Source organism: Heterodontus francisci, chromosome 11 (genome assembly GCF_036365525.1).
Source record: "Heterodontus francisci isolate sHetFra1 chromosome 11, sHetFra1.hap1, whole genome shotgun sequence".
Taxonomy (NCBI): domain Eukaryota; kingdom Metazoa; phylum Chordata; class Chondrichthyes; order Heterodontiformes; family Heterodontidae; genus Heterodontus; species Heterodontus francisci.
Window position 1 is genome coordinate 57,045,691 of NC_090381.1, and position 1,153,433 is coordinate 58,199,123.

Here is a 1,153,433-nt window from a genome sequence, read left to right on the forward strand (position 1 = left end):
CCTCTGAGGCGTCCTCCCGCAGTACAGCTGTGATATTCTCCTTAACCAGTAATGCAACTCCCCCACCCCTTTTACATCCCCCTCTATCCCGCCTGAAGCTTCTAAATCCTGGAACATTTAGCTGCCAATCCTGTCCTTCCCGCAACCAAGTCTCTGTTAAAGCAACAACATGATAGTTCCAAGTACTAATCCAAGCTCTAAGTTCATCTGCCTTACCTGTTATACTTCTTGCATTGAAACAGATGCACTTCAGACCACCAGTCCCGCTGTTCTATGCAACATCTCCCTTCCTGCTCTTCCTCTTAGTCTTACTGGCCTTATTTACTAGTTCCCCTTCATTTATTTCACTTGCTGTCCTACTGCTCTGGTTCCCACCCCCCTGCCACACTAGTTTAAACCCTCCCGAGTGACGCTAGCAAACCTCGCAGTCAGGATATTTGTGTCCCTCCAGTTTAGATGCAACCTGTCCTTCTTGTACAGGTCCCATCTGTCCCTGAAGAGATCCCAATGGTCCAGATATCTGAAACCATCCCTTCTACAGCAGCTGTTCAGCCATGTGTTTAGCTGCACTATCTTTCTATTTCTAGCCTCACTGGCACGTGGCACAGGGAGTAATCCTGAGATTACAACCCTAGAGGTCCTGTTTTTTAACTTTCTACCTAACTCCCTAAACTCCCCCTGCAGGACCTCATCACTCTTCCTGCCTATGTCGTTGGTACCAATGTGTACCACAACCTCTGGCTGTTCACCCTCCCCCTTCAGAATGCCCCCTGTCCGTTCAGAGACATCCTTGACCCTGGCACCAGGGGAGGCAACATCCCATCCTGGAGTCTCTTTCACGTCCACAGAAGCGCCTATCTGTGCCCCTGACTATAGAGTCCCCTATAACTATTGCTCTTCTGCGCTTTGTCCCTCCCTGCTGAACAACAGTGCCAGTCGTGGTGCCACTGCTCTGGCTGCTGCTGTTTCCCTTGATAGGCCATCCCCCCCAACAGTATCCAAAACGGTATACTTGTTAGAGAGGGGAATAGCCACAGGGGATTCCTGCACTGACTGCCTGCCCCTTCTCGCAGTCACCCATCTATCTGCCTGCACCTTGGGTGTAACCACTTCTCTAAAACTCCTGTCTATGACACTTTCTGCCACTTGCATGCTCCTAAGTGCATCCAGTTGCCGCTCCAACCGATCCATGCGGTCTGTGAGGAGCTGCAACTGGGTACACTTCCTGCAGATGTAGTCGTCCGGAACGCTGGAAGCATCACGGACTTCCCACATCTCACAGGTGAAGCACTTCACCCCTCTAACTGTCATTTCTAGCACTAATTAGTTAATTAATATAAAATAAATAAATACTTATTAAATCCTTACTAAATTGTTATAATTAACAATATGGTCCCTAGTGCTAGATTTCTACTATAAATATTAAATGCTAACTAAATGCAGTAATCTCCTCTCTCTGGTTTTGTTACTCTACCTATTAATTAGTTAATTAAGGGTTTTAATCAATTTTTACCAATGTTTTATTTTCAAATTCAGTACAGATTCCCTACCAGCAAATCAGTTCACAGCTTTCCTGTGATGTCACTTTTCATTTTTTTTTTACCACAGGTAAGTTTTTTATACTTACCGGTTTGGAACTCTGCCCTCCAAGTCTTCTCCGTGAATGTAGGCCGCAAATCCCCGAGGTAAGTTTTTTATACTTACCGGTCTGGAACTCCGCCCTCCGAGTCTTCTCCGTGAATGTAGGCCGCGAATCCCCGAGGTAGGTTTTTTATACGTACCGTTCTGCAACTCCGCCCTCCGAGTCTTCTCCGTGAATGTAGGCTGCGAATCCCTGAGGTAAGTTTTTTATACTTACCGGTCTGGAACTCCGCCCTCCGAGTCTTCTCCGAGAATGTAGGCCGCGAATCCCCGAGGTAAGATTTTTATACTTACCGGTCTGGAACTCCGCCCTCCGAGTCTTCTCTGTGAATGGGCCTCATGCATGTGTCGGGAACTTGGTGTCCTGCAGACGTTGTGAGAATATGTGATGAGCCCAGATCGTACAAGGTAAAATACCCAATCGTGTGACTCTCAGATGGAACCAAAGATGTGCAGCAACTACATGTGACAGCCCTGTGGCACCGTGGACACACTCAAAGACAAAGTTTGAAGATGAACGTATAGAGGCTATGAGCACAGTGGAAGAACATGTGAACTAGAGCTCTGAGTCTCATCAAGACGAGCTCAGTTCTGGCAAGAAGTTCACGATGATAAGATTGGGATAAATAAGCAAACCTCCTCCACATTTCGGGAGTGTTAAATTTGCTTACATGTAAATAATGTTTTTGTTTAATCATGTATAGTTATTCCAAACTGCAACTGTTTATTGTACATATGCTTTTATCTTTGGTTAAGAGGGGGATGTTGTGGGCCAACCTTAAGAGCAGAATACCTTAAGGAACTGTAAGTGAAGATCACCAGAGTAAGGGACATTGTATCACAAATAACCAGGGTGGAGCCTGACAAAGCAAGACGTGTTTAGATGTAGCTTTTGCAGTAACTATATATATATTGTCATGCAGGCCCCCACCTGCCAAAAATGAGGCATATTAATTTCGCTACATGGACATCAAATTTCAAATTGTTGCTGGGAAGAAGAAAAGGCCTGATACAAGGGGTTGCCAAACCCCTGGCTGGAAAGTCACATTAACAGACAGGGTTGTAGACAAAAGAACCACTCCCTGCTCCAATTCAAAGCACAAACCGACGTGGCCAGATCAGTTTGTCACATGGCTAACTGGCTGTTGCAGAGTTTGAACTGAGAGTTTTAAATGGTAGAGATAGTGTTTGAACTGGCAGAAAGCAGAATGCTCCTGGACTGAAGAAGACCTCCTGTCTGGCTGTCTGCTCCCATTTCTTTCTCACAGAACTGAAACCCACTGAAGACACATGAACCCCAAGAGACAAAAGTCTCCTACAGTGAACAAGGTTTAAGATGAATACTGGGCCCCAACGAAAAGCAAAACCTACCTACAAAAGGACTCTACAGTGAGCTCGATGAATCGTAACAACAACTCTTCAGATACTGCCTCAAACCTTTCCACTTTAATTTTTCTTCTGCTCTTTTCTGTCTCTATTTGCATGTGTGTCTCATGTATGCATGCTAGCATTGGGTGTGGTGTGTATCTGTCGGCATTAACCGAATTAGAGTTTTAACTTTAAGTTTAATAAAATTTCATCTTTCTTCTTTTAAGAAAGCCTGTTTGTGCCTGTTTTTTTTCCTTATAATTTGAAAGCAGTGAACAAGGATTCACCAAGGGGGAGCTAAAAACACAGTGTGCTAAAAAAATAAAACCCTGTTATAGTAAGACCAGGTGAAGGCTGAAAGGGAACCCTAGACCTCTTTCTCACCTGGTCGTAACAATATGCTCCAGTTAAAGTATAATAAAACCCATGTTTACTTCAGATATTACTTGCCATCCTGTGAGTCTTCCAATAGTTCGAATACCAAAGGAACGAATAATATTACAGGCTCCATCTGAACCAAGCTGGGACCAAGGTCTTAGTGGGAAGATAAATAGGGTGATAACAAAGACTTAAAAATAGTTAAGATGGAGAGAGGGCTCAGGTGGAAAAGGTAGTATAAATAATAGTTCAAAACTAAACGAAAGGGAAGAGAGTAGAGTAACAACAAGAAATTATGCTTTTAGCACCACAAGTAAAACGAAAACTAAAAAATATAAAGTATTTAAACCAGGAGAGATGAATAAGAAATGTGTGAGTAAAACATTAGAGCAGAAGGTCAGTTTAGGGTGTGTAGCCCAAATCAGCATTCTTTATACAAACACATGGAGTATAAGGATCAAGTTGAGTGAATTGCAGGTGCAAATCCAACCTGGAGAGTAAGACATAGTAGTCATGGCTGCAAGAAGGTCAGGACTGGGAACTAAATATACCAGGTATACAGGAAAGATAAGGAAAATGGTAGAGGTGGGGGGAGAGCAGCCTTAGTAATTAAGAATGTAACCAATTCAATGGCAAGAGAGGGTATAATGAGAGGTAAGCAGGCAGTGGAGACTTTATGGGTAGAATAAAGTAATAAAAAGGTTTCAGACTGTGGTGCGAGTTGAATACAGGCCCCAGTACAGCTCTGATGTGATAGTTTGTATAAATACAAGGATTAGACATACATGTGGCAAAGCCAAAGTAGTTTTAATGGAGTATTTTACCTTTCATATAGATTGGGATAAGCAGACTAGCACACATCAGATAGTTGTGAATTTCTTGAGTGTGTCCGGGATAGTTTTCTGCAGCAATAAGTCCTAGAGTCAACAAGGGGACATGCATATTAAAGTTAGCAATGAGTAATGAGCCAGATTTAGTTAACAACCGAGCTATAAGTGAACGGTACAGGGACTTAAGGGACTTACATGGAGGGAGCTGGGAGCAGCGTCGGACCTGCGTGGAGACAATTACCAGAGTGAGCATAAAGCAAGACCCAGGCTCGGGGCCTTCACTTACCTGGAGGGAGTCGGGGTCAGTGGTGGACCTGCATAGAGACAACTACAGGAGAGAGTATAAAGCAAGACCCAGGCTCGGGCCCTTCACTTACCTGGAGGGGGTTGGGGCAGTGGCAGACCTGCGTGGAGATAACAACCTCTACACACCAGAGTTTGAAAAAGAAGAAAAAAATTCAAACCGTGATATCACAGGAAAGTGGTCAGTTGATTGGCTGATGAGTATTTGCTTAGGGACTTAGTCTAAATAACTGAGAGTTTAAAAATGTTAAAAATATTAAGTATTAATAACAAGCAACATGTGCAAAGCTGCTGAATCTTATCTTTTATTTTTAAATAAGATTTATTACTATTGGTGAGGCTATTACTACTTCTTCTTTCTTTCTTCTCTTCTTCTTCTTCTTTGGCCTCCTTGTCTCGAGGGACAATGGATAAGCACCTGGAGGTGGTCAGTGGTTTGTGAAGCAGCACCTGGAGTGGCTATAAAGGCCAATTCTAGAGTGACAGACTCTTCCACAGGTGCTGCAAAAAAATTGGTTCTCAGGGCTGTTACACAGTTGGCTCTGTCCTTGCGCTTCTGTCTTTTTTCCTGCCAACAGCTAAGTCTCTTCGACTATTCGTAACGTTTTAGTATTGGTAGGGTATATTAATAGTGGTAAGGCAGATTAGTATTGGTAAAGTTTAGTATTAGCAGTAGTAAGGTTATTATTACTATTGTTAAGGTTTATTACTATTGGAAGGCTTATTAGTATTGGTAGTAGCAGGGTTTATTAGTTGCAGTGTTTAGTTGTAGTACCAAGGTTGCTATCTAATAGATAAAGGAATGGCAAGGCTCCTCCACCCTCGGGTGTGCACATACTGTGTTATGTGGGAACTCCAGGACACATCTTGGGTCCTGAAGATCCATGTGTGCAGGAAGTGTCGTTAGTTGCAGCAGCTTGTATTCCGGGTTCCGGAACTTGAGTAGCAGCTGGCATCACTGCAGTACATCACGAGGATGAGAGCTTCGTGGATAGCAGGTTTATAGATTTGGTAACCTTGTAGCTTATGAGTATGCAGAGAGAGAGGGAATGGGTACCACCAGACAGTCAAGAAGAAACAACAAGGTAGTGCAGGAGACCGCTGAGTGCGTCTCCCTCTAAAACAGGTATTCACTTCTGAACACTGAGGAAAGTGATGGTTCAGCTGGGGAGTGCAGTCAGAACCAAGCCAATGGCACCACGGTGGCTGAGCTGCATGGGGGTCACAAGGAAGACTGGAAGAGTTATAGTGATATGAGATACGACAGTCAGGGGAACAGACAGGCATTTCTGTGGCAACAGACAGGCATTTCTGTAGCCACAGACGTGAATCCAGGATGGTGGGCTGAATTTTTATTTTCCTGGTGGCAAGCTTCAAAAATGTGCGTTGCGGAGCCGCCACAATATTTCGTGCAGTGGCTCATTGACATGGAGGGGGCGGACTGCCCGCCCCCAATGGTGTCATCAGGGACGGGCACTCAATCCCCGGCAATGGCATCTGGCGCCACTGCACAGGCGCCGGCGCCATTTTTAAAGGGCTTCAAGCCCTTCAGGGCCAGGTTTGTCAAAAATTTAAAATAAAATTTTATTCACACTTCCAATCCCCTCTCCCACCCCCCCAATGAATAATCAATTTATAATTTGTCCTGTCCCTCCAAAAAAGTAGATTTTCGATCACGACCTTTCCCCCCGAACCTTCTTTACTTTAATCATCAACCCCTTCCCACCATCCCCTCAATCAATTGCGTATGTTTTTGCCGCTCCTCCCCCGTCCAAACAATCCACTCCTCCCCCATCTGCACCAGTGTTACGCCGGAATATCGGCATGGGACAGCTGTTGGGACAAGGTAAGTGTTTATGCATTCATTATAATTTATTTAAATATTTAAATTAAGGCTCCTCCACCGGTCGGCAGGGGTCCGCCCTGAGGCCTTGCCAGCGCCGGTAAAATGGGGCAGGGCCTCCTGGCATCGAGGCTCATGGCGGGCCTCTCCCGCCACGATCCCCGATGTCAGGGGGCTGGTAAAATTCAGCCCGTGTGTTGCCTCCCTTGTGTCAGGGTCAAGGATGTCACTGAACGGCTGCAGAGCACTCTGAGGGGGAAGGGTGAACAGCCAGCAGTTGTTCCTTGTGGGACATTTTCCTAGTGTTGTTGGGAAGGGTTTAAACTAGTTTGGCAGTGGCATGGGGATCTGAGGGTAGACTCAGTTCAGACAAAATCAGAAATGAAAATGGAAGACAGAAAATTAGTGGATGAGTCTGGAAGGCAGAGGAAACAAAGGTTAGAAAATAAAATAAAAAGTTTGGCAGTGCTCAAGGGTATCTAATTCAATGCAAGGAGTATAGCTAATAAAGCAGACAAGTCAAGGGCACAGATAGACACATGGCAGTATGATATGATAGCTATTACAGAAACATAGCTTGAGGAGGAACAGGAATGGCAGCTCAATGTTCCTGGCTACAGGGTTTTCAGATGCGATAGAGAGGGGGATAAAAAAGTAGAGGCGTGTCAATTTTGGTCAAAGAAACAATTACAGCTGTGAGGAGGGATGATGTGTTAAAGGGATCATCAAATGAGGCCATATGGATTGAGCTAAAGAACAAGAAAGAGGCAATCAGACTGCTGAGAGTGTACTACAGACCCCCAAACAGTCAGATTGAGGTAGAAGAGCAAATATCTAGGCAAATCTCTGAAAGGTGCAAAAACAATAGGGCAGTAATAGTAGGGGATTTTAATTACCCCAATATTAACTGGGATAGTTTTAGTGTGAAAGGAATTGAAGGAGCAGAATTCTTGTGGTACATTCAGGAGAACCTTTTGGCCAGTATGTAGCAAGTACAACAAGAGAGGAAGCAGTTTTAGACTTAGTTTTAGGAAATAAAGCTAGGCAGGAGGAAGGAGTGGCAGTGGGAGAGCATTTTGGTGGTAGTGATCATAATTCAGTTAGTTTTAACATAATTATGAAAAAGGACAAGGATAAAACCAGAGTTCTGAATTGGGGCGAGGCCAATTTTTACTAAACTGAGGCGTGATTTGGTGAAAGTGGGCTGTAAACAGCTACTTGAAGGTAAATCAGTGTCAGAGCAGTGGGAGGCAGTCAAAAGGAGATTCAAGGGGTTCAGCGTAAACATATTCTCACAAAGAAAAAGGGTGGGACGGCCAAATCTAGAGCCCCTTGGGTGACAAGGAGCCTACAGGGTAAGATAAGGCAGAAAAGGAAAGCTTATGTCTGACACCGAGAACGCAATACTACAGAAAGCCAAGAGGAGTATAGAAAGCAGAGAGGTGAAATCAAAAAGGAAATTAGGAAATCAAAGAGAGGGCATGAAAGATTATTGGCAAGCAAAATCAAGGTGAACCCAAAGATGTTTTATCAATACATTGAGTGAGAGGATAACTAAGAAAACAGTAGGGCCCATAAAAGACCAAAAAGGTAACCTATGTGTAGGGCTGAAGATGTTGGTATGGTTTGGAATGAATACTTTGCGGCTGCCTTCATAAAAGAGGGGGACGATGCAGATATTGTAGTTAAGGAGGAGGAGTGTGAAGAATTGGATGTGATAACCACAGGGAGAGAGGAAGTATTAATGGGATTACCATCCTTGAAAGTGGATAAACCACCAGGACCAGATGAAATCTACCACAGGCTGTTAAAAGAAGTCAGGGAGAAACTAGCAGAAGGTCTGATCATCATTTTCCAATACTCATTAGATACAGGTGTGATGCCAGAGGACTGCTAACTTTGGACCTGTGTATAAAAAGTGAGTGGGGGTTAGACCAAATAATTACAGGTCAGTCAGCCTAACCTCAGTAATGGGCAAATTATTGGAATCAATTCTACGAGACAGGATAAACTGTCATTTAGAAAGGCATGGATTAATCAAGGATTGTCAGCATGAATTTGTTAAGGGAAGATTGGGTCTGACTAATTTGATTGAACTTTTTTGAGGAAGTAACAAGGAGGATTGATGAGGGTAGTGCAGTTGATGTGGTCTACCTGGATTTTAGCAAGGCTTTCGACAAGGTCCCACATGGCAGACTGTTTAAAAAAAAGTGCATGGGATCCAGGAGAATATAGCAAGCTGGATACAAAATTGGCTCAGTGGCAGGAAATAAAGGGTAATTGTTGATGGGTGTTTTTGCAACTATTTCCAGTGGTGTTCTGCAGGGCTGAGTACTAAGTCCCCTGATTTTTGTGATATATTAACAATTTGTATGTAAATGTAGGGGTCATAATCAAGAAGTTTGCAGCCAACATGAAAATTGGCCATGTGATTGATAGTGAGAAGGATAGCTGTAGACTGCAGGAAGATAGCAATGGACTGGTCAAGTGGACAGAAAAGTGGCAAATGGAATTCAACTTGGAGAAGTGTGAGGTGATGCATTTGGGGAGGTCAAGCACGGCAAAGGAATACACAATTAATGGGAGAATATTGAAAGGTGTAGAGGAAGTGCGGGACCTTGGAGTGAATGTCCACAGATCCCTGAAGGAAGCAGGACAGGTCAATAAGGTGTTTAAGAAGGCATATGGAATCCTTTCCTTTATTAGCCGAGGTTAGAATATAAGAGCGGGGAGTTTATGCTGGAAATATATAAATCATTGGTTAGGCCACAACTTGAGTACTGTGTGCAGTTCTGGTCACCTCATTACAGAAAGGATGCAATTGCACTGGAGAGGGTACAGAGGAAATTTATGAGGACGTTGCCAGGACTAGAAAAATACAGCTATAAGGAAATATTGCATAGGCTGGGGTTGTTCTTTTGGAACAAAGGAGGCTGAGGGGAGATTTGATTGAGATGTACAAAATTGTGAAGGGCCTGGATGGAGTGGATGGGAAGGGCCTATTTACCTTAGCAGAGAGGTCAGTGACTAGTGGGCATAGATTTAAAGCAATTGGTAGGAAGATTAGAGGGAGATGAAGAAATGTTTTTTCACCCACAGGGTGGTGGGGGTCTCGAACTCACTGTCTGTAAGTATAATAGAGGCAGAAAACCTCAACTCATTTAAAAGGGGCATTTAGGCTATGTCTCCTAGACTTCCCAACCTCCAGAGATAGTTTCTCTCCAACTACCCTATATGTTCCCCTTAATATCTTGAAAACTTTGATCAAATCATCCCCAACCTTCTAAATTCGAGGGAATACAAGAAGATCATGGTGGTATGACGGCGTGAAAACATGCAGGCTGCTATTTTTTCACCTGCCGCCACTCCCAGTGGCGGGGGAAAACAATCCAACCCAATGGGTGGTAGAAGTTTGGAATTGTCTTCTGCATATGACAATTGATGCTAGATCAACTATTAATTTTAAATCAGAGATTGATAGATTTTTGCGAACTAAAGGCATTAAAGGATGTGGGGCAAAGGCAGGTACATGGAGTTATGTCATAGATTAGACGTTATCACATTGAATGGCAGAACAGGCTCAAGGGGCAAAATGGCCTGTGCCTGATCCTATTTTCCTATGTTCCCAAGTTCCTCATTCACACTAGACCCTGGTTTCCCCATTATTTCCAGAATGTTTTCGTGTCTTCTACCAGGAAAATAGATACAAAAAGTGTTCATTTAATACCACTGGCATTTCCTTATTCCCCATTATAATTTCTCCTGGCTGTCAGGGACCCACATTTACTTTCACTAGTGTCTTCCTTTTTACATAGCTATAGAAGCTTTTACAATCTGTTTATATGGGTTTTAATAGATGTGGAGTTGGTGTTGGGCAAGTATTGAGGTCCTACAGTCAGATTTTCCAGAGCTAAGGAGGAGGTTAAAGAGTAGGACCTCAAAAGTAGTAATCTCTGGATTACTCCCAGTCTCACGCGCTAGCAAGAGTAGAAATAGGAAGATATGGAGGATCAATGCATGACTTGAAGCATGGTGCAGGAGGGAGGGCTTCAATTTCTTGGGGCATTGGAAACAGGTCTGCGACAGAAGGCACCTATTCTAAAGGGACAGGTTGTACCTCAACAGGACTGGGACCAATGTCCTCATGGGGAGATTCACTAATGTTGTTGGGAAGGGTTTAAAATAAGTTGGCAAGGGGATGGGCGCCAGCATATAGAAGTAGAAAAGAGGAATAAAGTGCATAATGTGAGAGTGATAGTACTAGAGAGGGGAGTAGTTCCATATTAGATGGGAATGGACAGAGAAGGACTATGAGAAATGCAAAGAGAGGATTACAATGCATGTGTGTGAATGAACAAAGTGTGGTGAATAAGGTTGGTAGCAGTATGGGAATATGATGTAGTTGCAATAACAGTTTAATGGCTTACAAATGGTGAGGACTGGGCACTTAATATACAAGAATATAAAGTGTTCAGAAAAAATTGAGATGGAGAAAAAGGAGGTGGGGTGGCAGTACTGATTATGGAAGACGTTGTAGTGTTGGAAAGGGAGGATGTCCTTGAAAGGCAAGGATAAAATCCATTTGGTTAGAGTTGAGAAGAAAAAAGGCTATGATCATGTTACTAGGGGTATTGGTATTCTATCTGCCTCCAAATAGTGAAAGAGAAAGATAGAGGAGTAAATCGGTAGGGAAATCACAGAGATGTGCAAGAAATATAGAGTGGTGATATCGAGGGACTTTAATTACCCAAACATTGATTGAGATAATTTTGGAGTAAAGGGGAAGGAGTGAGAGAAATTTCTGAAATGTGTTCAGGAGAACTTCCTTGATCAATATGTCCTCAGTCCAACTAGAAAAGAGACATTTCTGGAGCTGGTGCTGGGAAATGAGGTGGGCCAAGTACCAAGTGTCTGTCAGGGAGCACTTGGGTAAGAGCGATCATCATATCATAAGATTTAGGCTAGTAATGCAGAAAAGCAAGGAACAAAATAAGGTAGAGTGTCTAGATTGGAAGAGGGCTAATTTCAACGCAATGAGAAGGGATCTAGCCAGGATAAAATGGAACCAAATACTGACAGGAAGAGCTGTATTGGAACAATGGGTTATTTTTGAGGAAGAGATGCTTCAGGTACAGGTGATGTAGGGGAACCAAAAACAGGTTTCCTTGGATGACAAGGGAGATGGAGATTATGATGAAACAACAAAAGAGGGTGTATGATGCATGTCAGGTGAATTCTTCAAGTGAGAACCAGGCGATATACAATAAGTTGAGAGGGGAGGTGAAGAGGAAAATTAGACTGACAAAGAGAGAAATGAGAATAGAATGGCAGACAACAAAAAAGGGAACCCAAAAATTTTCTACTGGCATGTAAATAGTAAATGGTTGATAAGAGGTGGAGTGGGGCCTATTAGGGACAAAAAGGGTAATATATGTTTACAGGCACAGAGCAAGGCTAATATCCTTAATGAGTACTTTGTATCAGTGTTCGCTAATGAAGTGGAATTTGACAAAATATTAGTAGAAACGGTGAGAGTAAAAGTGGATCCTCACTTGGGTCTGCACGGCCGGAATTTTACACCGCCCCAGCGGGTCGGATGGTGGCGTGAGGGCGGCGTAAAATTGAGTGGCAGGCTCCAGGAGGCCTAACCGCCCCGATTTCGCCTCCGACCAAGTTTACAGAGGTCCGGCAGGGGGGCAGGGGGTGAGAACGGCCCATCAGCCCGAGGCCAATCAAGATCATTAAGTGGCCAAGCAGGTGTGCTGGGGACGTGAAAGGCCACCCAGCTATAGCTGCCGGCCTTTCCTCACCCCGGGGGGTGGGGGGGGGGCATGGTAATCGGGCACAGGGTGTCCGATTGAGGGCCACCCTCGCCTCCCAACCCAACCCCGGCATCCAAGATCCCCCCTCCCCCCAAACGACCACCCTAGCATCACTAGGGCATGACCGATTCCCCTGGTGAGGCAACCCAAACTTACCTTCAATACTGGTTCCTTGGTATCCTCCTTGGCCAGCTGCGCTGCAGTCCCAGCAGTGGCCACTGCTCCCGATGGTGCTGCTGAGACAAAGAGCTGCTGGCCCGCTGATTGGCCGGCAGCTCACTGAGGCGGGACCTCCTCCCTCAAGTGGGTGGAAGTCCCGCCTCGGGCCAATTAAAGTCTGGGGATCTGTAAAATATGGGACGGATCCCCAGGCTGGGCGGAAGCGGGTTTGGCACCGACATTTACGTCGGAGTCCGGCTCCCGTCCGCTCAATATAAAATACCAGCCCCCGTGTCTGAGTCCAAAAGCTTCTGCTTGCTGCTGTCGAGAAACACAAGCTTAAAACCACAGATGGGGAGGGGCTTGTCACATGACAGTTTCCCAGTGGTTCAAATATGGTAGCAGTGTTTCTCTGCTTGCTAAACAGATAGCTCCCTTAAACCTCCTGGGTTTTGGTTCTTGCTGGGATGCGCAGCCATTTCATTTCCACCTCACAGGCCTTGCAATGTAGGATACAGTGTTGCAAATTAGGTGGCCATCCTAAGCTGCCAGCAAAGTCATCCTTCATCTGTTCTCTCTTAAATTTCTTCAAAAAATATGAACTCAGATCTCGAGTCAGTGGATTGAAGAAAATTATCATTCAACAAAGCAAGTTGGTGTGACAATAAGGTAAAAATTTAAAGCGGGGAGGTACTAAAAAGGCTGACTATGCTTAGAGTAGATAAGTCCCCTGGTCCGGATGGCTTGTATCGCAGGTTGCTAAAGGAAGTTGAGGGTGGAGATAGTGGAAGGGCTTTCCATAACCTTCCAATCTTTCCTGGATACAGGGAAGGAGCCAAAGGATCGGAGAGTTGCAGATGTGACACCCATATTCAAGAAAGCGTGTAAGGACAGTCCTAGTAACTACAGGCCAGTTAGTTTAACGTCAGTGGTGGGTAAGGTTTCAAAAACAATAATCGGGAAAATATGAACAGGCACTTGGAGAGGTTTGAATGAATTAAGGATAGCCAGCATGGATTCGTAAAAGGCAGATCATGTTTGACTAATCAAATTAATTTTTTTGATGAAATAACAGAGAAGGATGATGAAGGGAATGTGGTGGATGTTGTTTACATGCATTTTAAGAAAGTGTTTGATGAGGTACCACGTAAAAGGCTGGTTAACAAAATTGAGGCTGATGGAACAGGATGGTCAATGTCTAATTGGATAAAAAATTGGCTTAAGGACAGAAAACAGTGTCATAGTAAATGGTCGCTTTTCAGACTGGAGAACGATAGACAGTGGTGTTCCCCAAGGGCCAGTTCTGGGACCACTGCTTTTTTTGATATATATTAATGACTTAGATCTTGGAATACGGAGTAGAATTTCAAAATTTGCCGATGGCACCAAACTTGGAGATGTGGAAAACAGTGAGGATGATATGAACTGCCGGCGACAGGACATAGATAGGCTAGCAGAATGGGCAGAGAGGTGGCGGATGGAATTTAATACTGACAAGTGTGAGGCGATGCATCTTGGCAGAAGAAATAGGGAGAGGCAAAATATACTTAATGCCACAGTTCTAAAGAGTGTTCTGGGACAGAGGGACTTGAGGGTGCATGTGTATCGATCTTTGAAGGTGGCAGGACATATTGAGAGAGTGGTTCGTAAAGCATATGTGATCTTGAGCTTCATAAATAGAGGCATTGAGTACAAAAGCAGGAAATATATGCTAAACCATTATAAAGCTCTGGTTAGACCCCAACTGGAGTATTGCGTCCAGTTCTGGTCACCACACTTTCAAGGGTCACACCTGGTCAAGGCTCCTTGAGAAGGTGCAGAGGGGATCTACCAGAATGGTTCCAGGGATGGGGGATTTTAGTTACAGGGTTAGGTTGGAAAAGATGGGGTTATGCTCCTTCGAGCAAAGGAGATTAAGGGGAGATTTAATAGAGGTGTACAAGATTATGACAGGCTTCGATAAGTTAGACAAGGAAAACCTGTTCCCATTAACTAATGGCACAAGGACTGGGGGACACAGAGTGAAGCTTTTGGGCAAGAGATGTAGGGAGAATATGAGGAAGAACGTTTTACGCAGCGAGTGCCAATGATCTGGAACTCGCTGCCGTAAAGGTGATGGAGGTGGAGATAATCAATGACTTCAGAAGGAAATGTGTTGTCCTGTTGAAGGAAATAAACGTACAGGGTCACGTGGATTGAACTGGGGAGTGGAATTGACTGGAAAGTTCCATGGAGAGCCAGCATGACCTTGATGGGCCAAATGGCTACCTTCTGTGCCATAAATGACTCTATGACTCTTTTAATAGGTGTGGAGGCGGTGTTGGAATGTTTTAAAATACATATCAGTGATAAACATTCTGCAATTCACTGACGCGACAGAAATCTAACGTGCAGGACGTTGCCCATCATGGCTGCAGCTTTCATAAAAAAGAGGTAGCTTATTGAAGTTTGTCCAAGATGAATTACTTAGTTTTACTCATATTTCTTTTGTTACTGTCAAACACACCTTTAAAACTGCACTTGAATTCTAATCTTCCTAATCCCTGCAGCTGGTTCAATTTTCTTTAGTCTGTTTTGAAAACTCCTTGGTAATAAGTGAGGCTGGTCAAATAATAAAACACCCAAAACTATTAGTGAGAAAGAGACTGCTTTACTTATTTGATTGTTCCTACTAAGTAAAAACTCATTGGGATGGTTATTTAAAACCCGCTTGGGGCAGGAGCGGGTGTGCACAATTTAAAAATTGTGCTCTTGGAGGTCGGCACTGGGTCCTACCGCCTCCAGAGCATGAAGCCATTTTTAAAGGGATGTTGGGAGGGAGCTTTGGGATTCATGGGCAATTCATGAAAACTGCAGAGGGCCATGAGGGCTACGGGAAAGGCAGATTAAAATAATGCACAGGCACCAAATAAAGTTCAGCTGCTTCAAAAGTACCACAGAGTAGCCATTTCAGATAGGAACAGGCTACTCAGATATTGGACAGAGCAACCTCCTGGACAACAGAGTAATATAGTGGGGAGTTGCAAGGGGAAGAAGGCGCTACCCAAGACATCAGATCTACTGTGTAAGAGTCAGCTACCTGCAAATAACAGAGCCCCAGTGCTGTAGGAAGCTATGCCTATCCAGGCAAATGGTCTTGGACTGTTGTGCTTTGATCCACAATGACCTGAGTTCTTGTGGCCCCCATGGAAGTCCCCTACCTGAAGCCATCAAGGTCACTGCCTATTGTGATATTGCTTTAACTGCTTGAGTATTGGTTAATGTACTGTTGAATATGTAAAATCTTAGTATACATCATCACAGGAATGATGTAAGCCAATACGTGATACAGCAGTTGGAGCAGTGTTGGTCAACAATCAGCACATGTATTTCACAGCTCTGTTGTAAGTCTGTTATTTTGTAATGGAGAACCCTTCATTCAATTTACCATTCAACCTCAGATTGTTTGGTACATTTGTGTTGGAAATCAATAACACAACACTGTCGACCTAAACTTCTATGCAACTGGGTTATTCCAGGGATCTGCTATGGACCTAGGTGGCGTGTCGCAGTTGGCAGCTCATCACGCCATCAGGCTGGACACGGATGCCATATTCAGGAGGGCGGTGGAATAATCTACTTCGACACAGATGGGGCTTTGCAGCTCAGGCCCAGGGGGTCATTGATTGCACCCATGTAGCCATAAAGGCACTGACACATCAGCCAATCAGAAAGAAGTACCACTCATTGAATTTCCAGCTGCTTTGTGACCACAGGAAGCATATCTTGCAGGTCTGTGCTCGGATCCTGGGTAGCCGTCATGATACCTTTATCCTGAGAGTTCCAGGTGCCGCACCTCTTCAGGCCCACATCCAGACTCTGTGGGTGGTTGCTGGGGCAGAAGGCATATCTCCTCAGGAAGTGGCTCTTGATGCTGTTCAAAATCTATACATGGATGGGGAGAGGTCCTACAACCACTGCCATCTTCTAACAGGGACCTGCATTGAATGGAACATTGCCCTCTTGAAGATGTGCTTCCATTGCCTTGACCCTCCAGTATGAGCCAGCCAGAGTCTCCAGCATTGTAGTCGTCTGCTGCACCATGCACAACATGACACTGGAAAGAGACCTGGGGATGGATGAGGATGAAAAGCTGGAATACCACTCCACCTTGGAGGAGGACTGGGATGAAGAAGAATGTTGCCAGGGCTTGAAGGTTTCAGCTATGAAGAAAGATTAGATAGGCTAGGGTTGTTTTCCTTAGAACAGAGGTGATTGAGGGGTGACTTAATTGAGGTATGCAAAATTATGAGGGGCCTAGATAGAGTAGACGGGAAGGACCTGTTTCCCTAACAGAGAGGTCAATTACCAGATTTAAAGTGATTGATAAAAAGATTAGAGGGGACATGAGAAAATCGTTTTCACCCAGAGGTTGGTGGGTGTCTAGAATTCACTGCCTGGGTTGGTGGTGGAGGCAGAAACCCTCAATTCATTTAATAGGTACCTGGACCTGCACTTGAAGTGCCGTAAACTGCAAGGCTATAGACCAGGTGCTGGAAGGTGGGATTAGATTGGGTGCCTAGTTTTTTCAGCCGGCGCCGACTCGATGGACTGAATGGCCTCTTTCTGTGCTGTAACTTTTCTGTGGTTCTATGGCTCTAGGAGGAAGTGAAGGAGGAAGGGATCGCTTCAGAGGTGGCCAGCGCTCAGACAGCGGATGATGCCTGACAACACTGTCCCAGACCTCAGGGTGAACTGCAGGCTGGCATGGCAGCAAAGCCCACACTGATTCAGCAGCTTCACCTGATCTCCCCCGACACCTTGCGGCAGATGACCCCACAACTCATTTTCCAACATACAGAATCGTTACACTGTTATGACCCTTAACTGCAAGGTTGCACTGGCAGCCATGAAGATGCAGATGGAGGGTTCCAATTGGGATGCAGCTGACATCCACTCTGAACACCATTCTGCCATCAGCGATGCTGAGCAGTCTTTGCTACAGAAAATTTCACTTCTGTGTGTATCAGTGCACTGCTCTGGCACCCACCCGGAGTGGTGCTGCATATGGCTCTCCAAGAAGTTGCTCAATATCTCAGTGGAGGAGCTCATACAATCAAATCCCGGGGTCATGACAGAGCACATGCGCTGCATGGGCTCCTCCATTGCCTGCCCATGGCTCCTCAAGGACTCAGGGAACCATGAGAATTGGCGCAGACACGATGGGCCAAGTGGTTCTTTCTGCTCCGTAAACTTTCAATGATTCTATAGAACTGATGCTAATAAAGAATGAACCAAATTGTAAATTAGAATATCAAATATCAACCCCTACCCAAGCTGTTCCAGTACAGCTACAGCACTGGCAACTACCCAGCAATGTGGAAAATTGCCCAGGTATGTCCTGTACACAAAAAGCAGGACAAATCCAACCCGGCCAATTACCGCCCCATCAGCCTACTTTCAATCATCAGTAAAGTAATGGAAGGTGTTGTTGACAGTACTATAAAGCAGCACTTGCTTACCAATAACCTGCTCAGTGACGCTCAGTTTGGGTTCCGCCTGGGCCACTCAGCTCCTGACCTCATTACAGCCTTGGTTCAAACATGGACAAAAGAGCTGAACTCAAGAGGTGAGGTAAGAGACTGAGAATGCTGTGTGCCCATGCCTTGTGATGTTGGACAATGATGACCCTTGACATCAAGGCAGCATTTAACTGAGTATGGCATCAAGGAGTCCTAGCAAAACTGGAGTCAATGGGAATCAGGGGGAAAACTTTCCACTGGTTGCAGTCATACCTAGTGCAAAGGAAGATGGTTGTGGTTGTTGGAGGTCAATCATCTGAGCTCCAGGACATCACTGCAGGAGTTCCTCAGTGTAGTGTCCTAGGGCCAACCATCTTCAGCTGCTTCATCAATGACCTTCCTTCAATCATAAGGTCAGAATTAAGTATGTTCACTGATGATTGCACAATGCTCAGCACCATTTGCGACTCCTCAGATACTGAAGCAGTCCATGTAGAAATGCAGCAAGACCTGGACAATATCCAGGCTTGGGCTGATAAGTGGCAAGTAACATTCGCGCCACACATGTACCAGCCAATGACCATCTCCAACATGAGATAATTTAACTATCTCTCCTTGACATCCAATGGCATTGCGATTGCTGAATCCACCACTATCAACACCCTGGGGTTTCCATTGACCAGAAACTGAACTGGAGTAGCCGTATAAATACCATGGCTACAAGAGCAGGTCAGAGGCTAGGAATCCTGCGGCGAGTAACTCACCTCCTGACTCCCCAAAGCCTGTCCACCATCTACAAGGCACAAGTCAGGAGTGTGATGGAATACTCTCCACTTGCCTGGATGGTTGCATCTCCAACAACACTCAAGCTTGTCACCATCCAGTCGTGTCTTAGCGTCGCCATTGGGGAAGGGAATTCTGCTATTTAGATTGTCCCACTCCACTTTGAGTGTTTGTTTTACTTTGATTGTTATCGCTGGAGGTTTGAAGTAGTAGCCAATTGACCATGCACAGCAAAGTAGATGAGGTAAAACAATAGAATACGTTAATGCTATAATGCCACGGATTGTAAGGATGGGAATACAATTTTCACTATGATAGATTCACACAAATGTTGTAATCAGAATTATGAGAGCGAAGTCTAGAAATCTGATGGTGTCTGGAATTACATTGCAAGACTAGTTTTTGTTTTGTTTACATCTAGCAATTAATTGAAATTCCTGTTTCAGTTAAGAGGTAAGTTAGGTTTCTTGCAGTTTTAAACAGGGGTAGACTAACACTGAGAATAGCTGAAGCTAGTTAATTAGGAAGCTAGCTTAAACTGGTTTCTGAACTGTAGCAGAGCCCAAGGAGAGCTGACACGGCATTGTTTTCAGAGCTTAAATTGACAGGACTCTCAGTGCTGCTTGTCTACACTGAGTGTGAAGAAGGGAGTTTAGTAAGTGAGTGAATTTTAAGGGTTAATCTCTCAAGACAAGTTTTTGTTTCGTTTACATCTAGCAATTAATTGAAACTCCTGTTTCAGTTGAGAGGTAAGTTAGGTTTCTTGCATTTTTAAACAGGGGCATACTAACACTCTGGGAATAACTGTAGCTAGTTAATTAGGTAGCTAGCTTAAACTGGTTTCTGAGCTGTAGCAGAGCTCTAGCAGAGCTGACACAGTATTGTTTTCAGAACATAAATTCAGGGGACTCACAGTGCTGCTTGCTGGCATTGAGTGCTGCGGGAGGCACAGAGTGTTCAGGGAGTTTGGTAATTGAGGGAGTTCGGTAAGGAACGGAACATAAATTAAATTTGAGTGCACAGAGTGTAAAGCGGGAGTGTGGTGCGTGAGGGAGGGGCTCCTTTCTTTCTTCCTTCTACCTTTTTCAGCCTCCAGTAGCTACCTCTCACCTCGGTACAGGGGAAGAAGTTGATTGGTGAGTAACTGGTAAGTTATTTTACTTCTCATTGTAATAAATAGTTTTTAAAGTTATGGTATGGCAGATCAGCTCGGCCAAGTGGAATGTACGTCCTACTGTATGTGGGAAGTCATGGACACACCACGTGTCAGAGACGAACACATCTGCAGGAAGTGTCACTGGCTGCAGAAGCTTGAGCTCTGGGTTTTGAAACTCGAGCGGTGGCTGGAGTCACTGTTGTGCATCTGCGAGGCAGAGGACTACGTGGATAGCACGTTTATGAAGGTGGTCACACCGCAGGTTAGGAGCTTTCAGGCAGAGAGGGAATGGGTGACTGCCAGGCAGTCTAAGAGAAACAGGCAGGTAGTGCAGGAGTCCCCTGAGTCTATCTTGCTTGCTATCAGTTTTCCATTTTGGATACTGGTAAGAGCGATGGTTCCTCAGGGGAGTGCAGCCAGAGCAAAGTCTCTGGTCCCATGGGTGGCTCAGCTGCACAGGAGGGCAGAAAGAAGAGTGGAAGAGCAATAGTGAGAGGGGATTCAATAGTCAGGGGATCAGACAGACTTTTCTGCAGCAGTAAATGCGACTCCAGGATGGTGTGTTGCCTCCCTGGTGCCAGGGTCAAGGATGTCACGGAGCGGCTGCAGGACATCCTTCTGGGGAGGGTGAACAGCCACAGGTCATGGGCCACATTTGAACCAATGACATAGGTAAGAAGAGGGATGAGGTCCTGAAAGCAGATTTTAGGGAGTTAGGAAGGAAATTAAGAAGCAGGACCTCTAAAGCAGTAATCTCAGGATTACTCCCAGTGCCATGTGTTGGTGAGCATAGGAATAGGAGGATTGATTGAACATGTAGCTGGAGAATTGATGTAGGAGGTAGGGCATCAGATTTCTGAGGCTTTGGGACCAGTTCTGGGGCAGGTGGGACCTGTAAAAGATGGACGGGCTACACCTCAACAGGACCGGAACTAATATCCTCACAGGGATATTTGCTAGGGCTGTTGGGGAGGGGTTAAACTAGCTTGCCAGGGGGATGGAAACCTGAGGGGTAGTTCAAATTAGAAATGTAGCAAGTGACATTAGCAGGCAGGCAAAATAAAGGCGAGCATCAACTAGGCTTAGAATGTAGAATGTCAAGAAGACAAGGTTAAGCGCATTCTACCTGAAGGCAAACAGCATTTGCAACAAGGTAGTTGATTTAAAGGCACAAATAGAGGTAAATGTGTATGATCTAATTGCCATAACGGAAACATGGCTACAAGGTGACCAAGACTGGGAACTGAATATTCAAGGATATTCGACATTTCGGAAGGACAGGCAAAAAAGGAAAGGAGGTGGTGTTGCACTGATAATAAGGGGTGGGATCAGTACATTAGTAAGGGAGGATCTCAGATTGGAAGATCAAAATGTGGAATCTGTTTGGGTGGGGCTAAGAAACAGCAAGGGGAAGCAAACATTGGTAGGAGTTTTTTATAGGCCACCAAACAGTAATGGTAGTGTGGGGCATGGTATTCATCAGGAGATTAGAGAAGCATATAGCATGGATAATACAGTAATCCTGGGTGAATTCAATCTGCATATAGATTGAGTGAACCTAATCAGCACTAATGCTGTGGAGGACGAGTTTCTGGAGTGTGTTCGGGATGGTTTTCTAGATCAGTATGTTGAGGAACTGACTAGAGATCAGGCTATTTTAGATCTAGTTTTATGTAATGAGAAAGGGCTGATTAATAATCTTGTTGTAAAAGAACCTTTAGGGATGAGTGACCATAATATGATAGATATTTACATTATGTTTGAAAGTGAGATAGTTCAATCTGAAGCCAGGGTGTTAAATTTGAACAAAGGAAATTATGAAGGTATGAGGGGCAAATTGGCTGAGGTGGATTGGAAAAATACATTAAAAGGTACAACAGTACATAGGCAATAGATAGTCTTTAGAGAAATATTACATTGTTTACAGCAACAATACATTCCTTCAAGGCACAAAAACCCCAAAAGTAAAGGCAGTCAACCGTGGATAACAAAGGAAGTTAAGGATTGTATAAAATCAAAAGAAAAGGCCTATAAAGTTGCCAGAAATAGTAGCAAACCTGAGGATTGGGAGGATTTTAGAATACAGCAAAGGAGAACCAAGAAATTGATAAAGAAAGGGAGAAAAGAATATGAATGTAAGCTAGCAAAAAATATAAAAACGGACTGTAAAAGCTTCTACAGGTTCGTAAAAAGGAAACGTTTGGCTAAGACAAATGTGGGTCCATTACAGGCAGATTCAGGAGAGTTTATAATAGGGAATAGAGAAATGGCAGACAAGCTAAATGATTACTTTGTGTCTATATTTACTGAGGAAGATACAAGAAATCTTCCAGAATTAGAGATCCAAGGGATTAGAGAGAATGAGGAATTGAAGGAAATTAGCATTACTAAGAAGGTTGTATTGGAGAAATTAATAGGGCTGAGGGTTGATAAGTTCCCAGGACCTAATATTCTACATCCCAGAGTGTTGAAAGAGGTAGCTATGGAGATAGTGAAAGCATTGGTGATCATCTTCCAAAATTCTATAAATTCTGGAGTGGTTCCTGCAGTTTGGAAGGTAGCAAATGTCACCCCACTATTTAAGAAGGGACGGAGAGAGAAAACAGGGATTTCCAGACCTGTTAGCCTTACATCAGTCATTTGGAAAATGCTAGAGTCTATTCTAAAGGATGCGATAAATGGGCACTTGGATAATAATGACCTGATTGGGCATAGTTAACATGGATTTATGATTGGGAAATCATGTTTGATGAACCTGTTTGTGGATGTTACTAACAGAATTGATAAAGGGGAGTCGGTGGATGAATTCTCAGAAGAATTTTGATAAAGTGCCCCACAGGAGATTGGTTAGTAAAATTAAAGCACATGGGATAGGAGGTAATATACTGATCAAGGATTGGTTAACAGACAGAAAACAGAGAGAAGGAATAAACGGGTCATTCTCACATTGGCAGGCTGTGGCTAGTGGGGTACCGCAGGGATCAATAGTTGGGCCCCAGCTGTTCACAATATATATTAATAATTTGGATGTGGGGACCAAATGTAATATTTCCAAGTTCGCTGATGACACAAAACCAGGTGGGAATGTGTGTTGTCAGGATGATGCAAAGCAGCTTCAAGGGGATTTGGACAAACTTAGTGAGTGGGCAAGAACATGGCAGATGGAATATAATGTGGACAAATGTGAGGTTATCCACTTTGGTAGGAGGAATAGATGTGCAGAGTATTTCTTAAATGGTAAGAGATTAGAAAGTGTAGATGGGTGTCCTTGTCAATAAGTCACTGAAAGCTAACATGCAGGTGCAGCGAGCAATTAGGAAGGCTAATTGTAGGTTCGCTTTTATCACAAGAGGATTTGAGTACAGGAGTAGTGAAGTCTTGCTTCAATTGTCTAGAACCTTGGTTAGACCGCACTTGGAGTACTGTGTACAGTTTTGGTCCCCTTACCTTAGGAAGGATATTATTGCCACAGAGGGAGTGCAACGAAGGTTCACCAGACTTGTTCCTGGGATGGCGGGACTGTCCTATGAAGAGAGATTGGGGAAACTGGGCCTGTATTCTCTCCAGTTTCAAAGAATGAGAGGTGATCTTATTGAAACTTACAAAATACTTAAAGGGGTAGACAGGGTAGATGCAGGTAAGATGTTTCCCCTGGTTGAGGAGTCTAGAACCAGGGGACACAGTTTCAAAATAAGGGGGAATCCACTGAGGACAGAGATGTAAAGAAATTTCTTTACTCAGAGTGTTGTGAATCTTTGGAATTTTCTACCCCAGAGGGCTGTGGAAGCTCAGTCATGTTTCAAGCAGAGATTGACAGATTTCGAAATACAAAGGGCATATGGGGATAATGTGGGAAAAAGGCATTGAAGTGAATGATCAGCCATGATCATATTGAATTGGAGTGCAGTCCTAATGGGCTGAATGGCCTACTTCTGTTCCTATTTTCCTGTGTTACTATCTGCCTGTAAAAGTTGGCTTACTGGATCATTTTAAGCATGCAGGTGTACAGTCAGCAAAGAGGATGATCCTCCTTGTGTGATGGAATATCGGTATTATAGGCTTAATTAGGTAGAATTTTGAAATAGTTAAAATATTATACCTTTATTAATTAAAAATTTGAATAAATGGTCAGGTTTTCAAGACTCACTGACATTCCCCTTTAAGAAGTTAGAGTTAAAAAATTTCAAGGTCCCCGTTATGAACCAGAAACAATTTGGGAAATCCATTTGTGTCTCTATTGTCAGGGGCTTGAAAGATAGACACACACATTGAAATATCCTGTGTGACATCAGTAAGTGGTAACAATACACTTAATTGGTTTGTGGGGTTGTTGATGCAGCCAGGTCAGCTCCGGAGGTTGCTTTGGGGTGCCATGGAAAGGGCAATTATAGATAATAAAACAATAAATGGAATGGACTTACAGGAACACGAGGTCAAGTAAACACAATTATAAACATTTTGACCAGATAAATGCTCACAACTTCAAGGGCAAGAGAATTCCAGTAAAACATTAAGTGGGGATGGTAGTTAAAGATATGGATTTTAAAAGTAGGATAAACACACACAGGAAGGTAAGATCTATATGCTAATGTCAGATGACACTTCAGTAACATTATAAACATGAGAGGTTTTGAAGCAGAAAATTAGAAGTGTTGAATCCTCAACAAAGCTTCTCAACTATGGGGAATTTAAGGTAAAAAAAGTTTACTTTAAATTTTGATGCATGCTCTGGATATTCTAAGATATTTTGCTGTAACATTAGCAAGGTTAAACCTTTGAATTCTATGTTAGAAATAAGATTATGTGTTACATCTTTTTGTAATATTTGATATTGTGATATACTTATCCTCTTAGAAGTGTATTGTATGTTAAATCCTTTAATAAATCTATAAAAGTTAATAAATCGTCTCATGTAGCATTCTGTATACAACTACAAAGAATACCCTCTCTGTGTCTCTTTAAGTGGAAAGATACATATTGAAGAGAGTTCCCAGACCCTTATAATATCTGGGATATTTATGACTTCACCATAATTATTAAAAATAGGCTATCTGAAGATGGTATTAGTCTCTGTTGGTTTTCTTTCTTTCAGGAAAAGCTAGTACGATTCTTTGGTCCCAAATAAGTGTCTATGAGAATTTGTCTGGTTTGAACTTGATTGAAGGAGATCGATAGGGATATACTCCTGATTTGGTTTAGTTCCTATAAGGGGTTAAAGTCATAAATCACTTCACTTGCTATTCCATGGCACCATTCCTATAAGTTAGCATTACAACAACCCTATAAGGAGGATGAGACAGGTTTCAGGCCATAACTGATATTATCACTGGTTATATCAGCCTAGTGGTAGCTGCAGACAGCACAGCTCCCTATGGCTCCACTGACTGCCCATGGTCATTGCCAAATCTATGCAACAGTGCCTGGAGAAGTAGTTGCTGGTGTCTTGGTGCATATAGCCAATAAAGCTATGCTGGCCCCTGATCATCTTGGCAGGCCTTTTACATGAAAGCATTACAGTTACTCATTCTCTTAGCTTCTTTAAGTTTTCTTGCTTTGGGAATAGGAGCCTTCACATGCACAGTCCTTTACTAAAGTGGAGTATTTGCAACTCTTGTCTGTAGATGTAGATGTGTGCACAGGATTGGGTGGACATATGGCACCTCTAGTGCAGCCTGACCTTTCATCCTTCTTTTGTCCACCTCATCTTCCTTCAAAAACATCAGATTATGGGTTTCCCATCATTGGCAGTAATGGTGCCAGTGGCAAAAAAAACCTAACACAACAGTTGTCAGAAAGTTTCAAGTGCCAACAGAGAAGAGGTAAAACAAAAAGAACAGGCAAGTAATGATTGGAATCTACTTTTCAGGATCATCTACATACTTTCTGTAATGTGTTCTTCATGTTGTCTGATGCAACATAAATAAGATGTGTGGAGTCCAGTTTGCTGAAGATCTCGAACAGGTTTATTTACAGCTAAACTATTATGTACAGTGCAGAGCAAACTATTTACAGAACCTTCATCTAGGTGTTACAGTTGCAGAGTGACTTCAGCTTGTGGTCACATGACTATTTCTGGAACTTAGCTCATTAGCATACTGCGATCTTAAAGGGACATTACACTTAAGGCAATCATACAACAACCCCTTTCTTTCCAAAGATAAGTCTCGTATGCTACAAGTAAAAACATAAAATTAGATAACCACAAAATTAGATATATGGGATAGAGATGATAAAATTTGCAGGCATAGAAGCTTAGGAGTTTATGTAACATTTCTGTGGTTTGACAACTCTTCCAGATCTGGTTATGGTATAACCATCTGGGGATGTGGATTTTACCCTTGGCTGTTTTTGGTTTGCAGGCATGTTGTTAATGTGTTGGTTGTTACCCTGTTGTTGCATCACACCTTCACCGTTGGAATGTGTTCTTTTGAGTCTGCTGGGTGCAATTGGAATATTGCACACTTCTCTTATTTGGCTTCGGTTCTTTCCCATCAGTGCCCGTTAGATGTTGTAATCTTGTGGGACCTAGGCTTACTGCATACTTTGGATACTTCTGCAGGTAACCATGTTCTCATTGTGGGGTATATGACCCTGACCTTTTGTCCTACATGTATCTGAGGTACTTCCGCCCCTGCATGTCGGTCATGTGCCATCTTCATTCTTGCTTGTTTTTTGAGCAGTGTCTCCTGCATCTCGGAGAATTTGGACAGATGATGGCATAGCAGAATCGTTCTCACTTGTCTGCCAAACATAATCTCTGCTGGTGACAGTAAGCCCATATCCATAGGTGTAGCTCTGAGGTGGAGCATGGCAATACAAAAATCTTGTTTCGTTGTCCTACACTTCAGGATAAGTGATTTGACTATGCGAACCATTCACTCGGCAAGACGATTAGATCTAAGGTAATGTGGTGAGAATGTCACATGGTTTACGCCCCATTTGGCGCACATATCCTTGAAAGGTTTGCCCATATGCTGTGGCACATTGTCAGAAATGATTTCTTCAGGTGCACCGAGCAGATTGAATATGGCATTCAATGTGTCTGCGATGACTACGCTTGAAGTGTCTTTTACCTGGTCGACAATTGGAAATTTGGAGAAATAATCAGTGACTAAGATAAAGGCGTCTCCATTAACGGAAAATAGTTCAGTGGTGATTTAGGACCAAGGGACTGATAGAGTTTCAGGAGGGAGTAAAGGTTCTTTACATTGTTGTGGCTGGTGACTCTGGCATGCCTTGCACAACCTCACTAACCTTTCGATGTCACCATTGATCCCGGGCCAATAAACAGTGTCTCGTGCCAGTCGTCCTGTTCGCTCTATGCCCATATGGCCTTGGTGAAGTTGTGACAAGATGTCCTCTTGGAGAGCTTTGGGAACAATCACTTGTTTTCCCTTCAAGGTGACACCTCTCGAGATACCAAGTTCATTTCTATAAGGCCAAAAGCATCCGAGGGTTTCTGGCACCTCTTTTATTGTATGAGGCCAACCTTCTATGATGACTCTCCACAGTGCCTTCAGTTGTAGGTTATTGGCAGTTTCTGATTGTAGTTGGTCACATTTGTGCTGACCAAAATGCAGTAAATAGATTTTGAGCACATTTTCTACCTCAACGTCCATGGTGTCTGCTTGCAGATCCAGTGGAACATCTTCATTCTTGCTCAGGTTTGGCAATCTGCTCAGCATATCCCAGGTGACAATTTTGGTACCCGGTTTGTGGCACGGGTGGAAGTTGTACCCCTGTACTTTCACTAAGAGTCATTGTACTCGAGGTAGTGCATTTGCGCAAGATCATCTCAAGGGGTTTGAGGTCCATTTGCACAGTGAATTGCTTACCGAACAGGTAGGTATGGAACCTTGTGATCTCAAATACCAGAGCAAGCATTTCACGCTCTATGTCTGAGTAATTGGATTGTGCTGAGGATAAACATTTGGAGCCAAATTCAATTAGTTTGCCATCCTGCAGGATACACACTCATAGCCCTTTCTGTGAGACGTCGCCTTCCAGGATTGTCTTCTTCCTTGTATTGTAGTACTGCAGGGTATAGGTTTCTGCTGACAATGCTTGTTTGAGGGACTAAAACATATGCTGATGGTCCTCCTGCCATACAAATTGTGCGTCTTTCTTTAAAAGCTCTCTCAGCGATGATGCTTTGTCAGAGAAATTTGGAATATATGGTGCCAAGAACTTGAAAAATCCTAGACTTCTCTGGAGATTTTCCTTGTCTTGTGGAGTAGACATATGCCCTACATCTTCAATTTTGCCTGGGTCAAGACGGATTCCACAACCTGAATAGATGGAGCCAAAGAAATTGATCTGGCATTTCTTGCTGTGGAAAACGAGCCCTTTGTGACAAGCTACTGCCATCAGTGAATGAAGCTTTCGATCATATTCTTCGTTGGTTTCTCCCATTATTGCAATATCATCAGCAATGCATAAACATCCAGGCACGTTTTCTATAATTCTGTGCATATGCTGCTGAAACAGATCTTGACTGACAAATAAACCAAAGGGCAGTCTCTGGAAGCAATATCTTCCAAATGGTGTCCTGAAGGTGGTCACTTACTGAGATTCCTTAGCTAGGTGCACCGACCAATATCCACGCTTAGCATCAACTTGGAGAAGAATTTGGCTCCTGTGAACTTGGGATTCAATTCCTCTAGTGCTGGAATCTTGTGGGGCATCTCTTCAGGGAGAGGTTTAGACACCTCGGATCTAGACATACCCTGATTGCTCCATCTTTGTTCAGTTCACACATAATTGAGCTGCATCAGTCTTTGTGATGATGCACAAGATGGATGACGCCATTGTGTTCCATGTCATCCAACTCGCGTTTAAGCTTTTCTTGTATGTACACACTGCACTTTCTGGGAGGGTCGATTGATGGAATTGCATCCTTTCTGAGGTGCAGTACGGCATCGCCTTTGAAATCGCCTATGGCGTCAATCCGGTCAGGGTCCATTTGTTGCAGGTCGTGGCTGACTTAATGTGGGTACCCTTGGTCTTTTCTTCTGTAATAGGTACCTTGTTGACTTTGTGGATAGTCACAATGTTAAGGTCCCTACACGTTGGTAGTCCTGCCACTGTTGGTCTGTTCATGTCTACCAGATAAAATATTTACAGTTTCCATGCTGACTTGCCATAGCTGCATTGCATTGTCAGTGTGCCACCACAAGGGATGGGTTACTCGATGTATGCAGATAACTTTGCTGTTGTCAGTTGTATCATTGATTTCCAACTCCGGTACATATCCTTCAGAATTTGGACTGGCAGGATATTTGCACTAGCTCCGGTGTCAATCTTAACCCTGAGTGGGTGTTTGCCAACCTTCTTTGGGCACATTATGTTAATGGTTGCAAAAGCTTTCAGTTGTTTGACTTCATCAACGCGTTGTGTCAGGTTCACAATGTGGAACGCCTGCTGGACTTCTGGCTGAGAATTGCTCCGTTCTAAGTCTTGTCTCAGGTCTGTTTCGCTGTGAACTTTGTGTATCAGCTTGTATTTATACAGGTCTCTGGCGCTGTCCTTGCTGCTGTTGCCCTGTTGCTGCACTTGTCTTCTGTTTACTTGTGTCCTACTGTGACTTCTGGCTACGTCTTCGGAACCAGACGTCTTGCAGAGGTGGGCCCAATGTCCTTTTGCACCACATGCCTTGCAAAGATCTTGAAAGGCAGGACAACTTAGCGGTGAGTGGGATAAACCACACTTACCACACAGCTTGCTTGCTTATTGTGACCTGGTTATCGTGCCAATATTGTTGGCTGCAGCTAACGCTCGCAGATGCTGTTATCCAGCTAGAATGACTTCATATTTCCTGCAATCTTCTAGCAGCACATCAATGTTGTGACATTTCTTTTTCCCCAAGACATCTTTCTGAAATGCTTCAATGGGTGTTGAGACAATCACCAGCTCCATTAGATGCTCTGACAGCTCAGTTTCTGAAAAATTGCATTGGTTGCCCTTGCTACAGCACCTACTGATGAACTGATCTATTGATTCATGTGGTTGTTGCCTGTAGGAAATCAATTGTAGGCAGTGAATTCTAAAATTCACTCAATCGGAGCTGATCTTCTAGCACTTTCCATACCTTTGTGAGATCTTTCCGGTCCTCTTCAGATAAGCCTGAGGTGTTGATTCTGTGTAACCCCTCTTTTCCAACTGCTATCATTATTTTTTGAGCTTGCTGCTCTGGTTCTATAATCACTTTGTTTGTGAAGCAAAACTACTTTCTTTGCTGAAAATTTTGGAACTTGGTTAGGCTATCAATGGCCTTCCAGTTCATTCTGGGAAATTTGGTATCCATCTTTCTGCTGTTATTTTGCTTTCTGCTGTTTATTTAATGTTGTTCTATTCACTCTGCACTGTTTGTCCTTTAAGAAATTCTCTGTTGTTTAGACTAGCTGTTTGGATGGAGAGGAGCACTTTAGCTTGTCTGTTTACACAGCTATTCAATAGGCAGTTCAATAGCTTTTTCCCCCTAGAGTTTATGTTCTTCATGATTGAGTGGTTTAATGATATTTTACTGTGGCTGTGTGAATGGAAACTCTTCTTCACACTTGAGTGGTTTAATGATTTTTTAAAAACTTTGCATGTATGAATGGATACTCTGCAGTGTTTGGAAGATTTCCATGCTTTTTGCTATTGGATGCCTCCTGTAATGGCATGGCCTCAATCAGCCTGAGACGGGAATCAGGTTTTCCCTTTTTTTTAAGGAGCCTTTTAAAAAAATCAATTTTTTAAGCACTTTGGAGCTTTTTTTTATACTGGTATCACTCGACCATCGGCACAATAACTCACCAGATCACAGGAATTATCTTGTAGCCTATTGTTCTGAGCTCTGTCTTCTATAGCTAGAGGTAAGTTCTATTTTCCTTTCCACTGTTTGGGACAGTATTTCTTTGAACTTTCTCTCTTTTGGTTGTAGAAAGGGTCATTTTCAAAGCTGTTTTACATGTGGTCTTCAAGCTTAGATCTTATGTTTTCACCACAGCTGCCACCATGTAATGCCTTCTTTATGTTGTCTGATGCAACATAAATAAAATGCATGGAGTCCAGTTTGCTGAAGATCTCTAACATGCGTATTAACAGCTAAACTATTATATACAGTACAGAGCAAACTATTTACAAAACCTTCATCTGGGTGTTACAGTTTAGAGTGACTCTGGCTTGTGGTCACATGACTACATCATAATACTTATCTCATTAGCATACTGAGATCTTAAAGGGACATGACTCTTAAGGCAATTATACAAGACTTTCAACTGTTCAGCAATCTTCGACAACAATATATGGATGTTCTGCAAGCAAACATAGGAAAATAATATGCAGGATGTCCCTGCTCACATTTTTTATATTTAAATGAAGCTTTCTTATTTCAGGCATGTGCTTCCTGCCCCAAGTTATGATACACTGTTAAAAAGGCACTTGATGTAGAGTGAGTGAAAATCCAATATTTTTATTCTCCACTCACTTTTTCTAAGCAGATTCACCCAATTTATGCTTTTGAACCCAATTAAAGATATAGATAGAGGCCATGTTATAGAATAGCAGGACAAATTTGCCGCATTTGACAAGTAATAACCTGAAAATATACTTTTACTACATTTTCAGGAAGAGGAAAAATGCCAGTAACTTTGTGCAGTCCAGAGACACTGAGATCTATATCTATTACTGTTGCACCATTTGGTTGGGCATAATTGTGACTGCTGTATCACCTTCTAGATTTTCCTTTAAGTGAGCAATATTCACAAAGCAGTGGATATCTGTAGAAATACAAAAGTGTCCATATATAGTCATGTAAGTAAGTTTCAAAATGACAGAGTTCCATTATTTTCTGTCTTCAGTGATTTTCCAGTCCTCCCAATATATCTAAATTTATTTTATGGAGGCAAGAGATCATTGGCTGAAATGATCAACCTATTGTAATTGCACCTACACAATTATTTTTTGGTCCACTTTTTGATGTCAATGGGGTACTTGAGTGAATGACTGATGGTGATACTGTAATCTCTATACTTGTGAACTATGTGAAGGAGAAACATGATGTCACAACTGTTCAATTTTACATGAGGTTTACAAGATTGGGCACAAGTGAAATCAGTTTTTTCTTGCTGTGTTAATGTTTGTGCAGCCTTTTTGAGATGGGGGAGGCCTCAGACAGTCTTAAACATCAATAGTCTTTGGGTACTCTCTATGGGCAGTATAGCACTTTTTACTGGCATAAACACTATCAAAGAGAACAAAATTAGGCCCTTTTTAAAATCACGTTTGACCTTCCTCCCCCAAGCCAGTTTATAGATTTGTTACAGAGTGTGCATAAATCACTAACATTGTTCAAAATCATTAATATTACTTCCTAATTTGTCATAATGTATTATAAGCTCTATATGGGACACTAGTTTTATTACACAAGAAAGAAAAAGTCATTAACCATAGGCAAATTAATCAATGTTACTAACTCAGCTCAATGCTACACTCAAGTGTGTGGGCCAGAGAATTAGTGTTACAGCACTGTAGTCTTATCTCCAGCCCACATTTCCTTTGATCATGACATTGGTGAATTTCCTCTTGAATGCATTGAATTAAGACTCCTGACATTGATATTGTGAGTTATAGTACTGCTGGCAAAAGGCATTCAAAGTATTAGAAAATGACAAATTCACAACTATTAGGGGGGGAGGGGATCAAGTTAGTGGTCCAATGGCTGTTGTGGTGAATTGGTACATTAATACATTCATGGAAAAAGTTGCTTGCTGTGTTCTGTACATATTAGAAAGCGCAACTTGAAATTAAAACTGACAAAACAAACTAAATCCTCTAGTAGAAACAATTATTGACGTATTCTGAGCTGTTAAATTTCTTGGTTGAACTGGCTTCCCACTTCCAGAGCCTTTATACTGGCTCATTAATCTGAGAGCAGGGAACAACACACAGTTCCTGATGAGATATATTTGAGTTAATACATTCACAACAACTTGCATTTATATAACACCTTTAGTGTAGTAAAACATCCCAAGGCACTTCATAGGAACAGTTCTGATGAAAAGTCATTGAGTTGAAACATTGGCTGGATTTTACACGCCCCCACCCCCCCCGCCCACGAGGTGGGACCGGAGGCAGGAGGGCACAGAGCATTGAGACAGGTGGTGTAGAAGGTGGTGGGGTGGAGGGCACGTCACCTCCCCGTCACCCAGCGATCTTCCTGGGCGTGGGATAGGCTGACGACGACCTTCCCATCCAGAGGTCAATTGAGATTCTTATGTGGCCTATTAGTTACCAATTAGGGGCTACTTCCCGTCACTGCTGGGATTTTGCCAGTGGCGGCTGGTGGGCGGGGGGGTGGGGATACCTCCGCCACACAGGGAGGATGCCTTGTAACGTGAGATACACTCCCTGTGGTCTTGGGGAGAGAGGCGGTGTCTGGTCCATGGACGACCCCCACCAGGAACCAATTCACCCCCTGTGCTGCCAACACTGCTGAGCTGCTGGCTCTCTGATTGGTCAGCAGCTCATGGAGGTGGGATCCCAGTCTTTAAAGGGATGGGGATCCCGCCACCTGAACCTTACATTTAAAAACAGTGGAGGACCGCTCCGGGGTGAACGCGAAAATGCAAAGGCGGGGATCCACCCCACCTTTACGGCCCGGCGTTGGGAACCCTGCCTCCAACACAAAATCCAGCCCATTAACTTTGTTCTTTCGCCACAGATGCTGCCAGACCCGTTGAGTATTTCCAGCACTTTCTGTTTTATTTCAGATTACCAGCATCTGCAGTATTTTGCTTTTCTATTCATAGAAAATAGGATGCCAGCGAGGAGTGCCTTGGAATTACATAGTCCTAACTCTGTTTTTAGTACAAGGAGGGAGAGTTGGAGTTTGTGGCTATTTGATGAATTTTTCAGTCAAATGTCTGATTTCTCATTCTAGTCAACCTAATTTAGACTGTTTCCTATTGATCAAGAACCTGTTGCTGGTTTCAGCTGAAGCAGGGATTGATTTGATTAATAGCTTGACCCTGCTTAACAGCTCATTATTAAAAGAATCAGATATAGCCAAGCACTTAGAACGTGACCTGACTAATTATTTTGAAATATATAATACTCAGGAGATTGCCATTTTAACCATATTGCTCTGAGAAAATGCTTTTAGATACTGTACTAACAAACATTGAATTTTGCTTGAACAAGCTTTTTCAATTTTCCAACTGTTCAAGAATACTATCACTTCTTGGGAGTGCCACCACATACAGTAGCTAATCGATCCAGTAAAATAATTTTTTTGTTGTTGTTCCCGAATTCTTTTTATTCTTTTAATTTCTTTCCCTCCACTTTCACTTGCTTTTGTCTCCCGGAGCATGCACCATCCAACTCTTAGGCGGAGAGTAAACCCTGTTCTCAATCTTTGGCTTTTGTCAACATAAAGCACAAAAGAGCATAGAAAATCAACTTATGATGATGCAAAGCATGTCTTTGTTTTTAATTTCAAGCTCCAACTGTGCCATGTCTTTGCTTTAAATTTAATTTTTGTATAAGAGTAGGAGATTAATTTTCCAAATACAACAATACGGTTGAAATGGCAACCTACTGAGTATTATTATTTCAAAATAATTAATCAGGTCACGTTCCAAGTGCTTAGCCATATCTGATTCTTTTAATAATGAGTTGTTAAGTAGGGCCAAGATATTAATCAAATCAATCCCTGCTTCATCTGAAACCAAAACAGGTTCTTGATCAATAGCAAAGAGTCTAACTTAGGTTGACTAGAATGAGAAATCAGACATTTGACTGAAAAATCCACCAAGTAGCCAAAAACTCCAACTCTTCCCTTATTGCACTCAGAACAACAGAGTCAGGACTTTATAATTCCAAGGCACTCCTGACTGGTGCCCCATTGTCTATTTTCTGTAGTCTTGACGTCATCCAACTTGCACCAAGTCCTGTTCACACATCACACCTGTGCTTGCTGACCTATAAGTAAACCTATAAGTAAACTGTCACAATACTTTCAACCTGTCATAATCATCCATTTCCCAAACCTCCCCGCCTCCCCACATTCGATCATTCCAAGAATGTAAGAGGATGGTTGCTTAAGGACAAGTGCTGCCCCTTGCCCACTTGGTTCATAGCACGTCTCACAAACCTGCCATGACTAAACATCTCAGGTGCAATTGCAGCCATGACTTCACCAGAAGCATCATTTAACACACAGTTGGGCTATTGAAACAAAGATTTGGATGCCTGGATAGTTCTGGGGGCTCCTCAAAATAGGCCCCACACAAAGTCAGTTGCATCAATGCTGCATGTTGCTCACATGGCAATATGGAGTGGATTACAGCTGGAGGAGACGGAGCAACATGAAGAGTCTTCCTCTGATCAGTAAGAATGGGGAAGAAGGGGAAGGGGAAATGGAAGAAGGACTAGCACGAGCCAATGCAGCTAGAGAGGCCAGGGATCAGTTGATAGAACAACACTTCTGGTGATTGGCTTATGTCCCTCTCCTGAAAAGCTACACAAAGATCATGTGTATTAACAGTCCTTATTACCCCTTTCATCATTCCGCGTTAAAGAACATTGAAACCATTCAACAAACTTCAAAATGAATGACATCCTGACAATGCAGGCTCAGAAGCTGCTATGAAAAGACACTGCAGACCAAAGTGACAAATATGATAAAAGTGATTAACTTATTGCCAAACACAGTAATTGCCTTAAATTTATCTCTTTCCCAAATGACAACTCAGTGCCTTTCTTAAATAAATGTGTGCTAACTCTCCTACCCCTACAAAGTGCCCTTGTAATGGCTTCATCAAAGCTGATGAAAGGTTTCTGTTGCTCATGTTTTGGACCCTTGAGATGCTCATGATTGCTGACGTCTGGACACTTGAGGGCCCAGCTACTGACAACGGCACTTTGACTGCTGCCTGGGCAGTCAAAGCTGAATTTTGTGGAGCCGACGGGAGTCCCGATATCGAGCTGAAAAGGTGAGAGGGACCCCACCATGGCCCTTTGGAGACCCCTGGCTCAATTTAACAATGCACGGGCAATTAACTGCCCAGCGCTGGGGTCCCCATCCCTTTAAGGATGGGAACCCTGCCTCCAAGAGCTGCCAGCCAACCACAGGGCCAGCAGTTCAGTAGTATTGACAGTGCCACCGGGAGTGGTGCATCCTCCTAGTACAACAAGACTCCCAGGACCAGGCCAATTGTTGGAGCCCTGGACCCCAGGTAAGTGTGGCGGGGTTGTTGTGTTAGTCCGGCCAGGAGGTGTGGGAGGTTTGTCACTGAGGGTGAGGGGGTGGTTGGTCAGCAGAGGGGTGGCCTTTTCCACCAGGGTCCCTCTGTGGGCCACAGATTACACCAGGAGGAGGACCCGCAGGGAGGTATCCTCCCCATGTGGTGGAGGCCCCCCCGCCCTCTGCCGCTGGTGTAATACTAGCAGTGGCAGAATGAGGCTCTTAACTGACTAATAATTGGCCCTCTGAGGGCCTCATTTGGCCTCTGGGCAAAAAGGCTGTTTCCGGCCATTCCACTCCTGACTTAATCACAGGGTGACGGGAAGGCAACGGGTACTCCCCCTGCCCCGCCTTCTGTCACTATTTTATGCCCCCTCTACCTCTCATCCTGTCTCCTGGGGGCCCATAAAATTTAGGCTTCTGACCCAGCTAGCTTTCTAGCATCATGGTGGATATTTGTTTGAAGGGATGGTGAATGTGCTGACATCCTGAGAGAGAGCAACATTTGTCACTCCCATTGTACCATTGACACTCCCATTGGGCTGCAGTTCATCAGTCCTATTGATCTGTGGGAGGGCAGACTGCAGGAGATAACTTTACACCTCAAACAATCCTATCTATTTTGTCCAGCAGTTTTTTCTAGGTGGAGCTCTGTAGCTGGATTGGTCTTTTTTCAAAAATCCAGGCGGTGAAAGATAGAACTGGAATCTAATCTTTAGACATTTTGTAAGCTTTTATTTACAGAGATACACATTACAAACACGCACCTACAAGCCCAACAACCACAGTTTCAGTCTGCTGCTATACACAAGAAAACAAATGAATCCCCAGTTAATACCCACCACCTGAATACAATTAAATACTCAATTACTATATAATTAACATGGATGAAAGCCATTTGAGCTTCCACCAAAGCTGCAAAGTCTGGTAATGTAGACCTCTGTGGTAAGGGCCCAGCTTCAGTATCCCTGTATGTGGCCGCAATCTCCATGGTAAACTGCATAGCGGTGATGCTGTGCAAGATGACTCCACACAAGCTGGAAGCAGACTCCTCCATACTTTCAGCCATGGTGCTGAAACTCTTTGGCAAGCCTCTACAACCTTGTATAACTATTTGTGTGAGAAAAGCATTTTCCTTTTCATCACGGTTCCCTATACTCTGCATCTTTGTCTGCTTCAGCAGAGGTGGAAGATGACCTTACCCTCTGTCTAGCCATCTCCTGGATCATACCTACCAGCCTTACATGTGCCTTTTCAAGTGCTGGATGTGTCACCACATGCAGACCCCTCCAATTCACCACTTTATCCACCTGAGCTGCAAATCTCTGTGCTAATGCTTGGAAGGGCTGCAGCCCATGATGGTTCCTTCTCAGAAAGATTGTCCTCCTCCAGAGTGTCTTCTTCTGGAGGCTCTTTCTGCTGAGAAGGACTTGGATGGAAGAGGAAAAAGACAAGAGTTAGCCTTGCACTGACAGGCTGCACAGCATCAGATGACAGGTATAAAAATGTCAGGTTGAATGAATGTGTTTTTTCTGGGGTACAGGAAGGTGTGCAAGTAATACTTAGAGACCCTGTTCAGATAAGCACCTAGCCATGAAATCTCCAATTCAGACAGTTCTTGAGGGAACCACTAACCTTCAGTGTTTGTTACTCCACCTCAGAGACAATTGTGATGCTGAATGTTCCCCTGTGGTATTACTCCTCTCCCTTGTGTCATGCACCATTTTGTTCAGAAGAAAGGGAGAGCGAGAGTTAATAAGTGACTATTGGAAATCAGCGTGCACATGTGCAGGGTTTCTGCTTGTTGTCCTTATAATGGAATCAGTAAAAGTGACTATGAATCTATTTAATTGTTGTAACAACTTAACTGGTTTACTAATGACATTTTAGGGCAGGAAACCTGCTGTCCTTTGTCATGTGTTCTTTGTGTGATGTTAAGCAACACAATGAGGTATGTGGATTCCAGTGCCTTGAAGATCTCTAACAGGTTTATTAACAGCTAAACTAGTATATACAATACAGAGCAAACTACATTCAGAACCTCTGTCTAGAGTGTTAGTTGCAGAGTGACTATGGCTTCCAGTCACATGACTACATCCTGGTACTTAGCTCATTAGCATACTGAGTTCTTAAAGGAATATCCCTTCAAACGATCATACAACATCCTTACCCAGTGAGGCCCATACGTAGCCACTAGGTCTCAGTTGATGATCTTCCTCCTTGTGCTGGGTGATGAGATTTCTCTGCAACATCTCCTGTTGCAGTAGCTGCTTAGTCTTGCTTGCTTTCTGCCACATCTTCTCTCATTTTTGGATGAGAAAACTGGAGGAGACATGTGTGTTGTTAATAAGCTCATCCATTCCCTCTTCAGCTTTTTTTTATTCTATCATGGGTTGTGGGCATTGCTGGTGAGGGCAGCATTTGTTGCCCATCCCTAATTGCCCTTGAGAAGGTGGTAGTGAGCTGCCATCTTGAAACACCACAGTCCATCTGGTGTAGATACACCCACAGTGCTGTTAGGAAGGCAGTTCCAGGTTTTTGATCCAGTGACAGTGAAGGAATAGCGATAAAGTTCTAAGATAGGATGGTGTGTGGCTTGGAGGGGAACTTGCAGCTGGTGGTGTTCCCATGCGTCTGCTGCCTTTGTCCTTCTAGGTGGTAGAGGTTGTGGGTTTGGAAGGTGCTGTCAAATGGCTAGAACCTTGAGGTATGAATTTGCAGATGTCATTGATGTCCTTGACTCTGATCCCATGCAGATATTCTCAGCTGGTATTATCAAGGTGAGGTGAGGATGACAGCTCTTGACATCAAGGCAGCATTTGACTGAGTATGGCACCAAGGAACCCTAGCAAAATTGAAGTCAATGGGAATCATAGGGAAAACTTTTCGCTGGTTGGAGTCATACCTAGTACAAGGGAAGATGTACTTGTTGGAGGTCAATCATCTCAGCCCAGGTCATTGCTGCAGGAGTTCAGCAAACATTTTATTCATGCTCCACATTTAAGTATAAATCATTGATCTATTTCACAAATGGAAGGGACCATGTGCTGATCTTTGTAAAATCCCACTGGAAACAGTCTTCCAGTGTTTTAGAAACCAGCAAAGGGTGACCAAAAAGTTGATAAAGAAAGAAAAAATAGAATGAGAGTAAACTAGCCAGGAGCATAAAAACAGCTTGTAAGAGCTTTTACAAGAATATGCAAGGAGAGTGGCTGAAATAAATGTTGTTCCCTTTGAGGACTGAAGAAATTATCATGGGGAATGAGGAAATGGCAGAGATGTTTAACAAATATTTTGTGTATGTCTTCACAGTAGACAACACCAATTACAAACCGGAAATAGAGGATAACCAAGGGTCTAATAAGAGTGAGGAACTTAAGATAATTAATATCAGCGGAGAAAAAGTATTGGAGAAACTTAAGGGGCTAAAAGGCAACAAATCCCCAGGACGACTGATGGTCTACATCGTGGGTTGTAAAAGAGGTAGCTGCAAAGATAATGGATGCAGGGGTTATAATTTTCCAAAATTCACTAGATTCTAGATGGTCCCAGCAGATTGGATGTTAGCAAATGTAACACCCTGTATTCAAAGAAGTGGGAAGAAAACAAGGAACTACAGGCCAGTTAGTCTGACATCAGTCATTGGGAAATTATGTTTGACAAATTTACTAAAGCTTTTTGAGGATGTAAGTACTACGGTAAATAAGGGAGGACCAGTAGATGTAGTGAATTTGGATTTCCAAAAGGCATTTCATAAGATGCCACACAAAAGGCTAATATGCAAGATAAGGGCATGTGAAGTTAACGGTAATATATTCACACAGATAGAGGATTGGTTAATGGACAGAAAACAGAGAGTAGGAATAAATGGGGCATTTTCACGTTGGCAGGCTGTAACTAGTGGAGTGCTGCCAGGATCAGTACTGGGGCCTCATCTATTTACAATCTATATGAATGACTTGGATGAAACGACTGCGTTTAAGTTTGCTGACGATATAAAGCTAAGTGGGAATGTAAGCTGTGAGGAGGACACAAAAAGGATGCAAAGCAATATAGACAGATTAAGCGAATGGGAAACAAAGTGGCAGGTATAATGTGGGGAAGTGTGAGGATGTCCACTTTGCTAGGAAGATCAGAAAGGCAGAATATTTTTTAAAAGGTGTGAAACTTGGGTGTACTTGTACAAGGTACACAGAAATTTAGCATGCAGTTATGGCAAGCAATTAGGAAGGCAAATGGCATGTTAGCCTTTATTACAAGGGGATTGTAGTACAAGAATAAGGAAGACTTGCTACAATTGTACAGGGCTTTGGTGAGAACACACCTGGAATATTGTGCACAGTTTTGGTCTCCATATTTAAGGAAGGATATTCTTGCATTGGAAGCAGTACAGTGAAGGTTAACTAGATTGGTTCCTGGGATGAGATGGTTGGCCTATGATGATAGGCTGAGTAAATTGGGTCTATACTCTCTGGAGTTTAGAAGAAGAAGTGATCTAATTGAAACATGGAAGTTTCTGAAGGGGCTTGACAGGGTAGACACTGGGAGGTTGTTTCTTATAGCTGGACAATCTAGAACATGGGGGAACAGTCTCAAGATAAGGGGTCGATCATCTAGGACTGAGCTGAGGAGAAACTCTTTCATTCAGAGGGCTGTGAATCTTTGGAATCATAAAAACATACGGCGACCATTACCTTTTGCTTCCTGCCACTGAGCCAATGTCGGATCCAACTTACCACTTGTGATTGGATCCCACGGCTCTTACTTTTCCGGCCAGTCTCCCATGTGGGACCTTGTCAAAAGCCTTGCTAAAATCCATGTAGAATACATCAAATGCACTACCCTCATTGATCTGGCTTGTTACCTCCTCAAAAACTTCAAGTTAGTCAGACATGACCTTCCCTCAACAAATCCATGCTGACTGAACTTGATTAATCTGTGCTTTTCTAAATGACGATTTATCCTGTCCCTCAGAATTTTTTCCAAGAATTTGCCCACCACCAAGGTTAGGCTGACTGGCCTGTATTTACTTGATCTATCCCTTCCTCCCTTTCTACACAAGGGTACAATATTAGCAGCCCTCTGGTCCTCCGGCACCACTGCTGTACCCACAGAGCATTGGAAAATGATGGTCAGAACCTCTGCTATTTCCTTCCTTGCTTCTCTTAGCAGCCTGGGATACATTTTATCCGGGCCTGGTGATTTTTCCATTTTTAAAGATACTAAACCCTTAATATTTCCTCTCTCTCTATTTATACCATCCAGTATTTCACACTCCTCCTCCTTAACTACATTGTTTGCATTGTCCCCCTTTTTTGTGAAGACAGACTCAAAGCATTCATTAAGAACCATGCTCATGTCTTCTGCCTCCACACACAAGATAACTTTTTGGTCTCTGAATGTCCTTTAGGGAATGCTGAAAGGTATGATTCTCTGAGTATGACTATATTAGGCTATTGCTTGACCGGTCTGTGGGACAGCTCTGCCAATTTTGGCACAGGTCCTCAGATGTTAGTGAGAAAATGGACACTTGGAAGAAGCTTTGAGAGCATCAAGGGCACAGATATACTCTGGGTGGGGAGCTTCAATGTCCAGCACCAAGACTGGCTCAGTAGTACCACTACTGACCAAGTGGGCCAGGTCTGGAAGGGCATATCTGCCAGACTGTGTCTGTGGTAGGTGATGAGAGAACAACACAAGGAAAAAGACTACTTGACCTCGAACTCATCAATCTACCTGTTGCAGATGAATCTATCCATGATATAATTGGTAGGAGTGACCACCTCACAGTCCTTGTGAAGGCAAAGTCCCAATTTTAGACTAAGTACTCCCTCCATTGTGTTGTATGCCTCTACTACCATGCTAAATAGGAAAGATTCAGTACAGAAACTCTAAACTGGGCATTCATGTGACACTGCAGGTCATGAGCAGTCGCACAACTGTATTCTACCACAATCTGTAACCTCATGGCCCGGCATATTCCTCACTCTACCATTACTATCAAACCAAGGTACCGACCCTGGTTCAATGAGGAATTTAGAACATGTCAGGAGCAGCACCAGGCATACCTAAAAAAGAGGTTCCAAGCTGGTGAAGCCACAGCATAGGACTGCATGTGAACTAAACAGCGGAAGCAGCATGCTGTAGACTGAGCTAAGCGATTCCATAACTAACAGATAACATCAAAACTCTGCAGTCCTGCCACATCGAGTCGTGAATAGTAGGAGGCAATTAAACAATCGGAGGGGGAGACTGCAAGAACTTGATGGCAGAGTCCAGCACATCAGTGCAAAATACAAGACTGAAGCATTTGTAGCCATCTGTCAGCTATGGCTCAGTTAGTAGCACTCTTCCTGCTGAGCAAGATGGTTTGGGTTCAGGTCCCCACTCTAGGATTTGAGAGCAACAATCCAGGCTGACACATTAGTGCGATACTGAGGAAATACTACACTGTTAGAAGTTCTGCCTTTTGGATGAGATGTTAAACTAAGGTCCCATCTGTCCTCCCAAGTGTATGTAAAAGATCCCATGGCACTATTCTGAAGAAGAGCAGGGGAGTTATTCCTGATGTTCTGGACATATTTTATCCCTCAATCAACATTACAGAATCATATCATCTGGTAATTATCACATTGCTATTTGTGGGAGTTTGCTGTGCGCAAATTAACTGCTGCATTTACTGAATTGCGACAATGTCTACCCTTCAAAAGTACTTCATTGGCTGTAAAGCGCTTTGGGACATTTGGTGGTCATGGAAGGCGCTATACACATACACATTCTTCATCTTCAGCCAGAGGTGCCGAGTGGATAATCTATCTTGGCATCCTTCTGAGGGCCCCAGCATACAGATGTCAGTCTTCAGCCAATTAGATTCACTTCACATGATATCAGAACAATGGCTGAGCACATTTATTATAACAAAGGCTATGGGCCCCGACAGCGTTGCAGCTGTAGTGCTGAAGACTTATGCTCCAGAACTAGTTGTGCCACTAGCCAAGCTGTTTTAGTACAGCTACAACACTGGCATCCACCCAGCTTAGTGGAAAATTGCCCGGGTATGTCCTGTCCACAAAAAAAACAAATCCAATCCAGCCAATTCCTGTCTCATCCCTCTTCACTAAATCATCAGCGAAGTGATGGAAGGTGTCATCAATAATGCCATCACGTGGCACTTGCTCACAATAGCCTTCTCACTGATGCTCAGTTTGCATTCTGCCAGGGCCACTTGGCTCCAGAATTCATTTCCAAACATGGACAAAAGTGTTGAATTCCACAGGTGAGGTGAGAGTGACTGCCCTTGACATCAAGGCAGCATTTGACCGAGTGTGGCATCAAGGAGCCCTGGCAAAAATTGAAGTCAATGGGAATTAAGGGGCAAACTCTCCACAGTTTGGAGTCATACCTAGCATAAAAGAAGATGGTTATAGTTGTTGGAGGCCAATCTTCTTAGCCCCAGGGTATAACTGCAGGAGTTCTTCAGGTCCTAGGCCCAACTATCTTCAGCTGCTTCATCAATGACCTTCCCTCCATCATAACTCCAGAAATGGGATGTTTGCTGATGTTTGCACAGTGTTCAATTCCACTCACAACTCCTCAGATATTGAAGCATTCTCTGCCCTCATGCAACAAGAGCTAGACAACATCCAGGCTTGGGCTGATCATTGGAAAGAAAAATTCATGTCACACAAGTGCCAATTAATGACCATCTGCAACAAGAGAGAGTCAAACCACCTTCCTTTGATATTCAATGGCATTAACATTGTCCAATCCACCAGCATTAACATTAACCAGAAACCTATTTGGACCAGCCATGCAAATACGGTGCCTACAAGCACAGGTCAGAGGTTGGGTATTCTTTTGCGAGTAACTCACCTCTTGATTCCCCAAAATCTTTCCAATATCTACAAAGCATAAGTCAGGAGTGTGATGGAATACTCTTCACTTGCTTGAATGAGTGCAGCTCCTACAACACTCAAGAAACTCACCACCATTCAGGACAAAACAGCCCGCTTGATCAGCATCCCATACACCACCTTAAACATTCACTCCTACTACTGGTGCACAGCGACAGCAATGTGTACCATCTACAAGATGCACTCCTCGGCCACACCTGTCAAACTCATGACCTCAACCTCATAGAAGGACAAGGGCAACAGGCGCATGGGAATACCACTACCTGATTTAGAAATGTATCATCGTTCTTTCATCGTCACTGGGTCAAAATCCTGGCTCTCCCTACCTAACAGCATGGGTGTTCTCCATTCTAGTGGCCTCAAATCTTTGTTCATGGTATTGTTGCCCATTTGACAAACATAAAAGAGAATTCAGACTAGTATGTATTAAAAGAAATTTCTATCCCGGGGTTCAGGTGATATCTATAAACACTTGTGACACCATCTGAATCCCTTTATAACTTTACAGAGTCTCAAATCATTTCAAGTTTTCCATAATTGCACAATGTACTTTTCCATATGTAATCTGACAACTTAGAGACAGTGACATCATGTATTGGACTTGAATGCATCCTATCACTATATAATCAATAAATCCATCTCTCAAATGAATAATTTAGTATTTTTTCCAACAGCAAACATACCCATTGAAATCACATTTTTTGTAATGATTGTATGTTATCCTGGCAACTGCAATACATAATAACCTATTCTCCCATATTAAAAGACTATTTGACAAGCAAAATAAACTCGCTGATGAAAACATGCTCTACAATACTGAAGTATATAAATGAAAGTGTACTTCTGCTCAGCATTAATAGTTTTATACTCATGATGGACGATTCTTTTTGAAACAGGTCCTTACCATTGTGGATCTATATATAGATTTGAATGAAGTGCCTACAGGATGGTATTAACCTATATTTAGGTTTGCACAGCCATTTTGCCCCTTTGTGCAATCAATAAAAATTCACTTCAGCATGGCATTCTAATAATGAAGTAGACATAAAACAGATGCAGCCGAATAAAGACTTTAACAGAATTCAGTATCTAATGTGGTAACGTGTTTAACATAACTGGAAAAGTTGGTGTGATTCTAAAGCATGTTTACCACTTTTTATCCACCACCTTTTTCTGTTCACATTTGCAACTGGAGAAAATTGCCAGAAAATTTTGTATGTGAAATAGAAAATGTGTACCAAAAATATCTGAGAAAACAATATATATTCCTTCCAATAGATTAAATAACCTTGGGTCTTTCAGACTATAGGGTTAGTCTTGGACTGCCAGCATTAAGCTATTGTGGCTTTCCTGTCAAATGAATACAGTGGAAACAGATTCAGGGCCAGAAGAGGAGCAAGCGCTAAGTTTAAAAGCAATTTTTTTTAACTTCCCTTGTGAGGCCTGCAGGAGCAGGAGTGTCCTGGGCATCCCCACTTCCCTCCCGTGAGAACCTCTTGAAATGTGGGGCAGAATATTCGTCCCAATATGGGGGCGGTAACTGAGGCAGGCGGGTGCATAATTTTGTGCCTCCTGCTAACATGCCAATTTACTGGCACCGTCCCACCCCCAAGTCACTGTCCTGGATCCCAGATTGGGGTTGGATTGGCTGCTCCCTGCCCACACATGGCGGGTAACTTGTTAAGGTGATTAAGAGGCCAAGCAAGGCTTAAGAAGCCTGCGGGCCCCCGATGGCTTCAGGAGCACAGCAGCGTCCTCAAAGCAGCCTTCAGGTGGCAGACTGCAGGGCTTATGCTCTGGGATACCTTTGAGGCTCCCCTCCACCTGCCTACCTGGCCACAGTTGCTGCTGCAGGCTGCCCTGTGGAGGGGTTTCGCTCCACAATGGTAGTCCAGCAGCTCTAGCTGAGAAGGCGCATCAAGATGGAGGCACTCTCTTTCTCCCTTACCTGCAACAGCAGGCTGCTACTCCTCCTACATACGAACATACAAATTAGGAGCAGGAGTAGGCCACTCGGCCCTTTGAGCCTGCTCCATCATTCAATAAGTTCATGGCTGGACTGATTACTCCACATTTCCACCTACCCTAGATAGCTTTTCACCCCCTTGCTTATCAAGAATCTATCTACCTCTGCCTTAAAAATATTCAAAGACTCTGCTTCTACCGCCTTTTGAGGAAGAGAATTCCGAAGACTCATGGCCTCTGAGAGAAAAAATTTCTCCTCATTTCTGTCTTAAATGGGCAACCCCTTATTTTTAAACAATGACCCCTAGTTCTAGATTCTCCCACAAGGGGAAACATCCTTTCCACATCCACCCTGTCATCGACTCTCCTGTTGGTCCTCCAGCTTTAAGAGCCTGTGTGCTGTCCTTAATTGGATGGTGGGCGTGCCCCCAGGCCATTAATTGGTCAATCCAGGCAAAATCGAAGTTGGATGACTGCTCTCAACACAGTGTGGGTCGGGACCCGCAATTGATCCCAAAGTTGGTTTCCTGACCCAAAATGGAAAATTCTGTCCATGATCTCTGTGACTTACGTTCTTGTCAGAGAACGTCCCTTTGGTGCTGGCTTGAAGCCTCTTGTTGCCCAAAACCCTGTTCCCACTTTGGCCTATTTTGGGCTGGCAGCTGACTGGTGGCGTGCAGCTTAAGGTTAGGGAGTTAAAATTGCCTGTGCCTCATGTTGCTGAGACTCGGGAGTTTGGCACTCATCTCACTTCCTCTACCATCTCCATCTGCTTGATTTTCATTTTAAACTAATTTTAATTAAACTATATTGAAAAATGTTGAAATGGTTATTTGATCTAAACAAAAGTGCACTTAAAACAGATTTTCAAAGTAAATCAGAAGTTAACGGTAGAGCTGGATTGGAAGTTTAAACAATGTGTCGTTGAAAGGATTGAGAACATAGGCATGCGTCAAGTAAATTCAATTGTTTGGGCATTGAGTACAGAAAAACAAATGGATACCCTCTCGGATGTGCCACTCTGGGTTAGAGAAGTATGTACTTAGCAGGGTTCCCTACTGGGTTTTGTATGTTTATTTTTACATTGGCGGTGTTTGCAAAGTTTCCGTTGATCGCTGAGCCAATTAAACCTCTGTGAACACCCAATTAATTCAGATTTTTGGAGGTAAACATACACTGCATTGATCCATTAGAGCCTTCTGGAGTGACAATTTGGAGACTTTACAAATTATTGGAGAGTTTGTGAACTATTTATAAAGTCTCCCAGAAGGGTATCAGGGAGTTGTTAGGGGAGAAGTTGGGTGGGAAGTGGATGAAGAGAGCCAGCAGCTGCTATTAGAACTTGGGCGAAAATCCTATTTCTCCCAAATTGTCCTGGGCAAAATCGAGATGAGATTATGATTCTATCCTTATTCCTGGGACCTAAAAATTATTCTAGAGAAATACATAAATACATTTTTATTCCTAAAAATCTTAGGAGGTCTACTATACGATCACATTGTTATAGAAACAGAGCTAACTTAACATTCAACACTTCCAATAAATACTATGGGGGACAAGGGACAGGATTTTGGGTTTTGGCTCAGGACCCCAACCTCGCGGTTGAATGGGGGTCATGAACCCACACTGTGTCGGGAGCGCTTACCCAGTAGTGATTTTCCCTGAATTGGCCAGTAAGTGGCTTGAGGGCATGCTCGCCGTCTGAGTGGGCTCGCGAAGCTGGAGAACAAATAAGAGGCACTCCAGCATGGGATTTCCTGCAGCCTGTTATTCTATGTAAGGGACAGAATGGATGCCTCGATCTTGCAGTGCCCTCTCAGCACTTTTAAAACTTTTGAATTAAAAAATGGCCACAGCTGCCAGGCCAATATTATGGATGGAAGACCCCATCCACAGGGTGTCCTGCGGCTGCAGCTCTGATCAGGTAAGTGGGGACGGCCTCAGAGCCTGCCTGGAGCGCTGATACTCTGGTCTGCCACTGGGAGGCTGCCACCTGGCAGCTGGCCTGTTCTCAACTTCGTGGCCCCCGATAATTGGGTGGCCCTTCCGTCCCCAATCCCACCTCTGGTAAAATGGCCCAGAGGCGAGATGATGCCAGCAAACTGGCATGCTGTCCAGCTGTGCAAAAGTACATGCCTGCCCACCTCCATTTTTGCTCCCATATCAGGGTGAAAATTCTGCCCAAGTTCTTCTCACAAAATGCTGAAGAGAGCTTCACTAACACTGAGCACAAGTAAGAGAATAAGTATTACATTGCTATAGCCCTATCTTTGAGCTCTGCTTGCATCCAGTGAGGTTCCACCTAAATAGAGGACCATCATGTATTTTTCCTTCTGAAGAAGGGTCACTGACCTGAAACATTAACTCTGCTTCTCTCTCCACAGATGCTGCCAGACCTGCTGAGTGTTTGCAGCATTTCTTGTTTTTATTTCAGATTTCCAGCATCCGCAGTATTTTGCTTTTAATGTATTTTTCCTTTGTAGTTTTGCTAAACATAAGTGCACAGAATCTCCTCCCCCTCCACCAGTTCTCAACAGTTGGTGATCAATGATGTAAGCTAGATGATTAGTAGTGGTGCAGAATGGATGAATCACAATTGGCTGAATGGTTTCATCATTCTTACTTGTGAGAATAAGGATATTCTTAATGAACACTACTGCTATTGCTGAAAAAGAGACGTGCTGTCATAGGAACATTGGAGCAGGAGTAGGCCATTCAGCCCGTCAAGCCTGTTCCACCATTCAATTAGATCATCTACCTCGACTTCACTTTCCTGCGCTATCCCCATATTCCTTGATGCCATTAGTATCCAGATATCTATCAAATTGCCCCTAGTATAGGTAGGTGGTAGGGAAATATAGGGACAGGTGGGGATGTGGTAGGAATATGGGATTAGTGTAGGATTAGTATAAATGGGTGGTTGATGGTCGGCACAGACTCGGTGGGCCGAAAGGCCTGTTTCGGTGCTGTATCTCTAAACTAAACTAAACTAAACTATCGATTTCTGTAGGATTGGAATCCCCTCCCACCATCCCCCCTTCCAAAACTGGACTTTAAAACTGGACTTTGTGGAGTAGGAGGAAGGAACCTCAATCCCCACATACAATAGTACTGTGAATGAGAGCCAAACCTCAACACAATGCACACAGAGGCAGGCTGTATTCCAATGGGTCAATTTCAAACATTCCAACATCACACAGAACCGATACTGTTAAAGGACTGGAATTTGGGACATTATCAAAACAGTGACACAGGATAACTGCCAGCACGCTAAGTAATTGGGGAGGCCATGGTTACAACTAACTGGTCCCAGACCACAGCATTCACTCCTGTCAAGACAGGAGAGAAACCTTTTTCGTGTATATCAGCTCTGGAGCCAGGGCTACCTCACCTTGGTGGAGTTCATTGTTCTCGGTCGTGGAAATAACATCAGCACTAAATGGATCTGTCTGGACCAGGCAGGTAACAGAGGAAAGAGATTAAAAGGTGCTAAGTGCTGACCATTCAGCAGGATGGCTTCAGGAGATGTGTTCATGATATTTCAATAAGGATTATCATAAAAAGGACAAGTTTGAACAGTTTGGCACTGCAGTTATGTGAAGAAGGACAGGGACTGGTCATCTCAGGTCCAGGCCTACAATCAACACTGGTAATGACTAGCCGTGTGGGTGATTGTAAGTTTTTCAGTCAAATCTTGAAGGGGTTTGTACTGTGGGGGCTGCAGTTGGAAGAAGGGTCAAAGTTGATCATCTTGACTCAGGACCTACAATCAACATTGGGACCGACCGGCCGTTTGGGTGATTGTATGTGTTTTCAGCCAAATCGTAATGATCCTGGTCTGAGAGATTAGGACAAAAGCGTAGTGTTTTTGACCATATTTGTGTTCAGCCAACTCATAGTGAAATTGGTCTGAGGGTTTGGGACAAAAGCGTAATGTTTTTGCCTGAAATTTGTAAGTTTGAGCCAAGTCGTAGTGACTTTGTTTTGGGTAACTGGAAACAGTGGTCAAATCGCTGAAGGGTTCAGTTGGGAATTGGGGCGTCAATTTTAAGTTACTGCAGGAGGCTTTGTACTGAGCGAGGACAGTTTTGTTTTATTTCTGTTTCAACTTGCCAGACAGGTGTCTGTATTAGGGATATTATTGGATTCAATAAAACAACAATTCATGGTTAAGCCAAACCCTATGTCATTTGCAATTTTGTTTTTGTAATTCCTAAAGTCCAAGAACTGTAGTAAGTGGTATGGGAATGGAACCTCTTACAAACATGCTCAATGATTGACCTTCCACAGCCCTCTGGGAAAGAGAATTCCAAGGATTCACCACCTGAGCGAAGAAATTCCTCCTCATTCCTGTATTAGATGGCCTACCTCTCATTCTGAGACTATGTCCCCTGGTTCTAGACTCACCAGCCAGGGGAAACATCCTATCTACATCCACCCTGTCCACGCCCTTTATAAATTTTCTACGTTTCAATGAGGTCACTTCTCATTCTTTGTAACTCTAGAGAATTCAGGCCCAGTTTCCTCAATCTCTCTTCATAAGACAATCCCGCCATCCCAGGGATTAGTCTGGTGAACCTCCTTTGCACTCCCTCTATGGCAAATATATGTTGCACTCATAGGACTGATGCAAGAATGTCAAATTTCAAAGGGAGCATCAATTTATATTGCATGAGGAAAGTTTGCTAATTGGTTGGCAAGTCGACTCTGATTGGTTGAGATGTTGCCATGGAGAATACACCAGGGAACTATTGTCCCCCATACTTTTGTTTAATTCAAAAAAAGCGCAACACCTGGACATGTTCTTTTTGCCTGTGGAGGATAGGTCCCTGTGTACGAATATATGTAGCTTCTAGCAAATTTAAATGTGTCACACTGCAAGCCCAGCTGATAATCTTAAATTGGTTGTTGTGTAATTCTTAGCACACTTGTGATTGTTCAGTAAGTGCTGTCCAATTGCGGAATCACATCTAACATTAGATATTGTGTTCTGAGTTTTGCAAGTACGGCCTGGGTGAGTACGGTCAGTACTCTGCCGATTCCGAACAGCCAAAGGGATGTGCCGGTAGTTAAGTGTGCTAAGAATTACGCTAACAACCAATTTAAGATTATCAGCATTGTGCCTTTTTTAAATTAAACAAAAGCATGGGAGACTATAGTTTTCTGGTGCATTTTCCATAGCAATCAATCAGCGCCCTTTTCTCATGCAGTATAAATTGTTGCTCCCTTTGAAATTTGGCATTCTTGCATTTGTCCTGATGAGTGCAAGATGAAAAGCTTCGAAAGCATGTCTCTTTTTTCAGCAATACTCAAGTTCTGTACTGCCAAGTGACCTTTGCTATTGTGCTTCTTTGTTTCATGAGGTTTGCCAAAGACAAAGGATTATGACAGCTGCCGTTTGACTTGAGAATATCCTTGTTCTACACTCTGTGTAATTTAATAGGGGATTTCTTTCACAATATCATTTGTGTTTTAGGAACCATGTGATGATAGAATATAAATTTCAAACCTAATTGATTAGTGCATGGCTTCATCAGAGATTCTATAACTGTTCTTGGTGCTTTAAAGAACTGCGAGGCTTGTGGAAGAGATAATACAGATTATGGATTAAGTAGCACCACGTGCTGAGTGACCCTAAAAAAGATACTAGTTATAGATTCTCTGGGGTATTATGCATAGCTTTAGTGTATGTGCAAGGCAGTATATGTTATCATATCTCTCTTTTTCTCTTTAGCTTTCAACACATCATTGTCATTGTCTGTGATAATTGTCTTAGCTACTATTGGCATGTATCTGTACATCTGACAAAGGCTGGAAGATAATAATTCATTGTCACCACAGACTGCAACCATTGATTTGACTGTTATGGTGCCAGTGCTACTGACAGTTCTTTTATTTTCCTCACTTGGTGTCACTTTACAGCTATAGCATCACCATTTTGACACAATGCCAAAAGATAAAGTTGCTACAGGTGTCTGATTAATGCATTTCGACCCAAATTAATTGTGTGTCTTTCTCTGCATTTATTTTAGCATGCAGTGAGAACAGCGTGTTTTAAGTTCATCATCAGAATGTTCCAGACAAGGCCTTCTTTCTTTCTTTTGGGCCTCCTTATCTCGAGAGACAATGGATACGCGCCTGGAGGTGGTCAGTGGTTTGTGAAGCAGCGCCTGGAGTGGCTATAAAGGCCAATTCTGGAGTGACAGGCTCTTCCACAGGTGCTGCAGAGAAATTTGTTTGTTGGGGCTGTTGCACAGTTGGCTCTCCCCTTGCGCCTCTGTCTTTTTTCCTGCCAACTACTAAGTCTCTTCGACTCGCCACAATTTAGCCCTGTCTTTATGGCTGCCCGCCAGCTCTGGCGAATGCTGGCAACTGACTCCCACGACTTGTGATCAATGTCACACGATTTCATGTCGCGTTTGCAGACGTCTTTATAACGGAGACATGGACGGCCGGTGGGTCTGATACCAGTGGCGAGCTCGCTGTACAATGTGTCTTTGGGGATCCTGCCATCTTCCATGCGGCTCACATGGCCAAGCCATCTCAAGTGCCGTTGACTCAGTAGTGTGTATAAGCTGGGGGTGTTGGCCGCTTCAAGGACTTCTGTGTTGGAGATATAGTCCTGCCACCTGATGCCAAGTATTCTCCGAAGGCAGCGAAGATGGAATGAATTGAGACGTTGCTCTTGGCTGGCATACGTTGTCCAGGCCTCGCTGCCGTAGAGCAAGGTACTGAGGACACAGGCCTGATACACTCGGACTTTTGTGTTCCGTGTCAGTGCGCCATTTTCCCACACTCTCTTGGCCAGTCTGGACATAGCAGTGGAAGCCTTACCCATGCGCTTGTTGATTTCTGCATCTAGAGACAGGTTACTGGTGATAGTTGATGCATTTCGATTTTGGAACCTGCCATTTCTTTATTAATTACCAATCTCCTTATGGGGTAAGTAGTTTTGTTTTTGCTTGCACAAGTGAAATGTATTCCCCCTTGTTTTGAGCTAAGGTTAAGATCATGTAAAAGAATTTTAAGAGCCCTATCAAGCCATTTTCAAATGTGTTTGGCTAAGATGTTATATTGGATACTAAAAAAAGTTGCAATCAATGTATTTAACAGAAGTTTTTCTCATGAAGCTTCCAAAAGAATACAAAAGAACTAGGGAAAAAAATTCCCATCATCATTTGTTGTATCAATCCACAGCCTAAATTGCTCTTCTTCCATTTGCTACTATTCCCATGGTAAGTATAAACTATGCTGTAGTCCAGCAGCCTCTGAAGGACCCCATCCAACTATAATGAATTGAATGGTAATCCTGTAACAACCAAAATACTCCTAAACACTGCAACTCTCTGATACTCTTACTCTCTGTTATTCACACAGTAATCACATTTAATAATATGGCATTATCATATCTTGCTTGGAAGATGATTGGTGCATGCAGAAACTCATATTCCAAGAGGAAAGTGAGAAAGCAGATCCAATGTCACAACCAATGTATATGAATGCTTGTGTAAATGTGATGCTGGATATTTCCTTGCAAGTACTCAAATCGCAATACATTATGATTCACGTGGTATTGCATGAATGAAGACATGCTAGGTTGATCAGTATATTAGCTGTTTTAGTGGTCTTAAAAATGGATAAATCCCCAGGCCGAGATGAGATGTATCCCAGCCTGTTATGTGAGGCAAGGGAGGAGATAGCAGGGGCTCTGACGCAAATTTTTAAATCCTCTCTGGCTACAGAAGAGGTACCAGAGGACTGGATGACAGCAAATGTGGTGCCATTATTCAAGAAGGCCGGCATGGATAAAACAGGTAATTACAGGCTGGTGAGTCTAACATCAGTGGTTGGGAAAATATTGGAAAGAATTCTGAGGGACAGGATCAATCTCCACCTGGAGAGGCTGGGATTAATCAGGGATAGTCAGCATGGCTTTGTCAGGAAAGATTGTGTCTAACTAACTTGATTGAATTTTTCGAGGTGATGACTACATGTGTAGGTGAGGGTAAAGCAGTTGATGTAGTCTACATGGATTTCAGTAAGGCTTTTGATAAGGTCCCACATGGGAGATTGGTTAAGAAGGCAAGAGCCCATGGGATCCAGGGAAATTTGGCAAACTGGATCCAAAATTGGCTTAGTGGCAGGAGGCAGAGGGTGAAGGTCAAGGGTTGTTTTTGCAAGTCGAAGCCTGTGACCGGTGGTGTATCACAGGGATAGGTGCTGGGACCCTTGCTGTTTGTATATTAATGATTTAGACGTGAATATAGGAGGTATGATAACTAAGTTCGCAGATGACATGAAAATTGGTGGTGTCATAAATAGTGAGGAGGAAAGCCTTAGATTACAGGACGATATAGATGGGCTGGTAAGATGGGCAGAGCAGTGGCAAATGGAATTTAATCCTGAAAAGTGTGAGGTGATGCATTTTGGGAGGACTAGCAAGGCAAGGGAATATACAATGGATGGTAGGACCCTAGGAAGTACAGAAGGTCAGAGGGATCTTGGTGTACTTGTCCATAAATCACTGAAGGCAGCAACATACTGAAGGTGGTTAGGAAGGCATATGGGACACTTGCCTTTATCAGCCGAGGCATTGAATATAAGAGCAGGGAGGCTATGATGGAGCTGTGTAAAATGCTAGTTAGGCCACAGCTGGAGTACTGTGTACAGTTCTGGGCACCACACTATAGGAAGGATGTGATTGCACTGGAGAGGGTGCAGAGGAAATTCACCAGGATGCTGCCTGGGCTGGAGCATTTGAGCTGTGAAGAGAGTCTGAAAAGGTTGTTTTCCTTAGAGCAGAGAAGGCTGAGGGGGGACGTGATTGAGGTATACAAAATTATGAGGGGCATTGATAGGTTAGATAGGAAGAAACTTTTTCCCTTAGCGGAGGTGTCAATAACCAGGGGGCGTAGATTTAAGGAAAGGGGCAGGAGGTTTAGAGGGGATTTGAGGAAAAATATTTTCACCCAGAGGGTGGTTGGAATCTGGAACACACTGCCTGAAGAGGTGGTGGAGGCAGGAACACTCGCAACATTTAAGAAATGCCATAGCATACAAGGCTACGGGCCAAGTGCTGGAAAATGGGATTACAATAGTTAGGTGCTTGATAGCCGGCACTGACACGATGGGCTGAAGGGCCTGTTTCTGTGCTGTATAACTCTATGGCTCTATGACTCTATATTCCAATGAGCCATGCTACCACCTGTGGCCTGTGATCCCTGGAAAATTTACCTTTCAAAAACTGTCTTCACAGTATCTGGATCAGAGAGCCAGGTGCAGAGCTCTGTTATCTGCTTCAAGAAAACCAGCAGCTGCCATGTAGCTTATGAATGGCACAGCCAACGCCGGTGCTACTGTGCAACATAGGACCAGCACAGTCAACTGCAGCTTAAACTTTGTTTCCACCACCTTGCAGTAATGTTGCTATGCTTACTTATTAGAACTCATCCATATTTTTGCTTGGTTTCAGAAGGCAGAAATAAGTATCTATAACATTATTTCGCAATTCAGCATTTTTTATTCTTTCATGGGATGTGGGTGTTGCTGTCAAGGCCAGCATTTGTCGCCCATCCCTAATTGCCCTGGACAACTGAGTGGCTTGCTAGGCCATTTCAGAGAGCAGTTAAGAGTCAACCACATTGCTGTGGGTCTGGAGTCACAAGCAGGCCAGACCAGGTAAGGACGGCAGATTTCCTTCCCTAAAGGATATCAGTGAACTAGATGGGTTTTTACAACAATTGACAATAGTTTCATGGCACCATTACTGAGACTAGCTATTCCATTGAATTAATTGATTGCATTTAAATTTCACCAGCAGCCATGGTGGGATTTGAACCCATGTCCCCCAGGGCATTAACCTGAGTCTCTGAATTACTAGTCCAGTGATATTACCACTACACCACCATCTCCCCCTTGGAGGGTTAATGTATGGCAGTTTTATGAACTGCAGTTTGCTATCAGTATATTTAGACAGGATGCATACGTAATGAATTTGTGTCCATGACATGATCTAAGAAATCTCAAGGCGCCTCAGAAATAAGTTACTTTTAAAGTTTAGTCATTGTTGTTATGTGGACAAATGATAGCTAATTATGTATAGCAAGGTGCCACAAACAGCAAATGAATGACCAGTTAATCTGTTTATTGATGTTGGTTGAGGGAGGAATGTTGGCCAGAGAACTCATCGTTCATCTTCAAATTATGCCATGGAATCAGTTTGGTTATTCATTTTAGTTTAATATTTCAAATTGAAGGTGACACCTCCAACATTGTGTCAGTCCTTCAGTACTGAACCGAAAGGAGTGTGATCTAGTTTCATCTATTTTTATCTGGAGGATTGGAATCCTAATGACTTCAGCATTGTTGGCAATGCAGGAGAAAAGATGATCAGGAGCAAATCGGAGAAGATTAATTTTTATGGCACAATGCAGAAGGCTCGCCCCTTATGCCAAAACAACAATAATATAAATCAAAACTGTTGGAACTTTTTTTGTCTCCTATAAAGTTATTAGATTCATCAACAATATTGCTGCCTGTCTTCAGTCTGAGTAAAGTATTAACCCTAAGAATTAGGCAACACATTGTGTGAAAGGCTCGACAGGTCAGGACCTTTTCTGAGTCACAGTCCTACTGAAGGAAAAATATACATTTTAATTGAACAGACGGTTGCCATTGGCTTGTAATCCTACTCAATTGTCAAAAGACATTGGTATAGGTTGAACTGTACTTCCCAATGTATGTAACATTGTTAAAATGAAGGTAACTATACCCAATAAATATTCTATATACTAATGCACCTATCCTTCAGTACCTAATTCTGAACCCAGATTCTATTTACATAACGTATTAGGAACGCATACAACTATTGCTGGTGAATTGGTCCATTCCTTTGCATTTGATCTTATGTATTGCAAGTCTCCAGCCTCAGTGCTTGACACTAATCCACTCTTACATTATACAGATATCATTTTCTAAATTTTCTAAAACATACAAAGTGCTGTTAATACTTAATGCTTCACAATATAGCTGTTAGAATCACACTCAAGGCAAAGCTGTTTTGCTTTCATTGTGTTTTATGCAAAAGACTAAAATTGCTGCCGCTTAAGGGTAGCAGGGAACTGCACATGGGTATTCAGATTTATAAACATTTCAATCATTTAACAGCACAATGCAAATTAATTGCCTGAATTATCCTCTTCTGTAAAGAGATCATGTTACCATTCTAGCATGAGTTCATACTTAAATGTTATTTTCTATTTCATTTTGAATTGCTTTGAAATAAAATGTGCTCTACAGTGCAGTATGTTAAGGATGCCAACAATATTATATTGTCATGCATATCGGAGGTGCAAAGATACAACATTCACGGACTAACCCTGAAAAGTTATGAAAAAACAGACTGTTAAGTCCAGATGAGAAAGGTGTTTAGGATTCCCTCTCAGTCTTCACCTGGTCTTACCGTAACAGGGTTTTATTTTAAACACACCGTGTTTTTATCTTCCCCTTGGTGAATCCTTATTCACTGCTTTCCAATTATAAGACCAAGAAACCAGCACAAACAGGTTTTCTTAAGTTTTTTTTTAGAATTAGAATATTACAGCGCAGTACAGGCCCTTCGGCCCTCGATGTTGCGCCGATCATCTGACCTACACTATTCCATTTACATCCATATGTCTATCCAATGACCACTTAAATGCCCTTAAAGTTGGCGAGTCTACTACTGTTGCAGGCAGGGCGTTCCACGCCCCTACTACTCTCTGCGTAAAGAAACTACCTCTGACATCTGTCCTATATCTTTCACCCCTCAACTTAAAGCTATGTCCCCTCGTGTTTGCCATCCTCATCCGAGGAAAAAGACTCTCACTATCCACCCTATCTAACCCTCTGATTATCTTGTATGTCTCTATTAAGTCACCTCTCCTCCTCCTTCTCTCTAACGAAAACAACCCCAAGTCCCTCAGCCTTTCCTCGTAAGACCTTCCTTCCATACCAGGCAACATCCTAGTAAATCTCCTCTGCACCCTTTCCAAAGCTTCGACATCCTTCCTATAATGCGGTGACCAGAACTGCACGCAATACTCCAGGTGCGGCCTCACCAGAGTTTTGTACAGCTGCATCATGACCCCGTGGCTCTGAAACTCGATCCCCCTACTAATAAAGGCTAACACACCATATGCCTTCTTAACAGCCCTATTAACCTGGGTAGCAACTTTCAGGGATTTATGTACCTGGATACCAAGATCTCTCTGCTCATCTACACTACCAAGAATCTTCCCATTAGCCCAGTACTCTGCATTGCTGTTACTCCTTCCAAAGTGAATCACCTCACACTTCTCCGCATTAAACTCCATTTGCCATCTCTCAGCCCAGCTCTGCAGCCTATCTATGTCCCTCTGTACCCTACAACACCCTTTGACACTATCCACAACTCCACCGACCTTCGTGTCATCCGCAAATTTACTAACCCACCCTTCTACACCCTCATCCAGGTCGTTTATAAAAATGACAAACAGCAGTGGCCCCAAAACAGAACCTTGCGGTACACCACTAGTAACTAAACTCCAGGATGAACATTTGCCATCAACCACCACCCTCTGTCTTCTTTCAGCTAGCCAATTTCTGATCCAAAGCTCTAAATCACCTTCAACCCCATACTTGCGTATTTTCTGCAATAGCCTACCGTGGGGAACCTTATCAAACGCCTTACTGAAATCCATATACACCACATCCACGGCTTTACCCTCATCCACCTGTTTGGTCACCTTCTCGAAAAACTCAATAAGGTTTGTGAGGCACGACCTACCTTTCACAAAACCGTGCTGACTATCGCAAATGAACTTATTCTTTTCAAGATGATTATAAATCCTGTCTCTTATAACCTTTTCCAACATTTTACCCACAACCGAAGTAAGGCTCACAGGTCTATAATTACCAGGGCTGTCTCTACTCCCCTTCTTGAACAAGGGGACAACATTTGCTATCCTCCAGTCCTCCGGCACTACTCCTGTCGACAATGACGACTTAAAGATCAACAACAACGGCTCTGCAATCTCCTCCCTGGCTTCCCAGAGAATCCTAGGATAAATCCCATCTGGCCCAGGGGACTTATCTATTTTCACTCTTTCCAAAATTGCTAACACCTCCTCCTTGTGAATCTCAATCCCATCTAGCCTAGTAGGCTGTATCTCAGTAATCTCCTCGGCAACATTTTCTTTCTCTACTGTAAATACTGACGAAAAATATTCATTTAACGCTTCCCCTATCTCCTCTGATTCCGCACACAACTTCCCACTACTATCCTTGATTGGCCCTGTTCTAACTCTTATCATTCGTTTATTCCTGATATACCTATAGAAAGCCTTAGGGTTTTCTTTGATCCTATCCGCCAATGACTTCTCGTGTCCTCTCCTTGCTCTTCTTAGCCCTCCCTTTAGATCCTTCCTGGCTAGCTTGTAACTCTCAAGCGCCCTAACTGAGCCTTCACGTCTCATCCTAACATAAGCCGCCCTCTTCCTCTTGACAAGCGCTTCAACTTCTTGAGTAAACCACGGCTCCCTTGCTCGACAACTTCCTCCCTGCCTGACAGGTACATACTTATCAAGGACACGCATTAGCTGCTCCTTGAATAAGCTCCACATTTCGTTTGTGCCCATCCCCTGCAGTTTCCTTCCCCATCCTACACATCCTAAATCTTGCCTAATCGCGTCATAATTTCCTTTCCCCCAGCTATAATTCTTGCCCTGCGGTATATACCTGTCCCTGCCCATCGCTAAGGTAAACCTAACCGAATTGTGATCACTATCGCCAAAGTGCTCACCTACATCTAAATCGAACACCTGGCCGGGTTCATTACCCAGTACCAAATCCAATGTGGCATCGCCCCTGGTTGGCCTGTCCACATACTGTGTCAGAAAACCCTCCTGCACACACTGGACAAAAACAGACCCATCTAAAGTTCTCGAACTATAGTATTTCCAGTCAATATTTGGAAAGTTAAAGTCCCCCATAACCACTACCCTGTTACTCTCGCTCCTGTCGAGAATCATCTTCGCTATCCTTTCCTCTACATCTCTGGAACTATTCGGAGGTCTATAGAAAACTCCCAACAGGGTGACCTCTCCTCTCCTGTTTCTAACCTCGGCCCATACTACCTCAGTAGACGAGTCCTCAAACGTCCTTTCTGCCGCTGTAATACTTTCCTTGATTAACAATGCCACACCCCCCCCTCTTTTACCCTCTTCTCTGTTCTTTCTGAAACATCTAAATCCCGGAACCTGCAACATCCATTCCTGCCCCTGCTCTACCCATGTCTCCGAAATGGCCACAACATCAGGATCCCAGGTACCAACCCATGCTGCAAGCTCACCCACCTTATTCCGGATGCTCCTGGCATTGAAGTAGACACACTTTAAACCAAGTTCTTGCTTGCCAGTGCCCTCTTGCGTCCCTGTAACCTTATCCCCTACCTCACTACTCTCAACAGCCTGTACACTGGCACTGCAATTTAGGTTCCCATTCCCCTGCTGATTTAGTTTAAACCCCCCCGAAGAGCACTAACAAATCTCCCCCCCAGGATATTGGTACCCCTCTGGTTCAGGTGAAGACCATCCTGTCTGTAGAGGTCCCACCTACCCCAGAAAGAGCCCCAATTATCCAGGAAACCAAAACCCTCCCTCCTACACCATCCCTGCAGCCACGTGTTCAACTCCTCTCTCTCCCTATTCCTCTCTTCGCTAGCACGTGGCACAGGCAACAACCCAGAGATAACAACTCTGGTTGTTCTCGCTCTAAGCTTCCACCCTAGCTCCCTGAATTTCTGCCTTAAATCCCCATCTCTCTTCCTACCTATGTCGTTGGTGCCTATGTGGACCACGACTTGGGGGTGCTCCCCCTCCCCCTTAAGGATCCCAAAAACACGATCGGAGACATCACGTACCCTGGCACCTGGGAGGCAACACACCAACCGTGAGTCTCTCTCGTTCCCACAGAACCTCCTATCTGTTCCCCTAACTATGGAGTCCCCAATGACTAATGCTCTGCTCCTCTTCCCTTTTCCCTTCTGAGCAACAGGGACAGACTCTGTGCCAGAGACCTGCACCCCATTGCTTACCCCTGGTAAGTCGTCCCCCCCAACAGTATCCAAAACGGTATACCTGTTGTTGAGGGAAACGGCCACAGGGGATCCCTGCACTGCCTGCTGGTTCCCTTTCCTTCCCCTGACGGTAACCCATCTACCTACTTCTTTTACCTGAGGTGTGACTGCCTCCCTATAACTCCTGTCAATAATCCCCTCCGCCTCCCGAATGATCCGAAGTTCATCCAGCTCCAGCTCCAGTTCCCTAAAGAAGAAAGGTTGAAATTTATTAAACTTAAATTTAAACTCGAATTTGGTTAATGCCTACGGATGCACGACGCGCCCACACTATCATGCATGCACGATACACACATGCAGATAGAGACAGAACAGAGCAGAAGAAATAAAGTGGAAAAGCTTGAGGCAATCTGTGAAGGGGGTTTTTGTTACGGATCTTCGAGCTCACTGTAGAGTCCTTGACTGTAGGTAGATTTTGCTTTTCGTTGGGGCCCAGTATTATTCTTAAACCTTGTTCGCTGGAGGAGACTTTTCTCTCTTGGGGTTCATATGTCTTCAGTGGATTTGGAGTTCCATGAGAAAGAGATGGGAGCAGACAGGAGAGGTTGTAGTGAGCCAGCCAGGAGAGGTCTTTTCAGTCCAGGAGCAAACAGATGCTCTGAGTTCAAACTGTTTGTACCATTCAGAAAAACTCAGATTGCCAAGCAGGCCAGTCATGTGACTAGCAATTCTGAACACGTCTGTTTGTGGCTTCTCTGGTCTTAGCTGACCCTGGAATGTCTCTTCTTACATACAATACCTGGTGCTCAAAGTCCATTGTGGTTTAAATTGGAGCAGGGAATAGCCCCTTTGTCCTTCCAAGCACTGGCTGTTGGTATGCAAAAATGTTTTTCCAGCCAAGGGCCTGGTGATTTTTTTTAATAAGTCCTTTCATCACTTCAGCAACAGTTTGAAATTTAATGTCCATATGGCAAAATTAATATGCCTCATTCTTGGCAGGTGGTGGTCTATCATGACACCTCCACACCCAGCAGAATGAAATGCAATTTGAGAAAAGCACATATCATTAAAAGGGTTGAGAGAAAATATAAGATACAGAAAAATAAAACATGCATTTCTCTCATTCATTCATAACGCCTAAAACTTATTACAGCCCGTCTTTTCTTAGTGGCGGTGCTGCTTTAATTGTCCTTTTTTGGCATCCCAATAAAGATGTTTTTTTGGGGGAAGTTTTTCTTTAGTTTGCCCATTTCCATGGCTGCCTAGGGTCTTTGAGATGGTGAGGTTTAATTAGCCCTGAGTTGGAATTTGTTTTTCAGGAGAGTCAGTAGTGGCCGGGTCTATCCTGAACTCTCTTTCAGTGCTTTGTTGAGTCATGCAAAGGCTTTTGACTTCAAGGGAAGGGTGGTTCTCTTTTTTCGGACTGTGGGGGAGGATTCTTTGCTAATCCCCCCTTTGTCCTCTGGGACACTCCTGCCTGCAGGTATTTGTGCAGACTCTACTGCACTGCCATGTGACACTGCTACAAGGTGAGGCATCACCCTCATGGTTTATCGGCCCCCTAGAGGTCTTTTTTTGTCTCTGCAGGTTCCTGTAATTGCCCTTAGCAACTCTGTTGGGGTGCTTCTAGTGTCTGCATTTACATATGAGGATGTGGGGTCTAACTTTTCAAATTTTTCTGGGTTGGCTGACTGGACAGTAGGGATGTTCATCTGGGATACCTCTTGGACTTCCTTTAACCTGCCCTTTTTGTCACTTTTTTCCTTTCTCTTTCTAATCTTTTGCGAGCCTTGTACCTGCCTGTCCCCTTTTGTTCTCAGTGGGGGTCCCTTACAGTTAACCAGCCCTCTGCTGGAAGGTTCTCCTAACACCGGTATAGTACTTAGGGATGCAGGTTTCACTGTAAGTTGGGGTTTCCCCTCAAGCTGGCACATGTGGCAATTCCTACAGTACTCCACCACATCTTTGTGGAGTTTTGGCCAGCCAAACTGCTGTCTTATGCAGGTTTTGGTCTTTCGTATACCAGCATGTACAGCCACTGTAGTCTCGTGGGCTCTTCTTACTATTTCTCTCCAGTACCTCTGCAGCATCTATAATGGGTGAACTACTGTCCACTCTTTGCTCTCATGTATGTGAGGAGAACTCCATTTCCTCATCAGTATCTCATTGTTTAAGTAGTAACAATTCGGGACGCCCTCTGCTTCACTTTCAGACTGGGCAGCTCGCTGAGCCTCAGCTAGGGAAAATTTATTGAATTCACTGCCAGGGTCTTCTAACTTCTGTCCTTGCCATAGCTCATCTGTTGCTAAAATTGTCATCCTGCCTTTGTTACCTCCAGGCTTGACTATTCATATGCTCTCCTGGCCAGACCCCATTTTCCACCCTCAGTAAATTTTATCTCATACAAAACTCTGCAGTCCATAACCTAACACGCACCAAGTCCCAATCAACTATCACCCCTGTGCTTGCTGGCTTAAATTGACTCCCAGTCTGGCAATGCCTCGATTTTAAAATTCTCAGTCTTGTTTTCAAATCCCTCCATGGCCTCGCCCCTCACTTTCCACCTTTAAGACACTGCTTAGAACCTATCCCGTGTACTTGTCCTAATATCTCTTTATGTGACTCATTGTCAAATTTTGTTTGGTAATGCTCCTGTGAAGCATCTTGGGATGTTTTACTAAGCTAAAGGTGATATATAAATCTAAGTTATTGTTTGAAAGGCAAAGAAATGTATATTGTAGAAATAATAACAAAAATATTACAATATAACTTTGCATGTTTTCTAAAATTCTCGGGAATGGGAAAATGGACTGTAATGAAAACAGAAAATGCTGGAAACACTCAGCAGATCTGGCAGCATCTGTGAAGAGAGAAATAGAGTTAACGTTTCAGGTCAATGACCTTTCATCAGAATTTTCATCAGGATTGTTATGATGTTTCCAGTACTATGTTTTCTTACGTCTCTAAAATGTCAGCATGGCTCAGTGGTCGCACTCTTGCCTCTTAAGTCATGGGCTCAAGTCCCACTTCAGGACCTGAGCATGTGTTCTAGGCCAACACTTCAGTACAGTCCTTCATCTTTCTGATGAGATGTTAAGCTGAGATCCTGCTTACTTCTTCAGGTGGATGTAAATGATCGGTTGACAAAATTTGAAGAGCCAAAGAGTTCTCCTGCTGTCCTGGCTGACATTTACCGATCAACCAATGACACAAACAAAGATAAACTGGTCTCATTGTTGATGTGGTGCCTTGCTGTGAGCAAATTAGCTTTGTGTTTGCTAAAATGACAACTCTTCAAAGCAATTCATTGACTATGAGTTATTCAGGACATTCTGCAGACATGTAAGGGTTAGATAAATGCTAGTCTTTTAATTGGATTTTCACTTTGGCTTACAGTGGATTGTTAGAATTTACTATACATCTCCTGAAGTTTGCCTGAACATCCTAATACTTAGTCTAGATAATCCACTAGAAAGATCTGTAATTTGTTTTCTTTCAACGTTGATGCAATCCTGCACAACAGGCTTTGGTTTCACCACCTATTTCTTAAAAAGCGTCAGCTGTTGATGCCTGTTTTTACCCATGTAGGGCTGAATTTTGTTCAGCTCCCGACGTCGGGCTCCCTGGTGGGGGGGCAGAAGATTGGAGAGGCAGTGGGCCGCCACGGAGCCCGATGCTGGGATTGCCGGGCCTGATCTTCCCGGCGGCAGTGAGGTTGCATGGTGGAACCCCGCCGCTCTTGACGGGACTCGACTTTAAATATTTAAATATTTGTGAGGGGTAGGTCTTGCCTCACAAGCCTGATTGAATTCTTTGAGCAGGTGACCAAGCAAGTGGATGAGGGTAAACCAGTGGATGTGGTGTACATGGATTTTAGTAAGGCATTTGATAAGGTCCCCCATGGTAGACTTATGGAGAAAGTCAGGAGGCATGGGATAGTGGGGAATGTGGCCAGTTGGATTAAGAATTGGCTAACTGATAGAAGGCAGAGAGTGGTCTTAGATGGTAAATACTCAGCCTGGAGCCCAGTTACCAGTGGCGTGCCGCAGGGATCAGTTCTGGGTCCTCTCCTGTTTGTGATTTTTATTAACGACTTGGATGAGGAAGTCGAAGGGTGGGTCAGTAAATTTGCAGATGATACAAAGGTTGGTGGAGTTGTGGATACCGAGGAGGGCTATTGTCGTCTGCAAAGGGACTTGGATAGGTTGCAGTGCTGGGCTGAAAAGTGGCAGATGGAGTTTAACCCTGAAAAGTGTGAGGTCGTCCATTTTGGAAGGACAAACATGAATGCAAAATACTGGGTTAACGGTAGGGTTCTTGGGCATGTGGAGGAGCAGAGAGACCTTGGGGTCTATGTGCATAGATCATTGAAAGTTGCAACTCAAGTGGATAGGGCTGTGAAGAAGGCATATGGGGTGTTAGCGTTCATTAGCAGAGGGATTGAATTTAAGAGCCGTGAGGTGATGATGCAGCTGTACAGGACCTTGGTAAGGCCTCATTTGGAGTACTGTGTGCAGTTCTGGTCGCCTCATTTTAGGAAGGATGTGGAAGCCTTGGAGAGGGTGCAGAGGAGATTTACCAGGATGTTGCCTGGAATGGAGAATAAGTCTTACGAGGAAAGGCTGAACATTCTAGGCCTCTTCTCATTAGAACGGAGAAGGATGAGGGGTGACATGATAGAGGTTTATAAGATGATCAGGGGAATAGATAGGGTAGACAGTCAGAAACTTTTTCCCCGGGTGGAGCAAAGCGTTACAAGGGGTCATAAATTTAAGGTGAAGGGTGGGAGATATAAGGGGGATGTCAGGGGAAGGTTCTTTACCCAGAGAGTGGTCGAGGCATGGAATGCCTTGCCCGGGGAAGTTGTTGAGTCGGAAACTTTAGGGACTTTCAAAAGGCTTTTGGATAGGTATATGGATAAAGGAGAATGATGGGGTATAGATTAAATTGTCCTTGACAGAGGACAAAGGATCGGCACAACATTGTGGGCCGAAGGGCCTGTTCTGTGCTGTATGTTCTATGTTCTATGTTCTATGTTAAGTAAAGGTCATGAGTACATTTAAATACAATTCCCTGCGATTTTACCTGCAGTTCGGGATCTTCCGTGTGATGGGCGACACTCACGTGCCTTCACATTCCCATCCAGGGAAAGCTGACGCCGCCGAGGTGGGGAAGGGGGAACTTAGTATTTTTAGTGTAGTGGGGGGAGGGGGCAATGGGGTCAACTCTATATTTGTAGTGTAGGGGGAGACCTGAATTTTTGTTTAAAGAAGTTAAAAAGGAACAGATAAATGGTGACTTTGCTAGCAGCTTAAGATGGCCACCTAATTTGCAATACTGTATCCGACATTCCAAGGGCTGTGACATGGTGACGAAATGTCTGCCCTAACCAAGCAAGAACCAAGACCTGGGAAATTTAAGGGAACTGCCTGTTCTCATTTTAGAGGCGTCAAGACTATTATTTGATCGATAGGACCCGGCTTGTGAGAAATAAAGTTGCTAGAAGCTTGAATCACTGGGTTTATGTCATGTGACAAGCCCCCTCATCAGCATGTTTTTAAGCTGGTATTTCTCTGCAGCAGGCTGGCAAGCATCTGGGCTCTGACAAGTGCAGACCCAAGTGGGGGTCCCTCTCTTCTCTCTTCCTCCATTTCAGTTTGCGAGCTTTGAACCCTGCCTACTGACTGTGACAACCTCTGCATACTCCAGCTGCATCCAGAGACCCCTTGAAGGAAATCATCTGCATCGCTGTCTCCAAGAGACCCACCAAATCAACCATTTATCTCTTCAAATCGGAAGTCGCAGGACCACCAAATTCAGCTAGAAGCCAGCCAAATTACCAAACTCCACAGACTGTCTGCCCCTTTTCCGATGGACTCTAACTCGACTAAACTACCCTTCCCCACTCTGTAACCTATTTGTGTATGTGTGAACCTCAAGCATGCGTGTATGAAAGTTGGAGTGTAGTTTATTATTTTACTTAGATCGGTTTAAGTACAATAAAGCTAACCTCTTTCTTTGTTAAACTCAAGAAAACCTATCCAGTTGGTTCTTTTTATGATCATAGCACGTAAATAATCAAACACTCACTGAATTGGCAAGTACATACACTTTAAAAATGAATTAATCCTGTTGCGGTCAAAAAAGGAGAGAGAAAAGATGGTAGCCGTTCAACCCCTCCACACATGCTCATAACAAGTTTTTGATGTCATTGGGAAATATGCATTATGCCTGCTTCAATTTTTTTTCATGTGATGAACATAAAGACTAGAATAAATGCAGATATTAAACATAATGACCCAAAAATTCCCTGGGTCGCAATCCTGCTGGTTGTCCTGTGATCCTGGCCATTGATGTCCTCCAGCATTTATGCCATCAGAATTTGTGAGATCAGTAAGAGGGCACCTCATTCACATGGGCAGGCAGGTGGAAGTGTCATTTTGTGCCATCTCTGGCACCCGTCCAACATATTGATCGTGGTCAAGACTTCTGTCCACTGAGCAAAGGGTCCAATTTACATATTTAAAAAAACCTTCTAGTCTTCTACTGTTTCCTCTGGAACTCACTAGTGGAACTCATACTTCTTCTTTCATTCTTTGTACCATCCATTTGAGCCCGGGCAAGTCCAGGTATTGAGAGATGCTGCCCGTGGATCTGTCTCCGGCAATTATTTGCCTTATAATGGGTAGATGAAGGATTTGCCATTTTTTAAAACTAGGTTCTGTTAGTATTACAACAGGAGGACTAATGGAATCTTTGAAGAATTTTGTGACTAAAGTTCTTCCTGAGCTGAGTGATGTTTATTTCATTTTTAGTAGAACTTCCTTGATATTTCTGACATATCTTGAATTAAAAGGACAACAGTAGATAGAAAGATTACTACTGATAATTCAGTCTGGTTTCTTCTGCATATAGCATAAGTAGGACTGAATATTTTTATGTGCTGAAGCGTGGTCTTGAACCCTCTGGTATTTCCAACTCAATGGCTTTGTACAGCGTTATGATCATTCAACAAGGCTCTCACAGTGATGATGTGTGAAAAATTAGTATGGCTTGTTTACAATTTTTTGAATGTAACATTATCAGCCAGAAATACTGCAGTAATCCTATAAATCTATACATCTCTACCACTTCAAAATTAATTCTAGTATCATTTAATCTTTACCCAAGAAGTTACTGTGGTGAATAAAAGCAAAATACTGCGGATGCTGGAAATCTGAAATAAAAACAAGAAATGCTGGAACCGCTCAGCAGGTCTGGCAGCATCTGTGAAAAGAGAGCAGAAAAGTCACAGGTTATAAGCAAGTGAGGTGGGGGTGGGGCAAGAGATAACAAAGGAGGTCCAGATTGGACCAGGCCACATAGTTGACCAAAAGGTCACGGAGCAAAGGGAAACAATATGTTAATGGTGTGTTGAAAGACAAAGCATAAGTACAGATTAGATGTTAATACACTGAATATTGAACAGCAGCAAGTGTAAACCTGAAAAAAAAAACAGTGGGTAAGCAAACTGAACAAACTAAGATGAAATGAAATAAGTGCAAAAAAAAATTGTAAAAAATGTAAAAAAGAATGTAAAAAAAAAGGAAGAAAAAATAACTAAAAACGAAAGTAAAATGGGGGGCTGTCATGCTCTGAAATTATTGAACTCAATGTTCAGTCCGGTAGGCTGTAGTGTGCCTAATCGGTAGATGAGATGCTGTTCCTCGAGCTTGCATTGATGTTCACTGGAACACTGCAGCAATCCCAGGACAGAGATGTGAGCATGAGAGCATGGGGAGTGTTGAAATGGCAAGCAACCGGAAGCTCAGGGTCCTGCTTGCGGACTGAACGGAGATGTTCCGCAAAGCGGTCACCCAATCTGCGCTTGGTCTCCCCAATGTAGAGGAGACCACACTGTGAGCAGCGAATACAGTATACTGCATTGAAAGAAGTACAAGTAAATCGCTGCTTCACCTGAAAGGAGTGTTTGGGGCCTGGGATAGTGAGGAGAGAGGAGGTAAATGGGCAGGTATTACACCTCCTGCGATTGCAGGGGAAGGTGCCATGGGACGGGGACGAGGTGGTGGGGGTAATGGAGGAGTGGACCAGGGTGTCACGGAGGGAACGATCCCTTCGGAATTCTGACAGGGGAAGGGAGGGGAAGATACGACTGGTAGTGGATTCATGCTGGAGGTGGCGGAAATGGCGGAGGATGATCCTTTGGATATGGAGGCTGATGGGGTGAAAAGTGAGGACAAGGGGAACAATGTCACGGTTCTGGGAGGGAGGGGAAGGGGTGAGGGTAGAGGTGCAGGGAATGGGCCGGACACGGTTGAGGGCCCTGTCAACCACAGTGGAGGGAAATCCTCGGTTGAGGAAAAAGGTCATATCAGAAGCACCGTCATGGAAGGTAGCATCATCAGAGCAGATGCGTCGGAGACGGAGAAACTGGGAGAATGGAATGGAGTCCTTTCAGGAGGTAGGGTGTGAAGAAGTGTAGTCGAGGTAGCAGTGGGAGTCGGTGGGCTTATAATGGATATTAGTAGACAACCTATCCCCAGAGATGGAGACAGAGAAGTCGAGGAAGGGAAGGGAAGTGTCAGAGATGGACCATGTAAAGGTGAGAGAAGGGTGGAAATTGGAAGCAAAGTTGATAAAGTTTTCCAGTTCGGGGCGGGAGCAGGAAATGGCACCGATACAGTCATCAATGTACCGGAAAAAGAGTTGGGGGAGGGGGCCTGAGTAGGACTGGAACAAAGAATGCTCGACATATCCCACAAAAAGACAGGCATAACTAGGACCCATGCGGGTACCCATAGCGACACCTCACTGTGGTGAATGCTGTTTGGATGTATTTCCAAAGTGAGCAGTGATAGGAAAGTCAGCAAAAAGTTGCATTTTGAATTGATTTTGTTTTTTGATTTTTGGATAACTTTTGCACTTATGATGTAGGTTGTAATTGAACAGTTGCCCTATCAACATCAACTTTGGTTCCTGCTGCCATTTGGTACACCAGTGTAGATAATTTAATTAAGGTCTTTGAAGAATGAAATAACATCTTTTATTACTGTCTTTGTAGAACTAGTAATATCAGCTATATGCTTTCGTTATTCCATATAGATCTCTTAAATGTTTTGTGCACTGTGCTCGAAGTATAAGCTTAAAAGATATCCAGTTAATTTTTGTGTGATTCATCTTTTGGATATTTTATAGTACTAATATTGAAATAACTTAGTTGCTGGATAACATGCTTATTTGTGGTGAAATTTGATATTGAAATGCTTTTTTTAAAGTTCTCAGCCCCACTGATCAAAGTTTTCCTAACATGGCATAATGAAGGCACATTATATTTTAATTCCTAAAGTACTCAGACCATTTTGGATTGTCTTTAATGTTTGGGACAGTTTGTATCTTGTTCTGAGAAACATAGCTTGTAGCTGCTCACGAATTCGTCCTTCTCCAAGTATTTCCGGAGCAATAAACAAGGTCTGATCCCACTTCATTACTGCCTGCCAACTGTCATTAATCTACATTTAAACCAGACTGCTGTTTGATTTTTCACAGTAATATCAATCTGGTTGATGACTCCTTGTCATAGCATTTTTGGGATTAGCACAGCCTCATGTATGTACACTATAATTCAGGTAAGTAGTTACAAATTGATTAAGTGGGGAACTAACTGATATTATGGGCTGAATTTTAATGCTCAGGAGCATGAAGGTTTGGGAGCTAGTGGGGAGAAACTGACAGAGTTTCGGGAAGCTGTCTCCAAAATGTTGACTTCTGCATTTTACTGCAGTGCGTTAGGTTGTGTGCTTGCCTCAGGAGAGGCAGGTTGTCAACTTCAATATGTTAATTGCTCAATTATAGCGATATTAACATGCTTTTGCAATTTAACTGTGGGTCCGTGGATTTGCCAGGTTTCCTGGAACTTGCAACTGAAAGCAAGTCAAGAACACAACGACAATTGAAAGGGCTGAAGCCATATGCCAATAAGTATTGAAATCTTACAGCTGCTTTTTTGCCTGTTTGTGTGAAAGGTTTTGTTCACAGTATTCGTGCTGAGAGGTTACTTTGACAATTTTGGAGGTCTGTATGTATGATGTCCACTTTGGATCTCTGATCTTTCAGATTATCGTGGGTGCCGCTTATGCTGTGTTACTTTGGACCTCAGATGAGGACCAAGACGACAGACCTGCAGCTGCGCAGGAAAGAGGGAATCAGCAGAGTGGTGAAGTTCGCAGGAGCTGATACCCACCACACAGGATGTACATGGACAGGGCAATCATCCTGGATATGTCAGATAACTAGTGTCTCAGGAGGCTCAGGTTCTTGTGCAGGTGGTGGCAGACATTTGTAGCCTGCTGGAACAAGACCTGCTGGTAACTGGACCTTGTGACCATGCTTTACCTGTGTCTGTCGAAGTCACCACTGCCCTCAACTTCTTTGCCGCTGGATCCTTCCAGGTTTCAGTTGGAGAAACTTTCAGGACCTCACAGCCCACAAATACAAAAGGCAGGTGACTGATAGTTTCTTTGCCAGGGCCGCCAATTATGACAACTTTGCCGATGATGCCTGTCAGGATGAGCAGGTGCTCAACATCCCACAGGTTTAGGGTGCCTTTGAGTGCATGCGTGTGACAATTACAGCACCCCAGATCACCCAGGAGTAGTCATCAACCACAAGGGATTTGTAAGACTCTAAAAAAGGGGGTCTCACTTCACTCTAAGGTGCTGACCCCGTACTGAGTATCAATCGCACGAAACAGACTTTAGATAAACCTTCCATTTTATGTAGAACACCTTTATTAACTCACTAAGCAATAGTATATACTTACAACACCAGTTGCTTGGTAGACCCGCGTATGGAAACTCGCTCCCGGGTGGTCAGGTCCACTGAGCGATGTCTTCTGCATGGCATCCTGTGACTGACCAAGTCACACTTCTTGGCTGCAGCAACAAAGTCCTTTCTGACCCTGGTCCCTCGACATATAAGGTAATATTTTGAATTGGGTCATCTGATTGGGTTTCAGTGACTAATCAATCCCACCATGGCTATGCAAGACCATCTGCATGTGGTCATATCCTGCTCTCAGCAGGGGGAGTTCTTATGTACATATCACCCATGGATGTGATATCTGCATCTTGATTAGGCAAGAAGGAAACCATTCACACATATTTCAAAAGGCCATTGTCCCTGAATGTGGTTGTAGAGAGGCTGTTTGATGTTCTAACAGCCCAGGCTACCACGTCAGTGGCATGTCCTGATTTGTCTGTCTTTGTGGGGGATCTAGCTCACTTACATTGCATTTTATTTTTTAAAAGTCCAATATGAACCCCAGCGATGATGTCTTCAGTCAGAAATCTTCTCCCTTCATCCCGATGTCCTTCACCTCCATGTCTTCACCACCCAGGTGAGCTCCACACTCTGGTCCACACCACAATAATATAAAAGCAAAATACTGTAGATGCTGGAAAGCTGAAATAAAAACAAGAAATGCTGGAAATACTCAGCAGGTCTGGCAGCATCTATGGAGAGCGAAGTAGAGTTAATGTTTCAGGTCAATGACCCTTCATCAGAACTGGTAAATGTTAGAAATGTAATGGGTTTTAAGCAAATAAAACAAGGGTGGGGCAAGAAATAACAAAGGGCAAGGTGTTGATAGGACAAAGGGTCACAGAGAATAACTGACCAGAAGGTCATGGAGCAAAGGCAAACGGTATGTTAATGGCGTGTTGAAAGACAAAGCGTTAGTGCAGAGAGGGTGTTATTTGACAGAAAAATGAGCAGCCCTGGCCCAAAGCACAAACATGAAAAAAGTGGGTGGGCACATGGTAAAAAAGTTAATGATGAAACAAACTGAAATAAAATAAACAAATAAAAATAATAAATAAGAAAAAAGAACTAAAAATTAAAAGGGGGGTGCCTGTCATGCTCTGAAATTATTGAATTCAATGTTCAGTCCAGCAGGCTGTAGCGTGCCTAATCGGTAAACAAGATGCAGTTCCTCAAGCTTGCGTTGATGTTCACTGGAACATTGCAGCAAGCTCAGGACAGATATGTGGGCATGAGAGCAGGGTGATGTGTTGAAATGGCAAGCAATCGGAAGCTCATTGTCATGCTTTCAGACTGTGCGGAGGTGTTGCATGATGCGGTCACCCAATCTGCATTGATGTCTCTGCTGTCCCTGTCTCCACCATCTGCTCTTGCTCCCCTGTGATGTGTGAGTCACCAGGTGAAAACCCAACTATCTGCCTCACTGGTCATACCAAAGTGTGAGTATCTGAGCTGGTGCATGAGTCCTGTGACGGTTCACCCTCAGAGGGAGTGACCTTCGCTGAGGAGCCCTCATTACCCTCGGCCTGCTGGACCACCTACTGCGAGACATGTGAGGACCCTGAGGGAGATGAAACACATGAATTAACACTGTCAAGATGGTAGCATTCTAAGTGATCATCATGCACATGATCATATTTCACTTGCTGCTGACATCAAGTAAACATAATTGTTGTATGCCATGTGGCTGTCTGATACTCAATTCTGTCACCAGATAGGTGGGAGGCCCTCATTTCCAGCTAAGCGCATTGAGACTTATCTGATGTACCATGCAGCTGTTAGTTGAGACATGGCTGGAGAAATACATCCGATTCTTTGCCTCTCCCTCATGTTCTGTGCGTTCGTCTCTTGCAAAGCGGGAAAGAATGAGTGACAGTAATGTCATGTGTTGAATGGTTGGAAGGAGAGCATTTGTTAGGGGTGACTATGAGGGAGAGACATTGCATAAGGATGCGGTTATATGTCAGTGGTGGATGGATAGATGGGGATGTGATGAAATGCACAGACAGAGAGCGATGGTAGGTAAGGCAAGTTGTTTTGAGGAGTGATGTACTGGAGTAGACTTGCGAAAGCAGAGTGAGGGGGTTAGGGTGATGCACACATCAGGATATAGGTGAATGTGCCACTGTACTCACCTTTCCTGCCCTGCTTATGTCATTAAACTGGTTTAGTCATTGCATCCAGGAGTGTGGCATCATGCTCCTGCTGTTGACTTCATTGGCAACTTCCAGCCACGCCTTCTTTATTTCAATGGCAGGCTTCTTCCTCCATCAGTAGGGAACAGTATCTTTTTGCTGGCCCAGCATCAAAACCAGGAAGGCATCCCTAAAACCAGGTGCAGCCTTTGAACACCAGGGCTCCATTTTGCCAATTCCTTTTGTTCTGCTCCCAACTCCAATATCCATCAATTTTCATGTTTGGAGTTAAATTTGACACATGTGGATTGTAATCATGTCTGCTCACACTAATTGGTTGTGAAGCTAGGAAATAATATGTTAATGCAGTTACTGGGTTAAAAAGCCGCTGTCTGATGTGCTCGTCTTCAGGGTTTCCAATGCCCTATCGGACCCTCACCAACAACTGCCCCCCCAAACCCCCTGCACTCAGCGCAGCAAAAATTAAAATCCAGCCCTATAATATTATGACCTAATCCTTTGTAATTAATTATTAATTCCCATCATTACATTTTTTCCAGCTGATCGTGGGGCTTTTATAGATGTGCTATTTTACAATTGCAATTATTTTTATAATACCAGGTTTTCACCAAATCACAGGCTAGAGGCAACTAATTAAAACTTAAGCAATGTCTGCCACTGTGATATGTTGTTTCAAGCAATTAAAGATTGGTAGCCTTTGAAATACTGAACATTAATATTCTGATAGAGGCTTGCACAGTTTTACTGTTTATTGGAGAGGAGATTATGAATGAGCTATAACATAGGATCCTGACAGAGAAACATTGCAACAATGCATCATGAGACAGCTGCATGTTGACCTGCAGAAAGCAGCCAAAGGTAGAATTGGCTTGGAAAATTAGTGGAACACTGAGCATACAAATAGGGACAGTATATTGTCTGTGAGACAACATGCCAACCACCAGCAAATGACCCACATGAAAAGACAAACAACTCTGAAATATAAACAAAAATGCTGGAACTATACTTCTGGTTCACCAGCAACTGGGGGAAAAAAGTCACATTTTGGGAGTAGACCCTTTATCAATACTTGAAGCTTGAAACTAAGCATTTCCTTTTTATATAACTTCACAGAACAAAGAAGGGAAGTGAGGACAGTAGGTAAAAGTCAAGAATGCCTATTGACATCACTGTCAGTCAATAAGTTGCACTGTGTCAGCCAATGGTGGGAGGCAGGGAAGACTTACAACAGAATTCACACAAAGTCTATATACTCGGCAGAATCTATTTGAATAGCGCATTACAGGAAAAGGTCTTCAGAATCTGTTTAAAAAGGGTCTCTACGAATGACAGCAAATAGAACTCTAGTTAGGAAACTGAGGCAGTCCCCGGAGAAAACCAGGGTGATTTTTCCAGCAAAATGCCGTGAGTGGAGGATAGTTACTTACAAATTATGTCCATAAAATCAATCTCAGTCATTTACAGTCGTGCAGTCTCCAGATGTGATTCAATTATCTCCAATCTGGCCGGAAATAGGGGTATCACTTTGTGCAGCCATAAAAGTCAAGATTCAGGTATGCTGTCTACTCGCACAGGAATGCAGTTAATGAGCTTAATAGCTTGTGAATAGGATTTTACTGCTTTCCAGCTTTTTAAAAAAAAACCCTGTCCACAGGCCATTAAACTCATTAATTGCTTCATTATGACTCTAGACTCTCAAAATAAAAACAGGAAAAGCTGGAAATACACAATAGTCCCATCAACAACTGAACAAGAACACAAAAAGGCAAAGTTTGCTGTGTGCAAACATTGGCTGCCATGCTTCCTGTATTACTACAGTGACAACACTACAAAACTGCTTTATTGACTGTAATGAGCTCTGGGATGTCCTGTGGTCACGAAAAGCACTATTTAAATGTAAGCCTTTCTTTTCTTTTATTCTGTTGCCTGTTCAGTGCAAATGGAAAACACAATGTCAAAGCAGTTGAAGTGAGAGATTTGTTCTTGTATGTGCTACTGTATTGATGCTTCAGCAAACGTTAATCTGATATTGCTTATGGATAAGCAGAAGAGAGCAGGCCAAGAGCAAAGAGAACAAGGAGGAGGAGGAGGCACAGATCTAACTATGTCTATCAGAACTGCCACAGGTGCCTGGAGCTCTCCAAAGAGCTGTTCAACAGAAGAATCAGGGCCAGATATTCATTACAGGGTTGGGAACCTGACGCCCGTAGATTTCCGGGTCCTGGCTTCGTGCTATATTAATTCAGTATTTGGCCTGGGAGTGACTCTGGCACCGAATTAGGGGCACTGGAAGCGTTCTGGAGGCAGGAACAGGTCGCTGAGGGCAGTTTTAAAAGGAATGTGGCAGCTATCACTGGGCTTGCCATTGCCTTTAGAGATGTAGCACTAGGGAGTTCAGAGGGCTGTGTGGGCATAGGCATGCATCCTAGGCAGCACCATGTTTCTCAGATACCTCTCTGGAGCACTCATTGATGCCGTGTACGAGAAGAAAGAGCTGTTTTTCCTGGCCTCAGGCAGGAGGAATTCCCCCAGCGAGAACAAAAGGGCGTGGTTGGAGGTGGCTACAGATGTCAGCAGCCAGGGAGTCATGAGGATGACCTGGATCCAGTACAGGAAAAAGTTCAATGACCTATTGCAGTCTGATAAGGTGAGTGGCCAGCGGTACCCAGTTCATTGGGCACCAACTCTCTAAGCACCAGAATGCACACGAGCTGACCTCACAGAATATCCATAGTTCTCCCTAGTCATAGTAAGTTAACAGTCACTACACTGAGATGCAGCCATCCCCACATATGGGGCGACATTCAGGTGTGGACGTCACTAAGGCAAACATCAGCCCATGTGTATGTCATGCTGGCAGAGATCAGGGAGGGCAGCCTTCTTACAAATCTTTCCTCTCTTACCCTGCAGGACAGAGTCCATAATACACAGGAAATGGTCAGAGTGGGTGATGGAGTGGCCCAGCTCCACACTCTGACAGCAGTGGAGGAGCTTGCTCGGGTGCTGTCGAGGCATTCAGTGCGGGATGGTGTGACAGGAGGCTAAGAGCATCAGGGTCATTAGCTTGCTATTTCTTCAGGTGAAAGGCATGGAAGAAATTTTTCCTAATGTGAATCACGGATCTTAGTCCCTGTCATCTGAGGGATTGGTTGTGATGGGGCACTTATTTAATAGGACCAGTTCTCATTACCATTCTTTGTGTCTCCCACAGGGCCAAAGCGGACCTGCCATATAAGTGCCGCCATGTACGGCTGGAGTGGAGTCCATAGAACCTGCAACGTCACATCCTATCTCAGCACCCTCCACCAGCGCAGAGACACTCACCTCAGTTGGGCCCCAGACTAACGTAGAAAGGGGAGCACTGGGTGAACCTCACAACACATGTGAGCAAGAGAAGGAGGGTGAGGCAAAGTCAGCTGTGGGAAGTCCCCCTCGGAGGATGGAGGACAGACACAGCAATGCTTCAATGGGTGAAGATGCTGGGCCTTGGGTGTCACAGATAAGGAGGGCCTTCCTCGAGAACTAGAGGGATTGGTTGTGCTGGGGCACTTATTTAGTAGGACCAGTTCTCATTACCATTCTTTGTAAGTTCCCATTTGTCGGAGTTCCCTGAGGCCTTCAGGAGCCGTGGGCAGGCAATAGAGGAGTCCATGCAGTGCTTGTTCTCCATCATGATCCAGGGATTCAATCATGTGAGCTCTTCCATTGAGAGATTAGGTAACCTCTTGGAATGCCAAATGTAGCACCTCTTGAGTGGGTGCAGGAGCAGAGCAATGATATGTGCCGAAGGAGTGAAAATTTCTGCAGATTGGACTTCCGATTGTCGCTGATGGCAGAAAGGTGCTAAGAGTAGATGCCAGCTGCATTCCATTTGGTGCCCGCTTGTAGCATCCATAGTCGCCAAGAAAGAGTTGAGATGGCCCTAGCGGCAGACTCCTCGGAGGTGCCAGCGTCATCCTTCAGCCTCTTGCTCCCTTCAACTCAGGAGCCATCTGCATGACAGAAGCAGCCTCTACCATGACATAGGCACAGCAGACTGTGGAGGAGCCTCCACACTCACCTCCAAAACAAGGACAGAAGTCAAAGGCATCACAGGCGGGGGTAGAGAGTAGGGAGCAGGCAGCCTCCACCTCATCCTCTGCCACAGGGGGAGTACTGCATAGAAGTGTTAGGGAGAGGAAGGCGCCATGGCATTAAATTCACTTAATGAGTCACCTGCGTGCTATTGTGCAAATCTGTCTTTTCATGTACCTCATAATATAACTTCTTTATTTCACCACAATTACAGGTTGGTAATGTTTCCTCTCAAATGGGGAACGTCACATTATGGGGCAGGTGGCAGGGACGTGGGGTCCTGAGAATGTTTTGTGCCATACCTTGTGCTGTTGAGCAATGGTGAATGGATGAACCCTCTATCTGCATGTTCATGGCTGCCAATGGGACCTCGCAGTTGATGGCCAAATAGCTCTCCATGCTGGAAGGTGAGTTGTGGGGTCATCAGCCGCAAGGGCTTGTGGGTGATCAGATGAAGTGCTGTTGAACCAGCATGGCCCTTGCTGCCATGCCAGCTTGCTGTTCACCCTGAGGTCTGGAACGGCGTTGACAGACATCCTTCATTTTCTGGGTGCCAGCCACCTCTGGAGCGATTCCGTCCTCCTCCTCTTCCTCCTCTACTTCCTCCTCCCAGGCCCCCTCTGCGATGGAGTAGTGCTCCAGCTCCTCCTCCTTATCCATCTCCAGGCCTCTTTCCAGTATCGTGTTGTGCACGATACAGCAGACGACTGCAATACGGGACACTCAGGCTGGCTCATACCGCACAGCATCACCCGACTGGTTAAGGCAATAGAAGCACATCTTCAAGAGGGCATTGGTCTGTTCAATGCAGGTCCATGTTAGAAGATGCTCTGGTTGTAGTGCCCCTGTGTCTGGGTTGCAAATGGGCTTCAGGAGCCACCTCTTTAGGGGCTGGCCCTTATCTCCCAGCAGCTAGCCATGGAGCCTGGATGTGGCTCTGAAGAGGTGCAGCACCTGGGACTCTCACAGGATGAAGGAATCATGACAGCTGCCTGGGAACTGGCTGCAGACCTGCAAGATTCACCTCCTGTGTTCATAGACAAGCTGGACATTCAAAGAGTGGAGCTCTTTCTGTTCAGGAATCTGACTGGTTGGTCTGTCAGTGCCTTGATGGTTATATGGGTGCAAGTAATGATGTCCTGGACCAGCAGGAATCCATCAATGGTGGCAAAGCCCAAAGCCCTCTGTGACTGCACTGTCTCATTTGTGTCAAAGTGGATGTAGTCCGCTGCCCTCTGGGATATGGCATCCACGATCTGCCTGATGGCATGATGATCAGTTGACTGCAAGATGCCACCTACGTCTGCAGCTGATTCCTGGAATGACCCGGTTGCACAGAACTTCAGGGTGACGGTGACCTTGACGGCTGCTGGTAAGGGACTGCCATGGGGGCTGTGAGGCTTCAGGTCATTGGGAATCAGAGCACAAATGTCCAAGACCATCTGCCTGGATAGGCGCACTTCCTGCAGTACTGGGTCTCTGTCATTTCCTGGTAGTTGACTTTTAGGCAGTGGACCCGATGCTTTCTTCCCCTTGCAGTAGGCACAGCACCCTCCCCATCCACCCCCCCCATGCCCGACCCTCAACTGTGACCCACTGGCCTCCTGTTGTCCAGGAGGTTGCACCTGTTAAAGTTCATCCTGGCTGCTCTGTCCAATGTCCGAGTAGCATGTTCCCATATGAACTCCCTCAGCTGGGCTTTGTGCATTCACCCGGCCTTCCCCTGCCAACCCAAGGTGCCCAAGTGACGCCCGGGGGCTCATTTCCCTCTCTGGATTCCTACCACTCACCACTGAGAAAAGCAAGTCTTACAACTGCAGCAATGGATATTCTGAGGCACTTTTGAAGTAGCTGTGCTTTATTCTGTGCCTCTGCACTTTGTTAAACAGCCTTTCCCATACCCCTCATGGCCCACTGCATTGCTCACTTCTTCAGAACCCTGTCATGTTCCACACAGAACATTTTCCTCGTTCCTAGCCTCTAAAAATTGAAAACAATCCGTTAATGAGCTTTTCCATGAGGTCAACAGGTACTTAATTGGAGGAGTGTGGGGTTGACATTCCCTTCCTCCCAGCAGGCCTTTGAAAATAGCTTTGCATTCCAGAGGTGGCCAGAGCCAGTGCCGACCTCTAGAGAACCTGATCTTCAAATCGCACTCACACCCTCTCCCACCCCCAGTCTTCTTCTTTGGCCTCCTTGTCTTGAGAGACAATGGGTAAGCGCCTGGAGGTGGTCAGTGTTTTATGGAGCAGCGCCTGGAGTGGCTATAAAGGCCAATATTAGAGTGACAGACTCTTCCACAAGTGCTGCAGAAAAATTTGTTTGTCGGGGCTGTTACACAGTTGGCTCTCTCCTTGCGCTTCTGTCTTTTTTCCTGCCAACTGCTAAGTCTCTTCGACTCACCACACTTTAGCCCCGCCAATATGACTGTCCGCCAGCTCTGGCAATTGCTGGCAACTGACTCCCACGACTTGTGATCAATGTCACAGGACTTCATGTCGCATTTGCAGATGACTTTAAAGTGGAGACATGGACGGCCAGTGGGTCTGATACCAGTGGCGAGCTCGCTGTACAGTGTGTCTTTGGGGATCCTGCCATCTTCCATGCGGCTCACATGGCCAAGCCATCTCAAACGCCGTTGACTCAGTAGTGTGTATAAGCTGGGGATGTTGGCCGCCTCGAGGACTTCTGTGTTGGAGATACGGTCCTGCCACTTGATGCCAAGGATTCTCTGGAGGCAGCGAAGATGGAATGAATTGAGACGTCGCTCTTGGCTGACATACGTTGTCCAGGCCTCGCTGCCATGGAGTAAGGCACTGAGGACACAGTCTTGATGCACGCGGACTTTTGTGTTCCGTGTCAGTGCGCCATTTTCCCACACTCTCTTGGCCAGTCTGGACATAGCAGTGGAAGCCTTTCCCATGCGCTTGTTGATTTCTGCATCGAGAGACAGGTTACTGGTGATAGTTGAGCCTAGGTAGGTGAATTCTTGAACCACTTCCAGAGCGTGGTCGCCGATATTGATGGATGGAGCATTTCTGACGTCCTGTCCCATGATGTTCATTTTCTTGAGGCTGATGGTTAGGCCAAATTCGTTGCAGGCAGCCGCAAACCTGTCGATGAGACTCTGCAGACACTCTTCAGTGTGAGATGTTAAAGCAGCATCGTCAGCAAAGAGGAGTTCCCTGATGAGGACTTTCCGTACTTTGGTCTTCGCTCTTCAACGGGCAAGGTTGAACAACCTGCCCCCTGATCTTGTGTGGAGGAAAATTCCTTCTTCTGAAGACTTGAATGCATGTGAGAGCAGCAGGGAGAAGAAAATCCCAAACAGTGTGGATGCGAGAACACAGCCCTGTTTCACGACTCTCAGGATAGGACAGGGGTCTGATGAGGTGCCGCTATGCTGAATTGTGCCTTTCATATTGTCATGGAATGAGGTGATGATACTTAATAGCTTTGGTGGACATCTGATCTTTTCTAGTAGTCTGAAGAGACCACGTCTGCTGACGAGGTCAAAGGCTTTGGTGAGATCAATGAAAGCAATGTAGAGGGGCATCTGCTGTTCGCGGCATTTCTCCTGTATCTGACGAAGGGAGAACAGCATGTCAATGGTCGATCTCTCTGCATGAAAGCCACACTGTGCCTCAGGGTAGACACGCTCGGCCAGCTTCTGGAGCCTGTTTAAAGCGACTCGAGCAAAGACTTTCCCCACTATGCTGAGCAGGGAGATTCCACGGTAGTTGTTGCAGTCACCGCGGTCACCTTTGTTTTTATAGAGGGTGATGATATTGGCATCGCGCATGTCCTGAGGTACTGCTCCCTCGTCCCAGCACTGGCAAAGCAGTTCATGGAGTGCTGAGAGTATAGCAGGCTTGGCACTCTTGATTATTTCAGGGGTAATGCCGTCCTTCCCAAGGGTTTTTCTGCTGGCTGGAGAATCAATGGCCTCGCTGAGTTCCGATTTTGTTGGCTGTGCGTCCAGCTCATCCATGACTGGTAGAGGCTGGGCTGCATTGAGGGCGGTCTCAGTGACAACATTCTCCCTGGAGTACAGTTCTAGGTAGTGCTGAACCCAGCGGTCCATTTGCTTGCGTTGGTCAGTGATTGTGTCCCCTGATTTAGATTTAAGGGGGGTGATCTTCTTGATGGTTGGCCCAAAAGCTCTCTTAATGCCATTATACATTCCTCTGATGTTTCCGGTGTCTGAGGCCAGCTGAATATGACTGCATAGGTGTTGCCAGTAGTCATTTGCGCAGCGCCTGGCTGTTCTTTGTGCAGTGCTTCTGGCTGCTTTAAGTGCTACGGATGTTAACTCGCTGGGGGCTTTCTTGTAGTTCAACAGTGCAAAGCGCTTAGCGGCAATGACAGGTTCCAGCTCTTCAAAGTGAGATTGAAACCAGTCTGCATTTCTCTTCACACGTTTGCCATAGGTGTTCAAAGCTGACTCATAGACCCAGTAGGATATAAATATCTAGCCCTCAGACTCAGCAAAGTATCAGTTACTGAACTATATCATCTGCTGCAGCCAAACCTGGAGACAAAGTCAAGTAACAGGACTCCTTTAATAGCAATGTACCAGTAAAAGTGAAAATTACTTTGAACTGTGCCTCTGGTTCTCTCCAGACACCAATAGGATATGAGCAAGTATATGAGTCCATTGTGACATTATGTTACTGTCTGTAAATACTCTATTGACACCAATTTTAGTATGGATTGTCAACAACAAGAGGATAGGCATACTCAATTTAATAACTGTAGTGATTTTCCTGGACTCCATCTGAACCACAGCTATCATGCTCATGCATGGAGAAACTAAGGACTATATAATGAACTTATGAAACAAACCCAGAATGGACACTTCTCCTAAAAAACAAGATGGAGTTGAGAGGTCAGGTGACCTTATCCTGTATTACCAATACACATGGAAACTATAAGAATACTGAGTCAATCTTCATGTCTGGGCCAGCCATGGAAAAGGCATTAAAATGTAAATGGACCATTCTGTGTTAATGGCTATTTGTCTTCAACAAATAGGGTTAACAATGGCATGGTAGTCATGGGGGGCTGAATTTTACTAGCTCTCTGACTTCGGGGGTCGTGGCAGGACAGTGCCCAGAATATTCTAGCGTGAGAGGCTGGCCCCATTTTACCAGATGCAGTGGGACCTTGGTGCAGCCCCCCCGCCGCTTGGCAGTGGCACCCCAATTTACATATGCTAAGCACTACTTACCTTGCCTGATTATGCATCCCACTGCTTGCCGCTCCTCAGTTCCTCATTTTTCGCTGAAAGGGCGGCTGTCACGTGCCGCCTGCTCACTAATGAGAGGAGCCAGCTGGACAGCAGAAGAGGCAGCAATTGGAGACACTGCGGGTAAGTCTCTGCATATTGGGGTCTTCACTCTGCATACTGGAAGGGAGGTGGGAGGGGGGATGTTATTACTGGGGGCACAGCTCTGCATACTGGAAGGGAGGTGGGAGGAAGGATGCTTTTACTGGGGGCACGTTGAGGGGGGATCCCAGATGTGTCACGCTGGCTTGCCTCCTCCATCTCAGGGCTCCTTGGAACTCCTCTGCTCTCCCGGGAAGGACCAGGGGTAGGAACAGTCTCCATGCCCCGGTCATCTCTCGCCTAGCCACTGCTGAATGGATGCCATGGCCGTGCCGAGGGCTTGCAGGCCAGCACGTATTAATTGATTCTGATTCCCCAAGGCTGCCGCCTGAATGGATGACATCAAGCGCTCATATGTCTGGGACATGGCATCTGTCATGGCCTGGATGGACTCCCCCACTGTCTGCTCAAGGCTGCGCATGGCCTGTGGCATCGCCGCCTGCTGTTTCCAGTGCTTATTCATCAGCACCAACATTCCCTGTGCTGCCGACATCAGAGGGTCATCATTAGCCTGGGGCTCAGCATGGGCCTGGACACCCACAACCCTCCAACTGTTCGTGTCCTCGGCTGTCTCAGCCTCAGTCAGCTGCTCAGGAGTGTGTACAGTGCTCTCACCAGCTTCTGACCCACACTCTAAGGCCAAACGGATACCCACCGAGATGGCTGTATCTGTGCTTGAGGAAGGTGCCTTAGTATCATGGGACGCTACGTTTTCGCAGGGTGAATGTTCCTCTGAGGGGTGGGAGGTCCTGCATGGCTGAGGTTGGCTCAGAGCGTCCAGCTGGAAGATACAATGGGAAGAGCACACTGTCAGTCCTGATGTAGCTCATTTCACAATTATGACATTACATCACAGAACTGCAATTCCACATTGATCAGTGTTTATATTTATCAGAAGTATGTTCATCATGGACCCCAATGTCTACTTCACCCAATGAGCAGGTCAACTCAGCTGCTGATATCTCCAGGGCCTCCTCCTCAGTGTCTGTCAGCCATCCTACCGGTACAGGCAGCCTCCCAGCATTGTGGGTCCTCTTTGCCCAGAGGAGCAAGGAGGCAGCTCTTACGATGGCATTTCATCAGCACAGAGATGTCACAATAGGGTTGGTGGGCACAAAGGTGGGGATGCTTGGTGCGCACTACTGAGTGAGCCACTCATGTAGGTGCCATTGTCTGAGCAGCAGACAAGGTTAAGTTCTATCATACATTTCTCCATTCATGTCGCACCTTTCCAACCTCCCTTTCATCGGCATGGCAGTGACACACATTTGCCGCTCTGTGTGAGCACACCCAGTTGCAGTGGAGCCCTGATGTAAAGTTGTTCTTACTTTTGCGTCTCGCAGCAGGTCATTCATCCTTTTGCAACATTGGACCCATTCTCGGCAGGTAGCCCCATGGCTACTGACCTCCTCTTCCACCTCCAGCCAGCCTGCCTTTGTCTGGCGGGAGGGCCTCTTCTTGCCATCGCTTGGGAAGAGGACCTCCTGCCTTGCATGCACAGCCTGGAAGAGAGTGAGCAGGGAGGCAGCACTAAACCGCGGCAGCCACCCTGGCTCCATGCAGGTATGTTTTTATTCCCACTGATGATTCTGAATCTGCAGCTGCTTGCTTCAATCTTCTCTGTGGTGCAGGCATAGCTGATGCGATGGCTGCCCTTTAATTAGGGCCCCAGCACATGACCATCAGCTGTGCTGATGTCCATCATGGCGCCGGATGTCCTGTCTCGTCCCAGGTAATATGGGGGGGGGGGGAGTGGCACATTGCCATTATGTTAATAAACCCTCATGCGTAATATAATGAGGGCTAAGTGGTGGCCAAACTGCACGTGCAGACTGCTGAGTTCAAAGCACGCTGCCACGATTTGCTGCGCGCTCATAACATTCAGGCCGATATCTCCAAATTCAAACTCAAATGAATGGGTGTGAAAAATTCCACTTTATCAAAATGAAATGAAGATGGGTGACACCCAGACCCCATTGTCTAACAATGGACGGCAGAGTGGCGCAGTGGTTAGCACCGCAGCCTCACAGCTCCAGCGACCTGGGTTTGATTCTATGTGGCGTTCGCAAGTTCTCCCTGTGAATGCGTGGGTTTTCGCTGGGTGCTCTGGTTTCCTCCCACAGCCAAAGACTTGCAGGTTGATAGGTAAATTGGTCATTGTAAATTGCCCCGAGTGTAGTTAGGGGAATTGAGAGAAGGTGGGGATGTGGTTGGAATATGGGATTAATGTAGGATTAGTATAAATGGGTGGTTGATGGTCAGCACAGACTGGGTGGGCTGAAGGGCCTGTTTCAGTGCTGTATCTCTAAAATGTAAAAAAAATATTGCCTCACTACCATATTATTTATGTGGACAATGGTAAAGGGGAACCATGGTTACATGACAGAAACCAACGGTCTGACAAGGGGCTTAATTAAAGTATATGCTGAGCAGGCAAGGCAGATAGCCAAAGAGAGAGAGATTTCATCTGCTGCAGCAGCAGAAGAAGGACACTGCCTAGAACACCATCTTTATACTAAAAGTAGGCAGTGACTGGAAGTGGCTTTGAACTCCCTATCTGAAAAATTGTATCAGGGTTTTCGACATTGAATTGTGACTGAGATTCAACAAAGGCAAGTCTGTAACAATGCATTTGCCCACATGAAACTTTTTAAGTATTGTCTTCAGTGAAGCAGGAGAAAGTGTTACGAGGATTTTTTGTATTAAAACTTAGGATTCTGTATTTTTAAAAACTGAAAAAGGATTTCAGTGGACATTGAGACACCTAAAAATAGTTGCACTTTATGGATATTTTGAAAGGACGTTCAACAAAAGCTGAAAAGGTAAACAAGGATTGGAATGCAGGTAATGTCAAGGAAACCAGCAGTGGGATGACCTCAGAGCTGCCCTCTGTTATGACAAGAGAGAATTTATGACTGGGCATTTGACCTGTTTCAGGAAGGTTTTGGCTTTCAGTTTGAAACTTTAAAAAGCCAGTGAGTTTGGACAAAAAGCAAGCATTTGAAATTTGATTTTGACCTGCCTGGAGATCTGAAGAGACCCAGAAAAAGTATTACCTCTCTGTAAAGGAATCCTGCATCTCGTGAGAAGAAACCCTGTATTTAAAATATAGCAGATTCTTATTGCCTCCTGTCTCTGAAGAATCCCTGGATCAAGTTGTACTGTTGCCTCCTGGGTTTAAGAAATCCAGAAGATTGGAAGAAACTGTTTATTGCTAATTGACCTAAGAGGATCCTTGTTGCTGCACACCTGATGGAAGACCTTATGTCAAGCCTTCTGCTGTTGAAGTTCGTTGAATGCCTACCCATCACATACTATTCATCAACCTCGCCTGGAAAGACTTCAAGTGGCATCCAACTATTTGACTTTGGGACACCTCACCAAACCAAAGAACTTCCTTACAGATCATGACAGACTATGTTTTTTTATTATTCCTTTCATTCTTATGAAACAGCTGAAAACAAAAATCCTGTTTTTTTCCTGGTTACTGGTTTTTGGATGTATGTGCGTGTGCATGAGGGCTAGGGAGCTTTAATATCTCAATTTGTATATAGATTTTCATCACTATTGGTTAAGTCTTGGTTTTATATGTCAGGCAAGCCCCCACTTACCAAGATTGAGGCACACATTATTTCGCCACATGAACATTAAAACTTAAAATTGCAAGTTTCTGACTGGAAGGACATTTGCATAGTACTAGCAGTGTTGGAACAAAAGGGACCCAGTCGTTGCTTCCCCAAAACACAGAAGAAGTGGTCAAACCAGTTTTAGTCACATGACTAGCTGGTTGGAGTTTTTTGAATTTGAACTCCCAACAAAGGATTTGGACAGACAAAGCCGTGTGTTCATGGAGTAAAGATCTCTCCTGGAACTGAAGCAAGAATTAAAGCCTCTCCTGTCTGCCTGTTCCATCTCTTTCCCATGGAACTAAATCTTGTGAAGTCTCCTATGTGAACAAGGTTAAAGAATACTGGGTCCCAACGAAGATGTAAAGGTAACAGGGTTGCAGTGGTGGGTGATTGTAACTTCCCCTATATTGACTGGGACTCACTTAGTTGCTAGGGGCTTAGATGGGGCAGAATTTGTAAGGAGCATCCAGGAGGGCTTCTTGAAACAATACGTAGATAGTCCAACTAGGGATGGGGCCGTACTGGACCTGGTATTGGGGAATGAGCCCAGCCAGGTGGTCGAAGTTTCAGTAGGGGAGCATTTCGGGAACAGTGACCATAATTCCATAAGTTTTAAGGTACTTGTGGATAAGGATAAGAGTAGTCCTCGGGTGAAGGTGCTAAATTGGGTGAAGGCTAATTATAACAATATTAGGCAGGAACTGAAGAATTTAGATTGGGGGCGGCTGTTTGAGGGTAAATCAACATCTGACATGTGGGAGTCTTTCAAACGTCAGTTGATTAGAATACAGGACCAGCATGTTCCTGTGAGGAAGAAGGATAAGTTTGGCAAGTTTTGGAAACCTTGGATAACGCGGGATATTGTGAGCCTCGTCAAAAAGAAAAAGGAAGCATTCGTAAGGGCTGGAAGGCTAGGAACAGACAAATCCCTTGAGGAATATAAAGACAGTAGGGAGGAACTTAAGCAAGGAGTCAGGAGGGCTAAAAGGGGTTATGAGAAGTCATTGGCAAACAGGATTAAGGAAAATCCCAAGGCTTTATATACGTATATAAAGAGCAAGAGGATAACCAGGGAAAGGGTTGGCCCACTCAAGGACAGAGAAGGGAATCTATGTGTTCTTTTTCTTTTGGGCCTCCTTATCTCGAGAGACAATGGATACGCGCCTGGAGGTGGTCAGTGGTTTGTGAAGCAGCGCCTGGAGTGGCTATAAAGGCCAATTCTGGAGTGACAGGCTCTTCCACAGGTGCTGCAGAGAAATTTGTTTGTTGGGGCTGTTGCACAGTTGGCTCTCCCCTTGCGCCTCTGTCTTTTTTCCTGCCAACTACTAAGTCTCTTCGACTCGCCACAATTTAGCCCTGTCTTTATGGCTGCCCGCCAGCTCTGGCGAATGCTGGCAACTGACTCCCACGACTTGTGATCAATGTCACACGATTTCATGTCGCGTTTGCAGACGTCTTTATAGCGGAGACATGGACGGCCGGTGGGTCTGATACCAGTGGCGAGCTCGCTGTACAATGTGTCTTTGGGGATCCTGCCATCTTCCATGCGGCTCACATGGCCAAGCCATCTCAAGTGCCTCTGACTCAGTAGTGTGTATAAGCTGGGGATGTGTGGAGCCAGAGGAAAGGGGCGAGGTACTAAATGAGTACTTTGCATCAGTATTCACCAAGGAGAAGGACTTGGCGGATGATGAGCCGAGGGAAGGGAGTGTAGATAGTCTCAGTCATCTCATTATCAAAAAGGAGGAGGTGTTGGGTGTCTTGCAAAGCATTAAGGTAGATAAGTCCCCAGGGCCTGATGGGATCTACCCCAGAATACTGAGGGAGGCAAGGGAAGAAATTGCTGGGGCCTTGACAGAAATCTTTGCATCCTCATTGGCTACAGGTGAGGTCCCAGAGGACTGGAGAATAGCCAGTGTTGTTCCTTTGTTTAAGAAGGGTGGCAAGGATAATCCAGGAAATTATAGGCCGGTGAGCCTTATGTCAGTGGTAGGGAAATTATTAGAGAGGATTCTTCGGGACAGGATTTACTCCCATTTGGAAACAAATGGACTTATTAGTGAGAGGCAGCATGGTTTTGTGAAGGGGAGGTCGTGTCTCACTACTTTGATTGAGTTTTTTGAGGAAGTGACAAAGATGATTGATGAAGGAAGGGCAGTGGATGTTATCTATATGGACTTCAGTAAAGCATTTGACAAGGTCCCTCATGGCAGACTGATACAAAAGGTGAAGTCACATGGGATCAGAGGGGAGCTGGCAAGATGGATACAGAACTGGCTCGGTCATAGAAGACAGAGGGTATCAATGGAAGGGTGCTTTTCTGAATGGAGGGATGTGACTGGTGGTGTTCCGCAGGGGTTAGTGCTGGGACCTTTGCTGTTTGTAGTATATATAAATGATTTGGAGGAAAATGTAGCTGGTCTGATTAGTAAGTTTGCGGATGACACAAAGGTTGGTGGAGTTGCGGACAGTGATGAGGATTGTCAGAGGATACAGCAGGATATAGATCGGTTGGAGACTTGGGCGGAGAAATGGCAGATGGAGTTTAGATTAGATTAGAGATACAGCACCGAAACAGGCCCTTCGGCCCACCGAGTCTGTGCCGACCATCAGCCACTCATTTATACTAATCCTACACTAATCCCATATTCCTACCAAACATCCCCACCTGTCCCTATATTTCCCTACCACCTACCTATACTAGTGACAATTTATAATGGCCAATTTACCTACCAACCTGCAAGTCTTTTGGCTTGTGGGAGGAAACCGGAGCACCCGGAGAAAACCCACGCAGACACAGGGAGAACTTGCAAACTCCACACAGGCAGTACCCAGAATTGAACCTGGGTCCCTGGAGCTGTGAGGCTGTAGTGCTAACTACTGCGCCACTGTGTTAATTCGGACAAATGTGAGGTAATGCATTTTGGAAGATCTAATGCAGGTGGGAAGCAAACAGTAAATGGCAGAACCTTTCGGAGTTTTGACAGGCAGAGAGATCTGGGCGTACAGGTCCACAGGTCACTGAAAGTGGCAACGCAGGTGGATAAGGTAGTCAAGAAGGCATATGGCATGCTTGCCTTCATCGGTCGGGGCATAGAGTATAAAAATAGGCAAGTCATGCTGCAGCTGTACAGAACTTTAGTTAGGCCACACATTAGAATATTGTGTGCAATTCTGGTCGCCACACTACCAGAAGGACGTGGAGGCTTTGGAGAGGGTACAGAAGAGGTTTACCAGGATGTTGCCTGGTCTGGAGGGCATTAGCTATGAGGAGAGGTTGGATAAACTCGGATTGTTTTCACTGGAACGACGGAGGTGGAGGGGGCGACATGATAGAGGTTTACAAAGTTATAAGCAGCATGGACAGAGTGGATAGTCAGAAGCTTTTTCCCAGGGTGGAAGAGTCAGTTACTCGGGGACATAGGTTTAAGGTGAGAGGGGCAAAGTTTCGAGGGGATGTGCAAGGCAAGTTCTTTACACAGAGGGTGGTGAGTGCCTGGAACTTGTTGCCAGGGGAGGTGGTGGAAGCAGGTACCATAGAGACGTTTAAGAAGCATCTTGACAAATACATGAATAGGATGGGAATAGAGGGATACGGACCCCGGAAGTGCAGAAGGTTTTAGTTTAGGCAGGCATCAAGATCGGTGCAGGCTTGGAGGGCCGAATGGCCTGTTCCTGTGCTGTACTGTTCTTTGTTCTTTGAACAGCAAGACTACCTACAAGCAAGTGAGCTTGAAGCACCATAAACAAGAAACTCTTCTGAAATTGCCTCAAACCTCTCTCTATTATATTTTCCTCTTCTCTTTTGTGTTCCAATCTGTATGTGTATATCGCATGTGCATGCTAGCGTGGACGTGTCGTATACCTGTAGGCGTGAACCGTATTAAAGTTTAAGTTTAAGTTTGACTAAAATTTCATCTTTCTTCTTTAAACCTCAGAAAGCCTGTGTGAATTGATTTCTTATAGTTTGAAAAGTGTGAACAAGGATTCACAAAAAGGGGAGCTCAGAACACAATGTCTTTAAACTCAAACCCTAAGACCAGGTAAATACAGCAAAAGACCCCTAGGCATATTTCTCACCTGGCCGTAACAATAATAAACAGTTCATTTTGTTGTCAGGGCCAAATAGAGTATCTAATTGGTTGTTTCGGTAAGTGGATACATTTATTGATATGCTGTGACCTATAGAGAAGTGAAACTGAATTAACAATGCACTCCTCCCGCTTTGGTCGTAACAAAAGGAAAAACAGGCCCGCACCATTCTTTAAAATCTTCAACCCCCCAGGAAAGAATGCAAGGTTTAGAGTGAATTATTTTAAAAACCATCAGTCCTAAATGCATGTTATCTTTTAATCCCTATCTTTTCTTGTGAGCGCGGGTGAAGTTGCGAGTATTTTTGAGTGTTGTTTAATAAACATTAATCTTTCTTTATAACTATGAGAAAGTCTGTTATTTGTTGTTTGCTGACCATTAAAACGCTCAGGGATTAAAACACATTTCTGATAAAAATGCTGTCTTCAGTCAGTTGAGAGGTGAAAAAGGGAAATCACCCTTATCATTCCCAACTGTTTGTAACACAGCACATTATGCACAGCCATAAATCTCAATAGAACAAATGGTGTTCCATGAATGTGCAGATGGTTTGCAACTACTGCTTCAAAACCTTGCATGTAGAATCATGCTTCCCTGAGAGCACTCACTGTGCCTACATCTAGAAATAAAGCAGAATGTTGCTTGGGGTGACATGTGGCAAGTAACATTCATGCCACACAAGCGCCAGGTAATGACAATCTCCAAGAGTTAATATAACCATTTCCCCTCGACATTCAAAGGCATTACCATAAAAAACCCCACTATCAACATCCTGAGGGTTACCAGAAATAGAACAGGAGCAGCCATATATATATCATGGCAACAAGAGCAGATTAGAGGCTGGGAATTCTGAAATAAGTAACCTACATCCTCACTCCCCAAAACCTGGCCACCATCTACAAGGCACAAGTCAGGGGTGTGATGGAATACCCTCCACTTATCTGAATGAGTGCAGCTCCAACAACATTCAGGAAGCTTGACACATCCAGGACAAAGCAGCCGACTTGATTGGCACCCCATCCATCACCTTAAATATTCACTCCCTCCACCACCGATGAACAGTGGCAGCAGTGTGTACCCTATACAAGATGCACTGCAGCAACTCACCAAGGATTCGTTGACAGCACTTTCCAAATCCATGACCACCTAGAAGGACAAGGGCAGCATATGCATGGGATCACCACCAGCTGCAAGTTCCCCTCCAAGCCACACACTGTCCTGACAGGGAACTATATCGACGTTCCGTCATTGTCACCTGATTAAAATCCTGGAACTACCTCCCTAACAGCACAGTAGATGTATCCACACCAAATGGACTGCAGAGGTTCAAGAAGACAGCTCACCACCGCCTTCTCAAGGGCAATTAGGGATGCCTCATTCCAGCCTTTGTCCAAACATGGACAAAAGAGCTGAACTCCAGAGGTGAGTTGAGAGTGACTGTCCTTGACATCAAGGCAGCATTTGATTGAGTATGGCATCAAGCAGCACTAGCAAAACAAAGTCAATGGAAATCAGGGAAAAAATCTGTGCTGGTTAGAGTCATACCTAGCACCAAGGAAGATGGTTGTGATTGATGGAGATCAATCAACTCAGTCCTGGGACATCACTGCAGGAGTTTCTCACTGTAGTGTCGTATGCTCAACCATCTTCAGCTGCTTCATCAATGACTTTCCCTCCAACATAAGATCAGAAGTGGGGCTGTTCACTGATGATTGCACAATGTTCAGCACCATTCGCGACTCCTCAGATAATGAAGCAGCCCGTGTTCAGATGCAGGAAGACTTGGGCAACATCCAGGCCTGGGCTGATAAGCGGCAAGTAACATTTTTGCCACACAAGTGTTAGGCAATGACCATCTCAAACAAAAGAGAATCTAACCATCACCCCTTGATGTTCAATGGCATTACCATCACTGAATCCCCCACTACCAACTTCCTGGGGGTTACTATTGACCAGAAACTGAACTGGACCAGCCACATAAATACTGTGGCTACAAGAGCAGGTCAGAGGCTGGGAATCCTGCGGCGAGTAACTCACCACCTGACTCCCCAATGCCTGTCCACCATCTACAAGGCAGAAGTCAGGAGTGTGATGGAATACATGCCACTTGCCTGGATTGGTGCAGCTCCAACAACACTGAATCACAGAATAATACAGTGCAGAAGAGGCCCTTTGGCCCATTGAGTCTGCACCGATGCATTAAAGACACCTGACCAGTCTACCTAATCCAATTTGCCAGCACTTGGCCCATCGCCTTGAATGTTATAACGTGCCAAGTGCTCATCCAGGTACTTTTTAAAGGATGTGAGGCAACCCGCCTCTACCACCCTCCCAGGCAGTGCATTCCAGACCGTCACCACCCTCTGGGTAAAAAAGTTCTTCCTCAAATCCCCCTTAAACCTCCTGTCCCTCACCTTAAACTTGTGTCCCCTTGTAACTGACCCTTCAACTAAGGGGTACAGCTGCTCCCTATCCACCCTGTCCATGCCCCTCATAATCTTGTACACCTCGATCAGGTCACCCCTCAGTCTTCTCTGCTCAAGCAAAAACAACGCATGCCTATCCAACCTCTTGTCATAGCTTAAATGTTCCATCACAGGCAACATCCTGGTGAATTGCCTTTGCACCCCCTCCAGTGCAATCCTATAATGTGGCAACCAAAATTGCACACAGCACTCCAGCTGTGGCCTCACCAAAGTTCTATACAACTCCAACATGACCTCCCTGCTTCTGTAATCTATGCCTCGATTCATAAAGGCAAGTGTCCCATATGCCTTTTTCACCACCCTATTCACCTGCCCTTCTGCCTTCAGAGATCTATGGACAAACACGCCAAGGTCCCTTTGTTCCTCGGAACTTCCAAGTGTCAGGCCATTCATTGAATACTTCCATGTCACATTACTCCTTCCAAAGTGTATCACCTAACACTTTTCAGGGTTAAATTCCATCTGCCACTTTTCTGCCCATTTGACCATCCCGTCTATATCTTCCTGTAACATCTCACACTGAAGAATGCCTGCAGAGTCTCATCGACAGGTTTGCGTCTGCCTGCAATGAATTTGGCCTAACCATCAGCCTCAAGAAAACGAACATCATGGGGCAGGATGTCAGAAATGCTCCATCCATCAATATTGGCGACCACGCTCTGGAAGTGGTTCAAGAGTTCACCTACCTAGGCTCAACTATCACCAGTAACCTGTCTCTAGATGCAGAAATCAACAAGCGCATGGGTAAGGCTTCCACTGCTATGTCCAGACTGGCCAAGAGAGTGTGGGAAAATGGCGCACTGACACGGAACACAAAAGTCCGAGTGTATCAGGCCTGTGTCCTCAGTACCTTGCTCTACGGCAGCGAGGCCTGGACAACGTATGCCAGCCAAGAGCGACGTCTCAATTCATTCCATCTTCGCTGCCTTCGGAGAATACTTGGCATCAGGTGGCAGGACTATATCTCCAACACAGAAGTCCTTGAAGCGGCCAACATCCCCAGCTTATACACACTACTGAGTCAGCGGCGCTTGAGATGGCTTGGCCATGTGAGCCGCATGGAAGATGGCAGGATCCCCAAAGACACATTGTACAGCGAGCTCGCCACTGGTATCAGACCCACCGGCCGTCCATGTCTCCGTTATAAAGACGTCTGCAAACGCGACATGAAATCGTGTGACATTGATCACAAGTCGTGGGAGTCAGTTGCCAGCATTCGCCAGAGCTGGCGGGCAGCCATAAAGACAGGGCTAAATTGTGGCGAGTCGAAGAGACTTAGTAGTTGGCAGGAAAAAAGACAGAGGCGCAAGGGGAGAGCCAACTGTGCAACAGCCCCAACAAACAAATTTCTCTGCAGCACCTGTGGAAGAGCCTGTCACTCCAGAATTGGCCTTTATAGCCACTCCAGGCGCTGCTTCACAAACCACTGACCACCTCCAGGCGCATATCCATTGTCTCTCGAGATAAGGAGGCCCAAAAGAAGAAAAGAACCCAAGACACTCAACCTCACTGTTAACCACTCGGCCAATCTTTGTGTCGTCCGCGAACTTACTGATCCTACCCCCCCACATAGTCATCTATGTTGTTTATATAAATGACAAACAATAGGGGACCCAGCACAGATCCCTGTGGTATGCCACTGGATACTGGCTTCCAGTCACTAAAACAGCTGTTTGTCATCACTCTGTCTCCTATGCTAAGCCAATTTTGAATCCACATTATCAAGTTACCCTGTATCCCATGTGCATTTGCTTTCTTGATAAGTCTCCCATTTGGGACCTTGTCAAAGGCTTTGCTGAAGTCCATGTAAACTACATAAACTGCTCTACCCTCATCTACACACCTGGTCACATGCTCAAAAAATTCAATCAAATTTGTTAGGCATGACCTCCCTCTGACAAAGCCATGCTGACTATTCCTAATCAAATTTTGCCTCTCCAAGTGGAGATAGATTCTTTCCTGCAGAATTTTCTCCAATAGTTTCCCTCCCACTGACGTGAGACTCACTGGTCTGTTGTTCCCTGGCTTATCTCTACAACCTTTCTTAAATAGTGGGACCATATTAGCTGTTCTCCAGTCCTCTGGCATCTCTCCCGTGGCCAGAGAGGAATTAAAAATTGGGTCAGAGCCCCTGCAATCTCCACCCTCGCCTCCCACAGCATCCTGGGACACAAATCGTCTGGACCTGGAGATTTGTCCACTTTTAAGCCTGCCAAAACCTCCAATACCTTGTCACTCCCTATGACAATTTGCTCAAGAACCTCACAGTCTCTCTCTCTGAGTTCCATATCTACATCCTCATTCTCTTGGGTGAAGACATATGTGAAGTATTTGTTCAACATCCTGTCAATGTCCTTTGGCTCCACCCACAGATTTCCCCCTTGGTCCCTAATGGTCCTACTCTTTCCCTGGTTATCCTCTTCCCATTGATATACTTATAGAATATCTTGGGATTTTCCCTACTTTTACCAGCCAGAGCTTTCCCATATTCTCTTTGCTCTCCTAATTGCTTTCTTAAGCTCCATCCTGCACTTTCTGTACTCCACTAATGCTTCTGTTGATTTGCTCTCCTTATATTTGCTAAAAGCCTCTCTTTTCCTTCTCATCGTACCCTGAATGTTTCGGGTCATCCACGGTTCTCTGGGCTTGCTGCTCCTACCTATTACCCTAGAGGGAACATGTTGGGCCTGTACCCTCCCCATTTCCTTTTTGAATGCCCCCCACTGCTCTTCTGTAGATTTCTCGACAAGTAACTCTTTCCAGTCTACCTTGACCAGATCCTGCCTTATTTTACTAAAATTCACTCTCCCCCAATCCAAAACCTTTTTTTGCAACTTGTCTATTTCCTTCTCCATAACAAGCTTAAATTGTACCATGTTGTGGTCGCTATCACTAAAATGCTTCCCCACCAACACATCAACCACCTGTCTGGCTTCATTCCCCAGAATTAGGTCCAGCACTGTACCCTCCCTTGTTGGATCCTCTACATATTGAGCTAAAAAGTTCTCCTGTATACATTTTAAGAACTCCACTCCATCTAAGCCCTTAACATGATGCCTATCCCAATTAATGTTTGGAATGTTGAAATCACCTAATATAATTACCCTATTATTATTTTTACACACCTCTGCGAATTGCGCACATATTTGCTCCTCAATTTCCTGCTGACTATCTAGGGGTCTATAATAAACACCTAGCAATGTGGCTGTCTCTTTTTTATACCTAAACTCTACCCATAAAGCTTCATTTGATGCCCCTCCAAGGTATCATCTCTCTTTACTGCAGTAACTGACTCCTTAACTAATATTGCAATGCCCCCTCCTCTTTTACCCCCTCCTCTGTCACACAGGAAGCTTGACGCCATCCAGTATAAAGCAGTCCGCTTGATTGGCACCCCTTCTACCATCTTTAGCATTCACTCCCTTCACCACCTACGCAAAGTGGCAGCAGTGTGTACCATCTGCAAGATGCACTGCAGCAACGCACCAAGGCTCCTTCAACAGCACCTTCCAAACCTGCGACCTCTTCCACCTAGAAGGACAAGGGCAGCAAATACATGAGAACACCACCACCTGCAAGTTCCTCTCCAAGCCATATACTGCCTTAAGAGTGATGTCTCTTTAAGATCTCAGTATGCTAATGAACTAAGTACCAGATGTAGTCATGTGACTACAAACCATTGTCACTCTGCAACTGTAACACCCAGACGAAGGCTCTGTAAATAGTTTTGCTCTGTACTGTAGATATTTGTTTAATTGTTAATAAACCAGTTAGAGATCTTCAACAAACCTGATTTCACGCATCTCATTTATGTTGCATCAGTCAACTTAAAGAACTCGTTACACACACCATCCTGACTTGGAACTATATCGCCGTTCCTTCACTGTCACTGGATCAAAATCCTGGAACTCCCTTCAGAACAGCATTGTGGGTGTACCTACACCCCAAGGATTGCAGCGGTTCAAGAAAGCGACTCACCGCCACCTTCTCAAGGGCAATTAGGGATGGGCAATAAATGTTATTGGTAATTATAAAAAATTAATGTTTCCGGTCTGATGACCTTTCATCAACCTGAAACATGAACTCTGTTTCTCAATCCACAGATGCTGCCAGACCTGCTGAGTATTTCCAGCACTTTCTGTTTTTGTTAGAAGCCTATATCATCAAGCATGACTATACGTACACCTCAGCAGGAATTAGCAGCAGATCAGCGAGCATAGACTAAGAGACAATATATGAGAATTCTTCCAGTAATGTTCACTAGATTGCTTCCTGGGAGGAGAGGGTTGCCCTATGATGAAATGCGGAGTAAATTGGGCCTATACTCTCCGGAGTAAATGATCTAATTGAAATATACAAGATTCTGAAGGGGCTTGACAGGGGAGACACTGAGAGGTTGTTTCCCCTGGATGGGGAATCTAGAACACGGGGACATAGTCTGAGGATAAAGGGTTGATCATTTGGGACTGAGATGAGGGGAAACTTCTTCACTCAAAGGATTGTGAATCTTTGGAATTGTCTACCCCAGAGAGTTGTGGATGCTCCATCATTGAGTATATTTAAGGCTGGGATAGACAGATCTTTGGTCTCTGAGGGAATCAAGAGATATGGGAAGCATGCGGGAAAATGGAGTTGAGGCAGACGATCAGCCATGATCATATTGCATAGCGGAGCAGTCGTGAGGGACTGAATAGTCTACTCCTGCTCCTATTTCTTATGCTCTTTTGAGCTGCAAATGGGCACTATTATTTCAGACATATTTATGATCGTTGAACTGCTATTTAATTACCTTTTCAGCTTTTGCTGTTTGGTGCCTATGTTTTTTTGTTTGAATTTTGGATGCCCAGCCAAAAAAATACATGCACTATATAACAATAACATTTCTCCAGAGTAACAGACTGCAAGATACGAGCCTGGAAATTACTGTGAATGTTATGTGTAATGCCTGCAGTATTATATTAATAGGCTAGTGAATGCTACTTAGCTTACTGCCTCTTTCCTGGATACTGTGAAACTATTGTGGACCATAATTTGGGTCTGTGCACTGGAGCACTGAACACATACATTATAGTTATTAACCTTAATATTGATAGCATAATAGTTTGTTAAAAATATATTGCTCCATATTCCAATACTAAGGCATTACTTGTGTGATGAATTACAAATCCACATATTGAACTGGTGATTCTGCAGAAGTTGTAGTCTGTAACCTGGAGCATTTGGTAAATGGTAAGCTGCTACATATTTCTCCTTTTTATTTACTATATGGGGATGGTGTTCAGTGCTCTATTAGCACTCCAAGTAGCAGAAGAGAATCTGCAGGATCAGGGAAGAGTTCAAATGGGACACTTAGTGGGCCCTGCCACTATGCAATACATTGGCTCTTAAATAACAGGCTCAGTCATGTGGGAATTACAGAAGAGATGTGCTTAAGTGGGTTGAGAATTCACAGAATAGCCATGATATACCGCTGTCATGCCCTACAGAAAGATGTTTGACAATATACCACATTATAATGGCTATAATGATCTTCAGTCTTCAGATGTCCACAGATGCATCAAAGAGGCCGCAGATGCATTATTCAACAGGGCCAATAACTTCATCATTTTTGCAACAGAGTAATGTGCAGAGGGAACATAATTCTACAGGTTTCCTGGCTTTCCCAGTATCAGAGTTGTTGGTTGCATGCATATTGTCACTTGGTCCAATGTCCTGTTTGAGCCAAAATGGATTTTATCCTCTCAATATTCAGCTGGTAGGCGACCACTAGGAAAGAATCTTGCAGCCTGTTTCCCTCATGATGCCGTAATTGTGAGGCAAGCATGTATATCACCTTTATTTCTAAGAGAAGAAGAGTGGAAGGATGATTTCTCTGAACATAAGAGTGCTCTTTATGCCCTTGCAACAACTATAGAGAGGTACAATAAATAACATCTACACCAGAATTATCATCTGACATAAATACAGGGATCTCAAAGCAGCACTTCAGATGTCTCGACTGATCAGATGGGGAAGGGGCTCACATCATAGAGTCATAGAGTCATTTATGGCACAGAAGGAGGCCATTTGGCCCATCGCGCCCATGGTGGCTCTCCACGGAGCTCCAGACTTTCTGGAATAAATGTCATCTGCTACATTCCCTATACATTGCCATAAAAAGAGACCTCCCTGCAGGTTGATGGCCAGAATAATAAGGGCATGGCAGATTAGGAGAGTAAAAATGGTGTAGGATTCACTATGAAATTAGGAATGCAGCAAAATAGTTCAGTGCAACAGATATCATTTTAGGATCAGAGCTATTTTTTGTAATTAAACTGTACCTACAAAGCAACTACAGCCAAACCACCTTCTCCTTCAGTTTTTCAAATACCATCCATTACCATATTATGCTGGGCCTTACTTTATTGTGACCAATGACAAATAAATACTGAACACAATGTTTAAATCAAGGCATTTATGTGATCCATTTTATGTTGTTTGAATGTTGGCAGCTTAATATGACTTTATGTTGCCCCTTGGGTATTGGTTTTCTGAAAACTTCAAAACTATGTCCGAATGTTGGATGCAAGGAGCCAACTAATTTGTCATTATTATCTTGCTGCTTTTAAAGGGTGTGTTTGAAAGCAGGCCACCAAGATCTGAATCCCCATACAAGTTAATAAGCACATCTAGCATGTTGTGCCCCAGCTAACCACTACCATTGTTATTGATTCCTCAATAGCCTTACTGCCTCACCCTGTGATTCCTTATTCTCATCAATATCTACATTTTCTTTCAGTTTGTGTAACTGTGCAGTTATCTGCTTCAAGTGGGGATGTTTATTTTTGGTACTATTTTGATCCACTGGCTTCTCCTTGATCTGTGAAGACAGAAATTAATACATTAGGGTATATAAATTCACTTATTTATTATCATCATGTGCACTATTATGTATATGTGCACATTCATTGTTTATGGTATGTTAGCATAAAATATGCAGATCATAGGCTCTCTAAGTTTTGTTTTATTCATTCATGGGATATGGGTGCCGCTGGCAAGGCCAGCATTTATTGCCCATTCCTAATTACCCTTGAGAACGTGGTGGTGAGCCGCCTTCTGGACTGCTGCAGTCCATGCGGGGTAGGTACACCCACTGTGCTGTTAGGAAGGGAGTTCCAGGATTTTGACCCAGCTTCAGCGAAGGAACGACAATATAGTTCCAAGCCAGGATGGTGTGTGGCTTGGAGGGGAACTTGCAGGTGGTGGTGTTCCCAAGCATTTGTTGCCTTTGTCCTTTTAGGTGATAGAGGTTGCAGGTTTGGATGGTGATGTCTAAGGAGCTTTGGTGCGTTGCTGCAGTGCATCTTGTACACATTGCTGCCACTGTGCAGCAGTGGAGGGAGTGAAAGTTTGTGGATGGGATGCCAATCAATTGGGCTGCTTTGTCCTGGATGGTGTCGAGTTTCTTAAGAGTTGTTGGAGCTGCACCCATCCAGGCAAGTGTAGAGTATTCCAACACACTCCTGACTTGTGCCTTGTAGATGGTGGACAGTAATATGTTACTTAGTCTTAATTCTGATGGCACATTCAGGGATGGAATTTATTGGCCCCGAGACAGGGTCGGAGGCAGGGTGCTCAGGAAATTGCAATGGGAGGCGGGAGCAGAGGGCCCATTGTCAAGCGATATTATCGGGGGTGGGTTAGGCCGATGATGGACTTTCTGCCCACAGGCCACTTGAGGCCTTTAAGTGGCCTATTAAAGGCACTTGAGGGCCTCTCCCCCTCCCCCCCGCCGCTGGGACTTAATCAGTGGCTGGGGTGCCTCCGCTTCATAGGGAGGCCGCCTAGTAATATGAGGCGCCTCCATGAGGCAATCTGTGGCCCATGGAGGACCCATTGGAAATAACTCCACCTCCCTGAACTCCCCTCCCTTCCCTTTGCACTTAATGCGCTCCTAACCCTCCTTGCCAAGGCCTTCTGGACTGGCCCCAGCCACCCGGTTGGCAGCTCTTGGAGGCGGGATCCCAGTCTTTAAAGGGATGGGGATCCTGGAGCCCGGCCTTTAAATGCTGGAACAATGCAAGATGAGCCAGGTGGGGGGGGCGGGGAGCTCAGAAAGGCTGAAGCGGGATTCCCCCTGCCATTTCAGCCTTGTGTTGGGAGCCCCGCCAGTGCCACAAAATCCAGCTCTCAATCTCAAGGGAGAAAGGGATAGACCCAGTAATTACAGGCCAGTCAGCCTAACCGTGGTGGTGGGAAAATAATTGGAAACAATTCTGAGGAACAGGATAAGTCTTCATTTAGAAAGACATGGATTAATCAAAGACAGTCAGCCCAGATTTGTTAAGGAAAGATCATATCTGACTAATGTGATGAATTCTTTGAGTAGGTAGCAAGGAGGGTTGATGAGGGGAGTGCATTTGATGTAGTCTATAAGGATTTCAGAAAGCTTTTGATAAGGTCCCACATGGCAGACTGGCTACGAAAGTGTAAGCTGTGGGATCCAAGATAAAGTGGCAGGTTGTATCCAAAATTTGCTCAGAAGCATAAACAAAGGGTAATGGTTGATGGATGTTTTTGTGACTGGAAGGCTGTTTACAGTGGGGTTCTGCTGGGTTCAGTACTAGATCCTTTTTGTGGTACATACATCAATGATTTGGACTTGAATGTACGAGGCATGATTAAGAAGTTTGCAAATGCCACAAAAATTGCCCGTGTGGTTGATAATGAAGAACAAAGCTGTAGACTGCAGGAAGACATCAATGGACGTCATGTGGGCGGAATAGTGGCAAATAGAGTTCAATCCATAGAAGTGTGAGGTAATAAATTTGGAAAAGGCTAACAAGGCAAAAGAGTACATAATAAGTGGTGGATACTGAGAAGTGTAGAGGAATAGAGGAACCTTGGAGTGCATATCCACAGATCCCTGAAGGGGGCTGGACAGGTGGATAAGGTGGTCAAGAAGGCATACGGGACACTTGCCTTTATTGACTGAGGCATTGAATATAAGAGTTGGGAGGTTATGCTGAAACTGTACAATATGCCAGTTAGGCTACAACTGGAGTACTGCATGCAGTTCTGGTTGCAGCACCATAGGAAATATATGATTGCACTATAGAGGTACAGAGGAGATTTACGAGGATATTGCCTGGACTGGAGAATTTTAGGTATGAGGAAGGATTGGATAGGCTAGGGTTGTTTTCTTTAAAACAGGGGAGGCTGAAGGGAAGCCTATTTGAAGTGTATAAAATTAAGAGGGGTCTAGATAGAGTGGATAGGCAGGCCCTATTCCCCTTGGCTGAGGGGTCCATAACCAGGGGGCATAGATTTAGGGTAAGAGGTTTAGAGAGGATTCGAGGGGAGATTTTTTCACCCAGAGGGCAATGGGGGTCTGGAACTCACTGTCTGAAAGGGTGATAGAGGCAGAAACCCTCATAGCATTTAAAAAGTACTTGGATATGCATTTGAAGTGTTGAACCCTACAAGGCTACGGACCAAAAGCTGGAACATGGGATTAACTTCTTGTTGGCTGGCATGTACACAATGGACTGAATGGCCTCCTTCTGTGCTGCAAATTTCTATAGGTACAATGCCTTTCTGACTATCCCTTCTGTGCAAGTCCTACGTTGTTTGCTCGTGTGGTCTCAGTACCTTCAGATCCAGAAAGTTTACCATATGTTTTACACTTTGTCCTTTTATTATGTGCAAATTTGGATTTTAAACATAAGAGTAAGAGAGGTTAAGAATGTGAACCTTAGGGCTCCCTTGTTTCCTTGATATGCGGAAGGAGAAGAGGCGATTAGGAGGACCACTGCACAGAGAGCAGGTTGATTAGGCACTGTAGGCAGCCTCTGGTCCCTACCTGCTGGTAGCCATGCCTCCCTGCCTGCAAACACAGGCATGGCTAGTTCACCGTGACTGCTCATCTATGACTGAGAAGGCAGCGCTTCCCTCATTAGTTGTACCAGCTGCTAGATAGCTGTGAGCACATCTAATGTGAATTGGATCCGAGCCACTATTAAATGCATACTGCCATCCTGGAACCTCTTTGGCAAAAAATTCACTGGCAGAAATGTAGCTCGCCTTCATACTACCATGGCTCCAATTAGGAAAGCATTCTGCTATTATTTCACATTGGCAGCCCCCCACCTTTGACCTAAATCATTCCGTACGTTCCATGTGGAACTAAAACATCTCCCTTTTTAAAAGAAAGGCAATCTTCCTACCATGACCACTATGCTTCCACTAGTAATCATAATTGAATACTCTTTCAATGTTAACTTCCTACTTCTGCATTGACAAGATGTTCTAAGGTGACTGCCTGCCTGATAATTTTCAGTAAGAGCCTTGTATAATTGGAGTATCACTTCCTTTCTTTGGTTGTGGTATGTTTCCCTTTAAGAAGAAAGTAGATCTTGTAGACGATCTGTGTGGCATGAAATGCAATGCAACCAAGGTATCAGAAAGAATTCTTTATTGGGAACAAGATGTACGTTGGCAATGAAATAGCAGTCATGTGAGTCTTTCCCTAATTTCCTATGCATTAGCTGTGAGGAAAGGAACACTTGCAGGAGTGTGAAGGATATTGCACAACCTCCTGCATGTTGCTGGTAAATTACAGATGATGTGCCATTCAGGGAGGACAAGGTGGTTGCAACTGAGAAACAGATTTATTTCAATGCATTGGTACAAGGCTCTTGTTAGACCAGCAAAGTTCTTCTCACCTTAAGTAGTCTTATGGGAATTGCTACAGGTGGTAATCACTACCAAAGCTACCTCCTTCCACTGGGACTGGACCATCTTTTTATGGTCATTTTCCCCTTCGAGGCAAAAAGCTGCTTGCTCCTTTTCCATATTACAGGCACTTATAACTCAGCGGAATTCTTTAAATTAGTGGGCTTAGTACTTTGAAGAACCACTTTTGGACAGTGCACTGAGTCAAGTTGGTAAAAGCACAATTTTTTTTATTCTTTCATGGGATGTGGGTGTTGCTGGCAAGGCCCATTTGTTGCCCATCCCTAATTTCCCTTGACAACTGAGTGGCTATCTAGGCCATTTGAAAGGGCAGTTCAAGTCAACCACATTGCTGTGGGTCTGGAGTCACATGTAGTTCAGACAAGGTAAGGATGGCAGATTTCCTTCCCTAAAGGATATTAGTGAACAAAATGGGTTTTTACAACATTCAATGATAGTTTCATGGCACCATTACTGAGACTAGCTTTCAATTCCAGATTTTTAAAAATTGATTAATGGAATTTAAATTCCACCAGCTGCCGTGATGGGATTTGAACCCATGTCCCCAGGGCATTAGCCCGGGCCTCTGGATTCCTAGCTCAGTAACATTACCACTATGCCACGATCTCCCCTCAATTGCTGCTTTGGCCTTTCAGCTCCAGTTCAATGCTATAGCAGCACCTCCCTTCTAGAAGTGGTATCACACACTCCCCATGAATGTTAAATGAAGCTGCATTCAGGAGAAAATATTTCTTGATAGTGTAAAATTGATGGCAGAAGCATATTTGCAGCAGTAAACTGACCAAGGGAGAAAATCTAGGCCTTAGATATTTTGAAACCTATAGGGATCAAGTGCTTTCCTAGCTGTTTGAGAAACATATAAAAGGGTCTCCATGTAGATGTAATGTAATTGGCTGATACTATTCAGTTGTCACAAACAACATTTTCTTTATCAACAAATATTCACTATAAGCCCACTGACTCCCACAGCTACCTTGACTACACTTCCTCACACCCTACTCCCTGTAAGCACTTGATTCCATTCTCCGAGTTTCTCTGTCTCCATCGCATTTGTTCTGATGATGCATCCTTTTACACCAGTGCTTCTAATATGTCTTCCTTTTCCCACAACTGAGGATTGCCCCCCCCCACCACCATGGTTGACAGAACACTCGACTGTGTCTGTCCTATTTCCTGCACTTCTGCTCTGGCCCCTTCCCCTCCCTCCCTGAGCAACAATAGTCCTCACCTTTCACCCCACCAGCCTCCATATTGAGTGGATCATCCTCCACTATTTCTGCCAACTCCAGCGTGATGCCACCACAAATACACTTTCCCCTTCCCTTTCAGCATTCAGAAGGGACTATTCCATCCACGACACCCTCGTCCACTCCTCAATCAATCCAACACCCATTCCCCTTCTCACGGCACTTTCCATGCAAGCGCAGGCAATGCACCGGCCCTTTTACTTCCTCTCCCCTCACCAAGGCCCAAACACTCCTTCCCTGTGAAACAAAAATTTATGTGTACTTCTTTCAATTTAGTATACTGTATTTGCTGCTCACAATGTGGTCTGCTCTACATTAAGGGCACCAAAAGCAGCTTGGGTGACAGTTTTACGGAATACCTCCATTCAGTTCACAAGCATGACCTGAGTTTCTATTGGCCAATCATTTTAATTCTCCACCTTGCTCTCACGCTGCCCTCTTTGTCCTTGGTTTACTGCAGTGTTCCAATGAAGCTCAATGCAAGCTCAAGGATCAGCACTGCATCCTTCAATTAGGCCCTTTACAGCCTTCGACACTGAGTTCACAATCTCTGCCCCCATTTTGTTTTGTTTTCTTCATAGGTTTCAGTCTTACTCGTGATTTTCTCTTGTTTTTGCTTTCAGACAGCAGCTATTCATCACTCTGCCATTCACACCTTCTCTAGACACAACTTTTGTTTCTTTACTTGTGCCATTACCACTCCCGTTCATCGTGCACCACCAACTCTTTTGTCATTTCCTGTATCCTGTCTTCCGCACTATCACAGAAACCTTCCCTTTTGTTCTTTTTTCACCCTCCACCTTTTCACCTGATTAAACCCATAACATTTCTAACTTTTGCCAGTCCTTATGAAAGATTATTGATCTGAAATGTTAACTCTGTTTCTTTCTACACAGATGCTGCCTGACCCACTGAGTATTTCCAGCATTTTCTGTTTTTATTTCTGATTTACAGCATCTGCAGTATTTTGCTTTTGAACAAAATCTTCTTTCTCACTATGTCCATTTAAGAATGCCACACATACTATTTGTTTTTTGTCAGGTGATCCAAGTTTCTCTCCATTGACATAAATGGTGCTTGATAGTGTGGCCATTGTTAGACAATGGGTTTGAATGTTGCTCATCGCTTATGCCACCTTGATAAAATGGTGTATTTTTCAGATTCATTATCCTGAGCTTGACCAGACATGACATTTGGTTCAGGGTTCCAGCAGTTACCAGGTGTATTCACAGTACAGGAGAGGTCACCTGACCTCTTACTCCATCTTTTGCATCAAAAGCTGTCCGTTTTGAGCTCAATTCATCAGTTCATTTTATTGTTCTCCTTGGGTGAACATGACACTCTCACATTCTATGCTCTGTAAACCTGAGGTCATCCAGAACTCTGCTGCCTGTGTCCTAACTCGCACCAAGTCCCGTTCACCCATCACCTCTGTGCTTGCTTCCGGTTAAGCAACACCTCAATTTTAAAATTCTCATTCTTGTTTTCAAACCCCTCCATGGCCTCACCCATCCCTATCTCTGGAACCTCCTCAAGCCCCACAACCCTCCTAAATATCTGCCCTCCTCCAATCTGGCCTCTTCAGCATCCTCAATTTTAATTGCTGTACCATTGGCAGCCATGTCTTTAGCTGCTGAGGTCCCAAGCTCTGGAATTCCCTCCCTAAACCTCTCTGTCTCTCTATAATCCCTTTCCTCCTTTAAGGTGCTCCTTAAAGCTTAACTCTTTGACCAAGCTTTTGATCATCTGCACGAATATGTCCTTATGTGGTTCGGTGTGAAATTTTGCTTGATAAAACTCCTGTGAAATGCCTTGGGTTATTTTATTACGTTAATGGTGTTATTTTCCTCACTCCACATCACTACTCAGGTCCAAGCCTCATCGTGAAAAGTGCTTCACTTTTGTTTCTATAAGGTGGATTGCTGAATGAACCTTAGCTTCCCTGGGAGCCACAGATTTTAATCTGTTTGAATCACTCTCCAAAGCAATTTTTATTTTATTGTTTATTATTTTATGAGGTTTTCTTTAGTTAGACTCTACCTTTTTGTGGTCCTTTCCATACTAAAGGTTAATCAGTAATTTAAAATGTGTGATGCTGCCTAGTGTCTCTGCTGCTCTTGTTCATCCATTCCCACCCAAAGGATCTTTCAAAGTAGCAGCTGGAAATCATACCTTTTCTGTTAAACTCTCTCATATGTAAACCATTTAATGAAGTTAGTATTGCAGAATATTACCTTTTAAATCACCACTAAGACAGTTACCGTGGAATGGGCAATCGAGGGATAAAGATTGGTCTTGCTGCTTCTTCATCCATCATACATGAATGTGCTCCTCTGGCTGCCATTTCATCAATGTGTTGGTCAATGCCACTTAATACCAACTTTCCAGGCATCATGAAGACCCAACCTGCCAAGAATGAGGCATATTAATTACGTCATTGGAACATTAATTTTAAACTGCGGCTGGAAGGAAGAGATGACTTGTTTAAAGAGATCAGCAGTGGCAGGAAAACATGTGCATATTAAGAGATAGTGCCTGGAGACAATAGAATGGCTCCCTATTTCAATGAACTCAAAAGGATTTTGATCCACCAGACATTGAATGTGTAAGAAAGCCAGCATTCCAGGATGTCTGCGAAGATGGAGAATCCACAAATGCAGGAGTTTGTTAAAATAGCAAGTCACATGACTACAACAAAAACAAGAAATGCTGGATTCACTCAGCAGGTCTGGCAGCATCTGTGGAAAGAGAAGCAGAGTTAACGTTTCGGGTCAGTGACCCTTCTTCGGAACTGACAAATATTAGAAAAGTCACAGATTATAAACAAGTGAGGTGGGGGTTGGGCAAGAGATAACAAAGGAGAAGGTGCAGATTGGACCAGGCCGCATAGCTGACCAAAAGGTCACGGAGCAAAGGCAAACAATATGTTAATGGTGTGTTGAAAGACAAAGCATTAGTACAGATTAGGTGTGAATATACTGAATATTGAACATCAGCAAGTGCAAACCTGAAGAAAAACAACCTGAAAAAAACAGTGGGTAAGCAAACTGAACAAACTAAGATGAAATGAAATAAATGCAAAAAAAGATTGTAAAAAATGTAAAAAGGAATGCAAAAAAAAAGGAAGAAAAAATAACTAAAAATGACTAAAAATGAAAGTAAAGTGGGGGGCTGTCATGCTCTGAAATTATTGAACTCAATGTTCAGTCCGCATGACTAACCTGCTGGCCCAGGTTTTTGTTTGAACTGCTCACAGCACAGTTTGGGTCAGATTGCAACTGAACTTGGAAGAGAGAGCCTCTTTCCTGGGTACCTCTCTCTCTCTCACACAAATCTCCGGATCCATTGAAGTCACTTAAACCACAAGAGAGAAAAGACTCCAACATCGAAACAAGTTTTAAAGCATGCACTGGGCCCCAACGAAACGGCAAGACCTATTGGCAATCAAAGACTCTACATCAAACTCAAAGGGCTGTAAATAAATCCCAGTTATTGCCTACAACTTTTCTCCTTTATTCTTTCTACTTTTCTGTCTCTATCAGCCTGTGTGTTTATCGTGTATGCATACTAGCGTGGTCACAACACGTATTCATGGTAGTTTTTACTGAATTTGAGTTTTAAAGTTAATAAACTTCTACCTTTCTTGTTTAAATCTAAGAAAACCTGTCCGGTTGATTTATTTGCCTTACAATTGGAGAGCAATGAACAAGGATTCACTGAGGGGGAGCTCAAACACAGTGTTTTTAAAATTAAATCCTGTTATGGTTAAACCAGGCAAAGTCTGAGAGGGAACCCCTAGACCCCTTTCTCACCTGGTCTTAACACAGGCAATAGTCATGCCTTCCTTTTAAGACAATACTCCGTGTCGAATGAGAAGGATGGTTTCTAGGAAAACTAAGGGTACTTTCTTTAGCTCTGGCTCATTAAATCATTTAGACAGCAACAACAACTTATATTTATGTAACTCTAACAAACTTGATTGAAATTTTCAAGCAGGTGACTCGGTGTGTAGATGAGGGTAAAGCAGTTGATGTAGTCTACATGGACTTCAGTAAGGCTTTTGATAAGGTCTTGCATGGCAGATCAGTTAAGAAGCTAAGAGCCCATGGGATCCAGGGCAATTTGGCAAATTGAATCCAAAATTGGCTTAGTGGCAAGAGGCAGAGGGTGATGGTCGAGGGTTGTTTTTGCGATTGGAAGCTTGTGAGTAGTGGTGTACCACAGGGATCGGTGCTGGGACCCTTGCTGTTTGTAGTGTACATTAATGACTTAGACGTGAATATAGGAGGTATGATCAGTAAGTTTGCAGATGACACGAAAATTGGTGGTGTCATAAATAGAAGGAGGAAAGCCTTAGATGGGCTGATGCATTTTGGGAGGCAAGGGAATATACAATGGATGATAGGGCCCTAGGAAGTACAGAGGGTCAGAGGGACCTTGGTGTACTTGTCCATAGATCACTGAAGGCAGCAGCACAGGTAGATAAGATGGTTAGGAAGGCATATGGGATACTTGCCTTAATCAGCCAAGGCATAGGATATAAGAGCAGGGAGGTTATGATGGCACTGTATAAAACACTAGTTAGGCCACAGCTGGAGTACTGTGTACAGTTCTGGTCACCACACTATAGGAAGGATGTGATTGCACTGGAGAGGGTGCAGAGGAGATTCACCAGGATGTTGCCTGGGCTGGAGCATTTCAGCTATGAAGTGAGACTGGATACGCTAGGGTCGTTTTCCTTAGAGCAGAGAAGGCTGAGGGGGGACCTGATTGAGGGATACAAAATTATGAGTGGCATGGATAGATTACAGCAAAGGGAGGGGCGAGGCCATGGAGGGTTTTGAAAACAAGGATGAGAATTTTAAAATCAAAACATTGCTTGACCAGGAACCAATGTAGATCTGCGAGCACAGGGGTGATAGGGGAACGGGACTTGGAGCGAGTTCAGACATGGGCAGAGTTTTGGATGACCTCATGTTTATAGAGGATAGAACATGGGAGACCAGGCAGGAGTGCCTTGGAGACAGCCAAAAATCATACCCAAGCCTAGATACAATTTGATTCATTCAGCGACAACATACACTTTTATCATGTCTTTAACAATGAAAATGTCTTAAGGTGCTTGACACAAAAATATATTAAGAAATGCATGCTGATCCATGGAGGAAGGTGATCAAAACCTCGGTCAAAAATGAATTTTGAGAAAAGTTTTAAAGAAGAATAGAGAAGTCGAGAATTCTAGACAGTCCAAAGTATCAACTGCTGTTACTGGTATTGGTGTGGCCAAAGAAGAGGAGCTGCACGTAGGACTAGAGTACATGAAGCAGTTGCAGAAGTAGGCAAGCATGAGGCCTTGGAGGAATTTGAAGATGAGAAAGAGAGTTTAAAATAGTATCTACTATAAGACAGGCAACTAGTATAGGTACATGAGCATGAGGTGACGGGTGGAAGTAACTTAGTATAGAACAGAATAATTCAGAATTTGTGAATGGCAAATGTTGGAAGGCTAACAAAGAGCACATTGCAGTGAATCAATCTGGAAATTACCAGGGTTTCAGCAGTCATCTCAGTTGAGGTAGGGTCACAGATAAACAATCTTGGGCAGGTGGAAATAAGCAGTCCTGGAACTGAAAGTGATGTAGATTTTGAAACTTAGCCAAAGGTCGAATACAGCTCTCAGGTTATAAAATAAGAACATCATCCACACTATAAGTAGCTTAAATATGTACAAACGAGTTAGGAGAAGCAGTCGACCATTTGGCCCTTCGAGCCTGCTCTGCCATTTGATAAGATCATGGCTGATCTGATTGTGGCCTCAACTCTGCTTTCCTGTCTACCTGCTATCACCTTTGACTCTCTTGTCAATCAAGAATCTATCTAGCTCAGCCTTAAAAATATTCAATGACTCTGCCTCCACTGCTCTCTGGTGAAGAGAATTCCACAGACTAACTACCCTCTGAGAGAAAAAAATTCTCTTCATCTCCAACTTAAATGGGAGACCCCTAATTTTTAATGTGTCCACTAGTTCTAGTCTCTCCCATAAGAGGAAAGATTCTTTCAGCATCCACCTTGTCAAATCCCCTCAGGATCTTTTATGTTTCAATATAATCATCTCTCATTCTTCTAAACTCCAATGGATACAGGCCAAACCTTTCCTCTTAAGATAAGTTTTCAGCATTGATTCAGATTTTGGACAAATCAGGGGTGTCTTACAAAACAGGATGCACCTTATAAATGTTTCTATTCTGAAAGCACAATACTAATATATTTCTAATGTTGTTCTTTCTCTCCTTATTCATTCACACATACATATATCTGAGTCCATCACCTTGGCAGACACATGATGCATGTTAATTTGCAGACACAATGCACTGTTCAATAGCTGAAGGATGTAGAAGTAAATGAAAAAAGATTAAAAGTTTCAGAGTGCCTGGAAGTCAGCATTCTAATGCAAGTCCTTCTTCTACTGTTATACATGAACTTCAAATGACTGTAAATGGACAGAACATCATAAGTGTGGCATGATGGAGCACTCAAAATCATGGCCCTAATTTTGTTGCCTGACCAACGTCGGGTATCATGGTGGGGGGTGGGGGGAGTGGTGTTGGGCGGGGGGAGCGGAGAATCGGAGCAGCAGTGGCCGCCACGGAACCCAATGCCGGGATTGCTGGGCCCGACCTTCCTGGTGGCGAGGAAGCTCTGTGGTGGCCCCTCTGCTGCTGTATGTTGGGACCCTAGTTTAAATATTTAAAATATCTATCTGTATACATTACCATGTCATCCGCTGTGATCTTCCAATCCGTTCCCGATCTTCAGAGCAATGTGTAGCACTCAGGCACCTTCGCTTTCTCGTCCAGGAGAAGCTGGTACCACTGAGGAGGGGAAGGGGTCACGTGCTGAATTCTGAGTATAATGGGGAAGGGGTCAACTCTGCATTCTGAGTATGAGTGACAGGGGGAAGAGCAAAATCTGAAATATGTGTAAGGATAAGGAGGAAGGGGTCAACTTGGCATTAATTTGAACTGTTTGCAGGGCTGGCAGCCTTTTAAATATGGCGCTAGAACCTGCTCCAGCATCAAGTGATTTCATGAATGGCACTGCCAATGCCATCCCTGCCACGTGATTGGTGGGGTGGGGGGGGGAGGGAGGGTGGCCGCCATCAATATTGTCAGTTGCCACCTCCGCATAATCATTGTGGCATGGCTCCCATGTGGGGTGGCCGCCATTTTCTGCACCCACCGCCTGGCGTGGTGGCGGTTTAACAAAATCCAGCCTGATGTGTGTGAGTGAGTAAGGACAGAAAAAGTTACAGAGAAAGGATGGCACCAGCCCTGAGCTTTGGGGAGGCATTCAACTTTACTCAGGTTTACCCTCTCCATTCTCAGGCCCCAGAATGGCCTGCTCAAATTAATCGAACATTCTAAAATTAGGGGGCCTTTTCCCATTTAGGTTTGCTCCCTTCCTTTGTGCAGTGCCTTGTCCTGCAAACAAAGTAGTTTTGAGACATGGAAAATTTGAAGAACACACAGATTGACAACCGAGTGTCCATCTTATGTCCCACTTGTATTTGTGTAAATGAAGGTGCATCATGCAGATATGTTGTGATGTGGGCTCGCTTTTCCACAGGGTCATCGAGACAGTATTTACAGTTTGAAATGGCAGTAATAAAATGTGATCTTCTGCAGTATGAGGATGCAAGGGAAGGCTTAGAAAGCTCTAATTTCTAAAGGCTCAAGATGCCACGTCGGTCATAGTTTAACAGACTGAGAAGAAACTCATTGTGGCGAGTATAATTTGTCCACTTACTGGATATAGTGAAATACTGATTAGCCTTTCTTCGGCAAGCTTCTTGAGACTATTAATATTTTTCTCATCTGTACTCACATTTTTTATCTATTTGACACAACATCTGTTACGGTTGTCACTCCTGCCAAACAAAGTGCATAATTCTTCTCTGAGATGAATAAACTAGTATCCCAACCAGAGCAATACTCCATGTTACATATTTCTTGCAGAAGCACCTCCAAATCGGCATTTGAGAATGGAGATGCTTCACATTGTTGGCCAGTGATTTCTAGCTTTCATCCCAGCAACAATGAAGCAGCCCCTTTAAAAGTTACAGCTGTGTGCTATTTTCCACATCCCACTGATCACAAGCTCCCACTGGCAGGCCTAAACCAGGCCAGAAACTCTCTGTGCATACATAATGAGACCAACCTCCAGAAATCCCATAAGGTTGCCCTAACATGATGATGACAAATGCTAAACAAGCTGTATTTCAGTCCCTAGCACAGAATCATTGGATATTATACACTATGTGCCCTTAGGAGCCTGACAGTGATAACCAGTAACCCTTCTCTGCAGGTGAAACCAGAATATTTAATATTCAATTTGTATAATACTGCTGGCCAACTGCCATGATTAGTGCAGTGTCTATCTTTTATCCAGTAGCTTTAGGCATATTTTAAGAAAGCAATTAAAAGATTGGGGACATTTCCTTACCCAGATCATACTGTAAGCAAATTATATAATGATATAATAATGATAAATTACATGAAATGCATTACTAAACAGTTATATCTCTGGATAGAGAATTGTGGCAGATATTAAAGAAAAAAACTGAAACAAATAATGAAAGTTTTATTGACACATTTTCTCTAATTTTATTGAAGTGCCTGACTGCTGACTCAATCTAATATTGGTGGTGGAATTTCAGAAAATGTAAAATGCTTGCTTTGAGAGCAGCAATTTAGAAAAAAAAACTCAGTCTCTAGGTGGCACTGATGTTCTATCATGCATTTTATGACATCCCAACACCTGCAGCTTTTATGATTGTTGTATAATTTTATGCTTCACATTACATGTTACAGAAATTGTGAGTAAATTAACTTTAATCAGTTTTAATTGTATTCAGACCATAATTGAATTGGTGCATTTTTGAACATGAAAGAAGGGCAACAGTGAATATGATGTAATACTGAAATGAATTGATTAAAAACTTATAGTTATTCTAAAAGAATTAAATGCAAACTATTATGAAAAAGATGCTTATTTTTTTACAACCTGTTTTTAAAGCACAGAGAGTTTGTTTTGTTTTCAGTTTTGTATAATTATATTATTCATTAGACTTGTGTCAAAATGCGCTAAAATAGATCTTATGTTTTGCTCAGCCTAATGTATTGATTCCTTCTCTGTTACATAACTTATTTACAAATCCCTATGTCTGTGTGTTCGCTAAAATCTGATAGTGGGAGCTTGGTTACTGTTTGTTGGAAAAATAAAGTCGCCAAATTTTATGTTTTTTCCTGCACTCAGACTCAGCAGAAATATTTTCATTTAGTACCGGTCTTTTTTTAAATTTATGTAAAGGCATTTAAATTGAAATATTCTGAAAGGATTTTACCTAAGGCAGACAGGAATTCACCACCGATGTAAAAGCCTAGCCCGGGGATCTATCCTGCATTTTATGGGTCCCCAGGCTTTAATTGTCCCGAGGTGGGACTTCCACCCACTTGAGGGAGGAGGTCCCGCCTCAGTGAGCTGCCAGAAAATCAGCGGGCCAGCAGCTCTTAGTCCCAGCAGTGCCACCTGGAGCGGTGGCCACTGCTGGGACTACAGCCCAGCAAATGCCATGGAGCCTAGAGATGAGGTAAGTTGGGCTTGCGGTCCTTCCCTGGTGAGGCTGGAGTGGCTGTTTCGGGGGAGGGGGTGTCTTGGCTCCTGGGGGTGGGTTGGGAGGTCCTCAATTGGGCACCCTGTGCCTGACTGCCATGGCACCTCCACCCCCCCCCCCCCCGCCCCCGGGGCATGGAAAGGCCAGCAGCTATCGCTGGGCAACCTTTCACGTCCTCAGCACACCCGCTTGCCACAGATAAAATACCTGTGGAAGCGGGCGCGGGCCCTTAAGTGGCTGTTAAGTGGCCACTTAAGGGCCTTGATTGGCCTCAGGCAGGCGGGCCGTTCCCCACCCGCCCGATGCCGTAAAGTCAACTGGAGGTGGGAGCAGGGAGGGTAGGCCTCCCGGAGCCCCCTGCTCAATTTTACGCCACCCCCACATCACCAACTGACCCGCAGGAGTGGCGTAAAATTCAGCCCAATGAGTCCGATCAGAGATGCAATGTGAATTTTCAACTTGATACATAAAGCAAAATTCTTTTTGTTTCTCCATACATGAAAATTACCAATACAAAAGGAAAGATTATCTTTTATTCACCTTAAATATATTCCACTTTAAAAATATCAACTGAGATTTCTTTTAATTTTCCAATTCCATTGCAGACTACATTAATTTCCTCTTACTGATCCCCATTCTTATTTTACTTTGACATGACTTACACTCGCTAGATAAAAAAGCACATTGACATATTAATTTATTAATAGTCTATATTAATAACATTCCCTCACGTTGATACCAAATCGATCCATGTATGTGGGTCATGCTTTTTATTTCATCTTTCTGTGAAATTGTTCACTTTATAAAAATGCGAGATGTTTTAATCTGAAAATGAAATGCTTCTATTTTTTAATGCATAGTTTCTATGTTGAATGATTCCGAGTGAGGTACAGCATGATTAAATGCAAGGTAAAGCTCACTCAATAAATCGATTGATGATGCATATTAAATCAAACCTCAGAAGCACAGTTCCTACTGTACAACAATTCCATTTCCATTTCAATTTCTTGTGGTAGTCATTTGTATGGCATCCCTGAGTGAACCTTCAGCAAGAGTCAAACATTTAATGATGTAGACTCATGCCCACAAAGAGGTAGGATGAGGATTTTGTACAATCTCTTCTGAATTGAGGTACAACTTCAGGCCTCTAATGTACAACAGAAAATACAAAATCGTAACTTAATGGTTTCCCACAAATTACTCTTGGCTTCACTGCTTGTGCATGTCTTGCTTAATCTACCTGTAAGTAATTAGATATTAACCCTTACACTGCTGATACTTCAAGGCAGGCCAGTTATGTAAGAAGACTTCTAACACTATATCCTTTTCTGTCTTTAACCTGGAGATATGATGAAAAGAACCTCAAAGCAGAGCTTCATAAACTTTATTGCTGCCTTGATGTCTCTTCCCTTGCTGATCAGTTCTGATGCTGAGGGAGTTCCAAGTAACAGTGACATGGCTGTACTTGGCATGGATGAGGCTGCTATCTTCCAGGGTAATATCTTGTTCATCCAGCATCCGTGTACAAGTAACAGTAGATTTGCCAAAACGTAGGCAGGACTATCCAGCCAAAGCAATGATGAATGTGGATGATTCAGTTGCAGGACCATCTCAGGGTCGAGTGCCGACTATAAGGCCACCTAAATCCCTACCCATTTCTCACTGAATCTCTGCAACCACTTTTCCTCCTTCCAAGGCTGATTTGCTTCGAAATCATAATTTAGAAGTTCTTTGGGATACCTGTGAGGATTGGAATTTTATGAACTTCTGCAATGTGACCACAGCCCTCAATTTTTGTGCAGTAGTTTAGGAATTAATAAGCATAACGAGGCTGCTGCCCAATTTATTTTTTTCATTTATTTAGAGATACAGCACTGAAACAGGCCCTTCGGCCCACTGAGTCTGTGCCGACCAACAACCACCCATTTATACTAATCCTGCAGTAATCCCATATTCCCTACTACCTACCTATACTAGGGGAAATTTACAATGGCCAATTTACCTATCAACCTGCAAGTCTTTGGCTGTGGGAGGAAACCGGAGCACCCGGCGAAAACCCACGCGGTCACAGGGAGAACTTGCAAACTCCGCACAGAATTGAACCTGGGTCCCTGGAGCTGTGAGGCTGCGGTGCTAACCACTGCGCCACTGTGCCGCCCCAATGTAGGAACTACTGTGCTCTGTTAGCTTAAAAGTGCTACAGGAATTTTCTGACAGCTGTACAGAGGGTTGGACTGGTACAAAATGAGGAGTTCCCAATTTGCTAGTCAGTAATGTTGAATTGCTGCCAGTATAAACATTTATGCTAACAGTAATTCAAGGCCAATGTAATCAGCAAAAAAAGTGAATACCACTTTAAGAATTAAATATTACTTTAGTATTTTGTAGCATAGTAGGCATTCTTTCTGTAGAGTTATGTAGAAAAATGATAGCCATATTTCACTGACAGTTTAATAACATAGCTTTAAAGTTTAAATTCTGGAAAAGGGAACACATCACAGCCTTAATTACAATTTGCTTCTATGCTGAGATGTTATATTTGATGTGGGGGTGGGGTACTGATGAGTTGGCACTGAGTGGGAGATCTACTTTTCTCCTGTCATTGCACTGAAAGACCTTTTCATCTTTTTTCATGACTGAAACTAAGCATAGATAGCAACTGATTTTTTATGTAAGGTAAGTTTTTATATTTGCCTTCCTTTCTTTGATTAGTATACCAGTTCTCTCAATGTCAGCAGACAGTATTCATTGGGCAGAATTTTCGTTCCGATTCCTGATCCCGCCTTCAGGCTGAAAAGTGGTTTAAGAACCGGGAAATGCTGGCGGCGGGATCCTGAGGCAGGATCTACCAAAGTGGATAACCTCACATTTATCCACATTATACTGCATCTGCCATGCATTTGCCCACTCACTCAACTTGTCCAAATCACCTTGAAGCCTCTCTGCACCCTCCTCATAACTTACCCTCCCAACCAGTTTTTTGTCAGTTTTGCATGTTAGTTGCTGTACACATAAAAACACATTTGCACACTCCTTCTTGGACTTTCAGGTAATCTTATCAGAAGATTGAAGCGGTATCTGTCTTGTGATCTTTGCTTATCTCCCCTTACATGGTCTCAATGCTTTGGGTAGTGGCCAGACTAACAACTACAGCTTCCTTAAACGTTCACAGAGTAGGATACAAACATTTCCAAGAGAAATCTTTCAATTTATTTGTCTCATATTCCACCAACATTGTGCTGCGCATTTCCCAAAAGTCCTTTATTACCTCTTGCATCATTTTCCCATATTACTGCACTATCTTTGGCTTACCCCAGTTTAGCAGTCCCCTAATTCATTTAACTTTCTTTGGTAACTGAACTACATATACCATAGGCTGGCTTTATCTACTATGCTGTATTGTCCCTTGTACAGGGGTTCAAGCACACTCAACCACACATAGTTTCATACCATCTCCTGGTTCCTGAACTCACATTCATGTGGCTTACTGGGAAAACTTTTGTTGGATTGTACCCAGGTGCTTTTCCCAATTCCTATTTGGCAGTGTGATTTTCCCATTTTTTATCTCTTATCCTCAGTTGCTTCCTCTCATTCAATTTCCCATATCCCATTAATTACCATGTTCTCTCATTCTTGAGCCCTGTAGGAACTTTACTGTCCAATGCAATATTCTCACCTGGTCTTTAAAACAGAAATCAAACATTTCCACTTGATTCCAGCAGTCCAGGTTTGTTTATCCTTTATTTTAGACAGCCTTTCGTTTCTCAAAAATAACCTATTGTACTGTACCTGACATGTTATCATTTCAAAATTACCCCAAATTCAATTGCTTTTGTCAATCTTCAATCTTATTTCTCTCCAAAAAAACATTATTTCTTGATACTCAGGAACCACCTAGACTGCTTTTCATTAGGTCCTTTTAATGAAATTTAATTATCCCTTTAAACTTCAGTAAACCCTCCCTTTCTCAAGTGCTTGAAATAGCAACACATATCAATTTATTGAATCGACACCAATCTCAGAAACAATTATTATTTATTTACTTAGCAATGCAAATACCCGGAGCCAAGCGATAGCCTCCTCATTTGCTGAATTTAAGGTGATTAGTCAGCCACTTAGTCTGTAGAGGGGACACTCTTCAGTAATGTGCAGCATTGTTTGTGTCTCTCCACAAATGCATAAGGGGTTTGTACTGAGGCCCCAGCAGTGGCGGTTGGCTGTGCAGGGGTGCTGGCTTGGGAGACAATGGATCAGCATTCATGTTGTGCCCCCCATCAGTACCCAGGCACTCCTGGGGAAGCAAATGATCCTACCAGCAGACTGAATGCCAAGAGAAAATTAAAGGACTCTGAAAAAGCCCCGTTGCAGAATCCCAGTCCCCCCAGAACCAACAGTTTCAGAAACAATGATACACAGGTTTTTATATTAAAAACAGAGTTCTTATAATTAATGTCACTCCTTCTTGAGCCCGGAAGATAAAGAATCACACAATCTAGTTTAAAGCCAAGTCTTTGAAAGGCAGCCTTTCGTGCAAATCATCACCATGCTGTGACATTGGGTGCTGAATTTTACTTGCCCCTCGATACCAGGGGCATGGTGGGGGGGCCCGTAAAATACTTGTGGGAGTGGTCCATCATGCCCCTTGACACTGAGAAGGCCTCACCGCATTTTACTGGCGGCAGCAAGGCCTCGGTGTGGCCCCTCCCCCCCGCCCCCCCCCCCACCGCCGCCAAGCAATTGGGCCTTCATTTACATATTTAAATTAATTAAAACAAAATGTAAATAATCTTACTTGGTCCCGGCGGCTGTCCCGCACCGATTTTATGGCCGCCATTCAGAACTCCGTTTGGAGTTCCAAGGCGAAACACTGGTGGGAGGAGACAAGAGTGAACTTATCAGGGAGGTGGGGTGGGTGGCTGGGGGGAAACAGGGAAAACACATTTTATTGGCTGTGGGGATGGTGGGAATGGATTGAAGAGCAAATGTGAGGAGGTTGGGGGGGAAGTTCAGGTTGGCAATAAAATACATTTTCTGATTATAGGGCAATAGAAAGACCATTGGTGGGGTTGGGAAGGGCTTCCCGCTTCTAATTATTTTTTATAAATAAATGAACAGTTATATACCTTTAAAATTTCAAATTGTTGCTAAGGGCTTGAAGCCCTTGAAAAATGGCGCCTGGCATCTGCACGGTGGCGCCAGATGCCGTTGCCGGGGACGCAGCGGTTGCCCCCTCTATGGCATCGAGAGCAGCCGCTCTGCCGCCTCCATTTAAACGAGCCCCCGCGCGGAGTATCGCAGGCGCTCAGCGGCGGTGCTTCAACGCGTGAGGGCAGCCGAGATCAAAGCGCACCGTTGTGATGTGCGGCTTGCTAATAAAATTCAGCCCTGGATGTCTGCAGATAAGATCTTGTCTCTTGCTTCTAGATCTCTTGCTGCAGTGTTCGTGTGGACCTGGAAATCATGGTCATCTGTTTAAAAGAAAAAACAAAGAATCCATTGTAGCTCAACTTAAGAGCCCAATTGTTTAATTTTTCAATTACATCTATCAGTTTAGAAACTTGAAATTTAAACTCCAATTGTTTCCAAACTCTTAGCTTTTTTTTTAAAAGAGATTTCCAGCCCAAGATTTTTAATAAAACTAAGGTGATTAACCAGAATCACCTTGAATGTCCCAAATTCCAATAATCACCATGAAACATTACAAATTATATGTGTGAATTTTATATCTGGAATTAAAATTTCCCACATACTTTATTATAACATGAAGGGCTGAGGTGGCGCGCTTTGTAGATGCAGACCGCCCATCACGGAGCCGCTGCGCTATTCAGCGCAGCGGCTCATTAGCATTGACGCGACGCGACGCCACCCCCACGGGTCTTTGGTGAATATGCATCCATTTGATATACACAATGATCAGTGTGAAAATTATGCTGTTTGACACAATGTTGTCATAATCGTTACATGCTCACCATAAAAACTGACCGTGTGCTCTTCTCATTGTATCTTGCAGGTCAACGTTCTGAGTCAGCAATGGCGGCCCAGGACACCTCCTGCACCTCTGAGGAAGAGACATCCTCAGAGGACGCAGCATCCCATGACACTCCCGCACCTTCCACCAGTGCTGATACAGTCACCTCGGTGGGAATCCGGTCGGGCTTACAGTGGTGTTCATAAGCTGGTGAGAGCACTGCACACGTGCCCAAGCAGCTGACAAAGGCTGAGATAGCCGAGGCCCCTCACAGTCAGAGGGTTGTGAGTGGACAGGCCCATGCTGAGCCCCAGGCTGCTGATGATCCTCTGTTGTCAACAGCACGGGGCATGTTGGAGCTGCAGCAGCAGTTGTGGCAACATCTGGTGGAGATGCCACAGGCCTTGCACAGCCTTCAGCAGACGATGGGGGAGTCCATCCAGGCCATGACAGCTGCCGGTTTCCAGGCATTTAAGCACATGGCATCATACATGGAGATGGCGGTGGCCCTCCTGGTGACCCACATTCCATTAATACGCACAGACCTGCAATTCTTCACTGAGGCCATCAGATCCACAAATCAGTAGCAAGGTGGGAGAGGCACCAGGGGCATGGAGACTGCCCCTGCCCCTGGTCCTTCCAGGGAGAGCAGAGCGGTTCAAACGAGCCCTGTGATGGAGGAGGCGAGCCTGCGCGCCATATCTGGGGTTGCCCCTCAAGGTTTATCCATTGTGGCCAGCAGCCTCTCTGTCCCTCCACCTCTGAGTCAAGCTCTGGCAGCCACCAATCTGAGGAGAGTTGTGCAGAAATGCAGAATTCCCCCAGTCAGCTGGGGCCCTCCAGGTCTTGTGAGCACAGAGGACGACCACCAGAGTCATCCACAGCCAAAGTGCAATCTGATCAGCAGCCTTCCTCCAGTCAGGCTGCTAGCGGAGAAGTGGCACCATGAAGGAGCATCTGCAAGCGTTTCCAAAAAACACCGTGACACATAGGTTTGCATGGTGACAACACTGTGGAAAGTTGAAACTCTAAATCTTCTTCACTAACATGTGTTGCTTTTACTGTGTGAATGAAGTGTGCCAGCATATACTGATTGCATCTCCTCCCATTACATCATTGGCCTTTCAAAACTGCCAATGTATGGAATAACATCATTGCCATGTCAGTACTACTCATGTGCGTCTCCACGGATGCAGTAACATGGACAATGTTTCAGTCTGTTGCTGCCAGTAATGGTGGACACAAAGATGTTGCAGACCCGCACTGCTGCACAACAGGTGAACAAGGGTGTTGTGTGGCATGCAGAGCACATGGTGGTTCCTATGGCGTGGAGAACCGTTGATCAGTAAGGTGTTGCCATTCATCCCTAGCTCGCTGCTCTCCCTGCATGCGGCGCCTGGATGCTCTATGTCTTCCCATGTGCCTTTCCTGCTGTAAGTCCTCAGTGTCCTCATCGTCCGAGAATGAGTCCTGTTCATGTCTCTCCTCATCCTCCAAGACCTCCCCACTATTGAATGCATAGTTGTGCACGGCACAGCAAACAGCAATGATATGAGCTACCCTTTCCAGTTCATACTGCAGGGCACCTCCCAATCGATCCAGACAGCGGAAGCGCATTTTCAGCATGCTGATTGCCTGCTCAATGGTGGCTCTTGGAGCTCCGTGGCTGACTTTGTATCGCTCTTCTGCAGCAGTGGTGGGTGTCTCACTGGTGTCAGGAGCCATGTATGTCTCCAAAAAGCCACCTCTCCATCTGAGCCAGTTCATTGAACAGCAGCGCCCGCTGGGACTGGCGCAGGATGAAGGCATCATAGCGGCTGTCTGGAAAGTGGGCACAGATTTGCATAAAGCATTTACAGTGATTACATACTAACTGCATGTTGACTAAGTGGAAGCTCTTACAGTTTACATATTCAGCTGGTCGCCGGGCAGGAGCCTTGATGGCCACATGGGTGCAATCTATGATCCCTCACACCTGTGGGAATCCCGTGATGGAGCCGAAACCGATGGCCCTCTGGGCCTAGCTCCCATGGTCCATCGTGAAGCGGACATAGTAGGCGGCCCTCCAGTACAGGGCATCAGTGACCTCTCTGATGCAGCGGTGCCCTGCTGACTGTGCGACCCTACAAAGGTCTCCAGTGGGCCCCTGAAATGATGCAGAGGCATAAAAGTTAAGAACCGCTGTCACTTTGAGGACCACAGACATAGAATGTCCCCCGAAGCTCCTGGGCTGCGTGTCATCGTTGAGGAGGGCACAGAGATGCGTCACCACCTCTCTCGCCATCTGCAATCACCTCTGACACTGGCGCTCACACATCTGCAGGTATGTCATGCAGGTGGTGAGCTCTCCTTGGGGGCTGCTGCTGCTCACCACCAGGGGCCTCTACATGGGTTGCACCAGCCTGCTGATTTTTCCTGCGGCATATATGGATTTTCACAAGAAGCGGATCAATGAATATAGGGTGATCCATCCCCATCTCCAAGTTGCAATTAAACTCCACTCCTTCACTTCTTAGAAGGTTCCTAACAGGGCAGGCATTGATGTTGACTGGTACATCAGATGCTTCATGCATCAACTATGTGGCACAGCATGACCACATTCAGATTGTAACAGCTGCATCGATTGGTTCACCAGCCAGATAACCTTTACATGCCTACCACTTCTGGCACCCAACCCACACACTGGAGTGCCATTGCTCCTTCACTCACAAAAACAAACAATGGCACAGAGCGGCCACCATATACGGAGGGAGGGCATGCAGTACGCCCCTTCATGCCTGCAGAGTTGTGCCCCCGTCTCCCTGGAATTACCTGCACTGTCTCCGAAAACACCTACTTCTACTGTCCTGCTGGCTTTTCGCATTCGTGAACGGGATGGCACGTGAGAGATGCCCGTTCACAGAAAAATGCAGAACTGTGGACTGAGAGGCAGTGGGATGCATAACGAGGCAAGGCAAGTAGAGATTTTAATATTTAAATTGGGGTGCCGCCACCGAGTGGTGGGGGGGCCGCTCCGAGGTCCCGCTGCCACCGGTAAAATGTGACGGGGCCTTCCCGGCGTCAGGCAGCAATGCAGGCCTCTCCCGGAAGTATTTTCTGGGCCCTTCTGCCACGAGCCCTGACGTCGGGGAACTGGTAAAATCCAGCCCGAAGCTTCACCAAAGTTCTAACTTGGCATCAAGGCAAACACCACTTTGAAGTATGGCTATTAGTTGGTTTCAACCCTATTTTATGACCCTAGGTCTCTTGCTAAGCATTCAATGGCCTGAAAATGTTAATTTTCATTACAGTCCAATGAGCTCATCTATCTGTAAAAAAAATCAGCCTGACAACTGCCTAAAGCAAAAAGCACTTCAACTTTTATCTGAATCATCAATGCCCCCCTGGGTTCAATAGCTTTACGTTAATCAAGAATATTACAGCTTCTTACAGCTTTGATGCTGATGTGTTTTTTCCAATTTTCATTTTGCTTCTAATCAATGCAACTAGATACAGCTAAATAAAATATTATAGCATTTTAAGATTAAAAATAACATTTATCAAGTTTATAGGCTGAACACTGGAAATTAATAAATGTTCCAGAGTGACTAGAGATCTGGGCTTGTTACATAAGAACATAAGAAATAGGAGCAGGAGTAGGCCATTCAGACTCTCAAGCCTACCCCACCATTCAATAAGATCATGGCTGATCTGTCCCAGGCCTCAACTCCTCTTTCGGGCCTGCTCCGCATAACCCTCGCTCCCCGAGATTTCAAAAAACTATCTAACTCCTCCTTAAATACATTTAGTGACCTAGATTCCAGAGATGCACCACCCTCTGAGAGAAGAAATTCCTTCACATCTCAGTTTTAAATGTGTGACCCCTCATTCTATAACTATGTCCCCTAGTTTGAGATTCTCCCACCAGTGGAAACATATTCTCAACATTTAACCTGTCAAATCCCTTTAGAATCTTATGTTTCAATAAGATCACTTCTCAGTCTTCTAAACTCCAATGAATAAAGGCCTAACCTGTTTAGCCATTCTTAATAAGACAACCCCTTCATCCCAGGAATCAGCCTAGTGAACCTTTTCTGAACTGCCTCCAATGCTTGTATATCCTTCCTAAAATACAGGGACCAAAACTGCACACAGTACTCTAGGTGTGGCCTCACCAGCACCCTGTACAGTTGTAACAAGACTTCCCTATTTTTAAACACTAACCCCCCAGCAATAAAGGCCAAAATTCCATTTGCCTTCCTAATTACTTGTTGCACCTGCATGCTAACCTTTTGTGCTTCATGTACATGAACACCAGATCCCTCTGTACTGCAGTATTTTGTAGTCTTTCTCCATCTAAATAATAATCTGCCTTTTTATTCTTCCTACCAAAGTGGATGACCTTACACTTTCCCACATTGAACTCTATCTGCCAGGTTTTTGCCCGTTCACTTAACTATCTATAATCCCTTTGCAGATTCTTTGGGTCCTCATCACAACATGCCTTCCCACCTATTTTTGTATCATCAGCAACTTTGGATACGCTACACTCTGTCCCTTCCTCCAAGTCATTAATATAGATAGTAAATAGTTGAGGCCCTAGGACCGATCCTTGTGGCACTCCACTAGTTATGGCTTTCCAACCTGAAAAAGACCCATTGATCCCGACTCTCTGCCCTCTGTGTGTTAGCCAATCCTCAATCCATTACCCCCAATACCCTGAGCTCTTATTTTGTGCAATAATCTTTTATGTGACACCTTATCGAATTCCTTCTGAAAATCCAAATACACTACATCTACCAGTTCCCCTTTATCCACTCTCCTTGATATATCATCAAAGAACTCTAACAAATTTGTCAAACATAATTTTCCTTTCATAAAACCATATTGACTCTGTTTGATTGCGTTATGTTTTTCTAAATGTCTTGCTATTTCTTCCTTGATAATAGACTCTAGCATTTTCCCAATGACAGATGTTAAGCTAACTGGTCTATAGTTTCCTGCTTTCTGTCCCCCTCCTTTCTTGAATAGGGGCGTCACAATAGCGGTTTTCCAATCCGCTGGTACCCTACCAGAATCCAGTGAGTTTTGGTATATTACGACCAATCTTCTACTAACTCTGCAGCCACTTCTTTTAAAATCCTTGGGTTCAGGCCATCAGGTCCTGGCGACTTGTCTGCCTTTAGTCCCATCAGCTTGTCAAGCACCTTTTCCCTCGTGATAGAGATTGTTACAAGTTCCTCCCTCCCATTTACATCTTGCTCGTCTATTATTGTTGGGATGTTTATAGTGTCCACCACTGTGAAGACCGATGCAAAATATTGATTTAAATTATCTGCCATTTCCCTGTTCCCTGTTATTAATTCCCCAGTCTCATCCTTTAAGGGTCCCACACTTACTTTAGCTACTCTCTTCCTTTTTATATACCCCTAGAGGCTCTTACTGTTTGTTTTTATATTTCTTGCCAATTTACTCTCATAATCAATTTTCTCCCTCTTAATTAGTTTTTTAGTTGTCCGCTGCTGGTTTCTAAAAAATTCCCAATCCTCTGGCCTACCACTAACTATCGCTGCATTGTACGCCTGTGTTTTTGATTTGATACTCTCCTTAACTTACTTTGTTATCCATGGGTGGTTCATCGTTCTTATCGAGTCCTTCCTTCTGACCGGAATGAATGTTTGCTGAGTGTTATGAAATATCTGCTTAAAGGTCTGCCACTGCTCATCTACTGACTTTCCCTTTAGTCTATTTTCCCAGCCCACTTTAGACAACTCTCTCTTCATATCTCTGTAATTGCCCTTGTTTAAGTTGAAGCCCTTGGTTAAGTTGAAGATATTGGTTTGAGACCCGAGTTGCTCAACCTCAAACTGAGTTTGAAATTCTACCATATTATGATCACTTCCCCCTAGAGGATCCTTAATTACAAGATCTCTTATTAATCCTACCTCATTACACATTACCAAATCTAAAATAGCCTGTTCCCAGGTAGGTTCTATAACGTATTGTTCTTAGAAACAATTCCTGATGCACTCTACAAATTCGTCTTCCATGTTACCCTTGCCAATTTGAGTTGTCCAGTCTATATGCAGATTAAAATGACCCATTATAATTGTAGTGCCCTTCTTACACACCTGCATTATTTCCTGATTAATACTTTGTCCTACAGAGAGGCAACTCCTCGGGGGCCTATAGACTACTCCCACCTGTGATTTCTTTCCCTTGCTATTCCTTATTTCCACCCAAAATGATTCTACATCATGATCTATTACACCTATATCATTACTCACAACTGCACTGATCCCTTCCTTTATTAACAAAGCTACCCCACCTCCTTTTCCTTTCTGCCTATTCTTCCGGAACGTCGAGTATCCTTCAACATTGAGTTTCCAGTCCTGGTCATCCTGCAACCACGTCTCTGTGATAGCTATCAAATCATATTCATTTATTTCTATTTGTGCCATCAGCTCATCTATCTTGTTGCAATTGCTATGTGCATTGATAACGGGCCTTAAACTTTGACTTTTTACCATTTTTACCTACTTTGGTTTCAATTTCTGCTGTACTCTTATGTTTGTATTCTCTGTCCCTTCCTGTCACACTCTGATTAATGTATGCCCCTTCACTACCCTGCACCTCTGTTCTCTCGTTACTTTTCAACTTTTTAAACTTCCCTTCAATTGAACCCTCCCCCCTTCACTATTTAGTTTAAAGCCTTATCTACAACCCTAGTTATACAATTTGCCAGGACACTGGTCCCAGCAAGGTTCAAGTGAAGCCCATCCCAACGGAACAGCTCTCTCTTTCCCCAGTACTGGTGCCAGTGTCCCATGAATCAGAACCCATTTCTCCCACACCAATCTTTGAGCCATGCATTTACCTCTCTAATTTAATTTACCCTATGCCAATTTGCATGTGGCTCAGGCAGAAATCTGGAGATTATTACCTTACAGCAGAGAAGATTAAGGGAAGATTCGATAGAAATGTTCAAAATCATGAAGGGTTTTGGTCGAAACTGTTTCCAGTGGCTGAAGGGCTAGAATACACAAATTTAATGTAAGTGGCAAAAGAACCAGAGGCGACATGAAAAAAAAACACACAGCGAGATGTTGTGATCTGTAATGCACTGCCTGTAAGGGTGGTTGAAGCAGGTTAAATAGTAACTTTCAAAAGGGAATTCAATAAATACTTGAAAGGAAAATTCACAGTAATATAGCGTCAGTCAACGCCACCCACCCCCACCCCCCCCCACCTACCAAGACTGAGGCACACATTATTTTGCCACATGAACATTAAAACTTAAAATTGCAAGCCCTGACTGGAAGGACATTTGTATAGTACTAGCAATGTTCGGAACAATGGGGACCCAGTCGTTGCTTCCCCAATACAAGAAGTGGTCAGACTAATTTTAGTCACATGACTAACTGGCTGTTGCAGGGAATTTGAACTTCCAACAAAGGATTTGAACAGAGACAAAACCATGTGATCATGGAGTGAAAATCTCTCTTGGAACTGAAGCAAGAATTACCTCCTCTCCTGTCTGCCTGCTCCATCTCCTTCCCATGGAACTGAATCTTATGAAAACAAGTGAAACTCAAAGAAAGGTTTCCTATGCGAACAAGATTTTTAGAAGACTACTGGGCCCCAATGAAAAGCAAGACTACTTACAAAAGGACTATAGTGAGCTCGAAGTACCGTAACAAGATATTGCCTCAAAACCCCTTTCTACTATATTTTCCTCTTCTCTTTTCTGTCCCGATCTGCATATGATATCGCGTGTGCATGCTAGCATGGGCACATCGTCTATCCATAGACGTCAACCATATTAGAGTTTAAGTTTTATGTTTTAACAAAATTTCATCTTTCTTCTTTAAACCTGAGAAAGCCTGTGTGAATTGGTTTCTTTGTCTTCTAATTGGAAAACTGTGAACAAGGATTCACAAAAAGTGGAGTTCAAAACACAGTGTGTTTAAAATTAAACCCTGTTACACTAAGACCAGGTAAAGACAGCAAAATACCCCTATACACATTTCGTACTAATAGGAAAAGAGCTGGGTCCTGGGACTAATTGGATGGGCATGATGGGTTGAATTCCTCCTGCTGTGCTGTATTATTCTATGATTCTATGAGTCCAGTCTTAATTATTTCTCTAGTTCTAATTTAAAATATTTGATCTTTGAATGTTTGGTTTGTAAAGATTATGTGAAAGTTGGAAAAATTAAGAATGTTCAAAGATAGAATTCTTGAAGTAAATTTAAACTAAATTGATTTCTTCACATAGATATATAGACAGAAAAAAGGAGATATTTAGAAGTCACAACACTAAATTAGGCCATTAGCCCCAATCAGTCCATATTGCTATTCACACTCCATATGAATAAATAATTCAAATCATATTTACTCACATCGCGATGATTCCTTTTGTCCACCTATCCAATCTAATCTTGCATGTTGATATAGCTTCTGCCTCAAACCTGAAAATGAGCTACTGCCTCTAATGTCCGATGAGCATGTGCCCCAATAATAAAATTCATTGAGACAGAGTAAGAGCAAAAGAAAACCTAAGTTTTTTCATTGTTCATGGGATGTGAGTGTCACTGGCAAGGTCAGCCTTCTTAAACTGCTGCAGTCCATCTGGTGTCGGTATACCACAGTGCTGTTAGGGAGGGAGTTCCAGGTTTTTGACTCAGCGAGGATGAAGGAACTGTGATATATTTCCAAGTCAGGATGGTTGGTGACTTTGAGGGGAACTTGCAGGTGCTGGTGTACCCATGCATCTGCTGGCCTTGTTCATCTGGGTGGTAGAGGTTGCACATTTGGAAGGTGCAGTTGAAGGAGCCTTGGCAAGTTACTGCAGTCAATTTTGTAGATGGTACACACTGCTGCCACTGTGTGCTGGTGGTGGAGGGAGTGAATGTTTAAGGTGGTGGATGGGGTGTCGATCAAGCAGGCTGCTTTGTCCTTGAGAGTGTCAAACTTCTTGAGTGTTGTTGGAGCTGCGCTCATTTAGGCAAGTGGACAGTATTCCATCACACTCCTGTCTTGTGACTTTAGGGAGGCTTTAAGCAGTCAAGTGTTAAGTTAATCGCTGCAGAATTCCCAGCCTCTGATTTGATTTTAGAGCCACAGTATTTATATGGCTAGTCCAGTTAAGTTTCTAGTCAATGGTAACCCCTAAGATATTGGTGTTGAAGGATTCAGTGATGCTAATACTGTTGAAAATCAAAGGGAGATAGTTGGATTCTCTCTTGTCATTGCCTGGCACATGTGTGGCACAATTGTCACTTACACTTATCAGCCCAAGCCTGAATGTTGTCCAGATTTTCCTGATACGGGCATGGAGTTCCTCATTATCTGAGGAGTCGTGAATGATACTGAACCCTGTGCAATCGTCAGCAAACATCCCCACTTCTCACCTTATGATGAAGGGCTTTTCCCCTTATTCTCATTGACTTCAATTTTGTTAGGGTTCCTTGATGCCACACTTGGTCAAATGCCATGTCAAGGTCAGATATTCTTAGTTACCTCTGGAATTCTGCTGTTTGGATCAAGGCTGTAATGAGTTTTGGAGCTGAGTGGCATTGGCGGAACTGAAACTGATCATCCGTGAGCAGGTTATTGCTGAGTGAGTGCTACATGAGAGCACTGTCAATGACACCTTCCATCAAGACTGATGATTGAAAGTAGACTGCTGGAGCAGTAATTGGCCAGATTAGATTTGTCCTGTTTTTTGTAGACAGGACATAGCTGGGCAATTTTCCATATTGCCAGGTAGATACCTGTGTTGTAGCTGTACTGGAACATCTTGGCTATGGGCGTGGCTAGTTCTGGAGCACAAATCTTTAGTATTACAACCAGGATGTTGTCAGGGTCCATAGCCTTTGCTATATCCAGTGCCTTCAGCCTTTGCTTGATATCATGTGGAGTGAATTAAATTGGCCGAAGACTGGCATCTGTGGTGCGCAGACCTCCGGAGGAGGCCGGGACGGATCATCCACTCGGCACTTCTGGCTGAAGATGGCTGCAAGTGCTTTCGCCCTTTCTTTTGCACTGATGTGCTAGGCTCCTTCATCATTGAGGATGGGGACGTTTGTGAAGCCGCCTCCTCCGGTTAGTTGTTTAATTGTCCACCACCATTTATGACCGGTTGTGACAGGAGAGCAGAGCTTTGATCTGATTCAGGAGGTTGTTGGCTTGCTTAGCTCTGTCTTTCGCATGCTGCTTCCACTATTTAATATGCATGCAGTCCTGTGTTCTAGCTTCACGAGGTTGGCCTCTCATTTTTATGTATGCCTGCTGCTGCTCCTGGCCTGCTCTCTTACACTCCACATTGAATGAGGGTTGGTTTCCTGGCTTAATAGTAATGGCAGAATGAGGGGATATGGTGAATATGACTATGTCAGGTTTTTGCGCAAATTGGCTGCCATATTTCATAAATTAAAATAATGACTACATTTCAAAAGTATCTCATTGGCTGTAAAGCACTTTGAAATGTCCAGTGGTCATCAGAAGTGCTTTATCAGGGCAAGCCAGCCTTCCTTCCTTCCTTCCTTCCTTCCTTCCTGCCTGCCTTCCTTCCTTCCTTGTCCGATGTGGGGAGGACTTTGCAGGTGACTGGGCAGGTTATCCTTATGTTGTTTCCAGTGCCAAAGTCGATACCAGGTGGTCTGTCAGGTATTATTCTTATTTGATTTATATAGTGGTAACTTAATGCAAAATCTCCTCTATCCTGAAAGGATTCTGTTGAAATGTAACTAAATCATGTGATAGAACACTCAGAAAAGGATTGCATGAATTCTGTGGTACATAAAATTTCATTTTCCCATTTCATGCTGCTAAGGAGAGCTCAGGGTTATTAATGTAGCATTCAAGGGTCACCATATCGCCATTTTTTATGTTATGTGCTGTTTCAGCTTTCACATTTCATATTACCCCATTTCTGATTTGGTTATAACTTAATGCAGAGCCACATCATTGTTCATCTTTTATCTTGTTATTTAGAAAAGGTATGCTACCAGATCATTCATAAATTTGAAATAATCATGACATTCCCACTGCAAAATGACATGTGCTCTATCATCTGAGGTCATTTTATTCTTTGCCCACCGAGCAAATTAAATTTGTTGCAGTGACATAAAAGTCAAAATTAATTTAAAATGAACATATTTGTTTTGGTATAAAATAACAATATCTTTTAAAACTGGAATTGGTTCACTGAAATGCACAAAGCATTTGTATGATTTTTAACACACTAAAAATGAATTGATGGAATTACCAACCTTGCAGGAAATGGACAGAAAATTGGGCAGGATGTATAATGAGTGGCCAATCTGATATCACTTGTTTTACATCCTTGTCGAAGCTGTAAGTTCCTCCCAATGAAATTCCATCATGATTGGATATTACACTGATATTCTAGCAACATTTGAAATGTTTGTTCTGGGATTTAATACATAGGCAGAATATTTAGGGGAAAAATTAGATTAGGCCAGTAATTGGTGCAGGGATCATTACGCACAATTAACCTACACCAGTTCATAACGATGCAGGCAGCAAGCAAACATCATGCTGCCTGCTAATTTAAATGACAGTGGCATGCAGCCCAGCACTAAGTGCACTGCTGAGTGGCTGCACACCTTAGCATGGGGCCCAAATTCACGCAAGGCTAGAACCAATTAAACTTAACCTGCACTACTTAAAGACAGACTGCACTTCTTAAAGGTGAGAACTGCCGGAACTGGCTCAAGAAGAGCTTCTGAGTGGAAAGAGGAGTGGAAATGGCACAACAGATCACAAAGTGTGCCCCTAGGTTCTCTGATGCACCACTGCATGTCTTTGTGCAGGAGGTGCACAGGAGGAGAGAGGATCTTTTCCTCCAGAGAGTCGGTAGGCCCTCCAGACAGACACTGTGAAGGCAGTTGGTGGTCAATGCTAGCAGTCTAGTTCTGAGGACCTGGATACAGACCACAAAAAGTGCAATGACCTCACATGAATAATCAAGGTCAATGATTGCATCTTCATATGTCATGCGCTTATAAATTAACCACTAGCTTCACACTGCTCCATTCATTGCCTCACTTCACAATCCCTGCGAAACCAAAATCCCATCTTCACAATGAGGATACCCTCCATCACATTGTGTGGCACTACCACTGTGCTAAATGGGATAGACTCAGAACAGATCTGGCAACTCAAAGCTGGGCATCCATGAAGCGCTGTGGACCATCAGCAGCAGCAGAACTGTATTTACCCACAATCTGCAACCTCATGACCCAGCATATCCCTCACTCTACCATTACCATCAAGCCAAGGGATCAACCCTGGTTCAATGAAGATTGCAGAGCAGCATGCCAGAGCAGCAGCAGGCATACCTAAAAATGAGGTTTCAAACTGGTGAAGCGACATCACAGGACTGCTTGCACGCCAAGCAGCAGAAGCAGCATGCTATAGACAGGTGATCCCACAACCAACGGATCAGATCTGTGCTCTGCAGTCCTGCCACATCCAGTTGTGAATGGTGGTGGACAATTAAACAGCAAACCAGAGGAGGAGGTGCCACAAATAACCCCATCCTCAATGATGGGGGAACCCAGCACATCAGTGCAAGAGACAAGGCTGAAGCATTTGTGACTTCTTCAGCCACAAGTGCTGAGTGGATGATCCATTTCAGCCTCCTCCTGAGGTTCCCAGCATCACAGATGCCAGTATTCAGCCAATTCAATTCACTTTCAAGTGATATAATGAAATGACTGAAGGCACTGGATATTGCAAAGGCTATGGGTGCTGACAAAATCCCAGCTGTTGACTGTAGTCTGTACTGAAGACTTGTGCTACAAAACTAGCCATGCCTCTAGTCAAGCTGTTCCAATACAGCTACAATATTGGCATCTACCTGACAATATGGAAGATTGCCCAGGTATGTCCTGTCCACAAAAAACAGGACAAATCCAATCCGACCAATTACTGCCCTATCAGTCTACTCTCAATCACCAGCAAAGTGATGGAAGGTGTCATTGACAGTGCTATCAAGCACCAGTTAAACAGCAACAACTTGCTCACTGATGGTCAGTTTGGGTTCCGCCAGGCCACTCAGCTCCTGACCTCATTCGAGCCTTGGTCCAAACATAGACAAAAGAACTGAACTCAAGAGGTGAGGTGAGAATGATTGCCTTTGATATCAAGACAGCATTTGACCGAGTGTGGCATCAAGGAGCCATAGCCAAATTGAAGTCAATGGGAATCAGGAGGAAAACTCTCCACTGATTGGAGTCATACCTAGCACAAACAGGGGTCGGCAATGTGTCCGTACATGGACACCAGTGTCCGTGGTAAAACATTTTGAAGTTCGTAATTTCAGGGATGAGAAATTTCCCATTGGCTTCTTCTTCTAGACCAGTCTGACTTTTAAAAAATCGCAGCTTGTCAGTTTTACAGTTGACAGGTGCTTAGAGCAGAGAGAGCACATCTGAACATTGGACAAGTTCGGGGTTTTCCGGCAGGTTCCAATTTTTTTTTTTGAAAGCCCGCTGAACATCACGAACTTGACCGAGGTTCAGAAGCGCTGAGTCTGCTGTAAGTACCTGATGGCTGCGATTTAAAAAAAAAACTGACCAACCACAAAGCAGCTGTGCTATGAGTTCCCGTGCTCTGCAACTGTCAGAGAGAGAGAGAGCAAGAAGGAAAGAGAGAGGCAGGGGGGTGGGGGGGGGGGGGTGGGGCAGAGAGAGATACGGGGGATAGAGAGAGAGGGAGAGAGGGGGAGAGAAAGAGGGGGCAGTGAGAGAATGAAAGAGTGGTGGGGAGAGAGAGGGGCAGAGAGAGGGGGGGAGGAGAGAGAGGGAGAGGGGGGCAGGGAGAGAGAGAGGAAGAGAGAGAGAATTGGGGGGAGAGAGAGAGGGGCAGAGAAAAAATGAAAGACTGAGGGGGGTGAGAGAGAGGGCAGACAGAGAGAGAAGGCAGAGAGGTGCAGAGAGAGGGGAGAGAGAGGGGAGAGAGACAGAGGGGAGAGAGACAGAGGGGAGAGAGAGGGGGAGAAAGGGGGAGAGAGGGAGATGGGAGAGAGGGGGGAGAGAGAGATGGGTAGAGAGAGAGGGGGAGAGAGATAGAGAGGGGTGAGAGAGAGGGTTGGGGGGGAGAGGGATGGGCAGAGGGAGGAAAGAGGAGGAGAGAGCGTGGGGAGAGAGATGGACAGTGAGGGGAGAGAAAAAGAGGAGGGAGAGAGGGGATGGAGAGAAGGGGAGGGGGGATAGAGAGAGGGGGGTTATAGGGGAGAGGGGGGAGAGAGAGAGGGGGGAGAGAAGGAGAGTGAGAGGTAAGAGAGAGGGGGAGGGAGAGAGAGGGAAATAGGGGGAGAGAGTGGGGAGAGAGATGGGAGAGAGGGAGAGAAAGAGAGAGAGAGATGGGAAAGAGAAAGAGGGGGAGGGAGAGCAGGGAGAGAGTGAGAGGGAGAGAGATGGGGAGAGGAATGGATACAAAGGGAGGAGAGAGAGGGGGGAGAGAGAGAGGGGTGAGAGATGGCCACAAAAAGGGTTAGGAATTTACACAGAGAGGGAGAGAGAGCAAGAAGGGAGAGAAATAGATCAAGATCACTCCTGACAGATGGACATTTATCCAAATTCTATGCAGGACAACATCAAGTGTGTGGGCAGACATTGATTACTTGTACAGGCGAAAACAATGCCAGGTATCTCACTAAATATAGAAACTTAGAAAAATAGAAGCAGGAGTGGGCCATTTGGCCCTTCAAGCCTGCTTTACCATTCATTATGATCATGGCTGATCATCCGACTCAGTAGCCTGTTCCCGCTTTCGCCCCATACCCTTTGATCCATTTAGACCCAAGAGCTATATATATGGAGAAATGCATTTTAAATTGGACTGTGTTTTGATGGCATCAGGATGGTTACACACTTGATATACAGATTAATTGCCCACATGTGCGTGGCTGAGTCAATAATTTTGTCAAATGTCCATGGTGCAACAGGTTGGTGTCTATCCCTGAGCACAAAGGAAGGTGGTTGTGGTTGATGGAGGTCAATCATCTCAGCCTCAGGGCATCGCTGCAGGAGATCCTCAGGGTAGTGTCCTCAGCCCAACCATCTTCAGCTGCTTCATCAATGAGCTTCCCTCCATCAGAAGGTCAGAAGTGGGGATATTCGCTGGTGGTTGTATGATGTTCAGTATCATTTGTAACTCCTCAGATACTGAACCAGACCGTGTCCATGTGCAGCAAGACCTGGACAACATTCAGGCTTGGGCTGCTAAGTGGCAAATAACATTCGTGCCATACAAGTGTCAAGCAAGACAATCTAAGCATTTCCACTTGACATTCAAAGACATTACCATCACTGAATCCCCCACTATCAACATCCTGGGGTTACCATTGACCAGAAACTGAACTGTAGCAGCCACATAAATAGAATGGTTACAAGAGTAGGTCAGAGGCTGAGAATTCTTCTGCAAGTAACCCACCTCCTGACTCCCCAAAGCCTGTCCACCATCTACAAGGCACATGTCAGGAGTGTACCTGGCTCCAGCAACACTCAAAAAGCTTGACACCATCCAGGACAAAGCAGTCCGCTTGATTGGCACCCCACCTACCACCTTAAACGTTCACTCCCTCCACCACTGACACACAGTGGCAGCAGTGTATACCATATACAAGAGGCACTGTAGCATCTCACCAAAACTCCTTTGACAGCACCTTCCAAAGCCAAGACCTCTTCCACCTAGAAGGACAAGAGCAGCAGTCGCTTGGGAACACCACCATCTGCAGTTTCCCCTCCAAGTCACACACCACCTTGGCTTGGAAATATATCGCCATTCCTTTGCTGCTGCTGGATCAAAATCTTGGAAATCCCTTTCTAACAGCACTGTGGGTGTACATACACCACAAGGACTGCAGCAGTTCAAGAAGGCAACTCACCACCACCTTCTCAAGGGCAATTGTGGATGGGTAACAAATGCTGGCCTTGCCAGCAACACCCACATCCCAGGAAACAAATAAAAAAAAATCACACATTCAGCATTGCTGTAAGCCTCACACCCATATCTTACAGCTTGCACACACTGTCAGTTATTCAACTGTGGCAGGCACATCACCCATGTTAATTGTGTATCAATTGTTTAATTATATGCAGGTGGAGGGTGTTAACTGGGGTTTCACTTGAGCACTTATAAGGAAACTCTTACTGAGACTGGTGGAGGGTTTTGAGTGAGGAGTTACGTGTTTTTAATCTTTTTAATCTGTACAATAAATGTGAAACGGAGTAAAGATAGGCTCCAGCATCATCCTTCCATAACAAGCTTTCTGGAATTTAACATGGTAGCAGAGGATGGTTGCCTAAAACTGAAAGTTGGAAACTAGGAATTTTTTTATATAGAAAACTAAAATCTCATTGGCTATTGTGGAAAATGGCAGAAAGCAAGTGTAAATTGTCATGGTATGAATGCCCTCCAATGTTCTCTTAGTCGGAACCATATGGCCAGTGGAAGAATGAAGTGGATATATGGACATGGGCTATGTCCTACCAAAGAGGAAACGAGGTATGACCTTGGCGTTGTCACTTCCTATCAAAAGTAAAATCAGACGTAAAGTGTTTTGTGAACTGGATGCTTGTCAGTTGGATATTGATGAAGGTTTGGATCTTCGGTTAGAATTCTTGAATTAACTTTACAAGAAAGATGACCGATTGAATGCCTATGGGGCACGGTCAAACTTTTATAGATTTTGGAAAACTGATGGTTATTCAACGGAGGAATATATCATGGACCTCAACAGGCTGTATAGAAGATTAAGGAAATTCAATTTGGAAATCCCAGGTTCAGTGCTAGCATTTAAATTGCTAGATTGTGTTAGGGTGTCACATATGGACAGGCTCTTTGTTCTTACTGGGGTTCAGTTCTTGGAAAAAGATTCCCTGTTAGATCAGATGTCTGCTGCCTTAAAGAAATTCTTAGGGAAACAATCATTTCCTGCAGCCCTGGTAGAACAAACAGGGCACTCTGTGGTGACACAAAGAATGGAGGACTGGATGTTTACTGGATTTCGTAATGGGCCAGATATTGGATGCAGGCATAAGTACAATGGAAGAGTTAATGGCAGGTGGAATGAGGATAAAAGGACCTTTAGCAGATCTGACTATTACAGTGGAAGACAGAAGCATAGGCGAATTGATTCCAGGAATGCCCAAGGAAAATTTAAATAGGTGCTTCAGATGTGACTCAAAGTATCATTTTGCAATGAACTGCCCAAAACGGAGGGGCAGAGTTCTCGAAATTACACATGACACAGCAAACTCTAAAGGAGAAAAGGAAGATACTGATGAATCTGAATGAATTATACTAGTCACAAGGAGTTTTAGTGCTGTGATGAATGTGTTAGTTGTGGATTCATTCAACTGTGTTGTATTCGATAGCACTTGCATGTCAACAGAATGTGGAACTGATTGGTTATAATGTTATCTGGATTCACTCACTAGTGAGATTGCGCAAGGTTAAGGAGTATAAAAGTATGACCAGCTTTAGGTTTGGTGATGACGACACATTGAAGTCACTGAAGAGAGTAGTAATTCCATGTAAAATAGCTGGAGTAAGCCACTATATCAGTACTGATGTAATATCTAGTGAGATACCTTTACTGTTGAGTAAACTTTCAATGAAAAAGGCACAAACGAAACTTGATATGGAGCATGATAAGGCAATTAATTTTGGAAAGTCAGTGAATTGACAGTTCACCCAGTCCGGGCATTATTGTAGCCCCTTAACAAAACCTGATGTTTCTAGTCAGAGTGTTAAAGAAGTATTAATGGCATCAGGTGTTAAGAATCAGAGATAAAAAGCAAATTGTCTTAAAGTTACACAGACAATTTGTTCACCCTTCTTGTCAAAGATTAAAAACCCTGCTAGAGGATGCAAGCGTGATTGATGAAGAGTATACAAGGATAACAGAAGAGATTAGTGAGAAGTGTGAAATCTGTAAAATGTATTGGAGGACACCATCACGTCCTATTGTAAGCCTTCCATTGGCAAATGACTTTAATGAGGTAGTTGCCATGGATTTAGAGGTATGGGACAAAGACAAGAATATTTTCATTCTACATTTCATAGACCTAGCAATTAGATTTAGTCTTTCTACAATAATAAATAGCAAGGACAAAAGGGTGATTATAGATAAAATCCTGGAGAAATGGATAGGGACTGAACTTGGGACACCGCTAAGTTTCTGAATGATAATGGAAGGGAATTTGCTGCTGATGAGTTCAGAGACATATGTGAAAACATGAACATTATGGTTTCAGCAATGGACTCTGTGAAAGGAACCATGCAGTAATTGATGAAATGCTGTGTAAAATCTCAGCTGACCAACCAAACTGCAAGTTGACAATTGTTCAAGCATGGGTGATTCATGCAAATAATTTGCTTTAGATGGTTGGGAGATATAGTCTCTATCAATTGGTCTATGGGCAGAACCCCAAATTACCTTCTGTACTGTGTGATACACCTCCTACTCTAGAAGGTACTACAATTAGTTCAATTTTTCTGCACATTTGAATGATTTTCATGCAGGGAGATGAGCTCTCATCAAGGCTGAGGTCGCTGAGAAAATTCAGAGAGCTCTGAGGCATTTAAGACCATCTGAGGCAGAATTTAATTCAGGAGATCTGTTGTTTTATAAAAGAGTGGGTCATAGAGAATGGAAGGTCCCTGTTAAGGCAATAGGTCAGGGTGGTAAGACAATAGTTATCAAGCATGGAAATCAAACTGATAAGGTTCATTCCTCGCAGTTGATCGTAGTTGATTACAAAATTTCAGAATCTGTGCAGCTGATAGAGGGAAACGAGGCACCTTGTATCTCAAATACTGATGTATTTTGTGATGAAGGTCCTGAAGAACAGAATGAGGTAGATCAAGGACAACATAATAATATAAAAGCAAAATACTGCGGATGCTGGAAATCTGAAACAAAAACAAGAAATGCTGGAATCACTCAGCAGGTCTGGCAGCATCTGTGGAAAGAGAAGCAGAGTTAACGTTTCGGGTCAGCGACCCTTCTTCGGAACTCTGAGGTAGATCAAGGGTTGGATTAATGTGAGCAATCAAGACACTCAAGAAAGAACTATCGCATCCCAAGGCAAATTGCCCGGCCAGGTACTTGGGTAACATATTTTTTAGAAGGGTCTAATAAATGGACGGATGCAACAATTGTGGGACATGAAAGAAAATCTACTGGCAAGTATAAATATTGGTTAAATGTTCAAGAAGATGGTCAAGAAGGTCAAGAAACAAGGTCCATGGGGTGAATGGGTTGAAGGAGTGGAGAGTAAGAAAGCACAATACAAGTTTTAATAGTGGGTCTGGAAGTGACTCTTGCGTAATGAAACGATCCCGTACTGGAGAAAGAGCCTCTGTTAGCGCGCGAGGGAGATCTTATAGTCCCGAAAGACACTACAGTGCTAACAGAGGCCATAACTTGAACAGATTCCACAATGAAATGAAGGCCAGAGAGCAGTCTCAGAAAAGAACTAGAAGCAGAGGTTCACATGGCTGTGAAGTATTCGTGGCTGCCAATAAACTTGAGGATAAACTAATAAGAGAAGCAAAACATAAGGAATTAAAGAGTTGGAGAGAGGTTGGCGTTTATTCTGAGGTACCAGATAAGGTACAGCCAGCCTTGTTACAAATGTGGATTTGTACTGAAAAGGTCCTTTCCAATGGGACTTATAAGGCTAAAGTGAAGCTAATTGCAAGGGGTTTTGAAGAGCGATTGGGTAATACTGATGTTACAGTGGATTCTCCCACAGCTGGAAAAATAATCTTGAAAATCTTTTTAGCTATTTTGGCCACATATTCATGAGAGTGTAGATTCACTAACCTAAAAGCCGCATTTCTGCAGGGTGATACATTTCAGAGGGAAGTATTTCTGAAACTACCCAAAGAGACAGCAGATGCAGAAGGAAAACTATGGAAACTGAATAAATGCATCTATGGTCTTAATGATGCTTCCAGGGTGTGGTATTTCTTGGTGAGATCTGTTTTGCTGAAAATTGGTTGTGTTCAACCAAAACATGATGCACGTTGATGATTTTTTATGGGGTGGTACTGTGGATTTTGAGAAATATGTTATTAATAAGATTAGGACAGAATTTCATATTGGGAGTCAGGCTTGTGGGGTTTTTAAATATATTGGTTTAGATATTAAGCTGACTAAGTCAGGAATAACTTTAAATCAACAATCCTATTTAGAGAGTGTTACTCACATCCCGGTTAATCATGTTAGGTCATCACAGAAAGATGATGATATATCTAAAGCAGACGGAGCAATTGCAAATCTTGAATGGACAATTAAACTGGTTGTGCACTCAGACTAGACCTGATGCTAAAATAAAAACAAGAAATGCTGGGAATACTCAGCAGGTCTGGCAGCATCTGTGGAGAGAGAAGCAGAGGTAACGTTTCAGGTCAGTGACCCTTCTTCAGGACTGGCAAATATTAGAAATGTAAAAGGTTGTACGCAAGTAAAGTGGGGGAGGGGCAAGAGATAACAAAAGAGAAGGTGTAGATAGGACATGGTCACAGAATAGCTGACCAGAAGGTCACGCAGCAAAGGCAAACAATATGTTAATGGTGTGTTGAAAGACAAAGCACTAGGACAGACAGGGTGTTAATGGACTGAAATTGAACAGCCACAAGTACAAACATGAAAAAAAAAGGTAAGCAAACTGAACAAACTAAGATGAAATACAATAAAATCAACACCAAAAATTATATATATAAAAAGAAAAAAGAAAAAAATAACTAAAAATAAAAGTAAAATGGGGGGCCCGTCATGCTCTGAAATGATTGAACTCAATGTTCAGTCTGGCAGGCTGTAGTGCGCCTAATCGGTAAATGAGATGCTATTCCTCGAGCTTGTGTTGATGTTCACTGGAACACTGCAGCAATCCCAGGACAGAGATGTAAGCATGAGAGCAGGGGGGAGTGTTGAAATGGCAAGAAACCAGAAGTTCGGGGTCCTGCTCGTGGACTGAGCAGAGGTGTTCCGCAAAGCGGTCACCCAGTCTGCGTTTGGCCTCCCCATTATAGAGCAGACCACATTGTGAGCAGCGAATACAGTATACTACATTGAAAGAAGTACAAGTACTTCTTCACCTGAAAAGAGTGTTTGGGCCTTGGATAGAGAGGAGAGAGGAGGTAAATGAGCAGGTATTACACCTCCTGCAATTGCAGGGGAAGGTGCCATGGGAAGGGGACGATGTGGTGGGGGTAATGGAGGAATAGACCAAGGTGTCACAGAGGGAATGATCCTTTCGGAATGCTGACAGGGGAAGGGAGGGGAAGATGCATTTGGTAGTGGCATCACGCTGGAGGTGGTGGAAATGGTGGAGGATGATCCTTTGGATATGAAGGCTGATGGGGTTGAAAGTGAGGACAAGGGGAACCCTGTCGCGGTTCTGGGAGGGAGGGGAAGGGGTAAGGGTAGAGGTGCGGGAAATGGGCCGGACACGGTTGAGGGCCCTGTCAACCATAGTGGGGGCGAATCCTCGGTTGAGGAGAAAGGAAGACATATCAGAAGTGCTGTCATGGAAGGTAGCATCATCAGAGCAGATGCGTCGGAGACAGAGAAACTGGGAGAATGGAATGGAGTCCTTACAGGAGGCAGGATGTGAAGAAGTATAGTTGAGGTAGCTGTGGGAGTCGGTGGATATTAGTAGACAGCCTATCCCCAGAGATGGAGATAGAGAAGTTGAGGAAGGGAAGGGAAGTGTCAGAGATGGACCATGTAAAGGTGAGAGAAGGTGGAAGTTAGAAGCAAAGTTGACATCGTCCCCTTCCCATGGCACCTTCCCCTGAAATTGCAGGAGGTGTAATACCTGCTCATTTACCTCCTCTCTCCTCACTATCCTTGGCTCCAAACACTCCTTTCAGGTGAAGCAGCGATTTACTTGGACTTCTTTCAGTGTAGTATACTGTATTCGCTGCTCACAATGTGGTCTCCTCTACAATGGGGAGACCGAATGCAGACCGGGTGACCGCTTTGCGGAACACCTCCGCTCAGTCCGCCAGCAGGACCCTGAGCTTCCGGTTGCTTACCATTTCAACACTCCCCCCTGCTCTCATGCTCACATCTCTGTCCTGGGATTGCTGCAGTGTTCCAGTGAACATCAACACAAGCTCAAGGAACAGCATCTCATTTACTGATTAGGCGCACTACAGCCTGCCGGACTGAACATTGAGTTCAATAATTTCAGAGCATGACGGGCCCCCCATTTTACTTTTATTTTTAGTTATTTTCTTTACTTTTTCCTTTTTTTATATGCAGTTTTTAGTGTTTGTTTTGTTTTTCTTTCATCTTAGTTTGTTCACCCACTGTTTTTTTTCATGTTTGCTTACCCACTGTTTTTTTTTCATGTTTGTACTTGCGGCTGTTCAATTTCAGTCCATTAACACCCTGTCTGTACTAGTGCTTTGTCTTTCAACACACCATTAACATATTGTTTGCCTTTGCTGCACGACCTTCTGGTCAGCTATTCTGTGACTTTGTCCTATCTACACCTTCTCTTTTGTTATCTCTTGCCCCACCCCCACTTTACTTGCTTATAATCTTTTACATTTCTAATATTTGCCAGTTCTAATGAAGGGTCACTGACCTGAAACTTTAACTGTGCTTCTCTCCACAGATGCTGCCAGACCTGCTGAGTATCATTTTTAATGATGCTTCATATGTTAACCTTTCTGATGGGTTTTTGACTGCAACTGGTTTCACAATATTTCTGACGGGTGAAAATGGGCAATGTTGTCCTTTAGCTTGGGAGGCTAAGAAAATAAAAAGGGTCGTTAAAAGCACTTTAGCTGTGGAAACACTGGCTGTTGTGGAGCCAGTGGATATGGGGTTCTATTTGTCAAATATTTTAGGTGAAATTCTGAACCAGGGACATACTGAAGACAGGATACCTATTGAATGTTATGTGGATAATCGTTCTTTGTGGGACAATGTACACACTACAAAAAGTGTAAGTGAGAAAAGACTACGTATTGACCTTTCTGGATTGAAACAAATGCTGGAGAGAAAGGAAATCTCAAAACTTAAATCGGTAGATGCAAGTCATCAGCTATCCGATTGTTTTACAAAAAGGAATTGTTTGTGGTATATATTAATGATTTGCACTTCAATGTGGGAGGCATGATTGGGAAATTTGCTGATGATACAAAAATTGGCCATGTAGTTAATCATAAAGAGGATAGCCATAGACTCCAGAATGATATCAATGGTTTGCTGGAGTGGGCGGAAAAGTGGCAAATGGAATTCAGTTCAATCCAGAGAAGTGTGAGGTAATGCATTTGGGGAGGGCAAATAAAGCGAGGGAATACACAATAAACAGGAGGATATTGAGAGCGGTAGAAGAAGTGAGAGACGTTGGAGTGCATGTCCACAGGTCCCTGAAGGTGGCAAGCCAGGTAGATAAAGTGGTGAAGAAGACATATGGAATGCTTTCCTTTATTGGCTGAGGTATAGAATACAAAAGCAGGGATGGAATACTGGAACAAGGGCGGCACAGTGGCGCAGTGGTTAGCACCGCAGCCTCACAGCTCCAGGGACCCGGGTTCGATTCCGGGTACTGCCTGTGTGGAGTTTGCAAGTTCTCCCTGTGTCTGCGTGGGTTTTCTACGGGTGCTCCGGTTTCCTCCCACAAGCCAAAAGACTTGCAGGTTGATAGGTAAATTGGCCATTATAAATTGTCACTAGTATAGGTAGGTGGTAGGGAAATATAGGGATAGGTGGGGATGTTTGTTGGGAATATGGGATTAGTGTAGGATTAGTATAAGATGGGTGGTTGATGTTCGGCGCAGACTCGGTGGGCCGAAGGGCCTGTTTCGGTGCTGTATCTCTAATCTAATCTAATCTAATCTAATCTAATCTAACTATATAAAACACTGGTTAGGCCACAGCTGAAGTATTGCATACAGTTCTGGTCACCATATTACAGAAAGGACACAATTGCTTTGGAGAGAGATTATAAAGGAGATTTACAAGAATGTTGCCTGGGCTTGAAAGTTGCAGCTATGAGGAAAGATTGGATAGGCTAGGGTTGTTTTCCTTAGCAGAGGAGGCTGAGGGGTGACTTAATTAAGGTGTACAAAATTATGAGGGGCCTTGCTAGAGTAGACAGGAAGGACCTGTTTCCCCTAGCGGAGAGGTCAATTACCAGGGAACACAGATTTAAGGTGATTGGTAGAAGGATTAGAGGGGACATGAGGAAATCCTTTTCATCGAGAGGGTGGTGGGTGTCTGGAATTCACTGCCAGGAATGGTGGTGGAGGCAGAATCTCTCAATTCTTTCAAAAGATATCTGGACATGCACCTGAAGTGCTGTAACCTGCACGGCTATGGACCAGATGCTGGAAGGTGGGATTAGATTGGGTGGCTAGTTTTCTCAGTCGGCACGTACACGATGGGCTGAATTCCCTCCTTTTGTACCGTAATTTTTTCTATGGTTTCTATGGTTCTAAATGCTCATACAAAGAAATTGTTAGGGGTGCTACAGGAGGGGCATCTTGCAATGTAATACTTTGTGCCTGATATGGAATTTATTTTGATTTATTTTGAAATGTTCTTTGAGCATGTTAATACTTTGTACATAATATGGAATTTATTTTGAAATGTTGTTTGAGCATGTTAACCTAAGTTTTATTATAAAACAAGGGAATCTGTTAATTGTATATCAATTGATTAAAAATATACAGGTGGAGGGTATTAATTGGGGTCTTACTTGAGCACTTATAAGGACACTCTTACTGAGACTGATGAAGGGTTTTGAGTGAGGAGCTACATGTTTGTAGTCCTTTTACTGTGTACAATAAATGTGAAACTGAGTAAAGATAGGCTCCAGCATCATCCTTCCACAACAAGCTTTCTGGAATTTAACAACCCAAACACATTTTACCACACTCACTGGCAAACATTCCTCTCTATTGCAGGATAAGGTGGTCCATAATTGAAGGCAGCAGCACCTGACTAGAGAGGGACAGGTACAGCTACGTGCCCTCACCCCTATCGAGGAGACGGTGCTGGCAATCATTGATGCGGCCACGACTGAGGCCATGGTCAACTCTGGGCTTGAAACCATAGAGGATGATGGTATGTTCCTACCTAATCCACCTTCTCACATCCCACCTCCCTCTCATCCCACAATCTTGTGTGATTTACAAGCTTCAGATGGTATAACCATGCACCTCTTGGTTTCGACTCCATTCCTCACCCCAACTCCACCCTACCCTTGTGCCTTAATTCTTTCAGATACCCAAGAACTGCCACCTGGTCAACAACTAGTGCAGAAGCCTAAAGTGCAAGACGATTAAGAGACTGATGAAGAAGAAACACCATCACTTGATCCTGCACTTGCAGCCGCCAGCTCAGATACTGGCTCTGTGCATACCTTAGAGGGTAGCATAGTGATGGAATCTACACATGATGAGCCACTGGGCATGAGTGGGCTACAGTCAGGTCAAGGATAAAGAATAACATGGGTGTCAGTTCAATGGACGGCAAGGTCAAACGAGATTCTCCGCAGAGGACTCAGATGGTGACTTTGATGGGGCGGCATACAGAGAACAGGCTGATGGGTATACATGTAGAAATGCTTGGTGCATTGACAGGCATGCCAGAAAGCATGCTGTCACTGCCAAGGAGCATGGGAGAGTTTGCACAGAGCTTGGACCCCATCCTTTACAGTGTGGAAGTGGTGGCCAACTTAACGAGAACACGTGCAGATCAGACTACGATGATGCATCTGATGGCTGATGTCTCAGCTTCCATTGCAGCAGAAGTAGATGCTGCCTAAGATCTGAATGTTGCAGTGGAAGCTCAGATTGAGGGCATGAAATCTCAGCTTGTCTCCTGTAGGCTCAGACTGCTGCCATCATGGTTGTGGATACGATAGCTCCAGGGACTTGCAGGGTCTCACAGTAGTCAGCAATCTGTGCATGAGCAGATTGCTCAGATTGCTGAGGTGCTGCTCTGGGGAGTGGCCAGTGCCCCTGCTGTTGCCTGTCAGCGAGCCAGCCCACACTAAAGTTTCCCTTGACGAAGTAGTGCAGTCCAAAGCCAGGCCTTCTTTCACGCAACAGCTGCTCAAAGGCATCCTGCAAAGCCATCTGCAGGAACCCAAACTGAAAGTTAGAAGCCTTCCACCAGACATGCTGCAGCCACTGGGCTTGTACTGCACAGGAGAGCTAGGCCAGGCAAAAGCACCCGCAAGACAGACACTAAGCGTATGCACAAAGATAATTAGTCGATTTTGTATGGAATAATAGATGGCTGTTTGATAAAGTTGGTTTGGAATATTTGCTTTGCTTATTTCAGCATTGTGGCTAAGTAGGCGCTGTGATGGTCAGTGACAGAGGGAAAATAAGGTGCGTGACTGTTGTAGAATGAGTCTTCAGGTTGTGTGCAGTGGAAGCGTAGTTGGGTGAGGCTATGACAAACATACTAGCCAGATTGTTCATACATTGGTTTCCTCCATTCTCACTCCTGTTCCGCTTTCTCATGCGCCTGAGCAGCTCGTGTTATGTCTTGTTGCAAGGGCTGTGCCCTCATGATGGTAAGGTTGTGCAGGACACACCAGACACCACAAATTGGGACACACACACGGGTGAGTACTGCAGGGCTTTTCCAGAGCAGTCCAGGCAGTGGAGCTATTGTTTAAGCACCTCAATGGTCTGCTCAGTGATATTTCATGTGACAGCATAGCTCTCATTATAGGAATGCTGACTGCATGTGGTTGGGTTCCACATTGGAGTTATGTGGCAGGTGTAAGCAGGTAACCCTTGTTGCCCAGCAGCCACCTTCTGGTTTGATGTGGTGACTCAGCTACTGAGGGAGCAGTGGACTGGCATAGAATAAACGATCATGATTGCTGCTGGGATAGTGGGCATTCACCAGCATGATATGTTGAGCATGGTCGAACACCAACTGAACGTTCGGGGAGTGGAAACGTTTGGAGTTGCGGTTCAATGAAGAGTGCAGGAGGGCATGTCAGGAGCAGCACTAGGCATATCTCAAAATGAGGTGTCAACCTGGCGAAGCTGCAACACAGGACTATTTGCATGCCTAACAGTGGAAGAATCATGCAATAGACGGAGCTAAGTGATCTCACAATCAATGGATCAGATCAAAGGTCTGCAGTCCCGCCACATCCAGTCATGAATGATGGTGGACAATTAAACAACTAACAGGAGGAGGAGGCTCCACAATATCCCCATCCTCAATGATGGGGGAGCTGAGCACATCAGTGCAAAAGACCAGGTTGAAGCATTTGCAACCATCTTCAGCCAGAAGTGCATGTGATGATCTATCTCGGCCTCCTCCTGAGATCCCCAGCATCACAGATGCCAGTCTTCCACTAGTCCAATACACTCCATGTGATATCAAGAAATGGATGAAGGCATGGGATACTACAAAGGCTATGGGCCCTGACAACATTCCAGCAATAGTACTGCAGTCTGGTGCTCCAGAACTGACCACGCCCCTAACCAAGCTGTTCCACTACAGCTGCAACACTGGCATCTACCCGACAATACGGAAAATTGGCCAGGTATGTCCTGTCTACAAAAAGCAGGACAAATCCAACCCAGCCAATTGCTGCCCTATTAGTTTTCTCTCGATCATCAGCAAAGTGATGGAAGTTGTTGTTGACAGTGCTCTCAAGAGGCATTCGCGACTCCTCAGATACTGAAGCAGTCCGTGTCCATTTTTTTTATTCGTTCATGGGATGTAGGAGTCGCCGTCTAGGCCAGCATTTATTGCCCATCCCTAATTGCCCTTGAAAAGGTGGTGGTGAACTGCCTTCTTTAACCTCTGCAGTCCATGTGGGGTAGATACACCCACAGTGCTGCTAGGAAGGGAGTTCCAGGATTTTGACCCAGTGACAGTGAAGGAACAGTGATATAGTTCCAAGTCAGGATGATGTATGGCTTGGTGGGGAACTTGCAGGTGGTGATGTTCCCATGCATCTGCTGCCCTTGTCCTTCTAAGTGGTAGAGATCGTGGGTTTGGAAGGTACTGTTGAAGGAGGCGTGTGAGAGACTGAGACTGTGCCCCCCGTGTTTTAGATTGCCCGACCAGCGGAAATAATCTCTCAGTGTCTACCTTATCCAGGCTGTTTAGAATTTTATATGTTTCAATGAGATCACCTTTCATTCTTCTAAACTCTAGAAAATACAGGCCCATTTCCACCTTTACTCCCCTCGGTAACATACAATGCATTCCATCCTGACCAGATTACTCTTCTAGTTTGAGGATTGCCAATCTTTTAAGTACCTCCTCTTTATCTATTTTTATCCTGTTGAATATTGCTAATACCTCCTCCTTTACTCCGATGTTTCAACATGCTCCTTTCTAGTGAAGACAGTTGCAAAGTACTCATTTAGTACCTCAGCCATGCCCTCTAGCTCCACAAGAAGATCTCTCTTTTGTCCCTAATCGGCCCCATCTTTCCTTTGACTATCCTTTTACTAATTATAGGTTTATAAAAGTCCTTTTTGTTTCCTTTTGTTGGCTGCTAATCTATTTTCATACACTCCCCCTGCCCCTCTTCCTCCTTTTTCTGAATCTCCTCTGTACTTTCTGAATTCATTTTGGATCAGTACTTACATTTGTCATAAATCTCATTTTTATGTTTCATTTTAATCTCTATTGCCAGGATTTTCTGGGTAGGCCCGAAGTCCTGCCGCTGGGACTGGAACCGGGTGCCGCTGCCACTTGCAAGTCGATCCACCGATGGTAAGCAATCTCGTGCTGGCTGGCGAATTAATTGCCAGCTGGCAAGGGGCCAATCATCCTGGATGGAAGTGGGCAGTAAGGCGGCTGCCGCAGTGTCAGGTGATGCCGTTGGAGGTGCTGGTGCCATACCTAAGGGACTGCCAGCACTCTCATAATATAGCTGCTGCTCTTTGGAGCCACTGAAGCATTTGGACGCACTCAGCTGTTTGGAACCACTTAACTCTGCAGCCCTGCTAATGAGAGAAGCTCTATTGCTGACAAAAGAGGCATACTGAAGGCCTGAGGCATGGCAGAAGGAAGATCCCCGGTGGCCCCAAGGTTAGGTTCAGTGATGACTCCCTGCAGATTCTCCTCTAAGGTACTCAGGAAAGGTAGGCAGTCCTCTTCCCCAGGGAAAGGAGGAGGAGAACTGCCTCATCTGACCAAGCAAGCCTGGATGGAGATGGCAGAGGAGGTCAGCAGCTGTGGGGTAATCCAGAGAATCTGGCTGCAATGCAGCAAGTAGGTGAATGACCTTATTTGTTCCGCCAAGGTGACTACTCCACACCTCACTTCTCTTCAAGTCTTACAAGTAGCAATGTGTGAGGCTGAGGTTGGTGGAGAGGGAAAGCCCACCTATTTGTTGGCAATGGGGTCTGGCTGTAGCAGATCCTGTAAGAGGAATGGCTGCAACGCAGTCAATGGGCACTCATCTGTCAGTGTTGACTGTTAGGGGGGAGAGGTGGTGTAGTGGCAATGGACTAGAATCCAGTAGCCCAGGTTTAAATCCTAGCTTTTAACATTAAAATTCAATTAATTAATAGAAATCTGGAATTGAAAGCTAGTCTCAGTAATGGTGTTCTGAAGTTCTGAAGCTATCATTGATTGTCATACAAACTCATCTGGTTCAATGATGCCCTTTAGGGAAGGAAATCTGCCATCCTAAAGACCCAGCAAAGTGGTGTTCTCTGAAATGGCCCAGCAAACTTCTCAGTTGTCAAGGACAATTCGGGGTGAGCAATAAATAGTTGCCTGCTAGTAAAGTCCACATCCCATGAAGAATAAAAAAAGGTTGCTTGAGAGTAGCAGGAGGCATTTGTATGCCCATCACAGACATGGGATCCTACAAAGGCTATGGGCCCTGACAACATTCCAGCAACCCTCTTAGGTGTTTATGCCTGTCTTTGCCAGGCAGCTGATATTGTTAATTTTTATTCCTGCAGGAAAAGAGAGCCCACAATGCCAAAGAAAGGCCAATGGTGGGGTACCCTTTCTTGACATCCTTACACCATTGGAAGAAGAGGCTCTGGAATTGGAAGGGCAGCATGGCAGCCACATTGTCACATACAGTGAGACAGGAGGGCACAAGGGAGCCTTTGTTGATCATGAGGGAGGGTGCTCCTGTGTCCTACACTGTACACATGTGGATCCACACACTAGTTGATTTTTATTTATTTAGAGATACAGCACTGAAACAGGCCCTTCAGCCCACCAAGTCTGTGCCAACCAACAACCACCCATTTATACTAATCCTACATTAATCCCATATTCCCTACCACATCCCCTCCATTCTCCTACCACTTACCTAGGGGCAATTTACAATGGTCAATTTACCTATCAACCTGCAAGTCTTTGGTTGTGGGAGGAAACCAGAGCACCCAGCAGAAATCCACATGGTCACAGGGAGAGCTTGCAAACTCCACACAGGAAGTACCCAGAACTGAACCTGGGTCACTGGAGCTGTGAGGCTGCGGTGCTAACCACTGCACCACTGTGTCGCATGTCTTTAGAAGTACAAAGCCCTTTGATCTATCTGTTCTCTCACACAAGTCAGCCACAAGAACAGAGAGCTGCCATGTCTGGGGGATAGTCGCCCACCTCTGAGGAGCAGGAGAGGACCTTAGAAGGTGCACCGTTTAGATTCAGGGTCACAATCTGGTGAGAGCACCATAAGCACACCTGAGCTGTTGATGGAGGGTGTGACAGCCAAAGCCACTGACACTCAGAGCAGTGTTCAAGTTGAGGCCAATGCTGAGCCTCAGACTGATGATATTTCTTTGGAGTCATCAGTAAGATGGCAGATGCTGGATGTACAGCGTGAGGTGCATGAAGATCTGGCAGAGATTCTAGAGGGTTTGCACACCCTGGCTCAGACTGTGGAGGAGTTCATCCAGGCCATGAGTGCTGCCTTTTTCTTCTCATCTGTGTGCATGGCCCCCTCCATTGAGAGACTGGCGACTCTCAGAGAGAACCACATCCAGCAGGCCAATCAGTGGATACCGGAGATGCACACAGACCTGCAAGCCATCGCCTTGTCCATGAGCTCTATGCAGTAGTGTCAAGGCAAGAAGGGGATGAGGTGCACGGGATCTCCAACAGGTCCTCGACTACTCAGGTCAGCAGGGAGATAAAAGTGTGCCTTGTGAGGGAGGAGAAGTGGCTGCCGTCTGCATCTGGGGGCTTCTCTCAGGACATTCATGTGTGGACAGCAGCTGCTCAGCCCCTCTGCCAGTGACACCAGCGCCTCAAGTAACTGCAGAATCAGAGGAGGCTCCTGCACCTGTTAAGAAGCCCCTCAGTGTGCCAGGGCCTTCCGGGCCTTAGTGACTAGGCGACAGCTGCCAAGGTCATCCCAAACCATGCGGCAGCAGGAGCAGCAGCCTGCTTCCACCTCAGCTGGTAGGACAGGGGCAGCCCCTCATAGGAGCATCAACAAGATTATTAAGAAAACCCACTAGATGCACTTGGGGTTCACGGTTGAATACATTGTTGAAAAGTTACTGCTTGTGTCTGTTTATGTTTGCAATAAAGGTGTGCTGCATTCTGTCAACATCTCTTTCCATTACCAGTGGTCATCTGGAACTTCAGGAGTACCCTGGCTCACCCCAAGGTCTGGTTGGGAGGGACCATAGTGCGTGTGGTCATCGCTTTGCCTATGCCAAAGATCATGGTGTCACTGGGTGCAGGGCGATGGGTTTATAAGTAAAGGAAATGGCAACATTGCAGGATGAAAGTGAATCTTTATTGGATTGGAAGGATGAGGTAGGAAGGACCATCTGAAATGTGTTTGTATAAGCACGTTCCGAGCCTTCCTAGCGCCTATCTCATTGTGCCTTTCCTGTGGTCCCTAGGGTCCTTCATGCTGCATCGGCTAGTCATCAGCTTCCTCCACAACCTTCTTGTCTGAGGAGGTCTCGCGCTCCACTATTTCCTCATTGTTCAATGCCTCCTCCTTCTGCAGCACCAGGTTGTGTAGAGCGCAGCAGACCACTACGATCCACGAGATCCCAGCTGAGGAGCGCCACTGGATTGATCCAGGCACCTGAATCACATCTTCAAGAGACAATGGCCTGCTCGATGGTCACTCAGGTTGCCCTGGGCAGGTGTTGTATCTCTCCTCTGCATTCGTCCTTGGGTTCCTCACAGGATTAAGTAGACATCTCTTTAGTGGGTAGCCCTTGTCGCCCATAATCCAACCTTGAAGTCGAGAAGGGGGTGTGAGAAACTGTGGCACCTGGGAGTGCCTAAGAATGTAGGCTGTCACACCAACATGCTTTGTTGAATAATAATTTTCTGTAACCCATTCACTGACTGGAGACTTGAATTTAAATTTTTTAAAGAAATGTAAGAAGGAACAGACAAAAGATGATTTTGCTAGCAGCTTAAGATGGCCATCTAATTTGCAACACTGCATCACACATTGCAAGGCCTGTGAGGTAGAGATGAAATGTCTGCTCATCCCAGAAAGAACCAAGGCCCAGGAAGTTTAAGGGAACTGCTTGTTCTTTTTAACAAGAAGAAAAACATTGCTAACTACCATGCTTGAATCACTGGGTGACTGTCATGTGATAAGCACCCCCCCCCCCCCACCCCCACATCTGTGGTTTTAATCTGGTGTTTCTTTGCAGCAGCAAGGAGAAGCAGCTGGACTCTGACACATGCAGACAATTGGGTGTCCCTTCTCTCTGTCTCCATTCCAGCTTGCAGGTGCGAACCCAGCCTGCTGCCAGACCACCTCTGCATATGCCAGCTACAATCAGAAATCCCTTTGGAGGAAATCATCTGCATCGCTGTCTCCAAGAGACCCATCAAATCAGTCACCTATCTCTTTAAAATAAAAGTCTCAGGTCCACCGAATTTGGCTAGTAGCAGCCAAGTCACCAAACTCCACAGACTGTACACCCCTTTTCTCTATGGACTCTAACTCAACCAATCTACCCTTCCCTACTCCATAACCTATTTGTTTCTGTGTGAACCTGGAGCATGTGTGTATGTTAGTTTGGTTTAAGTACAATAAAGTTAATGCCCTTCATTGTTAAACTCAAGAAAACCTGTCCGGTTGGTTCTTGTTATGATCATAGCAAATAAGTAATGAAACACCTACTGAATTGGCCAGTACATCCACTTTAAAAAAGGAATTAAACCTGTTGTGGTCTTACAAGGAGAGGGAAAAGAGGGAAGCCCTTCAACCCCTCCTCACCTGACCATAACAGAAATTAGGGGGCTCACGTCTGGCATCAAACGGAAAGACAAATGGGAAATTGGAAGCAGGAAACCAAATTGATTCCTTTGCAATAATTTAAAAACTTCAATAGAGGTTTTCTTGTGATTTTCAGTGCTAGAGTACTATTTTGTTCACATTCGAGGCCAATACCTTCCGAGATCAGAGTGAACTAACTTGGCACAGTTTAAAAGCCCTATCCGTTGAATAGTTAAGGAGTATAGCTAGGCATTTACAGATAAATCTCTGTCCGTAAGCTAGAAAACCTGAAATCCTAAAACCTGTGGCCAACCATTCTAAAAATTACACTGAAGAACCAGAGACAGGCTTAGAGTTGGAAACAGACAGAGTAACACTAGCTAAGATACAGCTCGAACAGTAGGAGACTAGAATTAGAATTCCAGAAGGAGAAGGGAGAGAGAGAATTCCAGGAAAGGCAGCAAGTAAAAGAATTCCAGGAATGGAAGGAAGAGAGGGAATTCAAGTTAAGGTAACTCGAACTGAATAGGGGATGGTCCAATGTATCCATTGAAGGCATCGTTAATGAAGGAACTACCCTTACCTCAAGACCGAGTGCTGAGCTCTTAAAGTTCTCCCAATTGATACCAAAGTTCAATGAGGGGGATGTGGAAGCATTTTTCATCTCATTTGAAAGGCTTGCAAAACAGTTGAAATGGCCAACCGAGTGCTGGACTCTGCTACTGCAAAGCAAATTAACAGGAAAAGCCCATTAGGTTTATTCCCTATTGTCTGATGAGAGTTCATCAGACTATGAGATTAAAATGTTATCCTGAGTGCATATGAGCAGGTACCAGAGTCATACTGCAAAAAATTCCAAACTCTGAAAGCAGCCAACACAAACTCACATTGAGTTCGAAAGGGTCAAGCAACTCACTTTTGACCTTTAGATATGGGCACTTAAGATAGAGTAAGATCCTCCTTGAGGAATTCAAAAACTCGCTTCTACTTTCCATAAAAAATCAAGTGGAAGAACAAAATTTTCAAGAGCCAGGCAGACAGCAATCCTGATGAATGATTATACACTTAACAGGCCAAAGGGCCAGTTTCTGTGCTGTATAACTCTATGACTCTATGACTTATTCACAAGCCCTTGCCCCAAGGGAAACCTAAAAAAATCACCTCCAAAAACCTGAAAAGGATAGAATGTGGGAGAGTGATAGAGGATGAACAACCCTAGTCATTAAGGGAGAGCTGGAAACACAGGGGGCCCTCTTCAGGCTGAAAAGGATGGTACTGAGAACAGGAGTGATGCCTGGAAGCCCGTATGTTTCCATTGTAAGAGGTCAGGTCACCTTCAAGCTGATTGTTGGAAGTTATGGGGAAAACCCATCAGATTATTCAGGGTACATGTCATACTAGGCCCCCACCTGTCAAGAATGAGGCACATTAATTTTGTCATGAACATTGATTTTAAACCATTGCTGGAGCAAGGAAATGACTTGTTAAACAAATCAGCTGTGGCTGGAAAAGACATTTGCATATTAACAGACAGTGCTTAGAAGGACAAAGGACCATTCCCTGATTCATTCAATCCACAATGGAACTTGATCATCAGGTACTGTGTATAAGAGGAGCATTCCAGAGACTGCTAAGGTGTTACAATCTGTTCACTGGTTAGACCTGCTGGTCACATGACTAACTGGCTATTCCAGGTTCTTTTGAATTAGCCAGAGAGTTTGAACTGGAAAAGACTTTTTGCTCCTGGACTGAGAAGATCTCTCCTGTCTACTCCCATCTCTTTCTCACAAGCCTCTGAATCCACTGAAGACACAGGAACCCCAAGAGAGCAAAGTCTCTTACAGTGACCAAGGTTTAAGCAGGGTACCAATGAAAAGCAAGAACTACCTGCAATCAAGGACTCTACAGTGAGCTCGAAGAGCTGTAACAAAAACTCTTCAGATATTGCCTCAAACTTTTCCACTTTATTTTTCTTCTGCTCTTTTCTGTCTCTATTTGCATGTGTGTATCACGTATGCATGCTAGCGTGGGCGTGTCGTGCATCCATAGACGTCAACCAAATTACAGTTTAAGTTTAATAAATTTCAACTTTTCTTCTTTAAACCTAAGAAAACCTGTTTGTGCTGGTTTCTTTGCCTTATAATTGAAAATGATTCACCAAGGGGGAGCTAAAAACGCGATGTGTTTAAAATTAAACCCTGTTACGGTAAGACCGGGTGAAGGCTGAGAGAGAACCCTAGACTCCTTTCTTACCGGGTCGTAACAGTGCACCTGACCAGTGCAGGCAAAGGTGCCCTGATGGAAAACACAGTAGACCAGGCTGTGGCTATAACTGCGGCAATAAGACCCAGTAAACATAGCACAGTGATTGCTGGAGAATTTCACAAAATCCCTGAGAGTTGACAGGATTTTGTGTCAAAAGGAAAAGTGACCGCATACCCCTCGAGTGAGGCAAGAAAGTTCATGGTCATACTTATGGATAAAGGGGCCAGCCATACCCTTCTGCTGGGAAAATGCATGACCTTTCCCCCAGTGGGTGCATTGAATGCTCAAGTATTGGTCAACAGTATTGGGGGGAGGTATATGCCCATAATGTTATATCGGGTGTAATTGGAGGGTGACCTTATTTCAGGACCGGTAACTGTGGGGATCGTTACTCATTTACCTGTGGACGGAGTCAACCTGCTTCTTGGTAATGACATGGCAGCAGCTTTTCCAGTGGTTTTAGAGAGACTGAATGAGGTCATGGAGATAGAGCAGTTACAGGAAAAGATGCCTGGTATTTTTCCTGACTGTGGTGACCCGGTCCATGGCCAAACAAGCTTCATCAGAGTAGGCTGAACTAGCACTACAGACGGATGACCCTCTGTATGGTTATCCAAAACCTTCTTTGGAAATTTAGAAGAACTAAAGCAAATGTTTAGCAGATCTTCCTTGGTCGAGGCTCAGCAAGCCAACCCAGGGTTAAAACAGTTGCACAGACTACCCAAACTGAAGCTGAAGCAGAAAGAGTTCTGGAGTGCTACTACTTAAAGAATAAGGTACTGATGAGGAACTGGAGACCTCCTCACAGACCTGCAGACGAAGAGTGGGCAGTGGTTCATCAGGTAGTGGTGCCGCCGAGGTACCATAGGGAAATATTGAGAATAGCCCATGAGATTCCAATGGCTGAACATGTTGGTATCAGACAAATCCAAGCCCGCATAAGATAGCATTTTTACTGACCACAACTGCACAAGGATGTGGTGGAGTTCAGTAAGACTTGCCACACATGCCAGGTTGTGGGAAGCCTCAACCTGCAATAAAACCTGCACCCATAATTCCCATACCGGCTTTTGGGGAACCCTTCAGCAGAGTGCTGGTGAATTGTGTGGGGCCCCTGCTGAAAACAAAATGGGGCTACCAGTATATTCTCACCATTATTGTTGTGGATACCCGATTTCCTGAAGCTATCCCTCTAAGAATTGTCTCTGCCAAGGTATTGGTGGAGGGGCTAACCCAATTCTTCGCCTGATATGGGCTGCCTGCTGAGATCCAGTCGGATCAGGGCACAAATCTTATGAGCAGTATTTTTCAAAAGGTCATGGGTAATCTGGGCATAATCCAGTTAAAGTCCTCAGCCAACCACCCACAGTCACAAGGGGCTTTGGAACGGTACCACCGGACCCTTAAGATAATGATCAGGTCATACTGCTATGAGTACCCCCATGACTGGGACAAAGGACTGTTTGCAACCAAGGACTCACCCAATGGCTTTAGTCCCTTTGAATTAGTTGATGGACACGAGGTGAACGGTCCTCTAAAATAATCAAGGAGAGGTTTTTAGGACACAGGGATGAACCTTCCATGTTAGACTACATCTCCATGTTCCAAGAATGGCTCACGAGAGCCTGTGTAGTGGCTCAGGAACACCTAAAAACTTCCCAGAAAGCTATGAAAAGGCAGGCAGATAAACATGACAAGGCTAGAACATTTCAGCCTGGAGACCCTGTGTTAGTACTATAACCGATACAGGGGGAACCATTGAAAGCCTGGTTCAGTCGCCCATACAGAGTAATAAAGAGAATTAGCCAGGTGAGTTATCTAATTGACACCCCAGATCGTAGGAAAAAGCAAAGGCTGTGTCACATCAATATGTTAAAATGATATCACAGCCGGGAAGGGGACAAACAAGCACAAGTCTGTCGGGCAGTCAGGAAAGAGGAGGGCTATGGAGACGGTAAGGATGAGTTAAAGGGAAGCCTGGAGGTTTCCCAAATTGAACTCTCTCCCATCTGGTTATCTAACACTGAAATGTTAGGGAATTAGATACTGTACTCCCCTATTTAAATGCAGAACAGAGAGGAGACCTAACAAGGCTGCTCACAGCATTTAAAGGGATCTGCATGGACAAATCAGGTGCACAACCCTAACCCTACACAATGTGGATATAGGAGGGACCCGTCCCATAAAGCAAAATCCCTATCGCCTAGGTCCCAAGAAACTGATCCAGGTTCAGGAGGAAATTCAGTATACGCTGGAGCACAAGCTGATTGAGCCCAGTCAGAGCACTTGGAGTTCCCCAGCTGTGCTTGTGCCCAAGCCCAGATGAAAAAACTATACCAGTACCTGGCTATGACAGACTGAGACTGATAAGTGAGTGTTTGAGGATGTGTGTGTGTGTGCAGTTTCTTTTTAATTTGTGACCTCATAATGAAATGCTACTGTCGTCACATTTTATTTCGCATGGTGTGGAGGGGTCACGCAAATGTGCTTTGTTGAATGATAGTTTTCTTTAATCTAATGACTGGAGACCTGAATTTATATTTTTTAAAGAAATTTAAAAAGGAACAGATATGACTATGCTAGCAGCTTAAGATGACCACCTAATTTGCAACACTGAATCATACCTGTGAAGTGGCGATGAAATGTCTGCTCATCCCAGAAAGAACCAAGACTCAGGAAGTTTAAGGGAACTGCCTATTCTTTTTAGCAAGAAGAAATATGTTGCTAAATACCATGCTTGAAACACTGGGTGACTGTCATGTGATATGGCCCCCCCCCCCATCTGTGGTTTTAATCTGGTGTTTCTCTGCAGCAGCAAGAAGAAGCATCTGGACTCTAACATGTGCAGACCCTAGTGAGGGTCCCTTCTATCTCTCTCTTTCTCTCTCTCTCTCCATTCCAGCTTGCAAGTTGCGACTCCTGCCTACTGACTGACCATCTCTGCATACTCTGGTTACAAACAGAAACCCCTTTGGAGGAAATCATCCGCATCACTGTCTCCAAGAGACCCATCAAATCAGTTAGCTATCTATTCAAACTAAAAGTCTCAGGACCACTGAATTCAGCGAGAAGTCAGCTAAATCACCAAGCTCCACAGACTGTATACCCCTTTTTTCTATGGACTCCATCTCAGCCAATCTACCCTTTCCCCTTCTGTAATCTATTTGTGTGTATGTGAACCTCTAGTGTGTATGTGTGTGAAAGCTGGACTGTAGTTTATTATTTTACTTAGTTTGGTTTAAGTACACTAAAGTTAACCTCTTTCTTTGTTAAACTCAAGAAAACCTGTCCGATTGGTTCTTGTTATGATCATAGCAAGTAAGTAATCAAACACCTACTGAATTGGCCAGTACATCCACTTTAAGAAATAATTAAACCTGTTGTGGTCAAACAAGGAGAGGGAAAGAGGGAAGCCCTTCGACCCCTCCTCACCTGACTGTAACAAGGCATTGTGGTTACTTCCAGAGTACCGAGCACATACCTGTGGGATCAGTTGGCGGTGATTGCAGACCAGTTGAACATTGATGAAGGCCACTGGCTGGCCTGTGGGAGTCTTCATTGCCTCATGTGTGCAGTCGATCACAGCCTGTACCTGGGCGAATCTAGCGATGGCCCCGAAACTGATGGCTCTCTCAGACTGACTGTCCAGATCAGTGTGGTAATGTATGTATTGGCTGGCCCTGCTGAAGAGGGCATCAGTCACCATCTTAATGCAGTGATATGTCGGAGACTGGGAGATCCGCACATATATCTCCAGTGGGTCCCGAGAAAGAACCAAAGGCGTAGAATTTTCGCATATCTGCGACCTTCACTGCCACTGGCATCGGTGGCTGCCAACACCATTGGGGCTCAGCTCGTCCGTCATCATGGCACACAGATCTGTGACAGCCTCTCTGGAGAGGTACAGTCTTCGGCAACACTGCTGCTCAGACATTTGAAGGTATCTCATTCTCTGTCTGTAGGTCCTCAGTGAAGGGTACCTTCATTTGCGCACAGGAGGGTGCTTACATTACCCTTTGCGCCCTTCCCCAGCTTCCCTGCCCCGAGGCTGCCTCTCCAATTGGCCATGTGGTTGCTGCTATCCAGCTGCCTGTGAGTGCAGCTCTCTCTCTCAGCTGCTCCTCCTCACTAGAGGTCCCACCTCCTGAGTGCATGATGCCCTTGGAAGGTCAGCACTCTCAGTCTCCAGAGCCACTCATGCAGGTGCTTCCTCCAACCATCCCACCCCACCCCCTCTTCCTCCCCTTTAAATCCACACAAGTGCCAGCAGCCAAATGGCACTCTGGCAGCAAACCCCCTGGCTGGCTCCTTCACCACCCACCCCCCCACCCCCCACAATGAGATACAATGCCCACGCTTCTCTAACCTTCGTGTCAAGGCACACTGCCTCACCCGTCGGCTGCTGAGTGAAGTCAGAACTGACCTGCTGCCTTGTTGTTGCCTTCATTTACCTGCTGGAGCTGAGATGCCTCATGGCCCCTGTGGACTCTCCGTAAAATTCAAACAAGCCCATAAAATAGCGTTCCATTGGCACTTTGACTCAATTACTTTTTTGTCGGGTCGGGGCACCCTTTGGTCCCACTATGCCTTCCACCCTTTGCAAAACTGGAATTGACATGATGACGTTGGCGTTCCATTCCCACACATTCCCACAAAGTATTATACCCACTCCACTCCCACCTCCAAGCCTGTCCTCAAAGGGCCCAGAAAATTCTGGCCTATATTTTAAGTCATCCAGGGAGCTCTAGCATTGGATATCCTTCCTTTCCCCATCTCCGTACCTGAGGGATCTCCTCCTTAAAGTTTTACCTTGTTCATTTACTGCTTTGCCTACCAATTTGTGACTCCAATCCACCTGGACCAGCTTCTTTTCTAACTCACTGAAATTAGTTTTCCTCCAGTCAAATACTTTTATGTTTGTTTTCGCCTTGTCCTTTTTCATAACTATTTTATTCCTATTTCTAAACCGGATGATGTTATGATATCTGTTCCCCAAATGCTCCTTGACTGAAACATGTTCTGCAAGTTCTCTTGTACACATTTCAAGAATTGTTCTCTCTCTTTGCTCCTTTACATTGTTACTATCCAAGTCTATATTAAGGTAATTGAAGTCCCCCATTACCACTATGCTGTAGTTTTTGCATTTTTCTGTAATTTGCTGCATATTTGTTCCTCTATTTCCTTCCCTCTACTTGATGGCCTATCATCAATAGCCAGTGGCATAATGGTCCCTCTATTGTTCTTTAATTCGAACTAAATAGGCTCTGGGGTAGAAATTCCTCTCAGACAGTGGTGCAAAGCAGGCGCTCCCGCTGTCACTGGTATTTTATTAGCAGCTGGTGGGAGCCTCGTCATGTTGGGAGAACACCCAGTAAACGCAGGCTGCCTACTTGTGGGCTGGGTTGGGGGGGGCGGGTTGGCGGGTGTGGTTGGGGGTGAACCTTCCTGCTCAGGCAATCTGTGGCCCGGTTTCAAAGGCTGCCCCTGTGCCAACACCCACCCCCACCCCAAACCACACCGGGGCCTGCCTGACTGGCCCACTCCCACTTACCTTCAGTCTGAGGCTCCATGGCTGCTCCTGGTCCTGGGTCTACTGCAGTACCAGCAATTGCCACCACTCCCAGTGGAGCTGCTGGGACTGTGAGCTGCTAGCCCTCTGATTGGCTGGGATTTCTTTGAGGCAGTATCCCGGTCCTTAAAAGGATGGAGACCCTGGGCCCAGACCATTAAACGTGGCTGGGGATCCCTCAGAACGACCAAGGCAGGGTTCCCCTCGCTTTTTTGGCCTGGCGTCGGGACCCCCACCACCTTCATAAAATCCAGCCCATGATTACCTGACGTCTCCTTGAGATAACACATGGCACAAGAATAGCAGGCAACTCGGGCTGGATTTTCCCTCCAGGGGTAGGAAACAGAGGTCGGGACTGTTTCTAGGTGCTGAATCCAGCCCGGCCTGAGGCGGTGGGGGAGGGCGGGGTAACAGTCACTCACTTGTAATTTACCCCAGGGTGGCCAATTAATGGCCTGAAGATAAGTTTTCCATTCAATTAAAATGGTGCGTGGGCTCTAGATGCTGGAGGACCAATCAGAGGCCTTCCAGCTTGAGAGGGGCAGAAGGCTGTAATGGAAGGTAAGTAAGAGAGAGGGCACTTCAAGATGGATACACACTCTCTCCAACTTCTTTAAATCTTGAATTAAAAATAGATGCAGCAGCCAGGCCACGACTGTGGGTGTGAACCCCTCTACAGGGCAGCCGTGACTGCTCCTGCACCCAGCAGGCAACGAGGGTCCCGAGGCCTGCCTGGAGTTCTGGCCCCCAGACCTGTCACCAGGTACTTAAACTGGCCCCTGCCACCTGTGGGAATGTGGAGGCAGACTGGAAAATTCCAGTCGCCTCCTTTAATTGACCTTTAGGCTCTTTTTAGCCTGCTTGGCTACTCACCGTGTACGGTAAATGGGCCGGAGGTGGATGGAGCCAGGGAAATGGCAGGCTGGCCGGCGGGACTATTTTTATCTCCCACCCCCTCTTATCCCAGCTCTGATTGGGCCCGTAAATCCAGTCCCTGGGGGAGATAGTGGTGTAGTGGTAACATCGCTGAACTAGTAATCCAGAGGCCCAGGCTAATGATCTGGGGACAGGGGTTAAAATGTCACAATGGCAGGTGGTGGAATTGAACTTCAATTAATTAATAAATCCAATTAATTAACAAAAAAATCTGGAATTGAAAGTTAGTCTCAATAATGGTGCCATGAAACTATCATCGCTTGTCATAAAAACCCATCTGGTTCAATATTGTCCTTTAGGGAAGGAAATCTGCCGTTCTTACTTGGTCTGGCCTACATGTGACTCCAGACCCACAGCAATATGGTTGACTCTGAAATGGCCTAGCAAGCCATACAGTTGCCAAGGGCAATCATGAAAGAATTTTAAAAAAACGCTGTTTCTCCATTCCATTGAGAGTGGACTTCCATTTATGTTATTTACATGTTTTATTGTAATTCCTTTTTTACCCCTATTTATTATTTCTTTATTTAATGTTTTGATATACCAGATTTTCATTTAATACAATTTCATTGCAGATGCTGAAAATCTGGAACAAAATCAGAAAGTGCCGGAAATACTCAGGAAGTCAGGCAGTGTCTGTGGAGAGAAAAACAGGGTTAACGTTTCAGCTGATGAAGGGTCACACAGACCTGAAACATTAACTCTGTTTTTCTCTCCACAGATGCTCCTGACCTGATGAGTATTCCAGAATTTTCTGTTTTTGTTTCAGTTAGTAATTCATTTCTATGATTATTACTTCATTATTTCTTTGTTTAATTACCGTTTTCTTAAGATAGTTATTTCTAAATCAATGATAGCTATATGATAAAACAGGATCTGGCCAGAGTGGACTGGGAGCAGCTACATGTAGGAAAGTCTACATCAGACCAGTAGGAGTCATTCAAAGAGGAAATAGTGAGGGCTCAGAGCCAACATGTTCCTGTTAAGGTGAAGGGTAGGACCATCAAGTTCAGGGAACCCTAGATGTCAAAGGATATAGAGGACTGGATCAGGAAAAAAAGAAGGCTTACGGCAGATTCAGAGTGCTGAAAACAGCGGAGGCACTAGAGGAGTATAGAAAGTGTAGGGGGGTACTAAAAAATGTAATGAGGAGAGCGAAAAGGGAACATGAAAAAACACTGGTGGGCAAGATAAAGGAAAATCCTAAGGCATTTTATAAGGATATTAAAGGCAAGAGGATAACCAGGGAAAGAGTGGGGCCCATTAGGGACTAAAATGACAATCTGTGTGTGGAGCCGGAGGACACAGGTGAGGTTTTAAATGGTTACTTTGCATATGTGTTCACTATGGAGAAGGACGATGTAGGTGTAGAGATCAGGGAGAGGGATTGTGATATACTTGAACATATCAGCATTGAAAGGGAGGAGGTATTAGCTGTTTTAGCAGGTATAAAAGTGGATAAATATCCCCAGGCCCAGATGAGATGTATCCCAGGCTATCATGTGAAGCAAGGAAGGAGATAGCAGGGGCTCTGACACATATTTTTAAATCCTCTCTGGCCACAGGAGAGGTACCAGAGGACTGGAGGACAGCGAATGTGGTGCCATTATTCAAGAAGGGTAGCAGGGATAAATCACGTAATTACAGGCCGGTGAGTCTGACATCAGTAGTTGGGAAAATATTGGAAAAAATTCTGAGGGACAGGATTAATCTCCACTTGGAGAGGCAGGGATTAATCAGGGATAGTCAGCATGGCTTTGACAGGGGGAGATCATGTCTAACTTGATTGAATTTTTCGAGGCGGTGACTAGATGTGTAGATGGGGGTAAAGCAGTTGATGTGGTCTACATGGACTTTAGTAAGGCTTTTGATAAGGTCCCGCATGTGAGATTGGTTAAGAAGCTAAGAGCCCATGGGATCCAGGGCAATTTGGCAAAGTAGATCCAAAATTGGCTTAGTGGCAGGAGACAGAGGGTGATGGTCGAGGATTGTTTTTGCGAGTGGAAGTCTGTGACCAGTGGTGCACCGCAGGGATCGGTGCTGGGACCCTTGCTATTTGTAGTGTACATTAATGATTTAGACGTGAATATAAGAGGTATGATAAGTAAGTTTGCAGATGACACGAAAATTGGTGATGTCATAAATAGCGAGGAGGAACGCCTTAGCTTACAGGATAATATAGATGGGCTGGTAAGATGGGCAGAGCAGTGGCAAATGGAATTTAATCCTGAGAAGTGTGAGGTGATGCATTTTGGGAGGACTAACAAGGCAAGGGAATATACAATGGATGGTAGGACCCTAGGAAGTACAGAAGGTCAGAGGGATCTTGGTGTACCTGTCAATAGATCACTGAAAAGCAGCAGCACAGGTAGACAAGGTGGTTAGGAAGGCATATGGGATACTTGCCTTTATTAGCCAAGGCATAGAATATAAAAGCAGGGAGGTTATGATGGAGCTGTATGAACCGCTAGTTAGGTCACAGCTGGAGTACTGTGTACAGTTTTGGGCACCACACTATCGGAAGGATGTGATTGCAGTGGAGAGAGTGCAGAGGAGATTCACCAGGATGTTGCCTGGGCTGGAGCATTTCAGCTATGAAGAGGGACTGAAAAGGCTAGGGTTGTTTTCCTTAGAACAGAGAAGGCTGAGGGGAGACATGATTGCGGTATACAAAATTATGAAGGGCATTGATAGGTTAGATAGGAAGAAACTTTTTACCTTAGTGGAGGGGCCAATAACCAGAGGGCACAGGTTTAAGGTAAGGGGCAGGAGGTTTAGAGGGGATTTGAGGAAAAATATTTTCACCTAGCGGGTGCTTGTAATCTGGAATGCACTGCCTGAAGAGTTGGTAGAGGCAGGAACCCTCACAACATTTAATAAGTATTTAGATGAGCACCTGAAACGCCATAGCATACAAGGCTACGGGCCAAGTGCTGGAAAATGGGATTCGAATAGTTAGGTGCTTGATGGCCAGCACGGACATGATGGGCCGAAGGGCCTGTTTCTGTGCTGTATAACTCTATGACTATGAATCTATGACTCTAACTAACTTCAGTTAATATTATAGAGTGTATACTAAATTGATTTACCTTGGTTTTCATGGGGTCCTCTGCTACATTGGTCTGAATTTTACGGATCCCTGACATCGGGGTTCATTTCGGGGGCGCTGGAAAATACTTCCAGGGAGGGCTGCCATGAACCGCGATGCTGGGAGGGCTCGGCCTGATGCTGCATTGCTTGGTGATGAGACCACCATTTGCATAATTAAATAAATGTAAATGAGAGCATTAATTAGACTTAGGTTCCCGTCGTCTGTCTCAGTGCAATATTCCTGCCGCTGGTTGGTACTCCCGGGGAAACGAGGTGGACCACTGGTGGGGATGGGGGAGGAGGTAGGTTTCTCAGTGCGGGGTTGTGGTGGGTGAATGGGGGAACAGGGTCAAAGTGACATAATTGGTGTAGGGGATGGTGGGAAGGGTTTTATGTTAAAGTTTATGCACTTTGGGGGAGGGAAAGGTCAGGTAGACAAGGTAAATGTTTTGGGGGGAGAGGGCAAGTAATTACTTTTATGCTTATTGGGGGGGTCTGAGAGGGACAAAATAAATGTATTTACTCACTGTTTCTTTAAATATTTAAATGTAACGGTAGGGCTCAAAACCCTTTAAAAATGGTGTCAGCACCTGGGCACCGGTAGCTGATGCCATTGCTGGGGAGGGCCAGCCTGACTCCTCCACATGATCAAGGGGGCTAGCCGCTCCGGCTCTTTAAATGAACTACCACTCTTAGGATCGCGGTGGTTCCATGCCGTGCGGCCCACACAGTTGGGCCACCATTGTTTTTATCCACCGCCGATTGTCTCTGATTGCACTTTTTCAAATTTTACCCAAGTTTTTTTTTCAGGTTACCTCATGCTCTGCTGCTGCTGGGCCATGTTGCTGTTTAAATACTCGACTCCGCTCCAATAGTGCCCTGTGCTCTCCTGCTACTCTCAGGAAGATGAGGAAGCACAAGGGGAGCGGGCAGGAAGATCTACAAACAATAAAATGAAGATCAAGTTAATGAAGAGGACATTATTGTGTCTGGGCTGAGAAACGTACTTTCGTAAAGGACATCTTCTGATGAGTACTTTTTTATGGAAGTCCTAAAAGTTGACATGAATTCCTGTTTGCACCTTTCCACTACATTGAACAGTGCACTCTAATGTATGCAAAATTCCCTCAGTTACTAAAGACTCAGCAATGCCACACTATCTCACAAGACTTTTATATATGAATAAAAACAGAAATGGGGTGTTAATTTTACCCTAACCCATTGGTTGTGGGGGGAACTGACAGATCGGATCGACCACTTGTTTTATAGCTCACCCGATTTTACTTTCCATCGACTGATGTGAAACATGTGTAACATGGGATGATCTGCTGGGGTGCATGGAAATTAGAGTGCAGCCTATAAAAAGATAATACTGCATGGATAGTACCAAGCACTGTTCCTTACTTACCTACTGCTCCCCAAGTCTAAAGTCTAGCTGCAATACTAAATTGCTCCTATAAATTGGATCTGTTACCTGATCAATGCATTCCCTTACTGCAGCCTGGATGATATTAAAGATTCCTAATAGTTGCCTGAATGAGCCTGTGCTATAAAAATTGAGTGCGATTGTCATCTCCAAAGGCATCATTGAAGACCGCCCTGATTTGTGGACTGTGGTGGAAGGGGACCGCCTAGTTGCTTTTCTTCTTTTTTGGTGCAGCCTTAAACTGTGTGCATCTATAATTTCCTCTTCCTCTTGCTCCAGTTCTGTGTCCATTATAAGGGAATACTCATAATCAACCCAGTGTCCAGGCTCCATGACAGAGAGGTGTGAAGCAAAAGATCGATGTGAGGGTATATTTTTCCACTTTCAGCACACAGGTGTATGAATAGTGCTGTTTTCTGGAGTCTTTTATGGAAATTCACATTCTCAATTAGAAGATTTTTTTTGCCCATTTTACTACAATTTATATTAATTTGCCTGTTAATTTGTCTATTAATTCAGTTGTGACTCAGTTGGTAGCTCTCTTGGCTGTGAGTTAGAATGTTGTGTGTTCAAGTCCCACCTCAGCACAAAAATTAAGACTGACAGTCCAGTGCATTACTGAAAGATTACTGCACCATTGGCAGTGCTGTCTTTCAAATGAGATATTAAATTGAAGCCCCAGCTGCCCTCTCAGTTAATGTAAAAGATCCCATTGCATTATTTTGAAGAAGAGCAGGGAAGTTATCCCCAGTATCCTGGCCAACATTTGTTCCTCAATCAAAGTTACAAAAACTGATTGTCTGGTCATCATCACATTGCTATTTCTAGGAACTTGCTGTGTGCAAAATGGATGCAGTGTTTCCTGCATTACAACAGTGGCTACACTTCAAAAGTACTTAATTGGCTGTAAAGTGGTTTGGGATGTCCTGAAGACAGGAAAGGTGCTATATAAATGCAACACATTCTTTCTTGGAGGCAGTAACAATAATGATACTTTTCCCAGTTAAGTGTCTGAAAAATGTGAAACTAACAGCAAAAGCAACATCTTGAGAGTGGAAAGAAAGGAAAGCAAGAATTTGCAATTATACAGCTCCTAGATTTTACAATGGAGATACTGGAGTGGAACTTGAACACACAACCTTCTGGCACAGAGGAGAGGGTGTTTTCATTGAATCAAGTTACGAACATACGAACATACGAATTAAGAGCAGGAGTAGGCCACTCGGCCCCTCGAACCTGCTCCGTCATTCAATAAGTTCATGGCTGAACTGATTACTCCACATTTCCACCTACCCCCAATAACCTTTCACCCCCTTGCATATCAAGAATCTATCTACCTCTGCCTTAAAAATATTCAAAGACTCTGCTTCCACTGCCTTTTGAGGAAGAGAATTCTAAAGACTCACGACCCTCTGAGAGAAAATATTTCTCCTCATCTCTGTCTTAAATGGGCGATCCCTTATTTTTAAACAGTGACCCCCTAGCTCTAGATTCTCCTACAAGGGGAAACATCCTTTCCACATCCACCCTGTCAAGATCCCTCAGGATCTTATATGTTTTAATCAAGTCACCTCTTACTCTTCTAAATTCCAGCAAATACAAGCCTAGCCTGTCCAATCTTTCCTTGTAAGACAGCCTGCCCATTCCAGGTATTACTCTAGTAAACCTTCTCTGTACTGCTTCCAATGCATTTACATCTTTTCTTAAATAAGGAGACAAGTACTGCACACAGTACTCCAGATGTGGTCTCACCAATGCCCTGTATAGCTGAAGCATAACCTCCCTACTTTTGTATTCAATTCCCTTCGTGATAAACGATAACATTCTATTAGCTTTCCTAATTATGTGCTGTACCTGCATACTAACCTTTTGCGATTCATGCACTAGGACACCCAGATCCCTCTGCATTTCAGAGCTCTGCAATCTTCCACCATTTAGATAATATGCTTCTTTTCTATTCTTCCTGCCAAAGTGGACAATTTCACACTTTCCCACATTATACTCCATTTGCCAGGTATTTGTCCACTCACTTAACCAATCTATATCCCTTTGTAGCCCCCTTATGCCCACTTTACAAGTTACTTTCCTACCTCTCTATGTGTTAGCAGCAAATCTAGCAACCATACCTTCGGTCCCTTCATCTAAGTCATTTATATAAATTGTAAAAAGTTGAGGCCCCATCACAGATCCCTGTGGCACACCACTCATTACATCTTGCCAACCAGAAAATGACCCATTTATGCCTACTCTCTGTTTCCCGTTAGCCAGCCAATCTTCGATCCATGCCAATATGTTACCCCCCTACACCATGAGCTTTTATTTTCTGCAATAACCTTTGATGTGGCACATTATCAAATGCTTTCTGGAAATCTAAGTACAATACATCCACTGGTTCCCCTTTATCCACAGCACATGTAACTCCCTCAAAGAACTCCCTTTCACAAAACCATGTTGACTCTGCCTGATTACCTTGAATTTTTCTAAATGCCCTGCTATAATGTCTTTAATAATAACTTCTAATATTTTTCCTATGACAGATGTTAAACTAACTTGCCTATAGTTTCCTGCTTTCTGTCTCCCTCCCTTTTTGAATAAAGGAGTTATTTTCCAATCTAACGGAACCTTCCCCGAATCGAGGGAATTTTGGAAAATTAAAACTAATGCATCAACTATCTCACTAGCCACTTCTTTTAACACCCTAGGATGAAGTCCATCAGGACCCAGGGACTTGTTAGCCCACAGATCCAACAATTTGTTCAGTACCATTTCCCTGGTGATTGTAGTTTTCTTGAGTTCCTCCCTCCCTTCCATTTTCTGACTTACAGCTAATACTGGAATGTTACTTGTATCCTCAAGTTGATACTTGAAGAGAAAATTAGGGCTGTGATGAACCAAAATAAGCTTAGAAGATCAGGCAGTTAAATGCTGTATGAGACTCCTTTATTTCAAAGTGGTAAGCTTTTTGGAAGAAGGGGTTGGCCACACACAATCCATAGTAGTGGCAGATTTCAGGTGATATAGGACTTGCATTAGCACAACTATTTTGTCGATCGGTGAACTTTGCTCACAGCTGCACTTATAAATGGTATGCATTGCTTCTTTGGGTGTTGGTGTGTAGTTTAACAATAAATGCCAAATTAATTCACTGGGTTAATGTTAATTGGCCAGATTTTTAAAATTCATTCATGGGATGTGGGTGTCACTGCCAAGGCTCACTTTTCTTGCCCATCCCTAACTGCCCTTGAGAAGGTGGTGGTGAACCACCTTCTTGAACTGCTTCAATCTATTTGTTAAAATTCCTCACAGTGCTGTTAGGTAGGGTGATCCAGATTTTTGACCCAGTGACTATGAAGGTACAGTGCTATATGTTCAAATCAGGATAGTGTGTGATTTGAAGGTGGACTTGCAGGTGGTGGTAGACCTAGATGTCTACTGCCCTTGTCCTTCCAGGCAGTAGAGGTTGTGAGATTGGGAGGTGCTGTTGAAGAAGCTTTGGTGAGTTGCTGAAATGCATCTAGTAGATGGTAAACACTGCAGCCACGTTGCACTGGTGGAGGGGATGAATGTTTAAAGTGGTGGATGGGGTGCCAATAACACTCCTCACTTGTGCCTTGTAGATGGTGGAAATGCTTTGGGGAAATCAGGAGGTGAGTTACTCACCACAGAATGCCCAATCTCTGACCTGATCTTGTAGCCACAGCATTGGTGTGACTGGTCCAGCTACGTTAAGACAATAACAAAGCAGGTGGTATGTATTGGGGATCCATTTATCGCATTCACTGGTCAGTACTGAATAGAGAAATGACAACTAGATGAATTTCTTCCCATTATTTCCTGAAGCACACCATCCTTCTTCTGCGAGATGAGACTTTCTCCCAGTTATCTTATCAAGTGTGGAAGAAGGGCATAGGGTATCTGGTCCTTTTAATTATTTCTCTTCCTCCTTGCAGGCAAACACCTGACTTCCATCAGGTACCTCCCCTCATTGGTTCAGCTGAGATCAGGAAACTCGCTATGTGGAGAAATACTGGTGCAAGCTTGTGTGCTGTTCCCTCATGCTGCATCATACTAATCTTCAAAACACTGCACTCTGCTGTTAGGTTTCAAAAGCAATGAATTGAAGATAAAGATGGCAAAATACATTTCAGTAGCACTCCTTTCATAGCCATTTCTCACTCCAAGATCTTTATTCAAACAGGTCGACAATGTTGGATGCACTCATTTGCATATTTACTGCAGGAACTCTCTATACGACTGGAACACAGAATCCAAGTACAATATTGCAATATTCCAGTTCAAATCAAATTATATACTGGATAGAAGTTTATTATTCACTCATCTTTTTATCATAGTGCCATCAGTGAGCAGTGCAGCATTCATTTATCAAATGTTACTAATCTCTGTTTCTACATTTCTTTAACACACCTTATCATGTGTGAATTGTACAGCAGGAGACTAAGTCATTTCTGCATTACACATTAGAGAAACAATACATCATACTTCCTGTGGAATCATATTGCTACCATCACCAAGTGTATCACTACAGCAAAAATTGTTGGTTTTATCAAAACTGCTTGAGGGTTTGTTTCATATGACAAACATGACATTTGTGTTCAAAATCATGAGGGGTCTGGACAGAGTAGAAAGGGAGAAACTGTCCCCGCTGGTGGAAGGATCGAGAACAAGAGGGCACAGATTTAAGGTAATTGGCAAAAGAAGCAATAGCGACATGAGGAAAACTTTTTCATGCAGCTAGTGGTTAGGATCTGACAGTGTGGTGGAGGCAGGTTCAATCGAGGCTTTCAAGAGTGAATTGGATTGTTATCTGAAAAGGAAGACTGTTCAGGGCTATGGGGAGAAGATGGGGGGAGTGGAACACGACGGGCTGAATGGCCTCTTTCTGTGCTGTAACAATTCTGTGATTCTGGTTCCATGCTCAGAAACAGGGCAGATAAGTGACATTTATTATTGTCTTTTGCTGTCAGAACTACAGTTTGGTAATTTATCTGTGATTTGAAGCTATTGCAAATGTAGATTGCCCTGTCCATTTGCAAGCCACATGAATCTAAAAGATAGCACAATTGCAATACCATAATTGGATGCTGATTTTGATAAATAGTACTTGGATAATAAGTAGAAGTTAATAGTTTAAGGAAAAGGTTGTATTGCCAATCATAATGGCAAACAGTTGTTTCCCCCATCTTTTTTATACATTATTACCTATTGTGATTCTCTATTTGTTTAGACCTACTTTGCGATTAGTAAGTCGGTCTCCTGACAGCAGATGACATGCTTAATCCTAGTGAGGGATACTCCACTGTTTGACTTGCTGAGAAAATAATTACTTTAGAGCTTTAGTAAGTCAAAAACATCCAGTTCAACATTTTACAATATTCATACAGCTTATTATACTTCTTAATAATTCAGATTTTGCAAATATCTAACACGAAAGCCTGGTCTCTCACCTAAAATTTGGCATTTTTGATCTCCTACAGTCATCTTGCATTTTTCAGTAATTGTGTAGAGTAGGATCTACAAGACAGTGATTGAGAAATTTCTCCACATGCAGTGTGGCCCCTATTCACATGGATGATTAAACACAAAGTAAGATGATTGCCAATGAACAGAATCTATCTGCTTGTTGAAGTGACTCAAAGTATGATGGTACATACTTCTGAAGAAGATAAAGCCATGCCATTATTTAGAAAGAAAGAACCTGTATCCATATAGAACCTTTCACACCCTAAAGGCATCCCAAAGGACTCAACAGTCACCTAAGCACTTTTGAAGGGTAGTTACTATTGTAATGTAGGCAACACAGGGGCCAATTTTCACACAGCAAGATCCCACAAACAGCAATGAGATAATATTTTTTAATGGTGCTTTTTGAGAGTTAGATATTGGATAAAACAACTGCCCTATTCTTTGAATTGTGGCATGGGATCTTCAATATTCATCTGAGAGGACAGTGAAGGCCTTGGTTTAACATCTCAACTGAAAAATGATTCCTTCATTACTAGACTGTATGGCCTCCTCGATTATGCACTGACATTTCTGGCATGAAACTCACAACCTTCTGAGTCAGAAGTGAGAGTGCTACAACTGAACCAAGGCTGACATCTTTAATGTTCTATTATAAGATCAGACACATGATAGTCCACTTCATACATGAACAAGAGAGGAAAAATATGTTTGCTAACAGTACATTAATCTAATGTGTTTTACCTGCAGCCAGGTGGCAGTCATGACCATTGCTTTGATGAAAAAGCTTTGGAAACAGCAAAATGTTATACCATTACCTCTACTAAACACCTGAAGGATATGCATTTCTCCCAAACCATATGTTATCTTGTTCAGCTGCAACAGATGTTGCTCCTTGCATCAGATACTTATAATTATTGATGGTTCATTTTCAAGTTTAGCAGCAGTAAATAGATACTTTTCATACCCTGCGGTGCATTAGGATAATTACAAAGACACAATACAAGTAACTACATCTAACATGCATGACGTGGAGCATATATCATGCTATAATACATTTATTGTTCACATATATAAATCTATAAGAATTCTGTTATTTATTCCAATATTATTCATTAACAGTTTAAAGTAGTTAACTCTCGATATTATACAAAGCTTGGCTTTTTGTTTTTATTACTTTATGCTTTTGTTACAACCAGGTGAGAAAGAGGTCTAGGGCTCCCTTTTCACCTTCACCTGGTCTTACTGTAACAGGATTTTATTTTTAAATACTCTGTGTTTTTAGCTCCCCATTGGTGGAATCCTTGTTCACTGCTTTCCAATTATAAGGTAAAGAAATGAGCACAAACAGGATTTCTTAGGTTTCAAGAAGAAAGGTGAAATTTTATTAAACTTAAACTTAAATTCTAATTCGGTCGATGCCTGCAATACACAATGCAACCACACGAGTATGCATATGCAATATGCATATGCAATTAGAGACAGAAAAGAGCAGAAGAAAAATAAAGTGGAAAAGTTTGAGGCAATAACTGAAGAGTTTTGTTACGGGTCTTCGAGCTCACTGTAGAGTCCTGGTTTGCAGGTGGATCTTGCTTTTCGTTGGGGCCCAGTATTCTTCTTAAACCTTGTTTACTGTAGGAGACTTTTCTCTCTTGGGGTTCATGTGTGTTCAGTGGGTTCAGTTCCTTGAAAAAGAGATGGAAGTAGACAGGCAGAGAGGAGGTCTTTTCAATCCAGGAGCAAAGAGCCTTCTGCCAGTTCAAACATTGCCTCTACAATTTAAAACTCCCTAAGTTGGCCAGCAGGGTGGTCACATGACTGTTATGTGTATTTTATGGGAGCAGGGGATAGCGCCTTTGTTCCAACAGTGTCTGCTAATATACAAAAATGTCTTTCCGGCCAGGGGCCTGGCAATTCCTTGTAACAGGCCTTCTCTTATTCCCAGCGACAATTTGAAATTTAATGTCCATGTGGCAAAATTAGTGTGCCTCATTCCTGGCAGGTGGGGGACTGCATGACACTTTATTTAAAAGTATATTTTATTTTCCACTCTAGAAAGTTGAAAACAAAATCTAGGTTGACACTTCAGTACCGAGGGAGTGCTGCTTGGTCCAAAGTACTGTCTTTTGAATAGATGTTAAGCCAAGGCCCTGTCTGCCCTCTCAAGTAAACATAAAATACCAATGGCACTATTTTATGGTGTTCTCTATGGCAGCTTGGACAATATTTATCCCTCAACCAGCATCACTATCTCGTTATTATCTCATTGCGGTTTGTGGGATCTTGCTGTGTGAGGAAATTGGCTGTTCCTTTTCCAACATTACAACAATGACTAAACTTCAAAAGCACTTCAGTGACTGCTGTAAAACACTGTAGAACATCCTGATGTCATGAAAGGCAATATATAAATGCAAATTCTTTCTTTCTTACAAGTGCGGACCTAGATATGTCATTCATCTGGGAGCAGTGCAGTTCCTGAACTGTTGTTGATGGAGGTACTGGAGGTCTATTTCACTGTCCTGGCTATAATCTCCTTGAGGTGAGCATGTTGTGCTGGACTTTTAACTATTTTTTCTCATGGGAGTTATGGTTGGCCGAGGTACTTGAGGAGAAGTAGATCTGTCAATCATTTTGGCAGCTGCAAGACAGTTCTCTGCCTGCCGGATTTAGCAGCTGCTGTAGTAACCCATCAGTTATTAATGTTGGTGCTCCAAAAGGGGGCTGTACTTCCTTCTGATCCTGCTTGTTCTCCTGAAGGTATTTTTGTCGTAATCTCTCTGACCAGATGGTACTTATCCTCAAATGAACCATGGTTGCCTGATAAGTGTTCCCACTTGATAAGCACATGATGGATGGGATGCTGTGAAACACAAAAGTAATATACATTAGTTATTTACATTAAGTTATAGGTACTGTTGTATATTTTTACATTCAAACTGTTAAGCCCAAAATTAACATGCTTTTGTGGCTTTCAATAGGTGCCATAATTTACCTGAAATCCTGCTTTATCTTTGGAACCTTATAGAGATCAGTAGTGGTGCTTAGAATACTGAATATTGAGTTCCCATGTTCAAATATCAGTTATGGTATCATAATTAAATTCTTCAGAAGCATGTTTAAGACCATATAAAATAGCCTGTATAAATTAATTGCTTTTTCAGTGTCCATTAGTATACTTGATTCTTCATCCACCAATGTTGATTTAATTTAGCTGATGTATCCAAAATATGCTTCCCACACCTGACATCTAATCGTGCAGAATTTCATATGCTGTATAAAAGAAAAAGGACCAATGACTAATTTTTAGTTATGGTTCCAATAAATGCATGTCTTTATTATATCAATCTGTGTAGATCACAGCTAGTATAAGATTTTGAAACTGCAAATATACCTAATATGGTGTTTCCTACATGCTATGCACATGCCACAAATAGATTACACCTCTTCAAACATTATTGGCTCAACAAATTGGATGTTAGATAGTTCAATGGTTGACAAGTCCACTAACAAGGTATCAAATACAAATCATAAGATCAGAAAACACAAATATGTAATATGCCAGAAGGCATTATTATCTGGACTCACGGGACACTTTGTCACACTTGATCATTGTTGCTTAATCACAAGTTGCAAAATTCATATGTGGTGGCCCATTATATGGCTGATGTTTGATCGATGTTGGGGTTATAATAGACAAGTGTGAAAGATGTGTCTGACATATCATCATGAATGAGTAAAAAGCTTGAAGAAGGATTTTTTAAAAATTCATTTGTGGGGGATGTGGATGCCGCTGGCTAGGCCAGCATTTATTGCCCATTCCAAATTGCCCTTGAGAAGGTGGTGGTGAGCTGACTTCTTGAATCGCTGCAGTCTTTGGGTGTAGGTACACCAACAGTGCTGTTCGGAAGGGAGTTCCAGGATCTTGACCCAGCAACAGTGAAGGAACGGTGATTTAATTCCAAGTCAGAATGGTGTGTGGGTTGGAGGAGAACATGCAGGTGGTGGTGTTCCCATGCATCTGCTGCCCTTGTCCTTCCAGGTGGTAAAGGTCACAGGTTTGGAAGGTGTCAAATGAGCCTTGGTGAGTTACTGCAGTGCACCTTGTAGATGGTACACACTGCTGCCACTGTGCATTGGTGGTGAAGGGAGTGAACGTTGGAGGTTGTGGATGGGGTGCTAACCAAGCGGGCTGATTTGTCCTGTATGGTGTCGAGCTTCTTGAGTGTTGTTGGAGCTGCACCTATCCAGGCAAATGGAGAGTCACAGTCCTGCCTTGCATCTTGTAGATGGTGGACAGGCATTGGGGAGACAGGAGGTGAATTACTCACTGCAGAGTTCCCAGCCTTGGACATGCTCTTGTAGCCACAGCATTTATGTAGTTGGTCCATTTCAATTTCTGGTCAATGGTGACACCCAGGATGTTGATAGTGGGGGATTCAGTGATAGTAATGCCATTGAATATCAAGGGGAGATGGTTAGATTCTCTGTTGTTTGAGGTGGTCATTGGCTCGCACTTGTGTGGTGTGAATGTTACTTGCCACTTATCAGCCCAAGCCTGGATGTTGTCAGGTCTTGCTGCATATGGATACGGGATGCTTCTGTATCTGAGGAGTCGTGAATGGTGCTGAACATTGTGCAATCATCAGCGAACATCCCACTTCTGACCTTATGATGGCGCAAAGATCTTTGATGAAGCAGCTGAAGATGGTTGGGCCTTGGACACTAACTACTCTGAGGAACTCCTGCGGTGATGTCCTGGAGCTGAGATGATTGACTTCCAACAACCACAACCATCTTCCTTTGTGCTAGGTATGACTCTAACCAGAGGAGAGTTTTCCCCCTGATTTCCATTGACTCCAGTTTTGCTAGTGTTCCTTGATGCCATACTCGGTCAAATGCTGCCTTGATGTCAAGGGCAGTCAATCTCACCTCACCTCTTGAGTTCAGCTGTTTAGTCCATGTTTGGACCAAGGCTGTAATGAGGTCAGGAGCTGAGTGGCCCTGGTGGAACCCAAACTGAGCTTCAGTGAGCAGGTTATTGCTGAGCAAGTGCCACTTGATATCACTGTTGACGACCCCTTCCATCACTTTGCTGATGATCGGGCGGTAGTTGGCTGGGTCAGAATTGTCCTGCTTTTTGTGCACAGGTCATACCTGGGAAATTTTCCACATTGCCGGGTAGATTCCAGTGTTGTAGCTGTACTGGAAATCTTGGCTAGTGGTGTGGCTAGTTCTGGAGCACAGGTCTTCAGTACTATTGCCAGAATGTTGTCAGGGCCCATAGCCTTTGCAGTATCCAGTGTCTTCAGCTGTTTCTTCATATCACGTAGAGTGAATTTAATTGGCTGAAGACTGGCATCTCTGATGCTGGGGACTTCAGGAGGAGATGGAGATGGATCAACAACTCAGCACTTTTGGCTGAAGATGGATGCCTTGTCATTTGCACTGATGTGCTAGGCTCCCCCATCGTTGAGGACTGCGATGTTTGTGGAGCCCCCTCCTCCTGTCAGTTGTTTAACTTCCCACCACCATTCACGACCGGATGTGGCAAGACTGCAGAGCTTTGATCTGATCCGTTGGTTGTGGGATCGCTTAGCCCTGTCTATTGCATGCTGCTTCTGCTGTTTGATATGCATGTTGTCCTGTGTTGTAGCTTCACCAGGTTGACACCTCATTTTGAGGTATGCCTGGTGCTGCTCCTGGCATGCCCTCCTGCACTCTTCATTGAACCAGGGTTGGTCCTCTGACTTGATGATAATGGTAGAATGGGGATATGCCGGGCCATAAGGTTACAGATTGTGGTTGAATACAATTCTGCTGCTGCTGATCCCACAGCACCTCATGGATGCCCAGTTTTGCATTGCTAGATCTGCTCAAAATCTATCCCATTTAGCACGGTACCACACAACATGATGGTGCGAACCTCAGTGTGAAGACAGGACTTTGTCTCCACAACAACTGTGCGGTGGTCATTCCTACTAATACTGTCATAGACAGATGCATCTGTGACAGGTAGAATGGTGAGGATGAGATCAGGTAGATATTTCTCTCTTGTTGGTCCCCTCACTACGTCGCAGACCCAGTCTAGCAGTTATGTCCTTTAGGACTCAGGCAGCTCAATCAGTCGTGGTGCTACCGAGCCATTCTTTGCGATGGACATTGAAGGCCCCCACCAAGCGTACATTTTCGCCTTTGCTACTCTCAGTGCTTCTTCCAATTAGTGTTCAACATGGAGAAACACTGATTCATCAGCCGAGAGGGGCATGGCGGTAGGTGGTAATCAGCAGGAGGTTTCTTTGCCCATATTTGACCTGATGCCATGAGACTTCATGGGGTCCGGTGTCAATGTTAAGGACTCCCAGGGCAAATCCCTCCTGACTATATGCCACTGTGCTGCCACCTCTCGTGGGTCAGTCCAGCTGGTGGGACAGGACGTACCCAGGGATGGTGTTGGTGGTGTCTGGGACATCGATTGCAAGGTATGATTCCGTGAGTATGACTATGTCAGGCTGTTGCTTGACTATTCTGTGGGACAGCTCTCCTAATTTTGGCACAAGCCCTCAGATGTTAGTAAGGAGGACTTTGCAGTGTCGACAGGACTGGGTTTGCTGTTGTCGATTCCGGTGCCTAGGTCGATGCCAGGTAGTTTGTCCGGTTTCATTGCTTTTCTTAAACTTTGTAACAGTTTGATACAACTGAGTAGCTTACTAGGCCATTTCAGAGGGCATTGAAGAGTCAACCACATTGCTGTGGATCTGGAGTCACATATGGGCCAGACCAGGTAAGGATTGCAGATTTCCTTCCCTAAAGGACATTTGAAATGCCCAAATTAGGCTGAAAGTACAGGAATTAAGCTTAACAAGCTGGCGCAAGTAGATTTTGCCTTTTGTGTACTCTATGATATATTAACTTCTGTCACAGGCATAAGAGGTTACCATTCTATTGCTTGCACTCCTGGCACATGTAATTATATATTGAGAAATTATGCACTGTGTCCATATAAAGTTAATGGATGGAAAATTATAGGCTATGAGAGTGTAATTTTCTAATATGCATTCTTGGTGTATGTCAGGAATGGTCACAGAGGAATTTTATCCCTAGTTGAGTGAACAAGGGCTATTATGATATCTTGCAGAATAAAATATGTACCAAAGTAAGGTGTCACGCAACCAGATCAACTACTAAACAAATACCACAATACACCATTAGCTATGTGTATTGCTTTTCTTCACTACAAATAACTGCGCCCAAACATTAAAATAAAAGTAAAATACTGCAGGTGCTGGAAATCTGAAATAAAAACAAGAAATGCTGGAAATACTCAGCAGGTCTGGCAGCATCTGTGGAGAGAGAAGCAGAGTTAACGTTTCAGGTCAGTTCTGATGAAGGGCCACTGACCTGAAACGTTAACTCTGCTTCTCTCTCCACAGATGCTGCCAGACCTGCTGAGCATTTGCAGCATTTTCTGTTTTTATTTCAGATTTCCAGCATCTGCAGTATTTTGTTTTTATAGTGACTATCCAAGATAACATGAAACAAATAACAAAATGTTTCAAGGAGACCTGCAGCCAATCTGCCAATGGCATCAGGGCCAACATTAGCATCAGCTTTTCTGCATCTGGCTTTTTCCAAGCTAGTACAGGGAGGTCCATAAAATCAACCATTTCATTGTCTTCATGTATCAAACAGGAGACCGATTAAGCATGTTAAAAAATGTCATCCCCTTTCCCACAGAACAGCAACAACGGATTGACAGAGCCATCATATTCATATTGTTCCATTTTCCAAAGTTTAGGGGATGATCTGTAACACCAATGAGGCCATCCTGGCCCCTAAGTACAATTCCATTGGCTCCATGCATGCAGCTGGTCAATGACCACGAATGCTGTATGATGCAGGTCAATACCCACGCCCCAGGCAGTAGCCCAAATACTTTAATTTTACATCAGTCATCTGTGCCAAGCTTATTTGAAGGCAAAGCCAAACTGGAAGAAGACCAAGGCTAGTTTCATGAGTCCTGGATAACAATTCACTCATGGCAGCCCCTTGCATGATCAGAGTAAAAATACAAGGAGGCAGATATAGCAACAAGAATCACGATGGAATGTACCATTGGCTATTCGAAGCAGTGCTTTAGATGGGTTGAATTTTGTGGCTGTGCGTAAAGTCCCGCCACCAGTGGCCAGTTAGGAGGCTACCATCGGAGCTGCCATCCAATCAAGGTCGGCAGCCCGCCTCGAAGAGCTGCCAACCAATCAGAGGGCCAGCAGCTCAGCAGCGTCAGCAGCGACACCATGAATGGTGGCCAGTGTTGAGGCTTCAATACAGGGAGAGAGTGCCTCAATAGTGGGGTGCCCTCGAAGAGGGGTCGGTGTGGTTGGGAGTAGCTGGGGTCAGGCAGACAGGCCCTGGTGATCGAGGTGGGGGTGGGGGGGTGCAGTTGGGTGGGGGGCTGCAGTTGGGTGGGGTGTCACGGAGCACCGGTGGTGCCGTTGCCATGAAGGTGGCCATTGCTGCGGGGGACCCCTGATGGACCGTGGAGTGCCCATAATAGAGGCGTCTCCCAAAGTGCGCAGGGAGGCCTCCAGGCTTCACTCAACAGTGCCAAGGTGGACATGATGCCTGCGGATGCAAGAAGTGGCTCAATTGGCCACCCAGCAGGCGGCCAAGCCACCAACTTTCCCCTCGCTATTCCATGTTGTGTGCGGCAGAAAGGCATTGAGATTCCCTCCTGATGCCTTGCCCTGTCATTTTGTCAGACCTCCCGCCTCCCAGCCCATTGCCAAATGGGCCAGGAAAACTGAGCTCGATGTCTCTACAGGTCACCGTTACTTATAGTACATTGCTGACAATGTCTCAAGATCATCCTTGTCTTCTGCTTGCTGCATTACTTCAGAATACAAAGTGACATTAGAACAACAACAACTAGTATTTATATAGCATCTTTAACGTAATAAAGCATGCCAAGGCACTTCACAGGAGTGTTGTAAAGCAAAATGTGACACCAAGTCACATAAGGAGACATTAGGGCAGATGATCTAAAGCTTGGTTAAAAAGGCAGGTATTAAGGTGCATCTTAAAGGTATTATGAAAGTGATTCTGTTTTGTGTTAAAACATTTTTTTAAGGAAGTCATAGTCAAACTGAAGAAAAGTTTGACCAGTAATTGTTTCAAGAGGGTCATCAAGAGCACACTAAAAGAATTAGTTTGGCAACAATGTTTACTGGTTGTCACATGACTCAAGTTAAAAATAGAACAGAAACCCTGGTAACTGGAGAAGATGTGTGCAGCGAAGTACAGTCACGCGTGCCTTTGAAAGAACAGCACCCCACCTCAGCCCAGCCTGTTCCATCTCTTTAAAAAGCTTGCAGAAGAAGGAGAGAATTCTGAAGGAAGGAGAGAAGACCACAACCCAGCTCAGCTTTCCAGCACCTCTCTAAATGAACCTGAGAAGTCCACTGTGTCAACTCATCTCATCTCCTGTCTTTGAGAAAAAGCCTGCTAAATTAAATTCTCTACACCACCTGAAAAGAACTGTTCTAAAAGATCCCAGTGACCCATCTACATGTACTTGAAGGCTAGACTGTATGCCAGTTTTGGAACACAACATATATCATCTGCTGTTTTCTTCAAGAATCTTTGGCCCAAGTGTTTTTTGTCTGTAACAGAGCTCTGAACAAAAAGCCCTTTTATTTTTCCAGTTAACTGGTGTATGCATGTGTGTGTAGGTATGTGTGTGTGAGTGTGAAGGGCTAAGGTAAAAAGGGAACTTTAAAATTTCAATCTATGTGTTTATGCTTGACTTCATTACTGGTTAAGGCTTGTTTTATAATAAACTAATAATTTTGTTGTTTATTAAAGAAACCTGGTTAGTGTGTTTTATCCTGGGGAAAATAGAGTAGATGATTGACTGTATTGGTAAGTGGGACAATTTAATTATATGTTGTGACCTGTGAACAAGTGGAATTAGAATAAACAGTGCACTCCTCCCACCTCATTTATAACAAAGGAGGAAAGAGAGGTAGAGATGTGAAGAGATTTAGGTAGATATTTTCAGAGTTTATGGCAATAGACACTGAAGGTGCAGCCACCAATGGTGGAGCAATTAAAATCAGGGATATTCAAATAGCCTGAATTAGAGGAGAGCTGATATCTCAAAGGGTTGTGGGGCTAGAGAAGATTACAGAGTTAGGGATACAGAGATAACCATGGGGAGAGGAGAAATTCAACCTGCAAGAAAGGCAAAAACAGCTTTCAGACAATGACCGGGATGATGTCATTACAGAAACACCGACACAGCCAAGAAGACTGCTGAACTTGGCACTCATCCAGCAGATATACAGCTAAGTACCTGGACTGCCTGTGAAGTAACTCTCCAATCCAATAAGGTCAATAATGGAACTTCCAGCACCGTCTGCACTTCTTCAGCTAACCTTATTCAATCAAGAAATAAACTCTTTGACAAAGTTCAAATACATTCATCCCAGTTTGTTCATTTCTTTGCGTTATGTATCACTGTTGTTAGTATACTTTTCAAAGGTGCTTCCCCTTAGTGCTGACATATTGCATAGAACTTCTTGCTTCCAACATGTGATTACTTTTAAAAGCTTTCCCAGTGGAAGAAATAATTATGCTGGCTAGTTTAAGTAGGAGGTGCTTTATGCTAGATCCCGACATGGTCTTGCAACAGTTTTAGAATATCTGTCATTACTGTAGTTGGCTGGTTCTTCCAGCTTTCTGCCATATCTACTGTCACTTGTGCAGGGGGAACAGACGAGCCAGAGGTGTCGATAAATAAAAACTTCAATTAGACCTTTTCTAGCCATGCTCATACTACTGGACACTCTCACAACATGATCACTGAATTAGGTGGACTCAGTGTGAGGATGGTACTGAGATTTTTGAAGCCTCGTGTCATGACATTCTCTGTGAATCTCCCAGTATGTTGAAAGGTCATACAACAAAGTTTTGTATACTGGATCCTAAGGCTGCTGCATTAGCAGTCTGAGCAATCATGTAATACTCTGACTGCTCTTCGGATCTGCACTGCTGCAGACTCTACTTCCGACTCCTCAGAATCTGCAATTGTCACAAGCTGCAACACCTTTCCTGCATGACTATACAGATGCAGTTTTTTATTTATTTTTATATGGTCATGGGATGTGGCCGTTGCTGACAAGGCCAGCATTTATTGCCCATCCCTAATTGCCCTTGGGAAGGTGGCCTTCTTGAACCACTGCTTTCCATGTGTTGTAGGTACACCCACAGTGCTGTTAGGAAGGGATTTCCAAGATTTTGCTCCAGTGACAGTGAAGGAACGATGATATAGTTCAAGTCAGGATGGTGTGGTGGCTTGGAGAGGAATTTGCAGGTGGTGGTGTTAGCATGCATCTACTGCCTTTGTCCTTCTAGGTGATAGAGGTTGCGGGTTTGGACGGTGCTGTCGAATGAGGCATGGTGAGTTGCTGCACTGCATCTTGCAGGTGGTAAAGTTAGAAAATGCTTCCATATTCTTAGGCAGATGGTGAAAGATATTTTGAACAGCAACTCAAGCAACTCTTGTTGGAAATCACACATAGCAATCTCCTTGTATAGGAGAACCAAATTACAAGGCACTATTACTAAGGAAGCAATTGAGCTGGCCCTTAACACAAGCAGGTTCCTGTTCTACCATTGCCACTACTACTTGTTCCTCCTCATATGATCACTATGACTCACCTAGCACTATTTCCTCAGACTTATTATCTAAATACTCCAGGATGTGATTGGCTACGTTTGTCCTTATGACCGATTGTGAGATGACGCAGGATGCTGGGACATGCTGACTTACTGAGAGCTAGTGGCAGCACTGGAAGCCAGTTCCACAAAAACAGATAAAGAATATATGAAAATGTGGGCTGCAAGAGATAACTTCAAATAGTTCTTGTGTCGTAACATGCCCCGGTCTAACGTGAGTATCCTTGCCTGGTGTCAATGGGATATAATGGCCTCAGAATGGAATCATCAGCCTTGCTACCCGATTAACATTGGTGATATGATTTTGCTCTGCCAATAGGCTGCCCAAAAGTCAAGATCTACCCCACTATGTGCAATGTGTGTGCTACTGTATGGTTGTGAGTGAATGTGGGAGTGAGTGAATGAAAAAGTGGAGAAGACATAAGAAGAGCAGCTTGGCATTTACCCTGAGCTTAGGAGGCGAATGGTTTCACTCTCTGCTAAGCTTCTATAGAACAAAGAACAAAGAACAAAGAACAGTACAGCACAGGAACAGGCCATTTGTCCCTCCAAGACTGCGCCGATCTTGATGCCTGCCTCAACTAACACCTTCTGCACTTCCGGGGCCCATATACCTCTATTCCTTTCCTATTCATGTATTTGTCAAGATGTCTCTTAAACGTCGCTATCGTATCTGCTTCCACCACCTCCCCTGGCAGCAAGTTCCAGGCACTCACCACCCTCTGTGTAAAAAACTTGCCTCCCACATCCCCTCTAAACTTTGCCCCTTGCACCTTAAACCTATGTCCCCCAGTAACTGACTCTTCCACCCTGGGAAAAAGCTTCTGACTATCCACTCTGTCCATGCCGCTCATAACTTTGTAAACCTCTATCATGTCACCCCTCCACCTCCGTCGTTCCAGTGAAAACAATCTGAGTTTTTCCAACCTCTCCTCATAGCTAATGCCCTCCAGACCAGGCAACATCCTGGTAAACCTCCTCTGTACCCTCTCCAAAGCCTCCACGTCCTTCTGGTAGTGTGGCGACCAGAATTGCATGCAATATTCTAAGTGTGGCCTAACTAAGGTTCTGTACAGCTGCAACATGACTTGCCAATTTTTATACTCTATGCCCCGACCGATGAAGGCAAGCATGCCGTATGCCTTCTTGACTACCTTATCCACCTACGTTGCCACTTTCAGTGACCTGTGGACCTGTATGCCCAGATCTCTCTGCCTGTCAATACTCCTAAGGGTTCTGCCATTTACTGTATACTTCCCACCTGCATTAGATCTTCCAAAATGCATTACTTCACATTTGTCCGAATTAAACTCCATCTGCCATTTCTCCGCCCAAGTCTCCAACCGATCTATATCCTGCTGTATCCTCTGACAATCCTCATCATTATCCGCAACTCCACCAACCTTTGTGTCGTCCGCAAACTTACTAATCAGACCAGCTACATTTTCCTCCAAATCATTAATATATACTACAAACAGCAAAGGTCCCAGCACTGATCCCTGCGGAACACCACTAGTCACATACCTCCATTCAGAAAAACACGCGTCCACTGATACCCTCTGTCTTCTGTGACCGAGCCAGTTCTGTATCCATCTTGCCAGCTCACCTCTGATCCCGTGTGACTTCACCTTTTGTACCAGTCTGCTATGCAGGACCTTGTCAAAGGCTTTACTAAAGTCCATATAGATAACATCCACTGCCCTTCCTTGATCAATCACCTTCGTCACTTCCTCAAAAAACTCAATCAAATTAGTAAGACACGACCTCCCCTTCACAAAACCATGCTGTCTCTCGCTAATAAGTTTGTTTGTTTCCAAATGGGAGTAAATCCTGTCGCGAATAATCCTCTCTCATAGTTTCCCTACCATTGACGTAAGGCTCACCGGCCTATAATTTCCTGTATTATCCTAGCCACCCTTCTTAAACAAAGGAACAACATTGGCTATTCTCCAGTCCTCTGGGACCTCACCTGTAGCCAATGAGGATGCAAAGAATTCTGTCAAGGCCCCAGCAATTTCCTCCCTTGCCTCCTCAGTATTCTAGGGTAGATCCCATCAGGCCCTGGGGACTTATCTACCTTAATGCTTTACAAGACACCCAACACTTCCTCCTTTTTGATAATGAGATGACTGAGACTATCTGCACTCCCTTCCCTAGGCTCATCATCCACCAAGTCCTTCTCTTTGGTGAATACTGATGCAAAGTACTCATTTAGCACCTCGCCCATTTCCTCTGGCTCCACACATAGATTCCCATCTCTGTCCTTGAGTGGGCCAGCCCTTTCCCTGGTTACCCTCTTGCTCTTTATATACGTATAAAAAGTCTTGGGATTTTCCTTAATCCTGTTTGCCAATGACTTTTCATGACCCCTTTTAGCCCTCCTGACTCCTTGCTTAAGTTCCTTCCTACTGTCTTTATATTCCTCAAGTGCTTCATCCGTTCCTAGCCTTCCAGCCCTTACAAATGCTTCCTTTTTCTTTTTGACTAGGCTCACAATATCCAGCGCTATCCAAGCTTCCCGAAACTTGCCAAACTTGTCTTTCTTCCTCACAGGAACATGTTGGTCCTGGATTCTAATCAGCTGACGTTTGAAAGACTCCCACATGTCAGATGTTGATTTACCCTCAAACAGCCGCCCCCAATCTAAATTCTTCAGTTCCTGCCTAATATTGTTATAATTAGCCTTCCCCCAATTTAGCACCTTCACCCGAGGACTACTCTTATCCTTATCCACAAGTACCTTAAAACTTATGGAATTATGGTCACTGCTCCTGAAATGCTCCCCCATTGAAACTTCGACCACCTGGCCGGGCTCATTCCCCAATACTAGGTCCAGTACGGCCCCTTCCTTAGTTGGACTATCTACATACTGTTTCAAGAAGCTCTCCTGGATGCTCCTTACAAATTCTGCCCCATCCAAGCCCCTAGCACTAAGTGAGTCCCAGTCAATATAGGGGAAGTTAAAATCACCCACCACCATAACCCTGTTACCTTTACATCTTTCCAAAATCTGTCTACATATCTGCTCCTCTACCTCCCGCTGGCTGTTGGGAGGCCTGTAGTAAACCCCCAACATCGTGACTGCACCCTTCCTATTCCTGAGCTCCACCCATATTGCCTCGCTGCATGACCCCTCTGAGGTGTCCTCCCGCAGTACAGCTGTGATATTCTCCTTAACCAGTAATGCAACTCCCCCACCCCTTTTACATCCCCCTCTATCCCGCCTGAAGCTTCTAAAGCCTGGAACATTTAGCTGCCAATCCTGTCCTTCCCTCAACCAAGTCTCTGTAATAGCAACAACATCATATTTCCAAGTACTAATCCAAGCTCTAAGTTCATCTGCCTTACCTGTTATACTTCTCGCATTGAAACAAATGCACTTCAGACCACCAGTCCCGCTGTGCTCAGCAACATCTCCCTGCCTGCTCTTCCTCTTAGTCCTACTGGCCTTATTTACTGTGTCCTCCTCATTTGCTTCACTAGCTGTCCTACTGCTCTGGTTCCCACTCCCCTGCCACACTAGTTTAAACCCTCCCGAGTGACACTAGCAAACCTTGCAGCCAGGATATTAGTGCCCCTATAGTTAATTAATTCCAATGTGGCCTATTCAAAGGCAGTCAAAGGTTTGTATTTCTGGGCTATCTGCCAGTTCAGGTCTGTTCCTTTCTGTAATGTTCCAGCTAATCCTGCACAGAGAAGTAAGCTTCAGATTTTGCAAGTTTCATGAACACATACAACGGGTAACTTTCCTAATGCATGTTCGAGGTGGGAACCTCACCTAATGGTAAAGCATATCTGAAATTTGGATCTATGCTGTGCCTGATTTTGTGAATATTGTTATAAATTTTGGGCATTGTTCAGGCACCTCATATGTTTCCTGAAACCTGGGAGTTAAATTGGAGGTTGCGAGGAGTACACCGAGAATGGGAGGCAATTATACTGCCCCTATTTTAACCCCTACTTACTGCACTCTTATTGTGAGTAGGGATTTAAAATCATGGCTGAGTTCATTTCTGTGCATGCTTTTGCTTTTCGGGTTTGGAATAATGGTGTTGGAACTGCAGATTTTTGTCTTATGCAGGAACTTACGAAATAGCATTCGTGCCACACAAGTGCCAGGCAATGACCATCTCCAACAAGAGAGCATCTAACCATCTCACTTTGACATTCAAAGGCATTACAATTGCTGAATATCCCACTATCAACATCCTAGGGGTTACCTTTGACCAGACACTGAACTGGACCAGCCATATCAATACAGTAGCTACAAGAACAGGTCAGAGGCTAGGAATCCTGTAGCGAATAACTCACCTCCTGACTCCCCAAAGCCTGTCTACTGTCTACAAGGCACAAGTCAGCAGTGTGATGGAATACTCTCCACTTGCCTGGATGGGTGCAGCTCCAACAACACTCAAGAAACTCGACATCATCCAGGACAAAGCAGCCCGCTTGATTGGCACCCCATCTACAAACATTCACTCCCTCCACCACCGACGCACAGTGGCAGCAGTGTGTACCATCCATAAGATGCATTGCAGCAATGCTCTACAACACTTTAATGTTTGAGTAAATTTGTGAGAAGTCAGCAAAATGATTTTCTTTTCTGATTGGATGGTCTAAGTTCAAAACATGAGCAATGCTCTTTTTTATTGTGTACAGGATCAATGGACTTCTGTGTTGTGCTCATTTCTGAACAAAACCTTTTGGTTGGCTTTACATTAACCAACTCAATAAATACTATGAAAACTTTCAAAATATTTTATGGATTAAGTAACTGTTTATCAGTGGTTAATAAAATAGCTACAGGATTTTGAGCTGCTTCTTGCTCTGAAGAAGGAGGAGGAGGATGTGGCTGCAGATAGGGAGAGGCAATACTACTTGAGATCGTCAAGCTAAATCTGGTGATAAACTGGCAATGTATGCTGGTCTGTGCTAGTTTGCAGCCAGGGTAATGAGTCCACAGAGAAGGCTGTTGGAGAACAGCAATCTGATGGTCCCAGGGCCCAAAAAGCCAACCTTTCCCACTTCTTTCGCAGAATGTGATAAAATACCAAGTTAAAAACCAACCAATACAATTGTGTATTGTATCAGTTTTAGTACAAGTGGCACCAGAATAAATTCTGTACTAAGCATTCATAAACGTTCAGTGTTGTTATGAAAGTGCATCTGATTTTTGTTAAAGATTTTTTTAAAGGAATTCATAGTCAAACTGAAGAAGAGTTTTAGTTTCAAGAGGGTCATCAAGAGGACACTGAAAGAACTGATTTGGCAACAACATTCACTGGTTGTCACATGACTCAAGTTAAAAATAGAACAGAAACTCTAGCAACTGGGTGACACAGTGGAGCAGTGGTTAGCAGCGCAGCCTCACAGCTCCAGCGACACGGGTTCAGTTCTGGATACTGCCTGTGTGGAGTTTGCAAGTTCTCCCTGTGACCATGTGGGTTTCTGCCGGGTGCTCCGGTTTCCTCCCACAGCCAAAGGCTTGCAGGTTGATAGGTAAATTAGCCATTGTAAATTGTCCCTAGTGTAGGTCGGTGGTAGGAGAATGGTGGGGATGTGGTAGGGAATATGGGATTAATGTAGGATTGGTATAAATGGGTGGCTATTGGTCCGCACAGACCCGAAAGACCTATTTCAGTGCTGTCTCTCTAAATAAATATGTGTAGAGAAGTGACAGTCACGCACCTTGACAGGACAAGCCTGGGAGGAGCAGCTAACTCGCAGGATTTTGGTTGTAGTGTCAGTGTTTACCTTTTGGAATGAAATAAAGTTAGCTCCTGCTGCTGAAGAAGTGTCACGGCGGAAGAGACCAATTTCTTGCTGAATGCCTCAAGAGTCAAGTCTGCAGAAGGAGAAGAGAATTCCCAAGGAAGGAGAGAAGACCACAACCCAGCTCAGCTTTCCAGCTCTCTAAAAGACCCTGAGAAGTCTACCGTCTCAACTCATCTTGTCTCCTGTCTTTGAAGAAAAGCCTGCTAAATCAATTCTCAACTTAAAAAGAACTGTTCTAAAAGATCCCAGTGACCCACCTACATGTACTCAGAGGCCAGACTGTATGTAGTTTTGGAACACAACATATCTCATCTGCTGTTTTCTTCAAGATTGAGCAAGTATTCAGCCCAAGTGTTTTTTGGTCTGTAACAGAGCTCTAAACAAAAATCCCTTTTAATTATCAAGTTAACCGATGTATGTGTATGCATGTGAATGTGAGGGGCTAAGGTAAAAATGGAACTTTAATATTTCAATCTGTGTATTTATGCTTTACTTCATTACTGGTTAAAGATTGTTTTATAATAAACTGATAATTTTATTGTTAATTAAAGAAACCTGGTTAGTGTGTTTTATTCTGGGAAAAATAGAACATATCAGTAAGTGGGAAAATTTAATTATATGTTGTGACCTGTGGAGAAGTGGAACTAGAATAAACAGTGCACTTCACGCCTTGGTCGTAACAGTGCAGAATTAAGTGGTCCAGATCTCTAACTGCCTGAGCTGTTGCTCCATTAGACAGATGAGAGAAATGTGTATATCTACAAATCTAGTATAGAAGAACAGTGTTGTAAAATGCTTAAATAACTTTAAAATAAGCACTATCAAATCTATACTCAGGGATACAGAAAATGACTTCAGATGAATATGTATTTGATGCCATCACACAACTCCAATCTACCAAACTTCTCTTTTGTTGTACAGTATTTAATCACTAGTAACTGGGACAAATGACTGGTGCAGCACAATATCCTGCAACAAAACCCATGCTTTACACATGTAATAATTCACTGCTGATCACGTGTAACACAATTCATTGCTTATTACATGTAACATAAAAGTTATTGCTTATCACGTACAACACAATTTACTGCTTATCACACATAACACAATTTAGTGCCTGAGCACTGTAAATTTGCAATAAAAGTCCCAGAGGAGAGGCCATGGAAACTCCAGTATCTGAGCAGAACTGACTATAACAAATAACTTGCTCTACTGATGAAGCATAATATTTAAATATAAAATATTGATACAAGCATAAAATGCTGCCAAATAATTCAGTTTAATTGCATAGTGTGCTAAATCTAAATAATCCACTACCAACACTTACGTAGATGAGTCTAGCCGCCAGCTCTTCTGTAAACATTTTCTATCTTTTTAAAAAACTGAACTGTGGAATGATGTCCGGTGTTACGGACAGGTGAGAAATGTTAGGGGTGGTTTCCCTTTCCACCTTTCAAATGACCAAAGACAGTGGCTGAATTTTACAGCCAGCCCATGGGGGTCATGGCAGGGGGATCGGGGGGTGGAAAATGTCTCCAGGAGAGGCCCTCTATGGGCCTCGACACCGGGAAGGCCCGGCCCATATTGCCGCTGGTGGCAAGGCCTCATTGTGGCCCCTCCCGCCGCTCGGCGATGGAAGGCCAATCTAAATATGTAAATTTATTAAAAATAAATGTATTAGATATTTACCCATGTGTGCTGTCCGTCCCGCTCCGATATTGTAGCCATCACTCCCGCTCCTTTGGAGATCCGATGCGGGACACTGGTGTGGAGGGGGGAGCAGGTAATTATTTCAGTGCAGGACAGGGGAGCAGGGTCAAACTAATATAATTGGTGGAGGGGATTGTGGGAAGGGTTAAAGATAAAAGTTTGTGAACTTTGGCGGGGTGGAGGGAGGTCAGGTAGACAAGGCAAGTATTTTGTGGGTGAGGGGGCATGGAATTAAGTGTTTTATTATTGGGGGGTGGCAGAAGGGCTAGAAACATTCATTTAAGTTTTTAAATAAGGTTTAATCTGATTTTTCTTAAATTATTAAATTGTCATGCAGGGCTCGAAGCCCTTTAAAATGGCGTTGGCGCCTGCACAATGGCACTTGACACCATTGCTGGGGATGGAACGCTTGCTCCCTCCACGTCATCAGCGGGGGTAGGGGGGGCAGTCCACCCCGGCCATTTAAATGAGCCACCACTTTTAATATCACGGTAGCTCCACGACGAGTGGTCCACACCATAGTTCATGGCCGGAGCCGAAAATTCAGCCCACTGTGTTTTTATCAGAATTCTGTTTTAAACCTTGAGCATTTTAATGGTCAATAAACAGAGAAATGACAGGTTTTCTCATGGGTTTAGAAGAAAGATAAATGTTTTTTTAAACAGTACCTGAAAATATTTGCAACCTCACCCACTCACACGCACACACACATGCGCACACACAAGAAAAGATAGAGATTAAAAAATAGCATGCATTTAGGTCTGATAGTTTGAAAGAGTTCATTGTGAAACCTTGTTTGATTCCTGGGGAGGAAGATTTAAAAACAGAGTAGGGCTATTTTTCCTTTTCCTGGTTCACTGATATCAAACTTTGGAAAGTTTCAGGTGGATGGATGCTTTGGTTGCAGACTTTTTTTGGTCAAATCTCAGTCACAGTTCGATGGCAAAGGACCTGTGCTATTTCTCAGATAGGGACTTTCAAAGATCACTGTTTGTCTCTGTCTCTAGGTAGTTTAAAGGTGGTATGCTGGCAGGGTCCTTCTTGCTGGGATGGGTCTCTTTCCCTTTCTTCTGGCTTCTGGATTTCTCTGCACGGAAAATTTATGTCATTAAAATTCCTTATCAGAGACTTGATTTCTGTCAGATGACCAAAGTTTCTCTCCCATTGTGTTTTCATAAATGGTGCTTGATGGTGTGGCCTTTGTTAGACAATGGATTTGCTCATCTCTATGTCATCTTGATAAAGTGGTGTTTTTTCACACCCATTATCCTGAGTTTGAGTCTGGAGTCTCCATGTCTGAAAAGTTATTGTTAGCCTAACTGGTTGAAGAGGGGTAGCCATTATCATTAAATGGTCCATTTACATTTCTAATACTTTCTTCAAAACGTGACCAGACATCATGATTGATTCAGGGTTCCAGCAGTTACCATGTGCATTCACAGTACAAGAGAGGTCACCTGACCTCTTACTCCATCTTGTTTTGCAGCGCAAGGTGTATGTTTTGAGTTCAATTCATCAATTCATTTTATAGTTCACAATTTCCCCTTGCATGAGTGTGATATTGCAATTCAGATTTGAAAATTAGCTACGTTTATCTAGAGTTTAAGGAATCCTGACCTTATCACAATCTGCATCCAATGTAATAATTTTAATCTGTCTAATTTGTTGATATTTTAATCAGGATCGACTGCAACCAATATACCGGGTATGTTGAGTTCAATTAGATTTTAAGACAGGATATAACGCACTAGTTACGCAGCAAAAACATAAAACCATGACAGGTTGTGAGTACCAATCCAGGTCAGGCAGGATGGCTGGCATGCAGAACAGCTCTTTCTTTTTTCTCCTTTCTTTCTTCTTTCTTTCTTCTCAGTACCTCACATCTTCATGACTCTCAAACCATCCAAGAGTGTTAGCTTGGATCTACCCTTAGGAGTATCTCTCCACTGCCTACTGCACTGAGGCCTCCCAAAGTCTCTCACTTTATACCCTTTATCAGGGGCTGACAGGTATGGTTTATTGACAAAGCCTTATTGTCCTATAAAGATTTACCTTATTTTGAAATACCCAATAAAATGTTGAGTGCTTTGTCTAAAGTATGGGGTGAAAACCGCCTTTAATTTTATCTACCCAGTTGCTCTCCCACTATTTCAGAGGCCTTATCTGACCTTGGACCACTTTTTGGGATATCTACAGTTGACATTACCTTAGAATAATCATTCCACTGATTCATTTCCAGAGAAACAAAATCTTAAGCTGTTTCCAGGAAAACAAAACTTACAGCACTAACCTATTCCTTTATCTATTTCAGGCTGACTACTAAATATACATTTATTTTGAGCATATTTCTAATTTCTAACGCCAAACATGACATTTCTTGTAAAGACGTTAGCGATTAATCAGCATTTAATCTTACTGATGGATGAAAGAACTCCTGTAATTATTATTACAAAACTACATATTTTTACTGGAAAAATGTTGCATTTCTTTATTTGCTATTTCCCATCCAAAAAAATTATTTTCATACCATAGGGATGAAATTGGACATTGGAAACACGCAATAACAAATTAATGAAAATGATTGAGAAAGATTGAGAAGAGGCATAAGGCAGGAACATATCATCATCCTCGATGCTCTCAGAGACGTCAAATATCATGAGCTCTGTCACAGATGGCCCCATGATGCAGATGACCATCTCCTGGGTAGGGATCAGCAGATGCAGATGTCCCTGTCCCCCACCGGTTCTGCTCTGCTCCTGGCAGTTATGGATGACCTGTCCTGCAGGATAGAAGGAATGATGTCAGCGCTTGTGTTGCACTGTGTTTGGGTGATGTGCCTGAATAGCTGGAGGCACATGGAAGCTGCTGGAGGTGGGTGTGAGGCTGGCATCATTAGAATCTGTGTGAGGCTGAGGTGGCGTATCTGGATGTCAGATTGGTGATGCAGTGGGTAGGGGATGTCATGTCAAGATGCATTTACTATCCCATGACAACCTGCATGAAGTCTTTGATCATCTTGCAGCACTGCTGCCAGGTGTTGGGGCTAGACTCCAGGCACTGATCTTTGGAGGGTTGTTCGTTGAGGGCCTATGGGTGCCTCTGTGGAAACATGACCTCTATCCTCCTGTCAACCTCCACCACTAAGGTCTCCAGTGTTGCATCCATGAGCCTAGGAGCCTTCCCTGGTTCTTCATTTGTGCAGCTCCTGCATGCAGCCAGTATCAATACAGGCAGCCAGCAGCAGCTCTCTTCCACTGAGTGCAGCTCCCCTTTAAGAAGGGCAGACTGTCTTTAAGAAGAGCAGGCTGGCTGCTCCACTTGCTATCAATGCACACTGCTCTGCCCCTGCTGAATGTGTAGGCTGTCAGCAGCATGGGCCCTGCTCAGACCAATGTCACAATCATTCAAATAAGGAGTTAGCACCGAGTTTGCATGCCGCCTACCTCAACGGGAACAGGCAAGGGCAGATTGCAAATTGTGATCCCCACACCTGAAAACAGGCTTTAATGAATTTTAGCCCTTGAAGGTAATAGAACTTCATTTATCATCAGAGAAGCAAATAAAATAAAATAAAATGTGCTGGAAATAGAAGACAGGTTAGTGAACATCTGAAAGAGCTTACAAGTTTAGTGGATCTTTCATCACCACAAATATTAACCAATTTTCTCTTGCAGATGTGGATTGATCTTGTGCCCATTTTCCGCATTTTATTTTAACAGAAGGCTGCTAATTATTATGTTTCATGCCACAAACAGGAAGAAACTAGACTCATGATTTCTGTGTGTGTAAGCTTTATTCAGATTGCTGCTGGATCTGTCCTAGTTTCACTTTTGGAACCACGCTCCTCAGGGTTGACTGACAACACAGTGAGCAGTCTTAGAGAACAGAATACTCAATCACGGGGAATTCAAACACAACATATTTTCCCTCTTGTAGACGAAGGATCTTTTTTTGAATTAAACCTTCATAAACATTGAACAGGTAGATATTGAGTCTTTTCTTAGAGTCCGTTTGTTCCTCTAATAAATAATCAAAAGGTCTTCTATAATGGCGCCGAGATTAAAAAAGATGTGGTTGTGATTGAGTGCAATCATCTTGATGAGGCAGATGATCAACAGCATGATCGCTAATCAGAAAAAGAAATATATCCTGGTAGTTACCATCGTCAAAATCTCCTGGTTTGCTCACAAACACGTGTTTCATGTTCCATTTGGTGTTGGCACTGAGCATCCACTTGATCTGCTTAGGTCATGATAGAGACGATGTGAGCTTGTGGTTGCGATTTGGACGGTTGATGTAAACCCAATCTCTGACTAAGAATAGTGGTTTCCTGTGTGTGTGTGTTCACCTTCCTTGCGTGTGTTTGCTTATCAGAGTATGCATTTTCTTTGCATTGTCACTTTGTGCTTTTTTCTGCTTTCGCTCTGACATTTGCATTGGATAATGGTTATGGCTGAAGAATGGTCTATGGCATGCGAATTTTGCGATCAATCATAAGATCAGCCAGTATCTTTCCAGTCAGAGAGCTTGGAGTGGATCTATATGTGTGAAGTATGATATAAATGGATTGTTCAAATGTTTTTCCCTCCAACATTCTGGCTCTCAAACCGTCCTTAATCACCCTGTTGACATGTTCAACACCACCATTCAATCGTGGGTTATGGTGTGATGCCAGATGGTGGTGAATTCCTTCGCTTGCTTGGAACTCTGTTAACTGAGTGCAAGCAAACTGCATTTCATTGTCCATAGTGATAGCTCCAGCAAACCTCACTTTGTAAGCAATTCATCTAGAATGTCAATGACTGAAGTGGTGGTGATGGAATTTGCTGTAGTGATTTGCAGCCACTTGCTATGTAGATCATGAACAACGAACAAAAATAAAACACTGATTGCTAGGGGTGGCATGTACTGCTCTGAAAATATCTACTTGGAGTTGTTGCCATGGTTTTGTTGGCTAGGGTCGCTTGCAGAGGTGTGGGACACAGTTTAGCAGATTTTTCACTGAGTGTACATGCTACACAGTTTCTGATAAACTCTTCTATGCAAAAATTTATTGCTGGCCACTGGATTGCTTCACAGGATCGTTGTTTCATATTAATGACACCTGGGTGTTCCTCATGGGCAAGATTCAATACTCGTTGCTGTAGCACTTTCAGGTTAACCACTCAATACGGTTGTCATTGAACAATGCGAGCTCATTGCGCACTCTGTAGTATGGGACCAGTTCGTTCTCTAATTTGCAAGTCAGTTTTTAGGTACTGGCTTACTTTCTGCAATATGCTGTCTACTGCCAACTCTGCCTTCAACTCCTCTTGCATCACAAGTATCGCAGTCATGTGCAAAATCACCATGACCACGTAGTCCTCGAAGTTCCATGTCGCTTCGCTATCCCTAACATTGTCTGTGATAGTAGTGCGGCTAAACACGTCAGCTACTCGGTTGCCTGAACCTGCAAGATATTTGACCTCAAAGTTGTACTGATGAAGGCGATCAGGCCATCTGTAGATGTGTAGATCCTGACATGGCTAACGATGTAGTCAGTGCTTGCTGATCGGTGCGGAGGGTGAACTTCCTACCATAGAGACACATGTGCCAATATTCACAAGCGTAAATATAGGCTCATGCTTCCTGCTCTCCAGTGGAGTATTTGCATTCGGTTTCTGACAAGGGGCATTTACTTCCTGAAATGTACTGTGAGAGTACAGCTCCTATCGCATTTCCTGAGGCCGTTGTTGCGACGTACCTTTCTGCATATGGGTTGAAATGTGCGAGGACTGACGGAGATGCTCTCTTTGCCTTTAATGCTGCGTGATTGTCCATTCCCATTGTGTATCTTTGTGCAGAGCTTTCGAAGAAGCTCCGCAATCTCTGTGTACTGGGGCACAAATTTGTGATAAAATTTGGTAGTGTTGAGGAATAATGCCAACTTTTTCACATTAGAAGGAGTCAGAAGCACATTGCAGCAGCTTTTTCGGGAGCAGAGAGTGCGAGCGAGTGAGCAGCTGGGAAGGTCAGTTTAAAGTAAACTTAATTTCTTTTTGTTTTCGGCGGAGACCAGGGGGCTGCTGGGTAAGTAAAACCCTATATATTTGGGCCGTTTCTGAATCCAAGACACTACACCTGTAGTGTCTCCCGCCCGCCCTCCTCCTCTAACCAAAAAAAAAGGACTCGCTGGTGTGCAGATAAGGTAAGGCTTTTTCTATTTCTCTTTTTTTTTATTGTGTGATTGGTTAAAAACTTTTCGTTCCTTTTTCATTTAACTAAGTTTAAGCTTAAGATTAAAAATGGCAGGAGATCTCAGACCCGTGACATGCTCCTCTTGCTCAATGTGGGAGCTCAGGGACATGGCTGATGTCCCTGACTCCTTCACGTGCAGGAAGTGTGTCCAGCTGCAGCTCTTGTTAGACCGCATGACGGCTCTGGAGCTGCGGATGGACTCACTTTGGAGCATCCGCGATGCTGAGGAGGTCGTGGATAGCACGTTTAGCGAATTGGTCACACCGCAAATTAGGATTGCTGAGGGAGAAAGGGAATGGGTGACCAAAAGGCAGAGAAAGAGCAGGAAGGCAGCGCAGGTGTCTCCTGCGGTCATCTCCCTCCACAACAGGTATACCGTTTTGGATACTGTTGAGGGAGATGGCTCACCAGGGGAAGGCAGCAGTAGCCAGGTTCATGGCACCGTGGCTGGCTCTGCTGTTCAGAAGGGCGGCAAAAAGAGTGGAAGGGCTATAGTCATAGGGGATTCGATAGTAAGGGGAGTAGATAGGAGGTTCTGTGGTCGAAAACGAGACTCCCGAATGGTATGTTGCCTCCCAGGTGCACGGGTCAGGGATGTCTCAGATCGGCTGCAGAACATTCTGAAGGGGGAGGGTGAACAGCCAGTTGTCGTTGTGCACATAGGCACCAATGATATAGGTAAAAAACGGGATGAGGTCCTACAAGCAGAATTTAGGGAGTTAGGAGCCAAGTTAAAAAGTAGGACCTCAGCGGTAGTAATCTCAGGATTGCTACCAGTGCCACGTGATAGTCAGAGTAGAAATGATAGAATAGTCAGGATGAATGCGTGGCTTGAGAGATGTTGCAGGAGGGAGGGGTTCAGATTTTTGGGACATTGGGACCGGTTCTGGGGGAGGTGGGACTATTACAAATTGGACGGTCTGCACCTGGGCCGGACTGGAACCAATGTCTTTGGGGGTGCTTTTGCTAACGCTATTGGGGAGGGTTTAAACTAATTTGGCAGGGGGATGGGAACCAAATGAGGTCAGTGGAGAGTAAGGAGGTAGTAACTAAAGCCTGTGAGGAACTAGATAATGAATTCAGCATGACTAAGGGAAAGAGTAGGCAGGGAGCAGATGATGAAAGCAAAGGGACTGGTGGTCTGTGGTGTATTTGTTTTAATGCAAGAAGTGTAGTAGGTAAGGCAGATGAACTTAGGGTTTGGATTAGTACCTGGGAGTATGATGTTATTGCTATTACTGAGACTTGGTTAAGGGAAGGGTATGATTGGCAACTAAATATCCCAGGATACCGATGCTTCAGGCGGGATAGAGAGGGAGGTAAAAGGGGTGGAGGAGTTGCATTACTGGTCAAAGAGGATATCACAGCTGTGCTGAAGGAAGGCACTATGGAGGACTCGAGCTGTGAGGCAATATGGGCAGAACTCAGAAATAGGAAGGGTGCGGTAACAATGTTGGGGCTGTACTACAGGCCTCACAACAGCGAGCATGAGATAGAGGTACAAATGTGTAAACAGATTATGGAAAGATGTAGGAGCAACAGGGTGGTGGTGATAGGAGATTTTAATTTTCCCAACATTGACTGGGATTCACTTAGTGTTAGAGGTCGAGATGGAGCAGAATTTGTAAGGAGCATCCAGGAGGGTTTTCTAGAGCAGTATGTAAATAGTCCAACTCGGGAAGCGGCCATACTGGACCTGGTGTTGGGGAATGAGCCGGGCCAGGTGGTTGACGTTTCAGTAGGGGACTACTTTGGGAATAGTGATCACAATTCCGTAAGTTTTAGAATACTCATGGACAAAGACGAGAGTGGTCCTAAAGGAAGAGTGCTAAATTGGGGGAAGGCCAACTATACCAAAATTCGGCAGGAGCTGGGGAATGTAAATTGGGAGCAGCTGTTTCAAGGTAAATCCACATTTGATATGTGGGAGGCTTTTAAAGAGAGGTTGATTAGCGTGCAGGAGAGACATGTTCCTGTGAAAATGAGGGGTAGAAATGGCAAGATGAGGGAACCATGGATGACAGGGGAAATTGTGAGACTAGCTAAGAGGAAAAAGGAAGCATACATAAGGTCTAGGCGGCTGAAGAAAGACAAAGCTTTGAAAGAATATCTGGATTGTAGGCGCAATCTGAAACGAGGAATTAAGAGGGCTAAAAGGGGTCATGAAATATCTTTAGCAAACAGGGTTAAGGAAAATCCCAAAGCCTTTTATTCATATATAAGGAGCAAGAGGGTAACTAGAGAAAGGATTGGCCCACTCAAGGACAAAGGAGGAAAGTTATGCGTGGAGTCAGAGAAAATGGGTGAGATTCTAAACGAGTACTTTGCATCGGTATTCACCGAGGAGAGGGACATGACGGATGTTGAGGTTAGGGACAGATGTTTGATTACTCTCGGTCAAGTCGGTGTAAGGAGGGAGGAAGTGTTGGGTATTTTAAAAGGCATTAAGGTGGACAAGTCCCCAGGTCCGGATGGGATCTATCCCAGGTTACTGAGGGAAGCGAGAGAGGAAACAGCTGGGGCCTTAACACATATCTTTGCAGCATCCTTAAACATGGGTGAGGTCCCGGAGGACTGGAGAATTGCTAATGTTGTCCCCTTGTTTAAGAAGGGTAGCAGGGATAATCCAGGTAATTATAGACCGGTGAGCCTGATGTCAGTGGTAGGGAAGCTGCTGGAGAAGATACTGAGGGATAGGATCTATTCCCATTTGGAAGAAAATGGGCTTATTAGTGATAGGCAACATGGTTTTGTGCAGGGAAGGTCATGTCTTACCAACTGAATAGAATTCTTTGAGGAAGTGACAAAGTTGATTGATGAGGGAAGGGCTGTAGATGTCGTATACATGGACTTCAGTAAGGCGTTTGATAAGGTTCCCCATGGTAGGCTGATGGAGAAAGTGAAGGCGCATGGGGTCCAAGGTGAACTAGCTAGGTGGATAAAGAACTGGCTGGGCAACAGGAGACAGAGAGTAGCAGTGGAAGGGAGTTTCTCAAAATGGAGATGTGTGACCAGTGGTGTTCCACAGGGATCCGTGCTGGGACCACTGTTGTTTGTGATATACATAAATGATTTGGAGGAAAGTATAGGTGGTCTGATTAGCAAGTTTGCAGATGACACTAAGATTGGTGGAGTAGCAGATAGTGAAGGGGACTGTCAGAGAATACAGCAGAATATAGATAGACTGGAGAGTTGGGCAGAGAAATGGCAGATGAAGTTCAATCAGGGCAAATGCGAGGTGATGCATTTTGGAAGATCCAATTCAAGAGTGAACTATACAGTAAATGGAAAAGTCCTGGGGAAAATTGATGTACAGAGAGATTTGGGTGTTCAGGTCCATTGTTCCCTGAAGGTGGCAACGCAGGTCAATAGAGTGGTCAAGAAGGCATACGGCATGCTTTCCTTCATCGGAAGGGGTATTGAGTACAAGAGTTGGCAGGTCATGTTACAGTTGTATAGGACTTTGGTTCGGCCACATTTGGAATACTGCGTGCAGTTCTGGTCGCCACATTACCAAAAGGATGTGGATGCTTTGGAGAGGGTGCAGAGGAGGTTCACCAGGATGTTGCCTGGTATGGAGGGTGCTAGCTATGAAGAGAGGTTGAGTAGATTAGGATTATTTTCATTAGAAAGACGGAGGTTGAGGGGGGACCTGATTGAGGTGTACAAAATCATGAGAGGTATAGACAGGGTGGATAGCAAGAAGCTTTTTCCCAGAGTGGGGGATTCAATTACAAGGGGACACGAGTTCAAAGTGAAAGGGGAAAAGTTTAGGGGGGATATGCGTGGAAAGTTCTTTACGCAGAGGGTGGTGGGTGCCTGGAACGCATTGCCAGCGGAGGTGGTGGACGTGGGCACGATAGCGTCTTTTAAGATGTATCTAGACAGATACATGAATGGGCAGGAAGTAAAGAGATACAGACCCTTAGAAAATAGGTGACAGGATTAGATAGAGGATTTGGATCGGCGCAGGCTTGGAGGGCCGAAGGGCTGTTCCTGTGCTGTAATTTTCTTTGTTCTTTGTTCTTTGAGTGGCTTTGATGTTGTCATATGTAGGCTTTACTCCAGCCACTGTCACTTTGTACCCAAGAAAGTCAATCTTGGATGCTGCAAATGTGCATTTGTCCTTGTTGAGTATCAAATTGCATTGTGCGAGTTGAGTGAGTGCAGCAGATAATCAATGATCGTGTTCTGCTTTGGCCCTTCCATGGACAACTACATCGTCGAGAAGTTTGAGTGTCCCCTCAATGTCTGGCAAGACTGAAGAGACAATCTTCTGCAATGTGCCAGGTGATGAACTTAGTCCATAGGGCATCTGCAGTACTGCATCATGCTGTCAAGTGTAACAAAGGCTGTAAGATGTTGGCTTCATTCCACTACTGGCATCTGAAGATAGCTGTGCTGCATGTTGAGCTTTGTGAAGACTGTGGAGTTATGAAATGATGCCGATAGTTCTTGGATAGTAGGGAGTGGGTACTTGTCCAGAATAATTGTTTGGTTGACCAACTTAAGGTCAACACATAGTCTAAGTTCTCCATTTTTGCTTCGCACAATGACTGGGTTCAATATCCATGGGGATGAGTTGATCCGCTCAATGATACTGTCTGCTTCCAGTCGTTTCCGCTCCCGTGACACTTCGGCATGGATTGCGAATGGCAACCATCTCAAATTTTGTGAAACAGGCGGAATTGACGTGTCAACGTGAGGAGCATGACTGTATCCCTTAATCTCCCCAAATCCACTAAATAAGGAAGGGTACTGTTGTGCATAGTCTGTATCATCAATCACATTAATATGTGCTCCAGTGGGGTCTGCAAGTTTGAAGCCATGCTTATTGATCAGGTCTACCCAAATAAGGCTCCTACCTTTGGCCACATCGAATGCGAACTTGTTTAGACTGACATTTTTGTAATGCACTAGAACTATGATCATTCCAAAGACTGGGATAATCGAGTCATCATAAGCTTGAAAAGTATCTGTCGCAAGAGAGAAAGTTGCGAAAAATAAGGATGATAGAAGTCTTCGCTCAATATGGATACTTTAACACCCACGTAAATGAGGGGCGATACTGAAATGCCTGTGATCATGACTGTGCAATCCTTGAAGTGACCCCTGTCCATGGGATGGGCACTTTACTGTCTGCCATAGTATACACATAGCATATTTTGCTCTCAGGAATAGGTTCCTCCATGTGTCGAACTGACAAAGTCTTCTTCTTCAATGACCTGCATACCTTTGCTAAGTGATTCATCTTTGAGCATGAATTGCACTATCTCCCTCATGCCTGACATGGTGATTAGAATTCATGGGTACCCCCACAATTTGGGTACAATTTTGAGGGTGCCTGACCGTGATAGGGCAAGTGTTGATGAGTCTGCTGAGGTCTCTGTCTGTAACCCTTGCACTTGAGCTGATAGGGCAAGCTGTGTCTGCGACCCTGAGCCTGAGGGTGTATTTTTGTGTAATATCTGTGAATATAACATGGAGGATTTGATTTGGATGGACAAGATCGTGGCCTTTTCCAAAGTCAAATCATGATCTTCCATGAGTAGGTATTCCCTAATTCATGGGATTGATGTTTTTTCAATTAGTTGGTTACGAATTAGTTCATTAGTTAATGTGCCAAATTTGCATGTAGAAGCCAACCGACACATCATTGCCACATATTGTTTTATGGGCTCACCATTTTCCTGGCATCTCTGATGGAATGTGTATCATTCGATCATCACACTTTTCTTCAGGCCAAAGTATTTCTCGAGAGCACATACCACCTTATCGAAAGTAGATATGCCATCCATTAGGGGAGGCAGTGGCGTAGTGGTATTGTCACTGAACTAATAACCCAGAGGGGACATGGGTTCGAATTCCACCACAGCAGAAGGTAGAATTTGAATTCAATTAATAAAAAATCTGGAAATAAAAAGCTAGTCTAATGATGGCAATGAAACCATTGTCGATTATTGTAAAAAGTCATCTGGTTCACTAATGTCCTTTCGGGAAAGAAGTCTGCTGTCATTACCTGGTCAGGCCTACATGTGACTCCAGACCCACAGCAATGTGGCTGACTCTTACATGCCTTCTGAAATGGCCTAACAAGCCACTCAGTTGTATCTAACCGCTACAAAGTCAATAAAAAAACGAATGAAACAGGATGGACCACCCGGCATCCACCGAGGCACTGGAAATGACTATAGCAAACCCTTCAAAAGTCCTCCTTATTATCATCTGGGGGCTTGTGCCAAAGTTGGGAGAGCTGTCCCACAGACTAGTCAAGCATCAGCCTGAAATAGTCATACTTACAATGTCCCAGACACTGCCATCACTATCCCCAGGTATGTCCTGTCCCACTGGCAGGACAGTGATATACAGTAGGGAGGGAGTTGCCCTGGGAGTCCTCAACATTGACTCTGGACCCCATGAAGTCTCATGGCATCAGGCCAAACATGGGCAAGGAAACCTCCTGCTGATTACCACTGACCACCCTCCCTCAGTTGATGAGTCAGTACTCCTCCATGTTGAACACCACTTGGAGGAAGCACTGAAGGTGGCAAGGGTGCAGAATGTACTCTGGGTGGCGAACTTCAATGTCCATCACCAAGAGTGGCTCGGTCGCACCACTGCCGGCTGAGTCCTAAAGGACATAGCTGCTAGACTGGGTTTGCGGCAAGTAGTGAGGGGAAAACATACTTGACCTCGTCCTCACCAATCTGCCTGCCGCAGATGCTTCTGTCCATGACAGAATTGGTAAGAGTGACCACCGCACAATTCCTGGGGAGACGAAGTCCCATCTTCACATTGAGGATACCGAACATCACGTTGTGTGGCACTATCACCGTGCTAAATGGGATAGATTTCGAACAGATCTAGCAATGCAAAACTAGGCATCCATGAGGCACTGTGGGCCATCAGCAGCAGCAGAATTGTACTCAACCACAATCTGTGACCTCATGGCCCAGCATGTCCCCCACTCTACCATCACCATCAAGCCAGGAGACCAACTCTGGTTCAATGAAGAGGGCATGCCAGGAGCAGCACCAGGCATACCTCAAAATGAGGTGTCAACCTGGTGAAGCTACAACAGAGGACTGCGTAAGCAGCATGCGATAGACAGAGCTAAGAAATCCCATAACCAACAGATCAGATCTAAGCTCTGCAGTCCTGCCATCCAGCCGTGAATGGTGGTGGACAATTAAACAACTAACTGGAGGAGGTGGGTCCACAAATATCACCATCCTCAATGATGGGGGAGCCCAGCATATCAGTGCGACAGATAAGGCAGAAATATTTCAAACAATCTTCAACCAGAAGTACCGAGTTGATGACCCATCTGGGCTTCCTCCTGATGTCCTCAGCATCACAGATGCCAGACTACAACCACTTAGATTCACTCTGCGTGATATCAAGAAACGACTGAAGGCACTGGTTACTGCAAAGGCTATGGGTTCTGGCAATAGTACTGAAGACCTGTGCTCTGGAACATGCTGCATCCCCAGCCAAACTGTTCCAGTACAGCTACAACACTGGCATCTACCCGGCACTGTGAAAAATTGCCCAGCTATATCCTGTACAAAAAAAGCAGGACAAGTCCAACCCGACCAATTACCACCCCATCGGTCTACTCTCAATCATCAGTAAAGTGATGGAAGGTGTCATCAACAGTGCCATCAAGCAGCACTTGCTTAGCAATAACCTGCTCAGTTTGGGTTCCATCAGGGCCACTCAGCTCCTGACCTCATTACAGCCTTGGTTCAAACATGGACAAAAGAGCTGAACTCAAGAAGTGACGTGAGAGTGACTGCCCTTGACATCAAGGCAGAATTTGACCGAGCATGGCATCAAGGAGCCCTAGCAAAACTGAAGTCAATGGGAATCAGGGGGAAAACTCTCCACTGGTTGGAGTCATACCTAACACAAAGGAAGATGGTTGTGATTGTTGGAGGTCAATCATCTGAGCTCCAGGACATCACTGCAGGAGTTCCTTAGGGTAGTATTCTTGGCCCAATCATCTTCAGCTGCTTCATCAATGACCTTCCTTCAATCATTAGGTCAGAAGTGGGGATGTTCGCTGATGATTGCACAATGTTCAGCACCATTCGTGACTCCTCAGATACTTCCTTAAAATGGAGGAGGGAGATCATGTGATACGGCTTGTCCAGGAAACCCCTATCCAACCTGCCTGGACTTGAAACTGTAACAGTTTTAGGGTACAACCTGTCTTCACCTTTTGGGCAGGTTTGGCCCAGCTGCCTGCGGCTGCAGACTTCTCCCTGAGGCCTCCCTACGAGAAGCAGAACTGCCTTCAAGCTGCATTGATGCCCCTCTAGGCCTTTTCAATAAGAAAATTAAAAAGAAGTCACACTTTGAAAAATCCAGCAAGAAAAGTCAACAAGAAGACAAGCTGCAAAAAGAGCAGGAAAGTCTGATTTCTACCAGTTTCCCCTCCGTCTAAAAGAAGATGACTTCAGCACTTTAGCTGCCACCATTAGTTTCTGAGAATGCCAGAAGAAGAAGAAATTGTCAGAGAAGAGAGGTATTCTCAGTGACTCCTTCCCCTACCCAGTAATTCCAGTCGGCGATCTCCATTTTGGACTTTTTGGATATTTTGAAAGGACTCTAGTTTTAACTGAAATCCATGTTAACTAGTCATTAAGATAACTTTCTATTTAGTATATGTCCTTGCCTTTTTATGTCTTTAACATTTCCCTGAATGTTTGTAAGCGTATGGTGAAGTTAAAACCCTTCCTGAGTTTAAGAGTGTGTAAATGAACCCTACTTCCTTGTTTTTAACATTAACGACCATGTTTTTGTTGTGGTCATTTATTATTAAGGTTCAAGGGAGGGAAAGAAAGTCAATCACGATGTTCAGCACCATTCGCGACTCCTCAGATACTGAAGCAGTTCGTGTTGAAATGCAGCAAGACCTGGACAATAGCCAAGCTTGGGCTGATAAGTGGCAAAGTATCATTTGTGCCACACAAGTGCCAGGCAATGACCATCTCCAACAAGAGGGAATGTAATCATCTCTCCTTGACATTCAATGACATTACCATCGCTGAATCCCTCACTATCAACATTGTAGGGGCTACCATTGACCAGAAACTGAACTGGAGTAGCCATATAAATACCGTGGCTACAAGAGCAGGTCAGAGGCTCAGAATCCTGTGGCAAGTAACTCATTTCCTGACTCCCCAAAGCCTGTCCACCATCCACAAGGTACAAGTCAGGAGTGTGATGGAATACTCTCCACTTGCCTGTTTGGATGCAGCTCCAACAACACTCAAAAAGCTCGACACCATCCAGGACAATGCAGGCCGCTTGATTGGCACCCCATCCACTAGCACTCACTTCCTCCACCACCGAAGCACAGTGGCAGCAGTGTGTATCATCTACAAGATGCACTGTAGCAACACACCAAGGCTCCTTAGACAGCACCTTCCAAACCCGCAACCTCTACCAACTAGAAGGACAAGGGCAGCAAATGCATGGGAACACCACTACCTGCAAGTTCCCCTCCAAGTCACACACCATTCTGACTTGGAACTATATCGCCGTTCCTTCACTGTTGCTGGGTCAAAATCCTGGAACTCCCCTCCTAACAGCATTGTGGGTGTACCTACCTCCCATGGACTGCAGCGGTTCAAGAAGGCAGCTCATCACCACCTTCTCAAGGTCAATTAGGGATGGGCAATAAATGCTGGCCTGGCCAGCGACGCCCACATGCCATGAATGAATTTTTAAAAAGCTGCTAAGTTATACGCTGGCCCTCTGCTCTGAGGTAATGCACAAGTATAGTTTTCTTGCGGGTCGCTGCTACATTCATACCATCCATATGCGTAATGAATAAGTAGGTTTCAAACCCAGAAATCAATCTGTCCCACGGAATGGGAGGATCTCTCAGAGATGATAGGAAAGGTGCTGGGGCTGGTAAATTTAAATTCCTCACCATACTCATCGCCAGATATTCTGTTTCATACCCCAAGCATAGACACATGATTTCTGTCTGTGTAGGCTTTATTCAGATGGCTGCCGGATTTGTCTCAGTTTCACTTTTGGAACCACACCTCCTCAGGGTTGAAAGACAACACAGTGAGCAGTCTTACAAACACAACACAGAGCAATCAATCACTGAGCAATCAAACACGAATGTGAAAACATAGTGGCTTTCTTTTCATTTATTTTCACTTTTAGGTGAAATTCTGCCAAAGTAATTTGACATTCTAGTCAGTTTGTTTACAGTTCATGCATATGAAACATAACAGAGCTTCACATATAGAGATAACTGCATTCTGTCATGCTAGGCCCCCACCTGCCGAGAATGAGGCACATTAATTTTGTCATGAACATTGATTTTAAACTGTTACTGGAGTTAAGAAAGGACCTGTTAAACAAATCAGCCATGGCTGGAAAATACATTCGCATATTAACAGACAGTGTTTGGAAGGATAAAGCAGGCATTTCCTAACACATTCAACCCACGATGGACGTTTGATCACCAGACATTGAAGGCAGGGGAGATCACACTCCAGGTTGGCTGCTAAGATGGCCAAATACAAAAACGGACATGGTCAAACCAGCTAGTCACATGACTAACCTGCTGGGCAACCTGAATTTTTTGAATTTATACAAACAGTTTGGTCAGAAGGCTGTTTGCTCCTGAACTGAGAAGATCTCTCTCCTGTCTGCTCCCATCTCTTTCTCACAAACCTCTGAATCCACACAGTGGTTAGCACCGCAGCCTCCTAGCTCCAGCGACCCGGGTTCAGTTCTGGGTACTGCCTGTATGGAGTTTGCAAGTTCTCCCCGTGACCGCATGGGTTTCTGCTGGGTGCTCCGGTTTTCTCCCACAGCCAAAGACTTGCAGGTTGATAGGTAAATTGGCCAATGTAAAGTGCTCCTAGTGTAGGTAGGTGGTAGGAGAATGTTGGGGATGTGGTAGGGAATATGGGGTTAATGTAGGAATAGTATAAATGGGTGGTTGTTGGTTGGCACAGACTTGCTGGGCCTAAGGGCCTGTTTCAGTGCTGTATCTCTAAATATAAATAAATAAACCCCAAGAGAGCAAAGGCTCCTACAGCTAACAACGTTTAAGAAGAATACTGGGCCCCAATGAAAAGCAAGATCTACCTACAATTAAGGACTCTACAGTGAGCTCAAAGAACCACAACAACTCTTCAGATATTGCCTCAAACCTTTCCACTTAATTTTTCTGTCTCTATTTGTATGTGTGTATCGCGTATGCATGCTAGCGTGGGGCATGGCGTGTATCCGTAGATGTTAACCAAATCAGAGTTTAAGTTTCAGTTTAATAAGTTTCAACGTATCTTCTTTAAACCTAAGAAAGCCTGTTTGTGCTGGTTTCTTTGTCTTATAATTGGAAAGTGGTGAACAAGGATTCACCAAGGAAGAGCTAAAAACATGGTGTGTTGAAAATTAAACCCTGTTACAGTAAGATCAGGTGAAGGCTGAAGGGGAGCCCTAGACCTCTTTCTCACCTGGTCATAACATTTCTCAAAACACTGTTCTTTCAGAGGGTTTTCGTTAAATGAACTTCTATTAATTAAATTATCATTGCATTTTATAGAATCATTTTAATTGAAAAAAGAAATCAATTCAACATTCATTGGTTCACTATTGCCTTAGTTTATCTAAATACTGGCCTTCTAAGGACATTTGATGGTTTCAAGAGTCGCAACTCACCATGTGGCCGTAGGTGCTTTGAACAGGATACATTCACAGAGCTCCCAAGACCTAGGTGGGGCTCAGTGTGTCCAACATCAATGGCCTGAAAGGAGTGGTACAGATGCCATTGTATCTTTGGAGAGTGGTAATAAGCCTGATGCCTTAAGGGCCCCTTCAATATTTGCACCTGAGGGAGGTTCAGACATGAACCTTTTATGGTATAAGGGTTTGAAAGGGTTAATGTCTGGGAAAGTAAACGTTTTTTCTGGCCTCACCTCTGGTCCGATGTGGCCAAATATTGCAAAACCTGCCATGCTTGCCAGGTTGCAGGAAAACCCCAGGCCACAGTTAAACCAGCTCCCCTCAAACCCAATGATATTAATGATTTGGATGTAAATGTAGGGGGCATGATCAAGAAGTTTGCAGATAACACAAAGATTGATCTTGTGGTAGATAGCGAGGAGGATAGCTGTAGGCCACAGGAAGATATTGATGGTCTGGTCAGATGGACAGAAAAGTGGCAAATGGAATTCAACCTGGAGAAGGTGAGGTGATGCATTTGGGGAGGTCAAACAAGGCAAAGGAATACATGATTAATGGGAAAATACTGAGAAGTGTAGTGGAAGTGAGGGACCTTGCAGTGAATGTGTATAGATCCCTGAAGGTAGCAGGACAGGTCGATAAGGTGTTTACGAAGGCATATGGAATCCTTTCCTTTATTAGCCAAGGTATAGAATATGAGAGAAGGGAGGTTATGCTGGAACTGTATAACTGATTGGTTAGCCCACAACTTGAGCACTGTGTGCAGTTCTGGTCACCTCCCTACAGAAAGGATGTAATTGCACTAGAGAGGGTACAGAGGAGATTTACGAGGATGTTTCCAGGACTGGAGAAATGCAGCTATGAGGAAAGATTGCATAGGCTGGGGTTGTTCTCCTTGGAATAGAGAAGGCTGAGGCGAGGTCTGATTGAAATGTACAAAATTTTGAGAGGCATGAATATAGTGGAGGTGAAGGGTCACTTAGCAGAGAGGTCAGTGACGAGGGGGCATAGATTTAAAGTGATTGGTAGAAAAATTAGAGGGGAGATGAGGAAACCTTTTTCACCCAGAGGGTGGTGGGGGTCTGGAACTCACTGCCTGAAAGGGTAGTTCAGGCAGAAACCCTCAACTCATTCAAAAGGAATCTGGATATGCACCTCAATTGCCATAATCTGCAGGGCTGCAGACCAAATGCTGGAAGATGGGATTAGAACAGGTGGATCGTTTTTCGGCTGTCACAGACATGATGGGCCAAGTGACCTCTTTCTGTGCCTTAAACCTTCTATGATTTCTATGATTTCTAAACCCATTCAGGCATTTGGCAAACCCTTTGACCGAATTTTGATGGACTGTGTGGGACCACAACCCAAAACCAAGCCCAGTCAACTGATGAGTGTTTGCCAGAAGGTGGAAATACCTGAGGGCAACCAGAAGGAGTCAGTTGAGGAGGAGTTGAACCCCCAGCTACCAGACTAGCAAACATAGCAGTCTTAAAAGACTTAACTACCCAGCTGACACACCTAATACAAAAGCAGCAGGAGGATGTGTCCACCCTACCAAAAAAATTCATAGTGATCTGTAAAGATCAGCCAGGGTGTACCACCTTAGCAGTCCATGATGTGGATGTGGGAGACACGCTACCAGTCAGGCGGGACCCCTGCTGGCTGAGCCCTGACAAACTAGCTCAGGTTAGACGTGAAATCCAGTACATGCTGGATAAGGATGTAGTTGAGCCTGGCCAAAGTAGTTGGAGCTCCCTTGTTGTTCTGGTCCCGAAGCCGGATAGACCCATACAGTCTGCTATTCCCCTGCAGCGCATGGGTCTACAGTCCAAGGTATGCATCTGACCAGTTATCAAACAAGCGCTCATACAGCAAATACAACATTAATGATCAGTCAGAAAGTGGAACCAATATCCATCGTCCATAATTTTCCGGAGACATGTGAAAACACTCCTACAAAGATAACACTATCAAGGCTTTCCCCAGGTGATCCTGACTTGCTATCCAGTGAAGCAATATCTGTAATTAGAGGTGTGCTTCAAGAGGACTCAGGGAACTCTTACAAAAAGAGAGTATCTGGAACAGGAGCACATTCACCAACAGTCTGCTCATCTTCTGTTCCTAACTGGGATGGAGATGGATCTGAATCTATCAATGAGCACATCTGGCTTGGCGAATCTGCTTGTACATGCGGCCACAAAAAGAGCACAGACCTACCTGAATTTTATCAGAATAGTGTCAAGCAATCAGAACAAAAATTGAAGACATTGAATTGCCTTGCAGAAATCATTCCACTGTATTAGACACTAATGTTCTGCAGCTTGGGGAATCCACACAGTGCTGTATTGATTACTAAACGTTTGCCCCACACTTCAGCCAACCTTTAGGTGTGAATGAGTGAATGAATACCTTTTTAATTCTTTTTTTCTTTTTAATGAAAAACATGTAAAAAAAAATGGAGTAGAATTCATTTTTTTCCCGAGGGATAAAGGTGTTGCGAATAGATGAAAACCCCCTTGTAAATTGTGTTTTGTGCATTTGGGTATGAATGTCAACCACCATTTTATACAGCAAGTTAAGTTTTAGCTGTGTTCCACTTGTTAAAATGGAGGAGGGAGATCATGTGATACAGCTTGTCCAGGAAACCCCTATCCAACCTGCCTGGACTTGAAACTGTAACAGTTTTAGGGTACAACCTGTCTTCATTCCACAGCTGCTTTTTGGGCAGATTTGGCCCAGCTGTCTGCGGCTGCAGACTTCTTCCTGAGACCTCCCTACGAGAAGCAGAACTGCCTTCAAGCTGCATTGATGGCCCTCTAGGCCTTTTCAATAAGAAAATTAAAAAGAAGTCACACTTTGAAAAATCCAGCAAGAAAAATCAACAAGAAGACAAGCTGCAAAAAGAGCAGGAAAGTCTGATTTCTACCAGTTTCCCCTCCGTCTAAAAGAAGATGACTTCAGCACTTTAGCTGCCTCCATTAGTTTCTGAGAATGCCAGAAGAAGAAGAAATTGTCAGAGAAGGGAGGTATTCTCAGCGACTCCTTCCTCTATCCAGCAATTCCAGTCGGCGATCTCCATTTTGGACTTTTTGGATATTTTGAAAGGACTCTAGTTTTAACTGAAATCCATGTTAGCTCGTAGTTAAGATAACTTTCTATTTAGTACATGTCCTTGCCTTTTTATGTCTTTAACATTTCCCTGAATGTTTGTAAGCGTGTGGTGAAGTTAAAACCCTTCCTGAGTTTAAGAGTGTGTAAATGAACCCTACTTCCTTGTTTTTAACATTAACAACCATGTTTCTGTTGTGGTCATTTATTATTAAGGTTCAAGGGAGGGAAAGAAAGTCAATCACAATGTTCAGCACCATTCGCGACTCCTCAGATACTGAAGCAGTTTGTGTAGAAATGCAGAAAGACCTGGACAATAGCCAGGCTTGGGTTGATAAATGGCAAGTAACATTCGTGTCACGCAAGTGCCAGGCAATGACCCTCTCCAACAAGACAGAATCTAACCATCACACCTTGACATTCATTGGCATTACCATCACCGAATCCCCCACGATCAACTTCGTAGGCGTTACCATTGACCAGAAACTGAACTACAGTAACCATATAAATACCGTGGCTACAAGAGCAGGTCAGAGGCTTGGAATCCTGTGGCGAGTAACTCATCTCCTGACTCCCCAAAGCCTGACCACCATCTACAAGGCACAAATCAGGAGTGTGATGTAATACTCTCCACTTGCCTGGAACGATGCATCTGGGGCGGCACAGTGGCGCAGTGGTTAGCATCGCAGCCTCACAGCTCCAGGGACCCGGGTTCGATTCCGGGTACTGCCTGTGTGGAGTTTGCAAGGTCTCCCTGTGTCTGCGTGGGTTTTCTCCGGGTGCTCCGGTTTCCTCCCACAAGCCAAAAGACTTGCAGGTTGATAGGTAAATTGGCCATTATAAATTGTCACTAGTATAGGTAGGTGGTAGGGAAATATAGGGACAGGTGGGGATGTTTGTTGGGAATATGGGATTAGTGTAGGATTAGTATAAAATGGCTGGTTGATGTTCGGCACAGACCCGGTGGGCCGAAGGGCCTGTTTCAGTGCTGTATCTCTAATCTAATCTAATCTCCAACAACACTCAAGAAGCTCGACACCATCCAGGCCAAAGCAGATCTCTTGATTGGCACCCCATCCACAAACATTCACTCCCTGCACCACTGACGCACAGTGGCAGCAGTGTGTAACATCTACAAGATGCACTGCAGCAATGCACCAAGGCTCCTAAGACAGCACCTTCCAAACCCTCAACCTCTACCAACTAGAAGGACAAGGGCAGCAAATGCATGGGAACACCACCACCTGCAAGTTCCCCTCCAAGTCACACACCATCTTGCATTGGAACTATATCGCCGTTCCTTCACTGTCGCTGGGTCAAAATCCTGGAACTCAGTTCCTAACAGCACTGTGGGTGTACCTACCTCACATGGACTGCAGCGGTTCAAGAAGGCAGCTCACCACCACTTTCTCAAGGGCAATTAGGGATGGGCAGTAAATGGTGGCCTAGCCACCGACGCCCACATCTGATGGATGAATTTTAAAAAATTATTGGCGGGGAGAGAGGGTGGGAGAGGAGTAAATTAAATGTTTTAAAATTTCTGCAACATCTCTCTTTAAATATTTAAGTTAAATGGAAGGGCTCAAAGGCCTTTAAAAATGGCATCAGGACATGCGCAAAAGCTGCTGACGCAATTGCTGGGGATGGACCGCCCACCCCCTCCATGTCATCAGGGTGGGCATTCAGCCCTAACCATTTAAATGAACCACCCGCGCTGAATATTGCGGTGGCTCCACGAAGTGTAGCCCGCATATGCGGATCGCCATAGTTTAAATCCGCTGCCAATTCTGATGAAAGCAATGTAAAATGTAGCAATGTATGTTCTAATGAATCAAGAATTTTCTTTTCTAAGTAGAAGCGCATGTATAGACCTTAATCTTATCAGGACATTGGAAACAGATGCATTGTTCAGAGTTACTGTTGACCATCCTGCACAACAGGATGTTAACTTCATTAATGAGATTGAGTCATATTCTCCGTTCACTGCATCACAATGGTTGGCAAGCTCAAAAAAGCTCCAAGAAATTTGTCATGCTCAGATGCAAGATGAGGATGCATACATATCCACCAGTATTGAACGCAAGGTTGACCACGGCAGTGTCCCAGTAGCACGGTAAGGAAAATCTTCGCTAAGTACAGAAAGCACTTTACTATTGTGGATAATTTGCCGGTACATGACAAGAGGCTGGTGACGCCGGTCTCACTCCGCATAGACATCTTGGAGAAAATACATCAGGGCCACATGGGTATCATGAAATGCAGAGCACGGGCTCAGTCATCCGTGTGGTGGTGAAGAATATCGAGAGATAGAAAATAAATGATTTCTAATTGCCAGGTATGCGCAGTGCACAGACAAGACCAGAGGATACCCCTTATATCGACCTAATTTCCAACAAGGCCATGGGAACATCTGGGGATGAATCTCTGCATGTTTAATGGGAACTCCTACCTGATTGTTATTGATTTTTTTTCCAGGTGGATCAAAGTCAAATGTTTGTACACAACAACTACTGAGACAGTCATTCGAGTTTTAACGGAGATCTTTGCAATATGTGGCATTCCTAACCACATTGTTTCTGATAATGGTCCACAATTTACAAACGACTACTTCATGCACTTTGCAGAAAACTGTGGATTTGTACATCTTACGAGATCCCCCTCAATCTAATGGCGAAGCTGAAAGAGGAGTCAGAACTATCAAAACACTGTTAAAGAGGAATGAAGATTTTCAAACAGCACTCCGAAACTACACATCTCCTCCATTGTAATGTGGATTAGCACCATCAGAATTGTTGATGGGAAAGAAGATCAAAACACAACTTCCCATCCTACCCAAAAGATTGCTTCCAGGGCTAGAAGTCCAGGATTATCAGAAAGTTCAAGACAGAGAAATGTCTTATCGAAAACAACAAGCTTACTAACTATAATAAAAGAAAAATACTGCGGATGCTGGAAATCTGAAATAAAAACTGAAATTGCTGGAAATACTCAGCAGGTCTGACAGCATCTGTGGAGAGAGAAGTAGAGTTAACGTTTCAGGTCTGTGTTCTGATGAAGGGTCACAGACTTGAAATGTTAACTCTGTTTCTCTGTCTACAGATGCTGCCAGACCTGCTGAGTACTTCCAGCACTTTCTGTTTTCATTTAAGCTTATAACTATAACAGGAGATATCATGCCAAGAATCTACCAAGTTGATGGAAGGAGAAAAGTTATGGGTATGAGACCAAGGCAAAGAAGGAGTAATCATCTAGAGAGATGATAATCAACAGAGATCTTATTTAGTACATACTTCAGAAGGTACTATAAGAAGAAACAGAAGAAGTCTTATTTCTATTCATCAAAGATGTCAATCAGCCACACATTTGGATGAACCAGATGTTGAACTTGAAATTCAGAAAGCACCGGATACAACAAACCTCAACGAAGGCCATCCAAGTAAAGAAACAAGAGTTCAGGGAAAGTCTACTGATCTTCCATGTTTGGCAACAACATGATCAGGGATAGTTGTGAAGATCCCTGACAGGTAGAATCTATAATGTCAGAGACTTGGGGAGAGATGGGATAGTATGTAAAAGTAAAAATGAATGTATAAATATATATATATGGACAATGACTTGGGGGGAGATGTAGTATAAGGGTTTGAAAGGGTTAATGTCTAGGACAGTGTGAGTAACACCTCCCACTATGATGATGCAAGCGATCACATGAGAGAGAAACTCAAAAGAGAAGAAGCAGCACGGCATCAGTGGAGTTAGCCATACTTAAGTAAAGCTGTATATAGTTCTTTAATATGTAATAAACTAGTTATTGTTAAAACTTACCAAAGACTCAGTAATCTCTCCTAGCTCGACTAATCAAACTTACAGCATCTTACACTGCTTGGCACTGCACATGAGAAGCTGTCCTCTGGAACAGAAGCTTCCGAGTTCGGAGTTACCTTAGGCCTTTAAGGATACCAGATAACCAATCCAATTACCCAACATTCAATCTAATTTCATTCAGGGAACACCTCATAGAAATAATAGATTAGGAAATCAAACAAGTAAATTAACTGACACAAGGGATTGATATGCATTCCGATTTTAACCTGGAGCAGGAATTGGGTGGGCAAATATGTAATGCAATAACAAAAACAGGCTTTGGCAGGGCTGTGCACAATGAAATTTATAGTGCTTGATAAATATAGGAGAGCAAAATGTGAATCTACTGAATCTTGGAACAAAATGAGCTTCTTCTGTTAAACGCTGTAATTTCAAATATTAATTTTATTTCTTGTCAAATACAGTGGAAATTCTGAGTGGAAGTATTTTAAGATTGGTTCTGATTAATTTTAATTATTTAACCATACAATATAGTTACCTTCTATTACTCTACAAGGGCATTTGATTATTTTGGGTGGTTTTATTAATAGCATTAATACCCTCTCCATGATAAATGGAAATTTGAGATTTGTAATCGCAAATTCTTTGTAATCGTGAATCCACATTCTCACTATTCTACTTTCGGCCAACCAACGTTAAAGATACATTTCCCAGCTGTATGGTAAGAGGAGATATTCCCTGGATACCAAGTGTAACACAATCATAAACACATTCTTTACCAACATGCTTACAATTTTGATACATTTTGTGCAACCCCTGTGAAGTCTCTGTTCTTCTAACTATGCTCTCATGGTTCTCTCCTCCATTTGCCATGCCATTAGTTGCTGTGCTTTGAACTGCATAGCTCCCAAGCTCTTGAATTCTTTCCCTTCACCTCTATGCCTCTCCACATCTCTCTCCTCTTTTAAGACCATCCTTAAAACCCACCTCTCTGTTCAAGCCTTTGGTCATTCCTCCTACATGTCTCCTTCTTTGGCTTGGCATCCATTTTGCGTTGTGTTTCTGTTACCAGCTCTATTTAAATGCAAGTTCTTGATGTTTCACAGAGGAACTCTGCCCCCTGGTGTCTTTTGTGTTCAAATATGGTGTACCCTTAATTAAACAGAAACATTTTACGTTTTTATGCACTGCCACATGAAAAGTTGAAGTTGCTATTGTGTATGCACATAAACAAGCTCATGGTATTGCAGTTGAATTTCACATTTACATTTTCATTATATGAGATAAGTAACTGCATTGCTGTTTTCACTATTAAAGTCATAGAGAGATACCGCACCGAAACAGGCCCTTCAGCCAAACGAGTCCACGCCGGCAATCAACCACTCATTTACACTAATCCTACATTAATCCCATTTTTTCCCTCTCACATCCCTACCTTCCCTCAATTCTCCTACCACCTACCTACACTAGGGGCAATTTTTGCAATGGACAACTGACCTATCAACCCGCAACTCTTTGGCACTTGGGAAGAAACTGGAGCACCCTGAAGAAACCCACGCAGTCACAGGGAGAACTTGCAAACTCCACACAGGCAGTACCCAGAACCAAACCCAGGTCGCTGGAGCTGTGAGGCTGCAGTGCTAGCCTCTGCGCCATTGTGCCACCCGACCACTCCAGTCAAAGCCCCCAATCAAAATACACGATTCTGATTGTGGTGGGAGAAACACACTGTTAATTCAATCCCGTCCCTCCACAGATCGCCTAACATATCATTTTAAACTTTCCAAATTAAAGAAAGACCCAGCCAAATTGTACCATCTATTAATTCCCGAATGAGGATAACCAAACCAGGTGTCTTTATATCAACAAATTAACTGTTTAATTAGAAATAACTAAATTCTTAAACACTACTAAGATATAAGCAACATTTAAAATAGAAAAAAATTAGAGTCCTTGCATATTATATTCCTGCCGAAGTGAAATCTTCCAATGTGGAATAGTCCAAGCTTACTTGAAGTCCTCAAAGCTATCCAATGGGGGAAAAAAAAAGTTTCTTCAACAGTAGGATAGTCAGTGGTCTAGTTCAGAAGTTGAAATGATTCTCTTCTTCCAGCGATGAACTCAACAGTTACAGTTCAGTAGTTTTAGGAATTTGGATATTTTCTTCTAAGAAATTAATCTGGCTTGACATCAGAATTCTGAGAGTATAATAAATAGGGTTTAAATAAACCGAGAGAGAGCTCCCATTTCCTTCAGTACATGCTGGTCCAGCTTTCTGTTTGTTTCTCTGAGTTAGAACAGTCAGTTTTCACCATAAGCCAGCTCAAAATTAAATTGTAACAAGGCATCTCTCGATCTCTGGTCCTGAGTGGCCGTATCCCGGGCAATGAGAATGCACTCTTTGAACCACAGTCTCCGAATGACTGTATCCTGGGGTGACAAGAATGCATTCTTTGACTCAGTTTTTAGAGCTTGCTGCCTTAAAGAAGTACTGCTCCCTTTCCAGCCTTAAAGGCACACCACATGCTTCCTGAAAAAAAAACTACAGGATCATAACACTATAGAGATGGCATATTTTGTTTTATATTTATAATATTCTCATATATTGTCCTAGTCATTGACATAATCAGCACTATAATTTCCCATTTCCTGGGGTAGAGCTGCCCAAAAACCATATCTTAAAATGCTGACATGTCATTTTCCAATTATTCTGCATTTGTGTCATTGCACCCAAATCATTTTCATCAATGTCATCTCCCATTTCCTGTGGCATGATTTCCCTGGAGTTATTACATGCCTGCAATTATTTAAATCAAAGGAAAAACAAACAATCTTTTCCAACACATTGCACACAGATGTGGGAATGCCTTTCCACTCAGCTCACAGGCCCCATATTTTCTTCTGTAGCCTGTCAAAACAGAGCAAATAGCAGACTTCAGAGATTGCTACTTCTTTCTGACTACAGTAGAAAACAAAATTGGAAAATTCATTGCTCCTAAGCACAATGCAAAGACATTCTTGTTGGAGTTTTCTGCCTTCACTTTGCTGCTTTAGCAGATGATGAGGGCAGGACCCTGACAATTTTTGCAGCTGTCCAATTTTCTGAAGTAACTGAATCCCGCAAATGCCTGGCCAATTTCCACAACCATATTTTAACAAAGGCAAAATCATGTTGTGATGTCATCCATCATGTTTCCCGTCACTGCAACTTCATTCCCACCTGCTATAATCAACCCCTGCATAAAACATTCGTCCTTTATTATGATGGCATAATGGTAAAGGAAGAAGTGATTTCAAAGTATTAAAAGATTAAATGTATCAGGTCCTTATCTTGAATTCATTTCACTTAATTTTATTTGCAATTCTCTGCCTCTTTAACATGTGCCAAGAGGTCTTCAGCTTCATGGCTTCCAATTTTTGGGATCATATCATTTGACACAGGTCTAATGGCATTCCCTTTGGGAACATCCCCGCACTTCTCTGTTTTGGAGGAAGAACAGGCAGAGGAATGAATGGAATGCAGGCTAGTTAGACTGCAAAGGAGGCATGTCACAGCCTCCTGGTGGTACTCATCCAGCAGAATTTCAAAACCCTGTTTCTCCTACCCTCCCCTCACCCTCGAAAAGCACATGAGAAAGCTCTTTGTCACAAGAGAAACCATGAGCTGACAATCTGTAGCACATGACTACAAATGCACTGCAGGGATTTTATTTTGCCACAGTCTCATTCCAGACTGCTTCAGGGGATATTTCTACCATTTTCTAGTCAACTGTTGCCAGATGCATGAAGCAGCTTACTAAAGCTGTGTTTCAATCGAGCAAGCCAGTTTGTCAATGTCTTCTCTATCAATGTCTGTCATCAAAGTGGCAAGGCTGTGCAATTTTATTAAGTTGCAAGATTTGTTGAGGCCTGAGAGGCCATAGATGACACCCATGTGGCCATATGTGCTCCTTTCATCAATATCCTTCAAACTCCAGCTCATCTGTGACCATGAACATTGCATTATGCATGTCATTATTCTCCTGGCAGCTGTCAGAAAGTCTTTCCATTAATGCTACCATTGCTCTTTCAAGCAAACAGGCAAGTGGCTGGCTGAGTCCTGAGGGATCAAAGCCACCCTCTGCAGCCTTAGTTAATGACACCCTTGCACTTCCTCAGGATAAAAGCAGTGTACTGCTACAACAAGGCCTGTTCTGACACCAGAGCTAGTAATAAGCGCATAATGATGTTGAATTCAGGCATCTGAATTGGTCTGTGGGAAATGGGGAAGTTGTGATACAGTCTGGTTCGAGTCTCAAGGACAGTTTGCTGCATGTTGTACAAGTTAAAATTTGCAAAGAGATATCCTGGTAGAGGGCACAGAGAAGGAAGCTTCCCAAAAAACTAGAGCTATTAGATTAGAGATACAGCACTGAAACAGGCCCTTCGGCCCACCGAGTCTGTGCCGAACATCAACCACCCATTTATACTAATCCTACACTAATCCCATATTCCTACCACATCCCCACCTGTCCCTATATTTCCCTACCACTTACCTATACTAGTGACAATTTATAATGGCCAATTTACCTATCAACCTGCAAGTCTTTTGGCTTGTGGGAGGAAACCGCAGCACCCGGAGGAAACCCACGCAGACACAGGGAGAGCTTGCAAACTCCGCACAGGCAGTACCCTGAATCGAACCCGGGTCCCTGGAGCTGTGAGGCTGCGGTGCTAACCACTGCGCCACTGTGCCGCCACTGCAGGCAATATAGCAGCAGCAGCAAGAAAGGGCAGTCAAGGAGAACCCAGTACTAAGCAGAAAAAGTATTTAGAACCAGATGATTCACAACACCACCTCTCAAGAACCACATTTTCCCAAATGGTAATAAACCAATAGGTAGCGGTATGGCAGCTACAAATCCATGCCAAATACATAATTAGGCCCTTCTTAGGAAATTTGTACGGTATAGCAGTAGTATCATGTGAGTGGGTGAAGGCCTATACCCATCAATAACTTGACAAATGGAATAAAATCCAGTCCTCATTTCATATTTAGAAGGCAATTTGCTTTACAACACATCGTTTATCAAACACTATTTGCTTCCATTAATATTGATACTGATCTTTTTAGAAGACCAACATCAATGGGGGCTAAATTGGACAGCCCCCGAAAATGGGCATGGAGTGTGCAATGCACAATCACCCTGCACCCATTCAATATGATACAGGCAGCATGCCAACTTCGGCCTGCCTGCTCATTACCATGATTGTAGCATGCAGTCAGCACTAAATATACTGTTGAGTGACTGCATGCCCCAGCAGGAGGCCCATAATCATGAGAAGCTAGCATGAGTTAAAGCTAGCTTACTCTGAGGTTCTCCATCGCTGCATTGTAGGCCTTAGTGGAAGAGGTGCAAAGGAACAGAGAAGTACAGCACCCATAGGGGGCCAGGAGAACCTCCAAACAAATGCTCAGAAGGCAGTGGGACAAGATAGCCATGGCGGTCAATACCAAGAATCTAGCCCCAAGGATCTGGATGTAGTGTGGCAAAAAGTTCAACGATCTCACAGGAATGGTCAAGGTCAGTGAATTCACCTTCAACTGCCCTATCCCAGCAATTGCACCACTAGCTCAGACATTACTCAATGCATCACACTGCTATCACTCACCTACCAACAATCACTATATATCAGAAGTCTTAACTAACATTCACAGCTCTACCTTACCCTTCTGTAGGCCTCACACACACATCCGATTGCTTGTACACACATTTCCAGCTATTCAGTCATGACAGACATGTCAGCCAAACAGATCTCACCACACAATGGCATACTTCACTCTCTCCTACTGGACAAGGTGGTGCACAACCAGAGGCAGCAGACCTAACTGGTGAGTCAGGAATGCCTGTATGTCCTTATCCCCAAGGAGGATACAGGGCACACCATCATTGGAGTTTCCACTGCTTAGGCCATAGTAGATGATGGTATCCTCACAGCTAATCTTCCTTCTCACATCCCACTCCCCTTCATCCCACAATCTCTTCTGACTTACAGATGGTGTAAGTATGGACCGCTTGCTTTCCACAGCCCTACTCTTGTACCTTTCTTCTTTCAGGTACCCAAGAATTGCCACCTGGCCAGGCAGTGGTGAAAGAGCAACACATCACCGATGATAAACATTGTCACTTATTTAGCACTCTCAGCCACCAGCTCAGATATTGACACTGCTCATAGTTTAGAGGATAGCATGGAGGAAGAATCTGCAAGTGATGAGACACCGAGCACGAGTGGCCTGCAGCCAAGGAAAGGATAGTGCAGGTGCCAGTTTGCTGGAGGACAAGATTGCACACAAGTTCTGCTGTGGAGAACTCAGATGGGCACTGCTATATGGTGGGGTACAGAAGAAGGCTGATGGGTATGCACACTGAAATGCTTGGTGCTTAGGGAAGCCTGCCAGAAAAGCTGCGTGCAATGTCAAGGAGCATAAAAGATTCCCGCACCAAGTTTGCACGGGGCTTTGAGCAGAACTTGGAGCCATTTTTCCAACAAGGAAGTGGTGGCCAACTCCATTAACACACCTGTAAGCCCAACCATGATGCAGCATCTGATGGCCAATGCCTCAGCTCCATTGCACCAGAAGCAGAAGCCACCCAACATCTGGAAGCTGAACGTTCTATCATGCAAGCTCATCTTGCTGCTATGCAAGCTCAGACTGCTGCTATCATGGCTGCAGATACCAGTATTCAAAGGGGTATCCTCCAACAGGTTACTAAGATTGCTGAGGCATTGCCCTGGGGGAGTGGCAGTGGCTTCATGGAGCACGAACCTGCTGTCCTTTCTCAAGATGACAGCATTTGTCCTCCAACAACTCTACTTCGCCAATGTCCTTGCTGTTGTCTATCACCCAGCCAGCCCAGACTGCTGCCACCCATGCCAAGATGATGCAGTCCAATGCTGGGCCTTCTAGGTTCATAGCTGCTTGAGGTCATCCTTCAAGACCATCTGCAGTCTCTCCCACTGAAAGTCAGCAGCCTTCCACCAGCCATGCTGCAGTCACTGAGGTAGTACTGTGTGGGAGCACAAGGACAATCAAAGGCACACAGAAGACAGTGACTAAGGGATTGCACACGGAAGAATAGTTGACATTTGCATGCAATTTACTAATGCTTTGATTTATAAATTTGGTTTGGAATGTTTATTTTGAGTGGGCTTTTATTTTTTCATTGTGGCCAAGCAGATGCTGTGATGATCAGTAACAGAGGAAATATAAGATGTTGAACTCTTAGTGAATGGGGGATTGGACTTCTGTTTATCAGTATCATGTTTGGATGAGTGGTTCATGGACAGCCCAGCCAGAAAAGTGATGTCTATGTTGCCTTCTCCTTTCCTTTTCCTCCCTGTTTTTCTCCTTCTGGCCCTGCTCCTCAGCTGCTCGCTGTTTAGCTGATGGTAAGGGCTGTGCCCTCATGATGGCAAGGCTGTGCAACATGCAGCAGACCACAATGAATCTTGACACCCGTTCTGTCAGTGTACTGAAGGGCTCCTCCAGAACAGTCCAGATGGTGGAAGTACTGTTTCAGCATGCCAATGGTCTGCACTATCATATTTTATGCAGCAGCATGGCTTTCATTGTATTCACGCTGTCCATATGTGCATGGGTTGCGCTCCAGAGTCATGTCATCAGCGGATAGCCCTTGTCACCCTCAGTTTTCACGTGGTGGCTCAAATCCAGATTGTACAGCAGACTGCTGGAAAATGAAGGCATCATGACTGCTGCCAGGATACTGGACATTGTCCTGCCTGATCATCTCTGTATCGCCACACACCAGCTAGAGGTTCAGGGAGCAAAATCTCTTTCAGTTGTGGTACATATGAGAGTTAACATGCGGCTCCCACAAAGTGAGGTATGGGCATTCACTAGCACGCTGCACCATAGGGAAGCCTGCCATCCTCGCAAAGCCGTACGCTCACTCCACCGACTGATCTCTGGCAAAAAAAGAATGAAAGGTAATGGACTCTCTTTGAATTTTTAAAAATTTATTCTTTCATGGGATGTGGGCACTGCTGGCCAGGCCAGCATTTATTGCCCATCTCTAAATGCCCTTGAAAAGGTGGTGGTGAGCTGCCTTCTTGAACCGCTGCAGTCCATGTGGTGTAGGTACACACACAATGTTGTTTGGAAGGGAGCTCCAGGATTTTGACCCAGCGACAGTAAAGGAATGGCGATATAGTTCCAAGTCAGAATGGTGTATGACTTGGAGGGGAAGTTGCCGGTGGTGGTGTTCCCATGCATCTGCTATCCTTGTCCTTCTGGGTGGTAGAAGTTGTGGGTTTGGAAGGTGCTGTCGAAGGAGTCTTGGCATGTTGCTGCAGTGTATCTTGTAGACAGTACCCACTGTTGCCACTGTGCGTCGCTGGTGGAGGGGGTGAATGTTGAAGGTGGTGGATGGGGTGACAATGAGGCTGGTTACTTTGTCCTAGATGGTGTCAAGCTTCTTGAGTGTTGTTGGAGCTGCACCCATCCAGGCAAGTGGAGAGTATTCCATCAGACTCCTGACATAAGCCTTGAAGATGGTGGACAGGATTTGGGGAGTCAGGAAGTGGGTAACTCTCCGCAGAATGCCCAGTCTCTGACCTGCTCTTGTAGCCACAGTACTTACATAGATGCTCCAGCTCAGTTTCTGGTCAATGATACCCCCAGGATGTTGATAGTGGGGGATTCAGTGATGGTAATGCCATTGAATGTCAAATATAGATGGTTGGATCCTCTCTTGTTGGAGATGGTCATTGTCTGGCACTTGCATGCCACGAATGTAACTTGCCACGTATCAGCCCAAACCTGAATGTTGCCCAGGTTTTGCTGCATATGGAGACAGACTGCTTCAGTATCTGAGGAGTCACAAATGGTGCTGAACATTGTGCAATCATTAGCGAACATCCCCACATCTGACCTTATGATGGAGGGAAGGCCATTGATGAAGCAGCTGAAGATGGTTGGGACTAGGACACTCTCCTGAGGAACTCCTGCAGTGATGTCCTGGGGATGAGCTGATTGACCTTCAACAAATACAACCATCTTCCTTTGTGCTAGGTATGACTCCTACCAGTGGAGAGCTTTCCCCCTGATTCCCATTGACTTCAGTTTTCCTAGGGCTCCTTGATGCCACACTCAGTCAAATGCTGCCTTGATGTCAAGGGCAGTCACTCTCTCCTCATCTCTTGAGTTCAGCACTTTTGTCCATGTTTGGACCAAGGCTGTAATGAGGTCAGGAGCTGTGTGGCCTGGCGGAACTCAGAGTGCCTGTGAGCAGGTTATTGCTGAGTTAGAGCTACTTGATAGCAGTGTTGACGACACCTTCCATCACTTTGCTGATGATCAAGTGTAGACTGATGGGGTGTTAATTGGCTGGGTTGGATTTGTCCTGCTTTTTGTGTCCAGGACATACTTGGGCAATTTTCCACATTGACGGGTAGATGACTGTGTTGTAGCTGTACTGGAACAGCTTGGCTAGGGGCACAGGACAGTTCTCGAGCACAAGTCTTCAGTATTATTGCCGGAATGTTGTCAGGGCCCATAGCCTTTGCAGTATCCAGTGCCTTCAGTCATTTCTGGATATCACGTGGAGTGAATCGGATTGGCTGAAGACTGCCATCCCCATGCTGGGGACCTCAGGAGGAGGCCGAGATGGATCATTCACTCAGCACTTTTGGCTGAAGATTGTTGTAAATGCCTCTGCCTTGTCTTTTGAACTGGTGTGCTGGGCTCCCCCATCATTGAGGATGGGGATGTTTGTGGAACCTCGCCCTCCTGTTAGTTGTTTAATTGTCCACCACCATTCACAACCGGATGTGGCAGGACTGCAGAGCTTAGATCTAATCCGTTGGTTCTGGGATCGCATAGCTCTGTCTATTGCATTATTCTTCCACTGTTTGGTATGATGTCCCTGATGCAACAGTGGATGGTATACTGTGAGATGTTGCAAATATCTCCAGATCTTGCCTGGAAGGAGCCAGATGCATAAAAGTTCATGGCTATGTCACTTCCACAGCCACTGGCAATGCTGCCCTCACCTTGCTCTGAGCTGCAGTTGTAGCTGCAGCAAGTGGCCAATTTCAGTGAGGACCTCCCTACTGAAGTGCAGAGGCACTGTTCAAACACACACTGTTGCTCTCTGAGGTTCAGGAAGAAGAATTTAACCTTGGGTGGATATGGTCTCCTGCTGAAAACCCTTCTCCCACCAGCCCCTCCCCCCACCCCACCTCCATCCCTCTTCTAGTAGTTTTCCCTTCTCTGCATGGCCTCTGTTCATTCTCCAAGTCAAATTGTACTCCAAAGGGCAGGCCTACTACTGAACCCATGTCGGGGAATAACTGCTTTGTCAGCAAAAAATCCTTCAACATCTGCCACACCACTCCCTGCAGACTTTAGTAACTTTAAAGAACTCTGGAAAGCACCAAACAGGGTTATACAATTGTAGCAATAAGCATCTAAGCTGTAAGTAACTGCTGATCCTTTTAAATAGTGCAGATGGGGGTTCTTCCTGCTGCTCAACCTGTCTTCAGCCGTGCATGATTTAGCGATGATGTTGAGCTCAAAAATGGCATTGCTGGTGTCAAATCATACTGATTGCTGCCATGATCTGCCGACACTGCATACTTCTGGTGGATGCTCACTGCGCATATGCCAACACCCTCACCAATATCGTGTCCATTGTAACTCACAGCATAAGAATGCATGTGCTGTGGACGTCATTTTGGGCCTCTAAGGGTACCCGTAGAGCCCGAAAGGCAGGGGTTACAGATCTGAATTTTGTGCCCTATAGCTTTTGTATAATTTATCTGGGCCAAATTCTGCTGCAGCAGGACATCTAACTGCATCTGCTGTTACTTAGACTTGTCTTTACATGTTTAGGTTTATAAACATTTTGCATGGCAAATTGTTCAAACTGCATGCTAACATCGGCGTGGCAAGAGAAACAGAGCATCTTGGACCTGAATGAACAGGGCAAGCAACTGTATATCTCCTTAATTAATCAGATTGAAGGATTGTGAAGCAAACAACACAAAGATTGAAAAGGAAGCATAAATTAGAGTGGGTGAATTCAATGTCAAATCAGGTACAGAAAGTGAAATAAAGAGAGGAAAAGAAAGATCGAATTGAGAGAGAGAAAAAAGGGATAAGTAAAATAAAGATAAACAAATTCAAAGGTTTCCATTTTTAAAATAACCAACAACAATTAAAACCTAAAAGAACTGACTCCATGCTGTAATAGTTAATTTTCAGTAACGGAGTGATTGATTAGTAGTAGTTAACACTTAGTAATACCTATTTCTCATCTACATGCTGCCCCTTAGCAAAATCATCTGAAAACACAGCACCAGTTTCCACATGTACACCGACGACACCCAGCTCTACCTCACCAACACCTCTCTTGACCTCTCCACTGCTGCTATAATTGCCAGATTGCTTGTTTGATATCAGGTACTAGATGAGCAGAAATTTCCTCCAATTAAATACTGGGAAAGCCAAAGCCATTGTCTTTGGTCCCCGCTACAAACTCCATTTCCTAGTCATCAGTTGCATCCCTCTCTCTGGCAACTGTCTGAGGCTGAACCAGTTTGCAAGCTACATGTTATATTTGACACAAGAAGAGCTTCCAACCACATATCTTTGCTGTCTCTAAGAATGCTAAAGCTCTGTAGTATCGTCCCAAGCTCAACTCTTCTGCTGCTGAAACACTCATCCATGCCTTTGCTACCTCCAGAATTGACATTTCCTACACATTCCTGGCTGGGCTCCCACGTTTTACCCTCTGTAAACTTGATGTCATCCAAAATTCTGCTGACAGTATCCTAACTTGCACCAAGTCCGTTTCACCCATCACCCTTACACTCACTGACCTACATTAGCTCATGTTGAGCAGTGCCTCAATTTCAAATTTCTCATTTTTGTTTTCAAATACCTCCATAGCCTCACCCCTCCCTATCTCTGAAATCTCCTCCAGCCTCATAACCCTCTGAGATATCTGCGCTCCTCTAACCCTTGTGAGCATCCATGACTTTAATTACTCCACCATTGGTGGCCACACCTTCAGCTGCCAAGGCCCCAAGCCCCTAAGCCTCTCCACCTCTCCAGCTCGCTTTCTCCTTTAAGACACTCCTTAAAGCCTACCCCCTTGACCAAGCCTTTGGTCATCTGCCCTATTATTTCCTTATCTGGCTCAGTGTCCAATTTTGCTTTATAAAGCTCCTGTGAAGTGGCTTGGGAAGTTTTATTGCATCGAAGGCATGATATAAATACAAGTTGTTGTTGTTATCATGTTATTATTTAGGGTACTTTGGATTGGACAAGATTTAACTTTCTGTTGTGAGTTTAGTTCATTCTACCATGCAAATACAGCAACTTCATGCTATTGAATGCATTTCAATGGTGAGGTCAGCAGTGAGATGCTGTTTTCATGCAGCTAACAGTGGAGTGATGCAGCTTGGGCAGCAAATTTTGGATTTTTAGTTCAACTACACATCTACCCCTCGCCTGAAATTGCTGTATCATTTGCAAATAACTAACAGCGAGCTTCATTAACTTCATCATTATTTTGAGAGTGAAATCAGGGCCAATATTAAGTTGTGTTTTGCTTACAAGTCCTTAAATTGCCTGACGGATATTTGAAGTGGTTTCTCAGAAGTTAAAAAAACAGGAAAAGATAATCTGCTTAAATAGCTCCTGCTAGAGCTAGAGTGAGGATTTGTCTTTTTACTAATGAAATTGAGGTACGAAACTTAAAAATGGCCTAAATACTTCCTCAAAATATAACAGGTTATTTTTCAAGATATCCCACCCTTTAATGAATCTAATTTATTTCATTACCAATTCCATTGCACTCATTACTGTCAGGCAATACACCACATTATGAAATATAATTAAAAGCTGTTATACGGTTTAAATTCCAAATTTACATCAGATGATATTGTTACGACCAGGTGAGAAAGGTATCTAGGGATCCCTCTCAGCCTTCACCTGGTCTTACTGCAAAAGGGTTTAATTTTAAATACACTGTGCTTTTAGCTCCCTCTTGGTGAATCCTTGTTCACTGCTTTCCAATTATAAGGCAAATAAACCAGCATAAACAGGTTTTCTTAGCTTTAAAGAAGAAAAGTTGAAATTTATTAAACTTAAACTCTAATTCGGTTGACATCTATGGATACATGACGCGCCTACGCTAGCATGCATACGCAATACACACATGCAAATAGAGACAGAAAAGAGCAGAAGAAAAATATAGTGGAAAGGTTTGAGGCAATATCTGAAGAGTTGTTGTGACGGTTCTTCAAGCTCACTGTAGAGTCCTTGATTGTAAGTAGATCTTGCTTTTTATTGGAGCCCAGTATTCTTCCTAAACCTGTTTGCTATAGGAGACTTTTCTTTCTTGGGATTCATGTGTCTGCAGTGGATTCAGAGGCTTCTGAGAAAGAGATGGGAGCAGACAGGAGAGAGATCTTCTCAGTCCAGAAGCAAACAGCTTTCTGCCCAAACTGTTTATGCAAATTCAAAAAACTCAGGTTGCCCAGAAGGTTAGTCATGTGACCAGCTGGTTTGACCATTTGGTGGTGTTGTAAATAGTGAGGAGGAAAGCCTCAGATTACAGGATGATATAGATGGGCTGGTGAGAAGGGCGGAGCAGTGGCAAATGGAATTTAATCCTGAGAAGTGTGAGGTGATGCATTTTGGGAGGACTAGCAAGGCAAGGGAATATACAATGGATGGTAGGATCCTCGGAAGTACAGAGGGTCAGAGGGACCTTGGTGTACTTGTCCATAGATCACTGAAAAGCAGCAGCACAGGTAGATAAGGTGGTTAGGAAGGCATACGGGATACTTGCCTTTATTAGCCGAGGCATAGAATATAAGGGCAGGGAGGTTATGATGGAGCTGTATAAAACGCTAGTTAGGCACAGCTGGAGTACTGTGTACCGTTCTGGTCACCACACTATAGGAAGGATGTGATTGCACTGGACAGGGTGCAGAAGAGATTCACCAGGATGTTGCCTGGGCTGGAGCATTTCAGTTATGAAGAGAGACTGGATAGGCTAGGGTTGTTATCGTTCGAGCAGAGTAGGCTCGGGGGGACCTGATTGAGGTATACAAAATTATGAGGGGCATTGATAGGATAGATAAGAAGAAACATTTTCCCTTAATGGAGGGCACAGAGGCAGCAATGTGTACCATCTATATAATGCACTGCAACAATGCACCAAGGCTCCTTAGACAGCATATTTCAAACCTGCGACCTCTACCACCTAGAAGGACAAGGGCAGCAGATGCATGGGAATATCAGCACCTGCAAGTTCCACTCCAAGCCACACATCATCCTGACTTGGAATTATATCACTGTTTCTTCGCTGTCGCTGGGACAAAATCCTGGAACTCCCTTCCTAACAGCACTTCGGGTATACCTACCCCACATGGACTGCAGCGGTTCAAGAAGGCAGCTCACCACCACCTTCTCAAGGGCAATTAGGGATGGGAAATAAATGCTGGCCTACGCATCCCACGAACAAATAAAAAAACATTTTTGGACTGCCTTCAGAAACAACTTTTCTCACCCATCCCCATACAGCCCTAAAAATAACATTTTTAACACAGTGAAGACACAAAAGGAATTAAGCGATTCACAAAGATGCCACAACACTTATCTGTATGCTTATCAAGGCCATATTAAAGCATAAAGGAAGTTTTTCCTGCACAGACTTTTCTGCCTTAGTGACTTCATGTTTCCTATAACTGTGAAAGATTTAGTCGTCCTTCTCCACCTCAGTACTTGTCTTCAGGCTCTTCCACTTTCTATTAGTACAAGTTTTCCACCACTCATTATGGCAGATTACCTCAATGCCTGCTTATACATGTGCAACATTGCTCCTGTACCTTAACTTTTTTTCCTTCCAGTCACTCTACAAGTATTTTTGTGGCCCATCATTGGGCCTTTACAGCATTCCTCCATGAACTCCCGCATCCTGTTTTTAGAGTTCCACTCTGCAGAGATTTTCTGCCATTTCCCTACCCTCATGCAACCTCCATCTCAACTCCTCTAATGTCAACCGGGCACAGATTTGTGTAAGAGATAAAAGATATAAATATAATAAACAAATGGAGATAAAAGTGAACACATTGAATATATGAAGTAGACAAAGTATGTGAGAGAAAAAATATCAGAGAAAGGAACATTTAGAAACAGTAAAGAAGTTCTGCCTGAATTAATGGAGTTTAGAAAATCAAACCGAAGGCCCATATTTTAATTTTTACCTTCTTAAAAAGAAAGTTTGAAATCGGATATGGAATACATGTTAACACAAAATCGTTCATTATTTGAGAGTGGACTGTAAAGATGAAATAATCCATTATGCAATTGTGAGAATGGAATAATTCATTATCTGAGAGTGGATTGTAAAAATGAAGCAATTTATTATTGGGTTAAGAGATTTATCATGGTACTGTGTCCTTTGCATCTCTATATTGACTGTGCATAATGAGTATTTTTGTCTGACTGCAGAATTTGGCATAAGAAGTGAAAATGATGGGTTCTGAGCAGATCCGAGCAATAACAAATCATTTCCTGCAACAAATCATTTGCCCTGTCCATTACCTAACTGTGGCTGACTTTGTGTGGGACACAGAGCAGGCAACTTAAGGAGAGACATATGTAAAGAAAAGGAGAGGAGCATAACAACAGTAAAAGACAAATGCAGACAAGGGAGAGGAAGAGTGAGAAAAGCACAGGTAAACAGATTCAAGATGGCAAGGAGTATAAATGTTAGCACCAAATAGAGACAATGAGGTAAACAAACGGGTACAAAAGGGTCACAGAAAGAATTCAAGAACAAGATACAAGTTGATAAAATTATAGTATTTTTTTCCAGAGTAAAAGCAGAGGAGATCTGCAAACTATGGCTACCCTACTGGTAAAATGGCAAGAAAGTCGGATTGCAAACCAAAAAAGAAACTAAATGATTTTGCCTTGTTCCCAAAATAAAACTCTGATGATGATTTTGAGCAAGAAAAATAAGGCAAACTGGACTTGTTGACAGTACAGTTCATTATTATCCTAGCAAAGTAGTGCTGTCTGCACCTATGCCTTGCAATATTTCCATGCGGCGAGTTCCTTCCCAAAGCAAGTAAATTAAGTGGCACTCTCAGGCACACAATGCCTGTTTCCAGAGAGACATGGGCTCCAAACTAAAGAACTGATGCCTGACAACTCAATGGCAGATGTGGAGGCACATGTACAATGTCAAGCCTGATCGTCTTCAACTTCTTTCTAACATATACAGAATATAGTAATATAGCAGCAGGAGTATACCATTTGGCCTCTAGAGCCAATACGATCATGGCTGATCTTCTTTCTCAACAGCACTCTGTTGCCTGCTCCCCCTATCTTTTGATTCCCTGAGAGGCCAAATGTCTCTCTATTTGCTCCTCAAATATTCTCAATGATGAAGCATCCACAACCCTCTGTGGCAGAGAATTCCAAAGATTCACAACACTTTAGGTAAAGAAATTTCTCCTCATCTCATTCCTAAATGATCGGCCTCTCATCCTGAGACTGGGGAAACAACCTCTCAGTGTTTACTCTGTCAACCCCTTTCAGAATCTTGTAGGTTTCAGTGAGATCAACTCGCATTCTTCCAAACCCCAGAGAGTATATGCCCAAACTACTCAGGCTCTCATCATAGAATCATAGAAAGTTTAGGGCACAGAAAGAGGCCACTGTACTGGCCAAAAAACGATCCACCTATTCTAATCCCACCTTCCAGCATTTGGTCCGTAGCCCTGCAGATTACGGCACTTAAGTGCATATTGAGATTGCTTTTGAATGAGTTGAGGGTTTCTGTCTCAACTACCCTTTCAGGCAGTGAGTTCCAGACCATCACCATCCTCTGGGTGAAAAAGTTTTTCCTCATCTCCCCTCTAATTTTTCTACCAATCACTTAAAATCTATGCTCCCTTGTCACTGACCTCTCTGCTCAGGTGAATAGAGCCTTCACCTCCACTCTATCCAGGCCCCTCAAAATTTGTAAATTTCAATCAAATCTCCCCTCAGCCTTCTCCGTTCCAAGGAGAATAACCCCGGCCCATCCAATCTTTTCTCATAGCTGCACTTTTCCAGTCCTGGCAACATCCTCGTAAATCTCCTCTGTACCCTCTCTGGTGTAATAACATCCTTTCTGTAAGGAGGTGACCTGATCTACACACAGTACTCAAGTCGTGGCCTAACCAATGAGTTATACATTTCCAGCATAACCTCCCTGCTCTTAACGGATTCCATATGTCTTCTTAACCACCTTATCGACCTGTCCTGCTACCTTCAGGGATCTGTGGACATTCATTCCAAGGTCCCTCACTTTCTTTACACTTCTCAGTATTTTCCCATTATTCGTGTATTCCTTTGCCTAGTTTGACTTCCCCAAATACATCACCTCACACTTCTCTAGGTTGAATTCCATTTGCCTCTTTTCCGCCCATCTGACCAGACCATCAATATCTTCCTGCAGCCGACAGCTATCTTCCTCGCTATCTACCACATGGCCAACCTTTGTGTCATCTGCAAACTTCTTGATCATGGCCCCTACATTTATGTCCAAATCATTAATATATACCACAAAAAGCAGGAGACCCAGTACTGAGCCCTGCGGAACGCCACTGGAAACCGAAGCCCTCCAGGTGCTAAAATACCCATCAACAATTACCCTTTGTTTCCTGCCACTGAGCCAATTTTGTATCCAACTTGCTGCATTTCCCTGGATCCCATGGGATTTTTATTTTAAACAGTCTGTCATGTGGGACCTTGTCAAAAACCTTGCTAAAATCCATGTAGACCACATCAACTGCACTATCTTCCTTGTTACTTCTTTAAAAAATTCAATCAATTCGGTCAAACAAGATCTCCCCTTAACAAATCCATGCTAACTATCCTTGATTAACCCGTGCCTTTCCAAGTGACAGTTTATCCTATCTCTCAGAATAGCTTCCAATAATTTGCCCACTACTGACGTTAGACTAACTGGCCTGCAATTATTTGGTCTATCCTTCGTTCCCTTTTTAAACAGAGGTACAACGTTAGCAGTTCTCCAATCTTCCGGCACCACACCTGTATCCATTGAGGACTGGAAAATGATGGTCAGACCTTCTGCTATTTCCTCTCTTGCTTCTTTTAACAGCCTAGGGTACATTTCATCTGGCCCTGGTGATTAATCAACTTTCAAGGATGATAATCCCATTAATACTACCTCTCTCCCTATATTTATCATATCCAATACTTCACACTCCTCCTCTTTAACTACAATATCTGCATCGTCCCCCACATTTGTGATGACAGACGCAAAGTATTCAGTAAGAACTATACCAATATCTTCTGCCCCTACACATAGGTTACCTTTTTGTTTTTTTATGGACCCTACTCTCTCCTTAGTTATTCTCTAAAACTAAGTCGAAAACTGTGCCCTCTTTTGTTGGACTTACTACATACTGGGTAAAAAAGTTCTCCTGAATGCACCTCAAGAATTCTGCTCCCTCAATTCCTTTCACACTAAAACTATCCCAGTTAATATCGGGGTAGTTAAAATCCCCTAATATTACTGCCCTATTGTTCTTGCACTTCTCAGAGATTTGCCTACATATCTGCTCTTCTATCTCCCTGACTGTTTGGGGGTCTACAGTACACTCCCAGCAGTGTGATTTCCCCTTTATTTTTCCTAAGCTCAATATATATGGCCTCATTTGATGAACCTTCCAACATATTTTGTGAAGGGGAGGTCGTGTCTCACTAATTTGATTGAGTTTTTTGAGGAAGTGACAAAGATGATTGATGAAGGAAGGGCAGTGGATGTTATCTATATGGACTTCAGTAAAGCCTTTGACAAGGTCCCTCATGGCAGACTGATACAAAACGTGAAGTCACATGGGATCAGAGGGGAGCTGGCAAGATGGATACAGAACTGGCTCGGTCATAGAAGACAGAGGGTAGCAGTGGAAGGGTGCTTTTCTGAATGAAGGGATGTGACTAGTGGTGTTCCGCAGGGATCAGTGCTGAGACCTTTGCTGTTTGTAGCATATATAAATGATCTGGAGGAAAATGTAGCTGGTCTGATTAGTAAGTTTGCGGATGACACAAAGGTTGGTGGAGTTGCGGACAGTGATGAGGATTGTCAGAGGATACAGCAGGATATAGATCGGTTGGAGACTTGGGCGGAGAAATGGCAGATGGAGTTTAATTCGGCCAAATGTGATGTAATGCATTTTGGAAGATCTAATGCAGGTGGGAAATATACAGTAAATGGCAGAACCCTTAGGAGTATTGACAGGCAGAGAGATCTGGGCGTACAGGTCCACAGGTCACTGAAAGTGTCAACGCAGGTGGATAAGGTCGTCAAAAAGGCATACGGCATGCTTGTCTTCACCGGTCGGGGCATAGAGTATAAAAATTGGCAAGTCATGCTGCAGCTGTACAGAACTTTAGTTAGGCCACACTTAGAATATTGCGTGCAATTCTGGTCGCCACACTACCAGAAGGACGTGGAGGCTTTGGAGAGGGTACAGAAGAGGTTTACCAGGATGTTGCCTGGTCTGGAGGGCATTAGCTATGAGGAGAGGTTGGAAAAACTCGGATTGTTTTCACTGGAACGACGGAGGTGGAGGGGCGACATGATAGAGGTTTACAAAGTTATAAGCAGCATGGACAGAGTGGATAGTCAGAAGCTTTTTTCCAGGGTGGAAGAGTCAGTTACTAGGGGACATAGGTTTAAGGTGAGAGGGGCAAAGTTTAGAGGGGATGTGCGAGGCAAGTTCTTTACACAGAGGATGGTGAGTGCCTGGAACTTGTTGCCGGGGGAGGTGGTGGAAGCAGGTACCATAGAGACGTTTAAGAGGCATCTTGACAAATACATGAATAGGATGGGAATAGAGGGATACGGACCCCGGAAGTGCAGAAGGTTTTAGTTTAGGCAGGCATCAAGATCGGTGCAGGCTTGGAGGGCCTAATGCCCTGTTCCTGTGCTGTACTGTTCTTTGTTCTGTTGTTCTTTATATCATCCCTCATCACAGCTGTACTAGTTTGTTGACCAAAATTGCCATTCCCCTGCTTTTCCTATCCCCCTCCCTACAGCGTTTGAAAACCCTGTAACCTGGAACGTTGTGCTGCCATTCCTGTCCCTCTTTAAGCCATATTTCTGTAATAGCTATGATGTCATACTGCCACGTGTCCATCTGTGCTCTCGGCTCATCTGCTTTATTTGCTACACTCCTTGCATTGAAATAGATACTCTTAAGTACTGCCAAACTCTTTTTTTTATTTTCTAACCTTTGCTTCCTCTGTCTTCTAGACTCATCCATTAATTTTCTGCCTTCCATTTTCATTTCTGATTTTGTCCCAACTGAGTCTACCCTCAGATCCCCATCCCCCTGCCAAACTAGTTTAAACCCTTCCCAACAGCGCGAGAAAAATGACCTCTGACCTCTGTCCCGGCTCTGTTCAGATGCAACCCGTCCAGCCTGTACAACTCCCATCTCCCCCAGAGCTGGTCCCAATGTTTCAGGAATCTAAAGCCCTTCCTCTTGCACCATCTTTCCAGCCACACATTCATCTGTTTTATCCTGCTATTTCTATACTCAATTGCGCGTGGCATTGGGAGTAATCCGAAAATTACTACTTTTGAGGTCCTGCTTGCTAATTTCTTACCTAGCTCCCTAAATTCTGACTGCAGGACCACATCCCTCTTTCTAACTATGTCGTTGGTTCTGATGTGGACCATGACTGCTGGCTGTTCACCCTCCCCCTTCAGGATGCTCTGCAGCTGCTCAGTCATATCCTTGACCCTGGCACCAGGGAGTCAACCCACCATCCTGGATTCACGTCTGTGGACACAGAAATGCCTGTCTGTTCCTCTGACTATTGAATGATCTATCATTATGGCTCTTCCAGTCTTCCTTGTACCTCTGTGTGCAGCTGAGCCACCCAAGGTGCCATGGACTTGGCTCTGGTTACACTCCGCATGTGAAGCATCACTTTCCTCAGTATTCAGGACTGAATACCTGTTGGAGAGTGACATGCACTTGGCGTCGCCTGCACTACCTGCCTGATTCTTTTTGACTCTCTGGTGGTCACCCATTCCCTCTCTTCCTGCATACTCTTAAGCTGTGGGGTGACCACATCTATAAATGTGCTTTCCACGTAGCTCTCATCCTCCTGAATGCACCGCAGTGTCGCCAGCTGCCACTCAAGTTCTAAAACCCAGAACTCAAGCTGCCGCAATTGACAACATTTACTGCACAAATGGTTCTCCAGGATACTACAACCAATACTACAACACCTTAGAATTATTGATAAAACCTTACTAGTACTGGTAAATACTACTAAAAATCAATACAGTTCACTAGTTAAAATAAACCTTACTCAAAAAAAAAATACTCACCAGCTACTCACTTGTTCCTTATTACTAATACATAATTTTTTACTCTTTATTCGTCTGCCAGTCGTTGAGACACTATAATCCAGTTATTTACACACACACCCTAACAGTAGTGTACTAACTTGGCTATGTATTGATACTTCCTAATAGCAGTTACTTACCAACCAATCACCTTGCAGCTTTCCTGCGATGTCACTGTTCACTTTGTTTTCAAATTCTGGTGTGCCTGGACTCCTCTCCACTGTTTTCCTGGAAGGTAAGTGCTGTAGGCCGCTATCCTCAGGCTGTACTTAACTGCTCCCCACTCCATGTTCCTCCCCCAGGTCTGCTCCTCTCCGCTGCTCTGCTCGAAGGTAAATGCTGTAGGCCGCGATCCTCGGTCTGTATTTAACTGTTCCACATTCCTCTGCAAGCCCGCTCCTCTCCACTGTTTTCCTGGAAGGTAAGTGCTGTAGGCCGCTATCCTCAGGCTGTACTTAACTGCTCCCCACTCCATGTTCCTCCCCCAGGTCTGCTCCTCTCCGCTGCTCTGCTCGAAGGTAAATGCTGTAGGCCGTGATCCTCGGTCTGTATTTAACTGTTCCACATTCCTCTGCAAGCCCGCTCCTCTGTACTGCTCTCCTGGAAGGTAAGTCACCATAAGGTAAGTCATCATAGGACAACCCTCTCATCCCAGGAATTAATGTAGTGAACCTTTGATATACTGCCTCCAATGCAAGTATATTCTTCCTTAAATATTGAGACTAAAACTGTGCACAGTACTCCAGGTGTGGTCTCACCAGAGCCCTGTACAATTGTAGCAAGACTTCTTTATTCTTGTACTCCAACCTCCTTGCAATAAAGACCAACATGCTTCCTAATTGCTTGCTGTAACTGTATAAATATACCCAAGACCCTCTGAACATCAACATTTACAACTTTAGTGACCTTTTAAAAAATATTCTGCTTTTCTATTCTTGCTACCAAAGTGAATAACTTCACACTTCCCCACATTGTAATCCACCTGCCACCTTGTCGCCCACTCACTTAACTTGTCTCTATCTCTTTGCGGACTCTTTGTGTCCTCCTCACAGCCTACATTCCTATGTAGTTTTGTATTGTCAACAAACTTTTGTTCTTTTGTTCTTTTCGTCTAGGTCATAAATATAGATTGTAAACAGCTAAGGCCACAGCACTGATCCTTGTGGGCACTCCATTGTTACAACCTACCAACTTGAAAATGCCCCATTTATTCCAACTCTTTGTTTCCTGTCCATTAACTCATCCTCTATCCAAGCTAATATATTACCCCAAACTTCAAGAGCCGTTTTCTTGTGTACCTTTTGCATGGCACCTTGTCAAAAGACTTTTGGAAATCTAGGTATACCACATCTACTGGTTCCCCTTTATCTACCGTACAAGTTACATCTGCAAAAATCTTGAATACATTTGTCATACATGATTTCCCTTTGGTAAAACCGTGTTGACTTTGCCTGATCACACTATGATTTTGAAGTGCATTGTTAAGACTTCCTTAATAATAGATTCCAGCATTTTCCCGACAGCTGATGTCAGACTAACTGACCTTTAGTTCCCTGCTTTCTCTCTCCCTCCTTTCTTGAATAGCAGTTTTACATTTGTTAGCTTTCAATCTGTTGGGACCGTTCTAGAATCAAAGGAATTTTGGAAAATCATAACCAGCACATCCACTATTTCTGCAGCTACCTCTTTTAGAAACCTACGATGTAGGTCTTCAGTTCCTGGGGATTTTGCAGTCATTCGTCCCTTAAATTTCCCCAATACTTTTTCTCTGCTGATATTAATTACCTTAAGTTCCTCACTCTTATTAGACCCTTGGTTACCCTCTATTTCTGGTATGTAATTTGTATCATCTACTGTGAAGACAGACACAAACTATTGTTCAATATCTCTGCCATTTCCTCATTCCCCATGATAATGTCTTCTGTCCTCTAAAGGTCCAACATTTATTTCAGCCATTCTCCTCCTTTATATATACTCGTAAAAGCTCTTAAAATCTTTTTTTTATATTCCTGGCTAGTTTACACTCATATCCTATTTTTTCCCTTTTTATCAACTTTTTAGCACCCTTTGTTGGTTTCTAATACACTCCCAATCCTCAGGCTTACTACTACTCTTAGCAACATCATAAACCTCTTCTTTTAATCTAATATTATCCTTTACTCCCTGGTAAGCCTCGGATGGATCTTTCTTGCTGAGTTTTTGTTTTTAAATGGAAGGTATTTTTGTTGACATCTTGAATTGTTTCTTTAAATGTTTCCCACTGCTTATTTACTGCCATACTTTACAGTCTATTTATCCAATAAACTTAGCCAGCTCTTCCGTCATACCCATGTAATTGGCTTTATTTAAGTTTAAGATTCTAGTTTGGGATTGGAGTATGTCACTTTCAAATGTAATATGGAACTCAATTGTATTATGATCACTTTTTCCCAGTGGATCTTTCGCTATGAGATTACTAATTAACCCTGCCTCATTACAGAATATTAGATCTAAAATAGCTTTATCCCTCGTTGGTTCCACAAGATATCGTTCTAGGAAGCTGTCACAAAAGCATTCAATAAAATCCTCTTCCAGACTACCTTTGCCAATTTGATTTGTCCAGTCTACATGAAGATTAAAATCCCCAACAATTATTACATTATCTTTGTTCAAGTTCTGATTCTTTCTTGTTTAATTCTCTGTCCAGTGGTATATCTACTGTTAGGAGCCTATAACTTACTCCCACCAACAGTTTCTGACCCTTGTTATTCCTAATTTCCACCCATACTTGGTCTACTTCCTGATCTTCTGAGCTAATATGCTTTCTCACTACTGTCCATTTGTCATCCTTTACTATCATGGTTACTCCTCCTTTTCCTGGAATATTTATTTCCTAACCACTCCAGTGCAGTACTAATGGAGCACTGCATTGCCGGAGGTGCCATCTTTCAATGAGATGTTAAACCAAGGCTCCATCTGTTTGGTTGGGTGGATGTAAAAGATTCCATGGCACTATTTTGAAGAAGAGCACAGGAGTTATCACCAATTTCCTGGCCCATATTTATCCCTCAATCAACATCACAATAACAGATTATCTGGTCATTGTCACATTGCTGTTTGTGGGAGTTTGCTGTGCACATACTGGCTGCTGTGTTTCCTGCATTGCAACAGTAAATACACTTCAAAAAGTACTTCATTGGCTGTAAAGCACTTTGAAACATCCAGTAGTCATGAAAGATGCTATATAAATGCAAGTTTTTCTTCATTTCTTTTCTTTAACCTTGATCACCCCCTAACCATACCTCTGTAATGGCGATTTAATCTAAACCATTCATCTCTATTTGTGCGGCTATTTCATCTATCTTATTGTGAAGGTTTCACATATTCAGATAAAGAGCCTTTAATTTTATTTTTTTTACTGCTATTCTTTGCATGGACCTTATTCACTGATGCACTATTACCATTAAACTCTCTGTCCATCTCTGCTTCTCTTTAACCAAATTGCTACATTGTTCAATTGCCTCAACTTTTCTCTTTAGATTTCTAAGTCTCTCTTCACCTGAACCTTCGCCTCACGTATATACATATATATATATATATATATATATATATATATAGACACACAGGAAAGAGTGGGGCCAAAAAGCGGAAGCATTCCAATGCACTCCTGTCATAAGTATGGCAGAAGGGCCTCAAATTAAGCCAGGATTTCATGGTCACCTTTATTGATGCTAGCTATTTATTCCAGATTTACGTAATTGAATCTACATTCCCCATCTGCTATAGTGAGATTTGAACTCATACTTCTGGATTCCTCATACAGTAACATAACCAATATGCTATCATATTCCTCTATCCCTGATGTCATGACCAGGTGAAAAAGGTGTCTAGGGGACTTTTACTGTCTTCACCTAGTCTTATTGTAAAAAGGTTTAATTTTAAACACGTGTTTTGAGCTCCACCTTTGTGAATCCTTGTTCACAGCTTTCTAATTATAAGGCAAATAAATGAGCACAAACAGGTTTTCTTTAGGTTTAAAGAAGAAAAGTGAAATTTATTAAACCTTAAATTTAAACTCTAGTTTGGTTATCGCCTACGGATACATGCTGCACCCATGCTAGCATGCACACACAATACACACATGCAAATAGAGACAGAAAAGAGAAGGAAAATAAAATGGAAAGGTTTGAGGCAGTCTCTAAAGGGTTTTCTTGTTACTGTTTCTGTATTTACAGCTCGCCCTAGAGTCCTTGATTATAGACAGCTCTTACTTTTCTTTGGGGCCCAGTATTCTTCTTAAATCTTGTTCGCTGTAGGAGACTTTTCTCTCTTGGTGTTCAATGGTTCCTGAAGCTGATGAGACTGTGATGAGAGCAGACAGGAGAGAGGTATTCTCAGTCCAGGAGAAAACAGCCCTCAGAGTTAAAATCCCTGTTGGAAGTTCAAATAAAAAACTCCAACAGTCAGCCAGTCATGTGACCAAATTGGTCTGACCATGTCTGTGTATTTGGCCATCTTGCAGTTAACCTGGAATGCTAACCTTTCCACTTCCAACGTCTGGTAATCAAAAGTCCATTGTGGATTAAATTGGAGCAGGGAATAGCTCCGTTGTCCTTTGAAGTACATATCTGTTGATATGCCAATGTCTCTCTCCAGCCAAAGTCTACAATTGTTTTTTAAAGCAAGTTCATGTGGCAAAATTAATTTTCCTCATTCTTGGCAGGTGGGGGTCTTGCCTGACACTGACGATTTGTAAGTTTGTTCTGTCTCCCTTATAGAGGTAACTAGTCAATGGGCCATTTAGGACAGCTGTTTGGGGTGTCCTGGCAACCTCTCCAAAGTGGACACCACTTTCCACTACTTGTTGTGGACGTCTTCCACCAGCAGAGTCTGAGATGTGGCTCTGGTGGTATCCCATCAGCCTGGATTATGTAAATATGGAAAACCTTCCCATGACCCTATGTACTTTGGTAGGGTGTGCACTGGAATTTACCAGCAGGTACATCCTAACGCTTACATTGTGTTGGACAACCCACAGATATTTGGGGTCTGTATGCTTAATAATTGAAGACACAAAGAGGGGAATTTTATCACTCTCAAAAGTGTGTGGTTTTGGATCAGATGGGATGTAAAAATTTTAAAGATCTCAATCCTGAACCCAAACCACCTCAAAAATGCCCACTTCTAGATTTGATGGAGGTGGGATAAGGGCGGGCAACAACCCTTCCCCAGGAGACGGGTTGCTCATTTAAACATTTTACTGAGGTTGTGTGCCTCCTATTTTATCTCGCTGCCCTGGCTGACTGGGTTTCCAGTGTCTTGGACAACCTGGCAGCTAAAGGGAACTGAGGACTTCTGCGTGGAAGAGGTAAGTAGTTTTCCAGCACTGCTTGTGGGCTAGGCGGAGCCCACCATGCTAATCTGCTTCCCTCACCACAATCAGATCCTGTGTCCCACTGTTGGAAGCCCCTGCGATTGGATTTTTAAAAATCATTCCTGGGATGTGAGCATGCAAGCAAGGCCACCTCCCCATGATTGGATAACCACCCCACTATCATCGACATCTTTGGATGTGATCACCAACCAACCCCACCACAATTGGACACCCTCCTGTGGTCATGGATACCCTATGCTCACTGACCCCCTCAGCAAGCATCACTGTGATCACTGACCACCCACCCCCCCACCCCACCCCCCACCTGCTATCACTGACTAATCCCCGCAATAACAAACCACCCTCATGATTTCTGCCCCCAATCCCTCTCCAGTCCTCTGTGATCACCCGGATCTTCAAGCCATGATGTATCTATCCTCACAATCTCCATCCCGGCAGCATAAACCTATCTGCTCATTGGCTGTATCCTCTTCTGCAGCATTTCCTGCCTGACAGGGAGCCAAGCCTATCAATCAAGCTGGCTTCTGGGCAGGGATCCTGTTGAAAAAAAAGCACACAGTTCGTGGTGTTAAATCGCCACAGTCTTCACCAGAACTCCTCCCCGCCACTTGGAACTCCAACCCCAGTGAAGTTCTGAACCAAAACTCTGGCCTAGGAATTGGTTACTGCCAGAATTTGGGTTTGCGTTACCCAGTGTGCACAAAACTATGCACCAGAAGCTCGAGGTTTGATTCTGGTTAACTGGGCGGGTGCAAAGGGGAAGGGAGATCATTGAATCAGGGAACGCTGGTCAGTCAAGGAGGGGAACTAACTTACTATCTCTCCAGTCCTTGGAATTATACCGAATGTAGGCAGAGGAGTACTTGGGTACTCTATGGAGTGATGAATTTTGGGTCAGTGTAGGGGAGTTACTTTATACTTATTACTGTTAATATTTTGCTCAACACAAAGTGGGGGAGAAATTTTGGTGCTGCATATGCTCAATTTCAGCCTGCGGTTTACCTTGTAGAGGTTGAAGACCCATCAAGGCTTTTAAATAGTGGGGATCCATCATGTGGGTTCATTGCATGAAAATGTGAAGGCTTGTTGAGTACAGGGATTTAAATCTTGGAGATTGTTCCAGAGGTTTATGTCTCCAAGTGCTGTATAATTAAGAACAGCTATTTTACTATTTTATTTTAACTTTGCAGTTAGAAGAGCAACTAGTATCACATAATGGATTTGCCCATAGGGGCATGGGTGCTGTGAAAGTTTTCAATGAAATGCACATCCCCACATACCAAGTTTAATATATAACAGATAGAATATTATACATACAAATTACCTGGTGATTACTTGGAAATTACCCTGGGCCCTTAAACCTTTTTGAATAGAATGTATTGCTCAAACCTATTAGCTTTTTCCCCTTGAGTAACCATAGGGGTTAACTGAAGCCGCAATTGGTATAGTAGCTGAGCTATAGGGCTAAACGTTCTTGTCTATATCAGTGACAGAGGGATGTGAAGAAAAAGCATCACAATTATCAGTGTCCCCCTGAGGGCATGTTTTATCAATTTCATCCCATCAAATATCAATGAAAGTCAATGGCCGTCCTGCACTATCCCATCAAGCACTCGGTATAGACTCTCTCATCCCAATTTGCTGATTGAGATTCATCTACTGAAGATTCCATTTCATTCCAACCACTGTTAATATCACTGTTAACTGAGCATTCAAAGGCAAAACAGAAGATGATAATATTGCTATTAATAAAGATGAAAGAGGTAATTTTCCACATGGCTTTTTCAGTGTAAGAGTTGCAGAGCTGTGGAAACCCTGGTGCAACAATGTAAATGCCATTCATGTGATTTTCCTGGGTTTTTTGTGGTTCTTCCACAAAAATTTGTTTTCACTCACATCCTTGCCTGCTTTCTCTCCACAAAAAGCCTTGTATGAAATGTAATTACCTATTAGATGCACTTGTCATCATATCCATTATGGGTTGTATGCTGGCAATTGCAAAATACAATATTAGTGGCATGAAAAGAACGAGTCTTCCTGTCAACACTCTCTAATACCCCGCACATGCATTAGAAAATAAACAGGGCTTAGCTCTCCATGCAACTATGCAAGAGGTAGAGCATGAAGCAGGTCCATCATAGGATTTAACTGCCATTAAATGAGGGCCACCTAATTCTTAGGAGGTTGATGCTACAATATGATAGCCAAGCACCTCATGCACTCCTGCCACTGAGGTAGCATCTAGGAGAAGCAAAAGGCAAGGCTTAAGAGTACATACATCATACACTGTCATCAAGGAGAAGCACCATGGAATAAATACTTAGCTTACTTATTTCAAGGTTTTACATTAAATTTACAACTGCACTAAAGTTGTTGGCAGTGCAGACATTACTGTTGGAAATATGTGGAAATTGATTTAATGTTCTGGCATGAGTGGGAACTTTATGAGTGTTGAGTTACTGTCTGTGGAGGGAAAAGACTGATAACACATTGACCAGATATGGTTCAAGAGAAGATCTCCAGTACGAGAGTGAATTGAATGTCTTTTTACAACTGGCAATAGGTTGCATTCTATATCCTCTTCAGGGTGCAGCTGCCCCTCTCACTGATTGACTTGCTGCCTATGCAGACTTCCTTCCTTCTTCCTCTGCAGTTTCCATGGTGTGAGGCATAGTTGTGCAGCACAAAGCACAAAACCATGATTCTTGAGACCAAAGCATGACTCCATTGCAGGAAAATATAGATTAATTTAAGTAACTAAAGAATATTTTCAACATGCTAATGGCATGCTTATTATCACTGCGGTGCACGAATGGATTTCATCCTATCACTGCTCAATTTGTGTCCTGGGCAATTGCACAGCTACCATCACAGGATAGTTTTGAGATCTCAAAAGCTACCCAGCCACTTGCCTTTCTGGATCAATAAGCACTATCACTGTATTGCCTTAAAAAGCTGGCATCATTGCAGCTCCCAGTAAACTGGGCATCCATGAGGCGCTGTGGGCCATCAGCAGCAGCAGAATTGTACTCAACCACAATCTGTAACCTCATGGCCCGGCATATCCCCCACTCTACCATTACCATCAAGCCTGGTTCAATGAAGAGTGCAGGAGGGCATGCCAGGAGCAGCACCAGGCATACCTCAAAATGAGGTGTCAACCTGGTGAAGCTACAACCCAGGACTACTTGCATGCCAAACTGCGTAAGCAGCATGCGATAGACAGAGCTATGCGATCCCATAACCAACGGATCAGATCTAAGCTCTGCAGTCCTGCCACATCCAGCCATGAATGGTGGTGGACAATTAAACAACTAACTGGAGGAGGTGGCTCCACAAATATCCCCATCCTCAATGATGGGGGAGCCCAGCACATCAGTGCGAAAGATAAGGCTGAAGCATTTGCAACAATCTTCAGCCAGAAGTGCCGAGTTGATGATCCATCTCGGCCTCCTCCTGAAGTCCCCAGCATCACAGATGCCAAACTTCAGCCAATTCGATTCACTCCACGTGATATCAAGAAACGACTGAAGGCACTGGATACTGCAAAAGCTATGGGCCCTGACATTATTCCAGCAATAGTACTGAAGACCTGTGCTCCGGAACTTGCTGCGCCCCTAGCCAAGCTGTTCCAGTACAGCTACAACACTGGCATCTACCCTACAATGTGGAAAATTGCCCAGGTATGTTTTGTACACAAAAAGCAGGACAAATCCAACCCGGCCAACTACCGCCCAATTAGCCTACTCTCAATCATCAGTAAAGTGATGAAAGGTGTCATCAACAGTGCCATCAAGCGGCACTTGCTTAGCAATAACCTGCTCAGTGATGCTCAGTTTGGGTTCCGCCAGGGCCACTCAGCTCCTCACCTCATTACAGCCTTGGTTCAAACATGGACAAAAGAGCTGAACTCAAGAGGTGAGGTGAGAGTGCTTGCCCTTGACATGAAGGCAGCATTTGACCGAGTATGGCATCAAGGAGCCCTAGCTAAACTGAGGTCAACGGGAATCAGGGGGAAAACCCTCCGTTGGCTGGAGTCATACCTAGCGCAAAGGAAGATGGTTATGGTTGTTGGAGGTCATTCATCTGAGCTCCAGGACATCACTGCAGGAGTACCTCAAATTAGTGTCCTGGGCCCAACCATCTTCAGCTGCTTCATCAATGACTTTCCTTCAATCATAAGGTCAGAAGTGGGGATGTTCGCTGATGATTGCACAATGTTCAGCACCATTCGCGACTCCTCAGATACTGAAGCAGTCCGTGTAGAAATGCAGCAAGACCTGGACAATATCCAGGCTTGGGCTGATAAGTGGCAAGTAACATTCGCGCCACACAAGTGCCAGGCAATGACCATCTCCAACAAAAGAGAATCTAACCATCTCCCCTTGACATTCAACGGCATTACCATCGCTGAATCCCTCACTATCAACACCCTGGGGGCTACCATTGACCGAAAACTGAACTGGAGTAGCGATATAAATACCGTGGCTACAAGAGCAGGTCAGAGGCTAGGAATCTTGAGGCGAGTATTTCACCTCCTGACTCCCCAAAGCCTGTCCACAATCTACAAGGCACAAGTCAGGAGTGTGATGGAATACTCTCCACTTGCCTGGATGGGTGCAGCTCCAACAACACTCAAGAAGCTCGACACCATCCAGGACAAAGCAGCCCACTTGATTATCACCCCATCTACAAATATTCACTCCCTCCACCACCGACGCACAGTGGCAGCAGTGTGTACCATCTACAAGATGCACTGCAGCCATGCACCAAGGCTCCTTCGAAAGCACCTTCCAAACCCGCGACCTCTACCAACTAGAAGGACAAGGGCAGCACATACATGGGAACATCGCCACCTGCAAGTTCCCCTCCAAGTCACACACCATCCTGACTTGGAACTATATCGCCGTTCCTTCACTGTCGCTAAGTCAAAATCCTGGAACTCCCTTCCTAACAGCACTGTGGGTGTACCTACCTCACATGGACTGCAGCAGTTCAAGAAGGCAGTTCACCACCATCTAGATAATGGTCATAATATATAAATATGCCAGGGTATAGTTTCTGCTTAGGGCACAACCAAGAATATGGGCACAAATTGCGCTCAAATTTGTACTAATTTCTGAATTGATTTTATGGTTCAAGTTTCCACTCAGACTCATTTGCATGATCACAAACGAAAACTCTTCCATGGACCAGTGCAGTTGGCATTGCAATAGAATGTCATTGTTTTTTCCTCTTGCATTAAAAAAAATTCATTGATTTATTTAAGAGTGATAACTTGTTGCGGTTTGATTAATACAGTTGGAAATGGGTTTATCACAAAAAATAAGCATTTATAATCAGACTGTCCAGTCCACAACCTGTGAGTATCCAAATTTTAAAAGTATACAAAACCATTTACTCGTTTAATTGGTGTACACTAGTCAGTTTCTTAGTAAATTAAACAATTTTTTAATATTTAAAAGCTGCCTATTACTACCCATGCTTTTTGGAAGAAAAGGAGAAGGAGCAATGGAGAGATGCCAGGCTACTCAGGCAGCACTGCTCAGGAAGTTGCACTGCACCCAATGGCCCATATTGTCATATCAGAATAATTAGGAAAATATGTATATATGCTTGCAGTACCAGACAACAGTTATATGGAGGAATTATTTTACAAAGGAAACCTTGAGGTTCCTTGAAGGCCTGCAAACGGGCACAATTAGTGGAAACTAGCCATGGTGATTAATTTGATCTGGACACGTGGCCAGTTTTCTGGGCAGGCCCTGCTAACAGCGTGATGTTTTTCAAGCCAGTGCAAAAGATCATGGAAACGCGATTTGCACTTGTGCTTAAAAATCTCCAATCTTTTGCTTCAGTTTGGCCGATTTTGGGCGAATTGCATTGGAAAACCAAACGCATCCTCATGGAAATCTCAGCCATGTAATTTTCACCTTATTTACATGCAAATTCCAGATAATGGGCAAATGCTTCCTGTGACTACGAGAAATTACATCATAAAATGAATGATGTAGAAATGAATGGAGATCCTGCAACAAAGAACTCTGCCCTATAATCCAATTAGGGTCGCCTGATTGATAGCCATAAATTGGGCAGAGCTGAAGGAAAATCCAAGCTACTAAGCCCGATTCAGTATACCTGCTAAGTTGCTTTGAACTCTTTGGTGTCATTTTTAAGCTTCATTTAGCCCATGTACAACAGCATAGAAACTCAACAATATTTAAAGATTTGGGGGTAGAAATGCATCTCAGGCAGTTGTGCAAAATGAATGGTATTGTAACCAATGGAATGAAATATCAGATGCTGCATCGAACGGGGACTGATCCAATAGCATCTGTTTTGCACCACGGCCTGACATGAACTTCCATCCCTTGAAGTTCTGAAAGTCTATATGATTGTGTACACGTACACCTTCAAGATTGTACCTAAATATATGCTTTTCCCTTGTTCACTTCTCATTGCCTTTTTTAGCTGAATGTGGCATAGGTTGATTATCAACCAGGATTTTCATATTATCAGTTGAACTGATGAAATCATTCAGTGGCACAGTTATATGGAAGGAGAAAAGCAACATAACTTTGACAATGAAATGCAAGGTGAACCTTTCAGCATTGGATTTTAATAGGGACCCATTATCTGTCAGAATTTTAAAAGCATGCTATTAGCTCAAGGATTTACTTTGGTGGCATGAATGAATAATTGTAATGGAAAAATTATTCCAGATTCCTTTCAGAGTCTAGCCTCAGGTTGTGATATTTTTCATATTGAAAGAGTGTAATAAATGTTCAGTAATACCCTGTCACACAGTGCCAAAATGAAGGAGGCAACAACAACAGAATCCACAAACCGGAAGCTCTGAACTAACCATTTTAAAATGAAGAAGCCAATAATACATTCCATTCATGACGCTGTCTGTATGTGGTAATCAGCTGTTGCTTTACACTCCGTAATTGTGCATGGCAGAGCAATATTTACACAACACACACTTGAAAATCTGTCATCCATAAACATTGTGAAGCCATGAATAGTTTCTTTACATCATTGAATAACTATGTTCAAATAGCAGTAAAGTAAGCTGCAGTGAATTTTCTCCAGCAATCACACATTCATCATCTGTTCAGATGTACTGTGGCCTGGCTTTCTTGCTAACTTATTCCCTTTGGGAAAATTTAGCTGATTTCTGTTATTAGTAGCTATAATAGTTACTGATCTTGCAGTAAGTCCCTGCTGTGCACATCTGCCCTTTGGCTCAAAGCTTCAAATTAAGTAAGAGAACCTTTGCTGCAGATCCATTTTTCTGCTTAGATGCCAAACTCTGTGTCTATTGAAGGCTTCGAAAAAAACTGACTTCTTCAGCAATGTAATCGTGATTAGAATCATTACCACACGTATTAAAATTCTGAGCCACAAAATTCTACTCCATTACTATCTTGAGAGCTAAGCACACATTCAAATTCCTCAATATTTAAAACGTCAGCTCTCTGATCGAACAACCAGCAATGGAGAAAAAAGCTCCAATTTCCTGCACTTTACACAGGACTCATTTCCCTACCACGTACTCCCCAAATCTGAACAATAGATCAAAATGTAGCATGCTGCACTGGAGCAGCAACAAAAGAATGTGGTTGCAAAAGTTGGTTGCCCAGTGTTTGTATTTTTGGCGCTATGGGCGTCATTTTGGGTCCAAAATGGCATCCATGGCATGTGCGAATGTGTCTGATGCTGGCCACACTGAATACCATTTTGGTAAGCACATTAGTGTGGGCACTGAGACAGGGGCTAGAAGTATGCAGAGTAGGGAAATTGTGATGCCGGCCTGTGTTTAATGCTAATTTGGTATCAAAATTGTCATTTTTGACCTCAGTTCTTCAGCTAATGCCCTCTCCTAGCTTCGCATGGCTGAACATGCATGCAGTAGCAGGAGAAACTCTCTCCCCCCACTCCACCACCAGTGCTATTTAAAGGGACCATTGACTACTTTCAGGTTAGTTACTGATTGATTTATGCTGGCTGTTGTTGAGTTAGTTGAGGTGTTTTGTGGTGTAAACTGCTATTTAAAGTCCTGAAGTCTGCAGAGAGTTGTGTGGCACATGCTGAAACCTTGGTTCTGACTTCAAGGGCTCTTTTCAGCCTATTTGCTCCCAGACATGGGTGCAATAGTTTGTATCCCTATTGCTGTGCTGCATGACAGGGAGAATGAGCAGAGGTGGCACAGAGAAGGACAAACTGCTTGAAGAGGGAGGAGGAGAAGGAGACAGAGAATGACACACAGCAGGAGCCCATATCTACCCCAGGGTACTCAGGCAGCAATTCTTCTAACTCAACTCAGTGAGGAATGGTGTGTCAGCTGTCACCGATTCACCAAGGAGGTGCTCACTGAAATCTGCCACTTGTTTCAGCCTTAAATGCAGCCTCAGAGTAGGGTGAGGACACCATTGCCAATGGTCATGAAGGTGACCGTGACAACAAACTTTTATGTGTTGGGCTGCTTCCAGGCTGGAGCAGGGTGATATTTGCAACATCTCCCAGTTCGCCGTCCATTGTTGCATAAGGGAGGTCACTGCAGCTCTGTATTCCAAGACAGCTGAGTACATTTTATCCTCTCTTGCCATAAGAAGCAGGCAGAGTGAGCATGCAGCTTCACCTGGAATGCAGTTGTTGCTTTGCAGGTGCTTCATGTAACTTGCTTGTGCTGCAATGGAAGCTGAGACATTAGCCATCAGGTTGCATCATTGTTGGGTCCAAGAGTGTTCTCATGGAGTTGGCCACTACTTTTACGCTGGAAAGGATGTGCCCCAGGTTCTGTGTAAAGCTCTGTACCAAGTTGGTGCTGAACTCCTCTATGCTGCTTGACAGTGACTTTAGGCTTTCTGGCTGGCCTGCCAATGGACCAATCATTTCTGTGCACACACCATTTTTCTGTAGGCTGCCTAATTGAAGTCCTCATCTGAGCCTTCTGCAGCAAAACTTAAGTGCAGTCTTTCCCTGTGGTGAGCTGACACCTACACTATCCTTGTCCTCTCCCTGGCTGCAGGCCATTTGTGCCCTGTGTCTCACCACATGGAGATCTCACCTGTAAGCTCTCCTCTAAAGTTCACGCAGTGTCAGTATCTGAGATGGTGGCTGAGAGTGGGAGAGTGAGTGTTGGTGCTTCTTTGTCATCATAGTCTTTTTGCTCTTCCACCTCTTGCTCCTCCACCACTGCCTGACCAGGTGGCAATTCTTAGGGATCTGAAAGGCACAAGGGGTGGTTGCGGTGAGTGAATGGCGTAAGCAAGAGAAGCTTACACCAGGTGCGGCTTTTAAATGAGAAGATATTGTGGGTTGAGGGTGAAGAGGGATGTGAGGAGGAGGATTAGGTAGGAGATACAGTCATCTTTGATGGTTTCTGCCCCACCACTGGCCATGGCATCAGTCATGGCCACTCTAATGATGGAGATTGTTGTCTCCTCCCTGGGGGTGAGGACATGCATTTGTGCCCATCCCTTGTTGATTAGTTGCCACTGTTTTCAGATATGCGCCACCTTGTCCTGCAAGAGAGAATGAAATATTCCAGTGAATGTGTTGGAATGTGTTTGAGTGATGTGGTTGCCATTGCTGAATAGCTGGCAGTATCACAGTATGTACAAGCTGTGATGTGGGTATGAGGCTTGCAGCAGTGCTAAGTGTGTGAGGTTGAGTGAAGCTATGAATGTGAGGTATGATGGATAGAAATTGTTGCAGGTGAATGAAAAGGGGCTGATGAATAGAGCAGCATATGAAGCCAGTGGTGCACTTGTAAGGATACGGCATGTGAAGATGAATTCACTGTCCTTGACCACTTGTGTTTGGTCATTAAACTTCTTGCACCACTGCACCCAAGTCCTCAGGGCTACATTGCTTGCATTGACTGTGACAGCTATCTGCTCCCAGTGCCTTCTCAGATTTTTTTCTGGAGGGCTTCCTGGCCCCGTGTGAATAGAGGAACTCTCTCCTCCTGTCCATCTCCTGCAGGCCTCCAGTGCTACGTCTGAGAACCTTGCAGCATGCTCTCTGCCCTGTTTTGCCATTAGTCGTGTTCTTCCTGCTCAGAATGTTTTCCCTAGCCTCTTCCAGCACCTGCTGCACCCAGACTGCACCTCCCCCTTAAGTAGTGCAGGCTAACTTTAAATAGTGCAAGTCTCACATGAACTGAGCCACCCAATAACATGTTTAGCACTGTGCTGTATGCAGCTATCATGGTAATCAGCAGGCAGCACATAATATGCATGCTGCCGGTATTGGAATGAACGGGCTCAGGTTAATTGTGCATCTACCTCCCCGGGTCTGTTTTTAGGTGCTATAAATTTTTCCTCTGTATCTTTGATAGCTGTGATTTTTTTAGTTGCTGTTCATGATTATTCATTGCAAATACTTCAGTCAGTCAGCAATAATTTCATAAGGATCTGCGGTTGACAGATATGTTTATTGCTGATCAGCTGCTGTGTTTGCTTTGGCCTGGATGCCAATTTTGTGCAGTGAATTAAAAAAAAAAGCATACTTGCCACTGCAAGTATTTATGAGGATAAGTTAATATAACAAACAATTCCTTTCCCATAAGTAGAGTATAATAACAAAAGCTAGGCCAGAATTTTATCCTCGGCGGATAGGAGCCGTCTACTGACTGAAAAGTCGATGGCGAACCCGCCTCAGTCTGGCCTGGGGATCCTGACTACATTTTGTGGTCCTCAGGCCTTTAATTGGTCTGAGGTGGGACTTCCACCTCACTGAGGCTGGAAATCCCGCCTAATGGAGCTGCCGGCCAATAAGCAGACCGGCAGCTCTCTGTCTCAGCAGTGCCACTGGGAGCAGTGGCCACTGCTGAGACTGCAACCCAGATGAAGATGGAAGATATCGGGGAGGCCCGGAAAATGGCTAAGCAATCAGTTAGGCCCTGGCGAGGCACAATTGGTCCACTGGGGGGACGGGCAGGGGGTGTTGGGTGTTGGAGTGTTTGGGGCATCGGGGGAAGCCCTCCATTGGGCACAGGATGCCTGATCAGGAGCGGTTGCCGCCCACCCCCACCCCACCCCCATCCAGGCCATCAGAAAGCTGCCTACTTTTAACAGGCGGCTTTTCTCGGGCCTGGGCTGCCTGCCAGCCAAGGGTAAGATCTCCATGGTGGCGGGTGGAGGCCTTTAAGTGGCCATTAAGTGGCTACTTAAGGGCCTTGATTGGCCTGGGGCAGGCACGCCATTTTTCGCCACTGCCACCTTGCGTAAAGTGGCGGTGGAGGCGGGAGCAGGTCATGAAAAACTCTGAGCCTCCTGCTCCATCTTATGCACCCCCCACCCCCCATCCCACCACCATCCCGCTCTTTGGGGGGGGGTGGGGGCGTAAAATTCCGGCCCTAGCTTTTCGTAAGAAAAAAAGCAAAAGAGGCCCAGCCCCTTTCAGAACATTCTAAAGAATGCATTCTGAATCCATTTATTAAGTTTCCAATGGCTTAAAAACTCAGATTTTAACAAAATATATTAAATATTTCAAATATTTAAATCAACATAACCTCATGATAATTTTAACTACATAACTAATAGCATGCAATATATGGTACATGGCATGATTTAGCAGTAGAACAATGGGTGTGTAACTTGGATAATGTCTGTAAATTTATGACAGTGAAGTTTGAACAGTGTACAAATGCTTCCTGGATGCTGAGATTAGGTACGTGTGGGAGGAGAAATTAAATGAATTTGTTTGAAATCAAATGAAAATAATTTACAGTACCATTGTTACCACTGCCCATCTCATCACTCAGTAAACTGAGGAGATAAATATGCAAATAAAAACATAGCTGTAACTATTTTATTCATTATGTTTCCATTAAATTTATTTTAAATATATTGTGATTGGAACCACGCCTGGCAAAAATGAGACATATTAATTTTGTCATATGGGACATTATTTTTGAACTGTTACTGGACATTGAACAAACTTTTTTAAAAAGACCCCAGAACAGTGGCTGAAAACATGGCTGCACATTTGCATTCTAAAGGACAGTGGCATGGAGAGACAATGGGAGTACTCCCTGACCCAATTAGCCAGATGGATTTTGTCAATAATGATGATCAAAAGATATTGAGAATCATTGAATGTGTAAGGGCCAGCATCCCACCGTCACACTGAAAGTGTCTGGTAAGCTTTGAGGAATCCACAAACCTTGTAGGCGAGGCTGTCTCAAGCAAAAAGTTAGTCACATGACTAACCTGCTGGCTAACATGGAGTTAATTGAATTGTGCTCACAGAACAGTTTTGGGAAAAGATTGCAATTGAACTTCAAGAAGAGAGCGCTCCCTCACTCTGTCTCTCTCTCTCACGCAAAGTTTCAGGGACCCACGGAAGTAACTCAAGCCTCAAGACAGAAGACTCCTGGAGCCTTCTGGTACCAGCTACACAAGTTTGAATGTGTTCACTGGGCCCTAACAAGAACTGCAAGCCTTAACTTCAATTGAAGACTGTATATCCAACCCAGAACCAGTAAATGAATTCCATCTATTACTTAAAACCTTTCCCCTTTAATTCTTTCTTCCTCCTCTGTCGTAATTTGGTAATTTGTGTGTGTGTTTACTGCGTAGGCATACTAGTGGGGTTGCATCGTGTATTCTTAGTAGTTTTAACTGAGTTAGAGTTTTAAGGTTAATAAACTTCCACCTTTCTTGTTTAAATCTGAGAAAACCTGTCTGGTTGATTTGTTTGCAATTACAATTAGAGAGCAGTGAGCAAGGACTCACTGAGGGGAAGCTAAAAACACGGTGTTTTAAAGATTAAACCTTGTTACAGCCAAATCAGGGAAAGGCTGAGAGGGGAGCCCTAGACCCCTGCCTCACCTGGCCATAACAATATACACTAATGCTTTAAAATAAAAACAAGAAATGCTGGAATCACTCAGCAGGTCTGGCAGCATCTGTGGAAAGAGAAGCAGAGTTAACGTTTCGGGTCAGTGACCCTTCTTTGGAACTGACAAATATTAGAAAAGTCACAGATTATAAGCAAGTGAGGTGGGGGTGGGGCAAGAGATAACAAAGGAGAAGGTGTAGATTGGACCAGGCCACATAGCTGACCAAAAGGTCATGGAGCAAAGGCAAACAATATATTAATGGTGTGTTGAAAGACAAAGCATTAGTACAGATTAGGTATAAATACACTGAATATTGAACAGCAGCAAGTGCAAACCTGAAAAAAAAACAGTGGGTAAGCAAACTGAACAAACTAAGATGAAATGAAATAAATGCAAAAAAAAGATTGTAAAAAATGTAAAAAAGAATGTAAAAACAAGGAAGAAAAAATAACTAAAAATGAAAGTAAAATGGGGGGTTGTCATGCTCTGAAATTATTGAACTCAATGTTCAGTCCAGCAGGCTGTAGTGTGCCTAATCGGTAGATGAGATGCTGTTCCTCGAGCTTGCGTTGATGTTCACTGGAACACTGCAGCAATCACAGGACAGAGATGTGAGCATGAGAGCAGGGGGGAGTGTTGAAATGGCAAGCAACCGGAAGCTCAGGGTCTTGCTTGCGGACTGAGCGGAGATGTTCCGCAAAGCTGTCACCCAGTCTGCGCTTGGTCTCCCCAATATAGAGGAGACCACACTGTGAGCAGCGAATACAGTATACTACATTGAAAGAAGTACAAGTCCAAGTACAAGTACAAGTACAAGTACACTAATGCTTTCTTCAGTCCCACAGGTTCTGGAGATAGATTGCTTGAAACTCTTTTCTGGGACTTGGATGGAGGAAGTTTCTTCTGGATACTGGTTGTCCTCAAACTTCTGCTGGAGTTGCTGATGTAAGGTGAGATGGGCTTGCTTATCTGAAATCACCAGAAGTTAACTTACCATCACCAGTTTCTGAGGATCAAAGACAAAACCATCTTTGATGAGATTGTACTGACTTGCTACATGAATAGTGTATCACTATCGTTTCATATGTTTCGGTTTCTCATGATAGTAGAAAATTATATTTGGTGGCATGTCTGCCTGCTTAAAAATCTTTCATTACATAAGTAAGTTTCAAAAATATACTTGCAATATTAATGTAAGTTTTTGGCAGAAACCTGAGTGCAGAATATTCTGAATATAGAATTGCTTTTTTCTGAAATTCTGAAATTATTGAAAAATTGGACATCTATTCTGGATAGCAGTAAAAGCAACAGTTAGATAGGGTTCTCAGTCACAATAGAACATGCGATATGATAGTTAATTGTGCTTCTTCATCAATGTAAAATTTAATTTAGTCAATTTTTGATTATGTATTAATATATGCGTGTTTTTATTTTTTCATGAGATGTGGACATGGATGACAAGGCCAGCATCTGTTGCCCATCCCTAAATGCCCTTGGCAACTGAAAGGCTTGCTATGCCATTTTAGAGGGTAGTTAAAAGTCAACCACATTGCTGTGGGTCTGGAGTCGCATGTAGATCATTCTGGGTAAGGACAGCAGATCCTTCCCTAAATGACATTTGTGAAGCAGATGCTTTTTTATAACAATCAATGACAGTTTCATGGCACCATTACTGAGACTAGCTTTCAATTCCAGATTTTTATTAATTAATTGAATTTAAATTTCACCAGCTGCTATGGTGGGACTTGAACCCATGTCCCCATGGCATTAGTGTGGACCTCTGGAGCACTAGCTTAGCAACATTACCACTATGTCACTGTTGCCCCATAGCTATCACTTATGCTGTGGAGCATTATTTGTAGAAGTTAATCATTTTAATGCTTTTCCAAGCACTGCAGGTAAGTTTGGAAATCTTTCTCCAAATAGAAATGTATTACTTTTGTAGCAGTGCTTTCACCTGTATTGACATTATAACATATCTAAATTCTAAAAGAAATTAGAAAATTTATTGTGGTTGCAGCATATTTTACCCTTAACTGTAAACAGGGCTATCTTTCAATCATATCCCACTGGGTGTACTAAGGTGACAATTGTTGACCTCTGACATTTTTGAATAAAATCTTTAAAGTCAATAAGTATATAACTGTCAACATATTCAATCATCCTTATGGTGTAAGTGATGCTATTTCAATAGTTTACCAAGTTCTATGACATTACAGACAATGGTGGAATCCATTCAGGTTCTAGTCAGTGGTGACTGAGGACTCAGAAGTGGTGGTGCCATTTCAGTATGAAGTGGCTGAGCTTCTTTCTGTTTGAGATGGTCATTACCTGGCACTTAAGGAGCATTATTGCTAGCTGCCACTTTTCAGCCTGAGAATCAATGTTTTCTAGGTCTTGTTGTAAGCAAGTAGGAGCAGCTTCATTATCAGAAGAGATGTGAATGAAGGTGGATGCTCTATTCTGAGTAGATTTTTTTTTATGCAACAAATTGTTATCATCTGCCTGAAAGGGTGATGGAACATATTTAATAGTAATGTTCAAAAGAGAATGGATGCTGCAGAGCTATGGGGATAGAGCAGTGAAGTGGAATTAATTGGATAGCTCTTTTAAAGAGCTAACATGGGAATGATGGGCTGAATAGCTTTCTTCTGTGCTGTATCATTCCATGATTCTAGCATGCGAACAGCCTCATTTTTAATATTATAATAGAGAAGGTCATTGATGAAGCAGCTGAAGATGACACTTCTCAGAGAAACCCCTGCAGTGATGCTCTGCTACTGTCATTACAATTTCCCTTGTGCCAAGATTGACTTCAGACATTGGAAGGTTTTGCTTTGACCCTCATTGACTTCAGCTTTGCTCCTTGGTTCCATACCTGGTTGAATGTTGCCTTGATATTGAGAGCAAGTACTCTCACCTCTCCTCTGACATTCAGTTCTTGCATCCATGTCTATGTCAAGTCTATGCTGCTATCTGGAGCTAAGTGATTTTGGTGGAACATAAGCTGAATATTATTGAGCAGCTTATGGGAGAGTAAGTGATAATTTTCATGATACTTTTGGATGCAAAGACGTTTCCGTTTACAGTTTAGATGCCAGGTAGCTTATCAGTACAACTTGCATTTATTGAAAAGTTTTTGGAGCATTTTATCCTTGAGTCCTTTTCATATTAATGCGCCGGATCTTATTCTCTTCCTAATGGCAGTGTGACGGCACACACCTGCCAAATGGAAACATATTAATTTCCTCATATGCAACACTGCTTGAAACTTCTACTGGGCATTGCAAATAATTTTAAAAAGCAGGACTGAACAGTTAAAAAAACTGGCTGCACGTTTGCACTCTGAGAAGACAAGGGCTGGCTGAAAGACAGATGGAAATTGACCAGTCTAGCTGAAACAATGGGAGTGCTCCCTGATCCAATTAGTGAGATTGGTTTTGCCAATAGGGGTAATCAATAAGGCATCGACACCCCTTTGATGTTGTAACAGCCAAGCTCCATTCCCCACCGAATATGTCTGAAAGACTCTAAAGTCCAACGCCCCTCCAGGAACTGTGGTTTCAAACAAAGGGATGGCCACATGACTTACCTGCTGAGGTTTTTTGAATTGTGCCTCAGAGTGAACAAAAGACTGCAACTGGACTGGCAGAGGAAAGGTCTCTCTCTTTCTCTGTCTCCCTCTCCAGCAAAGTCCCGGGGAAACCATGGTGGCAGCTTTTAAACTTCAAGACTGCAGAACTATTTGACAGCCACTAAAAAGACAGTTGAAATCTGCCTTCAGGGATGGCGTGGTGGTTAGCACCACAGCCTCACAGTTCTAGCAACCCAGGTCTGGTTCTGGGTACTGCCTGTGTGGAGTTTGCAAGTTCTCCCTGTGACCGTGTGGGTTTCTGTCAGGTGCTCAGGTTTCCTCCCACAGCCAAAGACTTGCAGGTTGATAGGTAAATTGGCCATTGTAAATTGCCCCTAGTGGGGGTAGGAGAATGGTGGGGATGTGGTAGGGAATATGGGATTAATGTAGGATTAGTATAAATGGGTGTTTGTTGGTCAGCACAGACTCAGTGGGCCAAAGGGCCTGTTTCAGTGCTGTATAACTCTATGACTCTAGCCTTCTGGTTCCAGGAAAGTAAGCCACTTTCCACAGATGCTGCCAGACTTGCTGAGTGGTTCCAGCATTTCTTGTTTTTATTCCAGGAAAGTAAGCCTGAAATTGTGCACATGGCCCCAGAGAGGACTCCCAGAAGTTAAATTCAATCAAGGACACTAAGGGCAGTACCTGTATTCCATTTATTGCCAATTCTTTCTTTCCCTCTGTATCTATTTGTATGTGTGCATGCCTCTCGTGTGAATGTGAGTGTGGATGCATCGCGTATTTTAGTGATTTTAACTGGTTTAGAGTGATAAGGTTAATAAACATACATCTTTCTTGTTTAAACCAAAGAAAACTTGTCTGATTGGTTTATTGCAATTGTAATTAGAGTGCAGTGAGCAAGGGCTCACTGAGGTGGTAAGCTAAAATCACTGTGTTTGAAAACCAAAACCCTGCCATGGCCATACCAGAGAAGGGGCGAGAGAGGAGCCGGACACCCCTTCCTTACCTGGTCGTAACAGTGGGTTTCGTGATGGGGTGGCCGGAGAATCAGAGTGGCAGTGGCCACCACGGAACCTGATGCCGGGATTGCCGGTTACGATTCTCCTGGGGGCGGGATAGGCCGATGACAGCCTTCCCGCCCAGAGGCCAATTGAGGCCCTTAAGTGGCCTATGAATGCTAGTTAAGGGCCTCTTCCTGCCGCCACTGGGATCTTACCAACAGCTAGGGGGTGGGGGGGGGGGGGGGGTGACCTCCATCACAGAGGGAGGGCACCTTGGAAAATGAGGTGCCCTCCATTTGGGCTTGGGGGGGGGTGCCGTCCTCCATGGGCATAGCCCACAGAGGACCACCACTGGGAGCCAATTCATCCCCTGGGAAATCCCTCCTTCTGGACCGAAAGCCCATTTCCACCCTTCACCGGGGCCATCCAACTGGCCACGGCAACCTCACTTTATCTACCTCTTCTCCAGGGTTCCACTGGTGGGCCTGGGTCCAAGGCTTCTGCAGTACCTGCAGTGGCCAACACTCCTGGTGGCGCTGTCAATACTGCTAAGCTGCCAGCCCTGTGATTGGCTGGCAGCTCATGGGGGTGGTATCCCATCACTATTAAGTGTTTAAAGGAACGGGGATTCCGCCTCCTTAAACTTTGAGCCCAAAACACTAGAGGATTGTTCCAGGGGGCTGGAAAAATGCAGATGTGGGGCTCCCCCCACCTTTTTAGCCAGGCGCTGAGAGCCCTGCCTCTTGCACAAAATCCAGCCCAATGTGCTATTTTCTTTGGGCTACATCTCTTCACAAATATATGTTTTTTTAAAAGAATGTTATAGAAAGATACTGGGGGTAATTTTAATGTTTGGTGATAGTGTGAAATTGGCAATACTGGATCAGCAACCTATGATATCACTCCTGATTTTCTTTTCCATCAGTGTCAGTGGAAAGGCAAATCGGGAGAGATGTATAACAGGAACCAATCCAATATCATCCATTTTACATTATCAGCAAAAGTCAAAATTACCCCCACACAGAGTAATTGTCCAGTAATTTTCCATTGCCTTCAATTTTCTGACATATGCAGTTCATAGGCAAAATTCCATATCTCTTGCCTTACTTGAAAAAAATAAGCTGCTGGTCCCATATGATAGTTTCCCATGCAGGTACTAATGTGGTTTGTATGTTTTTTTAAAAAACGTAATCTGAGTAGGCCTAAATTCCACAATTAGTGAAAAGGGTCTAGTTGCAGTAGATGATGAGGCAAACTCCTCATTTGATTAACAATCCTCTACACTGGAAGATTTTAAGACTGTGCAGAGAAATTGTCTGTATTCCAGTTAATATTGAATGGATGATGCAAGGTGATGAAAATTCCAACAAAACCATATTAGCTACCTAAAATACAATCAGGGTGAAATTGGTCTATGACAGAAGCACGAAATGAGCTCGTAGCGAATCAACAACTGAATTTTCACTACCCCGGGGCTCCTTTCTACTGAAGTTCACAGAATGATAGTTCTTACTCTTTTTGGAGACTCATTTCCTCGTCACACTGTCACTTTGACATGATTTGCAATTAAAAACCCTGTCAATATTTTCCAAGTCTATGGACAATAAAAACTGGCACTGTGTATGGGAGGCTGTTGATTTGCTACGAGCTGTTTCACACTGCTGGCATAAATCAATTTCACTCCGAATATTCACTTGGCAGAAAGCAGGCTCAGTTTTTAATTTCTGACTATTTCCCTTTGTTTTAAAATATAAGTTGCCTTATTATTAAATGTCCTCTAATCATATTGCATGACAACTTCAAGTTCTCTGATTTATGTGGTGAGTCACTTGACTGTGCAAGCTCAGAATATATGCAACCTACAAAATGCTCAATAGAAGATTATTCACAGCCCTTTCTTTTAGTCCTCAGGACAAGGATGGCCTTCAGATCCATCAAGTTCAGCTGTAATAATGGATGATGATGCAGCTCTTGTAAAGAAATAGGGTCAATTATTATAACATATCTGATCTTCCTGCAGTTAAATTAAAGGTTGTGGTCCAAAGATTAAAGCTATCCTAATGTAAAAATGTTTTTTTTCCTAATTAGATGCTGAGAAGAAAAGGAATAAAATAAATACCCTTTGTCTTTGGCCCCTGTGATTTTTTTTTTAGTACTGTGAGCAGTATTGTATCAACTAATGAATTAAGGCTGCACCCAGAGCATGGTGAGGTACGTATGTTTCTAGGGTGCAAAACCCCATATGTTACAAAAAGTACAAGGTTATCATTACCACTTGCCCTTTTCTGAAGCTGTGATCAAGGGAAATAGCAATAAATCATAAAGAGATGAAGCTTTATCTATGCTATGAATAGATGAACTAACAAGTGTGATCATGTACAGATAATGAATTTACTCACTTCCCTCTTGGGAAAACATATCTTTTAGAACTGTATGACACTGGGTGCAGAGAAGGCAACAACAGATATAATTAATTTGAAACAGTTAATGGAAGAGCATCAAAAATAACCCAGGAAAGGCGTTGGATGAAAACTGGGAAAAGAATCCCAACAAAACTGTTGTAAAAAAAAATTGGAGAAAAGACTTGAAAAAAACATTTTATTAACTTTACATATTTATTTTGATTTCAGCATCTCAGACTATTCTCTTCGGTCCCTATGTCCCAGAGAATGCTTTTCCTTGTGCAATCTCTAGGTAAATTTGTATCATACACAATGATTGAACAGAGAACTGCCTTCCCTTTACTTTGGCTTATTAGTTTCATCATGTGCCCTCACATGAACCTCCATGAATTCAGAAGGTGGCAGATTAACATTACATGAGACCATGCCTTAGGCTTTAAATAATGAACAGACTTATTAAACAGTGAACAAAAAAGTAAATCATTGTAATGGCACAAAATAGATGTTGCAACAGATGTTAGTTATCTCCTTGAATAAGCAAAAAACAACAAATACAGTTATCACTGTTGGTCTATTCTATAATTTACTTTTTCATGGTAGTTCTGTAAGCCAAATTTCAGTCGAAGCCTGGATGTCAATACAGTGATTCATAATAAGGTTTGGTACAACTGTGCCCAGAGCAGAATGACAAGTACTTAGTGGACAGTGAAATTTGCATTGACAGTTTCAGTAGATCATTTGAGTAACCATTGGCGGAACCTTAGCTAGAATGTTACTTGTTACCACATCATCAGTTTGTAGGGGGCAAGTGGTGTCTTTAATAGGGAGCAAGGTGACACTACCATATGCTAGCATGGTCCTCAACACCCATTCTTTCCCTCTACTCGTCTGATACCTTCTCCTCCTTTGAGTATCTCATCTTGTTCTCGTCCTCTCGTTGCCCCTTTAAAATTTTTGCTGTTGACTGCTACTCTTAAGCCCCTTCTCTAAGATACCTTTCAGGATGTCCTCCCTCCTTTCTGCCTCCGCTTTTGCACTGAATGGCTCTTCATCATTGGTGATTTCAGTTTCCATCTCAGCTTCCCTTGTCCGGTCTTTTCTGAATTCACTTCACTAAATTCATTTTGCCTAAATCTCTCCGTCTTCCTCTCTTAATGTCTTCCTCCATATAAATTCTCCTATATTCATGGCCAACCCTACAAGATTGTCATCTCCCACAGTTCTGCAGTCTCAATCAGAGATATGTAGATGACACAGCACATCCTTGTATCCGTCATTATTTTCAAATGCACTCTCAAACTTCCAACTGTCCATCCTTGATCCTCCACTTACTACAACACCTCAATAACTGTTGATTTTCTCAACTACCTTTGATGCTCTAGGTTGCAGCAAAACCTTGGCTGTCTCCCATCATAGTTGTTACCCTGATACAGTCCCCATCTCTATTCCCTCAAGTTCAAGGGGCACAGGCTTGGGTGTACTAATGTACATATGGCTTAGCCTTGCATTTCTAGATCTAGCTGGACCACATTGGGCCTCAATTTCCTGTGCCAAACCACCAACAAATTTCCCGAGCAATTCTACGGGACGTTGGCATGGTCTCTCCTGTTCCTTTGACTTGGATCAGTGGTATTTCTTCTTCTGCTCACCTTGCTCCTTTGCAATGTCAACTTTCAGCACCTTCAACTCTAATATTTTTCTCAACATCTAAACAAGCCAGCATCTCTTTGAGCCCTTGTGGAATTCCAAAGCCTAAGGCCCAGGCAGCTGAAGACATGGCCACCAATAGAAATAAAGAAGTAAAAACAAGAAATGCTGGAAATACTCAGCAGATCCGGCAGCATCTGTGGAGAGAGAAGCAGAGTTAATGTTTCAGGTCAGTGACCCTTCTTCAGAACTGGCAAATATTAGAAATGTAAAAAGTTATAAGCAAGTAAAGCAGGGGTGGGGCAAGAGATAACAAAGGAGAAGGTGCAGATAGGACAAGGTCACAGAATAGCTGACCAGAAGGTCGTGCAGCAAAGGCAAACCATATGTTAATGGTGTGTTGAAAGACAAAGCACTAGTACAGATAGGGTATTAATGGCCTGAAAATTGAACAGCCACAAGTACAAACATGAAAAAAACAGTGGGTAAGCAAACGGAACAAACTAAGATGAAATAAAATAAAATAAACCCAAAAAGCTATATAAAAAAAGGAAAAAGAAAAAATAACTAAAAATAAAAGTAAAATGGGGGACCCGTAATGCTCTGAAATTATTGAACTCTATGTTCAGTCCAGCAGGCGGTAGTGTGCCTAATCGGTAAATAAGATACTGTTCCTCGAGCTTGCGTTGATGTTCACTGGAACACTGCAGCAATCCCAGGACAGAGATGTGAGCATGAGAGCAGGGGGGAGTGTTGAAATGGCAAGCAACCGGAAGCTCAGGGTCCTGCTTGCAGACTGAGCGGAGGTGTTCCGCAAAGCAGTTACCCGGTCTGTGTTTGGTCTCCCCAATATAGAGGAGACCACATTGTGAGCAGCGAATACAGTATACTACATTGAAAGAAGTACAAGTAAATCGCTGCTTCACTTGAAAGGGGTGTTTGGGGCCTGGGATAGTAAGGAGAGAGGAGGTAGATGGGCAGGTATTACACCTCCTGCGATTGCAGGGGAAGGTGTCATGGGAAGGGGACAAGGTGGTGGGGGTAATGGAGGTGTGGATCAAGGTGTCACGGAGGGAACGATCCCTTCGGAATGCTGACAGGGGAAGAGAGGGGAAGAGGCGCTTGATAGTGGCATCATGCTGGAGGTGGCGGAAATGGCGGAGGATGATTCTTTGGATATGGAGGCTGATGGGGTGGAAAGTGAGGACAAGGGGAACCCTGTCGCCTTTCTGGGAGGGAGAGGAAGGGGTGAGGGTAGAGGTGCGGGAAATGGGCCAGACACGGTTGAGGGCCCTGTCAACCACAGTGGGGGAGAATCCACGGTTGAGGAAAAAGGAAGACAGATCAGAAGTGTCATGGAAGGTAGCATCATCAGAGCAGGTGCGTCAGAGATGGAGAAACTGGGAGAATGGAATGGAGTCCTTAAAGGAGGCAGGATGTGAAGAAGTATAGTTGAGGTAGCTGTGGGAATCAGTGGGCTTATAATGGATATTAGTAGACAGCCTATCACCAGAACATAACTAGGACCAATGCGGGTACCCAATGTAACATCTTTTACTTGAAGGAAGTGAGTGGAGTTGAAGGAGAAGTTGTTCAATGTGAGAACAAGTCGTGGAAGGGAAGAGAAGTGCCAGAGATGGACCATGTAAAGGTGAGAGAAAGGTGGAAATTAGAAACAAAGTTGATAAAGTTTTCCAGTTCGGGGCGGGAGCAGGAAACGGCACCAATACAGTCATCAATGTACCGGACAAAGAGTTGGGGGAGGGGGCCTGAGTAGGACTGAAACAAGAAATGTTCGACATATCCCACAAAAAGACAGGCACAACTAGAACATGCGGGTACCCATTGCAACACCTTTTACTTGAAGGAAGTGAGTGGAGTTGAAGGAGAAGTTGTTCAATGTGAGAATAAGTTCAGCCAGGCGGAGGAGGGTGGTGGTGGATGGGGACTGGTTGGGCCTCTGTTCAAGGAAGAAGCAGAGAGCCCTCAAACTGTCCTGGTGGGGGATGGAGGTGTAGAGAGATTGGATGTCCATAGTGAAGAGGAGGCGGTTGGGGCCAGGAAACTGGAAATTGCCAAAATGACGTAGGGCGTCAGAAGAGTCACGGATGTAGGTGGGAAGAGACTGGACCAGTGGAGAAAAGATAGCGTCAAGACAGGAAGAAATAAGTTTAGTGGGGCAGGAGCAGGCTGACACAATGGGTCTGCCGGTACAGTCCTGTTTGTGGATTTTGGGAAGGAGGTAGAAGCGGGCTGTCCAAGGTTGTAAGACTATGAGGTTGGAAGCTGTAGAGGGAAGATCTTCAGCGGCGATGAGGTCAGTGACAGTCCTGTGGACAGTATCTTGATGTTAGGTGGTGGGGTCATGGTCCAGAGGGAGGTGGGAAGAAGTGTCTGAGAGTTGGCACTGAGCTTCTGCAAGGTTGGTACGCCATACAACAACTGCAACACCCTTGCCTGCAGGTTTGATGACCATGTTGGGGTTAGACCTGAGAGAACGGAGTACCTCAAGTTCAGATGGGGACAGGTTAGAGTGAGTGAGGGGGGCAGAGAAATTGAGACGACCAATGTCACGCCAACAGTTTTCAGTGAAAAGATCAAGAGCGGGTAAGAGGCCAGGGGGAGGGGTCCAGGTAGAGGGAGAATGCTGGAGGCGGATGAGTGGGTTTACTGATCGGGGGAAGGATTCCTGGTCAAAGAAGTGATCCCGGAGGCGGAGGCGACGGAAGAAAAGCTCAACGTCATGCCGAGCGCGAAATTCATTGAGGAGGGGGCGTAAGGGAATAAAACTGAGACCTTTTCTGAGTACAGAACGGACAGCATCAGAGAGGGGGAGGTCAGAGGGTATAGTAAATACACGGCAAGGGGTCAGATCAGAAGGGGTGGGGTCAGAGGGAAGTGAAGTGGAAGAAGGATCGGGAGCGGCATTAGTCCCCAACAGCTGCTGGAGCTTGCGTTCCTTGACACCTGAAAGGAAGAAAAAAGTTTTTTGTTGATGTGTCGGATGAGACGAAGGATGAAATGAAACTGCAGAGTAGAACAGCTCTGAGATAAGGTGAAACGGTGCTGCTGGAGAGAGAGGTCCAGTGTGTGCATGTGGCGGCGCATAGCACTGAGTGTGGATCTCAGGATGCGGCGAGAATAGCAGTCTGAGGAACGTTGTATTTCTCGGAGATACCTGTGATCCTGGGTGGATTCAAAACATGATGGGTGAAACTGCATTTGGAATCCACGTGGAATAAGTCGAAGCCGGAGACAGTCATTGAGGAAGGAGATGTGGCTGTGAAAATGAGTTTTGGTAGACACTTTATCAAAAACAAGGAGGGAAATAGAAAGCCATGAAGGTGAACAAGGTAAAAGAGAAGAGAACAAGGTAAAATATAAATAAAGAATTGCATTTATATAGCACCTTTCACAACTACCAGACATCTCAATGCACTTTGCAGCCAAAGAAGTACTTTTGAAGTGTAGTCACTGTTGCAATGTAAGAACCACGGAAGGCAATTTGCATACAAGCTTGCTTCCACAAACAGCAGTGTGATAATCATCAGATAATCTGTTTCTGTGATGTTGACTAAGGGATAACTATTGGCCAGGACAGCGTGGATAACTCCCCTGTTCTTCTTTGAAACAGTGCCTTTGGATCTTTTACACCCGCCTGAGAGGGCAGATGGGGCCATTTCATCCAAAAGATAGCACTTCCAACAGTACTAGTCAAAAGTCAGGAGTGTGATGGAATACTCTCCACTTGCCTGGATGGGTGCAGCTCCAACAACACTCAAGAAGCTCGACACCATCCAGGATAAAGCATCCCACTTGATTGGCACCACATCCACAAACATTCGCTCCCTCCATCAGCGATGCACAGTGGCAGCAGTGTGTACCATCTACAAGATGCACTGCAGCAACACACCAAGGCTCCTTAGACAGCACCTTCCAAACCCACGACCTCCACCAACTGGAAGGACAAGGGTAGCAAATGCATGGGAACACCACCACCTGCAAGTTCCTCTCCAAGTCACACACCACCTTGACTCGGAACTACATTGCCATTCCTTCACTGTCGCTGGGTCAAAATCCTGGAACTTTCCTTCCTAACAGCAGAGTAGATGTCCCTACCTCACCTGGACTGCAGCGGTTCAAGAAGGCAGCTCACCACCACCTTCTCAAGGGAAATTCGGGTTGGGTAATAAATGCAGGCCTAGCCAGCGACACCCACATCCCACGAATGAGGTGCAAGAAGCCAGAATTGGAGGAACACAGAAAGCTCAGAGGGTTGTAGGGGCGGAGGAAGTTACAGAGTTAGGAAGGGGCGAGGCCATGGAAGGATTTGAAAACAAAGATAACAATCTTAAAATTGAGGTGTTGCCGTACCAGAAGCCAATGTAGGTCAGCGAGCACAAGGGTGATGGGTGAACAGGACTTGATCCAAGTTAGGATCGAGGTAGCAGAGTTTTAGATGAGCTCAAGCTTATGGATGAGAAATTATAGTTATGGGAAAAGACAAGATACAAGAACATTTCTCATTGAAGATTGTGGAAGTTTGTGATGAAGGGTCATTAGTATAGAACTGTTACCAAGAATGAGGAGAGAGGCGAGGAGAAAATTGTTCAAACAGATAGTTGTTGCAGCACGGCATAAAGTAGCTGAGGTAGAAAACATTGGCTGTTTAATTGAGGCAAACATTACAGAACCAATAGGAGATAGCAAACCATTAGGATTGGTTTTGGATTGCTGTAGCAAAGAGTAGGCACAGGCGTACTAGGCTGAAAACTTCCTTCTATATTGTAACCTTCCATGGTTCTATTGTTCCTAATTAATGAGCAATTGTTCCACAGATTTTGTTGTACTACCATCTAAATAGTTATCTGTATTCATGTCAGTAAATTTGGTTATCAGCAGTACTCAGTACTATAAACATCAATATTTACTCTGCATTTTATCTGCCTTGCTGAGCCCAGTAACCATAGCAAATTTGTCTTAAGTGTCTAATGCTTTGGACACTGCATGAAAACTAATTTGCTTACATTCTTCTCAAATGGAAGGACAGCAACGCCAGGATGTGATATTAGTGAATACACTGGTTAAACAGGAAGTATTAATTCTTTGTATTGTAATTAATAAACATCAGGATCATGTTGCTGAATTTAAATCAGCTGTAACATCACTAAAATTAACAACAAGGATAAAATACCTTGCAGTAACCAAGCTGTCAGAAATAATTCCATAGATTTTGTGGAACTTTGCTCTTTCAGCAAGTTTAGGTCAGGTGAACTTCAGGTTAGACCACTCAGAATTTTTATTTTGCACTTGAAAATTATACAGAACCTTTTATAGCCTTCCTTATCTAGTAAATGTTATTCAAACCAAAGACATTTCTGTCAGGAATCATACAATGAAGTCATTATTGTGCAAAGATGCTATTTAGTGTTTGTATTATTTTTGTTGCCTGAACAGACCCTCCTTCAATGTTCTCCTTGGGAATTATTTTAAGATCTTTTTGACTTGTTACATTTTTCACAACCTTGTGATAATCACACCTTACTTAAAACATAGAACATTACAGCGCAGTACAGGCCCTTCGGCCCTCGATGTTGCGCCGACCTGTGAAACCATCTGACCTAAACTATTCCATTTTCATCCATATGTCTATCCAATGACCACTTAAATGCCCTTAAAGTTGGCGAGTCTACTACTGTTGCAGGCAGGGCGTTCCACGCCCCTACTACTCTCTGAGTAAAGAAACTACCTCTGACATCTGTCCTATATCTATCACCCCTCAACTTAAAGCTATGTCCCCTCGTGTTTGCCATCACCATCCGAGGAAAAAGACTCTCACTATCCACCCTATCTAACCCTCTGATTATCTTATATGTCTCTATTAAGTCACCTCTCCTCCTCCTACTCTCTAACGAAAACAACCTCAAGTCCCTCAGCCTTTCCTCGTAAGACCTTCCCTCCATACCAGGCAACATCCTAGTAAATCTCCTCTGCACCCTTTCCAAAGCTTCCACATCCTTCCTATAATGCAGTGACCAGAACTGCGCGCAATACTCCAGGTGCGGCCGCACCAGAGTTTTGTACAGCTGCAGCATGACCTCGTGGCTCCGAAACTCGATCCCCCTACTAATAAAAGCTAACACACCATATGCCTTCTTAACAGCCCTATTAACCTGGGTGGCAAGTTTCAGGGATTTATGTACCTGGACACCAAGATCTCTCTGCTCATCTACACTCCCAAGAATCTTCCCATTAGCCCAGTACTCTGCATTCCTGTTACTCCTTCCAAAGTGAATCACCTCACACTTTTCCGCATTAAACTCCATTTGCCATCTCTCAGCCCAGCTCTGCAGCCTATCTCTGTCCCTCTGTAACCTACAACATCCTTCGGCACTATCCACAACTCCACCGAACTTCGTGTCATCCGCAAATTTACTAACCCACCCTTCTACACCCTCATCCAGGTCATTTATAAAAATGACAAACAGCAGTGGCCCCAAAACAGATCCTTGCGGTACACCACTAGTAACTAAACTCCAGGATGAACATTTGCCATCAACCACCACCCTCTGTCTTCTTTCAGCTAGCCAATTTCTGATCCAAAGCACTAAATCACCTTCAATCCCATACTTCCGTATTTTCTGCAATAGCCTACCGTGGGGAACCTTATCAAACGCCTTACTGAAATCCACATACACCACATCCACGGCTTTATCCTCATCCACCTGTTTGGTCACCTTCTCAAAAAACTCAATAAGGTTTGTGAGGCACGACCTACCCTTCACAAAACCGTGCTGACTATCGCTAATGAACTTATTCTTTTCAAGATGATTATAAATCCTATCTCTTATAACCTTTTCCAACATTTTACCCACAACCGAAGTAAGGCTCACAGGTCTATAATTACCAGGGCTGTCTCTACTCCCCTTCTTGAACAAGGGGACAACATTTGCTGTCCTCCAGTCTTCCGGCACTATTCCTGTCGACAATGATGACATAAAGATCAAGGACAAAGGCTCTGCAATCTCCTCCCTGGCTTCCCAGAGAATCCTCGGATAAATCCCATCTGGCCCAGGGGACTTATCTATTTTCACACTTTCCAAAATTGCTAACACCTCCTCCTTGTGAACCTCAATCCCATCTAGCCTAGTAGTCTGTATCTCAGTATTCTCCTTGACAACATTTTCTTTCTCTACTGTAAATACTGACGAAAAATATTCATTTAACGCTTCCCCTATCTCCTCTGATTCCACACACAACTTCCCACTACTATCCTTGATTGGCCCTAATCTAACTCTAGTCATTCTTTTATTCCTGATATACCTATAGAAAGCCTTAGGATTTTCCTTGATCCTATCCGCCAATGACTTCTCGTGTCCTCTCCTCGCTCTTCTAAGCTCTCCCTTTAGATCCTTCCTGACTAGCTTGTAACTCTCAAGCGCCCTAACTGAGCCTTCACGTCTCATCCTAACATAAGCCTTCTTCTTCCTCTTGACAAGCGCTTCAACTTCTTTAGTAAACCACGGCTCCCTCCCTCGACAACTTCCTCCCTGCCTGACAGGTACATACTTATCAAGGACACGCAGTAGCTGCTCCTTGAATAAGCTCCACATTTCGATTGTGCCCATCCCCTGCAGTTTCCTTCCCCATCCTACGCATCCTAAATCTTGCCTAATCGCATCATAATTTCCTTTCCCCCAGCTATAATTCTTGCCCTGCGGTATATACCTGTCCCTGCCCATCGCTAAGGTAAACCTAACCGAATTGTGATCACTATCACCAAAGTGGCTCACCTACATCTAAATCTAACACCTGGCCGGGTTCATTATCCAGTACCAAATCCAATGTGGCATCGCCCCTGGTTGGCCTGTCTACATACTGTGTCAGAAAACCCTCCTGCACACACTGGACAAAAACTGACCCATCTAAAGTACTCGAACTACAGTATTTCCAGTCAATATTTGGAAAGTTAAAGTCCCCCATAACAACTACCCTGTTACTCTCGCCCCTGTCGAGAATCATCTTCGCTATCCTTTCCTCTACATCTCTGGAACTATTCGGAGGTCAATAGAAAACTCCCAACAGGGTGACCTCTCCTCTCCTGTTTCTAACCTCGGCCCATACTACCTCAGTAGATGAGTCCTCAAACGTCCTTTCTGCCGCCGTAATACTCTCCTTGATTAACAATGCCACACCCCCCCCTCTTTTACCATCTTCTCTGTTCTTACTGAAACATCTAAATCCCGGAACCTGCAACATCCACTTGAGCATCATGAAGAATCACCAAACCCAATAGCTTCATTAATGATGAGGAATTAAAATGACACTAATGATTTTAATGACAGGCGATAATAGATTGGGAAAACAGTTTAAATGGGCACATACTTAAACAGGAATTTTGAAGTTATAGTTATTATTCACAAGATGTTATTGATGGGATTTCCCACTTTCGTGAAAACTCAGCAGAAAGTCAGCCATGTAGGTTTTGCATTTGCCTACCACTGACCCTGGCAAATTTTATGGGATTAGCCTCACTTAAACAATGTTGGCAGGATCCCAGTGGGCTTTCCCCCTGCACCTTGGAGCCTTCCTGAGGAAGGAGAGAAAAAATAGCCAGAATAGGCCTCTGGCACCAGCAGCAGTGAAATGGGCTGGTGGCCAGAAAATCAGCTAAAGGGGATTGCATATCTTTGGAAAAGATTCCAAATTTCTTATTGTACTCCTACTCACCGTAGCAACACTGGGACTGGAATTTCACACCCACTGCAGGAGCGGGCTGGAGGCGGGGGAGAGCGTAAAATTGAGTGGGAGGCAGGGGGTGCCATTCCAATCGCCTTCCCGCCCCCGCTGCAATTTTACAAATGACGGGGGAGGTGATAAATGGTCCGCCCGCCCCAGACCAATTAAGGCTCTTAAATGGCCAATTAATTTCCACTTAAGGGCCTCATCCTGCTGCCGTTGGTATATTACCAGTGGCGGGGCTCTCAGCAACTCTGGAGACCGCCCACTCAAACATGGCGACCTCCTTGTAGGCTGGGGGGGGGGGGGGGTGGGGGGGTGGGGCGGGGCCCCTCCTGATCGGACACCTTGTCACCCACAGAGGGACCCCCCCCCAAGGCACTAGCCACCCCACTGGAGCATATTCTTCACCACCCCACCTCAACCCACCCCCCTCCACTCCCCTGCTTTGCCAAGGCTGAGCTGATTTCCCCGGTGAGGCCCTCTACACTGACCTGCATTCTGGGGCCTCCTCCTGCTACTCCTCTCTGGGTGCATTCCCAGCAGTGGCCACTACTTCTGCTGGCACTGCCGGGACTGAGAGCTGCCAACCCGCTGATCGGCTGGCAGCTCTTGGAGGCAGGACTTCCTGCCTCAGAGGGGCAGAAGGCCCCTCTGAGGCCAATTAGGGGCCTGGGCCACGTAAACCATTGCGTGGCTTCCAGACCCCGTGGAGGTGGGCTCCGCACCAACATTTTGGCCAGTGGGCAGGGTCTCCGCCACAACTTAAATTCTAGCCTGGATGTTAGCTATCTGCTGGAGTACCTTATGTTCAGTGTCACTATTGCATTAAAGATGGCAAGTGGGATCCATGATATTATTCCATAATTGCTGTGATATGTGAGTACATCCTCTTGTATTTGCATGGATGTAGACAAAAATCATTGTCTCTCTGGCAACAAAAAACAGGGAGTCATACTGACTGGTGGCAGCAATATTCCATAATTGCTTTCCTACCCCAGATTCAACAGAAATGAGGTGGATTAAAAACCTAAAATTGGGTTTCATATTTAAAGCAAAACTAGAACATTTGTTTCACTGTGAAATGAGATCAAGGTATCCAAGTAGGATAGATTCTGCAGACCTCTAGTCTCATCACTCTGTTAAGATTTAGGTGTACCAACAGAAGACAATGCATTGGCAGTTATTGGATTGAATTTTTTGCAGCCATTTGGAGTGGGATAGAGGCATGGGGAGGTCAGAGAATCATGTCAGAAGCGCCTGCCCAGAAATCTGGCATCATGACAGATTTACTCAGCAGTGGGAAAGTATCATGGCGGCATTGACGGCGGGACGCCACAAGAATGTAAGTTAAATTGTAGAACACTTATTTTTAATGCATTAGCATGTAATTCATTACCATTCAATGGGAGTCTGGGGATTGACAGTGGATGGCTCTCATGTGCCTTTGGATTTCCGACCATCGAAAGCTGGTGACACCGATGCGAGGTCTCAGTGCTGTGACGGGTAGGCAGCCATGACCAGCACTGGATAGCAAAAGAGGAGAGATCAGATGCCATTGTCAGCATAGAGTGCTCTGCACTGTGGTGTTGGGGTCTTGGGTACTTTGCGGTGGGGTGGGGGGCTTGGGTCTTGGAGGCTCTGCAAGGGGATTGGGGGTCTCAGGTGGGAGTGCTGGCTGAGCAGGGTTTCGGGTGGTCTACAAGTGGGGGGTTGGTTTTGGGTGTCTGCATCGGGTGTCCAAACTGTTGGGTGAGAGGGTTGGATGTCCATACTGCTGAGTGAGAGGGTCAGCTATCAACGAGGGTGGGCACTGAGGGCCATCAGGGAGTCTGCCGGGAGAAGTAGCAAAAGCACAGCTGCCAAATCAGGGTCATCTTGGCCTCAACTGCGCTCTGGAGGCTCACTGGTCACCTTGACCATCACCATGATGGGTCTCATACGCACTGTCTTTTCCGACCTCCATGGTGTGTTGCAGTGCCTCTAATGGAGGGATGGCCAAGAGGCGGCTGTGCCTGCCCGTGAAGCTCCATAACGTGAACAGCAGCAACCAGCCATGTCAAGAAGGTCCCACCTGCACCAGAGAATGCACCGGACTCGAATCAGCTCCCTCCAGATGTCTGAGCGGCAGTGTCAGTAAAGACTATGGCTCTCCAGGGAGGACGTCACCGACTTATGCTCCCTGCTGCAGGACGAGTTGCAACCTATGGAATTCAGGAGTCACTCTATGCCAGTGGCCCTGAAGATTACAGTGGCACTAAACTTTTATGCGTCTGGATCATTCCAAGGATCCACCGGGGACATATGTGGGGTCTCCCAGGCAGCAACTCACCACTGCATCAAGAAGTGCTACTGGGCCAACCCTGACAGTCAGGCAGAGAGGGGTTGTAGTATGTCTTTAAGTGGGTATATTCATCATCTGTACACATCAATAGACAGGATATGATGTCATCCATCATGTGACACAGTTGTTGGAATTGTTTAGTTGACCAAGCAAGACATACACTATATGGTGGCAGCAAATGGGAATGTGAAGATTTTGAGCTTTTAAGGTACATCGGGAGAGCATCAGATTCAGCTTGGGATTACACCAGCGGTCTGTGAGGGAAGCTGAAGCTGCCAACAGGGCTATGACAGATGAAGCACCATCAGTAGGCAGTACTCCATTGGGAACAGTGAGTAACTGTACACAGGGCCACCCAATCGGTAGCAAAGGGTTACGATCAGTCGATTTGGATTGGGCCAGTGCAGGTTGATTCAAAGGCAGGCTTAAAAAAGGCTGAAAAACAAAAAGCTATCGCAGCCATTACAGCTATTTGGGACACCGTGGTATCATTCATGCCAAAATACCGCTTCATGGGCAGGGCCTGAAAAAATGTGTGAAGGGGAGTGACAGCACCACAGACCTGTACTGCCACAGAATTCAGAAACAGTGCTTGGCAAGTACAGGTACTGCAGGCAGCCAGATCTGCAGCACTTTGAAACTTTCCTAGAAAATCGCAGAAAATGCTGGTAATGCCAGCAAGATGTCGGTAAAATTCCTGTGTGTTAATTGGAAAGCAGCTGATATCCTTTCCAAATTCAAACTTTTCAAAGGGTAGAGCTGTGGTTCCTTGCAGCAGAGGAGAGAACAAAGAACAAAGAACAGTACAGCACAGGAACAGGCCATTCGGCCCTCCAAGCCTGCGCCGATCTTGATGCCTGCCTAAACTAACACCTTCTGCACTTCCGGGGCCCATATCCCTCTATTCCCTTCCTATTCATGTATTTGTCAAGATGTCTCTTAAATGTCGCTATCGTATCTGCTTCCACCACCTCCCCTGGCAGCAAGTTCCAGGCACTCACCACCCTCTGTGTAAAAAACGTGCCTCGCACATCGCCTCTAAACTTTGCCCCTTGCACATTAAACCTATGTCCCCTAGTATCTGACTCTTCCACCCTGGGAAAAAGCTTCTGACTATCCACTCTGTCCATGCCGCTCATAACTTTGTAAACCTCTATCATGTCGCCCCTCCATCTCCGTCATTCGAGTGAAAACAATCCGAGTTTTTCCAACACTTGCCAAGGCTCCACCCAAGCGACCATCGAGCAGGCCATTGGGCTGCTGAAGATGAGATTCCATTACCTAGATAGATCCGGTGGAACCCTGCGTATTCCCCAGTGAGGTTTGCATGTATCATTATGGTTTGCTGTGCTCTGCATAATCTAGCACTGCAGAGCAGAAAGGCCTTGCAATAAGAGGACATGACTGAGCGATACTCCTCCACCAACAAGGAGAATGTGGAGGAGGGAGATGAGCAAGCAGCACTGGATGCTGAAGTCCTTGCACTGGAGGCTAAGCAGATTGAGCGATTGACCAAGGAGGCAAGAGACAATCTCATACTTACCCACTTCCAGCCACCATGGTGGCCAGAGTAAAAACAACAAAAACTCACTTCAATGCATGCAGTCTGTTTCTTCCTTTCTATTTGGTTTGTGCCTAGCGCCCAGCTGAACCACGCACTATGGCCCATGGGAGACCCTATTCAAATGAGGGCTGTGCTTACATTGGCATCCACTAAGGGGAAGGGGGAAGTCAGCAGCTCACAATAAATGCATGATAGAATAATCACTTTAACACAATGAAGGTTAATTGCAAGAACAAAAGAACTTTATATGATGTAGCACATGTAAATTTCAAACACCCGTGAACCCCCAAGTCTTTCTGTGGTTTTCTTTATATGTTTTTGAGTTCTTCTATGAGGTGTGAATCCTGCGACAGCAGTTGAGCTGGAGGCAGGCTGCTGATCCGCTGCCCCTTGATCTGTGATGAATTTGGCAGCTGTTGTATGGCTGCCTGAAGTTTGGAGGGCCCTGGCTGCCTGAAGGTTTCCTGCACAGGTGCAGGACTCTCCTTAGTTGTCACAGCTGCTGAAGCTGGGCTCACTGGCAGAGGGGCTGAGGAGCTGGTGTCCACATTCAGAGCATCCTTTGGGGAGTTCCCAGCTGTGGAGCTCAGCTGTCTTTCAAAGCTCACTTGAACCTCCCTGCTCAACAGAGAAGGACAAGAAGCTGGAGAAGACTCCAGGCACCTCATCCTTCTCTTGCCTTGCCACTGCTGCGTAAAGCTCACGGCCAAGCTGATGGTGTGTAGGTCTGCATGTATTTGTGGGATCTGGCTCTCCAACCGGGTCGCCAACCTTTCGATGGAGGAAGCCATGCACTCACATGCCTGAGACACAGCAGCACTGATGGCATGGATGGACTCCTCCATCATCTGCTCATGGCTGCACATTGACTCTGGCATCTCCACCTATGTTGCCTTACCTGTCTCTGCAGCTCCAGCAAGCCCTGTGCTGTTGACACCAGAGGCTCATCATCAGCCTTGGGCTCAGTGGTCTTGACTGTCACAGCCTCAGCCAGCTGCTCAGGCATGCGTGTGATGCTCTCACTGGCTTGTGACTCTGATTCTACAGTCAAGCAGGAACCCACCGAGGTGAAATTATCTCCGTTAGTGCAGGAGAGTCATGGGATGGTGCTTCCTCTGACTGCGGTTCCTCCTCCTCAGTTGACGGCTGTCCCCCTTCTGCTGGTCTCTCCTGCAGACGCCGACCTGCATGAGAGAACACAAACATGTGTGGGTTAAGCTGTGGCAATCTCATCATGCCAACCATAAATGATGTGGGTCTCCAGAAGTGAACTGCGTGTCAATGAAAGACAATCCTCACTCTCTTGCACGGAGACTCCAGTCTCTTTATCTGATATGGAGCGGCTGCCCTGGCTCCCTGTTAATTCTAATGCCTCTTCCTCTGCTGTGGAAAGAGACCGAAGATCTGGGCAGCCTCCTCCAGTCCAAGATGTCTCCCTGCTGTTCTGGGTCTCTTGTCCTGCAAGTGGAAAGAAGGAGGTAGTCATACTTCGCAGAGAGATCAACATGACAGTTATGCTAGTGTCAGCCCCTCGTCCCCTACTGGGATATCCTATATAGCTCATGCTCTCAGGTGAGTTAATGGGGGTGAGTTGTGAAGTAAGGTGGCCTGTGGCTGAGATGCAACCATGCATCTGTCAGAGTGAGGTGATGCTTAACCCCCTCTGCCATCACCATTTTACTGCCCCCTCCCCATGTCTCACTTCCTCCTGCATAGCCACTTGCAAACACTAATAAGGAGAAAGATGTGGAACACTCATTTTGACAGAACAAAGGAGGTAATTGACCCTGTTGCGGCACTGTACCCATGCCCAGTGGGTGATCCCACGGCTGCTGACCTCCTCAGCTATTTCCATCCAGGCTTCCTTGGTCAAGTGGGAGAACCTCTCCTTGTCATCACTGGGGAAGAGGACCTCACAACTTTCCCTTGCAGTCTGGAGGAGAATCTGGAGGGAAGTATTGCTAAATCATGGGGCCACCCCTGTGTCTTGCCTTTGCCATCTTGTGGGGTCCATGTCTGGGGTGGGGGGGGAGGGGTCTGAAGTCACTGCAGGTGAGCTGAAAGTGATTGACCTTAACATCAAGGCAGCATTTGACCAAGTATGGCATCAAGGAGCCCCTAGCAAAACCAGAGTCAATGGGAATCAGGGGGAAAACTCTCTGCTGATTGGAGTCATACCAGCGCAAAGGAAGGTGGTTGTGGTTGTTGGAGGGCAATCACCTCAGCTCCAAGATTCCTCAGCGTAGTGTCCTAGGCCCAACCATCATCAGCTGCTTCATCATTGACCTTCCTTCAATCATTAGGTCAGAAGTGGGGATGTTCGCTGATGATTGCACAATGTTCAGCACCATTCGCGACTCCTCAGATACTGAAGCAGTTCGTGTAGAAATGCAGCAAGACCTGGACAATATTCAAGCTTGGGCTGATAAGTGGCAAGTAACATTCTAGCCACACAAGTGCCAGGCAATGACCATCTCCAACAAGAGAAAATCTAACCATCTCCCCTTGACATTCAATGGCATTACCATTGCTGAAACTCCCACTATCAACATCCTGGGGGTTAACATTGACTAGAAACTGAAGTGGAGTAGCCATATAAATACTGTGGCTACAATAGCAGGTCAGAGGCTAGGAATTCTGCAGCGAGTAACTCACCTCCTGACTCCCCAAAGCCTATCCACCATCTACAAGGCACAGGTCAGGAGTGTGATGGAATAAGGTCCACTTGCCTGGGTGGGTGCAGCTCCAACAACACTCAAGAAGCTCGACACCATCCAGGACAAAGCAGCCCGCTTGATTGGCACCCCATCTACAAACATTCACTCCCTCCACCACCGACGCACAGTGGCAGCAGTGTGTACCATCTGCAAGATGCACTGCAGAAACGGATCAAGGCTCCTCAAACAACACCTTCCAAACCCGTGACCTCTACCAACTAGAAGGACAAGGGCAGCAAATACATGGGAACACCACCACCTGCAAGTTCCCCTCCAAGCCACACACCATTCTGACTTGGAACTATATCGTCGTTCCTTCCCTGTTGCTGGGTCAAAATCCTGGAACTCCCTTCCTAACAGTACTGTGGGTGTACCTACCCCACATGGACTGCAGCGGTTCAAGAAGGCAGCTCACCACCACCTTCTCAAGGGCAATTTGGGACGGGCAATAAAAGCTGGCCTGACCAGTGATGCCCACATTCCACAAATGAATAAAAAAAGTCTCAGTTTTGAAGAGCTAGCAGCAATGGTGTTCAAGGCAACAATGCAAGCAGGGCTGACAGAGCTTTAAATATAGAACCTACTCCAGAATCATCTGGCACTGTATTCGGCGTCTTGCATCCGGCCCCTGCCGCATGTCCTACACCTCCATTATGCATAGTGGCCGCCCGCCACATGATTGCAGTACTAAAATCAAGAAATGCTGGAAATACTCAGCTGGCAGCATCTGTGGAGAGAGAAGGAGAGTTAACTTTTCAGGTCAGTGACCATTTTGCTTTTATTTACATGATTGCAGTGGGCCGGCTGCCCATGTGACGAGCAGGAACAGAGCCCACTTCCGAGTCCGTTGCTGGGACCTGCAAAGGGCTCACTAAATTCAGCCCATTGTCTCTAAACAACAGTCACAGACGTAATCTATTAACCAGTGTCTATATTTTTTATTGCCGGTTTCACTTGATTACATTGTGACCTCATTTGTTCTTTGGCTGAATGCGATAGCAATAATCTTTGGTGCATTTCCATTATTCATGTTCGCTCTCTTTGTTCCACTGCATCTTTACTGGAATTTATTTACTGATGTTTGGAACTTGAACAGCATGTGAAAGAAATTAGTCCTCTTTCTGGGAAGCAGGATTGATTTCCTTGATTACCAATAAAGTGATGGACTGAAGTACTAATGAAAGGAATATTTTTTCTATTCTGTCATAAAATTACAATATTAAATAAAGAATCACAGAATGATACAGCACAGAAGGAGGACATTTGGCTCATCATGCCCTACTGTTTGGTAGAGCTATCTAACTAGTCCCACACCTCCTCTCTTTCCACATAACCCTGCAAATGTTTACCCAATCCCCTTTTGAAAGTTCCACTTCAGTCTGCTTCAACCACTTTTTCAGACAATGCATTCCAGATCACACAACTTGATGGCTTGGATTTTATCAGTGCACCGCGCTCCGCGGTGGGGCGCTTTCAACTCGGCGGCTTTCCGATACAGACGTGCCACCGAGGAGCCCCCGTGGAGGGGGCAGCCTCCGCGCCCCCGGCAACGGTGTCTGGCACCATCGCTCAGGTGCCTGTGCCATTTTTAAAGGTTTGCAAGCCTTGAGGAGAAATTTCAGATTTTAAAGGCATATTGTAAAGGATTATTTGACAAAAATTAAATACATAATGGAGACCTTTTCCCATCCCCCTCCCAATATTTTTCTAACGGACATTAGCAGAAAAATAAACTTTATTACCAACCCACACTTTCCACACCCCCCAGCCTCTTTACTTTTGCCCTTCAACCCCTTCCCACCATCCCCAGACCCAATAAAAATTGTTTTCCCCGCTCCCCCACCCCTCCCGCCCTGAAAATTTTATTCCTCGCCCCTCCGCACCAGGTTTTGACTTTGGAACTCCGTATGGAGTCCACAAACTGCAGGTAAGTTTATTTGCATCTTATTTAGGTTCATTTGAATATTCAGATGAAGGGCCTGCCGCCAGGCAGCACCACACCGAGGTCCCCCTGCCACCAGTAATATGCGGTGGGCCCTACTCCTTGCAAACTTTTACCGTCTCCCGGGCTGCGACCCGCAGTGTCGAGGGGCCAGCAAAATTCAGTCCGATGTGTTCAAAAAAATGTTTTCTCATGTCGCTTTTGGCATTTAATCTGCCCTGCCCTCCACCCTAGCACAGACCTTCCCTTTTGTTGTTCTTCCCACCCTCCACCCTTTCACTTGCTCAAAACTGATTCCATTTCTAACTTTTCTCAGTTCTGATGAAATGTCACTGACTAAATGACACAGTTCTAAAGAATATGCAGGGACAGAGGTTCTTGGAGGTTCATGTGCGTGGATCTTTGAAGGTAGCAGGACATATTGAGAGAATAGTTAGCAGAGTATATGGGATCTTGAGTTTCATAAATAGAGATATTGAGAACCTTTCTAAAGCTCTGGTTTAGCCTCACGAGAGTACTGCATCCAATTCTGGTCACCACACTTTGGAAGGATTTGAGGGACCTTGAGATGGTGCAGAGCAGATTCACCAGAATAGTTCCAGGGATGAAGGATTTTAACAACGAGGTTAGATTGGAGAAGCTGGGGTTGTTCTCCTGGAGCAAAGGAGATTGAGGGGAGATTTGATAGAGGTGTACAAGATTATGATGGGATTAGATAGGGTAGACAAAGAAAAGCTGTTCCCATTAGCTGATGGTACCAGGACTAAGGGGCAGAGATTTAAGGTTTTGGCCAAGAGATGCAGGAGGGATGTGAGGAAGAACTTTCTTACACAGCGAGTAGTAATGAACTGGAACTCACTGCCGACAAGGGTGGCAGCAGCAGAGATGATGAATGATTTCAAAAGGAAATTGGATGGGCACTTGAGGGAAACAAACTTGCAGGGGCTATGGGGATAGAGTCAGGGGAATGGGACTGCTTGGATTGTTCTTCAGAGAGCCGGCATGAACTCAATGGGCCAAATGGCCTCCTTCTGCGCCATTATGTCTCTATCACCTTAAAAGGGTGAATTTTATGTGGCCATTAGGAACGTGTTCGGAGGCAGGAGAGGGAGATCGTAAAATCCAAACAGCATGTGTTGAACCGGAAGTGTGATGTTTCCAGATTTTACGAATGGTGGCCGACATGGAGGGCAGACATTGCACATTGATGTGGTTGGAGAGCAATTAAGGTGTTTTTGAGGCCAATTACCTGGAATTGTAGGGCACATTTCTGATTTTACTGATCGCACAGGGGAATGGCGGGGCTTCAGAGCCTTGTCTGGTTAAAGGAAGCTGCAAAGATGCGAGAGCTCAGTCGTGGATCTCTCAGGCAGCCATTGAGAGAGCCAGCATGCTTTGTTAGGGAGAGTGATACACAAATGGCATTGCCAGACAATGGCAGAAGGGGGGATGGTGCCAACACTGTGGGAGCATGATGCCAGGGTGCAATTAGGGCAGGGGCACCTGCTCCCAAGGAATAATTCAGGGAAAGTGGGGAGCTATCTGGATAGAAGGCCATGGACTAGGAGAGAGGCCACCTGCCATGAGCTTCATCCGCTCAGGCTTTGTGACCCCTGTTGAGGAGGAGGAGCAACTGAGAGTGAGGGAAGACCAGGCACCTGTACAGGCACATCAGCAACCTCAGGACTAACAAGAGGGCCAGCCTTGGGGTGGGCACACTGGAGATGGACACAAAGGGGTACGCTAACAGCCTCCTGCGGCAGAAGAGTTTATCTCCAGGAAAGAGTTTACCAGCTGAGGCTAAACAATCTAAAGATGTCTCAGTGGCAATTCCAGCAAAGACTGTGGCTCTCCAGGGAGGTATTCACTGATCTCTGCACCATGCTGCAGGACAAGCTGAGATCCATAGGGGTTGGTGGACACCCAATGCCAGTGGTACTGAAAATCACTGTGGCTCTCAACTTCTACACCTCCAAACCTTTCCAGGAATCCACTGGAGACATGTGTGAGATCTCCCAGTCTGCGGCGCGTCGATGCATCAAGGTGACCAATGCCATGTTCAAAGAGGGCCAGTGACTATGTGCACTACAGAACCAACCTGGACAGTCAGGTAGAGAGGTCCATTGTGTTTGACACCATCACTGGATTCGCCCAGGTGCGATCACAGATTTTCTGGTCTCCCCGCTTGCCTTCAAGGATGGATATTGGGAGACAAGGGCTACCCATTGAAGACATGGCTGCTCACGCCTGTGGGGAACCGATGCATGGATGCAGAAGAGAGATTCAACACCTGCTGTTGGCAACCCGAGTGACCATCGAACAGACCATAGGTTTACTTTAGATGTGATTCAGGTGCCTTGATCGATCAGGTGGAAACTTTCAAGAGTATCACATGTCTTTGTGGTGTGCTGTGCTCTGCAAAACCTGGCTCTGCAGAGGAGGGAGGCATTGAATAATAATAGGGATATCATGGATCACAATGCCTCCTCCGACGTGAGGATGTAGAAGAGACTGCTGACCAGGTAATGCAAGGCTGAGGAGCTGACTAAACATGGCATAGTCCATCGCTGCCAATCCACTGGAGGAGCCAGGCTGTAGATGAGGTCTCAAAGGGCAGTAAGAATTGGAAGGAGCAGCAGCAACAGTGCGTGAAGCCTTTATTGAATGGCACAATGAACGCGAGGCTTTATTCACTCAGGAACTTCAAGTGCAGCTAGGTGCTCTTCTTAAATCTCCTACATGGTGCTTCACTCTGCACTGTCAGCTGAGGTGGTGACAGGCTGCTGACTTTGCTGCCAGTTTTGCAAAGTTTGGTGTGACCTTGGCATTCATCCTCTGGCTATCTGAGGCCCAGAGGGTCTCGACATACTGAAAAGATCCTGCACAGGTGCAGGAGTCTCCTCAGACATTGTGGCTACTTGACGCACTGGTGTCATTGGCAGAGAGGCTGAGGAGCACTGTTCACAGAAGGAGCACTTTAAGAGGAGCCCCCAGATGCAGAAGGCAGCTGCTCCTCCACCCTTGCGAGGCACACTTGTACCTCCCTGCTCACCTGAGAAGTGCAAGGACACGGTGGAGACTCCAGGTGCCTCATCCCCCTTTAACCTTGCCACTCATGGACAAGGCAATGGCAGGCAGGTTAGCACACAACTCCAGCATCTGCTGAGTGGTCTGCTGGATCAGGCTCTTCATGAGAATTGGTACTCCCTCCATGGAGAAAGTAATGTAAACACACATCCAGAGACATGGAAGCACTCATGGCTGGGATGGGTGCACATAGGCTCTGGAAGCTCTGGCAGATATTCCCTTATCTCAAACTGCAGCTGCAGCAGTTGCCATGTTGCCGATGACTCCAGAGACGCGCCATCAGCCTAGGGCTCAGCATGGGCCTGGCCTCTCACAGTTTTCTGACTGTCAGTGGCCTTGGCTGTCATAGCCTCCATCAGCTGGTCAGGTGTGTCTGTGCTGTGCAGGTTGTGTCCCTAAATCTAAGCTTGAACTGATACCCACCGTCCTGAGTGTATATATTTTTTTATTCATTTATGGGGTGTGGGCGTTGCTGGCCAGGCCAGCATTTATTGCCCATCCCTAATTGCCCTTGAGAAGGTGGTGGTGAGCTGCCTTCTTGAACCACTGCAGTCCATGTGGGGTAGGTACACCCACAGTGCTGTTAGGAAGGGAGTTCCAGGATTTTGACCCAGCAACAGTGAAGGAACGGCGATATAGTTCCAAGTCAGGTCATGTGTGGCTTGGAGGGGAACTTGCAGATGGTGGTGTTCCCATGCATTTGCTGTCCTTGTCCTTCTAGTTGGTAGATGTCGCGGGTTTGGAAGGTGCTGGCTAAGGAACCTTGGTGCTGGTGGAGGGTGCAGGGGATGATGTGATGGTGCACCCCCTGAGGATTCCTCCTCCTCTTCAGAGGTGGCCAGCTGGCCCCCAGTCTCTCCAGCTCACCGCACTTTGACATGACCCTGATCTGCATGAGATACATGGAAGGGTTTCCTCATATCCACTATACCTGCTGTGGAGCTTCATGTATCCAAAGCCAGTACCTTCCCAAGTTAAAGGCCCTATCAATGGAAGAGTTGAGGGATGTAGCTGGGCAATGTGAGATTACTTTCCGTGCAAAAGCTAAGAAATCCAAAATTCTAAGACATGTGGCCAACTATTTTTCACTCGAACCTGAAGAGTCAGAAATAGGGTTGAAGTGAGATGCAGACAGGGTAACGTTAGCAAAAATAGAATTATAACAGAGGAGACTTGAATTGGAAGACATAGGGGAAGGTATTGGCTTTGGATGTGGATATGTTAGTATTCTAGCAACACAAACCACAAGAAAAACTGTATTGAAGTTTTTTTTTTGATTGGGATCAATTTGGTATCCCACCTCCAATTTCTCGTTTGTTTGTGAGTTACAACCAGAGACTAGAGCCCCCAAATTTATGTTATGACCAGGTGAGGAAGGGGTCTCAGTCTCCCCTTTCATGCCTTCTCTGTTTTGACCATGATAGGTTGGAAGACAGGGAAAAAGAGAGAGAAGGAGAGAAAGAAGAGAAAGAAAAAGACAGAATTGAGAGGGAAAAAGAGAGAATTTTCCAGAAGGAGCAGGAGGAAAGGGAGTTAAGGTGGCTTGAATTAGCTGGGTTGGCGGGGGGTGGTGACATGGTAACCCCAGTGAAAGCATGACTGGTACGGAAGCTACCTTTAACTCAGGACCGTGTGCTAAGTTCTTAAAGTTCTCCCATTGATACCAAAATTCAATGAGGGAGATGTGGAAGAATTTTTTATCACTTTTGAAAAGCTTACAAGACAGTTGAGGTGGCTACAGAGCAAGCTAACAGCAAAAGCCCATAAGGTTTATTCACTGTTGCCAGATGAAAGCTCATTAAATTATGAATTAACTAAAAATGCTATCTTCGGGGCATATGAGCTGGTACTGGAAGCGTACCGTAAGAAATTTCGAACCCTCCGGAAACAAGCTGATCAAACTTACCTTGAGTTTGAAAGAAGTAAGCAGCTTCTTTGACCAGTAGATAAGGGCCCTTAAAGTACAGCCCACATATGAAAACCTCAGAGAGGTGATTCTTCTCGAGGAATTTAAAAACTCACTTCCCCTTTCTATAAAAACCCATGTGGTGGAACAGAAAGTTCAAAGGGCGAGGCAAGCTGTAGATCTGGCTGATGAGTTTGCTCTCATATACAAGTCCATACCCCAAGGAAAACTCTTCCCTAGTCACCCCACAACCCCAAAAAGGATAAAAGGTGGGAGAGTGATTGGAACCCAAACAGTCCTGGGAGAGAGAGGAAAGCGGGATACATAGGGTGCCCTCCTCAAGCAAAAAAGATGGTACTGAGAGCAGGAGTGAGACACGGAGACCTGTGTGTTTCCATTGTAACAAGGCAATCACTTCCGAGCTGATTGCTGGAAACAACGGGAAAAGCCTATAGGATTAATCAGGGTCACCCGACCAGTGTACGAGAAGGAACCCTGATGGAAAGCACAGCAGAGCATGTTATGGGTTTAACTGCAGCAGCAGCAGTAAAACCCAGGAAACATACTGCTGTGGGTGCAGGAAAATTTAACAAGATCCCTGAAGGTTATCAGGATTTTGTGTCCAAAGGAGAGTAACCCCATACCCCTTGAGTGGGGCAAGCCAGCCCATCATCATACTCAGGGATACAGGGGCCACCAAAGGCATGACCTTTCCTCCAGAGAGTACAGTGAATATGAGAATGGTAGTGAATGGTATCGGAGGGCACCTGTACCTTTATATCGGGTGTGCTTGGAGTGCGACCTAGTTTCAGGACCAGTGACCGTGGGGATTGCCCCTAGTTTGCCTGTAGACGGGGTCGACCTGCTCCTCGGTAATGATCTGGTGAGGGTGAATGTGGTAGCTTCCCCAGTACTGGTAGAGAGACCGAAGGAGGTTCGAGTGACGGGGCAGTTACAGGAGACAGTCCCCTGCATTTCCCCTGATTGTGTGGTGACTCAGGCCATGGCCACACCAGCTCCCCCAGAGGAGCCTGAACTGGCACTGCAGACAGATGACCCTACAGTCTGGTTGTATAAAACTTTCGCTGGGGAGTTAGAGGATCCAGGGAATGGGTTAAACCAATCTTCCCTAGTGGAGGCTCAACAAGATGACCCAGTATTAAGGAAGCTAGCACAGGCTGCCCAAACTGAAGTTGCAGCAGAGGCAGTCCCTGATTGCTACTATGTAAAGAATAAGGTGCTGATGAGGAATTGGAGCTCTCCTCACAGACCTGTGGACAAAGAGTGGACAGCGGTTCACCAACTAGTGGTGCCGCCGAGGTATCGTAAAGAAATATTAAGAATGGCCCACGAGCTTACAATGGCTGTACAATGGTGTACGATAAACCAAAGCCCGCATAAGACAGCAGTTGGACTGGCCAATTTCCAGAAAGATGTAGTGGAGTACTGTAAAACTTTCCATATGTACCAGGTTGAGGGGAAGCCCCAACCTGCAGTAAAACCTACACCCCTAATTCCTGAACCCAGCTTTTGGGGAACCCTCCAGCAGAGGACTGGTGAATTGTGATGGACCTCTGCCAAAAACAAAAGTGGAGAGACAAGCACAGGTCTGTCAGACAGTGAGGGAGGAAGGGGATGAAAAGAACAGTGAGAACAGGTTAAAGGACGTCCGGGAGAATTCCCAACTCGAACCCCCTACTGTCCGGTCAGCCAACCCTGAAATGTTGGAAAAATTAGACATCACACCCTCCTACGTAATTGCAGGCCAAAGAAGCATCCTACCAAGACTGCTAACAGCATTTAGAGAAACCTGCAGGGACTAGGAAAGGACCCAAAAAGGCAAACCAACAGTTAAGGTGATGCCTCTCCTGGTCGAAGTGCCACAGGGAAGTTCAGTGGAAGCTGAACAGATGCCTGTGAGTAGGAATGTCCCAGAGGACATGGTGGAGGTTAGACAAGAGACCCTCCCCACAGTCAAGAGAAAAAGGAAACAAAAATGCCCTAAAGTGAGCAGCACTTGTATGACTCACCAGAGCATTCAAAGTGAGGACAAGGTGAATCTACCCACTGCAGAATCCAGCTCAAATCTAATCTAATCCAACAACTTCACTTCAACCTCCAGTAAAAACAAAGGCCCAGAGGAAATATTAGATGCCTTAAAAGGGCTTAAAACCAATTCATTACCCAATACCACCATAGTGAGAGAAATTATAAAGGCACGACAACCTGAAGGGTTCGAACCATGTGTTGCAGAAACAGCAGCTGAGGGGTTAAAGCTTGTGCATAAAAGAGAACTTACCCGAGACAATCATGGAAATTTTCAGACACCAAGCTTCTCCAACAACCACATGTTTATTGAGATGCCCGTTCCCAGGTTATTACAAACTGGTACTAAAGAAACATTAAACCCATTGGACAACACCTAACCATCCCAGACCAACCTCAATGGAAAAGGGCAGTTAAAATCAGCACTGCTGCTGCAGAGAAAAATAGACAAGCTGCAACAAATTTTAAGATTCATGAGTGAGCCAGAGTGAATGAAAAATGAATGTGTGTTGTCCTGTGTTTTCTTTTTAACTCCTGTAATGAAATGCTCCCATGGTCACATTCCATTCTGTGCGGTATGGAGGTGTTATAAAAGCCCTATTTGCCAAAAGTAAAATATTAATTTAATCGTTTGGAACTTTGCTTGAGACTTTTAATGGAAATTGTGACAAATGACTTTTTGAAAAGAAAAGCTAGCAGCCAAGATTTGTCATGACAATTTGCATATGAATCATCAACTGAGCAGAATGGAGACAAACATGATTGACTCAACCGAGCCAGAACAATGGTGTGCTCTCTGATTCAATTACCTGAGATCGCCTTATCAATGTGGTCGTCAAGAGCCATCGACACACATTGACTTTGAAAGAGCCAACCCCCTCCAAGTGTGACTGAATAGCTTAAAGCCTGAATCTCAGAGACCTTTCCAGAAGGGTCCCATTAACCCAATAAAGATATTTGGGAATGTCATGTGAGTACTGTGCAGCTTTGGAGAGGCTAAGCTTGGTCAGTCAGAAGACAGAACAGCAACTGTAAGCCATCGAGAGAGGAGTACTCTCTCTCTTTCCCCCTCTCTCCAGTTAAGCTCCAGAAAAGTCTCAGTTGCAGCTGGTAAAGCCAAGTCTACAGACCACCACAACAAACAAAGAGGATACAGGAGTCAAAAACCCCTCTTCTGCCTTCCGGAGCCTGAGAAGCAAGCCCGAACCGTGCACATGCCCAGCGAGGACTTCAGGGCTATAATTTCAACTAAGGACTCTGAGACTGCTGAACTGTATTTAAATTCCATTTATTTCAGACTCTACTCCAACAATCCAACTCTGTTTCCCTCTATAATTTATTTGTGTCTGTGTGTGTGTCTTTCGTGTGAATGTGAGCATGGGTGCGCAGCATATTTTAGTAATATTAACCTGATTAGAGTGTTAAGGTTAATAAACTTATATTTTTCTTGTTTGAACTCAAGAAAATCTGCCTGATTGGTTCTTTGGCAATTATATTAGAGAAACCAGAGCAAGTGCTCACTGAGGTGGTAAATTCAATCACTGTGTTAAAAAAGAATCAACCCTGTTGCGCTCAAACCAGAGAAGGTGCGAAAGGGGTGCCTGAGACCCCTTCCTCACCTGGTCGTAACAACGTGGACAATTTTTGTGTCGTCTGCAATCTTCTTGCTCATGCCCCGTACATTTACATCCAAATCATTAATATATATCATAAAAAGCAGGGGACCTAGTACTCAGCCCTGTGGAACTCTACTGGAAACAGCCTTCCATTTGCAAAAACACCTGTCAACAATTACCCTTTGTTTCCTGCCACTGAGCCAATTTTGTATCCAACTTGCTACATTCCCTTCGATCTCATGGGCTTTTGTTTTTTTTAACCAATCTGCCATTTGGGACCTTGTCAAAAGTTTTGCTAAAATCTAAGTAGACCACATCAGCTGCACTATCCTCGTCAATCCTCCTTGATACTTCCTCAAAAAATTCAATCAAGTTAGTCAGACATGACCTCTCATTGAGATCCATCCATGCGTCTGGCAACAGATGATGCTTCCTAACCCTCTTGCCACCAAATGGCTGGTCACTCCCTCTCCACCAAGCACTTTTGATAAGGTCCTGCATGGGAGATTGGTTAAGAAGGTAAGACCCCATAGGATCCAGGGCAATTTGGCAAATTGGATCCAAAATTGGCTTAGTGGCAGGAGGCAGAGGGTGATGGTCGAGGGTTGTTTTTGCGAGTGGAAGCCTGTGACCAGTAGTTTACCACAGGGATCGGTGCTGAGACCCTTGCTGTTTGTAGTGTACATTAATGATTTAGACGTGAATATAGAAGGTATGATCAGTAAGTTCGCAGATGACACGAAAATTGGTGGTGTCGTAAATAGTGAGGAGGAAAGCCTTAGATTACAGGAAGATATAGATGGGCTGGTAAGATGGGCAGAGCAGTAGCAAATGGAATTTAATCCTGAGAAATGTGAGGTAATGCATTTTGGGAGGACTAACAAGGCAAGGGAATATTCAATGGATGGTAGAACCCTCGGAAGTACAGAGGGTCAGAGGGATCTTGGTGTACTTGTCCATAGATCACTGAAGGCAGAAGCACAGGTAGATAGGTGGTTAGGAAGGCATATGGCATACTTGCCTTTATTAGCCGAGGCATAGAATATAAGAGCATGATGGAGCTGTATAAAACACTAGTTAGGCCACAGCTGGAATACTGTGTACAGTTCTGGTCACCATGCTATAGGAAGGATGTGATTGCACTGGAGAGGGTGCAAAGAGATTCACCAGGATGTTGCCTGGGCTGGAGAATTTCAGTTATGAAGAGAGACTGGATAAGCTAGGGTTGTTTTCCTTAGAGCAGAAAAGGCTGAGGGGGAACATGATTGAGGTATACAAAATTATGAGGCGCATTGATAGGATAGATAGGAAGAAACTTTTTCCCTTAATGAAGGGATCAATAACCAGGGGGCATAGATTTAAGGTAAGGGGCAGGAGGTTTAGAGGTGTTTTGAGGAAAAAAAATTTCACCCAGAGGGTGGTTGGAATCTAGAACACACTGCCTGAAGAGGTGGTAGAGGCAGGAACCCTCACAACATCTAAGAAGTATTTAGATGAGCACTGTGTACAGTTCAGGGCACCACACTGTAGGAAGGATGTGACTGCCCTGGAGAGGGTGCAGAGGAGATTCACTAGGTTGTCGCCTGGGCTGGAGCATTTCAGCTATGAAGAGAGACTGAAAAGGCTAGGGTTTATTTTCCTTAGGGCAGAGAAGGCTGAGGGGGGACATGGTTGAGGTGTACAAAATTATGAGGGAATTGATAGGTTAGATAAGAAGAAACTTTTTACTTAGCAGAGGGGTCAATAACCAGGGAGCATAGATTTAAGGTAAGGGGCAGGAGGTTTAGAGGGGATTTGAGGAAAAAAGTTTTCACTCAGGGGTAGTTGGAATCTGGGACGCACTGTCTGAAGAGGTGGTAGAGGCAGGAACCCTCACAACATTTAAGAAATATTTAGATGAGACTTGAAACGCCATAGCATGCAAGGCTACGGGCCAAGAATTGGAAAATGGGATTAGAAAAGTTCAGTGCTTGATGGCCAGCACAGACACGATGGGCCGAAGGGCCTGTTTCTGTGCTGTATAACTCTATGATTCTCTATGATTCTATGACCCTCTCGCGTTGCAACATGTAAACCCGAAAGGGAAAAGAGATATGGAGTACTCACCTTGGCAGACCAGATGAGGTCACTGGCACACTTGTGGCACTGGATCCAGGTTCTATGGGTGACCCCATGACTGCTGACCTCCTCTGCGATCTCTGTCCAGGCTTGCTTTGCCAGGCAGGCTGGACACCTTCTCCCGTCCTTGGGGAAGAGGACCTCCCACCTTGCCCTTGCAGTTCAGAGGTGAACTGCAGCCATCCGGAGTCTTCCACTTGCCATTGTGGCAGTAGGTTTCTGTTCAGCTCCTTCACAACAGGGAGGCACAGGCACCTTCACAGCAGGAAGGCAGGTACAGGCTCCTTCACAACAGGGAGGCACAGGCACCTTCACAGCAGGAAGGCAGGTACAGGCTCCTTCACAACAGGGAGGCACAGGCACCTTCACAACAGGGAGGCAGGTACAGGCACCTTCACAGCAGGAAGGCAGGTACAGGCTCCTTCACAACAGGGAGGCAGGTACAGGCTCCTTCACAACAGGGAGGCAGGTACAGGCACCTTCACAGCAGGAAGGCACAGGCACCTTCACAGCAGGATGGCAGGTACAGGCTCCTTCACAACAGGGAGGCAGGCACAGGCTCCTTCACAACAGGGAGGCAGGTACAGGCACCTTCACAGCAGGAAGGCAGGTACAGGCTCCTTCACAACAGGGAGGCACAGGCACCTTCACAGCAGGAAGGCAGGTACAGGCTCCTTCACAACAGGGAGGCAGGCACAGGCTCCTTCACAACAGGGAGGCAGGTACAGGCTCCTTCACAACAGGGAGGCAGGCACAGGCACCTTCACAGCAGGAAGGCAGGGACAGGCTCCTTCACAGCAGGGAGGTAGGTACAAGCCCCTTCCCAACAGTGAGGCAGGTACAGACTCCTTCACAACAGGAAGGCAGGGGCAGGCTCCTTCACAACAGGGAGGCAGGTACAGGCTCCTTCACAACAGGAAGGCACAGGCACATTCACAGCAGGAAGGCAGGTACAGGCTCCTTCACAACAGGGAGGCAGGTACAGGCTCCTTCACAACAGGGAGGCAGGTACAGGCACCTTCACAACAGGAAGGCAGGGGCAGGCTCCTTCACAACAGGGAGGCAGGTACAGGCTCCTTCACAACAGGAAGGCACAGGCACCTTCACAGCAGGAAGGCAGGTACAGGCTCCTTCACAACAGGGAGGCAGGTACAGGCTCCTTCACAGCAGGAAGGCAGGTACAGGCTCCTTCACAACAGGGAGGCAGGTACAGGCTCCTTCACAACAGGGAGGCACAGGCACCTTCACAGCAGGAAGGCAGGTACAGGCTCCTTCACAACAGGGAGGCAGGTACAGGCTCCTTCACAACAGGGAGGCACAGGCACCTTCACAGCAGGAAGGCAGGGGCAGGCTCCTTCACAGCAGGGAGGTAGGTACAGGCCCCTTCCCAACAGTGAGGCAGGTACAGACTCCTTCACAACAGGAAGGCAGGGGCAAGCTCCTTCACAACAGGGAGGCAGGTACAGGCTCCTTCACAACAGGAAGGCACAGGCACATTCACAGCAGGAAGGCAGGGGCAGGCTCCTTCACAGCAGGGAGGTAGGTACAGGCTCCTTCACAACAGGGAGGCAGGTACAGACTCCTTCACAACAGGGAGGCAGGTACAGGCTCCTTCACAACAGCAAGGCACGGGCAGGCTCCTTCACAACAGGGAGGCAGGTACAGGCTGCTTCACAGCGGGGAGGCAGGGGCAGGCTCCTTCACAACAGGGAGGCAGGTACAGGCTCCTTCACAGCAGGGAGGCAGGTACAGGCTCCTTCACAACAGGAAGGCAGGTGCAGGCTCCTTCACAGCAGGGAGGCCGAGTTTCCTTCACAGCAGGAAGGCAGGGGCTCTTTCAAAGCAATCATCCACAAATGCAGGGTTGGCAGCCCTTTAAGTATGGCGCCATCACCTGCGACAGCATCACCTGATGTCGCTTTCGCCACCTCATTTCCCACATTTGGAGTTCAATTGGACAGGCCCCATTGCCTCCCCCGAGTTAATTGGCCGGCTGCTGAATGCTCGAACGGAAGCAATACCTGCACCTGGTCCCACTACCAGGACTTGCAGCCATGCTGCAAAATCCAGCCCATTAACTCTGTTTTTCTTTCCTCTGATTCTGTTAGACCTGCTGATTGTTTCCAACATTTCTGATTTTATTTCAGATTTTTTGCATTCGCAGTATTTTGCTTTTGTTTGCCTCATGTTGCCTTTGTTTCTTTTGTTAATCACTTTAAATCTGTGTCCTTCGGTTACCAGCCCTTCTGCCACTGAAAACAGTTTTTCATCAGTTACTCAATCAAAAGCGTTCATTATTCTGAACAACTCTATCAAATCTCCTCTTGAACCACTCTGCTCTCAGGAGAACAACCCAATCTTTTCCAATGGTGGCAAGGTTAGAAAGACAAACAATAAAGAGGTAAATTCAGAGATATTTAGGATTGTGTCATGGCATTTGCTGGAGCTGATATGTCTGCAGTCCTGGAATTGAGCCATTTGATCCGATGGGTGATGCCAGTACCATCAGTGTGAAATGGAAAGTGTGGCTGAAGGAGTTCAACTGAGGCAGGAGCAATGTACTATCAATTCAGTCCCGTCACTCCACAGGTCGCAGCATATTATTAAAGTTTTCACACCCAACTGGAAAACAGTCAAATTAAATACTCTAGTAACCCCCAAAATAAAACACACCAAACCAGGTATCTTTAGACAACAAATGAACTAATTATTAAAAAGACTAAATCTTAAACACTATTAAGATAAACCTATGTCTGAAGACCTTATAACTTTTTATTTTATACTAACTCCTCCATTCACACACATGCATTCAAAACTAACAGTTAACCAGTTTTAAAAGTGGTGCTTAAAAAAATTAGCTGTTTCTTAAGAATGAATAAATAAGTAAGTCTTTGTGGGTTACATTCCTGATGGGTGAGATATTCGAATCTGAAAATAATCAAATGCTACTCGAAGTCTCCATGTGGACTTGATGAAATAGTCTGGTCTTAGGCATTCAAAACACTTTGGCTGCAGCAGACATCAAACAGTTCTTTCAACGATGAGCTCAGCAATAGGTCAACTTGAATTTTAAACCTGACAGTCTCTCAGTCGAAACTTTACTTCAGTAATACAAATGGTCTTTCAAAGAGTTATTTCCTCTTTAGGCAATTAACTCAGCCTGTAGCGTCTTGTAGAATTTATGCTGAGAAAAATAGACAGCTCTTCTCTTCAGTAGCACATTTCGCTGGAGAGTCTCTCAAAACTGGTTTCAGCGTTTTTTGACAGTTTTACACACAGTCAAATCAAAACATTATACCATGTGACCTCTCTCTCTTGTGCTGTGGCCTAGGCAACAAGTGCTTCAGAAATCCAATTGAATCAGAATATCCCCCTGTCTTAAAGGTACACTGTTTTTAACAATCTTAAAGGCACACTGTTTCAATCCAAGGAGAAAATAAATATGGTTCTGTGACAATATGCTGACAGTCACAGTTTGTTTTTGGATGAAACGATGGAGGTGCAGAAAGCACAGTCTTATTGCTATTCAATGTGGGTATGTCAGTGAGGGAGACTTTCAAGACGTTGCCTGACAAGGGAGAAAAGGCGGATTATGAATGTGCAGTGAAAGCTTTGAAGGACCATTATGTGGTGACGCCAAATGCCATATTCTAAAGGCATGTTTTCCATCAAATGAGACAGAACGAGGGGGAAACAGTAGCCCAATTTGTGACTCATTTGTGGCAGGTGCCAGACGGATGCAATTATGTTGCGATGGATTTGGATAACCAGATAATGTATCAGGTGGTCCAACATTACAAGGCAGATAAGTAGGCTGCTGGAAAGAGGAGGTGACTTAACATTGGATGACACTTTGAAGATAGCGGATGCATTGGAAGCAGTGGATGGACAAGTTCACAGCATGAAACTTGGTCCCAATTCCGACATTGGCACGGCAAAATCTGAGGTTCACCGAGTGACACTACAGCATCCAGGTACACATAAATGTAAACAGCAAAGGTCTGAGAGAGAGTGTGTCAGATGTAGCAGCTTGGGTTACTACGGAAGAGATAATTGCTGCCCTGCCAAGGGAAAGATATGCAGAAAGTTTGGGGCCGAGACCATTTTGCCAAGAAGTGCTGGAACAAAGCTGAACAGAGTGGCAAGCCTGGCAAACCATGTAAAGGGAAGAGAGATGAAAGTAGTACAACTGTGAGACGGTTTGAGGAAGATTGAGAGTGAGGACACAAATAGCAATCATGAGTACATGTTTTCTGTCAATGGAAGCAACCATGAGAAAGTTCCAGTGATTGTTGGGGGTGTTGAATTGAGCATTATTGTAGATTCAGGCAGTGACAGTAATGTCATCAGCAGAACATTGTGGGAGGAATTGAATACAAAGAGAATCAAGTGCATTTCTCAAAAATGTGTCAAAAAGCTTTATCGTTACACATCTAAAACCCCATTTCAAACTGTTGGATGTTTCACTGTGAATGTCAGAGCTGTAGATCAGAGTGTAGAGGCAGAAATCGTAGTGATTGAGGAGGATGGTGAGCCTCTTCTGAGTAGAGAAACTGGCCAAGCCTTGAGGGTGCTACACATTGTGTTGAAAGTGAATTCTGTGAAATTTTATGTGGAACTTCAAGAGGAGTTTGGATCAGTGTTTCAAGGAATTGTGAAGTTGCACAACCGCCAAGTGAGATTAACAGTTGACGAGATCGTGAAGCCTGTAGCTCAGCCTGTACAGAGAACAACTTTTGGTTTGAGAGGGAAAGTTGAGGCAAAGATCGAGGAAGTGGTTGACCAAGATATCATAGAGCCAGTTGAAGGACAAACACACAGATCTTCCCTTGAGAAAGAAGTTGAATCATTCGTACGGTTTGTGGCAGTTCATGCTACACCGACAGCAATAACAACTAGAGAGATTGAAAGAGAGTTAGACAAAGATCCAGAATTGAATGACATCAGACAGAGAACCCAAGCTGGAAATTGGGAGAATTGCCCATTCAAAACATACATCATCATACGAGATGAACTGTGCACAATTGGGAAGTATGTTCTCAGAGCTAAATGACTTATAGTGCCACAAAAGCTTAGGCCGAGACTGGTGATGCTAGCTCAAGAGTGTCACTTGCGAGTGGTTGGTACTAAGCAAAACTTACGAACCAAAGCATGGTGGTCAGGGTTGGACAAAGATGTGGAGCAGTTTGTCAAAACATGTCATGGATTTCAATTTGTCAGTAGACCCAATCCACCAGAACCACTACGCAGTACACTCTTACTGGCTGGACCGTGGGAGGATGTTGCAGTTACTTCTTAGGTTCATTTCCATCAGGAGAGTCCATACTAGTGGTGATTGACTATTGCAGCCATTATTATGAGCATGTGATAATGAAGTCTACAACAGCAGAGAAAACGGTATTTGCATTGACTGAAATATTTGCAAGGCATGATCTACCAGTCACTTTGTATTCAGACAATCGGCCACAATTCATTTCACAGACCTTTGCAGATTACATGCAAGTCACAGGTATTCACTAACAGAGAATAACACCTAAATGGCCACAGGCAAATGGGAAAATGGAAAGACAAAACCAATCCTTACAGAAGCAGATGAGGATTGCTCAGGCTGAAGGTAATGATTGGAAGGAGATGTCGTTGTCATATGTGGCCATGTACGGAGAAACTACACACATAACAACGGGAAAGAGACCAGCTGAGTTGTTATTTGGATGCAACATACGGACCAAGATACCAGAGCTGAGGAGCATTAGAGTTGATCAGGAAGTTTGAGATCAAGATGCTGAGAAAAGGGGTGCTACAAAGTTTTATGCAGACCACAGAAGGAGAGCTAAACAGCCTGATGTGATGCCAGGTGATGAAGTATTGCTGAGACAGGAGAGTCCGGGTAAGATGGATACACCATATCATCCCAAGTCGTACACGGTTATTGCCAAGAAGAAAAACAGTGTGACTGTGCAGATGCCAAAAGGAGTACTGCATGACAGAAATTCTTCATGCATTAAAGAATATCATGATGATAAAGACACAACAGCAGATGAACCAGATGTAGGAGCTGAGGCGAAGTTGACATCTGGCAATTCAGATGTCTGAGCCAATGATGCTGTTGGCAGGCAGACAGCTTGCTATCCAGAGGGAGAAATATCAGTTCCAGAGGGGCCGATGACATATTGTAATCCTGATGTGGTGACCAGAGTTCCTGAGACAACTGGAAGACCATGGCTCGACAGGAGACCACCGAAGGGATACAAAGATTTTGTTTTGTGATTATGTTCAAAACAAAAAGGGTGTATGCCAAACTCTGCCCTTGAAAGCAAATGTAATTGAAGAAATTCATTTACTCAGTGAGTTAGGAAATTAATAGGACATGTCTTAGTCTGATAAGGGAGGAATGTCATGATTGTATGTGTGGGCTTGAGTATTACAGACATTATGGTACTTGGAAGTGAAACTGAAAGTAACTCAGTGTTTTGGAGAAAACACCTGACCTGGGGGTTGTTGTAAGGTCAAATAAGCATATGCTGCTGTAGCGAACAGAAATGTTTACTAAAGACTTGTTAATCTTTGTTAAAGTTAAATCAGTGACTTTGAGTGTGATTCTTCAGTCTGAGATGTAACAATGTACTCCATCACTTCACTTCTTACACTTACTTAAGTTTGAAGAGCACCCATTGTTAAGTTTTGACGCACTCCTTATCTCCCCATTTATCCATTCACCACTACCACTCACCCCTATCTGTATGCAATGTGATGCATCATGCATCTGCCTGGTAGCCTTACTGAATGCACCGAATCTACTGGGTGAAGACATGCCTTACAGGCACTCATAGTTCTGTTCTTTCCCCCATTGTAGAAGTGAGCACAGCACACAAGGGAAAGGACCAGAGTTAGCCCACCACAGATAGTGTAGCTGGCATCATCAGAAGGAGAGGCCATGGAGATTAATGGTTTATCTACATCCCTGAGCATTGGAAATAGAGAGACTGAGATTTTGCAGCTGCCTCATGACAAAGTTAAATATCTCTGACTCACAATATCATATAAGGGTCTGACATGCACTCGCATGCCAAAATCTCAACATGATGAGTTAAAGAGCTAGTTAAAAGATGGAATTTGGAGGAGTTGGGGGGTTTTGGAAAGAGATGGCAAACTTACAAAATGGACTCAGGCCATTCAAAGGCTGCATGCCATTTTAATGACACCTCACTTAATGTACTGTTGTGTGCATTAAAGAACAGGAAGGAGATATTGTTCTCCAGCAGGTACTAATTCATATCCTTATCTTCTCTCTTCCAGGGTCTTCACACGTAGAAGAACAATCCGGGGACCTGCCAGATGATGATTCCTCAGAGGCGTTTATTTCTTCTGAGGATGCACCATCTCAGGACTCATGCACATACAGTGCAGATACACATATGTCAGTGGCTCCTGTTTCATAATTAGTATGGTTTTCACTTAGTGACTCAAGTTCACAAGTGAGCATGAGCAGAGCACTCTCAAATCTCTGCTCAGTTAGACACAGATGCTGAACCCTGGGGACCATCAGTGAAAAAGATAATCATACTGGGACAGCAACAAATCTGTGAGGTACTGTCAGTCCTACCATACACACTGTTGTAATGCTAGGCCCCCACTTGCCAAGAATGAGGCACATTAATTTTGTCATGAACATTGATTTTCAACTGTTACTGGAGTGAAGAAAGAACTTTGCAAGTTCTTGTTTGCGGAGTTTGCAAGTTCTCCGTGTGACCGTGTGGGTTTCCTCCGGGTGCTCCGGTTTCCTCCCACATGCCAAAGACTTGCAGGTTGATAGGTAAATTGGCCATTGTAAAAAAAAGATTGCCCCTAGTGTAGGTAGGAGGTAGGAGAATTGAGGGAAGGTGGGTATGTGAGAGGGAAATGGGATTAATGTAGGATTAGTATAAATGGGTGGTTGATGGTCGACACGGACTTGTTGGGCTGAAGGGCCTGTTTCGCTGCTGTATCACTCTATGAATCTATGACTCTATGATTTGTTAAACAGATCAGCTGTGGCTGGAAAATACATTTTCATATTAACAGATGGTGATTGGAAGGACAAAGGACCATTCTCTGACACATTCAAACCACGATGGACCTTGATCACCAGGTATTGTGTGTAAGAGGAGCATTCCAGAGAGTGCTAAGATGATACAATCCAAGACATGGTCATGTCTACCCAGCTTGGTAACCTGGGATTTTCTGAATTGTACTAACAGTTTGAACTGAGAGTGTCTGTTTACTCCTGGACTGAGAAGATCGCTCCTGTTTGCTCCCATCTCTTTCTCACAAGCCTCTGAATCCATTGAAGACACATGACTCCCAAGAGAGAAAAGTCTCCTACAGCAAACAAGGTTTAGGAAGAATTCTGGGCCCCAACGAAAAGCAAGATCTACCTACAATCAATGACTCTACAGTGAGCTCGAAGAACCATAACAAAAACTCTTCAGATACTGCCTCAAAGTTTTCCGCTTTATTTTTCTTCTGCTCTTTTCTGTCTCTATTTGCATGTGTGTATCACGTATGCATGCTAGCATGGGAGCGTTGTGTATCCATAGGCACTACCGAATTAGAGTTTAAGTTTAATAAATATCAACTTTTCTTCTTTAAACCTAAGAATGCCTGTTTGTGCTGGTTTATTTGCCTTATAATTGGAAAGCAGTGAACAAGGATTCACCAAGGGGGAGCTATAAACAGTGTGTTTAAAAATAAGACTTTGTTACAGTAAGACCAGGTGAAGGCTGAAAGGGAACCCTAGACCTCTTTCTCACCTGGTTATAACAAAACTTTGGGTGCTAGCATCCAGAGTTGACCCACAGACAAATGGGAGAAATTGGAAGCGGGAAGCCAAATTGTTCCCAATTGTTATGATCTTGTAGCTTGCTTTTTCAGGAAGAATGCGGTGTGCCTATAAGGCTGGAAAAGGAGCCACACTGCTTTAAGGCAGCAAGACCCAGAAACTGAGTCAAATAATGTATTCTCGTTGCCCCAGGATACAGCCATTCGGAGACTGTGATTCAAAGAGTGTATGCTTGCCCGGGATACAGCCACTCAGACTGAGCATCGACAGATACATTGTTACCGATTGACGTTTGAAACTAATTGAAAAGCTGGCTTTTTAAAGACAGTTAACAGACATAGTAGGACAGCTGGACCAGCAGGAACAGAACAGAGATGTCTGATAATTTAAACTAAAGGAAGGGAAGTTAGACTGTGACAATCTTTTATCCCTCAAAAATTCTAAAGCAAAATTGATTCATTAAAAAGTGTTTGCAAGTTGTTAATTGTTGAAATTCATCGCTGGAAAAGGAAAGCATCATGTACTGTTGAATTAGACTATGGACTGTTCTACTGTTGAAGAACATTTTCTTTTTCCCCTATTGGATGGCTTTGAGGACTTCAAGCAACCTTGGTCAATTCCACATTGGAAGATTTCACTTCAGCAGCAGCGTAATATGCAAGCACTCTAATTTTTCTATTTTAAATGTTGTTTATATCTTAGTAGTGTTTAAGAATTTAGTTTTTCTAATAAAACAATTATTTGTTGATTTAAAGACACCTGGCTTGGTTAGCCTCATTCGGGGTGGAGGTGGGGGGTGGGGTTGTGGTTAATAGATGGTACAATTTGGCTGGGTCTTTCTTTAATCTGGAAAGTTTAAAATGATATGATAGGCGATCTGTGGAAGGAAGGGAATGAATTAACAGTGCGTTTCTCCCACCACAATCAGAATCATATATTTTGATTGGGATCTTTGACTGGAGTGGTCAGTCATAACACCCAATCAAAAAAGTTCAAGATTCAAGTCACGTTTTCTTGGGGTTGTGCGCTTGAATACTAACATGTCTGCACTTGAAGCTACTAGCTCCCCAAGCCAGGGTGAAGTAACTTGGGATAAGTTAAAAGCACTGCCAATGGAGGAGTTGAGGAAAATGGCTGAGCAGTGTGAGATCACTGTACGTGGCAAGGCTAGAAAGCCTGAACGCCTAAGACTAGTGGCTAACCATTTTTTCCTTGAATCTGAAGAAGCAGAAACAGGGTTAGAAGTAGACCCTGACAGGGTATTGCTAGCAAACCTACAATTGGAACAGAGGAAACTTGAATTAGAGGAGAAAGAAAGGGAGAGAGTGGCAGGAGACTGAGAAAGAGAGAGCCTTCCAGAAGGAACGTGAAGAGAATGAAAGGAAGGAGAGGTAGAGAGAAAGAATTTTCTGGAAGGAATGTGAAGAAAGAGAGCTGAAGTGGCTTGAGTTAACTAGGGGGTGACAGAGTAACCCCAGTGAAAGCATGGCCAATATGGAGGAGCATAATTCAAGGCTGGGTACAGAATTGTTAAAACTAGCTCAACTAATTCCAAAATTCAAAGAGGAGGATGTAGAATGATTTTTTGTGTCCTTTGAGAAACTGGCAAGCCAGCTCAAATGGCCAGCTGAGACCTGGCCTCTTTTACTACAGAGCAAGCTAACTGGAAAAGCCCATGAGGTTTATTCCCTGTTGCCAGATAAGAGTTCATCAAATTATGAATTGACCAAAAATGCTATCCTCCAGGCATATGAATTAATAACTGAAGCCTCTTGCCATAAGTTTAGAACCCTCAAGAAGCAAGCTAATCAAACTTATCTGGAGTTTGAAAGAAGTAAGCAGCTGGCTATTGAGCAGTGGCTGAGGGCTTTTAAAGTACAGCTCAGCTTTGAGAATCTCTGAGAAGTAATTCTGTTAGAGGAATTTAAACACTCTCTCCTAGTCACTAGCCACTAGTCCTAGTTAAAGACCCACGTAGAGGAGCAGCGGGTTCAGAGAGCCCGGCAAGCAGCCGTTCTAGCTGATGAGTTTGCTTTCATTTATAAGTCAGTTTCCCAGGGGAGAACCTTTCCTCATCACCCTCACAAATCCAAAAAAGACAAAGGGGGGGAAGGTGATAGAAGCACAAGAAAGGAAAGCAGGAGACACAGGGGCCCCTCCTGTAGCCAAAAAGGAAGGTGCTGTGGGCAGGAAGGAGACCCAGAGACCTGTGTGCATCCATTGAAATAAAGCAGGGCATTTAAAAGCCGACTTCTGGAAACTAAAGGGAAAACCAGTAGGGTTAATCAGGGCACACCTGCTCAGTGACGACGGGACCCTGATTGAAAGCACAACAGAACAAGCTATGGCTTTAACTGCAGTAAGAGTGAGACCCAGGAAGCTTACAGCTGCAAGTGCAGGAAAAAATAATAGGATTCCTGAAGGTTATCAGGGTTTTGTGTTTGAAGGGAAAGTAACCCCACATCCCTCGAGTGCGACAAGAAAGCCCATAGTAATTCTTAGGGAACAGGGGCCACTAGATTCCTTTTACTGGGAAAAGACCTGATGTTTCCCCCAGAGAGTGCAATGACCACCAAAATGGTGGCTAATGGTATTAAAGGGCAGTGTATGCCTGTACCTGTTCACCGGGTGCACCTGGAGTGCGACCTACTTTTGAGACTGGTGACCGTAGGGATTGTCCCTAGTTTGCCTGTGGATGGGGTTTACCTGCTCTGAGGTAATGACCTGGCGGGGGTGAAGATGGTAGGCCCCCCAGTAGTGAAAGAAAGGCTGCAGGAGGTCAGAGAGACAGGGCAGTGGCAGGAGATGGACCCCTGCAGTTTCCTTGAATGTGTAATGGATCAGGCCATGATCAAACCAGCTCTGGTACTGCAGGCAGATGACCATGAGGTCTGCCTGCCCGAGACTTTCTTTGGAAAGTTAGGAGATCCAGGAAATGAATCAACTGGATTTTCTCGAGCAGAGGCTCAGCGAGCCGACCCAGCATTGCAAAGGTTAGCACAGGCTGCCAGGTCTGAAAGTGAAGCAGAGGGAATCCCTGACTGCTACTATTTAAAGAGTGAGGTACTGATGAGGAAATGGAGTTCTCCTCACAGATCTGAGAGCAAGGAGTGGATAGTGGTTCACCAGTTAGTGGCGCCACAGAGGTACCGGAGAGAAATATTAAGAAGAGCCCACGAGACTACAGTGGCTGTACATGCTGGTATATGAAAGACCAAAGCCTGCATAAGACAGCAGTTTGACTGGCCAAAACTCCACAAAGATGTGGTGGACTACTGCAGGAGTTGCCACATGTGCCAGATTGAGGGGAAAGCCCAACTTACAGTGAAACCTGGACCCTTAAGTCCTGTACTGGTGTTAGGAGGACCCTCCAGCAGAGGGCTGGTGAACTGTAAAGGACCCCTGCCGAGAACAAAAAAGGGCAGGCAGGCACATGTTCGCAAAAGTTTAGAAAGGGAAGGAGAAAAAGTGACCAAGAAGGAAGGTTTAAGGAAGTCCGGGAGTAATCCCGGATGTAAATCCCTACTGTCCGGTCAGCCAGTATGGGTGCCCGACCAAGGCAGTGAAGGAGCAATCATCCAGAGAGATGAGAATCAACAGAGATCGTATTTAGTACATACTTCAGAAGGTACCAGAAGAAGAAACAGGCAAAATCATACCTCTATTCATCAAGGACATCAATCAATAATACATTTGGATGAACCAGATGTTGAGCCTGAAATTCAGAAAGCACCGGATACTGCAAACCTCAATGAAGGCCATCCAAGTGAAGAAACAAGTGTTCAGAGAAAGTCTACTGATCTTCCGAGTTTGACAACAGCATGATCAGAGAGAGTTGTGAAGCCTCCTGACAGATTGAATATGTGATGTCAGAGACTTGGGGGAGATGGGGTAGTATGTAAAAGTAAAAATGAACGTATAAATATATATATATGAACAAAGACTTGCAGAGAGACAGTATAAGGGTTTGAAAGGATTAATGTCTAGGACAGTGTGAGTAACACCTTCCACTATGATGATGCAAGCGATCACAGGAGTGAGAAACTTGAAGGAGAAGCAGCACAGCATTAGTGGAGTTAGACATACTTAAGTCAAGCTGTATATAGTTCTTTAATATGTAATGAACTGGTTATTGTTAAAACTTACTGAAGACTCAGTAATCTCTCCTAGCTCGACTAACCAAACATACAACACCTCCTTGGAACACTAGGACAGGCAGAGCCACACGGAAAGCAGGCACCAAAGGAATGCACAAGGGTGAATAGCTTACTAATGATTAATGCATAAAATCGGAATAGAAAGTGTATTTGTGTTGTCGTTAAGAGGACAATGTGATGGTCAGTGAAAGAGGAAAGGAAAGGAGTTTGGGACTGTTGGTCAATGGAGAGGTGTAGCTGAGATTACTTGTATGGTACATGAATTATTTGATCATGTAGAGCCCAGGCAGGACGAAGCTGCCTAGCTTGTCGCTTTCCTTCCTCTTGGTCTTCCTACAATTCCTGGTGTCTTTCCTGTGCCTCCACTTCCTCATCCTTTTGCTCTCAAGCTTCTCATCCAATAAATGATGGCAAGTGCTGTTGACTCAAAATGGTCAAGTTGTGCCAGCATGCAGCATACTACCACAAATCCTGATACCCATTTAACTGAGTACTGCAGTACAGGTCAAAGCAGTGAAGTGTTGCTTGAGGTTGCTGATGCTACATAATGTTGCTTGTGGCAGAGTAGCTTTCATTACAGACATTGTATGCACATGTGTATGGGTTCTGGATCAGAGCCATGACCCATACCATGAGTGGATATACCTTGTCATCCAGGAGCCAGCCTTTGACTTGCTGCAGTGGATCAAATGCAGGTTGCACAGAGGACTGCAGCAGAACGAAGGAATCAGGATAATGGGTACTCACCTGCATGATGAGCTACCTGTGGTCGCACACCAGCTGCACATTGAGGAAGTTTAATCCCTTTTAAGTTCATGAAAAAGGCCAAGTTAACATGAGGTGCACCCAAGACAATGTGCTTGTTGTCAATGGTACAATAAGGAAGCTTGCAATTCATGCAAACCTTTATGCTCAATCCAGGCAGAATTTAATTTGACCGTTTAAGGAGGGTATGGTGACCTGGGGGGAAGGAGAATTGCATCAGAACTGCCGCCCGGAAATCTGGTGTCATGATGTTGGTTCCAGATTTTGTCAGCAGCAGGAAAGCACCATAGCGGCAGTGACATGCCAACATAATGGAAAGCTATTTTAAATTGCAGAACTACTTTTTCATATACATTTAAATATAATTATTTCTGATTGAATGATTGGCCCTCGTTTTGTGAATGGCGGGCAGCACTCATGTGCTTTTGGGTTCACAATTGTTAAAGATTGACGCCACCAAGGCAAGAGGCCATATTGTCACTACAAGGAGGCAGCCCCGAGCATTGTTGCAGAGGGGAAGAGGCGGGTGCGGAGGCCATTGTGGGACTGTGTTGATGTGTGTTTTGCAAGGAGTTCAGCGTCTTGGGGCTCTGAAAGAGTTTAGTGTGGGTTTGGGGGGACTGTGTTGAGTTACCAAACTGCTGTGTAATGTGTTTGGTTGCTCGTACTGCTGGAACAAAGGGTGGGCCATCAGCAAGGTTGGGCTCTGAGCTCTGCTGGGAGAATTGTCAAAAACTCAGTTGTCAAGGCAGGGTCGTCTCTGCATTGACAGTGATCTGCAGACCCATAGATCACCAGGCATGGGTCTCATACACCCTATATTTTTGGACCCCTGTGGTGTGATGTGACGCCCCCGACAGAGGAAGGGCCAACAGGCAGCTGTGCCTGCCTGTGAAGCTCCACGACAAGAGCAGCAGCAGCCAGCCATGTCAAGAAGGACCCACCAGCACCAGAAGGTGTACCGGACCTGGAGCAGCTGCCTCTAAACGTCTGAGCACCATTGTCAGCAAAGACTATGGCTCTCCAGGAATACCATCACCAACTTATGCACCCTGCTGCACGACGAGTTATAATCTATAGGGATGGATTCTCGAGGACAAGGGCTACCCATTGAAGACATGGCTGCTTATTCCTATGAGGATCCCTTGCAATGTAGTGGAGGAGAGGTATACAACACCTGCCATGGCTCCACTTGAGTGACCATCGAGCAGGTTATTGGGCTACTGAAGATGAGACTGCCGCTGCCTCCATTGACCTGCTGGAGTCCTGCAGTATGCCCCAGCGAGGGTCTCACGTATTGTGGCGGTCTGCTGTGCTCTGCACAATCTAGCACTGCAGAGGGGGGAGGCCTTACATGATGATGAGAGTCCTTAAAGGCACTTATCCACCAATGAGGAGGATGAAGAGGAGGGAGAGAGGCAAGCAGCAATGGATGGTGAAGACCCTGCACTGGAGACCAGACAGATTGAGGGACAAGCAAGAAGGCAAGAGACAACCTCATAATTACTTGTTTCCAGCCATCCTGATGTCCACTCACTGAGAATCCAATAAAGACTCACCTTAATGCATGTGGTCTGTCCCCTCCTTTCCACTGGTGTTCCCTGACTTGCAACCAGCTGCAATGCGTACTAGCACCCATGGGAGAACATATGTTAATGAGGGCGGTGGTCACATGGGCATTCCACTAAGGGAGAAGTCAGTAGATCACAATTAAGACAGCACCAGCTGGACCAGTCCCTGTAGAGTACTCAAACTTTAGCCAAGCATAGGAACGTTCTAAAGCATGAACAACATACCAGCAACCGGAAGAAATAATTCAGTAACTAACCTCTAAGTAGCTCTTAAACCCTTTAAATAGCACTGGTGTCTTGGCCTTCATACCATTTAAGATTGAGACAGCATGTTGGCTGGAGCATGGATTTAAAAATGGCAGTGCTGGCATCAAATCAGCATTGAACACTGATTAACATCTTAATCTGCCTGGTCTGCAAGATACTGGCAGTCATTAGGTGCGGGCACATAAACCTGACCTAACAGCTACCCTCTGTTGTGACAAGAGCAAATTTATGACTTGGCATGTGACTTGTTTCTGGAAGGATTTGGTTTCATTTTTGAAATTTAAAAGCCAATGGGTTTGGACAAAAGCAGGCAATTGGAATTTGATTTTGACCTACCTGGAGATCAGAAGAAGAACCAGAAAAGTATTACCTCTCTGTAAAGAATCCTTGCTCTTGAAAAGCAAAAGCCTGTATGAAGTGATACTGTTGCGTCCTGCATTTTCAAAGAAACTCTGAATTTGCAGAAATCATGCATCTTTAAAAATGGACTTTTGCATCAAATGTGAGAACTGACACCTGTTGCTACACCTCTGATGGAAGACCTATGTGAAGCTTTTACCGTTGAATTTCTTTGAATGCCTACCCATCACAGATTGTTCATCAACCTCACCAGGAAAGACTTTGAGTGGCATCCAACTATTAGACTTTGGGACACCTCACCAAATCAAAGAACTTCCTTCCAGATCATGGCAGTCTAAGTTTTGTCTTATCCCTTTTATTCCTAAGAAACTGCTGTAAACCAGAATCCCTTTTTATCCTGGTTAACTGGTTTTTGGATATATATGCGTGTACATGAGGGCTAGGGAAAAATAAGGGGCTTTAATATCTCAATTCGTGTATCAATTTACTTCATTCTTGGTTAAGACTTGGTTTTCTAATAAACGGTTAATTTTGTTGTTGGTTAAAGAAACCTGGTTGGTGTGCTTTATTCTGGGGACAAATAGAGTATCTAATTGGCTGATACGGTAAATGGGAAAATTTATTGATATGCTGTGACCTGTGGAGAAGTGGGACTGAATTAAGAATGCACACCTCCTGCCTTGGTCATAACACAATATAGTTCCAAGTCAGGATGGTGTGTGGTTTCGAGGGTAACTTGTGGGTGGTGGTTTTCCCATGCATCTGCTGTCCTTGACCTTCAAGGTGGTAGGGCTCGAGGGTTTGGAATGTGCTATCAAAGGAGCCTTGGTGCATTACTGAAGTGCGTCTTGCAGATGGTACACACAGCTGCCACTGTGTGTTGGTGATGGAGGGAGTGAAAGTTGAAGGTGGTGAATGTTTAAGTTTGCAGATGACCCGAAAATTGGTGGTGTCGTAAATAGTGAGGAGGAAAGTCTTAGATTACAGGACGATATAGATAGGCTGGTAAGATGGGCAGAGCAGTGGCAAATGGAATTTAATCCTGAGAAGTGCGAGGTAATGCATATTGGGAGGACTAACAAGGCAAGGGAATATTCAATGGATGGTAGGACCCTAGGAAGTACAGAGGGTCAGAGGGACCTTGGTGTACTTGTCCATAGATCACTGAAGGCAGCAGCACAGGTAGATAAGGTAAAAGCAAAATACTGCGGATGCTGGAAATCTGAAACAAAAACAAGAAATGCTGGAATCACTCAGCAGGTCTGGCAGCATCTGTGGAAAAAGAAGCAGAGTTAAAGTTTCGGGACAGTGACCCTTCTTCGGAACTGACAAATATTAGAAAAGTCACAGATTATAAACAAGTGAGGTGGGGGTGGGGCAAGAAATAACAAAGGAGAAGGTGCAGACCTCCTTCCCAAAATCCACAAACGGGACTGTCCCAGCAGACCCATTGTGTCAGCCTGCTCCTGCCCCACTGAATTTATTTCTTCCTATCTAGACTCTATCTTATCTCCGCTGGCCCAGTCTCTTCCCACCTACATCCGTGACTCTTCTGACGCCCTACGTCATTTTGACAATTTCCAGTTTCCTGGTCCCAACCCCTCCTCTTCACTATGGACGTCCAATCGCTCTACACCTCCATCCCCCACCAGGATGTTTTGAGGGCTCTCCGCTTCTTCCTGGAACAGAGGCCCAACCAGTCCCCATCCACCACCACCCTCCTCCGCCTGGCTGAACTTGTTCTCACATTGAACAACTTCTCCTTCAACTCCACGCACTTCCTTCAAGTAAAAGGTGTCGCTATGGGTACCCGCATGGGTCCTAGTTATGCCTGTCTTTTTGTGGGATATGTCGAGCATTCTTTGTTCCAGTCCTACTCAGGACCACTCCCCCAACTCTTTTTACGGTACATTGATGACTGTATCGGTGCCGTTTCCTGCTCCCGCCCCGAACTAGAAAACTTTATCAACTTTGCTTCCAATTTCCACCCTTCTCTCACCTTTACATGGTCCATCTCTGACACTTCCCTTCCCTTCCTCAACTTCTCTGTCTCCATCTCTGGGGATAGGTTGTCTACCAATATCCATTATAAGCCCACTGACTCCCACAGCTACCTCGACTACACTTCTTCACACCCTACCTCCTGTAAGGACTCCATTCCATTCTCCCAGTTTCTCCGTCTCCGACGCATCTGCTCTGATGATGGTACCTTCCATGACGGTGCTTCTGATATGACCGCCTTTTTCCTCAACCGAGGATTTCCCCCCACTGTGGTTGACAAGGCCCTCAACCGTGTCCGACCCATTCCCCGCACCTCTACCCTCACCCCTTCCCCTCCCTCCCAGAACCGTGACAGGGTTCCCCTTGTCCTCACTTTTCATCCCACCAGCCTCCATATCCAAAGGATCATCCTCCGCCATTTTCGCCACCTCCAGCGTGATGCCACTACCAGTCGTATCTTCCCCTCCCTTCCCCTGTCAGCATTCCGAAGGGATCGTTCCCTCCGCGACACCCTGGTCCACTCCTCCATTACCCCCACCACCTCATCCCCGTCCCAGGGCACCTTCCCCTGCAATCGCAGGAGGTGTAATACCTGCCCATTTACCTCCTCTCTCCTCACTATCCCAGGCCCCAAACACTCCTTTCAGGTGAAGCAACGATTTACTTGTACTTCTTTCAATGTAGTGTACTGTATTCGCTGCTCACAGTGTGGTCTCCTCTATATTGGGGAGACCAAGCGCAGACTGAGTGACCGCTTTGCGGAACGTCTCCGCTCAGTCCGCAAGCAGGACCCTGAGCTTCCGGTTGCTTGCCATTTCAACACTCCCCCCTGCTCTCATGATCACATCTCTGTCCTGGGATTGCTGCAGTGTTCCAGTGAACATCAACGCAAGCTCGAGGAACAGCATCTCATCTGCCGATTAGGCACACTACAGCCTGCCGGACTGAACATTGAGTTCAATAATTTCAGAGCATGACAGCCCCCCATTTTACTTACATTTTTAGTTATTTTTTCTTCCTTTTTTTTACATTCCTTTTTACATTTTTTACAATCTTTTTTTGCATTTATTTCATTTCATCTTAGCTTGTTCAGTTTGCTTACCCACTGTTTTTTTCAGGTTGTTTTTCTTCAGGTTTGCACTTGCTGCTGTTCAATATTCAGTGTATTCACACCTAATCTGTACTAATGCTTTGTCTTTCAACACACCATTAACATATTGTTTGCCTTTGCTCCGTGACCTTTTGGTCAGCTATGTGGCCTGGTCCAATCTGCACCTTCTCCTTTGTTATCTCTTGCCCCACCCCCACCTCACTTGTTTATAATCTGTGACTTTTCTAATATTTGTCAGTTCCGAAGAAGGGTCACTGACCCGAAACGTTAACTCTGCTTCTCTTTCCACAGATGCTGCCAGACCTGCTGAGTGATTCCAGGTAGATAAGGTAGTTAGGAAGGCATATGGGATATGCCTTTACTAGCCGAGGCATAGGATATAGGAGCCGGGAGGTTATGATGGAGCTGTATAAAACACTCGTTAGGCCACAGCTGGAGTAGTGTGTCCAGTTCTGGTCACCACACTATAGAAGGATGTGATTGCACTGCAGAGGGTGCAGAGGAAATTCACCAGGATGTTGCCTGGGCTGGAGCATTTCAGATATGAAGTGAGATTGGATAGGCTGGGGTTGTTTTCCTCAGAGCAGAGAAGGCTAAAGGGGGACATGATTGAGGTGTACAAAATTATGAGGGGCATTGATAGGATAGATAGGAAGAAACTTTTTCCCTTTGCAGAGGGATCAATAACCAGGGGTCATAGATTTAAGGTAAGGGGCAGGAGGTTTAGAGGGGATTCGAGGAAAAATATTTTCACTCAGAGGGTGGTTGGAAACTGGAATGCACTGCCTGAAGAGTTGGTAGAGGCAAGAACCCTCACAACATTTAAGAAGTATTTAGATGAGCACTTGAAATGCCATAGCTTACATGGCTACGGTCCAAGTGCTGGAAAATGGGATTAGAATAGATAGGTGCTTGATGGCTGGCATAGATATGATGGGCCGAAGGTCCTCTTTCTGCGCTGTATAACTCTATGACTATGACTCTAATGGGGGTGCCAATCAAGCAGGCTGCTTTTTCCTGGATGGTGTCAAGCTTCTTGATTGTTGTTGAGCTGCACTGATCTTGGCAAGTAGAGAGTATTCCATCACATTCCTGGCTTGTACATTGTAGATGGTGGACAGGCTTTGCAAAGTTAGGAGGTGGGTTACTCGCTGCAGAATTCCCAGCCTCTGATCTGTTATTGATGTATTTATTTATAAATTATTGTATTTGTGTCGCTGCTCCAGTTCAGTTTCTGGTCAATTGTATCTCCCAAGGTGTTGATAGTGAGGAATTCAGCGATAGTAATGCTGTTGAATGTGAAGAGGAGATGGTTAGATTCTCTCTTGTTGGAAGTGGTTATTGCTTGGCACTTGTATGGCGCAAATGTTACTTGCCACTTATTAATCCAAGCCTGAATGTTGTCCAGGTCTTGCTGCATATGGATACAGACTGCTTCAGGGTCTGATAAGTTGCAAAAATATGATGTTCAGTATCAATCATCAGTGAATATCCCCACTTCTGACCTTAAATTGGAGGAAAGGTCATTGATGAAGCAGCTGAAGATGGTTGAGCCTAGGACACTACACTGAGGAACTCCTGCAGCAATGTCTTGGGGTTGAGATAATTGGCCTCCAATAACCATAACCATCTGTAATATTACTTGTTCGTTTGGTATGTGAGCTGTTGTAAGGCTCACAGGAATACAAGTAATGTCCAAAATAAACATGAGTTTTATTATAACTGAACTGGAATATATATACACAAATAGTTACTGCACAAGCTAGATTTGAATACCTCTCACTCTGGTGGGCTCCACCCACAACTCCCTGGTCATGTGTGACACAACATCATTTCCTCTGATGATCTTCACTTACAGTTCTTAAGGTAGTCCCCCAACATCCCCCTTTTTTTCCAAAGATAAAAACATATGCACAATAAACAATGATGTTGTGGTTCAGACAAACTATACATGATTAAACAAAACATTATTTGCAGGTAAGCCTCTTTAACAGATTTTTCACTTTGAATACTGTTGGGGGAGATAGCTTCTCAGGGGAATGCAGCAAGAGCTAAGTCTGTGGCACCATGGGTGTCTCAGCTGCAGAAGAGGGGAGGCAAAAGAATGGGAGAGCTATAATGATAGGTGATTCTATCATAAAGGGTATAGATAGGCCTTTCTGTGACCACAAACATGACTCCCGGATGGTATGTTGCCTCCCTGGTGCTAGGGTCAAGGATGTCACGGAGCGGCTGCAGGACATTCTGAAGGGGGAGGGTGAACAGTCAGAAGTCGTGGTTCACACTGGTACCAAAGACATAGGTAGAAAGAGGGATGAGGTCCTGAAATAAGAATTTAGGGAGCTAGGTAGCAGATTAAAAAGGAGGACCTCAAAGGCTGTAATCTCTGGGTTACTCCCAGTGCCACATGCTAGTGAGTATAGGAATAGGAGGACAGAACAGATGAAGGCGTGGCTGAAGAGATGGTGCAGGAGGGAGGGCTATAGTTTCCTGGATCACTGGGTCTGTTTCTGGTGAAGGTGGGACCTCTACAAAATGGACGGAACGGGACCAACATCCTTGCTGGGAGGTTTGCTAGTGCTGTTAGGAGGTGGGCTTTAAACTAATTTGGCAGGGTGATGGGATACAGAGTGGAGGTACAGTAAAGGGTGATGCACAGTCAAATATAGAAGAGAAGCTAAGTCCGTCTGGAAGGCAGAGAAAATATAGACCTGTTAAGGCACAAGAGAATAATGCAAGGCTGGATTACATCTATTTTAATGCAAGGAGTCTTGCTAGTAAGGCAGATGAATTGAGGGCATTGATTAACACATGGGAATATGACATTTGTGCTATCACAGAGACATGGTTGAGGGAAGGGCAGGACTGGCAGCTCAATATTCCAGGGTATAGAATCTTCAGGTGTGACGGGGGAGAGTGTAAAAGAGGAATTGGCATTACACTGTTGATCAAGGAGTCAATTACTGCAGTAAGGAGGGATGATATCTTAGAAGGTTCCTCAAATGAGGTCATATGGGTCGACCTTAAAAACAAAAAGGGGGCAATCACTTGGCTGGGAGTGTACTACAGGCCTCCAAACAGTCAGGGAGAGATAGAGGAGCAGATATGTAGGCAAATCTCAGAGAAGTTTAAAAATAATATAGTCATAATAGTAAGGGATTTCAAATTCCCCAACATCAACTGGGATAGTCTTAGTGCAAAAGGCTTAAAGGGGGCAGAATTCCTAAAGTGCCTCCAGGAGAGCTTTTTGAACCAGCACGTAGAAAGTCCTACAACAGAAGGGGCGATACTGGGCCTAATCCTAGGGAATGAAGCTGGACAAGTGGTAGAAGTGTCAGTGGGGGACCATTTCGGGGATAGTGACCATAACTCTGTAAGTTTTAAGATAGTCATGGAAAAGGACAATGATGGAATGGAAATAAAAGTACTGAATTGGGGGAAGGCCGATTTCAATATGATAAAACAAGATCTGGCCAAAGTGGACTGGGAGTGGCTACTTGTAGGAAAGTCTACATCAGACCAGTGGGAGTCATTCAAAAAGGAAATAGTGAGAGTTCAGGGCCAACATATTCCCATAAAGGTGAAGGATAGGGCCAACAAGTCCAGGGAACCCTGGATGTCAAGGGATATAGAGGATTGGATAAGGAGAAAAAAGGTGGCTTATGGCAGATTCAGAGCGCTGAGAACAGTGGAGGCCCTAGAGGGGTATAGAAAGTGCAGGAGGGGTACTTTAAAAAGTAATTAGGAGAGCGAAGAGGGGACATGAAAAAACACTGGCAGGCAAGATAAAGGAAAATCCCAAGGCATTTTATAAGCATATTACGGGCAAGAGGATAACCAGGGAAAGAGTAGGGCCCATTAAGGGCCAAAGTGGCAATCTGTGTGTGGAGCCGGAAGACGTAGCTGAGGTTTTAAATGATTACTTTTCATCTGTGTTCACTATGGAGAAGGATAATGTAGGTGTAGAGATCAGGGAGGGGGACTGTGAATTACTTGAACAAATTAGCATTGAAAGGGAGGAAGTATTAGCTGTTTTAGTGGGCTTAAAAGCGGATAAATCCCCAGGCCCAGATGAGATGGATCTCAGGCTGTTATGTGAGGCAAAGGAGGAGGTAACAGGGGCTCTGACACAAATTTTCAAATCCTCTCTGGCCACAGGAGAAGTACCAGAGGACTGGAGGACAGTGAGTGTGATATCATTATTCAAGAAGGGTAGTAGGGATAAACCAGGTAATTATAGGCCAGTGAGTCTAACATCAGTGGTAGGGAAACTATTGGAAAAAATTCTGAGGGACAGGATTAATCTCCACTTGGAGAGGCAGGGATTAATCAGGGATAGTCAGCATGACTTTGTCAGGGGGAGATTGTGTCTAACAAACTTGATTGAATTTTTCGAGGAGGTGACTAGATGTGCAGATAAACTTCAGTAAGGCTTTTGATAAGGTCCTGCATGAGAGAATGGTTAAGAAGGTAAGAGGCCATGCCATGGGATCCAGGGCAATTTGGCAAATTGGATCCAAAATTGGCTTAGTGGCAGGAGGCAGAGGGTGATGGTCGATTGTTATTTTTGCGAGTGGAAGCCTGTGACCAGTGGTGTACCACAGGGTTCGGTGCTGGGGACCCTTGCTGTTTGTAGTGTACATTAATGATTTAGAAGTGAATATAGGAGGTATGATCAGTAAGTTCGCAGATGACACGAAAATTGGTGGTGTTGTAAATAGTGAGGAGGAAAGCCTTAGATTACAGGACGATATAGATGGGCTGGTAAGATGGGTAGAGCAGTGGCAAATGGAATTTAATCCTGAGAAGTGTGAGGTGATGCATTTTGGGAGGGCTAACAAGGCACGGGAATATTCAATGGATGGTAGGACCCTCAGAAGTACAGAAGTTCAGAGGGACCTTGGTGTATTTGTCCATAGATCACTGAAAGCAGCAGCACAGGTAGATAAGGTGGTTAGGAAGGCTAATGGGATACTTGCTTTTATTAGCCGAGGCAGAGAGCATAAGAGCAGGGAGATTATGATGGAGCTGTATAAAACACTAGTTAGGCCACAGCTGGAGTATTGTGTACAGTTCTGGTCACCACACTATAGGAAGAATGTGATTGCACTGGAGAGGGTGCAGAGGAGATTCACCAGGATGTTGCCTGGGCTGGAGCATTTCAGCTATGAAGTGAGAATGCATAAGCTAGGGTTGTTTTCCTTAGAGCAGAAAAGGCTGAGGGGGGAACATGATTGAGGTATACAAAATTATGAGGCGCATTGATAGGATAGATAGGAAGAAACTTTTTCCCTTATCAGAGGTGTCAATAAGTATGAGGCATTGATTTAAGGTAAGGGGCAGGAGATGTAGAGGGGATTTGAGGAAAGAAATTTTCACCCAGAGGGTGGTTGGAATCTGGAACACACTGCCTGAAAAGGGGTAGTAGAGGCAGTAACCCTCACAACATTCAAGAAGTATTTAGATGAGCACTTGAAACGCCATAGCATGCAAGGCTATGGGCCAAGTGCTGGAAAATGGGATTAGAATAGATTGGTGCTTGAAGGCCGGCACAGACACGATGGGCCGAATGGCCTGTTTCTGTGCTGTATAACTCTATGACTCAATAACATTCTCTAAAACGCAGAGGATGTTTGCTTATTCATCCGGATCTAGTTGTCATGACTCTCTTCCCAGAGTTGAGCTCATCTTGATGACTTCCTTGAGATTCTGGTGACTCAGAATTCTGGTTAGCATGTTCTTTGTCAGTGCTTGTAGCCTCCATGCGATCGTCTCCAGACTTTGTCTTTTAATGTGTCCACAATGCCACAGAGTTGTCACGTGTAGTGTTGTCATACATCTCTGAGCTGACTTCAGTTCCGTCTAAGAAGCACACCATTGGGTTCTGGACTTCATACAATCTGAGCTGATTGCATATCCTAGCAACCTCAGCAGGATGCCAAGTTCCTGACACATGATTGAGGTCTCTGACCTTCTGCCCTACCTGCTATCAAGCCAATTCTGGTCCTGTGTACCTGCCGTGCAACAGAGGAACACTCATGTGCGGTTTGCACTGTATGGTTTCAAGTAGCTAGTGGTCAGTCTCCACTGTTAAATATTTTCTGAACAAGTAGGTGGGAAACCTAACGATACCAAAAACCAGAGCTAAAGCTTTTGCATTCGATGTTAGAATAATTGGATTTGGTTTGCAGCAAACTCTTTGACGAAAAGGCAATTGACTTCCCTTCCTGCATGATGCAGGCACCTAATCCCTTCTGGGACGTGTCGTCCTCAAGTGTTGGTATGAACTTGGTTGGGTCATAATTTGTAGCACGTTGTCTTGACCTGACAGAGCTAACTTTGAAGACTCAAACATTTGCTGGTGGAATTCCTGCTACATGTAAGGGGCATCCTTAAGCAACAATTCCCTAAGTGGTGCTGATCACTCAGTGAAATTGGGGATGTACAGGGCTAAAAGGTTGAACAGCCCGAGGCACTGTTGTAGGTCTTCTCGGGCATGGCTCTGACATTTTTCATCTTCTCTGGGTCTGGAAGTATTCCTCTGGTGGGACATATTGACCCAAAGAAGTTGATGTGCCCAAGGTTGACCTGGTACTTCTTGCTATTAAACACAAGGCCCTCATGACATGCAACCAGCATTAGCAAGTGCAGGTTTCAGTCAAGCTCTGCCCTGTTCTGCCCCATCACTGCAATATTGTCAGCTATACAGATACAGCCTAGGAGATTTTCCGTTATCCTGTCCATGTATTGTTGGAAAATATCCTGGCTGATGCACAGACCAAACGGTAACCGTTTGAAACAGTAGCCAGAATTTTGCCATTGTTGGCTGCTCCAAGCTCAGGGAGGTGGAAGCGAGTACAGAACTCGCACCCGTTCCGGGCCTAGCTGCCACCGCTATCATGCATGAAGCAGCCAATTAGCGCACAGCAGCATATTTCTGTATGAAAAGGGTGCATGCGGGCGGGAGGTTTAGCGTTGGGAGGGCGGGGCTAGAGCCGGAATAGGGTGCTGAAAGCCATTTAAAAGGGCTTTCAGCAAACTCTGTGGCTCTGAGAGGCTTACCTGCAGCAAACATCTTGTTCGTAGCAGCAGCATATCGCAAAAGGAAAGACAGCAGCCTGAGGGTGAAAGGTATGGAGGAAGAATTAAAGTGCCCACCCATTCAACAATTTGAAATAAAACAGAAACCCACCAGAACCTGTTAGTGGCAATGGAAGGGAGATGCAGCCGCATGGCCGCCCAGTTTTCAGAGGATTCCTTGCATGTCCTCCAGTCAGCTGAGGCAAGGAGGGAAGTCCTCTTCCCATCAGATGGAAGGAGGCGGCCTCCCCAGGTCACTAAGAAGGCATGGCTGGAGGTAGCAAAGAAGGTGAGCAGCCGCAGAGTAGTTAAGAGGAAATGGCTCCAGTGCCGCAAGCGGGTCAATGATCTTCTGCGCTCTGCCAGGGCATTCTGCAGTCATCGCAGCTTCTATGTGACACGGGAGGGTCAATGGGTGCTGATGCTGCAAGGTCGAAGCCGACCAGTTTCAGTGATTGGCTGCAGCCGTGCCTTGGGCGGTATAATGGGCACATCTGAGACGCACAACGGTTCAGACGTGTGCCATCTGTGTACTTCACTGGCATTGGTTTGAGATGCAGTGTTCAGCCCAAGGGATGAGGGGCGACCTTTCAATTCAAGGGTCTTAACTAATTGCCTTGTGTCTTCACAGGAGAAGAAGGCACATAATGCCCGTGAGAAGGCCTGGGCCGATGGTGGAGTGGCCAACCTTGCCTTTTTGACCAGATTGGAGGAGGATGCATTGACACTAGCAGGGGAGGATGGGGGACGTGATATAGCTAATGGCAAGACCAGTGCACCTGCCCAGGAGGGTTAGTTCCTCAAAGTGTGGTCAAGGGGCAGCGATTGTTTCAAGCAATGAAGGTTGTTCACAAACCTAAAATCATGCGCATGTGCCCACATTGCAGTTTATGACATGTCCTCCAGTCAGAAGTGCTGATCACAATTGATCATTCTGCTTTTCCCTGCAAGTGAAACACAGCAGCGGCCAGGCAGCGTCTCCGGGGCTCATCTGTCCACCTCCGACGAGGAGGAGTGGACCTCAAAGGATGCAGCGTCACATCGTCTCCCCGCAACAAGCACCAGCTCAGAGACATTCACCCCCATTGGCATGCGTGCCTCCTCGGATTCGTGGTCACAACCTGGTGTCAGCACCACACAACAACCAGACCAGCTGCCAGAGGGATTACCTGCCGATGCCCCTAACACTCAGAGGACTGTGTGAGGCCAGGCCAGTGCAGAGCCACAAGCTCATGACGAGCCTCTGCTGCCATCCATTCAGCAGGAGATACTGCAAGTGCAGCATGCAGTGCGTGACGATCTGGCGGAGGAACCAAAGACAATGCATGCCATGGCTTGGACTTTTGAGATCTTCATCCAAGCCATGAGTACCGCACAGTGCCTGTCATCTGCCCATCAGGCTTCCTCCACTGACAGATTGGCAGCTGTGTTGGAGGGCCCCATCCTGAAGGCCATGCATAACCTCACAGAGAGAGTGGGCTCGATGGACCACTGCATTAGTGGACCAGTGCCTGATGCCCAGGCGACATTTGGAAGCTGCTCATCTCTCTGAGGTTAGCAGTGAGGACCAATTGAGTCTCGAGAGGGCACAGGGCAGCAGCAGAATGCATATGGAGGCTGTTCTCAGGGCGCTCCTGATGCATCCTGCAGCTCCTTGTCCCCTCTGCCAGTGACATCAGCACCACATAATCCCAGGGTGTCAGAGGGTGATCCTGAGAGTCCTCAAGGTCATCTTGACATGCCGTGGCCCGCACGTATGCCTGCCAAAGTCATCCAAAGCAACGTGGCAGCCTGATCAGCAACCTGCCCCTGTTGTGGCTGGTGGTGAGGGATTGGCCACATTCGTGAGCACTCGCAAACACTTCAAAAGATCACACTAACAGCACTCCAAGGTCACTGGTTCAATTTGTAAATATTTATTTGATGTATAAACCTACTAAAATTTATTAAATTTTTCACTTGGCATTTTCATGTCACAAGTCAATGTTGATGTTTTAGGCAATCTGTTTGTTCTGCATGAGAAGGATATTTGGGGAGGGTGACACATTAGGGCTGTGGGGTGTTTGATGGAAAGGTGGCCTGTATCAGCTGAGATTTCCCGCTGAAGATGAGTGTCTCTGCGCTTCCAGCTCCTGTTAATGCCTCATCTCAGACTGCCATGTGAATGTCTGGTGTCTGTTCAGGAGAAACGCCTGAGTATTAGAGCCTCCCGGGTCCCCCTTGGGCTAAACTCCAACCTCCAGCTCCCTCCCCCTGCCGTTCAGGTGGCTGCGGCCCCTCTTCCTCATCCGTATCACCATCCTCATCTGACGATGCCTCAAGCTGAACTTGATCATCCTTCAGGGCCTCTCCCCTCTCCATCACCAAGCTATGTAAGGTGCAGCAGACGACAATATTTCTAGATACCCTTGCTGGCGAGTACTGGAGGGCTCAACCTGAGCAATCGAAACACCTAAATCGCATTTTGAGAAGACCGAGAGTCTGTTCTATGGTCACTCTGGTCGTCGCATGGCTCTCATTGTAATGTTTCTTTGCCTCATTCCTTGGGTTCCTCACTGTTGTCATCAGCCATGTCTTCAGTGGATAACCCCTGTCACCAAGTATCCATCCTTGCAGGCACTCAGGGGGGCTGAATAGTGCTGGCACCTGGGAGTTCCGGAGAATGAATGCATCGTGACTGCTTCCAGCGTAATGATCACACACCTGCAATATACCCTTACGGTGGTCATAGGCAAGTTGAACATTCATTGAGTGGAACCCCTTTCGATTAATGAATGCCCTGACTGACCTGTAGGTGATTTGATGGCGACATGAGTGCGGTCTATTATGCCTTGGACCATGGGAAACCCAGCAATGGTGCTGAAGCCTCTGGCTCTCTCGGCCTGACGGATGGCGTCCATCTTGAACTTGATAAACTGGCTGGCATGCTTGTGTATGGCATCAGTCACCGCCTTAATGCGTGTTGCGCTGATGATTAGGAGACTCTAAATAAAGTCTGGAACGAGCCTGATGCATAGAAATTTAGTGTGACTGTTAGCTTCAGTTCGATTGGCATTGGATGGCCAGCCATGCAGTTGGAAGCGACCTCCGCTGCCAGCATCTCACACAGAGATGTGACAGTCTCCCGTGACAGTCGCAGTCTTCTTCGGCTCTGGCGCTCTGACATTTGTAGAAAGTTCAGACGCGGGCAGTAGAACCTGCCTACTGGGTAGGCTTGTCTCCTGCCAGGTGGTTACACCCAGGCCACTCTGTCACTATCTCCCCCTCCCCCATTATGAGGTTGCACTGGGCCAGGAGGTTGCTGGTGCCCCTGGCCAGTTGTCCTCCTGTCCCTCCTTGGGGCATAGTCTTCCTCATTAGATGAGCCGCCTCCAGAGTGGACAATTCCCATTGCTCTTTTCCAGAGATGTAATTAGAACAGTTATTACCAGCCTGCTGTAAGGACAGGCACACACAACCCCCTCCCCTACACCCAATAAATCAATACTGCTGTGGCCCGACCAGGAGTAGCTAACACTCAGATGATCCCTGCTGAACCAGCAGAAACAACCTCAAACTTAAAAGTCGCAAAGAAATATCAATGAATAATGAATAATGAAGCAAACAGTATCTCCAACTCCTTCATACAGACACTGCCTGCCGCACTTTTAAAGCTGCCGGGTTCCCAACACCCCCTTTGCCTCGTTTTACTGCTTTAAAATTTGACAGCCAACGTAAAATAGCTGTCAATTGTTTTTTTAATGACCTCACTTGGCCCTTAATTGACGCAAAATGGACAGCGAGCGGCACCTTGATCTCGCCTGCCATCTGACCAGCGTAAAATGGCATTGGGCGTCATGACGTCGGGGACCTGACCCGATATCATCGCCCACCATTTTACGCCTCCGCCGCCTCGGAGGACGCCCGTTTTCATAAGGCAAAATTCTGGTCTGTATCTCCCGAATGGCATTCAAAACGTTGTGAGTAGCTGGGATTGCTTGGCTAAGTGGACAGGTTTCACGTCGAGTTTTGAAAAATCTTAGCACCAGTTAAGTTAGGATTCAGCTCCTCCAGGGTCAGGATTTGTGCAGGCATCTCTTAAGGGCTAAACTTAGTTGTCACGAGTCTAAGCAAATCCTGAGATTGCTGCCTTTCTTCAGCATGCAGGTAATAGAGCTGCACCAATCGGAATGCTGGTGCACTCGATGGATGACTATCTCATCCAGCTCCACTTTAAGCTTCTCTTGAATGTGCATGCTGCACTTTCTTGGTGCATCGATTGCAAGAACTGCATCCTCCCTTGAAATTGTTGATTGCATCAAACCTATCTGGGTAAAGTCTCTAACTGACTCATTGCACTCTGTGTGCAACCTTACGGTGCGGTGCTGACCTCACGTATTGCGATGATTCATAAATTTTGGTATACTGGGAGTCCTGCGAAAGCTGGTCCAGTTGTGTTTACAGTGTAAAATGTTTGTGGTAGTCATTCGGAGCTCCCATAGCTGCACTGCAAGGTTATCATTTCAATGCACTTCCCATTTCTTTAAATACATGTCATTCAGTATGCGGTGTTATGACTGAGGTGGGAGGAGTGCACTGTTTTTGTTAGTTACACTTCTCCGCAAGTCACAACATATATTTAAATGCTTACCCAGTTATCGATACAGTCAATCTCTACTCTTTATCCCAGAATAAAATGCACCAATCATGTTTCTTAAATAAACAACTAAATTATCATTTTATTATAAAACAAGAGTTAACCAGTAACAAAGCAAAGCATTAACCCACAGAGTGAAATATGAAAGTTCCCTTTTACCTTTGCCCTTCACACACACACACACATACTCACACGCACACACACACTGGTTAACCAAAAAATAAATAAATTTTCTCTTTAGAGCTCTGTTACAAAAGAAAAGACAAAAATGGATACTTTGGCTAAATACTTGCTAATTCTTGAAGAAAAAAGAGAAGAGATGGAAATATGCCAGTTGTCCCTTTTTGGTTTGGCATTCCAAAAATACGCATAGACGGCTGGCAAAGGACTCTTTCTAGAACAGTTCTTTTCAGGTGCCATTGAAGATCAGTTTGGCAGGTTTTCCAGGAGAAATCGGCAACAGGGGATTCTGGCAGGGCTTTCAGGAAGAATGCATCATCAATTTCTCTATTTCTTACACTCGCTTATAAGAGCTTCCCAAAGAGGTGGAAAAGCCAGCAGGCTTTTCCAAGAGATTGAAAAGGTTGAGGTGGGAATTTGTCCTTGGCAGGTTGATTTTTAAATCCTTTTAAAACAATGTCCAAACCCCAATTGACTGTCCCAAAACCAAAAACAATCTCCAGAGTCAAGCCTCCTGACCCCTATAAATCTTAACCTGTCGCTTCTCTTTAAACATCTCCCCCAAGTCAAAAAGCCCCTGCTGGATATTTATCTAGAGACAGGTGACTTCCAGGAAGGATTGTTTACAAACCAAGTCCAAAAGACCTGCTGATGATCTCAGTCAAAAAAAATCCATGGAATCTTTTTCAGTTTTCCCAACTAAAACAATGTATTTTAGAATTATGGACATGAGTCCTCAAAAAAACTTTAAAAATACAGAAGCACTGTCATAACAACAGATGGGCAGAATATTTGTACATGTTCCGGTGTTGATTTTTATTCTGAGCTTATGCCTGCCACCCTTTTGCGGACATACGATCTCGATCATGGTGAATGCCTCAGATTGCATAATAGCATTCACATATTGATCCACATTGACTATATGAAATGCTTGTTCACTCTTCGCATAAATATATGCTTCATCTGTGCCCTCTTTGCAATCTGTCTCTCGGCTGACCTTCTTGGGCATACCTCCTGTTGCATTTGCCATCCTTCCTTGCTGACATTCTCTCTGTATGTGACCTTCCACCATTTGTAGTATCTAAACTGGGCCTTCTGCACTGCCTTACCCAATGTCCTCGCATGCCGCAAGCTTTTCACAGGTCCTGGTATGCCAGACAACTGAGAATTGGGTGAGTCAGGCTACATTTTCCACAAGGCTTAGCAGACTTCTGAGCCTTGGTTACCATACCATCTGTTGCAGCTACCCCCAAACACTTGTAACTTTTGGCGCCCAGCAATGATGGCTTCAAATTTCCTTCCATCATTGAGCAGTGCATCTATGGTGTGCCTTTTCTTCGTTTCTAGCAAGTCTTTTTGAAAGGCCTCAAGTGGGGTAGACGTAATTACTAGCTCTATGGCTCATTCTGAAAATTCAATATCTACAAAGTCACAATATTGAGCTCTGTCTCAGCACCTTGAAATAAACTGTCAACGGACTCATCTTGCCTTTGTTGGTCTGCCATAGCTCAAGCCTATGTACTCAGAAATTTAGCTTAACCTCAAGTTGCTGCTCTAGAAATGTCCAAATGTTGCTAGGATCCTTCAGATCCTCAACTGACAATCCTGAGATACTGAGCCATTTCAGACCCTCATTGCCCAGTGTGAGCTTAATTTTGGTAGCTTGTTCCTTTGGTTCACTCACATCCTGGTCCAGGAAAAAAACAACTCCATTTGCTGTTGGCATAGTTTAATTGCAGATGCTATGTCTGACACTTTCCAGTCCATAACTGGATATCTATAAGCTATTGTCTTAATGATCCCAATTTTTATAAAAATAGGACTTTTACAGGTCATATTTTTTGCAGGCACACTCCTTTTGTTCCCCTTTTAAGACAGATTCAGTACTGCCCCTTTTAAAAATGATTAACTATAGCTTTTGTTGCTTGCACAGACAGGCTCTTTATTGACACAGCCAGTTCAAGGTTTTTTAGAACTGTGAACTGCCTTTTTAAAAAAAAAGAGCAGTTTCTTTTATGAGGGCTAGAGCTTGCAGTACTGGTAGCTGCTACAACCAGGCTTTACTTCGTGCTGGACCTCCCATGGTGCTCTTGAGTTCTTCCTGCTCTTTTGGGCTTAAGCCCCTCCCATGAATCCAAAAGAATGGGAAAGCTAAAACAGTAATGGCGTCAGCTACTGATTTAAAAAATTTACAACCCACTGCCCGATGGTTGATAGCTCTGATCTCCTGGCAAATTGCCTGCTGTACTCACAGAGTTACAATCTCCCATAGTCCTGTCTGTGTCCTAGCTCACTGCAAAATCATGGGGTCTCTTGCTAGCTGCTCTCCTGCTGGATCTTTGACAACTCAGGTAGGTAGCTTGCTGATCCTTGTTCTCTCACTTGATGTATTCTTCAAGAAAGATCAAAAGTTGCCATGATGCGAGGTTTCGTGGTCTTCAGAAAAAATAAATAGATCCTACTGCTGCCGACATACAATATTACTTATCCCTTTTTATGTGATCTGTTGTAAGGCTCACAGGACTTCAAGTAATACCCAAAATAAACATGGGTTTTATTATAACTGAACAGGAACATATATACACAAATAGTTACTGTACAAGCTAGATCTGAACACCGCTCACTCTGCCCGGCTCCACTCACAGCTCCCTGGTCATGTGTGATGTGACATCACATCTTTTGATCTTCACTTACAGCTCTTAAGGTGATCCTCTGTTAGGGTTGTCCCTTCTTAAGTTCAGCGAAAAACACCATCCTCCTTTGTGCTAGGTATGACTCCAATCAGTGGAGAATTTTCCCCCAATTTCCATTGACTTCAATTTGGTTAGGTCTCCTTGATGTCACACAAAGTCAAATGCTGCATTGATTTCAAGGGCAATCCCTCTCACCTCACCTCTTAAGTTCAGTTCTTTTGTCCATGTTTGGACCAAGGCTTTATGAGGTCAGGAGCCAAGTGGCACTGGTGGAACCCAAACTGAGCGTCAATGATCAGGTTGTTGCTGTTCAAGTAGTGTTTAATAGCACTGTCGACGACACCTTCCATCACTTCGCTAATGATCGACTAGACTGATGGGGCGGTAATTGGCTAGATTGGATTTGTCTTGCTTTTTGTGGACAGGACAGAGCTGGGCAACTTTCCACATTGTTGAATAGATACCAGTGTTGTAGCTGTACTAGAACAGCTTGCTGGGGTGGGGGGGGAGAGGGGGTGGGGAAGAGAACATTTTTCAGTCTGTGGGGAAGATTTCTGCTGTGTACTAAGTTTATCAAAATCATAAGCCTGTTTACATACTGGCTTCCAAAACTGGCATACAGTCTGGCCTCTGAGTACACACCATGGGTCACTGGGATCTTTTAGAACAGTTCTTTTCGGGCGGCATTGAGAATTAATTTAGCAGGCTTTTCTTCAAAATGAGATGAGTTTAGTTGACACTGTGGACATCTCATCTGAGAGGTTCTGGAACGCTGGGTTGTGGTCTTCTTCCTTGTGAATTCTCTTCTCTCCTTGGAAGTTCTCTCTTTCTCCTTGGATGTTCTCTCCCTTTTTATACAGTTCAACCCCAACTCAAAACAATTGTTACAATGGTGAGAAAGGTGTCTAGGGGTCCCTTTCAGCCTTCACCTGGTCTTACTGTAACAGGATTTAATTTTAAACACACAATGTTTTGAGCTCCCCCTTGGTGAATCCTTGTTCACCACTTCCCAATTATAAGGCAAAGAAATCAGCACAAACAGGCTTTCTTAGGTTTAAAGAAGAAAAGTGAAATTTATTAAAACTTAAACTCTAATTTGGTTAATGCCTATGAATACACGCCGCACCCAGTGCTTGCATGCATACACGATAAGCACAGGCAAATAGAGACAGAAAAGAGCAGAAGAAAAATAGAGAGGTTTGAAGCAATCTCTGAAGAGGGGTTTTTGTTACTGTGCTTCGAGCTCACTGTAGTCCTTGCTTGTAGGTAAATCTTGAGGCCCAGTATTCTTCTTAAATCTTGTTCACTGTAGGAGACTTTTCTCTCTTGGGGTTCATATATCTTCAATGGATTATGAAGCTGGTGAGACAGATATGAGAGCAGGCAGGAGAGGCTGCAGCAAGCCAGCCATGAGAGGTAATTTCAGTCCAGGAGCAACAGTTTTCGGCCAGTTTAAAACTCTGTGGCAAGTTCAAATTCAAAAAATTCCAACAGCCAGTTAGCCATGTGACTAAACTGGTCTGACCACATCTTTTGTGTATTTGGCCATCTTAGCAGTTAACCTGGAATGTGAGCTCCTCCACCTTCAATGTCTGGTAATCAAAAGTCCATTGAGGATTGAATGTTACAACACTGACTACACAACAGTACACTTTACTGGCTGTAAATCAATTTAGCATGTCCTGAAGTTGTGGAAGGCACTGTGTAAATACAAATTCTTTCTTTCTTTAGTTTACTTACTTGGTTCAGTTTTGTTTGAATACTGTTAATTTCACTTTCATGGCATCTGGCACGTAACTTAATTTCATGATAGATAATATTTTGGCAAAGACTCCTTTCTCCCTATAGTTGAATAATATGAAAACAGAGATCATAGAAGAAACATCTGGAGGATTACACTACTCCTCAAATGGGGCATTATCACCATTTTCTGTTTTCTATTGTTAAACCAATTTTAATCTCAGTTAGCTAATTTGGTATGAATTTCATGATCCATGATCTTGTTGAATTCGATCAAATCCCTTATGAAAATTTTGTCAATTATATCCAATGAATCGCCTTCATCCACCTATTCAGTTTTCTTGTCGAAGATTTCCACTAGGTTTGGGAGGCATGATGAATTATTTCTACAGCCATGCTGATTAATACTTCATGGCTTTGGGGCTCTTTAAATGAACATAGATACCATCCCTTTGTGGGTGCTGTGAAAGATTTTCTAAGAAGAACAATCATTGCAATTATTTGGTAGCCTGTCTAGAAGAAACGTATTTGATTTAATTATCTGAATTAATTCAATAACTTTGCTAAATTAAGTTCTTGTCCATTAGCATGTACCTGTCTTGCTACAACCAGTGGATCACTGCTATAAGTTTGAACATTCACATCAAAAAGCATGACCTTCCACATACTGTCATCAAATGGTTGATCAGCACAGATGGAGCAAATTACTTGCAGATCAATTAGTGGTGTTGAGAGATCTCAATACTTCTTTGCATTAACTTCCCATAAACTTGAATCTATATAGCTTCATCTCAATTAATTATATGTATCAACACTGCGCTTTAATACTTAAACCAGTCCCCTATAAAACCACGATAATGTTTATTCCAGAGCTTGTTTTCAGAAGTCTGACTTGTATTCACCATTTCCTGCTAAGAACTGTGTTACGATCAGGTGAGGAGGAGTCTAAAGTCTCCACTCTTGTCCCTCTCCTTATTTGACTGCAACAGGGTTTATTTCTTTTTAACAGTGAATGTGTTTACCAATTCAGTGAGTGTTTAACCCTTTATGTGCTATGATCATAAAAGAACCAATCGGACAGGTTTTCTTGAGCTTAAACAAGGAAGTGGTCAGTTTATTGTACTTAAAATCAAAACCAAATCTAAGTAAAATAATAAACTATGCTCCAACTTTCATGCACACATACACACACACGAGAATCACACACACAAATAGATTACAAAGTGAAAAAGGATATATTGTTTGGATTAGAGTCCAGAACAATTAAAAACAATGTGCGATCTGTGGGATTCAGCAATTCAGTTGTCTTCTGGATGACTTTGTGATCCTAAAGTTCCTGCCTGATAGAGATGGCCAACTGGTTCAGGAATTTCTTGGAGACAATGATGCAGATTAATTTCTTCCTAGGATCTCTGTCTGCAGCAATGATAGACTTGGATGTTTTACAGCCAGCATGCAGGGTTCGAACTTACAGCGTGGCCTGAAGAAAGAGACAGAGAGAGAGAGAAACCACTTGGGCCCTGCACTGGTCACACTCAGGTGCTTGTCTGCTGTAGACAGAAGAAACTGTAAGTTTTCATCCATATGGAGGGTCTGTCACATGATGGCCCTGTGTATTCTCTCTTTTGCACTAATTAGATCAAGTCAAAGAATTCCAGACCCTCCGAGTCCCATTGTTTCATTGTTTACGCTTTGAGGGTTTCGTGTGCACCAGTGTTAATGTTCCAAGATGGCTTTGAATATCTTGTTAATGAAGGCAAGATCAGGTAGCTCATTCAAAATTGGCAAGCCATTGTTCTGGTGGGGGATTTTTCCAGACTTATGTCTCCAGCTCAATAGATTGGTCTGTAAGGTATTTAGATGCAAATTGCAGTGGCAATATTAGCTGCTAGCAGTGATCCTTTTATCAGATTTTTTTGTCTGCTGTTTCTTTTTAATGTTTAACTAATGTTCTTTGTCGCCTGCTTTCTTTTTCAAGTTTAATTACGGTTTACAACGGATGGATTAGAAAAAAAATCATCATTCAGTATAGCACGTGTTCACGTCAACAGTAACCCTCTTGTTTTTGGAAAATTGATTATGAGTTCATTCAAAGGTAGTCTTCAATGGCCACTTTCTTGTTTCTTAATAGTTTGTGCTCCTCCCTGAGAATTATAATTAACAACAATGTTTTTAACAGAATCAACATTAAAGTCTCATTTAAATTACATCCTGTTTCCAGAATTGTTAATTAGCCACAATTTAACTTTTCCAAATAATCCTGAATTTTACACATACAGTTAAATGTTTATGTTACCCGGATTTCAGTTTCAAACCAATTAATCACTAGGAATTAAAGTAGATCTAGACTTGGAGCGATAGTGCAAAACAAGCGATTGCAAATTGACAGCCTGGCAGTTGTACATCTCTATCAATTTTTATTTCTATTTGGGTCAATGGAAAGTCAAGGTCCACCCCATTGAATTAAATGATAATGTAATGGTGCAAGTAGGGCAATCATTTCCAGCACAATATATGTACTCCATATTACATTTTCTTTAGGCAATTGTGCTATTATTTTTCTTTACGTTGGCCATTTACGTAAGTCTGAGCATTTTGTTTGTTTATATTATTTAATATTATTGTATAACTTTTCAAAAATCAGAGAAATTCATGTCCACCACATTGGACAAAATTAAGGTAGTATAGCACAACTGTCCTGTGGTACAGAAAAAACAATTTGTACACATATTTTTCAAGAAGGTAATTCTTTGCTACTTTTTTTTTACACTTATGGATGTCTATTACAAAAGAGTATGCTTTTACTAACAGTAACTAGTGATGAAATTAAGGTTTTGCTTTTAATGGTCAGCTCAGTTGGATATGCTTTGGTAGTTCATTAACATAAATTCCATGTAAACTAGGAGCAATGAACTGGCGGTGCTTGGAAATTAAGGGATAGAATTTCTGTACAGTTTCTCCTGATCATTTACCATAACTTCAGTGGACAATCCATGGAAAGACTAGTGAAATGGTGTAAACAATATTTACATTGTTTCTCCAGATTTCTTGTATCTAGTTAAAATGACCATTTTTCTCCAAATTCCTTAAAATTATACTGTACTATAAAACTTGACTGTAGTTGTGATCTTCACAGCCACAGGCAGAAATTTAGAGACAGATGACCTTGGTCTTTATGTAGTAGGGCACACATCTTTGTTATTGACTCTTTGTTAAAGCACATCCTTCCAACACAGAGTTCTTCACTAAGGTGTTCATGGGGCCTGTTAATTGTTTGGGGGGTGTGGGGAGGGGAGATTATCTCCCAAAATGTACGTCCTTCTCCTATATTGCCAGTGGTACTCTTTCAATCCATACTCTCCAGCTCCATCTTGCAAAGCGGTGTGCATGCCATCATTGACACCCTGCACCATGGGGAAGTTTGCAATCTTCATGAGACCATGTGCTTGTTCCACCCGCTGTCCTTAGGCAAGAGAGAATGAAATATAGTCAACTTTATTTGAATAGATAGCCTCAATGACCTCCCTTATGCAACAAGCAGAGATGTTGCAAATACCTCCAGTTTGAGTCTGAAAGGAGCCCATGCATAAAAGTTTCTGGCCATTGGCAATACAGTCCTTACTCTGCTGAGGTTGCAGTTGTAGCTGCAGCAGATGGCTGATGTTAGAGAGGACATCCTGACTGAATTGCACATGTTTCACAGACTGTTCCTTGCTGAGGCTCAGGTAGAAAAATTGCCCCATGAACACGCTGGGCAGATATTGCTGCTGCTGAAAGCCCTTCCCTCCTTCCTGCTCTTCCTCCCTCCTCTAGCAGCGTGCCTTGTTCTATTTCTGCTCATTCTCCATGCATGTTGTATGTCAAAGTGAATACCCACTACTGTACCCCATGTCTGGGAGCAACTGGTTTGCGTGGAAGCCTTGAAGTCAGGACAAAGTCCTTCAGCACCTGCCACATCACTCCCAGTAGACTTGAACGGTAGCAACATGGATAGGAAATTGGTTGAGTGACAGGAAACAAAGTGTAGTGGTTGATGGATGTTTCTCGGGCTGGAGGAAGGTTTGTAGTGGAGTTCCCTGGGGTTCAGTGTTGGGACCCTTGCTTTTCCTGATATATATTAATGACCAAGACCTTGGTGTACAGGCACAATTTCAAAGTTTGCAGATGATACAAAATTTGGAAGCATTGTGAACTGTGAGGAGGATAGTGTAGAACTTCAAAAGGACATAGACAAGTTGGTGGAATGGGCAGACAGATGGCAGATGAAGTTCAATGCAGAGAAATGTGAAGTGATTCATTTTGGTAGAAAGAACATGGAGAGACAATATGGAATAAAGGGTACAATTCTGAAGGGGGTGCAGGAGCAGAGGGACCTAGGGGTACATGTGCATAAGTCATTGAAGGCAGCAAGATAGATTGAGAGAGTGGTTAATAAAGCATACAGTATCCTGGGCTTTATTAATAGGAGCATTGAGTACAAGAGCAAGGAAGTTATGTTGAACTTGTATAAGACACTAGTTCGGCCTCAGCTGGAGTATTGCGTGCAATTCTGGGCACTGCATTTTAGGAAAAACGTGTGGGCATTGGAGAGAGGACAGATAGGATTCACGAGAATGGTTCCAGGGATGAGGAATTTCAGTTCTGAAGATAGATTGGAGAAGTTAGGACTGTTTTTCTTGGAGAAGAGAAGGCTGAGAGGTGATTTGATAGAGGTATTCAAAATCATGAGGGGTCAGGACAGAGTAGACAGTGAGAAACTGTTCCCACTCGTGAAAGAATCGAGAATGAGAGGGCAGACATTTGAAGTATTTGGTAAGAGAAGCAAAGTGACATGAGGAAATACTTTTTCACGCAGCAAGTGGTTAAGATGTGGAATGTGCTGCCTGAGAACATGGTGGAAGCAGGTTCAATTGAAGCATTCGAAAGGGAATTGGACAGTTATATGAAAAGGAAGAATGTGCAGAGTTATGGGGATGAGGCAGGGGAATGGAACTGAGGGAGTTGCTCTTTCAGACAGCTGGTATGGACACAATGGGCCAAATGGCCTCCTTCTGCGCTGTAACGATTCTGTGATTCTGTGAACACCTTAAAGAACTCTAGAAAGCACCAATCATCTGTCCAATCATAGTAACTGTTTGTAGAAATCACTCAACAATGAACCTGAATGCAATTGATATTCTCTTTAAATAGCACTGGTGGGGTTCCTTCCTGCTGCTGAATGCATGTTCATCTATGTGAGCTGAATACAGAGCATTAGGTGGCGCTTTGAGCTCCATAGTGGCATCAAATCAATGTTACACAAGATTGACTTCATGATCTGCCTACTCCGCATACTTCCGGCAGACATTCCTTGCTTGCGTGCTAACGTCCTCACCAATATGAGGGATGGCGTGACTTGCACCAGAAGTTTGCGCGTGAGCTACAGTCGCCACTTTGAACCATCCAAAAAGTGGGTGCTTCAGATATGAATTTTGCACCCTATATAATTAAAATGGACAGAATAAATTCAAGATGCTAACAAGCATAAGTTTAAGCATAACAATAATCAATTTTGTTAAGGGGTTGATTAAACTTTAATTACATTAAACACCTGAGAAATTCTTTTAAAAACAACATTGGCTGTGAATGGTCAAATTCTGCTTGACATTATCCTCTTTTATTCCTTGCAGTTTCAGTTTTGTCAGATATGATGTATGCAAACATGACATAATTGACACTGTTCTTCCTCATCTAATCCAACATTCAAGGAAGAATTTCAGAACTACAGTAAGATTCCTACTGCTATTCACATATTTTCCTATGAATTCAGTTTCACAGCTAAACCTGTTGAGATTACAACCAGAAATGCAATCAACAATGAAGTTGAGTGATCAGGTAAAACTTGATCAGATCGCATTCAGAATTATAAACAGTATGCACTTCAAACTACAAACAGCTCCTTGCAACTGACACACAAAACATCCTATAGAAGCAGAGCCATTTTTTCATCTGCGCAGCCTGATGCCATTTATAGATTATCAGACAAATAAAATTAGGTTAAGAAATTAGACTAGCTCCTTGCATTAATTTGCATTTACATTATCACTAATTTTCTCAGAAGAACACAGGACATCTTACTTTAAACCCTCAAACAATGCACTCCATCTGAAATTAAAACAGAAGGTGCTGGAAATACTCAGATCTGGCAGCATCTGTGGAGAGAAAAGCAGAGTTAACCGGCTGGATTTTATTAGCATGCTGTGCTCTGCGGTGGCGTGCCTTGAACTCAGCAGCCTTCCGACATGGAAGTGCCGCCACATAGCCCCCGCGATATTATGAGCGGGGCTGATTTAAATAGAGGGGGTGGAGCAGCCACCCCCGATGACGTAGAGGGGGCGGCCGCTGTGTCCCCAGCAATGGCGTCCTGCACCACCGCGCAGGCGCCAGTGCCATTTTTAAAGGGCTTTAACCCCTTAGCAACGATTTAAACTTTTAAAGGTGTATTAGTATTAATTTTTATTAAATACTTATGTGATGGAAGCCCTTCCTCAAACCACCCCAATGGTCTTTGCATTGCCCTATATTACCAGAACTTAGTTTATGCCCGACCTGAACTTTCCCCGCCAACCTTCTCACATTTGCCCTTCAACCCCCTCCTACCATCCCCACAGCCAATAAAAATTGTTTACCCCGCACCCCCGCCCCTCCCGCCTGAAAATTTTATTCCTCCCCCCTCCCCTCCAGGTTGTCACCTTGGAACTCCGTACAGAGTTCCGAAGACGCGTGAGGTGCGATTGGCGGCCGCAAAATCGGCGTGGGACAACCGCCGCCAGCAGATAAGTTCATTAAAATAAAAGCAAAATACTGTGGATGCTGGAAATCTGAAATAAAAACAAGAAATGCTGGAACCACTCAGCAGGTCTGGCAGCATCAGTGGAAAGAGAAGCAGAGTTAACGTTTCGGGTCAGTGACCCTTCTTCGGAACTGACAAATATTAGAAATGTCACAGGTTATAAGCAAGTGAGGTGGGGGTGGGGCAAGAGATAACAAAGGAGAAGGTGTAGATTGGACAAGACCACATAGCTGACCAAAAGGTCATAGAGCAAAGGCAAACAATATGTTAATGGTGTGTTGAAAGACAAAGCATTAGTACAGGTAAGGTGTTACCGTTACAGGACTGAAGATTGAGAAAGCAATGAAGGTGAACAAGGTAAAAGAGACAAACGAAAATCCCGTCGGAGAGAAGAGCAGAACTTCTTCAAGGTAGGCATTCCTGGAAGAGAAGTGGCAGTAAATTATACACTAAAATAAAAGCAAAATAAGTTCATTAACACCTGTTTAAGGTTAATTTAAATATTTAGATGAAGGCCCTGCTGCTTGGCGGTAGGGTGGGCCGCACCAAGGTCCTCCCACCACCAGTAATATGTGGCAGGCCCTTCTCAACGTTGTGAGTCAAGGCGGGCCTCTCACCGCAGAATTTTACTGGCCCCCTCCCCGCCGCCGTGACCCACACGTCGAGGGGCTTGTAAAATTGAGCTCAGCGTTTCAGGTCGATGACCTTTCATCAGAACTCCATATGATCTCTTTTTTAAAAGCACTGCAGCAAAATTGCCTATTTGTAACATCACATATTATTCAGATATCGCTATACCTGGCTAGAGCACTACTCCAAGCTATACACACGTCAGATGGATATCTCTCTGCCTGTGCCTGATGATATTCTGCTGCTACTTGTCATGTATGAGCTTGATGTAGAACGCTCATTATTTGAGCTTGAGAAGGCCCTTGACTCCTAGCAGCAAAGAAAGCACCTGGAAAGGATAATATATCTGCTGAGCTATTCAAGAGTGGAAAGGCCCACCTGCTGCCATACCTCCATGACCTCTTCCTCCTCTGCTGGAAAGTAGGCTCTGTCCCACAGGATATGCATGATGCAAATATCATCACATTATACAAGAACAAAGGTGATCGAGGATATTGCAACAACGAGGGAATCTCCTCAGTGTCACTGGGAAGGCCTTTGGCAGAGTCATTCTAATGAGGCACAATCAACTAGTCAACAGAATATACCCAGAGGCAGAATGTGTCTTCAGAGCAGGCAGATCCACAGTAGACATGATCTTCGCCCTACTTTAGCTTCAAGAGAAGTGCAGAGAGCAACAAACACCACTCTACTTTGCTTTTGTGGATCTCACAAAAGCATTAGACACTGTGAACAGGGCAGGCCTCTACTGGATACGAGACAAAATTGGCTGTCCTCCCAAGTTTCGCCATCTCATGCGGTCCTTCCATGATCACATGCATGGCACCATTCGGTTTGACAGCTCCACCTCTGACCAGTTTTGAGATGAAAAATGGGGTGAAACAGAGCTGCGTCTTAGCCCCTACTCTGTGTTATATCTTTTTCTCTCTCCTCCTGACCTATGCTTTCTCTGCCAGCATGGAAGGAGGGTATCTCCACACACGATCAGACGGGAAACTCCTCAACTTATTAAGACTGAAAGCCAAGACAAAAGTGCGGCATGTCCTGATCAGAGAACTTCTGTATGCTGATGATATTGCACTAGTTGCCCTGACAGAAGACCAGCTCCAAAGGCTCATAGATTGTCTATTCCATGCCTGTGTTATTTCCTCCTTCACCATCAGTGTCAAGAAAACGGCAGTTATGGGACAGGGTGTTGTGTCTCCACCTGTGATTAGGCTCAACAACACACCACTGGAAGCAATCAGCAAATTCTGCTACCTTGGATCTACGGTGACAGATAACCTGTCTCTTGATGAAGAGCTCAGCACACGCATTGGAAAGGCAGCCACCAACTTTGGCTGATTAACAAAACGGTATGGAAAAACAACAAATTGACCCGCAGTACCAAGATGCTTATCTACAAAGCCTGTATCCTCAGCACATTACTGTATGGCAGCGAAACAACTTATACCTACCAAGAAAAAAGGCTCAATAGCTTCCATCTCCGGTGTCTACAATGCATCCTCGGCATCACGTGGAAAGACAAATTCACTAGTGAAGCAGTGCTTTCTAGGACAACCTTGCCAAGCATGCTAGCACTAATCAAGCAAAGACGACTTTGCTGGCTTGGGCATGTACGCAGGATGGAAGATGGCTGCATCCCCAAGGATATGCTTATACGGGGAGGTAGCCCATGCCAAGAGACCAGCAGGACACCCAAAGCTCCGATTCAAGGATACTGTCAAAGGAGACATGAAAGCCCTCAACATCAATCATGACGAGTGGGAAACTCTAGCTGATGCTCAATGTGAATGGTGACACCAACTGTAGGCAGGAACTTGTCACCATGACGACTTGCGGTTTCAGAAGCTCCAAAGCAGGCTTGCAAACAAGGCATCAGCAGAAATCATCTCTCACCACTGGTAAAGGACAACTTTATGTGTGACACTTGTGGCAGACTTTGCCTTTCCAGAATCGGCTTGTTCGGCCATCAAAAGAAGCGCAACCGATGATTGCATTTGACTTCACAAAGGTTCTGAAGTTTCATTCCCATCATTTCTTGCAGATGGAAGGATGCCAATCATCTCTATATCATATAATAAAAGGATCTTAATCTTTTACAACTGAATAAATGAAATAAATTGCATTTGCAATACACAAATTAATGACCAAATAGTTTATTCAAATATGTTCAACTTGAGTTTCATAAATGCCTTGATTAATAGATTAACAAAGCATTTCTGGTAAATAGATTAGTGATTGGGACAAAAACAGTTCAGGCATTGTTTAGACACAGTTTAGACACTGAATTAAATAAATCACGTAACTTAACTTTGTATCATTGCACCCATCTCAATTGACAGCAGCTTTCTGCAGGTGAGATAAATTACACGGAGTCAGATCTAATTTAGAAATTAATGCAAAAATATAACAACTTGGAAAAAAATATTTGAAGTGCACTAAAACATTGGTTTGAGTATAAAGTAGAAAACTACATATTTATGCACATTGTGTGAAGACATTTCCGGCCATACTCGAAAGCTATTAAAATTGTAGTACTATCTATTAGATTATAAGGATTGCATGAGCAGCATTTTAAATCTCCAATAAATGGTTTTGCTCATCTCTCAGCACCTAATCAAAACTGCTACTGTGAAGTTAATAGAGTCTCGGAAAGCAACTGAAAATGCATTTAAAATTGTGAACACAAAATATAGAATTATTTACTGGAAATAATGAACTCAATGGTCTATGTTCATCTAAGTTTTAGTGCACCAGGGTCCATTGTTTGATCCAAAGCCATCTCTGGTGCCTTGAAAGTTATGATAACTACATGTCTTCATTTAGTTATTGCCTAAATGCAACATATGACAATTAATGACATAATATGGTGCACATGGGTAAAATAAAAACTGGAGATCGATCAAAATATATGAGCTTTTAACTTTGAAATATAAGACTGAATTTTAAGTGTCAGACCCACTTGCAGCAGGGGAGGCCAGCAGTGTGTCAGGAACCTGGATGTTTCAGCAGTGCATTTGTCAATAGCTTTTTAACTCAGCCACAGTATTTACATCTGACTTCCAAATTTCCTGACCATTTAGAATGGTGAGCATGATCACGATTCCCAGCAGTCTGTTTCAGTTCCACCATTTAAAAGAACCCTGCAAAGGTCACAATGGGAGCATTGCAGAACTTTCAAAACTCAGTCAGAAACTTGAGAGAGGGAGAGTCAATTTGCAAAGACTGCACTACAGTTCTCAGATGCGTCCCTGGACATTATGCTATGGGCTTTGAGAGCCTGCAGGGAGAATCTTTTCTCTGCAGATGGGAGGAAGAAGCCTGCTGCAGAGAACAAGCAAGTGTGACTGGAGGTTACCAAGAAGGTGTAGGAGGGAGGGATTCAGATATGTGGATCATTGGGATACCTTCTGGGGAAGGTGGGACCTGTACAAGAAGGACAGGTTGCATCTGAACTGGAGGGGCACCAATATCCTGGGCGGGAGGTTTGCTAGAGCTCTTCGGGAGGGTTTAAACTAGTTTGGCAGGGGGTGGGAACCGGAGCCACGGATCAGTGGATGGGGTAGCTGTTGAACAGGCAGATACAGAGTGCAGAGAGTCTGTGAGGAAGGTTAGACAGTTGACAGGGCAAAGTTGCAGCCAGTATGATGGGTTGAAGTGTGTCTATTTTAATGCAAGAAGTGTCAGGAATAAGGGTGATGAACTTAGAGCATGGATCAGTACTTGGAGCTTCGACGTTGTGGCCATTACGGAGACGTGGATATCACAGGGGCAGAAATGGATGTTGGATGTTCCGGGATTCAGATGTTTCAAAAGGAATAGGGAGGGAGGTAAAAGAGGTGGGGGAGTGGCATTGCTAATCAGGGATAGTATCACAGCTGCAGAAAGGGAGGTCGTCGAGGAGGGTTTGTCTACTGAGTCATTATGGGTGGAAGTCAGAAACAGGAAAGGAGCAGTCACTTTGTTGGGAGTTTTCTATAGACCCCCCAATAGCAACAGAGACATGGAGGAACAGATTGGGAGGCAGATTTTGGAAAGGTGCAGAAGTAACAGGGTTGTTGTCATGGGTGACTTCAACTTCCCTAATATTGATTGGAACCTCCTTAGTGCAAATAGTTTGGATGGAGCAGTTTTTGTCAGGTGTGTCCAGGAAGGTTTCCTGACTCAATATGTAGATAGGCCGACTAGAGGGGAGACTATGTTGGACTTGGTGCTTGGCAACGAACCATGCCAGGTGGCAGATCTCTCGGTGGGAGAGCATTTCGGTGATAGTGATCACAACTCCCTGACCTTTACTATAGTCATGGAGAGGGACAGGAGCAGACGGGATGGGAAAATATTTAATTGGGGGAGGGGGAATTACAATGCTATTAGGCAGGAACTGGGGAGCATAAATTGGGAACAGATGTTCTCAGGGAAATGCACGACAGAAATGTGGAGGTTGTTTAGGGAGCACTTGCTGCGACTGCTGGATAGGTTTGTCCCGATGAGGCAGGGAAGGGATGGTAGGGTGAAGGAACCTTGGATGACAAGAGATGTGGAACAGCTAGTCAAGAGGAAGAAGGAAGCTTACTTAAGGTTGAGGAAGCAAGGATCAGACAGGGCTCTAGAGGGTTACAAGGTAGCCAGGAAGGAACTGAAGAATGGACTTAGGAGAGCTAGAAGGGGACATGAAAAAGTCTTGGCGGGTAGGATTAAGGAAAATCCCAAGGCGTTCTACACTTATGTGAGGAACAAGAGGATGGCCAGAGTGAGGGTAGGGCCGATCAGGGATAGTGGAGGGAACTTGTGCCTGGAGTCGGAGGAGGTAGGGGAGGTCCTAAATGAATACTTTGCTTCAGTATTCACTAGTGAGAGGGACCTGGTCGTTTGTGAGGACAGCGTGGAACAGGCTGATATGCTCGAACAGGTTGAGGTTAAGAGGGAGGATGTGCTGGAAATTTTGAATGATATGAGGACAGATAAGTTCCCGGGGCCAGACGGGATATACCCAAGGATATTACGGGAAGTGAGGGAAGAGATTGCTGCGCCTTTGGCGATGATCTTTGTGTCCTCACTGTCCACTGGAGTAGTACCGGATGATTGGAGGGTGGCAAATGTTGTTCCCTTGTTCAAGAAAGGGAATAGGGATAACCCTGGGAATTATAGACCAGTCAGTCTTACGTCGGTAGTGGGCAAGTTATTGGAGAGGATTCTGAGAGACAGGATTTATGATTATTTGGAAAAGCATGGTTTGATTAGAGACAGTCAGCATGGCTTTGTGAGGGGCAGGTCATGCCTTACAAGCCTTATTGAATTCTTTGAAGATGTGACAAAACACATTGATGAAGGAAGAGCAGTGAATGTGGTGTATATGGATTTTCGCAAGGCATTTGATAAGGTTCCCTATGGTAGGCTCATTCAGAAAGTAAGGAGGCATGGGATTCAGGGAAAGTTGGCTGTCTGGATACAAAATTGGCTGGCCCATAGAAGTCAGAGGGTGGTAGTGGATGGAAAGTATTCAGCCTGGAGCTCGGTGACCAGTGGTGTTCTGTAGGGATCTGTTCTGGGACCTCTGCTCTTTGTGATTTTTATAAATGACTTGGATGAGGAAGTGGAAGGCTGGGTTAGCAAGTTTGCCGATGACACGAAGGTTGCTGGAGTTGTGGATAGTGTGGAAGGCTGTTGTCGGTTGCAACAGGACATTGACAGGATGCAGAGCTGGGCTGAGAAGTGGCAGATGGAGTTCAACCTGGAAAAGTGTGAAGTGATTCATTTTGGAAGGTCGAAGTTGAATGCGGAATACAGGCTGAAAGACAGGATTCTTGGCAGTGTGGAGGAACAGAGGGATCTTGGGGTCCATGTCCATAGATCGCTCAAAGTTGCCACCCAAGTTGATAGGGTTGTTAAGAAGGCGTATGGTGTGTTGGCTTTCATTAACAGGGGGATTGAGTTTAAGAGCCGTGAGGTTATGCTGCAGCTCTATTAAGCCCTGGTTAGACCACACTTGGAATATTGTGTTCAGTTCTGGTTGCCTCATTATAGGAAGGATGTGGAAGCTTTAGAGATTGAGGGAGCTAGGGCTTTTCTCATTGGAACGAAGAAGGATGAGAGGTGACTTGATAGAGGGGTACAAGATGATAAGAGGCATAGATAGAGTGGATAGTCAGAGACTTTTTCCCAGGGTGGAAAAGGCTATCAACAGGGGGCATAATTTTAAGGTGATTGGAGGAAGGTTTCGGGGAGATGTCAGAGCTAGGTTCTTTACACAGAGAGTGGTGGGTGTGTGGAATGCGCTGCCAGTGGTGGTAGTAGAAGCAGATACCTTAGGGGCATTTAAGCGACTCTTGGATAAGTACATGGATGATAGTAGAATGAAGGGTAGGTAGTTAGTTTGATCTTAGAGTAGGTTAAAGGTTCGGCACAACATCGTGGGCTGAAGGGCCTGTGCTGTGCTGTACTGTTCTATGTTCTATATTCTAAGGTCAGTAACCTGAGTCTCGTACCTTACAATGCCACAAGAGGTTTAATGACCTGATCAGGACATGTAAGGTGAGTGGTATGGCACCTTCAAGTACAAACCCCCTCATTCTGCCTTCCTCAGCTTTCTCCTGCACATCTTTCCTCAGATCAACGAACCTTGAACTACACTCATTCCTCTATGTCCAGGTACCTCCTCACATCCCCATCTGATCAGCCGCAACTGACACTCACCCTTTTCTTAGTACATTATCAGACCCATCCTCACAATGACGCTCCATAAATGACGCTGCCTTTCCATCTTAAAACATTCCACTTCTCGCACTCATTAGTCTCTTCTTTTTCTCCTTGCAGGAGAAATGAGGACAGAACACCACGGAGGGGCAGAGAACCGCAGATGGCCCTCCAATCATCGCTATATTGACACCTGCGGAGGAGGATGTGCTAAAGATAAGCCAGGTCTCCGAATGCCTGGCCTTTGGCAATGGACAGATGGGGTTCTCCCGGCTACATGGTGACAGAATTAGATATAACAGTCACATGGCAGACAAACTCACTCAAGTTGTCTTGATGTGATGATGTCCACAATGATGCGTTCGAGCCCTCTCACCTTATCAGTTCAAATTCATGTCTTTCATCTCCCACAGGTCCTACAAGTATCCCTTGGGAGCTGGTGTTTGAGGAGGAGGAAAACACCTCAGAAGAGGTCATGGACTCTGAGGAAGCACCTTCACATGACTCATGTGCACAGTCTACCCAGCTCAGAAGCACACACAGCAATGGGCCAAGATAGGTAGTTAGGGTGCCACATGGCAAAGCACACACCGCAAGTGAGCAGAAGGAAGAGGTGGAGGCAAGAACAACAGTGGAGAGTCCCCAGAGGGCACAGTACTCTCCAAGCTCTTCTCAGCTGGGCGCAGATGCTGAGTCTCGGGGGTCCTCAATGAAGAGAACGCTTCTGGAGCAGCAGCAGGAAATGTGTGAAGTTCTGTCAGCATTTCCAGAGGCACTACGCAGCATTGAAGAGAGATTGCAGGAGTCCATCTCTAGCATGAGTATAATAATGTCCCAGGCTCATGTCTACATTCATGGAAAGAGTGGCCATTTGCATGGAGCTTCAGATGCAGCAGACAACCGAGTACATACTAGCCTCATCAATGACCTGCACACTTAAACTGCTACCCTAAGCAGGATTGAGGAAAGCCTCATCTTGGATGTTCAGCACCCCACTGAAGTGCAGCAAGTGCTCTCCGGTTCTTGGCTAGCAGGGAAGTGTAGGAGGGCAGAAGATGGAGAAATGGGACTTGGCAGTGGGGAGTCTGCTCAAAGCACTTTGACACCTGACCCCTTGCACCCACACCTTCCCCAATCAGAGTCCCACATGCTGCTTCCTGTCCCAGTGGCCAAAGACATCGCCATAAACATCTGAGCAGTCAGAATAGCCTGCCTCTAGCTCTGCTGAAGCCACACAGGTTTCACTGCACAGCAGTAATCGGAAAAGCAAGAGAAAGGATTTGAAGTTGCATTAAAGTATTCGATTGGATGTTTAGCAATGTGGCATTGCTATTTTTCTTTTCATTGTTTATCTACCATAAACTTCATTTCAAAGCTGTATTTTCCTGGCTTGAAATTTTTGCCTGTCACCTGCCTTGACCTTCTGCCTTGTAAGGAATGGTATAACAACAGCAAAAGAGGAACAGTAGGCATCTGTCAGAGGGATGAATTGTTGATTGTGAGCCTGCTTTGTGCTGGGGGTTCTGGAGGGTTGTGGGTATTCAGAATTGGAGAGCCAGATGGCTGCATTGCCTCAGATTAGCTGAAGCATGCATGAATTAATCTGTCCGGGGCATCCCAGACAGCTTAGCAAATGGCTAGTGGCGCCCTTCCCACATTCGGCTCCTCTTCCTTCTGCTTTTCCTGTTGCTTTTCCTCCTCCTCTGAAGATTTTTTTTTTATTTCCAAAATATACTTTATTCATAAAAATCTGTAAAAATTACATTCCCAAACAGTTTAAAACAGCATCAAGTCAAAAAATACAAACAGTGCAAAGATGATCAGTTTCCTTCAATACAATCATGAGTTGCCTCACAACCCTTCCATTTCATTGTCATGCCATATACATATTTATATTTACAGCACACAAAATTTTCCCGATACAGTTTGAGGGGTTTCCCATGGATCCAGCCCCTCAGTTCAGCTTGGTGGGGGGACCTTACACTGTGGTCTTTCCCCATTGAGCCTTTTCTGCGGCTGCCCCAAGCTTTAGTGCGTCCCTCAGCAGGTGGTCCTGGACCTTGGAATGTGCCAGTCTGCAACATTCGGTGGTGGACAACTCTTTGCGCTGGAAGGCCAGCAAGTTTCGGGCAGACCAAAGGGCGTCTTTCACCGAATTGATAGTCCTCCAGCAGCAGTTGATGTTTGTCTCAGTGTGCGTCCCTGGGAACAGCCCGTAGAGCACAGACTCCTGTGTTACAGAGCTGCTTCGGATGAACCTTGACAAAAACCACTGCATCTCTTTCCACACCTGCTTTGCGAAGACACGTTCCAGGAGGAGGTGGGCGACCGTCTCTTCCCCACCACAGCCACCGCGGGGGCATTGTGCGGAGGATGCGAGACGTCGGGTGTGCATGAAGGATCTGACGGGGAGGGCCCTTCTCGCTACCAGCCAAGCTACGTCTTGGTGCTTGTTTGAAAGTTCTGGTGATGAGGCATTCCGCCAAATGACTTTGACGGTCTGCTCGGGGAACCATCCAACAGAATCCACCGTCTCCTTTTCCCGTAGGGCCTTGAGGACATTCCGTGCAGACCACTGCCTGATGGACCGGTGGTCAAAGGTGTTTTCCCGCAGAAACTGCTCCACGAAGGATAGGTGGTACGGCACGGCCCAACTGCATGGAGCGTTCCGCGGCAATGTGACCAGGCCCATCCTTTGCAACACCGGGGACAGATAGAACCTCAGCACATAGTGACACTTGGAGTTTGCGTACTGGAGGTCTACACACAGCTTGATGCAGCCGCACGCGAAGGTGGTCATCAGGATGAGGGCCACGTTGGGTACATTTTTCCCACCCTTGTCCAGAGATTTGAACATCGTGTCCCTCCGGACCCGGTCCATTTTAGATCCCCAGATGAAGCGGAAAATGGCTCGGGTGACTGCCACAGCGCAGGAGTGGGGTATGGGCCAGACCTGCGCCACGTACAGCAACAACGTGAGCGCCTCACACCTGATGACCAGGTTCTTACCCACAATGGAGAGATATCGCTGCCCCCACATGCTCAACTTTTGTTGTACCTTGGCTACTCGCTCTTCCCAGGTTTTGATGCACGCCCCAGCCCTTCCGAACCATATCCCCAGCACCTTCAGGTAATCTGACCTGACGGTGAAGGGGACAAAGGATCGGTCAGCCCAGTTCCCAAAGAACATGGCCTCGCTCTTGCCGTGGTTAACTTTGGCTCCCGAGGCCAGTTCGAACTGGTCGCAGATGCTCATCAGTCTGCGCACGGACAGCGGATCCGAGCAGAAGACGGCGACGTCATCCATGTACAGGTAGGTTTTAACCTGAGTGCCTCCGCTGCCTGGGATTGTCACCCCTCTTATGCTCGCATCCTTCCTAATAGACTCAGCAAAGGGTTCAATACAGCAAACAAACAAGACCGGGGAGGGAGGACAGCCCTGTCTGACTCCAGATTGGATCGGGAAACTTTCCGATTCCCACCTATTGATTGAGACTGCGCTACTGATGTTTGTGTAGAGCAGTTGGATCCAATTGCAGATTCCCTCCCCAAACCCCATTTTGGAAAGCACCTCCATCATGTAGGTGTGCGATATCCTGTCAAAAGCCTTCTCCTGGTCCAGGCTGATGAGGCAGGTGTCCACCCTCCTGTCCCGTACGTAGGCGATCGTATCCCTGAGTAGCGCGAGACTATCAGAGATCTTCCTGCCGGGTACAGTACAGGTCTGATCGGGGTGGATCACCAACTCCAGAGCTGACTTGACTCGACTGGCTATGACTTTGGACAGAATCTTGTAGTCAACATTAAGCAGTGAGATGGGCCGCCAATTTCTGATTTCTGCCCTCTCCCCCTTCCGCTTGTAAATGAGGGTGATGATGCCTTTCCTCATAGATTGTGACATGCTGCCGGCCAGGAGCATACTCTCGTATACTTCCAGCAGGTCCAGGCCGACCCAGTCCCACAGGGCTGAGTACAACTCGACCGGTAAGCCGTCGCTTCCGGGAGTTTTACTCGTCTCGAAGGACTCGACGGCCTTTGTCAGCTCGTCCAGAGTTAGCGGCTTGTCCAGTCTTTCCCTCCTGCCGTCATCTAAGACCTCTGTGATAGATGACAGGAAGGACTGGGAGGCTCTGCTGTCTGTGGGCTTCGCGTCATACAGCCCAGTATAAAAGGATTTGCTGATCCTTAGTATGTCAGACTGTGAAGACGTTACCGAGCCATCTTCTTCCTTCAGGCTGCTGATAACAGAGCTCTCTCTCTGTACCTTTTGGAAGAAGTAACGTGAGCACGTCTCATCCTGCTCAATGGAGCGGACTCTAGACTGGAAGATGATCTTGGAGGCCTCCTTGGCAAAGAGCGAGGCCTGCTGGCTCTTCACCTCTTGGAGGTCCTCCTTGACCTCGACCCCCATTGACTGCAACCGGAGCAGATTTTGCATACTTTTCTGGAGTCGGGACATTTCCCTCTGTCTCTCTCTCGCCCTCTGAACACTTTTGTGGATGAAGAACCTCTTGATGTTCTCCTTAATCGCTTCCCACCAGTGAACTGGAGACTCAAAGAGGGGTTTCACGGTCCTCCAACCTTTGTAATCCCCTTTGAGTTCCTCAACGTTCTCTGGGGTCAGCAGTGTAGCATTGAGCTTCCACGTCCCTCTGCCAACCCGCTGGTCGTCCTGTAAGTGACAGTCGGCCAGTAAGAGGCAGCGGTCGGAGAAGAACACCAGCTTGACGTCGGTGGATCCGACCGGGACGGGACACAAACAGGAAGTCAATCCTGGAACGGGCAGACCTGTCCGATCTTGACCATGTGTATCTGCGCTGCACTCCGTCTGCAGGTTCATTTCACCCTCATTTACCCAGCATAGACCAAGATGTGCAACGATCACCAGCTTCCTCCTCCTGGAGCTCCAGTCCTCTCCAAAGCACACTGTTGTGCAAGGCACAGCACATCACATCACTATCATTCTGGACACCCTTGCTGGTGCATACTGAAGGGCCTGCCAAGATCTGTCCAGGTGCCTGAATCACATCTCAGCATCCTAATGACTTGCTCAATGAGCACTCTTGAGTTCATGTGGCTTCAGTTGTACCTTTCCTGTGCATCCTCATTGGTGTCATCAATCACCTCCTTGTCCCCAAGGAGCCATCCACTGTCTGTTTGGAGGTGTGAATATCTGTGGGAGACTTGATTGCTGCAGGATGAAGGCATCATGGCAGCTTCCTGGGTATCTTGCACAGACATTATGGGCGGCACAGTGGCGCAGTGGTTAGCATCGCAGCCTCACAGCTCCAGTGACCCGGGTTCAATTCTGGGTACTGCCTGTGTGGAGTTTGCAAGTTCTCCCTGTGACTGCGTGGGTTTCCTCCGGGTGCTCCGGTTTCCTCCCACAAGCCAAAGACTTGCAGGTTGATAGGTAAATTGGCCGTTAGCAATTGCCCCTAGTATAGGTAGGTGGTAGGGAAATATAGGAATAGGTGGGGATGTGGGAGGAATATGGAATTAGTGCAGGATTAGTATAAATGGGTGGTTGATGGTCGGCACAGACTCAATGGGCTGACGGGCCTGTTTCAGTGCTGTATCTCTAAAACTAAAAACATTCATGATGATTTTTTAGTGGTTGCATACAAATTGAGCATTGATGGAGCAGAATCCTTTTCGGTTGATGAATGCTGCTAAGTGACCTGAGGGTCCCTTAGTTAGCATGTGTGCAATCTATGATTCCCTGCACATGTGGGAATCCAGCCAGCACGGCAAATCTGATGTCCCTCTCATTCTGTGCATCCTCATAGGTGTCATCAGTAGCGAAGTGGACATAAGTTCTGGCCCTGGCAAACATTGCTCCCAACATAGGGTCTTCAAGGCAGAGGATCAGCTTTCTTAACTTGTGTGAGCACCAGTACCTCATGAGGCTCAGGATTTCACGGTAATTCATTGCTGACATCTGCAGCCTCCTGGAGAAAGACCTCCTTTACTGTGGACCCAGTGGGCACCCAGTGCCAGTGACCACCAAGGTGGTTTATGGCTGCAGGGCAACCCCCCAGTTCTCTGCATTTCCTGGAATTGTGCGCTCTCTTCTGTAAGGAGAGAAAGAAAAGAATTATGAGTGTGAGAAGTGGATTGTGTGGAGAGGAGGGAATTACATTAATTGTGGAAGGTGACTATGAGACATAGGTGTGAGATGTCAATAAGATGAGGCTGAGTGTCAGTGTTGGCTGTTCAGATGGGGCTGTGAGGAGAGAAATGAGTGGAGCTGCGAAGTTTGTTAGTTTGAGGAGTGCTGTGCAGGAGAATGCTGGGCAAATCAGAGTATGGGGGCATTGGTACCTGCAAGTGGGATGCAACTCATCTTTCCTGCCCTCATTGAACCTTTTGGGCACTGTTTTCAGGTTCAAGAGACCGCACTCTTGCTGCTCACTTCCTGAGCCACTTCCATCCAAGCCTGCTTGGCTTGAGAGGCTGGCCTCTTCCTCCTGTCTGCAGGAAATATCACATCACTTCAGTTCCTCAGATCCTGTAGTAGGCCTTCCCATGTCTACTTTCCATTCCTGTGGTTGCTGAACCCTCAGGACGCACCGCATAGTCCAGCCACTCTGATCGCTGCAGGGGTTCCTTTAACTAGAAATCCTCTGGCACTATTCATTTTTGTAATAAATTTTTTACAAATTTGTAAAATGCTATCTCTGCCCTAACTTCTCCATGTGTGCAGATGCAAGCTGCTCAGATCAGCAGTTTTATCCTGTTTAAGTTTGATTAGTGGACTTCCCCAGTGCCCCCAATCACCTTATCACTCACCACTCATCTTAAATATCTTCAGAAGAAGAGATGAAAAGAGATATAATGTCATGTCCACCATGTTAATCTCCCTGGTGAATATCGTAGCAAAGTAATTATTCAATATTTCTGCCATTTCGCTGTCATTACTGATGAGTTTAGCATATGTATCCCCTAGTGGCCCTATCTCTGTTCTAATTTTTGTTTTGTTATTTATGTGTCTGTAGAATACTTATTAAGACATATAAAAATAAATAATAAATGTAATTTCACAGTTTCTTTTTGTCTTCCTAATAGTGTTTTTATTTATTTCCTAATCTTTTCATATTCCATCCTTTCCTTTTATCTATGTACTTATGGAAGCTTTTTCCTTCAATTTCGATTTTACTCTTATTTCTTTATTTATCCCTGGTGTGTCAATATTGTCTGGTTTGTTCTTGTTGTTTAGTGGGATATATTTCTCCCAGACTCTATGAATCATCATTTTAAATGTTTTCCTCTGCGGTAATATTTCCTGGTTGTCAACATTTTTTTCCAGTATATTTTCCCTAGTTCTACCCTCATCCCTCAAAATCAGCTTTTTTCCAGTCTATTACTTGTGTCTTTGTCTGACTTATGTCCTTCTCAATCTTTATCTTGGCCTTACTGTGCTGTGATAGCTATTGCCAATGAAGTGGGACCAGTAGGGCAACATTAGTAAATTATTTAGCATTAGGATACATTAACAGTCTTAGAAGGAAGATGGAAGCAAAGAACAAACAAAGAACAAAGAACAGTACAGCACAGGAACAGGCCATTCGGCCCTCCAAGCCTGTGCCGATCTTGATGCCTGTCTAAACTAAAACCTTCTGCACTTCCGGGGACCGTATCCCTCAATTCCCATCCTATTCATGTATTTGTCAAGATGCCTCTTAAACGTCGCTATCGTACCTGCTTCCACCACCTCCCCCGGCAGCAAGTTCGAGGCACTCACCAACCTCTGTGTAAAATACTTGCCCCGCACATCCCCTCTAAACTTTGCCCCTTGCACCTTAAAGCTATGTTCCCTAGTAACTGACTCTTCCACCCTGGGAAAAAGCTTCTGACTATCCACTCTGTCCATGCCGCTCATAACTTTGTAAACCTCTATCAGGTCGCCCCTCCACCTCTGTCGTTCCAGTGAAAACAATCTGAGTTTATGCAACCTCTCCTCATAGCTAATGCCCTCCAGACTAGGCAACATCCTGGTAAACCTCTTCTGTACCCTCTCCAAAGCCTCCACGTCTTTCTGGTAGTGTGGTGACCAGAATTGCACACAATATTCTAAGTGTGGCCTAACTAAAGTTCTGTACAGCTGCAGCATGACTTGCCAATTTTTATACTCTATGCCCCGACCGATGAAGGCAAGCATACCGTATGCCTTCTTGACTACCTTATCCACCTGCGTTGCCACTTTCAGTGACCTGTGGACCTGTACGCCCAGATCTCTCTGCCTGTCAATACTCCTAAAGGTTCTGCCATTTACTGTATACTTCCCACCTGTATTAGATCTTCCAAAATGCATTACCTCACATTTGTCCGGATTAAACTCCATCTGCCATTTCTTCGCCCAAGTCTCCAACCGATCTATATCCTGATGTATCCTCTGACAATCCTCATCACTGTCCGCAACTCCACCAACCTTTGTGTCTTCCGCAAACTTACGAATCAGATCAGCTACATTTTCCTCCAAATCGTTTATATATACTACAAACAGCAAAGGTCCTGGTACTGATCCCTGCGGAACACCACTAGTCACAGCCTTCCATTCAGAAAAGCACTCTTCCACTGCTACCCTCTGTCTTCTATGACCGAGCTAGTTCTGTATCCATCTTGCCAGCTCACCTCTGATCCCATGTGACTTCACCTTTTGTACCAGTCTGCCATGAGGGACCTTGTCAAAGGCTTTATGAAGTCCATAGAGACAACATCCACTGCCCTTCCTTCATCAATCATCTTCGTCACTTCCTCAAAACACTCAATCAAGTTAGTGAGACGCGACCTCCCCTTCACAAAACCATGCTGCCTCTCACTAATAAGTTCATTTGTTTCCAAATGGGAGTAAATCCTGTCCCGAAGAATCCTCTCTAATAATTTCCCTACCACTGATGTAAGGCTCATCGGCCTATAATTTTCTGGATTATCCTTGCTACCCTTCTTAAACAAAAGAACAACATTGGCTATTCTCCAGTCCTCTGTGACCTCGCCTGTAGCCAATGAGGATACAAAGATTTCTGTCAAGGCCCCAGCAATTTCTTCCCTTGCCTCCCTCAGTATTCTGGGGTAGATCCCATCAGGCCCTGGGTACTCATTTAGTACCTCGCCCATTTCCTCTGGCTCCACACATAGATTCCCTCCTCTGTCCTTGAGTGGGCCAACCCTTTCCCTGGTTATCATCTTGCTCTTTATATATGTATAAAAAGCCTTGGGATTCTCCTTAATCCTGTTTGCCAATGACTTTTCATGACCCCTTTTAGCCCTCCTGACTCCTTGCTTAAGTTCCTTCCTACTGTCTTTATATTTCTCAAGGGCTTCGTCTGTTCCCAGCCTTCCAGTCCTTACGAATGCTTCCTTTTTCTTTTTGACTAGGCTCACAATATCCCTTGTTATCCAAGGTTACCGAAACTTGTCAAACTTATCCTTCTTCCTCACAGGAACATGCTGGTCCTGGATTCTAATCAACTGACGTTTGAAAGACTCCCACATGTCAGATATTGATTTACCCTCAAACAGCTGCCCCCAATCTAAATTCTTCAGTTCCTGCCTAATATTGTTATAATTAGCCTTCCCCCAATTTAGCACCTTCACCCGAGGACTACTCTTATCCTTATCCACAAGTACCTTCAAACTTACGGAATTATGGTCACTGTTCCCTGTAGCTGTAGCACTGTAGTTGTGGGGAACCAGGGCATGATGGGATGTGTGGTGATGGTTATAGGAAGCTGTACAACTCAGAAGTCTAATTGCCTTTACATCTGTGTAAACATGCTGTCCTTGTGATAAGAATGCGACTGCAGGAGGCACAGGATATTATAAACTGTGAAAACACCAAGTCTCAAGGATGGGGAGGAGACAGCAGGGGGGTTGATTAGTGAGACAATCCAATCCAGTTTATTGATCAAGCTGCAGCTTTGGAATGTGTCGGGGGGTAGTCTGGACAAATGAGTAATGGTGATTGTGTTCTATAAATGTAAGTTTTAAACTTGATTTCGTTGAGAAACTGTTTGACTGATCAGAAAGTTTCTCCCACTGCACAGTGTTTGAAATAAAACTCTGGTTACTTCAATCCTGTGGACTCAAGACAATTTATTTTCTCCACAACACCTAGATGTTCCTCTATGCGTACTTCGCTCACCTGTTCTACTTCCCACTGCTAGATCCGACATGTCTTCCTCTCATTTTTTTTACATTCTGGGCAAAAAAGGAGCCCTGCACACATTATTGAAAAAACTCCATTTGCTGCACCCCTTTCACAACTTCTTCTTGGCAGTTTATTTGGAGCTAGTTAAAATCTCCCATAATTATTATTCTCTGCCCTTTACTCATTTCAAATATTTTTACATATTTTTTCCTCCACCCTCTTTCTACTATTAGCTAGTCTGTAGTATACCCCATTAGTGTGATCAATCCTTTCTTGTCTTTTCTTTCAATCTATATGGATTCTGCTTCTAACCTTCTGTTAAATATGTCCCTTTTTTCCACTGCCACTATGTTATCTCTAATTAGTACAGCTATTGCACCCTTCCTTCACTATACTTTCGGATTATGTTATAATCTGCAATATTTAGCTGTTAGCCTTGTTCTTGATGTAGTCATGTTTCAGTTATTCCTATTTCATCTGGTTCCTTATTATGGATTATTGCCTACAGTTCCCCCATTTTATTTTGGATGCTGTATATAATGCTGCACAGGCAGTTTATTTCATCTTTAATAGTTATTCCCTTTACTTTACTTTTTGACAGTCCTTATCTGCTTGTGTCCTATGTATTTGTTTCCTGACCATTTATGTTACCATTGTTCCTCACCATGATCTCACCTTTACTCTCATCTCCTATTTCTTTTACCATCAGACTTATGTTGTTTTCACCAGATCCCTTCTCCCCACCTTACTAGTTGAAAGTCTTATCCACAACCCTATTTATCCTTTCCACTAGGACACTGGTCCCACTCAGGCTCTGATGGAGTCTGTTCCAGTGGTACAACCTCTACCTGCCTACTTGTCCCAGTCCTGGTGCCAACGTCCCATGAACTGGAACCCCTTATCTCCACAACAGTGTTTCAAGCACGCATTCATCTTCCTGATCTGACAATCCCAAAGCCAATTAGCATGTGGTTCAGGTAGTAAACCTGAGGTTACCATGCATGAGGCCCTGTTTTTTTACTTTAACTCCCTTAGCAAGACCTCCTCCCTTTTCTTTCCTTTGCCATTGATCCCAACAAGTGATAAACATTGGATTGGAGCAAAAAGCCATAAAAACCCATCCCCCAAGGGTTGAGGAGAATGTGAGGGGAGGCCATCTGCTAGTCCAGTTCACACTTAACCTCTTTCCAATTCCAACCACCCAGTATACTAGGCGGGGACTACAAAAGAGTTATTTGAACTGCCTCCAGGCTGCTTTGAGAAGAGAACATTATCCATCAGAACATTGGCAAAACTCCTGATGATCTATAACTAGCTGGTAAGCAGTTGACTGATCCCCTCAGGAGAGCAGCAAAAACAGTTGTAAAATCTCATGGGATCCAGGGGAATTGCAGCAAGGTGGATATAAAATTGTCTCAGTGGTAGGAAACAAAGGGTAATTGTTGACGGGTGTTTTTGTGACTGGAGGCTGTATCCAGTGGGGTTCCACAGGGCTCAGTACTGGGTCCCCTGCTTTTTGTGGTATATATTAACAATTTGGATGTAAATGTAGCGGGCGTGATCAAGAAATTTACAGATGACACAAAGATTGGCCAGGTGGTAGATAGTGAGGAGGATAGCTGCAGGCTGCAGGGAGATATTGATGGTCTGGTCAGATGGATAGAAAAGTGGCAAATGGAATTCAACCTAGAGAAGTGTGAGGTGATGCATTTGGGGAGGTCAAACAAGGCAAAGGAATACACAATTAATGGGAAAATACTGAGAAGTGTAAAGGAAGTGACGGACCTTGGAGTGAATGTCCACAGATCCCTGAAGGTAGCAGGAAAGGTTGATAAGGTTGTTAAGAAGGTATATGAAATCCTTTCCTTCATTGGTCGAGGTATAGAATATGACAGCAGGGAGGTTATGCTGGAATTGTATAAATCATTGGTTAGGCCACAACTTGAGTACTGTATGGAGTTCTGGTCAAGGATGTAATTGCACTAGACAGGGTACAGAAGAAATTTACAAGGATGTTTCCGGGACTGATAAAGTGCAGCTATGAGGAAAGATTGGATAGGCTGGGGTTGTTCTCCTTGGAACAGAGAAGGCTGAGGGGAGATCTGATTGAAGTGTACAAAATTTTGAGGGTCTGGATAGAGTGGAGGTAAAGGCTGCATTTACCTTAGCAGAGAGGTCAATTACTAAGGGACATTGATTTAATGTGATTGGTAGAAAGATTAGAGGGGAGATGAGGAAGATTTTTTTCACCCAGAGTGTGGTAGGGGTCTGGAACTCACTTCCTGAAAGGGTAGCTGAGGCAGAAGCCCTCAACTCATTCAAATGGAGTCTGAATATGCACCTCAAGTGCTATAATCTGCAGGGCTATGGATCAAATGCTGGAAAGTGGGATTAAACTGGGTGGATTGTTTTTTGGCTGGCACAGACATGATGGGCCAAGGGGTCTGTTTCTGTGCCATAAATTTTCTATGATTCTATAATGAAGACTAGTGGCGATCGGACAATTATGATGCACCAACACATTACTGGAGTGATTTGCATAAAAAATAAACTTGGGAGAAGACTTCATTAAAACAGTTCAGGAAGACCTATCTACCATCTAAACCATGACAACTTCTCAAATGAGAAACAGTGGAGATCTTATTTGCAAAAAGGTTGGAGGAGAGGAAGACCTCAAATTTTATCACCAAATCTGCAAAGCTACAGGGAAGAACCAATGCAAAATATTCCTGATGCTGCATTCCCTGGGCTACAGTACAGAGATACATGCATAGGAACCTGAGTTTATCAATGATTATCTTTGCACTAAACCAAATCACAGGAATTCAACAGGAACTAGGAAAAGGAAATAGATCATTATATCCATACACAAGTAGAACTATTCCAACCCCTGAGCACTGTACATAAAAGTAATGGAGAAAATGAACTGCAAAGCAATGCAACCACCTTGGGTCAGCCAATTATTGCTGCTGAACTCTGGTTCAGGGTAAGGTGTATATTTAGAGAATGTGGAGGAAGCAGATGGTTTCACCAAATGTATCCTCAGTAAAGTATCTGACAAGAGGATGGTGGTGAAAGCTAAAGTGTTTGCTAATGCTGTTGCTGGGCCATTTCCTGAGATGCTAGAAATCACTCTGTGGTCACAATGGTCCACAAATCAGGTGAAGTCTCCAGTGACTCCAGCAATTACTGAACTATCAACCTCCTGAGATGGCTGGCAATGCTGCTGAAAGAATAATTACAGAAAACAGCACCAGCAACTTGTATTGATATACTCCTTTAACATAGGAAAATATCCCAAGGTGCTCCACAGGAGCGATTATGAAATGGAATTTGACAGCCAGCCACATAAAAAGATATTAGGACAGATGATCAAAAACTTGGTCAAAGAAGTATGTTTTTAAGGAACTTCTTAAAGAAGGAAAGAGATGTCACGAGGCAGAGAGCTTAGGGCCTAGGCAGCTGAAGGCACAGCTGTCAATGGTGGAGTGAAGAAAATTGGTGCTGTGTAACAGGACAGAGTTGAAGGAATACGGAGATCTCAGAAAGTTGTAAACTGGAGGAGGTTACAAAGATAGAGAGGGGCAATGCCACATAGAGATTGAAAACAAGGATGAGAATTTTAAAATTACCATGTTGCTGGACCAGGAGCCAATTTCGGTCAGTGAGCACAGGGTGATGGGTGAACAGAACTTGGTCCGAGTTAGGATACGGGCAGGAGAGTTTTGGATCAGCTCAAGTTTACAGAGGATGCAATGTGTGAAGCAACCAGGAGAGCATTGGAATAGTTAAGTTTAGAGGTATCAAAGGCATGTACAAGGGTTTCAGCAGCAGATGAGCTGTGGCAGGCAATATTACGGAGATAAACCACCTGAAAAATCACCTCAAGAGAATTGATATCAGACCAAGTGCAGAACAGGAACAAGTATCAGTGACAATTTTCTACAATTCTCAAAGCTTTCTCTGAGCATTTAACAAGAGAGCATATAGGTGGTGATGTTCTTGAATTTGGAAAAGGCTTTCAACAATGGGGTATGGTAAGACATCTTTCAATTCAAAATCCCCAGTGAGCTGATTGATGGCTATCAAACTTCCTGGCAAAGCACTCAATTACTATTAAAATAGTCAGCAATATCCACTCAGTTTTACCAAATGGCAGGAGTTCTCCAGGGTGTTGTTCTCTGCCCATCCTTCTTCCTCATTTATGCCAATGCTATTCCAATACCTAAACAAAGGAATGAGGCTTTCCCACAGTCTACTAAGCACATTGCCATGTACTCAAATAGTATCAGAAAACCTCCAGAGACACTTTGGCGATCTGGAGGAATGGGTATGCCAATGATTTTTTTTTTCCACCTGGATGTTAAGCATTTCCCAGGGAGCAAAACTTGGCAGGGAGCAATTGCACAATTGTTATCCAGCCCATTGGATTTTCCTTCCATTAATTTAAATGGAAGGAAATATAGGCAGGTTCTGTTACTGGTGTGGAATCCTTCCAGCCAATTTTTCTCTGTGTTCTGTCCAGGAGATTTTTAATGCCCAGACAGTAAAGTCAAAATTCTATCCTTGTGATTCAAATACATTTCATCAACTTGGAGTAATATTTATCCAATTTGACAGTTCAAAAATGTCCAAGTACAGTATGATTCGAGAATAGTTTCTGTATATTGATTTTATTTTTGTGAATTAATGTTACTGTCCCACACAACAATAGAATATACATACCATTACCCAGGTGGAGCAGCTTTATCATGATTAATATAGGAACTAGTGAACAGACAATCTTCATTAGTGTCAATGATCAGACAGAATTTCTAACCTCACATGTTTTGAGATAGGTTTTTGTTTTGAATTGAATTCAAAAATGTCGAGACTTTACTGAATATTCAATTACAAATGTACTTTTATATACAGTTTTAATAAGAGTACTGAGAAATGGTTCATAGTGTGTCGTTCATTAAATCAAGACGAGTACCATTGATAAGAGTGCTTTCAAGTGCTTTAAATAACACCCGACTAGTTATTTTGCATGCAATGACACAATTGTGGTTTAAAGCAACATTCTGCATAATTAAATAATAACTTAAACTCATCCATGGTATTCAGATTAATACATCAAAGCTGCATATACTTTAGAGACAAAGCTGTATGAATCATAGCAAGCATCCCATTGTAATGCAACCTTTTACAACAATGAATTGTTTTTATAGTAATACATTAATAAATAGCAGCAGTGTTAGAAAAAGATAAGCATATTTTATCGCTGAAAGGCATTAACTAATAACAGTAACTAATAATAGCAACGTGGATTACACTGACTTTTTTCTGCTCCATGATGGAAATGATTTTTCCCTAAAGGTGTTTTCCTTTTCAAGGAGATAGTAGATGCATATTGATAATTTTACTTCACAGTAAATAAAACTTGCATCCTGTTACCACTGAAAAATATTAAAGAACAACCCTGGCAAGCAAGGTGAAAAGTAGACAGTTGTAGTATAAAGTCACAATTTATAAATCCTCTAAAATATAGGTAAATTACTAAGATTGGTAAGACTGCAATTGATGGGAGCATTTTTTATCCATGGCAAGACCATACTTTCATGAATATTGTACATCATACAGCTATCAAAGATACACAAAATGGCTGGGTGGTCTTGAGAAAATAGGCCACAATGTGGCGCTGAACCACAAAACTAGCAAGCTGTGATTCAAATCACTTGCAATGTGATTTTTTTTTTAATAAACATTTGTTACTGAGTTGTACATTTGATTTATGTTACCCAGTTACTGTCACTATTAATGTTTATATAACTTAGTTACTGTCACTATTAAGGCACAATGTCAATTGTTTTAAAATTAATTTCAGGGAACTTGAACATCACATAAAGCAAACAAAATAAAAAACAGGATACTGAGTTGATGACTGGAGTATGCAATTTATGATCTAATCAATGTGAGACTGATATGAACAAGACAAATCAAAGACTAGGATATATCTCAAGGACATTTAATTACGTCAAAACCAGTTATCCTAACTTATTGGCATGGCTGCATTTGGAATATTATACGACTGAATGTGATTTCTATGCCTTAAACTTTGAAAGACATGAATGCCTTGCAGGGGGCTCAGGAGAGCAACAATAAATTAATGTAGAGGATAAATGAAACTGGATCCTTTTCAAGAGAGTTTAGGGAAGATTTCCATCTTCTTTGCACCTGGAGATCACTGAGTGAAGACCAAATGGATGTGGAGACTTGTTGTGGTTCCTAGGATCTGAGAGGGTGGCAGCCTGAAGATTCATGGACATGGGTTATCATTTGATTTTTGGAAGTACTTCTATCAGGACAATCTTTGGTGTTGGAGAGCAGCAGCCAGATATGTGGTACACCTTTAAGTAGGTGTGGCTATGATCTATGTACATCGCCAGATAGGAAATGATGTAACGTACCACATGATAGGTAGTCTGCAGTGTGTAATCATCCAAGTAAGATGCGTTGTCAAGAGCTCTCCAAGATTGTGCATGTACTACTTAGTCTTCATGAATAAAGAACCTACATTTGATTTACCAATCTCATTTGAGTGGTTGGTGCATTTGTCTTCAGTAATAAGAAAAAGAAACACAACAGCTAGAAGACACCAACAGCAACCAGAAGGCCTGATGCCAATGGCCAGGAGTCTATACCTACATCCCTGTAAGATACAGACCTGCATTGGGAGAGCATCTGTATCATATAAACAACCCAAGCAAGGGAATTCACAAACAGGCCAGCCTCATAGGTGCAGTGCATCTCTAGCTCTCTAATTTTACCTTCATAAACAACTGGATAAATACCTGGGTAAGAATAGTGTTGAAATGTATGATAAATATACATATTATGGAATATTATGACTGCAATCTTGATAGATTATGGGAGTACCACTTATGAAATGTAAGTGGCTGGTGTTGAATAATGTAGATTACAGAATTAGATTGATGTTTTGGAGTTTTCTGTCAATTATTTTGGGAGTCCCTAAGGGTATCCAAATAAGTTTTATTTTCTTAGAGTATTTACTTGTCGTTATCACCTCTTTGAGAAGGTTAATTCATTTGAAAGGAGCCCAGGGAATAAAAATTGTACATAGTCTGTTGTAGGAATGGCTTTGATGATCTAATTAGCTTTCTTTCTTTCTATATTTTCTGTTGTTACCCTAATGTCAGTATGGCAGCTGCAGGATTTAAATGTAAGTGTGACAGGAGTAAGTTGATGGTTTGGAAGACATTGAAACCATGAGTGAGTGTGGTTCGCAACACTGGCATTAAAAAATCAAGTGGATGCTCGCTGTTGAGTGAGCATAATGTGTGGCTGGAACTAGATTGAATAAAATTGGAAAGAACTTTACAAAATCAACATGTGTACATCTTTATTTAACATATTGTTTGCCTTTGCTCCATGACCTTTTGGTCAGCTATGTGGCCTGGTCCAATCTACACCTCCTTTGTTATCTCTTGCCCCACCCCCACCTCACTTGCTTATAACCTGTGACTTTTCTAATATTTGTCAGTTCCGAAGAAGGGTCACTGACCCGAAACGTTAACTCTGCTTCTCTTTTCACAGATGCTGCCAGACCTGCTGAGTGGTTCCAGCATTTCTTGTTTTTATTTCAGATTTCCAGCATCCGCAGTATTTTGCTTTTAATTTATTTAACACCAACAGTCCAGCCAATAGTTGCCATATTAATGATAGCTGTACCTCCAGGACTAGGCTGCCTGTTTTGGATGCAAATTGTTACGCTCATGTGAAGTGTAGTGATTGAAAATACAAGAAATCAAACTGAATAGTTATAAAAATTGACTTCTTTTTAAAAAGTGAACGATGTGCTTCATAATGGCCACCAAAGGTCAGAAGATCTGGCCTTGTATATTCAAGCTGTCTTACTGTATGGCAAGGACAGAAGGATACATTCCAAAGCTAAGAGATGCCAATTACACCCATCAAGAGACATTTTTGAATTGAATTGGTTCCTCTGAAACAAAGAAGGTGTGGAGTAGCCACATCCCAGGCCATTGTTAGTCATCACAGGGAGGAAGATCTACGTCACCCAACAGAGGCAAGATGTGAGAGACTTTTAACTTAAAAAGTAGCTCTCTGGAGAAAGAGAAAGAGAATCAGAACAAAACATTATCAAAGCCTGTCCACTGGGAGCTGGAAGGAAATTCAGCTCACCGAAAAGGTGCCCTGCTGTGAGTTCTGTGCCTCAACTTCTGCAGCAGAGAACTGGCAGTCTTCCTCTGTCTTCACATTGAAATTTTAACCAACAGGGAAGACTACAAACAACTCAGGCCTGCAACTTGTAAGAGAATTTGACCTCTGAGAAGATTCAACAGGTTTACTGGGTACCCCGAAAGCCAACCTGACTTCAAACCACTTACCCCTTTCCCTCTCTATCTGTCTGTGTACATGTGTGAATGGGTGAGTGGGTCAGTTGTGACAATTTCGAGATAATGTACATTGCTCAAACAATAATTAGTCTTCTGTTTTAAACAAGAAAACCTGTCACTGTCTGTTTATTTGACAAATCAAACAAAAGGGGTAAAAATCCTAGTAACAAAAAATATTTGTTGTGGTCAGTTGGGAGTTGAAACACACACACCCCTCATCACGTGGCTATAACAATATGTAATTACATACTGTAAGTCCTGATGGTGCCACAAAATCTCTGAGAGCATGCACGTGTTGTGAAAGTGGGAATGAACTATCGGACTGTTATTTGTGGCAAAAGAAAATAGCAGAAATATTGAGGATGCCCTGGCTTCTAGCACAAGTCTCATTCTACACTTAAGTTCTATTTAAATGAGTCCCACACTTGACCTTGAGGTGCTGTCATTGCTTGCTCACAAGCTGCACGACTCACCTTTAAAATGATGTACCAGCGTGTGATGGCCTGGCCTGTATGAGTAGGGTTCTTTTTTTTACAAATATAACTTTTAAATCTTAATTTTGGTGTTGTTGTTGTTGCTTATTTTTATTATGACAGGGGTTGGATCACTATAAACAAGATTCATTAAGGCTACACTTAGCGGGTCTCCTCAAAGTGACTGGAGTGCCTAAATAGCACTTCAGTCACATAACATCAATTTAGAACAGGTATAGAACTTGGCATTCTCTGCTTGCTGCCCCATCTCCCCCTCTACCCAAAAAAAAATCACCAGCTCGCCAAATGCTGCCAGCAGCCTTTAAGTGATTGTTGGTACCTTCCACTCCCTCCCTCCTATTACTTTCAGAATGTTAAAAGTCACGCAGAGGTAGTGCCTGAAAAATATTTAATTGCACTGACCTTCTAGTGCCAGACTAGGCTTAGCTCATTTGTGCCATAACTACATTATCAGCTCCTTAAAGAGATCAGGTGATTTATAACACGAGCATCAGTGCAAAGTAGTTTCACCCTAACTCCACAGTTGGGGTTCATTTATATTATGGGGTAGGTTTTTGTACCCTATGATGTTCACTTCAGAGTGACTAATAGCTAGCGCAAATTTATTTAATGGTATAGTTTGATAATAGTATGCCATTTTTCCAGGTTAAATCAGTTAAATAATTATTCACAGCAGCAAATGCAACTTTGATCTATCGTGGGGACCAGGAAATCACAGTGTTAGTGCAATTTCAAGAGATGTAGTAGCTTAAAGACAAGGAACTGCATAGGGGCTCACTTATGAGTGTAACAGAGATGACGGCCAGAATTTTACAACACCCCAACGAGCCAGATGGTGGCAGACGTGTGACGTAAAATGGAGTGGGAGACTCCAGGAGGCCTTCCCGACCCACTCCCGCCTTCGTCCCACTTTATGTAGGGCGAGGTGGGGGGGGCGATAAATGTGCCGCCCAGGCCAATCAAGGCTCTTAAATTGCCAATTAATGACCACTTAACAGCCTTCACCCGCCTCCACGCGGATTTTACGCGTGACAAGCGGGCATCCTGGAGCCAAGGAAGGCCGCCAGGTAAAAGCTGGTGGCCTCTCAGCGCCCCGGGGGTAGGCCCTGCAAATTGGGCTGCCCCCGCTTCCCCAACTATCCCCAGGACCCAACATGCCCCCCTTTCCCCCCAAACGACCACCCTTGCCTCACCGGGGCATGAACAATTACCCCTAGCGAGGCAACCAAAACTCACCTGAAATCCTGGCTCCAGGTCTCCATCTGCTGTCAGCTGGGCTGCAGTCACAGCAGTGGCCACCGCTCCCGGCAGCTCAATGAGGCGGGACTTCCTCCCTCAAGCGGGTGGAAGTCCCGCCTCAGAACAATTAAAACCTGGGGACCCATAAAATGCGGGATGGATCCCCAGATAGATGGAAGCGGGTTCGCCACTGATTTTTACGTTGCTGGCCAGCTCCCGTCCGCCCAACATAAAATCCAGCCCGACAATCAGCTGTTATGACTGTAGCATGAAGCGAAACCCTTTAATCTGTTTTAAAATAAGTAGCTCAACAGGGGAACAGTGTTGTACTGACTACCCTCTATTAGCTGGAGTATTTGCAATGTCCAAATATGACACCCTGCACCTGTGGGAATACAGCCAGAGCAGCAAACCCAAGAGCCCACTTACTCTGACTGGTGTCATTGCAGGCAAAGTTTATATTATTGGCTTCTTTGGCAAAGTTGCCATCAGTCATATGAATAATTTATTTGTGGGTTGCCGACTGCAAGATTCTTCAAATGTCTCCAGCAGAGCCCTGGAAGAATCCAGATGCAACAAAATTGAGGGTAATGGTGACTTGGATAGCCACTGATAAAGCATGCTCACCAGGTCCAGTTGGCAGCAGGTCTTGCTCCAGCAGACTGCAAATGTCTTCCACCTCCAGATACAAGACCCTGAGCCTCCTGAGACACTGGTGTTCCTCCATGTCGAGGAAGCGTATCCTCTCCCTATAGATCCTGTGTGCTGGGTATGGCCTCCTGCAAGCTGCACCTCTCTGTTGATCCCCTCTCTCCTATGCAGCAGCAGGTCTGTGAGCAGCAGCAGCTGTTGCTGGCATTGCTCCTGCTACTGCTATTGTTGGTGCTGCTCCTGCTGCTGCTGGTCATCTTGGTCCTCATCTGAGGTCTAAAGTAACACAGTGTAAGCTGCACCCATGCTGATCTGATAGATCAGACCTCCAAACCTCCAAAGTGTAGAAGACACCTTCAAAGTGTATAAAGTAACCTCCAAAGTTTATAAAGCAATCTCTCAGCACAATTACTGTGAACAAACTCTTTCACACAAGCATATAAGAAAGCAACTGTGAGTGCCGAGTAAATATTTCCCTGTTATGGTTTCAGCTTTCTCAATTGCCATTGCCTTCTTGCCTTGCCAGTTCCAGGAAGCCTGGGAAACCCCTTGGAGCCAAAATTAAACTTCAAAATCTACATTATTATGATAATTGAGCAATTAATATACTGAAATTGACAACCCGCCTCTCCCAAAGGGGTTCTGCGCACAAGCCTAACATGGAGTGCAATGAGCAAGTTGGCGGTTTGGAGACAGCCTCCCAATGTATTCGCCTTTTTTCAAGATTTCACCCCACACAATTGCACCCAAACCCATGTACTCACCCATGTTAAAGTTCCCCCACCCCACTCCCTGCCACCAAGCGTCTATGAGGAAGAACATAGGAACACAGGACTTAAGAGCAGGAGTAGGCCATTCGGCTCGTAGAGCCTGCTCTGCCAGTCGATAAGATCATGGCTTATCTGGTTGTGGTCTGAACTCCACTTTCCTGTCTGCCCCCATAACTCTTGACTCCCTTGTCTATCAAAAATCTATCTAACTCAGACTTGAATAAATTCCATGACCCAGTTGATACTCCTCTCTGGGGAAGAGAATTCCACAGACTAACGATCCTTGGAGAAAAAAGAAATTCTCCTCATCTCCATCTTAAAAGGGAGACCTCTTATACTTAAGTGGTGTCTCCTATTTCTAGTCTATCCCACAGGAGGAACGTAGTCCTGGTATCCACTCTAACAAGTCCCCTCAGGATCTTACATATTTCAATAAGATCACCTCTCATTCTTCTAAACTCCAATCAGTGTAGTCCCAACCTGTTCAACCTTTCTTCCCTAGTCCTTCATCCCGAGAATTAGTTGAGTGAACCTTCTCTGAACTACTTCTAACACAATGATATGTTTTTTCAAACAAGAAGACCAAAATTGAGCACAGTACTCCAGATGTGGTCTCACCAAGATCCTGCACAGTCGCAGCAAAACTTCCTGACTTTGAGGCTCAATTCCCCTTGCACTAAGTGCCAGCATTCCATTTGCCTTCCTAATCACTTGCTGTACCTGTATATTAACCTTTGTGATTCATGTACGTGGACACTCAGATCCCACTGTACCATCGAGTTCGGCAATCTCTCTCCATTTAAATAGTAAACTGCTTTTCTATTCTTCCTGCCAAAGTGGACAAGTTCACATTTTCCCACATTATACTCCGTATGCCAAATTTGTTGCCGACTCACTTAACCGATCTATATCCTTTTATAGACTCTTTATCGCCTCTTGACAACTTAGTTTCCTTCCTACCTTGGCGTCATCGGCAAATTTAGCTACCATACATTCGGTCCCTTCATCCAAGTCGTTCATATAAATTGTAAATAGTTGATGTCCTAACACAGATCGCTGTGGCACTCGAAAAAGACCCATTTATCCCTATTCTCTGCTTCCTATTGGCTAACCAGTCCTTTATCCATGCTAATGTATTACGCCCTACACAATGCGTTCTTATCCTGTGCAGTAACCTTTGATGTGGCACCATATCAAATGTCTTTTGGAAATCCAAGAGCAGAAGGTTCAGGGAGGTACAGATCACAAATCACTAAAAGTAGTGATGCAGGTTAATAAGGCCATAAAAAAACAAATAAAGCAATGGGGTTTCTCTATTAGAGAGATTGAATTGAAAAGTACGGAACTTATCTTAAACCTGTATAGAGCCTTGGTTAGACTACACATGGAGTACTGTGAGCAGTTCTGTGGGGCAAACTGGATAGTCCTCGAAATTGGGTGCAAGGATTACAATGTGCAATTACCCTGCACCCATTCAAACAGAGGCCCTCTGGACAATTGCTGAGAAGGCAGTGGGAGCAGGTGGCCATGGCAGTCAAGGCCACCAGTCTAGTGCTGAGGACTTGGATACAGTGCCACAAGAAGTTTAATGACCTCACATATGTGTCAGTGTTACGACCAGGTCAGAAAGTTTTTGAGGGGTCTGTTACTATCTTTACCTGGTCTTATTGTAACAGGATTTAATTTTCAACACACTGTGTTTTGAGCTCCTCCTTTGTGAATCCTTGTTCACAACTTTCCAATTATAAGGCAAAGAAATAAGCACAAACAGGCTTTCAGTAATTTAAAGAAGAAAGATGAAATTGATCAAACCTTAAACTTAAACTCTAATACAGTTAACATCTACAGATATACACTATGCCCATGCTAGCATGCACACATGATACACACATGCGAATAGGGACATAAAAGAGCAGAAGAAAATATAAGAACAGTTTGAAACAATATCTTGTTACTGTTTTTTGAGCTCGCTGTAGTCCTTGATTGAAGATATGGTCTTGCATTTTGTTGGGGCCCAGTATTCTGCTTAAACCTTGCTCACATAGGAGATTTTTCTCTCTTTGAGTTTACGTATCTTCAATGGTTTCTGAAGCTGGCGAGAGCGAGATGAGGGCAGGCAGGACAGAGGTCTTATCAAACCAGTAGCCAGGAGCTTCCTGAGTTCGAATCCTTTGTTGGAAGTTCAAATCTCAACAGTCTTGGTCTGTCATGTGACTAAAACTGGTCTGACCACTTCTTCTGTGTATTGGGGAAGCAACGACCGGGTCCCTTTTGTTCCAACACTGCTAGTACTATGCAAATGTCCTTACTTTCAGGCTCTTGCAATTTTAAGCTTTAATGTTCATGTGGCGAAATCATGTGTGCCTCACCTTGGCAGGTGAGGGGGTTTGCCTGACAGTCAGCGAATGCTTCCTTACTAATGCCATTCCCTACTAACTACATGACTAGCCTCACACACTTCTCCATTCGTCACCTCTCCTCTCACCTACCAACAGTCAATGTCAACCACGACTCAAACCTCATATTCATTTGCTTCACCTCACTGTTACACATTTAGTACTGCTATCAGCCACACATACACATACACACACACAGTGAGCTATTCAACTGTGGAAGACATATCACACCACACTTACTGACACAGTTCCCTCTCTTTTGCAGGACAAGGTGACCCAAAATAGGTGGCTGCAGCCCTTAGGTAGTGAGAAGATAGAAACAGCTACATGTGCTGGCACCCATGGAGAAGACAGTGCTGGAAATAATTGGATCAGCTATCACAGAGGCCATGGCCAGCAGCATCACTGAAGCCATTGAGTATGATGATATTTTTTTATTTATTTAGAGATACAGCACTGAAACAGGCCCTACGGCCCACCGAGTCTGTGCCGACCATCAACCACCCATTTATACTAATCCTACGTTAATCCCATATTCTCTACCACATCCCCACCTTCCCTCAATTCCCCTACCTATACCAGGGGCAATTTATAATGGCCAATTTGCCTATCACCTGCAAGTCTTTGGCATGTGGGAGGAAACCGGAGCACCCGGCGAAAACCCACGCAGTCACAGGGAGAACTTGCAAACTCCGCACAGGCAGTACCCAGAATTGAACCCGGGTTGCTGGAGCTGTGAGGCTGCGGTGCTAACCACTGCGCCATCTGATCCACCTTCTCAAATCCCACTTCACCCTCATCCTGTTATCTGCTATGGGTAGACGTAGGCCAGGACTTTATTCTGGCAATAGAGGTCTCGTTGTCCGGTAAAAGTGATGTCGAGATCCCCGCGTCGTCGCTTCTCCAGAAGGCCCACCAAATCCAATGCTGGGTCCCTCATTCAGGCACTAAGGGCCTTTTAATGAGGGACCCCCACCCGGAGCCTGGAAGAAGCATGCACGGTTTTTCGTGCTGTGCTTCCCTTGTGGCAACAGGGCCACCCATTGCACAGCTGATTGTGGCTGCAATGAGAATATGCCCTTAATTGGGGATTAATTGCCTCGTTAAGGGTCTCAATTGGCAGAGTGTCCTAGGCCCAACCATCTTCAGCTGTTTCATCAATGACCTTTCTTCAATCATTAAGTCGGAAGTGAGGATGTTCGCTGATGATTGCACAATGTTCAGCATCATTCGTGACTCCTCAGATACTGAAGCAGTCCATGTAGAAATGCAGCAAGACCTGGACAATATCCAGGCTTGGGTTGATAAGTGGCAAATAACATTTGTGCCACACAAGTGCCAGGCAATGACCATCTCCAACAAGAGAGAATCTAACCATCTCCCCTTGACATTCAATGGCATCACCATCGCTGAATCCCCCACTATCAACATCCTAGGGGTTACCATTGACCAGAAACTGAACTGGAGTAGCCATATAAATACCATGGCTACAAAAGCAGGTCAGAGGCTAGGAATCCTGTGGCGAGTAACTCATCTCCTGACTCCCCAAAGCCTGACCACAAAGATACAAGTCAGGAGTGTGATGGAATATTCTCCACTTGCCTGGATGCGTGCAGTTCCAACAACACTCAAGAAGCTCGACACCATCCAGGACAAAGCAGCCCGCTTGATTAGCAGCCCATCCACAAACATTCACTCCCTCCAGCACCGACACACAGTGGCAGCAGTGTGTACCATCTACAAGATGTACTGCAGCAACGCACCAAGGCTCCTTAGACAGCACCTTCCAAACCCGCGACCTCTACCAACTAGAAGGACAAGGGCAGCAAATGCATGGTAACACCACCACCTGCAAGTTCCCGCCCAAGTCACATACCATCCTGACTTGGAACTATATCGCCGTTCCTTCACTGTCACTGGGTCAAAATCCTGGAACTCCCTTCCTAACAGCACTGTGGGTGTACCTACCTCACATGGACTGCAGTGGTTCAAGAATGCAGCTCACCACCACCTTCTCAAGGGCAATTAGGGATGGGCAATAAATGGTGGCCTAGCCACCGATGCCCACATCCCATGAATGAAAAGAAAAAGGTCATTCAAAGGCCTTCCAACCTTGGACTAAATTTTGGTGGAGGTGGGACAGTGGCAGGAACCCCCACCTCCCACCCTGCCACCATCCCACCCAATTTTATGTTTTCCCCACTTCCAAACCTGCCGTGGGGGAGAGCATAAAATTCCTTCATAGAGAACGTGTTTCAATTTGCGGGAGAGACCAGAACTAGAGATCATAAATATAAGATAGTCACTAATAAATCCAATAATGAATTCAGAAGAAACTTCTTTACCCAGAGAGTGGTTAAAATGTGGAACTCACAACCACAGGTAGTAGTTGAGGTGATTAGCATAGATGCATCTAAGGGGAAGCTAGATAAGCACTCGAGGAAGAAAGGAATAGAAAGTTATGTTGATGGGGTTAGAAGAAGGGTGGGAGGACACCTGTATGGAGCTTAAACACCAGCGTGGTCTTGATGGGCTGAAGCTACAATGTATGTAATACATGACATGCTTACCGGTTTTTATGTAACCTCTTACTGCAACTGCTAGCTTCATGATTATACATGTGAAAATCTGTATGGTTTGGAAGCTCTTTGTGCCCTAGTATCTTCCAAAATACACAGCAGCTCTGCAGTACAAGTTGCATCTAACAAGATGGGAAGATGGGAATTCTTTCAGCTGCTGTCACAGTGCTGCATAAATTGGATGAGGGAGATGAATTCACAATGGGACTAAATTTCCAGAAACAATAATACCTCAGGCAGTATATTCATTCCTGTCAATAACCAAGTAACTGTCTTTAGATTAAATATGCCAGTGGCAACCTGTATTCACCAACTGTGCTTCTCTGCAGAGGCAGTGACTGACCTGTGCCAGTCACATTAGGCTGAGTTACTCACAACCTCAAAAACTAGGGTGGCTCTTCCCATAGCTGCAAAGATCTCTATGTCATTAATTCTCTACACAATAGGATCCTTCCAGCACTGCAGGGGATACCTGCCAGATCATCCAGTATACAGTTGATTTCTGGATAAAGCAAGCGACTGCTACTAATTTGACAGGGGAAATGCTGTTATTACATTTGCAGTAGAAAGGAATCATAGAACCTTTTTCTGCTGGCAGGCTTCCCAAAGCCCAGTGCATTATAGATGAAACCCATGTGGCCACCAGAGCCACACATCTCAACCTCAATGCTTTCATGAACAGGAAGGAGTACCACTTCACATATTTTCATCTTGTTTCAAATCACAGTAATGCAATCCTGCATATTAATGTCTGTTATCCAGGGAGCTGCCAGGATGCTTTTATTTTACAGCTGTCAACAGTGTTGATTTGTTATTTGAAGGTACCATTATTTGATACTACTGACAGAATAAATGGATCGCTGTTAGGAAACCAGAAGTACCCTTTGCAGTCATGGACCACCAGAAACCTCCAAAAAAGAAAAAAAAAAATCAGGTTCAATGGGGTTCATGTTACCACATGAGTTACTGCTGAGTGCACTATGAATTCGAGGAAGCTATGGGCACATTGTTTAGACCGCACAGGTAGGGCGATGATCTACAATCCAGTCAAAGTTGCCAAAATGATTACTGCATTGTGTACAAGTTTACCATTCAAAGAGGACTACCTATGCAATAGGATAGGAAATTGGGCATCATGGACATTCAATCCGCACAGATTGAGTTTCCTCTTTGAATGAAGCACTGTTGATCCAATCTGTCCAAGGTGGAGAAACAAGAAATTCAATCTAAATGACTGCTTTTACATGATTAATCTTACTTTTAAAGACTGTGATAAATAATAGCGGTGCTTTTTGGACTTCACGTTGTTGCTAGGAAGTTTGGCCTACCAGAAGTGCGTATTGAAAATTCAGACAAACTCTGCATACAATTTTCTGATGAATGCGGATGGAACTTTCTTCAGTTTTTTTAGCTGCTTTCCTTCCTTTGGTCCCCCCAAAAACTGCTCTTTATCACAGAATTATAGCATGGCAGAGTGATACAGCAAAGGAGTCTATTTGCTCCATTGCACTTGTGCCAATTCTTTGAAAGAGTTTACCCAACCAGTGCCACTCGCCTGCTTTTACCCCAGAACCCTGCAAATTTTTTCACTTCAATTATTTAACCAATTCCCTTTTGAAAGTTACTATTGAATCTTCTTCCACCATCCTTTCAGGTGGTGCACTCCAGATCACAACAACTCGCTGTGTGAAAAAAAAAATCCTCGTCACCTTTGGTTCTTTTGCCAATTATCTGAAATATGTGCCCCAATGATTCATATGTACCCACATCCCTCAGGTCTCCATGTTTAGAATTGTATCATTTAGTTTATATTTTCCTCTCTTCATACTTCCTACCAACATAATCACTTCATACTTTTCCGCCTTAGATTTCATCTATCATCTGGCAATTTCATCACTCTGCCTACAGCCTTCTGAACTCTGTTACTATCCTTTTCACTCTTTACTACATTCTGAGTTCATTTCATCTGAAAATCTGAAAATTATGCCCTGTATACCCAAGACCAGGTCATTAATATATCAAAGAGAGCAGTCGTTCCAACATCTACCAATGGGGGAATGTCACTGTCCACATTCCTCCAGTCTGAACAATGACAATTCACCACTACTCTCGCTTTCAATCCCTTGGCCAATTTTGTATCCATGTAGTCATAGCCCCCATTAATCTCATGGACTTCAATTTTGCTGACAAGTCTATTATGTGCGACTTTCTCAAAAGCATTTTGAAAGTCCGTATATGCTACAACTACAACATTATCCTCATCAACCCTGTTCATTACTGCAAAGAATTCAATGAAGTTAGTCAAATATAATTTGCCTTTAACAAATCTATGCGGGCTTTCCTTTAATAACCCATCTTAAAAAATTAAGTTTCAATTAATTTTGTCCCAGATTAATATCTCTAAAAAGTCCCCATCACTGACATTAGGCTGACTCGCTTGACATTGCCAGGTTTATCCCTCCCCCTTTTTTTGAACAAGGCGGTAGGATGGAGCTTAAGAAAGCAATCAGGAGAGCAAAGTGGGGATATGAGAAAGCTCTGGCTGGTAAAAGTAGGGAAAATCCCAAGATATTCTATAAGTATATCAATGGGAAGAGGATAACCAGGGAAAGAGTAGGACCCATTAGGGACCAAGGGGGAAATCTGTGGGTGGAGCCAGAGGACATTGGTCGGGTGTTGAACGAATACTTCACATCTGGCTTCACCCAAGAGAATGAGGATGTAGATGTGGAACTCAGAGAGAGAGAGACTGTGAGGTTCTTGAGCAAATTGTCATAGGGAGTGACAAGATATTGGAGGTTTTGGCAGGCTTAAAAGTGGACGATTTGTGTCCCAGGATGCTGTGGGAGGTGAGGCTGGAGATTGCAGGGGCTCTGACCTAAATTTTTAATTCCTCTCTGGCCACGGGGGAGGTGCCAGAGGACTGGAGAACAGCTAATATGGTCCCACTATTTAAGAAAGGTTGTAGAGATAAGCCAGGGAACTATAGACCAGTGAGTCTCATGTCAGTGGTAGGGAAACTATTGGAGAAAATTCTGAAGGAGAGAATCTATCTCCACTTGGAGAGGCAAAATTTGATTAGGAATAGTCAGCATGGCTTTGTCGGAGGGAGGTCATGCCTAACAAATTTGATTGAATTTTTTGAGCATGTGACCAGGTGTGTAGATGAGGGTAGTGCAGTTGATGTAGTTTACATGGATTTCAGCAAAGCCTTTGACAAGGTCCCACATGGGAGACTTCTCAAGAAAGCAAATGCACATGGGATACAGGGTAACTTGATAAGGTGGATTCAAAATTGGCTTAGCTGTAGGAGACAAAGAGTGATGACAGATGGCTGTTTTAGTGATTGGAAGCCAGTGTCCAGTGGCGTACCACAGGGATCTGTGCTGGGTCCCCTATTGTTTGTCATTTATATAAACGACATAGATGACTATGTGGGGGGTAGGATCAGTAAGTTTGCGGATGACACAAAGATTGGCCGAGTGGTTAACAGTGAGGTTGAGTGTCTTGGGTTACAGGACGATATAGACGGGATGGTCAAATGGGCAGAAAAGTGGCAGGTGGAATTTAACCCTGAAAAGTGTGAGGTGATACACTTTGGAAGGAGTAATGTGACACGGAAGTATTCAATGAATGGCCTGATGCTTGGAAGTTCCGAGGAACAAAGGGAGCTTGGTGTGTTTGTCCATAGATCTCTGAAGGCAGATGGGCAGGTTAATAGGGTGGTGAAAAAGGCATATGGGATACTTGCCTTATCAATCGAGGCATAGATTACATAAGCAGGGAGGTCATGTTGGAGTTGTATAGAACTTTGGTAAGTGCCACAGCTGGAGTACTGTGTGCAATTCTGGTCACCACATTATAGGAAGGATGTGATTGCACTGGAGGGGGTGCAGAGGCGATTCACAGGGAAGTTGCCTGGGATGGAACATTTAAGTTATGAAGAGAGGTTGGATAGGCTTGGGTTGTTTTCACTGGAGCAGAGAAGACAGAGGGGTGACCTGATCGAGGTGTACAAGATTATGAGGGGCATAGACAGGGTGGATAGGGAGCAGCTGTTCCCCTTAGTTGAAGGGTCAGTTATGAGGGGACACAAGTTTAAGGTGATGGGCAGGAGGTGTAAGGGGGATTTGAGGAAGAACTTTTTTACCAGAGGGCGGTGACGGTCTGGAATGCACTGCCTGGGAGGGTGGTAGAGGTGGGTTGCCTCACATCCTTTAAAAAGTACCTGGATGAGCACTTGGCATGTCATAACATTCAAGGCTATGGGCCAAGTGCTGGCAAATGGGATTAGGTAGACAAGTCAGGTGTCTTTAATGCACCGTGCAGACTCGATGGGCCAAAGGGCCTCTTCTGCACTGTATTATTCTGTGATTCTGTGTAATCTGAGGTAGCAGATTTAAAACAGAGATGAGGAGAAATTACTTCTCTCAAAGGGTCGTGAGTCTGTGTAATTCACTACCCCAGAGTGTGGTGGATGCCGCGCCACTGAGTAAATTTAAGGAGGAGATAGACAGATTTTAAATTAGTAATGGGTTGAAGGGTTATGGAGAACGGGCAGGAAAGTGGCGTTGAGGCCGAGATGAGATCAGCCATGATCGTATTGAATGGCGGGGCAAGCTTGAGGGGCTGAATTGCCTACTCCTGCTCCTAGTTCTTATGTTCTTTGCAATCTTCCAGTTTTCTGGCACCACTCACATACCTAAGAAGAATTGGAAAACTGTGTTCAGAGCCTCTGTATTATCCACCCATATTTCCCATCCAGACTCTGTGACTTTTTTTACATTGAGCATTGGCAAAGTTTTTAGTATGTCCTTTTTATCTATTTGTATCCTACTTCTACATTACTTCTCCTTTGCAGTGAAATTGGCAGCATCCTCTTCTCTAGTGATGGCAGATGCAAAGTCCTCATTTAGTACCTCTGCTTCGACAAGATTTCTTTTGTCAGTTCCTAATCAACGCCAGCCTTCCTTTGACTACCCTTTACTATTTAAATGTTTATAAAAGACTTCTAGGTTCCTTTTTAGGTTACATGCTAATATATCTTCACACACTCCCTCTGCTCCTCATCTCCTTTTTCAATTTTCCTCAATACTTTTCATATTCAGTTTGGTTTTCTACTGAATTATGAACTTAAAATTTATGATAAGCCTCCTTTTCTGTTTCATTTTAATCTCTATTCCTTTAGTCCATCTAGAGAGCTCTAGCTTTGGATGGCCTTCCTTTCCCTGTTGTGGGAATGTATCCAGTCTGTACCAAAACTATGTCAAGTTTGAAGACCTCCCATTGCTCATTTTATAGGACCAATCAAACCTTTACAGAAGAGCTTAAAAACTTAAATAAAAACAAAATACTGCAGATGCTGGAAATCTGAAATAAAAACAGAAAGCCCTAGAAATACTCAGCAGGTCAGACAGCAGCTGTGGAGAGAGAAGCAGAGTTAACGTTTCAGGTCTGTGACCTTTCATCAGAAGCTTTCATCATGATGAAAGGTCACAGATGTGAAAAGTTAACTCTGCTTTTGTCTTCACAGATGCTGCCTGACCTGCTGAGTATGTCGAGCGCTTCCTGTTTTTATTTTAGCTTAAAAACTTAAGGTTTTGGCCCTGGTGCAATAGCCTGGTGCCCCTTGAAGTCCTAGCTTTCCAAAGTAGCATTAGTGGCCTATGGCTTTAAATTGTTGAAGCCAGTTAACTAGCTGCTCAGATGAAAATTTATGCAACTAGCTCAAACAGCAAAAAAATGGCTGAAAGCAAACTCAAACTCATTACATTCTGTTTGCAAGGTAAATACCGCATTGACTGTGTTACAGTATGAGGAACATTTATTTGATTGTAGTGCTATCTTGTCATATGCAGTTAATAAGAAAAGTTGAAAAAGGTGCTCATACTTAGTCATGCACAAGCATACATTAGTTTCCAATCAGACTGACTAGGTGGCAAATTAAGACTTATTTGCTTGTACCAATATCCTACTGTCATTGGTTTACACTTGTATGAATTTAATGTTCAAAGCCTAAGGGTTCTATGTATGTTTAGGATTTGTGAAATCACCATTAATACTCATAATCAGAATTAATTTTACACGTCTTACTCTTTTTCTCAGTCATAAAAACATCATTACATTTCCATTGTGCTGACATTCCACTGCCAGATGCCCTACTGAGCTGTTTGTATGTTTTCGCAAATGAAAAATGTAAAAGTATTTATTTTGTTGTGGATACATTGTGGTGGGACTGCTCGCAACAAAATAATCAGATCAATCATGGCAATACAGTCGTTATGGAATAATTACTGGTAATAGGTAATAAAAGTCGTAATTACTCCAGGGATGAAAGCAGATGAGAATAAATCTGATGGGAAAAAACCACTGTGCTTACTTTGTGGTCATTGGAGCTAACAAATTGTTATTTAGCAAAGGAATTTATCAAAACTCAGGATACTTTAATGGACTGCTTGACCAATCAAGCATCATTTATTTATTTATTTAGAAATACAGCACTGAAACAGGCCCTTCAGCCCACCAAGTCTGTGCCAACCAACAACCACCCACTTATACTAACCCTACAGTAATCCCATATTCCCTACCACCTACCTACACTTGGAGCAATTTACAATGTCCAATTTACCTATCACCTGCAAGTCTTTGGCTGTGGGAGGAAATCGGAGCAACCAGCGAAAACCCACACGGTCACAGGGAGAACTTGCAAACTCAGCACAGGCAGTACCCAGAATCGAACCCGGGTCACTGGAGCTGTGAGGCTGCGGTGCTAACCACTGCACCACTGTGCAGTATATCGACAATACCTAGCACTCTGATTATAGTATCCAATTGCAGAAGGACAACCACACATATAGGGTTCTGGAAGGGCATATATACGTCTCAGAGAAACTCCACACCCCTCTGTGCATTGTTTTTCTAATCTGTAGTGCTTGGCCTTCTTTAATCCAGCTCATGCCTTTTTTACATGGGATCAGTCTTGTTGCTCTTCTCTGCACCTTCTTCAATATCTCTTTGGCGTTGTGGCATGGTAACCAGAATTGCTCAGAGCACTAAAGTGTGGTGTGCAAGACAGATATTAAAGTCTTCACCAAAGCTCTTAACTCAGTATTCTATTGTTCTGGCTATATCTCCCTGCACATTTTCAGCTTTTTAAAAAATTGCTTCACTATGTTTTCTGTAATTTAAATGCCTTCAGTATAATATTGCATCACGGTCTCTTTCTAAGTTATCCTTTCATAATTGAATTCTATTAATTATGTACTTATAATAAACATTTTGTTTTTCATTGCTCAGCAATTTACATTTATCAGTGCCATGCAAAATCAACTTAAATCATTCTGCAAATTTTTTGCCTGATCTCACATCTTGATTGCTCTCCCTACTTTAATACCCTCAACAGATTTGGTAAGCTTATATTTGGTTGATATCCAGGTCATAAATGTACATTAGAAAACATAGAAGTCCACACTCATGACCCTTCTATGTACCACCTCCGTACCTTGGCAACCAGAACTGATGATAGTACTCAGGGAGGGAATTGACCAGCTTCAGCATAATGACCTCACAGTTAGCAGTCATGATATTACAAAATCAGCCAAATCAATGCCAAGATTGATTGGCTGCCTGACTCAAATTAGCCCACAGGCCATTGAGGTTACTGTTCCTAATTTTGTGGTTTCTACTCATTTGAATCATTAGCATAATCTCTTTGAGCTGCCAACTGGCATAATGAAGGATGCACCAACTTTAGCAGCTCAAATTTAAACTAATCTGTGCACTGAAGTGGCTGCATATTGTGGTAAATATTAGTTCAGCCTTTATAAAGCTTCAAAATGGATTTAAAATATTTGTCAGCCTTTACCAAGGCTGGATACCGAAATAAGAGCCAGACAAAAATGAAGTGAAAGAAAACCCAATATAGAAGCAGATAGCCGAGCGTGTCTACCCTGAGGCACAGTGTGGCTTTCGTGCAGAGAGATCGACCGTTGACATGCTGCTCTCCCTTTGTCAGATACAGGAGAAATGCCGCGAACAACAGATGCCCCTCTACATTGCTTTCATTGATCTCACCAAAGTCTTTGACCTCGTCAGCAGACGTGGTCTCTTCAGACTACTAGAAAAGATTGGATGCCCACCAAAGCTACTAAGTATCATCACCTCATTCCATGACAATATGAAAGGCACAATTCAACAAGGTGGCTCTTCATCAGACCCCTTTCCTATCCTGAGTGGCGTGAAACAGGGCTGTGTTCTCGCACCCACACTTTTTGGGATTTTCTTCTCCCTGCTGCTTTCACATGCGTTCAAGTCCTCGGAAGAAGGAATTTTCCTCAACACAAGATCAGGGGGCAGGTTGTTCAACCTTGCCCATCGAAGAGCGAAGTCCAAAGTACGGAAAGTCCTCATCAGGGAACTCCTCTTTGCTGACGATGCTGCTTTAACATCTCACACTGAAGAGTGTCTGCAGAGTCTCATCGACAGGTTTGCGGCTGCCTGCAATGAATTTGGCTAAACCATCAGCCTCAAGAAAATGAACATCATGGGGCAGGACGTCAGAAATGCTCCATCCATCAATATTGGTGACCACGCTCTGGAAGTGGTTCAAGAGTTCACCTACCTAGGCTCAACTATCACCAGTAACCTGTCTCTAGATGCAGAAATCAACAAGCGCATGGGAAAGGCTTCCACTGCTATGTCCAAATTGGCCAAGAGAGTGTGGGAAAATGGCGCACTGACACGGAACACAAAAGTCCGAGTGTATCAAGCCTGTGTCCTCAGTACCTTGCTCTATGGCAGCGAGGCCTGGACAACGTATGTCAGCCAAGAGCGACGTCTCAATTCATTCCATCTTTGCTGCCTCCGGAGAATACTTGGCATCAGGTGGCAGGACCGTATCTCCAACACAGAAGTCCTCGAGGCGGCCAACATCCCCAGCTTATACACACTACTGAGTCAGCGGTGCTTGAGATGGCTTGGCCACGTGAGCCGCATGGAAAATGGCAGGATCCCCAAAGACACATTGTACAGCAAGCTCGCCACTGGTATCAGACCAATCAGCCGTCCACATCACCGCTTTAAAGACGTCTGCAAACGCGACATGAAATCCTGTGACATAGATCACAAGTCGTGGGAGTCAGTTGCCAGCGTTCGCCAGAGCTGGCGGACAGCCATAAAGGCGGGGCTAAAGTGTGGCGAGTCGAAGAGACTTAGCAGTTGGCAGGAAAAAAGACAGAAGCGCAAGGGAAGAGCCAACTGTGTAACAGCCCCGACAATCAAATTTTTCTGCAGCACCTGTGGAAGAGCCTGTCACTCTAGAATTGGCCTTTATAGCCACTCCAGGCGCTGCTCCACACACCACTGACCACCTCCAGGTGCTTACCCATTGTCTCTCGAGATAAGGAGGCCAAAGAAAGTGATGGACAGATTTCAACACCCAAATCCCTATTTGATGGATGGAAAAGTGGATTTGCTGCTGTTTGAGATGGTTGTGAGGAAGGCTGTCCAGTCTGGCACCCCTGGAAACACTCCATAGAGAATAACTGTCCCTTCTACTGTCAGGAAGTGGTGGCCAGACTCAATGATCTGTTCAGGACATGGGTGCCATCTCTTTTTCTTTATTTATTCATGGGATGTGGGCATCATTGGAAATTTATTGCTAAATCCATGATTGCCCATGAGAAGGTGGTGTAGGGCCTCCTTCTTGAACCACTGCAGTCTGTGTTGAAGGTACACCGACAGTGCTGCTGGGTAAGGAGTTCCAAGATTTTGACCCAGTGGTGAAGAAAGAACAGTGATATAGTTCCAAGTCAGGATGATGCGTGGGAACTTGCAGGTGGCAGTCTTCTCATGCACCTGCTGCCCTGGTCCTTCTAGTTGGTAGAGGCCGCAGGTTTGGAGGTTGCTGTGGAAGAAACCATGGAGAATTTTTGCAGTGCATCTTGTAGATGGTACATACTGCAGCCACGGTGCGGTGGTGGTGGAGATAGTGATTGTTTAAGGTGAATGGGGTTTCTTCAGTACTGTTGCAGCTGCACTGATCCAAGCAAATGGGAGTATTCCATTAGGAAATGAGTCATTTTCCACAGAATACCCAGCCTCTGACCTGCTTTTGTAACCACTGTATTTATGTGGCTGGTTCAGTTAAGCTTCTCATCAATGGTGATCCGCAGGATGTTGCTGGTTGGAAATTGGGTGGTGGTAGTACTGTTGAATGTCAAGGGGAGGCGGTTAGACTCTCTTGTTGGAGATAGTTATTATCTGGCACTTGTGTGATGAAAATGTTACTTGCCATTTATCAGCCCAAGCCTGAATGTTGGCCAAGCCTTTCTGCACATGGGCACAGACTGCTTCAGTATTTGAGGAGTTGTGAATGGAATTGAACACTGTGAAATCATCAGCAAACATCTCCACTTCTAACCTTATGAAGAAGGGAATATCATTGATGAGGCAGCTGGAGATGGTAGGAAGTAGGCCAGTACCCTGAGGAACTCCTGCAGTGATGTCCGGAGGTTGAGATGATTGACCTCCAACAACCACAATCACCTTCCTTTGTGCTAGACATACTCCAGTCAGTGCAGAGAATTCCCCCTAATTCTACTGGAGTCCCTTAATGCCACAAGCAGTCAAATACTGCCTTGATATAAAGGGCAGTCACTCTCACCTCAAGAATTCAGCTCCTTTGTCCATGTTGGCTCAATGTAATGAGGTCTGGAACCAAATGGTCCTGGCAGAACCCAAGCTGAGCATCAGTGAACAGGTTATTGGTGAGTAAGTGCCACTTGACAGCACCGTGAATGACCCCTGCCATCACTTTGCTGATGGGTAGACTGATGGGGTGGTAAATGACTGGATTGGATTTGTTCAGCTTATTGTAGATAGGACATAACTGGGCAATTTTTTACTTTGTCTGGTAGATGCCAATGTTGTCACTGTACAGGCTAGATGTGCAGTTACTTCTAAAGCACAAGTCTTCAGCATTATAGTCAGGATATTGTTAGGGCCCATAGCCTTTTCTGTATCCAGTGCCTTCTGCAGTTTCTTGATATCATGTGGAGTGGATCAAATTGGCTGGTGGTGATGGTACGGTCCTCAAGAGGAGGCCTGGATGGATCATCCACTTGGCACTTCTGCCTGAAGATGGTTGCAAATGCTTTAGCCTGGTCTTTTACACTTAAGTGCTGGGCTCTGCTACAATTGAGAAGGGAGATGTTCATGGAGCCTAATCCTCCCATTAATTGTTTAATTGTCCACCACAATTCATAACTGTATGTAGCAGAATTACAGAACTTTGATCTGATCCATTGGCTGTGGGATCACTTAACACTCTCTGTAGCATGCTGCTTCTGTTATTTGCTATGCCTGTAGTCCTGTACTTTAGATTCATTAAGTTGGTACCTCAGTACATGGTGCTGCTCCTGGCATGTTTTTTCTACACTCCTCATTGAACCAAAGTTTCTTCCCCACCCCCCCCCCCCAGATTGATGGCAACATTAATGTGAGAGATATGCTAGGCCATGAGGTTACAGATTGTGGTAGAATGCAATTCTGCTGCTGATGATGATGATCCACAGTTTCTCGTAGGTGCCTAATTTTGAGCTGCTAAATTTGTCTGAGTCAATTCCATTTAGCACAGCAGTAGTACCACACAACACAATGGAGGGTGCCCTCAGTGTGAATTTGGGACTTTGTCTCTGCAAGGACTGTGCAGTGGCCACTGCTCCAAATATTGTCATGGACAGATGCATCTGTGACAGGTAGATTGGTGAGGATGAGTTCAAGTTGTGTATGCCTCTTGTTGATTCTCTCTCTGCCACTAGCCCAGTTATGTTGTTCAGAACTCTGTGGTACTACTGAATGACTCTTGGTGATGAGCAGTTAAATCTGCCACCCAGAGTACATTCTATGCCCTTGTTACCCTCAGTGCTTCTACAAGTCATGTTCAACATGAGGGAGTATTGTTTCATCTGTTGAGGGAGGGCAGCAATCAGCAGGAAGTTTCCTTCCTGATGAAACTTCATGGAGTTCAAAGTCAATGTGGAGGACTCACAGGGCCATTGCCACCTCTGGTGGGTCAGCCCTGCTAGTAGGTTATAGCCAGGGATGGTGATGGAGGGGTCTGGAACACTGGCTGAAAAGTATGATTCTGTAAATATAACTATGTCAGGCTGTTACTTGATAGTCTCCCCTCACAGCTGTCCCACAGACTATGAAAGCTTGACTGGACTGAGCGTGCCTTTGCTATGCTCAGTTTTAGTCTTACGTGTAGCGATTTGATAGAACTGTGTTGCTATCTTGGGCTGTTAAGAGTCAACCATCACTTTAGATCTGGAGGCACAGGCCAGACCAGGTAAGGACAGTAAATTTCTTTTCCCAAAATGACATTAGTGAATCAGATGGGTTTTTAAACAATCTGGTAGTTTCATGGTCACTATTACTGATACTAGCTTGTTATCCCAGATTTTATTTAATTGAATTTAAATCCCCCTGCTGCCATGGTGGGATTTGAACTTCTATCCCGAGATCATGAACCCAGCTCTCTGGACTTCTAATCAAATAACATAACCACTATGCTATATGTCCCATACATTAGGGAATCCTGACACTCAGAGCACATTCTGTGCCTTGCTAAGCTATTACTTCCTTCCCAAAGAAAGTGATGAACATGTTTCCCCTTAAAAAGAGTTAATTAAATACATCTAACTTACATTTTCTTGTCAGATTCTTATGGTTCTTTCTTATTAACATTTTCAAAAGAAAATTAGAGCACTCCATCTAAGAACTTTCACCTCAAAATTGTTCAGTCTTTTGAGATCTGGAACCCTTGATAGTGCTCATGGGACTTCATTTCATCTTTCATCTTGGATACTTTAAGGGGCCTGTTGCCAATCACTCGACGGTCGTACAAATAATTGAAGTCCAATTGGCTATTGAGAACTATATTCTTCGGAATTGGATAATACAACTACCAATAAATGAGTATTATAAGAAAAGGATAAAGAACAAAGGGATAACATCTTATCACATCCTTAAGATGACCCAAAGTATTTCAGGACCAATGAATTACATTGAAAGTACAGTGGCTTCATGGAGTTAGAATGACAGTTTAGCATAGTGGAGCCATTTAAGTGATGACCTGACAAAGTGAATAGTCTTCACAATTAAGTGAAATTTCAGTACAGAACTTGCTATTAGTTTCCATGTTTTCTAGTTTGTTTAAGTTAATTGGATAGCTGTTTAGCTGCATTAAAATTGTTACCATTTACAACTGAGCTATACTGTTATAGGTAGCTTCATTGAAATGACAGGGTGTGAAGAAAAAGCTTGAAAATAGGTCATTTGCATACAAACTGCAGGTACTCAATTTGAGTGATTCTGGCTACAGTTACTGAGTCATACCTTTTAGCAAAAGCAAAATGTGAAGAAGACAGTTCGAGGAACAGCTTGGATTGATGAACACATTTTGCTGGCAAATTATCGAGTTGCTTAAACATGCTTCTAGGTACTCATTTATGAATGTATATTTTTGCTTTGGACTCATGGCCCTTAGCAACTAATTCAAAATTATCCAAAGAGACAATCACATTTCATCTTTTCATTCTGGGTTGGATTGAAGTTTAAATTCCAGAGGTGAAAGGACTGTATATGAACCCACAGCATCACCCAGTCCTCCTGGGGTACAAATTTGATTGAGCAAAATAACATGAGATTTTAATCAAAGTTTAAAACCAGAGTCACAATCAAGAAAATTTAAAACATTGAAAGTCCATTGGAACTGGGTTATGGTGGTATTGTGACAAAGACTGATTGACTCGAAAAACAATTCAGTTAAATGGTCAATCATCAGAACAGCACTTTCTATCACAGGTGGTCAGCTGATTTGTCCAAGGAAACCTCATTCCAACCCCATGCCAGTATTTCTCAGACAAGTAAATCAGCCCATTTCATTGGGGATTTCCCCCAATATTTAAGACTTACTTTTCATTAAGTATTCCACAGGTACCTAGAAATATGCCTTCAAAATTATTTTGCTAAAAAAGTACCTCATAGCATATAAGGGAGCACAGAACAAGAGAAAAGCCAATTTATCTGTCAAATTCACTCTTTCCAGAGACCAGGTACAATGTTTACATAGACTCCACCCCACCCAATTAATCACCTCAGGAAAAGTTGTATGGACAGTCCCTACTCCCCAAACCTAGAATCGCAGACTATTCATCCATTCTCATTTTTCCTTCCTTCAATCCTAGGTTGCTGCCCTCTGAAGACAGCATCCTCTCTCATTTTATCTTTCTCTATCAATGCCAGCAGCAGAAAACCATTATGTTCTGTGGTTATTTGATCACCTGATGTATATTTATTCTTATGACTGCCAGTCCTGTTTCAAATCAGTTATTAAAAATGTATCTTTCTGAACTGTAATCTTTACAAATCCAACAACTTTACATGGGGGTTGCCACCAATTATATGAGATTATGCTTCAGGAATCAGCAGTGTTAACATCCTAATATAAAGGTAACATACATCAAATAGTCTGCCAACATCTATATTGTCACCTCTTCTGTTTGTTTTAGCTATTTAATATAATAGTGGTGTTATTAATTCCTGAAGGATGACTTCCACTGCAAAATTCATTTCGTTGCCTAAGCTATAAATTTCCTTTACTTTTGTAAGATCCAGATGGAGCTGCATTGTGCCAAAACCTCAATTAGTGAGCGTGGGCATGACTGTTCCTTCACAATGTGTGCACCTGCTCGGGTTTTAAGCAGTCAGGTATTGGGGATATCAACATTTATGTGAGTGCTTCATTTGATTATTGAATAATCCTCTTTCCAACCTGTTATATTCTTATCATCCCCATGTAATAACAAAGTGAAAAATGCTTCAATTGTACTCAACTTTAGTTTTTGTAACTTTTGTGCTTATCTAGATGAGACCTATTAATACAGGGGAAGGAACACTTTACATTTCAGGCACCTAGTGTCAGCATCAGGCACTCCCAAGGAGGAGACCACCCCCACCAAGCCTGCAAGGAAGTTGCTTCATTGTACTGTGATCTCCCTGCCTGGCGGGTGCCTCTCCTGCTGGTGGTTGAGTCCCAGTGGTGGCAGGAAGAGGCCCTTAAATGGCCAATTATTGGGCACTTAAGGGCCTCAATTGGCCTCTGGTACAGGCTTGGTTAGATTCAGAGGCTAATGATATTGTCCCATGTAGGGATGATGGGGCCATATCAGATCATGCCCACTATAGACAACAAGCAAAGAAAACTGATCTCACTTCAGTTCAAAATCAGTTAATCTAAATAATTTGAGCATACTGCTTGTGTATTTTGGTCCTTAAAGAACTGATTGGAAAATTTAAAGGAACAGTTAATTAAAAGAAAATGATCACAATGTGGGAGAGGGCAAAATTCTTTTTTTTTTGAAAGGCCGAAAATGTTTTCTAAATATTTTTCAGCCTTTCTAAAGGCTGCAGAAGAGAAAAAATATGGACATCGAAAGCAAAGGAAAGTAAACCCTGTATGGAGTCACAAAATCTGTGCAAATGGTGGAATGCTGTAGCACCCAATTGTTTGACAGTTGTTGCATGGGTGTAATGAGGGTTGCACTGTTTGGCACTCTAGAATAATTTCTGTACAAGATGGTAGTGCACAATGGTCAGCAGGAAATGATTGGCAAATGTTTACACTTTAAGGAGCTTAGAAAAATAAGACGACCAAAGAGCACCATGTACGAGATGGATGGCCAACAATTGCATGCCACACGTTGTTTCCTTGCAACCTATTCCACCTTTATTGCTTGTCCATGGCAAGTACGCACACGACCTTACAGCTCTTTCGGACAATCTCATGCACATTCAGGGCTGAATTTAATGGGCCCCCTGGAAATGGGCTCAGAGGCAGGGGGACCCATAGAATTGTGACAGAAGGCGGGTGGGGGGTGGAGGGCCTATTGTCTTCCCATTGCACCGCAATTAGGTCAAGGGCGGGAAAGGCCAAAGACAGCCTTCCCACCCAGAGGCCAATTGAGTCCCTTAAGTGCCCAATTTTTGGCCATTTAAGGGCCTCTTCCTGCCACCGCTGGGACTCAACCAGGAGAGGCACCCACCAGGCGGGGAGATCACAGTACAATGAGGCAACCTCCTTGCAAGCGCTTGGTGGGGGTGGTCTCCTCCTTGGGAAATCTGTGACCCGCGGAGGGCCTCCAGCAGCAAAAGCTGCCCCTGCGGTAATACTTCACTCACCCTCAATACCCATCCTCCCCGCCCTCATCCCCGGGACCTGCCGGATTAGCCCCAGTGACCCTGCCTCACTTACCTCTTGTTCCAGACTCCAGAGTTAGGCCTGCTGCCAGTACTCCTGTAGTATCTGTAGTGGTCACCGCTTCAGGTGGCACTGCTGATACTACTGAGCTGCTGGCCCTCTGATTGGCCTGCAGCTCTTGGGGGCAGATCCCCGTCCTTAAAGTGGAGTTGCACTTTGACTTATGAACACTGGAATCAGCTGTGGACACTTCAGACATGCTTGAAAGCACTGCTTAGAGGGCCCCTAGATTTGCAGATGCTGTACTGGTATCCGAGTCGAGGAGTCAGCTGTTATCCCCTCTAGGTGGTCGGGAGGCCTGAGGTGTGACAAAAAGTCATCAGGCAAGTGACCAGGCAGAAGTGGCAAGAGGTGGAAAGGAGGTCAATGCCAGGAACAGTGCACCAGGAGATGTCTGCAATGATTGACCACTCCTCAGTGAGGTTGATGTATAACAGTCAGTTTTTAGACTCTTGTAGTGTAGAAGCTCCTGCAGCTTCTCTTCCTTTTCCCTCTTGCAGTTTCCAAAATGTCTCCCATAACAACTACAACAACTTAGATTTATATGGAACCTTTAACGTAATAAAACATTCCAAGATGCTTCACAGGAGCATTATAAAGCAAAATTAGACACCGAGCCACATAAGGTGATATTAGGGAAGATGACCAAAAGCGCCTTAAAGGAAAAGAGTGAGGTGGAGGCTCGGAGAGGTTTAGGGAGGGAATTCCAGAGTTTAGGGCTCAGGCAGCTGAAGGCACGAACACCAATGGTGGAGCAATTAAAATTGGGGATGTTCAAGAGACCAGAATTAGATGAGTGCAGATATTTAATTGGGTTGTGGGGTTGGAGGAAATTTACAGAGACAGGGAGGGTTTGAGGACATGGAGGGATTTGAAAACAAGAATGAGAATTTTAAAATTGAGGTATTGCTCAACTGGGAGCCAGTGTAGGTCAGCGAGCAGAGGGTTGATAGGTGAATGGAACTTGGTGTAAGGACATGAGTTGCACAGCTTTGGATGACCTCAAATTTACAGGGGGTGGAATGTGGGAGGCATTGGAATAGTCAGGTATGGAGGTAACAAAGGCACGAATGAGGGTTTCAGCAGCAGATGAGCTGAGGCAGGAGTGAAGCCAGGGATGTTATGGAGGTGGAACTTGGTAGTCTTAGCGATGTATAATATATCAGTGCAAGGACCCTGACTTTAATTGCCACCTTGGCTGGTTAAGGGGCACCTATACCAATATGGTGATCAATGCACTTCTGTGGCATTTCAGTTTCATGCGATTTATGCTAGAAATTACTAAAGCAAAGTCCAATTTCACTCCCGAAGGCCAGTATTTAATTCAGTGCATCATCTAATTCCACCTTTCCCTCAGTTTAATCACAATGGTGATGCTTCAAAATATCTAAGGCAAAACTCCATGATTATTTACACCTATTACACAAGGTACAATAATAACAAAAATATAAAAATTGTTAGCTTGAGAAAAGGATAGATAACTATTAAGAATATACATTTATGGCATATTTCATTCTTTAAAAAGCACAATAATACAGCTAATCAAAGTGGAATTCTTAAATAGAAAATTGTTCTTTTTGTAAGCTTTAAATTGACCAGCAGAGGGCAAAGTGATATTTGGTTGTGCTGGGCCTTTTTTCAATTTAATTAATTCTTTAGGTTTCATTTTATATCATATTATTTTATTTAAAAAAAACATGTTAACTATATTAGTTTTGATTTTGTGTCTAGCTACAGTGTGCATTTTTTAAGACAACAATTAATTTGCTTAACCTGGTGCTGTTTGCCAAACTGTATGGTAAAGATTACATTATGCATTTGCACTCAGTGATTGCAGCAATATTCATGAAAGAAAGAGGGGATGATATACAGTCCATCATATCACACTTTATAGAAATATAGGGGGAATTGTAACCAAAAACAATGGGCGGGTCTGGGTCAGGTGGTTGGGAGGGGGAGCGATTAAGAAGTCTTAAACATTATTTTATTTATTTATTTAGAGATACAGCACTGAAACAGGCCCTTCGAGTCTGTGCTGACCATCAAACACCCATTTATACTAATCCTACACTAATTCCATATTCCTACTACATCCCCACCTGTCCCTATATTTCCCTACCACCAACCTATACTAGGGGCAATTTATAATGGCCAATTTACCTACCAACCTGCAAGTCTTTGGCATGTGGGAGGAAACCGGAGCACCCGGAGGAAACCCACGCAGACACAGGGAGAACTTGCAAACTCCACACAGGCAGTACCCAGAATTGAACCCGGGTCGCTGGAGCTGTGAGGCTGCGGTGCTAACCACTGCGCCACTGTGCCGCCCAGTGTTAGAATTCTGACACCAACCAGCCTTCAAACTGTCCACTTCCGGCTTTAACGGAGACCTGATGGGGGGTGCACGCCACCAATCTGCTTCAAGGAAGCGGCTTGGCACTTGAAATTTTATAATGAGGCTGAAAGCCACATTGTTATTCAACTTTTCGAATTTACCTGTGGACAACTGGGTTTTCCAAGCCACAAGGAACTTGTCAGCTTCATCCAGGTGAGGGCTGTCGATTCCAGGAGGTAAGTGCCTTTACACCTACCTGATGGGGCCAATGTGCCTGCTTGAGCAACCTCCATGATTGGGCGCCCACATCAACCCAAACCCCCACGAGGCCTTCAACCTTCTCCCACAGGCCTCGGATCCCCTTCCCAGGCCTCCACTGCCCTCTCCAAGCCTCCAATCCAATTCCTAAATATACAATCCCCAACCCCAGGCCTTCAATTTCCCCCCCCTCAAGCCTTCAATCCCCACCCCCAGGCCTCCAATCCACTCTACGACCACCCCCAACTGAGGCCTCTACCTAGACCCTCCCATCCCTGGATTGGGAGCCTCCTCCCCGAGATTCAACCCCCTACCGCGCAAGGATCGGTCCACTGATCAACACTCGCACTCCCCCCAGCCCCAGATTGACTGCCCTCTTTCACTGATATTGACCCCCTTGATCAAACTCACCTCATCCACCCATGCCCTCCAAATTAACAGCCCCGCCCGATTGAATCCCCCTCCCCTGTGATTGAATTCTCATTCCCCATGCCGAGATCAACCCATCCCCTGATTGATACTCCCCTCCAGCCAGGATCAACCAACCCTCTTTCCCATTAAGATCGCCCCCACCATCCCCAATTGGATCCTCTCCCTGCCGAGACTCACTCCCGACAATCATTACATAATGTCTAATCTCATCTTCTGATGTCACATCCTTCTGATCTGTCTCCCTGTAAATGAATTACTTAATATTTCTGCCCTTTTACTATCACTGTCTGTGATTTTATCCATACACCCTTTAGTGGTCCTATTCTCATCCCAATTTTCCTTTCTTTAATTATGTGCCTGTGGAAAATTTTACTATTTTGTTTTATGTTAAGATAAGTTAATTTCATAGTTCCTCTTTGCCTTCCTAATTGTTTTTTCAACTTCTCTCCTAGTCCTTTTATAGTTGTCTTTGTCATGCTCTCCCCTGCTGTCCATGTACTTAATATGTATGCCTCTTTCCTTACCCTTAGTTTTTCCCTTATGTCTTTATTCATCCAATGTTTCATGTAATGTTCCTGGGCTTTTAAATGTTCCCCATTGTTGTTCTACATCATTATTTGCCAATATCTTATTTCCCAAGTTCTTTTCTCAGTCCCTCAAAATCAGCTTTTCTCCAATTTATATTCTGGAGCTGAGATGTTTGAACTTCAACAACCACAACCATCTTCCTTTGTGTTAGGTATGACTCCAACCAGTGGAGAGTTTTCCCCCTGATTCCCATTGACTCCAGTTTTGCTAGAGCTCCTCGATGCCATACTCAGTCAAATACTGCCTTGATATCAAGAGCAATCACTCTCACTTCGCCTCTTGAGTTCAGCTCCTTTTGTCTGTGTATGGGCCAAGGCTGTAATGAGTCAGGAGCTAAGTAGCCCTGGTAGAACCCAACTGAGCGTCAGTGAGCAGGTTATTGCTGAGTAACTGCTGTTTGATAGCATTGTCAATGACACCTTCCATCACTTTGCTCGTGATCGAGAATAAACTGATAGGGCTTTAATTGGCCAGATTGAATTTGTCCTGCTTCTTGTGGATAGGACATACCTGAGCAATTTTCCACATTGCCGGGTAGATGCCAATGTAACTGTACTGGAACAGCTTGGCTAGGGGCATGGGTTGTTCTGGAACACAAGTCTTCAGTATTGTTGCCGGAATATTGTCAGGACACAATAGCCTTTGCAGTATCCAGTGCTTTCAGCCATTTCTTGATATCATGTGGAGTGAATCGAATTGGCTGAAGACTGGCATCTGCGATGCTGGGGACCTCAGGAGGAGGCCGAGATGGATCATCGACTCAGCACTTCTAGCTGAAGATGGATGCAAATGCTTCTGCCTTGCCTTTTGCACTGATGTGCTGGGTTCACTTATCATTGAGGATGGGGATATTTGTGGAGCTCGTTCCTCCTGTTAGTTGTTTAATTGTCCGCCTCCATTCATGACTGGATGGCACAGGACTGCAGAGCTTAGACCTGATCCGTTGGTTGTGGGATCACTTCGCCTTGTCTATTGCATGCTGCTTCTGCTGTTTGATATGCATGTACTCCTGTGTTGTAGCTTCACCAGGCTGACACCTCATTTTTATGAAATAAAAAGAAGAAATGCTGGAACCACTCAGCAGGTCTGGCAGCATCTGTGAATAGAGAAGCAGAGTTAATGTTTTGGGTCAGTGACCCTTCTTCGGAACTGACAAATATTAGAAAGGTCACAGGTTATAAGCAAGTGAGGTGGGGGTGGGGCAAGAGATAACAAAGGAGAAGGTGTAGATTGGACAAGGCCACATAGCTGACCAAAAGGTCATGGAGCAAAGGCAAACAATATGTTAATGGTGTGTTGAAAGGCAAAGCATTAGTACAGATTAGGTGTTAACGGACTGAATATTGAACAGCAGCAAGTGCAAACCTGAAAAAAAAACAGTGGATAAGCAAACTGAACAAACTAAGGTGAAATGAAATAAATGCAAAATAAAATTGTAAAAAATTTAAAAAAGAAAAAATAACTAAAAATGAAAGTAAAATGGAGGGCTGTCGTGCTCTGAAACTATTGAACTCAATGTTCAGTCCGGCAGGCTGTAGTGTGCCTAATCGGTAGATGAGATGCTGTTCCTCGAGCTTGCGTTGATGTTCACTGGAACACTGCAGCAATCCCAGGACAGAGATGTGAGCATGAGAGCAGGGGGGAGTGTTGAAATGGCAAGCAACCGGAAGCTCAGGGTCCTGCTTGCGGATTGAGCGGAGATGTTCCGCAAAGCGGTCACCCAGTCTGCGCTTGGTCTCCCCAATGTAGAGGAGACTACATTGTGAGCAGCGAATACAGTATACTACATTGAAAGAAGTACAAGTAAATCGCTGCTTCACCTGAAAGGAGTGTTTGGGGCCTGGGATAGTGAGGAGAGAGGAGGTAAATGGGCAGGTATTACACCTCCTGCGATTGCAGGGGAACGTGCCATGGGACGGGGACGAGGTGGTGGGGGTAATGGAGGAGTGGACCAGGGTGTCGCGGAGGGAACGATCCCTTCGGAACGCTGACAGGGGAAGGGAGGGGAAGATGCGTTTGGTAGTGGCATCACGCTGGAGGTGGAGGAAATTGCGGAGGATGATCCTTTGGATGTGGAGGCTGATGGGGTGGAAAGTGAGGACAAGGGGAACCCTGTCACGGTTCTGGGAGGAAGGGGAAGGGGAAGGGGTGAGGGTAGAGGTGCGGGAAATGGGCCAGACACAGTTGAGGGCCCTGTCAACCACAGTGGGGGGAAATCGTCGGTTGAGGAAAAAGGAGGTCATATCAGAAGCACCGTCATGGAAGGTAGCATCATCAGAGCAGATGCGTTGGAGACGGAGAAACTGGGAGAATGAAATGGAGTCCTTACAGGAGGTAGGGTATGAAGAAGTGTAGTCGAGGTAGCTGTGGGAGTCGGTGGGCTTATAATGGATATTAGTAGACAACCTATCCCCAGAGATGGAGACAGAGAAGTCGAGGAAGGGAAGGGAAGTGTCAGAGATGGACCATGTAAAGGTGAGAGAAGGGTGGAAATTGGAAGCAAAGTTGATAAAGTTTTCCAGTTTGGGGCGGGAGCAGGAAACGGCACCGATACAGTCATCAATTTACCGGAAAAAGAGTTGGGGGTGGGGGCCTGAGTAGGACTGGAACAAAGAATGCTCAACATATCCCACAAATAGACGGGCATAACTAGGACCCATGCGGGTACCCATAGCAACACCTTTTACTTGAAGGAAGTGCGTGGAGTTGAAGGAGAAGTTGTTCAATGTGAGAACAAGTTCAGCCAGGCGGAGGAGGGTGGTGGTGGATGGGGACTGGTTGAGACTCTGTTCCAGGAAGAAGCGGAGAGCCCTCAAACCATCCTGGTGTGGGATGGAGGTGTAGAGCGATTGGACGTCCATAGTGAAGAGGAGGCAATTGGGACCAGGAAATTGGAAATTGTCAAAATGACGTAGGGCGTCAGAAGAGTCACGGATGTAGGTGGGAAAAGACTGGACCAGCAGAGAAAAGGTAGAGTCAAGATAGAAAGAAATAAGTTTAGTGGGGCAGGAGCAGGCTGACACAATGGGTCTGCCGGGACAGTCCCGTTTGTGGATTTTGGGAAGGAGGTAGAAGCGGGCTGTCCGGGGTTGCGGGACTATGAGTTTTTTATGTATGCCTGGTGCTGCTCCTGGCATGCCCTCCTGTACTCTTCATTGAACCAGGGTTGGTCCCCCACTTGATGGTAATGTAGAGTTGGGGATATGCTGAGCCATGAAATTACAAATAGTGGTTGAACACAATTCTGCTGCTGCTGATGGACCACAGCACCTCAATGATGCCCTGTTTTGAGTTGCTAGATCTGTTTTAAATCTATCCCACTTAGCATGGTGGTAGTGCCACACAACACGCTTGTGGGTATCCTCAATGTGAAGACAGGACAAGGCCAATGGTGATCACTCCTACCATTACTGTCATGGACAGATGAAACTGCGACAGATAGATTGGTGAGGATGAGGTCAAATTGTTTTTTTCCCTCTTGTTGTTTCCCTCACCAGCTGCCACAAACCCAGTCTAGCAGCTATGTACTTTTGGACTCGGCCAGTGGTGGTGTTACCGAGCCACTCTTGGTGATGGACATTGAAGTCCACCACCCAGACTGCACTCTGTGCCCTTGCTCCACCTCAGTGCTTCTTCCAACTGGTATTCAACATGGAGAAGCACTAATTCATCAGCCGAGGTGGCATAGGTGGTCATCAGCAAGCAGTTTCCTTGCCCATATTTTTCTTGATGCCATGAGACTTCATGGGGTCCAGAGTCAATGTTGAGGACTCCCAGGGCAACATCCTCCCACCTGCATACCACTGTTCTGCTACCTCTGGACATACGCAGGGATGGTGGTTGTCGTGTCTGGGCCATTTTCTGTAAGGTATGATTCTGTGAGTCAGGCTGTTGCTTGACTAGTCTGTGAGCCAGCTTCCAATTTTGGCCCAAAGCTCCCAGATGTTAGCAAGGAAGACTTTGTAGGGTCGACAGGGCCGGTTTGCTGTTGTTGTTTCCAGTGCCTAGGTCGATGCCAAGTGGTTTGTCCGGTTTCATTCCTTTTCTTAGACTTAGTGGCTTGATACATCTGAGTGGCTTGCAAGGCCATTTGAGAGGGTCTGGAGTCATATATAGGCCAGACCAGGTAAGGACAGCAGATTGCCTTCCCTGAAGGGCATTAGTCAATAATAAACCCATGTACCCAGAGCATTTTTAGTTATTTTTTCTTCCTTCTTTTTTTTTTACATTCCCTTTTACATTTTTTACAATCTTTTTTTGCATTTATTTCATTTCATCTTAGTTTGTTCAGTTTGCTTACCCACTGTTTTTTACAGGTTGTTTTTCTTCAGGTTTGCACTTGCTGCTGTTCAATATTCAGTATATTCACACCTAATCTGTACTAATGCTTTGTCTTTCAACACACCATTAACATATTGTTTGCCTTTGCTCTGTGACCTTTTGGTCAGCTATGTGGCCTGGTCCAATCTGCACCTTCTCCTTTGTTATCTCTTGCCCAACCCCCACCTCACTTGTTTATAATCTGTGACTTTTCTAATATTTGTCAGTTCCGAAGAAGGGTCACTGACCTGAAACGTTAACTCTGCTTCTCTTTCCACAGATGCTGCCAGACCTGCTGAGTGAATCCAGCATTTCTTGTTTTTGTACCCAGAGCATTAGCCTGGCCTCTGGATTATTTGTCCAGTGACATCACCACCACGCCACCACCTCACTCCTGTTGGAGGAAAAAACTCTGGACTCATCTAAGTAACATTTAGATGTAACAATGCGGCAAGTCTGGGTTGTTCTAGATGATTAAATGAAGCTGAATAGCCTTTCTCATCCAAAAGTATCTTGTGACAGTATAGAGGTATCTAGCATTTTGTCTGCATATCAAGTTAGTTTACTGCTTCAGTGCTGTTTGTACTTACATACTATTTTTGTAATTGTGAATTATGTAAACAAGATAGCCAAAATTCATTAGGATAACAATATTTGTAAGGTAGGTCTCTAATTGCATATAGAGAGAAATATGCTATGTTATTGTATTTGATAGTAAGTGCAGTTATATGTCATCTTAGACTTATTTACTTGTGTCTTTTTGATGGGGAGTCCTTCAATTTAGTGTCTGCTCATTCGTAAAATTACCTTGCACAATATTTTCTTTTCCTTTGATGTCTTGTCTCGTATGAAATTAAACATGCATAAATAAAAAAAAAGAAGAAAAATGTTTAAAATCTTCGCAATAAAAATTAACAAGCTTAATATCCTATCCTATATATCTATCGATAAACTAGTTTACGGGCTTTCTGAAGAACATTGTAAACCTTCGTCTCAAGATTGCTTAAATCTTGTTATGATAGTGTGACTTTGATGTGTCCAAGTAATGAGACATCCTGCCTCCATTACTATCTCATATTTATAGGATCATTGCATGAGAAACCATTTTTTGCCTTCTTGTGGAATCTGACGGAAAGACTGATTGATGTGCAACACAAAAATGGAGATGTGGGGAGTTCAAGGTCCTGAAAGAATTAATGGGTTATTATAATAACATATTGAGACTTAAATCGTGTATGAGTTAGATATAGCTCTTGGGGCGAAAAGGATCAAAGGATATGGGGGGAAGCGGGAACAGGTTACTAAGTTGGATGATCAGCCATGATCAACCATGATCATAATGAATTGCGGAGCAGGCTTGAAGGGCCGAATGGCCTACTCCTGCTACTATTTTCTATGTTTCTATGTTAGAATATTCTTGGATTAAGACTGGACCCTCAAGAGTTATCACAAGTCTATTCAGGATGGATCACATTGGAACTTTTTGGGTGTCAAACTTTGCAAAGTTGTAACTCAATATATTATTTAGTGTGTTCTAATTGTACTACTGTATTTTAACATCTTTACTACTTATATTGTAACTTATTAATAAAACGTTTATACTTTGGAACAAAACTCTCTCTGGTCTCTTTGAACAAAAGAATGAACTCATATAAATTACTCACACCATCTATCTATCTTATTCAAAGGCTGTTAAAGGAATTCCTGGATTTAAAAAAAAAACATTACAAAGCGTGGGAGAAGGCATAGGATTATGACTAATTAAAAAAATTGTAAATCTGACACCAACACTAAAGCTATATTGCTCAAATCAAACAATTTAATCATAGTTTTAAGAAGCATGTCATTGCATAAATAGAAACCTAATTAGCTGTCATACAAGTTTCTTTTCTGAGCTCTGAACAAGCGCAATTAGGGTTGGCACATTTATCGGGGAAATAATGTGTGCTTTATATGCCTGTCTTACAGAAAAGTGCTTATAAAAAATTACAGGAAAATGGAAAAGTGCCAGTCAAACTTGGTGTTGAATTCTCAATGTCTTGTGTTCGGCTTCTTAAACAAAACATTCTGCTTACACGGCTCAACTTATATCAGCAAAGGAAATAATATTGTCTAAGTTTACTAGACTGGTTCCTGGGATGAGGAGATTGTCCGATGAGGAGAGAATGAATAGGCTAGGCCTATATTCCCTGGAGTTTAGCAGAACAAGAGGTGATCTAATTGAAACATGCAAAAATCTGAAAGGAGGAGGGGGACTGACTCGATTGCTCTGCGGAGAGCTGGCATGGACTCAATGGGCCAAATGGCCTCTTTCTATGCTGGAAATGTCTCTGTGACTCTATGGCTTGACAGATAGATGCTGAGAAAATGTTTTCACCGGCTGGGGAATCTAGAACACAGGGATCACAGTCACAGAATAAGAAGTCAGCCATTTAGGACTGAGATGGGGAGATTTTGTTTTACTCAAAGGGTTGTGAATCTTTGGAATTTGAGTATATTCAAGACAGAGGTCGATAGCTTTTTGGGTACGAAGGAAATTAAGGGATATGGGGAAATCCAGAAAGGTGGATTTGAGGTAGGAGATCAGTTATGATCTTGTTGAATAGCAGAGCAGGCTCGAAAGGCCAAATGCCTCACTCCTGCTCCTATTTCATATGCTCTTATGTTCTTATGACTTGGTAAGTGTCATGAGCTGGGATACTATTTTGCAGAATTGATATATGCCAAATTAATTTAATGATGTCAATAATATATTATCATGCTGTAGCACAGTCTAAAGTGCTGGTCTACACAGTCCTGATGCAAATTCTTGGCACCACCTTCATATTTGTAAGTAAAACTCTAGACTGCATGAACCTTCTGATCTGAGTGATTTCAAGTGAGTGCTCCTTTAAATACTGCTTCCAATAGGCTTTTGGAAATGAATCCTAATTACTCAATGGGGTGGTAGCATAGTGGTAATGTTACTGTACTAGTAATCTAGAAGTAAAAACAGCAAATGCTGGAAATACTCAGCAGGTCTGGCAGCATCTGTGGAGGGAGAAAGAGAGTTAACGTTTCAGGTCTGTGACCTTTCATCAGAACTGGCAAAGGTTAGAAATGTAATAGATTTTAAGTAAGTGAAGTGGGGGTGGAGGGGGTGGGTGAAGAGAACAAAAGGGAATGTGTGTGAAAGGGCAGAGGGCAGTAGAGATTAAATAACAAAGATGTCATTGTACAAAAGCAAAGGGAGTGCTAATGGTGTGGTAAATGACAAAGTATTAGTCCAGAGAGGGTGTTAATGACAGAATAATAGTGGTGGAGAAAGATTAGAAACAAAAACCAGGGGAAAAATCAACAGGCACTTGGGGAGGTTTATGTTAATTAAGGATAGCCAGCATGGATTTGTAAAAGGCAGATCATGCTTGACTAATCCAGTTGAATTTTTTGATGAAGTAACAGAGAAGGTTGATGAAGGGAGTTGATGAAAGTGTTTGATAAAGTAATACATAAAAGGCTGTTGAACAAAATTGAGCCTCATGGAACAGAAGGGTCAGTGTCCAATTGGATAAAAAAAATTGGCTTAAGAACAAAAAGCAATGAGTCATGGTAAATATTGTTTTACAGACTGGAGGATGGTAGACAGTGGTGTTCCCCAAGGATCAGTGCGAGGACCATGTTGTTTTTTTCCTTTATATAAATGACCTGGATTTTGGAATAGAGTAGAATTCCAAAACTTGCTAATGATACTCAACTTGGAGGTGTGACAAACACTGTGGATGATACCAATCAACTGCAACAGGACACTGATAGGCTAGCAGAATGGGCAGACAGGTGACAGATGGAATTTAATACAGACAAATGTGAGGTGATGTATTTTGGCAGAAGGGATAGGGTAAGGCAATGTAGAACTAGTGACGCAGTTCTCAAGAGTGTGCAGCAACAGAGGGACCTGGGGGTCCATGTGCATCAATCTTTGAAGGTGGCAGGACTGCAGAAGCCTTGGATTAAGACCCAGCATTGGAAACCCAGACCTTAGGTAAGTGATCCTGCGCTTGAACAAGGGGGACTACAATAGAATGAGGGAGGACTTGGCTAAAGTAGACTGGAAACAAAGATTTTATGGTGGGACAGTTGACGAGCAGTGGAGGCCTTTCAAAGCAATTTTTCAAAGTACTCAGCAAAAGTATATTCCAGTGAAAAGGAAGGACTGGAAGAAAAGGGGTAATCTGCCATGGGTGTCTAAGGAAATAAGGGAGGCTATCAAATTGAAAGAGAAGGCATACAAAGTGGCCAAAAACAGCATGAAACTAGAAGATTGGGAAAACTTTAAAGGTCAACAGAAAGCCACAAAAAGAGCTATAAAGAAAAGTAAGATCGAACATGAGAAAAAACTAGCACAGAATATAAAGACAGATAGCAAAAGTTTCTATAAATATATAAAACGAAAAAGAGTGGCTAAAATAAACGTTGGTCCTTTAGAGGATGAGAAGGGGAATTTAGTTATGGGATATGATGAAATGGCCGAGGCATTGAACAGGTATTTTGTATCGGTCTTCACAGTGGAGGACATTAATAACATGCCAGTAATTGACATAGAGACGAACGTAGGCGAGGACCTGGAAACAATCATTATTACGGAAGAGGTAGTGTTGGGCAAGCTAATGGAGCTAAGGATTAATAAGTCTCCTGGCCCTGATGGAATGCATCCCAGGGTACTAAAAGAGATGGCGGGAGAAATAGCAGGTGCACTGGCGGTAATTTTCCAAAATTCGCTGGACTCTGGGGTAGTCCCAGCAGATTGGAAAACAGCAGATGTGACGCCACTGTTTAAAAAGGGAGGTAGACAAAAGATGGGGAATTATAGATCGGTTAGCTTAACCTCTGTAGTGGGGAAGATGCTGGAGTCTATTGTCAAGGAAGAAATAGCAGGGCATCTCGATAGAAATTGTCCCATTGGGCAGACGCAGCATGGGTTCATGAAGGGCAGGTCATGCTTGACAAATCTTTTGGAATTCTATGATGACATTACGAGCAGGGTGGACAATGGGGACCCAGTGGATGTGGTGTTCCTAGATTTCCAAAAGGCTTTCGACAAGGTGCCGCACAAGAGGCTGTTGCATAAGATAAGGATGCATGGCGTTAGGGGTAAAGTATTAGCATGGATAGAGGATTGGTTGACTAACTGGAAGCAGAGAGTGGGGATAAATGAGTGCTATTCGGGTTGGCAATCAGTCACTAGTGGTGTGCCTCAGGGATCGGTGTTGGGACCGCAATTATTTACAATTTATATAGATGATTTGGAGTTGGGGACCACGTGTAGGGTGTCAAAGTTTGCAGATGACACTAAGATGAGTGGCAGAGCAAAGTGTGCAGATGACTGTGAAACTTTGCAGAGGAACATAGACACATTGAGTGAGTGGGCAAAGGTCTAGCAGATGGAATACAATGTTAATAAATGTGAAGTCATTCATTTCGGTAGGAGTAACAGTAAAAAGGATTATTACTTGAATGGTAAAAAGTTGCAGCATGCTGCTATGCAGAGGGACCTGGGTGTCCTTGTGCATGAATCGCAGAAGGTTGGTCTGCAGGTACAGCAAGTAATTAGGAAGGCAAATGGAATTTTGTCCTTCATTGCTAAAGGGATTGAGTTTAAAAGCAGAGAGGTTATGTTGCAGCTGTATAAGGTACTGGTGAGGCTGCACCTGGAGTACTGTGTGCAGTTTTGGTCTCCTTACTTGAGAAAGGATGTACTGGCACTGGAGAGGGTGCAGAGGAGGTTCACTAGGTTGATTCCGGAGTTGAGGGGGTTGGTTTATGAGGAGAGACTGAGTAGATTGGGATTATATTCATTGGAATTCAGAAGAATGAGGGGGGATCTTATAGAAACATATAAAATTATGAAGGGAATAGATAAGATACAAGTAGAGAGGATGTTTCCACTGGCAGGTGAAGCTAGGACAAGAGGGCATAGCCTCAAGATTAGAGGGAGCAAATTTAGGACTGAATTAAGAAGGAACTTCTTCACCCAGAGGGTTGTTAATCTATGGAATTCCTTGCCCAGTGAAGTAGTTGACGCTTCTTCAGTAAACGTTTTTAAAGCTAAGTTAGATATCTTTTTGAACAATAAAGGAATTAAGGGATACGGTGAGAGCGCGGGTAAGTGGATCTGAGTCCACGAAAAGATCAGCCATGATCTTATTGAATGGCGGAGTAGGCTCGAGGGGCCGGACGGCCTACTCCTGCTCCTAGTTCTTATGATCTTATGATGTGGGTCCCTGGATCCAGTCCAGAAGGCCTTGGTGAGGGGGTTAGGGGTGGTGCACATGAAGTCCAGGGGGAGGGATATCCATGGAGGTGGAGGTTTTGCCAGCGGGGGAGCCCCATGGGTCACAGATTGCCCATGGAGGAGGGACCACTTCCCAAGCCCACAGGGAGTGTGTCTCATTTTACAAAGTGGCTTCTTGCATGGTGGAGGCACCCCCTCCACTGGTTAGATCAAATGGCCTCTGGGCAGGAAGGCCATTGTTGACCTATCCCTCTTCCAGCAAAATCGCTTGGCAAAAGGACAGCGATGGGCCCGTCACGATTCTATGGGCCCCCCGCCTCATACCCCGCCTCAGGGGGCCCATAAAATTCATCCCATTATATTCTTGTCTCTGAATCATAAGTCATAGGTTCAAGTCTTACTGCAGAGACTTGTGCACAAAATCTAAGCTGACACTTCAGTGCAGTGTCAGAGGTGCCATCTTTTAGATAAGACGTTAAACTGAGACACAGTCTGATCCTCCAGGGAAACATAAAAGATCCCATGGTGCTATTTTGAAAGTTTTCTGGCTAATATCTATTCTTCAAGCAACATCAGTAAAACAGATTGTCTGGTCATTATTTTATTGTTGTTTGTGAGACCTAGCTCCACAAATTGACTGCCACATTTCGTACATTACCACAATGACTTCAAAAAGTGCTTAATTGATTGCAAAGTGCTTCATGAGTCATGAAAAGTGCTACGTAAGTGCAAGTTTTTTCTTTCATTTAGTAGGCAGATGCAATACTGAAAGGAAATCCTCCCATATCAAATTACCATGTGTCTCTTGAAGCTAGTAAGAGGTTGCCCACTGTATGTTCTCCAGGCTGATGCCCTTGCCCCAAAGGGAACTTTCAGCCTCTGTGTGTTCCACGAAGAGGTGCAATTTGGTAAACATGTAGCATGATCCTTAAGATCCTTGTCCAACTGTATTACAGAATGCCCCACATTGACCTTGGCACCTTAAATGCTCCTTCAACATCCCTTCGGTATGCTATATGATTCTGGAGTTTGCATGGATCTTATAGCAACACTGCTATAGGTGGGCTTGTAAGAGAGCACATAGATGTCATCAGCCAAGGTTGAAAAGGATCCACCCAGACACTTGCCAATGTGTGAAAAACACTGCAAAGTTGCTGGATTCCTCAAGGTTTAAGAAATCATAGGTGACATTCACAATGTCATAAATGCTACCTTCATCCATGCCTTTGCTTATAACAGCTCATGGCCATAAACAAGCTGCATGTTGAGAGAGTGATAGCCTATGTTGATGCTATTAGTCCAAAGAGAAGCTCATAAAATTGCTAGCTCCAGAGGAAAATCCACCTGTGACTTGCTTGACACATTGCGTAGAACTGTTTGGGTATTGTTTAAAATATACTTTAAAAAGGGTTCAAGCATGTCAGTATTCACAAATAATTGGCCAAGTGCAACACAGAGACACACACTATTTTTAAGTGTTCATTTCTAAGTTGTGTCCTTCTGCTTAAAGGTGTAATAAACATTGTTGTACATGACATGCCAAAGATATGTTTTCGCACATTCTGTACAAGTAAGCACATGGGATTTTGTTTGACAGCCCCAAATGCTTTTAAAGCCTACTAAACTTCATGTAATGCAGGATACTACAGGTTTCTGTCCAGATGAATTAATTTTACTGTGTTTAATTCTGTTTCCTTAGGGGGGTTATTTGACAGCATCATGTGTTTCTTCTACCAGACAAATGTACGTAAATTCACACATGGTCTCCTGTTACCCAGGGCAACAGTAAGCGATGTAACAATCAACTTGATGGACATGCCTCTTGCAAATAATAATGAAAAATAAAGATGGCTATGTTGTGTGTTTGAAATGTATGACATTTGTGAGTCAGCTATCTTGTCGTGTTATGTACCATAGTCAACCTAGCTTTTACAGAATATTTTAACATTAAAAGCTTAAAATCAGAACAGATAGATATTCAGATGAAGGACATTCACAGAAAAAAGCAGGCAGTGGTAATGGTAAATTTTCACCCCAAAACACCAATTGTTCTAACATGTGACAAATTCCCACTTTTATATCTAAACAGTTTCTTAGTAATATAGTAATAGTTCCTGGATCAAATTAAAATTACTATCACAGCTACTGTTCCTTCAGGTAACAGGAGGTCATTGTTTATACTGTTTATGCCTTTTAATTCAAAGAGCTCAATTTAATTTATCTGATAATTTAAATGTTTGTACTAAATGTTCAATTAGCTGTGCTATTTATGTTGTTTAATTTAAATTATTGATAATTCAATTTTTTCATGCAAATTATCAGATTAGAAGACCCAGACTTTACACTGTACAGAAAGTTAAGCATCTCAATAACATCTAAAGCTTGGTTTGCAAGAATTAAATACTATGTACAATTTATGCACTGAGTTAGCACCATATTAGCAATGAGATTTTGAATGCCAAAGCACAAAAGTACTATTACAGTCTGCTTTCTGCTACCTGTGTAAATGTGCTATGGAAATTGTACGCTAATGACATAAACAGTGATACATAGCCCAAATGCATAGCATTAACAATGCAACCAAACTGCAAAATGGTGAATGGTACAAAAGCAAAATACTGCGCATGCTGGAAATCTCAAACAAAAACAGAAAACACTGGAAATACTCAACAGGCCAGGCAGCATCTGTGGAGAAAAAACGGAGTTAACATTTCAGGCCTGTGACCTTAGATCACACTGGTGAATTGTGTTCTAGTGGAGCTGCACCAGTGGAGATTTACAAGAAAGAAGTTTAACTCTTCCAATATTTAACTAAGTTATTTGTCTAGGTAGAAGAACTTGGCTGAGGAAAAATCATGTAAAATTGAAGATGATTAAGAGAAAAATGCATTTCCCCCAAAGCAAGGAACAATAGCCTTGCTTCACAAGTTAGCTACTTAGCGTCTCCTGTCCTTAGTGGTTATTGAAGCAACTGACTTCTTCCAATGCTGTCTGTCCAAAGCAAGGTATTTGATTCTAATTGGAGTGTATTCTTGCCTTACATTGAACAGATCCTGGCCCTCCACAGTTGATGTTTATGATTGTAAGCCTTGACTCTTTGCGTTCTTTGTGACAAAAGGCATTTTTATGTGGACAGGCCCGATTCATAATGCCTACCAGGAGGACCAGTGGACTGCCTTTATCCTGGCTCCTACCTTTCAATTTGTTCTGGCTTGTGCGGCCTCACTAGGGTTTATACTCCCACCAACATAGTTCTCAGGATCATAGGAGCACACAACCTTCCCATCATGTCTAGCTGCAGTTCCTAGGGAAAGGTACGGAAAGGTGACTGAGGAAAATGTGGCTCCAATATGAAAAGATTTGAGACAACTATTAGATTAGCAAGATGCAGGACCAGGTCTGCAGGAGAATCAAAGGTATTGGAGATCCTGCAGCCAAAGGTGACCATTGGAAGTATTTGACTCAGAGGCTCTCCAAACATGAAATTCTGTAATTGTTACCCATGGTAAATTAAATGGCATTAGATGACATACAGTGAAAATACACTTTGCAGCACCAGTACCATATAGTGGGAGGATAGAGGTTCAAACTCCCTCTTCAGTTCTCAGTTGCCACAGAGCTACAGCCCATTATTGCATGCCATCTGATTGCTGGTCAAGTGATATTGAACGGCAGTAACCTGGGAACAGGCCAGCAGTTTCTACACTTTCAAAAGCAGGAGGTATGTGGTCTGGATGACCAGAAAGAGGGAAAATGGAAAACAGAAAGAGTAGAAATTTGTCTTGGATGGTGGCACGAAACGGGCGGTTATATGGAATGCCTGATATTCTGTTCCACTCTCCAAGAACATTCTTAATTTCATCAAATTTCTTGTTAAAAGCATTAATATAATATTGCTCAATTTTCAATAAAAAGAGTTAAATACTATCGTATACTGGTGTAGTTTTTTGCATTATGTGGTTGAAATTGCAGTCTAGATGCAATGGCAGTGTTCCACCATTCTTCATACCCACTGTGAATTGCGGATACAAAGGTCAGACCTCATGCACATAAACTAAGGTAGATCACAGAATTGGAGCCTAGTAGGAAATGAAAATAGTGTCTGGTCTATGTGAAACTGCTGTGAAACACCTGCACATGTGGTGAAACTGCTTTCCTGGCACCTGGCCCTTATATGTCATAAGAACATAAGTAATAGGAGCAGGAATAGGCCATACAGCCCCTTGAACCTGCTTCACTATTCAATAAGATCATGGCCAATCTGATCTTGGCCTCAACTCTACATTTCTGCCCAATCCCCATAACCCTTGACTCCCCTATAGTTCAAACTTCTGTCTAGCTCAGCCTTGAATATATTCAATGATTCATGATTACTCTCTGGGGTAGAGACTTCCAAAGATTCCCGACCCTTTGAGAGAAGAAATTCCTCCTCATCTCTGTCTTAAATGGGAGACCCTCTTATTCTGAAACTGTGCCCCCTAGTTCTCGATTCTCCCACGAGGGAAAGCATCCTCTCAGCATCTATCCTGTCAAGTCCCCTCAGAATCTTATATGTTTCAATAAGATCACCTCTCAGTCTTCTAAACTTCATTGAGTCTAGGCCCAACCTGCTCAATCTTTCCTCATAAGACAACACCTTCATCTTAGGAATCAGCCTAGTGAACCTTCTCTAAACTTCCTCCAATGCAAGTGTATCCCTCCTAAGGAGACCAAAACGGTACACAGTATTCTAAATGTGGTCTCACCAATGCCCTGTACAGCTGTAGCTAGACGTCCCTACTTTTATTTTCCATCCCCCTTGCAATAAAGACCAACATCCCATTTGCCTTCCTAATTACTTGCTGTGCCTACATGCTAACTTTTTGTAATTCATGTATGAGGACACCCAAATCCTTCTTTACTGCAGCATTCTGTACTCTCTCTCCATTTAAATAATATTTTGCTTTTCTATTCTTCCGACCAAAGTGGATAACCTCACATTTTCCCACCTTATACACCATCTGCCAAATTTTTGCCAACTCACATAACCTATCAGGTGCCTGATTAGTGGCCAGGTGGAGTGTTCGCTGTCTATTTAGGGGCAGCAGAGGTGGGAAGTAGGGCGGAGAGGAACATGGTGGCCCCAATTTAAAGGGGAACCTGCAGCCATTTTTGTGGTTGATGATTTATTTTGCAATGGAAGAAAGAGATCAGTGGCCCAGGACAAGCACCCATGCAAAGGCAGCCCAAAGATTCACCAGTGCTTCCCTCCAGCTTCTTTTAGAGACAATACTATCACGGCTTCCTGGACCCCTCTGCTATGTCCGTGTGATCCCTGTAGGCTCACTGCCCTGCTTCTGCCCCTGCGCTCACTGATCAAATTCTCAAGGGGTTTCTGATCACACAATGACCACTGAGTACAAATGTATGTGATCTCTAAGCCTTCCCCCCTTATACAGCATTCTGAGTAGCTCCCACATACACGACTGCCTTCCTTCTGTGATGCTGATTCCTCCTTATGGATGGGTTTGAGTCTCTGCATGTTTCCTGTGCCTCTTCTCAAAAATTACAAAATGCCCTTCAATGGGCTGACAATTAGCTCATTTGCATTCTCAATTTGCCGCTTCCTGCTTTCCAACTCCTTTTCAAAAATTGCAGCACGTCAGAACCGTGTCCACACCCGCCTCCATTCCCACCTCCAAAAGCAAAGAAAATTCAGCCCTTTGTGTCCTCCTCACAAATTGCTTTCCCACCTATCTTTGTTTTGTCAGCAAATTTGGCTACGAAACACTTGGTCCCTTCATCTAAGTCATTAATTTAGATTGTAAATAGTTGAAGCCCCAGCACTGATCCCTGTGGCACCCCACTAGTTACAGTTTGCCAACCTGAAAATGACCCACTTATCCTGGCTCTCTATTTTCTGTTTTATCCATGCTAGTATATTATCCTCGCCACTATGGGCTCTTGTGCAGGTAACCTTCTATGAGGCACCTTATCCAATGTCTTTTAGAAATCCAAATACACACTATCTACTGTTTTCCCTTTATCCACTCTACTCGTTACACCCTCAAAGAATTCTAATAAATTTGTCAAACACGATTTCCCTTTCAGAAAACCATGTGACTCTGCTTGATTATATTATGATCGTCTATATTTTCTGCTACTACTTCCTTCATAATGGATTCGAGCATTTTCCCAATGATAGACATTAGGCTAACTGGCCTATAGTTTCCTGCTTTCTGTCACCCTCCTTTCTTGAATAGGAGTGTTACATCTGCGGTTTTCCAATCTGCTGGGACCTTTCCAGAATCTAGGGAATTTTGGAAGATTACAACCAATGTATGCACTATCTCTGCAACCACTTCCTTTAAGACCCTAGGATGCAGGCCATCAGGTGCAGGAGATTTGTTAGCCTTTACTCCATAAGTTTGTCTAGTACTTTTCCTCAAGTGATAATTGTTTTAATTTCCTCTCTCCCTTTTGCCCCTGATTTTCCACTACTATTGGGATGCTTTCAGTATCTTCTACTGTGAAGACAGATACAAAATATTTGTTCAAAGTCTCTGCCATTTCCTTATTTCCCCTTATTAATTCCCCAGTCTCAGCCTCCAAGGGTCCAGTCTTCTGGCCTACCAATATGTAACAATGTACACCTTTTCTTTCAATTTGATGCCATCTTTAACTTCCTTAGTTGGCCACGGATTGTTCAGCCTTCTCGTAGAGTTTTTCTTTCTCAGTGGAATATAATATGCTTTGTATTTTGTTCATTGATGTGTGTGACAGTCTAGAATCATTTCCCCTCAATGCGAATAAGTTGCAACAATTTGTTATGATCCTGGATCTATTTAAAACAAAACTGATTTTAAATCTGCCTCATTGTTTGCTGTACTTTGAGATGCACTAAGTCAGGGTTATTTAACACCAGGGTTGGCTAAATAGATGTAACACAATTAATTCATAAAACCATAGAATGGAACACCACAGAAGGACACCATTTGGTCCATCATGCCTGTGCCAGTTCGTTGGTAGAGCGATTCAATTAGTCCCACTCCCCAACTCTTTCACCATAGCCCTACAAATTCTTTACATTCAAGCATTTATTAAATTCCCTTTGAAAGTTACTGTTGAATCTACTTCCACCACCCTATCAGGCTGTGCATTCCAGATCACAACAGTTCGTTGCAGAAATTTTTTCCCCTCACGTTGCTTCTGGCTCTTTTCATCATAAATCTGTGTTCTTTGGTTACTGATTCTTCTGCCACTGAAAACAATTTATCCTTATTTATTCTATCAAAATCATTGATTTTGAACACGTCCATCAAATTCCCTCTTAACCTTCTCTGCTCTAAGAAGAACAATTCCCGTTTCTCTAGTCTCTACAGAACTGAAGTCCCTCATCCCTGGTAACATTCTAGTAACTTTCTTCTACACCTTCTCTGAAGGCTTTGCCCCTCCATAAAATGCACTAGATTGATTCCTGGGATGAAAGGATTATTTAATGAGGAGAGATTGATTAGACTAGGCCGATACTCCACAGAGTTTAGAAGAATGAGAGGTGATCTCATTGAAACATATGACATTGTTAAAGGACTTGACAGGATAGAGGCTGGGAGGATATTTCCCTAGCTCAGGAATCCAGAACTAGAGGTCACAGTCTCAGAATAAAGTGTTGGCCATTTAGGAGAGACATGAGGATAAATTTCTTCACTCAAAGGATTGTAAACCTTTGGAATTCTCTACCCCAGATTGCTCAGTCATTAACATTAAGTATATTCAAGTTAGATATTGATAGATTTTTAGACACTAAAGGAATCAAGGCATATGGGGATTGTGCAAGAAGTTGTAGCTGAGGTAGATGATCAGCCATGAATTTATGGAATGGTGGAGCAGGCTCGAAAGCTCAAAAGGCCTACCTCTGCTCCCATTCTTTAGGTTCTTTATGTGCTTAAAATGTTAAAATGAATTGAACACAACACTCCAACTGAGGCTTAGCCAGTGTTTTATAAAAAATTTGCATAATTTCCTTGTTTTTGTATTCTATACCTCTATTAATAAAGCCAAGGATCACACATGCTTTTTTAACAGCCTTCTCAACCTGTCCTATTACCTTCAAAGATTTGTAAACTCAAACCCCCAGGTCTCTCTCTTCCTACACCCTTTAAAATTCTACCATTTAGTTTATATGGCTTCTCCTCATTCTTCCTACCAAAATGTATCACTTTACAATTCTCTTTTAATCTGCCATATGGCTGTTCATTTCACCAGTCTAAGTCCTCCTGAAGTCTGTTACAATCCTCCTCCATGTTTACTGCATTCTGATTTTTATTGTTGTCTGCAAACTTTGAAACGATTCCCCATATACCCAAGTCCAGGTCATTAATATATATCAAAGAAACTAGTTATGGGACAAGTATGATTGTTACTTTTGAGTCAGGTAGAATTACGATTAAACCCTGCATGCAACTTCCAAGCTATTTGCCTTTATTGGATTTTTTGGATCATGATATTTCTAGCAGATAATGAGTTTGTTTAGAGCATAGGAGCATTGGAGATGTAAAAAATGGATTTCTTTTTGAAAATGTTGAGTAATTTACTTTAATCCAACCACCCACAAGTCAATGAAAAGGAAATAAAAATGATACCAGTATAGTCTAGAAACAGCACCATTATTCATGTCCTTTCCTGCCAAGTGACTAGCATTGACGTATGCTCAATGTCGGCACTGATCTGAGGGAACAGATATGATATCAGTGAAGCCCATATAATTTTTTTTGCATTTTGCTTCATTCATCTGGAGGATCTAGGAATCCAGACCTCAGTAGCAGCAGTCTGATAATTCATGGAAGATGCACAAGCTGCTCTTAAGTCCGGTGTCATGGGGAAAACTTCTGTAGATGTCCCTGAAGCTCCCATATGGTGGACAGCAGAGTTGCAAGTCCATCCTCTAATGTTCTGCATATGATGCTAGTGGGTTCCTACGCAAGAGTCAACATCTGGAACACTTTGTTTGACATGGCCTCTAATACCTGCACCAATGTGGATGGTCTGCAAGCATCCTTTTTTTTTTAGAACCAAACCCTAGAGATTTGGATTACCAGGCTGTTCAGCCAAGAGGCAACACATCCTGGCTCTCTTGACAGCAATGTCCTTTTCTCCTGTGCCAGCAGAAGCTGCTCCTGCTTTTCTTTTTATTCAGTCATGGGATGTGGGCATCGATGGCTAGGCCAGCATTTATTGCCCATCTCTAATTGCCCAGCAGATTTTTGTCTCCTTTGTTTTCTAACTCTCCTGGGTTGCCTCTGGTGCTTGTGGCAGATTGAATGAGGCAGGACATGTGATGTGAAGGGCTGGCAGTGTCAACTCTACTGCAATATCACTGTCCTTCCTCACACAGATTCTTGGCAGTGAAAACACTTCCACTGCTGCAGCTGTGATTCTGGGCACTTTCTGTCCTGCAGACCTGTCAGACATTCTTTATTCTCTGAACCTTTTTCTTTGACCAAAAACAATTATGATATTCCTCTGTCCCAACCAATCCCCCACCCCCCCATGGGTAAGCTGTGAATCATAGGTAAGCTCTGAAAATTCCTGACACATGGTGCTCAGCCAAAAAATATAATGAAGTTGACCCTGGAGATTTTGGTAAGACAGCATTCATTACAGTTTTCCTGCATAAATTATGTTCTGTCTTACTTCTGGTTGTGCTTATCCTCAATTCACAGAAGTGTTGCTGAAAAAACTTTACACTAAGCCACATAAGGAAATAGTAGGACAGGTGACCAAAAGCTTGGTCAAAGAAGAAGGTTTTAAAGATTCTCTTAAAGGTGGAGAGAGAGAGAAGAGAGGCAGTGAAGTTTAGGAAGGGAATTCCAGAGCTTAAGGCCTATACAGATGAAGGCATGGCTGCCAATGTTGGAGAAATGAAAATCGGGGATGCGCAAGAAGCCAGAATTTATGGAGCACAGAGATTTTGGAGAGTTGTAGGGATAAACTTGTAAAAAGTGAAAGAGTTAATGAGAGGGTAAAGGGGATGAAGGAAAGAGTCGATGGGCTGGATTTTGTGGAGGACGTGGGGCTCCCGGCACTGGGCCAAAAAGGCAGGGGGGAATCCCCACCTGGGCCTTGTTGCACTTCCCTGGTGTGATACTCCATTGTTTTGTTGCCTAAGTGTCTCGTGCCCAGATTCCTGTCCCTTTAAAAATGAGGATCCCACCTCCAAGAGCTGCCAGTCAATCACAGGGCTGGCAGCTCAGCACTATTGGCAGTGCCTATTTGTGGAGGAGGATGTATTAATTGCATTATGGGGCAGCTCTCTAAGTTGTATCACCACCCCCCCCCCCCCCCCCGCAGTACTTAGCCTATGTACACATTTCACACTTTTGCACTGATGCTAACTTTGGGGCATTCTAGACTTCTTGGATATACTGCAGGTCTGCAATAACCATGCCAGATGACACAAGGATTGATCCCTTAATGTACTTGATCACATCAAGTACTTTATGATTTTTGCTGAGTATTTGGTTTATGTACAGGCATACCTTCTCATTCTTAGTTGGAATCTTTTTATTTATTTATTTAGAGATACAGCACTGAAACAGGCCCTTCGGCCCACCGAGTCTGCGCCGACCAACAACCACCCATTTATACTAACCCTACAGTAATCCCATATTCCCTACCACCTACCTACACTAGGGGCAATTTACAATGGCCAATTTACCTATCACCTGCAAGTCTTTGGCTGTGGGAGGAAACGGGAGCACCCGGCGAAAACCCACGCGGTCACAGGGAGAACTTGCAAACTCCGCACAGGCAGTACCCAGAATCGAACCCGGGTCCCTGGAGCTGTGGGGCTGCGGTACTAACTACTGCACCACTGTGCCGCCCTTCTTCTATCACTGGTTGCAATTTTTTGTCTTCCTGCAAAATCTTTTTGGCAAGGGGCAAGGTCCCTTTGCAGAGCACAGTTCTGTAACTTACAGCTGTGTAATGGACTAACTCTCCCAGTGACCATCTTATATGGATGCTAAGCTCCAGCAACGTTGTCCAGACTAAGACACTATTATAGTGCTATGGCCTCATTATTTTTTAGGGCCTCATGAGCCTAGTGGATGCCTGATATACAGACCCACCATACATTACATTGTACTATTTGCTTTGGCTACACACTATGCTTCAACACCTGCCCAGATTAGTTACTGTGCCCAGACTGTATCTGTACGACAAATGCTATGCTTCATAATTATGGCCCCATGATGTTAAGCACTTCAAATTATTTTGACACCTTTTCCAATCTGTGATCAAAGCTGATTCTGAATTTGTTCACTTAAAATTTGGACTCCCAAACTTGCTAGAAAAGTTTGATTTAGCTGAGTCTGAAAATTTGCCTTCATATCAAACTCATCATCACTTTCACTTCTCCCAACTCTCTTGTCCAGAGCAGCTGCATGAAATGTCTGCAATGGTTTTGTTATGCTTATATATTTCAACAGTCGAGTCACCTTTAAGGCAATACTCCAGGTTTTGAATCATGTGCTCCATTTTATTTTACATAAAATGTATTTTATAAGGAAGGTTAACTTTTCTGGGTCCGCATATAATTCCAAATGATCTTCCTTTGTTATTGCTTGCTGGAATTGTACCTTTCAATCTTAAATTATGCTCTTGTCCTTTGTATTTTTATTGCATATTGCATACATGAGCAAAACTGTGGAAAATGGATTTCAACGCAGGTAGTTGTGAGATCATCCATTTTGTACGTGAAAAGGATAGACCTGAGTATTTTTTAAAAATACAATGAAAGAGCAGTAGAGGAAAGCTGCTGAAAAAAAAAACAAAGTTAGAGAACTAGTAATTTAAAAGGAGCAGCAGCAGAGAGTAGCAGCAGAGAGCAATGGCAGGGAGCAACAGAAGAGAGTAGTGGCGGAGGGTAGAGGCAGAGAGCATCGGAAGAGAGCAGCGGCAGAGAGTAACAGCGGAGAGTAGTGGCGCAGAGTAATGGTAGAGAGCAGCAGAAAAGAGCAGTGGCAGATAGTAGAAGCAGAAAGCAGCGGTAGAGAGTAGTGGCAGAGTGTAGCAGCAGAGGGCAGCAGCAGGGAGCAATGTCAGAGAGTAGCAGCAGAGGGCAGCAGCAGAGAGCAATAGCAGAGAGCAGCGTGGGAGAGCAGTGGAAGAGAGTAGCGGTGGAGAGCAGCGGCAGAGAGCAGCGGCAGAGAGCAGTGGCAGAGAGTAGCAGAAGAGAGTAGTGGCAGAGAGCAATGGCAGAGAACAGAGGCAGAGAGCAGTGGCAGAGAATAGCGGCAGAGAACAACAGAAGAGAGTAGCAGCAGAGAGTAGCAGCAGAGTAGCAGCAGAGAGCAGAATGGGAGAGCAGTGGAAGAGAGTAGCAGTGGAGAGCAGTGGCAAAGAATAGCGGCAGAGAGCAATGGGAGAGAGCAGTGGCGGAGAGCAGTGGCAGAGAGCAGCAGCAGGGAGTAAAGGCAGAGACCAGCGGCATAGAGCAACGGCAGAGAGTAGTGGCAGAGACCAGCGGCAGAAAATAGTGGAAGAGAGTAGCGGCAGAGTGCAGTGGCAGAGAATAGCGGCAAAGAGCAGTGGTGGAGAGCAGCGGCAGAGAACAACGGAAGAGAGTAGCAGCGAGAGTAGCGGCAAAGAGCAACAGCAGAGAGTAGCGGCAGAGAGTAGCGGCAGACAGCAGTGGCAGAGAGTAGTGGTGGAGAGTAGCAGCAGAGAGCAGCGGCAGAGAGCATCAGTAGTGAGCAGTGCAGACAGCAGTGGCTAATACCAGATAAACAGGGAAAACATAAAAAATGACATATTAATGATATAGAATGAGGAGCGGCAGGAGCTGAGGGATCACAGCCAAGTGTTTAATGTATTACTTATCTAAGTATTAAAAGCATAATTTTTTTTAGGTAAAATAAAATCTAAGATCCAAGAAAAAGACAAAGCTGTGTGCAAAGCAATAGAAAAGGGTGAAGCCGAAAACGGAATGGTACAAAAGGGTGAGGTCAAGAATGGAGTGGTAGAAAAGGGTTAGGCCGTGAGTGGAGCGGTAGAAAAGGGTTAGGCCGAGAGTGGAGCAGTAGAAAAGGGTGAGGCCGAGTGTGGAGTAGTAGAAAAGGGGGAGGCAGAGAGTGGAGCGGTAGAAAAGGGGGAGGCAGAGAGTGGAGTGGTACAAAAGAGTGGTCTGTGAGTCTATGAGGGGCATGGGAGAAAGAGTGCAAAGTGATATCACAGCACAAGATTAAATAGGGATGGCTGTGTAGGTGGTGTGCCACAACTGTAGAACTTGTGGAGAGCAATCCAATTCTGGACAACTACATCTGCTGTAAGAGTCTGTATTTTGAGGAACTTCAGTTCAGAGCTGCTGAACTGGACTCTGAGGTGCAGATATGACAGGGCATCAGGAAAGGGAAGATTTATCTGGACACTTTGATCCAGGAGGCACTCACACACCTTAGGTTAGGTGGTGGTACAAGTCTGATTAGTGGTCATGGACAGGAGGGTGTGACTGTGAGTCAGACATGTAAGTGGATCACAGGTGTATTGCTGGAGACGCCTCAACCTTTGCTGTTATCCACCAGGAATGAGGTTCTTGCTGCGTGTTTGGATGAGGGAAAAGTTTGCAGGGTGTCTGAACAAAATGACCATTGCACTATGGCACAGGAGGCCATTCAAGTTGGGGGAGGGAGTGAATAGGAATGTGGTAGTGGTAGGGTCAGTGTAATTAGAGGGATAGATATCATTCTTTGCAGCTGCAACTAGGTGTTTTGAAAGTTCCGAAGGTTGTATTGCCTGCCCAGTGCCAGTGTTAAGAACTTAGAATAGTAGGGGATAGGAACTAGCTGTAGTGGTGCACATAGGAGCTAACAACATTGGTAGAATGAGGAATGAGGTTCTGCTGAGGGAAATTGAGGAACTAAGGCCCAAATTAAGAAGCTGAACTTCAAAGGTAATAATCCCCGATCAATCAGGGAAGAGGCATTTTACATCCTGTCTTGTGTAATGAGACAGGGTTAATTAGTGATCTCATAGTAAAGGATGATCCAGGGAAGAGTGATCACAATATGATGGAATTTCACACTGACTTCGAGACTGGCTTATTTAAGTCTGAAACTAGAGTATTCAACTTAAATAAAGTCAATTACATAGGTATGAGGGGTGAGTTGGCTAAAGTATATTGGGAAATTAGATCAAAAGCAATAGCAATCATTGAAAGATTTTTTAATAATTCTCAATGAGCATACATTCCATTGAGAAGTAAAAGCTCCGCAGCAAAAGTGATCCATCCATGGCTAACTCTTAACAAATATATATTCTATTGAGAAAGAAAGACTCTATGAGGATGTACTATCCGTGGCTAACTAAGGAAGTTAAGGATGGTATCAAATTGAAAGAAAAAGTGTACAATGCTGTGAAGATTAGTGGTAGGCCAGAAGATTGAGAAAATTTTAGCAACCAGCAAAGAATAGCTAAGAAAATAATAAAGAGGGAGAAATTAGAGTATGAGAGTAAACTAGCAAGAATTATAAACACAGACAGTAAAAGCTTCTACAAATATCTAAAAAGAAAAAGAGTAGCTAAAGTAAGTGGTGGTCCCTTAGAGAATGAGACTAGGGAATTAATAATGGGAAACAAGGAAACTGCAGAGACTTTGAACATGTATTTTGTATTGTCTTCACAATAGAAGACACGAAAAGCATCCTAAGAATAGGAGAAAATCAAGAGGCAAAAGGCAGGGAGGAACTTAAAACAATCACAATCACTAAAGAAAAAGTACTAGGAAAACTAATGAGACCAAAAGTTGACAAGCTCCATGGACCTGATGGTCTGCATCCTATGGTCTTAAAAGATGTAGCTGCAGAGATAGTGGATGCATTGGTTGTAATCTTTCAAAATTCCCTAGACTCTGGACAGGTCCCAGCAAGAAAAGCACAAATGTAACTCCTCTATTCAAGAAAGGAGAGTGACAGAAAGCAGGAACCTTTGGCCAGTTAGCCTAATGTCTATCATTGGGAAAATGCTGGAATCCATTATTAAGGAAGTAGTAGCAGGACATTTAGAAAATCATAATGCAATCAGGCAGTGCCAACATGGTTTTATGAAAGCGAAATCGTGCTTGGCAAATTTATTAGTATCTTTGAGGATGTAACAAGCAGAGTGGATTAAGGGGAACAAGTAGATGTAGTGTATTTGAATTTCTAAAAGGCATTTGATAAGGTGCCACATTAAAGGTTGCTACACGAGCTCATGTTGGGGGTAATATATTAGCATGGATACAGGTTTGGCTAACTAACAGGAAACAGAGTCTGGATAAATGTGTCACTTTCACATTGGCAAACTGTAACTAGTGGAGTGCCACAGGGATCAGTGCTGGGGCTTAACTATTTACAATCTATAATTAATGCCTTGGATGAAGGGACCAGGTGTATTGTAGCCAAATCTGCAAACGATACAAAGATGGGTAGGAAAGCAATTTGTGAGGAGGACACAAAGAGCCCGCAAAGGGATACAGATAGGTTAAATGAGTTGGAAAAAATTAGGCACATGGAGTATAATGTGGGCAAATGTGAGGTTATTCACTTTGGTAGGAAGAATAGAAAAGTAGAATATTATTTAAATGGAGAGAGACTGCAGAATACTGTGGTACAGAGGGATCTAGCTGTTCTAGTACATGTATCACAAAAAGTTAGCATGCAGGTACAGCAAGTAATTAGGAAGGCAAATGGAATGTTGGCATTTATTGCAAAGGGGATGGAGTATAAAAGTAGGGAAGTCTTGCTATAGCTGTACAGGGCATTGGTGAGACAGTATCTAGAGTGCTGTGTACAGTTTTGATCTCCTTACTTAAGGAGGGATATACTTGTATTGCAAGCAGTGCAGAGAAGGTTCACTAGGCTGATTCCTGGGTTGAAAGGATTGTCTTATGAGAAAAGGTTGAGCAGGTTGGACCTCTACTCCTTGGAGTTTAGAAGAATGAGAGGTGATCTTATTGAAACAGGTAAGATTCTGAGAGGGCTTGTTAGAGTAGATGCTGAGAGGGTGTTTCCCCTCACAGGGGAATCTAGAACTAGGGGGCACAGTTTCAAAATAAGGGGTCTCCCATTTAAGATGGAAGTGAGGAATTGCTTCTCTCTTCCCCGGAGAGCAGAGGAGGTTGGGTCATTAAATATATTCAAGGCTGAGTTGGACAGATTCTTGATCTACAAGGGAGTCAAGGGTTATGGTGGGCAGGCAAGAAAGTGGAGTTGAGGCCACAATCAGATCAGCCATGATGTTATTGAATGATGGAGCAGGCTCGAGGGCTGAATGGCCTACTCCTGCTCCCATTTCGTATGATCTTAAGATCTTATGAAGAGTTTAAGGATAATATTAGATTAAAGGAAGGGGCTTACAATGCTGCCAAGAAGCATAGTAAACATGGGGATTAGAACAGTTTTGAAAACCAGTAAAGGATGTGTAATGAGAAACTTTTAATGTTGTCTGATGCAACATAAATGAGATGCGTGGAGTTCAGTTGATTGAACATCTCAAACAGGTTTATTTACAGCTAACGTTATATACAGTGTAGAGCTAACTATTTACAGGATTTGCCTCTTGGTGTTATAGTTACAGAGCGACAAAGGAAGAGAGAATCAAAAGTAAATATGGGTTAAGGACATAAGAACATAAGAAATAGGAGCAGGAGTAGACCATTTGGCCACTCGAGCTTGCTCCGTCATTTAATATGATAACGGTTGATCTCCTGCCTCAACTCCATTTTCCTGCCCACATCCATATGCCTTGATTCCCTGCAAGATCAAAAATCTATTGATATCAGTTCTAAATATACTCAACAATGGAGCATCCATAACCTTCAAGGGTGGATAAATCCAAAGATTCACAAAACTATGAATGAATGTTTTTTTTTCTCATCTCAGTCCTAAATGATTCAACCCCTTATCCAGAGGCTGTCTCAAAGTAGGAGAAACAATCTCCCATTGTCTACCTTGTAAAACCACTTCAGAATCATATATATTTCAATGAGATCACCTCTCATTCTTTTAAATTTCAGACCAATTTATTCTACCTTTTATCTTAGGCTAACAATCGCATCCCAAGGACCAATCTAGTGAACCTGCAGTTCACTGCCTCCACACCAAGTATATCCTTCCATAAATATGGAGACTAAAACTGTGCACAGTACTCCAGGTGTAGTCTCACAAAAGCCCTATACAATTGTAGCAAGACTTCCTTATTCATGTACTCCAATCCCCTTGCAATAAAGGCCAACATGCCAATTGCCTTCCTAATTGCATGCTAACTTTCTGTGTTCCTTGTACACTCAAGTCTCTTTGAACATCAATATTTAAAAGTTTCACACTTTAAAAAAATATTCTGCTTTTCTATTCTGACAACCAAAGTGAATAACTTCATACTTGCCCAAATTATATTCCATCTGCTAACTTGTTGCCCACTCACCTAACGTGTCAATACATCTTTGCAGCCTCTTTGTGTCCTCCTCACAGCTTACATTCCTACCTAACTTTATATTATCAGCAAACTTAGATACTTTACTCTCTGTCTCTTCATCTAAGTCATTAATATAGATTGTAAATAGCATACACCCCAGCACTGGTCTTTGTGGTACTCCACTAGTTACAGCCTGCCAACTTGAAAATGCCCCGTTTATCCCTACTCTCTGTTTCCTGTCCATGAACCAATCTTCTATCCATGCAAATATATTACCCCCAAATCCATGAGCCCTTAACTTGCATATTAATCTTTTGTGTGGCACCTTATCGAATGCCTTTTGGAAATCCAAGTATACTATATCTACTGGTTTCCCTTTATCTTCGTTACTTACAGTTAGGGTTCCTTAGAGGCATAGGCAGGAGAAATCATAATGGCGAATAAGGAAGTGGGAGTGACATTGAACAAATACATTGTATCTATCTTCACAGTAGGAGACACAAAAAGTACCAGAAGTAGTGGGGAACCCTGGGTATAATGAGAATTAGGAACTTAAAGTAATTAATATTAGTAAAGCAAATGTACTGGATAAATTAATTGGGCTACAATTTGACAAATCACCTAGACCTAATGGCCTACATTCTTAGACTCTAAAAGTGGTGGCTGCAGAGATAGTGGTTGTGATCTTCCAAAATTCCCTAGATTTTGTAATGGTCCCAGCAAATTGAAAGTTAGCAAATGTAACACTACTCTTCGAGGAGGGAGAGAGAAACCAGGGAACTACAGTTCAGTTAGCCTGAAATCAGTCGTCGGGAAAATGTTGGAATCCTTTATTAAGGAAGTGGTATCAGGCACTTAGAAAATAACACTATGATTAGGCAGAGTCAACATGGTTTTATGAAAGGGAAATCAAGTTTGACAAATCTATTAGAGTTTTTTGAGGATGTAACTAGCAGGGTAGATAAAGGGGAACTAGTGGATACGCTATGTTTGGATTTTCAGAAGGCATTTGATAAGGTGCCACACAAAAGGTTGTTACATAAGATCAGGCTCAAGGGGTTGGGGATTGGTAAAAGGCCAGAAAACAGAGAGTAAGAATAGATGGATGACTTTCAGGTTGTCAAGCTGACAACAATAGGGTGCCACAAGGATCAGTGCTGGGGCTTCAGCTGTTTACAATCTATATAAATGATTTAGATGAAGGGGCCAAATGTAATGTATCCAAGTTTGCTGTTGATACAAAGCTAGGTGGGAAAAAAAGTGGTAAGGACACAAAGAGTATGTGAAGGGAGTGGATAGGTTAAGAGACGCAAGAACATGGAGGTGGAGTAGAATATGGAGAAATATAAGATAAGGTTATATACTTTTGTTGGAAGAATAGAAAAACTGAATATCTTTTAAATGATGAAAAAGTACTAAATGTTGGTGTTCAAAGAGATCTGGGTATCCTTATATATGAAACACAGAAAGTTTGCATGCAGGTACAGCAAGCAATTAGAAGGCAAATGGCATGTTGACCTTAAGTGCAAGGGGTTTGGAGTATAAGAGTAAGGAAGTCTTGCTGTAATTGTCCAGGGATCTGGTGAGACCACACCTGGAATACTGTGTATAGTTTTGGTATCTGTACATAAGGAAGGATATACTTGCCTGAGAGGCGGTGCAATGAAGGTTCGCTAGATTGATTCCTGGGATGTGAGGGTTGTTCCAAAATGAGAGGCTGAGTTGAATGGGCCTATGCACTCTGGAGTTTAGAAGAATGAGAGATGACCTCATTGAAATATATAAGATTGTGAGAGAGTTTGACAGGGTAGACACAGAGAGGTTGTTTCCCCTGGCTGGTGGAATCTAGAACATGAGGGCATAGTCCCAGGGTAAGGGGCCAGTTATTAGAATTGAGATGAGGAAATATTTCCTTACTCAGAGAGTTGTAAATCTTTGGAATTCTCTGCCTCAGAGGGATGCGAATGCTCAGTCATTGATGAATATTCAAGGTTGAGATTGATAGATTTTTGGATATTAAGGGCATCAAAGGATCGGGTGGGAAAGTGGAATTGAGGTTGAAAATCATTCATGATCTTATTGAATGATGGAGCAGGCTGAAGACACTGTATGGCTGACTCCTGCTCCTATTTCTTATGCTCTTGTAAATGGTATAAAGCTAGGAACAGTGGTGGTCCAAAGAGATTCAAGGATCCATGAACACAGATGACTAAAGGTAGTGGTCAGGTACAAAAAAGTAATCAAAATGGCTAACTAGAGGGCTGGAATATAAAGGGAAGGAAGTTTTGCTACAGCTATACTAAACCCTGGTTAGACTACATCTTGAGTAGGGCCTGGGCAGTTCACCTTAGAAAGGATATTGGCCTTGGCGGGAGAGCAGTGCAAATTCACCAGAATGTTACCAGGGCTCCAAGGGTTACATTATGAGGAGAGATTACACAAACTATGTTTGTATTCCTTGGAATATAGAAGTCTAAGGAGAGATTTGATTGAGGTTTTTGGATTTTGAAAGAAATTGATGGAGTAGTTAGAGAGAAACCTTTTCCGCTAGTGGGGAAGGGTAGGAGAAAGAGACATAAACTTAAAATCAGAGACAGGCCATTCAGGAAAGAAGTTAGGAAACACTTCCCACTAATTGTGCTCAAAGTGGGAATCTCTCTTCCACAAAAAGCAAGCGATGCTAGATAAGTTAATAATTTCAAATCCAAGATTGATGGATTTTTGCTAGCCAAGGTTATCAAGGGATATGGAGTCAAGGCAGGTGATTGATGTTAGGATACAGATCAGCCAAGGTCTCATTGAAGGGTGGGACAGGCGCAATGGGCTGAATGGCCTACTCCTGTTCCGATGTTCCAATATAAGATCATTAGTGATTTAGTAACCAGAAAGGCAAATTCCATCAGAACCTGTAATGCGACTATTATCTTGAAATTACTCACATGTATTTACTTTTAGAATATATACTCTGAAGCAAATGTGATCAATGTTATTGTTTGTACTTGCTCAACAAGTACCAACTGGGCACTGATGGGTTATGATGCTTTGTAGTTTATCTGTCATGATGCCTACACTGAAGTTTATTAGATCCTTTTTAATAACCAAGTGCAAGTTCAATACTTTCAATTAAATCCAGGACATGTTAAGGAACTACAAATTCCATTTTAAATTGTCTGGATGGAGCTGTGCTGTGATAGCATGCCTCACATTTTCCTCTTCTAGTGATGAAGTGTAAAGAATCAGTCTAACATTTGCCCATCTGATTTTCTAATAATCATGATTTTCATAATTATGAAAATAACTTCAGGAGCAGCGTGGATTAAGAGAGGATAATATGGCATGTGGGAACTTATTAATTTTGCCACATAATACAACATTTTTTGTCTACTAGTCGAGCTCCCATGCCATTTCACATGAGGGGGAGGGGGACTAGATATTCAGCTTGTCATCTGGGCATAGAACTGGCATTGTGGATTGGCAACCTGCCCCTTTTTCCATTGAAAAGGATAAAAGTGGGCATATATCATGCCTCTCCCTCCTGTCACTCTCAACAAATTCACTCCATCCATTGGGTGAACACATGCCATTGCACTCACTCAACTCGCTCATCGATCTGTTCTTTCCGTCTTTGTGGGAGAAGAGAAAACGGAACACTAGGGAGAGGGAGAAAACCAGAGGTAGCCCTCCATAGATTTCCAAATTGACAACTGCAGAGGAGGAGGCACTAGAAATCAATGGAGTTTCAGCATGCCTGGCTGTTGGAGATGGGGAAATGGACAGCTTCCAGCTACCCGGTGACACAATTAAATATTAGCCACCCACATCAAGGTAGCATCTAACTGAATGTGGCATCTAGGAATCCTGACAAAATTGAAGTCAATGGGGATCAGGGGGAAAATTCTCTGCTGGTTGGAGTCATACTTTGCACAAAAAAGATGATTGTGGTTGTTGGAGGCCAATTATCTCAGATAGGGGTGATGGATGGAGCACCAATCACGCAGGCTGCTTTGTCTTGGATGGTGTCAAGCTTCTTGTTTGTTGTTGGAGCTGCACTCATCAGGCAAGTAGAGAGTTTATCATCACACTCCTGACTTGAGTCTTGTAGATGGTGGACAGGATCTCAGCTGCAGGAGTTTCTCAAGGTAGTGTCCTAGGCCCAACTATCTTCAGTTGCTTCATCAATGACCTTCCCTCTATCATAAGGTCAGAAGTGGAGATGATTGTACCATGTTCAGTACCATTCCCAACTCTTCAGATACTGAAGCAGTCGGTGCCTGTGTGTCGCAAGACCTGGACAACATTCAGGCTTGGGCTGATGAGTAACATGCAACATTCACGCCACACAAGTGTCAGGCATTGACTATCTCCAATAAGAGAGAATCTAACCATCATCCCTTGACATTCAACAGCATGACATTGCTGAATCCCCCACCATCAACATCCTGGGGCTTACCATTGACCAGAAACTTAACTGGACCAGCCATATAAATACTGTGGCTACAAGAGTAGATCAGAGGCTGGGAATTGTGTGGCGGGCAATTCACCTCCTGAGCACTCCCCCCCCCGCACCCCCCCGCCCCCCCCCCCCCCCCCCCACTGCCCAATAAATCCTGTTCACCATCTACAAGGCACAAGTCAGGAGTGTGATGAAATGGTCTCCACTTGCCTGATGAGTGCATCTCCAACAAAAATCAAGAAGCTTGACACCATCCAGGACAAAGCAGCCCACTTGATTGACATTCCTTCCACCACCTTAAACATTCAGTTCCTCCACCTCTGACGCACAGTGGCAGCAGTGTGTACTATCTACAGGATGCACTGCAGCAACTCACCAAGGCTCCTTTGACAGCACCTTCCAAACACATCACCACTTCCACCTAGAAGGACAAGGTCAGCAGACACATGGGAACACCACCACTTGCAAGATCCCCTCTAAGCCATTCAACATCTTGCTTTGGAACTATATTACCGTTCACTGTTCCAGCTGGAAATCCCTTCCTAACAGCACTGTGGGTGTACCTACACCACAGGCACTGTAATGGTTCAAGAAGGCAGCTCGCCATTACCTTCTCAAGGGCAATTTGGGATGGCAACAAATTCTGGCTTTGCCAGCAACACTCATCTCCCATTAAGGAATCAAAAAAGTCATACAGTACTCAGCCGTGTTGACTTGGTTTCAACAGCAAGCGAAATATGATCATCTTCATAATAATAATTCGCAAAATAGTCTTATCTTACCAGGAGTAACTTATGTCTTTTATCTGCAACAGAGTCTTCACAGGATACAATGGAAGTTAGCGGATGTGTCTGATGACAAACCCTCAGAGAAGTTGAGTCCTTTTCATGATTCACCATCACATGACTCACGCAGGCTAGGCACCAGCTCAAATACTCACACTTCGGTGGGATCAGGAAGGCAGATAATTGCTTTTTTATGTGATAGCTCACACTTCGCATGGGAACAAGAGTAGATAGTGATGACAGGAACAGCAGTAGAGAGCTCTTGTGGGAGGGTGCAGCCCTCCCCTAGCTCTGCTCAGCTAGACATAGATGCTTTACCCCAGAGGGCCGTTGATGCAATGGAGAATCATTAAGCAGCAGCAGATAATGTGCGAAATGCACTGACAGGCCTTCAAATCCCACTCACCATGATTGCAGGCAGAATGGAGGAGTTCACCTCAGCCATGAGTGGGTTGATGTTGCAGGCCAATGAGATGATGTGTCCTTCCATGCATAGAGTGGAGAGTGCCATCAAACATTAAATGCTCCAATCAAATGGGTCCATGCACTCCTTGTGAATGGCTGTGCACACTCTGGGCTGGATTTAGTGGAGCCGGAGGGACTCCCAGTGCTCGGCCGAAAAAGCAGTGGGAAACCCACCTTGGCCATTTGGAGCTCTCCAGCTCTATTAACTGTCCTCGGGCAATTAACTGCCCGGCCCCGGGATCCCTTTCCCTTTAAGGAGGGGGCTCCCGCCTCCAAGAACTGCTAGTCAATCAGAGGGCCGGCAACTCAGTAGTATTGGCAGTGCCAACAGGAGCGGTGGCCACTGTCGGTACTATAAGAGGCCTGGGACCAGGCCCAGCGCTAAAGCCCGGGACATGAGGTCAGTGAGGCAGAGTTGCTGGGGCCAGTCCGGCAGGCCCTGGCAATGGGCAGAGGGAGGGGGGATGTTCAAGCAATGGGTTGTTTTCTGCCGGGGTCCATCCATGGGCCACAGATAGGCCATGGAGTTAGGCACCCGCACCCCCACAAGTCCCCAAGGAGGTCACCTCCGTTTACTGGGTGATCTCCCCGAGTGACGAAGGCCCCCTCCCCCATCATCACGTGCTGGCTTAATGTCAGTGGTGGTAGAAAGAGGCCCTTAAGTGGCTGATAATAGGCCTTCTATGGGCCTCAATTGGCCTCTGGGCAGGAAGGCCATTGTCGGTCTATCCCGCCCCTGACTTAATTGCAGTGCGACAGGAAGGCGACTACAATGAGAAGCTTTTTTTATGTTGTCTGATGCAACATAAATGAAGTGCGTGGAGTTCCGGTTGATTGAAGATCTAACAGTGACGGGCCCTCTGTCTCCCCCACTTCTCGTTGTAATTTTATGGGACCCCCACCTCCTAGCTTATCTCCGGGGGTCCATTAAATCCAGCCCTCTGGGTGCCAACATATCTGCCACCTTAAATAGAGTGACAGATATCTTTCCTTGGCCTTACAGGGCTCCACTGATCTGCATCAGCAGACTGGTAGGAGTGAAATGTGGCTGTGCTATTAGAAGGATGATGGTGAAAGGGGACATGGAAGTGGGGATTCCACTTAAAGCACTTCCACTCCTCACCCACTGTCCCTTCTAAGTCTGTAGCCCACATGATGCTTTGTGTCTCAATGGCTAAGTTTGTCCCTGGACAGGTGCAGGTAGAGCAGTCCTTGACGAGGCTGCAAAACCCAGAGTACATTGACCAAGAGCATATCAGCAGTCAGAGCAGGGATCTGAGCAGCCTGCTTCTACATCAGCTGGAGCTGTAGGTGTTGCACCACGTCGGAGTAGCAGGAGAGGGTATAGCATTGTAGTTGTGCCAGGGTATGCACGTGAGCGTCTTTGGAAATATTGCATTGATAAGTTTCTGTTGTTTATTTAGCTCACATCAACGTTCTTTTTCATCACTCTCCTGTCTTGTCCAGTCTTGGGTGCTGGGTGGTTAATGGCTTTTTAACATGTTTGATTGTGAACGAGAAGATACAAACTGATGGAAACCAATGGGGGATATTCAAGGGATGGTTGGTTGGTTGCAGGACTATTTTCTGTCAGTGGCATTGATGGAGGATGGGGGTGGGGATGGAATCCCAGGTAGCAATGTGAAAAAAGGAAGAGCAAGTTTTGCATGTATATATTTTCATAATCTCAGGATGTCCCAAAATGGTATATAGCCAATAAAGGATTTTTGAAGTTTCGTCACTGTTGTAATGTAGAAAACATAGCAACAAATCTGAAAATCAAGCTCCCACAAATCTGTTCAGTGATGTTGATTGAGAGATAAATATTGTCCAGGATACTAGGCATAACTCCCCTACTCTTCTTTAAAATCGAACTATGGGACCTTTGCTGTCCACGGGAGAGAACAGACACAGCCTCAAATTAACATACTATTTGAAAGAGGGCATCTCCAACAGTAAAATGCACCTGTACTATTGAACTGGAGTGTCAGCTTAGATGTTATCTTCAAGGCTCTAGAGTGGTGCTTGAACTCAGACCCTTCAGATACAGAGATCAGAGTGCTGTCCACTGAGCCACAGCTAGTGGTTGGAGTTGTAATGCCCTCATCACCCTCCTCCTCTCCTCTTCTTCCTCCTCCTCCAAGTCATCTGAGGAGTATCTGAACTATTTGACTTTTTCCTCCTCCAGCTCCAAGCCTCATTGCTGCTCAATGTTGTGCAAAGTACAGGACACCACAATAATTCTGGGAAGTTCCTGGTGTAATGAAGGGTACCTCCAGTTTAGTTTAGGCATCAGAAGCACATCTGCAACAGGCTGACAGGCTGTATCTTCTGCTGTGTAATTTTAGTTAGATTGGATAAGTCTACTTTGGAAATTTCTTATAGCCATCGGCAGATCTCAGAGAATCTCATTGCTAGTGAATTGGTTTTGAGTGAGTTAAAATTCTGTCCATTGTTTCTTTGAGTAATACACATAATTAACCACACCTATCATATTTAGTGAGTGATGGCTAGTCTGGATGAATTCAATTTGCTTGTGACTATGCCTTTGCTCATACATTAATGATGTCAAGAAAAGTTACTTAGAACCTAGAGCAATTTAAGCAAAACATCAACATATACAGTTTGACTGAGCAAGGAGCAGATGAATTCAATTGCTGAGCCATTAAAAGGAGAAGCTTGCAGGAAAACAGTGATACCCAGTCATTAACAGTCACCTTACAACAAGTTAGAGTTGACTCCAAAGGTATAGTTGCAACTTAAAAGCATTCTAATGAGATAAATCATTGCACAGATTGCTATTCTCTTCTGGCATTTTCTGTGCCAGCCCACGCTTCTGCAGTAATTTTCCCTAACTGTTTTCCCATCTTCTTCTCACTCTCCTCTCTGTTTGACGCCCATTTAAATTTCCCATCTATGCCGACAGTACCCTTGGACAAACCACGTAAATGTCTGCAAAGGAAACCCGACCTGAGCCCAAATGCCGGACCCGGATGTCCGACCCCAACCGACCTGAACCAGACACATGTCATCGGGACCCGTTGGGGTTGGGTCGGGTTTCCTTTGCAGACCTTTAAAACCATGTATAACTGGTATTGCCTTTCAAAATGTCCATTCCCTCACCAATAGGTTTTTTCTTGTTAATCTGACTGCATGTATAAAAGGGCTAGTTTTGGTTCTTAAGAGATTTAGAGGGTTAAATTGGTAGCCACCGAAAATAGGCATGGGGTTTGCCTTTGTGCTGCCTGCTCGTAATCATGATTTCTGCATGTAGCCGGCACTAACCATGCTGTTCATTGGTTGCAAAGATCAGCAGGGTACCAAAAATCATTACTTGCTACCATTACTTAAAGCCAGCCTGCACCTCTTAAAAGGTGAAAGCTGAAGGTGCTGGCAACATTTGAAATAGTGCTGTGCAACAAAGATCAATGGCTGACCATGAGAGAGAAAGTGTGCCAAGGTTTTCCAACACCACAATGGAGATTTGGTGGAGGAGAGATGTCCTGTATCTGCAAGGGGCCAGAAGGCCCTCCAGACACATGGTGAGAAGTCAGTGGGAGCAGACAGCTGTGGAGGTTAATGCCAGGACTCAAGCACCAAGGATGTGGATACAGTATCACAAAAAGTTCAATTACCTCATATGAATATCCCAGCAGCTGCATGACCAGCGTGAGTCAATTTTCAAACCACCAAACCTCCATCACTTACCTACCAACAGTTTCTATCAATCGGGACACCTCATCCTCACACATTTAGCACTGTTGGAAGCCTCACACCCAGATCTCACAGCTTTCATGCAATGGCAGTTATTCAACTATGACAACCACATCACACAAACAGATTGTATCACAGTCACTGACACCTTCCTCTCTCTTGCAGGAGAAGGTGGTGTACTATCAAAGGCAGCAGAAGCTAACTGGATGGGGAGAGGCGCACCTACATGCTCTCATCCCCATGGAGGAGATGGTGCTGACCCTTATTGAAAGGACCATGCTGAAGCCATGGCCAGTGCAAGCACGGAAACCATTGAGGATGACAGTTTCCTCATACCCAATCCTCTTTCTCACATACCACTTCTCCCTCATCCCACAATCTGCTCCGACTTCCAAGCTGCATATGGTGTAAGCATGCATCTCTTACTCACCTTTGTGTCATTTTCCTTTCAGGCAGTGGAAGGTGACTAAGAAGAGAGTGATGATGCTGATGCACTGTCATTTGATTTCACACTCACAGCCACTAGCTTAGATACTGATACTGCGCATATCTTAGAGGATAGCATAGAGGCAAGATTTACATGTGATGAAGTAGCAGGCAGAAGTGCACTATAGCCAGGGAGGGGGCAGGGATAGCACAGGCGCCAGATCACTGGAGGGTGAAGTCACACATGAATTCGGTGGCAGAGGAATCAGATGAAGATTTTGATGGGCCAGACTTTAGAAGAAGGATGATAGATGCAATGAAATGCTTGGTGCATAGGGAGACCTGCCAGAAAGCTTGCATTCAATGTCAAGGAGCATGGGGGAGTCCAGCACCAACTGACACAGGGCTTTGTGCAGAACTTGGAGCTCATTCTTTCCAGCATGGAACTGGTGGCCAACTCCATCAACACACTTGGACCCAACCATGATTCAGCATGTGCTGGCCAATGTTTCAGCTTCTATTGCAGCACAAGCAGCTTTCTTCAAAAGTCTGAGTGCTGCCGTGGAAGCTCAGACTGCTGCTATCATGGCTGTGGACCCCAGTGTTCAAAGGGTCTTTCACGGTTTCTCAACAGTCCAGCAATTTGTCCCTCACAGGATAACGAGGGTTGCTGAGGCATGTCCCAGGGGAGTAGCAGTGGCTGCATGCGACACGAGCCTGCTGGCCTCTCTCAGGATGACAGTTAGCATCCTCACATCACTGAAACTCAACCAGTGCCCTTGCTGTTACCTGTCAGCCAGTCAGCACAGACTGTTGCTGCCCATGCCAAGATCGTGCAGTCCGAAGCCAGGCCTTCTAGGGCCAGAGCTGCTTGAGGACATCCTGCAAGGCCATCTGCAGTAACCCGCACTGAAAGTCAGCAACCTTCCAATAGCCATGCTGCAGCCATTGGGGTAACACTGTGTAGGAGCACTAGGACAGGCAAAGGCACATGGAAGACAGGAACTAAGGGAATTCACAAGAGTGATTAGTTTGTGTGTTCGCGATACGACATGATTTCATGGATACATTTTGGTTTGGAACATTTATTCTGTGTTGGCTTTTATTTTTGCATGATGGCCTTGAGAACAATGTGAAGGACAGTAATAGAGGGAAATTCAGGAGAGTAGGACTGTTGTTGTATGAAGAATTGTGGTTGAGGTTACTAGTATTTCACTTGAATTAGTTCTTTCCATACAGCCCAGGCAGAAAGTAGGCTGTCTAGCTTGCCGCCTCCCTTTCTGTTCCTCCTCTTCTGCCTCCTCCTCTTCCATGTCTTCCTCCTCCTCCTCCTTGTGCTTCTGCTCTTCAGCTTTTTGGCTGATTGGTAGTAGCAAGGGCTGTTTCATCATAATGGCAAGCATGCAGCATACCACCACAATCTTGAAAGCCACCTAACCGGGTACTGTAGGGCTCCGCCAGAGTGGTCCAGGCAGCGGAACCATTGCTTCAGCATGCCAATGGTCTGCTCTATCACATTTCATGTTGCAACATGGCTCTCATTGTATGCACACTGTGTGTATGGAGTAATTAGCCATATCGTCAGTGGATAACCCTTGTCACCCAGTAGCCACCATTTGGCTTGCTATGGACTGAAATGCAGCTGGCATGGTGGACTGTTGCAGAATGAAAGCATCATGACTGATGCCAGGATACTGGGAATTGATCTGCATAATGCACTGCCTATGGTCACACACGTTGAGGGAGTGGAATCCTTTTTGATTTCAGTATATGGCAGAGTTGATATGCAACACCCACAATGCAACGTGCAGGCAGTCAATGACACCCGGAATCACAGGTAAGCCTGCAAACTTTGCAAAGACTCATTCTCACTCCACCTACTTATCTCTGGCATGAGGGAATGAAATGAAGTTATCCCTCTTTGATAGGGAGCCTCAGCAGCCCTACACAATGGTGGATGGCAAACTATGAGATATTGCAAATATCACTAGTTGGCAATTAAATTCATTTTGTCTTACTTTTGTGTTTTTTTTTAAAAACATGAAACTTCTTCTGCACTTCCATCCATCTCCTTACAGTAGTTAAGCCTATTAATTTTCAGGTCGTGGACTTGTTGGCAAGGCCAGAATTTATCACTCATCCCTAGTTGCTCTGAGAAGGTGTTGGTGGGCTTTCTTGAACTGCTGTAGTGGTTTTATATAATTGGCTTGCTAGGTTAAGAGTCACATAAGGGCTAGACTGCATAACGATAGTGGGTTTCCTTTCCTAAAAGACATGAGTGAACTAGTCGGGTTTACGACAATACGACAACATTTTAGTTCCACATTTGATGTTTAAAGCTGAACTCAAATTCTCAACTGCCATGATGTTCCTTACAGATTACAATGTGTGTTTTAAATAAATATGTAGATGGAAAAAAATAATTGCTGTTCCTAATGAAATATATTCAAGTGTATAACATTCACTAAATAACCAATAATCAAAGTTGATTTTAAGCTTCTCCATCAACATCATATGTTTGCTCTTTTTCACACAGGAAAACTGAACATCAGTTGTTTTCTGCAATCCAGTAAAGGCCAGGTCAAAGATGTATCACATCAGAATTCACCTGCAGCAGCAAGACCCTGGTCAGGAAAGGGCGGCAAAGCTAGTGAGATCCATGTAAGAATAGGTTTTGTTCTACTACTATGGTTTTACCAGTAAACAAACTGCATCTGAGGCAATTAAAAGTTGTGACCATGAAATTCTCTTTGTAACAATATTGGCCCAGATTCTGTAGTTGTACTGATGGCAAAACTGTCAGATTTTGCCATCTTTACCCTATGAATCTGACAGTAACCTTGGCGTCCACACATGCATAGTTAAACGCGAAAATTCAGAAGTTGCAGTAAGGGAATCCCTGCCCCTCTACAGAGTGTTCTGTTGATGTCCCCACAGATGACACTGAACAGACGAGAACTTTCCCTTTTATGCTGTAATATCACTGCTAAAAACCTCTGAAAAAGTGATGTTTTGTTAATGAGGTGTAACTGGGTTTTTAACAGTGTCCTATGATATAACTATTGTTGAACAACCTCTCTGGCCCTGGACGACTAACTTTTTATTTGTGTAATGTTAAATTTTTCCATTATGGTAAATGTTCCAAAGTTTTTAATATAATAAAAATTATTTTGTAAATTTTTTAAATGCTATTTCAGCTTCCAATGTGTATGTCCCGATCTTTATTTTGTTCCCTGTAAAATTTATAAAAAGTGAAGAATAATCAGTGCATTTAACTTCCTGGTTTGCTGCTTTTGGGAATTCTTCAATTGATTGGCTGCTTACCCTACTTGGTGACATTACTGTTGTTGGATGCCTTGAGATCTCCTTGACTTGGCGCCAGATTCAAATTAATTTGGGAAAGGGGAAATCCATGTTACAGAGATTGCTAGATTTTTGTGAGCAGTTTTCTTCAAGATCAGAATGAGTGGCATTGCTTCACTGTTGACTGCAAAATCTGAGCCATAATTCAGCATCACACAACTTATATAAACAATGAACAAAACTATCTTTTATTCACTCTTTGAAGATTTCATGGTTGGTCCATATGTGTGATAGATTGTGCTGTTACCATTGAAAAAGATGATTGTGAACTTAAACATTTGTTTCACTGGCCAAGGTTAAGTTTCAAAAATGCTCATCTCTTTGAACTCCGTGGGTACCAGGAGGAGCAGGATGGTCCCTGATCATGAGGGAATCCCTGGTCACCCGGTCAGGCATTTCAAGGGAATCCTCAACCCTCCCCAATTGTACACTGGCATTGCCCTGTAACGCCTCCTCCCACTACCTCCCAGGCACCATTCCAATGGGTCCTACCTGCGGCCTCCTGCTGCCAAGCTCCGCTCCTATTGACTAGGTTGTGACTCTAGCTGAGTATTCGGCAGGGGTCCAGTCAGTTTTATTTAAATGAGGCCCTGCCATTAAGATTGTCAGCGCTTACGTGTCCAAGAAATAGTGGATATGCAGCCCCCTATTGGTTTCCCGCACACACCCTTCCCGCACCTATAGAAATGTTAGCTACCATTCATGTGGGCTATATATTTTGAATCAAGTTAATGCCAAGAAATACCAGGTGCAAAGAATTCAAGCACAAATTGTTGATATATGCTGGTGTAATTTTTTGGAAAAGGCATGTGGAGACGAAATTGTGCAGAAATTCCCCAAGAAAAGCATCCGTTTAGCTGTAGTGCCATCATAACAATGCATAAAATTTAAATCAATCTTTTGCAAATTAAATGTAGGATTAGCAAGAAAATACAAATACAAGCAAAACACGAATGTTGTTGCTGACAAACATTTTGAGCTCAGTAGTTCAAATGCACAAAGAATGTAGGTCTATCGTAGCAGCATTCAAAAACATTTATATATACATATGAAAAATAATGCATGGCTAACCACATAGGGCTGCACAGTGGCGCAGTGGTTAGCACTGCAGCCTCACAGCTCCAGCGACCCGGGTTTGGTTCTGGGTACTGCCTGTGCACAGTTTGCAAGTTCTCCCTGTGACCGTTTGGGTTTCCGCTGGGTGCTCCAGTTTCCTCCCACAGCCAAAGGCTTGCAGATTGATAGGTAAATTGGCCATTGTAAATTTCCCCTAGTGTAGGTAGGTGGTAGGAGAATGGTGGGGGATGTGGTAGGGAATGTAGGATTAGTATAAATGGGTGGTTGTTGGTCGGCACAGACTCGGTGGGCCAAAGGGCCTGTTTCAGTGCTGTATCTCTCTATGACTCTATAGCTTAAGAAAGGCTGTGTGACTGATGGGCACATACAGCATGAATATATTATCTAGCCTTTTCTACAAATGAGTTCAGTGGTGGAAGACAATTCCTGATTTATTTACAAATTAAACTGTTTGTGTTATATTTTTGTTTGAGGGTCCCGATCCGGCCGTTGGGCGGAGATGCAGGTTGGGAGCCCATATGTCCTGGAGTCAGGACCTAGTGGGCAATTTTCAAGGATGTGGCCAATTAAGTGACCACCTCCAGGAGGCCCATCAAGGATGGTGGTGGGCTCCCAAGGCTGGAGAGCCAATAGGAGGCTCTCCAGCTCTGAGAGATCAGCAGCACCAATGTCAGAGGTGGGACCTGCTGATGTAGGTAGGAGAGAGACCATGTGCCTCAAGATGGAGGTGCCCTCTGAAGGTCATTCACTAATTTTTAAATCAAAGGGGTCGCAGTGGCCAGGCCCTCATTATGGTGAGGCAACCCCTCCATGGAATGGTCAGCAGCCGCAGCTGTGGCCCCATGGCTATCGTGGGTGCTGGGGGGGTGGGGGGTGTGGTTTCCTAGGAGGATGGAATGCTGGGCCCGCCACTCTGGTTGGCCACTGGATGACTGCCTCCATCTCTCTGCTATGTTTCGGCCTTTGGGTGGCCTGCATGCCAACTGGAAAATTCCTGTTCGTGTGTGTAGTGTGGCCTTAATAGGCCCTTGAATTGGTCTAATGGGCTATCCACTACTGATTGAAAATTCAGCCCTTTATGTTTCTGCCTTTTTGTATTTGTTTAAAACAGGAACCAGAAGAAAATTACATGTTCTGAGTTAATATTTGAACTTTTCACTGTACCATTGTTTTAATATCAGAATGTACAGAAATCCTGAATGCATACACATTTGAACCAGGCGAGTGATCTGTTGTGACACTGTATCCCATGGAAAATCCCACAAATCTCTACAGTTACCAAGATAAATTCACTAAAGTCATAGAGAGTCATTCTTGAAAGGACTATTGGTTACAGAATCAGGGCTATCAGGATATGTTCCACTTACTGCCTCACACTCCATCTGAGTGCAGGCCCCAGATGACAAATGGCGAATTTACCCGACTATGTGTAGTTTGATTTGTGGGGTAAATTTCAACCAGTAAGAATGGGTGGACTTAGGTCAGGTGAGAAATTAAAATTTTAAAAATGTCAATCCCGACCCCAACCTGCCTGCCTCCGGTTTTAATGGAGACAGAACGGGGGCACAGGTGACCAATCAACTCTCAGGAGACAAGTCAGCATTTACAGCACTGCTTGTGAACCAGGAGGAACAGACGTGTTTCCTCTCAGCCCAGCAAACTTTCCTGCTTCCAGCTCCACAATCACCTGCTGCCCCCAACCTCATCCAATCTTCCCACTCCTCCACGATCTCCTACCCTCCCCGTGCTCTCAATGCCTCAGTTAGTGGATTTCCCATGGTTATGTTCACGAAAAGGGCTGTTTGTTGATGAGGGAGATAAAGGTGATGATGAAACAAAAAAAGAGGGTGTACGATGCATGTCAGGTGAACTAATCAGGAGATAAGCAAGCCATATACAATATCTTGAGAGGGAGGTGAAGAGGAAAATAAGGCTGGCAAAGAGAAAATATGAAAATAGAATGGCAGTCAACATAAGAGGGAACCCAAAGATCTTCTACCAGCATGTAAATAGTAAGCAAATAGTAAGAGGAGTGGGGCCTATTAGGGACAGAGGGTAATATATGCTTAGAGGTGCAGGACAAGGTTACTTAATGAGTAATTTATATCAGTGTTCACTAAGGAAATGGTGGCTGACAAAATATCAGTTTTGAATCAAAGAATTGAGAGTAGAGGCAATGGATAGGATAAAAATTGAGAGGGTAAAGGTATGAAAAAGGTTAGATATGCTTAGGGAAGATAAGTCACCTGGTCCAGATGGCTTGCATCCCGGGTTGCTAAAGGAAGTGGGGATGGGGATGATGGAGATAGCAGAAGGGCTTGCCATAAGCTTCCAATCTTCCCTGGATATGGGGGAGGTGCCAGAGGATTGGAGAGTGGCAAATGTGACACCCTTATTCAAGAAAAGGTGTAAGGACAGACCTAGCAACTACAGACTGGTTAGTTTATCATCAGTGGTAGGTAAGGTTTTAGAAACTATAATCAGGGAAAATATCAACAGGCACTTAGAGAGATTTGAGTTAATTAAAGATAGCCAGCATGGATTGTAAAAGGCAGATCATGCTTGACAAAGCTAATTGAATTTCTTGATGAAGTAACAGAGAAGGTTGATGAAGGGAATGCGGTGGATGTTGTTTATATGGATTTGAAGAAAGCATTTGATAAAGTACCACATAAAAGACTGGCTAAGAAAACTGAAGCTCATGGAATAGGAGAGTCAGTGTCCAATTGGAGAAAAATTTGGCTTATGGACAGAAAACACCGAGTCGTAGTAAATCATTGCTTTTCAGACTGGAGGATGGCAGACAGTGGTGTTCCCCAAGGGTCAGTGCTGGGATCACTGCTTTTTTGCTATATATAAATTACTTGAATCTTGGAATACAGAGTAAAATTTCAAAATTTGCTGACGACACCAACATTGGAGGTGCAACAAACTGAAGATGATATGAACCGCCTGCAACAGGACATGGCTAGACTAGCAGAATGGACAGACAAGTGGCAGATGAATTTAATACAGACAAATGTGAGGTGATGCATTTTGGAAGAAGGAATAAGGAGAGGCAATATAAACTCAATGGCATAGTTCCAAAGAGTGTGCAGGAACAGAGGGACCTGGGAGTGCATGTGCATCGATCTTTTCAGGTGGCAGGACATATTGAGAGAGTATTTAGTAAAGCATATGGGATCTTGGGATTCATACATAAAGGCATTGAGTACAAAAACAGGGAAGTTATGCTGAACCTTTATAAGGCTCTGGTTAGGCCTCAACTGGAGTATGTGACGGTCCTTGAGAGGGTGCAGAGGAGATTTACCAGAATTGTTCCAGAGATGGAGAACTTTAGTTACAGGGTTAGGTTGTAAAAGCTGGATTTATTCTTCTTAAAACAAAGTAGATTGAGGGGAGATTTAGTAGAAGTGTACAAGATTATGACAGGCTTAGATAAGTTAGACAAGGAAAAGCTGTTCCCATTAACAAATGGTACAAGGACTACGGGACACAGAGTGAAAGTTTTGGGCAAAAGGTGCAGGGGGAAATATGAGGAAGCATTTTTTTCTGCAGCAGGTGGTAATGACCTCGAACTTGCTGCCCACACGGGTGGTGGAAGCAGACAAACAATGACTTCAAGAAGATGTTGGATGGTCACTTGAGAGAAATAGACGCTGGGCTATGGGGATTGAGCCGGGGTGTGGGTCTGACAGCATAACTCTGTAGAGAGCCAGCATGGACTCGATGGGTCGAATGGCCCCCTTCTGTGCCATAAATGACTCGTGACTCCTGCAACAATAACCTCTGTGCTACTCAGGCTTGAGTGGTTTAAAACAACAAGCTGTAATCTATGTTAACGAATAAAATATTGTTCTTATACAACTGTTCCACAGTATTACATTAAATGACCCGTAATTAATACATCCTGTTTCCTCCAGAAAGTCCAAACTGATCACAGTTGTAAACACCTTTGTGGGTTACTATTAAGACAAATGAACTTCTGACTGTCCATAAGAGCACAGTAACTTTTGAAGAGGCCAGGGTCTGCCCTTATACTAATATAAAAACAAAATACTGCAGATGCTGGAAATCTGAAATAAAAACAAAAATTGCTGGAAATACTCAGCAGGTCTGGCAGCATCTGTAGAGAGAGAAGCAGAGTTAACGTTTTAGGTCAGTGACCTTTCACCAGAACTGGCAAAGGTTAGAAATGTAATAGGTTTGAAGCAAATAAAGTGAGGGTGGGGCAAACATAACAAAAGGGAAGGTTTTGATAGGACAGAGGGTCACAGAGAACAAATGACCAGAAGGTCATGGAGCAAAGGCAAAGGATGTGTTAATGGTGTGGTGAAAGGCAAAGCGTTAGTGCAGAGAGGGTGTTAAATGATAGAATAATGAACAGCCCTGGCCAAAAGCACAAACATGAAAAAATACAGTGGCAGGCACATGGTGGAAAATGAATGATGAACCAAACTAAAATAAAATAAAAAGGAAAAAGGAAACTAAAAATAAAAAAGGGGGACCAGTCATGCTCTGAAATTATTGAACTCAATGTTCAGTCCAGTAGGCTGCAGCGTGCCTAATCGGCAAATGAGGTGCTGTTCCTCGAGCTTGCTTTGATGTTCACTGTTGGAACACTGCAAAAAAAACCCAGGACAGAGATGTGGGCATGAGAGCAGGGGGTGTATTGAAATGGCAAGTGACAGGAAGCTCAGAGTCATGTTTTCGGACTGAGCGATGGTATTCCGCAAAGCAGTCACTCAATCAACATTTGGTCTCCCCAATATAGAGGAGACCACATTGTGAGCAGCGAATACAGTATACTAAATTGAAAGAAGTACAAATAAACCGCTGCTTCAGCTGAAAGGAGTGTTTGAGGCCTTGGATAGTGAGGAGAGAGGAGGTCAAGGGGCAGGTATTACACCTGCTGTGATCACATGGGAAGGTGCCGTGGGAAGGGGACGAGGTGTTGGGGGTAATGGAGGAGTGGCGCAGGGTGTCACGGAGGGAACGATCCCTTCGGAATGCTGGCAGGGGAGGAGAGGGGGAAATGCATTTGGTAGTGGCATCACGCTGGAGTTGGTGGAAATGGAGGAGGATAATCCTTTGGATATGGAGGCTGGTGGGGTGGAAAGTGAGGACAAGGGGAACCCTGTCGCGATTTTGGGAGGGAAGGAAAGGGGTGAGGGTAAAGGTGCAGGAAATGGGCCGGACACGTTTGAGGGCTCTGTCAACCACAGTGGGGGTGAATCCTTGGTTGAGGAAAAAGGAAGACATATCAGAAGCGCTGTTGTGGAAGGTAGCATCATCAGAGCAGATGCGTCAGAGTCAGAGAAACTGGGAGAATGGAATGGAGTTCTTACAGGACGCAGGGTGTGAAGAAGTGTAGTCGAGGTAGCTGTGGGAGTCGGTGGGCTTATAATGAATATTAGTAGACAGCCTATCCCCAGAGATGGAGACAGAGAAGTTGAGGAAGGGAAGGGAGGTGTCAGAGATGGACCACGTAAAGATGAGAGAAGGGTGGAAATTGGAAGCAAAGTTGATAAAGTTTTCCAGTTTGGGGTGGGAGCAGGAAACGGCACTGATACAGTCATCAATGTACCGGAAAAAGAGTTGGGGAGGGGGCCTGAGTAGGACTGGAACAAGGAATGTTCAACATATCCCACAAAAAGACAGGCATAACTAGGACCCATGCGGGTAGCCATAGCAACACCTTTTACTTGAAAGAAGTGAGTGGAGTTGAAGGAGAAGTTGTTCAATGTGAGAACAAGTTCAGCCAGGTGGAGGAGGGTGGTGGTAGATGGGGACTGGTTGGGCCTCTGTTCAATGAAGAAGCGGAGAGCCCTCAAACCGTCCTGGTGGGGGATGGAGGTGTAGAGAGATTGGGCGTCCATAGTGAAGAGGAGGTGGTGAGGGCCAGGGAACTGGAAATTGTCAAAATGGCGTAGAGCGTCAGAAGAGTCACAGATGTATGTCATAAGAGACTGGACAAGTGGAGAAAAGATAGTCAAGATAGGAAGAAGTAAGTTCAGTGGGGCAGGAACAGACTGAAACGATGGGCCTGCCAGGACAGTCCTGTTTGTGGATTTTAGGAAGGAACTAGAAATGGGCTGTCTGGGGTTGCGGGACTATGAGGTTGGAAGCTGTAGAGGGAAGATCTCTGGAGTAGATGAGGTCAGTGACAGTCCTGCAGACAGTAGCTTGATATTCCTTATACCCTTATACTGTTCGGCTACCTTGGGCTGAACGTACACATAACAGTACCTCACCAAGCTGATGCCACACTTGAGGAGTTTGCACTATGCCCTAATTTTTCAGTCTCCATCTCTGTCCCACAAGCTTTCTTTATCGTACTGTAACGTGTAGGCCGATCTTTATCTACTTGTCACCTTCAAGCCTTCACAGTTCTGACTGCCTTAGCAGCATACTGTGATATGCGGTATCTTAGCAACTACACCCCCACCCCCAGCCTATGTGCCTGATTCTCATTGCTCAGCTCATGTTGTTCACACAGAACGAAAAAACAAAAAGCTTCCCCTTTTCACCATATTTGACTTGACCATTTATCCACTTTAACATTTTCCAACACCCACCTGGCAATGAGCTGCCCCCCTCACCTGACCACCATCTCCCCCCCGACAGCCATCTCCCCCTTGTGATCTCTCCTCTTGACCATGAACTGCACCACCGACCATCAATTCCCTTCTTCACCACAATCTCTTCCCCACAACTGCTCCCCACTACAATCTCTCACTAACTCCCTATTTGCTCTCTGGTACCCAGCTATGGCCTTGGTGCCACTGGCACTGTTGCCTGACAGGCTGCAGAAGTAATGTTAAAACAGCTTGTCGTTAACATCTGCAGGATGGCTGGGAAATCCGTACTTTTGAGTTTTCTGTTCCGAATTCCTCCGCCTGCTCCAAATGGGCCCCGCTGTAAATCTTGGAGCCTCGGTGTTTGAAGTTTGCATAACAATGTTCATGAAAATGCCAGTTTCGGAAGAGATCTGTGTACTAATGAATCATTTGCCTGAATTTTGACATATTTAGTCAGTCTTAGCACTCTAACTTCAAAGATAGAAGGTCGTGGGCTCAAACCACATTTCAGATAATTGAGCACATAATCCAGGCTGAAAATTTATTGTTGTGCTGGAGGAGTGCTACACTGTAGGAATTGTTGTCTTTCAAATGAGATGATAAACCAAGACCCATCTGCCTTCTCAGGTCAATGTAAAAATATTAAAGTTACTATTCAAAAAGCAAGGGTGTTCTCCCTGGTCTCCTGGATAGTGTCTATCCTTCAAACAACATCACTGAAACAGATTATCTGGCTATTTATCTCATTACTGTTTGTGGGAGCTTGTTGAACGCAATTTGGCTGCAATGTTTCCTTACATTACAATAATGATTGTACCTCAAAAGTACTGCTTTGGCTGTAAAGACTATGGGATGTCCTGAGGTTGTAAAAGGTGCGATATAGACCTGACTCTGTGGGGATACCGCCAGCGAGGCCTGGACAACGTATGCCAGCCAAGAGCGACGTCTCAATTCATTCCATCTTCGCTGCCTTCGGAGAATACTTGGCATCAGGTGGCAGGACTATATCTCCAACACAGAAGTCCTTGAAGCGGCCAACACCCCCAGCTTATACACACTACTGAGTCAGCGGCGCTTGAGATGGCTTGGCCATGTGAGCCGCATGGAAGATGGTAGGATCCCCAAAGACACATTGTACAGCGAGCTCGCCACTGGTATCAGACCCACCGGCCGTCCATGTCTCCGTTATAAAGACGTCTGCAAACGCGACATGAAATCGTGTGACATTGATCACAAGTCGTGGGAGTCAGTTGCCAGCATTCGCCAGAGCTGGCGGGCAGCCATAAAGACAGGGCTAAATTGTGGCGAGTCGAAGAGACTTAGTAGTTGGCAGGAAAAAAGACAGAGGCGCAAGGGGAGAGCCAACTGTGCAACAGCCCCGACAAACAAATTTCTCTGCAGCACCTGTGGAAGAGCCTGTCACTCCAGAATTGGCCTTTATAGCCACTCCAGGCGCTGCTTCACAAACCACTGACCACCTCCAGGCGCGTATCCATTGTCTCTCGAGATAAGGAGGCCCAAAAGAAAGAAAGAAATAATTGCAAGTTCCTTCTTCTATGCAAATTAGTCACTAGTTACAGTTCTTTTAAATAAATTATAATCTTGTAAATTTTGAAAATAACTTTTGAATTTTGAAACAAAAATATAATGAAATAAGTAATTTTGTTATTCTTTCTTAAGGTAGATCGTACCAAGCTTTTCAAAAGATTATTGATAATTTCAACTATCAGGTAAAACAAGATCTTACCTGGACTCAATGCTGTTATTTCTGTATGTTACAGCAAATGGAATGATGACAATTGGCTGAAGTAAGCTGCTCAGCAACAATGCATTTTGAAACAGTTGCTCTCCTCTCCATGGCCACAAACCTGTTCATAGTTGTGTCGGAAAGATAGTTGATCAAGGTTGAGTCAAAGCAGCTTACCATACATGACCTGTGAATGATTGGACCAATATTTCTTCCCTTTACTTTCTGCTGATGTCATGTTTCAAGGTCTAAGTCCATCAGAAGACCCACCATACAGTTTTGAGTATTTTAATCAGGCTGTTACCACTAGTATCGCAAAATGTGTCAACTTGTTTTTATATTATTGCCTATCAATATATTTAATCACTGCTTTGTCTTTGGGTAGCTCATTGCTATCAAGAGGAAAATCCAAGCTGATAGCCTCTGAGATTTGTCACGACAACTTGCTATGATAAAGGTGGGATTTTTTAATTCATCAAGTGGAAACGTACATTAAACTTTTAACGAAACAGAAAGAGCGGGAACTCTGTAGCTAACTTTTTTAAAAAGCTGGCAGCCAAGATGGCCACTACAATTTGCATTTGAACACCTTACACATTCCAAGGCTTCAAAGAGGGACACATGTCTGATGAGCCTATACCCAAGACAATGGCTTGCTGTATTGAGTGAACCACAGGAGATTGCGTTCACTAGCAGGACATTCAAAGCTATCATGGCACATTAACCTTGAAAGGACCAATCCTGAAGCCTAAGGGAATGAAATTCCTAAACTTGAATCTCATTAGAAGGTTCCAAACAATACACTGAGGCAATCATGTGACTGTCTGTCAATCTCTGTGAAAGCTGGGAGTTTTCTCTTGGACAAGACAGAGAAGCCAGATTTGGGGCAGAAGCCAGTAGGGTTATCTCTCTCTCTCTCTCTCTCTCTTCAGAAGACCTTGTGTGGGGGCATGTGAAGCCTAGCTGCTGGTTACTGGATCCAAGTGGGCCAGCCACAAACAGCACATTTGACAGCCAAAGACTTCAAGGACACAACTTCAGCCAGAAGACAACAGAATCATCCAACCCTAGACTGTGTATTAATTTTTATTTGTTCTGGACTTTAATCCAACCACAAGTCTACCCCTCATCACTTGGTAATCTTTTGTGTGTCTGTGAATCTTGTGTAAGTGCGTGTGTGAATGTTTAGCGTTTTTTTTTTAGATCGGGTTTAGATTGTTAAGTATAACAAATTCACCTATTTCTTGTTTAAACTCAAGAAACCCTGTCCGATTGGTACTTTTATGATCACAACAATGATTAAGGGTAAGCACCAAAGTGGTAAGCAGATCCACTGTTTAAAAAGGAATAAAGCCTGTTGCGGTCAAATAAGAGGAAGGACAAGAGCGAAGGCTTGTGACCCATCCTCACCTGATCGTAACAGATTTCTTTTAATAGTTTTAAAACACAACATTTACAGTTATTCAAACTGATTTTATTTTATCAAAAGCTGATTAATGATGTTTATTTTAAACTTGTAGAAGGACAAGTTCATGACGAACTTGTCTCTATTTATAATTGCACTTTGTTTTATTTGAGAACAGCATCATTCATCTTCCTTTCATGATTTTAATGCGCAAATCTGGACACATCTTTGCCTATTTAAATGTACAACAATGCTAATATTTTGGAAACAGACTAATTTTATCAAGAAACTAACAAAAGTTCGATGTAACATATTAATTGGATAAATATTTAGAGCAGGATGAAGTGTAATTAGTCTAACAGCAAGTATTTATGGGGAAACGGCAGGTAACTTTAAAAAGAGCCTTATTCATCAACATCATGAGCATCTATTGGGTTCCATTAGATGATGCACTTTATTTTTTTCATAGACTGATTAGTATTATAATGTTCTAACTTGGCAGCTCACTTCTCACTGTATGCTGCAGAGCTTATGTTATGCAAAGAACATATGGAAGAAATAAATCTAAGACTCACCTGATTTATTATTTGTTTGGCTCCTAGTGGGTTACAGGGAAAATACAAGCAATCCAGGCTGATAATGAGCTAACCATAGTAACAAACACAAATATAAAGATGTGTGCCATCTCAAAGAACATCTGCCTTTCTGGGCAACTGTTGTGCCTTAATTTGTTTGCTGACCTTAACAATGAGTGAGTAGCATTCGTCATCATAAGAGTGGATGTGTTGCATCCAGTTGCTTTTAATGCTGTCACTATAATGTTAATAGATTCCCATGGTGCTGGAGTGCAGAAAGTGATATTTTATGTTAAGAAAAGCATCCCATTTAATGCACTTCTAAATTTGCAAACAATAAAATAATATGATTCCTGGTATTCAGATAAATCATAGCAAGCATGTGCTGGGAAGGATTCTGTTCACACTGCAGGCATGTTCAGGGCTGTTTTAGATCTGTAAATATAAACTAGAGATACATATGTCTCCTGTAAACCTTAAGTGTGGCCATCTGTGTGCCGTCAGGCTGAGGCCATTGGGGATGGCTATTTTTGTTTCAAGCAGCATCAACACTTGACATTGTGCAGTATCCACGACTTAACTGTTCCCATTCTCCCCAATTTAATATGCCACTAAAAATGAAAAATAAAATAACACAAATTTATACAATGGTACCAAAGATCAATTGCACCAGTTAAGTCACAAATAAACACCATTGCTAAAATATAAATTCAAATCTATCGTACAGCAATCAGAAGTGGCTTACTTCTTAATTTTTCAAAGGCAGAACTGGAAGTTTATGAAAAATTTAATTACAGACTACTCCACTTAAAAACAAGTCAAAGGAGAACAATGTTTCCCATAGGCGCTCAAAACATGGACTGCTCCTGTTTTTGGGCACAGGGTCGCAATTGGCGATTAGCCAGCACCTGGTCCTATTGAGGTAGGCAGCATGCAAACTTGAGGCAGCATGCAAACTTGAGTGACTTGGATGGGAACTTGGAAGTGATGGTATTCCTGTGATCTTACTGTTCTTGTCATTGGTGGTAGAGATTACAAAGTTGAAAGGTGCTGTCAAAGTTACTATGGTGAGCTGTTGCATTGCTCTGGATGGTACATGCTGCAGCTAATGGGGCTGGATTTTATGCAGCCAGCAGGGATCTCGACGCTGTAGTGTTGCAGTGTTTTGAAATTGCAATTGCATTGTGTATTCTAGAGGTCACTGCAGAACACACATGCTATCAAAGGGAAAGTGAAAGTCAAACAGAATAAAGAAGAAAATAAAAGAATAAAAACAAGAAATGCTGGAAATACTCAACAGGTCTGACAGCATCTGTGGAGAGAGAAGCAGAGTTAACATTTCAGGTCAGTGACCCTTCTTAAGAACTGGCAAATATTAGAAATGTAAAAGGTTTTAAGCAAGTAAAGCGGGGGGTGGGGCAAGAGATAACAAAAGAGAAGGTGTAGATAGGACAAGGTCACAGAAAATAACTGACCAGAAGGTCATGGAGTAAAGGCAAACGATATGTTAATGGTGTGCTGAAAGACAATGCATTAGTACAGAGAGGGTGTTAATGGACATTAAATTGAACAGTCTGGCCCCAAGCACAAACATGAAAAAAACAGTGGATAGGCAGAGTAGAAACAAACTAAACAAACTAAAATAAAATAAACACATTAAAAAAAAAGAAAAAAAATAGCTAAAAATAAAAATAAAAAGGGCGGCCCGTCATGCTCTGAAATGATTGAACTCAATGTTCAGTCCGGCAGGCTATAGCATGCCTAATCGGTAAATGAGATACTGTTCCTCGAGCTTCCGTTGATGTTCACTGGAACACTGCAGCAATCCCAGGACAGAGATGTGAGCATGAGAGCAGTGGGGGGGAGTGTTGAAATGGCCAGCAACCAGAAGCTCAGGGTCATGCTTGCAGACTGAGCGGAGGTGTTCCACAATGCGGTCACCCAGTCTGCATTTGGTCTCCCCAGTGTAGAGGAGACCACATTGTGAGCAGCGAATACAGTAAACTACATTGAAAGAAGTACAAGTAAATCGCTGCTTCACCTGAAAGGAGTGTTTGGGGCCTTGGATAGTGAGGAGAGAAGAGGTAATGGGCAGGTAGGTATTACATCTGCTGCGATTGCAGGGGAAGGTGCCATGGCAAGGTGGAGGTAATGGAGGAGTGGACCAGGGTGTCACGGAGGGAACGATCCCTTCGGAATGCTGACAGGGGAAGGAAGGGGAAGATGCCTTTGGTAGTGGCATCACACTGGAGGTGGCAGAAATGGCGGAGAATTATCCTTTGGATGTGGAGGCTGATGGGGTGGAAAGTGAGGACAAGGGGAACCCTGTAACAGTTCTGGGAGGGAGGGGAAGGGGTGAGGGTAAAGGTGTAGGAAATGGGCTGGACACGGTTGAGGGCCATGTCAACCACAGTGGGGATGAAACCTCGGTTGAGGAAAAAGGAAGACATATCAGAAGCGCTGTCATGGAAGGTAGCATCATCAGAGCAGATGCGTCAGAGACGGAGAAACTGGGAGAATGGAATGGAGTCCTTACAGGAGTCATGGTGTGAAGAAATATATTTGAGGTAGCTGTGGAGTTGGTGGGCTTATAATGGATATTACTAGACAGCCCATCCCCAGAGATGGAGACAGAGAAGTCAAGGAAGGGAAGGGAAGTGTCGGAGATGGACCATGTAACCGTGAGAGAAGGGTGGAAATTGGAAGCAAAGTTGATAAAGTTTTCCAGTTCGGGGCAGGAGCAGGAAATGGCACTGATACAGTCATCAATGTACCGGAAAAAGAGTTAGGGGAGGGGGTCTGAGTAGGACTGGAACAAGGAATGTTCGACATATCCCACAAAAAGACAGGCATATCTAGGACCCATGCGGGTACCTATTGCAACACCTTTTACTTGAAGGAAGTGAGTGGAGTTGAAGGAGAATTTGTTCAATGTGAGAACAAGTGCAGCCAGGCGGAGGAGGGTGGTGGTGGATGGGGACTGGTTGGGCCTCTGTTCAATGAAGGAGCGGAGAGCCCTTAAACCGTCCTGGTGGAGGATGGAGCTGTAGAGAGATTGGACATACATAGTGGAGAGGAGGCAATTGGGGCCAGAAACTGGAAATTGTCCAAATGATGTAGGGCATCAGAAGAGTCACAGATGTAGGTGAGATGAAACTGGACTAGGGTAGAAAAGATAGAGTCAAGATAAGAAGAAATAGGTTCAGTGGGGCAGGAACAGGCTGAATAAAGAAGAACCCTTTATGTTCAACAGCCTGCTGCTGCTATCTCTGTCTCACATATCTTATATAAAACCTGGCTAAACCTCACTCCAGTCCCAAAAGACATCACAATAGCGATGAGGTAAATAGCAAATGATGGTGAAAAACTGGAAGCATTGCATTCAGGTATGAAATTTTTGGGAGGTTTTTGTCTACTTTTACAGACAGTATTTTAAGTTGGGGAATGTGTTAGAGTGATACACAGCAAGCTTGCACAGTGTAGGGCTGAATTTTACCAGCCCCTCAACATCGGGGGTCGTGGCGGGGGGAGGGCGGGCAGTCAAATACTTGCAGGAGCAGCCCACCACAACCCCCAAAACTTACAAGAAACCACCACATTAAACACGTGGCGGCAAGGCCTCGGTGCGCCCCCCACCCCCCTCGCCACATATTAAAATGAATGGAAATTAATTTAAATGAGCTCACCTTGGCCCGGCAGCCATCCCACGCCGATATTATGGCCGCCAAACGGAAGTCCCACGCCTTCGGAACTCTGTTCAGAGTTCCGAGGCGTGACACTGGTGGGGAGGGGGAGCCTGTGAAATCTTCATGTTGGGAAGGGTGTAGGAGCGGGGAAAACCACTCCAATTGGTTCTGGGGATGGTGGGAAGGGGTTGAGGGTCAAATTTTCTGAAGGTGGGGGGTTAAAGTTTGTAATGTTACAAATTGTTTTGTTCGGCGTTTGGGTTATTTTATTAATTGATAACTCAGTGGAGCGGTGGGGTGCGTTGGAAAGGGGATTGAAAGTGTTTCTGACATTTTGTTTGTTATTTCTGGGTGCCGGCACCTTTAAATATTTTATTACACCCGTAGGGCTTGAAGCCCTTTAAAAATGGCGCCATGCATGTGTGGTGGCACCGGACGCCATTGCAATTACTGAGACCAATACCAACAGAAAGCTGCCACTTAAGCATACCACAGCAAAAGGGTCAGACAATGTAGCTAATGTATCAGCGGATGACCCTGAACATATTTTGAGCTGTCTCTCAGACGCAGAAAACAGCCACGTGTGACAATGACCATTGACGCATCGACACAGGCGCATCTGACAATGTCATGGGACACAGAACATTCAACAAACTTCAGGATTGCCCCATTCTCTGCAAACCAGGGAATACGAGAATTTTCCCTTACAATAGTATCAAAGCGCAGAAAATCCCCAGAACTTTTGAAACACCAGTCTCACTCAAAGACAGTCGAACAAATGCTCTATTCTATGTGTCATGCAGGCCCCCACCTGTCAAGAATGAGGCATATTAATTTCACCACATGGACATTAAATTTCAAATTGTTGCTGGGAAGAAGAGAAGCCTGTTACAAGGACTGCCAGATCGTGGCTGGAAAAAAACATTTACATACTCACAGACATTGAAGGCATGGAAGTGCATTCCATTCCCTGCTAAGATGATGCAATACACAGAGCCAAGATGTGGTCCGACCAGTTACTCACATCACTAACCTGCTTGGCAACCTGGGGGTTTCTGAATTTTACAGTTTGAACTGAGAGTTTGGGCAGAAAGCTGTTTGCCCCTGGATTGAAAAGACCTCCCTTGGCTGGGTCACCACACCTGTCTGCTCCCATCTCTTTCTCACAAAACTCCATAACCCACTGAAGACACATGAACCCCAAAAGAGAAAAGTCTCCTACAGTGAACAAGGTTTAATAAGAATACTGGGCCCCAATGCAAAGTAAGATCTACCTACAATAAAGGACTCCATAGCGAGCTCAAATAACTGTAACAACAATTCTTCAGATATTGCCTCAAACTTTTCCACTTTATTTTCCTTCTGCTCTTTTCTGTCTCTATTTGCATGTGTGTATGCCATATGCATGCTAGCGTCGGTGCATTGTGTATCCATAGGCATCAACTGAATTAGAGTTCAAGTGTAATAAATTTCAACTTTCCTTCTTTAAACCTAAGAAAACTTGTTTGTGCTGGTTTCTTTGTCTTATAGTTGGAAAGTGGTGAACAAGAAATGACCAAGGGGGAGCTAAAAACACAGTGTGTTTAAAATTAAACCCTGTTAGAGTAAGACCAGGTGAACACTGAAAGGGAACCCTAGATCTCTTTCTCACCTGGTTGTAACAGAAATTAGGGGGCTCGTCTGGGATTTTACCCACAGACAAACGAGAGAAGTTGGAAGTGGGAAGCCAAATTGTTCCCAAACAAAAAGAGCAAGATTTCAATACAGGTTTTCTTGTGGTTGTGTGTGCTTGAATTCCAATATGTCTGCAACTGAAGCTAGTGGCTCCCCCAGCCAGGTTGAAGTAACTTGGAATAAGGTAAAAGCACTGTCAATGGAGGAGTTGAAAAGAATGGCTGAGCAGTGTGGGATCACTGTAAGTGGCAGGCTAGGATGTTGAACTCTTAAGACTAGTGGCCAACCATTTTTCCCTTGAATCTGAAGAAGCAGAAACAGGGTTAGAAGCAGACCCAGATAGGGTACTGCTATCAAAGATACAACTGGTACAAAGGAAAATTGAATTAGAAGACAGCGAAAGAGGAGAAAGAGAGAGACAGGAGAGGGAGAGAGAAAGAATATTCCATAAAGAATGCAAAGAAAGAGAGTTGAAGTGGCTTGAGTTAATTAGGGGGTGGCAGCGTAACCTCAGTGAAAGCATGGCCAACATGGAGGAGCATAATTCAGGGCTGGGTACAAAATTGTTAAAACTAGCTCAACTAATTCCAAAATTCAATGAGGAATATGTGGAGGCATTTTCTGTGTCCTTTGAAAAACTGGCAAGGTAGCTAACATGGCCAGCTGAGACCTGGCCTTTTTTTATTGCAAAGCACGTTAACTGGAAAAGCCCATGAGGTTTGTTCCCGGTTGCCAGATGAGAGTCCATCAAATTATGAACTGACGAGAAATGCTATCCTCGGGGCATATGAATTAGTAACCGAAGCCTATCAACAGAAGTTTAGAACCCTCAAGAAGCAAGCTAATCAGAATTATTTGGAGTTTGAAAGAAGTAAGCAACTGGCTTTTGACCAGTGGCTGAGGGCTCTTAAAGTACAGCTCAGCTTTGAGAATCTCAGGAAAGTAGTTCTATTAGAGGAATTTAAAAACTCTCTCCCACTCTCCATCAAGACTCATGTAGAGGAGCAGCGGCTTCAGAGAACCCAGCAAGTGGCTGTTCTAGCTGATGAGTTTGCTTTAATTTATAAGTCGGTTTCCCAGGGGAGAACCTTTCCTAATCACCCCCACAAATCCGAAAAGGACAAAGGGTGGAACAGTGATCACAGCCCATCAGTCCTGGGAGAGAAAGGTAAGCAGAAGACACAGGGGCCCTCCTCTAGCCAAAAAGGAAGATGCTGTGAGCAAGAGTGAGACCCGGAGACCTGTGTGCTTCCATTGTAATAAAGCAGAGCATATAAAAGCTGACTGCTGGAAACTACAGGGAAAACCAGTAGAGTTAATCAAAGCACATCCAATCAGTGAAGAAAACCAAATGGAAAGCACAGCAGACCAAATTGTGGCTTTAACTGCAGTAAGAGTGCAACCCAGGAAGCTTACGACTGCAAGTTCATGAAAATTTAATAGGATTCCTGAAGGTTATCAGGGTATAGTGTGCGAAGGGAAAGTATCCCCATACCCCTCGAATGGGGCAAGCAAGCCCATAGTGATTCTCAGGGACACAGAGGCCACTAGATCCTTTTTATTGGGAAAAGGCCTGACCTTTCCACCAGAGGGTGCAGTGAACACCAGAATTGTGCTGAATGGTATTGGAGGGGTAGTCTATGCCTGTACTTGTACACCGGGTGCACTTGGAGTGCCACCTAGTTTCGGGACCGGTGGCCATAGGGATTGTCCCTAGTTTGCCTGTGGATGGGTTGACCTGCTCCTAGGTAATGATCTGGTGGGAGTGAAGGTGGTAGCTCCCCCAGTAGTGAAAGAAAGACTGCAAGAGGTCAGAGAGACAGGGCAGTGGAGGGAGACAAACCCCTGCAGTTTCCCTGAATATGTAGTGGATCAGGCAATGATCAAACCAGATCCCCGAGAAGAGACTGCATTGGCGGTGCGGGCAGATGACCCAGAGGTCTACCTGTCTGAGACTTTCCTTGGAAAGTTAGCAGACCCAGGGAATGAATTAAATGGATTTTCTCTAGCTGTGGCTCAGCGAGCCGACCCAGTATTGCTAGAGTTAGCACAGGCTACCCAGTCTAAAGTGAAGCAGAGGGAGTTCTGATTGCTACTATTTAAAGAATGAGGTACTGATGAGGAAATGGAGTTCTCCTCACAGGCTTGAGAGCAAGGAGTGGACAGTAGTTCACTAGTTAGTGGTACTGGAAAGAAATATTAAGAAGGGCCCATGAGACTACAGTGGCTGTACATGCCAGTATACGAAAGACCAAAGCCCACATAAGACAGCAGTTTGACTGGCCAAAACCCCACAAAGATGCAGTGGAGTACTGCAGGAGTTGCCACATGTGCCAGGTTGAGGGGAAACCACCAGCATACAATGCAATCTGCACCCTAAGTCCTATACCAGTGTTTGGAGGACCCTTCAGCAGAGGGCTGGTGAACTGTAAGGGACCCCCGCTGAGAACAAAAGGGGACAGGCAGGCACAAGGCTGGCAAAGGTTTGGAAAGGGAATGGGAAAAAGTGATCAAAAGGGCGGGTTAAAGGAAGTCCAGGAAGAATCCCGGGTGAAAATCCCTACTCTCTCGTCAGCCAACCCCGAGAAATGTGAAAAGGTAGACCTCACATCCTCCTACATAAATGCAGACACTAGAGGCACCCCACCAGAGTTGCTTACTGCATTTACAGGAACCTGCAGAGACAAAGAAAGACCTCTAGGGAGCAGAGAAACTGTGGGGGTGATGCCACAGCTAGTCGAAGTGCCACAGGGGAGTGCAGTAGAGTCTGCACAAATACCTGCAGGCAGGAGTGTCCCAGAGGACAAAGGGGAGTTTAGCAAATAATCCTCTCCAGCAGTCATAAAAAAGAGAACCACCCATCCCCTTAAAGTCAAAAGCCTTTGCATGACTCAGCAAAGCACTGAAAGAGAGTTCAGGATAGACCCGCCCACTACTGACTCTCCTGGGAAAAAAGCCTCCAACTTAGGGCTAATTAAATCGAACCCCCGCCCCCCACCCTTGGCAGACCTCAGCAGGAACAAAGGCCCGAGGCAGTCATGGAAATTGATGAACTGAAGAAAAACTTCCTCAAAGAACCACATGTTTACTGGGATGCCAATAAGGGGGCAATTAAAGCAGCACTGGCACCAAGAAAAGACAGGGAATTTTAATAAGCTTTAGGATTTATGAATGAATGGAAATGAGAGAAATTCATGTTTTTTTTATGTATTTTACATTTTCTCTCAATCCTTTGAATGAAATGTGCTTTTCTCAAATCACATTTCATTCCCCTGGGTGTGGAGGTTTCATGTAGGCACCCACCTGCCAAGAATGAGGCATATTAATTTCACCACATGGACATTAAATTTCAAATTGTTGCTGGGAAGAAGAGAAGGCCTGTTACAAGGACTGCCAAATCTTAGTGGAAAAAAACATTTACATACTAACAGACATTGAAGGCAGGGAAGCGCTTTCCATTCTCTGCTGAGATGATACAACACACAGAGCCAAGACGTAGTCAGACCAGTTAGTCACATGACTAACCTGCTTGGCAACCTGGGGGTTTCTGATCTCACAGAACTCCAAAACCCACTGATTACACATGAATCCTAAGAAACAAAGTTCTCCTAGAGTGAACAAGGTTTAAAAAGAATACTGGGCCCAAGCAAAGCAAGAGCTACCTACAATCACCGGCTCTACAGTAAGCTCGAAGAACCATAACAACAACTCTTCAGATAATGCCTCAAACTTTTCCACTTTATTTTTCTTCTGCTCTTTTCTTTCTTTATTTGCGTGTGTGTATTGCATATGCATGCTAGCGTGGGAGCTTTATGTATCCGTAGGCATCAACCGAATTAGAGTTTAAGTTTAATAAATTTCAACTTTTCTTCTTTAAACCTAAGAAAACCTGTTTGTGCTGGTTTCTTTACCTAATAATTGGAAAGGGGTGAACAAGGATTCACCAAGGGGAGCTAAAAACACAGTGTGTTTAAAAATAAATCCCTGTTACAGTAAGACCAGGTGAAGACTGAAAGGGAACCCTAGACTTCTTTCTCACCTGGTTGTAACACTATGTCATATCTGGAGAATGTGACATGCTTTTCAGTTTCTACACAGCAACAGATCTGCACTTGATTGCAGTCACATACGCAATTCCTTTGCATAACAAATACATTCTCGAACTGTATGCTGATAGCTTCACTGGTATCGGAAAATTGAAAGGTCTTTATAAATACCATTTCATGTCAAGAAACAGATAGAGAAGGAACTTCAACACCTACTTGACCTTGACATTATTGAGAAAGTTAGGGATGAGCCTACCCCTTGGGTCTCACACATACAAGTCATCAAGAAACCCATGAGCAAGAACCAGATAAGAATATGTGATCACCAGACCAAGCCATACAATGAGAAAGACACTTGACACTGACAATCAATTAGATTGTAGAGAAAGTGACTGGTGCTGAACACTTTCCTAAACTTGACCTCAATGCAGGCTACCATCAAATCGAGCTTGCAGAAGAATCACGATACCTTACTGTGTTCGCAACTCACATCGGACATCTCGGATACAAGAGGCTCAACTTTGGAGTCAGCTCAGCAGCTGAGGTATTTCAGCACTTTATTCAATTTGCACTTCAAGGACTTGAAGGCACCCCGAACATCAGTGATGACATTCTCATCTATGGCCATGCTGAAAAGGAATTCAAGAAATGCCTACGTGCATGCTGTCTCAGAGAATGTAACCTCACCTTGAACAAAGACAAGTGCTTGTTTAATGAAAGCAGAATTGAATACTTTGGTCATGTGTTCAGTGGTGAAGGAGTATCACCAGATCCATGGAAAGTTGAATCCATTGCAAATGCTGCATATCCTACAAACGTGCAGGAAGTCCGGTGTCTGCTAGGACTCAACACGAACTGTAGTCGTTTCATTCCTAACCTCGCTACATTATCTGCAACCCTACGTGATCTGACAATTGGGAATGGACTAAATCACCCGGGAGGCGGTGGCATACTGGTAAGGTCACTGAACTCGTCATACAGAGGCCCAGGCTCATGCAATGGGGACACGGGTTCAAATCCCACCATTGCAGCTGGTGGAATTTAAATTCAATAAATTAATAAAAATCTGGAATTGAAAGCTAGTCTCAGCAATGGTGCCATGAAACTATCATTGATTGTCATAAAAACCCATCTGGTTCACTAATGTCCTTTAGGGAAGGAAATCTGCCGTCCTTACTGGTCTGGCCTGCATGTGACTCCAGACCCACAGCAATGTGGTTGACTCTTAACTGCCCTCTGAAATGGCCTAGCAAGCCACTCAGTTGTCAAGGGCAATTAGGGATGGGAAACAAATGCTGGCCTTGCTAGTGACACCCACATCCCATGAAAAAAACACAAATAGGTGGTACACCAGACGTTTGTCAGCAAATTGCACAAATGCCTATTTAACTGAAAAAAACCACCCAGCTAGTCATGCAAGCCTGGTTGGCTTAAGTGCAGTTCTCATATAGAAAGATAAGACAGGTAACCAATCAATCATTGCGATGGCAAGCAGATCATTAATGCCTGTAGAGCAACATTATTTGCAAACGGAGAGACAAAACTCTCAATCACATGGGTATCTTACACTTTCATCTCCACCTATATGGAAGTGAGTTTAAAGTAATAACTGATCATAGACGACTAGTGAGCTTGTTCAACAATCCACATAGCAAACCATCCAACCGAATAGCACTTTGGATATTCAAACTACAAGAGTACGAGTTCCAGGTTGAGTATCAGCCAGGCAAGCTCAACCCAACAGTCTATCTTTCGTGATGTCCGTTTCCGACAGTCAGTCCTACTAGTCATGAGGAAAAGGTTTCTGAACAACATCTTAACTGCGTAAGCCTAAATACAGTGCCAAGGTCGATAAAACTAGCTGACATCAAAGTGCAGCAAAATAAGATGAGGCATTGTAACTATGTATGATGGCTATGGAATTACAAAACTGAAAAGATGTGATCAAGAGTGTCTGCAAATGAAATTGCTCACATGCTACAAGGTCTTTACAATGTTTGAAATGAGCTCACCATTACAACCACATCTGATCTCGTATTATGCAACAACTGCATTGTCATTCCACACTCATTGAGGGCATGTGCTGTTAATATAGCACATGAAGGACACCAGGGAATAGTCAAAACCAAACAACTCCTGAGGGAAAATGTATGGTTCCCAGGAATAGAGCACAAAATCAATCAGTGTTTTCCATGTCAAGCAACCACAATGTCAGATCTTCATGATCTTCTCAAGATGTCCAAACTACCTCCAGGACCATGGATTGAAGTTAGTGTTGACTTCACAGATTTTCCCACAGGTGATCACTGCCAAGTGTGATTCGCAAATAATCACAAGAAACATGTAATTCTTCAAAGCACTGAAAACACCACTCGTAAGCATTGGATCCGACACTAACATCGACATCTCAGATGAAGAACAAGTCAAATGATATTACATCTGATGTCAGACGATATCCTACTCATGAGAGAAAATGTCCACCATACTTAAGTGATGATGTTACACAATGAACTATTTATATTTAAGTTTATTGTTTACATTTTTGGAAACAAACCATGGAAACATGCTTTGTCTCTCATTTACTAGGAAGGAGAGGGATGTAGTGTTGCAGTGTTTTGAAATTACAATTGCATTGTGCATTGTGTACTCTAGAGGCCACTGTAGAATACACATGCCAGGAAAGGGAAAGTGAAAGTAAGACAGAATAAAGAAGAAGGCTTTATGTTAACAAAGTAATTCATGACAATGCTACGTCATCGCCGACGTCATCAGGATGCGCCGCGGTGCGCACATGCGCAGACGGTCTCATGCCCTCTGCGCATGCGCTGCGGTCCAGCTTGCCAGGAACACTTTGCGCATGCACAGATGACGCGGTACGCACATGCGCACACGGTCTCCTGATCTCTGCGCATGCGCTGCGGTCCGGCTTGCCAGGACCGTTTTGCGCATGTGCAGATGACGTCATCGCGTTACGTCGTCTTCCTCGGGCAACGCGCCAGGTTGGCCTCTGCGCATGCGTCAAAGCTTCGGCACGACTTTTTGAAAGTGGAAGGAGGAGAGGTTTCGTCGGGCATTTTCTCGCATTTTATCTGAATTAGTTATTCGTTTTGGAGATTTGCTTCATTTTTATTTGACACAGGAGATTGTTCCAAGGTAAGTTGCTCTGCCTTTGTAAGTTGCTTTGAAAACATTTCCACTGTCTGGGCCACCGCATGTTCTCCAGTCCCTGTTGTGAATTGCTGTGTGCAGGCAGTACATGTGCTGCAACCTACCGTCTTAACGGTCACTTTCGTTTTTGTAACGTTTTAATGGAGTGCATTCTGTATTTCTTATCTCATCTCATGTTTCCCGTGAGGAGACTGGACTGGCTGCGGCAACAGACTCTCCGCTGGCAGCAAGGACTGGCTGATGAGATGGAGCCATTTACTATGCCCAACAATTGCCCGGAAGCACCTTCGGATGGAGGTGGCCATGCGCTGGACATCAGTCACGTGTCACAAACCCTGGATCCTGAGCATCTCACCCCCTGGCCTAATGATCTGATGGACCATACATATGCCTGCCTGTTCAAAGCTCCACTTCCCCTACCTGCGGTACCCTCTCCTTGCTGCTCAGTTACACAGTCACCTGTTCCTGCACCCATCGGAGCAGTGCACATGGGCACACAGTTACCTGCTCCTACACCCATCAGAGCAGTGCTCATGGGCACACAGCCACCTGTTCCCACACCCATCAGAGCAGTGCACATGGGCACACAGTTACCTGCTCCTACACCCATCAGAGCAGTGCACATGGGCACACAGCCACCTGTTTCCCCATCCGCCTTTGAAACAACCATGCAGAGCCTTGTGAGACTCCGCAATTGCCAGCTGCTGCCTGTCAAGCAGAGAGGGCGTCCAAAGGGGTCAAGCACTTGGGGAATATTCAGCAAGAAGAGACTGAGCACTAAAAGAAACAAGCATGCCGTGTCCAGTGGTAGCAGAAATGTGAATGCTCTTGCTGTGAACACAACTGGTGATAGTAGTAGGCAGGATTAAATGGGAATGGATGGGAAGACGCACGAGTAACATAACCACTAGCAGGGAACTGCTGGGCTAAATGGCCAGCTTTATGTTCATAGCCCAAAAGAAATGTGCTTCTTTTCCAGCACCCTCACATCATTCATGTTTTCCCTGAGAGCATCATTGAACCATCACAAGATAGGGGCAGTAACATCATCCTGCCTCCTACAGCTGAGGTGGGTACTAAGTGATTCATTGGCGGTGTTATCAGTACCTGCCTTTGCCGCAGAACACAAAGCATGCTCAACAGTAATTCCATTGGAGGGAGGGAAGCTCTGGCACTGATGTTCTTTCCTTATTTCCTTTCATGTAAAACGTGCCCTTGAGAAAACAATCCTTGACACTTAAGGACGGCATTCAAGCAAAGGAGGCAGTGCAGGAGAGGACGCAAGGATGTGCTGATTCCTGCATCTGAGGTGGGTAATAAGTGCTTCATTGGCGACGTTATCAATTGGTGCCTTCACTGCAGAACTTAAAAAGGTGTGCGCAACAGTAATTTCAGTGGATGGAGGGAGGCAAGCTCTGACTCTGATTTGCTTTATTTCATTTCATGTAAAACATGCCGTCGAGAAAACAATCCTTGAGACTTAAGGTCAGCATTCAAGCAACGAAGGCAACTGGATCATGCTGCGGAGCTGGTCACGATGTGGAAAGGAACATTGCATTTACGGATGAATTGGGAGTGCACATTGGGATGCGTTTGGGGAACATTCAACAAGAATAGACTGAGCTCAGACTCTTGTGACTTTGCCTTCTTCACATGGACAATATAGTAGTGGAATAGAGAGCCAAGCGTTCATTCACCACAAGGCTCTCCAGGAACAATCTCTTTAGCTGTGCATAGCAGAGACTCGGCCTGTCTGTCTAACGGGAATGCTGGAAACACAACACTCATGTATCCATGCACAGCAGTTCCTCGGATGCTTAATGAACTTAATAAAACTTCTCAATAATTAACCCTAGAATTGTTGAGGCTTTGTTTTGCATGCTATTTCCCCGACTTTGCAACTGCACTTCAGATATTCAACTGTGGTGGAGGTAGGGGGGTAGAGGGAGGGATGGAGGTAGCGGGGTAGATGGAGAGGGGGGAGGGGTGGGGAGAGCAGGGAGGGGTGGGGCGAGGGAGTATGCAAAATGCAGGGACCAGACAGTTGCAATGCCTGAAGTACTGTGGAGAAGTAGGGGAGAAGCAACTGGATTGGGCATCCGCAGCTGGAGGGAACAGCTGAATGGAGAGGGCCGGATGCGAGAGGCCGTAGAGAGCTGCGGCGAGCGAGTGTGCGAAGACCTTGGTGTCGCCGGGTCCAGGGACTGGCCGGTAAGTCTTTTGCTGTTGTGTTTCTGGCGCATGCACAGAAAAAGGCACTCCTCTTCCGCTCCGCTGCTCCCCCCCCACTCTCCCCCACACCCCCACTCCCGCCCTTCACCCCCACCCCTCCCTTTCTTCCCCCCTCCCTCCTCTCTTTCCCCCCCTCCCTCCTCTCTTTCCCCCCTCCCTCCTCTCTTTCCCCCCCTCCCTCCTCCCTTTCCCCCCCTCCTTCCTCTCTTTCCCCCCCTCCCTCCTCTCTTTCCCCCTCCTCCCTCCTCTCTTTCCCTCCTCTCTTTCCCTCCCTCCTCTCTTTCCCCCCCTCCCTCCTCTCTTTCCCCCCCTCCCTCCTCTCTTTCCCACTCCCTCCTCTCTTTCCCTCCCTCCCTCCTCTCTTTCCCCCCCTCCCTCCTCTCTTTCCCCCTCCCTCCTCTCTTCCCCCCCTCCCTCCTCTCTTCCCCCCTCCCTCCTCTCCCCTCCCTCCTCTCCTCCCCCCCTCCCCTCCCCTCCCTCCTCTCCTCTCTTTCCCTCCCCATCCCCGACACCCTCAACGCTGCTCTCCCCGGCCCCCGCGCTGCTCTCTCACTCCGGCCATTGTATACTGCCACGTGTTCGTTAGGTTGCCTCTGTGTGATTCTTTGAGCAGCGCCATCTTTAGTCCTGGCAGCTGCTACAGTCGCAATCTGTGACGTTTTCGTGGCACATGCTGTCTCTGTCTCACATATCTGATACCAAACCTGGCTAAACCTCACTCCAGTCCTAAGAGACATCATAGACATCAGGCCAGAAAGGTGAGGGGAACCCTGCCTCAGCCGTTTTGCATTTTATGATGCTCAGGCAATTAATTGCCTGAGTTCCCATCCCTTTAAGGATGGGGATCCCGCCTCCAAGAGCTGCCAGTCAATCAGAGGGCCAGCAGCTCAGCAGCATCACCGGGAGTAGTGGCTACTGATGGTACTGCAGTAGGCCCGGGACCAGGAGCAGCACTTGAGCCCCAGATTGCAGGCAAGTAGGTCGGGCTTGCCAGGACCAGTCAGAAAGGCCCCAGGAGGGGTGGGGGTGGTGTGTGCTGGTTTGTTGAGGACAGACAGGGGCATTGGCAGTGGGGCACCCTTCACCACCTCAGGGCCCTCCATGGACCACAGATAGAGGCCCTGCTACCACCCCCCTCCAAACGGAGGCTGCCTGGTTTTACAGGGCGGCCTCCCCACATGGTGGAGGCCCCCTCCCACCATTGGTTAAATGCCAATGTCAGGAGGATGAGGCCCTTAAGTGGCCAATTATTTGGTCACTTAAGGGCCTTATTTGGCATCTGGACAGGAAAGCCGTCCTTGACCTTGCTCACGTTGGATTTAATCGGGGGATGTCAGGAAGGTGACAGGCATCGTACCAAAACAAAACCTTGTAACACTAGCCAAATGGTGAAGAATGAATCTAGACATGGATCCTTTTCTTGACAGTTAGCTTATTCACAGAATAAGCTTTACATATTGCCATCTCCTGCAAACCAGGTGTTCTTTTTATCCTCTCTCAGTCCTTCATTAAACAATGCCCTTCACCTATTTATTTTAACCATATAATTAACCATTAACAGATTCCCCTTTCTTTAAAAAAATCTTTACAACAAACTTAAATACAAAGCAATCAAAGAAAAGGAAAAAAAGGTTTCCTTTTATTTTAGAATTCATCATAATGCAAGGCGTCCCTCTTCTTTCCTGAAAGCAGATTTTAGGGAGTTAGGAAGGAAAGTAAAAAGCAGGAGCTCAAGAGCAGCAATCTCAGGATTACTCCCAGTGCCACATGCTAGTGAGCATAGGAATAGGGGGATTGATCGATTGAACATGTGGCTGGAGAATTGATGTCGGAAGGAGGGCATCAGATTTCTGAGGCATTGGGACCAGTTCTGGGGCATGTGAGACCTGTACAAGATGGACGGGCTACACCTTAACAGGACCGGAACTAATATTCTCACAGGGCGATTTGCTAGTGCTGTTGGGGAGGGTTCAAACGAGCGTGTAGAGGGGATGGGAACTTGAGGGGTAACTCAAATTGGAAGGAAGTAAAGCTGGTAACAGTAAGTAGAAAAGTAGCATGTGACATTAGAAGGCAGGCAAAACAATGGCAAGCATCAATTCGGCTTAGAATGCAGAATAATAATCAAGAAGACAAGGTTATGAGCACTCTACCTGAATGCACACAGCATTCACAACAAGGTAGATAATTTAAAGGCCCACATAGAAATAAACGGCTTCAAGGGGATTTGGACAGACTTCGTGAGTGGGCAAGAACGTGGCAGATGGAATATAATGTGGACAAATGTGAGGTTATCCACTTTGGTAGGAGGAATAGATGTGCAGAGTATTTCTTAAATGGTAAGATATTAGAAAGTGTAGATGTACAAAGGGACCTGGGAGTCCTTTTCAATAAGTCACAGAAAGCTAACATGCAGATGCAGCCAGCAATTAGGAAGGGTAATGGTATGTTAGCCTTTATCGCAAGAGGATTTGAGTACAGGAGTAGTGAAGTCTTGCTTCAATCATATAGAACTTTTGTTAGACTGCATTTGGAGTACTGTGTGCAGTTTTGGTCCCCTTCCCTTAGGAAGGATATTATTGCCATAGAGGAAGTGCAATGAAGATTCACCAGACTTGTTCCCGGGATGGCAGGATTGTCCTATGAAGAGAGATTGGGGAAACTGAGCTTGTATTCTCTAGAGTTTCGAAGAATGAGCAATGATCTCATTGAAACCTACAAAATACTTAAAGGATAGACAGGGTAGATGCTGCTAAGATTTTTCCCCTGGTTGGGGAATCTAGAAGCAGAGGACACAATTTCAAAATAAGGGGAAACCACTTAGGACAGAGATGAGGAAGAATGTCTTTACTCAGAGGGTTGTGAATCTTTGGAATTCTCTAACCCAGAGAGCTGTGGAAGCTCAGTCATTGAGTATGTTTAAAGCAGAGATTGACAGATTTCTAAATACAAATGACATAAGGGGATATGAGGATAGTGTGGGAAAAAGGCATTGAAGTGGAAGATCAACCATGATCAGATTGAATGGCGGGGCAGGCCCAATGGGCTGAATGGCCTATTCCTGCTCCTATGTTCCTATCTGAAGATGGTTGGCTTGAGGATGCTGCCCTGAGGAACTCCTGTAGCTATCTCCTGGGGGCTGCTGTGATTGATCTTCAATAACTAAGATGATCTCCATTTTGACATGTATGATTCATGTCACTGGAAAGTTTTTCCCATCTCCCCATCAATCCTCAATTTTGAAACAGCTCCTTGGAACTATACTCAATCAAATGCTGTCTCGATGTCGAGGGCAGTACTCACCTCTGCACTGATATTCAACTTTTGCGTCCATGCCTGGATCAAGGTTGTGATGATGTCCAGAGTCCAGTGGTTTGGGCAGAACCTAAATTGACTGCTGGTGTGTTGTTTATTAGTAAGTAGAGTATGATTGATGGCACAGCTGTTTAATTCTTCCAGTACTTTTCCGATGAATGAGAAGATGCTGAAAAGACAATAATCAGCCAGACAAGATTCTTAGAATCATAGAATGATACAGCACAAATGGAGGCCATTCAGCCCAGTTTGCCTGTGCTGGGTCTTTGAAAGAGCTACACAGTCCCACTTCCCTGCTATTTCCCCATGGCCATGCAACTTTTTCTCCAGCAAGTATTTATCCAATTCCCTTTTGAAAGCTATCATTGAATCTGCTTCCACCAACCTTTCAGGAGGACCTCCTTGTCAAGATCTAGCACCACTCCCTTTAAAATCTAGAAAGTTTGCAAAACTTCTCCAATAACACAGAACATAGTAATTCCCCTAGCTCTGCACCTGCAAAAGTAAGCCAATAGCACCTCATCTGGAAATTGGATGCTTAGCCCTTTAAATAACACTACTGGGGTCAATTCCTCATGCAGCTGAATGCATGCTCAGCTGGGAGTGATTAACAAAGGGTGTTAACTGGACCTGCATGGTCCAAAATGGCAGATTGCGTATCAAATCAGCATTAGGAGCTGTTTGATGTCACAATCAGTCCACTCTGCATGCTTTTGGTGCACTTGCAGCACACCCACACTAGCGCCATTTGAGTCAGGGTGTGCCATTCGAGCTGCAATGGAAGTTGCTGGAAGAATTCTGGTTTCCATATTTCAATTTGGGACTTCTGTAACACTGGCAGCAGTGACGCTATGGAGCCCTATTTTGCAGCCTGAGTGCCTATTTTTCCCCTTGTTTGGTTCATATCTCCATTGTTTCCTCTATATCATAATCCCATATGGCTACTTATGCCTGTAGCTCACCAATCTTATTTACCACGCTATGGACATTTACACACACGGGGTTAAATCCTCTGTGCCTGCCGCTGATGTTGATGTTGGGCGAAAAAAATAGTCGCGGAACCACCGCAATCTTCCGTGCAGCAGCTCATTTAAGTCGCCGGGGTGGGCCGCCCCCGATCACATGGAGGAGGCGGGCTGTTCATCCCCGGCAATGACGTCAATGCCTGTGCGCTGGCACTGATGCCATTTTTAAAGGGCTGTCAGCCCTACAGGGAGATTTAAATATTTAAAGATAAAGTGAATTAAAAAATTAAATACATTTATTTCGCCCCTCTCCCCCCATAACCATAAAATTATTAATTTTCCCTTCCCCCCACCCCCAAACACTTGGCTTTACAATATGACCTTTCAGCCCTCAAACTGCATAAACCTTAACCTCAAACCCTTCCCACCATTCCCTACACCAATGATTTTCATTTGACCCTGTTTCTCCCTCTCCCACACTGAGAAACTTACCTCCTCCTCCCCCCTCCCCCCCCCCCCCCCCCCCACCACCAGTGTTGTGCCTCGTTTGCCCGGACAGGGATCCGAAGGTACGGGAGTACCGGCCACTGGGCTGAAGATCGGAGCGGGAACTCAGGCGGCGACATAAGTATCACTAATTCTTTCATTTTCATTTATTTAAATATGCAAATAGGGATCCTGTCGCTGTGCTGTGAGGGTCCGTCACGAGGTCTCGCTGCTGCTGCTTACATTGAGCCGGGCCCTCCCTGCGTCGAGATGCGTGGCAGCTCTCTCCTGGAGGCATCCTCAGGCCCCCCTAACACCTGGGGGAGAACTAAATCCAGCCCATGTATTTGAAACACATCTTAGACTGCCTCGCATTTCTCCCCTGCTCTTAGGTATTATCTCTGGCTGTGATACCAAAGCATTCAGTTACAACACAGTGCATGCTTTGGCAACATGACAATATGAGGATATTGCATCACATACATAAATGGAATCAGCAATCTGGAGTTAAGAGCTTAACAAAAATGGCTTTGTAACACAATATGAGAAAAGCACTAAATTAAATTGCATCCTTGTACAGACAAAAATCTTGATCAGTGAACAGTGATACAGAGGTTCTTGACAATTTAAATGGTTTTAAGACTAAAAGATCTCCCAGGCCAGATGGTATCTATCCCAGCGTTTTGAAATTTATCAGGGAGGAAATTTATGAGGCATTTCCTGTATTCAAGGAAGAATCATTGAGCACTGGGACATTCAACATAGGTCGTCAGCCATTCGAGCCTGCTTTGTTATTCATTTAGTTCATGCCTGATTTGTACATCAACTCCATTTACCTGCCTTTGATTTATATCCCTTGATACCCTTACCTGATAAAAAGTGTCGATCTCAGTCTTGAAAATTTCAATTGCCCCAGCAACCACAGTTCTTTGGGGAAGAGAATTCCACATTTCCACTACACTTTGTGTGAAATCTTGCTTCCTGATTTCACTCGAGCGACAAATATTTAATCCTCAAAATTAATATGATTCATTTTACATGGAATACTCCTGTGAATGCAGCCCAGTACCCTTTCAATTTTTCCTTCACAGCATCATTTGTACACCTTTAGAGAATTATGAGCTATGACACTAAGATCATTTTCTATCTCTGCAGGCTTCAGTTCTGCTCCCTGTAAGGTGTATATTAAACATTGGGTCTGGCCATGAAGATAACATTGCACTTGTCTAAGTTAAATATCATTTGCCAAATGTGAGTGAATATACAATCTGTAACGGACAAACAAAAATTCTACAGCTGCAAATTTCTGCTCCAGAGTGACTGTAGTTTTGGCGCTACAGGTATCGTTTTGGTACCAAAATGCAGTCCGGGCTGCATGCACACACTTCTGATGCAGGCTGCAACGGCACCATTTTGGTAAGGGTGGTAGTATGGGCATTAGGAGCATGCAACGGAAGTATGCAGAGTAGGCAGATTGTGACGTCAATCAGTGTGTAATGCTGGTTTGACGTCAGCACTGCCATTTTTGACCTCACCACTCCAGCTATCATCTTCACTTAAACAGTCACAGTTGAACATGTATTCAGCATCAGGAAGGAACCCTCACCAGTGCTATATAAAGTTATCATTAACCATTTTCAGATTAGTTGCTGATTGATTTCTACTGGCTCGGTCTGAGTTTGTAGAAGTGCTGTAAATTTTCCAGTGCTGTTTAAAGTTGATGAAGTCAACAGGGAGTGGGTGCTCCACATGCAGAAGGCCTTCGATCTGACTTCAAACGTTCTGGTCAGACCACTTGCTCCCAGTCATTGGTGCTATAGTTACCAACTCCTTTGGCCTAGAGCATGACAGGGAGATTGAGCAGAGGCAACACAGAAAGGGCATGCTGTATGCAGAGGGAGGAGGAGGAGAGGTAGAAGGGTTCTCAGCAGGAGGCCTTCTACACTTAAGGTCTTCCAGGAGCATTTCTTATCTCAACCTAAGCCAAGAACAATGTGTGTCATCTCTGTATTACAAAGGAGGTGCTCATGGAAATCTGTCACCTCTTGCAAGGATGGTGGCTGTGAAGGTGCCAGTGGTGATGAATTTCTTCATGTCACGATCCTTCCAGACTGTAGCAGATGACATCTGCAACACCTTCCAGTTCACTGTCCACTGTTGCAAAAGGGAGGCGAGTGATGCTCTTTGTGCCAGAAGAAGGAAGTACATTGCCTTCCCTCTAACCAGAGAGAAGCAGCTGGAGCATATGTGTGCACTTTTCCAGGATAGCAGACTTCCCCATGGTGCAGGGTGCTGTTGACTGAACACACATGGTTTTCAGGTGCCTCAACTACATGCCGAAATGTAGTGTAACCCCAAAGGTTTCCACTCCCTGAATGTGCAGTTGGTGTGTGACCATGCTCAGCACATCATGCAAGTGAATGCCCAGTATCCTGGCAACAGCCATGATGCCTGTAATCTGCACTAGTCCACTGTTCCCTCAGTATTTGACCCATTACACCAAACCAGAGGGTGGCTATTGGGCGACAAGAGTTATCCGCTTAACATCTGACTCACGACTATAGTGTGGAATCCAACGATACTTGGCCAGCATGCATATAGTGAGAACTTTGCTGCCACATGAAACATCACCAAGCTGACGATCAAGCAACAGTTCTGCTGCCTGGACTGCTTTGAAGGAGCCCTGCAGTATTCACCGGAGTGTGTGTCCCAATTTGTGGTGGTCTGCTGTATCATGCTAATCATCCTTGTGCAGTCCCTTAGTGCTTGCCTTCCATGTGCCTTTGCCTGTCCCAGTGCTCCTATGCAGTGTTACTTCAGTAGCTGCTGCATGACTGGTGGAAGGCTGCTGACATTCAATGGGAGAGACTGCACGTGGCTTTGCAGGACAACCTGGAGCAGCTTTGGCCCTAGAAGGCCCATCTTTGACTGCACCATCTCAGCATGGGTTGTAGCAGTCTGGGCTGGCTGGCTGACAGGCAACAGCAAGGGCACCAGTGGAATGACAGTGGTGGTAGAACGAATGTTGTCTTCCTGAGAGAGAACAACATATTTGTGCTTCACGGAGTCACTACCACTCCCTTGAGCTGTTGCCTTAGCGATCCTACTGATGTTTAGAGGACAGATTGCTGACACCCTGCAAGCCCCCTTGAATGTTGGTATCCACAGTTATAATGGCAGTAGTCTGAGCTTGTGTGGCAGCAAGCTGACCTCACATGATTTTGTGTAGTTTCTGCTTGTGCTGCAGTGGAAGCTGAGACTTCGGCCATGGTTGGGTCACAAGTTTGCGACTGAGTTGGCCACCACTTCCAAACTGGAAAGCATGGGCTGCAAGCTCTGTGCAAAGTTGATGCCAGACTCCTCTATGCTCTTTGAAATTGACTGTAAACTTTCTGGCAGGCTGGTCTCATCAAAGTGTTCATCTGAGTCCTCTGCAGCAGAATTTGTGCACGACCTCTCCCTCCGTCTGCAGGCCATCATGTCCAGTGTCTCACTACAGTCAGATCCCGCCTCGAAGCTATCCTCATGTGTGTTAGTACCAGAGTTGGTGGCTAAGAGAGTGAGGGCGAGTGACAGTATTTCTTCATCATCATTGTCTTTCTACTCTTCCATCTCTTGCTTTCCCACCACTGCCTGGTCACGTTACAGTCCTTGGTATCTGAAAGGAGAAAGGCATAAGGGTAGGGTTGTGTTGCGGTGGAGGGAGGTGAAAGCAAGAGGTGCATGCTTACACCATCTACAGCTTGTAAATCAGAAGAGATTGTGGATGAGGAGGATGTGGAATTTGAGAATGAGGATTAGGTATTAGGATACTGTCACTTTCAATCCTTTCAGCCCTACTCTGGCAATGGCCTCAGTCATCACCGCTTCAGTAATGGTGAGCACTATCTCCTCCATCGGGGTAAGGCCATGAAGCTGTGTCTATTACTGTACTGATTAGATTCTGCTGCCTCCGGTTATATACCACCTCCTGCAAGAGAGAGGGAAGTGTGTCAGTGTGTTTGGGTGTTGTGCCTGTCTTGGTTGAATAGCTGTAACATTTTAATGTGAGGCTTACAGCAGTGTTAAATGTGTGACAATGAGGTGAAGCTATGAATGTGAGGTCTGAATTGTAATTAATAGAGATTATTGGTAGTTGAATGATGGGGATGTGGTGCAATGAGCAGTGTCGGAGACTAATGGTGCAGTTGGAGGGATATGACATTTGAAGATACATTCACTGACCTTGACCATTCGTGTAAGGTCATTGAACCTATTGTAGTACTGCATACAGGTCTCCAGGCGAGACTGCTAGGCCGGGATTTTGAATTGCCAGTGGGGTCGGGGAGGGGTGCAGGTGCGATTTGAAAATCGCATACCTGGAGGGTGACCTTTGGAACATGAGGCAATTTTCAAAGGTAGGCCGGGGGGTGGGGGGGGAAATGGAATGAGGAACTCACTCCCCTCCAATTAATGACCCATTAAGCTCCTTGAGGAGCTTGTCAACAGGCCAGAGAAGCGAGAAAGCAATTTTCAAAGGTGAGATTGCTGAAGCTGAACTGTCTGGTGCACATTAGTGAGCATCTGTCGGGTTCAAAGCAGGCAGAGGTTAAGGTTTTGTATTGAGGATGAGAAGGTTTGGGAGCTGGGGCATCTTGCATCGTTGGATCGTGTGCTTTACCTTCCATTTGATCGTTTGGCCACTTTTGTGCTGGGTGAAGCTGCTGGCCCTCTGAGGTGCTGCCTGCTCATGCTCTGCAAGGCAACAGCAGGCCCCATCATGGTTGCCACCTGCCTTTGCCATTGACACTCTGCAGGCAGCTCCCACCTCCTGGTGACACTTGGTACCACTAATTGGGCACCAAGCTCGTCTCCTCCGAATTAGGATATTTACATTTAAAGATAACGTCACATGAGCGACGCTGTTACAGCAGAGGATCAGGACCCAGAAATAATCTGGGCATCAGGTTCCTGACCTTGATTTGAAAATCTAGCCCCTTTCATTGACGGCCACAGTTATCTGGCCCACTGCCTTCTTAAAGTTTGCCTGAAGGGCTTCCTGGTCCTCTATGGAGCTCCTGCTCGCCACCTCCTTCACCAAGGACTCTAGTGCAGGGTCAGAAAATTTTGGTGCCCGCTCTCTGCCACGTTGTGCCATTTTTGTGCCTTTCCCATGTCAAAAATCACTTTCAGAATGACTTCCCTCACCTGCTCCAGTCAAAGTGCACCTCCACTTTAACAGGTGCAGGCTGGCTTTAAGTAGCTCAGGCTTGCTTGAATTTGTGCTAGCCTCTCACGATTTTGCACCCCCCACTCAGGCATGCAGCCACTCAACAGCACGGTTAGCGCCGGCTGCAGCCCACAAACATTTAAAATTAGCAGTCAGAACAAAGTTTGCGTGCTGCCTGCATTGGAAGCAACCGGCATGACTTAGTCACAGATCACAATCCCCTCACCCATTTTCGGGATTATCGAGTTCCAGTAGCCTATGTATTTTATGGACAATAACTTGTGTAGAATATATTGGCCCAGAATTTGCAGTGGTAATGAAGGCAAAACAGTCAGCAATTGCTGTCATTGCTCTACTGAAACAGACAAAACCTGCGTAAATCCAGATGCTGCTGTTAGTGTTTCTATGCTTCTCCAGAGAGTGAGCTGTTGGAGTCTTCCCAGACTGCAATCGCTAAGCAACCAGTGAATTGATGAAAACTTGCACTTTTATGCTGTTATCTCACTGTAAAAGTCCTTATAAAAGTTGCATCTTGTTGAATGAGGTGCAACTGGGGTTTTTAAGCAGTGCAGTAATTTCATAATTACTGCTAAACACCCTCAATGATGTGCCACACAAGTGCTGGGCAATGACAATCTCCAACAAGAGAGAATCTGACCATCTCCCCTTGACATTCAATAGCATTATCATCACGAATCCCCCACCATCAACATCTTGGGGTCAACATTGACCAGAAACTTAACTGGACTAACCACATAAATACTGTGGCTACAATTTCAAGCCAGAGGCTGGGAATTCTGGAGTAAGGCCTGTCCACCATCTATAAGGCACAAATCAGAAATGTAATGGAATACTTGCAGCTTGCCTGGATAAGTGTAGCTCCAACAACACTCAAGAAGCTCAACACCATCCAACACAAAGCAGCCCACTTGATTGGCACCCCATCCACCACCTTAAAGTTTCATTCCCTCCACCATTGGCACACAGAGGCAACAGTGTGTAACCATCTGCAAGATGCACTGAAGCAGCTCCTTCAACAGCACCTTCCAAACCCGCAATCTCTACCACCTAGAAGGACAAGGGCAGAAGATGCATGGGAACACCACCACCTGCAAGTTCCCCTCCAAGCCACACACCATCCTGAAATATACCACCGTTCCGTCATTGTTACTGGGTCAAAATCCTGTAACTTCCTCCTTAACAACTTTGTGAATGTACCTATGTTACATGCACTGCAGCAGTTCAAGAAGGCAGCTCACCACCACCTTCTCAATGGTAATTAGGGATGGCAACAAATGCTGGCCTTGCCAGTGATGCCCACATCCTGTGAAAGAATAAAAAATATTGGCCTTGAAAAGCTAATTTTATATGTGTTGAATGTCAAATTTCTTCATTATGATAAAACTTTCCACATTGTCTTAAAATATTTTTTTTTAAGTTTGTGTAGCTTTATTTTAGTTTCTATCTTAATCCAACCATAATCATTTATTTCGCTATCTGAAGACTTAAATTCAATGTGAAGGTTAAAATGCGTTTAACTTCCTGGTTCAGCTACTTATCCTGCTTACTGACATCACTGCTGCTGGATGCCTGGAGAGCTCCTTGACCTGGTGGCAGATTTAAATTGTTATCGGGAAAGAGGAGGTCCATGCCACAGAGATTGCTAAATCTTTATGAGCATTTTCTTTGAGGTCAGCAGTGAGTGCTATTGCTTCTCTGAGCATAAAATCTAGCCCATATTCTTTTCTTTGAGTGATTGATCCTTTGGTGCTAGGAAAATAAAATTGCTTCAAACCAATAAATCAAAAAACTAATTTTTTTTGAAGATTTTTAATTATATCTGTTCAACGATTACAACAGAATCCTAACCTTGTTACTTGATAGTTACCACTGATGTTCAGTATTATGCTATAACCAGCAAGATTATCTTTATTGTTATCATATGCTTGTCATGCAAAATTAATTATGTGATTGAAATACATTGTATGATCTCAAATTTTATCTCAAAATATTAATGGAATGATGAATTGATAAGTTTAATCTTCAGGTTTTTTCAAAAATGTTAGTTCGATTGTAAGATAAAAGGCAACACAAATCTATGTGCTGAGCAGATATAATGGCATCTAGTATTGATGTGAACAGCTATTTTTGGTCATTTACATTTTTCTAGCTGCAAGCAACAGACGATGAACTTTTTGTGTTTCTTTTGGTAAACCAGTTTGATACGTGAAAATTTAAAACAAACACTAGCAGAAAAAGATCAGATTTATGATACTGCAATTCCTTATACATAAGAAATAGCAAGCACAAACTGATACTGAATTATTGATTATTAAACTATAAGAGACTTTCAGAAGAATTATAAAAGTGGAGGAAAGTTGGGACAGGCAGGAAGGGAAAAAAAGGAAGTAACGAAAAAGATAGAAAAATGAAGGGAACAATTAAGCAAATACATTGGTGGAAATAAGTCACAGTTGTTAGAATTTGAGCATTAAACCCTTATAATATTGTGGTACGATGGAGTCCTCAATACTATCACTCTTCAAAGACAATAATGGACTGTATTCCATGGAAGAACTGCATAGAGAGAATCATGTACTGTCATCTGTATTCTGCCTGTGCATACACCAAAAAGTATGAGTTAATTCCTTCTTATTAGAATATGTAAATTGAAAAACACTGCAATTAAATGGAGAGAAAATTATTTATAGCTGACCTGAACTTTTACTAATATCAAAACATAAATTAGATATTATGTTTAAAAGCAGCTTCTCATCCAGTCAAGGGGAAAATATGAAATTATGGTAATTATTTAGAATACTCTGCAACTACTCGCAAAGGTGACCATTTAACAGTATTGCAGATGATGGTGGGGTTGGAGGTCAGGGGGGTGCGGGGTGAGCTTTCTTTGTGTAATAGGTTCAGTAAAAGCATAAATGGATTTATAATTTTGTTACAATTTAACACACAAAGTCAATCTGCCCCCTATGAATTGATTATACTCTTTTCAACAATGGCTTTGAAATTGCACTGTGCAAAGATTAGCATTTGGATGCTTAGTGCATTTGGCCATCATTCTCACACAACATTCCTAGAGACTTGTACCATTGGAATGATACGTCAAACAGCAGTTTTAGCCATAAATGTCAAGAAAATTATGGCATAGGTGAGCTAAGCCATTATTTACACAGCATCAAAATGTGCTGGAAATTTTGAGCCCAATTGATCATTTGTATCTCATATTTCATTCCTCCACACAAGATCAGGGGGCAGGTTGTTCAACCTTGCCCGTCTAAGAGCGAAGTCCAAAGTACGGAAAGTCCTCATCAGGGAACTCCTCTTTACTGACAATGCTGCTTTAACATCTCACACTGAAGAGTGCCTGCAGAGTCTCATCGACTGGTTTGCGGCTGCCTGCAATGAATATGGCCTAACCATCAGCCTCAAGAAAACGAACATCATGGGGCAGGACGTCAGAAATGCTCCATCCATCAATATTGGCGACCACGCTCTGGAAGTGGTTCAAGAGTTCACCTACCTAGGCTCAACTATCACCAGTAACCTGTCTCTAGATGCAAAAATCAACAAGCGCATGGGAAAGGCTTCCACTGCTATGTCCAGACTGGCCAAGAGAGTGTGGGAAAATGGCGCACTAACACGGAACACAAAAGCCCAAGTGTATCAGGCCTGTGTCCTCAGTACCTTGCTCTATGGCAGCGAGGTCTGGACAACGTATGTCGTCCAAGAGCGACGTCTCAATTCATTCCATCTTTGCTGCCTCCGGAGAATACTTGGCATCAGGTGGCAGGACCGTATCTCCAACACAGAAGTCCTCGAGGCGGCCAACATCCCCAGCTTATACACACTACTGAGTCAGCGGCGCTTGAGATGGCTTGGCCATGTGAGCCGCATGGAAGATGGCAGGATCCCCAAAGACACATTGTACAGCGAGTTCGCCACTGGTATCAGACCCACCGGCCGTCCATGTCTCCGCTTTAAAGACGTCTGCAAACGTGACATGAAATCCTGTGACATTGATCACAAGTCGTGGGAGTTAGTTGCCAGCGTTCGCCAGAGCTGACGGGCAGCCATAAAGACGGGGCTAAAGTGTGGCGAGTCGAAGAGATTTAGTAGTTGGCAGGAAAAAAGACAGAGGCGCAAGGGGAGAGCCAACTGTGTAACAGCCCTGACAAACAAATTTCTCTGCAGCACCTGTGGAAGAGCCTGTCACTCTAGAATTGGCCTTTATAGCCACTCCAGGCGCTGCTTCACAAACCACTGACCACCTCCAGGCACTTATCCATTGTCTCTCGAGATAAGGAGGCCAAAGAAGGAAATTAACAGTGATCGCAAATTTCCTGAATTCAGGCTAGTTTTCTCACTTTGTCACTTAGACTAAAAAGTAATGGCGCAGGTGAATGTATTTAAATTTGTGAGTTCAAAATAAAAATAAAATTTCTGATCTTTCTTGATGTTTCTAATTCTTAGACAACACCCATCCAAACACTTCATCATTTTGTGTTAGGTTTAGTGTATATTGTTCATCAGTTCCCGTCCTGTTCAGATGAAGCCCATCATTGCAGAATAACTCCCATCATCGCCAGGAAATGGAGACTCTCTTCCTGACACCATTACTTTAGCCATGCATTGAGCTTCCTAATCTTTGTATCCTTCCCTATTTTAACAAGTGACTACAAGATTCTGAAGCAGGCTGGATAGGGTAGACATTGAGAGATTGTTTCCGTTGCACAGGGAATCTAAAACACGGGGGGCATTGAGATGAGGAGAAATTACTTCCCTCAAAGGGCTGTGAATCTTTGGGATTCTCTACCCCAGAGGGTTGTGGATACTCCATCACTGAAAACATTTAAGTCTGGGATAGCCAGATTTTTGGTCTCTCAGGAAATCAAGGGATGTAGCGAGCGGGTGGGAAAGTTGAGATGAAGCCTAAGATCAGCTATGATCTTACTGAATGGCGGAACAGTCTCGATGGGCCATATGGTCTACTCCTGCTCCTATTTCTTGTGTTCTTGTGACTAGGGGAATAATCCAGAGATGACCACCCTTGAAAACCTGCTCCTAAATCTGTTTCCTAATCTAAACTCCTTTTGCAGGACTTCAGGCCTTTCTTTTCCTATATTTTTGGCTCCCACGTAGACCACAATGAATAGCTACCCTCCTTCCCCTCCTTAATCTTTAACTGTCTTTCTAAAATGTCCTTTACTATAGCACATAGGAGGCAACAAAGAATTCAGGTCACTCAGTCTGGACTGCAAAAGATGGTGTTCACCCTTCTAATTATGAAGTCCCTTTGTACTAACCGAATTATTACCATCCATCACACCCCACCCACCAAGCCATCTCATGTTCTTTGGTGCTGCTTAAACCTATTTAAAGACCCTTGTCCTCCTCACATGAAGCCTGTGCTTGGAATTTGTTGGAGAAAGGCACAAGGATCAGGTTCTCTTGCTTCTTTTTGTTTCACCTCCAGTAGCTGGTGAGTGTTCTTCTTTTGTCTCCTAGCTAGAAGACTGAAACTTGCTAATACTTTAGCTAGCTAAATTAGTAATTAATTAATCAAATAGAAAAATAAGATTAGAGAGACATGACAGGACTGGTAGCTGTGACTGCAACATATGGAAATCTATGGAATGCATTGCAATCCCGGACAACCATATCTGCAGTAAGTGTCTGCAGCCTGATCAACTTTGACTCAGAGTTGTTGAGCTGGAGTCCAAGCTGCAGATTTTGCGGGGTGTCAGGGAGGGGAAGAGTTACCTGGACACTTGTTCCGGGCGGCAGTCACACCTCTTAGGTTAAGTAGAACATTAGAGTTGGTCAATGGTCAGGGACAGGAGGCTTTGACTGTGAGTCAGGCAGGTATGGGGATCCAGGATGTAATTATGGAGGAGTCTCAGTCATTGACTTTGCCCAACAGGAAAAAGGTGCTTATTACCTGTGTGGATGAGAACAAGGACTGCAGGGTGGATGAGCAAACTGACCATGGCACCTTGGTGCAGGATGCCATTCAAGTCAGGGGAGCAAAAAGGAATGTAGTGATAGGGAAGAGTACAGTCAGGGGGATGGATACTGTTCTCTGCAGCCGTGACCGGGAGCTCCTAAGGTTGTGTTACCTGCCCGGTTCCATGGTTAAGCACATCTCAGGGCTAGAGATGAACTTAGAGTGGAAGGGGGAGGGTCCAGTTGTTGTGGTCCATGTAGGAACCAACAACATAGGTAGAACTAGCGTTATGATCCCATTAGGGACCGTTAACTTTTAAAATAAGAACGTTGAAAGCCCAGTTATTATTGAAAGAAGTACACCACAAGATTTCATGTTTTAAACAAAAGCTTTTCTGTACAAGAATTAAACAAAGCAAAACACGACAACTTGAGACACTTATATTTTAAACTTAAATATCTTACAGAACACTCCCATTTAACTTTTATTTCCACCCCCAAAATTTCCCTATACATTACAAGATCTTGCTGGTTTGTTCACTTCTCCTGGGACCAATCCAAAGTGTACCACAGCTCTTGGAAATTTACTTCAATTTCCTTAATTTATCATCTGTCTTCTGAAGTTTCAGATTTCCTGGGGATTCTCCCTCCAGTTTTGGCTCGAGAAATCCTCCAGTTCACCTTCAACACCTTACGAATCTGATTTCCCCAGCTTGAGCATTGGCCTGCATCAAAACAAAAACATCCCTGGTTCCTAAATGCCTCTTTGCTCATGAGTCCAACAACAGCTTTCCCAAAGCCAACTGCTTGTCTCAATGCCAACTGACTGACAGTCTGAAGCCACCAAAAAAACAATTGACTCCAAAAGGCATCTCCCGAGCAACATCTATTTCCTTTGCATTGTGGTACATGTAGGATGTCCCAGACAGCAATTCAAACTAATTATTTCAAATCCAAATCTTCTTTGATTCCTGATACCTACATGAATAATTGATATTTGTAACAATGACAGAGCAAACCCTTCTAGACTTATTGGTTACAACTGCCCAACTAAACAAGGCCACCTGTGACTTTATGGCTTTCACCTCTCTAACTTGGTCTCTGTAAACACTCATGGACAGATTTTTTGAACTTTAAATCTATCTTTTTTTTCTTGGAAATTGTAGGAATAATTGAAACTTCTGATGATGGCAGCTGCAGACACACTATCTCCATCAACAAGTTAAGGGGGGTTCCTATTGTGTAGCTTCTTTACACTTCCCAATATGTCCTTACTAAATAAACATGAGCCCACCCTTTGATTTGCAACCACCCTAGGTTTGTTTGCCAACTTCGCAAACCAGGTGTATTCACTTGTCTTTCATTTAAAAGATCAATTCCCAAATTAAAAGTTACCTTTAGAAAATTAATATAAACTGTGAACCAGATGATCATAACACTAAGAATGATGTTCTGCTGAGAGAGTTTGAGGAGTTAGGGTCCAAATTAAAATGCAGAACCTCAAAGGTAATAACCTCTGGATTGTTACCTAAGCCACATGCCAATTGGCATAGGGTCAAGCAGATTAGAGAATTAAACGCATGGCTCATAGAGTGGAGTTGGAAGAAGGGGTTTCAATGCATGTGACACTGGCATCAGTACTTGAGAAAGAGGGAGCTGTTCCTTTGGGATGGGCTCCACTTAAACCGGGCTGGGATCTATGTCCTAGCAAATCACATAACTAAGGTTGTGCATAGAGCTTTAAACTAATGGGAGTGGGGAGGGGTGGGGGAAGGAGAAGGGGAGGGGAAGGTCCAGGTGAAGGTAGGTTTGGAAATCAAAAGAGAGAAGTCAGAACAATAGAAAAGTTTGGCAATGTGGTAAAGACAAGCAGAGTGGAACAGGAAGGGAGAGAGAGTCTAATAGTAATAGTGGTTCAGCGCATCAAGTGCATGCAAAGAAAAGTAGTTCAAAAAATTAAAAGATCTTTATCTGAATGCGTGTAGCATCTGCAATAAGATGGGTGAACTAGTGGCACAAATAGAGATAAATGGTTTAGATATAATCACCTTTACAAAGACATGGTTACAAAGTGACCAAAGTTGAGAAATAAATATTCCAGGGTATACAACATTTCAAAAGACATACAGAATGGAAAAGGAGGAGGAGTAGAAACATCGGAACATAGAAAAATAGGAGCAGGAGTATGCCATTCGGCCCTTCGATCCTGCTTCACCATTCAATACGATCATGGCTGATCATCCAAACTCAGTACCCTGTTCCCGCTTTCTCCCCACATCCCTTGATAGAAGCCCTGATGGTAAAGGATGACATAAGGAAAGTAGTGAGAAAGGATCTTGATTCAGAAGATCAGGAAGTAGAATCAGTATGGGCGGAGATAAGGAATAACAAGGGTCAGAAAATGCTGGTGGGGATAGTTTATAGTCCTCCTAACAGTAGTTATACCTTTGGACAAAGCATTGAGCAAGAAATAATTGGAGCTTGTAACCAAGGCAATATAATAATTATGGGGGACTTTAATCTTCATATAGAGTTGACCAATCAAATTGGCAAAGGTGATCTGGAAGATGAGTTTGTAGAATGCTTTTGTGACAGTTTCCTGGAACAATATGTTGCGGAACCAACTAGGGATATAGCCATTTTAGGTCTAATATTGTGTAAGGAGGCAGGGTTAATTAGTAATCTCATAGTAAAAAGTAATCTGGGAAAAAGTAATCATGATACAATTGAATTCTATATTACATTTGAAAATGACATACTCCAGTCCCAAACACAAATCTCAAACTTAAATAAAGCCAAATACTTAGGTATGAGGGGCGAGTTGGCTAAGGATGATTGAGTAAATAAGCTAAAAGGCATGGTGGTGAATAAAGTGAGAAACATTTGAAGAAGCAATTCAAAATGTTCAACAAATATGATTCCATTAAAAAACAAAAACTCAGCAAGAAAGATCCATCTGTGGTTTACCAAGGAAATTAAGGATAGTATCAGATTAATAGAAAAGGGTTATAATGTTGCAAAGAATAGTAGGAAGCCTGAGGACTTGGGAGTGTTTTAGAAACCAGCAAAGGGCTACCAAAATGTTGATAAAAAGGGAAAAAATAGGATATGAGAGTAAACTAGCCAGGAATATAAAAGCAGATTGTAAGAGCATTTATGAGTATATGAAAAGCAGAGTAGCTAAAATAAGCATTGATCCCTTAGAGGCAGAGACAGGAGAAATTATCATGGGAAATGAGGAACTGGCAGAGACATTGAACAAATATTTTTGTGTCTGTTTTCACAGTAGAAGATACAAGTTACATACCAGAAATAGAGGGTACCCTGGGGGCTAATAAGAGTAAGGAAATTAAGGTAATTGATATCAGCAAGAAAAAATACTGGAGAAAATTAAGGGACTAAAATCCCACAAATCCCCAGGACCTGATGGCCTACATCCTAGGCTTCTAAAAGAGGTAGCTGCAGAGATAGTGGATGCGCTGGCTATAATTTTCTAAAATTCCCTAGATACTAGATTGGTCCCAGCAAATTGGAAGTTAGCAAATATAACACTGCTACTCAAGAAAGAAGGAAGAGAGAAAACAGGGAACTACAGGCCATTTAGCCTGACATTTGTCATCAGGAAAGTGCTGGAATCTATTATTAAGGAAGTCTTAACAACACACTTAGAAAATCATAGTATTAATCATAGTATTGCTTCAATTGTATAGAACCTTGGTTAGACCACATTTGAAGTATTGTGTGCAGTTTTGGTCCCCTTACCTTAGGAAAAATATTATTGCCATATAGGGAGTGCAACAAAGGTTCACCAGACTTGTTCCCAGCATGGCTGGACTGTCCTGTGAAGAGAGGTTGGGGAAACTAGGCCTGTATTCTCTAGAGTTTCGAAGAATGAGAGGTGATCTCATTGAAAGCTATAAAATACTTAAAGGGATAGACCGGGTAGATGCAACTAAGATATTTCCCCTGGTTGGGGAGTCTAGAAGCAGGGAACACAATTTCAAAATCAGGGAGAAGCCATTTAGGACAGAGATGAGGAGAAATTTCTTTACTCAGAGAGTTGTGAATCTTTGGAATTCTCTACCCCAGAGGGCTGTGGAAGTTCAGTCATTGAGTATGTTTAAAGCAGAGGTTGACATATTTCTAAATACAAATGACATACGGGGTTATGGGGATAGTGTGGGAAAAGGGCATTGAAGTGTATGATTAGCCATGATCATATTGAATGGCAGCGCAGACTTGATGGGCTGAATGGTCTACTCTTGTTTCTATGTTCCTATGTTATCAGACAAAGTCAACATGGTTTTACAAAGGGGAATGAGGACATAACTAGTGGGATAGGGTAGATAAAGAAGAACCAGTAGATGTAGTATACTTGGATTTCCAAAAGGCATTTAATAGGTGCCATACAAAAGGCTTATGCATGGAGTTGGGATTATATATTAGCATGGATAGAGGATTGATTAACGCACAGAAAGCAAAGGGTTTTCAAATTGACAGGTTGTAACTAATGGAGTGCTGCAAGAATCAGTGCTGGGGCCTCAAGTATTTACAATCTATATTAATGACTGAGACAAAGAGACGGAGAGTAATGTATCAAAGTTTGCTGATAATACCAAGCCAGGTGGGAATGCAAGCTATGAGGAGGGCACAAAGAAGCTACAACGAGATGAAGACAGGCTAAGTGAATGGACAAGGTGGCAGATGGAGTATAATGTGGGGAGGTGTGAGGTTATTCACTTTGGTAGTGAGAATAGAAATGCAGAATATTTTTTAAAAAGACGTGAAACTTGTAAATGTTGATGTTCAGTGGGACTTGGGTATACTTGTACAAGGAACACAGCAAGTTAGCATGCAGGTAGAGAAAGCAATTAGGAAGACAAATGGCATGTTGGCCTTTATTGCAAGGAGATTGCAGTACAAGAATAAAGAGGTCTTGCTACAATTGTACAGAGCTTTGATGAGACCACATCTAGAGTGCTGTGCACAGTTTTGGTCTTCATATTTAAGGAAGGATATACTTGCATTGGAGACAGTACAGAGAAAGTTCACTCAATTGGTCCCCTGGGATGAGAGGGTAGCTCTATGATGAACAGATGAGTTAACTGAACCTATACTCTCTGGAGTTTAAAAGAATAAGAGGTGATCTCACTGAAACATACAAGATCTTGAAGGGGCTTTACAGGGTAGGCACAGCCGTTTTTTCCCCTGGATAGGGAATCTAGAATATGAGAGCACAGTCTCAGGATGAGGGGGCAATCATTTAGGACTGAGATTAGGAGAAATTTCTTCATTCAAAGGGTCATGAATCTTTGGAATTCTCTACCCCAGAGGGGGTGTGGATGTTCCATTATTGAATATATTTAAGGTTGAGATGGACAGATTTTTGGCCTCTCAGAGAATCAAGGTATATGGCGAGCAGGTGGAAAAGTGGAGTTGAATCCCAAATCAGCCATGATTGTTTTGAATGGCGGAGCAGTCTCGATGGGCCATAAGGTCTACTCCTGCTCCTGTTTCTTATGTTCTTATCCTTGCTTTTCCTGGCCTGTGATATTCACCACTCCTTCCTTTACAACTGTCAGCTCCCTGTTGCTCTGTGGGTTGATTAGTCTCTGAAACTCAACTTCATAAACTTCATTCCTTGATACATCAAATTGCCCTGAGCGCCTCTCAAATTCTGAGATGTTTAACTAAAGTAATCTAAGTGGGGGATATTTGCTGAAGATATGTTTATGTAGGTTAACATCTGCTACTCAAAACCTTCAGTTTTTGTGTTGCCATCCTGAGCGTAAATGTTAGTTCAGCTAAATTTAAATTATATTCTCAGCTACTTAAATTTCAATTAAGTTACTCTGTTCCTCCTTTTAAGTGTCAGCTGTGGCTCACTTGGTGGCCCTTTCACCTCTGAGTCAAAAAGATGAGGGTTCAAGTCCCACTCCAGAGACTTCAGCAGAAACACCTAGACTGATATTCCAGTGCAGTACTGAGGGAATGCTACACTGTCAGAGGTGTCGCCTTTTGTATGAAATGTTAAACCAAAGCCCCGTCGGCTCTCTAAGGGGGACACAAAAGATCACATGGCACTATTTCAAAGAGCAGTGGAATTATCCTCAGAGTCCTGGCCAATATTGACCCCTCAATCAACATTACAAAGAAACAGAATATTTGGTCATTATCACATTGTTGTTTGTGGAGCTTGCTGTGTGAAAATTGGCTGCTGTGTTTCCTACATTGCAACAGTGTCTACACTTCAAAAGTACTTCATTGGTTGTAAAGCAATGAGACAACCTGAGGTCATGAAAGGCAAAATATAAATGCACGTCTTTTTTTTTTAGCTTTCTGCCCCAAAATTCCCATCTTTGACAAATTCTGGTTAGTTTGTATTGTTTTCAGTCTGTCTCATTCCATGGTGTGCTTTCTACTCGAACTGGTGCATTCTCACCACTACATCTCTTTTTATACTCTTATTAAATAAGGTCACAAACCAGTTGCAGCTATAAAGAGATAAGCAATAATTTCAGTGATAATTAATCCCCGACAATTAATACAATTCAAAATCATGATTGTAAAATTTTGCAAATACTATGGATGGTTTTCAGCACATAAACATTTTTGTAAAACATTTGCACCATTACATAGCACAATGTTGTTACTGTCACTGATTGTTAAGAGTTTATATCTGCTGGATAAATTCGTGTGCCAATAACAAGTCAATGCAAGGTCCATGATCATGTCTTAGCAGCAAATATTTGTGGGACCTTCTGGAAGACGTTAGAAGAGGGGCCAGAGGTAATGTGAGTCCCACTTATTTCTGTCAGCAAGTGACAGCACAACCCTCCAAGCATGAAAGGCTAATGGTTGACATTTGTGTTTGATGTAGTTCTTCCTAATGAAGTGACTTATTTTGCCTATTGCTCTTCATGTTCATGTTCTCAGTTATCTATTCAAGGGGGAAATGCTTAGAACTTATGCCAGAAATCAAAAGCATCGGCAAGTTTATTCAGAAACTAGCTGAGGAACATGAATCAGGAAAACTCCAGTCCATGCTGAACTAATTGATTTCAGTTGCGATGGCATCAGAAGTGCTGAAATTGCCCTCAGCACTCTTGAGTTAGGAACAGAAAAAAAAATTTGTCAACGTTCCTACCCTCTTCAGTAATCTCTTCTGTGTGAAGAGCACACAAGAATAGGGTTGGACTCATGATCCTCTCATTATAAGTAGCCTGCCTACACTCACTGTCAAGGCTCATTAATGATAAATGGCCACTTGGCCAAGTATTAGAGGGCAATTGGCACTAATGGAACTGTACATTAGTAAGGAACCAAGCTGGTCAGGAAAGGAAGGGATGATTGACAGTTTTTTTTGAAAAAGAAAGAGTGGTCGTGGCTTTGTAGATTTGGAGAAACACATAATGTAGATTTAAAGTGTTCAGAACAAGTCCCTTTCCATTAGCTGCAAGATGTCAAGTGTAATTCTAACATAGTCCTATAAAATAGCGATTGACCTGTTCAGCATTATATACCAGCCCAACCAGCCTGGACTTTGTAAATGACAAATGTATTTTTCACTATGATTAAGTACCAAAAGTAAAGACTTGGGGCTGGATTTTCCCAGCCCTGGGGTGGCAAGATTGAGGGTGGCAGAGTGGGAAAATAGCAGAGAGCTGTGTCTGGACAGCTCCCTGATGCATTTCGACCACCAGGGAAGTTTTCCCGGAGCGGGAAGGAAATCTGCATCATTAAGGCCACTTGGAGCACTTGCTAGCATTTTGCCGGGGGTAGAATGGCCACCCTGCCACATGTGGAGTCCGTCAGCTTAATTGCAGAGGGTCCGTCACCCAAGAAGGAGAATGCCAGCAGCAAAGGTCACACCCACTGCTCAAACACTGATTGGAGGGGTCTGCCTGCTTGGCCCCTTTTGAGATTTTATTTCATACCCCTCCGAGGTCGCCTCCGTGCTGAGGCATCCTCTCACTCCCAACCTGCCTCAGCAGCCCCCACCTCTCTCGATGGGGCTGCCAAGGCTTCCAAGTTTTTGGCCCTCTGATTGAGCCAGCACCACCCCAAATAGGGTGACGAGCTCGGAGGGGGCCAATTAGGAGGCCGGGTCCAGGAAAATAACTCTGCTGGCCTGACTGCTGGCAAGTGTGGGTTCGGGACATCCCGTTGGCTTCGACATCAAGGTCCAAAAGCCAACTGGAAAATCCTGCCTTTGAAGTTGGTAGGATCAGTAAAATAGCATCCGCTGAGGACCTTTGATGATTCAAAGATGAATCATTTTTAATCACAATTAAAAAATAAAAAGGCTTGGGACCAGGCCAATGTTCTCTGAAGGTATTATGCAGAAGCAAAACTGTATATAAAAATCATAATATAAACTATGATCTGAAATGAAAAAATAAGATGCTCTCATATGAGCTGCCTTTTTGAGTAATGGGTTGCAGAACAAATCCAATTATAGAGCATTGAGAAATGAGCAAATTGCACAGGTGAAAAAATTCAAGTGAAAATAGTCTTGTTGATGAAACACGGATAGCGTGAAAGCAAACATGACTAGCCAGCCATCACCATAGAAAAGATTAATTACTTCGTTTAGATAGTATTCTGAGGAAATAAATTATATTTAGAAAATATTTAAAATACATTGTAAGTCATAAGAAGTAAACAAATACATATTCCTTTCATAAGACAAATATTTATGGAGAAACTCTGATTATATAGAAGCTACAGCACAGAAACAGGCCATTTGGTCCAGATCATAACCACGGCTCCCATTTTATTGGAGAGCAGATGTTGCTGATGATTCTGCTATTGTTATTTATACCTCCTCGTGATTGATCTTTTGCTTCTTTACTTGTTCCATTACCAGCCCCTTTTTCTCCGCACCATCATCCCTTTTGTCATTTTACCTCGCCTGCCTTGCACCCTATCACAGACTTATCCTGTTCATTCCACCTCATTCCTCCTTTCTTGGCCTCTGTACTTGCTTAAACCTTATTACAGCTGTGACATGTTCCAGTTCTGAGGAAAGATCATCGACCTGAAACGTTAACTCAGGTTCTCTACCACAGGTGCTTCTTGGCCTGCTGAGTCGTTTCAGCATTCTCAGTTTGTATTTCAGATTTCCAGCATCCACAATATTTTGTCTTTATATTTATGTCTCACCCACAAGTAGAAATAGTTTCGCTACATCCATCCTATCAAACACCTTCATAATTTTTAAAACTTCCATCAGGACTCCTCTTAGTCTTCTCTTTTCTAAAGAAAAGCACCCCAGCCTGCTCAATTTTTCATGATAGTTGCACCTCTAAATTCTTACAAATATTTTCTACACTTTGCTACTTATGTTTCTCACAAGAGTACACCTATGCCATCCTCCCACACAAATTCTCATGCCCAGACAAGTAGGCATCCGTTTAGTCCAGGTTTTTGAAGATTTCTAGTAAAGCGGTATATTTCACGGTGTCCCTTATAAGCTGAAGAAATTAGAAAATTGATCTTGTTTCTGGATTACTAGCTGACCAGTTCTAAAAAAAAAATGCACTTTGCAACTTCAAAAAAATTTACAAACTCAGTCAGACAAATGGTGCTGGATTTTGGTTACGGAGGCAGGAAAGAGGCACGAGGTCTGGTTTTGGGTCAGATCCTGCCTTTGGTTGGAGGCTAATTCAGATTGCAATTTTCAAAGGGGTAAACCCTTAATTGGTATGGAGTCGGGTTTCCTGTCCACTTAGAGGCAGTGGAGCTGGGAATGGAGGTGGGTCAGATCAAGTATGAGGCTCATATAGACACCCCACGGCAGCCATCACTGAGGCTGCTGGTTGTCCTGAGGGTGCGATCTGCTTTCTACAGCACCAGAGGGAAGCAAGATGTCACGGGGAGTTGGAGGCCTAGCACTTGGGGCAGGGCAGTCCCTCGCTTCATTGATGTCAACCTGGATCTAATGCTGGAGGCATGAGGGAAAGGAGGTAGCAGGAAGAGGCCATCTTGTCGTGCAGCATTTGCGTCTCTCTGTTCAATGTTATTCCCCCTCTTCCTCCTCCTCTCTTACCTCCTGCTCCTCACCCAATGAGCTGTCTCCTTCAAAGCCTTCACTATCCTCAAGGTCCACACCTGTCTGGAGGGCCATGTAATGGAGAGCGCAGCAGATCACGACAATGACCGAGACCATTGCAGGAAGGTATTGGAGGACACTACTCGACCAACCCAAGCACTGGAATCTTCAGAAGCCCAATGGCCTGCACTATGGTTATCGTGCTGAACAGGTAGCATTGGTGGTATAGCCTCTATGCCACTGTCTGGGATTCCCATAGAGGGGTCAGTAGCCATCTCTTCAAGAGATTTTCCTTGTCCCCTTGGATCTATCCACATATTTTGGGGATGGAGTGAAGATCCAAGGAAGCCTGGACTGGCGAAGGATGAAGGAGTCATGGCAGCTACCAGGAAAGCGAGCACACACATAGAGGAAGCTAGTGTTGTGGTTGCAGACCAGTTGGACATTGAGGGAGTGGAAGCCCTTCCTGTTGATGTATCTCACTGACCAGTCACTGTGTGCCTTTATGCTCTGTACCTGAGGCAAAACCCAGTGCCCCTGTGCCTGTGTCATAGTGGGTGTAGTCCCCTACCTTCTGGAATATGGTGTCCGTGACCTGCCTCCTGGCATGATGAGCTGCCAACTGTGAGATGCCACCTCATTTTGCAGATGACACCTGGAACCATCTGATTGCATAGAAATTAAGGGCAACGGTGACCTTGATGGCTGCATGTAGGGAACTGGCATGGGGGCCATGAGGCCTCATTTAATTTTGTGGATCAGAGCACAAAGGTCTGAGACCATCTGCCTAGATAGGGGCATCCTCCTATGGCACTGGTGCTCTGTCATTTGCAGGTAGCTGACTCTTGGGGCGGTAAACCCGATGTCTTGGGTAATGCCTTCTTTGTCTTGCAGCCCTCACTGTGCTCCTCTTGCCTCCTGTTGTCCAGGAGCTTGCATCTGCTGAAGCTCATCCTGGCTGCTCTGTCCAATGTCAGATTAGCCTGTTCCCATCTGAACTCCTTCAGCTGGGGTTTGTTCATTGACCAGGCTAATCTGCCAATCCCAGCTGCCCCAGTGATGCCAGTGGGCTCATGTCCCTCTCTGTATTCCTGCCACTCACCACTGAGAAAAGCAAGTCTCACAGTTGCAGCCATGGCTACTCTGTAGCACGTTTGGAGCAGCTACACTTTATTTTGTGTCTCAGCATAATTTTAATCCGCCCTTCCCACAGCCCTCATGCCTCCCTGCAGTGTTCACTTCTTGTACACCCTGTCATGGTCCAACATGGCGTTCTCCCCATTCCCTACTTTTAAAAATCCCAAACTGCTGCTAACAAGCCTGTTAATGAGCTCCACAGTGAGCTCAAGAGCCAATTAATTGAAGGAGTGCGGGGTTGCTATTCCCTCCCTTCCAGCCTCCCTTTAAAAATGGTGTCACGTTCCGAAGGCGGCAGGACCCAGTGGCAACTTCCGAGAACGCGATTTTTAACTCATGCTCGCACCCATTTTCACATCCAATGGGCTTTGAAAAGCCAACCCATATTGGCTGATAAGTATGTAGGAAACTTTTAACTTTAATTCATGGCATATCTGGTATTAGGCAAACTATAGTAAACACTTAAATAAAAGCAAAATACTGCGGATGCTGAAAATCTGAAATAAAAACAAGAAATGCTGGAACCACTCAGCAGGTCTGGCAGCATCTGTGGAAAGAGAAGCAGAGTTAACGTTTCAGGTCAGTGAGCCTTCTTCAGAACTCCGAATTTCCGAAGAAGGGTCATTGACCCGAAACGTTAACTCTGCTTCTCTTTCCACAGATGCTGCCAGACCTGCTGAGTGGTTCCAGCATTTCTTGTTTTTATTTATTATTATAGTAAACACTTGCTGCTTGCTACAGCAGGAGGCTTTAAAATGGCCAGTTTAGCCATTGATCAGAAAATCATTCAACGGACGGTGAAATAGACCTTATTTAAGTATAAAACCCCTTCATATTTTAGATAGCTTCTGCTTTATTTTAATGTTTTAAAATCCCTTTTTCAGGAATGAAAGTCACTTGTTATATGCAAACTAATTGTTAACACATGAAACATTGATAAGTAGCTTTCTCACACTGCACAATTTCATGTGGGAAACCATTTAGTGTAGAGTGAGTTGCCATACAAATGATAAAAGTTCCAATTTTGCACGACTCTAACAATGGTATGGGGTCCCATTGGTAGCAGGTACGGGGTGTCAAGTTTGCTCTGTGCACATTTTTACAACACAGGATTTTGGGAGCAGGGGAGGTCAGAATAAAGTGGTGATGTAGACATTTGCAAGTTACATCAGCTTTTTAATCATTATCAGAATTAGGATCCACACTGAATTTCATGATTTCAGGTGAGGCTGCAGCCGAGGTGTTTACCTCGTCCATACAAAATAAGCGCATGAAAGGTAATAGTTTGTTCAATTCTTTTCTGAACTTTCTCTTCTTGTTCCTCAGCTGAGAATGCACTACACTTCACCCTGTTCCACAATTAAAATAATCTAGTCTAACTAATTTTTCTCCAGAGCTCTAAATTGTGCAAGTCCTTACTTCTTTCAGTCTTTACTTTCATTGGATTATCACTACTTCCTGATTTGCCTCACCTCTTTTACTTTTTGCAATGTTGGTGTTGTCCTTCACTATAGGACTTGATCCTTCACCTTGCTTTCTAAAAATAAGACATAAATATATTTAACTTAAGCTCAGAATTAGATGCAAGATTTCTATTGATGAAGCATTTGAAATCACAGTTGCAGTCATCACGTGGAGCAATAAAAGTTTATTTACTTCTGGATATAAAAATATCTCTCACATGTTTCTCCTGGAGTCTGGCAGCACTTTGCCGATCAAATAAATGAAAATGCAAATGTGGACAAGTTAGGAGTTATATTATAAAGTGGAATAATTATTTGCAGCCAAAGCAAGAATCCATTGGTACACATCGAAAGCATGTGCAAAGGAACAAGTATCTGAGCAATATATCAGTAATATATCAGCCACTGCATGAATCATAGACCACTCACACCAAGTTAGGAAAGGTTTCCAGTCAACAAAAGTATATTTGCATGGATGGACAGGTGGGTTCAGGGAAAATGATCTAGAACATTGACAGAAGTCTTGTTTGTCTCTAGCTGGTTCCTAAGGCTACATATGACCTGGGTTTCTGCTAAAGGCACAATTGGAAAAAAGGTGTTCAAAATGCACTGGAACTTACGCTTGTTTTGTGGAGTGCAATTTTGCCCAAATTTACACTCAAGCTCATTTGGAAAAGCCCAAACATAAAATCTCCCCTGAATCAGTGCTATGAAGCAGTGTTATTGATCGTTATCGATTACTGACTGGAACATGGTCAATGGGGTCTCAAGATTGCTGAATTAAACTAATTTAAAATAAAAAAATTGTTCAAATAATTGCTGCAGCTGAAGAACCAGCGGTTTCAATTGACTGCTTGTCACAAGTCTTTTGTACCAGTGGCAGATCAACTGACTGAATTTGGACTCATTTAAACTGAATTTAAAGTAATTTAAAGCAATCATAGCATCAGTATGAGAAACAGATCTGAGTGAAGCTTCATTGACTGCTGGTTTCTGTTGTTGCAGGTTACTAATGATGGATTAATGTGAAGACAGATGCCTGTGCACCCAAATTTCTGGGCACAATGTGATGAATACCCACCAAATGGGTGCAATCAGCAGAAACTCAGCATGTCAACCTGGAAGTGTTGCTGATTTTGTGGCCAGGGACTACTTTGGGTGAATTAACTTTTGAATCAGCCTAAAAGATCCATGGAAACTTGAGCATAAATGGTTATGGGCATAGCTCACTTACGTTTTAAATTCCACAATCCTTTGTGTTATTTCAGTTGATTCTGCCCTGATTGCACAGTTATCTGGGCAGGAACCAAATGGAAACTTCAGGCCATAGAAATTTGTATCTTTTCATTAAAACATCGCTGACTTCAAAAATAACCTTCATACGAAAGCAAAATATCCTGGAAATCTGAAATAAAAACAGAAAATGCTAGAAATTCTAGCAGACCCGGCAGCATCTGTGGAGAGAGAAATAGGGCTAGATTTTATGGAGGTGGTAGGGGTCCCGCTGCCAGGGCCGAAAGCCGCCAGCGGGACCCGGGACTGCATCATATCAGCGGCAGCCAAATAAGTGGCTACCACTGGGGCTGCAATCCCTATTAAGGCCAATCAGAGGGCTAACAGCTCAGCAGAGCCACTGCTGGGGCTGCACCTGGAAGATGAGGGCACATCAATGACCATGCACCCTGAAAGTCAGGTAAGTGGGATCTAGGGGCATTGGGGCCTGACAGACAGGCCCAGCAAGAGGTGGGTCACTGAGGGAAGGTGGTGCTGTTGCTGTGGGGGCAGCCATTGCTGCAGGGAGGCCCCCTCTGTGGGCAAAAGAGTGCCTGAAAGGAAGGCCCCCCCACCCCCACCCCCACCCCCAGAGCCCACTGGGAGGCCACCAGGGTTTACCTGGCGGTCTCCCCACGTGAGGAAGGGCACCCCAAGCGCTGGTAAAATGCCATCAGAGGCAGGAAAAGGCCCTTAATTGGCCACTTCAGTGGCTCAATTGGGCTCCAGGTGGGCGAGCCATCTGCCACCTTTCCCGCTGCTGGTAAGATGGCATGATGGCGGGAAGACAACAGCCACACCACTCGTGCCTTTTCATGCCATTTTGCCAGCCTTTTCACCTCTCAGCCCATTCCCAAAAGGCTGTTAAAATCCCACCCATAGACTCCATACCTCTGTCCATAGATACATCTATCCCTGCTGATTATTTCCAGCATTTTCTGTTTTATTTCAAAAATAATCTTTCTCATATTTTTCTTTCTGATGTCCATTGCCATGATCTCAAAGGTAGTAGCACCCATTCAAATCCAAGAGCAGTGGCATTGTCAACAATAGCACATCATTTTACATGGATTACACAGCATGCACAAAAATAGTGCACAACAGACCAATTAATTACGCTTACCCATTTGTTTGTAAATCCAGAGTTGTCGGGCAGAATTTCATGTTTAATGGATACATTGGCACAGACTCCAATGTATAATGCTTCATAGTGCCTCAAGCCACATTGTGTCATTATTGTACTTGATGGGATGAATAGATATGAATTTGCTTATTTCCATTGGCTTCCAGAGTGCTTTTATGTCAATTTGCCAGGATTAAAGACGGGAATCGGGGGAAATGGTCCTGCATGCCAGCACAGCACAAAATTCAGAGACAAAAATGCAGATTTTTGGATATGTAATGCATTATTTCATATTTGTAATTAAGAATATACTATCGATGCGTGTTAAATATAGGCTATTGGTTCTTCATTAAGGAGTGATGCAAAGATGAAAGACACACTTCACTCCTGAAACATTTTTAAAAGATCTTTTGATATTTGGGATGCATTAAACATTTAGAATTAAATGCATACGAGAGAAAAAAAGACTTGCATTTAGAAAGCGCCTTAACACGTCTCTGAGAAAGATTGCGGTTTCAAGTTCCACTCCAGACACTTGAGCACATAATCCAGGCTGTCACCTCAGTGCAGTTCTGAGGGAGTGCTGCACTGTTGGAGGTGTTGGACTTTCGAATGAGATAAGTTAAATCTGCTTGCTCAGATGGACATAAAAGATCCCAAACCACTATTTGAAGAAGAGTAAGGCAGTTCTGTCATTGTCGTAGCCAACATTTTCACTCGACCAACAGCACCGCAACGGACTATTGAGTCATTTGTCTGATTACTGTTTATGGGATCTTGCAAATTGCCTGTCATGTTTGCCTAGAAAGCAACAGTGACTAAACTTAAAAAGAAATAATCCATTGACTGTAAAGTATGATGTCCTGAGGATGTGAAAATGCTGTATAAACACAAATACTTTTTATTCTTTAATTATAAATCAGTTAAGTACCTGAAAGAACAGTGGGAAAACATAGCTAGCTGATTATTCACCAGATGGCTGGGGTTGTGGGAGCTAATGACTGAGAAAAGCCACTTTGTTTGGAGCTGCAAACCCTTCTGCAGGAATTCAGGCCCACCTAACGGCAGATGGCCACTCGGTCAGAAGCACTGGCTGCATCAAACACAGGAGGAGGTAGTTTAAAACACACAACAGCTACCCACACAATCCTGAAAGTGGCTGATTCACATGCAAGGGCACTGACAATACATAGCCCAGGGAGATCTAGGGCTCCAGAATCCTGGCAGGCTGCCACTGATATCCTGCAACGAGCCAATATATTTACTTTTCTACAAGGAAGAAGTGCTTGTTTAGGTGTCACATATCTGAAACACAGCAGAAGTAATAAGGGCCAGCACAGCAGCAACTCAAGTTGCCAACATTGCACATTACACAACAGAGGAAATAAGTGCCCTGTTCTTGATTTGAAAATTGTGCTGAGTATTTATTTGTGATTATTTTTGTGACAAGTGAAGCTTTGCACTTAAAACTGTGCACTGCTGCTTGTTTTGCAAAATATTCTTTTGGTTGAATCCCTTTCATTTCTGTTTATCTGACTGAGAAAACAAAAGGAACACCAGCTGAGAATTAAGAGTTAATGTGAAAAATGGGCCTATATTCTCCGGAATTTAGAAGAATACATTGAATCATAAAATTCTTAGAGGGCTTGGTAGGGTAGATGCTGAGAGGTTGTGTTCCTTGGATGATTCAAGATAGACATCGATAGATTTTTGGGTACTGAAAGAATCAAGGGATGTGGAGATGGAGCAAGAATGTGGAGTTGATGTAGAAGCTCAGCCCTGATCTCAATGACTGTCAGAGCAGGCTAAAAGGGCCATATGATCTACTCCTGCTCCATTTTCTTATGTTCTTAAGCTCTTAGAAGAAAATCTTGGAAGAACTGTACAATTATTTGAATAAAGAGGGGTATTTCAGATAGTAGGTCTGTAATTTAGTCATTGTATAAAGCAAAAATACTTTAGTCAAAAATAGGTCCCATTGCAGAAATATTTGGCAAAACTACACAGCTGCAAATCAGTTTAATACTTTAGGCATGTTAGATCGACTGCCCGAGAAATTCAACTTGTGCCGAAACAGGCGCCCCACTGCTGCAACACACCAGTAAGGGGAGTGGGAAATTGGCCAGCTCTCAAACAGAGTTGATCGGCAGGTCGGGTCTGAGGGTGTGGAGGGGGGGGGGTGTGGTGAGGGGGGGTGGTGCATCTTTGAGGAACTGGCAGCAGGCCACAGTTTTCTTGTGGACCCAAGAGAAGTATTCCTTCTTCTCTTGGCGCCCGCAAAAAAACAAAAAATGTGGCATTTTTGGAGCAGCCTCCAGAGATCTCTTTAAGGACCACTGGCCAAGTAACTCAAGACCTGTTACAGCTTGACGGAGCATGTCTGCCCTGCCTATTTGTGCCTGATTTTCAATCAGGATCCTATATCCAGCGGTCTCCAGCAAGCATCTTTAAGCAGCCTTTTGCCTGCTTTAGATCGTCAAGCTGCTCACCTAACTTTCAATTGCAAAATGCATAGCTGTGAGTTGAATTTTTCCCACATTCTCTCTGAGAAAAGTCTTATAATTTGGGAATTATCTTTAAATTTACAGGAAGTGCATACATATTTGTAAGATATATTATCTGTGGTCTTTAGTTCCCTAAGACAATAGGCTGAATTTTATGGGCCCCCTGGGAATGGGAATGGAGGCGGGGGGGGGCACCCATAAAATTGTGTCAAAAAGTGGGGGGGGTGGAGTGCCCATCACCTTCCCGCTGCCTTCCAATTTAGCCTTGAGCAAGCAAGGAAGGCTGAGAATGCTCTCCCCTCCCAGGCCAAGTAAGGCTGTTAAGTGGCCAATTATTGGCCACTTAAGGGTCTCTTCCCGCCTCCACCTCAATTTTTCTGAAGGTGGAGTGGCCTGCTGTTACATGGAAGCACTACCAGGTTCCTCCTAGTGGGGTTGGGGGGTGGGGTCCCTCCTTTGTGGGAAATCTAGGGCTCCTGGAGGCACTCACCCTGGCAGTGATTGCTGCTCCCTCAGGAAGCCCCACCCCACCCCACCCCAACACTCCTTCCCCACCCATCACCATGGCCTGCCTAAATGGATCCGGTCACCCCAACCCCACTCACCTGTCCTGGGGTCTTCTCTCTCTCCTTGGTACTGCAGGACCTCCTGCAGTACTGGCAGTGGTCACTTGTTCCCAGTGGAGCTGCTGATACTGCAGAACTGTTGGCCTTCCAATGAGCCGGAAGCTTTCAGAGGCAGTAGCTCATCCCTTAAAGGAACGATAGGCAGTTAATTGGCTGCCCACAGAGAAATAGCAACAGGGGTCTGATGGAGGGCCGAAGTAGAGTTTCCCCCACCTTCCCGCTCGCTGCCAGGATCCCCGTCACTGGAACAAACCCAGCCCAATGTATTTTCTAACAATTGACTTATCTGATAATTATAGCGTGACCGACATGTTGAAACGTGATGATAAATAAAAGTTATTAGGGGTTAATTTCCACAGGGGTTCTCCAACCTGTCTACTGTAGCATCAGTGAACGCCACAAAAAACATTGCAGTGGTTAGCACCACAGCCTCACAGCACTAGCGACCTGGGCTCGATTCTGGGTACTGCCTGTGCAGAGTTTGCAAGCTCTCCCTGTGACCACGTGGGTTTCTGCCGGGTGCTCCAATTTCCTCCCACAGCCAAAGACTTGCAGTTGATCGGTAAATTGGCCATTGTAAATTGCCCCTAGTGTAGGTAGAGGAATTGAGGGAAGGTGAGGATGTGGGAGGGTAATGGGATTAATGTAGGATTAGTATAAATGGGTGGTTGATGGTCGGCACAGACCCAGTGGGCTAAAGGGCCTGTTTCAGTGCTGTATCTCTAAATTAAATAAATAAAATGCTGTTACACCATTTTCCCAAGGTTTTAGTGGCTTTTCCCACCGAAGTTTTGGCAGACGAATGGAAGAAACTCTAAAGCAGTTCGCCCCCTTTATGTATTAATCACATATTAATAAATGCAGAAGGCAACACAGGGTATCCGATAAAACGGCCAGAACCACTCCTCCATGATACTTACAAAAGAGCAGTAGCCCAGTAGAAGATTGCAATAGGTGATATTTGAAGAACTCTTGGAGTGCAGTAGAAGGTGAATTGCTATTTGGCAGATTTTTTTTTTTAAGAAATGGCCACGCTGTGGCATATCTGAAACTAGTACTGGGCAAATTAGTCTTATTTCTGGCATTGACTGTACTGCGATTAATTCCACATTGTCATTTTCATCCTCTTGCTCTTATCATTATCATCCTGGTCACTGAGTTGCATTCTAAGGTTACTTTTTGGGTTTATATTGTAAATTATTATGTTTCAATTATTCTGGAAGAATTGCACTAAGTGTTTTTGATAAAAAAAAGTAAGCCTTCAATAAAGTTTGATATCAGCTTTTAGTTGCATACCTATTGTAATGCTGTACCTTTGATCTCAGTCAGCTGAAACTGGCACAGGTTATATATGAATCTGTGGATTGATGTAATATGACTGCAATTAAATCAACTAGCTCTGATGTGATGTTATTATAAATAAAACATGCTCATGAGTGCCAAACAAACAAAAAAAAACATTCTCACAGTTCCCCTTGTCTGATTCAGGAATATCTGGAGCATGTCTCAAGAATCCAGTGCCTGCAACATGTCTGAGTAAAGAATGCAGTACCTGTAATATAAGTGTAATGAGTTCTTTATGTTGTCTGATGCAACATAAATGAGATACCTGGAGTCCAGTTTGTTGAAGATCTCAAAAATGTTTTTTTACAGCACAACTATTATGTTCAGTACAGAACAAACTATTTACAGAACCTTCCTCTGGGTGTTACAGAGTGATTCTGACTTCGAGTGACATGACTGCATCATGGTACTTAGCTCATTAGCATACTAAGATCTTAAAGGGACATCACTCTTTAAGGCACTCAGACAACACCTGAACTAAGAATGCAGTACCTGTAATATGCCTGAAAGAACACCGTAGCACTTTAATAGATCTGAATGAAGAATGCAGTCCTTTAATAGACCTGAACAAAGAATGCAGCACCTGCAATATACATGAATGAAGAACGTTGTACACGTAATATACCTGAATGAAGAATGTAATACTTGCAATATACCTGAATGAAGAATGAGGTACTTGTAATCAACTTGAACGAAGAATGCAATATCTGCAACACATCTGAGTCATGGATGCAGTACCTGGAATATATCTGAATGAAGAATGCAGTACCTGTAGGTCATGCAGACACCCACTTGCCAAGAATTTCGCCACATGGACATTAAATTTCAAATTGTTGCTGGGAAGCAGAGAAGGCCTGTTACAAGGGGTTACCAGGCCCCTGGCTGGAAAGACATTTTTGCATATTAACAGTCAATGTTTGGAACAAAGGAGCTATCCCCTGCTCCAATACAATCCACAAACAGACGATGTCAAACCAGTTGGTCACATGACTAACCTGCTTGGCAGTCTGGGTTTTTTCTGAATTGTACAGTTTGAACTGAGAGCCTGCAGAAAGCTGTTTGCTCCTGGATTGAAAATACCTCTCCCGGCTGGTTTGCTACCACATCTCCTGTCTACTCCCATCTCTTTCTCACGGAACTCCAAAACCCAATGAAGACACATGAACCCTATGAGAGAAAAGTCTCCTACAGTGAACAAGGTTTAAGAAGAATACTGAGCCCCAATGAAAAGCAAGATCTACTTACAATCAAGTACTCTACAGCGGGCTCGAAGCACAGTAACAAAAAAACCCTCTTCAGAGATTGCCTCAAACTTTTCCACTTTATTTTTCTTCTGCTCTTTCTGTCCCTATCTGCATGTGTGTATTGTGTATGCATGCTAGTGTCGGCAAGTTGTGCATCCTTAGGCGATAACCGAATTAGAGTTTAAGTTTAATAAATTTTAACTTTTCTTCTTTAAACCTAAGAAAGTCTGTTGGTGCTGGTTTCTTTGCCTTATAATTGGAAAGCAGTGAACAAGGATTCACCAAGGGGGAGCTGAAAACACAGGATGTTTAGAAATTAAACCCTGTTACAGTAAGACCAGGTGAAGGCTGAAAGGGAACCCGAGACCTCTTTCTCACCTGGTCATAACATTTAACATATCTGTGCCAAGAATCCAGTACCTAAATCATGCATTGCCTGCACTTCACCATGCTGAAAACACTTTCATTCCCAAAATATAAAAAAAAACCATGAAAACATCTACAATATATTTCAAATGGGTCAGATTAGTACACAACTGGCGAATGCATTACTTCAGCAATTTTGCAGGTTACCTCCTTAAACAACTGATTTACATGCACAAACTATGTGTAGCAACGAGTGTAAAAGATATCACATTACCTGCAGTAATTTCATGTGGTATATTTTGGCATGAAAATCCTGCTTTCATAATTCCCGTTGGTGAAAGCAATTACAGTGACAGGAATTCTCAGCCTTCTGCTACTCATACGTTTATAGATATTTATAATCAACTGAATTTATACAAAAATCCTGCTGGATAGTCATTGTGATATATCATAGTAGGTATGTCATGTTAGTCTTCAAGTGAAACATTACAATATTGAAGCGCGGGTTCTGGCAACTAGTTGACTGACATTTCTAAAGGCTTTTAGTGCTCAACAAACCGACATCTCTCTGAGTAATGTGGTGCAATTCTTTAAAACTTGTAGTAATGTCTTGATTGTATCTCTATTTTAAAGAGCACTAAGGATTCTGCGATCCTTATCAAAAACCACACTAGTTTTTCTTCTTCCATTTCATGAATGAAGATTGAGTAAGGTACAAACAGCTGACATGACTCCAAAACAGAAAAAGAGCAACTATTATCATGATGCTTTTTCTGGGGTGGGAGAAAAGATAAAATAGAGGTACATATTCTATTTGCTATATTCCAATGCGTTTTAGGACTGCTTAATAACAGAATATGTGTGTGATTGTATTATTTAAGTAGATCTTGCTAGAAAGAAAAGTCAGATGATACAAGTCAAGCAGATGTGAAGCAGCTGAAATATTCTGGACTCTGCTCTATCCGAGTTGCTAGTATCTGCATTAATGGGCTGGTTTCGTCGGTACGCTTAAACTTGCTCATAGACTTTCTATGGGGTTTTGCACTGGAAGTTCCGGTCAGCCAACTAGCCAAAAAGTACAGCCACCTTTACAGATCAACTGGGCCCTGTGTGAACAGTAAACTGTGTATCTCTTTAAGCAATCAGATTGAAGAATCATTAATGAGCAACATGGTCTGAACCAGGAAGTTTCAGTTAGAATATTTAATTCAATATCAAATCAGGTACTGAAAGTGAAATAAAGAGAGGGAAAGGTAAATAGGATTAAGGAAGATAAAAGAGACAGACGGCTGAATTTTATAAGCTGTCTGACATCGGGGGGTCATGGCGGGTACAGGGGGGGTGGTGGGAAACTGAAAAGTATTTCTGGAAGAAGCCCGCCTCGGGCTTCGATGCCAGGAAGGCCCTGCTACATTTTACCGGCAGCAACGAGGCCTCGTGGCAGCCTCCCCGCCGCATGGCAACAGAGACTTTATTTAAATATGTTAATTGCATTAAAATTAATGAATAATTACTTACCTTTTAGCGATGGCCATCCCACACCTATATTCCGGCCTGTTGCCATTAGTCCTGCGCCTTCGCATCTCTGTTCGGAAATCTGAGGGTTAACACTGGTGGGGAGGGGGGAGCAGTGAAATTTTCAGGTTGGGAGTGGGGGGGGGGTGGGAAACAGCAAAATCTTACGCGATTGGTGGAGGGGATGCTGGAAAGAGGTTTTAGGGTAAAGTTGAGAATGTTCAGGGGTGGGGTGGAAGGTCGGAATCTAATGTTTAAATTTTTTGGCTGGAAAGGGCTATTTAGATGTACTCATTGGGGGTTGGCGGTGGGAGAGGGTGTTTAAACTGATAATAAACTGATAATAAAGTTTCCACTTTAATGTTTTCACATCTGTCGCTTTAAAAAATTTAATTAAACTGCAGAGCTTGAAGCCCTTTAAAAATGCCACTGGTGCCTGCGTGGTGGTGCCAGACACCGTTGCTGGGGATGAAGCACCCACCTGCTCTACTTCATCAGGGCTGGGCGCTCTGCCCTTTCCACGTAAATGAGCCACCGCGCAAAATATTGCGGCCGCTCCGCGGCACGTCTCACACATGCGCCGCGCACTTTTTGTAGTTCGCTGCCATTAATAAAATTCAGCCCAGAAAGAAAAAGTTGATGCAGGTATTTTTTTAGAATTTTTTTGAAATCTCCAACAATTATTAAAATCTGAAGAAATGAGACTCCACACTTATTTAAGTTAATTTTCAGTGCCAGAGAGGTGTTTTGGCAGTAATTAAGACATATCACAGCATTACAAATTTACTTACACCGGAATGAACAAACCCTAACTTTTACTGGCGAGTTTACTGTCTATATATCAGGTAAGTGCCGCAAATTCATGCCATTCAATGTATTTTGGCAAGTCCATTGGTGAGATACCATTCTTGTACACTTTTGAAGGAGCAAGGCACCTTGGACAGCAAATTCCTGATTTACTGTACGCTTGATTGCTGGAAGTGCTGTCTGATTTACACGTTGAAACAGTGTACACTGTTAGCTGCACTGTTATTTTTATTGCAAAATCCATCCATAATCAGGGGTCTGCAACATGTCTGTATATGGACACCAGTGTTGGTGATAAAAGATTTTGAGGTCAGTCACTGGTAGCTTCAGGGATGAGAAATTTCCCATTGGATTCTTTAGACTGACTTTTACAAAAAAATCACCTCAGTTTCACAGCTGACAGGTACTGATATCGGGAACAGCCGTTTCTGAACTTATTTGGGCACATTCGGGGTTTTCCGGCAGGTTCCAAATTTTTTTAAATGCCCACCAGAAAACCTTGAACTGCTGGAAAACCCCGAATCTGTCTTAAGTTCAGAAAATGCCATTCCGGCTCTCAGTAACGGTCAGGGAGTGGGAGGCAGGGAGAGAGAGAGGGGAGACAGAAGGGGGGAAGGGGAAAATGAGAGAGAGGGGGAGAGAGATGGGAGAGAGGGGGGAGAGAGGGGAAGAGAGGGGGAAAAGAGAGGGGGAGAGAAGGGGAGGTGGAGAAAGAGGGGAAGGGGGGCAGAGAGGGGGAGAGAGAGGGAGGGAAAGAGAGAGGGGGAGCGAGAGACAGGGGAGAGAGTGGGGGCAAAGAGAGGGGGGACAGAGAGGGGGAGAGAGAGAGAGGCAGAGAGGGGGAGAGAGAGAGGGGGAGGAGGGAGAGAGGGGAGAGAGAGTGGGGTAAAGAGAGTGAGAGGGCAGAGGGAGAGAGAGAAAGGGAAGAGAGAGGGGGTAAGACAGAGAGGGGGGGTCTAGGGATAGGCAGAGAGGGAGGAGAGAGAGGGGAAGAGAGGGGTGAGAGATGGACACAGAGAGGGAACAGGGATTGACACAGAGAGGGAGACAGAGAGCAAGAGCAGAGAGAAAGAGATCAAGATCACTCCTGACAAATGGATATCTATCCAGATTCTCCACATCGCTACATCAAGTGTGTGGGCAGACATTGACTACTTGTGCAAGCAAAAATAATGCCAGGTATCTCACTAAATAGGGAGAAATGCATTTTAAATGTGTTTTGATGGCATTAGGTTGGCTATGAAATATATACAGTGTAATTGCTCACATGTCCATGGCTGAGTCAATAATTTTGTCAAATGTCCATGATGCAATATGTTGGTGTCAATCCCTGTCCATGATCACATTAAAAAAGACTCCATTTGAATGTTAATTTTTTGAATATTGAACTTTTGCAACCTTGACACACTGAAACTTCCTTTTTATTAACAAAGCTGCTGATGAGTAATGGCACTCCATAGAGCAGGGGTAGGTTTGCTACAATTCATCTCAAATGTGATTAAATCATGATTATAATGTGTATAGTTAAACTATGGATGTTAATGTTCTGGCAAAGGCACGATGGGCTGAATGGCCTCCTTCTGTGCTGTTTCATTCTATGTTTTTGCAATTAAGAAGCATCAGTTGTTTCTATCAAAGATGAGTACTTTCTTTGCAAATATTTGCAACATAAAAAGTAGGATGTCCAAAATCTGGCACCAGGAAGACACTAATGTTGAAAATAAATTCCTGTGATAGACAAGTTTGAACTGTTCGTGAAACAAAGAACATTAAGGGGTGACATAATGGAGATCTTCAAGATGATGAGGTTTCATTAGAATGGATAGAGAAAAACTATTCCACCTAGTGAGGAGGTTACTAACCAGAGGTGAGCGACTCAAAATCATGGCAAAAAATCTAGAGGGGAAATGAGGAGAGGTTTTTTTACTCATAGAATTGTCGGGATCTGGAACACTCCACCTGAAAAGGCAGTGAAAGCTGATTCCATAAATAATTTGAAAAGGGGGTTGGACAGGTACTTGAGGATGTGGAATTTACAGAGTTATGGACAAAAAGTGCAGCGGGGGAGGGGTCTGCATGGCTAAGCATGTCTGCTGTTTCAAAGAGCCAGCATAGGCACGTTGGGTTGAATGGCCTTCTTGTGTGCTTTAATTTTCTATGATTCTCTCGTCAGAAAAAATAAGGTCATGTTGAGATAGCAGTAAACCAAACCAGCTGAAAGATTGAATTTCTCCACATTTCCCAACCTCTGCAATTACCTTAGAATATCTTAGCAGCTTTATCACTAAAAACTGGAGCAGTGGGGGAGGTTCCTCTATTAAAGAAATTCCCACAGAGATAGGACAAAGTTTTCTCAAGGCATTATTATTCTATCAATAGTTCTTTCAAACCACTTCTATAAAAACAGGCTTACTTGCTCATTATAAACCTGGCAGTAGCTCCACGCCACAGTTGTTGAAAGAGGGAAAAATTCCACCAAGCACAGCCAACATTTGTACTGTTGTACTTTGTGGAAAAATAAGGGACGTTAAGAGAAAACAAGCAGGTAAGCTGTTTCTGGAGTTACTCAGAAGATTTGTAACAAAGGCTCGTGATACTGCTGTTAGAAATGAGGACTGGGCATTGCTTGTGTGTCAGATAGAAAGAATTAACAAAGAATGTCCTGAATATTATATGCATTGATGCTTCTCAGAATGTAATTCATCATTAGGTGAGCTGGAAAAGCTTTTTTGCCTGAGGCAATCTAATTAACAAAGAGCAATCCATATTGAACAATCCAATTGGAACAGGGGAGATAGAAATTACTATTTTGGTTTAGCTCAGAAGGAAAGCATCAGGAAATAGATAGGTTTACTCTGTCATAATATATCTGTGCTGATTGCAGTAGGTCACCAGGCTTCTGGGCAAATGTGTGAACTTGTCATTGAGCTAGGTGCAATCCTAAATTCTTTGATTTTCCTCATTTCTTATCCCAATTGCTGGCTGCTTCGATTGGTGATTTTTCAGTACTGTGCCCAAGCTGATTGCTCTCATCTTGCACACAGAAACCACACTCATGAGAGCAATCATTCACAAATCATAAGTGAAAAACTGGGGCAAGAACAGATGAGTTAGTAACAGAAATGGTGCGACTGAGGGCATCAATATAGGAGTAGTAGAGAAAAATTATGGAACAGCAGCTATCAGCCATGAGTAATTGTGAGAAACCAAAAATTGGAAATCACTGGGTAAAGGGAGAGACTGAGGAAAGCAAAAAGACTGAAATGATGGGATTATTATTGAGAAACTGGAGCAACTGGAACAGAAGCAAAAAATGTGGATTAATAGCGTGAACCTACAGAATAAGACCCAATTGCATGACACCCTTATTAACTGTTGAAACAATAACAGGAAACTGTTGGATAAGATAAATAGATTATCATTTATATCGATCAGAAAACATAAGGGTTAATAAAACAAGCACATCGTGTGATGCTGATCCATATATATTAAGCCTTTCTTAGGGTTGATCTGCACTTTTATTCATTTGGTTAATGTCAGTCTGGGCACCAGTGAGCCCACTCCTAATTGTATGTGGTAACCCTTGATGGCAACATATACCTGTGAACATTGCGTAAGTAAGGACAAGATCAGGCTCAGTTATGATGATACACATGGTTAAATAACCCACTAATAGTCACTGCACATATAAATAAAGAATAAGAACAAGAAATTCTGGAAATACTCAGCAGGTCTGGCAGCATCTGTGGAGAGAGAAACAGAGTTAACATTTCAGGTCAGTGACCCTTCTTCAGAACTGGCAAATATTAGAAATGTAAACGGTTATAAGCTAGTAAAGCGGGGGTGGGGCAAGAGATAACAAAGGAGAAGGTGTAGAAAGGACAAGGTCACAGAATAGCTGACCAGAAGGTTGTGGTGCAAAGGCAAACAATATGTTAATGGTGTGCTGAAAGACAATGCATTAGTACAGATAGGGTGTTAACGGACTGAAAATTGAACAGCCACAAGTACAAACATGAAAAAAAAACAGTGAGTAAGCAAACTGAACAAACTAAGATGAAATAAAATAAAATGTAGCGGAGACCACAATGTGAGCAGCGAATACAGTATGCTACATTGAAAGAAGTACAAGTAAATCGCTGAACAACTTCTCCTTCAACACCACTCAATTCCTTCAAGTTAAAGGTGTTGCTATGGGTACCCGCATGGGTCCTAGTTATGCCTGTCTTTTTGTGGGATATGTCGAACATTCCTTGTTCCAGTCCTACTCAGGCCCGCTCCCCCAACTCTTTTTCCAGTACATTGATGACTGTATCGGTGACGTTTTCTGCTCCCGCCCCAAACTGGAAAACTTTATTAACTTTGCTTCTAATTTCCACCCTTCTCTCACCTTTATATGGTCCAACTCCGGCACGTCCTTTCCCTTCCTTGACTTCTCTATCTCCATCTCTGGGGATAGGCTGTCTACTAATATCCATTATAAGCCCACTGACTCCCACAGCTACCTCGACTACCCTTCTTCACACCCTGCCTCCTGTAAGGACTCCATTCCATTCTCCCAGTTTCTCCATCTCCAACGCATCTGCTCTGATGATGCTACCTTCCATGACAGCGCTTCTGATATGTCTTCCTTTATCCTCAACCAAGGATTCCCCCCACTGTGGTTGACAGAACCCTCAACCATGTCCGGCCCATTTCCCGCAACTGTACCCTCACCCCTTCCCCTCCCTCCCAGAACTGTGACAGGGTTCCCCTTGTCCTCACTTTCTACCCCATCAGCCTCCATATCAAAAGGATCATCCTCCGCCATTTCAGCCACCTCCAGCGTGATGCCAGTATCTAACGCATCTTCCTCTCCCTTCCCCTGTCAGCATTCCAAAGGGATCGTTCCCTCCGTGACACCCTGGTCCACTCCTCCATTACCCCCACCACCTCATCCCCTTGCCACGGCACCTTCCCCTGCAATCGCAGAAGGTGTAATACCTGCCCATTTACCTCCTCTCTCCTCACTATCCCAGGCCCCAAACACTCCTTTCAGGTGAAGCAGCAATTTACTTGTACTTCTTTCAATGTAGTATACTGTATTCACTGCTCACAATGTGGTCTCCTCTACATTGGGGAGACCAAGCGCAGACTGGGTGACCGCTTTGCGGAACACCGCCGCTCAGTCTGCAAGCAGGACCCCGAGCTTCTGGTTGCTTGCCATGCTCACATGCTCTCATGCTCACATCTCTGTCCTGGGATTGCTGCAGTGTTCCAGTGAACATCAACGCAAGCTCGAGGAACAGCATCTCATTTACCGATTCGGCACACTACAGCCTGCTGGAGTGAACACTGAGTTCAATAATTTCAGAGCATGACGGGCCCCCCATTTTACTTTTAATTTTAGTTTTTTTTTCTTCTTTTTTTAATATTTTTTTGTGTTTGTTTTATTTTATTTTATTTCATCTTAGTTTGTTCAGTTTGCTTACCCACTTTTTTTTCATGTTTGTACTTGTGGCTGTTCAATTTTTAGTCCGTTAACACCCTATCTGTACTAATGCTTTGTCTTTCAACACACCATTAACATATTGTTTGCCTTTGCTCCATGACCTCCTGATCAGCTATTCTGTGACCTTGTCCTATCTACACCTTCTCCTTTGTTATCTCTTGCCCCACCCCCACTTTACTAGCTTATAACCTTTTATATTTCTAATATTTGCCAGTTCTGAAGAAGGGTCACTGACCTGAAACGTTAACTGTGCTTCTCGCTCCACAGACGCTGCCAGACCTGCTGAGTATTTCCAGCATTTCTTGTCTTTATTTCAGATTTTCAGCATCGGCAGTATTTTGCTTTTATTATAAATAAAGAATAGTCACTTAGCCCAGTTTGTACTACTGCCTTCAGGAAAGGAGAAAAAAACAGGAAGAAAAATTGAAGGCGAATGGCTAACTAAACAGATACAAAATTATTTGTAACTTTATATTAGACTCTCATATGATAGCGGCAGAATTGTAGGCCATGAGAAAATGAATCAACAATTCTACTGAAAAGATTAGGAAGCTGTGATGTTAGCAACATAAATGTGGGCTGGAAAACTGTTTATGGGCCTCAGTCTCACACAGTATGAGCTAAACATGCCTGATTTTCTTGAATGGGCAAGCAATTTCATAAACCAATGTCAGCTGTTTGTTTCTTTTTTTTTGTAGCATCAGCAGCAAATACCACAGGCTAGGTATAATGCAGCTAGGTGCAACATAAAGTTCTTTGATACAAACAGCGAATACCAATTCCAACCCCAACTATGTAGAATAACCATAAATTTATGCGACTTCTATTTCCACTTGCCTATTTTCTACATCAGTGAACAGCCCATTTCCAGTCAATCATCGGTAACTGTGTTTTGACATGATGGGCTAGATTTTACCAGCCCCCGGACGTATGGGGTTGTTACGGGGAGGGCCGGAAAATGCTTCCGAGAGAGCCCCGCCACTTGCCTCGACATTGGGAAGGCCCCGTCTCATATTACCGGCGGCAGAAAGGCCTCAATGCGGCCCCCTGCCGCTCGGCGACTACACCATCATTTCAATATGTTAATTTATTAAAATAAATGAATAATCACTTATCTCATCGCGCCGGCTGTCTTGCTCACAAATTACGGCCGGTGGCCGGCACTCCTGCGCCGTCTGATCTCTGACCGGAGATCCAATGTGGGACACTGGTGGGGAGAGGGGAGGAGGTACGTATTTAAGTGTGGGAGGAGGGGAGAGGGAAAAAACCTACCTGATTGGTCGAGGGGATGATGGGAAAGGATAAAGGTAAAAGTTTCTGAACATTTGGGGTGGGGGGAAAGGTCAGATATGCAAAGTAAGTATTCTTTTGGGGGGGAGAGGGCAGGAATGATATGTAAGGCTATGGTTGGGGGTGGGCAAGGGGCTGGAGAGATTACTCCAATTATTTTTAATTGTTTGAAAAGCACTGTCTATTTAAAAATTGAAATGTCAGTAAGGGCTCTAAGCCCTTCAAAAATGGTGCCAACGCCTGCACAGTGGCGCCGGACGCCATTGCCGGGTCCGCCCCAGCCATGTAAATGAGCCGCCATGCTAAATATCACAGCGGCTCCACAGAATAAATCTCGGCGCGCGTCCTGAGCTGGTAAAATGCACCCCGATGTCTATTTACTCCAAAAATGGGATGGTCCAAAGAAGTTTTGCAACAACTTTTTTTAAGTAGCATCTCTTGGCTGGATTGGAATTCAAATGTCACAGGATTAAAAGCAGCCGACTCATTCTGTCATCCAATTTTCATTACTCCTTTATTGTGCATTAGTACACAGAAATACATGACAAATCCTAATTATTTTAATAGGAGGCTTTCAAATTACAGTTCCACAATGTCACATTAGGTGAACTGCATTATTTCTTTTCTGAAAGTGACCTGAATGTTGAGATTTTCAAGAAATCTTTGAAGGTAAATACATTTTATTCATAAGAAGATGTATTAAATGTTCTGCTTATTAGACTCTCGGACAAAGATATAGATGGCTGATTGTATTTTACTGAAAAATATGATGAAGTAGGTTTAGATGGAGGAAATCAGCTTGAGTATAAACGTCAAATTAAGGAATTCAATAATTCAGAAATTACGAGAGCCAGTTAAGTTTGCTTGTTCACATTCACAACCATCTAACCCTAATTGCAATTCTCTACAGCGTAGAGAAAAGATAATTAAGAGGAGAATTTGCTGAAATATTTAAATTATTAGGTAGCTCAGATAAGGTAAAACCCTGAACATTACTTTAAAATAAGACAGGCTAATAGAACCAGAAACTGCAATTATAAAATAGTGAAGACTAAATTTAGTTAAGAACAGCGGTAAATGCCTGAAATAATCTTCAAGGTAAGGCAGTCAAGACAAGAGGGTTGATTTTATCCCCAGAGCAGGAACCGCCTAGCAAGAAAACAGCCTGTTAAGGGGCAGCAGCAGGGAGGCTCGTTAGATTTTAATGGCCAGGCCTCGTTATTATGTCATTTGTTGATCATGGAAGTCAGCGGGAAGTGGCTGCCTCACTGTTAAATTTGTTTGGATTGGAGGCCATCACCTGTGAGCTGCATAAATTAAGTACTACTCTAGGCCTCAGTGAGGGGAATCGTGAGGGGAAGGGGGAAGCTCAGGGCATGGAGGTGTAAGATTTCCTTGTGAGGCCTGGAGTAGTACTCCTGCTCCTTCTGGCCCACATGGAACTGCACAAAAAGTTAAAAATACTTACCTTACTAGCTCTAGCTCCTGTTTCCAGTAGGTTTGGACTGGCAGAAAAGCCACCGTTGCTTCCCCAATCAGGCCCCAGGATAATGTAGTCGTCAAGCTCTGATGTCATTGTCAGAGCCCAATCTGCATATTTAGAGAGGTCTCCGGCAGTCTCAGGTTGCTTGCAATTTAAATCTGTATGAGTGTGTATGTTCCCAACTCCATCTTAACTCACCACGCAGGGAGGGATTAAATTTCCCCTACACACACAAAGGGCATTCAAAGCTAAGCCAATTGGAATACAAGAGGATCGGCTACAGTGGGTTCAGTGATCATTTCTTGTCCTTAACTTTTCTATGGTCTTACTTCACCGTTTAATTTAAGGGTTGAATTTACAAAGTTCTTTATTATATTTAACACTGCACATACAACGGGGGAGAAATTCAACTGGCTCCCAAGACAAGTGGCAAATCAAGGAACAATTGCTCCGTGCATCGGTCCATGCTGGCCTGAGACCCAAGTCAATCTTGGCATTGACCTTCATTGAAATAGAAGCAGGGAGCTGCGGGCACCTAACGGGCATCGCGCTGCAGCTAATTGGTTGTTTCCAGCACTGAACTGGCTCAGAATTAGAGCCTTGGGAGGGGTGCCGAGGATCAAGGACGAGAGAGAGGTGGGTGGGTCTTAGCAGCAATGCACAATATTTATGTGGAGCATTCCTACTCCTTTTAATTGCCATTTTTCCAGCGGCTTCTGCGATTCCTTTAAAGATAGCTGGTTAGGCTTCTCCAGACCTGGTACAACCAGGCAAAGCTTCTGTGACAGAAGTTCCACCAATTTGTATCTGAGTTTTGTGCTGGGGTCCTACAATTGTTATAGGACCCCGATTTTCATAGAAAAGCAACCATGCATCTGTTTCAGCTGAGGTGCCCACTTCTCCACCCTCCATTCTGCTTCCTGGCTGCTCATTTCACAGGCAGTAAACTCCCCTGTGTATTTACAGATTTTATGTAACTCCATTTGAAGGTAGTTGGCCACTTACTTGTCTCTTATCCACCCCTGCCCTGACCCACCCTCCATTTAGTATCATCTATGAATTGAGCAAATTTAAATTGAGTTTTTGAATCAATCATTACTGTCAAAACAAAAAGGGTCACAATAAGCTTAAAGGAAACTGATTGGTGCATCAGTAATACTACCTTTTCATGAAGATTCTCACTGTAAGAAACCATTATAATTTTTAAGAAAATCAGCAGGCCTAGAAAAATTGAATCATCGAATTGCACTGAAGGAAGAAGGGACATTAACCTAGCTGTTTGAATTGACTTTATTTAATGCTCATGGTAACCCATTTATTGGTAGTCTTCAAGAGGACATAGACAGGCTGTTGAAATGGGTGGCCACATAACAGATGAATTTAATGCAGTGAAGTGTGAAATGATATATTTTGGTAGGAAGAACAAGGAGAGGCAATATAAAATGAAGGATACAGTTCTATAGGGGCGCAGGTGCAGAAATGTGTGCACAAATTGTTGAAGGTGGCAGGGCAGGTTGAGAAAGTGGTTAATAAGGTATACAGGATCCTGGGCTTTATAAATAGAGGCATAGAGTACAAAAGCAAAAAAGGTTATGGTGAACCTTTATAAAATACTGGGTTGGCTTCAACTGGAGTATTATCTCCAATTTTGGACACCGCATTTTAGGAAGGATGTGAAGGAGAGGGTGCAGAAAATATTTACGAGAATGGCTCCAAGGTTGCATGGATAGATTGGAAAACTGGGGCTGTTCCCCATAGAGAAGAGAAGTTTGAGAGGAAATTTGATAGAGGTGTTCAAAATCATGAAGGGTCTGGTCAGAGTTGATAGAGAGAAACTGTTCCCATTGGCAGAACAGTTGAGAATCAGAGGACACCGATTTAAGATGTGGTTAGGATCTAGAATACACAACCTCAGAGCGTGGTGGAGGCAGATTCAATCGTGGCTTTCAAAAGGGAATTGGATAATTATCTGAAGAGAAAGAATTTGTAGGATTATGGAGAAAGGGCAGTGGAGTGGGACTAGCTGCGTTGTTCTTGCAGAGAGATGGCAATGAACTCAATGGGCTGAATGGCCTCCCTCTGTGCTGTAACCATTCTATGATTCTATGATCTATTTATTGTAAATGGACTATGTAAATGGTGATACTATAATGCCAATTGGAATCCAGGCACAACCAAGTTTCTTAAAGTCACTGGAAATGAGAAAAATATTCCTCTTGATGTTCACGCATAAATAATTGTCTGAGATTCTGGGAAGCATTGCACTCAGTTTTGCCAAGAAAGGTCAGAGTGGATCATTGCCTGAAATTTCCGTGGGGAATCCCCTGATCATCTGCCCTCACTCGGCAGGATCCCTAGAGAAAGACGTAAGATTCTGACAAAGTTACCGTGTTCAGTTGGAGAAACTGCATGAAAATTCTACCCGCAATGTCTTTAAGAGAAGTGACAAGGAGTTGGAAATAATATTAGCAAACAATTTTCACGACTTCCCATTGTTATTAGACATGCAAATTTAAATTGAGAAAAATAGGATCCATTAGGGAGTGGTGCTAAAGTTAATGTAATGCAATAGCATACAATAATATTATCAGTGAGCCTTTTTAATATAGTATATAAATCAGTGACTGAGTCTGCAGACTAATCATACTAATTTATGGTTTATATGATTTTGAAAGTAAGTCTGGTGTCTGTAGCATATGTGTATCACAAAGGAACCCCTTGGGAACTGCAAACCATTATTGTGGAATGTTAGATAAATGAATACAAACTACTTCATCACTAACACAATTTAACTTACTCACAAATTTAAGTTATTTTGTTACAACAAAGCATACACCTACATATTTTGAATTCCTGGTGCATTAATGAGGCCTGCAAGTCTTATCAAAACAATCGAATTAACCCTTAACTATAATATTTAGTTGCCTCAAATATTATCCTCACAGCTTGCAGATCTGCCTTCAGTAATATCATCTTGAAGTTTAAATTACAGGAAAGGAAATTTGAATCTTGTCTACACATTGATCAGGCACCGATGGAAACACAGAGAAGCTAACACAAAGCCAATAATATGTCAAATGTAGAATGACTCCCACTCGAGTTTTAAAACAGCATTAAAAGAATACTAAAGACTGCATTACTCAGCTGTGATGTCCACCATGATGAAGTAACCTGCTAACAGTACTTGTGCCTTCAAGTACAATTGGAAGCTGTTGTTGTTTGTATATCCCAAAGCTAGAGCTTAAAATTCCCAGGTTATTAAGAAAAATACCCACTTTAAGGAAAGAGATGACCTTTGACCAAGCAAAAGTAATTAATGTAAAAAGAAAAAAAGTACCTCCATATAGTTTTTAGTTTAGAGATACAGCACTGAAACAGGCCCTTCGGCCCACCGAGTCTGTGCCGACCATCAACCACCCATTTATACTAATCCTATATTCCCCTACCACCTACCTGTACTAGGGGCAATTTATAATGGCCAATTTACCTATCAACCTGCAAGTCTTTTGGCTTGTGGGAGGAAACCGGAGCACCCGAAGAAAACCCACACAGACACAGGGAGAACTTGCAAACTCCACACAGACAGTACCCAGAATTGAACCTGGGTCGCTGGAGCTGTGAGGCTGCGGTGCTAACCACTGCGCCACTGTGCCGCCCAAATTTATAATTTAACGAATAAACTAGAAAAAGTAGACACGTGACAAACAAGATGAACTTGTAGAGAAAGAAGGAAAACTCAAAGTCTGAGAGAAAAAAAATCTTGAAATGATTGTGTATGATATTGGTATAAGAAAGTAACATTTGAATAGCTTTACTTTGTTATTCCAGGAGAAATGTTTTAAAGGCACACAAGACACATACTTCCTTGTTGAAAATGTTACTTTACTATTCCTGCTTTGAAATGTGCCAAAAGCATCACGTAAATGAACTACTATAATTTTGACAACAGCAGCAGATGAAATAATTCAAATAACCAAAGAATATTTGATATACCAGGGGATATGGAGGATCTTTTATTTGTTTCAGTTATTTATCATGCTTTCAGAGGATTCTTGTATTATGGATACCAAGACTGGCAGTGTGGAATGTAGATTTCTATCTTCTGCAATAGTCTTTAACCGGGAACAATGTGACAGCTAGACCAAACTTATATGTATGCTCATGCGGAGTGTTTCACTCACCTCCAGAGTGCTAGTTAAATTTTATTGTTTGGAGCGACTCATTAGGATTGACAACTCTCTGTTGATTTTGAGTTTGGCTTTGCACTGCACTGCAGTGACAGTGCAATCGGTGTTAAAACAAAATTGCTATGATATTGTCACTTGGAGGTAGTCTCAGATCTGTTGTCCATCATAGCAATGCAGACTGCGTAGTATAACTGACTTAGAAAAGAAAACTTTTGGTTTTTATACGTGACATAATCTTGACCATAAAAAGAACCCACTGGTATCGAGCAATGACATTCATAGGCCGGAATTTTACCTACCGTAATTGGATCAGTTCGGAGGCGTCCGGGTGGTGAAATGGTGTCCGATGACGTTGTGTCGAGTCCCTGATGTCATCTCGCACAGATGCCATTTCATGATCCAGGAAGTTGGCGCAATCGAGTCACCACTCACCGCCCGAGCACAAGTAATTTGAAGGTAATTAAAGGAGTTGAGAAGCCAATTGACTGCAAATTTATGTGGGCCATCGGATTTTACGGCCGTAAAGCGGATCACTGATCGTGTTGGGAACCTGGCAGCTTTAAAAGGGCGGAAGGCAGGCAATCAGTGAGGGTGTTGGAGGTAAAGTTTTTGGTGTTGTTTATCTATGAGAGTTTTTGTGTGTCATATAAATTATAGACATTTGTAGCTTGTGCAGAGGGCTCCAACTGAGGCTGACTCACTGCAGCTTGGGACCTATCTGTCCTGAGTCAGTGTTTGGAAGGAAGGGGGTTATGTGCGCCGTCCTGACAGCTGGAGCTTAAGGGATTTAATCATTGAATCGGGTAACCAGTCCAACGATGGGAATTGTGCATTCTAGAGGCAGCACTTCAGAGGAGGAGGACCATGTCCCAATCAGGGACAGAAGGACAGCTGGGCATGGGCATGCGCAAGCAGCTGGTCAAGTGGCTCCCCGTTATGTGGGAGGGAGAGCAGGCGGCAGAGTCGGGCGAGAGTGAACACATGTTAGGAGACGTGCCTACCCAACAGGCAGGGAATACCGGCCACGTCTGAGCTACCTGCACCTGTCGGAACGCCAGTGCCGAAGAAGGCTACGTCTGTAACGTGAGACTGTGACATTTCTTTGTGAGACGCTGGCAGTGGATGTAGCCTCACACTGCCTCGGTGGCCATCAAATGCTGGTCGTCCTAAGGTGACTGTTGCCCTTAACTGTAATGCCTTTGGCTCTTCCAAGGCTTCGATGGCAGACTTGTACGGAGTCTACCAAGCAGCTACGCAACACTGCATAAAGGTTGTGACTGATGCATTGTTCAGACGTGCTAACAATTTAATTTGTTTCAAAATGGACAACACCAGCCAGGCTGAAAGAGCAAGAGGATTCAGTGCAATAGCTGGATTCCCAATAGTTCGGGGCATGATAGACTGTAAGCATGTAGCAATTAGATCATCAGAAGGTCATTCAGGGGCATTCATTAACCGAAAAGGCTTCCATTCATTGAACGTTCAGCTTGTATGAGATCATTGCAAAAGATCATGCAGGTTTGTGCACGGTACCCAGGGAGTTGTCACGATGCATACATTCTCAGAAACTCCCAGGTGCCTTCTCTTTTCACTCCCCTGGACAGACTGGAAGGTTGGATACTTGGCGACAGGAGTTATCCTTTGAAGACATGGCTGATGACATTGGTGAGAATCCCAAGGCGTCATGCTGAGGAACGCTTCAGTGAGAGCCATGCGGCCACCAGAGTGACAATTGAACAAACGCTCAAGATGAGATTTAGGTGTCTGGACCACTCAGGTGGATCACCACAGTGCCCGCCAGCACGGGTCTCCAGGATTATTGTCGTTTGCTGCGCCTTGCACAACCTTGCGATGGAAAGGGGAGACGCCATTGAGGAGGTTCAAGGTAACCGTGAGGCGCCATCAGATGAAGATGGCGTTTCTGATGAGGAAGATGGGCAACACCCACATGATGGCAGGGAAGAGGAAGCAGAGTGCCCTCTGGAATTAAGAGCAAGAGAGACCCAGGGTGCCCTAATAGGCAGGCGTTTCTCTTGAGAGGATCGCTACATCCAAAGATATCACATTGTGACATGCAATGAGCCACTGCAGGATTCTGAGAGGGGAAGGACACGCACATCCAAGGGAAGACATGATCTGATGAAAAACAGCATCATGTCACGATGAACCCAACCCATGTTTGTGACATCTCATACATAACTGCCTCAGCAGCGCAACGATGTCTGATGCAACTTCATGGACAACATATGCAAAGTTAAATGTTCAAAGCACAAATTTATTTACAGCGATCCAATGTCCAAATCAAATAAATAATTGGAAGGTAACCCCGTGAACCAGAAGTGATGTTAACGTGATTTCTTAAAATGTTTGCGGGTGCTCTTACGTGTGGACGATCCCTCACCACCAGACTCACCAGAGGCAGGTAGCTGATTGGGCTGCCACCCTGTTCTTGATGACTTTGGTGGACGTCCTCTGCCTGCTCGTGGCTGTGCAGGCCGCGGCACATCAGGGTGTTCAGGAGCACCCTCTAAGACCCTGGGAGTTTGCGGTTGACATGTCACGAGCGGAGGGAGCAAGGAGCTGCATGATGCATCGGGAGCACTCTGACAGGAGCTCCCATGTGATATCGACTGTTGCCCCGTGTCCTCCTGAGGCTCGACTGGTCCTCAAAGCTGACCTCAGAGGGATGAGCAGCCATGACCTGTCGCATGCTTATCTCAGTTTGCTCTCTGATGGCCTGGTCCGGGAGGCTACACTCCCCGAGATCACGGATGGCTTCCAGCACTGGCCCCTCCACTGTAGCCGCCAATCTGCCAACAGAGGATGTCAGATGGACAAATGGACAGATTTAGGCACATGTCCCTTACTGCAGCTTGGTCACATTTGTGTGAATCAACTTTTATTAGCACACTTCACTGCATGAGACCATCATCACTTCACCTTGCATCATTAGGACAGACTGACCTTCCCTGACACATTCACAATGAGATTAATGAGGAGTACCCCTTTACCCAGGCACAGCGAAGCAGGTCATTGAGCTGCTTGTGGCACTGCAGCCATGTCCTCTATACCACACAACGGCTGCTGACCTCCTCAGCAACTTCCAGCCAGGCCCTCTTGGTCATGTCTGCGGGCCTTCTTTGGCCATCAGCATTGAATAAAATATCACGCCTCACCTCCACCACCTGGAGGAGGACCTGCAGATATTCCTCTGAGAATCTGGGGGCTGTGGTGAACCTTCTTCTCTCCATCAATCTGGATTTCTTCTGCAAATCTTTTCTCCTTTCCTGCCCCTGGGCACTGTCAGTCTTCTTTCACTTCTTGACTTTACAGTCAGTTGGTCACTTCTGCAGTTGCTGCAAATACACTCACAGCTCCTCCTCCCCTGAGCAGCTGCTCCATTGTAATGCCTTTTTAAAGGGCTGACATTGGCCCCGCACCCAAATCGACTGCTGCAGCCGGCCACGCGTGCCCTGTTAGGTGCCAAGCATGCCGAGGGGCCACTAATTGGCTGTCCCATATGTGATGCCGTTGGGCGGGCGGCTCGGAGCAGATTCGGCTTACTAGACCGCTTCCACCCCATCTGCCCCGGAGTGGTCAGGAGCCGAAAAATTCTAGCCTACCTCCTACATTATATTAAAGACTTCATTCAAATCTCCTCAAAGTTTATGCTTTTCTAGAGTATAAGCCCCAGATGCCTAAGGCTACGTAAATGCTTTTTCCCAACACTGCCATCTATAAAGCTCAAATCAGGAGTGTGATGGAATACTCACTACTTGCCCGAATGAGTAGCTGCAACAACATTCAAGAAGCTTGACACCATCATGGACAAAGCAATTTGCTTGATTGACGCCCTTGCCACCAAAATCAATATCCATCCCTCCAACATATTATGCAGTTCGGCAACTCACCAAGGTTACTTTGACAACATCTCCCTCCCAGGCAATATCTAACACTGAGAAGGACAAGAGCATCATTGTCATCAGGGCACCATCAGTGTAACTTACCTTCCAACTCACACACTACGCTAATTCAGTCTTATATCACCATTCCTTCATTGTTGCTGGGTCACAATCCTGGATTCACTACCTAACAACAATTTGGGAGCACCTTCACCAGAAGGGCTGCAGTGATTCTCATGACAACTGGAGAAGATAATAAGTGAGACTGTATCAGCCCACCCATATCCTAAGAAAAAAAAGGGAATGTTTAAAAGCCTTTTCAGACTGAAAATATACATTAAAAAAAATATTTACACAGGGAACCTATATCACAATTTTTAAAGCTCCCTAAAATCAAGTTTAATGTGATGTTACCAGACAGTTGAACTAGAAGGACCAATATGAGATTATCAGATCCAATTTATGGGCGGCACAGTGGTGCAGTGGTTAGCACCGCAGTCTCACAGCTCTAGTGACCCGGGTTCAGTTCTGGGTATTGTCTGTGTGGAGTTTGCAAGTTCTCCCTGTGACTGTGTGGGTATCCATCTGGTGTTCTGATTTCCTCCCACAGCCAAAGACTTGCAGGTTGATAGGTAAATTGGCCATTGTAAATTGCCCCTAGTGTAGGTAGGTGGTAGGAGAAAGGTGGGGATGTGGTCGGGAATACGGGATTAATGTAGGATTAGTATAAATGGGTGGTTGTCGGTTGGCACAGACTCGGTGGACCGAAGGGCCTGTTTCAGTGCTGTATCTCTAAATAAATAAAATAAAACAATGCCTAATTAAGGTAATTAGGGAGCGATCCAGTGAGAACAGTTTTACAGCAGAGTTGCGGATGGATAGGAATCTCAGATTGTACTTCAGTTGGTAGAGATATACATGGAAGACAGTAGGATGTTATAGCACCAGCAATCAACCTATAATGAAGCTAAACTATACAAGAAACTAACAACATTTGAAATTCACACACTCATCTCTAAGCCCTAAGATTCTAATGGTAATATTGACAATTTTTTTGAACTGATTCTAGAGCATAGTATAAATCTGCAACTAACTGCCTATTTAATTTGATATGCAAGAGCCAAACAAATAAAGAATTTGCTAAGTATAATCTTATTAGATGTATAAAGGTATCTGAATGATTGAGGCAGGTATATTTGTCACACAGTTTGACTCTGGAATTGGCAGACATTCACCCAGTGTAGCCCTTCCATAAAGCATGTGCTGCCAGATTGCTGATAAAGAGATTCTTATCAGAGTGCCTTCATTTGAAGAAGAGAAACAGGAATGGTGCTCAATGACCTCTTTGTCATTGCCGTAGAACTATTACCTATAGTTATTCACATGAACCAACAAGCAAAGGGGATGGAAGCAAGAGAAAGAATGATAAAAAAATGTTTAGGAGATGATAATATTTTAATAAAGGCCTAGAGTTCTTCTGATGCAGTGTCACATTTGCATTGAAATATAACAGATTTTGCTTAATCTTAGAAATAATCAGTTGGTGTAGCTAAATCCCACTGAACATATAGTACTGAGGTACTACTGGCTCTGCAAAATTCACTGGAAAGCATAAGGTTAAACATACTTCAGCAATAATATGCCTTACACTCCCAGCTGGTTCTAGGAGATTAGGACCCGGATTTTGCAGTGGTAATGGGAAAGAAACTGTCATCAGTCGCCACCATCACTCCACTGAAACTGACAGCAACTTTGGGAGTCCGCACATGCACAAAATAACATGGAAATCCATAAGTTGCTGTAGTGATTCTACGCTTCGCCAGAGGGTGCACTGTTGAAGCACCCCCAGACTGCAATCAATGGGAAATCTTTGAATTGATAAGAACTTCTACTCTTATGCTGAATGTGGTGCAGCTGGGTTTTAAGAGCGTAACTTCATAATTATGGCTGAACACCCTCATTGGCACTGAAAAACTAATTTTATATTTGTGGAATGCCAAATTTCTCCATTATGATAAAAATTCCACATATTTTTATTTTTTTAAATATTTAGTTTATTTTTAGCTTGTATTTAATTATTATTTTAGCTTTTATCTAAATCCAATCATAATCATTTACTTTGCTACCTGAAAATTTAGATTAAACATGAAGGATAAAGTGCTTTTAACTTCCTGGTATGCGCTCTTTGAAAATACTTCAATGTGCTTGGCTGCCTACCCTGCTTACTACCAACACTACTGGATGCCTGGAGAGCCCCTTGACTTGGTGCCAGATTTAAACTGCCATTGGGAAAGGGGAAAACCATGCCACAGAGATCACTAGATCTTTGTGGGCAGATTTCTTTGAGGTCAGCGGTGAGCGCTGTTGATTTGCCGTTGACTGCAAAATCCAACACCACGTTCTTGAGCCAACCACATTTTATGTTTTTGCTTCATATCCAATGCTGAAACAAACATTAATAAAGTTACTCAAATATCTGAAAAGCATAGGTAATAATCCAAACTGTAATGCTGCAGGAAAGTAGGCAAAATAACCAAGTAATTATACTGTAAGTAATAAAATTATAATAGCATCTTGATTTTATGGATCCATATACATCAGTTACGTCTAATGAGATTCAGTACAAAATATTCGTAATGCTCTGTATGCTAAAACATCACTTTTTTGGACTTCACATAATAAATTACTTTTTGAAGTCTGATGACTGTTTCTATGTAGTAGTATATCTTCTTTATTACCCTCAATCTCATTCCTAAACCGATACTTATCCAACTTAAGCAAAACACCATTAAATGCTTTTGTTCATAGTTATTTCCACAAACAAACTACTGTGTGGGAGATTCACAACTCATGGCATATCTCTTATTGCCCTAACTTTGCTGGCCAGTTTGTACATTAATAACGGTGTGTGTCATTAATATGTCGGTATTTATCCAGCAAGATTCGGCACATTACCATCAATAGAAAAGAAGACAGGGCAGGGTATGAAACAGATGGCTAGCAGCCTTTTTGCATTCTCTACCAAGACCAATATCACCCCTGATATCTCTTTTCTTATGATTACTCTTTCACTTGTTCTCTGCTGTACATCTGTCCTTTACTCTGCTTATCTCAGTCTCTTCTCAATTCCTATGGCATACATTACTTTGCTGATTAACCTAGTGGTAGATTTTACCTTTTGTGAACTCGAGAGCAGAGCACAAGTCAGCAGCTAACTGATATTGGTTTAGAGGTCAGTGCTGGGGCTAGGGTGAAAAAACTGTCTAAGAGTTGTGGTATAGTGCAAGGATCAAAGAGAAACTGGGAGCTAGAAGAAACAAGAGCCAGGATTTTATGAGTCCCATGGTGTTCCCGATGGCGGGACTGGAAGCCGGCAGAACTTCTGCTTCCACCACCTTTCCTGTATTGCAAGCAATTTTATATGCAAATGAAAAGTGCGGCGACAGGCATGGGGGACATATGCGATCATGCGGTAGCGACGGACATTCATTGGTGGAACCCACTGTCACTCTGTCAAGTACCATGAGCACCACAGCTTTAAATCATTGTGTTTCAAACCTCAAGGAGCAGCAGCCTTCGTGGTATGTAACTGTCTTCAGAGTTACCGCAATTAAATCTTATACTTAGTTTCAACTGCATTTTCCTTTCTTAATTTTTCAAACCCAGCACCAACTCCCCATCATTTTTTTTTCACTACAACAAGAGCAAAGAAAATGTCAGCCAGCCGGGTAGTATCCCACCCCACGGTTCAGTGATACCTCCCAGCAGGTTCTCCTACAGGTCATCAGGGAAAGGTAAGAGGTCTTCTTCCCTGCAGATGGAATCAGAAAACCCTCCTGCCTCACCAAGATGGCCTGGATGGAGGTAATGGAGGAGGTCTTGAACTGTGGGGTGATGCAGCGAACCTGGGTTCAGTGTTGTAAACGTATCAATGACTTGCTCAGATTGGCGAGAGTAAGTTGTCTTGGCAAAGCTGTTCCATTGATTTTCTTCAGGCTCCGTGTCTTTAAGACAGAGGGAAGACAAGGGATGCAGTGGCATGCATGAGCAGCCTTGGTGCTATACACTAACTGATTGTGGGCAAAGTTGACGATTGGCATTTTTTACGTGCTTAAATATGTTGTGTGAAAGCCAGTCCAGAATGAGTGATGTCGATGCATGTACACAATTGGTGTGATGCATCTTTTGACATGTCATTAAATCTGCACTGTCTCCTGCAGGATAAACACACCCACAACTAACACGTGTGGGCAAAGACAGGTGGCGGTATCCCAGACATCAGGGTGCTGACACCAGCTGAGGAGGAGGCAGCAGAAATTACAAAAGAGGATGGAAGCAGAGCAATCGCAGATGGCGAGGCAGGATCTTCCAGGTGTAAGGATGAAATGTCATCTTCAGTCTTGCAGCCATATGTGCACAGCAAAGGAAAGTGTGTGAACTAATGCTCAGCTGATGCTTAATGTGCCTCAGTTTGTGTCTTCATTGCAGGTGCCCGCATTCGAATGGCGGAACGCCGCAAGAATAAGACTCCTCCTCCAGGGAGGACTTCTGGAACCAGGCCTCTGCTCAGCCCCACGCTGATGATCATACTCTGTTGGTTGCTGCGAGAAGTCTGCTGGATGTGCGGCAAAGCCATGTGGAAAAGATGCCGGAGATACCTGAGGTCATGCGTAGCTTTGCTTGTGCCATGGAGGAGTCCATGTAAGCCATGACATCTGCCATGTCCCAGGCATTTGAACATAAGGCTTTCTCAGTTGAGAGTTTGGCAAGCTCATTAGTGAGTTGAGCACTCAAGCCATATGCACTCAGACCTGTACTCCATCGCTGTAGCCATGGGCTCCAGGCAGCAGAGTCTAAGGGAGAGGGGAACGAGAAACCTGAACCTTCCTGTGGGTGCTCCTTCCCCTCAGGAAGACAGGCAGGTGCCACCATGCACACAGATGGAGAATGAGCACATGCCAGCTGCCCTGGGGCTTTCCTTTCGGACACCCCCAGGGTAAGAAATGTCTCGTCTTCCACCCCGACAATGACCCCCTTACCTACAGCAGGCAAGCACACAGGGAATACTCAAGCACCAGTGCTACAGACCCTCAGTAGGATGGAGCCATCAAGGTCCCATAACTCCAAAGGACATCCATCACCGTCATCCACAGCAATGGGGCAATCGGTAGAAAATGTAAAAAAAATGTTTTGAGCACTAAGGTTTCACAGGCGCTGTAAATATTGTGCGCATATTTTTGAAGTTTAAATACATATTTATTTGTTTTAATATTAGATGCACTCTCATAAATCATTTGCTTTGTTTCAGTTAAAAAGGAAAATGTTTATTGTAGGTCTATGGCAGGAACGTATTGATGCTTGCAATGCATTTCCGAAAGTGTACAGTGTCCTTTTATCATTTCAGCCTTGTTTGTCATCTGAAGTTTTGCACTTTCTTCCTTATCGACATGCCTTGCATTTGTAGATGTGCGGTCATCCCTTACTTTCCTTGCATAGGTGTATTTTCGGTTCTATTGTAACCCAGAAAACATTTGATCTGCCAGTCACATCAAAGTTGCAGCTTCCTATGCATGTAGGTTAATGCCTTGATGCCGGACAATATTTCCATGGAAACTCGGGTCTCTTTGAATGAAATTGATAACATACAGGCCATTAGGCACATCTCCACTGCAGGTTCACATGCTGTTATTAGAAGAGCCCTTCTTTTTGATTACAGCAATAAATTAGACCTCAGACATATGTGAACATAGAATATTTGGAGAATGTTTTTTTTTCTCCTCCCAATATTCCTTTATGAAGTGCCTTTATGTTGGCTGAAACATGCAAATATGAAGTTCCCCCTGATATCCCTGGCATTTCTCTCCATGGCCCTTATATCCACATCGGCATCATTTGCATTGTTGCCCTCCTCCTCACCATCTTCATAGTCATTCTCATCTGAGGAGGACTGGTGTTCCTCCTGTTCCTCAACCTGCAGAATGTGGCTGCATCTAATTGCCAGGTTGTGCAATACACAGCAGACAATTCTTGACCCCCTCTGTGGCACGTACTGAAGAGCCCCTCCAGACTGGTCAAGGCAGCGGAAGCATATTTTCAGCATACCAATGTCGTGGTGTGTTCGATGATGACTCTGGTGGATGCGTAAATAGCATTGTATCGCTCTTCAGCAGCGCTTTGGGGATGGTGCACTGGTGTCATCAACTATGTTCAAAGGGGGTAACCCATTCACCCAGGACCCAGCCGTCTACTTCAGCCGGTTCGTCAAAAATTCCTGGCAGGTGTGAGTTCCTCAAAATGTATGAGTCTTGACTGATCACCGGGAAATGAGCACAAACCTGCATGATTCTTCTCCAGTGGTCACAAACCAATTATAAGTTCAAAGAGTGGAACCCTTTTCGATTCACAAATAAGGCAGGCAGTCCCAGGGAGCTCTAATGGTCACATGAGTGCAGTCGATCACCCCTTGCACTCGAGGGAACCCAGCGATGGGGCTGAAGGCCGCAGACCTTGCTGCCTGGCTGTTCTCCACTGCAAGTTAGTAAATGAAATCATTGGCATGATGAAATAGGGCATTGTTCACCTCTTTGATGCACCTATGGGTCGCAAACTGTGATATGCTACATATGTTGCCGTAGATCCCTGGAAGGAACCACTAGCAAACAAAATTATTGCAGCAGTCACCTTGGGGACAACGGCATGGGATTCTCACCAAACCCAAATGGTTGAAGGTCATGCTGCAGGATCCTACAAATTTCTGTGACCATTTCACAGACTCCTTAGGTGTCTCTGGCATTGCCTGACTGACAATGAAGGTAACTTAACCTTGTCCTGAGGATGCGACGACGTGCCAGTGCCCATCTTGATAATGCCGTTTCTGGATATTATCATTCGGAGCATCCACAAACTTCTTGTTCTGCCTGCTGGTTGCTGGCATTCAGGCATCATGCATTGAGGGGAAAGTGCCCCTCCTTAGTCCTCCCTCTGCTTTTTTTCTGTTGCCAGTCAGCTGAACCATTGAGGCAATGATCAGATTCCTTTTATGTGCCTTGAATTTGCAGCCAGCAGGAAATCCCACCCATCATCATTGGTCTTCTCCTACTCAACTTGCAATCCTTGAATGGCTATGTGGTGTGCATTATCATTTGAGAAAATGGTGGGTGTACAAATTATGGCAAGTTTCCCCACCTTCCAACCTCCTCCTGCAATCTTCCAGCCTGCACCCATCACCCTTGACGCACCCAATGTAACCTTAAACCTTCGCTCTGTTAGCATTGAAGCTCCCCCCCATTATCTTGGACAGTGTCACAATCAATTTATTCATGTCAGCCCTCTCCACTGTTCCTACTCCCGTTACCATCAACATGCCGACTCTAACCCGAAATCCTCCTGAAATCCACTTTAACGTTATTGCTGAGTCCTGTTCCCCTCCCTATGATTTTGTTGAATAGCCAACCCTAAGTCTCGACCTTTCCCCCTACAGAATCCATTTGCCCCCATTGACTGTGACTGTTCCCTCAGCCAGCCAGTACCCTGAATTCGCCCCACAGGTCCCTGACGTTGACAGCGTTCAGCCCTCCCTTTAGGCTCCTCATGACCATCTGTTGACTGTAATGCTCAGATCAACCCACCAGCCCTGTAGCTGCTCACAGCCATCTTCAGCAGCAATAATAATCACTACACACCCTGGATGATGTCCTCCTCCCTCCCCTGCTCCTCCATACATCCGATAACCCCACCCTGTCCTCCCCAAGTACCCTCTCCTACACCTCAATTTACATAACCCCAATGCTTTCACCACCATCCCTTGAGAAGAACCACCCTTGCTGGTGCCGAGCCTGGAGCCAAACATCGATTCCAATGTTGGCGTTCCTTATGCCAATGAGTTCAAGAAATTAAACCACTGACCTCAAGACACACAGGGAGGTGGGGGGGGGAGGGGATGGCCAACAGTTGTAATCTATCTGGGAAAAAAGTTCTCAAACTGTAAGCATATGAATGAATTTACCACTAATTTAAAATAAATCAAAAAATAATGATACCCAATTCGGAGACTGAAACGAAAAGCATCTCACTGCATCTTATTCACATCTTCAAGGCTACCTTTAATCTTAGAAAGTCCGAGCTATACACCAATATTCTTTTCTTGCAAATTCAAATGCGTGTTTTGGGAGAACCAGACTGTAAACAAACGCAATATTACTTGATACACAAGAGTTGCTTAACAGGAAGTCATTTTCATAAATGCAAATATTAAAACAATCCTCAAAACACTGACATTACAATTAATCTGCACCACAATGCAGCAAAATAATAAGCAAAAAATTGAGTACTTGTGGTATGGAAATGAATGCAAAGTTGCAATCTGCCACTGTCTGGGGGGAGATCCAGACCGCCGCAAACACGCCGCCAACTTAATTTCGCCAAAAGATCCCGACGTCGAAAATTCGAAAAAAACAGCTCACGCCTAATTAAATCATCCCGCATGCTACCAAAGTTGCTCTTGCAGGGCCCATAAAATTCCCCTCAGGATGTCATAGTACATACAGAAGCCTGATCCTCTCAGTCACAGCATCCACTCCCATTGTGGCCACTTATGAGCACTTGATGTGTTTCCAATTTGTCAGTCACAGATTGACCTTGCACCAGCATGATCTACTGAAACTAAATTTAGATAGATATTTGTTCCCTCTCATTCCTCACCATCATGTATTCTATACCTAACCTAATAATGTGAGCTGTTTGTAAATTGAAGAAATAAAGCAGTAAGTTTTTTTTTTATCATTAACAGCAGGCTTGGTGAATTCCTGTTTAATAGACCACCTCCCTCCACCCAATTTTGTACATGAATGTTCAAGTCTGTCAGAATACATCATAAAATCATATGGATACATTCTGGTTTTTGTATTTTTCAAACTATTTGAGCCTCTTCCTGAGAGACAATGGCAAGAAAGACCTAAATAAAAAAAAAATCAAGCACCAGAGGCAGAGCAACTCAAGCCCCAGAAACGGATGGACTTGTTTAAGTGAAAGCAATTAGAGTTATTCGTAACAGCAATGACTAATTGGTTAAAAGTGAAAAGACAAGTTGATAAAGCAGTAAGAAAATGGCATGGTAGATTTTTCTGCTCCCACTTGTGCCAATGCTGGACAGATACAGCTATATGTGGGGTTTAAGAAGTGGAGAACATACCTCAGCTTCTAGTCTTTTGCAGTAGATTAAATTTGGGCTGCATCCTTTATTTTCAAGCTTTAGCAGCAGTAAATGGAACTATTTGGGAGCCCATTACTTCATCATTATCACATAGTGATTATTCTGTGCATTTATAATGGAAATTTTATGACAGAATCCAGGTTTTCTCACTTTCATTATATTGTGCATCATAACACATTGGACAGATATTTAATTTCTCTGAACATATTACTGAGGCATTATGACTGCTAAATAAACTCAAACACCATAAGGTTGGTGCTAGCAACTAAGGTTATTGCCTGTGACTAGTAGTGTTACATTCACACAGGAATCCACTATTACCACCAGGACTTATAACAAAAAGCATCTGTCACATTGCTTGAGAAATTAAGAGCAATAAGTGAGTTCTTTGAAAGTAAGAAACTGGAAGCAGATTCCTCTGAAAAAAAGGCACAGTGAATAATTGTAAAACCATAAGAGCACTGTAGTGAATTACTGCAGGAAATGAAAGCATTGTAGTAAATCAATGCAAGAAATAAGAATCTCTGAGTGAGTTATTACAAGAAATGAGAACATCTTACAACAACATCAGTTTGTATTTATATAACATCTTTAACAAAGAAAAACATCCATGGGTGCTTACAAATACTTTATATTAAATCTCTGAGAACATTACACTGTAGGAAAATGTTCCAATCTATTTAAATTCAAAATGAAAGACTTGCATTTATCTAGCAGCATTCATAACTACAGGACGCACAACTCTACAATTAAGTTCTTTTGAAGAGTAGTCACTGTTGCAATGTAAGAAATGCAGCAAGCAGCCAGTTTGCACACAGCAAGCTCTCATAAACATCAATGTGATAATGACCAGATGATCTGTTATTGTGATGTTGATGGGGGGTTAAATATTGACCAACACCCTAGAAATAACTCCTCTGACCTCTTCGAAATAGTGCTGTGGGGTATTTTACAACCACTTGAGAGGGCAGATGGAGCCTCAGTTTAACGTTTCATCAAAAGGACAGTACAGCACTCCTTCAGTATTGCACTGGAGTATTAGCTTTGATTTTTGTGTTCAGGTCCTGGAGTGGGACTTAAACTTATAATCTTTTAGGATGTGAGGTGAGAGTGCTACCAGTGTGCTACAAACAGATATGCAATGATTGGAAAATATGTACAGGGTGCACCCAGACTTTCAGTAAGTACTGCTTTTGGATTTGGTTCCCTGATGTGATGTCGGTATGGACAACACTCATGTCGGCTCTATGTTTAAAGCTTGGGAGGATCTAGCGAGGATAAGTTCAGAACAGCAATGATAGTTTTGGTAAAATAGAGAAAGATGCAATGAAAGAAAAAAATTAGAGGCTGGAGGTGGAGGAAGGATCATCTATCAAAGGGAAAGAAATGCAAGGGAGGTGCTTGGACAGCTTTCTCCAGATATAGAATCATAGAATCGTAGAATGGTTAAAACATAGAAGGAGACCATTCGGCCCTTTGTGTCTGTGCCACCTCTCTGCAAGAGCAACTCAGCTAATCCCACACCTCTGCCATTTCCCCGTAGCCCTGCAATTTTTCTCTCTTCAGATAATTAACCAATTCCCTTTTGAAAGACACTATCGAATCTATCTCCACCACACACAGGCAGTGCATTCCAGATCCTAAACACTTGCTGTGTGAAAAAGTTTTACTTCATGTCGTCTTTTGTTCTTTTGCCATTCACCTTAAATTGGTATCCTCTGGTTCTCAGCCCTTCCACCAATGGGAACAGTTTCTCTCTATCTACTCTGTCCAGACCCCTCAATTTAAACATCTATATCTGATCTTCTGTCAACTTTCTCTTCTCTAGGGACAACAACTCCAGCTTCTCCAATCTCTCCATGCAACTGAAGTCCCTCATACCTGGAACCATTCTCAGAAATCTTTTCTACACCCACTCCAATGTCTTTATATCCTTCCTAAAAACCAGAATTGGACACAATATTCCAGTAGAGGCCAGACCAGTATTTTATAAAGGTTCACAATAACATCCTTGCTTTTGTACTCTATGCCTCGATTGAAAAAGCCTGGGTTCTTGTGTGCCTTATTAACCACTTTCTCAACCTGTCCTGCCATTTTTAATGATTTGTGCATATAGACCCCAGGTCTCTCCACTTCTGCACCCCCTTTAAAATTGTGCCCTTTATTTTCTATTGCCTCTCCTTGTTCATCTTGCCAAAATGTACCATTTATCACTTCTCTGCATTAAATTTCATCTGCCACGTGTCCACCCATTCCAGCAGCCTGTCTTGAAGTCTGTCACTATTGTCCTCACAGTTTACAATACTTCCAAGTTTGGTGCTATTAGCAAAATTTGAAATCGTGTCCTTGCACACTCAAGTCCACGTCATTGATATAGATCAAGAAAAGCAATGGTCCTAATACTAAGCCCTGGGGAACCTCACTGAATACCATCCTCCAGTCTGAAAAACAATTGTTCATCACTAGTCTCTGTCTCCTGTCACTTCGCCAATATGAAAACAGCAGGGTGTAAGGGGTGTAAGGGAGAGGTAGCACCGCTCACAAGCAGGTTTGCCGCACTCCTTGGAGTGGCTCATCCTGATTTGATCCTCACTTTCACTCAGCTCTCATCTGTGGCTCCAAGTTAGCATGCAACAGCGACTACACTCCGGTAAACCACTTCGACGGGTGGGCCAAATGAGGTGAGGTTACCTGTCTGGTTTCCTACCCTCGGAGAATTATGATCTGTCTGCCCTGGCATGTGAAGACTGATTCCAGTGGATTTTATGTATGAGACCAATTTAACATCCAAAGGCCCTGAAGGTGGTTCAGCATTGTGTTGTGAAATGCATAGAGCTCGACAAGACGCAGAAGACGTCCTGGTCACCCACTGCATCCGGATTTATCTCCAGCCGTCTAGACTTATCTTGCCACTGGATCAAGATAGGTCAGGCATGGGTATGAGGCTGACGATGTGCAATGCTTCCTTACTAAAATCCAATTCACACGCAAGTCATGATCATCATTTTTCTTTATCTGTTATCCATTATTCATTTGTCACAAGTCCTGTGGCAATAGGCGAATGACGTAGCAGCACGTATGGATTCACTGGGAGCTGTAGCCGCGTACCTGCACACAGATGGCTCAGACCATAGGGTTGTTTTTCACTGGAAGGAAGCAGTAGTGGAACTCAGAAGCCCCTGAGTGACTGAGCAGCCCTTTTTAGGACCACACTGCTCGCCTCCATAGAATGAGGAAGGGACTAGAAAAGGTGCTCCAAAAATTGTCTGCTTCACCTCTCCTGCCCAGCAGGTTGCAGTTGGCAAGGATCCCATAAACATGGTGTTACAACCAGGTGAAAAAGGTATCTAGGGGTCTTTTACTATCTTCACCTGGTCTTATTGTAACAGGGTTTAATTTTACACACACAGTGTTTTGAGCTCTCCCTTTGTGAATCCTTGTTTACAGCTTTCCAATTTTAAGGCAAAGAAATTAGCACACCAGGTTTTCTTTAGGTTTAAAGAAGAAAAGTGAAATTTACTAAACCTTAAACTTCAACTCTAATACGGTTAACGCCGATGGATATATGATGTGCCCATGCCATCATGCACACGTGATACACACATGCAAATAGGGAGAGAAAACAGCAGAAGAAAAATAAAATGGAAAAGTTTGAGGCAGTCTCTAAAGTGGGGTTCTTGTTATTGTTTCTGTGTTTACAGCTCGCCGTAGAGACCTTGATTGAAAACAGCTCTTACTTTTCATTGGGGCCCAGTATTCTTCTTAAACATTGTTCACTGCAGAAAACTTTTCTCTGTTAGGGTTCATGTGTCTTCAATGGTTTCCGAAGCTGGTGAGAGTGAGATGAGAGTTGACAGGAGAGAGGTATTCTCAGTCCAGGAGAAAATAGCCTTCTGAGTTCAAATTCCCTGTTGGAAGTTCAAATTCAAAAAGCTCCAATGGTCAGTCATGTGACTAAACTCACCTGATCATGTCTGTTTGTGAATTCAGCCATCGTAATAGTTAACCTGGAATACTTCAACATCTGGTAATCAAAAGTCCATTGTGGATTAAATTGGAGCGGGGAATAGCTCCTTTGTCCTTTGAAGTACTTGTCTGCTGATATATTAATGTCTCTCTCCAGCCATAGTCTCCAATTGTTTTTTTAAAGCAAGTTCTTTCTTCACCATCAATAGTTTAAAATCAATGTTCATGTGGTGAAATTAATTTTCCTCATTCTTGGCAGGTGGAGGGCTTGCCTGACACCTCCACACCCAGAGGAATGAAATGTGATTTGAAGAAAAATGGCATATTTCATTACAGGGTTTGAGAGAAATATAAGATGCTGAAAGTAAAACCATGCATTTCTCTCATTCATTTCCATTCATTCACCAATCTTAAAGCCTATTAAAAATAGTCTTTTCTGGGTGCCAGGGCTGTTTTAATTGCCACTTTTTTTTCCTCAGGAGTAAGTAGGGGGTGTGTCTATCCTGACTTCTCTGAGTCATACAAAGACTTTTGACTTCAGAGTATGGGTGGCTCCCTATTCCTCTGACTGTGGGGGAGGAATCTTTGTTACTGTCCCCTTTGTTCTCTGGGACACTCCTACCTGCAGGTATTTGTGCAGACTTAACTGCTCTCTCCTGTGATACTTCAACTAGGTGAGTCATCACCCACACGGTTTCTGTGCCCCCGAGAGGTCTCTCTTTGTCTCTGCAGGTTCCTGTAAATGCTGTTAGCAACTCTGGTGGGGTGCTTCTATGCATTTACATAGGAGGATGCGGGGTCTAACTTTTCACATTTTTTGGGGTTGGTTGACTGGATGGTAGGGTTTTTCATCTGGGATCCTTCCCAGACTTCCTTTAACCTGCCCTCTTGGTCACTTTTTCCCCGTCTCTTTCTAAACTTTTGCCAGCCATGTGCTTGCTGGTCCCTTATTGTTCTCAGTGGGGGTCCCTTACAGTTCACCAGCCCTCTGCTGCATGGTCCTCCTAACACCGGTACAGGATCTAGGGTGCAGGTTTCACTGCAGGTTGGGGTCTCCCCTCAACCTGGCACAGGTGGCAACTTCTGCAATACTCCAGCACATCTTTGAGGAGTTTTGGCCAGTCAAACTGCTGTCTTTTGTGGGCTTTGGTCATTCGTATACCAGCATGTACAGCCACTGTAGTCTCGTAGGCCTTTCTTAATATTTCTCCCGGTACCTCTGCGGCACCACTAACTGGTGAACTACTGTCCATGCTTTGCCCTCAGGTCTGTGAGGTGAACTCCATTTCCTCATCAGTACCTCATTCTTTAAACAGTAGCAGTCAGGGACTCCCGCTGCTTCACTTTCAGACTGAGCAGCCTGTGCTAACTCTTGCAATACTGGGTCGGTTCGCTAAGCCTCACCAAAGGAAAATCCATTCAATTCATTCCCTGGGTCTCCTAACTTTCCAAAGAAAGTCTGGGACAGGCAGACCTCACGGACATCTGCCTGCAGTGCCAATGCAGTCTCCTCTGAGGGAGCTGGTTTGATCATGGCTTGATCCACTACACATTTAGGGCCTCGACAGGGGACTGTCACCTGCCACTGCTCTGTCTCTTTGACCTCCTGCGATCTTTCTTTCACTACTGGGGGGCTACCACAGTCACCCATGCCAGATCATTACCTAGGAACAGATCAACCCTGTCCACAGGCAGACAAAGGACAATCCCGACGGGCACCGGTCCCAAAACTAGGTTGCACTCCAGGTGAACCCGGTGTACAGGTACAGGCATACACTGCCTTCCAATACCATTCACCACCCATTTTGGTGTTCATTGCACCCTCTGGGGGAAAGGTCAGGCCTTTTACCAGTAAAAGGGATCTAGTTGCCCCTGTGTCCCTGAGAATTACTATGGGCTTGCTTGCGCCACTTGAGATGTATGGGGTTACTTTCCCTTCAGACACAAAACCCTGATGACCTTCAGGAATCCTATTAACCTTTCCTGCAGTGGCTGTAGCAAGCTTCCTGGATTGCAATCTTACTTCAGTTAAAGCCACCGCTTGCTCTGTACTTCCCATCAGGGTTCTGTCTGCACTGAGCGGGTGTGCCCTGATTAGCCCTACCGGTTTCCCCTTTAGTTTCCAGCAGTCAGCTTTTAAATGCCCTGCATTATTACAATGGAAGCACACAGGTCTCCAGGTCTCTCTCTTGCTCACTGCACCTTCCATTTTGGCTGGAGGAGGGCCCCCTGTGTCTCCTTCTTTCCTTTCTCTCCCAGGACTGCCTGGGCAGAGATCATCTTCCCACCCTTTGTCCTTTTCGGATTAGTGGGAGTGATTAGGAAATGTTCTGCCCTGGGAAACCGACTTATAAATTAAAGCAAACTCATTGGCCAGAATGGTCGCTTGCCTGGCTCTCTGGACCCGCTGCTCCTCTACATGGGTCTTTATTGAGAATGTGAGAGAGTTTTTAAATTCCTCTAACAGGATTACTTCTCTGAGATTCTCATAGCTGAGCTGCATTTTTAAAGCTGTCAGCCACTGATCAAAAGCCAGCTGATTACTTCTTTCAAGCTCTAGATAAGTTTGATTAGGTTGCTTTTTGAGGGTTCTACACTTCTGGCAATAGGCTTTGGGTACTTATTCATATGCCCCGAGCATAGCATTTTTGGTCAGTTCATAATTTGATGAACTCTCATCTGGCAACAAGGAATAAATCTCATGGGCTTTTCCTGATTAGTTTGCTTTCCATTAAAAGAGACCAGGTCTTCGCTGGCCATTTTAGCTGCATTGCCAGTTTCTCAAAAGACACAAATAATTCTTCCACATCTTTCTCATTGAATTTTGGAATTAATTGAGCAAGTTTTAGCAATCTTGTACCCACCCCTGAATTCTGCTTCTCCAGATTGGCCATGCTTTCCAATGGCTACTCTGGCACCACCTAGTTAACTCAAGCAACTTCAGCTCTCTCTCTTCGGATTCTTTCTGGAATTTTCTTTCTCCCTCTCTCTCATGTCTTTAACTTTCTTCATGTTCCTTTTGGAAGGCTCTCTCTTTCTCTTCCTGTTCCTTCTGGAAGGCTTTCTCTTTCTCCCCCTCTCTTTCCTCAAATTCATGTTCCCTCTGTTCCGATTGTATCTTTGCTCACCCTACCCTGTCAGATTTTGCTTCTAACACTGCTTCTGCTGCTTCAGATTCAAGGAAAAAATGGTTGGTCACTAGCTTTAGGAGTTCAGACGTCCTAGCCTTGCCACATACAGTGATCCCACACTGCTCAGCCATTTTCCTCAACTCGTCAATAGACAGTGCTTTTAACTGATGCCAAGTTACTTCACCCTGGCTTACTATTAGTATTCAATCACACACAACCACAAGAAAACCTGTACTGAAATTTGCTCTTTTTGATTGGGAACAATTTGGCTTCCCACTTCCAATTTCACTCGTTTGTCTGTGGGTAAAATTACGGACAATAGCACCCAAATTTCTGTTACTACCAGGTGAAAAAGGTGTCTGGGGTCTTTTACTATCTTCACCTGGTCTTATTGTAACAGGGTTTAATTTTAATCACACTGTTTTTTGAGCTCCCCCTTTGTGAATCCTTGTTCACAGCTTTCCAATTATAAGGCAAAGAAATGAGCACACCAGGTTCTCTTTAGGTATAAAGAAGAAAAGTGAAATTTATTAAATCTTAAACTTCAACTCTAATACGGTTAACACCTACTGATATACGTTAGCATGCACACGCGATACACACATGCAAATAGAGTCAGAAAAGAGCAGAAGGCAAATAAAATGGAGAAGTTTGAGGCAGTTTCTAAAAGGGGTTTCTTGTTACCGTTTCTGTGTTTACAGCTCACCGTAGAGTCCTTGATTGTAGACAGCTCTTACTTTTCATTGGGGCCCAGTATTCTTCTTAAACCTTGTTCACCATAGGAGACATTTCTGTCTTGGGGTTCATATGTCTTCAATGGTTTCCAAAGCTGGTGAGAGCGAGATGAGAGTTGACAGGAGAGAGGTATTCTCAGTCCAGGAGAAAATAGCCTTCTGAGTTCAAATTCCCTGTTGGAAGTTCAAATTCATAAAACTCCAACAGTCAGTCATGTGACTAAACTGGCCTGACCACATCTGTTTGTGTATTCAACCCTCATAGTAGTTAACCTGGGATGCTTCAACATCTGGAAATCAAAAGTCCATTGTGGATTAAATTGGAGCAGGGAATAGCTCCTTTGTCCTTTGAAGTACTTGTCTGTTGATATACTAATGTCCCTCTCCAGCCAAACCCTCCAATTGTTTTTTTTAATTCTTTCTTCACCATCAATAGTTTAAAATCAATGTTCATGTGGTGATATTAATTTTCTTCATTCTTGGCAGGCTTGCCTGACACACGTTCATAAGTTAATCTCAAAAAATAAAGTAAGGTCGACACCGTTCACCACTGGTGCATGGAACATGTGCACCCTCATGGACAATAGGGCAGCCGACAGATCTGAGAAAAGAACTGCACTTGTCGGTAGAGAGTTGTCCAGGTACAACGTCCAAATCGCTGCCCTCGGTGAGTCTACCTAAGGAAGGTCAGCACAAGGGAATTGGTTCAGGCTACACATCCTTTTGGAGTGGCCGTGGAAGGAAGAAGGGTACAAAGTTGGTGTAGGCTTTGCTGTCATCGACTATCTTGTCAGTAAGTTAATTTGCCTTCCCAAGGGTGTTAATGATCATCTGATAGTGCTTAAAATTCCCCTGCACAGCAACAGGCAAGTAACTCTCATCAGTGTGTACTGTTATGACCGACCGCTCCAGTCAAAGCCCCAATCAAAATATACGATTCTGATTGTGGTGGGAGAAATGCACTGATAATTCAATTCCATCCCTCCACTTATCGCCTAACATATCATTTTAAACTTTCCAAATTAAAGAAAGACCCAGCCAAATTGTGCTATCCATTAACCCCCGAATGAGGCTAACCAAACCAGGTGTCTTTAAATCAACAAATTAACTGCTTAATTAAAAAAAACTAAATTCTTAAACACTATGAAGATATAAACAACATTTAAAATGGAAAAAAATACAGTCCTTGCAAATTTACAGTCCAATGTTGCTTGAAGTCCTCACAGCCGTCTGATGGGGATAAAAGGTTCTTCCACAGTAGAACAGTCCGTAGTCGAATTCCAGCAGTAAGTGATGCTTTCCTTCTCCAGTGAATTTCAACAATTAACATCTTGCAAACACTTTTAATAGAATCAATCTGACTTTAGAGATTTTGATGGATAAAAGATTGTCAAAGCCTAACTTCCCTTCCTTCAGTTTAAATTACCAGAGATCTATGTTTTGGCTTGACTTTTTTTTGAATTTTGAGAGATAATGGTTAAAGAGACTAAAATTCTCTTTCTTCAGTTTAAACAGCTGAGAGTTCTTTTTTTAGGTGCTAACACCATAGCTGTCTGTCTGTTCTGTTAGAACAGACGTCATCAACTAAAAAGCCAGTTCAAAATTGAATTGTAATAAATGTATTGCTTAATACTCAATCCCAGTGGTTGTATCCATGGTAACGAGAATGCACCCTTTGAATCACAGTCTCCAAATGGCTGTATCCAAGGCAATGAAAATGCACCTTCTCGGTGACTCCAGACGCCTGCTGGTTCTTAAAGCCGTACTGATCCTTTGCAAGCCTTAAAGGTACACCGAATATTCCTGAAAAAAATAAACTACAGGACCATGACAGTACGCCCCTACCATGACCAACCCTGATAACATCAAGGATACATTTTATGATGACCTCCATTCCTTGATTGCTGATGTGCCAAAGTCAGGCAAGCTATTCATTTTTGGTGACTTCAATGCATGAGTTAGTACAGTTCACCAGGTGTGGGAAGGGGTCATTGGAAAAAACAGGGGTTGGCAGTTGTGACAGCAATGGACTTCTCTTGCTGAAGATGTGTGCTCAGCATGAGCTCTTAATCATCAACACAGTTTTCTGCCTCCCTAACTGCAACAAGATGTCTTGGGTGCACCCCCGTTCCATGCATTGGCATCTAAATGACTATGTCATCACCAGGCAGAGGGATAGGCAGGATGTGCGTGTAACAAAAGCCATGTGTGGCGCTGACTGCTGAACTGACCATCGTCTTATAATCTCAAAGCTAAACATTAAGATCTATCCCCCTAAATGCCCCTAGGGCATGAAGGTCCAGAAGCAGCAGAATGTCTCAAGGCTCAAACAGGCAGTGGTGCAGGAGGAGAAACATTGCCTCTGTTGGGCTTACCTCAATGACAAGTCACCACTCTTCAAGCATGATGCCTACCAAAATATCCGCAGGACTGTCCACTGCAAGATCAAAGAGATGCAAGACACAGAGGCAAGAATCAGAAAGCAGACAAACTCCTGTCTGGAAGAGATTCTATGATACTTTGAAATCTGTCCAGGGGTCCCAGTCTAATGGTTCATCACCAATCCTCGGTGCCGACAGGTCAACAATGCTCACTGAAAAAGCCCAAATTCTAGAAAGATGGGCAGAGCACTTTAACCACATCCACAATCGGCCTTCATCCATCATTGAAGAAGAGATCAACAGACTGCCACAGATTGCCATCAACTGTTCTCTTGGTGACCCTCCCACGCTGTTTGAAAAGACAAAAGCTATGAAACGCCTGACTAGCGGCAAGCTTCAGGAGATGATGCCATCCCAGCTGCGGTCTGCAAGGCTGGAGGCCAATGCCTGATTAAGAAGTTAACAGAACTCCCTCAGTCTATATGGGAGCAAGGGTACAAAGATGCCTCCAGTGTCCACCTGTACAAGCGGAAAGGAACTCATTAGTCTTGTGACAATCACAGAGGAATCTCACTCCTCTCCATCACTGGTAAAATCTTCACCAGAATCCTTCTGAATTACCGAGTGCAATATCTCGACCAGGATCTGCTGCCAGAGAGTCAGTGTGGTTTCAGAATAGGTTGAGGAACCACTGATATGGCATTTGCAGTTAGACAGCTCCAGGAGAAATGCCAAGAACTGAACATGGACCTCTACATGCTTGTTCACCTGATCAAGGCCTTCGACACATTTAGTCATGAGGGCTTTTGAAAGGTAATGGAGAAATTCAGTTGCCCTGAGAAATTACATATGAATGTAGGAGCAGGAGTAGGCCATTTGGCCCCTCGAGCTTGCTCCGTCATTTGCTAAGAATCACAGAATTGTTACAGTGCAGAAGGAGGTCATTTGGCCCATCATGTCTGCACCGGCTCCCTGAAAGAGCAGTTCCCTCAGTTCCATTCCCCTGCTTTCTCCTGATAACCCTGTACATTCTTCTTTTTCATATAACTGTCTAATTCCCTTTCGAATGCTTCAATTGAACCTGGCTCCCCCATATTCTCAGGCAGTGCATTCCAGACCTTAAGCACTCGCTGCGTGAAAAAGTTTTTCCTCATGTCACTTTTGCTTCTCTTACCAAATACTTTAAATCTGTGCCCTCTTGTTCTTGATCCTTTCACGTGTGGGAACAGTTTCTCTCTATCTACTCTGTCCAGATCCCTTATGTTTTTGAATACCTCTATCAAATCACTTCTCAGCTTAGGTTGATCTGATTGTGGCTTCAACTCTATTTCCTGTCTACACCCGAGACCCTTTGACTCCCTTGTCAATCAAGAATCTATCGAATGCAGTCTTAAAAATATTCAATGACCTGCCTCTACTGCTCTCAGGGGAAGTGAATTCCACAGACTAAGGACCATTTGAGAGAAAAAATGTCTCCTCATTCCCATCTTAAATGGGAGACCCCTTAATTTTAAACTATGTCCCCTAGTTCTAGTCTCAGCCATGTCTCTTTAATGGCTATCAGGTCATACATATTTATTTCTATTTTAGCTGACAATTCATCTGTTGTGTTATGAATGCTGCACAATTCATCATAATGGTTCGATAGTTCCATGACGACATGCTCACACATGTCCTGGATGATGATGAGTCATCTGACCCATTCCCAGTCACTAATGGAGTTAAGCATGGCTGTGCGCTAGAGCCAACCCAGCATGTTTTTTCTCTGGCATGCTCTCCGATGCTTTCCATGATGGTGATCCTGGTATCAAAATCAGATATCACATGGACGGGAAGCTGCTCAATCTGAGACGACTCCAGGCAAAATCCAAGGTCTTCAAGGGCTTTCTTCATGTTTTCCTGTTTGCCGATGACTGTGCACAAGTTCCCAGTTCAGAGCTGGACATGCAATGTATCATAAACTTGATCTTCAATGCATGCAACAACTTTGGCTTTACGATCAGCACAAAGAAAGCTGAAGTAATGTAACAGCCTGCTCCAGGAAGGCCCCATCTTGAGGCCAAATTTTCACTCCATGACCAGAACCTGTCAGCAGTGGATAAGGTCACCTATCGCGGCAGCACATTCTCTCATGCTGTCTATACCAATGATGAGACACATGGAAGACTTGCCTAAGCAAGTGTAGCCTTCGGCAGACTTCGAACATCAGTTTGGGAATGAAGACGAGTAAGTCTGCCTGCCAAACTGAAAGTCTATAGAGCAATAGTCCTGTCCACTCTGTTCTACGCAGACAAGCTTTGGACTGTGTACCTGCCTCATGCCAGGAGGCTCAACGACTTTCACTTCAGCTGCCTTCTGAAGCTTCTGAAGATCAGATGGCAGGACAAAATACCAGACACTGAGGTCGTCACCCGAGCTGGCATGTCAAATATCCACACCATATTGAGACTGTCACAACTGAGTTGGACTGGTCATGTAGAATGCCTGACATTCGCTTACCAAAGCAAATCTTCTTTGGAAGGCTTGAGTCTGGGATGCGCTCTCAGGGCAATCAAAGAAAGTGCTACAAGGACACTCTGAAGGCTTTGCTTAGGACTTTTAATATCGATCCTGAGTCCCAGGAGAAGCTGACCCAGGATCACTGCACCTGGCACAACCAAATAAAAAAGGATGCAGCCTCCTTTAAAAGCAAGTGCATATCAGAGAGAAAATGCAAGGAGAGGCAATCCTCAGCCAACAGCTTGTACAAAACTCAATCATCTGTGGTATCCTGCCCTATTTGCAGCAGAAATTCCTGGCAGAGGTTGGCCTTAGTAGTTACCTGTGTTCTGGCTGTAGTACTGAAGACTTGTGCAGTAGAACTAGCCGCGCCACTAGCCAAGCTGTTCCAGTACAGCTAAAACAGAGGCATCTACCCAGTAATGTGGAAAATTGTCCATATATGTCCTGTCCACAAAGAGCAAGACAAATCCAACCCGTCCAATTACCGCCCCATCAGTCTACTCTCAATCATCAGTAAAGTGATGGAAGGTGTCATCGACGTTGCTGTCAAGCACCACTTAAGTAGCAACAACCTGCTCACTGATGCTCATTTTGGGTTCCGCCAGGGCCACTCAGCTCCTGACATCATTACAGCCTTCGTCCAAATATGGACAAAAGAACTGAACTAAAGAAGCGAACTGAGAGTGATTGCCCTTGACATCAAGGCAGCATTTGACCAAGTATGGCATCAAGGAGCCCGAGCAAAACTGGAGTCAATGGGAATAAGGGGGAAACTCTCCACTGGTTGCAGTCATTCCTAGCACAAAGGAAGATGGTTGTGATTGTTGGTGGTCAATCATTTCAGCCCAGGTCATTGCTGCAGGAGTTCCTCAGGGTAGAATCTGAGACCCAACCATCTTCAGCTGCTTCATCAATGACCTTCCCTCCATCATAAGGTCCGAAGTGGGGATGTTCGCTGATGATTGTATGATGTTCAGTGTCCTTCACAACTTCTCAGATACTGAAGCAGTCTGTGCCTATATGCAGCAAGACCTGGACAACATTCGGGCTTGGGCTGATAAGTGGCAAGTAACATTTGCGCCATACAAGTGCCAGGCAATGATGATTTCCAACAAGGGAGAATCTAACCATCCCCCCTTGACATTGAACAACATTACCATCACTGAATCCCCCACTATTAACTTCCTGGGGGTTACCATTGACCAGAAACATAAATATTGAGGCCAAAAGAGCAGATCAGAGGTTGAGAATTCTGTGGCTAGTAACCCACCTCTCCAATTACTCTCCAATGTTTGTCCATCATTTACAAAGCAGGAATGTGATGGAATACTATCCATTTGTCTGGATGAGTGCAGCTCCAACACTCAAGAAGCTCAATGCCATCTAGGACAAAGCAGCCCACTTGATCGGCACCCCATCCAACACCTTCAAAATTTACTCACTTTACCACCGATGCACAGTGGCAGCAGTGTGTATCATCTACAAGATGCACTGCAGCAACTCACCACGCCGCCTTCGACAGCACCTTTCACACCACAACCTCTTCCGCCTAGAAGGGCAAGGGCAGCAGACGTGTGGGAAGACCACCCTCTACAAGTTCCCCTCCAAGCCACACACCATCCTGCTTGTAAATACATTACCGGTCCTTCACTGTTGTTGGATCAAAAGCCTGGAACTCCCTCCCTAACAGCACTGTGGGTTTACCCGCACCAGGGACTGCAGCGGTTCAAGAAGGCAGCTCACCACTACCTCCACAAGGGCAATTAGGGATGGGCAACAAATACTGGCCTTAATTGCCAACGACGCCCACATCTCATGAAACAAATGAAAAAGAAACACCGGAACCCGACCAAACACCCCTCGTGATGGACATGATCATCTTTGTCTCAAAGGATGAACAATAACAACATAAAAGCAGCATTCAAATTATGAAAGCACTTAAGCTCGATAGAAAGTTAAGAGATGCTGTGGGGAAGAGAATGGAAATTTTGGCACGTAAGAGTAAATGGAGCTTCTTGGAGGGAGCTTCAGCAATAGATGATGTTACAGTTCAATTTGAGATCAGATCAAATAGTAAACCCAAGATTTCCAATCAAAAAGCATGAAGAATCAAGTTATCAAAATCAAGAAGTTGACTTATAAGAGACATGAAGTAATTGCTTCCTTTAATGAAAACCAACAGATATTTTTGTCTCAATCTGTAATTCATCAATATAATAATGCATGACCAGCCAAATTATGAGAGTTCAAAGTTTAATTGCGTTCAATGTGTAAAATGATTCAAAGGAATCAATGACAAAAAAGTTTATTCCAAAAGTAAATACTTCCTTCATGAATTATCAAACATATAAAACTTGGTCCCTATCTGAGCATTACCGATGAAATGGCTTTTTGGTGAAATATACGCCCACCTGTGAAGTATATCACCACCCGTGGCCAACTTCGCCTTGATGTTGGCCTAGTTTTCATTATCCCTCAGGCTATTACATTGAATTTGGATATCTTTACCCTTCCTATGAATGTTAAATAAGACTGATTCACACTCAGGTCACCTGCTTCAGTCAAATATATCCACATTAAAGCAACCAGGCAGCTTGCCACTCATTTTAATGCTAGGAGTACTTTCTTTATGCACAGATACACTGAGGCAATTCTCTAGTTTTTATTTCAAAAAGATTGTGGTCGTGATGTATCATCAAAGTAAAAAAAACCATTCTGGATAAATGTAAAAAGGCAGCTGTGTTGAAGAATGATTCTGGGTTTTTTCTTCACTTTTACTAATGTATTTTCAACATAACAGTTATCTGAAATGAACAGATGCTATAACCACGTAATGTTGTGCTGCTTTTTGCTGTATATATTGAAAAATGAATTTCTATTCCTTTATCTCCTTAGTTATTTTTCTCTGACCACTTTGCAATGGGGAACCCTCCAGTAGGATTGTATGAGAGCAGCCGTTAGGAATCTCCCTGCCTTTACTTGATACGTCTTCATGATTGCTGTGTATTCACCGAGTAAAACGAACATGAGGTCTTAACTGGGAGCAGCCATATTGGAAACTTTAGTTACACCTCCCAACAGAGAAGGCAGCAGAGAGGCAGTATGTAAAAGATATTATAATACAATCAGCCAATTTAATACAGTATACCACACTCCCCACTTAAAAAATAACATATACAGTAAATGTAAAATGGTACACGTACATAATTTCCCAGAATACAATACTCTGAAATTTAACAGGTTGGGTTGCATAATTGTTACTGTAATCACAACTAAAATATGTATAACCAATACTTGCAGAATAATTTACATGTTAAAAAGATTGTTTCCCTTAACATTAGTATGTCTTTAACAAAAATATCAGTTGACAAGAAGTAATGAAAAGAACAACTTATTTCTTCTTCCTTCCTACATATTTTCAATTAACCTATCTGGCTTCTTTCTCTTTCTGTCTGGGTATTTTCTTCCATTTTCATTAGCTTGACTCTGCTTTCCCAACATCTCAGATTGTGTCGACTCTGAACTTTGACTTTGACTACCAACTCTACTTAATGATTGGGACTGTGAAATTGATTGATTAGTTTTAATCAAGGACATTTACTCTACTGGTGGATTCTGTGATACCGGCAAAATGTCAGTTTCTTTGTGACTTTCACTTTTATTCTGACTTTCTCTTGAGACTGTAGGAAATTGGACGTTTAGAGGTTTCTCATGCTCTGCCTTTGTCGGATTTCCTCTTTCAAGCCAATTATCTACATGACACTGATGGAGTCTCTCTCCAACCTTCACTAGATACCGAGTCTTTTTACAACAACTCCAAATACTCAATTCCATTCCTTTTTACAACAAACACTCCATTCCATTCCTTTTTACAACAACTCCAAAAACTCCATTCCCCTTATCACCTCGGTAGTTTTTCACCATTAACTTCTGACGTGCATTGAATTCTCAAAGTTTCATGCAACAAGTATCATGACTCATTTTCATTCCGTCTTGCTTTTCTCTTACCTTGCTATTGACATCTGGCTTAAGCAAATTAGGAACATATTTAAACACTAACTCATAAGGTGAGCAACCTGTTGGACACTGTGGGGTTATTCTGTAAGAAAACTTAAAATTGTCTAGCCTGTGTTGAAGAGAAACATGGAAATTATTACCTAGCTTGTCACCTAGCAAATACTTCTGCAAAGAACTCTTCACAATTTGTACACTTCTTTCTGCAGCACCATTCAATGCGAGGTGATGCAGAGGTATTAGAATATGTTTGACTCCATTCTTAGTCAGAAATATTTCAAACACTCTGACGTAAACTATGGACTATTATCTGACACCAACACTTCTGGCAATCCATAAATTGCAAACAAATTTCTCAAAACCTCAATAGCTTTGACACTTGTGGTATTGGGAATCCTTCTTCTTCTTTGGCAGTCCTTCAGGAACGAGGATGACTTTCTTCCACTCCAGGGTTGTGGGTCCTTAGGTGACTGAATAGTCCAATTCTGGATTCGCACACTCAGCCACAGGTGGGTCAGGTGGTGTTTGATGAGGCGTCTGAATGGGATGCTTGAATTTATGAATGCTCCTTCTGATATTTACACTTGATCGCTGCCTGGGCATGTCGACATTGTTAGGGGTAGGCGGTGGCGTGTGGTATTATCACTGGACAAGTAACCCAGGGTATTTCTCTGGGGACATGGATTCGAATCCCACCACAGCAGAAGGTGGAATTTTAATTTAATTAATAAATCTGGTATTAAAAGCTAGTCTAATGATGGCCATGAAACCATTGTCGATTGTTGTAAAAACCCATCTGGTTCACAAATGTCCTTTGGGGAAGGAAATCTGCTGTCCTTACCTGGTCTGGCTTACATGTGACTCCAGACCCACAGCAATGTGGTTAACTCTTACATGCCCTCTGAAATGGCCTAGCAAGCCACTCAGTTGTACCTAACCGCTACAAAGTCAATAAAAAGGAATGAAACCGGACGGACCACCCGGCATCGACCTAGGCACCGTAAACGATAACGGCAAACGCAGCCCTGTCAATCCTGCAAAGTCCTCCTTACTAACATCTGGGGGCTTGTGCCAAAGTTGGGAGAGCTGTCCCACAGACTAGTCAAGCAACAGCCTGACATAGTCATACTCACGGAATCATACCTTACAGACAATGTCCCAGACACTGTCATCGCCATCCCCGGGCATGTTCTGTCCCACCAGCAGGACAGACTCACCAGAGGTGGTGGCACAGTGGTATACAGTAGAGAGGGAGTTGCCCTGGGAGTCCTCAACATCGACTCCAGACCCCATGAAGTCTCATGGCATCAGGTCAAACATGGGCAAGGTAACCTCCTACTGATTACCACCTACTGCCCTCCCTCAGCTGATGACTCAGTACTCCTCCATGTTGAACACCAATTGGAGGAAGCACTGAGGGTGGTAAGGGCACAAAATGTACTCTGGGTGGGGGACTTCAATGTCCATCATCAAGACTGGCTCGGTAGCACCACTACTGACCAAGCTGGCCGAGTCCTAAAGGACATAGCTACTAGACCGGGTCTGTGGCAGGTAGTGGGGGAACCAACAAGAGGGAAAAGCATACTTGACCTCGTCCTCACCAATCTGCCTGCTGCAGATGTTTCTGTCCATGATAGTATTGGTAGGAGTGACCACCGCACAGTCCTTGTGGAGACGAAGTCCTGCCTTCACATTGAGGATACCGTCCATCGTGTTGTGTGGCATTATCACTGTGCTAAATGGGATACATTTCGAACAGATCTAGCAATGCAAAACTGGGCATCCATGAGACGCTGTGGGCCATCAGCAGCAGCAGAATTGTACTCAACCACAATCTGTAACCTCATGGCCCAGCATATACCCCACTCTACCATTAACATCAAGCCAGGAGACCAACCCTGGTTCAATGAAGAGTTCAGGAGGGCATGCCAGGAGCAGCACCAGGCATACCTCAAAATGAGGTGTCAACCTGGTAAAGCTACAACACAGGACTACTTGCATGCCAAACTATGTAAGCCGCATGCAATAGACAGAGCTAAGCGATCCCATTACCAACGGATCAGATCTAAGCTCTGCAGTCCTGCCACATCCAGCCGTGAATGGTGGTGGACAATTAAACAACTAACTGGAGGAGGTAGCTCCACAAATATCCCCATCCTTAATGATGGGGGAGCCCAGCACATCAGTGCGAAAGATAAGGTTGAAGCATTTGCAACAATCTTCAGCCAGAAGTGCCGAGTTGATGAACCAACTCGGCCTCCTCCTGAAGTCCCCAGCATCACAGATGCCAGACTTCAGCCAATTCGATTCACTCCGCGTGATATCAAGAAACGACTGCACTGGATACTGCAAAAGCTATGGGCCCTGACAATATTTCGGCAATAGTACTGAAGACCTGTGCTCCAGAACTTGCCGCGCCCCTAGCCAAGCTGTTCTAGTACAGCTACAACACTGGCATCTACCCTGCAATGTGGAAAATTGCCCAGGTATGTCCTGTACACAAAAAGCAGGACAAATCCAACCCGGCCAATTACCGCCCCATCAGCCTACACTCAATCATCAGTAAAGTGATGGAAGGTGTCATCAAACAGTGCCATCAAGTGGCACTTGCTTAGCAATAACCTGCTCAGTGATGCTCAGTTTGGGTTCCGCCAGGGCCACTCAGCTCCTGACCTCATTACAGCCTTGGTTCAAACATGGACAAAAGAGCTGAACTCAAGAGGTGAGGTGAGAGTGACTGCCCTTGACATCAAGGCAGCATTTGACCGAGTATGGCATCAAGGAGCCCTAGCAAAACTGAGGTCAATGGGAATCAGGGGGAAAACCCTCCGCTGGCTGGAGTCATACCTCGCACAAAGGAAGATGGTTGTGGTTGTTGGAGGTCAATCATCTGAGCTCCAGGACATCACTGCAGGAGTTCCTCAGGGTAGTGTCCTAGGCCCAACTATCTTCAGCTGCTTCATCAATGACCTTCCTTCAATCATAAGGTCAGAAGTGGGGATGTTCGCTGATGATTGCACAATGTTCAGCACCATTTGTGACTCCTCAGATGCTGAAGCAGTCCGTGTAGAAATGCAGCAAGACCTGGACAATATCCAGGCTTGGGCTGATAAGTGGCAAGTAACAATCGCGCCGCGCAAGTGACAGGCAATGACCAACTCCAACAAGAGAGAATCTAACCATCTCCCCTTGACATTCAACGGCATTACCATCGCTGAATCCCCCACTATCAACATCCTAGAGGCTGCCACTAACCAGAAACTGAACTGGAGTTGCCATATATATGGGGCGGCACAGTGGCGCAGTGGTTAGCACCGCAGCCTCACAGCTCCAGGGACCCGGGTTCAATTCTGGGTACTGCCTGTGTGGAGTTTGCAAGTTCTCCCTGTGTCTGCGTGGGTTTCCTCCGGGTGCTCCGGTTTCCTCCCACATCCAAAAGACTTGCAGGTGATAGGTAAATTGGCCATTGTAAATTGCCCCTAGTATAGGTAGGAAATATGGGATTAATGTCGGGTTAGTATAAATGGGTGGTTGTTGGTCGGCACAGACTTGGTGGGCCGAAGGGCCTGTTTCAGTGCTGTATCTCTAAATTAAAAAAGAAATTATACCGTGGCTACAAGAGCAGGTCAGAGGCTAGGAATCCTGAGGCGAGTAACTCACCTTCTGTCTCCCCAAAGCCTGTCCACCATCTACAAGGCACAAGTCAGGAGTGTGATGGAATCGTCTCCACTTGCCTGGATGGGTGTGTCTCCAACAACACTCAAGAAGCTTGACACCATCCAGGACAAAGCAGCCTGCTTGATTGGCACCCCATCTCCAAACATTCACTCCCTCCACCACTGACACACAGTGGCAGCAGTGTGTACCATCTGCAAGATGCACTGCAGCAATGCACCAAGGCTCCTTCGAAAGCACCTTCCAAACCCGCGACCTCTACCAACTAGGACAAGGGCAGCAAATACATGGGAACACCACCACCTGCAAATTCCCCTCCAAGTCACACACCATCCTGACTTGGAACTATATCGCCGTTCCTTCATTGTCGCTGGGTCAAAATCCTGGAACTCCCTTCCTAACAGCACTGTGGGTGTACCTACCCCAAATGGACTGCAGCTGTTCAAGAAGGCAGCTCACCACCACCTTCTCAAGGGCAATTAGGGATGGACAATAAATGCTGGCCTGGCCAGTGATGCCCAGATCCCATGAATGAACAAAATAAAAACTGGCTGGCACTTTCATGGATGCTTCTTCTCCATTTTGGGCGGACTCGGGCAAGAGATTCCCATGAATAAGTGGAGATGTCACATTTTTTCAGGGATGCTTTAAGGACATCCTTTTCGCGTTTCCTCTGCCCTCCTGGTAGCCTCTTGTCGTGACGGAGCTCGGAGTAGGAAGCTTGTTCTGGGACTCTTGTGTCAGGCATGCAGACGATGTGGCCCCCCCAATGTAACTGACTAGCCTTGACCAGCATCTCAATACTGAGGATGTTGGCCTGAGAGAGGACATTGATATTGGAGTGCCTGTCTTGCCACTGAGTTTGCAGGATCTTGCGGAGGCACCACTGGTAATATCTATCCAGGGCTCTGCGATGTCTGCTGTACAGTGTTCATGTTTCCGACAGATATAGGAGGGCAGGTATCACTGTGGCCCTGTAGACCATGAGCTTGGTGCCAGGTTTGAGGTCTTTGTCGTCAAACACTCTCTTCCTCAGATGACCGAAGGCTGCGCTGGCGCACTGGACGTGATGCTAAGTTTCATTGTCGATGTCTGCCTTTGCTGAGAGAAGGCTCCCAAGGTATGAGAAGTGATGCACATTGTTAAGTGGTTCGCCGTGGATCTTTATAATTGGGGGACAGTGTTGCACTGAGGGAGCAGGCTGGTAGAGGACCTTTGTCTTTCTAATGTTTAGCTTAAGGCCCATCCCTTCATACGCCTCCATGAATGCATCGACGAGGGTTTGAAGCTCAGCTTCTGACTGTGCACATATGCAAGTATCATCAGCATAGTGTAGCTCGATGACAGAGGATGGGGTGACCTTGTTTCTGGACTGGAAGCGACATAGGTTCAATAGTTTCCTGCTCATCCTGTAGAGTAGAACTACTCTAGCTGGGAGGTTCATGGAGATGAAGTGGAGTGTTGCAGTGAGGAAGATGGAAAAGAGCATTGTTGTGATGACACAGCCTTGCTTAACCTCAGCATGCACTCAAATTGGGTCAGAGGCAGATCCGTTTGCAAGGATTACAGCTTGCATGTCGTTGTGCAGCAGGTGGAGGATGGTGACGAATTTCTCCGGGTAGATAAATTTGAGGAAGATGTTCCATAATCCCTCCCAGTTGATAAAGTCAAAGGCCTTTGTGAGATCAAAGAAGGCCATGTATAAAGGTTGCTGCTGGTCCTTACATTTTTCTTGGAGTTGTCTTGCTGTGAAGATCATGTCCACTGTGCCTCGTGATGGACAGAATCCACATTGTGATTCCGGTACGAGCTCTGCCGCCACCAGGAGGAGGTGGTTGAGAAGGTCTCTTGCGATGACCTTCCCTGCGGCAGACAGCAGTGATACCCCTCTGCAGTTACCGCAGAAACTCAACATTCATCCACTTGCTATAACTACTGACCAAAACAAAATACTCTTTACCTTCCACTTCAAAGAAATCAACATGTACTAATTTCTACAGTTTCCTTGTGTTTGACCATGCAATAAAAGGAACTTTGGCTGGATCATTTCTCATTCTGAGACACATTTCACAACTTTTCACCAACTCTGCAATATCTCTATCAACCTTTGGATACCAAAAATAGCTTCTTGCGACTTCTTTCATATGGATTATCCTTGTGTGCTCTCGGTGAAGTTCCTCTAACAATATCTCTCTCAACTTTGATGTAATAATTACTCCTCAGCTCCATAGGAGCCAGCTTTGATCTACACTTAGTTCACTTCTACATGTGAAATACTCCTGCAATTTCTTATTATCGGACTCTATAAACCAACTATTCATGACATAATTGAGTACTTTACTAAGCACCACATCCTTATGAGTTTCTTCAGAAATGTCTCTGGCAGACACTGGCATTTCATTTGTGTATGTCAAGTAATTTGTAGGTAGCTCATGGGTTAAAAATGAATCAATCTTCATTTCCTCAATGTCAAACATTCTCTTACTGATCCCTACTGTAAATAACTTGTCCCAATTTAAACGTATGTTCTTAAACCAATTTCTTCCCATCAGGGAGACTTTGTTCCCTCCTACTACTATCAATGGCAAATAATAGGATGCATCATTGTATTCCAACCTCATTCTCACTTCTCTCAATGCTGGAATACTGTTATTGGAATAACTAGTCAGTTTCTCATCAGTTTTACTTAAGGGAATGCGACTTAGTGACTTCTTGTATTCTCCTTCTGAGATAACAGACACTGCTGCAGCTGTATCGATGACAAACATAAGTAGCGACTCTCTGACTTTCATTTTTACTGTGGGCGCTGGAATTATATCTTCAGCCCTTTTTCTCTCAACTTCCATATGCTGTTTTTCTTGCTCTCTGATTGAGTTCAGCTCTTGATCTTCTTGCTCAATAACATCAACTTCTGTTTCCATATCTACCATATGCACATTTGAGGACTTTCAGGAGTTTGATCTAGCTTTAGGTCTACCATGACCCTGATCTGGTGTATTGCTGTGACCTGAAGCATTACTGTTTCTCCTCCTCCTGCATGCTGTCTAGATATGACTGACTTTCCCACAGATATAGCACTTTGACTGGAAATGGGAGCACTTGGATAGTTGGTGGCTATTCTGGCAATGATAGAATCTAAATTTCGGACTCTGAGTCTGTGATCTTGGCTGCCTGGTTCCCATTGAAATCTGGTGGACCTCCCCTGCCGGCTCAGGAAAAATACTTCCTTGCAATCTGCAGCTATCTCTTCCTGGTTGTGGCCTCATCGCAGGGCTCCTTCCATGTCAGCTTATTGCCTTTACACAAAAGCTTGGCTTGGATTATACTGTTCATTAGACCTCCAACGAACATGTCTCTAAGGTTGACTTCTAAGTTTGCACCATAACCACAGTGATGAGAAAGTTTTTAAATTCAAGAACAACTGCGTCCTTCCATAAAATGCAACTCAGAATGCAATTTCATTCTTATTTGAGCCATAATATGAGTCCAGAATCTCATTAATTTCAGAATATTCCAAAGTACTGGGGTCTCATGGGCAACATTGGTTAAACACCACCTCAAATGCATCTGGCCCTTCATGGTGAAGAAGACATTCCCCTTATCCTGATCTAGTGTTTTATTAGCTTGGAGCCAAATGTGTAACCTTCATTCAGAATTACACCAGTTCTCTTTGTTAGGGTTGAATTACCCCATTCTCCCAAAATATGTCTTCAGTGCCATATTTTTTTAAATTACGCACTCACTGAGTTGTAGCTGGACACAAATTGCAGACACACAAATCAATCTTTCAAATCACTCAAACTTCCTCAAAATCGACTGTGGGAGTTCCAAAAAGTGTGTCAGAATGTTCTTCAGACTGTGTTCTCTCGAATTAAATGTAAAACAAAAATCAATCCTCTCCTTTCATCACCATGTTTCTGTTTGGCAGAATGCTGGCGGCAAAGCCACCCCCCACCCCTCCCGTCACCATCCCACCCAATTTATGCTCTCCCTGTCTCCAAACCTGCTGTGGGGGAGAGCATAAAATTCCCCCCGAGGTCTTAATAGCCATGTTGAACACTTTATTTACACGTCCCAACAGGGCAGCTGAGAGTCGATATACAGAAAATATTACAATGCAATCAGCCAGTTTAATTCAGTATACCACACTGATGGCACAGCCAAAACTGGGAACTAATTGGGCAGAATATTCACAACAGATGGAGATGGGTTTTGGTGCTTGTGGGGTGGGAATGTCCCAGAAAATGATATCGGATTGGAATCCGAAGATCATCCCACCCTCTTCCTGCTTTCCCCAAGGCAGTTCAGAGTCCTGCAGGGAATTCTTGCGGGAAACCCCCGTGGGTCTAGCAGAAAAGCAACTGAGGTGATTAAGAATGCAATTAAGAATATTTTTAACCATGACTTCATTCTTTTCCAACATCGCACAGCTTCCATACTGTGTCTGCACCTCATCAGGTTCACTGAGATGAATGCACAGCAGGAAGAGCTTCTTCAGTGAAACTGACAGGCTCGGAAGGCTTTGATCAGTTACACTGAAAAGCTCTAGTCACGGCCATTGAGAGGCTGCTGTTCAAAGCATGCATTCTATCACAGCGTGCTTTCACTGCTTGACAGGTGATTTCCAAATTCTTGGAAGGCACTTCACCTGTCTGACACTCACTCACCCTCAACTGTATTTCTCAGCTGCCAGTCTTCAGCACGGCACGGAAGCAGCTCATGCAGCTGCACCTTGCACCTCTGATGAGGGCCAAAGGCAGAAGGCACACCATCGCCAACAGCTCCAGGAGCAGCAGCAGGAGCAGTACCAGCAGCAGCACCAGCTGCCTTCTGCTCAGCCCCATGCCCCTCCACAAGGCAGAAGGGACACTGAGATCCGGATGGAAGGAGGTGAAGCCCCCAACACTGGGTCTACAGGCAGAAGATCAGCTCTCTCAACAAGTCTGAGCGCCAGTGCCTCAGGAGAATTAGGTTCTCATGCTGCAATATCTGCAGCCTCCTGGAACAAGCCCTCCTTCCCAGTGGAGCAGGTGGGCATGCATTGCAGGTGGATGATAAGGTGCCTGTTATTGGAGAGCCATCAACCACACTTCTCCCTTCCCGACCCTGGTCTCTGCCTCTCGCCAAGTAATGTGCTCTCTTCTCTTACCAGGAGAGTAAGCAGAGATGTGTGAGTGCTGGTAACGGATTCTGTGGAGAGGAGAGAGGGTGACTCTGAGGCATGTGTGTGAGACAGCAATAGGCTGAGGGTGAGTGTGAGTGTTGACTGTTGGGAAGGGGGGTGCAGGGTAGCCTTCCCAGGCCTCCTCTCCATTCCTGTGGTTGCTGCAGCCTCAAAAATACAAGTTCTGGTGAGGGCTTGTAACCCATGCTGTGGTCTGTTTAAGTAGAAATCCTTCTTTAGACAAAATGGGTACATTATCCCGCCCACCCTCCCTGATTAGTCTGGAAACCCAGAGGTGAGATGATAATTAGATTGCTCTGGGAAACAGTAACCACAAGGCATGCAAATCAGTCAGTTGGGTTCCCGACCCAAAAAGACTCCCGTTGGTCCAGTAGGGGCTAAGTGGACATCTATGTCAGAAACCATAGGCACAAATCAATGTCCAACAACTCCCTGCAGAACAATTCTTTAATTATTGAAAAATTTTAATGATTGTAACATAAATCTCACACAAAAATGAGTTGAGATTGTTTAACAGTTACAATACAATAACAGAGCTGTGTACAACGCTAGTTAGGCCACAGCTGGAATACTGTGTACAGTTCTAGGCACCACACTATAGGAAGGATGTGATTGCGCTGGAGAGGGTGAAGAGGAGATTCAGCAGGATGTTGCCTGGGCTGGAGCATTTCAGCTATGAAGAAAGACTGAAAAGGCTAGGGTTGTTTTCCTTAGAGCAGAGAAGGCGGAGGGGGGACATGATTGAGCTATACAAAATCATGAGGGGCATTGATAGGTTAGATAGGAAGAAATTTTTTCCCTTAGCAGAGGGGTCAATAACCAGGGGGCATAGATTTAAGGTAAGAGGCAGAAAGTTTAGAGGGGATTTGAGGAAAGATTTTTTCACCCAGAGGGTGGTTAGAATCTGGAACGCACTGCCTGAAGAGGTGGTAGAGGCAGGAACCCTCACAACATTTAAGAAGTATGTAGCTGAGCACTTGAAACGCCATAGCATACAAGGCTATGGGCCAAGTGTTGGAAAATGGGATTAGAATAGTTAGGTGCTTGAATGCCGGCATGGACACGATGAGCCGAAGGGCCTGTTTCTGTGCTGTACAACTCTAGGACTCTTATGATGGTTGCCTCTGTAGAGAGTTCTGAATTTGTTGATGCTTCATATTAATATTTTCATCTTAACATGTAACAGAAGCAGAATATTAGCTGCACAATTACCACAGTATTCATATCATATGAAATATAGATTATTAATCCACCAAAGCCTGGAAATTTAATGATGCTGTATACACTCCACATGTATAAAGTGGGTGTAAAACCTCGATATGGCAGGCAACATGCACGCGTGCATTCTGAGCCATCCGATGCATTGTCCTCCATATTGGTATCAGCATCAAAAGAAGCCTTCTGGTCCTGCACCTGAAACTGGCATTAAACACATTTCATATTACATTACATTACACCAGTGATTACACTTCTCAAGTACTTCATTGCTTGTAAAGCACTTTGGGACATCTTGAAGTTGTGAAATGAGTTATATAAATGCAAGTCCTTCTTTCTTTCATTCCATATGCAAAATGAGGCCTAAAATCTGTTTGAGGCCCCCTTTGTAAAATTGGACTGCCCTGAATGTATCTAATGCTAGACCAGCTGTGTTCAGGAAAACATGGTCCATACGCAGCCTAACCAGCAGTCCTTAAAGGGATTGCTGCAGGCCACAACCAAAAGGTAAGTTTTTGAAAAAAACCTGACTGTCAGGTGGTACCAGACTGCTCCTCCTGGTTCCACATAATAACCACAGGTCATTGCCAGTCATGGCTCATTTCCTCTTAATTATCTCCCTCCCTCCAGGTTGCTTTCTCCTCACTCCTGCTCTCAAGTAAATAAGGCTGAGTCCCAATATCAGGTGGGCCTTGGGCCTACCCATTCTAATGCAAGGATTGGTTCCTATGCCCAGATCTTGCTGGCCGAGACTCGAGTGCCAATATTGTGTATATGCATGTTAAATACTGTGTGAAACACCAGTTTTAGCTAAAAAAAAACTGGAGCAGATACATCATGATTCAATATAATGGTTTAAAATATATGCATTTTTTTCTATTCTAGATATAGTATTATTTTAGGGTTAAAAGCAAATTAATCCCAGGACACTACTGGCTTAATCCCTGAGCAGTACATCTTTTTATTGTGGGAATGTTGATTCTGTGGGTGCAATGCTTGACAATCTGTCATTTGTGGGATAATCATCACATAGACAGCTAATCCCAAATCAATCTTAAAATTTCCTTTTAGATATTAATTTTAAAAAGTGGCAGCATGGCAACCCATCACCAAGTTATGTCACAATGACTCATCATTTACCTGGTTTCTGTTTACATACATTTATTTGGATGCAGAAGCATGGCATTCACTCAATGATTTGCCCTGGTATTCAGTATGTTTATGCACAACTAGCTTGTTGGACAGAAATCAAGCCCAGGCCTTTTAGACTGAAATGATTCTGCACTGTATCCACTTAAATGGTTTTTCATATGACTTTTCAGACAACACTCCTCTCTTGCAAGCCACAACACTTTTGCTGATTAAAACTATAATATTTTTCTAATTGAAGAATTCTTTTGAACACACTATCGACTCGTACTATCTGTTCCCATCTGAATTCTTTAGACTTTGCATTTTGAAGTCTTGGTTGTGCTACGAATGGAACCCTGAGGCCAAAAGGAGTAGTCTCTGAAGACTGTTTATCACAAGTGAATAAATGATCATGTTTATTGGCAGGTTTTTTTTAATAGACTTGTGTACTGGACTTTCCAACCTTTATCAGATCACATTATCTATAGTAAAGCTATGCTGTAACATTTATGCTTTTAAGTAGGTCTTTGATTGAATTTGAGTTAATTTTTTTTATCTAAGAGAGGCCAGATGGCTTGTGCAGCTCACCTTTCTAGAACTTCAGGTCAAATTACAGCAACATAATTTCACAAAAAGCAACTTATTGAACTGGTTAGTTGCTATAAAATCCACCTGTGCAATTCCTGCAGAACATCTAATTAATTAAACTGGGAACTAAGATCTATATCACATACTGTAGAGGAGATTCCAAGTCGCTATGGCTGTAATAATCATTGAGCAAATAAGCAATATTAGGAATATAAAAATACAACTATGAGAGACTAATGTATTTTATTTTGCTCCGACCTTCTTATAAAAGCATTGACTTTCAGTCAGCGTTGCTTATACTTCTCCATCTGGCCCAAGTTGCCATTCTTCACGTCATTCTAGTAGTGGCCATCATTCAGTCATAGAAAGTATAACAGCCACTCCATTTTAATTGCAAACTTGGTGATAGCAAGATTAATATCACTCATATTAATGTATTTTTCTCCCTAATTTTCTCCTATCCTGAATGTGCTAACACTAGGTATAATTGTATTGTTGCAGGCAATCCTGTTTGTGGCCATTTTTTATGTGTGAAGCTAGGTATGAATACACAAGTATGACAAAGTATGTGGCTGTCTCACAGCATTTTACTGTTATAGTTTAAACTGTTAAGTTGAAAACAATTCCAAGTAATTTTTTTATCGCAGATATGTGTATTTATCAACATATGACTAACCAGAAACCTCTGTAGAATGTAATTGGTCAGCTTCTGCCAAAGCGAAAGTAAAGTTATTTTATTATTGACAACATCTCTGAAGAACATTCTTCTAAGTAGGTACATATGCCTTTGGGAGCGTAAAATCGTGTTGTGTGCGCAGATGGCTCAGTGTTGACAAATCAAGATAATGACTATGTGGTGTGGGGGAATAGGTGGAACTTATATTTCAAGCTGATGGTAGGACTTTTTCCAGAAAGGAAGAAAACAAGCTGAAAAGAACTTTCCTATTGCTATCTCCTTATCACAGACTTGGATGTCTCAAATCACTTTACATTGAATAAATTACTTTTGATGTGCAGTCACTGTTAAATAAGCAAAGGTGGTTGCCAATCTGTGCACAAGGTCCCACAAATATCAGTTGAGAAATCTAATATTTTCAAACATAATGTTATCGCACAGTTAAGAACATAAGAACCTAAGAAATAGGAGCAGGAGTAGGCCATAAAGCCCCTTGAGCCTGCTCTACTATTAAACAAGAGCATGGCTGATCTGTAACCTCAATTCCACTTTCCTGTCCAATTCACATATCCCATGATTCTCCTAGAGTCCAAAAGTCTATCTATCTCAGCCTTGAATATACTCAATGATGGAGCACCCACAGCAACTCTGGGCTAGAGAATTCCAAAGATTCACAAGAGTGAAGAAATTCCTCCTCATCTCAGTCTTAAATGATTGACCCTTATCCTGAGTCGATGCCCCTTAGCTCTCGATTCTCCAGTCAGAGGAAACAGCCCCTCAGCACCTACCCTCTCAAGCCCCTTTAGAATCTCACCTCTTATTCTTCTAAACTCCAGAGAGTATAGGCCCATTCTACCCAACCTCTCATTATAAGTCAAATTCACATCCCAGGAATCAATCTAGTCAACGTCTGTTGCACCCCTGCTAAGGCAGGTATATCCTGCTTTAGGTAAGGAGACCAAAACCATGCACAGTACTCCAGGTGTGGCCTTAACATTTGTAGCAAGGCTTCCATACTCTTGTACTCCAACCACCTTACAATAAAGGCCAACATGCTGTACCTGCATGCTAACTTGCTGTGTTTCTTGTGTGAGGATACCGAAATCTGTCTGAATATCAACATATAAAAGTTTCTCACCATTAATTGAAAAAAAGATTTATTATTTTATTCTTCCTACCAAAGTGAATAACCTCACATTTCCCCATATATACTCCATCTGCCACCTTATTGCCTACTCAGTTTACCTGCCTGTAACCCTTTGCAGCCTCTTGGTATACTCCTCATAATTTACTGTCTCACCTAGCTTTGTATCATCAGAAAATTTGATATATTACTCTTGGTCCCTTCATTGAAGTTATTATTATAGATTTTAAACAGCTGAGGCCTCAGCACTGATCCTTGTGGCACTCCACTAGCTACAGCCTGCCAACTTGAAAATGGCCCATTTATCCCTACTCTCTGCTTACTGTCTATTAACCAATCCTGTATCCATGCTAATATATTACCCCAACACCATGAACTATTATCTTGTTTAATAACCTTTCATGTGGCACCTTGTTGAATGCATTTTTGAAATTCAAATGCACTACATCCACTGGTTCTATTTTATATACCCTGCTAGTTAGATCCTTAAAAAAATCAAATAAATTTGTCAAACACTATTTCCCTTTCATAAAACCATGTTGAATCTGCCTAATCAATTGATTTTCTAAGTGCCTTGTTAACACCATCTAAATAATGGATTCCAGCAATTTTCCCATCTGCTGATATCAGGCTAACTGGCCTGTAGTTGCTTGTTTTCTCTCCTTTGTGTGAACATCCTTAAAATCTCATTTATTCAATCATCTATATATTATTGATATCTATAAAGTTAAGTCATTCATAAATGTCCACTACCTAATGACTTTGCAAGTAACAGTTAAAATGGCTTCCTCACCAATACAGAATGCAGAATTTTAACTCCCAAGAATGGGTGGGTTGGGATTAGGTGAATAGTAAAAATCGTAGAAAATTGGAGCAGACTGCAACCAGACTCCAACACATGCACTTTCAGTTTAACTGAGTTGCACATGGCTGCATGCAAGTAGCCTGCTCGCCGGAGTCGGTGTGATCATTAGGACAGGCAGGTCGGTAAGGAGCACGGCTGCTTACATTATTAACCCATGGTATTTGTGTGATTTTCAATTGATTCAAACAATCTTTCGAATGTAACGCCCCCATTATAGGTTTCCTGGGGCTCAGGAAATTCATCAATGTAAAGGAGGCGTGTTTCAGTTGCACATCAAGGGGGGGTCTTTACATTTCAGATTGCCCAATCTGAAGTAAGGCTGAAACAAAAGCACAACATTGCAGTTGTTGTAAATCTGAAATAAAAACAGAAAATGCTGGAAATACTCAGCAGTTCTGGCAGCATCTGTGGAAAGAGTAACAGAATTAACTGGCTAAATTTTACCAGCCAATTGGGAGGGGGGAGGGAGGCAGGAAGGTTGGCAAAATGGCGCAGAAAGATGTCAGGTGGCGTTCCCAATGTCTTCCCACCACCATACCATTTTGCCGGCAGCAGGAAAGATGGCAGATGAGCCGCCCACCCAGAACCCAATTGAGCCACTTAAGTGGCCAATTAAGGACCACTTCCTGCCTCTGCGAGCATTTTGCCAGCAGTGGGGGACCTGTAGCCATATGGGGAGACTGTTCAGCAGGCTGCAGTGAGGAAGGCCTCCTTTTGGGCACTATTTAGCCCAGGAGGGGCCCACATTGGCAATAGCTGTCCCCTGTGGCAATGGCGCCACCTATCCACCAAGCACCCCCCACCAAATTTAAGGTGCCTGCCTTCCAGGCCTCGGCTACCCCCGAACCCCATCTACCCTTCTTGGACGGCACCAGCCATCGATGTGCTCTCATCCTCCAAGTGCAACCCCAGCAGTGGCCACCATTAGCAGAAGTGCTGCTGAGGCTGCTGAGCTGCCAGCCCTCTGATTGGGCAAGTGCAGGCTTGAGACTCACTCTTCACCATGATGACGGGATCCTGATGTCTGCAGTAAAATTCAGGCCCTCCTGTCACCGGTAATGTCACTGAATTTGGGCGAGAGACTGACAGAGCTCGGTTGCCACCTGCACAACTCCCACCAGGAGTTAATATTGGCCCTCTACTTTCCAAGGCACAATCTGCCCAATGTAAGGAAAGAAAACAAGGAATGTCTTTCTCCTATCCTCTCCACTTCACTGTCTCTTATGTACAAGGTCACAATACAAAAGATACATTTTATCAAAATTTGAGATTTAAGAACAATGGTACCAAAAGCCCTTACCTCCTTGTTACTGTAGCTACTGGCAAAATGCAAAAATATTTGTGAAGCTTTTGTTTCAGCAAAAGAAACTCGAAGAATTTCTGAGAAATGATTGAACATTATGCACTGATTCAAAGATTAGTCAGTTCATTCAGGCACCAGGGAGTTTCCTCTGGAAATTCTGGAAAACATTGCAGTTGGCAGATCAGCCTGTTACTTATGTTATGACTGGGTGAGGAAGGGGTCTCAGGCTCCCTCTTGGCCCTTTTCTGGTTTGGCCGTAACAGGATTTTTCTTTTAAACACAGTGTTTTTAGCTTAACACCTCAGTGAGTTCTTGTTCACTGCAGTCTAATTGTAATTGTAAATGAACCAACCAGACAGGTTTTCTCAGGTTTAAACAAGAAAAATGTAAGTTTATTGGCCTTCTCACTCTAATTCAGTTAAAATTACTCAACTACGCGACGCAACCATGCTAGCATGCATACGAGGTAAACACACACACAAATAGATACAGAGAGGGCGAAAGAATTAAGAGGGGTGTTTGGAGTAATAAATGGAATTCAGTTACTGTCTTTAATTTTGCTGTAAAGTCCTTGGTTGGAATTGCGGTCTTGCAGTTCTCGCTGGAGCCCAATGCACACTTTCAAACTTGCTTCTCTGGTACCAGAAGGCTGAAGAGGTCCTCTGTCTTGAGGCTTAAACTGCTTCTGTGGGTCCTTCAGGCTTTGCTTGAGAAAGAGACAGGGAGAGAGAGCTTCCTTCTCTTTGGTCTTCAAATTGCAGTCTGACCAAACCCTTCTGTGAGGTACAATTCAAACAGTTCCCAGTTTGGCGAGCAGGTAAGTCATGTGACCAGCTCTTTGTTTGAAACAGCACCGTCTGTGAGGGTCGTTGATTTTCAAAGTTCTCCGGTCACACTCAGTGGGGTGTAGAGATGTGGCTCTTACACAAACAAATAAGGTTGATTATTATGATTCCCCAGACCAGTCTTGTTAATTGAATCAGTGAGCACTCCCATTGACTCTCTATTCAAATGTCTCTCAGAATGCAAATGTGCATCCATATTTCAACTGTCCAACTCTGTTGTCTTTTTTAAACAAGTTCTGTGCAATCTCCAGCAAAAGGGTTCAAATAGTGTCCCATCTGATGAAATTAATATGTTTCCATTTGGCAGGTGTGGTTTCCGTCACGCTTATTTGAGAAAATGTCACGGGCCATAATTTTCTGTCAAAATTACAATGAGGCGAATGGCATGTGCAGTTATTTATGTACAGACGGTACTACAACTTCAGGCAAGGGACAGCGCCATGGTTAAACGCAAAAATCCAAAAGTTGTTGTCCAAGTTGCACCACTCAACCCAAAAGGAAGTAAAAAGGCTTTAATAGCGGTAATTTTAAGACTGTTTTATAACAGAAATCCAAAAACTAAGTCTGAGATTTGCCCCTTTAAGTCATTGAATAATAATGGGAGAGGAGAGAGAAGTTAAAAATGGATTAACTTAATAAAATTTAAGGATTGAATAAAGTTGGCACAAATACCCTTGTTTGCAAAGTTTAGTGTTAATGGCATTTTAATCATTAAAACTGCAACCTACTTATTATCATCAGAGTACCAACATTGAAAAGATAGAATGCTACTCATTATGGAAATAATGCTAACAGCTTGATATGACAAGAAGAATTGTTATCAATTATTGAAATAAAACATTATTAATGCAATAGACAATGGGAGCGGTGAAATAAATTTTGTGAGGTAGCAAGACAGTTTTGGCAACAAATTTGACTTATTATGCACTTACTGCCAATTTATAAGAACAGTAATAGCCACATATAAATTTATTGCAGGCAGTAACTTATTAGCTAAGTTGTAATAATTTAGGCATTTTAAGCAGAAATGCTAAAAGATGGATTTTAAATTCTATTTGTATTAAATCCTGCACAATAACATGCATTCCTGAATACCTGGAATCCATGCTTCAAAGAACTTCTAGTAAAAAAAAGGAATATTTTATGGGGTCTCCAACAAAAATGTCATTATTAATATTTAATTGTAGACAATAAACAAATCCTGTGTCACCAAAAATGCAGTAAAGAGGAATAAGGGTAGAGTAAATCTTTTCAAAAAATATGAGCAAGACAATACATTCCAAATTCAAGAGGAATCCAGATCCAAGCAACTGATTCTGGTAATTCTACTTTCACTTTACAGATTTTAAAACATATATAATTTAGATTAGCTGCATACAAATGTAATATTACATTTTTATACTCTATTGCATTTGACATTTGTAATGTTGATCATGCTCTTGAATTCCAGAAACTATTGGCTCTTTGCATGGTCCCCACGAAGTCAATTTATGTATTCATATTCTCACAGGTGACCCATTTATCTTCCATACAATAGATGTGCCTTTGGATAAAAAAAAACACGTTGGAGTTGATGGAAGAAGAGGAGGCATGGTGGCTGGAGGTGGGGTGGGGCGGGCCGGGGGTTTTGGAGAGAAGATGGATTTGGAAATTTTTAAGGCAGATGGATAACTGGCAATGTGTGTGGTTGTACTGCAATATACCTTTTATAGAATTACTCAAACAATATAGCACAAAATGTCACATATGTTAACTCCTTTAGTTATATTGATAAGGCTGGATGCCTCTTACAATCACTCCAAGTTTCAGTTCTGTTGTTCACCGGAACATTTTCACTTTTTGTTACATCATTTACTGGAGTGTCCACTGAAAGAGATATGATTTTGCACCCTGGATGGATCACAGATCAATAAAGCCCCATCCTTTTCTGTAAAATGTTATCATATAAAAATTGTTCTCAGTTAATTCTGAAGATTTTTTCTATATTTATTTTTAAATTTGTTTCATTCTACACTTACTGTCTAATTTATGGCAAGCCCTTATTTACTGCTTTCAGGGTCATGCAGCTACTTTAAACAACTACTTCAAACATACAACCACTTCAAATGTATAGTACAATCCTGCCTTTAGTCCTTTGTCTATGACGCTCAATATCACTCTCAGTGCAGTAAATTCAGAGGTGCCTGTTTTGGATGGTATATTGCCGAAATCCCTGTCTGCCTGTTTCAGTGCGTATAAAAGATTCTATGCTTTATTTGAAAAGCAAGGAGTTCTTCCAATTTCCAGTAAAACAATGGTGGGTGCCCAATGTATTTTTCTTTGCTGCTTGAGAGATTTAGCCAATATTTTGAGTCATCAGATAGTTAATTTAGCATAACCAAGACAACAGCTGCAGGTCATACTATGGCTTGTCTGCCTCTTTATTATGAGGTTTACTGCATGGGAGTTCCATACATAGAAGTTACACTATCGAAACAAGATTTTTACCCAACCATTCTCCAAAGTTATAAAAACAGAAAATGCTGGAAATACTCAGCAGGTCTGGCAGCATCTGTGGACAGGAATACAGAGTTAACGTTTCAGGTCCGATTCCCCTTTTTTCAGAAGTAATTGACCTGAAACGTTAACACTGTTACTCTTTCCACAGATACTGCCAAATCTGTATTTTCTGTTTTTATTTCAGATTTCCAGCATTCACAGTATTTTGCTTTTGTATCAGTTTCCATTGGTGTTTACCTTGCATGTGTGCAAATAGTTGTGATCATACCCACCCTATTCCCATTGCCTTGCACACCAGAAGTGTAATGAAATAACAATCATGGAATAACTCTGAAGAGTTATGAAAAATGAACTTTGTCTTTAAAAAATGAACCTTTATTTTAAAAAGTGAACTGGTCTACGATGGCCACCAAAGAAAAGGGGATTGGTCTTATGTGTATTCAAACTGGCTGACAAAGACAAAGGCCAAATCTTCAAAGCCAAGAAGTGTTATGGAAACCCATCTTACACCTATCCTAAAAGCTTTCCAGAATTGAATGCCTTCTTCTGAAACAAAGGAGGTGTGAAGTAGCCACATCCTGGGCCATTGTCCAATCACCGCAGGGAAGAGAGAAGAAAGTCTCCTTCCAGGAAGTGAGCGATGGCACAGTTTTACCTTAAAAAAAGATAGCCAGAAAGAGAGAGAGAGAGACTGACCCAGAAGGTGAAGCTACTTGTAACAGCATGAGTTCCAGCTGAGCCAGGAAGCACTGTGTCCTGCTGAAAAAAGTCGACATCTACAGTATACAGCAGTGAGAGCCAAAAGTAACCCACCATCTTCAACAGAACTTTCAATCAAGAGAGAAATCTACAATCATTTTAGGCCTGCATTCATCTAGAACTTGATTCTCAAGAGAATTCAACTGGTTTATCATAACCTTTCTCCCCCACTAAAAAAAAACTTCCTCTTTCCCTTCTTTATCTGTTTCTTCTTGTGTGTGTTTGTGTGTGCGAGCGAGTACGTGAGCGGATGCGATTGCGACAATTTCGGGATAAGGCGTATTAATCAGTAAACAATTGACTTTCTGTTTTTAAAACCTACAAGAAAACCTTTTGCTGCCTGGTTATTTGAAAAATAAAACACCAAGGGGCTAAACTCTAATACCAATACACTTTCTGCAATCAGGTGAGGAGCTGAATCGGGGGAAACATCCATGTCATAACACTATGTTTCTGCAACCCCTTATCTTTCATCAGCCTATTGTGATGGAATCCATGGTTGCAAATCTTGTTTTTTTAAACCTTAGCTGAGAATTAAAACAGAAACTAGGGGCAAAATTTAACACCCCAAGCCTCACTCTGGGAGCAGGCTAGGAGGCAGGGGGGCATAAAATCGTGTGGAAGACTGGAGTTGCCATGCCCGTCACTTACCCACCCCTGCTGCTATTTAAACAACGGCAGAGGAGGTGGCAAGCGGCCTGCCCACCTAGGCCAATTGAGGCCCTTAAGTGGCCAATTAATTGCCATTTAAGTGCCTTCTTCCATCACCGCTAGTATTTTACTAGCCATGGACAGGCACATCAGCACCTGAGGAGGTTGCCCACTCCTACCTGATGGCCTCTTTGCGGGGTGGGGGGGGCCTCCTGATCGGGCACCCTGTGCCCCGTGGAGGGCTGCCCCAGCAGTACAATCTACCCTGCTAAAGCTACACCCCCTGCCCTGCCCTGCTCTCTGACTCACCACCCCCACCCTGCTGGGGCCTAGACGATTGTGCCCGGTGAGGCCTGACACTTACCTACCTCTGTGAAGGGCAGCATCCATGGTTTCTCTTCTTGCTGGGTGCAGTCCCAGCAGTGGCCACCTCTCCCGGCATTGCTACTGGGACTGAAGAGCTGTCACACTCTGATTGGCCAGCAGCTTTTGGAGGCTGGGCTGACTGCCTCAGAGAGGCGGAGGTCCAGACTGAGGCCAGTTAAAGGCTTCGGCCATGCAAAATAGCGTGTGCCTTCCAGGCCCTACAGATGCAGCCTCTCCCACAACTTTTCAACTGGTGGGCGGGACCACCACCTCAATGTTAAATCCTGCCCTAACATTGAGACAGAAACTAAAACTGAAACTGAAACAGAAACCAAAACTGAAACAGAAGCTAGAAAAACAATTTCAGGTTTTCGGGGAAACTGACACTGGTTAGAACCAGATAAGAGGAGACAGAGTCCTCCACAGACCAGGCACACGAGACAGAGTTCTGATGAAAGGTCACTGATCTGAAATGTTAACTCTGCTTCTCTCTCCACAAATGTTGCCAGACCTGCTGAGTATATCTAGCACTTTCTGTTTTTATTTTATCACATGAAGCAGATCAGGCAAGAGTGCAGCCCAGCAAGCAGAAGAAAGCAAAGACTGAACCCAGGAACTGTTTCTATTACTTAAAGTAGCTGACTAACCAGACCCGGTCATACAGTGCGCAGGTTGTTACTGAAGGACTTGGACAAAGGAAAGACTGGTAAATCCATGCCATCAAGATTGTCATGAGCAGAACTGAGGAAGTTCTGGAGAAGTGTGCCTTATGGTGAAAAGTGCACCCATGGAGTTCTGATTGAGAGGAAACTGCTGTTGGAAGAAGAACAGCAGCTAAGAAAGGAGAAGAAAGGAGCTGAAAATCTACCTAAGGAACTGTGAAGAACTGTGTGACTGTAATTGTTGCCATATATGCTGGGTGGACTGCCCAGTGAAATTGTGAGACCCATCTCTGTTGTATCTGGTAGTTAAAGTGTAATTTGCAATATATATATATTGACCATGATCTGTCTGTTGCTTCATGTTTAACTGATGTTCATTTTGGTTTGAACGTTAAAGTCAAATTTTAAAAAGTGAAATCTTGTCCGTTTGGTTTGGTCTCCTAAATTGGGTCAATGGATTCGATTCTTTTCATTTGTTGGTGGTCTCCATGAAGATTGTAACAATATCAAATCTAATCTTGAAGGTTGACTGCTTCTGCCTCAACTACTGCCCCTACAAGTGAATTCCACAGCCACACAACTCCCTATATGAATAAGTTTGTTCTGCCCTCTTCTAAATCTCTTACATATAATTTCATATCTACAGTACCTTGTTCTTGACCTCTGAACTACTGAAAAATAAGCCACAATTTCAACATCCTGCATCAGATGAGAAAAAGAGTGTGCTGGGGATTAAAATTGGAGCAGTATTCTACTTGTCAGATCCACACTTCACACGTGCCCATGCCATTTTAAGAAGCACCTACAAGACAGCATGATACGCTTACCCCATGCAATTGTGGGCCTTATTAAGATTCAAAAACTGGACTTTGAGTAAGTCATTTAGCCCTGAAGATATTTTAACCAGCATCAGTGAGAGCAGAGTCTGGTGCCGAGGAGTAGCAGGCCCAGCAGAGGACCGAATGAATAGCTAATTTTACTTTTTTCAAAGCTTTCCTTGTGAACTATGAACAAGAGTGCTCCTCTGAACCTAATGATGAATTTTTGGGCTTCCCTTGCCTCGGGTTTTGCTTTGGACTCCATCGTTGGGTCCTTCAGATCCTCAGTGGCAACTTTCTGTGCCACTTGTCAGCTCCTGTTGTGATATTGCTTTAACTGTTTGAGTATTAGTTAACATACTGTTGAATATGTAAATAGTTTAGCATACAACATTACAGGAAGTGATGTAAGCCAACATGTGATATAGCAGTTGGAGCAGTGCTAGTCAACAATCAGCACGTGTATTTCAGAGCTCTGCTGTAAATCTATTACTTTGTAATAAAGAACCATTCATTTAAGTGACCATTCGACCTTGGATTGTTTGGAATGTTTGTGTTGAGAAATCAATAACACAATATGGTGGCAGCGGAACACAACAGATTAGTAGCAATGCAGAGGTACTCAAGGTGCCAGTAACGGTGTTCAACGTGGGACAGAGATCACCAGCGTGACATCGTGGATGACGGTTTCTCCCATGGAAAGTCATAAAGCTTGGGACAACACTGCAGATCATTGGAGGAAGTGACAGCGGTACAACAAGGTCAAATTAGAAGACCATCTTCAAAAATCGATACTTTGTTGGAAAGGTGACCGGCAAGCAAGGCTATAATAGGGCAGGATCCAGCTTGCAAAATGGAAAGAGAGTTGGTTCGAGTCGGGGCTATGGTAGGGCATCACCATTACATGTCCTGCTTTTACCACCAAAAGAGCTTCATGGTGGAGTCTCCCTATTCACAGGCTGAATATCTGCACTGCAGGCACAGAGCTCAAGGCATGGCAGAGATCTAATGCTGCAGGCATTTTCCCTTCAGTTTTATAACATTTCCGTTTAAGGAAAGGGGGATGTTGTGATATTATTTTAACTGCTTGAGTATTAGTTAACATACTGTTGAATATGTAAGTAGTTTAGCATACATCATCACAGGAAGTGATATAAGCCAACATGTGATATAGCAGTTGGAGCAGTGTTAGTTAACAGTCAGCATGTGCATTTCAGAGCTTTGTTGTAAGTCTGTTATTTTATAATAAAGAACCCTTCATCTAACTTACCATTTAGCCTCAAATTGTTTGGTATATTTGTGTTGAGAACTCAATAACACCACAGCTCCTGCCCACTAACACCAAGTAATTGAAGTCAGCTTTGGGTGGGAATCAGGCTTAATGTATTTGGTGGCGGCTCAGTTGGTAATATGGCTCAAGCCTCAGGTTGATGAGCCTGACATGAACCAAGTTAAAATCGGGACTTTAGTTTATCTTTTTTGTTTATTTAATGCAAATCCAATGCTAGATATGTAATATATTCATGACTTTAACCTTTCAACATCTGACTTATTCATTCGTAAATGCAATATCTGCCATTTCTATTACAATAGTATTTGGTTCTGGGAATAGTGACAGATAGCACTGTTATATTGTACGTGCAAAATGAACTCCAGCTAAAGATATTGGTAGAGTGTAATTATATTATTCAACAAAATTATAATGCTAGCATGTAGTGGCACTCGAAATCTAACTTGTACAGATAACACAATAGTGGTGGAGAGAACTTAAAAGAACAGTTTTGACCAGATGAGAAATGTGTCTAGGAGTCTTTTACTGTCTTCACCTGGTCTTCTTGTAACAGGGTTTAATTTTAAGTACACTGTGTTTTGAGCTCCCCCTTTGGTGAATCCTTGTTCACCACTTTCCAATTGTAAGGCAAAGAAATGAGCATTAACAGGCTTTTTCAGTTTAAAGAAGAAAGGTGAAATTTATTAAACCTTAAACTTAAACTCTAATTCAGTTAACGCCTACGGATACATGCCGCGCCCCACACTAGCATGCATACGCGATACGCACATGCAAATAGAGAAAGAAAAGAGAAGAAAAATAAAGAGGTCTGAGGCAATATCTGAAGAGTTTCTTGCTTACTGTGCCGCAAGCTCACTGTAGTCCTTTTGTAAGTAGTCTTGCTTTTCGTTGGCCCAGTATTGTTCTTAAACTTTGTTCACTATCGGAGACTTTTCTCTCTTGGGTTTCATATGTCTTCAATGGTTTCTGAAGTTGATCAGAGCGAGATGAGAGCAGACAGGAGCAAACAGCCTTCTGAGTTCAAAATCCCTGTTGGAAGTTCAAATTCAAAAAACTCCAACAGTCGGCCAGTCATGTGATGAAACTGGTCTGACCACGTCTGTTTGTGTCTTCGGCCATCTTAGCAGTTAACCTGGAATGCTAGCCTTTCCACCTTCAACGTCTGGTAATCAAAAGTCCATTGTGGATTAAATTGGAGCAGGGAATAGCTCCTTTGTCCTTTGAAGTACTGTCTTTGATATGCTAATGTCTCTCTCCAGCCAAAGTCTCCAATTTTTTTTAAAGCAAGTTCTTTCTTCACCAACAACATTCCAAAATCAATGTTCATATGGAAATTAATTTTCCTCATTCTTGGCAGATAGGGGGCTTGCCTGACACAACAAGTGAAAGATTTATTTTAGTCACTGTTTTAATTTGATAATACAATTATTGAATTAAAATCTTTGTTTATGCTAAATACATATTATTAATGAATTGAACTGACATGGCAACATTGCACAATAGGTAGTCATTTTACCTATAATATATTATATATTAGAATTGACTATAGTTCCGATTTTGTTTCTTAAACACAAAATATATTAATGTGTTACAATTACTTATCCTTACTAGAACCATGGGTTGAAAGAAAATAAATGCTCACTCAGCCTCCAACTGTGTGTTCCAAAGTAAGGAATCACTTGTAGAGTGTGGAATATGTTCCTTGAATGCATTATCCATATTCCATATTCTTATTGTAATAATCTGTGTATTTGGAGTATTTATTTACTGATTTATATTGATGTAAACTCCCCAAGCCATAGTTACACCCACCCCCTTGACCTTGCCATCTCATGTGGTCTTGCTAGCCCAATTGTATCAATCAGATAAAGCCATCTCTGATCACTTCCTTGTATCACTCTCCACCCACATTCCCCTCCATGCCCTTACCCTAACTCCTTCTGTATCCACCCTGGGGAAAAAAAAACTATCTCCCAATTCACTTATAACTGAACTTTCAAAATCCCAACCATCTAGCCTTTGGTCCTCCATTCACCACAATATTGCTGCAGCTACTGATTTGCTCAACCGCACCCTCACCTCCACCTTTGTTGCCCTCATCCCCAATAAAACAATTGGTCTCTCTCACCCTGGTACGGCCCTTATCTCTGCTTTCTTAGCTTCGAGGGACGCAGATTGAAAGGATATGGCAGACAACTGGTTTAGGCATCCATGGCCAGATCTGGCCCAACCACATAAAGTACTCTTGGATTCTGCTCTCATCTGCAAAAACTGCTCATTTTTCCAGGATTATCCTGGAATGCAAAGATAACCCCTGGCTTCTTTTCTCTACTACAAACTGTCTCCTTAAACTCCTCTCCCCTATCCCTCCACTCTTGCCTCCAAAAATAAGTGCAAGGGACTGCTTTGTTACTCAAGACCATCCAATCAGTTGCCTCTGCTGAGTCCCTCCCTTCTATTAGCCCACTGGGTCAAACTTCCTCTAAAGGTCCCACTGCCATAGACCTGAAGGCGCATCTTTTTATAGTTTCTCTCCAGTCTCCCCTCATGGCCTCTCCAAGCTCATCTTGTCCATAAGACCCACCTCCTTCTTCCTTAACCCTATTCCCACTAAATTGCTGACCAACCAAATTCCTCTCCTGGGCCCAATGTTAGCTGATATTGTTAACGGTTTTCTCTCTTCAAGTGTTGTTCCTGTCGCCTTTAAAGCTGCCTTCATCACCCTCTCCTTAAAAAAATAAAGCCTTGCCCTCAACATCCTTGCAAAATACTGTGGAATATGGAACCTGCAGAAAGAAGCACCGTAGATTATGGTTGAGACTTACCACGGCTATCCAACCATGATGGTATATAAAATATTTAAGCTTGACTGAAATATCCATCATGTTTTGAGACATTGGAAGCAGGGCTGGTGGGAAACAGTTTGTTTTCTTCGAGCTTGCTGAACTGTGAAAAGTTTTGTGAAGTAATTTTCTTCTTGTAAAGCTAGACATTGTTACCAAGAGAGAACAAAGAGTTATTAAACAGTCTATCAAACAGACCTTGAATGTTTGCAAAACAAGATGGGCTGGATTTTACCAAGCCCACGACGTCAGGCTCTGTGGCGGAGGTGGGGGATCTGGAAGATGGTTGTGGAAGAGGCCATTGCTGGTGACATACAGCCCGCTGCCTCCATGTGATTGGGGGAGGGCAGGCCACCCCGGCTATTTAAATGAGTCACTGCATGGGAGATCACGGTGGCACTTTGGCGTGCAGGCTGCCATTTTTTGAGCTCGCCACAGGGAGTGATGATGGGTTCTTAAAATTCAGCCCAATGTGTGTCAGTCAGTGTCCTTGAGACTTAGTAGGCACAACTAATTTGTAACCAACAGATGAAGAACTCAGGCTCCACATTTGGAAGATTGCCAACTCAGTCGACATGAAGTGAGTTCAGCTGATTGGCTGTGGCCAAAATACAATGCAACTATGGGAGGAGCTTTGAATGGAAACCAACTGCAGCAAGGTCCTTGTAACCACTGGCTATGTACAATAATAGCTTGTAGTCTCCCCTACCTTTAGTCAGCTATGGCAGACTTTGACTATGAAGCGGATAATGATGAGCAAGTAGTTTTGAGAACATTGACCTTGTGATTGGAGGCAAGACAGGATTTTAAGAAAGAAACTGAAGTGACAAATAAACCTAGGGGGAAGGTGTGTGAAATAAGGAAGGGAGCTCCATGAAAGTGGCAATAGGAAGGGATTCCACACCCCCCCCACCCCCACCCCCCGCACCGTCAGGGGAAATATCAAGGAAATACTACATGTTTTAACTGTGGAGGAAAAGGACATTATGTTAGAGATTGCAAGAAATCAAGGAAGGGTCCAACTCAGGAGAATCAGGGAGATGGTTCACAAAATGAGCTGTGCCTGAACCTTTCTGATTGGGAGGAGTTTAAGTAGTACCAGGAATGGAGAGCAATGAAGGAAAGTAAAGAGTGTCAGTGCAAGGTCCAATCCCTACAGGGAGAGAGAAAACAGAAAAAGCCAGAATATTCCTGAAGGGGCTGCGCCCTGTCCTGTGTCCACTCAGGTACGATGAACATGGGAAACCATGTATAGATATTGTAATTTATTCGTTCGTTTGTGTCATCTTCCTCCCAGAAGTTTGGCTGCCATGGATCTCCACCTCTATCTGTCATGTGCTGTCCTTACACATTCTGTATAGGCCAACTGCATCCAATCCATTATATCTGTCATTCATTTTCTTCTCTGTCTCCCTTTCCTACATTTTCCGTCGATCTTTCTTTCCAATAATTGTCGCTGTCCACTTCTGCTCTAATAATGTGACCGAAGTATTGTATCTTTCTCTCTTTGATGTCATACACTAATTTCCTCTTTTCTCCAGCCATTTCCAGCACTTCCTCATTAGTCTATGTAGGATATACGTAACACCCTCCAATATGTCCACATCTCGAATGCATTCAGCTTATCAATAATCTCTTTGTTCATTGCCAATGTCTCTGAGGCATATAATACAAATGACAAAATGTAGCACCTCAGCATTCTTTTCCTAAGATTCAGTAACGGTTCTTTGATGTTAACAAGTCCTTCGTTCCGACAAAGCTGGTCTTGGCTATCACAATTCTCCTTCAGATCTCACAATCACATCTGCCATCATTTGTGATAACCTGCCCAAGGTATGTAAACCTTTTCACTTGTTCCAGGACTTGTCTATTTACTTCAATTTTCACTTCCGGGATTAGGTCTCTGCTTATCACCATTGTCTTGGGTTACTTCACAATCATTTTTAATCCATGTTCCACACTCCTTGCATTCACTTTGTTCATAATCCCATAATCCTGTAGTGCCTCTTCTGACTCTGCAATCCATGCAGTGTCATCTGCGTATCTCAAGTTGTTAATGTTTAATCCACCAATATTGCAACCCGGTAAATGTTCTATGTCTCTGGAGATAGTTTCAGCGTACAGGCTGAACAGTTTTGGGGACATAGCACATCCCTGACGCACTCCTCTTTTGATTGGGAAACTGTCTGACAAGCTGCTATCAAGTCTCATCACCGCTGATTGCTTCCAATATAGATTCTGAATTAACCTTTTACAATTTCTGTCAATTTCTGGTTTGTTTAAGCGCTCCATTATTTTCTGATGGTCGACTCTATAAAATGCCTTCTCATCATCTATAAAGCATACGTAAACAGGTTTTTGTGCTTCCAGATATCTTTCGATCACTACTCTCAAGTTAAACATGTCCTCTTGTTCCTTTCTTTGGTCTGAATCCTGACTGACTATCATCTATCTCTGCTTCTATAGATTGGTCATTTCGTTCCAAAATGATTATTAAAATCATTTTCATCGCATGGCTCATGAAGCTTATTGTCTTGTGCTCTGAACACTCTACAGCTTTTGGTTTCTTTGGGAGCTTCATGTGTTGCGTGTTTTGTTTGTACACTACCATCTTAATATACTTAGTCTTGCTTAGAGAGATACCTTAGTCTTCAGTACTTTGGACATTAACTCTTTATTACATTATAACTATGTACAGCTTCACACCAGTCTGTGTGATTCCTCTGAAGCCATGCTGCATCTCCCTCCAAGTCTCTCTCACATGTGATCTCTTATATCATCATGGTGGGAGTATTTTTTACACTTTCTCAACATTAACCCTTTCAGACCCTTATACTACATAATGAACACTGACTGCATAAAATCCACAGATATGAATCCTGCTCTTTAAATTTTGTTGCAGTGGTCTGACAGTATCCCAATGTTACTATTATTTAGGGCTTTCAGGTATTCTGTTGGTATCTCATTGATTCCAGGTGCTTTCTTTGCTTTCATCTTTTTGATCACTACACTAACTTCTGCCTCTGTTATCTCTGGTCCTTCTCTTCCCTCGAGTGGTACTAATTCATTTCTGTCTTCATCGTCATACAGCTCACTGATGTATTCCACCCATCATTTCTCTTTTTCGAAGAGAAGTTCACCTTTCTTGCTCCTTATACAGCCACTATTTGTGGCTATTTTCTTGTTGTCTATCAGTGCTTTAACTTTCTTATGCAATGCTCCCATATTATGCATTTTGTCCAGTTCTATTTCCTTTCATCAGTCTTCATACCACTTTTCCTTGGCTGCCCTTCATGCTTTTCTTATTTGCCTTTCTATTTTGTCATATTTTTCTTTATTGTTCTTATTCTGTCTCCTTTTCACCATCACATCTAGTATTTCATCAGTCATCCACTCTTGGTGTTTCCTCCTCTCTTTCTTGCGACCATCTCAGTTACTATGTATTTTATGTTCTGTTTCAACCTTTCCCAATGCCTTTCTGTTGTTTCCTCCTCACCAAGATCTTGCACTGTCCCTTCCTGAAGTAAAGCTTCATGCTTGATAGTAATCGCCGTAGTATACTTCTTCATCACATCTTCCTCTCTCAGTCTGGCTAAGTTGGCTTGATCTTTCATGGGATTCCTTTTTGGGATTTTCAGCCTGATCATCATCTTCATTACAAGTAGGCAGTGACCTGAATTGATGTCTGCACCTGGGTAAGTTAAGGCATTCTTGATGCTGTTCTTGTAACTTTCATTGATCATCAGAAAATCCATTTGATTTCTGTGAATATCTCCTGGAATCTTCCAGGTGTATAGTCTTCTTGGGTGTTGTTTGAAGAGTGTATTCAAGATGACCAAGCAGTTTTCTTCACAGAACTGTATCAGACATTCACCTCTGCTGTTCTTTGTTCCAAGTCCATAAGCCCCTTTCACATTTCCATGCCTCTATTTGCCAACTTTTGCATTCAAATTGCCCATGACTATCAAGATGTCTCCACTCTTCACATGCTTCAATGCTTTTTGCACCTGTTCATAGAATTCTTCCACTTCTGCATAACTGTGATCTTGCATGGGCCCATACACAATGTTTATTGGTTTCCCTTTAAAATTTTGTCATATTCACTCTCTCTGATATTGGCCAATATCCCTGCATGGTTCTTGCTACTTTCTTTGTCATCATTATTCCGACTCTATTCTTATGTTCTCTACCACCTGCTTTTTTAAAATCTATTTTCCCAGATTCCATCCATCGGGCGGCACAGTGGCGCAGTGGTTAGCACTGCAGCCTCACAGCTCCAGCGACCCGGGTTCAATTCTGGGTACTGCCTGTGTGGAGTTTGCAAGTTCTCCCTGTGTCTGCGTGGGTTTCCTCCGGGTGCTCCGGTTTCCTCCCACATGCCAAAAGACTTGCTGGTTGATAGGTTAATTGGCCATTATAAATTGTCCCGCGTATAGGTAGGTGGTAGGGAAATATAGGGACAGGTGGGGATGTGGTAGGAATATGGAATTAGTGTAGCATTAGTATAAATGGGTGGTTGATGGTCGGCACAGACTCGGTGGGCCGAAGGGCCTGTTTCAGTGCTGTATCTCTAAACTAAACTAAACTAAACTTCCACCAATCCTAAAATGTCGATATTGAGTCTTAACATCTCTTTCATGCAGTTTTTCATTTTACCACTCTGGTAGAGTGTCCTCACATTCCATGTTCCGACTTTCAAGAATTCTTGTCTGGGTTGAGAGTAGCATCATCAGATGGTAGCCTTTCTTCTGAGTTTGGGTTGCCCTCATCATTCACCTGGCTATTCCTACTTCCTAGTAAGTCCTTTTCTTGCCTGTTCCTATTTACACTAGACATTTCTGATGGGGCCCAGGTCTGCCTACATCACTAATATTGTTTAAACTAGATTCCATGACTAACTATGGGTGAATACTTGGTGAGTACCCTGACTCTTCCAAGGTGACTGGTCATTTGTCCTTAATCGTCATGATTCTGTCCTAGATGTGTCACATATTTTGTTGTTGTGCTTTCTGAGCCATTGACTCTGAGTGGTGAGTTTTTGCGCCTCAGCCGCTGGTCCAGACTTTGTGCACTTGAAAAGGGTGACACCCCTTGTATGGCATCTTGTGAAGTTGCTGTTACCTCTTACTTACTCTAGCACGTGAGCCAAGGTGAGCTCCCAGGGTATGCCTATTGATGGGCACTACCAGCTCCTTGGAGGCATAAGTAAGAGTTGTATAGCAGTGGGAGACCAGTGATCCTTGTCCACAGCCATGCTGTCATGGATCTGCAGCTAACAAGGATAAAAAGGGACTACTCCTCACATACTACACCATACACCTAGGTATTGTAGTAGAGGGAAAGAAAGGTGACTAAATGGTTGAGGTGGTATGTAAACCTTTGGATTTGAAGTAGGATCCCTCCAAAATAAATGGACATGTATATTGAAAAGATGGGATCAGTCAAGAATGGAATCTTGGGATCCGACTGGATGTTATCCCATAGTGTAGTAGTGGATATACACAATAGTTGTCTGTGGCGAGGTATGGGAAAGACGGATGAGGTATTGGTCATTCCCCCACGACATGGGGAAGCATGGGTGGTAACTCCAGTGGGACCCTACAATTTGGAGAGGCTCAAATCCAGAATCCTGAAAAAATTTCAGGCAGCTGTGGAAAAGCATAAGGAAGCAGTCTCTGCCCACAAACATGATTGTGGAAGGGTAACCGGAATGGAGATTAGGATAGATAGAGAACCCATGTCCAAACCACAAAAGCAAAAGCAACCCAAAGAAGCAGAAAGAGACTTAGAAAACATGGCAACTTCACTTGTGTAGCACGGGATCTCAAGACATCTGGCTAAACTTATAAATTCACCCTGGCGAATTACCATCCATTATAAGGCATTAAATTAAAATTAAAATTAAAATTTCCCAGCCTGTGCTCCTACCATAACAGCAATGGTAGATTTGATTAGTATTACAGCCAGGTGAGAAGTGGTAGAATGACTCCCTTCTCTTTCCACTTCTTGCTTGACTGCAGCAAATGTTTTTTTTCAAATAATTTGCTTGTCAATTTCATTAGTGTTTATCTATTTAAGTGCTGTGACTGTAAAATACACACACAGATGCGTTTTCTTGTAAGGTTTTAAAGGAAAAGAAAATAGTGTTTATTGATCTTAATACCCAATCAATAAAAATAATAAAAAATGCTCCATCTCACACTCACACATGCACCCAGGAGATTCACACATACACAGACGTAGGTTACAAGGAGGGAGGGTAAGTTAATTTGTTTCAGTGTCCAAAAGAAAGTCAATCGTATGCAAATCCTGTAGGTTGATGCGTTGGATAGTTTCAGGTCGTGTTCGGTGATTTTTCCTGGATTCTGCGCAGAGACGATTTACAGTCTTGACGAATGATCTTTGTCTTTTCCTCTGAAGTTAGCAGCTGTTTGGTGTACATTGAAGACGTTGCCTGCGGTGTTTGGCTAGTCATATACAGGCAAGGCACACAATTGCAGAATGACTGGAGAGAGAGATGGACCATGAGTTCTCTTCTTGCTGTTACCCACTCATGATTTCTGCAACTTGGACTCACTCTGGAGAAGTAGTCTCTTTCTAAAACAAAGGGTTAGCTTGCTACCATATGATCTCTATTCATAATCTAGCCAGTTACCCAATATGGTCACAGCAATTTGGGAAACACTCATTCCAGGTTCCTTGTCTAAAGTGATAAGTTTCACTGATCGATCCATACCCACCTGAATAAACAGATGATGTCTGAAATCTGTGAGTCGTTCAGGTAATGGGCCATTCACACTCGTCTAAACTGATTGTTCTGGTGGTTCACTTCAGACTTAGTAATTTGCAAGATGAAGTCATGTAAATGTTCAGCCATTTTACAAACTAGTCACTAGGCCACTTAAAACTACTGTTTATTAATCTTTTTAAAACTTATCCTGTGGTTTCAGTCCATTCAATAACTGAAGTTATTTTTGATAAAACATGGCTTTATAACATTGGTAGCATTCTCAGACTTGCCATGGTATTCACTGTCTTGGATATCTCATACAGATTTTGGTTTGTCCGGCTGCGTTCAGAAGATCAGTATAAGTTTGCCCTTACTTTTAAGCTACAACAATATATGTGGACTTGTCTTCCACAAGGATTCCACAACAGCCCTTCTATTTTTCATCAGTTTACGGCAAAATGCCTGGCTGAGTTTAGCCACCCTGACCAATTAATACAATATGTAGGTGATCTGTTGTTGCTTTCGGAAAGTGTAGAGAAGAATGAAAAGCAGTTCAATGAACTGTTGGAATTACTTAAAGCCACAGGTTTTGAGATGAACCTCAAAAAGGCTCACATAGGTCAGAGAGAGGTCCAATTTCTCAGATTAACTATTTGACTGTGAGAGCACGCCATAGATGAGGCAAAGCTAGGACCATTCAAGAGTTATACCACCCCAATTCAATAACTGCACTTAGGTCATTTCTGGGATATACAGGATACTGCTGCTGAAACCCTTTTTTGGTACCGCTTGACTTGACTATTCCAACACAATCCTGGCTGGTCTCCCACATTCTACCTCCCATAAACATGAGGTCATCCAAAAGTCTCCTGCCCGTGTCCTAATTTGCATCAAGTCCCGTTCATCTATCTCCCCTATGCTTGCTGAATTACATTGGCTCCTGGTCAAGCAACGTCTTGATTTTAAAATTCTCATCCTTGTTTACAAATCCTTCCATGGCCTCACCCCTCCCTGTCTCTGTAATCTGCTTCAGCCCTACAACCCGTTGAGATATCTGTGCTCATCTAATTCTGGCCAGTTGTGCATCCCTGATTTTAATCGCTTCACTATTGGTGGCCGTGCCTTCAGTTGCCTAGGTCCTAAGCTCTGGAATACCCTTCCTAGACTTCTCTGCTTCATGAAGTGAGAAACTTCTTTATGTTGTCTGATGCAACATAAATGAGATGCATGGAGTTCAGGTAGTTGAAGATATCAAAACAGGTTTATTGAACAGCTAACAACTATATACAGAACAGAGCTATCTATTTGCAGGTCTTGCCTCTTGGTGTTAAAGTAAATGGTCATACTGGTGTGTAGCCACATGACTACGTCCTGGCATGTAGCTCATTATCATACTAAGGCCATAAAGATACATTACTCTTAAAGGCAATCACACATTATTTCCAAAGATAAGCCTTGTATGCTAAAAGTAAAATACACAAAATTAAATAACATCAAAATTATTTACACATGACTAGAGATTATGAACTTTACAAGAATACAGGCTCAAAAGTCCATAGGTCATCTTGGTGGTTTGACAACTCTTGCTCGGGGACGTTGCGTCTCATCTGTTGCTGCTCTTTCTGAAGTTTCTTCCTCTCTGTACTCAGTTGCAGTTGCTCTCCCTTCATCCTGCTAACATACTCTGTTGCTTTTCTCAAGGTGACCACCTTTGTCGCCTTGTCATTCTTGGAAAGTTCCGGCACCTCATCTTGAAGAGCTAATGGACAATGCTTGAACTCATTATTTCTCTGCCTCTTCATGTCATTGCGTGTCCTTTGCCTCTCCTCATCCTCCATGTCTGAAGGCTTGGGGCTCAAGGTCGAGGACTTGTTGGGGGAAGAGTGCTTGGTCTCATGGAGATACCTGTCCATTCTGGCTCGTTGTGGTGCTAGTGGTTCTCTGGATAGCAGAAGTGAAGGCGTGGCATATTTGTGCTGTTGCTGGGTTTCCAGACTGCACCGTTTGATGTTGTTCAGAGTTTGCGAGCAGGTTCCAGGCCTTGGAGATTTCCTCTTGGCAATGCTCTCATGGATGGTGATGATGTTGAGGTCCTTACACGCTGGTAGCCCTGCCACTGCTGGTCCACTCATGTCTACGAGGTAGAACGTTTATGGTTTCCGTGCCGACTTGCCGTATCTGCATTGCATTGTTAATGTGCCACTGCAAGGGGTGGGTGACCCATTGTATGCAGATAATTTGCCAGTTGTTGGTTGTATCATCAATCTCCAATGACTCCGGTACATATCTTTGAGGATTTGGACTGGTAGGATATTTACACTAGCACCAGTGTCAACCTTGATCTTGAGTGTATGCCCTTTTACACCGCACGTCTTGCATAGGTCTCGAAATGCATGGCAATTTCGCCTTGAGTGGGAGAGACAGCACTTACTACACTGCTTGCTTGCTCTTTTCAACCTTGTTGTGGTGCTGATACTATTGGCTATACCTAGTGTTTACAGTGCTGTTGTCCAGATACAATGGCTTCGTACTTTCTGCCATCTTCCAGAAGTGCATCAATGCTCTGACCTTTTTCCCCCAGTGGTCTTTCTTGAGACTTCAATGGGTGTTGATACGATCGCTAGCTCCATTATTCGGTCTGACAGCTCGGCTTCCGAAAAATCGCATTTGTTGCCCTTACTTTGGCATCTGCTGAGGAACTGGTCTATTGATTCCTGTGACTGTTGCTTGTAGGACATCAATTCCAGGCGGTGAATTCGAAGATTTACCCTCAAACGGAGCTGATCTTCCAGCATTTTCTATATCTTTGCGGGATCTTTTTTGTCCTGTTCAGATAATCCAGAGGTATTTATTCTGTGTAATCCCTCATTTCCAATTGCAACCATTATTTTTACAGCTTGCTTTTCTGGTGCTGTAATTACTTGGTTTGTAAAGCATAATTGCATTCTCTGGTGGAACAGTTTGAACTCAGATAGGATATCCAAGGCTTTCCAGTTCATGCTGGGAAATAATTTGGTATCCATTTTTCGGCTGTTCTTTTTGCTTTAAATCTTTCTTTAAGAACTTGCTTTAAGACCTGGTTCTGTGACTTTCCTGCATTGCCTTTAAGAGACACTTTTGGCTGATTTGATTGACAACAGAAGCTTGACTATTTGTCCAGCTTCCAGCACTAATCCTACTCTGTTTACACACCTGTGCAATAGGTATTTCAAGTGCCTTTTTTCTGCTAGTTTGTTTCCATAGCCGTTCAATGGACAATTCTACACGGTTGAGTAGTTTTATGATTTTAAAAAAATCTCTGGTTGTTCAAGTGATTCAATGGTTTCTATTTATAGCTGCAGCTGTAAGCTGCATGAATGGAGGATTGCCGCGCTTTTCACTGACCAGCACCTCCAGTAATGGCGTATACCACGATCAGCCTAAGAAAGGGATTGGGTCTTCCTCATGTTTTTTACAGGGAGCCCGATCACAGTGATTGATCTGCAGCCTATCGTTCAGAGCTCTGTCTCTGCAGCTGGAGATAAGTATTTTCTTCTTTCCCTGTTTGGGCCAGTATTTTTCTTTAACTTTCCCTCTTCCAGCTGTAGGTAGTTTTTAAAACTGTTTCCCTATGGTCTTCAAACTTCGATTCTGTCTTCTCACCATCGCAGCCACCATGAAGTGAAAAGCTTCTTTATGTTGTCTGATGCAACATAAATGAGATGCATGGTGTTCAGACAGTTGAAGATCCCAAAACAGGTTTATTAAAAAGCTAACAACAATATCTAAGATAGAGCTATCTATTTGCAGGTCTTGCCTCTTGGTGTCACAGTACAGAGTCAGACTGGCTTGTAGTCACATCCTGGCATGTAGCTCATTAGCATACCAAGATCTTAAAGGCACATTTCTCTTAAAGGCAATCACACAACACTTTTGTACCTCACTTTCCTCCTTTAAGACATTCCTTAAAATCTACCTTTTTGACCAAGGTTTTTGTCATCTGACCTAACATCTTCTTACGTGGCTTGGTGTCATGTTTTGTTTTATAATGTTCCTGTGATGTAGCTTGGGACATTTTATTACACTGAAGGCACTACATAAATATGTTGTGTATTTGGAGTATTTATTCATTTCCAAAACATCTTTGTTATTTGCATTCCTAATGCTACCTCCAATTTATATTTGCTCCTTCAGCCAGAACAATGGGACCCTATCAGCCTGATTAAAACAGACAAAACTCACCCAGTGCAAAGAGTTCAGTTTCAATATCAATGAAAGCTGGGATTTGAACTGAAGAAGTAGCAGTAAGAATGACAAACATTTAAATAGTATGTTTAACGCAGCAAAAGGCCCCAAACCTCTTCAGAGATATAATCAAAAATAGACACCAAGCCAAAACAAATTAGATGGGATGACCATCTAGGATAACCGGAAGACTGGAGGATCGCTAATGTTGTTCCTTTATTTAAGAAGGGCAGCAGGGATAAGCCAAAGAACTACAGACCGGTGAGCCTTACATCAGTGGTAGGAAAGTTATTGGAAGGGATTCTGAGAGACAGGATTTATATGCATCTGTAATGGCATGGTCTGATTAGGGATAGTCAGCATGACTTTGTGCGTGGGAAATCATGTCTCACGAATTTGATTGAGTTTTTTCAGGAGGTGACCAAGAGGATTGACGAGGGCAGGGCGATGGACGTTGTCTACATGGACTTTAGCAAGGCCTTTGGCAAGGTCCCGCATGGTAGGCTGGTCCAGAAGGTTCAAACACATGGGATCCAGGGTAAGCTAGCCAATTGGATACAAAATTGGCTTGGAGATAGGAGGCAGAGGGTAGTATTGGAGGGTTGTTTTTCAGATTGGAGGCCGGTGACCAGTGGTGTGCCGCAGGGATCGGTGCTGGGCCCTCTGTTGTTTGTCATATATATTAATGATTTTGATGTGAATGTAAGGGGCATGGTTAGTAAGTTTGCAGATGACACCAAAATTGGTGGTATAGTGGACAGTGAAGAAGGTTGTCTCAGGTTACAACAGGATATAGACAAACTGGGAAAGTGGCAAGGGAGTGGCAAATGGAATTTAACACAGATAAGATGGCAAATGGAGTTTAATGCGGAAAAGTGTGAGGTGATTCACTTTGGAAGGAGTAACAGGAATGCAGAGTACTGGGCTAATGGGAAGATTCTTGGTAGTGTAGATGAACAGAGAGATCTTGGTGTCCAGGTGCATATATCCCTGAAGGTTGCTACCCAGGTTAATAGGGCTGTTAAGAAGGCATATGGTGTGTTAGCTTTTATTAGTAGGGGGATCGAGTTTCGGAGCCACGAGGTCATGCTGCAGCTGTACAAAACTCTGGTGAGACCGCACCTGGAGTATTGCGTGCAGTTCTGGTCACCGCATTATAGGAAGGATGTGGAAGCTATGGAAAGGGTGCAGAGGAGATTTACTAGGATGTTGCCTGGTATGGAGGGAAGGTCTTACGAGGAAAGGCTGAGGGACTTGAGGTTGTTTTCGTTGGAGAGAAGGAGGAGGAGAGGTGACTTAATAGAGACATATAAGATAATCAGAGGGTTAGATAGGGTGGATAGTGAGCGTCATTTTCCTCGGATGGTGATGGCAAACACGAGGGGACATAGCTTCAAGTTGAGGGGTGATAGATATAGGACAGATGTGAGAGGTAGTTTCTTTACTCAGAGAGTAGTAAGGGCGTGGAACGCCCTGCCTGCAGCAGTAGTAGATTCGCCAACTTTAAGGGCATTTAAGTGGTCATTGGATAGACATATGGATGAAAATGGAATAGTGTAGGTCAGATGGTTTCACAGGTCGGCGCAACATCGAGGGCCGAAGGGCCTGTACTGCGCTGTAATGTTCTAATTCTAAATTCTAAAAGTGTGAAGTGATGCATTTTGGGAAGTTAAACCAGGGCAGGACATATACAGTGAATGGCAGGGCCCTAGGGAGTGTTGTTGAGCAGAGAGACCTTGGGGTGCAAGTACATAGTTCCCTGAAAGTGGCAACACAGGTAGACAGGATGGTGAAGAATGCGTATGGCATGCTTGCCTTCATCGGCCGAGACATTGAGTACAAGAGTTGGGACGTCATGTTCCAGTTGTACATAACGTTGGTTAGGCCGCATTTTGAGTACTGTGTGCAGTTCTGGTCGCTGCACTACAGGAAAGATGTGATTAAGCTGGAGAGGGTGCAGGAAAGATTCACAAGGATGTTGCCTGGTTTGGAGGGATTGAGTTATAAAGAGAAATTGGATCGGCTGAGTCTGTTTTCCCTGGAGCAAAGCAGACTGAGAGGGGACATGATAGAGGTATATAAAATGATGAGAGGCATAGATAGGGTAGATAGCCAGAGTCTGTTTCCCATGGTAGGGGTGACTAAAACTAGAGGGCATAGATTTAAAGTGAGAGAGAGGAGGTTTAAAGGGGATCAAAGGGGTAAATCTTTTACACAAAGAATAGTGGGTATCTGGAATGAGCTGCCTGAGGAGGTGGTGGAGGCAGGAACAGTAGCAACATTTAAGAGGCATCTGGACAGGTATTTGAATGAGCAAGGCATAGAGGGATATGGAATTAATGCAGGCAGGTGGGATTAGTATAGATAGGCATTATTGTCTGCATGGGCCGAATGGTCTGTTTCTATGCTGTACGACTCTATGACTCTATGACCAAAAGCTTGGTCAAAAAAGGTGTGTTTAAAGGAGGGTCTTTACGATGGAGAGGGTGGTGAACAGCTGAGGAGCTTAGGAGGGAATTGCAGAACATGGGACCTAAGTGACTGAAGGCACGGCCATGGATGGTGGTATGAACAGAGGGAGATACCTGAGGCCAAAGCCAGATGAATGGAGAGCTTGGGGAGGTTTTAGGGAGGAGGTTACAGATCTAGAGAGAGGCAATACTATGAAGGAATTTAAAAAGGAGAATGAGAATTTTAAGTTGGAGGGCTCAAAGGAAAAGGGATCCAATGTTGATCAGTCAGGTTAGGATGATGAAGGAGCAGGACTCGCTGTGTATGATACGAGTCGCAGAGTTTGGATGAACTGAAATTCACAGAGGGTGGAAGATAGGCAGCTAGTGAGGAGAGCATTGAAATAGTCAATGGGAACAATAATTATGGCTTCAGTCTTCCAAATTCTTAACTAGTGTAAATGGCAGCTTGACCAAAACTGGATGGCAAATAAGCAGCATGACAGAGGCTCATCCAGTGTCCTGCACTTCTCCCTGGCATTATGCGCAGTCATGACCTGCAGAAAGAAAAAGTTAGAGTGTGTTGAAAAGGTGAGTATAGATGTGTGGGGCTTGAGCATACCATAGATGTGTGGGGGTTGAGCATACAGTAGATGTGATGAGAGGTGTAGAAGAAACAAGATGGAATGAAAATGGAGACATGTTGAGTGAAAAGGAAAGTGTATGTGAAATGAAGTGATGATGAAATAGTGGGAGTAGTTGGTGGTTGTGTTAATGGTTGTATGTGAGAAGAGAATGATGAAGAACATGGTGTGAAGAAAGCAAAGGAAGACGTGAATGTCTTCGGAAATGAGGCAAGAACAGTGTTTGCATATGCTGATTGTATGTTGAAGGATTTGATGGAGGGGAGGTTATAGTTGAGGACAGCAGGGGAGGGGCTGAGCAGAGTCTTGTGAAATGCTGGTGAGATAGGTGGAGAGATGAAGAAGTGTACTCACTTTTGCTGCTCTGGTGAGGTAATTAAACCTATTTCTACATTAGAGCACAGCTCTTGTTGTTGATGCTTTATCGCACTGACTGTATCAGCCACTTCTGTCCAGGTCTGCCTTACAGCGACCTTGGCAATGCATCTGCAGGTACTGGGAAAGAGTACCTTCCTCCTCGTCTTAACTTCCTCCTCTTCAGTAGACACATACTATATTGCATTCCCAAGTTAGCTCCAATTTCTACACTAAGTATAAAAGAATATTGTCATGGTGAGGAATGCAGCACAAAACACAGAACCGATGATGTCAATTGTTTGATTCTAAAAAAAGCAGAACAATTTTATATTACATTATAAGAAACGTTTATTAAAAACTAATTAAAAGGAAAGTAAAATTAGTATTCACTGCATAACTTTTAGCCTTAAAACACATATGACCATAAGAATGTTTAGGAGAAAAGGGTTGAGAGATCCTAGAAGCTCAACCCTTTTTGATTGATTTAAATCTCACCCACCTGTCTTCTCACCGTATCTTGCAATCCCTTCTCTCTCCAAAACACATTTAACTGTCTCTTGAGCCCACTTGTGCAGTGATAGCTTTTACTACTGCATTAGTCTACTATCCTACTTCCAGCTTTCTGGTATTTGAACCCTTCAGCATAGTGATAAACCAGATGTTTCCTTTTTTATTCTCAACAACATGATTTCCAAAATGGCATCCAAAATACTAACTAACATAGTGTAGTATTTCAGTTTCAATTTTTTGTTGCGCATTTTCTCTCCTCAATTTAATTGTGCCTGTACATTTAAAATCACTTGTGTGCAGTGTATCGGGAAAAAAAATGGACAGGGAGGAGTGCATGTCCATAATGGAGGTCAACTGCCCATCTATATGTTAATTTAAATCAAGGTGAGTGTTGTCGTACAATTTGACTATGGAGAGCATCACAGCCAAGCCCAACACAGCTTTAGTTGACATACACAGATATACTCGGACTTTGCAGCAGAGTAATAGATCTGGATCAGCACTAGGAATTTTGTTCATTTGTTGCTTCCCGACGCAATCGAGCTAAAGCTAACTGTGGCACCTCATTTCGTGCCTCAGCTGATATCAGCTAACTCAGCCCAGATAGATAAAGGGATTTCTAGGCTGTGTGATTTAGTTACATGCAGCCTTTTACCAACTAAGCCATAGAGTGAGTCACTTATTTTGGTTATTTATCCAAGACTGAGGTTTTTATCCCAGTGTCTTTGTGTACTCTTGAGATGTAAATATGGATAAAATGCAAGATCCATCTATTTACTGTGAATGGAATGAGAAAATAAAACTTAAAGCAGTAGTTCTGATTTCAAAAGTTGCACAGAATTTGTTTTGAAATAGATTAAAGTTTCATGCAAATCATCCCAATTATATCCCATGGTCATGAACCATTGATGTTTTAAAAAAAATATGCATATATTTACTGATGTCAAATATGCAATAATTCATTTTGAAGATGGAAATAGAAAAGTATCAGAATATAATTAAAATTATTTTGCACAAAATTAGAATTGTAACCTTTGAATTGCTTGTGATAGCTTGATAAGTACTGCCTGTAATTTATCTCCTGTTATGACTGACTGCTCCAGTCAAAGCCCCAATCAAAATATACAATTCTGAATGTGGTGGGAGAAATGCACTGTTAATTCAATCCCATCCCTCCACAGATCGCCTAACATATCATTTTAAACTTTCCAAATTAAAGAAAGACCTAGCCAAATTGTACCATCTATTAACCCCCGAATGAGGCTAACCAAACCAGGTGTCTTTAAATCAACAAATTAACTGTTTAATTAGAAAAACTAAATTCTTAAACACTACTAAGATATAAACAACATTTAAAATAGAAAAAAATTGTGTCCTTTCAGATTTACACTTCCTAGTGAACAATCCCCTAATTAAAGTCCACTCGCAATCTTCCAGGCTCCGATGAGGAAAGAAAAATAATCCAACATCTGAAATTTCAAACTCCTCTTTCTTCCAGCGATGACCACAACTCACAACTCACAACCACTTTCAATAGAATCAATCTGGCTTTAGAATTTTGAGGCTTAAAAAATATAGCCATAGTTTAAATTCTTCCTTCAGTTTAAATTATCAGAGATCTCACCCTTCAGGTGCTAACACACAGCTGTCTGTCTGTGTCCCTCTTAGAACAGTCTGCTTGCACTATAAGCTAGTTTAAAATTAAATTGTAACAAATGTATCTCTTGATGTTCAGTCTGAGTGACTGTTTCCAAGGCAACCAAAATGAACCTTCTCTGTAACTCCTGAGGCTTGTTTGTTCTTAAGGCAGGACTGATCCTTTCTTGTCTTAAAGACACACCACATATTTCCCCAAAAAATAAACTACAGGATCATAACACTCCTATCTAATTGTTGCATTGTTGAAATTTACTTGAATATTTCAAACCTTGATTAGTAAATACACTAATCTGAGCTGCTTTCTCTTTAAAGTCCAGTTTCATACAGATTGACATAATTGAGATACAATGAGATTACAATATTCTGCAGGAAAATCTAATAAAGGAATAATGTGGAATTGAAATAAGCCATGGAAATGGTCTTGCTCAAATAACTTCTTGACTATTGTACCATGATGCAGATCACTGAAATTGTAGCTGTTTGCAAAAGATTTTAGCTATAAAATACTCGTGATTTTCACTTCGACCTAGTGGTTTGCATAGGAATCATTTATCTAATTGATGGATTAATCAGGAAAAATTCTAAAGAGCTTAGTATTTTTATAATAGAATTCATTCAGTTGCAACTTCTCTCTCCAAAGCCTCCAATGAATTCCTGAACATGACAGCCAAACACAAACCAAAATCTAACTGAGAAATCTCAGTCACCATACTCCATGTCATTTGTCCAGGCTTACAATTGCAACTCTACCTTCTTAACTATTTTTTTCCCTTTGGACCTACTACTGGAATCAAGTCTTACGCTTAATAGATCTTCCTGGTAAAGTGGCTGTAATTATTAAAGTAAAAAAGAATCTTGCATTAAAAAGGTTAAAATAATAATAGATATCTCCATTAACCATAATATTTGATCAAGAAAATATTATATGAAACAGCTTCTTTTACCTAAAATACCAAGCATACCAAGCGAGGAGATAACTTGTGAAAGACACTTCAATATTTTCTCCATCATTTTGATCTGAAACCATCATCTCAGTTGAAATAATTTACACATGGATAATCAGCTCATTTTTAAATGCTCCTCCATCATTTCCATATCAGATGATCAGCTCAGATTTGTGTTCCCAATTCAGTAAATTGTAGTTTGTTTTTGGTTTTCCCCAATTGACTCATTATTCTTTCTTTTCTTTTGGGCCTCCTTATCTCGAGAGACAATGGATACGCGCCTGGAGGTGGTCAGTGGTTTGTGAAGCAGCGCCTGGAGTGGCTATAAAGGCCAATTCTGGAGTGACAGGCTCTTCCACAGGTGCTGCAGAGAAATTTGTTTGTTGGGGCTGTTGCACAGTTGGCTCTCCCCTTGCGCCTCTGTCTTTTTTCCTGCCAACTACTAAGTCTCTTCGACTCGCCACAATTTAGCCCTGTCTTTATGGCTGCCCGCCAGCTCTGGCGAATGCTGGCAACTGACTCCCACGACTTGTGATCAATGTCACACGATTTCATGTCACGTTTGCAGACGTCTTTATAACGGAGACATGGACGGCCGGTGGGTCTGATACCAGTGGCGAGCTCGCTGTACAATGTGTCTTTGGGGATCCTGCCATCTTCCATGCGGCTCACATGGCCAAGCCATCTCAAGTGCCGCTGACTCAGTAGTGTGTATAAGCTGGGGGTGTTGGCCGCTTCAAGGACTTCTGTGTTGGAGATATAGTCCTGCCACCTGATGCCAAGTATTGTCCGAAGGCAGCGAAGATGGAATGAATTGAGACGTCGCTCTTGGCTGGCATACGTTGTCCAGGCCTCGCTGCCGTAGAGCAAGGTACTGAGGACACAGGCCTGATACACTCGGACTTTTGTGTTCCGTGTCAGTGCGCCATTTTCCCACACTCTCTTGGCCAGTCTGGACATAGCAGTGGAAGCCTTACCCATGCGCTTGTTGATTTCTGCATCTAGAGACAGGTTACTGGTGATAGTTGAGCCTAGGTAGGTGAACTCTTGAACCACTTCCAGAGCGTGGTCGCCAATATTGATGGATGGAGCATTTCTGACATCCTGCCCCATGATGTTCGTTTTCTTGAGGCTGATGGTTAGGCCAAATTCATTGCAGGCAGACGCAAACCTGTCGATGAGACTCTGCAGGCATTCTTCAGTGTGAGATGTTAAAGCAGCATCGTCAGCAAAGAGGAGTTCTCTGATGAGGACTTTCCGTACTTTGGACTTCGCTCTTATTATTATACATTATAATGTATATTCATAGGTGATGTGTTTTGCCTTAAGAGTTCAAGCTCCAAATCAACACACAAGGGGCTGAATTTTACCAGCTAAGTTCAAAGCGTGCTGCCACAGAGCGTGGCATGCGAATAAAATCCAGCCCAAGGCATAATGGTGGTTAAAAGCTATAACATATATTTAAAGAAATCTCCTTTTGTGGGAATAGGCTGTTGAGCAATGCCTACTGCAAGACCATCAACTCCCACCTTGACTACATTTCCCCCCACACACTTCTTGAAAGGACTCTAATCCATTCCTCCAGTTTCATCCTCTCTGTTGCATCTGTTCTGAGAATGCCACCTTCCATACCAGTGCTTCCAATATGTCTTCCTTTATCTTCAACTGAGGAATTCCCACCACCATGGTTGACCGGGCCTTCAACCATGTCTGTTCCATTTCCCACAATTCTGCTCTCACCCTTTCCCTCCTACAACCACAATAGGGTTCCCCTTGTTCTCACTTTCTGCCCTACCAGCCTCCACATTCAACAGGTCATCCTCCACCACTTCTGCACCTCCAACTTAATGCCACCACTAAACACATCTTCCCCTCTCACCATTCCAAAGGGGCTGTTCCCTCTGCAACACCCTGGTTCACTCTTCAATAGCCCCTAACAACACCTGCCCTTTTACCTCTTCCCTTTCCACCATCCTGAAACAGCGATTTATTTGTACTTCTTTCAAGTTAGCATTCTGTATGCGGTGCAAATGATGCAGTCTCCTCGACACAGGAGAGATCAAATGCAGATTAGGTGATCACTTTGCGGAACACCTCCATTCAGTCCACGTGTGACCCTGAGCTTCTGGTCGCCTGTTATTTTAATTTTCTGCCCCGCTCCCACTCCGACTTTTCCGTCCTAAACCTTCTTCAATGGAATCTTGAGGAACAGCATGCCATCTTTCAATTAGACATTTTACAGCCTTCTGGACTCAAAACTGAATTCGACAATTTCAGACCATAACTACAGTTATCACTTTTTGGACATCAGCTGTTGGTAATGAGCTTGCTATCACTATTTATACCTCCTCCAGACCTAACTTTTGTTTATTGTCCTCTTACATCCCCTTTTGCCTTGCAACATCATACGTTTTGTCATTTAACCTCTCCTGCTTTCCACCCTATCACAGACCTTCCCTTTTGTTCTTTCCTCCCCTACCCCACCCCTTCCTTCCTCTGCCTCTGTACTTGCTTAAAACCTGTTACATCTATAACTTTTTCCAGTTCTGATGAAAGGTCATCAATCTGAAACAGATGCTGCCTGACCTGCTGAGTATTTCCAGTACACACAATATTTTGTTTTTGTATGAAAAAATACAGAGTAAGCATCACAAAATTCTTTGAACTCAGTAAACTATTTGACGAGCTCTATTGAAATAAATGCAAGAAGGATGATCAAACACCTTACACAACTTTGTTGATGCTTACTTGCGAAGATGTATTCTTCTCCTTGGTAAATATGTGTGTAGTCACTGTCAAATAGGTATACAAGTGTGATGTGTGCTGGCATGTTCCATGTGTGATGATGGATTGAAATACCACATTTCTTCATTTTTTAGATTCCTTGCAACACCAGGTAACAGTAATGGGGTTAATTAGGGTTTTTCTTTATTCATTCATGGGATGTGGGCGTCGCTGGCTAGGCCAGCATTTATTGCCCATCCCTAATTGCCCTTGAGAAGGTGGTGGTGAGCTGCCTTCTTGAACAGCTGCAGTCCATTTGGGGTAGGTACACCCACAGTGCTATTAGGAAGGGAGTTCCAGGATTTTGACCCAGCGACAGTGAAGGAACGGCGATATAGTTCCAAGTCAGGATGGTGTGTGACATGGATGGGAACTTGCAGGTGGTGGTGTTCCCATGCATTTGCTGCCCTTGTCCCTCTAGTTGGTAGAGGTCACGGGTTTGGATGGTGCTGTCTAAGGAGCCTTGGTACGTTAGAACATTACAGTGCAGTACAGGCCCTTCGGCCCTCGATGTTGCGCCGACCTGTGAAACCATCTGACCTACACTATTCCATTTTCATCCATATGTCTATCCAATGACCACTTAAATGCCCTTAAAGTTGGCGAGTCTACTACTGTTGCAGGCAGGGCGTTCCACGCCCCTACTACTCTCTGAGTAAAGAAACTACCTCTAACATCTGTCCTATATCTATCACCCCTCAACTTAAAGCTATGTCCCCTCGTGTTTGCCATTACCATCCGAGGAAAAAGACTCTCACTATCCACCCTATCTAACCCTCTGATTATCTTATATGTCTCTATTAAGTCACCTCTCCTCCTCCTTCTCTCCAACAAAAACAACCTCAAGTCCCTCGGCCTTTCCTCGTAAGACCTTCCCTCCATACCAGGCAACATCCTAGTAAATCTCCTCTGCACCCTTTCCAAAGCTTCCACATCCTTCCTATAATGCGGTGACCAGAACTGCACGCAATACTCCAGGTGCGGCCTCACTAGAGTTTTGTACAGCTGCAGCATGACCTCGTGGCTCCGAAACTCGATCCCCCTACTAATAAAAGCTAACACACCATATGCCTTCTTAACAGCCCTATTAACCTGGGTAGCAACTTTCAGGGATTTATGTACCTGGACACCAAGATCTCTCTGTTCATCTACACTACCAAGAATCTTCCCATTAGCCCAGTACTCTGCATTCCTGTTACTCCTTCCAAAGTGAATCACCTCACACTTTTCCGCATTAAACTCCATTTGCCATCTCTCAGCCCAGCTCTGCAGCCTATCTATGTCCCTCTGTACCCTACAACATCCTTTGGCACTATCCACAACTCCACCGACCTTCGTGTCATCCGCAAATTTACTAACCCACCCTTCTACACCCTCATCCAGGTCATTTATAAAAATGACAAACAGCAGTGGCCCCAAAACAGATCCTTGCGGTACACCACTAGTAACTAAACTCCAGGATGAACATTTGCCATCAACCACCACCCTCTGTCTTCTTTCAGCTAGCCAATGTCTGATCCAAAGCTCTAAATCACCTTCAACCCCATACTTCCGTATTTTCTGCAATAGCCTACCGTGGGGAACCTTAAAAAACGCCTTACTGAAATCCATATACACCACATCCACTGCTTTACCCTCATCCACCTGTTTGGTCACCTTCTCGAAAAACTCAATAAGGTTTGCATTGCTGCAGTGCATCTTGTAGATGGTGCACGCTGCTGCCACTGTGTGTCGGTGGTGGAGGGAGTGAATGTTTGTAGATGACAAAACAAAGCTAATATATTAATCAAAGACAAACATATTCAGAGAGTGGGAAAAGACAGGGATTGCATACAGCCAAAGAGGCTAATCTATAATGGAATGTTGCCTTTTGAGTTGTATACCAATTGGTAATGTAACATTGTATAGAACTTCACTGCAGTTCGAGGGCATCAAAACAAACTAAACTTTAGTCATAGTGCTATTTTACAGGCAACAACCAGGTGCTGCTGATCCAGTCAAGTTTTTGTAATTAGAGGGGTGACCACTTGGAACTGAGCATGTTAATGTTTTCCAGGTGATGATTTGCATATCTCAACCTTATCTGATGTAATGTCTTATATTAATAGGTCAATTTCATTTCTAATTTACTCAACTTATTATTGGAACATATTGGATTGCCAAAACGCCACAGGTTAACATTACAAATGCCTTTTTATTTGCGAATCCTTTGTGCTTACAATGTGTTTGTGGATCCATAGCAGAACACTCATTTATATCTTTGTTAACAAAGCATTGATGCCTTTGGGTATAATCTCTCTGCTATGGAACAGTTACTATTTTATTCCTGATTGCTAGTGATAGGGCTGATTCACTCCTCTAACTTGGTTTAATTTACCACAGAGGAAGATAATTAAGCTATTTGTTCTTCCTATTGAATTGTCTTTCTCTTTTCTTATATTATAAATTAAAACTAAGTTTGACACACCATTTTCATGGTGAGTGGGGAATTGGTTTGCATTCTATTGATGCAAATCAAATTGTTCTGCTGAAAACTACAAAGTCTGACCTAACAACTACAATTCACAATAGAAATGGTCAGAAGGAGAGCCAAAATCTTGCTGGATGTCTAACACTCTTAGGAAAAAAAAATATAACTTTTACATACAATCATTTATTTTGCAATTACATTTTTTTTGAGACAAGCACAGAACAGACTTCCTGCCTCAAGCAGAGGGCTCTGCTTTATCAAGAATATAATAACCTACCTAGCTACTTATAGTTCAATCTGTGAGAGGTAGTTCAGATTGACTGGGTTATTTATATAGATAGACTGTTTATGACCTCATCGTGGAAAAAAATTCATGCTGAAGAGGTGAAGGATTTTGATCCATAGTAGACAATTTAACAAGATTATGCATCCCCAAGTCAATAACACTGTTCAGTCACAACAAAACCAAATGAGTTCTTGGCAGCTAAATGCAGTAAAAGTCAATTAAGACCATCAATTCCAATGTACAAACCAACAAGGTTACTAATGGCACAATAACGCCCAACAGAAACAATTGATTTTTTATTACAACTTGCATGCAGTAGCAGTTTGGTAATGACAAACACTTCAGCAGTTTTTATGTTAGAATGGGGGACGAAGAGCTGATTAAAGCACAATATGCAGTTAAAGGCTTTAATCAGCTTGAGTCCCCTAATTCAACATAAAATATGCTGGAGCATCCATTATTATTATTAGAACACATGTTCATTTTAAGAACATGGAGTTTTAACCACGGTTGAAGTACTGAATCTTCTGTGCCCGCTGCCAATGTTAGCGGTGGGCGAAAAAAACGGCGGCTTTGTTACAGAACTGCCACAATCTTCCGTTCAGCAGCTCATTTAAATAGCCAGCGTGGGCCGCCCCTGATCACGTGGACTGTCCAACACCAGCAATGGCGTCAGGTGCCTGTGCGCAGGCGCTGACACAATTTTTAAAGGGCTATCAGCCCTATTGGGAAATTTAAGTATTTAAAGCTAAAGTAAAAAAAAGGAAATGCAGACATTTTCTCTGCCCCTCTCCCACCACCCCCCCCCCAATAACAATACAATTAATTATTTACCCTTCCCCCCAAAAAACACTTAGCTTGTCCATCTGACCTTCCCCGTCGAACTGCACAAACCTTAAACTCCAACCCTTCCCACCAATCCCTACACCCATGACATTACTTTGACCCCGTTCCCCACCTCCCACAATGATAAACTAACCTCCTTCCCCTTCTCCACCAGTGTGGTGCCTCATTTCCCTGGACAGGGATCTGAAAGCACGGCAGTGCCAGCCACCGGGCCGAAGATCGCAGCAGGACATCAGGCGGCAACGTGAGTGTCATCAATTAATTCATTTTAATTAATTTAAATATTCAAATTGGGGTCCTGTCGCTGAGTGGCGGCAGTGGTGGGGGGGGCCTTCACAAAGTCTCGCCATCGCTGGTAATATCGGCCCTGGCCTTCCCGGCATCTGGGTGCATGGCAGCCCTCTCCCGGAGGCATCTTCAGGCCCCACCCCACCAGCACGGAACCTGACGCCAGGGGGAGAACTAAATCCAGCCCTAAATGTCTCATTTGCCTCAGTTTATTTTGTTTAATCTGCTTAATGTGAAATATACAAAAGAGAAACATTAAAAAGTGAGTTGAAATAAAAGCCCTAATCTGAATGACTTTGCAACATGTTTATTTTATTTAAAGTGTAAAACAGATTTAGAAACTTATGTAACAGCTGTGGATAAGAAATTCTGTTAATGGTGATGCACGGGCAGCCCTTCTGCTGGGAGTGATGTAGCTTCTTTGGTTTTAGTATAACTTTGCTGCACACCAGGGAGTGGTCGGTGTCGCAGTCCACACTGTGGAAGCTGCATGTGTTTTGAACACTGTTTATAGCGGCTCACCTTGTGACGATGAGGTCCAGCTGGTGCCAACGACGTGATCTTGGGTGCCTCCATGAAACCTGGTGACAGGGTTTAGTGTGAAAGAACGAGTTGGCGATGCAGAAGTTGTGATAGGTACACAACTCCAGCAGTCTCTGTCCATTCTCATTCATCCTTCCAATGCCATACCGCCCAAGGCAGGAGGGCCATGAGTCATAGTTGGCCCCAACCCTGGCATTAAAATCCCCCAGCAGGAACAAATGATTGGTACTGGGAATGCTACTAATGATATTATGGAGTTCCTCGGAGAACTGGTCTTTAACTTCAGGTGGGGAGCAGTGTTGGAGCATAGATACTGAGTAGGTGTACTGGACCAGAGGCGGTCAGCAGTTGGATGAACAGTATGCGTTCCGAGCCATTTGCAGGTGGCTCTATCATGCTGAGCAAAGAGTTTCTGATGGCAAAACCCACTCCATGCTGTCTTGGTTCTTCAGGATCCCTACCCTGTCAGAAGAAGGTGTACTCTTGCTCTCTTAGAGATCCACTCGCAGGAAGGCATGTCTCCTGAAGTGCTGCAATGTCCACATTGAGTCTACTGAGCTCGTTGTTAATGATGGTGGTCTTCTGAGAATCATTGATTTGTGTAAGGTCTTCTGACAGGCCAGGACACATAGTTCTGACATTCCAGCTTGCAAAACCTTCTGTCCTTCTTTTGTCGTGCTGTTTGGTGCAGTGTTACAGTCCACTTGTCGGGCAATGACCCTGAGCTCCAAGCACCCATTGAAGCAGGTGGACTGTGGTGGGACAAAACCTTACTGCCCAGGGGCTGCCCGGTTTGAGGCGGGCGGTAGCTGTCCAGTGAGATGCGATGACCTCTCCCACTGACAAAGGCAACCCGTGGCGCCCAATCTCTATGCCAATTGAGATGGACTTATAATCCATAACTGCTGCCTTCCATGTTGTTTTGGTCGCTGTGAAGTGACTATGGAGGTTGTGAGTTGCCCGAGCATCAAAACCCCCTCTCGGCCTTCCTAGTGTGGTCCAAAGGAGTGCAGAGCACAACGTTTGGCACCGGTATGGCTGCAAGAACTACCGGAAACATGCCAAAGGTGACACATGACCGCCTTTGGGGTTCCGCTCCGGATTTTCTGTTTGGGTTTACTCCCTTAGTCTTGGTCTCCCCCGAGATGCCCACATGGCAATGGGGTTGTTAGCTCCTGTCTCTGAGCAGGGGCCCTAACAAGTATGCTGTGTGATTTCATGGAGGGAGAGGGAAGGGGGGAAGGGGTGCAGGGGGAAGGGGGTGTGGAGGATGCCAGGGGGAGGGGATGGGGGAAAGGGGTGTGAGGGGTAGGGGTGCGGGGGGAGGGGTGGAGGAAGGGGGTGTGGAGGGTGCGAGGGGAGGGGAGGCGGTGCAGGGGAATTGGGTGTGAGGAGGAGGAGGTGCAGGGGAAGGGGGTGCGAGGGGAGAGCTGGGAAGGAGGTGCAGGGGGGAGGGGGTAGGGGAAGGGGGGAGGGGGTGGGGGAAAGGGGGTGCTGGGGCTGAGCTGGGAATGAGGTGCGAGGAGGGAGAGGGTGGGGGTAGGGGGTGCGGGGGTGAGCTGGGAAGTGGGTGCGAGGGGGGAGGGGGTGGGGGGAAGGGGGTGCGAAGGGGGAGGGGGTAGGGGGAAGGGGGTGCAAGGGGGGAAAGGGGTGCAAGGGGGGAAAGGGGTGCGAGGGGGAAGGGGTGCAGGGGGGAAGGTGGTGTAGGGAGGAGAGGTGGTGTAGGAGGGGAAGGGGGGAGGCGTCTGGCGGGGTTTGCGACCCTGGCACGCGGGCCAGCCCACAGCCTGCACAGCCTCCTCGATATCAGCATCCTCCAGGCTGACGCTGCGCCCGTGGTTGCCATGGTCTCTGCTGTATATCCTATGTAATCCTGAAACAGCAGCAACTGTCGTTGGCACCAGCTGGACCTCATCATCACAAGGCGAGCCTTTATAAACAGTGTCCAAATCACACGCAGCTTCTATAGTGCGGACCACGACACCGACCACTCCCTGGTGTGCAGCAAAGTTATACTCAAACCAAAGAAGTTACATCACTCCAAACAGAAGGGCCACCCATGCCTCAACACTAACAGAATTTCTTATCCACAGATGTTACATAAGTTTCTAAATTCACTTGAAAAAACCCTTCAAAACACTACTACAGGGAATGCAGAGACCAAGTGGGCCCACATCATAGACATCATCTATGACTCAGCAATGACCACCTATGGCAAACATGAGAAGCAGAATGCAGACTGGTTTCAATCTCACTTTGAAGAGCTGGAACCTGTCATAGCAGCTAAGTGCACTGCACTGTTGAACTACAAGAAAGCCCCCAGCGAGTTAACATCGGTAGCATTTAAAGTAGCCAGAAGCACTGCATAAAGAACAGCCAGGCACTGCGCAAATGACTACTGACAACAGCTATGCAGTCGTATTCAGCTGGCATCCGACACCAGAAATATCAGAGGAATGTACAATGGCATTAAGAGAGCTTTTGGGCCAACCATCAAGAAGATCGACTCCCCCAAGTCTAAATCAGGGGACACGATCACTGACCAACGCAAGAAAATGGGTGGAGCACCACCTAGAACTGTACTCCAGGGAAAATGTTGTCACTGAGACCGCCCTCAATGCAGCCCAGTCTCTGCCAGTCATGGATGAGCTGGAGGAACAGCCAACAAAATCGGAACTCAGTGATGCCATTGATTCTCTAGCCAGTGGAAAAGCCCCTGGGAAGGACAGCATTACCCCTGAAATAATCAAGAGTGCCAAGCCTGCTATACTCTCAGCACTCCATGAACTGCTTTGCCTGTGCTGGGATGAGGGAGCAGTACCTCAGGACATGCACGATGCCAATATCATCACCCTTTATAAGAACAAGGGTGACCATGGTGACTGCAACAACTACTGTGGAATCTCCCTGCTCAGCATAGTGGGGAAAGTCTTCGCTCAAGTCATTTTAAACAGGCTCCAGAAGCTGGCTGAGCGTGTCTACCCTGAGGCACAGTGTGGCTTTCGAGCAGAGAGATTCACCATTGACATGCTGTTCTCCCTTCGCCAGCTACAGGAGAAAGGCCGCGAACAATAGATGCCTCTCTACGTTGCTTTCATAGATCTCACCAAAGCCTTTGACCTCGTCAGCAGACGTGGTCTCTTCAGACTACGAGCAAAGATCAGATGTCCACCAAAGCTACTAAATATCATCACCTGATTCCATGACAATATGAAAGCCACAATTCAGCATAGCGGTGCCTCATCAGACCCCTTTCCTATCCTGAGAGGCGTGTAACAGGGCTGTGTTCTCGCACCTACACTGTTTGGGATCTTCTTCTCTCTGCTGCTCTCACATGTGTTCAAGTCTTCAGAAGAAGGAATTTTCCTCCACACAAGATCAGATGGCAGGTCGTTCAACTTTGCCCGTCTTAGAGCGAAGACCAAAGTACGGAAGGTCCTCATCAGGGAACTCCTCTTTGCTGACGATGCTGCATTAATATCCCACATAGAAGAGTGTCTGCAGAGACTCATCGACAGGATTACGGCTGTCTGCAACGAATTTGGCCTAACCATTAGCCTCAAGAAAATGAAAATCATGGGACAGGACGTCAGAAATGCTCCATCTATCAATGTCGGCGACCACACTCTGGAAGTGGTTCAACAGTTCACCTACCTAGGCTCAACTATCACCAGTAACCTGTCTCTAGATGCAGAAATCAACAAGCACGGGAAAGGCTTCCACTGCTATGTCCAGACTGGTCAAGAGAATGTGGGAAAATGTCGCACTGACACGGAACACAAAAGTCCGAGTGTATCAAGCCTGTGTCCTCAGTACCTCGCTCTACAGCAGCGAGGCCTGGACAACGTATATCAGCCAAGAGCGACGTCTCAATTCATTCCATCTTCGCTGCCTGCGGAGAATTCTTGGCATCAGGTGGTAGGACCATATCTCCAACGCAGAAGTCCTCAAGGCAGCCAACATCCCCAGCATATACACCCTACTGAGCCAGCGGCGCTTGAGATGGCTTGGCCATGTGAGCCACATGGAAGATGGCAGGATCCCCAAGGACACATTGTACAGTGAGGTCGTCACTGGTATCAGACCCACCTGCCGTCCATGTCTCCACTTTAAAGACGTCTGCAAACACGACATGAAGTCCTGTGACATTGACCACAAGACGTGGGAGTCAGTTGCCAGTGATTGCCAGAGCTGGCGGACAGCCATAAAGGCGAGGCTAAAGAGTGGCGAGTCGAAGAGACTTAGCTGCTGGCAGGAAAAAAGACAGAAGCGCAAGGAGAGAGCCAACTGTGTAACAGCCCCGACAACCAATTTTATCTGCAGCACCTGTGGAAGAGTCTGTCACTCTAGAATTGGCCTTTATAGCCACTCCAGGCACTGCTTCACAAACCACTGACCACCTCTCGGCGCTTACCCATTGTCTCTCGAGACAAGGAGGCCAAAGAAGAAACAGATTAATTTCCTGGTTAAATAAACTATGATTTTGTATCTTTCACAGTGTGAGGGGAAGAATTGTAGTTGAGTTCAAACCAATAATGGGGGAGGCGGTGGCATAGTGGAATGTCACTAGACTAGTAATCCAGAGCCCAAGCCAATGCTCTGGGAACATGGGTTTGAACCCCACCATGGCAGATTTGAATTCAATTAGTCAATCTGGAATGAAAAGCTAGTCTCATGGTGACCATGAAACCATTGCCAATTGTTGTAAAAACCCATTTTCCTCAAACCCTTTGTGGAAGGAAATCTGCCGTCCTTGCCTGATCTGGCATGTGACTCCAGACCCACAGCAATGTGGTTGACTCTTAAAATGCCCTCTGAAATGGCCGATCAAGCCATTCAGTTCATGGGCAATGAGGAATGGGCAATAAATGCTGGCCTTACCAGCGATGCCCACAAACAAATTTTAAAAAAAATCTGCTCTTTCAGTTCTGTTGGGAAGAATATTATTATGTGATTCCTCCATAAAGATCAACAGTTATAAAGCTACATCTTGGGTCATCATTGCAATCTTTCATCTTCTGCTGTTTTATTGGAGCCTGGGGAAGTAACAAGTGGCTGATGTTGTGCATTCCTGTGCTGGTTATCTTCCCAATTCACAGTGCTACCAGTCTACTAAATTGTGGCAAGAAAAATAACATTACGCTGATGTATTTTACATAATAAACATAAAATCATAGAATCATAGAAAGCTTATGGTGCAGAAAGAGGCCACTTGGCCCAATCGTGTCGGCGCTGGCTGAAAAATGAGCCACACAGCCTAATCCCACTGTAAGATTATTAGAGTCATAGAGTCGTACAGCATAGAAACAGGCCCTTCGGCCCACCGCGTCCTTGCCGACCATAATGCCTATCTATACTAATCCCACCTGCCTGCATTAATTCCATATCCCGCGATGCCTTGCTCATTCAAGTACCTGTCCAGATGCCTCTTAAATGTCGCTACTGTTCCTGCCTCCACCACCTCCTCAGGCAGTTCATTCCAGATACCCACTATTCTTTGTGTGAAAAATTTACCCCTTTGATCCCCTTTAAACCTCCTCCCTCTCACCTTAAATCTATGCTCTCGTTTTAGTCACCCCTACCATGGGAAACAGACTCTGGCTATCTACCCTATCTATGCCTCTCATCATTTTATATACCACTATCATGTCCCCTCTCAGCCTCCTTCGCTCCAGGGAAAACAGATCCAGCCTATCCAATCTTTCTTTATAACTCAAGCCCTCCAAACCAGGCAACATCTTTGTGAATCCTTTCTGTACCCTCTCTCGCTTAATCACATCTTTCCTGCAGGGCGGCGACCAGAACTGCACACAGTACTCTAAATGCGGCCTAATCAACGTTACATACAACTGTAACATGACGTCCCAACTCTTGTACTCAATGCCTCGGCCGATGAAGGCAATTATGACATACGCATTCTTCACCACCCTGTCTACCTGTGTTGCCACTTTCAGGAAACTATGTACTTGCACCCCAAGGTCTCGCTGCTCAACAACACTCCCCAGGGCCCTGCCATTCACTTTATATGTCCTGTCCCGGTTTAACTTCCCAAAATGCATCACTTCACACTTGTCTGCGTTAAATTCCATTTGCCACTCCCTTGCCCACTTTCCCAGTTTATCTATATCCTGTTGTAGCCTTAGACAACCTTCTTCACTGACCACTATACCAGCAATTTTGGTGTCATCTGCAAACTTACTGATCATGCCCCTTACATTCCCATCCAAGTCATTAATATATATGACAAACAACAGAGGGCCCAGCACCGATCCCTGCGGCACACCACTGGTCACCGGCCTCCAATCTGAAAAACAACCCTCCACTACCACTCTCTGCCTCCTATCTCCAAGCCAATTTTGTATCCAATTGGCTAGCTCACCCTGGATCCCATGTGTTCGAACCTTCTGGACCAGCCTACCATACGGGACCTTGTCAAAGGCCTTGCTAAAGTCCATGTAGACAACATCCATCGCCCTGCCCTCGTCAATCCTCTTGGTCCCCTCCTCGAAAAACTCAATCAAATTCGTGTGACATGATTTGCCATGCACAAAGCCACGCTGACTATCCCGAATCAGACCATGCCTTTCCAGATGCATATAAATCCTGTCTCTCAGAATTCCTTCCAATAACTTTCCCACCACTGTTGTAAGGCTCACCAGCCTGTAGTTCCCTGGTTTATCCCTCCTCCCCTTCTTAAATAAAGGCACAACATTACCTAACCTCCAGTCTTCCGGTACCTCACCCGTGGCTAACGATGATACATAAATCTCTGCCAGGGCCCCAGCAATCTCCTCCCTTGCTTCCCATAGCATCCTAGGATGCACCTGGTCAGGCCCTGGGGATTTATCTACCTTAATGCACTTCAAAACCTCCAACACCTTCTGCTTTGTAATGTTGATATGCTCCAGGATATCGGTGTTCCCTCCCTTGAACTCATTAGTTTCCATGACCTTCTCCACGGTAAATACAAACGAGAAGTATTCATTTAAGACCTTGCCCATTTCCCGTGGCTCCACACATAGATTGCCACACTGATCCTTAAGGGGACCTACTCTCTCCCTAGCTACCCTTTTACTCTTAATATGCTTATAGAATCTTTTATCTTATCTGCCAGGGAAATCTCATGGCCCCTTTTCGCCCTCCTAATTTCCTTCTTAAGTGTACTCCTACATCCCCTATACTCCTTCAGGGACTCGCTCGATCCCAGCTGCCTATACCTGACATATGCCTCCTTCTTTGTCCTGACGAGACCCTCAATATCCGTCGTCAACCAAGGTTCCCTAAACTTGACAGCCTTGCCCTTCCATCTAACAGGAACATGCTGGCCCTGAACTCTTCCTATCTCACTTTTATAAGCCTCCCACTTGTCAGATGTCCCTTTACCTGTAAACAGCCTCTCCCATTCAACTTTTGAGAGTTCCTGTCTGATGCCATCAAAATTAGCCTTCCCCCAATTTAGGACTTCAACCTGAGGACCAGTCCTATCCTTTTCCATAACTATCTTGAGTTATGGTCACTGGTCCCAAAGTGCTCCCCCACTGACACATCAACCACCTGCCTATCCTCATTTCCTAAGAGGAGGTCGAGTGTAGACCCTTCTCTAGTAGGGCCATCCACATACTGCTTCAGAAAACTATCCTGGACACACTTAACAAATTCTTCCCCATCTGATCCCTTGGCACTAAGGCAGTCCCAGTCAATATTAGGGAAGTTAAAATCACCTACTATTACAACCCTATAATTCCTACACCTATCTGTGATTTCCCTACATATATGCTCCTCCACTTCCCTCTGACTATTGGGGGGCCTATAGTATAAGCCCATCAAAGTGATCACCCCTTACTTATTTCTAAGTTCTACCCATATGGCCTCTCTGGATGTTCCCCCCGGGATATCCTCTCTAAGTACTGCCGTGATGTCCTCCCTAATCAATAGTGCAACTCCTCCTCCTCTCTTACCTCCACCTCTATCACGCCGGAAAGTTTAGTTTTGTTTAGAGATACAACACTGAAACAGGCCCTTCGGCCCACCAAGTCTGTGCCGACCATCAACCACCCATTTTATACTAATCCTACACTAATCCCATATTCCTACCACATCCCCACCTGTCCCTATATTCCCCTACCACCTACCTATACTAGGGGCAATTTATAATGGCCAATTAACCTATCAACCTGTAAGTCTTTGGCATGTGGGAGGAAACCGGAGCACCCGGAGGAAACCCACGCAGACACAGGGAGAAGTTGCAAACTCCACACAGGCAGTACCCAGAATTGAACCTGGGTCGCTGGAGCTGTGAGGCTGCGGTGCTAACCACTGCGCCACTGTGCCGATCGGTACCCCGGAATATTGAGCTGCCAGTCCTGTCCATCCCTCAACTACGTTTCCGTAATAGCTATAATATCACAATCCCATGTACCGATCCATGCTCTGAATTCATTTGCCTTATCTATAAGGCTTCTTGCATTCAAGTAGAAGCAGTTTAGCCGACCAGACCTTCCACGCTCCCTGTCCTGGTTACTAGGTTTAGGTTACTAAAAGTTACTAACAGCGTACTAATTGTTAAAATGCAGCTCTTATAAACTCACAACTAATTATCATAAACTAACATTTAACTTTATTAGAACCCTTCTTTGTAGAATGGTAAAGTGGAAAAATTTAAGAAATAAGGCACAGTATGGACAAGATGTCAAGGCAGAGGGATTCTGGGAGATTATGTCAAGTTTTAAAATGCTTGCTTGCAGTAAAAGGATGAGACCTTGAAAGCTGACAGTGAAACAGCTTCTGCATAGATTTGCCTTGTAATGAGATAAGGAACCTCGAAATGTAAAAGCATTGAGATAAAGTGGTCAATAAAAAGGGGCACTACTTGCGCAAATCTTAAAGGTTACCAACCATCACAAAACGATCCTTGGTTGGTTAAGAAAGGCATCCTTTAATTCAAGACCAATCACCAATTGGGAGAGGGGAGGCTTAACTGGAAAGCTGCCAGGATAAAAGGAGTCTTGTCTTTGACACTGTGCAGCAGAGAATTTTCAATAACAAGAGAAAGAAAGAGAGAGAAAGGGACCAGTAATGAGGTGACCAGAACTCCACACAGTACTCAAGTTATGGCCTGCAAACATATATACATATGAACATACGAATTAGGAGCAGGAGTAGGCCACTCGGCCCCTCCAGCCTGCTCCGCCATTCAACAAGATCATGGCTGATCTGATTGTAACCTCAACTTCACATTCCCACCTACCCACTATTACCTTTCACCCCCTTGCTTATCAAGAATCTATCTACCTCTGCCTTAAAAATACTTAAAGACTCTGCTTCCTTTTGAGGAAGAGAATTCCAAAGACTCACAACCCTCTGAGAAAAAAAAATTCTCCTCATCTCCATCATAAATGGGCGACCCCTTATTTTTAAACAATGACCCCTGGTTCTAGATTCTCCCACAAGGGGAAACATCCTTTCCACATCCACCCTGTCAAGACCCTTCAGAATCTTATATGTTTCAATCAAATCGCCTCTTACTCTTCTAAACTCCAGTGAATACAAGCCTAGCCTGTCCAACCTTACCTCATAAGACAACCCGCTCATTCCAGGTATTATTCTAGTAAACCTTCTCTGAACTGCTTCCAATGCATTTACATCCTTCCTTAAATAAGGAGACCAGTACTGTACACAGTACTCCAGATGTGGTCTCACCAATGCCCCGTATAGCTGAAGCATAACCTCCCTACTTTTGTATTCAATTCACCTCGCAATAAATTATAACATTTTATTGGCTTTCCTGATTACTTGCTGTACCTGCATACTAACTGTTTGCACTTCATGCACTAGGACACCCAGATCCCTCTGCATCTCAGAGCTCAGCAATCTCTCACCATTTAGATAATATGCTTCTTTATTATTCTTCCTGCTAAAATGGACAATTTCACATTTTTCCACATTATACTCCATTTGCCAGATCTTTGCCCACTCACTTAACCTGTCTATTTCCCTTTGTAGCCTCCTTATGTCCTCTTCACAAGTTACTTTCCTACCTATCTTTGTGACATCAGCAAATTTCTCCGGTCTCTTCATCCAAGTCATTTATATAAATTGTAAAAAGTTGAGGCCCCAGCACTGATCCCTGTGGCGCACCACATGTTACATCTCGCCAACCAGAAAATGACCCATTTATGCCGACTCTCTGTTTCCTGTCAGCTGGCCAATCTTCTATCCATGCCAATATGTTACCCCCTACATCATGAGCTTTGATTTTCCGCAATAACCTTTGATGTGGCATCTTATCAAATACCTTCTTGAAATCTAAGTCCAGCACATCCACCAGTTCCCCTTTATCCACAGCACATGTTACTCCTTCAAAGAATTTCAATAAATTGGTTGAACATAATTTCCCTTTCACAAAACCATGTTGACTCTGCCTGGTTACCTTAACATTTTCTAAGTGCCCTGCTATAACGCCTTTAATAATAGCTTCTAACATGACATGACAGTGATGTCCTGGATCTCAGACATAATATACATTAAAAGATAATGCATATTATAATGGATAGTCTTCAAAAAATTATTATATAGTTTACAGCAACTATACATTCCTTCAAGGCATGAATGTAAACTAGCAAAAAACATAAAAATGGATTGTAAAAGCTTCTGTAGGTATGTAAAAAGGAAACATTTGGCTATGACAAATGTGGGTCCATTACAGGCAGAATCAGAAAAATGACAACATAAATGATCATTTTGTGTCTGTCTTCGCTGAGGAAGATACAAGAAATCTCCCAGAATTCGAGATCCAAGGGGCTAGGGAGATTGAGGAATTGAAGGAAATTAGTATCAGTAAGAATGTTGTCTTGGAGAAATTAATGGGGCTGAAGGTTGACATGTCCCCGGGACCTGATATTCTACATCCCAGTGTTGAAAGAGGTAGCTATGGAGATAATGGATGCATTGGTGACCATTTTCCAAAATTCCATAGATTCTGGAACAGTTCCTGCAGATTGAAAGGTCACAAATGTCACCCCACTATATAAGAAGGGAGGGAGAGAGAAAACAGGGAACTACAGACCTGTTAGCCTTACATCGGTAGTGGGGAAAATGTTAGAATCTATTCTAAAGGATGTGATAAATGGACACGTGCATAATAATAATCTGATTGGGCGTGGTCTACATGGATTTATAAATGGGAAATCATGTTTGACGAACCTCTTTGAGTTTTTTGAGGCTGTTACGAACAGAATTGATAAAGGGGACTCAGTGGACGTAGTATACTTGGATTTTCAGAAGGCTTTTGATAAAGTCCCCCACAGGAGGTTGGTTAGCAAAATTAAAGCACATAGGATAGGAGGTAATATACTGGCATGGATTAAGGATTGGTTAACAGGCAGCAAACAGAGAGTAGGAATAAACGGGTCATTCTTAAATTGGTAGGCTGTGACTAGTGGGGTACCACAAGAATCAGTACTTGGACCCCAACTGTTCACAATATATATCAATGATTTGGATGTGGGACTAAATGTAGTATTTCCAAGTCCACAGATGACACAAAACTTGGTGGGAAGGTGCGTTGTGAGGAAGATGCAAAGCGGCTTCAAGAGGATTTGGACAGACTGAGTGAGTGGTCAAGATCGTGGCAGATGGAATTGTTACGACCAGGTGAGAAAGGTGTTTAGGGGTCTCTTTCGGCCTTCACCTGGTCTTATTGTAACAGGGTTTAATTTTTAAACACACCGTTTTCAGCTCCCCCTTGGTGAATCCTTGTTCACCGCTTTCCAATTATAAGGCAAAGAAATGAGCTAAAACAGGCTTTCTTAGGTTTAAAGAAAAAAAGTGAAATTTATTAAAACTGAAACTTAAACTCTAATTCGGGTCACACCTACGGATGCACACCATGCCCATGCTAGCATGCATATGCAATCTGCACATGAAAACATAGACAGAAAAGAGCAGAAGAAAAGATAAGTAGAGAGGCTTGAGGCAATCTTTGAAGATGCTTTTTTTTACTGTGCTTCGAGCTCGCTGTAATCATTGCTTGTAGGTAGATTTTGCTTTTCATGGGGGCCCAGTATTCTTCTTAAACCTTGTTTACTATAGGAGACTTTTCTCTCTTGGCGTTCATATGTCTTCAATGGATTCTAAAGCTGGTGAGAACACAATGACAGCAAACAGGAGAGAGATGTTCTCAGTCCAGGAGCAAAGAGCTTTCTGCTTCAAACAGTGTTTCTCCAATTTAAAACTCCCCTAGTTGGCCAGCAAGTGATCATGCGATCAACTGGTTTGCCCAGGTTTCTTTTGTGTATTGGGGAGCAGGGACTGGTTCCGTTGTTCCAACACTGTCTGCTAGTATGAAAAAAGATGTCTTTCCAGCCAGGGGCTTGCAACCCCGTGTAATAGGTCTTCTTTTCTTCCCAGTAACAATTTTAAAATTTAATGTCCATGTGGCGAAATATTTGTGCCTCATTCTTGGCTGGTGGAGGCCTGCATGACATCTCTACACCTTGGGGAATGAAATGCATTTTGAAAAAAAAACGGCGCTTTTCATTAAAAGGTTTGAGAGAAATGTAAGATACAGAAAGAAAAACCATGCATTTCTCTCTTTCATTTTCATTTTCATTCATTCATCAATCTTAAAGCTTATTAAAATTGTCTTTTCTGGGTTTCACTGCAGCTTTACTTTCCCCCCTTTTGGCATCCCAGTAGTCAAGTGGTTCTTTGGGGAAGCTTTTCTTCAGTTTGCCCATTGTCATGACCACTTAAGGTTTTGTTCCTGTTGAGATTTTTTTTTTCAGGAGAGACAGTAGTGAGCGGGTCGATCCTGAACTCTCTTTCAGTGCTTTGCTGAGTCATGCAAAGGCTTTTGACATCAGAGGATGGGTGGTTTCCTTTTCCTCTGACTGTGGGAGAGGATTCTTTGTTAATCTCCCCTTTGTTCTCTGGGACATTCCTGCCTGCAGGTATTTGTGCAGACTTGACTGCACGCTCCTGTGGCACTTCAGCTAGGTGAGGCATCAACTTCTTGGTTTCTCTTGCCCCTAGAGGCATCTCTTTGTCTCTGCAGGGTCCTGTAAATGCTGTTAGCAACTCTGGTGGGGTAGTTCTAGAGTCTGCATTTACATAGGAGGGGTTTAACATTTCAAATTTCTTGGGATTGGCTGACCAGACAGTAGGAGTTTCCAACCAGGATTCCTCCCGGACTTCCTTTAATCTGCCCTCTTGGTCACTTTTTCTCCTTCTCTTTCTAAACTTTTGCCAGCCGTGTTCCTGCCTGTCCCCTTTTGTTTTTGGCAGGGGTCCCTTACAGTTCACCAGCCCTCTGCTGGAGAGTCCTCCTAACACCAGTACAGGACTTAGGGGTGCAGGTCTCACTGTAAGTTGGGGTTTCCCATCAACCTGGCACATGTGGCAACTCCTGCAGAACAACACCACATCTTTGTGGAGTTTTGGCCAGTTAAATCACTGTCTTATGCGGACTTTGGTCTTTCGTACACCAGCATGTACTGCCACTGTAGTCTCGTAGGCTCTTCTTAATAGTTCTCTCTGGTACCTCTGTGGCATCACGAACTGGTGAACTATTATCCACTCCTTGCTCTCAGGTCTGTGAGGATAACTCCATTTCCTCATCAGTACCTCATTCTTTAAATAGTAGCAATCAGGGACTCCCTCTGCTTCACTTTCAAACTGGGCAGCCTGTGCAAACTCTCACAATACTGAGTCTCAGCCAGGGAAAATCCCTTTAATTCATTCCCTGGGTCTCCTAACTTTTCAGAGAAAGTCTCGGACAGACAGACCTCATGGTCATCTGCCTGCAGTGCCAGAGCAGTCTCCTCTGGGGGAGCTGGTTTGATCATGGCCTGATCCACTACACATTCAGGGAAACTACAGGGAACCATCTCCTGCCATGGCCCAGTCTCTCCAACCTCCTGCAGTCTTTCTTTCACTACTGGGGGGTTAGTACCTTCACCCCCACCAGATCATTACCTAGGAGCCGGTCAACCCCATCCACAGGCAAACTACGGACAATCCCTACGGTCACCGGTCCCGAAACTAAGTTGCACTGCAGGTACATGTACAGGCTTACACTGCCCTCCAATACCATTAACCACCATTTTGGTGTTCACTGTACTCTCTGGGGGAAAGGTCAGGTCTTTTCCCAGTAAAAGGGATCTAGTGGCCCCTGTGTCCCTGTGAATCACTATGGGCTTGCTTGCCCCACTCGATAGGTATGGGGTTACTTTCCCTTCAAACACAAAACCCTGATAATGTTCAGGAATCCTATTATCTTGTCCTGCACTGGCTGTAGTAAGCTTCCTGGGTTGCAATCTTACTGCAATTAAAGCCACAGCTTGCGCTGTGCTTTCCATCAGGGTCCCATCGCCACTGAGTGGGTGTACCCTGATTAACCTTGCTGGTTTTCCCTTTCGTTTCCAGCAGTCGGCTTTTAAATGCCCTGCCTTATTACAATGGAGGTACACAGGCCTCTGGGTCTCACTCTTGCTCACAGCACCTTCTTTTTTGGCTGGAGGAGGGCCTCCTGCTTTCCTTTCTCTCCCTGGGCTGCCTGGGCGGAGATCATCTTCCTACCCGTTGTCCTTTTCCTCCTTACTAACATCTGGGGACTTGTGCCAAAGTTGGGAGAGCTGTCCCACAGACTAGTCAAGCAACAGCCTGACATAGTCATACTCACGGAATCATGCCTACAAACAATGTCCCAGACACTGCCATCACCATCCCCAGGTATGTCCTGTCCCACCGGCAGGACAGACCCATCAGAGGTGGTGACACAGTGGTATACAGTAGGGAGGGAGTTGCCTTGGGAGTCCTCAACATCGACTCCGGACCCCATGAAGTCTCATGGCGTCTGGTCAAACATGGGCAAGGTAACCTCCTACTGATTACCACCTACCGCCCTCCCTCAGCTGATGAGTCAGTACTCCTCCATGTTGAACACCACTTGGGGGAAGCACTGAGGGTGGCAAGGGCACAAAATGTACTCTGGGTGGGGAACTTCAGTGTCCATCACCAAGAGTGGCTTGGTAGCACCACTACTGACCGAGCTGGCCGAGTCCTAAAGGACATAGCTGCGAGATTGGGTCTGCGGCAGGTGGTGAGGGAACCAACACGAGGGAAAAACATACTTGACCTCGTCCTCACCAGTCTGCCTGCCGCAGATGCTTCTGTCCATGACTGTATTGGTAGGAGTGACCACCGCACAGTCCTTGTGGAGACGAAGTCCTGCCTTCACATTGATGATACTGTCCATCGTGTTGTGTGGCACTACCACCGTGCTAAATGGGATAGATTTTGAACGGCAAGTTCTGGAGCACAGGTCTTCAGTACTATTGCCGGAATATTGTCAGGGCCCATAGCTTTTGCAGTATCCAGTGCCTTCAGTCGTTTCTTGATATCACGCGGAGTGAATCGAATTGGCTGAAGTCTGGCATCTGTGATGCTGGGGACTTCAGGAGGAGACTGAGATGGATCATCAAATAAGCACTTCTGACTGAAGATTGTTGCAAATGCTTCAGCCTTATCTTTCGCACTGATGTGCTGGGTTCCCCCTTCATTGAGGATGGGGATATTTGTGGAGCCACCTCCTCCAGTTAGTTGTTTAATTGTACACCACCATTCAAGGCTGGATGTGACAGGACTTCAGAGCTTAGATCTGATCCATTGGTTATGGGATCGCTGAACTCTGTCTATCGCATGCTGCTTACTCTGTTTGGCACGCTGATAGTCCTGTGTTGTAGCTTCACCAGGATGACACCTCATTTTGAGGTATGCCTGGTGCTGCTCCTGGCATGCCCTCCTGCACTCTTCATTGAACCAGGGTTGGTCTCCTGGCTTGATGGTAATGGTAGAGTGGGGGATATGCCGGGCCATGAGGTTACAGATTGTGGTTGAGTACAATTCTGTTGCTGCTGATGGCCCACAGCACCTCATGGATGCCCAGTTTTGCATTGCTAGATCTGTTCGAAAACTATCCCATTTAGCACGGTGATAGTGCCACACAACACGATGGATGGTATCCTCAATGTGAAGGCGGGACTTCATCTCCACGAGGATTGTGCGGTGGTCACTCCTACTAATACCGTTATGGACAGAAGCATCTGGAGCAGGCAGATTGGTGAGGACGAGGTCCAGTATGTTTTTCCCTCGTGTTGGTTCCCCCACCACCTGCCGCAGACCCAGTCTAGCAGCTATGTCCTTTAGTATTCGGCCAGCTCGGTCAGTAGTGGTGCTACTGAGCCACTCTTGGTGATGGACATTGCAGTCCCCCACCCAGAGTACACTTTGTGCCCTTGCCACCCTCAGTGCTTCCTCCAAGTGGTGTTCAACATGGTGAAGTACTGAGTCATCAGCTGAAGGAGGACGGTAGGTGGTAATCAGTAGGAGGTTTCCTTGTTTGACCTGATGCCATGAGACTTCATGGGGTCTGGAGTCGACGTTGAGGACTCCCAGGGCAACTCCCTCCCTACTGTATACCACTGTGCCACCACCTCTGTTGGGTCTGTCCTGCCGGTGGGACAGGGCATACCCAGGGATAGTGATTGCAGTGTCTGGGACATTGTTTGTAGTTATGATTCCGTGAGTATGGCTATATCAGGCTGTTGCTTGACTGGTCTGTGGGACAGCTCTCCCAACTTTGGCACAAGCCCCCAGCTGTTAGTAAGGAGGACTTTGCAGGGTCGACAGGGCTGGGTTTGCTGTTGTCGTTTCCGATGCCTAGGTCGATGCCAGGTGGTCCGTCCGGTTTCATTCCTTTTTATTAACTTCGAAGCAGTTCGGTACAACTGAGTGGATTGCTAGGCCATTTCAGAGGGCATGTAAGAGTTAACCACATTGCTGTGGGTCTGGAGTCACATGTAGGACAGATCAGGTAAGGATAGCAGATTTCCTTCCCTGAAGGACATTAGTGAACCAGATGGGTTTTTACAACAATCGACAATGGTTTCATGGCCATCATTAGACAAGCTTTTAATTCCAGATTTATTAATTAAATTCAAATTCCACCTTCTGCTGTGGTGGGATTCGAACCCATGTCCCCAGAGAAATACACTGCGTCTCTAGGTTACTAGTCCAGCGATAATACCACTACGCCACCCCCTACCTACGATAGCATGCATGCGTGATACACACATGCAGATAGAAACAGAACGGAGCAGAAGAAATGGATGGATAAATGGAAGCCTGGATGGAAATAGTTGAGGAGGTCAGCAACCATGGGATCACTCCCCAGACATAGGTCCAGTGCCGCCAGAGGGTCAACGACCTCCTTTGTTCTGCCAAGGTGATTGCTCCTTTTTTTGCGATTGCTAGTGGCTATGCAGGAGGAAGTGGGACATGGGGAAGGAGGCACTGCAGCTGCACTGGCCGAGGGGGTTAGGCATCATCTCACTCTGACAGATGCATGGCTGCATCTCAGCCATCAGCTTCCTTCTTTCACAGCTCACCCCCATTAACTCCCCTGAGAGCGGGAGAGAGCATAAGCTATTTGTGATACCTCAATAGGGAACGAGGGGCTGCCAGGAGCATAACAGTCATGTTGATCTCTCTGCGAGGTCTGACTATTTCCCTTTTCCCACTTGCAAGACAAGTGGGTCCATAACAGTAGTGAGACATCTCAGATTGGCGGAGGCATCCCAGACCTTTGTCCTCTCTCCACAGCTGAGATGGAGGCACTAGAATTAGCGGGGACCCAGGTAACCGCTCCATATCAGATGGAGAGATTGGAGTCTTTGTGGAAGAGAGCGAGGATTATCTTCTATCGACATACAGTTCACTTCTGGAGTTCCCCATCATGCATGGTTGACATGGCGAGATCTGCATAGCCTAACCCACATATGTTTGTGTTGTCTCAAGCAGGTTGGCGTCCACAAGAGACTCAAGCAGAAGGGGGACAGCTGTCAATCTACGAGGAGGAACTGCAGTCAGTGTAAGCACCATCCCATGACTCTCCTGCACTTTCCGCCAGCGCAGATACTTTTACCTCAGTGAGTTTCCACTCAGCTGTAGAACCAGGGTCACAAGCTGGTGAGAGCACTGCACACTCGCCTGGCTCAGGCTGAGCTAGACGAGGCCTCTGACAGTTAGAGGACTGTGGTTGGCCAGGCCCATGCTGAGTCCCATGCTGATGATGAGCCTCTGGTGTTGACAGCACAGGGCATGCTGGAGTTGCAGAGAGAGGTAAGGCAACATCTGGTGGAGATGCCAGAGGCAATGCGTGGCTATGAGCGGACGATGGAGGAGTTCATCCATGCCACGAGTGCTGTTATGTCTCAGGCATGTGAGCATATGGCTTCCTCCATCAAGAGGTTGGCGACCCTCATGGAGAGTCAAATCCCACAAATGCATGCAGACCAGCACACCATTGCCTCAATGCAGCAGTGGCAAGGCGAGAGAAGGATGAAGTGCCTGGAGTCTTCTCCAGCTCCTCGTCCTTCTCTAATCAGCAGGAAGGTTCAAGTAAGCCTTGAAAGGTAGGATGAGAGGCTGACCTCCACAGCTGGGGGCTCCCCTCAGTGCACTCCGAGTGTGGATATTGGCTCCTCAGCCCCTCTGCCAGTGAACCCAGCTCCAGTAGCCATGATGCATGAGGAGAGCCCTGCACCCGTGCAGGAAACCCTCAGGCAGCCGGGGTCCTCCTGGCCTCAGTCAGACAGAGGACGGCCGCTGAAGCTACACAGGCCATGGGCAGCCTGATCAGCAGGCTGCCTCCAGCTCAGCTGCTAGCGCTGGGGTCACACCTTGTAGAAGCAAATGTGAATAATTTTTACTTCTCTGGCCAATTTTTCTGGGTTTGGCTCCCAAAAATTGCCTGTGAAATGCAGGCTGTGATCAGGAAAATTCATTACTAATCCTTTATCTTCCATTCTCTGGCTGAATAGCATTACCCCTAATTTTCTTGTGCAGCCTTTCAGGTGTTTGCATCTGACTATAATGAAGACAGTGCAGCAATGTAACTTACATGCACATAATTGTCAAATGTCTCTGCACTCAGATTTTCTGTTATAGGGCTGGACAAAAAGTTCCCAAAGAAACTGCTGCTACTGTTTCCATTTCGGTGTTATCTGCATTTAGGGAACAGGTTGGTATTGTCAAGAAAAGTCTTTATTTTTCAAGTTTTGTTTTAAAATAAAAAAGCTGTGCCTACCCCTTCAATGTTTTGTTCCTGACTTGGATTATATATCACTGTTCCTTCATTGCCTCTGTGACCAACATCCTGGAATTCCCTGCTGAGCAGCATTAGGAGTATCTTCACCAAGCAGACTGCAGTGGTTCATGAGGCACTCACCATCACCTTCTCAATCACAATTAGGGATGGACAATAAATGCTGGCCTTGCCAGCGATGCACACATTCTGTGAATGAATAAATAAAAACAAATGCAAATCACAACTTCTGGTAGGCATTAATAACTAAACAAAACTAAAAACATAACACAAATCATCAGAAGCTGGCACTAAAAATTTCTGCCCTATTATCATTAAAAGTTGAAAGCCTTCTGGCGCCAGGATTTTGTGTTGGGAGGCTTCCAGTATCGGGCCGAAAAGGTGGGGGAAAGCCCGCCTCTGCCTTTTCATGCCCCCCTGCCCCGCCCGCCAAGTGATCCTCTGGTCTTTTTAAAACGAAGTTTCCTGAGCCAGGATCCCCGTCCTTTTAAAGACGGAGATCCCACCTCCAAGAGCTGCTGGCCAAACAGAGGGCCGGCAACTCAGCAGTATCAGCAGCGCCACTGGGAGTGGTGGCCACTGCCGCTACTGCAGAGGCCTTGAATCCAGGCTCAACGCTGGAACCCCAGACCTCAAGTTAGTGAGGTGGGGTTGCCAGGGCAGCCCGGAAGGCCCTGGTGAGGGTGGGTGGTGGGGTGGTGGTGCAGTCCAGGGGAAAGGGTGTCCCAGGGGGTAAAGTGATTCCCGGTTGGGGTCCTCTGTGGGCCACAGATTGCCTACGAAGGAGGGACCTCCCCCCAAACCCACAGAGAGTGTGCCTCATGTTACAAGATGCTCTCCCTCGTGTGACGGAGGCACCCACCACTGCTGGTAAGATCCCAGCAGCAGTGGGAAGAAGCCCTTAATTGGACGTTAATAGGCTACTTAATGGCCTCAATTGGCCTCTGGGCAGGAAGACCTATCCCGCCCCCAGTGAGTTCGCTTGGCAATGGGGAGGCGACAGACCCTCCGCCTCCCTGCCAATTGTCGCAATTCTCTGTGCCCCCTCCCCGCCTCTGACCCTGCCTCAGGGAGGCCCATAAAATCCAATCCCCTTTCATGGGGCTTCAATTTGTCCTGCCCCTTTATCATTGCTGCAATATGTAACACTTGCAAAGTGCCAGGACTTCATCTCTTCAGCACACCTCCAGCAATGCATGAAGACCACTCTTCATGTTAATGAGTGTCTACTGGAAAATCACATGCTGTCTCATTGAATACAACCCCTCAACCAGCACTTCCAATGCCCCTGTTTCTTGCACGTGGAACCTGCATAAGAAAGTTGACACTGTTTGGCTAAGCTGGTAAACTGTAAAAGCCTGTAAACAAAAAGCCTGAAATCAAACTTTGAGGGGGGCATTAGCACAAAGATTCCTACAAGTATCTTTTTAAAAAAGAGGCATTTCAACCTTCATGTTATTTCAGGATACTCCATCAATGCAACCATAATAATCATTGGAGGACTCCAATGAAAAGTGGCTGGTGACATACCTGAGCTGCATGAAAGGGGATGACATTAGAGTAGGCTGTTGTATTGATAAGATTAATGAGAAAGCCATTCTACTTAGCTAACTGAGAACAGCTAACAGCCATATGGTACAATGAGGACACAATGATACAATATTGTTCACTAAAGCTACTAAAATCATTAAATATTTTTGATATCATTGGCTCTTGGGTGTTCCATGTCTCCTGGGTCCTCAAGGCATTGGATGAAGAGGATGAGGGAGCAATTCTATGGGTGATGTTTCACTTTGTATTTTCTCGGTGGAATCCAGGACAACTTCTTTTTGCAAGGCAGTCATCAGGAGATCCTGTAAGCAAGATGCCAATTATTGTTTTGGGCTTGCTTTCCCCATTGAATATCAGATAGTAATTCATGTCTCCATCTCCTCTTCCCCTTCCTCTTCTCTTCATTCTCCTCATGTAAGATGGTGATACCTTCTTCTAAGGAATCAGCTGTGGTTTGGAATGTGGATGAATCAACAAGATTGGGAAGTATTTAAATATTTGAAATGTGCATCATCTCTGGAAAATATTTTTAAGATTGTGTCTGTCACAAGATATATATATATTTTTGTTATAAAGCTTTATGGAATGCATGTAAAATTAGGTCACTGGATCAGGAATGCTACATAACCAATTTTATATACTACATGATGCATTACCAGCATCTGTGACATGGTTAATATCATCATACATTGACAAGCACAAGTTAATTTATAATATAAAAACTAAACCAAAACTCAACGTGTCATTCTCCTCATGTGAAGTAGAATTTTTTTCTGATCAGTTGTTCAGTTGCTATGTAATTAATATGTAATAACTAAATGATCTGCTGGTGCTAAGGTTTCTGTCAGAGTCATAGGCACAATACATTGTACAACTTACTGTTCACAATGACTGCGTGTACCCTTACTCCAGTTGGTAGATGCAAAAAGATGAAGCTAAGCTAGCTAGAGACAAATAAAGCAAGGTTTTAATGGTACAAAATGTAATTATAATCTTAAGGGTTATTGATTACACAGTGACTAAAAGACTAATGAAGCAAGCAAACAGACAGTATGTTATACACATTTAGTAATTACATCCCAAAGTGGTGTCAGTGGAACTGCAGAGCCAGGCTTCTATCTTAGCGCTGAATGCTAACAATGCTGTAAGCGCTTGGCTTTTACCCTCTACCTTAACTTACAAATGCTAATGTGCACATGGAAGAATGCCCCAGTAGACCCTTGTTTGTTGTGCACAATTTGGTGAACCACATATAATTCCCAGTGCAATGTCTTCACACCCCCAGAACCATGTTTACTCATGTTCTTTGGCACGAAGGAACTCTGAAATTCATATTTATGCAGTCTGTAGTTTAAATTCCTTGTCAGTTCACTTTTTGATAGATGCTCTGGCCTTGCAACTATCATTGTTCCCGTGAGCACTTCATTAGAAGGCAGGCAATTCAGTCTACAATCCTGGCTACACTTAAATCTTCTTATTTTACTAACAGAATATCCAAAAGTATCCAACACTTTCTCCTAATAGTCGGCAAACATCACTACAAAATGAAAACATCCAGGGCTAGAAACTGGCCTACTCTCATTTCCGAGTGCTGTGATTCACAGCCTGCCTGTGCCAATTCCAGTGAGGGTGGGTGTAGTGTTTGATTGTTCTGGGTTGATTGTATTAGTCTGTCCATTAATCTGTGTTCACTGTGTTTGATTGCTTAAGCCTATGGGTGCAGCTTAAGAGTTAAAACTGAAACTAAAAGACAGAACTAGAATCTTCTACAGAAAACACAGAATGCTCTGAGAAGACATTGTACTCAGATCTTGTAAGAACTGATGTATTTTAAAGTGCTGTAAATAAAGCAGTTGGTGATTTAATACAAGTGTGCTATCTGCATTGCTCTGAGATAAATCAGATAGACATAATATGTCCTGCAAATTGGCGTAAACATAACAAAAACGTGGGGATGAATATGATTCAACAAAATGTAATGTTACCAGCTCCAGAATCTTTTCTTCCAATGCTGGGAGCGATGGATTTTGGGGTTCAAGACCTACTTGCTCACTATGGAATTGGACAGCCCAGATACAGCAGCAAACCATAAGAAAGCAATATTTGTACATTGTCTAGGCACAGAAGGCCAGCACATATTCGAGCAGCTCACAGAAGATATGTCCACATTTGATACGGCGTTAAGTGCTCTCAAAAAATACTTTGGGCCAAAGAAAAGTTTGATAATAGAACATTATGAATTCCGCCAGAGATCCCAGGGACATGGTGATGCCATTAAACAACAGCAACTGGCGTCTACATGTAAATTTGGCACATTAACTAACTAATTTGTGACCAATTAATTGAAAAGACTTCAATTCCACAAATTAGGGAACGTCTTCTCATGGAGGATAATGATTTAACCTTGGAAAAGAGCCATAAGCTTGGCAGTCCAGATCGAATTTGCCATGTAAGATTCGAAGAAGTTAAACACACATGCATCCTTAAACTCAGGGATGCAGACACAGCTTGTCCAACCAGCTTCAGTTCAAAGGTAAAGGACAAGAAGACCTCAGCGACCTCATCAAAATGTGTCCCATCACAGTCAATTACTTTCAAAACTGTGCCCAAATTGTGGAAATGCTCATCAAGCCATAACACCATGTCCAGCTTGAGGGAAAAAATGCAACTCATGTTTAAAGTGTAAGCATTTAGCAAAGATGTACAGGCCATCAATGAGATACAACATGTATTTACCATCACAAAAAGTAAAGCACCAAGTCACTTTAAGGAGTGCTCAGTCGAGATCGCAGGCACCTCAGTGTGACTTCTGATCGAAGTTGGAGCAAAAATATCTATTTTGAGTGACATACTTTACTGTCGGTATTTTTCGCTACTCTGTCTCAATCCTGCAACAGGCATCTTCAAGCTTATGACAACACTATCATTCCAGTTTCAGGGATGATCACAGTTCCAATATGCTACAAAAATGTCACCCTAGACAGGTTCATTTTCTATGTGGCTAATGGCTGAAGCCTTATGGGGGTAAACCTTTTCGATAGGCTTGGATTCAAACTCGCTGATCCCATCGGAGCACACATTAATGTGATTGACAATGCAGATTATACACACCAGTATCCTTCCTTATTTACTGGATTTGGGGAGATCAAAGGGTACTGTCATACTCCTCGCATTGACACATCAATTCAACCAGTTTCACAAAATTTGAGAGGGTTGCCATTTTCAATCTGTGCTGAAGTGTCACAGGAGCTAAAACGGCTAGAAGCTGATGGTATTGTTGAATAAATCGACTCATCGCCATGGATAGCAAATCTAGTCATTACACAATGAAAAAATGCTGAACTTCGACTATGCATTGACCTAAAGGCAGTCAACAAAGCCATCATACCAGACAAGTAGCCACTTCCTACAATTCAACATCATTTCAAGACTCCACAGTCTTCACAAAGCTTGATATGCGATCGGGTTATCTTCAGATACCTCCAGCAGAACTAAGCCGATATCTTTCTTTTTTGAGCCTCCTTATCTCGAGAGACAATGGATATGCGCCTGGAGGTGGTCAGTGGTTTGTGAAGCAGCGCCTGGAGTGGCTATAAAGGCAAATTCTGGAGTGACAGGCTCTTCCACAGGTGCTGCAGAGAAATTTGCCGATATCTTACAGCTTTTGTTACTCATGAAGGTGTGTTTCAGTACCACAGAATGCCATATGGACTAAGTTCAGCATCTAGTGCATTCCAGAAGATAATTTCTTCCATCTTGTCGGATGTTGAGGGGATGCTCAACCTACTTGATGACATTGTTGTCCACGGGTGGGTCAAAACTCAACAATTTCAACAATTAACAGCAGTGCTCACTCAACTTGCAAAACACAATTTAATGCTCAATAAGGACAAATTCACATTTAAGGCAGTCGAGATTGACTTTCTAGGTTACAGAGTGCCAGCAACTGGAGTACAGCCTACATACAACGTCAAAGCCCTTCATGTACTTCCAACACTGTCTAATGTGAAAGAATTGGCATAATTTCTAGGTACTACCAACTTCTTTCATAAATTCGTTCTGAATTATGCAGAAATCGCGAAGCCTCTAGCCTCTTCGGAAGCTACTGTGTAAAGAGGCTCACTGGGAATGGACTGTCGCACAGCAATCAACATTTGAAAGGTTAAAGGTGAAGATAGCATCTCCACCAGTCCTCGTGCATTTCAGCCCACATGCAGAAACGTATGTCACAACAGATGCGTCGGGAACTGCAGTTGGAGCTGTTCTCTCATAGTCCATTGATGGATGCACCTGCCAATAGCTTATGCGTCATGCCCATTGTCAGAAACTGAACATAAATATTTTACTGGAGAGCGGGAAGCACTAGCCTGTATCGATGCATGTGAACATTGGCACCTGTATCTTTTTGGTCGAAAGCTTATTCTTCTCGCCAATCACTAAGTGTTAACTACATTATTAGCTACGTCAGGATCAGGTCACCGACCTCTATGCATTTACAGATAGTCAAATCATCTACATCGGTATAATTTCAAAGTCGAGTACCTTGCAGGGTCACACAACCGAGTAGTAGATATGTTTAGCCGTAATACTGTCCGCGCATCTTGTTCCACGAGAGGAGTTGGAGACAGAGTCAGCAGCAGATGATGTACCACAGCTAGTAAGTCAATACCTCAAATCTGAGTGGCCTCGTGACATAGGGTAAGAACTGATCCCATTTTACAGATTACACAATGAACTGGCTTTGTTTGGCAATAACTGGATTGCACATGGCACTCAGGCAGTTATTCCAAAGGCAGCGTGTATTGCATCTTGCCCATGAAGGACATCTGGGTGTTGTTAAGATGAAACAACAATCCCATGAAGCAGTCTGGTGGCCAGGAATAGATCGCTGTATAGAAGAGTTCATTAGGAACTGCGTAGCTTGTACACTCAGTAAAAAATCTGTTAAACCTTGTCTTGCACTGCTACAACTGACCCATGGCCAACAAAACCATGGCAGCAACTCCAAGTTGATATTTTTGGAGAGGTGCAAGCAGCCCCCAGGAATCAACATTTTTTGTTTGCTTCTCATGGTCTACATCGCAAATGGCCAGAAATCACTACAACATATTCCATTACAACCACTTCAGTCATTGACATTCTGGACAAGTTATTTAAAAATGGAGTTTGCCAGAGACAATCACTACAGATAATGGACTGCAGTTTGTCTCAAGTCAGTTCACAGAGTTCTGCGCAAGTTACGTAATTCATCACCAGCTGACGTCACGTTACAACCAGCAAAGGAATGGTGGCGTTGAATGATTAAACAGGGTGATAAAGGAAAGTCTGAAAGCTGGCATGTGGGAGGGGAAATCATTCGAATAATCCTTTCACATCCTACTTTGCATATATCGATCCACCCTCACACTCTGACCGGAAAGATACCAGCCGAACTTATGATAAGTTGTAACTTTCACATGCCACTAACCATTCTTAAACCACCACTACTAGTTACCGAGGATGTCAGAGCAAAAGCAAATGAAATCGCAAAGTGACAAAGTAAAGCAAAAGCACTCTTTGACAAATGTAAAGGTGCAAGAGAACCACAATTTAAAGTTGGAGATTGGGTTTGAATCAAATGGCTAAATCGTGACCACAAACTGCTTCATCATTATCAGGTCCAAAGAAGATTAAACGTTTGCTCAGTACCAACGCTTATCTGTTGGATGACAACAGCAAGTGGAATGGAAGACGTTTTATAGGGAGCAGACCAGGATATTTTGAGGATAGTGGTTAGGAGGATACATTTCCTTTTCCCGTGAGTGATACTGATAATCCACCTTATCAAGCTGATCAAATAGATCCACAACCTCAAATTCGTAAATCTAATCGAAGACCTAAGAGACCTTCCTATCTCAAAGAATATTTCTGTACTTAGAGAAAACAGACAATTTGAATACTAAGAAGTAACTTGATATATATATGTTTGTTGTTTAGAATACTTTAATTCAAAAATAATGTCTTCAGTCAAAAGGGGGAAAAATGTAGTGTTTAATTGATCTTTGTTTGACTGTATTAGTCTGTCCATTGATCTGTCTTCACTGTGTTTGATTGCTTAAGCTTTGGGTGGAGCTTAAGAGTTAAAACTGAAACTAAAAGACAGAACTAGAATCTTCGACAGAAAACACATAATGCTCTGAGAAGACATTGCACTGAGATCTTGTATGAACTGATATGTTTTAAAGTGATGTAAATAAAGCAGTTGGTGATTTAATACAAGTGTGCTATCTGCATTGCTCTGAGATAAATCAGATATACATAATATATCCTGCAAACCGGCCTAAACATAACAGTGGGGAGTACATAATTTTGGGGCTCTCACCTCATTACAATGATTGTAGTGTGGGGCTGAGAGAATCGTATGTTGCTGTTCTCCTCATGGTGTGCCAGCATTCTCTGCACTCAGCAGGGGGCCGAGCAGCATTGGGCTGAAGGTATGTAGTGCAGCCAGCCTTCCCATCATAAAGTATCACTTTCTTTTCAAGGGAAGCTGCACTAATGAACTGAAGACTGCTGGTAAATGATTTTGCAAGACCCAAGCTACAGTGAAAGCCTGAGCAGACAAAGGAGAGGGCTCCCAGATTCAGTGACGTCACCTTGAAGGCATCTGTCATCCAAATGGAGACCAGAAGTGAGGCTATGTTTTGGCAGTGGGAGGGGGGGGGGGGCAGGAGGTCCTCAAGGAACACCGTATGCAGGGAGTAGGAGCATGTGGCCACAATGGTGAATGCACGGTCTCACCTGAGGGCAAGGTAACAGTGCCGAGAAAAGTTTAGTGACCTCAAACGGGTGGTCATGGTGAGTGAATGCTTCTTAACAGTACATCTCATAAACACGACAGCATCAACTTCTCATGCTGCTCAATGCAACACACTATCATCACTCACCCAGCAGCTCTTCCTGGCATTCAGGATTCACAAGAACAGAAGAACACAAGAAACAGGAGCAGGAGTAGACCATATGGCCTATCGAACCTGCTTCACCATTCAAAATGATCATTGATGATCTTAGGATTCAATTCCCACCCATCGATTCCCTGAGAGACCAAAAATCTGTCCATCCCAGCCTTAAATGTATTCAACGATGGAGCATCCACAACCCTCTGGGGTAGAGAATTCCAAAGATTCACAACCCTTTGAGTGAGCGAATTTCTCCTCATCTCAGTCCTAAATGATTGGCCCCTTATCCTGAGACTGTGCTCCTATGTTTTAGATATCCCAACCAGTGGAAATAATCTCTCTGTGTCTACCCTATCCAGACCCTTTAGAGTCTTTCATATTTCAATGAGATCATCTCTCATTCTTCTAAACTTCAGAGAATATGGGCCCAATTTACTTAGTCCCTCATAATAGGACAACCCCCTCATCCTAGGGACCAATCTAGTGAACCTTCGCTGCCTCCAATGCAAGTATATTCTTTCTTAAATGAGGAGAACAAAACTACACACAGTCGGTTGAATTCGATTGGCGGCGAGCTTCAAAGATGGCGGTCTGCAAGCATGGGCTTTACTCCACGGAGCTGTCGTGTTATTAAACGTGGCGGCTCATATACATGGCTGGGGTGGACTATCACTGACAACATCCCCCCTCCCCCCCCCCGATGATATGAAGGGGGCGGGCGATCCATCCCCAGCAACGCCGTCTGGCACCACTGCGCAGGTGCCATTTTTAAAGGGCTTCCAGCCCTCACATTTAATTTAAATTTTTTAAGACACTTTGCTTTAAAATTTATTAAAAATAATTAAATAAATGTTCCCAGCCCCTCTCCCACCTCCCCAATAAACTTACATTTCATTCCGTGCCCTCTCCCCACCAAAAAAAAACTCAACTTGAGTACCTGATCATGGCCCCCCCAAAGTTCATAAACTTTTAACTTTAAGCCTTCCCATCACCCCCAATCACGTCAGTTTGAGCCCCCTCCCTCATTCACGCACTGATATACTTACCTCCTCCCCCCTCACTACCAGTGTTCTGCCATACTTCACTGGTCAGAGGTTGGATGGCACGGGAGAGCCAGCTGCCAACTGCAATTTCGGAACGGGACGGCGAGCGGGATCAGGTAACATATTAATTCCTTAATTTACATTATTTAACATATTTAAATGTGGTTCCCATCACCGAGCTGTGGGGAGGCCGTCATGAGACCTCACCACTGCTGGCAATATGGGGCCTTCCCGGTATCAGGGAGCATGGCGGGCCTCTCCCGGAGGCATTTTACGACCCCCCTGCCATGATCCCCGATGTCGGGAGGTTGGTAAAATTCAGCCCAGTATTCCAGATGTGGTCTCACTAAAACCCTGTAAAATTGTAGCAATACTTGCTTATTCCAGTACTCCAATCCCCTTGCAATAAAGGCCAACATGCCATTTTCCTTCCTAATTGCTTGCTGTACCTGCATGTTAACTTTCTGCGTTCCTTGTACAAGTACACCCAAATCTCTATGAACATCGACACTTACAAGTTTTACACCTTTTAAAAAATATTCTGCTCTTCTATTCTTATGACCAAATACATAACTTCACACTTGCCTACATTATACTCCATCTGCCAACTTGTTGCCCACTCATTTAACTTGTCTATTTCTCTTTGCAGCCTCTATGTGTCCTCCCCACAGCTTACCTTTCCACCTACCTTTGTATCATCAGCAAACTTAGATACATTACTCTCTGTCTCCATCTAAGTTATTAATATAGATTGCAAATAACTGAGGCTCCAGCACTGATCCTTGCGGCACTCCACTATTTACTGCCTGCCAACTTGAAAATGCCCCATTTATGCCCACTCATTGCTTCATGTCAGTTAACCAATCATCTATCCATGCTAATGCATTACCCCAACTCCACGACCCCATATCGTGCCAATTAACCTTTTGTGTGGCACCTTATCGAATGCCTTTTGGAAATCCAGGTATACTACATCCACTGGTTCTCCTTTATCTACCCTACTAGTTACATCCTCAAAAACTCTAATAAGTTTGTCAGACAGGATTTCCCTTTGTTGTTCTAATCATACTGTGCTTTTCTAAGTGCATTGTTCAGACTTCCTTAATAATAGATTCCAGCATTTTTCCAACAACTGATGTTAGACTAACTGGCCTGTAGTTCCCTGTTTTCTCTTTCCCTTCTTTCTTGAAAACCGGTGTGACATTTGCCAACTTCCAATCTGATAGGACCATTCCTGAATCTGAGGAAGTTTGGAAAATCATAACCAACACATCGACTATCTCTGCAGCTATCTCTTTTTGAACCCTAAGTTATAGGCCATCTGGTCCTGGAGATTTGTCAGATTTTAGTCCCTTATGTTTCTCCAATATCTTTTCTCTGCTGATATGAATTTCCTTAATTTCTTCACTCTTTTAGCTCTTCGGTTACTGCCTATTTCTGCTATGGAGCATGTATCTTCTACTGTGAAGACGGACACAAAATATTTGTTCACTGCCTCTACCATTTCCTCATTCCTCATGATAATTCCTCCTGTCTCTGTTTCCAAGGAACCAACGTTTACTTAAGCTACTCTCTTCCTTTTGATATACCTATAAAAGCTCTTACAATCTTTTTTATATTACTGGCTAGTTTACTTTCATTCTATATTTTCCTTTTTTAATCAACTTTTTGGTGGTTCTTTGCTGGTTTCTAAAACACTCCCAATCCTTATACTTGCTACTCTTTTTTGCAACTATCCTTAACTTTCTGAGTGAGCCACGGATGGGACTCTCTGGCCGAGTTTTGGTTTTTCAAAGGAATGTATTTTTGTTGAACATGTTGAATTGTTTCATTAAAGGTTTCCCACTGTTCATTTACTACCATACCTTTTAGTCTATTTACCCAACTTACCTTAGCCAGTTCTCCACTCATGCCTACGTAATTGGTTTTATTTAAGTTTGAATCCTTGTTTGTGATTGGAGCATGCCACTTTCAAACTTAACATGGAATTCAATGGTATTATATCATTGTTTCCCATTGGATATTTTACTATGATATTGCTTATTAATCCTGCTTCATTACACAATACTATATCTAAGATAGCTTTAAATGTAGCTGGCTCCACAACATATTGCTTCAAGAAACTGACCCAAAACCATTCTACAAACTCATCTACGAGACCATTCCTGCCAATTTCATTGTCCCAGTCTATTTGAAGATTAACACCCCCACAATTATTATGTTACCTTTGTTACAAGCTCCAATAATTTCTTGTTTAATGCCCTGTCCAACAATACAACTACTGTTAGTGGGCCTATAAGCTACTCCCACCAGTGTTTTCTGATTCTTGCTATTCCTTAATTCCACCCATACTGATTCTACTTCCTGATCTTCTGAGGCCAGATCCTTCCTCATTAATGCCCTATGTCATCCTTTATCATCAGTGCTATCCCTCCTCCTTTGCTATTCTGTCAGTCTTTCTGAAATAGTGGGCTGAATTTTATAGAGCCCTCGAAGTCGGGAATGGTGGCGTGGGGTGGGGGGGGGGGGGTGGGCATGAAGATTGCTGTGGATGAGGCCTGTCACTGACCCTAATGCTGGCAGGGACCGGCCCGATCTCAACGGAGGCAGAAAGGCTTTGTGGCAGCCCCCAGCCCCCGCTGCTCGGCAACAGGACCATGATTTCCATATGTAAATCAATTAACCTACCTGAATTAATGAAGGCCCCGTTGCCTCCTGATTTGCCACACTGATCTTCATTCTGGTGGCCGGCACTGCCACGCCTTCAAATTCCCATTCGGGGAAACGAAGCGCAACACCTGTGAGGAGGGGGGAGGAGGTGATTTTCTCAGTGGGGTGGGGGAGTGGGGTCAAATGCTTTGGATTTGTTGGGAAGATGATGGGAAGGGGTTGAGGGTTAGAATTCATGAACTTTGGGGGGGCAAGGTCACGTCATCAAGGTACGTATTTTGGGGGAGAGTGGGCAAGGCATTAGATTCATGGCATTGAGCGGGGTGGGAGAGCGGATGGAAAGAGGTTTTAATTATTTTCAATATTTTTAATGGACTGTCACTTTAAAAATTCAACCTATCATTTAGGGCTCTAAGCCCTTTAAAAATGGCGCCAGCGCTTGCGCTGTGCCTCTGGACGTCGTTGCCGGGGACGTCGTAACCGACCCCTCCACGTCATTGAGGGGGGTGCCGGCCCCGGCCATGCTAATGAGCCGCCGCATTTGGAATTGTGGCAGCTCTGTGACGTGCTCCCCATTTGTGTAGGCTGCCATGTTTTTCGCCCACCGCCTATTTCAGTGGCGGGCTTTTAAAATGCAGCCCATTGTGTCCCCTGGAATATTTATTTCCCAACTTTGATCACCATGTAACTATGTCTCTGTGATGGCGATTAGATCTAAACCATGTACCTCTATTTGTGCCACTAGTTCATCTATTTTAGGGCGGTGCAGTGGTGAGCACCGCAGCCTCACAGCTCTAGCGAGCTGGGTTCAGTTCTGGGTACTGCCTGTGTGGAGTTTGCAAGTTCTCCCTGTGACTGTGTGGGCTTCCACCAGGTGCTCTGGTTTCCTCCCACAGCCAAAGACTTGCAGGTTGATAGGTAAATTGGCCATTGTAAATTGCCCCTAGTGTAGGTAGATGGTAGGGATGTGGTCGGGAATATGGGATTAATGTAGGATTAGTATAAATGGGTGGTTGTTGGTTGGCACAGACTCGGTCAGCCAAAGGGCCTGTTTCAGTGCTGTATCCCTCTATGACTCTATTTTATTGCAGATAATTTGCACATTCAGATATAGAACTTTTAATTTCATTTTTTTGTTTTTATTCCCTTCAATGACCTTACTTGCTGATGTACAATTTCTGTTCAACTCTCTGTCCCTTCCTGTCCCATTCTGCTTGCCTGTACCCAACAATATACTGTTTCAATGCCTTGGCCTTTCTCTTTGGATTTCTAAATCTCACCTCTCCTGAACCCTTCCGCACCCCACTCTGTTAGTTCACAACCTCTAGTCTTATCTGCTGGCTCACTCTTGAGATTGTATGCACTGTCCCTTCCTGTCTGACCCTGATTATCATTATCCTTATTGCTATCTTGCTCTCTTTCCTTCTCCTTTCTCTTTAAATTATCACATCTTCCCTCACTTGATCCCTCTCACCCACTATTTAGTTGAAAGCCCTCTTTACTGCCCTAGTTATATGACTTGCCAGAACACTGGTCCCAGCATGATTCAGGTGTAGACACTCCCAACGGTACAGCCCCCACTTTCCCCAGTACTGGTGCCAATGCCCCATAAATCGAAACCCATTTCTCCCACACCAATCTTTGAGCCACATATTTAACTGTCTAATCTCATTTACCCTATGCCAATTTGCTTGTGGCTCAGGTAATAACCCAGAGATTATTACCTTTGAGGTTCTGCTTTATAATTTAGCCCCTAGCTACTCATAGTCCCTATACAGAACCTCTTTCCTAGTCCTATCTATGCCATTGGTACCCACGTGGACCACGACAATTGGATTCTCCCCCTCCCACTGCAAGTTCCTCTCCAGCCCTGAGCAGATGTTCTGAACCCTGGCACCAGGCAGGCAACACAGTCTTCTGAAATCTTGCTCTTGGCTGCAGAGAATGGTGTCTATTCCCTTGACTGTACTGTCCCCTATTGCCATTACATTGCTATTTAGTCCCCCTGCTTCAATGGCTTCCTGTACCACCATGCCTTGGTCAGTTTGCTCATCCACCCTGCAGTCCCTGCTCTCATCCATACAAAGTAAAGGAACTTCAAACGTGTTGGACAATTGCAAGGGCTGAGCCTTCTCGATCCCCTTACCTGCCTTACTTGCAGTCACACCCTATTGTCCCTGACCACTGATCAAATCAGAAGGCCTTATCCTATAGAGTGTGACTGCCTCCTGGAATGAAGTGCCCGGGTAACATTTCCCCTCCTTGATGCATCGCAGTGTCTATAACCCGGCCTCCAACTCATTGACTCTGAACCGAAGCTCTTTGAGCTGCAGCAACTTACTGCAGACATGTTTGCCGTGGATCACACTGGCATCCATCAGCTCCCAGCTACTGCAGCTGCCACACTTCACCTCCTTTTTCACTGCTAACATTCACGTAACATTCACAAATAACTTCCAATGATGCTCGACACACACACACAGACACATCTCGCTGCCTACAGAGACCTCCAGCTATTCAGTTACGGCAGGCATATCATCCAAGCACAGTGCTGCACAATCACTGACAGTCTGTCCTCTCTCTTGCAGGTGAAGGTTGTCTATAATACCAGCGAGAGCCAGAGGAATGCATGACTGAATTCTCTGAACCATCTCCAGGAGATGCTGCTCATTGGGCCAGCAGCAACATGGCCCGTGCTGTCCAGGCCGTCCAGGATGACAGTAAGTGATTGCCCTATAGCCCTTCTCAATTCCCTCCTAACCCTCATCCTGATACGTGGCATGAATTACTTTGCTTTTACAAAGTTTGTGGAAGTACAGTGGTGTGTTCTTGCAAGAGTTTTGGTAGCTTGATGGATTTTGAAGGGAGGGTTGCTGCATCCTGACAGGGATATCAGAGGAGTTTTGTGAACTGTCCACAGAAAGACTGCTACAGTTATGTGGGCTATAGTTGCAGTCCCCTGAAGTCTGCAACATGACAGGAACATGGAGCACAGGTTGCAGAGAGAGGAAGCTGAGTGCAGAGGGTGAAGGAGGACAACTCTCAATAGAAGGCCCGACCCACCAAGGGTTTTCAGGGGGCACTTCTCTGATCTCCACTTCACCAAGGTCGCTGAATTGTGCCACCTTATTCAACAGGTCCTACAGCTACACAGCAGTGCAAAGGCAGGGCTGCCAATAGCCGTCAAGACCACTGTCACTCTCAACTTCTACTGAAACGGATACTTCAAGGCAGGTGCAGGCGATATAGCCAGCATTTTCCAGTCTGCCATCCATCACTGGATCAGTGAGGTGGTGGAGACCCTGTACATCAGGAAAGGGAACTTCATCATCTTAGCTCTTACTGCAGAGAAGCAGGAGGGGTGGACATGTGGCTTTGCCATGTTAGTGAGATTCTTAATGGTGCAAGGAGCCATTGACTGCAGGCACGTGGCTCTGCGATTTCCATGTGTCAACCGGGAGAGGTACAGGAACCACAAATGCTACCCCTCTATCAATGTGCAGTTCACGTGTGACCAGAACATCATATTGGTGAATGCCCACTATCCTGTTAGCAGCCATAATACCTGCATCCTAAGGCACTCAGCTAATCCTGCTGAATTTTGACCCACCATGACAAACCAGAGGTTGGCTGCTTGCAGACAGCTGTACACATGGCTCATGACTCGCATTCACCACCTGACCACGCAAGGACAATGCACCTACAATGAGAGCCATGCAGTCACAAGAAACATCAATGAGCAGATCATTGGCACCCACAAGCAACGGTTCTACTACCTGGACCACTCGGGAGGAGCCCTCCAGTACTCACTAGAGCGGGTGTCCAAGGTCATGGTGGTTTGCTGCATTATCCACAACTTCACTATCATGAAGGGGCAGCCCTTGCCACCAGGCATCCAGAGGCCACCTTGGGAGGAAGAAGACTAGGATGAGGAAGAGGAGGAGTAGGAAGATGGGGAGGCATCCAGGTTCCCTTCATTCCAGACAGGCCATCCACGAATAATTGCTGAGACTCTGTTTCCCCTCAGACCTTATCCCAACACCAGTATTGCTCCACAATTCTACACCATTCAATCCATCTGTGGTGTTCCATTACAGTGTCCTCTTGGCCAAAATCCTGAAATAAATGCCACCAACAAAAAAACTTTCCAGAACTGCTTTATCTGACAACACATCCAATAAAACTATTCACCCTTGTGCTTTCCCTTAGTGCCAGTCTTGTAGGTGCCTTTGCCTATTTTCGTGCTCCTATGCAGTGCTACCCCAATGGCTGCAGCATGACTGGTGGAAGGCTGCTGACTTTCACCAGAGAACATCAGTGATGGTCTTGCAGGATGTTCTCAAGGAGCTCTGGGCCTTGAGGGCCCAGCTTTGGACTGCACCACCTCGACATGGGTGGCAGCAGTCCGGGCTGGCTGGCTAGCAGGCAACAGGAAAAGGACAGGTGAAGTGACAGTGGTGGGAGCATGAATGTTTTCCTCCTGAGAGAGGATAGCATGTTCATGCCCCACAGAGCCATTGCCATTTCCCTGGGGCAGTACCTCAGCAATCCTAATAATCTATTGGAGTACAGAATGTTGGACTGCTGTGAGAGATGAAAACCCCTTTGAACACTGACATCCACAGCCAGGATGGCAGCATGCGCCTACATGGCAGAAAGCATGGATCCCATAACGTTAGTCTGAGTTCCCACTGCAGCATTGAGACATTAGGTGGTGTTTTCCGATGCTGCAGTAGAAGTTGTGAAAGTCACTACTAGATGCTGCATTATGGCTGGGTCTGCAAGTGCACTTTTGCTCAGTCCAAAAACATGACCCCGAGCTTCCTGTCACTTGCCATTTCACTACACACCCTGCTCTCATGCCCACATATCTGTCCTGAGCTTACTGCAGTGTTCCAATGAACATCAATGCCAGCGCGAGGAACAGCATCTCATTTACTGATTAGGCATGCTACAGCCTACCAGACTGAACATTGAGTTCAATAATTTCAGAGCATGACTGGCCCCCCCTTTTTTATTTTTATTTTATTTTGGTTTGGTTCATCATCCATTTTTTTACCAAGTGCCTAACCGCTGTTTTTTTTCAGGTTTGTGCTTTTGGCCAGGGCTGTTCATTATTCTGTCATTTAACACCCTCTCTGCGCTAACATTTTGTCTTTCATCACACCATTAACACAGGCTTTGTCTTTGCTCCATGACCTTCTTGTCAGTTATTCTCTGTGTCCCTCTGTCCTATCAACACCTTCCCTTTTGTTATCTTTTGCCCCACCCCTGATTTATTTGCTTAAAACCTATTACATTCCATTTCTATTACATTTCTAACCTTTGCCAGTTCTGATGACAGGTCACTGACCTAAAACGTTAACTCTGCTTCTCTCTCCACGGATGCTGCCAGACCTGCTGAGTATTTCCAGCACTTTCTGTATCAACATTTACAAGTTTCATGCTGTTTAAAAAATATTCTGCTTTTCTATTCTTACTATCTTACACTTCCCCACATGATACTCCATCTGCCACCTTGTTGGCCACTCACTAAACCTGTCTATATCTCATTGCAGCCTCTTTGTGTCCTCCTCACAGCTTACATTCCCATCTAGCTCTGCAAAGTCAGCAAACTTAAATACATTATTCTCTGTCTCTTTGTCTAAGCCATTAATATAAATTATAAAGAGCTGAGGCTCCAGCACTGATCCTTGTGGCACTGCACTAGACACAGACTGCCAACTTGAAAATGCTCCATTTATCCCCACTGTCTGCTACTTGTCCTTTGATCAATCCTCAATCCATGCTAACATATTACCCGCAACTCCATGAGCACTTTCGGGCTGGATTTAATGGGCCTCCTGGAGTCCGGCTAGGAGGTGGGTGTGCCACATAGAAATGTGACGGGAGGCAGAGGCAGAGCCCCATCATCTTCCCGTCGCACCGCAATTAAGTCAGGGGCGGGATAGGCCAACGACAGCCTGCTCACCCAGAAGTCAATTGAGGCCCTTAAGAGGCCTATTATCAGCCACTTAAGGGCCTATTCATGCCACTGCTAGAATTAAGCCAATGTTGGTGGGGGCCTTTGCCATGTGGGGAGGTTGCCCAGTAAAATGAGGCAACCTCCCTGTGGGCTTGGGGTGTCTCTCCTCCATGGGCCACTGATTGCCCACGGAGGGCCCTCGGTGGAAAATAACCCACCTTCCTGAACATCCCCTCTCCCTGCACTCAACGCCTACCCTTCCTCCCCCCATCGCTGGAGCCTGCCTTGCCAGCTCTGGTGACCCCACCTCACTTACCTGAGGTCCTGATCTCCAACACTGGGCCTGATTCGCAGGCCTCCTGCAGTACTGGCAGTGGCCACTGCTCCTGGTGGCACTGCTGATACTACTGAGCTGCTAGCCCTCTGATTGGCTGGTAGCTCTTGGAGGTGAGACCCCATCTTTAAAGGGATGGGGAGCCCAGTCCTGGGCTTTGAATTGCCCAGGCACCATTAAGTAGAGCCGGGGGGCTCCGAATGTCCAAGGCGGTGTTCCCACTGTATTTTTGGCCTGGCACCGGGAGTCCCGCCGGCTCCACTAAATTCTGTCCATCTTGTCTATTAACCTTTTCTGTGGCATCTTATCGAATGCCTTCTGGAAATCCAAGTATACCACATCTATTGGTACCCCTTTATCTACCCCACTAGTTACATCCTCAGAAAACTCTACTGAATTGCTAAACATGATTTTCCTTTTGTAAAACCATGTTGACTTTGTCTGGTCATGCTATGATTTTCTAAATGCATTGTTAATACTTCCTTAATAATGGCTTCCAGAATTTTCCTGATGACTGATGTCAGGCTAACCGGCCTGGCTGGTTCTTTGTTTTCTCTCTCCCTCCTTTCTTGAGTAGCTGCGTAACATTCGCTAACTTCCAATTCAGTGGGACTGTTCTAGAATCTAGGGAATTTTGGAAAATCATAACCAACGCATCCACTATCTCTGCAGCAACCTCTTTTAGAACCTTCGGATGTAGGCCATGAGGTCCTGGGGATTTGACAGATTTGGTCCCTTAAATTTCTCCAATACTTTTTCTCTGTTGATATTAATCATGTTAAGTTCCTCATTCTTATTTGCCCCTTGGTTACCCTCTATTTCTGGCATGTAATTTGTATCTTCTACTGTAAAAACAGACAAAAAATATTTGTTCAATGTCTCTGCCATTTTCTCATTCCCCATGTTAATTTTTCATGTCTCTGCATCTAAGGGATCAATGTTTACTTTAACTCCTCTCCTCCTTTTTATATACTTGTAATGTGTCTTGCAATCTGTTTTTATATTCCTGGCTCATTTACTCTAATATTCAATTTATTTTCCTTTTTAGCAACTTTTCGGTGGCCATTTGCTGGTTTCTAATACACTCCCAGTCCTCAGACTTACTCCTATTCTTTGCCACATTATAACCCTCTTTTAATCTAACATTATCCTTCACTTCCTTAGTAAGCCACGGATGGATCTTTCTTGCTTTCTAATGGAATGTATTTTTGTTCAACATTTTGAATTGTTTCTTTAAATGTTTCCTACTGTTTATTTACTGCCATACCTTTTAGTCTATTTACCCAATCAACCTCAGCCAGTTTGGCCTTGTTTAAGTTTAAGATTCTTATTTGGAACTGTAGTATATCGCATTCAAACTTAATATGGAATTCAATTGCATTGTAATCACTTTTTCCCAGTGGATCTTTTACCATGAGATTACTAATTAACCCTGCCTCATTGCAGAATATTAGATCTAAAACAGCTTTATCCCTAGTTGGTTCCACAACAGATCGTTCCAGGAAAATGTCATGAAAGCATTCTACAAACTCATCTTCCAGACCACCTTTGCCAGTTTGGTTGGTCCAGTCTTTGTGAAGATTAAAGATCCCCACAATTATTACCTTGACTTTGTTACAAGCTCCAATTATTTCTTGTTTAATGCTCTGTCCAGTTGTATAATTACTGTTAGGGAGACTATAAACTACTCCAAGCAGCATTTTCTGACCTTGTTATTCCTAATCTCCAGCCACACTAATTCTACTTTCTGATTTTCTGAGACATGATCCTTTCTCACTCCTGTCCTTATGTCATCCTTTACTATCGGGGCTATTCCTCCTCCTTTTCTATTCTGTCTTTTTTGAAATGTTATATACCCTGGAATATTTATTTCCCAACCTTGCTCATTTTATAACCATGTCTCTGTAATGGTGATTAGATCTAAACCATTTACCTTTATTTGTGCCATTAGTTTATCTATCTGTTTGCAAATGCTTCACACATTCAGATAAACAGCCTTTAATTTTAATTTTTTACCACTATTCTTTGCATGGACCTTATTCGCTGATGTACTATTACCGTTAAACTCTCTGTCCTTTCCTGTCACACAATGCTTGTCTTCACCCAAATTGGTACACTCTTCTATGATCTCAACTTTTCTCTTTAGATTTCTAAATCTCCCTTCACCTGAATCTTGACAGTGACCAAGAGGCTATCTGGCATGTCTGGCATCTCAATGTGCATTGTCATCAATGTTGTCTGGTACACCGAATCATCAAAGTCCTCATTTAAGTCCCTGCAACAGAACCCATCTGCAACCTCACCCTCCAGGAAGCTGAAACATGTGCTTTCCTTTTCCCCTGGCCTGGTTGCAGCCCACTCATGCCTAGTGACTCATCACATGCAAAGCCTCACACCGTAAAGTACATGATGTGCCAGAATCTGAGCTAGTGGCTGTGAGTGTCAGATCAAGTGACTGTGCTTCTTCCTCAGATGTCTGTGGCAGCTCTCAACCTTCCTCATGAAGTTGTAGTGTCTGGCCAGACAATAGTTCTTGGGTATCTCAAAGCATAAATGCAGAAGGGGAGGGTTGGTATGAGGGAAGTCAGATGGAGTGGAAAGCAATAGGTGCATGGTCCCACCATTTGCAGTTTTCACCACGTCAGATAGCTGGATGAGGTTGCGATGCGATTTGAGAAGGGGCATAAGGCAGGAAAATATTGACATCCACAAAATTCTTAGTGACACTGGATGCAACAGGTTCTGTCACAGCCATCTCTATGATGTGGAGCATTGACTGGTCCAGCTGGCACAGGTGATGCAGGTGTGTCTGTTTCCCTTTGGTTCTGTTCTGGTTCCTCCTGCTGAGGACCAACTTGTCTTGCAAGAGAGAAGGAAATATGTCAATGATTGTGTTGCATGTATTCAGATTATGTGCCTGCCATAGATGAATAGATATGAGCTTAGCAGCATCACAAAGATGTGAGAGAGTGAGATGGAGGATGTGAATGTTAGGCCTGAATCCTGATTGCTAGAGATTGCTGATAAAAGAGTGGTGAGACTTTGGTTCATTGAGCAGCATGAGGGGTAGGTGCTGCAGTGGGTAGGAGATGTCCTGTGAAGAAGCATTTACTAACCATGAATGCCCATAAGAGGTCATTGAACTTCTTGCTGCCAGGTCCTCAGGGCCAGACGCCAGGAATTGACCTCCCATTCCGTTCTCAGGGCGTGTCTTGCAGACATTCTGGTCTCCTGTGGGAATATTGCTTCTCTCCTCTTTTCAAATCAGCCTCAAATATCTCCAGTGCCACATTATAAAACCTGGGAGTGATCTCTCTTGGCTGTTGCTCCATTTCGAGTGCTTCTTCTTGCAACCAATTCCTGGCACAGGCAGTCAGCAGAAGTTTCCTTATAATGAACACAGCTCCCCTTTAAGAGGGGCTGGCTGCCTATAAAGAGGTGCAGGCTAACTAAAACACATGCTAGCCTTGCCGCTGTTGAGCATTCAGCCAGCCAGTAGCCAGTTGCGCTCGGCTGAATGCTGCAATCATTCAAATGAGGCAGCAGCGCAAAGTTTGCACGCTGCCTGCTTCAATGAGAACGGACATGGGCTAATCATGAAATGCCCAAAATCGGGACCAATTGACTTCTTCGCCCCATTACTCTTGTACTCCAAACCCCTTGCAATTAATGCCAACATAGCATTTGCCTTCCTAATTGCTTGCTGTGCCTACATGTTAACTTCCTATGTTTCTTGTGTAGGGACACTCAAATCCTTCTGAATGCCAACATTTAATAGTTGCTCACCATTTGAAAAATATTGCTTTCTATTCTTCTAACCACAATGCATAACCTTACATTTCTCCACATCATACCCCAACTGACACCTTTTTGCCTGCTCCCTAACCTATTGATACCCTTTGCAGACTCAGGGCTGAATTTTATGAGCGCGCCGCATATTGTGGCCTTCTGACTTCAAAGCGCCGCCGCTGAGCCCCTGCAATATTTCACTCGGTGGCTCATTTAAATGGAGGGGGCGGAGCAGTCGCCCCCTCCCCCAACCCAATGACGTAGAGGAGGCGGCCGCTCCGTCCCCTGCAAGGGCATCATTTTTAAAGGGCTGCAAGTCCTTAGCATTAATTTCAAATTTTAAAGGTTTAACAATGCATATTTTATTGAAAATAAAATATGAAATGCTGGAGGCCCTTTCCCAACCCCCACAATGGTTATTTTGTTGGCTGTTATTAATAAAAATCAATTTCACTCCCAACCTGAACTTGCCCCCCCAACCTCTTGACATTTGCCGTTCAACTCCTTCCCACCATCCCCACAGCCAATAACGAGTTGTTTTTCCTCCTCCCCCCACTCTGATAATTTCAATTCTCCTCCCTACCCACCTGTGTCTCCGAATGGAGTTCCTAAAGCATGTGCGTTTGGCGGCCGTAAAATCGGTGTAGGACGGCCGCCAGGACCAGGTAAGTTAATTAGCATATTGTTTTAATTAATTTAAATATTTAAATGAAAGCCCACTGCTCAGCGGCAGGGGGGCCACACCGAGGTCCCGCTGCCACCTGTACAACGCGACGGGGCATTCCCGATGTCGGGGATCGAGGCTGGCCTCTGCTGGCAGAATTTTATGGGCACCCCCGCCACAACCCCCGACGTTGAGGGGCTGGTAAAATTCAGCCCTCTGTGTCCTCCTCACAGCTGAATTTCCCACCTAGCTTTGTATCATCAGCAAACCTGGATTCATTATGCTTGGTTGATACTTACCTGGCAGGGGAGTTGGGCGGTGCTGTACCACCTATCGCTTCTCGGCCTTTTGGCTAAGATCAAGTGTAGTATCTGTTCTTATCAGTGCTTATTTGATTGAGAAGAGACCATGATCATTGCCTTTTGATCCTGGGGAAGCTTTGAGTACAATGGCTATAACCAATTTTCGAGCTTCGGGCCAGGGAGTGCGCAACACCATTCGGGTGGTCGTGAAGGACAAGGAAGGAGATGCACCCGTTGATCGCACCTTCTTCATCAAGAAAATTCTCTTCGATTGCTGCGGATTTCAAGCGACGGACGTCTTCTGCCTGCAGGATTTCCCCAGCAGTGGATACTTCGACGTGACGTTCCGGAACGTGGCGGGATGCATCAAGTTCCTGAAGGCGTTCAAGGAGAAAGGGGACCGGGCGCCACTGTCGATCCTCACAGCGGAGCCGCTCTTCACGCTTCCGTCAAAACGGGACCGGGTGGTGACGATTCACCTCTACAACCCCCATGTTCCGGTGGTGGATGTACTCACCTTTCTCGCCAGGTACGTCGAGGTGGCCGGCAGCAGCACTGATGTCAAGGACCCCTTTGGGATCTGGACCAGCAAGCGGCAGGTCAAGGTGACCTTGAAGGTAGATCCCAGTGGAGCCATCATCCACCCTCCCACCAGCTTCGCTATCGGGGGAAGTCGAGGCTTCTTGGTCTACGCTGGGCAGCCCAGAGTTTGCCGCACCTGTGGCAAATCTGGTCACATGGCAGCCAACTGCAGCACGGTTGTTTGCAAGAACTGCAAGGAGGAAGGCCATCAGACCAAGGACTGTAAGCAGACTAAGTGTTGCAACTTGTGCGGTGCGGCAGGCCATCTCTACAAGACCTGCCCCAAACGTTGCCTCAGCTATGCTCAGGCGGCAAGGTCCAAGGATAGGCCGGGAGAAGGTTCGACGAAGGCGTCCACTGTCCGAAAGGAGACCAGCAACTTTCTCCGCAGTGAGGAACTTCAACCTGAGAAGGAAGGGGAGGCAGCTGAAACCAACGACCCAGCACCTACCCAGCGCCCGGAAACCCCTCCTCCACAGACAGAATCAATGGAGGAGGAGGCAGCAGATGGACAAATAGGTCAGTGGCAAGTGGTCCAGAGGAAAACCACAAAGAAAAAACATCCCAAAGCCACCACCCAAACCAGTGGCAAGAGGAGGCTCTCTTCTGAATCAGACTGCAACAACTCCTCTTCACTGGACGGGGAAATGCTGGAACGACAGCCCCTCCAAAAGAGGCGGCAGAACTCCGAGATGGATGATAAAGCATCCCAGCCCCCGGGCACTGGAGGCTGTGATGGGCCCGGCGTGCCCCAACCCCAATGTGCCACATGTAACGACGTGGCCAACGCATCTCAGCTCCGGGACACCGGGAGCAAAGACACGTCTGGCGCACCTGAGCTCCGGGAGACCGGGAGCTGTGATGTTTTCGAGGAGGAACAGATGGAAGCAGCTGAGGACAACCCAATCCTCTCTGCCTACAAGACCCCCCCGATGTCACCCGAGCGGCACAAACCCTGCATGAAAAATCAGGAGGGGTTTCTGAGCCCAACCAACGTGAAACTGCTTGCGCATACGATGGGTATGCAGGAACATCCCGAAGGACTGGGACTAGCGAGGACAAATGGTATGGGAAGCAACAACTAATTTTTAGTAAAAAATGGGTGTAAGAATTGCTTCCATTAATGTGCGTAGCATTAAATCTACTACGCGATGTGTTTCAACCTTGGATTACCTTGCCAAGGTCAAAGCTGACCTACTGTTTCTGCAGGAGTGTGGAATACCACACCTCAGCACCTACAGGCAGTGGTCGCGATGGTGGTCCCACGGGCCATCGATCTGGTCGGGGGGTAATGACTGCCGTTCCTCCGGCCTGGGTATTCTGCTGCGGGGAGGTAACTTCACCATCTCTGAAGTTAAGGAGGTGGTGGGCGGCCGCCTCCTCGTAGCAGACGTGATGTACAACAACGCTCCGCTCCGGTTGATCAACGTGTACGCCCCGGTACAACGCAGCGAGCGGCTGACCGTCTTCCAGCAGCTCCCACTGCTGCTGGCGACGTCCAGGCCGGTCATCCTGGGCGGTGACTTCAACTGCATCATCGATGCGGCTGGACGATCCGGCAGTGACGACAGCAAACTGGACGCTACGTCCAGATTCCTAATAGAAACAGTTAAAGATGCCAAACTGCACGACGTCTTCAGCAAACCTGCAGACGGAGCGCAGCGCAGATACACATGGTCAAGATCGGACGGGTCTGCCCGTTCCAGGATTGACTTCCTGTTTGTGTCCCGTGCTGTCACGGTCGGATCCACTGACGTCAAGCCGGTGTTCTTCTCCGACCACTGCCTCTTACTGGCCGACTGTCACTTACAGGACGACCAGCGGGTTGGCAGAGGGACGTGGAAGCTCAATGCGACACTGCTGACCCCAGAGAACGTTGAGGAACTCAAAAGGGATTACAAAGGTTGGAGGACCGTGAAACCCCTCTTTGAGTCTCCAGTTCACTGGTGGGAAGCGATTAAGGAGAACATCAAGAGGTTCTTCATCCACAAAGGTGTTCAGAAGGCGAGAGAGAGACAGAGGGAACTGTCCCGACTCCAGAAAATTATGCAAAATCTACTCCGGTTGCAGTCAATGGGGGTCGAGGTCAAGGAGGACCTCCAAGAGGTGAAGAGCCAGCAGGCCTCGCTCTTTGCCAAGGAGGCCTCCAAGATCATCTTCCGGTCCAGAGTCCGCTCCATCGAGCAGGATGAGACGTGCTCGCGTTACTTCTTCCAAAAGGTACACAGAGAGAGCTCTGTTATCAGCAGCCTGAAGGAAGAAGATGGCTCGGTAACGTCTTCGCAGTCCGACATACTAAGGATTAGCAAATCCTTTTATGCTGGGCTGTATGACGCGAAGCCCACAGACAGCAGAGCCTCCCAGTCCTTCCTGTCATCTATCACAGAGGTCTTAGATGACAGCAGGAGGGAGAGACTGGACAAGCCGCCAACTCTGGACGAGCTGACAAAGGCCGTCGAGTCTTTCGAGACGAGTAAAACTCCCGGGAGCGACAGCTTACCGGTTGAGTTGTACTCGGCCCTGTGGGACTGGGTCAGCCCGGACCTGCTGGAAGTATACGAGAGTATGCTCCTGGCTGGCAGCATGTCAGAATCCATGAGAAAAGGCATCATCACCCTCATTTACAAGCAGAAGGGGGAGAGGGCAGAAATCAGAAATTGGCGGCCCATCTCACTGCTTAATGTTGATTACAAGATTCTGTCCAAAGTCATAGCCAGTCGAGTCAAGTCTGCTCTGGAGTTGGTGATTCACCCCGATCAGACCAGTACTGTACCCGGCAGGAAGATCTCTGATAGTCTCGCGCTACTCAGGGATACGATCGCCTACGTACGGGACAGGAGGGTGGACACCTGCCTCGTCAGCCTGGACCAGGAGAAGGCTTTTGACAGGATATCGCACACCTACATAATGGACGTGCTTTCCAAAATGGGGTTTGGGGAGGGAATCTGCAATTGGATCCAACTGCTCTACACAAACATCAGTAGCGCAGTCTCAATCAACGGGTGGGAATCGGAAAGTTTCCCGATCAAATCTGGAGTCAGACAGGGCTGCCCTCTGTCCCCGGTCTTGTTTGTTTGCTGCATTGAACCCTTTGCTGAGTCTATTAGGAAGGATGCGAGCATAAGAGGGGTGACAATCCCAGGCAGCGGAGGCACTCAGGTCAAAACCTCCCTGTACATGGATGATGTCGCCGTTTTCTGCTCGGATCCGCTGTCCGTGCGCAGACTGATGAGCATCTGCGACCAGTTCGAACTGGCCTCGGGAGCCAAAGTTAACCATGGCAAGAGCGAGGTCATGTTCTTTGGCAACTGGGCTGACCGATCCTTTGTCCCCTTCACCGTCAGGTCAGATTACCTGAAGGTGCTGGGGATATGGTTCGGAAGGGCCGGGGCGTGCACCAAAACATGGGAGGAGCGAGTAGCCAAGGTACGACAAAAGTTGGGCATGTGGGGGCAGCGATCTCTCTCCATTGTGGGTAAGAACCTGGTCATCAGGTGCGAGGCGCTCAAGTTGTTGCTCTACGTGGCGCAGGTCTGGCCCATACCCCACTCCTGCGCCGTGGCAGTCACCCGAGCCATTTTCCGCTTCGTCTGGGGATCTAAAATGGACCGGGTCCGGAGGGACACGATGTTCAAATCTCTGGACAAGGGCGGTAAAAATGTACCCAACGTGGCCCTCATCCTGATGACCACCTTCGTGTGCGGCTGCATCAAGCTGTGTGTAGATCCCCAGTACGCAGATTCCAAGTGTCACTACGTGCTGAGGTTCTGTCTGTCCCCGGTGTTGCGAAGGATGGGCCTGGTCACATTGCCGCGGAACGCTCCGTGCAGTTGGGCCGTGCCGTACCACCTATCCTTCGTGGAACAGTTTCTGCGGGAAAACACCTTTGACCACCGGTCCATCAGGCAGTGGTCTGCACGGAATGTCCTCAAGGCCCTACGGGAAAAGGAAACGGTGGATCCTGTCGGATGGTTCCCCGAGCAGACCGTCAAAGTCATTTGGCGGAATGCCTCATCACCAGAACTTTCAAACAAGCACCAAGACGTAGCTTGGCTGGTGGTGAGAAGGGCCCTCCCCGTCAGATCCTTCATGCACACTCGAAGTCTCGCCCCCTCCACTCAGTGCCCCCGCATTGGCTGCGGTGGGGAAGAGACGGTCGCCCACCTCCTCCTGGAATGTGCCTTTGCAAAGCAGGTGTGGAAAGAGATGCAGTGGTTTTTGTCAAGGTTCATCCCAAGCAGCTCTGTAACACAGGAGTCTGTGCTCTACGGGCTGTTCCCAGGGACGCACACCGAGACAAACATCAACTGCTGCTGGAGGACTATCAATTCGGTGAAAGACGCCCTTTGGTCTGCCCGAAACTTGCTGGTCTTCCAGCGCAAAGAGTTGTCCACCACTGAATGTTGCAGACTGGCACATTCCAAGGTCCAGGACTACGTGCTGAGGGACGCACTAAAGCTTGGGGCAGCCGCAGCAAAGGCTCAATGGGGAAAGAGCACAGTGTAAGGTTCCCCCACCAAGCTTGACTGAGGGGCTGGATCCATGGGAAACCCCTCGAACTGTATCATTAATATTCTGAATTGCTGTAAATGTAAAACTGTAATTGACATGACAATTGTGAAACGGAAGGGTTGGGAAGAAACTCATGACAGTATTGAAGGAAACTGATCTCCCTTGCAATGTTTGTATTTTTTGGTGCTGTTTGGAAACTGTTTGGCAATGTAATTTTTACAGATTTTTATGAATAAAGTATATTTTGGAAATAAAAAAAAATTATGCTTGGTTCCTTCATCTAAGTCATTAATATAGATTGTAAGTTGCTGAGGCTCCAGCAGTGATCCTTGCACACAAGAACACAAGAAATAAGAGCAGAAGTAGACCATATAGACTATCAAGGCTGCTCCGCCATTTATACAATCATGGCTGATCTTGGGCTTCAATTCCACTTTCCAGCCCACTCCCCATATCCCTTGATTCCCTGCGAGACCAAAAATCTATCTATCCCAGCCTTAAATATATTCAATGACTGCTTCAGTTCCCACTGTCTAGTGCTATTTCTATGTACACCTTTTTTCCCCCAAAAATATACTTTATTCATAAAAATCTGTAAAAAAATACATTACAAAACAATTCAAAACAGTTCCAAGTTGACATTCCAGAAAGTGCAAAAGAAATCAGTTTTCTTCAATACAGAACGTAAGTTGCCTCACAACCCTTCCATTCCATTTTACATGCAATGTACATTTGCATTACACAGTAAAACCATGTTTTGGTGCATACAGCTGGGTTTTACACAGGTTCCAGCCCCTCAGTTCATTATGGCTGGAGGACCTTACACGGTGGCCTTTCCCCCATTGAGCCTTTGTGGCATCTGCCACAAGCTTTAGTACGTCCCTCAGCTCATAGTCCTGGACCTTGCAATGTGCCAGTCTGCAACACTCGGTCATGGACAACTCTTTGCTCTGGAAGACCAGCAAGTTTCGGGCAGACCAAAGAGTGTCTTTCATCGAGTTGGTGGTCCTCCAGCAGCAGTTGATATTTATCTCGGTATACATCACTGGGAACAGACTGTAGAGCACAGACTCCTGTGTTACCGAGCTGCTCGGGATGAACCTCAACAAAAACCACTGCATCTCTTTCCGCACTTCCTTTACAAAAGCACATTCCAGAAGGAGGTGGGCAACAGTCTCTTCCTCAACACAACCACCTCAAGGGCAGTGTATGGAGGTGGTGAGATTCCGGACGTGCAGGAAGGATCTTCTCACCACCAGCCAAGCTACGTCCTGGAGCTTGTTTGGATGTTCTGGTGATGAGGCATTCTGCCAAATTACTTTGGCAGTCTGCTCAGGGAACCATCCGACAGGATCCACCATCTCCTTTTCCAGTAGGGTCTTGAGGACATTTCGTACAGACAACTTCCTGATGGATTGGCGATCAAAGGTTTTTTTTTACACAAACTTTTCCACGAAGGATAGGTAGTACGGCATGGTCCGTTTCACGTTCTGTGGAAATGTGGCCAGACCCATCCCACTGGAGACAGGTAGAACCTCAGCATATAGTGATACTTGGTGTTTGCGTACTGGGGTTTTACGCATAGCTTGATGCAGCCACACACAAAGGTGGCCATCAGGATGAGGTCAATGTTGGGTACGTTTTTTCCCCCTTCATCTAAAGGTTTGAACATCGTGTCCCTCCAGACACGGTCCATTTTGGATCTCCAGATAAAGCGGAAGATGGCTCAGGTGACCGCCACGGCGCAGGAGTGGGGTATGGGCCAGACCTGCGCCACATACAGCAACAACGTGAGTGCCTCACACCTGATGACCGGATTCTTACTGGCAATGGAGAGAGAACGCTGCTCCCACATGCTCAGTTTATGATGTACCATGGCTACTCGCTCCTTCCAGGTTTTGGCACACGCCCCGGCCCTTCCGAACCATATCCCCAGCACCTTCAGGTAGTCTGACCTGACGGTGAAGGGGACAAAGGATCAGTCAGTCCAGTTCCCAAAGAATATGGCCTCGCTCTTGCTGCAATTTTCTTTGGCTCCCGAGGCCAGTTCGAACTGGTCGCAGATACTCATCAGCCTGCAAACGGTTGGCGGATCCAAGCAGAAGACCGTGATGTCATCCATGTACAGGAAGGCTTTGACCTGAGTGCCTCCACTGCCTGGGATTGTCACCCCTCTTATGCCCGCACCCTTCCTAATGGACTCAGTAAAAGGTTCGCTACAGCAAACAAACAAGACAGGGGAGAGAGGACAGCCCTGCCTGACTCCAGATTTGATTGGGAAACTTTCTGATTCCCATCCATTGATTGAGACTGCGCAACTGATGTTTGCGTAGAGCAGATTGATCCAATTGCGGATTCCTTCCCCAAACCTCATTTTGCAGAGCATGTCCGTCATGTCTGTGTACAATATCCTGTCAAAAGGCTTCTCCTGGTCCAAGCTGATGAGGCAGGTGTCCACCCCCCTGTCCTGTATTTAGGCGATTGTATCCCTGAATAGCGCAAGGCTATCAGAGACCTTCCTGCCGGGTACAGTACAGGTCTGGTCAGGGTGAATCACCAACTCCAGAGCAGACTTGGCCCGATTGGCGATGACTTTAGACAGAATCTTGTAGTCAACATTAAGCAGTGAGATGGGCCGCCAATTTCTGATTTCCGCCCTCTCCCCCTTCTGTTTGTAGATGAGGGTGATGATATCTTTCCTCATGGATTCTGACACGCTGCCGGCCAGAAGCATACTCTCGTACACTTCCAGCAGGTCTGGGCCAATCCAGTCCCACAGAGTTGAATACAACTCAACTGGTAAGCCGTCGCTTCCGGGAGTTTTACTCGTCTGGAAGGACCTGACACCCTTTGTCAGCTTGTCCAGAGTTAGCGGTTTGTCCAGACTCTCCTGTGTGCTGTCATCTAAGACCTCTGTGATAGATGACAGGAAGGACTGGGAGGTAGTGCTATTCAAGGCTTCACACCGTACAGCCCAGCATAAAAGGATTTGCTGATCCTTAGTATGTCAGACTGCGAAGACATTACTGAGCTGTCCTCTTCCTTTAGGCTGCTGATCACAGAACTCCCTCTGTGTACCTTTGGAAGAAGAAACGCAAGCACATCTCATCCTGCTCAACGGAGCAGACTCTGGACTGGAAGATGATCTTGGAGGCCTCTATGGCAAAGAGCAAGGCCTGCTGGCTCTTCGCCTCATGGAGGCCCTCCTTGACCTCGAGCCCCATCGACTGCAGCCGGAGCAGATTCTGCATTATTTTCTGGAGTCGGGACATTTCCCTCTGTCTCTCTCACCTTCTGAACACCTCTGAGGATAACGAACCTCTTGGTGTTCGCCTTGATCGCTTCCCACCAGCGCACCAGAGACTCAAAGAGGGGTTTCATGGTTCTCCACCTTTGTAATCCCTTTTGAGTTCTCAATGTTCCCAGGGGTCAGCTGTGTTACATTCTGCTTCCATGTCCCCCTGCCAATCCGCTGGTCGCCCTGTAGGTGGCAGTCGTCCATTAGGAGGCAGTGGTCAGAGAAGAACACTGGCTTGACATTGGTGGATCTGACCGCGAAAGCACGGGGCACAAACAGGAAGTCAATCCTGGAACGGGCAGACCCGTCCGGTCTTGACCAGGTCTATCTATGCTGTGCTCTGTCTGTAGGGTTGCTGAAGACGTCATGCAGCTTGGTATCTTTAAATGTTTTCATTAGGAATCTGGATATAGCATCCAGTTTGCTGTCGTCACTGTCAGATTGTCCAGCAGCATCAATGATGCAGTTGAAGTCACCGCCTAGAATGACCGGCCTGGACGTCGCCAGCAGCAGTGGGAGCTGCTGGAGGATGGTCAGCCGCTTGCTGTATTGGACTGGGGCGTACACATTGATTAACTGGGGCGGAGCGTTGTTGTACATTATGTCCACTACAAGGAGGCAACCACCCACCACCTCCTTAACTTCGGAGATGATGAAGTTGCCTCCCCGCAGCAGAATACCCAGGCCAGAGGAATTATTCCCCTTGACCAGATCAATGGCCCGTGGGACCACCATCGTGACCATTGCCTGTAGGTGCTGAGGTGCAGTATCCCACACTCCTGCAGAAACAATAGGTCGGCTTTGACCTTGGCAAGGTAACCCAAGGTTAAAACACATCACGTAGTGGATTTAACGCTATGCACGTTAATAGAAGCAATCTTTGTATCCATTTAAAACTGGATGTTGCTTACCACACCAGGTGTCCTTACTAGTCCCAGTTCTTGGGTATTTTCCTGCATATCTATACTGTGCACAAGCTGTTGAACATGCGTTGGGTTCAGAAAACCTTTCTGGTCACTCACGGGGGATTTGTTCCACTGGGATGACATCGGGGGTTCTTGTAGGCAGCAAGGTTTGGATTGTACTCTGCTGGTGGTGTCTTTCCTCTCTTTTCCTCCTTGAGAACGTTTCTGCTCCAGGCTTCCCGGAGCTGGAGTGTGCTGGACACTTTGCTGCTCTTGGTCTCCCAGAGCTGGGGTGCACTGGGCATCTTGCTGGGTTCAGCACTTTGGGGTCGGGGCATGCTGGGCCCATTGCTGCTTCCAGTGCCACGGAGCTGGGGGGCTTTCTCTTCCAGCTCCTTTGCATTCTGATGCTTCTTTTGCATGTGCCGTCTTTCCAGCCCTTCCTCATCGGATGAGGAGCAGCTGCTGTAGTCTGTCTCAGACGGTAATCTCCTCTTGGGTGGTGACCTGTTCCTTTTTTTGGGGCTTCTTCTTTGTGGTTTTCCTTTTGACCACTTGCCACTCATCCAATTGTCCCACTGCTGCCTCCTCCTCCATGGATTCTGTGTGTTTAGGAGGAGTTTCCAGGCAGGGGGTAGGTGTTGGGTTGCTGCTTGCAGCTGCCTCCCCTTTCCTCTCCTTCTCAGACAGATGTTCCTCGCTGTGGGGAGGGTTGCTGGTCTCCTTTGCAGCACAAGACACGTTCACCATTTCTTCGTCCAGCTTTCCTTGGACCTTGCCGCCTCAGCATAACTGATGCAACGTTTGGGGCAGGTCTTGTAGAGGTGGCCTGCCCCACCGTACAGTTTGTGGCACTTACTCTGCTTCCAGTCCTTGGTCAGATAGCCTATGTAAATCTTTTTTTTTATTTCCAAAATATACTTTATTCATAAAAAACTGTAAAAAAAATACATTACCAAACAGTTCCAAAAAGCACAAAGTCAAAAAATACAAGGAGTGCAAAAGAGATCAGTTTCCTTCAATACAGGAGTGAGTTGCCTCACAACCCTTCCATTTCATTTTACATGCTATGTACATTTCACAGCAAACCAAATATTTTCTGGATACAGTTGAGGGGTTTTTCATTGGTCCAGCACCTCAGTTCAGCTTGGTGGGAGTACCTTACACAGTGGTCTTTCCCCATTGAGCCTTTGCCGTGGCTGCCCCAAGCTTTAGTGCGTCCCTCAGCACGTAGCCCTGGACCTTGGAACGTGCCAGTCCGCAACATTCGGTCATGGACAACTCTTTGTGCTGGAAGACCAGCAAGTTTCGGGCAGACCAAAGGGCGTCTTTCAGTGAGTTGATAGTCCTCCAGCAGCAGTTGATGTTTGTCTCAGTGTGCGTCCCTGGGAACAGCCCGTAGAGCATGCTTGGGATGAACCTCGACAAAAACCACTGCATCTCTTTCCACACCTGCTTTGCAAAGACACATTCCAGAAAGAGGTGGGCAACCATCTCTTCCCCACCACAGCCACTTTGAGGGCATTGTGCAGAGGGTGTGAGAGTCCGGGTGTGCATGAAGGATCTGACAGGGAGGGCTCTTACCACCAGCCAAGCTACATCTTGGTGCTTGTTTGAAAGTTCTGGTGATGAGGCATTCCCCCAAATGACTTTGGCAGTCTGCTCAGGGAACCATCCGAACGGATCCACCATCTCCTTTTCCCGTCGGGCCTTGAGGACATTCCGTGCAGACCACTGCCTGATGGATTAGTGGTCAAAGGAGTTTTTCCGTGGAAACTTTTCCACGAAAGGTAGGTGGTACGGCACGGACCAACTGGATGGCGCATTCCGTGGCAATGTGACCAGACCCATCCTTCGCAACACCGGGGACAGATAGAACCTCAGCACGTAGTGACACTTGGAGTTTGCATACTGGTGGTCTACGCACAGTTTGATGCAGCCACACACGAAGGTGGTTATCATAGCCTATGTTTTTTTTCCCAAAATATACTTTATTCATAAAAATCTGTAAAAATTACATTGCCAAGCAGTTTCCAAACAGCACCAAAAAATACAAACATTGCAAGGTAGATCAGTTTCCTTCAATACTGTCATGAGTTTCCTCCCAACCCTTCCGTTTCACAATTGTCATGTCAATTACAGTTTTACATTTACAGCAATTCAGAATATTAACGATACAGTTCGAGGGGTTTCCCATGGATCCAGCCCCTCAGTCAAGCTTGGTGGGGGAACCTTACACTGTGCTCTTTCCCCATTGAGCCTTTGCTGCGGCTGCCCCAAGCTTTAGTGCGTCCCTCAGCACGTAGTCCTGGACCTTGGAATGTGCCAGTCTGCAACATTCGGTGGTGGACAACTCTTTGCGCTGGAAGACCAGCAAGTTTCGGGCAGACCAAAGGGCGTCTTTCACCGAATTGATAGTCCTCCAGCAGCAGTTGATGTTTGTCTCGGTGTGCGTCCCTGGGAACAGCCCGTAGAGCACAGACTCCTGTGTTACAGAGCTGCTTGGGATGAACCTTGACAAAAACCACTGCATCTCTTTCCACACCTGCTTTGCAAAGGCACATTCCAGGAGGAGGTGGGCGACCGTCTCTTCCCCACCACAGCCAACGCGGGGGCACTGTGCGGAGGGGGCGAGACTTTGGGTGTGCATGAAGGATCTGACGGGGAGGGCCCTTCTCACCACCAGCCAAGCTACGTCTTGGTGCTTGTTTGAAAGTTCTGGTGATGAGGCATTCCGCCAAATGACTTTGACGGTCTGCTCGGGGAACCATCCGACAGGATCCACCGTTTCCTTTTCCCGTAGGGCCTTGAGGACATTTCGTGCAGACCACTGCCTGATGGACCGGTGGTCAAAGGTGTTTTCCCGCAGAAACTGTTCCACGAAGGATAGGTGGTACGGCACCGCCCAACTGCACGGAGCGTTCCGCGGCAATGTGACCAGGCCCATCCTTCGCAACACTGGGGACAGATAGAACCTCAGCACGTAGTGACACTTGGAATTTGCGTACTGGGGATCTACACACAGCTTGATGCAGCCGCACACGAAGGTGGTCATCAGGATGAGGGCCACGTTGGGTACATTTTTACCGCCCTTGTCCAGAGATTTGAACATCGTGTCCCTCCGGACCCGGTCCATTTTAGATCCCCAGACGAAGCGGAAAATGGCTCGGGTGACTGCCACAGCGCAGGAGTGGGGTATGGGCCAGACCTGCGCCACGTAGAGCAACAACGATGACCAGGTTCTTACCCACAATGGAGAGAGATCGCTGCCCCCACATGCCCAACATTTGTCGTACCTTGGCTACTCGCTCCTCCCATGTTTTGGTGCACGCCCCGGCCCTTCCGAACCATATCCCCAGCACCTTCAGGTAATCTGACCTGACGGTGAAGGGGACAAAGGATCGGTCAGCCCAGTTGCCAAAGAACATGGCCTCGCTCTTGCCGTGGTTAACTTTGGCTCCCGAGGCCAGTTCGAACTGGTCGCAGATGCTCATCAGTCTGCGCACAGACAGCGGATCCGAGCAGAAAACGGCGACGTCATCCATGTACATGTGCACCAATCACTGTAACCAAAACTAGGTAGTCATTCTGCAACGATGGCAATTATTCAGGTTTTGGTTATCTGTCTTCTTTGCACTTAAAGGTGATGGTGGCCACTGTGCTGTGATTAAACAACTTTATAGGCTCTCTGTGGGTCTACTGCCTCCTATCTTTGCATAACAATTATGAGTATGTATTAATTCTGGCACAGTTTCATTTTGGGAATGAGAAATGGTTGTTTGCCCCAAGGTGACTGATTTATCATAGCAACCAATCAAGCAAATGGCATGATAGCAGGCACTGTGAAAGAAAATATTGAAACTTCAATGAGACATGCATTATATGCTGGAAGCCTTAGTTAAAAACCGATAAGAAGTCAGCCAGCTTTAAGGTAACATTGGTCATATGTCTGGGTGATTTCAAAAGGGGAAAAATGTACTGCATTGTTATATGGTGATTGCAGTCACGTAAATGCACTGATTGTAACTTATACTTATCTATTAGCATTTGAAAGGAAAAGACAGTACTTTTCAACCATAGCAGTAAATGTTTAATTAAAATAAATAAAGGTAATACATACAGAGGCAATACTGAGGTATTCAGTGGAACAAAACAGCCCACGAGGTTGATTAGATTTGTAATTACTTGTCTTCATTTTATTTATAGATACAGCACTGAAACAGGCCCTTTGGCCCACCGAGTCTGTGCCAACCATCAACCACCCATTTATACTAATCCCATATTCCGACCACATCCCCACCCTCCCTTACCTATACTAGGGGCAATTTATAATGGCCAATTTACCTATCAACCTGCAAGTCTTTGGCTGTGGGAGGAAACCAGAGCACCCAGAGAAAACCCACGCAGACACAGGGAGAACTTGCAAACTCTGCACAGGCAGTACCCAGAACTGAACCCAGGTCGCTAGAGCTGTGAGGCTGCGGTGCTAACCACTGCACCACTGTGCCGCCCTAATGAAAAGATGTTTGGTAAACCCTTTTGATTGAAGGGCAATATCTCATTTTCATCACAATGATGCCACACAAGTGAGACAGTGATGAGCTTTAACATGGGTTACATTGTACATTAAACAAACAGAAAGGAATTTCAATTGTGGCAGTCCCTCTTTCAAATAAGTGTAAAGAGCAATATGTTGATTAGCAAAATCAACATAAAACCTATTTTTAAAAATCTTATGTGATTCTAGATGTTGACGTAGTAATGAAGAGGATATTTCTACAAAGGGCTTCTACAATAGCAACAACCAAAATCAAAATAAATATCATGGCTTCACTCCCCCTCAAAAAACAAATTTTAAAAGGTTGGACACATTGTTAATTTGCTTTATTAAATAATTTAAAAATGGCTTATTTCAAAATATCTTCTAATTTAGAGGTTTGCATTCTCCCTTGTTATTAATTCATTATGATAACTAAGATACTTTCAAATTCTGATATGTAATACAAAGCAATGAACTTATTTCTATTAAAAAAAAACTTATAATGGCCCAAAGTACTAGTGCCTGCAGAAATCAGTGTAGCTGTCATTCAGGATGGCAATTCGACCCCACTGGGAGGAAACTTTGACCCTATCATGAAGAAAAGAGGGCCTGGTTGTGTAGCAACATAAGAAGTCAAAGTTAAATTGCCAGGAACTTGCAGCCCAACCAGCCAGTGGCTTCCCACTAGATTTTGACACTTTCATTGGTGAGTGCTGCATTGTGCCACTACTGGTACAGGTGCCGAGCTCCATGATTGAGATGATCCCATCTATGAGACCTGAGATAGCCATGGTAAGACCAAATCAGTAGAAATTTCCACCCTGATTTTTATATAATATTGAATTGTCCATGGTATTGCTTACAGTAAATCAAAGGGTATGCTTGCTTTTATTGCCTTTTATTTCCTTCAGACCATATTGATGCTGAACTTTGAAGCTCTACAATTCTAACATAGGCATTATTTGAAAGCAGGTTAAGGTGTGTAAACAATAGTGTGAGGTTTTATGCCGAGTGTACTGTTTTGTGATAAAGATATTGCTATTTTATAGCAACTTTGTAATATAAAATACATCCACACATACACTGAAAGCATTCGAATTATATTTATTCAATGAACAATCAATATTTAGGACTTTTACTCCTGTGTTCACTGTCTTCAGTTCAGCTACTCTGGAAGAATACATTAAACTCATGTTACAAATGGACAATGATTTCTTCTCCCCTCTCTGAATAAAGTCACAACACATAAAGTTTGTTTGAAACAAAAACAAGAAATGCTGGATTCACTCAGCAGGTCTGGCAGCATCTGTGGAAAGAGAAGCAGAGTTAACGTTTCGGGTCAGTGACCCTTCTTCGGAACTGACAAATATTAGAAAAGTCACAGATTATAAACAAGTGAGGTGGGGGTTGGGCAAGAGATAACAAAGGAGAAGGTGCAGATTGGACCAGGCCACATAGCTGACCAAAAGGTCACAGAGCAAAGGCAAACAATATGTTAATGGTGTGTTGAAAGACAAAGCATTAGTACAGATTAGGTGTGAATATACTGAATATTGAACATCAGCAAGTGCAAACCTGAAGAAAAACAACCTGAAAAAAACAGTGGGTAAGCAAACTGAACAAACTAAGATGAAATGAAATAAATGCAAAAAAAGATTGTAAAAAATGTAAAAAGGAATGCAAAAAAAAGGAAGAAAAAATAACTAAAAATGACTAAAAATGAAAGTAAAGCGGGGGGCTGTCATGCTCTGAAATTATTGAACTCAATGTTCAGTCCGGCAGGCTGTAGTGTGCCTAATCGGTAGATGAGATGCTGTTCCTCGAGCTTGCGTTGATGTTCACTGGAACACTGCAGCAATCCCAGGACAGAGATGTGAGCATGAGAGCAGGGGGGAGTGTTGAAATGGCAAACAACCGGAAGCTCAGGGTCCTGCTTGCGGACTGAACGGAGATGTTCCGCAAAGCGGTCACCCAGTCTGCGCTTGGTCTCCGCAATGTAGAGGAGACCACACTGTGAGCAGCGAATACAGTATACTACATTGAAAGAAGTACAAGTAAATCGCTGCTTCACCTGAAAGGAGTGTTTGGGGCCTGGGATAGTGAGGAGAGAGGAGGTAAATGGGCAGGTATTACACCTCCTGCGATTGCAAGGGAAGGTGCCCTGGGACGGGGACGAGGTGGTGGGGGTAATGGAGGAGTGGACCAGGGTGTCGCGGAGGGAACGATCCCTTCGGAATGCTGACAGGGGAAGGGAGGGGAAGATGCGACTGGTAGTGGCATCACGCTGGAGGTGGCGAAAATGGCGGAGGATGATCCTTTGGATATGGAGGCTGGTGGGATGAAAAGTGAGGACAAGGGGAACCCTGTCACGGTTCTGGGAGGGAGGGGAAGGGGTGAGGGTAGAGGTGCGGGGAATGGGTCGGACACGGTTGAGGGCCCTGTCAACCACAGTGGGGGGAAATCCTCGGTTGAGGAAAAAGGAGGTCATATCAGAAGCACCGTCATGGAAGGTAGCATCATCAGAGCAGATGCGTCGGAGACGGAGAAACTGGGAGAATGGAATGGAGTCCTTACAGGAGGTAGGGTGTGAAGAAGTGTAGTCGAGGTAGCTGTGGGAGTCAGTGGGCTTATAATGGATATTGGTAGACAACCTATCCCCAGAGATGGAGACAGAGAAGTCGAGGAAGGGAAGGGAAGTGTCAGAGATGGACCATGTAAAGGTGAGAGAAGGGTGGAAATTGGAAGCAAAGTTGATAAAGTTTTCTAGTTCGGGGCGGGAGCAGGAAACGGCACCGATACAGTCATCAATGTACCGGAAAAAGAGTTGGGGGAGGGGGCCTGAGTAGGACTGGAACAAAGAATGCTCGACATATCCCACAAAAAGACAGGCATAACTAGGACCCATGCGGGTACCCATAGCGACACCTTTTACTTGAAGGAAGTGCGTGGAGTTGAAGGAGAAGTTGTTCAATGTGAGAACAAGTTCAGCCAGGCGGAGGAGGGTGGTGGTGGATGGGGACTGATTGGGCCTCTGTTCCAGGAAGAAGCGGAGAGCCCTCAAACCATCCTGGTGGGGGATGGAAGTGTAGAGCGATTGGACGTCCATAGTGAAGAGGAGGCGGTTGGGACCAGGAAACTGGAAATTGTCAAAATGACGTAGGGCGTCAGAAGAGTCACGGATGTAGGTGGGAAGAGACTGGACCAGCGGAGAAAAGATAGAGTCCAGATAGGAAGAAATAAGTTCAGTTGGGCAGGAGCAGGCTGACACAATGGGTCTGCCGGGACAGTCCCGTTTGTGGATTTTGGGAAGGAGGTAGAAGCGGGCTGTCCGGGGTTTGTTAGTTTGTTAGTCCTTTCTGGGGAGTTCTCCACTATCTCTGTACAAGAACATCTAACCAAGCATGAGTTCTAATGGAGAATGGGTCTGCAGCCAATCCAGGGACCGATGGTGGCTGAAAAATGGCCTGTGGTGATGGAGAACAGCTTGATATTGACCAGTGACAGCAGGTAACTGAGGCAGCTGAGAACTGGTCAAGGAGTAAAGACAGGGAACACCAGGAATGAATGTTAGATGCCATAAGAGGAGGCTGTGGGAAGATAAGAACATGAAAATAAAAGTGGAAGCCAACCAGTGTAAGTAGGGAATGGAACCCATAACTTAAAACATGTATTTAAAAAAAATTACAATGAAGAACTTTGGAATAGGGTCACTATTATTTTTATATGTATATTATATATATTTTATATAAACTCTGTCTCCCCACCCTATTAGGAGAAACAGGACCAACTCTCAGGATTCAATAACGCAGACACAGAAGACAAAAACTTCAATGTCATTACTGGAAACAAACCTGCACAAAAGGACAGAAGATGTGTTACACTGACACCATTGGTGGGAAGGTGTAACTATAGTGTAACATGTTTACATAAACATGGGAATAAATATTTATAATGGTAAAATGTTGACACAAAAAAGAGTGATAAAACTGTAACTATAGGAAGTCAAGAAGTGGAGGCAGGAAATGTATGCGGTACAAGACTTTTAAGAAGATATAGGGCTAAGTCTATACAAAGAATAATTTCCCTATGCCAACTGTCCTTATTTTAAATTTTTCATTCTTTGTGTGCCAAAGCAGAGTTTCTGTGGTGTTGCACATAGTGGGCTGAATTTTATTGCAATGCCGCACTCCGCAGCGGTGCCCTTTGAACTCAGCGGTGCGCCTGCATTTGCCGGCCACCACCGAGCCCCCATGATATTAATTGCGGGGGCTCATTTCCATAGAGGCCGCGTGCCACCACCCCCTCATATTACATGGGGAGAGGCAGGACATTCGGCGCAGTGATACTTTGACAGCAGTGCAGCAGGTTCTGGGGCCCTATTTTAAGCGCCCCAGCACCTGTTTCCTGACAGCTGTCAAACACTTGACTGCTGAAGAGTGGGGCTGCTGTCAATCTGGCAGTAAAGCAGAAAGTGCTGCAGAAATCCAGCAAGTCAGGCAGCATCTGTGGAGAGAGAAGCAGCGTTAACTTGTCCAAGTTCACAGACCTGAAAGTTAACTCTGCTTCTCTCTCCACAGCTGCTTCCTGACTTGCTGAGTGAACCCAGCACTTTCCACTTTGCCACCACATACTTACCCTGCTGTGTCCCAGTGTCCTGTGAAGTTGCGATCCTCTGCTTCCACTCAAGTGTAACATTCCTTCTTGTAGGCGTGCCGCACCTGGGTGAATAATCGTACATTTGCACATTCCAGGAGGTGAGACATAAATACACCATAAAAGGTATTACAGAGGTTTACAGAAAACACAGCATGGGTGTCACAGCAATGTAAATACATCTTTCACTAACTGTTCCTCACCAACATGTGTGTCCTTTTCTCTGTGTGAATAATGTGTGCCAGCATGTAGCGCCAATGTCACATCCCTTTGCACCGTTGGCCTTTCAGGAGAGCCAACGTATGCAATAACATCATTGCCATGCCACCATTACTCATGAGCATCTCCATGGATGTAGTGACATGGACATTGGCTCAGTCAGCTGCTGCCTCTAATAGTTTACACAGGGATGCTGCAGATATGGACAGGTGCACAGCAGGTGAGCGAGGGTGATGTGCGGCTTGCAGAGCTCATGTCGGTTCCTATGGAGCAGACAGCCTTTGTCTGATAAGCCACTTCCATACATAATAAGATCATACGAACTAGGAGCAGGAGTAGGCCGTCCGGCCCCTCGAGCCTGCTTCGCCATTCAATAAGATCATGGCTGATCTTTTCGTGGACTCAGATCCACTTACCCGCGCCCTCACCGTATCCCTTAATTCCTTTATTGTTCAAAAAGATATCTACCTTAGCTTTAAAAACATCCCTAGCTCACTGCTAGCCCTGCGCGCAAAGCCTGGGTGCCATCTGCCCTCCCGTGCGGCTTTCATGTTGTAGGTCCTCAGTGTCCTCATAGTCTGAGGAGGAATCCTATTGATGTCTCTCCTCATCATGCTAGGCCTGGCCCCTATTGGGTGTGTAGTTGTGCAGAGCAGCAAAGAAAGGAGCTGGCCTTCTCGACTCATAGTACAGCGCATCACCCTATCCATCCAGGCATTGGAGGCGCTCTTTCAGCATACCGATCTCCTGCTCAATGGTGGCTCATGTAGCTCAGTGGCTGGCGTTGTATCTCTCCTCTGCAGCAGTGGTGGGGTCTCTCACTGTTGTCGGGTGCCATGTCTGCAAAGGATAGCCCTTATCGCCAAGAAGCCACCCCTCCATCTGAGCCAGTTCAGTGAACAGCGGTGGCAGCCGGGACTGGCGCAAGACCCAGGTGTCATGGCAGCTGCCTGAGAAGCAGTCACACTTTCACAGCAAGCATCAGTGGTGATCACATACCAGCTTCATCGAGATTGAGAGGGCTCCTTTAATGGTGACGTCTGCAGGTGGTAGCCTGGCGGGAGGCCTGATGGCCACATAAGTGCAGTCTATAAACATGACAACCTATGGTTCTCCAGCAATGGTGCCAGAACCAACGGCCCTCTGGGCATGGCTGTGAGAGTCCGTCCGGAGGCAGACCTACTCACTGGCCCTCCGGTGCAGGGCATTGGTGACCTCCTTGATGCAGGGGTGTACTGCTGACTGTGTGACCCCACAAAGGTCTCTGCTGGGCCCCTAAAAAGGTTCAGAGGCTTCAGGCTTGAGAACCGCTGCCACTATGAGGAACAAAGGCATGGGATGTCCAATGGAGCCCATGGGCTGCAGGCCATCCTTGAGCAGGGTACAGAGACATGTAACTACCCTCTCTAAATGCACAATCGCCTCTGACACTGGTGCTCTGACATCCAGTGGCATATCATGTGGGGCCTGTAGATGCACAACAAATGTAATGGCGAGCTCCCTTTGGGGGCTGCTGCTCATGATCGGGGCCCTCTAGGTGGATCGCACCTGCCTGTTGATATTGCCTCTGGCGCATACCGATCCTCACGAGCAGAGGATCACACAATGTAGGATGAGCCATACCTATTTCCATGTGATAAATAAAGTTGAACCCTTCATGTCTTCAAAGGTTCCTAACAGGGCAGGGATTGGTGTTGACGAGTACATCAGCTGCTTTCCTGGATCAACTATGTGGCGTGCCATGATATTGCCCATCTTGGCCAACACTCAGAGTGGCATAGCATGACCACATCAAGATCCTACCAGCTGAATCGATTGCCCCCACCATCCATAAAACCTTAATGCTCCTGCCCTTTCTGACACCCTCCCTACACACATGGTGCCTAGTGTGCCATTGCTCCCTCACAAACACAGAACATACACTGTTAAAGGAGGGATGGTACACAGTACCTCCCTTCATGCCAGCGGAGCTTTCCCACCAGTAATTCCAGACCGCTTCCTTTTAAGAATGCAGAGTGAGACCCCTGTGTATCCCCCCTCCCTCCTCCCTTTAAGAATCCAGAGTGAGACCCCTGTGTATCCCAGTCCATCCTCCCTTTAAGAATGTAGAGTGAGATCCCTGTAATGTCCCCCTCCCTTCTCCCTTTAAGAATGCAGAGTGAGACCCCTATGTATCCCCCCCCACCCTTCCGTAATGCAGAGTGAGACCCCTGAATAACAGAACTTACCTTCGCGGACGACAACTTCTGTCTCTGAGGATCCGCCGGCTTTTCAAATCGTGAACGGGACAGCACGTGACGGCCGCCCATTCAGCGAAAAATCTGGAAGTGTCAGTGGAGAGGCGGCGGGCTGCATAATCAGCGAAGGTAGGTACTCTTTACCATTTGCTAATTGTGGTGCCATCGCCGTGAGGTGGGGGGATCGTACCGAGGTCCCACCGCCACCAGTAATATGCGGCGGGCCCTTCTCAGCGTCATGTGTCGAGGCGGGCCTCTCCCCGCAGAATTTTACTGGCCCCCACGCCGCATCCTGTGGAATCGAGGGGCCAGTAAAATTCAGCCCAGTGAGTCAGAATTTTTATAAGAAAGGTGTGAAATGCCCAAAAATATTACCAACGACACTGACTTATCAGCTTTGGTGGTATCCATAGGATATGGGAAGGGGGCTTAGGGTTTAGAAATTCTGGTATGAGGTCTCAGGGTCTTGCAGAACATTCAGGGAGAGGTGCTGAGACCTGTGAAGGAAGGTTCCAGAATCTTAGGAGATTGAGAGTGATTCTGGTATAAGCGGGTACTGGAAATGTGATCTGGCAGTGAGATGGGTTTCTGGAATCTGGGAATGAGGAGGAAAATCTGGGAAGGAAGTTCTGAGAACCAGCAAGACTCGGTAGGGGTTTGGAGTTTGGTAGGCCAGAGAATGGCAATATTGACAATTGCGAAGATCAGGAATAATCGGGGGGAAAGCTCTATGCGGTAGTGGGGATGGGAGGGGCACGGGTTGGTGGGGGGCTGGAAATCAGAGTCCATCAGACTTGTGGGGAGGTGGCCCAGGGATTGGAACCCATACTGCAATTAGCTATTTGTTCCTTTTGATCTATTGTGCCCCACTCTCTTCACCACATTCTTGCCCAACAATCTCTTCATTCTATACATCAAAAGCCTCCCATTTCCCCTCAGGTATCTCGCTCCACATTACTTTCCTCATCATCACTTGTTTCCTCTGTTTAACTTCCTACCTTGATTCAATTTAATGATAATGAATGGAACATCACTAGCTGGGGTTACACAATTCCTGATATACACTCCTGGCAAGTGGATTAACTTATTCAATCTTTATTAGACATAAATTTCCATAAACAAACAAAGATTACCTCATAGAAGTTCATCATTTATGCAGCTTCCAAAATTTATATGTAAAAAATGTAATTAAGCATGAAGAGTGCTTACATTTATGGGCTCAATGTGAAAGGAACTGCAATGAGCTCTTGTATTATAGACACAGAATAGCTGCCTTGGCTCTTTGAGCATTAGTTTGGAGGATTTTTAATACATCTACAAAGGCTCAGCAGCAGCGAAATGGCCATCTAGTGGGTCACTAAAAAGTATAGAAAATTTCTATAAAACAGTTCATCAGCAGTTAATCATACCCTACTGACTTCTAAAAGAAAGGTTATGAAAATGCCACAGCAAACTAAATGCTAACTTTATAGCTACGCTCATACTAACAATTCATAGGATTGTGGAAATAATTTATGTTATGACTGTAATATCTAACCTTTGTAAAACCAGCAGCATATAATGACATTTTTCAGCAACAAGGTTTAATAGGCTGTATATTTCAAACTTAACAGATGTTACTGGATAAGTGGCTATAAATATACTAGATTCCTGTTAAAGTTTTCTCTCTTGACTGTTCCTTGGTAGGAGTTGCTCACCGACATGGTAATAGTTCAGAAAACAAGTATTTCTGTGATCACCTCCAAACCATTTCTGTAATCAGGTAACAGGATATCTCTTTGTGCCAGATAAAAAGTTGCACTATATCAGGTTTATCAAGTGCACTAGAAATGAGGAGATTCATTCCAACATCCTTATGGTATCCTACTGTTGCACAGCTTAAACACTATAAAATGCACTATTAAATAAAGAAAATGGCTACTACTTTTTAATCAAACAAAGCTTCAAAAGTTATTTATTAAAATTCTGGAGATGAAATCACTAGTCCACAATGGTTTGTTCAAGAACCATATGGAAATTGTGCTATTGTTATAAATGTGCTACAGCAAGATTTAACTCATTCGCCAAAGTGTTAAAAAAGCAATGTGTGCTATATTAGAAGCCACATAATATTACCAAATGTCACTGCTTTTATCATATTTCACTAACCTGAGATGAAACTCAGTGAAAACTACATTTATCATCAACTGCATTATCCACCATTTGTTTTCAATTTTCACCATTTTAGCATCAGGCTGTCTTAAGTGGCCATTTTGCTTCAAGAACTTAAGCTGAATATGGGTTTCATGCTGGATTTATTCAGGCATATGTTGTGGTTAAAAACTCATTCACTCCTATTAGTGTGTGTCATATAATCAAGCATTGGGAAATAGCATAGAATACCTCAGGAAAGAGAAAACAGACAAAAAGGTAATCAAATTAACAAACATCAGCAGCAGTGTGATGGTATAATCACTGTCTGTGTACTGACTGATAAATATTTTATTAGTGCAGGACAAGTAGTACCTTAAGGGTGTTTTGGATAAATTATACATACCTTGATGGATGTACCCTTTATCTTCAATTAAACATAACAAAGATTGCACTTTAAATTAAACAATGCAGCCAATGAAAACCATTGTGATTCAAAGATTGCGAGGAGCCCCAAAAACAAAGAGGACAGAATTGAAAAATTATGTAGCTAATCTGAAGTTATGAACTTGGATATTCCTGCCACTCCTATTTCTTGACACTCACCCCTTGCTACAGACCTAACATTTCTATTGTGCCATCATTGAATATCCAACTCTGTATCTGAAATAAATCTTCTATCTATGCAATTTATATTCCAGCAATATATTCTAATTATTCATGCCAATAGCAGCATAGATGTGATAATAATACTGTAATTTCCCCTCTTACAGAAAGTGAATTAAGAAACGCTAACCACTGATAAGCAGAGAATTTTAATGGTACGAAATGGTTGAATTGGTTACATAGATTACAGTATTAACTGAACAACTTGATTAATACTGCTTTGTGACGTTTAACTTCTGTGAAATTTGCAAATAGTTATAAGCAATGTGATCAAAACTCCTGAAAACTGCACAAATTCGTATCATTTCCCAAAGAGCAATTTTGTTATGAATCACTCATCAAACATCAATGTATTCTCATTTACTCAGCTGTACCCTGTGATTACGAAGGCATTTTAATAAGCATTCTGCATGTTCTTTAATTTTCTTTAATCATAAGGGCCTCATAACTTCATGGTATTGCAAACACTTTGCAGTTATGAAATGACCATTTATTATAATTTTGTCTTTCTTTTTCTCCAATGCATAATTAAACTGTTATAAGCAGTTTACTTCTTTCAAAAAATAAACCGAGCTGTGTAATACCTTAACATCTCTCCATTGTGAAGAGAAAAGTATATAAGACTGTTTGTATCAAGCAAGTCGAGGACCTAAAGCTGGATACCTGCCAATAATGAACAAAAAGCATGATTAGACTATCATTAGTAAGGTCTTTCGGGATATGAAGCACTGCTTACAGTTCATTAAGCAAGGTGATTAGTAAATAGAAGTACAACACAAATCAAGCGGTATGTCAGGTAATTTTTGTGTCGTATTGCACTAAACCACCTGTCAGGATGTTTTGTGGGCCATAAACTCAATCTGCTGTAATTCTCCAGCTCTCTCCATTCCTGATTAGATAGCTTGTGGTAAAAACTGGATTTTTGAGTCTGAAATGGAATTTGAAGTTGCAACTCATCTTTCATCTTATACAAATGATTGGAACTCTTATATCCAATGAGCTTCCATGCACTCTCTGTCAAATCTCTCAATGTTTTGCTAGTAATATTATATTTTCTGATCATTATGTTCTCAACATGACTTCATTTCATCTTTGAGTGTGTTAGCTTTTGTGTGGTGATTTGTCACGGAGCCAGTTCTTTCTGAAGAGAGCTAAATAGCTGAAGATGTGCATTGTTTTCACTCTTTCAAACTTGCAGTGCAATTGATATTATTATAATGAAGACTGTTTGTGGCTTCAGATATTGTTCTATATGGGTGCCAATATATACAATATAGTGTTGATTACTCTAATTCAGCTTGAATGCCAGAGAAATAGTGAAGGATGGGCACACAGTGGACTGATGACCTTTCGGTTTGCTCCCTTCTTTCTGCAGCTGTCAGCCTTATGGAGTAGTGTCTGTTCTTGTTTTGCGAAGTTTCAGCAAAACCTTAACTATACCTGGTAATTTTCCAGAGAAAGTGTTCTTTGAAAACAAACACTATATTATAATGAGTTGCAGTTGCATGCTAAATCCATGATAAACTAGTTTTATATTTTAAACTAGATGCTGAAATATAAGATATAATCCAATAAAACATTAATTTAAGTTTAAGTATGGCTACATATAAAGATTCAACAATGATGCAAATGTAATTGCAATGAACATAAAGCATCTGGGAATTGTTGCATATAAAAACAACTCGCCTTCATTCTGAGTATATACTTTCATAGCAAATTAAATGTTAAGCATTTAAATCCGATGTTGCATTCAAATACAAAAACTAATTTTAGGTTATCAGCACAATATTCATTATTATAGGCAGATAAAATAGCTGTTATTAGCTGATGTTTAGTTTATACAGAACTTAAGTATGTTAAACCCAGTATAAACATGGACTAAGAACTCAAATAATTTGCTGCTTAGCAATTTATAAGGGAGCGACTTCCTTTCGTATTAGGTGAATGCTATACTTTCATGTCCCAACTAATCAGATACATGCTTCGACTTTTGTGTGCTAACTAGACCACCCATGAGAAGCAGAAAAGTAATTTTAAGAGCTTTATTTTTACAGTTCAATAAGCCCAGCAATTATCAAGGTATGTGATTATAAGGTCAACAGTTATTAAGAGATATACTTAATAATTATATGAAATATATGATAGTTCATAACAGAGAAATATTACACTCTTGAATGTACCAAGCATTATAATTATCTGTCATTTATTTTACATGCCAAACTTTTAGCTGTGGCTCAGTGCTCTCACCTCTGAATCAGAAAGTTATGGGTTCAAGTCCTACTTCAGACATTTGAGCACAGAAATCTAGGTTGACAATCCCAGTATAGTACTGAGGGAGTGCTACACTATCAGAGGTGCCATCTTTAGGATGAGGTGTTAAATCAAGGCCCCTTTACCCTCTAATATGGATGTTATAGATCCCATGGCATTACTTAAGATCATACAATCATAAAAATAGGAGCAGAAGTAGGCCATTTAGCCCCTCGAGCCTGCTCTGCCATTCAATAAGATTCATGGCTGATCTGATTGTGACCTTAACTCCACTTTCCAGCCTGCTCCCCATGACCCTTGACTCTCTAGTAGATCAAACATCTGTCTAACTCAGCCTTGAGTATATACAATGACCCAGCTTCTACTGCTCTCTGGGGAAGAGAATTCCAAAGATTTGTGACCCTCTGAGAGATGAACTTCCTCCTCATCTCCATCTTAAATGGGAGACCCTTTATTTTGAAACTGTGCCCCTAGTTCTAGATTCCCCCACAAGGGGAAACATCCTCTCAGCATCTACTCTGTCAAGCCCCCTCAGAATCTTATGTTTCAATAAGATCACCTCTCATTCTTCTAAACTCCAAAGAATATAGGTCCAACCTACTCAACCTTTCCTCATAAGATAACCCCTTCATCCCAGGAATCAGCCTAGTGAATTTCTCTGAACTGCTTGCAATGCAAGTATATTCCTCTCAAGTTAGGAGACCAAAACAGTACACAGCACTCCAGGTGCAGTCTCACCAATGCCTTGTACAGTTGTTGCAAGACTTCCCTACTGTTATAATCCATCCCCCTTGCAATAAAGGCCAACATCCCATTTGCCTTCCTAATTACTTGCTGTACCTGCATGCTAACATTTTGTGATTCATGTACAAGAACACCCAGAATCCTCTGTACCACAGCATTCTTAAGTCGCTCTCCATTTAAATAATATTCTGCTTTTCTATTCTTCCCACCAAAGTGGACAACCTCACATTTTCCCACATTATACTACATCTGCCAAATTTTTGCTCACTCACTTAACCTACCTATATTACTTTGCAGACACTATGGGCTGGACTTTAAGAGCAGCGGTGAGCTCAACAAATGGCGGCTGCCAGTGCGGGCTGCACTCCAGACAGCCACCACAATCTTCCGTGCAGTAGCTCATTTAATAGCCAAGGTGGCTCTCCCCCCACCCCAATCACGTGGAGGGGGATGGCTATCCGTCCCCGGCAATGGCTTCAGCTGCCTGTGCACAGACGCTGGTGCCCTTTTTAAAGGGCAGCCAGCCCTGCAGGTACATAAAAATTTTTAAAGAAGTAACCCCGCAAAATTAAATAAATTAATTTCTAACACCCCTTTCCCAACCCCCAATAACATTTACATTAACTATTTGCCCAAAAATACTTATCTTTTACATCTGGCCTTCCCCCCACAAACTGCACAAAGTTTAACTTTCAACCCTTCCCACCATCCCTACAGCCACTACATTTATTTGACCCCATTCCCCCACCCAGCACTGAAAGTCTTACCTCCTCCCCCCACACCACCAATGTGACGCTGCCTTTCCCCGGACAGGGATTTGAAGGTGCGGGAGTGCCAACCACCATGCTGAAGATCATGGCGGGCCCTCAAGATCACAGGTAAGTGTATGTTAATTCGTTCATTTTATTGATTTGAATATTTTAATTGCAGTCCCGTTGCCAAGAGACGGGAGGTGCTGCCACGGAACCTCGCCACCACTGGGAGGATCAGGCCGAGCCCTCCCGGCGTCGAGGTACGTGGCGGGCCTCTTCCAGACCCACCTTCAGGCCACCCCCCCCCCCGCCACGGAACCTGACGCTGGGGGGAACAACAAGATACAGCCGAATGTGTTCTCCCCACAACTTGCTTTCCCAAATATCTTTATATCATTCGCAAATTTGGCTACAATACACTTGGTCCCTTCATCTAAGTCATTAACATAGATTGTAAATATTTGAGGCCCCAGCACTGGTCCCTGTGGCACTCCAGTAGTTAGTTTGCCAACCTGAAAATGACCCATTTATCCCAACTGTCTGTTTCATGTTCATTAGCCAATCCTCTATCCATGCTAATATATTATTCCCAACACCATCCGCTCTTATCTTGTGTAGTAACCTTTAATGTGGCACCTTATTAAATGCCTTTTGGAAATCCAAATACACTACATCTACTGGTTCCCCTTTATGCACCCTGCTTGTTATATCATCTAAGAACTCTAATAAATTATGCTTTATTTCAGAGAAGCATGGCCTGAACTTTCTTTGAAAAGTGTGTGCCATAAACACCCCCAAGGGGGCAGTGAGTGTAATAGTATTTGCAAGAAATGTCTAAAGTTTTAAACTAGTTGCATGTGCACTATGAAATAGTAGGTTAAGGAATATAGCCACATTTTTTCATATGGTGAGTTTGTATCATTAGAGACAGGTGCGAGGGAGACCACATTTGTTTTCTAACATGATGGGAGGGGAAGGAAAAATAATCAGAGTCTGAGTCATCTTTTAGCTTTGACTAATTCATTACAGAGAAGTGTCAAAGCAGGTTAAAAAAATTGTTTTGTTAACAGTGAAACCTCATCTGACAATATTCCTAATTCTAGCAGAAAACTTGGAGAAGAATATCTTTCTGTTGCCAGTAACCAGCAGCACTGTGACTATTATCAGCAATGTGATTTTATTTTTACCTGCCACCTCTTCGGTCATTGAGTCATCCTGGCCTGGTTTTGCACATTTTCTAACATAGGCCAAGAACAGAATAGGCATTGAGCTCAGGGTGCAAATTCTCAGTTGTCAAATGGTATGGACAGACAACAAAAAGGAAACTAACATTGAATATTTAGCAATAAAATCACAGACTAAACTGTGGAATTATTTTACTCTCAATTCCTCTTAGCTTGTGTTCTAGTCCTGTGAAGTTTTGTGTCATGTTTTAATTGAAAGGTGCATGGATTGGAGGATTACCAACACTAAAAGCCATGACAACTGCACAGTGATATTACAAGCCATGGAATAATGGTTAAAGTGCCATAAGCAAGAGTATAAGAAGGAATGCATTTTTGTCCGTTTTGTTCAGTCATATGGAATTGTTCAGATTTTTACCAGTGTTTTGGGGATTGAATTCTCTCATTCTATACATTTTTCCATGCAAACTAAGATAATGACTTTGATTATTATAATACCTTCAATACAAGTTTCATCTTGGCTGACTGGTAGCACTCACATCTTGTTTTAGAAGGTTATGGCTTCAAGCTCCCAACCTAGCATTTATGCATGTGATCTAGTCTGACATTCCATTGTAGTACTGACGAAATGCTATGCTGTTAGAGCAGCTTTTCTGATTAGATGTTAAACTGAGGCCACATTTGCTTACTCAGGTGGATGTAAAGATCCCATTGCACATTTCAAAGAAATACAAGGAGTTATTAGAATTATAGCAGCATATAATGATACAACACAGAAAGAGGAGGCCATTCAGCCCATCATGCTTGTGCCAGCTCTTTGAAAGAACTATCGAATTTAGTCCCACTCCCCTGCTCTTTTTCCATAGTCATGCAATTTTTTTCCAATTTAAGCATTTATCCCTTTTGAAAGTTACTCTTGAAAGTGCTTCTACCACCTTTTCAGGCAGTGCATTCCAGATCATAACAACTCGCTGTGTCATTTTTTTGTTCCCTCATGTCACCTCTGGTTTTTTCACCAATTACCTTAAATCTGTGTTCTCTGGTTACTGACACTTCTAGCACTGGGATTAAGAGAATTGTAGGGTTGGAGAAAGTTACAGAGATAGTGACGGTCATGGCTATGGAGGGATTTGAACAACAGATGGGAATTCTAAAGGCTGAAGACCACAGCTGTCTTCCCCAGTACAAAATGTGACTTGCCACTAACCGGATGGATGTTACTTTAACTACTAAAGTCACAGAAAGGTGAGACCTCTAAAGATCACAAATAGTTTCATAATGATGGGGAAATCAATCTCTGTACCTTTAATTGACAGCGACATGAAACAAGGGAAATGAATGAGCTTTAACCACCTGGTCCACTTGGCACCGAAGTGTCTGAAACTTATCATAGGAACTGCAGAAAAGAAACAAAATATTGACAAATGTTGAAATGTTTTGTTGCCAGAGTCCTGACAAGCATATACCTCAACTAACACAATGGGCTGGAATTTATTCTGATGACAGGGATCCTGGTGGCGGGCTAGAAGGCAGGGGGAGAACCCGCCTTGGCCCTCCATTGGAATTCCATGGTGGGTAGGCAATTAACTGCCAGTCATTAGGGATGCTGTCCCTTTAAGAAATGAGTTCCCACCTCCAGAGCTGCCAGCCAGTCTGAAGGCCAGCAGCTCTGCAGTACCGGCAGCATCACTGGGAATAGTGGCCACTGCAGGTACTGCAGGAAACCCTGCAGTACGAAAACTGGAGGAGATTGGTAAGGACCCCAGGAAAAGTTAGTGGAGTCGGGGTCACCAGGACCAATCAGGCAGGATAGGTAAGGCAAGTTTTTGAGGGTGGGGGTGTCTCCCTGGTTGGGTGGGTGATCACCATTGGGGGGAGGGTGCCTCCAGGGGCCCTGGATTGCCACCAAAGGAGGGACGTGCCCAACAATGATAGGAGGCCACCAGGCTTTACCTGGCAGCGTCTCCCCTGGGCCCTTTCACCTTCCACAAAATTGAGGTGGGGGGGTGGGGGGTGGGGGGGGGGGGGGTGGGTAGAGGCACTTACATGGCCATTAATTGGCCTCATTAGGGCCTCAATTGGCCTGTGGAGGGAAGGCCGTCCTCAGGCTTCCCTGCCCCAGACAAAATGGCAGGGGGCCCAGGCAACATTGGGAACAGAACACCCTGCCATTTTGTTTGCCTCCCCAGCCCGCCTCTGTGCCCATCTCCAATAGCAGCACAGAATTCTGCTCCACCTCACAGATTATCTAGTCATTTATCTCATTTATCCTATTGCTGTTTCTGGGACCTTGCTGTGAACATATTGATGACTATGTTTGCCTACATAACAATTGTGACTAACAATTCAAAAATACTTCATTGGCTGTAAAGCGTTTTAGGATATGATCGGAACATAGGAGCAGGACTAGGCCATTCAGCTCATCAAGCCTGCTCCGCCATTCAATTAGATCATGGATGATCATTTACTTCAACGCCACTTTCCCGTGTTATCCCCATATCCCTTGATGTCATTAGTATCCAGAAATCTAATCGATTTCTATCTTGAACATGCTCAATGATTGAGCTTCCACAGCCCTCTGGGATAGGGAATTCCAAAGATTCACCACCCTCTGAGAAAAGAAATTCCTCCTCAACTCTGTTTTAAATTGCCTGCCTCTTATTCTGAGACTATGTCACCTAGTTCTCGACTCACCAGCCAGAGGAGCCATCCAATCTACCACCACCCTGTCACACCCTCCAAGACTTATGTACGTTTCAATGAGATCACCTCTCATTCTTCGAAACTCTAGGAAATACTGGCCCAGTTTCCTCAATCTTTCCTCATGAGGCAATCCCCTCATCCTTGGGATTAGTCTAGTGAACCTCCATTACACTCTCTCTATGGCAAGTATATCCTTCCTTTCATGAGGAGACCAAAACTGTACATAATACTCCAGATGAGGTCTCACCAAGTCTCTATACAATTGCAGCAAGACTTCTTTACTCCTGTACTCAAATTCCCTGACGATGAAGGCCAACATTTTCTTTGGCTTCCTAATTGCTTGCTGCAATTTCATGCCAGCTTTTAGTGACTCATGAACAAGGACACCCAGATCCCTTTGGACATCAACCTTCCCAATTTGGAAATGTTACATTTGGTCCCCACATCCAAATCATTGATAATAGATTGCGGACAGCTGTGGCACAAGCACTGATCCTTGCGGTACCCCACTAGTAATAGCCTGACATCCTTAGAATGACCACTTTATTCCTACTTTTTTTTTATTCGTTGATGGGATGTGGGCGTCACTGGCAAGGCCAGCATTATTTGCCCATTCCTAATTGCCCTTGAGAAGGTGGTGGTGAGCTGCCTTCTTGAACCACTGCAGTCCTTGGGGTGCAGGTACACCCCCAGTGCTGTTAGGAAGGGAGTTCTAGGATTTTGACCCAGCGACTGTGAAGGAGCGGCAATATAGTTCCAAGTCAGGATGGTGTGTGGCATGGAGGGAAACTTGCAGGTGTGGTGTTCCCATGTATCTGATGCCCTTGTCCTTCTAGGTGGTAGAGGTGACGTGTGTGAAAGGTCCTTAGTGAATTGCTGCAGTGTATCTTGTGGATGGTACACACTGTTGTCACTGTGCATTGGTGACAAAGGTAGTGAATGTTGAAAGTGGTGGATGGGGTGCCAATCAAGCAGACTGCTTTGTCCTGAATGGTGTTGAGCATTTTGAGTATGGTTGGAGCTGCACCCATCTAGGCAAGTTTTCTGTCTGTTATCCAATTCTCTGTCCATACCAGTATATTACCCTCAATTCCATGTGCTCTAATTTTGTTTACTAAGCTCCTGTGTGGGTCCTTATCAAAAGCCTTCTGAAAATCCAAATACACCACATCCACTGGTTCTCCCTTATCCATGCTTCAAAAAAACTCCAACAGGCTTGTCAAATACATGGAGACTCTGCCCAACTACATCATTTTCTAAGTGTTTCGTTATCACGTCCTTTATAATAGATTCTAATTCTAACATTTTCCCTACCACTAACATTAAACTAACAGATCCATAGTTCCCCATTTTCTCTCTGCCTTCTATCTTGAATTTGCTACATTTGATACTTTCCAGTCTGCAGGAACCTTTCCACAATCTACAGAATTTTGAAATAAACAGACCGGAGACAGAACAAGAGAGAGATAGGAGCACAGCAGGAGCGGAGGTTTAAAAACTGCGCCAAAAGCCCAGAGTCGGAAACTGGAGGCAAAGACAGAGCGAGAGAGGGGCACGACGGGAGCGGAGGTTTATAAAGCATGCCAACAGCCCAGAGTTAGAGACCAGAGACAGAGAGATAGAGAGAAGCACAGCAGGAGCAGCAGGATGGAGCATGGAAAAATCGAAAAGTGACATCAGAGTGACATCACAATCAACAGGGAGAGCAGGGGTGAGTATACAGGTAAGCATTTAATTTAATTTAAATCAAACCAAACATAGCATCAAACATCACAGGCAAGCAGGTAGGTGATTGGTTTGGGAAGAAGCTACCTGTTTGGTGAGTATCTGGTAAGTGATTAAGGTCCATTCTAATCCTAACGTTTAAAATAGTAAAGGAGCTAGTGGCAAGCTTCATAAAATATATATTAAGAAAAGGAAAATAAAATAAATAATTGAATAAAATAATTAAGCAGTTAATTAAAACACATTAAGGATGGAAGGGCAGGTGATGTGTCACGGCTGCAGCATGTAGGAGCTCCTGGATGCCTGTGTGATCCAGGGCAAACGCGTCTGCAGTAAATATTTGCAGCTCAAAGAGCTTCGGCTTAGAGTCTGACCTGCAGACACTGCGGCACATGAGGGAGGGGGAAAGCTACCTGAACACTGTACCAGGAGGCAGTCACACCCCTGAGGATAGGGTCTTCTGATTTGGTCAGTGGTCAAGGACAGGAGAGTGTAGCTGCAGCTGAGGCAGGTAGGGGAGTCAGAGGGCAGGAGTGCAGGAGCCTCAGCCTTTGCGATTGTCTAACAGGTTTGAGGTTCCTTCAGCTTGTTTGGATGAGAGTGAGGGCTTCAGGGTGGATGAGCAACCTGACCATGGCACCATGGTACAGGAAGCCATTCAAGTGGAGGGAGAAAAAGGAATGTAGTGGTAGTAGGGAACCTTATAGTTAGGGGGATTGACACTGTTCTCTGCAGCAAAGAGCGAGAGTCCAGACAGCTGTGTTGCCTGCCAGGTGCCATGGTTTGGGGAGGAACTTACTGTGGGAGGGGGAGGATCCAGTCGTCGTGGTCCGTGTAGGTACCAACGACATAGGCAAGACAAGGAAAGAGGTTCTGCATAGTCAGTATGAGGAGCTAGGCACCAAATTAAGAAACAGAACCTCAAAGATAATAATCTCTGGATTATTACCTGAGCCACATGCAAATTGGCATAGGGCAAATAAAATTAGAGTAATTAATGCATGACTCAAAGACTGGTGTGGTAGAAGTGGGTTCCGGTTCGTGGGGCACTGGCATCAGTACTGAGGAAAGGAGTGGCTGTACTGTTGGGACAGTCGACACCTGAACCGTGCTGGGGCCAGGTTCTAGTGAGCCGCATAACTAGGGAAGTAGAGAGGGTCTTCAACTGAATAGTGGGAAGATATGGTAAATCAAGGAGTAGAAACAAGACAAGAGCGAAAGGTACTAATATGGGACATGATAAACAGACTGTGACAAGAAGGGACAGAGCATACAAACCTAAGAGTAAATCAGCAGATAAGGCTAGAGGTTACAAAAATAATAAAAGGACAAAACTAAAGGCTCTGTATCTGAATACACGTAGCATTCGAAACAAAACTGATGAACTGAGAGCACAAATACAAATAAATAAGCACGATCTGATAGCCATTACAGAGACATGGCAGTAAGACGACATAAATTGGGACCTGAATATTGAAGGGTATATGGCATGTAGGAAGGACAGGAAGCTAGGAAAAGGTGGAGGAGTAGCTTTGTTAATTAATGATGGTACTAGTGCAATACAGAGGGATGACCTAAATTCAGGATGTAGAAGCAGTTTGGGTGGAGATGAGAACTCATAAAGGCAAGAAGTCACTTGTGGGAGTGGTGTACAAGCCACCTAACATTAACCACACTGTAGGATGGGCTAGAAAGGAGGAAATAATGGCAGCTTGTCAGAAAGGTACAGCGATAATTATGGGGGATCTTAACCTACATATAGACGGGAAAAACCAGATGAGCAGAGGTAGCCTAGATGAGGAGTACATAGAATGTTTTGGGGATAATTTCTTGGAACAATACATTCTGCAGCCAACCAGAGAGCAGGCTGTACTAGACCTGGTATTGTGCAACAAGATAGGATTAATTACTGTCCTCATAGTTAAGGCACCCCTAGGTAGCAGCAATCATAATATGATTGAATTTTATATTCAGTTTGAGGGAGAGAAGGGTGGGTTCAAGATTAGTATTTTAAACTTAAATAAGGGCAATTATGAGGCCATGAAAGCAGAGCTAGCTAAAATGAACTGGCAAATCAGGTTAAGGGATAGGTCAATTGAGATGCAATGGCAGACATTTAATGGAATATTTCAGAATACAGAGAATAGATACCTTTCAACGAGAAAGAAAAAATTCAAGGGTGGGACCTGCCATCCGTGGTTAACTAAAACAGTTAAAGATAGTATCAAACTTAAGGAAAAAACCTATAATTGCACAAAGATGGGAGGCAGGTTAGAAGATTGGACATAATATAAAAAACAGCAAAGAATGACTAAAAGATTGATAAGGAAGGTAAAATTAGAGAGAAAGCTAGCTAGAAATATATAGACAGATAGTAAGAGTTTCTATAGATATTTTAAAAAGAAAAGAGTTACCAAAGTGAGCGTTGTTCCTATAGAAAGTGAGTCTGGGGAATTAATAATGGATAATAAGGAGATGGCAGATGAACTGAACAGATATTTTGCATTGGTCTTCACTTTGAGGATAGAAGTAACATCCCAGTATTAGCTGTAAGTCAGGAAATGGAAGGGAGGGAGGAACTCAAGAAAATTACAATCACCAGGGAAGTGGTACTGAACAAATTGTTGCAGCTGCAGGCTGACAAGTCCCCGGGTCCTGACGGACTTTATCCTAGGGTGTTAAAAGAAGTGGCTAGTGAGATAGTTGATGCATTAGTTTTAATTTTCCAAAATTCCCTAGATTCGGGGAAGGTTCCTTTAGATTGGAAAATAGCGTATGTAACTCCTTTATTCAAAAAGGGAGGGAGACAGAAAACAGGGAGCGACAGGCCAGTTAGCTTAACATGTCTTAGGGAAAATGTTAGAAGCTATTATTAAAGATGGTATAGCAGGGCATTTAGAAAAATTGAAGGTAACCAGGCAGAGTCATCCTGAAACATTTCTTGTATTTATTTTAGGCAGAGTCAACATGGTTTTGTGAAAGGGAAATCATGTTTAACCAATTTATTGGGGTTCTTTGAGAGAGTTACACGTGCTGTGGATATAGGGGAACTGGTGGATGGATTGTACTTAGATTTCCAGAAGGCATTTGATAAGGTGCCACATCAAAGGTTATTGCAGAAAATAAAAGCTCATGGTTTATTTTTGCACTGGAGTGCTGACTTGGGTTGCATTAGAGTGTTAAAGTGGAAGTTTGGTGACTGAGGGTAATTAAGGGTTAATTTTATCTTAAGTCTAGTCTGTCTTTTATTTAGCAGATTCACGAAACAGTTGCTGTTTGGGTTGGAGAAGGTGAGTTTTAAACCAGCTTTAAACAGGGCTCACTCAGGCTCTGCTTGCAGCTGCACCTTGTTAATTAGAGAATTGGCTTAAACTAGTTTTCTGGGGCTAGAGTCAGTCAGTATAAAAGTGGGCCATCTTACAGTGCTGACATTGTTTGTACTGGAGTGCTGACTTGGGTTGCATTAGAGTGTTAAAGTGGAAGTTTGGTGACTGAGGAAGTTCAGTGAGGAGGGAGCGAGGAGCTCCTTTCATTTCCTACCTGTCCTCAAAGAGCGTGAGGGGAGCCGAGAGTTTCCAAAGAGCACAACTGACTGGTGAGTAGGTCCTGGTGGGTATTTTTCAAAGTGGATTGAATTGTAAGTCATTGTTTTAGCAAGACTTAGTTTTTTTAAAAATTATAATCTTCTAAAGTTTTAAATTTAAAGGGTTTAGTCATGGCAGGAGAGCTTGAAGCCGTGGTTTGCTCCTCTTGCTGTATGTGGGAATCCGGGAACATTTCCAGTCCCCGGGACCAGCATGTGTGCAGGAAGTGTGTCCAGCTGCAACTCCTGGAAGCTCGGGTTTCAGAGCTGGAACGGTGGCTGGAAACACTGTGGAGCATCCGCGAGTCTGAGAGCATTGTGGATAGCACGGAGAGAGAGGTGGTCACACCGCAGCTGAAGGGACTTAAGGAAGGGAATGGATGACCACCAGGCAGTCCAAGAGTATCAGACAGGTAGTTCAGGAGTCCCCTAGGGTCCCGCTTGCAAATCAGTATTCCATTTTGGAGGCTGATGAGGCTGGTTCCTCCAGGGAATGCGGTTATAGCCAAGCTTCTGGCAGCGAAAGCAGCCTGTCTGCACAGGAAGGGGGAAAGAGAGGAAGAGCAATAGTAATAGGGGATTCTATAGTCAGAGGAACAGATAGGCGCTACTGTGGCCGTCAACGTGACTCCAGGATGGTGTGTTGCCTCCCTGGTGCCAGGATCCGGGATGTCACTGAATGGCTGCAGGGCATCCTGAAGGGGGAGGGTGATAAGGCAGAGGTCATGGTACATGTTGGTACCAATGATATAGGTAGAAAGAGGGATGAGGTCTTGCATCAAGAATTCAGGGAGTTAGGCAGTAGACTAAAAAGCAGGACCTCTCTGGTTGTAATCTCTGGATTACTCCCAGGGCCACGTGCTAGCGAGTATAGAAATAGGAGAGTAGCACAGATGAATGCGTGGCTTTAGAGTTGGTGCAGGAGAGAGGGTTTTAGATTCCTGGACCACTGGGACCGTTTCTGGGGAAGGTGGGACCTGTACAAGCGGGATGGTCTACATCTGAACCAGAGGGGGACTAACATCCTTGCTGGTGGGTTTGCTAGTGCTGTTGGGAAGATTTAAACTAATTTGGCAGGGGGAGGGGATGCAGACTCCTAGCAGAATAGGGACACAGCTAAACCCAGGAAAGCGAACAAGTCAGAGGGAAACAGCGGAAGTAAGTTTCAAGGGAGTAAGACCAGGATGGAGGGCCTCTACTTTAATGCCAGGAGTATTGCAGGTAAAACGGATGAGTAAAAGGCAATGATTGACACGTGGAATTGTGATATAGTAGCCATCACGGAGACATGGTTGAGGGAGGGGCAGGATTGGCAGCTCAATATCCCGGGATATAGAATCTTCAGGCAAGACAGAGGAGGGGGTAAAAGAGGAGGGGGCATTGCAATATTAGTTAAGGAGTCAGTTACTGCAGTAAAGAGAGATGATTTTTTGGAGGGGGCATCAAATGAAGCTTTATGGGTAGAGTTTAGGAATAAAAAAGGGACAGCCACATTGCTAGGTGTTTATTATAGACCCCCAGATAGTCAGCGGGAAATTGAGGAGCAAATATGTGCGCAATTTTCAGAGGTGTGTAAAAATAATAGGGTAATTATATTAGGTGATTTCAACTTTCCCAACATTAATTGGGATAGTCATCGTGTTAAGGGCTTAGATGGAGTGGAGTTCTTAAAATGTATACAGGAGAACTTTTTAGCTCAATATGTAGAGGATCCAACAAGGGAGAGTGCAGTGCTGGACCTAATTCTGGGGAATGAAGCCGGACAGGTGGTTGATGTGTTGGTGGTGGTTGATGTGTTGGTGGGGCAGCATTTTGGTGATAGCGACCACAACATGGTACAATTTAAGCTTGTTATGGAGAAAGAAATGGACAAGTTGCAAAAAAAGGTTTTGGATTGGGGGAGAGCGAATTTTAGTAAAATAAGGCAGGATCTGGCCAAGGTAGACTGGAAAGAGTTACTTGTCAGGAAATCTACAGAAGAGCAGTGGGGGGCATTCAAAAAGGAAATGGGGAGGGTACAGGCCCAACATGTTCCCTCGAGGGTAATAGGTAGGAGCAACAAGCCCAGAGCACCATGGGTGATCAGAAACATTCAGGGTACGATGAGAAGGAAAAGAGACACTTGTAGCAAATGCAAGGAGAGCAAATCAATGGAAATATGAGTGGAGTACAGAAAGTGTAGGATGGAGCTTAAGAAAGCAATTAGGAGAGCAAAGAGGGGATATGAGAAAGCTGTGGCTGGTAAAAGTAGGGAAAATCCCAAGATATTCTATAAGTATATCAATGGGAAGAGGATAACCAGGGAAAGAGTAGGACCCATTAGGGACCAAGGGGGAAATCTGTGGGTGGAGCCAGAGGACATTGGTAGGGTGTTGAATGAATATTTCACATCTGTCTTCACCCAAGAGAATGAGGATGTAGATATGGGACTTAGAGAAAGAGACTGTGAGGTTCTTGAGCAAATTGTCATAGGGAGTGACAAGGTATTGGAGGTTTTGGAATGCTTTGGAGAGGGTACAGAGGAGGTTTACCAGGATGTTGCCTGGTCTGGAGGGCATTAGCTATGAGGAGAGGTTCGAAAAACTCGGAAATAAAAGCAAAATACTGCGGATGCTGGAAATCTGAAACAAAAACAAGAAATGCTGGATTCACTCAGCAGGTCTGGCAGCATCTGTGGAAAGAGAAGCAGAGTTAACGTTTCGGGTCAGTGACCCTTCTTCGGAAGAAGGGTCACTGACCCGAAACGTTAACTCTGCTTCTCTTTCCACAGATGCTGCCAGACCTGCTGAGTGAATCCAGCATTTCTTGTTTTTGTTTCGAAAAACTCGGATTGTTTTCACTGGAACGACGGAGGTGGAGGGGCGACATGATAGCGGTTTACAAAGTTATGAGCGGCATGAACAGAGTGGATAGTCAGAAGCTTTTTCCCAGGGTGAAAGATTCAGTTACTAGGGGACATAGGTTTAAGGTGCGAGGGGCAAAGTTTAGAGGGGATGTGCGAGGCAAGTTTTTTACACAGAGGGTGGTGAGTGCCTGGAACTTGCTGCCAGGGGAGGTGGTGGAAGCAGATACGATAGCGACGTTTAAGAGACATCTTGACAAATATATGAATAGGAAGGGAATAGAGGGATATGGGCCCCGGAAGTGCAGAAGGTGTTAGTTTCGGCAGGCATCAAGATCGGCGCAGGCTCGGAGGGCGAGGGTGGAGATTGCAGGGGCTCTGACCCAAATTTTTAATTCCTCTCCGGCCACAGGGGAGGTGCCAGAGGACTGGAGGTCTAATGTGGTCCCACTATTTAAGAAAGGTTGTAGAGATAAGCCAGGGAACTACAGACCAGTGAGTCTCATGTCAGTGATAGGGAAAGTATTGGAGAAAATTCTGAAGGAGAGAAGCTATCACCACTTGGAGAGGTAAATTTTGATCAGGAATAGTCAGCATAGCTTTGTCGGAGGGAGGTCATGCCTAACAAATTTGATTGAATTTTTTGAGCATGTGACCAGGTGTGTAGATGAGGGTAGAGCAGTTGATGTAGTTTACATGGATTTCAGCAAAGCCTTTGACAATCTCCCACATGGGAGACTTATCAAGAAAGCAAATGCACATGGGATACAAGGTAACTTGATAAGGTGGATTCAAAATTGGCTTAGCTGTAGGAGACAGAGTGATGACAGACGGCTGTTTCAGTGACTGGAAGCCAGTGTCCAGTGGCGTACCACAGGGATCGGTGCTGGGTCCCCTATTGTTTGTCATTTATATAAACGACATAGATGACTATGCGGGGGGTAGGATCAGTAAGTTCGCGGATGACACAAAGATTGGCCGAGTGGTTAATTGAGGTGGAGTGTCTTAGGTTACAGGAAGATATAGACAGGATGGTCAAATGGGCAGAAAAGTGGTAGATGGAATTTAATGCTGCAAAGTGTGAGATAGTACACTTTGGAAGGAGTAATGTGACACGGAAGTATTCAGTGAATGGCCTGACACTGGGAAGTTCCGAGGAACAAAGGAACCTTGGTGTGTTTGTCCATAGATCTCTGAAGGCAGAAGGGCAGGTTAATAGGGTGGTGAAAAAGGCATATGGGACACTTGCCTTTATCAATCGAGGCATAGATTACAAAAGCACGGAGGTCATGTTGGAGTTGTACAGAACTTTGGTAAGGCCACAGCTGGAGTATTGTGTGCAATTCTGGTCGCCACATTATAGGAAGGATGTGATTGGATTGGAGGGGGTGCAGAGGCGATTCACCAGGCTGTTGCCTGGGATGGAACATTTAAGCTACGAAGAGAGGTTGGATAGGCTTGGGTTGTTTTCACTGGAGCAGAGAAGACTGAGGGATGACCTGATCGAGGTGTACAAGATTGAGGGGCATGGACAGGGTGGATAGGGTTCAGCTGTTCCCCTTAGTTGAAGGGTCAGTTACGAGGGGTCACAAGTTTAAGGTGAGGGGCAGGAGGTTTAAGGGGGATTTGAGGAAGAACTTTTTTATCCAGAGGGTGGTGACGGTCTGGAATGCCCTGTCTGGGAGGGTGGTAGAGGCAGCTTGCCTCACATCCTTTAAAAAGTACCTGGATGAGCACTTGGCACGTTAGAACATTCAAGACTATGGGCCAAGTGCTGGCAAATGGGATTAGGTAGGCAGGTCAGGTGTTTTAATGCATCGGTGCAGACTCGATGGGCCGAAGGGCCTCTTCTGCACTGTATTATTCTGTGATTCTGTGATGGTGTAGGGGGTAACATATTGGCATGGGCAGAAGATTGGCTGGCTAACAGGAAACAGAGTAGGCATAAACAGGTCATTTTCTGGTTGGCAAGATGCAACGAATGGTGTGCCACAGGGATCTGTGATGGGGCCTCAACTTTTTACAATTTATCGAAATAACTTAGAAGAAGGGACTGAAGGTATGGTTGCTAAATTTGCTGATGACACAAAGATAGGTAGGAAAGTAACTTGTGAAGAAGACATAAGGGGGCCTTAAAGGGTTATAGATAGGTTAAGTGAGTGGGCAAAGATCTGGCAAATGGAGTATAATGTGGGAAAGTGTGAAATTGTCCACTTTGGCAGGAAGAATAATAAAGAAGCATATTATCTAAATAGTGAGAGATTGCTGAGCTCTGAGATGCAGAGGGATCTGGGTGTCCTAGTGCATGAATCGCAAAAGGTTAGTATGCAGGTACAGTGTGTATTTAGGAAAGCTAATAGAATGTTATCGTTTATTGCGGGGGGGCGGGAATTGAATACAAAAGTAGGGAGGTTATGCTTCAGCTATACAGGACATTGGTGAGACCACATCTGGAGTACTGTGTATAGCACTAGTCTCCTTATTTAAGGAAGGATGTAAATACGTTGGAGGCAGTACATGGAAGGTTTACTCGACTAATACCTGGAATGGGCGGCCTGTCTTATGAGGAAAGATAGAACAGGCTGGACTTATATCGGCTGGAATTTAGAAGATTTAGAGGCGACTTGATTGAAACATATAAGATCCTGAGCAATCTTGACAGGGTGGATGTGGAAAGGATGTTTCCCCTTGTGGGAGAATCCAGAACTAAGGGTCACTGTTTAAAAATAAGGGGTCGCCCATTTCAGACAGATAAGGAGAAACTTTTTCCCTCAGAAGTTCATGAGTCTTTGGAATTCTCTTCCTCAAAAGGTGGTGGAAGCAGAGTCTTTGAATATTTTTAAGGCAGAAGTAGATAGATTCTTGATAAGCAAGGGGGTGGAAGGTTATCGGGGGTTGGTGGAAATGTGGAGTAATCGGTTCAGTCATGAACTTATTGAATGGCGGAGCAGGCTCGAAGGGCCAAGTGGCCTACTCCTGCTCCTAATTCATATGTTTGTACGTTCGTATGTTCGAAAGGTAACCATCAATGCATCCCTTATCTCTATAGCCACCTCCTTTAATACACTGGGATGTAGTTCATCTTGTCCAGAAGATTTATTAACTTTCAAACCATTTAATTTTTTGAGTACTAGCTCTTTATTAATACCAGTTTCTTTCAGTTCCTCATTTTCACCAGTTCTTTGGTTCCCTAGTATTTCTGGAAGATTTTCTGTATTTTTCTCTGTGAAGACAGACACAAAGCAATTATTTAGTTTCTCTGCCTTTTCCCTCTTCTCCATTACAAATTCTCTTGTCTCTGCTTGTAATGAAACCACATTTGTCCTCGTTGATCTTTTCCTTTTCACATACCTGAAGAAGCTTTTATAGTCTGCCTTTATGTTTCTCACTAGCTTGCATTTATATTCTCTTTTCCCTTTCTTTATCAGTTTTTTGGTCCTCCTTTACTGGACTCTAAACTGATCCCAATCCTTGGGCTTACCACTTTTTCTGGCAACCTTATAAGCCACTTCCTTTGATCAAATGCAATCTTTAACTTCTTTTGTTAGCCATGGTTGATTCTTCTTTCCTCTTGGGTTTTTGTCTACAGCAAATATACATTCCTGTTAGATCGAAGGATCAGGATGTAGAATCAGTTTGTTGTAGACCATGTAACACTTATTTTAATATGAGCCATTGCCTGTCTACCATCAAATCCTATAGTGTATTTTCCCAATCCACCATAGCCAACTTGCCCCTCATGCCTTCATATTTTCCTTTATTCAGATTTATGACCCTCATTTCAGAATGAACTACAGCACTTTCCAACTTAATGTAAAATTCTATCATATTATAGTCACTATTTGACAAAGGCTCCTTTACAGCAAGTTTATTAATTCACCCTTTCTCATTACATAATACTAAATCTAAAATAGCCTGATCCCTCGTTGGTTCTTCAACGTACTGCTCCAGAAATCCATCTCATACACACTCCATGAATTCATCCTCCGCAGCATTAGTGCTGTTTCGGTTTACTCTGTCTATATGTAAATTGAAGTCACCCATTATTACTGTATTGCCCATGTTACATGCACTTCTAATTGCCTAATTTATACTGTGCCCAACATTACCAATACTGTTTGGTGGCCTATAAACAACTCCCACCAATGTTGGCTGCCCTTTGCTGTTTCTTAGCTCCACCCAAACTGATTCTATATCTTGATCCTTCGATCTAAGATCCTCTCTCTCGGATGTACTTATCTCATCCCTTATTATGAGCGCTTTCCCACCTCATTTTCCTTTTTGCCTTTCCTTCCTAAATGCCAAATATCCTTAAATATTCCGTTCCCAGTCTTGCTCACCCTATAACCATGTCTCTGTAATGGCAATTAAATCATCACTGTTTACCTCTATTTGTGCCTTCAAATCATCTACCCTGTTGTGAATGCTGCATGCATTCAGATAGTGTCCTTAACTTTGTTTTTTTTAACTGTATTCCGCATTCTGATCCTATTTGATGCTTGCGTTTGCTTTGTCTGTCTTCTAATTTTGCTTCTTACTTTTCTGCTTCCTGTTACCTGTTTTCCTTCCCTCCAATCTGAGTTCCCTCTTAGCATTCCCTCCAATCTGAGCATCCCTCTGCCAATCTAGTTTAAATCCTTCCCAAGAACATTAGCAATTCTCGCTGCGAGGATGCTCGTCCCGGTCCTGCTAAGGTGCAACCCGTCCATCTTGTACCAATCCCATCTGCGTCAGGACCAGTCCCAATGCTTCAGAAATCTGATGCCCACCCTCCTAAACTAATTCTCCAGCCACGTGTCCAATCGCTCATTTCTCCTATATCTATGCTCACTAGCATGTGGCACTGGGAGTAATCCTGAGATTACTGTTTTTGAGTTCCTGCTTTTTAATCTCTTTTTCCTAGTTCCCTAAAATCTGCTTTCAGGACCTCATCCCTCTTCCTACCAATGTTGTTGGGACCAATGTGGACTATGACCTCTGGCTGTTCACCCTCCCCCAGAAGAATGTCCACAGCGGCTCTGTGACATCCGGACATCTGTGACATGATGAGGATGCAAAGAGTTCTATATAAACATAAGTTTGTTGTTGTTATATTTCTTGTTTTCATTAAATTACCAGTGCATTTCAGTAGTGTAATAGAGTACAATAGTCATTATGTTACTGAATAGTAATCCAGAGATCTGGACTAATGATCTGAGGAATCTTGGGGAATTTAAATTCAGTTAATTAAATAAATCTGGAATAAAAAGAAAGCTAACATCAGTAATGGTGGCCATGAATCTACCAGATTGTCATAAAAAACAATTTGGTTTTCTTATGTCCTTTCGGGAAAGAAATACGCTATCCTTACCTGGTCTGGCCTTTCTGTGAGCCCAGACCCACAGCAATATGGTTGACTCTTAACTGCCTTCTGAAATGACCTAGCAAGCTATTCAGTTGTATCAAACCACTACTAATAAAATTGGACAAACCACCTAGCATCGACCTAGACACTGGATCGAAGGCACAGACCAGTTGATGCTACAAAATCCTCCTCACTAACATCTGGGTCAAGCAACAGCCTGACATAGTCATAATCATTGAAGCATACTTTTCAGCCAATGTCCTAGACTCCTCCAATAATATACCTGGATATGTCCTATCTCACTGGCAGGACAGACCCAACAGAGGTGGCGGCACAGTAGTATACAGTTATGAAGGAGTTGCCCGGGGAGTCCTTAACATTGACTCTGGACTCCATAAAGTATCATGGCATAACATCAAATATGGACAAGGAATCAAGAAATAGAAACAGAAAGTGCTGGAAATATTCAGCAGGTCAGGCAGCATCTGTGGAGAGAGAAGCAAAGTTAATGTTTCAGATCTGTGACCTTTCATCAGAAAGGACAAGGAAACTTCCTGGTAATTACCACCTAGTGTCCTCCCTTGGCTGATGGATCAGTGCTCCTGCATGTTGAACATCACTTGGAAGAAGCACTGAAGGCAACAAGGGCATAAAATGTACTCTAGTTGGGCGACTTCAATGTACATCACCAAGAGTGGCTCAATAGCACCACCACTGACTGAGCAGGCTGAGCCTGAAGGGGATAGCTGTCACACTGAGCTCGTGAAAGGTGGTGAAAGAACCAACATGAGAGAAAATCCGACTCGACCTTGTTCTCGCCAGTCTACAGCCGCAGATGCATCTGTCCTTGACGGTATTGGTAGAAGTGACTGCTGCACAGTCCTTGTGGAGGCAAAGTCCCACCTTCACAATGAAGACACCCTCCATTGTGTTGTGTAGGACTACCACCATACCAAATGGGATAGATTCAGAATAAACCAAGCAGCTCAAAATTAGCGATCCATGAACTGCTGTTGGTCATCAGCAGCAGCAGAACTGTACTCCACCATAATCTGTCACCTCATGGCCCAGCATGTCCCTATCTCTACCATTACCAACACACTGGAGACCAACCCTGGTTCAATGAGGAATGTAGAAGAACATCTCAGGAGAAGCAGCAGGAGCACCTATAAATGAGGTGTCAATCTTGTGAAACTACAATACAGGACTACATGCATACTAAACAGTGGAAGCAACATCAGATAGACAGAGCTAAGTGATCCCATGACCAACAGATCAGGTCAAAGCTCTGCAATCCTGCAATATCCAGTTGAAGTCATACCTAACTGGTTGGAGTCATACTTAGCACCAAGGAAGATGGTTGTGGTTGTTGGAGGTCAATCATATCAGTCCCAGTTCATCACTGCAGGAGTTCCTCAGGGTAATGTCCTGGGCCCAATCATCTTCAGATGCTTCATCAATGGCCTTCCCTCCATTATAAAGTCAGAAGTGGGGATGTTCGCTGATGATTGCACAATGTTCAGCACCATTCGTGATTCCTCAAATACTGAAGCAGCCCGTGTCTAGATGCAGCAAGACCTGGACAACATCCAGGCTTGGGCTGATAAGTGGCAAGTAACATTCGTGCCACACAAGTACCAGGCAATGACCATTTCCAACAAGAGAGCATCTAACCATCTCCCCTTGATGTTCAAAAGCATTATCATTGCTGAATCCCCCACTATCAACATCCTGGGGGTTACCATTGACCAGAAACTGAACTGGACCAGCCACATAAATACTGTGGCTACAAGAGCAGATCAGAGATCGGGAATTTAGAGGTGAGCCACTTACCTCCTGTCTCCCAAATGCCTGTCCATTGTCTACAAGGCACAAGTCAGGAGTGTGATGGAATACTCTCCACTTGTCTGGATGGGTGCAGCTCCAACAACACTCAAGAAGCTCAATACCCTCCAGGACAAAGCAGCCCGCTTGATTGGCATCCCATCCACCACCTTCAACATTCACTCCCTTTACCACCAATGCACAGTGGCAGCAGTGTGTACCATCTACAAGATGAACTGCAGCAACTCACCAAGGCTCCTTCGACAGCACCTGCCAAACCCAACACCTCTACCACCTAGAAGGACAAGGGCAGCAGATGCATGGGAACACCACCACCTGCAAGTTCCCCTCCAAGCCACACACCATCCTGAGTTGAAACTCTATCGCCATTTCTTCACTGGCGCTGGGTCAAAATTCTGGAACTCCCTTTCTAACGCCACTGTTGGTGTACCGACACCCCAAAGACTTCAACGGTTCAAGAAGGCAGCTCACCAACACCTTCTCAAGAGCAACAAAATAATGGGTAACAAATACTGGCCTCGCCAGCAACACCCACATCCCATGAATGAGTGAATTAAAAAAAAGTTGTGAATGGGGGGTGGACAATTAAACAACTAACTGGAAGAGGAGGCTCCATGAAGATCCCCATCCTCAATGAGGGTCGAGCCTAGAACATGAGTGCAAAAGATAAGGCTGAACCATTTCTAACCATTTTCATCCAAAAGTGCTGAGTGGATGATCCCTTTCAGCCTTCTCCTGAGGTCCCCACCATCACAGAAGCCAGTCTTCAGCTAATTTGAATCACTCTGTGTGATATCAAGAAACAGTTAAGCCCACTGGATATATGGGCCCTGACAACATCCCAGTTATAGTGCTGAAGGCTTGTGCTCCAGAATTAGCCATGCTTCTACACAAGCTGTTCCAGTACAGATACAACACTGGCATCTACCTAGTGGAAAATTGTCCAGGTATGTTCCTGTCCACAAAAAGCAGGACAAATTCAATCCATCCAATTATTGCACCATCAGTCTGCTCTGAATTATTAGCAAAGTGATGGAAGGTGTCATCAACAATGCTGTCATACGGCACTTAATCAGAAAGAACCTGCTCACCGACGTTCTGTTTGGTTCCACCAGGACCACATGGCTCCAGACCTTGGTCCAAACATTGACAAAAGAGCTGAATTCCAGAAGTAAGGTGCAATTTTTTGCCTTTGATATCAAGGCAGCATTTGACCGAGTGGGTATCAATGGGAGTCAAGGGTAAAACTCTCCACTGGCTGGAATCATTACCTAGCACAAAGTAAGATGGTTTTGGTTATTGGAGACCAATCATTTTAGCCCCAGGACATCACTGCAGGAGTTCCTTAGGGCTGTGTCCTAGTTGAACCATCTTCTGCTGCTTGATCAATGACCTTCCCACCATCATAAGGTAAAAGTGGGGATGTTCCTTGATGATTGCACAGAGTTCAGTTCTATTTGCAACTCCTCAGATAATGAAGCAGTCGATGTCTGCAGGCAGCAAGATCTGAGCAACATTCAGGTTTGACACAATAAGTTGCAAGTAACATTCTCACCACACAAGTGCCAGGCAATGACCATCTCCAACAAGAGAGAGTCTAACCACCTTCCTTCACATTCAACAGCATTACCATCACCCAATCCCCCAGCAGCAACTTGACCAGAAACTTAACTGGACCAGCAACATAAATACTGTGGCTACAAGAGCAAGTTGAATGCTAGATCTACAAGACACAAGTCGGGGTGTGATGGAATATTCTCAACTTGCCTGGATGAGTGTAGCTCCAACCATACTCAAGAAGCTCAACCCCATCCAGGAATAAACAGTCCTCTTGATCAGCACGCCATCCACAACCTTAAACATTCACTCCCTCCACCCGTTTAGCACAGTGGCTGCAGTGTGTACCATCTACAAGGTGCACTACAATAACTTGCCAAGCCTTTTTCAACAGCACCTCCCAAACCTGGAAACTCTTTCACCTAGAAGGAAAAGGGCAACAGATGCATGGGAACACCACCACCTGCAAGTTCCCCTCCAAGTCATATACCATCCCGACTTTGAAATATAATCGCAATTCCTTCATTGTGGCTGGGTCAAAATCCTGGAATTCCCTATTCCACAGCACAGTGGGAGTACCTTCACCACACATGCTGCAACCTTTCAGGAAGCTGGGGGCTCACCACCATCCTCTTTTGGGCAATTAGTGATGGGCAACAAATGCTGGAATTGCCAGAAATACCCACATTGCATGAATATATAAATAAAAAAACTTAGAGCTTTAAGGCAGGTACTTAAAGATAGAATTAAGGTGTGAAAGGAAAAGCAGTGGGGTGAGGGTAGATCCTGGTCCAGAAGAGGTTGTGACAGGACTTGGTAGGATGCTGATAAGCAAGACATTTATGTCAGGCTGATGGTCTGAAATGGGCCAAAGGCAGTACAGGCCCTGATCGCCGACACCCCATCCCTCTAAAGGCGGCATATCCTTGTACCCTGAAAAGCTCCAATATTGACCTTCTAGGTCCACCTCTATTCAAGATGTCCTTCTTAGTATTCCTAAATCCCCAAACCACCATTCAATGCTTCCAGATGCCAGCCTTGAAATATTAGAAAGATAAAGCTTGGAGCTGTTACCTCTGAGCTAGGAATGAGAGTCCAAGATGCTGGAATTTATTCTTACAAATTTGTTATAGAAATTGGTGCTCACGGATAGCAAGCACAATGATGAGGAATGTTGGCCAGGGGCTGCAAGAAGTACAGAATCTGTTACAAACTGCTGGAGAGTTCATGAAGTAAAAGTAACCGGTGCTCAGACACTGGCCTGTGCTGGTAAAAACCAGTTTGAACTAATTAATTTATGTGGCAAGGCAAGGAGAGAGATCGCAGGAATAGAGCCTTATTTGGACACGGTGTGATACCGGGGTCTTTGGGCCTGGGCCAAAAAGGAGAAGATACGAACGAGGTGAGCAGGCCTAAGCCAACCGGAAAGAGACAGCAAAGTTTGAAGAGATAAGAAAGAGAATAAGTATGGAGAATCTCGGGCATAGAGCCAGCAAGAAACTCCGGAGACCAACCATCGCGGAAGTGGAAGACCCTGCATGAGCAACGCGGCGACGACGTAAAAGAGAGAGAGAACGGAACGCCTGGTCAGCATCAGCTCTCCCCTTTTTTGGGTATCATCCTTTGTTTTCTGTGACTAGGTCAGGGAAAGGTCAGAGGAACCTAGTGGGTGTGCTTATCAATTCTAGCTAGCTTTGTTATTAACTGTATAACCCAGTTTGAGTTGCATGCTTTTGTCTAACCAAGTGTATAAGCCTTATTCTTACATTGTACAACAACGTGAATAAAGTAAAGTGATAGTTAAAGAAAGGACTGAGTTTCCTCCTCTTTGTACTAAGCCATTAACTGTAGCCGTGGATTAGGTGGAGGGTGGCTCTCCTGTAACCCAATATCCCAAACACCCAGCCTGAGCCTGAATTAAGAGGACTTAGTCCCACATGACGGCCAGGTTCAATTGGGTGAAGGGAATAAAGGGGCCAAGGGGGAGTTGACTCCGCGCCATGGTTTACAGGAAGACATCATGTTACAGTTGCTGATTTCAGTAGTAGGATGATTAGCCCCAAGTGTTCCGAACTTTGCGTTATAAGTTAGGAGTTTGGGAAGAACTTCCAAAGTCCACACACATTATCTCGTTAACATCCTATGCTGTTCTTAATCCATCCATTTCAGCAGCCTTGGCTTCATTTGTTTAATATTACACATCACGAAACAGATAAAAAATATAACGGATTGCACACCAAGCGAAGTTTTAAAGCTGATTATCCCTCAAGCACCAGTATATACAACAAAATAATTTCTAGGTTTAAAAAATCCCCTTGTAGTTTGTTTACCTTTATCCACATTGTGGATAATTCCGATTCAGTATTATTTCTTGCTTACTCTCAACTGTTTCAATCCTATTAACTCAGGAGAACCAACACTGAATTTGTAGTTTCCAAATTTATGTCCATCTCTACTTTAATTTCAATTCTTCTATTAGGTTCCAATGTGTTTAATTCTCTCCTAGTTGTTCATTAATTTATATGTAAAAGGCCAGGTTCTAGAACAAAGAACAAAGAAAATTACAGCACAGGAACAGGCCCTTCGGCCCTCCAAGCCTGCGCCGATCCAGATCCTCTACCGAAACATGTCGCCTATTTTCGAAGGGTCTGTATCTCTTTGCTTCCTGCCCATTCATGTATCTGTCTAGATACATCTTAAAAGACGCTATCGTGTTCGCATCTACCACCTCCGCTGGCAACGCGTTCCAGGCACCCACCACCCTCTGTGTAAAGAACTTTCCACGCATATCCCCCCTAAACATTTCCCCTCTCACTTTGAACTCGTGACCCCTAGTATTTGAATCCCTCACTCTGGGAAAAAGCTTCTTGCTATCCACCGATACCTCTTATGATTTTGTACACCTCAATCAGGTCCCCCCTCAACCTCCGCCTTTCTAATGAAAATAATCCTAATCTACTCAACCTCTCTTCATAGCTAGCGCCCTCCATACCAGGCAACATCCTGGTGAACCTCCTCTGCACCCACTCCAAAGCATCCACATCCTTTTGGTAATGTGGCGACCAGAACTGCACGCAGTATTCCAAATGTGGCCGAACAAAAGTCCTATACAACTGTAACATGACCTGCCAACTCTTGTACTCAATACCCCTTCCGATGAAGGAAAGCATGCCATATGCCTTCTTGACCACTCTATTTACCTGCGTTGCCACCTTCAGGGAACAATGGACCTGAACACCCAAATCTCTCTGTACATCAATTTTCCCCAGGACTTTTCCATTTACTGTATAGTTCACTCTTGAATTGGATCTTCCAAAATGCATCACCTCGCGTTTACCCTGATTGAACTCCATCTGCCATTTCTCTGCCCAACTCTCCAATCTATCTAAATTCTGCTGTATTCTCTGACAGTCCCCTTCACTATCTGCTACTCCACCAATCTTAGTGTCGTCTGCAAACTTGCTAATCAGACCACCTATACTTTCCTCCAAATCATTTATGTATATCACAAACAACAGTGGTCCCAGCACAGATCCCTGTGGAACACCACTGGTCACATGTCTCCATTTTGAGAAACTCCCTTCCACTGCTACTCTCTGTCTCCTGTTGCCCAGCCAGTTCTTTATCCATCTAGCTAGTACACCCTGGATCCCATGCGACTTCACTTTCTCCATCAGCCTACCATGGGGAACCTTATCAAACACCTTACTGAAGTCCATGTATATGACATCTACAGCCCTTCCCTCATCAATCAACTTTGTCACTTCCTCAAAGAAATCTATTAAGTTGGTAAGACATGACCTTCCCTGCACAAAACCATGTTGCCTATCACTGATAAGCCCATTTTCTTCCAAATGGGAATAGATCCTATCCCTCAGTATCTTCTCCAGCAGCTTCCCTACCACTGACGTCAGGCTCACCGGTCTATAATTACCTGGATTATCCCTGCTACCCTTCTTAAACAAGGGGACAACATTAGCAATTCTCCAGTCCTCCGGGACCTCACCCGTGTTTAAGGATGCTGCAAAGATATCTGTTAAGGCCCCAGCTATTTCCTCTCTCGCTTCCCTCAGTAACCTGGGAAAGATCCCATCCGGACCTGGGGACTTGTCCACCTTAATGCCTTTTAGAATACCCAACACTTCCTCCCTCCTTATGCCGACCTGACCTAGAGTAATCAAACATCTATCCCTAACCTCAACATCCGTCATGTCCCTCTCCTCGGTGAATACCGATGCAAAGTACTCATTTAGAATCTCACCCATTTTCTCTGACTCCACGCATAACTTTCCTCCTTTGTCCTTGAGTGGGCCAATCCTTTCTCTAGTTACTCTCTTGCTCCTTATATATGAATAAAAGGCTTTGGGATTTTCCTTAACCCTGTTTGCTAAAGATATTTCATGACCCCTTTTAGCCCTCTTAATTCCTCGTTTCAGATTGGTCCTACATTCCCGATATTCTTCCAAAGCTTTGTCTTTCTTCAGCCGCCTAGACCTTATGTATGCTTCCTTTTTCCTCTTAGCTAGTCTCACAATTTCACCTGTCATCCATGGTTCCCTAATCTTGCCATTTCTATCCCTCATTTTCACAGGAACATGTCTCTCCTGTACGCTAATCAACCTCCCTTTAAAAGCCTCCCACATATCAAATGTGGATTTACCTTCAAACAGCTGCTCCCAATCTACATTCCCCAGCTCCTGCCGAATTTTGGTATAGTTGGCCTTCCCCCAATTTAGCACTCTTCCTTTCGGACCACTCTCGTCTTTGTCCATGAGTATTCTAAAACTTACGGAATTGTGATCACTATTCCAAAAGTAGTCCCCTACTGAAACTTCAACCACCTGGCCGGGCTCATTCCCCAACACCAGGTCCAGTATGGCCCCTTCCCGAGTTGGACTATTTACATACTGCTCAAGAAAACCCTCCTGGATGCTCCTTACAAATTCTGCTCTATCTAGACCTCTAACACTAAGTGAATCCCAGTCAATGTTGGGAAAATTAAAATCTCCTATCACCACCAACCCGTTGCTCCTACATCTTTCCATAATCTGTTTACATATTTGTACCTCTATCTCATGCTCGCTGTTGGGAGGCCTGTAGTACAGCCCCAACATTGTTCCCGCACCCTTCCTATTTCTGAGTTCTGCCCATATTGCCTCACAGCTCGAGTCCTCCATAGTGCCTTCCTTCAGCACAGCTGTGATATCCTCTTTGACCAGTAATGCAACTCCTCCACCCCTTTTACCTCCCTCTCTATCCCGCCTGAAGCATCGATATCCTGGGATATTTAGTTGCCAATCATGCCCTTCCCTTAACCAAGTCTCAGTAATCGCAATAACATCATAATCCCAGGTACTAATCCAAGCCCTAAGTTCATCTGCCTTACCTACTACACTTCTTGCATTAAAACAAATGCACCTCAGACCACCAGTCCCTTTGCGTTCATCATCTGCTCCCTGCCCACTCTTTCCCTTAGTCACGCTGACTTCATTATCTAGTTCCTTACAGGCTTTAGTTACTACCTCCTTACTGTCCGCTGACCTCCTCATTTGGTTCCCAACCCCCTGCCACATTAGTTTAAACCCTCCCCAACAGCGTTAGCAAAAGCACCCCCAAGGACATTGGTTCCAGTCCGGCCCAGGTGTAGACCGTCCAATTTGTAATAGTCCCACCTCCCCCAGAACCGGTCCCAATGTCCCAAAAGTCTGAACCCCTCCCTCCTGCACCATCTCTCAAGCCATGCATTCATCCTGACTATTCTTTCATTTCTACTCTGACTATCACATGGCACTGGTAGCAATCCTGAGATTACTACCTCTGAGGTCCTACTTTTTAACTTGGCTCCTAACTCCCTAAATTCTGCTTGTAGGACCTCATCCTGTTTTTTTACCTATATCATTGGTGCCTATGTGCACAACAACAACTGGCTGTTCACCCTCCCCCTTCAGAATGTTCTGCAGCTGATCTGAGACATCCCTGACCCGTGCACCTGGGAGGCAACATACCATTCGGGAGTCTCGTTTTCGACCACAGAACCGCCTATCTACTCCCCCTACAATCGAATCCCCTGTGACTATAGCCCTTCCACTCTTTTTGCCGCCCTTCTGAACAGCAGAGCCAGCCACGGTGCCATGAACCTGGCTACTGCTGCCTTCCCCTGGTGAGCCATCTCCCTCAACAGTATCCAAAACGGTATACCTGTTGTGGAGGGAGATGACCGCAGGGGACACCTGCGCTGCCTTCCTGCTCTTTCTCTGCCTTTTGGTCACCCATTCCCTTTCTCCCTCAGCAATCCTAATCTGCGGTGTGACCAATTCGCTAAACGTGCTATCCACGACCTCCTCAGTATCGCGGATGCTTCAAAGTGAGTCCATCCGCAGCTCCAGAGCCATCATGCGGTCAAACAAGAGCTGCAGCTGGACACACTTCCTGCACGTGAAGGAGTCAGGGACATCAGCCGTGTCCCTGAGCTCCCACATTGAGCAAGAGGAGCATAACACGGGTCTGAGATCTCCTGCCATTTTTAATCTTAAGCTTAACTTAGTCTGAAACTTAGAAAAAATGAAAAAGGAACGAAAAGTTTTTACCAATCACACGATTAAAAAAAAGTAGAAAAAGCCTTACCTTATCTACACACCACCGAGTCCTTTTTTTTTGGTTAGAGGAGGAGGGCGGGTGGGAGACACTACCCGTGTAGTTTCTCGGGTTCAGAAAAGGCCCAAATATATAGGGTTTTACTTACCCAGCAGCCCCTTGGTCCGCTGAAAACAAAAGGGAATTAAGTTTAAGCTGAAACTGACCTTCCCAGCTGCTCACTCGCTCGCACTCTCTGCTCCCGAATAAGCTGCTGCTCTATAAAGCAAGTGTCTGAGACTTGATTAAAAAGTTTAAACTATTATTCCAGAGCCACATTAACCATTTCATGCAGCAGTGTTGTCAATGTGACTGAGCATGTCTGGCAACCATTTTTTAATGCATCTTCATCATGCATTCTGCCTTGCCTGCAACATGTGACATTGTATTTTAATTTAATAATGGCCAAGTGGAATCAGTCACCCCACTCTTTCTTAACTCCATGCTTCCAATAGTTGGCTATGTGATGTTCTGGGGACTGGAGTGAGGTTTAACCGAGTTTAGTAAGAAATATGAGGCAAAGACTGAGACAGAAGCAGCATGCTGTTGAACATAATGGAATCTTCTTTATTCTGTTTTACTTTCACTTTCTCTTTCAACTCCCTTTGCTGGCTCATGTGTGCATGGTAGCCTCAAGTGAACAATATGTACAATGCAATTTTCAAAACACTACAGCCTACACGCCTAATTCCTATTATATGATTACTTCTAAGCACCACTTAAGGGCCATGGCCAAAAGACAGGGGTGACTCCTCATCTGTCCAGAAACATCATGAAACTGAAGTTTCATGGCATCTGCCTTGTAACATCCTGGCACAGAGCTGCTGCTAACTCCATCTCTGCAGGATACTCCTGGGCAGACTGGTTTCACCTCCCATCTTCCACTGCCTATCATGCACTGAAGGTAAAAGGCGAAGTCCTGGAATGTGTTGCTATTCTAAGAGACAGCAGCATCATGCTAATGGACCTTAGCCATCACATTTCACTGGGCTTTGGATCTGCAGTGCTACTAATCAGAGTGATTACCACAAATCTAAAACCATAGGCAGCCTTCTCCTCAGAAAGGGAGCACATCTTCACCCACTTCCCCGTCCTTTTGATCCCCCACGCTCAATGAATCACCCAGCGCCAATTCCTTATCACCACTATTGAATTCTCCTCGGTGAAAGAGCATAATCTATCTGTACCATTCATTCAGATCAGTAGATGACTGTTTCACAGCCAGTTATCACTAGCTTAAAGGCAGCAAGTATTTTCACTCATGTTTGTCAAAAAGAGTTTCTGGTTACTGATGTGAGAGTTAATTCAAATCTCCTGTAAAGTAGCTCAGCAACTTCAGGTGGCTTAACACTAAAGAGCTGATGCTGCTAAGCCAAGAACTGGCTTGTTACATTCATTCTGTATTTTATAATCATACTGAAAATCAGCTGTCCTTGAAGTAGTCTTAATGATGGAATGCCAAAGGGCTCCAGTGAGAAGGTAGATGCCTGAGATGAATATCTATCTCCTGCAGCCAGTTATTAAGATGCACTCATCACTCATTCTTCCCAGGCTAGGGTGCTGTATCTTCCTGGTTAGAGAAGCTAACTACCTCAGGCATGCTGCAAAGGACTGACAGATAAGCCAAGTACAGCAAAAAGGAAGCTAGAGATTGTTTTCTGCTAGAAAATGGGCCTATTTTTACCCTGCTGCCTTTCTTTGCAAGGGCTTTATTTTTAGTTTGTTATTTGTATCTTGTATACAGTTTTTGTGAATAAAAATTCAGAATGATGAAGCAAACAAGCTTGTAGAGTATTTGTATTTTCATCTTCTGCATAAAGTAAGTATCAACATCTTGCATTTAGATCAAAACATCCTGCATAAGCCTTTAGACCCTTCAGCTCTTTTGTTTTTCACTAACATTGACACTATTTTTAGGTCCTATTTTATTTCTGTGTACCAACCTTGGCATTTTGATGTCAATGATGTTATATAACATGCAAAAAAAACCTCCAGTACAGAATAGTACAGTTCAAGGTATGTTATAAGGCAGCAGCATATGAAGGATTCATAAGAACAGAAGTACACCATTCAACCCCTCAAGCCTGTTCCGTCATTCAGTTAGATCATGGCTGATCTGTATTGTCATGCAGGCCCCCACCTGCCAAGAATGAGGCACATTAATTTCGCCACAAATTGTTGCTCGGAAGAAGAGAAGGCCTATTGCAAGGGGTTGCCAAGCCCCTGTCTGGAAGGACATTTTTGCATATTACTAGCAGGCAGTGTTGGAACAAAGGAGCTATCCCCTGCTCCCAATACACAGAACAGATGTGGTCAGACCAGTTCAGTCACATGACTAACTGGCTGTTGCAGAGTTTGAACTGAGAATTTTAAATTGGAGAAACAGTATTTGAAGGCAGAAAAGCTCTGTGCGCATGCATTGAAAAGACCTCCTCTCCTCCTGGCTGCTCCCAGTTCTTTCTCACAGAACTGAAATCCATTGAAGGCACATGAACCCCAAGAGAGAAAAGTCTCCTACAGTGAACAAGGTTTAAGAAGAATACTGGGGCCCCAATGAAAAGCAAGAGCAACCTACAAAAGGACTCTACAGTGAGCTCGAATGACCATAACAAACCCTTCAGATATTGCCTCAAACCTTTCAATTTATTTTTCTTCTGCTCTTTTCTGTCTCTATTTGCATGTGCTTATCGCGTATGCATGCTAGCATGGGGTGCGGCGTGTATCCATAGACATTAACCAAATTAGAGTTTTTAGTTTAAGTTTAATATATTTTGCTCATTTCTTTGCCTTATAATTGGAAAGCTGTGAACAAGGATTCACCAAGGGGGAGCAAGAGTGTTAGAAATCAAACCCTGTTACAGTAAGACCAGGTGAAGGCTAAGAGGGACCCCTAGACACCTTTCTCACCTGGTCGTAACAGTATCTTAACTGTACCTACAGCCTTATTTCTGCAAACCCTAACACCCTTGATTAGAGTGTTTTAAGATGATTTAAATCAGGGTTGTCCAACCTTTTCACGTGAGGGGCCACATTACAATATTTGTCTTACATAGGGGGCCAGTGAGACAATTTCAGAAAGATAAAGGCATTAAAAATTTATTTTACTATTAATCAAAACAACAACAAATCTGCATTTTTGTGAAGAAGATTAAATTAGAAAATTAATTTATTGACTTACTGTCTCATCATTATGTTGGACACTGATTTAGTGAGATACCTGGCATTTTTTTGTCCGCACACTTGTAGTGATGCATAGTATTCTGGATAGATGTCCATCTGTCAGAAGTGATCTTGATCACTCTCTCGCCCTCTCTCTCTCTCCCCTTCCCTCCCTCGCTATGTCCCTCGCTCTTAGTGTTGGATCCCCCCCTCTCTGTAGTGCACACCCTCTCTCTGCCCCCTCTATCTCTCTCTGCCCCTCTCTCTCTCTGCCTCCTCTCTCGCTGTTTCAGCCTTTCTCTTTGTTACCCCCTCTCTGTTTCCCCCCTCACTTCCCCCTCTCTCCCCTGTCTCCATCCCCCTCCCCTATCTCTCTCTCTCCCCCATCTCTCTCTCCCCCTCTCTCTCTCTCCCCCTCTCTCTCCCTGACCTCTCTCCCCCTCCTCCTCTCTATCTCTGTCCCCCCTCCCCCTCTCTCCCTGACAGTTGCAAGGAGCGCACAACAGCAAGGTTTTGTGGTTGGTCAGTTTTTTTTTAAATCGCAAGTCAGTTTCACATATGACAGGTGCTGACATCGAGAACAGTGGTTTCTGAACTTCAAACAGATTTGGGGCTTTCTGGTGGACTTTAAAAAAAAAGTCAGAACCTGTCAGAAAATCCCGAATCTGTCCGAAGTTCAAAAACCTCTGTTCCCACTCCCAGTCATCCGTGAAACTGACTTGCGATTTTTTAAAAAAACAGACTGAAAGAAGAAGATAATGGAAAATTTCTCATCTCTGAAATATGTCCGCCAGCCGGATGGAAACCTTTGGTGGGCCGGATCCTGACAAGGGGCCGTATGGTGGACAATTCTGAATTAAATGATCAATCTATCCCAGCATCATATTACTTACATTTTTACTCCCTTGTCAATCAAAAATCTGTCTAACGTAGCGTTGAATATATTCAATGACCCAGCCTCCACTGCTCTCTGGGTAGAGAATTCCACCATAACGATCCTCTGAGAGAAGAAATTTCTCCTTATCTCCATCTTATAAGGGAGACCCCTTATTTTGAAAATGTGACCCCTGTTCTAGATTCCCCCATGAGGGGAAATATCCTCTCAGCATCTACCCTGTCAAGCCCCCTCAGAATCTTAGATGCATTGTTACGACCGACCGCTCTAGTCAAAGCCCCCAAATCAAAAAAGACAATTCTGATTGTGGTGGAGAAACACACTGTTAATTCAATTCCATCGCTCCACAGATCGCCGAACAAATCATTTAAAACTTTCCAAATATAAGAAAGACCCAGACAAATTGTTCCATCTATTAACCCCCAAATGAGCTAACCAAACCTGGTGTCTTTAGATCAACACATTAACTCTTTAATTAGAAGAACTAAATTCTGAAACATTATGAAGATATAAACAACATTTAAATTAGAAAAAATTAGAATCCTTGCAAATTTACAGTCCAATGTTGTTTGAAGCCCTCACAGAATGTTGCTTGAAGTCCTCAAAGTCATCCGATGCAGGAAAAAAGTTCTTCCACAGTAGAACAGTCCGTAGTCTAACTCCAACAGTAGGTGATGCTTTTCTTCTCCAGCAACTTTCAACAATTAACGACTTGCAAACATTTTCAATAGAATCAATCTGACTTTAGAGTTTTGGAGGGATAAAAGATTGGCACAGTCTAACTTCCCTTTCTTCAGTTTAAATTACCAGAGATGTCTGTTTTGACTTTACATTTTTTTTTTAATTTTGAGAGATAATAATAATTAAACAGACTAAATTTCTCTTCCTTCAGTTTAAATGGTTGAGAGCTCTTTTTTCGGGTGCTAACACCACAGCTGTCTGTGTCCTCTGTGTCCTCTGTGTCTGTGTTCTATCAGAACAACCTGCCTTCAACTAAAAATCCAGTTCAAAATAGAATTGTAACAAATGTATCGCTTGATACTCACTCCCAGTGGCTGTATCTATGGTAACAAGAATGCACCCTTTGAATCGCAGTCTCCAAATGGCTGTTTCTAAGGCAACGAAAATGCATCTTCCCATAACTTCTGAGGCTAGCTGGTTTTTAAAGCAATACTTATCCTTTGAAAGTCTTAAAGGCAAACAGCATATTCCCGGAAAAAAAACTACAAGACCATGACATCTCCACCCCTAGCGGAATTAAACACCATTCCTGAAATGTGTTTCATTACAATGGGTAAAAAAAAATACAAATTGAAAAAATGGTAACTTTTTTTTCACGCATTTACAGATATACACATTTCTAAAAAATATGTTTAGACAACAGTAACAAGTTCCACCAGAACATTTTGGCTTTAAATTTTCAAAAGATTGTTCCAATTAACCCATTTCAAATTTACAAGCATAGTCTTCCAATTGTTTCATGTTTTCCTTCCAAGTGTCCCTATTGTCCATCACCTCAGCCAGGTCAGCTGCACAGCTCGGAGCACTGAGCACTACTGGGTTCACTATTCTGTGAGAAGTTTCTCAAGTACCCCTTAACCTATGTGGCATCACTTGACACTGGAAAACCCTGTCCGATGTAACAGAAGCTGATTTTTTTCTTATCCTGGGGTGTCAAATGAATTTGACTGTATCCTTCCAATCTATCTCTTTAACACATAATGTGTTGCCCACTCTGTCCATACAGCTCTTTAAATGAGAATTTGGGTAGGAGTCAGCCTTCTTTACCACAGTGACTTTTCTAGAGTTTGAGCCGTACCGGCAGGTTTAGTCATCAAGACCATCTGCAATTTCCAGCTGTCCTGACAAGGTTCATCTAAGCTGTCCTTCAGCATGCATTGTACCTCTGCTTCCACTTGGGCCTGGCTGTCTGAACCTAGCGACAAGGATGTTGTTTTAATAGAATGGCTTCCCTATACCCACATCATGTGTGGCTAAGGTTGTATATCCTGGCTTATCCCTACAAACTTTTTGAAATGTTGTGAAAACCCTGGTTAGGACTTATGCTGTTTTGCCTCTAAATGTAAAAGCCTATTGTTTAATTTTCCTAGCCATTCTGCATTTGCTAATGGGATAGTTGGAGGTTCAATCTGAGAATTTCCTAGGCCTACTTCTGCCTCATCCTCACTATCCTTTTCCTTCTCCACAGTCCCGATTACCTGACATACCTGTACTGGCTTATCCTCCTCCCTGCAGTAATATGGTTTGAGCAAATTAATGTGACACAACCGTTCTTCGTCTGGCGATCAGGGTGTCAATCAAATAATCTACCTTACCCACGCTTTTGATCACTCTATGTGGGCCACTGAACCGTACTTTCACTGGTTCTCCCTGTGACCGTAACAACACTAATATGTCATCCCCTGGTTTTATGGTAGGTTGTGGTTTCCCCACCATTTGAAAGGAGTGGCATGCCCTACAAAATTGTTTCACATCCTTTGTAAAACCTGGCCAGTAATAATGTTTGCTTATGTGTGATTTGGTCTTCCGAATTCCCCTATGTCTTGAAAAGGGAATGTTGTGTGCTAACCTTAATAATCCTTGTTGATATTTAGGTGGTACCACTATCTATTCAACAACTGTCCAGTCTTTGTTAGCAGGCCTATGAGGCGGTCTCCATTTCCTCCTCAAAACTCCAGTTGCCATAAAATAGCCTTCCGGAACTCCTTTCATCTCAGCTTCTGACAGAGCCGTCTGTGCTATTTGGTAGATCTCTGGATCAGCTTGCTGTGCTGCAATGATGGACGGTCTGCTAAACATCTCATTTGGATTATCTAATTCCCCAAATAGTTTTCAGATGCCTGATTATCTATTTGTGGTGCTCCTTTTACCTCTGACAATGGATCCAGTTTAGCCATTGCTCGGGTAACTACACAGGTAGGAAATATTCTCAGAACTTGCTCCTGTAATTGCTCCGTTTCCTTAATTTCATATGGTTCCTCTGCAACCATAGGAGAAACTGATATTTTTGATCCTGCCAAATCATTTCCGAGAAGTAGATCAATTCCCTTTACTGGTAAACTGTGGACAGCACCTACAGGTACTATCCCAGATATTAAGTCACTCTCTAGGCATACTTTATACAAATGTATGGGTATATACTCCCCACCAATTCCATTAACTAAAACTTTAGCATTCAAGGTGCTCTCTGGTGGAAACCTTATATCTTTCCCCAGCATGAGTGTTTGAGTCACTCCTGTATCCCTGAGTATAATGATAGGTTTTCCTGCCTCACTTACAGGATACGGAGTTACTCTCCCATTTGACAAAAAATCATTATAACTCTCAGGTATTTTATACTTAACCTCTACACTCCTCTTAGTTTTAGTATCTGGTTTCACATTCACAGCTGTCGTTAAAGCTATAGCCTGGTCTGCTATGCTCTCAGTCAGAGTCTTTTCCTCTGCACTAACTTTGCATGCCCCAACAAGTCCTAAGGGTTTACCTCACAATTTCCAGCACTCTGAACGAAGATGACCTATTTTGCTGCAATGATAATACTTTGGCTTGCAAACCTCACTTCTACCCTCAGCACCTTCCTTGCTGACCTGAGGAGGTGATCCTGGGGCATTCCCAGCTGTTCCTTCTTGTCTTCAGCTACTTACCTTCCTTGCATTCTCACACTTTTTATCCTTCTTGGGTTTATGGGGGTGATGGACAAAATAGGTTGGCTTATTCACAGGTTCAAAATCATCAGCAATCTCTCCTGCTTTCCTAGCTTTCAAAACTTTCAGGTTATCCAAATGAGTTCTCACTACTGAAGGAATGGAGTTTTTAAACTCTTCTAAGCGAATCAATTCTCAAAGGTTCTCATATGTGGTTTCTGTTTTTAATGTCCATATCCAACAGTCAAAATTCATTTGCTTCACCCTCTCAAATTCTAAATATGTCTGTCCAGCCAATCTCCATAAGTTCCTAAACTTCTGACGGTAAGCTTCAGGGACTAACTCATACACAGTGAGAATAGCCTTTTTTTGCCTAATCGCATAATCTGCAGAAGCCTCTTCAGAAAGCGTGGCATAAGCTTCATGATCTCTGCCTACCAGCCTGCCCTGCATGAGCAACGTCCAGCTTTCTTTTGGCCATTTCATCTGTTTGGCTATTTTTTGAAAAGATATGAAAAATGCCTCTATGTCCCTTTCCTCGAACTTAGGAAGAGCCTGTATAAATTTAAACAACTTCTCGCTGGGTCCTGATCTAAATTCAGATTCTTCCTGACCTGGATTTTCCCTGGATTTAAGACTTCCCTTTGTCTTAGTTCCATTTCTTTTAATTTAAATTACTTCTCTTCTCTTTCACTCTCTCTCTGAAGTTCAGGTTTTCTTATTGTTCCTGCTTTTTCTTTTTCCCCTTTCTTCTTTTTCCAATTCAAGTTTTCTTAATTCTTTTTCTGCCTTAAGTTTTTTCATTTCTAACAGTATCCTAGCCAATACCACTGCATCACTCTTGGATCTACTACCTTCTTGTTCCTCGTATTGCCCTTCATCTGTATTATCATCATCATCTTCTACCAATTCCAGATGTTCGGCTATTATGTCAATTATCTCTGCTTTTTTGGCACCAGATTTCAATTCCAACCCCAATTTCACTGCCAATTCTTTTAATTTGTTCTTCGTTAAAATGATCAAGTCACTCAGGTAAACATTCTGCTTTCCCAAAAACTCTGCCATAACCACTAATGTCATAACAATGGTGTAGACTGTACCTTATTCTGCAAGAAAGTTGTGTTCTTTTAATTTCATTGTAATTGGTGTCAGATTTAGATCCCAACAATCAAGTTTCCAATTGATAAGATCCCAAACTCGAGAGAAATTAATCTGATGCCAAACGCAAGACCCCAATTTAAATATGTTATCCCAGAGACGAGTAATTACTATGATTCCAAATGTGAGCCCTCCAGATTAGTGTGATTCTAATCCCAGACGCGAGCCACCAAATTAAATATAATCCAACTATGAGCAAGCCCGAATTAAGGTATGATTCAAATCCAGAAACCCAATTAATATGTGATTCAAATCTTGAGCGAGCCCCCCAATTACTATGTTATTCAAATCCTAGATGAGAAACCCAATAAATATGTTATGGCCTATTGCTCCAGTCAAAGCCCCCAATCAAAATATACAATTCTGATTGTGGTGGGAGAAACGCACTGTTAATTCAATCCCATCGCTCCACAGATCGCCTAACATATCATTTAAAACTTTCCAAATTAAAGAAAGACCCAGCCAATTTGTACCATCTATTAACCCCCAAATGAGGCTAACCAAAATAGGTGTCTTTAAATCAACAAATTAATTCTTTAATCAGAAGAACTAAATTCTTAAATACGATGAAGATATAAACAACATTTACAATAGAAAAAATTAGAGTCCTTGCAAATTTACAGTCCAATGTTGCTTGAAGTCCTCACAGAATGTTGCTTGAAGTCCTCACAGTCATCTGATGTGGAAAGAAGGTTCTTCCACAGTAGAACAGTCGTAGTCTAACTCCAACAGTAGGTGATGCATTTCTTCTCCAGCGACTTTCAACAATTAACGGCTTGCAAACATTTTCAATAAAATCAATCTGACTTTAGAGTTTTAGAGGGATAAAAGATTGTCACAGCCTAAATTCCCTTTCTTTAGTTTAAATTACCAGAGATGTCTGTTTTGGCTAGACATTTTTTTAGAATTTTGAGAGATAATAATAATTAAACAGACTAAATTTCTCTTCCTTCAGTTTAAATGGTTGAGAGCTCTTTTTTCAGGTGCTAACACCACAGCTGTCTGTGTCCTCTGTGTCTGTGTTCTGTTAGAACAAACTATTCTTCAACTAAAAAGCCAGTTCAAAATAGAATTGTAACAAATGTATCGCTTGATACTCACTCCCAGTGGCTGTATCTATGGTAACGAGAATGTACCCTTTGAATCGCAGTCTCCAAATGGCTGTTTCTAAGGCAACGAAAATGCACCTTCCTATAACTCCTGAGGCAAGCTGGTTTTTAAAGCAATACTGATCCTTTGCAAGCCTTAAAGGCAAACTGCGTATTCCCAGAAAAGAAAACTACAGGACCATGACAGTTTCAGTCATATCATTTCTCAATCTTCTAATCTCCAATGAGTATAGGCCCAACCTGCTCAACCTTTTCTCATAAGACAAACCCTTCAACCCAGGAATCAGCCTAGTGAATCTTCTTTGAACTGCTTTCAATGCAAGTATGTCCCTCCTTAAGTAAGGAGCCCAAAACTGTACACAGTACTCGAGGTGCTGTCTCACCAATGCCCTGTACAATTGTAGCAAGACTTCCCTTGTTTTATACTCCATTCCCCTTGCAGTAAAGGCCAACATTCCATTTGCCTTCCTAAGTACTTGCTGTAACTGCATACTAACTATTTGTGATTCTTGTACAAGGACCCCCAGATCCCTCTGTACTGTAGCATTCTGCAGTCTCTCTCCATTTAAATAATATTCACCTTTTCTATTCTTCCTGCCAAAGTGCACCACCTCATATTTTCCCACATTATATTCCATCTGCAAAATTTTTTCCAGCACACTAAACCAATCTATATCCCTTTGCGGAGCCTTTGTATCATCCACACAATTTGCTTTCCTACCTATCTTCGTATCGTCAGCAAATTTGGCTATAAGACTTGGTCCCTTCATCTAAGTCATTAATATAGATCATAAATAGTTGAGGCCCCAGCACTGAACCCTGTGGCACTCCACTAGTTACAGTTTGCCATCTGAAAATGACCCATTTATGCCGATTCTCTGTTTCATGTTAGTTAGCAAGTCCTCTATCCATGCTAATATATCACCCCCAACACCATGAGCACACCATCATTGAAGCGGTCATGACTGAGGCAGTGGCCAGCAGTAGGGCTGAAAGCATCAAAGATGATGGTGTCTTCCTACCTCATCCTCCTTCTCATATTCCACTTCTCCTTCACTGCACAATATCTTCTAAGAAGAATCTGCAGATGGTGTAAGCAGACTCCTTGTGTTCCCCGCTCCACATACCACAACCCTAATCTTGTGCCGTTCCCTGAACTGCCACCTGGTCAGCCAGTGATGTAAGAGAAAGAGATGGAAGAACATGAACACAGTGATAAAGATAAAATACAGTCAAATGTGGAAATATATAACCATTCCTTCACTGTCGCTAGGTCAAAATCCTGGAACTTCCTTCCTAACAGCACTGTGGGTGTACCTATTTCCCATGGACTGCAGCAGTTCTAGAAGGCAGCTCACCACCACCTTCTCAAGGGCAATTAGGGATGGGCAATAAATGCTGGCCTAGCCAGCGATGCCCACATCCCATGAATGAATTTAAAAAACTCGCACTCACCGCCACAACCATTGGATCAGATACTGATACTTCAGAGAGTAGTTTAGAGGTGAGATCTGCATGTGATGAAACATGGGGCATGAGTGGCCTGCAGTCAGGGCAGGAGTAAAGGGTAGAGCCAATGCCAACTCACTGGAGCACAAAGCCACACACAAGTTCTGCTGATTGTGATTCATGTACAGGAAACCCAGATCCCGGGCCCGGACAGCACAGTGGCGCAGTGGGCAGCACAGTGGCGCAGTGGTTCGCACCACAGCCTCACAGCTCCAGCGACCTGGGTTCGATTCTGGGTACTGCATGTGCAGTGTTTGTAAGTTCTCCCTGTGACCATGTGGGTTTCTGCCAGGTGCTCCGGTTTCCTCCCACAGCCAAAGACTTGCAGGTTGATAGGTAAATTGGCCATTATAAATTGCCCCTAGTATAGGTAGGTGGTAGGGGAATTGTGGGGATGTGCTAGGAATATGGGATTAATGTAGGATTAGTATAAATGGGTGGTTGATGGACGGCACAGACTCGGTGGGCTGAAGGGCCTGTTTCAGTGCTGTATCTATAAAATATAAAAAAAAAATCAAAAATATAAAATCTCTCTATACTGCAGCATTCTGCCATCACTCCCCATTTAAACAATATTCCAATTTTCTATTCTTCCTGCCAAAGTGCACAATCTCATATTTTCCCACATCATATTCCGTCTGCCAACTGTTTTCCAATTCACTTAACCTATCTATATCCCTTTAACCAAGTATGGCATCAAGGAGACCTAGCAAAACTGGAGTCAATGGGAATCAGGGACAAAACTCTCCACTGCTTGGAGTAGTACCTAGCACAAAGGAAGATGGTTGTGGTTGATGGAGGTCAATCATCTGAGCTCCAGGACATCACTGCAGGAGTTCCTCAGGGTAGTGTCCTCGGCCCAACCTTCTTCAGCTGCTTCATCAATGACCTTCCTTCAATCATAAGGTCAGAAGTGGGGATGTTCGCTGATGATTGCATAATGCTCAGCACTGTTTGTGACTCCTCAGATACTGGAGCAGTCCATGTAGAAATGCAGCAAGACCTGGACAATATCCAGGCTTGGGCTGATATGTGGCAAGTAACATTTGTGCCACACAAGTGCCAGGCAATGACTAGCTCCAACAAAAGTGAATCCAACCATTTCCCCTTGACATTCAATGGCATTACCTTCGCTGAATCCCCACTATCACCATCCTGGGGGTTACCATTAACCAGAAACTGAACTGGAGTAGCCATATAAATACCATGGCAACAAGAGCAGGTCAGAGGCTAGTAGTCCTGCAGCGAGTAACTCACCCCTGGACTCCCCAAAGCCTGTCCACAAGGCACAGGTCAGGAGTGTGATGGAATACTCTCCACCTTCCTGGATGAGTGCAGCTCCAACAACACTCAAGAAGCTCAATACCATCCAGGACAAAGAGGCCCGCTTGATTGGCACCCCATCGGCAAACATTCACTCCCTCCACCACCGACACCCAGTGGCAACAGTGTGTATCATCTACAAGATGCACAGCAGCAACGCACCAAGGATCCTTAGACAGCACCTTCCTAACCCGCGACCTCTACCACCTAGAAGTACAAGGGCAGCGGAAACACCACTGCCTGCAAGTTCCCCTCCAAGTCACACACCAGCTTGACTTGGAACTATATCGTTGTTCCTTCACTGTCACTCGGTCAAAATCCTGGAACTCCCTTCCTAACAGCGCTGTGGGAGTCCCTACCATACATGGACTGCAGCGGTTCAAGAAGGCAGCTCACCACTAGGCCAGGCATCAAGGGAATTCACAAGAGTGATTAGTTGATCTTTGGTATGGAATATTGGATGGTTTGCTTTTATTTCAGCATTGTGGCCAAGAGGATTCTGTGATGGTTGGTAACAGAGGGAGGCTAAAGTGTTGGACTGTTATTGAATGGGGAACTGTGGTTACATTCAGTAACTGGTATTGCTGTCAGATTCTGGACAGCCCAGCTGGAAAGGGCTGTATTGGTTTCCTTCGCTTCTTCTTTCTCATCCTCCTCCTCAGCTGCTGGTCATACACCTGATGGCAAGGTTGTGCAGACCACAATAGGTTATGACACACACTCTGGAGATTACTGCAAGGCTCCTCAGAGTGGCCCAGGCTTTGCTTAAGTAGCCCAATGGTCTGCTCAATGACATTTCGTATGACAACATGGCTCCCGTTATAAGCATGCCATGCATTTATACGTGGATTGCAGAGTGGAGTCATGAAGCAGGTGGTCAGTGGATAACCCTTGTCACCCAGTAGCCATCCTGCAGTTTCTTGTGCTGGCTTAAATACTGACTGATGATACAGCAAACTGGGACATAAAAAAGGCATCAGGACTACTGCTAGGATACTGGGAATTGACCTGCATGATATTCAGAGTATGGTTGCACACCAGCTGAACATGGAGGAAGTGGAATCCCTTTCAGTGCGGGATATCTCCGAATTTACATATGGCACCCACAAAGTGATAGGTATGCTGTTTTTTAAAAATTCATTCTTGGGATGTGAGCTCACTGGTAAGGCCAGCATTTATTGCCCATCCCTAATTGCCCAGTCAATGGCACCTTGCACCATGGGGAAGTCTGCTATCTGGGCGAAGCTGCATGCTCACTCTGCCTGTCCTCTGGCAAGAGAGAATGCAATGTACTCCATTCTTTTTGCATACAGAGCCTTAGCGACCTCCCTTCTACAACAGTGAAAGATGAATTCCAAGGTGTTGTAAATATCTCCAGCTCCAGCCTAGAAAAAGCCCGACACAAATAGATTGAAGACCATGGTCATCTTCACAGCCACTGACAATGCCGTCCTCGCCCTGCTCTGAGGTTGTAGGTTGGGCTACAACAGCTGGCAGAATTTTGTGAGCACCTTCTTAGTAGAATGGAGATAATGGACGCAGGGCATCTCGCTGAGGTTGAAAAGAGAATTGCTCCCTGAAGACCCTGTGAATATGGCCTCCTGCTGAGAGCTCATCTCCCACTCCTCCTCTTCCCTCTCAGCACCTTGCCCTCCTCTGTGTCACCTCTGCTCAATCTCCTTGTCATGCTGCAGGCCAATGGGAACATGCACCCATGTCTGGGAAGAAGTTATTTTTTATTGATTCATAGGATATGGGCATCGGTGGCTAGGCCAGCATTTATTGCCCATCCCTAATTGACCTTGAGAAGGTGGTGGTGAGCTTCCTTCTTGAACCACTATAGTCCATGTGGGGTAGGTACTGTTAGGAAGGGAGTTCCAGGATTTTGACCCAGCGACAGTGAAGAAACAGCGATATAGTTCCAAGTCAGGATGGTGTGTGACTTGGTGGGGAACTTGTAGATAGTGGTGTTCTCTTGCATTTGCTGCCCTTGTACTTCTAGTTCATAGAGGTGGTGCGTTTGGAAGGTGCTGTCTAAGGAGCCTTGGTGTGTTGCTGCAGTGCATCTTGTAGATGGTGCACACTGCTGCCACTGTGCGTCGGTAGTGGAGGGAGTGAATGTTTGTGAACGGGGTGCCAATTAAGCAGGCTGCTTTGTCCTGGATGGTGTTGAGTTTCTTGAGTGTTGTTCGAGCTGCACCCATCCAGACAAGTGGAGAGTATTCCATCACACTCCTGACTTGTGCCTCGTAGATGGTGGACAGGCTTTGGGGAGTTAGGAGGTGAGTTACTCACCGCATGATTCCTAGCCTCTGACCTGCTGTTGTAGCCACGGTATTTATATGGTTACTCCAGTTCAGTTCCTGGTTAATGGTAACCCCCAGAATGTTGATAGTGGGGGATTCAGCGATGGTAATGCCATTGAATGTCAAGGGGAGATGGTTAGATTCTCTTTTGAAGGAGATGGTCATTGCCTGGCATTTGTGTGGCACGAAAGTTACTTGCCACTTATCAGCCCAGCTTGGATATTGTCCAGGTCTTGCTGCTTTTCTGCATGGACTGCTTCATTACCTGAGGAGTCACGAATGGTGCTGAACATTGTGCAATCATCAGCGAACATCCCCACCACTGACATTATGATTGAAGGAAGGATCATTGATGTATTAGCTGAAGATAGTTGGGCCAAGGACACTACCCTGAGTAACTCCTGCAGTGATGTCCTGGAGCTGAGATGATTGACCTCCAACAACCACAACCATCTTCCTTTGTGCTAGGTATGACTCCAACCAGCGGAGAGTTTTCCCCCTGATTCTGGGAACAAGTGGTCTGAGATCCAAAGCCTTCACCACGTGCTGCATCACTCCCTGTAGGCTTCACCAACTTTAAGTTGCAATACAGATCTCCAAACACTTTTACTATCTAAGCAATAGCCAGTCAATGCCAATCTACAATTAAGCTGAAAGTTCTTGATGATTCTTTTAAAAAGCACCGATGCAGGTTCTTCCTCCTGTGGAATCCATGTTCAGCTGTGCGAGATTAAGAGAAGGCATTAGCTAGAGCATTGGTTTGAAAATAACTGTTTAATAGAATGGAATAATTCTGACCACAAGCTATATACAAAAGAATCGCCACTTGCCATTGCCACAGTGACGGCTGCACCAATAATGCTGAGCGTGTGTCCTCCAAACTGGTGAGGACTAGCAGCAGTGACTATCCCCTGCCAGTTTGTTGCTTCTGCCTCCTGTCATCAGCCACCTTGTCCTGCAAGAGAGAGGGAAAAGTGTTGGTCAGTGTGCTGCAATGTGTTTGTGCAATATGCCTGTCATTGATGAATAGCTGGCGTTATGTGGAAGCTATGGAATGTGGGTGTGAGGCTTGCATCCATCGTAGATGTCTGAGGATGAGGCAGAGCATATGAATGTTAAGCATGAGTTCTGATTGCTCGATATTATTGATGGGTGAGTGATGGGAATGTAGTGCATTGAGTTGTGTATGAAGTTGGTGGTGCCATTGGTAAGATATGAAGATCCATTAACTAACCTTGATCACTCATGTGAGGTAATTGAACTTCTTTTGTCATTGTGTCTCAGTCCTTGGGCCAGAATCCTGACATCGATCTCTCTGAATATCTGCTCCCACTGCCTTTGCAGTGCCGTCTGGAGAGCCTCCTGGTCCCCTATGGATAAATCATTCCTCTTTCTGTGAAGAAGTGCTTTCGGACATCAAAGTACCCATGTACTGATGTAAAGGCCTGCCACCTGACCCGACCCCGACGGGTCCGGAATTCGGACTCGCTTCGGGTTTCCTTTGCATACCTCTATACCAAATTATTGTTCATACATAGCACGTTTATTCAGAGTTTCAAAATCTTATCTTCAACAGAGATTATACTCAAGCATCCATGTAAGCTAGGTTACTTGGGTTCATCCGAGAATAGGAACAGAGAAGATGATCAGTCCTCGCCTTCTGATTCTCCAAGTAGTTGATCAGACTACTTAGTCCTGAGCTAGCTAGCCAGCGCTTTGGAGTATGCATTCTTATACCCTGTTTCGTGCATGCTCCCTGTGTGATCAGCTCAGGATGGGCTGGACCTGACTACACGATGTACAGTGATTGGTTGGTCAGCTGTTGCTAACGCCGCGGGTGCGCTGTCAGCCACAGTTGGTCAAACTTTCACCGGTTTTGACATCTGCTTATTTTTGGTAGCTTCATCCTTCAAGTTTTGACCGCATTGCATAGCTAGTTCTCTGTTCTCCAGCCCTTGTCTGATAACAAGGCATTACTTCACTCTGCCGACCCCCGGTCTCCAAGCAATCAGCCCACATTACCCGTCTGTTACAAATTTAGCAACAGATTAGACATGCCTTCATCAGACCTCACAGGTGTTAGGAATCCACTTTCCCTTCAGCCGTTCAGTTACACCACATTGCTGTCTCATCACATATCCTACATCCCTGCTGTGGACTTGTTTACCACTTTTAGCTATCCATACTACTTTTTCCACATACCAGGTTACATACAGTTCACAGGTTGGATGGTGGTCGCTTACCCTAGCCAATTCCTGACCTAAGTCAATAGGTTTTCTCCAATTCCATACGCTTTAATTTTTGTTGACAGTGTCTTATGTAGAACCCTGTTGAATGCCTTCTAGAAATCCATATAAATAGGATTACATAGGATATATGGCACAGAAACAAGCCATTCAGCCCATCTTGACTAGCTGTGGTGATCCTGACCCCACTTACCTTGGTCCTGGGGCCTCCTCCATCTTTGCTGCTCTGGGTCTTTTGCAGTACCAGCAGTGGCCACCATTCCAGGTGCTGCTGCTGATACTGGTGATCTGCCAGCCCTCTGATTGTCCAGCAGCTCTTGGGGCGGGATTGTGTCCCTTAAAGGGGATGGTATCCCTGACGGTAAAATAAAATTCAGCCCTCTGTATCCATTTTATCAAAGCCTTTCCTAATCTTAAAGGCTTCTATTAGGTCACTCCTCAGATTTCTTTTTTGAAGAGAATGGAGACCCAGCCTGTTTATCCTTTCCTGATTTGTATACCCACTCATTTATGGTATCATCTTTTTAAATATTCTCTGCATCCTCTCCAATGCCTCTATATCTTTTCTATGATAGAGTGACCAGAACAGCACATCATACTCTAAGCATGGTCTAACCAAGGTTCGATACAGGTTTAGCATAACCTTCCTACTTTTCAATTCTATTCCTACAGAATTAAAGCCTGGTGCTTGGTTTGCTTCTTTTATGGCCTTGCTAACCTGTGGGGTATTTGTGCTCCAAGATCCCTTTGTTCTTCTACCCGCTTAGACTTGCACCTTCCAAGTATTAAGTGACATCCCTCTTCTTCCGACCAAAATGTACTACCTCACAATTATCTGTGTTGAGCTACATTTGCCAATTATTTGCCTATTCTGCAAGCTTATTACTGTCCTCCTGTAATTTGTTGCAATCCTCTTTTGTACTATCCCCCCCGCACTCCCTCCAATTTGGTGTCATCTGCAAATTTAGAAATTGAGTGTTTTTGATTCCAAATTCCAAGTTGTCCATGTAAATAGGGAACAGCAGTGGTCCCAGCACTGATCCTTGTGAATATCACATCCCAACTTCTGCCACTCTGAATACCCACCCTGTACTCTCACTCTTCTGTCTCGAAGCCAGCTAGCAATGCATTCTACCACTTGTCCCCTGACTCCATATTCTCTGACCCTTATTCATTAGTCTCTTTTGGGTACTTTATCAAAGCCGTTATGAAAATTCAGATACATTGCATCTACTGCATTATCATTGGCTACTCTTTCTGTTACCACCTCAAAAAATTCAATGTTTGGTCAAGCAAGATTTTCCCTTTCAAAATCAATGCTGAGTATTCATTATTATATTTTTCTTTTCCAGATGTTCTTCTGTCTTGCAGCAGGAATTACATTATTTCCTACCACCAATGTTAACCTGACTGGTTTATAATTTCCTGGGCATGTTCTGTCCCCCTTCTCAGCTAAAGGAAATATGTTAGCTATCTGCCAGTTCTCTGGCATCATACCTTTTTCTAACGAATTATTAATTATAGTAATGCCTCTGCTATGTCTTCCCCTAGATTCTTTTAAAATGTTTGGATGCATCCATCCAGACCAGAAGCTATATCGTCTTTGAGTTTGATCAGTTTATTTAATACATCCCCTTTTTAAATTTTTAAATGCATTTATCTTGTTACTCACCACCTCATTCAATGTTATGTCCACCTGTTCTTTCTCCCTGGAAAATACTGAAACAAAATATCTGTAAATGTCTGCAAAATGCAAAATGTCTGTAAAATATTTTACTATTTTGTTTGATGTTCCTTGATAATTTAATTTTATAGTTCCTATCTGCCCTCCTAATTTTTTTTTGAGTTCTCTCCTGACCTCTTTATATTCTTTCTTATCATGCACTTGTTTGCTGTCTATGTACTTAAGGAATGCTTCTTTCCTAATCCTCAATTGTGCCCTTATTTCTTTATTCATCCATGGAGCCTCAAAAGCATTTAGTTTGTTCTTTCTTTTTAGTGGAGTGTATTTTTTTTCCTAAACTCTGTTAAACACCATTTTAAATGTTTCCCATTATTGTTCGATATCGTTTTTTGCTAATGTTGTTGCCCATTTTATTTTCCCAAGTTCTATACTCAGCCTCTCAAAATCAACTTTTCTCCAATCTATTAACCTGTCTCTTGTCATAATTATGTCCTTCTCTATCATCTTAAAGCATAATATATTACGAGCACTATTGCCTCGATGTTCTGCTACTTTTACTTCTCTTATCTGCTCTGGTTCATTCCATTACTAGATCCAATAGCAAATCTTCCCTTGTTAGGCTTTTTACATATTGGGTCAGAAAGGAGTCCTGTATATGTTGTATATTCCCTTATCCCCTTTACTGACTGTTGTATGATCGCTTTAAGAGTAATGTCCCTTTAAAAACCCAGTATGCTACTGAGATAAGTATCAGGATGTAGCCATGTGACTAGAAGCCATAGTCACTCTGCACTGTAACACCTTGGACAAAGATTCTGTAAAAGTTTGCTCTGCATTGTGTGTATTATTTTAGCTGTTAATATACCTACTAGAGATCGTCAAGGAACTGGAATCCACGTACCTCATTGTGTTGTTTAATATAATACAAAGAAACACATGATATGGTGGCAGTGGTGATGAAAAGACAAGATATAAGCTTGAAGACCACGGGTAAAACAGCAAACAAAATTTAAAAGCAGTACAGAAAACAGAAGAGAAAATTTGAAGCAACAAATAAAGAAACTTTAAAACAAGTACCTGAAAAGACTGAAAAAAAGCTACATACCTGAGAAGGCTGAGAAAATCTACATAGAACAGAAGATTGGCTGAAAAGCAAGCAATTGGGTGAGTCATTGTGCCAATGATTGAGAAATCCTGGTTAAAAAAAAAGCCTTTGAATAGTTTTTAAAAAATCATTTTCTAAAGGCTCTGTGTGAGTGAGAGAGAAATAAAAGGGGAAAACCCTGAAAAGCACATGAACTAAAAAAAACAAAGTCTGATTGTGAAAAAAAGCATGGGAAACCCCCCAACACAGCAGAGTCTCCATTAAAGCAATCAAGTTGAAAATAATAATTGAACCAGTCAATTGTGAAGAAGATAAATAAGCTCTTGCAAAAAAAGCAAAGGGTAAAACCCTTGAACTGTCTATTGAACAGCTGTGTACAAGCAAATACTGAAAGAGAAAAAAACAGAGAATACTGTCAAGCAGCTGTTGCACTCTGGCAAAGCAGCTAGCCTGAAAAAAGCATTTCTGAAAGGGGGAACAGCACAAAGTTAATACAACAAGTTTTAAAGCAACCGTTAAGCCACAAATAGAAAACACAGTGCTGAAGGCTCACACAGAGCTGAACAAAGTTAAATATAGAACAGAAAGCAAAAGAACAGCAGCAGGATGGATATCAAATTTACCAGCATGAACTGGAAGGCCATAAATATCCTATCAGAGTTCAAACCTTTTAAACAAAGAATGCAGTTGTGCTTCATAGACCAAGAGGTTGCAGAACGAGCTAAGCAGGTTGTGAAAATACTGATAGCAGTTGGAAATGAAGGGTTATACAGAATCAATACCTATGGCTTATCTGAAGAGGACCAGAAAGATCCTGCAAAAATTTGGAAAATGCTAGATCAGCTTCGGGTAAGAGTGAATTTTAGAATTCATTGCCTGGAATTGACATCCTGTAGGCCATAGCTACAGGAATCAACAGATCAATTCATCAGTAGATGCCGTAGTAAGGGCAATGAATGCGATTTTCAGAAACTGAGCTGTTGGAGTGGTTAATGGAGCTGGTGATTGTCTCAACACTAATTGAAGTGTTTTAAAAGAACCCCTTGGGGGAAAAAGAAAGGTCACCGCAATGATGTGCTGCTAGAAGATGGCAGGAAATAAAAATCCATTGTAGCTAGACAACAGCATCTGCAGCCATGAGTATCAGCACAGTAACCAGGTTACAAAAAGCAAGCAAGCTGTGCGCTAATTATAGTTTGTCCCACCATTGCGAAGTTGTCTTGCATTTCAAGATTTGTACAAGGCGTGCAGTGCAGCAGGACACTGGGCCTGCCTATGCAAGAAATCCAGCTCCAAAGACACAGCCAGAAATTACAACAGGACAAAAAACAAACAGAAAATGGGTGCAGCAAAGTGGCAACAGCAGCAAGGAGAGAACCAGGGACCTGCATAAATGCAAGCCGATACACGAAGTCAACAGCAAAATAAACCTGAGACAACTCAGAGTGGAGAGATTGTCAACCAGAAGATGAGCAGGCATTTCACATTGTGAACTTGACACATTGCGTTGATGAAGTCAAACAACTGGAAGCTTTTGCTACTGTCAATATCCTGTGCCCAAAGAAAGTCGGCAAACACACACTCAGGAATAAGATTGACACAGGAGCTCGTGCAAATATCCTACCAGTCCGAATCCTGAAGGATATGTACTGGGATCATTGGAAATTAATGATACAACTGACAACTGCAAAGTTTAATGCATATAATGGGTCACCCATCCCGTGCAGTGGCACACTAACAATGCAATGCAGCTATGGCATGTCAGCATGGAAACCACAAATATTTACCTGGTAGACATGAGCAGACCAGCAGTGGCAGGACTACCAGCATGTAAGGACCTAAACATTGTGACTGTCCGCAAGATCACCAAGGTACCCATTACAGCAGAAAAGACAAAGGGTACCCACACTGAGTCAGTCCAGGACTTACAACAAATGTACCCGGACAGGTTCGACAACATAGGAGACTTCAAAGGCAATGCTGTACTGCACCTCAGAGAGGATGCAATTCCATCAATCGACCCTCCCAGAATGTACAATGTGCACATACAAGAAAAGCTTAAGCATGAGCTAGATGACTTGGAATGCAATGGCATCATCCATCGCGTGCATCATCACACAGACTGGTGCAGCTCAATTTCGTGCATACTAAAGAAGGATGGAGCAATCAGGGTATGACTAGACCTGAGGCATCTAAACCTCTCCCTGAAGAGATGCCTCCACAAGATTTCAACAGTAGAGAAATTGAACCCCAAGTTCACACAAGCCAAATTCTTCTCCAAGTTGGATGGTAAACATAGATATTGGTCTGTACACCTAACTAAGGAATATCAAGAAGTCATCACCTTCAGAACAGTATTTGGTAGATATTGCTTCCAGAGACTACCCTTCAGCTTATCTGTCAGTCAAGATCTGTTACAGCAGCATATGGACAGAATTATAGAAAACATTAATAGGCTGTCTACTAATATTTATCACAAGCCCACTAACTCCCACAGCTACCTCGACTACACTTCTTCACACCCTGCCTTCTGTAAGGACTCCGTTCCATTCTCCCAGTTTCTCCGTCTCCAACGCATCTGCTCTGATGATGCTACCTTCCATGACGGTGCTTCTGATAAGTCTTCCTTTTTCCTCAACTGAGGATTCCTGCCCACTGTGATTGACTGGGCCCTCAACTGTGTCCGGCCCATTTCCTGCACCTCTACCCTCACCCTTCTCCTCCCTCCCAGAACTGCGACAGGGTTCGCCTTGTCCTCACTTTCCATCCCATCAGCCTCCATATCCAAAGGATCATCCTCCGCCATTTCCACCACCTGTCAGCATTCCGAAGGGATCATTCCCTCCGCAACACCCTGGTCCACTGCTCCATTACCCCCACCACCTCGTCCCCTTCCCAAAGCACCTTCCCCTGCAAGCGCAGGAGGTGTAATACCTGCCCATTTACCTGCTCTCTGCTCACTATCCAAGGCCCCAAACACTCCTTTCAGGTGAAGCAGTGATTTACTTGTACTTCTTTCAATGTAGTATACTGTATTCGCTGCTCATAATGTGGTCTCCTCTACACTGGGGAGACCAAACGCAGACTGGGTGACCGCTTTGCAGAACACCTCCGCTCAGTCTGAAAGCATGACCCCGAGCTTCTGGTTTCTGGCCATTTCAACATTCGCCACCCCCCCCCCCCCGCCTGCTCTCATGCTCATATCTCTGTCCTGGGATTGCTGCAGTGTTCCAGTGAACATCAACGGAAGCTCGAGGAACAGCATCTCATTTACCAATTAGACGCGCTACAGCCTGCCGGACTGCACATTGAGTTCAATAATTTCAGAGCATGACGGGCCCCCCATTTTACTTTTATCTTTAGTTATTTTTTATTTTTTCTTTTATTTTTTGTGTTTATTTTATTTGTTTGGTCAGTTTGTTTCTACTGTGCCTACCCATTTTTTTTTTCATGTTTGTGCTTGTGGCTGTTCAGTTTTCAATTCATTAACACCCTATCTGTACTAATGCTTTGTCTTTCAGCACATCATTAACATACTGTTTGCCTTTGCTCCATGACCTTCTGGTCAGCTATTCTGTGACCTTGTCCTATCAATACCTTCTCTTTTTTGTTATGTCTTGCCCCAACCTACTTAAAGTCTTTTATATCTGCCAGTTCTGAAGAAGGGTCACTGACTGAAACATTAACTCTGCTTCTCTCGCCACAGATGCTGCTAGACCTGCTGAGTTTTTGCAGCACTTTCTGTTTTTCTTATAGAAAACGTGCCTTGGTGTATATACATTGCTGATGATATTGCGATAATGGGAAAACACCAAGGAACAGCATGATCAAAATCTTCATTCACTGATGGCAGTAGCTTGTCGCAAAGGGCTCATTTCCAACAGCAAGAAGTGCCAGGTGAATGTAAGTCTGATCAATTTCTTTGGCTCCATCTATTCAGATTGCGGAATCCGTTCTGACCCAGGCAAAGTCAAAAATGTAAGGCATGTGCCTACTCCACATACAAAGAAGATCTACAGAGATGTCTTGGGTTTTTCAACTTCTTGACACCATACATTCCAATTTTTTCTGGCAAAGCATCATCACTGAGAGAGCTCTTGAAGAAAGACATACCATACGTATGGCAGGAGGACCATCAGCATATGTTTGAGTCTCTCAAACAAGCATCGTCAGCAGAAACCTGTACCTTGCAGTATGACAATCCAAGGAAGAAGACAATCCTGGAAGGCGACGCCTCACAGAAAGGGCTAGGAGCATGCATCCTGCAGGTTAGCAAACCAATTGAATCACAGAATTGTTACAACGTAGAAGGAGGCCATTCAGCCCATCGTGTCCACACCAGCTCTCCGAAAAAGCAATTCACCCAGTTCCATTCCCCCGCCTTCTCCCTGTAACACTGCACATTCTTCATTTTCAGATAACAGTCTAATTCCCTTTTAAATGCTTCAGTTGAACCTGTCTCCACCACACTGTCAGGCAGCACATTCCAGACCCTAACCACTTGCTGCGTGAAAAAGTTTTTCATTATGTCACTCTTGCTTCTCTTACCAATTACTTTAAATCTGTGCCCTCTCGTTCTCGATCCTTTCACGAGTGGGAACAGTTTCTCACTATCTACTCAGTCTAGACCCCTCATGATTTTGAATGCCTCTATCAAATCTCCTCTCAGCCTTCTCTTCTCCAAGGAAAACAGTCCTAACTTCTCCACTCTATCTTCATAACTATCTTAATTCCTGGAACCATTCTCATGAATTTTCTCTGCACTCTCTCCAATGCTCTCACGTCTTTCCTAAAGTGTGGCACCCAGAACTGGATGCAATACTCCAGCTGAGGCCGAACTAGTGTCTTATACAAGTTCAGCATAACATCCTTGCTCTTGTATTCTATGCCCCTATTAATAAAGCCCAGAATACTGTATGCTTTATTAACGGTGCTCTCAACCTGTTCCTGCCACTTTCAATGACTTATACACATATACACCCAGGTCCCTCAGCTCCTGCACCCCCTTTGATTTTAGATCATCTCTCCATGTTCTTCATACTAAAATGAATCAATTCACATTTCTCTGCATTGAACTTCATCTGCCACCTGTCTGCCCATTCCACCAACTTGTCTTTGTCCTTTTGGAGTTCTACACTATCCTCCTCACAGTTCACAATGCTTCCAAGTTTTGTATCATCTGCAAACTTTAAAATTTTGCCTTGTACACCAAGGTCTAGGTCATTAATATATATCAGGAAAAGCAAGGGTCCCAAAACTGACCCCTGGGAAACTCCACTACAAATCTTCCTCCAGCCCGAAAACATCCATTAACCACTACTCTGTTTCCTGTCATTCAGCCAACCCCATATCCATGTTGCTAACATCCCTTTTATTCCACGAGCTACAAGTTTGCTCACAAGTCTGTTTTGTGGCACTGTATCAAAAGCCTTTTGAAAGCCCACGTACACCACATCAATAGCATTGCCCTCATCAACCCTTTTTGTTACCTCCTCAAAAAATTCCAGCAAGTTAGTTAAACATGATCTTCCCTTAAAGAAATCCATGCTGGCTTTCCTTCATTAACCTGCATTTGTCCATGTGACTATTAATTTTCTCCCGAATTATTTTTCTAGAAGTTTCCCCACCACCAAAGTTAAACTGACTGGCCTGTAGTTTCTGGGCTTATCTTTACACCCTTTTTTGAACAAGGGTGTAACATTTGCAATTCTCCAGTCAAAGAACAAAGAACAAAGATAATTACAGCACAGGAACAGGCCCTTCGGCCCTCCAAGCCTGCGCCGATCCAGATCCTCTCTCTAAACATGTCGCCTATTTTCTAAGGTTCTGTATCTCTTTTCTTCCTGCCCATTCATGTATCTGTCTAGATACATCTTAAAAGACTCCATCGTGCCCGCATCTACCACCTCCGCTGGCAATGCGTTCCAGGTGCCCACCACCCTCTGCGTAAAGAACTTTCCACGCATATCCCCCCTAAACTTTTCCCCTTTCACTTTGAACTCGTGTCCTCTAGTAATTGAAACCCCCACTCTGGGAAAAAGCCTCTTGCTATCCACCCTGTCTATACCTCTCATGATTTTGTACACCTCAATCAGGTCCCCCCTCAACCTCCGTCTTTCTAATGAAAATAATCCTAATCTGCTCAACCTCTCTTCATAGCTAGCGCCCTCCATACCAGGCAACATCCTGGTGAACCTCCACTGCACCCTCTCCAAAGCATCCACATCCTTTTGATAATGTGGCGACCAGAACTGTACGCAGTATTCCAAATGTGGCCGAACCAAAGTCCTATACAACTGTAACATGACCTGCCAACTCTTGTACTCAATGCCCCGTCCGATGAAGGAAAGCATGCCGTATGCCTTCTTGACCACTCTATTTACCTGCGTTGCCACCTTCAGGGAACAGTGGACCTGAACACCCAAATCTCTCTGGACATCAATTTTCCCCAGGACTTTTCCATTTACTGTATAGTTCACTCTTGAATTGGATCTTCCAAAATGCATCACCTCGCATTTGCCCCGATTGAACTCCATCTGCCATTTCTCTGCCCAACTCTCCAATCTATCTATATTCTGCTGTATTCTCTGACAGTCCCCTTCACTATCTGCTACTCCACCAATCTTAGTGTCGTCTGCAAATTTGCTAATCAGTCCACCTATACTTTCCTCCAAATCATTAATGTATATCACAAACAACAGTGGTCCCAGCACGGATCCCTGTGGAACACCACTGGTCACACGTCTCCATTTTGAGAAACTCCCTTCTACTGCTACTCTCTGTCTCCTGTTGCCCAGCCAGTTCTTTATCCATCTAGCTAGTACACCTTGGACCCCAAGCGCCTTCACTTTCTCCATCAGCCTGCCATGGGGAACCTTATCAAACGCCTTACTGAAGTCCATGTATATGACATCGACAGCCCTTCCCTCATCAATCAACTTTGTCACTTCCTCAAAGAATTCTATTAAGTTGGTAAGACATGACCTTCCCTGCACAAAACCATGTTGCCTATCACTGATGAGCCCATTTTCTTCCAAATGGGAATAGATCCTATCCCTCAGTATCTTCTCCAGCAGCTTCCCTACCACTGACGTCAGGCTCACCGGTCTATAATTACCTGGATTATCCCTGCTACCCTTCTTAAACAAGGGGACAACATTAGTCCTCTGGCATCGCTCCAGAGGTTAAGGAAATCTGAAAAATTATGGCCAGTGCCTTCGTAATTTCCACCCTCACTTCCCTTAGCATCCTTGGATGCATCTCATCCGGTCCTGGTGTCTTATCCACTTTAAGTAGACAGCCTATCTAATACATCCTCTTTATCAATTTTAAACTCTTCTATTGCCTGAATTACTTCCTCTTTCACCATTGCCTGAGTTGCATCTTTTTCTTTGGTAAAGACAGATGCAAAATGTTAATTTAATTCCTCAGCTATGCCCTTTGCCTCCATATGTAAATCCCCTTTCTGGTCCCTAATCGGCCCCACGCCTCCTTTTACCAGGCTTTTATTATTTATGTGTCTATAGAAAACTTTGGGATTTCCTTTAATGCTAGCTACCAGTCTCTTTTCATACTCTCTCTTTGCTTCTTCACTTCCCCTCAGGACCTTTTATATTCAGCTTGGTTCTTAATAGTATTTTCTACCTAGTATCTGCCATAAGCACACTTTTTCTTCTTTGTCTTAATCTCTACCTCTTTTGTCATCCGGTGAGCTCTGTATTTGTTTGCCCTACCTTTCCCCTTTGAGGGAACATACCTTGACTGTGCCTGAACTATCTCTATGGAGAGTTATCATAGAAAGATGGCCTGATACGATAAAAGAGGAAAACAAGTGATTGCCCCCAAAGCTCTCCGACAGGACATCTTGTCACAACTTCACCAATGCCATATGGGTGTAGAGTAAATGAGATGACTGGCACAAAACACTGTTTATTGGCCAGGGATCAACACTGACATCAAAAAGTAAGTGAAGATGTGCGAGGCATGCCAGAGCCACCAGCCACAACAATGTAAAGAACCTCTACACTCTCATGAGATATCGTCAGAACAGTGGTGATTTTGGACCAAGGGAGTATTTACCATGAATGGAGATGACTCTATCTAAGTCACTGATTATCTTTCCAAATTTCCAATTGTCTGACAGGCAAAAGACACTTCAAGCACAGTTGTCGCAGACACATTGAATGCCATATTCAGCCTGTTCGGTGCACCTGAAGAAATTATTTCTGACAATGGCCCACAGTATATGGGAAGACATTTCAGGGATATGTGTGCCAAATGGGGCGTAAATCATGTGACGTCCTCACCACATTACCCTGGATCTAATGGTCTTGCTGAGCAACTGGTTTGCACAGTTAAATCGCTTATCCTGAAGTGTAGGACAACGAAACAAGATTTTTGTGTCGCCATGCTACACCTCAGCGACATCTATGGATATGTTTGGCAGACAAGTGAGAATGATTCTGCCAAGCCATCATCTGTCCAAATTCTCTGAGATGCAGGAGACACTGATCGAAAAACAAGGGAGAACGTAGATGGTGCAGGACCAATATGCAGGGGCGAAACTACTTCAGCTACACGTAGGACAAAAGGTCAGGGTCATACACCCCACAATGAGAACATGGTTACCCGCAGAGGTATCCAAAGTATGCAGTGAGCCTAGGTCTTATCAGATTATACCATCAAATGGAGCTGTGTTGAGGAGGAACTGAAGCCAATTAAAAGAAGTGTGCAATACTCCAATTGCGCACAGTGGACTTGAAAGAACACACTCCGATGCTGAAGGTCTGACGGAACAACAGGACAACAACCAACACAGTGACAACATGTCTGCAAACTGAAAACAGCCAAGGATGAAATCCACATCCCTAGAAGGTTATACCACAACAAGATCTGGAAGAGTTGTCAAACCACTGAAACAATATATGGACTCTTAAGCTTCTGTACTCGTAAATTTCATAATCTCTATCCTTGTATAATAATTTTGATATTGTCCACTTTTATGTGTTTTTACTTTTAGTATATGAGAGTTATCTTTGCAAAGAAAGAGGATGTTGTATGATTGCTTTAAGAGTGATGTCCCTTTAAGAACTCAGTATGCTAATGAGCTAAGTACCAGGATTTAGACATGTGACTAGAAACCATCGACACACTGCACTGTAACATCCTGGACAAAAGTTCTATATATAGTTTGTTTTTTATTGTGTAGTTTAGCTGTTAATAAACCTTCTAGAGATCTTCAAGAAACTGGAATCTACGTACCATGTTGTGTTGCTTAATATAATGCTAAGAAACTCATGACACCCACCTCTTCTGTCCAATTAATATTGGGGTAGTTGAAATCCCCCCATGATTAGTTTTCCATGTTTTTTACTCAATTCCCTAATTTGTCTGCACATTTCTTCCTCCACCTTCCTTCCAATATTAGGTGGTGTTACGACCAGGTGAGCAATGTGTCGCAGGGTCTCTTACTGTCTTCATCTGGTCTTATTGTAACAGGCTTTAATTTTATACACATTGTGTTTTGAGCTCCCCTTTGTGTGAATTCTAGTTCACAGTTTCCAATTATAAGGCAAAGAACTGAGCACAAACAGGCTTTCTTTGGTTTAAAGCAGAAGGATGAAATTTATTAAACCTTAAACTCAAACTCTAATCCAGTTAACACCTACGGATCTATGACACGCTCATGCTAGCCTGCACACACGATATAAACATACAAAAATTGGGACAGGAAAAAGCAGAGGAAAAGATAAGTAGAGCAATTTGATGCAATATCTTGTTACTGTTTCTCGAGCTCGCTGTTTGCCTGACACCTCCACACCCAGGGGAATGAAATGTGATTTGAAGAAGATGGCGCATTTCATTATCGAGTTTTGAGAGAAATATAAGATACAGAAAGAAACCATGCATTTCTCTCATTCATTTCCATTCATTCACCAGTCTTTAAACTCATTAAGATGGTCTGTTCTGGGGGTGGGGCGATGGGTGTGGGGGGGTGGCATCTCGGCTGCTTAAATTTCCCCCTTTTTGCTCCTCCAGGAGACAGTGGTGGGGGGGGGGGGGGCAGGGGCAGGTCTATTTTGAACTCCCTGACTCATGCAAAGACTTTTGGCTTCAGGGGATGGGTGGTGCCCTTTTCCTCTGACTGTGGGGGAGGAGTCTCTGTTACTCTCCCCTTTGTTCTCTGGGACACTCCTACCTTCAGGTATTTGTGCAGACTTTACTGCATTTTCCAGTGACCCTTCGACTAGGTGAGGCATCACCCTCATGGTGTTTCTGCCTCCTCGAGGTCTCAGTTTGTCTCTGTAGGTTCCTGTAAATACTGTTAGCAACTCTAGTGGGGTACTTCTAACGTCTGTATTTACTTAGGAGGATGTGGGGTCTAACTTTTCATATTTTCCGGGTTAGGTTGGGGTTTTCATCCAGGTTTCTACCCTGACTTCCTTTAACCTGCCCTCTGGGTCACGTTTTCCCCTTCTCTTTCTAAACTTTTGCCAGCCATGTGCCTGCCTGTCCCCTTTTGTTCGCGGCAGGGGTCCCTTAGAGTTCACCAGCCGTCTGCTGGAGGGACCTCCTAACACTGCTTTAGGACTTAGGGGTGCAAATTTCACTGTAGCTTGGGGTTTCCCCTCAAACTGGCACATGTGGCAACTACTGCAGTACTCCACCACATCCTTGTGGAGTTTTAGCCAGTCAAACTGCTGTCTTATGCGGGCTTGGTCTTTCGTGTACCGGCATCTACAGCCACTGTAGTCTCGTGGACCCTTCTTAATATTTCTCCCAGGTACCTCTGTGGCACCACTAACTGGTGAACTACTGTCCATTCCTGGCCCTCAGGACTGTGAGAAGAACTCCATTTCCTCATCAGTACCTCATTCTTTAAAAAGTACCAGTCAGGGACTCCCTCTACTTTACTTTCAGATTGGGCAGCCTGTGCTAACTCTCGCAATACTGAGTCGGCTCACTGAGCCTCAGCTAGGGAAAATCCATTTAATTCATTCCCTGGGTCATCTAACTTTCCAAATAAAGTATCCGACAGGCAGACCTCATGGTCATCTGCCTGCAGTGTCACTGCAGTAGCTGGTTTAATCATGGCCTGACCCACTACACCCACAGAGCAATGTATCTAGGGGTCTCTTGCTGTCTTCACCTGGTCTTATTGTAACAGAGTTTAATTTTAAACACACTCTGTTTTGAGCTGCCCTTTGTATGAATTCTTGCACACAGTTTCCAATTATCAGGCAAATAGCTGAGCACAAACAGGCTTTCTTTGGCTTAAAGCAGAAAGAGGAAATTTATTAAACCTTAAACTCATCTCTAATCTAGTTAACGCCCACAGATATACGATGCGCTCACATTAGCATGCACAAGCGATATCAACATGCAAAAATAGGGACAGAAAAGAGCAGAAGAAAAGATAAGTAGAACAGTTTGAGGCAATATCCTGTTGCTGTTTCTCGAGCTCGCTGTAGTCCTTGATTGAAGATATGGTCTTGCGCTTCATTGGGCCCAGTCATCTTCTTAACCTTTCTCTCTTTTAGTTTCACATATTTTCACAAGATTCAGTTCCTTGAGAAGAGATGAAGCAGGCAGATAGGCAGAAGAGGAGATGTTCTCAGTCCCAGGAGAAGGTCTTTACTCCATGAGCACATGGCTTTGTCTCTCAAAAAAAACCTTTGTTGGAGTTCAAATTCAAAAAAACTCCCAAATTGCCCAGCAGGTTAGTCATGTGATTAGTTCCTTATATGGAACAGTCTCCTCAACCTCCTTAGTTGTAAGTTCAAATTCAAAAACTCCAGCCAGCCAGTCATGTGTCCAAAACTGTTCTGACCACTTCTGTGTATTGGACAAGCAACTGCTAGATCCCCATTGTTTCAGCATTGTCTGTTACCACAGAAATGTCTTTCCGGTCAGGGCTTGCAATTTTAAGTTTTAATGTTCTTGTGGCGAAATAATGTGTGCCTCAGGCTTGGCAGGTGGGGTTTGCCTGATAGGTGGTCTATAGACTACACCTATTCATGTGATTGATCTTTTGTTATCTTTTATCTCTATCCATATGGATTCTACTTTTGTGTTGCTGATAGCTTTGTTCCTTTTTTCTACCGCCACTATGTTATCCCCAATAAATAGAGCTTCTCCATTTCCCCCTTTTCCCTCTCTATCTTTTCTAAATATGTTATAACCTGCAATTTTTAATTCCCAGTCCTGATTCTTCTGTACCTTGTCTCAGTAATCCCTATTATGTTTGGCTCCTCCCAATGCATGATCGTCTCCAGCTTCCCTGTTTTATTATGAACACTGTGCACATTGCTGGACTAACATTTTAACTCATTTTAATAGGATTTCATTGCATTTTATGATTAACCATCTTTTTAGACTTCTGTTCTACAACTCTATTTATTCCCTTGTCATCAATGTCCTCCCTTACTTTAATCTTTCCTATCCTTTCATTCCCTGTTTTGATTACATTTGGGCTGCTTATGGTTCATGAGGATCGCTCCAAAGACACTCTCTTTTCTACCATGTTAGTTATCTACACAAAAAATTCAAATACATTCGTCAGGCATGGCTTACCCTTTACAAATCCATGCTGGCTCTCTATGATCAGCTCGCATGTGTCTAAATGCTCAGTCACTCTGTTCCTAATAACCCAATTCTAGTAACTTCCCCACAACTACGTTGGACTAATAGGCTTTTAATTTCTTAGTTTCTCTCTCCTCAAGTTAGGTAATGTCTTGAACACTGAGTGAAGCAGAAATGTGTTACTGTAACACATCCTTACCAGCATTATTAATTATTTTTGGATCAGAAATCGGAAAAGATACACATACACATTATATACAGTAAATGTGGGTTCCTGCAATGTTCCAGTGACTTTGTACCATGTGATTCATAGTTTAAAACTATTGTATCACAGTTTCATAGTGCAGTAATGCTTTTACTTCATGTACATGCTCGACACTATCCAGGACAAAGCAGCCCGCTTGATTGGCACACCATCCACCATTCACTCCCTCCACCACCGACGCACAGTGGCAGTAGTGTGTACCATCTACAAGATGCACTGCAGCAACACACCAAGGCTCCTTAGACAGCACCTTCCAAACCCACGACCTCTACCATTTCGAAGGACAAGAGCAGCAGATGCATGGGAACATCACCACTTGCAAGTTCCCGTCCAAGTAACACACCATCTTGACTTGGAACTATATCACCGTTCTTTCACTGTCGCTCGGTCAAAATCCTGGAACTCCCTTCCTAACAGCACTGTGGGTGTACCTACCTCACATGGACTGCAGCGGTTCAAGAAGGCAGCTCACCACCACCTTCTCAAGGGCAATTAGGGATGGGCAATAAGTGCTGGCATAGCCAGTGACGCCCTCATCCCATGAATGAATAAAAAAAATTGCAGGACAATATTTTACTATATACACACATTAAAATGACTAAACTATACAGTAGTATGGGAACAACCAGGGCTCCCAACAAACCATCTTTAGTATGACTATATTTTGTTATTTTTTTAAACTCCACTCCAAATGTTTTTCTTGGCTTCATTGTCCCAAACTGCTCCCACAGATAAACTCTTGCTTCCTTCAAACCAGAGTGTTCTTTTCTCTTTCCAATAACCAGATAACATGTAGCAAGCCCAGAGTTTGATTAGAAAACCCTTACCACGTTTTTGGCTTAATGGTTAAATCATACACCCTCACATAACCTTTCTCAATTTCAGAAAACTGATTTATTCTACTAGACTGATGGCTTAGGCTATAAATTGGGAAGCAGATTTATGAAATAGTATATGGATAAGTGAGTATTAGCAATGTAGTTTACAGTGGCTAGAGATTTAAAACTGCTATCTTAAGCTTCAACATGAACTGCACTTTACTAGGCTGCTTAATGTCTCTAGAGTTTTTCTGGCTGATCTACATCACTCTGATGACTTCAGATAGATTATCAAGTGGAAGAAGACAGACTGATATACTTTCAAAATTTGACCAAGACAAAGAATTAAATATGTATTTCTCGAACTGAAATACGGCTCTCAATTAAATATGCATCCAAACAAAACACAGAGCATGCTTTCATTTAAATTGAATGACTTGGCCCCTCCTTCAATCATGTAACATCTGTTCTGGGGCAACATGTAACAAAATCATTTCTTTTTGGGAGTGATCCTGGATTTTAACCCTTTGACTTCAATGGAAAGTGAAATCAGGTAGCGTGTATCATGGGCTACCACCATTTTATTCCATTGAAGTTGAAAGTTCCGCCCATTATCTCTGAAGGAACAATGCCTCCTCCCAGAAAGGATTCCCTTAAGATATAAACATAATAAGCATTTTATGGAAATCATGCATTGACATGTAAAATTCTTTGGTGGTGCTCACATACCATTTGTACATCCATCCTTTTCTTTTGATAAATATTCTGGGATGTTGAACAAATGGTTGACTGGCCAAATGGGTGTATTTAATAGTTCTTGAGCATTGAGAATGCCACATCTCTCAAAATATTCTTTGTACCTCTTTTGCTCCTGCTGCATGATAATACTAAAATCTAATGGTAATGCATGTAAAGTCTGAAATACATGTAAATTAATCAAATGCAAATCAATGATGCTTAGAGGTTTGGTGTTAGCAGTCACTGTTTAGATTCAGTTATCATTCCATTACGATTAAAGTGGTTAAAACCATACAGAAACTAATGTAGTCATTGGTAGCACTATTACCACAAGCACCGGAAGGTCCACCGCCAGCTTCTCAACCTAAAGAAACCCCTAAAAGCAGCAGAACACTACCGAAATGATTACAAGCTGTGAATAAAAAGCTCCCATAGATATAACATAATTTTTGAGCAAGTGAAAGGGGGGATGCTGGGGAGAAGAACAAAAGAAAGGTCAATGATAGGGTGGAGGGCAGGAGAGATTAAATGACACAATGTTTCACGTTTGAAGGCCAAAGGGAGTGGTAATGGGACAAGTAAAGAAACAAAAGATGTCCAGAGCAAGTAGTGAATGGCAGGATAGCCGCCGTCTGAACAAAGTGAAGGAAACAATAAAGAAATTAAAGCAAAAAATCAAACTAGCAAATAAACACAAAACAAAATGGGAGCAAAAATTGTTCAACTCAATATTGAGTCCAGTAGGCTGTAAAGTGTCCAACACTGAAGTAGGCCAAGGACAGAAAGGTCAGAGTGGGAGCAAGGTGCAGAATCAAAATGACAAGCAACTGGGAGCTCACGGTCATGCTTGTGGATTGAATGGAGGTATCCTGCAAAGTGAGCACCCAATCTGCGTTTGGTCTCCCAGTGTAAAGGAGACCACAATATCAGCAGTGAATACAGCATACTAAATTGAAAGTTGTACAAGTAAATCGCTGTTACACCTGGAAGGCATGTTTGGGACCTTGGATGGTGAGAAGGGAAGAGGTAAACGGGCAGGTATTACATCTCCTATGCTAGCATGAAAAGGTGCCATGGGAAGGGGAGTGGGTGTTGGGAGTGACCGAAGAGTAGACAGGGGTGTCGCGGAGGGAATGATCCCTTCAGAATGCTGAAAGGAGAAGATGTGATTGGTAGTGGCATCATGCTGGAGGTGGTGGAATGGCAGAGGATGATCCATTGAATGCCGAGCCTGGTAGCATGGAATGTGAGGACGAAGGGAACCCTGTCATGGTTCTGGGAAGGAGGGGAAGGAGAGAATGCAGAAGTGTGGGTAATAGAATGGACAGGGTCGAGGGGCCTGTCAACCACAGTGAAGGGGAATCTCCATTGAGGAAAAAGGTAGACATATTGGAAGTGCTAGTATGGAAGGTTTCATCATTCAAACAGATGGAGGCCAAGTAGGACTGGAACAAAGAATGTTTCACATAGCCCACAACAATACAGGCATAACTAGGACCCATGCAAGTACCTTTTATTTGGAGGAAGTGAGTGGTGTTGAAGGAGAAGTTGTTCAATGTGAGAACAAGTTCAGCCAGGTAGAGGAGGGTGATGATTGGGCCTCCATTCAAGGAAGAAGCAGAAAGCTTTCAGACCATCCTGGTGGGGGATGGAAGTTGTAGAGGTTAGTGACAGACAGGGAAACAATGGTTTGATGTTCAGTGGTGGGGTCATGAACAATGGGGAGGTAGGAGTAAGTGTCAGAGTGTTGGTGTTCAGTCTCTGCTAGGTAGAGGTCAGTACGCCAGACAACAAAAGCAGGTTTGATGGTGATCTTAGGGTTGGACCTGAGAGAACTGAGTGCTGCAAATTATGAGGGAGATAGGTTAGAATAAGTGAGGGGAGCAGAGAAATTGAGACAGCCGATGTCATGCCAGCAGTTCTCAATGAAAATATCTTGAGAGGGTAAGAGGCCTGAGGGAGGGTTCCAGGTGGAGGGAGAATATTGGGGATGGGTAGGGAAGACTCCTGGCCAAAGAAGTGGGTGCAGAGATGAAGGAAGAGCTCAGCGTTGCACAGAGTTCGAAATTCATTGAGGTGGAGACATAAGGGCATGAAGCTAATGCCTTTGCTAAGGGCAGATCATTCAATCTTACAATCCCCCAACCCTGAACAGCGCACTTCGACCTGCTTCACATAATCCACAAACAGGGCTGCCCTGGTAGACACTTTGGGCCAGATCTTATTCTCCTCCTGATGGTGGGTTACGTGGTGAGGGGGCCGGAGAATCAGAGTGGCAGCGGTTGCCACGGAACATGAAGCTGGGATTTCCAGCTCCGATTCTCCCGGGGACAGGATAGGCCGACAATGGCCTTCCCGCCCAGAGATCAATTGAGGCCCTTAGGTGGCCTATTAACGGCCACGAAAGGCCTTTTCCCGCCACCGCTGGGACCTTACCAGCAGAGCGGGTGGGGGGGGCTTCTGTCACACGGGGAGGATGTCTTGCAAAATGAGACGCCCTCCCTGCAGGCTTGGGGTGGCAGCCCTCCTCCGCAGGCAATTTGTGGCCCATGGAGGACACCCACCGGGAACCAATTCACTCCTGGGGACCCCCCTCCCCCTGGACCAAACACCCTTCCCCAATCCCCCTTGCCAGGCTCATGCGGACTGGCCCCGGAAACTCCCCTGTCTCACCTACCACTTCTTCTGGGTACCACCCCTGGGCTTTGGTCCGAGGCCTCTACAGTATCGGCAGTGGTCACCACTCCCAGTGGCGCTGCCGATATTGCCGATCCCCAGCCCCATTAAGTGTTTAAAGGGATGGGAATCCCGCCGCCTTAAACTTTCACCCCAAAAGACTAGAGGATCGCTCCGGTAGTCTGAAAAGATAGAGAGGCAGGGATTTCCCCGCCTTTTCAGTCTGGCACCTGGAACCCCGCCTCCTCCACAAAATCCAGCCCATCATTTCAGCCTGCTCCTGACCCACTGAACTGATTTTTCCTATCTCGACTCTATTTTTTCCCACCTTTGTCCAGTGTCTATCCACCTACATCCGTGACTCATCCGGTGCCCTCTCTCACTTTAACAGTTTCCAGTTTCCAGTTTCCATTTTCCTGGCCTTAACTGTCTCCTTTTCACTATGGATGCCCAATGCCTCCTTCTGCTGGCTAAACTTATTCTCCATTTGAACGAGTTCTCCTTCAATGCCACTTATTTCCTTCAAATAAAGGGTGTTGCTCTGGGTACCTGCATGGGTCCTAGCTATGCCAGCCTTTTTGTAGGATATGTGGAACATTCTTTGTTTCAGTCCTACTCAAGCCCCCATCCTCACCCCTTTTTCCGGTACATTGATGACTGTAGAGGAGCTGTTTCCTGCTTTTGCCATGAACTGGAAAATTTCATCAACTTTGCTTCCAATTTCCACCCTTTTCTCACCTTTACATAGTCCATCTCAGACTCTTGCCTTCTCTTCCTCAATTTCTCTGTTTCCATTTCTGGGATGGGCTATCAAACTATGTTCACTATAAACCCATAGACTCTCACAGCTGCCTGGACTATACTTCCTCACACCCCACTTCATGCAAGGACTCTATTCCATTTTCCCAGTTTCTCCATCTCCATTGCATCTGTTTGGACAATGCAATCTTCCATAACAGCACTCCTGATATGTCTTCCTTTTTCCTCAACAGATGATTCCCCCTCACTGTGGTTGACAGGGCCTTTGACCACATCAAATCTATTTCCTGCACTCCTGCTCTCACTCCTTCCCCTCCCTCCCAGAACAACAGTAGGATTCTCCTTTTCCTCCCTTTCCACTTCACTAGCCTGCATATTCAACGGATCATACTCTACCACTTCCACCACCTCCAGTGTGATGCCACCACCAAATACCATCTCCTCCCCTTTCTGCATTCCAAAGGGACCATTCAGTGTGTGACACCCTGGTCTACTCCTCAGTTACTACCTAAACCTCCCCATTTTCTGTAGCACCTTTCCATGCAAGCACAGGAGATGCAGCACCTGCCCTTTTACCTCCTCCCTTCTCTATGTCCAGGGTCCCAAACACTCCTTCCAAGTGAAGCAGCGATTTACTTGTACTTCTTTCAATTTAGTATACTGTATTCACTGCTCACAGTGTGGTCTCCTGTACATTGGGAAGATAAAACGTGACTGGGTGACCACTTTGTGTAATACCTCCTTTCAGTCTGCAAGCCTGACCCTGAGCTCCAGTCGCTTTTCATATTAATTTCCCACCTTGCTCCCACTCTAACATTTCTGTCCTTGGCCTGCTACAATGTTCCAATGAAGCTCAGTACAAGCTCAAGGAACAGCACCTCATCTTTCAACTGGTCACTTTACAGCCTTCCAGACTGAACAATTTTAAATCATAACCTCTGCCCCCATTTTGTTTTGTGTTTCTTTGTTGGTTTGGTTTTTTTTTGTCTTGTTTCTTCTGGGGCAATTTGCTTGTGCCATTGGGGAGGGTTTAAACTATCTTGGCAGGGGAGTGGGAGCTAGAAGGTAAATTTAGAGAGGAATACCAAGGTGCACAGAGAATTGGAAAAGATAGCACTCAAGTGGGAAATAGTAAACCATTATGTGGGGTCAGTGTAAGAGGGAATTTAATAAGGACAACATTAAGTTTACTGTGCATGTATGTAGGAACATAGAACTTAGGAGCAGGAGTAGGCCATTTGGCCCTTCGAGCCTGCTCCACCATTCAATAAGATCTTGGCTGATCTGGTTGTGGTCTCAATTCCACTTTCCTGTCTGCCCCCTATAACCCTTGACTTCTTTGTCTATCAAAAATCTATCCAACTTAATATTGAATAAATTCAATGACTTGGCTCCACTGCTTTCTGGGGAAGAAAATTCCACAAGTTACCGAGCCTCTGAGAGAAAAGAAATCTCACGTCCATCTTAAAAGGGAGACCTTTTATTCTTAAACGGTGTCCCCTAGTTCTAGTCTCCTCCACAAGAGGAAACATCCCCCGGTATCCACTCTATCAAGTCCCCTCAGGATGTTATATGTTTCAATAAGATCACCTCTCATTTTTCTAAATCCAATGGATGTAGGCCCAACCTGTTCAACCTTTCTTCATAAGATAAGCCCGTCATCCCCAGAATGAGTCAAGTGAACCTTCTCTGAACTACTTCTAAAGCAATTATATCTTTTTTTAAATAAGGAAACCAAAACTGTACACAGAACTCCAGATGTGGTCTCAACTAGGCCCTGTAAAGCTGCAGTAAAACTTCCCTACTTTTATACTTGATTCCCGTTGCAATAAATGCCAACATTCCATTTGTCTTCCTTATCACTTGCTGTACCTGCATACTAACTTTTTGTGATTCATATACCAGGCCATCCAGATCCCTCTGTACTACTGAGTTGTGCAATCTCTCTCCATTTAAATAATATACTGCTTTTCTATTCTTCCTGCCAAAGTGGACAAGTTCACATTTTCCCACATTATACTCCATCTGCCAAATTTTTGCCCACTCACTTAACCTATCTAAATCACTTTGTAGACTCTTTACCTCCTCTTGACAACTTACTTTCCTTCCTATCTTGGTGTCATCAGCAAATTTAGCTACTATACATTCAGTCCCTTCATCCAAGTTATTGATATAGATTGTAAATAGTTGAGGCCCCAGCACTGATCCCTGTGGCACTCCACTAGTTACAGCTTGCCAACCTGAAAAAGACCCATTTATCCCTACGCTCTGCTTCCTGTTAGCTAACCAATCCTTTATCCATGCTAATATGTTACCCCCTTCACCGTGTGCTCTTATCTTGTGTAGAATGTGAATGCGCAGAGTGCGGTAAATAAGGTTGGTGAGCTACAGGCGCAGATAGCTATGTGTAAATATGATGTTGTGGTGATAGCAGAGACCTGGCTCAAAAAAACAGCTGGACTGGATATTAAATATTCCTGGATACAAGGTGTTCAGGAAAGATAGGGAATGAAGGAAAGGAGGAAGGGTGGCTGTATTGATTAAGGACTATATTACAGGGCTGGAGAGAAAGGATGTCCTAGAGGGGCCAAGGACAGAATCTATTTGGTTAGAGCTAATAAAAAAGAAGTACGATTACATTGCTGGGGTTATTCTATAGGTCACCAACTAGTAGGAACGCTATAGAGGAACAAATCTGAAAGCAACTTACAGAGAGGGGCAAGAATTATGGAGTCGTAATAATGGAGGAGTTCAATTATCGTAATATAGACTGGGATAATAATAGTTATCGAGAAAATATGTGTTTTATGTCGAATGATGATTTTTAATCCATGGGCTGGAAATCTGAATTGAATTTTTTAGAATAAAACAGAAATTACAGGTGACTCAACGCTTGTAGCTAAAGATGGCTACCCCAGTTTTCTTCACTGTACTTTCCACATTTCAATGTATTAAGATGGAGACAGCATGTCTGCACAGACCCATCAAGGAATATGACCTGGGGAATCTTAATGACCATCTATCCTGTTCCCATTAGCAAGGCGTCGAGACCATTATTTGAGGTATTCAACTGATAACGAAGAACCATTCAAACTTAATTGCTTGAACAATGTGGCCCTAGCTGTGAGAAGGGGATTCCTAGACATGGACTAATAAAGTTGCAAGAGGGAATACACTAGTAGCCACCATGCTTGAATCACTTGATGGACATGTGACATGTGACAGGCCCACACTTTGTGCGCTTAAGTTTCTGTTTCTTTTTTTTTTAGAGATACAGCACTGAAACAGGCCTTTCAGCCCACCGAGTCTGTGCCGACCATCAACCACCCATTTATACTAATCCTACACTAATTCCATATTCCTACCACATCCCCACCTGTCCCTATATTTCCCTACCACCTACTTATCCTAGGGGTAATTTATAATGGCCAATTTACCTATCAACCTGCAAGTCTTTTGGCTGTGGGAGGAAACCGGAGCACCCGGAGAAAACCCACGCAGACACAGGGAGAACTTGCAAACTCCACACAGGCAGTACCTGGAATTGAACCCAGGTCGCTGGAGCTGTGCGGCTGCGGTGCTAACCACTGCGCCACTGTGCCGCCCCCTATGCAGTAAAGACATAAGCAGCTAGCCGCTGATGAGAGAAGGCCTGAGTGGGGTCCCTCTTTCCTTTATGGCTCTCTAACCTACCTTGCAAGCTTTGGACCCTGTTTGCTGACTGTGACCACCCAGGGATGCCCCTGCTGCAGACAGAGACTCCTTGAAGGAAATCAGCTGCATGACTGTCTCCAGGAGAACCACCGAATCAACCATCCACATCTTCAAATCAAAAGCCTCAGGACTACCAAAGGAAAGTTACATGATCACTGAATTCAGCCTGAAGCCAGCCGAGTCACCAACCTCCACAGACTGTATACCCCTTATATTTATCTGGACTCTAATTGAACCAATCTATCCTACCCCACTCTGCAACCTATTTATGCATGTGTGTGTGTGTGTGTGTGAACTTTGAGAGAGAGTGTGCGCGTGTATGTGTGTGTGTGTGAAAGTTAGAGTGTACTTTATTATTTTACTTAGATTGGTTTGAGTACAAAAAAGTTAACCTCTTTCTTTGTTAAACTCAAGAAAACCTGTGCAATTGGTCCTTTTTATGATCACAGCATGTAAACAGTTAAACACTCACCGAATTAGCAAGTATATCCACTATCAAACAAGGAGAGGGAAAAGAGGGAAGCCATTTGACCCCTCCTCACCTGATCATAACATAGTGTCAAAGACAGAGAGGGACAAGAGTTTCTTGGGTGTGTTCAGGAGAATTTTCTATATCAGTATGTTTCCAGTCCAATGAGGAAGGAGAAATTTCTGGATCTGGTTCTGGGGAATGAGGTGAGTCAAGTGAATCAAGTGACAGTAGGGGAACATTTAGGTTAAAGTGGCAATAACATCACAAGGTTTAGGTTAGCTATGGAATAGGACAAGGAGCTATTCAGAGTAAAGATAATTAATTGGGAGACAGCCAACTTCAATGGAGTGAGAACGGATCTGGTTCAAGTAAATTGAAATCAAAATTGGCAAGCAAAACTGTAACTGAACAATGGGCTGCTTTTAAAGAGGAGATAGCTTGGATGCAATCAAGGTATATTCCCATGAGGGAGAAAGGTAGGACAAACAGGTCCAGAGCTCCCTGGATGATGAAAGAGATAGAGAATAAGATGAAGCAGAAAAAAGGTATCAGATGGCTAATACAAATGAGAACCAGGCTGAATATAGAAAATTCAGTGGGGAAGTGAAAAACAAATAACAGCAGCAAAGACAGAGTATGAGAAGAGACTTGGAGCTAACAGAAAAGGGAATCTCAAAGTCTTCTATAGGGACATGAATAATAAAAGGTTGGTAAAAGGAGGAGTGGAGATGATTAGAGATTTAAAAGGGAATTTATGCATGGAGGCAGAGGGCATGGTTGAGGTACTAAATGAATACTTTGCATCTGTCTTTATCAAGGAAAAAGATACTGCCCAAGTCATGGTGAAAGTGTGAGAGTTGAGACAGTGGATGGGCTAAAAATTGATAAACAGGAGGTATTAGATAGCTGTACTTAAAGCTGATAAGTCACCAGGACCAGATGAGATGCATCCAAGTAAGGGTGGAAATTGCAGAGACACTGGCTATAATCTTCCAATCCTCCTTAGATACAGGTGTGGTGCCAGAGAATTGGAGTTGCAGATGTTACACCCTTGATTAAAAAATGGTGCAAGCACAAGCCCAGAAACTACAGGCCAGTCAGTTTTACCTCAGTGGTGGCAAAGCTTTTAGAAATGATAATTACTTGGACAAATGTGGATTAATTAAGGAAAGCCAGCACAGATTTGTTAAGGACAAATCATGTTTAACTAAAGTAAAATCAAAATACTACAGAAGCTGGAAATCTGAAATATAAACAGAAAGTGCTGGAAATACTCAATAGGTCTGACAGCATCTGTGGAGAAAGAAACAGACTTGATGTTTCAGGTCTGTGACCTTTCATCATTATTTGTTCATGTTTAACTAACTTGCATGAGTTTTTTGATGAGGCAACAGAAAGGGTTGATGAAGGTAATGTGATTGATGTGGTGTACATAGATTTCCAAAATGTGTTTGATAAAGTGCCACATAACAGGTTTGTCAGCAAAGTTAGAGCCCATGGAATAAACAGGACAGAAGGAGCATGGATATGAAATTGGTTGAGTGACAGGAAACAGAAAGTAGTTATGAACGGTTGTTTCTCGGACTGGAGGAAGGTATAGAGTGGAGTTCCCAAGGTCAGTGTTGGGACCCCTGCTTTTCTTGATATATATTAAAGACTGTACAGGGTACAATTTCAAAATCTGCGAATGACACAAAACTTGGAAGTATTGTGAACTGTGAGGAAGATAGTGATAAACTTCAAGAGGACATAGCTGGTGAAATGGGCGGACAAGTGGCAGATGAAATTTAATGCAGAAAAGTGTGAACTGATTCATTTTGATAGGAAGGACAAGGAGAGGCAAAAAAAATCTGGAATTGAAAGCTAGTTTCAGTAATGGTGTCATGAAATCATCATCGTTGGTTGGAAAAAACCCATCTGGTTCACTAATATCCTTTAGAGAAGGAAATCTGCCGTCCTTATCAGGTCTGGTCTACATGTGACTCTAGACCCATAGCAATGTGGCTGATTCTTACCTGCCCTCAGAAATGGCCCAGCAAGCCAATCAGTTACCTTCTCAAGGGCAATTAGGGATGGACAACAAATGCTGGCTTTGCCAGCGACACCGACATCCCATGAAAGAATAAAAAATAAATTAAATGGCACAATTATAAAGGGGGTGCAAGAGTAGAGGGACCTGGGGGGTATATATGCTTAAATCATTGAAGATTGCAGAGTAGGCTGAGAAAGCAGTTAATAAAGCATATGGGATCCTGGGCTTTATAAATCAGGGCATAGAGTACAAGAACAAAGAAGTTATGACAAACCTGTATAAAACACTGGTTCAGCCTCAACTGGAGTATTATGTCCAATCCTGGACATCACCGTTTCAGAAGGATGTGAAGGCATTAGAAAGGATGCAGAAAAAGTTCACACGAATGGTTCCAGGGATGAGGAACTTTTTTACGTGGATAAGTTGGAGAAGCTACGGTTGTTCTCCTTGGAGAAGAGAAGATTAAGAGGAGATTTGATAGAGGTGTTCAAAATCATGAGGGGTCTGGAGAGAGTAGATAGGGAGAAACAGTTCCCATTAGTAGAAGGATCCAGAACCAGAGGACACTGATTTAAGGTGACTGGCAAAAGAAACAAGGGTGACATGAGGAAAAAAATTTTAATGCAGTGTGTGGTTATGATCTTGAATGCACTGCCTGATATTGTGGTGGAGGCAGATTGAATTGAAGCCTTTGAAAGAGAACTGGATAATTATCTGAAGAGAAAAAATATGCAGATCTACGGGATAAAGGCAGGGAAGTCGGACTAGGAGAGTTGCTCTTGCAGAGTTGCTCTTGCAGAGAGCCAGCGCAGACACAACGAGCCAAATGGCCTTCTTCTGTGCTATAACCAATCTATGATTCCACGATTCTCTCTTTTTTCCTTCACTTTGCATTCAGACGGCAGCTATCCTGCTATTCGCACCTCCTCTAGACACATATTTAGTTTCTTTCCTTGTCCCATTACCACTCCCTTTGGCCTTAAACATGAAACCTTTTGTCATTTAATCTCTCCTGCCCTCTACCCTACCACAGACTTTCCACTTTGTTCTTCTCCTTAACCTTCCCCCTTTAACTTGCTCAAATCATATTATATTTCTAACCTCCCAATTTTGATGAAATGTCACAGATCTGAAATGTTGGGCTAGATTTTGATGTGAGGATGGGAAGCGGGTGCAGTTTCCATTTGGGCCATGAACAGCCAGCCGCATGCGATCAAGCGGCAGTCGGCCAATTAAGATTTATGAGACGCCGGGGCCGTCCAATGAAGACAACAGTGGCAGGTGCAAAGGCAGCATTGGCGGCATCAGCTAGCGCCGCAACAGATGCTGGCACCATATCTAAAGGGCTGCCAGCCCTGCATTTAATAAATGATTTTCCACTGCAAGGATTTCTTCAAGGAAACGAGGCAACACAACCATTGCAGAAGGAACACCCCAGGTGTCCCCAGGCTTCAGTGATGCCTCCCACCAGGCTGCAAGGGAAAGGGAGGTCCTCTTCCCCATGGATACGAGGAGGAAACCGTCCCACCTGACAAAGTAAGCCTGGCTGCAGATAGCGGAGGAGGTCAGCAGCCGTGGCGTCACCTCAAGGACCTGGATCCAGTGTTGCCAGTGGCTCAATGACCTCATCCGGGCAGCGAAAGTAAGTACCTCATAAATCCTTGACCTTTTGGGCCTTGCGTGTGTCAGAATGGGATGATGTGTTGAGTGGTGAGGGAGTGCCCACTCAGTTGCGGGTAAAGGGTCAGGGTATAAAGACATGCTGCCTGATGCATAGCTAAATGGCACTAAAAGGTGCCCATCTGTCATTGAAAACCCCCATGAAGTCCTGGAAAGGGGCCACATGCAGAAAGCACATATGTGCCCCCATCATTGACTCCTGAAAGGTCACCAGCATAGGTCTTGAGCTTGTCCCTGCTGGAAGACCAACAACATTCATCTTTGTGTCTGCAGGAGAAGATAGCAAACAATTGCAGAGAGTGGGCCAAGACTGGTGGTGGACTGCCACATCTCCATGTACTGAGACTGATGCAGAAAGAGGCCATGAAGCTGGCGTGGCTGCAATGTGGATGGCCCATAGCAGATGGAGAGACAGGGGCACCTTTCCAATATAGCAAGTAAGGATGCCATGAGTCACAAGGGTGCATCTGCAGTGAGGGAGCCATGCTGCTCAATTGACAACCGTTGCGTACACGGCGCTTCAACTCGGGAGTGGGTGGAATGTCGGGAGGGGAGGGGCTTAACCCTTCAGTGTCTCTGTTCTCTCATGCAGGTCATGCTGAACATCAACAAAGAGCCACAGAGACTGCAGGACAGACTGCCGCCTCTGAGGAGGAGGAGGAGGCCTCAGAGAGTGCACCATCACATTTATAACCCCACAGCCTCCACCAATGCAGATATTCTCACATCATTAGGTTCAGTCTCACAATCTGGTGAGCATTTCACAATCGCACCCGTGCAGCTGACAGAGGATGTGACAACCCGAGTCTCTGACAGTTGGAGGGCTGTGGGAGGTCAGGCACATGCTGAGCCCAAGGCTCATGATGTGCCTCTGGTGTTGCCAGCATCACGGGAAATGCTATATCGCGAGGTCAGGCAACATCTTGCAGAGATGCCAGAGGCTATGCCTGCCCAAAAGCGGATGATGGAGGTGTCCATCCAGGCCTTGAGTGCTACACTTTCTCTGACTAATAGATGAGTGGTGTTCTCCGTTGAGAGATTGGCGGCACTCATGGTGAGTCACATCCAGCAGAGCACTCAGTGTCTGCAGGACATTCGTGCAGATCTGCACACCCTCGTCTTGACCATGAACTCAAGGCAGCAGTAGCAAGGCAAGAGGATGAGGCACCTGGAGTCACCACCTGGTCCTCTAACCTCTCAGGTCAGCAGGGAGGCAGACGTCTGCCTTGCAAGGGAGGAGGAGTGGCTGCCTCCTGCAGCTAGGGCCTCCTCTCAGGGTGCTCCTAGTGCAGGCAGCAGTTCCTCTGCCCCTCTGCCAGTGATGCAAGATCTTTCTTTGTCCCTGACAAGAGAGGATTATACTGCTTCTGTGCAGCAGGCCCTCAGCATGCTGGGCCCTCCAGGCCTAAGGCATCCAGAGGACAACTGCCAAGCCCTAGCCAAGGGGCAGGAAGGCTAGCCTCTACTTCAGCTGACCGCACAGGGGGAGCACCTAGTACAAACAAATGTAAAAGAATAAAGAAGAGCACATGGAAGCATGGGGGATTTCTGGGTGCAAGTCGAATGTAAATAGAACGGCTAGCATTTGTTATGAGGAATAATAAAGATAATCTTCTATCTCACAAGATCTCCTTCCTCTTATTTATGGCCTTTGGGGCTCACTTTAACCCTGCCTCTGTCATGAGGCTCAAGGCTAGGTATCAAGATGTGAGGGGCCAAGTCTTGAGCCTCAACAACTGTGAGCTGTGCACCTGAGCGCTGAGCAATGGATTGCTACAGGAAGGAAGGCAACAACAGAGCTGCATAAAGGTAAGGCTTTATTGGTCAAGTTACAACTGGCTGTAAGGATCATAAAAAATGTGAATGTATAAGGGCATTACGAGCCTCCCTCGCACATATCTAATACCATCTTTCCTGTTGTCCCTACAGTCATTCATCTGGCAGTGCTTGGCCAGTTTCCTCCTCTGCATCTTCATCATCCAAGGAGGTATCACTCTGCTCGATATCCTCATTGTTCAACACTTCCCCCCTCTGTAGCACCAGATTGTGCAGTCACAGAAGACCACCACAATATGTGAGACCCTCACCATGACATGCAGAAGGGCTTCACGGATCTCAGCATCTGAATCTCATCTTGAGTAGTCGAATGGCCTGCTCGATTGCCACTCACGTTGTCCTGTGCAGGTGCTATACCTCTCCTCTGCATCTGTGCATGGGTTCCTCACAGGAATCACTAGCCATGTCCGCAGTGGGTAACTCTTGTCTTCTAGTATCCATCCCTGAAGACATGCAGGGGGGTTAGAAAAGCTCTGGCACCTAGGCATCGTGCCAACTTCCTGGGATACATGCACAGACCTGCAAGGATCCATTTACGGTGGTCATAGAAAAGTTATACATTGAGCGAGTGGAAGCCCTTCCCATCGATGAAGGCCTCTGGCTGGTCTGCAGGAGCCATGATGGCCACATGTGAGCAGTCGATGACACCCTGCACCTGGGATAATCCAGTGATGACCCCGTACCTGATGGACCTCTCAGTTTAACTGCTGGGATCCGTTCAGAGGTGCACATAGTTGCTGGCCCTCCTGAAAAGGGTATTGGTCACTGGTGTGATAGTGTATTTGTTAGTATGTTAAATATAATCATTTAAATATATGTTTATGCTCATATGTATGTCATCAGAGCAAGTGATGCAACATCACGTGATTCATTTCTCTTGTACAGTCAGTTAGAACATGTAAGCTGAAGCAACATCCAGTCTTCATTAAAGCTTTGTTTTCAAACCTTTATGCCTGCCCTTCAGCTTTGTTTGTATTACTTTAGAAAGAGATAATATAACAGTCACCTCCTTGATGAACTGATAGGCTGCTGACTGGGAGATGCCACACATGTCCCCAGAGGATCCCTGGAAAGATCCAGAGGCATAGAAATTCAATGCCACGGTGACTTTCTGCACCTCTGATTTCCACCAAATCCCCTGGGGCTCAGCTTGTCCGACATTATAGCGAATAGGTCAGTGACGGCCTCCCCTGGAGAGGCCGAGTCTTCATTGGCACTGCCTCTTGGACGTCTGTAGGTAGGTGAGCCTCGACCGATAGACTCTATCTGGAGGGTAGCTTCTTCTGCGCAGAGGAGGCTTTCCCCTCAGCATCCTTCTCCATTGTCAGGAGTCCGACACTGACCCTTCTGTGCACTCTAAGGTCGCTACTGTGCTGCTGCCGGTGTCTGGATCTCCTTCCCTCTCTACTGAACTTCCTCCCCAGTGCATTCCCTGAAGCCTGGATGAATGAGGCCCTTGATAGGTGGCCTCTCCCTAAGTGAAAGGCCTTCAATGCCAACAAAACCCCTCCTCCATTTCCCCCACTTGTCACATCTGATGAGGTGGCACTTGCCCAATGCCCCCTTGGTATGGCTCCCCCTCAATGCTAGCACCTTTGCCCCCACTGCTCAGTTGATTCCCGATATCCTCCTTTCTCCACCCTATCTGGCAATTGATGCTGCCTCTCCCGATAGCCTCCATTTGCAGCCAGGCACTGAGCTCCTGTCTCCATGTCATTTCCTTCAACCAGGCAAGGCTCTGAAGCCCCATGATTCCTGAGCACCATTAGTAAGATTGAAAACAGAGAACAAAATCTCTGTCATGAGGCCTCTTAACTTCCTTAATTGCCTGAACACTGTGTTAATGTCAGATCTCCACCCTCCATGCCCGCCACCATCTATAAAATTGGAATAAGAGGTCACAATCCGACGTCTCCTGTCCCAATTTTATGCTCCCCTGCCTTTATTCTCATCTCCAAAGGCCAAATAAAATCAGCCCGTTTACTCTGTTTCTCTGTCCACAGATGCTGCCAGACCTGCTGAGAATTTCCAGCATTTTCTCTTTTTCTTTCAGATTTCCAGCATCTGCAGTATTTTGTTTTTGTCTTATTGATGTAATCTTTGACTAACCAGCCATCCCACCATCAGGTAGCCCCTCCCCGCCCCAAAACCAGGGATCCACATAAATAGATATCTGTGCCAAACAATGACTAGCTGTGCCCTAACCAATAATAACTAATGCTGCATCTTAAGTCCCACTTTCTTCCTATTGAGAAATTATTACTCAAGACAATGGCAAAATCAACCTCTGGACACACAAGTACTGACGTGCTAGCAAATATTTATTTCCTACATTATCAGAGCTGACCTTTTATATCAATGTTTTATACTTCCTTTGTTCTGATTGTCCCTATTCACTCATGTCAAACACACCATCATCCAGCCATGCTTGGTTAAATTGATGGTTATCAGAGCAATAAGGCCAGATCAGTGTGTGAGTGGGGATTTCCTGCAGATCATATCTTAGGAAAGCATATTCTTCCCAGATTTCACCAATGTACTGGATCAGCCTTAAAACCAAAAGTACTACTTATTTAAAATCATTTTTTTTCCTAATTTTCCACTCTTATCTGCCCCCTCCCCATTGTGTTTTCCCCCAAATGCCAGTGGTCCTCAGCAAGCACACTCACATAATCATTCTTCATTTATGAATCAGAAAGTGAGTCTCAGCAGGCTATTGTAAAATACTGGTTAAGCCCCAGCTCGAGTATTGTGGCCAGTTCTGAGCTCTATACTTTATGGAGGACATCAGGGCTTTAGAGAAGGTGCAAAAGAGATGTACTGGAATGGTACCAGAGATGAAGGACTTCAGTTACAGGGGAAGACTCAGATTTATTCTCCTGAGAGCAGAGAAGGTTAAGGGGATATTTCATAGAAGCGTTCAAAATCATGAAGTGTTTTGATAGAATAAATAAGGAGAAATTGTTTCCAGTGGCAGAATAGTCAATAACCCGAGGACACAGATTTAAAGTAATTGGCAAAAGAACCAGAGGCGACATGAGAATTTTTTTATGCAGCAAGTTATGATGATCTGGAATACACTGATTGAAAATAGGTGGAAGCATTTCAATAGCAATCTTCAAAAGGGAATTGGATAAACATCTGAAGGCGAAGATGTGCAAAGCGATGGACAAATGGCAGGGAAGTGGAACTAATTAAATAACTCTTTCAAAGAGCTAGCACAGACACAATGAGCCAAATGGCCTCCTTCTGTGGTATATCATTCTATGATTATTAAAAATGTTATGTCCTGTCATCTTTTCATTCAATAGTCTTATGCCAAAATTGTCAATGGAGGTTTTGATGCCTGCCCTATCACATTTTAATAGGTTTTCCCCATTAATGTGTCAGCCGGTAGTTCTATGGTGTAGGTAAGGCAAACCCCCACCTGCCAAGACTGAGGCACAAATTATTTTGCCACATGAACATTTCTTTTGGGCCTCCTTATCTCGAGAGACAATGGATACGCGCCTGGAGGTGGTCAGTGGTTTGTGAAGCAGCGCCTGGAGTGGCTATAAAGGCCAATTCTGGAGTGACAGGCTCTTCCACAGGTGCTGCAGAGAAATTTGTTTGTTGGGGCTGTTGCACAGTTGGCTCTCCCCTTGCGCCTCTGTCTTTTTTCCTGCCAACTACTAAGTCTCTTCGACTCGCCACAATTTAGCCCTGTCTTTATGGCTGCCCGCCAGCTCTGGCGAATGCTGGCAACTGACTCCCACGACTTGTGATCAATGTCACACGATTTCATGTCGCGTTTGCAGACGTCTTTATAACGGAGACATGGACGGCCGGTGGGTCTGATACCAGTGGCGAGCTCGCTGTACAATGTGTCTTTGGGGATCCTGCCATCTTCCATGCGGCTCACATGGCCAAGCCATCTCAAGCGCCGCTGACTCAGTAGTGTGTATAAGCTGGGGATGTTGGCCGCTTCAAGGACTTCTGTGTTGGAGATATAGTCCTGCCACCTGATGCCAAGTATTCTCCGAAGGCAGCGAAGATGGAATGAATTGAGACGTCGCTCTTGGCTGGCATACGTTGTCCAGGCCTCGCTGCCGTAGAGCAAGGTACTGAGGACACAGGCCTGATACACTCGGACTTTTGTGTTCCGTGTCAGTGCGCCATTTTCCCACACTCTCTTGGCCAGTCTGAACATAGCAGTGGAAGCCTTACCCATGCGCTTGTTGATTTCTGCATCTAGAGACAGGTTACTGGTGATAGTTGAGCCTAGGTAGGTGAACTCTTGAACCACTTCCAGAGCGTGGTCGCCAATATTGATGGATGGAGCATTTCTGACATCCTGCCCCATGATGTTCGTTTTCTTGAGGCTGATGGTTAGGCCAAATTCATTGCAGGCAGACGCAAACCTGTCGATGAGACTCTGCAGGCATTCTTCAGTGTGAGATGTTAAAGCAGCATCGTCAGCAAAGAGGAGTTCTCTGATGAGGACTTTCCGTACTTTGGACTTCGCTCTTAGACGGGCAAGGTTGAACAACCTGCCCCCTGATCTTGTGTGGAGGAAAATTCCTTCTTCAGAGGATTTGAACGCATGTGAAAGCAGCAGGGAGAAGAAAATCCCAAAAAGTGTGGGTGTGAGAACACAGCCCTGTTTCACACCACTCAGGATAGGAAAGGGCTCTGATGAGGAGCCACCATGTTGAATTGTGCCTTTCATATTGTCATGGAATGAGGTGATGATACTTAGTAGCTTTGGTGGACATCCGATCTTTTCTAGTAGTCTGAAGAGACCACGTCTGCTGACGAGGTCAAAGGCTTTGGTGAGATCAATGAAAGCAATGTAGAGGGGCATCTGTTGTTCACGGCATTTCTCCTGTATCTGACGAAGGGAGAACAGCATGTCAATAGTCGATCTCTCTGCACGAAAGCCACACTGTGCCTCAGGGTAGACGTGCTCGGCCAGCTTCTGGAGCCTGTTCAGAGCGACTCGAGCAAAGACTTTCCCCACTATGCTGAGCAGGGAGATTCCACGGTAGTTGTTGCAGTCACCGCGGTCACCTTTGTTTTTATAGAGGGTGATGATGTTGGCATCGCGCATGTCCTGGGGTACTGCTCCCTCGTCCCAGCACAGGCATAGCAGTTCATGTAGTGCTGAGAGTATAGCAGGCTTGGCACTCTTGATTATTTCAGGGGTAATGCTGTCCTTCCCAGGGGCTTTTCCGCTGGCTAGGGAATCAATGGCATCACTGAGTTCCGATTTGGTTGGCTGTATGTCCAGCTCATCCATGACTGGTAGAGGCTGGGCTGCATTGAGGGCAGTCTCAGTGACAGCATTCTCCCTGGAGTACAGTTCTAGGTAGTGCTCAACCCAGCGGTCCATCTGTTTGCGTTGGTCAGTGATTATGTCCCCCGATTTAGATTTGAGGGGGGTGATCTTCTTGATGGTTGGCCCAAGAGCTCTCTTCATGCCATCATACATTCCTCTGATGTTTCCGGTGTCTGAGGCCAGCTGAATATGACTGCATAGGTGTTGCCAGTAGTCGTTTGCGCAACGCCTAGCTGTTCTTTGTGCAGTACTTCTGGCTGCTTTAAGTGCTGCGGATGTTAAATCGCTGGGGGCTTTCTTGTAGTTCAAAAGTGCAATGCGCTTAGCGGCTATGACAGGTTCCAGCTCTTCATTATGAGATTGAAACCAGTCTGCATTTCTCTTCGCACTTTTGCCGTAGGTGGTCAAAGCTGACTCATAGATGGCGTCTCTGATGTGGGCCCACTTGGTCTCAGCATCCCCTGTGGGAGTGTTTTGAAGGGCTGTTACAAGTGAATTTAGAAATTTTTGTAACAGCTGTGGGTGAGAAATTCTGCTCGTGTTGATGCGCGGGTGGCCCTTCTGCTTGGAATGATGCAACTTCTTTGGTCTGAGTCTAACCTTGCTGCACACCAGGGAGTGGTCGGTGTCGCAGTCCGCACTGTGGAAGCTGCGTGTGATTTGAACACTGTTTAAGGCGGCTCGCCTTGTGACAATGAGGTCTAGCTGGTGCCAACGACGTGATCTTGGGTGCCTCCATGAAACCTGGTGACAGGGTTTAGTGTGAAAGAACGAGTTGGTGATGCAGAGGTTATGATAGGTACACAACTCAAGCAGTCTCTGCCCGTTCTCATTCATCCTTCCAACGCCATAGCGCCCAAGGCAGGAGGGCCATGAGTCATGGTCGGCCCCAACCCTGGCATTAAAGTCCCCCAGCAGGAATAGGTGTTCGGTGTTGGGGATGCTGCTAATGATGTTATGGAGTTGTTCATAGAACTGGTCTTTAGCTTCAGGTGCGGAACAGAGTGTTGGAGCATAGATGCTGAGTAGGTGTACTGGACCAGAGGTGGTGAGCAGTCGGATGGACAGTATGCGTTCCGAGCCATTTGAGGGAGGCTCTATCATGCTGAGCAAGGAGTTTCTGATGGCGAAGCCCACTCCATGCTGTCTTGGTTCTTCAGGATCCCTGCCCTGCCAGAAGAAGGTGTAGTCTTGCTCTGCTAGAGAGCCACTCGCGGGGAGGCGAGTCTCCTGAAGTGCTGCAATGTCCACATTGAGTCTACTGAGCTCGTTGTTAATGATGGCGGTCTTCCGAGAATCGTTGATTTGTGTAAGGTCTTCCGACAGGCCAGGACACATAGTTCTGACGTTCCAGCTTGCAAAGCGAAGGGCTGGTACCTTCTTTCCTTTTTTCATGTTGTTTGGTGCGGTGTATCAGTCCACCTTTCGGGCAATGACCCTGAGCTCCAAGCACCCATTGAAGCAGGCAGACTGTGGCGGGACAGAACCTTATTGACCGGGGGCTGCCCGGTTTGAGGCGGGCGGTAGCTGTCCAGTGAGGTGCAATGACCTCTCCCACCGACAAAGGCAACCCGTGGCGCCCAGTTTCTACGCCAATTTATCTGGACTTATAACCCGTAACTGCTGCCTTCCATGTTGTTTCAGTCGCTGTGAGGCAACTATGGAGTGACCTCTCCATGGCGCATGCCTGGGCAAATTTATGGAGGTTGAGAGTTGCCCAGTCGTCAAAACCCCCCTCTCGGCCTTTCTGGTGGGGTCCAAAGGAGTGCAGGACACGACGTTTGGCACCAGTATGGCTGCAGGAACTGCCGGAAACATGCCAAAGGTGACACATGACCGCCTACGGGGTTCCGCTCCGGATTTTCTGTTAGGGTTTACTCCCTTAGCCTTGGTCTCTCCCGAGACGCCCACAAGGCAGTGGGGTTGTTGGGGCCCCTACACAGGTGTAGGATGGTGCCGGTGGGAGGAGGGGATGCAAGGGGGAGGGGTAGAGGGAGGGGGTGGGGGGGGGGTGCAGGGGAAGGGGGTGCGGGGTGAAGATGGTGCGGGGGGGGGCGGGCTGGGATGGGGTTGTGAGGGGCTGAGCTGAGAGGGTGGAGCAGGGAAGGGGACGGGGGTGGGGGGGGGTGGAAGGGGGGTAAAGGGGGGGGGAGGGGGAGTGGAATCTGGTGCAGGTAATAAGCCATTTCCTCAGTGCCCACCATCGACGTCCGGAAAGCTCATCCACGTCCTTCGGGAGGTGAAGCATCATTTGGCAGACTTAGAGGTGATTACATTTGCTAAGGGTTTTTTTTTTGCAATGGTTTAAATAAAGGCATGCAGCATTGCCGACAGTGCGCTGCAGATGCTCTCCGAGCCATCTCCCGCGGGCGCTTTGAAGTTGCGGCCGGGGGGGCCGTTCGTGGATGTTTTGGGTGTTCGGGGCACCTTTTCACAGGACTTCTCTCGGGTCCCGCAGCTCCTTCTTCACCTCAATGGACTTACCGCATGCCGTGGCTGCAGACACTCTGGACTGTGAAGACAGCAGGATCGGAGATTGAAGTATCGGCAGCTGTGCTCGTCAGTTTCATCCGGATCAATTTCATTGAGAAAACAAAGAGCAGGTGTGGCTGGGGGAGGGCAGTGGGCCCAGGTAACATACACTAAACTAACTGTTAACTTTTAGATAGGACTAAAATGAACTGATTTAAAGAGCCAGGGGAATTTAAACAGTTTAAGAGGGCAGATTGGGGGAGAAAACGTTAGGGATGGGAGCAGATGGCCATGGATAGAGTTGAACAGCAAGGGAGCTTCCTAGGGAGCTTCCAGCCCAGGAGCCATCTTGAAAGGCCATGAACATTACAACTTTAAAAATTGCAATCTCTGACTGAAAAGACATTTCCATGGTAACAGACAATATTGAAACGATGGGGATCCAACAGTGTTCCTCCAATACATGGAAGTGTTCAGACCAGTTTTAGTCACATGGCTGACTGGCTGTGATAGAGAAATTTGAACCTCCAACCAAGGATATGAACAGACTGTTCCATATAAGGAACTAGTCACATGACTAACCTGCAGGGCAACCTGGGAGTTTTTTTTCAATCTGAACTCCCAAACAAAGGGATTGCCAGGCAGAAGGCCATGTGGTCATGAACTGAGAACACCTCCTCTCCTGCCTGTCTGTCTGCCAGCCTACTCATCTCCCAGGGAACTGAAACCATTGAAGACACGTAAACTCAAAGAGAGAAAGGGTTTCCTACGTGAACAAGGTTTTAAGAACACTATTACTGGGCACCAACGAAACACAAGAATATAACTTAAATCAAGGACTACAGCGAGCTTGAGAAACAGTAACAAGATATTGTCTCAAACTGTTCTCCTTATCTTTTCTGTCCCTATTTTGCATGTTTATATCGTGTATGCATGCTAGCATGAGTGCATCATATATTCGTAGGCATGAACTGTATTAGAGTTTAAGTTTAAGGTCGAATAAATTTAATCTTTCTGCTTTAAACCAAAGAAAGCCTGTTTGCGCTCATTTATTTGCCTTATAATTGGAAAGTTGTAAACAAGGATTCACAAAGGGGCAGCTCAAAACACAGCGTGGTTTAAAAAAAACCCTGTTACAATAAGACCAGATGAAGACAGCAAGAGACCCCTAGAAACATTGCTTGCCTGGTCGTAACACAAACTGGGTGATGGCATCCGGATTGTTACCCACAGAAAATGAGTGAAAATTGAAGTGGGAAGCTAAATTGTTCACAATCAAAAAGAACAAATCAATACAGGTTTTCTTGTGCTTGAATACTAACCTGTCTGCAACTGAAACAAGTAGCTCTCCAAGCCAGGGTGAAGTAACATGGGATCAATTAAAAGCACTGTCTCAGGAGGAGTTGAGAAAAATGGCTGAGCAGTGTGGGATCACTGTACGTGGCAAGGCTAGGAAGTCTGAACTCCGAAGGCTAGTGGCCAACCATTTTCCCTTGAATCTGAGGAAGCAGAAGCAGTGTTAGAAGCAGACCCAGACAGGGTACTGCTAGCAAAGATACAATTGGAACAAAGGAAACTTGAATTCGAAGACAGGGAAAGAGAAAAAGAGAAAGAGAGAGACTGGAAAAAGAGAGAGAGGCGGGAGTGGAAGAAAGAAAGAACTTCCAAATGGAACGTGAAGAAAAACAAAGACAGGAGAGGGAATGAGAGAGAGAGGAGAGAGAGAAGGAAAGAGAGAGAGAGGAGAGAGAGAGAAAGGATATTCCGGAAAGAATCCAAAGAGTGAGTGTTGAAGCATCTTGAGTTAGCTAGGAGGCGACAGAGTGAAAGCATAGCCAATATGGAAGATCAGAATTCAGGCTTGGGTACAAGATTGCTAAAACTCGCACAATTGATTCCAAAAGTCAATGAGGAAGATGTGGATTCATTTTTCGTATCTTTCGAGAAACTGGCAAGGCAGCTAAAATGGCCAGCTGAGACCTGGTCTCTTTTACTGCAAAGCAAACTAACTGGAAAAGCCCATGAGGTCTATTCCTCACTGCCAGATGAGAGTTCACCAAACTATGAACTGATCAAACATGCTATCCTCGGGGCATATGAATTAGTGCCACAAGTTTAGAGCCCTCAAAAAGCAAGCCAACCAAACCTATCTGGAGTTTGAAAGAAGCAATCAGCTGGCATTTGACCAGTGGCTAAGGGCTTTAAAAATACAGCTCAGGTACGAGATTCTCAGGGAAGTAATCCTGTTAGAGGAATTTAAAAACTCTCTCCCATTTTCAATAAAAACCCATGTTGAGGGGCAGCGGGTTCAGGGAGCCCAGCAAGCAGCCGTTCTGGCCGATGAATTTTCTTTAGTCCATAAGTCAGTTTCCCAGGGAAACCCTTTCCTGCTCACCTCCACAAATTTGAAAAGGACAAAAGGTAGGAAGGTGATAGAAGCCCAAGCAGTCCTGGAAGAGAAAGGAAAGGAGGAGACACAAGGGGCCCTCCTCCAGCAAAAAAGGTAAGATGCTGTGGGCAAGAGTGAGACCTGGAGACCTGTGTGCTTCCATTGTTACAAAGCAGGGCATTTAAAAGCTGACTGATGGAAATTAAAGGGGAAACCGACAGGGCTAATCAGGGCACACCCATTCAGTGAAGACGAGAGCCTGATGGACAACACGGAACGGGCTGTGTGAATTTGTCTGCAGTAAGAGTGCAACCCAGGAAGCTTACAATGGCCAGTGCAGGAAAGGTTAATAGGATTCCTGAAGGTTATCAGGGTTTTGTATCTGAAGGGAAAGTAACCCCATATCCCTCGAGTGGGGCAAGCAAGCCCATAGTGATTCTCAGGGACACAAGGGCCACCAGATCCCTTTAACTGAAAAAGGCCTGACCTTTCCCCCAGGGAGTGCAGTGAACACCAAAATGGTGGTGAATGGTATTAGAGGGCAGTATATGTCTGTACCTGTACACCGGGTGCAACTGGAGTGCAACCTAGTTTCAGGACCGGTGACCGTAGGGATTGTCCCTAGTTTGCGTGTGGACGGGGTTGACCCACTCCTATGTAATTATCTGGCAGGAGTGAAGGTGGTAACCCCCCTCCCCGTAGTGAAAGAAAGACCGCATGAGGTCAGAGAGACAGGGCAGTGGCAGGAGACGGTCTCCTGCAGAGTCCCTGAATGTGTAGTGGGTCAGGTTATGATCAAACTAGCTCCCCCAGAGCAGACTGCACCGGCACTGCAGGCAGATTACCATGAGGTTTACCTGGCTGACACTTTATTTGGAAAGTTAGGTGACCCAGGGAATGAACTAAATGTATTTTCCCTAGCTGAGGCTCAGCGAGCTGACCCAGTATTGTGAGAATTAGCACAGGCTGCCCAGTCTGAAAGTGAAGCAGAGGGAGTCCCTGATTGCTACTATTTAAAGAATGAAGTACTGATGAGGAAATGGAGTTTTCCTCACAAACATGAGAGCAAGGAGTGGACAGTAGTTCACCAGTTAGTGGTGCCACAGAGGTACCGGGAAGAAATATTACAAAAGACCCACGAGACTACAGCAGCTGTACATGCCGTTATATGAAAGAACAAAACCCACATAAGACAGCAGTTTGACTGGCCAGAACTCCACAAGGATGTGGTGGAGTACTGCAGGAGTTGCCACATGTGCCAGGTTGAGGGGAAACCCCAACCTACAGTGAAACCTGTACCCTTACGTCCTGTACCAGTGTTAGGAGGACCCTCCAGCAGAGGGCTGGTGAACTGTAAGGTACCCCTGCCGAGAACAAAAGGGGACAGGCAGGCACATGGCTGGCAAAAGTTTAGAAAGAGAAGGGGAAAAAGTGACCCAGACAGCAAGTTAAAGGAATTCCGGAAAGAATCCCAGATGAAACCCCTACCACCCAGTCAACCAACCCAGAAAAATGTGAAAGGTTAGACCCCACATCCTCCTACGTGAATGCAGACTATAGAAGCACCCCACCAGAGTTGCTAACAGCATTTACAGGAACCTGCAGCGACAAAGAGAGACCTCTAGGAGGCACAGCAACTGTGAAGGTGATGCCTCACCTAGTCAAAGGGTCACTGGAAAATGCAGTTAAGTCTGCACAAATACCTGCAGGTAGGAGTGTCCCAGAGAACAAAGGAGAGAGTAACAGAGACTCCTCCCCCACAGTCAGAGGAAAAGGGAACCAACCATCTCCTGTTGCCAAAAGTCTTTGCATGAATCAGGGAGTTCAGGATAGACCCGCCCCCCAACCCCCCAACCCTACTAACTCTCCTGGAGAGAAAAAGGGGACATTAAAGCAGTCCTGGCACCCAGAACAGACCATTTTGAATGAGCTTCAAGATTCAAGAATGATAATGAATGAGAGAAATGCATGGTTTTCTTTCTGTACCTTATATTTCTCTCAAACTCTTTAATGAAATGTGCCATTTTCTTCAAATCACATTTCATTCCCCTGGGTGTGGAGGTGTCAGGCAAACCCTCACCTGCCAAGACTGCGGCATGCATCATTTCACCACATGAACACTACAACTTTAAAAATTGCAATCTCTGACTGGAAAGACATTTCCATGGTAACAGACAATGTTGAAACAATGGGGATCCAGCAGTGTTCCTCCAATGCACGGTAGAGGTTGGACCAGTTTTAGTCCGACATGGCTGACTGGCTCTGACAGAGAAATTTGAACCTCCAACCAAGGATATGAACAGACTGTTCCATATAAGGAACTAGCCACATGACTATTCCGAAGAAGAGTCACTGGCCTGAAACGTTAATTCTGCTTCTCTCTCCACAGATGCTGCCAGACCTGCTGAGTATTTCCAGCATTTCTTGTTTTTATTAGTCACATGACTAACCTGCAGGGCAACGTGGGAGTTTTTTTTTTGAATTTGAACTTCCAAACAAAGGAATTGCCAGGCAGAAGGTCTTGTGCTCATGAACTGAGAACAGCTCCTCTCCTGCCTGTCTGTCTGCCAGCCTGCTCATCTCTCAGGGAACTGAAACCATTGAAGGCATGTAAACTCAGAGACAGAAAAGGTTTCCTACATGAGCAAGGTTTTAAGATGACTATTACTGGGTCCCAGTGAAATGCAAGAATATAACTTCAAGCAAGGACTACAGCAAGCTTGAGAAACAGTAGCAAGATATTGCCTCAAACTGTTCTACTTATCTTTTTTTCTGCTCTTTTCTGTCCCTATTTTGCAATGTTTATATCACGTGTGCATGCTAGCTTGAGCACGTCGTATATCCGTAGGCATGAACTGTATTAGAGTTTAAGTTTAAGGTTGAATAAATTTCATCTTTCTATTTTAATGGGGGCAGCACAGCGGTGCAGTGGTTAGCACCGCAGCCTCACAACTCCAGCGACCTGGGTTCGATTCTGGGTATTGCCTGTGCAGAGTTTGTAAGTTCTCCCTGTGACCATGTGGGTTTCTGCCAGGTGCTCCGGTTTCCTCCCACAGCCAAAGACTTGTAGGTTGATAGGTAAATTGGCCATTGCAAATTGCCCCTAGTGTAGGTAGCTGGTAGGGGAATTGAGGGGATGTGGTAGGAATATGGGATTAATGTAGGATTAGAATAAATGGGTGGTTGATGGTCGGCACAGACTCAGTGGGTCGAAGGGCCTGTTTCAGTGCTGTATCTCTAAATAAATTAAAATAAACCAAAGAAAGCCTGTTTGCACTTATTTAGTTGCCTTGTAATTGGAAAGTTGTGAACAAGGATTCACAAAGGGGGAGCTCAAAACACAGTGTGTTTAAAATTAAACACTGTTGCAATAAGACCAGGTGAAGACAGCAAGAGACCCTTAGACACATTGCTCACCTGGTCGTAACATGTGTCAAACAGGTGGTACTGTGGATCATTTATCAGCTGCCATTTTTGTTTCAATGACTATAATTTTTTAATTTCCAAAATGAGGGTTTAAACATTTGTTTGAAAAATCAAAAAATGACATTTCACATTTATCTACCAATTTGTTTTTTGTCTCTTTAATTATCTTCATTAAAGGTTTTACTTGAAGACCATAGTCTGTCCCAAACGTCTGAGCTTGGACTGAATAATTTTATCTCACAATAGTGAAGAAACAGCTTTCAATCTTGTCTGCTCAATCGAAACATGTCCAGTTTGTAAAATGTCCTTGCATATAATCTGTACATTAACTGGAGTTGAAATGTAGAAGAGTATATTACCAATCCTATAAGGGTTTGAGAATTTCTTTGCTTTTTCCCAAAGGCTTTGCAAGGAACTGGTGATTAAACAGCCAAAGCTTTACTTCAGGAAAGTGATGAATTGAATATGCTATAATTGTACTTTCCTATTATGAATTCCTCACAAAAATCAAAAGTAGCCCATGTGAAAACAGACAATTGTTATCATGCGAGAAACAGCAGTGGGAATAACAATAGCTGATTATTTTTTTCTTGTTGATATTTAGAAAGGGAAACCAAAAGCATTTTTGAGGATGGATTTATTTACTCAGTCATTGCTTTTGATTGTATATATTCAGTTAAAAATTCTCTCACAACATTTTTGAAGCATAATAATCTTTTAATATATAAACTTGGGAAATGTATAAATGATTAACTTGCAGTACTTTATGAAGTAATTGCTTTTGTTCTTTGAAATTTATGTTTATTACAAACTCACTAATTATGCTACCCTGGTGCAGATGGGAATGCATAGCAGGAAATGGCACAACCTATGATTTTCTGTCTATTAAATTTAACAAATAGAAAATTTAGACTTGAAGACAAGAAGGTAGCAAGTGGCTAGTGGCAGTAGAGGTATATGACATTGGAGAAGAGGCAGGAATAGTTAGAATGAGGCTAGCAACAATTTGTGTTCTAGTCACCTGGGTTCTCTCCACCTCAAGGATGTTAGACACTGTTTCCCCTACTCTCCCCCAAGCGCTACTAGATGTCAGAAACCCCAATGCTCCAAACCATCCTCACAAATGCCACTGGACCTAAAGACTGCCCTCCTCTGGCTGCCTTCCCTCCATTTTGATATCTTGCAACCCACTCTTGATACGTACAATTCCTTAGACCACATTTCTAGTGCTCTCTAATTCCATGACTGCCACCAATCCTCCTAGATCATTGAGAAATCTGTGCCCGAGTCTCTTCCATCAATCCCAGTAACGCTGCCCCTGTATTCCTGCTATTTCCCATTCTAATTTCAATAGAACCCTGGAGAGTCCTGCTCGTGCTCTCAGACCCTGGGGGTTCCCCTCAAGGTACTGCTAGACCCTGTGTCAGCTGAACCACTTGGGACTGAGGCAGCCCTCCTCCTTCTTGTGATGGTCCTTGAGATGACCAAACCACTGCAGGACACATTTAAATAGCAGCACGTGTCAGCCAATGGCACTGCAGCCCAACATACCCACTAGTTTTTTTTTAGCGCACAGCCTGTCCGTTTAAATTGTTTTGTGCAACGGCTCTCGCGCATTAACTTAAAAGAGTCAACTTATACGTGGCCTACGCGTGAACCTTCAGGTTGGCTATGCAGCTTAAAGGAAACATTACTGCCGACTCTAATTTCCATGGTTTGTGTCTCATTTGCACTTTGGGTAATCTACATCCAGAAATATGAGGGATAGTAGTTGAGGAGTACCTGTCGTTGAAGATGCTGAAGACATTTAATGCTTTATTTGTACTCTCTGCACAGACACCTGCATTTGCTTCTGACTACTTGTCAAACTGTTAGGCCACTGGTATATATTCAGGCACAATTGAGCTCCCTGCCACCCAACATCAGGGATATTCAACATCAGGCATGGCACTTATTCTTAGGTGTCACCTGAGGGCTAGGATTAGGGGAAGGATCTGACTCCTCATGCAGTATGGAAGGGTTGTGTGACTGAAGTGGGCCTTTGTCCCATGGGAGCTGGCACTTGGCATGGACTCTCTGCTGGCTGCATCTCTGGAGAGTGCTTCAATCAGTCTGGCTTTGCCTCCAAGATTGGAACCGAAGATTGATGAAAGGTCACAGACCTGAAATGTCAACTCTGCTTCTCTCTCCACAGATGCTGCCTGACCTGCTGAGTATTTCCAGTACTTTCTGTTTTTATACTGAAGATTGTTTCTGTGTGGTACTTCTGAGGGATACCAGGGTGCAGGAACTCAGCTAGTAACTTGGCATCAGCAAATTTACACCGAATTCTCCATCTTCCATAGCAAAAACTGAGACCCTACCCGTGAGTTTAACAGTCTGAGGAGACCTCATTAGCAAACATAAAGACCCCAAAAATCCACAATCCAGATTCACTGCCATAACAATGGCAGAATGGCACTTGCACCTCCCTTCCCTGGCTAGTGACATACCTGACACCATTACCAGAATTCCTGGAATCAGGCAATTTGAATACAATGGGAAGGCACCCATGTCAGAATCAGTGGAGCTGCAATGTCCCCTCAGTGGAGCAAAGGGACGAAATTGTGGTGCTGGTCAGCTGCTGAAGAAATGTGAAACCATCCTTTTCCAGGAAGGCCACTTACCTTATTGTCCACTTTGTGACTACCTGCTGTAAGAAAACCAGCTTTCAGAATTCGGTGGACCCTCCATTCACCAGCTAGAAAGTGCTGTATGCCAGATTCATGCTGGTATACATAATGTTGGGGCCATCAGAAGCAGGATCAGTGGGAACAGCACCAAATTGTGCCATGCTGCCAGTCCTACTTCCTTCTATGATGAAAGATTTAAAGCGGGTGGACATAGGAGCCACCACCTCCACCTCTACCTCTACTGTAAATAAGTTCTACCCAATTCCTCACCCCACTACCCCCTACTGCTGTTTAAGGCCCAAGAAAATTCAAGATCAAAATATTATGTGAGTTAAACGAATAGAACTGGATAAGGAAATCTTTATCTCCAAAAAATATATAACTCGTGAATTTCTAATGTTGTTTTACATTTCATGCTCTCACCCTCTCCCCAGAATAATGCTTCACAAAAATATTATCTCATATTGCCAATCACCCATTCCTTATGATTACAAGCATTTACTTGAACTGGATATTGTGACAAGTGCATATCTTGTGGTGTGGTGAATAGATAAGATAAAATATTGTCACAAACTGCAGGGCGAAGAGGGGAAATGTTCTGCTGTTTGAAATCATGCCTAGTATTATCAGGAATTGCCAGGGAGCTGAAATGCCACAAGCTGTGATTAATCCAGTGAGGATTGTAAACATCTGGTCAGAAAACTCATATTTCATCTGCAAAACCTATTTTAACAAAAATGGAGTACCAGAATGATCCAGAACAACATTTGTAAAAGAAATGGGCTGCAAAATTGGGCTCCATAGTGTCCATAGTTTTGGCACTACAGGTGTTGTTTTGGTACTAACATGGCATCCACGCCACGCATGCACACTTCAGGCACGGCCCATGCCGAATGTTATCCTGGTGAAGGCGTTAGTGTGGGTGTTAGGATTGTACTCCAGAAGCATGCAGAGTAGGCGATCCTGATGTCAGTCAGCATGTAACAGTGCTGCCATTTTGAACCTCACTGCATCAGTTAAACTTTCTCTTAAACACACACAGCTGAACATGCATCCAGTAGGAGGAAGGACCCCCACAGAGCTATTTAAAGAGATCATTAACATCTTGCAGGTTAGTCACGGATTAATTTCGACTGGCTCTGTTTGAGTTTGTAGAAGTGCTTGATTGTTTCCAGAGTTGGTTAAATTTGGTGAAGTCAACAGGGAGGGGTGCTGCATGTGGAGAAGGCCTTGATTCTGACTTCAAGGGTTCTGGTCAGATCTCTTGCTCTCAGTCGTGGGTGCTATAGTTACCACCCCCCTTGGATTGCAGCAGAAGAGGGGGATGGAGCACAGGCAGAAAAGAAGACAACAAGTTTTATTTATTTTTATTTATTTGGAGATACAGCACTGAAACAGGCCCTTCAGCCCACCGAGTCTGTGCCAACCAACAACTACCCATTTATACTAACCCTACAGTAATCCCATATTCCCTACCACCACTAGGGGCAATTTACAATGGCCAACTTACCTATCAACCTGCAAGTCTTTGGCTGTGGGAGGAAACCGGAGCACTGGGCGAAAACCCACGCGGTCACAGGGAGAACTTGCAAACTCCGCACAGGCAGTGCCCAGAATCGAGCCCGGGTCCCTGGAGCTGTGAGGCTGCGGTGCTAACCACTGTGCCACTGTGCCCCTCTGTTAGCAGAGGGAGGAGGAGGAGTGGGAGAAAGGCTCTTAGCAGGAGGACATCCACCTACGTTCTTCTGGGAGCACTTCTTTTACCTCAACCTAAGCTAGGAGCAATGTGTTGATCAGGTAAGAAGGGGTCACAAAACTCCCCTTTTGTCCTTCTCCTTGTTTGACCGCAACAGGGTTTATTCCTTTTAAAACAGTGGATGTGCTTACCACTTCACTGAGTGTTTTACCTCTATCCTTTGTTGTGATCATAAAAGAATCAGATAGGTTTTCTTGAGTTGAAACAAGAAAGAGGTGAGTTTATTGTAATTAACCGAAACCCAATCTAAAAAAGATAAAATTACACAGTACTTTCACCTGCACTTGCACATAAGAATCGCACATACAAATAAAGTGCAGAGTGATAAGAAATAGTCTGGTTTGGATTAGAGTCCATAACAAGTAAAAATAATCTACAGACTGTGGGGTTGGGTAATTCTGTTATCTTCCAGCTGAAGTTGTGATCTTGAAGTCTTTGGCTGGTAGAAGTGCACTTTGTGGCTGGCCCACCTGGTTCAGGGTTTTTCTTGGAAACAGAATTGCAGGTAGCTTTCCTCCCCGGGGTCTCTGGCTGTATGGTAGACTTGGGTGTTCCACAAACAGTTCACAAACAGGTTTCAAACTTGTAATGTGATCTGGAGAGAAGAGAGAGACACACAAAGCTCCACTGGGGTCTTGGCTGGTTAGCACTCAAAGCTTGTCTGCCTCAAAGTCTCAGGAGCTTGTAAAAGACTGCTAGTTTTCCACAGATGTGGAGGTGGTCGCATGATTGTCTAGTGTCCTCGTTTGCAGTCTAGGTATCTTCAATCTCTCTTGAGTATCATGGTTTCAATATTCACCCCCTGGAGGTATGACTCCACTATTAATGCTTCAAGATGGCTTTGAATGTTTTGCCATTAGAAGTGAAGCTGTTAGCTGTTTCCAAATTCATGAGGCATTGTCCTGGATGCAGAGACATGCATCTCTGATTCGATGTCCTGGAATGTGAGGTATTTCAATGCAAATTGTGGTGGCCATCTTGGTTGCCAACGTTTTAAAAAAGTTAACTGTAGGATCCCAGCTCCTTTTTAAAAGTTTAATGTCAGTTTCCAACCAATGAATTAAAAATCCTCATTTGGTATAGCATGTTTTCTTGACAGTGTGCATTCTCCACGCTTTGTGAAGTAGGTGCTCACAGAACTCTGCCACCTTTTGCAAGCAGACCTGCAACCTCACATCAGGGCAACGATAGTGCCGTCAGTGGTTGTGAAGGTAACTGTGGCCCTCAATTTCTCTGTATCGAGATCCTTGCTGGACAGAGTCAGTGGCATCTGTAACATCTCCCATTTTGCTATCCACTGCTGCATAAGAAAGGTAACAGAGGCTCTTTAGGCCAGGAGAGTGGAGTTCATTGTGCTCTCTCTGACCAGAGAGAAGCAGACAGATCCTGCGTGAGGCTTTGCCAGAATAGTAGGCTTCCCCATGGTGCAAGGTACCATTGACTGCACACTCGTGACTTTGCAAGTGCTGCATCTCAATGCTGAGGGAATATCCTGCACTTGGCAAAGATCACCACTTGCTGAATCTGCAGTTGGTGTGTGACTATGCTCAGAATATCAAGCTGGTGTGTGACTATGCTCAGACTATCACGCTGGTGAATGCCTGTTATTCTGGTAGCAGTCAGGATGCTTTTATTCTGTGTTCCACAGTATTTGAGCCACCACGTCAAACCAGAGGGTGACTGCTGGTTAACAAGGGTTATCCATTTAACACTGGCTCATGATTCTGCTCTGCAACCCCACCACACGTGGTCAGTATGCATACAATGAGAGCCATGCTGTGTTAATTGTAAATTAATTGAGTGTTTAATTGTATTCAGATGGTGGGCATTAACTAGGGGGTTCACTTATGCTCCTATATATAGGAACAGGCTGAAACTGTTGCTGTTGAGTTTGGAGGTACATGCTTGAAATGCGTATCTCGAAATAAAAACTTACAACGTGGGTAAAGATTAAGCTTCAGTTCTATCCTTCACTGCCTGACTTTCTGGAAAACTACATGCTGCCACATGAAACATCATAGAGCAGACCATTAGGATGCTGAAGCATAATGCAGTTTCGCTGCCTAGAAGATTCTGGAGAGGCCCTGCAGTAATCGCGGGAGTGTATATCCCACTTCTTGGTAGTTTGTTGTATCCTCCACAACCCGGCCATCATGAGCCTTTGCCACCAGGGATATCGTGAACAGCGGAAGAGCAGGAGGAGGAGCAGTAGGAAGCATGGAGGCGACCGACACATCCCTTTTCCACTGGGGCTGTCTGTTAGCACCTCATTCGACTGCAGTTTCACTGAACCCAACCCCAAATTCCCACAAAACAACAGTCACACACCGTATTATTTGTAGGTGAGTGAAGGGGTTGTGGTGAATGGAGAAGTGTGTGAAGCTAGTGGTCTATTTGCACGGATATGACATTTGAAGATTCTTTCACTGACCTTAACCATTTATGTGAGGTCATTGAATATTTTGCAGCACTACATCCAGCTCCTTGCGGCTAGACTGCTGGCATTGACTGCGATGGTTATCTGCTCCCACTGCCTTCATAATATCAAACTGGAGGGCCTCCTAGCCCCTGAGCGAGGACCTCTCTCCTCCTATCCACCTCCTGCATCAAGGCCTCCACAGCTGCCTTGGAGAACCTTGGAACATGCTCTATGGCCTGTTGTACTATTTCCACTCCTCTTTCTGCACAGATAATGTAACCACTTCCAGCAGCTACTGCACCTGGCCTTTAAATGGTGCAGGCTACCTTTAAATAGTGCAGGCTGGCTTTAAGTGGTGTTAGCCTCACATGAACTTGGGCTCCCTGATGAGGCATGCAGCTTTTTTCTTGTTCATTGATGGGATGTGGGCATCACTGGCAAGGCCAGCATTTGTTGCCCATCCCTAATTGCCCTTGAACTGAGTGGCTTGCTAGGCCATTTAAGAGTCAACCACATTGCTGTGGGTCTGGAGTAACAGGGAGGCCAGACCAGGTAAGGACAGCAGATTTCCTTCCCTAATTAGTAATGGGGAAGATGGGTTTTTACAACAATCAACAATGGCTTCATGGTCACCATTAAACTAGCTTTTTTAATTCCAGATTTATTAATTAAGTTTAAATTTCACCATCTCCCAAGGTGGGATTCAAACCATGCCCCCAAACAGCATTATCTTTGGCTCCAGATCATTAGTCCAGTGACATCACCACGATGCCATCACCTCCCCATCGCTACGCAGCAGCGTGGTTAGTGTTGGGCTGTACACCACTGTCATTTAAATGAGTTTGCATGCTGTCTGTATCGCTATGAAATGGTGCCGATTAATTGCGTGTCATGATACTCGCAATCATTATCTGGCCTAATCGAGTTTTTCTTCCTTGATATTTAATTAAAGCCAATGGCTGTTAAGAATAATAAATTTTATCTTATGACCATTAGTTCTTTAACTAACTGGAGGAGAGGAAAAACATTAAAGCTCCTTGTTGCAAATTCATATTTGCCCTTGTTATGAATAATCTGATTCAAGATGGTCAGATGCTCCTGATTGAACAAGATGCCCCAAGAGATTATTTGGACCTAGAAATCTGGCTGTAAAGTGCATGAATAAGGGCACTAACTGACTTCCTAAGTCTCCACTATGAGCTGGAAGTGCGCCGCACACCATATTGGCAAAAGGCAGAAAATTAACATACAGTGCCCTTTTCTGAAACTGCCATTAGATCCTGGAAATATGCAAATAAGGGGCCTAATGCTTGCTTGAGGTCTCCTCTACAAATCTGGTTTGCCGTAATGTAGCTGGCACCACCTGTATTCAGGAAAATGTGATCTACATGCAACCTAAGAGGTAGTCTATAAAGGGACCACCTTTTAGACCACAACCAACAAAGACTGCTCTTGCCAACCCTACATTCAAAGCGTGCATGCCTTTGCTGACCATAACTTCCCATCATCACATGCCCGATCACCACCACAAACTCCTTCCCCGGCTACTGCTTCCTTCCGCCAGCCATTGCTTCTTCCCAACCCGATTGTCCCCTTTCTGGTTGCCCCCACCCTTTCCACTTAACCAGTCCACTTTAGTCACTTACCTGAGGGCCATTATTTGTATCACAGTGGCATTTTCATCCACCTGCTTCACTGGCAAGCTGCCTATTAGGTGCCCACAGCTTGCCAGCTCAATGATAATGAGACCTAAAGCCCAATATTAGGAGCGTATCACCTATCCGGCTCAGGAACCAATCCTGTTTCCCCTCCACCAAATGTGCTCAAATTTATAGCCCATGATATCTGCAATAGAACAAACCCAAACATCTTTAAAGTAACTTGCTTTATGACTTCTTGGAAAAATTGAGTCCAGTTGGCTGAGACCATTGGATGCAGCAAAGGCTATAGGCCCTCATAACATCCTGGTTGTAGTGCTGAAGACTTGCACAACAGAACTAGCTAGTCCCTAACCAACCCATTCTGGTGCAGCTATGATACTGATACCTACGTAATAATGTGAAACATTTCCGTGGTATATACCATATACAAAATATGAAAAGCAGGATAAATCTAACCTGGTCTTATGCGACCCTATCAGCCTCCTCCTAATCATCAAAAAATTGATGGAGAGAGTCATCAAAAGTGCTATCAAGTGGCAGCTTCTCATCAATAGTGTGCTCACCAAAATTTATTTCTGGTTGCAACAGAACCACCTGGCTCCTGACCTCATTCCAGCATTAATACAAGCCTGGAAGGAAGAGCTAATGTCAGCAGAGAGGTGACAATAGCTAGCTTTGAAATCACAATGGCATTTAGCCAAGTATGGTACCAAGAAGCCTAGCAAATCTGAGGTCAACTATGGCATATGTCATTACTATGGCGTAGAAATTCCATGAAGTTATGGTGTGAGTGACTTATGGCAATATGTATGGCATGTCATCATTTCCTGGGACTTTTGCACTGCTGCAGAGACCTTCACTGAAAAAGTTGAACAGTTAATTATCATAGCACCACCCTCCCCTTTAAAATCAATGGCGAGATTGAGTTTGTGGTATTTTGGCCAGTGTTCACGCTACTGTCAGGCTGAAAACTAATAGCACTGGAGACCAGGCAGTGGCATGATTTATGTGTTTATTCAAGATGGTTGCATCTGATGCCTCATTATCCACACTTAGTGAACACAAGATCAATCTGAAGAGAATTCCCAGATCCATTCTCATAAATCAAATTTAAAGTGCTATAAGATGTTTCTGAGAGACTCTATGAGGAGTTAAGTAAAGTAAATCATCGTTTGTTATAAATATTCTCATCGGCAACCCTACCTGTATTTAGAATCGATAAATAATAACATTGGGCAAGAGTTAAGTCATACATCCAGAGAACATGAAGAAAGCATACCCTCAGTAAGATAATACATTAGATGCAGTTAAAAATTGAAGTTAGGTGCATTCATTTTATGAGTTTGTTAAGTTTGGAATGTTTTTGCTGCTTTCAAAATTGTGATTAAACAACAGCAGCAACAACAACAACTTATATTTATATAGTACCTTAGGTATAGCAAAATCCAAGGCTCTGAACAAGAGCATTATCAATAAAAACATCTTTGACACCGAGGCACAGAAGGAGATATCAGATATAAACATCAGCAATATATGGGAAATTGAAAATGAGCTTTTATCACTTGTGGAAATGTCAGCAACCACAAATAACTGGCCACATTTCACAGAGGCTCTTCGCACAGTCGATCACTTTAGCATTTTCTAGATAAGATTTAAGCTGTGTTGAACAAGTGGATTTTTTGGCATCAACATAGTGTATCAGTAAATCGGTACCTAATGAATATTTTCTCAAAACGTGAAATAATTTACAAGGTGAAAAGTCCTCTTGGTGCAATGTAAAACGTTTATAGATGAGAATGATAACAATTTCTGCATTCATATGACTGTTTCCTTGGGTGTAGCTCGGGGTAAAACAATCTCAGTTATTCCAAAATGTCAGTTTCCCTAAATGAGTATTTACAAAAGCAACTTGGGTCTGTATCAGACATTGGCTGTGCCACTTCTGATTCACCACTGTGTTCACTGCAGCATATTCTCATCAGTTCAGCAACAAATTTTGGTGCAAATTCACCAATGAAGGATGAGGGAGCATAACAGTCTAACTGCGGTGGTGATTGTCACTCTCACCGTTGCAGCAAAATCCATTATCTGCAAGGTCATCTCCAAGTCACACACCATCCTGACTTGGACATAAATTGCCAATCCTTCATTGTCATGGGGTCAAAATCCCAGAATTCCCACAACATCATTGTGGGAACACCATCACCAGAAGGACTACATCAGTTCAGAGAAAGCATGGCAACAAGGGATAAGCAATAAATGCAGCCTCACCAGCATCACCCACATCTTAAGAACAATTTTTTAAAGCACAAAGACATTCAAGAGAAAATATTCCATTGCTAGGAAACAGAAAACCTAGAAAATAAGTACAGCAGAGCTAAAATTAAAATAAATCAAATTCCCTGAAGGTAATGACCCAGTTACATTTCTAAACACTTCCATTAGGAATATTCTGAACTTACTAAACCTTCTATTTTCTGAGAAACTGCAGTCAAGTGGAAGTATATTAGTATCCTTAGGGAGGATTAGGCCGAAACCAACTGTCAAGAAGGCCCCATGTGGTAAAAACAAAACTACTCTGATTTTTAAATAGTTGTATAAAGGAAAAAGGACTTTCACAAAATCATGGTAAGATATGTCACAAAGGAATTCAGTACCTAATAATTCCCTTGCCCATTTCTGGCAGTTTCACTATATTCCTATCTGCCCTGTGAAGAACTCAATTGCATAAAAGGAGAAATAATCCTGATATGAGATCAGGAACACCAAGAGGTATTAAATAAAGAAAAAGTTGAAATTTAAAAGCGATTACACACTGAGGCTTTTGCCTTGTTGAAAAAAAAGGGAAGATCTTATAGCAGCGACAGAGCTCAAAGAACAGATTTAAAGAATAATTAAACATTTCAGTATTCTGAGCTCTAAAGTTTTGATTTATCAATGAATCATATATTTCATAGCAAATATAAGAAATGTGTAAATATATTAAAATCCTGTAGCATAGTAAATGGAAAGCCATAGAAAAAAAATCATAAAGTTTAAATATCATTTTCCACCCCTGAGACTTCAGAGTATTCTTTAATGTATTACCAGACAGAATTCTGGCATTGTATGACCCAAAGATCTAATTATTGACATTTTGCAGAAGTGGAAAGGTGGATGCAAAAAGAATGAGAGTAGCCTTCTTTAGTTTACACCTGACGTTAATTCAGACTATGATTCTCAATAAGAAATAGTACATACTGGACACACCTCATTGATATTTGTTGCACTGAAATACTCAATGGATATTTGGCTCCCAAATGACTGTGGCAGATTGCTGCTTGTCTGAATGAAATATCCCAAAGACCTCACTTTCTTTTTCAACTGATACAGAAGTTAAAATAAATACTGAAGGTCCAATGGATTTGGTTATGTTCCAATTCATTAATTTTTCAAGAATTTATCTTTCACAACCAAATACATGTTTATACTTCTGGGCAAATTCAGGCTTTGCTGCCAGGAAATTGGTTCTCATTAACTGAGAAAAGAGAGATTTCATGGCCACTGAGAATTGGAACAAGGATATTCCAGGAAATAGCTCAATGTGATTATTGTGGGTGAGGTAGGGTTCTTTCATAAAATCTTAGGTCAAATCATATGCAGAGCCTACATCAAAAACACGATAGGGCAGGTTTTGCTGGCAAAGTTACGATGAAGTTAATGGTGCTCATTTTATTTATGAGTAAATGGTACAGCAACCTCAGGTGAGGAGCAGATGCAAGTTCAAATGCAAATATTCAGAAGTTGCATCCGCATTGCACCACTCCCCTGTTAGCTTCATGAAAATTGCATTTTTCTCTCTGCCTCGCTATTGAAATGCATTGAACATCAAAGGGATGGTAGTATCGTGATAATGTTACTGGACTAGTAATCCAGAGGCCCAAACTAATGCTGGGACTGCTGGTAAACCAAAAAGCGAGAAAAACCTACTTTGTCACATCCTAAACAATCCACCTGTCACAGATGTATCTGTCCATGACAGTATTGGTAGGAGTGACCAAAACACAGTCCTTTTGGAGATGAAGTTCCATCTTCAGCCTGAGGACAGCCTCCATTGTGTTACGTGGCACTATCACCTTTCTAAATGGAATGGACTCAGAACAGATCTAGCAGCTCAAAACTGGGCATCCATGAAGTGTTGTGGACTTTCAGCAGCTGCAGAATTGTATTCAACCACTGTCTGTAACTTCATGGCCTGGCATATCCCTTACTCTATCATTACCATCAAGCCAGTGAACCAATCATGGTCCAATGAGGAGTGTAGGAGAGCACGCCAGGAGCAGCACCAGGAATTCCTGAAAATGAGGTGCCAACCTAGTGAAACTACAACATAGGACTACATGCACGCTAAAAAGTGGAAGCAGCATGCTATATACAGAGCTAACTGATCCCACAACCAATGGATCAGATCAAAGCTCTGCAGTCCTGCCACATCCAGTCGTGAATGGTGGTAGACAATGAAGCAACTAACGGGAGGAGGAGACTCCACAAAATCCCCATCCTCAGTGATGGCAGAGCTGAGCACATCAATGCCAAAGACAAGGCTGAAGCATTTGCAACCATCTTCAGCCAGAAGTGCCAAGTGAATGATTCATCTCAGCCTCCTCCTGAGGTCCCCAGCATCGTAGATGCCAGTATTCAAATAATTCAATTCACTCCATGTAATATCAAGAAACGACTGAAGGCACTGGATACATCAAAGGCTTGTAAGACCCCCTCTCTGGTCTAATGGTTCTGTCTTTACTCTTCATATCAATGGGACACAACAAATTGAATACTATTTCACTAAATGTGACACACCTTTATTAAATCTCTAAGCAATAGTACATACTCACAATGACACTGGTTGCTTAGGAATCCCACGAGCTAGAGTCCATTTCAAGTGGTCAGTCCTTCGACAGAGCCCCAGGCATGACTTTGGAATGGCTGACCAGGCCACTCTACCGACTGCAGTAACAATGTCCTTGAGGGCTGTGGCTTTTTACACCTTCCTGACCCTGGTCCTTGGCATATAATGTAATACCTTAAATCAGATCGTCCAATTGGGTTATTAATCTAACCCTGGCCATCCAGGACCACACCCACGTGGTCATATCCTGCCCTCAGCAGGGGGTTGTCTCCGGGGACATGCCAATAATGGGTGTGATTAGTGTATCTTGGGGCAGGAAGAAGGCCATTCACACATTGCCAAGTGGCCATTGTCTAGTTCAGTTTCTATAGACAAAGTGCCTGTGGCAATCCACCACCTCAGGAACATGCCCTGACATGTCTGTGTGTGTCTGTTTTAGTTAACACTATCCCAGCAATAATGTCTTTGGTCAGAATTCTCTCTTCGTAGCACCATCTTCTTACCACCATGAGACAAACTCTGCCCACAGTACTCCACCACAGCCAGCTTACATTCATTAATATGAAAGAAATAAAAGCACAGGTTGCATGATTAAGAGTTATTAATCCGATGAAGGTAAATAATGCATTGGCTTATAGCATCCACCCTTTAAGTGTATAATTTTGATTTTTGAAAACATTACTACACTTAAATAAGCTTTTCTTGCTCTGCATGTAGGCTTTCAGCCCATTGTTTCAGCTTTCTACGTCTACATCGCCGACATAAATCGTACAATAGATATATGACAATAACTGCAAAACAACTAACACATGAGAGATAATTCATATCCAAGGGTGGACATCAACATTACTTCCCCAGTCCCATAACATATCCCACCAAGACCATTGTTTAATGAAAGCAAAATACTGCAGATGCTGGAAATCTGAAATAAAAACAAAAAGTGCTGGAAAATACTCAGCAGGTCTGGAAGCATCTGTGGAGAGACAAGCAGAGTTAACTGTCAGGTGACCTTTCATCAGAACCCGTTGTTTAATGGTCTGGATTTCCTGCAAGATCTCATGATTTGTCTGTTGTAACTGATAATAAATTTTCTGGGATTTATCAATCTCTTCTCACATCTCGACTAGATGTTCTGTTATGGTGGAATATCATAACCACATCTTTCCACATACTTCCACAACTCTCCTTTACTAGTGTCCCAGGCTTTAATTTCAGTTTTGTTATGACTGTAAATATTCACCAATTCTCTTCCCCCAACCCTCGCGGGTCTCTCAGGAGTAAAACAAAATGTAGACAGCATTTCAAATTCGACCCATACGGATACCATTTCCTGTTTGTGGTAATACAAAACTCTCCCTCCCCTACAGAGGCTACCTCAGTAGGCTTAAAGATTGCCTTGACTATCTCCATGATACAACCTACTTCCGTGATGTAAAACCCAAAGGTCAACTGACCATGCTTTTCCATCCTATACTTTATCCCTTCAAGTGTTACAACCCTCCAGACGGGTTTCCATTATATAATCACCCAAGTTCACTGCATACGGTAAGATATCATGATATTGTACATCCTTATCCCCTTCTATAACCCCAATATTCTCAACTCTATATATTTTTGAAGTGGTGTCACCCCATGTGGTATTACCGGAAACTAAAGTACCAATCCCATCACCTTAACACTTTCCTTTATACAATCTATCTATACAGGATATACCTGTACCAAACCTCTGAGTTGGCACACAGTGATGTTATTTTCATATTTAGTCAATGTTTCCAAATGGCTGTTAGTAATCCACGAGAGCACTTCTCCTTCGTAGATTTGCCTCCTGTTGTCTCAGGCTTGCTCTACCAACCAGAAGCCACACATAACACACACATCATTCCTGGTAGCCTCATCAGAGGCATTCCTATCCTCCCAGATGAGTTCATTGATAGTCCTAGCATGATTTTCCAATTGTTCCACCACCTTTACCAGGTGAACTGTCATAATGTGATCCTCTTTTAGCTCAGAGTCCTGGTTGATATTTTCTCTAATCAAAATGTCCTTAATATTCCCCCTTAAGGTTTTGCATTTCTAACTCCAGAAAGACCAAATCCAAACTATTTACTAATGATTGAATAAGTCTCTTTTCCTCCTTGATTTAATCCCTTCTGCTGCAGACTTGTAGTACTGTTTCCAACCTACTGTCCCTGTCTCTGGGCCAATGGCTTGATCCAGCACTTGTCCCAGCAGTCTCTCAAACGGACTCCTTGTCTTTTTACTACAGCAATCCGGTAATCCTATCCCTGCTAAGTTCAACACCACTGGTACTACCTTATGGTGCACATCACGATACAATATTTTCCCAGTGGGTATTAATACTAAATGATTCGAAGTACCAGGCATTTGTTTAGGACACTCCACCGCTTGACTCCCATTATGACTAGGAGGTGGCTGCTTATGTCTGAGGGGTGGTGACTTGGTTGGCTTCTCAGGCAATACCATCCTTACTCCAATGGAGGCCTCCAAGCACCCTGTTTCTGAGCAGGAACACATGTTTACACACCCTGCTCCCCCTCTGTTTGAGTCCAGCAGACGGTAACGGTTTTAGTATCACCCATACTGCACCCAATCAGATCTTCCTCCTAGTTCTCCCCTCTCAAGTTTCCACTCTAAAGTCACTAGTTTCGAGATTGTCTGAGGGCACACAGTACAGAACCATGCCCCAAGTTCCACTTCTACTACCATCACGTCCATGGGTATCACTAATCCATACAGTTTCGAAATCATGAGGTTCAAGTTTAACCTAGCAGCGGGACTAATCCTAACTTCTTCCAGATTCACAACCTTGATGTGACCTCCCATCCATGTCATTTCATGCTGTGGTTTCTCTACTCCCCATTTTCCCCTTGCTTTGGGTATTTTAGCACCTTCACCTAACAGACCTCCCCATACCCTTTAGCAACCTTTAATCAAAACGGGCCTGTTTTCTGATGTGGCCTGGTGTCAAAACATCGTCTTCCTTTGCCTACTTCTAGAATCAAGACACAATGTCATTTAGAACTGGTGTCATTACAACACTGCAGTTCCTTAAGCCACCCAGCCATGATCTTGAGGTCCCAGGTAGGGGTGGATCTGATTCCAGATTACAACAGGTGAAAGACTTGGTCCTGAGATTTGGTTCCCCTTCTGCATTCCAGGCCAGGATTGTAAACACTAATAGTATATTCCACATGATCTACAAAAGAAAAATACACAAAAGAAATTGCTCTGTGAGCAAACCTGGTCATAGGCACAGGATTATTAGATATATACAAAATCTGATTGTTTCTTCGCCTGTCTTTTCTTGCTACTTCTCCCACATGAGGAAGGGGGTGGCCCAGATCGTCTTTGCCGTGACCGTCCCCGTTGTGGTGGTCGCGACTCTCCCAGTTGTGGTGGTCGCGACTCTCCCATATCCTCCCCTTCTTGTCACAACTCCTTTACTGTCTGTTGGGGTCTGGCTGCTTCTGCATTTGCCCCATCACTGTCACCATCATCATCCTCGCCCTCCTGTTGTGGGGTTTGTAGGAGTTCCTCACAATCCCATACTATTGGCATGATGTGACCCACCATGCACATAACAGTTTCTTGTCGGTAAGGTGTTTTGTTTTGGGACGAAGCTAGCTTCATCTGGTTAATGTGGAACCATTTTACCCGTTTGGGCAACTGCACCACATATACCATGGGGCTAGCCTTGTCCATTATGCTGTAGGGTCCTCTGGACAGGGGTTTAAACATACCTACCCTTGCATAGTTTTGCACCATCACCTAATTACCTATGCTCCATTTCTGCAGTTGGCTTAGAGCCAACTGCAGCCTGTTTCTTTGATGGGATTTTCCAATATTTTTGGCTACCTGCAGGGTCAGTGCTCCTAGAGTTTCCCAAAGATCTTTCACAAACTTATCTTTGGTAATCTCTTGGATTTGTCTTTTGGAAAAGGTAGGGAACAGCATCTGTATAGGTGTACGAATGGGTCACCCAGTTACCAAATTGTGTGGTGAATACCCCCATTCCCTTTGATTAGGTGCTCCTTATTTCCATCAGGATCAAGGGAAGCACCTCATCCCATTTCCTTTCCTGTTTATTTAATTATTTCTGAAGGGCTACCTTTAACGTGCGATTCATCCTTTCCACTATCCCTGAAGATTGTGGGTTGTTTGCCACATGCCACTTCCCTTCTATGTCCAACAACTTCAGAGTGACCTGTATCACCCGCCCTATGAAGTGACTGCTTTGATCCGATTCTACAACCTTAGGGAGTCTGCATCTAGAGAACACTTCCTTCACTAATGTTTTTGCTGTCCATAGCGTGGTAGCTGACTTGCATGGAAATTCCTCTACCCACTTGGTAAAATTATCAACCAGCACTGGGCAGAATTTATTACCCTTCTTTAGAGTTCAGGAGTGGCTCTATAAAATCTTTCTGAATGCACTGCCAAGGCCCATCAACTCGTCGAATGTGTCCAATAGGCACCTTCTTTCTGTGTGGGTCTGGATTGTTTGCAGCACAGATTAAACAACCATTACAGTAATCCTCCACATCTCCCCGCATATGGGGCCACCATCCGACTGTCCATTGACCTCTTGCATGAGAACTGCACTTAAACTAACGTCTGTGGCTGCTACTTCTAGAATGAAATCCTTCTCTGGGTTAATTGCTCCCAGTGCTGGGGCTGACTGCAAGTCCCGTTTCTACTGCACAAATGCATTCACATGCTTCATCCCAATCCCACTTCACTGCTTTTCATAGGAGTCTCAACAGAAGTTCAGCTGTAGCTGCATATCCTTCAATAAATTCCCTACAGTATCCTGTCAGTCCCAAGAAAGATCTGAGAGCTGTGACTGAGGCTGGTCAGTTTAACTCTTGCACTGCCTTACGCTTTCCTTCCTCTATGGCTCTCTCTCCATGCCTGATTGTCAGACCAAAGAATTATACCTCCTCCTTGCCCACTTGAGCCTTTTTGGGATTTACTTTTAGTCCTATCAGTCCTAACAGTTCCTCTAACAATTCCCGATGTTCTTCCCTAGTTTCTGAAAATAACAGGAGGTTACTGGATTAGTTGGTTTGGCTGGCTAAACTCTGACAAGCACTCTGCCATACACTGGTGAAATATTGATGGGCTATTGTGAAATCCCTGGGGCAAACAATTCCAGGTGTATTGCTGCCCCTTAAGAGTAAAAGCAAATTTGTACTGGTCTTCTGTACGGACGGGCACAGACCAGAATCCGTTAGAGATGCCCAGTATTGTGAACTCCCATGCTTCGCTTAGGATGGCAGCTGCCAGATCTGCTCCTGCTGCCACCGTCAGAGCACAGGAGAGTATATTCCTATTTAAAATCCTGTCATCTACTGTCATTCTCTACGATCCATCCAGTTTCTTAACTAGCCAGATGGGAGAATTCACATGGGTGGCAATCGGTCTCAGAATTATCTGCTCTACAAGGAACTGTACAGCTGTCTCTAAGTCCCTTTCTGCTTCTTTCGGGAATGTATATTGCCGCTGAGGCTTGGGCATGGGATCATCATCAACCTGCACCTCTGTACTACCCATATGTCCACAAACATATTTATGGGTAGCGAACATATACTGGTGTTGCTTCAATACCTGCTGATACTCCTGAGGCACTTGTGCCCATAGAGACTCAAAATCGTATGATCTAACGGAGGAAACAGGACCAGCCTTCCTCCGTTGAGGCAGAATGATAACTACTCCCTCCTCTCCTTCCACTCCTCCCCACAGGCAATCTTTAGCGATGTCCACGATAGCACAATGTGCTGCCATCCAGTCAGCTACTAACACCCGCTTCTCAGGTTCTCTCCACTTTTCAATATGCATTTCCATTTAGTTTTCAGCATCCTACCCTGACTCCCAGTGGTTTAGATACCAGCCCAGACTCTGAATCGCCTGTAAATCACTCTATCATGAACGGGGTCCCGCTAGACCATGCGGATGATTGGGGTGATGAACAATACTCTACAGTACGGGATGCTCCTGTATCCACTAAATATTTCCCGGTCTGCCCTTCCACTTCAACGTTCACACATGGTCACCCCACTCGTCATACCTGTGTGGTCACAGGTACTCGGGCTGGGTGCAGCCCCGCCAGCATTGATTCCCCACAGGGGTTCCCACAACCCCCCAGTCTACATAGAGTTTCCTGTGCAAGGCTTCAAGTTCCTTTACCTGCTTTGTCAGACCCGCTACCTCCTCTGGTAATCGGAAGCACTAGGACCTGATGGTGCCTCTCCAGTGCTTCCCTTCTCCCTGAGAGGCTTTCTGCAGTCTCATTTAAAGTGTCCCTTTCCTCCACAATTGTAACACTCCACAGCTCCTTGCCCTTTGGGCTTTCCTTCCTGTTGCCATGTCTTAGGGGCTCCCTCCTTTATATCACACACTTTCCCTTTGGGCTTGCTAATAGTCCCACATGCAGCCTTTTCTGCCTGCCTTCTCTCAAATTGGAGTATCATCTTTGTCAAGACTCCTGCTTCCTTATTGTTTGCTGCCTCTGAGTCAAAGTCCTCAAAGGTGGATTGTAAATATGGTAATGAATGGGCTATTAGTGTCTGCAGCCAGTGGTTTAAAGCTGTCCCTGGAGCTGGGCTCGAATCCGTTCTGGACCTCCCATTACATGCTGACCACAATCTCCCAGCACAAACATTCGGGCTTTCAGCGGGTGCCTCTTTCACTGCCTCCAGCAATTTAAAAGGATCTCCCCTTCCTAAGCCCATAGCTGTTATCACTCTCCCTTTCATTGTCTCCCAGGCCCTCGGCCCATCTTTCCTTCATCTGGGAGTGCCGCAAAGATGTTAGCTCCCAAGGTTAAGAGTAACAGTTTGTTTTTCTCTTCCTCATCTAGGCCATGCAGTACTGCCATCTGATCTATTTCCAAGAAGTAGTCATGTGGATCTTTACCTGTTTCTAGCTGTGATATGTTTGCTGCCATATTCCGCAGGGCTTCAGCTGTGTATGGGATCACGAACCCACGGTCCAGTGCCCCGTGGGCCTCCTGGTCATTAACCGGAGGAAGAAACCTCCGTTGTCTCACAGGGGCTATGACCTTCTGGCCGGCCGTCGTCCTGCCTGTCTGGCAGGTCATCCTCATTGGTACCGGAATCTTCCTCCTCCTCTACTTCTGTAAGCTTTACTTTCCCGACACCCATCGCACAAACAACGCCCCTGTGCACCTGCAACTTCTCCATCAGTCTCTCTAACTCACGCTGACACTCAGTGTGATCTGCTTTCATGCCTTTCTCTTCTTTATGCTGTTGGTGCATAACACGGTAGTCGGCCTTCAGGTCTTCAGCATCTTGTTCTGTTCTGTCTGCCCTACAGCACTGCTCTGCTTCCCATGCAGCCCATTCATCACACTGGTGCTGATTGTTAACACACTGGCTTTCCAAAAATTGAGATCTGCTTAACCACCATTCCCTTTCCAGCTCAAATTGTTTACTGTTTTATTTTCCTTATCTCTCTCTCTTCCTCTAGCTGTTTCATTAACCCATTAATAACCACATCTCATTCTTATTTCTCTCCTCCAGCTCCTGCTGGAATTTTGTTTTCTCAGCCTCATCTCTCCTGTGCTTCCACCAATATGTCATCAGCCAAACTGCCTGCATCAAAATAAAGGCAAAATACAGCTGATGCTGGAAATCTGAAATAAAAACAAGAAATGCCGGAAATACTCAGCAGGTCTGGTAGCATCTATGAAGAGAGAAGCAGAGTTAACGTTTCAGGTCAGTGACCCTTCTTCAGAAATTCTGAAGCCTGCCTGACTTGCCACTTGTAAGACCCCCTCTCTGGTCTAAAGATTCTTGTCTTTATTCTTCATATCAATGGCACACAACAACTTGGATACTATTTCACTAAATGTGATACACCTTTATTAAATCTCTAAGCAATGACACTAGTCACTTAGGAATCCCATGAGCTAGGGTCCGTCTCAGGTGGTCAGTCCTTCTACAGATCTCCAGGCACGACTTTAGAATGCTGACAAGGCCACTCGAACGACTGCAGTAACAATGTCCATGAGGGCTGTGGCTTTATACACCTTCCTGACCCTGGGCCTTGGCATATAAGGCAATACCTTAAATAGGATCATCTGACTGGGTTATTAATCCCACCCTGGCCATCCAGGACCACCGCCACAGGGTCAAATCTCGCCCTCAGGAGGGGGGTGTCTCCAGGCACATGCCAATAATGGGTGTGCTTACTGTATCTTGGAGCAGGAAGAAGGCCATTCACACATTCCCGAGTGGCCATTGTCTAGTTCAGTTTCTGTAGACGAAGTGTCTGTTGCAATCCACCACCTCAGGGACAGCCCTGTCATGTCTGTGTGTGTGTGTGTCATTTTAGTTTAAACTGTCCCAGCAATAATGTCTTCGGTCAGAATTCTCTCTTCGAAGCACCATCTTCTTATCAGCATGAGACAACCTCTGCCCACAGGACTCCACCACAGCCATCTTACATTCATTAATATGAAAGAAATAAAAGTGCGATTTGCATGATTAAGAGTTATTAATTCAATTAAGGTAAATAAAACATTGGCTTACAGTATATGTGCCCTGGCAACATCCCAGTTGTAGTACTGAAGACTTTTGCTCCAGAACTAGGCCCGTCCTTAGCCAAGTTGTTACAGTAAAGCTGCAACACTGGCATCTACCTGACAATGTGGAAAATTGCCCAGGCATGTCCTGTCCACAAAAAGTTGGACAAATCCAATCTGGCCAATTACTGCCCCATCAGTCTACTTTCAATTATCAGCAAAGTGATGGAAGATGTCGTCAACAATGCTATCAAGTGGTTCTTACTCAGCAACAACCTGCTCACTGATGCTCAGTGTGGGTTCCGGCAGGGTCACTTAGCTCATGACCACATTGCAGCCTTGATCCAAACATGGGCAAAAGAGCTAAATTGCAGGGGTGAGGTGAGAGTGACTGCTCTTGACATCAAGGCAGCATTTGACCGAGTGTGGAATCAAGGAGCCCTCGCAAAATTGAAGCCAATGGGAATCAGGGGGAAAACTCTCCACTGGCTGGAGTCATATCAAGCACAAAGGAAGATGATTCTGGGAGTTAGAGGCCAATTATCTCAGCCTTGCAGTCGTTCCTCAGGGTAGCGTCCTAGGCCCAACTATCTTCAATTGCTTCATCAATGACCTTCCTTCCAACATAAGGTCAGAAGTTGGGATGTTCGCTGATGATTGCACAGTGTTCAGTATCATCTGCAAATCCTCAGATACTGAAACAGTTTGTGCCTGTAAGCAGTAAAACCTGAACAACATCCAGGCCTGGGCTGATAAGCAGCAAGTAACAAACATGCCACACATGTGCCATATAATGACCCTCTTCAACAAGAGACAATCTAACCATCTCTCCTTGACATTCAATGGCATGATCATTGCTGAATCCCCCACCATCAGCCTCCTGGCGGTTTCCATTGATCAGAAATCTAACTTGTCCAGCCATATAAATACCATGGCTACAAGAGCAGGTCAGAGGCTGGGAATTCTGCGCCGTGTAACTCACCACCTGACTTCCTAGAGCCTGTCCACCATCTATAAGGCACAAGTCAGAAGTGTAATGGAATACTCTCCACTTGCCTGGATGGGTGCATCTCCAACAACAATCAGGAAGCTCAACACCATCTAGGACAAAGCAGCCCGCTTGTTTGGCACCCCATCCACCACCATAAACATTCACTCCTTCCAGCATGAATACACAATGGCAAAAGTGTGTACTATCTATAAGATGCGCTGCTGTGACTCGCCAAAGCTTCAAACCCATGACCTCTACCACCTAAAGCATCAAGGGCAGCAGATGCATGGAAACACCACCACCTGCAAGCTCCTCTTCATGTTGCACACTATTCTGACTTGGAACTATATCGCCATTGTCACTAGGTCAAAATCCTGGAATTCCTTCCCTAACACCACTATGGGTGCACCTATACCACATAGACTGCAGCAGTTCACGAAGACAGTTCATCACGACCTTCTCAAGGGCTATTAGGGACGGGCAACAAATTCTAGCCTAGCCAGTGATGCTCACATCCCAAGAACAAATTTTTAAAAATTGTGCAGTAGGTACAAACAAAATCCACCTCAGATATTTAGGGCGAGTAATTAATAGCATAAGTACTGTTTTAATGATGCAATATTTGTTAATTACTGCCAATCAAATTCTATGGCACTGAAAATTAACTATCACCAGCGTGGAATCTCATTCTTACAGGTTTTGAATTATTTGGGAAGAGTTTAAAAATGTCAAATTTTAAATTTTTACATTTTTTTCTTATGCTTCCATTCTGTCTCATTTTTCTCAATCTACTCTTTTTTTTCCCATCTTTCTGTACCTGATTTTTACACTGAATTCACCCACTTTTCTTTGTCCTCCTTCTCAGTCCTTCTGCTGTTTATCTCACAATCTTTCAATCTGATTGATTAAGGAGCTGCACAGTTGCTTGCCCTGTTCACTCACATCCCAGATGACCTGTTTCCTTTGCTGCACCATTATCAGTTCGCACTTTCAGCATAAAACGGATGCAATGAGGTCCAATTTCAACTCTTTTATCTGTAGGAAAATGCTATACATAATAGGTACTACAATATTTTGTCTTTCGTGTAATTTGTCTCATTTGTGATCTTTCAGTCTTGGGAATTCAGTGTACTGTTCCGACAGAGTCTCAACAGGTAGAAAGAATGTAATTGTACGTGTGGTTAAAAAAAATTGCAGTGCTACAAGTGGATTTGCAGCAGAACAAAATAGTAAAACGCTTAGAGAATTGTAGCAATTTATTCTATTTGAGGAAATCATTAAAATTGACAGTTTTATAAAGTATATAGTGAAATTCTCTTAAGAGCAAGTAGGATTTTCACAGTTTTAAAAATGTTGTTAATGTGAATTTGCCCCTGCAGTTTTTAATTGAGCCAAGGCTTTGTACTTAGAAAGTAATTATGATTCTGTGCTGTCGCTGGGGATTGGGATTCACTCCACTTGACTTCAGATAATACAGCAAACCATTGCAAATTTGCAGGCTATTCCTACCAATACCGATAAACTATATGGCTTTAGCAGGTTATAACCCAGCAGTAATAAAAACAAGAAATGCTGGAAACACTCAGCAGCTCTGGCAGCATCTGTGGAGACAGAAGCAGAGTTAATGTTTCAGGTCAGTGACCCTTCTTCAGACCTGAAACGTTAACTCTGCTTCTGTCTTCACAGATGCTGCCAGACCTGCTGAGTGTTTCCAGCATTTCTTGTTTTTATTTCAGATTTCCAGCATCCGCAGTATTTTGCTTATAACCCAGCAGTGTTCCTGTACAAACTTGAAGGTCCTTAAAACTGCACGTTATATCCCTAAGTAGGATGTGTCACTCTAAGGCAAGAGTGCACACACTAAAGGAGGCAGACAGAGGAGTGGAAATTGGTTAAGGCCCATTTCTGATCCATAAACAATGGCGTGCTGATAGGTCTCCTGTTTAGGACGCGCACTGAGAACAACCCAAAATTGTGGGCCTCATTACTTCTATATGGACAAACTGCCAGCACCTGTTGCACATCCACAAACAGCTTCCCCCTTTTCTGAAGTTGAATGCCAGGAGCTTCTTGAAGCTTCTGGCTCCACAGGAACATTTTTAAAAACTAAAAAAAAATAGAAACTTAAGACCAGATTTTACTGTCAAAATAATGGTGAAACTAATGGTGCTCACCATTATTTTTGCATAAATGGCACAGCAAGTTCTGCTTCTGATTATTTTTTGGAAAAAATAAACTTACCTATCACTGGTGGTCACTCGAGCCACTGAAGAATCCCAAATGGAATCGGGCTGGCTCCTACTCTACTTGTTGCCAACCAATTTTGGCAAGGGGACTTAAAACAGGAATTAGGCTTCTCATTTATGTTTAAAAGGGATCTAACACCCTTTTAGGTGACTACCAGGAATGCCTGAAAAATGGGTCTGGCAAATCAGTGACCTGAAATCATGCACAGATTGGGTGTGTGCCATCCAACTACTAAATTATCAAACCTGTATCTGTTTTGTGCCCATTTTATGACCAAAGCACAGGCAAATATCTACCTCAGAAGCACTACCCTGTGTAGATTCCTCAGTAGTTAAATTTGGAGACTGGTAAACATTATAAGCTTATAAATATGTCAGACATCCAGATGACTACAAAAAAATACATAGGCTCTTTTCTCAGAAAACAATAATCTATAAATTATTTCAGTGTATAAATAGAAGATAGCAAGCTGTATTTAAAACTTGATAATCATGCAGTTAACATACAGAATCATATCTTTCACCTGTTCCACAATTTTATGAGGCAAAATATTCAGAATATTTGCTGGTACTAATTGTCTTATTATGCCTGTAAATCCCTGCAATAATAAAGGTCAATAAAACATTCAAACTGAACTTACAGTTGTCCCACATTTACTAATTGATTGGTTAAGAGATTGTGAAATAAATGTAGGAAAAAGGCTGCAAAGATCATTTTGAGAATTGGGTGCACTGCAACTAGTGAAAAAAAAATCTAATTTAGAAGAGAGATTAAGTTTCCTGTTTCAAGAAATCTAGGCTTCAAAATGAAGCGAGAGGCCCTCAAAATGGCAGATGTAGCGCTTCCGGGCACTTCCAGCATGGCCTGCGCAGCGCAGAGGTGAAGCCTTGCGCAGATGAAGCAAAAGGAGTGCTCTTCACAGAGGCCTTACAGACCGAGGGTTTTCAGGAAGCACTTCTCCTACCTCCACCTCAGCCTGGAGCAACAGCTGGAATTTTGTTCAGAGGCTGCAGGTCCCAGGGGTGGCACCCCTAAGCAGCTGCCGCTTACACATGAGCAGCATGTGGATTGCAGACCGAGATTATGCGGCAGCCGACCAATGAACTGAGGGGAGGTGCAAGGCCCATCCAATTAAAGCACGGAGGCGGGCAATGAGGTGCCAGTGGCAACGTTGGCTGACTCAAAGGCAGGTGCTGGTGCTATATTTAAAGGGCTGCCAGCCCTGCCTGCACTGCTGCTTTGTTTGAAGTACCTGTCTGACCAGTAGTACAGAAGACCCCTCCTGCTGACTACAGTGCAGAAGACCCCGAAGGAGCTGATCGGGAGCCTGCTGCAACCATGGCAGAGGGAAGGCACCAGGTGGCCCCACAGTTTAGCGATACCTCCCTGCAGGTTCTCCTTGAGGCTGTAAGGGAGGCCCTCTTCCCAAGCGAAAGGAAGAACAGACCAAGCAAGCCTGGACAGAGATTGCAGAGGAGGTCAGCAGCCGTGGGGTCACCAACTGAACATGCATGCACTGCCGCAAACAGGTTACTGATCTCCTTCGCTCTGCCGAGGTATGTTCTCCATTCCACTTTCCTTTTTGGGGATTACATGTGGCAACACGAAAGGGAGGGAGGGAGTGACCACCCAGCTGGGCAAGAGAGTCAGGAAACAGCATATCCTGTCAGAGGCATGGCTGCATCACAGCAAGAGGCAGCCAGCTGTCTCTGCTGACCCCCAAAAGGTCTCTCTCTTGAGACGATATATGGAGGAGGCATTCATGAGACCCCATCATGGACCAAAGGGCTGTCACCAGGATAAGTGTTGTGCTAGTCTTCATTTGCCAGAGAAATGAGTACACACAATAAATAGATGTTCCCAGAGCTACGTATCCTGACCCTAGAAGACAAGGAGACCCTGGAACTTGCTGGGTCTCAGTGCGGCCAAATGATTGCTGATGGCGAAACAGGAGTGTCATCACAGAAGAGTGAGTGAACAAGTACAGCGGCACAAGGGTGCTCCTGGCGCACACATGAAGCACAGTTGCCACATGGAGCTCCACAATAGGTATGGTTGGGATGGGGAGATGTGAAGCCCTGAACCCCTAAACGTTTGTGTTCTCTCATGCAGGACTCAGTAATCCCAAAGGACATGCAGCTGGACAGAGCAGGAGTCAGCTGTCCACCTCTGAGGAGAAGGAGGGATCCTCAGATGGTCCAGCGTCACATCATTCCCCTGCACCCTCCACCAGCACTGATACTCTCACGTCAGTGGGTATGCGCTCATGATTAGATTCAGGGTCACAAGCTGGTGAGCACATCACAGGCACGCCTGAGCTGCTGATGGAGGCTGTGACAGCCAAGGTCACTGACAGTCAAAGGACTGTGGCAGGCCAGGCCATGCTAAGCCCCAGGCTGATGATGTGCCTCTGGTCTCGTCAACAACACAGCACCTGCTGGGAGCTACTGTTTGAGGTAAGGGAACATCTGGCAGAGATGCCAGAGGCTATGCACACCCATATGTGGACAAAGAAGGAGTCCACACAGACCATAAGTGCTGCTATGTCTCAGGCGTGTGTGTGAATGGCTTCTTCCATTGAATGATTGGCGACTCTCATGGAGAGCCAGCTCCAGCACACCACTCAGTGGATGCCGGAGATGTGCACAGACCTGCATACCATCACCTTGACCATGACCTCAATGCAGTAGTGACAATTGGCGAGAGGGGGAACAAGGCACCCGGAGTCTCCACCAGAGGCTTGTCCTTCTCAGGTCAACAGGAAGGTACAAGTGTTCCTGACAGGGGAGGAGGAGCGGCTGTTTTCCACATCCGGGGGCTCCTCTCAGGGTGCTCAGAGTGTGGACAGCAGCTCCTCAGACCCTCTGCCAGTGACCCCAGTGCCTCCAATAGCCGCATGACAGAGGAGGTTCCTGCAACTATGCAGGAATCTCTCAGCATACCAGGGCCCTCCAGGCCTCAGGCAGCCAGGGGACAGCCTCCAAGGTCATCCCTAGCCACAGAGCAGCAAGGTCACAGCCTGTCTCATCCATTGCAGCTGCAAATGCAGGGGTGGCATCTCATAGGAACACACATAGGTGGGCAAAGAAATGCATCCAGATGCACTTGAGGTTCATGGGTGTTTAGATTTTGCACATGTTAAGGCTTTATTATGCTGTACTGCTCAATAAGTGTTAGAGTCACTGCTGTTGGCCAATCTTTTAATTCGCGCTGCCTTATTCGATCTTATCTGCAGCCTTGCTCCCTCAATGGGCTGTTAGTGTTGGACTATGCCACGTCTGGTCAGCTCCTCAGCTTTGCCAGTTCACACTGTAAACCTGGGTGCTGGGCACAGGAGTGAGAGATGAAAGAGGTGACAGCAGGTCCACATAAAAGTGAAGCTTTATTCCACTGATTGTGAAAGGGGATCAGGGTCACAAGAAATGCGTATGTATGAGATTGTCCTGAGCCTCCCTTGCGTATTTCTCATTTCCCTTGCCTCTGGCCGAAGGGGTTCCTCATCTTGTGCCGACTGCTCAGCAGCCTCCTCCATATCCTCCATGTTGGATGAGGAGTGGTGATCAATGATGTTCTCATTATTCAAGGCCTCCCCCTCTCTGCAGTGCTAGGTTGTGCAGAGCAACAGCACATCGCCATGATGTGCAAGACCCTTGACAAGGCATACTGAAGAGCTCCACTGGATCAATCCAGGCACCTGAATCACATCTTCAGGAGACCAATGGTCTATTCAATGGTTGCTCAGGTAGCGGTCTGGCAAGTAATATAGTTTTCCTCTCCTGCAAGGTGAGGATTCCTCACTGGCATGCATAGCCATGTCTTCAATGGGTAGCCCTTGTCCCTGAGAATCTATCCCTGAAGGTACGCAGGGGACCAGGACTACTCTGGCACCTGGGACTGCCAAAATATATAGGCATCGTGGCTGCTTCCCGGGAACCATGCACACATTTGAAGGATCCATTTTTGGTGGTCACAGACCAGTTGTACATTGATGGAATGGAAGCCCTTCCTGTTGATGAAGCCACTAGCTGGTCCATGGGAGCCTTGATGGCCACATGCGTGCAGTTGATCACACCCTGTACTTGGTGAATCCAGCAATGGCCTCAAAGCCAATGGATCTTTCTGCGTGATTGTCCAGGTAAGTTCGGTAGTGCACATATTCACTGGCCCTCTTAAACAGGGCACTGGTCAGCTCCTTGATGCACCGATGGGCAGCAGCCTGTGAGATCCCCTACATGTCCCCAGTGGATCCCTGTAAAGATCCAGGGGCATAGAAGTTGAAAGCCACAGTGATCTTCAAAGCCACTGGCATTGGGTGTCCACCAAACCTCATGGGTCTCAGCTCCTCCTGAAGCATGGTCATAAATCAGTGACCGCCTCACTAGGGAGCCTCAGTCTGCACTGTCACTGATGTTTGGACATCAGGAGATAATTGAGCCATGTATGGTAGACTCTGTCTTGCGGAAAGGCCCTTCTTCGCGCATGAGGCTATTAGCGCGCCCCTCTACGCTCTTCTGATGTGTACCCAACTGGAGGCCAGTCCTCTTGTTGCTCCCAATGTTCCTACTGTGCTCCTGTCGGTGCCTGGACCTCAGTCCCTCTGCACTGCTCTTCCTCCTCCTCCTTGGAGGCAAAATGAAGACTGGAAGAATCGGGCTCATGGCGGGTGGGCTCTCTCCTGGTCCTGCGCATTCTTTGCAGCCCACCTCCCCCAACACTTTTCCCTGGCTAGCCACTTGGGAGCAAGTGTTATTGCCGCTCTGTCACCCTTGCAGCATGCCCCGTCTGTTGGTGCTGTCACCTTCACATGCTCCCTCCACCACCCCATTGATGCTGCCACCTTCCCCACCCCTTCAGTCATCATCCAGCAATGGCCTCCGTTCCTCACCCTCCCTTCCACTGCGTGTTAGCTCTCAGTATGGCTGGATGGCAAAAGAGGCACTGAACTCTCACCTGTTTGCCACCTTCTTTAACCAAGCAGTGCTCTGAAGCCATTCACCATGCACCATTCTTAAAATTTGAGTCATTTGAGCTACCTTAATTGATCTCTGGCTGCATTGTGCTGAGAAGTCCACCCTCCATGGTTCCTGCCGCTTGTACAATGCAGAAATGACATCATGACGTTGGACTTCAGGGCAAAAGCGTCCCAATTGCATTTTACATCCCCACCCTGTCGCTGACCCCACTCTCAGTGGCCCAGTAAATTTCCGGCCAATGTGCGAGGTGCTTACAATTCACCAAAGAAGCGATCACTGAACTGTGTCATCTCCTTCAACAATACTTGCAACTTCACAGCAAGGTGAGGACATCTCTGCCAAAGGCCTTCAAAGTCACCATCACCCTCAACCTCTATGCAATCAGATTCCTCCAGGTAGACGTATTTCCAACATTTTTTAGCTCGCTGTTCATCAGGGAAGTGACGGAGGTCCTATATGTCAGGAGAGGGGACTACATCGCCTTCTCTCTGACCAAAGAGAAGGAGGAGGACCAGACGCATGGCTTTTCCAGGGTAACGAGTTTCCCAATGGTGCAGAGAACCAATGACTACACACACATGGCTCTGTGGGTGATGCAAGTAAATGAGGCGATGTACCATAACCACAACATGTTCCACACAATTAACATACAGTTAATGTGCGACCTTGCACAGAACATCTTTTTAGTGAATACCAACTATCCTGGCAGCAGCCACAGTGCCTTCATCCTGAGACAGTCTGTCAGTCATCATCTTCAGGCCTCCATGGAGGATCAGAGGCTGACTGCTTGGAAACAGGAATACCACCTCTACACATGGTTTATGACTCCCCTCTGCCACCTGACTACATGAGGACAATGTGTCTACAATGAGATCCATACTGTCACCGGGAAGGTCATGGAGCAGATGTTGGCATTCTCAAGTAATGGTTCTGCTGCCTGCGGAACTGCCTACTTACTGACACTTTGATTCACTGCCACTCCGCAGTGCCCTTGCTGTCACCTTTCAGCCAGCCATCACAGACTGCTGCAGCACATGCTGATGCATTCTAAAGCCAAGCCTTAAGGTTCAGTACTGCTTGAGAACACCAGAACACAAGAAATAGGAGCAGAAGTAGACCATATGGCCCATGGAGTCTGCTCCGCCATTCAATATCATCATGGCTGATCTTGGGCTTCAATTTCACTTTCCTGCCCACTCCCCATATCCCTTGACTGTCTGCGAGACCAAAAATCTAGCTATCTCAGCCTTAAATGTATTCAATGATGGAGCATCCACAACCCTCTGGGGTAGAGAATTCCAAAGATTCACAACCCTTTGAGTGTAGTAATCTCTCCTCATCTCAGTCCTGAATGATTGGCCCCTTATCCTGAGACTGTGACCCCATGTTCTAGATTCCCTGACCAGTGGGAACAATCTCTCAGCTTCTACCCTATCAAGTTCATTCAGAATCTTCTATGTCTCAATTAGATTGCCTCTCAATCTTCTAAACTCCAGAGAATATAGGCCTAATTTACTCAGCCTCTCATCATAGGAAAACCTCCTCATCCCAGGGACCATTTTAATAAATCTTCACTGCACTGCCTCCAGTACAAGTGTATCCTTTCTTAAATGTGGAGACCAAAACTGCACACAGTATTCCAGCTGCGGTCTCACCAAAGCCCTGTACAATTTTAGTATGCCTTCTTTATTCCTGTACTCCAATCCCCTTGCAATAAAGGCCAACATGTCATTTGCCTTCTGAATAGCCTGCTGCACCTGCATGTTAACTTTGGGTGTTCCTTGTACAAGTACCCCCAAGTCTCTCTGAACATCAACACTTACCAGTTTCACACCTTTTAAAAAATATTCTACTTTTCTATTTTTATGACCAAAGTGAACAATTTCACACTTCCCTACATTATACTCCATTTGTATCTTGTTGCCCACTCACTTAACCTGTCTATATCTCCTTGCAGCCTTTCTACATCCTCCCCGCAGCATACCTTTCCACCGAGCTTTGTATCATCAGCAAACCTAGATACATTACTCTCTATCTCTTCATCCAAGTCATTAATATAGCGTGTAAATAGCTGAGGCCCCAGCATTGATCCTTGCAGAACCCCACTATTCACTGCCTGTCAACTTGAAAATGCCCCATTTATGTTCACTCTCTGCTTCCTGTCTGTGAACCAAACCTTTATCTGCGCTAATATATTATCCCCAACACCATGAGCCCTTATCTTGCCTATTAATCTTTTATATGACACCTTATTGAATGCCTTTTGAAAATCCAGGTATACTACATCTACTAGTTCCCCTTTATCTACCCTACTAGTTACATCCTCAAAAAACTCTAATAAATTTAGTAAAACCATGCTGACTTGTTCTAATCATACTATGCTTTTCCAAGTGCAATGTTAAGACTTCTTTAATAATAGTTACCAGCATCTTCCCAATGACTGATGTTAGGCTAATTGGCCTGTAGTTCCTTGTTTTCTCTCTACCTCCTTTCTTGAAAAGTGGCATAACATTTGCCAATTTCCAATCTGACGGGACCATTCCTGAATCTAAGGAATTCTGGAAAATCATAGCCAGCGCATCCACTATCTCTGCAGCTATCTCTTTTAGAACCCTAGGATGTAGACCATCAAGTCCTGCAAGGCTATCTATCGTCTCCCCCAGTGAAAGAGTGTCAGCTGTAAACACTGGAGTCGCACCGCAGTGGAGTACTTAGAGTCATTTATAGCAGAAAAGGAGACAATTTGTGCGTCCCATTGTGTCCATGCCAGCTCTCCACGGAGCTATCCAGTCAGCCCCACTCCCCTGCTCGATCCTGCAGCCCTGCAAGTTTATTTCCTTCAATTGCCCATCCAATTTCTTTTTGAAATCATTGATTGTCTCTGCTTCCACCACCCTCGTGAGCAGCATGTTCCAGATCATTACCACTCGCTGGATAAAAATGTTCTTCCTCGCATTCCTCCTGCATCTCTTGCACAAAACCTTCAATCTGTCTCCCCTTGTCCTTGTACTATCAGTTAATGGAAACTGTTTTTCCTTGTCTACCTTGTCTAAGCCTGTCATAATCTTGTACACCTCTACTAAATCTCCCCTCAATCTCCTTTCTGACAAGGAGATCAACCCCAACTTTTTCAACCTAACCAGGTAACAAAAATCTCCCATCTCTGGAACCATTGTGGTAAATCTCTACTGCACCCTCTCAAGGACCCTCACATCCTTCCTAAAGTGTGGGGAACAGAACTGGACGCAATACTCCGGTTGGGGCCTAACGAGCACTTTATAAAGATTCAGCATAACTTCCCAGCTTTTGTACTCAATTCTTCTATTTATGAAGCCCAAGATCCCATGCGCTTTGCTAACCATTCTCTCAATATATCTTGCCACCTGAAAAGATTGATGCACATGCACCCCCATGTCCCTCTGTTCCTGCACACTCTTTAGAACTGTGCCATTAAATCTATATTGCCTCACGCTATACCTTCTGCCAAAATGCATCACCTCACATTTGTCTGTATTAAATTCCATCTGCCATTAGCCACCCTATCTATGTCCTGTTGCAGGCAGTTCATATCATCCTCACTGTTTGCTGCACCTGCATGTTTGGTGTCATTGGCAAATTTTGAAATTTTACTCTGTATTCCAAGATCCAAGTCATTTATATATAGCAAAAAAAGCAGTGGTCCCAGCACTGACCCTTGGGGAACACCACTGTCTACCATCCTCCAGTCTGAAAAACAGCCATTTACCACGACTTGCTCTTTTCTATCCATAAGCTAATTTTTTTTGTTCAATTGGACACTGACCCTCCTATTCCATGAGCCTCAATTTTGTTAACCAGCTTGTTATGTGGTACTTTATCAAACGCTTTCTTAAAATCCATACAGACAGCATCCACCACATTCTCTTCATCAACTTTCTCTGCTACGTCATCAAAAAATTCAATTAGATTAGTCAAGCATGATCTGCCTTTTAGAGATCCATGCTGGCTATCATTAATTAACTCAAACCTCTCCAAATGCCTGTTGATATTTTCCATGATTAGTGTTTCTAAAACCTTACCCAACACTGATGTTAAACTAACTGGCCTGTAGTTTGTAGGACTGTTCTTACACCCTTTCTTGAATAAGGATGTCATATTTGCCACTCTGCATTCCTCTGGCATCTCCCCCATATCTGGGTCTTTTGGAAGATTATGGCAAGCCCTTCTGCTTTCTCCACCCCCACCTCCATTAGCAACCTGGGAGACAAGCCATCCAGACCAAGTGATTAACTACCCTAAGCAAAGCCAGCCTTTCCAGAACCTCCTCCCTCTCAATTTTTATCCCATTCAAAGCCTCCATTCTCTTTTCTTCTACTGATATTTTGTCAGATGTTTCTTCTTAGTAAACACAAATACAAAGTATTATGTATTCTAGTCTTGCCCCACGCCTCTAAGAATATATCACCCTCTTTGTCTCTAATAGGCCGCACACCACCTCTTACTACTTGGCCAGGAAAAGGCACCGGTATTGCTGCACAATTCCCCATCATTCCATACATCTGTTACACCCCATCACAGTATCCTCTTGGCCAAAATTCTGCAATTAAAAACCAAAAAAATAAATTCCATAACAACTTAATCCAACAACACATAGACTACAAGTGCAAGGAAGTTATGTTGAACTTGTATAAGACACTAATTTGGCCTCAGCTGGAATATTGCATCCAGTTCTGGGCACTGCACTTTTTAGGAAGGATGTGAAGGCATTGGAGAGAGTGCAGAAAAGATTCACAAGAATGGTTCCAGGGATGAGCAACTTCAGTTATGAAGATAGATTGGAGAGGTTAGGACTGTTTTCCTTGGAAAAGAGAAGGCTGAGAGGAGATTTGATAGAGGTATAGGAAATCATGAGGGGTGTGGACAGAGTAGATAGGGAGAAACTGTTCTCACTCATAAAAGATTCGATAACGAGAGGGCACAGATTTAAAGTAATTGGTAAATGAAGCAAAAGCAACATGAGGAAAAAATTTTTCACGCAGTGAGTGGTTAAGGTCTGGAATGCACTGCCTGAGAATGTGGTGGAGGCAGGTTCAACTGAAGCATTGAAAAAGGAATTGGACAGTTATATGAAAAGGAAGAATGTGCAGGGTTATGGGGAGAAGGCGGGGAATGGCATTAAGCGAATTGCTCTTTTGGAGAGCTGATGCAGACACAATGGGCCAAATAGCTTCCTTCTGCACTGTAACAATTCTGTGATTCCGTGATAACACATCCAATAACAGATAAAAAAAACTGCACTTTTCACCCTTGTACATCCCCGTAGTGCCTGTCTTGTGTGTACCTTTGCCTGGCTGTGCGCTCCTTCATTCTGCATTTCCCACAGTGTTCACACCTCAACACAGAGTGGGCAGGTGGATCTTTGCAGACAAGGGCACCCCTCGGAGGACCTGGCTCATAACACCAATGAGGAGCCCAAAAACTGATGCAGAGGAAATTAGAACGAGAGCCACATGACTTACATGGGTGATCTTGAGAATGCCTTTCAGTCGCTGAGGGTGTAATTCAGTTGAGTAGACAGATCTGGGAGTGCCCTTCAGCATGTACCAGAAATGGTATCCCAAATGGTAATGGTCTGCTGTGCCTTGTACTACATAGTGCAGCATAGATGACTGGAGCTGAATAAGGAGAAAGGTGCTGACTATTCTGCATCTTAAGAGGAAGAGGAAAAAGGAGCAGCAGGTGACACAGCGTGCCTGCAGCTGCTCACCTCACTGCCAGAGAAGTCCCCGATGGACTGATACAGGCAAATTTAGAAACTTGAGGCTGTGAAGCCTTATGATATACCAATGCTAAACCCTCTGCCCTGCAATCCCCCACAATCCCCTCCAACAACATAAATCATTCCCACAGTCATAAATCCTTCCATTCCTACCCTTTTCTCATCCACCACTCTCGTTCTCCTGAAGGCTAATATCCATTTGGAATTCGGGATTCAACAATGGAGCTGGCTGGACAGTGGAGACTTGAAATAAAGTGCTTAATTTATTTAAAATTCCACAGACATAACAATATCAACAAATCTATAAACACCCAAGTGAATTCCCTTGTGCAACTTAGAAGCCTTCCTCTTCTGCTTTCTACTGCTCCTATGTGGTGCTACCCTTGTGTCTTCAGCGGAGCTAGAGGCAGGCTGCTCATTCTCCTGCTCCGACAGCTGAGATGCCTGTGAGGGCCCCATCAAAGACTGCCTCACCTGCATCTCTGCTGGGGCAGACTTGTCCATTGGAACAGGAGACAGCGTGTGGGGCTCCGTCTGAGAGGGGCAGGAGGACAAGGAATGAGAAGTAGGAGTGCCTTGAGAACAGTCCCCACTGCCCTTTCTCCATCTTCCCTCTCATGATTCATCCACACTTACCTGCTAGGCAAGAGCTGGAGAGCACTTTGCTGCATTTCCATGAGGCGCTGAATGGCCAAAGCAAGGCTTTCCTCCAACCTACATGAAGTGGCAGACTGAACATGCAGGGCATTGCCGGGGGAAAACATGCACTCGGTTGTCTGCCACATCTGATTCTTCATCCAGGTGGCCTCTCCTTCCATGGACATCAGCATTAACGTCAGAGACATCATGGCACTCAAGGCAGAGACAAACTCCTCCAATCTCTCTCCAAAAGTGCACATTACCTCTGGAAATGCTGCCAAAACCACATGCATTTCCTGTTGCTGATCCAGAAGTGTCCTATTTATGGATGATCCCTGAGGCTCATTATCTGCACCCCGCTAAGCAGTGCTTGGAGTGTGCTGCACCCTCTGACAGAGATTCCCCACTCCTGTCCCTGTCTCCAGCACCTGCTCCTGCTCAGATGTCATGTGCACCTCACTATGTGACAACCTATCTATCTCTACTGCTGTACCTACCAAGGTGCATGTATCTGCACTGGTGGAGGATGCACTTGAGTCATGTGACAGTGCATCCTCAGAGTGCTCCCCTCCTTTGAGACTCCTTAGCCTCCTCCTGCCCCAGCTCATCTGCCACCCTTGAAGTTCCTGAAGGTCCTGTGGGAGATGAAAAGCATGTATTATAACTAACATGTGGACAGAGTTCGAAGTCTACATTGTGCAGACAACATTTCAGTTAGTGGTGACAACGATTCAACCTGAGTAACTGTTATGTGCCAAGTGGCAATAATTTTGTTACTAGGGACCCCCATCTCTCTATCGTCTACCCCCCTCCCCCATTGATTGTGCCACCCTATCGTAATCCAACACCTTCTCTTCAGCAGCGGTCAGGTAGCTAGGACTGCAGGGCCACCCCTGGTTCTTTTCCTCTCCTGGACTTGTGCACTTTCTTCTGCAACGAGAGAAAGTAGCGAGTTATGAATGTGAGACACAGAGGGCTGGATTTTAAGAGTCCGCAGTTGCTCCCGGCGATGAGCTTAAAAGATGGCAGCTGCATGCCGAAGAGCTGCCACAATCTCCCACGCAGTGGCTTATTTAAATACCTGGGTGGCTCGCCCTGCAATCTCGTGGAGGGGGTGGTCTGTCTGTTCCCGGCAATGGCATCAGCTGCCTGCGTGCCCTGCTGGAAAATTAGAATTTTTAATGTGAAGCCTCCTAAAAATTTACAAAATAAAATTGTAACGCCCATTTCCATCCCCCCCCCAATAAAAATTACAGTAAGTATTTGCCTTCCCCCCCAAAACACTTAGCTTTGAATTCTGACCTTCCCCCCACCAGACGCACAAAGTTGAAAGTTCACCCCTTCCACCATCCCCTACATTGATGTTGCTTATTTGACCCTATCCACTTGCCCGCACTGAAAATCTTAACTACCGCCCCCCTCCCCACCAGTGTCATGGCTGCTTTCCCCAGATGGAGAATTGAGGTGCAGGAGTGCTGGCTGCCGCGCTGAAGATCGCAATGGAACCAAAAGATTGCAGATAAGTATATTTAAATGACTTTGTTTGAATAATTTAAATATGGAAATTGAGGTCCCGTCGCCTGGAGGCGGGGGGGCCGCCACAGAGCCTCGTTGCCACCGGGAGGAATGGGCCGGGCCCTCCTGGCAGCAGACTCCGAGGTAGGCCTCTGTTGGAAAATCTTCCAGCCCCGTCCTCCGCCACGGAGCCCGACTTCGTGGGCTTGGTAAAATCCAGCCCAGAATGTGTGGAGAAGATGAAATGATAGCCATTGTGGAGGGTGACAGTAGGGATGGGTGTCAGATGGCATTAAGATGAGGGTGAACGTGAGTGTTGGGTATCCAGATGGAGATGTGAGGAGGTGTGCTGAGACAGAGGGATGAGTGAAGCTGGTTGGTATGCTGTTCTGAGGAGTGCTGTTCAAGTGAATGCTGGGAAGTCAGAGTGTGGAGGTTGGCACCTGAAAGCGGGATGCCACTCACCTTTCCTGCCCTTATGAGGTTATTTAACTTCTTGTGACACTGTACCTATATTCTCGGGACCACACTCTTGCTGCTGACTGCTTAAGAGACCTCCAGCCACGTCTGTTTGGTTTGCAAGTCTGGTCCCTTCCTCGCATTCATGGGAAACAACACATCTCTTGGGGCCCTCACTGCCTCCAGCATCACCTGCAGAAGAATCAGAGAACGGGGGGGCAACCCTTCCACATCTCACTTCCATTGCTTTACTTCCAGAAATCTCCAGATCCAATGCAGGATGCAGCGTTTCTGACTGCTGCTCTGGTCCCTTTAAATAGAGATCCTTCCATTCACAGGTACACACTGTGATTGGTTGGGAAAACCCCAAAGTGGGATGCTAATGCTGTGGCTGAGTTAAATAGCCATGGCAAAGACCACTGCTGCAATGATCGGGGCCTCCAGCTCCACATCCAAGAACCTGGGAGTACTCTCTCTATTGCTTCATTTGGTGTCCTTCACCTTACAGCAACTTGCACTACAGGCAGTCAGCATTAATTTCTGTGTAATGAATGAGGGGCAGGCTAGTTAAAAGACATCCTAGTCATGCACGCTGCTGAGCCCACTGTTGAGCATTCAGTCAACCAGCATTGCTGGTTGCGCTCGGCCTGAATACTACAAATGAGAAGGCAGCACCTGGACCTTTCGGGCTGAATTTTCCTCCCATTAGAGGGTGAGCAGTAGGGTAGTAAGGCCACATGGTCACATAAATTGGCTGCCAAACCATTGAAATTTCCTGGAATTGGCAGCAGCCCTCAGGTCATGTTTTGTAGAGGGGGAGGTGAACAGCAGGAGGCCAGCAACAGTGTTCAGGACTGCTGCGGATTCAGGAACAGCATGCCTGCACCTCTAAGCACTATATTCAGTTACCTTTTCCAAACTTTCCTTTTGGATGGAGGCCTCCAGCAGTCCCTTTACAGACCATTGGTTAAGCTGCTCAACGTCTAGTGCATTCATGCTTAACATAAAAAAGCAGATTGTTAACCAATATTTATTTTTTTTCCATGTGAAAGTAGCTGATCCTGCAGAAATCCTCTTACCGCCCCCCCCCCCCCCCCCTACTAAACAGCCACCAACTTGTCTTTCTCCAAAACTGACGCAGTCAGGTGTATTGCAGATACAGTATAAATCAAATTCGTTATTGGGACACTTTAGTACTGTGGCTACCGTAATTATTCAACTTCATGTTTGTGATATTGCAACTTCCTGTAATTATGACATCAATAAGTTCATTTCTCATTTCAGCAAGTAAAAAACATTAGAATTTTAATATCGAAGCTAAGAAAATAATGTGGATAATTATGAACTTTATCACTTGATCGGGACACTTACAGAGGGTATTGCCCGTCCACTGTCGAACCTGCCTGATTTTCATTTCTATTGATTTCAATGAATTTCAGAGAGAAGGATTTTTCCACTTTTTTTAACTCAGCACTATTCCACCATTCACCACTTTGGAATTATAGTAGTGACCTTGCTGAGGGAATGATTTCATACAGTTGTGCCTGTGAGGTTTTTGACCTGCTACAACTTTTTTAAAATGTTTTACTATTTATCTCTCTGTCACAACAGTGGAGCACAACATACCAGCACCACTGCAAAACAGTGCAATAAACCAGCACAAACACGATGGGCCAAATGCCTCCTTCTGTGCTGTAAATCTTTCTATGTAAAGCATAACTTCTTTATTTGACAAGGTTAATATATATTACACACAGAATTTCACTTTATATCTGTACACTAATACTGGAAACTAAAATTTGATCACCTGAGTTAAGCATCTATATCACACTACAACTTATAAATTAGTTGGATCTTATTTCTTTCATTTACATAATTAAAAGTCTTGTGACAAGTATGCATCTATAATCCTTGTAAAAGTATATGTCAAACTTCAAAAACTTAACACATGCCATGTGTTTCTAATGCACATGCTTGATCAGACCTGAATCCGCCTGCTATACTCCTAAAAGACCACTTAAAATTCTCCAGCCATGCTCCCAAGTAGCATCTGTGAGCAAAGCCAGCTGACATTCCCTGTAATAAGTTTCATTTTTACCAGGCAATCCTTTAAACATAAGCTCTGCATCCAATGTGAGAATCAGATCACCTGGACACGAGCTTGCAAGATAACTTGCTGTTATGCTAGAAGGGCTAACTTGGCACTTTGGATTGCTAGGCGATGCCAATAAAAACAAAAATTAAGTTTGTTTCATCCCTAAGGCGAGAATTTCTGCTCAACTACATCAATGTGATAAACTATGTTAAAGATTAGACAATGAGAAAGATCTGCATTTGTGGATCCATGGTTCACACAAATCTTAATGATTCAACATGCTGTGGCCTGGTAAATGCCTGACAGCATTAAAATAAAACATTCTCCCCTCAATTTATTTTCCTATATCCATCAATATATCAACATATACAAAAAAAATCAAATTTTTAAGCAAACAAAACACTTTCTATGTGGTTTATCCTTCCAAGTAAACCGAAAGGAGTTAATTGTAGATCTCAAACAAAAGATTTGTGAAGAACTGAGGAAACTCAGTTATTAGTTATCGGTTATCAGACTATTTATCTTGTTCTTGTATGAGGAAATGGTATTGATTTCCACCCTGAACAAGAAAGACCAACTAATGTTTCAGAGCGCACAATACACAAAGTGTAAGGTCAGTTTTGCACTGCTAATAGTTGATTATATAACCTGTGATGGTAACAGACTCAGTTCTATTTTGGAGAGTTCAGAAAGTTTCAACATTATTTGCACCAGTTTTGAAGAGATGCTGTGGACAATGCCCACATGTTAGATAAAACAATGCAGCATTCTGAGTTATAAAGTGTAAAGTTCATGTTGTTAAAAAAGCATATTTGACAAGCAACCATGAGGAAAAGCATTTGCTAATTTCTCAAATTCCTGTTGTGTTGCTTCACCCAGAACTCAACAGGAGTGGGCTTGTGCTGGGGCTGCCGTAAAATTGAGTGGGAGGCAGGGGTTGCCATTCCCGGTGCCTTCCCACCTCAGCTACAATTTTACAAGGGGCAGCAGTGGCGGGAAATGGCCTGCCCACCCCAGGCCATTCAAGGCCCTTAAGTGGCCAATTAACTGCGACTTAAGGGCCTCCTCCTGCCATTGCTGGTATTTTACCAGTGACCAACGGGCACCTCAGGCCTCCAGAATGCCGCCAGGTAAAAACTGACTGCATCTTTGTGGGCTGGGGTCGTGTTCTCCTGATCAGGCACCCCGTGCCCCACAGAGGGCCCTCCCGAAGCCCCAACTGCCCCCACTGAAATAAAGTCCTCCCCCCTCCCAACTGACCCCCACTTGCCACGCCGGGGCCCGGCCGATTGTCCCTGCTGATGCCCCAAAAACATACCTTTCTTCCGGAACGAGCATCCATGATCCGGTTGTGGCTGAATGCAGTCCCAGCAGTAGCCACCGCTCTTGGTGGCACTGTTGAGACTGAGAGCTGCTGGCCCGCTGATTGGCCGGCAGCTCTTGGAGGCAGGACTTCCTGCTTCAAATGGGTGGAAGTCCCACCCAAGTCCAATTAAGAGCCTGGGCCACGTAAAATCTTGGCATGGCTCCCTGGCCCGGCGGATGTGGTTCGCCTTCGACTTTTTGGCCGATGAACGGGGCCTCCCACCCAAAGTAAAATTTCGGTCAACATGTCAAACATTTTAGACATTTAATAATGTTAAAACAAAATTATATCATGTAGATATTTGGTAATAGCTATAAATATACAATAAAGAGTAAGCATAATTTTTCTTTATATGAATAGTTAAATGAGCAATATACCTCTCAGCTGCATGATGTAATTTAAGAATAACTAAATGGGTCTTTGGTTTGTACTGAAATCATTATCTGAAAGGGCAATATTGATACTTTGCAACATGGCTATAGCATACTGCAGAATACAATACTAGTTGAATATATTAAAATGTACGGGCAACATATCAGATTTATTTTGATTTAAAACTATTGCTTTTAATATTTTTATCATTAGTGATGTTCCAATTAATAATTAAACTGTGATCTTTTTAATAAAAATGGATAAAATTAAGTTTCCACAAGAAGAAGACATTCTATCTCTGAATTTTCCATATCAGGAAGGTCCAAAATTCAACCCCAGTCTGTGTTGAGATAGCTTATCTTGCTGGGACAGCAGAAGACATTTGATTGTCAAAGCCTGCTAAATTTGGCTCCATAGCGTCACTGGTTTCGATGATATGGAAGCCGGTTATGGAAAAAAAAGGTGATAGAGCCACTCCCAACCATGTGTGGCAGGGCCCTTGCCAATTGTCATGTTGTGGAAGACAATAGTGCGGGCATCCCGTGTATGCACCTGACATATGTAGAGGAGGCAGATCATGATGTCCGTTAGGCTGCAAAGCTGATTTGACAACCTGACCTGCCATTTTGGATCTCGCCACTCCCGTTAACATCCTTTCTTATGCACGCATAGCTGAACATGCATTCAGCTGCTTTAGGAACCTGCCCATCAGTGCTATTTAAAGGCATCACTATCCAACTTGCAGGTGAGGTGCTTTTCGCTATCTACTTGCTGTTGCAGGAGTTGTGAAAATTTGTTTAAGTCAGAAGGGACTGGTGCTGGATATTTGGAAGGAGTTATGTGCTTCTGAAAGGCCAGTCATTGGGGCTTTAGCTCCAGTTCCCCTTTGGCTGCAGCATCACAGGGAAATGGAGCAGAGGCAGCAGGGAAGACAGGCTGCTGAAAGGGGGAGGAGGAGGGCTCTCAGCAGGAGGCCTTACCCACCAAGGGTCTTCAGGGAAAACTTCTCCTACCGCCACCAAAGCCAGGAGCAGTGTGTTCAGTGGCTGTACTTTACCAAGGAGGTGATTGCAGAACTGTGCCACCTCTAGCAACTGGACCTGCAGTCACAAAGCAGGGTGAGGATGGTGCTGCCAGTGGCCGTCAAGGTTATCATGGCCCTGAGTAATTACACCAGTGGATCCTTCCCGGCTGGAACAGGTGACATTGTAAACATATTGCAGTTTGCCGTCCTTGTGTCTTTCTCCTTTCAGAAACTCAGGAACTTCAGCCTCGCCAGACATTAGTGGAAGAGCAAGAGATGGAAAAGAGGGCAGACAGTGATGAAGAAGAAACACAGTCACTCATGTCACACTTGCATTCACTATTTCAGATACTGACACTGTATGTACTTTAGAGGATAGCTTAAATGAGGGTTCTACATGCGGTGAGACACTGGGCACGAGTGGCCTGCAGCAAGGGCAGGGGATAAGGATAGCACCGGTGCTAGATTGCACATGGGTTCTGCTGCAGAGGACTCAGATAAGAACTCAGATGGAGTGGTATACAGAAGACAGTAGATGTGCAAGCACAAAGCATTGACATATCTGCAAGAAAGCCTGCAGTCAATTTCAATAAGCGAGAAGAGTCCAGCACCAACTTGACACAGGGCTTTCTACAGAGCTTGGAGTCTGTCCTTTCCAGTGTGAAAATGATGATCAAATCTATGAGCACACTTGTGGATCCAACCCTGATGCCGTGTCGGATGGCCAATGTCTCAGGTTCCATTGCAACACAAGGAGAAACCACTAAGTGTCTGGGTGCTGCAGTGGAAACTCACTGTTCTCATGCAAGCTAATTTGCTGCGATGCAAGCTCAGACTGCTGCCATCATAGCTGCAGATACCAATGTTCAAACAGGCTTGCAGGGTCTCATTGCAGTCCAACAGTCTGTCCTCCATTAAATTACTAGTGTTACTGGGGTGATGCCCCAAGGCAGTGGCTTGATGGAGCATAAACCTGCTGCCCTCTCTCAGGATGACAGCATTCGTCTTCCCACCACTGCCACTCCGCCAGTGCCCTTGCTGTTACTTATCAGCCAGCCAGGCCAGACTGCTGCCACCCATGCCATGATGGTGCAATCTGAAGCCAGGCCTTCTTTGGCCAGAGCTGGTCAAGATCAACCTGCAAAGCCATCTGCTGTCTCTCCCACTGAAGGTCAGCAGCCTTCCACCAGCCATGGTACAGCCACTTTGTAGGAGCACTAGGACTGGCAGAGGCACATGAAAGACTATCACCAAGGGAATGCACAATGGTGATTAGTTGATGTTTGTATGCAATATAGAATGCATTCATTCATAACTTTGGTTTGGAATGTTTATTTTGTGGTGACTTTTATTTTTGCTTTGTAGCCAAGCAGGCACTGTGAGAGTTAGTAAGAGAGGGAAGGTATGGTGTTCGGCTGTTGCTGAATGGGGAATTGTGGTTTCATTTGCTGGTGTCAGAGCCGAAAGAGCCTATCACAGATAGCCAAAAGGCCTGAGTTGGATGTTCCCTTCATCTTCCTCTTCCTCCTCCTTCTTCTACTCAGCTGGATGCTGTAAAACTGGTGGCAAGGGTTGTCCCCTCATGATGGCGAGGTTGTGCAGGATGCAACAGGCTACCATGAATCTTGACACCCACTCTACTGAGTTCACCAGGAACCCTTCAGAGCAGTCCTGGCAGCGGAAGCATTGTTTATGAAACCCAATGGTCTACTCTATCACATCCCATGTGGTAGCATGACTTTCATTGTATGCCTGTGTGTTGGTTATGCACTGGAGTATTAAGCCATGTCGTCAAAGTATGTCCCTTGTCGCTCAGTAGCCACCCTCTATTTTGTCATGGTGGCTCAAATGTAGATGGCATGGCAGACTGCTGCAGAATGTAGGCATCATGCCTGCTGCCAGGATACCAGGCATTGACTGACATGATTTGCTGCTTATGGTCACACACCAGCTGCACACTGAAAAAGTGGAATCCCTATCATTTGCAGTAAATCTCAGAGTTGATATGCGGTGCCTGCAAAGCAACATGTGTGCTGTCAATGGCACCCTGCACAATGGGGAAGACTGGAATCCTTGCAATGCTGTACACTTGCTCCGCTTGCTTTTCTCTGACAAGACAGAAAGAAATATATTTAAAAGCAAAATACTGCGGATGCTGGAAATCTGATATAAAAACAGAAATTGCGGGAAATACTCAGCAGGTCTGGCAGCATTTGTGGAGACAGAAACAGAGTTCACGTTTCATCAGAGCAGGTTGTTTGCCTGCTACCACATCTGTTCTCAATCTCACAAATATATATTAGTCATTCAATTAATATTCATTGTTCAATTCAATCTCATAAAGGTGAAAAATGAAGTCAGAGATTAACAATGAATTTCAGAATTAAGAATATTAAGGGACAAAGAATCAGACATCACTTGAATCTGAAGAATATACCAGCGCACAATATTATCCGAAAAGTAACATGAATTTAAAGATTGGTCCAGATTTTAGAGAGGATATTCCTCCTGAAAGTGGCAGTGGTACAGAGGTGGAGAGGCCTTCTGCTGAATTGCCTGACCCACCAGGCCCCTCACCCCCCAAAAAGTGCCCATTTGATTGACAAAGCAGCCACTCACCTTGAGCCTTCCCTATTGCATGTGAATGTTGACAGGTAGACTTGGCTTCAATCTTCCCAGTGTTTTTCTTTCTTACAGACCTATCCACTCCAGGAAACACCAACACTGCAAAGTGTGCATTGTTAGGAGCAACATGGGGTCCCAGAGGTAGAAAACTCAGTGGAGGCCATTGCTGAAGTATTGCTTGAAACCTGTGAGTTGTTAAATACTGAAATGCACTGTGAATAACTGATTCTGTTGATATGCTGAGCACTTTAAAGTTTACTTGCAAAATTCAAGTGAATTTAATGTTTTTGCATATTTTTAGGAAGTCATGATTTTCATTATTTTGTTCTTCTTGTAGAAGGAGAGAATGGTGATGATATGGAGGCAAGAGAATGAAAGGAAGGAGAATGTGGCATCATAAATACTCACATCAGAGAGTATACAAACAGAGATCATACCAGGATTTCTTATACTGGGAGATGAGCAGCTTGTAAATACTAAACTATAGAGAATTACAAGTATAATATGGAATTCTAAGTGGGAGTAAAAGACTATTTTAAAAGTTAAAAAGCAATCAAATTACTCTCTGAATTCAGACTTTAATAGCCACATACCACCATTTAGTTTGATGTGCTAAAGACCTCAAGTAGTACATTAATATATTCCTATCTTACATTTTTCGGTTTGTTTCAAAGAATTTGACAGCTTTCACATTTTCAACTTGCTCTGTTCTTTGGTGTGGAGAATCAGCAATATACCTGGGCTTATCTCGGCACAGCTCAGCCTGGCAAGAATCTGGCTTGCATACTCCTAATCTAAAAAAAATAAGCATTACAGAAACGATCTTACAATAGTTACTAAGTGAATGGGCTAATTTTGTTGTCACCAACATTCCCATTCTCTTCACGATCCTCATCTAGGATGAATTAGTTTAATTACTGTACAATACTGAGCTTTACAGCTTAGGGAACTTTACTGAAGACAGACATGCTTTATATATATTGTACACTTTCAAAACAAAAGATCATTATGGTATCGGCTAGCTCAGGGGTCGGTAAACCTTGGCTCCAGAGCTGCACAGGAACATAGGAAGATAGGAACAGGAGTAGGCCATTCAGACCTTTGAGCCTGTCACACCATTCAATGAGATCATGACTGATCCGCGGCCTAATTCCATATGCCTGCCTTTGGCCCATATCCCTTAATATCTTTGCTTAACAGAAATCTATCTATCTCAGATTTAAACTTTACAACTGTTCTAGCTTCAACTGCTGTTTGTGGGAGAGAGTTCCAAATTTCTACTACCCTTTGCATGAACAAGTGCTTCCTAACATCTCTCCTGAACAGTCTGGTCCTAATTTTTAGACTATGCCTCCTGGTTTTAGAATCTCCAACCAGTGGAAATAGTTTATCTTTATTTAGCCTGTCTTTTCCTGTTAATATCTTGAAGACTTCAATCAGATCACCTCTTAACCTTCTAAATTCTAGTGAAAACAGGCCTAATTTGTGTAATCTCTGCTCGTAACTTAACCCCTGTAGTCCAAGTATCATTCTTGTAAACCTACGTTGCACTCCCTCCAAGGCCAATATATCCTTCCAAAGGTGTGGTGCCCAGAACTGCTCACAGTACTCCAAGTGGGGTCTAACCAGGGTTTTGTACAGCTGCAGCATAACCTCTGTGTCTTTATACTCCAATCCTCTAGATATAAAGGCTAGCATTCCATTAGCCTTTTTGATTATTTTCTGCACTTGCTCGTGGCATTTTAAAGATCTATGCACCTGAACCCCCAAGTCTCTTTGGACATCCACTGTACTTAACCTCTTCCCATTTAGAAAGTACCCTGCTCTATCCTTTTCTGGTCCAAAATGGATAACCTGACACTTGCCTGCATTGAAATCCATCTGCCACAGTTTTGCCCGCTCATTTAGTCTGTCAATATCTCTTTGCAATTTTATGCTATCATCTAGACAAGGCCGCCTAACTTTGTATCATCAGCAAATTTGGACATATGACTTACTATGCCATCATCCAAGTCGCTAGTGAATAATGTGAATAATTGAGGCCCCAACACAGATCCCTGTGGGACACCACCAGTTACATCCTGCCAATCGGAGTACTTACCCATTATCCCAACTCTCTGCTGCCTACCACTCAACCAACTTTCTAACCATGTCAATAATTTGCCCTCAACTCCATGTGCTTCTACCTTAGTTAACAGTCTCTTATGTGGGACTTTATCAAATACCTTCTGGAAGTCCATATAAATAACATCCATAGACACTCCCCTGTCCACTACCTTAGTCACATCTTCAAAAAATTCAATGAGATTTGTCAGGCATGACCTTCCTGTCATGAATCCATGCTGACTGTCCCTGATTAACTGAAATTTTTCTAGGTGTTCAGTCAGCCTATCCTTGATTATAGACTCCAGCAACTTGCCCACCACAGATGTCAGGCTAACTGGTCTGTAATTTCCTTGGTTCCCCCTTTCACCCTTCTTAAAAAGTGGAGTGACATGTGCAACTTTCCAATCCAGAGGGACCACTCCTGAATCTAGGGAACTCTGAAAGACTATAGTTAGGGCATCTACACTGTGCTCCCTTACTTCCTTTCACACCTTCGCATGAAAACTGTCAGGTCCTGGGGATTTCTCACTCTTTAGTTCCATTAATTTCCTTGTTACTGATGATTTACTTACATTAATTCTATTAAGTCCCTGTCGCCTATCGGTTATTAATTTTTTCGAGACTTCCGGCAAGTTATCCTCCTTTTCAACTGTAAATACTGAGGCAAAGTAATTGTTCAACATGCCAGCCATTTCCCCATTAGTAATGACCATATCTCCAGTTTCAGCTTTTAGTGGGCCTACATTGCTCTTGACCACCCGTTTTCCCTTTATGTAACTATAAAATTTCTTCTTATTGATTTTGATGTCCCTTGCAAGTTTCCTTTCATAATCTCTTTTAAGCTCTTATAAGCTGCTTTGTGACCCTTTGCTGGTCTTTGTATCGATCCCATTCGGCCGGATCTGTGCTGTGTTTTGCATTTTTGTAAGCCATTTCTTTTTGTTTTATGCTATCCCTAATCTCTTTAGTTGTCCATGGCTGTTTTTTCTGTGAAGTGGAGCTTTTTCCTCTCAGGGGTATATACTCACTCTGTATTTTGTTAAATGTTTCTTTAAATATTCTCCACTGTTCTTCAGTCATTTGACCCATTAACAGATCTACCCAGTTTACTGTGGACAGTCTCTGTTTCATCCTGGTAGAATCAGCCTTACCCAAGTCTAAAATTCTAGTGGCTGATTCGTGCTTTTCACTTTCAAACACTACCTTGAATTCGATCATGTTGTGATCACTATTTGATAAATATTCACGCAGTTAGGCTACTAATTAAATTTGGCTCATTACTCATAACTAAATCTGATATTGCCTGTCCCCTTGTTACATCTAGGACATATTGCTGTAGGAAACTATCCCAGACACATTCCAGAAATTCACTATCTTTCTGACAGGTGCTAGTCTGCCTCTCCCAATCTATGTGGCTCTTTAACATCTCATTTGCGATTCCCAACCTTTTCTAGTTGTATCACATTATCACGAAAAAAGCCTAAAAATTTTAAGTTAAGAGAATGACGAATCAAAGAATTAGACAGGGACACAATTTCCCTTGTTGAGTTATTTATTTGCTTAATCAAAAATTTAGTTTCTACGCTGTCAGGCCTCAAAACAGCATTTTTAGGGATTATTTTGGAAATATATATGATAATTGTGGTCTTAAAAAGATAAATTATAAGTTCAAACTGCCCTTAACAGTGCAGTCTCCTAGCTGACATTTTATCTCATCAATCACTTCATAGATGTTAAAGAATTTAGCATTCACAGTTACTTAATGCCAGAATTTACTAAATTATATAAATGATCTTAGGAGAAATATCACACAAAGGGGATTTGTCTCATTTGCTGAGATGACTAGATTTTGTTTTGCTAAGCCAAACAGGTCTCATGTATGTCTGATATGGGATGAAATGTTTCCTGATAACAAAAAATCTAATTCTGATTGGCAATTGTTAGCAAAGCTCAAAACCTTTGCACTTTCGGAAGGATGTGAAGGCATAAGAAAGGGTGGAGAAAAGGTTTACGAGAATGGTTCCAGGGATGAGGCACTTGAGTTACGTGGATATATTGATCAAGCTGCGGCTGTTCTCCTTGGAGAAGAAAAGATTGAGAGGAGATTTGATAGAGGTGTTCAAAACCAGGAGGGACTTGGACAGAGTAGATAGGGAGAAACTGTTCCCATTGGCAGAAGGGTCAAGAACCAAAGGACATTGATTTAAAGCGAATGGCAAAAGAACTAAAGACGACATGAAGAAAAACTTTTAGAAGCAGCAAGTTGTTAGGATCTGGAATGCACTGCCTGAGAGTATGGCGAAGCAGATTCAACCATGGCTTTCAAATGGGAATTGGATAATTATCTGAAGAGAAAAAAATTTGTAGGGCTACGGGGAAAGGGCGAGAGGGTGGGACTAGATGAGTTGCTCTCGCAGAGAATCGGCACAGACACAAAGGGCCAACAGGCCTCCTTCTGCACTGTAACCATTCTATTCTATTCTATGAAATATCCACATAGCAGTGAAAGAAAATATGTCGTCATAATTCTCCAGAAAAAAGTTAATAAAGACAAAGGCAAATTTAAGATTCGGGTAGCATCAAGATTCAACTGTGAAAAAAAACTTCCTGGGATGTAGAATCTGGATTTATGTCCCATTTTTGTCAGCATCAGAGAGAAGTTAAAACAAATGATGTTTTACAGCATCAAATAAGTGCATAATGACCCTTAGATTCTTGATATACATTTTTTTCCCTCTTAAGGTATGCTTACTTTACTCTGCTTTTTTTTTTTCATCTTGCAGCTCCCAATAGTTTTTATTTTAGGCAAATTTTTTTAAACGGACTCTTCAGGTAAAAAAGGTTGCCGATCCCTGGGTGATCTGGGCTCACCAGTTTGCTGGGAGTTAGTGTCCAAATCATATCAAGGAAAGAAGAGAAACTGTTTCCTTCTTCTTACCTTACAATAGTGACTACACTTCTAAAAGTATTGCATTGGGACATTCTGTGGTCATGAAAGATGCTATATAAATGCAAATCTTTTTTTTATTATTTCTTCAGATAGTGCCTTAAGATGCAATAGTATGATCTCTTCCTTCAGTTAAAGGGCAATATGTAGTATAAGGGTTTGAAAGGGTTAATGTTTGAGACAATGTGAGAAATACCTCCCACCACGATGATGTAAGAGATCACATGTGAGAGAAACTGGAAGGAGAAGCAGCATGCCTTCAAAGAAGTCATACAGACTTGCGTAAAGCTGTATATAGTTAATAGGTAAAAAATGAGTTAATGTTGAAATTACTGAAGAGTCAGTAATCTCTCCTAGCTAGACTAATCAAATATACACCCAGTGGCAGACTAACCAAACATACAGTATGGTGAACAGTGGTGGTTCTTGCCATACAACAACACCCAGAAGAATTTGAAGAAATACTTTGAATAAAGCTGGCCTGAAAAAAGGCACCAAAACTGCAGAATTCGAGAAGAGGCTGTGATAAAGCTCCAGAGCTGCTGCATGGACGAAGGAGACACGGAGAGTCAGGGAATCGGCTTGTAGACGCATTCAAGCTACACCACAAAATTACCAGTCCAGCGATGCAGGCTTTGAGTCGGAGAACCAAGCAATGGTAGGGGATCTGGTGAGCAACCCTAAAAGAGGGTTAAAATTTGTTACTAATAGCACTAGGCAGGCAGCACCGGGAAAACCAGAAGTCCTTACCAAGGGCAGATCCAAGGTTGGTGTCATTGCACGTGGTGACCGCGTGGCAGAAAAAAGCAAAGAGGCTGCAAGTACTCAATAGTCTAAATGAAGTGAATAAAAAGAGTATAGAAAAGACACTGAAAAACTGCATTTAAAGAAATAAAGAAATACAGAGTCTAGTGACGAGATTTCACAGTGAGAAATGATGACCATAACGGGAGTCAGTCCAAGGCTGAAAAGTATGGGAAAATTTCTGATACCAGAGGAAAATTTTTTAAAAGAAAGTAAACTACATATAAAGCTACAGATCTTAAATTTATGGTACCAGAGAGGTCTGGACACATGGAAGGACCAAATCAAACTCAAAACTGGTGACTTTGGCAAAAAAGATTTTTGACGTACAGAATTGCTTCAAATCTAGACAGCCAGTCTGAAACAGAACAAGTGAACACATTGCTTTATTCCATTGGAGCAATAGCAGATGATGTTATTGCAGGGCAAGGCATTAATGAGACATCAGATAAATTTGATGAAGTTTTAAAAGCCTTTGACAACTATTTTAACCTGAGGAGCAATACAATTCTAGAAAGGGTCCAGAAACCAAGTGAAACAGTAGATGCTCTTATTAATTACCTAGACAGACTAGCTGAAGGATGCAAATATGGAGATCTAAAGGCAGAATTAATACAAGACCGGATTGTAGAAGGTATTGCTGATGAATCCCAATCAGATTTATTGCAGTCTAAGGAAGACCTCACTCTAGACAAAGCAATACAGCTGGTGAGACAAGCAGGAAGAAGACAGAGCAATCCTGAGAGGTGGAAAAAACCTTGGTTCAGGAAACCTCCAGTGACTGTACAGCCCTGTGCTTCAGGAACTGTAGAAGAAGCACCAAAAAAGAAGGTAAACTTTGGAGGGAAAGTGTAAGACACCATGAAACCCTGCCAACGCTGTGGTGCCAAAAGGACCCACAGGCGAGAACACTGTCCTTCAAACAAAGCAGAATACTTTCACTGCAAGAAGGTAGGCCATTTTGGGAAGATGTGCCAAAGTAAAATCTCTACTCCCACATGTTCTGAACGAAGAGTGTTCCTGCATAAAGCCATTATTGAAGCTGAACAATCTCCATCAGAAGAGAAATCAGAAAAGTTCCTTGGTGAGATCAATGACCCTAATCAGGCATTCTGGTTTGCAGATATATATGTCAATGGACATATCACTAATTTTAAATGAGGCACTAGAAACTATGATTATATTGAATGGTGGAGTAGGCTCGATGGGCTGAATGGCCTACTCCTGTTCCAATATTCCTAAGATATTGGAACAAGTGTAACGGTTTTATCAGACAATGAACCGTGATTATCAATACATTGTCTCCAACCAACAGAAACTCAGTTACATGGCCAAGGAGGGATTGAAGTGAAAGTCAAAGGAAAGTTACAGACAACACTCCAGTACAAGGGAAAGCAGATATTGGAAACACTAGGAATCAGGAATTTTCTTTCTTAAGTAAGAGAACTTGTATTGACCTTCATCATATAAGAAAAGTGGAAGAAGTTAAGCAACAAGAATCCAGGAGTTACTTATAAAAAGACTTTCCAAAATTGTTTACTGGTCGAGGAAGGCTGAAGGCCGAATACAGTATTATACTGCGAAAAGATGCTAAACCTGTATGTCTTTTCATGCCTAGGAAGATACCACACCCATTAATGAAGCAAGTCCAACATCAGCTAGAAGAGATGACCAGGATGGGAGTCATTTCTTCTGTCACTGAACCTCAGAGTGGTGCTCAGGAATGGTTCCCATTCCTAAACCTAATGGTACTCTTTGCATTTGTGTAGACTTAACTCAACTTAAGGCTGTGGCAAGAGAAGTTCATCGGATGTCCTCAGCAGACAAAAGCTTGGCAAAGTTACCCAAAAGTACCATGTTCACAAAGATGGATGCAAAAAAATGGCTTTTGGCAAGTTCCGTTGGATAAGAAGTCAAGGTTATTGACAACCTTCATTACTCCGTTTGGAAGATTTTGTTTTAATTGTTTACCATTTGGTATAACATCAGCACTGAAATATTCCAAAGAACTATGTTGAATATTCTACAGGGTCTCAAAGGAGTACTATGTCATATGGACAACATTTTAGTCTATGGTGACTCTGGATGCTGAAAACCTGAAATAAAAACATAAAGTGCTGGAAATACTCAGCCGGTCTAGCAGCATCTGTGGAGAGAGAAGCAGAGTTAACGTTTCAGTCTGTGACCTTTCATCGGAACTCAGGGCTATACATTTCCAATTTGAGCATTCATTGTTCTGAAATATGGACCAATATTCTCCATTTATGTAATGCAGGATTCCCAGGGATATTTCTAGTGGATAGGGGCAGAAAAGCAATGGGGAGTTGCTCCCTATTTCCCAATTTTTCTGCTGGAAGCAACAGAGGATGTAGAAATTATCTGTCTGAACATTTGCTGGTGTGTTCAAATTGATTGCACACATTTCCTGTCACTTGTGCCATAGTAACACTCAGCACTAGAAATTTCTATGTCTCAGAATGAACCTTTGACTTAATGGTAGCATTCCCTGTCTGCGCCCCCTCTTTGGGTTATCAAGCCTGGCCTTCTGGGCCGCCACAGGAAGGCCTCCTCCATTTAGCAGTCAGCCTCCCCACACAATGGGAGTTGCCCTGCCATTGGCAAAATGCGGGCGCCTCTGTAAAATGGCCCCGAATTGGGTCTTTAATCATGCTCATAGGGAGCTGGCCTGACGCAGCTCCCCACGATTTTCCCGGACCCCCCACCTTCCCCACCTCAAAGCAGCCACTCGGGGTTAGTAAAATTCGACTTCAACTGGCCTAAAATATTTACATTTTTCAAAATAATATCTTAACCTATTAATTCATTGCCCTGCAATAGGCTAAGACAGTTCCCTCCAATACCATGGCAACCCTGGACATCAGGAAGACACAGGGATTTTTAAAATATATTCACAGTCTTTTCCTTTGGAGAACAGTGAAAGGATTCACAGGCTGCGATGTGAATGCTCCTTCCATGGCCATAACTATCTTTAGACCAGTCGATAGGATGTTATGGGCTTCCACAAATCATACATTGTTGTTGTTATCATCCTTCCATCTACGAAAGATGATGGACATGCAGCAAACAATCCATTTAGGTGGAGTGTCTTCTCTTGGTTCATCTTTGTTGATGGCTGTGAAAGCCAATCCTTGAGAGTCAGGTTCTACCACAAGTGCCGCACATGAAGCTGCCAAGTGACGCTGTGAGTTGTTGTTTTCGGGGCTGGTGCCTGTTGCAAAGCTGCTGTAGCCACTGGTCATCATGATAGTGTACACCAGTCCACAGGATGTATTGCCATTTCCCTCTTTCACCAGCTAGTGATTCCCAGGTGCGATATTCGACATTTAGGGCCTTCATGTCACGCTTACAAGCATCCTTAAAGTGGAGCTTTGGGCGCCCCACTGGTCGTCTGTCCCCGACTAGCTCACCACACAGAAAGTCCTTGGGTATGCGACAAATCTTCCATCCTGCGGATGTGTCCATTCCGCTGAAACTGCCTCTGTTTGATTAGTGCCAACACACTAGGGAGCTCTGCCTTTGAGAGGACTGCCGCATTTGTGATTTTTGTCCTGCCAGGATATACCCATAATGTGCCACAGACAGCGAAGGTGGAAATTATTGAGGTTCTTTTCCTGGTAGCTGTAAGTCACCTATGTTTCACATCCATGCAGGAAGGTGCTGAGATATAGGCCTTATAAACCATCAGCTTGGTCCTAAGGGTTAGCTTGGTGTTATCCCATGCACATTTCACAAGTTGGCCAAAAGTGGTAGCTGCTTTCCTTATGAGTGTATCAAGCTCTGCATCAAGGGACAGATTGACTGTCACTGTGGACCCAATGCAGCAGAATCTGCTAACCAATTCCAGTGGGGTGTTATTTAGTGTGATCATGGGTGGAGATGCAACACCTTGTCCAATGACCATGGTTTTCTTGATGCTTATAGTTACGGAGAACAAGTTACAGGCATGGAATAGACAGTCTGTGAGTCTTTGTAGCTGAGTTTTTGTGTGAGCAACTAGAGCAGCATCATCAGTGTAGAGGAGTTCTCTGATCAGGACGTGATGTGTTTTAGTCTTTGCTTTCAGCTTTTATGAATTGTAGAGCTTGCCATCTGACTTATTGTGCAAGTAGATTCTTTCCATATCTGCAAGAAAGGCAAAGCTCAGGAGCATGGACAAGAAGATGCCAAACAAAGTAGGGGCTAGGACACAGCCTTGTTTCACTCCATTCTTCACTCAGAAACTGTTGGAAGTGGAGCCATCAGTGCACAGTGCAGTGAATGTTGTCATGGAAGGAGCAGATGAGACTGAGGAGCTTTGGTGGACAGCCAATTTTTCCCAAAATCTTGTAGAGCTCTGCTCTGCTGACAATGTCGAATGCCTTAGTGAGATCTACTTCACCTGTAGCTGGCATATGGAGAAGATCATGTCAACAGTATATCTGCCAGCACAGACCCTGCACTGTGCTTTCTGGTACGCTCAGTCTGCAAGTAACTGGAGTCTTTTAAGTGTTACGGACAGGAGAGAGATGATAGGAATGACCTCTCGACTGACCGAAGACAGCATGTTTAAAAAAAAGTGTTTTGTCTTCTGAGTGCTTTAATTGTCAGGAACAGATAAATGACAGGTTTTTCTGTAAGTTTTAAAAGAAAGATAAATGTTTATTGGTTAACACCTGAATATACACAGCTGCACCCACTCTCATACTCATACAGATACACGCAAACTCAAGAAAAGATCACGATTATAAAGGTAGCATGTATTTCGGTCTCAAGAGTTCCCTGTTACACTTGCTTTATCCTGGGGCAAAGACTTGAAACGACGCAGGCCTGTAATCCATTTTTGTCCACTGAAGAAAAGCTCTGGTGATTTAGAAGGACAGGTTTGGTATTGTTTTATGTTCACGGTAGCAGATTTCTCTTGTTATACTCCAGTCAAGATTCAATGGCGAAGCCCTGGTATGGTTCCTTCAGGTGGAGAATTCAAGGCCAACTCGAGTCTGCCTACATGTGGCTTAAAGTTGAGGATCTTAGGCAGGGTCTTTTCTCTTTGTTGTCAGAAATGTTTATCTGTCCCTGTCTGCCCGGAATATGCCTTATTAAATCCCCTTATCAGAAACCTAGTTTCCACCATGAGACCAGAGCATCGCTTTCCATTGTCCTCATAAATATTTCTGATGGTTAGGCCATTATCAAGCAATGGAGTCTGGGTATCACTCATCCACATACCATCTTGATAAAATAGAGCTTTTTACACCCATTTTCTTGATTTTAAGTTTGGAGTCGAAGAGTCTGCAACAGTATTGCGAACAGAGTTTTTTTAATTAGTTGGAGAAATGCAGCCATTACCACAGAAGGGTCATTTGCATTTTAATGACTTCTCAATGATATGTCTAGAAAGGTCACTTGCATTTTAATGACTTTGCCAAGACTTGTCTAGACATGAAAATTAGTTCAAGGCTCTTGCAGTTCCATATGTATTGGCAAGAAAGAAAAGGGCACCTGATAAAAGAGCGGCTGGTGCCACAATCTGCACTGTGGTAGGTGCGGGTGTGAAGAACACTGGGCAGATCGTGCTCATATATTGTGGTGGGCGGGCAACTGGGTGGTGTGGGGCACTTGATGTGAGTATCCTGTTGGACATTCAGTTCTGGCCACTGAGCCAGAAGGGAAAATTCAAGCCCTGATTGTTCCACCAGGGCTCATCTCTACAAGTTTGAGTTACGAAAAAAGGTTCAAAGTCGAGAGTCTTCAGTTTTGATAGGAGGCAAATGAGAGAGGAACTTATGGTGTTATATAAGGCACTCAATTGATATTAAGTCAAAGCATTATTTAGAGTTAATCGACAATGGGTCCAAATTAAAGATAAGTTCAGGACTGACTTCATGAAGTACAGCTTCATGCAAAAGGTAATTAATATTTTAAATTGTCTTCCAGGCATGGTACATGAAAGGACCATCATTCAAGAAGCAGCTAAATTGCGTAATGGGGGACAACAGGCTGCCAGGGAAGTATGAGCCAAGTGGTCCCTTTTTGGAGCATAGGATAGAGATGGCAGACTTCCAGATCTCGTTGAGTTTGTGTGGGGGTTCAAAGATTGGTGAAGAGAACATTGTGATGTTGAGACTGAAATGATGAAGACATGACTAAGTATTTAAATAGCTTTGGGATGAGGGAGAGACAAAGGTGAATGAGATTGCAAAGATAGAAATAAGGCACTCTGCATTACATAAGAGTGGAGGTTTGAAGTTCAGCTCAGGGTCAAACAGATACAGAGATTGGGCACCATACAGTTCAGTCTGAACAAACAGTTGGGAAGGGTGCTGAATCAGTAGCTACTGGTGGTAGCAAGCCAAACAGAATCGCTTCTGTCTTGCTAATGGTAGGTGGAGAAAGTCTTTCTCATCTATGACTTGATGCTGATGAGGTTAGACAGCATAGCAAGTTGTTTAATCAAGGGTGGTGGTGGAGTTTTTGCTTCCATTACCTTGTCAGGGAAACCATTAAGAATTAGTCATTCTTTGTATAAAAAGTGCTTCCTGACATGAGTTCTGAAGTTGCTTTTTACTGAATTTTGTACTAGATTTAAGTTGAAATAATTATCTGGATGAATCAATTCTGTTCCACTCAGTATTTTATGGACCAGTATAAGGTCACTTCTCATTCCCTTCTTTACCAGGCTGGGTGTTGTCGGAATGCATTCTGAAGGTGAGCCGATATTTATAAATAATCAGGGGAGTTTTGATCCCACCACAATGAGCGGGGAGGGTTGGGGGAGTTAAATGTAGAAAACCGCGGAGCCCGACCCCAACCCACTGCACATGCGCCTGCGGCAGGTTACATAGAGACATAGCGTCATAGGGCTGGATTTTGTGCTGGGCTTGTGCTCCCGGCACCGGGCCGAAAAGGCAGGGGAAACCCCACCTCTGCTTTTTCGTGGCCTCCCCGAAATGATCCCCCGGTCTTTCTAAATCAAAGTTTCAGGATGTGGGATCCCTGTCCCTTTAAAGTCTTTAAATGGACGGGGATCCTACCTCCAAGAGCTGCCGGCCAATCAAAGGGCTGGGAACTCAGCAGTATTGACAGTACCAACAGGAGCCGTGGTCACTGCCGGTACTACAGAGGCCTTGAACCCAGGCCCAGCGCTGGAAACCCAGAAAAGAGGTAGCGGAGGCAGGGTCACCGGGGCCAGTCTAGAAGATGGTTGTGCAGTCCAGGGGGAGGGGGACCAGGGGGGTAAAGTTGTTCCCACAGATCACCCACAAAGGAGGGACCCCCCCACCCTGCAAGCCCCCGGGAGGTGCCTCATTTTACAAGGAATCCTCCCCGCGCAGCATATGCCCTTCCCGCTCCTGGTAATATCCCAGCGGCGGCGGGAAGAGGCCATAAATAGGCTGTTAATAGGCCACTTAGGACCTCAATTGGCCTTTGGGCTGATAGGCTGTCATCGGCCTAATGCAGCCCCTGGAAAGATCGCAAGATGACAGGCCCTCACCCCGCCGCACCCCCAACCACACGTCGCAATACTCCATGTCTCCCCCCCGCCTCCAACCGTGCCTCAGGGGGCCTCACAAGATCCTGGCCCTAGAGTCACAGGGTCATTTATGACATAGAAGGAGGCCATTTGGCCCATCGTACCCAAGCCAGCTCTCACGTAGCAATCTAATCAGTTTCTTTCCCTCGCTTGATCCCCGTAGCCCTGCAAGTTTATTTCCTTCAAGTGCCCATCCAATTTCCTTTTGAAATCATTGATTGCCTCCACTTCCGCCACCCTTGTGGGTAACAGGTTCCAGGTGATTACCACCCTCTACATAAAAAAGTTTTTCCTCATATTTCCCCTGCACCTCTTACCCACAACCTTCAATCTGTGTCCCCGAGTCCTTGTACCATCAGTTACTTGAAACAGTTTTTCTTGCTCTAACTTATTCTATGCCTATCATAATCTTGTGCACCTCTATCAAATCTCCCCTCAATTTTCTTTGCTCCAGGGAGAACAACCCCAGCTTTTCCAATCTAACCTTGTGAATAAAATCCCCCATCCCTGGAACTATTCTGGTAAATCTCTTCTGCACCATCTCAAAGACTCTCACATCCCTCCAAAACTGGACACAATACTCTAGTTGGGGCTTTACTAAGCTTTATAAAGGTTCAGCATAACTTTCCTCCTTTTGTACTCAATGCCTCATTGATGAAGTCCAAGATTTTATATTCTTTGCTAACCACTCTCTCAATATGTCCTTCCACCTTCATTAAGTCTATATTGCCTCTCCCTCTCCCTTTTGCCAAAATGCATTATCTTACACTTGACTGTAATAAATTCCATCTGCCACATGTTTGCCCATTCTGCTAGTCTATCTATGTCCTGTTGCAGGCGGTTTGTATCATCCTCACTGTTTGCCACTCCTCCAAATTTGGTATAATTGGCAAATTTTGAATTTCTACTCTGTATTCCAAGATCCAAGTCATTTATATATAGCAAAAAAAAAGGAGTGGTGTTAGCATACACCCTTGGGGAACATGCTCCATTCTGAAAAACATTTACAATGACTCGCTGTTTTGTGTCCTTAGGCAATTTTTTTGTCTAATTGGACAGTGACCTTCCTTTTCCATGAGCCTCAATTTTGTTTACCAGCCTTTTATGTGATACTTTCTCAAAATCCATATAGACAACATCCATCGCATTCACTTCATCAACCTTGTTTATTAATTCATCAAAAAATTTAGTTAGCTTAGTCAAGCATGATTTGCCCTTTACAAATCTGCGTTGGCTATCCTTAATTAACGCAAACTTCTCCAAGTGCCTGTTGATAATTTTTTCCCATGATCATTGTTTCTAAAATCTTACACACCACTGATGTTAAACTAACTGGCCTATAGTTGCTAGGACTGCCCTTACAGCCTTTCTTGAATAAGGATATCACATTTGCCACTCTCTAATCCTCTGGCACGTTTCCCAGATCTAGGGAAGATTAGAAGATTATGGCAAGCCCTTCTGCTAGCTCCACCCACACTTCCTTTATCAAGCTGGGTGCAAGCCATCTGGACCAGGTGACTTATCTACATTAAGAATAGCCAGCCTTTCCAGTACCTCATTCATCTCAATGTTTTTCCTATCCATTGCCTCGACTCTCTACTTCTACAAATATTTTGTCAGATTCCTCTCACTGAGTAAACATTAATACAAAGTACTCATTAAGTATTCTAACCTTGCCCTGTGCCTCTAAGCATATTGTACCTTTTTTGTCCCTAATGGACCCCACTCTACCTCTTACTACCCGCTTACTATTAACAAGCCGGTAGATGATTTTGGATTCCCTTTTATGTTGGCTGCCATTCTATTCTCATATTCTCTCTTTGCCCATCTTATATTCCTCTTCACCTCCCCTCTCAACCTATCATATTTGGCCTGATTCTCACTTGAAGAATTCACCTGACACGCATCATTATTTCATTGGGCTGCATTTTACCCAGCGGTGACTGTACACGTGGGCCGCACTTCGTGGAGCCATCACGAAATTCATCGCGGTGGCTCATATTTAAATGGCCAGGGCAGACCGCCCATTCCTATGACATGGAGAGGGCGGGCTCACTATCCCTGGCAATGGCGTCAGCAGCCTTTGTGCAGGCGCTAAGGCCATTTTTAAAGGGCTTCGAGCCCTTCCATTTAATTTAAATTTTTAAAGCTGCAGTGCCATTAAAAAATTAAATAAATTTACCCTGACCCTCTCCCATCACCCCCCCCCCCACATAACCATGAAAGTAATTACCTGCCCTTTTCACCCCCAAAACACTTATGCTCCTGACCTCCCCCGCAAAGTTCATCAACTTTAAACTTTACCCCTTCCCACCATCCCCTCGACCAATGAAATTACTCTGACGCTGCTCACCACCCCGTATTGAAAAACTTACCTGCTCCCGCCTCCCCACTAGTGTTCCATCATGGATCACCGAATGGGAGTGCCAGCCTCCCGCTTTGGGACAGACGGCGGAAGCAGGTAAGTAATCAATTCATTAATTTAAATAAATTTAAATATTTAAATAGGGCTCCCATCGCCGAGCAATGGGGGGGTGCCGCCACGAGGCTTTACTGTCACCGGCAACATCGGGCTGGGCCTTCCTGGCGGGCCTCTCCCAGAGACATTTTTCGGCCACCCCGTCATGGGGGTGGGAGGTGGTGGGTGGGGTGGTGGGGGGGGGGGTGCTGTAAAATCCAGCCCACTATCTCTATATCCTTCATTATCCAAGATGGCCTGTTTTTGGTTCCCCTACCTTTCACCCTGTACCTAGCCTGTACCTGAAGCATCTCCGCCTTAAAGATAACCCATTGTTCTGTTGCAGCTTTTCCTGCCAGTCTTTGGTTCCATTTTTTCCTGGCTAGATCCCTTCTCATTGCATTGAAATTAGTCCTCTTTCAATCTAACTGTTCTACTTATATCGTTCCTTGCTTTTAGAGTTATAGAGTCATAGAGAGATACAGCACTGAAGCAGGCCCTTCGGCCCAACGAGTCCATGCCAACCATCAACCACCCATCTATATTAATTCTACATTAATCCCATTTTTCCCTCTCAGATCCCCACCTTCCCTCAATTCTCCTACCACCTACCTACACTAGGGGCAATTTTTACAATGGCCAATTTACCTGTCAATCTGCAAGTCTTTGGCATTATGATATGATGATCAGTTACCCAAATGCTCTCCTACAGACATTTGGCCCACCTCATTTCCCACCAGATCAGCAATGGCTCCTATGTAGTTGGACTGAAAACATACTGATGAAGGAAGTTCTCCTGAACACATTTCAGAAATTCCTCCCCCTCCTTTCCTTTTACTCTAAAATTATCCCAAACAATATTTGGATAATTAAAGTCCCCCAACATCAACACTATATAGTTATTGCACATTTCTGTGATTTCCTTGCAGATTTGCTCCTCTATCTCTCTCTCACTTTTTGGAGGCCCACAGAATACCCCTAGTAGTGTGATCATACCCTTTTTGCTTCTCAACTCTAACCAAATGGATTCTGTCCTTGCCCCCTCAAGGACATCCTCCCTTTCCAACACTACAATGTCTTCCCTAATCAGAACTGCCACCCACCTCCCTTTTTTCCTTCTCTATCTTTTCTGAAAACTATATCCTCGTATACAAAACGTCCAGTCCACACCATTTTTAAGCCATGTTTCTGTTATTGCCACTACATCATATTCCCATACTGTTATTTGTGCTCGTAGCTCACCAACTTTATTCACCACACTTTGTGCATGTAATCCTGTCTTTTTATTCCTCGTAGCCGTTCCCAGCCTCATCCAATCTAATATAGAGCTACTCCCTTCTTTAGTACGGTCCAACACGCTCACATTATGCACATTATTCCTCTTTTCTACTTCTATATGCTGGTGCCCATTCCGCTGCCAATTTAGTTTAAACCCTCCACAACCACACTTGTGAACGTTTCCACGAAGACATTGGGCCCAGTCCTGTTGAGATGCAATCCGTGTGTCCTTTTTTTATCCATTCATGGGATATGGGTGTTGCTGGCTAAGCCAGCATTTATTGCCCATCCCTAATTGCCCTTCAGAAGGTGGTGGTGAGCTGCCTTCTTGACCCGCTTTTGAGAATTATATCTTTAAGTGAGGCTCCTGCAGGGCATTTGGGAGCTTCATTTAAATTTAACGCTGACCAGGCAGTTTCCCAGGGTTTGGGAAATCCAGCTGTTTATGGGAGGTGTGATCAGCAGCATTATGCAGCTAAGTGTTCTTTACAGGAGGACTAGGATTAGGAGAGCTGTGTCAGCCTCTCAAGCAAATCTTCGGCTGCGATCAGTGACCACCTCCCCACAAACACAGGCTCCCAAGCCTGTCCACACCTCCCTCCCAATTGCTGGTCTGTATACTATCCCCGTCCCACCGACCAATGCCTCCAACACGCTCTTCTGCCTCATGATATCTCCCTGTGCCCCCCTTCCGATTACCGGTTTGACTTCACACCCCCATACATATACTAACCCCTCTTCTTTCTTGGTTGCCAGGGACTGTCCCCAATGACCACTGTCTTCCCCTCCAGCAGTTGGACACCCTGTCAATGGTCTCCTTCTGCTCCTAATTCATATGTTCATATATTCAATCTGACAAGCTGCTGGCTGGGAAACATAGTGTTATATATTGTTATACTATCTGTGATGTGCTGGGAACAAATTGTCTAAGAACAAATTGTATTGTGTAAGTGTTCCAGTGGGGCCACATTCACAGCTACACTGGAGAGTCATATGACATGTAACAGGAAACCAATCTCAAGTAGTCCTACACTAGGCAGCATGCTGGCTGAATGAATAACTAAAGACCCCAGCCTTTCCAAGCTTAAAGTGCCATTATTTCCAACATCTGGGAACCAGAAAGCAACCAGAAGTAACATGGTGGCAGCGAGTGTCTGTGAGTAAACCTAGAACATTTTATAAGAATTAGATTGGGAAAAATTGACCCAGTTACAGCCCAAAAGGAATTGAGAAGCTGATGAAGTCGTAGAGGCATTTGAGAAGTTAAGTGCAGATTGGCATTCATCAGTTTCCTAAAAGACACTAGTGAAGAGGAGAAGGTCAGCTCTATTCTTCTGTGGACAGGAGATAAAGGATTAAATTTACTTCACAGCTGGGACCAAAATGAAAACGACAGCAGAAACACAGACAAAATTTTGAAAGATTTAGCACCTATCTTTAGCCAAAATCAAATCATTGGATTACTGATATGAATTTCAAAGCCTCAGACAGGAACTATGTGAGCCTATTGACAATTTTGTAACAAGATTGAAAAATGCGGCCAGAAAATGTAAATTTAAGGACACAGATGAAAGGCTGATAGATCAGCTCATTTGGATTTCTGCAAATCCTGAAGTACAGAAAGCTCTAATTGGAAAGGACAAGCTCACAATATTGCAGGCTGTGGACACTGCCAGAGCACATGAAGCGACGAGCAGACAGATGAAGACATTGACTACCCAAACAGCTAGCCTTCAGTTAAGCCAAGAGGAAGTCAACAGGGTTGATGCAGTGAAACAACAACGAAAGGATCCACACCAGACAGAGAAAAAGACGTGCAGAAACTGAGAACAGCCACATGAATTCAGAGACAGAAGGAAATGTCCCGCATATGGATCAATCTACAGAGTTTGCGGAAAGACCAATCACTGGGAAAAGATGTGCAGAACAAGGGAAGAAGGTGGTAGATGAGTCACAGGGTGAATGAGTAGTGAAAGAAACCAAAGCATCCATCTCCTGGAAGATGACGATGGATTTGAGAACATGATAGACATAGAGACCATACAATTGCATGAAATGTCTGGATGTGACAGTTCAACGAGAAAAGAAATTCACACTGCCATTCAGATCAGGAAGAGGGTGAGAAATAAACCCACAACAATAAATCTGAAGGTGAAGACCGATACTGGAGCGCAGAGTAATATCATCCCATTCAGACTATACCAGAAGATTTTTCCTGAAAATTTGGAGGAAAATGTTTATTGAAGGAAAGGTGTTCTGAAACTATTCAATGTCATGCTAACAGCATACGAGAGAACTGAGATTCAACAGCAAGGAACAACCCAAATCAGATGGACACACAAAGGAAAATATATTAACTGTATGTTCTATGTTACTGAAACAAATGGTCCTGCTATCCTGGGGTTGAGCAGTTACAAAGAGCTGCAGATTATCTCAGTAAACCATGAGGTGAAGGAGTCGACACTGAGGGTTGAAGACAGTACATCCATTGAAAAGCGCCCTCCGATAAGAAGCAAAGAAGATCTGGTACAAAGAGTGTTTTGATGAGACAGTTGGATGCTTTGAAGATTTTGAGTGTCTTCCTTCAGCCATGGTCGCTGCAGGCTCTGGTTCAGCTCCTTGACTATCAGGCAGCAGAAGGCATCACTATTGACCCAGCGATGAAACCAATGATTCATCCCCCACGTAAAGTACCAGTAGAACTAAAAGAAAAGCTTGAAAGAGAGCTTCAAGAAATGGAAGAAAAGAAGGTGATTACCAGAGTCACAGAGCCTACAGATTGGGTAAGTTCTATCGTGGTGAGAGAAGACAAATGGATGGCTAAGAATTTGCCTGGATTCCAAAGATCTTAGCCAAGCAATAAAGAGGGATCACAACTCTATTCCAACATTGGAAGAAATCATACCAGCATTGGCAGGGGCAAAAGATTTCAGAAAGCTTGATGCCAGAAATGGCTACTGGAATGTGAAGCTAGACGCAGAATCTTCATAGCTGACAACTTTCAACGTGCCCTTTGGATGGTACAAATTCCTACGTCTACATTTTGGTCTCAAAGTGAGCCAGGATGTGTTCCAACAGAAAGCAGACGAGACATACAGGGAAAGGAGCATACATACAAAGGAGCAGTCAGTATAGCAGATGATATCCAGATGTATGGTGTAGGTGGAAAAGATCATGGCAACCGTCTTCTGCTGCCCCAGGATTCCTTCTGCTGCCTCTGCTGTCCTAGGAACCCTTCTGCTGCCTGATAGTCAAAGAGCTGAACCAGAGCCTGCAGCGACCATGGCTGAAGGAAGACACTAGGTGGCCCCATGGTTTAGTGATGCCTCTCTCTCGAGATTCTCCTCCAGGCTGTTGGGGAAAGGTGAGAGGTCCCCATTCCTAGGGATGGCAAGAAAGCTCCTCTCGCCTGACCAAGCAAGCCTGGACAGAGATTGCAGAGGAGGTTAAAGCCATGGGGTCACCCTCCGGACATGGGTTCAATGCAGCAAGAGGTTTAACAATCTCCTTTGTTCTGCCAAGGTGATATCTTCTTACCTCTCTCCTTTTTAGCGATAGCATGACGCTATGCAGGAGGAAGCGGGACATGGGGAGGGAGGCACCACAAAAGCGTGGGCAAAGGGAGTTTAGCATCATGACAGATCCGTGGCTGCATCATGGCCACAGGCCATCCTCTTTCACAGCTCACCCCCATTAACTCTTCCGAGTGCTGATGGGAGGATGAGCTATATGGGAAACCCCAGTACGTCACAAGGAGTTACCACTAGCAGAACTGACCTGTTGATCTCTCTACGAAGTACGACTCCCTTCCTCTTTCCACTTGCAGGGCAAGAGGGCCCGTAACAGGACGGAGACACCATGGACTGGAAGAGGGATCCCAGACATCAGGCCTCTCTCCACAGCTGAGGTGGAGGCACTTGAACTAGCAGGGACCCAGGGTAGCTGCTCAATATCAGATGGTGAGTCTGGAATCTCTGTGCAAGAAAGTGTGAATTGACTTCTACCCACATTCAGTTCGCTTCTGGAGACCCCCATAACACATGGTTGGCATGACAAGATCTGTTAATCCTAACCCACACATGTTTGTGTTCTCTCATGCAGATTGCCATCTACGGGGGACGCCAGTGGAAGGGGAGGCAAGATTCCACCTCTGAGGAGGATCCGCAGTCAGAGGAAGCACTGTCACATGACTCTCCTGCACCTTCCACCAGCGCAGGTACTTTCACTTCAGTGATTTTTCACTCAGCATTAGAATCAGGGTCACAAGATGGTGAGAGCACCACACAAGCACCTGAGCAGCTGGCTGAAGCTGAGACAGCTGCGGCCTCTGACAGTCTAAGGACTGTGGGTGGCCAGGCCCATACTGAGCCCCAGGCTGATGACAGCCCTCTGGTGTCAACAGCACAGGGCATGCCCGAGTTGCAGAGACAGTTATGGCATCATCTGGTGGAGATGCCAGAGGCTATGTGCAGCCGTGAGCGGACGATGGAGGACTCCATCCATGCCATGACTGCTTCCATGTCTCAGGCATGTGAGCACATGGCTTCATCCATCAAGAGTTGGCAACCCTCTTGGAGAGCCAGATCCCACAGATGCGCGCAGACCTGCACGCCATCACCTTGGTCATGAGCTTGATGCAGCAGTGGCTAGGTGCGAGTAGGACCAAGCTACTGGAGTCTTCTCCCATTCCTTGTCCTTCTCTGGTGAGCAGGGAGGTTCAAGTGGGCCTTGAAAGGGAGGAGGAGAGGCTAGCCTCCACAGTTGGAGGTGCCCCTCAGGGTGCTCGAGTGTGGACACCAGCACCTCAGGCCCTCCACCAGTGAGTCCAACTCCAGCAGCTGCAATGCCGGAGGGGTGTCTTGCACCAGTGCAGGAAACCTTCAGGCAGCAGGGGCCTTCCAGGTGGAGCTGTGGCAGGTGTTGTACCTCTCCTCCACTGCATTGCGAGGCTTCCTCATAGGTATCAATAGTCATGTCTTCTATGGGTAGCCCTTGTCCCTGAAAATCCACCCCTGAAGGTGAGAGGGGGACCTGAAAAGCTGAGGCATCTGGGACAGTCTAAGTACGAAGTACGTAGGCATCATGGCTGCTTCCTGGGAAGTGAGCACATACCTGCAGGAAATGCTTTTGGTGGGTCGCAGAGCAGTTGAACGCTGACTGAATGGAAGCCCTTCTGGTGCTGGTGTGCCTTTCTTGTCATGGCTGGCTGCTGCTGTTCTTATTGTGGAGCTTCATGGGCAGGCACAGCTGCATCCTGGCCTTCTGTCCATTGGAGATGCCACACTACGCCATGGAGGTCCTGAAAGACGGGGTGTATGAGATCCATGCCAGGTGACCAGTGGGCCTACTGAGCACCGTCGATGCAGCGACAACTTGGCAACTGAGATTTTGACGCTTCACCCAACAAACTCCCTAATGGCCCTCAGTGCCCACCCTCTCATGCAGCAGTATGGGCGACCAAACATCTCACACAACAGTTTGGTCACCCAAAAGAGCCACCCAAGCCCAGGGGCCTTCCCCCTTGCAGAGCAACTGAGACCCAGAACCCATTGTCAGAGACCCTGAGACCAGGAATTCCCTGTCAGAGACCCCGATAGCCCAAAAACCCTCCCTTGCAGAGCACACAGCAACACAGTCCAACAATGGCCTGCGTACCAGCACTACCTCCCCACCCCCCCCAACCTCTCCAATGCAGCACTGTTCATGGCTGACTCCCCGTCGAAGCTCTGAAGCCTCTCACCTCGGTGCTGCCAGCTCTTAATGGCCGTAAACCTGAAGGCACGTGAGTGCCACCTGCTGTCCACTAAATCACAAGCTGGCAATTAAATTCAGGTAGATTAGATGCAACTGCATTACAATCATCTGCTCAGCAGTTTAAACGAGATACCCATCATGTCAGAGCAGCAGTGCCACCTTGATGCTTTCCTGCCTCTAGCATAATCTGGAATTGCATCATGATGCTGGATTTCCAGACAGTTCTGTTGCATTGTTGGGTTTGTATTAGTAGCATTGTAGGGTATTCTAGAGAAAATCTTAGACTCCGGTAAAGGTTAACTAACAACTCTATTAGTTACAGTTACTATATGCACTCTCAGCAAGCCACCTAAGCTAGCATCCTTTGTACTGCTATACCTTCTTCTTCTCAAGCCTATCTCATGTGACTGTTATATCACCATTCGTACAATGGGAGGGGTCTCTCTCACTGTTTTCAGTATTATCACTTTACATCCTAATACTACATCTCCCCCCAAGTCTTCATCCACATTTTTCCAAACATATATACATTTATGATTTCACTACTACTCTCTCTCCCCCCAAGTCTCTGACTTTACAGAGTCAGTCTCGTCAGAGGTTTACCAACCCTGCCCGCTCTGATTGTAATCTGTCTGGGACAATCAGTAGTCTCCATAGGAAGTCTGAGTTGCTGACTTGGTTTTACATTTCTGTGGGTTATCGTATTTCGTTTGGTTTGGGTTTGTTCATCCTCATCTGGATCTTGCCCGATGCCATAATGCTGCATTCTAATTCTGCCAGAGGTGGCAAAGTGCCACGGTGGCACTTCTGCACCACCACAATGGCATTGGCATTTACATATGAGTCTGAATGTAATCAATAGCAATCTTACCAAGTTTTCGCAATCTTGTGTTGGGCATGCAGCACTCACATGCTTTCTGTTTTGCGTCTTTAAAAAGCTAGCGGCACGGAGGCGAGAGTCCTTGGTGACTCGAAAAAGTAGTTTACTGTACCGCTGTTATCTACGGGAAATGGTTGGTTGGAAGAACTTGGCAGCTGCATTGTCTGCGGGGAGTGGAGGGGGGTGGTTGGGAGAACTCGGCAACTGCATTGTCTGTGTGGGGGGGGGGGGTTTGGAGAACTCGATAACTGCATTGTCTGTGTGGGGGGGGGGGTTTGGAGAACTCGATAACTGCATTGTCTGTGGAGGGTTTGGGAGAACTCGGCAACTGCATTGTCTGTGGGGGGGGGGGGGTGGTTGGAGAACTCGGCAACTGCATTATCTGTGGAGGGTTTGGGAGAACCCGACAACTGCATTGTCTGTGGGGGGGTGTTGGAGAACGCGGCAACTGCATTGTCTGTGAGGGGATGTTGGAGAACACAGCAACTGCATTGTCTGTGAGGGGGGGTTGGAGAACTCGATAACTGCATTGTCTGTGGGAGGTTTGGGAGAAATCTGCAACTACATTGTCTGTGAGGGTGGGAGAGTTGGAAGAACTCTGCAAGTGTATCCCTGTGAAGGGAGTGATGGGTTGGGAGAACTCGTCAAGTGTAGAGGTGGTTTTCTTTTGAAAGGCCAGTGCAGGGCACTGAAATGTTGTTGGTTTGCCCATGACAGCTCGCACTTTTTGGCAATGTTGTGGGTCCAACAATCCATACCATGAAGTGAATGTAGGCTTCTTGTAACCAAAATTCAAACATCTCTTTGCCCAGATAGGTAAACGTGTCCTTTGAAGGAAGCCAAAGGAATAAGGAGGATGGAGATTGGTATGATTCACCCTGTTTACTTGGACCGCCGTGTTGCGCTGAGGACAATTTGCTGGTAGCGGGCCCAAGAGGCAGCTATGGCACAAGGGGAGCCTCACAGTCATGAGCAGCAGCAGCTGAGAATGCAACAAAAAGCACAGTGTTACCATCAAGGTGGGAGGAGTGCACTGTTAATTCAGTCCCACTTCTCCACAGGTCACAACATATTTTTAAAATTTTCTCACTTACTGAAACAGTCAATCAGATAAATCATTTTCCCCAAAATAGATCACACGAACAAGGTTTCTTCACTGAACAACAAAATGAACAGTTTATTATAAAACAGGTCTTAACTAGTACTGAAGTAAAACAATATCACACAGATCAAATTTTTGAAAATCCAACATTAAATTTTACAAGTTCCCTTTCTACCTTAACCAAATTTTAAAGTCCCTTTTTTACCTTTGTCCTTTCACATTCACACACACACATACATATAAACTGATTAACTGAAAAATAAAAAGGGATTTAGAGATTAGAGCTCTGTTACAGTGAAAAAGCATTTAGATTAACTACTTGCTCATTTTTTGAAGGAAACAGCAGATGAGATCTGTTTTTCCAAACTGGCATTCAGTCTAAATTCTGAGCACACACAGACAGGTCACTGAAATCTTTTCTTTACCATTCATGGGATGTGGGCAGCACTGGCTAGGACTGCATTTATTACACATCCAGGCAAGTGGAGAGTATTCCATCACACTCCTGACTTGTGCCTTGTAGATGGTGGACAGGCTTTGGGAAGTCAGGAGGTGAGTTACCACAGGAATGCTAGCCTCTGACCTGCTCTTGTAGCCATGGAATTTATATGGCTACTGCAGTTCAGTTTCTGGTCAGTGGTAACCCCCAGAATGTTGATAGTGGGGATTTGGCGATCGTAATGCTATTGAATGTCAAGGGGAGATGATTAGATTCTCTCTTGTTTGAGATAATCATTGTCTGGCACTTGTGTGGCATGAATGTTATTGCCACTTTTCAGCCCAGGTCTTGCTGCATTTCTACACAGACTGCTTTAGTATCTAAGGAGTCACAAATGGTGCTGAACATTGTGCAATCATCAGCGAACATCCCCACTGCTGATCTTATGATTGAAGGAAGGTCATTGATGAAACAGCTGAAGATGGTTGGGCCGAGGACATTACCCTGAGGAACTCCTGCAGTGATGTCCTGGAGCCGAGATGATTGACCTCCAACAACTGCAACCATCTTCCTTTGCTCTAGTATGATTCCAACTAGAGGAGGGTTTTCCCCCTGATTCCCATTGACTCCAGTTTTGCTAGGGCTCCTTGATGCCATACTCGGTCAAATGCTGCCTTGATGTCAAGGGCAGTCACTCTCACCTCACCTCTTGAGTTCAGCTCTCTTATTCATGTTTGAACCAAGGCTGTAATGAGGTCAAGAGCTGAGTGGCCCTGGTGGAACCCAAACTGAACATCACTGAGCAGGTTATTTTTTTAAAATTCATTTCATGGGACGTGGATGTCACTCACCAGGCCAGCAACTATTGCCCATCCCTAGTTGCCCTTGAGAAGGTGATGGTGAGCTGCATTCTTGAACCTCTGCAGTCCATGTGGGGTAGATACACCCTCAGTGCTATCAGGAGGGCAGTTCCAGGATTTTGACCCTGCGACAGTGAAGAAATGGTGATATAGTTCCAAGTCAGGATGATGTGTGGCTTGGAGGGGAACTTGCAGGTGGTGGTGTTCCCACGCATCTGCTGCCCTTGTCCTTCTAGGTGGTAGAGGTCGTGGGTTTGGAAGGTGCTGCCTGAGTAGCATGGTGCATTGCTGCAGTGCATCTTGTAGATGGTACACACTGCTGCCATTTTGCGTCGGTGGAGGGAATGCATACTTGTGGATGGGATGCCAATCAAATGGGCTACTTTGTCCTGGATGGTGTCAAGCTTCCTGAGAGTTGTTGGCACTGCACACATCCAGGCAAGTGGAGAGTATTCCATCACACTTCTGACTTGTGCCTTGTAGATGGTGGACAGGTTTTGGCGAGTCAGGAGGTGAGTTACACACCGCAGAATTCCTAACCTTTGACCTGCTCTTGTAGCCATGGTATTTATATGGCTACTCCAGTTTGGTTTCTGGTCAATGGTAACCCCCAGGATGTTGATAGTGGGGGATTCAGCGATTGTAATGCCATTGAATGTCAAGGGGAGATGGTTAGATTCTTTCTTGTAGAAGATGGTCATTACCTGGGCACTTGTGTGTCGTGAATGTTACTCACCACTTATCAGCCCAAGCCTGGATATTGTCCAGGTCTTGCTGCATTTCTACAGGGACTGCTTCAGTATCTGAGGAGTCATGAATGGTGTTAAGAAAGTGTCGCTTGATAGCACTGTCGACAGCATTTTCCATCACTTAACTGATGATCGAGAGTAGTCAGATGGGGCGGTAACTGACCGGGATGGATTTGTCCTGCTTTTTGTGAACAGGACATACCTGGGCAATTTTCAACATTGCCGGGTAGATGCCAGTGTTGTAGCTATACTGGAACAACTTGGTTAGGGGCACAGCTCGTTCTGGAGCACAGGTCTTCACTACTATTGCCAGAATGTTGTCAGGGCCCATAGCCGTTACAGTATCCAGTGCCTTCAGCTGTTTTTTGACATCACGTGAAGTGAATCGGATTGGCTGAAGACTGGCATTTATGATGCTGGGGATTTCAGGAGGAGGCTGAGGTGGATCATTCACTCAGCACTCCTGGCTAAAGATCGTTGCAAATGCATCACCCTTATCTTTTGCACTGATGTGCTGGGCTCTCCCATCATTGAGGATGGGAATATTTGTGGAACCATCTCCTTCAGTTAGTTGTTTAATTGTCCACCACCATTCACGACTGGATGTGGCAGGACTGCAGAGCTTAGATCTGATCTGTTGCTTGTGGAGTCGCTTAGCTCTGTCTATCACATGCTGCTTACACTGTTTGGCATGCATGTAGTCCTGGGTTGTAGCATCACCCAGTTGACACCTCATTTTGATGTATGCCTGGTGCTGCACCTGGCATGCCCTCCTGCACTTTTCATTGAAACGTTCTCTTCAGGTGCCGTTGGTACAGGAGTATGCACAGGTGTTGCAGCTGCTGGAGCTTGGATCACTGACGTAGGGGATGAGGACCCGGTGTGCACATTCGAATCACCCTGAGGGCAGACCCGAGATGTGGAGCACAGCCTCTCCTCCTCCCTCTCAAAGCTCCTTAGAGCATTCTTGCTCACCAGAGATGGACAAGGAGCTGGAACATTCTCCAGCCTCCTGGTCTTTCTCTCACCCTGCCTCTGCTGGATGGACCTCATGGCCAAGGCAAGGGTTTGCAGATCATTGCACATCTGTGGAATGTGGCTCTCCAAGAGCCAACCTCATGATGAATGAAGCCATGTGCTCATATGCCTGAGTCGTGGCAGCAGTCATGGTATGGATGGACTCCTCCATCTTCTGCTCAAGGTTACGCATGGCCTCTGGCATCTCCACCAGATGTTGCCTTACCTTTCCCAGCAACTCCAGCATGCCCTGTGCTGCCGAAGCCAGTGGTTCATCATCATGCTAGGGCTCAGCAAGGGTCTGGCCAACCAAAGTCCTCCAACTGTCAGAGGCCTCGGCTGTCTCAGCCTCAGCAAGCTACTCAGGCTCTATGTTGTGCTCTGACCAGATTGAGACCCTGATTGTAAAGCCCTGCGGATTCCCACCTGAGGTGAAATTATCTGCGCTGTTGGAAGATGCAGGTAAGTCATGGGACGGTGCATCCTATGAGTGCTGCTTGTCCTTAGAGGTTGTCGCCAGTCTCTCGGGGTCTGTGGTCTCCTGCGAACGGTGGTCACACTTCCCATTGTGAAATCCCCTTTAACCCAAAAGTAGAAACACCCAAGACTACAAAATCACAATTTCAGAAAACAAACCTAAAACATACATTCTCCACACAAAACCTTTATTAACACACAGATTTTCTCGCTGGAAGCTTCCCACTTGCATTCTCAATTCACACACCTTAAACTTTATCAACTTAAATCAATTAACATAGCACATGTTTTACAAAGAAACAAAAGAAAAATTTAAGCTCTAGGTTCTCAAATCTTCTTTCTTCAAGGTCCCCTTTGAAGCAACTGTAAGTAGGAACTCAAGAAAAAAGTGAATTTTCACAGTATTAGTTCAGACAAAATTTAAACTAACAGCAGCCTCGCATAGCATGGGAGAGAACCCCCTATATCTCTCTATCTCCCAGAACAATGAAACAATCGTTTTTTTTCACAGTTCAATATCCATGTTATCATAACTTCTTTCTCACTTACATCCATTAAAAAACTCTTGAAACACATTAAACAACCAACTGTTTTAAAATCACATTCAAAAACAGACCCAAGGGGTTAAACAACTTTTAAGTGACACAGACAGTGGCTTGCAAACTCAGAGAAATCAGAGACATGAGTCACTCTCTCTCTCAGCACAAGAGCACAGCACAATTAGATTTTAACACTTCCAACATCTGCTCAGTGACAGACACTGAACACTGGAGCACAGACACACACAATCAAACAGGCCACTCTATTAAAACATACAAACAGAAAACTGAACAAACTCACATACACACAAGGTTTTCTTTTACTGTTCACACAGTGTTTTAAAACCTACCATGTGACTCTTCCGATTAACTTCCTTTAACCATTATTTTTCAATCCGAGCACCTTTCCCTGTCCCTTGCCCATAACTTGCTGTCCTGTGGCCACCAGATGCTTCACTGGGTCTTCTGCTCGCTCTTTCTCTGCCTCTATTGCCTGTGGTTTCGGCCCTGAGGGACTCTCTCTTCCTGGTTTCCCTCCCTTTCGGAGACTTACACTCCCTACTCCAGTGTCCCGTTTCCCACAATTGAAACATGCCTGGGATCTGTCCCATTACCCCCTTCTTGCTTCCACTCCTTTCTACCACTCACACTTCCCTTTACTTTGTGCACCTTTCCCTTTTCTTTGTTTTCCTCCCCCGGTCAGATTTAAAAGCCAGAGTTAGTTTCCTCAACACACCTGCCTCTGTATTTGTCTCATCTTCGGGGTCAAACCATGAATCTGCCCTTGCCCTGATCCGTGGCAAGCTGTTAGCTCCTCGGGTCCTCAACCAATGATTCCTGGGAGCCCCTATCAGCTGCGCCCGGGCTGGATTTCCCCCAGTAGCTTTCATATATATGGGCCTTAACCTATCCGCAAATGCCTCTGGTGCCTCGCCTGCGAGCTGTCTGGTCTGCTCAACCTGCAAGGACTGCCCTGATTATGTCCCAGCGCCACTAAGATTTCATCCTTCAAACCGTCCGTGGTTCCCCCTCCTAACTTAGTAGCTGCAGACAGACTCTGATACAGCTTCCCAGCTGGGGAGAACAGGATTAGTCTCTTCATTTCCTCCTCATCACAGTTATTAATTCCTCCTATCTGTTCTTTGCTAGCGAAATGGACAGAGGCATCCCCTCCACGCTGCAGTTTTGGCACACTGGCCAACATTTCCTACAACTGAAGGTCGTATAGGGGAGCACATAATTGCTCTGCAACGGCGCCGGACCACCGCCTGCCACGGGTGGACCGAACTTTAGCAGTTGCAGGGGGCACATCGGTCTTGGTGGTCCCGGTGCCTCAGGAGCCGGCTGACACTCTCTATACTGGGTCCCACCATCTGGCACACTTCTCTCCACATCCCAGTCTACCCCAACTTCCCCTAGTGCCATAAGACAAGCCATGCCCTGGCACCGGATAATACTAGGGTCAACTTTTAAATTTTCTCGTTACATGGCCCGTGATCAGCCTTTTCATCTATCCAACTCTGAGCTACTCTATATGCCACCTTGATATCCTTCAGTTTCCCCTCAGCCTTGTCAGGTCTCTCTATGTTCCTGGCACTTTCCTCGCGCTGAGCCTGACCCTCCCTTTTACTCGCTGTGACCTGGCATTGTATGTACTGTATTGTATTCCTGGATGTTTCTTCCTGCACCTTCCTCTCCTGCCTTTCCTTACTTAGAGCTTCCATTAGCAGATTCGCCACAGCCTCTCTGTCACTCGCCCTGTTCTCTGATTCCCTTTTGTCTTGTTCTAACTGTTTAACCTTTCTGTGAGAACCTGAATTTGTTTCTGTATACACAGTAATTTTATTGCTTTTCCTTTTGATTTCTTGTACTTGCTACTACCATCCACTCTGCTGCCCTCTCCTGGGGACTACCAGAATGCATCATTTCCAGCACCCATGGCTCAGAAAGGTTTATCTTGCTGCACACAGACTGAGATACCCTACCCTCCATCTATTGAGGGTTTCTTGCCTATGACAGTGTCCATAATTTTAATTTTGTTCTTAACCTAAAGTCCTGCCATGGTTGCCAATTCTGTAAGATGTTCCGTTCCCGTACCCCCTTAGTACAGTTCTTGGACTTTAGAAATTACAAGAACAAAATTGCAGACAACACTGGTTTTGGCTTAACCATGAATTGTTGTTTTATTGAATCCAATAATATCCCTAATGCAGACACCTCTATGGTTAGTTGAAACAGAAATAAAACAAAACTGTCCTCAGTACAAAGCCTTCTGCAGTAACTTAAAATTGATATCCCAATTCCAAGCTGAACTCTTCAGCGATTGAACCACTGTTCCCAGTTCCCCAAAACAAAGTCACTACGACTTGGCTCAAACTTAGAAATTTCAGGCAAAAACACTACGCTTTTGTCCCAAACACTCAGACCAAGATCACTATGATTTGGCTGAAAACACTTACAATCACCCACACAGCTGGTCGGTTCCAGTGTTGATTGTAGGTCCCGAGTCAAGATGACCAACTTTGACCCTCCTTCTCGACTGCATCCCCCACAGTACAGAGCCCTTCAAGATTTGACTGAAAAACTTACAATCACCCACACGGCTGGTCATTACCAATGTTGATTGTAGGTCTGGACCTGAGATGACCAGTCCCCGTCCTTCTTCACATAACTGCAATGCCAAACCCTTCGATCTTATATAATGTATGCGATCTTATCCTTTATATGATGATCCTTATGGAAATATCATGAACACATCTCCTGAAGCCATCCTGCTGGATGGTCAGCACTTAGCACCTTTTAATCTCTTCCCTCTGTTACCTGCCTGGTCCAGATAGATCCATATTTAGTGCTGATATTATTTCCATGACTGAGAACAATGAACTCCACCAAGGTGAGGTAGCCCTGGCCCCTGAACTGATATACACGAAAAAGGTTTCTCTCCTGTCTTGACAGGAGTGAATGCTGTGGTCTGGGGCCAGTTAGTTGTAACAATGGCCTCCCCAATTACTTAACATGATGGCAGTTATCCTGTGTCACTGTCATGATAATGTCCCAAATTCCAGTCCTTTAACAGTATCAATTCTGTTGTGATGTTGGAATGCTTGAAATTGACCCATCGGAATGCAGCCTGCCTCTGTGCGTTGTGTCGAGATTTGGCTCTTATTCACAATACTAGTGTCTGTGGGGATTGGGGTTCCTTCCCCATACTCCACAAAGTCCAGTTTTAAAGTCCAGTTGCAGGGGAGGGGAGGCGTTCCGATCCTACAGTACGGGGGCTGAAAAGGAAGAAACGAAGACCAGCAGTCAGCTGCACAGCATAAAGAGAGAGATCAGTGGAATGTTTCTGGGGAAACATTTGCCTCAGTTCACCAATACAGCAAAAGGTTACTCAGATTTGAACCCAGTTTGAAGGCTCGAGGTTTGCAAGGAAAAAAGACCAATGGGATCACCAGAGATTGCCTTATTAATGGAAGTCCAGTCAAATGTGCTCGGAAGAAGTGAGCAAAGAAGACATTAGCTTTGAGAAGAATGCTGGGAAATCCAACTCATTGCTGCTGGGAGGAATTTGGGGCCAGGATTTTACCCTTGGGGGGATGGGAGCCGACTGCCGACTGAAAAGTCGATGGCGATCCCGCTTCCGCCTCACCTGAGGATCTGACTCATATTTTGCTGGTTCCCGGGCTTTAACTGCTCTGAGGCGGGACTTCCACCCACTTGAGGTAGGAAGTCCTGCCTAATAGAATTGTCAGCCAATCAGCTGGCCGGCAGCTCTTAGTCCCAGCAGCGCAACCGGGAGCAGCGGTTAATGCTGGGACTACAGCCCAGCGTGAAGAAAAGATGTTGGGAGCCCACAACTAAGGTAAGTTTCGGTTGCCTCACTGGGGGTAATCGGTTGGGCCCCAGCGAGGCAAGGGTGGTCGATTGACCGGGGTGTGGGGGGGGGGGTGGTGGCGGCGTGTTGGCTGTTGGGGGTGGTTGGGGTAGTGGGGACAGTTCTTTGGCAGCTCGACGAGCCACAGGTAAAATCCCCGTGGAGGTGTGAAAAGGCCCTTAAGTGGCCGTTAAATGGTGGCGGAGGTAAAGTGGTGGCGGAGGTTGGAGTGGGTCTCGAAGAGCCCCCGGAGCCTCCCGCTCCATTTTACACCACCTTCCCCCGCCGCCCCCGCCCCTGCCCCCGCCACCTTCACGCTGTTTTGGGGGGGGTAGGTAAAATGCAGCCCTGGGACTTTTAACTGCAAAGATATCTTTTGCACTAAGAATACAATGTAATATATAAATGTGGTGTAGAGTTTTTGAATGTGTCAATATAAGTTAATGGGAAACACCTTTCTCTGTAATAGCTTTCTCTGTATTAGCTTCCTACTAAGTACTGTTTAGTTAATGTTGATTTTTAGTTTAGCTGTCATAGTAAAAATCTTAAAAAGTGAAATATTGTCATGTGATTCTTTAATCAGTCACTTGGAAGTTCATATCTGTTGATTTTAAAATTAGCAGTCTCTACTGAGGTCAGAACACCTGGCTCAAAAAGGACAGGAATGGGTACTAAATATTCCTGGATACAAGGAGTTCAGGAAAGATAGGAAAGGAAAGAAAGGAGGATGGGTCGCAGTCTTGATTAAGGATAATATTACAGTGCTGGAGAGAGAGGATGTCCTAGAGGCATCAAGGACAGAATCTGTTTGGTTAGAGCTAAGAAACAATCGAGGTACTATTACACTACTAAGTGCATTCCATAGGCCACCAACCGGTGGGAAAGAGATAGAGGAACAAATTTGCAAGGAAATTACAGAGAGGTGCAAAAAAAATAGAGTAGTTGTAATGAGGTATTTTAATTATCCTAATATAGATTTGGATAGTAATAATGTAAAGGGCAGAGAGGGGAAAGAGTTTCTGAAGTGTGTTCAGAAGAATTTTCTAGATCAGTATGTTTCCATAACAAGGAAAAAGGCATTGCTGGATCTGGTTCTGGAGAAGGAGGTGGGACAAGTGGATCACCTGTCAGTAGGGGAGCAGTTAGGGGACAGCAATTATAGTATAATAAGGTTTAGGTTAGCTATGGAAAAGGACAAAGAGAAATCCAGAGTAAAAATAATTAATTGGGGGAAGGTCAATTCCAATGGAGTGAGAACAGATCTGGCCCAGGTAAACTGGAATCAAAGATTAGCAGGAAAAATGTAATTGAACAATAGGCTGCCTTTAAAGAGGAGATAGTTCAGGTATAGTTGAGGTACATTCCCAAGAAGGAAAAAGATAGAACAAACAAAGCCAGAGCTTCCTGGATGATGAAAGAGATAGTGAGTAAAATGAAGCAGAAAAAGGGTGTGTATGACAGGTGTCAGCTTGATAATACAAGTGAGAACCAGGCTGAATGCAAACAGTTCGGAGGGGAAGTAAAAAGGAAATAAGAGCAGCAAAGAGAGAGTATGGGAAGAGGCTGGCAGCCAACATAAAAGGGAATCCAAAAGTCTTCTTAGGTATATAAATAGCAAAAAGGTGGAAAAGGGGAAGCTGATTAGGGACCAAAAAAGGGGATTCATGCATGGAGGCAGAGGGCATAGCTGAGGTACTAAATGAGTGCTTTACAACTGTCTTTATAAGGAAGAAGATGCTGCCCAAGTCATGGTGAAAGAGGAGGCAGTTGAGATACTGGATGGGCTAAAAATTGATAAAGAGGACGTATTAGAAAGTCTATCTGTATTTAAAGTTGATAGGTCACCATGACTGGATGTGATGCATACAAGAATACTGAGAGAAGTAAGGGTGAAAATTGCAGAGGCACTGACCATAATCTTCCAATCCTCCTTAGATACAGGGGTGGTGCCAAAGGACTGGAGAATTGCAAATATAACACCCATATTCAAAAAAGGTGTAAAGATAAGTCCAGTAACTCTAGGCCTGTCAGTTTAGCCTAGGTGGTGGGAAAGCTTTTCGAAATGATAATCTAAAACAAAATTAACAGTCACTTGCACAAATATGGATGAATTAAGGAAAATCTTCACGGATTTGTTAAGGGCAAATCGTGTTTAACTAATTTGATTGAGCTTTTTGAAAAGGGTTGATGAGGGCAATGCTGTTGACGTGGTGTACATGGACTTCCAAAAGATGTTTGATAAGATGCCACATAACAGGCTTGTCAGCAAACTGAGGAACCCAAACATGGTTGGAGAGGAGAGGTACAACACCTGCCACAGGAATACTCGAGAAACCATTGAGCAGGCCACTCGTCTACTGAAGATGAGATTCCGTTGCCTAGAATGATACAGTGGATCCCTTCAATATACCCCAGCAAGGGTCTCGGGTATCGTGGTAGTCTGCAGTGCACTGCACTACCTGGCGCTACAAAGGGGATTACATTGTCCAATGAGGATATCATGGATTGTGTGCATTGTTGGCTTGGCCAGCATCCATTGCCCATCCCTAATTGCCCTTGAGAAGGTGGTGGTGAGCTGCCTTCTTGAACCACTGCAGTCCTTGGGGTGTAGGTACACCCACAGTGCTGTTAGAAAGGGAGTTCCAGGATTTTGACCCAGTGGCAGTGAAGAAATGGCGATATAGTTCCAAGTCAGGTGTGTGTTCCCATGCATCTGCTGCCCTTGTCCTTCTATGTGTTAGAGATGCAGGTTTGGAAGGTGCTGTCGAAGGAGCCTTGGTGAGTTGCTGCAGTGCATCTTGTAGATGGTATTCACTGCAGCCATTGTGTGTCGGTGGTGAAGGGAGTGAATGTTGACGTGGTGGATGGGGTGCCATTCAAGCAGACTGCTTTGCCCTGGGTGGCGTCAAGTTTCTTAGGTGTTGTTGGAGTTGCACCCATTCAGGCAATTGGAGAGTATTCCAACACACTCCTGGCTTATGCCTTGTAGATGATGGACAGGTTTTGGGGAGGCAGGAAGTGAGTTACTCACCACAGAATTCCCAGTCTCTGACCAGCTCTTGTAGCCACAGCATTTATGTGGCTAGTCCAGTTCAGTTTCTGGTCAATGGTGACCCCCAGGATGTTGATATGGGGGATTTAGTGATGGTAATACCAGAGTACATCAAGGAGAGATGGTTAGATTCTGTCTTGTTTGAGATGGTCATTGCCTGGCACTTGTGTGGCACAGATGTTGCTTGACACTTTTCAGCCCAAGTCTGGTTGTTGTCCAGGTCTTGCTGCATCTGGACAAGGGCTGCTAGTATTTGAGGAGTCGCGAATAGTGCTGAACATTGTGCAATCATCAGCGGACGCCCCCACTTCTGACCTTATGGTGGAGGGATGGTCATTGATGAAGCAGCTGAAGATGGTTGGGCCGAGGACACTACCCTGTGGAACTCCTGCAGTGATGACCTGGGACTGAGATGATTGACCTCCAACAACTACAACCATCTTCCTTTGTGCTCGGTATGACTCCAACCAGTGGCGAGTTTTCCCCCTGATTCTCACTGATTTCAGTTTTGCTAGGTCTCCTTTTTTTTATTCATTCATGGGATGTGGGTGTTGCTAGCTAGAACAGCATTTATATCCCATCTCTAGTTGCCCTTCAGAAGGTGGTGGAGAGCCACTTTCTTGAACCACTGCAGTCTGTGCGGGGGAAGTACACCCACAGTGCTGTTCAGAAGGGAGTTCTAGGATTTTGACCCAGCAACAGTGAATGAAAGGCGATATAGTTCCAAGTCAGGGTGGTATGTGGCTTGGAGGGGAACTTGCAGGTGGTGGTGTTCCTATGCATCTGCTGCTTTTGTCCTTCTAGGTGGTAGAGGTCGCAGGTTTGGAAGGTGCTGTTTAAGGAGCCTCAGTGAGTTGCTGCAGTGCATCTTATAGATGGTACACACTGCTGCCACTGTGCGTCAGTGGTGGAGGGAGTGAATGTTGAAGGTGGTGGATGGGGTGATAATCAAACGGGCTGCTTTTTCCTGGATGGTGTCGAGCTTCTTGAGTGTTGTTGGAGCTGCACCCATCCAGACAAGTGGAGAGTATTCCAACACAATCCTGACTTGTGCCTTGTCGATGGTGGACAGGCTTTGGTGAGTCCGGAGGTGAGTTACTCGCCTCAGGATTCCTAGCCTCTGACCTGCTGTTATAGCTATGGTATTTATATGGCTACTCCAGTTCAGTTTCTGGTCAATGGTAACCTCCAGGATGTTGATAGTGGGGGATTCAGCGATTGTAATGCCATTGAATGTCAAGGGGAGATGGTTAGATTCTCTGTTGTTTGAGATAGTCATTGCCTGGCACTTGTGTGGCACAAATGTTACTTACCACTTATCAGCCCAAACCTGGATATTGTCTAGTTCTTGCTGCATTCCTACACAGACTGCTTCAGTATCTGAGGAGTCGCGAATGGTGCTGAACATTGTGCAATCATCAGCGAACATCCCCACTTCTGACCTTATGATTGAAGGAAGGTCATTGATGAAGCAGCTGACAATGGTTGGGCCGAGGACACTACCCTGAGGAACTCCTGCAGTGATGTCCTGGAGCTGAGATGGTTGACCTCCAACAACCACAACCATCTTCCTTTGCGCTAGGTATGACTCCAACCAGTGGGGAGCCTTCTCCCTGATTCCCTTTGATTCCAGTTTTGCTAAGTCTCCTTGATACAATAGTCGGTCAAATGCCGGCTTGATGTCAAGGGCAGTCACTCTCACCTCACCTGCTGTTGAGTCAGGTGATGCCGCCATCAGCGTCACGTTTTCTACCTCTGGTGTCCAATTGCACAGGCCCCACACCACCCATTCTTTAATTGGCTAGCTGCCATGTGATCGCGGTCGATCAACTGGCCGCATTTCACTTGTGCGGCAATGGCACCCGCTTCCGGAGCCACCGGCAAGACCTGCACCCTTCTCACTAAATTCCTACCAGTAGTTTTGTGGCTGATCCTGTTAATTTTCTAGTCAATGGTAATCCTACGACATATTGATGATGAGGGAATAGACAATGGAAATGCCAATGAATGTCGGGGGGAGTGGGTGGTTAGACTTTCTCTTGTTGGAGATGGTCATTGCCTGCCAGTTGTGTGGTGCAAATATTACTTGCCACTTACCAGCCCAAGACTAAATGCTGTCCAGATTTTGCGGCGGGGATGGACTACTTCACTACCTGAGGAGTTATGAATGGAACTAACACTGTGCGATCATCAGCAAAAATCCCCATTTCTGATTCTATGATGGAGCGTAGGTCATTAATGAAGCAGCTGAAAATGATTGAGCCTAGGGCACTACCCTGACGAGCTCCTGCAGAAATGTCCTGGGGCTGAGATGTTGGACACAAACACCTTCCTTTGTGCTCTGTATGACTCCAACCAGCAGAGAGTTGCCCCCCTGATTCCCACTGACTTCAATTTTACTAAAGCTCCTTGATGCTATATCTAATCAAATGCTGTCTTAATGCCAAGGGCAGTCACTCTTACTTCATGTCTCAAATTCAGTTCTTCTGTTCTTGATTGGACCAAGGTTGTGATGGAGTCCAGAGCCATGTGTTCCTGGTAGAACCCAAAACTGAGCTTTGGTGAACAGGCTATTGCCACTTGAGAGCACTGTTGACAACACCTTCCATCAGTTTGCTGCAGATTGAAAGTAGGCTGGGGGGGTGGTAATTGACCGAATTGGATTGAATTTACTTTTTGTAGATAGGGTACACCTGGGAAATTACCCACTTTGTCAAGTCAATGCCAGTGCTGTGGCTGTACTGGAACAGCTTGGCTAGGGGTGCAGCTAGTTCTGGAGCACAAGACTTCAACATTAAAGCCAGGACGTTGTCAGGAGCCATAGCCTTCGTGGTATCCAGTACGCTCTGCCTTTTCTTGAGATCACATAGTGAACCAAATTAGCTGAAGATAGGCATCTGTGATGCTGGGGACCGCAGGGAGAGACTGAGATCGATCACTCACTCAGCACTACTGGCTGAAGATGGTTGCAAATGCTTCAGCCTTGTCTTTTGTAGTGACATGGTGGGCTCTGCCATCACTGAGGGTGGGGATGTTCATGGAACCTCCTCCTCCCATTAGTTGCTTAATTGTCCACTACCATTTATGACCAGATATGGCAGGACTGCAGGGCTTTGATCTGATCCATCGTTTCTGGGATTACTCAGCTTAGACTATAACATGCTGTTTCTGTTCTTTAGCATGCAAGTAGTTCTGTGTTGAAACTTCACCAGGTTGGCACCTCATTTTCAGGTATGCCTGGTGCTGCTCCTGGCATGTTCTCACTGTCAGCCAGTGGGATAGGACATGTCCATGAATGGTGAGGGAGGAGCCTGGGACATTTGGCTAAAAGGTGTGATTCTGTGAGTATGACTATATCAAGTTATTGCTTGGGATAGTTCTCACAATTTTGGTACAAGGTCCCATATGTTAATGAGGAAGGTTTTGCAGGGTTGACCAAGCTGGGTGTGCCTTTCGCATGAGCGAATTTAATACCAAGGTCAATGCCAGATGCTCCTTCCAATTTTATTCTGATTATAGATTTTTGTAGCAGTTTTGATACAACTGAGTGGCTTGCTGGGCCACTTCAACGAGCAGTTAATTATAAGCACATTGCTATCGGTCTGGATTCACATATAGGTCAGGTCAAGTAAGGATGGCAAGTTTCCTTCCCCAGAGGGCATTAGTAAACCAATTGGTCTGTCAGTGATTTTTGTGCAATATGTTTGTGTGATGTGGCTGTTCTAGTTGAATAGCTGGCAGTGTTTGCCAGTTCTGAGATGTGGGTGTGTGGCTTGACAGTGAGGTGAAGCACACCATCCAAGGCAAAGCTGCCTGCTTGATTGACACTGCATCCACCACCTTAAACATTCACTCTCTCCACCACCAGCACTTGTGGCTGCAGTGGGTACCTCTACGAGATGCACTGCAGCAACTCACCAAGGTTCCTTCAACAACACCTTCCAAACACACAACCTCTACCACCTAGAAGGACAAGAACAGCTAACGCATGGGAACACCACCACCTGCAAGTTCTGCTCCAAGCCACACACTATCCTGATTGGAACTATACTGCTGTTCCTTCACTGTCGCTGGGTCAAAGTCCCAGAACTCTCTCCTTAACATCGGTGTGGGTCTACCTTTACCACATGAACTGTAGCAGTTCACAGTGGTTCAAGAAGGTAGCTCACCATCACATTCTCAATAGGCAATTAGGGATGGACAACAAATGCTGGCCTTGCCAGTGATGCCCACATCCCAAGAACAAATAAAAAAATCGTTGCTAGATATGAGTCTTGCTTGATAGAGATAGAGATTGTTGGTAGGTGAGTGATGTGGTTGATCATTTGCTGAGGCTAGTGACCCAGTTCTTAGGATGTGTTATTTGAAGATGTGTTCACTGACCTTATCTACTCATGTGAGATTATTAAACTTCTTGTGGCACTGCATTCAGGTCCTTGGGGATATTGAGCTCCACAGCTATCTGCTCCCACTGCCTTCTCATTGTGTGTCTAAAGGCTCTCCTGCTCCCCTGCAGATAATGGATATTCCTCCTCCTTTCCACCTCTTGCACCAAGTCCTCCAATGCTGCATCAGAAAACGTTGGAGTCCACTGTATTCCATATTGAGCCATTCTTCAATGCTTCCCAGGTCAGATTAGCTTCCTGCACTACTGCCAGCACCTGCTTCAGCCACAATGCTCCTCCTGGTTAAGATGTGCAGGCTACCTTTAAGCAGTGCAGGCTAACTTTAAGTAGTGCTCATGAGTAATGATATTGAGCTCCCTGCTGAATGCTTCATTTGTGCAGCCAATGAACAGCACAGTTAGCAATGGCTGCATGCAGAAATCATGATCATAAGAAGGCAGAACGAAGATGGCATGCTCCCTGCATTACATTGAGCAGGGGTGCAGTAATCATGTATTGTGATCCCTGCACCCCTGCAGTGCCTTCGATTGCTAGGCTAGCCACAGTTATAGAGTCTTTTTCTGCTGTATTCTTTCAAAATTGAACATTTAATCAGCAGGTTGCACTGAACTTAGTATCAATCTATCTATGGTATCCTATCCTATAACTGAGGTGCAACGCCATATCTTGTGCAACAAGGAATTTTGAGATTACAAGTTGAAAACTGGTAAGCCTAGAAAGTGCATTTTACAATATTTACACATGTGCTCAATGTTTTAGTATGAAATTACTCTGTGTGCAATTTTAAATGTCAACTGTGGCTCAGTCTGTAACACGCTTGCTTCTAAGTCAGAAGGTTGTGGATTTAACTCCCATTCCAGCACTTGAACACAAAAATGCCAGCGCAGAACTGAGGGAGCACCATACTGTTGGAGGTATAGTTTATCAGATGAGATGTTAAACTGAGGCCTCATCTGTCCTCTCAGGTGTACATAAAAGGTCCTGTGGTACTCTTTTGAATTAGAGCAGGGTTCTGGCCAATACTTATCCCTCAATCAACATCACAAAAAACAGACAAGGTCATTGCCACATTGGTCTTTGTGGGAGCTTGCTGTGTACCAGTTGGCTGCCATATTTCTTACAACAATGATTCCTCTTCAAAAGTAATTCATTGGCTGCAAAGCGCTTTGGGACATTCTTTGGTCGTAAAAGTTGCTTTATAAATCCAGTATTTCTTTTTTAATGTAAGCATTGTACTGTATTAATTTAATTTCTCCATGAGCTTAACTCATTTATTTTAAATTCATTAATGTCTCCTTTAAAATAGTTTTTTTTTTCCATTCCTAGGATGTGGGCATCACTGGCTGGGCAGGCCAGCATTTATTTCCCATCCCTAATTGCTCTTGAGAAGGTGGTGGTGAGCTGCATTCTTGAAACGCTGCAGTCCATGTGGGGTAGATACACCAACGTTGCTGTTAGGAAGGGAGTTCAGGATTTGACCCAGCAACAGTGAAGGAATGGCGATATATTTCCAAGTCAGGATGGTGTGTGGCATGGAGGGGAACTTGCAGATGGTGGTGTTCCCATTCATCTGCTGCCCTTGTCCTTCTAGATGGTAGAGGTGTGGGTTTGAAAGGTGCTGTGAAAGTAGCCTTGATGCATTGCTGCAGTGCATCTTGTAGATGGTACACACTGCTGCCACTGTGCGTCGGTGGTGGAGGGAGTGAATGTTTGTGGATGGGGTGCCAATCAAGCAGGCTGCTTTGTCCTGGATAGTGTTGAGCTTCTTGAGTGTTGTTGGAGCTGCACCCATCCAGGCAAGTGGAGAGTATTCCATCACACTCTGGACTTGTGCCTTGTAGATGTTGGACAGGCTTTGGGAAGTCAGGAGGTGAGTTACTAGCCACAGGATTTCTAGCCTCTGACCTGCTCTTGTCGCTACAGTATTTATATGGCTACTCCAGTTCAGTTTCTGGTCAGTGGTAACTCCAAGGATATTGATGGTGGGGGATTCTGCGATTGTTCTTTCTTTCTTTGGGCCTCCTTATCTCGAGAGACAATGGATACGCGCCTGGAGGTGGTCAGTGGTTTGTGAAGCAGCGCCTGGAGTGGCTATAAAGGCCAATTCTGGAGTGACAGGCTCTTCCACAGGTGCTGCAGAGAAATTTGTTTGTTGGGGCTGTTGCACAGTTGGCTCTCCCCTTGCGCCTCTGTCTTTTTTCCTGCCAACTACTAAGTCTCTTTGACTCGCCACAATTTAGCCCTGTCTTTATGGCTGCCCGCCAGCTCTGGCGAATGCTGGCAACTGACTCCCACGACTTGTGATCAATGTCACACGATTTCATGTCACGTTTGCAGACGTCTTTATAACGGAGACATGGACGGCCGGTGGGTCTGATACCAGTGGCGAGCTCGCTGTACAATGTGTCTTTGGGGATCCTGCCATCTTCCATGCGGCTCACATGGCCAAGCCATCTCAAGCGCCGCTGACTCAGTAGTGTGTATAAGCTGGGGGTGTTGGCCGCTTCAAGGACTTCTGTGTTGGAGATATAGTCCTGCCACCTGATGCCAAGTATTCTCCGAAGGCAGCGAAGATGGAATGAATTGAGACGTCGCTCTTGGCTGGCATACGTTGTCCAGGCCTCGCTGCCGTAGAGCAAGGTACTGAGGACACAGGCCTGATACACTCGGACTTTTGTGTTCCGTGTCAGTGCGCCATTTTCCCACACTCTCTTGGCCAGTCTGGACATAGCAGTGGAAGCCTTACCCATGCGCTTGTTGATTTCTGCATCTAGAGACAGGTTACTGGTGATAGTTGAGCCTAGGTAGGTGAACTCTTGAACCACTTCCAGAGCGTGGTCGCCAATATTGATGGATGGAGCATTTCTGACATCCTGCCCCATGATGTTCGTTTTCTTGAGGCTGATGGTTAGGCCAAATTCATTGCAGGCAGACGCAAACCTGTCGATGAGACTCTGCAGGCATTCTTCAGTGTGAGATGTTAAAGCAGCATCGTCAGCAAAGAGGAGTTCTCTGATGAGGACTTTCCGTACTTTGGACTTCGCTCTTAGACGGGCAAGGTTGAACAACCTGCCCCCTGATCTTGTGTGGAGGAAAATTCCTTCTTCAGAGGATTTGAACGCATGTGAAAGCAGCAGGGAGAAGAAAATCCCAAAAAGTGTGGGTGCGAGAACACAGCCCTGTTTCACACCACTCAGGATAGGAAAGGGCTCTGATGAGGAGATTGTAATGGCATTGAATGTCAAGGGAAGATGGTTGGATTCTCTCTTGTTGGAGATAGTCATTGCCTGCACTTGTGTGGCAATGTTACTTGCCCCTTTTCAGCCCAAGCCTGGATATTGTCCAAGTCTTGCTGCATTTCTACATGGACTGCTTCAGTATCTGAGGAGTCACGAATGGTGCTGAACATTGTGCAATCATCAGCGACCATCCCCACTTCTGACCTTATGATTGAAGGAAGGTCATTGATGAAGCAGCTGAAGATGGTTGGGCCGAGGACACTACCCTGAGGAACCTCTGCAGTGATGTCCCGGAGCTCAGATGATAGGCCTCCAACAACCACAACCATCTTCCTTTGCACTAGGTATGACTCCAACCAGCGGAGAGTTTTCCCCCTGATTCGCATTGACACCAGTTTTGCTGGGGCTCCTTGATGCCATACTCGGTCAAATGCTGCCTTGATGTCAAGGGCAGTCACTCTCACTTCACTGGATAAATCAATTTCATACAAATGCGTTAAGCATTGGTACAATAGTGGCATGTAATGCCATTTGCAGCCTGTTGTCCCTTTAACCAAAAATAAAAACAGAAAGTGCTGGAAATACTTGGCAGGTCTGGCAGCATCTGTGGAAAGAGAAATAAAGTTAAGTTTCAAGTCGATGACCTTTCATCAGAACTGACATAGGTAATAGGCTTTGAGCAACTGAAAGTGGGAGGGGGGCGAAGAAGAACAAAAGGGAGGTCTGTGATAGGGCAAAGGGCGGGAGAGATTAAATGACAAAGATGTGATGGAATAAAAGGCAAAGGGAGTGGTAATAGTTGTAGTAAAAGACAAAGCATTTATCAAGAGAGAGTATTAATGGCAGAATAATGAATAGCTCTGTCCAAAAGCAAAAAACCTGAAAACAAGTTTAAGATCAGCATATGATTAAAAAAAATTCAAAATGGGTGTCATGATCTGAAATTGTTGAACTCAGGGTTGAGTCCAGAAGGCTATAAAGTGCCGAATCGGAATATGAGGTACTGTTCCTCAAGCCTGCATTGAGCTTCACTGGAACACTGCAGCAGGCCGAGGACAGAAATGTGGGCGTGAAAGCAAGGTGGCGAATTAAAATTGCAAGCAACCGGAAGCTCGCGGTCATGCTTTCAAACTGAGTTGAGGTGTTCTGCAAAGTAGTCATCCAATCTGCGTTTGGTCTCTCCAGCGTAGAGGCAACTGCATTGTAAGCAGTGAATACATCAGAATTACATCACTGCTTCACCTGGAACGAGTGTTTGGGGCCTTGGATGGTAAGGAGAGAGGAAGTAAAAGGGCAGGTATTACGCCTCCTGCAATTGCATGAGAAGGTACGATGGGATGGGAACGAGGTGTTGGGGGGGATGGAGGAGTGGACCAGGGTGTCGCAGAGGGAATGGTCCCTTCGGAATGCTGACGGAGTGGGGAGGAGAAGTTGTGTTTGGTGGTGGCAGGAAATGGCGGAGCATGATCCTTTGGATGTGTAGGTTGGATGGTTGGAAAATGAGGACAAGGGAAAACCTATCGTGATTCTGGGAGGGAGAGGAAAGGATGAGAGTAGCTGTGCGAGAAATGGGTTGGACATCGTTGAGGGCCCTGTCAACCACAGTGGGGGGAAGCCTCGGTTGGGGAAAAAGGAAGACAATTCAGAAGCGCTGTTGTGGAAGGTTGTATCTTCCGAATAGATGCAACGGAGACAATGAAACTGGGAGAATGGAATGGAATCCTTAAGGGAGACAGGGTGTGAGGAAGTGTAGTCGAGGTAGCTGTGAGAGTTGGTGAGCTTAGTAGACAGCCTATTCCCAGAAATGGAGTCAGAGAAGTCAAGGAAGGGAAAGGAAGTGTCAGAGATGGACCATGTGAAGGTAAGGTAAGGGTGGAAATTGGAAGCAAAGTTGATGATAGGGTGGATGCTGAGAGGATGCTTCCCCTTGTGGAGGAGTATAGAACTAGGGGACACAGTTTAAAAGTTAGGGATCTCCCATTTATGACTGAAATGAGGAGAATTTTTTTTCTCTCCGAAGTTTATTAGTCTGTGGAATACTCTTCCCCAGAGAACAGTGGAGGCTGGGCCACTGACTATATTCAAGACTGAGTTAGATAGATTTTTGATTAACAATGGAGTCAAGGGTAATGGGGGCAGAGAGGAAAGTGGAGTTAAGGCCACAATCTTATCGAATGGTGGAGCAGGCTGAAGGGATTGAATGGCCTTCTCCTGTTCCTAATTCTTGTGTTCTTGAGTATGAAATTTTCTAGTTCCAGGCGAGAGCAGGAAAAGGCACCGATACAGTTATCAATGTACCAGATAAAGAGTTGGGGGAGAGGGCCTGAGTTAGACTGGAACAAAGAATATTTGACATACCCCACAAAAGGACAGGCTAGGACCTATGCGGGTACCCATAGGAACATCTTTTATTTGGAGGAAGTGAGTGGAGTTGAAGGAAAAGTTGTTCAATGTTTCATATGCTTTTCCAACCTCTACCTGGAATGAGCAGGCCTACTTGTATCTGAATTATCCATGCTAAATTAAAGCCAGTGGACTTATTTTGCATTTGTTCATTTTATTGAGGTATGGCTAAATAGAGAATAATTTATAATTAATTGGGCTTACCTTAATTGAACTAAAAGGAGATAAGCATTGTATCTGAAGGTGACAATAGGTTTACATTGAGTTCTGCCCTATCATCGATTTTGTTACCAAATAGTGATATTCCTTTTCAGAGGTTGATTAATCACAGAATCATAGAAATTTACAGCACAGTTGGAAGCCATTCGACCCATCGTGTCCGCACCAGCTGGCAAGTAGGCAACCAGCCTAATCCCACTTTCCCGCTCTTGGTCTCTAGCCTTGTAGGTTATGGCACTTTATGTGCGTCCAAGTACTTTTTAAATGATATGAGGATTTCTACCTCCACCACTCTTTCAGGCAGTGAGTCCAGATCTCCACCACCCTCTGGGTGAAAGAACTTCCCCTCTAATCGCCTCTGAAGCTCCTATTACCCTAATTCTATGCCCCCTGGTTATGGACACCTAAACCAAGGGGAATAGGGCCTCATATCAACTCTATATACACCCCTCATAATTTTATACACTTCAATTAGGTCTCCCCCCAGCTTCCTCTGTTCCAATCCAATCTGTGGAGGCTCAGTTATTGGGCATGTTCAGGACAGAGATCGATAGATTTCTAGATATTAAAAATATCAAGGGATATGGGGAGAGTGCAGGAAAATGGCATTGAGGTGGATAATTAGCCATGGTCTAGTTGAATGGCAGAGCAGGCCCGAGGGGCCAAATGGCCTACTCCTGCTCCTATGTTCCTATGTTCCTAGGTTTCCTCATAATTAACATTCTCCAGTTCAGGCAACATCCTCGTAAATTCCCTCTGTACCTTCTCTTGTGCAATCACATCTTTCCTATAGTGCGGTGACCAGAACCGCACACAGCACTCCAGCTGTGGCCTAACTAGTGTTTTATACAGTTCCAGCATAACCTCCCAGCTTTCATATTCAATGCCTCGGCTAATAAAGGCAACTACCTTATAAACCTTCTTGACCACCTTATCTACCTGTCCAGCCACCTTCAGGGATCTTGGAGGGACATGCACTCCAAGGTATCTCCGTTCCTCTACACATTTATCAGTATCCTACCACTTGTTATATAGTTCCTTGCCTCTTAGCCTTCCCCAAATGCATTATCTCACATTTCTCCAGATTTAACTCCATTTGTCACTGTTCCACCCACCTGACTGGTCCATTGATATCTTACTGCAATGTACTGCTTTCTTCTTTATTATTACTTGCACAGCCAATTTTTGTCTTGTCTGCAAACTTCTCAATCATACCCCATACCACAAAAAGCAAAGTGCCTAGTACTGAGTCCTGTGGAAGCTGACTGGAAACAGCCTTCGAGTCACAAAAACGCCCATCAACCATCACCCTTTGCTTCTTGCCTCTGACCTAATTTTGGATCAAACTTGCCACTTTGCTTTGGATCCCATGGGCTTTTATTTTCATGACTAGTTTGCCATGTGGGACCTGATTAAAAACCTTGTTAAAATCCATATAGACTGCATCAAATGTACTACCCTCATTGACCCATCTTGTTACCACCTCAAAAAATTAAATCATGTTAGTCAGACACAACCTTCCTTGACAAATCTGTGCTGACTGTCTTTGATTAATTCGTGTCTTTCTAAATGAAAATTTACCTGTCCTTCAGAATTTTGTCCAATAGTTTTCCCACCAATGACATTAGGCTGACTGACCTGTAGTTACTCTGTCCATCCCTTTCTCTCTTTTTAAACAATGGTACAACATTAGGTGTTCTCCAGTCCTCTGGTGCGACACCTGTAGCCTGAGAGGATTGGAAAGTGATGGTCAGAGCCTCCGCTATTTCTTCTCATGCTTCCCTTAACAGCCTGGGATACATTTCATCTGGGCCTGGGGGATTGACAACTTTCAAAGATTTTGGGCCGGATTTTACGTCAGGTGGGTGGGAGCTGGCCACCGACGTAAAAATTGATGGTGAACCCGCTTCCGCCTGGCCCAGGGATCGGTCCCACATTTAACAGGTCCCCGGGCTTTAATTGTTCCGAGGTGGGACTTCCACCCACTTGAGGGAGGAAGTCCCGCCTCATTGAGCTGCTGGCCAATCATCAGGCTGGCAGCTCTTAGTCCCAGCAGCACCACCAGGAGCGGTGGCCACTGCTGGGACTGCAGCCCAGCTGATGATATGGAGCCAGGACTACAGGTATGTTAGGGTTGCCTCACCGGGGTGATCGGTTGAGCCCCGGCGAGGCAAGGGTGGTTGTGTGGGGGAAGGGGGCATCTTGTGTCCTGGGGGTGGTTGGGGAAGTGGGGACGGCCCTTGATCGGGCACCCTGTGCCCGTTTGTCAGGGCCCACCCCCGCAGCGCTGAGAGGCCACCAGCTTTCACTGGGGGGGCCTTTCTTGTATCCCGGACACCTGCTTGCCATGGATAAAATCCCCGTGGAGGCGCGAAGAGGCCAAGTCGCTGTTAAGTGGCCACTTAAGGGCCTTTATTGGCCTGGGTGGGCGGCCTGTTTCTCCCTCCCCCTGCCTCCCAGCCCACGTAAAGTGGGGCGGAGGCAGAAGCGGGTCAGGAAGGCCTCCCGGAGCCTCCCGCTCAATTTAACGCCACCCCCACCACCATCTAGCTCGCTGGGCTGGCTTATAATTCCAGCCATTAAATCTCTTAATATTTAATTAAATTAAATATAATTAAATCTCACTCACTCTGTCAATTTCATCCAAAATTTCACACACCTCTTCCCTGATTGCAATGTCTGTATTGTCCCTCTCTTTTGTGAAAACAGACACAAGATATTCATTTAGAACCATACTGAAGTCCTCTGCCTCCACACACAGGTTACTCTTATGGTCCCTCATAGGCCCCACTCTTTCTTTAGTTATCCTCTTGCTGTTCATGTATTTATTAAAAAAACCTTTGGGTTTTCCTTGATTTTACTTGCCAATGTTTTTTATGCCCTCTCTTGCTTTCCTATTTTTTTAAGAGTGAAGTATGTACAATTGTAAGTGAAAGCAATAAATAATTTCTCATACTTCTATGAAAAAGCATGCAACAATTTACCCCCTTATCAAACAGAAGGACTGAAAATGCCTATTGACGGAAAAGGAACGCAAAGTATTAGATGTGGGACAAGCAATACAATAAAATAACTTGAAATGCTACTGCCTTCTTTTCAAGTGTCTGCTGAAAGTAATGAATGGCATTCATTCCTTTATCCAGGAAAAATATATTGTTATATTATCAAATAGCAGAAAGATGGACTTGAGGGCATGCATGTACTGAAAGGCTGATAGTATATTGTAAGACAAAGAGAAACAATAGTGTCTGAAAGTCTAAAGCAATTATCTAGACTACGTGAAGTTGCAGGCAATATTTCAGAGAAGAAAGAATATTAGCCATAATTGATCATAATACCCTGAAGTGGTTCTGCAAAGACGTAATATCATTTATTGCAGTGTAGCAGAGGTAAACTTTTCACATTGAAAAATTGCAGATATGTTACAAATCAAATAGGCAACAAAGAGGAGCAAGGAAAGGGAAAATTAATTTAAGACCTTACACAGGGCAGTAAGTACACTGCTGCAAGAAAGAATTGCATTTATATAGAGCTTTTCATGGACCACCAGACATCTCATAATGTTTTACAGCCAATGAAGTGCTTTTGAGGTTTAGTCACTGGTGTAATGCAGGAAAAATGGCAGCCAATTTTGCACACAGCTAATTCCCACAAACGGCAATGTGATAACGACCAGATAATTTGCTTTTGTAATGTTGCTTGAGGGATAAATATTGGCCAGGACACTAGGGATAACTCCCCTGCCCTTCTTTGAAACAGTGCCATGGGATCTTTGACATCCAACAGAGCAGGCAGATGGGGCCTCTATTTAACATCGCATCCAAAAGGCAGTATACAAAAATGTGCTGTTCATTTTGAAAATACTGCAGACTAAATATAATTTAGAAGATTTAAAACATAAAACATCAGGTGAGAAGTTTTAACCAGGGGCTGAATTTTTGCATTGAGGGTAGATAACACAAGCTGGGACGATTTCCAGGTTGCAAATCTGCCCCTGGGGGTGGTGGGGGGAGGGGGAAACAGAAATGATGCATGATATTCATGGGGCGACCCCTTAATTAATATGGAGACAAGTCCAACATTCAATTACCAGCCACGGGGTGGGAACAGAGGCGGGACTTCAAAAGTGCATACCCTCTTTAAACAGACCATGACAGCCATTACTGTGGCTGTTGTTTAAATCTACCTGCTGTCCTTTAAAAGATGTCCCAGGAGAGCTGGAGGCTTTAAACCCTGGGCAGAGATGCTCCGAGGTTCTCTGATGCAGATGTAGCAATGTTGGAGGCCAAAATTGAGAGGAGGGAGGTCCCATTCACGGATGGTAGCAGGAGGAGTCCATCTGCACAAACAAAGCAGGCCTAGCAGGACATAGCAGCGATTGTGAGCTGCAGAAGTGTAATCCATAGATCCTGCATCCAGTGCCGGAAATGATTCAATGACATTGTACTCTCTGGCAAGGTGAGTGCCACCCCCCCCAACCCTCAGGACACACCTGCTGAGGAGCCTCAGGGCACATGCTGCTCCTGAATATGGGAGCGATGCGTGCCCATGGCAATGAAGGATCCATCATAATGGATCAGAGCCATAGTGCTACTGAAGACAAAATGGGCAGTCATGGTGGAGATGGTAATTGCAGAGGAAAATGCGCTCATTGAGGGGATGCATGGCACTCCACCGCATCTGATCGCATGCAGAACACTGAGTTGCATTGGGAAGCCTTAGCACTGCAGAGGCTTCTGTTCTCCAAGGTTAGCTCTCATGATCTTTTCTTGTGACTCCCACAGATGCAGATGTCCATCCACAGAAACCCACTCCCTCCCAAGCTGTGGCCCAACAGCAGCAGCAAGAAACAGAAGAGGAACCGTCATATCTTACAAGCGCATCGTTCACCAACACAGCTACAGTCACCTCAGTGGGTCCTCGCACATGGTTACAGAATGTGTTACTGGGTGAGGAGCATGGCACTAGTAGCCAGGAGGCGGTGCCAGAGGCAGAGGGAGCTGTGGGCAATTCACCTCAAAATAAAGTGGACAGACACAGCCCTGCTCAGTTGGGCACAGGTACAGGGCCTCAGGAGTCACAAGAGAGGAGGCTCTACATAGAACAGCAGCAGGAGATGAACTCCCACATTTCAAAGTTCCCTGAGGCAGTGTGGGGTCGTGGGCAGAGGATGCAGGATTCTACACAGCTCATGTGCGCCATCATGGCTCAGGGCTATTGTTGTGTTATTGATTTCTCAACACAAATGTACTGAACAATCTGAGGCTGAATGGTAAGTTGAATGAAGGGTTATTACAAAATAACTGAATTACAGGATAGCTCTAAGATACACATGCTTACTATTGACTAACACTGCTGCAATTGCTATATCACATGTTGGCTTACATCACTTCCTGTGATGATGTATGCTAAATGTTACAACCAGGTTAGAAAGAGGTCTTGGGTTCCCTTTCAGCCTTCACCTGGTCTTATTATAACAGGGTTTAATTTTAAACACACTGTGTTTTTAGCTCCCCTTGGCGAATCCTTGTTAACTGCTTTCCAATTATAAGATAAAAAAACCAGCACAAACATGCTTTCTTAGGTTTAAAGAAGAAAAATTGAAATTTATTAAACTTAAATTTAAACTCTAATTCGGTTAACGCCAACGGATACACACCGTGCCACACGCTAGCATGCATACGCGATACACATATGCAAATAGAGACAGAAAAGAGCAGAAGAAAAATAAAGTGGAAAAGTTTGAGGCAATATCTGAAAAGTTGTTGTTATGGTACTTCAAGCTCAGAGTTCTTGATTGTAGGTAGATCTTGCTTTTCGTTGGGACCCAGTATTCCTCTTGAACCTTGTTCACTGTAGGAGACTTTTCTCTCTTCGGGTTCATTTGTCTTCAATGGATTCAGAGTTTTGTGGGAAAGAGATGGGAGCAGATAGGAGAGATCTTCTCAGTGCAGGATCAAACAGCTTTCTCTGCCCAAACTGTTTGTACAAATTCAAAAACTCAGGTCGTCCAGCAGGTTAGTCATGTGACTAGCTGGTTTGACCATGTCTGTTTGTGTATTCGGCCATATTAGCAGTCAACCTGGAATGAGAGCTCCCCCTCCTTCAATGTCTGGTGATCAAAGGTCCATTGTGGGTTGAATGTGTCAAGGAATGGCTGCTTTGTTCTTCCAAACACTGTCTGTTAATATGAAAATGTCTTTTCCAGCCATGGCTGATCTGTTTAACAACTCCTTGCTTCACTTCAGTAACAGTTTAAAATCAATGTTTATGACAAAATTGATGATCCTCATTTTTGGCAGGTGGAGGGCTAGCATGACACCTCCACACCCAGTGGAATGAAATGCAATTTGAGAAAAGCGCATTTCATTAAAAAGGTCGAGAGAAAAATGTAAGATATAGAAAAACCATGCATTTCTCTCATTCATTGCCATTCATTCATAAATCCTAAAACTTATTACAGTCTGTCTTCTCTAGGTGCAAGTGCTGCTTTAATTGCCCCCTTTTTGGCATCCCAATAAACATGTGGTTCTTTTTTTGGGGGGGAAGTTTCTCTTCCATTTCCATGACTGCTTAGGGTCTTCTTTACTGCTGAGGTTTTTTTTTTAAAGAGACAGTAGTGGGTTTGTCCATCCTGAACTCTGTTTCAGTGCTTTGCTGAGTCATGCAAAGGCTTTTCACTTCAGGGGATGGATGGTTTGCTTTTTTTCTGACTGTGGGGGAGGATTCTTTGCTAATCTCCCCTTTGTCCCAGAGGACATTCCTGCCTGCAGGTATTTGGGCAGATTCTACTGCACTCCCCTGTGGCACTTTGACTATGTGAGGCATCACCCTCACAGTTTCTCTGCCCCCTACAGGTATTTCTTTGTCTCTGTAGGTTCCTGTAACTGCTGTTAGCAAGTCTGCTGGTGTGCTTCTAGTATCTGCATTTACGTAGGAGGATGTGGGGGTCTAACTTTTCACATTTTTTGGGGTTGGCTGACTGGAAAGTAGGGATTTTCATCTGGGATTCCTCCCGGACTTCCTTTAACCTGCCCTCTTGGTCACTTTTTCCCCTTCTCTGTCTAACCTTTTGCCAGCCTTGTGCCTGCCTGTCCCTTTTTGTTCTCGGCAGGGGTCCCTTACAGTTCACCAACTCACGGCTGGAGGGTCCTCCTAACACCAGTACAGGACTTAGGGGTACAGGTTTCACTGTAGGTTGGGTTTTCCCCTCAACCTGGCACTTGTGGCAACTCCTGCAGTACTCCACCACATCCTTGTGGAGTTTTGACCAGTCAAACTGCTGTCTTGGCATGTACGGCCACTGTAGTCTCATGGGCCATTCTTAATATTTCTCTCCAGTACCTCTGCTGCACCACTAACTGGTGAACTACAGCCCACTCCTTGCTCTCAGGTCTGTGAGGAGAACTCCATTTTCTCATCAGTACCTCATTCCTTAAATAGTAGCAATCAGGAACTCCCTCTGCTTCACTTTCAGACTGGGCAGCCTGTGCTATCTCTCACAATACTGGGTTGGCTCGCTGAGCCTCAGCTAGGGAAAATCCATTTAATTCATTCCCTGGGTCTCCTAACTTTCCAAAGAAAATCTCAGTCAGGCAAACCTGGTCATCTGCCTGCAGTGGCAATGCAGTCTCCTCTGGGGGAACTGGTTTGATTAAGGCCTGATCCATTACACATTCAGGGGAACTTCAGGGGTCTGTCTCCCACCACTGCCCAGTCTCTCTATCCTCCTGCTGTCTTTCTTTCACTACTGGAGAGGGCTACCGCCTTTACCCCGACCAGATCATTACCTAGGAGCAGGTCAACCCTGTCCACAGGCAAACTAGGGACAATCCCGACGGTCACCAGTCCCGAAATTAGGTCGCACTCCAGGTGCACCCGGTGTACAGGTACAGGCATACACAGCCCTCCAATACCATTCACCACCATTTTGGTGTTCACTGCACTCTCTGGGGGAAAGGTCAGGATTTTTCCCAGTAAAATGGATCTACTGGCCCCTGTGTCCTTGAGAATTACTATGGGCTTGCTTGCCCCACTCGAGGGGTATGGGGTTACTCTCCTTTCAGATATAAAACCCTGATAACCCTCAGGAACCCTATTAAATGTTCCTGCACTTGCAACAGTAGACTTCCTGGACCTTACTCTTACTGCAGTTAAAGCCACAGCTTGTTCTGCTGTGCTTTCCATCAAGGTCTCTTCTTCACTGAGTGGGTGTGCCCTGATTTACCCTATAGTTTTTCCCTTTAGTTTCCAGCAGTCAGCTCTTAAATGCCCTGCTTTATTACAATGGAAGCACACAAGTCTCTGGGTCTCATTTCTTGCTCACAACACCTTCCTTTTTGGCGAGAGGAGGGCCCCCGGTGTCTCCTGCTTTCCATTCTCTCCCAGGACTGCTTGGTCTCCTATCACCTTCCCACCCTTTGTCCCTTTCGGATTTGTAGGGGTGACTAGGAAAGGAACATAAATTAAAGCAAACTCAACAGTCAGAATGGCTGCTTGCCGGGCTCTGTGGACCTGCTGCTCCTCTACATGGGTCTTTATGGAGAGTGGGAGAGAGTGCTTAAATTCCTCTAACAGAATTACTTCTCTGAGATTCTCATAGCTGAGCTATACTTTAAGTGCCCTCAGCCACTCGTCAAAAGCCAGCTGCTTACTTCTTTCAAACTCCATATAAGTTTGATCAGCTTGCTTCTTGAGGTTTGTAAACTTTTGGCGATGGGCTTTGGGTACTAATTCATATGCCCCGAGGATAGCATTTTTGGTCAGTTCATAATTTGTTGAACTCTCATTTGGCAACAAGGAATAAACCTCATGGGCTTTTCCAGTTAGCTTGCTTTGTAGTAAAAGAGGCTAGGTCTCAGCTTGCCATTTGAGCTGGGTTGCCAGTTTCTCAAAGGACACCAAAAAATCTTCTACATCCTCCTCATTGAATTTTGGAATTAGTTTTAACAATTTTGTACCTAGCCCTGAATTATGCTCCTCCATATTGGCCGTGCTTTCACTGGGGTTACTCTGTCACCCCCTAGTTAACTCAAGCTGCTTCAACTCTCTCACTTCGCATTCTTTCTGGAATATTCTTTCTCTCTCCCACTCCTCAAATAAGTTTCCTCTGTTCCAATTGTATCTTTGCTAAGAATACCCTATCTGGGTCTGCTTCTAACCCTGTTTCTGCTTCTTCAGATTCAAGGGAAAAATGGTTGGCCACTAGCCTTAGGAGTTCAGACTTGCTAGCCTTGTCACATACAGTGATCCCACACTGCTCAGCCATTTTCTTCAACTCCTCCATAGACAGTGCTTTTAACCTATCCCAAGTCACTTACCCTGGCTTGGGGAGCTATTAGCTTCAGTTGCAGACATGTTAGTATTCAAGCACACACAACCACAAGAAAATCTGTATTGAAATCTTCCTCTTTTTTGATTTGGAACAATTTGGCTTCCCACTTCCAACTTCTCTCATTTGTAGGTAAAATCCAGGACGGTGGCACCCACATTTCTGTTACAACCAGGTGAGAAAGAGATCTAGGGTTCCCTTTCAGCCTTCACCTGGTCTTGCTATAACAGGGTTTAATTTTAAACACACCGTGTTTTGAGCTACCCCTTGGTGAATCCTTGTTCACCGCTTTCCAATTATAAGGCAAAGAAACCAGCACAAACAGGCTTTCTTAGGTTTAAAGAAGAAAAGTTGAAATTTATGAAACTTAAACTTAATCTCTAATTTGATTAACACCTATGGATACACGACGCACCCATGCTAGCATGCATACATGAAACACACATGCAAATAGAGACAGAAAAGAGAAGAAAAATAAAGTGGAAAGGTTTGAGGCAATATCTGAAAAGTTGCTGTTACGATTCTTTGAGCTCAGAGTCCTTGTTCGTAGGTCGATCTTGCTTTTCGTTGGGATCCAGTATTCTTCTTAAACCTTGTTCGCTGTGGGAGACTTTTCTCTCTTGGGGTTCATGTGTTTTCAGAGATTTCAGAGTTTTGTGGGAAAGAGGTGGGAGCAGACAGATCCTCTCAGTCCAAGAGCAAAGAACTTCTCTGCCCAAACTGTTAGTACAAAGTCAAAAAACTCAGGTTGCCCAGCAGGTTAGTCATGTGACTAGCTGGTTTGACCATGTCTGTTTGTGTATTCAACCATCTTAGCAGTCAACCTGGAATGCGAGCTCCCCCATCTTCAATGTCTGATGATCAAAAGTCCATTGAATGTGTCAGGGAATGGTTGCTTTGTCCTTCCAAACACTGTCTGTTAATATGCAAATGTCTTTTCCAGTCACAGCTGATCTGTTTAACAAGTCCTTTCGTCACTCCAGTAACAGTTGAAAATCAATGTTCATTACAAAATTGATGTGCCTCATTCTTGGCAGGTGGGGGGGGGGAGCCTAGCATGACATAAACTATTTACATATTCAACAGTATGTTAACCAATACTTAAGCAGTTAAAGAAATATCACAACATCCCCCTTTCTTCAAATGGTAATGTCATAAATTATAAGCCATGTACATAAGGAACTAGTGTAGTTGTGAACAATATTTATACATGTATTGACTCTCATGTTCGTTAGTCAAGTCCCTCTGAAATGGACAAATGGTCTGCTGATTCAACCTGATCTTGTAACTGTGAAACTTTGCTGAGATCTGGAATTGTCAATTATTTTCTCTTGACTTGTAGCTTTGGACTGACAATCATCTGATGCTTGAATATTGCGTGTGTCATTTTTCTTGGTTCCATTCTTAGGACTTGAATGTGAATGTATTCTTGACTTGACAGGAGTGTCAGGCATGATTTCTCACCTGACATGTGTTCCTTCTCAACCCAGCTCCATTCGGGGTGGATACTTTGTATATGACCATGGATTGTTACAGATCTTCGACATTTCCACAGATAACCATATATTTTCTTGCAGATCGATTGCTCTGACCTTTTGCCCGATCTGTAAAGGAGGTAATTCTATGCCTGCATGCTTGTCATGTGTAATTTTCATTTTTTCCTGACTCACCAACAGTTTGTCTGGATTGATAATGATCTTATCAAGTGATGACTCGGAAGAGTTTTCTTGACTTGTTTTCCAAACATGATCTCTGCTCGAGATGGCAGGCCTGTATCTAGAGGTGTTGCTCATAAGTGCAGCATTTCTAACTGGATATCTTGATTAGTTTCTCTGTATTGCAGAATTAATGACTTTACTGTTGTTAATTTCTGTTATGACTGGGTGAGGAAGGGTGTCTCGGGCTCTCCTCTCGCCCCTTTTCTGGTTTGGCCGTAACAGGGTTTAACTTTTAAAACCTGAGAGTTTGAGCTTCACCTCAGTGAGTCCCTACTCACTGCTCTCTAATTGTAATTGCAAATGAACCAATCAGACAGGCTTTCTTAGGTTTAAACAAGAAAGATGTAAGTTTATTAACCTTAACACTCGAACTCAGTTAAAATCACTAAAAATACATGATGCAACCACGCTAACATGCATACGAGATAAACACACATGCAAATAGATACAGAGGAGGAGAAAGAATTAGAGGGGGAGGGTTTAGAGTAGTAAATGGAATTCAGTTCCTGGTTTTAGTTTTGCTGTAAAGTCCTTCATTGACGTTAAGTATTGCAGTTCTCGTTAGGGCCGAGTGCACACTTTCAAACTTGTTTTGCTGGTTCCAGAGGCTGAAGAAGTCCTCTTAAGCTGCTTCCCTGGGGCCCTGGAACTTTGCTGGACAGGGAGAGACAGAGAGAGAGTGATGCTTTCTTCTTGAAGTTCAATTGCATTCTGCCCCAAAACTTTCTGTGAGGCACAATTCAATCAATTCCCAAGTTGGACAGCTGGTTAGGAATGTGACCAGCTCTCTTTTTTGAAACAGCATCACCTGCAAGGGTTGTTGATTTTTCAAAGCTTACTAGACATATTTGGTGGTGGCGGGGGTGGGGGGGGGGGCGCGGTGCTGTGGAGTGCTGGCTCTTACACAGACAGTGGCTCTCAATGTCTTTTGATCATTACTGTTGAGCAGTCCAATTTTGCTAATTGGATCAGGGAGCACTTACATTGTCTTTCTATTCAACTGTCTCTCAGAATGCAAATGTGTAGCCATGTTTTCAGCTGTTCAGCTCTGTGGTCTTTTGAAACAAGTTATGTTCAATGTCCAGTAAAAGTTCAAATAGTGTTCCATATGATGAAATTGATATGTTTCCATTTGGCAGGTGTGGTTTTGTCACGCTGTAAACACCATCCTTTCTCCAGGCTGTTCAACCGAGGGTAATACGCGGATGATGTAACATGATTTACAGCCCAATTTACATACATATCTTGAAATGGCTTACCGGTGTACTATGGACCGATATCTGCTACTATCTTCTCGGGGGAACCAGAGACTAAAAATAACGCTCATCGTGTTTGCTACCGATGCACTTAATGTATTCTTCAATTGACAGATAGTAGGGTACTTGAAGAAGTAGTTGATGATGAGTCGAACATTGTTTCTTTTGACAGTAAATAGGTCAGTGGCTGTCCTTGACCATAGATGTGGTGGAATATTATGAGAATGAATTGGCTGTTTGTGTTGGCTCGGCTGATGTTCTTGGCATGCATTGCATATCCTCACTGCTCGCTTTATATCACTATTAATTCCTGGCCAATAAACTGTCTCACAAGCAGGTTGGCTGGACTTTTCAATGCCCATGTGACCTTGATGCAATTGTGTAAGGATATCTTGATGCAGCATTTTTGGAATCAACGGAGTTTGCAAGTTCTCCCTGTGTCTGCGTGGGTTTCCTCCGGGTGCTCCGGTTTCCTCCCACATGCCAAAGACTTGCAGGTTGATAGGTTAATTGGCCATTATAAATTGCCCCTAGTGTAGGTAGGTGGTAGGGAAATATGTAGGGACAGGTGGGGATGAGATAGGAATATGGGATTAGTGTAGGATTAGTATAAATGGGTGGTTGATGGTCGGCACAGACTCGGTGGGCCGAAGGGCCTGTTTCAGTGCTGTATCTCTAATCTAATCTAAAATCTAATCATCACGGTATGGCCAAAAGGTTTGGAGATCTGCGGAAACCATTTGCACTTTGTCAGGCCATCCATTAATTATAAGCTGCCATTGTGCCTTTGAAACAGGATCTTTGGAAGTATCTTCCTGGAGCACCTCACGTTACGTCTGCCCAAATCGCATTAGGTCAATATCGAACACATCTTCTAGTTGTATATCAATTTCATCAACTCGGACATCCAGCAATATATCTTCTCATTTCATGGGATTTGGTAATCTGCTCAGTGTGCCACACGTAACCATGAGGTTTCCAGGTTTATAACAAACCTCACAATCGTATCCTTGTAATCAAGGTAACTGGTAACTGTTTTTTGCCAAATCATTGGCAACAGCTTGTGATCTGTCTCGACAACAAACCATTTACCAAAGAGTTATGTATGAAATCTTGCAATACCAAATACTAATGCTAATGTTTCTCGTTCTATGGACAAATAGTTTGCCTGAGTGGGTGACAAACTTTTGGAACTAAATGCAATTGGTCTTCTTGTAACAGACAGGTAGGCAGTGGCATAGTGGTATTATCACTGGACTAGTAACCCAAAGACCCAGGGTATTTCTCTGAGGACATGGGTTCGAATCCCACCACAGCGGAAGGTGGAATTTGAATTTAATTAATAAATCTGGAATTAAAAGCTAGTCTAATGATGGCCATGAAACCATTGTCGATTGTTGTAAAAACCCATCTGGTTCACTAATGTCCTTTAGTGAAGGAAATCTGCTGTCCTTACCTGGTCTGGCCTACATGTGACTCCAGATGCACAACAATGTGGGTAACTCTTACATGCCCTCTGAAATGGAATAGCAAGCCACTCAGTTGTATCTAACCGTTATAAAAAGGAATGATACCGGACGGACCACCTGGCATCGACCTAGGCACCGGAAACGACAACGGCAAACCCAGCCCTGTCGACCCTGCAAAGTCCTCCTTACTAACATCTGGGGGCTTGTGCAGAAGTTGGGAGAGCTGTCCCACAGACTAGTCAAGCAACAGTCTGACATAGTCATACTCACGGAATCATACCTTACAGACAATGTCCCAGACAATGCCATCACCATCCCCGGGTATGTCCTGTCCCACCGGCAGGACAGACCCACCAGAAGTGGCGACACAGTGGTATACAGTAGGGAGGGAGTTGCTCTGGGAGTCCTCAACATCGACTCCGGACCCCATGAAGTCTCATGGCATCAGGTCAAACATGGGCAAGGTAACCTCCTACTGATTACCACCTACCGCCCTCCCTCAGCTGATGACTCAGTACTCCTCCATGTTGAACACCACTTGGAGAAAGCACTGAGGGTGGCAAGGGCACAAAATGTACTCTGGGTGGGGGACTTCAACGTCCATCACCAAGAGTGGCTTGGTAGCACCACTACTGACCGAGCTGGCCGAGTCCTAAAGGACACAGCAGCTAGACTGGGTGTGCGGCAGGTGGTGGGGGAACCAACACGAGGGAAAAACAGACTTGACCTCGTCCTCACCAATCTGCCTGCCGCAGATGCTTCTGTCCATGACTGTATTGGTAGGAGTGACCACCGCACAGTCCTTGAGGAGATGAAGTCCCGCCTTCACAATGAGGATACCGTCCATCGTGTTGTGTGACACTATCGCCGTGCTAATTGGGATAGATTTCGAACAGATCTAGCAATGCAAAACTGGGCATCCATGAGGCGCTGTGGGCCATCAGCAGCAGCAGAATTGTACTCATCCACAATCTGTAATCTCATGGCCCGGCATATCCCCCACTCTACCATTGCCATCAAGCCAGGAGACCAACCCTGGTTCAATGAAGAGTGCAGGAGGGCATGCCAGGAGCAGCACCAGGCATACCTCAAAATGAGATGTCAACCTGGTGAAGCTACAACCCAGGACTACTTACATGCCAAACTGCGTAAGCAGCATGCGATAGACAGAGCTAAGCAATCCCATAACCAACGGATCAGATCTAAGCTCTGCAGTCCTGCCACATCCAGCCGTGAATGGTGGTGGACAATTAAACAACTAACTGGAGGAGGTGGCTCCTCAAAAGCCCCATCCTCGATGGGCGAGCCCAGTACATCAGTGCGAAAGATAAGGCTGAAGCATTTGCAACAATCTTCAGCCTGAAGTGCCTAGTTGACGATCCATCTCGGCCTCCTCCTGAAGTCCCCAGCATCACAGATGCCAGACTTCAGCCAATCCGATTCACTCCGCATGATATCAAGAAACGACCGAAGGCACTGGATACTGCAAAAACTATGGGCCCTGACATATTCCGGCAATAGTACTGAAGACCTGTGCTCCAGAACTTGCCGCACCCCTAGCCAAGCTGTTCCAGTGCAGCTACAACACTCGCATCTACCCTGCAATGTGGAAAATTGCCCAGGTATGTCCTGTACACAAAAAGCAGGACAAGTCCAACCCGGCCAATTACCGCCCCATCAGTCTACTCTCAATCATCAGTAAAGTGATGGAAGGTGTCATCAACAGTGCCATCAAGCGGCACTTGCTTAGCAATAACCTGCTCAGTGACGCTCAGTTTGGGTTCCGCCACGGCCACTCAGCTCCTGACCTCATTACAGCCTTGGTTCAAACATGGACAAAAGAGCTGAACTCAAGAGGTGAAGTGAGAGTGACTGCCCTTGACATCAAGGCAGCATTTGATCGAGTATGGCATTAGGAGCCCTAGCAAAACTGAGGTCAATGGGAATCAGGGGGAAAACCCTCCACTGGCTGGAATCATTCCTAACGCAAAGGAAGATGGTTGTGGTTGTTGGAGGTCAATCATCTGAGCTCCAGGACATCACTGCAGGAGTTCCTCAGGATAGTGTCCTAGGCCCAACCATCTTCAGCTGCTTCATCAATGACCTTCCTTCAATCATAAGGTCAGAAGTGGGGATGTTCGCTAATGATTGGACAATGTTCAGCACCATTCGCGACTCCTCAGATACTGAATCAGTCCATGCAGAAATGCAGCAAGACCTGAACAATATCCAAGCTTGGGCTGATAAGTGGCAAGTAACATTCGCGCCACACAAGTGCCAGACAATGACCATCTCCAACAAGAGAGAATCTTACCATCTCTCCTTGACATTCAACGGCATTACCATCGCTGAATCCCCCACTATCAACATCTTAGGGGCTACCATTGACCAGAAACTGAACTGAAGTAGCCATATAAATACCGTGGCTACAAGAGCAGGTCAGAGGCTTGGAATCCTGAGGCGCATAACTCACCTCCTGACTCCCCAAAGCCTGTCCAACATCTATAAGGCAAAAGTCAGGAGTGTGATGGAATACTCTCCACTTGCCTGGATGGGTGCAGCTCCAACAACACTCAAGAAGCTCGACACCATCCAGGACAAAGCAGCCCGCTTGATTGGCACACCATCTACAAACATTCACTCCCTCCACCACAGATGCACAGTAGCCGCAGTGTGTACCATCTACAAGATGCACTGCAGCAACGCACCAAGGCTCCTTAGACAGCACCTTCCAAACCTGCGACCTCTACCAACTAGAAGGACAAGGGCAGCAAATACATGGGAACACCACCACCTGCAAGTTCCCCTCCAAGTCACACACCATCCTGACTTGGAACTATATCGACGTTCCTTCACTGTCGCTGGGTCAAAATCCTGGAACTCCCTTCCTAACAGCACTGTGGGTGCACCTACCCCAAATGGACTGCAGTGGTTCAAGAAGGCAGCTCACTGCCACCTTCTCAAGGGCAATTAGCGATGGGCAATAAATGCTGGCATAGCCAGTGATGCCCACATCCCATGAATAAATTTAAATAAAAGACATGCTCTGAGACCCTTTTGCAAAGCATCAACCTCAAGCATAGTTTCTTTTCTTGGGTCGTACATGCTTCTGTATAAGGTGACTGTTTCAGCGAATCAAATGCATACTGATGATCTTCATGCCACAAGAATGACGTTACTTTCTTGAGAAGCTCACGCAGTGATGGTGCTTTCTCAGAAAAATTCAAGATCTACGGTGCTAAAAAGTTAAATCAGCCAAACATCTCTGTAAATCTTCCTTGTCTTGAGGAGTAGGCATTGATTGGATATCCTCAATCTTGTTGTGGTCTGGGTCTTATCCCTGTATTAGAGTAGATTGAGCCAAAACAGTTGATGTGGCTCACTTTAACAGCCCATTATTTGCTATTAAACATAAGACCTTCCTTTCTGGCTGTCTCCATTAGATGTGAAGTTTCTTGTTCTGCTCTTTTTTAGTACTTCCCATGACTGCTATCTCATCTGCAAGGTAAACACATCCCAGAACATTTTCAGTAATGCTATCCATATGCTGTTGGAACAAGTCTTGACTCTCTGACTGACCAAATGGTAAGTGCAAAAAGCAATATCTGCCAAATGGTGTTCTGAAAGTTGTTCATTCCTATGAATCTTCAGAAAGGTGGATCAACTGGTATCCGCGTTTTGCGTCCAACTTTGAAGAAAACCTGACTCTCGCAAATCTTGGATTTAACTCTTCCAAAGTAGGAATATTGTGAGGACATCTTTTGAGTGCTTAACCTTCTTGGGTCTAGACGTAGTGTAATGGTACCATCTTTCTTGATCATGGTGGTTATAGAGCTGCACCAGAGTGTTGTTGAACATGGTGAATAATCCCTTGTTGTTCCATGGCGTCAAGCTCAGCTTTTAGTTTGTCCTTGATGTGGACACTGCACTTCCATGATGCATCTATGCAGGAAACTGTGTCGTCTCTCATATGAAGAACAGCATCTCCTATAAAACTGCCCACAGTATCAAATCTGTCCAGATACTTCTGTTGTAAATCCTGAATGGACTCAATGTGGTCACATTTACCTTGGTTACGTAGCACTGGCACATTACTGATCTTGTGAATCATCATGACCCGGAGTTCACTGCATGTTGGTAATCCTGCTACCGCTGGACCATCTGTTTCAACAACGTAGAAGACTTGTGGTGGCCATGCAGAATTTCCATATCTGCACTCCAACATCAGTGCTACCATGCTTCATATTGGTGAACCATTATATGCAGTGAATCTAGCTTTTGTTGACTGTAGCATAGATTTCCATTTAGCTGGGTACATACCTTCAGTATCCAAAGTGGTAAAATGTTGGTGCTCGCCCCACTATTACTAGTTAGCCATAGCTTGTGCTTGCTACTCTTGTCCGGGCATATGTTTCTGATTGCAGTGAAGGCTTTGAGCTGTGTAACTACATCTGTGTGGTGTACAGCTGTCACTGTGTGGAAGGCTTGTTCACTTTCAATGCCTTCTTTGCTCTCCAGGTTCTTGCCTACCTCATAGACCTGCTTGTGTTTAAACTGGTTTTTGGCAAACTCTTTTCTGTTTTTGTCACTGGACAGTGTTGGTTTCTTATCGAGCTGTGGTTTGCTACGGCTTCTGACTGCTTCTCCATTGCCAGACCTTCTGCACATCTTTCCCAGTGCCCCTTTCGATCACACGCTTTGCAGTTATCCCTGAATACAGGACAATTTCCTGGCTGATGCATCAGACTGCATTTGCCGCACATCTTGTCCTGTCGAGGTGTGTTGGCTGCTTCGCCTATGGTTGTTGCTGCCCTAAGTGCTTATATACACTGCCTGCTTTCAACTGTGGCTTCATACTTCCTACCTTCCTTAAGTAGACTTGCAGGGCTGGATTTTAAAGGCTGTCCAATGCCGGGAACAGTGGCGGGGGGGAATGAAGATAGCAACGGATGAGGCCCACCATTGACCCCGACACCGCCAGGCCCTGTCCCGATCTCAGGGGTAGCCGCGAGGCCTCGTGGCGGCTGCCCTGCCGCTCGGTGACAGCACCCGCATTAAGATATGTAAATGGCTACTTACCATTCATTAATACGCAAGCCACAGTGATTCAGGCAGCATGTTTCAATCTTCATTAGAACATGTGGCGCTCACGTGTCTTCATTTTCATGTCATTGAAAGGCAGGCAGCAACAAAGCATCAGTCCTCGGAGCAGGTGAAGGTGGATGGGGGTCTCTGATGACCGGGACATAACTCTGCATGAAATAAGGGATTGACCCCGGGCCCTTCTACCGTCAAGGGGGGCACTCTACGCACGCTAATGTTTGGCGGGGGGAGGTGAAGGGGGCTGACCCTGCAGGAAGGACAGGCAAAAAGGGAAAGGAGGAGGAGAAGCATTGTTAGTAAAGGAGGAAATCAATGCAATAGTGAGGAAGGATACTGGCTTGGAAAACAATGACGTGGAATCTGTATGGGTGGAGCTAAGAAACACCAAGGAGCAGAAAACGTTGGTGGGGGTTGTCTATAGGCCTCCAAACAGTAGTGGAGATGTAAGAGATGGCATTAAACAGGACATTAGAGACACATGCAATAAGGGTACAACTGTAATCATGGGTGAATTTAATCTACATATAGATTGGTCAAACCAAATTTGCAATAATACTGTGGAGGAGGATTTCCTGGAGTGTGTACGTGATGGTTTTTTAGACCAATACGTTGAGGAATCAGCTAGAGAACAGGCTATCCTAGACTGGGTATTGTGCAATAAGAAAGGATTAATTAACAATCTTGTTGTGCAGGGTCCCTTGGGGAGGAGCGACCATAGCATGCTCGAATTCTTCATTAAGATGGAGATTGAAGAAATTGAATCCGAAACTAGGGTCCTGAATCTAAATAAAGGAAACTACGAAGGTATGAGGTGCAAGTTGGCCATGGTAGATTGGGGAACTTTATGAAAAGGGTTGACGGTGGATAGGCAATGGATAATATTTAAAGAACGTGTACATGAATTACAACAATTATTCATTCCTGTCTGGTGCAAAAATAAAACCAGGAAGGTGGCTCAACCGTGGCTTAGAAAAGAAATTAGGGATAGTATTAAATCCAAAGAGGAGGCATATAAAATTGCCAGAAAAAGCAGCAAGTCTGAAGATTGGGAGCAGTTTAGAATTCAGCAAAGGAGGACAAAGAGGTTGATTAAGCGGGAGAAAATACAGTATGAGAGTAAACTTGCGGGGAACATAAAAACTGACTGTAAAAGCTTCTTCAAGTATATGAAGAGAAGAAGATTAGTGAAGTCAAATATAGGTCCCTTACAGTCAGAAATGGGGGAAATTATAATGGGGAACAAAGAAATGGCAGAACAATTAACCACATACTTTGGTTCTGGCTTCACAAAGAAGGACACAAATAACCTCCCAAAAATATTAGGGAACCAAGGGTCTAATGAGAGGGAGGAACTGAAGGAAATCAGTATTTGTAAAGAAAATAGTGCTTGGGAAGTTAATGGGGTTAAAGGCTGACAAATCTCCAGGGCCTGATAATCTACATCCCAGAGTACTAAAGGAAGTGGCCCTGGAAATAGTGGATGCTTGGTGGTCATCTTCCAAAATTCTGTGGACTCTGGAGCAGTTCCTACAGATTGGAGGGTGGCAAATGTAACCCCACTATTGAAAAAAAGGAGGGAGAGAAAACACAGGGAATTACAGACCAGCTAGCCTTACATCAGTCGTGAGGAAAATGCTAGAGTCTAGTATAAAGGATGTGATAGCAGAACACCTGGAAATCATAAACGGGATTGGGCAAAGTCAGCATGGGTTTACAAAAGGAAAATCATGCTTAACAAATCTACTGGAGTTTTTTGAGGATGTAACTAGTAGAATAGATAAGGGTGGACCAGTGGATGTGGTGTATTTGGATTTTCAGAAGGCTTTGGATAGGGTCCCACATAAGAGGTTAGTGTGCAAAATGAAAGCACATGGGATTGGGGGTAATTGGCATGGATTGAGAATTGGTTGACAGACAGGTAACAGAGAGTAGGAATAAACAGGTCTTTTTCCGGGTGGCAGGCAGTGACTAGTGGGGTACCTCAGGGATCAGTGCTTGGGCCCCAGCTATTCACAATATATATTAATGACTTGGGTGAGGGAAGCAAATGTAACATTTCCAAGTTTGCAGACGACACAATAGCTATGCAGTTGGAGGGGATGTAGTTCAGTGGTAGAGCGCATGCTTCGCATGTATGAGGCCCCGGGTTCAATCCCCGGCATCGCCACAGATTTTGGGCGGCACAGTGGCGCAGTGGTTAGCACCGCAGCCTCACAGCTCCAGCGACCTGGGTTCAATTCTGGGTACTGCCTGTGCAGAGTTTGCAAGTTCTCCCTGTGACCGCGTGGGTTTTCGCCGGGTGCTCCGGTTTCCTCCCACAGCCAAAGACTTGCAGGTTGATAGGTAAATTGGCTGTTATAAATTGCCCCAAGTATAGGTAGGTGGTCGGGGAAATTGAGGGAAGTTGGGGATGTGGTAGGAATATGGGATTAATGTAGGATTAGTATAAATGGGTTGTTGATGGTCGGCACAGACTTGGTGGGCTGAAGGGCCTGTTTCAGTGCTGTATCTCTAAAAAAAAGCTGGAGGGGGTGGGAGAATGTGAGCTGTGAGGAGGATGCAAAGAGGCTCCAATGTGATTTGGACAAGTTGGGTGAGTGGGCAAATGAATGGCAGATGCAGTACAACGTGGATAAATGTGAGGTTATCCATTTTGGTTGTAAAAACAGAAAGGCAGATTATTATCTGAATGGTGATAGATTGGGAAAGGAGGAAGTGCAACCAGACCTGGGTGTCCTTGTACACCAGTTGCTGAAAGCAAGCATTCAGGTGCAGCAAGCAATTAGGAAGGTGAATGGTAAGTTGGCCTTCATTGCAAGAGGATTTGAGCACAGGAGTTTGAGGGCGAGAAACTGGAGTCCCACACTAGTGTTCTGGAGTTAAACAAAGGTAATTACATAGGCATGAGGACAGATTTGGCCCTAGTTGTCTGGGCAGGAAGACTAAAAGGTAGGACAGTTTATGAGCTGTGGCAGACGTTTAAGGAGACATTCAATTCTTCCCAACTAAAATATATTCCAGAGAGGAAGAAAGATTGGAAGAGGGGGAAAAAACATCCATGGCTAAGCAAGGAAGTTAAGGATAACATAAAGACAAAAACTAAGGCATACCATATTGCAAAGGCCAGTGGCAGGCTGGAAGATTGGGAAACGTTTAAAGATCAACAAAGGGTTACTAAAAAAGTAATAAAAAGTGCAAAGATAAATTATGAAAGAAAACTCGCGCAAAATATAAAAACAGATAGCAAAAGCTTCTGTAAGTATAGAAAAGAGAGTAGCGAAAGTGAATGTTGGTCCCTTGGAGGATGAGACTGGGGAGTTCATAGAGAGGAGCACAGAAATGGCAGAGACACTAAATCAGTATTTTGCCTCAGTTTTCACAGTGGAGGACACTAGTACCATTCCATTAGTAACAGGTAATGCAGAGGTTCCAGAAAGGGAGGAACTTAGAAAAATTATCATCACTAGGGAAAAAGTACTGAGCAAACTATTGGGATTGAAGGTAGACAAGTCCCCAGGGCCTGATCGCTGACATCCTAGGATCTTAAAGGAAGTGGCAGCGGAGATAGTGGATCCATTGGTTATAATATTTCAAAATTCCTTGGATGCGGGAAAGGTTTCAGTGGATTGGAAAAAAGCTAATAGAACTCCCTTATTCAAAAAGGGAGGGAGGCAGAAAGTAGGAAACTATAGACCAGTTAGTTTAACATCTGTCATTGGGAAATTGTTCGAATCCATTATTAAGGAAGTAATAACAGGACATTTAGAAAGTCAAAATGCAATCCATCAGAGTCAGCATGGTTTTATGGAGGGTAAGTCATGTTTGACTAATTTGCTAGAGTTCTTCTAAGATGTAACAAGCAAAGTGGATAATGGGGATTCTGTAGATGTAGTATATCTGGACTTGCAGAAGGCATTTGATTAGGTGCCGCACAAAAGGTTAATACACAAGGTAAGGGATCACATGGGGTTAGGGGCAATTTATTAGCTTGGATAGAGGATTGGCTAACCAACAGAAAACAGAGAGTCGGAATAAATGGGTCTTTTTCTGGTTGGCAAGACGTAACTAGTGGGGTGCCACAGGGTTCGGTCCTCGGGCCCCAACTACTTACATTATATTAATGACTTGGATGCAGGGATAGAAGGTGGTCAAGCCAAATTTTCAGATGACACTAAAATAGGTGGGATAGTAAGTTGCAATAAAGAAATAAGAAATTTACAAATGGATATGGATAGGTTAGGTGAATGGGCCAAAATTTGGCAGATGGAGTTTAACGTGGATAAGTGTGAGGTTAGTCATTTTGGTCGGAAGAATAGAAAGGCAAATTATTATCTAAATGGAGAGAAACTTCAGAGTGCTTCGGTGCAGAGAGATCTGGGTGTCCTCGTGCATGAATCGCAGAAAACTAGTATGCAGGTACAGCAAGTAATAGTAACTCACCTCCTGACTTCCCGAAGCCTGCCCACCATCTACAAGGCACAAGTCAGGAGTGTGATGGAATACTCTCCACTTGCCTGGATGGGTGCAGCTCCAACAACACTCAAGAAGCTCGACACCATCCAGGACCAAGCAGCCCGCTTGATTGGCGCCCCATCTACAAACATTCACTCCCTCCACGACCAACGCACAGTGGCAGCAGTGTGTACCATCTACAAGATGCACTGCAGCAACGCACCAAGGCTCCTTAGACAGCACCTTCCAAACCCGCGACCTCTACCAACTAGAAGGACAAGGGCAGCAAATGCATAGGAACACCACCACCTGCAAATTCCCCTCCGAGTCACACACCATCCTGACTTGGAACTATATCGCCGTTCCTTCATTATCGCTGGGTCAAAATCCTGGAACTCACTTCTTAACAGCACTGTGGGTATACCTACCCCACATGGACTGCAGCGGTTTAAGAAGCCAGCTCATCACCACCTTCTCGAAGGCAGTTAGGGATGGGCAATAAATGCTGGCCTGGCCAGCGACGCCCACATCCCATGAATGGATTAAAAAAAAGAAAGGCAAATGGAATTTTGGCATTTATCGCTAAAGGAATAGAGTATAAAAGTAGGGAAGTGTTGCTACAAGTGTACAAGGCATTAGTGAGACCGCACCTGGAGTATTGCGTACAGTTTTGGTCCCCTTACTTGAGGAGAGATGTTGTTGCATTGGAGGCAGTTCAAAGGAGGTTCACTAGATTGATTCTAGAGATGAGGGGTTTGTCTCATGAAGAGCGATTGAGCAGTTTAGGCCTTTACTCTCTCGAGTTTAGAAGAATGAGAGGAGATCTAATTGAGGTATATAAGATGATTAAGGGGATTGACTAAGTAGACGTAGAGAGGATGTTTCCTCTTGTGGGGCAATCTCGGTCATAGTTTTAGGATAAGGGGTAGCAGATTTAAAATAGAGATGAGGAGAAATTACTTCTCTCAAAGGATCGTGAGTCTGTGGAATTCACTACCCCAGCGTGCGGTGGATGCAGGGACATTGAGTAAGTTTAAGGAGGAGATAGACAGATTTTTAATTAGTAATGGTTGAAGGGTTATGGAGAACAGGCAGGGAAGTGGAGTTGAGGCTGAGACGAGATCAGCCATGATCGTATTGAATGGCGGAGTAGGCTCGAGGGGCTGAATTGCCTACTCCTGCTCCTAGTTCTTATGTTCTTATGTCTTACTGCAGTTATACAGGGCCTTGGTGAGACCACAACTGGAGTATTGTGTGCAGTTTTGGTCTTCTTATCTGAGGAAGGATGTTCTTTGCAGTGAGGGAGTTCAAAGAAGATTTACTAGGCTGATTTCTGGGATGGCAGGATTGACGTAGGAGGAGCGATTGGGTCGACAAGGCCTATATTCACCAGAGTTTCGAAGAATGAGAGGGGATCTCATAGAAACCTATAAAATTATAACAGGACTAGACAGGCTAGATGCAGGGAGGATGTTCCCGATGGCTGGGGAGTCCAGAACCAGGGGTCGCAGTCTCAGGATACGGGGTATGCCATTTAGAACCGAGATGAGAAATTTCTTCACTCAGAGGGTGGTGAACCTGTGGAATTCTCTACCGCAGAAGGCAGTGGAGGCCAAGTCATTAAATATATTCAAGAAGGATATAGATATATTTCTTAATGCCAAAGGGATCAAGGGGTATGGGTAAAAAGCGGGAACAGGGTACTGAATTAGACGATCAGTCATGATCTTTTTTGAATGGCAGAGCAGGCCCGAAGGGCCGAATGACCTAATCCTGCTCTTATTGTCTGTGTTTCTATGAGGGTCGCCATCCTCTCCATGGAGGAAGTCATGTGCTCATTTGCCTGGGACATGGCAGCTGTCATGGCCTGGATGGACTCCTGCATTATCTGCTCATGGCTGCGCATGGCCTGTGACATCTCTGCCAGATGTTGCCTTACCTCTCCCTGCAACTCCAGCATGCCCTATGCTGTTGACGCCAGAGGACCATCATCAACCTGGGCCTCAGTATGGGCCTGGCCACCCACAGTCCTCTGACTGTCAGAGGCCTCGGCTGTATCAGCCTCAGCCAGCTACTCGGGTGCACATGTGGTGATCTCACCAGCTTGTGACCCAGACTCTAAAGCCGAACGCATTCCCACTGAGGTGAGCATCTCTGCGCTGGTGGGAGGTGTGGGAGCATCATGAGACGCAGCTTCCTCTGAGTTTGTCTCCTCCTCAGAGGTGCTGGCACTCTCCAGGGCCTCTGATGCCATCTCGGAGTGTCTCCTCGCAAGATACAATGTGAAGAGCACAGTTTTAGGTTCACTGGTGTACATATCACTAAAATGATGGCATTGTGTCCAATAACAAAATGTTTCTGATAATAATTGCATTTGTTAAAGAGATGAATGTTCACCCCGGAAGCCAAGCTCCACTTCTGAAATTGGACATCCTCCATGACCACCACTTGGTTCGAGGGCCTCCTCCTCAGCCTGGGTCAGTGGTCGGAGCTCCGGCATCCCTCCTCCAGTCCTGGAGGACTCCCTCTCATTGTGTGCACTCTTTGCCTGGAAGAGCAAGGATACAGATGTAAAACATTGACATACAACTACATGACGCTTTGCACAACAGGGCAACAAAAGGTGAGTGAAAGTCAGTGTGTCAGACGGACTCACGCTGTCATGTAGGTGCCATGCTCTGGGGTGCAAATGAAAGATTGACTCTTTCACACATGCACACACCCATGTGGCATTAATCCTCCCCACCTGGCCTCCCTGTGTTTGACATGGCAGTGGCTCCCATGTGCCACTCTGTGTGGGCAAACCCAGGTCAGATGGGGCCCCAAAATAAAGTGTCACTTACCTTTGCTGTGCGAATGAGATCATTCATCCTCTTCCTGCACTGAACCCAGTCTCGGCGAGTAACTCCACAGCAGCTTACCTCCTCTGCAATCTCCATCCAGGCTTGCTTGGTCAGGCGGGAGGGCCTCTTCTTGCCATCGCTGGGGTAAAGAACCTCCCGCCTTGCCTGTGCAGCCATGGGGAGAGTGAGAAGGGAGGCATCATTGAACCGTGGGGCCACCCCTCCTCACTCATCTGCCATCTCTTGTGCTTTGCTGGTGACCTCGTTTCACAATGTCATTTAACAGCGCCTGTGCAGGCTTCTCAGCTCTTGCACAAAGGTTTTTAAATTGGATCTGACTGACTGCAGGCTGGCTACCATTTAAATATGGCACGAGCACCTGATGAGTCAGGACCTGACGCCGTTTACGGCATTGTTCAGCCTGCCCCCTCCGTGTCATTGGGGGGCAGGCGCTGTGGCCATGCTAATGAGCCACTGTATTTGAAATTGCGGTGGCTCTGCAACGTGTGGCCCATATGTGTGGGCCACCATTTTTTTTGCCAAAATCCAGCCCTCAGTGTCGAATCCTTTTTCTTTATCCAACAGGTCATTTTGGAACGCCTCTATTGGGGTTGCTGCAATAACTTGCTCCATTTCCTCTTGGACAATTCTGCACATGTAAAATCACAGACTTTCCCTTTCTCCCGTCATCAGCTGACAAATTGATGGATGGTTTCTTTGGGCTGTTGTCTGTAGACCAACAGCTCCAGTTGATGGATCCTACAATTAATTTTGACCTTCAGTTGGTCTTCTAACATTGTCCAGAGTTTCGTTGGGTCCTTCTGGTCTGTTTCTCACAGTTCAGCAGTGTTGATGCACTGGAGTCCTTCATTCCCAATTGAAATCTTTATCTTAATGGTTGGTTGGCAAGCTCTGTGACTGCAAGATCCAAAAAGCACAATTCCATGCACTGTTTGAAGAGTTGGAACTCGTGGAGGAGATCTTGAATCTTCCAGTTTATTGCTGGGTATTTTGTAGTCATGGTGCCAAACTTCTTGTGTATAAGAATTCTCTGCTGGAGCTCTCCCCTTTAAATGCTTTCTTTTTTTTAGAAGCTCTCTTTGAAGGAAAATAAAGGCAGGTCTCTGTGCCTGCAGTGTTGGACTTCTGCCATGCCATGAGCTCTGCGGCTGCAGCGTAGGCTTTCAGCCTGTGATCGGGGAGACTCCACCCATGAAGCTCTTTTGGCGAGAAAACCACAACACATAATGGCAGTGGCATACCGCAGCCCCAACTCGAACTTATTCTCTTTCCATTTTGCAAGCCCACTTCTGTCCAATTACTGCCTTTCCTGCCATTCGAACACACAACCTTCTTCATTTACTAACACTTTCCTGGTACCAATGTTTAAAGTGTCACGCCGCTGCCACTTCCTCCAACAATCTGCAGTGTTGTCCCAAGCTTTATGGCTTTCCAGGGGAGAAACCGTCATCCTTGATGTTGCACTGGTGACCTCTGTCCAGCAACAAGCACCATTACTGACACATTGAGCACCTCTACATCGCTGATTCTTGATTGTGTTCTGATGCCCCCATATTGTGTTATTAATTTCATAGACAATATACCAATCTGAGGCTGAATGGTACGATGAATGAAGAGTTCTTTATTATGAAATAACAGACTTACAGGGGAGCTATAAGATAGACATACTTACGGTTGACTAACACTGCTCCTACTGCTATATCACAAGTTGGCTTACATCACTTCCTGTGATGATGTATACTAAACTATTTACATATTCAACCGGATGTTAACTAATACTCAAACATTTAAAGCAATATCACAACAGTTATGAATGCATGAGCTCCTCCATTGGGAGAGTGGCCAACCTCATGGGGAGCTATATGTAGTATCACTCTGAGTGGATGCATGCCACAATGGGTAGTCTGGAGTAGTCAGTGGCACTAGTGACACAGAGAATTCTTGGAGTAGATGCCAGGTGTGCCCCAGCTGGCGTCCCCCTCCAGGCATCCAGTGCACCTCCCAAGAGCTGACGATGTCATGGAGGAGGATGAGGGTGTCACCCCTCATGAGGCGCCAATATCGTCCTCTGCCTCTGTCCACTGTCCTCTGACAGAGGGAGACTCTGTGCTGCAGGGCAAAGTGATGGAGCCTGCCCCTGCAATGATGCAGGTACAGCAGCCTCTGGGGATGCCAACATGGGCACATCCATGATGAAGACGACCACCAGCAGAGACAAGTGAGCAGGCAGCTTCCACTTCCTCCAAGATCACAAAGAGAGAACTATGCAGGAGTGGCTGAGCGTGGAGGCCACTGCTGAGCACTGAGTGGGTCACTGGGCTGTCTTCTTACTGTCTCTGAGCAGAATGTCCATTTCTTTGCACTGTATTTATAATGACACTTTAAGCCACATGTTTGACACTGCTTTTATTGCTGACATGACAGGGAAAGTTGTATTAAGTGGTGGAAGAAATCAAGGGTTCCTCCACAGTGAGGGCAAAGCATCTCGGCAGTTATGCATCCTTCATTCTGGTAAGTGTTTAGATGTTTCAGGCTGTATCTTTAATGGATGTGTTAACGCAGGCATCCCAGACTGACTTCCATACCATGCCCTTCATCCTGCTTCAGAGGACCTCAGCTGAAACATTCCTGAATCAAATGATCCCTGACATTCATGGCTTCCTGACGAGATCTTCATGCTTTACGTCATGCCCGGCCACCTCTCTGTGCACCTGGAGCACTTCAGTGTTCTGCCTCCTCGCCTCAGCCTCCAAAGAACAAAGAACAAAGAACAGTATAGCACAGGAACAGGCCATTCGACCCTCCAAGCCTGCGCCGATCTTGATGCCTGCCTAAACTAAAACCTTCTGCACTTCCAGGGTCCATATCCCTCTATTCCCATCCTATTCATGTATTTGTCAAGATGCCTCTTAAACGTCTCTATGGTACCTGCTTCCACCACCTCCTCCGGCAACAAGTTCCAGGCACTCACCACCCTCTGTGTAAAGAACTTGCCTCGCACATCCCCTCTAAACTTTGCCCCTCTCACCTTAAACCTCTGTCCCCTAGTAACTGACTCTTCCACCCTGGGAAAAAGCTTCTGACTATCCACTCTGTCTATGCCGCTTATAACTTTGTAAACCTCTATCATGTTGCCCCTCCGTCGTTCCAGTGAAAACAATCCGAGTTTATCCAACCTCTCCTCATAGCTAATTCCCTCCAGACCAGGCAACATCCTGGTAAACCTCTTCTGTACCCTCTCCAAAGCCTCCATGTCCTTCTGGTAGTGTGGCGACCAGAATTGCACGCAATATTCTAATGTGTGGCCTAACTAAAGTTCTGTACAGCTGCAGCATGACTTGCCTATTTTTATACTCTATGCCCTGACCGATGAAGGCAAGCATGCCGTATGCCTTCTTGACTACCTTATCCACCTGCATTGCCACTTTCAGTGACCTGTGGACCTGTACGCCCAGATCTCTCTGCCTGTCAATACTCCTAAGGGTGCTGCCATTTACTGTATACTTCCCACCTGCATTAGACCTTCCAAAATGCATTACCTCACATTTGTCCGAATTAAACTCCATCTGCCATTTCTCCACCCAAGTGTCCAACCGATCTATATCCTGGTGTATCCTCAGACAATCCTCATCACTATCCGCAACTCCACCAACCTTTGTGTCATCCGCAAACTTACTAATCAGACCAGTTACATTTTCCTCCAAATCATTTATATATACTACAAACAGCAAAGGTCCCAGCACTGATCCCTGCGGAACACCACTAGTCACATCCCTCCATTCAGAAAAGCACCCTTCCACTGCTACCCACTGTCTTCTATGACTGAGTCAGTTCTGTATCCATCTTGCCAGTTCCCCTCTGATCCCATGTGACTTCACCTTTTGTATCAGTCTGCCATGAGGGACCTTGTCAAAAGCTTTACTGAAGTCCATATAGATAACATCCACTGCCCTTCCTTCATCAAACATCTTCGTCACTTCCTCAAAAATCTCAATCAAATTAGTGAGACACGACCTCCCCTTCACAAAACCATGCTGCCTCTCGCTAATAAGTCCATTTGTTTCCAAATGGGAGTAAATCCTGTCCCGAAGAATCCTCTCTAATAATTTCCCTACCACTGACGTAAGGCTCACCGGCCTATAATTTCCTGGATTATCCTTGCTACCCTTCTTAAACAAAGGAACAACATTGGCTCCACTTCCCCCTCCTTTCTCACCTCCCGCTCCTCCTCTTCCTCCAATGAGCTATCTGGTTTCAGGGCCTCATCATCCATAAGGTCCACACCTCTCTGGATGACTATGTTATGGAGGGCACAGTAGACCACCATAATGACTGATATCCTTTGCAGGAGTGTATTGGAGCGTGCCTCCTGACTGGTCCAGGCACGGGAATCTTCAGAAGCCCAATTGCCTGCTCAAAGATTGTGCTAGTGAGCAGGTGGCATTGGTTGTCTCATCTTTGTGCCTTTGTCTCGGGTGAGTAGCCATCTTTTCGAGGATATCTCTTGTCCCTTTGCATCGATCCACAGACTTTGGGGGTTGCAGTGAAGATCTGAGACTGCCTGGACTGGTGGAGGATGAAGGAGTCATGGCAGCTGCCAGGAAAGCGAGCACACACATGCAGGAATCTATAGCTGTGGTTGCAGACCAGCTGAACGATGAGTGAGTGGAAGCCCTTCCTGTTGATGAATCTCACTGGTCAGTCACTGGGTGCCTTGATGGCCACATGGGGACAATCGATGATGCCCTGAACCTGGGGGAATCCCAGCGATGGCAGCAAAACCCATTGCTCTCTGTCCCTGCAAGGCCTCATCTGTCATGAAATGAATGTACTGTCCAGCTCTGGCATATAGGGCATCAGTGACCTGCAAGATGCAATGGTGTGTAGCCTTCTGTGAAATGCCACCAAGTTCCACAGCTGATCCTTGGAAGGGGCCAGGGGAGGCAAAGAGGTACAAGACCACAGTGACTTTGATGGATACTGGCAGGGCATGGCAACTCGGGTACAGAAGAAGTCTGTGACCATCTGTGGCACTGGTTCTCAGTCATCTCCAGGTAACTCCTTCTTCATCAGGAGATCTTATGAGGGGAGTATGAGCTCTGTGTCCTTTCTTCTGCCCTCCTGATGGCCAGGGCCCTTCTCTTCCTGGAGAGGGTGTTGCCCCTTATTGTCACTGAGCCCAAAATCTGAGAGTCGTGCCCCCGTTGCCAGCTACTGCCTTCCTTGTGCTCAGCTGGTTGTCCAGTTGTCCTTGGCAGCTTTGCCCTGTCCTGCTATTCTGCCCCGTGATGCCAAGAGGGCAATGATCCCCTAAACTGCCCGAGTGCTGACTGCCCACTCTGCCTGACACCTGCGTAATGGCAAGGGCACTTATCTACCAATGTCTGAGTCCCCCTCTCCGCCATTGAAATTTTTATGGCTCCATGGTAATTCCCTGGGGTGGCCGTGACAGGCTTTCCAATCTGTATTTGTCTCCTTTCACTTCGTCTGCCCCAGATAGCGCATGTAGCCCATGTACCCCAGTGAAACTCTCAAACCCCACCCCATCCCCACCCCGTTAATGAGCTCTTAATGAGCTCTGTAAGCACTTTAATTGGCCTTAATGGGGGAATATGGTGGTATCGCGATCCTTCCCTCCCTCCACTGTGGTGAACCTAGCTGGCACCAGGAATGGTGACAGGAAATCTGCATGCTGGTGAGTGCCAGTATATTTGGGCCCCATCCTCATCTGGTCCCGACCTCAGCACAGCCCAAAACTTCAACCCAACGAATTTAATTCTAAAACTTTCTTATCTTATTGGTCTGGATTTTACAGCAGTCATGATGGCAAAATTGTCAGCATTCACGACCATTCCTCCTCTGAAACTGACAATAACTTCTGGAGTCTGCACAGGCACAGTTAAATGCAGAAATCAAGAAGCTGCTATCAGTGATTCTACACTTCTCCATTTGACGCAATGTTGAAGCACTCCCAGACTGCAATCAAATTCAAATCACTGAACTGATGAGAACTTGCCCTTTTACGCTAATATTCTCACTCTAAATACCATTGAAAAAAGTTACAGCTTGTTGAATGAGATGTAACTAGGTTTTTAATGGTGCATTAAGTTCATAATTACTTCTGAAGAACCTTTCTGGGCCCGAAAACCTAATTTTTACATTTGTGGAATGCCAAATTTCGCAATTACAGGAAAAATTTCCACATATTTGTCAAATACATTTTTTAAAGTTTGTTTATGATATATCAGCGTCTACCTTAAGCCCATGAGTATGGCCAAATCATTTATTTCACTCTCTGTAAAATTTAATTAAAAATGAGGAATAATTGGTGCATTTTACTTCCTGTTGCTGTTTGTAAGAATACTTTAATATGTTTGGCTGCTTACCCTGCTTGGTGACTTTATTATTGTTGGATGCTTGGAGATTCCCTTCAGTGTATGCCAGATTTAACACTGGGTGTTATTGAAAGTGCTTCCATTTTTTAATATATTTTGAGGACTTAAGTTGAAAAATTGTGAAAATTGATTTCTTTGAAAAACTAAAGAGATTCCATAAATGCTGGACTTTGTTTTTTTTTAAAGAGTCACAGAAAGGACTTGGGACTTTGTTCAAAAACAAATCCTTACTGGAAGTCACCTGTCTTAAGCTAAGTAAACAGCAGGAATCTTGGTGAAACATAGAAACATAGAAATTAGGAGCAGGAGTAGGCTATTTGGCCCTTCGAGCCTGCTCCACCATTCATTATGATCATGGCTGATCATCCAACTCAGTAGCCTGTTCCCGCTTTCGCCCCATACCCTTTGATCCCTTTAGACCCAAGAGCTATATCTAACTCCTTCTTGAAAACATACAATGATTTGGCCTCAACTGCTTTCTGTGGTAGTGAATTCCATAGGCTCACCACTCTCTGGGTGAAGAAATTTCTCCTCATCTCAATCCTGAAAGGTTTACCCCATATCCTTAGAATATGACCCCTGGTTCTGGACTCCCCCACCATCGGGAACATCATTCCTGAATCTACCCTGTCAAGTCCTGGTAGAATTTTATAGGTTTCTATGAGATCCCCTCTCACTCTTCTGAACTCCAGCGAATGTAATCCTAACCGACTCAATCTCTCTTCATACGTCAGTCCCGCCATCCCAGGAATCAGTCTGGTAAACCTTCGCTGCATTCCCTCTATAACAAGAACATCCTTCCTCAGATAAGGAGACCAAAACTGCACACAATATTCCAGGTGTGGCCTCACCAAGGTCCTGTATAATTGCAGCAAGACATTCCTGCTCCTGTATTCGAATCCTCTCGCTATGAAGGCCAACATACCATTTGCCTTTTTTACTGCCTGTTGCACCTGCATGCTTACCTTCAGCGACTGGTGTACGAGAACACCCAGGTCTCACTGCATTTTCCCCTCTCTCAGTTTATAGCCATTCAGATAATAATCTGCCTTCCTGTTTTTGCTACCAAAGTGGATAACCTCACATTTATCCACATTATACCGCACCAGCCATGCATTTGCCCGCTCACTCAACTTGTCCAAATCACCCTGAAACCTCTATGCATCCTCCTCACAACTCACCCTCCGACCCAGTTTTGTGTCATCTGCAAATTTGGAGATATTACATTTAGTTTCCTCATCTAAATCATTAATGTTTATTGTGAATAGCTGGGATCCTAGCACTGATCCCTGCGGTACCCCACTAGTCACTGCCTGCCATTTGGAAAAAGACCCATTTATCCCGACTCTTTGTTTCCTGTCCGCCAACCAATTTTCTATCCATCGCAATACACTATCCCCAATCCTCTGCGCTTTAATTTTCCATGCTAATTTCTTATGTGGGACTTTGTCGAAAGCCTTCTGAAAGTCTAAATAAACCATATCCACTGGCTCCCCCTCATCAACTGTACTAGTTACATCCTCGAAGAATTCTCTTAAATTTGTCAAGCATTTCCCTTTCGTAAATCCATGCTGACTCTGCCCGATTCTACCACTGTTCTCTAAGTGCTCTGCTATAAAATCTGGGGGAGTTGTTTACAGAGAAGTGACATGGCAAGATTTATGGTGGTCAACAGTTGGCTTTGTTTTAGATATTGTTTTGAGTCAGTTGGGTGTAAGCCTGCTAAGAGAGAAGCTCATCCTTTTTCCACCTCTTTGAGAAACCCTGAGAATCCAGTATGAGCTGAAACCCCTGATGCAGTGATTCTCCTGAAAAGCCTGCCAGACTAATCCTCAATGCCGCCTGAAAGGAACTGCTGCAAAAAGATCCCAGTGACAGCTGTCTATGTGTACTTGGATGCCAGAGAAAAGGGCTTTTGGGAAAATTCCATATCTTATCCTTTTTCCTTCAAGAATTAACAAGCATTTAACCAAAGTATTTTTTTTTGTCTTTTTTGTAAACAGATCTCTGCAGAGAAAACTTCTTTATTTTTTCTTTAACCTGTGTATGCGCGTGTATGTTGGATTAGTTTAGAAGGGAACTTTCATATTTCAACCTGTGGGTTAATAAGCTTTGCAGCTGTATTGAATAAGTTGGGGCAGCACAGTGGCACAGTGGTTAGCACTGTAGCCTCACAGCTCCAGCGACCCGGGTTCAATTCTGGGTACTGCCTGTGCGGAGTTTGCAAGTTCTCCCTGTGACCGCGTGGGTTTTCGCTGGGTGCTCCGGTTTCCTCCCACAGCCAAAGACTTGCAGGTTGATTGGTAAATTGGTCATTATAAATTGCCCCTAGTTTTGGTAGGTGGGAGGGGAATATAGGGAAGGTGGGGATGTGGTAGGAATATGGGATTCATGTAGGATTAGTATAAATGGGTGGTTGATGGTCGGCACAGACTCGGGAGGCCGAAGGGCCTGTTTCAGTGCTGTATCTCGAAATAAGTAAAGTCTTATTTTATAATAAATTAATAATTTTGTTGTTTATTAAAGAAACCTGGCTGGTGGCTTTTATTCTGAAACTATAATAGATGAAGTACATAATTGGTCGTATCGCTAACTGGGTAAAACATTTAAATATATGTTGTGACCCATGGAGAAGTAGAACTAAAGAAAGACAGTGCATTCCTCTCACTTCGGTCAGAACACTGGGAAAGAGGAAATCCATGTAACAGAGATTTCTAGATTTTTCTGGGCAGATTTCTTTGAGGTCAGCCGTGACGTTATTTCACCGCTAACTGTGGAATCTGAGTCTTTATCTCAATAGTTCTGTAATGGTAACACAGTAAGACAGTAGCTGAGACCATTATTGGTTCTTCTTTCTTTCTTCTGGGCCTCCTTATCTCGAGAGACAATGGATACGCGCCTGGAGGTGGTCAGTGGTTAATGCCACTGAAAAGCAAACTTTACAATCAATGAATTATTTTCAAAATGATGTTGTTACATAACAAATGCAGCAGCCACTTGTGCACAGCAAAGGTACAACAAATAGCAGGTGAGATAAATGACTAGTTAGTTTTTTTTGGTGGTGTTGTTTCAGGGAAGAATGTTGACTCGTCCAAAAGATAAAAGAAAAGGTATAAGGGTTTGGCACATATCAAGCATTTGAAAAGGAGGATTCAATGGGCCTTCAGGATTTTCCAGCAGTGGAAATTCACAAAAATTATATAAGAAACATAGCAAAAGATTCTTGAAACATTCTTGTCATACTATGGGTGAAATTTTAATTCACTCAAAGCCCACCCACTTGCAGGGTTAAAATTGGGCCCTATAGCGCTAATGCCTATAAAACTGAAATATTCTGATGACCAAATATAATAAATGGAGATAAAATGGAAGGAAATTGGGTAGGGTGTATTACAGGCATCTGATCTAGTAATAAAAACAAGAAATGCTGGAACCACTCAGCAGGTCTGGCAGCATCTGTGAAAAGAGAAGCAGAGTTAACGTTTCGGGTCAGTGACCCTTCTTCGGAACTGACAAATATTAGAAAAGTCACAGGTGAAAAGCAAGTGAGGTGGGGGTGGGGCAAGAGATAACAAAGAAGGTCCAGATTGGACCAGGCCACATAGCTGACCAAAAGGTCACGGAGCAAAGGCAAACAATATGTTAATGGTGTGTTGAAAGACAAAGCATTAGTACAGATTAGGTGCTAATACACTGAATATTGAACAGCAGCAAGTGCAAACCTGAAAAAAAACAGTGGGTAAGCAAACTGAACAAACTAAGATGAAATGAAATAAATGCAAAAAAAAGATTGTAAAAAAGAATGTAAAAAAAAGGAAGAAAAAATAACTAAAAATGAAAGTAAAATGGGGGGCTGTCACGCTCTGAAATTATTGAACTCAATGTTCAGTCCAGTTGGCTGTAGTGTGCCTAATCGGTAGATGAGATGCTGTTCCTCGAGCTTGCGTTGATGTTCACTGGAACACTGCAGCAATCACAGGACAGAGATGTGAGCATGAGAGCAGGGGGGAGTGTTGAAATGGCAAGCAACCGGAAGCTCAGGGTCCTGCTTGCGGACTGAGCGGAGATGTTCCGCAAAGCGGTCACCCAGTCTGCGCTTGGTCTCCCCAATGTAGAGGAGACCACACTGTGAGCAGCGAATACAGTATACTACATTGAAAGAAGTACAAGTAAATCGCTGCTTCACCTGAAAGGAGTGTTTGGGGCCTGGGATAGTGAGGAGAGAGGAGGTAAATGGGCAGGTATTACACCTCCTGCGATTGCAGGGGAAGGTGCCATGGGATGGGGACGAGGTGGTGGGGGTAATGGAGGAGTGGACCAGGGTGTCGCGGAGGGAACCATCCCTTCGGAATGCTGACAGGGGAAGGGAGGGGAAGATGCGACTGGTAGTGGCATCACGCTGGAGGTGGCGGAAATGGCGGAGGATGATCCTTTGGATATGGAGGCTGATGAGGTGGAAAGTGAGGACAAGGGGAACCCTGTCACGGTTCTGGGAGGGAGGGGAAGGGGTGAGGGTTTGCACTTGCTGCTGTTCAATATTCAGTGTATTAACACCTAATCTGTACTAATGCTTTGTCTTTCAATACACCATTAACATATTGTTTGCCTTTGCTCCGTGACCTTTTGGTCAGCTATGTGGCCTGGTCCAATCTGGACCTCCTTTGTTATCTCTTGCCCCACCCCCACCTCACTTGCTTTTCACCTGTGACTTTTCTAATATTTGTCAGTTCCGAAGAAGGGTCACTGACCCGAAACGTTAACTCTGCTTCTCTTTTCACAGATGCTGCCAGACCTGCTGAGTGGTTCCAGCATTTCTTGTTTTTATTTCAGATTTCCAGCATCCACAGTATTTTGCTTTTATTTTAGTGTTTAATTCACTGCCACTTCTCTTCCAGGAATGCCTACCTTGAAGAAGTTCTGCTCTTCTCTCCGACGGGATTTTCGTTTGTCTCTTTTACCTTGTTCACCTTCATTGCTTTCTATTTCCCTCCTGGTGTTTGATAAGGTATCTACCAAAACTCGTTTTCACAGCCACATCTCCTTCCTCAGTGACTGTCTCCGGCTCCGACTTATTCCACGTGGATTCCAACTGCAGTTTCACCCATCATGCTTTGAATCCACCCAGGATCACAGGTATCTCCGAGAAATACAATGTTCCTCGGACTGCTACTCTCGCCGCATCCTGAGATCCACACTCAGTGCTATGCACCGCCACATGCACACACTGGACCTCTCTCTCCAGCAGCACTGCCTCACCTTATCTCAAAGCTGCTCTACTCCGCAGTTTCATTTCATCTTTCGTCTCATCCGACGCATTAACAAAAAACTTTTTTTCTTCCTTTCAGGTGTTAAGGAACGCAAGCTCCAGCAGCTGATGGGGACTAATGCCCCTCCAGATCCTCCTTCTGCTTCACTTCCCTCTGACTCCACCTCTTCTGATCTGACCCCTTGCCGTGTATTCACTATACCCTCTGACCTCCCCCTCTCTGATGCTGAACGGTCTGTACTCAGCAAAGGTCTCAGTTTTATCCCCTTATGCCCCCACCTCAATGAAATTCGCGCTCGGCATGATGTTGAGCTCTTCTTCCGTCGCCTCCGCCTCCGGGCTCACTTCTTTGACCAGGAGTCCTCCCCCCGACCAGCAGACCCATTCACCCGCCTCCAGCATTCTCCCTCTACCTGGACCCCTCCCCCTGGCCTCTTACCCGCTCTTGATCTCTTCTTTGAAAACTGTCAGTGAGTCATTGGTCATCTCAATTTCTCTGCCCCCCTCACTCACTCTAACCTGTCCCCCTCTGAACTTGAGACACTCCGTTCTCTCAGGTCTAACCCCGACATGGTCATCAAACCTGCAGACAAGGGTGGTGCTGTTGTCGTATGGCGTACCGACCTCTACCTTGCAGAAGCTCAACGCCAACTCACGGACACTTCTTCCTACCTCCCTCTGGACCATGACCCCACCACCGAACGTCAAGCCACCGTCCAAAGGACTGTCACTGATCTCATCTCCTCTGGAGATCTTCCCTCTACAGCTTCCAACCTCATAGTCCCACAACCCCGGACAGCCCGCTTCTACCTCCTTCCCAAAATCCACAAACGGGACTGTCCCGGCAGACCCATTGTGTCAGCCTGCTCCTGCCCCACTGAACTTATTTCTTCTTATCTAGACTCTATCTTTTCTCCACTGGTCCAGTCTCTTCCCACCTACATACGTGACTCTTCTGACGCCCTACGTCATTTTGACAATTTCCAGTTTCCTGGTCCCAACCGCCTCCTCTTCACTATGGACGTCCAATCGCTCTACACCTCCATCCCCCACCAGGATGGTTTGAGGGCTCTCCGCCTCTTCCTGGAACAGAGGCCCAACCAGTCCCCATCCACCACCACCTTCCTCCGCCTGGCTGAACTTGTTCTCACATTGAACAACTTCTCCTTCAACTCCACGCACTTCCTTCAAGTAAAAGGTGTCGCTATGGGTACCCACATGGGTCCTAGTTATGCCTGTCTTTTTGTGGGATATGTCGAGCATTCTTTGTTCCAGTCCTACTCAGGCCCCCTCCCCCAATTCTTTTTCCGGTACATTGATGACTGTATCGGTGCCGTTTCCTGCTCCCGCCCCGAACTGGAAAACTTTATCAACTTTGCTTCCAATTTCCACCCTTCTCTCACCTTTACATGGTCCATCTCTGACACTTCCCTTCCCTTCCTCGACTTCTCTGTCTCCATCTCTAGGGATAGGTTGTCTACTAATATCCATTATAAGCCCACCGACTCCCACAGCTACCTCGAGTACACTTCTTCACACCCTACATCCTGTAAGGACTCCATTCCATTCTCCCAGTTTCTCCGTCTCCGACGCATCTGCTCTGATGATGCTACCTTCCATGACGGTGCTTCTGATATGACCTCCTTTTTCCTCAACCGAGGATTTCCCCCCACTGTGGTTGACAGGGCCCCACAACCGTGTCCGGCCCATTCCCCGCACCTCTAGTAACCCCTGTTCTGCGACCCTGACAAAGTTGTATTTCACGCCCAATGCTGTACCAAATGCCATATGTCACTGTTTGGTATCCAGCAGGGTCTCTTGTAAAGTTTCTGGGATTCAAGAATTAAAAAGAGAATGGAGTTATCATCATACATGAAGATGTGCCTTTAATGTTGGCAAACAAGAAAAGATCTCAATGTTTGAAATAAAATTACCCTGTTTGAATGTAAGCTATTTGTAGTTCATTTATTTCCCTCACATATTTTTGCTCCTACAAAAAGATGAAAAGTGATCTGGGAACTTCAATTGTTCTTTACCTTGGATTGAAAAAAAATTGACCGACTCAAATTCTAATAGTTTTGTGTAACTGTCAAAATAGTCCTAGTTCCAGAATAATCACTGAAATCACTTATTGTTGCTGAAATTATTCAATAAAGGAAGTGGAGCTGTAGACTCAGAGGGGACAAAATAGGATAGCCCCCAAAAACGTACACAGGGATCACGTTGCACTGCTAATCCATGCCCGTTCCTTCCAATGCAGGCAGCATGCAAATTTCGACTGATCATTTACATATCTGCAGCATGTAGCCAGCGCTAACTGCACCGTTGAGTGATTGCAACCTGAGTAGAGGGTGCAAAATCATGAGGACCCAGCATGAGTTCAAGCTAGCCTGCACTACTTAAATGGGAGATGCATTTTGACGGGTATAGGTGCTGGGAATCATTTTAAATGTGAGTTTGACCTGGCAAAGAAACAGGAATGGCACAATCTGACAGAGAGCATGCACCAAGGTTCTCCAATGCAGCACTGGAGACTTTGGTGCAGGAAGTGGACAGGAGGAGAGAGGTCCTCTAGTAACAGAGGACCAGGAAGCCCTCCATAAACTGCAAAGACAGGGAGTGCAGATAGCTGTCATTGTCCACTCATCCCTTCTGATTTATAAGCTGCAGATAGCCTAAACGTGCACCTGTGGCTTCCTGGCACCCCCAACTCCCCTCCCTGTAACCCTATCCTTGTGTTTTTCTCCTTTTAGATACTCAAACTGCAACCTGGCCAGGCAGTGATCCAGGAGCAAGAAGTGGAAAAGGAAGAAGAAACAGGTGATAAAGAAACACCATCACTCGCTCTTATACTTGCACCCAGCAGCTTGGATACTGGTTCTGCATAGTCTTCTTCCTCCTCATCCTCCTCTTCCTCAGCTGCTTACTGTATACCTTGTGGTAAGGACTATGCCTCATGATGATGAAGTTTTGTAGGATGCAGCAGACCAACTACAAATCATGATGCGCGCTCCAGAGAGTACTGTAGGGCTCCTCCAGTGCAGTTCAGGCAGCAAAAGCACTGTTTAAGCACATCAATGATTTGCTCAATGACATTTGTGTGGCAGCACCGGAATCATGAGCCAGTTGGTCAGCAGAAAGCTCTTTTCACCCACAAACCATCCTCTGGTTTCTCATGGTGGCTCAAATGCTGATGGTACAGCGGACTCCCACAGAACGAAGGCATCATGATTGCTGCCAGGATACCGGACATTGACCTGCATGATGCAATGAGTATGATTGCACAACAGTTGGAAATTGAGGGAATAGAAGCAAATTCCTCCAGTTGCAGTACATCTCTGAATTTACTTGCAGTGCCTGAGAGTGACGTGGGTGCACTCAATGGCACTCTGCACCGTGGGATGTGTGCTACCCTGCCAAAGCCCCGTGTTCACTTGGGTTGCTTCTCCATGGCAAGATAGAATGAAATATATTCAGCTCTCCTTGCATTCAGAGCCTCAGTTAACTCCTTTATACAACAGTGCATGGTAACTGCAAAATATTGCCTGCTCGAGCCTGGAAAGACCCGACACATAAAAATGAATGGCTGCAGTCAGCTTCCCAGCCATTGGCAATGCCATTCTTGCCATGCCCTGAGGGTGCACATCTGCCTGCAAAGGTTGGCAGATTTCAGTGAGCACCTCCTTAGCAGAACGGAATCGTTACATACGCCATACGAACATACAAATTAGGAGCAGAAGTAGGCCTTTCGGCCCCTCGAGCCTGCTCTGCCATTCAATAAGATTATGACTGATCTGTTTGTGTCTCGAATTCCACACTCCCATCTAACCCGATCATCTTTGATTCCCTTGCCTAACAAGAATCTATCTACCCCGCCTTAAAAGTATTCAATGACCCCGCCTCCACCATCTTCTGAGGTAGAGAGTTCCAAAGTCGCACAACCCTCTGAGAGAAAAAAGTGGCTCCTCATCTCTGTCCTAAAAGAGTGACCCCTAATTTATAACTGTGTCCCCTAGTTCTAGACTCACCCACAAGAGGAAACATCCTTTCCACATCCACCTTGTCAACACCATTCAGGATCTTATATACTTCAATCAAGTCTCTCCTCACTCTTCTAAACTCCAGTGAAAACAAGCCCAGTCTGTCCAAGCTTTCCTCATAAGACAACCCACTCATTCCAGGTATCAATCTAGTAAACCTCCTCTGAACCGCTTCCAATGCATTTATATCCTTCCTAAATAAGGAGACCAAAACTGCACACAATATTCGAGATGTGGTCTCACCAATGCCCTGTATAACTGAAGCATAACATCCTTACTTTTATTTTCAGTTCCTCTCATAATAAAGGATAGCATTCCATTAGCCTTCTTTATGACTTGTTGTACCTGCATACTCATTTTTTGTGACTCGTGCACTAGAACACCTAGATCCCTCTGCACCTCGGAATTCTGCAATCATTCTCCATTTAAGTAATACTCTGATTTTTTATTCTTCCTGCCAATGTGAACTTCACATTTTCCCACATTATATCCCATCTGCCAGATTTTTTCCCACTCACTCAACATATCTAAATCGGTCTGCACCTCCTTAAGTCCTCTTCACGACATACTTTCCTACCTATCTTTCTGTCATCTGCAAATTTAACTCCCCTCATCTAAGTCATTGATATAAATTGCAAAAAGTTGAGGGCCCAGCACAGACCCCTGCAGGACTCCACTCGTCACACCATTCCTCATTAAGATTAAAGTAGGAGAATTGCTCTTTGATGAGCCTAGGTGGAAATGGCATCCCGCCGAAAACCTTCTCCCCGCCCTCCCCTTACCCTCCCTCTTGCAGCAGCTTGTCCTCCTTTGTGTCACCTCTGCTTATTCTCCCTGTCGTGCGGTCGGCTAGGGAGGCATTGCAGCTATGACTGGGAGCAAGTCGTCTAAGCTGTACCCTTGAAGTGAGAACCAAGGCCTTAACTGCATGCCTGTAGACTTCAGCAACTTGAGGGTGCAGTACAAACCTGAAAATACTGCCATTAACTCAACAACAGTGGAAATCAATCAGCAACTAACTTGAAATTGGTTGATTATCCCTTTAAATAGTGCTGGTGAAATGGAGGGGCGGTGCTTCCTGCTGCTGAGTGCATGCTCAGCTTTGTGAGATTAAGAAAGGGCCTTAAATGCAGCATTGAGATGAGGAATGCACTGCTAAAGGCAAATCAACGGTACACGCTGACTGATATCACAATCTGCCTGCTCGATATTCTTCTGGACCATGCTCCCAGCGCCGGCACTAACGATCTACCCAATATGGCATTTGGTGCGACCCACACCAGAAGTGTGCACGCATGATGCAGCCACCATTTTGGACCTGAAGTGGCACCCATAGCGCTGAAAATATAGGCACTACACAACCAAACTACATAGCCATAATGTAAACATAGACCATGAAGAAGACAAGGCTCTTAAAGGTTGATTTTTAACCCTGACCATTGTTATCATTGTAACTCTTTGAAACAGAAGATTGACTGCAACCAATATGGTGGGTATGCTAAGTTTAATCGGAGTATAAGACAGGGTATAACACATTAGTTATACAGCAAAAACATATGACAGGTGACAAATAGCAAGTACTGATCCAGGTCAGGCAGAATGGGTGACATGTGCAACAGCTCTTCTTCTATTCCTTTCTCTTCTCGGTACCGTGCTTCTTTTTGCAGACTTTTTGTACTATCAAAGAGTGTTACACTGAAGTCAGCATGGATCTGTTCTTGAGAGTCCTCCTCGTCACTGCCTACTGCACTGGTGCCCTTTCAAACCTTATCCTTTATACTCTTTTTCAGGGGTGTACATGGGGTTCATTATTGACAAGGCCTCACTGTCCAATAGAGGTTCCCGTTTAATACAAGGTGTCCAATAGTGAATCAAGTTCTGTGTTCAAACCCATGAAGAAAAGACCACCCTCATCTTTCCCATACAGCATGTTTCCCTGATCAGTTTCACAGTTCTCTAGGGACACATCAGCTTTCAAAGTTACTCAGTCAACAACCACATTGTTCATTTCAGTCTGTTATCAGTTTTTTATGCTTAGAGTTGCTCATAGTCCGGTTGTCCAGTCTGCCTATCCTACTTCCTTAACAAACTATTTTACCATAGAATGAAGCACTACGTTTACAAAAACACCTCCGATTCTGTTCTCACACATTGGTCAATTAAACATTTTAGCAAACAGCTTTGTTAAATAAGGTTAAAAGACAATCCTAACACAGCTTTATAATATGCTTGTTTATTTAGACACCTACCCAGTTACTCTTCCACTATTGCAAAGGCATCATCTGGCCAGGCCCCGTCTTCTGGGCTATTGGTTCTCCTGCACCTGGGGCGTTTGTCAGATATCAAAGTACTCATTCCACTTATTTCTAGTAAAACAAAACCTACAGTATCAATCTAATCCTCTATCCTATTCCAAGCTAAATATCATCTATATATATTCTACACATATTCCTATTTCACAACTGCCCAGGTGGACAGGTAGTAAACATCACTTGGGAGACTTATCCACTGCGTCCAACTCCCTTTTAAATTAGCCTAGTCTTCTGAAAACCTGTGAGGTCCTTCATTATGGATGCAGACTGGCCTTTGCAGATGTTATTGGGATCTAACTGCAAGTTTAATCCGTGTCCTCTGTGGATTTTCTTTCCTTTTTTATAACTTGTCTTTTGGAACCAGGAAGAGCAGGAGTGCTCCTTCAGACCCCACAAAGAAAGTTTAGACCCCCTTGCCACAGGCTCCTTCCCTGCACCTCCCCCGATCTCAAGCATGCGACTGTCCTAGACCCCTCGCTGTGATTTACCCGAGTGTGGGGATCAGTTCCTCCAGTAACTGACATTGGCCTCCTGCTGCCTGACACTCCATTACCACCTGCCAACCAGCTGTTGGTTTTGGGCAGGAAACTGACTTGATGAAGATGCAGATGAAGCTGAGGAGTTAAAATTGCCTGGGTCTCCAGTTGCTGACATCAGGACCGTTTGCTGCCTGCCTCGGTCCCAGTCCCCTTGAGTTAATATTGGATCTTTAGTGATCACCTGTATAAACTGTTGCAGTTACTGGGGAACATATTTTGAGATGTCAGCAATGTCACTAACAATTCGACTTTTGGAAACAGCAGTATCAGACTACCAGCTTTACATGTAGGATTATGCTGTTGGAAGTGCATCTATGAATCAGCCATAAGACATTTGTGGGTGAAACTGGTCTACCTGGTCTTCAGTGGTTGCACAAACTGCTTGATAACAAATCAACACTCTGTTTTACACTCTGCATGACTTTCATTTCCATTGAATTCAAATGAAAATAATTACCACTCAATCAATTTCACCTCCTAGATGTTGAACTGTCCTTTTAATTTCTTATTTTAACCAACCATGACCCCTATATGCCCTTTCTCTTGCACACACCTTATTCTACACTGACAACTGGAATAAATTTAGTTATGTGTCAGTGTGAAATTAAGAAAAAAAGGTTATTTCTAACACTATACCATATATGGGTGTAGCCTCTCTTTGACTATTGACACACACAAATGTTTTATCCTGATATGAGTTGGTATAACGCCAATTAAATCAGAATGCTCTTGGCATAGTCAGGATGCTAAATTTCAGTATTGTTTTTAATTTCTTTTTTAAAAGTAAAAAATATCTTATGGTCAGACCAAGGCTATTAAAAATACACGTTATGCAAAGAACCTCTGTCCCCACAGGGACAAATGTTCCAGCAAACATTATAACTTCTGTCGTTTGTACAAGATAGAAATCTGATGACAACTATTTCAGTTTATTGGCAATTGCTGTCATCTTTTGTAATCAAAACAGTACCTCAGATATACAAGCTGCATTATTATGAAATACATATTGAGCCAGAAAAAAGTGAAAGGTCGAATCTTGCTTGGAAAATAACAAGTTCATGGTGCAAATAGTTATTTTGCATCAAAAACCCCCAGCAATTTGAATCACCACAAATTGTTGAACGATAGGTGCTGCTCCATCGTTAGACTCACAAAAATGAGATCTCACTGCCAACCTCCTAAAGTTTCAAGAAATTGCTGGATTTGTGCCTTAAGGATGAAGTAAACTCACCACATAACATTAGGGCTGTTAATTCATGGCATAAGGATCAGTTAATAAGGTGATTTATGCTCCTGACATGCCACTCAACCTTTGAGATGTTGTGGGATCACTTTAAATGACTGTGAGTGGTGAGGTACTGAAGGAAGTGATGTTGCAACATACATGACCAGAGAGCTGTGGATGTAGAACGATAGAGTAAGGCATGTGTAGGTGTGCTCCTGTATTAGTTGTGCATATATATGTTCCAGCTTAAGTTACAATAAAGACCCATATATTCTTCATATATTATTTGGATTTGTGTGAATCTTATAATAGATTGCACACTAAAGGTTGGCAATGGTGTCCGTTTGAAGACCAGACCACATTGCAGAATGTAAAAAAGTTAAAGTTGAAAAGTGAACAGGAGATGGGGATCATGGGTGCTCTACTTCAGTGCAAGGTCGTGGAGAGGAACCAGCCCGAAGTCAGGAAGAGTCACAGAAGAAATTTGGGACCACAAAGGCCATTTGCAGGAAGAATAGAAGCCAGACACAGAGAAAGGCAAAGTCTCTGTAAAACACTCAAGCAGCACACTGAGTACATGATTTTAAAATTGCCGAATCGGGGGTCAGAAGAAGAAGAAGGTCGGACCCCAGGTTGTGGGGGCTGTACTGTTGGGACGGTCTGCATCTGAACTGTGCTGGGACCAGTGTTCTAGCAAATTGTATAACTAGGGAAGTAGAGAGGGCTTTAAACTAAACAGGGTGGGTGGTGGGTGGGTGAGTGATAAAGCCTGGGTAGAAATAGTAAACAGAGGGGTAGGGTCAAGGCAGGAGAGCAGAATAGTAATATAGGAAATGAAGGTCAGAGAATAGCAGGAAGGGACAGAGAGAAAAATACCTAAGAACATACCAACAGTCAAGACTAGATGTTACAAGGATAACAAAAAGACAAAACTAAAGGCTCTATATCTGAATGCACATAGTATTCACAACAAAGTAGATGAACTTAAACTGCACATTAAAGTAAATGAAAATAATTACCACTCTGATAGCCATTATGTAGATGTGGCTGCAGGATGACAAGGGTCCTGAATATTGAGAGGTATATGACATTCAAGAAGAATATGAAGCTAGGTAAAGGTGGAGGGATAGCACTGTTAATCAAGGATGGCATTGGCGCCATAGTTGGAAATGAGCTTGGATCAGGAGATCAGGAAGTAGTTTGGATGGAGATGAGGAATAGTAGGGGAAAGAAGTCACTAGTAGGAGTGCTCTGCAGGCCTCCTAACAGTAACCACAATGTAGGACGAAGTATACAAGAATAAATATTGGGTGCTTGTGATAAAGGGACAGTAATAATCATGGGTGATTTTAATCTACATATAAACTGGAAAAATCAGATCAGCAGTAGGAACCTGGAAGAGGAGTTCATAGAATGCTTTTGAAATAGTTTCTTAGAGCAGCAGATTCTAGAACCAAACAGAGAACAGATTATATTAGACTTGGTATTGTGTTGTGTGACAGGATTAATTAATGACTTCAAAGTAAAGGCACCTCTAGGTAGCAGTGACCACAATATGATTGAATTTTATATCCAGCTTGAAAGAGAGAAGAGTGGGTCTAAGACTAGTATTTTAAACTTAAATAAGGGCAACTATGTGGGCATGAAAGCTGAACTAGCTAAAGTGAACTGGGTTACTAGGCTAGGAGATAGATCAACAGAGAAGCAGTGGCAGACATTTAAGGGGATATTTCAGAATACTCAGGATAAGTATATTCCTACTATAAAGAAAAACTGTATGGAGAGGACGCACCATCCGTGGTTAACTAAAGAAGTTAAGGAAAGCATCAAAATCAAGCAAAAAGCATATAATTGTGATATAATTATATATGCAATATAATTATAATCCACCTATTCTAATCCCACCTTCCAGCATTTGGTCCATAGCCCTGCAGATTAAGGCACTTGAATGAGTTGAGGGTTTCTGCCTCAACTACCCTTTCAGGCAGTGAGTTCCAGATCCCCCCCACCACCCTCTGGGTGAGAAAGTTTTTCCTAATCTCCCCTCTAATTTTTCGACCAATCACTTTAAATCTATGCCCCCTCGTCACTGATCTCTCTGCTAAGGTGAATAGACCCTTCACCTCCGCTCTATCCAAGCCCCTCAAAGTTTTGTCATTTCAATCTTCTCTCAGCCTTCTCTGTTCCAAGGAGAACAACTCCAGCCTATCCAATCTTTCCTCATAGCTGCATTTTTCCAGTCCTGCAACATCCCTTGTAAATCTCCTCTGTACCCTCTCTCATGCAATCACATCCTTTCTGTAATGAGGTGACCAGAACTGCACACAGTACTCAAGTTGTGGCCTAACCAATGAGTAATACAGTTCCATCATAACCTCCCTGCTATTCTATATTATATCTCAGCTAATAAAGGAAAGGATTCCATATCCCTTCTTAACCACCTTATTGACTTGTCCTGCTACCTTCAGGGATCTGTGGATATTCACTCCAAGGTCCCTCACTTCCTCTACACTTCTCAGTATTTTCCCATTAATCATGGCATGTTCACGTACGATCATGCGACCGTACAAATTAGGAGCAGAAGTAGGCCATTCAGCTTGTAGAGCTTACTCCACCATTTAATAAGATCATGGATGATCTGTTTCTGTCTTGAATTCCACACTCCAACCTACTCCCAATAATCTTTGATTCCCTTGCCTAATAAGAATCTATCTACCTCCGCCTTAAAAATATTCAATGACCCTGCCTCCACCACCTTCGGAGGCAGAGAATTCCAAAGTTGCATAACCCTCTGAGAGAAAAAATTTCTTCTCATCTCTGTCCTAAAAGGGAGACCCCTAACGTTAAAACAGTGCCCCCGAGATCTGGAGTCACCCTCAAGAGGAATAATCCCCTCCATATTCACCCTCTCAAGACCGTTCAGGATCTCATATACTTCAATCAAGTCTCCCTTCACTCTTCTAAACTCCAGTGAAAACAAGCCTAGTCTGTCCAACCTTTCTTCATAAGACACTCATTCCAGGTATCAATCTAGTAAACCTCCTTTGAACCGCCTCCACCGCATTCACATCCTTAAATAAGGAGACCAGAACTGCACACAGTATTCAAGATGTGGTCTCACCAATGCCCTGTATAACTGAAGCATAACATCCTTACTTTTATTTTCAGTTCCTCTCGTAAAATAGGACAGCATTTCATTAGCCTTCTTTATGACTTGCTGTACCTGCATACTAACTTTTTATGACTAGTGCACTCGAACACTTTGATCCCTCTGCACCTTGGAATTCAGCAATCGTTCTCCATTTAAGTAATACTCTGCTTTTTTATTCTTCCTGCCAATATGAACAATTTCACAATTTCCACATTATACTCCATCTGCCAGATTTTTTCTCACTCACTCAACCTATCTATATCAGTCCACAACCTCCTTAACAACATACTTTCACAATATACTTTCCTACTTATCTTTGTGTCATCTGCAAATTTAGCTACCATGCCATCACTTCCCTCATCTAAGTCATTGATATAAATTGTAAAAAGTTGAGGCCCCAGCACAGAACCCTGCAGGACTCCACTCGTCACATCCTGCCAGTCAGAAAAGGACCCATTTATGCATACTCTTTGTTTTCTGCCAGCAAGACAATCTTCTATCCATGCTAATATGTTACCCCCTACACCATGAGCTCCTACTTTGCGCAATAACCTTTTATGTGGCACCTTGTCAAATGCCTTCTGGAAATCCAAGTACAGTAAGTTAACGGGCTCCCCTTTATCCACATTACATGTTACTCCTTCAAAGAGCTCCAATAAATTGGTTAAACATGATTGCCCTTTCACAAAACCATGCTGACTATTCCCGATTACCTTGAGTTTTTCTAAGTGCCCAGCTATAGCCTCCTTAATGATCAATTCTAACACCTTCTCCAGGATAGACATCAAGCTAACTGGCCGATAGCTTGTTTTCTGCCTCCTCCCTTCTTGAATAGAGGGGTAATATTTGCTACTCTCCAGTCTGATAGAATGTTTCCAGAATCTAGCAAATTTTGAAAAATTAACACCAACGCATCTACTACCTCATTAGCCATCTCTTTTAAGACCCTCGAATGAAGCCCATCAGAACCCGAGGACTTTTCAGCCCGCAGCTCCATCAGTTTTCTCAGTATGACTTCCCTGGTGATTGTAATTTCACCAAGTTCCTCTCTTCCTTCCACCTCCTGATTTACAGTTATTATTGGAATGTTTTTTATATCCTTTATAGTGAAGACATAAGCAAAACATTTGTTCATTTCATTCGCTATTTCCTTATTATCTACAATTGACTCCCTATTCTCACTCTGGAGAGGATAAACACTCACTTTACTTACTCTTCTCCTTTTTAAATACCTGTAGAAACGTTTGCTGTCCGTTTTTTTACATTACTAGCTAGCTTCCTCTCATACTCTAATTTCTTTCTCCTGATTAACCTTTTCAACATTCTCTGCCGTTCTTGAAATACTTGCCAATCATCTGACCTGCCACTCATCTTTGCGCAATTATATGCTTTTTGCTTAAGTTTGATGCTTTCCTTAACTTCTTTAGTTAACCACATACCCCTGTAAGCTTAAACATTGCTACAATCTAAAAGTAGGTGAGCTGTACCATCAACAATTGCACCTGCAGTGGAGCTGTGCAGAATGCGCTGTCTGTTGGAAGCTGCATTTGAAACAACCTGTGGCTCACTGGAGCAAGTGTCTTGCATCCAGGCATGACCCCTGGATCAGAAGCAGCTACACCATGATATCACTATGAATAGATCTAAGCCAAAGCAACTGCTATGAAAGGCATAGCAAGGAGGGCCTACTGAACCTATGTATGAAGGCATGTCACTACGGAAAACTGTTACAATACTTAAAGCTACAACTAGCTGTCAGTGAAGACTAAAGGCTCAAACGTCAAAGTTAAGGCCACAATGGCCATGTCTGCCAATCCTATGTAAGCATCAAAGTGTGCCAGCAATAAAGCATCCATAATCATTATCTTTTTCACCTTGGCAAGTTTAAATCATAAACGAGAATGTATCAAAGATTAAAGCAAATACATGTATTGGGAAATAGTAACAATTGCAAACAAACTAACTTGAACACACGTGTCACCTTCGTGGTCATAATTCATTGCATTTATGTTTTCCCCCACTATGTTTTAGTGCTATCCTGACATTCACAGCTGAGGTGGAGGCCGTCTGCTCATTGCGCTGCCCTGTTGCCCTGGATGACTGTGGCGGGCATCTTCTGGAGGTATGGAGCCTTGAGGGTCCCATCCTACTGGGGGTCTCCAGCACTGGTGCTTCAGTATCCCCCTTGGGCTACCCTGCTGAAGGTCAGAGGGTCAATGGTGATGGAGGGGAAGATGAGACGCCACTTACCCTGGGGGCACCCTAAGAGGAAGACCTGGGTCAGCTGGCACGCACTCATCCTCCATCTGGGTGCATAATGGCACCTGCCGGTCTCCCTAAGGGGAAGGAGCATCTGGAGGGAGGTCCAGGTTCCTTGTCCCCCTTTCGCTGCATGGAGCCCACAGCAACAGTGATGGAGTTCAAGTCACAGCATATATGGGTCAAGTGCTTGACCTGGCTCTTCACGGCAGTCACTAACCTCTCCATTGAGGAAGCCATATGCTCATATGCCTGGGACATGGCAGATGTCATGACTTGCATGGACTCCTACATCACATGCGCAAAGTCACGCATGACCTCAGGCATCTCCGACATAGCTTCCCCATGAGATTGCTGCACTGCCAGCAGATTTCTTGTAGCTTCAGACAGAGGATCATCATGTGCGTGGGGCTGAGCAGGGGCCTGGTTCCCAGCAGTCCTCTGATTGTCAGGGGGCCCGCCTGTAACATGCTCCCTCAGCTGCTGGGATGTGTCTGTGTAGTGGTCACCACATTGTGACCCTGCTTCAAATCTCAAACCCTCTACGGATCATGTGGATGTATCTGAGCTGGCGGAGGTAGCAGTAGAGGCAGGTGATGATGTACCCTCTGGGGCATTGGCATCATCTTCCCCAGAGGTGGTATCATTGACTTCATGGCATCCCGTCTAGTGAATGTGGGCACCTGCAGTGGAAAACAACTAGAAGCACATTAAGCATCTTCACAGCATGAGGTCATCTTATTTTCACACAATCATCCTGTTGTTTGCACATATGGCTGCAACAGTCAGGTTAACACTTCATCCTTACGTTTTGATGGTCCTGCTGCATTGTCTGCTATGGCACTTCCTCCCTCCACTCCAGGTATCAGTACAGCCTCCTCCTCTGCTGGTGTCAGGAATCAGATATCTGGGACACCACCCCCTGTTTTATTCCACTCCCTTTGGTTGTGGGTGTTCTTTTCCTGAACGAGCAAGTGCTGATTTAATGTCATGTCAAACATGCCTAACATCCATTCTCTACATGCATCTACATCACTCATTCTCGCCTATCAGTCGCACGCTGCATCCAAGCGTAGACAAACTGACACATTCTGCAGAATCAATTGCTATATGGTACCAAGGCTGAACATGCATTCAATTGCATGGCATGGCTTTTCACTGACAGATATAACGTTTTACGGAGTCCACAAGATAAATATTTGTAACAGCTTTGGCCATATCACTGCCCCTCGCCAATCTGAGCAAGTCATTGACCCTTTTCTGACACTGAACTTAGTTTCTATGACTGACTCCATGGTTCGTCATCTCCTCTGCCACCTCCGTCCAGGCCACCTTGGTCAGGCAGGAGGCTCTTCTGATTCCATCTGCAGGGAAGAGGACCTCCCACCTTTCCCTGACAGCCTAGAGGAGAATCTGCAGGGAGGCATCACTGAACCATTGGGAGGACGCTGTCTGTTGGCTGCCATAGCGGTGGTGGCGGGGGTGGTGATGGAGAAATGATTAAAATATGAATGGGAGTTGGTGATGGGGTGGGAGAGAATGACTAATGGATGACAGAGGATAAAATATAATAATGAATAAAGCAATATTACAAATAAATGTCTGCAAATAATTAAAGAGTGGCCAGGCTGGTGATCCTCCATGATTGCAATGCGGAATGATTAATAGCCGTGGTGTTAATGGTGCTTTTCAGATTGACCTCAAGATCCACCAATGGAAAGCTATCCCTGCCGCATACTGGCATATGTCTCCCATGCCCTTCACCAGAACTTAAATTTTACATTGGAATCGTGTGGAAACTGGCAAAAAGGGGTGAAGTGGAAGTGGCGACAACTTCCAGTTCCACCGTCGGAAACACCTCGATATGCATAAAATACCGCCCTGTGTCTTTCTCCCTCTTTAAATTGCATTGATTCAGGAGATAGACTATTGGTTTCCTTGTTTATCAAGGTCCCAGAAGTCCTAATTACCCTTTATCACTTTGCACTTCCAGCAATTTGGGGCACACAATAATTGGAGCTGAAGGGTGAAGAGATAAATCCAACTCATGGCACATTTCACCAGGGCCTCTGCTCCATCAAAATCTGGGCCAATGCTTTGGCACCAGGATACAAACCAAGTCAGAACTGAACATTTTTTCAGACATTGATCATGACCTAGGCCCATTTGGCCTTTGCCTTTTATAGATATTTTTAAAAATGTACTTTACTGTGAGGCAGGAGGTTTATTGGTTTCAAGGAGGGAGTCAGCTTAGCTCATTTGGTGCCCACTTGCTTCAGAGTCAGAAGACCATGGCTGAAACGCATTCCAAGGGCTATACTTTATGTTGGAGCCGCAGGTTCCGATGTCAGGACCAGAAGCAGGTGCGGCTTATGTCAGAACCATGAGTAGCTGTCCGCATGCGATCAAATGGTGGCTGGACAATTAAGTTGAATGAGGCGCCAGGGCTGTCCAACACAGTGGACGGTGGCGGGGGTGGAAGTGAGATGCTGCCATCAGCAGGTGCTGGTGCCATATTTAAAGGGCTGCCTAAAGGATCTCTTCAGGGGAGAAAGTCTGCACAAGAATGGCAGAAGGAAGACCCCGGATGGCCCCATTCTTTAGTGGTGCCTTCCACCAGATGCTCTTACAGGCTGCCATTGAAAGGCAGGATATAGTATTCCCTGGGGACAGGAGCAGGAGAGCTGGGCACCTGACCACGCAAGCCTGACTGCAGAGTGCAGAGGAGATCAGCAGCCATGGGGTCACCCCAAGGACCTGGATACAGTGCCACAAGCATCTCAATGACCTCATACAGACAGGGAGAATCTTCTTCTTCTTCTTCTTTGGCCTCCTTGTCTCGAGAGACAATGGGTAAGCGCCTGAAGGTGGTCAGTGGTTTCTGAAGCAGCGCCTGGAGTGGCTATAAAGGCCAATTCTAGAGTGACAGACTTTTCCACAGGTGCTGCAGATAAAATTGGTTGTTGGGGCTGTTACACAGTTGGCTCTCCCCTTGCGCTTCTATCTATTTTCCTGCCAACTGCTAAGCCTCTTCGACTCGCCACACTTTAGCCCCACCTTTATGGCTGCCCACCAGCTCTGGCAATCACTGGCAACTGACTCCCACGACTTGTGATCAATGTCACAGGACTTCATGTCACATTTGCAGACGTCTTTAAAGCAGAGACATGGATGGCCGGTGGGTCTGATACCAGTGACGAGCTTGCTGTACAATGTGTCCTTGGGGATACTGCCATCTTCCATGCGGCTCACATGGCCAAGCCATCTCAAGCGCCGCTGGCTCAGTAGGGTGTATATGCTGAGGATGTTGGCTGCCTCGAGGACTTCTGCGTTGGAGATACGGTCCGGCCACCTGATGCCAAGGATTCTCAGGAGGCAGCGAAGATGGAATGAATTGAGACGTCGCTCTTGGCTGACATACGTTATCCAGGCCTCGCTGCCATAGAGCAAGGTACTGAGGACACAGTCTTGATACACTCGGACTTTTGTGTTCCGTGTCAGTACGCCATTTTCCCACACTCTCTTGGCCAGTCTGGACATAGCAGTGGAAGCCTTTCCAATGCGCTTGTTGATTTCCGCATCTAGAGACAGGTTACTGGTGATAGTTGAGCCTAGGTAGGTGAACTCTTGAACCACTTCCAGAGCGTGGTCACCGAGATTGATGGATGGAGCATTTCTGACATCCTATCCCATGATGTTCGTTTTCTTGAGGCTGATGGTTAGGCCAAATTCATTGCAGGCAGCGAATCCTGTCGATGAGTCTCTGCAGACACTCTTCAGTGTGAGATGTTAATGCAGCATCGTCAGCAAAGAGGAGTTCCCTGATGAGGACTTTCCGTACTTTGGTCTTCGCTCTTAGATGGGCAAGGTTGAACAACCTGCCCCCTGATCTTGTGTGGAGGAAAATTCCTTCTTCTGAAGACTTGAACGCATGTGAGAGCAGCAGGGAGAAGAAGATCCCAAACAGTGTAGGTGCGAAAACACAGCCCTGTTTCATGCCACTCAGGATAGGAAAGGGGTCTGATGAGGCGCTGCTATGCTGAATTGTGCCTTTCATATTGTCATGGAATGAGGTGATGATACTTAGTAGCTTTGGTGGACATCCGATCTTTGCTAGTCGTCTGAAGAGACCACGTCTGCTGACGAGGCCAAAGGCTTTGGTGAGATCAATGAAAGCAACGTCGAGGGGCATCTGTTGTTCACAGCATTTTTCCTGTCGCTGGCGAAGGGAGAACAGCATGACAAATGGTGGATCTCTCTGCTCAAAAGCCACACTGTGCCTCAGGGTAGACATGCTCAGCCAGCTTCTGCAGCCTGTTTAAAGCGACTCGAGCGAAGACTTTCCCCACTATGCTGAGCAGGGAGATTCCACAGTAGTTGTTGCAGTCACTGCGGTCACCCTTGTTCTTATGGAGGGTGATGATATTGGCATCGAGCATGTCCTATGGTACTGCTCCCTCGTCCCAGCACAGGCAAAGCAGTTCGTACAGTGCTGAAAGTATAGCAGGCTTGGCACTCTTGATTATTTCAGGGGTAATGCCATCCTTTCCAGGGGCTTTTCCGCTGGCTAGAGAATCAATGGCATCATTGAGTTCCGATTTTGTTAGCTGTCCATCCAGCTCATCCATGACTGGCAGAGACTGGGCTGCATTGAGGGCGGTCTCAGTGACAACATTTTCCCCGATGTTAGCAAAGAAGACTTTACAGGGTCAATCGTTGTTGTTTCCAGTGCCTAGCTCTATTTTATTCTTTTTCAACTTCAACTTTTCTTGCTAGGCCATTTCAGAAGGCATTTAAGAGCACAGTTCAAGGTAGTGCTCCACCCAGCGGTCCATTTGCTTGCGTTGGTCAGTGATTGTGTCCCCTGATTTAGATTTGAGTGGGGCGGCAATCTTCTTGATGGTTGGCCCAAAAGCTCTCTGAATGCCATTGTACATTCCTCTGATGTATCCGGTGTCAGAGGCCAGCTGAATATGACTGCATAGGTTTTTCGTTGTGCAGCTTTTCCAGGAGCACAGGCATTGCGAGCGAGGAGTGAACAGCTGGGAAGTCAATTTCATCGGGAGTTTCGGTGGAGCAGGGACTGCTGGGTAAGTAGAAACCTATATATTTGGGCTGTTTCTGAACCCGAGACACTACTCTTGTAGTGTCTCCCACCCACCCTCCTCCTCTTACCAAAAAAAGGACTCGGTTGTGTGTAGGTAAGGTAAGGCTTTTTCTATTTCTCTTCTTGTTTTATCGTGTGATTGGTTAAAAACTTGGGAATTTAGAATAGTGGGAATGGAGGTTAAGGCAGTTGAATGTTCCTCCTGCAGAATGTGGGAGGTAAGGGTCGCCAAGGGTGTCCCTGCTGACTGCATCTGCGGGAAGTGCACCCAGCTCCAGCTCCTCGAGGACCGCGTTAGGGAACTGGAGCTGGAGCTGGAGGAACTTCGGATCATTCGGGAGGCGGAGGGGATTATTGAGAGGAGTTATCGGGAGGCAGTCACACCTCAGGTAAAAGAAGAAGGTAGATGGGTTACCGTCAGGGGAAGGAGAGGGAACCAGCAGGCAGTGCAGGGATCCCCTGTGGCCGTTTCCCTCAACAACAGGTATACCGTTTTGGATACTGTTGGGGGAGACGACTTACCAGGGGTAGGCAATGGGATACAGGTCTCTGGCGCAGAGTCTGTCCCTGTTGCTCAGAAGGGAAGGGGTAAGAGGAGCAGAGCATTAGTCATTGGGGACTCCACAGTTCGGGGAACAGATAGGAGGTTTTGTGGGAACGAGAGAGACTCACGGTTGGTGTGTTGCCTCCCAGGTGCCAGGGTACGTGATGTCTCGGATCGTGTTTTTGGGATCCTCAAGGGCGAGGGGGAGCAGCCCCAAGTCGTGGTACACATAGGCACCAACGACATAGGTAGGAGGACAGATGGGGATTTAAGGCAGAAATTCAGGGAGCTAGGGTGGAAGCTTAGAGCGAGAACAAACAGAGTTGTTATCTCTGGGTTGTTGCCCGTGCCACGTGCTAGCGAAGTGAGGAATAGTGAGAGAGAGGAGTTGAACACGTGGCTGCAGGGATGGTGTAGGAGGGAGGGTTTTGGTTTCCTGGATAATTGGGGCTCTTTCTGGGGTAGGTGGGACCTCTACAAACAGGATGGTCTTCACCTGAACCAGAGGGGTACCAATATCCTGGGGGGGAGATTTGCTAGTGCTCTTCGGGGGGGTTTAAACTAATTCAGCAGGGGGATGGGAACCTAAATTGTAGTTCCAGTGTGCAGGATGTTGAGAGTAGTGAGGTCAGGGATAAGGTTATAAGGACACAAGAGGGCACTGGCAAGCAAGAGCTTGGTTTAAAATGTGTCTACTTCAACGCCAGGAGCATCCGGAATAAGGTGGGTGAGCTTGCAGCATGGGTTGGTACCTGGGATCTCGATGTTGTGGCCATTTCAGAGACATGGGTAGAGCAGGGACAGGAATGTATGTTGCGGGTTCCGGGATTTAGATGTTTCACTAAGAACAGAGAAGATGGTAAAAGAGGGGGGGGTGTGGCATTGTTAATCAAGGAAAGTATTGCAGCGGCAGAAAGGACGTTTGAGGACTCGTCTACTGAGGTATTCTGGGCCGAGGTTAGAAACAGGAGAGGAGAGGTCACCCTGTTGGGAGTTTTCTATAGACCTCCAAATAGTTCCAGAGATGTAGAGGAAAGGATAGCAAAGATGATTCTTGACAGGAGCAAGAGTAACAGGGTAGTGGTTATGGGGGACTTTAACTTTCCAAATATTGACTGGAAATACTATAGTTCGAGTACTTTAGATGGGTCTGTTTTTGTCCAGTGTGTGCAGGAGGGTTTTCTGACACAGTATGTGGACAGGCCAACCAGGGTCGATGCCACATTGGATTTGGTACTGGGTAATGAACCTGGCCAGGTGTTAGATTTAGAAGTTGGTGAGCACTTTGGTGATAGTGATCACAATTCGGTTCGGTTTACCTTAGCGATGGGCAGGGCCAGGCATATACAGCAGGGCAAGAATTATAGCTGGGGGAAAGGAAATTATGATGCGATTAGGCAAGATTTAGGATGTGTAGGATGGGGAAGGAAACTGCAGGGGATGGGCACAATCGAAATGTGGAGCTTATTCAAGGAGCAGCTACTGCGTGTCCTTGATAAGTATGTACCTGTTAGGCAGGGAGGAAGTTGTCGAGCGAGGGAGCCGTGGTTTACTAAAGAAGTTGAAGAGCTTGTCAAGAGGAAGAAGAAGGCTTATGTTAGGATGAGACGTGAAGACTCAGTTAGGGCGCTTGAGAGTTACAAGCTAGCCAGGAAGGATCTAAAGGGAGAGATAAGAAGAGCAAGGAGAGGACACGAGAAGTCATTGGCGGATAGGATCAAAGAAAACCCTAAGGCTTTCTATAGGTATATCAGGAATAAAAGAATGACTAGAGATAGGTTAGGGCCAATCAAGGATAGTAGTGGGAAGTTGTGTGTGGAATCGGAGGAGATAGGGGAAGTGTTAAATGAATATTTTTCGTCAGTATTTACAGTAGAGAAAGAAAATGTTGTCGAGGAGAATACTGAGATACAGACTACTAGGCTAGATGGGATTGAGGTTCACAAGGAGGAGGTGTTAGCAATTTTGGAAAGCGTGAAAATAGATAAGTCCCCTGGGCCAGATGGGATTTATCCTAGGATTTTCTGGGAAGCCAGGGAGGAGATTGCAGAGCCTTTGTCCTTGATTTTTATGTCGTCATTGTCGACAGGAATAGTGCCGAAAGACTGGAGGATAGCAAATGTTGTCCCCTTGTTCAAGAAGGGGAGTAGAGACAGCCCTGGTAATTATAGACCTGTGAGCCTTACTTCGGTTGTGGGTAAAATGTTGGAAAAGGTTATAAGAGATAGGATTTATAATCATCTTGAAAAGAATAAGTTCATTAGCGATAGTCAGCACGGTTTTGTGAAGGGTCGGTCGTGCCTCACAAACCTTATTGAGTTTTTTGACAAGGTGACCAAACAGGTGGATGAGGGTAAAGCCGTGGAAGTGGTCTATATGGATTTCAGTAAGGCGTTTGATAAAGTTCCCCACAGTAGGCTGTTGCAGAAAATACAGAAGTATGGGATTGAAGGTGAATTCGTGCTTTGGATCAGAAATTGGCTAGCTGAAAGAAGACAGAGGGTGGTGGTTGATGGTAAATGTTCATCCTGGAGTTTAGTTACTAGTGGTGTACCGCAAGGATCTGTTTTGGGGCCACTGCTGTTTGTCATTTTTATAAATGACCTGGATGAGGGTGTAGAAGGGTGGGTTAGTAAATTTGCGGATGACACGAAGGTCGGTGGAGTTGTGGATAGTGCCGAAGGATGTTGTAGGTTACAGAGGGACATAGATAGGCTGCAGAGCTGGGCTGAGAGATGGCAAATGGAGTTTAATGCGGAAAAGTGTGAGGTGATTCACTTCGGAAGGAGTAACAGGATTGCAGAATACTGGGCTAATAGGAAGATTCTTGGTAGTGTAGATGAGCAGAGAGATCTTGGTGTCCAGGTACATAAATCCCTGAAAGTTGCCACCCAGGTTAATAGAGCTGTTAAGAAGGCATATGGTGTGTTAGCTTTTATTAGTAGGGGGATCGAGTTTAGGAGCCACGAGGTCATGCTGCAGCTGTACAGAACTCTGGTGCGGCCGCACCTGGAGTATTGCGTGCAGTTCTGGTCACCGCATTATAGGAAGGATGTGGAAGCTTTGGAAAAGGTGCAGAGGAGATTTACTAGGATGTTGCCTGGTATGGAGGGAAGGTCTTACGAGGAAAGGCTGAGGGACTTGGGGTTGTTTTCGTTAGAGAGAAGGAGGAGAAGAGGTGACTTAATAGAGACAAAAAGATAATCAGAGGGTTGGACAGGGTGGATAGTGATAGCCTTTTTCCTCGGATGGTGATGGCAAACACGAGGGGATATAGCTTTAAGTTGAGGGGTGATAGATATAGGACAGATGTCAGAGGTAGTTTCTTTACACAGAGAGTAGTAGGGGCGTGGAACGCCCTGCCTGCAACAGAAGTAGACTCGCCAACTTTAAGGGCATTTAAGTGGTCATTGGATAGACATATGGATGAAAATGGAATAGTGTAGGTCAGATGGTCGGCGCAACATCGAGGGCTGAAGGGCCTGTACTGCGCTGTAATGTTCTATGTTCTATGTTCTATAGGTGTTGCCAGTAGTCATTTCCGCAGTGCCTGGCTGTTCTTTGTGCAGCGCTTCTGGCTGCTTTAAGCGCTGCGGATGTTAACTCGCTGGGGGCTTTCTTGTAGTTCAACAGTGCAATGCGCTTAGCGGCTATGACAGGTTCCAGCTCTTCAAAGTGAGATTGAAACCAGTCTGCATTCCGCTTCACACGTTTGCCATAGGTGGTCATTACTGAATACCTGGATACCTGAATACCTGAATGACCTGGATACAGTGCCACAAGCGTCTCAATGACCTCATCCGGACAGGGAGAATAAGTACCTCTTAAAGCCTTCACCTCTTGGGATTTGCATTTGTCAGAGAAGGAGGGTACATTGGGTCAAGAAGGAATAACCACCCAGATGTGGGCATAGGGTCAGAGCATACAGACAAACTGCATGAGGCATAATGAAATGGTGCTGAATGTCTGTTATTGGAGACCTTGCTGAAGTCCCTGGAAAAGGACCACATGCAGGAGGCATCTGTGTGCCCCGTCATTGACCAATGGACTACCACCAGCATACGTTGTGCTTGTCCCCACTGGGAGACTAACAACATTCATCTTTGTGTCTGCAGGAGAACATAGCATACAATAGCAGACATAGCATACATGTCCTGAGCCCAATAAAGGAGGTGGTCATGGAACTGGCATGGCGACAGAATGGATGGTGCGTTGCAGACGGAGAGGCAGGGGCACCTTCCCAAGACAGTGAATAAGGTTGCCATGGGGCACAAGGGTGCATCAGCAGCGATGGAGCCATGCTGCTCATGAGGCATCCAGTGCCTACAGGGGTCTCCTATGTTTGGGTGTTTGCTATGTCAGGAGGGGAGGCCCTTGAACCTTCAATACTTCTGTTCTTTCATGCAGGTCAAGTGGAAGATCCATGAAGAGCCTCCGAGACTGTGCAAGAGTCTGCCACCTCTAAGGGGAAAGGCGGAGCCTCAGAAGGTGCATTGTCACCTCATACCTGTGCTTCCTCCACCAGCGCAGACATTCTCACATCAGTGGGTATGCTATCGTGGTTAGATTTTGACACACAACCTGGTGGGCACAGCACGGACGTACCCGCGCAGCTAATGGAGTCTGTGACAGCCCAGGGCACTAACAATTGAAGGACTGTGGGATGCCAGGTCCATGCTGAGCCCAAGGCTCATGACGTGCCTCTGGCATTGCCAGCATCATTGGAAATGCTGCAGCTGCACTGAGAGGTCAGGCAACATCTGGCAGAGATGCCTGAGGCTATGCGTACCTAAGTGCGGACAAATGATGAACCCATCCAGCCCTTGGATGCTGCACTGTCGTTTACTGGTGCACGAGTGGCATCCTCCGTTGAGAGATTGATGGCTCTCCTGGAGAGCCACAGCCATCAGAACACTCAGTGTCTGCAAGATATTTATGCAGACCTGCATACCCTCACCTTGATCATGAGCTTAAGGCATCAGTGGCAAGGTGAGAAGGGGACTGGGGACATGGAGTCCCTTCACCGGGTCCTTCACCCTCTCAGGTCAGCAGGGAGACAGACGTCTGCCTTGCAAGGGAGGAGGAGCGGCTGTCTCCAGCAGCTGGGAGCTCCTTTCAGGGTGTTCCTTGTGCAGGCAGCAGTTCCTCTGCCCCTCTGCCAGTGACACCAGATCTTCCTTCATCCCTGATGACAGACAGTGGTACTGCTTCTGTGCAGGAGGCCCTCAGAATGCTGAGGCCCTCCATGTCTAAGGCATCCAGAGGACAACTGGCAAGGTCATCCCTAGCCAAGGGGCAGCAAGGTCAGCAGCCTGCCTTCACTTCAGCTGACAGCGCTGGGAGAGCCCCACGTAGGAGTGCACACAAAAGAATAAAGAGCAACTAGAAGCATGGGACATTCACAGGTGAATGTGTAATGTATATAGAAAGTGAGGCATTTGGTGTTACAAATAATAAACTTTATGTTCTATCGCACAAGATCTCCTTCCTCTTATTGATGGCTTTTGGCGCTTCATTTCAATTCTGCCTCTGTCAAGGGGCTCGAGGCAAGGGCCCCACCATTCTTGGTTGCTCCTTCAGCAACCATGGTGGGATAGTGGTAATATTAATGGCTAGTAGTTCAGAGGCCCTGACTAATGCTCTGAAGACACGAGTTCAAATCCCACCACGGAATCTGATGGAATTTAAATTTAATTAATTAATAAATCTGGAATTAAAGCTCGTCTCAGTATTGGTGACCATGAAATTACTGGATTGTTGTAAAAACCTATCAGGTTCACTATCTGCTGTCCTTACCTGATCTGTCCTACATGTGACTCCAGACCCACAGCAATGTGGTTGATTCTTAAATGCCTTCTGAAATGGCCTGGCAAGAAAAGTTGAAGTTGAAAAAGAATAAAATAGACCTAGGCACTGGAAACAACAACGGTTGACCCTGCAAAGTCTTCTTTACTAACATCTGGGAATTTGTGACAAAATTGGGAGAGTTGTCCCACAAGCTAGTCAAGCAACAGCCTGACGTAGTTATACTCACTGAATTATACCTGACAGCCAACGTCCCACCAGCAAGGCAGACCCACCAGAGGTGGCAACACAGTGATATACAGTCAGGCGGGAGCTGCTCTTGGAGTCCTTAACATTGACTCCAGACTCCATGAAGTCTCATAGCATCAGGTCAAACATGGCCAATGAAACCTCCTACTGATTACCACCTGCTGCCCTCTCTCAGCTGATGAATCAGTACTCCTCCATGTGGTACACCACTTGGAAGAAGCACTGAGGGGAGCAAGGACACAGAATATACACTGGGTGGGGGACTTCAGTGCCCGGCACTAAGAGTGGCTCAGTAGCACCACTGCTGATTGAACTGCTCAAGTTCTGAAGGACATAGCTTCCAAACTGGGCCTGTGGCAGGTGGTGAGGAAACCAACAAGAGGGGAAAACCCGCTTGGCCTCGCCCTCACCAATATCTACCTGTTGCAGATGCATCAGTTCATGACAGTATTTGTAGACCATTGCATAATCCTTGTGGAGACAAAAACCCATCTTTACACTGAGGATATCCTCCATTGTGATATGTGGCATGGCTAAATGGGATAGATACAGAACAGATCTAGCAGCTAAAAACTGGGCATCCATGAGGTGCTGTGGGCCATCAGCAACAGCAGAATTGTGTTCAGACACAATCTGTAACTTCATGGCCCAGCATATCCCTCACTCTACCATTACCATAATTCAAGGGGATCAACCCCGGTTCAATGAGGAGTGTCATGGAGCATGCCAGGAGCAGCACCAGGTATACTTAAAAATTAGGTGCTAACTTGGTGAAGTTATTTCAGGACTACATGCATGCGAAACAGTGGAAGTGGCATGCAATAGACAGAGCCATGTGATCCCACAACCAACGGATCAGATCAAAGCTCTGCAGTCCTGCCACATCCAGTCATGAATGCTAGTGGACAATTAAACAGCTAATGGGGGAAGAAACATCCCTATCCTCAATGATGAGGGAACCCAGCATATTAGTGCAAAAGACAAGGCTGAAGCATTTAAAATCATCTTCAGTCAGGAATGCTAAGCGGATGATCCATCTCGGCCTCCTCATGAGGTTGCAGCAGTACAGATGCCAGTCTTCAGCCAATTTGATTCACTCCAATGATATCAAGAAACAGCTGAAACACTGGATACTGCAAAGATTATGGGCCGTGACAACATTCCAGCAGTAGTACTGAAGACTTGTACTCCAGAACTAGCCGTGCCCCTAGCCAAGCTCGCCAATTCAGCTACAACACTGGCATCTACCCGAGAATATGGAAAATTGCCCAGGTATGTCCTGTCCACAAAAAGCAGGACAAATCCAATCTGGCCACATACTGCCCTATCAGTCTACTTGCGATCATCAGCAAAGTGATGGAGGATGATGACAGTGCTATCAAGCAGCACTTAAACAGCAATAGCCTGCTCACTGATGCTTAGTTTGGGTTCTGCCAGGGCCACTTGGCTCAGATCTCTTTACAGCCTTGGTCCAAACATGGACAAAAGAGCTGAACTCAAGAGGTGAGGTGAGAGTGAATGCCCTTGATATCAAGGCAGTATTTGACTGAACGTGACATCAAAGAGTAAAATTGAAGTCAAAGGGAATCGGGGGAAAGGTCTACATGGTTGGAGGCCAAACATCTAAGCCCCAGGACATCTTTGCAGGAATTCCTCAGGGCAGTGTCTCGACACAACCATCTTTAGCTGTTTCATCAATGACCTTCCCTCCATCAAAGATCAGAAGTGGGGATGTTCGCTGATGATTGCACAGTGTTCAGTACCATTTGCAAGTCCTCAGATACTGAAGCAGTCTGTGTCCATATGTGACAAGACCTGGACAACATTCAGGTTTGGGCTGACAAATAGCAAGTATCATCTGTGCCACACAAGTGCCAGGAAATTACCATCTCAACAAGATATAATCTAACCATCTCCCTTTGACATTTAACGGCATTACCATCGCTGAATCCCCACCACAACATCCTGGGGGTTACCATTGTCCAGAAAATTAACTGGACTAACCATATAAATACTGTGGCTACAAGAGCAGGTCAGAGGCTGGGAATTCTGCAGCGAGTAAAGCACCTCCTGACTCCCAAAGCCTGTCCACCATCTACAAGTCACCAGTCAGGAATGTGATGGAATACTTTCCACTTGCCTGAATGAGTGCAGCTCCAACAATACTCAGGAAGCTCGATACCATCCAGGACAAAGCACCCCACTTGATCGACACTCCATCCACAACCTTAAACATTCACTCCCTCCACCACCAGCGCACAGTAGCAACAGTACGTACCATATACAAAATGCATTGCCACAACTAGTCAAACCTCCTTCAATAGCACCTTCCAAACCTGTGACCTCTACCACTTAGAAAGAAAAGGGCAGCAGATGCATGGGAACACCACCACCTACATGCTCCCCTCCAAACCACACACCATTCTGACTTGGAACTATATCACCATTCCTTCACTGTCACTGGGTCAAAAATCTGGAACTCCCTCCCTAACAGCATTGTAGGTGTCCCTGCACCAGCTTCTCAAGGGCAAATAGGGATGGGCAATAAATGTTGGCCTTACCAGAGATACTTACAACCCAGAAAAGAATTTTAAAAAGCTGCCCAGGATCCATGCTCTGGAATTTACATCCTCAACTTCTTTTCCTCTACATCTCCTGCTGCTTTGTTAAGACTCTCCTTTCAACTTATCTCTTCGACCAAGCTTCTGGCCAACCATTTTGATATTTCCTTCTTTTGCTCAGTGTCATTTTTATAAAATTACAGTTGGCGAGATTGGGGCAAGAAAGGAATGGGTGAGTCACCTGCTCCATTTTAATTACTGCCCTGCCTGGTTAAAATTGAGTCCAGCAATTTTGTTGGAAGAACAATACCTTTGGAAAGAGAATAGTTAATGATGGCACTGATCAATGGACTTATTTCAAGGATCAAGAATTTGGTCAAGAGGCGGTTGAGGATCAGGTGGTGGATTTCATGGAGATGAATTTGATGAGGACGTAGGGCAACATGGGGCAAATTGCACACAGTACTGTGCAATTGGGGTCAAGGCTGAGGTAGGCATGCTGAAAGAGTTGTATTGGAATCTAAAGCTGCCAGGCAGATAGACTCAATTTTGAAGATGAAGAAATCGATAAATTCAACTCACTCATCATTATAGGTCAATTGGGGTGGTTGAAAGAGTTAGGTTGAAGATGAAAAGGAGTCTGAGATTATCCTTACAGACCAAGGTCATCCTAGAATAGTAAAAGAATTTTCCTGCAGAGACAGAGATGCAGTGTTGTTTAGGGTGATAAAATTAAATATACCAGTGGACAAAATAATGAGAAAAACTATATGTATAGGTTTCTTTAAGTGCAGACAATCAGAATTTCCACCATCTTCAGCCAAATCAAAATGGAGAGAGTTAACAGAGGAAACAGACCACAGGAAGTAAATAAGAGATTCATAAAGATCAGCTCATGAGCATTTCTTGCATTTACACCAGTAATTCACAGGGGTAGAATAACAACTATTAATTTAGGCACAGCAGAATTGAAGTCATTTAATATTAGCACTACATTACTCAGGTCTGAAACTATTTTCTTTAGCAAAGGAACACTTTTATGACTACTGACGTATCTCTGTTCAAAAATGCAACTTTTAATTTCCTTCCATATAAATAATTGTTAATGTTAAAGAGAAACTGCAGTGTCAGCCCTAGAGAGTGAAATACTTTTTTTTTAAGTTCCCTTGGAGTGCACCAAGTTCTTTAAATGAACGTGCAACCTGAATACATAAATTGCAAAATTTAGAGTTTACTCCATTAATGCAGGCGTGTAATTTCTAAAGAACTGTGGTCCTGAAGTTTTAATCTACTACATATGTTTTGTAAATGAGTGAAGCACAACAGCATAATTATTAGAATCACTGACTTCATTCTTATATAATTTGTTGAAATAGCGATTGATAAATTGGCTAGGAGAGATTTAGCAAATGGATATTGTTATGATCCCCGTGGAGACCACCAACAAAGCAAAAAAAGAATCAAATCCACTGACTCAATTTAGAAAACAAAAATCAAATGAACAAGATTTCACTTTGATAAATTTTACTTTAACACTCAAACCAAAGATAACAAAAAATAAACATGAACTAACAGTTTATTCACAATTGATGTATATGGCTGGAATTTTACACCCCCCCCCCCAAAGACTGGGATGGTGGTGGGGATGGGGGTGGGGTGTAAAATGGAGTGGGAGGCTCGGGGGGCCCTTCCAGACTCACTCCGCCTCTGCTGCCATTTTACGCAGGGTGGCAGTGGCGGGAAACAGCATTCCCGGCCCAGACCAATCAAGGCCCTTAAGTGGTCAATTGACGGCCACTTAAGAGCCTTCGCCAGCCACCATGGGGATTTTACCCCTGGCCGGTCGGGCAGCCCAGGCCTAATAAAAGCCACCTGACAAAAGCAGGTGGCTCTCTGACGACCTGGGGGGGCCCTCCTGATCAGGCACCCTGTGCTCGACAGAGGGCCATCCCCGATGCCCCAACCATCCCCAACGTCCAGAAAACCCCTCACTTCCCCAATCAATCCCCTTGCCTCACTGGGGCCTGACCGATTATCCCTGGCGAGGCCCCAAAAACTTACCTTTTCCAAGGACCGTCTTTGCTCTTCTTTGCGAAGCTGTATTGCAGTCCCAGCAGTGGCCACCATTCCCGGTGGCACTGCTGGGACTAAGAGCTGCCAGCCCGCTGATTGGCTAGCAGCTCCATTAGGTGGGACTTCCTGCCTCAGGCCTATTAAGGGCCTGGGGATCGTAAAATCCGGACTGGATCCCCAGGCCAAGTGAAGGCGGGATCGCCACCGACTTTTCTGTCGGTGAACGGCTCCCATCCGACAAGGACAAAATTCAGCCCTATATATCTGAAATTTACACATGAACTATCAGATGCTACAAGGATGTTTCTCACAAGTCCTTGGACAGTCCTATTGGCAGGATTATGCCAAACCATTACACAATCCTTCAGATTTTTGAACTTTTCAAGTAGATCTCTAGATTCCCATCTTCCAAGTTGCAAACTCCAGTTTCCCCCTGATGGCAGCTTCTCTGTGCTCCGATCTCCACCAATATCCTCTCCACCAAAACTGCTGGAAATTCCCTGCTTTTGCTCACAACATTCCTGGTGGTGTAGCTTCACTGGTCCTGCCTTTTGTAAATCTTTAAGGCACCAGCAAAACTGTAGCAACTTTTATTTTCCAAGGGTCAGCTCCCCGAAATAAGGTTCAGTTCAGTACCTCTGGGGGAAACTTTTTAAAACAACACCCAGCTCTGCAGCTTTTTACAGCCTCTCTAAACAACCACTCTCCAAAGACCTCTTGTGAAACTGAAACCCAAGCTCCAATCACATGCTTCTGGTAAAAAAAAACTGCTTGTTTGTTTAATCTGATTCTGACCTCTTAGAACATTAAAGTCTTTTAGTTTCAGTTTCAAATCAGGGTTTGTCTCAAAAAAAAAACATCCTTGGAATCCAAAGTTAAAGCACCCAACAAGTCAGCTGCACAGAGCAAAGTCTGCACATGAGGACTCCATCACAATATAAAAATACTGGTCCAACTCAGCAATGCAATTATATTTTCACATTATCCATCATAATTGCCATAGCTATGCTGACTGCAAAGGTCAACAGCAGTATTGCTGGGCTGGACAGATGGGCATTTACATTTTAAAAGGTCACTGCCAGGAGTGTATCAATTGCGGGGCCATCAACTGCGCTCAGTCAACATGCAAAATTCAAAGGTTAAAAAAAGGAACTGTTCAGTTGCCCTGTAGGCAGCAGGTCCCACTCTGGTACTCCAGGTCCTTAAGACATACAACCATTTTCTTCTGCTCCTGCCTGAGCTGGGCTCCCCAATGCAGTGAACTTTACACTGGCCTACTGCCAAGCTGGGAAACCCTAACCATCTACTTGCTTCACAAGTTATTGGTTAGTTTTCTTTTATTTATTAGAGCTATTGAACTCTTGCGTTTGTCACTTGACACCAGCTTTCCAACAACTGTTGCGTCTGGGTATATCTAGTTCACTGCTAACTATTAATCATTCTATGTGTTTGTCATTATATTAGCTCTGACTTTAGTTAACAGAATTCTTTGAATTCAGTCACTAGTTAATAACAAATGTATTAGTTCATTAAAATTAAAAGTGATCACTTTAAGGAATTAATTATTATGCAATGGCAATAAATCAGTCTAACTTATTACAAAAATAAAAAATCTATTCCCAGTTGAATATGATCATTAACACTCCACTTATGAAACTAATTATAATTTGTCACACAAATTAATTAAGTTTACAACTTCTGTGTTGAATAGTGAATATCCAACTGCACTTCATCCAACACATATATTAGGTGAAACCATTTAGTTTCTTTAAGATTGTTTCTAATTCAATTTCAAAAGCTAATTTGCCATTAAGTTAATATGGTGCAATTTTTAAATTTGTGCTATTATATTCTAATTCATTACTATAACCTTTAAGTTTATGATGCATACAGTTCATTTTACTGTTATGAAATCAATAAATATTCAATTTGAACTCCAATAAATCAATTTGACATTAACTGATCTTTCAATTAACTCATACTTTCTACTATAACAAGTTGCATTCATTTCATGAAAAAAAAAACGTAATGCTGGAAATACTCAGCAAGTAAGGCAGCATCTGTGGACAAAGAAGCTGAGTTTATGTTTCAGGTTCATGACTTTTCATCAGTAATTGACTCAATGACAGGTCACAGATCTGAAGTGTTAACACTGTTTTTCTCTCTCTCCACAGATGCTGTCTGGCCTGTTGAGTATTTCCAACATTTTCTATTTTTATTTCAGATTTCCAGAATCTGAAGTATTTTGCTTTAGCATTCATATCACTGTAAGTTATAAAATATATTTTATTGTGAATAAACATGAATTAGTATTATACTTTATGTGAAATAAATTTAAATTCAATTTTATCCGAATAGTATATTCAATTTTCTGAATGACATGAGCAATTGTTAAAGTTATTTAAAGTTTTATACTTTGCATTTCTAATACCTGAAATTTCTTCCCATTCTACTGATAGACTTTTGATTTGCTACCTCCCACTTTGCAGCTGCCCTGTTCTCCATTATGATAATTTTGGCTTGCTCCTTATATCCTGTGACCTTTAACTAATCCTTAAACTGGGAATCTTATTATCAGCACCCATTTTAAAAACTACATTGGAAGATAGAAATTCATGTTTGTCAATGTTATTAAACATTGAATGGTAATGTCATCATTGGGAGCTAGATCAACCTTAGTCATTAACCTCGGGTGTTTCAGCATCAGTTGTGTGTTAATTCAGCTCCCTCACACTGTCAAACTTAATCAGTCTGTCAAGTCATTACATAGGATGATGCTACCAATGTTCTCTGTTTAAGCAAAACTATTCACTGCAGCAAACAAACTAAGTGAAACAAAATAAAAACACATTAAAACGGTTTTGTAATGTTATCTTGGGAGCTTGATGGTGACATTCACTCTTGCTGTTGTTCCTTGACAATTTTTCATCCACTCCAAATTTTGGGCTGAACTTTCCGGCCCTTCAGCGCCATGGTCATGGGGAGAGGCCCACCTCGACCCATGACGTCAAGAAACGCCCACCGCATATTACTGGCGGCGGGCCCTTCATCAGCATATGCAAATATGCTGATATGCATATGCAAATAGGCACAGTGGCACAGTGGTTAACACCGCAGCCTCACAGCTCCAGCGATCCGGGTTCAATTCTGGGTACTGCCTGTGTGGAGTTTGCAAGTTCTCCCTGTGTCTGCGTGGGTTTTCTCTGGGTGCTCCGGTTTCCTCCCATAAGTCAAAAGACTTGCAGGTTGGTAGGTAAATTGGCCATTATAAATTGCCCCTAGTATAGGTAGGTGGTAGGGAAATATAGGGACAGGTGGGGATGTGGTAGGAATATGGGATTAGTGTAGGATTAGTATAAATGGGTGGTTGATGGTCGGCACAGACTCGGTGGGCCGAAGGGCCTGTTTCAGTGCTGTATCGCTAAACACTAAAGAGATGCAAATAAACTTACCTACAGGCGGCGGGGGTCACACGCCGACTTTACGGCCGCTGTTAATACTCCACGCGCCTTCGGAACTCCATATGAGATTAATTGTAAGGGCTTAAAGCCATTTGAAAATGGCTCCGGCTCCTGCATGGTGGCACCGGACATTGTTGCTGGTGACGCGGTGGCCGCCCTCTCTACTTCATCAGGGGTGTTCGCTCCACACCCTCTATTTAAATGACCCCCCGTGGTATAATATCGTGGGGGCTCCTCGGTGGCCTTCAAAGAGCCGCCACGCCCTTTGTCTTTCATTTACAGTAGCCCAAATATTATCTGACATTTGAGAGTGTGATCTCTATGGACCCTGCAAACCTCTTTTAGATATATTTCTTAACTTTTCATTCTCTGTGATATTTCTGTTACTTCTAAAGATATGTATCCATTGCCAATGCACACTCTTCTGTTCCCCTTATCAACCTTTTTTTGAGTCTGTAACCCTGAGAACTCAGTTGTACTTTGCAATTTTTTATTTAATTTTATCTCTTTGTTTTTAAGTTTCTCTGGATGAAAAGGATGAAAATCAAGGGATAATGTTTTGAATTTATGTTGCTGGCAGGGAACCTTGCTTGTCAGCAGTGCATAGCAGAAAATTAGGCATGGGCTGCACATTGTTTTCTGACTATTTAAATTAACGGTTGGAAAATGAGGCACAACATGAGGCCAGATTTCTGAAATGTGTTTCTGATGGGTGAGCCTCCCTACCAGCAGTGCAAAAATGGAACCTTAACACTTATGGGAAAAGAAATAAATAAGTCAAAAAGCTCACCAACATTTTTCCTACAGGAACTTACTTCATTTTTTTTTACTGTTTTTTATACTTGTTCTTGATACTTAAAATAGAAAATGAAATTAGGAAAAAATTGACAGGCTAAGGAGGATGGCCTGAAAATTCCTCAGGGCCCACTCAGTCAGTAAGTGCTGCGAAACGTATGCTCACTGAAATCAGCGGAGGTTTACCCAGTCAGAAATTTCTGGATTAGCTAATTTAAATAATATTGGCAGGACAAGGGTGGGAATACTGCCAGCAGAGGGGCAGATATGCTGACGGAACCCAGGAGATTCAGGAGCAATATGAAGCAAGGCTGTGGCAGCCCCATTTAAAGAGCTCAATGGAAGGATGGCAAACATTTTGGAGATAAAGAACAAAGTGAGGTTAGCTTTTACAGTTTTAGAGATCGATGTGGAAGCGCTTCTTGTCCAAATTAGAGAACTAATTGGAGTACGAGGGAAAAAGCCATCAAACGCCATTACATGGGTCATGTGAAAGGAGGTAGCTGTGGCTGTAGATGGGACCTCCATAACTCCAAGGATTCCCTTGTAGTGTCAGAAGACATTTAATGACTTCAGCAAAGATAAGAGCATTTTCAACAGAAGAACAGGGCAGACAGCTGAATCATCGGGCAGAATCTTATGGCCTTTGAAAAGTTTCCGGCGTCGGAACCATTTCTGGGGCCATACCTCGCACAGGTCAGAGGATGGCGGGTGGGTTCCCAAGATAGGAGACCCAATCAGAAGGCCTGCAGCACTCGACGGCCGGCAACTCCAGCAGGAGAAGTGGGCGCTCTGAGGAATGTAGGGACTGTGAGGGCATATCAAAATGGAGACGGTCTCTGAAGCGTGCTGAAAATTTAAAGATCAAAAATACTCATAGCTGTCAGGGCAATCAATTTGGAGGGGGAGCCTCTCCATAGCATTACTTGTGGCTGTGGCCTTCTCATCTCAGCGGCTTCATGATTGAGGGATTGAGAGGAGGTGTTGATGGTCCCCCTGCCTACTGCTGGGAGGCTGCTTCCAGATAGCTGCTGGGCTCAGGCATCAGCAGGCGTCTGTCCAACATCTGGAAGATGCCAGCAGGTTCTGGAAATGTTCTCTATCTGGGGCCTTAATTTCCCTAATTAGCTGCCCACCTCTGTGAAGTGGGTTGCCGCTTCCCATGGCAGCCTGCTTCCAGCAAGATTGCATGGAGCCAGTAACGTATCGGAGAGCCAACCCGACATGCAACTTTCAAAAATTCCCCGACCCCTCCAGTCTCCAAAACTACCTCTGATAAGATTCTGCCCATAGAGAAAAACGTTGGTATTCCCTAGTTAATAGTCAATATTGCCTTTTAAGGTGATTTACAATCATGGCGATCCAAAACCCATTTAAAGTTGATGTCAAATCTTCCTCACAGTGTGTTTCACATTTAATCTCAAACCAAGCCCCTTAGGGAAAAAAATTACAATAGCTGCCATGGCTGGGAATACTTCAGTAAATCGAAGTCTCTTTTTAAATGCCAGACATACTGAAGGAAGATGTGCCAATATCCAGGACTTAACTCCACATGAGGGGTATCACATGGTCCTTTTCCCAGAAGCAAAGTCAATTGGCAGTACTCATGTGAAATGTCTCGCATCTGGCAATGCATGCTAGTATACTCTAGTCTCATAATCTAGGTTCTTGCTCTCTGACATCTATCATTATTACCATCGATTCCACGAATCCTGACTGATTATGACTGCAGGATCTGGAGACTGCAGCAGCCAATTAACTTTATGCACTCCTCCTGCAGACGAAACAACACAATGACAGGGAATGCCAGACATACTGGAGGAGGATGTGCCAACATCCAGCATTTAACTCCACATGAAGAGGAAGAATTGGCAATCCTTATTTTCCACTATGGCCTGGCATTTGGTAACGGAATGTGCAAGTCTTTATACGTTCAATGATTTTGTGAGGACATATACCTTTTTAAAATTTTTCAATCTGTTGACTACCTGTCACTATCCTTATATTTACACAGAATTACATAGCATGTGCAGCACAGAAACAGGCCATTCAGCCCAACAGGTTCATGCTGAAGTTTATACTCCATATGGACCTCATCTCACCTTACATCATCTCACCCTATCAACATACCCTTCTATTCCTTTCTCCCTCGCATATTTATCTAATTTCTCCTTTAATGCATGAGAATGCTACAATAAGGCAGAGAAAAGTTTTCAAGAGGTGTGCATGATGACAGAACCAAATTATGTTTTTGTGAATAATTGTGATAAATCTGTGGAATGTTCGATGGAAGGACTGCTTGGTGTTTGGTTCTCTTGTATGAAGGTGGGGAGCAGGTAGTATACTGATGTTCAGCCTCTGGATTAGGATGTGATGGCTGCCTCTGAAAAGCAAGGATTTTACATAGACCATAAAGAGGTGATGACAGTAGGGCGAACTTTAGGCTGAATCTTCATAATATTATTGTTCTGTTCATCTGCGAAGGTGTGCCAAATTAATCTGTCTTTCAGCTGTTGTCACTGCTTTGTTGGTAAATAAAATAAGATAAAATAAAACCTGATGAAGGCAACTACGACATATTTGGTTCATCAGGGAAGCAAGGAATCAGCAGGGATCCTGTAGCTGAATTGGAGCAGGTTCATAAAAAGTTCATTAGAAATTATGGGCTGAATTTTGTGCTGGAGGCAGGGCTCCTGGCGCCGGGCGAAAAGGTGGGGTGAACCCTGCCCCCCACTGCCCCCCCCCCCCCACCGCACCCCCCACCCCCACCCCCCCAGAGTGATTCTCCCGTCTTTTTGATTCAAAGATTTAAGAGGCGGGATCCTCATCTTTTTAAAGACTTTAAAGGAATGGGGATCTGGCCTCCAAGCGCTGCTGGCCAATTAGAGGGCCGAAAGTTCAGCAGTATCAGCAGCGCCACTGGGAGCAGTGGCTACTGCCGTTACTGCATAGGCCTCAGACCCAGGCCCACTGGTAGAACCCCGGGGAAGAGGTAGGTGAGGTGGGGTTGCTGGGGCCAGAAGGAGGGTTTCCCGGGGGATGAATTGGTTCCCGGTGGTGGTCTTCTCTTTTGTTATCTCTTGCCCCACCCCTGCTTTACTTGCTTAAAATCTTTTACATTTCTTTTATCTGCCAGTTCTGAAGAAGGGTCACCGATCTGAAACTTTAACTCTGCTTCTCTCTCCATAGATGCTGCCAGACCTGCTGAGTTTTTCCAGAACTTCCCTTTTTAAAGATGCAAGGTTTGTGCAAACATTCAGGATGTCTTCAAAGTACAGGAGGAAAGAGTACAACTTCATACAGACTTTTGCTTTTCAACAGCAGGCATTCTTCAAAGAGAGATAACAGTGGTCTTGATTTTCTTCTGATCTCCAACTGCCTCTTTTAGTCCAAAAAACAACTGGCTTTTAACAGTTCAAAGTGAAACTAACCTTTTTTTTTCCAGGCAGGTCCCATGATAATCATAAATTCTGTATTGTTGCAACACTAAACTAGCTCTTAAGTCAAACCCCCGCTATGTTTACTTGAAATCACATGCTTTCTAGTATAAACTTGTTTACCAGTCAACCTTTTGTTGAATATCCTGTTAAAAAAAAACACCCATACTTCACCCTCTTCAGTTTTACAATTTAGATTCCAAGTTTTAACAAAAAATATGGAAACTCTTATAACAATAAGAAAACATACTGGGTGTTAGGTATTGAAATAAGAAGAACAAGGCCTAAGGTAAAGAAATGTTGTGGGAAAATAACTGGTCTCGAGTCCATGGGCAGCACAGTGGCGCAGTGGTTAGCACCGCAGCCTCACAGCTCCAGGGACCTGGGTTCAATTCTGGGTACTGTCTGTGTGGAGTTTGCAAGTTCTCCCTGTGTCTGCGTGGGTTTTCTCCGGGTGCTCCGGTTTCCTCCCACAAGCCAAAAGACTTGCAGGTTGATAGGTAAATTGGCCATTATAAATTGTCACTAGTATAGGTAGGTGGTAGGGAAATATAGGGACAGGTGGGGATGTTTGGTAGGAATATGGGATTAGTGTAGGATTAGTATAAATGGGTGGTTGATATTCGGCACAGACTCGGTGGGCCGAAGGGCCTGTTTCAGTGCTGTATCTCTAATCTAATCTAATCTAATCTAAATAAAGGTTTATTCAAACACTGGTGCAAGAGAGAAGTGCCTGGTGAAATATCCAGAGGCTTCTCAATGAAACAGAATCTGTAGTACAAATTTATAGAATACAATAACCATTACTCAGTTGTCCACATGACCACCCCACCTCACCGCCCCCCTTCCCACCCCTCCCCGACACATTTCAAAGCTGAAGCTTGATCAATAAACTGAAGTCTATTGTCTTACTAATCATCCCCCCCTGTTGTCTCCTCCCCATTCTTGAGGCTTGGTGTTTTACAGTCTATAATACCCTGTGCCTCCTATAATCGCAGTCTTATCTCAAGGACTGCATATTTACACAGATGTAAAGGCAATTAGACTTCTGAGTTGTACAGGTTCCCATAACCATTGCCACACATCCCATCATGCCCTGGTTCCGCACAACTACAGTGCTTCCATCTTCCTTCTAAGACTATTAATGTATCCTGATGCTAAATAATATACTAATATTGTCTTACTGGTCCCACTTCAGAAACATCTGATTTGGCACTTTGTTTGAATCAATTCCTCAATCAACATCACTAAAACAGATTATCTGGTCATTATCACATTGCTCTTTGTGTGCAAATTAGTTGCTGCATTTCCTATATTACAACAGTAACTACACTTCAGAAAGTATTTTATTAGCTGTAAAGCACTTTGAAATGTCCCATTGTCATGAAAGGTACGATATAAATGCAAGTTTTTCTTTCTTTCAAAAGTGTAGGATGTAACTGGTGAGAAATACTAACAGTCACACATCCATGGGAACAGTGATAAGAAAAGGTTTAAAAGGTATAAGTTTCCACTTGGAAGGTGAGCTGGGAAAACCCTCCACGGAAGGGTCTCAGCTAAACAGAGAGTGTATCATTGTGATTGCTGTGTCCTGTGCTAAGGTAAGATTGCCTTTTACTGAAAAGCAGCAAGATAATTTGTTTACTGCAATGAAACATGGCTGCTTTGTTGATTTTTAAGTCAGTCATAAATAAAGCTTATATTTGTTTTTAATATGTTCAGATATTTGTAGTGATGTCTAATTTGACAGGCTTGAACCCAGATCATTTCTAGAGACATGGGGCTGAATTTTCCCGGCCCCATGGAGATGGATTTGAAGGCGTTGGGATGGGGGGAACGGTGCGGAGGGGGGGGGTGTGGTGCCAGGAAAGCAACAAGAAACCCCATTGGGATGGCTCCCCAATGCTGTTCTGCCTCCGAGTGACGTTCCGAGGATGGGCTGCCAGGGAAATTGGCAGCCCACTCCACTGACATGGGCAGGCAATGATGCCAATTAATACCCCAATCAAAGGCTGCAACTTACCCAACGTTGCACAGGCCCCTTGCTGTGCTGGGAGCTCAGCAACACTATGGAGGCAGTTTCACATCAGGAGGTCGAAGGGCCATGGGTGACTGTATTAATTGACAGCATGAAGGGGCCCACATTGCTGAGCAGGGGTCCAGCAGCGACCAAAGGCAGCTTCCTGGAGTGGTCAACCCTCCATCCTAAGGCACCTCACAGTATGTTGGCATCTTTCTCACTACTGAAAAGTGAGGCCTTTGTTATCAGCTCCATTTTGAGGTGCCCAAGTCTCCCTGTTTTCCAGCAGCCATCTGGACATTGCTGTGAGTCCTTCTATTAGGCCTCCCACTTCCCTGGTCTGCCTGCTGTCCTTAATTAGATGGTGAATGCGGAGGCCTGACAATTAGGAGCCTGCCTCACGTAAAGTAGTTCCAATGGACACGCTGAGGCCATGCTTGGGTTCAGGACCCACATATGATCCGAATGTTGGAGTCCCATGCCTGCAGGAAAATTCAGCCTGTCGTAACTACTTATTTGGTTAACAGCACATTCTTCCTGTTCATCATGGGGCAGATCTACAGCAGCAGGAGGAGCAAACTCCCAAACAGCTATCACCAGTCCTTTCCTCAAAGCAAAGTTGTGAAGCACCACATTTCACAAGATGATGCGGGGCACATATTGAAAGGCACCCTGGGCCTATACAGATCTTCTTTTGAATAGCCCAGTGGCTTGTCTAATTTTTATTCTTGCCTTTGTTGGTTATAAAGAGCATTAGTACTTCCTGAAGTCATGCAAGGTGCTATATAAATGCAAGTTCCTTCTTTTACTTCACTGAATTGTGGCAATCCTCTGCAGCACTGGTGGTCCTACAAAGAGGAGCCGTGAATGGCTTGTATGCTGAATTTGCCTTTGTTTTGAAATAGAGCTGAGACACAGGACTGATAAAGTATATAAGCATCAGGATAATTCATGAATTCAGATGGAAGAAGCTGTAACTCTTATTGCAAATGAGCTGTATATTTATGGATTGAAAGCCTTTGCAGTTCATAAAATATGGGGGTTACATTTGAGATACCCAATGTAACATAGGTGCAATCAGTATTGTCCAACAATCTGGGGCCAACAATTCTGTAAATAAATGCTGGCACTCCCACTCCTTTGTGCAGAAGCACTGTGAAGTTGTAAACAATGAGCTGCCCTGGCAAAGAGGACATTGGTGACTTATACAGATATGCGCAATATATTGGCTGATCATACAAAATGTTCCCTCTCGAATGAGCCTGTGGCATAGAATTTGAGAGCTGTGGCCATTTCTTGTGCTGGAGTGAGAGCTGTACATGCTGTAGGTCTCGATTATAGATCTGGCAGCAGCAATGAACAGAACCCCTCCACAGCTTTATGACTGAAATGTAGCCTCCTGAGACACAGCTCCTGAGAAATATTTTGGAAAGTGTGCCTGGGTCTATTTTCTACTTGATGGATCTGAGCCTACTGTGGTGCTGGCTGATTAATCTGGCTTTCCTGACAGCTTCCATCTGTTCCTCTTCCTTTTTATCTCCAGCATATGAATCAGGTAAAGTGGGATTCTCATCGGGAAGCCTATTGTACAATCCTCAGATCCTGGCTAAATAATTGTCTTTAAATAGAATGCTTTCCAAGAATAATGCAGAATGTAAGAGTAGGCCTCCGGAGCGAAAACATTTTTTGCAATACATCCACTGAGTCCACATGGCTAAAGCCTCCACTAGCAATCTTAATGATCCCTTTACCAAAGCACTGCTCTTTCCTTAATGGGTTCTGAGAAACTGAGCCTTTCAAATAGTAATGCACCATTTCAAGGGCAGAAGGGAAGACGGAAGTCTGACTCTTTAGGATGGCAACATCATCTGTCATTTGCCTGTGGCAGGTGCTACTTTGGTGCTTCGATTGGAATTTATACTGGATAACTTCTCCAGCAGACCTCTGCCATAAGTTTGCCCCAGTCAGAAATTCCTGCCCCAGAAAAAGTGCAAATCTTTACTTATGTTCTTGCCCAATTCAGGAATTTTAGGTCTGTAGCTATCTGTGTCTGTTTTTTCACCTTTTTGAATAGAGGCACTACATTATCGAGTTTCTAATCTACTGGTATCATCCCGTTATCTACTGACTCCCTCATAATGAATGTTGATATCTCATAAATTTCCTTGCTTGCCTCTTTTAGCATTCTGGGATAAGCACAATCCAGTCCTAGAAATTTATTGTTTTGAGCCCATTTATCTTGTCCTGGTCTTCCATCTCATTTATAATGAAGTAATTGATTTTATTGGGACATCTGGTATTCCCTTTGTAAATTTCTTTGCCTCTCTACATCTCTCCCCCTTTATTTAAGACACTTGTTAAAACCTACCTCTTTGACCACGCCTTTGCTAACCTGACCTAATATCTCCCTATGTGGCTTGGTGTCAAATTGTCTGATAAAGCTCCTGTGAAGTGCTTTGGGACATTTTATTACATTAAATGCATTATATAAATGCAAGTTGCTGTTGTTGCTCATGCCTCTCTTGTGAATTTATGGAGAAAGTAACCATTTTGAATATGTCCTATTTTTGAGAAACCTCAGTTTTAAACCTATTTGTATTTTTGGTTTCACTTCTTCTCTGAGTATCATTTTGTTGTAGAGGTACTGACAGAATTTTTTGTTGTTTTGCTTAGCCTCACAGCAAGACCATTTTCCAGGACTCAGTTTGCCCCTCTGGTCATACTTTTAATGTGCTTCTGAATTTTCTTGTATTCATCACAACGAGTCCCTTCTCTTTCCTTTCTGCAGAATTAGTAAAGACTTTTTTTTCCCTTTATCTCACTTTTAATATGTTTTTAATTCATTAAGGGCCGGACTTGCTTAATTGGAGCTTGTTGGCTTTACAACAACAGCAACAACAACTTGTATTTGTATAGCATATTTAACACAGTAAAACATCCCAAGTCACTTCAGAGGAGCATTATCAAACAAAATGCGACACTGAGCTACTCAGTGTCTAAGGACATATTAGACAAATAACCAAAAGCTTGCTCAAATAGATAGCTTTTAAGGAGCATCTTAAAGTAGGAAAGAGAGGTAGAGGCAAAGAGATTTGGTGTGGGAATTCCAGAGCTTAGGATCTTGGCAGCTGAAAGCAAGCTGTCAATGTAGAACAATTAAAATTGGAGATGCTTAAGAAGCCAGAATTGGTCAGGAATGTATTTATCCTTCATACTTGGCATTATTCATTTTTAGATATTTCACTTATATTTAATGAAATGTTGTTAAACGACCTTTCCCAATTTATTATATAGACAGACACTTATCCAGATTTTTGAAAATGATTTCTTGCAATGCCAGTAAGCATTGTGCATTTGTTAACATCTTCTATTTAAAACGTGACTGTTTAATAGTACATTTATAAATGGAGTGGATTTTAGCATTGAGGTCTAGCTTCCTCACTCTTTAGCTCACTTCATCCTTGCTCCATTTGCCTTGGTGACTAGGGTTATGCTAATGCTTCTTTATATTCAATTGCGAGATGTTCTGCAACTCCAGTTGATTTACATCGCTGCTGTCATGCAGAATCATGGTTATTGAACTAAAATACAGTGGTTCTACTTTTGTGGGTTGTTATTTGACATATGGAAGTCTTCCAATGGAGGGCTTTTGTGCTGATAAACTGGATGCCCCCGGCAATAAATTTGTTGAGGCCACAGATGTCAGTCAGTTATAGTTATTTGCTGAAAGGTCCGCAACCATCTCCAATCGGTGATTCATTTCTTCAAGGTGGCACCTTCTACTGCAATCTGCTATTGCTCCATCAGTATTCTAAACACCTTGATTTTGGTGTAACTGCATACATCATATCATCTCTTCATTATGATTCTATATTTCTTATGCAGACACACACTGCATTGATTTTCTGAAGGATTATCTCTCAAATGCAGTTCAGTTAGCCAAGGACGAATGTCTTTGACATCTTGCCAGAGAGTTCATTATGGTGGCTAAAATGTCCTGATTTCTAAATCTCAGCTTTCTGCATTTTAACCTCTACCTGACTTATTTTCAATGGGACAAGTGAATCCAGAAGAGAAATGGATCCAATTAGCATTTCTTCAAATTTTGGTTTGGTGCTTACCACATCATTTGTTTGGTTCTGTATCACTCCAAATGTGGATGTCAGTTAATGATCTTCAAAACAGCAGAGATACATATTATATTTCAATAGGTTAGCACAAATTGGCTCCATCAAGTTAACAAGTTAAAATGTTTAATTAGCTGTTGCTAGACTCACCTTCTGTGCAAAAGTATATCTTATTGAAACCCATCTGTCTGTAAATACTTTGGCAAAGAAAATCTAGTTAACTCATACCTTTGCATAGCAAGGGGGTGAAAAACACAACAAAGAGGTCACTATATTCAGTAATACAGTTATTAACAGTTAGAAGTCAGCCAAATGACATGATGAGAGATAAATAAAAAAAATACATAACAGACATTTAGATGTTCTGGCTTCCCATTGCCGTAGGAAAACTTATTCACTTATAATGTATAGAAATTCAGGTATGGGATGAAATTTGAAACCATCTGAAATTTTTAACTCACAATTTTTTGAAATTCTTTGTGCAGCTTTGCTTGAAATCATTTAGAAATACAAACAATAAATAAAATACCATTAAAACCTGGGAAAGAGATGCTTGAACTAAGACTGAAAAATATCGAACTGATGCGTCTTTGGATATTGTCTTCATTTTATAGACTCATACTGCAGATGTTTAAGGGCTAAAGATCTGTCTGCTCTCATTTTTGGGCTTGACGATCGAAATTCGCGATTTGCCCCGCCTGGTCCCCATGAACTTTGTGCTGCCTTGTCAGTTGCCTGTTTGTAGCATTGAGCCCCAAACACGACCCGTGCTTCTGGCTGGCTGATCATTTAACAGGGAGCCGAGTAGAATGTGAGGCTAACACATGTTACAACTAGTCTGCACCTCTTAAAGGCAGCCTGGTCTTCTTAAAAAGTCTGGTTCACATCCTTCCATCTGTGACAGATGATGGACATGAAGCAAACAATCCATTTAGGTGGGGTGTCTTCCCCTGTTGCACCTTTGTTGATGGCAGTGAAGGTCAATCTTTGAGAGGTAGATTCTGACACAAGTACTGCAGGTGAAACTGCCAAGTGATGCTGTGAGTTGTTGTTTTTGGCATTGGCGCCTGTTGGCAAACTGCTATGGCCACTGGTCATCGTGGTCGAGCACACCAGTCCACAGGATGTGTTGCCATTTCCCTCTTTCACTAGCTAGTGATTCCCAGGTGTGGTAGTCGACGTTTAGGGCCTTTGTGTCATGCTTGCAAGCATCCTTGAAGCGGAGCTTTGGCTGCCCCACTGGTCATCTGGCCCCGGCTACCTCACTATACAGAAGGTCCTTGGGTATGTGACTGTCTGCCATCCTGCGGAAGCCAAAGCCGCTTCTGTTTGATTAGTGCCAACACACTCGGAGCTCTGCTTTTGAGAGGACTGCCACATTTGTGATTTTGTTCTGCCAGGATATACCCATAATGTGCCACAGACAGCAAAGATGGAAATTATTGAGCTTCTTTTCCGGTAGCCCATGTTTCACAGTCATACAGCAAGGTGCTGAGAACACAGGCTTGATAAACCACCAGCTTGATCCTAAGATTGGTGTTATCTTATGCAAGTCATCCAAAGGTGGTAGCTGCTTTCCCTATGGGTGTATTGAGCTCTGCATCTAGGGACAGATTGTCACTATGGACCCAAGGCAGCAGAATTTGCTAACCACTTCCAGTGGGGTGTTATTTAATGTGATCAGAGGCGGACTGTGGTTTTCTTGATGTTTATAGCCAAGGAGAACAAGTTACAGGCATGTACAGGTGTGACCTAGCCCCCACTCTGTTTGGCATCTTCTTCTCCATGCTCCTAACCTTCGCCTTCCCTACAGATATGGAAGGAATCTACTTGCACACTAGGTCATATGGCAAGCTCTACAATCTATCAAGCACCTTTAAAAATCACTAAAATAAATTGAATGATCTGACTAGGAATGTCAGGGATCTCCTTCATATCTGTAATACATTCTGAACAGTCTTTCAGAGTCCAACTTTTGCTTCAGCACCATCAGTCCTTTCCCTCCCTGCTTGCCATGGCTCTCCACAAGTCAACAGGGTAGACATCACTCCTTTCTGCTTGCACTCACACCCTCAAAGGTAGCTACATTTGGGGTAGAGGAGCAGAGGGACCTCACTGCTTGGGCGCCACACATTGCATCCTGATCAGGGAACTCCCCTACGTTGATGATGCTGCGCTAGTCACTCATATGGAAACTTGGCTACAAAGACTCATGAACTGTCTCTCTTAAAGGGTAGTTACACTCATTACAGGGAAACTGCTGCTGACTGCTTGAAGTGGAATTGACTGCAACTAGAAGCAAAAAAACAGATCACCAAGGAAGAGAGAGGCCTCCAGGTTCAAGCCTGCAGTGCTGGAGGCCTTAATGATGGAGGTCAACAGGAGAACGGAGGCCATATTTCCATGGGGGGGGGGGGGCGTGACAAGGAGACCCTCAAAGAACGCCTTCTGAAGGGAATGGGAGCTAGTGGCAAGGGAGGTCAACTCCCAGAGCCTGGCCCCGAGGACATAGCTGCAGTACTGCAAGATGATCAATGACCACATGCAGGTGGTCAAGGTCAGTGAATGCATCTTCACATATTATCTCATACTCACCTCACTACCAACTTTTCATGCCACTCAATGCACCACACCTCGTCATTCACTCAAATTCCTAGCAGTCAGGACTCAGGCTTAACTGTCACATGATCCACCTCATCCTCACACACCTTCCAATGTTGCAAGTCTCATACCCACCTCTTGCAGCCTCCACATACCTCCAGCTATTCAGCTTTTGCAGGAACATAAACCAAACACAATGCAACACAATCACTGACTTTCTTCCCTGTCTCTTCCAGGAGAATGTGGCACATAATTGAAAGGAGCAGAGTGGTGGGGCTTCGCATCATCTACGCCCCAAGGAGAAAATGGTGCTCTGTATTATGGGCCAGTTGTGACAGAGCCCATTGCACCCGGCATTGCCAAGAACATTGAGAATGACAGTATGTTCCTGCCTAATGCCCCTTCTCAAATCCCGCCTCACCCTCATCATTCAAACCTGGCATGAAGTGCAAGTTGCTGATGGTGTGAACATGGATCTCTTGCTTTCCACCCCTTCCCTCACTCCAATCACCTCATTCTGATTTGTTGCTGTCAGATACCTGCCCAGTCACAGCAACCTCAGCAGGAAGGGCGAGAGCAACACCACAGCACTGACAAAGAAGCACCATCACTTGATCAGACATTTGCAGACACCAGCTCAGATACAGGCAATGTGCAAACTTTGGAGTCCAATGTAGAATTGGGATCTGGACATGGTGAGTCACTGCGCATGAGTGGGCTGCAGCCAGGCCAGGGAGAAAGGAAAGCACATGTACCAGCTCACCGGAGGGTGAGCTCACATACGAGTTCTGCTACAGCGGACTCAGATAAGGACTTCAATGGGGTGGCCTACAGGAGAATGCTGATGAACATGTACACCAAGATACTTGATGCATTGGCAGGCTTGTCAAACAGCCTGTTGTCACTGTCAAGAAGCATGTAGGAGTCCAACTCCAACTTGGCACAGGGCTTCAGACAAAGCTTGCAGCCCATCCTTTCCAGCATGAAAGTGGTGGGCAACTCTATGACTGCACTTGCGGACATGGCCATGATAGGCTTAGACTGCTGCAATCCTGTCTGCGGATCTCATTGCTCAAAACAGGCACACTGGCACTCACGGCAGTCCAGCAATCTATCCTCCAACAGATTACTAGACTTGCCACCCTGTGAGAATGCCAGTGGCACCACGGAACACAAACCTGCTGTCCTCTATCAGGATGGCGTCATTTGTGTTCCCACCACTGCCATTGTGCCAGTGCCATTGCTGGTGCCTCCCAGCCAGCCAGCCCAGACTGCTGCTATCCATGCTGAGGTGGTACAATCCGAAGTGAGGCCTTCTAGGCCTAGAGCTGCTCAAGGGCATTCTGCAAGGCTCTTTGCCGTCTCCCCCACTGAAAGTCAGCAGACTTCCACCAACCATGCTGTAGTCACTCAAGTAGCACTGTGTAGGAGACCTAGGTCAGGCAAAGGCACCAATAAGACAAGCATTAAGGAATACACAAGGGTGAATAGTTCAATTTTGTTTGTTTAATTGGATGAGTTGCTGGATAAAGATGTAATGGAAAGGTTTGTGATGATGTCTTTATTGCAGGATCTTGGTCAAGAGATCAATGTGATGGGATGTTCCAGATGGATGGGAAGGTGGGTAATACTGGAGCAATGGTGGTGAAGGGATGAAGTCCTAAGGGAAGCAGAGTCTGGGTAAGCACTCACAGACAGCGCGTCCGGAGTGAAGGGGTCCCGATCCCTCCTCCCTACTTTTTCCTCCTCCCTGCTTTTTCCTCCTCGTCTTCATGGTTCTTCGCCTGAGGTGGCCATCCGGAAGCCTGGTGGCAATGGCAGCACCCTCATTTGAGTGATGTTGTGGAGAACACAGCAGACCATCATGAACATAGTGGAGTAATGTCGAGCTCCCCCGAGTAGTCCAGGCATTGGAGCCGCGCTTAAGCAGATCGATGGTCTGCTCCATGATGTTTCTGGTGGCAGCATCGCTCTCATATACCCATTGTCCTTCATTGGTCAAGTGGTGGAGAGGGGGATTGTCACCAGACATGTGTAGAGGGGATATCTCTTGTCTTCGAGCAGCAACCCTCTAGTTCTTCATGGTGACCTGAAGACAGCAGGAACAACAGAGTGCCTCAGGGTGACGGCATCATGCCTGCTGATAGAATCGCAGGCATTCACCAATATAATGGTTTGTGCATGCTTGCACATTCATGGAGTGATAGCCCTTGCAGTTCCTGTACCACTCCCCATTGACACGGGAGGGCCCGCAGAACCGCATGTGTAATTGATGGCTCCCTGCATCATTGGGATTTCTGCTATCCTGGCAAATCCACAGAATCTGAATGGAAGGTGCCTTGATGGTGTGACAAGACCTTTGTTTGTTTTTTTTATTGAAAGCTAAGAATTCTGTGTGCTTTTAAAGACTGAGGAAAAGGATTTTCTGTGAACATTAAATGCTCGCTTGCTCTCCCCCCCCGCCCACTTTCCCGCTCCCCTCCGCCTGCTCGCTTGCTCTCTTCCCCACCCCCCCATCCCCCCCGCCTGCTCGCTCGCTCTCTCTGGCCATTGTGTGCTGCCATGTGTTTACTTTGCCTTTGTGTGATTATTTGAGCAGTACCATCTTTAGTCCTGGCAGCTGTCTGAACATCACAGACTGTGACGTTTTAGTGGCACAGGCTGCATTTGCACATGTGCCCACTGCCCTCTGTGCCAGTGAGGCCCCGACTGTCATGAAATGAATACATTGGCCAGCTCTGGCAAAGAGGGCTTCAGTGACCTGCGAGATGCAGTGGTGTGCTGTGGTTTGCGAGATGCCACTGAGGTCCATATCTGATCCTTGGAAGGAGCCAGAAACAAAGAAGTTCAAGGCCACGGTGACTTTGATGGCAATTGGCAGGGCATGGCGAGCAGTGCTGTGAGGTGCAAGGTCTTCGGTGACGAGGTCACAGATGTCTGTGACCATCTGCCTGGAGAGTAGCAATCTCCTGTGGAACTGCGTCTTGATCATCTCCAGATAGCTCAATCTTTGGTGGTAGATCCTGTGTTGAAGGTATGGCTTCTGTATCCTTCCTGCTCAGGTTTCCACCCTTCCTGTGGCAGGTATTCCCCTCATCACCACTGGGCTTAAGATCTGACAGTCATGCCCCCATTGACATCTGCAGTCTTCCTTTTGGACAGGAGCTGCCCTACTGTGATTGGCAGCCTTGCCCCCTGCTCTTCTGCCCCTGCAGTGCCAGGGGTTGCAACCCCATTCAATGCCCGAGCACTGTGCTCACTCTCCTCACCACCTACACAGCCCCAAGGGCACCTCCTTACCAAATGCTGAGCCCCCCTTTGCACTGCTGACCCTCTTATTGGGACAGGGTGATTCCCTGGGGTAGCCATGACTGGGCTCCCTACTCTGTACCCGCCTCCCTTTTGCTGATTTGTAACCTGTGCGCCCCCTTCAAAATACCAACCTCCTCTTAATGAGCTGCTTAAGTACTTTAATTGGCCTAAATCGGGAGGTGGACGGGATTACTGTCCTGTCCTCCCCCTGCCCTGGTGAACATTGCTGGCACTGGGAAAGGCATCTCAAAGCTCGCACACTGGCCGGAATTTTACGCCACCTGAACAAGCCAGATGGTTGTGGGGTGGGGTGGTGTAAAATGGAGCAGGAGGCTCCGGGAGGCTTTCCCAACCCACTCCTGTCTCCACTCCCCTTTATGCAGGGTGGGGATGGGGGCGATAAATTGTCCCCCCACCCCATGCCAATCACGGCCCTTAAGTGGCCATTTAACGTTGGAGGGAATTCCACAGCACAGCCTACAGTGGAGCAGTGAATGACAGACTGCAACTTCAAGATTTCCACTCGTGCTACATCCTGCAATTGCAGTCAGATTCAGGGAGCTAATGACACGAACACTGACAGTTTGGCTCAAAAGCCATGCAAATTCTGGGACATAATTTTCAAGTGTCTTTGTTTTGTTGGAAACCTTATTTTGATTCACTAGTTGGCAAATGGAGTCAAAAAACTGCACGGGCTCAAAGTGCACAATGCAAATTCAATTGCTAGAATCACAGTATGTGCAAAAGTAAGTCAAAGCCTTCATGTGTGGCATCAAGGAAACCTTGCACAATTGAAGTCAATGGGAATTAGGGGGAAAACTCTCCACTGCTTGGAGTCCTACCTAGCACAAAGGAAGGTGGTTGTGGCTCCTGGAGGCCAAACATCTAAGCTCCAGAACATTGTGACAGGAGTTCCTCAAGGTAGTGTCCTGAGCCCAACCATTTTAGACTGTTTCATCAATGACCTTCCCTCCATCATATGGTCAGAAGTGGGCATGTCTGTGAATGATTGCACAGTGTTCAGTACCATTCGTGACTGCACAGATACGAAAGCATTCCATGTCCACATGCAGCAAGACCTGGACAACATTCAGGCTTGGGCTGATAAGTGGCAAGCTACATGTATGCCACACAAATGCCAGGCAATGACCATATCCAACAAGAAGGAATCTAACCATCTCCCCTTGACATTCAACAGCATTACCATCACTGAATCTCCCACTATCAACATCCTGGATGTTACCATTGGCCAGAAACTTAACTGCACCAGCCATATTAATACTGTGGCTACAAGAGAAGATCAAAGGCTGGGAATTCTGCGGCAAGTAGCTCACCTTCTGACTCCCCAAAGCCCGTCATCCATCTGCAAGGCACAAGTCAGGAGTGCGATGGAATACTCTCCACTTGTCGGAATAAGTTCAGCTCCGACACTCAAGAAGCTCGAAACCATCCAGGACAAAGCAGCCTACTTGATCAGCACCTCATCCACAACCTTCAACGTTCACACCCTCTGTCACTGGTGTACAGTGGCAGCATTGTGTACCATCTACTAGATGCACTTCAACAACTCGCCAAGCCTCCTTTTACAGCACTTTCCAAACCTACAACCGCTACCATCTAGGAGGACAAGGGCAGCAGATGCATAGGACAACTGCCACCTCCAAGTTCCCCTCTAAACCACACATCATCCTGAATTGGAACTATATCGCTGTCCCTTCACTGTCGCTGGGTCAAAACACTGGAACTCCCTTCCTAACAGCACTGTGGGTGTACCTACACCAGATGGACTGCTGTGGTTCAAGAAGGCAGCTCACCACTACCTTCTCAAGGGCAATTTAGGGATGGGCAACAAATGCTGGCCTTGCCAACAATGCCCACATCCCATGAAAAAAGGAAAAAAGGTATATACTTCAATGGAATCAGGAAAAGTTGCTTAAAGAAATTAATGGATAAATTTTATCATGCTATTATATAAATAACTCTATATAATGTATAAATTGTTTTATTTTTAGTCCCTAATTTTTTTCCTTATTGGAAATTTAAATTACTGAGGAAACATGGCAGATCAACAGCAACATATAGTACCTTTAATGAAATAAAATGTTCCAAGGTACTTTACAGGACTATTATAAAATGAAGTATGACACCAAGCCAGAAAAGGAGATATTAGGTCAGATGACCAAATGCTTGGTCAAAGAGGTAGGTTTCAAAGAGTATCTTAAAGGACAAAAGTGAGGTGGAGAGACTGAGAGCTGTAGAGAAGGTATTCCAGGGCTTTGAGCCGAGGCAACTGATGGCGTGGCCACCAATGGTGGAGTAATTAAAATCAGGAATGCACAAGAGGCCAGAATTAGGGGAGTGTAGATATCTCAGAGGGTTGTGGGGCTGGAACAGATTACAGAAATGGGGAAGGGTGAAGCCATGGAAGGATTTGTGAACAAGGATGAGAAGTTTAAAATCAAGACGTTGCTTGACTGGGAGTCAATGTGCGCAGGGGTGATAGGGTAATGGGACTTGGTGTGAGTCAAGAAAAAAAAATCAGTTTTAAATAGCATCAAGGTTGACATAATGGAAAAATACATAGATAATATTGGAAAATTTGATTTATTTGAAAAAGTAAGAGATAAAGAGGGTGATAGGAGATCCAAAAAATGAGGGAGGAAAGAATCATGATAAAGTGGAATGCAATTAAATTAAAAGAGAAAATATAAAAAAATTAGCAAGAATAGGTATGTAGCAACCAAAAGGAGAGTTGAAGGGAATTGCAGTGGAGCTGAGAGGTTTGTTATGACAGGATAAAATGCTGAAATAAGAGTTATGCTGAATACAATGTGAGAGATAAAAAGGCAAGAATTTACTAACAACTTAGATGATGGGATAGAAAGCCACATATCCAAGTAGATGGAAACATAAACTTACAGAAGATATTGACAGATGAAGTGAATGGACAAAACTGTGGCAAATGGATTTCAATGTAGGAAAATGTGAGGTCATCCATTGTGGAACAAAAATGGATAAAACAGGGTACTTCCTAAATGGTGAAAAGCTAGAAACAGTGGATGTCGAAAGAGATTTGGCAATGGGTAAGTGGATCATTAAAATGTCATGAATAGGTTCAGAAAATAATCAAGAGGCTAATGGAATGCTGGCCTTTATATATAGAAGACGAGAAACCAGTGCTTCAGTTATACAAAGCCCTTGTTAGACCAGACTTGGAGTGCTGTGAACAGGTCTGGGCATCACACCTTGAAAGATATATAGGCCTTAGAGGGAGTGCTATGTAGATTTACCAGAATGATACCTGGACTCTTAGGGTTAAATTATGAGGAGAAATTACACAAACTGGAATTTCCTTGAATTTAGAAAATTAAGGGTGATTTAATCGAAGTTTTCAAGATATTAAGGAGAACGGATGGGGTAGATAGAGAGAAACTATTTTCGCTGGTCAGGGAGTCGCGGACTAGGGTTTATAGTCTAAAAATTAGAACCAGACCTTTTAGAAGTGAAATGAAGAAACACTTCCACACTTGGGTAGGATTTTGTGCCCACAGCGGGGCTCCCAGTGCCAGGTTGAAATTGCAGGGGGGAATCCCACCTCAGCCAGCTGGAGCCCCTGGAGTGATTCCATGGTGTTGGTCCAATTAACAACGCAGCACCCGGTTCCTTTAAAGATTGGGATCCTGGCTCCAAGAGCTGCCGGCCAATTAGAGGGCCGGAAGCTCAGCAGTATTTGCAGTACCACTGGGAGAAGAGGCCATTGCCGGTACTACAGAGGCTTTGGACCCAGGCTCAGCACTGGAGCCTGGATCCAAGGTAAGTGAGGCAAGGTCACGAGGACCAGTCCAAAAGGCCCCTTGAGGGTGTGGTTGGTGGGCGTTAAGTGCAGGGGGAGGGGAGTTCAGTGAGTTCCGACTGGGGCCCTCCGTGGGCCACAGATTGCCCATGGAGGAGGGCCACCCCCTCCAAGCCCAAAGGGAGGCTCCCTTGTTTTACTGGGCAACATCCCTGCATGGTGGAGGCCCTACCCCCTATCCACTGCTGGTTAAATCCCAGTGGTGACAGGAAGAGGGCCTTAAATGGCCATTAATAGGCCACATAAAGGCCTCAATTGGGCTCTGGGCGGGAAGGCTGTCATCGGCCTATCACGCCCCTGACAAAATTGCGTTATGAGGGGGAGCTGATGACCCTCCACCTCCTGCCTCCAAATCTGTCTCAGGGAGCCTTAAAATTCAGCCCAAGAGGTGGTAGAAGTTTGGAACTGTCTTCCACAAACAGCAATTTGTGATAGATCAATTGTTAATTTTACATCTTTGATCGATAAATTTCTGTTAACCAAAGGTTTTAAAGGATATTGGATAAAGGCGGGTATATGGAGTTAGGTCACAAATCAGCCAGGATCTCATTGAAAGTCAGAATAGGTTTGAGGGGTTCAATGGCCTACTCCTGGTCCTATATTCCTCTGAGTGCTTCTTCTGACCCTACATTCAAAGAATGCGGGCTGTCGCTGGCCAGAGTTCTCCTCCACCCTGACCTGTGCTTTTCTCCCTCCTGATCATCACCACTACCTCACCCCCAATCTCCGTTGCCATCCCTCCCTCCACAAGACACCACTCCCTCCCAACCTGATCGTCCCCCATCCTTATACCAGTCAATGGTCACATGCCCCCACTTTACGATCGCCAACTTTCCCAGATCATTTCATCACTTACCTGAGCGTCATTGCTGGCATCACAGAGGCTCAATATTCCAAACAATATTCCATTTCCAAAAGCAAAACGCTGCAGATCCTGGAAATCTGAGATACAAAGAAAAAATGCTGGAAATACTCAAGAGGTCAGCCAGCATGTGAGAAGAGAGAGAAACAGAGTTAACATTTCAGCTGCAACGACTTTTAATCAGAACTGGAAAAAGTTAATGTAACAAATTTTAAGCAAATACAGAGGCAGGGAAGGCAGAGGGGAAGAAAGAGCAAAAAGGAAGTTCTTTGATAACGTGAAAGACAGAAAAGATGAAGGGCTGGATTTTCACTGCAGGGGTGGGGCACGGAAGTCGGGACTGTTTCCGGGTTCCAACCCCACCTCCAGGGGGAAACAGTAATGCGCCACAAGTTTCACAAGGGGTGACCACTTAATTGATATGGAGACAGGTTTGGCAGCCAATTAACAGCTACCGGGCAGGAACGGCAGCAGACCAACTCAGGTGCGAGCCCGATTTAAACTCACCATGGCTGCCATTTCACTGGTGTGACTGCACAGTGAAGGGTCAGAGAAAACTTTATTTCCACAATGTCTAAGGAGAGCCAGTGGCCTGGCACGTGGGGCAGGGCAGCCCCTCGATTTTCAGATGCAGATCTGGAGGTGTTTCTGGAGGCCATGAGGGAGAGGAAGGAGGTCCTTTTACCAAAGAGAGGCCATCCTTACAGACCAAGCAGGCATGGATGGACATTGCTGCCACTGTCAACAGCAGAAGCGTGGTCAGAAGAACTTGGATCCAGTGCAGGAAAAGCTTCAATGACCTGATACTTCCTGGCAATGTGAGTGCTACTCCCAATTCTCAGGACGATATTTACCCTCCGGCAGACACACCAGCTGGGAACCTCAGGGTGCATGCTGCTCCTGAATGTGGGAGGGGTGGCATTAGGTGAGAGCTTGGCACTAGTGTACAGGAGGAGGTGCCTGTGGCAGAGGTAACTTTGGGCACCTCCTCTCAGAACAGGAAGGACAGACTCAGCCCTGCTCAGCTGAAGACTAATGCAGGATCTCAGATGTCACCGGAAAAAAGCTCTACCTACACCAGCAGCAGGAGATGTTCTCCCACATGTCAGAGTTCTCTGAAGCAGTGCAGAATCATGGGCTGAGAATGGAGGAGTCCATCCAGATCAAGTGCGCCACAATGGCTCAGGGCTTGGAGCATATGAGCTCCTCCATGGAGAGAGTGATCAAACTAATGGAGAGCCACATGTGAAAGTAGTTGGAGTGCATGCACGAACCACACACTGACATACACTGGATGCAGGGCACACTGTGTAGCCTGGACTGGTCAGTGGCCTGGTGATGCAAAGATGTTTGGAGGAAATGGCATTTGTGCCACAGCTGGTGCTCCCCTCCAGTCATCCAAAGTGCCAGCCAAGGACTGAGGATATCATCAAGGAAGATGAAGGTGCCACCCCTCATGGGGCGCATTCATCATCTTTGCCCTCCTTGGCTTGTCTGACAGTGGAAGCATCTGTGCAGCAGGGCTAAGTGATGGAGGCTGCCCCTGCAATTGATGCAGGTGCAGCAGCCTCTGGAGATGCCCCCACAGGTACCTCCGCAAAAAGGATGACCGCCACATGCATGTCAGCCACAAGCCGAGACAAGTGAGCAGGCTGCCTCCACCTCCCCCAAGACCACCTAGGGAGCACTGTATAGAAGTGGCCGAATGCAGAGGGCACTGCGTCGTGCAGAGCCCTGAGTGGGTCACTGGAGTATCTTCTTGTGTAACTGCACAGTTTTCCTTACTGAGCACAATGTAAATAATGACACTTGAAGCCACACGTGTGAAACTTCTTTTATTGATGGGACAAGAAAAGAGGTACGAGGTTGTGAATGAGATCAAGGGTACCTCAAATGTGATGACAAAACTTCTGGGCAGATATGCATCTTTAATTTGAGATAGAGTTTACATGTTGCAGGCTGCATCCTCAATTGAAGTGTGAGTGAGTTCTATACCATGCCCTCATCCTGGGTCAGAACGGCTCAGGTGAAATGTTCCTGATTCAGATGATCCCTGACATTCATGGCATCCTGACAAGACCTTCGAGGCTCACACTATGCCTGGCCATCTCCCTGTGCAGGCAGAGCACCTTGGTGTTCTGCATCCGTTCCCCCCTCACCACTTCCTGTTCCTCCTCCTTTTCCATGTCCTCCTCTTCCACATCCTCCTGTTCCTCCTCCTCTTCCTCTGATGAGCCGTGTGCTTCGAGGCCCTCACCGATCTTAAGATTCACACCTCTTTGGAGAGCCTTATTATGGAGTGCGCAGCAGACCACCAAAATGAGCAAGATCCTTGCACGGTGCCATCCAACCGGTGCAGGCACTGGAACCGCATCTTCAGAAGCCCGATGGCCTGCTCAATGGTGGCCCTGCTGAAAAGATGGCTTTGGTTGTATCACCTCTGTGCTTCTGTCTGGAGTTCTCATAGAGGGGTGAGTAGCCATCTCTTCAAGGGATATTCCTTGTCCACTGGGATCCATCCATGGACCGGGTGTTGGAGTGAAGAGCTGCAGTCTGGGCTGGCAGACGATGAAAGAGTCATGGCAGCTGCCAAGAAAGCAAGTGCACACATGGAGGAAGCTCTTGTTGTGGTCACAGACTAGCTGAATGTTGGCGGAGTGGAAGCCTTTCTTGTTGATGAATCTGAGTGGACGGTCACTGGGTGCCTTGATGGCCATATGGGTGCAATTGATGATGCCCTACACCTGGGGGAATCCAGCGATGGCGTCGAAACCCAATGCCCTCAATGTCTCAAGACTGCATGTGTCACAAACTGAATGAACTGTCCAGCTCTGGCATATTGGGCATCAGTAACCTGCAAGATGCCACCAAGGTACACAGCTAATCCTTGGAAGTAGCCCGAAGCAAAGAGATTCAAGGCCACAGTGACTTTGACAGCTACTGGCAGGACATGGTGAGCAGTGCTGCAAGGTTTGAGGTTTGAGGCGAAGAGGGCACAGATGTTTGTAACCATTTGCCTGGCGACATGTAGTCTCCTGCGACACTGGTTCTTGGTCATCTCCAGGTATCTCCGTCTTCTGCGGTAGATCCTATACAGACCTCTGTGTTGTCGCTGTCCCTCATTCCTCTTCTATGCCCCCATGATGCCTGGGCTTCACCCTTCCTGAGGAGGGTGTCACTCCTCATTGCTACTGGGCCCAGAATCTGAGAGTTGTGGCCCCATCACCAGCTGCAGCCTTTCTTGTGGTCAGGTGGCTGCCCAATTGTCCTTGCCAATCATGCACCCTGCTCCTATGCCCTGATATTGCCAGCAGACCCCCTGCACTTCCCAGGTGATGCTGCCCACTCAGCCCAACATCTGCGCTGTGCCAATGGCACCAGTTTGTCAATGGCCAAGTCCTACTCTGCACTGTTCATCCTTTTATGGGGTCCTGTTAATGCCCTCAGCAGCCATGGTTGGCCCCTCACTGTGCACCCGCCTCCCTTCACCTGGCCTTCTTCAGGCAGCATGTGCAGCCCGTGAGCCCCTGTGAAAATCTCAACATCCCCCATTAATGAGCTCCTAATGATATCCTTAACCAGCATAATTGACCTTAATCAGGGATCAGGTGGGATTGTGGAGCTGCCTCCTCCCACCCTGCTGAACATGATTGGCACCAGGAACGACATTGAGAAACCAACATGCCAGCCAGTGCCAGTATTTTGGATCCCTGCCTGCCTCCATTCCACCACCAACCGTCCCCCCACCCCACCATGCAACCCAAAAATCCTGCCCCAATGACAAAAGGGACGATCTTGCAAGGCAATAGGAGATGTTAATGAAATAAGTGATAAAAACAAATGGGTCTGGAGAAGGTGTAAATTGGAAATAGCAGAATCATTACCAACAGCTGCTGCTCCTAGGAAATGGGAGGGCTGGTTATGATCTGAAATTGTTGAACTCATTTTGAGTCCAGAAGGGTGTAAAGTGCCTAACGGAAAGACGAGGTGCTGTTCCTTGAGCTTCCATTGAGCTTCATTAAAACAGTGTAGGAGGCCTAGGACAGAAAGGTCAGAGTGGCAGTGATGCAGAGAATTATAAAGACCAGTGATCAGAAACTGAGGATCCTACTTGTGGACTGAACGCAAGTGTTCTGCAAAGCAAAAACCCAATCTGCGTTTGATCTCCTCAATGTAGAGGAGACTGCATCATGAGCACTGAATCGACTGAATCGAAAGAAGTAAAAGTAAATCGCTGTTTCACCAGGAAGGAGTGTTTGAGGCCCTGGACAGTGGGACGGGAGGACCTCTCCTGCGCTTGCATGGGAAGGTGCTGTGGGTAGGTAGGTAAGCAGATGTTGGGGGTGATTGAAGAGTGGATCAGGATGTCATGGAGAGGAAAATCCCTTCAGAATACTAAAAGGGGAGGGAAGGGGAAGATGTGTTTAGTGGTGGCAGCATGCTAGGTGGTGGAAATGGTAGATGATGATTCATTGACTATGGACGCTAGTGGGGTGAAAGGTGAGGACAAGGGAAACCCAATTGGCATGCTAGGATGGAGTGGAAGGAATGGGAGAAAAAGTGCAGGAAATGGGATCAACATGGTCAAGGGGCCTCTCAATTACAGTGGATGGGAATCCTTAGCTGACTAAAAAGGAAGACATATCGGAAGCATTGCTATGGAAGATAAAGTTGTCAGAACAGATACAATGGATACAGAGTAACTGGGAGACTGAAATAGAGTCCTTAAAGGAAGCAAAGTGTGAGGAACTATAGTTAAGGTAGCCGTGAGAGTTGATGGGTTTATAGTAGATATGAGTCAACAGCCTATACCCAAAATGGAGATAGAGAAGTCGGGGAAGGGAAGTGAAGAGTTGGAGATTGACCATGTGAAGGTGAGGGAAGGGCAGAAATTGAAAGTAAAGTTGATGAAAATTTCCAGTTCAGACGAGAGCAGGAAAAGGCACCAATGTAGTCATCAATGTACTACATAAAGAGGGGAGGCAGGGGACCTGAATAGACTGTAACAAAAAATGAACAACGAAAGTTCCACATATATCATGAAAAGGCAGGCTTAGCTGGGGCCCCCATGTGTTCGCAACTTTCATTTGGAAGAAGTGAGTGGAGTCAAAGGAGAAATTGTTTAATGTAAGAACAGGTTTGGCCAGATTGAGGAGGGTGGTAGTGGATGGGGTTTAGTTGTGCCTTGGTTCAAGGAAGAGGTGGAGTGTCCTCAGATCATCCTGTTGGGGGATGGAGGTGTAGAGGGATTAGGCATCCACTGTGTAAAGGAGATAATTAGGACCAGGAAACTGGAAACTTCTAAAAGGTGGGTTTTGTTGGAAGAGTCGAGGATGTAGGTGGGGACAGACTCAACAAGGGGAAGAAAAAATATGGGCGAGGTAGGAAGAAATCAGTTCAGTAGGACAAGAACAGGCTGAAATGATGGGTCTACCAGGGCGGCCTGTTTGTGGATCTCGGGAAGGAAGTAGAAGTAAATAGTACGGCACTGGGGACTATGAAGTTGAAGGACGTAGAGGGAAGATCTCCAGAGAAGATGAGGTTCGTGACAGTCCAAGAATGATGGCTTGATGTTCAGTGGTGAGATCATGGTCCGGCAGAGGTAGGAGGAGGTGTCAGAGAGTTGATGTATAGCCTCAGATAGGTAGAGTCTGGTTTGCCAAACAACAAAGGTGCCTAACATGGCAGTGGGTTTAATGGCAATATTATGGTTGGACCTAAGTTTCAAGTGCAGAGGGAGGTAGGTTAGAGTGAGTGAATGGAGTAGAAAAATTGAGACAGCTGATGTCTTGCCGGCAGTTCCTAATGAAAAGAACTAGAGAAGGTAAGAGGCCAGAGGGAGGGGTCCAGGTGGGAATGAGCATTCTGCAGATGGAAGAAATGGTTTAGTGTGCAACAGGAAGACTCCTCACCAAAGAATTGGGGGCAGAGGAGAAGACAACAGAAGAAGAACTCAATGCCATGCCACGCTTGAAATTCATTGAGGTGGTGCTTAGGGGGATGATATTGAGGCTTTTGCTGATGACTAATCATTCGTCATCAGAGAGGGGAAGGTCAGAGGAGATAATGAAAACACAGCAAAGGGTGAGATTGGAAGGATAGGATGAAGTCAGAGGAAAGCGAAGGGGAAGAAGGATCTGGAGGGCTGTTGGTATCCAGGAATTGATCCGACTTTGCTGTCAAGCTGTCTGTTACTGTCCACAGTTCCCCAGCTCAATGGTAATGAGGCCCGATATTGGTTGTGCCTTGAGCCTCAATATCTGCACCCTCCCCACCATGTGCCCAAAAATAGGCATGCCCAAATTCCTAGGCCAATCTGTCAGCAAACTATCACATACCATGAAATAGAACAGATAATTTCTGTGTCTTGCATTGCTTCCACACTGATTGGATTACCTGGTTGGCTGTCAGGACAGAAGAACAAAGGGAGCTTTATCAAACTCAACTATCAGTTTATAAAAGTCTAAGTGCATGGTGAAATTAAAATACATACAAAGAGATATCAGGGATAGATTTGTGGTGCCTTACTGCCACTGCTGAGCTTCGGTAACTGTAATGAGTGTCACAGCCCTATCTCCAACTCATGTGCCTCTTTAGCAAGGCTGAATGCCAGCAACAAAGCCTTGCAAAATTACCCAAGAGCATAGATGTATTTTATAATATAATGCAGAATGGAGCCTGCGCCTGTCACAGTTAATAAATGAGTTCATTCTTAAATCACTAGTTCTGAATAACTGCCAATATTCATTGTTTTCTTTCATTGTCTGATATGACATTAAACATTTGCAGTTGATTGCTAGCCCTTCATTAGCTCCACTCCTGATCAAAGTTTAATAAAACCATTAGGTCACAGTTTACACTTCTGACATTAGTGTTATCAATCATGCTGAATGAATTACATTTTGTGCCACCTATTGATGAAAAGCAAACCTTAATTACTGTGTAGGATTGCTTGCAATATTAATTTTTCAAAGTCTCCTTTATTGATATAATCATAAACTGATCGATCGTGCAGGTGCGATGAGCTGATTGCTACTAAATTATATGATTGTCAATAGCGGTTAGTTTATGTTTTCACTGAAAGTTTCCTAGAATAAGTTTCAAATATAAATTAAACACCAGTGAACTACAACTGGCTTTAGGTTTCTATTAAAAGCTACCTGGACCTGCACCTGAAGTGCTGCAATCTGCAAAGCTACGGACCAGGTGCTGGAAGGTGGAATTAGATTGGGTGGCTAGTTTTATCAGCCGGCACAGACATGATGGGCTGAATGGCCTCTTTCTGTGCCTTAACCTTTCTGTGATTTCTATGGTTTCTACTGGCTGCTGTCAATTTAACTGTTCAATTGAGAGAAACCATTGTTAGAAATTCCTAAGTTTGATTTTTTTTTATATAGTTTCATCATCTGCGCACCTTATAATATTCATATTGAATGGATATTTTAAAAATTAATTGTTACAGATTAAAAAGAGTATAAATAAATTATATAATTTGAATATATTATTCTCCAAACCAACAGTATGCTTTAGCAGCCAGTTTCATTCATAGATTCACAGTCTTTACAGGTCAGGATGATTTAATGTGTACACTTCTATCGGAACCCATAGTTATGTTTCACTAGGCTTTCTGGTTCTATTTAGCCAGTGAATCATCTTGAGGGAATGTTTCCAGTCATAAAATTGAAATAAAGTATTTAGAAAATGAGCAATGTAGACAAAACGTTGCTCCGTTCAACATGAGCAAGACCAAAATCATATCATTTGGCTCCTGCCAAATACTCTGGATCCTAGACCCCATCCTGTTGTCTGGCTGCTTGTTAAGCCTGAACCCAATAGTGCACAAATTCGGTGTCCTGTTTACCTCACCGCCATCATTGCTGAAACACTCATCCATATCTTTGCTACCTCAAGGCTTGACTTCACTAGTTCTCTTCTCCTGAGTTTCATTCTATGTAAATCCTAATTTGCCTAAAACTCCACCACCTCTTTTTGTTCATTTACAGATGTGTGCATTGCTGGCATTTATTGCCCTTGAGAAGATGGTGGTGAGCCACCTTCTTGAACCGCTGCAGTCCATGTAATGAAGGTACGCCGACAGTGCTGTTAGGTAGGGAATTCCAGGATTTGACCCAGTGATGATGAAGGAAGAAGCAATGGCTGATATGTTACAGCTCCGAAGCGGACAGTACTGGAAGCCAGGGGTGTAAAATCACGTGGGATAGTGTCAGAACGGACATCCGACGTAATCAAACCAGGTCCATATTTTAACAATGGCTGACAGCAAGTCCAGTGCGAATGGCACGCTTTTTCAAAACCAGCAATTGAGAGCTTGTTAAGATTGTTGAAGACCCAACTGAACAGCATTATACATGCCCGCTCAAATTTTACAAGGAATGCATGGAGGCCATGGCAGATGAAGTATAATGTAGGGAAGTGTGAAGTTTTATTTTTATTTTATTTTTATTTAGAGATACAGCACTGAAACAGGCCCTTCGGCCCACCGAGTCTGTGCCGACCATCAACCACCCATTTTATACTAATCCTACATTAATCCCATATTCCTACCACATCCCCACCTGTCCCTATATTTCCCTACCACCTACCTATACTAGGGGCAATTTATAATGGCCAATTTACCTACCAACCTACAAGTCTTTGGTGGTGGGAGGAAACCGGAGCACCCGGAGAAAACCCACGCAGACACAGGGAGAACTTGCAAACTCCACACAGGCAGTACCCAGAATTGAACCCGGGTCGCTGGAACTGTGAGGCTGCGGTGCTAACCACTGCACCACTGTGCCACCCCAAAAGTTACACACTTTGGTCATAAGAATAGAAAAGCAGAAGTTTTTTTAAAAGGTGTGAAACTTGTAATTGTTGATGTTCAAAGAAACTTGAGTGTGCTTGTACAAGGAACGCAGAAAGTTAACATGCAGGTATAGCAAGCAATTAGGAAATGGCATGTTGGCCTTTATTGCAAGGGGCTTGATGTACAAGAATAAGGAAGTATTGCTACAATTGTACAGGGTTTTGGTGAGACCACCATCTGGAATACAGTGTACAGTTTTGGTCTCCACATTTAAGAAAGGATATACTTTCTTGCATTAGAGGTGGTACAGCGATGGTTCACTAAATTGGTTCCTGGGTTGAGGGGCTTGTCCTATGATGAGAGGCAAAATAATTTGGGCCTGTATTCTCTGGAGTTTAGAAGAATGAGAGGTGATCTCATTGATACATAAAAGATTCTAAAGGGGCTGGATAGGGTAGACACTGAGAGATTATTTCCACTGGTATGGGAATCTAAAACACGGGGGCACAGTCTCAGGATAAGGGACCGAACATTTAGGAATGAGATGAGGAGAAATTACTTCATTCAAAGGGTTGTGAATCTTTGGAATTCTCTACACCAGAGGTTGTAAATGCTCCATTGTTGAATACATTTAAGGCTGGGATGGACAAATTTTTGGTCTCTCAGGGAATCAAGGGATATGGCGAGTGGGATTGAATCCTAAGGTCAGCCATGATCGCTTTCAATGGCGGAGCCGGCTCAATGGGCCATACGATCTACTCCTGCTCTTCTATCTAGTGTTTCCTGAGTTCTTGTGGGGCGTTGGAGCCCTGGCAGGTATTTAGGAGCGGCAACAGGGCAGCAGCTGAGGCCATTGCTGCATTCAGCAGCCATGGGGGTCAGGGAGTCCACCTTCACAGGAAGCCTGGGGCAGCATGGCCAAAGTATTTAGCATGGAGGAGGGGGAGGTGAGGAGCCAGGAATCTGGGGTTGAGCCTCCATCATATCATCAAGCTCCTGGCACGGGGATCAATCGAGAGGGGGCTTACAGGGGAGTGGGGTAGGCAGTGTTGAGGAAGCAAATGGCAGAGTGGCCAGTCAGACTGGCAGTGAACAAGTGCCATGGGCATCGTCCATTCAACAGACAGGTGTTCCAGCAAGGAGGAGAACCTGAGATTGAGGGAGGTGCTGGCACATGGATCTGGTCAGCAGCAACTTCATGGCCATCTGCAGGGGTAATTTCGGGATGGGGAAGTGGCAGAAGACTGCATCGGTGATCTCTTCACCCTCTCCCAATGGCAGGTCCACAAGGCTGGCTGGATGTCTTCTAAGTCTGCTGCAAAAGTAGTCACAGTCTGCTGGGCATGGTGGCCTGAGGCAGCTTTCTGGTGTTGGTGGTGTTAGTTTAAACTTGGCGTAACACATCCAACTACATCAGTTGACGATGCAGCTGCAGCCTCAGTCCCCACCTCTGGCTGATGAATGGTCGGCCACCCTGCCTGCCGGCTGTTAATTAGCTGGCCAGCATGATATTGCTTCGAGAATGGGGATCGGAGTGGGAGCGCCAGTGCCACCTGCTTCCAGTCCCACCTTCCCTCCACACTGGGTCACGTAGAATCCTGGCCAGTATATTTTCTAATACAGATGGTGTGTGACTTGGAGGGGAACTTGGAAGTGCACCTGCTAGGTGCATCTTTCTAGGTGGTAGGTACAGGTTGTGGCTTTCAGAAGTGCAGCTGAGGAAGCATTGGTGAGTTGTCGCAATGCATCTTATAGATGCTACACACTGCAGACACGGTGTGCCAGCGGTGGAGGGAGTAAATGTTTAAGATGGTGGATGGGCTGCTTTGTGTTGGATGGTGTTGAGCTTAAACATTATTGAAGCTGCACTCATCCTGACAAGTGGAGAATACTCCATCACACTCCTGACTTGTACCTTGTAGATGGTGGACAGGCTTTCGGGAGTCCTCTCTGCAGAATATCTACAACCAATCTTCCTATAAGACACACTCCCCTATTACTCCTGTCCTTGCTAACATCCCAATGGCTCTCTATCTCCCAGTGCATTGAATTCAAAAGCCTCTATGCTTGATTAAAAATCCTTCATGCTTGCGCTCCACGCTGCCACTGCAAGCTCCTCCAGCCCAAGTGTCAGTGCCAATCTTCCAAACTCTTCCTGCTGCCCTGCTTTGCCCTTTCTCTTTTCCAACATTGTGGTATAATCTTCAGCCACTTCGGCCTTACATTCTGAAACTCACTTCTTAAAACCCTTCTGCCTTGCTGACTCACTTCTTCCTTCAAAAACCTTCTCAAACATAGCCCTTTGGTCATCTCCCCAACTTCCATCCTACGGCATCTTGGCAACTGACATCTTGGTGGGGCGGGGGAGGGAGGGTGGCGGTATGTACAACAATCTGCTTTTAAGGTTGATACCACCCCATTCTCATTGAGTGGACCCAGTTAAAATCAGCCCTACCATTTTTTATGTACATTGTTATTTCTAAATTTGACTTTAAAGCATTTATTTCGACAGTTAGTTGGCAGATATCTTATTGGATGACTTGTAGAGAGTGTAAGCTTGTAACTAATCGCCTATAATTCAGAGGTAGGGTGGTTGAATGCAGTGCAGTACTCTCAAAGCTGCATTTTCCCACAAGCTATGTTAGGGATATTAGTACAGAATGAAATTACAGAGTAGAAAATTGAAAAAATCATGATTAAAATTCATTTTCTTTTATAGTAATGAGTTAAATTTTAAATGATGAGGAAAGAAAGTGACTCACTCCCTGGTTAATGAAAAATGTGAGATGTCATTAAATTGTGCAACCCCTTAAAGACTTGGCTACCCTTACTGATCTAATATAAATAAACATTGAGTGATTTGGGTTTGAATATGCAAATTTATATTTTATTATGTCATCAAAATAGAACTACTTTGATTCACTATTTCAATTTGAGTGCTGTTAATTTATTACAGCAGAAATAGGTGGGGAGCTAGAAAAGTAGGTAATGTAGGAATGTTTCATAAATAATAAAATATAATATCTACATAGAAATATGAATTGGTAATTTATTTTATTTGATGCTCATAATGTTGACCATAAATTAGCACTCAAAATGGTTTCTCTTTCCAATATTCACGCTCCAGTCAAGTAGATCATGAGTTAGATGTGACATTAATGTACCACGATGCCTTGAACGTAACTCTTTATGACTCCTCCAAGGCAGATTGCCTAATCAATGCTACTTAGTGTTCATTTAATTTTATTCAAGTTGGCTACTTATTCAAATGATTTACCTTCAAATAATTGAAATTCCTTCACCATTGTGTAATATGTAATGGAGTCTTAAACCTGGGTGAAAAATGTTCTGGGTGTTTCCTGTGTTTTTTGGTAATTTTTCAGATGTATCCAGAATTAACTTCAATGTTCAAAGAGCACTGGGAGAGACTTCTTTGTAAGGTTTTGCACAATCTGGAAAGCACACATATACGGATATGTTTCCTAAATGGGAGATCACCTCAGGCATCTTTTTGTGTTCAGCACTTTGCAAGTCATCCTGCCCGTACTTTCTGTCTTGTGCATGTGTTTTTTTTCTTCACTCTCCTTCCCCCTTCACTTTGTTCTGTTCCTATTTAAGGCTATTAATTGTTTTTCAATTTTGCTGAATGATTATTCCTGAACTGTTACCTTGCCTGTTCTTTCCATTGGAAATCATTGATCTGTTGTCTCCTTCCAGCATTTGCAGTTTTTTTTTTTGCTTTCATTAGTACAAAGGAAATACTTCCTGTTTGGAACTGATAATCCACCTACTGATTTCAGATTGCAGTATAAATGTCCCAATATTAACTTCAAGAAAATAATTCACACTAAATTTCTGAATAGACAAGAGCATGGTAAATATTGGAACAAATACCTTCACAAAGTGAAGGGAAACTTTAAGAAGCACAGCAGTTTTCTAATTATACATTAAATAAAAATGATGACCCTAACCAAAATTTTGCAAACAAATCAATGACATGATACATGGTCCCAACTGAACATGAAGTCATGATCTTTAATTCACAGATACTTTCGAACACTATTTAATGTAGAGTGTACCTATGATGTAATTGGTCTTGATCTAGAACTGTGGTGCAGTGAATCAATTGATCTTGCACACCTGATAATGTCAATTATATATGTCAATTGTTGTTTGCATTGTCAAGCATTCACCTTCATTAATCGTGTGTTAATTAAATAATTAACAGAAAGCTGAAAGGACTTTATCATGCAAATGTGTATGGTTTATTTCTGGATTAGTTTCATTTCATAGGAGCACTCTGTCCTGCACTAATTGCACAAAATTTCTCAGGAAATAATAAGTGTTTCAGCATACATTGTCTATGTTTTTGATTTTTACTTTAGTGTTGTAGTTTGCAGCAGTTTTCATAAAGACATTTGTAAAATATCATACTCTCATGACATTTAAGTATATTTTTATGTGGCATTTTCTTTATTTGAGAAGATAAACAATCGAGTACTGAGATTTTTGAGATCAAACAATACTAAGTTAATCATCATCGGCAATCCCTCATGTCAAGGATGATTCTTTCTTGCGGATGGCAGGGTTGAAGTAAGATGCCAGTGTTGGCCATGGGTTCTCTGATGACTTATGAGCCCTATCTTAGCCTTGCAAGCTCTTCCACAGTGAGAACATTGCTTGTCGGCCGGTAGAGGTGGTGGCGAATTGTTGGCTCGAGCAACTGCCCTCTCTTTCCGTCTCTCCTGCAGTTCTCTCTCAGTGGTTGCTCTTGTTGATTGGAAGGTCGACACCATTTTCGATGATGGATCACCATTTTGGTAGCTGTTGGGCATCTACTTCCCAGGTGTTGCTGCTAATACAGAATGACTTCATGGAGGCTTTGTAATTGTCCTTGAAACATTTCCTTTGACACCTGTCTGAGTAGAGCACCTGTTTGGGCAGTCTTGAGTCAGGCATTCTGACAACACGTCCTGTCCATCTCAGTTGATGTGAGATTATCATGGCCCCTATACTTGGCATATCTGTGTCTTGCCGGATGTTCATGTTTGTTCTTTTGTCCTCCCACTTGATTCACAAGATCCTTCTAAGACAGCATTGATGATGCTGTTCTAGGGTCTTGATATGGCATCTATACGTTGTCCATGCTGCAACACCATACAGAAGCCTGGGAAGAACTACTGCCAATAGACTTTACACTGAATTTTGTTCTGATGATGGGGTCCCGATGGTGGGCCAGAAGGTGGAGGGAGACCCTGCTTCGGCCCTCCATCAGATCCCCACTGCAATTCCACAGCAGGCGGGCAATTAACTGCCAGCTTCAGGGACACAGTCCCTTTAAGGATGAGCTCCCACCTCCAAGAGTTGCCAGCCAATTGGAGGGCCAGCAGCTTTCCAGTACCAGAAGCAACACTGGAAGCAGTGGCCGCTGCCGGTACTGCAAGAGGCTTTGGAGTACCAAGGACGTCGGAGACCCTGGGAGAGGTAAGTGAGGTCGGGAATGCTGGGGCTATTCAGGCAGGCCCCAGCAATGGGGTGGGGCCTGTCTTCCTGGGGGGTGACAATCGCCATGAGGGGTGCCCTGGATTGCCCCCAAAGGAGGGATCCACCTGGCCCCACTAGGTGGCCGCCAGGTTTTACCTGGCGGCATCTCCATGCAGCAGTAGGCTCCTCTGCCTTCTATTAAATTGAGGCAAAGACAGAAAGAGCCCCTTAAGTGGCCATTAATTGCCCACTTAAGGGCCTCAATTGGCCTGGGGCAGGAAGGCCGTCTTCAGCCTTCCCCACCCTGGAAAAAATTGGAAGGCGGGAAGACGACATGCAAACTACCCAACACTTCACCATAAATCTCAATTGAAGAAATTTGGTTTGATATATTTGGTATGCCTTGGTAGAGTACTTTAGTCTTCCATGTCTTCAAGGCAAGTTCCATGCTTTCATAGGCTTCAGTGAATATGTCAACTATCTGTCGTAGTTCTTCTTCAGAGTGAGCACTAACTGGGGCATCGTCAGAATACTGTAGATCTATTACAAAGAGGTTGCTGTCTTGGTTTTGGCCTTCAGCAAGTTGAGGTTGAAGAGTTTACCATCAGTGCAATAAGTTATTACTACACCTGCGGGGTGCCTGTCAGTAGTCAGCTGCAGCGTTGCTGCAAGAAAGATGAGAAAAGTGTTGGTGCAATGACATACCCCTATTTGACACCTGTTTTAGCAGGGAAGGGGCTGGTGGTGGAGCTATTGCATAATACCGTTATTTGCATATTGTCAAGTCGGAGAAGGATGATGTTTGTGAATTTAGCTGGGCATCCCTATTGTTGTAGCACCTTCCAAAGGGCAGTTAACATAGAATAAGTAGCACTGATAAAACTGACCTAGATTTTTTAAAATTTAAATTTAAATTTGATTTAGCCTGAACTAAACATGGTACGTCAAACCAATACCATAACTAAGCCTTAATATTCCACCATAATCTCCTCTCATTCTGGAATCTAATCCCATGATTATTTCCCTGTTTACTTTTCATTTTGTCCCAACACAGACTTCAAACCTCCCACTTTCGTCTCACTTATACAATTGATTTTTAGTTTTATAACTCCCTGCATTTATATTCTTAATCAATAAAGCAAATCCAAGCATATCTAAGCCTTAATATCATCCGAGTATATAGGCATAACCTACTATTCTCTAGTTATTGCAGTTTCTAAATCTTCTTTACTTAAGCTCTGGATACAGCACTGCAATCTTTTGTCCATTTAGTTCTAAAGCACATCTTAAGCATAAAGCCTATCACTAAACTGCTTCTACCTTACCTCTGTTATGAACCCATAACTGTTAACTTTTAAAAACAGAAAGTTGAATTCCCAGTTATTACTGAAAGAATTATGCCACAAGATTTCACATTTTAAACAAAAAACTTTACTGTACAAAAGTTAAACCGAGCAAAACACCACTAACATAACCCTATAATTTGGAAAAACATATACTTTAAACTTAAAATCTTAACAGAACGCAAAGACGTATACTTTAAACTCTAAATCTCAATAGAACCCACCTGTTTGACTGTTACTTCCACCCCATGAGGTCCCCTATATGTTACAGGATCTTGGTGGTTTGTTCACTTCTCCTTGAACCAATCCAAAGTGTACCACAGCTCTTAGGAATTCACTTCAATTTCCCCTAACCTCTCAGCTGTCTTCCAAGGTTTGAGATCTCCTGGGACTTCTCCTGTTAGTATTCGCTAGACAATCCTCCAGTTCTCTTCCAATATCTCCCGAATCTGGACTTCCCAGGTTGAGCACGGGCCTTACTCAAAATGGAAACACCCCTAGTTCCCAATAGCCTATTTGCTCCTGAGCCCAGCTGCACCCAAAGCCAACTGCTTTCTCTGTGACCAACAGTCTGTCTGAAGCCAATAGCTTTTCAAAGGCCAACTGTTTTCCCAAAAGCCAACTACTTGTCTGTCAGCAATCACACAAATCAAAACACCAACAGACACCCCCTGCATCATCTATCCCCATAGCCATGTGGTACATGTGGGATGTTCCAGATAGCAATTTAAACTAATTATTTCCAACTCCAAATCTTCTCTTTGTTCTGGGAAATCATATGAATAATTTAAATCCTTTGCTGCAGACACACCGTCTCCATCAAGAAGTTTAGAGAAGTTCCCATTGTTTAGTGTCTTCACACTTCTCATTATGACTTTACTAAATAAACATGGGTCACCCTTTGATTTTTAATCACCCTTGGTTTGTTTGCCAGCTTCTCAAACCAGGTGTTTTCATTTGCCTTGCATTAAAAAAATCAATTCCCAAATTAAAAGTTACCTTTAGAAAACTAATACAAACCATGAATTAGATGATCATAATACCTCAGCATGATGCCCTCTCTTATGTTGAAGGTCCAAGGATACCTGAGTTGTATTTACAGCAGTTATATATCTAATTATTTCTCAATGTCTTAGTATTCATCTATTCCTACTAAGATTTTCATCTTTATTCAATTCTATTTAATAAATGCATCCAAATAGAATATTATTCAATTTACCATCCCAAAATCCACCTCAACTAAGGGTAACCTTCCATTTTCAAGCAATATTGTCTGATGATGATAATGTGCAACTAGCATTAATCTTGTTTAGTTCTATAAGTGGACAGAATTATAGTCACTATCGATGGCTCTGAAGATATGACAGAAAGAACAATAATAATTTAATATCTCTTGACTACTGGAAAATGCATACCTAGAGATAGTCTGAAACTGTGGAAGAGATCCAAATTTACCATATTATGGTGATAATACTATCTGGGAAGAGATCCAGGTGAGTCAAAAAGCATTCCACTTGGTTTTAGATTTAGAGCCAACAGTTTCTGTACTGCCTTTTGCTGTGAAAGCAACTTTTTATGTGCTGTCTTCTAGGTTCCACCTGTCCATTATTTGCAGCATGAGTTTGCCTTCTGAGTGTTCAGCAAATTCTAAATGCAATTGTATAAAGTGTAGATAAAGACATATCTGCTTCTCTACAGACTATGTGCTAAAAGAGCAAGCACAGCCAGAGTTCTGAGGTTTTGCTGGATTTCCCAGGGTTTCTCGGCTGATTGCAATTATATTCATATATGTATCTACATAGAATGAGTTGCTTGTCTGAGTTAAAAAGGGTAGCATTCTATGATCAGATTGCTAGTGTGTGATATCAAAAATATCATTATTAATGGATTAGAGAAATACACCAAATCTTCTCCATCATGGAAGATTGCCAGGCCTGTTCCATTCATTATGCCTTGTAATGAACTCAAGAGAGTACAGCTATTTATGCTTTTTTTTCTTAGCCTGTGTTAGAGACACCATTGCTAGGTATCTACATCTTTGATCCTGTGTTTCTTTGGGTTGGGAGGTAGTATTTAATATTTTTTAGGTCATTGCAACGCCTATGAGAAATTATTTTCTTTCTAAATAAAACATGCAATATTTTGATGATAGTAACAAACTGGTTTGATGGGTGTGTTGCTTAGTGCCAAAATTGTTTCTTGCTAATCGTCTGTTCTTAAGTAAACTTTAGTCTCCATGAGCCATTTTTTCCCCCTTGTCAGACATTGGACTTCTCTTTTGCCATTATCAACCATATTGTACATTTAAATAGAACTTGTACTTATCTAGCATTTCACAATGAATGAATTACTTTTGAGGTACAATCATTGTTAAGTAGACAAAAATAGGGCTTTGTATGTCATTAGGATATATAATACATGCAGGCGAAGGAACAGAACTGCAATATTATGATTGATAATATTGACCAGGTGCAAGGAAAATAGCATTTGATCAGATAGGATGGTGGTGGTGAGGTGGGGTTTTGGGATGGACCTGAACAAAATTTATAACCAATTACTGTCAGCACAAACTTTATCAAAAACCCATGGTGGCCCTGGAACTAGCTCCTCTGTACATCAACATAATCTCCTCCAGTAACTCACAAAGCACCAGTCACATTTTAAAAGATTTAAGTTAACCATGATATGGGTGGGGGTTGGGGGGTCAATTCCTCTGGGTGTCTCTCGCCACGCATCCGTACCTTTGTGAGAAGTTCAGCGGAAACACCATTTACTCGTGTAAGCCAAGTTTCCACTGAACTTCTTCTGAAGTTATGGCAGCAGAGCAGGAGAATCCCCCAGGAAGTTCACCCTCTAGCAGCACCTGATAAATCTCATTGCAGGAGGATCGAATCTATTGATATTTTAAAGTTATTTTTTATATGGCAAATCCTCAAAGAACTAAAACCTAGCTTTACCCAACTTGAACAAATACTAAAATAAAAGCAAAATACTGCAGATGCTGGAAACATTAACTTTGCTTCTCTCTGCACAGATGCTGCCAGACCTGCTGAGTATTTCCAGCACTTTTTCTTTTGTTGAACAAATACTATGTGGCTTTAATGAATGCCCGCCTTTTAAATGGATCTTTAATTTTCGAATCTTAAGATGCTGCCTGAAATAAAAGGAAAGAATTCATTCCACAAGTGACTTATATTTTTCTCATTTGGAGTTATCATTGCAATCATAAGCCATCTAGAAAAAGTGGCCAGAAACACTTCTGCTCTTGATTCAATTGCTGCTGTGTAATTGGTCAGTAGTGGTCTATTTGGATAGGTTAACAGAGACGGGGTTCAAGGACACTATACTTAGCAACTTGATTAAGGCAGCTGATGTGGCTGGCAGGATAGAAGCTGCTTTTAGTGGAGGTTTCAGCTAGAAGCTGTGATGGATTACCTGAAGAGTTATGCCACTGTATTATTCACAAGTGATTTTAAGAAGTTCACAGTAGAACACCATGTGCTTTATTCCATCTTCTGTAAGTACATGTTTAGTAAACTAATGAAGCAACTGGAAAATAAATTTGCCAAAAATACTATGCTTAAACACATCAGCATGTTGTTCTGCATTGCTAATAATTGTGGTAGGGCGAGCTGTCGACTGAAGGAACATTAAAAAAAATGTCCACTGGAATAAATCCAATAACTGCACAACTGACACTGATGGGAGAGGTTCTAAATCTTTTTTGAGCTTTGTGAAAGATTCTGTTTGTTCAGCAGTTTGGTTCTTGTTATTCTTAATTTTGTTCTGAAATGCTGCTTGGAAGGTAGTAAATTGTCACAGACAGATGCAATCTGCCATGGAGCTATGAGTAGCATGACTTTGAGCTAACTGCACAGCAGTCTCAAAATATTATTTCCTTCATTACGTTTCTTTTAGTTCAGTCACCAATCAACGATTAAGATGCACATGTTATCAGTTACAACAAATGAGATATTAGGCAATCTTTACCTAGAAAAATATTCATATAATTATGATGATGGAGGTTGAAGGTGAATGGCTGTAATGAGCTGAAATTGTTGATAGAGTTTGTTTGTATTGTGCCAGTGACACAATTGATTTATAGTTTTATGAAATAATATTCATCTGCAGACAAAGTCACAGTGAAAGGTCTGTGCTCAGGTTTCCTCTTGCTGTCAGAACCTCTGTGATAATGGATGTCTGCACTCATATTCTGCCACCAGGGGTCATTGAACATTTCACCTTCTTTTCTGATCGGTGAATATCAGTGCTGGCACATTTACTTCCTAACCACTACCTGCTCTCTTGTATTCTACTATTCTGTTTAATATTAGGGAATCGATTTTAAAATGTCTGTAATATCTTTGTGAGTACTCCAAAATATTAATGGGTTTTATGCATTGCATAAGACTAGGCATCACCTCTTTGCATCTTCAAGTGCATTTCTAGAATTTCCATGTAATTATAATGGGATATCATATATAAAGGACACTATTAAAGATAGAATTTTATCCATATGAGACTTGAGCACATAATGTAAGCTGATACTTCAGTACAGTACTGTACGGTTGTGCCATTTTTCTGATGAGATGTTTAAACAAGGCTCCTTCTGCCCTCTCACGTGGGCATAAAAAAACATATGGCATTATTTGGCAGAAGAGCAGGGGAGTTCTCCTGATGTCCTGGCCAATGTTTATCCCTCAACCAATATCTCTAAAATAGATTATCAGGTCATTATCTCATGGCTTTTTGTAGGACATTACTGTGCACAAATTGGTTGCCATGTTTCCTATATTGCAATAGTGACTACACTTCAAAAGTACCCAATTGGCTGTAAAGGTCATGACAAGTACTACATAAATGCAATTTATTTTCTGTGGAGGAAGACTGAATGAGTTAAGGATATCTTCTCTTCCTTTTTGTTCTTTTCAGGGTTATCTGGGCAGGCTAAGTGGCACCATGGGCATTGGCATCACCTGGGCAGAACACAGAGAGGATAACATAGTAATGCTTAATGCCCAGCTGGTGAATTTTATGGGGTCTGCAAGAGTGGGAAAGGAGGCCGGGGCGGCATGTGGCCAGAAATGGTGAGGGAAGGCGGAGGGGGTGGAGTGCTCATCTCCTTCCTGCCGCCATGGCATTCTGCCAGTGACAGGCAAGGTGGAGGATGGCCCTCCTTCCCAGAGGCCAATTGTGCCACTTAAGGGGCCAATTAAGGGCCTCTTCCTGCTGCCACAGGCATTTTACCAGTGGTGCGTGGGCCCTCAGCCACATGGGGGGATGACCTGTTGAACCCTGGCAGCCTCCCTGCAGGTTTAGGCTCGGGGGCTCTCCTAATCGGGCACTCTAAGGTCCACAGAGGGACCCCGGTGGCAATGGCCACCCCTACGGCAACACCTGTCCTGCCGTCAACAACTACCACACCACTCCTCCCTGACTGGCCCCAGCGACTCCCAACCCCACTTACCTTGTTCTGTGGGCAGCGTCCATAATTCTGTCTCTCGGCTGGGTGCAGTCCCAGATTGACAGGGAGCTCTTGGAGGCAGGCTCTTATCTCTTAAAAGGATGGGAGCCTCAATAGCAGCTCATTAGCTGCAAGATGGGCCTAAAATCCGGCCAGGGTTCCACCAAACAGCCAAGGTGGGGTTGGCACCAGCTTTCCAGCCCATCATTGGGGACACATCTGTCCCAACAAAATTGAGCCCACTGGTTTTCTGACCATTTTACACCCAAAGCAATTTTCCAAAGGCACTTAGTTTTGACAAGTGTAATACTTGCCTATTTGACAGTTTATAATATGAGCCCTGAATGATGTATTAATGTCCTTCCTACAATTTTTCAGTGTTTTTATCTGGTCATTGCTAATTCATCTTCTAACTTCCCATATACAGTGGAAATCCAGGGTTGCTAGAGCTTCAGCTGTTAATGTGAGTGCTTGAAAAAATCCTGCCTAAAACCAGAAAGAAAACTTTAGACTTTTTATGTTGCCTTTTCTTTTCACTTAACTGTGAAGTGACCTTTGTGACAACTGTTGTCGATCTACCATTCTTGCCACAGTTTTATTAGTACAGATTTCACAATGGGTAGGCCCTTGTACTTGTATTGCATAGAAACAGCAGTAGGCCATTTAGCCCCTCAAGCCTGTTCCGCCATTCAATGAGATCTGGACTGATTTGCAACCTAACGCAATCTCGGAATATAGGAACATAGGAACATGGGAAGATAGGAACAGGAGTAGGCCATTCAGCCCCTCGAACCTGTCCTGCCATTCAATGAGATCATGGCTGATCCGCGGCCTAACTCCATATACCTGCCTTTGGCCCATAACCCTTAATATCTTTGCTTAACGAAAACCTATCTCAGATTTAAAATTAACAACTGTTCTTGCTTCAACTGCTGTTTGTGGGAGAGAGTTTCAAAACTCTACCACCCATTGCGTGAAGAAGTGATTCCTAACATCTCTCCTGAATTGTCTGGTCCCAATTTTTAGACTATGCCGCCTAGTTTTAGAATCTCCAACCAGTGAAAATAGTTTATCTTTATCTAGCCTGTCTTTTCCTGTTAATATCTTGAAGAGTTCAATCAGATCACCCCTTAACCTTCTAAATTCTAGCGAAAACAGGCCTAATTTGTATAATCTCTCCTTGTAACTTAACCCCTATAGTCCAGGTATCATTCTTGAAAACCTACATTGCACTCCCGCCAAGGCCAATATATCCTTCCTAAGGTGTGGTGCCCAGAACTGCTCACAGTCCTCCATGTGGGGTCTAACCATGGTTTTGTACAACTGCAGCATAACCTCTGTGTCTTTATACTCCAATCCTCTAGATATAAAGGCTAGCATTCCATTAGCTTTTTTGGTTATTTTCTGCACTTGCTCATGGCATTTTACAGATCTATACCTGCCTTTGCCCCACATCCCTAAACACCTTTGGATAGTGTTATGATCTCAGTAGAGACCAGTAACTTTTATAAAAGAGAAATTTGAACCCCCAGTTATTGACTGAAATAATTACACCACAAGATTTCAAGTTTTAATCAAAAAAACTTTACTGTACAAGAGTTAAACAAAGCTAGCACTATTAACGTAACACTATATTTTGTAATCACTTGTACTTTAAAACCAAAATCTCAATAGAACACTCCCCATTTGACTTTTGCTTCCACCCAAGAGTCCCCTATACTTTACAGGATCTTGAGGGTTCCTTCATTTCTCCTAGAACCAATCCAAAGTGCATCACAGCTCCCAGGAATTCACGGTGATTCTCTTCAGTTTCCCATCTATTTTCCGAGTTGAGGCATTTCTTGGGGATTCTTCCTCTAGCAACCAGCTAAGCAAACCCTCCAGCCCTACTTCACCATCTCATGAATTTGGATTTCCCCAGCCTGAGCAAGGGCCTCACTTACATCCTTCCATAGTGAAACAAATCAGACACACCCCTGGTTCCCAATAGCCTCTCTGCTAAAGAGACAAAACACTAGACCAAAAGACATCTCCCTGCATAATCTATCTTCATAGCGATGTGGTACATCTGGGATGTCCCAGATAGAAATTTAACCTAATTAACTCCAACTCCAAAACATCCCTTTGACTCTGGGTACCCACATAACTTAGACCTCTGATGGAGACAATCACAATCTCTACAAATTTTCTGGCTCCATTAAAAAGGGCAACCCATTGTTTAGTGTTCTCACACTTCTAACTCTGACCTCTGAAAATAAACTTGGAAAAACCTTTTGAAGTGTAAATACCTTGACTGGTCTGGCAACCTTATGAATTCTAGAGTTTCAATTACCTTACATTTACAAATTTAATTTCCCTAACACTAAAAGTAACCTTTAAAGATATTAATATAAACCACGAAGCTAGGTGATGGAAACAATAGCAAGAATCTATCAATCTCAAACTTAAAATTTACAATTGATCCAGCGTTAATTGCTGTTTGTGGGAGAGAGTTCCAAACCACTACCATCCTTTGCACGTAGAAGTGTTTCCTAGTGATCCTCCTGAAAGTTCTCTAGTCTAACTTTTAGACTATGTCCCCTAATCCTGGGCCCCCCCAACCAGCCGAAATAGTTTCTCTTTATTTGCCCAATTTTGAAACGGTCTATCAAATCATCCCTTAGTCTTGTAAATTCCATGGAATATAACCCTAGTTTGTGTAATCTTTCATGATAATTTAACCCTTGCAGTTTTTTTTGGAAGAACCAAAGGTGGACCAGAAAGAAAGAACTTGTATTTACATAGTATATGTCAAGTCCTCAAGGCTTCCCAATGTGCTTAACAGCCAATGAAGTACTATTGAAGTGTAGTCACTGTTCTAGTGACAAATATGGCGGCCAATTCGTGCACAGCAAAGTCTCAAAAGCAGCGATGAGATAAATGATCAGCGAATCTGTTTATGATGTTGGTTGAGAGGTAAATATTGGCCAGGAAATTGGATAACTCTCTATTCTTCTTTAAATAGTGCCATAGGATCTTTTATGTCCATCATGAGATTGCAGATGGGTGCTTTGGTTTAATGTGCCATCCGAAAGACACCACCTCCAACAGTGTCGTAGTCTCTCAGTATGTACTGTAGTGTTAACCTAGATTATACGCTTAAGAGTTCAGAGTAGGGTTTGAAACCAAAGCCTTCTGACTCAGAGCATTTGCTGGTACCATCATTGCTGCATTTTGAGTGTGAGGCACACATGACTTACTACATCAGAGGAGCATTGCTTGAGCGTGCTATAATTCACAAGGAAAAGTGTGATTATGTTGTATTGCATGCTGGAAAGCAATCTACAGCCAAACTCATCCTTAGGTATAGCAGTAACTGAATGTCTCAAAACCTCACATCTTCTTTGCCTCTGGATCATTTCAAAGTGCCATTAACAATATCAGCTCCATTAGGTAATCTACAGTGTGCAGATTTATAAAGCTAGTGATGGATACCTTGTTTGCTGAAGCAAATAATTTCGTCTCCTGCCCAATGGATAAATGGCAGCAAGATGAAAGCCTGGTGGAATTTTAAAGTGGCAGGATTTTTGAAGTCCCAGAGGATTATAAAAAGTATTTGTAGTTGTATATGCTCCATTGCTCAATGCCACTACCTACATGATCACAAAAGACTCCACTCTCTGAACGTTCAGTTCATTTGCAATCAACATCACAGGATTCTGTGAGTCAAGTTTGCTTCATAGGGAGCTGCCATGAGGCCTTCATTTTAATGCAAGCCATCATCAAAATTTGACTCATGAAGACAGGTGGCAGGGTGCTCAGGGTTAATCACATGGCGTTGAAATACAGAAGCTTAAAATGGGCCTGGGATTCATGCTTTCATAAGGGAAACAATTGAAAACCCTATTTGCATGCTGAAACAGGGTTTCAGGTCCCTGGGGAGGTTTCAGAGTATCTGAAAGTGCAGCTGTTCTAAGGTTTCAAAGATCCTGACGATCCTTTGCGTAGTGCACAATTCTGTCCTACCACGGAAGATGCTCTGGGCAAAGACACCCAACCACAGGAAGGGAACCAGCACAAAAAGCAGGATGAGGCTAAAGAAGCCATGGGAGAGTATCCATTGTCAGCTGCATGAGCTATTCTCGCTAGTAATCTTCATCTAATGCGAAAATACTTTATTAACAGCCTTAGTGTATATCTTCCCAAAACTCTCATTCCTGCTGAAACATCATTCAAAACTATAGAAACAAGTATTCTTTTTAGGAATGGGAAGGTAATTACCCCCAGAAGCAGGTTCCAGATATTGATCAGCTGCAAGCCATGCCACGTCTGCAACTATATGGTCAGCCTGGCCCTGTGTCCTTTCTGGCATCTGAGGAGCCTCTGGAATGTTAACATTTGTTATCATTCTGAGAGACAGCACCACTATTCATACCCAATGTAACCATGACCTTGCTGCTGAGCACTCCCTCACCTAGGCCACTGATTAACGTGACCACAGACTTCGTGACATCAATGAGACTATGAGAATCTCATGGTTCTCTCCAGCTGATTCCCAAATCTATTTAAGCAGAAAGAAATAGCCTGTGCTACTGTGAAAGCTCAGAACTTTATGGAAAGGAAAAGAAGTATTGACTTACAGATCTTTAAGCTCATCAGCTGATTTGTGACGCCAGCTGACACGCCAGAGACCAGGGGCAGAATTTTACTGGGGTGGTGAGCTCGAGCTGGGGTTGGGGTGGGGGGGTACACGGTAAAATAGTGGGGAGCCACATTGGGAGAGCTCCCTGACGCAGTCCTGTTGTGGGGGCATTGTTTCGATGGTGGGACCAGATGCATAGTGGCAGCCTTCTCCAAGAAAGCGGGGAGCTGATCTGCATACTCCCTATTAAGGGACATTTTACAGGGCCGACAGCATTTTGTCAATGATGGGGCAATCTCCACCACATGGGGAGGCCACCAGCTTAATCGATCGGCCTCCCTGCAGCAGCCCGGAGGCCATCATAGCCAGAGACTCCATGGCTGAAAGAGAGGGTGCAGACAGGAAAGGCAGCCCGTGCAGCCCCAATGATCTCCCCGGATGGGATTCTCCTCCAACCCTCGGCCCTTTGAATTTTTAATTCTTTTTGGACTTGCCTGTCAGAGGTTGGAGGTCTCCTGCCTGCCTCAGCAGTGACCACCTCTCCCGGTGGCTCTGCTGAGACTTCATTGCTGCAGGCCCTCTGATTGGGCTAGCAACATCAGGAGACTGCCTGCCATCCTTAATTGGACAGTGGGCCAATTAGGAGGCTGCCTGCAGTAAAATAGTCAAGCCAGTTCCTGCTGCCAGCAAGTGTAGGCTTGGGACCCACTTTTTACCTCAACATCAGGATCCCAAAGCCCGCAGTAAAATTCAGCCACAGGTTTCAGCTCCTCCTTTACCACTACCTGCTGCTGTTCACTTGTGCTTTCTTAGTCACCAGTGCACTTCTCGATCACTTGCTGTCTAATTCCATCAGGGTGGATGTATACGAGCCAGTGCAGGGGAAGGATAAACTGACAGTTTGAAACTTCAGAATTCTTGTGTTACATTGACACAACAGAGAGCAACACTGGGCCTGTACTTGCAACATGACAGTGAATAATCCAATTTTAAGAAAACTGAGGCAGTGACCTAGAAATGTTATTTTTTCCTTGTTCTTATAGACACATTTCTTTTGTCGTCACATCCCATATTGTGAGTTGCTATTTTTACAAGCCGTTGTACTGTCTTCACAAGGTTGTATTGAAACTATGCCAGTGGGTACTTGGAGAAATCTTCCAACAAAGCGCATTGAATAATTATGGTAAAGTTTGTTACATATTTTAGTTGACAATTTATTTTGTTGTATTATATGAGTGACTTTATAATTTTCTATTCTTTTGTGTCTTTTTTTTGTTAGGATGAATACAAATCTAAAACCTGAAAAAGAATCTCTTTAGCAAGCCATGTATTTAATATCTTGATTCTGACACTTTAAGCTACATTGTTGCAGGAGTTGACTATTTGGCCATATAAATAATGGAATCCTATGGGATTTGTGGTAGAAAAATGACAGAGCTTGTGAAAAGAGATAGGAGTTTGTGCATGAGCCTGATTAGGTGGCAAAGTCCTGGAACATCAAAGGCTGAAATGAGCAAAAGTTGAAGCATTTATCATTGTTAGAGTGTGGGAGTGAGTGGGAATGAGAAACATTCACATTTGCTGAGGTCTTAAGTCTCCTTAGAGCCTTTAAGTGAGTCAGAACCAAGAGTACCCTTCAGGGCCTGAAACATCTGTTGATAATGGCATCCGTCCATCTTGGGAGACAATGGACTGCGCCCAGGGTGTATGTCACTTCTGGATTGAACATGGCCTGTTGTGGCTGTAGAGACCAACTCGTGAATGCCAATCCCTTCACAGCTGGCACAGATGAATAGCGTTGGCCCAGGATTGACTGATTTTATTTTTCTTCCTCTGGGCTCTCTTTTCTGCCGTCTGGTCATTTCTTTTGTCCTCTACTTTTTCCAGGCCCTTCCTGACTGCTTGGCTCTAGGCACTGCAGTCAACAGCAGGGACTTCCCATGCATCGACTCCAATCCCGGACAACTTGAAGTCTCACTTACAGACATCCTGGTATTGCAAATGTGGACGACCAGCTGGTCTTGTGCCGATGACAAGCTCGCCATAGAGTTCATCATTCATTCGGCTCACATGACCCAGCCAACGGGGTCGCCGCTGACTGAAGAGGGCAAACATGCTGGGGATCCCTGCACGCTGGTATGCTTCCTTATTCGGCACTCCATCCTGCCAGGAGATGCCCAATATTCATCTGAGGCAGAAGAGGTGGAAACATTTCAGCCGCTTTTCTTGGCTTGCATAAGTTGTCCATGCTGTGCTACTGTAAAGTAAGATGCTGAGAACATGCGGAGCTTTGTATTTTCGGTTAGTTTGCTGTTGGTCCACATTCGCCTTCTCACCTTTGACATGACAGTTGCAGCTTCGGCAACCTGGTGCTGATTTCAGCATCAAGAGACAGGTTGCTGTTAATTGTTGATTCAAATACGTAAAGTTGTCAATGATCTCCAGAGTGAGGTTGTCGATGCTGATGGAAGGTGGAGTCTCTACATCCTGGCCCATAACTTTGGTCTTCTGACGCTGATTGTCAGTCCAAACTCCTTGCAGGTCCAGTAGAACAGACCTACAAGTTGTTGGAAGTGAACTTCATTATGGGATGCCAGCGCGGCGTAATCATCAAACAGCAACTCATGGACTAGGATGTTAGGCAATTTGGCCTTGGCGCACAGTCTTGCCAAGATGAACAGCTTGCCGTTAGCTCTGCTATGCAGGTGGACACCCTCACTGGAGTCACCAAAAGTATACAACAGTAGCATGGATAAGAATATGCCAAAGAGAGTTGGTGCCAGGACATAGCCCTGCTTTACCTAGCTGCTGATCTTGCTGATGTTACTCCATTGTAACTGATGGAACTGTGCTTGTTTGTATGGAAAGAAGAAATGACACCCAGGAGTCCAGAAGAGCAGCCTATTTTCTGCAACAGTTTGAAGAGTCCGTCTCTATTGACACGATTGAAGCCCTTGGTGAGGTCTGTGAAGGCAATGTAGATTGGTCTGCGCTGTTCTCAGCACTTCTCCTGTAACTGCTGAAGTCAGAAAATCATGTCGACTATCAATCTGCCAGCTCTGAAGCTGCACTGAAACTCAGGATAGATGCATGACACCGGGCTCTGCAATCTGGTCAGAGCAACGTGAGCAAAGACCTCCCCCACAATATTTAGAAAGGAGATGCCTCGGTAATTGTTGTAGTCACTGCAATGCCCCTTAGTTTTGTACAAGGTTCAAAACTACTGTTCGCATCACGCATGTCTTACGGCACAGATCTTTCCTTCCAACAGAGTCACAAAAGTTTATGGAGATGCTGCAGTAGTGCCAGTTTTCCACTTTTGATGATTTCAGGTGGAATGCCATCATTTCCCAGGGCTTTACCACTGGTAAGACGGTCAGTGGCCTTGTTGAGCTCCACTATGGTGGGCTCGCTGTCAAGCTCCTCCATGACAAGAAGGTCTGGAATGGCGCTGAGAGCTTTTTAAGTGACAATGTTCTCCGTTGCATGGAGTTCAAGATAATGCTGCACCCATCTTTCCATCTGCTTGCTAGGTTCAGTGATCACCCCTGTCTTTGTCTTCAAGTGGGCTTATTTGGTTGCTGCTGGGCCCATTGCTTTTTTAATTCCTTTATACATCCCTCTAGCATCCCTAGATTCAGCAGCAGATTGTATGGTTTTGCAGAGTTTCAACCAAAATTGATTGGCGCAGTGCCAAGCAGTCTGCTCTCTCTTGATTCTGGCAGCTCTGACAGCATCTCAGTTTTGTTCGCTAGGTCTTGCCTGTAGTTCAAGAGGGCTCTCCTCTTGGTTGCAGTAACTGACTCCATTTCAGTCCAATAAACCTCAAACCAGTCAGCATTCCTCTGATCTCTTTTCCCGTACACAGTAAGTACAGAATTATAGATGGTGCAGATGATCCCACTTCAACACCGTGCTCTGGCCTTGGGCATTGTTGTTCAAAAGAGCCTGATCGAGGATGTTGAGGAACTCTTAGGTCCTTTCTGAGTCAGTGGTATGGCAGATGTTGACCCAATAATGACCTTTCTTCTTGGAGTGGTATAGCTTCTTTGGCTGAAGCCTGACCTTGCTACACACCAGGGAGTGGTCAGTGTCACAGTCAGCACTGTGATAGCTACGAATGATGAGGGCACTGTTGAGGATGGTACATCTGGTGATGATGAGGTCTAGCTGCTACCAGTGGCGTGATCTCAGATGTCTCCAGGACACCTTGTGGCACGGCTTGGTTTGAAAGTAGCAGTTCATCACACAGAGTACATGGTAACAGCATAGCTTCAGCAACCTCTGTCCATTTTTGTTCATCTTGCCGATTCCCTGGTGCCCTATGCACGTTGGCTAAGCTGTGTAGTCGGTACTCTCCCTTGCGTTGAAGTCCCCTAGAAGTTACAGTTCCGATGAAAGGTCACAGATCTGAACCGTTAACTCTGTTTTTCTTTCCACAGAGGCTGCTTGATCTGCTGAGTATTTTCTGCATTTTCTGTTTTTATTTCAGATTTCCAGCTTCCGCAATATTTTACTTTTGCAAACTTGGAGTCTGTGTTGGGGTGAGGATGGGGTAGGGGAAGGGTGAATTCTGTTTATCAATATTCTCAATTAGGGGAGTTGCAAGTAATCTGGAACATCTATTATGTAAATTAGTGCATTGGAACCAAGAGCATCACTAAGGAATCAAATCGGTCTGAAACTAAAAGTCCCTACACTTTCACGATTTAGAGGACCTGAACCCAGTCCGTGGAATAATGTGTGTGACCCTTAATGGGGACCCATAAGCTGTGGGTTATGCTAGATACAGTTCGCGAACTGTTAGCATGCTGTTGGGAACATTAAGGATTAAATCATTAATGCAGAAATAGTAGCAAAGGTTGCAGTATTAAGAGATAAGACTGGAAATCTGAAATGGGAGCAGAAAATGTTGGAAGTGCACAACATGTTCGTGACCATCTGAAAGAGATGGGTTCAAATTTCAGGTCATTCCTTCATTAGAACTGAGTTAAGTTGTGATGAAAAACCCCATCCAAGATGTTAGGTTAATATTCAACTGACTGATTAATAGTGAATTTTCTTTAGTTGCATTATTTAAATTTGGTTTTGAATTAAATCACACCCAAGTGAGTTCATTTATTAATTTATATTCTGCACCTTTTCAATAAAATTCTTATAGCAAAGTTATAAAAACACACAACAATGATAATTCAGTCCATCTGTTTAGATGTGGAAAGGGAAGTGTAAGTTTGTGACAGCCAAAGATAATATCCATGATTTTCTTTTTACAGTAATGACATTTGCCAGTTTTATTTTTCAGCACACATTGTTAATTAATGTCATACTATCTAATATTACACACAAATAATATTTTTACTTTTAAAGCCTTGATGGTGCTTAACAGTTGATCAACAATATTCTCCTATTATCAGGCTGTAAAACTGATTAAAATCATTGTTACTTAAGTACAATAATTTCAGATGCATTGATGTACTGTTGCAGTAGTGTAACCTAAATGTGGTTTGAAGCTGCCAGGAAATCACCTGTGACATAAAGCTATTGAAGGTACATGATGTACCTGGTATACGTGACACAGAATGAAATATATTGTGCAGTACAAGAGTTATATGCCTAAATTCCATTCACTGGTGTTGTGTATTCACTGAGTAAGTCTAAAATGATTCTTACTGTAGGCAGCCATTCTGAAACTTTTTATTTACACCTCCCTAACAGAGAGGGCAGCAGAGAGGCAGTATAGCAGTTTACAAATGCTGAGCTATCACAATACAGTAGCTCAGCCAGTTCAATACAACACACTACACTCCCTCCGCACACAAAAAAACTTATACTGTAGATGTAAAATGGAACATGAACATAATTTCCCAGAATACAATAACAATACCCTAAAATTTAACAGGTTGGGTTGCATGCTTGTTACTGTAATCACAACTAAAATATATATAACCAATATTTCCAGAGGAATTTACATGTTAAATTGTTTTTCCTTAATACAGTATGTTTTTAACAAAAATATCATCTGACAAAAAGTAATGAAAAGAACAACTTATTTCTTCTTCTGTCCAAAATACTTTCAATTAAACTATTTGACTTCTTCCATTTCCATTAGCTTGAGTCTGTTCTCTCAACATCTCAGACTGTGTTGACTCTGAACTTTGACTTTGACTACCAGCCCCATTTAATGGTTGGGACTGTAAAATTGACCCTGACTCATTACCAGTGGGATTCTGTGATACTGACAAACTTTCAGTTTCTTTGCGACTTCCACTAACTTTCTGACTTTCACTTGGGACTCTAAGGGAGGCTCCTCATGCTCTCCCTTTGTCAGATTTCCTCTTTCCAGCAAATGATCAACATGACACTGACAGTCTCTCTTCAATACTCACTAGATATGTGAATGCACGTAGTCTTTTTACAACAACTCCAAACACATCCTTCTCCTTATCACCTTGGTGGTTTTCACCATGACCTTCTGACCAGCACTGAACTCTCTAAGTTTCATGCCTCTGTTATGACTGGGGTGGGAGGAGTGCACTGACTTTTCTAATTCCACTTCTCCACAGGTCACAACATATATTTAAATGTTTACCCAGTTACAGATACGATCAATCATAGACTCTACTCTTCATCCCAAAATAAAATACCCCAACCAGGTTTCTTTAATAAACAACAAAATTATCAGTTCATTAAAAACAAAGGTGACCGCGGTGACTGCAACAACTACCGTGGAATCTCCCTGCTCAGCATAGTGGGGAAAGTCTTTGCTCGAGTCGCTCTGAACAGGCTTCAGAAGCTGGCCGAGCGCGTCTACCCTGAGGCACAGTGTGGCTTTCGTGCAGAGAGATCGACTATTGACATGCTGTTCTCCCTTCGTCAGATACAGGAGAAATGCCGTGAACAACAGATGCCCCTCTACATTGCTTTCATTGATCTCACCAAAGCCTTTGACCTCGTCAGCAGACGTGGTCTCTTCAGACTACTAGAAAAGATCGGATGTCCACCAAAGCTACTAAGTATCATCACCTCATTCCATGACAATATGAAAGGCACAATTCAACATGGTGGCTCCTCATCAGAGCCCTTTCCTATCCTGAGTGGTGTGAAACAGGGCTGTGTTCTCGCACCCACACTTTTTGGGATTTTCTTCTCCCTGCTGCTTTCACATGCGTTCAAATCCTCTGAAGAAGGAATTTTCCTCCACACAAGATCAGGGGGCAGGTTGTTCAACCTTGCCCGTCTAAGAGCGAAGTCCAAAGTACGGAAAGTCCTCATCAGAGAACTCCTCTTTGCTGACGATGCTGCTTTAACATCTCACACTGAAGAATGCCTGCAGAGTCTCATCGACAGGTTTGCGTCTGCCTGCAATGAATTTGGCCTAACCATCAGCCTCAAGAAAACGAACATCATGGGGCAGGATGTCAGAAATGCTCCATCCATCAATATTGGCGACCACGCTCTGGAAGTGGTTCAAGAGTTCACCTACCTAGGCTCAACTATCACCAGTAACCTGTCTCTAGATGCAGAAGTCAACAAGCGCATGGGTAAGGCTTCCACTGCTATGTTCAGACTGGCCAAGAGAGTGTGGGAAAATGGCGCACTGACACGGAACACAAAAGTCCGAGTGTATCAGGCCTGTGTCCTCAGTACCTTGCTCTACGGCAGCGAGGCCTGGACAACGTATGCCAGCCAAGAGCGACGTCTCAATTCATTCCATCTTCGCTGCCTTCGGAGAATACTTGGCATCAGGTGGCAGGACTATATCTCCAACACAGAAGTCCTTGAAGCGGCCAACATCCCCAGCTTATACACACTACTGAGTCAGCGGCGCTTGAGATGGCTTGGCCATGTGAGCCGCATGGAAGATGGCAGGATCCCCAAAGACACATTGTACAGCGAGCTCGCCACTGGTATCAGACCCACCGGCCGTCCATGTCTCCGTTATAAAGACGTCTGCAAACGCGACATGAAATCGTGTGACATTGATCACAAGTCGTGGGAGTCAGTTGCCAGCATTCGCCAGAGCTGGCGGGCAGCCATAAAGACAGGGCTAAATTGTGGCGAGTCGAAGAGACTTAGTAGTTGGCAGGAAAAAAGACAGAGGCGCAAGGGGAGAGCCAACTGTGCAACAGCCCCAACAAACAAATTTCTCTGCAGCACCTGTGGAAGAGCCTGTCACTCCAGAATTGGCCTTTATAGCCACTCCAGGCGCTGCTTCACAAACCACTGACCACCTCCAGGCGCGTATCCATTGTCTCTCGAGATAAGGAGGCCCAAAAGATAAAACAAGACATAACCAGTAACGAAGCAAATCATTAATACACAGAGTGAAATATGTAAGCTCCATTTTACCTTAGCCCCTCTCTCTCTCACACACACACACACACACACACACACACACAAACACACACAGGTTAACTGAAAAAAATAGAGATTTTCTTTTTAGAGCTCTGTTATAAGCAAAAGACAAAAAATACTTTGGGAAAATAATTGCTAATTCTTGAAGAAAAAAGAGAAGATATGGAAAGATGTCAGTTACCCCTTTTTTGGTTTGGCGTCCCAAATATGCGTAGATGGCTGTCACTGGGATCTTTCTAGAATAGTTCTTTTCAGGCGACGTTGGAGTTTGGCAGGCTTTTCAGGTGAAATGTGGCAGCAGGGGTTTCTGGCAGGCTTTTCAGGAGAAATGCAGCAATAGTTTCTCTATTTCTGAAAGAGATGGAAGAGGGTGCTGATGGTGATTGCTCTCTTGGCTGGTTTTCTCCAACTGCCAACACACTGTCCATAGTGAAACCAGAACAATATCTCAAGAGTCAAGCCTTCTGACCCCTATAAATCTTGACCTGTCACTTCTCTGTAAACATCTTCCCCAAGTCAAATATCCCCTGCTGGATATTTATCTAAAGTCAGGTGATTTCCAGTAAGGGTTGTTTACAAACTGAGAGCTCTCAGCATCCTTTCAATAACCTCAGTGAAAAAAACATCCCTGGAATCCTTTTCAGTTTTCCCAAATAAAACAATGTCTATAATTCTAAAGTACATGAGTCATCAAAAAGACTTAAAAAAAATACAGAAGCACTGTCATAACTCCTCAAGTATCATGACTCACCTTCACTCTGATGAAACGCTAACTCTGATTCTCTCTCCACAGATGCTGCCAGACTTGCTGAGTATTTCCAGCATTTCTTGTTTCTATTTCACCTTCACTCTGTCTTGCTTTGCTATGGGCATCAGGCATAAGCAAACTGAACCTTATCCTAGGAGCATGTTTAAACACTAACTCATAAGGTGAGCGACCTGTTGTAGACTGTGGGGTTATTCTGTAAGAGAATAGAAAATTGTTTAGCGTGTGTCGAAGAGAAACATGGAAATTACAGCCTAACTTGTCACCGAGCAAATACTTCTGCAAAGACCTCCTCACAATTTGTCAACTTTTTTCTGCAGCACCATTTGATGCTGGGTGCTCTGGTGGTATTGGATTGTGTTTGACTGCATTATTACTCAGAAATATTTCAAACTCTTCTGACATAAACTGTTGGCTATTATCTGACACCAACACTTCTGGCACCCCATAAATTGCAAACCAACTTCTCAAAACTCCATACATTTTGGGACTTGTGGTGTTGGGAATCGACTCAACATTTATCCACTTGCTATAGCTAGTGACCAAAACAAAATAATCTTTACCTTCCACTTAAAAGAAATCAACATGTACTTGTTTCCACGGTTTTCTTGTGTTTGATCACGGAATGAACCTTGCATGGATCATTTCTCATTTTGAGGCACACTTCACAACTCTTCAATAACTCTATCTACCTTTGGATACCAAAAATAGCTTCTGCTTTAATACAGACTGTCCCTGTGTGCTTTTGATGAAGTTGCTCTTAGAATAACACACAACAATTTCTTTGAATATTCTAAGTTCATCTTTGTTCTCTGGTGTCTTTGCTTTCAAAAATCCCCTCAACCTTCTCCTGCATTGGCTGGATACCTTTATTATCTATTCGGTAACCGAAGTATGTTGTACTTGACACTATGAAGAAACACTTGCTCTTATTAGCTTTGATGCCATACGCTTGCAGTCGATCTAAGACTTTGTTCAACCTTACAATGTACTCTCTCTCTGTCTTACTACTAATTAAAATGTCATAGAGTCATAGAGTTATACAGCACAGAAACAGGCCCTTCGGCCCATCGTGTCTGTGTCAGCCATCAAACACCGATCTATTCTAATCCCAATTTCCAGCACTTGGCCCGTTGCCTCGTATACTATGGCATTTCAACTGCTCATCTAAATACTTCTGAAATGTTGTGAGGGTTCCTGCCTCTATTACCCCTTCAGGCAGTGTGTTCCAGATTCCAACCACCCTCTGGGTGCAAAAATGTTTCCTCAAATATCCTCTAAACTTTTTGCCCCTTACCTTAAATCTATGCCCCCTGGATATTGACCCCTCCGCTAAGGGAAAAAGTTTCTTCCTATCTATCCTATCAATGCCCTTCATAATTTTGTATACCTCAATCAGGTCCCCCCTCAGCCTTCTCTGCTCTAAGTAAAACAACCCTAGCCTATCCAGTCTCTCTTCAGAGCTGAAATGCTCCAGCCCAGACAACATCCTGGTGAATCTCCTCGGCATCCTCTCCAGTGCAATCACATCCTTCATATAGGGTGGTGACCAGAACTGTACACAGTACTCCAGCTGTGGCCTAACTAGTGTTTTATACAGCTCCATCATAACCTCCCTGCTCTTCTATTCTATGCCTCGGCTAATAAAGGCAAGTATCCCATATGCCTTCCTAACCACCTTACCGACCTGTGCTGCTGCCTTCAGTGATCTATGAACAAGTACACCAAGGTCCCTCTGACCCTCTGTACTTCCTAGGGTCCTACCATCCATTGTATATTCCCTTGCCTTGTTAGTCCTCCCAAAATACATCACCTCACCCTTCTCAGGATTAAATTCCATTTGACACTGCTCCGCCCATCTTACCAGCCCATCTATATCGTCCTGTAATCTAAGGCTTTCCTCCTCACTATTTACGACACCATCAATTTCGTGTCATCTGCGAACTTACTGATCATACCTTCTCTATTCACATCTAAATCATTAATGTACACTACAAACAGCAAGGGTCCCAGCATAGATCCCTGTGGTACACCACTGGTCACAGGCTTCCACTCGCAAAAACAACCCTCGACCATCACCCTCTGCCTCCTGCCCTGAAGCCAATTTTGGATCCATTTATCAAATTGCCCTGGATCCCATGGGCTCTTAGCTTTCTAACCAATCTCCCATGCGGGACCTTATCAAAAGCCTTACTGAAGTCCATGTAGACTACATTACCTGCTTTACCCTCATCTACACATCTAGTCACCTCCTCAAAAATTCAATCAAATTTGTCTGACAAGATTTCTCCCTGACAAAGTCATCCAAGAATCAGCACACTCCTTTCATCTCACTTAGTACCTGATCCATGATGCTCTGGAACACCGCAGGAGCAGCAGACACCCTAAATGGTAACCTTTCATGCTGGTACTACCCTTTGTGTGTATGGATGGTAAGCAATTCCTTGCTCTAATTCTAATTGCAAATATGCATTTGACAGATCTATCTTACTGAACATCTTCTCATTTGCTAGATTGGAAAACAAATCATCACTGGTAGGCAGTGGGTAAGTATCATTTTCAATCACCTTACTTACCTTTTGTTTATAATCAACAAAAATCCGAATGGACTCATCTGCTTTTTGAATTACCACAATAGGTGTGGCCCATTCACTGCTCTTCACCTTTTTACTTGCCCTGTTCTTTCTAATCTATCTAGCTCTTTACTTACTGATTCTAACTGTGCATAAGGCTTTGGCCTAGCTTTGCAAAATATTGACTGTACATTGTCCTTTATCTTGACTTTGGCCTTGTGATGCCTAATTTTACAATTTGGTCCTCCTTGCTCAAAGACCACTTTGTGCACTCTTAGCACTTCCTCAATGTCAGATGTACTTTTACTGATCCCTACTGTAAATAACTCAGCCCAGTTTAACTGTATTTTCTTAAGACAATTTCTTCCCATCAGGGAGAATTTGTTCCTTCCTGTTACTACCAATATCAAGTAATAGGGTGGAATACAATGATACACCTAACACTGGAATACTGTTATTGCTTTTCATAAGGGAATGTGACTTAGGGACTTCTTGTACTTTCCTTCCCAGATAACAGACATTGCTGCAGCTGTATCAATAATGAAAGTAATTTGTGAATCTCGGACTTTAATTTTTACTGTGGGTGCTCAAATTATATCTTCAGCCCTTTTACTGTCATCTTCCATGTGCTGTTTTCTTACTCTCTGGCTGAGTAAAACTCTTGATCTTCCTGCTCAATAACATCAGCTTCTGTTTCCATATCTAACATGTACGCATTCGAGGACTTCCAGGCTCCTGAACTAGCTTTAGGTCTACCGCTATTTTGAACTGGTGCATTACTGCAACCTGGAGCTTTACCAAGACCTGGAGCATTACCGTTTCCTGCAACAAAAACAAGAAATGCTGGAATCACTCAGCAGGTCTGGCAGCATCTGTGGAAAGAGAAGCAGAGTTAACGTTTCGGGTCAGTTCCGAAGAAGGGTCACTGACCCGAAACGTTAACTCTGCTTCTCTTTCCACAGATGCTGCCCAGACCTGCTGAGTGATTCCAGCATTTCTTGTTTTTGTTTCAGATTTCCAGCATCCGCAGTATTTTGCTTTTATTTTACCATTTCCTGCATGCTGTCTGGATATGACTGTCGTTCCCACAAGCATAACACTTTGACTGGAAATGGGAGCATTTAGATGGTTGTTGGCTACCATGGCCATGATAGCATCTAAATTTCTGACTCTGAGTCTGTGAACTTGGCTGCCTGGTTCCTGCTGAAATCCAGTGGACCTCCCCTGCTGGCTCAGGAAAAGAACTTCCTTGCAACTATCTCTTCCTGTCATTTCCATGGCTGTGGCCTCAACACCAGGCCTCCTTCCACATCAGCTTATTGCCTTTACTCAAAAGCTTGGCCTAGATTTTACTGTCCCTTAGACATCCAATGAACATGTCTCTAAGGTTGACTTCTAAGTTTATGCCATAACCACAGTGATGAGAGAGTTTCTTTAATTCAAGAATATCGTCTGCAATAGACTCACTTGGCAACTGCTTCCTTCTATGAAATGCAACACAGAGTGAAATTTCATTCTTAGTTGTGCCATATGAGTCCAGAATCTCATTAATTTCAGAATAGTTCAAAGGGTCCTATGGTTCAATATCATCTCAAAAGCATCTGGCCCCATCATGGTGAGGAAAATATTCACTTTATCCTGATGTTACGATCCTGTAGTTTTTTTTTCTGGGAAGTATGCAGTGTGCCTTTAAGGCTGTAAAATGAACAATGCTGATTTAAGAACCAGCAAGCCTAAGGAGTTACCAAGAAGTTGCATTCTGGTTACCGTAGGATACAACCGTATGGAGAGGGAACCAACCAGCTTCAAAGAATGCATCCTGGTTACCCGGCAACAGCCATTCGGAGAACAAGGACCAGATATACAATGTTACAGTTACATTTTGAACTGGTTTTTAGTTGAAAACAGACTGTTCTGACACAGATACACAGACACAGACTGTCTGATGGCATATACTGAAAGAAATAGGAGAGCTCTCCCTCAGTTTATTTAAACCCTATTTATTACACTCTCTCAAAATTTTAAAGAAGCTTCAAGTCTTTTAATTTCTTGAAAGAAAATAACCAATTACTTTAACTACTTAACTGTAATTGCTGAATTCATCGCTGGAAATGGAAGAAGAGCATCACTTCAGCTGTTGAAAGTAGACTATGGACTGTTCTACTGTTGAAGAACATTTTTTTCTCCCATTGGATGGCTGTGAGGACTTCAAGCAACCTTGAACTGTTCCACATTGGAAGATTCCACTTTGTCAGGAGTGTAAACCTGCAAGGGCACTGTTTTTTTCTCTTTTAAATGTTAAATGTTATATCTTAGTAGTGTTTAAGAATTTACTTTTTCTAATTAAATAAGTAATTTGATCTAAAGACACCTGGTTTGGCTGGCCTCATTCGGGGGTCAATAGATGGTCAATTTAGCTGTGGTTTTCTTTAATTTGGAAAGTTTAAAGTGATATATGTTAGGTGATCTGTGGAGGGATGGGACTGAATCAATAGTACATTTCTCCCACCGCAGTCAAAATCATATATTTTGATTGGGGGCTTTGTCTTGAGTGGTCGGTCATAATTAGCTTGCAGCCAACTTTTATTCATAATTACACCAGTTCTCTTTGTTACAATTGAATTCCCCCATTGTCCCAAAATATGTCTTCAGTACCATTTTTTTTTCAATTACATTCCAGTCGCAACTGGAGCCATCTTTAAAATCATCCAAACTTCCTCAAAATTGACTTTGGAAGTTCCAAAAAGTGTGTCAAAATTTTCTTCAGACTGGAATCTCTCCAATGAATGTAAAAAAATAAAAAATCAATCCAATCCTTTTCACTATCTTTCTGTTGCGTATTCACTGAATAAGTCTAAAATGAGTTTTCCTGTAAGCAGCCATTGTGGGAACTTTTTATTTACACCTCCCTAACAGAGAGGGCAGCAGAGAGGCAGTATACAAATGCTGAGCTATCACAACACACTAGCTCAGCCAGTTCAATACAATACAATTGGCAATATCTCAATGCACTTAAAAGTTTTGTGTTAGTCATTTAGAGCTACTGTGCTAGCTGACAATTTCAGATTTGCAAACAGAATGCTGTCTGTAACATCATTTATAATGCAGAAGATTACTCTCTTCTCAGTGTTCTAATTGTTATAGCTAGTGGTTTTTATAGTGGATGTTCCAGTCCAATATGATTTTTATATTAAGTTTCATATTTTCAGAGCAGACAAACAAGTGGCGTTCATAGTTATCATTTAAATATATACTATAAGTCAATTTGATTCATAGCCACACATTTATATTTTCAGGAAAAGTTTCTATTGCCCCCATGCATTTGTTGACCTGTCTTTTTTCCCCCAACCGATAGATAACTGCATATTCATTGCTAGAAAAATAAGCCTCTCTCTAGATCAACAGAATTGCTTTGACCATGCAAGGTATATTTTAAACTTATTGAAATTTTTGCACTATCAAATGGCATGGTGGAGTAGTACATTTGATCTCTAACATGTTGTGCAAGGGAATGCTAGTTAGCTGGTTTTCACTTTTAGTTCTTCATAATATGGACCTATCCTCTCAGCTATGCTAGCAGAGGAGGCACCAAGCTAGATGCTTCCACTAGAGGGACAGAGGAAGAACTGGAAGCCACCAGAGGGTACTTTTTATTTATTTTTTATTTAGAGATACAGCACTGAAACAGGCCCTTCGGCCCACCGAGTCTGGGCCGACCAACAACCACCCATTTATAGCAACCCTACAGTAATCCCATATTCCCTATCACCTACCTACACTAAGGGCAATTTAAAACAGCCAATTTACCTATCACCTGCAAGTCTTTGGCTGTGGGAGGAAACCAGAGCACCCGGGGAAAACCCACGCGGACACAGGGAGAACTTGCAAACTCCACACAGGCAGTACCCGGAATCGAACCCGGGTCCCTGGAGCTGTGAGGCTGCGGTGCTAACCACTGCGCCACTGTGCCGCCCTTAGGGCTACAAAGCTGGAGATTATGCTGTTCAACATTATTTATAAATACTTTGATATGCTTGTATCAAATTCCAATGCCTTTGTTAAGAAGACAGAAGAAAATTATAGGAACATGCTAAGTGGTCTTAAGATCATTTTAATGCAGCACAATTACAAGGCATTAAACTCATCTGAAATTTTTTGAACAAAGGCAGCTTGACCCCTTATAGCTGATGACAATTTCACCTTTCTGTCTTCTCATCAGCCCTCCAATCCTTCTCCCTCCAGAAACATTTTGGCTGCAAAATTCGACTCTGTAGCACCAGTAGTTTTGGCACTATGGGTACAGGTTTTGAAGCAAAATGGCATCTGTGCCATTTCCAGCTACCTCTGGTACAGCATGTGCTGAGTGCTGTCTTGGTGAAGGCATTAGTGCAGGCATTACATGTGCGTGACAGAAGCATACAGCGTAGGCAGATCATGACATCAGTAATGCTAATTTGACACCGGAGCTGCCATTTTGGACCTCGCTGATCTAGTTAGTGACCCATTAGTGCACAGCTGAACATGAATTCAGCAGCACACAGGACCCCCACAAGTGCTATTGAAAGGCATCATCATCCAACTTGCTTATTACATTCTACTGGCTCTGCTTGAGTTTGTGGAAGTACTGGGTATTTGGAGGAGTTGCTTAAAGTTGATGAAGATGTCTGGGAGTGGTGCTGCACATGCAAAGGCATTGGTTGCTGCATCTGGGAGGTGACAGAGGCTTTGTATGGCAGGAGAGGAGATTTCATTGTCTTCACTCTGAAAAGAGAAGAGCAGGAAAACGCACACATCGTTTTGTCAAGATAGCGAGCATCCTCATGGTGCAAGCCATTGACTGCACACAGGCTTTGCAAGCGCTGCAACTCAATGTAACCGCAAAGGTTACCATTCACTCAATGTGCAATTAGTGTGTGACCGTGCTCAGCACATCATGTTTTTGAATGCCTGCTACCCTGGCAACAGTCATGATGCATTCCATTCTATGCCAGTCCCCTGTTCCCTCAATCTTTCAGCCACCACATCAAAGCAGAGGGTAGCTGCTGGATGACAAAAACTATTTGCACTACAGCTGGCTGATAGCTCCTGTCCACAACCCAACCTTGTGGCCAGCACTCATAAGGAGAGCCATGCTGCTACAGAAAACAACAACGAGCAGATGACCATGGAATAACAGGTGGTGGCATGGATACAAAGTGGGCTAAATGACAGGAAACAAAAAGTAGTGGTGAATGGTTGTTTTTCAGACTGGAGGATAGTATATAGTGGGGTTCCCTAGGAATCAGTATTGGGACTACTGCTTTTCTTGATCAATATTAATTATCTAGACTTGGGTGTGCAGGGCACAATTTCATAATTTGCAGATGACACAAAAGTTGGAAGTATTTTGAACTGTGGGGTGGATAGTGATAAACTTCAAGAGGACATAGATAGGCTGGACATAGATAGGCTGGCTAGAGAAGTGCCACATGAAATTTAATGCAGAGAAGTGTAAAGTGATACATTTTGGGAGGTAGAAGAAGGAGAGGCAATATAAATTAAAGGATACAATTCTAAAGAGGAGCCAGAGGGACCTGGGAGTATATGTGCATAGATCATTGAATGTGGTGGAGCAGGTTGAGAAAGCGTTAAGAAGGCATACAGGATCCTGGATTTATAAATAGAGGCATAGAGTACAAAAACAAGGAGGTTACAGTGAACTATTATAAAATACTGGTTTGACCTCAACTGGAGTATTGTGTCCATTCTGGGCACCATAGTTTAGGAAGGATGTCAAGGCATTAGAGAGGGTGCAGAAAGGATTTACAATAATGGTTTCAGGGATGAAGAACTTCAGTTAAGAGGATAGATTGGAGAAGCTGGACCACTTTCCTTGGAGAAGAGGAGATTTGATAGAGGTGCTCAAAATCATGAGAGGTGAAGACAGAGAGAATAGGGAGAAACTGTTCCGATTGGCAGTAGGGCCAAGAGCCACAGGACATTGATTTAAGGTGATTAGCAAAGGAACCAAAGGTGAAATTAGGAAAAATGTTTTTGTGCAGCAAATGATAAGGATCAGGGATGCACTGCCTAAGAATTTGGTGGAAGCAGATTCAATCGTGGCTTTCAAAAAGCTATTGGATAATTATCTGAAGAGAAAAAAATTTGTAGGGCTATGGGGAAAAGACGGGGAGGGGGACTGGCTGAGTTGCTATTACAGACAGTGGCCTGGACATGACAGACTGAATGGCCTCCTTCTGTGTTGTAACCATTCTATGATTCTATTGATTCAATGATTTATTGCCCATCCTTAATTGCCCTTGAGAAGGTGATAGTGAGCCATCGCCTTGAACTGCTACAATCTCTGTTGTGTAGGTACATCTACAGGATTTTGACCCAGCAACAGTGAAGGAACGGCAATATATTTCCAAGTAAAGATGGAGTGCAACTTGGAGGGAAAATTGCAGATGGTGGTGTTCCCCTGTGCCTGCTGCCCTTGTTCTTCTACATGGTAAAGGTCATGGGTTTGGAAGGTGCTGTCAAAGGAGCCTTGGCAAGTTGCTGCAGTGCATCTTGTAGATGGTACACACTGCTTCCACTGTGCAGCGGTAGCGGAGTGAATGTTTACAGTGGTGGATGGGTGCCGATCGGGCAGGCTGCTTTATCCTGGATAGTGTCGAGCTTCTTAAGTGTTGTTGGAGCTGCACTCATTCAGGCAAGTGGAGAATATTCCTTCACACTCCTGACCTGTGCCTTGTAGATGGTGGAAAGGCTTTGGGGAATCAGGAGGAGAGTTACTTGCTGCAGAGTTCCCAGCCTCTGGCCTGCTCTTGTGGCCATAGCATTTATATGGCTGGTCCAGTTAAGTTTCTGGTCAATGGTTGTTGATACTGGGGGATTCTGTGATGGTAATGCCATTGAATATCAGGGAAATGGTTAGATTCTCTTTTGTTGGAGATGGTCATTACCTGGCACGTAAGTTACTTGCCACCTATCAGCCCAAGCCTGAATGTTATCCAGGTCTTGCTGCATGTGGGCTCGGGCTGCTTCATTATCTGAAGAGTTGCGAATGGGACTGAACACTGTGCAATCATCAGCGAACAACCCACTTCTGACCTGATGATGGAGGGAAGGTCAATGATGAAGCAGCTGAAGATGCTTGGGCTTAGGCTTCCTGCACCAAGGCCTCCAGTGTTCCATCGAAGAACCTTGTGGAACACTCTCTGGCTTGTTGCACCATTTCTGTATACTTTAAGTAGTGCTAGCCTCACTTGAACTTGGGGCTCCCTGCTGATATGTGCAGTCACTGCACAGTACATTCAGCACTAGGCTGCTTGCCGCTATCAGTTTAATTAGCACAAAATTTCTCTGCTGCCTGCATTGCTTTGATCGGGTGTGGAGTAATCTTGCATCGTGATCTCCACGCCCACTTTTGGGGGCTGTTCAACTTCTCCTCCATCTAGTTATTATGTTATTTAGTTTAATGGTCTGGCCTTATTACTATTCCATGTGGAACTCTGCTCTACTAAAAGCAATTTGATAACTACATCAGACCCAAGAATAGACTTCCCAAGTACAGATTTGAATTACCTTAAAGACCCAGTAAATGCATGTTGTTACCTTCCTATTTAAACAAAAGATTAAAAATTTAATGAAATAGTTTATGAGCTTGATATTATGGGTTTGTGTGAATGGGTTATACCTGAATTTCCTATACACCCCTAATTTCCAGGTTTTTAAGTTATGTTCCCGATTATTCACATACCTTCTTAAGTTCCAGTTAATGTTCTTTATCTCATTTTGTATTCTATCAAAGTCTGCTTTTTTGAATTGCCATCTCTTTGTATTAGTGCTATTTACACATACCCCATGAGTATTTCAAATCTGGTGAGTCGCTAGGTCACAGATACTGTGAGCTTCAGCCTTGATTTCTGTACTTGGCTTATTTTGAAGATCGTGTCCAGAATAGCTTCTGACTTCACTAGCTGTTTTAGGATACAATCCTGCCTTTCCTCTCAGAACGAGCACCCTGTTGTAGATTTACACTGCTTATATCACAGTCAGTGTCTAAATAACTGAAATCCCTCATGATCATTATTCTGGCATTTCTATTACCTTTGCTTATCTGCAAAGACACATCCCAGTTTACATTCTTTATATTCAAAATACTGGAGGAACAATTTGAAAATCATCTTTTTTTATCTTTTTGTGTCAACTAAAACATTATTTCTTACTGTTGCCATAAAAATATCCTGCCTCCATACGGCCATCCCAACTTATGCACTGCATCTGCAAGTTGCTGACTGGCATAACACAGGTTTTAAAATAGGTTCAAAAGCAAAATATTGCAGATGCCGAAAATCTGAAATGAAAACAGAAAATGCGAGAAATACTCAGCAGGTCTGGCAGCATCTGTGGAGAGAGAAACAGAGTTAACATTTCAGACCAATGACCTTTCATCAGAGCTGATGGACAGGTTGGCTGTTTGAGCTGTCAACCAGGAGTATGGGCCATGACATGAGTTTTAGAAGAGCAGCAAAAAAAATAAATAGAAAAAAATATTACTAAAGGAACAAAAACTGGCTAATTGCTCAGAAATATACTAGCAATTGCAGAAACGCCTTCAGTGTTTTCACTGTTTAGTTTAAATAAAGAAAAGTTCAAACCTGCATTCTACAGATGTTTAAGGTGATATCAAACCCATAGTTGAGAAAGTCCTTTCCCATGAGCTGTCACGAATGAACCAATGTTTATAACTGGATGGTCACAGTAACACAGTAGTACAATTGCCTCTGTTTTCAAACACCTATGATTTTACGGCAGACAATTTAACAACCCCATGACAGGCAGAAGAGGGTCGGGAGGTGGGTTAATTTGTCTAGTTTTCCAAAATTGACCCCAACAAGAGGTAAATGTGCCTGTTTCCAACTTAACTGTTGGAGATATCAGGACCTCCAAGCAACATGCTCTGGAGAGGTGGGTCTGTAACTAGAACATGTAAATGAGCCATTGTTAATGAGATTTTGGCATGGCCACCAGGCAGCAACTTAGTCATTGGGTTCAGATAGAAGTAAGGCACACCCTGCCCCATCAATTCTGTAAAGTCCTCCTCACTAACATCTGGGGACTTCTGCCAAAATTAGGAGATCTGTCCCACAGATTAGTCGAGCAATAGTCTGACAGTCATATTCACAGAATCATACATTTCAGCCAATATCTCATACCGCTCAATTACCATTCCTAGCTATGTCCTGTCCCACTGCCAAGGCAGATCCACCAGAGATGGTGGCACAATGATGCAGTTAGGAGGCAGTGGCCCTCAACATTGACTGTACACCCCCTGAAGTCTCATGGCATCAGGTCAACCATGGGCAAAGAAACTTGCTGATGACCACTTACCGCCCTCCCTCAGCTGATGAATCAATGTTTCCATGTTGAACATCACTTGGAAGAAGCACTGAGGTTAGCAAGGGCACAGAATGTCCTCTGGGTGGGGGACTTCAATGTCTATAAAAAAAAGACTTGTATTTATATAGCACTTTTGAGGAGTTGAAGCCTAAGATCAGCCATGATCGTATTAAAGGCAGACCAGGCTCAATGGACCATATGGTCTACTCCTACTCGTTTTTCTTGTGTTCTTCTGCCTTCCACAACCACCAGAAGTCTCAAAGCGCTTTACAGCCAATGAAGTTTTTTTTGTTATAGTGCAGCAGCAGCAGAATTGTACCCAACCACAATCTGTAACCTCATGGCCCGGCATATCCCCCACTCAACCATTACCATCAAGCCAGGAGACCAACCCTGGTTGAATGAAGAGTGCAGGAGGTCATGCCAGGAGCAGCACCAGGCATACCTCAAAATGAGGTGTCAACCTGGTGAAGCTACAACAGAGGACGACTTGCGTGCCAAACTGCGTAAGCAGCATGCAATAGACAGAGCCAAGTGATCCCATAACCAACGGATCCGATCTAAGCTCTGCAGTCCTGCCACATCCAGCCATGAATGGTGGTGGACAATTAAACAACTAACTGGAGGAGGTGGCTCCACAAATATCCCTATCCTCAATGATGGAGGAGTCCAGCACATTAGTGCGAAAGATAAGGCAGAAGCATTTACAACAATCTTCAGCCAGAAGCGCCAAGTTGATGATCCATCTCGGCCTCCTCCTGAAGTCCCCAGCATCACGAATGTCAGACTTCAGCCAATTCGATTCACCCCGCATGATATCAAGAAACGACTGAAGGCACTGGATACTGCAAAGGCTATGGGCCCTGACAATATTCCGGCAATAGTACTGAAGACCTGTGCTCCAGAACTTGCTGTGCCTCTAGCCAAGCTGTTCCAGTACAGATACAACACTGGCATCTACCCAGCAATGTGGAAAATTGCCCAGGTATGTCCTGTACACAAAAAGTAGGACAAGTCCAACATGACCAATTACCGTCCCATCAGTCTACTCTCAATCATCAGTAAAGTGATGGAAGGTGTCATCAACAGTGCCATCAAGCAGCACTTGCTGAGCAATAACCTGTTCAGTGACGCTCAGTTAGGGTTCTGCCAGGGCCACTCAGCTTCTGACCACATCACAGCCTTGGTTCAAACATAGACAGAAGAGGTGAGGTGAGAGTGACTGCCCTTGACATCAAGGCAGCATTTGACCGTGTATGGCATCAAGGAGCCCTAGCAAAACTGGAGTCAATGGGAATCAGGGGGCAAACTCTTCGCTGGTTGAGTCATACCTAACGCAAAGGAAGATGTTTGAGGTTGTTGGAGGTCAATCATCTGAGCTCCAGGACATCACTGCAGGAGCTCCTCAAGGTAATATCTCAAGGCCCAACTATCTTCAGCTGCTTCATCAATGACCTTCCTTCAATCATAAGGTCAGAAGTGGGGATGGTCGCTGATGATTGCACAATGTTCAGCACCATTTGCAACCCCTCAGATACTGAAGCAGTTGTGTAGAAATGCAGCAAGACCGGGACAACATCCAGGCTTGGGCTGATAAGTGGCAAGTAACATTCGCACCACACATGTGCCAGGCAATGACCATCTCCAAAGAGAGAGAATCTAACCATCTCACCTTGACATTCAATGGCATTACCATCACTGAATCCCCCACTATCAGCATCCTAGGGGCTACCATTGACCAGAAACTGAACTGGAGTAGCCATGTAAGTACCATGGCTGGAAGAGCAGGTTAGAGGCTCGGAATCCTGCGGTTAGTAACTCATCCCCTGACTCCTCAAAGCCTGTCCACCATCTACAAGGCATAAGTCAGGAGTGTGATGGAATACTCTCCACTTGCCTGGATAGGTGCAGTTCCAACAACACACAAGAAGCTCGACACCATCCAGGGCAAAGCAGCCCGCTTGATTAGCATCCCAAACTCAAACATTCACTCCCTCCACCACCGACGCACAGTGGCAGCAGTATGTACCATCTACAAGATGCACTGCAGCAACGCACCAAGGCCCCTTCGACAGCACCTTCCAAACCTACGACCTCTACCAACTAGAAGGACAAGGGCAGCAAATGCATGGGAACATCACCACCTGCAAGTTCCCCTCCAAGTCACACACCATCCTGATTTGGAACTATATCGCCGTTCCTTCACTGTCGCTGGGTCAAAATCCTGGAACTCCCTTCCTAATAGCACTGTGGGTATACCTACCCCACGTGGACTGCAGCGGTTCAAGAAGGCAGCTCACCATCACCTTTTCAAGGGCAATTAGGGATGGGCAATAAATAGTGGCCTAGCCAGCAACGCCCACATCCCATGAATGAATAAAAAATAAAATCACTATTGCAATGTAGTAAACACAGCAGTCACTTTACACAGAGCAAATTCCCACAAACAGCAATGTGGTAATGATCAGATAATCTGTTTTTGTGATGCTGTTTGATGGATAAATATTGGCCAAGACACTGGGGATGACTCCCCTGCTCTTCTTTGAGATAATGCCAAGGGTTCTTTTACATCCACCTGAGAGAGTAGACGGGGACTCTGTTTAATGTCTCATCTGAAAAACTGCATCTCTGACAGTGCAGCACTCCCTCAGTACTGTACTGTAATATCAGCCTTGATTTTTATGCTCAAGTCTAGGAGTGAAACTTTTCCCACAACCTTCTGGCTCAGAAGTAAGAGTGCTACCAACTGAACCATGGCGGACACTATCAGTAAGAGCAGCTTGGTAGTACCACAACTGACCTCACTAACATCTGAGTACAAATGCCAAAATTTGGAGAACTGTCCCAGACTAATCAAGCAACAGCCTGACGTAGTCATACTCACTGAATCATACCTTACAGACAATGTCACAGTGTCCTCCATCACCATCCACCAGAGGTGGCAGCACAGTGGATACAGTTGGGAGGGAGTGGTGCTGGGAGTCCTCAACACTCCGGACCCCATGAAGTCTCATGGCATTAGACCAAACACGGGCAAGGAAACCTCCTGCTGACTACCATCTACCGCCTTACCTAGCTGATTAATCAGTGCTCCTCCATGTTGAACACCACTTAGAAGAACCACTCAGGATAGCAAGGGCACAGATTATACTCTGGGTGGGGAGCTTCAATGTTCATCACCAAGAGTGGCTCGGTCATGGCTGATCTGATTGTGGCCTCAACTCCACTTTCCTGTCTGCCCCCCATAACCCTTGACTCCCCTATTGATCAAAATACTATCTAACTCCGCCTTGAATAGATTCAATGATCCAACCTCCACTGCTCTCTGGGGAAGAGAATTCCCCAGACGAATGACCCACTCAGAGAAACAAATTCTCCTCATCTCTGTCTTAAATGGAGATCCCTAATTTGTTAACTGTGTCCCCTAGTCCTAGACTCCCCCACAAGGGGAAACATCCTCTCGGCATTCATCCTGTCAAGTTCCCTCAGGATCTTATATGTTTCAATAAGATCATCTCTCATTCTTCTAAACTCTAATGGGTATAGACCCAACCTTCTCAACCTTTCCTCACAAGATAACCCGTTCATCTCAGGAATCAGTTGAGTGAACCTTCTCTGAACAGCTTCCAATGAAATTTTATCCTTTCTTAAGTAAGGAGACCAAAACTGTACACAGTACTCCAGATGCAGTCTAACTAAGGCACTGTATAACTGCAGCAACACTTCCCTACTTTTATACTTGATTTCCCTTGCGATAGACACCAACATTCCATTTGCCTTCCTAATCACTTGTTGTACCTGCACACTAACTTATTGAGATTTGTGTACCAGTTCACCCAGATCCCTCTGTACCGTAGAGTTCTGCTGTGTCTCTCCATTCAAATAATATACTGCTTTTCTGTTCTTCCTGCCAAAGTGGCCAAGTTAACATTTTTCCACTCACCTAACCAATCTAAATCCTTTTGCAGACTCTTTAGGTCCTCTTGACAGCTTACTTTCCTACCTATCTTTATGTCATCAGCAAATTTAGCTACCATACATTCAGTCCCTTCATCCAAGTCATTGATATAGATTGTAAATAGTGGAGGCCCCAGCACTGATCCCTGTGGCACTCCCATTAGTAACAGCTTGCCAACCTGAGGATGACCCATTTATCCCTAATCTCTGCTTGCTGTTAGCTAGCCAGTCCTCTATCCATGTTAATGTTACCCCCTACACCATGTGCTGTTATTTTGTGTAGTAACCTTTGATGTGGCATCTTATCGAATGCCTTGTGGAAATCCAATTCCACCAGAGCTATGTGTTGCCCTTTATCCACCTTGCTTGTTACTTCCTCAAAGATCTCTAATAAATTAGTCAAACGCAATTTTCCTTTCACAAAACCATGTTGGCTCTACCTGAGTGCATTATGATTTTCTAAATGTCCTGCTATTATCTCCATAATAATGGATTCTAGCACTTTCCCTCTGACAGATATTAGGCTAACTATAGTTTCCTGCTTTCTGTCTCCCTCCTTTCTTGAACAGAGGTGTTACATTTACGAGGTTTCCAATCTGCTGGCACCTTTCCAGAATCTAAGGAATCTTGGAAGATCACAACCAATGCATCTACTATCTCTGCAGCCACTGCCTTCAAGACCCTAGGAGGCAAGCCAACAGGTCCAGGGGACTTGTCAGCCTTTAGTTCTGATAATTTTCCCAGTACCTTTTCCCGAGTGATTGTGATTGTTTTAAGTTCTTCACTTCCTTTTACCTCTTGATTTTCAAGTATTCTTGGGGTATTTCTATCCATCACCTGCCTTATGCATTTATGTGTAGCAGATGTGAAACTCTTGATAAGTCTCTGATATGCCCTGGAAGAAACCAGAGGCAAAGAAGCTGAGGCTGGTGGTGACATTCGCAGCCACAGATAATGAGTGGTACTAGGTCCATCAGGTAGCATGTTTTTATTCATTCACAGGATGTGGGTGTCGCTGGCATGGCCAGATTTTATTGCCCATACTTAATTGCTTTTGAGAAGGTAGTGGTGATCTGCCAAAGAATACTCCATCTGCACCTGCGCCAGACTTGGTCATCAGGAGAAGAAGCAGCATGCTGGGTACTGGCTGAGGCAGGGTTGCAATTGGTGAGACATGGGAGCACTTAGGGCTGAATTTTGTTGCGCACCTGACATCAGGCTCCATGGCGGGTGCGGCTGGGGAGGGGGTGCCGGAAGATCGCAGCGGCATCGGCCTGCCACAGAGCCCAATGCCGATATTGCCAGGCACGATTTTCCCGGCAGTGGGGAAGCTCTGTGATGGGACCCAACTTTACATACTTAAATTACCTGTTTGCATTAATTAATATCTACTCCGCAGCAATCCTACCTGCAGTTCCGGATCTTCAGCGTGATGGGCAGCACTCACGTGCCTTCACTTTCCCATCCAGGGAAAGCTGACACCACCAAGGTAGGGAAGGGGAGAATCAGAGAATTTTTAGTGGAGTACGGGGGTGGCGAAATGGGGTCAATTCTGCAATATCACTGTATTGGTGGGGGGAACGGGCCAAACATTTTATTTTCAGTGTAGTTGGGGGGGAGGGGGAGGGGGTGGGTGTCCTTTAAAAATGGCACCAGCGCCTGTGCAGAGACAGCTGAACCATTGCCAGCGTCGCAGAACCCACCCCCAGCAAGTGATGGTGGGGATGGGGGGGCGGGGTGCGCACCTCCCTGCATATTTAAATGAACCGCCGGGCTCAAGATTGCTGTGGCATGGCAGCGGGTGGCCTGCACATGTGGTCCACCATGCTGCTCCCGGCGGCGGGAGAATAAAATTCAGTCCTTCGTGTGGAGTATCCACTTCCGTGTCCCCTTTTGCCATTATCCCTCTCCTGGGACAGAGCCTCATCATTCCCATCTCTCTGCAGGAGAGCAGCTGCAGCAGTTCAGTGATAAATATGTCATCTGTCTTAAGGTGGTGAAATCGTTGGCATGCAGAGTAATCATGGCTGTGGTCAGAGCTTGTAGGGACTGATTCGACTGTGCGATTGAAGTTCCACGGAGGAGGTCACACTATCTATGGAAGACATCCTTGCAACAGCCTGTTATATCAATCCACAAATGTCTGAGCTGAATTCCTCCCTATTATGGACAATTCTGCCTCGCACATTTGCTGCTGACCCTCTCACATTTTCCTTTTCATTGTTGGCCTTGTGGTTCGGTATTTCTATCCAGCTGAACAGAACTTAGAGGTCTTTACCCTCCGAGGGACTGCCTACAATTGTGCCTACCACCACTCTCTATTCACGCTCACCTGTGAACTGTAATTCATCAGGTGACTCCCCACCTAACTGTCAAGCAGGACCCACCGAGGTGCTTGTATCTGTCCTTGTGCCTGGTAAGCATGTATCCTGTGATGGTGCACCCTCAGAAGGAATCATCTTCTCTGAGAAAATGTCACAGAAAGGTCACAGGTTGCTGTTCATGTGAGGAGAAATGAGATGGATACGATTTAGTATTCAGAATGTAAAAATGTTGGCAATCACTATGATTCAGGTTATTTTATTTATTTAGAGATACAGCACTGAAACAGGCCCTTTGGCCCACTGAGTCTGTGCTGACCATCAACCACCCATTTATACTAATCCTACATTAATCCCATTACCCTCTCACATCCCCACCTTCCCTCAATTCCCCTACCACCTACCTATACTAGGAGCAATTTGTAATGGCCAGTTTACCTATCAACCTGCAAGTCTCTGGCTGTGGGAGGAAACCGGAGCACCCGGCAAAAACCCACATGGTCACAGGGAAAACTTGCAAACTCCACACAGGCAGTAAGTACCCAGAATTGAACCCGGGTCACTGGTGCTGTGAGGCTGCGGTGTTAACCACTGCGCCACTGTGCCGCCTCTTATATTTCTTTTAGTCCTGAAATCAAATCAATTGCATGAGATGAGGTTTGGCGATATGCAATGCTGTCACTATGCTGGAAACTCTATTGCTGGAAAATGTGATTAGAATAGATAGGTGTTTGATGGCCAGCACAGATATGATGAGCCAAAAGGCCTGTTTCTGTGCTGTATAACTCTATGACTCTATGCAGCATTGAAGTCCAGTCTCGCCATCTCCAAATGGTTCGGGACATTTTATATACTGCTTATCTCCATGCCTTCATTCTCTGCAGTCGTCCACTGCACAATCTGTTGCGGACCACATCCAGTTGTCTCCTTCTCCTTTATATTTTGGGCTCACTTCTGCTGCAATGGGCCACGACAGACCTCTGAGTGTCTGTAAGGCATGTGTAAATCCAAAAGATGTAATGCATTTTGTGATGCATCAAAATGCCACTGGCATCCATTTGAGGACATATGCTGAGAATCAGAAGGGCTGACTGAGGTGGGATCACATTGCTTAAGGATTGGGATGAGTTGCCATGGTGGATAGAAAAAGGTGCATAGAAAGGGACAATAGGTGCTGCTGAAACTTAAGTGGCTCTGAGGAGTGATATGATGGAGTACAAGACAGAGAGGGGGGCATGGGGCTGGTGGTAATGGAACATGACAGCACTTAGGTAAATCTGTAACTATGGCCACCTTTCCTGGTCTATTTATGTCATTAAACCGCAACCTGCATTGGTTCCAGATACAGGGTTCTATACTGCTGCTGATGATTTCCTCCTCAACCTCTAATCACAACTTCTTGATCATAGCAGGAGGTTTCTTCTTCCAATTGCTTGGAAATGGTACCTCCTTCCTGGTCCTTACTGCACTCAGCAGTACATCAAGCGATGTCCCATTGAAGCAGGGTGCAGTCTGACTCCATGGGCTGGATTTTAAGAGCTCGCCGGCAGCTCAAAAAATGGTGGCCCGCCCATGTGGGCCACAAGCCAAAGAGCCGCCACAATCTCCCGCGCGGCGGCTCATTTAAATGGCCGGGGTGGCCCATCCCCCCCAATCATATGGAGGGGGCAGGCTGTCCGTCACGAGCAATGGCATCAGCTGCCTGTGCACAGGCACTGGCACTATTTTTAAAGGGCAGCTAGCCCTGCCACCACATATAAATTTTTAAACAAGTAACCCCCCCAAATTAAATAAATAAATTTCTAACACTCTTTTCCCACTCACCCCCCAATAACAATTACATTAACTATTTGCCCTATCCCCCCCCAAAAAAACACATCTTTTACATCTGACCTTTCCCTCCCCAGATTACACAAAGTTTAAAGGCCACCCCCTCCCAGCACACCCTACACTCATTACCTTTATTTGATCTCATCCCCCCCCCCCCCCCCACCCTGAAAATCTTACCTCCTCCCCCCTCCCCACCAGTGTGGCGCTGCGTTTCCCCGGACAGTGATTTGAAGGTGCGGGAGTGCCGGCCACCTCACCGAAGATTGCAGCGGGCCCTCAAGATCGCAGGTAAGTCTATTTAAATGTATTCATTTTATTGATTTGAATATTTTAATTGAGGTCCCATCACCCAGCGGTGGAGGGGCTGCCACAGAGCCTCGCCGCTGCCGGGAGAATCGGGCCAGGCCCTCACGGCGTCAAGGTCCAGGGTGGGCCTCATCCGGAGCCATCTTCAGGCCCCCCCCAGCCATGGAACCCAGTGCCTGGGGGAGGACGAAATCCAGCCCCATGTGTGAATCTTTTTCCTCTCTTAAAATGCTTCCAACGCCTTCTAATTCTATCTTTGCATTGGCCCTGAGGCGAAATCACATCATGTGCCAACATAAAGCACCCCTTTCGAAACTGGACATTCTCATACGCCCCACGATTATTACCCCAATCACCCCCAACCCCAACTCAGATCCTGCCTCTATTATTATGGACTCCAACATATTTGAAACTTGATTGTTTTTCCATACTGGACACCAGAGGTAGCAAAGTTAAGAATGGTTACTAAATGCTCCTAGGATGGCAACAAATGGCCACGAATAAATGTGAACAGTGAAGAGCTTCCTCGAGAGCTGACTGCCCAAGAGCCATGTTGGAAATCAAAGAATGGCATCATTTCTGGAAACAGATATAATTTCACCATTACAGCTGGTAAGAAATCTCCCACCACTGTCTTCGGGCTGACTGCTTCAAAATGGAAACAATTAAATCCTGAAAAATTCATAATTAGCTCTTCAATTAGTTTAGTGCTAGATCAGGATTTCTACAAACTGGCGATAAAAACAGTAATTATGTGTGCTGTGAGTCATTTGGTCATTCATTCAAACATTCAACTCGAAACACAAACAAACCCCTTTCAAAAATTCACATTAAGACAAACATGAGAAGATTCCTATTTCTAAATTGTGCTGCTATTGTCAAGTGAAGTATACCAAACTGCATTTCATGTGCTGCACATTGAAAACTTGATAACTTATGAATATTTGATGCCCGAATCAGGATTTTGTATTTAGTCTGTCTGCTTGAATCAGACATTTTGTACAATGGGAGACATTGTGAAGTGGTTCTGTAAATTCAAGTTCTGAGCTTGGATTAGGTGTTTATCTGGAACTGATGACAGAATATTGTGAAAAGAAATGATGTGTAATCATTTTATTTGTAATTATTAAATGCCGACGATTGTGCCGGCTTAGCAATTCTACGCCGGTGAGGAGATTGCAAGGTTGCACTCTGAAAATGCAGATATTTCCTTTATAGGTATAAGATGCTTATGGATCAGCTTAAAAAGGTCTTTCCCAAGCTCAACAGTTTTAAAAGGCAGTGCTTGCCATCATCAGCAAGGTTTTTTTTTAATGAATAACGCCACTGACAGCATTTGCACGTTGCTAAGTAACAAAGCATGCATTCCCTTTGTTGAAAGTAAGCAATCGGGCACAGGTCACAATGATCCGATGACCTGTATCTAGCACCAACAACGGTTGCTGATTGTCATTTAAAAAGCACACTGTGGAGTTGAATTTATACCACTGCTAATTTTACCGATGCTACTTTAAATACATGTGGCTTTCCACTCGGACTTACCAACAAGAGGGATTTCATCCCCTAAATGGTTTACCACCATATCCCCACTTCCATGACCAGCTGCTAAGAATGTGAAATGAATTAGTTGCTCACAGTCACAGTCCACTTACCAACTGACATGAGTTTTCATCCCAACGGTAACCCATTTTGACAGTCCTAACTCTGAAAGGGCTGGTATGAAGTGACAAAGAATAGAACTGTCAGTTGGTGCAGTAGGCTGTGTTTGAGACTTCACTGGCACAGCAGCTCCGAGTATTACTAACATGCATAGTCTATTCTTTGTAGTAGTGTAACATTGCTGGTTCATTCTAGACATCGTGAAAGAGAACTAGGTCGCGCTCCTACCGACCCTCAAGCTCTGGCAGGTTCAGAACTGCGTGGGGGTGGAGAGGCGGGGGCGGTGAATGAAATCCCTACGTAATTGCAGATTTACATAATGTATGAATCTCAGAACAGTGTGATACCTGCTTTTATCTCAAGAAATTGGAATATGCAATTTGATCCACATTTATAAAACCATTCCCCAACCAGGACAGATTTTCTTATAAGTATTTGCAGTCATTTAAGCCGTTTTCCGTTTAAACATTTATAAGTAATTCTGTTTCTTCTCGTGATTGTGGCGTGCGTATTCCTTGCCCGTTTCCCTTTTCTCCTGTTTCTTTCTAAATCCTCTTCTTCTGTAATTTCTTCCAGTTCCAATGAAGTCTACACCTGAAATGTTAACTGATCTGCGCTCCCTGCAGATATTGACTGATCTGACGTGTGTTTCCTGTATTTTCTGGTTTTGTTTCAGATTTCCAATATCTAGGATTTCTTGTTTGTGAATGATGTGAAGAGATAGGATATTGGCATGTCAGGCAGTGCCAGCGAGTTCGTTATTTTTTTTAAAAACAGAGACTGGTTGCAATCTTTGAAACTTAAAAAGAAATAGAACAAAGGAAAGGGGAGGTAAATACATAAGACAGGCTCTCACACAGACACATACACATATGGAAAAAAAATCACCTGTAAAATGTTTTAAATGGAAAACGTGGGATGGATAAATGGTTGAAATGGCTTATACAGGAAAATGATTAGAGATTTTTTTACAAAATGTGGAAGTATTGTGAACTGTGAGGTGGATAGTGATAGACTTCAAGAGGACATAGGCTGGTGGGATGGGCCGTGAAGTGGAAGATGAAATTTAATGTAGAGAAGTGTGAAGTGATTCATTTTGGTAAGAAGAACGAGGAGAGGCAATATAAAATAAAGGGTACAATTCTAAAGGGGATGCAGTAGCAGAGGGACCTGGGGGTATATGTGTACAGATCATTGAAGGTGACAGGGCAGGTTGAGAAAGCGGTAAAGCGGTTAATACAACATATGTGATTCTGGGCTTTATAAAGAGGGGCTTAGAGTACCAAATCAAAGTTATGATAAAACTCCATAAAAAACTGGGTTGGCCTCAGCTGGAGTATTGTGTCCAGTTCTGGGCATCACACTTTAGGAAGGATGTAACAGCATTAGAGGGTGCCAAGAAGATTCACAAGAATGGTTCAGAGATGAGGAACTTCAGTTGTGTGGATAGATTGGAGAGGCTGGGGCTGTTGTCCTTGGAGAAGAGAAGATTAAGAGGGGAATTTATAGAGGTGTTCAAAATGATGAAGGGTCTGAACAGAGTAAATAGGGAGAAACTGTTCTCACTGGCAGAAGGATCAAGAACCAGAGAACGTTGATTTAAGGTGATTGGCAGAAGAAGCTATGGTGATATGAGGAAAAACTTTTTTTTATGTAGTGAGTGGTTAGGACCAGGAATGCACTGCCCAAGAGTGTGATGGATGCAGATTCAATCATGGCTTTCAAAAGGATGATTATTTCAAGAGAAAAAAATTGCACGGTTATGGGGAAAAGGCAGGAGAGTGGCTCTTGAAGAGAGCTGACACAGACACAACAGGCTGAATGGCCTCCTTTTGTGCTGTAACCATTCCATGATTTGTTCTTGGGAAGTGAGTGTTGCTGACAAGGCCAGCATTTATTGTCCATCCTTAATTGCCCTTGAGCAGGTGATGGTGAGCCACCTACAACTGAGTGGCTTACCAGGGCTTTTGTAGAGGGCAGTTAAGAGTCAACCCCATTGCTGTGGATCTGGAGTCACATGTAGGGCAGACCAGATAGGATGGCAGATTTCCTTCCCTGAAGACCATTAGTGACCCAAATGGGCATTTGAAACAATCAGGTAGTTTCATGATCATAATGAGACTAGCATTTTACTCCAGATTTACTGAATTTAAATTCCCCCTTCAGCTGCCATGGATTTGAACTCATGAGTTGAATCTTATGAGTGGCACAGCATTCCCGATGGCGTGACCGGAAGTTGTTGTAACTCCCACTTCCGCCGCAAATCCCATTTCCCACACAATTTTGTATTTAAATTTGCCATGTGGTGACTGGCACGGGGGTCATGTGGGATCATGTGGCGGAGTGGCTTTTCATCGGTGGAATCCGCCATCACTATCTTAAATACCATGATCACCACAGATATAAAACATTCTGTGCTTGCAGCCTCGAGGATCAGCAGCCTTCCTTTCTTGTAAGTATCTTCAGACTAACTTAAATTGAAGCTTTTACTTAAATCAAAATGTTTTTGCCTCCCTTATTTTGTGAAAGTCACCACCAACTTCACATCACTTATTTTCCCTACAGCCAAAGTGAATCACATGGTAGCCAGCAGGCAGCGTCCCACCCCACGGTTCAGTGATGCCTCCCTGCAAGTTCTCCTCCAGGCTGTCAAGGAAAGGCAGCAGGTCCTCTTCCTTGCAGATGGAGTCAGAAGACCCTCCCACCTCACCAAGGCAGCCTGGATGGAGGTAGCAGAGGAGGTCTCGAACCATGGGGTCACTCGTAGAATATGGGTGCAGTGCCACAAGCACATCAATGACTTGCTCAGATCGGCAAGGGCATGTGCTCCATTGATTTATTCCATGGCTGCGTGTCTTTACGGCAGAGGGTACTCAAGGAATGCAGCCTTGGTGCCATTCATTAAATGATGCTGCGCCATGATGAAGATTGGCATTGTTTATGTGATTGGATGTGTCATGCGAAAGCCAATACAGAACAAGTGCTGTTGATGCATGTATGCAATGGTTGTGATGCATAATTTTCCATGTCATTATATCTGCACTGTCTGCTGCAGGATAAATGAAGCCACAACCAACATGAGTGTGCTAAGATGGAAGAAGGGGTCCCTGACATAAGGCTGCTGATCACAGCTGAGGAGGAGGTGTCAGTGATAGCGAAAGAGGAGGAAGGCAAGGCGAGTGGAGATGGCAAGGCAGGAGCCAAGTGTCATCTCTGCTCTTGCAGCTATATGTGAAAACTGAAGGAGATTGTATGAACACATATGAAGCACATGCTTAAAGTGCATCTGTTTTGTGTCTCCACTGCAGGTGCTGCTCTCGGGCGTCTGGAAGCTGCGTGGCCCAAGAATCATCCTCCGTGCAGGATGAAGAAGTCGATGCCCCAGAGGGTGCACCATCACCTGCCTCTTCTTCCTCTTCCGCCAGCGCAGATACATCCACAAGGTCCGCAGTGGACTTAAGATTAGAATTTGGGTCACAATCTTGTGGGTACGCCACAGACACGTCCCAGCAGCTGAGGGAGCATGTGCCAGCCGTGTCTCCTAATAATCGGAGGACTGCTGAGGACCAGGCGCCTGCTCAGCCCCACACTCATGATGATCCTCTCTCTGTAGCTATGAGAAGTCTGCTGGATGTTAAGCAAAGCCATGTGGAAAATATGTCAGAGATGCCTGAGGTCATGTGTGGTTTTACATGGCGGAGTCCATGAAAGCCATGACATCTGCCATGTCCCAGGCATTTGAGCGTATGGCTTACTCAGCCGAGAGTCTGATGAGCTCCATGGTGAGTCTGGTTGAGCACTCGAGCCATATGCGATCTGACCTGCAATTCATCATTGTTGCTGTTGGCTCCATGCAGAAGGGTCTAAATGAGAGGGGGACGAGGAACCTGGACTTCCCTCCATTCCTTCCCCTCAGGGAGACAGGCGGGTACCATCGTGCACAGAGATGGAAGAGGAGAGAATGCCAGCTACCCAGGGGCCTACCTTTCAGGACATTCCCAGGGTAAGTGGCGTCTTGTCCTCCCCCCACCCCCGACATTCTCCCCCTTACCTCCAGCAGCCGAGCACACGAGAGATACTTGAGCACCATTGCTGCAGACCCCCAGTAGGATGGAGCCATCAGGCCCTGTTGCTCCAGAGGACGCCCGGCACGGTCATCCACAGCAACAGGACAGAGCACTGAGCAGACTGCCTCCACCTGCGCTGCTAATGTTGGGGTAATGCCTAGACGTAGTGGTAGAAAAAGGAAATTGAAAGAATTTTGATCACATAGGTGGCATGGGTGCTGTACAAAAGATTTATCAATACATTTTTATTTCATGCAAAATTTGATCCACTTTCAGTAATATTTAGCTTGGTTACAGATCGATACAATTTTGTTTGGAGGCCTATGGCAGGAATACAATGACGTTTGCAAAGCATCTCAGGAAATGTCCAGTGTCCATATCCCATTGGAATTTGAGGCTTCACTCTTCAATGATGGCTTTTTTCCTATCGATGATTAATAACTTTTTCCAATACTGTCATGCCTTACTTTTGTCTTCAACAGTCATTACTTAACGCTGCTTGCAGTGGTGTGTTGTTGCATGCATCTTAGCCCACAGATGATTTCAAATGGCAATCACATGAAAGTGTACAAAGAACAAAGAACAGTACAGCACAGGAACAGGCCATTCGGCCCTCCAAGCCTGCGCCGATCTTGATGCCTGCCGAAACTAACACCTTCTGCACTTCCGGGGCCCATATCCCTCTATTTCCTTCCTATTCATATATTTGTCAAGATGTCTCTTAAACGTCGCTATCGTATCTGCTTCCACCACCTTACCTGGCAGCAAGTTCCAGGCACTCACCACCCTCTGTGTAAAAAACTTGCCTCGCACATCCCCTCTAAACTTTGCCCCTCGCACCTTAAACCTATGTCCCCTAGTAACTGACTCTTCCACCCTGGGAAAAAGCTTCTGACTATCCACTCTGTCCATGCCACTCATAACTTTGTAAACCTCTATCATGTCGCCCCTCCACCTCCGTCGTTCCAGTGATAACAATCCGAGTTTTTCCAACCTCTCCTCATAGCTAATGCCCTCCAGACCAGGCAACATCCTGGTAAACCTCCTCTGTACCCTCTCCAAAGCCTCCTCGTCCTTCTGGTAGTGTGGCGACCAGAATTGCACGCAATATTCTAAGTGTGGCCTAACTAAGGTTCTGTACAGCTGCAACATGACTTGCCAATTTTTATACTCTATGCCCCGACCGATGAAGGCAAGCATGCCGAATGCCTTCTTGACTACCTTATCCACCTGCATTGTCACTTTCAGTGACCTGTGGACCTGTACGCCCAGATCTCTCTGCCTGTCAATACTCCTAAGGGTTCTGCCATTTACTGTATACCTCCCACCTGCATTAGACCTTCCAAAATGCATTACCTCACATTTTTCCGGATTAAACTCCATCTGCCATTTCTCCGCCCAAGTCTCCAACCGATCTATATCCTGCTGTATCCTCTGACAATCCTCATCATTATCCACAACTCCACCAACCTTTGTGTCGTCCGCAAACTTACTAATCAGACCAGCTACATTTTCCTCCAAATCATTTATATATACTTCAAACAGCAAAGGTCCCAGCACTGATCCCTGCGGAACACCACTGGTCACATCCCTCCATTCAGACAAAAACCCATCCACTGTTACCCTCTTTCTTCTGTGACCGAGCCAGTTCTGTATCCATCTTACCAGCTCTTATAGTCACACTTCGTTAAGATTGCAGATGAATAAGACCTCATGCAAAAAGGAATTTCTGAGGAATTGTTATGTTTCTCCTCCCAACGTTCCTTGATGTGGCTTATTATTGGTTGAAATGTGCATAAATGAGGTTTTCCCTAATGTCCCTTCCATGTCTCTCCATGGCCCTCATATCGATGATGGCATCGTTGTCAATCTTGTTCTCCTGCTCACCTTCTTCATAGTCATCCTGAGGAGGACTGGTGTTCCTTCCATTCCTCCACCTGCAGAATGTTGCCGTGTCTAATTGCAAGGTTGTGCAAGGCACAGCAGACAACGATTATTCATGACATCCTCTGTGGTGCGTATGGTAGAGCCCCTCCAGACTGGTCAAGGCAATGGAATTGATGGCTCTGGTGGATGGGTGAGCGACATTATACCTCTCTTCAGCAGCGATTTGGGGATGACGTACTGTCATCAACCATGTACAAAGGGGGTAACCCTTGTCACCCAGGATCCATCCGTCTACTTCGGCTGGTTCCTTAAAAACTGCTGGCAGCTGGAAGTTCCTCAAAATGTAGGAGTCATGATAGCTCTCGGGGAAACATGTGAAAACACGCATGAATCTTCTCCTGTGGTTGCAAACCAGCCTTGAAGAGTGGAAGCCTTTGTGATTCACAAAGACAGCAGGCTGGTCCCAGGGAGCTCTAATGACCATATGAGTACAGTCGATCACCCCTTGCACTGTAGGGAACACAGCAATGGTGCCAAAGGCCGCAGACCATGCTGGCTGCCTGTCCTCATCTACAGGTAAGTAGATTAACTCATTGGCATGTCGAAAAAGGGCATTGGTCACCTCTTTGATGCACCCGTGGGTCGCAAACTGTGAGATGCCACATATGTAGATGGAGCCACTGGAGAAAAAATTGAGTGCAGCATGCACCTTGAGGGCAACTGGCATGGGATTCACACTGAAGCCGAGCAACTGCGGGTCGTGCTGCAGGATCCTACAAATTTCTGTGACCATTTCATGTGATATCCTTGGGCATCTCTGGCATTGCTGCTCTAACATTTGAAGGTAATTTGTCCTTGTCCTGTGGATGCGATGATATGCCAGTGGCCATCTTCGATAAGGCCGGTCCTTGATGTTATCACTCAAAGCATCCTCACCTTCCTCTTCTGCCTATTGCTGGCACTCTGGCATCATGAGTTGAGGGAAAATAGCCTTCCTTAACCTCTCACTTTGCTCTTCTTCCTCTGGTACTAGATAAAATGGGTATATGAGACCCATGTTATTGTGGCATTTCTGAACAATAAATAAGCAGAGCGGCCGATTCAGCCCTCTGTTGCTAGTGAGCTGAAACATCGAGCAACAACAGCTCCTTCATATTTGCCTTCAAATTGCAGCCAGGTAGAAGACACACCCACTGTGATTTTCCTCCTCCCACTCTCCTTGCTCTCCTTGAGTGTCCACGTGATTTCCATTATCGTTGGAGAAAATGGTGCATGTGAATTCAGGACAAGTCTCCCTGCCTTCCAACCTCCTCCTGCAACCTTCCAGCTTGAATTAATCACCCTTGACCCACCCAATGTTACTGTTACCCTTCCCTCCATTACCATTGAGCCTCCCCCCATTACTGTGCACAGTGTAATCATCAATGCATTCATGCCATCCCTTCTCCCTGTCCCTACTCCCAGTACTATCGACATTCCGGCTCTTAACTTTGAACGTCCACACATCGAGCTGACCATTGTTGCCGAGTCCCATAGGGTAATGATATTCATGTTATTTAAATGAATGCAAAACTGCAGTCCGCCACCATGCTGAGGGAACTCGAAAATGCCACAACCCCACTGCTGACTTAATTCCTCTAAAATATCCCACAATTGGAAATCCAAAAAAACCCATCCTGCCCAATTATATCACCAGTATGCCACCAAATCCGTTGTGGCAGACAGAATAAAATTCCCCCCAATGTCTCTGAAGCATTAGTCCAGGCCTTGGGATTACTAATCCAGTTACGTTACCACTTTGCTGCCATCTACCCTAAGCAGATCTGCATGCCACAGAATAGTATGCAAAACTGGCAACTGGCTTTTCTTTTATCAAAATGGGAAACAGTCATTACATTCTTCATAAGAATAAGTTTAAGATGCTTCTTTCTGTAATAGTATCAAGCAGCTGATAAAACTGCTTCGTTGAGCTGTTCAAAATTGCTGGCCAAGCAAGCAAGACATATCTGTGTTGATATACTTCTTGACTTTATCAGCAGTTTATAATGATTAAAAAGCATTGTAAACAGATTAGAGCCTGCAGTAGTCCACTGCAAAAGTAATCAGGATGATTGATATCATCTAGACTGCACAACTGGGCTCCTTTTGATCCAAAATAGGTTAAAAGTTGATTAATATTTTTCTTTTGTTTCAAGAGGCAAACTTCTTTTATTTTGGCAAATTTGTAAGACTTTTGAATGTAAAATGACACATTTCCCACTGGGCAGATGGTAACTGATGAGCCACCTGTTTTGCCTGTTTCTATTGAAGTCAATGAACCAGTATTCATCAGAAAGACGGGTGATTACCAATTTTTACCCCATTGTGTGGATTTTCCCCTGCCATCCCCCTAAATACTTTAAATCATTCCCCACTGTCCAATTTAAACCTTTTTTGTCAGGACATGGGTGCCTTTCTGCTTTAGGGAAAGGCCATCCTGCCTGTGCAGCCTTCAATGGCACTAAATATGGCTCCAGTCTCCCAGAAATCTGAAACTTCTGCCTCTACTACACCATATTTCCAACAACACTTTGACAATGCTAATGTTTTTCTCCCTGTCTGGTCGAATGTGTGACACTGAGATTAATCCCGAGATTACTACAATCCTGAAGGTTCTGGTTCTTAATCTAGAATTTAACTGCTTGAAATTCCTTGACAGAATTTCGAAAAGATTTCTATCTATGTCATTGGTTCCCACATAAATAATGACCTCTGCGTCCATGGCCTTCCTTTCCAAAACCTTTGCATTCACTCCATGATGTCCTGAACACTGACACCTGAGAAGCAAGATATCATTTGAGATTCTGGATCACGTCTAGAAAAGAAGCTATCTATTCCCGGAATATCAACACCCACAGTCACCACTCACCTGTTCTTACTCCCTGTGCTGTTTCTCCCTATGGGTAACCAGTTTCTCCTCAGTGCCACATGGTTGCTTATGGTTATTCTCCTCTTTGTGATCCTTTTTGTCCATATCACCAATACTTAAACAGGTATGCCTATTGGACAAATCCAGTTCCAGAGATGATTCCCTTTCTTCCCTCACCTGTAGCTTCCAACCCTGTCTGCTGAGAGTTTCCCAGTCTTCCTTACCAGACTTTCTACTCCTAGCAACCCTCTGGAACATCATTTTCAGCTGCCTCCATCCCAAATGTTGCAAGGTGGATTCTGTTGACTTTCAAGTTGTGCAGCCTTCTGCACAAGAAATGCAACCTTTGTACATTTCATACATAAGTATTCAGGTCACACGGTATGTGATTCCAGGCAAGTCCAGATCCACATACACCACACATGACTCTGATCCTACCAGATTCCTGTTCATATATTTAAATCAAGGTCAAAGAATGTGGAATCAGGGGACAAGTGGCAGAATGGATTGCTAGCTGGCTTCAAGTCAAAAAGCAGAAAGTGAGAGTAAAGGGTAGTTATTCAGAGTGCCAGAATGTAGGAAGTGGTGTTCCACAAGGATCAGTTCTGGAACCACTGATATTCACAATTTACAACTTGGACTTTGGAATCAAAAAAACAGTTTCTAAATTTACGGATGACACCAAATTGCGGGGGCAGGGGGTGGGGGCAGTCAATACTGAGGAGCACTGCAACAAATTACAGGAGGACATTAATGAACTTGCAGAATGGGCAAATAATTGGCAAATGAATTTCAACACAGGTAATTGTGAGGTAGTTCATTTTGGAGGGAAGAACAGTTTGCTAAATCCCCATCTTTTATCACTTTCCCATTATCTGTCTTTTCTTATGAGTAAGCTCACAGTCATCTGCCATGGCTGTAGCTTAGATTAGATTAGAGATACAGCACTGAAACAGGCCCTTCGGCCCACCGAGTCTGTGCCGAACATCAACCACCCATTTATACTAATCCTACACTAATCCCATATTCCTACCAAACATCCCCACCTGTCCCTATATTTCCCTACCACCTACCTATACTAGTGACAATTTATAATGGCCAATTTACCTATCAACCTGCAAGTCTTTTGGCTTGTGGGAGGAAACCGGAGCACCCGGAGAAAACCCACACAGACACAGGGAGAACTTGCAAACTCCACACAGGCAGTACCCGGAATCGAACCCGGGTCCCTGGAGCTGTGAGGCTGCGGTGCTAACCACTGCGCCACTGTGCCGCCCTCTCTCACACTTGTAATTCTCTGTTCCTCAATATGGGTTCTTATATTAACTGGGATGTTATTTTTAAATTTTCATAGGGTTCTAGCTTGAGAGATTGTATCCAGCAATCGAAAGCCATATGTTTAATTCTTTCAAGTACAATGAAAGTCTGAGCAGGTCTTTTCCTCGCGTTTCTGAATTTCTGTTGATAGGCTTCAGCCACTAACTCATATGTATTTAGAATTGATCTGAATTGGGAATACTGTTTAAATCATTGGCGGCATTCTCACCTTGTGCTTGCAGCTTTTCTAACTTAACCTTTTTCGCTGATGCCTCTCTTCCCTTTCCCTCTTCAATTGTATTTCTTCTCTTTTCAGCTGCATCTTCATCTCTACTTGTTTTCCTTCTGAAACTGCATCTCCACTCTTTTCAACTGCGTTCTAGCTAGGGCTATTTTTTCAGACTGAGATTCCATGCTTGCTTGCTTCTGGTTCAGGGGCAAGATTAAAATGGCTAGCTAAACTCTTCATTATTTCAGGTTTCTTTGTCTTTTGCTTGAACGTGACTCCTACCTGGGCAGCTAGGGTTTTAAAATCTTCAATATTTAATTGATTTAATTTGTCATGGAATATGTCTCCCTGCTCTACAAACTCCTTAGCATTAAGTGCAGCTATGTCTTATGTTTATAGCACCATGGAGAAAAAGGAAGAATGCAAGAAAACATGTTTGTTTAATTTCCCACAGTTTTAGAGGTCAATTTCCCTCCCGTTTTCAAATCTCTCATTTAATCTGATGTTGCAAAAATCCCAAACGCGCCACCAATAGTTATGTTCAGGTGGGTGATGGCATGGTTAGTTTCCATTGTTCACCTCCCAACTGACCACAGACAGTGTTTTGTTTAAATTCGTTTTTCTGTCCTTGTGTTTTGGTTGCCATATGAACAGACAGTGACAGGTTTTTTCATAGGTTTTACAAACAGGAGATTAAATATTTATTGAACAATATTCATCACCCGAAATGTTCACAACACCACCCACGCATGTATTCACTCTCATAAGAACACTCAAGAGAAAATAGATCGAAGGTAAAGGTAAGAGATGTTAAGAGTTCAAGGTGTAAAAGTCTGTTGTTTCAGGAAAACCTGCGGGATCTTCCCAGAACGTGAGTTTTAAAGTTGTAGGCCAATTTGCTGGTTGGCTTGTATTTGCTGGGTTGCTGAACACTTCTGGCTGTTCGCATCAGTTTAAAGACGATGCTGATGTTCTTAGTTCAGCTTTCACAAGTGGAGGAATTGTTTCAAAGGCACTCTCTTTTCTCTGCTAAAGTTGGCTTTCAACTTGTCTCAGCAGGGTTCAAATATTAGCTGGAACTGGTCTCTCTCACTGTCTCTTGGCATTATGAGGTAATTCAAGATAGCTTTTGATGTTGACTATGGTTTGAGAGTCCAGACTGATGTTGATGACGATGACTGAACTGGAAAGACTCTTGTGTTCTTCAAAACAATTACTTTAAAGGTAAACTCATTAAGTGTTCGTTTTGCCCATGTGACTTTAGGTTTCAGTTCCTGATGGGCTGTATAATTGCTTTTGATGGCCCCATTATGATAATATGTGGGTTGTTCACACTCTATTGTGGTGAAGGGTAGCTGGAGATGTCGACCGGGATTTTATCCAGGTGGCAGGGGTCTCGACATCTAGAAAAAGCAATGCCAAGAGCCCTGTGTTGCCTGTTCTGTGGGAGGCTGGCCAACTTAAGCGGCAGGCCTTCCATGGGATCAAGGACCCCAGTGACTGAATTCCCACCTTCTGAGAGCTGCCGGCCAATCAGAGGCCGGCAGCTCTTTATCTGAGGAGCGCCATTACAGAGGCGGTGGCTGCTGCTGGTGAAGCACCCGCCCAAGACCAGGAGTGGCACTGAACCCAGGCCACAGGTAGATCAAGGCAGGATGGGTCTCTCGGGGTGGGAGTCAGGGGGAGCAGGTATAGGGGGATTGGTAGCGAGGGCAGGAGGGTGGCTCTCAGCAGGGCCCCCTTTCACGATGCAGGGTCCCTTGTTCAGGCACTGTGCCTTTTAACAAGGGATTCCCCCCCCACTGGAGCTGGCAAGCAGCCCGCAGGGTTTTTCCTGCCATGCTTCCCAGCAGTGGGATGAGGCCCTTGACTGGGCATTAATTACCCAATTAAGGGCCTCAATTGGCACCGGTCAGGAAGGTCATTCACAGGTCTTCCCACCCAGGACTTAATTTTGGCGGAGGTGGGAAGATGGTGGAGTCCCCCCACCCCCCACCCAGTCCTAGCCATCTTCCCACCCAATAATATGCTCTCCCCGCCACATAGGGCTGGAGGTGCCAGGTTGAAAAGGCGGGGAGAACCCCGCTGCTGCATTTTTTTCAATCGCCCGGAGCGATCCGCCGGTCTTTTAGGTCAAAGTTTAAGGAGGCGGGATCCCCGGAAGCTCTTGGGGGTGGGATCTCCATTCCTTTAAACACTTAATAGTGACAGGGATCATGCCCCAAGAACTGCAGCCAATCACAAGACTGGCAACTCCGCAGTATTGGCAGTGCCACTGGGAGCAGCGGCCACTGCCGGCACTGCAGAAGCCTCGGACCCAAGCCCAACGGTGAAGCCCTGGACAAGAGGTAGGTAAGGCTGGATCGCCGGGGCCAATCCGCGGGGCCAATCCGCAAGGCCCTGTCGAGGGGAGATGAAGGGCTGGTGTTCAGTCGAGGGGGCGGGGGTGCCGGTGGGGTACATTTGTTCTCCTGGCCTCTCAGCAGGAAGGCCATCCTCAGCCTATCCCGTTTCTGGGAGAATCAGAACCGGTATTCCCGGTGGCAGGTTCAGTGGCGGGCGATTCTGCCCCGAATTTCTGGCGCTACCACCACTGCCCACCCCCCCCCCCCCATGAAACCCGCTGTCCGGATGAGAACAAAATCTGGCCCATAGAGCCTAGGAATGTCTTTGTTTTCATTCGTTTTGTCGATAGCTCACATCTTTGTGTGATAATCTGTCTTATTTCTATGCAAACGGGTTAATTGCTTTTAGTTCCAGTCGGCATGGATGTGGATTCTAGAGTAAGAGTTGGTATGTGTCATGTTACTTGTCCTCCATTTTGTTGACAACAAATGCACCAGTCTTTTAAAATTGTTCTAATTTTTTATAATTCTTCTGTTTGTTTCTGCATTCTCATTGTCACATTCACGGGAAGTGCAACAAACAGAAGTAAGTCCTACTCGGTTGAAATTAGTTTTAACCTGAAACTTAAATCATCTAAATAGTTCAACATTAGTGCAAATTAAGATCTTAAAACAGGGCAAACCTGACCCTAAATAAATTGATACACATAGGAATTAGATTTTTAGGTGTGTGCTGCTGTTGCAAGTAAGGGAGGTAGAAATTTTGGAATGTCGACTTTAGCAGCGATCCAGAATGGCCTCTTCCTGGTCTTTTGTATTTACTCTCTTGACTGCCATACTCGATTAACATATCATTTTCAGGCCAAGTTTATGTATCACAGGAAATCCGAACTTCTTATGTGCCACATTAAATAAACCATACATTCTTTCTCTGACAATCTGCAGCATAGGCTTTTTCATTTTGAAATTTCAGATATACACAATGCCCCCAAAACTGGTTGAACAATTTGATATCAGCGAATTCCAAGCTTTTGTGATGGCAGTTTTATTTTTTGCATACTGTGATCACTTTACATCAGGTACAGGCTAAGAACATTCCAACAAGGGTGAAAAGTAGGGGAAACAAAAACAGAGCTCCTTGGGTGATAAGGCAGACAGAGATTATGATGAAACAAAAAAGAGAGTATGATGCATGTCAGGTGAATTCATCAAGCAAGAACCAGGCCAAATACAATAAGTTGAGAGGGGAAGTGAAGTGGAAAATCAGACTGGCAAAGGGGGTCTATGAGAATAGAATGGCAGTCAAAGGAAACCTTAAAATCTTGTACCGGGGATGTAAATATTAAGAGGTGGAGTGGGACCTATTAATGACAAAGAGTGTAATATATACGGACAGGCACAGTGCAATGCTAGAATACTTAATGAGTACTCTGTATCGGTGTTTACTAAGGAAGAGGAATCTGACAAAATATTGGTAGAGGGGAGATAATAGAGGTAATGGATAGGGTAAAAATTGAGAGGGGGAAGGTGCTGAAAAGGCTGGCTATGCTTAGGGTAGATAAATCACCTGGTCCAGATGGCTTGTATCCTAGTATCCCAGGTTGCTAAAGGAAGTGGGGGTGGAGATAACGGAATAATCTTCAAATCGTCCCTGGATACGGGGGAGCTGCCCGAAGTACTGGATAGTAGCAAATGTGGCATCCTTATTTAAGAAAGGGTGGAAGGACAGTCCTAGCAATTATAGGCTGGTTAGTTTAACATCAGTGGTGGGTAAAGTTTTAGGAACAATTCTTTCTTTTGGGCCTCCTTATCTCGAGAGACAATGGGTAAGTGCCTGGAGGTGGTCAGTGGTTTGTGAAGCAGCGCCTGGAGTGGCTATAAAGGCCAATTCTAGAGTGACAGGCTCTTCCACAGGTGCTGCAGAGAAATTTGTTTGTCGGGGCTGTTGCACAGTTGGCTCTCCCCTTGCGCCTCTGTCTTTTTTCCTGCCAACTATGAAGTCTCTTTGACTCGCCACATTTTAGCCCTGTCTTTATGGCTGCCCGCCAGCTCTGGCGAACGCTGGCAACTGACTCCCACGACTTGTGATCAATGTCACAGGTTTTCATGTCGCGTTTGCAGACGTCTTTAAAGCGGAGACCTGGACGGCCGGTGGGTCTGATACCAGTGGCGAGCTCGCTGTACAATGTGTCAATGTACAGGGGATCCTGCCATCTTCCATGCGGCTCACATGGCCAAGCCATCTCAAGCGCCGCTGACTCAGTAGTGTGTACAAGCTGGGGATGTTGGCCGCCTCGAGGACTTCTGTGTTGGAGATACGGTCCTGCCACCTGATGCCAAGTATTCTCCGGAGGCAGCAAAGATGGAATGAATTGAGACGTCGCTCTTGGCTGGCATACGTTGTCCAGGCCTCGCTGCCATAGAGCAAGGTACTGAGGACACAGGCCTGATACACTCGGACTTTTGTGTTCCGTGTCAGTGCGCCATTTTCCCACACTCTCTTGGCCAGTCTGGACATAGCAGTGGAAGCCTTACCCATGCGCTTGTTGATTTCTGCATCTAGAGACAGGTTACTGGTGATAGTTGAGCCTAGGTAGGTGAACTCTTGAACCACTTCCAGAGCGTGGTCGCCAATATTGATGGATGGAGCATTTCTGATGTCCTGCCCCATGATGTTCCTTTTCTTGAGGCTGATGGTGAGGCCAAATTCATTGCAGGCAGCCGCAAACCTGTCGATGAGACTCTGCAGGCACTCTTCAGTGTGAGATGTTAAAGCAGCATCGTCAGCAAAGAGGAATTCCCTGATGAGGACTTTCCGTACTTTGGACTTCGCTCTTAGATGGGCAAGGTTGAACAACCTGCCCCCTGATCTTGTGTGGAGGAAAATCCCTTCTTCAGAGGACATAAACGCATGTGAAAGCAGCAGGGAGAAGAAAATCCCAAAAAGTTTCGGTGCGAGAACACAGCCCTGTTTCACGCCACACAGGATAGGAAGGGGCTCTGATGAGGAGCCACCATGTTGAATTGTGCCTTTCATATTGTCATGGAATGAGGTGATGATACTTAGTAGCTTTGGTGGGCATCCGATCTTTTCTAGTAGTCTGAAGAGACCACGTTTGCTGATGAGGTCAAAGGCTTTGGTGAGATCAATGAAAGCAATGAAGAGGGGCATCTGTTGTTCACGGCATTTCTCCTGTATCTGACGAAGGGAGAACAGCATGTCAACGGTCGATCTCTCTGCACGAAAGCCACACTGTGCCTCAGGGAAGACGCGCTCGGCCAGCTTCTGGAGCCTGTTCAGAGCGACTCGAGCAAAGACTTTCCCCACTATGCTGAGCAGGGAGATTCCACGGTAGTTGTTGCAGTCACCGCGGTCACCTTTGTTTTTATAGAGGGTGATGATATTGGCATCGCGCATGTCCTGGGATACTGTTCCCTCGTCCCAGCACAGGCATAGCAATTCATGTAGTGCTGAGAGTATAGCAGGCTTGGCACTCTTGATTATTTCAGGGGTAATGCTGTTATTCCCAGGGGCTTTTCCGCTGGATAGAGAATCAATGGCATCACTGAGTTCCGCTATGGTTGGCTGTATGTCTAGCTCATCCATGACTGGTAGAGGCTGGGCTGCATGGAGGGCAGTCTCAGTGACAGCATTCTCCCTGGAGTACAGTTCTAGGTAGTGCTCAACCCAGCGATCCATTTGTTTGTGTTGGTCAGTGATTATGTCCCCTGATTTAGATTTGAGGGGGGCGATCTTCTTGTTGGTTGGCCCAAGAGCTCTCTTCATGCCATCATACATTCCTCTGATGTTTCCGGTGTCTGAGGCCAGCTGAATATGACTGCATAGCTGTTGCCAGTAGTCGTTTGCGCAGTGCCTGGCTGTTCTTTGTGCAGTGCTTCTGGCTGCTTTAAGTGCTGCGGAAGGTAACTCGCTGGGGGCTTTCTTGTAGTTCAACAGTGCAATGCGCTTAGCGGCTATGACAGGTTCCAGCTCTTCAAAATGAGACTGAAACCAGTCTGCATTTCTCTTCGCACTTTTGCCGTAGGTGGTCAAAGCTGACTCATAGATGGCGTCTCTGATGTGGGCCCACTTGGTCTCAGCATCCCCTGTGGGAGTGTTTTGAAGGGCTGTTACAAGTGAATTTAGAAATTTTTGTAACAGCTGTGGGTGAGAAATTCTGCCCGTGTTGATGCGCAGGTGGCCCTTCTGCTTGGAATGATGCAACTTCTTTGGTCTGAATCTAACCTTGCTGCACACCAGGGAGTGGTCGGTGTCGCAGTCCGCACTGTGGAAGCTGCGTGTGATTTGAACACTGTTTAAGGCGGCTCGCCTTGTGACAATGAGGTCTAGCTGGTGCCAACGACGCGATCTTGGGTGCCTCCATGAAACCTGGTGACAGGGTTTAGTGTGAAAGAACGAGTTGGTGATGCAGAGGTTATGATGGGTACACAACTTAGGAACAATAATCAGGGAAAAATTCAACAGACACTTGGTGAGGTTTAAGTTCATTAAGGATAGCCAGCATGGATTTGTAAAAGGCAGATCATGCTTGACTAATCTAATTGAATTTTTTGCTGACATATCAGAGAAGGTGATGAAGAGAACATTGTGGGTGTTGTCTATCTGGATTTTATAAAAACATTTGATAAAGTACCACATGAAATGCTGGTTAACAAAATTGAGGCTCATGGAATAGGAGTGCAGTGTCCAATTGGATATAATTTGTCATAAAGACAGGAAATAGCGAGTCATGGTAAATGGATGTTTTTCAGACTGGAGGATGTTAGATAGTGGTGTTCCTCAAGGGTCAGTGCTAGGACCACAGCTTTTTTTTGCTACATATAAATGACTTGGATCCTGGACTACAGAGTAGAATTTCAAAACATTTGCCGAAAATACAAAATTTGGAGGAGTGGTGAACAGTGAGGATGATATGAACTGCCTGCAACAGGACATATATAGGTGAGCAGAATGGGCAGATAAATGGCAGATGGAATTTAATACAGACAAGTATGAGGTGATGCATTTTGTAAGAAGGGATAGGGTGAAGCAATATAGAATTAATGGCACAGTTCTAGAGAGTGTGGAGGAAAATACAAACCTGGGGGTGCATGTGCATCATTCTTTGAAGGTGGCAGAGGCAGGGAGTTGAGAGAATGGTTTGCAAAGTGTATAGGATCCTTGGGCTTCATAAATAGTGGCATTGAGTACAAAAGCAGGGAAGTTATGCTGAACCTTTATCTTCTTCTTTGGCCTCCTTATCTCGAGAGACAATGGATACGCGCCTGGAGGTGGTCAGTGGTTTGTGAAGCAGCGCCTGGAGTGGCTAGAAAGGCCAATTCTAGAGTGACAGGCTCTTCCACAGGTGCTGCAGAGAAATTTGTTTGCCGGCGCTGTTGCACAGTTGGCTCTCCCCTTGCGCCTCTGTCTTTTTTCCTGCCAACTATTAAGTCTCTTTGACTCGCCACATTTTAGCCCCGTCTTTATGGCTGCCCGCCAGCTCTGGCGAACGCTGGCAACTGACTCCCACGACTTGTGATCAATGTCACAGGATTTCATGTCACGTTTTCAGACGTCTTTAAAGCGGAGACATGGACGGCCGGTGGGTCTGATACCAGTGGCGAGCTCACTGTACAATGTGTCTTTGGGGATCCTGCCATCTTCCATGCGGCTCACATGGCCAAGCCATCTCAAGTGCCGCTGACTCAGTAGTGTGTACAAGCTGGGGATGTTGGCCGCCTCGAGGACTTCTGTGTTGGAGATACGGTCCTGATGCCAAGTATTCTCCGGAGGCAGCGAAGATGGAATGAATTGAGACGTCGCTCTTGGCTGACATACGTTGTCCAGGCCTCGCTGCCATAGAGCAAGGTACTGAGGACTGGTTATTTATTTATTTATGAAGCTCTGGTTATTTATTTATTTAGAGATACAGCACTGAAACAGGCCCTTCGGCCCACCAAGTCTGTGCTGACCATCAACCACCCATTGATACTAATCCTACATTAATCCCATATTCTTACCACATCCCCACAATTCCCCTACCACCTACCTATACTGGGGGCAATTTATAATGGCCAATTTACCTATCAACCTGCAAGTCTTTGGCTGTGGGAGGAAACCAGAGCACCTGGCGAAACCCACGCGGTCACAGGGAGAACTTGCAAACTCCGCACAGACAGTACCCAGAATTGAACCCGGGTTGTGGAGCTGTGAGGCTGCGGTGCTAACCACTGCGCCACTGTGCCGCCCCAAAGCAGTTAGGTCCCACCTGGAGTATTGCGTCCAGTGCCAGTCACCAATCTTTCTTCAATATGTGAGGGTCCTTGAGAGAATGCAAAGAAGATTTGCCAGAATGGTTCCAGGGATGTGAGATTTTAGTTACCAGGTTAGTATGGAAAAACTTGGATTATTCTCCCTGGAGCAAAGATGATTAAGGGGAGATTTGATAGAGGTGTACAAGATTAAGACAGGCTTAGATACGTTAGACAAACAGAAACTGTTCTCATTAACTGATGGTACAAGGACTCAGGGACACAGATTGAAGGTGTTGGGCAAATGATGCAGGGGGAAGGTGAGGAAGAACTTTTTTAAGCAATGAGTGGTAATGACCTGGAAATCTCTGCCCACAAGGGTGGTGGAAGCAGAGGCAATCCGTTATGTTAAAAGGAAATTGGATGGCCACATGAAGGAAATAAACTTGCAGGGCTACGAGGATTAAGTGGGGAATGGGAATTACTGGATTGCTCCTTTGAGAGCCAGCATGGACTCAATGGGCCGATTGACCTCTTCCTATGCCACAAATGATTCAATGGGGGGAATTTTATGCTTTCCACCGCGTTGGGATTTGTACTGTGTGGGGTGATATAATTAGGCAGGAGGTGTTTGTTCGGATTACCGACAGTGGGATATTTTAGAGAAAATATGTCACCAGCGGGTTTGCGGCATTCCAGGGTTTCCCCAGTGCGGTGGTGGATTACAGCTTTGCATTCATTTTTTTAACATTTAGTCGTTCACGGGATGTGGGTGTCTCTGGCCAGGCCAGCATTTATTGCCCATCCCTAATTGCCCTTGAGAAGGTGGTGGTGATCTGCATTCTTGAAATGTTGCAGTCCTTGGGGTGTAGGTACACCCACAGTGCTGTTAGGAAGGGAGTTCCAGGATTGTGACCCAGTGACAGTTAAGGAATGGCGATATAGTTCCAAGTGAGGATGATGTGTGGCTTGGAGAGGAACTTGCAGGTGATGGTGTTCCCATGCATCTGCTGCCCTTGTCCTTCTAGGTGGTACAAGTCGCCGGTTTGAAAGGTGCTGTGAAAGGAGCCTTGGTGAGTTGCTGCAGTGCATCTTGTAGATGGTACACACTGCTGCCATTGTGTGTCGGTGGTGGAGGTAATGAATGTTGAAGGTGGTGGATGGGATGCCAATCAAGCGGGCTGCTTTGTCCTGCATGGTGTCATGCTTCTTGAGTGTTGTTGGAGCTGCACCCATCCACGTAAGTGGAGAGTATTCCATCACACTCCTGGCTAGTACCTTGTAGATAGTGGACAGGCATTGGGGAGTCAGGACGTGAGGAGCGAAGATCATTGATGAAGCAGCTGAAGATGGTTGGGCCTAGGACAGTACCCTGAGGAACCCCTGCAGAAATGTCCTGGGACTGTGATGATTGACCGCCAACACCCACAACCATCTTCCTTTGTGCTAGGTATGATGCCAACCAGTGGAGAGTTTTTCCCCTGATTCCTACTGATTCCAGTTTTGCTAGAGCTCCTTGATGCCATAGTCGGTCAAATGCTGTCTTAATGTCAAGGGCAGTCACTCTCACCTCACCTCTGGAGTTCAGCTCTTTTGTCCATGTTTGTACCAAGGTTGTAATGAGGTCAGGAGTTGAGTGGCCCTGGCAGAACCCAAACTGATCATCAGTGAGCAAGTGCTGCTTGATAGCACTGTCAATGACCCCTTCCATCACTTTGCTGATGATCGAGAGTAAACTGATGGGACAGTAATTGGTAGAGTTGGATTTGTCCTGCTTTTTGTGTACAAGACATACCTGGGCAATTTTCCACATTGTTGGGTAGATGCCAGTGTTGTAGCTGTACTGAAACAGCTTGGCTATGGGCATGGCAAGTTCTGGAGCACAGGTCTTCAGTACTATTGCTGGAATGTCATCAAGGCCCATAACCCTTGCAGAATCCAGTGCCTTTAGCCATTTCTTGATATCACGCGGAGTGAATCGAATTGGCTGAAAACTGGCATCTGTGATGCTGGGCACCTCAGGAGGAGGCCGAGATCGATCATCCACTCGGCACTTCTGGCTGAAGATTGTTGCAAATGCTTCAGCCTTATCTTTTGCACTGATGTGCTGGGCTCCCCCATCATTGAGGATGGGGATATTTCTGGAGCCTCCTCCTCCTATCAGTTGTTTAATTGTCCCCCACCATTCACAACTGGATGTGGCAGGACTGCAGAGCTTAGATCTGATCCGTTGTTTGTGGGATCGCTTAGCCCTGTCTATCACATGCTGCTTATGCTGTTTGGCATGCAATTAGTCCTCTGTTGTAGCTTCACCAAGTTCACACCTCATTTTGAGGTATGCCTGGGGCTGCTCCTGGCATGTCCTCCTGCACTCTTCATTGAACCAGGGTTGATCCCCTGTCTTCATAATAATAATAGAGTGGTGGATATGCTGGGGCCATGCGGTTACAGATTGTGGCTGAATGCAATTCTGCTGCTGCTGTTGGCCCACAGTGCCTCATAGATGCCCAGTTTTGAGTTGCTAGATCTGTTCAAAATCTACCCCATTTAACACAGTGGTAGTGCCACATAACACGATGATGGGTACCCTCAGTGTGAAGACAGAACTTTGTGTCCACAAGGACTGTACAGTGGTCACTCCTACCAATACTGTCATGGACAGATGCATCTGCGACAAGTAGATTGGTGAGGACAAGGTCAAGTAGCTTTTTCCCTCTTGTTGGCTCCCTCACCACCTGCCACAGACGCAATCTAGCAGTTATGTCCCTTAGGGCTCAGTCAGTACTGCTGCTACTGAACCACTCTTGGTAATGGACATTGAAGTCTCCCACCCAGAGTGCATTCTGTGCCCCTGCCACCTTCAGTGTTTCCTCCAAGTGGTGTTCAACATGGAGGAGTACTGATTCATCAGCTGAGGTGGGGTGGTTGGTGGTAGTTGGTAATCAGCAGGAAGTTTCCATGCCCATGTTTGACCTGATGCCATAAGACAATGACATCTGGCGTCAACGTTGAGGACTCCCAGGGCAACTCCCTCCTGACAGTATATCACTGTGCCGCCGCCACCTCTGGTGGGTCTGTCCTGTCGGTGTCCACTTGCTTTGCCTCCCTCCTCTCTCAGGATCCCCGACTCCATCTCCTCAGCCATGGTCAGTAGCCTTATGTCAGGGGCCCCTCCTCCCATTTTAGCATGCTCACACTGGTTGTGGCTTCGTTTATCTTGCAGCAGACAGTGCAGACTTAATGACATGGCGAATGATGCATCACAACCATTTTATACATGCATCAACATCACTCATTCTGCAGTGGCTTTTGCACGGCACATCCAATCACATAAACAATGTCAATCTTTATCCTGGCACAACATCATTTAGTGAATGTCACCAAGGCTGCTCACACATTCCCCTGCATTCCTTGCATACCGTCTGCCTTAAAGACACTGAGGCAGGGAAGAAATCAATGGAGCAGCTTCAACAGGACCACTTGCCCTCGCCAATCTGAGCAAGTCATTGATGTGCATGTGGCACTGCACCCATGTTCTACGAGTGACCCCACGGTATGAGACCTCCTCTGCTACCTCCATTCAGGCCGCCTTGGTGAGGCGAGAGGGTCTTTATACTCCATCTGCAGGGAAGAGGATGTCCTGCCTTTCCCTGACGGCCTGGAGGAGAACCTGCAGGGAGGCATCACTGAACCGTGGGGTGGCTGCCTGCTGGCTGCCATGTGATTCACTTTGGCTGCAAGTAAAATAAATTATATGAAGTTGGTGGTCACTTTCACAAAATAAGGGAGGCAAAAACATTTTGATTTAAGTAAAAGCTTCAAGTTAAGTTAGTCTGAAGATACTTACATGAAAGGAAGGCCACTGATCCTTGAGGCTGCAAGCACGGAATGTTTTATATCCGTGGCGATCATGGTGCTTAGGGTAGTGACGGCAGATTCCACCAATGAGAGGCCACCCTTGCCGTATGATCCCACATGTTCCCCGTGCCTGTCGCCGCATGGCTAATTTACATACAAAATTGCATGGGAAAGGGAAGTGTGACGAGACCAGAAGTTCTGACAACTTCTGGTCCCGATGTCAGGAATGCCTTGTCACTCATAAAATTCCACCCCATGACTCTAAATACAAATGCTCAATATAAAATTGGTCTTTGCAATTAATAAGCAGCCATGCTTTCTGCTGCAATTTTGATAAATTTGCAGCTTTGTTGGAGATGAAACTCTACTTCCATGGAAGTCAAAACAGGTAATAGCTAATTGGCAACCCACTTTACCCCACCTAATTTTGAAGTCAGTTGAAAAGAAAGGTGTGAAAGGGGTTGCTGATTTGCCATCGTCTTTTTTGCAATACCACAATAGTTGAATTTCACCCCATTTTCTTTTGCATTTTTTTCTCATTTCATAAGTTCCCTATTTCACCATATTTTAATAAAGCAGAAGTGAACAACAATTTATACTTATATTGCACCTTTAATGTAATAAAACATCCAGGGATGTTTCACAGGAGCATTATAATTATAAAGCAAAATATGACACCGAGCCATATAAGAAGGTATTAGGTCAGATGACCAAAGGCTTGGTCAAAGAGGTAGGTATAAGGAGTGTCTTAAAGAAGGAAAATGAGGTGGAGAGGCAGAGAGGTGTATGGAGGGAATTCCAGAGCTTAGGACCTTGGCAGCTGAAGGCGTGGCCACCAGTGGTGGAGCAATTAAAATCGGGGATGCTCAAGAGGCCTGAATTAGATGAGCGCAGATATCTTGGAAGGTTGTGGGGCTAGAGGAGATTATTTAGATGTGGAGGGACCAGGCACCAATGTAGGACAGCAAGCACAGGGGTGATAGGTGAACAGGACTTGGGGTGAGTTAGGACACAGGCAGCAGAGTTTTGGAAGTTTACAGAGGGTAGAATGTGGGACACCAGCCAGGAGTGCGTTAAAATAGTCAAGTTTAGAGGTTGTAAAGGCATAAATGAGGATTTCAGCAGCAGATTAGCTGAGACAGGGAAGAAGATGGGCGATGTTAAGCAGATAGAAATAGGCAGTCTTAGTGATGGTGCAAATATGTGTTCGGAAGTTCATCTTGGGGTCAAATATGACACCAAGGTTGTGAACAGTCTGGTTTAGTCTCAGACAAGTGCTAGGGAGACAGATAGAACTGGTAGCCAAGGAATGGAGTTTGGAGAGGGGACCAAAAACAATAGCTTCAGCCTTCCCAGTATTTAATTGGAGGAAATTTCTACTCATCCAGTACTGGATGTCAGATAAGCAGTCTAATAATTTAGCAACATTGGAGGGGTCCACAGAGGTGGTGATGAGGTCGAGCTGGGTGTAGTCAGCATAGATGTGTAAACTAATGTTGTGCTTTCAGATGATGTCACTGAGAGGCAGCATGAGATGAGAAATAGGAAGGAGCCAAGGATGGATATTTGAGGGAAACCAGAGGTAGTGGTGTGGGAGCAGGAAGAGAAGCCATTGCAGGTAATGTTTAGTTTAGAGATACAGCACTGAAACAGGCCCTTCGGCCCACCGAGTCTGTGCCGACCATCAACCACCCATTTATACTAATCCTACACTAATCCCATATTCCTATCACATCCCCACCTGTCCCTATATATTTCCCTCCCACCTACCTATACTAGGGGCAATTTATAATGGCCAATTTACCTATCAACCTGCAAGTCTTTGGCATGTGGGAGGAAACCGGAGTACCCGGAGGAAACCCACGCAAACACAGGGAGAACTTGCAAACTCCACAACAATACTCTGGCTACGATTAGGTAGATAAGAATGGAACCAGGTGAAGTAAAGGTATTATTATTTTGAATTATAGTTTTAGGAAACATGGTGGGGGCAACCAAGTACTTAATATTACAGTGAACTCAATTGATGCCAATAGAAAAGTGCAAAACATTTTGGTTGAATTTATTGGTCTTTATTTCTGAAACTTGTTGAGAGTCTGCAGGACATATGAATGAAAAACTTAAGAAATTAAAAAATGAGGCTAAGTTCCTTTATAAGAAATAGCTTTACAAATTAAATGCACATATTTGTGACATAAAATAACAACTGAAAAGCATATAGATAATCTGCATGGGTGTGCCAATTTTGTTATTCAGCAACAGTTATTAAAAAGATTTCAATTGTTTCTTTGCTTGTAATGTACTCATTCTTCATTATCAATAAGTTTAAAATATCAGAACATTTTCATTCCAACAGTGACTTTGAAAATGTTGCTACTTTTTGTGTGAAATTAGGTTAGGCAGCCGTTTTGAGTCAATGTGTAAATTCATTCATAACTGGAATTTAAATGGTAAATCGAATTTGTTCTGTTTTTCTTGTTGTGAAATTGCTAAACCAATGAATTATTTTTTAGTTTCATTTATTACACATCCCTATGTTTGTCTGACTTTTCCTTGGTCTTACTTGACGATTACATTTTTCAGGTTTGAAATAGGAATTCAATCATGCTTGCAATTCTAATACAAGTCAATAAATTATGTCATGTCAAGAAACTCAAAAGATTAAAATTGCTGAAAATAGAGACATGTTGTTGAAGCTTTTTGTCTTGCACTTATCAGGACAATATGCAAGAATGACCAATGTAAGGGAAAACAACAACTTTACTGCATGAGAAGAGAGTGCTGATTGGTTGGCAAGTGAACTCTAATTGGTAGAGGTGTTGCCATGGAGAATGCACTAGTTTACGGTGACTGACAGTTAACTACCAAGCTTTGTTTGAAATTTAAACCAGGCAGCTTGACTCTGATTGGTCAAGGCATTGCCCTGAGGAATGAACCAGCGAATGGCTGTCACTTATTTTGTTCACAACATGTCCCTTCCACTGTTCGCAACCAGCAAAGTACAGGCCATACCCAACCAGCCCGTGCTTGCAAAACTCAAAACGCAGTGTAATACATTAGATTTGATTCCGCAATTGGACAACATTTGCTAAATAATCCGCTGTGTGCTCAGAATTACGCTGGTAACCAATTTAAGATTGTCAGTAGGGTTCGCAGTATGGTGCATTTGCACCTACTAGAAGCTACACAGCTATATTAATACACAGGGCCTTGCTCTTTGCAGACAAAAACAACATGTAAACACATGGTGCCTGTTTCAGCTGAACAAAGTAAGCAACACCTCTACCAATCAGAGTTCACTTGCCAACCAATCAGCACTCTCTTCTCATGCAGTACAAGTTGTTGTTTTCCCTTACATTGGTTATTCTTACATATTGTCCTGATGAGTGCAAGATGAAAAGCTTCAACAACAATTCTCTATTTTCAGTAATTCTCAAGTTCTGTACTACCAAAAGATTAAAAGTTAAGTTTACTTATAACCTGTGTGAATTAGGTGCTGGGACTTGCAAAAATTTATCAGCGATCAAATATCACCAGCTCTCTACCCATTCGGCACTATACAGAGACTTTAGATTCGGCATTAAGACTAAGCATCTCACGCCAAAACAGGTAGGAGCTCTATTTTAATTTATAATTCTATTTTAATTGATGCATATTTGCACACACACGTAATTTGCAATGTTTCTTCCCAAGAGTATACTTAGTACTGAATTTGTTTGTATATAACAGGTAGTTAGGGCAGGAAAGTTCTGGGGTCAAGGTAATCAGCATTTTACCTGCTGTGTTTTGAAAAAAAGTGTCATTTTCTTTAGCTTTGTGCTGTTTGTTAATATTAGTTTAGTGAATAATTTTAACTGACAGATGTTTACTTGCTGCAATTATGATTTGAAAACAGGTGTTCCAATGTAGATTCTTCTATGTTTGTCTGATGGGAGAAGAGAATTAAAGGAGGGTGTGAGGTAAACAAGAAGCAAATTGGTCTCTTCTGTATTACTTACAGAACTGTAACTAAAGGCAGAGAAACATCTATTTTGAAATGTCAGAAAAACTGCAGCTTTTTTTTTCACTTGGGGAAGTACTACAGTTGTAAAGTACTACAGAATCTGACAAGCAGCCAACCTCTGCAACAGGTATTGCACTGTCTGTGACCATCAAGGTCACTGCAACTCTGAACTTTTATGCATCCAGCTCATTCTAAACTGCTACAGGAAACATCAGCAATATCAGCCAATCTGCAGTTCAAAAATGTATCAAGCCTGAGACATTGCTCACTAGACAATTAATTTTCCCCGTGGCAAATGATAACAGAATAAGAGGACTGTGCAATTATTTTTCAATTGGCAGATTCCCTGAAAATCAGGACATCATTGCTGTCACTGTGTGGCACCTTGGATCCCTGCAAGCAATTGCATGCCATTCATGAACTGCAAAGGCTTCCACTCCATAAATGTGCAGTCAGCTGTGATTGCCAAAGCATGATCATGCAATTGAATGTCGACTTCTCGGGCAACCGTCATAACACCACTATTTGATTGTAATCTACAGTACCTGAATTATTTGATGAAGAAAGAAAGGTGCAAAGATGGCTGTTGGAAAATATTGGCTACCCTCTCAGCCACAGCTCTTTACATTTTCTATAACAAGTACAAATGACAGTAATGCTCAGATGAGTTAAAGCCCATGCAGCTACTGGAATCATTGTTAAACACACAACAAATCACCTTAAAGCATCTTATATTAATTCTTCATCATGTTGAAACAAACCATGCAACTTCTTGAAAACTAAAGCCTCTGTGACAGCTGAGTGAGTATTCATATGAAACACTATCACTCACTAGGCCTAAAACCTCTGTGACTATGGGCTCCTCAGCAGATGGAGTTGGCTCTGTGTTTCACTGCAGTTCTGTTGGATGGTAATGCAAAGTAGACAGGCCCAGGAGTGGAATCCTCCACAAGCATCTCAAGGCCTTGCAGGGTGCTTGCCATGGCTTCCAATGAACAAAGAGCACAATGGTACTTAAATATCGTCCTTCTTCAAAATGCAAGCCCCATGAGTTCTGCACCTCATGGTTGGCCCATGGTTAGTAGCTTCCTGCTCATCCTGTGCCTTCACCCCTTCCTCCTACCCATTTGTACTTCATGAATCATCAATCTATCCCTCTCAAACTGACATCCCCAGACTTGTCGTACCTGTGCTGGTGCTTGCTGAGTAATGGAGTTAGTAATGTTGAATACTGTAAACTGCAAGTGTCGTGGGCACCACTGATGCCTGTGACTTCATCACAAGATGAAGATGAGTTAAATTTTGGCCAGAAATTCCCCCTGAAATAGATCTTACAAAGATTGTGAGATACCCTTTAGAAACTTGAAGAAATTAAGAAATCGGTGAGGCTATTTTAGGGACTTTTAGGGACTGTTTTTGGGCATGGGGTCTGGTTCCCTTGGAGGTGGGAAGCATCTAAATGTGGGGCACCCACCTCATTGTTTTGTTTGAGGTGTAAGGCTGCTGGCTACCTCGTCATGTTACCAGCTGCTTCTGCGCTCAGTATTAGCATTATGCTAATAGTACATGGTGCAGCCAGCCTGCTCTTCTTGAAGGTAGTCTACTCTCTTAAAAGGAAGCTGCACTGAATATTAATGCTGCAATTTAAAACATGGAAAATGGAATACCAGGGCAGAAAGATTGTTCCAAGGCAGCAGATGCAGCACCGAAGACATTCATGGTGCTAGTGGGCAGGAGAGGAATCGCCATAGTTCCAGAGGGGTCAGGAAGCCCTCAAGGGAGTGGGAGCAGGTGGCCAGGGAGATTAACTCCTGGCATCTGGACCTGAGTACCTGTCAGCAGAGTCACAAGAAATCGAATAACCTCACGCAGGTGGTTAAGGTCAATGAATCGATTTCATGTGACATCTCCTATCCACCACCCCACCAGGCTCTCTCGCTGCTTCATGCACTATGCACCCATCACTCATCCATCAGCACTCTCTGGCACACAGGACTCACGCCTAACATTCAGATACCACTTCATCCCCACACACTCACCAAACTTGCAAGCCTCACGCCCACCTTTCCCTGCCTGCACATACCTCCAGCTGTTCAGCTGTGGAAGGCACATCACCTAAACACAGTACGACACAATCACTGACATTCTGACTTCTCTCTTGCAAGACAAGGTTGCACACAATAGATGGGAGCAGAGCAGAACCTTCAGAGATAAGGACACTTGCATCTCCTGAACCCTACAGAGGAGATGGCTCTAAGAATTATGGGGCCGGATGCAACAGAGTCCATGGCATCTGGCATTACTGAAAACATGTCCCTGCCTTATGCCCCTTCTAAACTCCAAGCACACTCTCATCCAGCTATCTGGCATGTTGAGGAAGCTGCTGATAGTGTGACCATGGAGCTCCTGCTTCCCACCGCAGCCCCTTTCTCTCTCACTAACCTTCACCTTCTGATTTCCTTCTCCAAGGCACCCAAGATCTGGCCCCTGCCCAGCCACAGTGCCCAAGGAAGAAGAGACAGCGCAACAGTACAACACTGATAAATAGACCCCATCACTTGATCAGACACTCACAGCCACCAGCTCAGATACTGGTACTGCACTTACCTTGCAGGCTAGTATAGAATTGGGATTAGCACATGGTGAGTCACTGGGCATCAGTGTGCTGCAGTCAGGTTAGAGGTAAAGGATGAGAAATGCTGGAAATACTCAGCAGGTCTGGCAGCATCTGTGGAGAGAGAAGCAGAGTTAACATTTCAGGTCAGTGACTGATGAAGGGTCACTGACCTGAAACGTTAACTCTGCTTCTCTGTCCACAGATGCTGCCAGACCTGCTGAGTATGTCCAGCATTTCTTGTTTTTATTTCAAATTTCCAGCATCTGCAGTATTTTGCTTTTATTATTACAGAGGTAAAGCATGGTTTATTTGCCAGCTCATTGGAGGGTGATTTTGCAGACAAATTCTGCTGCAGAGGACTCTGATGAGGGCCTTGATGGGGCAGCATACAGGAGAGTGCTGACGGGCATGCACACAGAAATGAGGTATGTATTGGCTAACCTACCAGACAGCTTTCTGTCATTGTCATAGAGTCATTTATGGCAGAGAAGGAGGCCATCCGGTCCATTGTGTCCACGCTGGCTCTCCACAGAGCTATCCAGTCAGTCTCAATCCCCATAGCCCTGCAGTCTATTTCCTTCAAGTGGGCATCCAATTTCCTCTTGAAGTCATTGATTGTCTCTGATTCCACCACCCTGTGGGCAGCGAGTTCCATGCCAGTACCACCCACTGCGTAAAAATGTTCTCCCTCATATTCTCCCTGCACTTCTTGCCCAAAACTTTCAAACTACTTCCTCTGGTCTTTGTACCATTCGTTAATGGGAAGTTTTTCCTTGTCTAACTTATCTAAGTCTGACATAATCTTGTACATCTCTATTAAATCTCCCCTCAATCTCCTTTGTTCTAAGGAGAACAATCCCAGCTTTTCCAACCTAACCTTGTAACTATAATCACACACCCCTGGAACCATTCTGGTAAATCTCCTCTGTACCCTCTCAAGGACCCTCACATCCTTGCGAAGTGTGGTGACAAGAAATGGATGCAATACTCCAGTTAGGGCCTAACCAGAGCTTTATAAAGGTTCATCATAACTTCCCTGCCTTTGTACTCAATGCCTCTATTTATGAGGCCCAAGATCTCATATGCTTTACTAACCACTCTCTCAATTTGTCCTGCCACCTTCAAAGATTGATGCAGATGCAGCCCCAGGTCTCTCTGCTGCTCACACAGTAGAACTGTGCCATTAAATATATATTGCTTCACTCTATCCTTTCTGCCAAAATGCATCACCTCACACTTGTAAGTATTAAATTCCATTTCCCACCTCTCTGCCCATTCTGCTAGCGTATCTATGTATGTACTGTTGCAGGCAGTTCATGTCATCCTCACTGTTGACCACACCTCCAAGTTTGGTGTCATCAGCAAATTTTGAGATTCCACTCTGTATTCCAAGATCCAAGTCATTTATATATTAGCAAAAAAAGCAGTGGTCCCAGTGCTGACCCTTGGGGAACACCACTGTCTACGATCCGCCAGTCTGAACAACAACCATTTACGATGACTCTCTGTTTTCAGTCCTTAAGCCAATTTTTTATCTAGTTGGACACTGATCCTCCTATTCCATGAGCCTCAATTTTGTTAGACAGTCTTTTATGTGATACTTTATCAAACGCTTTCTTAAAATCCATATAGACAACATCCACCACATTTCCTTCATCAGCCTTCTCTATTACTTCATCAAAAAATTCAATTAGATTAGTCAAGTATGATCTGTCTTTACAAATCAGTACTGGCTATCCTTAATTAACTCGAACCTCTCCAAGTGCCTGTTGAGATTTTCCCTGATTATTGTTTCTAAAATCTTACCCAGCACTGATGTTAAACTAACTGGTCTACAGTAGCTAGGATTGTCCTTACATCCTTTCTTGAATAAGGGTGTTATGTTTGCCACTCCCCAATACTATGGCACCTCCCCCATATCCATGGAAGATTATGGCACGCCCTTATGTTATCTTCATCCCAACTTCCTTTAGCAACCTGGGATGCAAGCCATCTGGACCAGGTGACTTATCTACCCTAAGCATAACTAGGCTTTTTAGTACCTCCCCATCTCAATTTATATCCCATCCATTGCTTCTACTCTCTCCGCTTCTGATATTTTCAGATTCCATTTCCTTAGTGAACACTGATACAAAGTACTCATTAAGTACTCATTAGCCTTGCCCTGCGCCTCTAAGCATATATTGCCCTCTTTGTCCCTAATAGGCCCCACTCCACCTCTTACTACCCACTTACTATTTACATGCCAGTAGAAATCTTTGGGTTCCCTTTTATGTTGACTGCCATTCTTTTCTCATATTCCCTCTTTGCCAGTCTAATTTTCCTTTTCACCTCCCTTCTCAACTTACTGTATATAGCCTGGTTCTCACTTGATGAGTTCACCTGACATGCATCATACACCCTCTTTTTTTGTTTCATTATAATCTCTATCTCCCTCGTCACCTAAGGAGCCCTGTTCTTAGTTCCCCTACCTTTCACCCTTGTTGGAATGTTCCTAGCCTGTACCTGAAGCATCTCCTTCTTAACCCATTGTCCCGATACGGCTCTTCCTGTCAGTCTTTGGTTCATTCTACCCTGGCTAGATCCACTCTCATCGCATTGAAATTAGTCCTCTTCCAATCAATACATTCTACCTTATTTCGTTCCTTGCTTTTCGACATTACTAGTCCAAACCTTATCGTACGATAATCACTTTTATCCATGTGCTCCCCAACAGACACTTGGACCATTTGGCCCACTTTATTTCCCAGCACCAGATCCAGAAATGCCTCCTTTCTAGTTGGGCTGAGAACATACTGATCAAGGAAGTTCTGAACACATTTAAGAAATTCCGCCCCATCCTATCCTTTACTCTAAAATTATACCAATTGATATTTGGGTAATTAAAGTCCCTAGCATCACCACTCTATAGGAGTCAAGGAGCTTGGAGAAGTCCAGGTCCAAGTCCACACCTCTGCTCAATCTCCATATTGTGCTGCAGACCTAGTGACATCGCCAATGCTGCCTCGATAACTGTTACAACATTTATGTGGACTGGTTATTTAATCCTCTGCCCTCCCTGCCACGCTCTAGCAAATCCAGGAACTTAATGCTGCACATCCAAAAACACTTCCTGACACTTTGCAGTAGCAGAAGTTCTTCAAAATTACCTTACTAGAAATATTGGGTGCCTAGCTAGTACTTTAAGTAATGTTAGTGCAAGGCCTATTTCACAGCTCAGTGCTTAACTATAGAGTGACACGCAAATTCATTACCTGAACCTGTATGGTCCAAATTAAGCATTCTGGCATCACATCAGTCAGTAGGGAAGTGATGTCAGGGTAGCCTTCCTTCTAAGGTTTTGGCGCATGCTGGGGACATCTGCATGGGCACCCTTCTCAAGATGCACTCCGTGTTGGTCATGCCAGATGTGGTTGCTGGCACATTGCACTCCAGCAAAAAGGCACCAGGCTTCCAATGCATCACAGAAGACAGCACGACAGAGATAAAATTCATACAATTTATGAACACATAAAAGCTCCAGAGGCCTGCAGAGTGGCAACCAGAGATATGGTGAGGGAATTTTAGACTCAAGGAGCACATGGGTTTGAGTGCATGGCTAAAATCAACAAAAATGTGAGTACATCAGGAAGCCGGCTCCAACCCAACAACTTCCGTTTTTAACTCATGTTTAACTCATACCCAAGAGTACAGCAGAAATTAGAATCACAGTCGATAAAAATGGTAAAAAGTCAAAGCTTAAGGCTCTTTATCTGAATGCACGTAGCATTTGTAACAAGACAGATGAACTGATGGCACAGATAGAAACAAATGAATATGATTTGACAGCTATCACAGAGACGTGGTAACAGGATGACCAGGACTGGAAACTCAATGTTCAAGGATATACGACGTTCTGGAAGAATAGGCAGAAAGGAAAAGGAGGTAGGGTAGCTTTATTAATATGGGAAAGGATCAGTGCAGTTGTGAATAACGATATAGGTATAATACATTTGGAGGTAGAATCAATTTGGGTGGAAATAAGGAATAGCAAGGGAAAGAAATCATGGGTGGGAGTGGTCTATAGGCCCCCGAGGAGTTGCCTCTCTGTAGGACAAAATATTAATCAGGAAATAATGGAGGCATGTAAGAAGGGCATTGCAATTATCATGGGTGATTTTAATCTGCATATAGACTGGACAAATCAAATTGGCAAGGGTAGCATGGAAGACAAATTTGTAGAGTGCATCAGGGATTGTTTCTTTGAACAATACATTGCAGAACCTACCCGGGAACAGGCTATTTTAGATTTGGTAATGTGTAATGAGGTAGGATTAATAAGAGATCTTGTCGTTAAGTATCCTCTAGGGGGAAGCGATCATAACATGGTAGAATTTCAAATTCAGTTTAAGGGTGAGCAACTCGGGTCTCAAACCAGTGTCTTCAACTTAAACAATGTCTTCAACTTAACCAAGGGCTTCAACTTAAACAAGGGCAATTACAGAGGTATGAAGAAAGCATTGTCTAAAGTGGGCTGGGAAAATAGACAACAGGGAAAGTCAGTAGAGGATCAGTGGCAAACTTTTAAGCAGATATTTCATAACACTCAGCAAACATTTATTCTGGTCAGAAGGAAGGACTCAATGAGATCGATGAACCACCCATGGATAACAAAGGAAGTTAAGGAGAGTATCAAATCCAAAACAAAGGTGTACAAATCAGCAAAAGCTAGTGGTAGGCCAGAGGATTGGGAATTTTTTAGAAACCAGCAGCTGATGACCAAAAAACTAATTAAGAGGGAGAATATTGATTATGAGAGTAAATTGGCAAGAAATATAAAAACAAACAGTAAGAGCTTCTACGGGTATATAAAAAGGAAGAGAGTAGCTAAAGTAAGTGTGGGACCCTTAGAGGTTGAGATTGGGGAATTAATAACTGGGAACAGGGAAATGACAGATCATTTAAACCAATATTTTGCATCGTTCTTCACAGTGGAGGACACAATAAGCATCCCGACGATAATAGATGAGCAAGGTGTAAATGGGAGGGAGGAACTTGTAACAATCTCTATCACGAGAGAAAAGGTGCTGGACAAACTGATGGGACTAAAGGCAGACAAGTCGCTCGGACCTGATGGCCTGCATCCAAGGGTTTTAAAAGAAGTGGCTGCAGAGATAGTGGAGGAATTGGTCATAATATACCAAAACTCACTGGATTCCAGTAGGGTACCAGCGGATTGGAAAACCGCTAATGTGACACCCCTATTAAAGAGAGGAGGGAGACTGAAAGCAGGATGGCAGTGTCTGGGACATTGTCTGTCAGGTATGATTCCATATGTATGATTATGTCACGCTGTTGCTTGTCTAGTCTGTGGAACAGCTCTCCCAACTTTGGCACAAGCCCCCAGATGTTAGTAAGGAGGACTTTGCAGGGTCGACAGGACTGGGTTTGCCGTTGTCGTTTCCGGTGCCTAGGTCGATGCCGGGTGGTCCATCCGGTTTCATTCCTTTTTATTGACTTCGTAGAAGTTAGATACAACTGAGTGGCTTGCAAGGCCATTTCAGAGGGCATGTAACAGTCAACCACATTGCTGTGGGTCTGGAAGCACATGTAGGCCAGACCAGGTAAGGACAGCAGATTTCCCTCCCTAAAGGACATTTGTGAACCAAATGGGTTTTTACAACAATCAACAATGGTTTCATGGCCATGATTAGACTAGCTTTTTTTAATTCCAGATTTTTTATATAGGCCGGAAGTCCCACCCAGTTTTGTGTCATCTGCAAATTTGGAGAAATTACATTTAGTTCCCTCATCTAAATCATTAATGTATATTGTGAATAGCTGGGGTCCTAGCACCGATCCCTGAGGTACCGCACTAGTCACTGCCTACCATTTGTAAAAAGACCTATTTATCCCTACTCTTTGTTTCCTGTCCGCCAACCAATTTTCTATCCATCGTAATACACTACCCCAATCCCATGCGCTTTAATTTTACATGCTAATCTCTTATGTGGGACTTTGTCGAAAGCCTCTGAAAGTCCAAATAAACTACATCCACTGGCTCCCCCTCATCAACTCTACTAGTTACATCCTTGAAGAATTCTGGTAGATTTGTCAAGCATGATTTCCCTTTCATAAATCCATGCTGACTCTGCACGATTCTACCACTGTTCTCTAAGTGCTCTGTTATAAAATCTTTGATAATGGACTCTAGAATTTTCCCCACTACCAACAGGCTGACTGGTCGAAAATTCCCTGCTTTCTCTCTACCTCCCTTTTTAAATAGTGGGGTTACATTAGCTACCCTCCAAACTGTAGGAACTGTTCCAGAGTCTGTAGAATCTTGGAAGATGACCACCAATGCATCCACTATTTCTAGGGTCACTTCCTTAAGTATTCTGGGTCTGGGGATTCATTGGCCTTCAATCCCATCAATTTCCCCAACACCATTTCTCTACTAATACTGATTTCTTTCAATTCCTCTATCTCACCAAGCCCTGTGTTCCCCAACATTTCTGGTATGATATTTGTGTCCTCCTTTGTGAAGACAGAACCAAAGTAGGCATTTAGTTGGTCAGCCATTTCTTTATTCCCCATAATAAATTCCCCTGTTTCTGACTGTAAGGGACCTACATTTGTCTTCACCAATCTTTTTCTCTTCACATACCTATAGAAGTCAGTTTTACAGTCAGTTTTTATGTGCCCGCAAGCTTGCTCTCATACTCTATTTTCCCCTTCTTAATCAATCCCTTGGTCCTCCTTTGCTGAATTCTAAACTGCTCTCATATACTTAGTATGCAATAGTACTCTTTTCAGTTTCAAAGGGGTTCTCTCCAAAACAATTCAGGCGAGGTTAACGAATTCCATTCTTGTTGACGAGTTTGTTGATTTCCAGTACAGGCAGGGTCATATGACTGCTATTCCATTTTGACTTGTATGTGTCCATGTTCCTGTGGTTTTATTTTACAGTTGACTTTTAAAATTTGTAATTCTTCCATTTCATTGTTTATTTTGTCACGGCTCCTTTCATGCATGGCACCTCCCCACAAAAGGGAAAAATGAAATTCCTTGGTATTTAATTTTTTTGTCATTATTTTTGTTTTCTCTCAGAAAGAAGTAAAGTAAGAGATAGGAGAGCACACATTCATCTCATGTGTTCCTCAAGCACCAGTCATGAATTCTGTACAGACCTATTGGTTGTACATGTTTTACAATCTGGGAAAGGCATCTGTTCGTTTCAGCTGTATGTACAATTTTCAGGTTGAATGGCGAGAGGAGCAAACTCCATCACAACAGTCTAGAATTATTATTTTGAATTTTTCCATGAATGTTAGGGGGCAGTGGTCATTGTAAATTAGAATTTCTCAATGTCCGTTATTGCCATAGACTTTGAAATGTCGAAGAGCGAGTCTTTTTCTATGGTGGAATTGTTTTATAATGTTTGTTTACTTTTTTGGAAAAATAGCCAATTGGCCTTTCTAGGACGGCTTCCATTCTGACATCACTGGCATCAATAGCCATTTGAAAGGGCTTGTTGAAATTTGGAGCTGTCAATATTGGGTCATTTGTTAAGATTGCCGTCAACTTTTCGAAAGCGAGCTTTCCCACATCACATTTACACTTTTCTTCAACAAGTCAGTTAAAGGGGCATCTGTGGTGCTGAAATTTGAAACAAATGTTCAGTAAAACCCACACATTCCCAGGAACAGTATTATTTCCCTCTTTGTTTTGAGAATGAGGAAATCTACCAGGGCCTGCACTTTTGCTCTCCTTGGCAACACCCGACTGTGGCCTACGATGTCATCTAAATAAGTTACTTTAGCTTTAGCAATGTCGCTCTTTGCTAGATTGGCCTCTAAGTGGGCTCTATGTAAACCTTTGAGAAGATCCCTTCGATGATTCAGGTGGTCTTTCCATGTATCACTGTAAACTAACAGGTCATCCAGGTAGACAATACAGTTGTTTAAATCAGCTATTACCTGGTTCATGAGTCTTTGGAAATTTGCTGGGTCACTCTTTGAACCAAATGGCATTACTTTGCATTGGTATAAGCCATCGGGGGTGACAAATGCTGAAATTTCTTTTGCTTGCGTGATTATGGGGACTTGCCAATATCCTTTCAATAGGTCAGTTTTACTAATGTAGTCCACTCAGTCAATGCAGTCCTCAATGCGGGAGATTGGATATGAGTCTGCTCAGGTTGCTGTATTAATTTTGCGGTAATTAATGCAAAGTCTGGTTGATCCATTAGGTTTGGGTACCAATACAATAGGGAAGCTCCAGCTGCTTTGGCTGGGTTCAATTAAATCATTGTCCAGCATCTATTTGATTTGTGGGCCTGAGACAATTTGTCAGGGCTCAGTCTGTAAGAGTGTTGTTTTATTGGTGAGGACTCTCCCACATCTATATCATGTATTGTTAAGGATGTATGGTCCGATTTGTCCCTGCAAATTTCCTCAAATTCCCTTGGCAATGTTGCTAGGTTCTGTTTCTGCTGGTCAGAGAGATAGCATCTCCTCTCCTTAATATTTCTGTATTTTCCAATTTTATGATGGAGGGTTCAATTTGCGAGTTTTCTGGGTTCTCTTCCTCACTTGGTTCTTTTCACTATGGCTGTCTTCCTCTACTGCACTTACTGTTTGCCATACACTTATTGGTCTATCTGGTTCTCAGCTGTGGTATTGTTTTACCATGTTGATGTGGCACAGTCTTGCTTTTTACTCCAATCTGGGATGTTAATCAAGCAAGTCACACCATTCACCTTTTCTTCCTATACTGTTTGGGCCACTGAATTTGGCTTTTTTTTTGCCTTGCAATGGCAACAGTACTAGAACCTGATTCCCTGGTTTGAATTCTCAGGCTGCAGCACTTTTGTCTTCATTCCCTGTCATGTTTTGTTGAGCTGCTTTTTGATGTTCTTTTGCTGCAGCACAGGCTTTAAAAAGGTCTCTCATGAAAGGTGGACACGTAATTTAGTAGGTTTCTTCTCTTTGATCCAGAAATTCTTCTTTAATTCGGCGTCCACTCACCTCATGTCCAAAAACTAATTCAAATGGACTGAAACCTGTGAATTCATTTGGTGAGCCTTTGGTAGCAAACAGCAAGTAAGCTATTCCTTTATCCCAGTCATGGGAGTAATCACAGCAATATCCCCTGATCGTGGTTTTCAGGGTTTGATGGTCTGGTTCCAGAGTCCCGTGAGACTGTGGGTGGTATGCTGAAGACTTTAGCTGGTCAATACCAAAGCTGTGCACTACTTCTTGGAATGTTTGGGGCATGAAATTAATACCTTGATCAGACTGAATTTCTCTGGGCAAGCCATATCGTGTGTAAAATTGGGTTAGTCCCTCAACTACAGCTTTGGCAGTAATTTTTCTTAAGGGTATGGCTTCTGGGAATCTGGTGGCTATATCCATGATGGTTAAAAGGTATTGATAACGTGTACTAGTTTTCAGTAGGGGTCCCATGCAATCCATTAGAACGCAACTGATAGGTACCTCAAAAGTAGGAATGGGCATCAGTGGAGCCGGTTTGGTTGTGGGTTGTGGTTTCCCAACAACCTGGTGTGTATGGCGGGTCTTGCAAAAGTTAACCACATCTTTGTAGATTTGTGATCAGTAAAAGTGTCGGCTTTTCCAGGCCTGGGTCTTTCTGATATCCACCTACCCAGCCATAGGGATTTCATGGCAATCCTCAAAATTTCCCTCTGATATTTAGGAGGAACTACAGTTTGGTGAACTGCTGCCCATTCCTCCTGTGCAGGTCACTGTGGAGATCTCCATTTTATCATCAGGATTTCATTTTTAAAAGTGTAGCACTCAGGCAGTTTCTCTGCCTCTGCCTCAGAATAGACTATCAGCCCTATCCTTATTAAATCAGAATCTGTCTGCTGGGCTTCAATTAAGGAGAATCCGTTGTAAACCTCCTATAAATTTCCAAAAAATGTTTCAGTCAGCCAGATCTTGGGATCATCTGGCTGAATTACTGGCTCAGCTTGCTTAGCCATGGACTGGGTCACTACACAGACAGGAAGGATTCCAAGGACTTCCTCCAGTATTTGTTCTGTCTCCCTGGCCTCACTTAGCTGGTCTAAGACCACTGGAGCTGCTACCACCTTACCTCTGGCCAAATCATTGCCCAGCGGCAAATCTATTCCAGCCACAGGTAGACTATGAACAATCCCTACTGTCCAGACATGAGGTCATACGGCAGGTGGACTCAATAACCCGACACAAGGGCACCGACATGTATCCTTTAATGCCTCTTACCAGAACCTTTGCCTTGAGTGAGCTCTCTGGTGAAAAGGTTATGCCTTTATGTCGCATTAAGGATTGAGTGTCCCCTGTATCTCGAACAGGACAGCGGATTTGCCTGTCTCAGAGAGGTATGGGGACACCTTTCCCTTTGAAACAAAATCCTGATAACCTTCAGGGATCTTTTCTGTTTCTGCCACATCTAGGGTGGTATTGTTTGAGGGGTCTTTTGCTGTGGCTTGTCTGCCATGCTGCCTGCTTGCTTGGGCATCTTTTTCTAGGCTATCTTTATGAACGCCTACAAAATTTATGGGTTTCCCTTTTAACTTCCAGGAGTCGGCTTTTACATGCCCTGCTTTGCTGCATTGGGAACACACAGGTCTGTGGAAAGCAGTCCTGCCCTCCACATCTTCTTTCTTTACTAGTTGAGGGCTCCTTGCATTCTCACTTTTGGTTCCCTTTTAACTAGCATCCCATCTTTTATCATTATCCCACTTTCTGACCTGCCTGGACCTCTGCAGATTATTATGGAAAGGTTTTCCCTGAAAAAAGGATTTATGAGTAAGCTGATAATCATCACATCTGCTTCTCTTACACTTGTAATTCTTTGTTCTTCAATAAGAGTCTGAATATGTTAGTATGAATATGTTAAGGGGAATGCTATTTTTAAATTTTTCTAGTAAAATCACTTCTCTCAAATTTCATATGAGAGTTCTGACTTAAGAGATCAGATCCAGCGATCGAAAGCCATATGTTTAGATTTAGATTTAGATATACAGCACTGAAACAGGCTCTTCGGCCCACCGAGTCTGTGCCGACCATTAACCACCCATTTATACTAATCCTACACTAATCCCATATTCCTACCACATCCTCACCTGTCCCTATATTCCCCTACCACCTACCTATACTAGGGGCAATTTATAATGGCCAATTTACCTATCAACCTGCAAGTCTTTTGGCTGTGGGAGGAAACTGGAGCACCCGGAGGAAACCCACGCAGACACAGGGAGAACTTGCAAACTCCACACAGGCAGTACCCAGAATGGAACCCGGGTCGCTGGAGCTGTGAGGCTGTGGTGCTAACCACTGCGCCACTGTGCCGCCCAATTCTTTCAAATCTGATGAAGGTTTGGGCAAGTCTTTTCTTTGCATCGCAAAACTGTTGCCAATAGGCTTCAGGAACTAACTTGTATGCATTTAATATTGCAGTTTTTATCTGTTCATAATTGAGGGAGCTTTCCGCTGATAACATGGACTGAGCTTCACGCGCTCTACCCACCAATTCACTTTGTAAGAGAAGGGTCCAATATTCTTTCAGCCAGTTTAGCCTGTTAGCTATTTTCTCAGTGGAGATAAAATAGGACTCAACCCTCCTCAATAAATTTTGGCACTAACTGTGAGTGTCTCAATACATCAAAGTTTTGCTCCAAATTTGCGGTAAAGTTTGAATGGATGATGTCATTCTCATCTTGTGCTTGCAGCCTTTCTAACTCAACCATCTTCGCCTCCTCCTCTCTTTCCTTTTTCTCCTCTGCAATTGTATTTCCTCTCTTTTCACTGAAACTCTGGTTCCTCTCTTTTTGAAGCTGAAACTCTCGTTCCTCTTTTTCCTTTTGTAATTCCAATTTCTGCATAGCAAGGTCCCTTTCCACTTGAATCTTAGCTAGTGTAATTTTATCCAGTTTAGGTTCCATGCCTGTTTCTTCTGGTTCAGGGCAAGATTAAAATGGCTAGCTAAATTCTTCACTATTTCAGGTTTGTTTGTTTTTTTGTTTGAAAGTAACATCCACCTCAGCAGCTATAGCTTTTAAATCTTCAATACTTAATTGATTTAAGTTATCATGGGTTATGCCTCCCTGCTCTACAAACTCAAGGGGAGACAGTGGTGTAGTGATAATTATCACTGAACTAGTAATCCAGAGGACCAGGCTAATGCCCTGGGGACATGGAATCAAATCACACCATGGCAGCTGATGGGATTTAAATTCAATTAAATAATTAATTCAATTAATGAATAAAAATCTGGAATTGAAAGTTAGTCTCAGTTTCATGGCATCATTACTATCATCGATTGTTGTAAAAACCCATCCAGTTCAGTAATGCTCTTTAGGGAAGGAAATCGGCCATTCTTACCTGGTCTGACCGACATGTGACTCCAGACCCACAGCAATGCAGTTGACTCTTAACTGCCCTCTGAAATGGCCTAGCAAGCCACTCAGTTGTCGAGGGCAATTAGGGGTGGACAACAAATGCTGACCTTGCTAGCAATGCCCACATTCCAGGAAAGAATAAAAAAAACTCCTCAGCATTAAATGTGGTCATGTGTTTTTGTTTCTCACACCATAGAGAAGAAAAGAATGATATGAGAAAACCTGTTTGTTCAATTTTCCACAGCTTTAGAGATCAAATGTCCTCCCTTTCCAACTCTCTTGTTTAATCTGATTGTTCAAAAATCTTGGCTTCAAGCCCCCAATTTGTTTTGGACAGGTGGAAAGGGGTATGGGTTATTCCCACTGTTCACCTCCCAATTGACCACAATCGTGTTTTGTTAAAATGTTGCTTTAGCCCGAGTGTCTTTTGGGTCAAATAAACAGACAAATAACAAGTTTTCTGGTAGGTTAAAAAAACTATTGATTTTTACACAATTCCCAAAATGGTCGCAACCTCACCTATGCACACATTCACTCTCAACACAGACACAAGAATAGGTAAATAAAGAGAAAAAGGATAGGTAGTTTAAAGTTCAAAGTGAGTTAAGTGTTTATGTTTTACAGTAAACCTGTTGAATCTTCTCAGGGACAGTCTCTTTTAAAGGTGCAGACACAGGTGTTTGTAGCCTTGATCTTGTTGAGGTGCTGTACATTTCTGGTAGTTAAGACTTCAGACTGGAGGTGGTGGTCACTTTAAGTTCTCTGCTGCAGCAAGTTGAAGTGTAGAATTAGCAGCAGGGATTCTTCCTAGTTTGAGTGGATCTGTTTCACAGCCTCTGGCTGGACTGCTTTCTGAAGATGTTGGCTTGATCTGCCCCTCTGTCTCCAAAGGGTTACTTTTTTCAGGTAAAAAATTCATCACTTTAGAGTTTCTATTAGGAGACACATGGCCTGCTCTCCTGGTGTGACCAGACAGTGGTCCAGGATGTAGAGACCATGGCTATTGAGTGATGTCTGAATGGGAAATATTCTGTTAACATGATGCTATTCCACACCTATTCAATTTTGGTTTGGGCTGTGTGTCCATCTGTCTACAGAATCCTTTGTTAGTTCATTCATGTCGATAAGAGTTATTAATATGCAATAATTCACTTTTCAATTTCAAAGGGGTTCTCTCCAGAACTATTTCAAACGAGGTTAATGAGTTCCATTCTTGTAGAGGGGTTTGTTGATTTCCAGTACAGGCAGGGTCACATGACCACTACTCCATTTTGACTGTGGTACAAGTGTCCAAGATTAGATTAGATTAGAGATACAGCACTGAAACAGGCCCTTCGGCCCACCGAGTCTGTGCCGAACATCAACCACCCATTTATACTAATCCTATATTCCTACCAAACATCCCCACCTGTCCCTATATTTCCCTACCACCTACCTATACTAGTGACAATTTATAATGGCCAATTTACCTGTCAACCTGCAAGTCTTTTGGCTTGTGGGAGGAAACCAGAGCACCCGGAGAAAACCCACGCAGACACAGGGAGAACTTGCAAACTCCACACAGGCAGTATCCGGAATCGAACCCGGGTCCCTGGAGCTGTGAGGCTGCAGTGCTAACCACTGCGCCACTGTGCCGCCTGTGGTTTTATTGAACAGTTGACTTTTTAAATTCATAATTCTGCCATTTCATTGTTTATTTCATCACGGTTCCTTCCATGCATGACACCTCCACACAAAAGGGAAAAATGAAATTCCTTGGTATTCAATTTTTTTGTTATTATTTTTGTTTTCTCTCAGAAAGAAGTAAAGTAAGAGATAGGAGAGCACACATTCATCTCATGTGTTCCTCAGGCTTCCAGTCATGAATTCTGTACAGACCTATTGGTTGTACAATGTTTTACACTCTGGGAAAGACATCTGCTATAATGTTTGTTCCAGCTATATGTACAATTTTCAGGTTGAATGGCTAGAGGAGCAAACTCCATCGCAACAGTCTAGAATTATTAATTTGAATTTTTCCATGAATGTTAGGGGGCAGTGGTCATTGTAAATTTGAATTTATCAATGTCTGTTATTGCCATAGACTTTGAAATGTCGAAGGGTGAGTCAGAGCATTTTCTATGGTGGAATTGTTTTTTAATGTTTGTTTAATTTTTTGGAAAAATAGCCAATTGGCCTTTCTAGGACGGCCTCCATTCTGACATCACTGGCATCAATAGCCATTTGAAAGGGCTTGTTGAAATTTGGAGCTGTCAATACTGGGTCATTTGTCAAGATTGCCTTCAACTTTTCGAAAGCGAGCTGGCACCGCTCTGACCACATCACTTTTACATTTTTCTTCAACAAGTCAGTTAAAGGGGCATCTGTGGTGCTGAAATTTGGAACAAATGTTCAGTAAAACCCACACATTCCCAGGAACAGTATTATTTCTCTCTTCGTTTTGAGAATGAGGAAATCTACCAGGGCCTGCACTTTTGCTGTCCTTGGCAACACTCGACCGTGGCCTACGATGTCATCTAAATAGGTTACTTCAGCTTTAGCGAACTCGTTCTTTGCTGGATTGGCCACTAAGTGGGCTCTATGTAAACCTTGGAGAAGTTCCCTTCGATGATTCAGGTGGTCTTTCCATGTATCACTGTAAACTAACAGGTCATCCAGGTAGACAACACAGTTGTTTAAATCAGCTACTACCAGGTTTAGGCTGTGAGTCCATCTGTCTACAGAATCCTTTGTTAGTTCATCCTTGTCGATAAGAGTTATTAATATGCAAGAATGCTCTTTTCAATTTCAAAGGCATTCTCCCCAGAGCTATTTCAAATGAGGTTAATGAGTTCCATTCTTGTAGAGGGGTTTGTTGATTTCCTGTACAAGAGGGGGGTCACATGACCACTACTCCATTTTGACTGTGGTACTAGTGTCCATGTTCTTGTGGATTTGTTTAACAGTTGACTTTTAAAATTCATAATTCTTCCATTTCATTGTTTATTTTATCACGGCTTCTTCTGTGCATGACAATGCTGATGATGCACTTCAGGTGCCTCTTCAGATCCAGAGGCGCCCTTCAGTAAGTACCAACCAGGGTTATGATTATGATGTGCTGTGCATAACATTCCACAGCTTCGAGATTTGGACCTGCAGGAGGAAAAAGGCTTAGGTCCGATTTGAATGGTTTAGATGATTATGATTTGGATGATGATGATGATGATGATTTGGATAATGATGATGATGTGGCTGATTTGGATGATGATGAGGAGGATGAGGATGAGGAAAGAAGAAGGTGATGAAGGCATTGCCGTAGTAGTTTCTCACGTTGTTGCCCAGGATGCCAGTGTGGCCCTTGCTTATGCAAGGTTATTAAAGGAATGTGGAGCTGAGGTTACAATCAGATCAGCCATGATCTTGTTGAATGGCAGAGCAGGCTCGAGGGACTGAGTGGCCTACTCCTGCTCCTAATTCGTATGTTCGTATGTATGTTCACTTAGGTTGCAGCAACGGACTGATATCAGACCATATGCAAGGCCACTCTCTATGTCACCCCCACCAAATGCCACTGATACAAAGCAGTCCTGTAAACAACCAATCAACCTTTGCTCATCCCCAATCTGTCCCTGTCAATTCATGTCTTCCCATTTATGATCCAAAAAGTTAAAAGGCAACTTGTCACTCCGCAATCAAGAATTGGAAAGATGGGAAAATGGTGCAAACTAATAAAATTTATGCCATTCTACTAAAGCATAGAAACTTCAGAACATACCATTTTCTCATGCAGCCATCTGCATACTCTTGTGCAACTACAAAGCCTTACTGTTCCAGTTCCCACAGCTCCTATGGGGTGTCACCCCCATGGCCTCAACAGAGGTGGAGACAGGCTGCTGAAACCTCTGCTCTGATTGGTGAGATGCCCTTGTCCAATAACCTCTGGGTTTTGTAGCCCATGAGGGCCCTGCCAGGAATGCTCCACCTGCACCTGTGCAGAGGCAAACTCAGCCATCTGGAGACAAGGCAGCATGTGGGCTACTGATTGAACAGGGGTAATGGGTAAGAAGTGGAAGTGCTTTGAGTGGAGTCATCACTTCCATGTCCCCTTCTGCCATCACCCCTCTCATGGTCCAGTCATACTCTCTGCTACCACTCAGTTGGAGAGCAGCTTGGTGCAGATCATGTGACACTGTTACACCAAGGCTAAGATAGCTGTCACCCTATTTCAGGCAGCAGACATGTTGACACCCAGAATCTGCACGGCCGTGGCCAAGGACTTCATGGACATTTAATTACTGCATCTATGCCCAGCTGAGCAGAGCTTGGAGAGATCTGCATCCTTCCGCATGGACTCTCCACAGCTGTTACTGCCACCACCATCTGCTCTTGCTCACTTGTGAAGTGTGAATCGCCAGGTGAAAGCCCAACGATCTGTCTAACTGATCCCACCAAGATGTAAGTATCTAAGCTGGTGCATGGTAAGCATGAGCTCTGTAATGGTGCACACTCAGAATGAATCAGCTCCTCTAAGCATTAATTGTCCACAAGATCCATGGATGTTGCTATATGCATGACGGTCCTGGGTGGAGAGCAAAGATATGAATTAGTGCAGGCAGTAATAAGTTGTAAGTTATCATTATGAAAATGATCATATTTCACTTGCTGTTGAAATCAAGTCAACATAACTGAGTATTGTATGACATGTGGGTCACTGATATTTGATGGTGGCACCAGATAACTGAGAGGTGCCCATTTCTTCATCTTTGAGGGCCAGGGCTACCGAAAAGCCTGTGATCTCCAGCGTTTCCTTCTCTTCATTGGTAGCTGGGAAATCTGTAGAGGATCACCTTCATTTCTCTCCCTCTCCTTAGTGTTTGGTGATGTCTTCTGTAAAAGGGGAAAAAACAGACCTATGAGTGATAGCATATGTGCTTTACCTTTGGTGAGAGTTGTTATCAGGGAGTAGCAGGAAATTTCATAAGACTGAAGGTGAGTCAGTGTGGTGGATGGATAGATGGGGAACCAAGTGCAAAGAATAAGAAGAATGGATGCACTTGCAAGGTAAATGGATGTAAGGAGTTATGAGATTTGGTTAGACTTGACAAGACAGAGTGGGGGGTTGGTTGATGCACACAGCAGGATGTAGGTGAATGTGCAACTAAACTCACCTTTTGCGATCTGGTTAGGTCGTTATATCACTTCCTGAATCCAGGTACAGGGCAAAATGTTCCTGCTGCTGATCTGCTGGGCCATGGCCAGCCACACCTTCTTTGTGCCAGCAACTGGTTTCTTCCTCCCATTGCTGGGGAAGAGTATTTCTGTCCGACTCTTCACAGCCCCCAGCAGTAGATCAGAGGAGGAATCATTGAAGCATGGTGCAGCCTTTGAGCATCTGAATGAATTGTTACTTCTTGGGCGGTATTTAATGGAGGGATGGGGTCTCGCCTGCCGGCTGAAGAGCTGGTGAGAACCCCACGTCGCCTCTTTTCAGGAAGGCCCACCACATTACGTGCCAATCAGGCACTTAACTGGGCAACAGCGGGTCTTTCCTGGGAATAAGGAAATTGGGGGCAGAAATCCCACCTGCTGAGAGCTGCTGGCCAATCAGTTCTTTGACTGAGCAGTGTCACCGTGGATGTGGTGCTGCTGCTGGTAAAGCACCCACCCAAGGCCCAGGATCATCGATGAACCCAGGCTACAGGTGAATGATGGTGGGAGGTGTTTCGCGGGTGGAGGCCGCGAGGAAGAAGTGTAAGGGAGTCGGCGGCAAGGTCAGGAGGGTGGCTGTCAGCGGGCTTTCCCCTTCCTGATGCTGGGACCACCCCCTCCCCCCCATGTGGGTTTGCTTGTTGTGCTTCCCGCCTGGCGACAGGCCTACCTGCTGCTGGGCTAATACTGGCAGCGGTGGGAAGAGGCCATTAATTGGGACTTCCCATCACAGATTTAATGGTTGGAGGCAGGAAGGTGGTGGGGTCCCCACCTGCCACCATCCGCTTGATTAAATGCTCTCCCCACCTTCAAACTCGCCTCGTCTTCTCTCGTTTTCAACTCCAACCTCTCCAAATTCCATTTTTGGATTCACCCTTTAAATACCGGAGTTAAGATTGTATCATGCGGATTCACGTTGCTGCTGCACAATCACCAGCAAACCTGGAAGTTAAATGATAATGAGCTGGCAGCATTAAATGTCACTGACAGGCTTGATGAGCTTACTTCCAGGTTTCCTATCAATATTGAATGTCCCATTCTGAATGCACCTTTGACCTAATATTGGAGCCATAGATTAGTTAATCTAATATCAATGGTAGGGAGAATTTGATAATCACTTTATGGAATGTTTTCAATCTTCATCTAAAGCCTGTACACTTGAAGCAAAAGGTCATGCCCACTAATCTACAGGAATTGACAATGTAGCTAGATTGGCAGGCACGGGCTATCCAATGGATACAATTTGCTTCGAATTTCAGGGCGCAATTTATATAGGTACACAAATGAGACTATCAAAAGGAGTATAATTAAGCCTCATAATATTAATGACAAGTTAACTGGATGCATTGAAAACTGACACAGCAACTAGAAAGCAAAAAATGATGATAAATGAATTACACTCCTGGAGGGGGGAAAGGGAATAAATATTAGCGCTTCTCTGCAACCTAATGGAAGAGGCTATTTGTAATATTGTAGTTTGCTGCTGATACTAAACCATAGTGCACTAGAGGATACTGATTGCATTCCAAGGGATTCGAACAATATAATTGAATGGACTAAAAAAAAGGAAGATAAGTTATAATGCATGGTAGATGTAATCAAGGGCTGGGATGTGTTAACGAAGATATGGTGTTAATTCAAAATGTCATTTTAACTATGTGAGCACTATGTCTACAAAAAGGCATTGATGAACTGAAGACTGTTTAGAGGAGAAACGTGAGGTTGATTCCAGGACTTTATGGAGTAAAATTTCTGCAAGAGATCTCCTGAACTTACACTATAATTTTATATTATTATTCTAGAGTCTCCGCTAATCTGTTAAAATCACAGCAGGCGATTGAAAGAGAATCACATAACTGAACATCTAAAGGAGAAAAGCAGATCAAGAGGGGTGCAATCCTTGTCTTTAAAATGTTTGACAATGTCAGTAACTTAATTTGTCATTTCAGAACAGAAGGATGCAACTGCAAAATTAACAAGCCTTAATGAGACTGGAGCTTAAGGAAACTAATCTCTGTAGAGTAATAAATATATGGGATGCACTCATACGAGCAGTTAATGCTTTGCTAATTAACTTTTTTTAAAGAAGCTGGTAAAGATCTGATTAAAATGGGATAGTGTAGAGCAATAAATGTAGACATAGATGATTACTAATGTGATACAGAGTCTATGAAAATGGCATCTCAGAGTTGCGACTGGCTGCAGTTGAGCAACACTGAGTATAATGCTAAATTAATATGTTAGTACTTTGCTACATTACCTGAAAGATCCAGGGAAAAATTTCTCAGAGCTTTACTGTCTGTTAAGTTATACCTGTGTTGTTCACTGATCTTAGAAGATGAAATTAATTGGGTATAATCTATAATAATTCAAATTGTGCATTGTCTGTGAAAGGAATAGTGAAGATAAGATGAAGGATTACAGGACAGAGTTGGCCAGCCCCTGAAAACAGACATGCTGAATTACCTTGTTCTTGTTCAATGTGTTGCAGACAGTATGACAACTTTGTGCCGCTTGCTCATTACCATGATTGTAGTTTGCAGCCAGCACTTGACTTGAGTGGTTGCACGCTTCATCCGGGTCCCAAAATCTTAAGAGACTAACACAAGTTAAAGCTAAACTGCACCACTTAAAGGGAAGGTGTGTTGTGGCTGGAGCAGGTGATGAACGTCCCTGTACAAATCACTCTGATATGGAAAAAGACTTACTAGTGGTACACAATAGGACAGAGTGTGTTCCAAGGTTCTCAGATTCTGTGCTGGAGGCCTTGGTGGAGGGGTGCAAAGGAGGAAAGAAGTGTGGTATCCATGGGACCAGGAGGCCTCTGGACAAATTTCCTAAAGGCAGTGGGACAAGATAGCCATGGCAGTCAATGCCAGGAGTCAAGCCCCTGTAGTGTTTTGAAAATTGCATAATGCATTTTGCCTACTTGAGGCTACCATACACATAGATACCAGCAGAGGGAGTTGGGTAAAGAAAACATAAAAAAGGAATTCATGTTTCCAACAGCATGCAGCTGTCCTGTGTCTCTTACTAACTCTGGCTGAATCTTAGTCTAAGAACATCACAGCCCTGAGAGCCTGAATACAGTGTTGCAAAAAGTTCAATTACCTCATGAGTGGTAATTCATCCTCAAGAGTCATATCCCACCAACTGCACCACTAGCGTCAGACACTGCTCAAAGCACTACACCTCTGTCACTCACTTACACAACAACCAGTATCAATCAGGACTCTTAGCTAACGTTCATAACTGTACCTCACCCGCACACACTGAGCACTGCTGTAAGCCTCACACCCACACTCCAAGGGCCGGATTTTATTCCGGAGCCACAGGTCTGGACCAGAAGCGGGTGTGGCTTATGTCGGACCATGAGCAGCCGGCCACAAGCAATCAAGCAGTGGCTGACCAATTAAGATGAATGAGACATGGGGGCCATCCGATACTGTGGACGGTGGCAGGGGCAGAGGCAGAGACGCTGACATCAGCTGACGGCAGGGCAGGTGGTAGCGCCATATTTAAAGGGCTGCCAGTCCTGCATTAATGTTTTCAGGTCAGCAGCTGTGGGGTCACTCCAAGGACCTGGATTCACTGCTGCAAGTGGGTTCAATGACCTCATCTGGACAGGGAAAGTGAGTGCCTCTTAAAGCCTTCACCTCTTGGGACTTGCATTTGTCAGAGGAGGAGGATGTGTTGGGTTGAGAGGGAATGCCCACCCAGACATGGGCAAGGGGTCAGGGCATGCCTGAAGCATAGCAAAATAGCATTGAAAGGAAGACTTTTGTCATTGGAGACCCTTGCAAAGTCCCTGGAAAGAGGCTATATGCAGGAGGTATCTGTGTGTCCCAATCATTGGACTACCACCAGCATATGTGTTGGGCTTGTCCCTGCTGGGAGACCAACAACATTCATTTTTGTGTCTGCAGGAGAAGATAGCACACTATCACAGAGAACGGACCAAGACAGGCAGGGGACTGCCAAATCTACATTTTGTAGATTTGAGCTCGATGGAGAAGTAGGCCATTGTTGATTGATCACTTTCAGAGTGATATCCCTTTAAGAACTCAGTATGCAAACACACTAAGTACCAGGATGTAGTCATATGAGTAGAAGCTGTAGACACTCTGCACATCAACACTCTGGACAATGGTTCTGTATATAGTTTGCTCTGTATTGTATATACTAGTTTAGATGTTAATAAACCTTGATGAGATCTTTAAGGAACTGGAATCCACGTAACCTCACTGTGTTGCTTAAGACAACACGAAGAAACTCATGATTTGGAGGCAGTGGTGGTGAAAAGACAAGATATAAGCTTGAAGACCATGGGTAAAACAGCAAACAAGTGAAGAAACTTTAAAACAAGTATCTGAAAAGTGTGAAAGAAAACTACATACCTCAGAAGGCTGAGAAAAATTCCATAGAATGGATGTGTGGCTGAAAAGCAAGCGATCAGATGAGTCATTGTGCCAACGATCGAGAAAATCCTGGTTTAAATAAAAAGCCTTTGAAGAGTTTTTTTAAAAATTCATTTTCTAAAGGCTCCGTCTGAGCAAGAGGAAACAAAAGGAAATCCTGAAAAGCAGGCGAACTAAAAAAAAGTCTGATCATGAAAAGAGCATGAGAAACCCCCGAACAGAGTCTCCATTAAAGCAGTCAAGCTGAAAAAAAATCATTAAATCAGTCAAGCATGAAGAAGATAAATAAACTCCAGCAAAACAAGCAAAGGGGAAAACCCTTGAACTGCCTATCAAACAGCTGTGTAAACATACAAGTAAAGTGCTGAAAGGGAAACAACAGAGAACACTGTCAAGTGCCTGTTACACTCTGTCAAAGCAGCTAGCCTGGAAAAAAGAATTTCTTAAAGGGAGGATAGCACAGAGTTGATAGAACAAGTTTTAACACACATTCTAAGCCAGAAATGGGAAAGTCATAATAGCTACAGTGCTGAAGACACACACAGAGCTGAACAAAGTTAAATATAGAGCAGAAAGCAAAAACACAGCAGAAGGATGGATATCAAATTTCCCAGCATGAACTGGAAGGCCATTGATATCCTTTCCGAATTCAAATTTTTTAAACAAACAATTCAGTTATGCTTCATAGACCAAACAGTTTCAGAACTAGAGAAGCAGGCTGTGAAAATACTGATATCAGTTATAAATGAGGGATTATATAGAATCAATAACTCTGGCTTATCTGAAGAGGACCAGAAATATCCCACAAAGATATGGAAAGTGCTAGAAGATCAGCTACGGGTAAGAGTGAATTTTAGAATTCATCGCTTGGAATTGATGTCCTCCAGGCAACAGCCACAGGAAACAATAATCAATAGATGCCATAGTAAGGGTAATGAATGAGATTTTTCAGAAACTGTGCTGTCAGAGCAAATAATGGAGCTGGTGATTGCCTTAACACCTATTGAAGTATTCCAAAAAGACCTCTTGGGGAAAAAGAAAGGTCACAGCATTGATGCGCTGCTAGAAGATGGCAGGAAATACAAAGCCATTGTAGATGGACAACAGCATCTGCAAGCACTAGGTGCAGCCGACAGTATCGCACAGTAACCAGGTCACAAAAAGCAAGCAAGCTGTGTGGTAAATGTGGCTTATCCCATCATCATGAAGTTGTCCTGTATTTCAAGATCTGTGTGAGGCATGTGGTGCAACAGGACACTGGGCCCGCCTATGCAAGAAATCCAGCTCCAAGGACGCAGCCAGAAGTCACAATAGGACACAAGCAAACAGCGACACGTGTAGCAAAACAGCAACAGCAGCAAGGAGAATGCCAGAGACCTGTGAAAATGCAAGCCAATACATGAAGTCCACAGTGAAATAGACCTGAGACAAGAATCAGAGTGGAGCGATTCTCAGTCAGAAGATGAGCAGGCGTTTCCCATTGTGAAACTGACATATTGTGTTGATAAAGTCAAACAACTGGAAGCTTTTGCTACTATTAATATCATGTGCCCAAAGAAAGTTGGCAACACATACTTAGGACGAAGATTGACACAGGAGCTACAGCAAATATCCTACCAGTCTGAATCCTGAAGGATATGTACCGGGGTCATTGGAAATTAATAATATAACCAACAACTGCAAAGTTAACTGCATACAATGGGTCACCCAACCCTTGCAGTGGCACACTAAAAATGCAATGCAGCTATGGCAAGTTGGCATGGAAACCACAAATATTTTACCTGGTAGATATAAGCGGACCAGCAGTGGCAGGACTACCAGCGTGTAAGTACCTCAACATTGTGATTATCCACAAGATTACCAAGCTGTCCACTACAGCAGAAAAGACCAAGAGTACTCACATTGAGTCAGTCCAGAACTTACAACAAATATACCCAGACAGATTCGACGCCATAGGAGATTCCAAAGGCAATGCTGTGCTGCACTCCAGGGAGGATGAACTCCCTGTGTCCAGCCCCCTGATGTCTGCGATTGAGTCACAGTTCTTCCAGGATCTCAGTGGTTATGGTTCGAACAGTATCAGCCCCTTCTCAGAGATGCCACACCAACAGAATGAAGATCCAAATCCAGATGATGAAAGTTCTTTGTCAAGAAGCAGTGTTACTTCATGCTCCAGTGACTCAGAAGAAGAGATTTACGTTGTAACCATTGAGAAGCAAAGGCTGGCAGTGGGGAGCATTGCCAAGGGGAAATCTCCAAGGACCGGAACCCGCTCGCAGACTCTGGCCAGCATCAAACGTTGCAGTCTGGAAATCCAGCAACAGCACAAATATGCCACACCCTCACCTCTGCTCTCTAGAGAACCGCCAACACCAAAATGAGCTGGAATGGACAGGTACCTCCATGCAGCCAAGTACTCTTCCCCCACAAGTCCTCGACCTTGAGCCCCAGGCCTTCAGATGCAGAGGGTGAGGAGAGGTAAACAACACACAATGTCCTGAAGAGGCAGAGGAGGAAAGCGTTGAAGCATTATCTGTTGGCTCTTCGAGATGAGGTGCCAGAACTTTCCAAGAATGACAAGTCCTCAAAAATGGTCATCTTGACAAAAGCAACAGAGTATGTTAGCAGGCTGAAGGCAGAGCAACAGAAACTGAATGCAGAGAGGGAGTAACTTCAGAAAACACAGCAACACTTAGATACAAATTCTCCGAGATGCAGGAGACACCGCTCGAAACACAAGGGAGAATGAAGATGGTGCATGACCGACATGCAGTGACGCAACAACAGGATAACAACCAACAAATTGACAATATGTCTGCAAACCAAAATTAGCCACATCCCAAGAAGGTTATACCATAACCAGATCTGGAAGAGTTGTTAAACCACCGAAATGATATATGGACTCTTAAGCTTCTGCACTTGTAAATTTCACAATCCTTGTCTTTATACTTGTAGATTTTATAATCTCTATCACTGTATAACTAATTTTGATATCCAATTTTATGTGTTTTTACTTGTAGTGTACGAGAATTACCTTTGGAAAGAAAGAGGATGTTGTATGTTCACTTTAAGAGTGATGTCCCTTTTAGAACTCAGTATGTTAATGTGCGAAGTACCAGGATGTAGTCATGTATCTAGAAGCGGCACAGTGGCGCAGTGGTTAGCACTGCAGCCTCACAGCTCCAGCGACCCGGGTTCGATTCTGGGTACTGCCTGTGCGGAGTTTGCAAGTTCTCCCTGTGCCTGCGTGGGTTTCCTCCGGGTGCTCCGGTTTCTTCCCACATGCCAAAGACTTGCAGGTTGATAGGTTAATTGGCCATTATAAATTGCCTCTAGTATAGGTAGGTGGTAGGGAAATATATAGGGACAGGTGGGGATGTTATTGGAATATGGGATTCGTGGAGGATTAGTATAAATGGGTGTTTGATGGGCGGCACAGACTCGGTGGGCCGAAGGGCCTGTTTCAGTGCTGTATCTCTAAAACTAAAACATAAAAAACTAAGCCATAGTCAATCTGTACAACAACACTCTGGACAAAGGTTCTGTATGTAGTTTGCTCTGTATTGTATGTACTAGTTTAGCTGTTAATAAACCTTCTAGAGATCTTCAAGGAACTGGAATCCACATACCTCATAGTGTTGCTTAAGATAACACAAAGAAACTCATGACAGCCATGGAGCTGGCATGGCCACAGGACGGATGGCATCTTGCGGACACAGAGACGGGCACCTTTCCAAGTCAGTGAGTAAGGTTGCCGTGGGGCACAAGGGAGCATTAGCACTGATGGAACTTTGGTACTCTTGAGGCATCCCATGCCAACATCATCTCTTATGTTAGGGTGTCTGTTATCTCAGGAGAAGGAGCCCTTGAACCTTCAATGGCTCTGTTCTTTCCTGCAGTCATGCAGAACATCCACAAAGAGCCTCTGAGACTGGGAGAGCCTGCCACCTCTGAGGGGGAGGACGGAGCCTCAGAGGGTCCATCATCATCTCATATGCTCACACCCTCCACCAGCGTAGATACTCTCATGTCGTTGGGTACGCGCTTACAGTTAGATTCAGGCACACATCCTGGTGAATGCAGCACAGATGTACCCACGCAGTTGTTTGAGGCTGTGATAGCCCAGGCCACTGACAATCGAAGGACTGTGAGAGGCCAGACTCATGCTGCACCCCAGGTTCATGAAGTGTCACCAGCATCACAGGAAATGCTGCAGCGAGAGGCCAGGCAACATCTGGCAGAGATGCAGAGGCTATGCGCTGGGACTCTTATCTCTGAACTAGATGGTCATGGCTTTATGCATCCAATCCCGGATTTGAGTATATAATGTAGGCTGCTATTTGAATGCAATACTAATGGCTGCATTGCTGGTGCTATCCGTTGGATGAGATGCTCAGGTGCGTGTAAAAATTCCCATGTTGATTTTTGAGGAGCGAAGAGTTCTTTTAGTACCCTAACCAAAATTAATCCTCAACCAACACCACCAAGACAGATTAGTCAGTCATCTCATTGCTATTTCTGGGTCCATGCTGTGCAACAATTGGCTGCCACATTTATCTGCATAACAATAGTAACTAACCTTTACTTTGGGATGTCCTGAGGATGTGAAAAATGGTCGATAAATACAAATGTTTTAAGGATAATTATCAAGATTTTGTTCAGTGGAAAAGTCAACACTGAATTTTGAGGCGACCTGGAAACAATTTGTAATTTAGACTCCATTGCTATACAAAGGAATTTAATTTGGAGCAACTTAACTTTATACGGAATTAACAAATTAGGAAGTAACTGATAATACTCTCCTAGATTTCTTGCCAAAACCATATTGAGATTTGAAAATTGTTAAAAGATTACATGTGCCTCCTGCCCATGAAAAATGGTTAATTCAGATCTGGTTTGATTAATTGACTGTAATTTAAGTAGGATTTATGTTGTAATATAGTGGAAGCCGAATTCTGCTATAAATGGAGTGTTTTCCAATTGAAAGCTTTTATCATCTTTCAGGAAAATTAAATTATTCTTCCGATGGTGAAGACCTTGGCAAGCTCCCGATTGACTGAAACTGAGATCAGAGAATGTCCAACCATAGCCTAGTAAGTTTAAATTTTTTGGACCATAAACTGACAGGGGGTAAAATTCAATAACCTGTCAAAACTGGCACAGTGATCGTAATGCACGATTAACCTGAGCCCATCCTTCCAATGCAGGCAGCGTACAAACTTCATCATGCCTGCTCATTTCCATGATTGTAGCGTGCAGACAGGGCTACATGAGTGGCTGCAGCATCAGCAGGGAGCTCAAGTTCATGCGAGGCTAGCACCACTTTAAGCCAGCCTGCACTTCTTAAAGGGAAGGTGCAGTCTGGCTGCAGTGGTGCTGAAAATGGCTGAAGAAGTGTCCGAGCAGGAAGAATACTGAATAATGGCACAATAGGGGCAGACAGTAGGCTCCAAGCTTCTTCAGTGCAATATTGAAGGCCTTGGCGCAGGAGGTAGACAGGAGGAGTGATGTCCTGTAAACCAAAAGGGGCCATGAGACACTCCATTCAAACAGTGTGAAGGCTGTGAGATCAGATAGCCATCGTGGTCAATGCCAGAAGTCAAGCCCCAAGGACCTAAATGCAGTGCAACAAAATGTTCAATGACCTCACAAGGGTGGTCAAGGTCAGTGAATGAATCTTCAAATGTTCAAGTGAACCACGAGCCTGACACATTCTTTCATTCATCCCCCTCCCCTCCCGTTCTTTTACCTACCACCAATCTCGAGCAACTATGAGATACCTCACATTCATAGCTTTACCTCACCCTCACACTTAACACTGCTGCAAGCCTCACGCTCGCATCTCACAGCTTGCACAGATTGCCAGTTATTCAAGCATGATAGCCACTTCACCCAAACACATAGTATCCACACTTATTGGCACACTTCACCCTCTCTGTTTCAGGTCAAGGCGGTGCACAATCGAAGGCAGCTGCACCTAAACGGCTGGGGACAGGCACGGCTGCATGTTCTCACCCCCATGAAGGAGACGGTGATCTCCTTCATTGGGGCACCCATGATTGAGGCTGGGAGCAGTGGCAGGGCTGAAACCATCATATCTCCTTCAGACATCCCACTTCCCCCTCATCCTGCAATCTCTTCTGATTTAAAAGCTGCAGATAGTGTAAGCATACACCTCTTGCTTTCCCCTTCTCCCCTCACCACAACCCTTGTGCCTTTCTCTTTTCAGATACACGAGGACTGGAACCTGACCAGGCAGTGGTGCAGGAACAAGAAGTGGAAGTGGAAGAAGAGAGTGAGGATGAAGAGACGCTGTTACTCGATCTCACACTCACAGCCACCAGCTTAGAAATAGATGCTACACATACTTTAGGGGGGAGCTCAGAGGCAGGATCTGCACATGATGAGACACCAGGCACAAGTAGCCTGCAGCCAGGGCATGATGAAAGGGGAGTGCAGGTTCCAGCTCCTCAGAGGGTGAGGTTGCACAAGTGTTCTGTTGCAGGGAACTAGGATGAGGACTTTGATGCCATGGCATTTAAAAAAGTGACTGATTGTTATGCACATAGAAATGCTTGGTGCATTGGCAGGACTGCCAGACAGCCTGCTGTCACTGTCAAGGAGCATGGAGTAGTCTGGTACAAACCTTGCACAGGCTTTGCGCAGAGCTTGGAGCCCATCCTTCCCAGAGTGGAAGTGGTGGCCAACACCATTAGAATACATATGTATCCAACCCTGATGCAGTGCCTGATGGCTGATGTCTCAGCTTCCATTGCAGCACAAGCAGAAGTCGCCCAACATCTGGGTACTGCCGTGGAATCTCAGACTGAAGTCATGCAAGTGCAGCTTGTTGCCACGCAAGCTCAGACTGCTTCCATCATGACTGCAGATATCATTGTTCAAAGGGGCTTGCAGATTGTCATAGCAGTGCAACAATCTGTCCTCCAGCACATTGCTCGGATTACTGAGTCACTGCCCTGGGGAAGTGGCATCAGCGAAGTTGAGCATCAATCTGCTGTCCTCTTTCAGGATGACAGTATCCAGCCCCCAGCACTGCCACTCAGCCAGTGGCTTTGCTGTTGCCTGTCAGCTTGTCAGCCCATCAGCCCAGACCGCTACCACCCATGCCGAGATGCTGCTGTCCAAAGCCGGGCCTTTTAGGGATGGAGCTGCTCAAGGTCATCTTGTAAGGCTATCTGCAGCCTCGCCCAATGAAAATGAGCAAGCCTTCCACCAGCATACTGCAGCTACTAGGCTAGAACTGCATAGGAGCACAAGAACACATGGAAGACAGGCACTAAGGGAATGTACTAGGGCAACTAGTTAACTTTTGTATGGAATATTGGATGGTTTGTTTGATAAAGTTGGTTTGGAATGTTTGTTTTGTGATGGCATTTATATCAGCATTCAGCCAAGAGAACGTTGTGATGGTCAGTGACAGAGGGACAGCAGTCAGATTAGTCAATTACAGACAGTCCAGCAGGAAAGGAGATCTGTTGCTTGCCTCCTTCCTCCTCCCCTTCCTCCTCCTCTCCTCCTCATCTTCCTCTTCCTCAGTTGCTGACCATATACCTAGTGACAAGGTCTGTACCTTCAAGATGGTGAGGTTGTGCATCATGTAGCAGACCACATTGAACCCTGACATGTGCTCTGGCACAAACTGCAGGTCTCCTCCACAGCAGTTCAGGCAATGGAAGCAGTGGAAGTTCTGATGACAAGTCACAGACCTGAAACTTTAATTCTGCTTTTCTCTCCACAGATGCTGCCTGACCTGCTGAGTATGTCCAGCACTTTCTATTTTTATTTCGGGCATTAGAAGGATTGTTTAATCATCCCAATGGTCTGCTCCATTACATGTTGTCTGGCAACATGCTTTCATTGTTTGCATGCTGCACACATGTGGATGTGTTGCACACTGGAGTCATGAGCCAAGTGGTCAGTGGATAGCTGTTGTCACCCAGCAGTCATCCTCTGGTTTCTTGTGGTGGGCCAATTGCTGATGGTACAGCACACTGGTGAGAATTAAGGCATCATGACTGCTGCCAGGATAGCAGGCATTCATGGTGTGCTGAGTATGTTGCACACCAACTGGACATTCAGGGAGTGGAACCTTTTCTGGTTGCAGTACATCTCTTAATTTCCATGTGGTGCCCACATGTGTGCAGTCAATGGTACCCTGCATCATAGGGAAGCCTGCAATCCTGGCAAAGCCCTGTACTCGCTCCAAATGCTTCTCGCTAGCAAGAGAGAATGAAATGTTTTAATCTCTCTTTGCATACAGAACCTCAGTGACCTCCCTCAGACAACAGTGGATGCTGAATTGACAGATTTTGGAAATATTACCTGGTCCAGCTCGGAAAGAGCCCAACACAAAAAATGTCGTGGCTACGGTCACCTTCACAGCCCTAGCAATGCCGTCCTCAGTCGGCTCTAAGGGTGCACGTCTGCCTGTAACGGGACAGTTTTAAGTTAGCACCTCCTTAGTGAAGTGCAGATGTCTCGCATACATTACTGCCTGCTGAGGTTGAGATAGGAAAATTGCTTCCTGAAGACCCTGGGCGGATATGGCCTCCTGCTGAGACTCCTTCTCCCCCTCCTCCTCCTCCCTCTTTTAGCAGCTTGCCCTCCTTTGTCTCACCTCTGTTCATTCTCCCTGTTGTGTGACAGGCCATGGGGGATTGAAAATATTGCACCTGTTGTGAGTCTCCTCGTGTGGTATTGAGTTGTCCTACACTGTTTGGGATTTTCTTCTCCCTGCTGCTTTCACATGCGTTCAAGTCCTCTGAAGAAGGAATTTTCCTCCACACAAGATCAGGGGGCAGGTTGTTCAAACTTGCCCGTCTAAGAGCAAAGACCAAAGTACGGAAAGTCCTCATCAGGGAACTCCTCTTTGCTGACGATGCTGCTTTAACATCTCACACTGAAGAGTGCCTGCAGAGTCTCATCGACAGGTTTGCGGCTGCCTGCAATGAATTTGGCCTAACCATCAGCCTCAAGAAAACGAACATCATTGGGCAGGACGTCAGAAATGCTCCATCCATCAATATCAGCGACCACGCTCTGGAAGTGGTTCAAGAGTTCACCTATCTAGGCTCAATTATCACCAGTAACCTGTCTCTAGATGCAGAAATCAACAAGCGCATGGGAAAGGCTTCCACTGCTATGTCCAGACTGGCCAAGAGAGTGTGGGAAAACGGCGCACTGACACGGAACACAAACGTCCGAGTGTATCAAGCCTGTGTCCTCAGTACCTTGCTCTATGGCAGCGAGGCCTGGACAACGTATGTCAGCCAAGAGCGACGTCTCAATTCATTCCATCTTTGCTGCCTCCAGAGAATACTTGGCATCAGGTGGCAGGACCGTATCTCCAACACAGAAATCCTCGAGGCGGCCAACATCCCCAGCTTATACACACTACTGAGTCAGCGTCGCTTGAGATGGCCTGGCCATGTGAGCCGCATGGAAGATGGCAGGATCCCCAAAGACACATTGTACAGCGAGCTCGCCACTGGTATCAGACCCACCCGCCGTCCATGTCTCCGCTTTAAAGACGTCTGCAAACGCGACATGAAGTCCTGTGACATTGATCACAAGTCGTGGGAGTCAGTTGCCAGCGTTCGCCAGAGCTGGCGGGCAGCCATAAAGACGGGGTTAAAGTGTGGCGAGTCGAAGAGACTTAGCAGTTGGCAGGAAAGAAGACAGAGGCGCATGGGGACAGCCAACTGTGTCACAGCCACGACAAACAAATTTTTCTGCAGCACCTGTGGAAGAGCCTGTCCTTCTAGAATTGGCCTTTTAGCCACTCCAGGCGCTGCTCCACACACCACTGACCACCTCCAGACGCTTGCCCATTGTCTCTCGAGATAAGGAGGCCAAAGAACAACAGTTTGGGACAACTCACCACTGCCTGGGAGTTAGAGGTCTGAGCAGAAAATTTGAAGTTAGAATCAAGACCGTCAGCACATGCTACATCACTCCCTTTTGAATTTACCAACTTTAAATGACAGTACAAATCACAAAACAATGCAGCAGTAACCATTAGAAATCAATCAGCAACTACCACAAAGTAGTTAATGATCCTTTAAATAGCACTGGTGAGGCTCCTTCCTGCTGCTGAATGCATGTTCAGCCATGTGGAATTAAGAGAGGATGTTGAAAATGGCAGGTGCCAAATCAGCGTTACATGCTGGCTGACATCATGATCTGCCTATTCACCATTCTTCCAGCTCGTGTTCCCTATGCCCATGCTACCACAATACCCAAAAATTGTGTCTGGCACAACCTGTGCCAGAATTATGTGCTTGCAGTATGGATGCCATTTTGGTACTAAAATATGGATTCTACACAACTGAATTTTGCGCCCTAAGAATTGTGAATCACTCAAGAAAATAGATCTATGCAGGTTTTTCTTTTCTCCCAGAGTTAGGCATACAAAAAGAAATGCATAGATTGAGATTTGCTTGGATCCAACTTTTATAACCAATACTACTGGTCATAGACTCTTAGGAATGACAAGAGGGGTAGTGTCAAGCATTGATAGAAATTTTAAGAAATGTGAACTTTTAGATATGATTTATAAAACTGTTCATGGTCTCCCAATGCCCTAAGTAAAAATACATTAATTAAATCAAAACTACTGTCTCCTCTATCCCCTTTCAACACTAATAATCAAGCCCATGGCCTGGAAATTTGCTGGTGCTGTGGCCATTTTAAGGCATATAAACAGGTGCCAAACCATCTAATATGGCAGGCAGTGTGCACACACACATTACGTAGTAGGAGTGCACTTCTCCCAATGTGGTAAAGATAGAAAAAGTGGCATTTCAAATGCAAATAAAGAGCTCATTGTTTGTTTGAGTGCCCTTCTGCAAAGTTGGTCTGCACTGCATGCATCCGGCACCAGGCTACTTCCATTCAGGCAAACCAGGTCTACATATGGCTTTAAAGGCACTGCTGAAGGCCGCCTCCAAAAGATAAGTTACCTAAAATGTACACTCGGTATGGTGCCGGGAAGAGTAAGCAGAGAGGCTGGCAATGGCTGGTGGGGGTTTTAATGTATCGCCTCCACGATAAAGTAAGTAACTTACTTTTTGGGTGGCAGCCTCCAGCAGTCCCCTAGTACCCGAGGAGACTGATCGCAGTATTTGCAGCGTGTTCTGTGGTCATTTGTGTCCAATTTCATAAAGGGACCTGAATGTTATACACAATCTGTCACTAACTTCTTGGCTTTTAATTACACCCCAGATGTAAAGTGACAGCATATTCCACAAGAGAACTTGAGGAATTGTTGTTAAACCCTGAGGCCTAGAAGAGTTATTAGTGAATGATGATAGCTCTAGATTGCCAGCTAATATATATTTCACTTGCTGTCTTGAATTTTCAAGGCAAAAGGACTAGTTGATAATGTAGATGATAGGTCAAGGATTGACTACCAATCCTACAATCCTCTGCAATAAAGGTGGTATTCACTTTAAATATTTATACCCTAGTATCTACAACACTTTGGAAAAAAATAGTTAAGCATCATACAGTCTTGAATCATCCATCATTGTCCTGGCCAATAGCTATGTTATGACCAGGTGAGAAAAGGGTCTAGGGGTTCCCTCTCAGCCTTTGCCTGGTTTAACCGTAACAGGGTTTAATTTTTAAAAACACCGTGTTTTAGGCCCCCCTCAGTGAATCCTTGTTCACCTCTTTCCAATTGTAAGGCAAAGAAATCAGACAGGTTTTAAACAAGAAAGATGGAGGTTTATTAATCTTAAATTCTACTTCGGCTATGACTGCGAATATGCGATGCGACCATGCTAGCATGCATACTTGAAAAACACACATCCAGATATGGACAGAAAAAGTAGAAAAGAATAAAGGGGAAAAGTTTGAGGCAATAGCTGGGTTTCTATTTACAGCCCTTTGAGTTCAATGTGGAGTCTTTGGTTGCCGATAAGTCTTGCTGTTCGTTGGGGCCCAGTGCACGCTTTAACTTGTTTCAATGTAGGGGTCTTTTCTTTTTAGATTAGATTAGATTAGAGATACAGCACTGAAACAGGCCCTTCGGCCCACCGAGTCTGTGCCGACCATCAACCACCCATTTTATACTAATCCTACACTAATCCCATATTCCTACCAAACATCCCCACCTGTCCCTATATTTCCCTACCACCTACCTATACTAGTGACAATTTATAATGGCCAATTTACCTATCAACCTGCAAGTCTTTTGGCTTGTGAGAGGAAACTGGAGCACCCGGAGAAAACCCCCATTTCTCTCGATAATTATGCAAATTCAGTGGGTCCAGAGGCTTAGGAGAAAACAAAGGAGAACCAGCTAGAAGAGAGGCTTTCTTGTTCCAGCTTCAGTTACAATCTGCAGTCTGCATTCAAACAGTCCTGTGTCTAGTTCAAAAAACCTGGATCAGCCGGTTAGTCATGTGACCAGCTGGTTTAACCACCTCTGCATTTGTGGATTCTATCATCTCCGCAGACACTGGAATGCTAGCTTCCTTCCACCTTCTATGTCTGGTGATCAAAATCCATTTGGGTTAATTGGACCAGGGAGTAGTTCTTTGTCTCTCCAAGCATTGTCTCTTAGTATGCAAATGTCTTTCCAGCCAAGTATCTGGTGATCTTTTGTAAAACAAGTCATTTCTTCATTCCAGCAACAGTTAAAATTAATGTTCATATGACAAAATTAATATGCCTCATTCTTGGCAGATGTGGTCTTCATGACAGCTAACCCTTTACAAACATCTCTAAAACAGATTACCTGGTCATTATCTCATTGCTCTTTGCATTGATCTTGCTAATTGGCTCTCATGTTTCCTTCCATTACAACTGTGACTGCATGTCAAAAGTGCTTAATTGGCTGTAAAGGAATTTGAGTCATCCCGAGTTCATAAAGGGTGCTATATAATAGGATTTTTTTTGAATCTTTCAATCATGTGAAACATGATAGCTTTGACTATGTAAGTTTAAAATCCAAAAATGGGTGGCTTTGGTTTAGGTGGGAGCTTAAAAAGTTAAAAATCAGAAACAAGAATCCAACCCACCTCAAGCTTGCTCACTTACGGTTTTAACAGAGCTGGGACAAGGGGCAGGCAACCAATCCACTTGTAGCAGGCAAGTCAGTCAATCAAGCTTTAGTTCTGATAAAAGGTCACAGACCTGAAACGTTAACTCTGCTTCTATCTCCACAGATGCTGCCAGACCTGCTGAGTGTTTCTAGCACTTTCTGTTTTTATTTCTAAGGAGGCTGCGTGCCTACATTTTAACAGTGTTTTTATTTTTAACCACAGGCAGCCAGGTTTCCCTGGTCTTGGGAAACCAGGCAGGTAAAAGGAGACTCAAAGGGCTGGATTCATTTTACAGCATTTACTGCTTGTGTGCCAGGAAGCGCAGCAGTGCTTCCCCCTGGCCTGACAAGCTACTCCTGCAAACCACCCACCTCCCACGATCAGACCCACCAAACCACCATCTCCAAATGCTGTGCTCTCTCCCGCCGACCACAATCTCATTCCCCCTAACCGTCATCTCCAACTCCATTGTGATCTCTCCTCCCCTCCCAAGTACCTTCTCCATGTCCTAGCAATCTGTCTGCTCCTCCACCCTGCCCATGATTGGATACCCCACCCGCCCCCCAACCAGCAGCTGCTACACACTCCCCCCGCCCCCCCCCATCACCATCAGCTTCTCCCAACCATGTCCTACCCAACCATGATCTCTCCCAACTCCACACCAGTGTCTCAACAGCAATATGCCTCTACCTGCTGCTCCACTGTGTCTTTCTGTTACAGGCTTTCCAGCCAATGGGCAGCCAACCTATCAATCAGGCTGGCTGTCAGCGTGAAATATGGATAAAGCATTTAAACAACGTCCTGCAGTTAAAACTTCCAGATGTTCAGATAACCCGTACTTCTGGGTTTCCCGTCCATAACCCCTTATTCCCCCACCCCCTCGTCTGAACTCCCCTCTGAGATAATAGCAAGGCCAATCCCTCCAGTATGAATTGAAATTGCAGCAGTATTGAATGGGATAATTTTTGCAGGCTTTTCTCTAGGTTTTTAGCCTGGCCATAATACTTCATATAGAAACATAGAATGATTACAGTGCAGAAGGAGGCCATTTGGCCCATTGTGTCCATGCCAGCTCTTTAACAGAGCAATTCACCTAGTCGCACGCCCCTGCCAATTCCCCGTAGCCCTCCAATTCTTTTCTCCTCAAATCACAGAATCTGCACTGGCTCTCCAAATGAGCAATTCACTTAGTGCCATTCCCCTGCCTTCTCCCCATAACCCTGCACATTTCCTTTTCATATAACAGTCTAATTCCTTTTTGAATGCTTCAAATGAACCTGCCTCCACCACGTTCTCAGGCAGTGCATTCCAGACCTTAACCAGTCACGAAAAAGTCTTTTATCATTTCACTTTTGCTTCTTTTAACAATTACTTTAAATCTGTGCCCTCTCATTCTCAATCCTTTCACAAGTGAGAACAGTTTCTCTCTATCTACCCTCTCCAGACCCATCATGATTATGAATACCTCTATCAAATCACCTCTGAGCCTTCTCTTCTCCAAGGAAAACAGTCCCAAATGCTCCAATCTATCTTCATAACTGAAGTTCCTCATCCCTGAATCATTTTCGTGAATCTTTTCTGCACCCTCTCTAACACCTTCAAAATAATTATCCAGTTCTCTTTTAAAGGCCTCGATTAAACCTGCCTCCATTACACTCTCAAGCAGTGCAATCCAGTCCTAACCACTCGCTGCGTAAAAAGGTTTTTCCTTATGTCACAGTTGCTTCTTTTGCCAATCACCTTAAATTGGTGTCCTCCGGTTCTAGATCTTTCAGCCAATGGGAACAGTTTCTTCCTATCTACTCTGTCCAGACCCCTCATGATTTTGAACTTCGCTATCAAATCTCTCCTTAATCTTCTCTTCACCAAGGAGAACTGCCTCAGATTTTCCAACCTATCCATGTAACTGAAGTTCCTCATCCCTGGAAATATTCTTGTGAATCTTTTCTGCACCCTCCCTAATGCCTTAACATCCTTCCAAAAGTGTGGTGCCCAGAACTGGATGTAATACTCCAGTTGAGGTCAAACCAGTGTTTTATACAGGTTTATCATAACTTCCTTGTTTTTGCACTCTATGCCCCTGTTTCTAAAGCCCAGGATCCTATGTACTTTATTAACTGCTTTCTCAACCTGCCCTGCAATCTTCAATGATTTGTACACATATACCCCCAGGTCTCTCTGCTCCTGCAGCCCCTTTGGAATTGTACCCTTTAAATTATATTGCCTCTACTCGTTCTTCATACCAAAATGAATCACTTCATACTTTTCTGCATTAAATTTCTTCTGCCACTTGTCTGCCCATTCCACCAGCCTGTCTATGTCCTCTTAAAATTTATCACTAGCCTCCTCACAGTTCACAGTACTTCCAAGATTTGTATAATTTGCAAATTTTAAAATTGTACCCTGTTCAGTCATGTCTAGGTCATTAATATATATCATGAAAAGCAGGGGTCCCCACACCAACCCCAGGGGAACCCCAGTGTATACCTTCCTCCAGTCTGAAAAACAACCATTCACATCTACTCTGTTTCCTGTCACTCAGCTAATTTCATATCGATCCTGTTACTGGCCCATTTAATCCATGGGCTCTAACTTTGCTGACAAGTCAGTTATGTGACACTTTATCAAATGCCTTTTGGAAGTTCATGTACACCACATCAATTGCATTACCCTTAATCAATCCTCTCTGTTACCTCATCAAAAAAAACTCAAGCAAGTTAGTTAAACATGATTTTCTCTTAACAAATCCATGCTGGCTTTCCTTAATTAATCTGCATTTGTCCAAGTCACTATTAATTTTGTCACAAATTATTGTTTCTAAAAGTTTTTCCACCACCGAGGTTAAACTAACTGGCCTATAGTTGCTGGGCATCTCCTTACACCCTTTTTTGAACAAGGGTGTAACATATGCAATTCTCCAGTCTTCTGGCACCAGACCTGTATCTAAGAAGGATTGGAAGATTATGGCCAGTGCCTCTGCAATTTCTACCCTTACTTCCCTCAGTATCCTTGGATGCATCTCATCCGATCCTGGTAACTTATTAACTTTAAGTACTGCCAGCCTATCTAATACCTCATCTTAATCAATTTTTAGCCCACCCAGTGCCTCAACTACCTTCTCTTTCACCATGACTTGAACAGTATCTTCCTTATTAAAGACAGATGCAAAGTAGTACCTCAGCCATGTCCTCTTCCTCCATGCATAAATCCCCTTTAAGATCCCTAATTGGCCCCACTCCTCCTTTTAACACTCTTTTACTACTTGTGTGCATATAGAAAACTTTTAGATTTCCTTTTCAGTTAGCTGCGAGTCTCTTCTCATACTCTGTCTTTGCTTCTCTTATTTGGTTTTTCACTTCCCCTCTGAAACTTCTATATTCAGCCTGGTTCTCAATTGTACTATCCACCTGACATCTGTCATCTGCACCCTTTTTCTGCTTCATCGTAGTCTCTATCTCTTCTGTCATCCAAGGAGCTCTTGATTTGTTTTCCCTACCTTTCCCTCTCGTGGGAATGTACCTTGACTGTACCCAAGCTATCTCCTCTTTAAAAGCAGCGCATTGTTCAGTTACAGTTTTGCCCGCCAAAATTTGATTCAAATTTACTTGGGCCAGATCTGTTCTCACTCCATTGAAGTTGGCCCTCCCCAAATGAATTATTTTTGCTCTGGATTGCTCCTTGTCCTTTTTCATAGCTAATCTAAATCTTATGATGCTATGGTCACAGCCCCTAAATATTCCCCCACTATTATTTGATTCATTTGATTCACCTCATTCTCCAGAACCAGATCCAGCAATGCCTCTTTCTTCGTTGGACGAGAAACATACTGAAGAAGAAAATTCTCCTGAACACACTCCAGAAACTCTTGCCCTCTCTGCCTTTATTACTATTACTATCACAGTCTATATTAGGATAATTCAAGACCCCCATTATGTCTATTCTATAATCCTTGCACCTCTCTGTAATTTCCTTGCTAATCTATTCCTTTATATCCTCCCCACTATTTGGTGACCCATAGAATACCCCCAGCAATGTAATGTTACCTCTGTTGTTTCATAGCTCCAACCAAATAGATGCTTCCTTGGTCCCTCTAGGACATCCTCTCTCTCCAGCACTGCAATGTACTCCTTAATCAATACAGCTACCCTTCCTCCTTTCCTTCCTTCCCTATCTTTCTTGAACACCTTGTATCCAGAAATATTTAATATCTAGTCCTGCCCTTTTTGGAGCCAGGTTTTTGTTATTGCCATGGTATCATATTTCCATGTGGCTATCTGCGCCTGGATCTCACCAACCTTATTTACCACACTCTGTGCATTCATATACATACACAGCAAACCTAATTTACACCTTATTACATTCTCTCTTACACTGACTCCACCTAATGCCTGACAATTTCCTACTCTAGTGCTATCTGTCTCTCCTAATTCTCTGTGTACCTTGATTTTCCTCTCTAAATTTACTTCCTGGTTCCCACACCCCCTGCCAAGTTAGTTTAAACTGTCTCCAATATAGCTAGCAAATCGCCCTGCAAGGACATTGGTCCCAGCTCTGTTCAGGTACAACTCGTCTGGCCTGTCTTTACCAAGGAAGAAGAGAGGGATTTAAAATTGATAAAGAGGAAGTATTACATAGGCTGTCTATACTTAAAGTGGATAAAACACCAGGACCAGATGAGATGTATCCAAGGATCCAAGAATACTGAGGGAAGTGAGGGTGGAAATCGCAGAGGCACTGGCCATAATTTTTCAGTCTTCCTTAGACTCGGGGGTGGTGCTAGAGAACTGGAGAATTGCAAATGTTACACACTTGTTCAAAAAAGGGTGTAAAGATAAGCCCAGCAACTACAGGCCAGTCAGTTTAACTTCAGTGGTGGAAAAACTTCTAGCAAAAATAATTCGGGGCAAAATCAACAGTCATATGTACAAATGCATGTTAATTAAGGAAAGCCAGCATGGTTTATCCCTGCTACCCTTCTTGAATAATGGTACCACATTTGCTGTCCTCCAGTCCTCTGGTACATCTCCTGTGGCCAGAGAGGATTTGAAAATTTGTGTCAGAGCCCCTGCTATCTCTTCCCTTGTCTCACATAACAACCTGGGATACATCTCATCTGGGCTTGGGGATTGATCCACTTTTAAGCCTGCTAAAACAACTAATACTTCCTCCCTTTCAATGCTAATATGTTCAAGTATATGACAATCCCCCTTCATGGTCTCAACACCTACATTGTCCTTCTCCATAGTGAACACAGATGAAAAATAATCATTTAAAACCTCACCTATGTCCTCCTGCTCCACACACAGATTGCCACTTTGATAGAGCCTCCCTCAAATGGCTCGGAACGCATACTGTCCATCCGACTGCTCACCGCCTCTGGTCCAGTACACCTACTCAGCATCGATGCTCTAACACTCTGCTGCCCACCTGAAGCTAAAGACCAGATCTATGAGGAACTCCATAATATCATTAGTAGCATCCCCAACACCGAACATCTGTTCCTGCTGGGGGACTTTAATGCCAGGGTTGGGGCTGACCATGACTCATGGCCCTCCTGCCTTGGGCGCTATGGTGTTGGAAGGATGAATGAGAATGGACAGAGATTGCTTGAGTTGTGTACCTATCATAGCCTCTGCATCACCAACTCATTTTTTCACACTAAACCCTGTCACCAGGTTTCATGGAGGCACTCAAGATCACGTCGTTGGCACCAGCTGGACCTCATCGTCACAAGGCGAGCCTCCTTAAACAGTGTTCAAGTCACACGCAGCTTCCACAGTGTGGACTGTGACACCGACCACTCCCTGGTGTGCAGCAAGGTTAGACTCAAACCAAAAAAGCTGCATCACTCCAAGCAGAAGGGCCACCCGCGCATCAACACGAGCAGAATTTCTTATCCACAGCTGTTACAAAAATTTCTAAATTCACTTGCAAAAAGCCCTTCAAAACACTCCCACAGGGGATGCTGAGACCAAGTGGACACACATCAGAGACGCCATCTATGACTCAGCAATGACCACTTATGGCAAACGTGTGAAGAGAAATGCAGACTGGTTTCAATCTCATTTTGAAGAGCTAGAACCTGTCAGAGCCGCTAAGCGCATTGCACTGTTGAACTACAAGAAAGCCCCCAGCGAGTTAACATCCGTACCACTTAAAGCAGCCAGAAGCACTGCACAAAGAACAGCCAGGCGCTGTGCAAATGACTACTGGCAACACCTATGCAGTCATATTCAGCTGGCCTCAGACACCGGAAACATCAGAGGAATGTATGATGGCATGAAGAGAGCTCTTGGGCCAACCATCAAGAAGATCGCCCCCCTCAAATGTAAATCAAAGGACACAATCGCTGACCAACGCAAGCAAATGGACTGCTGGGTTGACCTCTACCGAGAACTGTACTCCAGGGGGAATGTTGTCACTGAGACCGCCATCAATGCAGCCCAGCCTCTACCAGTCATGGATGAGCTGGACGTACAGCCAACAAAATCGGAACTCAGTGATGCCATTGATTCTCTAGCCAGCGGAAAAGCCCCTGGGAAGGACGGCATTACCCCTGAAATAATCAAGAGTGCCAAGCCTGCTATACTCTCAGCACTCCATGAACTGCTTTGCCTGTGCTGGGACGAGGGAGCAGTACCTCAGGACATGCGCGATGCCAATATCATCGCCCTCTATAAAAACAAAGGTGACCGCAGTGACTGCAACAACTACCGTGGAATCTCCCTGCTCAGCATAGTGGGGAAAGTCTTTGCTCGAGTCGCTTTAAACAGGCTCCAGAAGCTGGCCGAGCGCGTATACCCTGAGGCACAGTGTGGCTTTTGTGCAGAGAGATCGACCATTGACATGCTGTTCTCCCTTCGTCAGATACAGGAGAAATGCCACGAACAACAGATGCCCCTCTACGTTGTTTTCATTGATCTCACCAAAGCCTTTGACCTCGTCAGCAGACGTGGTCTCTTCAGACTACTAGAAAAGATCGGATGTCCACCAAAGCTACTAAGTATCATCACCTCATTCCATGACAATATGAAAGGCACAATTCAGCATAGCGGCACATCATCAGAACCCTTTCCTATCCTGAGTGGCGTGAAACAGGGCTGTGTTCTCGCACTCACACTGTTTGGGATTTTCTTCTCCCTGCTGCTCTCACATGCGTTCAAGTCTTCAGAAGAAGGAATTTTCCTCCACACAAGATCAGGGGGCAGGTTCTTCAACCTTGCCCATCTAAGAGCGAAGACCAAAGTACAGAAAGTCCTCATCAGGGAACTCCTCTTTGCTGACGATGCTGCTTTAACATCTCACACTGAAGAGTGTCTGCAGTCTCATCGCCAGGTTTGCAGCTGCCTGCAACGAATTTGGCCTCACCATCAGCCTCAAGAAAACGAACATCATGGGACAGGACGTCAGAAATGCTCCATCCATCAATATCGGTGGCCATGCTCTGGAAGTGGTTCAAGAGTTCACCTACCTCGGCTCAACTATCACCAGTAACCTGTTTCTCGATGCAGAAATCAACAAGCGCATGGGAAAGGCTTCCACTGCTATGTCCAGACTGGCCAAGAGAGTGTGGGAAAATGGCGCACTGACACGGAACACAAAAGTCCGAGTGTCTCAAGCCTGTGTCCTCAGTACCTTGCTCTATGGCAGCGAGGCCTGGACAACGTATGTCAGCCAAGAGTGATGTCTCAATTCATTCCAACTTCTTTGCCTCTGGAGAATCCTTGGCATCAGGTGGCAGGACCGTATCTCCAACACAGAAGTCCTCGAGGTGGCCAACATCCCCAGCTTATACACACTACTGAGTCAGCGGCGCTTGAGATGGCTTGGCCATGTGAGCTGCATGGAAGATGGCAGGATCCCCAAAGACACATTGTACAGCGAGCTCGCCACTGGTATCAGACCCACCGGCCGTCCATGTCTCCGCTTTAAAGACGTCTGCAAACGCGACATGAAGTCCTGTGACATTGATCACAAGTCGTGGGAGTCAGTTGCCAGCGATCGCCAGAGCTGGCTGGCAGCCATAAAGGCGGGGCTAAAGTGTGGCGAGTCGAAGAGTTGGCAGGAAAAAAGACAGAAGCGCAAGGGGAGAGCCAACTGTGTAACAGCCCCAACAAACAATTTCTTCTGCAGCACCTGTGGAAGAGTCTGTCACTCTAGAATTGGCCTTTATAGCCACTCCAGGCGCTGCTCCACAAACCACTGACCACCTCCAGGCGCTTACCCAATGTCTCTCGAGACAAGGAGGCCAAAGTAGAGAGAAGAAAAGAAGATTTCCAGGAATTCTGCTTATCATGACGGCTGTGAGACCACATGATTTCCATGAACTCTGAAGGGATTGTGTGGTTTCCAGCAAAAGGTCTGCACATCTCATATTGTCTTATAAATGAGATTATTAAGGGAGAATAATGTCTTCAACCATGAAAAGAGTTGCATAATCTCAAAACTAATACAAAACTAGAAGCTAGTTCATATAACAACTAGGATGTATAAAAGTATATATAAAATATTGTGTCTTAAATATGGCAACAAGATTTCAAAATACACTTGACTGATACATCTGCATGAATAAATTAATCAAAACATAGTTCATATTCTTACAATACCATCCTGGATTGACAACAGTGGCCGTAGATAAACCTGTCTGTTCCCCTGACTTTAGAATCCCCTATCACTATTACTTTCCCAGTTTTCCTGCTGCACCCCCCACCGCCCCCCATCCCCGTACAGCTGAGCCAGCCGTGGTGCCGTGGTCTAGACTTTGGCTGCACACCTCAGAGGGACTAACCAGAACGGAATACTGGTTGGTGAGTGAGATGCACTCAGGGGACTCCTGCACTAACTGCCTGGTCTTTGTTGACTGCCTGGCAGTCACCCATTCCCTCTCTGCCTGCATACTCTTAAGCTGCGGGGTGACCACATCTATAAACATGTTATCCACGTAACTCTCAGCCTCGCAGTGGCACCGCAGTGATGCCCGTTGCTTCTCAAGCTCCAAAGCCCGGAGCCTGAGCTGCTGCAGCTAACAATATTTCCAGCACATGTGGTTGCCAGGACACAAGAAGCATCCTGCAGTTCCGATATGAAGCAGGATGTGCACCCCACCAGTTTGAACTGCCCTGCCATGCCTCTATTTAAAACATGCTTCTTGAAAGAAAGATTCACCAGCTACTCACCCATCAACTGCTCCCACCCTGCTTCATACCTGTGTAATAGTGATCCCAATCTGCTTCACACTGCTCTGACTTGGTCTGCTTCGCACTGCTCCCACACTGTGTCACAGTGATCCCAAACTGCCTCACTTTCCTCCAATCCTGGTCTTCTTCACAATACTCCCAGTCTGCTTCACACTTCTCTGATCCCAGTCTGCTTCATACTGCTCTGATCCCGCTCTGATTCACACTGCTCCAATCCCGCTCTGCTTTGTAGTGTTTGATTGATCTGGGTTTGATTGTGTTAGTTTGTCCACTTATGTGTGTTCACTGTGTTTGATTGCTTAAGCCTATGTTGGAGTTTCAGATTTAAAAGTGAAACAAATAGACAGAACTTGGATCTTTTACAGGAAACACATTGACTGCTATGAGAAGACATGTACTGAAATCATGTAAGAACTGATGTAGGTTGAAGCGCTGTAAATTAACCAGTTGGTGATTTAATACAAGTGTGATATCTGCATTGCTCTTAGATAAATCAGATATACATACCAAACATAGCTGTTTGGCTTGTACTCCAGATATCTCCAGTGACAGCTTGGAATGAACCTGTACATAAAATTTAAGAACAATAGTGACCATCATATGTGAGGGAAATGTGCTGCAGCTCAATTTACAGCATGTGGCGTAATTCTGTGACAGTTTTCTTTGGAAAGTGAAGGCTCTGTGAAACTGCTGCCTACTCAAATGCAAGTAGGATCCTTTCTGCCTGTATAGTCTGGTATTGGAGGATTGATGGTGGTTACCATGTACCAGCTGTGCAGCCTCTGTACTCTGGCCTTCTCCCATTGCTCCTCTTCTTCTATCAAGAAGCAATAATACAACAGTATTCCCAATGGCTATATCATTGTGATGGGGAGGAGGGGGGCGGGGGGCACGGTGGGGGCTGTTAACAGCAGCCCATCAACAAATGCCCTCAGGTGGAAAAGAAGATGGAAACAACAAGAAAATAAATTAAGATAAATGAAGTGATGCAGCAATAAGATTTTTTACAACAGCTGTTGGTTTGTTCTTTTAAATTTACTTTTGCCTTCAGGTAGTATGCTGAAACCCTGGATGCTACTTTTATATCAGTGTCATTTTGAAAGAGAAAAAAAAATGAAGCAGCACTGATCGAAAATATGACATTGTCATGTCCTCACGGTGACCAAAAAGACAACAGAAAGTAGAGCAGGCAAAAAATAGATAGGGATATGGTGTAACAAATATCTGCCTTAGTTCTCACTCACATCCGATTACCCCTGAAAGCTCAAATCAATAATAAGCGACCAATCGATGAATACTTAGGAAGGCATTAGCTAATCAGAGACACTCAGCATCAATTTGTAAAGGGCAGGTCATGCTTAATGAATTTAATTGAAATCATAAGGATAGATAAAGAGCAGACAGTGCTTGTGGTATACACAGACTTTTAGAAATTTTTTTGTAAGCTGCCACATACAAGAATAATGAAAATTAAGGGATATGGCAATAAAAGGAATTGACTCGCGGAGTGTAAACACCAACACAAATTAGTTGGGCCAAATTACCTGTTTCTCCCCTGTACATTATATGTACTTTTATGTAATTCTGTGTATTTCACATGGATTAAGAGGAGGTGAGGAGGCTAGGGAGCAGGTTGTTGTGAAACCAATCACTTGAGTTCCAGAGCATCACTGCAGGAGTCACCATTGACAAGGACTGGAACAGCCACATAAATACTGTGGCTACAAGAGCAGGTCAAAGGCTGGATATTCTGTCTGCAGTGAGTAACTCACCTCCTGTCTCCCCAATGCCTATCCACCCTCTACAAGGCACAAGTCAGGAGAGTGATGGAATACTTTCCATTTTCCTGGATGAGTGCAGTTTATCACACAACATTCAAGAAGCTTGACACCATCCAGGACAAAGCAGCCAGCTTGATTGGCATCCCATCCACCAGCTTAAAAATTCATTCCCCCCACCATTGTCACACCAGGGCTGCAGTGTGTACCATCTACAAGATGCACTGCAGCAACTCACCAAGACTTCTTCAACACCACATTCCAAACCAGCAACCTCTGCCATCTAGAAGGACAAGAGCAGCAGGTGCATGGGAAAATCATCACCTTCAAGTAACCAGCCATCCTGACATGGAAATGTATGATCATTCCTTCATGACTGCTGGGTCAAAACCCTGGAACTTCCTCCCTAACAACACTATGGGAGTACCTTCATTACATAGACTGCTGCAGTTCCAGAAGGCAGCTCACCAACACCTTCTCAAGGGCAATTAGGGATGAGTAATTGATGCTGGCCATTTCAATGACACCCACATCCCTTGAATGAATAAAATAAAAGCAAACAATACTATTCAATTTCTGGGTTTTTTTGGATGGGTATGAAGTGTTACTGGCACATCTTTAGTCCATTGATGTATATGATTTGTACATAGACTAGGGAAGAGTTATTGAAGATTGTAAATACCAAATTAGAAGGCATGCAAACTAAGAGGAAGACTGCAGGAGATTACAGGAGGATGTAGATGATCTAACAGAGTTGGCAAGCAATTGTCAGCTGCAACCTTAGAAGTGCTTCAGATCCAATTACATACATTGAAGTATAGTCAGTGTTCTGTGGGAAAAGTAGATTTTGGGATAAGAACAGTGCAAAAAAACTGGTAGAAGGGGAGAAGTAGCCTTGGGGATTAAGGAGGAAATCACTTTGATGATAAGAAAGGATATAACCAGAGGTAATCAGGCAGTGGAAACTTTATGGATAGAATTAAGAAATGATTATGACCAAGTGGGAGGAGTGCACTGTCTTTTCTAGTCCCACTTCTCCATAGGTCACAACTTATATTTTAAAAATGTTTACCCAGATACTGATTCGGTCAATCATACACTCTGCTCTTCATCCCAGAATAAAATACACCAACCAGGTTTTTTTTTTAAAAACAACTAAATTATCAGTTTATTATCAAATAGGAATTATACAGTAATGAAGCAAAGCATTAACATACAGATTGAAATACGAAAGTTCCCTTTTTAAATTTCACACACAAACTTGCACACACTGAAAAAATACAGGAATTCTCTCTTCAGGGGTCTGTTACAAAAAAAGACAAAAAAAAATACTTTGGCCAAATACTTGCTAATTCTTGCAGAAAAAAAGAAGATATGGAAGGATGTCTATCGTCCCTTTTGGTCTGGCGTTCGGGTATAAGATGATGGGTCACTGGGATAATTTCTAAAGCAGTTCTTTTCTGGCAGCATTGAGAATTAATCTGGCAGGTTTTTCCAGCCTGTCAGGGGAGATGCAGCACCAGAGATTTTAGCTCTCCCACGCTGGATCTTTGCAGGGTTTCTTCAAAGAGGTAGAGAAAGAGGTGAGCTGAGTGTTTTTTCCTTGGCAAGTTGATCTCCAACTGTCTTCAAAATAGTTCATACCCGACTGACCTACAAACATTATCCAAACCCCAAAAAGAAAGTCAACCTCCTGACCTCCATAAACCTTGACATGTGACTTCTCTGTCAACATCTTCCCCAGGTCACCAAAGTTTCTGTTGTTTATTGAGCTTAAAGTACATTATTTCCAGCAAGGGTTGTTATCAAACAACATCTCAGTGTCCTTTCAGTGAACGGTCAAAATGAAGATCAGCATTTATAAAATCTTCAGCCTTCCAATGAATCCATCTGCACAATTAAAATATGAGTCCTCAAAAAGAAATATTTAACAAAAAATATAGAAGCACCTTGAAACACCCCCATCCTTGGAGGAATGAAACATTATTTTTAAATCCGTTTCATTACAAAGAGTGAAAAACACAGAAGATGAAAAAAAATTAGAACACATTTACACACTCATTCATTCACTCTTTACCTGTAGCTAATACAGTTCTGCTTTGTACCATCTTTGCACTCAGAAAACTCAAAGCAAAGTTAAATCCGAGACAAAGCATCCACAATTACATTATGTTGCTCCGAAATGTGGATACCCTTTAAGTGATGAAAGGTTGCAATAGCAAACTCCATCGAAATAGTCTGGCATTCTGCTTTTTGAATTTTTTCACAAAGGCTAGAGGGTTATGATTAGTATATACCAGCGTCACACTGTAGTTGAGGTGGATGTAGACTTCAAAATGCTTAAGAGCTTGTAATAAGCCTAGGGTTTCTTTTTCCACTGTTGAATATCTTTTTTGGTGTTGATTTAGCTTTTTGGAAAAGTATCCCACTGGCCTTTTTATGTCTGATTCATCGTCTTATAACAAAACTGCACTGACCCCCAGGTCACTAGCATCAACTGCTACCTTGAAGGGCTTAGTGAAATTTGGAGCAGCCAACACTAGTTCATTAATCAAAATGGCTTTCAGCCTTTCAAAAGATGCTTGGCCCTACCCTGACCACACAACCTTGGTTTTCTTTTTTGTAGCAAATCTGTCAGTGGAGCAGCTATAGTACTAAAATCTGGTACAAACGTGCTGTAGAAACTACACATCCCCAAAAACCTCATGATTTTTACGTTTAGTCTTAGGGGTAGGGAACTCCACCAATACTTGTACTTTCGCTGTTCTGGGCAAAACTTGTCCTTGCCCTACTATATTCCTGAGGTAGGTTACTCTTGCTTTTGCAAATTCACTTTTGGCAAGGTTTATTACTAAATTAGCCAATTGTTATTTCCTAAACAGAGGTTCTAGTTGTTCCAAGTGGTCCTTCCAAGTGTCACTGTATAGCAGCACATCATCAAGATAAACCACACAGTTAGGAACACTGGTTACCACTTGGTTCATTAGTCTCTGAAAGGTTGCTGGGCCATTTTTTGTCCAAATGGCATCATTCAGCATTGGAAAAGACCGTCTGGTGTGACAAAGGCCAATATTTCTTTAGCTCGGGGTGCTAAAGGAACCTTCCAGTATCCATTTAACAAAGCTATTGTAAAAATATGGCACTGCCCACTCTGTCATTACAGCCTTCCAAGTGAGGAATTGGGTAGGAGTCTGCCTTTGCTAGTGCATTAACCTTTCTGTAGTCTATGCAGAATCTAATTGAACCATCATGTTTGGACACTAACACCACTGGGGAACTCCAGCTGCTTTGACTGGGTTCAATTAGGTGGTTTTAAAACATGTATTGGATTTCTGCTTTTACCTGGGCCTGTTTCTTTGGACCTAAGCGATAAGGATGCTGTTTTATAGGAAAGGATTCACGTGTAGCTAAGGCTGTACATCCTGCTTGTCCCTGCAGACACTTTTAAATGCTGTGAGTAGCCTTGTTAGGTCTTCTCATTGTTGTGCATCTAAATATGAAAGCATAGTGTCCAATCTCCCTAACAATTCAGTATTAGCTAACCAGTTAGTAGGAAGTTCAATTTTGGAATTGTCTAGGTCTCTTTCTGCCTCATCCTCACTATCCCTTTCATCCTTCACTGTCCCTACCTCCTGACATACCTGTGCTTGCTTATCCTCCTCCCAGCGATTAAATTGTTTCAACATATTGATATGACACAGCTGATTTTTTTCCCCCATAATCTGGGGTGTCAATCAAATAATTTACTTCCCCAATTCTTTTGACCACTTTATATCGCCCACTTTCAATGGTTCACCATGTAAAGGCAGTAATACTAACACCTCATCCCCTGGCTGAAATGTTTGGGTCAGCATGGTTGTCTGTTCATTTCTTTATGGCTGTTTGGGAAGCTTTCAGGTGTTCGTGACCACTTTTCAGGCTCTCTTGAGGCACTCCCAGAGCACGGATACATAATCTAGCACAGAAGATTCATCCCTCTGTTCTAAAAACTCCTCTTTGATTAGTTTTAAAGGACCTTTTATCTCATGTACATAAACTAATTCAAAAGGACTAAAACTGGTAGACTCATTAGGTGAATCCCTAGTGGCAAACAAAAGAAATTCTAGCCCTTTATCCCAATCATGGGGATATGCATGACTGTATGCCCTGATCATTGTTTTGAGGGTTTGATGGTATCATTCTAAAACCCCTTGTATCTGTGGGTGGTATGCTGAAGACTTTAACTGTGTTACAAGCAAATTATTCATAACTTCCTGTAAAATTTTAGACATAAAATTAGAATCTTGATCTGACTGAATCTCAGTCGGTAATACATATCTAGCGAAGAACTTGGTTAACTTCTCTCCCACTACCTGAGCAGAAATTGTTCTCAAGGGAATGGCCTCTGGGAACCGAGTCACTATATCCATGATAATAAGTATATTTTGGTGTTCCACTTTTGTTTTCTGTAAAGGTCCTAAACAGCCCACCAACACTCGACTAAGTGGTTCCCCAAAAACTGCAATGGGAATAAGAGGTGCCAGTTTTATGGCAGCTTGCGGTTTTCCCACAATCTGGCATGTATGACACATCTTACAAAACTGCACCAAGTCCTTGGAAGAACCTGGCCAGTGTTACGACCAGGTGGGAAGGGGTCTAGGGTGTCCCTCTCAGCCTTTGCCTAGTTTAACCCTAACCGGTTTTATTTTAAAACATTGTTTTTAGCTCCCCTTTAGTGAATCCTTGTCCACTGCTCCAATTGTAAGGCAAAGAAGTCAAACAGGTTTCCTTAGATTTAAACAAGAAAGGTAGAAGTTTATTCATCTTGAACTCTAATCCGTTTAACAACTACGAATATGCGATGCAACCACGCTAGCATGCATACGCAATAAACACACACGCAGATAGAGACAGAAAGAGTAGAAGGAATAAAGGGGAAAAGTTTGAGGCAATATCTGGTAGTTACAGTCCTTTAAGTTCTATTTGGAGTCTTTGGTTGCAGGTAAGTCTTGCAATTCGTTGGGGCCCAGTTCATGCTTCAACATGTTCCGATGTAGGAGTCTTTTCTCTCTTGAGGTTTACGAGTCTTCTGTGGGTGCAGTGGCTTGGGAGAAAGTGAGAGAGAGAGAGAGAGAAACTTCCTTGTTCCAGCTTCAGTTTCAAATAGCCTTCTGAATTCTTTCTCTGTGGCACAATTCAAAAAAACTCAGGTTGCCCAGCAGGTTAGTCATGTAACTGGCTGGTTTGGCCACTTCTGTTTGTGGATTCTGCCATCTTATCAGTTATCCTGGAAAGTGAGCTTCCTCACCTTCAATTTCTGGTGATCAAAGTCCATTTTGGGTTAAGTGGACCAGGGAGCAACTCCTTTTGTCTCTCCAAGCACTGTCTGTTAGTATGCAAATGTTTTTCCAGCCACTGCTGATCTGTTTAAAAAGTCATACCCACACTCCAGCAACAATTTAAAATCAATATTCATACGACAAAATTAATATCCCTTAATCTTGGCAGGTGGGGGTCTGCATGACACCAGTAAAAATGTCGAACTAAATGTGATTGGGTCTTCTGGTTCCCCATCAGGTCTGCCATAGGAATTTCATGATCTATCCTTAATATTTCCCAGCAATACTTGAGCAGTACAGTTATCTGATGAACAAACATCCATTCTACGTCTACAGGTTTGTGAGGAGGTCTCCACTTCCTCATCAGAATCCCATTTTTAATATCACAGAATCACAGAACTGTTACAGTGCAGAAGGAGGCTGTTCAACCCATTGTGTCTGCACCAGCTCTCTGAAAGACCAATTCACTCAGTTTTATTCCCCTGCCTTCTCCCCATAACCCTGCACCTTTTTCCTTTTCATATAACAGTCTAATTTCCTTTTGATTGATTCAATTGAACCTGCTTCCCCCATACTCTCAGGCAGTGCATTCCAGACCTTAACGACTTGCTGTGTGGAAAAGATTTTCCTCATGTCACTTTTGCTTCTCTTACCAAATACTTGAAATAGGTGCCCTCTCGTTCTCGATGCTTTCATGAGTGGGAACAGTTTCCCTCTACTATGTCCAGACCCCTCACGATTTTGACTACCTCTATCAAATCACCTCTCAGCCTTCTCTTCTCCAAGGAAAACAGTCATAACTTCTCCAATCTACCTTCATAACTGAATTCCTCATCCCTGGAACCATTCTCGTGAATCTTTTCTGTACTGTCTCCAATGCCCTCACATCTTTCCTAAAGTGTGGCACCCAGAACTGGACGCAATACTCCAGCTGAGGCTGAACTAGTGTCTTTTTTTTATTCATTCATGGGATGTGGGTGTCACTGGCTAGGCCAGCACTTATTGCCCTTGAGAAGGTGGTGGTGAGCTGCCTTCTTAAACTGCTGCAGTACATGTGAGGTAGGTACATCTACAGGGAGTTCCAGGATTTTAACCTAGCAACAGTGAAGGAAAGGCAATAGAGTTCCATGTCAGGATGGTGTGTGACTTGGAAGGGAACTTGCAGGTGGTGGTGTTTCCATGCATTTGCTGCCCTTGTCCTTCTAGTTGGTAGAGGTTGCGGGTTTGGAAGGTGCTGTCTAAGAAGCCTTGGTGCGTTGCTGCAGGTCATCTTGTAGATGGTACACACTGTTGCCACTGTGCATCGGCTGTGGAGGGAGTGAATGTTTGTGAATGGAATGCCAATCAAGCGGGCTGATTTGTCCTGGATGGTGTCAAGCTTCTTGAGTGTTGTTGGAGCTGCACCCATCCAGGCAAGTGGAGAGTATTCCATCATACTCCTGACTTGTGCCTTGTAGATGGTGGACAGGCCATCAGGAGGTGAGTTAGTCGCCGCAGGATTCCTAGCCTCTGACCTGCTCTTGTAGCCACAGTATTTATATGGCTACTCCAGTTCAGTTTCTGGTCAATGGTAACCCCTAGGATGTTGATAGTGGGGGATTCAGCGATGGTAATGCCATTGAATGTCAAGGTGAGATGGTTAGATTCTCTCTTGTTTGAGATGGTCATTGCCTGGCACTTGTGTGGCGCGAATGTTACTTGCCGCTTATCAGCCCAAGCCTAGATATTACCCAGGTCTTGCTGCATTTCTACATGGACTGCTTCAGTCTTATACGGTTCAACATAACCTCCTTGCCCTTGTACTCTATGCCCCTATATATAAAGTCCAGGGTACTGTATGCTTTATTAACTACTCTCTCAACCAGTTACTGCCACCATCAATGACTTATGCACATATACACCCAGGTCCCTCTGCTCCTGCATCCCCTTTAGAATTGTACCCTTCATTTTATATTGTCTCACCACCTTCTTCCTACCAAAATGAGTCACTTCACATTTCTCTGCATTGAACTTCATCTGCCACCTCTCTGCCCATTCCACCAACTTGTCTCCATCTTTTTGAAGTTCTACACTATTTTAGAGTGATACAGCACTGAAACAGGCCCTTCGGCCCACCGAGTCTGTGCCAACCAACAACCACCCATTTATACTAAACCTACATTAATTCCATATTCCCTACCACATCCCCACCATTCTCCTACCATCTACCTACACTAGGGGCAATTTACAATGGCCAATTTACCTATCAACCTGCAAGTCTTTGGCTGTGGGAGGAAACCGGAGCACCCAGCGGAAACCCACGCAGTCACAGGGAGAACTTGCAAACTCCGCACAGGGAAGTACCCAGAACCAAACCCGGGTCCCTGGAGTTGTGAGGGTGTGGTGCTAACCACGGCACCCCTCACAATTCACAATGCTTTTCAGTTTTGTATCCACTGCAAACTTTGAAAATGTGCCCTGTGCATCCAGGTTTTGGTCATTAATATATATCAGGAAAAGCAAGGGTTCCAACACTAAACCCTGGGGAACTCCACTACAATCCTTCCTCCGGCCCGAAAAATATCCATTAACCATTACTCTTTGCTTCCTGTCACTCAGCCAATTCCATAATCATGTTGCTACCATCCCTTTTATTAATATAGTAGCCTTCTGTAACTCCCTTGGCCTGAGTTTTAGTTAGAGCCGAATGTGCCACTTTATTTAATTCTGGCTTGGCTTGCTGAGCCTTGATCAGAGAAGACTTACTGAACATTTCCTTTGGATTATCAAAATCCCCAAAGAAAGTTTCAGATATTCAGCTATCTGTCTGTGGTGCCAATCTGACCTCTGACAATGGAACTTGTTTAGCCATTGCTCAGGCCACTACACATGAAGGACTACTTTCACTCCAGCCAAATCATCCCTCAGGACTAGGTCAACTCCATCTACAGGCAAACTATGGACAACTCTACAGACACCATTCCAGACATTAGGTCACACTCTAGGTGCACCCAATACAAAGGTACGGGCATATACTCCCTGCCAATACCATTCACTTGTCATTCAATGCTCTCTGGTGAGAAAATTATGCCTTTCCCCAGCAAAAGAGTTTGGGTGGCTCCTGTATCTCTCTAAGTATAACTATAGGTTTACCTGTCACACTTGAGGGATAAGTAGTTACTTTTCCTTATGACAAGAATTCCCTATAACTCTCAGGTATCTTGTTCATGTTCCTCGCACTCACAATGGTTTTTGTACTTGGTCTTACAACTGCAGTCAGAGCTACAGCATGATCTGTCGTACTCTCAGTCAGGGCCCTTTTCTACATTGGCTTTGTGTATTGCAATAAGTCCCATGGGTTTACCCCACAGCTTCCAGCATTCCACACGAAGGTGTCCCACCTTGTGACAATAGTAACACTTAGGCTTGCAGACCTCACTTCCACCCTCAGCATCTTCCTTTCTGGCCTGAGGAGGAGATCCCAGGGCGTTCCCAGCTGTCCCTTCTTGTCCTCAAATACTTGCCTTCCTTTCACCCTCCCACCTTCTATCCTTCTCAGGTTTGTGGGGATGACAGACATAGGGTTTGGGCTTATAAACAAACTCATAATCATTAGCCATTTCCGCTGCCTGTCTGTCTTTTAAAACCTTCTGGTTCTCTACATGGATTCTCACTAACGGAAGGAGTGAATTTTTAAATTCTTCCAGGAGAATTAGTTCCCTAAGGTTCTCATACGTGGCCTCTATCTTTAGTGCCTGCATCCAACGATCAAAATTAATTTGCTTTACTCTCTCAAATTCTATATAAGTCTGGCGAGACTGACTCCTGATGTTCTGAAATTTGTGCCGGTAAGCTTCAGGGACCCACCCATAAGCAACGAGAATAGCCTTTTTTGCCATCTCATAATCTGCAGAAGCCTCCTCAGAAAGCATAGCATAAACTTCATGAGCCCTGCCCATCAACCTGCTTTGCATAAGCCGTGTCCAGCTTTCCTTTGACCACTTCATCTGTCTGGCTATCTTTTCAAAAGAAATGAAAAATGCCTCTACGTCCCTTTACTCTAATTTCAGGAGGGCTTGTACAAATTTAAACAGCTCTCCACTGGGTCCAGGGCTGGAGTCAGATCTTTCCTTTCCTTGGAGACAAGGCTTAGTTCAAGCTTTCTAACTTTGAATTCCCTTTCTACTCTTTCTCTTTTAAATTGTCTCTCTTTTGCCCTTTCCTCTCTCTGTCAATTTCACATTTTTTCATGGTCAATTCTCTTTCCTGTTCAAGCTTAAGTTTTTTTCCAATTTTATTGCTTTTTTTTTCAAGTTCAAGCTGCCTCATCTGTAACTGAATTTTAGCTAATTAAACTGCATTACCCTCTAGTTTGCCTTCATCTTCTTCCAATTGCAAATGCTGTGCTATTACTTCAATTATGTCTGCTTTTTTAGCTCCTGGTTTTAACTCTAATACCAACAGGTCTGCCAAATCCTTTCGTTTAACCTTGATTAATTTTCTCAAATCACTCAGGGATACATCCTCCTTCCCCAGAAAGGTTGTAGCAACTAACAAAAACATTCTGGTAGGGTAGGCTTTACTCTATTGCACAAGAAACCTGGCTAATTCTTTCTTTTCCTCTTTTCAATTATTGCTGCCCCATTTACAACTGCACATCATCGCCATTGGATTATCCCTCGCAGAGCCCCCAATTATATGTTACGACCGAGATGGGAGGAGTGCACTGTTTTTCCTAGGTCCACTTCTCCACAGGTCACAGCATATATTTAAATGTTTACCCAGTTACCGATACAGTCAATCGTAGACTGTATTTTTATCCCAGAATAAAATACACCAACCAGGTTTCTTTAATAAACAACAAAATTAGCAGTTCATTATTAAAAAAAAGACATAACCAGTAATGAAGCAAAGCATTAACATGCAGATTGAAATATGAAAGTTCTCTTTTACGTTAGCCCCCTCACTCAGACAAACACACACACACACACACACATCAGTGAACCAGAAAAAAATGAGATTTTCTTTTTAGAGCTCTGTTACTGTCATGCAGGCCCCCATCTGCCAAGAATGAGGCACATTAATTTTGCCATATGGACATTAAATTTCTAATTGTTGCTGGGAAGAAGAGAAGGCTCATTACAAGGAGCTGCCAGGCCTCTGACTGGAAAGACACTTTTGCATATTAACAGACAGTATTTGTAGACAAGGGACCATTCCCTGATCCACCCAATACACAAAGCCGGAAGTGGTTGTACCAGTCATGTGACTACCCTATTGGTCAACTTGGGGAGTTTTAAATTGTAGAGACAGTGTTTGAACTGGCAGAAAGCTCTTTGCTCCTGGACTGAAGAAGACCTCCTGTCTTCCCCCATCTCTTTCTCATGGAACTAAAAACTCACTGAAGGCACATGAATCCCAAGAGAGAAAAAAGTCTCCTACAGTTAACAAGGTTTAAGAAGAATACTGGGCCCCAACATAAAGAAAGACCATGTCTGCAATCAAGGACTCTACAGCAATCACGAAGCACATTAACAAAAAACCCTCCTCAGAGATTGCCTCAAACTTTTCCACCTTATTTTTCCTTCCGCTCTTTTCTGTCCCTATCGGCAAGTGTGTATCACATATGCATGCTAGCATGGGCATGTCGTGTATCCGTAGGCTACAACAAAATTAGAGTTTAAGTTCTAATAAAATATCACCTTTCTTCTTTAAACCTAAGAAAGCCTATTTGTACTTGTTTCTTTACCTTATAATTGGAAAGTGGTGAACAAGGATTAAAAATAAAAACCCTGTTGCAGTAAAACTAGGTGAAGGCTGAAAGGGAACCCTAGACCTTTTTCTCACCTCGTCATAACAGAAATGTGGGGGCTCGTCCGGGATTGTACCCACAATCGAGAGAAATTGGAAGTGAGAAGCCAAATTGTTTCCAATCAAAAAAAGAGCAAAATTTCAATACAGGTTTTCTTGTGGTTGTGTGTGATTGAATACTAACATGTCTGCAACTGAAGTTAGTAGCTCTCCAAGCCAGGGTGAAGTAACTTGGGGTAAGTTAAAAGCACTGTCTATGGAGAAGTTGAGCAAAATGACTAAGCAGTGTGTATCACTGTACGTGGTAAGGCTAGGAAGTCTGAACATCTAAGGCTAGTGGCCAACCATTTTCCCTTGAATCTGACGAAGCAGAAACATGGTTAGAAGAAGACTCCAGCAGGGTATTGCTAGCATAGATACAATTGGAACAGAGGAAACACAAATTAGAAGAAGGAGAAAAAGAGAGACAGGAGAGGGAGAAAGAGAGAGCCTTCCAGGAGGAACGTGAAGATAATGAAAGGCAGCAGACAGAAAGAGAAAGAATAGCCCAGAAAGAACACGAAGAGAGTTGAAGCAGCTTGAGTTAACTAGGGGACAACAGAGTAACCCCAGTGAAAGCATGGCCAATATGGAGGAGCATAATTCAGGGCTGGCTACAAAATTGCTAAAACTCACTCAACTAATTCCAAAATTCAATGAGAAAGATGTGGAGGCATTTTTTTGTCTTTTGAGAAACTGGCAAGGCAGCTAAAATGGCCAGCTGAGAGAGATCTGGCCTCTTTTACTGCAATGCAAGCTAACTAGAAAAGCCCATGAGGTTTATTCCCTGTTGCCAGATGAGAATTCATCAAATTATGAACTGGCCAAAAATGCTATCCTTGGAGCATATGAATTAGTACCCAAAGCCTATCGCCAAAGTTTAGAACCCTCAAGAAGCAAGCTAATCAAATTTTTCTGGAGTTTTAAGGAAGTAAGCAGCTGGCCTTTGACCAGTGGCTGAGGGCTCTTGAAGTACAGCTCAACTATGAGAATCTCAGGGAAGTAATTCTGCTAGAGGAATTTAAACACTCTCTCCCACTCTCCAGAAAGACCCATGTAGAGGAGCAGTGGGTTCAGAGAGCCCGGCAAGCGGCTGTTCTAGCCAATGAGTTTGCTTTAATTTATAAGTCGGTTTCCCAGGGGAGAACCTTTTCTAATCACCCCCACAAATCCATCTATGACAAAGGGTGCGAAGGTAATTTCCGCCCAGACAGTCCTGGGAGAGAAAGGAAAGCAGGTGACACAAGGGGCCGTTGTCCAGCCAAAAAGGAAGGTGCTATGAGCAAGAGTGAGACACGAAGATCTATGTGCTCCCATTGTAATAAAGCGGGGCATTTAAAAGCTGACTGCTGAAAATTAAAGGGAAAACCCGTAGGGTTAATCAGGGTATACTGGCTCCGTGAAGACGGGGACCTGATGGAAAGCACAGCAGAACAAGCTGTGGCTTTAACTACAGTAAGAGTGAGACCCAAGAAGCTTACGGCTGCAAGTGCAGGAACATTTAATAGGATTCCTGAGGATTATTAGGATTTTGTGTTTGAAGGGAAAGCAACTCCATACCCCTCGAGTGGGCCAAGCAAACCCATAGTGATTCTCAGAGACACAGGGGCCACTAGATCTCTTATACTGGGAAAAGGCCTGACCTTTCCCCCAGAGAGTGCAGTGAACACCAAAATGCTGTTGAATGGTATTGGAGGGGCAGTGTAAGCCTGTTCCTGTACACCGGGTGCACTTGGAGTGCAACCTAGTTTTGGGACCGGTGACCGTAGAGATTGTCCCTAGTTTGTCTGTGGACGGAGTTGATTTGCTCCTAGGTAATTATCTGGCGGGGGTGAAGGTGGTAGCCTCCCCAGTAGTGAAGGAAAGACCGCAGGAGGTCAGAGAGACAGGGCAGTGGCAGAAGACGGTCCCCTGCAGTTTCTCTGAATGTGTAGTGGATCAGACCATGATCAAACCAGCTCCCCCAGAGGAGACTGCATTGGCACTGCAGGCAGATGACCATGAGGTCTGTCTGTCTGAGACTTTCTTTGGAAAGTTAGGAGACCCAGGGAATGAATTAAATGGATTTTCCATAGCTGAGGCTCAGCGAGCCAACCCAGTATTGTGACTGCCCAGTCTGAAAGTGAAGCAGAGAACATAAGAAATAGGAGCAGGAGTAGGCCATTCGGTCCCGCAAGCCTACCCCGCCATTCAATAAGATCTTGGCCGATCTGCCCCAGACCTCAACTCCTCTTTCATGTCAGTTCCTCATAGCCTTCAACTCCCTGATATTTCAAAAATCTATTTACCTCCTCTTTAAATACTGATTGCGACTATTTAAAAAATGAGGTATTGATGAGCAAATGGAGTTCTCCTCACAGACAATGGGAGCAAGGAGTGGACAGTAGTTCACCAGTTAGTGGTGCCACAGCGGTACCGGAGAGAAATATTAAGAAGGGTGCATGAGACTACAGTGGCCGGTATACGAAATACCAAAGCCCGCATAAGACAGCTGTTTGACTGGCCAAATATCCACAAAGATGCGGTGGAGTACTGCAAGAGTTGCTAAATGTGCCAGGTTGAGGGGAAACCTCAACCTACAATGAAACCTGCACCCTTAAGTCCTGTACCGGTGTTAGGAGGATCCGCCAGCAGAGGTCTGGTGAACTGTAAGGGACCCCTGCTGAGAACAAAGGGGGCAGGAATGCACACGGCTGGCAAAAGGTAAGACAGGGAAGGGGAAAAGTGACCAAGAAGGCAGGTTAAAGGAAGTCCGGGAGGAATCCCAGATGAAAACCCCGACTGTCTGGTCAGCCAACCCTGAAAATTTGAAAAGTTAGATCCCACATCCTCCTAAGTAAATGCGGACTCTTGAAGCACGCCACCAGAGTTGCTAACATCATTTACAGGAACCTGCAGAGACAAAGAAAGACCTGTAGGGGGCAGAGAAACTGTGAGGGTGATGCCTCACCTAGTCGAAGTGCCAGAGGAGAATGCAGCAGAGTCTGCCCGAATACCTGCAGACAGGACTGTCCCAGAGAGCAAAGGGGAGATTAAAAAAGAATCCTCCCCCCACAGTCAGATAAAAAAGGAACCACCCATCCTCTGAAGTCAAAAGCCTTTGCATGACTCAGCAAAGCACTGAAAAAGAGTTCAGGATAGACCCACCCAATACTCACTCTCCTGAAAACAAATTACCTCAACAGGAACAAAGACCCTAGGCCGTCATGGCAATGGGCAAACTGAAGAAAAACTTCCCCAATGAACCACATCCTACTTCCCCAGAAAGGTCGTAGCAACTAACAAAGACATTTTGGTAGGGTAGACTTTACTCCATTGCACAAGAAACCTGGTTATTTCTTTCTTTTCCTTTTTTCAATTATTACTGCCCAACTGGATTTTTGCCATTGGATTATCCCACACAGAGCCCCAATTATATGTTACAACCGAGACGGGAGGAGTGCGCTGTTTTTTCTAGGTCCACTTCTCCACTAATCACAACATATATTTAAATGTTTACCCAGTTACCGATACGGTCAATCATAGACTGTATTTTTATCCCAGAATAAGATACACCAACCAGGTTTCTTTAATTAACAGCAAACTTACCAGTTCATTATAAAACAAGACACAACCAGTAATGAAGCAAAGCATAAACACACAGATTGAAATATGAAAGTTCCCTTTTATCTTAGCCCCCTCACTCACAAACACACAAACACAAGTGAACCAGAAAAATGAGATGTCTTTTTTAGAGCTCTGTTACTGTCATGCAGGCCCCCACTTGCCAAGAATGAGGCACATTAATTTTGCCACATGGACATTAAATTTCTAATTGTTGCTGGGAAGAAGAGAAGGCTTGTTACAAGGAGTTGCTAGGCCTCTGACTGGAAAGACATTTTTTTCATATTAACAGACAGTATTTGTAGACAAAGGACCATTCCCTGACCCACCCAATACACTAAGCCGGAAGTGGTTGTGCCAGTCACGTGACTACCCTGCTGGCTAAGGTGAGGAGTTTTAAATTGGAGAGACAGTGTCTGAACTGTCAGAAAGCTCTTTGCTCCTGGACTGAAGAAGACCTCTTATCTGCCTGTCGGCTCCCATCTCTTTCTCATGGAACTGAAAACCCACTGAAGAGAGAGAAATATCTTTGGCAGTAAACAAGGTTTAAGAAGAATACTGGGCCCCAATGAAAAGCAAGACCATATCTTAAATCAGGGGCTCTACAGTGAGCTCGAAGCACAGTAACAAAAAACCCTCCTCAGAGATTGCCTCAAACATTTCCACTTTATTTTTTCTTCTGCTCTTTTCTGTCCCTATTTACATGCGTGTATCACGTATGCATGCTAGCGTGGCCAAGTCATCTATGTGTTGGGGTCAACTGAATTAGAGTTTAAGTTTAAGTTTTAATAAAATGTCACATTTCCTCTTTAACCCTAAAAAAGCCTGTTTGTGCTTGTTTCTTTACCTTATAATTGGAAAGTGGTGAACAAGGATTCACCAAGGGGGAGCTAAAAACACAGTGTGTTTAAAAATAAAAACCCTGTTACAGTAAGACCAGCTGAAAGCTGAAAGGCAGCCCTAAACCTCTTTCTTACCTGGTCATAACAGTTATCAAGAAAGACTTAAAAGAATACTTTGGCCAAGTACCTGTTACATCTTGAAGAAAAAAAAGATATGGAAAGATGTCAGTTGTCCCTTTTTTGGTTTGGCATCCCAAATACATGTAGGCAGCTATCACTGGGATCTTTCTCTGGAGCAATTAATTCAGGCGGCATTGAGGATTTATCCGGCAGGTTTTTCCAATGTCTCAGGAGAAATGCGGCAACAGAGGTTTCAAGCAGGCCTTTCAGGGCAAATGTAGCATCAATTTCTCTATTTCTTACACTCGCTTCTAAGAGCTTCTCGAACAGATGGAAAAACTTGCAGGCTTTTCAAAGAAATGAAACAGGTTGAGCTGGGGTTTTGTCCTTCAGGTTGATTTTTAAAACTCTAACTGACTGTCCAAAGTGAAAGCCAAACAATTTCTCAAGAGTCAAGCCTCCTGACCCCTATAAATCTTGACTTTTCACTTCTCCGTAAACATCTCTGCCAAGTCAATAACCCCTGCTGGGTATTTATCTGAAGACAGGTGACTTCCAGTACATGTTGTTTCCAAACCAAGTCCAAAACACTTTACGATGACCTCTTTTAAAAAAAAACACAAAGTCCATCATCTTTTTTTTCCAGTTTTAAAATACAACTCCTCAAAAGTTAATAAAAAATGAAAGTACTTTTGTAACATTTGGAACCTTTTGTTTCTCTATGTGGCTTTTAATGGGAAAGGGGGGTGAGTTTTTAAAGTCCTTGAGAAGCATCACCTCTCTGAAGTTTTCATATGTGGGCTCTCTCTTCACAGAATCACAGAATCACAGAATAATACAGTGCAGAAGAGGCCCTTCGGCCCATCGAGTCTACACCATCTTGCGTGCCCGTATCCACTGGTCAAAAGCAAGCTGCTTAACTCTTTCAAACTCGAGGTAAGTTTGTTCAGGCTGCTTTCAAAGGGTTCAGAAATTTTGGTGGTACGCCTCCGGTACTAGGTCATATGCGCCCAAGATAGCATTTTTCGTCATCTCATAGACCGATGAATTCTCATCTGGCAACAGTGAATACACCTCATGGGCTTTTCCTGTTAGTTTGCTTTGCAATAACAGAGTCCAGCTGTCTGCCGGCCATTTCAGTTGTTTTGCAAATTTTTCCTCCACATCCCCCTCGTTAAACTTTGGTATAAACTGGGAGAATTTTAAGAGCTCAGCTCTTGGTCCTGAGCTAGGGGTAGCTCCCTCATTTGTTATGCCTTCAATAGTTCTACTGGGTCTCCCTCTAGTTAGTTTCAGCTGCCTTAACTCCCTTTGGAAAGCAGTTTCTTTTTCCCTTTCCTTTTCTTCTCCTTGACACTCTCTCTGCTCTTCCTCTCTCTGGAATTCTAATTCTAGTCTCCTATGATCTAGTTGTACCTTAGCTAACATTACCCTGTCTGTTTCTGATTCTAAGCCTGTCTCTGTTCTTCAGTTTCAAGTGCAAAATAGTTGGCCACAAGTTTTAGGATTTCATGTTTCCCAGCTTTTGGACAGTGAGTAATCCCTAACTGCCCAGCGACACTCCTCAACTCTTCGATAGACAGGGCATTTAACCTGTCCCAAGTTACTCCACTGTGACTTAGGGAGGTACTGTCCTTGAATCTGGACATGTTAGTACTCTAGCAGTGGCAACCACAAGAAAACCTGTATTGAAGTTTTTAAAAATTTGATAGGGATCAATTTGGTTTCCCACTTCCAATTTTTCATTTGTTGCTGGGTTACGGCCACGGACTCGAGCCCCCAAAATTTCTGTTATGATCAGGTGAGGAGGGGTCACAAGACTCCCCTCTAGTCCTTCCTCTTATTTGACCAGAACAGTGTTTATTCCTTTTTAAACAGTGTATGTGCTTGCCACTTTAGTGACTATTTAACCTTTTACCTTTGTTGTGATCATAAAAGAACCAATCAGGCAGGTTTTCTTGAGTTTAAACAAGAAAGAGGTGAGTTTATTTTACTTAAAAATCTAAACCCGATCTAAATAAAAATAATCAAATTAAGCCACACTTACAGGCACAAGCACGCACGAGAATCACACACACACAAATAGATTACAGAGTGATGAGGAATAGATTTATGTTGGATTAGAGTCCAGAACAAATAAAAATAATACACAGCCTGTGTTGGCTGGTGACTATTGTGGTTTTCCGGTTGAATTCGTGATCCTGAAGTTCTGCGTTGGTAGTTATTCTTGGGGACAGTTGAGCAGAGGACTTCCTTCTCAGTGTCTTTGTCTTGGATCAGATCTGGCAGCTAGGCTTCACACACTCCACCAGGCCTCCTGGAGAGAGAGAGAGAGAGAGAGAGAGCCCTTCTGGATTCTGCCCAGATTGAGTCTCTGGCTTGTCTGCTTACCCAAGGAAAACTCCCAGCTTTCACACAGCTGGACGAACAGTCACATGACTGTCTCAGTGTATTGTCTGGTACCTTATAATGTGATTCAAGTTTAGAAATTTCAATCTCTCAAGCCTCATGGTGTCAATGTTCACCCATGGAGTGTTTAGCACTTTCAACGTTAATGTCCCAGGATGACTTTGAGTGTCTTGCTAATGAAAGCAATCTCAGGTAGTTCAATCAATATGGCAAGCCATTGTTTTGGGTACAGGTCAATCAGACATGTGTCTCCACTTTGATGCCTTGGAATGTGCAAGGTTTTAAAATGTAAATAGTGGTGACCATTTTTAGCTGTGGTAAAGTCTTTGTAAAAATTGCCTGTAATATTCTAACTTTCCTTTTTTAAGTTTAATATAAGTTTCCAACCGATGAATTAAAAAGCCTCATTTGGCATAGCATGTTTTCCTGGCACCTAACTACATTCTTCCAAAGTTCTCTTGATTCAGGAATCGTTCTTTTAGATGGGAAAATTGCACGTCACTCCGTTACTTAAGAAAGGTGAGAGAGAAAAACCAATGAATTAAGAATGATTGACACTTTGAAAATTTTCAGCTGCTGAGAGACAGCCAGCATGGATTTGTAAAGGGTTGGTCATGCCTGGTGAACCTGATTGATTTTTTTGAAAAGGAAACTAAATTAGTGGACCTGGGAGTGCCTATGGATGTTATTTGTATGGACTTGCAGAAGGCATTCAATAAAGTCCCTCAGAAGAGATTGTTAGCCAAAGTTGAAGCTCATGGAATGGAAGGTAAATTATTCACCAGGTTAGGAAATTGGCTGAGTGGTGGGAGACAGAGAATAGGGATAATGGTGGATACTGTAATTGCAGCTAGTGGTATCCCACAAGGATCTATGTTGGTGCCTCAGCTATTTATATTATTTATTTTACCTATGTCATTGTTATCCTACCACGAGACCTCTGACTCTGGACTCCTTCTTATTATCTCCTATTTCCCATTTACTATCAGGTTTTTATTTATCCTAATGTTTATGAATCCAGGTCTATGTAATTTGAGCTTTCGCTGAGTCCATTTGTGTGTGCATTTTGGCTGCTGCTCTGGACCCAAGCACATCACTCTATTTCCATTTTTGTTTATTTTTAACTTCCTCTTCACCCCACCTAGATCCCTCTCTTCTATTGTAATGCCTCCTTCCCCTTCTCCAGTCTCAGATATTCTACCCTTCCAATTCTCAATGCTAACTCTTCAGTACTCCTCGAACTTCATGCTCTCTTGCGACCATCCCAGGCTTGACCCTCTCTTAGATAAGTTTACAGTTTCCTTCAGTGCCTCCCTTGGCATCCTCCGAAGGGCTCATTGAGGCACTTGGCGCCGGCTCATTATGAGGAGCATCCCCATTGCCCCATCCCACTCGTTCATCGACCTTCCCACCCAGTGCACCAGCAGGGGACTAAGCTTGCCATTCTTCTTCCCAACCAACTCACCCCTCCCACTGCTGACCCTGTGGACTCTGTCATCAGGTCAGCAGTCACCATCCCTGTATGTCTTTCCCTCCAGAATGTCCATTCACTTGTGAACAAGGCTCTTGCCATCTTTGAAATTACTGTGGATGATTGCATCAAAATCATGGCCTTAATGGAAACCTGGCTGAGGAGTGATTAAACCTTTCCCCTGTCACAGTGATGGTGCGGGGCTTAGCACCAGATCACACCTTAGTTTGTCTCCTTATTCCTCTGACGCTTTCTCCTGCTTTAAGCAACTCACCTTGTTCCAGACCTCTCACCTTTCATTCAAAATCATTGTTCTCTACCACCCTCCCAAGTATGATAAAAATGTTCTCATTGAGGTATCTTCACTGCTTTCTTCCGTCAGCCTCTGCACTGAATGACTTCTCATCCTCGCTGATTTCAACCTCCATCTCAACTCATCATGTTCCCCCTCCTCTGAGTTCACTGCCCTCTTATCCTCCCTAAATCTCTCCCTCCATGTATATTTCCCAACCTATATTCACGGCTACCCCTTGACCTTGCCATCTCACATGGTCCCATTGTATCAATTACAGATGTGGCCATCTCTGATCACTTCCTTGTTTCACTCTCCACCCACAACTCCCTTCCACACCCCAACCCTCCCTCATTCTGCATCTTCCCCTGTGAAAAACTATCTCTCAATTCACTTACAGCTGAACTTTCAAAATCCCAACTGTGTAGCTTTTGACCCTCTGTTCATCACAACATTTCTGCAGCTACTGTTTTGCTCAACTGCACCCTAACCTTCGCCTTTGTTGCCCTTGTCCCAGTAAAACCATTATTCTCTCTCACCCTGGCCATTGTCCCTCATCTCTGCTCCCTTAGGTCCGAGGGATGCAGACTTGGAAAGATATGGTGGACAATTGGTTTCGCCATTCATCGCCAGATCTGGCTGGACAACATGAAGCACTGTCGGGTCCTGCTCTCGCCTACTAAAACTGCTCACTATTCCAGGATTATCCTGGAATGCAAAGATAACTTCCGGATTCTTTTCCCTACTGCAAAGCATCTTGCTAAACCCATCTCCCCTGTCTCCTCCACCCTCACCTCCAACAATAGTGCGAGGTTCTCATGGACATCTTTGTCATTAAGATCAATACCATCCAATCAGCTGCCTTTGTTATTTCCCTCCCTCCCACTAGCCCAGCAGCCTAAACATTGTCTAAAGTTCCCTCTGCCCTAGCCCTGAACTCACATCTTTCTCTAGTTTCTCTCCTGTCTCCCCTCATGCCCTCTTCAACCTCATCTTGACCATGAGACAGCTGAAGCAACTGATGCTAGATCATTCTTAATTTTAAATCTGAGATTGGAATATGGAGTTAGGTCACAGATCAACCACACTGTCAATGAATGGCAGTACAGGCTCGAGGAGTTAAATGGCCTACTCCTGTTCCTATGTCTGATGTTAGCAGTAAGATTCTCAACAAAATGGAGGAAATGGGTGAGCTTGAACTGCTGATAAATAGAGTTGAAAAATCTATTGGTCCATCAGTGGATCCTAATGTGGATGTAAGGCACAGGAGGCATGATAGAGAAGGAAATTTTGGTGTGATTTGGAAATGTGATGTCTATGCTCAGAATCTCACTGGTAGCCAATTCCTGGCAGGGCATGGGGTGGATAGAACTTCCTCTTCTGGGAATGTTCTTAGCCTCAACTTCCTTACCACCAAGCAACCTGGATGCTGGATGAACCTGGCAGACAGGTTAGCTGAAGAGCAGAAGCGGGACCTGGCTTGAAAAACCTCAAGAAGCCAATAACTGCCTGCTACGCTCAGTCTTCCTATAAAGTGGCCCAATTCTTTTCAGTATTTTTGGGAAGCTTGCCCAGAACAGCACTTTCTATTCTGCCTTCCTGTACAGGTGCATAAAATGCACCACAGTGGAACAGGCACCCATAAAGTCATGTAAATTACTTGACCATGCTCTGATACCCAAATACCTCAAAAGGTTTCAGGAGCGAGGACATAGGTACCTGCTCCACTTTATTAACATTGGTGGAGCAAAGCCAAGGAATTATAGATTTTTACAGGGGAGAGTACTGATAGATAAGAAGAGAGCATGCGGAAAGTGATTGAGTGCATGATTGAGGATAATGAGTAAGTGAGTGAGAGACTGAGAGAGTCAATGTGGGAGAGTGAGACTGAGGGAGAGAGTGTGGATATGAGAGTGGTGGGGTGAGTGTGAGGCGGTAAGTTAATGCAGGAGAGTCTGAATGAATGAGTAAATAAAAGTGTGATTGACTGTGAGTGAACATGAGTGACTGTAGAAGAATGAACGCAAGTCATTAAATGTGATTAGAAGAGCCATCATCCAAGGGGGAACGCAGTAGCCTGCAGTGGGTTCTGACCTTAGCACTCGCCTTCTCACCCTCCCATATTTATGGCTGAGGTGGGAGGAGAAGATGAAATGTCATTAACACTGGACTACTCAGATCTTACACAAGAGTTCACTGCAGCTAAAGCACAAAAGGTTAGCTTCTGAGTTTTCATACAGCTCATGCTGAAATAACAGAAGTGATTCAAGACCATCATGAGAGCAGAAGTAGGCCATTTGGAGGCACAGTCTCAGGATAAGGGATCAATCATTTAGGATTGAGATGAGGAGAAATTTCTTCACTCTAAGGGTTGTGAATCTTTGGAATTCTCTACTCCAGAGATTGTGGATTCTCCATCATTGAATATATTTAAGGCTGAGATAGATTTTTGGTCTCTCAGGGAATCAAGGGAGCAGGCAGGAAAGTGGTGTTGAGGAAAAAGATCAGCAGTGATCATATTAAAAGGCGGAGCAGGCTCGAGGGGCCATATTGTCTACTCCTGCTCCTATTTCTTAAGTTCTTATTCAGCCCCTGGAGCCTGTTCCATTTACCTGCCCTTGTTCCAGATCCCTTGGTACCATTATTTAACAGATGTCTATCAATCTCACTGTTGAAAATTTCAATTGACTCAGTATCCGCATCCTTTTGGGAGAGAGAATTCCAGATTTCCACTACCCTTAGTATGAAAAATTGCTTCCTGATTTCATTTCTTAATGACCTAACTCTAATTTTAAGTTTATGCCCACTGGTTCTAGATTCCCCCGCCAGAGGAAATAGTTTCTCTCTGCACCATTAAATGTTTTAATCATTTTAAACAGCTTGATTAGATCACTCCTGTAAGACCCCCTCTCTGGTCTAAAGGTTCTTGTCTTTACTCTTGATATCAATGGCACACAACAACTCGGGTACTGTTTCACTAAATGTGATACACCTTTATTAAATCTCTAAGCAATTGTACATACTCACAATGACACTGGTTGCTTAGGAATCCTGCGAGCTAGAGTCCGTCTCAGGTGGTCAGTCCACAAGAGATATGCACTTCCCCATGACCAATTAAAGAATCACACGACAAGATTTCACGTTTTAAGACATTTATTATAATAACTACTCTAAAAATTAGCTATTAGTACTTAATAGCTAGCTAATACACTAAATTGCAGAGTAAGGTATTTCATTTGAACTTATTGAAAACCCGACACCACAATTAAATGTTACACAGTGTTCTAAGGAAAAAATATATCCTTGTGATTAAAAGTCCTAAACTCCTCTCAGCTACAATGGGTTGAATCTTCCAGTGTCCTTCTCAAAGCCAACATCCTCTTTGCTCAGTTCTTCCAAGTACATTCGACAGGACTTCAATTTGTAAGGCAATCACTGGTGACCCCGTTGGTCTTTTTTCCTCCACAAACCTCAAGCTTTTGAAACAGGTTCAAATCTTAGCAGCCTTCTGCTGTATGAGAGCAGCTGTTCCCTTAGAAAGACAGCTCGCTTGGCTCTATCCCTCTCTTCAGGCTGTGAAGCTGACCCCTGGCGGGGGGTGGGGGGAATTATATGCTTTCCCCTGTGGCAGGTTTGGAGGTGGGGAGAACATAAAATTGGGTGGGATGGTGGCAGGAGCGGAGAGGTGCAGGCTTCCCACGTCTGCCAAAATTTAGTCCGGGGTGGGGGAAGGCCTGTGAACAGCCTTCCCTCTCCAGTGCCAACTGAGGCCCTTAACTGGGCAAGCTACCTCCAATTAAGGGCCTTTTCCTGCCGCAACTGAAATTAGCCATGCAGTGGGTGGCCCTGTCGCCGCACAGGAAGCACAGCCTGAAAAACCATGCTGGCTGTTTCCTGGTTCCAGGGTGGTGGGGGGGGGGGGGCTCATTTAAAGGCACTCAGTGCCTGAACGAGGGACCCAGCATCGGGAAGTGGGGGGGGGGGGGGGACCCGCTGAAGGTTACCTCCCTGCCTTTGCTGCTGACACCTCTCCCACTCCTCCCCCATGTCCCCCACCCTGTGAGACACCTCCCACCCTGACCTACCTGAGCCCTGGTTCCAGCAATGCTCCTCAGACTCCGCTAGCTGCACTTGCAGCAGACACCACCTCCACGGCGGTGCTGCAGCTGCCTACCAATCTGCAAGGGTGGGACTTCCGGCGTCAGGGTCCTTGATCCTCTGGAAGGGTCACCGCTGTCCACTTAAGTGCCCAATTGCCACTAAATCCGATGGGCCTTCCAGAAAAGAGACGACACTGCGATCTCGGTGTCAGTTTCTCTGGATGTCGAGGCCCCCACCGCCAGAATAAAATTCCACCCCCCACCGCCCCCACAGTCTTTGTTTCTTCCTTTCAGCCTCCAGACCTAAGAAGGTCTGTAGAATTTATCCAGGTCCAAAGTCTCTACTCGTTTGCCTTTGACAATTCTCAGACCATAAGTCCTTTTCTTTATTCGTTTGGGGGATGTGGGTGTCGCTGGTGAGGCCAGCATTTATTGCCCATACCTAAATGTCCTTGCGATGGTGGTGATGGTGAACTGCCTTCTTGAACCACTGCAGTCCTTGGGGTGTAGGTACACCAACAGAGCTGTTACGAAGGGAGTTCCAGGATCTTGACCCAGTCACAGTGAAGGAACGGTGATATAGTTCCAAGTCAGGATGGTGTGTGGTTTGGAGGGGAAATTGCAGGTATGGTGTTCCCATGCATCTGCTGCCCTTGTCCTTCTAGGTGGCAGAGGTCGCGGGTTTGGAAGGTGCTGTCTAAGGAACCTTGGTGAGAAGCTACAGTGCATCTAGTAGATGGTACATACTGCTGCAATTGTGCATCTGTGGTGTAGGGAGTGAATGTTGAAGGTGGTAGATGGGGTGCCAGTCAAGTGGGCTGCTTTGTCCTGGATGATGTTGAGCTTCGTGAGTGTTATTGGAGCTGTACCCATCCCAGGCAAGTGGAGTGTATTCCATCACACTCCTGACTTGTGCCTTGTAGATGGTGGACAGGCTTTGGGGAGTCAGGAGGTGAGTTACTCACCGCAGAATTCCCAGCCTCTGACTTGCTCTTGTAGTTGCAGCACTTATGTGGCTGGTCCAGTTCAGTTTCCGGTCAATGGTGACCCCTAGCATGTTGATAATGGGGGATTCAGTGATGCTAACACCATTGAATCTCAAGGGGAGATAGTTAGATTCTCTCTCGTTGGAGATGGTCATTGCCTGGCACTTGTGTAGCGTGAATGTTACTTGCCACTTATCAGTCCAAGCCTGGATGTTGTCCAGGTCTTGCTGCATATGGACTTGGATTGCTTTAGTATCTGAGGAGTCATGACTGGTGCTGAATATTGTGCAATCATCAGTGACCATCCCCACATCTGACCTTATGATGGCGGGAAGGCCATTGATGAAGCAGCTGAAGATGGTTGGGCCTAGGACACTACCCTGAGGAACTCCTGCAGTGATGTCCTAGGACTGAAATGATTGACCACCAACAACCACAACCATCTTCCTTTGTGCTAGGTATGACTCCAACCAGGAGAGAGTTCCACCCCACCCGCCCCCCCACCCCCCACCGCCGATTCCCTTTGACTCCAGTTTTCCTGGGGGCTCCTTGATGCCATACATGTTCAAATGCTGCCTTGATGTCAAGGGCAGTCTCTCTTACCTCACTCCAGGAGTTCAGCTCTTGTGTCCATGTTTGGACCAAGGCTGTAATAAGGGGAGGCAGTAGTGTAGTGGTATTGTCACCGGACTAATACTGACAGACCCATGGTATGGGCTCTAATCCCACCACAGCAGCAGGTGGAATTTGAATTCAATTAATAAATCTGGAATTAAAACCTAGTCTAATGATGGCTATGAAACTATTGCTGATTGTTGAAAAAGCCCATTTGGTTCATTAAGGAAGGAAATTTGCTGTCCTTACCTGGTCTGGTCTGGATGTGATTCTAGACCCAAAGCAATGTGGTTGACTCTTAAATGGCCTAGCAAGCCACTCAGTTGTATCAAACCACGGCAAAGTCAATAAGGAATGAAACTGGATGGACCACCCGGCATCGACCTAGGCATTGGAAATGACAATGGCAAATGCAGCCCTGTCGACTATGCAAAGTCCTCTTTACTAACATCTGGGAGCTTATGCCAAAGTTGGAGATCTATGCCACAGACTAGGCAAGCAACAGCCTGACATAGTCATACTCACAGAATCATACCTTACAGACAATGTCCCAGACGCTGCCATCACAATCCCTGGCTATGTCCTGTCCCACCGGCAGGACAGACCCACCAGAGGTGGCAGCACAGGGGTATACAGGGAGGAGGGAGACTTCAACATCGACCCCATGAAGTCTCATGGCATGAGGTCAAACATGGGCAAGGAAACCTCCTGCTGATTACCACTTGCTGCCCTCCCTCAGCTGATGAATCCACCATATTCAACACCACTTGGCGAAAGCACTGAGGGTAGCAAGGGTGCAAAATGTACTCTGGGTGGGGGATTTCAATGTCCATCACCAAGAGTGGCTCGGTAGCAGCACGACTGACCTAGCCGGCTGAGTCTTAAAGGACATAGCTGCTAGACTGGGTATGCGGCAGATGGTGAGGGAACCAACAAGAGGGGAAAACATACCTGACCTCGTCCTCACCAATCTGCCTGCCGCAGATGCATCTGTCTATGACAGTATTGGTAGGAGTGACCACCGTACAGTCCTTGTAGTGACGAAGTCCAGCCTTCACATTGAGGATACCCTCCATCATGTTCTGTGGCACAACCACCATGCCAAATTGGATAGATTTCGAACAGATCTAGCAGTGCAAAACTGGGCATCCATGAGGCCCTGTGGGCCATCAGCAGCAGCAGAATTGTACTCAACTACAATCTGTAAGTTCATGGCCCGGCATATCCCCCACTCTACCATTACCATCAAGCTGGGAGACCAACCCTGGTTTAATGAAGAGTGCAGGAGGGCATGCCAGGAGCAGCACCAGGCATACCTCAAAATGAGGTGTCAACCTGGTGAAACAACAAGCCAGGACTACTTGCGTGCCAAACTGCATAAGCAGCAGGCGATAGACAAAGCTAAGCGATCCCACAACCAACAGATCAGATCTAAGCTCTGCAGTCCTGCCACATCCAGTCGTGAATGGTGGTGGACAATTAAACAATTAACTGGAGGAGGTGGCTCCACAAATATCCCCATCCTCAATGATGGGGGAGCCCAGAACATCCGTGCAAAAGATAAGGCTAAAGCATTTGCAACAATCTTAAGCTAGAAGTGCCGAGTTGAGGATCCATTTTGGCCTCCTTTTGAAGTCCCCAGCAACACAGATACCAGTCTTCAGCCAATTCGATTCACTCCACATGATATCAAGAAATGACTGAAGGCGCTGGATACTGCAAAGGCTATGGGCTCCTGACAACATTCCGGCAATAGCACTGAAGACCTGTGTTCCAGAAATTGCTGCATACCTAGCCAAGCTGTTCCAGTACAGCTACAACACTGGCATCTACTCTGCAATGTGGAAAATTGCCCAGGTATGTCCTGTGCACAAAAAGCAGGACAAGTCCAACCCGGCTGATTACAGCCCCATCAGTCCACTCTTAATCATCAGCAAAGTGATGGAAGGTGTCTTCGACAGTGCTCTCAAGTGGCACTTGCTTAGCAATAACCTGCTCAGTGGCGCTCAGCTTGGGTTCTGCCAGGGCCACTCAGCTCCTGACTTTTATATTCAGTCATGGGATGTGGGCGTTGCTGCCTAGGCCAGTATTTGTTGCCCAACCATAATTGCCCTTGAGAAGGTGGTGGTCAGCTGCCTACTTGAACACTGCAGTCCATGTGGGGTCGGTACACGCATAGTGCTGTTAGGAAGGGAGTTCCAGGATTTTGTCCCAGCGACAGTGAAGAAACAGTGATAAAGTTCCAAGTCAGGATGGTGTGTGGCTTGGAGGGGAACTTGCAGGTGGTGGTGTTCCCAACCATTTGCTGCCCTTGTCCTTCTAGGTGGTAGAGGTCATGGATTTGGAAGGTACTGTCTAAGGAACCTTGGTGCATTGCTGCAGTGCATCTTGTAGATGGTACGCAGTGCTGCCACTGTGCGTCGGTAGTGGAGGGAGTGAATGTTTGTAGATGAGGTGCCAATCAAGCAGGCTGCTTTGTCCTGGATGGTGTCTAGCTTCTTGCATGTTGCTGGAGCTGCACCCATTCAGGCAAGTGGAGATTATTCCATCACACTCCTTACCTGTGCCTTGTAGATGGTGGACAGGCTTTGGGGAGTCAGGAGGTGAATTACTCACCACAGGATTCCTAGCCTCTGAACTTCTCTTGCAGCCATGGTATTTATATGGCTACTCCAGTTCAGTTTCTGGTCAATGGTAAACCCAAGATGTTGATAGTGGGGGATTCAGTGATGGTAATGCCATTGAATGTCAAGGTGAGATGGTTAGATTCTCTCCTGTTGGAGATCGTCATTGTCTGGCATTTGTGTGGCGTGAATGATACTTGCCACTTATCAGTCCAAGCCTGGATATTGTCCAGGTCTTGCTGCATTTCTACACGGACTGCTTCAGTACCTGAGGAGTCACGAATGTTGCTGAACATTGTGCAATCATCAGCAATCATCCCCACCTCTGACCTTATGATTGAAGGAAGGTCGTTGATGAAGCAGCTGAAGATAGTTGGGCCGAGGACACTACCCTGAAGTACTCCTGCAGTGATGTCCTGGAGCTGAGATGATTGACCTCCAACAACCACAACCATCTTCCTTTTTGCTAGGTATGACTCCAACCAGCAGAGAGTTTTCCCCCTGATTCCCATTGACTTTGGTTTTGCTAGGGCTCCTTGCTGACCTACACGGTCAAATGCTGCCTTGATGTCAAGGGCAGTCACTCTCGCCTCACCTCTTGAGTTCAGCTCTTTTGTCCATATTTGAACCAAGGCTGTAATGAGGTCAGGAGCTGCGTGGCCTTGGCGGAACCTAAACTGAGTTGGTTGTTGCTCAGCAAATGCCACTTGATATCATTGTCGACACACCTTCCATCACTTTACTGAAGATTGAGAATCAACTGATGGGGCTGTAATTGGCCGGGTTGGACTTGTCCTGCTTTTTCTGTACAGGACATACCGGGCAATTTTCCATATTGCTGACTGGACGCCAGTGTTGTAGCTGTACTGGAACAGCTTGGCTAGGGGTGCGACCAGTTCTGAAGCACAGGTCTTCAGTACTATTGCCGGAATATTGTCAGGACTCCAGAGTCTTTCCAGTATCCAGTGCCTTCAGTCGTTTCTTGATATCACATGGAGTGAATCGAATTGGCTTAAGACTGGCATTTGTGATGCTGGGGACTTCAGCAGGAGGCCGAGATGGATCATCCACTCAGCACTTCTGGCTGAAGATTGTTGCAAATGCTTCAGCCTTATCTTTTGCACTGATGTGCTGGGCTCCCCCATCATTGAGGTTGGGGATATTTGTGGAGCCACCTCCTCCAGTTAGTTATTTACTTGTCCACCACCATTCACGACTGGATGTGGCAGGACTGCAGAGCTTAGATCTGATCTGTTGGTTGTGGGATCGTTTAGCTCTGTCTATCGCATGCTGCTTACGTTGTTTGGCATGCAAGTAGGCCTGGGTTGTCATCTCACCAGGTTGACACCCCCTTTTGATGTATGCCTGGTGCTGCTCCTGGCATGCCCTCCTGCACTTTTCATTGAACCAGGGTTGATCCCCGGCTTGATGTTAATGGTACAGTGGGGGATATGCCGGGCCATGAGATTACAGATTGTAGTTGAGTACAATTCTGCTGCTGCTGATGGCCCACAGCGCCTCATGGATGCCCAGTTTTGCATTTCTAGATCTGTTCAAAATCTATCGCATTCAGCACGGTGGCAGCGCCACACAACACAATGGAGACTCCTACACAGTGGTCACTCCTACCAATACTGTCATGGTCAGATCCATCTTCAGCAGGCAGATTGGTGAGGACAAGTATGTTTTTCCCTCTTGTTGGTTCCCTCACCACCTGCCGCATACCCAGTCTCGCTGTTATGTCCTTTAGGACTCAGCCAGCAGTGGTGCTGCCAAACCACTCTTGGTGGTGGATATTAAAGTCCCCCACCCAGAGTGCATTCCGTGACATTGCTACCCTCGGTGCTTCCTCCAAGTGGTGTTTAATATGGAGGAGTACTGATTCATCAGCTAAGGGCGGCAGTCGGTGGTAATCAGCAGGAGGTTTCCTTGCCCCTGTTTAACCTGATGCCAAGAACTGATCTTGAGGAGTCCCAGGTCAACACCCTCCTGACTATACTGCTGGTGGGACAGGACATACCCAGGGATGGTGATGGCAGTGTCTGGGCCATTATCTGTAAGGTATGATTCAGTGAGTATGACTAGGTCAGGCTGTTGCTGGACTAGTCTGTGGAACAGCTCTCCCAACTTTGGCACAAGGCCCCAGATGTTAGTAAGGAGGACCTTACAGTGTCGACAGGGCTGGATTTGCCGTTTTCTGTGCCTCGGTCGATCCATCTGGTTTGGATCCTTATTGATTTTGTAGCGGTTTGATACAACTGAGTGGCTTGCTAGGCCATTTCAGAGGGAATGTAAGAGTCAACTGCATTGCTGTAGGTCAGGAGTCACATGTAGGCCAGACCAGTTAAGGACAGCATGTCATTCCCTAAAGGACATTAGTGAACCAGCTGTGCTTTTATGACAATGGTTTCATGGCCATCATTAGACTAGCTTTTCATTTCAGATTTATTAATTGAATTGAATTAATCATGTTCAAATTCTACCTTCTGCCATGGTGAGATCTGAACCCATAACGCATGTCCCCAGAGCAATACCCTGGGTCTCTAGGTTACTAGTCCTTTGACAATACCACTACGCCACTGTTGATTAATACTGCATTAAAGATCATAGTTTTTAAAACATAATCATACTACAAAGTGCAATGTTCATAACAGTACTTTAAACGAGGAACCCTCGCACTGCTGCACAGGAGAGCTCCAACACTTGCCACCCCTCCTCCCGAGTGAATCCGTGCATACCTCTTCTGAAACCAATATGTCTTTCCTGATTTTTTTTTAAATTTTAACCCAGTTGAGATAAAAACCAGCATTTTATTTGCCTTTTTGATTACTTTTTGTGTCTGTGCAGTAGCTTTAAGGGATTTCTGTGCATGGAAACCGAAATCGTTTTGCTCCTCCACGGTCGCTAGTCTCTCACCATTAAGAAAATATTTTGATTTGCCTTTCTCAGATCCAAAGTAGAAATCCTCACACTTCCCCACATTGAACCCATCCGCCATAGTTTTTCCCACAACCATAGTCGGTCCATATCATATTGCAACTTCCTGCTCCTACCCACACAACTTATTGTGCATTCTAACTTAGTACCATTTAGAAACCTGAATGTACAAATCTCTATTCATCATATATATTAATCACTTAATCCAGGTCCTTAACTTGAATGGTGGAAAGCTGAGGACTGGTGCAAAACCCTGGAGACCATCACTTGCCACATCCTGCCATCAGTTCACAAACCTTTGTTCCTACTATCTGTCTCCTACATCCCAAGCAATTACCAACCCATGTCACAAAGTTAACTCTAATTTCATATACTCTTTTTTGCGAATAATCTTGGTTAGGGAAACTTTTCAAATGTCTTCTGTACTTCCATGGGCTGGATTTTATCCAGCCAGCAGGAGCGGGAGTAGAGGTGTGGGAGTTGAAAAATTGGCGTGGACGCACTCACCCAGAAACCTGACATCATAAAATTGGTTCTGGATTTTTTCAGTGGCGGGAAGGCTCCAAGGCAATGATGCCACCTCGACGTGGTGGGACTGCAATTTAACTTGTTGAACAGCTAGTATAAATGCATTTGCATTGAATTGAACACAATTTTGTTGGGGGGGGCGGGTTTAAATTTAGTGAACAGCGCATGGGGATCACGTATCCTTCAGATCTCCAGCCGACTAAAGGTAGCGGCATGGAGATGAACCCGCAGTGAGGCCGTGGGAGGGCAGCCATGATGAGCAGTGGATAAGGGAAGTGGCGGGGGTGGGGGCTGGGGGAGCAGAGACCATTGTCGGCCTGCAGTGTTGAGCTGTCTGCAAGCGTGGGCACTGAGGGTCATTAGCGCATCTTCAAAGGGGAGTAACAACTGGATGTTCTTAAGACAATTTCTTCTCTGCAAGGACAGTGCACAGGAGGGGTAAAAATCAGCTGGCATGGATTTTGTGGACCCCCGTGCCATGTAGCAGTGGCTCAGAGGTAGGGAGGGCCAGGATTTGGCTTTGCCCACCTGTCAAGCTCCAATTGGAGAGCAGCAGCAGCTGGCCATGCTAAGAAGGGCCTATCTGTGCCAGAGAGTGTACTGGACCATCGGGTTCGGGGCCATCGCTGGATTCCCCCAGGTACAAGGTGTCATTGACTGCACGTCTGTGCCCATCAAGGCTCCCACGGAGCAGCCAGCTGCCTTCATCAACAGGAAGGGCTTCCATTCCATCAAGGTACAACTGGTCTGTGACCACCAGAAGCATATCCTGCAGGTGTGTGTCCACTTCCCGGGAAGTAGCCACAACTCCTACATACTTTGACAGTCCCAGATGCCACAGATTTTCAGGCCCCCTGGCTTACCTTCGGGGATGGATTCTCAGTGACAAGGACTACCATTGAAGACATGACTACTCATACCTGTGAGGAACCCTCGCACTGCTGCACAGGAGAGCTCCAACACTTGCCACCCCTCCTCCCGAGTGACCATCGAGCAGGCCATTGGACTGCTGAAGGTGACATTTTGGTGCCTCAATTGATTGATTCTGGTGCCTCGCTGGTAAGCCCCAGCGAGAGTCTCGCATATTGTGGTGGTCTGCTGTACTGTGCAAAATCTAGCACTGCAGAGGGGGGAGGCCTTGCATTAAGAGGTCATGATTGATTGCCACACCTCAGCCGACAAGGAGGGTGTGGAGGAGGCTAATGAGCTGGCACCACTGGATCTTGCTTCCCTTGCATCAGAGGCCAGGGCCATTGAGAGATGCGTAAGGGAGGCATGACACAATCTCATACATACCCACTTCCTGTGCCATGATGACCTCTCAAACTGAACTCAATAAAGATTTACCTCACTGTATTCCACCTGTCGCCTCCTTCCTATCTCACTCCAGTGCCTAGCGCCTAGCTTCACCACGTGCTCTGGCACATCAGAGATGCTCACCAAATGCAGACTGTGCCTACATTGGCAGCCCAATCATTGAGGGAGCAAGGGTAAAAGTTGCATTTCACAATTCAGCAATGAAAGCAAGAGCCATTTACAGCAATTACTCTGAAATCTATTTATTATACCAATTGCACGAACCAATGCAAAGGCCACAATTAATACACTCGTGAATCCCCAAATGCATCTAGGTGCTCTTGTTATGTTTTTATGTGCTTCTGTGCAGTGCAACCCCTGTGCTGGCAGCTGGGCTGGAGGCAGGCTTCTGATCAGGCAGTCCCTTGGCCTGGGTTAATTTTGCCAGGCATCCTCTGGCTTCCTGAGGTCTGGACGGCCCCAGCTGACGGAGGGGTTATTGCACAGATGCAAGAGCCTCCTCAGTCATCATGGCTGCAGGAGCTGGGCTCGCTAGAGGAGGGGTTGAGGAGCCATTATCCACACTCAGAGCATCCTGAGGGGAGGACCAGCTGTGGAGGCCAGCCTTTCCTCCTCCCTTTTAAGTCTCACTTGAACTTCCCTGCTGACCATAGAAGGATGAGGACCTGGAGAAGAGACCAGGCGCCTCGTCTCCCTCTCAACATGCCATTGCTGTGTTGGTGATCTCATGGCCAAGACAATGGTGTGCAGGTCTGCGTGCGTCTGTGGGATCTGGCTTTCTATGAGGGTCGCCAACCTCTCGATGGAGGAAGCCATGTGCTCACATGCCTGAGGTGTTCTGGATCTGTTTCTCCTGCAAGAGGAAAAGAGTGACACAGTTAGACTTTGCACAAAGAGCAACAGAACACTTTATGCTTATGGCAGCCCCTCGTTTCCTGATGGGGTCTCCTAAATGGCTCCTCCCCACGTCTGCTCTCAGGGTACTTAATGGGGATGAGCTCTGAAAGAAAGGACCTGTCTCCAAGATACAGCCATGCATCTGACAGGATGTGGTGATGCCTAACCTCCCTGTCAGCGTCTTTGTAGTCACTCCCTCACTATGTCACGCTCCATCCCGCGTAGCCACTTGCAAGCCCCAAAGAGGAGAGAGGTATGGAGGATTCGCCTTGGTGGAGCAAAGGAGGTCATTGACCCTCTTCCAGCACTGGAGCCAGTTCCGGAAGGTGACCTCAAGGCTGCTGACCTCCTCTGCGATCTCCGTCTAGGCTTGCTCGGTCAGATGGGAGAACCTCTTCTTGCCATCTCTTGTAAAGAGGGCCTCCCGCCTTTCCCTTGCAGCCTGGAGGAGGATCTCCAGGGAGGCATCGCTAAACAGTGGGGCCGCCCAGTGTCTTCCCTCAGGCTCCCGCTCCTTCCTGTCGGTCCACTGTCCTTGTACAGGGGTGCAGGGAGGTGCAGGAGTTGCAGCAGTGGTAGAGGAAAGTCCAGAAGTTATTACAGCAGCAGCAGTAATGGTGGTAAGGGATCCAGGAGTTGCAGAAGCAGCAGTGAAGTCCAGCAGCACTCCAGCTTCACTGTATCAGTGAAAGGCAGCAGTACAAGCAGGGCTGGCATGGCTTTAAAGATGGTGCCAGCACCTACATACTGGTTATCTGATGCCATCATCAACACCTAGTAGCTTGCTCCTGTCCTGCAATGGACAGACCCCGTGCGTCAGTTATATTAATTGGTTGGCTGCCGCATGGTCGCGGTCAGCCGGACGCATAGGTGACTTGCACAGGGACCCCCAATGTGCTGACAATATTCAACCCTATATAAATAACATCCAATATATTCCCTTATGCCCCTGCTAGTAAACTCCTCAAAAAATTTGACTAAATTAGTTAGATATAATGTACCCTTCACAGCTCAATGCTGACTCTTTTTGATCAGCTGGTATTCATCCAAGCACCCAGTCACTCTGTCCTAATGACACATCCCAACAACTTCCCCACAAGTTATCTAGTTTCTTCATCCCTCTGTTCTTAAATAATGGAGTGACATTGCAATTTTCCAGTCCAAAGGCACAATTCCTGAATCTGAAGTGTTTTGAAAAATTATGATTAATGCATCTGCAATTTCCTCACTTACTTATTTTTAAATCCATGGGTGGAAATCATCAAGTTCTGGAGATTTGTCTATCATAAGTTCTATTATTTCCTCCATGATTTTTTTTACTTATATTAAATCCACTAAGCTCCTTCCCTTGACTTTATAATCCTTTGATGTAATTTATTGTTGCATTATCTATTATTTATTATTTTGCCAACTATTTTTACACTATCACTTGTAAGCATCCTTTTCACGATCATAAGTATGAAAATTGACACCTAAATAAATATGTTATATTTGGTATCATTGTCTAATAAATTGTACCTTTGCACCAACAATTCCAAAGCAATCCTTTGCATAGGACTCCCACAAGGTAAATGTCTATACTAATAGATTCCAATCATTATCTGCCCTCACTTCCAACAGAAGTAGAAATAAGGTCGTGTCGCAGCTGCTGTACTGTAAACAAATAAGCAGTATTGCTGATGCCTGTTCAAATTTATTGTGTAGGTGCATAAAGCAGAAAACTGTAAGAAAGCACAGACTGCATAGAACTCAGCCAGTCTGTGGCATCAGACAGCCTTAACCATATCTGTTGTGTCATGACCAGCTATATGGATATGACTGTAGAGTTCTGCAGCTAAACAGCAGGTTTCCCGAAAGATTTGTTTAGTTTAGTTTAGAGATACAGCACTGAAATAGGCCCTTCGGCCCACCGAGTCTATGCCGACCATCAACCACCCATTTATACTAATCCTACACTAATTCCATATTCCTACCACATCCCCACCTGTCCCTATATTTCCCTACCACCTACCTATACTAGTGGCAATTTATAATGGTCAATTAACCTATCAACCTGCAAGTCTTTGGCATGTGGGAGGAAACCAGAGCACCCGGAGGAAACCCACGCAGACACAGGGAGAACTTGCAAACTCCACACAGGCAGTACCCAGAATTGAACCCGGGTCGCTGGAGCTGTGAGGCTGCGGTGCTAACCACTGCGCCATCGTGCCATCTCACGACACTTTACCTTGAGATGAAATCCACAGTAAATACAACTTTGCATGTGGCTTCTAAAATGCTCACAGCTCTGAATTTGTAAGGATCAGGGTCAATCCTTCCTTGCACAGGTGAGTTGACAGGAGTGGATCATTACTTGGTGCAGTGTTACATTGTGAATTTCAACACGCCTCTGCTAAAGCACACACTGTGGTATGTGCATTTTGACACCAAGCCATAGTAGCAGACATCCAGACATCAAAGCCTCTATGAAATTGTTCAGTTCTCCAACAGTGCATTGTATCATCAATTGCACATGTATGTCAATTCAGGAAATCATCAGTGGTAGAAAAGAACTTCAAGCAATTAATATAGAAATTAATATGCAAATAACCCATTGCTTGTAGCACCATGCTGTGCAAAAATTGGTTGCTGCATTTCCCTACTTTATATCAGTCACAACAGTTCAAAGTACATCATTGGTTGTGAAGTGCTTTGGGACATACTGAGGTCTTGAAAGGTCTGACATAATTGCAAGTTCTTTTCTATTCATTGAGACGAAGACAATTATGGATCAATAAGCTGCTTTACAGTCAGCAAATGAACATAAAAAGTAGCCACTGCCACAAATTTCACTTAACTTCAGTTTCCTCTTCATAAACAAGACAATGCGCCACCCTCTACTGTCCCAGTGACTAGGCTAACTATACTAGCTTTTAGTCAGTCTTAGCATAGAATCATATCAAGGCATATGTTGGGCCTGGTCAGCCCTATTCGTAAGGTAACCTGACTGGCCTCTACTAGCTTCTCCCTCAACAGACCTTGGCAACTGACTTCCAACATATGGGCTTTTGCTCTCTTGTTCCCTGTCCCAAGGAATTTTGGGGTTTGATTCCTGATCTCACTCCTTATCTAAGGGTTGGTCGGAAGAACTGCCAAACCAAGCTTGCAGCTCCACCATGTTGACTTCAGAAGAGAAGTAAAACGGACTGCCGATACGCTATTGCTCATTTTATACTCACACAAAGTCAAAATTGCCCCCCAGGGAGTCAAGACCAGTAGAAGCAGGGTTAGAGGGCAGATTGGATTGGACTGAGCATACAGATTTAAGTCAATCCTGGTTTTAAAGGCATACATTCTGTCCTTAATTTTGTATCATATTTTTGAAACAGAAGAAGAAAAATAGTTGGTGCATAGGATTTACTCAGTATAAGCTGAGGAGGTGGGTGACCCTTTAATGCTACCATTGTTAGTAGGTTTCAGTTACAGCATGATAAATTTATACGGCAATTTCCACTATAAATGTGAACATCGGAATTTATAATTTAAAAACTGACATAGAAAGTGTGTGCAGACCTAAGATTCCTAACATCATAGATAGATATTTTGGTACTATCCACTTGTTATACTACTGTTGATAAAATTATCTTGCAGTTAGGGCCCTAAGAGTGTCTTTTTTTATTCATTCACAGTGTGTGGCCTTTGAGAAGGTGGTAGTGAGATGCCTTCTTGAACTGCTACAGTCCGCGTGGTGAAGGTACTCCCAGAGTGTTGTTAGTGTAGTATAAAGGCTTGAAAGGGTTAATGTTTGGGACAGTGTGAGCAATACCTCCCACTATAATGATGTAAGAGATCACATGAGAGAGAGATTTGAAGGAGAAGCAACATGGCATCAGTGGAGTTAGACATACTTGTATAAAGCTGTGTGTAGTTATCTAATATGCAATAAATTAGTATTGTTAAAAAACTTACTGAAGACTCAGTAATCTCTCCTAGCTAGACGAGCCAAACACATAATATGGTGAACAGCAGTGGTTCTTGCTATACAACAACCAGAAATATTTGAAAATCGACAGACCTGAAGAAGTAGCGCCAAGACTGCAGAACTTGAGAAGAGGCTGTGAAAGTCTCCACAGCTGATTCATGGATGAAATGGAGAGTCGGGGAGTCGGCTTGTAGAGACATTCAGGCTCCACCACAAAGGCATGGTGGTCGGTGGAAAAATCCCAGTTCAGCGATTGAAGGTATTAAGTCAGAGAACCAAGTAACAGTCGGGAATTTGGTGAACAACCCTTAAAATAGAGTACAAAGTTGTTTCTAATGGGGCACTAGGCAGGCAACACCAGGAATAAAACAAAAATCCCTAACAAGGGAGGATCCGAGGTCAGCACCATTTCACAAGGTGACCGAGGTTGAAAAGCATGGGAAAACTTTCAAAAAGTGTGGGAAAACTTCCAGTATGAGAAGGAAAATTTAAAATAGAAAAAAACCTGTCTAAAAAGTTTAGAAGAGGCCTGGATCTTAAATTTACACTACCAGAGAGGTTTGGACACATGGAAGGACCAAATCAAACTCAAAACAGTCCACTTCGGAGAAGAAGATTTTTGAGATACAGAATTGCTTCAACATTGGACAGCAAATCTGAAGCATAACAAGTCAACACATTACTTTTTTCCATAGGAGCAATAGCAGGAGATGTTATTGCAAGGCAAGGAATTAATGAGACAGCAGATAAATTTGAAGAAGTCTTAAAAGCCTTTGCTAATTATTTCAACCTGAGAAGCAAGAATCTAGAGAGGGCCAAATTCAACAGAAGGGTCCAGAAGCCAGGTGAACTGATTGATGCTTTTATTAATGACCTTTACCGGCTGGTTGAAGGACGTGAATACGGAGACCTGAAAGCAGAATTAATACGAGACCACATTGTAGTAGGTATTGCTGATGAATCCTTATCGGATTTATTGCATTCTAAGGAAGACCTCACCCTAGACAAAAAAATACAGCTGGTGAGACAAGCTGTATTATCTTATGTAAGCAGAACAGAGCAATACTGAGAGGTGAAGAAAAACCTTGGTTCAGGAAACCTCCAGTGACCATACAGTTCCTTAAGCAGAGGACTGTAAAAGAAGCACCAGAAAAGAAGGTACACTTGGGAGGAAATGTGCAAGACACCATGAAACCGTGCCAGCATTGTGCCGCCAAAAAGATCCACAGGTGCGAACAATGTCCTGCAAACTAAGCAGAATACTTTCACTGCAAGAAAGTTGGCCATTTTAGGAAGATGTGCCAAAGTAAAACCTCTACTTTCACAGGCTCTAAAGGAAAAGTCTTCACGCATAGAGCTATTAATGAAGTTGAACAATCTCCATCAGAAGAGAAATCAGAAAACTTCCTTGGTGAGATCAGTGACCCTAATCATGCATTCTGGACTGCAGATATATATGTCAATGGTCATATTACTAACCTTGAACTAGACACTGGAGCAAGCAGGTTACTAATGAAAGGTCACAGACCTGAAACGTAAACTCTGCTTCTCTCTCCACAGATGCTGCCTAACCGGCTGAGTATTTCCAGCACTTCCTGTTTCCATTTCAGATTTCCAGCATCTGCAGTATTTGCTTTTAATTTATTGGAGCAAGCATAATAGATTTATCAGACAACCAACCGTGGTTACCAGTACCAGCACATTGCCTGCAACCAACAGAAACTCATTTACACAGTCCAGGAGGGATTGAACTGAACGTCAAGGGAAAACTACAGGCAACATTCCAGTACAAGGGAAAGCAGATATTGGAAATACTGGGCTGAATTTTATAGACCCCTCTCCCCACGACATCAGGGGTTGTGGCAGTGAGGGGAGTCGGAAAATGCCTCCGGGAGAGGTCCACCACAGACCTCAACATCAGGAAGGCCCGGCCCCACATTGCCAGTGGCGGCGAGGCCTCGTGGTGTCCCCTCCACCTGCCCAGCAAGGCCTCGTAGCGGCCTCCCTGCCGCTCGGTGACGGGAGCCCGATTTAAATATGTTAATTCATGTAAATACTTGAATTAATGACTGTCGTGCTCCTGCCGTCCGTCCCAGAGCAATATTGATGCTGATGGTCTGCACTCCCGCGCCTTCGGATCCCCATTCAGGGATCCGAGGCGGAACACTGGTGGGGAGGTGGACCAGGTAAGTTTTCCAGTGCAACAGATGGGGAGCTAGGTCAAACTCATCTGAGTGGTGTACGGAATGGTGAGAAGTGGTAAAGTTTAAAGTTTATGAACTTTGGCAGGGCCGGTGGGGGGAAGGTCAGGTGCACAAGGTAAGTATTTTGGAAGGGGAGAGGGCAAGGAATTAAATCTGTGGTTGTTGGGAGGGGTGGTGCTGCGAGAGGGACAGCATCAATTAACTATTTTTTTAAAATCCATTCTCCTTTAAATATTTAAATGTAATGATAGGTCTCAAAGCCCTTTAACAATGGCGTCAGCGCCTGTGCAAAGGCAACTGACGCCATTGTCCGGGACTGACCATCTGCCCCCTCCACGTCATTGTGGTGGGAGGAGGGGGCTGGCGGTCTGACCCGGCCATTTAAATGAGCCTCTGCATTTAATATCGCAGCGGCTCCATGAAGTGCGTGGGCCACCATTGCTAATGTCCGCTGCCTATTACAGCTGCGGAAGTACAAATATCTGCCCACTGCCCACAGAATCAAGTAGAAGAGCTAATATAGACCTTAATCTTATCAGTAAAATGGAAGAAGATAAGCAGCAAGTATCCAGGAGTCACTTCCAAAAAAACTTTCCGAAATTACTTACTGGTCTAGGAAGACTTAAGACCGAATATAGTATTGCTTTGAAAAAAGATGCTAAACCTGTATGTCTTTTCGCACCTCGGAAGATATCACACCCATTAATGAAACAGTCCATCATCAGCTAGAAGAGATGACCAAGATGGGAGTCATTTCTCCTGTCACCAAGCCTACAGAGTGGTGCTCAGGAATGGTTCCAGTTCCTAAACCTAATTGTACTCTTCACATTTGTGTAGACTTAATTTAATAAGGCTGTGGCAAGAGAAATTCATCCGATGTCCTCATTAAACAAAAGCTTGCCATGGTTATCCAAAAGTAAAATGTTCACAAAGCTCGATGTGAATAGTGGCTTTTGCCAAGTCCCATTGAATGAGAAGTCAAGGTTATTGACAACCTTCATTACTCCGTTCGGAAGATTTTGTTTTAATCGTTTACCATTCGGAATAATATCAGCACCGGAAATATTCCAAAGAATTATATCAAACATTCTACAGGGCCTTAAAGAAGTAATGTGCCATATGGATGACATCTTAGTCCATGGGGAATCCATTGAAGAACATGACCTGAGGGTTAGAGTGGTTTTGAATCATCAACAACAAGAAGGCTTGACTCTTAATGAAAAGTATGAATTCTCAATTACGTCTATTCATTTCCTAGGCCACATTGTTAGTGGCAAGGGCATAATGGCAGACCTGCAAAAGACAAGAGCCATTAGTGAATTCCCACTTCCTACTTCTGTCCAAGATCTTCAACGATTCCTTGGAATGGTTAATCAGTTGGCAAAATTTCTGCCCAATCGAGCGCAAGTTACTGAACCCTTAAGACAACTATTACAGAAAGCTCAAGTCTGATGTTGGAATGCACATCAGGAGCAGGTATTTCAAAGCATCAAGGAAATGCTGATTTTGCCAGATATTTTAATGCATTTTCACCCCTCACTACTGACCACAGTTGCAGCAGACATGTCATCGACAGGGTTAGGGGCAGTCCTTTTTAAAGAACAGCCAGATGGATGTCGAAGACGGGTTTTTTATGCGTCTTGAGCATTGTCTGAGATTGAGATGAGGTACACTGCCATAGAAAAAGAAGCTCTCACAGTCACGTCGACTTGTGAGAAATTCTCAGATTATATCATCGGCTTAAAGGTCATCAAAAAGACAGACCACAAACCCCTAGATTCCTCACTTGCTGAAAAGCAACTCAGTAGAATGCCTCTGAGAATCCAGAGATTCCAGTTGAGGCTAATGAGATTCACGTATGAAACAGTATACGTACAGAGCAAGCAACAAACGACAGCAGATGCATTGTCCAGAGCCACTGTTAACCATCCTACACAACAGGATGTTTAATTCATTAATGAGATTGAGTAATATTCTCAGATCATTGCATCACAATGGCTGGCAAGCTCAAAGAAGCTCCAAGAAATTCGTCACGATCAAATGCAAGATGAGGAATGCATTCGTATCTGCGAATATTTCACGCCAGGCTGGCCACAGCAGCGTCCCAGTGATAATGTGATGAAAATCTTCTTTGAGTACAGAAAGCACTTTACTATTGTGGATGATTTGCTGGTATATGGCGAGAAGCTGGTGATTCCAGCCTCACTCCGGAAAAAAATACACCAGGGCCACATGGGTATTATGAAATGCTCAGTTGTCCATGTGGTGGCCGGGAATATCAAGAGATATAGAAGAAATGATTTCTAATTGCCAGGTATGTGCAGCGCACAGACCAGACAAGAGTGAACACCTTATATCAACCCAATTTCCAACCAGACCCTGGGAACAGCTGGGGATGGATAACAAAGAACAAAGAACAGTACAGCACAGGAGCAGGCCATTCGGCCCTCCAAGCCTGTACCGATCTTGATGCCTGCCTAAACTAACACCTTCTGCACTTCGGGGCCCATATCCCTCTATTCCCTTCCTATTCATGTATTTGTGAAGATGTCTCTTAAACGTCGCTATCGTACCTGCTTCCACCACCTCCCCTGGCAGCAAGTTCCAGGCACTCACCACCCTCTGTGTAAAATACTTGCCTCGCACATCCCCTCTAAACTTTGCCCCTCGCACCTTAAACCTATGTCCCCTAGTAACTGACTCTTCCACCCTGGGAAAAAGCTTCTGACTATCCACACTGTCCATGCCGCTCATAACTTTGTAAACCTCTATCATGTCGCCCCTCCACCTCCGTCGTTCCAGTGAAAACAATCTGAGTTTTTCCAACCCCTCCTCATAGCTAATACCCTCCAGACCAGGCAACATCCTGGTAAACCTTCTCTGTATCCTCTCCAAAGCCTCCATGTCCTTCTGGTAGTGTGGCGACCAGAATTGCACGCAATATTCTAAGTGTGGCCTAACTAAGGTTCTGTACAGCTGCAACATGACTTGCCAATTTTTATACTCTATGCCCCGACCGATGAAGGCAAGCATGCTGTATGCCTTCTTGACTACCATATACACCTGCGTTGCCACTTTCAGTGATCTGTGGACCTGTATGCCCAGTTCTCTCTGCCTGTCAATACTCCGAAGGGTTCTGCCATTTACTATATACCTCCCACCTGCATTAGACCTTCCAAAATGCATTACCTCACATTTGTCCGGATTAAACTCCATCTGCCATTTCTCCGCCCAAGTGTCTAACCGATCTATATCCTGCTGTATCCTCTGACAATCATCATCATTATCCGCAACTCCACCAACCTTTGTGTCGTCCGCAAACTTACTAATCAGACCAGCTACATTTTCCTCCAAATCATTTATATATACGACAAACAGCAAAGGTCCCAGCACTGATCCCTGCGGAACACCACTAGTCACATCCCTCCATTCAGTAAAGCACCCTTCCACTGATACCCTCTGTCTTCTATTAACCGAGCCAGTTCTGTATCCATCTTGCCAGCTCACCTCTGATCCCGTGTGACTTCACCTTTTGTACCATTCTGCCATGCGGGACCTTGTCAAAGGCTTTACTAAAGTCCATATAGATAACATCCACTGCCCTTCCTTCATCAATCATCTTCGTCACTTCCTCAAAAAACTCAATCAAATTAGTAAGACACGACCTCCCCTTCACAAAACCATGCTGTCTCTCGCTAATAAGTTCGTTTGTTTCCAAATGGGAGTAAATCCTGTCCTGAATAATCCTCTCTAATAGTTTCCCTACCACTGACGTAAGGCTCACTGGCCTATAATTTCCTGGATTATCCTTGCCACCCTTCTTAAACAAAGGAACAACATTGGCAATTCTCCAGTCCTCTGGGACCTCACCTGTAGCCAATGAGGATGCAAAGATTTCTGTCAAGGCCCCAGCAATTTCTTCCCTTGCCTCCCTCAGTATTCTAGGGTAGATCCCATCAGGCCCTGGGGACTTATCTACCTTAATGCTTTGCAAGATACCCAGCACCTCCTCCTTTTTGATAATGAGATGATTGAGACTATCTGCACTCCCCTCCCTCGGCTCATCATCCACCAAGTCCTTCTCTTTGGTGAATACTGATGCAAAGTACTCATTTAGCACCTCGCCCATTTCCTCTGGCTCCACACATAGATTCCCATCTCTGTCCTTGAGTGGGCCAACCCTTTCCCTGGTTACCCTCTTGCTCTTTATATATGTATAAAAAGCCTTGGGATTTTCCTTAATCCTGTTTGCCAATTACTTTTCATTACCCCTTTTAACCCTCCTTACTCCTTGCTGAAGTTCCTTCCTACTGTCTTTATATTCCTCAAGTGCTTCGTCTGTTCCTAGCCTTCCAGCCTTTACGAATGCTTCCTTTTTCTTTTTGACCAGGCTCACAATATCCCGTGTTATCCAAGCTTCGAGAAACTTGCCAAACTTGTCTTTCTTCCTCACAGGAACATGCTGATCCTGGATTCTAATCAGCTGACGTTTGAAAGACTCCCACATGTCAGATGTTGATTTACCCTCGAACAGCCGCCCCCAATCTAAATTCTCCAGTTCCTGCCTAATATTGTTATCATTAGCCTTCCCCCAATTTAGCACCTTCACCCGAGGACTACTCTTATCCTTATCCACAAGTACCTTAAAACTTATGGAATTATGGTCACTGCTCCCGAAATGATCCCCCACTGAAACTTCGACCACCTGGCTGGGCTCATTCCCCAATACCAGGTCCAGAATGGCCCCATCCCGAGTTGGACTTTCTATATACTGTTTCAAGAAGCCCTCCTGGATGCTCCTCACAAATTCTGCCCCATCAAAGCCCCTAGCACTAAGTGAGTCCCAGTCAATATAGGGGAAGTTAAAATCACCCACCACCACAACCCTGTTACCTTTACATCTTTCCAAAATCTGTCTACATATCTGCTCCTCTACCTCCCGCTGGCTGTTGTGAGGCCTGTAGTAAACCCCCAACATCGTGACTGCACCCTTCCTATTCCAGAGCTCCCCCCATATTGTCTCGCTGCATGACCCCCTCCGAAGTGTCCTCCCGCAGTACAGCTGTGATATTCTCCTTAACCAGTAATGCAACTCCCCCACCCCTTTTGCATCCCCCTCTATCCCGCCTGAAGCTTCTGAAGCCTGGAACATTTAGCTGCCAATCCTGCCCTTCCCTCAACCAAGTCTCTGTAATAGCAACAACATCATATTTCCAAGTACTAATCCAAGCTCTAAGTTCATCTGCCTTACCTGTTATACTTCTCGCATTGAACCAAATGCACTTCAGACCACCAGTCCCGCTGTGCTCAGCAACATCTCCCTGCCTGCTCATCCTCTTAGTCCTACTGGCCTTATTTACTATGTCCTCCTCATTTATTTCACCTGCTGTCCTACTGCTCTGGTTCCCACCCCCCTGCCACACTAGTTTAAACCCTCCCGAGTGACGCTAGCAAACCTTGCAGCCAGGATATTAGTGCCCCTCCAGTTTAGATGCAACCCGTCCTTCTTGTACAGGTCCCATCTGTCCCTGAAGAGAGCCCAATGGTCCAGATATCTGAAACCCTCCTTTCTACACCAGCTGCTCAGCCACATGTTTAGCTGCACTATCTTCCTATTTCTAGCCTCACTGGCACGTGGCACAGGGAGTAATCCCGAGATTACAACCCGAGAGGTCCTGTTTTTTAACTTACTACCTAACTCCCTAAACTCTGCCTGCAGGACCTCATCACTCTTCCTGCCTCTGTCATTGGTACCGATGTGTACCACAACCTCTGGCTGTTCACCCTCCCCCTTCAGAATGCCCCCTGTCCATTCAGAGACATCCTTGACCCTGGCACCAGGGAGGCAACATCCCATCCTGGAGTCTCTTTCACGTCCACAGAAGCACCTATCTGTGCCCCTGACTATAGAGTCCCCTATAACTATTGCTCTTCTGCGCTTTGTCCCTCCCTGCTGAACAACAGTGCCAGCCATGGTGCCACTGCTCTGGCTGCTGCTGTTTTCCCCTGATAGGCCATCCCCCCCAACAGTATCCAAAACGGTATCCTGCACTGACTGCCTGCCCCTTCTAGCGGTCACCCATCTATCTGCCTGCACCTTGGGTGTAACCACTTCTCTAAAACTCCTGTCTATGACACTTTCTGCCACTGGCATGCTCCGAAGTGCATCCAGTTGCCGCTCCAACCGATCCATGCCGTCCGTGAGGAGCTGCAACTGGGTACACATTCTGCAGATGTAGTCGCCCGGAACGCTGGAAGCGTCACGGACCTCCCACATCTCACAGGTGAAGCACTTCACCCCTCTAACTGTCATTTCTAGCACTAATTAGTTAATTAATATAAAATAAATAAACACTTATTAAATCCTTACTAAATTGTTATGCACTTAACTATATGGTCCCTAGTGCTAGATTTCTACAATAAATACTAAATGCTAACTAAATACAGTAATCTCCTCCCTCTAGTTTAGTTACTCTACTTATTAATTAGTTAATTAGTGTTTTAATCAATTTTTTATCAGTTTCATTTTCAAATTCGGTACAGATTCCCTACCAGCCAATCAGGTCACAGCTTTCCTGTGACATCACTTTTTCAGTTTTTTTCCCCCACCCGAGGTAACTTACCGGTCTGGAACTCCGCCCTCCGAGTCTGCTCCGAGAATCCCCGAGGTAAGTTTTTTATACTTACCGGTCTTGATCTCCGCCCTCCGTGTCTGCTCCGAGAATGCCCGAGGTAAGTTTTTTACACTTACCGGTCTGGAACTCCGCCCTCTGAGTCTACTCATGTTTAATGGAAAATCCTACCTGATTGTTATTGATTATTTTTCAAGGTGGATCGAAATCAAACATTTGTACAGAGCGACCATGGAGACAGTTAATCTAGTTTTAGTGGAAATCTTTGCAACACATGGCATTCCTGACCGGAATGTTTCCGATAATGGTCCACAATTTGCAAACGACTACTGTACGCACTTTACAGAAAACTGTGGATTTGTACATCTTACATGTTCCACTAGATATCCTCAATCTAATGTTGAAGCTGAAAGAGGAGTTAGAACTATCAAAGCACTGTTAAAGAGGAATGAAGATTTTCAAACAGCACTCCTAAACTACAGATCTGCACCATTGCAATATGGATTAGCACCATCAGAATTGTTGATGGGAAAGAAGATCAAAACACAACTTCCCATCCTACCCAGAATATTACTTCCAGGGCTAGAAGTCCAGGATTATCAGAGAGTTCAAGACAGAGAAATGTCCTATTGAAAGCAACAAGCTTGAAACTATAACAAGAGATATCGTACCAGGAATCTACCCAAGTTGATGGAAGGAGAAAAGGTATGGGTACGAGACCAAGGCAGAGAAGGAGCAATCATGCAGAGAGATGAGAATTAACATAGATCATATTTAATACTGTATTAAAGGTACAATAAGAAGAAACAGGCAAAATCTTCCTTCTATTCATCAAGGACGTCAATCAAGAATACATTTGGATGAACCAAATGTTGAGCCTGAAATTCAGAAAGCAACAGGTACTACAAACCTCAATGAAGGCCGTCCAAGTCAAGAAACAAGAGCTCAGAGAAAGATGACTCATCTTCCAAGTCTGGCAACAACACGATCAGGGCGAGTTGTGAAACCTCCTGACAGATTGAATCTGTGATGTCAGAGACTTGGGGGAAGATGGGGTAATATGTAAAAGTAAAAATTAATGTACAAAAACTATATGGACAAGGACTTGGGGGAAATGTAGTATAAGGGTTTGAAAAGGTTAATGTTTGGGACAGTGTGATTAATGCCTTCCACAATGACGATGTAAGACATCACATGAGACTCAGTAATCTCTTCCAGCTAGACTAGCCAAACAGACAACAGGTAGGGAGCTCCAAGATTTTGGCCCAGAGACAATAAAGGATCAGCAATATATTTCGAAGTCAGAATAGTGTTATGACGAGGTGAGAAAGGGTTCCCTCTCAGCCTTTTCCTGGTTTGACCGTAACAGGGTTTAATTTTTAAAACACCGTGTTTTTAGCTTCCCCTCAGTGAATCCTTGTTCACTGCTCTCCAATTTTAATGGCAAAGAAATCAACCAGACAGATTTTCTTAGATTTAAACAAGAAAGGTGTAAGTTTATTAACCTTAAAACTCTAACTCGGTTAAAACTACTAAAGATACATGACACGACCACGCTAGCATGCATACAAGATAAACACACATGCAGATAGAGACAGAAAAGGATAAAGAATCAAGGGAAAAGATTTGAAGCTATCGCTGGATTTCATTTACTGTCTTTTGAGTTCGATGTAAAGTCTTTGGTTGCAGTTAAATCTTGCCATCTAGTTGGGGCCCAGTACACACTTTCAAACTTGTTTCGCTGGTTTTCTGTATTCTTGAAATCCAGTTGCAATCTCTGCTTTTCGTGAGAGAGAAAGAGAGAGAGAGGGAGGGGGTGCGGTGGGGGAGAGGGAGATGCTCTGTCTTCAAGTTCAGTTGCAATCTGACTTCAAACTGTTCTGTGAATACAATTCAAACCAAACCTGGGCCAGCAAGTCAGTCATGTGACTAGCTTTTGTTTTTAAACAACCTGCCCGGTGAGGTTTTGTGGATTCTTTCAATCTTAGTAGACATCCTCAGTAGGGGGGCTGGAATGCTGGCTTTCACACAGTCAATGTCTTGTGATCAAAATCCAGTTGGTTAATTGAATCAGGGAGCAGTTCCATTGTCTTCTCCAGGCAACTGTCTCTTAGAATGTAAATGTTTTCAGCCACTGTCCTGTTAGAATGCAGGTGCAGCCATGTTTTCAGTCCAGTGAGAGTTTAAAATTAATGTTCCATATGACAAAATTAATATGCATCATTCTTGGCAGGTGCAGTTTTCATCACAATGGTGTGTGACTTGGAGGGGTGCTAGTATGAATGTTACTTTCCATTTATCAACACACTCTTGCAAGTTGTCCAGGTCTTGCTGTATGGAGACACGGCTTGCTTCATTATCTGAGGAATTGCAAATGGAACTGAACACTGCAATCATCAGTGGACATCCTCACTTCTGACTTTATGATGGAGGGAAGGTTCATTGATGAACCAGCTGAAGATGGCTACGAGTGGTGCAGTGGTTAGCACCGCAGCCTCACAGCTCCAGTGATCCAGGTTCAGTTCTAGCTACTGTCAGTGTGGAGTTTGCAAATTCTCCCTGTGACTGCGTGGGTTTCTGCTGGGTGTTCTGGTTTCCTCCCACAGCCAAAGACTTACAGGTTTATAGGTAAATTGGCCATTGTAAATTGCCCCTTGTGAAAGCAGGTGGTAGGGATTGTAGGATTAGTATAAATTGGGTGGTTGATGGTCAGCACAGACTCAGTGGGCCAAAGGGTCTGTTTCAGTGCTGTATCTCTCTAAGTAAGATGGTTGGGCCTAGAACACTATCATGAGGAACTCCTGCAGCAATGCCTTGGGGCTGAAATAACTGGCCTCCAACAACCACAACCATCTTCCTTTGTGCTAGGTATGAATCCAGCCAGTGGAGAGTTTCCCCTGATTTCCATTGAGTTTACTTTTGCTAGGGCTTCTTGGTGCCACACGGTCAAATGCTGCCATTATCTCAACTCACATCTTGAATTCAACTCTTTTGTACTTTCTTGGACAAGGCTGTAATGAAGTCTGGAGCTGAGTGGTCCTGACATATCCCCAACTGAGCATTGGTGAGCAGATGGTTGGTGAGTGAGTGTCACATGATAGCACTGTCGCCGACATCTTCCACTACTTTGCTGATGATTGAGAGTAGACTATTGGTGGGAAGGGTTGTGGTGTGGTAGGGTTGTTAATTTGCTGGGTTGGATTGCCCTCCTTTTTCTGAACAGGACATACCTGGACAACTTTGTCAGGTAGATACAAATGTTGTAGCTGCACTGGAACAGCATTAGCTAGAGGTGCATCTAGTTCTGGAACATAAATCTTCAATACCATAGGTGGGATGTTATCAAGGCTCATAGCCTTTTCTGTCTCCAGTGCACTCAGCCGTTTCTTGATATCATGTGGAATAAATTGAATGAGCTATGGGAACCTCAGGAAGAGGACAAGATGGAACATCCACTGGGCACTTTTGGCTGAAGATGGTTGCAAGTGCTTCAGCCTTGTCTTTTGCACTCACGTGCTGGGCCCCTTATTATTGAGGATTGGAATGTTTATGCAACCTCCACCTGCCCACCTGCCGTTAGTTGCTTAATTGTCCACCACCATTCAGACCGGATGTGGCAGGACTACAGAGCTTTGATCTGCTCTGTCGGATTGCTTAGCTCTGTCTATAGTATGCTGCTTCCGCTCTTTGGCATGCCTGTAGACCTCTGTTGTAGCTTCACCAGGTTAGCACCTCATTTTCAGGTGCACCTAGTGCTGTTCTTGGCATGTTATTCTACACCATACATCGAACCAGGGTTGGTTGCCTGGCTTGATCGTAACGGCAGAGTGAGAGATTCGCCAATCCATGAGGTTGCAGATTGTAGTGCAATACAATTCCATGGATGCCCAGCGTTGAGCTGCTAGAGCTGCTCTAAATCCATGCAATTTAGCGGTGTGGCACTGCCACAGATAATGTTGGAGGTTGTCCTCAGAACTTTTTCTCCACAAGGACTGTGCAGTGGTCACCCGATCAATACTACCACAGACAAATGAATCTGCGACAGGTAGATTGGTGAGAATGAGATTTTTTTTAATCATCACCTGCCACGAGCCTAATCTGACAGCCATATCCCTCAGGACTCAGCCAGCCCAGTCAGTAGTGTTGCTACTATTCAAGTCCCCCACCCAGAATACATTTGTGCCCTTGCCTAAATGCTTCTTTCAAAGTGTGTTCACCACCTAAGGGTGGTGAACAGTAGAAGGTTTCCTTGCCCGTGTTTGACCCGATGCCAAGAGATTTTATGGTGTCCAGAGTCAATGTTGAGGACTCCCAGGGCAACTCCCTCCTGACTGTATGGCTGGAAATTTACGTCAGGGTGGAGCCCTCGCCCACAGGCCAAAGAGTCGGGGGCGAGCCCGCCTCTGCCGGGCCTGGATGCTACGCCATGATTTTACGTGGCCCAGGCCCTTAATTGGCCTTGGGCGTCCTTCCACCCCTCTGAGGCTGGAAGTCCCACTTCACTGTCCGGAAGCTCTTCAGTCCCAGCAGCGCCACTGGCAGCGGTGGCCACTGCTGGGACTACACCCAATGAGAGGAGCAGCATGGATGCCGGCCCCGGAATTAAGATCAGTGTATGGGGCCTCACCAGGGACATTCGGCTGGGTGTTGGTTGAAGTGGTGGGGGAGGTGCTGCAGCAGGGGTGGCTTGTGCCGTGGGGCACCCTCTGTGGTGCACAGGGCGCCAATCAGGAGGGCAACCCCCCCCCCCCTCCCCCACTGGGCCCATAATGAGGTCGCCAGAGTTTATAGAACATAGAACATAGAACATAGAACATACAGCACAGAACAGGCCCTTCGGCCCACAATGTTGTGCCGATCCTTTGTCCTCTGTCAAGGACAATTTAATCTATACCCCATCATTCTCCTTTATCCATATACCTATCCAAAAGCCTTTTGAAAGTCCCTAAAGTTTCTGACTCAACAACTTCCCCGGGCAAGGCATTCCATGCCTCGACCACTCTCTGGGTAAAGAACCTTCCCCTGACATCCCCCTTATATCTCCCACCCTTCACCTTAAATTTATGACCCCTTGTAACGCTTTGCTCCACCCGGGGAAAAAGTTTCTGACTGTCTACCCTATCTATTCCCCTGATCATCTTATAAACCTCTATCATGTCACCCCTCATCCTTCTCCTTTCTAATGAGAAGAGGCCTAGAATGTTCAGCCTTTCCTCGTAAGACTTATTCTCCATTCCAGGCAACATCCTGGTAAATCTCCTCTGCACCCTCTCCAAGGCTTCCACATCCTTCCTAAAATGAGGCGACCAGAACTGCACACAGTACTCCAAATGAGGCCTTACCAAGGTCCTGTACAGCTGCATCATCACCTCACGGCTCTTAAATTCAATCCCTCTGCTAATGAACGCTAACACCCCATATGCCTTCTTCACAGCCCTATCCACTTGAGTTGCAACTTTCAATGATCTATGCACATAGACCCCAAGGTCTCTCTGCTCCTCCACATGCCCAAGAACCCTACCGTTAACCCAGTATTTTGCATTCATGTTTGTCCTTCCAAAATGGACGACCTCACACTTTTCAGGGTTAAACTCCATCTGCCACTTTTCAGCCCAGCACTGCAACCTATCCAAGTCCCTTTGCAGACGACAATAGCCCTCCTCGGTATCCACAACTCCACCAACCTTTGTATCATCTGCAAATTTACTGACCCACCCTTCGACTTCCTCATCCAAGTCGTTAATAAAAATCACAAACAGGAGAGGACCCAGAACTGATCCCTGCGGCACGCCACTGGTAACTGGGCTCCAGGCTGAGTATTTACCATCTAAGACCACTCTCTGCCTTCTATCAGTTAGCCAATTCTTAATCCAACTGGCCACATTCCCCACTATCCCATGCCTCCTGACTTTCTCCATAAGTCTACCATGGGGGACCTGGCAGTCTCCCCATGTGATGGAGGGCCTACGTGACACTGTTAAAATGCCAGTGGCAGTAGGAGAAGGCCCTTAAGTGGTAATTAAGTGGCCACTTAAGGGTCTTACTTGGCCAGGGACAGGCGGGCCGTTTGTCACCTCCCCCACCGCTTGTAAAATTGAAACGGGAGCAGGAAGGCAATGGGAACAGCAACACCTGCCTTCCACTCAATTTTACAACCTCTGCCTCCAGCCCACTCCCACGAGGGGGGTAAAATTCCAGCCTATGGTACTGAACTGTGCCACCACCTCTGGTGGGTCTGACCTGCCTTTGGGAAAGTGTGTAACCTAGGGATGGTGACTCAGGAGTCTGGGACGTTCACTGAAAAAGATTCTGTGATTGTGCATAATTAGAGTGTGAGATAGCTTTCCCAATTTTGGCACGAGCCCCCAAATGTTAGTGAGGAGGACTTTGAGGGGTTGTTCATTTATCATGTTTGAATCCAGTGCTGGGTTTATTCTTATTGTACTTTATCTAGTAGCTCGATATAGTAGTTCGATATGACTGCGGCACAGTGGCGCAGTGGTTAGCACCGCAGCCTCACAGCTCTAGCGACCTGGGTTCAGTTCTGGCTACTGCATGTGTGGAGTTTGCAAGTTCTCCCTGTGTCTGTGTGGGTTTCTGCTGGGTGCTCTGGTTTTCTCCCACAACCAAAAACTTGCAGGTTGATAGGTAAACTGGTCATTGTAAATTGCTCCTAGTGTAGGTAGGTAGTAGGAGAATGGTGGGGATGTGGTAGAGAATATGGGGTTAATGTAGGATTAGTATAAATGGGTGGTTGTTGGTCAGCACAGACTTGGTGGGCCGAAGGGCCTGTTTCAGTGCTGTATCTCTAAATGAAATAAAAAAATAAATTGAATGGCCTGCCAGGCTATTTCAGAGCGCTGTTAAAAGTTCACTGTGGATCTCGAATCACATAAAGGCCAGACTAGGTATGAACAACAGGTTTCTTTCACTAAAGGACATTAGTGAACAATTTTTTTATGATGGCTTTGTTTTCACCATGAGTGGTATTAGCTTTATTATTCCAGATTTATTTAATTAACTGAATTCATTTCACAAACTGGTATGATGAAATTTGAACTCATGTTTGATGAATTACTGGTCTAGGCCTCTGGCCTACTACTCTACCAACATAATGACTATGCTACTGCACCTGTCTTGGGAGCATATCTTGTTTAGTATGTAGAGTGGTGGCTTTGGGGCTTCTCAAGCTCTAGCCAATCATCGTTTTGTTACTTCTGCAATATGCAATTTTCCACAGTGTGTGACTTTTTTTAAGGAGCAGCTGCTATCATATAATTCATTAATGTAATCTGCTATATCCAAAGATGCAGAAAATAGTGTTGTAAAATTTATGATTCTTGTCTTATTGGCTAGATAATGAAGGTCACCGTGTGCATTATGTCTGTTATTTGCTTTTGATGCTTAGTTTTCAGTTCAAACAGTATTTTGCAAACAGCTTGGGAAGTTGCTTTTTGTAACACTTATGTCATTCATAGGTATATGTTTGAATTAAACATATTTGAAACAAAGCACCAAACTATAAAAGTGACTGACAGGCCATTTTGGAGAACAGAAGTCTTTGGATTGAATTGAAATGTCTTTTTTGCACCAGTGCAAAGTAGTTCCAGATGTACATCAGTGCAACATTAGCAGTAAAAACTCAAGAGTCAAATTTCAATCTGACTCCAGAGTACATGAATACCAAGCAGTGTTGGACCCCTCCAGATCTCAGTGCAGTATAACTGCAGCCCAGTGACGAGGGCCGTCTTAAAAGTAGCCATTTTTGAAACTCTCCTAGCCTTCAAAATTAATCAAGCATATGAGAGCAAAGTTCCTTTATAGTTGACCTTGGAACAACTTGTAGCAAAGCATAGTCATCATTATAACTCCAGGGTAAAAGAATCCCAAAACATAATAGTGAGCATGTTGAGAAAGTATTGTTCTTGGTATTATTTGTTGTTCTATTGTTGCCAGGGAAATTAATGATTTGGGTAGTTCAGCTTCAACTCTGGCCTTATTTGCAGGTGTATATAGGCCAACTTTGCCTTTGATACTCCTTTGAAGCCACTGGTCTGGAAATTGGATCGTTCCTGCATCGGGGCACAGTCCAGCTCATGCCCCAATTCCTGTTCCCACCTGCCAAAGCTGATGTCATTCTCACTGGAAAATGAGAACTGGGGGCTAAAATGTCCAGGAACTCACGCTGAACCCTCTCTGGTGGTTTCTTGTTCGCCCTAAACCTTACCCATCTTAAAAAACTGACGTTGAAATTTTTGAAAATACTTCATATATTCACCATGGTTCAATATTAGAAATGTGAAGTGCCTAGCTTGCAATGTGCAAATTGCTGATGATACAGCTCCTTTAAGGAGCAGAAGTGGAACTAATGAGCACAGGTTTCACGCCCCCAGATGTCTGCATGAAATTAGATTTTACAACAAGCAGCAACTAAATATCATGCTGAGTTTGTCAAATTAATTTGAATTGATTTTTACAAACTGATTGGTTATTTTGAGTTTGAAGAGTCAAGGGACAAGCAGATTGAGCTAATCTATAAGAAAACTGGGAAGAGCGACGATGAGCTTTTTCATAACTTTTTATCATTTTAATGTATCAGCAACAATGAGAAATGATGCTCTGGCAGCCTCCTCATTACCTCTTGCGATTTTCTTTTATCCTTCAGGAGTTTCTCTATCGCTGCTGCTGTGTAGCTTGCAGTGGTTCTGTGGTGTTTTTTAAATATCTTGTGATACTGCATTGTACTTCATTGGCTTTAATAATTAAAATAACCATCATCTGAAAATGAAGTAGACTGTGGTCAGAAGCACTCGCTGAGTCAGGCCTCATAACAGAACACCTGGCAGGTTTTATTCTTGACATATTGATACCCAAACATTAGAAAATGTACTGTAAGCTTTTTTTTAAATTCTGAGAACCTGTGAACTACCCTGTTGGCAGATTTCCTGTGTGCATATGTGCAATGAAATTGTAAACTAGCTTAGAAAAAACAGATATTTGATTATTTACACACAGGGGTAAATCATTTCCTCTTGTTTCTAATTTTAAATTTTAATATGCCAAAGTAATGCTACAATCATGTTTCCTATATCATTTCTCTATACAGGGCTCCATTCTGAAATATAAAAGGAAGTTTATATTTCAGATTGTTTAAAACGGATCAGAAGAGCTTCCTCTGTGAAAATCAGCAGACATGTAAAATGGGCTGCCAACGTGTTATCACCTGTTTTGCACTATTGCACAAAGTCACGATCCAACCCACTGACTTCTGTGCTCGGATTCTTGATTTCTATTCCTGGTGGGAGAAGCACCAGGGGGCACAAATTTGTAAAATTACCTCTTTAATACACAACAAGATTAGGGTGTCTGGACGACTTCAATGAACATAAAAACAGTAGGGGTGTGAAATTGGGCTCCAAAGCACCATTGGAGTCAGTGCCACAGAAGCCAGGGGCTCTCTAAGGGTACCTTGCTCTGGCTGCTTTTGGCATGACTCACGTGGTGTTCCATGGTGGGAAAGTTGCTCGCACAGACATTCCATGTATGTGGCAGAAACTTCCCAACTGGTCAGATCATGATATCAAACAGCCTTACAGGCTGATTTGATGCAGAATTTAAAATTTGGACCACACAGGTCCACTTAACGTATTCGCTTGTCACTCACCAAAGAACAATTGTACAGCTGCAAAAGGGACACACCACTAGTATTATTAAAAAGGACATGGCACCCAACTTACAGGTAGTGGCCTAGACTAACTTCTGCTGTCGCAAAGTAACTGGAAGTGCTGTGGATTGTATTTGGAGGCATTGTGGCGAGTTGCTGAATTTGGCAGGGAGTGTTGCATCATCCTCACAAGATGGCAGCAGATTTGGTGGCCTGTCTAGACAAAGCATACAATAGGTATGGGGGCTGCAGTTGCAGTGCCTCTGGGTCTGCAACACTACAGGGAGATGGAGCAGAGGCTGTGGAAGTTCTGTGCAATGGCCTCTGCTAAGTTGAAGCTGGACTTCTCCATACTCCTTGACAGTGACAAGAGACCTTCTGGCAGGCCAGCCAATGCACCCAGCATTGTGGTGTGCAACCTCATCAGCATTTTCCTATATGCCGCTCCATTGATGTCCTCATCTGAGTTCTCTCTAGCAGAACTCATCTGCGACCTTGCCCTCCAGTGAGATGGCACACTAACCCATCCTTGCTCCTGGCCTGGCTGCAGTACACTCATGCTCAGTGACTGACCATGTGCAGATCCCAACTTTGCATTAGCTTTTAAGGTAGGTGGAGTGCCAGTATCTGAGCTGGTAGCTGCAAATGTCAGATCAAGTGACAAGACCTCTTCATCCACGCTGTGGTTTTGCTCTCTCTCTCTTCATCCTGGGGCTGCTGTGGTTAGGCAGGTGGCAGGTCTTGGGTGTCTAAAAGCAGAAAATCAGAAAGGGATAAATTGGTGTGAGGGAGGAGGGGTGGGTGGAAATCAGAATGTTCATGGTCACACCATCAACAGCTTGCATAACATGTCTGATAGCAGGATGAAGGTGATCTGCAAGATGAGAAGAGGCATGAGTCAGGAACATACCATCATCCTCAATGTTCTCAGCAATGCCAGACTTTAAAGATGCTGTTGCAGCTGTCCCCATGATGCGGAGAACCATTCCCTCCATAGGGCTCAGAAAACGGTAGGTGCCTTTGTCCCCCACAGTTTCTGCTTCACTCTCAGCTCCCACATCGTCCTGCAAGAAAAAGGACAGAATGTCAATGATTGTCTTGCATGTGTTTGTGGCTTGTGCCTGTCACAGCTGAATAGCTGGAGGTCTGTGAAAGTGGCAGGGGCTGGGTGTGAGGCTGGCATCCTTAGAATGTGTGTTATGGTGAGGTTCAGTATCTGAATGTTAGGCGTGAGTTCTGAGTGCCAGGGTCTGTTGTGTGATGGGCATGTGGTGCATTGAGCAGTGTGAACACTTGGGATGCGGTGGGTATGAAATCCTTTGAAGATGAATTCACTGACCTTTACTACCCACATGAGGTCATTAAACTTCTTGTGACACTGCTGCCAGGCCCTCGGGCCCATACTCCTTGTATTCACCTCCCTGGCCACTTGCTCCCATTCCATTTGAAGGGTGGTCATGGAGGACCTCCTGGCCCCCCACAGAAACATGACCTCTTGCCTCCTGTCCACCTCCATGACTAAAGCCTCCAGCGCCACATCCATGAACCTAGGAGCACTCTCTCGTCCCTGGTACTCCACTTCTGCCGCTCCTATGTAGAGCCAGTGACAGTACAGTCAGTCAGCAGCTCCCTTCCGCTGACAGTAGACCTCCTTTAAGAGGGCCAGACTGCCTTGAAGAGAAACAGGCTGGCTGCACCACTGTGCTCAGCCCCTTGCTGAGTGCTCAGGTAGCCAGCAATGTGGGCCCCACTCAGACCAACACTACAATCAGGTAAATGAGGGGTCAGCATCTAATTTGTATGCTACCTGCCTCAACAGCAATAGGTACGGGCTAGTCATAGACTGTGCCCAAAAATGAGCCTAATTGAATTTTTAACCCTAGATTCCTATTGCCACTTCCACCTTGCCATCCATAAAGGTGACAACAAGGAAAAATTACAATCACAGTTTAATTTCAACATAATGCAGTGTTTTCTCAAAGGTGTGTTGCTTTGAATATAATTGGTGTAAATGTATTATGATTTAGAATAAACTTTGCAACATTATCCATTTCAAGAGATTGTGAAGAGTTGCATGGGACCATTGTGGTAAATGATAATGAGCATAAAGGCTTTGCCTAGAAATTGGAGTGGCTAGGAAAGAATAACAAGTAGCAACATCAAAAAATAAATGAATGGGAATTGAAACAATAGCAAAAGCAGAAACAGTAAATGTGAAAACAAAAGAAACACATAGGACTTAAGAGAAGAAAATAAATTACAAACCCAACATGCAGCAAAGAATAGCAGATACCATTTACACCATGTTCATATATCACAATTAAATAGCATCAAGTCACCTTAAACCAACAACAACATTTCCTATTGGACAAAACTTAATTTTGGCCAATATTTCCTTTTATTTTTTTTAATCAAATCTTTTTGTTGCAGCAATACTGAGACAGAAACCCCCATAAAAATGTTACCATGGTAAATTATTAAGCAGCAGCTACAGCTGCTGCTATATCCCTAGCCAGCAATATTGCTTAATTCTCAAGGCTTTTTCTCTCATATTGTTCCCCACTGCGCACTAGTCGTCTTGAACTAGGAGAGGGGGAAGAAGGGGAGGGGTGGTTGTCCACACAAGTTATGACTTAAAAGAAGGAAGTTACAGAGATGGAATGGGAGCATCTCTGAGGAATTTCCCAGCCATAGCTTCAAAGGAGCTCTGACGAAGTCTCCACACCCAAAATGGTGACTGACTTACTGAGTGTTTTCAGCATTGTTTTATTTTTGTTTCAGATTTTAACTATCTGTGATTATTTACTTGATGTTTACATGGTTCTAAAGTCCAGTTTAGCTTGGCTTAGATCCCTTCCATTCTTCAGTTAAACACGAAACTAAATTAGCTAAACAAATTGTACTTTTTGGAAACTTACAAAATATTTAGTGGCTTGAATGTAACACAATTCAATAGAAACCACCAAATACACACAAATTCAGATTTAGCTTGGTTCTCATCCCTATATTAATGTCCAACTTTCTGTCCAGCGCTGTCCCTCTGCTTGCTCCAAGTGCACTACTTTGAACAACATTCTTAGGGCAATGAATCCGCAAGCTTCTAGTAGGGAAGTATTTATGGAAAACTACATATCAGCTAGTGTGGGATCTGTCACAAAGTTGTGATAGAAGTGAAGGGTTCAGATTGAGATCTATCACATATTTGTAACACAGCTGATGTGGCAGTGGTTTATAGGGGCGACACAGTGGTGCAGTGGTTAGCACCGTAGCCTCACAGCTCCAGCGACCCGGGTTCAATTCTGGGTACTGCCTGTGTGGAGTTTGCAAGTTCTCCCTGTGTCTGCGTGGGTTTTCTCCGGGTGCTCCGGTTTCCTCCCACAAGCCAAAAGACTTGCAGGTTGGTAGGTAAATTGGCCATTATAAATTGCCACTAGTATAGGTAGGTGGTAGGGAAATGTAGGGACAGGTGGGGATGTGGTAGGAATATGGGATTAGTGTAGGATTAGTATAAGTGGGTGGTTGATGGTTGGCACAGACTCGGTGGGCCAAAGGGCCTGTTCCAGTGCTGTATCTCTAAAAAAAAAAGTCAACTAACTTTGAATTTATGTTCAAGATTTAGTCTATGCTATTCAGGCAGCTATCGGTTTTAATAAGGTATCTAACTTATGATTTTAACTTTTACTATTTTGAGTATTGCTGAAAAAAGAGACATTATGTCGAAGTTTTTCATCTTGCACTCTTCAGGACAATCTGTAAGAATACAGAAGAATCTAAGCCAAGCCAAACCGGACTTTACTATCTTCATCTACTGTTGCTATTTCTGTTTTACCATTTAATTCCACTCACAAAGGAAGAGAAAGGGAAACAATTATTTTTGAAGTTAATTGCTCATTAAATACATGAGTTTATGCATTATAATGCAACTCCATCAAGTTGCTTTCTTATGCTTATATAAATGGCAATAGTATGACTGAGAGAAAGTGAGTAAATATGGAATTATTATGTAACAGGAACACTAAATACTACAGTCAGAGCCTAGAGCCCTGATTTTAATTCTGGGTGAGAGTTCAGCGTGGGGAGGCAGGGCAAGTTGCTAATGTGAGGACCAGGTCATTTTAACTCCTGGGCCTCCTTACCATAGTCCATTTCTGACTTCACCCTGAACTCAGCAGGACTAACATGGAGCAAAGGAAAGGGAATTAGGATGGGAGAAAGCTACTGCTAGAAATGGGAAGAGTTTCCAGTCGTCAGGTAAGTGCAATGGGGAGATGGTGGTAGGCAGGCACACACTGTGGAGGGAAGGTGAGGGAAAGCCAGAGCAGGGGAGGGTCAACATCTTTGCTCCTCCAGGCCCACAAAGAAACAATAAGAAATTATATTTATGGACCTTATTGACTCTTTTCTGGGCTGGATCCAGCAAGGCACCAGAATCCCTTGGTTTAGTCAGCACTGGGTGCCAAAAGCATGATTGCATGTTAGGATTTTATCAGAGTCTGAATCATGTATTTTTGGCTGAAGACCTTTGCACTGCCCTAAACAAACCTATTAAAATGGTGTGGGGCACGAGTGCAGCATGAACAAAGGGTGTTCCATTCTGCAATTTTTTTAAATCACTACCCCCCCCCCCCACCCCCACTCCGCACCCTGTTCTCACCAGGAGCTTTTGACTAGGTTTCTCTAGTTGATGATTATAATTTATTTGTATATTTTGCTAATAACGTAATGGCATGATGATGTAAATGACATAAATAAACGTGTCCTTGAACTGGCCATGCATGGTGTCCATTTTCTCTGCTCATGCCACCCAAATAGATTACAAAAAATGGCGATGAGGATGGAATCATAGTCTGTAAATATAGGCAGTAAACACGAACAGGGACTGTAGTGAACAAGATCAGCCAGCTCCTGGTGACTTACGTGCTCAGATGGCAGAGATTTTGACTGGATTGTGTGAAGCCTGAGCCTCAAACTGTCTCCTTAGTTGAATGGGATACTGCAGGGTCCTAATGTGCAACAGATTCAAAGTGCTCATATTTGGATGAGAATATTTTCAATCACCAACTAGACTAGTTTTATGTATCACTGTTATAGATAGCCACAGTAAAGTGCTAACCTGGTTACTGTGAATTTGGAAACAGGACAATATGGTTGCACCCACAGAATCCATCGGAAGGCTAAGGAACATATGAGAGGGCTTGAGAAACATTCAATTCATATGCTGAAAGAATGGACATGTTTTTCAGAACTAATAACATTTTGGACTTAAAGGTGAAAGTGAAGAGGTCAAGACTCAGAACAAGGCAATTCTTGAGTGCAAGAAAGCAATTTTGCTGATGGAAATTGTCCTGGAAATGTATGGCATCTTCTTACTCTCAACAAGGCAAAAAATGTGCCATCCAAAACAATCATCACCAAGTTGGAGGAACATTTCAACCCTATGCCACTAGAGATAGCGGAAAACTACAAATTTGGAACCAGAAATCAGAAAAGTAGTGAAACAGTTGGTGAGTATATTCTGGCACTGAAGAATTGATCACTACATTGCAACTTTGGCAAATCCTTAGACCGTGCATTATGAGATAGATTTGTATGTGGATTGGTGGACGAAAGAATGCAGTCAAATTAGTAAATACACAAAATCTTACATTTGAGCTAGCCTATAGGACTGTTCTTCCAAGAAGATGGCATCAAAGAATGCTTGAGAATTTCATCCTATGCCAGTGACTATAGTCTAGCTTCTGTCCACTGTCAGAAGGCTTCCACCAAGCCTTAAAAGGAGAGACCTAGTCAGAAGAGTGTTGGTGATAGCGGTCTAATGTCTTGTTATCGCTGTAAGGGAAACCACTTGGCACAAGCACATCAGTACAGAAATGCCAAGTGCTTTAATTACCAAAACCAGCGGCCATATTTCAACTGCTTGCTGAACGAAGGCCAAAACAGGAAAGGGAACTTATTCCAGTGGTAATGGCAAACAGCGATGTTGCAAGCGTGGAGTTCACAATCTTGAAGTGAATCCAGAATGCCTAAGCAACGAGGAGCTAGGACTGCACAGCATTTATACCACGAGCAATCACTCAAATGACAGAGACTTTTGTACAAAGGTGTTGGCATATCAACAGTACATCAACATGTGCATCAATATAGTTGCATATTGCTCCATTATGAGTAGAGATTAGTTGGTTGGCAACCGTCAATCTAAGAAAGATGATGGACACGCAGCAAACAATCCATTTAGGTGGGGTAACTTCTCCTGGTGCACGTTTGTCAATATCTGTGAAGGCCAATCCTTGAGAGGAAATTTCTGCCACAAGTGCCGCACGCGAAGCTGCCAAGTGACGCTGTGAATTGTTTTTGGTGTTGCCGCCTGTTGCCAAGCTGCTGTAGACACTGGTCGTCATGGTACTGCATGCCAGTCACAGGATGTGTCACCATTTCCCTCTTTTGCCAGCTAGTGACTCCCAGTTGTGATAGTGGACATTTAGGACCTCATGTCACGCTTGCAAGCATCCTTGAAGTGGAGCTTTGGGCGCCCCACTGGTCGTCTGGTCCCGGCTACCTCACCATACAGAAGGTCCTTGGGTATGTGACCATCTTCCATCCTACAGACGTGTCCGATCCATCGAAGACACCTCTGTTTGATTAGTGCCAACACTGGGAGCTCTGCCTTTGGACTGCCACATTTGTGATTTTGTCCTGCCAGGATATACTCATAATGAACCGCAGACAGCGAAGATGGAAATTATTGAGCTTCTTTTCCTGGTAGTTGTAAAGCACCTATGTTTCACAGCCATACAGCCTAATAAACCATCAACTTGGTCCTAAGGGTCAGCTTGGTGTTATCCCATGCGCGTTTCGCAAGTCGGCCAAAGGTGGTATCTGCTTTCCCGATGTGTGTATCGAGCATTATATCAAGTGACAAATTGTCTGTCACTGTGGACCCAAGGTAGCAGAATTTGCTAACCACTTCCTGTGGGGTGTCATTTAGTGTGATTGGGGCAGCGATGCAACAACTTGTCCCAAGACCTTGGTTTTCATGACACTTATAGTCAAGGAGAACAAGTTACAGGCATGGGAGAGACAGTCCATGAGTCTTTGTAGCTCAGTTTCTGGGTGAGTGACTAGCACAGCATCATCAGTATAGAGGAGTTCTCTAATCAGCACGTGATGTGTTTTTGTCTTCTCTTTCAGCCTTGATAGATTGTAGAGCTTGACATCTGACTTTGTGTGCAAGTAGACTCCTTCCATATCTGCAGGGATGGCAAAGGTCAGGAGCATGGAGAAGAAGATGCCAAACAGAGTGGGGGCTGGAACACAACCCTGTTTCACTCTATTCTTCACTCTGAAACTATCCGAAATGGAGCCATCGAACTGTACAGTGCAGTGCATATTATCATGGAAAGAGTGGATGAGAATTAAGGAGCTTCGGTGGATAGCCAATTTTTCCCAAATATGGCTGCAGATTGCTCCATTATGAGTAGAAAAGTATGAGAGCAAACTCAGTGAAGTACTTCTAACTGAGAAGACAGTTCAGTTGAAAACCTATCCTGGTGAGGTGTTAGAAGTTTGCAGACAAATGGCAGTGCCCAATATAAGAGCAAGTCCCTCAAATTACCCACTGTAATAGTGAGTTACATCAACGAACAAATGTTAATGGGCAAAGAATGGCTTTGCAAGGTCAAGTTAGACTGGAAGCATGTTTTCTGAGTTGAAAAGACCAAGAAGCTTGATCAGTTATTGAATAGTTACAGCAACATTTTCGAGGACAGCTATGAAGGCATAATTGTTGTAAAAGCACACATCTGAATCAGGCCGAATACAAAATCAGTACATTGCAAGGCCAGTTCCTTATGCTCCCTAAACCCAGGTTGAAGTGTGCTAGTGAAAACTATTCATAGTGATTTGGCAACCCCAGTTGGAGGAGTGTCCAAGTCAGATAAAATTGTAAGACTATGCATAGACTACAAAATCACAATCAACCAGGCAGTGGATGTTGAGCAATATCCACTACTGACCTCTCAAGATTTATATGCGGAATTAGCGGGATCCAAGATATTCACAAAGTTGGATTTGTCCCAGGCTTATGCACAGATCAATGTGGATCGAGGGAGTCAGCACTATCTCATGATAAATGCACACATGGGGTTATACTCCAACATAAAGCTACCCTATGGTGTTCTCTAAAATCATCCAAGCTATAATGGCTGAGATTTTGCAAGTAATGCCGCATTACTTGTGCTATCAGGATGATGTGCTGATTGCAACCGCAACAGAGGAAGAGAATCTTCAAGTGCTGCATGAAATGTTAAAAAGGTTCAATGATCACAATGTGAAGTTGAAAGTGTGCTTTTGTGCAATCTGAGTTAGTGTACCTTGTCCTGAAAATCAATAAAAAAGGACTACAGCCAGTGAAAGGGAAGATAGAAGCTATAGTCAATGCTCCAAAACCAAAAGATGTGTCTGAGCTTAGATCTTTTCTAGGCATGGTTCAAAACTACTCGTGATTTCTGCCTGAGTTTGCAACAGTGTTAGCTTCACTACATGAGTTGTTGAAGAAAGATGTGAAATGGAAATGGTCCAAAGCACAACTAGATGCTTATGATGCATGTAAGAGAAGCTTGACCAGTGATGCATTACTCGTTCATTACAACACAAATCGTGACCTGAAGCTAGCATGTGACACTTCAAACTATGGAGTTGGGGCAGTGATCAGTCATTTCATAGAGAATGCTTAAGTGAAGCCCATAGTATTTGCATCGCATACCCTGACCAAGAATGAATACAAATATGCGCAGATAGAAAAGGAAGCACTTGAAATGATCTCAGGAATCAAAGGGTGGGAAACAGGAACCGGGTCTGTTTTTGGGTCAGAAACCTGTCTCCTGTGGGAAACTGATTCAGATTGCAATTTTCAAATGGGTGAACCCTTAATTGGTATGGAGACAGGTTTTCTGTCCACTTAGAACCAGTGAGATTGAAAATAGAGGTGGATCAGAGCAAGTCTGGGACTCATGTAGACTCCCATGGCAGACTTCACTGAGGCTGCTGGGTGTCCTGAGGGAGAGATCTGCCTTCCACAGGGCCAGAGGGAACCGAGATGTCAATGGGGAGCTGGAGGCCTGGCACTAGAGACAGGGCAGACCCTCACTTTATCGATGACCACCTGGATCTAATGCTGGAGGCCGTGAGAGTGAGGAGGTAGGCTCTCTTCCCAGAGGGTGGCAGAAGGAGGCCATCTTGTCATGTAGCAGGGACACCTGGCTGTTCAGTGTTATCCCCCTCTGCTGTTAAAACACCTCTGCCCTATCTTCCTCCTCCTCTCTTACCTCCTGCTCCTCCCCCAGTGAGCTGTTTCCTTCCAGGGCCTCACTGTCCTCCAGGTCCACACCACTATGGAAGGCCATCTTATGGAGAGCTTGGAAGACCACCACAATAACAGAGATCCTTGCAGCAGGGTATTGGAGGGCACCACCCGTTCAGTCCAGGCACCGGAATCACATCTTCAGAAATCTGATGGCCTGCTCAATGTTTGGCCTGCTGAGCAGGTTTTATTTTATTTATTCAAGGGATGTGGGCTTTGCTGGCTAGGCCAGCATTTATTGTCAATCCCTAATTGCCCTTGAGAAGGTGGTGGTGAGCTGCCTTCTTGAACCGCTCCAGTTCTTGGGGTGTAGGCACACCAACAGTGTTGTTAGGAAAGGAGTTCCAAGATTTTGACCCAGCGACAGTGAAGGAGCAGCAATATAGTTCCAAGTCAGGATGGTGTATGGCATGGAGGGGAACTTGCAGGTGGTGGTGTTCCCATACATCTGCTTCCCTTATCCTTCTAGGTGGTAGAGGTTGCGGGTTTGGAAGGTGCTGTCGAAGGAGCCTTGGTGAGTTGCTGCAGTGCATCTTGTAGATGGTACACACTGCTGCCCCTGTGCGTCGGTGGTGAAGGAATGTGGTGGATGGGGTGCCAGTCAAGCGGGCTGCATTGTCCTGGATGGTGTCGAGCTTCTTGAGTGATGTTGGAGCTGCCCCCATCCAGGCAGGTGGAGAGTATTCCATCACACTCCTGACTTGTACCTTGTAGATGGTGGACAGGCAGTGGGGAGACAGGAGGTGAGTTACTCGCCACAGAATTCCTAGCCTCTGACCTAGGTGGCATTGGTTGTTTTGCCTCTTTGCCTCTGTCTGGGGCTCCCGTAGAGGGGTCAGCAGCCATCTCTTCAAGGGATTTCCCTCGTCTCCTTGGATCCATCCATGCACTTTGGGGGATGGAGTGAAGTACCAAAGCAGCCTGGACTGGTGGACGCTTCAGGAGTCATGGCAGCTGCCAGGAAAACGAGTACACACTTGGAGGAAGCTCTTGTTGTGGTTGCAGACCAGTTGGATGTTGAGGGAGTCAAAGCCTTTCCTCTTGATGGAACTCACTGGCCGGTCACTGATTATCTTGATGATCACTTGGGTGCAAGCGTGATCCCCAGCAGCTGAATCCAGCGATGGAGACTGAACCCAATGTCTTCTGTGCCTATGCAGGTCCATCTGTGAAAAAGTGGATGTAGTCCCCTGCCCTCCTGAAAATGGCATCTGGGACCTGCCTGATGACTTGATGAGCCACCGACTGCGAAATGCCACCTAGGCCCACTGCTGATCCCTGGAACGACCCAGTTGCATAGAGGTTTAGGGTGACAGTGACCTTGACGGCTGCAGGTAGGGGACTGTCATGGGGGCCGCGAAGTCTCAGGTAATTGTAGATCAGAGAACACAGGTCTGAAGCCATCTGCCTGGATAGGCACAGGCTCCTACAACACTGGTGTTCTGTCATTTGCAGGTAGCTGACCCTTGGACTATGCACCCAATGTCTTGGGTAGTGCCTTCTTCCCCTTACAACCCCCCTCTGTGCTCCTCTGGCCTCCTCCTGTCCAGAAAGTTACATCTGCCGCAGCTCATCCTGGCTGCTCTGTCCAATGTCAGAGTAGTCTGTCCCCATCGGAACTCTCTCAGCTGGGCTTTGTGCATTCACCAGGCCTTCCCCTGCCAACCCCAGGTGCCCAAGTAATGCCAGCAGCCTCACATCTTTCTTTGGATTCCTGTCACTTACCACTGAGAAAAGTAAGTCTTACAGTTGCAGTAGTGTTCACTCTGTAGAACTTTTGAAGGAGCTGAGCTTTACTTTGTGCCTCTACATTATTTTAATCAGCCCTGCCCGTAGCCCTCATGGCTCCTCATTGTGTTCACAACTTGAACACCCTGTCGTGTTCCCCACATGGGGTCCTCCACATTCCCAGCCTTTGAAAATTAAAAACTGCTGCAGTCCAGACCATGGTGCCATTGGGCAAGGGACTGTACAGGAGGGAGCAGCAAAGTGTAGAAATGTAGTTGTTATAGGTGATTCCATAGTCAGGGCATTTCTGTACTGTCATCATGAGTCCCGCGTGGTGTGTTGCGTCCCTGGTGGCAGGGTAAAGGACATCACAGAGAGGGTGCAGAATATCCTGCACGGAGAAGGGAATGAGTCAGAAGTTGTGGTAAACGTACCAACAATGTAGAGAGGGCAGGTATTATGGTCCTACAGTCAGATTTTAAAGAGCAGGGGAAGAAGTTAAAGAGTAGGACCTTGAAAGTAAGAATCTCTGGATTACTCCCACTGTCACACGCTAACAAGACTAGAAATAGGAAAATAAGGAGGATCAAGGTGTGGCTTGAGGCATGGTGCTGGAGGAGGGCTTCAGGTTCTTGGGGCATTGGGACCAGTTCTGGGGTAGAAGGCACTTATTCAAAAGGGATGGGTTGCACCTCAACCAATGTCCTTGTGGGGTGGTTCACCAGTCTGGTTGGGGAAGGTTTAAACTAAATTGGCAGGGGGATGGGTGCCAGCATTTAGATGTAGAAAAGAGGAATAATGTGCATAATGTGAGAGTGTTGTACAGTACTAGAGAAGGAAGTAGTTCCATATTAGCTAGGAGCAGACTGTGAAGGACTTCAAGGAATGCAAAGACAGGATTACATTGCATGTGTGCAAACACACAAAGTGTGGTGAATATGGCTGGTGAGCTACAAGCTACAAATGTCAGTACGGGAATATGATGTAGTGGCAATAACGAAAAGTGGCTTAAAAATGGTGAGGACTAGGTGTTTAATATACAAGGTTAAAAAGTATTCGGAAGAGATAGATAAATCAAAAAGGGAGGTGGGATGCAGTACTGATTAGGGAAGACATTGCAGTATTGGAAAGGGAGGATGTTCTTGAGGGGGTAAAGAGAGAATCCATTTGATTAGAGTTGAGAAGCAAAAAGGGTATGATCACGCTACTAGGGGTATTCTATAGGCCTCCAAATAGTGAAATAGAAGAGCAAATCTGCAGGGAAATCACAAAGATGTGAAAAAATGACAGTGTGATAATATGGGGGACTTTAATTACACAAATATCAATGGGATAATTTTAGAGTAAAGGGTAATGAGGAGGAGGAATTTCTGAAATATGTTCAGGAGAACTTCCTTGATGTGTATGTTCTCAGCCCAACTAGAAAGGAGGCATTGCTGGATCTGGTGCTGGGAAATGAGGTGGGCCAAGTGGACCAAGTGTCTGTCAGGGAGCACTTGGGTAAGAGTGATCATCATACCATAAGGTTTAGATTAGTAACGCAGAAAAGCAAGGAACAAAATAAGGTAGAACGTCTAGATTGGAAGAGGGCTAATTTCAATGTCATGAGAAGGGATCTCGCCAGGATAAAATGGAACCAAACACTGGCAGGAAGTGCTGTATCGGAATGGTGGGTTATCTTTAAGAAAAGAGATGCTTCAGGTACAGGCTAGGTACATTCCAACAAGGGCGAAAGATAGGGGAAATAATAACAGGGCTTGTTTAATGCCAAGGGAGACAGAGATTAGGATGAAAGAAAAAAATAGAGGGTGTATGATGCATGCCAAGTGAATTCTTCAAGTGAGAACCAGGCCATATACAATAAGTTGAAAGGGGAGGTGAAGAGGAAAATAAGACTGGCAGTGAGAAAATATAAGAATAGAATGGCAGTCAACATAAAAGGGAACCCAAAAATCTTCTACCGGCATGTCAATAGTAAATGTGTAGTAAGAGGTGGAGTAGGACCTATTCGGAACAAAGAGAGTAATATATGCTTAGAGGTACAGGTCAAGGCTAGAATACTTAATGAGAACTTTATATCAGTGTTCACTAAGGAAGAGGAATCTGACAAAATATCAGTAGAAGTGGAGACAGTAGAGGCAATGGATAGGGTAAAAATTTAGAGGGAGAAGGTACTGAAAAGATTGGCTATGCTTAGGGTAGCCTGGTCCCGGTGGCTTGTATTCCAGGTTGCTAAAAGAAGTCAGTGTGGAGATAGCGGAAGGGCTTTCCATAATCTTCAAATCTTCCCTTGATATGGAAAGTTGCCAGAGGATTGGAGAGTGGCAAATGTGACACCCTTATTCAAGAAAGGGTGTCCTAGCAACTACAGGCCAGTTAGTTTAACATCAGTGGTGGGTAAGATTTTAGAAACAATAATCAGGGGATAATATCAACAGATACTTGGAGAGGTTTGAGTTCATTAAGAATAGTCAGCACGGATTTGTAAAATGCAGATCATGTCGACTAATCTAGTTGAATTTTTTGATGAAGTAACAGAGAATGTTATCGAAGGAAATGCAGTGGGTGTTGCCTATTTGGATTTTAAGAAAGTATTTGATAAAGTACCACATAAAAGGCTCATGAACAAAACTGAGGCTCATGGAATAGGAGGGTTAATGCCCAATTGGATAAAAAAAATTGGCTTAAGGACAGAAAACAGCGAGTTGTAGTAAATGATTGTTTATCAGACTGGAGGATGGTAGACAGTGGTGTTCCCCAAGGGTCAGTGTTAGGACCACTGTTTTATTTTTGCTATGTATAAGTGACTTGGAACTTGGAATACAGAGTAGAATTTCAAAGTTTGACGATGACACCAAACTTGGCGGAGTGGCAAACAGTGAGGAAGATACGAGCTGCCTGCAGCAGGACATATATAGGCTAGCAGAAAGGGCAGACATATGGCAGATGGAATTTAATACTGACAAGAGTGAGGTGATGCATTTTGGCAGAAGTAATAGGGAGAGGCAATATTGACTTAATGGCACAGTTCTGAAGAGTGTGCAGGAACAGAAGGACCTGGGGTGCATGTGCATTGATCTTTGAAAGTGACAGGACGTATTGAGAGAGTGGTTAGCAAAGCATATGGGATCATGGGCTTTATAAATAGAGGCATAGAGTGCAAAAGCAGGGAAGTTATGCTGAACCTTTATAAAGCTCTTGTTAGGCTCCAACTAGAATATTGTTCTGCTCACCACATTTTAGAAAGGATGTGAGGGTCCTTGACAGGGTGCAGAGGAGATTTGCAAGAATGGTTCCAGGGATGGGGGAATTTATTTACAAGGTTAGGTTGCAAAAGCTGGTATTGTTCTCCTTGGAGAAAAGGAAATTGGGAGGAGATTTGATAGAGGTGTACAAGATTCAAACAGATTTAGAAGTTAGGTAAGGATAAACTGTTCCCATTAGCTGATGGTACAAGGAATAGGGGATTGGGCAAGAGATGCAGGGGGGCTGTGAGGAAGAACTTTTTTTATGCAGCGAGTGATAATGGCCTGGAACTTCTTGCCCACAAGGGTGGTGGAAGAGGAGACAATAAATGATTTCAAAAGGAAATTGGATGGGCAATTGAAGGAAACAAACTTACAGGGCGACAGGAATCGAGTAAGGGAGTAAGACTGACTGGATTGCTCGATGAAGAGCGGGCATGGACTCAATGGACTGAATGGCCTCCTTCAGTGCCGTAAATGACTCTGTGACTCTATCACACCAAAACCAGTAAAGAGATCAGGAAGACTTTGTAAACTTGATTAAACTTATTAAACTTGATTTGTAGATATAATTCACTGAAGAGAAACAAAAAGAAAAATACTTTTATTTTGAAAGGGGAAGCAGTGTAATGTATTTCTATAGTTTGCTAATGATGTAATGATGTGAGGATGTAAATAAACACTTCCTTGGACTGGCCATGCTTGGTGTCAATTTTCGCTGCTGATGCCACCCGAATATTACAACTAGGAATTCCATGCAATCTATAATGTCCTAGTTCTAAATCCATTACAATAGAACAATATTTTCTTTCTCTTTCTCTCTCAGACTACTGATTCTCCACGATTCCCTTCTTATTGTTTATTTTCCTTGTAAATACAGGAATTCCTGTAAGCACAAATTTCTACCAGACACTATGGGCTGCATTTTAAAAGCCCGCTGCTGAAATAGGCAGCGGGCGAACAAATTTGTGACCTGCAGACACGGGGCCCACATCGCAGAGCCGCCGCAATTCCAAAAGCAGCAACTCATTAGCATGGCCGGGGAGGACCTCCCCCCACCCCCGATGATGTGGAGGAGGAGGGTAAGCTGTCCCCAGCAATGGTGTCAAGCACCAATGCACAACAGCCAGCGCCATTTTTAAAGGGCTTACAGCTCTCAATAAGCATTTAAATCTTAAAGGAACAGTGACATTAAAGTTTCTTAAAATGAATACAATAAGCTTCCAATTCCCTATCTCACCACCCCACCACCCCAATGGCATTACACATCATTTATGCCCTTCCCCCCCTAGAATACCTACCGTGAAAATTTGACCTTCCCTCCAACCTGCCAAAGTTCAGAACCTTTGCCCTTTACCCCTTCCCATCAAACCCCCCCAACTAACCTGAGGAGTTTGACCCCGCTTCCCCCCCCCCACCATGACTGAGAAAATAATCTCCTCCCCCATCCCCACAGGAGTCGCGCCTCGTTTCCCCGAACGGGGATTCGAAGGCGCGGCACTGCCGGCTGCCGGAATGAAGATCAGAACCTGCTCTCAGAATCGCTGTGGCCGGCATGTTAATGAAAGGTAAGTATCCATTTGCATATTTTAATGCGGGTACCATTGCCAAGCGGCAGGGTAGCCGCCACAAGGTCTTGCCGCCGCTTCCGAGATTAGGACGGGGCCTGCCAGTGTTGTGGTCGGTGGTGGGCCTCATTCATTGCTATCTTCATTCCCAATTCTGCCACCATTCCTGGAGTCGGAGAGCCTTTAAAATCCAGCCCTCTCACTACTTTACACATGCTGCAGTTTTGTCTGAAGCACTATTCTTTGAAACTTTGCTGCACTCCAGGGCTATCAACAACATGGAGACTGTTCATTCCTTTATTGGTGAAACTTTGAACTTTGAGGTAGTGGATCAAACATTTGTTATGCATCCCATCCAACTTTCATATCCACTTAAGCTAGGGGTGTATAGCGGTCAACCGAACTGCTGCTAATCATTCTACACCCCAACTAAGGTTAAACATTTCACCCTTAGAAGAAAAAATAAGCTTACCTTTCTCGGGCCTCCTTAGTTGTGTTGCCAGTAAAACAGGTCCCAGAATGCATGGCATATACTCCTACCAGTTCTGTCCAAAAAAGGCAATCGGGGTCCCATTCTCGTTATAGTAAAAGAGACACATTGCCTGAAACAGACATGCATTTTGGCTGGCCAGTTGTCAGCCCCTGTAAAAATGAAGCCAGTCTCCATTTTGAGGTTATGGCAAGTTAAGCTCAGTCCCTTGGTGTTCCAGTAAGGCACATTGCCTATCATTACAAATTCACAATGACAAATTCAAATATCCACGTATGTCTTATAAAGCTCCAGAGACAATGTTAGTTGTCCAGTGTTGAAGAGCAAGAATTGAGTGTGTTACTGTTGGGCCCTTCTTTATAAATACAATGCAGTTCTGAGTGTTATAATGTTAAGAATAGTTTGTTTGGCACTTTTCCAGTTGTTATTATTCGGATGATGATTGTGAGCATTGTGGCAGTAATAGGCTTTTCGATAAGATTTCTCCTGAGGTCGATACTTTCTCATTCTTTGTTCATTTAGGCTGGTTATGATGCCATTGTGGATTATTTTGTAACACACATAAACAAATGAAAGCAATTAAAAATGCATACCATACCTGCTGGAATATATTTCTTAAGAAGTGTTAGATCTGCTGTCTGAAGATCTGACTTAAATGGGGCTGCGATCAACAGAAAATGAACATTTACATATTATTGTTCCAGTTTTGTACACAAACCCTTACAAATGTCAATAGGAAAAATCAATATAAGTTCTGCAAAACACAATCAATGGTAGGAAACTCTGCATCAAATGGACTATTTCAAAAGTAACAAGTAACTTTCATGAACCTATCTGATTTCCAATTTATGCTATTTTATGTTTCACTGGTTGTCTCAAGGTATTTTATATTGGGCTGGATTTATCAGTGGCGAACTCAAAAAATGGCGGCCCACACGCCAAAGAGCTGCCGCAATCTCCCACAAGGCAGCCTTCCCGCCCCCCGCCCCCCCCCCCCCCCACCAATCACGTGGAGGAGGTGGGCTGTCTGTTGCCAGCAATGGTATCAGCTGCCTGTGCATTGGGGCTGGTGTCTTTTTTAAAGGGCAGCCAGCCCTGTCAGGAAATTTAAATTTTTAAAGAGGTAAACCCACAAAATTAAATAAATACATTTATAACGCCCTTTTCCCACCCCCCCCCCCCCATAACAATTACAGTAACTATTTGCCCTTACCCCCACAAAACACTTGCCTTTTACATCTGACCTTCCCCCCAAAGTGCACAAAGTTAAAAGGTCAACCCTTCCCATCATCCCCTACGCTTATTATGTATATTTGACACCCCCCCCCACCACACCACCCCCCCCCCCCCCCGGAGTTCTGGCCGCCACGCCAAAGATCGCGGTGGGCCCTCAAGATCACAGGTAAGTCTATTTAAATGTATTCATTTCATTGATTTGAATATTTTAATAGAGGTCCTGTCACACAGCGGCAGCGGGGGGTGGGGGGTCGCCGCCACAGAGCCTCACTGCTGCCGGGAGGATTGGGATGGGCCCTCACGGCATCAAGGTCTGTGGCGGGCCTCATCTGGACCCATCTTCAGGCCCCCGCCACCCCATTGCCACAGAACATAGGAACATAGGAAGATAGGAACAGGAGTAGGCCATTCAGCCCCTCGAGCCTGTCCCGCCATTCAATTAGATCATGGCTGATCCGCGGCCTAACTCCATATACCTGCCTTTGGCCCATATCCCTCAATATCTTTGCTTAACAAAAATATGTCTCAGATTTAAAATTAACAACTGTTCTAGCTTCAACTGCTGTTTGTGGAAGAGAGTTCCAAACCTCTACCACCCTTTGCGTGAAGAAGTGCTTTCTAACATCTCTCCTGAATGGTCTGGTCCTAATTTTTAGACTATGCCCCCTAGTTTTAGAATCTCCAACCAGTGGAAATAGTTTATCTTTATCTAGCCTGTCTTTTCCTGTTAATATCTTGAAGACTTCAATCAGATCACCCCTTAACTTCTAAATTCTAGCAAAAACAGGCCTAATTTGTGTAATCTCTCCTTGTAACTTAACCCCTGTAGTCCAGGTATCATTCTTGTAAACCTACATTGCACTCCCTCCAAGGCCAATATATCCTTCCTAAGGTGTGGTGCCCAGAACTGCTCACAGTACTCCAAGTGGGGTCTAACCAGGGTTTTGTACAGCTGCAGCATAACCTCTGTGTCTGGGGGGAGAACAAAATCCTGCCCATTATTCTGTATCAGTTTCAAAATCCAAATAAAATGTAATTATTAGACTCTTGTTATTACAATGATTGTGTGTGATTTGGTTCGAGATATTATAAATTCTATTTTTGCAGCAAAGGTTTTATTTCTCCAATTTTAAATTGATTTTTTTTTTATTAGTTTTCACCAACGCAAGCAGTGACAATGCTGCAGAAGAGAACATTTCCTCATTTTTGGCAACCAAATTAAGTTTCATTCCAACATTGTGACTCATGCTGAAAAATATGTTGTATTGGGCCAAGGCAGTTGCATGACTTTAATTCATGAGGCGTTTCTGGATGATTGTAGTGGTGAGGGGGTTGGAGGGAGGGTGGATCTATAAAAAGGTTGGTGTAGAAACATTCCAGGTCATCAAGTTATTTCAGGTAGCTGAAGGAAATCGCGCTTTCCTTGTTCACAAGTTAACTTTTTTCGAAAATGTTTAGAGACTACTTCAGGTGAATTTTCTTGGGGCAGGTAGTTTAGACTTTACTAGTGGTGGCAATTACCTACCTAAATGGAATTTGCTTTTTTTAGCATTGATCTCATATTTTAAATCTAAGCAGTTTATTATTGGGAAAAGAAAGATCTCCCCTGATGGAGATGAAAGGAATGCCTGGCTTTGCATCTTGGATTTCATACCTAAAATTTCAATTGCTTTTCACCTGGTTTTTAATTAAAGACTGGCTCAGAAACTAGACAGAGGTAACTGGAAAAAAAGTATAATAAAAACATACACCATTTATTATCTGCGAGGATGCTCCTGATTGTCTACCATCACTTCAGTGGAAGATCCATGGAAACCATCAGAGAAGCAACGTAAATGATCATCTGGCAAATTTCCAGTGAACAATCAGGAGAAATCCCATGGATATTCAACCCCTTAGTATGGGCTATATAATATTTCCTTGGCCTAAAGAGGACTGTCATAAACATTGCAGCCCTAGCTAGTGTAATGTGATAACCATAACTGAGGAAAGATTGTGGATCAAAATCTGCTGAGTAATTACACAGTGGCAGTTAAAAATCAATATCAGGCCCTGGTTAATATCTGGTTGTCACTTTTAAAAGGACAATGAAAAGGCTCTGAGATGCATCTTGATTTTCCATTGCTGGAAATAAAAATCAGGAGAGGATGCAGTCTCACTATCACCTGTTTTATGCTATTGCACAAAGCCAAGATCTACCCCTCTGTATTCATGAAAATCCCATTGGAAGATAAAGGAAAGATTTAGGGTAATTTTCTGATTTCATGCTCTGGGTTGAAAGGAATGCACACTAGAAATTTGGGTGTGGCTGTGCTTAATTTTCCAGCCATTCAAATTAATTGTCAGAAAATTGTACACACACCTGCCCAAATTTCAGATATGTCCTCCCGATGCGCAAGCTTTACACTGGGAATGCAAAATTGGAAAATGACCGTTTATATGAGAGACAATTTTTCCAGTGTGCAGTGGGAAACTCCTACTAAATCTGAGAAAAGGATAATGCTTATCCTAAACTCTGCTTAACTTTTATATCTTGCATGTCATTGTTGTTGCATGTTGGTTTGGTATGCTGCCACCTTACATAGTCTAGCTGATTGAGATACTTCAGTCTGGGTTAGTTAGAGCATTGATATTTATTGTATGAGAACCATATACATCTTCACACTAGTCTGTCTGACTCCTCCAATGCCACGCTGCATCCAGCTTCAAGTGTCTCTCACATCTCTTACATCATCATGGTAGGAGGTATTCGTTACACACTCTCAAGATTAACCCTTTCTGACCCTTATACTGCAATTGTGGGTACAATTATCACATACATCCAGTTTTTCATGGATCCAGTTAAGTAGGCGATACTAGGACTACTATGTGCAGCTGTCCTGTACTGAGCAGAACATATGCAATAATATGTGGTTATGTCCTTAACATGCATGCCTCTCAGTGCACAGTGCATGATGTGCTGGGAGTGTACAGCAGCTAGTGTTTGGGATATAGGTATGGCAGCTCTTAATGGCTTGCTGCTTGCTCTTAAAGCTGTTCTGGGGGAGGAATGGTGAAAACAAGTTGCCTTTCCTTTCAGTGAATTGGTTTGGAGGTATTGCTGAAAAAGCCCAGTTCTGATGAAGGGTCCCTGACCTGAAATGTTAACTCTGCTTCTCTTTCCACAGATGCTGCCAGACCTGCTAAGTATTTCCAGCAATTCTTGTTTGTGTTTCAGATTTCCAGCATCTGCAGTATTTTGCTTTTATATTATTGCTGAAAAGAATGTTGGCTCCTTGTGGAGCTCAGAACCAATCTGCAATCAAAACCAATCATGGGAAGAATTGATGGTGTCTCAACTATACTGAACCTAGGACTATTGAGCAAACCATTTGCTGGTCTCAGGAAGTTGTTAAGTTAAGTACTGCTCAAATTTTTATTTTACAATAATGCCTTACAATGCACTTAACAATATTTCAATGAAAGCTTGGCGCAGGAGTGCAGAGGGATAATGGACAGCACTCTGGAAATTGTCAATGTACTTACGAATAACCATATCTATTTTTAATATGAGGATCCTGTATTGTTGTCATGACAATATGTTTCTCCTATGTTTCATTAAATGTGAAAAGCAACAAAAACTAAGAACACTGTTCTGACTGTCGTTTTTAATGTTCCTGATACATAATAATTTCATATTTACTGCATATTCACAGATTGACATAAGGAGGCTTTTATCTTGGGCACTCGACTGTCAAACACCTTCATGAGTGTAAGCTCATGCAGGCAGGGAACTTCTCTTAGATTTCTTACAACATATGTTCCTTTTCTATCTTGTAGAAGAAGTCAGTGCGAGTGTAAGCTCATGCAGGCAAGAAGAAAGACTCTTGACTCCCTATGAGAAGAGGGCTCTGGAGATTCTGGCAGGGAAGTAAATGAGGGAGTGGGAAGGAAGAAGTCAGAGACTTCAGAGCAAAATTCCTGCTGAATTCCAAAAAGCAAGAGCTGAAGCTGTTTCTGGATGGAGCAGCGATCACCTCATACAAATGGTAACTACTGCACATAGGAATATAGGTGTAGGCCATTTAGCCCCTTGAATCTGTTCCGCCATTCATTGAGATAATGGTTAATATATTGTATAATATTATTCAGTATATTAGTCAATATTATTCAGGGCCAGACTGCTCTCCTGGACTAATTTTGATCAGAGAGAAATATTGACCTGTGTTTTTATCTAGTTTCTGCCTCTCCCAGAGATCACATGGCTTTCAGGTGGGCTGGGACCGTGATGCACAAGGCCTAATGGACCAGAAAGCGTTTTCTTGTCTTTTATTATTGGTATGCTTTGCCTGAATTATAATCTACATTCCAATAAACCGTCTATTGTAGATTTAATACTTTATAAACTGAATTCAACTTAATGACAATGTCTTAATATAAATCAGCTGAAATTGTTCTCAAGTTAAAAATCCTGATAAATAACAACCCCAACAGCCCTTCATTTACATTTGTATAACGGGAAATGGGTAGGTGCTTCTTACACCCAGTATCATTTTCAGCAGAAAATAAGACAACTGCAAAATTTGACAGACACCTGGAGAACACAGGTCCCTGACCCATTACATGCCCCACCCCCATTCCCACCTGCCACCATTAAACTGTTAAATCTATGAACTGAGGGTGAATAATCCAGGCCTTTATTTTTCTAAACAATCAGCAGTGTTTAAAAATGGGAACAGACAAGTTTCTATTACATTCTATTTAGTATTTATTTTCTTGATGATTAGTTCTCCTTCATTGGAAAATGTATTTGTAAGGATCAAATTTTGTAGGGATGTGCAGAAATTTTGGGAAAATTGTACTTAGATGTGGAAATTTCTGGGTGATTAACTAGTACTTCCTAGAATCTACAAACTTATTCTGGTAAACTTCCCTACATGTTTGCTTTCTCATTTTTATTGCATTTCCACTAGATGCTTATTGCAGCACAGTTATTTTGACATCAAATACTGCCCATAGAATTTGTGATGAGTGATTGGTTAATGCAGCCTAAGGGCTGACTTTAAATTTTATACTCGACTTGCTTCAGTAAGCCAAGTGCACTGAGAAGTGAGGTATTTCATTGCTTCTCGTACACAGCTCTGCTTTTCAAATGTTGTAAATCAGCAATGCAGCTGGTTACATAAACTCAGAATTCAGATTGATTCGACATTCCCTCTTGTGCTCTGCAGGTTGATGCAGAGCTGCCTCCCCAGTTGCTTCACATCATGTTTGATTCCTGTCTAAAGTTTTTGTTTAGCGGTGCACTGCATCATTCTGCTCCCTGGACTAATCCTCAAGGCCAAACCAGAGCATTCTGAAGACAGTTCATTAGAGACTGTCTGAAACAATTTCAGAACTAGAATTATTTTGTAATTATTTCCATTGCTTGTGTTGTTATTCTGGGATATCTGCTTTTTGATTCATTAAAGCTGCACTAATACTCTCCTCATGTTCCAATAATCTTGACATCAACTGGAGAGTGCTGATCCATCTTGCCTCAGTCTCCTGAATCAACTTGGATTGTTCCTTTTGTGGGTGTAATTACATGTCTGGGAGTATCTCTTCTGCGATAGTTCTTCGACTTGAGATAGCCATTAATTTTTATTGTATCTTGGTCAGAAGCAATGGTGATAAACCCTTGTATGTATGCAGAATATAAGGTCACATATGTGGAGCAGGCATATTGTGCACATTTTTTGTCATCTTAAAATTTAATGTAGAATTTTGGTGTAGCCAATACTTCGGGGCAGACAAAGAACAGAAGTGCTATATTAGGCCAAACATTTGATCTGGGAAGCAGCTTGCAAACACAAGGAGAATACTGGAATTCTTTCAGTCAAAATTGCATTTATATGGATTTGACTGTTCATTATATTTTACATTTAATTATTGTTTCCATTTATTTGCAATCCTGTCAAGTGCATATGTAAGTTGTACTTCAGGAAATGTAACACTGTCCAGAACAGAAATCTGGGGCAAGATTTTATCCTGGACTTGGTGATGGAAACAAAGCCAGGTAGAACACACAAAATGGCAAGCGGTGGTGTCAGGCGGCATGCCCAACATTGCCTAGACCTCCTGCTAGACTCACAGAGTCATAGAGTTATGCAGCACAGAAATAGGCCCTTCGGCCCATCATGTCTGTGCCAGCCATCAAGCACTTAACTGTTCTAGTCCCATTTTTCAGCACTTGGCCCGTAGCCTTGTATGCTATGGCGTTTCAAGTGCTCATCTAAATACTTCTTAAATGTTGTGAGGGCTCTGCCTCTACCACCTCTTCAAGCAGTGTATTCCAGATTCCAACCACCCTCTGGGTGAAATAAAAATTCCTCAAATCCCCTCTAAATCTCCTGCCCCTTACCTTAAATCTATGCCCCCTGGTTATTGACCCCTCCACTAAGGGAAAAATTCTCTTCCTATCTAACCGATCAAGGCCCCTCATAATTTTGTATTACCTCAATCAGGTCCCCCCTCAGCCTTCTCTGTTCTAAGGAAAACAACCCTAGCCTTTTCAGTCTCTCATCATAGCTGAAATGCCCCAGCCCAGGCTACATCCTGGTGAATCTCCTCTGCACCCTCTCCAGTACAATCACATCCTTCCTATAGTGTGGTGCCCAGAACTGTACACAGTACTCCAGCTGTGGCCTATCTAGCATTTTACACAGCTCCATCATAACCTCCCTGCTCTTATATTCTATGCCTCGACCAATAAAGGCAAGTATCCCATATGCCTTCCTAACCACCTTATTTACCTGTGCTGCTGGCTTCAGTGATCTATGAACAAGTACACCAAGGTCCCTCTGACCCTCTGTACTTCCTAGGGTCCTACCATCCATTGTATATTCCCTTGCCTTGTTAGTCCTCCCAAAATGTATCACCTCACACTTCTCAGGATTAAATTCCATTTGCCACTGCTCCGCCCATCTTACCAGCCCATCTATATTGTCCTGTAATTTAAGGCTTTCCTCCTCACTATTTCCGACACCACCAATTTTCGTGTCATCTGCAAACTTACTGATCATACCTCCTATATTCACATCTAAATCATTAATGTACACTACAAACAGCAAGGATCCCAGCACCGATCCCTGCGGTACACCACTGGTCACAGGCTTCCACTCGCAAAAACAACCCTCGATCATTACCCTCTGTTTCCTGCCACCAAGCCAATTTTGGATCCAATTTGCCAAATTGCCCTGGATCCCATGAGCTCTTACCTTCTGAACCAATCTCCCATGCGGGACCTTATCAAAAGCCTTACTGAAGTCCATGTAGACTACATCAACTGCTTTACCCTCAGCTACACATCCAGTCACCTCCTCGAAAAATTCAGTCAAGTTAGTTAGACACGATCTCCCCGTGACAAAGCCGTGCTGACTATCCCTGATTATTCCCTGCCTCTCCATGTGGAGATTAATCCTGTCCCTCAGAATTTTTTCCAATAGTTTCCCAACCACTGAAGTTCGACTCACCGGCCTGTAATTACCTGGTCTATCCCTGCTACCCTTCTTGAATAATGGTACCACATTCGCTGTCCTCCAGTCCTCTGGCACCTCTCCTGTGGCAAGAAAGGATCTGAAAATTTGTGTCAGAACCCCCGCTATCAACTCCCTTGCCTCACACAACAGCCTGGGATACATCTCATCTAGGATTTATCCATTTTAAGCCCGCTAAAACATCTAATACTTCCTCCCTTTCGATGTTAATATGTTCAAGTATATCGCAATCCCCCTCCATGATCTCTGCTATTTTGCCTGAGGTGGGGAATGCCAAGGACAGCCTCCTAGCAGGCTCCGCGGGTGGGGAGGGGGGGGAGTGGGTTGGGTGAACAGGGACTGGGACGGGGTGTTCTCTCCTCTGGAGGCAATCCATGGCCTCCACATGGAACCCCCAGCAGTGAGGGCTTCCCTGAGGCGACTCCCCCACCCTCACAAACCACCCTCCCCACCCCCACCCATCCCATTCCTTGGGCCTGCCTACCTAGCCCTGGTGACCCCAACCCCACTTACTTGCACTCTGAGCTCTCCGATATCTTGTCCTCTGTAGGCCTCCTTCATTACTGGCAATGTCCACAACTCTTGGTGGTGCTGCCGGTACTGCTCAGCTGCTGACCCTCCAATTGGCTGGCAGCTCTGGAGGCAGGAGCTCATCCCTTAAAGTGACAGCATTCCTAGTGGTGGGCAGTTAATTGGCTGCCCACCATGAATTTACACCAGGGGTCCCGAGGAGGTCGGAGGCAGGGTCTCCCCTGAGCTTCTGGCCCACTGCCGAACCCCAGTTACCAGGATAAAATCTTGGCCCTGGGTTCTGATATCCTTGTGTGTTAATGTAGATACATGCAGTTGCATTTTTCTCCACAGCAAGATCCACATATCTGCCAGTGGATGCACAAAGCTCATTCTGTGAACTTGAGTTAACAGTTCTTTCAACATTAAGATAGTTCTGTTGTGTTGTGGGTGAGTATTTTTCTTGCCTAGCTGCACAAATGACGTCACAACTAGAGTGGTTTTGCCGGCAATACGCCTTGCTGTTAGTCCTGGCAGAGATTTTCAACACTGGAACATTCTGCAGCAGGAAGAGCAAGTTCACGCTGGAGCTTGCAGACCAGGTAAGTTGGGATTTCTTTGTGCAGTCAGTGGTGAATGCCGCCGTTTCATTGCTGAGTGCAAAATCTGGGCCAACATATTCTTAAGCCTTCATCATCCATATGGAGAATGTCTGAAAAGCAAAGAACACTCCAAACATTGTCCCAAAGTCGGAATATATTAGTGAATAAATAACTAACTATTACTCAGGCAGCAATAACCAGAGAATTAAAATGTAGTTGAAGAGTCATCAAGCATTATTATGATATGTAAAATTAACAGCAAGAAATTATAGACACGTTACTGAAGGAACTTTTCAACAGAAACTTCTTTACTATTGCGATGGTCAATAGTGTTATGTCATCACTTGAATCAGAATGATATTCATTCTCTTTCGATATATTTTTGAAATGTGAGAACAAATCATTTCATACTTTGACTGCCTTTCTTCTTTTGGTAAAAGACATTCTACGAATGCCATGTGCACTTATTTACAATATTTTAGTGATTCAATTGTAATCCATTCCTTATGCAAGCATTTACATTCAGGACAAAACTAAGATTACTTTTTTTAAATCTCTGAATGTATCCAAAGATAGTTAGCAAAGGGAGCAAATTATTTTGATAAATTGCTTTGCTGGAGAACAAACAGCCAGGTGGCAATTGTTTCTTCCAATTCAAAACAGCGCAAAACTGGGTGTGAATAAAGCTTAAAACAGGCTGACTAAATTAAGCAAAATTCTGGAAGTTTTTTCAAATTCAGTGATTCCAGACTGAGCCTCAGTTGGTGCTCTCATAACTTCCATTTCCAGAAACATCTTCTAATTCCCAGTCTCATCCAAAGTTATTCTGTACCAACTTCACCTTCTGCCACTTTCGCAAACTTACTTCCCCTGAATCAGCCCGAAGTATCCCTCTACTCAGATCATGGAATCCTTCTGCTCACCCATTACACCACCATTAGATTATTCCCTTGGACCAGCAACCCTGATCATAAATGGAGGCTAATCTCCCTAACATCATCCCTGCCTCTCTTTCCAATTCCACTACCACCTCCTTCTGAGCCTCCTAACAAGGCATTAACCTCCAACTTGCTTTGTATTTCCTTCTCGAATGCTTGTGAACAAGGTGCTCATTGGCAACAGCCATCTCTTGAATGAAGCAATTGAAATCCTCGCCCTGACAATAATCTTGGTGACTCCTTTCTCTTCACTCAAACAGCCTTTTCCTTTAGTTCCCCACCCTCCTATTTTCATTGACCCTCACCCGATACATCAATTATCCCAACCACACCCACAGCCATTATTTTGATCTTGTCACCACATGAAGCCTTTCCACCTCTGACTTTTTTGTCAATATTGAAACCACCGCTGATCATTTCCTCATCCTTACCACCCATACCTCGTTGCTCACCTTGAACATCACATTCACCCTGTGCCCCTGGATAAACATCTCCAGTTCCCTCACCAACATATTATCAACCTTTCAACTTCCTCTCCTTCCTCTTCCGTCCCTGGCCAACCGTGGCACCACTGCTGTTGTCAACCTCCTCAACACCTTTCTTAGTCCTGCCTTCAATCAACTAACACAAGTATAAAAAAAACAAAGACCCGTTTAAGAATTTAGTCACTCATGGAACCTCCATTCAAGCCATAGTTAAAGAGGGTGACCCCAATCCTCTTTTTAATTAATGTCAAATCATGACAGAGAATCATGGAGTAAACAGTGAAGAGGAAAGCAATAGTAACACAGGATAAATGGGCAGACACATAGGGCTGAATTTTACTGGCCCCCTGATGTCGGGGGCCGTGGCAGGGAGGCTCGGAAAATGCCTCTGGGAGAGGCCCACCATGAGCCTTGAGGCCGGGAAAGCCCCACCCCATATTACTGGGAGAGAGCAGGTAAGTTTTCAGTGTGGGAGGTGGAGAGAGCGGGGTTAATGATTAGTCGAGAGGGTGATGGGAACGGGTAAAGGTAAAAGTTTCAGAACTTTGTGGTGGGGAAGGTCAGGTACTGAAGGTAATTATTTTGGGGGCTGGGGGTAGAGGGCAGGAATGACATGTAAGGCTATTGTGGGGGTGGGAGAGGGACTGGAAAGATTTTTTAAATTAGTGTTAATAATAGATTAACTGTTTCTTGAAAAATTTAACTTGTAATGTGGGCTCTCAGCCCTTTAAAAATGGACCGGCGATGCCGCGGTGGCGCCGGTTGCCGTTGCTGGGACAGACCACCCGCCCCCTCCACATCATCTGTGGGTTGTGGGGGTGCGGTCCACCCTAGCCATTTAAATAAGCCGCCGCGACATTGATCACTGCCGAGATCGTCGGCACGCTAGTAAAATGCAGCCCACAGATTAAATTTAACACCAAGCAATATGAAGTGATTCCCTCCAAAGTGCCTGAACGAGGGAAATGGCATTGGGAGGGGGGGGTTCCCACTGAGGGGCACCCCCCTGCCCTTGCTGCCGACCCCCTCCCCCACCACCCCTACCCCGTTAAACCCCTCCCACCTTGTCTTACCTTGAGTCTGGTTCCAGCGCCACTCCTCAGAGTCTGATTGCTGTAGCTATAGCAGCAGCCACCATCTCTGTGCTGGCACTGCAGTTGCTGGCCTCTGATGGGCCGGCAGCTCTGCAAGACCTGGACTTCTGGCACTGGGTTCTTAAATCCAATGGAAGGCCTATCACTGTCAAGTGCCTGATTGGCACTAAAGGTGGGCCTTCCATACAAGAGGTAAATGGGGATCTCGGCATTGATTTCCTCAGCGTCGAGACCCCCGCCACCAGCATAAAATTCCACCCATACAATACAAAAACAAACAAGTTATGCTAAACCTTTATAAAACACTAGTTAGGCCCCAGCTTGAGCATTGTGATTAATTCTGGGAACCACACTTAAAGAAAGATGTCAAGACATAAAAGATGGTGCAGAAAACATTTACTAGAATAATAGCAGGGATGTGGGGCTTCAGTTTTGCGGAGAGACTAGAGAAAATAGAGCCATTCTCCTTAGAGCAGTAAAGGTTAAAGGAAGATTTAATAGAATGGTTCAAAATTATGAAGGGATTTGATGGAGTAAATAAGGAGGAATTGTTTCCAATGGTAGAACAGTTGGTAACCAGAAGACATAGACTTAAGGTAATTGGTAAATGAGCCAGAGGCAACTTGAGAGAATAAAAATGCAGTGAGTTGTTATGATCTGGAATGTACTGCCTGAAAAGGTGGAAGAAGCAGATTTAATAACTTTCTCATTCTTCCGACCAAATTGTATCACTTCACACTTTTCTGTTAAATTTCATCTGCATGTTTCTGCCCATTTCAATGGCCTATCTATGTCCTCCTGAAGTCTGTTACTACTCACCTCATTATTTACTACTTTTCTGAGTTTCGTATCAGCTGCAAACTTCGAAATGATGCCCTATATATCCAAATCTAAGCCATTAGTATACATCAAAAAGAGCAATGGTCCTAATGTTAATCCCTAGGGAACAGTACTGAATACAACACAATAGCATGAAAAACAACCTTTCATGACTACTCTAATTTCTGCCCCTTCGCCAATCTTGTATCCTTGCTACCACTGCCTCTTTAATCCAATAGGCTTCAATTTTGCTAACAATCTATGATGCAGTGCTGTGTCACTGCCTTTTGAAAGTCCATGTACACAACATCAACCGCACTACCCTTATCAACCGTGTCTGTTACTTCTACAAAGAACTCGATTAAGTTAGTTCTGCACAATTTACTTTTAACAAATGCATGCTGAATTTCATTTATTAGCCTATACTTTTCTAAATGCCAATTAATTTTGTCCCAGATTATTGTCTCTAAAAGTTTTACCAACACTGGTGTTAGACTGAGTGGGCTCCAATTGCCAGGTTTATCCCTCTTCCCTTTTTTAAACAGTTGTGTAACATTTGCAATCCTCCAGTCCTCTGGGACTACCCCAATATGCAAAAGAGTTAGGAAGATTCTGGCCAACTTGTCTGCAATTTCCACCTTTACTTCCCTCAGTAATCTAGATGCATCCTATCCAGACTGAATGACTTTTCTACTTTGAGCACTGTTATCTTTTAAATACCTCCTCTTTATTTTTATTCTATCTATTATCCTCCTTTACTGTCACATTGGCTGCATACTCTGCTCTCGTGAAAACAGGTGCAAAGTTCTCATGTCCTCTGTTTCCACAAGAATATTCCTTTTTTGGTCCCTGATTGACCTTGCCCTTTCTTTGACTACTTTCTACTATTTATGTATTTATGAAAGACTTTTGGGTTTCCTTTAAAGTTAGCCACTAATGTACCTTCATACTCTCTCTTTGCCCCTCTTATTTCCTTTCTGGATCTCCACTGCAGTCTCTATATTCAGCTTGGCTCTTGACTCTATAATGAACCTTGCATGTGCCATAAGGTTCCTTTTGCTGTCTCATTTTAGCTTCTATATCTTTAGTCAGCCAGAGAGCTGTAGCTTTGGACGCCCTTCTTTACCCCCTTAGGGGAATGAGTGTATTCTGTAACTGAACCATCTCCACTTTGTAGGCCTCCCATCATTCAATTATTGTTTTGCCCATTAATTTTTGAATCCAATCCACTTGGGCCAGGTTCTTTTCCAACACACTGAAGTTATCCCTCCTCCAGTGAAACGTTTTTAATCTTAATTGTTCCTTGTCCTTTTCCATAACTATTTTAAACCTGATATTAGGCTCACTGTTCCCCAAATGTTCTCCCATTGAAACATGCTCCACTTGCCCTCTTCATTCCCCAGAACTAGATTTATTACCACTGCCTTCTTTGTTGGGCTCGAAGCACATTAATCAAGACAGTTATCTTGGACACATTTCAGGATTTACTCTCACTCTTTGCCATTTACATTGTTTCTATCCCTGTCGTATTAGGATAATTGAAGTCCACCATTATCATTACTCTATAATTCTTGCATCTGTCTGTAATTTGCCTGAAAATTTACTCCCCAACACCTTTCCATTATTTGGTGGCCTATAATATACACCTAGTAGGATAATACCTCCTCATTTGTGCCTTAATTCCAAAAATAAGCTGCTGTCTTTGACACCTCATATACATTATCTTTCTCCTGTGCTATAATAGTTTTTTTGAGTCAAATCTCTGTTATTGCCACTATATCATAGTCCCATGTGGTGA

At 44.3% G+C, this 1,153,433-nt stretch overlaps 1 non-coding gene and 1 pseudogene across 1 annotated transcript; both read left to right on the plus strand.

Annotated features, from left to right (window-relative positions):
* Positions 1–632,726: 632,726 nt before the first annotated feature.
* On the plus strand, positions 632,727–632,835 carry LOC137375531 (U2 spliceosomal RNA; annotated as a pseudogene).
* A 229,253-nt stretch (positions 632,836–862,088) lies between these two features.
* trnaa-cgc (transfer RNA alanine (anticodon CGC)) lies at positions 862,089–862,160 on the plus strand. The gene has a single exon. It is a non-coding gene; the product is annotated as a tRNA-Ala (tRNA).
* Positions 862,161–1,153,433: the final 291,273 nt, after the last annotated feature.